This window comes from Ambystoma mexicanum, chromosome 12 (genome assembly GCF_040938575.1).
Source record: "Ambystoma mexicanum isolate Mex_15411 chromosome 12, UKY_AmexF1_1, whole genome shotgun sequence".
NCBI lineage: Eukaryota > Metazoa > Chordata > Amphibia > Caudata > Ambystomatidae > Ambystoma > Ambystoma mexicanum.
Window position 1 is genome coordinate 403,185,890 of NC_090936.1, and position 810,263 is coordinate 403,996,152.

The 810,263-nt window shown below is 45.9% G+C and overlaps 1 protein-coding gene across 3 annotated transcripts; it reads right to left on the bottom strand.

Annotated features, from left to right (window-relative positions):
* Positions 1-216,181: 216,181 nt before the first annotated feature.
* On the bottom strand, positions 216,182-697,321 carry LOC138512972 (poly(3-hydroxybutyrate) depolymerase-like). Of its 3 annotated transcripts, XM_069627697.1 has the most exons (11): positions 697,166-697,319; positions 672,622-672,744; positions 668,392-668,589; positions 665,582-665,676; positions 615,129-615,239; positions 601,594-601,626; positions 497,352-497,460; positions 445,984-446,026; positions 336,364-336,489; positions 218,344-218,369; positions 216,182-216,518 (listed from the first exon to the last, which is right to left on the bottom strand). In XM_069627697.1, exons 1-11 carry the CDS (start codon positions 697,224-697,226, stop codon positions 216,451-216,453), a joined length of 993 nt encoding a protein of 330 aa, XP_069483798.1. In that variant the 5' UTR covers positions 697,227-697,319; the 3' UTR covers positions 216,182-216,450. The 3 variants fall into 3 exon arrangements, with proteins under 3 accessions (XP_069483798.1, XP_069483799.1, XP_069483800.1); XM_069627698.1 differs by lacking the exon at positions 218,344-218,369 and having other exon boundaries at positions 697,166-697,321; XM_069627699.1 differs by lacking the exon at positions 672,622-672,744.
* Between the last annotated feature and the right edge of the window lie 112,942 nt (positions 697,322-810,263).

Sequence of the window (810,263 nt, forward strand, 5' to 3'; positions counted from 1 at the left end):
ACGGAGTGATTTGGCACGTGAAAATCCTGCACGTCAGAGTGAAAACTGAGGAAAGGCCCTCAGCGCGTAAGCGCGTCTGTGACGTGACCCGCACAGGTGTTTCCCACACAGCACGTGATGACAGAGCACACGTGGAAAGACTGCACGTCAGAGTGTAATCGCGTGTGATTGGTGGAAATGGCCCTACACGCAGAAGTGACAAAGCATGTAATTGGTGGAAATGGCCCTAGCGCGTACACACCGCGTAAGTGACGCTGGACGTGTGGGCCTGTATAAAAGGTACGTGTAGAACACGTTTTCCTTGTACGTGCTTTTCGTGGAGAGCGAGTGGGTGAATTCTGTACTTCTTGTCGTTTCACACGCGATTTACTTCACGGCGTTTCAAGTTCGTATTCCCTGTTACCTCTGACAGCTTTTTCTCTTTTTTCTCTTTTACTGGTTCACCTGGGCCTGTTCCCTCAAACAGTGTTCCCTTCTACTGTTGTCCTGTCTCCTCAGACAGCGTACAAATCTTCTTTTGGCGGGGGTGTTGCCAACCAAACGTGCTCCTTTTACACGCTCGTTTACCAGGCAGACGGTGAGTCACGCACGTATCTAACATCTGTGCTTGCCCCGTGTGTAGCCTACCCCTTCAGAGGTCATTCTAGGCTGCGTGTGACACGCATACGTTCATTCTTGTGTTACTGGGTGCCACAGCGTAGTGCAGGTTTTTCTTTCTGCACACGTGGTCTAGGAGGGGTTGCGTGCACGTCATCTCCCTTTTTTGGGCCTCCTGTGCGTTGCGTGACCCGTCATCTTTCCCCAGGGGTTACAATCAGCCTTGCTAGAGCACAAGGGTACAATTACCATCTGGTACCCAACCCCTTTGACCCCCAATTGCCCAGGACAATAGTCTACATCCACTCCCATACGCACATTAACATCAGTGCCATGGCTGGGAGGCGAGGATTCCGTAAGGGTGGCAAAGGTGGAAGAGCCACAAGTGGTGGCCGTGGTGGATCCGGTAGGGGACGTGGTCGTAACTTGCAGGGTGAGCCTGTCCCCCCATGTGTGGAGGACCAGTCACGGGCACCCATAATCACCCCCCTCCCCCCTCCCGTAGAGGCTGATGTGGGTGACACCATCCATGCTCAGCCCTTGTTGGACCAGCCCATTGTGGCACCAGACCTGGCTGACTCCATGGCTGACTTCCAGGTCAGCAGGGCTACGACACGTGCGCTGGTGCACGTTGATGCCATCATGCCACGTGGATCTGGGGCAGCAAGGTCATCTGCTGCACCAAGGAGGCAGGGCGGAGAGGCTGCAGGGGCAGCTGCGGCTCCATCCACCCCAGCCCTCACACACCCAGCCAGGACAGTGTCGGTCCTAGTCCATGCTGCTGACATTCCCCCTGACACCATCACACTAGAGCCAATGCCTGCACCAACTCCCATGCTGAGTGTGCAATCCCACACTCCTGATACAGAGTCCACCAGGGCTCCTGCCCCTAGTGTCCAGAGCGGCGCAGGACACTCAGGATCACCACCACCTTCCAAGCGGAAGAGGAAGAGTGCTCGTCCGGCACAGGCTGATGCCCCAGACACGGCTACACAGCGCGGCCCGTCCAGGAAGCCCAGCTTCACGGATGACGAACTGAATGCACTTGTCGAGTATGTGTCCGGACATGACAACGAGATGGTCATTGTTGCAGGATCCAAGACCACACCTGCACAACGCCAGGCACACTGGCAGACCGTTGCGGACATCGTAAGTGCCCTTGGAATCGTGAGGCGCACAGCCAATGATTGCTATAAGCGCTGGAATGACCTAAAGCGCAGGGCAAAGAGTAAGCTGGCCTCAAGTCATGCCGCAACTCTAGTGACTGGAGGTGGGTCTCCAGTAGTAGACATGGAAATCACTCCACATGAGTCAGTCGCTGGGACCTACGTCACGGAGGAACAGATCCAAGGCGTGGGAGATCTGGCTGATTACGAGGCATTGTCCGGTGAGTGCACATGCATGTGTGTGTCATCCATGTGCATGGTGTGTGTGTGAGGGCTTCTGTTTGTGTGCCAGGTGAGAGTGTGTGCGCCTGAGTCGTATGGGTCAGCCATGTGCTTCATGCAATACTTCCTGCGCAGCTGCATTTGGCCATAGCAGTATCCCTTCTGCCAACAGTAGACATCTAGCCCAACTGCACGCCAGTTGCCCTTGAAGTGTCACCTTGCCACAACATTGTTGCTTATTTTTCACTGTTCATTCAGTCAGATTGTTTGCATTCCCCCACTTTTACTAGCCATGTCGCTGTCCACTAGTCACATGTCTGATATGGCAATGGTGAAGTGTAGTGACTTTGTTACCTGGATATCATTTGTACACACATGTCCCTGTGCAATTGGACCATTTCAGACTGGCAGCTCCAGGTGAAAAATCTGACCTGTTAGAATTAGAAAAGCAATTACATGCGGGAACTGGACTGAATGAATAGGTGCTGCCCTCCACTCCATCTTCACTCAATAGCAATGGTACATGCCATCTGTGCGATGGCATGTGTGTTTCACCTGGCAATCACAGGCCAATGTGTGATGCCACTGCCAGGCAGCATGCAGAAAATGTGTTCATTTTCCATCTTGGTGTCATCAGTGTGTGCCATTTGCCTGCACTTCATACGCAGTGAGGGTGCATGCATGGGAGGGTTTTAGTCATGTGGGACATGTGTCAATCAAGTACTGGGTCTCTTGCTTCTCAGCCCTCATTGTGTGCCATGGTGCTAATGCCTGTTTCCATTTCTTTGTTTTCATGTCTTTGCAGGGGAAGGCGCACCTGATACTGCTGGGGTTGTGGAGATGGTGCAGACCCAGGAGGGGTCCGAGGGCCGACCAACCACCAGTGAGGGACGTGGTGTGGTGGTGGGGGAGAACCTACAAGTGCTGCAGGTCGTGCTCTCAAGGGGTGTCTCTGGCTGCACCTCCCCCGAGCTGTACTCAGGTGTTGATTCGGATGAGACCTACGTGCCGTCGCAGGTGAGTGTTCCAGGGAGGAATTCTGTTCTGTCTCACCCACCTGCACCAGGGTCAGAACCCTCCATGGGGATGTCAGTGTTGGCAGCTACGCCTTCGGTGGTTACGGATGCAGGGTCACACTCCGCGACATCTGATCCTGTTCCTGGGCCAGCAGATCAGAGGGGGAATGCAGTCCTGCAGCCTCAGGCAGTGCCGGCACAGCAAGGCGCAGTTCGCCTTGCCCCAGACAGGTGTGGTGCCCGCCGACGTGGTGGCCGTACGCCACCCGGCAATACCGCATGGGAGCAATCCATTTACGGTATGGCAACCCAACAGGCTGCATCATCCGAGATGATGGCTCAGGCCATGGATAGGGTGGCCACTTCCATTGTCCCCCCAGAAAGGCTGATGGAGCGACTAGAGCAGGCAACCGACTCCATCTGCCAGTCACACAGGGAGGACATGTTGGGGTCCAACAGGGACAGGCGGGCGGCACTGGCGACTCTGCAGGAGGCCATCTCCATTGAGTCCCAGGGCCACAGGGAAGCCCTGAGGCAGGAGCTCCTTCACCTCAGGACGACTCTTGTTGAGCTTGAGGCTTCAACACACCAAAGGACAGAACAGCAGCTGGAGCGTCTCACCCGTACGCTCTCAGCTGAGATGCAGGCAACGAGGGCAGAGGTCCGGGCATCCCGTGAGTTGTTGCATGGGGACCTCCGCACACTCATCCTCCAGAACCAGACCTACCACACCCGCATGCTTGCAGCCATGGAGGAGCAGACTAGGGCCTTGCGTGGGCTGCCTCCTATAGTGCAACCACCTCCGGATGCAGCTGCACAGGGTGATAATAGCGACAGCAGGAATACTCCCACAACAGGGTAGCCGTGTGGGCCATGAGCCCATGGAGGTGTTTTATTTTCCCAGGATCCACGCAGGTGGGTTCTGGTGTGCATCCTGTCCTCGGACCTCCTGGGTGGCCTCCCCAACCCCCCCGGGCCCATCAATGGCCATTTTTGATTGTTTCTTATTTTTATTTTTATTGTTATTTCTTTTATTCCCTATTTTTTTGGGACGATTGGTTGGCTTCCGTGGTTCCTGTGGGCATACGCTGCATTGTGGCTGGGCACATGCAGGCTTGTAATGTATTTGGTTCAGATGCTTGGGTTTGAGTCACACACACCCCTCCTGCTTCCCGTTTCCATGGGCTTGCAAAGGGTGTGCCCAAGTGACAGTGAATTACACAGTGACGTTGGACTCCCATGAGCTGTGTGGGCAGTCTGTAGTCAATACTGTGTATACATTCCTAGTGCATATTGCTGTTGTGTTGTACACTGCATGTTGCATTGATGTGTAACTCATCTTCTGTGTCTACCTCCCAATTTGCAGGTCCCTTCCTCATGTCTACACAAGGACCTCTAGTCTGGAGATTGGGTCCATGTTGGCAGCAGTGCACCTACAACTCTACATGGCGCCAACACTGCACAGTTGGTAGTGGTGGGAGTGCAGGCATTTCCAGGTGGTGAGACTACTAATATGTAACATTTGTGATGTCATGTTAATGGTACTACGTGCTCAAGTATGTTGTTGGTCCGGCATTGCTGTGAGCATTTCAGGTGTTGCAGGTTTCTAATAGGGACACTGTACATAGTGAGACTAGTGTCATGTTGTGGGGATTACTTTGTTTACCTGCAATTAGCATGACATGGCACGGTGTGTCGTGTGGCGGTGCTGGGGTTGGGTTGGCTGACATGGCACTGTCCTCTTGTTGCATTTTGCAAGTGGGTAATCATTTTAGCTGCTTGAATGTGTAACTTCACAAAACTGCATTGGTGGTGTCTGTGTGGGTAGGGATGCACACATTGTGACACTTCCAGGTGAACAATCTCAGGCTGATATGGTATTCACGGTTCATTCTCCAGACATTCAGGATCAGTGTCAGGTTGAGTCATCATTGATTGTCAGATGGAATGTGCCAGGGCAGTGTGCACTCCACAGGGGTGTGATTTCTATGTGAAGTAATTAGCCACTAGCTGTGTACGGGCTGCCTCCCCCCGTGCCCTTTCCCCTCCCATGCGCAGCGGCTGTGCATGTGGTTGGGGATTTGGGGCCACCACCATGTCCACGGCCAGGCCTCGGCGTGTTGCAACGTTGTGCAGGACACATGCTGCCACTATGATCCTGCACACTACTGGGGGAGAGTATAACAGCTGCCCGCCAGAACGGTCAAGGGAGCGAAAGCGTGACTTTAGCACTCCGAATGTGTGCTCCACTATGCCCCGGGTCGTAATGTGGGCTGTGTTATATCTTACCTCGGGTGGCGTGGTGGGGTTCCGAATTGGCGTCATCATGTGGGGGCTGAGAGGGTAGGCACTGTCCCCTGTGGAGGTGGTGATTGGTATCATTGGTGGGGTTGTGACCTTGCTCAGTATCCAACATGCATGCATGTGCAGTGGCATACATACTCACCAAGCAGCCATGTATCGCCATGCCGCCCAGCTTCTAGGTCCCGGCTTAGGGTGGACATTCGGTAAATGAAGCTGTCGTGGGTGGAGCCGGGATAGTTGGCAAATACTGAGGTGATGATTCCCTTGGCATTACATGCTACCTGCACGTTGATGGAATGCCAGTGCTTGCGGTTCCTATAGATGTGCTCAGATGCCCTGGGGGGACGTAGAGCCACATGGGTGCAGTCGATGGCACCTAGCACTTTGGGGAATCGTGCCACACCGTAAAAATCCAGGGCGGCAGCATGCCTTTCTGCAGGTGTTTTGGGCAGGTATATGTGCCTGCGGACTGATGGGCGTGCAGTCATGATGTTCAAGACCTGGTGTAGGCAGCGTGACTGGGTGGCCTGTGACACCCACCCACTATGGCACTTGTCCGCTGAAATGATCCAGTGGCTAAGAAGTGCAGTACATTGAGGACCTTCTCCAGGGGGCTGAGTGCTTGGGAGCACAGGGTGGGTGATGTGAGGTCATCCTCCCACTCACTCACCAGGTCCAGTATAATGTGTGGTGGAAACCTGTACCTCCCATACACCTGGTCATCAGGCATCCCGAAAAGGCTGGTTCTGGGTGTGAATATTCTGGCCCTGACTATCCTCCTCCTCCTCCTTTGGTAGCCCACTGCCACTGCTGCTAGGAACGGTATGTTCATCCTGGCGTCTGAGCTTGTTATTGTTAAATTGCGCAAATTTATGCTTTGCGTGTGTTCTAGGCGAGCGTGTGACCCGCGCACCCCTGGAATCCAGTTCCCAGTCCAATAGCGTGTGGAAATTCACACGCACCACGGGATACAGCGTGTGACCCGCGCACCCCTGGAATCCAGTTCCCAGTCCAATAGCGTGTGGAAATTCACACGCACCACGGGATACAGGTTCGCTGACGTACTTGCGTGTGTAAGTGCCCGCGCACCCATTAAATACACGTACATAGGCCAATCGCGTGTACGCGCACTTTTGTCCAATTACACGCAATGACACTCTGACATGCAGTATTTCCACGTGTGCCCCGTCATCACGTGCTGAGTGGGGAACACCCGTGCGGGTCACGTCACAGACGCGCTTACGCGCTGAGGGACTCTGGTCCAATAGAATCGCGTATGCGTGCTGACACGCTTACGCGCTAAGGGCCTTTCCTCGGATTTCACGCTGACGTGCAGGATTTTCACGTGCCAAATCACTCCGTATCAAGCTGGCCACGCGAAAACACACGGAAGACCACGCTCCTGCCCAGAAGGCCGAGTTACTGCCCCCCAGTGCCCCGAGCAGCCTCCCACGTGCCATCTGCTGCTGCCTGCCTGCCTGCCTGCTGCCACCGTGCCCTGCCATTTGGTGCCTGCACATCAGCCATCTGCAGGGGTCCAGTTGCTGTGTCCACCCCTGCTGGAACTGAAGACTCCCGACTGGGATTACATCGCTCCACAGCCCAGCCCCAGGACCCAGTTGCCCACCCACACCTGCCTCTGGGGTTGCCATGTCGGGCACTTCCACATCTGGCACCAGTGGCAACCCCAGGCCAGAGGGGCAGAGGGGCACCAGCTTCACTGCCACCGAAGTTGGTGTCCTGGTGGAGCATGTCCTGGGGCAGTATGATGCTCTCTTTGGATCGTCCCGCGCCAGCAAGGAAGGACGGCAGAGGATCTGGGCCGACTGTGTGGTTGCCATCAACGCGGAGGGGGTGGCAACCCGCGACGTCCTGAAGATCAAGAAGCGCTGGGAGGACTTGAGGTCCAGGACCCTTGTGAAGGCCCGGTGCCTCGTGGAGGGGGGCCGGGGCCGCATGAGTTCCATCCAGATGAGGGTCCTGGAACGCGTACGCCCAGTGCTCCACGCCCAGATCCTTGAGAGGGAGGCCCGTCTGGAGTTGAGCGGTAAGTGTCCAAGCATTACTGTGTGAGACAGGGCATGTTGCGGTGTGCTGGTTCTATGATACTTGCCTGTATGTGTGCCATAGGCCATGTATGCATGTATGTGTGCAGGGACATCATGGTAATGCATGTGCGACCAGTGATGTGTGACCCACATGGTTGTTGCATGTGTTCAAATGCCGCATGGGGAGCCCTATGCAGATTTTGAACATGAGAGCATGCCAGTCTCTGTACCTGGACATGGGTGGGGGTGAGGGATGGGTGCTGATGCCAGGTACATATATGGTAGCCATGTCTGTGTGCCTGACCTGCGTGTCTGTGACTTGTGCATGCCATGGATGCATGACACATGTGTGTGACAATGCACAGATTCAGTGAAGCAGCCAAATTACCCTTGTATCCGCTGTGTTTGGTGTGTTTGGGGCCAGATGGGTGTGACTGAGGTGAAGTGTGTGCATGTGATAGGCATGAGCCATGATGCATGTGAGTTACATATCATTGAATGTTTCAAGAGTCCATTGGACATGCATGGAAATGTCCATGGCATGCACCATGCCTGTTACTGTGTGTGTCTTGCCTGGACTGACCCATGTGTTGTGGAGGGACATGATGGAAGTGTACTTTGACAGTGGTGCTCATCTGCTATTGCTTCCTGTCTAGGGGACCATTGTACAGTGCCCTGATGCTTGTGTTCTTTGTCTCCCTCTACGCAGCGGCTAGTGAAGAAGAGGGCGGAGACGGCGCTGTGGAGCAAGGCGGCGGGGATGCCCCCACGGCTGCAGCGGAAGGGGTGGGTGAGCCCCCACAGGGGCCTGCTACGGTGGGAGAAGGTGAGGAGCCATCCAGGTTGGTGGTTTGCACAGAGGAGGAGGAGGCCGCCACTGGGGCACACATGGGGCCTGGTGGGGGCATCCCTGCTGGTGCAAGTGGTGCAGTCCAGGGCCAGGGGCAGGAGGCAGCACAGGTCACCGTGGAGGGGCCTGTGCATGTCGCTGTCCCTGACCCTGTGAGTGCACCACCATGCACCAGCAGGGATGCCCCGTCCCAGGCCCGTCCGCAGGTAGAGGGGATGTCCATGTCACCTGACTCCCCTCCACCTGCGGACGTGGGAACCCCTGGCCGTGTGGAGAAGGTCCTGATTGGGGTCGCGATGCGCACGGCTGTGATTCGTGATGCCGTGCGTGCTTCCCGGGAGGAGCACGCACGTCATCACGAAGTGCACCGTGCCGACGTGGCCCAATTGGGATCGGCCATGTTCGGGGGTTTCCTGCATGTGTTGGCCAATGTGGCGGCCCTCTCATCCTCTGTGCAGGCTATCCACCAGTCGTTCTCCTTGCCGTCTTCCAGCCCAGATGCCACCAGGGCCCCCTGTGGACCTGCCCCGACCAATGCAGCCAGCTCGGTGGGGATCCCATCCCTGCCACAGTTGGGAGTCGGAGGTCCAGCAGGGGTGGACAACACAGCAACTGGACCCCAGCAGATGGAAGATGTGACAGCATCATCAGGCAGGGCACGTGCACGACGGCGTCGGTGGTTTCCATCAGCCTGGATGCCGTCGTGCTGGCAGAGGCAGTGGCGTCGGAGGCAGCAGCGGGCTCGACGTGGGAGGCATCATGGCTCGGGGCCATCAAGATCAGAGGGGCAGGCATCGGCCGGAGGGCAGGGCAACCCTGGGATGGTGGTGTCTTCCGTGTGGGAGAAGTTGGTCCAGCGGATAGGTGCGGAGCGGCAGCGGGCGGAAGAGGAGCGGCTCACCATGGTCAGGGCGGAGTTCTCCATGCGTCGGGCGTTGAGGCGGGCTGAGTGCCTCGAGGAAGCTCGCAGGGAGTTTGAGCTGGACATGGGGTTATCCCTGCGAGACCTCAGGGCCAGGACAGAGTCCCGCCTCCAGGACATCGACATGGAGTTCGATGATGCCCTGCCCAGCAACATCACCGAGTGAGCCGAAGGACTTGCCCGCTGCCTTTGTATATAGTTATTTAGTTAGTTAGTGTTAGGTTTCCTTTATTAATTTTTGTTTTTTTGGACCGCTCGGACAATGGCCACTTTTTTGTATATATGATTTTCATTAGGTAGTAGTAGGTTTCATTTATGGTGTTGGGCTCATGGACCCTGGAATTTTCGTGTATATAGTTTGCTTTTTGAAGAAACATTTTTTTTATTAATTATTGTGTTCACCATGAGGAAATGGTTTTTCATTATTTTACTTCCACATGATTTTGCTTTGGACAACATTTGTTTTTGGATTACTTTGTTTTTTTTATTTTTACATTTGTTCTCGGACATGGACCATTTATTTTGTTATCCCCATTGTTGTATGTTTGATTTTTTTACTTATTTTTCATCTTTAATACATGTTCTTTTTAACTTTCACTTGTGGTATTTTCTCATTGGTTTCATACATGTCATGATATGGGTTTTGACATTGACTTGCACCCATTGTGTATGTGTGTGTGACGGACATGTGTTCATTTACAGACTTGCCATTGGGGTTGTATCATGTAATTGCATTCACTATGTGGGTGGATGCAATCCTTGCCTGGGTGTTTGTGCTGGGTATGCTGCCCATTACTGCCATGATTGAGTATCGTCAGGACCTGGGGAGAGGGGGACATGTGTGGGTGCCTGGTGGAGGCTGCCCCTGCACTGCTGGGGGGTGGGGTGGTGGGAGACATGAGTGGGGGCCTGGTGGAGGGTGCCCCTGCACTGCTGGGGTGTGGGGGTGGTGGGAGACATGAGTGGGGGCCTGGTGGAGGGTGCCCCTGGTGGCTGGGGTGTGGGGGTGGTGGGAGACATGAGTGGGGGCCTGGTGGAGGGTGCCCCTGCACTGCTGGGGTGTGGGGGTGGTGGGAGACATGAGTGGGGGCCTGGTGGAGGGTGCCCCTGGTGGCTGGGGTGTGGGGGTGGTGGGAGACATGAGTGGGGGCCTGGTGGAGGGTGCCCCTGGTGGCTGGGGGGTGGTGGGTGACATGAGTGGGGGCCTGGTGGAGGGTGCCCCTGCACTGCTGGGGGGTGGGGGTGGTGGGAGACATGAGTGGGGGCCTGGTGGAGGGTGCCCCTGCACTGCTGGGTTGTGGGGGTGGTGGGAGACATGAGTGGGGGCCTGGTGGAGGGTGCCCCTGGTGGCTGGGGTATGGAGGTGGTGGGAGACATGAGTGGGGGCCTGGTGGAGGGTGCCCCTGGTGGCTGGGGGGTGGGGGTGGTGGGTGACATGAGTGGGGGCCTGGTGGAGGGTGCCCCTGCACTGCTGGGGGGTGGGGGTGGTGGGAGACATGAGTGGGGGCCTGGTGGAGGGTGCCCCTGCACTGCTGGGGTGTGGGGGTGGTGGGAGACATGAGTGGGGGCCTGGTGGAGGGTCCCCTGGTGGCTGGGGTGTGGGGGTGGTGGGAGACATGATTGGGGGCCTGGTGGAGGGTGCCCCTGGTGGCTGGGGGGTGGGGATGGTGGGTGACATGAGTGGGGGCCTGGTGGAGGGTGCCCCTGCACTGCTGGGGGGTGGGGGTGGTGGGAGACATGAGTGGGGGCCTGGTGGAGGGTGCCCCTGGTGGCTGGGGTGTGGGGGTGGTGGGAGACATGGGTGGGGGCCTGGTGGAGGGTGACCCTGCACTGCTGGGGTGTGGGGGTGGTGGGAGACATGAGTGGGGGCCTGGTGGAGGGTGCCCCTGGTGGCTGGGGGGTGGGGGTGGTGGGTGACATGAGTGGGGGCCTGGTGGAGGCTGCCCCTGCACTGCTGGGGTGTGGGGGTGGTGGGAGACATGAGTGGGGGCCTGGTGGAGGGTGACCCTGCACTGCTGGGGTTTGGGGGTGGTGGGAGACATGAGTGGGGGCCTGGTGGAGGGTGCCCCTGCACTGCTGGGGTGTGGGGGTGGTGGGAGACATGAGTGGGGGCCTGGTGGAGGGTGCCCCTGGTGGCTGGGGTGTGGGGGTGGTGGGAGACATGAGTGGGGGCCTGGTGGAGGGTGCCCCTGGTGGCTGGGGGGTGGGGGTGGTGGGTGACATGAGTGGGGTCCTGGTGGAGGCTGCCCCTGCACTGCTGGGGTGTGGGGGTGGTGGGAGACATGAGTGGGGGCCTGGTGGAGGGTGACCCCTGCACTGCTGGGGTGTGGGGGTGGTGGGAGACATGAGTGGGGGCCTGGTGGAGGGTGCCCCTGGTGGCTGGGGGGTGGGGGTGGTGGGTGACATGAGTGGGGGCCTGGTGGAGGGTGCCCCTGGTGGCTGGGGGGTGGGGGTGGTGGGTGACATGAGTGGGGGCCTGGTGGAGGCTGCCCCTGCACTGCTGGGGTGTGGGGGTGGTGGGAGACATGAGTGGGGGCCTGGTGAAGGGTGACCCTGCACTGCTGGGGTTTGGGGGTGGTGGGAGACATGAGTGGGGGCCTGGTGGAGGGTGCCCCTGCACTGCTGGGGTGTGGGGGTGGTGGGAGACATGAGTGGGGGCCTGGTGGAGGGTGCCCCTGGTGGCTGGGGTGTGGGGGTGGTGGGAGACATGAGTGGGGGCCTGGTGGAGGGTGCCCCTGGTGGCTGGGGGGTGGGGGTGGTGGGTGACATGAGTGGGGGCCTGGTGGAGGCTGCCCCTGCACTGCTGGGGTGTGGGGGTGGTGGGAGACATGAGTGGGGGCCTGGTGGAGGCTGCCCCTGCACTGCTGGGGTGTGGGGGTGGTGGGAGACATGAGTGGGGGCCTGGTGGAGGGTGCCCCTGCACTGCTGGGGTGTGGGGGTGGTGGGAGACATGAGTGGGGGCCTGGTGGAGGGTGCCCCTGGTGGCTGGGGGGTGGGGGTGGTGGGTGACATGAGTGGGGGCCTGGTGGTGGCTGCCCTTGCACTGCTGGGGTGTGGGGGTGGTGGGAGACATGAGTGGGGGCCTGGTGGAGGGTGACCCTGCACTGCTGGGGTTTGGGGGTGGTGGGAGACATGAGTGGGGGCCTGGTGGAGGGTGCCCCTGCACTGCTGGGGTGTGGGGGTGGTGGGAGACATGAGTGGGGGCCTGGTGGAGGGTGACCCTGGTGGCTGGGGGGTGGGGGGGTGGGAGACATGAGTTGGACATGGGTGGGGGTCTGCTGGCAGGTGCCCCGCAGTGCTGGGGGGTGGGGGTGGTGGGGGACATGAGTTGGACATGGGTGGGGGCCTGCTGGCAGGTGCCCCACAGTGCTGGGGGGTGGGGGTGCAAGGGGACATGAGTTGGTGTTCATTAGTTCAAGGAGACATGTGCCTTTGCTGGGGGGCATGCCCATGTTGGGTGGGCTGCCTGCGGGACATGACCAGGGATGCAGGGTAGTCCCCTGTGGTGTGGGCTGCCTGCAGGGGCCGTGGAGGGTGTACAGGGTACACCTGGGAGGACCCACACTGTCAAATCACATGTGGAACTTCCCGCGCACCCCTGAAATACACGCGCCCAGGCTATTCGCGTGTGGAACTTCTCGCGCACCCCTGAAATACACGCACCCAGGCTATTCGCGTGTGGAACTCCCCGCGCACCCCTGAAATACACGCGCCCCCAGGCTATTCGCGTGTGGAACTTCCCGCGCACCCCTGAAATACACGCGCCCAGGCTATTCGCGTGTGGAACTTCCCGCGCACCCCTGAAATACACGCGCCCAGGCTATTCGCGTGTGGAACTTCCCGCGCACCCCTGAAATACACGCACCCAGGCTATTCGCGTGTGGAACTCCCCGCGCACCCCTGAAATACACGCGCCCCCAGGCTATTGGCGTGTGGAACTTCCCGCGCACCCCTGAAATACATGCGCCCAGGCTATTCGCGTGTGGAACTTCCCGCGCACCCCTGAAATACACGCGCCCAGGCTATTCGCGTGTGGAACTTCCCGCGCACCCCTGAAATACACGCACCCAGGCTATTCGCGTGTGGAACTTCCCGCGCACCCCTGAAATACACGCACCCAGGCTATTTGCGTGTGGAACTCCCCGCGCACCCCTGAAATACACGCGCCCCCAGGCTATTCGCGTGTGGAACTTCCCGCGCACCCCTGAAATACACGCGCCCAGGCTATTCGCGTGTGGAACTTCCCGCGCACCCCTGAAATACACGCGCCCAGGCTATTCGCGTGTGGAACTTCCCGCGCACCCCTGGAATACACATAGCCCGCTCCCCCAGGCCCGATCGCGTGAGGAACTTCACGCGAACCCCTGTAATACACATAGCCCGCTACCCCAGGCCCGATCGCGTGAGGAACTTCACGCGAACCCCTGTAATACACGTAGCCCACTCCCCCAGGCCCGACTGCGTGTGACACTTCACGCGAACCCCTGTAATACACGTAGCCCGCTCCCCCAGACCCGATCGCGTGTGAAACTTCACGCGAACCCCTGAAATACACGTAGCACGCTCCCCCAGCCCCGATCGCGTGAGAAACTTCACGCGAACCCCTGAAATACACGTAGCCCGCACCCCCAGGCCCGATCGTGTGAATAACTTCACGCGAACCCCTGTGATGCACGTACCCTGCTGAAATCGCGTGTTAGACTTCCCGCGCACCCCGGTATACCCGCACACGTATTTTTTGTCAGCGGGTGTCCGTGTTTGTGGGTACCCCTTTGCACGTCATTTTTCCTGGAGGGCCACAGTATGGGACATTCATCATGGCAGTATATAGGTGCTATTTGTTGGCGCACCTTTTGGCGCACATTTCTTACAGCCGCAGAGACGCTACCGCCTGCTTTCTTGTGGCGGTCGTGTTTGTGCCTGTGCGCTGGTTTGAGCGTGCGCTTTTTTCCCCTATTCTATTCCATGAATACGTGTTGTAGGCGAGCGTGTGGGCGTTCCGCGCACTTGTGCCCTGTACTTCCCCCGTGACGCCCACGTTTTGGCAAGTTGTTCCCCATTCCGAGTGTTACGCCCGTGTTCCGCCTACTTTTGTTGCGTGCGCCGCGCTATGTGCGAATTTCGCTGTGGCCTGTGCGATTTTCGCTGTGACCTGGCGCACGCTGTTAGATGGCCTGTGCGCCAACGTGCGCCGCACACTTTTTTATCGCACATCCGCTGGTTTTCTCGCGCACGGCCTTCCATGAATCGACGTGCGCTGCTTTTCGTGCGATTTTCGCACTTGCACTGCGATTTTCGCTATTCCACTGCGATTCGCACGTTTTTGCCCACTTGCGCCGCGCTAATTATTCCATGAATCAGCCTGTAAATTTCGACGGCAGCCATGCCGCCAAAAGCGGCATGGTTACCGCCGAACTCGTAATGAGGGCCAGTGTGTGAAACGTTGTTTAATTAATGTAGTATTAGCATTATTACATGATAATGATCTGCATGATTAGATTTGCAAAGATTACGTATTACTGATGACTACTGACAGCGCCCCGCCCCACACGTTGTGCATTTCAAAAATTGAATTGCAAATCATTTGAAAAAAACGGAAGTGTTATTCCAGCCTGCTTGTCTTTTTAATTAAAAAAATAAACAGGCAAAGCAGTGAAATTCAGCAGGAAAAGCCAGCAATGGGGTCATTTTCAATGGGCTGGACTGCTAAACCAAGATGGTTAAGCAAGGCGTCTTACTGAACCTGGTCATTTTGAACCTGTTTCGTAAGTGAAGTGGGCGACAGGATAAGGAATCGATTTCCTCTTCGTCCTTTCTGCTCCGCCCGCAAAAACACTTCTTTGCGCACCTGCATGAAATGTGCATGAAATGTTCACGCAGGCCTGCAATGAATGGATTTCTATGGGATCTGCCTGTATTCAGCACCTGTTAAAAGCTGAGGGACTCTGTGGAAATACATTGTAAAATGCCGTCTGCAACGCGTTATTTGCAGGCAGCCTGTACACTTTTTCCAAAACAGATTTTAAAAGACAAAAAGTGCATGCTGGGGACGCAACAGCAAATAAGTACTAATGTTGGTGTTCCCCGGCATGCAATTAGGATTTTTTGTAAAATGACCCCGATCTGTTTTCATAATAAACCATGCTGGGTGACATGGGAGGGTAAGGACAATTTCACTAGACACACAAATAAAACAATATATTGGGTGAATAAATACATAAGGAAGGCAAGGAAAGAAAGGTGCAAGAGCACATTCTAAAAAAGAAAGCTTCAACCAGGGCCAGGGGAGGAGTCTAAGGGGGAAAATGACTGTGTAAAGACAATGCAAAGTGGATATTTCCGATCAGTGTAATTACAACGAAAAAAAAAGCGTGGCGGACGAAAACCTCAAGTTTTTTCCTCCCCTTTAGGTCATTTAATTGCAAGTTACTCCACTCATATTGATTATAACCGTAACCCCACCCCAGACTCCTCCACCCCACATATATTTTCGTTGACATTGGGCCAAAAAAAAAACGGAGGTTTTCATCCTCAATTTATTCTGGCGTGGCCGATATTTCCCCTGTAAAGACAAATGAGTGTAGGAAAAACCTCTCGGGCCCCAAAATAAAATAAATCACATTTCCTTTACTAAAATACCCTCTAGTGTCTTTGCACTTTGGGGACTGTTTTTCGAAATGATCTTGTGAAGTTATTACAATGTTGGTGAGTACACCTGCGTCTGATGAAGCCAAACTATCTCTTTGGTACAATTCCTCCCTTTTCCCTCTGGCTGTTCTACGTTTCTACATGTTGCAGACTTATTGGTTGGACTATAAGCTATTTTGATATTTGTGTCCATGGTTTTGTCAATAGATATTTCTGTTTTTAGCCTAAGGGTGATTATATACCCTCTATTACGTAATCTAACGAAAATTGTGCAGATTCAAATCCCCAGTCACCCACAAGCTATCCCATTAACTATATTCACACTGTTTAGCTGCTGTCCTTGCTCGGGATATTGAAGTACACCAAAGTGTGATTCGACATGCGAATGATCAGGTCATTGTTTCATATATAATGTTCCCTCCTTGTACCTAATATTTTAACCCCGGCATAGTGGCTAAAGAAACACTGATACATGTGTACTGCATAGTTTGATCAGCCTTAGAAGGATTTTACTCTTTGCTGTCCAAGGAAACGAATGACTTTGAGCCTCATAGTACAGGTCAGACCAAGTTCCACCACAATAGTTGGCTTCCGTGGATTTGATATCACGCACAAAGGTACGTGGCCACCTGGCTGCAGTCTGGTGGATATCAGGTGACCTAAATGCAAGAAATGTTTCCAGTGTGGCTCACACAATCTATCTACAAGCTCTTATTTATTTCATTGTGCATTTTTTAGGCACTTATACAGTGAGTCAATTCTGTTTCAAAGCACCCACAGGGCAGCAGAGAGGGAGTGGAAGATAAAGACAAGCCTACTATGCCTTGTGAGTATTCGGAACATACAAGTGCAGCGAGAAGAGGGGAAGAGGGGGTAAGTGCTGAAATGTCTGGGCTTGTGGGTGAGCAGCAGATCAAGTGCATAGTAAAGTAAGTGCTATGCATCCTGGGACCGCATTAGGTAGAAAGTGCAAGCCTACAGAATTGAGGCCGGTGGGTGCTGAGGCAAGTGCTTAGAGGTAGACGACAGAGGCTGGGGCGATTGGGTATGGGAGGCCAGGTCCCAGAGGGATACATAAGTGCCCTCTCCACCAATCACAGCGACAGTGAGATTAGCAGAGGAGAAGGAGGTGAAGAGGAAGTCTTGAGGAGATTCGAGAATTTGAGGAAGTCCTGCTAATGACAGATAGGGAGGGGGAGGCTGTTGCATAGGAGGGAGCCAGCTGAAGAAAGTGATCAGCTTCCAGTTCTCTGTTTAGCTAAATTCTTTACACACAAAGATGGTGCCAGAGGACCTAAAATGTCTAGAGGGTCTAGAGGGAGAGTATTTAGTAAGAGAAAGTTGCAGACAGCATGGGGCCAGGCCAGAGATAGCCCTGTGGATGATTCAGAAGGATTATAATTTAATCTTTGCCGCAACCAAGAGCCAGTAAAGAGTTTTTAGGGCAGGAGAGGTGCGGTCCCTGGGCTTAAAGCCAAGGAAAAGTCTATCTGCCCTATTCTGGATTAGCTGGAGGTGTCGTAAAGTGGAAGAAGGTAGATTCAGAGGAAGGCTATTACAGTAGTCAAGCCTAGAGAGAACCAGGACTCGGGTAACATTGAGAAGCTTCTGGGAGAAAGTGAGAAAAGGGAGAATTCCTTTGAGAAGGAAGAGTTGAAAGTGGGACTTCTTGGCAATGTCCTGAGTGTGAGGGAGGAAGGAGAGAGGGGAGTCAAAGATGACTCCAAGGTTTCTGGCTTCAGAAGAAGGTGCAGGGGGAGAGCCCTTAGAGGATGGCCAGAGTGAGGGGGGCACAAGAGGGAGCAGGGGTCCCAATGGGAATGATCTCAGTCTTGCTGGTATTGAGGCAGATATCATTGGAAGTACTCCAGAACTGGATGGCAGATAGGCAGTCAGGGATGATGGAAAATGCAAGAGGGTCAGCAGGGAGTTTATAAAAGATTTGTGTGTCATCTGTTTAGCACTGGAAGTTGGCAGAGAAGGAGGAAATGAGGGGTGCTAGCTGAGCAAGGTAAGTGTTGAAGAGCCAGGGGGACAGGTTTGAGCCCGCAGGGATACCACAGGTGGAGAAGGAAGTAGGTGAGAAGGTGCCCAAAATGACTTGGGATGAACCGTCAGTTAGGAAGGAGGTAAGCCAGTCCAGTGCCTGCTCCCAGATACCAAGGGTATCATGGAGCCTTTTTATGAGGATGGAATGGTTAACCATATTGAAGGCAAATGAGAGATTGAGTGGGATGAGGACAGCTGGAGAGTTAGTGTCCAGAGATGCGAACAGTTCTTTACAGGTGTTCAGAAGAGCAGTTTCCATGCCTCTTTATGCTCAGAATCCAGATTGATAGTTGCGGAGACCACCAACAAGTAAAGTGTGTGAGGTAAGGTGTGGAAAGGCCAGCTTCTCCAGCAGTTTCCCAAGGATGGGGGTGTTACAAATAGGGCAGTAGTTGGCTGGACAGGTAGGGTCTCCTGTAGGTTTTTGCAGAAGGGGATGCAAAAGAGAGTGCTTGAGGGAGGATGGGACGGATCCAGTGGCAAAAGTGTGGTTGCAGAGATCAGCGAGTGCATGGGCAAGCAAGCCAATGTTGTCCTCTGTGGTTCTGGAGGAGCAAGGGGAAACCTGTTGGAAGAGACCTTCATGGAGCAGACAACTCTGGTGACTTCTTCAGATGTGACGGGTAGTAGGAGGAGAGGAAGGAAGAAGGAGGTGAGAAGCCGTAGGAGGCAAGGGAGTGGGTGGAGGGTAGAAACGGTGCTCAGGATGTCCAGAGTTTTAGTGGAAAAGTGTGTGGCCAGTGTGTTGCAGAGGGCCTGGGACAGAAGAGGGGAGGAGGAGACTGTGGAAGAGTTGGCTACTTTCCTGCAGATTTTAAAGGGTTCAGCCGTGTTGTTGGATGCACCTGATACACGTGCCTGGATGTAGGCCCTTTTCTTGTCACAGATGGAGAGTCTGTATTGCCTTTGGAGCAGGCAGCAGGCTAGTTTGTCAGAGGATGATCCTGAGGATTGCCACTTGCATTACACAGCTCTGCACTTGCGTTACAGGGCTGCAAGTTCAGAGTCATACGAGGTGCTACATTTGGAGGCAGGTTTCAGGTGGATTCCTCATGACTCGGGCAAGAATGTAAAAGGTGTTGGTAATGGCCAAATGGAGGTTGCTGAGAGCAGAATTGATGCTAGAGTCTGGGGTTGGGGGAAAGGGGGATGAAGGTGGATGCAAGGGCAGCAGCTGACACTTTTTTCATCAGATGGATGTTCGTGAACGAGGTTGATAGGGCTTTTGAAGGGGTGGTCAAAGGACCGAGGGGAAGGTTTATAAGTAGTGTTAGATAATTGAGAATGCTGTGTCACAATGAATAAAGAGCACTCTTGCTCTAAATCTTTGTCATTGAGTTTTTATTGTTGCTTGAGGTGCCAACACGTGTTTCGACCCCACAAGGGTCTTTATCGAGGCAAGTATGCGTTTCTAAATGGCCTGATAGGTAAGGCATGAGGACTGTAGACTGTTCCAATAACGTAACACTGATTAGTGATCTCGGGAGGCCTATTAGCCTCTGCTGTCTTTGTCTGCCGCGGTCGTTGATCAGCACCTCAAGCAACAATAAAAACCCAATCACAAACACTTAGGGTAAGCGTGCTCTTTATTCATTGTGACACAGCATTCCAAATATCTAAGACTAATTATAACCCTGATACGCAGTGCCAATCTCAGAAGATTCCCACAACAGTTTCCTTGCTCACTTCACTTGGGGCATTTGAGCACTGTCCCATGGGAATCTTACAACTGGCAGCTCAAAGTATCACCAATAATCGGGTTGGTTCAGCGAAGTATTCCTATGTTCTGTGTTCTCTCACCACCCTTTTGATACCAAAAAGAGTAGAGTCTGAGATCTCAGGCAGAGCAGAAGGGCGATACAGGGTGCAGGAACCATTTTAAGCCCAAACTTGTGTTGCCCCATGGGTTGACCCAGAGGAATCACAAGGTACGAGAAGGCGTCTTCATTTGGATTTAGTTCAAGATTACAGTCCCTGTTTATTGTTGTGGCCTATCTGTACTATTTCCCAAAACAAAAAAAAGAAGTTTGTATTGCAGATTTGTCCAAATCCAGGTCTCGAGGGCAGGAATGCTGATGGGTTTTCAGGATATTCCTCATTAATGTACATGAGAATACATTTGCATGCATTTAAAATCTTTGTATGCAAATGTATCTCATGAATATTAATGAGGACAATCCTGAAAACCTTTCAGGATTGCAGCCCTCGAGGCCTGGAGTTGGACATCCCTGTTGTATTGTGATTCTATCTTTGCCTACTTATTGATCCTTGCCATATCTGTACCCAATTTAGAAACGTTTTTTATTTCTTTTTGTCAATATATATTTATTTTCATTATCATGTCAACTATTTTCCACTTTCTCTTGAATAAAAACATTAAAAATTCCTTCGTAAACCCTCCCATGTTTGTATTAGTCAGTAACATTAGGCACAAACATTACAATGTTGATGAACTTTGAGATGGCAGATCCATGCAACTTACTTTTGACAGATTTATTAATGTTATAATTCTTTTTAAGAGCTTCTGATCAATCAGCGCCTGCCACTTTATTCCTGGTATTTCCAGTGATTTACCACTATATGTCATACGCCGACCAACCTGGCGCCTTTGGAATACATGTCAGCTCCACCGCCATTAGAATGTTCCATCACGTTGTGCGCTCTTTCTTGGCCGGACTAGTCTTTTCTCCCTCACTTTCCTTCGGGTTCTTAACCCTGCCTCTTCCTTCTGTCCTTGCGTTGCAACCCTATGGCTAACTTTTGCTTTTGGGCTACGCGCTAGTGTTTTTTCCTCTTTTCAGCTATACCGGCTGCTTTTTCTGCTTTCCCCTTTTCTCTTCTACTCCCTTGGGGCTGCCTTGCAGTTCCGGAGATCACGCTCCCGCTTTACCCCGCCCCTCGGACACCTACTTCTCTCAATGCCTTCCTCGCGGTTATCCTTACCGTGGATCTCTTTTCCTTTCATTACTTTTCTCTTCCATCCAGCGGATCTCCACCGTTTTTCTTACAGCACTCTTTGCTGTTTGTTCTGGTTTCTACCGTGTCCTTACCTGTCACGGTCCTTTGGCCACTCCCCCTTCTTGTTCCTGGTGTACTGGGGACGCTGACTCCAATCCGGTCTATCTCCCTGGATAACGGTTCTTAAAACACGCTGCTATACAGGACTTCTGCCCAGACTACTCACCGTTTGGAGGAACTTCCTTACACGATCCGTCTGACAAGAGGTTTTATCTGCTGCAAGCTTTTTCCTCTCATACAGGCGTTCCCGGGCGGGGTCCAGTGCATACAGTGATAACCATGGTGAAATTGTGGCTTCCATCCCGGGAAGGCCATATCTCTTCACAAAGAAGAGGACAGAACGGAGAAGAAAGAGAAAGAAACCAAAGTCGTCCTCAGAAGAATCAGGTGAGGGGGGAAGGAAGTTTGAATCTCTTAGTGATTCCAAGGCTGAGAAAACTGACAGGTTGACAGTTTGCAATGCCACAAGACTTCTAACATGGCATGAGCAGAGCAGATCCAGGAATTAATCAAAGCTGTACAAGGCCTTTCTCTGGAGGTCCAGACACTGAAAACAGAGAACACTACCCTGAGACAGATGGTAACTACACGGGAACAGACCCATTCTGATTTATCTCCCATGCCACTGGCTTTGGGTAAATATGACAGTTCCCCCAGGAAATTTAAGGAGTTTATGGAAGCATGCATTGTTCATTGCCCCACACTTATGCATCCGACAAAGCCTGGATAGGTTTTTTAGTGTCTAACCTTACAGGCAATGTCCTGGCGTGGGCCATTCCAATGGTGACCAGGGCAGATCCCGTCCTTCAGGACTACAGTGCTTTCACAGCTCAATTCAAACAGGCTTTTGAGAGACAAGAACCTTCTTTGGTGGAAAGTGAAGAACTCTTAGACATTAGGCAAGGTTCTTCGGACCTTCTGACCTACATATCTCAGTTCAAGGGAATTGCTGCTGATACTGGTTGGCCGGAAATCGCGCAATACATTATTTTTAGTCATGGTCTTCGTGAGGACCTTAAGGATGAGCTGGCCCGCTCTCCTAAACCTGCTACCTTCACCGACCTGTTGTCTTCTACTTTGCAAATCGACTTCCGCATTTCGGAACGAAGGTCAGAAAAATACCCAGAGGGGTATTCTATCCGTACTCCCTCCTCACCTCAACAGCCAAAGGAAGAACCAATGCAGATCAGGGCCACAAGAGAACCTTTGACTCCTGATGAGCAAAAACGAAGGAAGGATAACAACCTTTGTATGTACTGTGGGTCTAGTTCTCATCTTCTGTGGGACTGCACGGAGGTACCCCCATGTCGCCAGGGAAACAGGCGGCCTCGGAATTGATGGGGACGAGTCTCTGAGGTATCACATCAAGTCCCTTTGTCTCAATGCCCGTTTCCTTGGCGGTTTCCACTGAGGATAACTGTTTGATGGTGATCACCATCCAATTGTTGTTTGGTACCAAGACCATAGATACCCTAGCACTTTTTGACTGTGGTGCTGCTGGCAGCTTCATGGTCATCCTGTCGGCTAACAAGATGGACATAAAACAGATCGAAAAATAAGAAGACCAGAAGGTCAGAAGGTGTGGATGTCACCCCTCTTAGTTCTGGATTAATAACCCATTCCACTTACGTTCTGCAAATGTCTGTACACCAACACTCTAAGAGCATCCAGTTTGATCTCATTCGGACGGCACACTTTCCGGTCATCTTGGGGATTTCATGGCTGAGGAGGTATAACCCAACAATAGATTGGGCTGACAACCAAATCGCCTTTTCCTTCACATTTTGTCATAAATCCTGCCTTAACAGCTGTTCCTATGAGACAGTCAAAGCCTTGACCGACTCATCCTCCACTTCCTCCAAGTCTCTTCAGGTTCATCTTCTGCCTATGTATTTAGATTGTTTTGAGGAGGTAGGTGTGGATCAGGATACCCAGGTTCTACCTCGACATCGTCCTGAGGACTGTGCTATCGATCTTCTTCCAGATGCTCTGAAACCCTTCGGCAGGATGCTCCCTCTATCACTCAAGGAGAAGGAATCTCTGCGTGCCTATCTGGATGCTAACCTCCACAATGGCCTAATAAGACCCTCACAGAGTCCAGCAGGGGCATTCCTGTTTTTGGTCCCTAAAAAAGACACGCAGGAGTTACGGCCCTGTATCGATTACCGGGGCCTAAATCGGGTCACCACCAGGGACCGATACCCGATGCAATTGATCTGCGACATATTGGAAGCAGTACAAGGTGCTGTTGTTTTCTCTAATCTTGACTTGAGGTGGGTCTACCATTTGTTGCGTGTCCGAGCGGGGGATGAATGGAAGACCGATTTCCACACCCTGTTCGGGCATTTTGAATATAGTGTGATGCCATTTGGGCTCATGAACGCTCCAGCCATATTTCAACTGTTCATCGACTGAATATTTTCGGACTAGCTTTGTCACAGTGTTATCGTCTATCTCGATGACTTTTTGATATACTCCTCTTCCGTGCAAGGCCATAAGAAGCATCTCTATCAAGTCTTATAATGCCTCCAAGAACACTATTTGAAGGTCACCCCAGAAAAGTGCCTTTTCGAGGTTCACACCATGCCCTATTTGGGATTCATCTTATCGGAACAAGGGGTGGAAATGGACCCCAAGAAGGTTACGGCTATACTCAACTGGCCATCACCCACCTCTGTGAAAGATGTACAGCGCTTTCTGGGCTCAGCTAACTTTTACCGCAGATTCACTCCATGGTTCTCTGACCTGGTTCTTCCCATAACCGCTCTCCTTAAGAAATCCACCTGCCTGTTTTCTTGGTCTGAACAGGCGGAAGAGGCTTTCATCTCTTTGAAGAAAAGATTCTGTTCTGCTCCCATTCTGCATCAACCCAATCAAAACCGCCTCTTCATTGTGGAGACAGATGCTCCTTCAGCGGCGGTAGGAGACGTTTTGCTTCAGGAACATCAAGGTAATGAACATCCAGTAGCCTATCTTTCTAGGACTCTCAACCCAAGCCAATTTAACTACTCTGTCCTTGAAAAGGAGTTGCTAGTGATGAAGTATCGCTTGCGAAGAGTGGCAGTATTTGTTAGAAGGAACTGTACAACCGTTTTTGATAAGAACTGACCATAAAAATCTTAAGGTACTCCAGCAGATGGAATGTATCAACTCCAGGATGACAAGATGGGCACACTTCTTTACCCAATATGACTTCAACATCACTTACCTACCTGGAAGCAACAATGTTTTCGCAGATTCCCTTTCCCGCGTTCCTTTGCCGGGAACCTCGCCGTGTCATGGACTGGAATACATACTTCCTTTCGATAGGATTGTATGTTAGGTGTCTTCTTTTTTGAAAAAGGTATGGGAAGCCACAGTCAGGATGGTATCTAATCCTCGGATCTTACCCCATGATACGTTTAGCAAACAAGATGGTCTGTGGTTTGTCAACCAACATCTTTTCTTGCCTGATGCAACCTCAAGACAAAGTGCATTACAATGGTGTCATGATAGCGCCATAGCCGTCGACAGGGGTGTTGCTTCCACTTTGGATCTGCTGAAGAGACAGTTCTGGTGGCCGGGAATGTCTTCTGAGGTGAAGAGCTATGTCTCCACTTTTCCCACCTGCTGTCGGAATAAACACTGCACTTAAAAGCCACTTGGGTTGCTCCAACAAGACAAGATCCCAGGGTGACCATGGAGTTCTCGTACTACGGACTTCATTGTGGATTTACCTCCATCAGAAGGTTGTACATGCATAATGGTCATGGATGACTCTTTTTCTAAAATGGCAAATTTTTCCCCTCTGTCAGGAGTTCCGTCTGCCGCTACCATGACAGCTGTATTTGCTAGAGACATTTTCTGTCTACATGGTCTGCCGACCAAGATAACCGCTGACCGAGGAAGCCAGTACACTTACCGTTTCTGAAAGATACTTTGTGATAAGTTGGGCATTGATAGAGCATTATCATCAGGATTTCACCCACAGACCAACGGCTAGACCATGCGATTAAACGCTACCCTAGAACAGTACTTATGGTATGTCACCAATCATCAGCAAGACAATTGGGTGACTTTGTTACCTACGGCTGAATTCTCTTACAACAATGCCAAGCATTAAGCCACCGGTCTAAGCCAATTCTACTGCAACTATGGCTATCACCAAACTAACATCCTGCCCAGAGATTTACAGGCCACATCTATACCTTCAGTAGATGGTATCCTTTCCAACATATCAGAAGCTCATAGGATAGCAGGTGAAGGTCTACTGGACAGTCAAACTCGTAAAAGGACTCAGACCAATCCTCATCATCTTCAGTCTACCAATTGGTCAAAGGGCACATTGGTTTGGCTAACTACCAAATACCTGCCTCGATGGGTTCGACCAACTAAATTGTCCCCTCGATTCTTGGGTCCGTTTCCTGTTCTCAAACAAATTAATCCAGTAGCCCACCGGCTTAAACTTCCTCAAAGTTTGAAATGCATCCATCCGGTATTTCACACTTCCTTACTCAGGGAATACCTAGGAGATCCCTATCAGCGTTCTACCATCAACCCTAAACTACCTGCCGATAATATACCGGCTGAATATGAGGTATCCGAAATCATGGACTTCAGATACAGGAAGGGACGGATGGAGTACCTAGTACATTGGAAGGGTTATTCTCACCTCGAGGACTCATGGGAACCCTTTTCACATGTACACACTCCTAGGTTGCTGCGTTTATTTGACCGGTCTCACCCCGGTATGCCCGGCATCCAGCAACTAGGAAGGGGGCATACTGTCATACGCCGACCAACCTGGCGCCTTTGCAATACATGGTGGCTCCACCGCCATTAGAATGTTCCATCACATTGTTGTGCGCTCTTTCTTGGCCGGACTAGTCTTTTCTCCCTCACTTTCCGTTGGGTTCTTAACCCCACCTCTTCCTTCTGTCCTTGTGTTGCAACCCTATCCCTAACTTTTGCTTTTGGGCTACGCGCTAATGTTTTTTCTTCTTTACAGCTATACCGGCTGCTTTTTCTGCTTTCCCCTTTCCTCTTCTACTCCCTTGGGGCTGCCTTGCAGTTTCGGAGATCACGCTCCCGCTTTACCCCAGCTCTGGGGCCGCCTACTTCTCTCAGTGCCTTCCTCGCGGTTATCCTTACCGTGGATCTCTTTTCCTTTCCTTCCTTTTCTCTTCCATCCAGTGGTTCTCCACCGTTTTTGTTACGCCCTCTTTGCCGTTTGTTCTGGTTTCTACCGTGTTCTTACCTGTCACGGTCCTTTGGCCACTCCACCTTCTTGTTCCTGGTGTACTGGGGATGCTGACTCCAATCCAGTCTATCTCCCTGGATAACGGTTCTCAAACCACACTGCTATACAAGACTTCTGCCCAGACTACTCACCGTTTGGAGGAACTTCCTTACACGATCCGTCTGCCAAGAGGTTTTTTCTGCTGCAAGCTTTTTCCTCTCGTACATGCGTTCCCGGGCGGGGGTCCAGTGCATACCATGATAACCACGGTGACATTGTGGCTTCCATCTGGGGAAGGCCATATCTCTTCACAAAGAAGAAGACAGAACGGAGAAGAAAGGGAAAGAAACCAAAGTCGCCCACAGAAGAATCAGGTGAGGAGAGAGGGAAGTTTGAATCTCATAGTGATTCCAAGGCTGATAAAACTGACAAGGCTGACACTATATCCTCATTGCCTGAATTCAGTTGACTTCTTTTCAATTGTGGCTCTAAATTCAATTTGTGTAGTCATAATATGTTTTATTTCCAATTATTGAGATTATGATAATGATCTTTATTACACCCTAGATCCTGGAAGTAGGGTGTGATTAATTAGCATACAATGTGGAGTTACTATATGTGGAGTTCACAGAACAACTAAAGGAAGGGATGTTGAGATAATCATCACTATGTCAAGAAAATATAACTTTGTGTTGCCTATGGTCATTGTGAATTTGATAAATGCATAAAGTATATTTAAAAAACCGTTTCAATTCAGACATCCCCAATTTCCACATAATAAACATGTTGAATTTTTACCAATAAGATGATCCAAAAATGTATTGAATTTCAAGGTGTTCCATGAAAATATTCCTCTAAAAATGTTCCTCATGTGTCCTTAAAGTATTTATTTTAGAATCTGAAGTAGTTCTTCAATACCAATACCAACAGCATTATGAGAAATTCAGAAATAAAACTCTTGGATTCTTTTTTCTTTTTACATGACACTGCATCCTGTGGTATGTTAATATGTATGTTGACAACATCAACTGTGGCTATGATAGCTTGTCTAATCTTCCTTGCAGTTGTAAAATGAAGTAAAATGTTTCTTATACTTGACATCCCAAATGTTTGATCAACTTCTGCAAAATATTATCGATATACATTGCTAATGGTTCTGGAACACTGTCCTACAGTGAAACGGGTTGTCTTCCTGGTAGATTTTTTAAGCTGTGATGAAATTTGGGCATGCAATAAAGAACAGACATCTGCAGATGTATTTTCATTAAAGACTTGGCAGTGAGCTCAGTGGTGTAACCATTATTTTGATCAAATTACATTACGTGTCATTGAATGGGTCTGATTGTGTGTTGGTCATTGCTTCATTTTGATACCCCTTCCTTTTCTAGGCTTACGCTTTGACTTTTAACAAAAAAAAGAAACATTACACATTGAGTGATCCATCACAGGCAAAGTTGCTTCTTCAGTTGGTAGCACTTGCGTTTAGGATGTCTTGCATTATCTATAGCCCCATTGGAGGTGGATGCAGAATAGTCTCTGTCTCAGCGTATGTCTGTCTTTGTATACATATGTTTATCTTATATTTACATAATTCATCAAGCCATATGTAGCCTTTATGATACTTATCATGATAACTGTCCCTCTTGAATTGTCTTAATTTGATGGAAAGGTTATAGAATTCAGATTTCAAGATTCGAAAAGTTGACAGTGTTTTTGCACTCAAATTGCTTTCTTAAATCTGTGTTTTGTATGCTAAATTCCCCATTCTACAGAACACAGTGTGAGGAGCCTGGAGAGTAATGTGGACACAATTTAGACATGGTTTTGGCTAAAGTCTTTTCTTCAAAAGAAATTGGGTTGGAAAAATGCCTCACTATCCCTAATCTAAGAGGATTTCCCCTACCCCAACATAAAACAAATGGGTCTGTCAATGCCAAGATGTCCAAATAAAAATAAATCCTATGTCCTTATTCCTATTCTGGCCCTCACACTCTAAAAAAACTCTACTAAAGTGCAAAGGGGAATATTCCTTGTCTTCTTCAAGGGTTCAAAAATGGTTAAAGTTCAACATAACAGTTCTTATTCCAAAAAAAAGGGTTTTCCTCGTGGCCAAAAGTTTACAGTTCTAGGGAGAACCTCCTTCCCTAGATTCTTTGCATGTAACTTCCAGTTTCAAAAGAATCACCAAGTGTCCAAGAAGCCTTCCTATCTCCCCTTAGAGTGTTCACGTAGCTTGAGGATCTTGCTCCCTTCCCCAAGGTTTCTTTTCTAGTTTCAAAGGCACCTTTCTCCACAGGGAACTTCTCATTTTACACTTTTGTTCACAGTTCACAACCATAGCTCAAGGTCTCCAAGACACGATTTTCCACTCAGCCACATCATTATAGTCCATAAATGACTTTTCCTTTTCACAGTTTATACAACTGATGCATTTGACTTCACATGTTATCCTGCCAGGACTTGTATATCTATAACATTCAACGCTTTGTAGTATCAGGGGGAAATGTCTCCTTACCCCTGAAGTTTGAAAGGCTGGGGTCACTAACCTGCCCAACACCGTCACTTGTTTTGACAAATGTTCACAAGGACAAACAAGATATTTTCTTTCCTTGGCCTCCCGCAGGCTTTGTCTTCCCCTTCATGCATTTTGTGTCTTTCACTAGACTAGTTACGAGATTTCCCTCATGTATATTCCTTTCCTTCTTTCTATTTATAAATAGTGGCATAGGTGTGCTGGCCACCCGGTAACCTGTTTGCTTTTCCTTGACTTACTGGTTGCCTTTGGCGTCGCCACTTCTCTGTCTGTTTCATAGAATTGGACCGGTGTGTGCCCGGCTAGCACAGTCAAGCTAACGTGCCTCTCTCATCGATGTGTGGTTTCCACAGGGTTTCCCTTGCTTGCAGTAAACCGCCAGCTCCTCCTCCTCACCTTGGTGAGGTGGGGTTGGCCTCCTTACTGTCTGCCGCAGCGCGTCTTCCCCCAGCGTGGTGTTCAGTTGCATTACCAACTGCCAGGCAGACCCGCGTCTGCAGCTCTCTCCATTGCTGCTGCTTCTCCCTCTCCTTCTCTCAGTAGACTCTAATGGCACTCACCCCTGCACGCTAAGGAAAGAAACTCTCCTGCCAGTCTTGCAAACTCAGTAGACTAGGAGCCCCAGGTTTCCTCAGCTGGCAGGCTATCTCCTTCTCCTTCTCTCCATAGACTCCAACAGACCTCACCCCAGTGGGGTAAGGGAAGGAGCTCTCCTACCAGCCTGGAGAACTAAGTAGACTGTGAGCGCCAGCTTTCCTCCTCAGATGGCAGGCTATCCCCTTCTCCTTTTCTCTTTAGACTCTAACAGGACTCACCCCAGCTGGGTAAGGGAATGAGCTTTCCTGCCAGCCTGGAGAGCCCAGTAGATTGTGAGCCCCAGCTTTCCTTCACAGCTGGCTGGCTATCTCTCCCTCTGCTCGGCCAGTCTCTCTTGGGCTGTGTGCAGGTTCCGCAGACTGTGAACCCCAGTTCTCCTGGTCAGCTGGGCAGCTCCTTTTCCTTCTGCTGGGCCAGTCTCTCCTCCTTGATGAGGCATTCGATACAGGTGGGGCTACCCCTTCTCTCTCCCCTTTGAACACGGGGATCGAAGATACGGTTGAGATCTGAAAAAGAAATTAGAGAATGCATTTTCGAGCACACCGGACCTCAGGGGGAGAGAGGAGATCAAGACGAACCAACGCAAGATGGAAGGGAATGGCACATTCAGGGCCCCAGGAGGAAGCAGGTGAAGGGATCACGAAAGTACCGTACAGGCAATTTTTCTCCTGAAGGAGATAATTAACCCTGGTCACACTCAATAGACATATGGTTCTTAGTTTACTATATGTGATAATTTACCGTCCTATTACTCTAATTGTTATAGTTTTTTCATGAGACGGACGGATGGAAGGGGGGAGGCAGTGGGGGCTCAATTGACATTGAGGTTTTCCTACGATTAGGACTGTGAAGTAAAGGTCGCCACTGGTAGTCTGATGATGGGCCGGTGTTTCCAATTGGGCTCGATCGGACGCCATCAACCGGAAAAATGGAAGGAGGGTGGGGGTAGGGGGGTGGGGAAGGGTTGGGGTGGATGGCTGGGAGAGAGCAACATCCTCAGTAGTGCAAGAGGTGTGATATTGTGTGCTGCACACGAAGCGGTTGGCACTCTGGCCATGGTCGAAGAGCCTTCTCACTCCGATGTTAGACAATGGCAACGATTAACGATTCAAGGGCGGGGATTCCCTTAAGGTGGGAACACTTAATGTTAAGGGTCTCAACTCACCAACTAAGAGGTCACAGGTATGCAGAGAATTTCCTAGAGCTAAGCTTGATATCCTCCTCTTGCAGGAGACCAAATATGTTAAAGGGGAAGAACGTCAAATCCTTGGGAAACGTGTGGGGATGGAATTTTGGGGTTCCGGACTGCTGAGGAGAGGAGGAGTCGGGATACTCATTAGGAAGGGAATAGAGTTTGCAGTCTCTAAGGTATGGTCAGATGTAGAAGGTCGGGCACTGTTGGAGACAGGCTCAATTGGGAAAGTGAATGTAACGATTGCCACAATATACGCCCCCAACTCGGGTCAGGAAGGACCCTTTCTTTAAGGCAGAGATGGAGACAGAGATTAGTGAATACTTTACTATGAATGACACTGGAGAAATCTCCAAGCAGGTAGTGTGGGAGGTTGGGAAGGCTACATGGAGGGGCGTCCATGAGAGAAAGGGCCCGCAAAAAGAGAGAGAGGCAGCTGATTGAGAATAGACTCAGGAAGGAGATTTGCCACCTTGATGAGGAGGTGAGGAGGGATGATAGTGTACACCCTGATAAAATCAATGAGGCAAAAAAGAAACGAGAGGAACTTTGCCTATTAGAACATGATCAAACGGTGCGTAAGCTGCACCTCCTGAAGCAAAACTTTTACGAAAAAGGAGACAAAGCTGACGCACTGTTGGCCGCCAGACTTAGAGAACAGAGGGCTGAGCGAAAAGTACTATAAATAGTGAAGGAAGGCCACTCCCCGGTCCCGGCTACATCCACCATCCCAGAGGCTTTTGTCGCCTTTTATGAGACGTTGTACAGCTCGGAGGTGGACCCCGACTTGCCAGGCACTGAAAATTATCTGTCCTCAGTGAATATGCCAAAGATAGCGGGTGTTGACTCACAGATTCTAGAGAGCCCGATAACGGAACAAGAAATCCAGAATGCAATTAAAAGATTGACTTTGGGCAATTACCCGGGGGAGGATGGCTACACAGCTGGGTTCTATAAATCTTTCAGCAACCGACTCCTACCGTTCATGGTTGAACTTTTTAATGAAATCTTAGACTCAGGAAAGACCCCAGACTCCTTTGTTAGATCCCTTGTCACAGTAATTCCTAAGGAGGGAAGGGACCCAAAGAAGTGTGGTTCATATCGCCCCATACCCCTGCTTAATATAGATGCCAAAATGTACACGCGGGTCCTGGCCTCCAGGATTGAGAGCCTCATGTCCCAACTTATCCATGCTGACCAAGTGGGCTTCATTCTAAGCAGACAAGGTGCCGATACAATGCAAAAGACCCTCCATCTTATTAATGCGTCCCGGACCATGTCCTGCTCTCAGTTGACGCAGAGAAGGCGTTCGACAGGGTTGAATGGGGCTTTCTGATGGTGGTTCTACGAAAGGTGGGAATAGGCCCAAAGTTTAGGAGGGGAATACAGGCAGTTTAAACATCTCCCAAAGCATCTGTATTTGTAAACTGCGAGTACTCTCGATGGTTTGATTTAGGACGAGGCACCAGACAGGGCTGTCCTCTCTCTGCTATGCTCTTTGATCTTTCATTGGAACCCCTGGTGCAACGATTAATAGAAGACCCTCAGGTAGAAGGACTATAGCTGGGGGGTTGAGTATAAAGTATTGTTATATGCTGACGACATACTCCTTCACTTGGCTAACCCGGCAACGTCAATCCTCAGAGTCCTTCACCTATTTGAGAACTATGGTGCACACTCTGGCTTTAAGGTGAATAGGACCAAGTCCATTTTGTTCCCATTGCAAAATACCGCTCAGACGAATGAAGTAGAATTTGCTGCACTGGGTCATATGATTGAACATTGCAAACTGAAATATTTAGGGATACAAATCACTAGGGACTTAAAAGATCTATATGAAGTGAACTTCCCCCCTCTTCTCCAGAGGTTTCATGCAGACCTTACCAAGTGGGACAAATTGACAATATCATGGTTAGAGAGACTTAATGCTATTAAAATGGTATGTCTTCCCCGATTCCTCTATCCCTTCCAAATGCTTCCCATCAAGATGCCAGGAACATTTTTTAATGAAGTAAGAGGGTTATCGTCAGATTCCTATGGCAGGGGAAAAAAGCCAGAGTTGCATATGACACCCTGACGTTACCCAAGGATAAGGGAGGAGTAGGTCTCCCCGATCTTAGGAAATATTTTGTGGCTACCCAGCTACGAGTGCTAATTCCCCATCTACGTAACTGCAAGGAACCCCAATGGATCGTCATGGACAATCATTACCTATCCCCGGCAACGGTCTCAGAATGGTTGTGGGTCCTGAGGAATAAACTTATAAGGAGATTGAAAGAACACTTAATATTGGGGACCCTTTGGGAGATTTGGAAGGTGGGAATGGGGATGAAAAAATTCTCCTCATGGCCGTCTCCATTGAGCCACCTGTGGTCCCCCAATATCAGAGATTGCATCCCCAACATGGAGAGATTCCAATCTTGGTATGAGGCAGGATTTGAAAGGGCAGGGCAACTATGGAAGAAGGGTTATTTTATCACAATCCAGGAGCTGGAGGAGGCATTGGGCGTAGGTACCTTGTCCACTTTTCAGTTTTTGCAGATTAAGGGGACTTTGATGAGGGCAGTGTGGAGGGACAAGGTAAAGAGAGACCTTAGCCGCTTCGAAATGATATTGAATTACAGAACAGAAATGAAAGGTTTAATATTTGTCATGTATCGAGAATTAGTAGAAGCAGTGAATGGGACCACGGATCCACTAAAATATAGGTGGGAGAGGGACCTTAGGGAACAAATTGAACCAGGAATGTGGAGGAGAATATGTAGAGCTGCCTCACAAACCTCGATATCGAACCAATACAAAATGCATTCAAATTGTTACATCGGTAGCAGTACGACCCGCACAGGCTCTCTAAGATGTATCAGCAGACCAGCCCACGATGTTGGCGTGAATGTAGTGGGATTGCGGATTGTCCTTGGGTCAAGGTTTATTGGGATGAGGTACTGGGGTGGATAAGAGACCTCGATGGTGTTCACAGAGTTGCGGACCCCTACCTCATTTTGTTTGGTTTTGAGAGATGTGGGGATGAATGGAGAAGGACCAAAGGCCTGTTTCCACAGCTACTGTTGGTTGCACATGCTCTGTTGGTGAAGAAGTGGAAATCCACAACAGTGCCGAGTAAGGGAGAATGGATTAATGTGGCCTCGAATATATTCGTCATGGAAAAAATAACTTCGTCCCTACATAGGAAATTGACGCAATGTGATGTATTATGGATGGACGTTGTGGACAAATACATGCCAAGAGCACTCAATTAATAGGTGGAAGTGGTAACAGGGGAATATCCCGCCTCTTGGGGGACTTGGATTGGTATACACGTTGTATGATATTGTACAGGCTTGAACTGGCAAGGCTAAGAAAGACTGTCCAAAGAGACCTCTCTACAGAGGGAGTCTCGTGATGTTTAAACCGTGACCATCTTGATACTAAGCATACATGTTTTTTAACTCTCTTATGGGGAATGCTCTCTTTTTGGAGGTGTGTGGGGTGGGAAATGGGGAAAGTCATTTAGGAGAATTATAATTCAAAGTTGTCAGATAATATGTGATTCCCAATGAGGTGACAAAGGGAAACATCCTCAACTTTCTCTTGTGTTTATTTGTTCATGCTCCTTGTATGACTTGTATTCATAAAAACTTTGAATTTAAAAAAACGCCTGCACCAAAATGCACCAATTTTAGAAAGGGCTCCGAATAAGAGCAATCTATGACTGTCTCATGCAATTCTTGAAATGTCCTTCTATGAGTGCATGTGAATCTAATTCCACCTACAGATCATGCAGGGAAACCATGCGTTTCAAGAACCCTATCATTTCCCCTATCCAGTGGCTTCGCTGGGGAGGGTGCTGATGGCCCGGGCCCCCCCTGTGAAACCCTGTGCCCCCCCTTGTGCTCCCCTACCTAAGACGAGCAGTAACCATGTTCTCCCCCTACTTTTGTCTGTGCACCCCTACTTTTGTCTTTGGCCCCCTCTGTGCCCCTCCTAAATTTGATGCCTGGTGACGCCACTGCCCGTATCCCTTTTCATCCGAACACCTCTCACTTGGACGGTATTCAAAAAATAAAAGCAAGTGGCCCGAAGAAATGAATGCAAAAGTTTAGCGGGACATGTTATAACACTTTTGACCACAAGATGGCCTCAAACATGGGGCAGTCGGTGTGAACTGAAGGGCCACTGAATTCTAGAAGGGAAAGCAATGCCCATGTGGACCACAGCCTTGCAAACTAGTAGGCCTTCAGCAGGAGAATAGTCTCAAAATGACCCCTCAAACTGGTTCCCAGAGGCAATTTAATTGGTAAAAGTGATGTGTCCATGTCTCCATATATCAGTCAGCTAGCAATACACAATGCACATTGCACCTCTCTATACCTCTCAGAATGTATACATAGAGCTTTTCAAATATGTACCATGGTGCTTTTATCAGCTCTGAAGGGTGCAACGTAGGCTCCACACTGCAGGCATTGCAGTTAGGGCTGCGTTTTCCCCAAAATTAGACCCATCCTTTGAAAGGCATTGATGGGCATTGCAAACCTATGTCTTGGGTTTGCTATCGAAAAAGGCAAAAGCACATTTAAATGACTTACTGACAGATTTAGAAAGAGCAGCTGCTTCACAAATAATAACAATAATTAATAATAACAATAACAAGACCAACAAACAACCTGCACCTAATGGTAGCAGACATTCAGTGTGTACCCCAGGAATAAGTGTTCAAGTGTGCACCCCACTGTGACAAGGACATGGTCATGGGCCCAAGTGGCCCTGTGACTGGCCTAAACCCACCTGATTGGCCAGCTGGGCATGGTCTGCAGCTGTGCCGAGTGGCTAATTTGACCAGGGCGAGGCCTTCGGCCCTGCAGCAGAAGCCCAAGGGCCAATAAATTGCTCAGCCGGGCATGGCCTGCCCCCATGCCCAATGGATAATTTGACCAGGACAAATCCAGAACCCTGAACCGCGTAGAAGCCCAATGGTCATGAAATGCGCCCATGTCCAGTGGGTCCTTGAATTTGGTCATGGTCTCAATAAAGTAACCTATAGTGGCCAGTTGTAACCTTTAGTGGCAACTGTCGCTGGCCTGAATCCATGGCTACTAGCCCCTATTGTCAGGACCTGGCCTTTTGCCTTGCCCCTAAAGCCCCCGACCTTCCTGAGTTGGCCAGTCGTCACCATGTCCCTTAAAATGCAGCCATGCCCCGGGCGCTTGGTAGAAATAGAAAGTGATCACTGGATCTGACACCAAAAGTGGATTTGGACCATGAGGCTGGTCCACAGCCCACCAACCAGGTTCACATGGGTCACATCCCAAAGAAGGAGAACTAAAGGTAGACCATGGACTTCTAATGGTCTGTGGACCCACGCTCTAGCCCACAGATTCCATGGCTGAACGGCCATATTTTTAGATTTTGGGTACATCATGCCCCTGGGGTCTGGATGTCGCCAAGAGAGCTACACTATGCTTATTTATCAAATCGATGCAGCACGAATTATTGCAGGACCACACCTAAAGCCAGTGGGCCACAATAACAACCCCCTCCAAAATGTTGTCCCCTAGCAACACAAACAGAATGTCTCTTTCTCAAGAGTCAATCTGCCGGTTCCTGGGTCAGAGGACATAGGCCTTGGTCTGCACAGAAGAGGGGACCCACGAACTCCGAACGAGGTATCCAATGAGGTGGCCAAGAAATGCTATGTTAGGTACAGGATTCTGTGGACTACGCCGGGCAAACACAGCCATAGCTAATTGGCTTTTGGCCACCGTTGGGCTGATTTAAAAGAAACCGCTGGAGAGATTTGCCTCAAATTTGTGATATCACACTTTCGGGACTAGGAGTCTGCCCCTCGCCAAAGGTATGCACCAAATCCATGCAGCGGTTTGGGCTGTAGGACAGAGCAAACATTTTGTCTACGGAAAATGAATAGGAAAACAAAACTTTCAAGACCCTGTCCTTTCGTTTAGGCCAGCCTTCTCCCTTGAAGAAGTCGGATGAAACTCCCCAAGCAAAGTCTGGTTCATATTCATTGGGGACTGTTTTGTGAAGATTGGTCGAACAGTACCTAAATTGTGAGCATTTTCCCTATAGTACTCCATCTTGACTGACTCTGTATTATAGGTAGGAGAATCATCAATGAAGACCACCCACCTCATTTAGGAAGCGGCCTTCTCGATTCTTAACAATAAGAGCCAAATTAACCCTGTACAAATGCCATAGACCAGCCACACAGGAGGTCACAAATATGTGCAAATTGAAATTCTCATAATGGAAGGCAGGAGACTAGCCTGGCATTCACTCGGGGGAATTGATTTGGATGCATTGATTACTGCTTACAATCACATGAATCATTTATAGGGCAGAGCGTCACTCGTTCTGGGAAAGTGGAAAAGGAACTCATACACATGATTGTATTGAGATTCGGAGCGGATTTAGACAGCGCGGGCCACCTTGGGAAGAAATCCATAGTCATTAAAAAGGTAAAAATGCTGAATGTGCGTTTAGTGCGCATTCGGCATGGTTGAAAACTTTGAAACCCAAAATGCTGAACAAGGGGAGCAGGGGTTGCAGGGGTGTCTCCCGCTTCCATAGAAAAAATTATGGGCTTTGGGAGTTGCGGGGGTGTCCCCCTCTTCCATTACATGGAAAGCAGGGGGCAATCGTCATTTAAATGCGCTCGACATTTTCGCTATGTCGAGCCTTGGTCTTTTTGGCTTCCGTTTTTTTCCCGTAGATCCATTACAAATCAGGCTCTGTAAACGATTGGAGTGAGCCTCCACCAGTGTATCAAAGAGCAGCATGCACAAAACAAATCTCTGCGGTGAAACCCAACCTGCAGAGGGCTGCTTCCGGTTCCACCAGAACTCCTCCACGTCTCTCATGACTAAAACAGATTTGACATTTGCAAAAAGAAAGTCCAGTTTAGTAACGCTGATCAACTTGGGCACAGGGCTTCAAAGGTGTGTATTTTGAGTTTAGTATAGGTTAAACTCTTGAAGGACCTCAGAGGAGTTTCAGCACTCAGTTTTATATTTCAAATACACCCTCTCCAAGAAAATACAGGCCGCTGAAGGGCATTTGGGGAAAAGGCTAAAACAGCAGTCAAGATGGGCCTCATTACCAGTTCAGAGGAGCAGTACATTTTTGGCCATAATGATGTAACTGCCCCTCATTTGGCAGTAACAGATATAGTGCAATTCTTGGCATACCACAGAATTCTGACTTTGGAGGTGAAGTGGAGGTTTACCTCCAGCATATTACAGGAGGTAGCTCCATCATTTTACCTCCAAATATTGGAGAACTTGCTGCGGTAAATCCTCAAAAATCCCCATGGAGTCCTATGGACTCCAAAAATGAGGACTAATACCGCCATTACCATACTAAGAACCCAGCAGTAGTCCCACCAGACCAAATGATGGTAACGGTAAACAGGTCTGGCAAATTACAGCAGGAGTTTCCTTTGCCCCACCTGCTACCAAAGTCTAAGGGCACCCAACCTTGTGTTTAATAATTAAAAAAATTACAGCAGAACTCCATGTAACTTCTTTGCCAAGAGTAGGCTGTGTAGTTGCACGCATGGGATGCTGGTCCAGCCGTTCTTATCGGCTGTCAAATTCCATTGCATGTTTCTTGTTTTAGCAAACGTGGACATGGCGCCTAAATGCATACGCTTGGTTTGTTTTATTGACGTATGCATGGCGCCTTTGCACGTGTGCTGTAAACTGTAAATCTGCAGGACTGGGGTGTCCCGTGTGATGCACTTTGATGGGACCCGCCTCTACGCATACCACCTCTCACTGAGGAAGATTCACAATAGTCACCAAAAAGTGATAAATGGGACATTTGGAATGAATCGTGACCAATGGCAGAGCGCTGGAAAGCTTCCAGGTCATCCGTGTCCGCCCCTTAAGAGCTACAGCCGGATATTTCAATTCTCAATTGCATAGGAAATCATTGTAAACGCTGCCCACTACCGCACTTTGTAGGTTAAAACAAAATGGCCCCCGTTCAGGCAACGATAAAGCATTGCCACTGTCCTACACTAACCCCGCTCCACACATGCACAAAATGTGAGGTGCAAAATTAGCATTGCCTAGAATATTCTGTACAGGCAACATTTCATGTCACCCAGAATGTTGTTACTAATAGAAAAACTATGTGCTAAGTGGCACTGTTAAAATATGATTCCTGTTAGAGATATTCAAGGCAAACAGCTAGACTGATCTGATCACTGTTTCATCCATTTTGATATAATGGTAACTGCGAATCGAAAAAATCCATTCTCAAACCACAAAATGTAGCAGGTAGCGCAATCTTAAAGAGCTTTGCTCCGTTAGGGCTGCGGAGGACCTTCCGACCAGGGCCAATATGACTGGTTCTAGCCGCATCTGCAGGATCAGGTACGTGCATTCAAGAGGGCCGCAGATGCAGTGAGAGAAACAGTGGCTCCTTTAAAAATTAAGAATGCACATAAAATGCTGACTGGTACTCGGGTGGAGGGGACTGTAAACTCTGAAAACCAGGGTCTGAGCTGGGGTGACAAAAAAAGTGGCTTCATGAACCCCAACCCAAGCATTAAAGGTTGCTCTCATACACAATAAGGCTACAAGAAAGTACTACAGTGCGCTGGCATTCTCTCTGGTTAGCTTGCACAAGGTACTGTGTAGAATCCTCACCCAGGTACGTCAACCAGCAAGTTTACACTCAGAACACATGCCCTCTAGTTGCTGGTGTCATCCAGATCACGGCCCGACCGGCGCAAACAGGGGCAAGGCCCACTAAACAGCAGACTTCTACATTCCAGGCCCCTGGGATTTCTTTCCTCCCATTTCTGCCTGAAGATATCTTCTCAGTAATACTATCAATTGACCAACTTTGGGCCCAGATAATCCTTGGCCCTTCCAAATGATTAAGCTCAACATGAATGTCCTAGCCCCTCTCATTGCTAGTATTGTCAACTTATCATTTCAAGATGGGGTGCATTTTGGGTCATGATCCTTTCTTCCAGCCTCAGACCGAGCTCCAGCTATTTATTTCTACTAAAGTTACTCGACCAGGCACCATCACTACAACTTCAAGACTACTTGGAGAGTTGTCACCTCTTAGCAAATCGGCAGTCAGGTTTCAGGCGGCACCGGAGTACTGAATCCGCCACGCTGGATGCCAAGGAGAAGCTGCTGCAACTAATCGACGTGGGCGCATCTGGTCTCTTGATGCTGCTTGAGTTGTCAGCAGCATTCGATATGTACCATCGAATCATGCAGGATAGACTCTCGTGAGATTTAAAACTGACGCCTCGGAGGTCAATTGCTTTCATGCCTTTCTTCAGAACAGGAGAGCATGTTGGTTAAGTCGGAGAAGAAACTTTGCAAATTTGCAAACCCTTTTCTTCTGTTTTGGAGGTTTGGAAGTGGAATAACTGGCTTAGTCTGAATCAAACTAAGACTAAATGCCTCTTATGTATGGGACCATATTAAATCAAAGTCACCCATTGCTATTGCCCACTCCAAGATGCAAACAGTGGCCAAAGTTAAATCGTTAGGCGTTACAATGGTTCTCTGTGCTATTTCTGCTTTTTGTTAGTCACCTACCAAAAAGACTCTTTTTTGGCCCACAAAAAGCGAAAATATCACATCTCTTTGCCTTCCACACCTACCCTCGCTGACAGTCATATCCCCGCAAGAATATTGCGATACAAAAATATTGCCAGATTTTTGCTGCAATATTGACCCATGGACCTGCGGGGGACACCCTCGCAACCCCTGCATTATTTTAAAATGTGCGGGGGACACTCCCGCAACACCTGCTCCCACAAATTATCCCCCCAAACATATCGCCTATGGCGAGACAAAGGGCCATATGTACGGCGATATTTTTGGTGGGGATATTTTGTAGTGATACCTTGAAATCGGGAGGGTGAACCCCTCTTCCTCATCTGCTGCCACTTCCCTCCCCACTCAAGCATACACCTACCCCATAAACACACAAACACGCAACACACACATAAACACACACGCACACACACACACTTACCTTTTCTCTCACGATGGCTCTTCCTGGACCTGGCTTGCACTCGTGTGCGGCATGGGCATGACAGTTTGATTTAGAAAGGCTGCTCTGCATCTTCGGTCTTTTCACGTCGTACGGTTACACTGTATGCCACCTTTCCATGTTTTGTCAGACCAACACCAACATTATTTCATCACCGTGTCATCTGACAGTTTCTGTTGGAAGACGTATGTGCAAGTATTGCAAGAGCCATGATTGGCTTGACACTAGATCACTGAAACGTACTGCTTTCGGTAGGCAGGACGAGGATTACCCATAGACTACAGGTACTGCAACAGTAGTCACCAATACCCCGAGGCGTTCCCAAATTTCCCCACATTTTAGGAGACTATATTGCCTTGCAGTAGAAGCCAAAGAAAAATGCAAGGCTCTCACTATAGCATGTAAGATACAGTAAAGTAACTAACACACAGGCATGGCATCACGGTTTATATACAATTCAATAAATACATCCTTTGTTGCAACCCTATACTTCAATTGCAAAAATGCTGTGGGCTGCTCTTACCAAATCCAAAAGGCATGTTGTAGAATTGCTGGCCTGTAAAGATCCGGATGACCAACTCACTTTGGCCTTTCGGAAGACATTGAACAAATTCCTTTTCCAGTAATAGTATTTGCTTCCCTTAGTTTGCAAGCTGGAAAGTGAGAGCCTGTTTTCAGCTGTTAGCATAATATATTCATCATCATCATACTCACCTCTGCACCCTGCAGAAGTGATGATGATGAACATATTTGTGCAGAGTCATTGAAAAGACAACATGATTTATCAGATGCCAGGGGAAGAAACCAGGGACGTCATTTCACCAAAATGCCAGGGGTAGCGGAAGTGACATCACACAACCCTTCACCCCCCGATGACATCACAGGAAGTGATGTCATTTGACCCTGCCCCGAAGTGATATCACGGGAAGCGATGGAACACGACCTTTCACCCATTGACAAAACAGGAAGTGGCATCACATAGCATTGTACACTACGAAAAATATGGTTACGATATCACTGTAATGTGATGTACATTTCATACAAAAATTGATCGCCATATGTATCGTTAAGATCAGTGTGTATAGGCCTATATTACCAAATTACTGTGAATGCAAGTAGACGGCCATGACCAAATGATAATGATGTGTTATTATATAGCACTTACGCTTAAGAGCTTTATATTGAAAAAATATACACCCAATATCACCCAATCTGTGTTGGTACTCATTTATCGACCTAAGACGGATGAAAGGCTGAGTTGAGGTGTTTAAGAACAGACTAAATCAGTGACTCGCCCCCTGAAGTGTGCCTGAAATAAACATTTAATGAGCCTAGCAATTATTGTATAGAATTCCAGAAAGACACATTATTTGGTATTCCTATTCTTTCTTACGTAGGGTCAGTGCTGAAAGTGTTAGACTTGTGGCACTCCTGTTCTTATTTTTCTTCTTTTTTTAAGTGGCCTGAACAAGAAAGCCAGCCACTCCAGAAGTGAAGAGCCACATGGTGCTGGCCACAGCCCAGGAGCTTGCATTACAAAAAAAAAAATCTTTTTTTTTCTTCTTTTTTTTAGAGGTCGTAAGGGAGACCTCAGAGGTCGCAGTTGCGACCTCTGGTGACCCCTAAATGACGTCCCTGGAAGAAACTGAGCTAAGTTCACCATTAAAAAGCCATATGCCAGCAATTACTGCACAGTTCATTGTAAACGTCCGAGTAGTAGGGTCATTGACTCAGCCATTTGAGACAACAGTGCACTCCCTTTGATTAATCTAATGAACAACCCGACACTGCAGAGACAGAGAATTTTAAAATAAAAGCCAAAAAGAACTCATTGGTCACAAGACATTGTATAGCCTTGTGAGATAATATGTACAGTTAAGGTACCCAGTACTTGAAACCATCCCTCTGAAACAGAGCGAAGGAAACAGACAACTGCAGATGAGATGAAGGGAAAATTACATATATATATTGTGGCATTAAGCACCCGTTCCAAAGGCTGGAACAGGTGGTAACGGCCCGGCAGTCCAAGTTATAGGCCTGAGTGAGCACCCATTCCATGGGCTGGGAGAGGGCTAATTGAAAGTGTTTTTGTTGCGGGAACAGGGCGCCTCGCAGCATCCCGCTCACAGAATGAAGAGACTGTTCAAAGATAGTTCCCATGTAAAGTGAAGGTGAGGCTCCGTACGGAGCCCCTTTTCCCTTTGCATGATGGTCGTCGGGAGCAGAGAGGAGGAGAGGAAGCATTCACTGCCACCAAAATTAGGTAATTGGGAACATGGGAATGTAAACAAAAAGGTGGGGCATTCGGTGGGGGGAAGACGGCGGCTGGGAGAACCGACTGTCAGGCGGCTTGGAACAGGGGCTGAGATTGCTGGTTTCAGCCCTTGTTCCTAGCCACCTGCTTGGCTGGCTCCCCCATCAGTGTGCTAATTCCAATTAGACCCAACTGGATGGTCTTAATGAACACTTAAGGCCCGATTCCTTCAGAAACACTGCCAAACGGAATTACTGTTACCACATCCAGTAAGAATTCAGTAAATTGAAGAGTCTGCATGATTAAGAGTCATGTGGGCACTTCAGTTACTCTCCATCTTGGTGTCCCATGGGACTCCATTAGAGACGTGCAGTATTACTGCATACAGAATATCTGCATCTGTAGTGCCACATGCAGTAGTGCAGCTTCACGGTGAAATATTCAACACTCGGATCGGGCGAGAGTGTCGCTGAGAAAATATTTGTCTAGGTTCACTATAAGGACCAGCATGCACTGTTACTACTGTGGGGTTCCAAAAAAACATGATGCATATCAATCAGCAAACAATAAATTGATTACAAACATTATTACAATCTACTGATAATCATTATTTAATAATCCATATTAAATTAGCACTTAAAATGTCATACTTGTCAATCCTACATTGAGGATTTAAGTCATTAATTAAGACTATACTTCATACTTTGATCACGTCATCCTGCTATGCAAAGCCAATACGACTTTCCAAATATCAAACGAAGCAGAAGTGGTAACCAATGATTCCGCAGAATAGGAACAGGCCCAAGATTGATCAGAAGCAATTCTAGACAGAGAACTTACCCATGTCATGTATCCTTTCCAATAATACTCAGCTAAGTGCGGGCAGCCCAACCAGCGTGTCCAGCGGGTCCTACCTTTTCCTTACACCCACGACACAGTCTATCTTCATTGTGAAGGCCTAGCCATGCTTAGGTATATCCAAGTGTACTCAAGATATTACCTTTAAGGTTCATGCCACAATGGTTTAATAAATAACTCCTGGGTTGACCCAGAGTAAAACTTTGGGCCTCATTACATGGTAGGCGGAGGACCAAGGTACTATTAGCACCTTGGTCCATGCCGGTAAGATACCGGCACCGCCTTGGTGGAAAGGGGAATTACCGCCCTATTCCAAAGTTGGCGGGGCGGTAATTCCCCCTTCCCCCATTGCCCTTCCCCATTCCCATTTTTGCCCCATAGGGCTCTATGGGAATGGGGAAGGCGCTAATTACGGTGCCGCAAATTGCGGTACCGTAATTAGCACCCTGGTCCCTTTGCGGGTTGGTTTTTAACGCCTGCTAAACAGCACGCGTTAAAGTACCTACCCGCAAAGGGACCTCGTAGTAAGGCGGTAAGGGTTAACTGTCACCGGTACCATTACCGGTGACCGTTAACCCTTACCGCCTTCCGTGTAATGTGGCCCTTTGTCTGATGTACTCTCTATATCTTTTCTTGACGGACAGTGCTGCCAAATTTTGAGGACGGTGCCAGAAAGCAGTTTTGGTTTTTAATTTCACCAAAAACCCACAAATACTCTCCTTAGTAGGGAGACCAAGGTCCATCGCCATGAGCAACCCCATGGTGGTCCTTTGGAGTTCCAAATATGCATGATTCATAGCGTTATTACGAGAACTACTTGCGAAAAGGCCTAAAAGACACTCCCCACTGTCTTCATTAAGTATTTTTTTGTATCATTTACATCGATTAACCTTCAGGGAAGTCAGTCCAAGTTCACATCTTATGACCTCCATGGGTACTGCTTTTGGAAGACTCAACAAGTACCGGAGAGGTTTTCACTCCATCACCCGGAAGTCATCTTACATATTGTTCCGGAAACACCTCTAGTCCATAGAATATGCCTGGCATGATGCTTTTCGTCTAAATCTCAAGTTATCCTTCAGTGGAGTGACCACCGCTCCTGGCCAAGACATTTCTTCATTATGTTGTTAGAGAGTAAACTCCAATAGTAAGTCCGCTGAGGGTGGTCCTTAATAGGTATACCCAAGTAAACATCCAAATTCACTACCTCTAATGACTCTCCATCAATCTTCCAATCATAGCAATTTTTGCCTCGAGATTTCTTGCATATAACCATAACCTTAGTTTTCTTTAGGTTACTTTTTAAAGTATTGTTGATAGCAAAAGCATGTATTGCTTCAAGAGATCGCTGCAATCCTATAGGGGTGTGATCTAACAAAACCGTGTCATCGGTGTAGGAGAACCAGGATATGTGCTGACTTCCTAATTTAGGAGGGAAATGATGGCGGTTCTTTAATGCTTCATCCATATCGGCCACATATAGATTATAAAGGAGAGGGGTCATCACACACCCATTCTTAAGGCCTTGGTTGGTGTGAAGAAACTTAGGTACCAGCTCCTCCAGCACCAATCTAACAGCCATTGAGGTGTTAGTATGCATCTGCTTAATAAAGTGTAGGATAAGGGGGTCAATACCCCACTTCTTAAGCTTGTCCCATAATCTAGAGCACAGGATGAAATGAAATGCACTAGCATCGTCTATATAATAGAGGTACTACTTACTGCTGGGGCTTCAATGGATATCAGCTATAATATACTGCAGTGCCCAAACATAGTGTACAGTGCTTAGCCCATGTCTAAAACCAGTTTGCTGCTTTACTAACAATGTGTTCTCCCCAAACCGTTTCTTAATTTTAACTAGTAGCAAGGAGGAAAATATATTACAGCTTGACTCTATCATGGCTAATAGCCGGTAATTATGGGGATCAGTTTGATGTCCTTTTTAATACTACAGGAAAGAAATTGATTTCCTCCAACTGTCTGGGATAAGTCTCTGAATTGAAATATATATATCAACTGTGCAGACCAGTCTGGGTTCCTCTTAATAACTACGTTAGCAATTCGGTCGGGCCCTGGGGCTCTCTGTGCCTTGATTTTTATGATGACCTCAAAAATGTCAATCTCAAAGCCTGTATTAGCCTTATAAGGTGTACATTTGTTTCCCACTTCATCACGATATCCAGTCAAGAAATAACAATACAGTTCCCTGATATAGGTTACCCAGCTATAGGACTCACCTCTATGGGTTTGTCTTCAGCCAAATGCAATCAGTATAAACGCCAAATCTTTTTGCTATCATGAGATTTAAGCATCCCAAATATTATTTTCCAATTGGTATTGTTCAAATCATGTTTGTAAGATTTTAGTCAATTTGTGTGCTTCGAACGTAGATGCGCTGCCATGTTTAATTTAACGTCATGGCTGTAGCTCCAAGACTTTTTGATTTTACATAAGGCAGTACGTAACAGCTTTTTCTCCCTGTATATGTTCACATCAAAAGGGCCATCAAAATGTTTACTACTGTTCATCACCACTTTTCTTTTCTTGATAGTATTCATCAAATTGTTTATTCTAACATAAAGTTCCAAGTGGTGGTGAACTAGAGATTCCAAAGCTAAGTCTTCACTACTGGTCAGTGCATGATTAAACCTATCCACATTGCCTTTGGTACATGTTATTCTATTGCCCTGTAGAGTAACATGACATGGGTAGGATAGCTCAGTGGCAACACGCTTGTCTTGGAAGCAACACAACACAGGTTCAAATCCTGGGTCAGCACTTAGAAACCTCTTCAGGTTTAAGCACATTATAAAAAACCAATTATAATAACAATAACCCTTTATTGTACGACCTAATATCTCTTTTCTTTGCGCTTTTCCAAGGTCAAATTTAAAGTAGCATGATTGCAAAGAGGAGTATTATACACATCACATTTCCTAATCAATTTCCTAATACCAGGCCCCATAAAGACATAATGTAAGATGCTTTCGCGTTGGACCAAGTATCGAATTCTCGGTTTCCGGAGACAGAATTGGGATTTAAACCTTGCAGAAAATCCACCCAAAGACAACCATTTTCTCTCTGTTGTTTACAGTAAGTCCCCATGAATGACTTACAGTGCATATGTTGAACCGCCACTCCTAGTCCAAGATGATCCTCATTCAAATCTGGGACATTGTCATATGCAGAGCTACAATAAGAGTTAAAGTCTCCAGCAACAATAATGTCGGGCTTGAGGTGTTCTAATATCTATTTCATCATAGTTCTTTCTAGAAATATCTGTAACTGGGGAGTATGTATACCACCCGGGGGGTCATATAAATAATCAATAAAATCTTCCTCCGGGGAGCAAGTACTCTCGTCCAGTCAGCACATAGGACAAAAGGTAACACATCATGGCTTCTATGCTCACACATTCTGAAATGGGTTTTTTGCCTCAATACAAAGCCCTCCGGAAGGGCGTCCCTTATCAGACAGGACAAGTGGCGGTTCGCCAAATAACATTATGGCTATCCATTACAAAACCATACCTTAACCAGTTCTTTTGGAGTATGAAGATACCACTTAAGGCCAGAATAGACTGGCCTTCTGGATTAACGAAGAAGGAGCGATATCTTCTGGTATTCCATGAGAGCAGTCAACAAGATTTAATAAATGGCATAGACATTAATAACGCTTGGCTGCGTGAAGTGGGTGACCCAGCTTGATGTGTGTAGGCCCAGGCTGCATGCAAGGAGCAGCCTGGGTGACCATGGGCCTGATAAGGGTGTCGACCCACCCAGGGCCTGACTGGTTGGGCCCACCAAGATCAAAGGCCCTGGCCAGCAGGAGCAGAGCTGCCCAAGCCGAAGATGAACAGCTGCCCGGTGACCCGGGAGCTGAAGTGCTTGCTGGCTCAGGGGAAGCAGGAGGCAAAGCCAGGAAAGTCCCAGACTGCTCCGATGGGCATGGTGGAGCAGCCCAGGTGAAGGAGGGAACTCCGGCATCCTGGCCGGGGCTCCCAGAAGAACTGTGGCCCATCCCCTGCATCTCAGAGATGCAATGCAGAGGAGGCGAGCCGCGCAGCTGAAGGTGGTGCCATGAGTGCGACAGTGATTATGGCAGCAATCCCATGTCAAAGGGGACAATGCCTGAATTCAAGATGGCACCCGGGGCACGGTGGTGACTTGGGCAGAACCTACGGCAGCAGGGGCGACCCTGTAGGTTGTTTGTTTTCCACAGGGGCGGCATTGAGTGTGTATTCCCCCAGACTATGGGGGCCATGCTGATGATATTACTGGTGCCACGGGTCACGGCAGTGGTAGGCGGATGCCCACACGGGCAGGAGGCTTCCCACAGGCATTTGAACATTGTGGGTCCACACATTGGTGATATTGGTTGGCGGTGCCAACCAGAAGAATGAAATTGTGGGGGCAAGTCCCCAGTTATATCAGGGGACAGAACCACCAGAATGACAGCCCCACGATGGTACTGAGAGGGGGTGACTGACTGCAGTAGTCACCCCCATTATGATATGTGTTTTATACGTTGTTAATGTTAAAGAACATTTGTACCATGCGCTATCACCGCTGGAGTGGTCCCCTTGTGCTCTGGGGGATCTGAAAGGTAAGAGGGTAGAGAGAGTTAGTAGGGTGTAGTGGGATAAAGGTAGAGCGAGATTGGTAATGTCCTATTGGCAGCTTCAGTTTGGTAAACACTGTTCGCTGAGCATGGGTGTGGTTTATGGATCGGTAGACTCCCATGTGCTGTTGTGCAAGACTATGTGGGATTTGTTTTGTAGTTATAGTGTAGTGAAGTGCATGCAGTTTGCTGTGCGAGAAAGTGGGTGTGTTTGTTTAGGGTAAGCAGAGAGCTGAGTTTTTTGAGCGGATGGGCTAGTGGGGTTACCTCGTTGTTTTGGACATCTGAGTTGGGCGTCTCTGCCCTTGCTGTCTTCAGGAGTGTTCCTTTGGCGGTTCATTCATCTCGTTCTGCCTGAGGAGGTGTCATGCCTCTGTGACAGTCTGGTGATCTGTGGGCGAGAAGGTGGTGGGGGACTCACCTCCCAAGGGTTCAGAACGCTAAGGTTGTGGGTTGCTCTTTGGTTGACAGTGGGGTCTGCTTGCCCTTGCTTCCCTGAGCTCCTGGGGTGCGGTCTCCTCCCTCCAAATCCTAAGGGCCCCCTGTTCTGTTCGGTGCTAGTTAATGATTAATGATTAGTGCTCCTTCATCTTCAGCTACGGTCCCTATCCCTTGGGCTTTGCCTAGCAGAGGGTTTTGGCTTGGGAGGGGGGGTTGGGAGAGGGTGAATCCTTGGTTTCCTCCATCACCTGCTACTTCTTGCCACGTGCACTTGTTTCTGGCGCGTTCTATTTCCATTGGTGTCTGTTAGTTGATTCTGTCCACTTCTGAGTTGAAGAGCCAGGTTCTGAGTACATTCCTGAATGTTAGGTGGTCCTTTGTATTGCGTATTTCTTTCGGAGGTGTGTTCCACGTTTTATATGCCAGGTGGGAGAATGAGGATTCCCCCAAGTTTTTTTCTTGTGTATGGTTTTGGTTCCAAGCGGATGTCATAACTTGATCTGAGTTTTCTTGTCGGTTGATAAATGGTTATTTTGTTTTGTAGGAATTCTGCTCCTTGGCCGTGGATTGCTCTGTGTGTTATGCACATCGTTTTGAACGTGATTCGTTGCTTGTATGTCAATGTTAGTGTTATGTATATTTATGTATATAGTTATTTGTTTAGTAAATGTTAAATAGTGTAGTGTATATATTTATAATGTTAAGTAGGGGGAAAGTAGAGTGGGGAAAACTATTGAGAGGAAATGTTAAGTAGGACTTAAGTAGGGGACAATTCTAGTAGTAAATGAAAGGGAGTACAGGGAAGGTACCTTGACGTGAGTTAAGCAGGAGGAAGTGGCAGACTACCTGAGGCTTCCTAGGAAGGTGGGACTACCCAGGAGGGTCATCCTATGCCCTCACACTCAAGTGGGAGGTATTAGATATTAGGTAGGGGGTCTGTTGCACCAGACTCACCCTATGGGTCTCCATGAGACCCCTCCAAAGAAGTGTGGGCTGACAGAAAAGATCCCCATCGAGAGGGAACTCACTTCAGGACAATTTCAGAAAGGGAGTAGGGAATTAGTAATAGCTGAATAAGTGTTCTTTTACAAATGAATTGGGATCCCTATAAAATCCACCTTGGTGTCTGTGTCCGGTTATTAGGGTTGGAACTCAAGGTGGTAGCCCATCTCCTGTTAACAGCAGTTTTATTTCACAGGTGCAGCGCCTCTCCAAATCCAGCTGGCCTGGGGCTGGGTTGGGGGGTTCCTATGGGCTCTGTTTCGGTCTGGGGTGAGAGAGGTGAACACTCTTGCCTGGACCAGGGCCAGAAAACAGGGGCTACATGCATTTTCACATTGTCAAGGTAGAAACTGATAGTTTTAAGGTTAGCTCTTGGTCACGGATTGGTGTAAGGTTTGCAAACGACCACCTTCCTATCAGCTGCACCTTCATCTAGTGCATTTTTCTTTATGCCAACAACAATTTGCATCCCGGGACTTGAAAGCCCATGCCCACAATGGAAATTCATAGGACACATCCCAGGATGCAAAGTGCTGTTGTCTATAAATTAAAGCTGCTGCTCATACCATGGGCTACTTTGCAATTCTGAAGAATGATGGCCTTTTTATTTCAGCAGTGATGTAGCGCCCATTTGGCTTTAGATAGGGGCATGTGAATGCTGTTGAATTGACTTGAATAAATAATCCATATCTTATTTCATAATCGTTTAAGGCCATTCTTAAAATGAAAAAGGCAATGAAAAAATAGACTAGGAAGTGGCTTTAGTAAGCTACTTTATGGAAAATAAAAGAAATACAACTCATCGGCTTTCACTTTAACGTGTATATGTTTCTTTTTATTTGCTGTTGCAAGCTTGTAAAATCAGATTTTAGTCTTATATTGTTGACAAACGGGCTGTGTCATATGTGACACCTTCAGTCAGTCCCCACTTGTCAGAAAGCTATTCCTTGCATTCTGAAACGCGCAGTTTTGTGGTTGACGTTGGAGTTCTGGACCCACAATTCACAGCATCCAAAGTGCCGCTGGCTAACACGGCAGAACCAAGTCAGCTCTGGTGTTATAGAGCTGAGACATGGGACACCAGCATCTCTACTTACGATGCATGATGTCAAAGCTACTGAGCTGGTTGTATACTAATTGACCTTTTCACAATTGACTTCCGGAGAATTGACCTCAGGAGAATTGACCTAATTTAGAAGGTCAATTAGGACATATGTATGCGGGGGGGAAACTCCCGCAATCCCCCTACCCAATCCCCTTATATTATTTATACTCCAAAACCAACCCAATACATATATAAAATAACTAAAATAATATAAAGGTCAATTGTGCAGAAGGTCAATTAGGACCACTATAACTAGGTCAATTGTGCAAAAGGTCAATTGTAAAAGGTCAATTCGGGTAATACCACTGAGCTGCCAAATATTTGTGCACATCTAAAAACACACGCAAATCACTGAAATCCTATACAGCTTTTAGCTCATCACCTTTTAGGCTTTGATACTCCTAAACCTTAGGTACCTCCTCTGTATTCTGCCATAGCTCACTTACACAGCTGAGCCAGCATAGCCATCCAGTCATCAGAGGAGTGCCCGGTCCCATCACCCCTAGTTAGCACAGCAGTCTCAGGCCCTATAAGTTTCAATTAGCACTTTAAGGGAATGTTCAACTATATGACAAAGAGCCCAGTTCACACAACATCCAGGTATCAAAGAGGTTTCCCGTCAAAGCGTTTAATGTAAAGAAGCACTTTCTCAAGATCATGCGCAATTACCAACAGTGTGTACAGTAAAGGTAGATTGCATTCGCACAGTCAGCACAGCAAGGCCACACTCCAACATGCCCAGTTTACATGCCAAGGCTATGCCTCATTATTCCTAGTTAGCACATTAAGTCCAGGTGTGATCATGTGCAATTACTATAAAAAGCCACAGGATTGAGCTGCATTGAAGGACTGGAACGTCCCTGCACTCTAATGTCAACCGCCAGCCGGAGTGTTGCGTTGCCATTCAGTGGAACTATGGGTGTGGGCCTGGATGGGGGCATGCAGGTATGATGGAGTAGAGTGCTCTTGCTGACCAAGGCCTTGATGCCTTTGGTAGCGGGGTGGCAATAGGGGGTGTCCTACAAAGTTAGAGGATCAAAAAGCGCTCTTTGTGCCTGGCCCAAGTGCGTCATCAGCAATGCTGTATTTGACAGCAAAGCTAGGGATTGCGCAGAGCTGGAGAGGAAGGCAGGGAACAAAGTAGGAACACTGTAATCTTCTCACATTCCTTTCAAAATGGGAGTTCAGTGTCCTCCCTGCTCTCTTAATGCATTGCTGTGTGTGCACAAGGTGTTAGATTAATGCTGCGCTCTGGCACTCATTTTGCTCAAACCAAGGGCATACATGTTTTGCTAAATCATTTCAGCCTGGGATGGGAGGGCCGCAACAGGTGTTATCGATCCACACCTGAGTTATGGAACTGAGGTGAAGCTTTAGGCACCATGGACAAGGGAGAAGTGAACAGCACATAGTCCCTTCTTCCTTTCCATGGTGTCAATTACCGCAAAAGGGAAGCGCCAGGAACACTCAGTGTTCCTGGCGCAGGCATGAGACAAGGAATCGGCAGGGTTGGGAGTGGGAAATTGGCGGGAGTGGGGGGGCAAAGTGTGGTACACACTTATCTGATGTGCCAGCGGGGAAGATCGAGGACTCCTACTTCCGAGGAGGCTCAGAACAGGGGCCTTACTATAAGGTAAAGACCCTGTTCCAAGCTTCCTGATTGGGTGGGAGGCTGCCTGAAGAAGGTCCAATGTCAATGCTAAGTGAAAATTCTAAAGGTTATAATTAAGCTCTGGCGACCTCGCCCGAGGGCCACACCTGGAATTTTGGGCCCAGTAGAGCGAGTTAAAGGCCCAAGCACAGCAAGGGCGTTTACCGAGGTACACAGGCCCATAACTCCCAAAGCTATCATAAGCTGCTTCTCTCTTGCAAAGATTTGGTGTGCATACAAGTACTACCAAAACGTACCCGTACCCTGCATAGATTCTGTAGGCAGGTCATTAATAATATCACTTTCTTTGATTTTCGTTTTATTTCTCCAATAGATTTCTGCTTTTTGGAAGGCATCTGGAAAGAGAAAAGCATAGAAATTACACATAATTAAAATGTGTTGCGTGCAGTGCACTGCAAATATCTCAGAAACGGTGTGTCATAGGGCCTTGAAACTTGTTTATTCGTTTTGTTCTTCATGTGGAGATGCTTAAAATGTGCTTTATCTGGCCCTTCTACGACCACATTGATGTTTCGCCGATTTCAGGCAACCATCTCATGTGTGAAGGGGCTGAAATCCAGGAAAAGGGGCGAGGTGTCCAAATGTCATGTAGCCAGTAATGTCTAGAGAGTCCTAACAGGTAACTATGCACAATTTGATGTAGATTGGTAGAACGGTGTGGAATTGTATAAGGAACAAACCGATTTTCTACTTTATATAAACAGAGATATAGAAGTTGTTAGGACAAAAATCTGCCTGGCTGTTGGCAGGGATTTGGCTACATGTCCTCTCTGTGCTGCTGGTAGCCATAGCATCGAGCAGTCAAAACAATCTGCAGGCAATACTAGTTCTTATAGCCTGAAGATTGTCCAATGAAAATGCTCTCGCAGCCGTCCAAGGGTTATAATAGGTTATTTGTCTTGCTTATTACCCTGAAAAGGGTCAATCATAAAACAATTTCAATAATCTATGCCTAAGATTATGTGATTGTAATTAAACCTACATCTCACAGTACAATGAGCCACCTTCCTTAATATTCCAATTGCAAGTCAAAAAGAATAATGTGTGCTTACCACCTGCAAAGGCTTTTAAAATAAAGTACTATAATTACCCACCGTCTCACAGACCAATTTAGCCTTCTCATGCTCTCTGTCTCGCTGTCGCCCTTTCTCACTGTCTTTCTATTTCTCTCTCTTTCGCTCCACAGGCATTGCTGTCAAGCACCATCATAGAATAAATACAGTTACTATGAAGTGGGACAGGGTGTGCTGTGTTTTGTGCTGTGTTTAGCTTAAGTTCGTAATGAGAGCAGCAGCGACAGAGGCAACCCCTAAGTTGGGGTTCAGCCTAGAGTGTGAACATATACATTGTCCTCTTATGTTTCCTGCAGGAATATTGCCTTTACACTGAGGGCACATTGTCCATATGGGGGAGGTGAAGGGGACACAAGTAGACCCTGCGAGGGTTTGTGGTTCTGACAGTGCTTATAAGGGACCAGGGGACCAGGGTCTGCAACTGGTTTTGTAACTTTCTGTTTTTTGTTAGCCGAATGGTGTGCTTTCTTGTAAAAATAAAAATGGTGTTATAAGAAAGGAAACTATTGAATTGTACTGAAATTGACAACTGGCTCTTCAAAACTTTACAATGTTCATTTCTAAAAAATCCCTTATTGTGTGGTCATAATAGGAATGTAACACTTTTATTTCTTATCAAAGCACATTATCAAAACATAGAATAACAATGTAAATAGTTTTCTAATAGAAGGGTAACATTCCAAAAGGTACAATCTGGTGCCCTCTCATTATACTCTTGCAAAATACCCATTATGATTAAGGGGAAGGGGACAAATAGCACCAATGAGTATTCCTGGCTCCTTTGCGTGCAGCCCAAGAGCGTTTTGGGAACAGAAGAATGACAAAAGATCTTTATATTTGACAAATATGTCTGTGATAAAATGGTTGTAAAGCCCATTGTCCTTGATTCTCATTTCATTTTTCAAAGCACTCACCAGAACATTAAAGAGTTGGTAACCACAAACCATATATATGCATTTGACAGCTTCAGAATTTGGATATGGGAATAAAATATCTGAAACATCAGTCATTCTGTTTCTTTTGCTTCTTCTCTCAAGGGATAAAGTTTCCTTTCCCCAAAACCGGTGAAGCCCTGAGATGGCAACCCATGCACAGACCTCCATGTAGAATTGTATATATAGGATAGCAAAATGTGTTCTAGTTATATTGAATTACCTGACAATCTGTCCACAAGGCTCCTGAGAATCCACTAAGTGATCATTTTAGGAATTGTGTTCGTGTGAAGATGGTCAATTTATAAAAGACTATAAAAAAACGATTGGGCTCATTACAAGTATGGTGGTGGGTGTCAGGAATTGGAGGCTGTGGAAGCGTTGGAAGCTTTGATCACGCTCCAGTCCTCACCCAAGATGGCCACCGGCCCTTTATAGGCAGGCTCCTCCCACAAGCCGACGCGTTGTATCTGTTTACCAACGCTCGGTTCGTGTGGAGATTCTCTCGTGAAATTCATCCGTCCCGGCTGCCTACTGTCGCCTATTTTGATTCCTTACTGTACTCTTCAGCCCTTCTTGTGTTCGCCTTTCACTCCCGTTGTTTTTTGCTTTCTCCTTTGCCTGAATTCTACTGCACAGCACACGGTACTCGGCTTGCTCTGTGCCGTGCCGTGCTTACTTTTTTCTTTGCCTTCATAATGCTTATTTCTGTTGGTATTTCTTTTTGGGCACTACATTTCTTTTACTTTTAGGTACCGGGGGTATAAGTGCAACCGGCGCCGTCACTCTGTTTTAGCGAGCGAAGCTTTTGCTCGCGCTACGACCTTAAGGAGCATTTTCTTAACTGGTGAGTGGGTTTCTTTCACGGTACTTCTTCCGTTCTTCCTAACTGTTCGCCTTCGCGGTCTGTTCTGATTGGGTTCTTTTATTCTTTACTTACTTACCTTTTCTAGTACTTTTTCTCTGTTATTCTGTTAGTCTGAACTGTCTGGCTCTAGTATCTTTCTTAGATATCTCCTGTTCTAAATATTCCACATCTCCTGGATACACTGAGCAGTTTGTATCATATTCATCAGCGGTGGAGTTTGTTCTCAAGTCTAACGGACTTCCTTGCCTGCTGCAAATGGAACTTTCATAACGGGAAGAGAGGAGATCTATTTGCCGCCCAACAGAACCCATTTGGGAACAGGGTTTTTTCTGCCTTAGTGCTTTTTCCCTGAATCTAGGACTGGCCCCCTGGGGATCCCCGCGGTCAGGGAATATCTCTGCCAAGGTGGCCTCCGGAGGGGACAGACCCTATCTGTACGATAAAAAGGCCCGAGCACCAAAGGACAAGACTCCCACAAGGAGGAGGGATCAGAAGAGATCAGAGGCTACTCTTACAGAACCCATTCCGGAAGAAACAGGTGAGGAGTTGGGGGAGGAAGCCTCGGTATCTGACAGAATACAACGCCCGAAATCCTTCATGGCGTCACTCGAGCAGTATCAGGAGTTGGTGGCTGCTCTGCAGAACCTTACTATGGAGGTGCAGGCCCTGCAAACAGAGAACGTAGCCCTCCGACAGCAAGTGGTGTTACATCGGGATGATCGCGGGGACCTGCCTACTATGCCCCTTTCCTTTGGCAAATACAATGGACATCCAGGAGATCTGAAGGAATTCCTTGACGCTTGCAGGGTGTATTTCGCCTTCCGACCTCACGCTTATGAGACAGCAAGATCAAAGGTTGGGTTCATTATAGCCAATCTTACCGGAAACGCTCTTTCATGGGCTACACCCTTTGTTACCCGAAACAATCCCCTTCTGAGTGATTATGACCGTTTTACGGAAGTTTTCAGTGAAAGGTTTGATAGGCCAGAAGTATTCTATTCATCCTTGGAAGCAATCCTCGACATCAAACAAGGAAATACAGACGTTCAAACTTATCTAACTCGCTTCCAGAGGCTAGCAGCCAAGGCAGATTGGCCTGATTCCGCCCAGCAAACCATCTACAGAAGAGGTCTCCAGGATGAAATCAAAGATGAACTAGCCAGAGTAGCCCGTCCTGCATCTTTTCAGGAGCTAGTGACATTGTCCCTTCAGATTGAATTCCGTCTTCAAGAAAGAAGATCAGAGAGAAGAAGAAACCGAAGCTTCTCACAACCAACCCCTACTCCTCCACCTAGAGCCAACCCTGCTACAGATGAGCCTATGCAGATTGGAGCTGCCCGTGGTCCTCTGACGCCAGAAGAAAGAAGGAAAAGGAGAGAGGCAGGACTATGCATGTACTGTGGCTCCTCGACACATTTGTTGAGAGAATGCACTGAAGTCCCTCCTCGTCGACAGGGAAACTTCCGCCCCGATCTATAGCAAGGGAAGTCTCGGGGGAGGTAACAAGCACCCTTGCAGCTACACAAGAGCAGTGAACACCCCGGAAGACAACAGTTTAATGGTGTTCAGAGTGGACCTATGGTTAACCGAAGAAGCTCCCTTAGTGGTGTTCGCCATGTTGGATTGTGGAGCAGCGGGAAATTTCATCGACTCCAAGTGGGCTACAGAGCACTTGGTACCCGCCAAACCCAAGGTCACCCCGATTCCGGTAGAAGGGGTTGATGGTAGGCCCTTGTCATCCGGACCCATAACTTTGGAAACTGTTCCATTAAGGGTGAGGTTAGGTCAACATGAAGAGTTTCTGGTGTTTGATCAGATCCGAGCTGCTCATTTTCCATTGGTATTAGGGATTCCTTGGTTAAGAAGACACAACCCTCACATTGATTGGACTGCAAACCGGGTCTCTTTCAATTCTAAGTTCTGTGATAATCACTGTATGACCTTGTGTAACGCTCCCCACGCCATAGACCGCAGGAGAAGTATCCAGAAGCCAGTCACAGTGGCCTCGGTTCCCTTACATTACCAGGACTTCTCAGAGGTATTCATGGACATAATTCCAAAACAACTACCACCCCATAGAACCGAGGATTGCTGTATCGATCTGATACCGGAAGCAGTGGTACCGTTCGGAAGAATGTACCCTTTGTCACTACTGGAAAGGAAGGCATTAAGAGAGTATCTAGATGCAAATTTGCAGAACGGACTCATTCAAGAGTCCAAATCTTCATGTGGTGCCTCCCTATTCTTCATCCCAAAAAAGGACTCGACAGAGCTTCGCCCTTGTATAGACTACAGGGGTCTCAACAAGGTCACTGTCCGGGATAGATATCCCATGCCCTTTGTTCGGGACGTCTTGGAGGCTGTACAAGGGGCGGAGTACTTCACGAAGCTTGACCTGAGAGGCGCCTATCACCTCTTGCGAATCAGACAAGGAGACGAGTGGAAGACGGCTTTCCGCACCCCATTCGGGCTCTATGAATATCGTGTGATGCCCTTTGGCCTAGTAAACGCACCAGCCGTCTTCCAGAGGTACATGGACAAGGTTTTCGCTGACATGCTGTTTGTGTCGGTAGTGGTGTACCTGGACGACATCCTGATCTACTCCAAGTCCTTGTCTGAGCACAGATCATTGGTCCGACTGGTTTTACAACGTTTGCAGTCCCATTATCTGCTAGTAAAGCCAGAGAAGTGTTCATTCGAATCCAAGAGGGTGTCCTACTTGGGTTTCGTATTGTCTAAGGAAGGTATTGAAATGGATGCAAATAAGGTAAAGGCCATAAGAAACTGGAAAGATCCTACCAACATCAAGGAACTGCAAGGGTTTCTAGGATTGGCAAATTTTTATAGGAGGTTTATTCCCAATTTTTCCATAAAGGTACTCCCTCTGACCTCCTTGTTGAAGAAGGGCGTTAGATTCACTTTTGACGGAGAACCTCGAAAAGCATTCGACTTTTTAAAGGAATGTTTTTCCACAGCACCCATCCTGGTTCAACCAGATCAGGCTAAGCCCTTTATTCTGGAAACAGATGCTTCTACGGGGGCAGCAGGGGCAGTGTTACTTCAAGAGACAGAAGACAGCTATGAACATCCGATCGCATACTACTCCAAGACTTTAACTAGTAGTGAGCGAAACTACTCTGTTATCGAAAAGGAACTTTTGGCCATAAAGCTGGCCTGCCAAGAGTGGAGACACCTCTTGCAGGGAGCCACACATCCTTTCACTATTAGAACTGACCACCGCAACCTACGGGTCTTACAACAATTGGAATGTTTCAACGCCAGACACGCCAGATGGGCGTATTTTTTCGTACAATACGACTTCATGATAACTTACATACCTGGCACAGAAAACAAGAAGGCAGACGCCTTATCTAGAAGCCTAGGAGATCCATCCGGATCCTATATAGGACATGAACTGGTATTGCCACACCTCACTGTGTTGGCTTCTACGGTTTCATTTCTTCAGGATTTAATCCCTCAATATCAGATGTGTTCTGAATTTCCGCTATCTACTAAACAGGAAAAGGACGGGTTGTTTTATCATGAAGGAGCCCTCTATATCCCCACAAAGAAGCTGCAAGAACAGATACTTTCTTGGTGTCATGACACCCCCCTGACAGGGCATTCTGGTATTAGGAAGACCTTTGATTTGGTCCGGAGAGGATTCTGGTGGCCTACCCTACGAAGGGACGTAGGTCAGTATGTCTCTACTTGTTCAATATGTGCTTCCAACAAACACCAAACAGGAAAACCTCTGGGGTTATTACACCAACACTCCTTACCGGATCGCCCATGGGAACACTTATCCACTGACTTTATTGTGGATCTGCCTCCTTCATACGGAATGACCACGATGATGGTGACGGTCGATTCCTTTAGCAAACTGGCACATTTCTCTGCCTTCAAGCAAGTGCCTTCAGCCTCAGAGATGGCTGCAACTTTTCTCCAGGACATAGTCCGTCTACATGGCCTACCTGAGACCATAGTTTCGGACAGAGGACCACAATTTACCTCAAAGTTTTGGTCTTCCCTCTGCCAGGTTCTCGGAATTCATAAGGCTCTTTCCTCAGGATACCATCCTCAAAGCAACGGCCAAACAGAGAGACTCAATGCCAATCTGGAGCAATATCTCAGGTGTTTTTGCAGTCCACAGCAGGACGAGTGGTATCGCTTCCTCCCACAAGCGGAATTCGCCTACAACAACTCTCTTCACACCTCGATCCAGATGAGTCCTTTCTATTGTACCTATGGCTACCATCCTCAACACCTGCCCAGGCTCAGTCTGCCTTCAACCAAGATTCCAACTCTGGATACGATTCTACAGGACTTGCAAGAAGCTCACAAACTCGCTAAGGAGGCACACCAAGCAAGTCAACTTTCACAAAAGAGATGGGCCGACAAGGGTCGGAGAGCCCATCCCAGCTGGAAGGTGGGACAATTAGTCTGGTTATCCACCAGATTCCTACCCAAATGGGTTCATAGGGGGAAGTTCTCCTCTCGTTTCCTTGGGCCATTTTCCATCATACAACAAATCAATCCAGTTGCTTATAAACTCAGGATGCCAGAATACCTCAGAAGGGTACATCCTGTCTTTCATGTCTCCCTTCTCAAAGAACATAAGGAGGATCCTTTCAAGAGACCTGTGAACCGTACACGAGCCCGTGTGAAACCAACACCTGAAGAATACGAGGTGTCTCATCTGGTGGATTCTAGTTACCGCAAAGGGCGGTTGTACTATCTGGTTCATTGGAAGAACTATCCAGTAGCAGAGAGGACGTGGGAACCTGTGGGTCATATACACGCCCCGCGTTTGGTGCAGAAGTTCCATCAACTCCATCCGGGCAAACCCGGGGGTGCCCCGAGAAAGAGGGGGTATACTGTCAGGAATTGGAGGCTGTGGAAGCGCTGGAAGCTTTGATCACGCTCCAGTCCTCACCCAAGATGGCCACCGGCCCTTTATAGGCAGGCTCCTCCCACAAGCCGACGCGTTGTATCTGTTTACCAACGCTCGGTTCGTGTGGAGATTCTCTCGTGAAATTCATCCGTTCCGGCTGCCTACTTTCGCCTATTTTGATTCCTTACTGTACTCTTCAGCCCTTCTTGTGTTCGCCTTTCACTCCCGTTGTTTTTTGCTTTCTCCTTTGCCTGAATTCTACTGCACAGCAAGCGGTACTCGGCTTGCTCTGTGCCGTGCTTACTTTTTTCTTTGCCTTCATAATGCTTATTTCTGTTGGTATTTATTTTTGAGCACTACATTTCTTTTACTTTTAGGTACCGGGGGTATAATTGCAACCGGCGCCGTCACTCTGTTTTAGCGAGCGAAGCTTTTGCTCGCGCTACGACCTTAAGGAGCATTTTCTTAACTGGTGAGTGGGTTTCTTTCACGGTACTTCTTCCGTTCTTCCTAACTGTTCGCCTTCGTGGTCTGTTCTGATTGGGTTCTTTTATTCTTTACTTACTTACCTTTTCTAGTACTTTTTCTCTGTTATTCTGTTAGTCTGAACTGTCTGGCTCTAGTATCTTTCTTAGATATCTCCTGTTCTAAATATTCCACATCTCCTGGATACACTGAGCAGTTTGTATCATATTCATCAGCGGTGGAGTTTGTTCTCAAGTCTAACGGACTTCCTTGCCTGCTGCAAATGGAACTTTCATAACGGGAAGAGAAGAGATCTATTTGCCGCCCAACAGAACCCAATTGGGAACAGGGTTTTTTCTGCCTTAGTGCTTTTTCCCTGAATCTAGGACTGGCCCCCTGGGGATCCCCGCGGTCAGGGAATATCTCTGCCAAGGTGGCCTCCGGAGGGGACAGACCCTATCTGTACGATAAAAAGGCCCGAGCACCAAAGGACAAGACTCCCACAAGGAGGAGGGATCAGAAGAGATCATAGGCTACTCTTACAGAACCCATTCCGGAAGAAACAGGTGAGGAGTTGGGGGAGGAAGCCTCGGTATCTGACAGTGGGGAAGAAAGAGGGGTAATTCCTCCAACAGTAATTCTGCCAAAAATGTCCCATGGAGTCCATGAACTCAAAAAATTGTGATTAACTCTGCCATGGCCACTTGTAATCTGACAGGTTTCCGCCGGTCCAAGTGGTAGTAACTGTAATTCCGTTGGGCAGTATTCCGGCAGATTTACCGCAAGACTACCTCCCAACTCGTAATGAGGCCGTATGTTCACACATATGCAAGTGGTCTATGACTAAAGTCAGACAAAAACTACATCTTCTCCCCAATCTCGATTTGAAGATGATGCATGGTCCATCTTGTAAAGGCAATTCAGAACAACACTCTATGCGCATAACAATGATAGAGACAAATTCCTAAAGGAAATTAGTACTTCACATGAAAATTGGCCTTCTTTCAGATAATTTCTTCTCACTGGACATAGAGAAGTGGTCTTGTTCAGCCCAACTCTGCCAGTCTGGTGGACTTGTTGCATATGCTCCTCCAAGAAAAGGGGAAGCCTAGATGTTAGTGGGAAAGGTGCAAAAGGGAGAAGCAAACCGTGTGTTGATGATTGCAGGCTGGAAGGACCAGAGTCCTGAATGCCGGTGGGATTCTAGGAGGCTAGTAGCAGAGACAGTTGCACGTGTATTTCATCGAAAGGGGAAAACCCAAGTGTGTTTTGGCTAAAGAGGAAAACCTAAGGTCGATCAGTTGAAGTCAGCACTGCGGTCACTTGCTTAGCCAATGGTGTGTTTGTGGGGGGTAGGGGTTTCTGTGATAGAGCTAGGGAAGTGAGCGGTAGCATTTTTCCGTTAATGTGTAATAAGGGTTAATTGAGTGACTAGTGGCCAGTAGAGAGAAATGGAGATGTGAATCAGTTAGTGGAGAAGGGAGGGAGGAATTGAATAACCAGAGAGTAACATTTGGTTCTGGATTATTGATTCGGGCAGTTGAAATTGTTGGTTGTTGCCTCTGACGATGAAGGGTTCTTGCCATTTTGGTTTCATTGAAGGTGGTCAGGGAGACGTGCTCACCCATGTTCGCTGTCTGCAGCCTGTGGCATGTTCACGAGAATATCGTTCTGATTCCATTCATCGTGTGCAAAGAGACCGACCTAAATGTGTTTGACTGATCCGCTGAAATCCTTGCCTGATGCATTGTGTGCAAGCCTGTATTATGTTTGTGTTTCTGGGCAGGGATAGGTGCTGTCTGTTTGATGTTGCCATAAATGGGCGTATGTTGGTTGCGGTTGGTCTGAGGTGCAAATGTTAGGATGCGATTTATCTGGTGCTGTGCGGCTGCCAATTGAAAAGCCTTGTTGTCCAGTGATTTTAAGAAGATCAGGTGTTTTTCCTCTGTGCACTGATGTCTGAGTGTAAAATTCCAGAACTTGACTGAAATAACTGAGAAGTACGATCTTCAGTTCCATTTGCGATTACAGCGTGGCACTGTTACTACGACAGCGTTACTGGACTGAAGTGTTCTGGTCGGATTGTAGCGGATACATTTCCTCTGGTGGATTCTTGGACCTGCCATGGATGCCATGGAAGGTGCGATGAGCTATGAAACCAACTTTGAAATTAATCGAATGTTGCTCGAGGAGGATCCTGTAGGTCGTATTGAGATAAGACAACTTATGTTGCGCCACCATCCACTGTAAACAAGCGGCAAGTACTGGGATTTTGTAACACGACTATGCAGGTCATCCAGGAGTTGAAATGCAATGGGCCTCATTCCGAGCATGGCGGCAAGGGATAGCGGCCACCGCTAACGAGAGCGGTGGCGGTAATCCCTTACCGCCATACTCCGAGTTCCCTTTGCGCCATGGTGGTTTTAACACCTGCTTTTAGCAGGTGTTAAAAACCATGGCGCTAAGGGACCTTGATGTTAATTACGCCACCGTAATTTACGGTGGCGTAATTGACGCCTTCCCCACTCCCATTATGCCCTATGGGGCAAGAATGGGAATGGGGAAGGGTAAATGGGGATTGGGGAATTACCGCCCCGCCAACCTTGGAATGGGGCGGTAATTCCGCCATCCACCAAGGCGCTGCCGGTCCGGGTACGGCGTCAACCAAGGCGTTAATAGCGCCATTGGTTAGCGCCGTACTCGGAATGAGGCCCAATGTGTTTTAAAAGATGATTGGCGGGTTGGCTGCTTGAGAGGAATTTCGAGTGAGTCCATTATGTGAACTTGTAAGTCCTCTGGTGGTGTCTCTTTTCGATCATCTTGAGTGTTCTTGTGATCCACCAGAATGTCTCATGTAAAAATCCTAGCCCAAATGTTTTGCTGCATTTCACATGGATAATGTTGATGTAGATATGAATATTCATTTTTAACATTATGCACAAAATCTGGTAAATTGATTGAACAAATATGATTATCTTAACCGAAATAAGATTAACATTCATTGGGTACTTAAAGATATAAAATGTGTACTTTTCATTCGTCATTGCCAGGTAGGCATTCAGTTCTTGATCTTATAGTCATTCCCTTGACAATTCTGTGCATTGCGATAGTGTCCAATCAATGCATTTGGAACAGACGTTTGCTTGTTCTGGGGGATAATACTAATCATGACAATGCAACCAGGGCAAAGGGTAATGATGCATCGCTGCTATTTCACTTAAAGCGCAATAATCAATACAGAGCTGCGCGTCCTTTCCCTTCGGCACAAAGAACGGCAATACTCCACTGAGACACGGAAGGATGAATACATCCATGACTGAGCATACCATCAATACACTCCGTCAACGCTTGACTTCCTTCTCAGTTAATATGTGTATTGAGTCAAGAGGATTCCCTGCTGCTGGGACCAAATCAATACGACAATCATACGGTCAATGAGGTGGAAATGTATTGCCCGCCTTCGCGTCTAGGAATTCATTGATATTATGCGGGAACAGGCATATTTTACAATGCTGTAAGAGACTCCAAAGAAGATTGCACCTCAGCCCTGTATGTGTGAGTCCACTTACATACTTTGGTGAAGAAAGGCACAGTATTACAGTCAGAAAAATGCATTTTCACAAATATGCTGTTCTGGGGGATGGGGAGAAAATCGAGTTAGTCTAGTAAGGCACTTTACTGGTAATGTGAGTAAAATCCGGACCAGGCAATTCGCTTTTAAACATTTGATTACCCTAATAATGATAAATAGGTGAAAGAACCCATAACTTTACGTTGTAAGGACACAATGGGCCTCATTACACGGTAGGCGGTGGACCAAGGTGCTAATAGCACCTTGGTCCATGCCGGTAAAATACTGGCACCGCCTTGGTGGAAAGGGGAATTACCGCCCTATTCCAAGGTTGGCGGGGCGGTAATTCCCCCTTCCACCATTGCCCTTCCCCATTCCCATTTTTGCCCCATAGGGCATAATGGGAATGGGGAAGGTGCTAATTACGGTACCGCAAATGTGCGGTGCCGTAATTAGCACCAAGGTCCCTTAGCGGGTTGGTTTTTAACACCTGCTAAAAGCAGGCGTTAAAGTACCAACTCGCTAAGGGACCTCGTAGTAAGGTGGTAAGGGTTAACGGTCACCAGCACCATTACCGGTGACCGTTAACCCTTACCGCCTACCATGTAATGAGGCCTAATAAGTCTACTGCAATTTCTGTGGCCATACAGAGGCGCAAGCGTGGTGATGTTATAAGGCCTCGGTCCACCAATGGGACTTGCATTAACCTTTTCACGTACAGTTGGGGAATTTATTTTTAAAGCATGTGTGTTAGTCCTCCTATCCTTGATCCCTAATTCATTTCAGTTTTTTTTATATTCTGCAGATTTTGCTCCCCTTTACATTTTTCTGCCCCTTTTCTACCTCTATTTTTCTAGCAATTGGCTCGTGTTCACTTTTTTATCTTTCATCCACTCTTTTTCCATTGTGTCTTTATTTCATCTCCATTTTTTATCCCTACAGCTTTCTCTATCATTTCATATTTCTCATTTCAGCTGCATTCTGTTATGTAATGTTATATTATGGTTCGCTTATAACGCGTCGTAGCCCTCTGGCATCAGGGCGCACATATAACGGAAGACAACAGACAATGCTAACAAACCATGTACAGGGGAGAGGCTGGCGAATGTGAAGGGCGCAGAAATATTCATTGAGAGTAAGGAAGTCTATTTATTCAAATAGGCGCGTCTTTAGCCTTTTCTTTTTGTGCTTGTCTTGCTTGCTATTTTCTCCTCCTTTTAACTCTTTTTCCAGCCTCATCCTTCATTTGCCATCTACAGCAGTCATCTTTCTCTTATTTTCCTTCCTTTTCTTCCCGTTTTCTATCTCTTTTCTAACTCTGTTCTTTTTCGGCAATACCTTATTCTTCGATGTTTCCCGCTTGTTTAAAATATGAAGACCCTTGTCCCTTTCCTGCTCAATAAAGTAGCGCTGGGCACATGGTTTACAATCTTTCTATGAGGATAGATCTATTCAGAGGCGTTGCTAGGGGGGCTAAGGGGCCTATAGCCCCTGGTCTTTTGGTTGTAGCCCCGGATAGAATCTCAGGAGCTACAGCCAAAAGTCTAGCTAGCCCCAAGTCCCGACAGTTCTGACATTAGCGTAGCCCCGGGTCTTTTACAGACCTAGCAACACCCCTGGATCTATTGTACTGGCACATCGCAGGGACATTGAAAAGTCATATGTCAGTCATAAAAAACAAACACATCCAATTACATGAGCTGTTTCCTAGCCAGCTTAGTTGTGTGTGTGTGTATTAAAACAGTGACAATTACAAACTATGTGCACAATAAGTTGTAAGCTGCAAATGTAATTGGGCTCATAACTTCACACTATGTTAAACGATTCTTGGCTTTGTTCATACAGAAAGCATAACTGAGTTCCATTCAGTTGACAGAGTAACAGGTAAGTTAACACATCCTTTGATGTCTGTCTGGGGGCTACTGCAGGCGTCTGAAACATGTGGTCCCCAGACATTTTGGACCACGGCTCCAATGACCTTCAATCTTGATTATTCTGGGTAGGGCAGGTGGGAGTTGTGGTCCAAAACATCTCGAGAGCCAACTTTCTCATACCCCTGCCAGGCCCCATGAGAACTGAAGTAGGAGGGGAAATGAGCACATTAAATAGTTTCTCCTAGCACAGGAGCAAGTAAGGCTGGGGTTTTCGATATCTGTGTGTTACATGTGCTACTGCCTCATACCCACTCAACTTAGCCAGATGGATGGCGTTCATACTCCAATCCCACCTGTTCAGTTTCTCCTCAAAAGATCTTTTTTGATGGATATAAGGCAGGTGTATCTTGTTCTCATATGACCAATCAATCTCCTTGTAGAGGGTCTCATTTAATTCTTTATAATTTGGGCCCCAAGGATGTCGCTCAGCCTCATAATTATCCCCAGCCAACCACAGGAGTCTACAAGAAGGCTCAGAGCGCGCTTTGAGGTAGAAGACTCCTCTTGTGCGTAAAGCCATACCTCTCAGGGATATGAGGCCCAGCTCTAGGCGTAAGTACTGTATTGAGCAGGACGGCCCAGCCCCAGCACTGCACCCCAATAGTGGCCCTCCAATCCATTCAGCCACTTCAGGTCTTGTATGGCCAACGCCTCCAGGCCATAAAGAATTGTTCTACAAATTCTGTGCTGATCAACGAGAGTGCAGACTCTGCAAGGAGTGGAGGTTTCAAGTGTTTGTAGAATTCCTTTAGCGGATCCCGTAATCATTACTCCATCCACCTCGACCTGTAGTGCTATAACTACATGGCTTTAAACTTACAACTACATTCTAGTATGCAGGGGACCGCAGCAGGTCCAGATCTTAGGGAAAACCTTTGCTTTTCACATTCAGGGAAAACTGGGCTAGTTAGACGCGGCCGTGTGGCCTAAATCACACAGAGGACTACCAACAGGTTGACTCTTCATAAAATCTGTGTGTCTGCTTCCACAGAAGGGCACTGTGAACTAGGCTTATAATACGCTTACAACTCATTCAAAACACATGTTTTAACAGAATGATGCTCCACGTTCTTCTAACTGCATGAATCAATGCTGTGCGACCCCCAATCAGCACCGTTTGCATAATTATTTCCTACAAATCTCAAGGACCTAATAAGTGTGTATGTGTGTGTGTTTCCTCTCCAAATTCAGTCTAATTCAACGGCAACATCCATGAGCATGTTTCATAAGTACATTACACAATCAAAGATGGTTTGCTCGGACTGAATCAAACGTGCAATATAGAAGGCGGCCAGTTTCGATTGTTCCCCCTGAAATGGGGGGGCAAGAAGGAGAGAGAGAGAGAGAGAGAAAAAGAGAGAGAGAGAGAAGTACGTAGATCTATCTCTGTAGGACCCATCCTCACAAAAGTCCACAGATGTCAAGTCAGCCCCCACCAGGCACCCTCCTGCCCAACACAATAGACATCCCCCCGAAACCCCCCCCACTAGCCTTCTTCTCCAAGGCACACAGCACAGAACATTACCGCACAACACTCCATTGGAACACCAAACACAGCCGCCCTCACAATCCTCATGGGACACCAACACAGCTGACACCCCGCACTATCCTGGCAAAGACAGTCTCCCTTGTCCCCTTACTCAAGACACGCGACACAGAACATTACCTCACAATGCACCATTTTAGCCAGGCACCCTACACTGAGAATTGATAAAACCCTAATGGAATGCATCTGTGCTCCCGCCTGCAATTCCCAAGCTGTTCCACCCTCATAACGACCCCCACAATGCGTTCAGTTAGGTTTCATTGAGTACCCACTTTACATTCCAGGCCTAACGATGTGAAAGCTGAAACCCCTGCAACTTCTCCATTCAGTAAACTCCTGCGAACCCACCACCCAAAGTCTTCAGTTTTGACTCCACTGCCATAATGACTTCTTCTATGCTATGTAGCTTGCTAGTCAACCTAACAGGCCTGGTGTTAGTTATTGGAGGAGGATCCCCACACCTCTGAAGAATTCATGTTCATTCTTTGAAGTCTATGGGGGGCACACTAAGCTGAGGTTCAAATACAGTGTCTGCATCGCTCCCGTTGTTCTTACTTCGTACCATCGTCAAATGTCAGGAGAGGTCCTTATGCAGTACCACGCCGGGTCTTCTCCAGTTGGAGCAACTCACCAAGCATCAGCTACCTTCAGATGATCTGCTGGCCACTTGTCAGCCCATCCTGCAAGTTGCTGTGTTCGGAAAGGGGTCCATGGAGAGGATTGCAGGGCAGCGCCAACATCCGGTGGGCTTTCGAGCATCAACAAGGCTAGACAATATGCTCTGATAAGGATCACACGCTTCTCCTCATCTTCACCACATTTGCATCCCTGATCAGGTCTTCACTGGCACCCAATGAGTCTGGAATAGTCACAAAAAAGGGAGGAAAATAGCGGATCACAACCACAAGATTGCCCTCTTTTAGTACGTTAGACTTGTTATAATGGTACGATGTCCTTTCATCGCGGGATGTTTTTTCACAGGTTTTTTTACCGCAAATATTTTTTCGAAAAACCCATCAAATTTTTTTTGAAAATCTGCGGGTTGAGTGGGGACCCCCCAAAAATAATTTTTAACAAATGGATGTTTTTTTTTAAAAAAACAAATCGCGTCAGAAAACCCAGCGAAAAAACATCCCGCGATGAAATGACATGGAACCGTTATAATACCTAAACTGTTTTTGGAAGGATAGCCCAGGGGCAATGTGCTCGCCTTGGAAGCAAGACGACGCAGAGCAACACCGGTTCGATCCCAGAGTCCGTGCTTAGAAACCTCTGAGCATTAAGCGCATTATAAATAACCAATGCTATCCTTTGTACCATGTGAAGAACGATAAATCTGTGTGCTATTCTATCTAGGCATTGTAGGCAAGCTGTAAAGAGAAGACATTAGTAAATATGTCTGATGTAACCAATGGCAAAGGAAATATCTAAGCGTTCAGTAAGAAAGGAATGGATCCAACACAAAGCTGACCCCCCAAAGCAGAGGCGTTGCTAGGGAGGGGTTAGGGGGCTATAGCTCTGGGTCTTTTGGTTGTAGCCCGTATAGAAGCTCAGGGGCTACAACCAAAAGGCTAGCCAGCCCCCAATCCCGACAGTCCCAACATTAGCATAGCCCCGGATCTTTTCCAGACCGAGCAACACCCCTGCCCCGAAGGCTCTGAGATTGAAGTTTTGCCAACAGTATCCAAGGCTGTCGAAAACATCAGGGCGCCGGCACTGTCTCCATCTAAGAGTTCTCCCAGTTGTTCTAATATTGATGTGGTAATTATCCCTGTTCTATGTCCAGATCTGGAGCCGAATTGTGCCTCATCTAGGGGATGTGCTATCTCTTGAAATTATTGGGATTGTTGATAGGCTAGTCTTTCCAATCGTTCGGTTAGATCAGGAAGTTGGGAGGTTAATGCAACATTATATTCATATACCATAATGTGCTCACCCCAGATGTATTTAAAGACATTAACTTGCCCCCTTTCAGGCTTTAGCACAGTCCTTCATCAAGAGTGTAAAATCAGGACACATTGGAGTTCTTGACAACGGCTGCCAGGAAGTAATCACAACATTTGCAGAAACGTGTACTTTAACCGCGCATGGAAAAGGCATGTTGTCCCACAAGAGCGTGTGGACATGTTTTTCCATCCGCAGAATTTTGCAAAGTCCCTGGTTATGCAGCTACGCAACATTGCAACGTTTTCTTTTATTTTCAGTCATTCGGCCAGTGACGTGTTTTGCCTGCACAACCATTTTACTGATTTAAATCTCCGGCCAGTCATCTTTGTGGACAACAATCATAACAAGCACGGATGTTCTGAACATGAAATAGGAATAGGTCCATTTGTGGACATGCCCATTTCATTAGATGAGATAAAAGAAATATGTAACAAAGAATAACAGTGTTCACCAAAATCAAAGTGCCTCTTACTTAGCATGGCAGATGCAAGGCACAACCATCAGAGCAAAATAATGGACCCTGAAGAAGTTTGCAAACTCAAGGAAGTCCTAGTCCGCACAGGCCAATCATGAGCGAGAACAGGGAGTGGAAGTGATAGACTATCTTGCCTGCCTGCTCGTCTCTATCATCCTTTTAAACTGGAAGTAATTGGTAATGATTTGTGATAAATCATTTCCGCAATTATTGTTTTGTGGAAATACTTTTCCTGATAGACCTTTTGCAAAGATTTATCCTTCCTTTGAGATTTTTTTTTTGCTTAAGGGTGTTAAAAAAGGAAACAAAGGCTGTTTTTTTTTCTCTTCCCCCGGCAGTATTTATCCCTTTAGTATAACTTGTGCATTCTTAAATACCTGCAAAACCTGATTTTGCAGAATATACACCCCAGGTTTTCAAAGTTTTACACTGGATTTCATGAATTAAAAGCAAAATTCTTCAACTTCATACACGCTTATAATCATATTTCCATATAACATGAATTCGATATTCCTGCGCATCAATAATGAACTATATTGCTAAACATGAAACCATGGTCGTATATCAGCAAAGGATGTCGTCATTTTAGCTCTGCAAATACAGAATTCCTCATGTTTAAGCACAGCCGATGGCTTCCATTGAGTCTACAGGCTGTCTTATCGTGCCTCTAAGAAAGGATGGCAGTATTTTGTGGCCCTCTCCGGCAGCCACTGGAAGGAATGAGAACATGAGGAAGTGGTAGGCTGTGTGTAATTCAATTCATGAGCGTATTACATTTACGGTGCAAGTGGGGATACCTAAATTACACTGTCTTGGATGTGGAGTTGGAATTACAAGGGAGCACCTTAACAACAAATATATTCCACAAACCAACAGATGTTAACAATTCACTACATTATATCAGTCACCACCCCCTACATCTAAAGATCAATCTTCCATTGTCAGGAACCGCCCCAACAAGGGCCCTAGAAAGTTACCACCTCACTCTGTATGGGGCCGGTGGCAGTTGCCCTGGCGTCTTTCCCAAAAGCGGCTCCAACGACAGAGGACCACACTCCCCATGAGCCCTTGCGCCCAGCCCTCATTGGGTCTGTCTCGTCATAACGCTTTCAATGGTACCCAGAAACTTCCCCACGGTTGCCGGGCAACGCTCCTTAACAGACGCGTTCGCCGGGCAAGGTTGCTGCTTTTCACTTCGTTTTCCACATCTGCTGTTACCTTAGACGTCCCGGAATTTCCGACCCTTTGGCATTCATCCTTGGGTTTCCTCTCTGCTTTGCCCTGTTCTGGTTTCCTGACGGCTGGCTCCCCTTCCCAGAACGTATTCTCCCGGACTATCGACCTTTGGCTCCTCTACATCGGAACTCGACCGCATTGTGTTTTCATGTTTGGCGCATGGTCCCTTGTTTACCCGATCCCACAGTGTGTTTTTCCTGGCAAACTGTACTTGGGTTGGCTCACCTCACCCACAGCAATTCCCTGTTTGCTGTCCAGCTCCACGGTCTGTCGACGAGAGCATGCACCCCGCCGTATTGTGCATCCTACTCTCACCTATTCCACACACTCAGCTGCTTTCTCTCTTTACCCCAACAACTCAGTTGCAACCCCTTAGTACACAGCACATACACCAACGGATTTTGGACTCTGATTGTGAACTCACTTTCTCCTACGGATCTTGGACAAAGTGAACTTTTCTCCTGCTACAGATTTTGGACTTTCACCACGAGGATTTCACTGTGGATTAACTTTGCTTACCCCCTGTGGATTGATTGTGACTTTGTCTTCAAGGTGCTTTAGCTGCATCCTCGTTCTCCCCGCGTTACGTTACCCTTCATTTTCATCTCTCTTCGGCTGCATGAAACAGCAACACAATCCACTTTCTTCATGACGTTACCACTACGCCACACCAAGCTGTATAGTAAAAGTAGGTCCCAGGCCTGCATTTTATGGACACAGATGAGAGTTGGGGAATGTATTGTGGGGGCGGAGGCGGTGTGTACAGTCTGACATATCATGACCTGTGTGCTTATATGTTTTCTCCCACTCTAACTCTGTTGCTGCCCGGCCTTTTCACCTAAGCCCCTGGCCTGACAGGTATTTATTTGGTACCCTGCAGGCTGTGCTCTCTGGAGGAAAGTCTCTCCTTGAAGGAGACCCCTCGTGTTCTCAAATGCCATGAATACGACATTGGATCCAGTTCCCGACATCCATATAGTCAATTTCTGCGATTGAAACACCTCATATCAGAAGAAGAAACTTTGGCAGACGAAAATGTAAAGATGGCAGAGAAGTACAGCAAGAGGGGCTACCGGGAGAAAGTGATAGAATCAGCATTGGACAAAGTCAGTGCATTGAACAGGAAAGATCCACTAACCCTTAAAATTAAGTCAAAAGAAACCATTTCTGCAGGCACTCAGGTACTCCAGCCAGAGTCATCACATCACAAGACTGGTCAAGAAAAATTGGAGATTGATAGTACTGGATCCACAACTATAGACACTTTTTCCAAAACCTTTGATTATTACCTACAAGAGAGGACAAAACTATAGAGATCAACTATTGAGCGCCAAAAGACAAAGAATGGACAAACAGCAGACACTGCGGAAGAAAAAGACAGGTACTTTCCTGTGTTTGAACTGCAATAACATTATGAAAGGCAGTTATGTAAGGCATCTGCGCAACGGCACGAAAATAAAATTAAAGGACTATGGAACTTGTGACTCAAACTAAGTAATTTATGAACTAAGTTGTCCCTGTGGAGTCTCTTACGGAGGGCAGACAATAAGGAAGGCGAAGGAACGCTGGAACGAACATAAAAGCAACATTGGAACAAAAAATGTGCGTTCACCAGTGGCCAGCCATTTTGCCGGCAAAAGACACACAGTAGCTCAACTGAAAGTCATAATACTAGAGGTTGTAAGAAAACCCCAAAGAAGAGGAAACTTTAGCAAAAAAATGGACCAGAGAGAACTATTTTGGATTGAGAAATTGGATAACTTGACCCCAAAAGGAATGAATGAGGACTTCACTTTAGGAGCTTTCCTATAAGGAAAATGTAAAACAGTTAGAGGCAGTGGATTGGGCTATGTATAGGGTGAAAAATCATCCAACAGAACCGGCCCAATCGGGCCACCCAAGATTAAAAGGAGGGCAAAAGACAACAAGCCATAGAGTAGACAAAGCAGTGTTTCACAGCTATATAATGATCTACATTATATGTAAAAACATCATGTGATATGCAACTGGGTTTCATGCTTCTGAAATTATTCCGCTCCTGAATAATACCAAATGTAAGAATAGAGAAACTGTTCAGATAATGTTTATAACAAAGCAGTAAGTTATGATTTTACATGGTATTAATTACAACGTGAGGAGGAAATATATGTGATTATGAAAGCAGAAAGAGAATATGCCTAAGGTCCAGAAAGAGGCATTTATAGACTTACATCACATGTATTTACATTGTGCGGTATACAACTGGGTTTCATGTTTCCAAAAAATGTTCTACTCCTGGAAAATATCAGATATGTGAATAGAGAAACTGTGTGGATAATGTTGATATTATGAAAAACTAAGTTAGGATTTAGAATAATATTAACATGAGGACAGAAGTCCCTAGAATGTGAGCATGAAATTGTAAATTGGTAACACACTGGGACCCATAAGGTCATGGGGTCCGTTGGCTCCCACATGGATATAGGTACTATTCATAACAATACACAGCCCCACAGAGCGGACCCTCAAGGATGACCCTCATTTAAGTTATATATAGGTTTCCTTGACAAGCCTACGGCTGCTCTATGTGTCCGAAACAACGCATATGCCATGCATTGACTACCTAACATGCATACACACTCTATATGTCTGAAACAATCTATATCCCATGTATTAACTACTGCACAGACAACACACATAGAGATGGATTACAAGGAACAAAGTTAGATCACAAGGATGACCTACAGAAGGATCTTTACATTGGTATGGGCGCAAAGATATTGAAACGTCATTGTGACATCGTCACGCTACGGCGTGACAATGTCACGATGTAAATAGCAGCCATTTTTGTAACCGTATTGTAGAGCAGTGCAGAGAGGCAAGTGACAGCAACCCCGAACGGCTGGTTCTGTGGGTAAATTAGAAAAAAGTATTGGGAATTCTGTCCCACTTGTTAAAAGTGGGATCCATAAAGGTAATTCTTGTCATAGGATGCTTAATTTTGACACATATCCTTACCCTAGGCATGTTAATGCAGGGAAGAAACCAGCAAGATAAGACAAATATTGGATAGCCCACAATTTACGAAGGGTGAAGCTGGAAGCAACGCGCATAGCCATTCCCTGGACCTTGTAGGGGTCTGAAAAGCCAACTTTTATTCAGAAGCATCATCTGGGTGGGGTACCACCACACAGATAAGGGAGAATAGTGGATTAAAACTACTAGCAACAGCTGGAAGGACAAAATACATTTAGATATGCATATGTATGATTTATATCATTAGGTATAAAATCTCATTGGGAGGAAAAGACCATATCCAGAAATTGGTGGAATACTAACCAACCCTTGGGCTGGGACAGAAAAATACCAGGTGAACATCAAATAACAAGTCATGACAGACACCAATGTGAATTTATAAGTGAATAAGAATCGATAGATATATCCTTTATTACCTTTTTCATAGATGGAATGATCTAAAATGCAATAGTGGCAAAAGTTGAGGTGAAGAATAGCTCCTGATGAAGGGAAAGGATTTCCTGAAATGCGTTGAGCAACAGACAAAGAAAATTGGCTTTTTTATATAAACAATTTTTCTTCAGATTGTTGACATTGGTAGAAATTGGTGTGTCTGATGAAATGACAGTATAAACCGAATTGTATGGTTATAAAAGTATATTTTTTGTATAAAAACCATTATAAAAAATATTTTGTTGAGAAAAGAATCTGAGAAGGAGGATTATTCATGACGGTGATTTAAAGTCATATTATTTATTTATTGTTTATTTATATAGCGCTTATACACATGTGAAGTGCTTCAAAGCGCTTCAAGGTGGGAAGGTAACAAGGGAATACAGTAATCATTCTTAGGCCTTGAAGATTCCGAATGATCTAAACATAAAAACTAGCATACTAGGCCTGACAACATTTCTCCTAGTGCAAGGGCATGAAGTGGTACAGTTGAGACCAAGCTCAGGAGGGGTGGACAGAAAATGGTGGGTGCAGGGCAGGACAGACAAACTAACTGGTCCTAGTACATTTAGTTCATGCATACGTGCAAACAGAGGTGCAGAGACGGTGGGTGCGGGAATGGGGGGGGACAAATAGTCCAGTCCAGCCAGGCTCTGGGTTAAGTGCAGAGCGGTTACACAGCTCAAGGAGCGTAAACTGAAAGTGCAGTAATGTTGAACAAAGTGCAGTGACCCGGAGGCAAGTGCAAAAGACCGGCGGGGAAGCCTCGGATCTGTAGGGTCTGGGGGTGAACCAGGCAACCAGTCAGCAAAAACTGAACAAAGTTAGGGAGGAGAAGGAGGGTGGAGAGAAAAGTAAGAAGGTTAGCAGGGGAGAGGGAGAGAGAAGGAGGAACAGAAAATGAAGGTCTTGAGGGGGATCTGGAACTTAAGGAACTCCGAAATTAAAATATTGATTGGACCACAGTATAAATAGATGTGCAGGGGACAGGAGTGTCCCACAAGTGTGTGGACACCTGCTGTCATTCTAATGTATTACTCAACCTAGTGTCCGGGTTGTTTTCCTCCCCTGAATCCTACTACATTATCTGAATTAAATGAAGTGGATAGTACACACATGGGTGTGCTCCTAGACAACAACAGCAAGCTGTGTGTACCGCCTCCCTTTCTGGTTGAAGGCATGATCCAACTAGCATAGAAGGGCAGGTGGGGCGGTCAGGGTTACCTGGTGCCAGGTGAGATAGAAGGACTCGCGCTGGGGATCACCTGTTTACTGCGAACCCGAAAATACTGAATATGAAAATTCTGAATCTTTTATTGCACATTTCACAGCATTTATATCTGGAGGGTGGTGGGTTAGGCTAATAAATAAGGTATTGAGTGTATGGGGGGGTGGGACTTGCGGTGAAAGAAAACAATATTGCCATTTTCGTAATTAGCATTTTTATTTTGCTGTGATCACATAGATCCGAAGAAACATCACGTGACACTGACAAATGCCTTGCTGCTCTCCTGCATATTCATTGAAATACTTATGGAAGCCAGACCTCTTTCCGGGAAAGCTTACCAGGCCATTTCTACCTTGCTATTTTCATATCACCATGCAATACCAGATGTTTCTTACCATGTACAGGGGAGAGCAGGATCGAGACCGGACAAAAAGCAGCAGGCCAAGGAGTGAAAAGGGATATGGCTAGAAGCTTTATCGACCAGGTGGAAACGCATCATCACGCAATGTTCAACCATCACCGAGGAGATGTGCACTCTGCACGCTTTGACCGCTAGTGATTTATTGTATATATCAATCCAATTAGCAGTGTGCTTTAGAGTTGATTTTCTGCATGAATGACGCTTGTATTGTGCCAAGCTTGCATGCTACAACCTTGCATGCATGCTACAAGCATGGGAAGCGGGTGCTCCAGGAACGTATCCGAGGAGACGGCAGACATGAGTATACTCTGATATTGCAAGCATGCATGGGAGCATATTGAGACTGACATAAGGTTATCATTTTTTTAAGACGTTGAGCTTTTATTTATACTACCAATAAAAGAAAATAAGTCAGGATAATTCACAGTTAACAAAACAAGAAAGGGTCACTTACAAAGTTCTGGTCACATGGCCACACTCTGCAGTCCAACAGGCTGCCCTTGTCTTTGTCTTCAGGTTGCAGGTTTACAGGGTTCCGGAAAGCTCTTTTGTGTCTGGGATACAGACCACCATGGCAAAGTCATCCCGGGTAGGTGGCAGTCTGATGGTCTCTCCCACAAGTTTGAGTTACTGTTGTATCTTCTTACAAAAGGTTTCACTCTCCAAAAGTCTGGGGATCAGGCTTGTGGTTTCTGCTCTTACCAGCCTGACTTCCTGGTCTCGGGCCTTGGTCCCTGGGATACTCCCCTCCTGATGCCCTATTGTGTACACTCCCTAGCCCTCAGAGGAATTGCACCATCTCATACGTCCTCCCGCCTCTGAAGTCTGCCCTGGACGGACTTGGTATATCTGAATCTCCCTTCCCTTAATCTCTCTGGGAATCAGCTGTCCTCCAGCAGCCTTCTCAAATCGAGTGGGGTTTTCTTCACCTCTAGCTGTCTGCCATCCTTCTTCCAGCTAGGGGTTTTAACCTACTCTTACCTATTTGCCTCCTTTCTTTAAGATGACCCTTATCCTCCCACCACCTCAATCTCTCTCTCCAATCTCAAGCTCTACCCCCAGGCAGTACCTTTTTCCCCTAACATTTCCTTGGTGTTCTCATTCCAACCTCCAACTCACTCTCCCAATCTCCAGCTCTCTTCTCCAGCTGGTAGGAATTCCTCCTACAACCTCCTCAATATTCTCCCTTCACCCCGTAACTCTCTGCCCCATTTCCCAGGTAGCTCCTCCATTTATTCTCTCTACAGACTTCTAACTTGCCAACGTCCCCTAATCAACTTTCTCCAACTCCTTCTCAAATGTCTGACATTGCCCAACTAAACTGATTGATTTTTAAAGTGTGGTTCCCTCTACCCTTGGGTTTGCTTATGGACATTGCTTGCACCTGGGTACTGTGGACTATGTTGTTCATTGATTGGACTAGAAGCTTGGGATCATGTGGGCTCAAAAATGGTTGGCTTTCTGTTACATGAAGGCCTGTCACCATCTTGGATTGTAGAACTTTCTTGTACATGTGTGATGTCTCTTTCCCCCCTGGGTCACTGCTTCTATTGCCTGCTTTACCCTTGGGGCTGTCTGATTTTTAAGCATGTGAATTAAAAGTAATTTGCACCCGGCAAACACAAATTGACCAATCACGATTGTGAATTCACGGGCCACAGCGGAGAAAAAAAATGTAAAAAGAAATGTCTGGCCATTGAAGTAGAAAAGGGACTAGGTCCTTTTCAGATGAAGGCAGCCATTTTGGAACATGTTTTACATGGCCACCATCATCTGAAAAGGGCGGCCATCTCCCATCGGACGAAAAAATCCTGGGGTGCGAATAGCTTTCACCCCCCTGCTGGGGGCCAGACATGGAGTTTAACAGCCGGCAGCCGGAGCTGAAGCCCTCGCTTTGCTGAGGACTAACAAAGCTCGGGCTGGTGGGCAGTTAAACACCATGTCTGCCCTCCAGCTCGGGTGGAAAGCGATAGGAATTCTCCCTGGTAAGCATGTGATTCCGTCTGGTGAAATTCTTGCTTCTTTGCCAAACAGAATTTGAAACTTTATACACCTCACAGAGCTACAAGGAGTGGGAGGATGTGCGTAGTTTATTTTGTATTGTTTCTTTTCTTTTCCTCAAAGTCGTTTCACATTGTCCACATACAACTTTGTGTCCACATGGCTTCATGGGTCTGCTCCAGTATGACTCATAATAGAAGAGATTGCCCTTTACCACCAGGGCAGAAGAAGAACATGTATTTCCATGCATGCTAGTGTCCTTGAAATGTTGCAACTTTATTCCTTAAAAGGCAAGGGTTTATCCTCATTGCTGTGTGATTGATGCAACCCTATTTTCCTTTTCTAGCCCAAATTCAACAGTTTTGACAAACCCAGGAGAGAGAGAGAGATAAAAGATAGAGGGCTAGAGAGAAAGAAAGCGAGAACGAGAGAAAAGGAGAGAGAGAGAGAGAGAGAGAGAGAGAGAGAGAGAGAGAGAGAGAGAGAGAGAGTGTGTGTGTGTGTGTGTGTGTGTGTATATATATATATATAGCAGGAGAAGCCCTTGTATGACTAAATTGGTAACTTCACAAAAACAATTGCACTTATTTTAGGAACAAGAAACACACAACCCCGGCGAACCCCTTGCTTCAGTGACGAATGATTACGACTATGTTATTGCACGTCTCCTACACCAGCTATACAGCTCGAAGTACATGCATTCCACATTATAAATAAATGATGCCAGTAGATAAAGCTCACGCCAGAGAAATGGGACACGCAGTGGCAACTATGCAGTAGTTAAGGGTGACAGATGGCACACTCCTGGCCAGTTCCGACGTGCTGAGAATAGAACTGGAAAACGATTTTGCTTAGGTTCCTCCAGTACTCGGCCTTTTTCCAGCAGGGCCCATTTATGCAGTCATATCTAATGAGAAAATGGGCTGTGTCCGCTCACATTTACAGCAGCGCCCATGCATCATTTTTGTGTCCTGCGGGCTGAACGGGCTATTTCACACAGAATTGCTATAAAGGACCGCACAAATTGCTTTTCTGCATTCTGAAAGCACAAAATACCCCGAGTAATAACGATAACGTTACAGTCCAACATTATGATGTGTGCTGCTTTGGAAAATGGAGGTATCCGCCTGCTGATAGGCCGAGTAAAGTGACGGCAGGAAGCATGGTCGCCCTGGGAGCTCCTTCTTATAAAGCAGGTTTTCAGCATCCCACATAACTAGATGTTATTTGGAGAAACCCAGGTGGTGCAGACTCTGGGCAGCCATTATTGGCAAAGTAATCTGGCCGGGTATACTCAAGATATATGATGAGGTACCTTAGCACAAAAAAGACAAATTGGGCACATCAAGTCATGCTTGGATATTAAACAAGCAAACAGAAAAAGGAAGGGTTCTATGTGAAATTTCCGAATATTGATGGTCGCACACAAAAAAGACTGATTATTTTTCCTGCCATTTTTGGTGCGGCAGGGACCTCATTTCATCAAAATGCCAGGAGTAGCGTAAGTGACATCACACGACCCTTGACACCTGATGACATCACAGCAAGTGATGTCATTTGACCCCACCCAGAAGTGATATTGCGGGAAGCAATGGAACACGACCTTTCACCCATTGACAAAACAGGAAGTGGCATCACATAGCATTGTGCACTACGAAAAATATGGTTACGATATCACTATAATGTGATGTACATTTCATACAAGAATGGATCGCCATATGTATCATTATGATCAGTGTGTATCGGCTCATATTACCAAATTACTGTGAATGCCAGCAGACGCCCATGACCAAATGATAATGATGTGTTATTATATAGCACTTACGCTTAAGCGCTTTATACAGAAAACATATATACCCAATATCACCCATCCTGTGTTGGTACTCATTTATCGACCTCAGAAGGATGAAAGGCTGAGTTGAGGTGTTTAAGAACAGACTAAATCAGTGACTCACCCCCTGAAGTGTGCCTGAAATAAACCTTTAATGAGTCTAGCAATTATTGCATAGAATTCCAGGAAGACACATTATTTGGTATTCCTATTCTTTCTTATTTAGGGTCAGTGCTGAAAGTGTTAGACTTGTGGCACTCCTGTTCTTATATTTCTTCTTTTTTTTAAGTGGCCTGAACAAGAAAGCCAGCCACTCCAGAAGTGAAGAGCCAAAGAGCCACATGGTGCTGGCCACAGCCCAGGAGCTTGCAATACAAAAAAAAAAATATCTTTTTGTTAATCTTTTTTTTTTTAGAGTTCGCAAGGGAGACCACAGAGGTCGCAAGGGAGACCTCAGAGGTCGCAGTTGCGACTTCTGGTGACCCCTAAATGACGGCCCTGTGGTGCGGCCCTCAATATTCTGAAAGTTCACGTGTTTTCACTCCCCACGCCCTCTCTGACCTCTTTCCCCCTCCTTTATGCTTTACATCGGGGGTTTCACACCCCGACTTCCTCTGCTTACTACCTTTCACTTCACTACCCATCCAACACTCCCCTCATACCACATGAACCTCAACACACGCACACACTTACCTGCTGTGGACATGGCTGCTTCCTTCTTCTGGCAGGCCTGGACGTGCCTGTCAGACCCTGCACGCGATCGCTTGTGTGCAGCGGGGGTGTAACAGTTCGTGTTAGAAAGACAACGCCGAGCGGTCTCAGCACGGTCTTTCTAAAACGAGATTTTTTAATATGCGCAATTGACTAAACAGCATTTTCACACCATATGAAAGGAAGTGAGTTCCTACGCCTGATAAACCAAATAGAATGGCACATTTCCTTGAAACTTTCTGAATTGGGACTATGCAAGCCAGAGATTAAGGGCCCGATTCATGGAATTTTTTGCACGGTCCAAAGTGACTTTGCACTGCCGACACAAACCCAGAAACCCTGATTCATTGCGTCGGCAGTGCAATGTCACTTTTCAGAAGTGCAATGTCACATTGAACCGTGCAAAAAATTCCATGAATCGGTCCCTATGGGCCTAATTCATGGAATTATTAGCACAGAGCAAAGTGAGTTTGCACTGGTGAAAAATCACTTTGCACTGGCAAGAAACACCCTGATTCACAGAGCGGTGCAAAGTGTGTTTTTGCAGTGCAAAGTCACTGTGCACTGCGCTAAACATTCCATGAATCAGGCCCTTAATGGCACGTGAAATGAGTATCTGCAGAGACTTTATCATAGTTGGGGAAACTGCTGGGGGATGGCAGTGCAATGGGGCAAGGGGGACACAGAAGAGGGTTCACAAAGGTCTAGCCCATGCTATGTGCCATTGTGCAATATGTGCACTCTCCCCCACGTCATTGCTACTACAGTATTTGTGCAAATGTTTTTTTTCTGTTGCTTCGGAACGTCTTATTTACTAAATTTCAAGTGATTAGTCAGTCATGGATTCGTTTTGTTTTATCCGACCATTATATATATGTAAATTGCAACAATTTCAAATTACATCTATTTGTTATACAAGTAGGTGTATTAGAGGTTTTATCACAGATAGAAATCACCAGTGCCTCTTCCCATTCCTTCTTTGGACTTCTTTGGACTTTGCCAAGACTATCATTTTGGATGTCATTTCTTGCCAATCGTGAGAGTAATTTAGGGAAGTGTACGCCGAGAACTGGGGAGACTAGCAGCACATCCACACAGACCAACAACAAAAAACAACCGACAGCTCACTTTCGATGAAGACTTGGAAAGGGATATGGACCTGGAGACCAACTATGTCCCCACTGTGTCTATAGAAACATAGCAGCAATGATGAAAGAACCATATGCAGCTATATCGCCCGCAGATGCCGTAACATTTGAGCTCCAAGCTTTCTTGGGAATTTCCGTAGCCAATATCATGCTGATGGTGTCTGAAGGTGTCAACAACTCTCCTCCCACATCACGTGGGTTTCCATGCTCATAGATCGGGCCACGTTGATGTCTGCATAGCACGCTGCGGCTGACTCGTTGCTTTAGTTGTGCTGACTTTTGATTGCAAAATTTGAAAAGTTGAATGCAAGGCAATGGGCCACACTGTCGTCCCTCTGCTCCTGGTTCAAGACAACATTATTTGTCTATGATTGTTTTTCAGCATAAATGCCTGCTTGTTGCTTTTGTATGGACCATCTCTTTACATGTGTATTCCTTTGGGTAAGACTACCTCATTATGCTAAGGTTTGGTTGATGTACAATCCCACATTATAGCACACAGTCTGTCTCCAGTGGTCTTCCATGCAGATGCAATGTTGGTCCCACATCGGCCAGGTGGTGAGATCTGGTCTTTGAAACTGCATTCATGACCTTGCTTTAAGATCTACATATCTTCATTGCGGGCACGTGAGGAGTGCATGGCTCTGAAATTCATCAATGGGTGTGTGTCAAGCTGAGTGGAAACTACAAGGATGTGCACAGCACCCATCTGGACTGCTTGAAAATCATAGTCTCACACCTCCTGGACCGCTGGAAGATCATAGTCTCACACCTCCTGGAACGCTTGAAGCTCATAGTCTCAAACCTCCTGAACTACTTGAAGATCATTGTTTCACACCTCCTGGACCGCTTGAAGATCATAGTCTCACACCTCCTGGAACGCTTGAAGATCATTGTTTCACACCTCCTGGACCGCTTGAAGATCATAGTCTCACACCTCCTGAACTATTTGAAGATCATTGTTTCACACCTCCTGGACCTCTTAAAGATCATAGTCTCACACCTCCTGGACCGCTTGAAGATCATAGTCTCACACCTCCTGGACCGCTTAAAGATCATAGTCTCACACCTCCTGGACCGCTTGAAGATCATAGTCTCACACCTCGTGGGCCACTTGAAGATCATAGTCTCACACCTCCTGGACCGCTTAAAGATCATAATCTCACACCTCCTGGACTGCTTGAAGATCATAGCCTCACACCTCCTGTAACACTTGAAGACCATAGTTTCACACCACCTGAACTGCTTGAAGCTCATAGTCTCATACTTCCTGTACCACTTGAAGATCATAATCTCACACCTCCTGGACTGCTTGAAGCTCATAGTTTCACACCTCCCAGACCGCTTGAAGATCATAGTCTCACACCTCCCGGACCACTTGAAGATCATAGTCTCTATCTGGGGCTCCCAGGCTGATTCTCTTTCAGAGTGGGTAGGAAAACAGCCTGAACTGGTTGGCTTGGTCAATTGGCATTTATTTTTATTTTTTATTTTATTTATGTGTTTATATAGCACTGCAGCCCGCAGGCATCAGAACACATTCCATGTAGACAAGGACTTAGTGACAGGACAACAATGAAAATGAAGTAGGTGTTTTAGAGGTTGATTTAGCAGTGATTTATTTGAAGAGCAAGGTCTTCGTTTTTTTTTTTTTAAACAAGGGAGGTTTGTTTCAGCTCTTAGTGTCAGTGGTGGTTTGTTCCATTTGGCTGTTGCTTTAGCCGGGAAGTCCCTACCTAGGCCTTTTGTTCTTTTGGTTGGTAGGGCTTGAAATAGATCTTTGTTTGTAGATCTGAGATTTTGCCTTGGTTCATATCTCTTAAATTGTTCCTTTAGGTATGTTGGGGCATTTCCATATAGACAGCGGTGGACCAGTGTCAATGATTTGAATGTTATGCATTCCTCTATGGCTAGCCAGTGAAGGTCTCTCCTCTCCTGTGATGTGCTCTCTCCTTGTTCTGCCCGTTATGGTTCTTATGGTGTTGTTCTGAACTACTTGGCACTGTTTTAGGCATTTATTACTGGCAACCAACAGGAGATCGTTTCCATAATCTAACCTTGAGAGTATGGTAGCCCTGGCAATTGTGCTGATTTGTTTGTCTAGTAAAGGTCTAATTTTTCTCAATAGTTTCTGGTGGTATTGGCAATTTATTTTGAGATAGGCTAACTGGGCTTCAGCTCCCAGTGATGCCTGCAGATAAATCCCTAGCGTTTTAACGTTTTCCGATACTATGATAGGTGTTTCTTTGATGTTAAATTTGGAATAGGCTGGGCTGAGTTTTTTTCTGGCATGGGATGAGCCAAAGATCATAAGCTCTGTTTTGGAGCCATTAAGGCACATCCAATTAGCCTTCATCCAGGATTCAATGATGTCATAAATAGATGTTAATTTATTACTGTCTTGGATGTAGTCTCCACTGAGTTCGAATACCATTTGAGTATCATCAGCGAAGTTGGTGAAGAATATGCCAAGATGGTTCAACAAGGTGCATAAGTACCATAAGTATAAATTGAACAGCAGTGGGGAAAAACTCGCTCCCTGAGGGACGCCGCATCCACTGGTTTTGATGATGATGCATGATTTCCCCAGATTATTTTGGATTGTCTATCTTGAAGAAAGGAGGTCACCCAATCAATGGCTCCTTGGGAGCAGTTAGCAGTTAGATCTAGGGCCTCTCGGAACTTCCGATGATCTAACAGATCGAAAGCTGGCGCGAGGTCCAGGAGGATCAGCAGGCCTGCTTTGCCCTGGTCCAGTAGTCCCAACATCTCAGTCTCTAGATCGATGAATCCTTACTCTGTGCTATGGGCTTGTCTAAATCCTGACTGTTGTGGGTAGAGTAGATTGTTACAGTATACATACTCTTGTAATTGTTCTGTGACGATCTTGTCTAATATTTTCAGTAATGGCAATATATCTTGGGATACTCAGAGATTATTAGTGCTAACAACCCATACTATACCAATACATAAGCAATGTTTCTACACCTTTGCTAAAGACATCTAGTATGTGCTGGAGAATATGTTACCTACTTCTATCACAGAGAACATGAAACTATGTCCAAGGCATAGACATGGCAACATGAGGTAGAGGGCACTGCAGAAGATATACCCAACAGCTTTGTGTGTGGACAGAGGTGAGTAATAAACAATGAGCTACTTTTTAACCATGAAAAAACAAGGGCAATATACATGACATATTCCTTACGATTTACTACTAAAATACAATCGAACACGAACCAAGATGTGGCACGAGTTTGTTACTTCAAATGTACAAAATTAATTATCCTCTACAGTCCACCTGTTTTCTACAAATGATCAGAAATACGGCCTTGTGTACTTTACAGGGATGTTCCAAGTTACCAAAGACGTTTGTGACCTGTACAGCAAAGCAAGGCCAAAGGCAGAACTGCTCCCTACATGTGAGCCTCAACGCCCTTGTTGCTTGGTTGCATGCTCCCACCAATGCGATGCTCCGACCAATGCAAGAGATATTCCAGTTGCCAAAAAGGATCAAGGTGTCATGGTCAATGCAGTCTTAAAGGCTGGAGACCCTATTTTTAGTTCACAAAATTCCCCTCAATTGTTACACGTCGCAGGTATATATAACACCTAACCACAGTATAGAAAGTTGGGGGGAAAAGTGAGTCCAGGACCCTATAAAAAGATACTAAAAATGAGTGCAGGTATACCACAGTCACAAAAAACATAGAACACTCTGGGTAGCTTAGGGCTAATAGTAATCTATTAAAAAAACCTTCAGATGTGAGGATAACGAAAAGGACACTGCATCGTTTAGCTCTGTCCACCGTGTTTTGGCAGTAAATCACTTGTCAGATGACTATAAAGGAGGAAGCCCAGAAGAGAAAGGCAAAACTGTTCTTCCGGAGAGGGTCTACTGTCCGGTGCCAAAGGGGTGATAAACGAAGATCAAAAGCACCAAGAGTAGGACAAATCCTGGAGTGGCCTGAAAATTTGGAAAATCGGCATGCACAATGGGAAGTTGCCTGGGTGTGAAGTCACGTAGGACCTGATTCATGGAATTTTTAGCACAGTGCAAAGTCACTTTGCACTGCCAAAACACACCCTGATTCATCGAGTGGTGCAAAGTGCATTTGCACTGACTTTGCACTGACATTGCACTGACTTTGCCCTGGTGCAAAGTCAGATTGCATTGCAAATATACACTGAAAAGTGGGTTCCAGGAGTGGCCCTTATGGCCCCTATGCATCTGTCAACCTGCAGAAAAAACAATGAAAGGTGTAACTTGCTCTTCGGCCAGTCACTGACTGCACCAATGTACCACAGATATGACAAGAAATGTTCTCTCAGACAGACATTTAAACCGTATGCAGTTGATGGTTTCGAGGAGACAGAGGTTTCATCAATGGACCAGGTCAACTGACAATAAAGCCAGGTATCAATGATGTCATTAGGGACATCACGACATAGCTGAATTTTCCATGAAGCAAATATCCATCCATTCATGAAGCAACACAAACATACAGTAGTCTATTGCTTGTAGGCATGAAAAACATGCTTATAACTCCTGTAGGTAGAGGACGGATACATTTACATAATGCTAATAACCTTTCCTTTCTTTCGCCAATGCAAAACCATAAGATGCAGAATATACGTGGACCAAGCTTGCATATTCTTTGTTGCAACTAACCATAAGGGACCATGAAGACACATAGGGAACCTATAGGGTGACTGTAGTGAATCAGGGTGGAAATACAGCAGGCCTCAGATACATGTAAATTGAGGCATGATCCCTGCAGCACAAGACACAAAGCTGGTGTTAACAGCCAAGCACAGGGGCTGGTGGAACATTCCTGGTCCCTGAGGCAGCAAGCCACCTGCAAGAATTCAGAATAAAATCCTCATAATTGCAGAAAGAAGGACTTCATTTTGCGGACCACTGACACGTGATCCAACAAAACAGGACAATGCTCATTTATTCGTGGTGGGAAGAGAAGCTGTTCCCAGCGAGACAGAGTTGAATGATACAAATGTTGCCCACCAAAACTGCAACCTGCTGGCACCCTCTCAGGCTTATGTGATCAGACAGTGGTACCAATATGAAACACACAGCCCTCCATGTTCGTTCCCATCACCTTGAAAAGGTACACTCAGTTCTGTGACCAGACAGGGTCACAGGCCTGGGAGGACTAGCCAATCCAGAAGCTCCATTTGTGAGATGGTATAAAATATTGCACGGGCCAACGGTCTTCCTGCGACCCTGCAACAGTGTAGTTGGTAACATTTAGGGGTAGTCTCAGGCAGAGCCACATGATATGGAGAGCCCATAAATATACTAATGTATAGTTTTTGTATAAGTAGTTAGCCCAAACTGACCAATGGGGACACCCCTTAGGTTTTTGGGGTGGACATGAGTTTGCGACATCATACTTGTATAAAGCCGTATGACGTTGTCTCAGAAACTGAGAATGCTGGAGAATTATTTGTCCTGTATGATCCTGGTCTGTGTTGGATAATAAACACAGTATACTTTGCCCCATGGCTGAGTCTTCCGTTCTTGTGGTGGGGAGTCTTTGATGGGCCCAGGTTTCTCTGCTAGGTATCTGGACAATTGCTGAGAGGTCCTATCCGCAAGTCCTCAACAGCTGACAGCAGAGGATAGTCGCTACATACGATCGGCAGAAGGCAGTCTCGTCCCGCTGCATGCCTGAAGGGCTGTGAGGTGACCAGCGTAACCAGAGAGAGACATGGCTAGTGCATACCGTGAAGAGGTCATCAGGAACCGCTTTGGAGAAATTCCTGCCCACTTTCCGTGGGACTCCCAGCAGACCGGAAAGGCAGAGTGGCAGGTTGGGGGAGAGTTGGTTCCCAAAGGACGTCAGCAGACCACAGAGTGTAAGTATAGACTCAGCTATATGGCAAAAAGGGGAAGGTGTGGAAAGGGTCCGCTTGATGTTTGGGTCAGAGTTTTGGGTTGGTGAGGAGCAGTGTTGTTTGACTATTGTTCTTGGCTAGTGAACATTTGGTTTTGGTGCGATCAGTTTGGGCATGGAGCTTAGACGATTGACTTAAGGGTACGGATGACAAAAGGTATGTAAATATTGGATTTCCTGTGGGTTGAGCATTTTAGCTTGGGTCATGGATGACGGTAACCCTGTATAAAGGGTTTAGAAGACGGAGCTAGCTTGTATCACGGAAGGTGCTCTAAGTCTTGAAGAGACTTTTTATCTATAAGACGATGCTATAGATACAGGACCATGTGAATAATTGGTTTTCCTTGTTGGGTAGGCAGGAAGGTGGCCGCGTATATGTTATTTATGTTCTCTCAGGTCTGTCATTGAGTTCGCGGGTGTATAGGTGGATATATTGGAAGGACAGGTATCAGCTATTTTCTCCTCATTGTAGAGGTGATATCACCAGTGAGGTTGTTGTGTAGGACTTAAGGTGCACGAGAGATGCAGAGCCTTTAGCTGGATGAAGGCTATAATTGAGTTTTGAAACAGTGGTCGCACCTTTGGGGAGCGTAGAAAGCGCATGAGCAGAATTGTCAATGGAGCCTTTTGGGGCAGAGAGTGGCAGAAAGGTGGTACACAGAGCACACCCTTGGTATTGGTCCAGAGCCATAGTGGCTGAGGTTGATGTGGTGATTTATTGGTGATTTAATGGTCATAAGTGGTATTTGTTACATGATATTGAGGTAAAAAAAAGTGTATCTTAAAAGGTGGATGTGTCAAAATCCCGATTTCAGGTCAAGTAAGTATGTGATGTATTCAAGTAAAAAGATGAGGGACACACCCCTAAGGCATATGGGCAAGTCCCTCCGCGATATAAGGACAAAATCTGTAAATAGAGCACAGAATGGACTTGTGGCAAAGAGAGCAAATTGGAAAAGCCCTGGCCTAAAGAGGGGAGCTTTTCCAAATGTGTGCAGCAACAATTACACACGTACATACAGAAAGCTTACGAAGGGAAAAGTTTAGCAAATGAATGGCCATATTAGGGTTGTGGAAAATGTGTGAGGGTGAGGAAGGGGACCTGTTATGGTGACAATGGATGCTGAGCCAGCGAGAGGTAGAGAGTGAATTGCTCTCTGCTCCTCCTCAAACAGAGAGAAAAGGAGCAGCAGCGGGAACCCAAAGATTATACCCCGCGAGAGTGTTAAAAGCAGCGGCAGGTTACACCAATCCCACATTTGCATCTCCAGAACATAGTAAGAAGGAGGTGCAAAGCGAGGCTGAACAGGCAACTAAGGGAGTGCAAAATGCAGATGGCGAATGCAAGGAGTGCAGCGAGATCCAGGCAAGGTTGAAAGAAAATGACCTAGGGAAAGAGGGAAACATTGAGGGTCAAGAGCCAATAGTCTCAAATGAATGGGTAGGTGGACAGATATTGCTTAAGCTGGACGGGAAGGTTGCAGGAGTGGCAGGGTTTGCTAACAGGGAAGTTGCAAGTATCAAGGACACAGAAAAGGTGAGAGAATGGGAAAAATAATGGAGGAAGTAGAAAGACAGGAAAGGGAAGAGAAGCAAGAGAATTAAAGGGTACGGAGAGAGAAACAGAAAGCACAAACACAAAAGCGAGAGGAAATGGAGATGAGAAGACAGAGAGAGGTTGAGGATATAGCAAAAAGAAAAGTAGAAGAAGAGAGGGATAGGCAAGTGGAAATAAAGAAGAACAAGAGGAAGTTAGAAGTCCAACAACTCCTTAGGGAGTGACGGTGCAGAGAGGAAGAGGGATACTCTATAAGGGTGGCAGAAATTAAGGGGGATTATCATTTCTAAGGGATAACGAGGAAGAGGAGACACAGAGGAGGAAAGAATGAGACAGAAGCGGGAAAAGTAGCGAGACTACCCCACGGATAGACAGAGATGAGATTGATTCCTAAATGAGGGGTGAACGAAGAAGTACAAACGCAGAAGTACAGGTCAATCAGGAGGAAAGCAGCAGGGAGATGCAGTATTGAGGAGGCTTAGCTTTCAAGAGGACAGTGACAGTAACGATGGGGACATGGGGTTAGACGACGATTTATTGGAGAGTGAGGATGATGAAATGTGAGACCCTCTCGCCGCTCCTGACGAGTAAGCACAGATAGAGACACGGTATGGGGAAACGACAAAGACATGGATGAACTAAGGGAAGACAGAGGGAAACGCCTGCAGTGTCCTAAAGGTATATTGCACTGCACAGGCAATATCACCCCATATGAACAGAGACTTAGAGATTTGCCAGGGGTGGAGGAAAAGAGAAATGACAAGGGCGTTTACCACCACCATAAACATCGGGACACAAAGCGGATGGATAGGACTGACACAGTGTCCACTATTAGACAAGGAAGGAGGGCGACCTCAATAAATACCATGCCAGCAGATGGACAAAGAAAATTTAAGTTGTAAGTTACCAACGTTGACTGCCGGGGCTGGGAAGGGGATTTATGAGCTAGAGAGACTGACAGCAGGGGCAACATTAGTGGTGGGTGACATGAAGAGTTCGATCTGAGCAATTCTAGGGGAGTTAGCAGATGACGTGTGGAAAAGAGCCTGTTACCACGTAGTAACAGTATAGAACACGGCACACAATGGTTCGCCATTCAATAATTGTCGAGCAGCCATGTGGCACGCTCTAAGGGTGCGGTACCCAAATACCTGGAAAATGAGCGTGATTATGGCAAGCAAGATGAGGAAGGACGAGGATCCCATTCAATATAATCAAGCTATTCAAGAGAAATGGAGATTGGAGACGTGTCAACTGTGGGACAAAACAGTAGGATTCTTTTATCATATATTGTGTCAGGGGTTACCTGAACAGGTGCAAAAGCAGCTTAAGAATCTAGTGGGGATGGAAGCCAAACCGTGGTCAGAAATTCTGCTGACTTTAGAATACTATTGTTGGCTAATGCAAGAAAGAAGCATGATGGGCAGAAAGCATGAGGAAGCAAAACTAGTGCAAAATAATTTATCAAAGTATACAATGGAAGGAGCGATGTTAACCAGTGGGGAAGGATCAGGTATGCTGCATGGTCAGTGCAGACTGCCAGCAACTGGGGGAGGCTTTGCAGGGTGGGGAGACATGCACCAAGGATTATGAGGGAGAGGAGGAGCACCCAGGTGAAGAGGGTATGGACATCAAGCACAGCAAGGACCAGAGAGGTTTCAGGGGGCTATCAGAGACCAATGGGGGGACCACCACAGTGTTGGGTGTGCAGACAGATAGGGTGCATTTCTCAAGTGTGTAGGAGAAGAGGTGGGATTCAACAGAATGGGGGAATGCCACCCCAACCCACATACAAGGCAGAAAAGACTGACTATTATGCCCAAGACCAAACAGAGCCACAAACACAGACCCAAGAAGCGTCCATGCAAACATATCAGTTTATGGCACAGGCACCACAAATGCAGGGACCCGTACAGCCATACCCACATACACCACCTGCACAGCAGATGCAGAGACACATGCAGCCCCCACAAGCTGCACAGCAGTATGCTGGGACACCGACACTCGTAGACTCCATGGGATCGACTCACATTCAGAAGTTAGGGGGCGACTGTTGTGGGGGGCAACCCTTTCACAGGGACAGGGATGTCATTATACCCACAGTAGGACAGCCCACAGACAGACCTGATGTGTTCAATCCTATCGTTTACACCGAGCCCGGCAGAGTAACCGCATATAGGGGTGACGATAGGTGACAAGACTTTTTCCATTCTCGTGGACACAGGGGCAACTAGATCCTGTATCAGAGCAGGGAGATACCCAATGTCAGGCAATGCCGTGAATGCGCAGGAATTTTCTGGGGTGACAGACATGGTTCCTTTTACAGACAAACGGTCACTCTCTATATCAGAGCATGACTTAACATTGCCACTATTGTATTCCTGACAGACACGAGTGAACATAATGGGAAGGGACATAATGAGTAAGCTCAATATGACCATCTCAATTGCAGACCAGGGGATAGTGTGTTTAACACCAGGAATTAAGGTGAGGGAGATTATCCAGTCATATTGTGGGCACATGGTACAGAGGGGGGGGCCAGCAGACATTGAATTGTTTCAGTAGGAGTGAATGTATTGAAAGCATGGCTTCCATGGATTCAGGGAAGGTTATGGTGATTACCTAATGATTATATATTCAGGCCAACAGTTCCATTAGATGAACCTGAAGGAAAAGTGGTCCCAATAGCGCTTGAGGTGGTAATTGTGGGGGAAGACAGGATAACATTCCATGGGGCAGATGACACAGTACCATCCTGGAGGACCGTGATTGCATTGGGGTAAGGGTACAGGTTGACTGACGTGACTGATGAGGAACTATTCCAGGACGATTGATCAGATCATGAAGTGGTGTTTGACGTCAGCATTGCATAGTGGGTGATAATACACTAAAGGGAAGTACCCCAGAGAATGGCTATGTTGCAGAAAGCACCGCCACCATTTCTCAAGGAAGACTTGAGGGCACAAGCCATTGGCATACTATAGTGGGAAATTAGATCCAGTAATGAGGGGACATTACCCTTGCAAGCAAGCACTGGCTGCTGCTGCATTCGCAGTAGAGAAGTCAGCGAGTATCACTATGGGGTGCAGCAACAGCCTTTTTGTGGCGCATGCTCTCTTTGCAATACTCGAATGGCCCAAGAGTACTCTGACCACACAGATTGTGAGATGCAGGACTGTGAACCCGGTGACATTTGTAGGCAAACCAATAGAGGAGGGAGACTACATGCACGACTGCACCACATACATGGAGCAATATGACGACCTTCCGAAGGTGGCAGAAAAGCCACTTGAGGGGGAGAAGTGCTTTACATTGACGGTTCTTCAACGATAGACCAGACCACGGGAGAAAGACAAATGGTGACAGAAGTAGTGAGAATAAAGACAGAAGGGACAGCTGAAGTAGTAGCAAGTGCACGGTTTTCTTCACATTCTTCGGTGCAAGCAGCAGAATTAGTGGCTCTTATCCAGGCATAAGCGCAGAACAAGGATCAGGAAGTGACAGTGTATTCGGACTCTGGGAAATTAGATCCAGTAATGAGGGGACTGGAAGTTCCAGTCCCAAAAGCCCTGCACTGTATTTCTGACTTGCTGCAGATCAAAATGTCATCAACATACTGTACAACGTTACTTTCCAATTGTACCTTGACTAGGTCCATCGGGAGGACCCTATTGAATAAGGAATGTTACTCACAGTACCCTTGTGGGAGCCTTGTGTGTTTCCACGTCCGGTTTCTATATAGGAAGGAATTCAAGTCCTGTTACTCTATGTGAAATGGAATAGAGAAGAATGCATTCTTCAAATCTATTACCATGAAGTGGGTAGCTTCCGTAGGAATGCTACACAAAATTATCGCTGGATTTGGAACTAAAGCACATTCTGCCTCAACAATCTTGTTCAAAGGGCGCAAGTCCTGAATAAAATGCCAAGACCATCCTCTTGCCTTTTTCAAAGGGTACACTGTGGTGTTGCACTGTGATTCGGATGGTACTAGAATGCCCTGTTTCACTTATGCTGCGATGTCTCATAGATGCCCTCATATGCCTCTCTTGACATGGGATACTGTTTGGCCTTTGGTAAAATTGCCCCTGGATTAAGCTTTATATTTACTGCCCCTATCTCTTTCAGTAACCCCATGCCATAGGGGATTGTGGTACATAAGACACTGGGTACCCTCCCCAAGTCTTCCTCTTCAAAACACAGTTCACGTGGGTCCCCCGCTGTTAGGCTCAGACCTTTCACAACGAGGTTCACTTGGGTGCCCCTCTGTCAGGCTCACACCTCTTCAGAACAAAGTTCAACAAAACGTGCAAGGGGGGCTCTCTTCCCTAAGCCTATTACACTTTGGGTCTCCCTCAGTCGGGTAAAGACTGCTTCCGGATGTCAAAGACTTTCAAATGTACGTGGCTTTCTTTACAGACCTCCGCAGGACCACTTCGAGTAAAAGTTCAAGATTCAACTTCTACTCTCCCCTTCTCTAGGAGTTAATTTTGCTTACTTCGCTTTTGCAGTTAATTCACTTTATTGTTACAAACAATGCACCTTTCACTGAGACTTTCGAGTGGGCTACTTCCCTTCACCGTACCACTCCGTTACTCAGTATCACTGAATCCACAGCTGTCCTTACTTCAAAATTCATTCACAGATCTGCCTTTCTTCTCGTCTCATCCCCACATGTGCAGCCTTCACTTGTGATATAATGTTGCCACTTCAAACTTTTTTTAACACACACCGGTCTCTCAGGTCGCTTGCCAACTCACCGGCTCTGTGCGTTTCTTTCTTGGTTTTATGATTTCCAATTCACGAGTCAAGGTTAGTACCACAGGCTTGGCCTCCCCTGCCCAACTCTGCTGTTTACCCGGGAGGGTTGCTGGCATCCTTGAAACACAATGCAGCCTTCTGATATGGGATCTGGCCTTCTCTACGTGTCTCTCTTGAGGCCTGTCCGAGGGTACGACCTACAGTAGGAAACTCTTGGGGTTTTCGACCCGCTGCTCTCATCCCTTGGTCCAGTAGGTTTGCCTTCAGCCCAAAAGTCCTGTTCATACTCGTGTTCTGCCTTGCTCAAAGTGTGTCTCTAGATTCTGCTTTTATCTGTGTGAGGAGAGGTAATTGGTATCATGTGTATACACTTAAAGTCAAGTGCCTGACTTTGCCTAACCCAATTAGTGGGACATTTCCATTACAATGTGTGAGAGTTAGTCCTGTTACTCTCAGTCACCCTCTTCGTCAGCCAAGGGTTTATGTAAAAGGGGGGGGGGGGGCAGTTGGAACCTCAGAGAATACCGAAGAATTAGATGGGTTAGATAAACAACAAAAGGGGGATACCACGTCGCACCTTCGGCTGCCTCAACCCCACTCCCTGAAGACCCCTCACCCACGTAATCCTCCCAGACTGGTCCACCCCCAGGAACTGGATCCAAAAGCGATGACTGTGTCCTGGCCACCTGAATATATCCTTTTATATCTACTGGCCACCTGGATGACAAGTCCCCGAGGACTAGCGGTGAGACACCCTTTGGTTTCTCACAGTAGTGACAGAAAAAGAGTTGCTATGTCCCAAAAGAGGACACGTGGAGATGAGAGGAGAACCAGAATGCTGGGAAAGACCACAGATTCTGGTGTATTGACAAGTATACACAGGTGACAGATGGAAAGAAGGAGTGGTGGGGAGCAAGACACATGCCCTTGGGAAGCAAGTGCGAAGCTACTAACATGGGGAGAAAACAAAGCTGGGCCAATGCCCATAATACCGATCAAAGAAGCAGTATTATGCTTCCAGAATAATGGTCCAGTAAAGGTTGGAGAAAACAAGGAATGTAAGCAGACAGTAAAGGTTCCAGGTATGAAGGTCGAAATAGCAGTATTAATGACCACTACTGGGCCTGCAAATCAAAGGTATGCGTGAAACTACCATCCAACTGGGGAGGGACATGCTCACTGGTGCATCTGAAAGCACCAGTGCTAGTAGTAATCCAGAAGGAAATCAAAGTAGATGGATTCCCCAAGATGGACTCTAGTAAGAGAAAGAAGAGTTCTGTAGAGTTGACCAGAGTAAAGAGGGGAAACTTTGCATCATCAAAAATGGACAAGTCCCTGGATGTAATACCACCAGAGCATAGGCTGTTTAACAGGACAGAAATATTCTTTGCATCATCATTCTGGGGAGTGCAGGCCAGCACAAACACAAAATGGCTCCAGATTACGAGGGGGGAGCTGATGCAGACAATAAATTTGACCATGAAGGGGTTCAACACAATAAAAGAAGAGCTCTGAGCAGTGAGGTTATTTGTGCTACATAATAGATACGTTTTAGATCTACTAGCAGCCATGGAAGGAGGTGTTTGCACCAAAATTGGGTTTTCTTGCTTTACATTCTTTCCAGCAAATGATGAAGACAATGAAACACTCACTGAGGTGGTTACCAGGTTATCAGAGATGCATGCCAAAATGAAAGCAGAGACGAACACTGCAAGAAAATATGAAGGTTGACTGTCATATATTTTATCATGGAAACCAACATGGAGGGCCAGTAGACTGAAGGTATTAGCAGCAGTGCTAGTATCAGTATTACTGACGTTCTGTGTTATCAGAGTATGCATCACACAATGCCAAAAGACGACTGAAAAGAGTATAGGGATGAAAGTACTAATAGATTTGGAAGCAGACAACAAGATAATAAAGGCTTGAGATACGCTGAGGGCCCAGATAACAGATTGTCCTCTGTTTCCAGCTTACGACACCAAAGACTATTGAGGAAAATGTGTTTGGTGCAACGTTGGAGGCGACTGCAGTTACGTGACATCGAGTTTGGATGATAATGCGAGATACTATGGACACCTAGGGGGAGTGACAAAGATCTGGCTCCTGAAGCTGAAGCCAAATAAGGCTGGAGGTGTGGTTGACAAGTCAACCAAAGGGGGGAATGAAGAGCGGGTTCTAGGAACTGTATTTATGACCCCCATGGGCTGTCAACCTGCAGAATGAAGAATGAAAGGTGTAACTCGCTCTTCAGCCAGTCACTGACTGCACCAATGACACAGACATGACAAGAGATATTCTCTCAGACAGCCATTTAAACTGTACCCAGTTGATGGTTTACAGGAGACATAGGTCCAGCTCGACTGACAATAAAGCCAGGTATCGATGTTGTCATTAGGGACATCATGACATCGTCACGTTAGCCATGAAGCAAATACGCATCCATTTATTAAGCTGCACAAACATGCACTGGTGTATTGATTGTAGACATGAAAAGAATGCTTAACTTCTGTTGGTAGAGGACGGATAGGTTTACATAATGCTAAGAACCTTTCCTTTCTTTCGCCAAAGTGAAACCGCAAGATGCAGAATATATGTGGACCAAGCTTGCATATGCTTTATTGCAACTAACCATAAGGGACCATGAAGACACATAGGAACCTATAGGGTGACTGAACTGAATCAGGGTGGAAAGACAGGTCTCAGATACACGGAAGGGGAGAAATGCTCCCTGCAGCACGAGGTGCAGAGATGGTGTTCACAGCCAAGGACAGGGGCGGGTGGAACATTCCTTGTTCCTGAGGCAGCACGCCACCTGCAAGATTTCAGAATAAATTCCTCATAATTGCAGACAGAAGGCCTTCATTTTTTGCAGTCCTCTCACACATGACCCAACAGAACTGGACAATGCTCATTTACTCATGTTAGGAAGAGAAGCTGTTTCCAGTGAGACAGAGTGGAATGTTACAAAACGCAACCTGCCAGCACTCTGTCAGGCTTAGGTCATCAGACAGGGTTAACAATATGGAACACACAGACCTCCATTTTCGTTCCCATCACCTTGAAAGGGTACCAGACAGTGTCTCAGGCTGGGATGACCCACACTAGCCAATCTAGAAGCTCCATTTGTGAGGTGGTATAAAATGTTGCACAGGCCAATGGTCTTCCTGCAACCCTGAAACTGTTTAGTTGGTAACATTTAGGGTAGTCTCAGGCGGAGCCACATGATATGGTGAGCCGATAAATATACTAATGTATAGTTTTCATATATGTATTTAGCCCAAGCTGACCAATGGGGACACCCAATAGGTTTTTGGGATGGACCTGAGATTGTTACGTCATACTTGTATAAAACCGTTTGACACAGGCTCAGAAGCTGAGAATGCTGGAAAAGTATTTGTCCTGTGTGATACCTGTCTGTGTTGGATAATAAAGAGAGTATACTTTGCCCCATGGCTGAGTCTTCTGTTCTTGCGGTGGGGAATCTTTGATGTGCCCAAGTTTCTCTGCTAGGTATCTGGACAAATGCTGTGAGGTCCCATCCGTAAATCCTTAACAGCACTTTTCACCGCTCCATGAATCAGGTTGTTTGTTGGCAGTGCAAAGTGGCTTTGCATCAATGACACATGGAGTGTGGTGTTCGAACCGGCCACAATCTACAAGACCGTGGCTACTATCTTATGTCTGTCAGATTCTTCTAAAAACATTTCACAAACATGGCTTGCTACCACCATCTCCCAGTCTCAAACAGCACATGGTTGCGGAATAGCAAAAGGCAGAACAATCATGCTCCTTAGCCTTACTTCTCACAACCATTACTCTCCTAAATATCAAAAAGAACTCTGCCCCATCAGCCCCCCCACCACAGTAAGGCAACAGTCTATTTGCATAATGGGTATTGAAAGGGCCTTGGAAGGTCCAGCACCAAAGGCTGATTTTAATCATAGCCTTGATGCGAGCTACCAAACATTTAAAGCGAGCGTTGAGAAGTAGTGCTGCAGTGTGAGTTAAGGTTTCATTTGTAGTGTGGGACTTTGAATTAGGGAAATAGTTTACTTGGGTTGAGTGTTTTCAGCCTTTCATTGGAATTTCCAACATTGGTTGGGTTTACTCGTTTTAGCTGTGGACTGAGTATGTGTACCCTAACATTGGCATTCCCAATGTTTTCGGACGGCACCTTTTTTTTAAGTAGCAACCTTAACACTTTTTTAAAAATATTTCTTTTTCCACTGATTTCTTTTTTTATTTGGGTTTGTGCTCTTTGTGATTCTGATGGATTCCTTCATTGACAAGCCCATATTTCCTATGCTATTTTGCTAAATCCCACCCCTCCCACAAGTACAAATATTCCTAGTCTTGGTACCAATGTAGAGAAGCAGACGTACACATCATTAAGAGAACCTGCCCCCTCACCTCCATCACAATGGACGAAGAACCAGAAGGCACTATGCACGACACCCGATATCATTCTGTATTGAGTATACAGGAGACATTATGAACTCAGACAATCATACCTAATGTACCCTCGAACTGAAGTAGTAGCAGGAGATCTACTTGTACCACTGAATATCGAGGAGTTGTAAAGAAGATCTGACAGAAGCAAAGTGATGTCATAAGGAGAAGATACAATGATGTACTGAAACGATATGAAAATGCTTAAAGAATGAAGATGTAACTGAAGAAACAAAGTAAACATATATACGAGCAAGAAGAATCCATACATACAAAGAAGATAGATGAGTAGTGAATGTATACACACAGAAATGCAATGTAGATGAGTCCCAAAGACGTTTGCTGCACTAGGAAACATAACACGGGTAAAGCGGCCATGTTGAAAAGATGTACGCTGACTTTGAATAATAGTATGCAGAAGGCTCTAAGGAGAAAGGCCAGGACTACAGAGCTGATATAGGCTGGAAACACAGAATCGTGCACGAACAAAGAATAGCTGTGGGCCAGAGATTAAGGATGCCAAAGCGAGAAGCTACTGCTACTACAGGGTACAAGGGGAGTCAACGAGGATAAGACATGCATGTAGGACATATTTTTCTTAGATTAAGTAAATGAGCAAACATTTGTGAATACCAAGTATTGACGATTAAAGCATATGTGAGCCGGAGCAACCAAGTCTCCAGAGGCCGAAGAGGCTAATGAAACTCAGGATATTTGAATTAAATAGCACTAAATAGAAGATAATATGGAAAAAATCATCGTCTCCTCACACGTGGTGTAAGACCAGGAAACAAAGCCTATCCATAAGCTCCAGGCAAAGATAACTATGTACCTTAACTCCCCTTAAAGTTCCAGAGAAGAGAACATCATGCAAGGTCACATACAAAGGAGAAGCTTGGCTGATGAGAGACGGTATACTAATTGGGCAAGTGGGCAGTAGTCTGACGTTGCTCTGCGCACCTGGGTTTCATTTTGCTTTTGTGCTGTCAATGAGCCAAGTGTCCATGGTTGGGAGAGAATGCCAACCAATCAGAGGGTCTATACAATGGTGAGCATACATTGTTTCAGGGTCAAATCTGCTGCTGTTATGCTGCTATAATCTGTATTATACGCAGTTAGAAGGATGTTCAAGTCATGCCTACTAGATGTGGGGCAGCCAATTAGGCTTTTAACACTTATAGTCTCTATAAGTAGATATGTTCCCTTAACCAATCCCCCCGCCCGATAGGTCTTATCATTTTCCACGTAGGATGACGTCATAGATGATGCACATCGAGGTATAAAACCTTTGTGTGATTGAAACGTAGTCGACCGTGTGTGAGCTGCAATCTTTTTGTTCACCAGATCTTCCTACTTTATTTGAACTGATAATAAAGTTAAATTTGTCCATATTCTTTGAGCCTGTCAGGTTATTTGGGTGCAAGATTATTTGTTATGGTAATTCCATTCTGCGCATAAAAATGCTCCAGGCGCTACTGCACACCTCTTTAATGCTGGTCCCCAAAATGAACACTCAGCCCCCACATACCTGAGTTTACATGCCTCCCTGACCCCAACCCTTCCTTAAGTCCCTTTGCTTGCACTCCTTTCTCCTGCTCCTTATCTGTCAATCCCCAGCACCTTCTGCCTTATACCTGCCGTTCCCCAGCCCCTTCTGCCTTGTATCTGCTCCAGCTGTCGCAATGCTCTCTTGCCTCTCCAACTCTCCACCTTCCTGCTCTGTGCCAGCGTGGCCCCTCTGTGTTTGCTTTCTTGTCATGGCCCACCAGGGCAACTCTCCACCACCTCACACCATAACCCTTCCTCTGAATAGTTACCCACCACCAGTGCTTAATTTGTGAAAAAATAGGTGCCAGGGCTCAAATATTTTCTAGCGCACCAATAACACATCAGGACGGGTGGCTTCCTGCTCACTGTTTCCACAACCCATGGCTGCTCCCCTCAGTACCAGAAAATGTGACAAAACCCACGGTTTATAAGAGATCTCACAAACAGGGACAGGCATGGACATCTCAAGATTTCCAATGCTCTCTTCAGTGGTTATAGGCTTGTCGACAGTTTTTAATGGGTGATGACATCAGAAGTGACAAAATACTCCACAAAACCTGAGGTAGACAGGGATTGGTAAGTAAGGTAAGATACACATAAAAGTTATATAGGGTTAGTGTTTTCATCGGCTACACAATATCTGGTGGCCCCACCTGTGACCACCTCCTAAATGTTGCAAATAAAGGCATGTCAGGCTAGCGCATTATGATTGGATGCTGCAACAAAGAGTCAACTAGCGTGGAAGGTGGACAGGGATTGGTCAGTGAGGGTCTGCTCAGCCTTGGCACTTTGGACGGTTACCAGCCCATGAGCAACAATTCAAGGTGATGAGAACATCCCCAAAGGGGCTGTCTGTACCAATAAGGTTACCATCTCCGATCCTCTATGCCGTGTGACAGGATATTTAGCTTTCAACCTAATATCATTTTGCATTGGTTATCCTAATCTGGATGGGAACATCGGTCTCTAACTGGCTCAAATGAATAGGTTTTGTCTTATAGTCTCAGATCACGTGGGTAGAGATCACAAACTTAATTTCCTCGCTCACATTTATGAGGATTGTTAGCTTTTACACATGCAGGCGTCCTATCTCCTCTGCAAATGTGAAACTCTCCATCCTTTGGTGTCCTTGGCAGAAATATGTACGCCATCTCCACGAACAGTCTGGTCTGCGCTTTACTGTGAATTGATAAAAATAAATTGACCTAATGGAGAATTGACTGAATTTCTTTTGTTCTATTCTTTTTTTTAATAATGCGGGGGGAGACCCCCTGCTCACCCCTTACCTTAACCTATTCCTTTACACCACCCCACATCTATATTTAATACAAAATTAACCAAAATACCTAACAAATTCGACCAAAACAATTCTGAGTAGATCAATTTGTTATTCAATCAATTTGGGTAATACCACTAAACATAGCGCTAACGGATGGAAAGTGCTTTCCGCCATCTTGTCTTAAAGGCTATGTGGAATGTTAAGGCTCACATAGAGCAGCAGATTTAATGCAGCCTTCTTCATGGTTAACTTTGCATTCATGTTCTAATATTATTCTTGGCAGTCTCAGAAGCATAATTTCTTGGAGGCATTGATAATGGTCGTGACCTGGTTACATCCCTGAACACCGGGGGATCATCATTAAAGCTGCTGGCTGCTGGAGCTATTGATCCCTGCGCAAACATGCTATAGAAAGCCAGTAAATAATGAGCAAAGACTTTTTGTTGCCTTTTGAATTTTTGCCAGCATGCCGCTTCAATACCACTGTGCGGCTGGTACTCCAATGTCATTAGCCAGAGCTGTAAAAATTGATATTTCTAGCACTGTTTTGTTATTGTGTGCTGCATTTGATTTGAGAAAGCAGAAAAATGCATTGTTTCCGATGGAAACACATTCCATAGGGCAAAGAATTAGGGTGACAATTTCATCTGAATGCTTTACTATTTGAAGAGATCTTGGTGGCATGATGGGACAAAAACAGTGGTGAGTAGTTGAGTAGACAAATTATGATCGGGCAAGACTAGCCTACTTGGGGGGGTAGAAAAGAGGGGGGGTTGGAGGTAGTGAGGCCAACCACGACCAGTCAGGGAGGAGGATGGGGAAAGGTGCAGACAGCCGGGATAAGCCAGGGGCGATAGGTGGAGGAAAAACAGGACCATCTCAGAGGAAGGGACGAGGTCGCCGCCAGGACCAGCCAGGTAGGGGGGTGAGTGCAAGAGTTGGGGCATCCATGACAAACCTTAGGAGCAGGGTTGACGACAACCAGAGCCAGCCAGTAGGGAATGTTGGAAGAGTGTGGAGGGCAAATTCTGACCCAGCTTGAGGCTGGGGAATCAAGGGGTTGGACAGCCAGGACAAGTCGAGAGATGGGGCAGGGTGGGGGCAAACCAAGACCATATGGGTGGGGGCTGGCAGGGACAGGGGTAGGGCCATCCAGGACCAGCCTGGGAAATGGGAGAAACAACCGAGACCAGTGGGCAGAGGGGGGAGGGGGAATGTGTGAAGGGGGAAATAACCAGAACAAGCCGTGATGGATGGGGGTAAGGAACAACCAGGTCCAGGCCAAGAGGTCTGAGGGCAAAGGGGTGAGTCAACCAGGACCAGCAAGAAGGAAAATGGGGCAGAGATGAGGACAACCAGATCCAGACAGGAGTGTGGGGAGGGGGCAAGGGATGGGATCACCAGGACCAATCATACAGTATGGACTCAGCCACTTACCAGAGGAGGCAGTGTGGCGTAGTATTATTCCCGGTCCTTGAGAAGAGTGAGGGGAGGTTAAGCTGGGCGAATAGACAAACAGGTGATGCCCTTATCCGTGTGACCTTCTTCACGACACACAAGACTGACGATGTCTGGGTGAAAGTAAACTGAACAGTGAAGGAACTTCAGCACCAAAAGACTGAATAAAGGAGCAGAAAATGCTAAAAAGAAAAAGGTATTATTATTGTGTATCTAGTTCATATAAACGTTTACACAAATGTATCAAAAAAGAAGAAAACTCATCATCAATACCAGATTATCAATTCATTATACTAAAAACTATCACAAAAAAAATCATAAAAACAATCAAGAAAAGCAATGTATAACATTATACATCCAATTATACATTAAAATCAACTAACTTCATCTAGAATATCCAATTGACTTTCTACCCCTTTCCAAACCTGAACAACCGCTATAAGCAGACCCCGGCTGTGGTTCCATGTGATTTTATCGAAAAAAAAGTTTGAACGAAAACATTTTCAGAAACAAAACAGTGATTTATTTGATTTGGGGTCTCCCCACCCAAGTCCCCCATTTCCCTAGTTTATAACCCCACCCTAACCCCCTCCCCACCTGTTTTAATCCCTTACCCCACCCCATAAATATTTTTAATAAAAATGTGCTGCTTTTTCGCTGTGTTGGTTTCATTTAAATGGTTTTTCGTTATTATGTATTCAATAATATCACTGGATACTGCCGGCTGTAGCCTGAGACACATCTGAACCAGAATAGGTTGCTTGTAATGTCCTCTAGATTTTCCACATCTTGGCTCAGATATTGCACATATAAAATGTTCATTGCAGGGTAAGATGTTATAACATGTCAAACTGAATCTATTTGCTGATCATCTTAGTCTGCAGTTCTTTGTATTAAGGTCTTTGGCCACTTGGGTATTTGGAAAAACAACTCTTGAAGTTACAGTAAGTATTCAGAAAATAGAAAACAATCTACACATACATTTCTTTGTTTCATTAAACAGAGCAAATAAATGTTCTATGACTAAGAGCTTAATTAAATACCTACTATATTCGATATTTCTGTTTCCAAACAACATAAAACTATGACACTGAGATTTTACTTTGGATCCACTCTGGCTGATTTTATGGGCATTGCATGCAGGACCCGGTGTACTTTACAAAATATGCACTGAACCAGACCTACCTCTCTTTTGGACTTTGGTCGTAAAAAACAATGGCTGCTTTGTTTAGTTTGATTTAATTGTTTGGATTGATAAAAGAATTGTGCTGGGAAAGATTCAAACACATTTTAAATCCGACATATTTGTCATCCTTAGAACGTGGCGTAACAGTGGTGTCAATCCCCACTTTTTGTCCACAGAACTCCATGGAGATTTTGGAGGCATTACCATGGCAATAATTCCATCCACAGTACTTCTTCTGGTTACAGCAATCCCAAAATCTGCTGCGACGGGAACACAGCTCCTGCTTTTATTTTACATTGGCGTACGACCTAATAGACATGGGAGAAAATGCAGACACTGCAAGTTAATCCAGCTGTTTTAATGATGCTGTAATGGATTCAGACAGGAACTGTGGTAACTATTAGTTTGGGGCCCTGCGGGGAGCTTGTTAACCTAGAAAAATATGTCTTACAACGGTCATAAATGATATCTTCTCGTGATGTACCTGTTCCTGCTGGGATAATTGAGCATCTCCTACACAGATATTATTAGGATTTGTGAAATAGTGTGCCAGTGCCAACACTTCCCTCTGGAGTTGCATTTGGACTGCTTTTGATTACTGTGGTTTTGGAAATCATGTGAATGTTTCCATTTTGCTGTAATGAGATTTCTTCTGTAGAGCCGCTCGTCGCACTCCTGGAAAGTGGCGAGTACCTTCTAGAACATTCTAGAGGATATGTTTGACAACTAAGAACGTCAAAGGAGTTCTATGTGATTTAGTCAAGTTTTTTTGCAGAAGTAAATTTCATACATTTTTTTTTAAAGGGTGATTTTGCCGACAATATATGCAGGAGGACCACACACAGCCCCCTCCTATCCCCCAAACATGTATTATTAACCTAAACCCACCCCTCACGTATATTTTCGGCAAAATTCGTTGCAAAAAACTCGAGGAAATCTTCGACAAAAAATGCTGCGGCAAAATCTCCTGTTCCCTTCAATGGACATGTAATAAAATGAGTTTATTTCTCGGATGAACTTTCCGGATTCACAGGTGAGCACGCACGCAGCAAGTCACGTGTCATATGAGATGGCATTAATATAGTCAAGTGTTCTGAATGGGGATTGTGTGATACCTTACATTTTGGAGTATTATTTTGCCCTACATAACAGATAAGAGGAGGGACCGGTCTTATTTCATTTAATTATTATTTTATTTGATTAATTAAATATTTTGTATTAAACTCGCACAGCCTCTCAGCTACTTCAGGTCACATGATATGGGTGTTAGGCGGTTTGGGCCTGGGGAGAACAGAAGTGCGGTTAAATCCCTTTGAGGAGTTACAGGCACATTGGAATGCATAGTTTAAATGATGGTGTGTTTACAGAACTTTTCTATACTTTCATATTTTTAAAAGAATTGCATGTTAACTTTGCATTGTTTGAGGACAGGTACCTCGTAAAATTCAATATATGAATGTTTTTCGGGATAATGACAGTATTCCTGTTGCAGGGATTTCTGGATCATGGTACAGTTGGCACTCGTTGTACCCCACATACTCTAGACCACTCTCAACTCAATCGTAGTGCAGGACTACCTTGGAATACAGGATAGAAGCCTAGCCGTAGAGGGCTGGGTTATCAGGATTTGGTTGTGGTGTTGATCATGGTAAGGGCAGGGTACACAATCAGAATTATTTGCTTTCGCATGTTTCTGGGACAACTGGGCAAGTGCAGTTTGACCAACGAGGCATTAGGAGTGTTACCTCCCACCACATAATTGAGTGACAACCATTACCTCACTCATAAACGAGGCGGTTCTCGTGGTTGAGCTACGATGTGTGCAGTTAGTATTATTCTATTGAATCATCCCTACTGCACATTTTCAGTTCAGTTTGTACCCGAAGGGCGAAGCAAAGAATCCCTGAACCTGGCCCAAACAGATACCTGTGAACGCTAACATTGGAATGCCACCAAGGCACACAGGCAGAGGATGGGTCAGTGATTGCTGCACCCCCGAACCCCATGTATAGGAATAAGATTGAGTAGTCGGGGGTCATAGATGAGGTCATAATCTTGGCTAGTGCCAAGGCATCATCTTGGTCTCCATTCCCACCTCAGTCCTCCTTCAACTCATGATGTGTATTGTTGCCTCGTTGCCTACCCAGGCCCACCTACTGTCTTGTGATGCCGCAGGAGCTTCTTTGGACACTGGTTTCAGAGAAACAGCCACCTGTGCCAGAGGTGAGAAGCATGAATTGGAATTACAAAGAGAAAAGGAGACGCTCACCAAAGTTTAACCCAGTCCACCATGGCGTGTGTCACATTGTCATCTTTAGCATGACCGGTAACTTATAATCACGTGTCCTCAGTCACTGCCCTTGCCTGCTGCCCCGTCAACCTCCACCAGGGCTGGACATGAAATCCTGCTTCTTTCGTGACCCCTCTGAGGCTTTTAAGTCAAGGGACTGAGCTTGCCCAGCTGCTCCCTCTGCTCCAAATCAAGGCAACAATGTGGTCTGCGAAGAATATCTGCAGACTTTCTGTCTCTTTTCTAACTTTCCATTCATGGAGGTGTTCCGAATCCCCTGTTTTTCTGCAGGCCTGCCATATACCCCCACATCCACCTAGGCCTTTCCCCGAGCATACCCAACTTTTAAACGTTTTTTTCATGTACCCTTAAAATGCAATTCATTGGAGACCGCCAGGAGGCACAGGTAAGATCGTTGCGCAATTCATTTGCTCCTGACACTCTGGTGATTTCCATGGTCTAATGCTGGTGTGATCCCCCAGAACAACTGAAGTGACGACAAAGCTGTGATCAGTAGAGAGGCCGAGCAATGGCACAAAGGCAAGGTAACGCATGGAAGGATAGCTCAGGAGCAACGCATTTGTCTTGGAAGCAAGACAACGTGGCGCAACACAGGTTCAAATCCCGATCCCGCGCTTAGAAACCACTTGCTGGTATAAAGTGCGTTATAAATGAACAATAACATCTTTTTAAAAATTGTACTTTAAACAAGTGGTTTTATTTGCTCTCAAGTCAAGGAAGCGATTGGACAGAATACCTATAGGAACTAGGGCAACCTCATGAGTAGGAATTCCTAATAGCAACCCTGTCAGGGATGGGTCAACACGCCATGGGATATTTCCCAGGTGGCCGAAACCTCCAACAGCATTCCTCCAGAACATGAAGTTCAAACCTAATCTTACAAGTCCTTGTCCCTTCAAGGGCCCCTAGTCCACAAGGTCATGTTCAAAGAACATGGCCAACGGAAATTTGCAAACCTATTGCTATGCCTAATAAATCCTTAGTCGGCAGGCTAACCCCTAAGCTAAAAAAATAAATGTTCCAATTCGTGGCAAACAAAAGAGTGAAAAAAATCCTGGTCTACAAAGTTTGGCCCTAATCTCAAAAGGTTTCTCCTGGGAAGCCTTTTCAAGGGGTTTGCTCACAAGATGGATCCCACATTTGGTCTTTCTGCTTCCAATGTCTCTTTCCAGACCTCTCTCAGGTCTCTGGTTTACCAGACGTCCCTTTGGCTCAATCAAAGCAAAAAGAATACCTAGAGGACTTCTGACATATCTACGCCCTACTCTCTATAAGGACAATATTGAATTTGTGAAACGTTGGGAACAAATATTGAACAAGTGTTCCTTGGACCTCATATTGCTGACAATAGAAGAATTGTCAAAATCATTAACACAGATAAATCAAGAAATTGAGGAAGTTTCCTCACAATTATCCAAACTGAAGACTGCAGCGGAACTACAGGCAATTCTAGAAGACACTAACAACAAATTGGAAAATTATAAAAAGGAAATAGAACAGAGAAAGATCAGAAAGTTCAGACGTGACACTCTTGATTACGCCCGTGATATTGTCTATTCCTGGCAGGAATTCTACAGCAACAAATCGACTAACTTCACCCCAAGACAACCTAGACCAGGCCCTGCCAATAATAATACGGATAGCAGTGAAGTGACCAGTGGAGAATTGGAGGAGAGGCCTTCCACTAGTAGCGCCATACCACCCACAACAACTCCAGCAGAACAACCCCACAGTGTGGTTTCACCTGTAGTAAGAGAACCTACTCCAGTACCGCAACCTTTTTTAGGAGGAGGAGAAAAGCAAGACGAGGGAAAAAGAAAAGGACGTCAGAAGAACAAACACTGAAGGAACCAATAATTGTAAATATCTCCTCCAAAGTGTTATCAAAATCAGAAATGGACACCCTGAATTTAGGTGTGTCCCTCATACCAACGAACAACTCAACCCTATTCGAAGAAGAAGTGAATCTTTTTAAATTGATTCGAAAAATTGATCTTAAAATTTTCTTTGACAATCTGAATCCTGAAACTAGAGAAAAAGAAAAATGCCCATTTTTGGAAATGAAGAACAGGAGCAATTTGCAACCACAAATCAACCACCCTTTGGTTAACTTATTTAGTACCAAGACAACCATGGCTCTGAAACAATTGAAATTCACATCCTTAAGTAAACAAAATATCAAATAACACCAATTGAATATCATTAAAAATTTGGCAGAGGACAACCGGATCACAATCAAAAAAGCAGACAAAGGAGGAGCCTTGGTTATCATGGACACCTCTTTCTACAATGAAGGTTTCCTTAAATTACTGTCGGACCAAAACACGTATCTAAAACTAGATCATGACCCAATCATTGACATCAAGGAAACCATCCAAAAAAAAAAACTGTGGAAAAAGCAGAATAACTAGACTGGATTTCAGAGAACACAAGCAACTTCTTGATTAATAAACACCCAGTTACTCAGGTGTTCTACGGCCTGCCGAAAATCCACAAACACAGAACTGATCCACCTATAAGACCCATTGTCGCAGGGACGGAAAGTATTTTCCAACCCCTTGCAATCTACCTCGACACAGCACTGCAACCTCTAATACAAAAAACCAATACCTATCTAAAGGACACAACCTACTTCCTACAAAACATCAAAGACCTCAACATGAACAAACCTAACCTTATAGTATTCACAATGGATGTGAGTAGTTTATATACTTCAATCCCACACAACCAAGGAATTGACGCATTAGAACACCACAAAATCAAGTTACAAAAGACCTTTGCAATTGAATTAATCAACATCATCTTATTCAACAATTATTTCAGGTTCAACGGACAATACTTTTTACAAACCTCAGGGACATCAATGGGGTCTCCAGTGGCACCTTCCTATGCTAATATACATGTAGGTATTGTTTCGAACACACCTATGTCTTGGAGAATCCAACATGGAAAGAAAAAATCAAAAAATGGTACAGATACATCGATGACATATTTGGCATTTTCAAGGGCACAGAATCAGAACTACTGACCTTCTGGGACTATCTAAACCAATGTAACGACAGAATCTAGTTGACAATTGAAATTGGAAAACCATCCGTCAATTTCTTGGATGTAACTATAGAAACTATAGAAATTTCCAACTCAGCCTTAAAGACACAAATTTACAGAAAACCCACAGATGTTAACAGTACCCTACATTTCTATAGTTCTCATCCGAAACATCTAAAAGAGAATTTACCATATAGCCAACTCCTCCGCCTGAAGAGAATCACCTCAGAGGCTGAAAAACTTCAAGAGGAATATTCAATCATGAAGTCCAGATTTAAAGATCGACATTTTCCAACTGAACTTATCGACAAGGCCATACTCAGAACAGAAGCACAGAGCCGGACTGACCTACTGGACACTAAACCTAAGGAGGCCAAATCCAATTTGATGCACACACTGAAATACTCTAGCCAGAGTTTCCAGATAAAATGGATAATCTACAAAAATTGGGACATCATTAAATCAGATCCACAGCTCAATCAGCTGTTCCCAGAACCACATATGTAGGCCTACAAAATGGGTTGGAATTTTCGAGACAAGCTAATCAAAGCAGAAAAACTGAAAATTCCTTATCAAACCTTTTTAAACAAACCAGAAAATGGCACCTTTCCTTGCTTGAACTGCCTGCATTGCTCTAATGTGATAAAGGGAGACCATATTAGACATGCCAACACTGGCAAAAAAATACCACTAAGACAATACGCTACCTGTGACTCGAAAAACATCATTTATGCTCTACGCTGCCCTTGCAGGCTATACTATTTGGGGAAAACAGCAAGAAAAGCAAAAGAACCTTGGACGGAGCATAAATCAAATATCCGAGTTGGTCTATTAGTTTGCTTTCTGCTAACAGATTTTCAAATCTCTGATAATCAGCCGCTCTTCAGTGGTTGATTTTCTCATTCATCTCATATGGTGTTTCCGCTGCTTTATAAGTGCTGCCTGACACCAGCGCCATCTTGTATCTTTGCCGCTTGCAGCCCTACGGCATGCAGTGTACTGCATCCTATTCTCCAGCGACTGACACACGGACTCGTGCTCTGTCCTAGCCCTCTGCATTGCTTGCAGTCACCTGCTTTTCTCTCACCGCTGACCAGGAAAGTTCAGCCCTGTTCCTGAAAGAATCCTTAATCTGTGCCTATGCCTTAGCCACGTCTGAGCTTTTGGTATTTCAGCTGTTTAACGCCTGCACTGATTGGGCAGTGCCTGCAGCATTCTATACATGATAATTCCATTGGGAAGTTGTTTCTTTTTTACCCCCGGATGAGATAATACTGCATCTTATATTGTTAGATCCCATCTTAAATCGCTGGTAATCTTTCAGGAAAAAGTACCCTTTCCATTACTTTTGATAGTGAATTTGGGCCCACCTGATGACTCTGGGTAGTTGTGGTTCTAAATCCCCTCTTCTTAAGGCTGACAGAACTGAATGCTTGGGTGGGCGCTGTGGCTCTGCTCCCTCACACATAAAGTAGGGGTGTTCCTCCAACTTACCACAGACACCACTCCCATGGGATCTCGCGTCTCTATTTTACAGGGACTTTTCTGATGATCTTGCCACATTGTGCTGCAAGGAAACAGGAGCTGAAGATCATCTGTGGTGGCACAGGATTTACTGAGTATCTCAGTTACATAGTTGAACAGCTTTCCATGATTCCTGGAATTTGTCTTTTACTTGATGAGGCTGTACTTGTGTGGCTGCTGTTTATTGTATGTTGAACTAAGGGGTGGGGTAGGGGTTGGTATGTGCCCTCTTATTCTGCTCACGGAAAGAGGTATATACTAAGGGCCTGATTCACAGAATGTTTTCCTATGGGATTGCACCATTATAAAACGCTTCTGTGAATCAGGCCTTAAGTGTGTGTTGACCATTGGCAAGGAAGGTGGGGTATAAAGGTATGTCGTAAGATGTTCATGGCTGAAAGGTGGGGGTAACATGAAGCTTGGCACACTGACTGTGAAGGGACTGAACCCCATATATAAATGCTCCTTGTTAGCAAGAGTGTTTTAGAGGAATAGACTTTATGTTCTATTTGTACAGTAGACAAAAGCCCAGCGAGTCCACAAATAGTGGCAGACACAGACTATACAAGACCACTTACATTACATTACAAACTATCGAAGGGGTTGGGGGGATGCTGGATTTGTGGTGGGCTGATAGGACAGACATTTTGGGCTTCAGGAGACCACAACAAGGGAGATGTAGGGATCCTACTGTGTAAATGCCTGAGGTTTGAAGTGCTAGTGACTGAGAAAGCTGGAAGTGTTTATGAACCAAATGAAGGAAAAGATTAGTTCTGTGAAAATGTTTTTTGTTGCTAGCAAGTAGTACTTTTAGGATGAGTTTTTATGGCCTAATAAGTATCATAGATATGAAATGATATGGCATTTATAATGCGCCTATACACAATTGTTTTAAGGTGCGACGAGGCAAGGGAGGGGGAACAGAGGGAAAACAGAGACAACAATCTTACTATTCCAGGTGACATTGAGATCACGCAAGTGCAGGGGAGTGGGGAAAAGGCAAAGTGCAGGGGGAGGGGTTAGTGCAATATATAGGATCAACAGTAAAATATAGATAAAATAAATAAAAACAGTAGGTAAAAGTGCGGCCAGCTAGTGGCAAGTGCAGGGGTAAATACAGACATCACGTGCCAAGAGCTGGTGGGGGCTGTAGAGATACAGAAACAGCCTCGGGAATGAGATGGAATGACTAACTCAAAGAGAAATCATTCACCCAAGTTTCCTAATATCGCAGGTAATATTCATGTGAGACATGTGCAAATCAAGAGTTAGGGATTAAATGGTTTAGGCCAGTTATTGGTAATAATGAACTATGTTTCAACACCAATGTTTAATCATGTGTTGACGTCATGACCTACTACAAACAAATCCCAAGAAGAGGCGTTAAGAATATTATCTGAAGATGACTATTAAGAAAAAACTGGCCAATGAAAACATAGGAATTGTGAAAAAATGGGATTTCTTTTAAGAGGGTTTTGTCCAATCATGTTTGCAGGGTGGATTGCAATACAGTATTTGGGAGTGTTTTGACTGTTGCAAAACTGTATAAAAGATGTGAACTAATGTGGTTTGTTGAGTCTTGGGTTAGTTTGGTCCTGCAACACCATCTAACTTCTCACCGGAGAATTGTTCAATAAATTTGCTGTATATGCAACCCTGTACTCACTTTGTAAGTGACCTGTTTGGGTTAAGGTGATTAAAGGCCCATCTGCACACACCTCAGTCATTACTTCTGGGTTCATATATAAAGGAAACTTAATCCAGGGGTTAAAGGTTTTATGTGTTACTCTCCTCCACTTCACACATTTACACAATACCTATTTGTGGAATGGAGTTGGGAACGCAGAGTGTCTTCATGTACATAGAAGATACTTGGTTGGTCTGACCACAGTATGTACTAAAGGTGCTCGACTTTTGGGATCCTCTATAAACCCCAGATGATGGCATTGCAATGCTATACTCCTACGTGCTGTAGAGACTGGTGATCCTAAGCTGTTGGAAATGGAAACTAATTAAACTAATGTCACAGATGTGGTCCACTTTAGCACCATATGGGATGCAGCTAAGGTGACATATAAATGGTTGATGACACAGGGAGGAAATGAGAGTCGTCTGAGAAAATAAAACTGAAATAAGGAATCGCAAAAAGCAAATGTAACATTTAGAGAGCAAGCTTCATGCCTGGAAATAAGCGGGTGGAGCTGGTGGCAGACTAGGGTGAAAAAGTAGAAGCTCTGTGCTTTACTAGCAGGAATAGTCTTTAAGAAAATGTACTTTGTAAAGCTAATATATTGAAAATAAGGGGCAATAAAGCAGATATCATACTGGGCAATAGACCCAGATAGGTTCAGAGATTGGAGAGGTGGTTGGCGAGGGTGCAGATGCAAGAAGGCATTGAATACATGAACAACTTGTTACATTTCCCATTGCTTTGCCTAAATTATGAAAACCTCTACATTACAGAGCATGAAGGGACCTTGCAACAGATACAGGAATATGTGAGCAGATTGGACCTACCTACTTTGACAATGGAGGAGGACGAGAGGCTAGGTGCTTCTATTTCATACCAGTTCAAAGTACAATTACAAGTATGATATCAGAGAAGGACCAAGTATTGATGGCTATCAGTCACATTTTATAAAACGGTTAGAGTAGATATAGTGCCAGCTCTATCTAAGTTATTTAATCGGATACTGGAAGGTGAGGGAGTCCCTTAACCTTTTTTGGAGCCTTCAATTTTGATTATTCTCAAAGTCAGAAAGGACCACACAGGTTGCGCATCATACAAGCTCCTCTCAACACTTAATTTTGATGCTAATATGCAACTGTGAGCCCTGGCCACTATGTTAAATATGGCTCCCCCATAATTGAATCACAAATGTCAGGTACACTTTACCCAAGAGAGACAAGGAGCAGAACATATCTGTCAGAGATTCAACCTGATGTCATTGGTTGGGAGTAACTGCTGACCTAGTCTTTTTAATCACTTATGTGGAAAAAAAGACGTTTGACGAGTATGGCTGTCAATTCCTATGGAAAATGCTTCTGATGACAGGCTTTGGTAATAATTGGAGATATTTCATTGGCACTCGCGACTCAGATTTTCTGCAGTAGGTGGTGGTTAATTAGGTGCAGTCTGAGAGGTTTTATTGCAAAAGGGGGTGAAACTGGGGTGCCCTTCAACCCCTTCTATTTACTTTAGGTACGGATCCTTTGGCACCCATTCACAGCAATTGGCAAAAAAGGTGGGTGTGAATAAGTACAAATTGAGTTTATTTGCAGATGACATTCTAGTACATCTTTCAGAAACAATACCTACCTGAATCTCTAGAAAGTTAACTTTTGTTCGACTATAGTCTATAGTAAACGTAATGTGTGTGTGCAGTTCATTCAAGAAATGTAAAGAATTTGACAGATCTGTTTCTGAACCTGTCCATATATTAGAAATATCTTTGGAGTATCTCTTATATGGTTTGAGATGTTGTCCCTGTCTTGGTTCAAAATAAACATATTACATTTCAAACCATAAGATAAATATGTTCGCATATATATGGGAGCCATAGCCGCTTTCATTGTGGTGCCAGATATTTGCAAAAAATACTCATTTTTTTATCTGAAGAAGTTATTATTCAATATATACTTCATTAGTATCAAAACAAAGGTCTTGTTTGCGCCAGTGTCATCATATTGTAGTGTGAACGATTCAAGTGCTTTTAAACCCTCTGAATGGGGATTTGATGTGTAAAGGATGAATACATCCATTGTCAACAACAAAGCATTGGTAGTGTCAACCCCTAACGTATCTATACAAATCAAGACATTATTGTATCCTGTGTTCTTTGTTTAAGCAGTTACAAAATGTAATCTAAATAGTGTGCCATTGCTTTAATCAGACTCCCTGGTGCAGCAATGATTGGTCTCCCTGGCAGTTTTGTAGATGATTTGTGGATGTTGGGTAATATATAAAACACTGACACAATAGAATATGAATTGATTAGGATTTTTTTGCAGTTTCTGGAATCCATTCATTATTATCAGCCTCTTCAATAACCTCCTTAATCAAGCCAGCACCTGTATTAGTAGGATCAGTATTAATCTGAATATAAGTTGTAGTGTCCCATAACAGTCGATAACATTCACTCTAATTTATCTGTGTCCATAAATAACAATTGCAACACCTTTATCTGCTGGTTTTAATGTTTCTTTCTTTCATTGCAGAAAGATCTTTGAAAACATTTAATTGTTTCATAGGCAGATTTCTACACTTAGATCGGTGAAAACTCAAACGTTTCAGGTCATCCAAGACTGATTTCTCAAAAGCATCTTGAAAATTATATTGAACCCCTGGCACTTCTTCCTCTCCGCACCCCCACTGGCACTTCTCCACTCCCTCTTCCCCACACTTGCATGATCTGAATGACACAAGGCCTAGTAAGATTGTTGTTGTGTCCACCTCCTCTTTCCCCCTCGTTGTCTTGTCACACATAGAAACACCTGTGTACAAGCATGTTATAAATGACTTATCATATCATAACCAGTGGCATAAAAGTGCTCTTCGAATGAAATAACTTATACATACATTTGTTTGTGGAAATCAGTTCTGCAGGTTTGAATGTTTTAAAGAATATTTTCAATTTCATTTTTCTGATTAGTTTTGAAAAAATCTACATTTTTTTGTAATAGATTAGAATCAATCATATGTTGGAGCAAACGATAAACTTTACTCTACTGTCATTAATTGAAATTGTGCAAACTTAATTTGAGAAATATTCACTACTAAAATGTCTTCAAGGCTGGAGGTTTATGCAGGGGATTTTTTCTTCTTCCCTCTTCTACCTTTGATATTTTGTCAAAGAAATTGACATGTGTCTGCGTAGAAGATGTAGGGATTCAATTAGGTGCTGTATCAACTATATTTTCAACAGAATTGATTCGAGGAATTTCTCTTAAAACTAGTTTCATCCAATTCATTACTAGATATATCTGAGGACATGGTATTAGTTTGTAATGCTTTTTCAAAGGGCGTATTCCTAACAGTTTCATGCCATGTTTACACAATTTCATTTTTATAATTATGTATCCCTTCTGAACTTACAAACCTTTTTTGCTTCTAATTCTGTAGTGCAGGCTGGAAGTTTAGTATTAATATCCTCTAAGACAGCCATTAGTTCTTCCTTGGTAAAATGTTGTAATAGGTTATTTTTTGGTAATTGTTTCTCATTGTCAATTTAAAGTAAACTATTTGGTAATTTCTCAATTGTTAAGGGAATCAAATATAAGGAAATATGTTAAGGATTTTATACCACTTTTTCACAATGGAAGGGCTGTTTTTACAAAGCGTTGGGGTTTGGTTAATTCTAAGCCTTCTAGGAATCCTTTGGGCTGTGAAGTATTGTCTTAAAGTACTTGTGTGGAGTTTCTAACTGATTTATTTTCTAATTAGGTATTCAGGCTGTTCAACAATATCTTCTGGTTTTTCTCGACTTGATAAATCTCTCTTTGTGTTTTTAATTAACAATAGAATCATTTGTTCTTATTCAGAAGAAAAGGACACTGTATCTGCATTATTGTCTGTTAAATTTTACATTCTAGAGACTGATATCTAACTGGTGCAAATCTATTGGACAGCTGAAAAGAACACTAAATCTAATCTATGATTAGATTGCACACTAAACTAATTAAACAATATGTGCAAACTCACTCCTCTGGTATAATATCAGTGCTGGTATTATAGGTCTTCAGCTGATAACCTATGTACACTGTGAATAAATGTTACACAAAAACTATTTGAGTAATCAATGTAGCACATGTAATGGGAACTCCCAACAAAAATATTCAAATACAGTCCTTGTTCATTGTATATAATTATAGATTTGTAGAATTCACATAATCAAAAACATGTTCTAAAGGAAGCGCAAAATGCCATATACATTGTATCAATTCATACATACAGAAAGATTGTCAATTCATATATCCAATGGAAATCAAATCGATGTAACTTATTATTGTATTTAACTTAAGCAATTGGTTCTCCAACAATGTTATATCTTCAATTAAATCACTAATAATGCATGACATTCAGCAACATACAAATTATAGTGTTGTACATCGATACTCAATGTCCCATAATGATATTCGATGATATTGTTTTTGTCTCAGCACGATTTGAGAATACAGTTCTGCCCTTCTTTAGGAGTGGTAGAGTCTAACTTCCTCCCAATTTCTAGTAAATGAACTTAAAAAACTATAAGATTTATGAAAACTGTAAGGACATATATAGCATTTTAACAAAATATAATGGCATTTTGATAGTATGTAATATAGCATTTTTGTTTTTGTTGCCAGTATAACATTGCATTATTGGTAGTATGCGAAGTACAGGATTTACAACACAGCCAGGTCCGACTTGAAATTGCAGATATTCAAAGCACACATAAAAAACGTAATGTGCTGCCAGGTTCAAATAATGAAGTGCACCATGGATTTTTTGATACTTAATGTATGGAAACTGCATTATAATATATAACCGACTAACGTTCTTAACATTACTAAAATACTAATTCTAACTTCTCTAACATTAAAATGCAGTCTCATATGCAAAATGAGGTGAAATCCATGTTTTGGTGGCACTGATGAGATTCATTTTTAAATGCACACTGGCGTTTTCTTCTGCTTGTGGAGAGCAGAAAGAATGCAAGCAGCAGGAAACAGATTGAAAAGTAACAGGGAGGCCTAAAGCTTTCATTGTTCTGAAAATGAGGGCAGATACAGAGATGTTTGGTGGAAATTATAGGCAGACAAGCCACGTCAATAAGGGGATGGATCGGAGCTTTCTTAGTAACAAGAAATGAGGAGAGCAGTTAGTTCATGCTGGGCTGAGAAGACTGACAGGGTTCAAAGGGGTAGAACGCTAGCTATGGGAGATTGATAAGCTGGCGCTCCCCACACAAGCTTGCTGAAGAATTTCGCGCTGACACTGGGTCTGCAATTACGAACACAGCAAGGTTTTGCAGGCGACTTCAAAGAAATAAGAATCTTGGTAAGATAAGTGGTAAGTGAGGACCATGCGAAATGCTGGTTGTGTGACTAAGATTTATTAGAGTGTAGGGAAGTTAGGAAATCATTGCATGTTTATTTTTCTTCAATTTCAGAATGTGTGAACATTAATACATGTTTCAAAAATACCTGCTTGTTCTGTTTTATTCTCTTGTATTGCAGATGGTGCTGTAATTTAAATCATGGTAACACTTGGTGACTTCTAAATAAGATAAAATACTTTTTGTATTTATAAAAACCAATGGGATTTTGTGTCATTCATGCATCTGTTTATTTACATAAGTGATCTATAAAGGGGAGGCTCATATCAGTGCAGTAGTGCATTTGCCAGTTTACCAATTCAAGTAAAATAGCAAATAAGAAAAAGCCAGCAATAAACAGTTATTAAGCAGAGGTTTGTGTACGGTGTGATGAATGTTTCCTTTCTTGCATGCTGAGAGGAAGGTGTCTGATCTGATACCCAGATTACTGGATGTAAATAAGCCAGTAGTGTCTTATGGCACATAGATTACTGAATGTATGTAAGCCAGTAGTACCAGCCACAAACTATAGATGGTACTCTGAATAAAATCATTGGGTTCTGACAGTGCATAAGTCTGGGGCTCTCTACAGACCACTATGAGGTATTCTAATAGAAAGGAAAGGTTTGTTTTATGATGGGGTTATAGTATAAAAAGAAAACCATGCTCACCGCTATACCACAGGTATAAATACCGCAAAACAGGATACCACTAAAATTACCACCAATATAAGCTAACAAGGTATGGTCACTAAAATAGTGTGATACCCAACCCAATCTAAATGCAAGACTAATTTACCACCAAATTACCACCAATATTTTTACAGTAGGAAAATACCACCAAATCCCAAATTTACCCCAAGAAGACAAAATATCTTACAAGCACCTTCTGCCAAAGTCTCCGTCCCAAAGACAGTGGCCCTCATTACGACCCTGGCGTTGGACTATGGTGCTAATAGCACCATGGTCCATGCCGGTAACTTACCGACTCCGCCATGGCGGAATGGGGAATTACCGCCCCATTCCGAGGTTGGCGGGGCGGTAATTCCCCATGCCGCCATGGCCCTTCTCCATTCCCATTTTTGCCCCCTAGGGCTCAATGGGAATGGGGAAGGCGCTAAGTATGGTGCCGCAAATTGCGGCACTGTACTTAGCACCAAGGTCCCTTTGCAGGTTGGTTTCTAACGCCTGCAAAAAGCAGGCGTTAAAGTCTCCAACCCGCAAAGGGACCTCGTAATCAGGCGTTAAGGGTTTAACGGGGCCGCCACCTTTTACGGAGCCTTTAACCCCTTAACGCCTGGGTTGTAATGAGGGCCAGTCTCTTATTGCAGAGGGCCTGGCGTACCAAACAAACACCAAAGTTCCTTTCTTCTCAGGATTTTTACATTCACAGGTTTGCATTTGGTCTCCCTCGTTCAAGCTTGGACCACGGATCACCCTTGTTTACAAAGAATCTTACCTAACTAATCTTACCTCGTGTTTGGTGATTTCGGCAAATCTACCCGCCTCGATAAGTGGACCCTCGTCAAGATGCCGTCTCGGACCACAAGCTAATCGTCCAGGAATCGGATTGTGCAGCGCTGCTGAGGTGTCGCATCTCGTTCAGAAGGAGCCCCTTATTTTGTCACAGCGTCCGATCCCGGTCCGATAGCGGGTGTCAACCTTCGCCAATCCGGCATCAATCTTGAGGGTCCCTATTCGGGCGCCAACCGTAAAAAAAAAAGAGAAAATATCAAGGCTGAGTACCCCAAAAGGAAATACACTGAACACGGGTTACAAAGGAACATACAAAGATCTTTGATTTATACTGGACAGTTTCAAAGGACAAAAAGTAACAGATAGCTATCGGCCCTCAGTACAACACAGCGAACTCCAACATGGTTCGGTGTGCTCAGTGAGTGGGACTGTACATTAGAATAGTCCTGCTTGCTTTATATACGTTTGCAAACATGATGTCCAACCCTAATGGGGGTTAATATTCCTCTAATACATTACTGATCTAGGGTTCATCCAGAGTTCACACATCTATATGCTTAGGGTTTTGCCTTTAATACATTCGTCAACAAGTCTACACGCTAACAGTGTATTTTAGGATTTCTCATAAAGTCTTCTCAAACATTAATACAATGTAGTTAAACAAGTGTTCTTAGTTCAGTATTTGGATACATTGTTCTTAACATATGCTTGCGGATTAGTTTCATTGGCACGAGTAATCCTTTACACACAGGTCAGCGAAGGCCAAGGTCTCAGTTCATGACCCCAACAAGTGGCCTGCAGGCAAGTTACATATTAATTACACAGAGAGGTCAAGACGGCCATGTTGTATTTTGGAATGACATTGTCCACCATTTTAACTCACAGGGTGACTTTACAGAGAGAACCTAAAATGGCGGATTGACCTAAAATGGCGGCTTACATTGATTCTAAGGTCAGGACCTTGCAACACGGATTTCGTCGCAAGTGGCTTACAAGCAGCTTGGCCTAGGCCAATATACATATATTCATTGCAATAGGAGGCACGATATAGTTTCCAGTTTGACAAACCCTCCTTTTGGCCTATGCCAAGTGCTAAACTACTTCTGGTCTATTTGCAAACAACTCCATGTATCATTGTCCATGCACCCTGAATCGCTGTCAGAAATATCTATTGCCATCAGATAATTCGCTAAAATTTCTTTTAACACATACTCTTTGGAAGTTTTATCTGGGGCATACACTTTATGTCCTATTGTACCTATCGCCTGTGCGCAGCATCTCCCTAGCATCAAACATATACTAGGTAAACACTGGATACAACAACAAAAGAATAACAGAATTCCCAAAATGATCAGTAAGACCAAAAGTACCTTCCAACCCCAAGATCGCAAGAAGTCCCAGAACCAAGCGCTAAGATCCCAGTTTCCCTCGGGAACATGCACTTCTGAACTAAGGACGTGCAGATTCTGTATTGCCTTGAAGATAGTTGGGGAGGAATCTGGCACGAAAACACAGCAAGCGGACGCAACTAATTTACACACTCCACCACGTTCAACCAGAATGACATCTAATGCCATCCGGTTCTGGAGCACTACTAGTCTTATCGCTTTCTGTTCTAATGTCATATTATAAAGTATGTCCGTGGTCCGGTTGATGGTTCTCTCCAGTACTCTCGCTAGTCTTCTGATACCCTCGGAATTCACTATCTGTCCTCAAAATGGTACAAATGAGTTTGCTACATCTCCCAAGACCTGTGCTGGAGTGTCACTGTTCTCGTCCCGCCATGGACGAGCCTTTGAAACCTCTACAGTAGTAGCTATGAACACCCCAGGTTACAGGATCCCTAAATAACAGGTTCCCTTCCAATCCCTGGGTAACCATGGAAATGCTACATTACCGCAAACAAAGTAGACAGGTTCGCCTACCTACAAAGGTCTGTCTTCCCCAGTCAAATTTGCAACGTTGGCACACCTTCAAAATCTCCCATTAACTGAGTACCATTCCTCTGTATGCAGAAAGAAACTGAATCGGGGCTATGGTTAACAGTGTAAGAAGGAGGCATGGCATCCTTATTGCCTATCGGAGCCATCTTGAAGGAAATCAAAGATCAAAAAGGACGAAACAGTCTATCAGAAGGCCTAATAGAAGCAACGTTGAGCTTGCTCCTATTTGCGAAAAGCGAGCATCCCAGGGGAGTCAGAACACGTTTCTCAAAACTATTGAAATTAGTGCCATCAAAGTTCCCCGAGATGCTATTGTTCCATGGGCCAAAGAACAGTGCTCTAAGAGAAGCATAACAAGCAGTTGTTAAAGGTAAAGGATGAATATACCAACCTAACCTCTTATCCCCATATTGCGGTAAATGCGAGCAGACCCAACAGTTGGGCCTATTAAAAATGGCATGCATAGCATTTATGATAAGTAACAGAGTATTGTTATAGCACCTTTGTCTATGCTGGGAGTCCCTAGGGGACAGAGTATGCAAATGTACGAAGGGAGTAGAAACAGTGGGTACATTTTCAGTCGGTAACAAGGACTCTAAAGGATGAGTTTCCTCGAGGGACCATAGGCCTAAGACAGTGACTATTATAAAACCAAATATTATTATAAAAACGACAAACCCCAATGTTATTAGCTGGCGACCTCCCGTCGCGCGACTTCTTAGTCCTTCCACAACCCTAGCCAACAGAATCCCCTTTTTCTCCACACAATTATTTGGGCAAAAAGCAAGCCCTCAATGATTCCTTTTCTTCTCCGAATGCACAGCCGAACCGTGCCGTAAGTCTATCAGATGCACAGCAAAACCGTGCTGTAGGTCTATTTCCTTGGACGCAGATTGTACCTTGCTTTTCCCGATACTGATTGATCCGGAAACAATGTGTTGTCACTTCCCGTTGGAAGCAACGTATCAGGAGCAAGTGAAGATGCCGAATTTGAAACGACAGTTTCCGGAAGCAAAACTTTTGGAGAGTGAGGAGACAAGATGACAGGTTTCCCAAGCCTCACGGGCTCAGAAAGATTCTCCGATGCACTCTTGGTGCTATTTACTGCTTTGGGATCGTTGGTGCAGCGTTAGTGAGGGGTTCTGTTTCTTCTGTATCGTGTGGCACTGGGTGAGAAAGTTTCTGGAGGTGCGACGTGTAGATCCAGTTTTTTCGGCCTGCGACACGCACCGCCGTCTGTGTGACCAACAGGACCTGGAATGGGCCCCGCCAATGAGGTGCAAGGCAGGAAGAAAGCTCAAATGCCTTGGTAAGCACCCAGTCCCCAGGCCGTATGCTGTGGCCCGGGCCCTCGTATCACACAGGTAAAGCCTCTCGCACCTGGTGATAAATCAAATACAGGTTTTTAGTCAACTGGCTGCAATAATCTGAAAGAAGTACATTTTCAACATTTTTCGAGGATCTGCATTTAGGAAGGTTCCAGATATTGGCAGGTCTCCCCATTACCACATCAAATGGAGAGAGCCCAGCCTTAGTTTGAGGGGTTGTACGCATGGCTAATAACATGATCGGTAAGGAGTCCGGCCATTTTAGTTTGGTGCCGGCACACGTCTTAGTGAGCTTGTTCTTGATGATACCATTGTGTCTTTCTACTAGTCAGGCGCTCTGAGCGTGTCTGGCTGAATGGAACCATTTGTCGATCTGTAATGCCGCATATATCTGCAGAATTACAGCAGCGACAAAATGTGGACCATTGTCCGACCAGATGACTCTTGGTAGCCCGAACCGAGGAAAATACTCCTTTAGCATGGTTTTCACAGTAGTCATGGCTGTAGCATCTTTGACAGGAAAAGCCTCGACCCATTTACTAAAAGCACAGATGACGACTAACACAAATTTCATATTATTGCACCGTTCCATTTCAATAAAATCGAAGTGAATGACTTCGAAGGGGACAGAGGGTGGCCCAAAACCTCTCCTTGGAGTTGATGTCCACTTTCCCACATTGTGTTGCAGGCAAATCATGAAGTCCTGAACATAGCGCTGGGCAATTTTTCGAAATTTTGTCATTTGCCCAAACTTTCTCTAACATTTTGTAACTTTCTGGGCACATATATGCGTAGGACCATGGGCCATGACGACCATCATCATCACATAAGCGTCAGGGAGTAGCCATTTCCCTTCAACTATGTCCACCTGTTAGGAAAGATTTCTTAATTCTGGGTAATTTTCCTTCCATGTGGCAACCCCTAAACTTTTGCTGTTGTTTTCATCATGATCTAGACTTTGCCAGAGAAGTGCAGCCTTCTGCCGCACTCCTCTGGACTTTCGCTCCATTCTTACGGGGAAACTGACATGCCCTTAAGACAGTCAGTACCGGGAAACGTTGCTTTCCGTAGTTTCTTCATCATGTTGCAGCTTTCGCGCAACATTGCACAAGAGGGCACTGTAAGCTAAATTACTGCTCTCTTGGGTCTCTAGTCTTCTACAGGCCCTAGATACTCTCTTTGGATTGTAAATGAACGGTGCAAGTGAATCACGGACGGGATTGGTGGCAGCAATTGTTTCTTGTGTTTTTGAGCTCCTTTTGGAGTTTTAAGCGCGTTTCTCGTGCTTAGCCCAAAATGGTGGCCTGGCTTCCAAAATGGCCAGACCACGAGGCTCTTTGTCCTGTCCGCTGACCATCTTGCCCCCTTCACCTCCCCCGGGTCGAGCCGACCCGGGGCCTTCCTTATTTGGGCATGTACTTTCCCGCGAAACACAGATGCTTTTGCGGGCTTCTACAGGCCTGTGTGTGCCTCCAGGATGGGGGCTGGGATGTCTGGTCCCAATACACATCCTGGGCGCCAGAGAGTCTAGGGTGGTGTGAATGCCTGGGACCCCCATGGTCCGTGATAAGGTCCACATATTGTGTGAGTGTTTTATGAGCGGATCTCCCATTGAGTCCCCTCCGTTTTGGCGCGAAGGGAACCGTGGATAAGAGGGGGCTGGAAACGCCACTACCAGGTCGATCTCCTGAGTTCTCACAAACAAAGGAATACAGGAGCCAAGTATCCTGCAACCACGAGGCTGAACCAAGGAATCGCTGGTGACCCCCTGAAGGACTGCTCCTCTGCACTGCTGTCGCTTTGTGGAACCCTTTCTACCTCGGATCGAACGAGAAGGCCTGTACTGGTACTTCGACCCTTGGAATAGTGGGAACAACTATTCTCAGCATCTTCACCATCTCCTGCACGTAAGCCTTCGTAAGTGTCTCTGGGCCATCCAGCAGACTGACCAGCCTACCCAGGAGCCTTGCTCTGTAACCGCCGTCAGGTTGTGTTGTATTACGAGTCCTTGTCACTCTCACACGATTCGTACACTTGGCATTCCCAGGTCTGAAGTGAGTAGTGTACATTTGGCTGAAATACACACGGCCGCTCGGTTGCCCTGCAGTGGTAACAAACTGTGCGGGTTCACTGCGTTTGGGACATCCTCAACTCAACTTCTGCTGCTGCGGAATCTGCACGACAACGAGACGACCCCTGCTCCTATCTGAACCTGCCAGCACTGAAACTGACGCAGAGAAGCCTGGGTCTGCTTGCATCGGGGACCGGTGAGTAGCATCGCTAGGAACTGGTCACCCTCCTGCAGGAGCCCATAGCTTTTCCCCGCTGTGTCTAAACAGCACGCCTTTCCGTACTCGCGCTCTGCTTCTGCTCACAGTGGAGGCTGCGTTTGAGTCGCGGAGCTCTGTTCATCTTCATTTGTTCACCGAACTAAACTGCCTGATTCCCTCGAAGAGACTCCCCTTTTTGCCCGTTGGCACCCGCGTGTGCAAGTACTTTTGAGCACAAGGCTCCACTCTTCGTAGGGCTTGGACTTCCTTTTAGTTAGGGGTCTCTAAAGGCAGACTGGGTCCAATTATTGTTCGCACTGCCTGTTTTCCTCCCCATCTAGGTGGCCTACACATTTCTTGCGTCTAACTCGTTGGACTCGTTTCTATTTGTATATATATTGTATTGGTTTGGTATGTGTTGGTTTACTGGAGTTTTATTGAGATTTCTCGCTATGGTCAATGTTACAAAGGCCTTGTAATAAATGTGTATATATTTTTAATATAACACCTGCTTGGAGTAATTTGTAAGTGTCCTTGCTTTGTGTGCTCATTGCAGGCTTTCAGTCACCCTCACCCCTCTTGAGACCTAGTCTTGCCCGCCGCGATCGCTACCCTGATTGGTCTGGCTTGTCCAGAGGTTACCCTGTTCCAAGAAACTAGGCTGGCCTTCTGAACCTCTGCCCCTCCAGGACAGAGTTCAGAAATCTGTCTTAACACTACCCAACACCCATCATCATCAAGTTTCCCCAAGCCTTCAGCCCACCTCTTGGATTCTTCTAATGTGGCATCGGCTTGGATATCCCGTACAGACCCAACAACATCATCCATTGCATAGGCATTTACAGTCTCCCTTGAAACATCCATCCCCGTAAAGAGATTGGTGGCAGTTTGTCTAGCTATCTGATCAACAAAAGCATTCCCTTTTCCTTTATCATCTATAATCTTTCAATGTGCTGCACATTTTACGACCGCTAACTGAGTAGGGAGCGCAAGCGCTGAGAGCAGTTGTACTATTAGGGAGCCATGTTGGATCTTTGTACCATGCGAAGTTAAGAACCCTCTCTCTGACCAAAGTCTCCCAAAGTTGTGAACCACCCCAAAGTCATACTGACTATCGGTATATATGTTTACTGTAAGCCCTTCGGAAAGTTCACAAGCTCGGGTCAATGCTATAATCTCTGCGGCCTGCGCAGAGTTATGCGTGATTCTCTTGGTTTCCATGACCGTGCTCAATGTGGTGATTGCATAAACAGCTTTGAATGTACCATCCGGGAGTTTGAAACAGGAGCCATCACAAAGCAGCTCCCCTTGTGGATTGTTCAAAGGAGTGTCTTTTAGATCAATTCTACCCTTTGTCTCTTGTTCGGTAGTATACAGACAGTCACTGCAAGCAGTACCTTGCGGGAAAGGTAAGAGTTCAGCTGTATTAAGAACACAACACCTCTTAATTTGTATGTGAGGAGCAAACAAGATCAATTCCTATCTCATCAACCGTGCGGAGGTGAGGTGTTGCGTTTGGGTTCTGTTCAGTAGAACATCTACATAGTGAGGCACCATCAGGGTTAGATCATGGCCTAGGACCATTCCCTCACTCTGCTTTACAGACGCAGCAGCAGCAGCGACAGCTCGCAAACATCTTGGCAAAGCGCATGGTACAGGATCAAGGGCGGAAGAAAAGTAACCGCATGGCCTATTCTTCCCTCCATGTTCCTGCGTTAATACAGCCAAAGCACATCCATCACATTCATGCACAAACAACACAAAGGCCTTTTCATAGTTTGGTGTGCCCAAAACCGGTGGCGAGCACAATGCAGTCTTGAGCAAATCAAATGATTGCTGGTGTTCCACGTTCCTCTGCAATGGTGAAGAAATGCCCTTCTTCGTCAAAGCCAATATCGGTTTGATCACTAGTGAGAAGTTTGGGATCCACAACCTACAGTAAGAAGCCATACCTATCAAGGCTCTAACTTCCTTCTGCACATTTGGGACAGACATGCCAGAAATTAGTTTTATCCTTTCAGGTGTCAATCTTCTTCCCTCCTTTGATAGTAGATAGCCTAAATAGGCGACCTCCTGGCAACAATATTGACATTTTTTCAAGCAAAGCTTTGTGACCATGTTTAGCTAGATGAATCAGCAATAACACAGTGCCCTCCTTACAGGCACTTTCGGAGTCTGCAGCTAAAAGCAAGTCATAAACATACTGAAGCAATGTACAAGTAGAGGGCAATTCAAGAGTATCAAGCTGTTCTTTCAAAGCCCTACTGTAGATGCTAGGACTCTCCGTGTAACCCTGCGGTGCACGGGTAAACGTGAACGAGCGTCCCCCTAAGGTGAACGCGAACAAGTATCTACTATCCTGTGTATAGGAATACTAAAGAAAGCATTCTTCAAATCCACAACACTAAAGTAAGTAGCTGTAGCTGGAATCATAGTTAATATTGTCATCACATCAGGCACAATTGAAAATTGTGGAGCGACGACTTTATTAATGGCACACAAATCAATTATGAAACGGAATGGAATTGCATTATCGCCTTTTTTGTACACGGGTAAAATCGGACTATTCCACAAACTACCCGCAATTTCCTCAATCACCCCTCGATGCACAAAATCGGAAACAATGCATTTCAAAGCTTGCTCGCCTTCAACTGAAATCTTATACTGTGGAATCCGTGGCAGCTTTATCCCATGTTTCAAGACTATTTTAACAGGCTCGATCTGTAAAACACCGACATCATTGTCGTCAATTGCCCATAAACTCTCTGGTACATCACTGAATTCTGGTGGCAAAGGTCTGGTTAAGAATTGAGAGACAGAAACTTGCTGTGGTGAAATCATCAAATGCACTCCATCAGAAGAACAATGAATTACCGCATTTAATTCCTTCAACATATTCAACCCCAGCAAATTCTCTCCACAATTCGAAGTCAACAGAAATGGACAGTGTGTCACTCGCAGTCGCGGTCATCACCACGACTGGCGATTTCTTCTGCGTTGGAATTTGAGAGGACGTAGAGGAGGATTACTTTAGTCCTTTTTCTGTGTTTCGCTCTGCAGCTCCGAACGCGGGACGCAACGCTGCCGGGAGTATTTAAATCCCCGCCTCCCGGCAGGTCGTTGCGTTGCAACCCTCCTCTGTTGTTTACTTTTCGACTCTGGGTCCTTCGCTCTTCCTCTGCACCTCGCTTTGGAATTTCTCAGGGGATTTTCCCCTTGGATACTTTACTCCGGGGTTCCGGCTTTTCAGAACACCGTACTTGTTTCCTTTTTTTCTTCGCCACCGTCCCTGGGCGGCACTAGCTGTGCTTTTTTTTCCGGCGGGCTCTCGCGCTCTCTCTCTCTCTCTCTCTCTCTCTCTCACTTTTTCTCCTGTTCCCTCACTTTGCTCTTTTTGGTCCAGTCAGCGTGAGGGTTCCTTCCGTGCTCCTCCGCAGTGCTTTCCTGGAACATTATCGACCTCCACTGCAGCCTCCTCAGCCGCTGCCTTCTCCGCCTGCGCTTCAGGCCTACTGCTATTGTTTGGACTTGGACATTTATTGCCCCCGTCAGTTGTTGGAGATCCTTCGCTTCCTTCTTTTCATCTGGGAACAACTGGCCTTCACCGACAAGTCTTGGCACCTCTTATCAGGGTTTTTTCCCCTTTGCGGGTTTTTCCCTGCATTATCTGGCTTGGTCCCGGAAAGGAGGTCACTGTGCCGCTGTTCTCACCCAGCGGCCACAGTGGCTTCTCCCCGTGACAAGCCCACGCACCAGAAAAAGGAGAGAGACTACCTGGCACGTCGAGGACTGCAAGGAACCATTGACTCGGAAAGCTCAGGTGAGGAGAACGTGGGTACAGGGGAAACTCAGCCAAGGGTACTTGTCACGTCACACAGTGGTCCGCATAGGGACCCAAAGAAAAGGTACCGGCGAAGAAACTGGACAAACAACTGGTGTGCCAGAAAACCCTACAGAAACATGTGTTTGCCCTGACAGAGGAATGTTTGGAACCCGAGAATGATCAATGGAACACTTCTGTGCTCCAGTGTCTATCAAGAACAGATGTTTCCTATTTCCCACTACCATTTATACGTAGGGATCTTTCTGATTAACGGTAAATAGGTGTAGGTTCCAAACCCTGCTTCGGGCAATCCTAACGAAACAGAATATCATCAAAAGGAAGTTCTTCAGATAAATATGCAGCAGTAGGATGATCAAATATGTTTCTAGTATCCACACTCGAAGTCTGATTATCCTGCGAAAAAGGTTGCTGGGGATCCTGTACAAACTGACCTCTACCAGGGCCCCCTACACCCGGGCGACCTCTGGATCGTCTACCCATATTACCAAATGTGTTATTCGACCTTTGTCGAAGGACGGGGCATTGTGCATGCCAATGACCCTCTTGCCGACAATAGGCACACTGGTTAATGTTCTCAGGACCCAAGGGCACATTCCCTTGCGGAACATAATGACCTCTAATCTGTGAACTACCCCCTCTGGGGCCTCTAACAATTTGCTGTAATAATACTTTACTCTTTTTTACATCTTTTCGCTTCTCAACTCTATCTTTTTCATTATTGACACGATTCTCGTAGTACTGAGCCATGTGCAGTACATCTAATTGGGACTTCACCTGCCAAGCGCTCTCAGAAGACATAATTTGTGACTGGATGTTAGGCAGCAATCCACGCACAAATGTGTCCACAAATAATATTTTCCCAGACTCTCTTTCTAGGTCTTGTCTGCTGAAATCCGAGAATACCTGTTCGAACCGATTAAAGAATTCAGTAGCACCCTCAGACTTCCCTTGGACACAGGCCGTAAGCTTGTCCCATATCATTCTCTTAACAGGAATTATGGTTTTCAATTTTGCAATGATTCTATCAGGCAAAGTTAGTATAACCTGGGGCGGTCTCTCACCAGCTGGCCTTTCTCCATCGAGCATAGTTATGTTAGCCCATGTATCTCCCAACCCTGGTACGTCGTCTATAGTCCTAACTTGTTTCCACAAATCTACGGGCAGGAGTACAGGAAATAACAAATCAATGTCACCTAAGGTGAATACTGAGGACTGCAAGACAGACTCTATTGTTTTATAGAACCCTGTCGGATATTTCCTAATATCAGGAATAGATTGCCTAATAGTATTCATTTCCTGTCTCGAAAACGGGACGTGGACAAACTGCGATACATAATGTGCAGGAATGTCCACAGCGGCTGTACCCGCTGCGACATTCGCAGGGATCTCAATTTTTGGGACACATGTCGGAGGAACCTCTCTCATAGGCAACTGAGAAGTAGGCAACTCCAAACGCTTACTAAGCAACAGAGCCAAGTCGCGCGTTAAAGCAGTCGAAGAAGTGTCAAGTGAAAAAGCTCTCTTATAAATACTCAATAACTCTGTGGGACAACAAATCTTTCTCTTTACACAATCATCCTGTAGGTACTCTATCATTACCTGTATCACTTTCCTCTGCATTTCTGGCGTATACTGACTATATGTGTCATATACCTCTACTGGAGTTATCGATATGTCTGAAATCCATCTAATCGCGTCTTTCGTACAAATTCCTACTTCCTCAGATGTCGATTTTCGACAAGGAAGGAACCGTTTCTGTACTTACATACTTTCCTCATCATCATCCTCATTCTGTAACCTTTCCAACTCCTTTCTATACTCGAATACCCTCTCAACATGCTCTTGTACTTTCTCCACAGAGTCTCTAGAGAATGCTAAGGTGTTCAGATCCCTCAATCCTTTTGGGAGATCTGTATTATTTAATCTACTCCACATTACACATAAATGAATTCCTGGTGTTTCAATAAAAACATTTTTCTCAGGAGGATTGTCCATATTAGAAAGTGTGGCAAAAACATTAGCTCGATCATCCCTCTCCATACAATGCTTAGCCCATGCGATCAAGTCACTTTCTTCTCTGGGGGTACAGTATTGCGAGTGACAACCCTTGACCCCGCACCCTGATCGACTATAAGCGGTACAAGACCACTTGGAAGAGGGGGAGCAGGCAAATTCAATGGAGGTACTGTTACTGGTGCAATAGGAAGAGGTGGAGAAACAGGTGGAAGAACAACAACTGGAAGAAGAGGAACATTAGGAGGAGCAGGAACGACAGGAACAACAGCAGGAATAACAGCAGGAAGAGGCAAAGCAGCAGGAAGAGGAACATACGGAGGTGGCGCAGAGGCACCAGGCCTTTATTCATTTAGTAATTTATCAATAAGTTAATCAGAAACATGGAAGTCTTTAGTAGGATAGATTTTCTGAATACCAAGTGAGAAAGCCCTATCCATATTCCTAACCGACTCAGACTGTTTATCTTGGTCATACAACAATGTTTTTTCGTCATTCGCCTTATGACGGCACGCATTTTTTTCCCTACTCTTAAGTTGCTGTAACGCTTCTTTTTTCTAATTCTGCAAAACATTGAATGCTGCAGGTCGAGCCTTTTTCTTTAATAGAATTGACTCTAAATAATCAATACGAGGGATTTCAAAACTACCATTGATTGGCCACTGAAGTTCGGAGGCATGTCTGGTGTGTCTGTGCCAAATATCATTAAACACTATACTTCCAATGCCATACTTATAGTACATAGTACACGCTGGCGACCCCTCCTGTGGTGCCGGACTGCTAAATTCCAAAGATTGTCTATCCCTGCGGAATAACGCCCTGAAGCAGGTAAACAATTTCCCAGGCATATGAAAATATTGATGTTACCTGGTCAATAATTGTGTCTGCAGATACAACACGCCAAAATCAAATTATCAGGATGTTTAAGAATCGGGTCACGACTCACCTGATCAATCCTAAGGAGGTTCGATCGGATTACAAAGAATTTTACCTAACTAATCTTACCTCGTGTTTGGTGATTTCGGCAAATCTGCTCGCCTCGATAAGTGGACCCTCATCAAGATGCCGTCTCGGACCACAAGCTAATCGTCCAGGGATCGGATCGTGCAGCGCTGCTGAGGTGTCACGTCTCGTTCAGAAGGGGCCCCTTATTTTGTCTCACCGTCCGATCCCGGTCCGATAGCGGGTGTCAACCTTCAACAATCCGGCATCAATCTTGAGGGTGCCTATTCAGGCGCCAACTGTGAAATCAAAGAGAAAATATCAAAGCTGAGTACCCCAAAAGGAAATACACCGAACACAGATTACAAAGGAACATACAAAGATCTTTCATTTATACTGAACAGTTTCAAAGGACTAAAAGTAACGGATAGCTACAGCCCTCAGTACAACACAGCGAACTCCAGCATGGTTCGGTGTGCTCAGTGAGTGGCACTTTACATTAGAATAGTCCCGCTTGCTTTGTATACATTTGCAAACATGATGTCCAACCCTACTGCGGGTTAATATTCCTCTAATACATTACTGATCTAGGGTTCATGCCGAGTTCACACATCTATATGGTTAGGGTTTTGCCTTTAATACATTTGTCAACAAGTCTACACGGTAACAGTGTATTTTAGGATTTCTCATAAAGTCTTCTCAAACATTAATACAATGTAGTTAAACAAGTGTTCTTAGTTCAGTATTTGGATACATTGTTCTTAACATATGCTCGCGGATTAGTTTCATTGGCACGAGCAATCCTTTACACACAGGTCAGCGAAGGACAAAGTCTCAGTTCACCACCCCAACAAGTGGCCTGCAGGCAAGTTACATATTAATTACACACAGAGGTCAAGACGGCCATGTTGTATTTCGGAATGACACCGTCCACCATTTTAACTCACAGGGTGACTTTACAGAGAGAACCTAAAATGGCGGATTGACCTAAAATGGCGGCTTACATTGATTCTAAGGTCAGGACCTTGCAACACGGATTTCTTTGCAAGTGGCTTACAAGCAGCTTGGCGTAGGCCAATATACATATATTCATTGCAATAGGAGGCACGATATAATTTCCAGTTTGACAGGGTACTGAGTTCTCTAACAAAAAACCATTAAGACCTAAGAAAATAAAGGCACAAAACAGCAGTATAAATGAATGCCATTCTGTTGCCAAATCAAATGATGCAGTGGAGGTGTACCTACTGAATAGCTGTGTGCCTAGTGTCACTGTCATTTTGATGTGTCAGAATAGAATGCAAAGTGAAAAAGAAAAACAATCTGTTCAGATTTATTTGGATCCTAGGAAGAAATGGCAAACTGAAATAGATGAACACACATTGCACTTCTATTTAAAAGAGAATAAATGCAAACAGAACACTATTCCTAAAGCAGACACAGAAAAACACATCACCACCCTTGCTGAAATACACATGGAAGATGAGCAGCCATGGGTTCACATTGGTATAAATGACCATTCTAAAATGATAAAAGTCACTTTGGCCCTTGAACAGGAAAGGAGTTTTATTAATGAGAAACTACTGTAGAGAATAATGGAAAGGGAGGAGATCCCAAAATTTAGAATTAAAAACCAATATGTCTCTGATTTGGACAATCCAGATTTTGAAAATTGAATTGCAGGAAGGTGCATGCTAAAGATTAACATTGGACAAAAAAACACCTACCACAATGTGTGGATAGTGTGTGGAATACAAAATGATTTTTATATGGGCAATGATATAATGCACAGAATGTGCATGGTGTTAGATTGCCTTAACCAAAAAATATGGTCCCGACTAGGTGGGCCTGCACCCGAATTTGAAGACAAGAGAAAGGCTTATCATTGTGCACCATTGGCCCATATGAAATTGAATTACAGGTGAAGAAGGATATTACTATTCCTGCATTCACCAAGCAGGTTGCTATAACACTAAAGTACTAGAATGGACAGCAAATGAAAGATTCTAATGCATTTGTGTGCTTGAATTAATCCATGAAACAGCAAGGCCTGGATTATGAATATACCCCATTGATAGGTGTTGGGGAAGGGTCTGTCAAAATTATGGTGAATAATAAAGGATGTCAGGATATTCATTTAGAAGAGAATTCTTTATTAGGAATGGCCATACAAAAATCACATTCTACTGCAGATCTCAATAACATGGTAATTGGAAATATCCCTGAGAGATATGTAGATGCACAGGGTGTGTTGCCAGAATGTTTGTATTCTCAACCCAGATCTTTACAATTCAATCTGTGTACCCTTATGATTCAAATGAGACAGTGTGCTGTCACCAAGAGAATTGTATAATGTTTGACTTAAATGAAAATGAAACAGAAAATCAGCACATTGAAGTGGAAGCTGATATGCCAAAATATTTGAAAGTGGCAGCTTTGCAAAGAGATACAGCCACACAGTTGGAAGAGAGCACAGAGGTTCCTCCACTGGAGGATCTCCCAGAATTTCCAAAAATGGTAGAGGAGCAGATTCTGTTAGCAGATGCATGTGATAGCGAAGAGGATAAAAATGAGTTGAGAAAAATATTTATGGAATTTAAAGAAGTTTTTTCCAAAGATGCATATGATTACGGCCTAACTAATTTACATGTTGCCACATTACCAGGGGGGTGTGGTAGAAATCCAGTAATAGTCCGCCAATATCGATTGCCACTTGCATGCTTAGAGTCATTGGCAGAGATAATTAAAAACTTGGAGTCTAGGGGAATTATCAGGACCATTCATAGTACCTCCAACACTCCTATTTTGGGTGTGTTAAAGCCAAATGGTTAATGGTGTCTGTGTGCAGACCTGAGGGAATTAAATAAAAGAGTGCCAGTGTCTAGATGGCCACTGCCATTCATTGATCAAGGCCTTGCTCAAGTGCATGGGTCAAAGGTGTTTACCAGATTAGATCTTACATCTGGATATTGGTGTGTGCCACTGGCAGAGGATATTCAGAATTTATTTTCATTTTCATTTGATAAAACGCAATACGCATGGGCTAGAACACCATTCAAGTATGTCAACAGTGGGAGCGAATTTGGCATATTTTTGAGAAAGGCTATGCCAGATGCAGCGGAAAGAGGAACTATAGTTAATGTGGATGATATCCTGATAAAAAATGAAAACTTGAAAAGCCATTTTGATGAAATTAGACATGTACTTGACCAATTGCAAAAGGCAGGTGCCAAAGTATCTTTAGAGAAGGCCCAATGGTGCAAGAAAAAGGTGAATTTCCTAAGCCATGAGGTAACTGAACATGGGCTAAATCCACAAAAGAAAAAGATGGAGGCCATACAGAAATTGAAAGATCCTAGAAATGTGAAAGGTTTAAAAAGTTTATTAGGAATTACGGGATATAACAGGAAGTTTATTGAAAATTATGCTAAAATTACTCAACCATTGACTAAGCAATTGAAGCTGAATACGCCCTGGAAATGGGAAAAGGAGCAATCTGAGGCAGTTGCTAAATTGAAGGAATGTCTCATAAAGGCACCATGATTAGCATATCCCATAAAAAACAGAGATTGATTTCTTTATTGAAATAGGTTTCACTGAACACATTGTATGTCAGCAGTGTTATCTCAAAAACATGATTTGAACCACAAAACCATTGCTTATGCAAGTAAGGCAGTTTCCCAGGTTGAGATCAAATTCAGTGAATGTGAAAAGGCTCTTCTGACCACTGTGTGGGCATTGCAACATTCCCGCCCCATTGTTCAAGGGGAAAAGGTAATATTTGAGACAAATCATCAACTGTTGCAGTTTTTACAGAGTAAAAGGATTAGGTCAGGCAATCTAGCACAGTCCAGAATTACTTCATGGACGTTGGCATTGCAAGGCTTTCTATTAGAAGTGAGGTATGGCCAGAATAAAAAGAGCCCAGTTGCTCAAGGATTAGCAGATTTACATGACTGTGCAGCTGAATGTGTATCAGACGAAGTAGAGGTAGAATCTAGTTTGCAGGAGTTTGAACAATCACCACACAAAGCTTTTGATGAAAATACATGTAAGAATTTACCAACTGTATATGTTGACGGATGTGCCTTTCACATTGAAAATGACAGCAAATAACAGCTGGTATAAGGGATAGGAAATGTCTGGTCGAAATGTGAGGACATTCCTAGTATAGGAATGAGAATTGGGGCTAGCAGTAGCCAAGTAGCAGAGTTGGCGGCTATTTATAAAGCAATAACTACTGCAGTTGATAATACATTCAGTGAAATTGTCCTGGTGACTGATTCTGATTATGCACGAAATAGCTTTGTAGAATATTTTCCTGGCTGGAAAGCAAGAGGCATGATCACATATAATAAAAAGCCCGTCAAGCATGGGAAAATGATACAAGCTATAGACAAATCTGTGTCAGAGAATGATTTAACAGTATACTGGAGGAAAAAATGTGGACATTTAAAAAATCCAGGAGAAGATAAGGAAGGAAATGATAAAGCAGATCAATTAGCCAAGATTGGGGCTGTCATGGAGAGTTGTTATATGCTCTAAGACTCCAAAAGAGGTAGAACAACCAGTAGTGCAATGCAGTTATGATACTCCAGATCACGATCTGATTAAGGCGCAAAAAGATGATCCAATATTGGGGATCTATTATAATTGTTTGATGGACCCTGAACAAAATCCTTTGACTGAAAATGATTGTGCAGAGAAAGAAGAGTTGAGGGTGTTATTAAAGAATAAAAAAATGAATTAGACTACAGGATGGACTTATGATCAGGGAAACCATAACAGGACAGATACAGTGGGTGGTACCCCTTTCATTCAGAGGGCTAATGCTACACCATGCACATGATGCAATAACTGCAGGACACAGAGGTTCACAAAAGACTTTAGCAATACTGAAAGATTATGCTTACTGGGCACATATGTCCCAAGATGTGGAATTATAACTAAGGGGTACCTGGTATGTGCCCAATTTAAACCTGCTTCACCAATGCACAAAGCTCCACTGATGAAAAGAGGCTTGACTCTTCCATGGTCAGATTTGCAAATTGACTATGTAGGGCCTGTAGAAAGGTCGAGTAGAGGGAACTGTTACCTTTTGACCGTGGTTTGCTTGATGTCGAAATGGGTAGAGTGTATACCTGCACCAGATTGTAGTGCTTAAACAGCAGCTACATTACTGGTAAATCATATATTTTCAAGATTTGGATTACCACAAAGAATAGAGTCAGACAGAGGGAGTCATTTTACAAGCACCTTAATGAGTAAGGTATGGCAGATATTGGGGGTGAAAAGGAAACTGCATATTGCATACCGGCCCACTTCTTCTGGGAATATTGAACATTGCAACAGGTCTGTTGTGGAGATATTAAAGAAGTTTGTAGCAGAAGCAGGTTCCAGTTGGGATTTACGATTACCTCTGGTATTGATGGCAATCAGATCGACTCCTTCTAAAGCAACAGGTATCAGTCCTCATGAGGTGTTAACAGGAAGAAATATGGTACTGCCACAACATTTATTATACAGGACACATGAGCAGACACTTGTGAGTGCATCTACAGTTCATGAATATGTGGAAGAACTGAGAAAGCATTTACAACATGCATTTGCATCTGTGCAGGGAAATTTGGAAAGAGCTGCTGACAGTGCAAAGTCATATTATGATAAAAAGACGTCTGTGAAAGAGTATAATGTAGGGGATCAGGTATATAAATTTCATTTTGGAAAAGGTAAACATAAAAATTCAAAATATCTTGCGGCCCGGCAGGGGCCATTTCAAATAGTGGATAAAGTGTCCCCAGTAGTTTACAAAATATTAAAGACAGAGGAGGAAATGGTTACAGTACAATTTGTTCATGTTAACAAAATTAAGCCCTGTCACCCCAAACATGAAATCAGGAGACTTGAGCAAGTAGAGACAGCTTAAGTGTCCTGAGTACATGAAGAGAAAGACGCAGTGACTGTCTTCATAGTGTCCCACGCCATAAAAATAAAAATAGATATAATGATTATGGTGGAGATAAAGGTGGAGATAAATGCAGATGTAAATACCACATTTAAGAAAGGTGCAGTGATAAAATTGATAGAAGGTGATGAATCAGGTTGAATTACTATGGTACAATGCTGAAATATTTTACATGAAAATTGTTTTGATGTATTTTTTTTTTTAATTTCTTTATTGGGTTTTCAACAAATAGTAACAAACAAAGGAAGGATCATGGATTAGTCAATGCAGTGTGCATAATTCAAGAACAACATAATATAACGTTCACAACCCTCCAGCCCCACCTCCCTCCCTCCGAGACCTCAGTTACATCCACAGTCTTCTTCTGGACTTCGTGCTGGGCCGGGACTCTCCGTACTGACCGAGACGCTGTCCTGAGCCGATGGGTGGAGCAATGGCACTGTTAACGCCACCCAACAGAGTAGTTCTTCACTGGAGTCCAGCCTCTGTACCTGAATCGCTGTCTCCCAAGCCGCGGTCTCAGTGGCTATCCATCTCTTGAGGTCACCCCACCAAAGGGCCTCGCTTAGGTCTCAGACTGTCACGTCCCCCGGTTTCTTAGGCTATCCTTATGCCCAGGGGAGAAGCCCGTGGCGTTTAACTTGGCGTTTGCGGCAACGCCGACGCCACCGCCGGTAATCAACTACATCTCCCAAGAGGACGATGCCCGCAAGGAACCTTTGGAACGTTTTTTACTTTCTTTTTGCGTGCGTTCCACGCCTCAATTACATTTCACTTCCTATAATTGGCCACGCCCCCAGCAAGCCGGTGCTCCTAAACCATTGCGTTACGCGAGCTACGCTCTTGGAATAAGTTCCTTTTGCCCTATTCCTTGCCTTTCTGGTTCCTGAATTCTATGTTTACCTTGGACCTTGTTATCGTCTCCTTGGTTCTGCTTTAGACCTTCGTTTGATCAACTCCCCTGCTCGACCACGGAATACACCTCGGACTTGTTTTGGATTCTGCTTCTCATGTCTGGTTTCCGCCTCCCTTCAACCCCGTAGTCTTCAAATCACTCTTGGCCACCCGCTCCCCGAGCGGAGAAACCTCACTTCTTGATTATTGTTGGGACGCTTTGCTGTGCTCATCACTTGTGGGATTTTTTGGGACGCTTTGCTGTGTTCATCACTTGTGGGATTTTTTGGGACGCTTTGCTGTGTTCATCACTTGTGGGATTTTTTGGGACGCTTTGCTGTGCTTATCATTTACTCCGCCCCCTTGGATCTTGAGACACTTGGCTTCACTCCTTGGATACTAGGACGCTCTGCTGTTTTCTTTTGCCTACTTGCTTTTGGAACATTTGATTTTGTTTTCACTCATTGGATTGGGGGACACTCGTCTGTTGACATCACTAATCCATCATTGAGGGAAGTCTATGGTCCCCCTTCATTCAAGCAAGAAAACTTCCTCTGACCTTCACGCACTCCCATTCTTGTGTATTGTCACAAGTAGGTATTCCGCTAAAGGAAAGGGATACACAGGTAAGCTTGTGGGGCTCGGAGGGGGTAGAGGGACTGGAATTGTCAACAAACGGTATGTAATATTTGCTTTGTTTGTTTTCTTCCCTCTAGCTCCGCTGTGCGTTCTGCCTTTTTGCCTGAGCCCTTGGCCTGACAGGTGTTTCTTTTCCCTGCAAGCTGTGCTCTCAGGAGGGAAGTCTGAATTACTTTAGCGGCATCTAACCCAAGTGATTCCTCAGACTGATCGTGGAACCCTCGAAGTGCGACACAGGCGCTTTTCCATCTCACGGCTATGCGTCTTTTCGCTGTTATGTATATCAAGTCTATGAGTTTATTTAGGGGCTTATTCTTACTGTTTCGCTTGTAACTTCCCAAAATGCAGGCTGCTGGCTCGTGAATTTCCACTTCAATCTCCGCGTTTGCTACCCTCTCTTTCACCTGTGCCCTGAACCTCTGGACCGTCGGACAGTCCCAGAACATGTGGGTCATTCCCGCCCTCGGCTCGTTGCATTTGGGGCATGTCTGGGTTGTGGCTCCTTTGAACCTCAATATGGCGCCAGGTGTAAGATAGGCACTGTTGGTAATGTACAGCTGGATGAGTTGGAGACAGGCATTTCTAGAGATTTTTTTTATGGTAATGGGTTATTTTTTCACATGCTTTGTCCTCAAATTCAAGGCCCAATTCCCTCTCCCACCTCTCTTTGCATTTAAGTTCATTCTTTGTCGTGCCCTGCAGTAGGGATTTGTATAGTCTGGAGGTTGTGTGGCCTCCCTCAGCAGTGTCCAGCATTGACTCAATTATTTCGTTCTCAATGACTTGGTCGCTGGCCTCCGGCCATCTGTTCTTCATGGCCTGTGTTACTGCTCTGTGGAGCAAAAACTGGCCTGTGGGCAGGCCTGTGGACTCGCTGAGGTCAGTGAATGTCATGAGCTCCTGTTCGTAAGTGAGGTCTCCTAATACTGCCACCCCATAGGGTCCCCACTGGGTGCGTATTTCTGTGTGTCCCCATGAGAGCATAGCCATGACTGCCGCGATGGGGATCTGCGGGGAATACGGGTCTGCCCCCCCACTGTTTTACAGGCCTGCTTCCAGAGCTGGGTTTCAAGCTTGACCAGGTATGGGTAATGTCTCAGAGCCCCCTTCTCAACCCATAGTAAGTCTCGGAGTAACAGTCGAGGCACAGCTGGTTGGAGAAGTCGGGTGTCTGTGGTGGTTTCATCTGCCATCCATTGCGTCACATGCCTTAGTTGGCTAGCCAGGTGGTATAGCTCGAAATTAGGGACGTTCAATCCCCCCCTCTCATAGGGTCTATGGAGAATGTCCAGCGCCACCCTGTGCCTACCTCCCTGTCAAAGGAATCCCCTACAGAGTTTGTTTATGTCTCTGAAAAAAGAGCAGGGGATGTTAAAGGGGACGTTGGAAAAGCAACGCAGTAAACGGGGGAGTGCCACCATTTTGAGGAGACCTGCCCGCCCCGCTACCGAGAGTGGGAGCTTACCGCAAAAATACATGGACTGTGCAAGGGCATCTTTAGCCCTAACCGTGTTAAGAATGTGTTTGGTGCTCGGGTTACGGTGTATGGTAATACCCGAGTATCTAAAGGATGTCACCTGCCATTGAAGGTCTAGAGGGGGCAGGGATCTGTGCTCCTCAGTATACAATGCAGCAAGGGGGTAGAGACAAGACTTGTCTTTGTTGATCTGAATGCCCGTGTGTTTATGGAAACAATCTAAAGTCTCTAAAATGTAGGGCAGGAGGTGCTCGGGATTGTGCAGGTACAACAGCATGTCGTCTGCATACATAGAGACGAGGTGTGTCTCCCCGTCTAGTTCAATGCCTCCGTCTCCGTACTCCTGTCGGAGATATGCAGCTACAGGCTCCGCGGCAATAATATATAGAATAGGGGCAATGGGCACCCCTGCCGTATGCCTCTGTAAAGGGGCCATTTCTCTGAATATGTCTTAGTGGTGCGCACTCTGGTAGTGGGATTGGTGTAGACCAATTGGATCCATTTAAGGAAGGCGGGTCCGATCCCCATCCTAACCATGGTGGCATATAACCATTCCCATCTCACCGAATCGAAGGCCTTGGTGGCGTCTAATGACGCCACAGCATATTTTTGAGACCCTCGCTCGGTGCTGTATATGATGTGGTGTAACCTGCGCACGTTTTCGGTGATAGAGCGCCCTGGCTCATAGCCAGTTTGTTCCGGGTGAATCAGCAGGGGGATCACTCTACATAATCTATTTGCAAGGAGTGCAGTCAGTATTTTGTTATATACATTTAAAATAGATAGTGGCCTATATGACCCACAGTCCGTCCCATCTTTTCCAGGCTTCAGCAAGGGGCTTATTATGGCTTCTCTCATGGAGTCTGGGAGGATACCGCGTTCGTAAGCCTCGTTGTATACTTGTGCTAGCAGTGGGGCAAGGGTCTCTTCATATGATTTATACAATTCCCCGGGTAGGCCATCCATGCCCGGCACTTTCCCAGATGGTAAGGATCTAATTATTGCTTTCACCTCGTCAGGGGTGATTGGGTCGTCAAGGGCTTCAGCCATTTGTGAATCTATTTTGGGTAACTCTATGCTATCCAGGACATCCTCAATCTCGGTGTCAGTGGGGGGCAGGGTCTTGGAGTAGAGGTCACGATAGAACTCAGAGAAGACCGAGTTAATCTCTGCCTGGGTGTGCGCTGTGGTGTCATCAGGTCTGAGTATGTGGCAAATGGGAGTCCTAGGGGTTTCCCTCTTGTAAAGCCAAGCTAAGAGTTTACTGGGTTTATCTGCCAGCGTGTGCGTTCTTTCAGTGTGCTTAGCATAACTTAATTTCCCCAAGGTTTCCCAGTGCGACAGGCAGTTTTGTCGCAGTTTGGTTATTTCCTGTAGATGTTCTGGAGTCGAATCTGCCCTGCTCTCCAGCTCCCCCAACTCATTTTCCGCACCCACCAGGGAATTCGTGATGGACCTCTGGGCGCCCCCCACCGAAGCTATCATCTCTCCCCTCATGACTACCTTATATGCCTCCCACGCGATACTGACACATTCTACACTGTCCAGGTTGTTTTGCCAGTATTCATCGGTACTGTCTTTTATGTGTTCGCGAAAGGCTGCATCGAGCAGGGCTTTGGCCCTAAGTCTCCATGTGGGAATTGGGGGTCTGGGCGGGTACACCTCCCAGGAGGCCAACATGGGGGAGTGGTCTGACAGCACCCTTGGCAAATAATGTGCGTCGCAAAACGTGGCTTGCTGCCCCAGACTGACTAGAATGTAGTCCAGCCTAGTGGGGACGTTGTGTGGCAGGGAGAAGAAGGAGTATTCTCTTCGCTCAGGGCCCTGTTCCCTCCACAGATAAGATAGCGACAGCTGGCTTATTAATTTAGACAATATTTTGGCTGGGGGGGATGGGCAGGAGTGCTTGGTATCAGACCTGTCTTTGAGGGGATCTAGGGTGCAGTTATGGTCTCCCCCCAAATCATATTGCAGTTTACATGAGAGCTCAGTCGAGAAAACAGGGAGTGGAAGAAAGCGGTGGCTTCATGATTAAGAGCATAAGTGCTAACCAGGCATAGTTGCCTCCATTCCATGGTACCTTGCACAAGTGCCATCCTGCCCTCGTTGTCCGTCTTGGTGCTCACTACCCTGAATGGGATGGTCGGGTCGATACATATCAGGACCCCTATTGCATAAGAGGAGTAGGAGGATCCGATCAGGATCCCTCGCCATGTCTTGGCTAGCACCTTCAGTTTTTCCTTCGTTAGGTGTGTCTCCTGGAGCATAGCAATTCCAACCTTGCATCGTCGCAAATATGCGTGTATCCGGCTTTGTTTCACAAAGCTGTTCATGCCTCTGACGTTCCACGTCATTACTTTTATTCTTTCAGCCATAGGCGTCGTGGTGTCTGTTGCTCCTCCTCGGCCTCGGTCGAGGTCCTGTTAATGATGTATCTGTCGTGAAGTTATCCTGAGGTCTCTGTGTTTTTTGATCAAATTTCCCAAAGTGGGTGCTAACTCTCCATTTCTTCCTCCCTTTTAACAAACTTCCCAAATGTAGAACTGGTCCAGCGAGGTGACCCTCGTTATGACTGTCCCGTTTCCGCTCCTTAGGACCAGACATGGTCTTCGGGTGCCCTACGGGTGGGTTAACGTACCCTGAAAAAGGAAACTCCTGGGTGTTGGGGGAGCTCTTGCTTCGGCGTTCCGTATAGTAGGATCATATCACCTGCTTATTAGGCTAGGTCCTTCTGCTGATACGCAGTTGTATTAAGAAAAGGTCTCCTGCAGTTCTTGGAAGGCGGTTCAATGCGGCTTCCGCCTTTTGTCTTCAATGTCAGGTAGTTGCTGTCCATCCATCCAGTCTCGTGCCTGTTCCGGGGTGTCAAACAGGTGGGCCCTGTTGTTGTGTATCACCTTTAGTCTTGAGGGGTAGAGAAGCATGTATCACAATCCTGCTGCTTTCAATTTGGCCTTTGTATGTATGAACTGAGCTCTGTTCATTTGTACTTGGAAGGTGTAATCAGGATAAATCGCAATCTTGGCAGAGTTCCTCTTGATCTGGCCACCTGATCGTGAATACGCCAAAATGACCTCTCGGTCCCTGTAGTTCAGTACTTTCACTATCATAGGCCTAGGTGGACCGCCTGGTGGTGGTTTCTTAGCAAGTGACCTATGAGCCCTCTCTATGGAGAAGCCCTGCGACAGCTTTTCCGCGCCAATCTCCTGCAGCAGGAGGTTCTCTACATAGTTAGTGGGGTCCAGGCCTTCGGTGCCCTCTGGCAGGCCGAGAAGCCGGATGCTGTTGCGGCGAGCCCTCCCTTCTGCCTCCTCCGCTCTGTCCTCCAAATTCTTGACTCTCTGCTGGAGGCCATCCAGGTCATGTAGGAGTTGGGTTTTTGCTTCCGTATTTTCGCGTACCTGGGTCTCCAGCGCTTCGGTTATACCAGCCAAGGAGCAGACGTCCTGGCATAGGATGCCCAGATCTGTGGCCACGGCATCGATTTTGTTCACCATTGTTGCTTGGAATGACTTAATGGCCTCCAGGAGTTGGGTTTTGCTGGGTTCGGCCACCGCTACAGTGGGGCAAGTTTCCATCTCAGCAGATGCCGTGTCTGAGGCCTCAGGGTTGGGGAGTCCGTTGGCCGTGAAAGCATATATGGTGGTCTGGCGCTGCTTGGACCTAGCCCCCCTCCCCATCGATTTGTCCAGGCGAGACATTCCCCTGGTTCCGGCGCTGTCTGTGGGCTTCGGGCGCTGAGGGCAGTTTCGGCGATGTGCACTTTCCCAGAAGGGCGACCCATCTCACAGCTATAGATCCGGTCTCAGGAAACAGCTTATAAGTGGCACATCTAGCGGAGCTCGCCGAAGTGAGCGTCCTCTCTACATGGCGGTTAGCTACGCCCCCTTTTGATGTATTATGATGTCATATGTATGTGATTGTTTCTCTCTACTGTGTGCTTAGTTACAGAAATCGGAAGAGTCAATCGGAATATTTTGGACTACATTTTGTTTTTGTGTGGTAGAAAGGGTAAAATTGGTATTGTGCTATGTACTTAATCTGTCTTTTTTCTATTTAATTTAGAATATTAACAAATATTGGTTGGGGTTGGAGGTCGCAGGACCGGAGGACACAAGAAATGACAGAGTCCTGGAGTCCGCGGGAGGAAATTCCAAAAAAGCCCCGGGCGGGGGCAAAGACCAAGTCTGCAGGACGGATGACGCTGATGATGGCACCAGCAACATGGATGATGACTCTTATGGTTGCAGGGAATCTTAAAGACATAGAAGCACGGGTTATCATTGAGCCCGGACCATCATCTGGCATTGCAGTGGAGGAAGCGCCTATATTTATTATGGGTAATAGAAGGATGATTTTCCAGAATATCTACATACCTATGAACCCTGATAATTTGATTGAAAGATTTATTAACAAAACTGGGATAGTAACCGACCAGACCAAAGATTGGCTAGAATTGAGAAAAGAGGACGCTAAGCAGACAGTAAGAGATATGGTAATGCAATTAAGACGTTTGTGAATTCAGCGGATATAAAGAAAAGGAGGGGAAAGAGAGGGGCAGTAATGCTTGTGGTCTCTTTGGTAATGTCTATTATTGGAGCTGTAATAGGTACTACGATGTCAACAGCCAATACCATTTCAGTAGGGACATTGAGTGCTAAAGCACAACAATTGACTTACAATCTAGAAATGATCCAAAAGGCCTTAGATGGAATTAGGGGTGGATTGGATGAGCAAGTAAAATTTGTTAATGAGACTGTGGTATTACTAAATGAACAGGCTGAAATTCTACAACATAGTACAAAGGTAATAATTAAGCATGAGCGAATTTTGAGCGAGATCATGAATGTAATAAATCCTCTTGATAGATTGTTGACAAATTACATGAGGGAGGTCCAAACTGCAATTTGCCAATTAATTCAAGGACATATACTGTTATATTTTGTTTCACAAGATATTATTCATCAGATGAAGGAAAGGATTACAAAAAGGGAAATCAAAATGATGCAAGTGAAAGTTGCATTTGAAATGGGCAGTGCAATGCCACTATATGTGAATTTGGAAAGAATGGAAATTAGGTTTTTGTTGTGCATCCCATATATAGCCCCTGAATTTATTTACCAAACTAAGTGGGTACATAAAGTGGGATTTTGGCAAGAAGAGAAATGCATACAAATTAAAACTCAGAGGTAGTGGCATTTCAGTCATGGGAGCCTGAGGTTTACTTGATTCCAAACCTGGAAACATGTATAAGGTTTAAAGAACAAAATTACTTGTGTCCAGGTAAACCATTTTTTTCCTGATGCTACAGGCGCTATCTGTGGTTTAAAATCTGACCCAGGTGTATCAGGAGGATGTGAAGTGGTCATTAGCAATTCAGGTGGTGAGGAGTTAGCACAAGCCAAACTGGTTAAAAATAGATGGTTAGTCAGCACCTTTATGAAGAATTATACTGTTACACATTTAAATCATGGAACGTTTGTTGTCAAGTAATTGAAATATAATGTATTTTACTTGCAGGTTCCAAAGGATACAATCGTCTCAGTTGGAGGGTCTAACATTATTCCATATTGCAAATGATATTTGGGAAAGCCAAGAGGAAAATATTGAATTTTTTCAAAGGGATACATTTCCGATAGACCCGGATGTAGAATTTTTTTGAGTCATAAGGAAAAGCACACTATTAAGATGAATCTGAGAAAGAACAACATTACAGTTAGTAGTCTGGGTGTAATGGAGGTGGATGTGTTTAACTGGGGAACCTGGGTGGAACGCACTATGGTGGGTTTAGCAGTAGTGGTGTTAGTGATGGGAAGATGGTTGATTATTTTGTATATAAAAATGAAGATGTTACTTATGATATTGGCAACAATGGGAAATGAAAGATATCCCATTGCTCATACATTCTAGAATAATAATAAAAGAAAGAAAAACAATTTGGGTTTCCTCCAATTGTGGATTGAGGTAGACAGAATTGTCAGGAAAAAGGAGGGTATGTAAGGACATATATAGCATTTTAACAAAATATAATAGCATTTTGATAGTATGTACTATAGCATTTTGTTTGCCAGTATAACATAGCATTATTGGTAGTATGCAAAGTACAGGATTTACAAGACAGCCAGGCCCAACTTGAAATTGCAGATATTCAGAGCACACATAGAAAAACTTAATGTGCTGCCAGGTTGAAATAATGAAGTGCACCATGTATTTTTGGATACTTCATGTATGGAAACTGCATTATAATATATAACCGACTAACGTTATTAGCATTACTAAAATACTAATTCTAACTTCGCTAACATTAAAATGCAGTCTCATATGCAAAATGAGGTGAAATCCATGTTTTGGTGGCACTGCTGAGATTCATTTTTAAATGCACACTGGCGTTTTCTTAAGCTTCTGGAGAGCACAAAGAATGCAAGCAGCAGGAAACAGATTGAAAGTAACAGGGAGGCCTAAAGCTTTAGTTGTTCTGAAAATTAGGGCTGATACAGAGATGATTGGTGAAAATGATAGGTAGACAAGCCACGTCAATAAGGGGATGGATCGGAGCTTTCTTAGTAACAAGAAATGAGGAGAGCAGTTAGTTCATGCTGGGCTGAGAAGACTGACAGGGTTCAAAGGGGTAGAACGCTAGCTATGGGAGATTGATAAGCTGGCGCTCCCCACACAAGCTTGCTGAAGAATTTCGCGCTGACACTGGGTCTGCAATTACGAACATAGCAAGGTTGTGCAGGCGACTTCAAAGAAATAAGAATCTTGGTAAGATAAGTGGTAAGTGAGGACCATGCGAAATGCTGGTTGTGTGACTAAGATTTATTAGAGTGTAGGGAAGTTAGGAAATCATTGCATGTTTATTTTTCTTCAATTTCAGAATGTGTGAACATTAATACATGTTTCAAAAATACCTGCTTGTTCTGTTTTATTCTCTTGTATTGCAGATGGTGCTGTAATTTAACTCATGGTAAGACTTGGTGACTTGTAAATAAGATAAAATACTTTTTGTATTTATAAAAACCAATGGGATTTTGTGTCATTCATGCATCTGTTTATTTACATAAGTGATGTATAAAGGGGAGGCTCATATCAGTGCAGTAGTGCATTTGCCAGTTTACCAATGTAAGTAAAATAGCAAATAAGAAAAAGCTAGCAATAGACAGTTATAAAGCAGAGGTTTGTGTGCGGTGTGATGAATGTTTCCTTTCTTGCATGCTGAGAGGAAGGTGTCTGATCTGATGCATAGATTTCTGGATGTAAATAAGCCAGTAGTGTCTTATGGCACATAGATTACTGGATGTACATAAGCCAGTAGTACCAGCCACAAACTATAGGTGGCGCTCTGAATAAAATCATTGGGTTCTGACAGTGCATAAGTCTGGGCTCGCTACAGACCACTAGGAGGTATTCTAATAGAAAGGAAATGTTTGCTTTATGATGGGGTTATATTATAAAAAGAAAACCATGCTCACCACTATACCACAGGTATAAATACCGCAAAACAGGATACCACTAAAATTACCACCAATATAAGCTAACAAGGTATGGTCACTAAAATAGTGTTATACCAAACCCAATATAAATACAAGACTAATTTACCACCAAATTACTGCCAATAGTTTTACAATAAGAAAATACAGCCAAATCCTGAATTTACCCCAATGAAACAAAATCTCTTACAAAACCTACAATAAAATTGAACTAAACTGTGAGGACATTAACCTTCTCAGTGTATGCTAGTAGATGAGGAAACATCTTCTTTCAATGCTTGAAGTCATACATGTCAAATGTTTAATGTGTATATAGACGTCCCATAACGTGATAGCTAAACAATATTCATTATGTTAATTTTTTCTGTCCCATTAATTAATAGTCGAGAAATAAACAATACGTAAAGAATTATAATGAATTCTAATCAATGTAACTAACATACCTCCAAATCTAATAGTAACATAGAAGGATCCCAAAAGCTAATTCACCATAAAGGGCAGTCCAATACAACGCTTTGCCAAAACCATGTGTAAAACAGCGTTATCATTATTTAGATAAGGACCTTAAAACCACTAATATGTCATTTCTAGTTAATTAAGTACTACTGGGAACTCAATTAGAGTGTATCCAAAAAGGATGAAAACAATAATCAGTACCAGGCGTAAACCACTGTAGATACAAAGTTATTGAAACACATGCAGCAAAAATTATGTACTTGTGTAAACCTGTATGGTATATACTTATTTTGCTTTTATGTAATGCAAGATACAAATACTAGAAGGAAACCATACCATTCAAAACAAAAAACTCTAGACTATTCCCAAAAACAAAAACAAAATAATGTTACAAAATGATGTTATATTTGTACTAGTGGAAATATTAAAAATATGACAAATTCAAAACATCCATATTTTGATGTTTCTCTATAAATAATAAAACTAGACCAAAAACACAAATAATGTACGACACATTTAGCATGAAATCTTTAAACTATTTCCCCTAGCTAGTCGTGGTTAGGTATAGCAGAAGATAAGAATTCATACATATACATTCTGAGAGATTAGAAAAGCCATGTGTTGTTTGAACTCAAGCTTTGATTTAAGGAGAACTTTAGCATATCAGCCATGATGCACGCCAGGCGAATGGTAGAAGGCATGCTAGAGTAATTTATCTTACTTTTTTATCATAAAAAAAATCTTAAATGTGCTCCTTGAGGATATGGTTAACAAGCTGTCTAGTTAGTTTTTACAATGCTAATGTCCCTCCAAGTTGAGAGGTGATTAAATAAGATATTCAAAGATGGTCCAAATTGACCCTCTCCTGGATTGGCAGATTAATGTAAATTAAAATGAATAAATGCCCCAGGATTTTATTTCTTTCCCAGATGTTATCTGTTGAAGTCTCAGAATTTATTTTCTGTAGGTTGAGAGGGTCACACCCCATTTTTTGTGGAATGGTAAAAAACACAGGATGTCCTAAACTACTTTGTTAAATCTGATGGAGGAGGCAAGGGGTACAACTCACGTACATCACTAAATATTATAGGGCATCTTGGTCTGGCGCTTTTACTTCTAGATCACAAGTGGCAGTATAAGTCCCCATTTCTTTTTAGTCCATAGGACTAAATGGGGCATTTCCGGCGTAATTACCACAGCAGTAATTGTGCCGTAGTAATTTGCCAAAAATGGGCTGAAAATCCACAGATCCACCTCCAGCTCAGAGCTGGCGTTGAATCCTCCAACTTTCCCCCAAACTCGTGATTGGGCGGTGTGGTAATGCAGCGGTAACTCTATTACCTCTGCATTGTTACCGCACTACACAACTTGTGATGAGGCCCTAGGTCAGGAAGCAAGGATTGACTCCCCAAAATCCAGATGGGAATGTGACAAGATGTGGTCTCTACTGTATGAAAAAGACTTTAAGCCAGGCGGTATATGCCTTGGAAATTGTCCCAAAACGTATCTAGCATAAGGCACCAATGTCGGAGAGGTTGCAGTGTAGAAGGGATGTATTGGCGTCTGTGCTGGAAAGCTGTGGATACACAGATGCATTGGGGGAAGTACTGCATTCATGGATGTCATTTAGGGTTCACCAGGGGTCGCAACTGAGGTCTCGCTTGCTACCCCTGTGGTCTTCCTTCTAAAGAACATGTTTTCTTTTTTAGTTTTTAGTTTTTTTCAAATGAGGCTCATGGGCTTTGGCCAGCAGTGTGTGTCTCTTTGTTTCTGAAGTGGCTGGTTTTCTGCTAGCTGTAGCCGGTAAGATAGCTCAGTGGGTTGAGCGCTGTCTGCTGCAATGTGTGTGTGATATACAGGTTGCAGGTTCGACTTGCAGCAAGGTCCACTCAGCCATTCATCCTGCTGAGGTTGATAAAAGAGTACCAACACAGGTTTAGTGATATTGCATGTATATTTGTTCTGTATAAAGCGCTTAAGCGTAACTGCTATATTTTAACACATCATTATCGTTTGGCCTTGGACATCTGCTTGCATTCACAGTGATTTGGTAATGTGGGCCTATACGCACTGATATTAATGATACATCTTGTATGAAATGTATATCACTTTACAGTGATATCCTGACAATATGTTTTTGTAGTATACTACGAAACAATGCTATGTGATGCCACTTCACGTTTTGTTGTGAGGTGAAAGGTCGTGCTCCATCGCTTCCTGTGATGTCACTTCAGGGTGGGGTCAAATGACATAACTTCCTGTGATGTCATACGGGGGTCAAAGGTCACGTAATGTCACTTCCGCTGCACCTGGCATTCTGGTGAAATGACGTCCCTGACTGCCTTTGATCAGGGAAGCGGAAGGTATACCCAGAGAATTAGCTTTCTTTTTGGCACTTTATAGTCAGCCCTCTCAAAGGGAGGGGGTGTGTTCATTGGCGATGAGAGCTTGCTTTGCTAGCAAACAGAAGCCGTCTTTCCTTCCTACATAGGGGATTGGCTACTCGAAGCCTGGGAAATACACGAGATGGAAAATGTATAGGCTTAATAAATTGTTTCATTTCAAAATGCTGATACGCAATGGCTTCCTTTAAGTATGAAATACCAGGATTATGCCGTTCGGGCGGAGAAGAGAGCTGAAGACTGAATGAACGTTCTCTTAAGCGACGCAAACTGTCTTGGCTTTTACCGGCCCTGAAAGATGTAAAGGTGCAAGGTGTGCGCATGGCAGAGGATGTGTCTCGCGGATGACTTTGGGAAGATGGCAGTTATTCAATGAGCTTTATAAAAGGAGCATTCTAGAAAGTAGTTATTTCTTTGGAAGCTCTAAGTAGGAGAGCGTTGCTACACAACGCACGAGACTATTCCGAAAAAAGGCCTAAGAAAATTACACATTTTGCAAAAGGTTTTTCAAAATGGTTCTTATGGATTTCCCATAGTCAAAGACTTCAATAGTTATAACTTGGGTAATAACTGCATACAATCATAATACATTTCAACTTGAAAAACTGCAATGTTGTGCTCTCAGGATGCAGACAGCATCCCGCAATAACATGCAGATATGCATAATTTATAATAATTTGTGTAAGTGTCTCCACCAGCCATAGTTATGGAGACTCTGTCAGGGGACACATTTACTAATGCACTATGAATAAACATTCACTAACTAAAAACAGCTCAAACAACTTTTAGAGACAACTGAATATATTTTGCCAGAACTCTTCATTTCATTACAACAGGAAGCTTTAAGCAAGCAATGAAAAAGGTGCACTGCAACTTTATACCTGGATCCAAAATGGTGCCTTCATAATTTTGTATTTATTTTTATTTATATAGCGCTTTAATCCAAGGCGCTTTACAAGAGGAACAAGCATAATACAATAAGCAATACATGACAAATGAATCTGAACCAGAAAACAGTACAAGGAACAATTTAAATTATTGAAGAGGAGAGGTGCTGATGGCGAGGGACAAAGTGAGAGAGGGGGTAGGAGAAGTAGGTAGAGGAAGAGTCAGTAGTGAGAGAGGAAGCAAAGGATGTTAGGGGGGTGAGTGGAAGACATAAGATTTCAGAGAAGTGCAGAATGAGTGGTAGGAGGTGATAGAGCTGACAGGGAGGGGTAGGCGGTTCCAATGGAAGGGAGTGAGAAGTTGGAAGGAGCGGAAGTGAGAAGGGGCACAGGGTGGAGGAGGAGAGAGAAGGAAGAGATCCGCAGAGTGGAGGGAACGAGAAGAAGTATAAAAAGTGAGGAGGGAGGATAGGTAGGGAGGGGCAAGGCCATAGAGGGATTTGAAGACTAGAAAGAGGAAATTCAATTTGAGCTGGGGGTGAAATGAGAGCCATCCTAGTGAGTTGAGAGACGAGGAGATGGAGTTGTGAGGAGAGAGAAGTCAGAGGGAGCGGATGGCAGAGTGGTAGACGAATTTGAGGGGGGAGAGGTGAGAGGAAGGGAGTACAAAGAAAAGAGTGGAGCAGTAGAAGAATCTGGAGAAGATAAGGGAGGTGACTAATAAGCCCCAATTCATCAAAAATTGAGCAATTCTTCTGTGGTGGAAATGAAAGGAACAGGGCTAGGAGACCTCAGCCAGAGGGTTCTCCCCATACCAGAGGCTGGGTAATATCTAGGTATAAATAGCTGGTTCAAGCCCGCAGGTACTTATGCGCTGCAATAACAGTTGATATTAATGTCCCACTGCATTGAACTCAACGTATCGACCTCAGAAGGATAAAATGCAGAGTTGGCGCTGCGGGGAATCGAACCTGCATCAACAGGCTGCTGCGCAGATGTCAGACAGAGCACTCAACTCGCTATGCTATCTGACCGGCTGCAAAGAAGTCACATGTAGAATGTGAGTTGCCACATGTGCTGAAAAACAAAACCTTCTTGCCCACACAGGCAATGCTAGAGAGGTAATCAGAGTCCCTTTGCCACTACAATCTTCTGAAATAAACGACCTCCTACTCACGATTCTCCTCAGAATCTAGAGGAGGAAGACCCTGGAGTTTAGAAATAAAAAAATCCCAGTCCCTAGGTCCCTAGGCTTTTGTTTGTGAAACCCTTTACAAGATGACCACCGTCTAAATCTCAGAAGAGATTCCTGTCAGACCAAACTGTTAACTTCATACAATCCCATTTGACAACACACCTGTCAATCCACGAAGGTCCCCCCCCAAGTTGCATAACCAAAAAAAAACGGCGATTTGCTCTCTACAAAGGGGAAAATGCTACAAAACAGAGGTCTCTGTTTTCTAATGAAAATGATGACTAGAATCATGTCACTGCTCAGTCAGGCAAAGGGAGTGGGATGGTGATGCAGGAATTCGGGGGGCCAATAATCCAGAAACCAGTCTCCTATTAAATTGAGCAGGTACAGCCCAGAAACATGGCAACCGGGGTATCAAAGAAGCATGGGAAACATAATTAAGAGGAGAGTAGTCAAGGTAATGGAAAGAGAGTATGAAAAGTCCATACAATTGGCTGAAATGACGCAAGTAAAGGCGCTAACAAAGAGATCATTTAGCTGACTGGCGAGGCGTAGACAAAGTGGTGTGCTGCCGTGCATCTTCACTTGCCAACATTGATGAACATGCAAACTATTTGGTTTTTTTATGTTGGCAAACGTTCCAGTGTGTGTGGGCTTTGTCTGCGTAATTAGACTGCCGGCATGCTGAAAAGTTTACTTGAATGGGGCAGGATGGGAAAATGAATAGTTAAACGGGTTTCGCAATCCCATGTGTTATTTTGCAGAGCGCTTCCTGAGGTCAGGCACAGATCATAGACCAAAAGAAAGCCTAAAATGATAATGTTTCTATATACGGTAAAAGAGCGATCTATCTATTAATCAAGACCAAGATGGCAGAATGTTCTCCCAAATAGTCCCACCCATCAGAGGTCTATTCTTCACCTAATGGTAGTAATGGGGGTATCAGGCTCCCTTTGGTATTTACTGTTAGTCTGTTCCGGTGCTTCATGCATTGTGCTTGCTGTTTAGTTATGTACGTTCATTAGCTTGGTGGTGTCACCATACTTTTTCACGAAGCTAGTTGGTGGAGTGCACGATTTGGTCTGTCCAAGATTCACCAAAGTTGCGGCGAACTTCCAACAAAGTAGAGTTTTGTTTATGCTTGATGAGAGAAAGAAGCAGGGCACAACGTTTATGGAACATTTTAAATGTTTAATATATCTTCAAAAGAGCTGCTAATGGCTGTAAAAGTGTTACTTACAGGTATTCCTAGAACCCTGTTCTTTAAAATAAATTACAAATTCTCTACTCCCTAAAGAGAGGAAAATAGTTTTTCTCAGTTATGTTATATATAAAGGGGTTTTTCCTGGATACCTCACAGTTTGTAGTTTTTGAAAAAGTATAGATTTTCCACGGTTGTTGCGTTTTAGTGATAAGTGCAAGGTTTCTTTATCAATTGCAGTGTGGGCTCATGGTCCCAATTGTGGTCTGCCGACACATGTTTCAACCTCGTGGGTCTTTAACAAGGCTAATTGTAGAATTATCTTCCCCCCTATGGGGTCCTAAATTGATTCTGGATATATCCTGTGTGCTACAGCTGGGCTCTTCATAGGCCCTGTGATCAAGAGTGGTCGCAGCGTGGAATCGTCCTTGACTCCATTGCCCATAAAGTTAAAATTAATCCTACAAATGTGAAATGCCACACTGCCACCAAAATCCCTGGACACTTCAGCAGAACAATCGTTCGTACCCTTGTTGGATTTCTGTTGCTGCTGGGACATAGTGACACATTATCGTGCCTACACATGTACGCAACAACAGTGACAACTCGTGCCTAAATGTACACACAGAGCAAGCTTTCACTTTGGACATGTAGCACAATCATGGTGTACATGGATATACAGCAAACAGTGGCATAATCTTGTTGCACATGAGAGTGGTCAAATCTCATTGCACGTGGGAAACAGTGGCAAAATCATTTTACCAGGGCACAAAGTCACATTGACTCACATTGGCGCACTCATTTTACAATGGGCAAAGTGACACTCTCTTATTTGCCTTGGACCCACGGAACTGCATACTTGGGTACATGTGGCATGGTGGCAAGCTAATGTTGCCAGGCCTATCGTGATACACTCTCTTTTTCATGCGCATAGCCAATGTCGCACACTCTCATAGTAAAGGCAGGGATAAAGGCACACTTGTTGTACATGCTACGCGCGCATGTGGCACATGTTCATGTTATATGGGGAAACCTAGCAGCCAATTCTCATTGTATAATGGGCACTGTTCAACACATTAAACATGGACACACACAGGGACACATGCTTATGTTACGCTAGGAACAGTGGCATACTCATGAAACATGAGCACACATAGTGTTATACTTGTGTTGCACACGAGGCATAGTAACACACTTACTTTGCATGGGTATAATGGTGGGAAGTTGGTTTACATTCGGCGTGGCTGACACTTGTACATGGGGCAAGGTCGGGTACTGTCTTTTTTACATGCGCACAAGATGGCCGACTGATTTGATATGGAAACATACGCTGCGCCAGTTTCATTTTACTTGGGCACAGACAGTGCAAGTCCGTCTGTCGCATGAGGCCTTCCCTCACCCCTGATGCACTGTCCAAGCACGTATTTGACATCCTCTAGATGGGAATTTGCTCTACTCGTTGGCGTTCATGGGGCAGTGCTAGACCCGTATAGTCCGTCCTTCTGCACTGAAGGATGAGGCCACGACCTTTCTGCTGCCTCTGCATTGCCTTCCCTGGAGGCTCGGGTCCTCTTCGAGGTCGGATACGGCCCGCTAAAGCTCCTCTATACGGCTGCAAAGCTACAACCCTTTGTCGGGATATGATCATCAAGGAGAGACAGTTGCCTGCGGCTTCAGGACCGGAAGTAAAAAGAACTCGAGCTCTGATATTCCACACTCTAGCCTGCCAGCCTCTCTTCTGCTGGCCCCCACATCATCATGCTTCTAGCATCAAGTGAACGCCTGTTTATTGGCGTCTGCTTCCACTTAGCCCTCTCTAATGCTTAGATTACTCTTTCTGTCTTGTTAGTATTTTTGCAGCGTTTGGTAAGTGCTGTAACTGATGATGGATTGTGTCATATGTTTAGTCTAGGAAAATAGTCTGTGTTGTGTACCGAATTTTAGTTTGTCTTATGGGTTTTTGCAATGCTCCTTAGGAACCTTGTTCGCTTTTTATTAGTACTTTAAATAAACATGTTTAAAAAATATATATACCAGCACACGTTTACATGTGCATTACAAGAACATGGGCTAATGGGAAACTGTCATGGTTATACTCGCAGGAAGTGGCACTCTGATGAGAAAATAGACAGGAAATGGGACGTTTTCAAAGTGGCATGGGTACGGAAAGAAACACTTTCCTGTTTACATGGGCCTGCAAAAGGCACACTGTCTTGGTCACATGCAAAAAGCAATGAAGCACTGTCGTAGCAACATGGAGCTCTGATAGCAAATTCATCGGGCAATGACTACACCGTGGAGACATGTATTTACATGGATTCAATGTTGCACACTCATGGTGGCACGCGGATGCCATGGAATGTAGCATTAGTTGCATACATGGCTATAATGAGTACTTGATTTATTGATTAATTAATTTATTTGGGCATTTCTAAAGCGCACCGAACCCGGAGGTAACTGGGCACTGGCAACAGTAGGATCAAAGTAGAAACAAACAATGACGGTACAAATAATAGAGAACGCATGATAGCGTTTAAGACCCGGAGGAGCGTGGGATCTTCACAAAGTTAGAGTTCTTGCTTGAAGAGCCAGGTTTTGAGGCCTTTACCGAAGGACCAGAAGGAGGATTCAGATGTTAGGAGAGGGGGAGGGCGTTGCAGTGTTTAGCAGCCACAATTGGGTAGCGGCTGCCCCCTGCTTCTTGGAGCTTAAGTCTGAGAACTGATAGGAGGTGCAATTGGGCAGCCTGGTAGGTCTGTTAGACTGTGATTTGGAGAATTTTCAAGATAATTATCGAAGGGCTGTGTTTGACCAGCATTTGTGCGTTAGAAAGAGTATTTTGTACGAAATGATTTCGCGAGCAGGTAGCCAGTGTGCATTGCACCTTGCAGGAGAAATTTGCTCTTTTTTATTCAATGTTTAAGGCTGATCTCAGAGCATTATTTTGAGTTATCTGTAATTATTTTATATTCCGAGAAGTTGAGCCTGCGAAGAGGGCATTGCAGTAGTCTATCCTGGACAGACTGAGGGCTCCGGCGATCGTAATACGGCTTTCAGGGGTCAGGAAAGGTCTGAAGGCATTGATGTATTTAGAGGTGTATGCTGCCATTTGGTGTTTGGCGTTTACATGTCTCGTTAGGGAAAGCAAGGAATCCAGGTAGACTCCCGGAGTTTTTAATTCTTTTCAGACTGGGATGATAATGCCATCAATGACAAAGCATTTATAAGCTTTGTTAAGTTTATTTAGACACGTTTGTGATCCTATGAGGAGCAGCTCAGTTTTTTCGTTGTTTAGGCATAGCGCATGTTGTGCCATCCACACTTGGATGGTTTGGTAAATTTGGGATAGTGCGTTATAATCGGTATTGTAGTTGCCTGAGATGGGCAGGACGATCTCAGTGTCATCTGCATAGTTAGTATAGGAAAAACCCAGATCATCTAGGATGTTGAATAGAGGTTTAGTGGATATATTATAAAGCATTGGGGTGACACACGAGTCTTGGGGAACTCCACATGTGACTGAGGCTGGTGGGCAGTTGCAGAGGTGGAAAAGACCCTCCTTGTATGGTTAGATAGGAAGGACTTGATCCAAGCTATTGCTTTAGTGGAAAAGTGGGCTGCTGAGGATAGGTGTTGACAGGATTTCATGGTCTACCAAGTTAAAGACCACAGAGAGGTCGAGAAGAGGAGGATGTCAAGATTACCATTGTCTTTGATCTCGTCTATTTGGATTTTTAAAGCCAGGAGTGCTGATTCCGTTCTGTGACCTGGGCAGAAACCCGATTTGGTGTAGGCCAAGGAGGTTGTTGGTGTCAGTGTGTTTTTGTATTTGTAGGTATGCAGCTCTGTCTAAAATTTTGAGTAGGAAGGGGACTGTTGTGATTGGGCGGTAGTTAGTGGGGGTATTGGGGTCTAATGTCTGCTTCTTAAGGAGAGGGAGTACCCAGGCATCTTTTAGATTGGATGGCATGTAGCAGAGGAGAAAGAGTTGTTGATAGTGAAGCGATGAAGGGGGACAGCTCTACTGCACATTCTTTTATGAGTGAAGCTGGACAGATATCTCCTTGTCATCTGGATTGCTTCAGGCCTTTCATGACTTCTGTGACTTCCGCGACAGTGACTGAAGTGAACTCAAATAGGTGCGTGGTGAGAGGAAGTGGGGGCACAAGGTCTGGTTGTGCCTCAGTTATTACCAATTTGATTTTTTTCCCTACAATTTTCCTTTGGCGTAGGGAGATTTCTGTCTAAAAGTGCTTTTGAATGTTTGCGCGCCGGTGATTTCTTAAAGGCAACATTTGGACAGGGAAACTGGTGATTCGAGTTCTTGCAAAATAGTGAAGAGTTCTTTCGTACCAGAGTTAGCCTTTTGAATTCGCTCATTGTAAGTTGAGCTCTTTGCATGGAGAATAGCTTGTTTGTATGTTTTGGACAGTGAAGTGAAGTGTTCTTTTTTTGGCGGTTGAGGGTATCTTTTTCCAAGAAGACTCAGCTGCTTGTTTGGTAGCACGTTGTGCTTTGAGGTTTGGGGTCTACCAAGAGTTCAGGTGCGCTGAGGGTTTTGGTTTGCGTTTACTCAGAGGAGCTACATTGATGATGGTGAGTAGGAGAGTATGGTTATAGAGTTCTACCATGGAACTAGGTTCATTGGTTGAGTATAAGCAGTTGGTTAATGATTGTAGCCGCAGGAGAATATTAGCTGGGGTGATATTCCGGGCATTTCTTAAGAGGGATGCTGATGCGGTTTGCAACATAGTGCTAGTTAAGTTATTCTTAGAAATAGTGAATAAGATAACATTGTGGTCGGACCAGGGACATGGGCATTGGAAATGATGTTGGTGTTGCTGTTGGTGTCTGCCAGCCAGTCTAGCATACAACCTTTGTTATGAGTAGGTTTTAGGATACGTTGGGTGAAGCCCATAGCTTCGATGGAATTGGCTAGGGTAAGTGTGTTGTCATCCTCAGTGTCGTCCAGGAGTATGATTCTGGAATTTGGCTCGATATCACTGAGAGGAGATGTGTAATGTCTTACTCGAAGGATAGAATAGGGCCAGGAGGTCTATACATTAAATGGCTAGTTAGTGTTGGACTGTTGGAGAGGGGGATTTGTACTGAGATCAGTTCTCCTGACTGCAATGGTTGGTTGGAGATTTCTCTGATAGCTAGCTGATTTTTAGCTATGATAGCTACCTCGCCTCCTTTGGTGATCAATCTATCTTTCCTAAAGATGGTGTAATTATACGGGATGGCAAGGAAGAGTGATGGTCTAGCGGCAGCATGTAGCCATATCTCAGTGATGACTATGAGGTTGAGGTTATGAGAGGTGATGAGATTGGATATTTATCGAGGGAGTGGGCTAAGAGGGATCTAGCATTGATGGTAATGGGCCAAAATGTCGCCCTCAGAATCCCGACTCCCAAAATTCTGACTTTTTCCCCCAACCCCTTTACACCATATATATATATATATATATATATATATATATATATATATATATATATATATATATATATATATATATGGGGGATATGGGACATAATATTAGTATGGGGGAATGTATGTGGTGTAAAGGGGTTTGGGGGGAAAAAAGTCAGCATTTTCGACCGTCGGAATTCTTGGGGTCATTGTAATCATATAGATCTGCATTGATCAATGCTCCCATGAGGTGCCTTGTAGTGGCATCGGGAATCTTATCGCCAGTGCTAGTGATCTTGCCAGGTAAGTAAGATTTGGTTGTATTAGTGTTGCTGGTTGGGTCAGCTGTGGCATATATGCCAACCACTTCAATCATTGCCGAACTAGCCGGCTCCCAAGTAAACTAGCAGTGTTAGCAGTTGGATAGGTAGATGGTTCCACAGTGGGTGAGGCATCACTGATTACAGGGGAAGCAAGCTTGAAGAAGGATAAGGCATCAGGGGTTACTGGGGCAACAGGCTCCATAATACAAGTGGTGTTGAATGTTACAAAAGCTGTGTGCTCTAGGGTACATGAAGCACCAGTAATTGCCGGGGCTGCAGGCTTCGAGTTGTACCTGGAGTCAACAATTGAGAGTGCTTCAGGCTCCCGAATGCATATGGCATCAAGGATTGAGGGGGCTATAGCCTCTGGGATACATGAAATGAAACATTAGCAGTTACAGGGGGCTGCAGACTCTGGGATACATGAAGCATTAATGAGCACAGGGGCTACAGGATCCAGCGTAAATGTGGCATCAAGGATTAAAGGGGCTACATGTTCTAGGAAACATGACGTATCAGTGATTGCAGGGGCTGCAGGCTCCAAAGTATACATGGCATCAACAGTTACAAGAGCTGCAGGCTCCAGAGTACATATGGCATCAACAGTTACAGAGGCTGCAAAGTATATATGGCATCAACAGTTACATAGGCTGCATGTACCAGAGCACATATGGCATCAACAGTTACAGAGGCTGAAAAGTATAACTGACATCAACAGTTACAGAGGCTGCAGGCTGCAAAGTATATATGGCATCAGCAGTTGCAGAGGCTGCTGGCTGAAAAGTATATATGGCATCAGCAGTTGCAGAGGCTGCTGGCTGAAAAGTATAAATGGCATCCAGAATATGGCAACAGAGAGATTGGCAAGACAAACAAATCAAATTGTTCCAACCATATTTATGACATTGCATTGAAAAAAGAAGGATTTGGGTGTTGGGGGAGGGGTTTAGTCAAAATCCAACAACAAAACAAAATATATAAATGTAAGAAAGTCATCAGCAAATTTGATTCAAAGTGCACAAGGTTGTGGAGATTTGCAATGGACAAAGGAAAAAGGAAAAAGTAATACCAAATACTGTGTAACATAATGTTTTCATATTGGAGATAGATATATTGGAAGATGAAGAAAGAGAGACAAAAACACAAATATTAGTTTGGCTCTGTTTGAGATGCATGGGTCAATTGCAGCTGGGCAGATGCTCGCTAGAGCCATTGTATATGTACAACCATATTGCTGTAAAGTACCTTATATGTGAGAAGGATCTTATCAGATCAATAGTTGGACAAGGCAGGTATGTTATCCTGAATAACCTGTCAATGTGGGGTTAGCGCTTTGTGAAAGGCGGTGACTCATGAGCCCAGGTGCCTATTGCTAATGAAGAGAGGAAATGGAGCCACAGGTGAGGGACGGTTATGCTGCACTGTACGCGAAGTAAGTCGCGTATTCCTAACTTCCTATGAGCAGTGGTTAGCAGCTAAGAGATCTCTTTTGGGCGTTATGCCATTCTTAAGGGTGTTAATACGGCCCTGCAGGCCTTCGGGAAGAAGTATGAGGGCTGTACATCCGATGTAATCGGCAGTGAGAGAGCCATTTTCAATGCGCAAATGATATTTCCTTTCGGAATGCAGTTCATACCGTGAGGAGTGGGCTGGCAGCTGGCTTCCAATGGACTGATAGGGCCAGACAGGACGACACACTTTGACCGAACAATGGTACAATTATGGCTCTTGAAAAGAGTACCATTCTGCAATCAATATGTGGACCTGACGGCATCGTATTCAACCATTGCATCCCATTATTGCGAGGTTGATTTCGCCGGATTTTTTTTCACGCATTTCATTGCAATATAGATGGGGTGGGTTGGGTATTAAAAATGTGGGTGGGATATGGGGGTATAGGGGGGGGGTTTGGAGGCAGTGTGTGGTCTCCCTCGCGTTCATTTGAGATGAGATATGCAAAAATAAATGTGCTGAAATCGTATTCGCAGTAAAGGATTTGAGGTTATAACTTAGATCTGGACCGACAATGGCACATTCTGATGGTGGCGTGCCGATGCATACTCTTGCGATCAGATGTTGTAAGAATGCCACACTCTTGGGGTTACGTGTGTCTGCATTCTCTTGTGGTTACATGAACATGCATACTTTCATGTATACATGGCGATAGGATGGATCACTATAGTAGTTTGTGTACATGCATACTCCCCTTCAGTTTGATGTAGAACCGAATGGCACACTCCCATGGTTGAATAAATGCATTCATTGTTATGCCGAGCCTCAAATGCACACTGTTGTGCTTTCTTGTACACGGATACTCCCTCGTTTTTAAATATACACCTAATGGCACACCCTCCTGGTTAACAGCCCTTTTTTGTTTTGGCTATTAGGTGGCGCTGGAAGCGCTACCTATAAAGCTGAAACTATTGTCATTAAAATAAGAGCTTTAACATGAGAGCTTGAAATAGGGGCTTTGAATGCAGGTTTGTAATGCTTTTCAATGCAGGTTGACATATGAGGATGGATATATGTAGTTTGGCTATGTGTCCCACCCTTTTAATGCCCATTGCTAAGTGAAATCTATAGGATTTGCCTCCCATTCCCACCCATTTCCCCTTGAACCACACCTCCGTTTGCACTCTTTGGCTCAATTTCTACTGTGTGGTGAATTTGTCAGCCATTTCTACTCCCAAAATGGCAGCCGCCATCTGTTAATGTTATTTAAGTTGTTTCACTTGATTGATGCTTTAAAAATATTTATTGCATCTTTTACATTATGTTCCACATGTTAATGTATTTGGTTTTAAAAAAAGAGGTTTTGTTAAAGATGTGTGTTTTGTAATATGGCTTTCAAATTGTCCAAATACTGATTTATGGGTGTTGTTCCAGTGTCTCTTGATGTAAACATGACCTGATTGGATGTGCAGATGATGTCAGGAGGATGCCATTGGTTCTACAGTCTGTGTTTCTGTACGGAGGGCAGCCATTTTATTTCAGCATTCGATCACTCTTGCCATGCAATTCTGTACTCTGCGTTTCATCTCCCAGTGCCTTTTTCTTTGCCTTCAGCATATAATTTCTGCTTTCCTAGCGTCGGGTCTGTCTGCCGCCCTCATCCCCTCGTCTGCACTCAACTCCTTTCTCACTTTCCCGGACTGATTGCCAATCACTCCCCCCACTTCCTTTACCTACACCATGATCCCACGCTGTCTCTCCGATCTCCGCAAGCAGAATTTTGCGGTAACGCATGTCGCTGGGAAACACCCGTCATTGTCCAACGGCGCATTGTTAAAAAAAAGGAAAACATTGGAAATGTGTTCTCCTGTGAACGTGTCGTGCTTAGTAAGTATTCAGGTGACCGTGTCATTAGGGTACTGTGTTACCCCAAAACCCCACTCGTGGGCACTATTGAGTTTAAATGGACACATTTTAAATGATAGCGTCGTGTGGAGCCGTTGTTTTGGCATTTGGTAAACACACGAGTGGCATCACGCAGACGTGAAAATAGCTCTCAACTCACACGCTTTTGGCGGGTGTCACCCGCCTTCAAAGCAGACGAAACACCCGCCAAGCCCAAGTCCCTCATACACCCATTCACTTCAATGGGCCTCTCACCCGCCAAAAAGAAAATCGGGAGTTTTCACCCGCCTAGGTGACAAAAAAGGTTGGGAGCTATGCGTGAATTCTGATGTTTTGCAGTCATCTGTTCGAGAGGAATTAAAAAGTGACCGTCAGACTTTTGGAGAATGTTGAGATAAGGTGTGTACTTATTGAGATAGGAACACAAGATTACATCTAAGTAATTCATGTTGTGTAAGAAAATACATTGATCCAAAAAAAGGTGCCCCGATTAACATGGCCACAAGTGGCTAGGTGAGCTTAGAGCGGGGGTTATTGGTGCTAGTGAGGATCATACCGGCGTGGAGGAGTCTAGTGGGAGGGTGCCAGGTGCAGCATTATCCGCTTTTGTTAGAACAATGCATATTAATTTTGTGGAGCGATTTATGAAAGGAGTCTGTACAAATGCACGTAGATGGGAAGATTAGAGAGAGCGTTTTGCAGGGCATTCCAGTGGCAATACATGTTTTCATGTGACTTCAAGCACTTACCCACTAGTATGAGACGGCAGAAATGCTTGAACAGTATGCAGACTGGAAGAACAGAAATGGGCTTTGGCGATAATGGGTTGAAATGTACAAATGAAGTCATTTATGTTTTTAAAAACAGACTTATCTGGTAGACGCAGCAACCCTACAATGTACAGATGTGCCACGACCATACATGTCACTCTCTGCGCCGTCTTTCTCTGCGCTGTCTTTCTCTCTCTACACTGTCTCTCTCTGCATGGTCACTCCTTCTTGCTCTCTGCACTATCACTCCTTCTCACTCACTGCACTCTCTGTGCTGTTTCTCTCTCTCTGTGCTGTCTTTTACTGCGCTGCCATCTGTGCTGCCTCTCTGCACTGCCTCTCTGCCATACCTCTCTGTTTTGCTCTGTGCACCGCCTCTCTCTCTGTGATGTTGCGGTCTCTGCACTGTCTCTCTGTGCTGTATGTCTTTCTGGCTGTCTGTCTCTCTGGCTGGTTGTCTCTCTGTGCCGTCTGTCTCTGTGCTGTCTCTCTGTCTCTGTGCTGTCTCTCTCTGCACTGTCTCTCTCTCTCTCTGCACTATCTCTCTATGCGCTGTCTCTCTCTATGCGCTGTCTGTCTATGCTCTCTGTATCTCTGCACTGGCTGTCTCTGCGCAGTCCCTCTGTCTCTCTCTGCGCTGTTTCTCTCTGTGCTGTCTCTCTCTCTTTCTCTGTGCCATCTCTCTCTCTCTCTGTGCTAGCTCTGTTATCTCTGTGCTGTCTCTCTCTGTCTGTGCTGTCTCTCTGCACTGCCTCTCTGCGCTGTCTTTCTCTGTGCTATCTCTCTCTCTGTGTGCTCTCTCTCTCCCTGGGCTGTCTCTCTCTCTCTCTGTGCTGTCTCTCTCTTTCTCTGTGCTGTCTCTCCTTCTGTTCTATATCTCTCTCTCTCTGCAATGGCTCTCTCCCTATGTGCTGGCTGTCTTTGCACTGTCTCTCTTTGCACTGTCTGTCTTAGCAGTCTCTATTTGCATGCTCTCTCTCCCTGCACCGCCACTCTCTCTCCCTGCACTGTCACTCTCACCACCTGTGCTGTCACTATCTCCCTGTGCGGTCACTCTCTCTCCCTACACTGTCACTCTCTCTCCCTGTGCTGTCACTCTCTCTCCTTGCACTGTCCCGTGTGCTCTCTGCGCTGGCCCTCTCTCTCCCTGCACTGTCACTCTTTCTCTCTATGCTGTCACTTGCTCTCTCTGTGCTGTCACTCTCTCTGTGTCATCACTCTCTCTGTGCTGATACTCTCTCTTTGCACTGTGCTGCCTCCCTCTCTCTGTGCTGTCACTCTCTCTCTGCACTGTGCTGCCCCTCCCTCTATGTGCTGTCACTCTCTCTCTCTGCACTGTGCTACCTCTCTCTCTGCAGTCTCTGCGCTATCTCCCTCTCTCTCTCTGCTGTTTATGCTCTCTCTCTCTCTCTGCGTGAGCTCCCTCTGTGCTCTCTCTCTCTCTGTGCTGTCTCTCTGCATGTTTGTCTCTCTGCGCTGTTTGTCTCTCTGGCTGAATGTGAACATATGGTTCTTGGGTAGCGTATCATGCAGTGGATGGGAAGCAGAGTAACTCTTACTGCAAATGACGGAACCAACTCAGGAAGATGGCAAGATTGATAGTTTTAATATCAATTGTCTATAACAGGGAGTTATAACGGACATCAATGGACGTCGCATAGCATTCTTTCAAAGCATTTCATAAACAATCATTCTTTTAGAGCAAAAATTAATCCGTCATACGTGACATCATACTATGTGGTAAATAAACGAAACCTATGGGGATTTGGGATAGGATCAAGGGGAACATCTAAGTATACTTTCTATAAGGGGTTGGGTTGTGATTGGACATCAAACGTCAGGTGGACACATGCCCACCACCCCTAGTGCAAGTCACCTTCAACAATTAGTACAGACCCTGTACATCATTGGCTCTTCAACTATAAGGCCCTTCATTATATGGCCCTCTATAAGTGGTTGGCACGCTTGTGCCAGTCTGGAACATTTGGCTCACTAGCAGCACGTAAGCTCATACCCCAGGTGTCAGGAGGTGGACTTGACTTTCCCTCCCCACCCAATTAACCCAACATCTCTCATGACCCATGCCTTCTGCCATGAAGATTATCTTTGAACTTGGCCTTGCAATGTATTCTCATGTCTGAGAATATAAGGGAGTATGAGCATGCAGTATCATAGTTCTAGGGTAGCATGTCCAACTTCTATTTCCGTCCTTGGCTCACATGACAGGAGACCGCAATTCAGCCCATTTTGCAGCATTTAATTGTCTTAAATTTATAAAACTTGTCACTCATGGTTTTCTTTCTTTGCACCTTACCAAGGGATGATTCAGTGTCTTACGGTTACTGCCTTCGAGAATGGATAACCAGTCTTGGCTGCTTCATTCTTGACACTAGGCCTGACAGCCCTTCTCGACTCTTCCACGATCCCAGCTAATTCTTTGCTGCAACACAACATTTTATCCTTTTCTCCTTGGGTTTGAATTTACTAAAGTTGTGACACCAAAGTCCAGCTTCTATATAATGTCCATCTTCTATATAATGGCGGCTCTGCCTGCAGTCTATTCACTACGTTTAGCCAGCTTCTAAGTTTACTTGGTCTACTTGTGTTGTTGCATCTGTACAGTTATTGAACAATTTGCACTTTCTGCAGTGCTCTTCACAAGTGCAATCTTCTTTTCGCATATGAAAGTTTACTTAATTCTTTATTTTGTCATTAGTTTCAATAAGGTCCATACACTCTCTTCTTCAGCCAGTCTTCTCTGCGGGTCATGCTTGTTCTTGTGACATCACCAGCTCCTTCTCTTGTTCTTTTCATATTTCTTCAGGAACTTCCTCCACGAGACTGTCATGTCTTCGGGAATACATCTTATAGGGTTTTCTTAGTGGACACCTTCTTTCAAAGATTCGCTGCAGAATAGTCATAACTGCTGGTGTCAAACATGGCACATTTTCAGGCTGCCAGCATATAGATAATAGGGGAGCGGGACTTCCTGCAGAGGCATTCGGCTGCTCCTCTAAAATGGTCTCTCTGGCTGTCTGTCTCCCTGTGCCATCTGTCTTTTTGCTGTCTCTCTGTACTGACTCTCTCTCTGTCTGTGCTGTCTCTCTATGCACTGTTTCTCTCTATGCATCTCTGCACTGGCTGTCTTTACGCAGTGTAGCTATCTCTGCGCAGTCTCTCTCACTCTCTCTCGCTCTCTGTGCTGCCTCTCTCTCTCTCTCTGCTGCCTCTCTCTCTCTCTCAGTGCTGCCTCTCTGTCTGCGCTATCTCGCTCTCTGTCTGCGCTGTCTCTCTCTCTGTCTGTGCTGTCTCTATCTCTCTATCTCCTCTTACCCATATTCCTTCTTCTCCAACTCTTACCTTTAGTCAGAGCCCTTTTTCTCTCATCTTTCCTCACACCTTCTTTTTCTCTTACCCTCCCACATTTACCCTTTCTCGTTCATATTTTCTCCTTCTCATCATTGATGGCACCATCTCTGAATAGCTTCCTCCTGCGCGCTATTCCCCTTCTCATTCTCTTGCGCACCTGCATCCCTTCTTGCATCCTCACTTGAAATATTGCACTGCCCTCCTTGTACCCTGGTACCTATAGATGTAAAATGCAAAGAACAGCAGTAATCTCCATTGCACAGTGTCCTAATCTTCCTATGAACCATGAGAGTGTGCCATCCTGTCTCCATGTACAACAGGAATACACATGTACATGTAGCCTGGAGAGTTTTGTACATTACCTGCTCGTCCATCCTCCTTGTCAAGGTCCTTAGGCATCGGTTCCCTGTGGCAGGCTCCACCTACTCCCTTTTCCAAACTCAGAAGGAACTGTAGGCACTGCCTGAGTCCTTCTTCCATGTGTTTTTGTTTCCTTTGGTCACTGAAATAGTGCCAATAAGAACCTCCAAGATTCACCTAACATCCAGTGGTATTAGCATACTTGATCGAAAAACATTTTACCTTTCCGATTTCACAGAATTGTTTGGATCGTTTTTTCAGTCAAATTAAATTAAATATATGGGGAGGGGTAATGGAATAGGTTAAGGTAGGAGAAGAACGGGTGGAGTTGTGCAAGGTCTCCCCCCACATTTTCGACCAAAAAAGACACAAACAAAATAGGTCAAATTGGAAAAGGTCAAATATTTTCGACCAAGTAGACCGAAACCCATCCAGCATGATGCCAAGCTTAACTAGCACAGGGCGAAGGCCGAGGGAGGTTAGGACTGTGATGAGGAAGATTAGGACACAGTAATGATGATTACCAGTAAATAATCGGCCATTACCCCCACAAATATGTCTTCTTCGTCACACTCCTTAGTTACATAAAGACCTCCCAAGCAGTATCCGAGTAAGAAGCGTGAGCTCACTGAATGCAGCTGTATCTTACCTGCATCCATGTGTAGCATCTCACTGTCAACATGCAACCCTGCTAACCCATGCAAGGATTACCAGACATGTTTCACACCTACAAATTCTGCTCGAAAGCACCATGAAATTCTGCCCTAGAGGACGCTACCTCAGAGCATGACAGTGTTTTAATGGAGGAGGGCCGGGGGTACTCGCCTGAGCTCTGGCAAGGCTAACGCAACGCTGAATATTTATGGTGCAGGCTTGCCCATATTTCACTGCAGGATACAAGTGACTCACAATCTTTTGGGAAGACTTCATGCACTGAAGGAACTCCTCAGCGCATCAGCCATATCCCAGGAGAGCAAAAGACTAGGAGTCACAAGGGCCCTTCTACACAGGGTATACCATTCTCTCAACAAAGTGAAAACTGTACACCTAGTTGCAAGGCACAAGCAAGTTAGCATATCCGGAATTTACAAGAGTGGAAACCGAAAATGAACTTCCCCAATCTTGCTTTTGCCTTCATAAGCAATTTCATTAAGACGAACCAAAGGTGTGACTATTTGGTGCAAGGGACAGGCCTCACGCTAGGCTAGAACTGAACATGCCGGGGAACCGGCCCCCAAGGCAGACACTGTATGGGAATCAGTGTACACACGGCCTAACTCAGCCTGGCATTCGTACAGTGGAAACATGTTGGGCTACGCTTAAAGCGATGGGTTTGGGGCGAATGGTGACCTTGGAGGCAGATTTCTTCCGGAAGTTTATACACTGGGAAGTCAGAGTAGATGGCAAGAACGAGGCGTTGAAAAATGGAACACATTAGGGTACAATGTCAACTGGTCCCATTCCAGTACTTGCAGGGGGAATATGGCTTCGAGAAAAGGGACTATACACATTTATTGGGCTTCAACATGCCCTGGCACGAGAACAGCAGGATACATGGGACTTTCCTGAGAGATCCCTGATAGAGACAAATCTTTTGGATGAGGAAATCAAGGGGAAGGCAATTACACAGCTGTACCAGATTTTGTATAGTTTCATGTCCAAGCCTATGCTAAAGTTTAAAGAGAACTGGGAGGCAAACTCGGGAGCCCTGGAGGCGGAGGTGGGGGTAGAAGCACTGAGCTCACCAAGGGAAGCGAGCATAACGATGAGGATGCGCCTTATGCAGTACAACATATTACACACGGTATGTTACAATAGAAACCGACTCTACCAGATGAGTCGAAAAGCCGACGTGGGTGGGCTCCTTCTTCCACACGATATGGGACTGCCCCACGGAGCAGTCGTTTTGGAAGTCAGTGAGAGACACGTTGTCAGGGGTGATCGGGTCATCCATTCCGGATTGTCCTAAATTGTTTCTACACATCTGGGGGTCTCAGGGTTTATCGACAAGGAAAAGAACCTAATCAATACGGCAATGATGATGGGCAAGGACCTACTAGCGGCCCGTTGAGGCAGCCCTCCACGTTTGAGCATACACAGCTGGCGGGAGGGGATGGATTACTGTAGCGCATTGGAAAAGAGGGTGCATAGAGATAGAGGATGCCCCCAAAAATTCAACAAAATATGGACATAATGGCTGGATATGGGTTAGGATATGGTTTGAGGCATGCCTGAGGGGAAAAGGTATCCACCAACTAACTGAGGAGCTGAGGCAAGGCGTTGAGGGGTGAGATGCATGGCTGGGGGCAGGGGCAAGGATGGAGATATGGGCATGGCTAAGGGACATCTTTATTACATCGTACTGTTTGATCTTTTAATTTGGTTGTAAATTTTGGTTGTGAAATGGAAAAAGTGGAAAATAATAAAATCGTTCTACAAAAAAAAATAAGCACCAAAGGTGGAACCCCACCAATAGGCTCCCGCGTTTTGCAGAGGCGAACTCCAATGTATCCACAGGAATGGCAGATCCCATGGTCGAATAATAGGGCATGTCTTTTCCCACCTAAACTTAACCTAATTGAACAGTCTGACTGTACTCACTCCAAATTACCCGAATATACAGCTGACTGAACCTTAAGCGCACAAGATCAAAATTACCGGATGCAGAATGGAACAGCCCAGCAAACCTAAGCATCCTTATTTCAGAGAGTTAACTCTCTGGCTAACCACAGAAGTGCCAGTGGTGTTGAAAACACTGTAATAAAAGGCTGCATGGGCACCTGCACCCACCTATTTTGTTCACTACGCCCGTCCTTGAAGTATCCTCCTCCTAATGTCCAGAGCTGAATATTGTCTCGGAGGATAGCTCAGGGGCAAGACGACACAGAGCAACACAGGTTCGATTCCGGGTCCACGCTTAGAAACCTCTGGGTATTAAGCGTGTTGTAAATAACCAATCATACCATATGATAATTGGGAAGAGTCAATGATGCAGAACCAATGAATACTAACCAGGGTAACCTTGGCTAGCTGGCGACTAGGTGAATCAAAGGTAACAGTGTCACACTGGGATGATTGCCATAATGATCTCCTCTCCAAAGGATTGCTCCTAATAACTGATTAGAATAGTGAAGTGAATACATGGATGGGCTGTTGCTGAGACCTGGCAATGAGAGGGACTCCCCATCAAGGCTTGGCAGAAAAAGAGCTGCAGATAAGAGATTTCAGAGGCAACCAGATCCCTTAAATAGAATATCACAAGAAAACCTGGAGCTGAAAGCTGACAATGTAGGAGAGAAAACTTCCAAGGGAAGACCCGTTTAAGTCAACTGAATGTCTATTAGCAGTCCCAGTTAAACATACCTGGCCTCACCCCTTTGCTGCTCCCTGGGGTATCTCTGTCCTGCACCAGCAGGGACCGCTTGATCATAAGGCCTGCAACTAATCGTTTGTGTACCTGAGGAGAAAATACGATGAATTGCACTGAAGAAAATACATAACCATTTTACAAATGTACAGACACAGTAACACAAGTAGACAAAGTAATCATAAGGCTGGCTACATAGTGAATAAACTGCAGGTGATTCGGCAATCTATATGTATATAGGAATGGATAGAAAACTTGGACCCTGTGAATGAAAGGGTTGGAAGTGTGGCACAGTAGAATAAGAATAGCTGATGGCGAAAGAAGATTTGAGAAAGGCTTGTTTGGCCCAGTGTCAAGAGTTGGGGCCGACAAGAGCATTGCCATGTACTCAAGAAATACAATAACGTGAGAAGCAAGCTGAGCTCCTGTTTCAGGTGTTATGAAAACCACTGAGGGTGCCAAGATTTCTTCATTTAATAGTGTTAAATACAACAAAAAGCTAAAATATGGGGCCTCTAGTTACATGGCAGATGAAAATAGACTTTGGGGTGAGCTACACCAAGACCAGAAGATAAGGCCATGCCACACTCCATTTTTTTCTTAGGGCAGTGAACCTCTGCAAGGCTGAGTTCAAAGAGTTAATTGAATGGCACACTGCAGGAGTGATGATGGATGTTGGGCTAATTGAGTAGGAAGGCATGACCAGGCCAACACTCCCAGCACCTGGGGTACCAGCTTGCGTGCTGCTAGCAAGTGGAATATTCCAGAAGGGTACAAGCTTGCCAACCAATTGAAGAGGGCCATGTATTAAGGAGCCCTATAGTTTGAGAAGCCTATAGTATGTTGTGTATTAGTCTGACACAGAAGATGACTTGCACTTGAGATGGGCTGTTACGCTCACCTGGCTCCCACAGGGGCGTCGATCTGAATTGGACAGCTGCGGCCTCCACCAATGTGACGAGTAGTGCCGAGATTTCGGACTGGACTGGCCCACCTAGCTTTGTTTGCTTGGCCCGTAGGAATATTCTTCTGCAAATGGAGAAAGGGAATTAACCACCCGTGGAGTTGAGCGTTATCCCTCCCCCACTCCCGCTGTTCTCACCACTGATCACCTTTGATGTCCCCTCTTATAGTCTCACCTGATGGTTTGGAAAGATGAGCTCTCCATCCTGCATTGAGCGCAGGGGCGCGTTGATGACCAGTTGCTTCACTGGCTCGAAGGAATTGGTGAGTTCCATAACAATTTTGACTCTGAGATTCCCTGCAAGACGCCGTAAGCATGTAGTTCGTAAGAGTTCAAATGTCTGACTTTCCCTCTTGTCCGATTCCTTGCAGGTTGCAGCTTGACCCTAGCGAAGAGTTCCTCGTGGCAACCGGTAATATTCAGGTAAGGATTTGTATTATCCAATACAGTTCGTTAAAATAATGTCAATATGTAACCTGTTGCTTTCTCCCTTATTCAGGCGCTGAGAGAAAATATGAAGTCTCGGGGAATAATGCCTCCGGCGGTAAAATCAGGTAAGTCTATTGTGGTGAGGAGGTTTCCCCTTGTTTGTCCCTTTGTTTCACCTTGCTGTCCTTTTGTTTCCCCTTAGGGGCCGGGGTTCGGCGAGGATGCAGTGGAAGCTGTGCCGACCCGTGAAGAGGAATAGTACCCCCGGTGGTAAAATCAGGTAAGTCTATGGGAGGTAACTAATATTGCCTCTGTGTATTCCCTTGGCTCACCTTGCTGTTCCTGTCTTGCCCTTAGGTGCCGGAGTGCGGCGGGAGCATGCAGAAGGATGCCGTGGAATGTGAAGATGCTGCGAAGGCCGGTGAGTTCAGCATGGCGCTGCTGCAGGCGAGGCGACGCGCATAAAATAACTTCTTTCTTCCAGCTCGAAGGCACGATGGATCGGGAATTCAGGTAAGGATCAAAGGTATTGCTCTTGTTCGAACCTTTTCTCCTTCTCTACCCTTTTTCTAGGAGCTCCGGACTCTAGGCGGGCGTGGCAGAAGACTGGATGCAGACTTGCAGACACGGTGAGCGTTACGCTGCTGGATGCAGAATAACGCGAAGCGTGTGCTGCTCTTCGGGTGTGGTTTAAATAGCCCCCAAAGTAGTGCCAGGTAAGTATTCCTCCCCAGCCCCACCGAGTAAAAAAATAGTTCCTTAGGTAAAGTAGTCCCTTCCAAGCCTTCTTTGGCTTGGAGCTCTTGCAGCATGGTCTGCATCAGGTGAGTTTGCAGCATGGTCTCCATCAGGTAAGTTTAAATCTATGAGCCTGGCGCCTATGTCGCCAGGACTGACTCTCCTTATGAGCCTGGCGCCATAGGCGCCAGGACTGCACCCAAATAGCCCCTAGCAGGGGTTGTTGGGTTTGCTTAATATAACTTGATGCCTGCTTCCGGGGTTGCTGGACTTGGTCTGGGTCCCCGGGGGTATGAATCATGACAGCATTCCCCCCCAAGGCCCCTCCTAAAGTCGTTGTTCCCTGTGGTTTCGGTTTGTCTGGGAAATTTCAGTGGAATTTTTTCACCAATCGGGGTGCATGAACATGGTCACTAGGTTCCCATGATCTTTCCTGTGGTCTGTAACCTTTCCAGTCGATTAAATAAAAAAGTTTTGACTTTATCAGCTTGGAGTCCAGGATGGTCTTAACTTCAAATTCGGGTTCCCCATCTACAAGGATGGGGTCTGGTGGCTTGGTTAGTCTTGTCCCTGGTTGCACTGGCTTCAAAAGTGACACATGAAAGACGGGGTGAATTCGCATATTAGCAGGTAAGTCCAATTTGACAGCCACTGGGTTGATAATGGCCTTAGTAGAGTAAGGTCCCAAATATCTGGGGTTAAAGGTCCGTGTTCCCTTTAGAGGTATATGTTTTGTGGCTAACCCTACTTGGTCCCCTATTTGGTATTGTGGAGTATCACTTCTATGCCGATCAGCATCTTTCTTGTATTTTTCTTTCGCCTTTTTTAAATGTTCAGTTGCTTCCTTAAAGGCTTGTGTAATCGTAGCGTGCAGATGGTCCACTGCGGGCATTTCTAAGTGGTGGGGTGAGTCAAGGTCTGAGGTTCGAGGATGGTGCCCATATAAGGTATAAAAGGGGCTTTGTCCAGTTCCAGAATGTACTGAATTATTGTATGCATATTCGGCGATCCAAAGAATGTCTTTCCAATTACTCTCAGTCTGATGTAACATACAACGCAGGTATTGTTCGAGAGTCTGGTTGGTCCTCTCCGTTTGACCATCGGTTTGGGGGTGGTGACTGGTCAATAACCTCACATCGATTTGCGCCAATTGACAACATTTATTCCAAAAATGTGAAATGAATTGACTGCCCCGGTCAGAGACCAATACGGACGGAAGTCCGTGTATGCGAACAATGTTTTTGAGGAACTCTTTGGCCAGGATTGAAGCTGAACGTAATCCCTTTAAAGGAATAAAGTGGGCCATCTTGGAAAAAAGATCCACAATGACTAGAATGGTGTTAAATCCATTGCATGGGGGTAGATCAGTAATAAAGTCTAACGATAAGGTGTGCCATGGTGTAGGCGGAATGTCTAAAGGTTGTAAGAGTCCAGCAGGTTTTTTCTTTTGACTTTTGTTTTGGGTGCAAATGCCACAAGACATCACAAATGATTTAATATCCTTTCGCCAGGTGGGCCACCAGAATTGTCTCTTAATCTTAGCTTCAGTTTTTGCAATACCTGGGTGCCCCTCCATTAGGGTATCATGATAACGGAAAATGACTAGCTCTTGTAGTTCCTTATGTGGCAGAAATAGCCGTCCTTGGTAATAAGGCAGATCATTGGTGACAGAGTATTCCGGGCCTTTCTTTACCCAGTCCTGCAGGGCTGTAGGATCAAAGAGTTGTTGGATCTTTACCTGAATGTCCTCTAGTGTCTGTAGACTTGTCATGCCAAGAATCCTTTGTTCGGAAATTATAGGTACTGGTTCTGGGTTCACTTCTGTCTCTCCCATCCCTATTCGGGATAAGGCGTCCGCTTTACCATTCTTACAACCTGGCCGATAGGTTATCACAAAGTCGAACTCGGCAAAGAACAATGCCCATCGGAGTTAGCGTGACGATTGGGCCTTGGCTGTCTTTAAATACTGTAAGTTCCGATGATCGGTGATCACAGTAATGGTATGCATGGCACCGAGAAGATAGAGCCGCCAAGCCTTGAAGGTGGATTTAATGGCTAATAACTCCTTGACGGTAACTGCATAGTTTAACTCGGGTGCCGAGAACTTTCTGGACCAAAATGCTACTGGGTGAAGCTGGCCAGTTTCAGAGTCCTTTTGAGACAGGACAGCTCCCATGGCTAGACTGGATGCATCAGTTTCCACTATGTATGGAAGTTCAGGGCGCGGGTGCTTTAATACAGGTGCAGAAGTGAATTTCGCTTTCAGCTTTTGGAAGGCTTTTTCAGCTTCTTCAGTCCACATAAAGCGTTTATTTTTTCGCAAGATTGCTGTGATGGGATGTATAACATGTGAAAAATCCGGGATAAATCTGCTGTAGAAATTGGCAAAGCCAAGCATGCTTTGTACTACTTTAACTGAACTTGGTGATGGCCACTTAAGAATTGCGTCCACCTTTCGTGAGTCCATTCGGACTCCTCTTGGGGTCAGGATAAACCCAAGGAATTCAACTTCTGTGGCATGAAAAATGCATTTTTCCAGTTTTGCATTTAGTTTGTGCTGGCGCAATTTCTCAAGGACTGCTCGGACATGCTTCACATGGTCACATTCTGAAGAGGAGTATACTAGAATATCATCGATATATACGACAACACAAACGTCAATGAGTTCACGAAGGACATCGTTCATGAAGTATTGGAAGGCTGCTGGTGCATTGCACAACCCGAAAGGCATCACCTGGTATTCGAATAACCCATACTTAGTGCGAAAAGCAGTATTCCATTCATCCCCCTCTTTTACACGTACCAGGTGGTATGCCCCCGGAGATCTAGCTTAGTGTATATGCAAGCGTCCTTCACTTGGTCTAGTAGTTCAGGGATCAGAGGCAATGGGTATCGGTTCTTAACAGTTATCTGGTTCAATGCGCGGTAGTCTATGCACGTTCTGAGGTCAACTTCCTTTTTGGGCATGAAGAACAAAGCTGAAGATGCAGGGGACTTGGATGGGCGAATTAAGCCATTAGCAAGGTACTTGTCTAAGTATTGTCGTAGGTGAAGGTTCTCAGGTTCCGTAAGGGTGTAGATCCTGCTACAAGGGGGTTGTGCACGGGGTATGAGATCGATTTGACAATCATACTATCTGTTAGGTGGTAAGGTATTTGCCTGTTCTTTTTGGAAGACATCCTGGAATTCTTGGTATTCTGGAGGTAGTTGCACGACTGCTGTGGTTACTGGGGCCAGACCTGCGTTCAGATTTTTCTTTGGGTAACAGGTTTGTGCACAATCCGGGAAGGTTATTTTCTTCTCTCGCCAATCAATACAAGGATTATTTGTTTCCAACCAAGGTATCCCCAGTATTATTTGGAACTGTGGGGTTTTGATTAGATCAAACACAATAGTCTCTCAATGCCCATCCTGACCCAATAGTGTCATCTCTGCGGTGGAATGAGTAACAGGCCCAGAGGCAATTTCATTTCCATCGACTGTGGGGATGGCATCTGAGGTGGTTTTTCGGCAGAGAGGTAGATTCATCCTGGAAGCCAATTCGTAGTCCACATAGTTTCCTATGGCCCCACTATCAATGTATGCCCTTACTGCATGCATACACAAGGGCTGCCTTGGATCTACAAGGACCATTGGTATGATGAAATGAGAGGTCTGAGTATCCTTCTTCAAGCTCGGCAAGCGGACCTCTATGCTTGTCGGGCATGGTCGTTTCCCGAGTCTGACTCCATATGGCTTTTATCAGCAGCTCCTACCACCTTCTTGGGTGGTTTTACAGGGCAATCCCGTAGAAAATGCCCAGAAGTTCCACAATATAGACACAATTGCATTTGCTGTCTCCTTTCTCTTTCCTTCTGGGTTAAGGGTCCTTTAACCCCTCCGATTTGCATGGGTTCTGAAGCATCTGCTCCTTTGGGGTTAGCGTGGGTCTTGACCAACACCCGATTCTCAAACTTGGCTCGATCAGCCTTTCTGTTCTGAAGTCTGTGATCTAACTGGACCACTAAGTCTATATATTCAGCGCAGTCTTGAGGTGGGTTCACGACTTGAGCCAAGACATCCTTGAGTTCTCCTCAAAGCCCTCAATGAAATAACGTGATTCGTTTTACCTCAGGCCAACCAGTTTCCACTATCAATCTATTAAAGGTCCCGATGTAGGATAGAAGGTCCTGGTTACCTTGTCGTAGGGACAAAAGTTCGTTATCCAGGGACTGTCCTTAGGAGTGCCAGGCAAATAGTCTTTCCATGCACATTTGAAAGCCCTGAAAATTCTGAAGAATTGGGTCATCCTGAGTAACTAGTGGAATTGACCAATCAGCTGCACTGCCACTGAAATATGACAATACGAAGGCTACCTTGGCTTGATCGTTTGGGAAGGCTCCGGGTCTGCATAAAAAGTGCAAGCGGCATTGGTTCATAAACACGGCAAACCTTTTGGGATCTCCGGCAAAGCGTTCGGGCGGAGCTAATGGAATACTTCCCGGTAGGTTTATTTGCACAGGGTTACTCGATGACACAGGAGCTGGATTCCCCCCAGGACCTGATAGGGGTGCTTTTCCAGCCTGGCTTTGCAGTAGTTGCCTAGCAAAGTCATCAGTTCGCTCCTTTGACAAAATCAGTTCTCTCCTGATCTTTCTTGACGGGCGGAATGTACTTCAGCCCTCAATTCCCCTAGTAATTGGGCCAATTGGTCAGTTTCTGAGGTATCCATAAAGCCCGGGTGGGAATTTGTGGGTAGGCTTTGCGTTCTGTTATGCTCACCTGGCTCCCACAGGGGCGTCGATCTGAACTGGACAGCTGCGGCCTCCACCAATGTGACGCGTAGTGCCGAGATGATGGACTGGACTGGCCCACCTTGCTTTGTTTGCTTGGCCCGTAGGAATATTCTTCTGCAAATGGAGAAAGGGAATTAACCACCCGTGGAGTTGAGCGTTAACCCTCCCACACTCCCTCTGTTCTCCCCACTGATCACCTTTGATGTCCCCTCTTATAGTCTCACCTGACGGTTTGGAAAGATGAGCTCTCCATCCTGCATTGAGCGCAGGGGCGCGTTGATGACCAGTTGCTTCACTGGCTCGAAGGAATTGGTGAGTTCCAGAACAATATTGACTCTGAGATTCCCGGCAAGACGCTGTAAGTATGTAGTTCGTAAGAGTTCAAATGTCTGACTTTCACTCTTTTCCGATTCCTTGCAGGTTGCAGCTTGACCCTAGCGAAGAGTTCCTCGTGGCAACTAGAAATATTCAGGTAAGGATTTGTATTATCCAACACAGTTCGCTAAAATAATGTCAATATGTAACCTGTTGCTTTCTCCCTTATTCAGGCGCTGAGAGAAAATATGAAGTCTCGGGGAATAATGCCTCCGGCGGTAAAATCAGGTAAGTCTATTGTGGTGATAAGGTTGCCCCTTGTTTGTCCCTTTGTATCACCTTGCTGTCCTTTTGTTTCCCCTTAGGGGCCGGGGTTCGGCAAGGATGTGTGGAAGCTGCACCGACCCGTGAAGAGAAATAGTACCCCCGGTGGTAAAATCAGGTAAGTCTATGGGGGGTAACTAATATTTGCCTCTGTGTATTCCCTTGGCTCACCTTGCTGTTCTTGTCTTCCACTTAGGTGCCGGAGTGCAGCGGGAGCATGCAGAAGGATGCGGTGGAATGTGAAGATGCTGCAAAGGCCGGTGAGTTCAGCGCGGCGCTGCTGCAGGCGAGGCGACGCGCTTAAAATAACTTCTTTCTTCCAGCTCGAAGGCACGATGGATCGGGAATTCAGGTAAGGATCAAAGGTATTGCTCTTGTTCTAACCTTTTCTCCTTCTCTCCCCTTTTTCTAGGAGCTCCGGACTCGAGGCGGGCGTGGCAGAAGACTGGATGCAGACTTGCAGGCACGGTGAGCGTTACGCTGCTGGATGCAGAATAACGCGAAGCGTGTGCTGCTCTTCGGGCGTGGTTTAAATAGCCTCCAAAGTAGTCCCAGGTAAGTATTCCTCCCCAGCCCCACCCAAGTAAAAAAATAGTCCCTTAGGTAAAGTAGTCCCTTCCAAGCCTCCTTTGGCTTGGAGCTCTTGCAGCATGGTCTGCATCAGGAGAGTTTGCAGCATGGTCTGCATCAGGTAAGTTTAAATCTATGAGCCTGGCGCCTATGGCACCAGGACTGACTCTCCATATGAGCCTGGCACCATAGGCGCCAGGACTGCACCCAAATAGCCCCTAGCAGGGGTTGTTGGGTTTGCTTAGTATAACTTGATGCCTGCTTCCAGGGTTGCTGGACTTGGTCTGGGTCCCCGGGGGTAGGCATCATGACATGGGCTTAATTGTCCACCTGATCTTAGAGACCCAATTGTGTTCCTATATCCCATAGAAAGTATATGTACATGTTCCCCACAAACCAACCATAACCTCTAGTATGTTTGCCATGTAATTTGACGTCACTGATGATGAATATTTGCTATAAAAGTAATGTTTTTTATGAAATATGTTGAGATTGTGCTGTGTCCATTGATGTCCGTTGTACTCCCCTTTTTAAAGACTTGTTATTAAAACAGCCTTGACTTTTGCCAACTTCCTGAGTCAGTCTGATTATTGATGTATGAGTAAGATCTGCATCCCCATCCATCTCAAGTACTGTTACCTCGTCTTAAAGGACCCATTCCTCTGGTTCACTTGGTAGCAGAGAGATGATGGTTACAGAAAGACCCATTAACCCAGTAGGCTTTTAAGATTACGGACTATGGGGCGTACACTGCCATTTAGCTGAAGGATCGTGAGGCTTCCATTTGGAGAGCGGGCAATATAGAAAACTTGCAAGTAAAGAAGATACAGGTGGGACAGGCCCCTCTTTCACTAAATCCCTCCTGGTTTCCACAGGCGATGAGCAGACCGAAGGCGAAGGTGGCCGTTTGGAGGAGGAGACGATACCGAGTGTCACGAGCCGAAAAGCGAATGGTGAGTGGATTGAGGGAAATGGCAAATAATGTGGGAACAGGAGACTGTGGTAATAGTAAAGAGTAACGGGTAGTTGGTTGAGTAAGTAGTATATGACGAGGAGCGTCGAGACGAGCAACGTCTAGATAAGTCCAGAGTAGACGAGGAACATCTAGAAAGAGTTATTTAAAAACCCAAAGTGGATACTTAGGCGGCACACAGATGAGGTCTGTGAGAAGAAATAACTCAAACCCCTAAGAGAGTCGTTTAAGGGCAAGTAATAGCAGCAAAGAGCGCTGAGGTGATACATGTTGAAATCGACTAGTTTGTCTGTTTGTGTATTTTATGTATTGAAGAAAAGTGAAGTGTCGAAGAGCGACAAGGATAGGTTGTGTTGAGTAGAGATCAAAAGTTATTATCCATCTGTTAAGTCATTGTGAGCGCTGGCTGAAGTAGGTAGATTGGAGTAAATCGTGAAGTAAAGGCTTGGAGCTGTGACTGTTGGTGCATGCTGATATTTGTTATTGTTATTTGTTATTTGTCTGAAAAGTATTTTTTGTAAATCAATGGTATCAATTAAGACTTGTCACAATGTAGGATGTTACTCCACTGATGCATCTTTGCAAGCAACTGCCAAAACACGCACCTAAGTTCAAACAGTATAGTGCACAATGGGTTAAGTGTACCGCAGGCAATTCATGCCATGGTCACAAGGGGAATAGCTGTCAAAAGCGATTTTGCAACACATGACCACATACTTGCATACTGCGTACACAGGAAAGAAATTGGAAAAAAGGTTTGGAAGATGTACGAGGAGGAATGAGACAATCCCCCTCCTGAGGCTTGGATGCTTAATCAGTGCAGGGAGAAAGGTGTTGAGCCTTCTGCTCCCCCTGCTGCGCCCAAAGTAAATGGCGATAGTATGAAAGATGATGAATTGTATACATTAAGGGAACAAAAAGTGGCGGCAGGATATAGTAACCTGATACATGAACCGCCTGCTCATAGCAGTGATGAGAGCCCAGAAAGAGAAAGGACTAAAGGCAAAGGACGAGACCTTTAAGGTCCTACAAGACAAGAGGAGAAGAGCGAACGACCGAATGTATCCTTAGAAATAGAATGAGAGATTAAGAGATGGAAAGGAGAAAAGGATAAAGCTGACAAGGTTACACTCGTACAGAACAAATGGATGGGTGGACAGATATTGCTCAAGCTTGATGGGAAAAGTATCGAGGAAGTAAGGCAAGGGGAAGGTCAAGAGGAACAGGATAGAAAAGACAGGGAACAAGAGAAACGATTGAAAGAGGATGAGCATAAAAGGAAGAGTAGACAAAGACGAGAGCATATGTATCAGGAGGAGCAACTAAGAAAGGAAGAAAGGGCAGCAGAACAGAGAAAGCATGACAACAGACAGAGAGCAATCGAAGAACAAGACAGGCTAGAAAAGAAGAGAGAAGAGGAAGAAGAACAGAAATTACAATAAAAAAGAATGCAAAGATGAATGGACAAAGAAAGTGTGCAGAGCAAACGAAAGAAGGGAAGAGAGAATACAGGAAGAGGATAGAATTAGAAGTGAAGAAGCGAAGGGAATTAGATGAAGTAATGGAGCGAAAAAGGAGACAGAGTGCATGCGACATTGATCGCATTCAGAAAGAACTGATGGAACTGCGTCTAGTAATATCATGGGGCAACATAGAGGAGTTTCTCCCGTCACAAGGAGCAATACCAGGACCATCTAGGGTAAACATAGATGAGAATTTTGAGATAGGAAGCATCTGAGATAGAATCGATAAGGCTTATCAGGACATGAGGACAAAAAGTGAATTGAGAGGCAAGGGAAAAGAAGATCAATCCATAGGTGTCCAGTCATGAGGCAAAGAACTAAGCCTGTTTAGTCTCGAGCACAGAGCCTTGTCTTTAGACAGGCTAACTTTAAACAGAAATGACAAATATGAAAGCCATACTAGTTGGGGACTACATATATCAGACGAAGACAGGGAAACCTTCTGTGAAGAAGAGGGAGACAGTGCATGTAGTCCTGAGGGATGTCTGCAGACGGACAAGGAAGTGAGATGGTCAGATTTAGACCAACCTAAAGATAGGACGCCAGACCCAATGGCATACCCAGAGCAACCTAAAGGACGATTGCGTAGTGAGAGGAGGGAATCGCCACCATATGTGAACAGGTTGAGGTCATTACCAGGTAGAAGGCAATCAGGAACCATGGTCACCACTATCAGTAGGCAGACGATGGGAGCCAATTGCGGATTCGGGTTTACGCAATTTCTGTTATTAGAGAAATGAGGGGCCAGACCACAGTACATGCCTTGGCCCCGGATAGACAAAGATAATTTAAGATGCTAACTCTCTAGTTTAACAGCGGGTGCGGGAAAATGGATTCATGAGCTAGTGAAAATGACAGGAGGAAATACACTAGCCATAGGGGACATTAAGGCTCTCCTAGTAGTCATTCCTGGGGAAAGAGCTGATGACATTTGGACAAGAGCAGGTTACTCGAGTGTCACGGCACAGAACACAGCTCACGACAGAGCACCATTTAACAATTGTAAGGGAGCTGGCTGGAAAGCGCTCAAGGTACAGTATCCTGATACATCAGATATGTGTGCAATTATGGCACGTAACATGAAGGATGACGAGCATCCACTTGCTTACATTGAAAGCATCCAGGAACGGTGGAATTTGGAAACTCGAGAGCCATGGGGGAAATCAGTACCAGTATTTTACCACATTTAGTAACAGTGATTGCCAGAACAAGTACAGAGACAGTTAAAGAAATTAGTGGGAATGGAAGCGAAGCCATGGGCAGAAATACAGTTTACTATTGTGCATCATTGCCGATTGCTGCAAGAGAAAAATAAGAAGAAGGAGGATGCTAGGAAGCTTGACGAGGCTAAATTAGTCCAGAACAAATTATCAAAGTACACTATGGAAGCAGCAGTACTGACAAGCGCAGAAGGGCTAGGAACGCAGCCAGCAGTGGGTATGCGACAAGTGAATAATCAACACCAATCGGATCAAGGAGGAAATGGGTTTGTCCCGCGAGGTAGGGGAACGCGTTTCAGAGGAAGAGGTGGTTTCCAGAATAATCAGGGTGTCTTTCAAATATGCAAGGAGGGTAAATTAGAGGACTCCCTCCTATATGTTGGACATGTGATATGAAAGGCACATTACGTGAACATGCGGGAGCCAAGCGTATGTACAGAATGGGCAATTCTCAAAAGGGGGGACAACTTATTCTCCCTCATATAGCTCACAAAATAGAGACGGGTTTGCCCAAGATCAGATGGTGTATCAAGTACAAGTGCCTCAAACGCAGCAGGCTTTGCAACCACAGCAAGCACCATTGAATCCACTGCAAGGGCAGTCACAGCACGCACCCATGCAGGTACAGCAGAGTGCAAACACGGGACAGTTATTGACTGCTATGGTAGGGGAAGTCACTATGCCGGGAGGAAGTCCTTTTACAGGCTCGGGAATAAGCATGTATCCACAATAGGACAGCTCACAGGGTGACTTGATGTGTTCAGTACTATTGGTGACACCAAATCCACAAGAGGAACCAAATGTTGATGTTACCATAGGAGGCAAATCTTTTTCTATTTTAGTAGATTTTGGGGAAACTCTGTCATGTATACGAGAGGGAACATTTTCGTTATCAGGAAATGCCCTGAATTAGTAAGGCTGCTCTGGAGCTACAAGTGGAGTTGCTTTTACTGATGAATCGCAAGTCTCTAGAGGAGAATGTGATATGTCTGTACCTTTATTGTATTCAAGGCAGACACCAGTTAATATTCTGGGTGGAGACTTAATGACGAAACTAAATATGACAATGGGCCTCATTACACGGTAGGCGGTAAGGGTTTACCGGTACCGATAAGGGCACCGGTACCGGTAAACCCTTACCACCTTACTACGAGGTTCTTTTGCGGGACCCGACCTTAACGGCTGGTGTAGACCAGCAGTTAAAGTTAGGACCCGCAAAGGGACCTTGGTGCTAATTACGGTACCGCAATTTGCAGTACCGTAATTAGCTCCTTCCCCATTCCCATTATGCCCTATGGGGCAAAAATGGGAATGGGGAAGGGCCATGGAGGAAGGGGGAATTACCGCCCTGCCAACCTTGGAATGGATTGGTAATTCCCCTTTCCTCCATGGTGGTACCGGTATGGTACAGGCGGCAAGTATGGTGCTAACAGCACCATGGTTTACCGTCTTCCGTGTAATGAGGTCCATCTTTTACTGATAAAGGCATAGTGTGTTCCATGCCAGGGATAAATTATTTAAACAAGGTCAAATTTATCATGGTGTTTACAGGGCAAATAGCTCTGCAAGGAATGCCATTAGAGCCAGAAGTCTTTCTTTAATGGGTACGCATTTTGTTGACGTGGCTACCTGACTTAGTGGGAAAGATTATGAAGATAGAGCCTGGATATGTAGAGGCGCACTCAATATTAACCAGTTCACTATAGTAATATATTGCTTCAGTAATTGTCAGGTGTAAGTTCAAGGTGCTCCCAGTTAGTAGAGTGCTACCTCTACTGAACAAATGAGAAAATAAATGGTGCAACGAAACACCACGTTGGACAAACTAGGGCACAGCATGGGGCAAACAAGCTTTGCTTCTAATTTTACTTAGCTCAAGAAATACTTCTTCAAAGTTAATCATTCAATTTATGCAAATATTATTCATAATAAAAAACTTTTTTACAAAAACATTTATTCTCAATTACTGTGATTTTATGATTTGTTCAAAAGCATATAGCAAAATCAAAACTTTCTTAATAGCACTTATGTTGTACTTTTGCACATTTGTAATTTCACAATACAGATCTTATTCACATATTATTATCATATGTTTCAAACTGTATCATTAAATGAAATCCAATAATCTTGATATGTCTTCCAGTGTGATCTCCTATCTTTAAACTACGCGTTTCGGGCTTAATGTGCCCTTCTTCAGGTTTTAGAAAATTGGATTGGCTTGATATTATCTGTAAAACATAAATATTTTGTCTCAATTATTTAACTTAAACTTCTGGTTAATAAAGAATATTACTAACGTGGCTCAATTCAAATGAACTAACCTGAGAGTCGGTTTCCCATTTAAAGAAAGGCTTGCTGCCCATATGGGTGAAATTCAATAAAAATGCTGTGGAATAAGGACAAAACAAAGTCCATTGTCACTAATCAATAACCTTTTCCAAAGGTGAGCGGTGATGTGCAGAGGGAACAGGTGCTGTGTCAAGCGCTGGGTTCCCCTGCACATCACCATATTTATGTGATATACTTTTGCGGTCAATAAGTTTAGGAAAGTACAACTCACCAATTGGCGAGTATTTCAGTTGTACACTTAGGGGCCGATTCATGGAAACAACGTGCGCCGAAAATCCCAGCGCAAGCAGACGCAAGGTGGTGCAAGCGTGAGAAAGCAAGCGCACGCGCACGCGTGCGATTCAAGGAAGGCACTGCAGGTGTATACCACTGGTTGTGCACCAAATCCGTGTGTGGCGCACGCGGGCGCTGACGTCATCAAACGGCGTGCGCTACGCGCACAGCGAAAGCGCACATAGCGCGGCGCACACAACAAAAGTGGGCAGAACAGTGGGCGTAACACGTGGAATGGGGAATAATGCGTGAAAAAGAAGGTGTAACTGGGGAAGTACTGCAGGGAACTACACGGAACGCCCACACGCACTCGAACAACCCGTATTCATGGATCCAAATACGGGAAACCTGCACACGGCAAAAGATTCGAATAGGCGTCAACACGTCCGCCACAGGAAGGCAAGCGGAAGCGTCCCCTCGCACAGTATAAAAGTGCGCAGAAACAACAAACACGTATATACCGCTACGATGAATGCCCCATTTGTCGCAGCACTGATCGTGGGACACCGCAGGAGGAGGAGAATAGTCAGGGCACGCATTTTTTCACCCCGGACAAGCCTTTTTGGGATGCCTGACGACCAGGTCTACGGCAGGTATAGGTTTCCACCTCGTATCATCCTAGACCTGGTCAGGGAGTGGGAAGGTGACCTTACATCCCCCACCCTCTGCTCCCAAGCATTGAGCCCCTTGGAGAAGGTGCTCAATGTCCTGCATTTTTTGGCCACTGGGTCATTTCAGCGGACTACTGCCATAGTGGGGGGGGGTCTCACAGGCCACGCAGTCACGCTGCCTACACCAGGTCTTGGCAATCATGACAGCGCGCCCCTCAGTCCGCAGGCACATATACATGCCCAGAACACCCGCAGAAAGACAGGCCGTTGTCCAGGACTTTTAAAGGGTGGCACACTTCCCCAAAGTGCTTGGTGCCATAGATTGCACCCATGTGGCCCTACGTCCACCTAGGGTCACTGAGCACATCTACCGAAACCGCAAGTACTGGCATTCCATCAACGTGCAGGTGGTATGCGATGCAAAGGCAATCATCACCTCTGTCTATGCAAACTACCCTGGCTCCACCCATGACAGTTTCATATACAGAATGTCCACCCTGAGCCGGGCCCTGGAAGCTGGGCAGCATGGCGACACATGGCTCCTAGGTGAGTACAAATGCCTGTGCACATGCATGCATGTCACACACACACACACAAATACACAAAGCCCAATAATCACAACCATCATCACCTCTCCAGGGGACAGTGCCTACCCTCTGAGCAACCACATGATGACGCCAATCCGGAACCCCACCACACCACCCCAGGTGAGATACAACGCTGCCCATATTGCAACCAGGGCCATAGTGGAGCGCACATTCGGAGTGCTCAAGTCACGCTTCCGCTCCCTTGAGCGCTCTGGCGGGCAGCTACTCTATGCACCCCCAGTAGTGTGTAGGATCATTGTGGCAGCATGTGTCCTGCACAATGTTGCAACATGGCAGGGCGTACCGGTGGACATGGTGGTGCCCCCACATCCCCAACCACAGGCACAGGCGCTGCCCATGGGAGGTGACAGGGCACATGGCGAGGCAGCCCGGACCCAACTTGTGGCCACATTGTTCACCTAAACTCCCACCCCTGCGGAGTGCACACAGGCCTGGCACATACCAGGTGACAATCAATGATGACAAAGACAGTCAACTGTCACAACCTTACCACCCTGAGAATGATGCCATGCAAGTGCCACATTGTGTGCATCCCTAGCTCCTTAAACATAAGCAATCCTGTGTGACCAAAAGGCACACATGCAAGGTGTGAATCACACAGACCTGCAAAACAGGCCATGACTATCACTGCTATGTCACCCAAACCCTCCCAAACCACAACATGACATGGCAAGCAATAGCTATACACCAACACAGTACCAATAAGGTACACACAATGATGCCTGACATGGAATCAGATGAAATGACGGACCAACAACCTCCCACCCAAAAGAAGTCATACCCAAATGCATTCCAACAGTTGTAGTTGTAACATAACAATGAATGCCTGTCTACATGCACATTGTGCATTGCAATATCAACACTGCCGATTCTGTGTGCCGTGCCCACCTCATGCAACACACTGCTCAGCGCACAGCATAGTGAACAGCCATTGTCTGTGACGCACACCCTGAGCATCACATCCAAGCAACAAAATACATCAAAAAGCAAATTACGCATGTACAGGATCCACAATTGGTCATAGATCATGTGCTGCAGGGACACAGTGAGAGCAGAAGGCAAACAGAGTGTACATGTGGACATGGAAGGGTGGTTATACATGTAGTAGATCATAGAGCGAGTGTGTGGGTCAGTAGGGACATGCACTCAATATATGCATGTGCAATCAAGTGACCATCAGTTTCCTCTACACATCACATGTGAACATTCACCATGTGTACACCCCAGCATGTCAAGCCACAACTATTCCCTCACACCTGAAAGGTAAACACAACACATGAACAGGCATTGATCAGCAGAATACATCATGTACATAGGATACTGCAATTACAATGTCAGGGTGTGCATCACACTGTAGGGCAAGGCAACTGTCAACAACAAAACACACCCCGCCTCCCTCACAAATCACCATGACCCACTGAACAACTGCCCCTGGGTTATCTAGCCTTCATCCTTGAAGTTCACCTGGCCACAGGATCACCCTTCCCCTTTGTCACCATCTCCCACCTTGTGTGCAAAAAGTGTCCGGCACCCTCAGAGGCCACCTTGACTTGCAAAAACACCACATCAAAGAGAACTCAAAGCAGGCCAACACAGAAGCCAAGCAAAAAGCCTGCAGGCAGCAAAACAAACCAGAAGACCCTGAAGTAGCAGTACGTCACAAAGCCAAAGTACTACCACAATGACGTAAAAAGCAAGGTAGCACAGTAAAACAATTTCTCAACAGGATGTGTACCATGTGTGGTACATAACACAGAATAATGCACCACGAACTGATGTGTAATGTCACTGCTCCCGTGTACAGGTGCAGGAGTGGCACGAACCAACCACCCCCACCGTGGCTGGGTGCCTGCAAGGTCAAACTCACACAGGCCTCTGAGACCCTGGTGGGGAAGGAGGGTCATGGATATACAGTTGGGACAGGCATTGCTATACTGGATTACCGGAATGAGGGGCAGGAGAGGGGAGTAGGATTCACATGGGAAAGTAGGAAATGCACAAAACTGTACCACTCACATTAACACATACACACGTACACCAAACCTGATCATCATGCACATAGTAACAAATTACTCAAATGGAAGACAAACAGAAACCCATCTCTGGGGTGAGTGCTGGCCTCCTGCCTGCGCACTCTCAGGTCCATTAACAGGAGCAGTTTAATGCTGCAAAGAGAGCCACAGTTACTAATCTGTGTGTGCCTATAACACACAAACACACCACCATATATGCCCCAAAGTAACAAAATACTCTACAAACAAACAATCTGGTGTGGATGCTTCGTACCCATATGTAACATTACCCCTGTGATGGTTCATACACAGTCAATGCAGTAAGTCATGCGCTGCTGGGTGCGTTGCAAATGGAAGACCAATGTGTCACAAATCACACAACATGCAATGTTCCCTGGGTAAGCAGCCAGACGCATATAGCAAGGAATGACTTCAGAACAAGTCGTGTTCCACCATGACCCAAAAAAAGTAGGTAGTGCATGTGTCAAATTCTACATGGTAATGAAATGCACTGCACACGAGTCTGTCCCTTGCTGTCTGTCCCTGTGAGCTGCTTCTTTCCATGTCTCGGAATGCTACATAGCTGATACAAGTGCCTCAATGGACCATGGTGGACTGGAGGGTATGTGCCACTGGCCCTGCAGGTGCCCCAGACAACTTTCCCATCAACTAGCCATTAGTCCACCGACGCATCTCAGCTGTATTGTGCGCTTCAACACCAATATTTGTTCAAGCTCACCGTCAGTGCTGCTACTAAGCATGCATGTGCAACTGGCCAGGTGGAAGGTCTGCTGCGTTGTGGCCCCCCTGTCCTGCTCAACTTGCCTGGAGTCCCTTGAAATACATCAGCTGTTTTTGGATGTATGAGCGCAATCCCTGTGCCTCTGCTTGCGCACACATGCACATGTCGGCACCACCAAACGTGTCCAGCTTCCAGACATCCAATGGCCCATGTCTGCTGGCAAAGGTGGTCTGGAGGCTCATCCCCCTGCAGAAAGGGCATGAAACACATGATTAATGCTTTAAAATCATCTGTGTGTGTCTCTTCAGGCATTACATAACTGGACCATGTCAGAGACGTACAACACAAATCACACCATCAGTCCGTCTTTCCCAGGCAAACTGTTGAACACACCATCTACGCCATGAATTGCAACAAGCACATGTACAGTATAGATAATAAACATACTACACTATGAATATCAATGAATGTACACATCAATCATGAAACCCCTCATCTAGCGAATGAAGAACAGTGGTCAATAACACCCCTATCATCCCCACTACGGGTTTTAACACAAGTTTCACCGCAGCAGACATGCCACAGATATGACAGTCCAGAGCCCTTGTGTAATAGGCTGTTACACCGAACCATCCTTTCGAGCCCATGGATAAGGGAAGCAGGAGGGGCATATGTGAGCCAAGGACCCCAAGCTGCAAACACATAGACAAGACAAGCTTGAAGGGCCCAGCTGGAACAGACAGTGGATGCTCTCAAAAGCCACAAAGCACCACACCGTCACATGAAAGCACAATAGACAAACAATTTCAAACTATATTAACTAATTACACGAACTATGAAAAACCTACATTACCTATTTAAACTAACTATCAAAATGAAACTAAACTAACTAAACTAAAAGAAAAATCAAAAATGGCCACATACGACCCAGGGGGGGCACCCAGGAGGGGGGAGGTACACGGTGCTGCTCAACACCCACATGCGATGATGTTGAGGAAAAAAAAAACTCCATCGGCTCAACACCTGCACAGCCCGACCTATGTGGGAGATAGATTGTCGTCCGAGCGTGGCTCTTTCTGGAAAGGAGTACGTGGCACAGGAGCCTGACCACGCCTAGCCGCAGCTTGCCCCTCGTCGGCAGCAAGTCTGCCGGAATGGGTGAGTCTGGTTCTGTGCGGCGATCACACGTAGGTCTGCATGCAGAACCTCCTGTGATACACGTGCTTCCTCTTGCAAGGTAGCACGTGTAACACGGAGTTCATCCTGCAAGGCCTGGCTGGACAGCTGCTGCACCTCCCGGCAAGCATGTAGCTCAGCCGAGATGGTACGCTCAAGCTGCGCAAACCTCTCCTCTGCCCGCTCCCTTGGGACATCAGAAGGACACCAAGAGTGGATCTGAGGGAAGCATACTCTTGCCTCAGGGCCTTCATGTGTGCCTCTGCGTGAGCAGAAATTGCTTTATGCGGAGACGACATTTCAGCCTGGCGTGCCCTGTCTGAGGCCGCCATGCCCAGCCTGAGTGAGCGGGCCGTGGACCGTGCCGCCTGCTGCTGGAGAAGCACCTGCAGAGCAGGGGGGAGCACGGATTGAGCCACACGCTGCTCCATGCTCTCAGCGATGTTCTCCATTGCTGCCCCCTGCTGTTCAGAATTGACAGTCATGTCTTGCTCCCACTCAGTATACTGCGGTTGCATGCGGCGACTGCATTGCTGGGCTTGACCCCTGCGGGACCCAAGGACTGGGTGTCCTCGTTGTGTTGGCACTGCCCGCGGCTGCACGACTACATGCCCCGTCGACGTGATGGCCCAGGCACATCAGTGACTGGTATGGAGGGTGACCCTGCGTCTCGATCCACCACAGGCGGAGGTTCCAAGACTGTCTGACCCCTCAGTGCAGGTGTCACCGACAGAGGATTGTCCACATCAGAATCACTCACCCCTGACATATGGACCTGATGCTCATCCAAATTCGACATGGACGTCAGAGTGGTCATCAGGGCTGGACTCATTGCCAGCCAGAGACAAGATGGACTGTAGCACATGTGGGTTTTCGTGGCCTACCACCCCACGACCCCCACTTGTGCCGGGTTGCTGTAGTGATGACAACACCATCCTCTGGCTCCATTGCATCATCATCTGAAAAGTAGAGAGAAAAAAGGTGAGTACACATGTTAGAAGCACACAACACACACACACACAGACACCAAACGCATCAAGCAGACATGTCACACACAAAATAGAACCTGCCATGCATGCTGGGTCAACTTGAAATTGCTTCTGTGATTAGGCATGTCGAAAGGTGTCAGTTTGCACTGAAGTGGGTCGATGCAGTGCAGCAAATATGTACGTTACTCACTATCTACATGTACAAGAACTTCATGATGTGTGTCAGAAAATGTGAAGGCAGTGCAAGGTCAACTTCAGGCATCACGTGCAATGTGCATTCAATGGGTAGCATGTCTACAAGTAAACCACCCCTCCCCCCAAGTGCAAATGCACGGATGCCTAGCATGGTATCAAAAGGCTGAACATAGACTTGTGTATTGACAGACAGTGTTGACTAGCATCAACTGCATCATGTGAGTCAAGTGACAACACAGCAAATGATGATGGGACAGTAAGCAGGACACATGATGAAACCTTTGGAGTACACCCACGTGTGAAAAAGACACTACACCAGTTGGACAGAGTCATTGGCCATTAAACAGGCTGAGGCCTGTGCCCCACACAGACCGTCACACCCTAAACATGTGTGTGATGCAGGACTGAGCCACAGTGGAAATGGGAAGGCTGATGAAATGCCATGCAATGTAGGTCCCCCTGGACTCCTACCACAATGATCATCCAGTCAAGGACACATAGGGGCATGAGTGGAATACACATGGAGCATGAATGGGCACTCATGTCCTCTGCACAGTCCAAGTGAGACACCCTTCATCAAGTACAAAGGATGTACCACACAGCATATGTCTGGAAGATTGGCTGCTGGAAGTCAGCATGTACACAGGACGCATGAACAGGGAAGTACTCAACGGCAAAATTGAAGCATACCAGTGTTAAGGTGGAATTGGGGTGCAGAAGGGGGGTGGAGGGGCAAGGGAGCATGCCTACATGAAGTACCCGCATGCAGGCACAGGACACATGCACGTCAGTCATGCTATGACATAGTCCCTGGGCTAAGAGGAAGGTCACCCCACGCTAAATGCTGAAGGGCCAGTGAGCTGGAACATGGACTTGAGGGGCATCCTGGTGACCAGCATGTGAGTAGGGTGCAATAGTGGTGATGCGGACAGTCGCCGTCCGCTCCACATGTCCACCATCCAGCAGAGCAGACATGCATCAGGGAAGCATTGCATTACTTGCACATCAGAACCATGTACACGTGACATGTAGTGGCAGTCATGCACAACACATCACACAAGTGAAACACACATGTCCACAACAGACACGGATCAACACTCACTGGACTGGGCATCAAAGTCTGGCATCTCTCCCACTCCTTCGACTGATTCAGATGGTATGAACTCCGCAACGAGTGACTCATGCGGAGTGAGGTCTTCCTCCTCAGGTGCAGGCCCATTGCCAGTCACCAGAGTCAAGTTGTAATTTGAGGCACGCTTAGCCTTAGCGCTGCGTTTGAGGTCATTCCAACGCTTTTTGCACTCTTACGCCATGTGCACCTCATGGCCGAATGCACTTACATGTTCCACAACTTGCTTCCAGTGGGTATCACGGTGGATAGCCATAGTCTGACAATTAGGACCCACTAGCATGTCACGGCTGTGGCCCAGCACGTAATCCACGAGGCAGTACAGTTCCTGGTTGCAAAAAGGCTTCTTCCTCGACGTGTCATGAATCACAGAGTGCGCCCCTTTTGGGCTTCTTGGTCCCTGTCACAGCGGGCTTGCACTCATTAATACTCCCAACATGGCCGTCCAGCGTAATCCCTTCTCGCTCCATGCGCTGGACGTAGCCTTTTCTACTAATAGACCATGGCTTCCGCGTCTCCGCGCGTCTCAATGCTATTGCGAAGTAGCGACCAGACGTGTGCTCCGTAGCTCGAGGTTCTTCTCCTTTTTCCAATCCCGCTATCCCTTCCTTGTCCTCCCCCTTCTACTTACCTCCTGGATTCGTGGCTGGCGTGCTTCCACTGCCTCCTGTATTCCTCGATTCGGCGTCCCGGAAACTGAACGCATACAGGATTCGGAAGAGAATCGGACAGCCTTCTTCAAGACCCGGTCCATCCGCAAGAAGGCATCGACCAAGGACACCAGTAAAGAACGGACTCAGGTGAGAAGGGGGGAACTCCTTGACACGACGTGCTGGAGGTCGTGGCTGTGTGTGGGGTCCCAGCCTGTACTGCAGGTGCAACCTTCCTCCTCTTGGATTGTGGCGCAGACCCTGGCTGGCAATGCCGCCCTGATCACTATGGCCAGTAGCACCGGTGGATTGAGCCAAGGGAGTGGCAGGTGGAGGGTCGGCCAAAGGCCTGTCTTGCGTCAGTGGCAGCTGGGTGCCCTCTAATGGGCCCTGCGCAGCAACATCCGCTGTGGCAGGGTCATTGACCGCGACTGTCCTGGTTGGCAGACTCACAACCAGGGGGTTTGTTGGCTGCATTTGCCCCTGCACTTGCCAACACCCTGCAGGTCGGGGCAGCAGATGACATTACTGCCCCAGGGACACGTGTCTTGGTCAGGGCAGCCCTGCGTGCACCTATGGTTTTCCTCCTGGCCTGTTGGAAATCTTCCAAGGGCTCTTCAAATGCCAACGCAGCCTGCGCTGGCAGACCCTGAGCCTGGGTGGTGGTATCCACAGCTGCACCTGCAGCTACCACTACCCTTGAGCCCGTGGCAGTCGATGAAACAGACTGCCAGGTCACACGGGCGCCAGTGTCAGATTCAGAAGCTGCATCTCCCGGAACCACAGGGGGTGGTGGCAAGACTGCACCGACACATGGCACAACATCGTGCTCAAGTGGCGCACCCCTGCCTCTTCCCCCTTTGCGGCCACCCTGGACACCCTGGAGTCCCCCTACTCCCTGGTCACCCCGGCCATGTCCCTGACCATGCCCGCCACGAGGAGGACGCCCAGCTGAGGCGCCCCTCACCTTTGGTGGCCTCCCAACCATGGCACAGATGGAGTAGTGCCGGCACAGATGGGGGAGTGCCAATGGGAGGTGTACAGCACAATTGTCCTGGGCAATTGGGGCGAAGGGGGTGGGATGCAAGATGTTAACAGCCCCCTGCACCTGCAAGGCTGTATGTGATCCCGATGATGTAGTGACGGGTCACGCAACACTCAGGCACCCCAAAACTGCAGTAAAACCGTGCACGTAACCCTGCAGCCTATGTGCGTGGAATCAACCTCCCGCAGTACGTGGTGGCACCCAGTAACATGAAAAACGCGTACGCGTGGGACACGCAGGCTACTATAACCTCAAAAACGGGTGCGATACATAGGGGCACCCGCAGTGGGAAAAATAGCGTGCGCGACTCACCATCTGACTAGCGTGATAATGAAAAACACGTGTAGCCAATACCCCCGCCAAAAGAAGAGATACGTCCTCGATCCGCTGTGAAGTTGTGATGGCGCACGAAACAACACGAAGCAGCATCACACGTCGGTCTCCACGAAAGGCGCGTACATCAAACTGCTGGCCCCGCTCACCTTTAACCCGTGCTGAGGGAAACGCCCGCGCGCGTCACGTCAAAGACGCGCTTACGCGCTAAGGGCCTTTCCTCGAATTACACACAGACGTGCAAGATTTTCACATGCCAAATCACTCTGTATCAAGCTGGCCACGCAAGAACACACGGAAGACCACACTCCTGCCCAGAAGGCCGAATTACTGCCCCCCAGAGCCCCGAGCACGCTCCCACCTGCCATCTGCTGCTGCCTGCCTGCTGCCCACGTGCCCTGGTATTTGGTGCCTGCACGTCAGCCAGGGTTGCAGTTGCTGTGTCCACCCCTGCTGTAACAGAAGACTCCCGACTGGGATACCATCGCTCCACAGCCCAGCCCCAGGACCCAGTTGCCCACCCACACCTGCCTCGGGGGTCGCCATGTCGGGGCAAAAACCATCTGAGACCAATGGCGACCCCCAGCCAGAGAGGCAGAGGGCCACCAGCTTCAGTGTGAAGGAAGTTGGTGTCCTGGTGGAGCATGTCCTGGGGCAGTATGATGCCCTCTTCGGAACATCACGCGCCAACAAGGAAGGACGGGAGAGGATCTGGGACAACGTAGTGGTTGCCATCAACGCGGAGGGGGTGGCAACCCGTGACATCAAGCACGTCAAGAAGCGCTGGGAGGACTTCAGGTCCAGGACCCTCCACAAGGCCCGGCGCCTCGCAGAGGGGGGCCGGGTCAGCATGAGTGACATCCAGATGAGGGTCCTGGAACACGTATGCCCAGCACTCCACGCCCAGATCCTTCGGAGGGAGACCCATCTGGAGTTGAGCGGTAAGTGGCCAAGCGATGTTGTGTGAGACAGGGCATGTTGCAGTCTGCTGGTAGTCTGATACTTGCCTGTATGTGTTACATGGGCCATGTATGGATGTGTGTGTGCAGGGACATCATGTTCATGCATTTGAGACCAGTAATGTGTGAACCACATGGTTGGTGCATGAGTTCCAATGAAACATGGGGAGCTGTATGGCAAATGCACACCTGAAAGCATGCCAGAGTCTGTTCTTGCACATGGTGGGGGTGTGAGGGATGGGTGCTGCTGTCATGTACATGTATGGTGCACATGTGTGTGTGTCTGAGAAGTGTGTCTGTGACTTTGATACGCCATGGATTCATGACACATGTCCGTGATGATGTGTACATTCACTCATGCAGTGCGGTCACCGTTGTATGCACTGTGTCTATCCAATGTGTCTGTGGTGTACAAGGCATGATGCATGACCCTCCAGTGATGTGTGTGCATGGGATCAGTGTGAGCCATGATGCATGTGAGTTTGAAGGCAACATTTGGATTAATAGAGGCACTTGTACATGGATGCTGATGTTGATTACAGGCGCCGTGCCTGTTTATGCATGTGTGTTGCGTGCATTCACCCATGTGTTGTGGAGGGACAGGATGGAAGTGACGTTTGACACTGCCACTCATGTGTTATTGCTTCCTGTCTAGGCGAATATTGTACTCTACCCTGATGCTTGTGTTCTATGTCTCCCTCTACGCAGCGTCAAGTGAAGAAGAGGGCGGAGACGGCGCTGTGGAGCCAAGCGGCGGGGATGCCTCCACTGGGTGGTGACGCAAGGCCCAGCCACCCTCCCAGGACTTGCCATCATCCGGTAGCGAGGGGGCTGGTGCCGCGTCTGCCACTACGGCTGTGGCAGAAGGGCCGGGTGAGCCCCACAGGGGCTTGCAATGACGGAAGACGGTACAGAGACATCCAGGTTGGTGGTCTCCACAGAGGAGGAGGAGCCCGCTACTGAGCCGCATATGGGGCCTGGTGGGGGTAGTACCACTGGTGCAAGTGGTGCGGTCCAGGGCCAGGGTCAGGAGGCAGCACAGGTCACCACGGAGGGGCCTGTGCATTTCCCTGTCCTTGACCCTGTGACTGCACCACCATGCACCAGCAGGGATGCCCCGTCCCAGGCCCGTCCGCAGGTAGGGGAGAGTGCCATGTCATCTGCCTCTCCACTACCTGCGGACGAGGGGTCCAATGAATGTATGGGCTCCGTCCTGATTGGTGTTGCGTTGCACACGCGTGACATTCGTGATGATGTGCGTTCTTCATGGGCGGAGAACGCACGCCATCACGAACAGCAACGTTGCAACGTGGCACTCGTTGGTGGGTTCCTACATGTGACGCGCACTCTGGCGGACCTCTCCTCCTCTGTGGAGACTATGCGCCAGTCATTCTCCCTGCCGTCTTCCGGCCCAGATTACATCAGGGCCCTCTGTGGACCTGGCCTGACCAAGACAGCCAGCTTGGTGGAGATCCCATCCCTGCCACAGTCGGGAGTCGGCGGTCCAGCAGGGGTGGACACCACAACTGGAGACCAGCTGATGGAGGATGTGCAGGCCTCATCGGAGAGGGCACATGGACAGCAGCAGCAGCAGGAGCAGGCTCTAGGTGGGAGCAATGATGGCTCGGGGCCTCGACATCAGGGGGGCAGTCATCGGCCAGAGGGCAGGAGAACCCTGGAATGGATGTGTCTTCCATGTGGCTGCGGTTGGGCCAGCGTATAGGTGCGGAGCGGCGTCGGGCGGAAGAGGCACGGCTCACCATGGTCAGGGCGGATTTCTCCATGCGTTGGGCATTGAGGCGGGCAGAGTGCCTCGAGGCGACTCGCAGGGGGTTGGAACAGGCCATGAGTGCCTCCCTGCGAGACCTCGGGGCCAGGACAGAGGCCCGCCTCCAGCAAATAGACATGGAGTTCGATGATGCCCTGGCCGAAAACATCACTGAGTGCGCGCAGGACTTGCCCGCCGCCATTGTAAATAGTTTATCGTGTTAGGTTTCCTGTTTTTCTTTATTTTGGGGCTTTCGGACTATGCCCCACATTTTTGGAAATAGTTTTTTTGTTAGGTAGGTTATTAGATAGGTTTCATTTGTTTCGTTGTGCTCATGGACCCTTGGAAATTTGATTGTACATAGTTGGACGTTGGATAGATTTTGATTTTGTACATGGATTAATGGATTTTTCTTTTGGACAATGGATTGTACATAGTTGGACAATGGATTATTTTGAACTTTTTCTTTTGATTTCAACATGGATCAATGGATTTTTGTTTAACGTTTCCTTTGGATTTGTGTTGGTGGAGGGAGAGTTTGGACTATTTTTCTTTTGGATTTCTTTGTATTGGTTATACTTTTCATTTACTCTTCTTTTGCACATGCTTTTCATTTCATGTTTGCTATTTTGTTATGCTTTCATTTTATTTATTTATTTTTGTACATAATACATTTTCATATTTTAGTTCCATGTGTGGGATTTGCTCATTGGGTTAATGCATGTGAAAATGTGGTTTACACAATCAATGCCAACGAGTGTGTGTGTGTGACAGACATGTGTTGATGTACATAGTTGACTTTTGGTTTGTGTCTTGAGATGGGCATGTCAGTGTGGGTTTGATTGGGAAATCATTGCATCTCAGTAATGGGATGGCGTGCTGTGGTATTTTGGTGTAGAAGTGGGCCATGATTGTGCATCTTTATTTCATGTAGGGGGGGGCATGAGTGGGGGCCTGCTGGCAGGTGCCCCTCACTGGTGGGGGGTGGGGGTGCTGGGGGACATGAGTTGGACATGAGTGGGGGCCTGCTGGCAGGTGCCCCTCACTGCTGGGGCGTGGAGGTGCTGGGGGACATGAGTGGGGGCCTGCTGGCAGGTGCCCCTCCCTGCTGGGGGCGGGGGGTGCTGGGGGGCATGAGTGGGGGCCTGCTGGCAGGTGCCCCTCACTGCTGGGGGGTGGGGGAGCTGGGGGACATGAGTTGGTGATCACTAGTGCAACGTGACACGTGGCCTGGCTGGGGGAAATGGCCATGGTGGATGGGCTGCCTGCGGGACATGTCCAGGGGTGCAGGATAGTCCCCTGTGGTGTGGGCTGCCTGCAGGGGCCGTGGAGGGGGTAGAGGGGACACCTGGGAGGACCACACTGCCAATTCACATGTAGGACTCCCCGCGCACCACACTGGATACACGTAACCCGCTCTGACAGCAAATTTGGGCGTGAAAGTTCCCGCGCACCCCAGTAACACACGTACCCCACTCACACAGGAACAATCGCGTGTGAAAGTACCCGCGCACCCCAGTAACACACGTACCCCGCTCGCACAGGGCCAATCGCGTGTGAAAGTTCCCGCACACCCCAGTAACACACGTACCCCGCTCGCACAGGGCCAATCGCGTGTGAAAGTACCTGCGCACCCCAGTAACACACGTACCCCGCTCGCACAGGGCCAATCGTGTGTGAAAGTTCCCGCGCACCCCAGTAACACACGTACCCCGCTCGCACAGGGACAATCGCGTGTGAAAGTACCCGCGCACCCCAGTAACACAGGTACCCCGCTCGCACAGAGCCAATCGCGTGTGAAAGTTCCCGCGCACCCCAGTAACACACGTACCCTGCTCGCACAGGGACGATCGCGTGTGAAAGTTCCCGCGCACCCCAATAACACACGTACCCCGCTCGCACAGGGCCGATCGCATGTGAAAGTTCCCGCGCAACCCAGTAACACACGTACCCTGCTTGCACAGGGCCAATCGCGTGTGAAAGTTCCTGCGCACCCCAGTAACACACGTACCCCGCTCGCATAGGGCCAATCGCGTGTGAAAGTTCCCACGCACCCCAGTAACACACGTACCCTGCCCGCACAGGGCCAATCGCGTGTGAAAGTTCCCGCGCACCCCAGTAATACACGTACCGCGCTCGCACAGGGCCAATCGCGTGTGAAAGTACCTGCGCACCCCAGTAACACACGTACCCCGCTCGCACAGGGCCAATCGCGTGTGAAAGTTCCCGCGCACCCCAGTAACACACGTACCCCGCTCGCACAGGGACAATCGCGTGTGAAAGTACCCGCGCACCCCAGTAACACAGGTACCCCGCTCGCACAGAGCCAATCGCGTGTGAAAGTTCCCGCGCACCCCAGTAACACACGTCCCCTGCTCGCACAGGGACGATCGCGTGTGAAAGTTCCCGCGCACCCCAGTAAGACACGTACCCCGCTCGCACAGGGCCGATCGCGTGTGAAAGTTCCCGCGCAACCCAGTAACACACGTACCCTGCTTGCACAGGGCCAATCGCGTGTGAAAGTTCCTGCGCACCCCAGTAACACACGTACCCCGCTCGCACAGGGCCAATCGCGTGTGAAAGTTCCCACGCACCCCAGTAACACACGTACCCTGCCCGCACAGGGCCAATCGCGTGTGAAAGTTCCCGCGCACCCCAGTAATACACGTACCGCGCTCGCACAGGGCCAATCGCGTGTGAAAGTTCCCGCGCACCCCAGTAACACACATACCCCGCTCGCACAGGGCCAATCACGTGTGAAAGTTCCCGCGCACCCCAGTAACACACGTACCCCGCTCACACAGGGCCAATCGCCTGTGAAAGTTCCCGCACACCCCAGTAACACAAGTACCCCGCTCGCAGAGGGACAATCGTGTGTGAAAGTTCCCGCGCACCCCAGTAACACACGTACCCCGCTCGCACAGGGCCAATCGCGTGTGAAGGTTCCCGTGCACCCCAGTAACACACGTACCCCGCTCGCACAGGGCCAATCGCGTGTGAAAGTTCCCGCAGGGCCAATGGTGTGTGAAAGTTCCCGTGCACCCCAGTAACACATGTACCCCGCTCGCACAGCGCCAATCGCATGTGAAAGTTCCCGCGAACCCCAGTAATACACGTACCCCGCTCGCACAGGGCCAATTGCATGTGAAAGTTCCTGCGCACCCCAGTAACACACGTACCCCGCTTGCACAGGGCCAATTGCGTGTGAAAGTTCCCGCGCAGACCAGTAATACACGTACCCCGCTCGCACAAGGCCAATCGCGTGTGAAAGTACCCGCGCACCCCAGTAACACGCGTACCCTGCTTGCACACGGCCAATCGCGTGGGAAACTCCCCGCGCCGGGGTGTACATGTATTCGGAGGTGTGCGCGGGGAGTTTTACTGGCGTTTTTCGTGGTTCGGGGCCTGTGCGCCATGTACGGGATTTGTGCGCTGTGCATGGCGCATGGGGAGGGGTTGGGGCGTAACTGGTGCTGCTGCAGGGTCGCTGCGCCACTCTGCGCCGCGGCTGGTTTTGGAGGCAAAAATCCATGAATACGCTGTGCGCGGAAATTGATTTTAGCGCACGCAGCTGGCGCAGAAAGTCGCACGCGCACACTGTGCGCCAGCCGCGTGTGCCACTTGTGCGCTGAATTCTATGAATTACTCTGTAAGTGTACAACTGAAATACTCGCCAATTGGTGAGTTGTATTTTCCTTGACTTATTGACCGCAAAAGTATATCACATAAACATGCTGATGTGCAGGGGGACCGAGCGCTTGAGACAGCGCCTGTTCCCTCTGCACATCACTGCTCAACTTTGGAAAAGGTTATTGATTAGTGACAATAGACTTTGTTTTGTCCTTATTCCACAGCATTTTTATTGAATTTCACCCATATGGGCAGCAAGCCTTTCTTTAAATGGGATACCGACTCTCAGGTTAGTTCATTTGAATTGAGCCATGTTAGTAATATTCTTTATTAACCAGACGTTTAAGTTAAATAATTGAGACAAAATATTTATGTTTTACAGATAATATCAAGCCAATCCAATTTTCTAAAACCTGAAGAAGAGCACATTAAGCCCGAAACGCGTACTTCAAAGATAGGAGATCACACTGGAAAACCTATCAAGATTATTGGATTTCATCTAATGATACAGTTTGAAACATATTATAATAATATGTGAATAAGATCTGTATTGTGAAATTACAAATGTGCAAAAGTACAACATAAGTGCTATTAAGAAAGTTTTGATTTTGCTATATGCTTTTGAACAAATCATAAAATCACGGTAATTGAGAATAAATGTTTTTGTAAAAAAGTTTTTTATTATGAATAATATTTGCATAAATTGAATGATTAACTTCGAAGAAGTATTTCTTGAGCTAAGTAAAATTAGAAGCAAAGTTTGTTTGCCCCATGCTGTGCCAAAGATTATGAAGATACCTAATTCATTTTTGTTTAGGCCACAGATACCCATGTACAAAGAGAGGGGGGACAGATTTTTCCCTTACAGCTGCAGGCAGCCATAGTACGAGGGGAATTGGCCATGCTCGAAGGATTTCATGATGAGTGCAGGCCATGAAGAATGGTAATTGCCATTGGGGAAGGGCATAGATTGACTGACGTCACAAATGAAGATATGTTTAGGGATGATCCATCTGATGATGAATTCATATTCGAGATGAGTATTATATATTGGATCAAAATAGAGAGAAGGGACATCGGGCAGCGAATGGTGATAGTGCGGCAGCGCCCCACATTTTTTGATGAAGACATGGAAAAAGTTCCAACCTCTTTATGGACTATAGCCCTTATGACGTAGGCCTATTGAAGGGGGTGGGAGAAGTTAAGATTAAGCTGAAAGCAGGAGCAATTTTTCCTTGAGCAAGACAGTACCCTATGTCTCGAGAGGCAGATGAGGGTATTTTTAAGACTAAATCGTTTATGTGGAACAAGGCATCTTGGTGACGTCAACGTCACAGTGTAATACTGCTGTGTACACTGTGAAAAAATCGAAAGGAGAGTAATGGCATTTAATTCATGACATGAGACCAATTAACCAGATTGTAGAGGCAGAGTTACCTTTATTTCTGAATCCTGAAACCATTTTATGTAGTATTCCCACAGAGGCACAATATTTCACAGAGTTTGACATGAAAAATGCATTTTTCTCAATCCCATTGCATAAGGATTCTCAAGACCTCACATCATTTACATTTCATCAGACTAAGTTGAAAAGCACTCGTTTGCCCCAAGGGTATTCTGAGTCTCCATCGATCTTTAATAGGTTCCTGCAGATGGACTTAAGCAATATTGATTTGCCAAGTGTTGTTTGTAGCATGACAGAAGATGAGTGCACACAAGACTCGATTCAGCTGATGACTATCTTAGCAGACAAGGGATAAAAGGTAGACAAGGAGAAATTGCAATATTGTCAGGAGGAGGTGTTGTACATAGGCCAGTTAATCTCACATGTGGGAAAGAAAGTTAAACCTGAAAGAGCTGGGGCGATTATGAAAACACCAAAACTGCACACAATACAGCAAATGCAGCAATTTTTGGGATTGTGTAATTATGTTAGAGCATGGGTATTTGATTATAGCTCATACATGAGACCCCTTTTGCAGGCCTTAAAGAACAATCCCAACAAGCCCAAATGAACAATGAGAAAATAGAATGGACTGAGGAAATGTAGGAAGGGTTTGAGGAGTTGAAGAAAACAATCTGTACAGCTACAGTTTCAGGAATTCCCAATTATTCTGAGGAGTTGTTCCTGTTTTCGCGCACAAATGGAACAGTTATGACAGCAGTGCTTACACAGAGGACCACACTTTGGTATAAGCCTCTGGCATATTATAGTGGGATTCTAGGTCCAGTTATGAGAGGACACTTTCTTTGCAAACAATCGCTGGCAGCAGCTGCGTTCGCTATTACGAAGTCTACAAGTATCATGATGAGGTGTTCCATGGCTTTATTTGTTGAGCATGCTTTGTTTGCTGTTTTGGAGAAGCCCAAGGGTGCACTGACATCTCAGAGGGCTTCTGCATATGAGGTAGTTATATCAAATCCAGCAATCAAAATAGTCAGGTGTGAAATAGTGAACCCTGCCACATTTGTAGCCGAACCTGTGACAGAGGATGAGCAAGTGCATGATTGCTCAAAATCTGAGGAGTTTTATGACGAGATCCCAAGGGTAAAGGAGAAAGCTCTAGCAGGGGGGAGGTTCGCTTTATTGACAGGTCGTCCAAATTTGATCAAACTGATGGGGAAAGTCATTCAGGGTTAGCTGTGGTAAGACACAGAGCTAATCATGAATTCGAAGTTGATAGCAAGTGCAATACCATGTCTCACTTTTTGGCACAGGCTGCAGAATTGGTGGCACTTATTGTCACGCTCAAGAATCACGCAAAACAGGAGGTGATGGTGTACAGTGACTCCACCTATGTGACGTCAACCATTCACGCAAGGCTAGCAAGCTGGAAAAGGAGGGGCTACCTCCGAGCTGACGGCACTCCAGTGCAACACGCTGCATTATTGGACAGGTTTATTAAGGCACTACAACTCCTGGTAGCTATGCCAATAGTTAAATGCGCAGCACATACTAAGAGAACTGACTTTATCTCACACGGGAACAAAGCCACAGACGAAGAGGCCAAAAGGGTTGCATATTCACCTTATATTTCAAGCTTTGATACCCCTAATGTAAAGGAAAAGATGGTCATAATTATGATTGTAAATGAAGGATTTAATCATTTGTCTCGATGCAGTTGATGGATGTTCAAGGTACTGCTGCGCAAGAAGAAAAGGAGCTATGGACATGGAGGGGGTATTCTTTATCCCCCCTCTGAAGGATTGTGGTGACAGGACAGCACTGGTAAACCAGTGATGACTGTAGCCTTATTGACGGTAGCATTAGAACAGCTACACTATCCTGTGCATGTAACTAGGGAAAGTCTTGCAACAGCTATTGCGAAAGATTGGTTTGTACCGAACATGTTAGAACATGTTGCTTTTTATGTAGTAAATTGCATCGTATGTCAAAGGTTTACTGCTGGGCATACATTGTGAACAATTAGAGGAGTGATTCCTTGACCGAATGGTCCTTTTCAGCATTTACATATCGATTATGTTGACATGCTGCAAGTATGTAGTGGTTATAGGTATATGATAGTGGCAGTGTGTCCCTTTTCAAGATGGATTGAAGCTGGTCCATTTGCACACCCTGATGGCACTTGCGCTGCAAAGTTTTTAGTCTGAGAAATCTTTTCTAGATGGTGAGTATGTGAGGTGTGTGGTCCGACAATGGGCCCCATTTTGTTAATCAAGTATTTGAACAGATCAGTATATTGCTTAATATTAAACATAAGTTTTCTTCTGCTTATCAACCACAAGCGAATGGAATATGTGAGAGACTCAACTGTCTTCTCAGAGAAAGAATCGCCAAACTTAAATTGACACTAAAGAAGGGGTGGTTGTATTGCCTGCCCCTTGCATTATATGCATTAAGGAATCAGCCCGGGTCGGAGCACCACCTCACACCCCATGAGCTAGTCACAGGAAGGTAAATGAGAATGCCCCTGTCACCTCCAACGAGGAGAAGTGATGCCCAGTCAACTGCAGAATTGTTAGAAAATGAGCTATGTGCATATTTAACATGTATGACGGTTAGTTTCTCTGTCATTTCAGAGCAACTCAAGCATAAGGGGTGTCGGTCTCAGGAGACAGATGAAAACCATTCAGCAACCAGATACGAAGAACTACCTGTACACAAACTATTCATTGGAGACCCTGTGTTAATCCGCAACTTCACTAGGAAGTGGCATGAGCCCCGATTTAGTGGTCAGTTTATTGTGGAGAATATTACTCCATCTACAGTAAAAGTTCAAGAAAGGCATGCCTGGATTCACTTGAATGACGTGAAGACATCTGCTGGTGAGAACGGAACACCGCCACCCGATTCGGAAGCAAGTCAAGAAGAAGCAGTTCAGCACATGCAGACTGGATCAATGACGAGGAAGAAGGATACTAAGATTGCTGATTAAATAAACGAAACTGTGCATTTGGACTGTGGCTTTTCCGGACACTCTTTATAGATATTTTAGCAGGAGTGAGAAAGTAACTGTTCTTAAGCCACAGATATTCGTAAAAAATGGACTTTAGAAAGTACTGATGTGATGAAAAATGTTGGATCTTGATTTTATTTTTGACAACTGGAAAAGGGAGCAGTTCCCACATTCGTTTCTCACTGCGTTTCTCTTTGGTCTGACATATGGTCCTGTCTGATGTCAATGTCCATAGACTCCTTCTCACTGTCTTTGTTTTTATACTCAGAGCTTACCCTGTAGTTCCAGAAAGTGAGAAGACTCAACAACGGGTGGAAAGACACCAATGGTGGGGTTTTTATGTATTGGTGCATAATTTATGTGTGCACAGCATCTGTCATTGTTTTTCTATTTCTGCTAATTCACGCTGCTTACTTTGTTGGTTCCAGAAAGGCAGAAATCCCTTTGATTCTCCCCACTGCAGTGACCTATGCAGAGTTAGATGTTGTAAGGATGCCGAGGCCATATGTGATTGTTCCTACACCAGGGGCACATGTGAAGTCACCCATTTCTTTGACAAGTGTTCCTATGATTCCCCCTCTAGGAAGGATGATGTCTGATGTACTCCATGAGCGTTTTGCACATATCGATTTGGAAATAAAGAGACCCAAGAGAAGTGCAAGGGAAGATGATTATGAGTTACATGATTATCTAGACAGTAGAGCACATTTGGGCAACAACATGTGGTATCAACACATGAAGGAGGTAGGAAAGAGAACCCCTGAGGAAGATTTCTATGTTTGTGCTCTCCTACCTTATGTTCTGGGGAAGTCCAAGATATTTATAGCTATAGAAATAGACATCCAAATAGCTCATTGCTTGACTCACCTTGCACTCTGCCATACAAGAGGTCAATTCCAGGGTCGAACAGCATCTTTGGTATCGGTAACTGAATGGTCAGCTCTGGAAGAAGATGATTACATTCAAGATTTAAAGACAAGAGCAAGAGCACACACCAGAGATCATGTGATAAGATACAAAGAGCCTGGCATGAAGGGAATGGGAATCCGATGGGAAATAAATAGTAAGCTCAATTACCAAGGAAAGGGAATGGGAATCCGATGGGAAATAAATAGTAAGCTCAATTACCAAGGAAAGATTGATGAAGAAATAAGAAGATGCAAGGAAAGAGGACAGATGCAGATCTGGGGAACCATACTTTTTCCAGACGGCTATGGAACAAGGCATAGTCATATTCAGAGCTGTGGCAGTAACTGGACATCATAAACCAGTTATAGATCGCTTGTAAAAGGGATGCAATCACCTATGGCCGAGGCTTGCAAAGCTGCTGACATGGGTCGAAGACAAAGGAGGCCCGTTGCAGATAGTGCACCTCTGATAACCTCTGGTTAGTGCAGAACTGTGCTTCAGAAACAATGGCACACAAAAGATTTGAGAAAATCAGCAGTGTGGGCGAATCTTCGATGTACCAGGAAGGAAAGATGGGACAGCAGTGATAATGGATCACTACTGAGCCTGTGGATCCAGAGCATACATAAAGCTGCCCAGAGATTGGGGAGGACTATGTTCTATGGTGATTGTTCATGTTCCAACATTAGTAATTCCAAAGAGTGATTTGAACATTGGTGAGTTTCCAAAAGCAGATGTTCACCTGAGAAAGAAGAGACCTATTGGACGCCTCGATCAAACAAAGAGGGAGAACTATTTCTCAGCTAAATCGATAGAAGCTTTCAATGACATTCCGTATGAGCATAGGTTCTTCAGCCAGACTTCAGCGGTATTCACAACAATCTTTATGCCAGGGATCCAGACGATGGCAAATGCCAGATGGCTACAGTTAACCATATGGAAGCTCCTCTATATGATTAACACTACTATTAAGGGATTCAATCCTATCAAGCAAGAGCTGAGAGCCATACGACTGATGACTCTTCAGAACAGATATGTCCTGGACATGATTACAGCTATAGACGGAGGTGTTTGTGCCAAAATCGGAGAATCATGTTACACATTCATACCTTCTCATGATGATGAGAATGGCACCTTGACAGCGGCCATAACGATGTTTACAAACTTGCAGGTCAAGATGGAAGATGAAGTGGAAGATATTGCTGATGACAGCTGGTTTGCATCAATCTTCTCATGGGTTCTGCAATGGATGGCAAATATTTTCAAGTTGCTTGGAGCCCTGTTAGTGATGATAATGTTTGGATTCTGTGTGGTGAGGATAATAATCGCACATTGCAAAAAGACTGCAAAGAAAGCAACAGGAATGAAGATCATGATTGATGTCGAGTCTGGATTTGAACCCAAAGAGCTGACAGATGAAGAAGTCAGAGACTATAATAAGGCCAGTATTCATGCAGCTGAGGGAACAAAATTCCTGTATCCAAGAAACCACAAGAAGTATGTGGGAAGATGGATTTACTGCAGTCCGAATGGACAATGCAGTTTAATGACCTGGAGTGCTGATGAACATGTGAAATCAGCAGGATGCCTGAAAGGAGTAATAAAGATATGGACTCCAAAGAAGCATTTCTTCAGATGAGGATGTCTGGATGTGAAGACTGATGGGAGAGTAGCCGATTAATCGCCCAGAAGGGGGGAGTGTAGAGGAGGAGCCAATTTGATATGGCACATGTTCCACCCGTCTGACGATAAACCTCCCTCAATGCATATACTATTCAGACGAGACACAATATGAAGGATGCGGATGAACTGTGTACCCCCTGCTAGGATAACCCTAACGAGGCAAAATTTGAAATGCAATGTACCCCAAAGCAACATATACAGCAATGACCCTGAAGGAACCTCGTAATACCATGTGAAGAAGGTTTTGTTTGTTTGGTTTGTTTATAGAATGTTCCTAGGTTAATCTAACCCTTTGTTGCTAATGTGTGATACAATGGCAGAATGCGACAGATTGTAATTGTAATTATGCTTTAAATGCCAATAAAAACAATTTAAAATAAAAAGTAGAGGAGGAGCCAAGTACCTCTACCGGAAGTTACACCCCTATTCTGTCTATATGTTGGCAACTGGAAATTGCGACATGCACAAAGCCAATAATGGAGCCTATATTGCGAAAAAGTCCTTGAAACAAGGTATCCATTGAGAAAACCCTATATGTATCTGCAGAGAAATGACAGTCTTCTGAAGGAAATTCCAGAAGAAGTGTGAAAATGAATGAAAGAGAAGACTGGTGACGTCACATAAAGCAGACGTGACGCACCTTGAAGAGATGCGAATGAAGAAAGTATATAGATCTTATAAAACCTGATGACGAAGTAGTGAAGTAAGCAACATTTCGGGAGTGAAATGAAGATTGCACATGCAGAGAAACACTGAAGAAAATGCAAAACCATTTTGCAAATGTACAGAGGCAGTAACGCAAGTAGAAAGTGGGGGTCATTCCGAGTTTGGAGGCAGCCATGGTGCTGTTAGCACCATGGCTGCCTCCAAACCCGGGTCTGGGGCCTCTGAATGGGGACTTACCGGGTCTTTCCAACCTTGGAGGACCCGGTAAGTCCCCATTCAGAAAACCATTCCCCATTCCCATTTGAGCCCCCATAGGGCTCAATGGGAATGGGGAAGGAGCAAATAACGGGCCCGCAAATTGCAGGCCCGTTATTAGCTCCATGGTCCCTTAACGGGTCCCACTAAGGGTGGCTGGTTGGACCAGCCGTTCCTGGTGGGACCCGCTAAGGGACCTCAGAATGTGGCAGTAGGGGGTTAACGGCACCAGCATCCTTACCAGTGCCGTTAACCCCCTACCACCAGGGTCGGAATGACCCCCAAAGTAATCATAAGGCTGGCTACGTAGTGAATAAATTGCAGGCGATGCGCCAATGTATTCATATAGGAATGTATAGAATCTGGATGATCCATGACACATTTTAGCAAACTTGGACCCTGTGAATGAAAGGGCTGGAAGTGTGGTGCAGCAGAATAAGAATAGCTGATGGCAAAAGAAGATTCGCGAAAGGCTTGTTTGGCCCAGTGTCAAGAGTTGGGGCCGCCGAGAGCCTCGCCATGTACTCGCAAAGATACAAAAATGTGAGAAGCAAGGTGACAAGCAAGGTGAGCTCCTGTTTGAGGTGTATTGAAAACCACTGAGGGTGCCAGGATTTCTTCATTTAATAGTGTTAAATAAAACAAAGAGCTCAGAAACGTGGTCTCCAGTCATATTTTCAGATGAAAATAGACTTTGGGGGCGAGCTACACAAAGACCAGAAGATAAGGCCATGCCACACTACCTTTTATTCTCAGGCACAGTGAGCCTCTGCAAGGCCAAGTTCAAAGAGCTAATTGAATGGCAGACCGCAGGAGTGATGATGGATGTTGGGCTAATTGGGTGGGAAAACATGAACAGGCCAGCCCTCCCAGCACCTGGGGTACCAGCTTGCATGCTGCTAGCAAGTGGAATATTCCAGAAGGGTACAAGGGTGCCAACCAATTGTACAGTGCCACATATTAAGGAGCCCTATAGTTTGAGAAGGCAATAGTATGTTGTTTATTAGTCTGACACGAAGATGACTTGCACTAGGGATGCGCTCAATTGTCCACCTGTTCTTAGAGACCCAATCACGTCCCTGTTTCCCATCGAAAGTATATGTAGATGCTCCCCGCAAACCAACCATAACTCCTAGTAGCTTTTCTTATTTGCCATGCAGTTTGACGTCACTTATAATGAATATTTGCTATACAAATAATGTTTTTTATGAAATGTGTTGAGATTGTGCTGTGCGACGTCCGTTGATGTCCGTTGTACTCCCTGTTTTAAAGACTTGTTATTAAAACAGCCTTGCCTTTTGTCAACTTCCTGAGTCGGTCTGATTATTGATGCATGAGTAAGATCTGCATCCCCACCCATCTCAGATACTGTTACCTCGTCTTAAAGGACCCGTTCCTCGGGTTCACAAGAATGGATCACCATATGTCTCGTTAATATCAGTGTGTTTAGGTTCATATTTCCAAATTATTGTGAATGCAAGCAGAAGTCCAAGGCCAAATGATAATGTTATGTTATTATATAGCACTTACGCTTAAGCGTAAGTGCTATATAATACAACAAATATACATACAATATCACCCAACCGGTGTTGGTACTCATTTATCGACCTCTGAAGGATGAAAGGCTGAGTTGAGGTTTTTTAAGAACAGACTAAATCAGTGACTCACCCCCTGAAATAAACCTTTAATGAGTCTAGCAATTATTGTATAGAATTCTAGAAAGACAAACTATTTGTTATTTCTATTCTTACTTATTCAGGGTCACTGCTCAAAGTGTTACACTTGTGGAACCCCCGGCTTTTTGTTAAGCGGCCTGAGCAAGAAAGACAGCCACCCCAGAAATAAAGAGCTACATAGGCTTACATTTTAAAAAAAAGAAAAAGAAAAGATTTGTTTTTCTTTTTTCTTTTTCTTTTTAGGGGTAGCCAGGGAGACCACAGGGGTAGCAAGGGAGACCCCAGGGGTCACAGGTGTGATCCCTGGCAACCTCCAAATGACGTGCCTGTCAGATGGATTGATCAAATTCATCACACGCAGCATACAGTAGTGAACATCCTGGTAGCTCGGAATTCCGCCTGCAGGCTCTCATACCCCCGGCCTGCCTCTCCCTGGAAGGTAGACGTCATCCTCAATTGTTCAGGAGAGCGGGGCAGGTGGGGGCTTCAAGTCAAGTGCCATGTTTAGTTTGTACTGATGGTGTCATCAGCCTGCTAGGCAGTACACTGTGAAGTTTTAAGTCAAATGTTATGCCCAGCAAGACCAGGGAACTACTATCATGCACAGGGAGCCCAGCAGAACCTGTTTTTAACTGAAAAAGAAGGGATCAAAGCCTGCACTGCAGCAGAGACAGACAAAACAGATATGGGTCGCTGTGGGTGGCTCTTATAAGTCACATGTCAGTGACCAAAGAAGAAAAACATAGAAGAAGGACTAGCGAAGTGCCTGCAGATTCTTCTTTTGAGTTTGGAAATGGTAATTGGTGAAGTCTGCCTCAGGGCGCTAACGCCTCACCTCATATAAGTAAGGATTGTGACGAAGTAGATGGACAAGGGGGTAGTGTACAAAACTCTCCAGGTTACATGTACATGTATTCTCTTGCTATACGTGGAGAGAGAACAGCACATTTTCCGGGTTAATCTACATGCATGCTCTAGTGGTTGCATTTATACAGATTTGCACACTCCTGTAGGTACACGTGGACACATACTCTCATGGTTGCATTGAGATGAAATGGCGCACTCTTGTGGTTACAAATACAAGAACACTCTCTTCCTTGGAGAAAGAAAGGTGCATGCTTATGGATAATGCATATGCATGTTTCAATAGTTACATGGAGATAAAAGGGTACTCTCTCGTGGTTACAAGTGCGTGGAGAGAGGCTAGCATAATCTTGATGTGAGGAATTGACAGCTGCCAGGGATGTGGAAGCCTTGGATTTTTTTTGTTTTTATCACTTAATAACATGAGGGTAATTCCATCTCTAAAAGGGTAATCTGCTGATCAAATTCCCCTTTCATAAGCTCAATGCCAAAAGCATAGTGTGTATTTGCACCTTGCTGCATCAGTATCCTGATCTGAAACGCCTGCTCTACCGTGGCACAGAGCAGATTCAGAGTTCACAGGGGCCCATTTGACAGCTACAGTGAGAGACACGTTTCTGCAGTGCAGGGGCTATATTTAAGACATGCTCCCCTGTACCAAAACTATGATGATCATAAGAAGCCCATGCTCGTAAACCCTAAAGATAAGCTATGCCTGGAGTAAGGCTTTGTACATGGATCTACTCATGATCATTGCAGCCACATCAAATTTGATATCACACATGTCTCAGCTCCTGTGAGCCATCTCAGCTGTGAAGGTGATGTGTATTCTGGCCAGACAGGCTGATACTGACAAAGTGTCAGGACAGGAACCTGAATGGCCATGCCTCCTCCTTGATCTCTTTGTGAGGACAGGAAACACCCTCCTCCAGAGATAACTGCACAACAGGTGGCTGCTTGGGACCAGGCATCAAAGGCACACACCCATTCAAAGGGAGTAGACGCATACAAGGGTGCTGCATTTTAAATACCTTTGTTAACAGCAAAAAGGGAAGGGGGGGAATAGTGTAGATGGGAGAGTTCTGTACCATGGGGTGGGTAGTGAAGTTGGCTCTGGGGTGGGGTGGGGCATGACAACCTTATATAAGTTTGTGGAGAGGGGATGGGGGCTCACTTTCTGGTTGCTTGCGGTGCTGTGTGCTGACCGTGTGGGTTGGGGCAAAGAAGCTACAAAGGCCCTTCTAGGAAGTACCCTTCCCACGGTATGGACTTCTCCTTCTCCCCTGGTTCCCCTTTCTACCCAACCTGCTCTATTTCTCCACCGATAGCCCTCTGGGCCTCTCTGTCCCTGTTCCCCCCTGCTTCTTCCTCCTTCTCTTCCTTGCTTATTTCTCTTTCTCCATCCTGCTTTCCCCTGCTTTCCTCTCCTCTCTTTCTCTCATCCTCTCACTCTGTTCCTCTCTCCTTTTTTCTCTTTTGCTCTCTTTCTCAATTTCCCTCTCTGTCTCTTTCTCCCTCCCTCTCTCTCTCCTTGTCTCTCTCTCTCTTCCTTTCTCTCTTCTCTTAGCCCTCACGCTCTCTGCCAGCTCCTTTCTCTCCCCTCTCCCACTATGTCCCCACTGGCTGTTTTCATCTTCACACCCCACACCCTATCACTTCTACCCAGCTGCCCATTCTTTCTTCTCTCTCCCCTCTCCCCCTTCCTAGCAGCCTCCCCACTCAAACATTTCCTTCTCAAACCCTTCCCTTCCTCCATTGGGGTCCCTTCACCCACCCCATGCATCCAAGGGTACTCTGCTGGCCCAGTTCCATACCAGTTAGTGTGCCTAGCTAGTATGCTTGCCATCAATGCCCATCCGTGTGCCCACAGCCCAGTGCAGACAATCATTAATGTCCAGTGTGCCTAACATACTCTGCTAGCAATAAGTCTAAATCTATGCCGGCAATAAATCTGTTCTGCAAAGACTTTGTTTTATTCATTAGTGTTCCCACTATTCGGTGTAGTCTGCCTGTTATTGCCAGAGGGGGGACCCAGTCCGTCTACAGACACAACGCACCCTCACTGGGCCTGTTAATGCCCAGGCCCAAAACTGTGCTCTGCCTGGGGTCTCCAACGTGGCCTTCCCCATTTTGGTCTGCTTCCCACGTCCACAAGCAGGTGTTCCAAGGCAGAGGCAAGCTCTGTCCCTTAACCATCCCCAGAGGCTATTGGGGGTGAATTCTGCTGCTGGATCAAGACCTGCATCACTGCCAGCCATAATGTTGTGCCAGATTGCACTGTGCTGCAGGACCCCAGAAGGTGTGTGCCAGCCTCTCCCATGTTTGGGAGCCCATAAAAAGGACTAAGCTTGGGCTTTGAGAGCCTGGAGTGGGACTCATTTGCCTCAAAACCAGAACAGCCAAGAATCCTGTTTTTTCAATGTCGAACTGCTGCGAGCCGTGATTCTAGCATGTTCGGTGCTGAGCAAACCACCAGAACTCTTTGATACTGACTTTGGTGTTCATCGTTCTTCAAACAGCCGTTTGTCTTTTCGACCCGGTTCGCCGCTGCACTGCACCAGCTGAAGAACGTTGCTGCCTCGTCTCTAACCAAAGAAGTAACACTGCTTTGCATTGCTCAGAACACCATTCGGACCGCTTGCTTCTTCATTGCGGTTCCTATAATTCAATCGGCATGAACCCAGTGTCCCCCGAACAGCGACCTCCGAGTCTCTGCATCTAATCAACTCGCCTATGCATCCTAGCAGCAGCTGGATGCCTTCAGACTTTGACCACCGAAACCGTGCCTGGTGACTGCCAATTCACACATCTCAAGTAGACATTTTGAAGCCACAGCGTCCTCCTGTTCGACCCCGAACCGACGCCAGCTAGTCATAGGATCCCCGTAACTGCTGCATACTCAAACCAAAAAGAACACACAAATGATGCCGGGAAGCCTGGTTTGACACAGTCGAACCACCAAAGCATTTGAAAAGGTCTTATTAACTGATATATGCCTCCCTGGTCCATCTTTGGGCCAGAGACTGGCAGGGTCTCTTTACTCCCTTTTGCAACCTCAAGAAATATCCTTTTTGAACATTGTGGTCTTTTAATTGCCCTTTCTCTGTGTCTCATTAACCAGCGTCCTGCATCTATTCTATCTTTGCATATTATGTGTTCCTTTTACAGGGGGGGGGTTTAAAGTGTTTTCTAGTTAGTTATTATTGTACATGTTCTGTGTGATTAAAGTGTACATTTGTATAGAACCTTGATTGGACTTCCCTTTATTTTACACTGTTATACTTTGCTGTTTGGGTGGCTACTGAACCACATTCACACCCCTCTTGAGAGTATAGCCTTCCCTGTGCCCACGTTACACATAAGGCAAAGGAGGCATTTGTCTTAACTGTGCCTGATTTACCTTTATGATGGTGATGGCTCTTCGTTTGTAGAAGTGCAGGGGTGGGTGAATGGGCGCTTTAGCCTCTACTCTTCCTTGAACTCCTGCAGGGCAGAAGTCAATTTGTCAAACTCCACTTACATTATGTACATCTATACTCTCAAAGTTACAAAATGGCGCACCCTTGGTGCATGGAAATACAGCGGTGGCCACATTTAGCTATGGATATATGAGGTTACATATTTCCTAAACTAAGGCTGCAAGTTGATTTTTTATTTCCAATGTATTTCACGTGGGCACTACCATGCCACCACTCCTCGATGCCCCATGCCCCCGCAACCCCATCCCCCACCACCCCAGAGTACAATCACTTCAAACAAAATACACAGTGAGCAGATGAAATGGGAGAGAAGGACACGGTCTTTAGTGCTTTGAAGTATTATTTATGATAACAGCACATTGAAACTGTAGCCATGACGTCTTGCCAGAAAAATCACTCTGAGGTTTGGGGAATGCAACAGTTTGGGGCCAGTACAACATTCACATAGAAATCACTTTGTTTTGGGGAGTATTTTTCTGGGAAGAAACTTCTCTTCGGGAGCAGTTAAGGGCAGCCTTTGAAGCCAATCCCGGTAATATGTGTGTTTTCTTCTCGGTTACGCGTTGCCTTGCTGCAGTTGTTGGCTCCTGTCTTCAGCGAAGTCTCAGTAGGTCCCCAGCACACGGCGAATCATTCTGTGGACCCCGGTCACCTGGTAACCATTCTTCGTAGCTAAGAAAACCAATACGATTAAAACATGCGTCACAAACAGTAGGCTCACACATGGCAGGAGGGGCATTTTGTACAGTGCAAAGATATCTCAATGGTGATTAGTTGTGGCATTCTGGGGGGTTGGATGGAATTGTGGAGAAACGGATTGCTGGTCCTATGCAGCTACCACACACATTACAAAAACAGTAAACACACACGACCAATATCGCAAAACTGCACACAAATCATTATTTTATTATAAACGCCTTTACTTCCTGAGATTTGGAACCCCATAATTAAAACCACATGTTATCACCATGCAACAACCCTGCAATAGCGTCTAGCAGTGTTGAGCTGCTAAGATACCGCTGTATCAGATGCTGTCAGTAAATAGCTCTGCCAGTAGACGCCCCGAGGCCCACCGTCCAATGTTAGCACAGAGTAGTGCGGGCGCAAGCTCACCTTCAGAACTCCTGCCTACTACCATCCCCAGCAGCTGAAATTGCAGGGACAAAGCAAGAGCGGTTTTGCTGTAACCTCGGTATAGTTATAGGAATCAATGATGGAAGGGGGGCAAAAGCAGGGTACGCTGGAGTGGATAGCTTTACAGGAGATAGCGATTTCTGTTTCTCTGCACCCCTCACCATGTTCTTCCCTCTTGGACTGTGAAGCACTCCGTTGCTTCTCAGCGCTATGTCCACACTCAATAAATACCCCAAGAAAAATAAGAGCAAGAGCAAGAGAATGCTGGAACCCGGGAGGCGGAGGAGAGGCCCAGAGGGCCGGATCATGGAGTTAAGAGAGCGGGAGCAAGAATCGAGGAGCAAGAGAGAATTGCCCAAACCTCATTAAATTAAGCAAGAAGGGGATACCTGAGGGCTGCAGAGGGTGCCCAAAATGGTGGAGAAGGTTGGAGAGACTTAGAGCCTATTACGCTGGAATCTAGAGGGAAGGAGTGCGGTCCCCATAGGGATGAGGAAGGTGGGAGAGAGAGCAGGGAGACAAGTGACCCTAGTCCACCGAGGGTTGGAAAAGGTAAAGAAACAGGCAAGAGCTGGAGAGTATTGAGAAAAGCACCCAACGGAGGGAAGAAGGTGGGAGAGAGAAGAAAGACCTGGAGAGTAGTGATAATACTGCGAGGGTTGGAAAAGGTAAAGAAACAGGCAAGAGCTGTAGAGTATTGAGAAAAGCACCCAAAGGAGGGAAGAAGGTGGGAGAGAGAAGAAAGACCTGGAGAGTAGTGATAATACTGCCGAAAGGTTGAAGAAGGTTGGAGAAAGAAGAGGGATTTGGAGGACAGTGTATGAGGTGCCCGGAAGGGGGAAGAGGGTGAGAGAAAAATGGGCTATCTGAAGGTTTTGGAGAATAGTATTCACGTGGGGGAAGAAGGTGGATAGAATGCAGAGACTTTGAAATTAAAGACTGGTAAAGGAGTGCTTCCCAAAAGAATCAGCCAAGACCCTGGAGGAAGGTGAGCTTTGAACCCAGATACTTGCTATAACACGTTCTACTGTTGCAAAAATGGGGATCCCCTGAGGCTGGAGAGAAGGCACTTTTAAACGTATCGTTTCCTTTCACTTTCAGTAAGTCACAGCCATCAGGCCAATCCTGACATTTCAGTTCTGCTTTATACCCAGTTTATTATACTGCACAAACACCATAAAAGATCCCTAATAAGACACCTTAAACTCAGATTTTTCTTTCTTTGTGTAGCCATTGGATCCCCATCAAAGATGTGCCATTGCCTACTGGCCAACGGAGACAAGTTCGGCGAAAACTAATTGCTGCACTGTATGAAACAAACATTTGAAGTGCACTGGAAACTATAAATCGAGTGATCTCTTACCGTATGCATAGCTAGAATATCCCCACCTAGGAACAAGCAAAGAGAAGTATAGATCAGCTAGGAAGAGCACAGCAGCATCACATGGCATAGACACTGGGGAGCGGGACTGAGGGGCATCCATTATCAGAATCAGAAGGAAGAGGGGCAAGGGGCTAATTAGTGCCTCTCCTATTCAATCCCATGTTAGCAAATGTTGAATCCTCCAATTAAAGCATCAACATCCCTCCAGATATTGTGAATCCCAATGCCTCAAGGATGTATGTGATTTTTTCAAATATATTTCTCGTACTGGAGATTTCACCGAATCCATTTCCCCGAAAACCCACTTCTTTTTTTTCTTTTTAATGTGGGGGGAGACCCGCCACCACAACCCCCTAACCCCGCCCCCACCCTATCTTATACCCTTACCTCAGACCCCACCTAATACGCCTTACACATATACCATTTCCCCTACCATTTTGGGTGAAATGGATTTGTTGAAATCCCATTCGGGGAAATGGTATTCAAATAAATCTACGGTAACGATGCCTCAGCGCTCCCAAACAGATGACTATTAATTGACGTAATTTAAAATGTGTCACCCTCTTGATTAAACTGTGTTGAATGGCTTGGTACAACTAACACATGTGAGAGAAAGAAAAGACAGCGGGCAAAGTCCTTAAGTAGTCATCGTTCCCAAACCCTGCTATTGCCCCCAACCACTGCAAGCTGTGCCAAGGCCAGTACATGCTGGTATTCAAGTACTAGAAGAGAGGCATGCAGAAGTAAGGGGTTTTCTCAAATGTGCATAGTGTTGCAGGAAAGGCCCAAAGGGGGGCATGCTGGCCACTGTTGGGGCAAATTCCCGAATTACTATGTGCATGGGGTTATTAAGTCCACTCCAACTTGAATTTATTTGCATGTGGCTGTGTGAGATCCACAAAGGGTCCAGACACCAAAGTGAGTAGAAACCTTCTTTCTTAACAATCCAAAATAAAGGTGATTTCTTCTGCAGCTTCAACAACTCTATGTTTGTCAAAGTCTTCCTCACCCAGGCTATTAGCTTGAACACAAATGCTTATCTTCACACGTTCATAAGGATGTAGCGGTAACTCCTCACACTCTGTAGCATGGTTCCCAAAAGGGCCCTCCGGGTTAATGCGCATGATGTTGTTGGGAGGTACTACCTCCAGTCCCTCTATCCATCACTGTGTGTCAGCCATGAGGTGTGGCAGTACCTGTAGCTTGATGTCCATGGACAGGGAAAGCCAACCTGGCCTTGTCCCCCCAGTTTCTGATGGTCTTCTCACCACCCTTCTCTTGGGTCCTGATGTCTGCCCTCAGCACTGTTTCTGATTCTGCATTGGTCCTGTCGCTCCTCGTCTACCCACTACATGCCCATTTGCCCTACCACCTTGTGGTCAGCTCTTCAGGTCAGAGCTTCATCCCTACCACCAGCTTTGGGCAAGGCAGGCACTCTTGCAACTTCCTCCTCTGACTAGATGTATCCTTATATAACTCTTCTCCATTTACTCCTGCTCTCCAGTTGCCTCTGGATGATTCTTTCTCGGAACCACCCATTGGTCTCCTCCTGTGACTGCCTGCTGTTTTCCTTCTGCAAACACTTGCTGTTTGCTCCCTTTCAACTTCTGATGTGCTCCTTTTCCACCCTCTGCTGTTCTACTTCCATGCTCTGATGTTCTCAGTCCACCCTCTGCTGTTCTCCTCCTTCAACCCTGTGCTGTTCTCCTTCCACCCTCTGCTGTTCTCCTCCTTCCACCCTCTGCTGTTCTCCTCCTTCCACCCTCTGCTGTTCTCCTCCTTCTATCCTCTGCTGCTCTCCTCCTTCCACCCTCTGCTGTTCTTCTCCTTCTATCCTCTGCTGCTCTCCTCCTTCCACCCTCTGATGCTCTCCTACGTACTCCCTCTACTGTGTTCTCTTCTACCCCATCGTCTACAATCTCCTCGACTCCGTCCTCTCGTTCTCCACTACGGTCCTCCTCCTCATAGCTCTCTTTCATATTGCCAACTCACCCCAAACTCTGCTCCTCTCCTGCTCGAAACGCCCACAACACCCCTTTCTTGGCCGTCCCTTTCACTCCCTTTCTGCCCCTCCTCTGCGGTGAGCCTGGGCTCAAGGTTTCTACGTGGGCCTAATTATTTACTGGGTTTTGCCATTGGCCCACGGCCTTGGGACAGACTAGTGCATCTCCGCATGTATTTCGGGAGCAGGCCGCGCCTGGTCCTTTCGTTTGGGTAAGCACGTGTGAAGGGCCGCCTGTTTGTATCAGGCGACTAAAGAGGATCCTGCCCATCCCACCCTGGACCCATCATCGTCCGACTCAGGGTGCATCCCGCCCCTAAATCACCCCACTAAAAGTCGCCAAAGCAAGGCAGGGGACTTCATCGCAGGATTTACAGGTTCTCAGGGGCCATACACAGATCATATTGACCAGTGTGTGATGTTGAACCTCACTACATGTATTCGTACATCTTTAAAGGTTTGTATTTTCACTTCCCACTTCTCGAAGAAGGAAGCTGGATAGCCCACATAAGGCCTTGCAAATGCTGGCAATGGTGTGTGCTGTCCTTTCAAAGGTGAGCCAGTACTGCAGGAAGGTGGTAAACAAATGTGCCCTTGCACTGCGAAAATGCCAGTGATTCTCTCCCACAGACCACCCCTTTCTGGCATTTACAGTGAGAAACTGGATCCTTTTATAAGTTTCTCTGAATTGTATCCATTTGTTTTCTGGTTTCTGGTCTATACACATTTCCTTTGCTGCACAGCCCCTGTTAAAGTTACCTTCAAACTGCGGTCATTGTTAAAACTGCAAATGTCCACACAAATCTAAAATGCAAGACTGATGGCCTCATTACGACCCTGGCGGTAAGGGGTTAGCGCCAGCGTTAGCTGCGCCGACCCCTTACCGCCAATTACGAGTTCCCTTTCCGCCATGGCGGTTTTTACACCTGCTTTTAGCGGGTGTAAAAAACCATGGCGGTAAGGGAACTTGGTGTTAATTACGCCACCGTAATTTACGGTGGCGTAATTAACGCCTTCCCCACTCCCATTATGCCCTATGGGGCAAAAATGGGAATGGGGAAGGGTAAATGGGGATTGGGGATTTACCGCCCCGCCAAGGTCGGAATGGGGCGGTAAATCCCCTTACCGCCATGGCGTTAACGTAGTTAGCACCATGGCGGTAAAGTCACGGCCCTGGCGGTAACTTACCGCCAGGGTCGTAATGAGGCCCTGAAGCACATTACAATCATTGTTTATCACAACTCACGAGCAGACCTGACTACATTTGAAAATCAAAAACCCTGAGACGCCGGCTGTTCATGGCGTGAGCCAACACAGCCCTTACGCTTTGAAATGTCTGCTGCTGCCTCATACTCGGGTAAAAAAGTGTTTGTGTGGGTGTATCAATACATACATGTACATGCACATACACATTCTGTTTATTGATTTTACCATCTTCTATTTGGGGTATGCAGTGATTATCACGAATAACAAAATAACTAATCCCATTACAACGAACCGAAAATAACGAATTCCAAAATAACGAATTTGAGAAAGAAAAAAAAACAGCAGTTGGGAGTGGCAATTGTCAGCATGTCCACACCATTGTGTGGTCGGGCCGCCGTTGCGGCCTCGACACAGAGACACGGGATGTTACGCAGGGGTTGGAGAGGGGCGGGGCTGGGGGCTACGGCAGTTGCCGCGTTGCATACAATAAAGAAGGTTGCGTGTGAACTGGGCTCCATGTCTTTGTATTGCCGCTTGCGCAGCGAGGCCCCAGACAGGGTCTAACAATGGCGACGAAGGGCAAACGACCCGCCCGTGCCAGTATGAGGCCTGCCGTCGGGCAGTAAAGCGCGTCGGCGCGCCTCCATCGGAGACGTAGGCTCTCACAAGCTGCGCTCGCTCACTCCCGAGCCGGCCTGCACTCCCACGGACCTGTGGGCGACACAGAGGAGCACGGGATTCTCTGCGAAAATCCAACCCGACACTCAGCGCAGAGGAAAACGACTCATGAGCAGAGTGATCGAGGAGCGGATGAAGAACAAAAAAAGGGGGTATTAGGGGAGAACGCCTCCCAACGCCCCAAAAACAATGATAAATTAATTTGTTATTTTGGAATTCGTTATTATGGTATTTCGTATTAGTTAAAATCACATGTTACCTCTATTTGGTGCAAACCATGGATATGTAGATTACACATCTGTTGATAAGGCACAGAAGGGTAAACTGTTTTTCCAGGATCACACACACTTAATTTCAGCGGTAACCCCAGGATTGGAGACACTTGACAGCATATTTTCTCAAGTCTAATTAGTACAAATGTGTTCAATGAGTGAATTTCAAAATATCTTAGTTTTAAAGCTATTACTTGAAAGGTGCGCATTATAAACCAACTTGACACAATTATAAATCCCTGTACAGTGGTCTTCAAACTGTGGAGCTGGCCCCCCCAGAGGGCCCAAAGTGGGCGTTCGGGGGCTCTTCCAAAAGGGAACACAGGGACTGCTTTTAATAGAAAACATAAGCAGATATGGCATTTGGGAGAGCCCACCAACAGTATTTTTAGTCAGAGGTGAGGGGGGGCTTAGCAATATTTGTACTGAAGGGAGGGCTCAGCATAACATGTTTGAATACCACTGCTGTGGAAGTATGTTAACCAAAACGAGTATCATTGCATCAGAGTTTTGTCAGTTCAGATACACAAAACGGACTCAAGCTGTGCTTGCAAGATAGCTCAGTGAGCAGAATGCTCGTTGACACAGTAGTGTCTCCCACAAAACAGGATCGAATCCTCTGGAAGCATTCAACCATGATTAATTACTGCTCCTAATTTAAAAAAAAATCCTAGAAATATCGGAGATCGCATTCTGTCTACTAGTGACTCGGAGAAAGTCTACAACACCCGGAGTCTGAGGGCCACCCGGCCACTCTCGGAGGTTAGGCGCTAACTGGATTATGAGTGTTAGCTCCGTGCTGATTGCTCCCAGTCCAAGATGGCAGTGTTGCTAGGGAACCGTAGGTCATATTCGAAAGTGATCAAAAAGATTCTTTCGAAGTAGTGGAACAAAACCTGAAAAAAAATAGTATCCCCGTGAGCTTGCCTCCACTTCTCCTACACATACACATTCCCTTGCCTCTTTTTTCAACCTGCACCTAGTCATCTCTTCAACCTTCAATTGTCTCAGTTTGTATGTTTGTGTATCACCATGAACGTCGCAGCCTCCAAGACATAGCAGTGGTACTCTGAGCTCAAGGAACTACTGTTCACGTCCTCCATTAAACATTCAGGAGACATTGATTGCTGCCCACAGGAAATGAACTGCGGGAAGGAGTGCACAGGGGACACTTCCGGCTCCAAGGGTGGAGGCCAACGGGCGGCAAAGCTATGCTCATGCCTGTGCCCTCTGCCCCTGGCAACGAGGTAATTGCAGCCAGAGCAATGAGAGGTCATCTACCAGTATGGATTGTTTTGCCAGCAGATGTCTTTTCAAAGTAAATGGAGGCAAAAGATAAACGGGGTAATTCATGGAATAATTGTGCGCCGAAATTTGTGACGCAAGCGTGAAAAAGCTAGCGCACGCATGCGAATCGCACGCATGTGATTCATGAAAAGGCCTGTGCGTGTTTTTCCCGGAATGTGTGCCAAATCCGCGCTTAATTTACACGTCACTGCGACTTTCCAAACACGTGCGCGACAGGAACGGGGAAAGCGCACAACTTCTCACGCACACACCTAAAAAGGGGGAGGAACACGGTGAATGGGGAACAATGCGTAAAAATTTAGGCCTAACGTGGGAAGTACTGCTGGGAAACACACGCAACGCCCACACGCTAGCGAACAACACGTATTCATGGAATCGAATAGGGAAAATCTGCGCACGTCAAAACACACGCACACGCACAAATACGTCCGCCACACGAAAGCAGGCGGAAGCATCCCCACGCAGCATAAAAGTGCATGCAAACAACAAACAAGCATATACAGCTACAATGAATGTCCCATTCCTCGCAGCAGTGATCGTGGGACACCGCAGGACAAGGAGAATAGCCAGGCCACGCATTTTTTTGCCCAGGACCAGCCTTTTTGGGATGCCTGATGACGAGGTCTATGGCAGGTATAGGTTTCCACCTCATATCATCATAGACCTGGTCACTGAGTGGGAGGATGAACACCCATCACCTACCCTGTGCTCCCAAGCATTGAGCCCCTTGGAGAAGGTGCTGAATGTCCTGCATTTATTGGCCACTGGGTAATTTCAGTAGACAACTGCCATAGTGGGGGACATCTCACAGCCCACGCAGTCACGTTGCCTACTCCAGGTGTTGGCAATCATCACTGCGCACCCCTCAGTCCGCAGGCACATATACATGCCCAGAACACCCACAGAAAGGCAGGCCGTGGTCCAGGACTTCTACAGGGTGGCACACTTCCCCAAAGTGCTTGGTGCCATAGATTGCACCCAGGTGGCCCTACGTCCACCTAGGGCCACTGAGCACATCTACCACAACCACAAGCACTGGCATTCCATCAGCGTGCAGGTTGTATGCAATGCCAAGGGAATCATCACCTCTGTCTATGCAAACTATCCAGGGTCCACCCATGATAGTTTCATATACAGAATGTCTGCCCTGAGCTGGGCCCTGGAAGCTGGGAAGAATGGCAACACATGGCTCATAGGTGATTACAAATGCCTGTGCACATGCATGCATGTCACACACATACAAATGCACAAGCCCAACTAATGACAACCATTATCACCTTACCAGGGGACAGTGCCTACCCTCTGAGCACCTACATGATGACGCCAATACGGAACCCCACCACTTCACCCAGGTAAGATGCAACACAGCCCATATTGCAACCAGGGCCATAGTGGAGCGCATATTCAGAGTGCTCAAGTCACGCTTCCGCTCCCTTGACCGCTCTGGCGGACAGCTACTATATGCACCCCAAGTAGTGTGCAGGATCATTGTGGCAGCATGTGTCCTGCACAACGTTGCAACACGGCGGGGCGTACCGGTGGAAATGGCGGTGCCCCCACATCCCCAACCACACGCACTGGCGCTGCGCATGGGAGGGGAAAGGGCACATGGCGAGGCAGCCCATACCCAGCTTGTGGCCACATTTTTCACCTAAACTCTAACCCCTGCGGAGTGCACACAGGCCTGACACATACCAGGTGACAATCGATGATGAGAAAGGGACAGTTAACTGTCACAACCTTACCACCCTGAGAATGTGTCCACGGAAGTGCCACATTGTGTGCATCCCTAGCTACTTAAACACAACCAATCCCATGTGACCAAAAGGAACACATGCAAGGTGCATAGCCCACCCACCCCCCTGCAAAACAGGGCATGAAAGTACTGGTATGCCACCCAAACCCTCCCAACCCTCATGACCCCTGGCTGCCACACCATGCCATGGTATGCAATGGCAAAACATCAAACCAAATGCACAACGCATGACACAATCGTCATGAAGTGCCACGTGAGAAATGTAAATAGGCACCAGACAATCACACCCGACATGGAAACTGAAGAAATGACTGACCAAAACCTCACATCCTGAAAACTGTGGCACTAATGCATGCCACCAGTGGTACAAGCAACAAAAGTCAGAATACCTGTTGCCATGAACATTGGACAATAGCAAATTGGCATTACAAACACTGTGTGCTGCGTGTGTGCCCCTGCAACACACCTCTCACCGGACAGCACAGTGAGTGTGCATTGAGTTGGGGAAACCCCTTGAACATCATGAAAAATAAGTACAATCAACCAAAAGTACCCTGTGATGCATGTACACGATCAATGAATTGGAAGAGAACATGGATTGCAGGGACACAGCATGCCTGAGAAGGCAATTGGGGTGCACGTGTGTGCATGGTGTCATCGTAGTTGGTGTGGGGGTGTGTTGGTTAAGTGTTTGTGTCAGTAGGGACATGCATTGAATACATGCAAGTGAAATGAAGTGAGCCTCAGTGTCCTGTACACAGCACATGTGAACATTGCCCTCAAGGACCCCCCTGTGTGTTAAACCACACCAATCCTCCGACACCTCAAAATCAAACCCAACATAGGATCAGCCATTGACCAGCAGAGCATATCATGTACAGAGTACCCCACATCGACAATGGCGGACAGTGAGCAATCACTGATTGATTGATTGTAAATCCGTATACGGCCTACACACAAAGTGCATCAAAGCGCCTCAAGGCGGGAGGGAACAAGGGAGAATAACAGTACATTCCTACAAGTCCTTTAAACATTCCAGAATGTGAAAAATAACAATCAAATCAAAGTAGATAGTAAAAGTGCTTGTAACAATACGGGAGAGTCTAGGGAGGGAATGTGGGAAAACAAAACTAGCATCAACATTGCTATGCCTGATGGCAATAGTTGCAGTGCAAGAGTCACATAAGGAGGGGGGGTGAGGGAAGAGGAGGGAAGAGGTGAGGAGAGTAACAAAACAAGTGACAAACAATGGAAGGTTAATGAATAATCAAGATAGTGCTGGGGAGGGGGAGAAGAAACACAGAAGGGAAAGGGGGAACAGACAAGCTGTAATCAGTGGTGGAGGGACTGATGATAAAAGTAAGTGCCAAAAAAAAGGTGAAGGTGGGGGTGGATGAACGGAGGCAGAGGGGGAAGTGTCTGCAAAGAACAAGCGGCTATGTATCACCATGACTGACGGCAATTGGGGTAGTGCCGGAAAAAGACAGACAGAGGACAAAGAGGAGGGGAAAGGGTGGTGGAGAGGGAGAGGGAGGAGAGAAGGGAGGAGGGGGCCAAGGTGTAAAGGCAGGAAGGGGGAGAGGGGGAAAGAAAGCACATACAGGGGGCAGTGTGAAAGAAGAGGGTGCACAAGGGGAGGGGGTGTGATGGTTAAGGGGGGGAGACAGAGGGAGACTGGCGGGAGACAGGGTGAGACTGGCAGGGGGGCAGGTGGAGACTGGCGTGGGGCAGGTGGAGACAGGGGGAAACTGATGGGGGCATGTGGAGACTGGCGTGGCGCAGGTGGAGACAGGTGGAGACTGGCGAGGGGCAGGTGGAGATAGGGGGAAACTGGCAGGGGGAAGGGGGGACAGGGGGACAATCAAGGGACCCAGAAGGATGGGGTACCGTGGTGGACAGGGGTAGACAGGGCCTCCGTTGTGGGTCTTTGGTAGTGGTGGCTGGCTACAGCCTCCTGGTTGCCCGGATTGTCTCAAGGGCCAAGTGCAACCAATGGGAGGGGGGAGCAGGGCCAGGCCACAAACAGGACAGTGAAGTCGAAAGCAATGCGGCCATATTTCAAATGGCACAACAAAACACCAGGCGGGGCTGCAAGATGGCCAAAGCAGGGGAAGCAAGGAATTGGTGGTCAATGAAACGCGTGGTCACAAGGATAACTCAGCGTGCAGCGTTGATGTGGCATATCAAAATCACTGTAGGCCAAGTGTCCCAATGCAACATTGTCAGCACACGGACCCCTCCCACCATCAGTGTGTGTTACACAGCCAAAGGGTGCATGGTACAGCCTACAGCAGGAAGTGCATGAACATAGACAGTCAAGTCATAAAAAAATCACAAGCAACATGATGAAATGCACAGTCAACAGAATACTCAACAAAATGAAGAGCAGACATGCATTGGAGAAGCCATCCGGAATACCCACTAGGGGTGTACACACAAGTAGGACTGCAGCCTGGCCACAGATATGATGGAAGCCCAATGCCCCTGTGTAAGATGCTGTGACACCGAGCCATACTTGCAAGCCCATGGAAAGGGGAAGCAGGAGTAGCATATGTGTCAGGATCCCAAGCAAAACACATACACAAGAAAAGCCTGAATGAGCCCTGCTGGAACACAGTGGATACCTTCAAATGCCACAAAGCACCACACTGTCACATGAATGCACAATAGACAAAAACATTTTTTTTAAAATAATTGCAGAAAAAGAAAATTCCAAAATGCCCACATACGACCCGTGGTTGGGGGGGCACCCAGGAGGGCATAGTTACAGGGTGCACCTCAACACCCATATGTGTAGATGTTGAGATTAAAAAAAAAATCCTCAATGGGCTCAGCGCCTGCACGGCACGACCTATGTGGAAGATAGGTTGTCGTCGTCACCCTCTGGGTGGAAATCAGAAGGCGGACGCGACACAGTTGCCTGATCACGTCTATCCACGGCTTGCCCCTCAGTGGCAGCAAGCATGCGGGTCTGGTAAGCCAGGTCCTGCATGGCAATGACACGTAGGTCTGCATGCATTACCTCACGAGCCACACGTGCTTCCTACGGCAAGGACTCACATGTAAGACGGAGTTCTGCCTGCATGGCCCCACATGACAAACGGAACACCTCCCGGCTTGCATGGAGTTCAGCTGAGATGGTTCTTTCAAGCCGCTCCATCCTGTCTTCTGCCCGCCTACTCTCGCCCATCATGAGCGCAGTAGATCGGAGGGATCGGTGTTCCTCCCTCAGGGCCTAACAGTGTGCCTCTGCCTGAGCAGCAAGTGCTTGACGCAGAACCACCATTTCAGCCCGGCGCACCCTGTCAGAGGCCGCCATGCCCAGCCTGAGTGAGCGGCACGTGGATCGCTAGCCTGCTGCTGGAGCTCCACCTGCCTTTCAGGGGGGAGGATGGAACGGGCCACACTTTCCATACCTTGAGCTATCCTCTCAACTGCTTCCCCCTGTTGCTGTGCCATGGCATAGATGGCATGCTCCCACTCCGCACAGCCACCAAGTTGCCAGACACTAGACCTATCGGGCCCAAGGAGCCGTGGTCCTTGCTGGGTTGGGGCCACCTGCGGCTGCAGGACTGCATCCCTTCATTGACCTGATGCCCAGGGAACATGGCCAACTGGTGTGGAGTGTGACCCTGCACCCGTAACCACCACAGGCGGACATTCCAACCCCACCTGTCCCCCTACTGCAGGTGTCACGGACAGAAGATCATCCAACACAGGATCACTTACCGGCGACGACACGTCATGATGCAGATCCGGCTCAACATAATGGTCAGAGGATCCATCAGAGCCTGACTCAGTCAGCTCTAGATACGATGGCCTGGAGCACCAGTGGGTTCTCGTGGACTGCCACCCCACGACCACCTCTGGAGCCTGGTTGGTGATGTGAACTGACCACTGTGTCTGGGATGATATCTTCATCCTCTGCCTCCAGTGCATCATCACCTGCAACATAAACAAAAGAAACATGAACCCGCATGTCAGTAGCACATACCACACACATACAGATCACAACATTGACAGCCAACACATGAAGCAGACATGTCACACGCAACTCAAACCCCAACATGCATCCAGGGGCATTGCAATGCAAGGGAATCCCGAAAGCAGAAAAGTGTGTGTGCAAAATGTGAAGCCAACACATGTATTGCATGTTGCACATCACCTGCATCACACACAACCTCTAGCAGGCACATATCCAAGGCAGAAATGAGAGATGGCAACAAAGAGATGGCACGTAGCATAAGCATGATGGAACACACAAATAGCCACAGCTGGCAATCAAATCAAACACACCATGACACATGTAACATGCATCACGTGCAGCAATCAACAACCATCGACTATGCAGACTACATGTGTCACATGAGGCACCTACGCTAGTGCGTTTCTATACAGTGAAAGGAGGGACATGGGTACATACATGGCAGGTCACTATCACACAGCAGCATTGTGTTGGCATGTTGAAGGGCAGAACTTGGCACAGGAGTGGGTGTGTGCGGTGCAGTGCATGTGTACCCCTTCAACTTCCAACATCAACACGTTCCTAGTGATGTCAATCTCCAAAACATGACGGCAGTGTAAGGGGAATTGCAGCCATCATGTGCAAATGGCATGCACTATGTAGCATGGATACCGTGAAACCCCCACACTCTGGTGAATAGCAGGGAGGCACTGCATGGAAATGAAAGGTGCAGCACAGAACTGTGCATTGGCAGACAGTGTTTGCAAGCATCTATTGCATCTCGTCAGTCAAATGTCACTGCAGCCGATGAGAAGTGGACATAAGGCTGGACAGATGAGGAACCATCAGTAGTACACCCATGTATGCAGAAGACACACCACCAGTTGAACAGAGGCAGCGGCCTGTAACAGGGGGAGCCATGTGCACGACACAGATGTGGACACCCTAAAGTCGTGTGTGATGACACACAGACCCACAGTGAGCATGATATGACTGTCCAAATAACATGACACTTGGATCATCCTGGAGACGTACTACAATGAGCAGATGGTCAGGGACATCTAGGGGCATACATGGAATGCACATGGAGCATGATTGTGCACACATGTGCACGGGGAGCCACTGCCATCAGCACAGTCAGAGTGAGACACAATACACCAAGGACAAAGGATGTATATGACATGATATGACATCTCATCAAGATTGTCCTCGCACACAAGTGGCTCAGAGTGCAACCAAGCAAAGGGAGGGGAACAAGGGAGAAAAGAAAATGAAAACAACGATCTTACTGGGCACAGTGACATTGAGAACACGCAAGTGCATGGAGAAGGGAAAAAGGGGGAAAGTCCCTGGAAGGGGGAGAAGTGGAAAGGGCCGAGAGGAGCCGAGAGGAGACTAAAGAATGAAAATGAAGTCTTATGATAGAATGGGCATTCAAAAGGTGGTAGTGCAGCCAGCAAGTGGCAAGTGCAAGATCATTTGCATAGGGCAAATCTGATAAGTGACGAAGAGTGGGGGACTGCATGGGTACATGTACAGGACCCATTGCAATGGGAGGCCTGGATGCAGTGCAGCAGGGAGGCATGGTGAGCAGGTACCTGGGCCCGAAGGACAGAGGGTGAACAGGTGCACAGTGCCAAGAGAGAAAACAGTTCAGCTGGGGAGAAGTGGGGCTAATGCAGGAGCAAATAGGAAGGTCTTGAGGTGCTTCCGGAAGCTGAGATGTTTCTCCTCAAGTTTCAACGTGGCAGGTAGGCTGTTCCAAAGGGAGGTCCCAGCCGTAGACACAGATCTGCCCCCAGCTTGTTTCTTCGATAAACGACTGACCCGGAGGGAGTGTGGGGCAGAGGAGCAAAGGACTCAAGAGGGGAGGTAAAGGCAGAGGGATAGTTCAAGGTATTTTGGACCCAGGCCCCAGAAATCCTTGTGCACAATGCAGAGGGTCTGAAATTTAATACTTGCATCCGCTGGTAGCCAATGAAGGGATTTCAGAACTGGAGAGATACTATCCCGGGGCTTGAGGCCAAGGACAAGTCTCACAGTCCTGTACTGGATTAGTGGTAGAGAGTGGAGAGTGGAGGCAGGTAGAATTTTGGAAGAGGCTGTCAGAGTAGTCCAACCTTGAGACAACCAGAACTTGACAGACAGTGAGCTTGTAGGTGAACGAGACGAAAGGCAGAGTACCCCTGAGGAGGTGAATCAAGAAGTGAAAATCTCAAGAGATGTCAGAAATGTGTGCGGAGAAGGAATGTGTGGAGTCAAAGGTGACCCAGAGGTTGTTGGCCTTGCAGGTGGGGGTAGGAGGAGTGCCAAGGGAGGCCGGCCAGAGAGTGAAGGGAAAGGATGGTAAAGGTGTACTAATGCGGAGGATGTCGGTGTTGCTGGCATTTAGACAGAGATCGTTTGCAGTACACCAATTTCAAATGGCAATTAGGCAATCAGAAATGAGGGAGGGAGAGGAACTGGCCGAGAGTGTCATCAGCATAGCACTGGAAGTTGTAGCATAAAATGGAAATGCAGTAGGGGAGAGCTGCCAGGTAATGTTTGAAAAGCCAGGCCAAGGGGTCAGGCCCCTGGTGAACACCACAGGTAGAGAGGGAGATTGATGAAAGGAAGGACCCAAGTTGTAGCTCGGAGGGACACACACGCCAAACACACATGTCATTGAGTAACACGCATTAATACTCACCGGACGATGCATCATAATCCATCCTCTCTCCCACTCCATGGATTAGTACTGCCAGGATGAACTCTGCAGTGATCTCCTCGTGCTGAGTGAGTTCATCCTCCTCTGGTGCTGGCCCACCACCAGTCACCTGAGACAAGGCATAATTGGAGGCACGCTTTTGTTTTGCACAGCGTCGGAGGTCATTCCAACGCTTGTAGCAGTCCTGAGCCGTGCGCACCTAGAATCCCATGGCTGTCACACCATCCGCAATATGCTGCCAGTGGACCCAACGCTGGGCAGGCATTGTATGGCACTGTGGGCCCACAAGCATATCGCATTCATATGCCTACACGTAGTGCACAAGGAAGTCCAGTTCCTGCTTGCCGAAAAGGCTTCTTCCTCGACGTGCCGGAAGCCGGAGCCGTGTCTGGGGTCCCAGCCTCTTGCACAGGAGCATGTTTCCTCCTTTTGGGCGGTGGTACTGATCCAGACTGGCCAATGTGGCCCTGACCAGAGGGGGCAGTGGCGCTGGTGGACTGGACCAAGGGAGTGGGTGTTTGAATGAGGACAGAAGGTCTGGCTTGGGTCTGACTCACTGCCGGGGTGGTGTTGGCTGCATCTGCCCATGCAGTTACCACCACCCGGCTGCTTGGGGCAGCAGATGTCATAACTGCCCCAGATACGTGTGCCCCGGTCACAGCTACACTGGACATACGTGACCCGCACCTCCTGACAAGATGGAAATCATCCTGGGAGTCCTCATCACGCAACGCAACATGCGCTTCCTGACCCCGAGCCTGGGTGGTGGTTCCCAAAGCTGCAACTACAGCTACCACCACCGGTGGGCCTGTGACAGCTTGTGATGCAACAGCTGCATCTCCAGGAGCCACAGGGGGTGGTGGCATGGCTGCACCAGCCCGTGGCTGGGCATCCTGCCCCAGTGGGGCACCCCTGCCTCTTCACTCTCTGTAGCCACCCTGGCCACCCTGGACTCCCTGTCCCCCCTGGTCTCCGCGCCCACATGCCCGACCACGCACACCCCTGGGTGGACGCCCAACTTTGCCGCCCTTACCCTTTGGTGGCCTCACAACCATGTCACAGATGGTAAATAGCCGATGGGAGGTGCACTCAACAATTGTCCTGGGCAATTGAGTTTAAGGGGGCAAGGTGGCAAGGTACTGGATGGAATAGGTACCTCTGTGCTCCTGCAAGGCTGGCTGTGACCCCTGGGGAGAAATGACGGGTCACGCAACGCTCAGGCACCCCTAAAACAAAAAGAAAAAAAAATTAAAAAGAAAAAAAAGGAAAAAAATTATAAAAACTTTAAAAAACATTATTAAAGAAAAATATGCATGCGACCCCGGTAGGCCCATGTGCATGGAATAGACCTCCTGCAGTACTTTGTGGCACCCAGGGACACAAAAAACACATACGCATGGAACACGCGGGCTACTATGACCTCGAAAACGGTACGCGAGGCACAGGGGGAACCACAGTGGGAAAAATAACGTGCACGACTCACCGTCTGCTTGCATGGAAAAGAAAAAGAAAAACGCACGTGTGTGTGCGTGTAGACAACACCCCGCCAAAAGAAGAGGTACGAACTTCAAACGCTGTGAAGTAATCGCACGTGAATCCAGAAGAGTAAACACATGCGTCAGTCTCCACGAAAAGCACATACAGCAAACTGCTTTCCCACTGGACCTTTAACACGTGCTGAAGGCAACGCCCACGTACGTAACGTCACTCGCGTGCTTACGTGCTAAGGGCCTTTCCTCAAATTACACGCACACGTGATTTTTTTACACGTGCTGGCCACGCAACAGCAGGGCAACACCCGCGTCTTTAGTGTCACTGGCGCGCTTATGCGCTAAGGGCCTTTCCTCGAATTTCACGCTCAGATGCTGTTTTTCCACATGCGGACTCACTCTGCATCAAGCTGGCCACACGACAACACATGGAAGACCACGCTCCTGCCCAGAAGGCCATTTTCCTGCTCCCCAGAACCCTGGGGAGCCTCCTACGAGCCATCTGCTGCTGCCTGCCTGCCTGCCAGCTGCCAGCAGTGCCCTGCCATTTGGTACCTGCACATCAGCCATCGCCAGGTGTCCAGTTGCTGTGTCCACCCCTGCTGGGACAGAAGACTCCCGACTGGTGTTCCATCACTCCACAGCACAGCCCCAGGAACCAGTTGCCCACCCACACCTGCCTCGGGGGTTGCCTTGTCTGACGCAACACCATCCGGCACCAGTTGCAACCCCCCGGCATTGAGGCAGAGGGCTGCCAGCTTCACTGCCAATGAAGTTGGCATCCTGGTGGAGCAAGTCCTGGGGCATTATGATGCCCTCTTCTCATCATTGCGCGCCAACAAGGAAGGAAGGAGGAGGATCTGGACAGACATAGTGGGTGCCATCAACGCAGAGGGGGTGGCACCCTGTGACATCAAACACGTCCAGAAGCGCTGGGAGGACTACAAGGCCAGGACCCTCAAGAAGGCCCGGCGCCTCTTGGATGCAGCAGATGCAGTGGGGCGCCGGGGCCAGGTTACCACCCAGCAGATGAGGGTCCTGAAGCGCATTCGCCCAGTGCTTCAGCACCAGATCCTCAGGATGCAGGCCTGTCTGGAGTCGAGCGGTAAGTGCCCATGCATTCCCGTTAAAAACAGTGCATGTTGCAGTGTGGGGGTAGTTTGCAACTTGGCTTTATGTGTGAAATGGGTCATGTATGGATGTGTGTGTGCAGGGACATGATGGTGCTGCATGTGAGTCCAGTCAGGCGTGTCCCACATGGATGGTGTATGTATTGCAATGTATCATCCGTAGCAGCATGCGGAATGCACACATGTATGCATGCCTGTGCCTGTACTTGAACATGTTTGGGGTGTGAGACATGGGTGCTGCTGTCATGGACATGCATGGTGTACATGTGCGTGTGTCTGAGTAGTGTGTGTGTGACTGGGAAACGCCATGGATGCATGACACATGTCTGTGACGATGTGTTGATTCACTGATACAGCCTAGTCCTCCTTGAATCCACTGTGTCTGGGGGTATACAGGGCCAGAAACATGACCCTGCAGTGATGTGTGTGCATGTGATCAGCAAGTCCCATGATGCATGTGAGTTTGAGCCCCCCATTGGATGTTTCTATGGTGCCCTGGACATGGATGAAAATGTCTGTTGCATGTGCCATGCCTGTTCCTGCATGTGTGTTGCCTACACTGACCCATGTATTGTGGAGGGACAGGATGGAAGTGACGTTTGACAGTGCCACTCATGTGCTATTGCTTTGTGTCTAGGGGACTATTGTACAGTACCCTGATGCTTGTGTTCAATGTCTCCCTTTACACAGTGGCGAGTGAAGAAGAGGGCAGAGGCGGCGCTGTGGAGGAAAGCAGCGGGGATGCCTCCACTGGCGACGCAAGGCCCAGTCATCCTCCCAGGTAACTCTATCATCGGGGAGCGAGGGGACTGGTGCCGCGTCCGACGCCGGAAGACGGTGCAGAGCCATCCAGGTTGGTGGTGGGTACGGAGGAGGAGGAGGCCGCTTCAGAGCCGCACATGGGGCCTGGTGGGGGTGGTTCCACTGGTGCAGTCCAGGGGCAGTGGCAGGAGGCAGCACAGGTCGCTGCGGAGGGGCCTGTGCATGTCACTGTCCCTGACACAGTGACTGCATCACCATGCACCAGCAGGAATGCCCCATCCCAGGCCCGTCTGCAGGTAGGGGGAGGCCCATGTCATCTGGCACTCCTGTACCTGCGGACGTGGCAATCCATGACAGGGTTGAGACCGTCCAGATTGGTGTCACGTTGTGCACACGTGACATTTGTGGTGATGTGCGTGCTTCCTGGGGGGGCCACGCACATCATCACGAACAGATGTGTGCCAACGTGACCCAGCTGGGAGGGCTCATGGTCAGGGGTTTCATCCATGTGTCGCACTCTCTTGCGTCCCTCTCCTCCTCTGTGCACACTATATGGCAGTCGTTCTCCGTGCCGTCTTCCAGCCCAGATGCCACCACGGCCCCCTGTGGACCTGCCCCAACCAATGCGTCCAGGCTGGTGGAGATCCCATCCCTGCCACAGTCGGGAGTCGGAGCTTCAGCACAGGTGGTCACCCCAGCAACTGGACCTGTGGCAACGGACGATGTGCAGGCACATACAAGCAGGGCACCTGCACGACGGCCCCGGGTGTTGCCATCTACCGGAGGCAGTCGTGGTGGCGGCGGCAGGCTGCAGAAAGGCGGCAGCAGGCTCGGCGTAGGAGGCATGAGGCCTCGGGGCCCTCTACATCATCGGGGCAGGCATCGGTTAATGGGCAGGAGGACCCAGGTGTCCGTGTGTCTTCCGTATGGCAGCGGTTGGGCCAGCAAATAGATGCAGAGCGGCAGCAGGCAGAGAGGGCACGGCTCATGATGGTCAGGGCAGAGAACTCCATGCACCGGGCATTGAGGTGGACTGCCTTCCTCGAGGTGACTCGCAGGGAGTTAGAGGAGACCATGGCAGCGTCCCTGCGAGCCCTCGAGGAGAGTGCCCAGGCCTGCCTCCGGGACATCAACGTGTAGTTCGATGATGCCCTGGCCAGGGACATTAACAACAGAAGTGAGCCGTAGGACTAGCCCGCCACCATTGTACATAGTTTCTTAGTGTTAGGTTTCCTTTGTTTTATTTTTTATTTTGAGTCAACGAACAATGCTCATCTTTTTGTACATAGTTCCTGTTTTTTAGGTTTTTGGATAAGTTTCATTTTTTTGGGATCATAGACCCTTGACAATTCCTTGTAAATCGTTCTGAACATTGGATTTTGCATTTCTTTTTTTTTTTTAACCCATGCTGCAATGGTTTTTTTTTTTCTTTACCCTTTGGATTTTAATTTACGCACTTTGGAGATGGACCACTTTCTGGAATTTTTCTTTCCGGATCTTCATTTCTCTCTTTGGATTTGGCTTTTCAGTTCACATTATTTAATGTATAGTTCTTATGTTTGATTTTCCTTTGTACATTTTGGTATTTAATAACACCTTTTCATTGTGTAATTAATTTGTGTTGTGTGCTCTCATTGGTTGGTGCATGTGTCAGTCGTCATTGCCTCATTCATGTGTCACTGCTGTGTGGCGATGTTGCGCATGTGTTTGGAAGCATGCATGTGTGCTTCCGTGATTGACATGCCATGGGGCCTGTACTGGGATGTGGGAGAAATGGATGGGTGTGGTCTTGCACTGTGGGGGGGGAGCAGCTTGGGGTGGCATTTGGGTGGACATTTGGTACATGTTTACATGTTGTGATGATGTGTTGGTTGTGTGCACCTGAGTCGGGGCCTGCTGACAGGTTGCTGTCACTGCTGCGGGTGGGGGGACCTGAGTCGGGGTCTGCTGGCAGGTTGCCGTCACTGGTGCGGGTGGGGGGACCTGAGTCAGGGCCTACTGGCAGGTTGCCGTTACTGGTGCGGGTGGGGGGACCTGAGTCGGGGCCTGCTGCCAGGTTGCCGTCAGTGGTGCGGGTGGGGGGACATGAGTCAGGGCCTGCTGGCAGGTTGCCGTCACTGGTGCGGGTGGGGGGACATGAGTCAGGGCCTGCTGGCAGGTTGCCGTCACTGGTGCGGGTGGGGGGACCAGAGTCGGGTCTGCTGGCAGGTTGCCGTCACTGGTGCTGGTGGGGGACCTAAGTCGGGGCCTGCTGCCAGGTTGCCGTCACTGGTGCGGGTGGGGGGACATGAGTCGGGGCACGATGGCTGGTTGCTGTCGTTGAAGGTCTCCTTGGTGATGAGGACTGCCTGCTGGCATGCTCACGGGTGATGGGGGGCTCCCTGGTGGTGTGGGCTGGGTGATGGGAGGCTCCCTGGTGGTGAGGGCTGCCTGCTGGCATGCCCACGGGGGTTGGAGGGCTCCCTGGTGGTGTGGGCTGCTTGTGAGGTGCGCCCGTGGGTGTTCCGCGTTTTCGCTGCCGTGAGCGGGGTACGTGTATTCCGAGGGGTGCACGAGAAGTTTTACATGCGTTTTCGCTGCCACGAGTGAGGTACGTGTATTCCGAGGGGTGCGCGAGACGCACGCGGGATTGGGGATTTCTCTTTTTTGGGGATTTTAGGTAGTTGGGGGGGCTGTATGCTGGTCCACTGGACTTTGCGCCATGTTGGGGATTTGTATGCTGTTTTTGGCGCAAGGGGAGGGGTTGGAGCGTAACTGGCGGTAATGGATGGTCGCTGCGCCACCTCTCGATATGGATGTTGTAATCCATGAATATGCGGTGCGTGGAAATGGGATTTTGCGGACACGGCATTTTGTGGATTCTGCGCCAGCTGCGTGCGCTACTTTTGCACGGAAATCTATGAATTACCCCGAAAACCTTTTTCATGCTTCGGCCAAGCTGATTTATTTTTAGTAATAAAAGCCATTTGGGTCAACATTTAAAAAATGTTTCCCTGCAAAGCATTTTTTAAGAATGAAAGTGAAATAACGTTAAATACTTATTCTTTCGAATGTCGCTTGTGTCTTTCCAGTCTCTCCAGTGCAAATGCGCACATTTGTGATAATAGCGACTTATTTTTATAGAGCGCTGCTGCTGCAGTTTTTACTGTAAATAACAGGTGAAATAATAACCTACGTTATTGGCACTCAGTTCATCTACCTCAGAAGGATAAAGGCAGAGTATGGCTTGTTGAGAATGTAACCTGTGACCTGCAGTTTGAATCTAGATAGTAGAAGTTAGCTGTTAACTCGGTGGACAGCTCAACAATTAAGCTCGTACCCACACAGCACCCATTTGATGGTGCTGGCGAGACCTGTGGCCCTCCTTGCCAGCCCCATTGGTTTTCAAGTGATCCTGCTCCTGTGCTATCATTAACAACAGCTGGATCTGCCAGTGTCTGGGGATCATGTGGTTCCCTCCCCCCAAATACTGGTGTGAACACGTGACAGCTAAGCAGCCCCTGGGCATCAACGCAGGTTGTTGGAAGCTAAGGGGCAACAAAGGCAATGGCAATTCAAGTTTAGATCTGTTTGGTCCAAGAGGGCCAGAACTACTGCTCATCAAGTGCATCACACAACTCTCACAATCCCTAACCCCTCACACATCCGTGCAACCAACCACTCACACAGCACCCACGCCTAGACCATCCCATCCACATTTCACTCCAACTCACACTGCACATGCCCAATATAGATGTAGGCCATATTAAGGAATTTGGGGGCCGGGGCACACACTTCTTTGGGGCCCCCTCTGAACCAAAGAAATTACGGGATCCAGAATCTCTGGTCAATTTGATATTCTGCCCTGTAGCAATGAAACTATGCATTGGTGCTCCCTTCTCGTCCCCTTACCCGCTTCAGACTTGCTGGAATCAGAATAATAAACAAGCAGCATTTGAAGGGCAACATTTTCAGTCCACAACAAGAGTACGTCTTTCAAAAATAGGTATAGGACACATTTTAACAATAGCAGACATGACAAAGGTGTAGTTTAAATGCAGGGCACAGGTAAGTAGCCGTATTAAAAGGCACACATAACCCCAACATAGAGAAAAGGCTCAAGCATCTACACAGATTGTATGGATTGTGTCTATAAATTAGACGCTATGGTTTTAACGTTTAGCCTAGGTGTGTAAGGTAGAAATATTCTGCATTTAGCCTACGTGTGTAAGGTAGCCATATTCTGCATTTAGCCATGTTCTGCATTTAGCCCAATCGTGTAAGGTAGCCATATTCAGCATTTAGCCATGTTCTGCATTTAGCATAGGTCTGTAAAGTAGCCATATTCTGCATTTAGCCATATTCCGCATTTAGCCCAATCGTGTAAGGCAATAACATATTGCATAATGTGTTTCTAAAATCAATCACTCAATGGGCATCATTACGAGGAGGGCGGTAACCTGCCGGTGCCACCGGCGGATTGCCGCCGACCCCCGAAAAACTGAATCCGCCGCCTGACTTCCCAGTGCCACCGAGACATTACAAGTCCTGGAGAAGCTGGAAGTCAGGCGGCGGATTTGGTAAGTCCCCAGTATCAAAGGACTCGAATGGGGACTCGGAAGCACAGACACCGTGGCGCCTGGCAGGTCTGACCATGCTGGGCGCAACGGCCCCTGCAGACAGACTTGTAGTGTTTCCAGACTGCCACACTCGTAATAAGGCCCAATGTCTGTTTGACGCATTTTAGGCCCTGCTCCCCCTTTTAAATGTACAGGTTTCATAATTTTGTTCATAGTATGTCTTTCTGCGCTTTTGAGGCCCTGCTCCCCTTTTAAATCTATATATTTCCTGGTTGTGTTCATAGTACGTCTTTCTACGCATTTAAGGCCCTGCTCTCTTTTTTGAATCTAGGTGATACCTAGCACTGCTCTTTGTACATAGACAGAACCCAGGATGTAAATAAATATTGTTGTTTGTAGAGCTATCCCATTTTCTCCCCTCGCACTCCGCACCTTTGTAACTTAGCGGAAGGCACAGGCTCATCCCACACCCTGCACTCACATATAACACAACCACTTCTGCACAACACCTCTGAGATAAGAATAAAGTAACCTTAACGACAAAAAATCGAATGATAGCTTCCCACATAATTCTCTATCTCCTTAAACACAATTCACCCTGTTTAGTTAAAAGTTTATCTCTGCTGCACCCATCCACACACCATTCAGAAATGGGTGACTAGTAGGGTCTTGGCCACCCTCACATAACTGTAATGGGTGAAATGCACACACACACAATAGCACCTCCCAATTCACCCAAATTTTGACTATTCAACCAAACAGCAGGACCATAATTATGCTGAAAGGCACTATAGAAATGACAAAAAATAATGAATGAAGTGGTAATGCTATTAGTCAGCAAAGAAACAAATGACTTTGTGGTGTGCAATATATCAATTGTCACTATTATATATAATGAAACACAGTAGCCAGTTAAACCATGAGTGAGACTTGTTTTCAAAGAGCATACCCTCAAAACTAAATGGGGGTAATTCATAGAATTTAGCGCACAAATGGCGCACGCCAGCCGCGTGCGCCAAAATCCATTTCCGAGCACAGCGTATTCATGGATTTTAGCTACCAAAACCAGCCGTGGCGCACAGTGGCGCAGCGACCCTGCAGCAGCGCCAGTTATGCCCCCAGGAACGCCCCTAGCGCAGGGAAAAGCCATCAAAATCCCCAATCCAGCGCAAAGGGCTATGCTAACCCTGTACCAGTATACATGGCCGCCACACAGCACACGGCAAGCGGGGAATGCATATTACTAGGGTGCGCGGGATGTTTCACACGTGATTGGCCCTGTGCGAGTGGGGTACATGTATTACTGGGGTTCGCGGGAATTTTCACACGCGAAGGGCCCTGTGTGAGTGGGGTACGTGTATTACTGGGGTTTGCAGGAATTTTCACACGCGAAGGGCCGTATGCGAGTGGGGTATGTGTATTACTGGGGTTCGCGGGAAGTTTCACACGCGAAGGGCCCTGTGCGAGTGGGGTACGTGTATTACTGGGGTTTGCGGGAAGTTTTACACGCGATTGGCCCTGTGCGAGTGGGGTACGTGTATTACTGGGGTGCGCGGGAAGTTTCACACGCGATTGGCCCTGTGCAAGTGGGGTACGTGTATTACTGGGGTTCGCGGGAAGTTTTACACGCGAAAGGACCCTGTGCGAGTGGGGTACGTGTATTACTGGGGTTCGCGGGAAGTTTTACACGCGATTGGCCCTGTGCGAGTGGGGTACGTGTATTACTGGGGTTCGCGGGAATTTTCACACGCGAAGGGCCCTGTATCGAGTGGGGTATGTGTATTACTGGGGTTCGCGGGAAGTTTTACACGCGAAAGGGCCCTGTGCGAGTGGGGTACGTGTATTACTGGGGTTCGCGGGAAGTGTTACATGCGATTCCGCTGTCAGAGCGGGTACGTGTATCTAGTGGGGTGCACGGGGAGTCCCACACGTGAATTGGCAGTCTGGGTCCTCCCAGGTGTGCCCTCCACCCCATCCACAGCCCCTGCAGGCAACCCACAACACAGGGGACTACCCTTCAACCCTGGCCATGCCCCCCAGCCAGCACACATGTCACCTTCCACTAGTGATCACCAACTCATTTCCCCCTGTACCCCACCCCCCATCAGTCAGGGGCACCTGCCAGCAGGCCCCCACTCATGTCCCACTCATGTCCCCCAGCACCCCACCCCCCAGCAGTGAGGGGCACCTGCCAGCAGGCCCCCACTCATGTCCCCCTGCACCCCCACCCCCCAGCAGTGAGGGGCACCTGCCAGCAGGCCCCCACTCATGTCCCACTCATGTCCCCCTGCGCCCCCACCCCCCAGCAGTGAGTGGCACCGGCCAGCAGGCCCCCACACATGTCCCACACATGTCCCCCAGCACCCCCACCCCCCAGCATTGAGGGGCACCTGCCAGCAGGCCCCCACTCATGTCCCACACATGTCCCCCAGCACCCCCACCCCCCAGCAGTGAGGGGCACCTGCCAGCAGGCCCCCACTCATGTCCCACACATGTCCCCCAGCACCCCCACCCCCCAGAAGTGAAGGGCACCTGCCAGCAGGCCCCCACTCATGTGCCCCTGCACCCCACCCCCCAGCAGTGAGGGGCACCTGCCAGCAGGCCCCCACTCATGTCTCCCTGCACCCCCACCCCCCAGCAGTGAGGGGCACCTGCCAGCAGGCCCCCACTCATGTCCCCCCACCCACTCACCCACCCAGCAGTGACATGCCCATCTCATGACACAAACTAAAAGTCAACTATGTACATCAACACATGTCCGTCACACACACACACACACACAGGTTGCCATTAATTGAGTAAACCCACATGTCAACATGCATGAACCCGATGAGTGAATCCCACACATTGAAGTAAAAGATCAAAATGTATTAACATGAAAACCAATTGAAAGTACTTAAAGCATAAAATAATGGCAAACATGAAATGAAATGCATGTCCAAATAAAAAATAAAAAAGTCCTCAAAAAAATCCAAGTCCAAAAGAAAAATGGCCAAACCTCTCTGTCCACCAAACCAAATCCAAATGAAACGCAAAATGGTAAATCCATTGATCCATGGTGAAATGAAATTAAAATATCCAAATAAATTCAACGTCCAACTATGTACAATACAATTTTCAAGGGTCCATGAGCCCAACGAAAAAAATGAAACCTATCTAATAACCTACCTAACAAAAAAACTATTTACAAAAGTGTGGGGCATAGTCCAAAAGCATCAAAATAAAAAAAATAAAAGGAAACCTAACACTATAAACTATTTACAATGGCGACGGGCAAGTCCTGTGGCTCACTCATTGATGTTTTCGGCCAGGGCATCATCGAACTCCATGTCTATTTGCTGGAGGCGGGCCTCTGTCCTGGCCCCGAGGTCTTGCAGGGAGGCACTCATGGCCTGTTCCAACTCCCTGCGAGTCGCCTCGAGGCACTCTGCCCGCCTCAACGCCCGACGCATGGAGAACTCCGCCCTGACCATGGTGAGCTGTGCCTCTTCCGCTCGCTGCCGCTCCGGCCCAACCGCAGCCACACAGAAGACACATCCATTCCAGGGTCCTCCTGCCCTCTGCCCGATGCCTGCACCCCTGATGTCGATGGCCCCGAGCCATCATTGCTCCCACCTAGAGCCTGCTACTGCTGCTGCTGCTGTCCATGTGCCCTGTCCGATGATGCCTGCACATCCTCCATCAGCTGGTGTCCAGTTGTGGTGCCCACCCCTGCTGGACCGCCGACTCCCGACTGTGGCAGGGATGGGATCTCCACCAAGCTGGCTGTGTTGGTCAGGCCAGGTCCACAGGGGGCCCTGGTGGAATCTGGGCCGGACGACGGCAGGGAGAACGACTGGCGCATAGTCTCCACAGAGGAGGAGAGGTCTGCCAGAGTGCACGTCACATGTAGGAACCCACCAACCAGGGCCCCTCCCAAAAGTGCCACGTCGCGACGCTGCTCTTCGTGATGGCGTGCGTTCTCTGCCCAGGAAGAACGCACGTGATCACGAATGACACGCGTGCGCAACGCGACACCAATCAGGACGGAGCCTATACATGGGACCCCTCGCCCGCAGGTAGTGGAGAGGCAGATGTCATGGCACTCTCCCCTACCTGCGGACGGGCCTGGGATGGGGCATCCCTGCTGGTGCATGGTGGTGCAGTCACAGGGTCAAGGACAGGGACATGCACAGGCCCCTCTGCGGTGACTTGTGCTGCCTCCTGACCCTGGCCCTGGACTGCACCACTTGCACCAGTGGTACTACCCCCACCAGACCTCATGTGCGGCTCAGTAGCGGGCTCCTCCTCCTCTGAGGAGACCACCAACCTGGATGTCTCGTACCACCTTCCACCATTGCAAGCCCCTGTGGGGGCTCACCCGGCCCTTCCGCCACAGCCGTAGTAGCAGACGCGGCACCAGCCCCGTCGCTCCCGGATGATGGCAAGTCCTGGGAGGGTGGCTGGGCCTTGCGTCGCCGCCCAGTGGAGGCATCCCCGCCGCTTGACTCCACAGCGCCGTCTCCGCCCTCTTCTTCACTTGACGCTGCGTAGAGGGAGACATAGAACACAAGCATCAGGGTACAGTACAATATTCCCCTAGACAGGAAGCAATAACACCTGAGTGGCAGTGTCTAACGTCACTTCCATCCTGTCCCTCCACAACACATGGGTGAATGCACGCAACACACATGCATAAACAGGCATGGCGCCTGCAATCAACATCAGCATCCATGTACAAGGGCCTCTATTAATCAAAATGTTGCCTTCAAACTCACATGCATCCTGGCTCACACTGATCCCATGCACACGCATCACCGGAGGGTCATGCATCATGCCCTGTACACCACAGACACAGTGGATAGATACAGTGCATACAACGGTGACCACACTGCATGAGTGAATCTACACATCGTCACGGACATGTGTCATGAATCCATGGCGTATCGAAGTCACAGACACACTTCTCAGACACACACACACACATGTGCACCATACATGTACATGACAGCAGCACCCATCCCTCACACCCCCACCATGTGCAAGAACAGACAATGGCATGCTTTCATGTGTGCATTTGCCATACAGCTCCCCATGTAGCATTGGATCTCATGCACCAACCATGTGGTTCGCACATTACTGGTCTCACATGCATGACCACGATGTCCCTGCACACACACATCCATACATGGCCCATGAACACATACAGGCAAGTATCAGACTACCAGCACAGTGCAACATGCCCTGTCTCGCACACCAATGCTTGGCCACTTACCACTCAACTCCAGACTGGTCTTCCTCCAAAGGATCTGGGCGTCGAGCGCTGGGCATACGTGTTCCTGGACCCTCATCTGGATGTCACTCATGCTGACCCAGCCCCCCTTCGCGAGGCGCCGGGCCTTGTGGAGGGTCCTGGACCTGAAGTCCTCCCAGCGCTTCTTGACGTGCTTGATGTCGCGGGTTGCCACCCCCTCCGCGTTGATGGCAACCACTACATTGTCCCAGATCCTCTCCCGTCCTTCCTTGTTGGCGCGTGATGTTCCGAAGAGGGCATCATAATGCCCCAGGACATGCTCCACCAGGACACCAACTTCCTTCACACTGAAGCTGGTGGGCCCTCTGCCTCTCTGGCTGGGGGTCGCCAGTGGTCTCAGATGGTGTTTGCCCCGACATGGTGACCCCCGAGGCAGGCGTGGGTGGGCAACTGGGTCCTGGGGCTGGGCTGTGGAGCGATGGTACACCCAGTCGGGAGTCTTCTGTTCCAGCAGGGGTGGACACAGCAACTGGAACGCTGGCTGACGTGCAGGCACCAAATAGCAGGACACGTGGGCAGCATGCAGTCAGGCAGCAGCAGATTGCAGGTGGGAGTGTGCTCGGGGCTCTGGGGGGCAGTAATTTGGCCTTCTGGGCAGGAGCGCGGTCTTCCGTGTGTTTTCGTGTGGCCAGCTTGATACGGAGTGATTTGGCAAATGAAAAAATTGCACGTCAGCGTGTAATTGGAGGAAAGGCCCTTAGCGCGTAAGCGTGTCAGCATACGTACGCGATTTAATTGGACCAAAGGCCCTTAGCGAGTAAGCGCGTCTGTGACGTATCGCGCACGGGCGTTGCCCTGGCATGGGTTGAAGATCCCACGTGGCTTTCCATTGCTCTGTATGTGCTTTTCATGGGGTGCGGTGTGTGTGTTTTCCAGCTGTTGGGGTTCACACACTATTACTTCACAACGGGTGGGTGTTGGCTACGCGTTCTTCTACACACAAGGCAGACGGTGAGTGGTATCCCGCTCGCCCAGGGGCGATCGCGTGTGAAACTACCCGCGAACCCCAGTAATACACGTACCCCACTCGCACAGGGCCCTTTCGCGTGTAAAAGTTCCCGCGAACCCCAGTAATACACGTACCCCACTCGCACGGGGCCAATCGCATGTGAAACTTCCTGCGAACCCCAGTAATACACGTACCCCACTCGCACAGGGCCAATCGCGTGTGAAACTTCCCACAAACCCCAGTAATACACGTACCCCACTCACACAGGGCCTTCGCGTGTAAAACTTCCCGCGAACCCCAGTAATACATGTACCCCACTCGCACAGGGCCAATCGCGTGTGAAACTTCCCGCGAACCCCAGTAATACACGTACACCACTCGCACAGGGCCCTTCGCGTGTAAAACTTCCTGCGAACCCCAGTAATACACGTACCACACTCGCACAGGGCCAATTGCGTGTGAAACTTCCCGCAAACCCCAGTAATACACGTATCCCACTCGCACAGGGCCAATCGCGTGTAAAACTTCCCGCGAACCCCAGTAATACACGTACCCCACTCGCACAGGGCCTATCGCATGTGAAACTTCCCGCGCACCCCCGAAATACACGCACACGCTATTTTTCACACAGCGGGTATCCGTGTTTGTCGCATACCCCTTTTTTTTACGGCCATACTGGCCTGCGTGTTGATCGCGTACGTTTTTTTTGGGCTCCTGGCTGCCACACCGTACTACGTGTGTCAAGATTTTCGGCGCACGTTTGTTCCATGAATCGGCCCAAATGACTTAGGGGCTGACAATTTTCAAAAGTCACAAACTTGCAATTTTGACAGGTTAGGCAAAAAATAATTACATTAGAGGTGAAACTGAGATTTTGAGCCCAATCTGCAATTCCTTCATTAGACCACATTGTTTCCCAGTTCTGATCATAGAGTAAGGTGCAATTATTTGGTAATATTTCACTTTCATGAACTAAAATAAAGTCATATTGTTTAAAGAACTGACTTGGAAAATCCACAAATCACATAACCCCACTGTGATGCTGGAAATTCCGTATGGGGGACAGGGCTTCCTATTCCTTGTCCTACCACTTCTCAGAGTGTGTTTTCTCAATGTTTTCTGCCACTGAGGTCCAGCTGGACCTCTGGCAGTGCAACTCTTAATGTTTATCTTTTAGTGAGCAACACTCATGGGATACCCTTATGGCACCCATGGGTGGGGTACACCCTAGTACCCCTTATGTGTGTTTTGGGCACCTGTGTGTTGCCCACAGAGCAGGGTATGGGCTGGTGGCAGGTACATGCTGACTTGGCAGTGGTGCCGAGTGTCTTCCATTTTGGGACACCTAGGCCCTGCCATAGGAATCAATGGATTCCTGATAGAAGCCAATATGGCCCCTGTGGCCTCTTGTTTTCTAATGCCTTTTACAGTGTTTCCCAAAGTCTTGGGAAACCCTGTCTCTGTTCCCTTCCTCCTGAGTGGATGTTGTGTGAAAACACCATATATGTCTGTTACCTTTCCTCCTGACTGGCTGTTGGGTAGAAATACCATAAGTGGCTCTTAGGTGGCTGCCTGTCAAGCTGTGTGTTGTGGGTACACCCTAGGGGTGAGACCTGTGGGAATGGAGTTGGGAGTCAACTCACATTCTCTGTTGTGGGTGTCTGGTTTCTGTGTGAGTAACACAACAAATGAGACAGCCCGGACTGAAACTGACATGAATTCAGTGTAGTATGCTGAACTGTTGGGTACTTAGCCCCAATCTGTATTCTTTGTTAAGGGTGCCTGGGTTGAGTAAATACCTGTGAGTCTGATTGGCTGCCTGCCTGCATGAATGCCCTCTGCATGATTGGCTGACTGAGCCTGGCTCAGCAAGAGTGAATGGGGAAAAGTTGTGTATATCTGGGGACCTCTCACTTACCAATTTGTTCAGAAACTGAAGTCGAAGCTGAAGTAAGAAGAAGCTGTTCCTTGAAGCCCAGCTGGAGGAGCAGTCTGCTGCTGCATTTGTTTGTGTAATCCAAAAACTGCCATGTTCTTCCAAGGACTGATCCAGAGAGGACCTGCAAAGGAGACCTCTCCCTGAGCTACGATGGACCATAGTACTGCTCTTCATCCAAATTGCCCTGGAAGCCAGTTCTGTGTGCCTGCCATCCAAAGAAGGGGTCTTCATGAGTCCTGAAGAGGAGTGCCCAGGCATGTCGAATCGAATAAATCCATTGGTGTCGCCCAGGGTCCGGAGGTGCGTTTCGTGACCTCTGGAAGCCGTTGCTGTCTACCGCCCAGAAGAGGGGGTACCCTGGCATAGTGCTGCTGGACACCCAGAACTCCAAAAGTTCCAAGCTGCCTAAAAACATTTCAAGGGACATCCTTGTCATCATCACTGATTACTTTTTCCCGCCGGAGAGAGTCCAGAGTCGCTGAGTGCAGAGAAAGGTCAGTCGGTAGGTTTCCTGTCACCACAAGCTAACAAAGACATCCCGAGGGTCCAGACTTGGTGAAGGACCGAGGTCCACTCCAGTGATTGAGTCCAGGTCACCAGAAGCCATCCCAATGTCAGCACCAAAGAACCGAAAGTCAGAAAACCGTGATATTCCGAAACCCGGCACCAAAAGGGACCTATGCGCCCATTGCCGCCAGAAGTCATGAAAGGGTCTCAGGGGTTGAGCTCTCATCTTCCAAGCCTTTAGGGAGCCCACAACAAGTTTAATCTTCACATGACTTCTACAGTCAGGGAAATCATCGAACAGAGGATAACACTGCGAAGAGTAAAACTGCTGCACTTCAGAAAGACTTTGGATCAATTGTTCTTCTTGGACTCAGCATCCCAGTGGCTCCTTCTTCCAAGGGGGGGGTCCATTTTCGGAGGGAGTCACAGAGTGAAACCAAAAAACTCTGCCATTTGGCCTGCCAAAGCACCAAAGGTACTGTGACAGGGAAGAGCATCTTCTAGCTTCGGGAGTCATCCAGGGGTCCCAGATCCATCTTAGATCCTGTTCTCATGTGTCCTCTCAAGTACTTTGGGGTGGTAAGGCCTTTCAAAAGAAAGCAGAAGGTTATTGAATATTAGTACCCGGCGAGAGTCAAGCAGAATGCAACACGCATTCTGATTGGCTCTCGCCAGGTCCTTACCCGGCCGAGAATCCTTCGATTCTCGGCCGGGATTCCATCCGCCTTGTCTTCGGCGGGGGGCGTGGCAGCCAATGAGGAGGCTGGAAGCAGGGCCATCCCCGCTCCTAGCCTCCCCGCGGCTGAAAGGCTGCCTTCGCCCCCCGCCGGGGACTCGGGTAAGGCTTTTTTTTTTAAACTCCCTTTCCTCCCTCCTCCCCCCTACTCCCACTTACCTGCTTGTTCCTGCTTCCCCGGCGAGGGACGAGGGAAACCTCCAGCCGTGTGGAGACTGGGAGCGGGGCCATTCCCGCTCCGCGCCTCCACACGGCTGGAGGCTTCCCTCGTCCCTCGCCGGGGACGCAGGTACGTTTTCTTTTTTTTTTTCCTCCCAACCCCACTTACCTTCTGCTTCTTTTTTTTCTTTCGGGAGCGGACGCGCTGGGAACACTTGTGTTCCCAGCGCATCCGCTCCCGATGGCCGCCATGGAAAGGGAAGACGGACTCCATTTTCCCTTTCCATGGAGGCCATTTTCTTGGTCGTTTCTTTTTTTTTTCTGTCCCGAAACGCCGCAGCGTTTCGGGACAGAAAAAAAAACTTTTAGTACCCCGGTCACGCAGATAATGCGGGCTGGGGTACTAATAGCAATATAAACCTCGCGGCGGGGGCATTACCGACTCAGGTAATGCCCCCGCCGCTCGGGTTATATTGCTTAATTATTGGACTCGGCTGTAAAAGACAAGATAAGTTACTCCCTAACTTTTCCATTACAAGTTTCCCAGGTGGGGGATCTTCGCACATAATCGTACATCTAGTCTAAAGAAAGCCTTCTGCCACTGTTTCACAACTAACCTGCCTTTCATCCCTATTCTATGCTGATACACCTAATTTAAGAATTCACATGTCTATTTAAAATTGTCTGCAGTTAGTGCATCTCTTACTGAATTTAAGTATTGTGTGGTACCACATACAGTGTATATATTTGATATTCTTTGAATAAGTATTTCCAAGTACAAAGTGTTATTATTTAAATGTGTATATATTCCTGAATCGCATTTTATATAAAGAAGCTTTGTTATCACCTAACTTAGTGTGTGCACATTCCTTTGTTGGGGCTTTGGGTGATTCACTTTACTTAAGAACCAGCCTGCATCACATCCTGAAAGCTTACGCTTGGCTGCTTGTACATTGCTACCAAAGTGAGAGCCTTGGTTGGGGTGTTCTGTGCCTTTACCCTACCATATAGAGGGCAGAAGTACAGATACCCCCTCCAATCTTTACACCAACAATGCAACAGTCAAAGAAAACCTTCATAGAAACATCGGATGCAAACAGTCAATGATTCTAGCTTCATTTTCACTATCACAAAGGCAAGTATATAAGCACCACAATATTAATTGATGTGAGCTTAAAAGGTTTCATCTGGGATTTGCGACTGTATTTTACAGCTTTATGTGCACCCAACACACAGAAATGAGGGCTGTTATTTATGATGTTAAGATGTACCTTTGAAATTGTATAAGAAAGCAGACAGTTTTTTGCCAAATGAGCAGATGTGAAATGCTCATTTGGTCAGCTCTTTTCTGTCTAGAACCCCTTCCACTAAAATAGTCTGCATGAAAAGAGAGATCAGGCAATAGGCTAATCAATGCCACCAGTAAGTGAGAAGGCAAACCTTTTCATGGAAGACAGCACAGTATTATACAGTGGTGTGAGGATTTGTCCAGGATCACTGTTTCATCTGCTGGCAAAGCTGTGACACAAGCCTCAACACTTTAGTTCCAGTGCCTTGAATTTCACTACCTAATCACCTCTCCCTACTAACACTCTATGCTCCTCGTTGAGGGCGGAGCGAGGCGGTTAGCTGCCAGTTTCCAACGACCCTCATTTGGAGGAACAAAGCTCTAGACCTGAACCAAACTGATTCTGAGTTGCTTTTTATAGCTAGCGCTAACTGGTGCAGTTACGTTGCTGGGTAGCACAGTGAAGAGGAAGTGCCAAGTATCATTCGCCCTCCAGCCCCCCACTTTGAAGTATCAGGAATGTTCACGCCAAAATATGTGACGTATGCAGAACTGATAAATCAGCAGAGTGTCGCAGCTGGCCTCTGCCCAGTGCCTATCAAAATAACAGCACCTATTGAAGTACCGACACCTAAGAAAACCTGGACAGTAAAGTACCCATTGAGAAAACCATACCTACAAGCGAGACAAAATAACGGTTGTCAAAATCTGGTACCTGAAGAAGCCAAGAAGATATTAAACAAAGATGAATGGTGATGTCATAAGACATCGGACTGACACGCATATAGAAGATATAACGACCTGAGAAGAATGACAAGGAGATGAAATACCATGGATATGTGACATCTTGAACCCGAGATAAAGAAACTTATGCCACGAACAATATGAAGATATTCAGTCCGTTTAAACGTGTACATATGCAAAGTAACTGCAAGAAGCAAAGAAATCGTAAAGCTTGCTTATGCTGAGTAGTCAAATAGATTGCGGCAAGTGCCACCTATACATATGTCTACCTCAAGAAGCACTTTGTATAAGTATACTTCCACTACGCACATGAGCAGAATTGAACAGTGGTTGCAAAAGGTCTCAAGAGGAAAGTGCTGCAGCCAACAAATCGAGAATTAAGACGGAGAGAAACCCAGCTGAAGGTAACCATGCCAAGAAACCAATGTCGTATCGGCTGGAATAGGCCACCAGTGGACACAATTAAAGAGAAAAAGAACAGAGTATCCTGTTAAGAAAGGTCAAGATAAGCCACAGATGGCAGACGACTGGCAAAATTAAGTCAAATACACGAAATTGCATAAATAAGAGGCCGATTTCACGATATCTGAATAACGTGACCAGGCAGGCAGAAGAGGATGAGACTTTCACACCTACGCTTGGATCCTTGCCATACCCATACTCCTTAACTTTCCCAGACCAAGAAGCAGACTCAAGGCCAAACTGCAAGGAAATAAATGACACATGGCCACTGAGGTGATGATTGACTGTAACATACTTGAAGGAAGGCTGGGGTGCAGACTAACTCCCTGCACTTGGCTGGCTATTCTGCATGCTGCTAAGCTCAAGTGGAAAGTATGAGTGGGGTTGATGCCAACCCAATCGTAGTGGACCAAGTAATCTAGGGTCCTATAGTTAGTAGAACAAATGAGACGTTGTACTTTTAGTGACATTTACAGTAGCCATTTTGAAGGAAAGGCTTATTTGCCCCACCTGACATTGATTATCCCATCCCCTCTCCCTGTTACCATATACAGTTATAGTACCTATGTTAAAGTTACCTTCCTAGAACCAATCATGCCGCATGTTAAAGTTTTAAGAATGACACGTCAGGGATGATGAATTTTTGGTATAAATATTATGTTTTTTTCTGAAATTAATCGGAGTTGAAGCGAGAAGGAAGATCGAGCGGAAGCTGATGTTCACTGAACTCCCCATTTTTTGTACTTGTCATTAAACTGACTCCCTTTTTCAAACCATTGAGTTGTCATTATAATTTGGTGCAAGAGTACGAATCTGCATCCCCATCTATCTCGAGGGTGCTGCTGCTCATCTTAAAGGGCTGTTTGGAGACCCCCAATCCTATCAGCTGTGGTCCATCCGGCTCACTTGGTAGCAGAAATTAGATGGTTAAGATTAGATAAGACACCCATTGACCGTCGACATAAGTAACTTCGGGTCCTCGGCAATATCACAAGTCCTTTGCCATCCGGCTGATAAATCGAGAAGCTCCCCGTAGATAGTGGCCAGTGTAATTAAAAACCCTGCAGGTTAGGTCTGAAGGAACTTTTGCTTTCTCCGAAGAACCCCTTCCCACTTCTACGAGCAGCCGATAGGACGAGCAGCACGGAAAGACGGTAATGAAGGTGGTGATCCCGAGCGTCCGGAGTGGAAAAATATGCGAACGGTGAGTAAAAAAGACTGACTACTTTGGCAAAAAATTGCATGCCTTAGAACAAGTAAAGGGAAGGTTATGGAGGGAGGTGAGACAGAAATAGCGTCAGGATAAGAGTATAATGTATGTATAAGGGAAAGATATTGACTCGAGGGTGGCTGAGCAATAAAGAGAGATACTGGGAGTGACCGAGTTAAGAGTATACGCCCATTTTCCTAGGCTTTAAAGAGCGCTGGAAGAAGCATTCATTTAAGGTCTTGAACTGATAGGATGACGTAGGAGACCAGAATCGATTAAAGACGGAGTCTGTCTTGTCTGTTTTATGTTATGTTTTTTCTTATGATGTCACAGAGAGAAAAAAATACTTTTGTAATAGCATGAAAATTGTGCGATTGAATAGATAAAATGGTGCATGACATGGATTGAGGAGTGTTGTTTGGAAAAGTAAAAGTGAAATTATTGTTGAAAAAACAGGATTGGAGCTTGTGACGATTGGCGCACCCTCATATCGCTGATCTTGTTGTAAAACATAAAGCATAACAAAGTGTTATATAAGGAGAGGATATAACAGGTTAAGCATGGAAGACATTACCCCATTGATATGTGCAAACAGCTGCCGAAACATGCACCTAAGCTTAAACAGTACAGTGCAAAATGGGTTAAAAGGACCACAAACAAAATGTTTATGCCATGGGCCCAAGGCAGATCGCTATCTAAAATGGTCCTGCAGCACATGACAACATAATTACATGCCACATATACGGCCAAAAAGTTAGACAAATGCCTAGCTAGTCTAGAGTTTTGGAAAATGCACCAACCAGAAAAGGAGGCGGAGCCGACGTTAGATTGGATATTGAATATATGCACAGAAGGGGGTGAAGAGCCTTCTGCGCCACCCGCCCCATCTGAAACAAAAAACGAAGATAGTAAAGACGAAGGATTATACCCGTTGAGGGAACTTAAAGCAGCCACGGGATATAGCAACCCAGCATATGAGTCGCCTAGGCATAGCAGTGACGAAACCCCAGAGAAAGACAGAGAAAGAGATGTTACCTCCAAAGTCCCGAGGGACAAGGAGAGATGCGAAAAAGGAGACCAAGCACAAGCAAATACATCTCTAGATAAAGATAGGGAGGGAAATAGAGGGAAAGGAGATGAGAACAGAAATGATGAGACGGCATTCACACAGAACGAATGGATGGGAGGTCAGATTTTATTGAACCTCGATGGTAAAGCCATTGAGGAGATGAGACAAAAGGGAGAGCAAAGTGAATTAAAAAGGAAAAAGGAGGAAAACAAAAACCAATTGAGAGACGAAGGGGCTAAGAAAAAGGATAGACAGAAACGAGAGCAGTTATATCGTGATGAGCAAGTCAGAAAACCGGAAAAGGCAGAAGAGCAACAATAACGCGATCATAAACAGAGAACAGCTAATGATCAAGATACACAGGAACAAAGGAGAATATAAGAAGAAGAACGAAAGATACAGGAGAAGAGAATACATACATGAAGAGATGAGGAAATGCGAATGGCAAATGAACGCAGAGATGCGAGCAAACAAGAAGAAGATAGGGTCAGAGAGGAAGCGAGGAAGCCTAGAGAGTTTAATGATGACATAGAACACAAGTGAAGACAGAGAGCACGGGATCTTGAATATCCACACGATCCAGTAGTAGACTGGGAAGACATAGAAGAATTCTTCCCTGAGTACGATCCAGCACCAGGCATGTCTAGAGCAAATACTTAAGATGACTTTGACACCAGAAGCATCGGAGAGACGATCAATAGAATATATGATGATATGGCGCTAGAACAGGTACCCCAAGGGAAAGGAGAGGACGAGCATTTTGAGAGCACTCAGTTGTAGGATATGAAGACACCATCCAAAGTAGCAGAAATAGAGAGCTGTCATTAGACAGGCTGACTCTAACCAAAAAGGAGGAGGATGAGAGAAGTTGCACAAGTTGGGCACAGACAATATCGGACGCAGAAAGAGAAGAATGTGAAGAGAGAGAAGACGAGAGAAGATGCAAAAAATGCTTCTCAAGGGGAAAGGGAATACAATGGTCAGATTCTAGTGGGTCTGCCCCTAAGACATACGAGTCAGCCACACAATCAGACCGGCATGAAGGAGTATCCTACGGCGAGAGGGGGGTGTCTCCACCACCCTATGTGAGCAGACTAAGGACATTGCCAGGTAGACGGTGATGCAGGCATATTACCCCTGTGGTGGACAGAAAAATGATGAGAGAGGAAAAGGAGTACCATGTGTCACAATTCCCATTACTAGAAAAAGGAGGAATAAGGCCACAATATATACCTTGGCCACACATAGATAGAGAAAATCTAAAAAATAAACTCCAAATGTTGACACCGGGATATGGAAAATGGATACGTGAGTTAGAATAAATGACGGGAGAGAACACGTTAGCTATAGGGGATATTAAGGGTCTTTTAATCACCATACTTGGTGATAGAGTTGACGATGTGTGGACACGTGCAGGTTATCCTGAAGTGACTACAGTTAATACTGCGCATGATGGAGCATTGTTTAACAATTGCAGAACCACGGTATTGAAAGCACTTCACGTGTTATACCCGGACACTTCCAGTATGGGAGCTATAATGACGCGTAAAATGAAGGAGTCAGATGATCCTTTGCTTTACATTCAGAATTTCCAAGACGCCTGGGTGCTAGAAACTCGTGAATCTTGGGGGAAATCTATACCCGTATTTTACCATATATTATGCCAAGGGCTGCCAGAACAAGTACAGAAGTAGCTCAAGAAATTGGTAGGGATTGAGGCTAAGCCGTGGTCTGAGATACAGTTGACCATTGCGCACGATTGCAGGCTGCTACAAGAAAGAATCGCAAAAAGGATGCTGCACGAAAAGGTGAAGAGGCTAAATTGGTGCAGAAAAAATTATCAAAGTATGCCATTGAGGGGGCAATGATCACTAATACAGACGGATCAAATACACAGCAGATAAATATTCAAAGACAGTTTGATCAAGGCAATAACGGGTTTTACCCAAGAGGAAGAGACTTTCGAGGAAGAGGATGGCAGAGTAATGAGGGAGGTTTCCAGAGTAATGAGGGAGGTTTTCAAAACATGCAAAACCACAACCAGAATATGCATAATGGGCAAATAATCAGACCACCGCCAATATGTTGGACATGTGGTATGGCAGGGCATCTAGCACGCACATGCAGAAGTCAAAGCATGGTGCAAAATGACCAAGGTAAAAGGGGGGGTGATGAATCCACCTGCATTCTCGCAGCAGGGTGGAAATGGAGTTGCACAAAGTCACACAGTGCAGCAGCAAGCACCGGGAGTACAGAAAAGTTTGCAACCACAGAATGGGACACATTTTCCACAGGGACAGTCTCAACAGTTGCCAATGCAACTGTTACAAACAACAAGCACAGGACAAGTACTGAATTCTGGAATAAGGAATGACACTGGTGATGGAGGAAGTCCATTTAAACAATATGGGACAAAATTATGTATGGACTAGGACAGCTCACTGGGAGACCTGATGTGTTCTATCCTATCAGTCCCACCAAACCCTCACGAGGAACCAAGGGTAGATGTCCTTAAAGGGGATAAGGAAAATTATTTCTTAGTTGAGACAGGTGCGACACGCTTGTGCATACGTGAAGGCAAGTTTTCTTTGTCTGTCGATGCCATAAATACTCAGGGCTTTACAGGAGCAACAAGTTGTGTTCCTTTCACAAAAGAACTTCCAGTTTCCATAGGAGAATGTGACATGAATGTGCCACTGCTATTTTCAAGGCAAATCCCAGTGAATATATTGGGAGGAGACCTAATGACAAAGTTAAACATGACAATCTCGTTCACGGAGAAGGGCATAGTATGTTCAACTCCTGGAATGCATTATTTGAACGTATGCAAAATGATTAGAGCATACGCAGCACAAATGGCCATGAGAGCTGGAACCAGAAATATTTGTGTATGGACTGCGTATATTAATGTCATGGCTACCAGGTCTTGCAGACAAGACAATGAGAACCCAGATGAGTTTCTGTTTAGGCCAAGAATACCTATGCATGAGGAAAAGGGACAAGTGTTTCCCTTGACAATACAAGCAGCCATAGTGCGGGGAAAGATGGCGTTGCTTGATGGTTGCGATGACGAAGGCAGACAATGGTGTGCAGTGATCGCCATTGGGGAAAGATACAGATTGACTGACGTCACTGATGATGATCTCTTTGAGGAGCAAATAGGTGGATATGACAGTTGAGGTAAATCTCATTTATTGGGTGAAAATGATTAAAAGAAAGGTGCCACAGAGAATGATGCTGGCACAAAAACGTCCTGACTATTTTGATGACGACATGGCAAAGGCACCCTTGCCATGTCTCAGTATGGACTACAGGCCCTTATGACGTGGGCTTACTGAAAGGAGTCAGAGAAGTGAAGATTAAATTGAAACCAGGAGCAATTTTACCAAAGGCACGACAGTATCCCATGTCTAGGGAAGCAGACGAAGGGGTTTTTAAAACAATTTCTGCTATGATGGAGTAGGGCATCTTAATGACGTCAGAGTCATCATGCAATACTGCAGTTTATCTGATTCAAAAATCAAAGGTAGGGTCTTGGCGTTTAATCCAGGATTTAAGGCCAATAAATGATATTGTAGAAGTTGAGTTCCCTCTAGTCCCTAACCCGTCCACGATCCTATGTAACATACTCGTTGAGGCGCAATATTTCATGGTGATTGACTTGAAAATGCATTTTTCTCAATCCCATTGCATAAAGACTCACAAGATCTGACATCATTCACATTCAGACAAGTTCGTCTGAAAAGCACAAGGCTGCTTCAGGGGTACTATGAGTTTCCTTCGATTTTCAACAGTCATGCAAATGGACTTAAGCAATATTGCATTATAAAGTGTTGTCTTATAATACGTGGACAACATTCTAATTTGCAGCACGACAGAGGAAACGTGCAGACACGATTGCATTCAGCTATTGACTATACTGGCTGAGAAAGGATATAAAGTTGACAAAGAGAAGTTACAGTATCGTCAACAAGAAGTGCTGTACATAGGCCAGCTGATCTCACAAGAGAGGAAAAAGTCACTCCTGAAAGGGCTGAAGCCATCTTGAAAACAGCCAAGCCACACACGATAAAACAAATGCAGAGTTTTCTAGGATTGTGTAGTTATGTTAGGGCATGGGTCTTTGACTACAGCTCCTATAGCAAGCCCTTGTTATAAGCCTTAAAGAAAGTACAGGCAAGGAAAGAAAGAATTGTGTGGACCAAGACCATGGAATAAGGGTTTGTTGAACTTAAAAAGGCCCTTTGCACTACACCAGTTTTAGGGATTCCCAAATATGCAGAGGAATTCTACCTGTTTTCACACATGAATGGCAGTTTTATGATGGCAGTACTAACACACAAAACCACGCTGGGATACAAGCCCCTTGCATACTACAGCGGGAATCTAGACCCAGTGATGAGGGGTAACTTCCATTGTGAACAAAGTCATGCTGCCGCAGCATTCGCCATAGAAAAGGCTACAACCATTGTAATGGGATGCCCAATAACGTTGTTCGTCGAACACGCATTATTTGCCATTTTAGAGAAACAAAAGGCACATTGACATCTCAGAGAGGTTCTGCTTATGAAGTGGTTGTATAAAATACATTGATTAAAATAGTTTGATGCAAAATAGTGAACCCAACTTTGTTTATAGCAGAGCCAGTCACTGAAGGAGAGCCAATACATGATTGCGCAAACTATGAGGAATTTTATGGTGAGATTCCCAGAGTAAGAGAAAATACATTGGCAGAAGGAGAAATCGTCTTTGTTGATGATTCTTCGAGGATCGATCAAAACAGTGGACAAAGATATACAGGCGCCTCTGTGATGAAACACACAGCAAATGGGGAATTTCGAGTACTTATTAATGCATGATTACCCTCACATTATTCGGCACAAGCTGCAGAATTATTGGCGTTGATACTCGCAGTCAAGAATCACGCAGACCAGGAAGTGACGGTGTACAGTGACTCCGCCTATGTGACGTTGACAGTGCACGCAGGCCTAGCGCGCTGGAAAAGGAGGGACTACCTTCGAGCGGACGGTACACCAATGCAGCACGCAGCCCTATTGGACAGGCTGATTAAGGCACTACAGCTCCCAGTGGGCATAGCGGTCGTGAAATGCGCTGCCCACATGAAAGGGACAGATTTTATCTCATGAGGAAATCATGCAGCAGACACTGAAGCCAAGCGTGTGGCAACCGAAGACGAAATAATAATGAATGTGGAAATAACTGATGTGTATGAGAGAATGATTGTTGTTCAAAATGAACCTGAAGGGTATAGTAATATGGAAAAAACAGTTAATGGAGCTCCAGGGAAGGCACCACAGGATGAAAAGAACCTATGGAAGTGAAGAGGGTGTTATTTAAACCCCTCCGAGAGCTTGTGGCGACAAGACAGCACTGGTAAACCGGGGATGCCTATAGCCTTATTAAAAATAGCACTGGAACAGTTACATTATCCAGCGCACTTTACAAAGGAGAATCTAGCAGCAACAAGCAGTAGACTGGTTCATACCGAACTTGGCAGAACACGTTGCATTTTTCATGGTAAATTGTATAATCTGTCAGCAGTTCACGGCTGGGAATACATGACGTGTGATTAGAACAGTTATCTCAAAGCCTAATGGGCCTTTTCAGCACTTGCATATCGTTTATGTCGATATGATTCAAGTATGTGACGGGTACAGGTATCTAATTGTTGAGGTGTGTCCATTCTCTAGGTGGATAGAAACAGGTCCATGTACATACCCAGACTCTACCTGTGTGGCCAAATTTCTGGTGAGGGAGGTGTTTCCCAGATAGGGAGTGTATGAAGTCATGAGGTCAGACCATGGTCCTCACTTTGTTAATGCAGTATTTCAACAGATCAACTTGTTGCTTGGTATAAAGCACAAGTTCTCATTGGCGTATCATCCTCATGGGAATGGGATATGAGAGAAGCTCAACGGCTTGTTAAAGGAAAGGATTGCCAAGTTGAAGCTTACTCTGAAGAAGGGATGGCTACACTGTCTTTCACTGGCATTGTATGCACTCAAAAACCAGCCTGGTTCTGACCATCATCTCACGCTGCACGAAATTGTGACGGGCAGAAGGATACACACACCATTAACACCCCAAAATAGAACTAGGTGTGATGTTCAACCAACAGGAGAACTTTTAGGATCAGAAATGCAAAATTACTTGAATTGCATGACATCTTGTCTTATAGTAATTTCAGGACAGCTGCAGCGACGACAAGCAGGGTGTGGGGCAGCACAGAACACAGAAGGAGATACTACAACAGACCAAATTCCGGACTTACGTTTTCCACCAATTTTCCCTGGGGACATGGTCCTGGTCAGAAATCACACACAAGAAAAAAGTGGGACGAGCCAAGGTTCAACGGTCCCTTTAGGGTGGAGGACGTCACACCCTCTGCAGTCAAGTTACAGGGAAGAAGAGCTTGGATCTTTCTGGGTGACATTAAGCCATACATCGGAGAAGACCCTCTGCCTGCACCCCACCGTGTAGAGACTACAGACAACGGGGAAGAACCACAGCACATGCAGACAAGATCCATGACGAGGAAGAAGGACGCATGACCAACAAAGCAAAACCAAAGAACTTTTGTGCAAAGTTGTGGCTTAAATTTGGACACTTCCTTTGAGTAAAATAAGGGGAGAAGGACATAAAAACACAGACACTCTGTGCATCCTAGTTGCAGGGTGAAGAAGAAAATCACACGTATAAGCCACACATAATTTGTTACTTTGAACTGAGGCACATTGAAGCCTTGATAAGAAAAGATATGCCAATTTTTGATTGAGGATATATAAATTGGAAAAGAATACAGTATCCTTACTCTTTCGACACAGAAGCCTTATTTGGACTTACTTATAGTGTCACGCAATAGTGACCTTACCAAGCACATTCTGATCTATTTTGAGTTGATACTGAGGTCGTATCCGTCGTTGGTGGGAAGGCTCATGAACATTAAAGAATTTCTTCAAGATCCTGAAAACGAAAAGACAATAAGGAGGCTGCTCAAAGTGATTGTAGAGCAGTTTCATTTGCTCCCAGAGTACAGGGAGGACAAGACAACTGTCCCTGTCACAAGAAGATAGCAGACTAGCTAGCAATGTATTTTTTTGTCTGATTGAAGACTTTCCAGAGCTTGTGGGGAGACCGACCACTGTTGATGTCCTCACTTTCATCAGAGAGCCAGCGAACACTACACATCTGAGTATACTCCTGCATGGAATCGTGATGCAGGTCGAACTTTCTAGTCAGAATCAGAATCACTGGAGAAGATTGTAAACTTTAATTCGAGGGACAGATCGTGGAAGTGTTGACAAGAAATACATTTTTGCTGGCGGGAGAAGCAACATGTCATCTGGAGTAAAACAGATAAGAGGCATTGACTGGGAACTGGTCTATTTTGAACACGCAAACTAAGACTTGCTGAACTTATTGCCTCATTTGGAATTTTCGTATATGAAAAGAAGACCAGAGGAAAAGGAGGTTCCAGAGACAGAGACAGTGGGCCTCATTACGAGTTTGAAGGCAGCCATGGTGCTATTAGCACCATGGCTGCCTCCAAACCGGGCTCCATCACCGGGTTCCTGCAATGGGGATTTACCGGGTCATTCCGACATAGGAGGACCCAGTAAATCCTCCTTGCAGGACCATTCCCCATTCCCGTTTGAGCCTGTATAGGGCTCAATGGGAATAGGGAGGAAGGTAACAATGGGCACATTACAAGTGTCCCGTTGTTACCTCCCTCTTCCCCTCGCGGGACCCGGAAATCACGTCTGGTTTTACCAGACGTCTGATCCGGGTCCCGCAAAGGGAACCTCATAATCAGCCCTGACAGAATGAAGGGGGCCGGTCCCGTACCGGCCCCCTTCATTCCGTCAGCGCCAGGGTCGTAATGAGGCCCAGTCTGTTGCTCAGACAAGAAGGATAATCATTCCAGCATTTGTGACCTGCAAACAGAGAAAGCAGAATCTAGATATAACACTGTTTAGCATGCATTATTTCCTTAGATTTTATTTCCTTAGATGATCGAGAGGGGCAACCAGAACAGTAACTTTGTCCTCCCTCAGGAGGAGAGACGCTCATATTGGCCCAGGAAAAAGTGCTGCAAGTTAACTTACAGATGCACCATTTACACATGCATAGTATTCATTCTCATATTGATAATGAATATTGATAATTGACACTCCATCATGTCCGCTCCAGCCTCCTGCACCTTCCCTGCTGGTGCCACTGAGCCTGAAAGCTCCAGGATTGGCTGCCAGGCTGCTTAACCAGCCAATCTGCAGCGCCGGTAGGCGAGCGCCGGCCCACGGACAAAGGCACACGAAATAAGGCACTGACTGAGCTGACCGAGCGTGCCGCGCTGCGGGCTGCCACAGGTCATAGCTCGTCGGTAGTGCAGCTGACTACCCATCTCTCCCTGAACTGCTGCTTATACGGTGAGACATCCCGCTACCCACTATAACAGCATAGATCACCCAACCAGGAACCCCCTAGCTTTACCGCAATGCACTTTACAAATATGCTGCCTACAAGCATACTCGCATCGTCCCACCTACCTCCAGTAACTTACTTATGTCTAGCGTGAGGTACGGATGGCTTCATACAGCCAACTCACACATGTTCCTAAACGTCACAGTGTATGTGCTAGCCTACACCCCTGCTCTATTACAGTACTGTTACTTTAATGTAGGCTACGGCCATATCCATGCTATATATCTATCTACCCATTGCTACCCCTACCTAGCCATTGTTACCTGTGCCTAGCCATTGCTACCTCTACCTAGCCATTGTTACCTATGCCTAGCCATTGTTACCTATGCCTAGCCATTTTTGCCTCTGCCTAGCCACTGCTGCCTATGCCTAGCCATTGCTACCTCTGCCTAGCCACTGCTGCCTATGCCTAGCCATTGCTACCTCTGCCTAGCCATTGTTACCTATGCCTAGCCATTTTTGCCTCTACCTAGCCATTGTTGCCTCTACCTAGCCACTGTGCCATTGTGCTGCCCACTCCTAGCCTTGTGCTGCATATGCCTAGCCATTGCGCTAGCTACTAGCCCACCTTCGCTTGTCCGTTTTGGTAAAATTGCATTTAGATTGTTTGTATATGCCCACTAGTTACTAGCCATTGCTCACCTACTCTGTCCCACCTCAGCAAACCTGCTTTTAGCTTGCATGCTATCAAACACGGCTCACCTATCTTCGCCTACACTATCAAAGCTGCATTTAGGCTACCAGTTCTCCAAGCCACCTGCACTAACTAGCTCATTATGTATTTGCCACTTTTCTACACAGTTCTACTCAGAACTTTCCTCTATCTGACCACCCTTCACAACTTGAATTTATCCCAGCAACAGAACCAACTACCTCACGGTAGTGTACCCCAGGAGCAAGCCAATATGGCCACTAAACCTTGCAGCCTCCAACAGTAAAACCTAAAGTTACGCGCCAGACTCCCAAGAATTTATGACCCCCTATCTAAGGCCCAACCCACGTCAAACCACACTAGGCACACTTCGCACACCACCAACACTCCACCACTCATACACAAAATAGGGCAACACAGACTACAACTCAACAGTCGAATCTTTAGAGAATCCACCTTGCCCCCAAAATGCCAACACAAAGTCCAGCCGCCCTCTGACCCACCCACCCCACCTGGTATAAAAGGCGCCTTAATAAACGCCCGTTCTATGGTAGCCCATGCAACTGACTTAATAGCTGACTTAATCCAAAATGAGAACTTAGATCTCCTGGCCATCACAGAATCCTGGCTTCACTCTGCAGCAGGACCAGCCATTATGCTAGCCATCCTTGACAAATACACCCTTATACGCATGGATCGCACCACGTCTAGAGGTGGCGGCCTTGCTATAATTGTCAAGAACAATTTAGCCCTAAGACTCTCCTCACTCCATAACACCAACTCCTGTGAAGCCCTCACAGCTAAGCTCCCCATTGCCAACAATCAAACTATCACTATCCACTTGATATACCGACCACCAGGCCCCATAGGCTCTTTCGAGGAAGACCTCATGAACTTACTATCTAACAACCTAAAAAACTCCACTCAATGTCTCATCCTAGGCGACTTCAACCTTGGACTCAATGACCCACGTGACCTCAACGCCCTACAAATCAACAGCACTCTCGTGGAATTAGGATTCACCCAAATGATCACAGATCCCACCCACATCAAAGGCAGGTCCCTCGATTGGATTGCCAAACATAACTGCCCAATCACTATCACCTCTATAGTGCCTCAGATATGGACCGACCACCACTTGTTATCCTTCACCCTAGAAGCCACCACACCCATGAACAATAGGATCCTAGCTCCTACCGCACCGACCAGAAATAAAAAAAACATCACCCCGGAAAATCTTATCCCCCTCATTCTCCCCACCTTAAACTCCATCTCAGACCAGTCCGACCCAGCCTCTATGGTAGAAAAGTACAATGAAGTGATGCTTGCCTCTCTGGACACTATCGCACCATTGCAAATTAGGAAGAGCAAACCCTGCCAACACCTAAATACCTGGTTCACACCCCTATTGAAAGACCTCAGACAAAAGAAACGCCTCAGTGAAAAAACTTGGAGATCAGACCCCTCAGACATCAATAAAAACAACCTGAAGAAACTAGCCACCCTCTACAAAAAAGAAATCTTCCTTGCGAAACAAACTTCCTACAACACCCGCATCACCCAAGCCAAATCCAACACTAAAGAATTGTTCTCCATTCTAAAGGAAGTAGAATCCCCTGTCCAAGCGCCCGACTCCTGCCTCAAGGATAAGAATTGGTGCACAGGCATACAGAATGCCCTTGCCAATAAGATAACAACGCTTCAGGCAAAAATCAACAACAAAAAAGCTATATAATTGGCCCTAATATTGTCAACGCAGGCACCAATTACAAGGTTACCACAAACTCATTACCAACTCTGAAATCCACCCCTTCTCCTCCGGCACTAGGCATCCCTCCCTTCTACTTTCGCAAAGTATCCACTAAAGAAGTCGAGAAAAACATCATCACTCTCAAACCCTCCAACTGCCAGGGCGACCCATGTCTAGCCCAAATCATAAAAGACGCCGCCCGTGAACTCTCACCCTTCATTACCAAACTTATAAACGCTTCTTTCACATCAGGTACCATACCTAGCAATCTGAAACAATCCTGGGTCCTCCCTCTCCTCAAAAAGCAAACCTTGGACCCCTCCATCCCAACTAACTACCGCCCTATAAACACCGTGCCGTTCCTGCTGAAAATCCTAGACAAAGTAGCGTACTTACAAATTCAGCACCATCTGGAACTAAACCATCTCCTAGGAGTTCCACAGTCCGGCTTCAGACCACAGAATGGGACTGAGACTGCACTCCTAGACCTTAAGGCCCAAATAGATACACTAAGAGACAAAGGTACGACCTCACTCCTACTACTCCTCGACCTTTCTGCCGCATTTGACCTGGTAGACCATGCAATACTTTGCAATCACCTGGTCACGGCAGCCCGCTTCTCCCATGAAGCAGTTGCGTGGATCCAGTCCTTCTTAGACAACAGGACAATGCGAGTCTTCTCTCCTCTAGCAGCTGCAGACCCCGCACCTATTTCTTGCGGCGTACCCCAAGGATCATGTGTATCCCCTACCCTTTACAATATCTTCACAAAGCCCCTTTTCGATGATCTAGACGATCTAGGTATCACCTACACTAATTATGCAGATGATACACAGATCCTCATCCCGTTGATGGGAGATTATGACAAGGATTTGGCCTTTGTGAACAGAATCTACCTCATCATCCAGGCATGGATGGCCTCACACGGTCTATGCCTGAATGATGACAAAACTGAACTCCTCATTCTAGGCACCTCCTCCAACATCAAAAAACTAGGTCCCAACTATGACTCCTTCATAATTGACAACAACACCATTACGGTGGCCAAAGTAGTTAAAACCCTGGGCTTCTATATAGACTCCACGCTCACCTTTGGTAAACAAGTGAGTGCCATGACCTCAGCCACCTCCTACACCTGCAAGTTAATCAGAGCAGCCAAGCCCTTCCTCTCTCCCAATAACTGCGTCACACTAGCAAGAGCATTGATCCTGTCGAAAATCGACTTCTGCAACGCCCTCTATGTAGGTAGCAATAAATACATCACCGCCAAAATACAGACTCTTCAAAATAATGCCCTTAGAGCCGCCATAAACTTCCCTAAAAATGCCAATATTTCAGACCTCAGGAAATCTACCAACTGGCTCTCCACTAAAGACAAAATCCTGCTTAAAACAGCATCCCTTACACACAAATGCCTTAACCAAGCAGCCCCACAATACCTCATAGACAGATTCACCACACAAACAGCCTCTCGCCCCTTAAGGAAAGCCAACTCCAACCTTTTACTAGTACCCAGATTCAAACTCACTAAATCTGGTGGGAGCAGCTTCGCTCTTAAAGCAACACAATATTGGAACTCCCTTCCCCCGGCTCTAAGGGAAGATCTCCATACCGGCAATTCAGATCCAATCTGATTCAACGGCTAAAAGCTCATGATGCCGAACCTCACCCTAATGTCATCTGGGATCTCATGTATATTTTGTATATTTGACCTGTTCTATTTATATGTTACACCTGTATTCTTGTAAACGTATTGTATATATTTCTGTGATTCCCCGACATCACTTGTCTACAGCATTGTAACCGCAGCTGTACCAATATGTCCAATCTTCAACCTGTAACCTAAGCTGAACAACCCTCTTGCTGCCTTCGCGCCCGAATACCCCTGGGTCTGGTGCGCTATATAAATAATAAAACAAACAAACAAACAAACAATATTACTCTCACTAACGATTCGAACTGCATTTTTTATTCGAGCACAAAGCGTTCAGATTCCAGTGCACCCACCTAATGATGTACAAATGAAACCTACAAAGGTGCCCAGACCTTATATAGTCATCCCAGTTTCTAGAAGGAATGAGAGAGTGACTGAAATTAAGATGGATGTGATTGGCAATGACACAAATACACTTGTGGTAACAAATGGATTGAAACGCCGCAGACAGGGTCGGCAAGGTAAACCCGAGAAGGGGTTGATGAAAAATACACGTACACAAATGATGATTTCATACACACCTGGTCTAGTGTCAATAACTACAGAATCACATTCCAGAGAATGGGGGAAGTTTGGACAACCAACGATTAGAAGCACCAAACTAAGAGCAGTTGAAAGTCAAATGGAGAAAGCTGAACTTTTAAAGAGACAAAAGACCTTAGAGAATAAACAAACAAAGGCAACACCTGCAAGCATGCTTGATCCTGTGAGGCATGAGATCAGGGCAGTGCCTGGAGAGAAGACAAGAGCAGAAATCATAAGAGACCTTTTCATGCCTGGTTGGTATCTAGAAAGGATGAAGCAAATTGCGCAAACTCCCACAAAAATAAGCCAACATAAGGACATGCCCGGATCATTGATGGAAGTGCCTGTGAATCCTCCAGAAAGAAGAAGTTACACGGATGTGTTCAAGGATGTAGTTTTAGCGAACTACAGGAAGCCCCTAAGGATTAAAAGGAAAACAGATGAAGAAAATAATGAATTGATCGATTACCTGGACAGGACAGCACACTTGGGAAATAACATATGGTATCAACATATGAAGGAAGTTGGAAGACGAACGTCAGAGAAGGAATGCTTTGTGTGTGCACTCCTACCGTACAGCATGGGGAAGTCAAAAATCTTCTTAGCTGTTGAAATAGATGTCAAGACAGCGCACTGCCTATCACATGTAACAATGTGCAAGACCAGAGGCCAGTTCATGGGAAGTGATGCTTCACTCAAATGGGCAACTGAAGCAACTGATCCAAATGAAGATGATTATGTCCAAGACATAAAGACGAGAAACAATGGCAAAACAAAGAACATTGTGATCCAGTATGAGAAGCCTGGAGTCAAAGGAGCAGAGATCAGAAGAGAAACAAACAAAAAGCTGAACGTTCAAGGAAAAACTCCAGAAGAAGTTCGAAGTTGGAAGAACAGAGGTCAAATGCAAATCTGGGGAACAGTGCTTTCTCCAGATGGATGGGAGAAAGGAGTAGTGATCTGCAAAGCATGGATGGTCATTGGATACTATAAGGAAACCAGTGAAAATACACAGATGATATGCAAGCCATTATAGCCGAGACTTGCAAGACTGCTAACATGGGTCGAAGACAGAGGAGGACCCCTACAGATAGTGCCATTGGAGAATTCCAAACTGTGCTTCAGAAACAATGGTACGAGAAAAATGGGAGAGCATCAGAAATGTGGCCGAGTCTTTGACGCTCCAGGAATGGTACACGGTACAGCAGTAATCATGGATCATTATTGGACGTGTGGATCCAAAGCATATATCAAATTGCCGAAGAATTGGGGAAGTATATGTACATTGTTGAATGTCCATGTTCCAGCATTGGTGATTCCAAAAAGTATTCTGAATATTGACAGTTTCCCAAAACCAGATGCTCACCTGAGGAAGAAGAGATCTGTGGAACTGATGAGCCAAATGAAGAGAGAGAATTACTTCTCAGCCAAATCAGAAGAAGCCTTCCATGCAATCCCATATGAACATAGGTTATTCAGCTTAACCTCATCAGTGTTCACGACAATCCTGATGCCAAGAATTCAAGTTGGAGCAAATACTAAATGGTTGCAGATAACCAGATGGGAGTTACTGCAGACCATCAACACAACCATAAATGGATTCAATGCGATTGAGGAAGAGTTAAGAGTGATTCGACTAATGACTCTCCAGAACAGATATGTCGTAGACATGATCACAGCTATGGATGGAGGTGTTTGACCAAAAATTGGAGAATCATGTTGCACATTTATACCGTCGCACGATGACGAGAATGGAACATTAAAAGAAGCTATAGGTATGCTGACACAACTACAAAATCAGATGATAGATGAAGTTGACGAAATCAGCGATGACACTTGGTTTGGATCACTGTTTTCATGGGTTCCACAATGGATGGCAGATGCATTCAAGTTCCTAGAAGCCCTGTTGGTGATGATATTGCTTGGATTCTGTGTTATTAAACTAATAATCTCTCAGTGACAGAAAACTGCAAAAAAAGGCCATAAGGATGAAAACATGATTGATGTCGAGTCAGGATGGAAGACCAAGGACTTGACTGACGAAGAAATAAGAGACTTTGTGAAAGCCAGCATTTATGCACCAGAAGGAACAAAGTTTCGATATCTGAAGAAACATAGAAAATCTGTGGGAAAATGAATCTATTGCAATCCAAGTGGAGAATGTCAACTAAAGACATGGAACAAGGATGAACACGTGGGAACAGCAGGATGCTTGAAGGGAGTCATAAAGATATGGACCCCAAAGAAGCATCTCTTCAGACCCAGATGCCTGGATTTAGAAGACGAAGAAAAAATTGATGTAAAAAAAAAAGGTGAGAGTGGTCGATGAATCGCCCAGAGGGTGAAGCGAAGAGGAAGTGCCAAGTATCATTCACACTCCAGCCCCCCACTTTGAAGTACCAGGAGCATTCACGCCAAAATATGTGACGTATGGAGAACAGATAAATCAGCAGAGAGCCACAGTTGGGCTCTGCTCAGTGCCTATCAGAATAACAGCACCTATAGAAGTACCGACACCTAAAAAAACCTGGACAGTAAAGTACCCATTGAGAAAACCATACCTACAAGCGAGACAAAATGACGGTTGTCATAATGTGGTACCTGAAGGAGCCAAGAAGATACTAAACAAAGATGAATGGTGACATCATAAGATATCGGAGTGACAGGCATATAGAAAATATAACGAACTGAGAAGAATGACAAGGAGATGAAATACCATGGATAAGTGACATCTTGAACCCGAGATAAAGAAACTTATGCCACGAACAAGATGAAGATATTCAGTCAGTTTAAACGTATACATATGCAAAGTAACTGCAAGAAGCAATGAAATCGTGAAGCTTGCTTATGCTGAGTAGTGAAATAGATTGCGGCAAGCGCCACCTATACATATATCTACCTCAAGAAGCACTTTGTATAAGTATACTTCCACTACGCACATGAGCAGAATTGAACAGTGGTTACAAAAGGTCTCAAGAGGAGAGTGCTGTAGCAAACAAATCAAGAATTAAGACGGAGAGAAACCCAGCTGAAGGTAACCATGCCAAGAAATCAAGGTCGTATCGGCTGAATTAGGCCACCAGTGGATACAATTAAAGAGAAAAAGAACAGAGTATCCTGTTCAGAAAGGTCAAGATAAGCCACAGATGGCAGACGACAGGCAAAATTAAATCAAATAAACGAAATTGCATAAAGAAGAGGCTGATGTCACGGTATCTGAATCACGTGACCAGGCAGGCAGAAGAGGATGAGACTTTCACACCTACGCTTGGATCCTTGCCATAACCATACTCCTTAACTTTCCCAGACCAAGATGCAGACTCAAGGCCAAACTTCAAGGAAATAATTGACACATGACCACTGAGGTGATGATTGATTGTAACATAATTGAAGGAAGGCTGGGGTGCAGACTAACTCCCTGCACCTGGCTGGCTATTCTGCATGCTGCTAAGCGCAAGTGGAAAAGTGTGAGTGGGGTTGATGCCAACCCAATGGTAGTGGACCAAGTAATCTAGAGTCCTATAGTTAGTAGAATCAATGAGACGTCGTACTTTTAGTGATGTTTACAGTAGCCATTTTGACGGAAGGGATTAGTTGCCCCACCTGACATTGATTATCCAATCCCCTCTCCCCATCACCATATACAGATATAGTACCTATTAAAGTTACCTTCCTAGAACCAATAATGTTGCATGTTAAAGTTTTAAGAATTACACGTCAGAGCTGACAAATTTTTGGTATCAATATTATGTTTTTTCTGAAATTAATCAGAGTTGAAGCGAGAAGGAAGATCGAGCGAAAGCTGATGTTTATTGAACTACCTGTTATTTGTACTTGTCATTAAACAAACTATCTTCTGAGAAAATCACGGCTCTCAAATGTGTCAACATGCATTTCGACTTTTGTTATGGCATGTGATGTATATATTCCCCACAGAACGATGAAAAAACAACAGGAGTTGTGATATTGTGAATGGACAAAATGTGTGCACTACAGTGAACACAAAAAAACATTATAAGAGTAATTGATTCGAGCAGAATGTACTTGTCAGCAACACCCTGGCAGCAGGTTTGGCGCCTCAGCAGCGCATTATAAAACATCCTGGTATGTATTATTTTACATTTGTAAAGAAATGGGCAGTAACTGCTTTCAATCAGGTGCCATGCCCCTCCTCCCCAGGCAGTGGGCCGGCACATGTCCCTTTTGCCTTCCCATAAATACATAACAGACGCAACCACATTCTCATCAATGAACATGCTGCAGTTCTCCAGGAACAGATATTGCTGCCATCGTCATTACAAACAGCACTGATGCACTCTGACAGAGACTCAGTATACCTGCATAGCCGCACACATTCTTGACTTAATCATCCCCACAGGTAATAGCATAAAGAAAGTTGCCCACAAAAAGATATCAGGGGAGATCTTGCAGCCATCCACAAAACCTCATGGGCTTGCAACCTCCAAGAACACTCTTCACCCAAATAAATAGATCTCCTTCTCTGACACTTCTTGCTTTCACACACACAGACATAGTCCACCTGATCAACCAACTTCCCCACACCAACGCAACCATCCTTGAGGAAATCACAGTCCACCTCATGATAGCACCAACAACCAATCAAATAACTTTCTTAGATACATCAACCTCCCAGGCACCTAAAATGACCAAGGCAACTAAAGGAGAACTTTACAGGCTACTAGAAATCATGCACACAAAACAACATATCTGTCACAAAATAAATACTGCTCCGAAAGAGTGTAGGGATGCGCAGTGGCTAAAAAGCATATGAAGCCCCACACTACTCCTAAACCAACAGTGAGCACAGTCATAAAGATGAATCAGGTATGGCCCGACAGGTACACCTACTTTGCTAGAAGACTCACTGGGTCCAAGATTCAGAGACAGCAGAGCGTTGGTGTTGGTGCCGAGTGAAACTCGGAAATACAGAGAAAATTGAAAATCAAAATTGAAGATGACTCTGTCGGGGTGGTCAAGGAGGGTCCCCATTATTATGAGGGATTCATGTTGTGCACACCATTTTGATAACGGGGGATGGCAGTGAATTGGGGCAGTGTTGCAAGTCCACATGAATCGAATGGAGTTAATTATCGATGGGATATGTTACTTTTAGTGTTACAATCATTTTGAATTTATACATATTAGATCTTCACACGGTGTGAGGCAGTGTGAGAACTACAGTTCTGCAGGAGAGACTGTGCAAGAGAACACTGTGGAAAGCCAGTCTGCCTTCTCTTTCTATATTGGATGCTTCAAGCTCCACCTTAAAATACCTAAAACAGTGCAGATCACACGCAGTGTGAGAGCTACAGTTCTGCATGAGAGACTGTGCAAAGGAACGCTGTGGAATGCTACTCTGCCTTCTCTTTCTACATTGTATCCTTCAAGCTCCACCTTAAAATATTTCAAACTGCACGGCGTGTGCGCGGTATGAGGCAATGTGAGATCTACAGTACTGCAGGAGAGACTGTGCAAGGGAAAGCTGTGGAAAGCCAGCCTGTCTTCTCTTTGTATATTGGTTCCTTCAAGCTACATCTTAAAATATCTAAAACAGTGCAGAGCACTTGCAGTGTGAGGCAGTGTGAGAGCTACAGTTCTGCAATTCGGCGAGTGAAGCATGATGGCTACTCAGTTAGCGCTCACATTTCGACATCACTATGTCTGGCTTGTTCGCCCACTTGTGGGATTTTGCTCAAGCCATGTATTTTATTCTGCCTGTGAGTATCGAATGAGTATCAAATGAGCTGCAAGGTTTCGATGGAGCTCTTTACCTTTATGGATGCTGTTGAGCCTGTACGAACTGAGGATTAGGAGTGGGAGTAACTCTCAAATTAAGCCCGTTGAGACCCCCCCCCTCGTTGAGGAAGTGGCGGGTGAGATCGCTGCAATGACCTCTATAATTTGGTTATCAGCAGTAGCAGGACTGACTTCTGGAGTGCTGCTCCCAGAGTCTAAACTTAAATGCAAAGGCAATCCTAAGCCCCTTTCCATTTAGCCTCCTTTTGCGACTATCTCTGAAACTACTTATGTGACTAAGAATATGAATAATTGACAGGGGCTGCGACAAGTCACATGGTTCTCTTGCTGTGTCTGCTCTCTCGTACTGTGTTCTCTGAAAGACACAGGGGACCCCACACTCTGGATAGGAGTATTAATGTGAAATTGGATCACGGAAAGACATCCAAAGGAAACAATTCAAGGGTTGTGGTATCAAGGATTTTTATTAAACCTGATACAAATTTAATGTATGAGACAAATCGTGATTTAATCTGCACTTGTAAAAAACAATTTACATAGCAGGAAACAACTTTTGTTTGAAAAGAACACATCTAAATGGTAAAAATCATCCTATTCAATCGTCCAAGCATTCATCCACATACATCCATCCAACAAGCCACTCATACTAAACACCAATGGGTGTACAATGTAAAATCTATAAGAAAATTCATTACATATAATTCATCTGAAGAATTTATAGAAAGAATGTTCAATCGATCTGACGGGCCACAATAGATAACATCAGTGGCCTAGGCTTTTGAGATGGGTCCCAGAAGTTTCCGACCACAAGGTCGTGGTCGGAAACCTCTGGGACCCATCTCAATTGCCTAGGCTACGAGGTCGTGGTCGGAAACTTCTGGGACCCATCTCAATTGCCTAGGCCACTGATGTTATCTATTGTGGCACGTCAGATCGATTGAACATTCTTTCTATAAATTCTACAGATGAATTATATGTCATGAATTTTCTTATAGATTTTACATTGTACACCCATTGGTGTTTAGTATGAGTGGCTTGTTGGATGGATGTATGTGGATGAATGCTTGGACGATTGAATAGGATGATTTTTACCATTTAGATGTGTTCTTTTTAAACAAAAGTTGTTTCCTGCGATGTAAATTGTTTTTTACGGGTGCAGATTAAATAATTATTTGTCTCATACATTACATGTGTATCAGGCTTAATAAAAATCCTTGATACCACAACCCTTGAATTGTTTCCTTTGGATGCTCTCTCATACTGCCATCACGCAAAGTGGTTCGCTTTCATGCCTCCACTCCGATCCTTTTGCCTTCGACTTCCTCTGAACTAGCACGGACAGTCAATTCTAATGATGACTTGATTGGTTCTGCTTTACTGGCTCTGCATGGCATTGGTGTAACTGAAAAACACACCAATAGGTTAAAGGGACACAAGGTACTCCTCTAGCCAACCCTGATTTAGGTACATAACCTTTAGAAACAGACAACAAAGGGTTAAAGGTGCAACGTGATCTATTGCAGCAAACTGAATGCCAAGAAGAAACCAGTTATGCGAGGGGAGATATGCTTCAAGTAAATTAAATCATGGAGCATAAATGTTTAGCCAAAAATAAACAAATTTATTTAATTATCACACACAACACACAATAACAGCAATTGTTAAAAATTAGAACAAATTTCAGGGTAAAACACCATAGAAGTAAAAAATATAATTGTGCAACTTAGTTGAAGAGATACAGTACAAAAGGTATCACAGACAGCAATCGAATTGGTTATGGCCTTCTGATGGACATCCCTATAATGTCAGTTGTGTCAAAAAAAGTGTCTTGTGCTGTGCAAATACACAATTCAACCGCATTCAACACTCATTCGTTCTCATCATCACTCACTCATACACATACTATTAACAGATTCATCCAACATGTTTCTTTCCAGCTCTAAATGTTCAAAATGTAAAGGGAAATTCATCAGGGACTGTCTGGGGTTAGTTCTGTGCACTGTGTATGGCAGTTAGCGATACAGCAGTATAAAAGAAAGTTGTGAAACCTAAAGCAAAACAATCTAACACAAAAACAGCACTGGAGTTGTGCTTAGGAGACACTTCATACACCGCAAAGCGAATTAGGGGTTAAGTAGGCGTCCCGATTTAACAACTGGTAACCCAAGGCATCATCTGCAATATAATAGACAATGGTATCAGTATCCATTTGTCTAGTATACATATGTTCAAATCAACAATATGTGCTCTCAATCTGGTTAATCAAACAAGACATCACAGTATAGAAGAATTGATTTTCTACAGGGCATACAGGTGTAGGAGCAGAGAGGAGAAATGAAAAAAACTGCAGTATTTCTAAATCAGGCCAGAAAGTGCAATATATAATGACCTATGGTGCTGAAAAGTACATTTGGCAAGTATCATAGAGCAAACCAGCTTTAGAGACTTGAACTAAAATGCTATTGTGATTTAAGGGTCTAGTACTATTAGTCTCGACAAGGCTTACCATACATATATAGTGGCAAGAGAAATCCAGTAGGGTTCTGTAGGTTTAGCTTTGGAAGATTGATTATCATCGTCCTTCAATCCTTGGAGCTCTGATATTGAGCGGTATTGGCAGCTTGTTGTCGGAGACCGGATGACAGAGAGAGTATCTGTGGGAAATTACAGAATTGCATAAGATTCCAAAACTAAAGGTGAAACCATAGTCTGCTTATGGTATTTAGTTATTCCCTTAGACACGGGTCATGTGCTCACATACACTTAACGTTGTTGCACGTGGAAACATAAGTGTGGCAACTAGGTTGAGTTTACCTTGATGGACGTAGAATTGTGTAAATAGTCGTCTATTCACAGCTTCTGAGGTGCAGCGTTCGTTCACCTTAGTGAGTCGGCGTCGCTATGGGCCGTCTGCGTTCAGAGACACCGTGGAATCACCATAAGCATGGTGGAGTAAGCAACTCAGCGTGTTGTGGGGAATGCTGGAGGGGGAATAATGGAGGCTGTTACCCAAACTGATAGTCTCGCGTCCCATGGTTGCTAACCCGCCTAACCTGAGTTTGCATCCCCAACGGGGGAGAAAAACGCAAGGGGAAGAACAGGGGCTTACCCATTGCTTGCACCGTGCTGCACGTAATACGGCTACCGAATCGCCAGGGTCCGGAAGTGTGTGATCATGTAATAATCACACTCGTAAAAATACCATGACGCAAGACGGACACCGTCTCTACCTATTGGTTAGGTGATCTGGAGGTAAAATGCATGGGTGTGATGGCAAACTGAGGCGACGTGAGCTTAAACAGCCGTATTGTAAAAAGCTGCGTTGGTTCTGGTGCCAATTAAGAAGACGGGGCACAACACCAAGAGCGCTGTGCCCAAAGTTGGGTAAATCAAAGTATGGTAAAGTTACCGTAGTGGGCTCATTGCGAAGATATTGATCATGGCAACCTGAGGCGAAGTGAACTCAATGAGCCGTCTGGCAAGGGGCTGTGTTGGTTTCAGTACCAATTAAGGAGGAGGGGCGCAACACGGAGAACGCTGCATCCACAGGTGGATAAATCGATGAAGGGTGAAGTTACCAGGGTGGGCTCTTTGCGATGATGTCAATCACACGCCCTACATATAGGTGAATACAGACAGGTTTGTGAGTACAGGACGCCACTGAACTATGTTATATAATACAGGGACTATTGAACAGATGACAGGCCAGTATATCAGCTGTAAGTTTAAGCAAAGGTTAACTGCCGGTCGCTAATGTAGGTTGTTGACCTGTGTGTTGTACGTTTAGACACTCAATTGTTCCAAATCCCTAATAATGGTTGGATGAGAGGAATAGTGTGTACCAGTCCATTAGACGTTGAGCAAATCAATTTTTTCATTGAGGCCAGACACTGCACTTTTAGTCAAACATATAAGTTGTTCTTTCCGGAGCAGTGTGATTTTAGCTCTGTTGGGGTCCATGCTCGGCATGAATTTATAGAGTACTGTCCATTTGAAATCATCTGGCACCTGCATTTGCTCAATCCAATGGTCTACCATGGGGGCGTTGTTTGTGCGGTTTTTTAGGCAGCTTTTCTGTTCCCCAATTCTCAATTTGACCTTTCTGTCGGTTTTGCCTATGTAGAGTTTAGTGCATGGGCACCAGATGGCATAGATCACCATCGTGGAGTTATAATTGGTATATATCTTCTGTTTCCAAGGGGAGCGTAAACCCAAATCAACCTCTGTACTTTTGCTGGTAAATCGCAATAAGTGCAATGTCCACAAGGAAAATTACCTGTTATAGGTGGCATCTTCCATGTTTCTGTCAGTATCGTCTGTTTACGGATTTTCAAAGAGATGTCATTTCTTGTTATGTGATCTTTAATGTTCTTGCTCCGTTTAAAAGCCACCATGGGACTGGGTACCGGGATCTCACTTTTATCCAGAATTTTCCAATTTTCCAAAATTATTTTTTTGATGTCATTCGACATGTAGGTGTTCACAAACAGCAATTTCTCTGTTTTCTCTTTGGTAGAGCTGTTCTCTTTGTACTCAAGTAGAGACTCACAATGGTTATTTTTTGCCCTTTTGAGTGCTTTCCTGGTTACCATTTTTGCATTTTATTGGCACCATACATGAAATCAGTTTTGTACGAGCTGCTGCGTTTGAGCCTTAAAAATTGGCCCAATGGGAGATTGTCCCTTGCATGTTTAGGGTGAAAGCTTTCATAATGCAACATGGAGTTCCTGTCAGTTGGTTTGTTGTAGGGTTTCACGAACAAGGCTTTGGAAATGGCATCTACAGCAACTGTGATGTTTAGAAAGTTGAGACTTTCACAACTGTAGTTAGAAGTAAATTGTTAAAACCTATCTTGTTTATTGACCCAAAGGAGAAATTCCATCAGCTCATTTTTTGAGCCATGCCAAATTACAAAGATGTCGTCGATATATCTCTGCCATCGTCTGATGTTTTTGACAAATTAATTGTTGGTATGTAGGATCTTGGTCCACTCAAAGAGCTCCATGTAGAGATTTGCAATACTGGGTGCCAGGCTGGCACCCATTGCAGTCCCTTGAATTTGCTGGTGGAAATCGCCATAAAATTAATATAGCTTTCTTGCAGGCTCATTTCAGCACACCATAGTATAAATGAAATCAGTGTTGTGCCAACTGTGTGGAGTTTTTCTTTCAACATATCAATGGAGGCTCTCTGGAGGCTCTCTGGGGGATGCTAGTATAAAGTGCCACCACGTCGAGGCCTAAGAGGATCTCAATATCGAGATCAAAAGGAGCACCTTCAACTTCTTTGATGATCTGCATGGTGTCCTGCACATAGGAGGCCATTTTGCGGACCATTGTTTGGAGGAATGCGTCAGCGAACCTAGACAAAGGTTCTAGCACGGAGTCAACTCCTAAGACTATTGGTCTACATGGCGGCTCCGAAAGAGACTTGTGTATTTTCAGCAGTGTATAAAATTGAGGTATCTATGGTTCTTCTTTAGTAAGGAAATCAGCCTCCTTAGAGGAGATCCAGCCTCTCTGTCTCGCTTTTTTAACTTTGAGGCTGATGATTTGATTTGAGTGTCATGGTGGGATCACTTTCAAGATGGATATAGCAATCTAAGTCCAGGAGTTGTCTATTACATTCTCTTATGTATTTGTCCCTGTCCTGTAGGACAATCGCTCCCCCTTTGTCCGCTTTGCAAATTGCGATGGTCTCGTTGGCTAAGAGGTTTTCCATCGCCACTTTCTCTCTGGTGCTCATGTTGATGAAATTGATTGTAACAATAGTGAAACCGGTTGTCTTCATTTTTTACAAATCAGGCACCGGGAATGTAACTAATGGGCCCTTACTGGGGGATTGCATGGTTTATTCCTCCCACTCATATTTACAATCTGTTGAGTCTGCTTCTCCTGCTTTGCTGACCATTTTCCTTTCTAGCAGGCCTGTCTTGGAAGACTCCTTTCAAGCCTTGCTGTCAGCCAGCAAGGGTCTCCCGCGAGAACTGACTGACCTGGAAATTCTGTCTATACATGACTCTGCCATGCAAGCTGAAGGAGGGCAGAGGCCGGAGGAAAGCTGTCAAGTACAGAGTTGTCATAAGTAAATGTTGGTCCTTTAGTTGTTTCTGCTGATGCCCCCCTTTCAGATTTTCTTATGAGGGATGGTGTACTACCCTGTTTTAGCTGGGAACGTCTTGTGGTTATAGAGGAGACCGGAGAGGGAGATATGTCCAGGGCCGTTATTAATTGCCTGTGCACCCGAATAATGAGCGTGGGGAGCTCCTCCATTGTAGAGCCGCCCTGGGCGTGTATTCTTCTATTGTTGCTCCAATCCCTATAATTCCAGAAAAATGTATGTTGCATGGTTTGCTACCCATTGTTACCTCTGGGTCGAGCTGAACAGATGATCTGAACTTTTTTGTTCCATCTACCCTGCAGTTTGGGGATGTTTCCCTGGTTTTAGCTAGGGCAGATGTGGATGCAACAAAAGAGCAAGTTCCTGACATTAGGGCCGATCCTATGTTAACCCTGATTTCTTCCTTGCAGGCAAGCCTAAACTGGTAATTAAGGCCATGACTGACACTCATGAAAGGATAGGCGGGGTCCTCAGGGACCAGGATTTTGCCATGAACAGACTAAATGACAGATTCACATATATTGAGGGATATATTAAGGGTGAGGATAACGCCAGCCAGTTTCAAGAGTATGGTGTGGGGAGTGCTGTAAAGGTGGTGCACCTGGTAATTCGACCAGTCCCTTTACCAACTGTGCCTGTGACCCTTAATGGTAGTAGCAATGGCAGCAATGTTTGCTTAGAGGTGGACAAGGTCATAAATCTGAAGAGGTATCTATTCCCGGCACCTTGCCATTGGTTAATTGTAGTTTTTTTACGGATCAGGTGTCTACCCCCTCACCTCCACTTCCCCCTTGAGAGAAAGTGAAATACATGTGCCAGAGGATTTGTTGGGGTAGGTTCAGGTATAAGTGGTTATGGGTGTAATTCAACAGAGGGTAGCCTGTGGGAGTGATGTGGAGGAGGAGTTTCCTATTTTTTAACAGAGAAAAAACAAAAAATGGTAAGGAAAAAGTGAGGGGCGGTAATTGAGATTAAAAAAATCAATAAAATCAAAAAATCAAAAAACAGTAAGAAGAACTCCTGGGGTTCCTGTGCATTTTTGGCGAAGGCTATTCCTTCCCAGGCTCCCCCTGTTGAGTGTATGTAGGATGGTGACTTTAATAATGAAATGCAGGTGGAAGGAGGCCAAGACCATTCGAACGGTTGGTCTCCTTCGGATGCTGGAGTGAGTGAGAAAGTAACATCAGTGGTTCTTAGAGAAGTCACTGAGGATTTGGGCTCTATTCAGGAGTTGATAATAGGAGTGGGTCAACTGCTAACTTTTACGAACTCCCAGGTGCCAACTGCTTGTGCCCTAACGGTCATCAATCCTATGTCTACAGAATTTAGACCACATTTCTCTTCTCATACAGGGGTTGGGATAAAGACGACTCCCTTGGCGGTTATTCAAGAAGAGACGGGAGATGTGATTAATTCTAGTGTCCAGCCCCTGTCCCGTGAATTTGTGTGTTCTGGGCCTGACTCTTCGGTGCCAATTTTCCATGCTCTGGAGGAGAAGAGGTGCATTAGTGGCACTGCCTGTGTATCTGAGGATTCAGTGGGGGGAGGAGGTTTCCCTCAGGATGGGCCAGTTTCTAATAAAATTTTGTTGTAAAAGATTATTCCAGGCAGAGAGAACATGGTCCTTAATAGAGTGAATGTTCTTAGCCTATTGAGGAGTGTGGCACTGATTTCACATATTAGCACGGGAGACATCACTCAGGTTGAGGTCTGGAATGACCAACAATTGGATAAGGTTATCCTCCATTTGCTTTTTAAAATTTATGTTGCTGACCTGGTAGCCAGATTGACCAAAAGTGCCTAATGACCCCACAAAATTGGAAACTTGATTGTTGTCGCCATGCTCTATGCAGACAACCTAGTGGTTTTTGATCAGATGCTAACAGGCTTGAAGGCGAGCATGAATGAGTTGGGACGCTTCACAGAAGAACATGGAATGTCCCTCAACTTAAATAAGACCAAAACCACTTGGGTCGGCAAAGAAAATCAATCAAATCTGACTGAATACCACCCTTGGGAGTATTGATTACACAGATTCCTATAAATATCGAGGAACAGAAATGTCGAACAGTGGTAATCATAATAATGTTGTGGAAATAAAAACCAGAGGGGCTAATCAAATCACACAATTAGTTTGTAAATTTGCCAATAATTTAGCTGGGTTTTCATTGGAAGGGGTTCTTTGTCTCAATCAGCAGTTGTTCTGCCCAACGATTGTGTACGGCTTGGACGCCTTGATTTAGACCAATCTAAAGTGGCAGGGCGTAATCGAAGGGAATTTCTGGCACAAGCTGTTGGTTCTGCCATTGTCTGCCTCTATTGAATATGTGCGCCTGGAACTAGGGCTGGTTTCCCTACAGGTTAAATTGATGATACGCAGGCATGGTTATCTCTGATATGCCCACTTTTAGCAAAATTGGGGGAGTCCAATGGTAGGATAATCAGGGGGGTGGTGATGATCCTTTTGTGAACCTATTTAAGGAACCTTGCCACCTCTTAAACTGGGAACTGAATTCTGAACAATGTAATGAGTTTCTGGCTTTAAAGGGGGCTTTTCATGGAGATTAAAGAAATGGCACTGTGTCCGTAACTATGAACATCTCCCAGGGTTGCACGGATATCGGCAAGTGTGCCATGTGACACATAGTTACTTGAAACCCCAAAGGTACCTATTGCTTTGCCCTGACCCAGAGGTCCATCGATTCTGTTTATTAATGAGCACAAATCAACTTCCTGTGCGCTCTATATGTGGCACCAAACGGAATCTACCTAAAGAGGATAGGTATTGCAGAATCTGTAAAATTCCGGGTAACGAGGAAAACTGTGAAACATTTGCTGACCGAATGTCCATGTCAAGGGTCTTTATATGTGACTACTCTGGGTAACTTGGTACATGAGTATGAGACCATTAAGACTAATTATTTTGGACCTACTGTTCCAACACACAATCAGCTGCAACACACTTAGCATTTTACGGGGTCTGGAACACTCTACGACTAAAGCTGACTGATATGACAGTAATCTAATATGGTTGAAACTGCGTGGATTGATAAAAATTGACTTCGTGCCTGAACCCTATGAATGTATTTATTGTGGTTGTATGGAAGTGTGTTTACCATGTATTTACTGTGTTTTGTTTTAAATCATTTAAAAATGTTTAAACGGTTTTAAATTGTTCAATGAATATTTATTTATGTGTTGGTTGTGGTGATTAATTGAGTTGATGTAAATAATGAAATTGTAAATTGTAAAAGTTCTTAACGAACTGTATACAATAAATAATAAATAATAAATAAATAAGGATTAACAAAATGAGGCTTGCACTTGTTTGTCTCAACAAAATGAGGATGTGTCTTCCTAGTTGGTCTCTTCCTCGTCCCAGTGATGAACTGGTATTTCTGGGGGAAAGCTTGGAGGGGGGATCAGGGAAAAAGCTGACAATAACTTACAAAGGCCTGAGGGATAGAGGGTTCACTATGAAAAGAAAATGCGGGCTACCATGTCTCACCCAAGGACGTCTTCTCCCCACTCACCAAGTCTCCTCCTCCCAGGTAATCCTCCCTCGCATATCCACCCCCAGGGTCTGGACCGAAGAGCTATGGCCTTTCCCTGGCCACCAGAGAGGAGGATACAGGGGGGAAAAAGTGAGGACACCCTCTGGTTCCTCATACTGGAGAGTCCTCACCTCCAAACCTATCCTGATTCATCATTCATCCCCAATTACCTCAGCCAACCAAAGCCAACCAATATACCTTACCACTAATTCCTGAAGTTCCATCCATAAACACTAACCAACAACTACTTCTCCCGAGGACCCTCCCTCTGCTCATCAACAAATAAACAACATGCTATCGGCACTTGATACTTCCTTGACAGACAGAGTCAATACCCTTAGCTCACTTTAACCCCTCTTTAATAAAACCAAGAGGAGCCCTTTTCACCATGGTCCTCACAGAAATTGAAAAAAATATCCAATACTCAATTCGGAAAACAAGAAAAGATCTGGTGAAAATTACTGAAATAAAGAGACCTCCCACCCTAAAATCCCTCTACTAACCATGTAGGATGCTCATCTCTACAGCAAAAGCCAGTTTCTACCCCTATCCCATCACGAACACATCCAACAAATGCAGCACCCTTATCAAGGCTGTCTGACATTGCATCGAACCTCTACCAGAACTGACAATCCCTCAATCCATCGCCATGTGTGTTATCAATGAGTTCTCCATAGACAAAATAGAGATGATCAGATGCAAAATCGACAGCTCCAAATGCTATGCATACCCCCATGCCCATGCCTCCATGCAATTCCCTGCGATAGACCAGAACTTCACCCCGGATGATCAGACTACACTTTCTCTACTCTCAACGCAACATCCACAAAGACAACATACTCGCAATATTCATGACAAAAGCCATCCATTCAGAAAAACTTAAATCTCTCTAACACATCACAACACCTCCCTACCACAAGGTATCTTCCTCAATGCCTTGAAGGCAGATTCTCCCACTGCTGAAGAAGCCCACAAACAAACAACAAGATCTGGCTAACAACTGTCTCTTCACAGAGCTGCCAATAACTGGCAAAAACCTAGAGAAAACCAAATCCCTCCAGTTCCATAAATGGATCGCAGAAACAACCACCTTCAAAAAAACCAATGTGTCTTCTATTCCAGATGCAGCACCGAGACTGCTACTTTCCGAGTCACCAATAGTGTTCTTGTGAGCCTTGGGAAAGATGAGGTTTACCTTCTTGTTCTACACGACTTCTCTGTTTGCCTTGTCATGATCCAACACACAAGCCTCCTCAGATCCAGGCTTCATACATGAGCTTCGAAGAATTAGTAATACGGTCAGTTTGCATCAGACCTGCCAAACAGACACATGCTCTTTTGGATTAGCACCAAAGATCCCACTGATAAACTGTAACATGTAGAACCGGTTTGGGTTTGAGCCACTCCCCAGTCCACTTCAAACCCTGTATAGAGCCATTGGTGGAACACCTGGCCAACCACAGCACCACTCAACACCAGTACATGGATGACCCACAGCTCCACACGAAGGTCAACTGTGTGGATTACATCCAAAGTCTGGCTTTCCCTCTTGCAGGCATGGATGTCAAGTGCCTAGCAAAATTAAAACCCTGCATCATCCAACCCACTCGCTCAGCCAAACACACTCAAGTTCAAATCTGGCTAACAAAAATGAAGCTTGGAGGATTCACTCCCATGCTTCCTTAAAGTGGCAAGTCACTAGTTTTCACGGTATATGTTAACCTTCCCTTTTAGGCTCAAGTCTCCAAGAAAAATATTGCCTGTTACCAGCCCAATCTTCTGCACAGTATCAAGCTCAGCAGCACAACCTGAGACTTTGGGGCTATCATTGAATCCCTCCTCTGTGGTATTACGCCATGCTCCCTAGAGGTGTAAAGGGCCATCCAGCATGGCTAAGCCCACCTCATGAAAGGAGCAAAGACATTCAACCACATCACACCAATAATCCAAGAGCTGCATTGACTACCACTGCAGGTCCAAACATCTTGACAAAGTAGCCTGAATTACACACAAGGCGATCATTACCAAGACACCACTCCACCTGGCTGGTAAACTCCCCGCCTCCTTAGGCCAGTGCAACAGAAGAAGTCTCCTTGTTGCTAGGACGGAAAACAGGAACATCTAGTAAGTAAAAACAAGCCTTCTCCTGCTATCCAGAGTCTCGAACAACATTCTGACGCACCTCCGTCCACTAAGTCAACCCCATTCCCCGCCTGGTCTACAGGAAGGAAATTAAGGCTATCTCTACAAAGTCAAATCATCAGCCACTACATCTGGTAACCTGGCAGGACCCTCTCCTCCTGCCCTTTGACCTCTCCAGATAGATTTTCACTACAACAAATCATATACATGCATAGTTTGCCCCAGCTCGCCTCTGTGGCTGGGCAATACTAAGCAGCCAGCCTAGAGCGCAACATCAGCAAATTGGCTTTACATGCAACAGATCTGGCCCTATTGCAGCTTACACCATGCATGGCCTTACCACATATGTATAGGTAGCAGACAACCAGCAATTCTAGAGATTTCCTTAAAAGACCAGTCCAATTGTTTTACTTGATGACTATTTTGATTTAATATGGAAGACACTATAATTAATACCTAAATCCAAATGTGGCTATTCACTGCTGTGGCATGCATTAGTGGATAATTAATTTCCCTGTCTTCTGTGGGTCTCCTCGAGGCAAAGGAATGCCGTGTATAGCCAGGTGCCTCGTGCCCAGCAGAAGCAATGGAACAAAACAGACACTCCGTCTCTGAGGAGCGCTTTCAAGTCTGTCGCTGCTCCCACAGGACAGGAACAGGGTCACACTTATCTGTCACCTTAGCATATTGGCGCTGCTTCTGCCTTGCCGGCAGACCAGTGCTGCTCTTAGCACCAAGTCTGTCACTGTGACAGTACCATTATGAAGCATAGCACTGCAACAATGAAAGACGCATAGACCAAGCGAGGAAGTGATGGCGGAAGGGCTGGTTGTGAGGATGGCAAGTATTGTTTGTGTGTTCACAGTGGATGTGCATTATATAATTGGGGGGGATGGGGGTTAACCAGGATGTGTTTGTCTTTGAGGGAAGACCATGAGGGAGGGGAGGAAGTAATACAGAGCAACTGGTACTGTTTGCATGTCTGGGAAAAGAAAGGCCAGTCAACAAACAGGTGGAAAACAGTGACATTCAACCAAGTATTCCTTCGAACATGTTTCCTCCTGACTCTCCTCTTTACCGCCTGCCCTGCTGGTCCCTGGGGACATTTCAGTTGAAAGGTGGGTGAGTGAAGGAGCTGTGCGTGTGGAGCATGTAGAACATTCATTCATATCTGGGTAAGGTATAAAGAAGGGGGTGTTTTTCACCTCAGGGTTCCAAGTGACATCATAGAAAACTTTACTCCCATTCTATGCCAAGACTGGAGACGAGCATTAAGCTTCAACTTCATTTATTCTACTCCTCAGCAGTTTCAACAAAATAACATAACAAAACTGAAAAAGCTCCTCCTTGTCCTTTTTCTTTTCTTATAAACTACAAATCACATTGTCTTTGCAGTTCTTATCCAGCTCAGTCCAACCTATGATCCCCTTCCTGTTCCTGGACTCCTCCTCTTCTTTTACTGCTCTTCAGCAGATAAGTACCACTTTATCTCTTCTCCATGTGTTACGCACATTAGAATGATGTTACAGAGACATAATGGAATGATTGAGGAGAGAATGGTACAATAAGCATATGGGTACCTGTGAGAGCGTATATAACGTTACCTTGGAGAAAGTGTATATAACGTCAGGAGTGAGAGGTCGCAGAGAACAGCGACAGAGCAGCAGGGCGTGCAGACCACTGCGGGTGCAATTAGCAACCAGCAGAGTATAGCCGTCGGATTGGCAAAGGTAGATTGTAGCGGCGAGGCAAGCGAGGCAATGCCACATTCCCGGCACGCTTGGGGGCTCGTCAGACCTTGCAGCCCTCAGGAGATCACCTTTGGAATAGCCAGCGGAATAGTGGGTGCACTGGCACCCTCCACCGGGGAGGTGGAGCCGAAGAACCTCTCTGCATCACTGTTGGCCTCATTACATGGATGGCGGTGGACCAAGGTGCTATTAGCACCTTGGTCCATGCCAGTAAAATACCGGCACCGCCTTGGTGGAAAGGGGAATTACCGCCCTATTCCAAGGTTGGCGGGGCGGTAATTCCCCTTTCCCCCATTGCCCTTCCCCATTCCCATTTTTGCCCCATAGGGCTCTATGGGAATGGGGAAGGCGCTAATTACGGTGCCGCAAATTGCGGTACCGTAATTAGCTCCCTGGTCCCTTTGCGGGTTGGTTTTTAACGCCCGCAAAGGGACCTCGTAGTAAGGTGGTAAGGGTTTTCCGGTACCGGTAAAATACCGGTACCGGTAAACCCTTACCACCTACCGTGTGATGAGGCCCTGTGTCTTCCGAATGCAACAGGAACCGCAGTGAGAGTTTGAAGCCGGCCCGGTGGTAATTAAGACTAACTTCGTGGGAGCCGTAGAATGCTTTATTTGTTGACTGCAGCTTCTACGCTCCAGGATTATAAAAGCGCACAGTGTGCACATTGCAGATCAGAAGATCTGAGAGCTTAGAAGAGCTCGGAAAGCGGCACATTGATTCCACGAAATAAGAGAGTGGAGTACTCTCAGGAAATTCCGACCAGACAGCCCGGCAAAGGTGCATCCGGAACCAGAAGAAGATTATACACTTGGTGCTAGCCACATTTTTAAAAAAAAGGGGATATATATGTATTTGAATCTTATGAGTGAAAGAAACTGGACTGGGCATTATTGCACAAGGGAGTAAAACCAGAGAACAGTTTCTGACATATTGAGCATCGGAATCAATGCAGCAGTGGGCGTGCGCAAGACATCTACTTCAGGTACCAGCCACACAGCACCCTAGACATGTCTGAATTTGAGTGGAGCGAGGAGGAACAGGCCCAGAGCTAGACCTCGCCTCCAGCTTTAAAGAGGTGCTGGGAAGCTAATTGATAGATGCAGTGGCACAGGGGGTGAAACCCCTACAAAATAGGCTAGAGACCCTATAGTCCATACTCAGCCAGCCACGAGAGAGCACCAGAGAGACAGACAGCACGCCCACAGGACCGTTGAGAGCAGCGTTGAAGGGGAGTAACAAGACCTGCAAGAGAAGAGCCTCTCCTGACACCCCGGGTCGACCTTACAAGGTAGAAGAGAAGACCCCAGAGGCAGCCAACACCTTTACCAATCTGAGAGAATCCTTCATGCAAAGGGCAGCAGTGCCAGACCGCACAACCCCCTACCCAGGGGAAGACCATTTGGGCAAAAATGACCCAGGCTCGGAAGAGGAGCCGGCAGAAGGAGATCTTCCCTCTCATGGAGAAGAGGAAAGAGCAGAGGAAGAATGGGGTAAGCCCAGTGGGGGAAGAAAGCCTGCAAGGAAAAGCATCTGGATGAGAATCCAGAGGAGGTCATGGACATGTTTGACCCGGAGAGTATCCAGAACCCCCACTCCTCAGATATGATAGGTTATTTATAACGCGCTTAATACCCAGAGGTTTCTAAGCGTGGACCCGAGGATCGAACCGTGTTTTTCCATGGTGTCTTGTTTCTAAAGCAAGCACGTTGCCCCTGAGCTATACTCCCAAAACAAGGCAGCCCTCTCCCAGAGTATCACAATACATGGCCCTGAGACTCAGAAAAGCCCTAGACATGGAGGTGAGGCAACGTTTGCATGCAGAATGCCCGTGCCCAGATCGATCGCCCACGCAAAGTGGCAGGGATGCCAGAAATGGACCCGAAGATGATAACATTCGATTCCAAAACTAGTAAGGACCCCCGGCAGCGGATAGACAGTTCCTGGAGGAGCTGCCAGGAGAAGGTTTGGATATGGCAGGACCACTAGTGAAAATAATGGATCTGGTGGAGAGAGCCAGAGACACAGTCGAGGAGGTTGATGCAGATGCCCTAGCAAACTGGGCCCAGAGAGCAGTCTGCCTATTAGGAAACACATATTGCGCCATCTCCTCGGCGAGGAGGAGAGGCCTACTACTTAAGATAGATCCAAAGTTGAGTGGTCTAGCGTCTTATGAAGCCGGCGAAGCAGGGCAGGGTCTTCTCTTGGGAGAGACCTTTGGCAAGGAAATAGGCAGGTTTGTTGGCACGTATACGTCCCTGGAGAAAGCTCAGGCATCCAAACGCAAAATTCGAGCGGCCGGTCGCTTCCAGGGAGGCAGAAGACCCCAGAATTCCAGAGCCCAGTACTGGGAAAATAAGCAACAGGAGTCCTTCTTTCCGGCCAGAGGATGATTTCCGAGAGGTTGCAGAGGAAGAGGAGCAGGCCGATGCCAAAGCTTTACCCCAAGTGAGAGCAGCGAAATCCCCCACAGTGGGAGGGAGAACAGAGGTTTTCAGGAACAATTGGCAGGCGCTTTCCAGCGATACATGGGTTCTGCAGACTGTCAGAGGTCTGCATCTAGAATTTTTACAGGAGCCCGTGCAAGCATACTAGCCGCAGCAAGCACACCTAGCGTAAGCAGAGCAAGAGAGTCTGGACTTCGAGCTGCGACCAGTTAGATTTCAAAGGGGCCATGGAGAGGTGCAAATCAGCCCCAAGATTTGTAAGCAATATGTTTTTGGTCCACCGAAAGGAGTAGGTGCGACCGGTCATAAACCTGAAGGAACTGAACGGCTGGATTGTATACCGCCACATCAAGATGGAGGGAATACACCAGCTGAGGGACTCCGTAAGAGAGGGGGAATGGTTGACAAGATTAAACTTAAAGGACGCATTCCTGACGGTGCCAGTGCAGGAGGAATTCAGGACCTTCCTGGTCTTTCGCTGGAACTGCCAACTATGGCAATTCAAAACAATGCCCTTCGGGCTAGCCTCAGCGCCTTGGGCCTTTACCAAGTTGATGAGACCAGTAGCGACAGCGATTTGGGAGAAGTGTATTCAAATGATTATATACCTAGATGACCTACTGTTGCTAGCAGTGGATCGAGAAGTGCTACTTTATCAAACAGCGTGGGTCCAAAACCTCCTCACGTCTCTAGAAGTCGGACACCAAGCCAGCGCAAAGACTAGACTTCCTTGGTTTCGTCCTAGACACCAGGAGAGCAACAATGGAATTGCCAGCACGGAAAATCAGGGACATCAAGAAGGAGATCAGGGATTGCTTATGCAGTTGGCAAATATCAATCAGAGTGCTATTGAGGATAGTGCGGATGCTGATGGCATCGATCCAGGCGATCTTTACAGGTCTCTTGCACTATAGAGTTCTTCAGAGACTGAAGATCAAGGTCTAAAATACCACCAAGTAATTTCCCTAGACCAAGAATCTATCATGGAACTAGAATGGTGGTTGAAGATCGCCTGGAATGGACATGCCATTTTCAGAGATCGTCCAGATCTAGCCATAGAATCGGACACCAGCCGAGTAGGCTGGGGAGCAAGATGCGGGTCTCTAGAGACCGTGGGAAAATGGAGCAAGGAGGAACTTTGCCTCCAGATAAACTGTTTAGAGCTGCTAGCAGGCTCCTTCGCCATGAAGAAAGGGAGAGTGAGCTCAGGTGTCCTACTCAAGATGGACAATATATCAGCGGTCAGGTACATAAACCATCTAGGGGGTACGAGATCCAAATTACTAGCAGAACTAGCAAAAGATTTCTGGCACTTTTGCCTGCAGTCAGGGACTTCAGTGACAGCAGAGTATCTCCCAGGATCTCTCAATGTAGTAGCCGACTGGAACTCAAGGCATCTGACGGACTCCAGCGACTGGAGACTGGGTGCAGAAGTATTTCAGCGACTGAATCGGCTGTGGGGCCCAGTACACATTGATCTGTTCGCATCTCGCCTCAATGCGCAGACGAGCAGCTACTTCAGCTGTAGGCTAGATCCGGACGCTCAAGGGACGGATGCATTTCAGCAGGAATGGGCGGGAGAGCTACATTATGCGTTCCCTCCCTTCGTGATGTTGAGCAGAGTACTAGCAAAGTGTCGGAGGGAGAAAGCAGAGCTGATTCTAGTAGCGCCGTTGTGGAAGTCGCAAGCCTGGTTTCTGACGCTTATGGAGCTGGCAGCAGACAGGCCGCAAGCCCTCCCAGATGGAGAGAGCAGCTCCTCACGGACCCAGCTGGGTTGTGTCATCCTCTGAGAGTGAGAGGGACACTCCCGCTTATAGCGTGCAGAATATCAGGAGACGCTGGGCGCTGCCAGGCATTTCGGTGAAAGCTTCAGAGCTCATTGCGGAATCCTAGGCTCCACCCACTAGGAGAAGCTACGACGCAGCTTGGGCCAAGTGGTCGAGCTGGTGTAGAGGGAGCCATTTTCATCCTGTTTCAGCCCCTGTCGTGGCGATCTTACATTTTCTGGCACACCTTTTGCAAGATGGGAAAGCTTTTCACACTATCAGAGTGTACTGGTCAGATATTTCAGCAGGACACCTTCCGATTGAAGGGGTGCCAACGGGGGAACACCAAGCAGAAGGGAGCCTTATAAAAGGAGCCCGATATAAAGCACCACCTGAACCCGAGAAACAATCACTTGTGGGACGTTAAAGTAGTGCTCCGGTTACTAGCAGGCTGGCCAGCTGACAGGTATCTGTCGCTAAAGCAGCTGTCCGGCAAGTTGGCGATGCTATTATGTTTAGTGTCTTGCAAGTGAATAGCAGACGTCAATGCACTGGAGATTAACAGAAATTCTTTCAGCCCAGAGTGAGTAGCCTTTTCAATAGTTAGAAGGACGAAGATAGGATCCACTACAGTGCATTATCCTTATTTCCCGAACAACCCTAAATGGTGCGTAGCAAGGTGTATTAAAGAATATGAGAGTAGGACAATGGAGTGCAGAGCAGCCAGTACTACACAGCTGCTGATAGCACGTAGGAAGCCTTTTCAAGCAGTAGGGACAGCCACTATAGCAAGGTGGGTGAGAGAGGTGATGCAGCTCGCAGGCATAGACATGAGAGAGTATGGGGCGCATTCAGTGAGGGGTGCGATGGCATCCAGAGCATTCACAGCAGGGATATCCTTGCAGGATATCATGCAAATGGCTGATTGGGCTAGCGATAATACTTTTAAAGAGTTCTATTTCAAGCTGATTGAGGGGCTGACTATGGCTGTACTGGGGAAAAGTTGAACAAGCATAATGCTCGTCTCCAGTCTTGACATAGAATGAAGATTACCCCTGCTAATTGCGCAGGAAGTTTTGATTCTATGAAAGACTAGGAGGCGAGCACTAAATTCCCACCCTTTTATGTACTGTTTTACATTGTATGCAATTAATTATGGTTGTGATACAGTACAAGGACTCCACCCTGATATTGTTGGTTGTATGATTCTTTAGGGGAAGACCAGAAGAATAATTGAGGAAAGAAGGCTGGTAAGCAGCGAGGCCTAGGAGAAGCGGAATAGTGCAGTCGTGAAGCAGCGTCGTTAAGTTGTTAAAGTTGGCTTTTTCAACCCAGTTGGTTGGACATTGTTTGAGAGTTCGAGTGGCACAGTTCAGTGCATGTAAAGAAGAGGAGGAGTCCAGGAACAGGAAGGGCATCATAGGCTGGACTGAGCTGGATAAGAACTACAGAGACTGTGGGATTTGTAGTTTATAAAAAAAGAAAAAGGACAAGGAGGAGCTTTTTCAGTTTTCTTATGTCATTTTGTTGAAACTGCTGAGGAGTAGAATAAATGAAGTTGAAGCATAATGCTCGCCTCCTAGTCTTTAATAGAATCAAGGCTCCCTGCGCAAGGGGTAACCTTCATTGTCTATCTCTGAGGTCACTTAGGACCGATTGGTGGAGACCATTGACGTTACTACTATGGATCCTTGTACAGTTCTGAAGCGTCGCTGCTACTGAGGTGCTAACCCAGTTCCGCACTGTTTACTCTCACTTTAAAGATCGCTCTGCCTCGGAAACAGAGGCGTTGCTAAAGGGAGCTGGGGGTGGGAGTGGGGGCTATAGCCCCGGGTCTTTTGGTTGTAGCCCCGAATAGAAGCTGAGGGGCAACAACCATAAGGCTAGGCCCAGGCCAGGGTCGGACTGGCCCATAGAATTGGCTCGGGCACCAATGAAAAAGTGGCCCACAGTTGCAAAAGGCAATTCATTCCTTTTGTGACACGGTTTGAATAGTACCCAAGGCAGAGATTTTTGATAAAACGTGATGTAAGTTGTACATTTTAAAGAATATGTATTCAGCAGCACTGGTCAAAACTACTAGCCGCATAGTGAAGTAACTCATCAAACTGGCCCACAATGGCCAAAAAACTGCCCCACACCATCATTTAGTTTTTTTTGGTTCGGCCGTGGGCCTATTGCCCTATAGGCCAGTCCGAACCTGCTAGCCCCGAGTCCCAACAGTCCCGACATTAGCGTAGCCCCAGATCTTTTCCAGACCTAGCAACACCCCTGCTCGCAAATATGATTGACTTTTATAGTGTTTTGATTTGAAGCTCACAATTATGGCTACGGATGGGGCATTAGTGGGGAATTTCCAAGACATGTTCAGGTGTCCAGGTCTATATATTACCATCTCATCTCTGGGAGGTGATGAGTCCTTGCCGGCCGCCCTGTAATGAGAGATCCTCAGATATTCTTCCGATGTGTGTTGTGAAATGTAACCTCGGCGGGGACTTTGAAGCTGGGAAATTGGGCCGGGCATTTGATCTGAGTGGTTGATGACAGGCAGGCCACACTGAGAAGCTGTCAGATTTCCGCTCCCTTTGTAAGCTTGGCAGATGCTGCAGCCTCCAATCGCCAGACGTGGCGAGTGTCAGATCTCTTTCCTAATTGGTTCTCTGCTCGGCTCGCTGCCCGCAGCTTTACCGCATCTGTGATTTGTGTATGAAGTCATTGCGCCTGGCTTTCCCATCATTGGGTTCATCAGGAGTTACGAGCCTTACTGACAGGGCTACTACACACATTAGCTGGCAGTGAAAGTATGCATCGATGGCGCCCTCAGAGTGAGAGCACGCAAAACGTGCGCATACACAGATGCCGATAATCATAGTGATAATAATATCTAGCTTTATATATCGCTACAAGCCCACAGGGTACGTGTGCAATGATGAAACATGTGCCATTTAAGAGATGCATGCTGTCCTGGCACTCTTAAAACACTGCCCAATTCTCACCTTTCATTTATAATTAGGCTCCTGTAAATTGTAATTCCCCCCACCCTCTATATCAATGGCAGATTGACTTTTTTGGGTGGTCAGCATAGGAGTTCCTGCAATAGCCACTTGTAAAACTTTACCCAGGGGTCTGCAAACTTTAACTCACCAGATGTTTCGAACTACAACTCCCATCATCCTTAGCTAGCATGGACCCTACGGGTGGGCAAATGTCCTCCCTAATGCTCAGCCCCTCCCCCAACCCCCTCTGGCAAAGGACACTTTTCAGCAGACTTACAGGTGCTGCTCCCACCGGCTGGCCATCAGGTTGTGCAGTCCCTTTTGTGTGCTTAGGCTGTCCTTTCATCTGGCCGGAAGTATATACTCCTGGAGGAGATAGCCCATGCATATCGTAGGGGCAAAGGCTCTGTTAAAAGGGGTCTCTGCGCATGATAGGCATTCTGTTTGCTAAATGCTCTGCTTATAATTTAAAATGAAACCACAAAAAATGTATTCACATGGTAAAAAACTTTCCTTAAATTTACAGACGCTAGTTGACTGCTTTAATCTGTGTTTTTTGTTTTGTTGGACTACCCCACAAAAACACTGCCATTCTTCTGCCCCTTTCTCTGAGTGTTCTATCCCAGGGTAATCTAATATAATGGATTATAAAACTGCTCAACTGAAATTAAATAATAGTATTGTGCTGACAGCAGTTATTAGGAAACTGAGCTGTGGATTGATGGGTGCCACCTTGTGATCTGCATGACTGGCTTGGAAATCCACCCTGAACATAAGTAAGCAACCAAGCCAATCCCCACTCTGGCCGAACAGTGCAGTTTACAGCCCGTACGTTTAGAAGGAATTACAAAAAGACATAGGATTACAAGCAGCTTGAAGCACATATTATCGCAGCAACAATCACCCAACCTGCTGAGCTACCTTCGTAACTTTCTGTTTTGGACACATCACGCTACTTTAAAATAATTCTATATTGGATGTTGGCCCCCGACTGTGCCCAAAATCATTGTATTTACACAAGTGCAAGTCATAGAAATGTTTTAAAAGTTAATAGTGTTTAATCTCTAGTGCACAGACTTAACCTCCTAAACGTTTTCCGTTGAATGATGTCGGAGTACGTTTTTCTTTCAAAGCAGACCTCAGATTCTGAATCAGTCTGTAGTTTGCATAGGGATTTGGAGACCTCAGCCCAGTTTTCCCTTTAATTTAGTCATGCCCAAAGTTTGAACGCTTACCCTTCACTGTCTGTCAGGGACCAGTAAAGGGATTAGGGATCAGGGATATCTGTGTGTAAACTGAACACATTTGAATCCTGGCAGGGTGGACTTGGCACTTCATCCTTCAGAAACTGTTGAACTGAGTACCTGGAAGATCTTCCTCCTTCCTGTCAGTCAAACTATGGAACTCAATGCCCAGACGTCTCTGCACAGAGAGCGATGGCCTAAATGTAGCCCTTGCTTTTCAGGCCCTGGCCTGGCCAAGGGGCGCACCTTCCTTACCTGAGGCCAGGATGTCATGCTGAATGTGATAGGGGGTGAGGCCTTCCCCATCTGTTAACTCCAAGATACTAAAAATCAGTGTTTCATCCACCCGCTGGAAAACCACATCTCCGCTGCACACTCCACATGCATCTCACTGTGTCAGGAGGCGCCCCATACCGCTGGGGGCATGGCATTCATTGCTGCATTGCCCATATAGTCAAGAGGTCCGACAACCCCATCCACCATGTGTGGCTGCCACAATCACCGCAGTGTGTCCAGCGGTGTGTCGATCTTCTTAGGCTGTCAGTTCACCACATGGGGCTGCCAACATCAGTGCTGCACCCCACGGCACCTTCTCACTTCTGACAGATTGATTCCCAGTTGCTATGTAGGAAGCTGACCCTTTCCCACTTCCTTCCATGTGCATGCGACACAAGGGGGCAGGCCTGCAAGCACTCTCAGGCACTCTGGCTAGTTTCCAGAGCTCTTTACCTGGACCAGGAGGGCACGGCAACCTGGGACTTGGAGTCTTTATCCACAATGTGCCGCTCTTCCTCCTTCCTCCTGCGCCACATCTGCCATATGTGCCCTGGCAGAGTTCGTCTTCAGATCCTTCCTCTTCTGGCTTCAGGGCGGGCCAACATGGGGCACGGTACACTGCCTGGTCTGGGCCACCCATCACATACATTTCGGGTTGGCCTGCCCTGATCTTCTCTCTTGGTAGCCCTGCACATACGGCCGGGGGTCTTTGCAGTTGGGCTCGCTGGTGTAGCCTCTGGGTGGGCCAACTGCTTCCCAGGCCCCAGGAGTGGCTGGGCTGCGCCGGGCATGCATTGGGAACCCACAGTAGATGCCAGGGCATCTCTGGCATATGCAACCCGGTGGATGAGGATTCTTTAGCCCATCGGGGCGGGGCGCTCAAGGATAATGTGGAAATGGCAGTCTCCACGGGTCACATATATGTCACTGGTTGCATTTTAATGTATTGCCTACCCGTGTTTAATGGATTGCATGCCCATTGGTGAACTTTAATGTACTGCATGACTTTTCATTTCCACAAATATATTTCACTGTATGTGACTGCACGGGCTCAGACACACAGGATTGCTGCATTTCAATGGATTACATGACACGTGTTCCCACCCCAGGCCCAGCTACCAGCTGCCAGTTTTACAGACAGTGAATCACCTCTTCCTGAGAAACACTTCCCCTCCCCAGTCCCTACATGTGTACTGACCTGTCCCCCTCCTGCAACCTCCTCCCCCTTCCTGTCACTTGGACAGCTTTGTTCATCATGGCATCTATTGCAGCCCATCTGGGAACAATTTCCTCCCCTCGGGGGGGGGGGGGGTGCTGCCTATGGGTGCACGCCTCCCCCCTCTTCCTGCCACCAGCCCCTCTGGGCCCTGGAACTGCTGCATGAGAACCATTGTGTCTATCCTGGGATGTTTGCCCACCTGTAATGTTCCTGTCCCCTCCCTTCTTGGTCCCTCCATCCCCTTCCTGTGACAGCTGTGGAGGGGTGAGGGAGGCTGTGACACCCTGTGAATCCCCACCATTCTCCCTGTCACTTGGACCCTGGGAACTATTGAGTCCATCAGGGGGAGGCAGGAGGGAACAGGTTCTGCAGGGGCGGAGCAACAGCCTTATAAGTGGAAAAAGGATCAGGAGCCTTTCTGGTTGCAATGCTATGCTGGGCAAGTGGGTGATGGAGAGAGGAATTACAGAGGCCCTTAGCAGGTACACTTTTCCCAATCTGGCCTACTCTCTGTTCCTTCCCCTTGTGCCCTTTTATCTCCATCCTGCTCTCCTCTTCCCCGCCCCACTCTCTATATCTTTCTCTGTCATTGTCTCTCTCTCTCTCTCTCTCTCTCTCTCTCTCTGCCACCCGCTCTCTCTGTGCCCCCCATGCTCTCTCTCTGCTACCTGCTCTCTGTGCCACCACTCTCTCTCTGTGCCACTCTCTCTCTCTGTGCCCCTCTCTCTCTGTGCCTCTCACTCTCTGTGCCTCTCACTCTCTGCTGCTCTCTATCTCTGTGCCACTCTCTTTCTCTATGTGCTGCTCTCTCTTTGCGCTGCTCCCTGTGTGCCGCTCAATCTCGCCTTCACTCTCTTGCCCTCTCTCTCTCACTCTCACGTCCTCTCTCACGCGCTCTCTCTCTCTCCCTCTCGCTCTCTCTTGCTCGCTCTATTTCTCTTTTCCTCTCGGTGTACCTAGCCAGTATGCCTGCCATCAATTCCCCGCCTTGTGTCTGCAGCCCAGTGCAGACAATCATCCATGTCCAGTGTGCCTAACTTACGCTGCTGGCAATGAGCCTAATTCCCTGTCTGTAATAAATCTGTTTCCTAATTTCTGAAAAGGCCTTCATTTGTGTTCCCACTTATCTTTGTAGCCTCCCTGTTACTTATAAAGGAGAGAATGAGCGAGATCATGGGGTACCTGGCTGATTAACGAAAGGTGCACACACTCCTACGGGGGTACAAACGACTCCTAACACAAATGTATCAGGACGCTTTAAAGTACCACAGTCAGATTTTAATGAAACTGTAGTTTTTGTGTTAGTAGATACACTTGACTCAGGTTTTACACAAGATACAGCAGTATTTAAACATATATGGTTTAGTAACCAAATAGTACATGGCAAATGCAGAATATTTGCAGTGTCTTTTCAATGCTTGCACATCCACTGAGGGATCCTTGGGAAGGAGACCAGTGGATGTAGTGAGGTGATAGCATGTAGCAATCAGCAAATATACATCTGGACAATGTAGAGTTGAACAAAGACAACATGGGACAATATAACAGTCAACAAGGCAGTGTTTCGGCCAGAAAATGAGCTGAATTAAGCTCTGATGGTGTGGCCTTCATCAGGACGGGATATTCCAAAGCGTGGAGTATCTTGTGGGGTCTGTAGAAATATACAGACGGGAAGTATTTAGGAGTGGGCACAAACGTAAGTATCTAGCACACGTATAGGTTTAAGTACAAGAAGGACCGGTGCTTACTGGAACTTGGGTGCGCTGTGACTTCAGCGGGTGGCAGTGTCAGAAGTACACTGGAGGATTTTTGAGGTCCTAGAAGTGGCCATTCCTGTGGGAGTAGGATTGACAGAAGGGCTGCGATTAGCCAAACGGAGTAGGAATGCACCTAGGGTTAAAACTGGTTAGTGCCAAGCTTACCTTAGGGAACTTCAAGAGTCCTGGATTTGCGAAGAGGAACATCGATTTCTGAACAAGAACCACCCCCGCATCCCAGCGTCCTATATACTACCCAAGGTGCATAAGAACCTCACCAACCCTCCCGGAAGACCCATTGTCTCCGCTTGTGACGCAATACTTGAACCCCTATCGGTCTATATCGATTTTTTTCTCAAACCATTCATCCTCAAAATGGAGTCATACCTCAAGGATAGTACTGACACCATCCTCATGCTGAATGAGATTGACATGAAACCTGATTACATCCCAGCGACCTTAGATGTGGAATCTTTATACATCGAGTACAGAGTGGCAAGGTAGCATCTTAATAGTAAATCCTCCAGTAGATACCTTTGTGGAGTGTGCCCTGATACTCTTCAGTTTGCTTGTCAGGTTGGCTGGAGCCCCCACCAAAGGGTGAGGTGGCATCTTTATGGCAAGTCCACCCGTAGATACCTTTCTGGAGTATATTCATGGCACCCTTCATTTTGCTTATCTGGGCGTCTAGAGCCCTCACCCCACCAACTCGCTAAATTTAGTTTACTAGTGCCAGAGCCACCTAATCTGTACCAAACACATCTCCTAGACACTCACTAGGAGTGAACAAGGCTAGTAGAGGGCCCAACCTCACCCACTTACCCAGTTTTATTGTGTTCATATCCTGGTCGTGAGAGCTTTTTATTTCTTTAGGATCATGACAATGGACATCTAGAGATCGTCTTTGCCTGGAACCCTTTTGTGCGGAGTGCTATGCCAGCCTGACTGACTGAATCTGGGTAATGTTGCTGGGATGCCTGAGAAATGTACATAACACTCTTTATGGAAATGGACCAGTAGCTTGGTATCACTGCACCCCCTCTCTTGCAACAGTTTATCACCCAATCCCCTTCCCTAGTTGAGGGCCTTTGAGTTTGCATCTGTGAGTGCCTGTGAGCTATTGTGAGTGTGCTAAAGTAACCCTGGTTGACAAACTTGGATAGTAGGTGCTGCTAACCTATGCCCTGTACTGATTTATTATTTGTCAAGAAATTGTATTTGTGTACAGCATACTTTTCCCAGACACACCACCAAGGGATCACCAAGGGGGGCCACAGCCACCCTTATAAAATAGCTACCCCCCCACATTGGCCCGCCGTTTCTTATGAATGCAACCTCATGTGTCATCCCAAGATTTCCAGTGACATCATCAGGCCAGCCCTATCAAAAATATCTAGGAGTGCCACTGCCTCTTTCCTGTCGGAATGGTAAATTCTGCAAGCCAGGGAGTGAGCTTTCCCTTGACTCCCCTGTGGCCCTCATGGCTGCAGTGCATGATCCGGAGATTGTCAGATGGATGCCAGTATGGCATAAACAGGCCAAGCGCCAGAACCTGCTGGTCTGGCCCCTAGAAGGCTCCTCTAATGAGACTAACACCTAACTGCTGTGTGTGAGGTTCTTAAAAGGAAGAAAGGGAACTCAGCAATTAGGCAGTGGGTGGCCTTCACGTTGTAGTCTACGCAAAGCTTGTCTGTGACCAGGAAAAAGTGGTGTTAAAATCAAGTGACACTAGAGAGGATGCTAGAACAGCCTAATCTAGAGAAAATTAGAAATGACCCAGTTATGGAGTGACCCGCCTGTTCCCAGTGTTGTCTCCAGAGTCCCCTTCTACCCCAGAGTATGTCCTAGAGGTTTCTGCACTTGCTCCTCCACTCATCTATTCTGCTCCCTTCCAAGTTCCTGCCCCTCGGGCGTAAGCCCCTGCTGTGTCAGCTCCTGTACTGTCACCCTATTGGGGCCACCATGGGGCTTCTAGAGGCCATCATGGATTTAGCAGGGGAAGAAGAGGAGGAATCATTCACCCTTCCCAAATGCCCCCTCTGCACCTCCAGTACTGGGGCTATCAGAACCCTAGGTACATGTCTCAGCATGTCCCAAGCCAGTATCCACCTGAGCCTGGTGCCCATCCCAGTCAGGTCACTGTGTGCATCAGGACCAGTGCACCTATTCCACCTGCTCCCTGTCAGCTCCCCGGCTCAGCATAGAGCCACATGTCAGAATGCTGGTTCTGGCCCAGCACCCCAGCCTGGACAACCCCAGGCCGGATCCCAGACCAATGACTCTCATGCCTCAGCCATGAGTAAGAACAGGCAGGGTACCTCTTCTAGCACTGACTTGCAACCCTGGCCCCAGCAGCCAGGCTAGAGTCCCTTCCAGTTGCCTCAAGCTTGATGGGAACTGGACCCAGACAAAGTACCCCTGGCACCCCAACTCCTTGCCCTAACCATCCCCTTCCCATTCAGTGGCCCCTACATGACAGCCTAGGTAGGTAACAAACATGCCAGGATGCTGGTGGACACAGGAGCCACCTTCAGCACCCCGAGGCTCAGGGAGTTCCTGAATTCCCCAGTGCCTGTCCAGACTGTCACAGCTGTAGGAATAGAGGGCATCCCATCTAAGGTGCCTCTATCATTGTGGTGCACTGGCTTCTCTGGCCTACTGCAGCACTCCGCTTGACCCTGTCACTGCTCTGCTACCCTGCTACCCCCTTGTCTGTGAAATGTTACAACTTCTGTGTTCCTGGACCATTCTCCCCAATCCACCAGTACAAGATCCAGTAGCAAAGCCGACACCATTGCTACACAAAACTACAGGCTACCCTGGGAATGAAATAGAGCACAAAGCTTAGGGAAAACAGAAAAGAAGAATCGGAAGCTACAAGCTGGCAAAAGTGTGCGGTCAGACAAGACTAAGTTGTCCATGCGCATTGCCCCTTGTCCTCAAATACATGAGAGGTATGCCCAGCCGCTTGCTGGACTCTCTCTATTTGAGATACTGATGGCAAGACCAATGCCCCTGCCAGCTGCCCCCTCTTCCTGACACGGGCCCCTGTGGACCCTAGAACTGCTGATTGGGAACCACTATGTCTTTCTTGGAATGTTTGCCCACCTGGAATGTACCTAGCCCCTTCCTCCTTGGCCCCTCCATCCCCTTTCTGATCAGCTGTGGAGGGAGGAGGGGCTGTGACACCCAGTGAATCGCCACCATGTTTCCTGTCACTTGGACCTTGGGAACTATTGGGTCCATCAGGGGGAGGTCGGAGGGGCAGGGTCTGCAGCAGCGGAGCAACTGCATAATCAGTGTACAGAGGACCAGTACTCAGGCTCTCTTCTTTGACTGCAGTGCTATGCTGGACAGATGGGCAGTGGAAGGAAGTCGTTTCTTACCTGTAACTCCATTTCTCCAGCGTTGGTACCTTTCATGGATTCACATGCTGTGACTATTTCCCCCATCGTCAGGCTGGGAAACCTCAGTAACTTTAACTTATTTTTCCTATGGAAAACTTTGACACGTTAGTGTCCTATCAACGTCCTTTTTGGGTGCATTAGGCCCCACCAATAGGACGTCTGGTACAAATAGCCTCGCCCCCATGGCTTCCCTTCAGATTTTAACCCCCAAAGTAGAGGGAAACCGAACCCAGGTTTGCCTGCAGGGGCGGCTGGCGGGCGCATGTGGATCCATGAAAGATACCAACACTGGAGAAATGGGGTTACAGTTAAGAAACTACGCCCTTCTCCAGCATTGGATCTTTCATGGATTCACATGCTGTGAATAGATTACATAGCAGTATAACCAACGTGTGGCGGTGTGTCACAGACAAACCAACAAACAGTATTTAATCACATACATGAGACAATAAACCCAGCAAGTGATATAGCAAATAGAAAGAACCCCGAATCTGCAGGGCCCACCTGCACATCTTCCACATGTTGCTGCCCCAGAGAGTAATGCCTGGTGAAGGTATGCGGCACCGCCCAGGAAGCTGCCTGGCAAATGTCCACCAAGGGTATCCCAGACCACAACACCGCTGACAACACCATGGACCGTGTGGAATTAGCTTTCGGAGCACCCCTCAAAGTTTTGCTTGCTTTTGTGTGACAAAACAAAATTGTAGAGTCAACCTAGCGGGAAAGCCCTTGCTTGGAGATGGCCTGCTCCTTGTTGGATGGCCCAAACGCCACAAACGGCTGCTTTGACTTCCTGAAGTCCTGTGTACGATTCAGATAACACAGATAACACTTTAGGGCCCTCTTAACATCCAGAGAATGCAGGGCCTTTTCCGTTGGCGTGGATGCATTAGCAAAAAACTAGGGTAATGCAATTGAGGCAAGTTTGTGAAATGCCGACGGCAATTTCGGTATACAGTGCGGCTTAGTGGCCAGGAGAACCTTGTCCTTCATAAACCTTAGGCAAGGCGGGTCAATGACCAGTGCTTGCAATTCTGACAGCTGCTTGGCAGAGGTAATCTGCACTAGAAAAGCCACTTTCCATGAGAGGAACTTCAAGGGAGCCGTCGACATGGGTTCAAAAGGAGGTTTCATCAAAGCTGAAAGGACTACATTAAAGCTCCACACCGGTGCAAACTTCTTCACCAGAGGAAATGTCTGAAACAACCCCTTCAGAAAATGTTTCACCAAGTGATCACTAAACAGAGAAGCACAATGGTGCTTTCTCGTGAACCTAGAAATCGCTGCCAAATGCACCTAAATGGATGACAACGCCAGGCTCCCTTCCAACAGGTGTAACAAGTACGGGAGAACCTGAACCAGGGAAACGTCCAAAGGCTCAACCTCAGGATGACCCTTACACCATTCACAGACTCTCATCCATTTATGACCATACGAGACATTCGTGGAAGGAGCCCTCGCTGCCTCCAAGATCCGTCAACACTCCTATTCCTAGATGACCGAACTCGGAGTGGTCAGGAGCCACGCTGCCAGGCTCAGAGACGCCGGATCGTGATGCCACACTCTGCCGTCATCCTGAGACAGGAGATCCGGATCAGCTCCCAACCAAACGGCTCTTCCACCGCCAGATGAAGGAGATCTGAAAACCATGTCTGCCTGGGCCAGAACGGGGCTACCAGAATCACCCGACATTGGTACTTCCGAATCCACTGGATGGTTCTCTGAATTAGCGGGAACGAGGGAAACACATGCGCGAAGAGGCCCATCCAGAGGAATGAAAACACGTCCCTCAATGACTCGAGATGAGCCCCTATGCTGGCAAACTCCAGACACTGCTTGTTTTCCCTCGTAGCAAACAGATCCAACAGAGGATGCCCCCATCGTCGGAAAATTTCTTGTCACTTGCTGCTCCTTCAGCCTCCACTCGTGCAGCTGACTGGCGTCCCTGCTGAGCACGTCCGCTTGAACATTCAGAACTTCGGGCAGATGGAAAGTGACAATGCTGATCCCTTGAGCTAGAGACCAATGCCAAACGTCCTGTGCCTCCTTTGACAGGACTCTGGAATGTGTGCCCCGCTGTTTTCTTAAATAGAACATCATGGTGGCAGTGTCCACTAACATCCTCACCACTGATCCGCGGATGAGCGGAAGAAACAACTTCAGGGCCCAGTGCACCGCCCTCAACTCGAGCACATTGATATGTAACATAGCCTCCACCCGAGACCATAGGCCCCGCACCTTTGATTTGTCGAGGTGTGGCCCCCACCCTACCTGGGAAGCATCTGCCACTATCGTAAACTGTAACTCCGGCTCCAGCAAGGGCATGCCCCTCACAAGATTAGTCGTGCATGTCCACCAAAGGGCATCCACCAAGCCCTCGTCGACCACCAACTTGTCCGACCATAATCCTTGACTTAATCCCAAAGACCATCTGTCTTTGAGGAACTCCTGCACCAGCCTTATGAACAGTTGGCAATTGAGAAGAAGAGGGATACACAACACCATGGCCCCCAACAGTGACATGTAACCTTGGACTGAGACCCTATCCACTCGCTTACCTTGGCCCGCAACTTTTCCACTTGCTCGCTGGAAGGCCTTACCAGATTTTGCTGGGTAAGAAACTGCGCCCCGAGAAACACCAACTCTCTGGACAGTGTCAAATATGATTTGTCAAAATTGACGGTGAATCCCAGCCGTTGTAAAAGCTGCATGATCGCCATGAGAGACTCTTGTGCACTTTCCTGCGACAAACCCCTCACCAACCAATCGTCCAGGTAGGGGTACACATGATGACCCTTCCTCCGGAGGAAGGCCGCCACAGGGGCCAGGCACTTCGTGAACATCCTGGGAAACGACTTCAGGCCAAACGGGAGGACCCGAAACTGATAGTGTTCCTCTCTGACCATAAAACGCAGAAACTTGCGGTGCTTCCGACTCATAGGGATGTGAAAATAGGCATCCTGCAGATCCAACGATGCCAGGGACTCGCCTGATGACATCTTGAAGGTGAGCATCTAGAACTTCAGGCGTTGCAGACTCTTGTTTAACGCCTGAAGATCTAGAATAGGCCTCCACTTTTCCTTGGGCTTCTTCGCAACAAAGTACTGGGAGAAAGAACCCCCTGGCCCCGTTCTGCAACCAGAACTGGTTCTATCGCCCCTCCCACCGCAGGATTGGAAGATGCGGTTGCAGGCCATGCACTGGCGGGATAGGGACCGGAGGCCGCCGGAACTCCAACGAGTGGCCAAGACGCACTGTGTCTAGCACCCAGCGATCTGATGTTATCTTTCGCCACTCGTCGACATGGATGGCGACCCTGCCCCCCAGCAGATTGTCCATATGGCAGTCATTGTTGAGCTTTTGTTTGCCGTCCCTTAGCCGCTGAGAACTGCAAACATTTCTTTTGTTGAGCTTGGAAGTCCCGGCCCTTCTGAGCCAACTGGACCAATTGCCGATAACCTTGACAACCGATAAGCTGGAGCTCCCGTATCCTCGATCTTTGGCAGAAGCAAACCGGGCATTCCCAGAGGCTCCACGAAAAGCCTGAAAGGAGCGAAAAGAGCAACCACTTTGCAAGGAACCCAAGGATTTAGTGGTTTCGGTATCCTCTTTCATCCTTTTCAGGGCCTCATCAATTTTCCTGCCGAACAAGTGTTCACCCTCACAGGGCATGTCGATGACCTTATATTGGGCCTCCGGGCAAAAGTCTATGCATTTCAACGAGGCCTGCCATCGGAGCACCACCCCATTATTAATTTGTTAAATCCTGACTCCCCCAGGTCCACAGCAATATTGAGGATGTGGTTGGAGGCCTCCTCCCTCTCTCAAATCAACAGCATTGCTTCCTTTCGGTGTTGCTCTGGCAGATGTTCAAGAATCGGGTCCAGCCGATGCCACATTTCACGATCATATCTTGCCATAATTGCCAAGGAATTTGCAGCCTTCACAGTCATAGCCCCTACCATGAAGACTTTCTTTCCAAAGGTGTACTGATTCCTAGACTCACTATCCGGAGGAGTAACACATTTATGTTAGCTACTGGCCTTACGGCCGACAAGCACCGACACCACGGACTTGGGAGTGGGCTGCAACACCAGGCATCTAGGGGTAGACTCAGGAGCCTTGAATTTCTTTTCAAGGCAACCTTTCACCGCCAGCTCTAAAATTGTGTGGCGCATCGTGCGCAGGCACTCCTGCCACACGTGGTCGAGAATCAGTACAGAGAAGACCACCTTCCTCCGCTTGCCCATATGGTCGAAGAGGAAGCAGTCCTTATGTTCCTCTTCAGGCGCCAACCCAAACTCCAGACACGCTTTCGACATCATGGTGTGGAATGCTGCAATATCATCCGGAGGTGATGGATGTGCCAGACTACAGGGCTGCTCCACCTCAGGGTCCATGTCCCCCGCGTCATCCCTCGTCTGCGACGATGACACAGTAGATAGGGTGTCCCGCGGAACACCCTCAGAGTTAGATACAAGTAGCTCGCCCTCTTCAGGATGGGACCGCGGACAGTCCAACCCCACAACCCCACCGGCAACGGCAATGGCAACCATGCCGGTGGAGACTTCCTAACCGCCTCACCAGCCAACCCCTTGACCACCGGCACCGCCAGACTCGGAGGAGGTGGCAACCTTGCATCCAGTTGCCCCAATAAAGACTGAAGCATCAACAGCACTTGCAACGACAGCAGAGATTGCTGGCTGACCAACGGGTAAAGGGGCAGCCCAGCTCCCACCCCACTCGATGTCGAAGGCCTCACACTCTGCAGACCCAAAGCCGACGAGTCAAACACTGCCTCCTGTTCTTCCTCCTTTCCCGAAGAAACAGAAAACGTAGCTGGATCTTTCTGCAAAATGTTCTCAGGAAGGATGGACTCAAAGGCGGCGGAAGCCACGCCCCACCCGTCATCAACAACCCTTTCGATTCCATCTGTGACGACGACAACAGCAGTGGACCACTGCCTGTCACAGTCATGGATGGCACTGACGACACCCCCGTCGACGACAAGACCGTAGATTGCAGCACTACCGTTGACAATGGAACAACTGTCAATGAGCTGGTTGTCGGAACCACGTCCCCTGGCTTCAATTTCACCAAAGACCCGGATTTTTGGGAAGAACCAGAACGGTGCTTCGAAGACTCCCGGCTGGACAAAGACTTGTGATGATCTCTGGACGACGAGTGCTTCAATGAAGGGTCCTTCGGCTTTGCCAGGTCTTTCTCTGACCCCGTAGACTTCTCGGGCCTACCACCAGACCCCTTGGACTTGACCGGCCGACCATGCTTGGACAACAAAGAGCCACTCACCCCCTTCAAATGATGCGGCCTAGACGAAGACTTGCTGCCTGTTCCCACCTCTGACGCAGGCAACCCTGCCCGATGCTTCTTAACAGGGGGTTCGGGTGACACCGCCCGGCGTTGCATGGTGAACCTCTGCGCCCTTCCTGAAGACTGGCTCCACCGGGCCGAACCCACCTCAGAGGCCGGATACGTGCCCTCGTTAAGCCAAAATATGAGCCGTCGATTACGGTCTTTCAAGGCCTTCTGCGAAAACCCCTGACAAATTTCACAGGCATCTGCCGAGTGATGGGGGTATAGACAGTAAAGACAGTCCATATGACCATCCCCTTCATACACCTTCTTCAAGCCGCAGGTAGCACAAGGCCGAAAAAGAGACTTCTTCTGGGCTACCGATGACAGCCTTGCCCACGTACTAAACGCACGTGCAAAAACAGAAAGAAACACAAGGTGATCCCAACAGTTTGGAGACGGTTGAAATCTGAAGAGAAGCCGTGGGGGCGGGGCTATTTATACCAGGCATCCTATTAGTGGGGCCTAAAGCACCCAGAAAGGACTAAAGTGTCGAAGTTTTCCACAGGAAAACACTAAATTAAAGTTACTGAGGTTTCCCAGCCTGATGACGGGGAAATATTCACCACATGTGAATCCATGAAAGATGCAATGCTGGAGAATTACAGAGTCCCTTAGCAGGTACACTTCTCTCAGACTGGTCTACATTTTCCTTCCACTTGTGCCCCTTTATCCACACCCTGCTCTCGATTGCCTCTCTCTCTCTCTCTCTCTCTCTCTCTCTGTCCCTCTCTCTCTCTGTCACTGTCTCTCTCTTTCTCTGTCACTGTCTGTCCCTCCCTCTCGTTCTCTGTCACTGTCTCTGTCCCTCTCTGCCACTCTCTCTGTGCCACACTCTCTCTGTGCCACACTCTGTCTCTGTGCCACCCTCTCTCTCTCTGTGCCACACGCTCTCTCTGTGTCACCCACTCTCTCTCTGTTCCACTCTCTCTGTGCCTCTCTCCCTCACTGCCGCTCTCTCTCTCTGTGCCACTCTCTCGCTCTCTCTCTCTCTCTCTCTCTCTCTCTCTGCCGCTCATTCACTCTCTCTCTGCTGCTCACTCTCTCTGTGCCGCTCGCTCTCACTTGCTCTCTCTCTCTCTCTCTCTCTCTCTCTCTCTCTCTCTTTCTCTCACATACACAAGTTCTCTCTCGCTCTCTGTCTCTTCCTCTGGGTGTGCGTAGCCAGTATGCCTACCATCAATACCCCACATTATACCCACAGCCCAGTGCCGACAAACATGCATGTCCAGTGTGGCTAACTTACTCTGCTGGCAATTAGCATGATTCCCTGTCTGTAATAAATCTGTTCCTTAATTTCTGCAAAGACTTTGGTGTCTTCATTTGTGTTCCCACATCTCTGAATAGCCTGCCTGTTATTGCCAGAGAGGGGGACCCAGTCCGCATAGACAATGCACACCTCACTGGGGTCTGTTAATTCCCTGGCCAAAACCATGACTATGCCTGGTGTTTCGCACATGGCCTTCCCCATTTTGGCCTGCCTTCCACTCCCACAATACGTCCCTTCAGGGTGATGACTGTGCCTTCCTCTTGCTCCATCCCTTCTATCCAACAATTTATCCCAAAAGCTAATTCTCAGAACATTCTCTCCCCTCACCATTCTCTCCCCTGTCCAGCCCACTCCTGGGTAGAGAGGCTTGCTCACGTTTATTATTTTTCTTCATTCTATCCAGCTTCTCCTTTTATTTATTTATTTATTTTAACACACATCTCGCCGAGTGGCCTCAGTGCACACATAAAACAGGACAAAAACAAACAACACAGAAGGAAGCCAGCAGGCAGAAAATAAATCAAGAACCAGCAGATCCATGCGCACAACTTGAATGCTAGCCTAGACATTAGAATTGAACAAGTGTGTCTTTACAGCTTTCTTAAAGCTAAAGAGATTTGATATCTACCGCAAAGCATCTGGTAACTTATTCCAGAATCTTGGAGCACAGTGATCGATACCTGTGCCACCAAAGTTCTTAAGCTTGCACCGTGCCAGATGAAGTTGATTATATGCATTTGACCTGAACACTCTCACTAGAGCGACCTCTTGCAAACGATACTGAAGGTATTTGGGGGCATTACCTGACCTGCATTTATGCACCATCCTTGGGACATTATAAGGCACTCGCTGGGAAACAGGTAGCCAATGAAGCGATCTTCTGGCCTCTGTCACATGAGCAGTTTTCTTCAAACCTTTCACTTGTCTGACAGCCCCATTTGGAGTAATTTATAGGAATTGCAGATTGGACATAGATGTACCCATTAATAGACCATTACAGTAGTCGATTTTGGTGTTAACATAAAAGACAGAAAGGGCTTAGCCTGCTTAATTAGTTTAGTGACATAGGTACAGGCAGATCGAAGATGTGCCACATGATTTTGTATAGTGAAATTAGTGTAAAAAATGACCCCAGTGTTTTTACAGTTTAGACCACTGGAATATTACATCCAGCAATTTTAAATTGATGGTACGACCTGCTAAGCTTTTTTAGATGCTGGGCTGATCCCATTTTTAACAGATCTGTCTTGCCCTTATAACCACCCCCCTCTTTTATTCGCAGAATCAAAGGCCACAAGGCCACCACAAATTTCAAAGATGCGCTATACACGACCAATTTACTTTACATTACCATTAAATTGGATAATACTTTTCATAGCATTTATTCAAGGGAGACATTCACTATCAAGTTCAAGCTAAAAACGCAATTCAGAACAGCGCTCTGCTTTGTTGCCACACAGAATAGCAATAAGAGGTTCTTCCTTGGTAAGGGGTGGAAAGCTTCCACACATACTGCCTCATCATGTGTTTGGCGGTAACCCTTAAATGCGGTGGTAACGCTATTACTGCCGCATTTAAGGGTCTATAAAATCACGGGTTTGGCAGGATTTACCCCTAGCTTAGAGGTTTTCAGTGCTATTACCGCACGCTAATACCGCCGATGGTAGTAGCACTGAAAATACCTCATTGGGCCCAATGGGGAATGGGGAATTCCTGAATGGGCCGAATGGGGAATTGGGAATTACTGTTCCGCCAAAACCATGATCCTGCGCTAATAGCGCGGGGGGGGGGGGTTGGCAGTAACGCTAATATCCCCAGCGGTATCCCGGCGGTATAACCGCTGGGATAACGCCCAACTCGTGATGAGGCTAATAATACAGACTTACCCTCAGAAGTGGGCCTGGCTGTCTCAAATGAATGTCAGGGGAATTCCTGACTGGGCTATATTTCCTATTAGCACATGGAAATCGTTATTGACTTCCTCTCAGCCAATCAGAATGTTCAGAGTGCAGTCAATATCAACTGATATTGACTGCATTCTGAGCATTCTAACTTGAAAAGCATTCAGGGAAACAATCATGCACTTTCCAGGGAAGATGTCTTCAACAAGATATTTGCTCTCTCAGAGAGTCTTCTTTTGACTGCAAAACCCCATTTAGCACACCAACAAGAAAGCTAAAACATTGGAACATGCTTTCAGTTTCTTATAGAGAAACTGTTTCCTTTTACACGACCCCTGATGCATGCTCATGTTAAAACCTCTTCAGTATAAGCAAGATTGCAAGTGAAATGCTAAACACAGGGCTTATTATATCAAGTGTGACCGAGTGAAAAATGGAAGTTCATATTTACTTACTTATAAATGTAAATTACTATTTTAATACAAAGTGACATCCTAGTTTTGTTCACACCATTTTGATAAGTACACTGTCGTGTTACATTGCCTCCTAGATAATTATTTTGCAAGTCCTATCAGCAATAACATGCTAATTGTTCTGCAGTTCTGCTAAGACCACAGGTATTCAAGTCTGGTTATAGATTGCCTGCAAATTATAGTCATCATGCCCCAAGAAAAGGACCATGCTGATTTCAGTTGTGCTTCTAAGTGCAGTAATAATAGATGTTATTTGTAAAGCGTAGAAGGATAAAGGGCCGACCCGGCAAAGCACAGCATGGTGAACTTGGCCTCATGTCTGATGCACTTACAACTGAACAGGATACTCAACACATGCCAGTATTCGATATTGCTTGAAGGTATTTTGTTCCTTATAGCCTAGAAGAGCCAGGCTAGCTTGATACTATACCACAAGGTACTTGGACGACCCAAGGCCGACTTGTGTCATACAATTATACTTATGTTATGTTAATTCTGGTGGAGAAGTGTGTAAAGGAGCATTAGGACACATCTTGACCACATTTTAAAAATAATGGGTTATAAAATGGACCAGCAATTTTTAGTCTGCTATCCATGTGAAAATTAAATTTGCGGCACACCGTTTGCTAGCTCCTGATTCCCCCGAGGTTGCTGAAAGCTTCTGCTTACTACGTGATGCCCGATATGTACGAACTGCATTTATCTTCTGCTAATCAAATCATTTGTTTGATCCCTGTATTAGAGTCATAGTGCTGGCCTTAAGGGTGATAGCACCCACCTCAATCATACTCATGATAGCCATTACAGTGGGTGAATAGCAAAGTTGTGTTGGCATGATTTGCGCTTCTGGCCACAAGGTTACACAGAGATGGCACCAGAGATGGAGGAGCATTGTGAACGTTTGCTAGGGCAACTTGTGTTTGTGAATTTACGTTTGGGCCCATTAGTGCTTGCAGCAGAGAGTTTGCAGCAGTAGCAGATGTTGGAGTCAGCAGGAACCAAACACAAGTGACAAGGTCAACAGTCAAGGAGCCGTGCTGCCCTAAATGCCTCACTGCTGCCTGGCAAGAAGACAGTGATTTTGCTGTTGAACTTCGCTGCCCCAAGGACAGTCAGTAAAGCTCACTTGCCCACCGACTCTCATCCCCCTATGACAGACTGTGGACACAGCCCGCCAGGAGACATGGATATCCCCCCACAAATCTGAAGATTTCAGCGCAAGTAAGTCTAAGAGAAGACAATGAGGAACTAGAGGACGCCTTTTACAAACTGTGCTGCCTGACTACTGACTGCTGCTGTAAAGTATTACAGTCTGGTTGGGCTTGCTGGTATTGTATGGGCTCACTGGGAATTACAGTGTTGCAGTCTGTATTAGCTTTAATGGGATACTTTGCAAGCCGAAGAAAATGTAGTTTTGAACTGTGCTTTTGAAGATATCGAGAATTCCTATGCAGGCTGCTGCATGATGCGTTTCCATGTGCAGCCATGGTCTTTTAAAGTTTCATTTTATAATATATGTGTACTTGCCCCCCAAGAGTAGGTCCTTACCCACACACATTTTTAACTCAGGGCCCTCAAAAACCTTTGAAAGTATGTGTGTATGTTCTCTTTCGAAACCTGGGTGGAACACTGGATTGTTAACTTTTATTTAATAGAAGCATGAGTAATCCATTAGGTGAATATTTTATTCAGCTTGTGTGCATCGTGGCAAATAGAAAGACATTGTTTGGGTCACAGTTTAGTAAACTCAGAACAAAAAGGGAAAATGAAAAAGCAAAACAAGAAGAGTCCGTTGTTAAGTATTTTCAAGGTGATCTACTGTGAGATCCAGATGAAGATTGTTCAAAGCATCCACCTGACAATGAAGTTGAGATGACAGACATAGCTACTGCCTCACAAGTTAACGAAGAATTGGAATTGCAAACTTTAACTGTACAAAATGAACCGAATGAATAATTGCAGGTTCAAGATTTGAGAAGAGATGAAAGTGCTGCTCGCTCCATCAGCGTGAGCTATAGTGATTCTGCTACCTGTCAAAATGTTCCCTCCTAAAGCAGTGATAATGTCCGACAAATCCTGGTAGAACATGGGCCAGAACAGGTTATGTAGTTTATTTTCCCTAAAGAGAGCAACAAAAGAAAGTGTTCCAGAAATCATTACAAAAGGAGGCTTCCCAGCGGAGGTGATGTGCACCGTCAATGGCCACATCAAAGGGCACTGCTTTGCTTCTCTTAGTAGCTGTTTAGAAGTAATCCAACCAGTGCATCATCTCTTGCTGATAAAGGGTCAAAGGGTTGGAAAAACATGTCTGCAATTCTAGCAGTGCATGACAGAGGCAGGGAGGATTTACAACATACTCAAAAGTGGAAGGAACTGGTACTGCAAATATAAAAGAAGAAATCAATTGATAAAGTAAATGTGTGCCTCATTAAGCAGGCAGAGAAGTATTGGCAGCAAGTCTTAGAATTACTGATTGCTTTAGTAAGAGTTATCGGTATGCAAAATATGACCTTTCGTGGACAGCATGAAAAACTGCATACATTTGGTAATGGAAAAGTGTTGAATTATCTAGCTTTGTTTGACCTGCTTGCTATTTTATTTTTTACATTTTTAAAGCACTCACACAGCCCGCGGGCATCGAGACGCTGTTACATGAATTGTTTCATTTTTTAGTTGCGCAATTGTATTTTTTTGTCTTAGTTGCGTATTTATAACACGCTTAAACACCCGGAGGTTTCTAAGCGCGGACTCGGGGATTGAACCTGTGTTGCTTCATGTCGTCTTGTTTCCAAGGCGCGCACGTTGCCGCTGAGCTATCCTCCCGGGACATGGATGAGCATCTTTGTAAAATAACAGACCAAAAGACACATATTTACTACCTCGGAGACAGATATACAAAATGAACTGATTACGCTTTTAGCCACAACCATTAAAAAGGAAATGCTAACCTTAGTTTCGAGCTGCCAAGTACTTTTCAATCATTCTAGATTGCACACTAGATGTCAGCCATGTTGAACAAATGACACTAATCATTCACTATGTGACCACCATGTCAGTGTTGGCCTCTGAGCTGTGTGAGCCTGTGTGCATAAAAGAACATTGCTTAGGATTTGTGCCATTAAAAGAGACAACTGGAGCTAGTATGACAGACACTATCCTCCACCAATTACAATGGTAGGCAGCGTGTACAATGCCCACTGAGAACCTCCGTTGCCAAGGCTTTGATAGGATCCTCTGGTAATAGCTCTCGCAGAGATGGCAAAGGTCTTTCAAAGGGTATTTCTGGCTTCAGATTTGTAGTTTCCCTTGGTTGTGTGGGATAACATTCTCTTTGAGATAAATGTGACAAACAACCAAATTCAGGCAAAAACATTTGATGTTAGTGATGCCGTGAAACAACTGGAAGATACCAAGAAGTTTCTTAGTGGCTGCAGGAGTGATCAAGGGTTTGAGAAAGCACTTGTAGATGCACGTAAACTTTCAAAAGAGTTGGAAATTCCTGAATAGTTTGAACCTGTTCATTCTGTCTGTCTCCGAAGTAAGAAGAAGCAGTTCACATATGAAGCAGATGAGGAGCCCATTGAAAGCCCCAAGGAAAAATTGTAAGTGAACATTTTCAAAGCGATCATTGACTCAGCCCTTCAATCAGTAGGAGAACGATTTACTCAAATGCATTACATTAGTTCTGTGTTAGACTTCCTCTATAACATACACAGTTTGAGTACTAAGGCGGCACATCAAATCTCTTACCACTGCTTGAGGCTAGAGAAAGCTTTACAAAACGGAGACTCGAAGGACCATTGATACGTCAGATTTGTGCAATGAATTAGTTCCAAATTGTTAATCGCCACAAGATGTAACTGAAATTTGTATTCAATAATAATTTGACAACAAGTATCCCCAATATATGTATTGCTCTCCCGATTCTCTTGACCCAGCCTCTTTCAGTTGCAAGTTTCGGAAGAAGCTTTTTCAAACTAAAGTTGATCAAAAGTTATATTTGATCTTCAATAATGCAAGAAAGACTTGTTTGGCAACAAACCTTGTCAATAGAGAATGAGATTGCTGAAAACAAAGATTTCAAGAACCTTGTGTCTACATTTGTGAAAATGAAAGCACAGAAAGGTAATTTCTAATGTGCTTTTCCACTAGTTTTAACACACATTTGGTACGAAGTAACATGCAATCCTAGAAATGTGTGTTTTATATGTCAGGGTCACCAAAGCCATCATGTATGTTTCATGGTTTATGTCAACATGTGGCCCATCACTTCTGCTCCAGCGTCTCTTGGGATTTTGGAGAGTCACTCACTGCTTTTCACTTTTGTAGGTGTTTTAAAACTAATAATAAGAGACAGGCAGAAAATTATTTGCATTTAAACATATCATACTTAGCAAGTATTGTGACCGGTTTAGTATTTTGTACCAGGAAGTGCTGCTCATGTGCTTACAGGTGTCTAGTATGTATTACCAAGATAGTTTTTTCCTACTGTCTTTATTGTATGTCTATATATAATTTACAGAAACGATTAGATCTGACAGTTTGCCTACGGTGGAAAAATTCCTGGCACCGGCCACAATGAGCTTTAAAGCAAATCACACGCGTAAAAGTCTTGTGTAAGAATTTTACGTGTGTGATTTACTTCACTGCTCATTTTCAACAATTTGTATGGCCGAGAGGAGAGTGGAATGAAAATGCAGGGGATCCCTATGGAGCATGACAGCTTAATGCACTAGCATAAAGCCGGCGGACTCCATAGGGATTTACTGTAAATGCTGCAGGTAGCGTTGCCTACTATGTGCGCATGGAAGACAGCCTTCAATTGTAAATGTAAATGCTGCCTGACATGCGAGCATGGTAGGCAGTGTTCACTAATTTAAATGGCGGAGTGCAATCGTGCAGGGCAAAAGGCAACATACAGGTGTGTACGCCACCTATTGCCCTGCACATTAGCACTCCGCCTTGCAAATGACCAAAGTTTGGCGGCGTGGAACCGCATAAGTCTATGTCGACACTTGATGGCTTCTTCCACCAAATTACACTGTGGAGCAAAATGAGCACTCCTGTATTTTATGGTGATTTTAATCCATTTCACCAACGCCATTCTAGTGACGTTAAGAAAAATCAGTCTAAAAAAGAGATGCAAAAAAAAGGTCTTCTGCATGTAAAGTAAAATAGGTTCAGCAAACACACCTGGAAGTTCTGGACCTCATTGCAAGTTTGGCGATGCAGGGAAAAGAAATAACAGTAATTCCCTTACTGTCACTTTTCCTGCACGACCAAATTATAATTTTTGGTTGATTTACCTCTGGCGGAATTACCACTGGTAAATCCAGCAATTTTCAAAGGAAAAGTCGCTGATTCATCTCCAGCTTGTTGCTAGAAGTAAATCCTCCACTTTACCGCCAAAAATTGGCAGATTTAACGTGCAGTGTTTCCACCAGCAGTAAATATGAAAGAAATTCCCATGGAATCCTTAGGACTCCGAAAATGGGAATTGACTGGCACTTGCAGTGCTCTGGTAACTCCACTGGAGCAAGTGGACGGTAATGGTAATTCCAGTCATTTACCACAGAAACACTGTGAATCTTGTAATGAAGCCCATTTTGTGTCTGTTTTTTCCTATTCTTGAAAAAAAGAAAGCAGGAGATTTGCCTCTTTAACATAACATCTGTCTTCCGATTCAATTGTCATTGAGTTTACTGCCATAATTGTAAGCATGGACATTTTTTGACTTCTGAAAATATGGAATGATTATCTAACTTGTATTTTTAGAATTGTATGACTTTTTATCACAACTTTTTATCACAAAAAGTTAATTGCTGAGAACACCCTGTAGCTCATTTTCAAAGAGCCATAAAGTAAATTGCATTGGCGTAAAAGTCTTGCGTAAGACTTGTGTGATTTACTTCACTGCTCATTTTCAACCATTTGTTTGCCAGAAAGGGGGGACTGCAAATGCTGGGGATCCTATGGATCCCAACAGCTTAATGCATACGCATAAAGCTGGAGGACTCCATAGGGATCCATTCTAAACGCTGTCTACCATGCTCGCATGGCAGGCAGCGTTTAGTAACATGCTCGCATTTCAGGCAGCGTTTAGTAACATGCGTGCATGGCCAGCATCGTTTAATTGTAACTGAATGGCGATCATTTGATGAATGACTCATTTGAATGGCATAGTTCAATTGTGCAGGGCCAAAGGCAGTATGCAGGCATTTATCCAGCCTTTAGCCCTGCACATTAGCACTCTGCCTTGCAAATGACCAAAATCTGGCGGCCGGAAGCAGCCTACGAGCATATCTACAAACAATGACTTCCGTCCTCCAAATTACACTCTGGAGCAAAATGAACACCCATGTGTTTTACAGGGATTTTACTCAGTTTCAGCAACACCATTCTTATGACATTATGAAAAATCAGGCCAAAAAAGGCTGAAATGTTGCTTTTTTCACACGACATTTTCCCAAAACAATAATGCTGCCATTACATTGTAACTTTTGCATGTGAAATGTGGTAGTGGGGTGACTGTGGGCCTCATTATGAGTATGCCGGTCCGGTAACAACAGTGCCGGTAAGCTACCGGTACCATTATTACCGGACCGGCATACTCCGAGTTCTGCGAGCGGGTGCCTTTCCCTCCGCCAGGTCTGACCTGGTGGGTGAAAAGGTACCCGCTCGCAGACCTTGACGGATACACCAGCACTGTTATTAACGGTGCTGGTGCATCCGTCCTCCCCATTCCCATTGAGTCCTATGGGACTCGAATGGGAATGGGGAGTAATTTTTCCCGGCGACTGGCTATGGGTAATTACCGGGACCGGCGGGGCTGTAATTACAGCCTGGGTAATTCCCCATTGCCATGCTTCCGGAAAAGAAAAACCCAGGCAGCAGCCATGCCATTTTCACCGGCACGGCTACCGCCAGGGTCTTAATGAGGCCCTGTGTCTTTTGACTTTGTTCTAATGTATCACCCGTTAAATACAGACATAAGATTTATACAAAGTATCTTTGGTTTTTTGGCCAACTAATGCCAACATGTGCAAATGTGAGCTTTTTGGAAATTTAAATTATGGGCAAGAATAACACAGCTACTAGAGACCGTGTTAGATATGGGTTTGTCTCGATGAATTGACAAGCCCACCTCTCTTGCTGGTCACACTTTAGACTATCTTTTCGCCGTCTGCCAGATTAAAAGCCGTAGACTCAATACTTTACAAGAAGATGGCCCGCACTGGAACCCTATTCTCAATGTCTAAGAACCAAGCCGCCAAAAGCATATGTCACATATTGGTCTCGTAATGCAAAGGAAATAGGACCCATATGGTTGCAAGGTAACCAAATCAGAAAAAAAAGAACTAGAAGAAATTCTAGTTCAAGGTATGCTCACACTGTGCTCTTATGAAAAAGCTACAAATGGCACGGGTCATACACTGTTTAATTGTAATTCCTGAATATGTTTTGCTTCAGTATTTCTACCCTGCCTATGATGAGCATACTATTGCACCACTTTTTGTTTCAGCATTTTCATCACACTGTAAATGTACTCTATTTTTATATCTACAATATGCTTTACGCCAACCTTTTAATGCCATTCCTAATATGGCCGCCCATCTCGCCACTGCAAATGGACTTCATACCTTTTTTCTAGACTTTTTGTCAACCTTCCTATTTCCTAATATAGCCGCCATCCCGTTGTCCCTGCTCGCAGGGCCAGCGGGACGCAAGGCGCATGTGACGTCACCGCGTACCTGTACACGTGATGTCACATCGCCTGGCAACGGCGCCTGGAGAAGGCTCAACAAATTACTCGGCAGACATGCGTTATGTGTCTTTATTCACCTTATGCACGCCATACACGCAACATTGAGGTAAATCCTCTTCTATGACTCAGCTCAATCCTTTCCAATAGATTCCTGTCCATGCTCACTTCATTGAGATTTCGGAAACCTTATATATCCCCCTAAGTGGTAAAGAATTCAACCTTTAAGAGGACGATCACATCATTCCTGGTAACTTCATGTACTGATCAAGTGCTACACACTAGATCTTGTTAAATTCAGGTATTCCTAATTTCCCTCACATTTAATTGCAGATGCTTAAAAAGGCTTCATAGCTGGGTAAATCCTACCTTTCTCTTGTCATTTAGAGACATTGGGCCTCATTACACGGAATGCAGTAAGGGTTTACCGTTACCGGTAAGGGTACCGCTACCGGTAAACCCTTACCGCCTTACTACGAGGTCCCTTTGTGGGACCCGACCTCAACGGCTGGTTTTACCAGCCGTTAAGGAACGGGCCCGCAAAGGGACCTTGGAGGCAATTACGGTACCGCAATTTGCGGTACCGTAATTGCCGCCTTCCCCATTCCCATTAAGCCCTATGGGGGCTCAAATGGGAATGGGGAAGTGCATTGGTGAATGGGGAATTATCGCCCCCACACACCTTGGAATGTGGCGGTAATTCCGCCATTCACCATGGCGGACTCGGTACGGTATCGGCGGCAACCATGCCGCTAATACCGCCTACCGTGTAATGAGGCCCATTTTCTTTCATTTCTTTAATTTCATCATCTGAAAATGTATTTCCTAACATGATGATATTGCTTTGTTTTTTTTCCTCTCACCTCATGATTTGAACAATGTGTGGTATGTATGCATTATTATAATTCTATATGTTTTGCACATGATTTATAATTGGCTTTCACTTGATTTGATCTATGTTTATGGCTGTCACTATTGGTTGCTTTAATCTAATAACTAACTTCCTGCTGACTTCCTGGCTGAAACTGAAACTGCACTGGCTAGCTGGACACCCTCCGATCTCGGGCCAGGTCCCCTCCCCCGCCAGTCGCACACCTGCACTGCCTTCCTGGCAACCCCCGCACTTAGTTACTGTTTTCTGTATCCCTACAGATCCACTACCAGCACTTTACACCTGATGTCCGCACTTACCCTCGCCTTTGCCACCAGCTGGCCGTACTTCACTTATTGTTTATTATCCTTATCCCATGTACTGCACTTTCCCCCCTCCCCCTTCCCATGCACTTGCGCGATCTGAATGACACCTGGCCTAGTAGGATCGTTGTTTATCTTTCCTCTGTTCCCCCTCCCTTGCCTCGTTGCGCCTTCAAACACTTGTGTATAGGCGCGTTATAAATGCCATATCATATCATAAATACACAGGGCCTCATTACGACCCTGGCAGAACGGGTTAACGGGCTCTGCAAAAAGAGGCGGACCCGTTAAACCCGTTCCGCCACATCACGAGGTCCCCTCGCGGCACCCGGTAAGGACGCCTGATAAAACCAGGCGTTGTTACCGGGTCCCGCGAGGGGAAGAGGGAACAAACAATGGGCCACTCGTAATCGGCCCGTTGTTTGCTCCCTCTCCCATTCCCATTCAGCCCTCTGGGGGCTGAAATGGGAATGGGGAAGGTCCGGGCCCGGGTTCCTGGAGGGAGGAACTACTGGGCCCTCCAAACTCGGAATGGCCCCGTAATTCCCCATTCTGGGAACCCGGACACGATTTCAGCGGCAGCCATGCCGCCAATAGCGGCATCGCTACCGCCGAGGTCGTAATGAGGCCCACAGTGTTGACGACGGACGGACTATGTCCGAAACTCATTGGCATATACTGTGACACACAACATCTGAATGCACCTGGCCTAGTAGGATCGTTGTTTATCTTTCCTCTGTTCCCCCTCCCTTGCCTCGTTGCGCCTTCAAACACTTGTGTATAGGCGCGTTATAAATGCCATATCATATCATAAATACACAGGGCCTCATTACGACCCTGGCAGAACGGGTTAACGGGCTCTGCAAAAAGAGGCGGACCCGTTAAACCCGTTCCGCCACATCACGAGGTCCCCTCGCGGCACCCGGTAAGGACGCCTGATAAAAACCAGGCGTTGTTACCGGGTCCCGCGAGGGGAAGAGGGAACAAACAATGGGCCACTCGTAATCGGCCCGTTGTTTGCTCCCTCTCCCATTCCCATTCAGCCCTCTGGGGGCTGAAATGGGAATGGGGAAGGTCCGGGCCCGGGTTCCTGGAGGGAGGAACTACTGGGCCCTCCAAACTCGGAATGGCCCCGTAATTCCCCATTCTGGGAACCCGGACACGATTTCAGCGGCAGCCATGCCGCCAATAGCGGCATCGCTACCGCCGAGGTCGTAATGAGGCCCACAGTGTTGACGACGGACGGACTATGTCCGAAACTCATTGGCATATACTGTGACACACAACATCTGAATGCATATTGCCTTTTCATGCAATTAAATAATTGAAAACTTTTGGGACTCTATTTTTTTGAAAGCGCTAGGAATATGTCAGGAGGAAAGAAGTATAATTTTAGCTTTATCTTAAGAGCGCAGCGTGAGCATACCTTGAACTCGAAATACTTCTAGCTCATTTTTCTTTGATTAACGATACCTTGTGCCATGGCTTTATGGCGTCTATGATTAATGTAGCACCTATTTGAATAACCATCCTTTTTTTATATCAGTGGTGCCCACCCTACTCTCCTTTGGTGCAAAGGAACCAAAGCCACACCTGTTCTAGCTGAACCAGTAAGTCCACAGTGCTACTAAATCATTTCTGTTTGACGTTATGAAGAGCAGCGGAGCATCTAAGACCATCAACATCAGTGAGGAAGACCCTCAGCAAACAGCCTAGGAAGGAATGGTACTTCCCAGAGCTTGCCAGCCGCCGGAATGGCCTTTGACATTCGGAGCGACTAAGGATGAAAAACTCTGGCAGTATGCAAAAAATTGCATTTTTAAACAAACATCATATCTATATAAATAGTTCATTAAAGCAAAAAAAAACATTTTCAGCAGCAAATATTCACCAGCCTTACAAGTAGCTCTTCAAAGTCCTCAAAGAATTCAGATATCACAACACATTGAATTAGGACAAAAACTCCATCAAATGAGCTTTGTGGCAGCTATGTCTTGTAAGGATAGGCTTTTGTGACTTAACGCACAAAGCAAATATAAATCTGAAACAGCTGATCAGTAACATATTTCCTCATCCTTCCACCACTACTCTCACTTCCCCTTCTTCTGCAGTATAACCAGGGAAGAGGTTACAGGAATCACTGGGGCTAGAAGTGGGGCTCCCAAAGATAGTTTGATGGGACCAGGGAATTCAAAGGGAGGTGTTGGTTGAAATTACCCTGCAACTTTGCCTCAACAGTCCAAAACAAGCAGCAATCAATAACAGGCTAGCCTCCCCATCAACCTATACCACAGTCTAGTGAAAAGAGAAGTAGTTCTTATTAAAATCCAGTGAAAGCAACCAAAGGAAAATTCTGAGATTTCCACTAATCTAAAAGACAGGGCCCCCTCGCTGCAATCCTTGGGAGGTTTACAGCCACTCATAGTTTGGGGTATTGTAAGTGTCCCCTGCACTTTCTAATGGACCTATGGTTTTTGGCTCCCTGCCCTCTCCTTCTGGGCAGGATTCGGGTCCAGGGGTCATACAAGGTTGCTGTCCAGATCTGGACAAAGGTTGGTGGCCACCGGGGGTTACCAGACATTTGGTCGAAAAAAATTGGTCGACCAGACAAATGGTCGAACCAATTTGGTCGAAAACCAAATGGTCGAATTTTTTTTTATTTTTATTTTCACTTTTTTTTTTTTTTTGGGGGGTTCCCCCCCAACCCCCTTTTTTTTCTAAAAACCCATTTTTGTAAAAAACGAAAACCCGAAAAATAAATATATAACTAAAAAAAAAAAAATCGACCATTTGGTTTTCGACCAAATTGCGTCGACCAAATGTCATTCGACCAGTTTTAGGTCAAACAAATGTCTGGACACCGCCACCGGGCTTAAGCCCAAACACTTCAAGCTGAGGTTTGTCTGGATGAAGAGAGGTTCTTGTAGCATTAGTGTAGAAGTTCTCTTATGGACACCCAACTCTCCCTTCTGGCTACTCTTCTTGTGCCTTTGCAGCACTCTTTTCCCTGTGCGACCCTCCCTCTTTTCCCTGCTCCCTCTGCTGCCTCATGGAGTTTCACTCTGAGCTCCTGTTACTTCTTTCCCAAAATGCTAGATGTTCATACCTCTGCCAGTCCTCCACACTTGTCCACTAGACTTACAGCGTACATGGGGCACCTTCGCTCTCTCTCTCTTAGCCTTACAGGGCTTGTTCTCTGCTCCACCTGTTTCACTGGTACCTCCACCCCATCCTGTTCAGGCGTCATGCTGAAGTTCCTCTATTATTTCTTTCTCCTTCCCTCTTGCTGTCATCTCTTCTTGATGTCTCCTCCTGCTCTATCAGCTCTCCTTCCTGATGTCTCTTTCTCCTCCTTCTGCTGTCTCACATCTCCTACTGATCTCTATATTTCTCCACCAACTGCTATCTTATTAGCACCTCTTAATTTCTCTCCTTCTCTTGTTGTCCCACCAGCTTCTTCTTGTTCCTTTCCTATTTTTCCCTCTTTGTCTCCACTTCTACCTTGATCTGCGGTTTCCCACCTCCTCTCGTCACCTTAAACGTCACCTCCTCTTGTCTCCTCCACGTCGCCTCCTCTCCTCTCCTCTTGCTTGCCCCACACCAGCCTCCTCTGCTCAGCCTCTCTTGCTTGCATTAAATTCCTTCTCAGAACCTTCACTACCTCCAAAACTCCTGCATCCTTCTGACAAGTTCTCTCCCTTTCACAGCTCCTCCTTGGTGCCTTCAGACATCCCCTTGGGATTTCCGCAGGTGTGTGGGATAATTTATCAGTAAATGTGGTTGTCTATCCCATCCCTTCCCGGATCTGCGTGCCAAGCCAATATCTGTCTGGTTGCATCTTGGAATTGTTGTTTGCGCATGCTGGTAGGCAGCGTCACAGAATGAAGCCATCGTCCCCCATATTCTTTCTGGGTCTCAACTCTCGTCCCGCACTTTCTTCGTTTGCTGGCCTTCCTGTCTAGCAAACTTGAGCTGTATAGGTGTATTCACCATACTTTTGTTTCCTTGGACTTCCCTTTCACCCAAAGTGAAACCGTTTCTCTGCTCTGCCCTGCCTTGCAGGATAGCCCAGCCTCACCAACTCCACCTTCCCTCCCTCCCACTGCCCGTACTCGCTGAGGATGTTTGGAAGAAAAGAGGGTCACGAGACCCGGAACACCAACAAGCATAGGCGAGGAAGCAGGCCTGAATCCTCCCCTTTGCATGTCCCTCACAGAACACTCAGCATCTGGAGCTCCAAACCGTGAGTAAAGAAATGCTTTCAAGTGCATTATTAACTTTTTCTTTTTTTCCTCAGGCTTCCCTTCCATCCAAAGGGAAAGCACTTCTCTGTGCTCCCCTGCCTTGCAGGATAGCCTGGCCTCCTCAGCTCCACCTTCCCTCCCTCCCACTGCCCACCCTCGCCCAGGCCTATTTGTGGAAAAGAGGGTTGAAAGACCCAGAAACACCTTACTTCAAGTAAGTTCCCAGGGCAGCGTTGCCCAAGCAGCCTGCTATGGGCACAGGCAAAGGGCAGCTTCCTTGGTGTGCCTACCATCCCAGTTTGCCTGTTCACCCTGGCACCCCAGCTCTGCCAGATCTCGATTTCACAGTCTGCATCTACAACCAGGAGCTAAGGGACTATGCCATTTCTGTACTGCTGCATTTTCAATCCCACTGTTGTGTTATTTCACCACATTGCATGTTCTTCCCCCAGTGCTTCTGGATTGGGTTTGCATTTTTCAATCTCGCTGTTGTGTTGTTCCACCTCATTGCATTTTCTTCCCACAGTGCTTTTGGGTTTCGCATTTTTCATCCAACAAGGATGGAAGTTGGAGGCTTTTCCTGTGATGAATAGCACTAAAGCTACACTGTGCCTACTCCCGCTACGTCTACCAGCTCCAAGATCAGAGGTACCAATTGGTGCACCAGAAACACCCCCACTGCCCTGGTCAGACCTCACCCTTACAAAGCACCTTCACTCACCCAATCTAGCACCAGTGTGAGGACTCGCCCTATCGCCAGCTTCTAGCCATAAGCCCCCATCCTGCAACACCCATCTGAGTATCCTCCCGCTCTTCCCCAAGTTGCATTCGGGTTCACCCCAATTGAATGCATCTCAGTCAAGTCTTTATGGTAAACTCTGCAAGATCTTTTCCAATCAGGTGTCAATCTCTCTTCACTGGAATGTCAAGCACACCACCACAATGAAACATAACCTATCCCGCATGGGCACGACCCTCTCATCTGCATACCTCTCAATGAACACTACTCGATTACACATACCCAACACATGCATCTCCTTCTCCAATAGAATACAGCTGAGACCCATGCAAAATTCGGACCAGCCGTTCGCATAATATGACCCTTCCGACTCTCCCACACCCCTGACCATCTATCACGGCACCCATTCTCTCACCTGATAACTATGGGTTGCCTTTAGGGACCTAGCCACTCCCTACCCACCTTTGTGCTGGCTAAAAATGCACACATACATTTTAGGAATCCTTTCCTCACCTCTTAGATCAATGACTATGGTCATCTGAAGGGCGTTCAACTCCACAGTGCTTCGAGGCCATAGCAATTGCAGTAGGCTCTATACAAGTGACATATAACATAACATACCATACTATACTATAACAAATATCTCTAAACATTCTTCATAATTTGAATTCCTGCTCCTCTATTCATAGTTTGTGCTGATCTTCGCTGCCCCTTCAATGCATCGAGCGATGACGAGGGAAATACAACGTAAAACACGTGGTAGTCCTCATTCCAACATGTGTTTTACATTGCACATCACCAAGCAACTAACAGTCCTATGAATAGCCTCATATTAAGGACTTTAAGCTGTGGCGGAGTGCCAGTCGTCTCCAAATGGTGTTGCCCCACCAGCGCTACTTTGCACTCAAGCCTTTTTGGGCTGGTCTCGACTCAGCAGGTCCACTTTTATAATTAATATTGCTGCACTGGCCTCTCCTTTTGTTTCTTAACCCGAAGCACCAACCCCTGCAGGCAGCTTTTTCACTACACAGCAGAGACCATCTCTGCTGGCTGAAGAGAGGCTGGGAGGGAGGTGATTGCAATGCGGGATCAAAGGCTTGCATGCAGGGATCAGTGCCACAGATTAAGAAACAAAAAGGGGAGGCAGGTGCAGCAAAATGAATGTTAGCAATGCACCCACCTCTGTCACTGACCTCTTCAAAAAGCCACTACCACCTCGTGCCCACCACTTCCACCACCCCTAGCAGAGTACTTAGGTCCCGCCCCATTGTTACAGCGCCCCTCCCTCCCACTTTAAGCACTGCTCATAGTCTTTGGTGATGTATAAAGGTTTTGCAGTGGAAGGGGGAGGAAAGTACCGCCTCCCTCCCCAACTGCACGATGCTTCAACAAGACCTGCTCCCTGATTGAAAGTCCTCCCTAAACACTGGTTCATTGCTAGCCTTCTTTTCTGGTAATTTCCCGGGTGTCGTCGCCTTGACATTTACTTTTGTACTGTACGTCAGCACTCCCCCGCTGCCACAGCCCTCTACTTTATCAGTCCTGTGTATTTTATTTATTGGTAGTTTGTAAGGCGCCACATGCCGGTCAATAGCCACTTCGGGGACCCAATGCTGATGAGCTATCAGTCTATTTAAAGGGAGAATCGAGTCCGATTACGTGTAGTATATATTTGATTTGACAACGCCCCTGAGTAAAACAACACGCCTGTGGTGTACTGCGACAGAATTCTTGTGAAAAGAATTTACAAAATGTATTAAGGCATACATTTGGTTTTATAGTGCGCCAAACGCCCACAGATATATGGGAAGCTGATTACAAGTGACACGAAGAGCCACAGGTGCACCACAATAAGACGCCGGGAAGTCTGTGAAAAGGAGATACAAATCGATGTAAATTACAGCCAGCGGTATCATGAAGCCTCCTTGTGGCTCTTTCCAAAGGTTTTCTCGCTAACACGATCACGTGGGTTAGATTAACCAATGAGCAACAGGGACGGTGATGTAAACAGAATTGCAATGATTTTTGAAAACCAGTCAATTTATGTTAAATGTTAAAGGTATTTGTACCGCGCACCGTCACCAACAGGATTGGTCCGAAGGCGCTCTGGCGGATCTGTAAATGATAAGGTGGGATGGGTTAGTAAGGTGAAGAGGGAGTAGGATAGTGAGAGGAGTGGTGTTCTGTTGGCAGCTTCAGCTCGGTATACACCAGATACTGAGCTTTGGTGCAGGTATTGGATCGGTGTCAGTCCGCGTGTGCTGTTGCTCCGGCTTATGTGTTGTTGCAGTGTTGTGAAGTGCGTGCGGCTTGTGGTGCGAGAGATGGTTGTGTGAGTTTTGAGTGAGATAACTATGCAGAGTTTGAGGTTATATTGGTTAGTGGGTTACCTGACCTTTAGCATGCTAATATTCACAGTTTTCTCTAAGTGATCACAGTCCTATCTAGAAGCGGCGCAGGCCAATGTTCACAGTTCTATCTAAGTGTGGGCATGCTAACATGCATAATGTTATCTAGGAGTGGCGCAGGCTGGTGTTCACAGTTCTAAGTGTGGCACATGCTAACATTCGGGTTTCATCTAGGCGCGGGCATGCTATCCTTCAATCAAAACCTATCTATATGCGACGCAGGCTAATGTTCCCATTCTATCCAAGCGTGGACATGCCGACATTCACAGTTCTATCCAAGCGTGGACATGCCGACATTCACAATTCTATCCAAGTGTGGACATGCTAGCATTCACAACTCTATCCAGACGCGACGCAGTCCAATGTTCACCACTCCATCCAAGTGTGGACAGGCTAATATTCACATTTCTAGCTAGGTGTGGACATGCTAATATTCACAAATCTATCTAAGTGTGGACATGCTAATATTTACGATGCTATCCAAGTGTGGACATGCTAATATTCACAATTCTAGCTAGGTGTGGACATGCCTATATTCACAATTCTATCCAAGTGTGGACATGCTAGCATTCACAAATCTATCCAGACGTGACGCAGTCCAATGTTCACAATTCTATCTAAGTGTGGACATGCTAATATTCATAGTTCTAGCTAGGTGTGGACATGCTAATATTCACAATTCTAGCTAGGTGTGGACATGCTAATAATATTCACAAATCTATCTAAGTGTGGACATGCTAATATTTACGATGCTATCCAAGTGTGGACATGCTAATATTCACAATTCTAGCTAGGTGTGGACATGCCAATATTCACAATTCTATCCAATAGTGGACATGCTTGCATTCACAACTCTATCCAGACGTGACGCAGTCCCATGTTCATAATTCTATCTAAGTGTGGACATGCTAATATTCACAATTCTAGCTAGGTGTGGACATGCCAATATTCACAATTCTATCCAATGGTGGACATGCTAGCATTCACAACTCTATCCAGACGTGACGCAGTCCCATGTTCATAATTCTATCTAAGTGTGGACATGCTAATATTCACAATTCTAGCTAGGTGTGGACATGCCAATATTCACAATTCTATCCAACTGTGGACATGCTAGCATTCACAACTCTATCTAGACGCGACGCAGTCCAATGTTCATAATTCTAAGTGTGGACATGCTAATATTCACAATTCTAGCTAGGTGTGGACATGCTAATATTCACAATTCTAGCTAGGTGTGTGTAGTAATTGCTCGCGCTTCCGCGAGCCCTTTCCTAAAGTTCTAATGTGTGGAACGTTGAGGGATGAAGGTTCCGGGTGGCGGTTGGTGAGAAGGGTAGGAGCTGGGAGGAGAGGATGTATGGCGTTCGGGTCTGAAGAATAAAGATATTCAAACATCTTACATGTGTGGGGAACTACGTTATTACACTGGCGACGAGGATCTTCAGACCCGACCCACGCGCCTTGCCAGCCGTACATATCCTCTGGTACCTCAGCTGATTTCCGGGCTGCGCTCCCGGACGTGGTCGAGCGCGGCCCCGGCGTCAATAGAGTCAGCTGGTCCAGCGCTATCTTGCCTTCGGCAGCCGGCCGAGCCGCGCTCCCGGAGGAGGTCGAGCGCTGCACACGGCAAGGAGTACAGCCGTGTCACGGCTGAGCGGCCGCTGTCACAGCAGAAAAGCCTGCCGAGCCGCGCTCCCGGAAGAGGTCGAGCGCGGCTTGCGGCAGGGTGCGGCTGTGCCGTGAGGTGCACAAAGTTGCTCGAGAAAGGCACAGGTGAGAGGAGGACCCTGGGAGGGGGCGCAGTCCGGCGCTCTTCGTAGATGAGAAGACGCATTGTATACACGGATGCCCGGTGGTTCGGCTCCGCCCACCACATAGGAGGTTGACGGAAAGCTTCTTGTTTATTGGTGGGTGTGTCTACGTTACTGGAACGGCAAGGAGAGGAAAGTTAACTCCTTGTGTGCCGACATTAAAGGCACTGCACCTCTATTTCTGCAAAATATAGAGGGAAATGACTGGAGCCTGCCCGTGAAAGTATTGTTGTTCGGCTAAGCCCAGCACATGGGAGGTTGACGGAAGGCTTCCGTTTATTGGTGGGTGTGTCTACATTACTGGAACTGCAAGGAGAGGAAAGTTAACTCCTTGTGTGCCGACATTAAAGGTACTGCACCTCTATTTCTGCAAAATATAGAGGAGGGAAGTGACTGGAGCCTGCCTGTGACAATATTGTGCATGTGCAAAGGTGGAGTATTCATCTTGCTAGTCCGCCGTGTTGAACAAGGTACTTAAGAACATTGTTATTCACAGAAGTGCGCAGAGAATTCAATTGTGTATAGCATTGACCTCTGTCAGTGGCTATGTCGCTTCCAGTGAGCATACAGCACAGCAATGCTCGTCCTCCTCCAGCCTTCCTCCCCAATCCGGGGGAGCCCCCCATTGCATGGGAGCTTTGGGTGGACACTTTCAAGGTATACCTGAGAGCGTCAGGTGGTTCCAGGATGTCTGATGATGACAAGGAAGCGACTCTACTCAATTGCCTTGGTACGGAGGGTTTGAGGGTGTTCAGGCACCTTCCAGGCCAGGATGTTTTAGCTTTGTCGTCAGGTGAAGGAGAGGGAGAAGGAGGGCAGGCAGTGATTTTGGCATTTGAGACTGCTCTTAAAAAGCTTGAGACACGTTTTGGCAAAAGAGCTAACATTGTGCTTGAGAGATATCATTTCTTTTCAAGGGCACAAGGTCTTGGCGAGAACATTGATTCATATGTGACGGCACTGCGCACCCTCATTTCTACGTGTAAGTTCACGGGCATAGCGGAAGAATACATTCGTGACCAGATCATGATGAGGACGAGTGACTCAAAAGTTAGGGAGAGGTTATGGACAGAGAAGGATCCTCCGTTGGAGAAAGTAATAGAAATAGCTCGCGCCCTAGAAGAGTCAAGGAAGAGCGTCAAGGAAGTGACGGAAAGGACAGACATTGTGCACATGGTTCAGCCTCGCAAAAATGAAGAAAATCGCGCCAGGGACAAGGATCAAAGAGTAACGCCAAATTGCAGAGATTTCTGCAAGAAATGTGGTTGGAGGGGCCATGTTGCTGGTGCTAGGGAATGTCCTGCTTCTGCTGTTGTGTGCAGGAAATGCAAGGGAAGAGGGCATTTTGCCCGCATGTGTAAGGCTATCCCACAGAAGGAAGTGGTGCGGATGGTGGACCCTGATGAAGACGATAGCAACGTAACGGTTGTAGGTTATGTTAGTCCTGATGTTAAGGTGGATGTGCTTCCAAAGGAAGGTGCGCTGTTGAGTGTGGGATCGTCGAAAAAAAGTGCGTGGGCTACCCTTAATGTGAATGGAGTTCCCCTCAGTGTGTTGGTTGACACGGGTTCTCCTTACACTATGATTTCCCCTGAGATGTATAAATCTAAGTTCCATAAGGAGGTGTCTAGTCTTAAGACGTCTGATATTAATCCTTGTGCTTATGGCCGTGTTCCGATTAAAGTATTGGGATATGAGTGGGTTGATATTGAATTTCATGGCCGGAAAACCAGAGGAAAACTGTATGTAGCTTATAAGGGTGATCCGGTTATTGGGTGGGATGAGCAGGCTGCCCTGGAAATGGAGATTCGCCCTGGCAAAGCTGTCCCTGTTTTGTGTGTGAGCAAGGGAAGGGAAGGCGGTTTGCGTGAAGGAAGTGCGTTGACAGCTGATACTCTCCAAAAGAAATTTCCGTCAGTTTTCTCCTCCGCCCTGGGCAAATTGCGAGGGTTTTCGCACAAGATCGTGCTCAAGAGGAGTGCTGTTCCCGTTGTACACAGAGTTAGGCGTGTACCCATCATGGCACGTGAAAGTCTCCAGGCAGAACTTAAAAAGCTGATGGAAACTGGAGTAATAGAGGAGGTAGAATCTTCAGAATGGTTAGCCCCGGTTGTATTAGCACGCAAATCCGATGGAGGTATGAGAATGTGTGTTGATCTAAGAGATTTAAATTCGAACATCTGGATAGACAGGCATCCCTTACCAAATATACATGAAATGCTTTCACTTGTGGGAGGGGCATCTTGTTTTTCCACCTTAGATTTGTCATCTGCCTATCACCAGGTGGATTTACACATCGAATCACGACCTCTTACTTCGTTCATTACGCCATTTGGAGCTTTCCGTTTCCGGCGTATGCCATTTGGATTGGCATCCGCCTCCGCTGTTTTTCAGCGGGTGATGCAAAAGTTGTTTTGTGAAGTGGATGGTGTGGAGTATTTCCAGGACGATATCTTGGTGTGGGGCAGATCACGTGAGGAACACAATGAGAGGATTCTACGAGTTTTGGGCATTCTAGAGAAGAGTGGTCTGACGGTCAAATTGAGTAAGTGTAAGATAGGGGTGGAAAGTGTGACTTATTTGGGACACACGTTGGATGCCAAGGGGATACATCCCAAGGCTGAATTAGTGAAGGCGTTATGTGAGGTATCTTCACCCACCAGTAAAGACCAATTACGGTCATTTTTGGGTTTGGCTGAATATTATAGTAGGTTTATTCCCACGTACTCAGACAAGACAGTGGCCATGAGAGCATTGCTCAAAAAGGGTGTACATTTTGAGTGGTCGGAGTTGTGCCAACGTGAATTTGAAGACTTGAAGGCTCAAGTGGACCAGGCTCCATCGTTAGCTTCATTTTCTCCATCTAGGAAGACAGTTTTGACAGTGGATGCTAGTGAGTATGGTGTAGGGGCGGTTCTTGAACAGTGTTTTGATGGATCGTACCGCCCCATTGCTTTTGCGTCTAGGGTTCTCAGTGAGACAGAACGTAGATATGCTGTAATAGAGAGGGAGGCCTTGGCAGCTATCTGGGCATCCAAACATTTTAGAACATTTTTGTGGGGAGTAGAATACACCATACGCACCGATCATAAACCCCTAGTGCATGTTTTGACATCTAAGGGTTTATTCCAGGCATCATCTAGAGTGATGCGATGGATGGCAGACATGAGTGAATATAATTTTAAGGTGGAGTATTTACCTGGCACTAAAAATATGGTTGCAGATGGTCTCTCTCGTTTTCCCCGTCAAGATGTATATGTGGAAAATTCAAAACAGGATGTGACGAGTGATGAATGTGTATTGGTGGCCAAGGTGTTTCCGGCTGTCAATGAGCAAGAATGGGGTAGAGAGTGTGCTATGGACCCGTATTGAACAACATCAAGACTGCTCTCACTACCGGTGCTGGCATGGATGGATTGGACAAGTCCTTCGGACAAGTATGGTCTGAGCTGTCTGAGGGTCCGTGGGGCATTGCCAGGGGTACCAGGTTAATACCACCTGAATCTCTTAAGGCCAAGTTGGTGGAGTTGGCTCATGAAGGGCACATCGGTAGATCTATGACGAAGAGAAGGCTAAGAGAAGGGTATTGGTGGCCCAAGATGGATGAGGAGGTTGAGAAAGTAGTCAAGGATTGTGTGGCTTGTTCAGTCAGTGATAAGAGTAGGACAACGTCGCCCCAACCTGTACAGCCTGTGGAAGTGCCGCAAGACGTGTGGTCGAAGGTGGCCATAGACATTATGGGTCCAATGGATACTTTGGGTGGAAGCTTCAAGTATTTTGTAGTGTTAGTTGACTATACATCTAGGTGGGTGGAGGCCACGGCCCTGTCCTCTGTCACCACTGAAAAGGTGATTGACTTCTTGTCAGCAGTGTTTGACAGGGAAGGGGTTCCTGCTGGAGTAGTAACCGATAATGGCCCCCAATTTGTATCAGTTGCCATGCAAGAGTTCCTCTCAAAACTAGGAATACGTCACCATAGGGTGGCTTTGTACAATCCTGAGGCCAATGGATTAGTTGAACGGATGAACCGGTTTGTGAAAGGGGCGGTTCAGTTGGCACTTGCGAATGGTCTGCCGTGGTGCAGTGTTGTGACTGAAGCTCTAAAGGCTTACAGGGTTACCCCTTCATCATTTACCGGGGTGTCTCCATTCGAATTAATGAGAGGTAGAAAACCAGGATCTAAACTCCGGGTGGCCGCTCTTGGGGGTGGTGTACAAAGTTGCATCAACATGCAGGAAGTTCTTGACAAGGTGCGTGTTAAACAATCCCGTTTCAGGGAATCTCAGCTTGCCAAAAAGAAACCCCTGCGTGTAAAGGTTGGTGATCTTGTAGTGGTGAAAAATCCAAGAATTGTAGCCAAAGGTTTGTCCAAATTTATGAAGCCATGTGTTGTGACCAAAGTAGGTCATGGATATGTTAAACTACAAGATGGTACCAGATGGAGTTTGAGGAGGGTGGTCCTGATTAAGGGAAAGATGGCGGATACTAAGGACCAGTGTTGTGAGGGAGGTGGTGATACAGTTGGAATTGGTCCAGAATGTGCGTCTGAGAGTGTGGTTCCCCTACAGAGTGATAGGACTGAGACAGTTCATGTGCAGGCTACTCGGGTGGAGCATGGAGGTATGGAGGGGTCTGCCTCGGAAAGTGATGATATTGCACCATTAGAAAAGGGACATGGTGATAAAGGAGAGGATGGATATGCTGAGTGTGATTCTGAAGAAGGTGCTCTGGGTTTGACTGGTGAGGTGACAAGGGTTGTAGAGGAGCCTTCAGTGCTTGTGTCAGATAATGCGGGTTTGGTTTCACAAGGAAGGAGACTGTGTGGGAATTCTAATTTAGCAGAATCCTCCAACGAGGTGAATAATCGCCCAACCCGAATAAAGCAGATTCCAGCGAGGTACAAGGATTTTGTTTTAGAATTTGCAGATGATTAATCTTGAATGTAAATAATTCTCAATATTCCATATAGATATGTCTTTTCTGCATATTACTGTTTCGTTATTACTTTTCAATTTCCTTAAATCTATGTTCATATTTAATGAATATTCATTGTGAGGTTTACGGGGGGAGATGTGTAGTAATTGCTCGCGCTTCCGCGAGCCCTTTCCTAAAGTTCTAATGTGTGGAACGTTGAGGGATGAAGGTTCCGGGTGGCGGTTGGTGAGAAGGGTAGGAGCTGGGAGGAGAGGATGTATGGCGTTCGGGTCTGAAGAATAAAGATATTCAAACATCTTACATGTGTGGGGAACTACGTTATTACAGTGTGCACATGCCAATATTCACAATTCTGGCTAAGTGTGGACATGCTAATAATCACAATTCTGGCTAAGTGTGGACATGCTAATAATCACAATTCTAGCTAGGTGTGGACATGCCAATATTCACAATTCTATCTAAGTGTGTACATGCTAATATTCACAATTCTGGCTAAGTGTGGACATGCTAATAATCACAATTCTAGATAGGTGTGGACATGCTAATATTCACAATTCTAGCTTAGTGTGGACATGCTAATTTTCACACAATTTATGTATTTGTTTAAAAAACGCAGTGGGCCAGCAGCGGTCACATTCGACTGGTAGGGGGCAGCAACGTCCAAGCACATCATCAACACATTCAAAAATAAGAAAAATGAACAATAACCAGGCTGCGGCAGCACACAAACAATACACTTCCAGAAAGTGCGCCAATCTATTCCCTAAAAAAGGAAAAAAAAGGGCAAAACAAAATGTTTGCGAGGTTATCGGAAATAAGAGCTCGTTCCGAAGTGGGTAACATAACCTTTTCTGATTCCATGACACGCTCAGAGAAAAAGATATGTGGCCAGGCAGCAGAAAATGTGGCAGCACTTCAGGGGCCGGATTACAAAAACGTTGTACTGTTGGCAAGTTTAACTTTCCACGGTATTAGCACTACGTACATTTTGCCAAAACCTATTCTTTCAATGTATTTTTGGACCATGGTAAAGTATACACAAGCGCTAATACTGGGCCTCATTCTGAGTCAGCCAGTCTAGTAAAAAACTGCCGGTATTGTATTCATGGATAACGGCACTTTACCATACCTGCCAACCCTACCGATTTAGGCGGGAGAGTCCCGATTTTATTAGCAAAAATGTTGCTGTTTTTTACTGCCTCCCTCCTAAAATAATTCTAACCCCAATGCATTCTAATGGGGGAATTCCACTCTCCCGATTGCTCGGAGAGAATCTCCCTCCCAGCTGCTGCAAAATCTTGGCATGTATGCTTTACCAGACCGGCCTACTACGGGTTGCCAGTGGGGCAACTGGGTTACCTCCAGCTAAAAGCTGGAAGTAAGCAAGGCGCCATACTGACAAAAAAAGCCCTAATTACCGGCAATCAGCAAATCCCCTCATGGAGTCCTATGGGACTCCCTGAATGGGGATTTACACTGTCACTATGGCATCGGTAATCGCATTGTGCCAGAAACTGTAACTACATTTATCAGTATCCTGGCAGCTCTACCGCCAGAACACTGACAATGTCAGAATGAGGCCCACAGTTCTGTATTAGCACTAGCGCAAAGATTGCACTGTTGCAAAAATGCATTGAAAGAATAGGTTTTTGCTCTAGGGCAAAGGTTGCCCTATGGGGCTAACACTGTGCAAAGTTGCACTCGCACCAGTGCACAGTTTTTGTAATCCTGCCCCAGGTACAATTAATGCATGTTTTTACCCGGTGTATGGTGATGGGGAGGAGGGTAAAGCATGGGGGCAGCAGAGGGACAGCGAAAGAGGATGATGGTACAACTCAGAAGATGAGAGCGGCTAACAGGCAACTCAAAATACAGGCTTGATATGATATGATATATTTTATTTATAGCGCGCCTATACACAAGTGTTTCAAGGCGCGACGAGGCAAGGGGGGAACAAGGGAGTACAAGACAACGATCTTACTTGGCCAAGTGACATTGAGATCGCGCATTATTATGCTGATAAAGCCTGTGCTTCAAACTCGCTGATTGTCTAACGCAGCCAATGCGTTTGCTAATGCACGAAGTTACATTACCAGTCCCAGCAACCATTGGGATTCGTCAATGTTTTTTTGGCTTGAGGATAAAGGATGATGAGATTGTTCAAATCGGCAACTTCGTTATAACCAGTGGTTTTGGCATATCTGTCAGCCAGGATCCCCCTGCAAATAGATCACAAACAATCTGTAACAAACACTGTGACTTTATTTCACTTTCCTTTCTTATTTCCCAGAAAAAGCATAGCACTTTATCCATACTCATCTGCAGCTAGTGTGTTATATTTCCTACAACCAATACTATCTGAATTCATCATTGGATTCTTGTCATGGTTATTTTCTCATTTTTCTCATCAATCACTGGAAGACTAGAATGAAATGGATGTTTCTTAATCATTGGACATTATTGTTTATTTCGTCTATTCCATTAATGAAGGGCATCAATCACATTGTGATGAAATGGCCACTGCTCTACCGGAGTACAGGGATGAGAAGTGGCTAAACAGCCTACACAGACCCACACTACTATCACACCAGCAGTGATCCCAGTCATAAAGATGAAACAGGCACAGTCCGACAGGTAGACCTCCTTCGCCTCTTTTGGTAGCGCAGGCCAAGGGCAGGCTATTTATACAGAAGGCGTGTGACCTGACAACAGTAGCAACCCAGACAACACTAGTACAAACATTTCAAAATAAAAGAATGTCCAATCAAGGTTCTATAAAAATATACTTTTACTAAAACAATAAAACTGCAAATAATATAGTAAAATGCAAGAAAAATCCCCTCTCTGGTTGTCAGAAGGATTCGGACACTTTGAGGACAAATGTATGCTCCCTTTATTAAACTAAAATAATGAGGCCTATTTCTCCATATGACTAAAGGAAATACCCTACCTGCCTAAAGAAACTAAGGTGCTCAGCAGATGTCAGGAAGTCCAAAGTAACTCTGTCCTCAATCCAAGCCAACCTTTTCTGACCCTACCACTGAATATAACTAAAGTAAAAATAAATAGGTCAAGGGAATGTCTCTTCGTCCCTTGGTCTTCTCTTTATCCAAGTTCATTGTTATACTATATATTTCTTAGTATAGTCCATTTTGACAGTCTTTCTTATAAGATTTTGGAGTCCTTCAAGACAACGTTTAGTTCTTGACCTTTCTATGGTCCCTCTCTGTAGTAGTTTTCCCTACAATCATTTCACCACTTCATGGTATCACATTCACGTTCTTAACAATCTTTCTGTTTACGCTTTTGCAAAGTAGCTTTACTTCTATTTACTTTTAGACTTTGTCAATTGTATTCTTTCGGGGACTTAGGTTTCTTCTATCCTCTTCAATTGTGAGCCCATCTTTCCTTTCTCGTTATATGTTTAGGCTTTTCCTTCTCACACAATTCAACTTTGCACATATAGGGTTCTTTCTCTTCTTCCCAGGGTTTCAATCCCCAGTACGTCAGTTCCCCATCTGGGTTGTTTAAATATTTCTCTTATCACTTGTTGTTCACTTCCCTTCTTGGGCTCCTCCACCATATTGTGATCTTGGTACTTGGATGAGTTTCTCTTTTTTTAAAATTTGTATATGGTTTTATCAAACCTTTACAAAAGTTATTTACACTTTAAAAAAAAACAACAATAACTGATAGTCAAAGAACAAAAAAAACATCAAAACCAATTGAGAAAACATAAGACACAATGTACAGGCAAAATATACGTAAATTAACCAGAATATGCAAACAGAGGACACAAAATAGTAAAATAATGGAAGTAATACGCACCCAGATCTCCCGCATAATCTCAGCATGCTAGCATAATAAAATCATAGAATCATTAGCTAAGTTGCTCTTACTGAATCTGGAGAGAGCCAATCCCTCTCGCGTACTTTGAACACCCAAGCAGTGTTGCCAAACAAGATCATTTAGTTGGCCAGAATACAAGACCTTCAACTGGCCCAAGCAAGAGTGTCTTAAAACGTCTAATTGCGGTTTATCTTTTTCCGGCACTAAATGGCAGAACCTGCATAGGCTTTCTTTTTTTTTTTTTTTCTGTTTTCATTAAGATAGGTTTTTTTTTTTTTTTTTATTTCATATTTTTTTTTTTTTTTATTATTCAAGATACAGATATTATTACATATGTTAGTACATTACAGACTTTGAGTATATCTGGTAAACATAGAGAATGAACAGAGATAATAGTTTTCAGCAAGAAATGGTATAACCGTATGGAAGATATTTAAAATTAGATGCATTAAATTGAACAAGAATGGAGTACGCAATTGTAGTAAGTGCTGATTAAACCTGGATTAATATAATACATATCTGTAATGAGTAATTGATATGGAGGTATGAGTAGAGAGATGGGGAGACAAGACAGGGTTACAGACAGCTGTCATACTATATACAGAAGGGAGCGAGGTGGAGGGGGGGGAAAATGGGTATAACAGATTTATTGCATAAAGCTGATTCTTCTCTTACATTGATAATTAAAAACAAGCGTTTTTATATAAGTATAATCATTCAATTAGTAACGTAAGCATGAGAGTGTATATTCAGGAGCCATGAGCAGTTGCATTGAAACAGTTGAGATAACATGTGAAATAGTGCCATTTAGCGTTGTATTTAGGGATTGTATTGAGATTTTTTGCCATGCACATTTCCAATTTGTGAGTTTGACATAAAGCGTTCCACCATGCTCTGGTAGAGAGCGATCGAAAGTCTTTCCAGTTTGCAGTAATACATTTTAATGCTATGCATATGAGTAGGTCGTATAATCTAGCAGAGTCCGGTGGAATTTGCATTGTGATGGCTACGCTTCCTAAGAATATACTTAAAGGAGAAAATGGAACATATACAGAGAAGATGCGCTGAATACATTTCCAGATATCGTACCAGAATTTGACAATATATGAACATTCAAAGAACATATGCATATAAGTGGCAGGAGAAAGGCCACATGACCAACATTTAGCGTCGTGATTCGGGTTAGTCTTCGCTAATTTATCCGGAGTAATGAATGCTCTATGTATAAAGAAATAGTAGTGTTGTGTAATGTTAGCTGAGACTGATACTTGTTTGATTTTAGAAAACAGGCGGTGCCATATGTGGTCCTCAAACTTATATCCTAAGTCAAATTCCCATTTGAGACGAATAGGACAAATATTAAATGTTGAGGTTAGCATATTATATATTTTTGAGGCTCTGACCTCACCTGTCATGGTTAGCTGTAGTAGTCTAAGGGCGTCTGGGGAAAGAATCTCATAGGAGAAATGATTTAGTGCATCAAGGCAGGAGTTGATTAATTTATTGTAAAACTGAAAGTCAGTCTTGGGTATGTTGAATAAGGTAGATAATTGTTGGAAGGAGAGAATAGAAGGACCATCTATAATGTGTTGGATGAATCTAATTCCCTTTCCAATCCATGCTTTACGATTGAGGATCTTTTTATTTATGACAATATTTTTATTATGCCATAGTAAAGGGGATAGATGTTTATTGGGATTTTTAGTATGGGGGAAGAGAAAGGATTGTAGCGCTGAAACGGATGCTTTAATAGGTTCTGAAATGTTCTTAGGAGAATTCTTAAATATGTATATATGGTCAGTAATATCGTGTGGATGAACAATATGTTTCTCTATTGTACACCATATAGGGATATCTGCAGATTCAGGATCTGTGAACCATTGGCGAGATTGTTTTATGAGAAATGCAGAGTGGTATAGCTTAAAGTCAGGGAATTTAACACCACCCATTTCATAAGGTGCTTTGAGTTTAGTTAGCGCAATTCTTCTGCTTTTTCCTATTCCCCAAAGAAAATTTAGTAGTATGGAATATATAGATTTGAAAAAGGAAAGGGATAGTGGAACGGAAAGGAGCTGAAGATAGTATAGTACAATAGGGGACAGCATCATTTTGATAGTATCCAACCGCCCCCACCAGGAGAGGTAAAGAGGGGACCATTTGGATGTAAGGTCTTTCAGGGTGTCCAATAGTGTTTTAGTATTGAGTTTGATGGTTTCTTGAATTGTAGGGGCAAAACGAAGTCCTAAATATTTGATGGATCCACTACACCATTTGAGGCCAAAAGATTCAGTGTCATGCTTGAGGCAATAGGGATTTAATGGCATAATTTCTGATTTTTGTCTGTTAAGTTTATATCCTGATACATGACCAAACTGAGATAGAGTTTCTAAGAGGTTAGGTATATGGAATTTAGGGTTTTTGATCAGGATAAGAATGTCGTCTGCATAAGCAGCAATTTTGGTTATTGAGGTGCCTACTTGAATCCCTGGGATATTTTTGTTTAATCTTATTGATTCCAGCAACGGTTCCAGTGAGAGAATATATAATAGCGGTGAGAAGGGGCAACCTTGCCGTGTGCCCCTGAGTAAGGTGAAGAATGAAGAGGTTTGTCCATTTAAATATATAGCGGATTTGGGGGCTGAATATAGAAGTTTTACCAGTGAGATAAATTTCTCACCAAATCCGTGCCAGCGTAAGGATTGGAACATGAAATTCCAGTCTACATGGTCGAAAGCTTTTTCCGCGTCCAAAGCGATGGCAGCATATCCTTGTCTGTCTTTTTTGTTCTTAGCTACTAGACTAATGGCATTCAGTAGGAGTCTAGCATTTGAGGATATATTTCGTCCTTTTACATAACCTGTTTGATCTGCTTTAATCAAATTTGGGAGGGAAGATTCGATTCTATTAGCAAGTATTTTAGCGAAAATTTTGCTTTCTATGTTGATAAGAGAAATGGGTCGGTAGTTACTGGGGAGGGACGGGTCTTTGTCGGGTTTAGGGAAAATGATCAGTAGAGCTTCCGAAAATGATCCAGAGGTGGATTTTTGCGATATAAAGTATGAAAAAAGAGTTTTGAGTTTTGGTGTCAATATATGGGATAAATTGATGTAGAATTCAGTTGATAGTCCATCTGGACCGGGTGCCTTGCCCTTGCCCAGGCTGTGGATGGCTTTAGTGATCTCTGAGGAGGTAATGTCGCTCTCAAGGTGAGAAAGGTCTGATCTAGGGTATGAAGTACGACTGATGTTTTTAAAAAAGGAGTCAATTTCATCTTTTGGAATAGAACATTCTGGAGTGTATAAATCCGCATAAAATTTTCTGAAGCATTCTAGTATAGCGTCAGGACGGTGATGAGATATGCCTTGAGTGTCTTTGATATGTGATATTTGAACTCTTTCTTTTTTAGTTTTTAAATATGAAGCCAGCATTTTGCCCGCTTTGTTTGAAGTTTGGTATATCTTTGTTTTATATTTGAGTATGGTTCCTGCTGCAAGTTCTGTTATTTCTTTGTTAATTTCAAAACGTAATTTTATTACTTGTCGTAAGTTTGTTGAGTTAGTGTCTGCATAATAACTTTGTTCTGCAAGGGTGAGTTTCGAGTAAAGGTCATCTATATGTTTTTTCCTAAGTTTTTTGTTCCTACCGGAGAGGGCCATTATGTGACCTCTCAAGGCGGCTTTGAATGCATCCCAATTATTGACAACCGAGGTATCACCATCAAGATTGTTAGCAAAGTATTGTTGAATGAAGGCTTGAACTGATTGGTTAAACTGTGGGTCATTTAGAAGGAAGTTGTTGAGTTTCCATCTAGTAGCAGTTTTGTTCGTTTCAGCAAGGCAGAAAGAAGTAATAACCGGTGCATGATCTGATATGATAATATTAGCGATTTTAGAGTCAATAATGGATCCGGATAGGGTTTTGGTTGCAAAAATATAATCCAACCGTGATAGTGTATTATGTGGGGGTGAATGGAAGGTATAATCTAGTTGCGTGGGGTGGGATAGTCTCCAGGTGTCAATTAATCCTGTCTCTGCTAGGCATTGAGTAAAAGATTTATGAGATTTGTTTGGTATGAATAAGCAGTTGGATTTTCGGTCTAAAAAAGGATCAAGGACCTGATTGACATCTCCGCACATTATCAGATTGATGAAGTTATTTTTGAGTATCATTTGTTTGATTGCGGTCCAGAAGGAGGGATCTGGTAGTGTGGGACCATATATGTTGAGAATAGATACTTGTGTAGAGTCAATTAAAAGTTTTACCCAGACCCATCTGCCATTTGTATCTGCATCTTGATCGAGGATTTTGCAGGGTTGTTTTTTACTAATAAGTATAGCCACTCCATTTTTCTTGGAGATTGCAGGACTAGAAATAACCTCTTTAACCCAAAGAGATTTAAGTTTCATAGATTCTTTGTTAGATAGGTGTGTTTCTTGTAGGCAAGCTACTGTTGGTTTATATTTATTTAAATGAGATAATACTTTGCATCTTTTGATAGGATTTTTACATCCTTTGATATTCCAGGTTATACACTTGAAGGTCATTTAGTCGGATATATAATGATAAACATGCAACATACGACTGCGATACGATAATAGAATCAGATCTTTAGTAATGTTGTTAAAAACATATATACCCAGGCAGTGATACAAAAGGATTGAACATTGAGGGTCTGGAAGGGGAGAAAGGGGTTTGATCCCATTTTGGGATAATTTAGGCAATGAAATACAAAAGGTTGTAGAGATCAAACAGGACATAGGATAAGGATTCAGGAGAAAAGAGAAAACGGGGATAGGTATCGCCAACTGGGTCGTCAAAAGGAAAAGAGCGACCATCAGTGGAAGAGGGACACCCGAACGGCATCCACCTCATATTGTTAGAGCAATTGGGTTATAACTGCATTAGGTAATTGCTAGTATAAACATACAATATAATAAAACACCTTTATCACGAATTGAAAGCTAGTCTTCAGGTTGTAGTTGATGTACTTGGCGGATTGGAGGTATCCATGCCATCACACTTTAGGGTTTGTATGAAAGATCTCAATTCAGCTGGATCATCAAATATTGCTGTGCGACCTTCATGTGTTATCTTGAAGGAGCATGGGTGGTATAAACCATATCGGATATTTAATTGTTTTAGAGTAGGGCGGAAGGATAGAAAAGCCTTTCTTCTCAGAGCCGTGCTTCTGGCTACATCCTGTGAGATATATAGTTTATTGCCATGCCAGATAAGTGATTTACGCTCCCTTGCTGTTGAAACAATGAGTTGTAGTTGAGAATATTCCAATAGGTAGAATATCATTGTTCTAGGCAGCTGACGAGATGTGGAGGAAGTTGAGGGTTGCCCTATTCTATGGGCCCGTTGTATGTTGAATTTTGTGTCCAAGGGCAAATGTAAAATAGCTGGTAAAATTTTTTGTAGGAAGATAATAGGGTCGGATCCTTCAGCACCTTCTGTTAAACCTGAAATGCGTAGATTATTGCGCCTGCTGCGATTTTCCAAGTCTTCGTTATGCCTTTGGAGGTCTTTAATAGATTTTTCTAACTGTGCTACTTTAGGGGATATATCTTCAAGTACACCAACTCTTTTCTCTACTTCTTCCACTCTGTTATTAACACCCGTCCACTTTTCGTCTAGTTGCTGTAGCTTAATGTTGGTGTTTTCCATGAAGGGTTTAAGTGCCCTAATTTCCGCTAGGATGACTTCAATAGCAGGATCAGAGATTCCTAGTGGGGGTGGTGATTCACTTTTAGGTCTTTTTAGGTTAGTTGTAGAGGAGGTGGTGTCTTTAGCAGAGGGTGCATTTTTTTGGTTTGCTTTATTTGTCGCCATAGTTGGAGATTGTAAAGTAGACTTTGTCTTTATAGTCTTTAATACTGCGTCAAGTTGTAGATTAGTCTGAATATGTCAGCTCAGTGGATAGTTTGCCTTAGTTATATTTCCTCCTTATTATAAAAAGATAGAGAGTTTTGTTGATTTGCAGGCTTGAATTGAAGGCTTGAAGGCGTTTAGCAGATGCTCTTCATAAATATCATTTAAGACGGCCTATAGTATACAATTATTACATCCATATTGTTTGTACTATGTTACTCTTATGTAAAGAGGCCAAAATGGGAGCATAGAAGAACAATAAGGCGTATACTACAGGAACTTTTTGAATATGTCTTCCAGGTATAGTTGGTAGCAGCAATCTTTCTGTGCTGTGTGTTATTTGAAAAGGAGTCCGCCAGTTTAGTAATGGAGGTGAGGAGTTTGGGGGCTGGGGAACACTAATCCAGGCTGTGTTGCTTACTGATAGGGATTGTTGAAGCAATTGTGGCTAAAAATTTGAGAATTCTGTTTTTATCTGTATTAAATTTTCTGCACATATTCCTCAACACTTACTTTCTCCCCTTTTAACAATCCCTTCTCCCTCCACTCCTCACCTCTCCACTTCCTTTCGCTTTGTTTCTCCTTTTTGGTTTGAATTCGTCCTCAGCAATCTTTTGTTCGGTTTAAAAGTTGCTCTTTTTTTTTTTTTTTTTTTTTTTTTTTTCTTAGAAGTGCCCACCAGGTGGCAGCGTCGTCTTGGGCACTCGTAGTGTTAGGCCCAAACCGGCGCGTCACGTGAAGCGCGACGCCGAACTTTTCTTCATGAAGGGCGGCGCTCCTCCTTCACTTTCTCGGGGTCTTGTCGGTGCGCGATGCTGCCAGCTGAGCGGTGTCTCCCGCTGTTCGGAACGGAGCTAAAGAAGCACCCGGTTATGTTCCAGCCTTTTCGCGGGATACGTGCAGGGAAAAAGGTAAGTTTTATTTATATATATGTATGCCTAATGCATTTGTTTGTTAAATTATGAGGCGGAGTAGCGCGGTCAGGCGGCCATCTTCTTCGGCGCTTAGCCACGCCCCTGCATAGGCTTTCTTCCTCCTTGATTTGATTTCTTCTTAACATAATGTCAAGGGTAGGAAAAATATTCCAGCGTAGCCTTAGCAATAATGCACGGTGTATTCTATTTGGAAATAGGCAAAGAATCTTGGAGAGGGTCCCTCGTTTCTTATATTCGTGTGATAAATGGCTCATCGACTTATATGAGTGAAAAGTTTCTAAAGTATGGATCCAATCAGTGTCGAATAGCTTCCTTTTAGTTTTCATTGGATTAGTTATTAATGGCCCCAGATTAGAATTGATATCAAAAAGGATCTTTTCACACAAATTGCAAAGGTTTATTAGGAAGCCTGAAAAGTCAATGTTACAACCCACCAACTCATATAAGGTGTTTACAAATGGCGCCTTGATTTTTGCATATAGCGAAAGCATCCTCCATTGGACACAAGCCCCCAAAGAGATGTACCCCAGTTCATATCTAATAGCAGGTAAAGGAACCGGATTAGGTAAACCGAGGATCCGTCTCCAGATTCTACCCTCAATTACCTGTAGTTTAGCCACAGTTTGGTCAGAACACAATTCCAAACCATAAATCAGTTTGGGGACTAATTTCCCTTCGAAAAACAAAAGGACTGGGTTTTTAGAAAACCTTTCGTATTTGTGATCAATTTTTAGAATCTGATTTTCTAAAGTTTTTGCTTTATTGGCAAGAGCTTCCATCTGGCCTCCAGAGCCCCTGTGTGCACCAACATAGTAGCCCAAATAAGTGAGACTACTAGGGATGTCCAACCCTCTCTAAGAAAATGATCAGCTGCATCAGACACTTACTGATTAAAGACCCAAGGGGCCAGAATGCACCCCTGTCTCACCCCTCTATGCGTATGTATAATGGATGACATGGCTCCCTGCAGATTGAGGTGAACTCTTATGCCTGCATTTTTATACATCCCTTCAAGTAGGGTTAATAGACCCCTAGAGAGCCTCTATGAAGCACGCTTGCACCACAACTTGTGGCGATCAACACAATCAAGGGCGGCTGAGAGGTCGACTGAAGCCATATACTTGTGACTCTTTTCCCTATTCCAGGCAGCATCCTGAATGCATTTCACCACAATGCCATTAATGTTGGTGGAGTGGCCTTTACGAAAGCCTGTTTGAAAGGGGCATAGTGGATGGAAACTATTTTCCCAGTCTTCAAGGCGAGAGAGGAGTAAGGCAGAAAAGATTTTGCAATCTGCATCAGTCAGGGCAATAGGTCGATAGTTCTTAGGATCTGACCTACTGCCACACTTCAAGAGTGGTATCGCATGCGCTATTGACCAAGATTGGGGGCAAACACCAGTATTTAAGATGTCCCATAGTACAATAGGTTAGCCCATATGTTTGGGTCAGATTTAAAGGTGTTACTAGTTAACCCATTGGGACCAGGTGCACAAGATCTTTTACATTTCGAGATAAGCCACAATATTGTGTCTATGTCAAAGTCAGGTACCCATTTATCCGAAGGGCCAGTTGCTATCGTAACTTTATGCGCCTCCTCCATTGGTAGCCATTTCAAAGCAAAATGATTACCATAGAACTCGTCCCATTCGTGCTCAGAAATCGGATTTAATTGGATTATAGCCCTATTTGGGTCTTGACCATTCACAATAGACCAGAATGCCCCACATTAGACTTAATCAAGATTTGCAACATATGTTCGGAGTCTTGTTTAAGGAGGCAATGTTTAGAGGCTTTGCACAGATTTTTATAAGTTTGCTTAATCAATCTAATCCCCTTCACCTGCTCTTCCACATCTAAATACAAGGACCTGAATCTCCTGATCTCTTTGCGCACAGCAGTTTTAGCAGCTGCCAAATCATGGTTGTAACAATGAGAATGGCGTGGCGGAGGGAGCGCTTTAGTAGTCTGTTGTCCTATGTTGCTTACCGTAGCCTTTGCTAGGGACCCAATCCCTGATGAATTAAAGGTATCAAGCTTCCACTCCATAGTAGTTTGATTAAGATGTACCCTTCATTTTTAGTTTAAAGTCTCAATGTCATTTGGGGACCATCTAATGGCATGACCAGACGAGCTAGGCACAACCTGTAAGTGTGTCACACATTTCCTACTAGAAACATTCAAATTTAAAGAGGCTGTTAGAATGGTATGGTCACTCCAGTTGTTCAGGGTGGTTTTAAACGAAATACATTTTTTACTTAGGAAGTCATCCAAAAAGATATAGTCGAGCATGGAGGAACTATCTCCACGTCGCCAGGTGTGCCAGGCAGGGTCACATGGGTGCACTTTATTATTACCAGCCAAAGGGAGGAGGCCTACCCTTCCCAGCCCCACATACCAGGCAGCACCAAGCTGTTTTTTGCGGGAGAATCCTGATGATACAATATTTTATTTTAAGTTGCACTCACAGTTTAGGTCACCCACTAACAGAACTCAATGTTCTCAGTTTCAACAGACCAATCCATAATTTTATGACAAATAGATGTAACAAAGACATCGACCGGCGACATGCCACTGTGCCAATAGATTTTTAAAATATAAACCTGAGAGAACCATTGCTAGGTGAGAGATCTACCCCGAAAGCCCCAAATGGTAAACCCAAACTAACAGAGCCCATAAGGCCCAGAGAGTGGCTTATCGCAGTCAGGAGCCCCCCTTCTGGTCTCCCTCCCAAACTTGGTCTGGCCAACTGAACAAAGATCTGATAGCCATCCAGCAAGGGGGTAAAGGCCATCCAAGTCTCCTGCAAACACACAATATTGGCCTCCCTCAATTCTAACAAACAGGCAGGGTTAGTTAATAGATGTGAATTACCTCTCGAATTCCAAGACTTAACACGTAATTCACAGATTCGACTCCGGTCAATAGCATAAATCGATGAGCTAGGGCACAAGTTTCTGCCACATGGTGGAAATGATCGCAGCCCAGTCAGTATCTATGCCCTCTTTCTTCACAGGTTTAACTGATTCACTCAACCCCTTGGCCGCCCTAGGAGGTCCCGAACGTAGACTACCAGTAGAATAGTCAATAGGTTGCTTTAAATTAATAGCTTCCGTGGTCGTCATAGCCTCAACTTCAAAACCAAAATTCCTCAAAGGAACAGCTTGAGTAAGGATTAATTCCCTAACCAGAGACGAGGCGAGGTAAAGGAGGCTTATGTCCCAATGCTCTCTATCTGGGAACGCCACCCTAGCAATATCATTGGTCGAAATGAGGGTCAGCGCTGGGTTCTCTGCAAAGATGGCCAAAACATTGGATCTATTTAAGCAGATTGGTTCTTCCAGGCCCAGCAAGCTCCTTATTCTGACTAAGTTTGAAGGTATCCCAGGGAGATTCCTTTTCCCCCAAGCTACCCTGAGAGGCACCAAGAGACTGTTTCTGGAGGCCACTTTGCCCAGAATCTGGTGCATTAAGTGCAACATTCTAGGGGAACCTAATGAGTGGCTTATGTAGACTTTGCAGCAGGTCCCTTATGCCTGAGGAAATAGTTGGGTACAAGGTTTAGGTGGGAATATTTACCTCCTTGAATTCTCCCAACCCATCATCAGTTACTAAGAAGGGGAGGGTAACTTCAGGGAGTACAGGTTTCGTACTGGATAATACAGCCCTGTGCCTTGGACCCCAGATAAAGGGCAGAACTTTTCATATGCTCCCGGTCTTTCTTTACCCAAGTATTTATTATGTGTTCTCTTAGATTTTCACAGTTCCAACGATTCAACTTTCTGGTTATGGTTTTGCCCTTAAGACTGGGATGAGTTGCTTCACATATATAATGATTCCCTGGTGGCTCCCGCTGTTCCCAATTCCCCCGGTACCTCTCCTGATGTAGGGAAGGGTTGCAGGGATTAGCTCTCGCTTGGGTACTGCTTTTCGCTCTCTTTGCTTTTCTTCAGACTCCCGTTCTCAGTTTGGTATCAGACGTCCACCCTCTGCATATGCAGGTGCTCCGAAATGTTCACACTTCCAGTCGCAATAGTTTCTGCACTGTTCTTCGGGCGTCCTGGCCATGACTCTGTATGTGTAATCACGCCACTACCAAGTACTTTCTCCTTCTCTTCTAGTTTTTACCACTTTTCTTGTGGTCCTGTACACTGAGATTCTGGCATCTCACAATCTGCTGCTCTGCTTCTTCGAAACTTGTGAGCTCTGTGTTGTATCTTGACTTTGCCTCTACTAGATGCGATGATGTCAGGGGTGACTCCTGCGCATCAGACTCTCCTCTCCTCCTTCTGTTCTGACTTGTCGCAGTTAAATACACATCTCAAGTTAAAGGGATATTTTCCTTAATTTCTTCCGATGGATTTCTTCCTGCATTGCCTTCAGCCAAACATGAAGCCTCCATAGTATTCTCCATGGAAGACAGTCCCATATATACGGCTATGGTAGTTTCTTCAGGGAGTTCCTCACAGGAACAGGAGTCCTTGTCTCCAAAGGGGGAGTCTCCCAGTGAGGTCCCACTTGCTTCACCCCTAGGGAGGGCCTTCCAGAGCGGGCTCACCTCCCTAGCCTCACAGGGGGAGTCTCCCCATACGGGAGAAGGGATGAATACCTGCAATTCGTTACACCTCCTTGTAAAGAAACAGAAAATGGAAGCTGTTGAAGATTACCACTCTAGTAAGATAAATAGGAGTGCTCAGGTGCTCAATTGGCACAATGGCAATGTTGAAGGTGTCCTGTAAGAAAAAGGCAGAGAAGGGGGCCTTAAAAGTCACTATGTTCCCAAAAGTGGACTAAGGTGACAGGGCCTCTTCACAGTACATTATTGCTCTGTCTTGTGCACTCAGCCGTGTCGAGCCGGGCTTCTATGCACTATCCTGCGACCAATGTCGAGACGGAGCGAGTCATGTTGATCCAGCTGCAAGTCGGTGTTGTGCTCTAGCACCTTGAAGTGTCATCTTTGTGCTAGATGGAATTACAAGTAATTATCACAGACCAAATAATCGGACAGACCAAAGAAAGAGGGTAAAATACTGCTTTAATCTCAATTAAAAGAATGCAGGGAGAAATACCGTTATCAAGAAGATGCTCGATATATTCACAACTAAGTTTGCTTGCATAGAGTTTATATACTTTTACATACACCATTCATGATGTCATCCTATGTGGCATTTTATAAAAACCTAACGCTGGGATGGATTGGATTAGGGGAAAATGTCTACTTATAGAATTATATAAGTGTTAATATCTCATTGGCTGCCCCCTGTCTGTAGGACACGCCCTCAGATACTTCTACATACGTCACATACTGATTATGGCAGCGGGCTAATAACTGCAATATTGTATATGAAAGTGCGTGGCAGGCCTTTTTGATTGGTTGGCAACCCAGTCCAACCTTGCACTTTCAGCCTGTCTTAGCAGCAGGCGAACAGAACGAAACCTAGGCATTCAAGCTGCGTCAACTTGTTCTCTGTTTTTCCAATTAGTACAAAATGAGTCATCAACCTGATCCTTAGCCAAGGTCTATCGTTTGTAGTTGGCCTTGTAGTCTGCTCATTGTACTGGGATATTCGAGGGAGTGTGAGCACAACACTATCTTAACCAGAAGCTCTAAGGAATAGTATTTGTTTTGAGTTCTTCATCACGTGTTAGCGGACCACGATTTTGTCAATTTCAGCCTCTCAATTACTGCTATTTGATGTAGTTATAGACTTGCTCACTCCACCTCGCATGTGGTTGACATTTCGGGTGGGCTGGGATCATTGCAAATCGGTTGTTACATCAGTGGTTGTGACTCACCCAGTGCCAGGACCTGGCTGTACTGCATATACGTGTGGGTGCACGTTCACAAGGCAACAGTGGGAGACATCTGTCTGCTGTCACATTGGTTGGTGTGCTGTGACTCACCCAGTGCCAAAAACATTTTTTGGCGGTACTGCAGATACGTGTGGGTGCACGTGCACAAAGTGACAGTGAGGACATTCTCTACTTTAAGGGTGCAAAGAGCATTGAGTTTGGCACAGTGTTGGGCAAGTTATTCTTGGGGACACAAGGAACAAGGCAGCAGATTCAGCCATGTTGCATACAGCTGCTAGGCCTCCACCTGCTTTTCTGCCTAACCCTGGAGAGCCGGTTGCTCCTTGGGAGCAATGGGTAGATGCCTTTAAAGTATATTTGAGGGCTGCAAGTGGGGCAAAGTTCAACGATGATGAAAAGGAGGCTGCTTTACTTAATTGTATTGGTACTGAGGGGTTGAGAGTTTTTCGTCACCTGCCTGGAGAGAATGTAATGGTTCAAGGGGGAGGTGAGGGGGAAATGGTTGTAAGTGCCTAGGAGACTGCTTTAAAGAAATTGCAAGTACGTTTTGGTAAAAGAGTTAATGTGGTTTTAGAGCGGTATAAGTTTTTCTCTAGGGCACAAGGTTCCACGGAAAGCATAGATTCATATGTTACAGCCCTACTTGCACTCATGGCTACATGTGGGTTCCTGGGTAACGGAGAGGAACATAGAAGGGATCAGATTATGATGAAGATGTCAAATCAAAAAATAAGAGAGAGATTGTGGATTGAGAGCGATCCTTCACTTGATAAGGTTTTGGAAATTGCTAGAGCAATTGAAGCCTCGAAGGCGAGTGTACAAATTGTTACTGAAAGGGATGGAAATAGGGAGATGGTGCATGCTGTGGTGTCAAGGAGCAAGAAAGGTTTGGATAAAGTGGTGGTACAAGGGAATAGAGCATCTAAGGGTAAGGAGGTGTGCAAAAATTGTGGTTGGTCGAGTCACACTGCGGATTCGAAATCCTGTCCTGCTAGCAATGTTGAATGCAGGAAATGTAAACGTATGGGCCATTTTGCACACATGTGTAAGGGGCAGGTGGTCGCAAATGTAGCTACGGAGGACTCTACCATGGGGCTAGAAGGGGCATCAGGTGGTGGTCCTAATCAGAGTGTCATATTACATGTTGAGGGATGTGGGCGGAAGGGTCCACGGGTGTCGGTATTGGTGGACCAGCACCCTGTGGATATGTTTGTGGATTCTGGGTCACCTTATACCCTGGTGTCTCCGGAAGTGTATCAAGAGGTTTTGGGTAAACCGATCTCTACTTTGTTGACTCCGGACATCAGACCATATGCTTATGGGCAGAGTTCCATCGACCTGCTGGGTTATAATTGGTCGAATTTCTCATTCAAAGGGAGGCAAACTTCGGGTAAATTGTATGTGGCTTCAAAGGGGACAAGTGTGTTGGGTTGGGGGGATGAGCAGGCTGCACTAAAAATACAAATTCATCCAGGTGAAAAAGAACCGGTTCTCAGTGTCATGGAGGGAACGGAAGAGAATGACATAATGGTTACTCCGACAGTGCTTTTGAGTGAGTTTCCTGAGGTATTTCAGACACTCTTGGTAAGCTTTGGGGTTTTACACATCGCATTGTGTTGAAGAAGGGTGCAGTTCCTAGAGTTCATAAAGTGAGGGGGGTGCCAGTTCCAGCGAGGGAGGCATTTAAAGCGGAATTGGCTAAGTTGCAGTCAGCAGGAATAATCGAGCCTATTGAGTCCTCGGAGTGGTTGTTTTCTGTGGTTTTAGTTAAGAAGAGTGACGGCAGAATCAGAATGTGTGTAGATCTCCGGGAGCTAAATTCCAGCATATGGGTGGATCAGCATCCCTTGCCAAATATTAATGAGTTGTTGTTGACATTGGGAGAAGCTAAATACTTTTCAACTTTTGATCTATCAACGGCGTATCTTCAAATTGACCTGCACGTTGAATCTAGACCCCTTACTTCATTTGTGACTCCGTTTGGGGCATACAGATTTTGTCGCATGCCTTTTGGCCTGGCTTCGGCTTCGGCTGTGTTCCAGAGGCTGATGCAGCAGTTGTTTGGAGGGGTGTTGGGGGTCAGCTACTTTCAAGATGACATTTTGGTTTGGGGCAGCAGCAGGGAGCAACATGATGCAAGGGTAAGGAAGGTCATGCAGATTCTTAGAGAGAGAGGTCTGACTGTAAAATTAACAAAGTGTCAGGTGGGTGTGGAGGAGGTCACATACTTGGGACACACATTGAGTTCACGAGGTGTGAGCCCAAAAAGGGAGTTGGTACAAGTCTTGAGGGATACGCCAGCTCCGGTCAATAAGGATCAGCTAAGGGCTTTTCTGGGTCTTGCGGAGTACTATGTTAAATTTGTTACAAATTATGCTGAAAAAACGGTGGCCATGAGAGCTTTTATGAGGAAATGTGTAAGATTTGCATGGTCTGCGGAGTGTGCGGCAGAATTTGAGTTGGAGAAGGCTCCATGTCTAAAGTCTTTTGACCCAAAAAATAAATCTGCTTTGACTGTGGATGCAAGTGAGGTGGGTCTGGGGGCAGTGCTAGAGCAATGCATTAATGGTGAATGGGTCCCGGTGGCTTTTGCTTCGAGGACCTTGAGAGATGTGGAAACCAGGTACTTTGTAATTGACAGAGAGACTTTGGCAGTCTTATGGGCTTCAAAACATTTCAGGACATTTGTGTGGGGCATACCCTATGTTGTCAGAACTGATCATAAACCGTTGGTGCAGGTATTTTCTACAAAGGGAGTCATGGCAGTATCCCTGAGGATTGCAAGGTGGTCAGTACAGTTACAGGATTACAATTTTTCCTTGCAGTATTTTCCGGGGAAGTTTAATTTTGTTGCGGATTGTTTGTCCTGTTTGCCAGTTGTAGAGGAGGACAGTGAGGCAGGAGTAGTAAAGGAGGATGATTTGCAGGAGTGTCAGCTTTGGTCACTTCTGCTGTGGAGAAGTCGTTGTGGGATCGGGAGTCTGAGGATGATCTTGAATTAAAGTGGATTAGGGAAGGTCTGGTGAAGGGGCGGCACACTGTTAAGGACAGGCCGGAAGGGAAAGTTTATGTTCAGGTTCTTCATGAATTAGCCGAGGGTCCCTGGGGTGTGTCTAGGGGTAGTAGGTTGATACCCCCTGTAAGTCTGAGGGGAAGAATGGTGGAATTGGCACATGTTGGTCATTTGGGCCGATCTTTGACCAAAAGGAGACTGAGAGAGGAGTACTGGTGGCCGTCAATGGACAAGGATGTGGAGCAAGTGGTGAAAGATTGTCAGGCATGTTCTGTCAGCGATAAGAGCAAGGTACTGCATCCACAACCTGTGCATCCTGTAGAGGTCCCAGAGCAGGTATGGTCGAAATTGGCAGATATATGTTGGTGTTGGTGGACTATACGTCCAGGTGGATTGAGGTGGCGGCGTGTTCCTGTGTTACAACTAATTCCGATATTGATTTTTTGAGGAAAGTATTTGATCGTGACGGATTACCTGCAAGTTTAGTTACTGATAATGGCGTGCAGTTCACTCCTAGAGCCATGAGAGAATTTTTGGAACAGCATGCCATTTCTCATTATAGGACAGCTCTGTATAATCCTTCTGCAAATGGATTAGTTGAGAGGGCCAATGGTACGATTAAGTCAGCCATACAATTGGCTTTGGCCAATGGTTTGGATTGGCAGGAAGTCGTGACACAATACCTGGCTGCATATCGGAGAACCGCTGCCATGCTTACGGGAAGATCTCCATTTGAACTAATGAGGGGCAGGAAGGCAGGTTCAATGTTAAGAACTCTGGCTATGGGTGGTGGTGGACCATGTGATATGGATTTGCAAGCTATTCATCGCAGCATTTTAGAGCGCCAGCAGACCACGGTATCCTCAAAAAAGAGTAGGAAGGAGTTGAATGTTAAGCCTGGGGTTCAAGTGCACATAAAGAATCCTAGGATAGTTCATAAAGGATAGAGCACTTTTATGCCCTCGAGGAGAGTTGTTAAAGTCGGAAAAGGGCATTGCACTTGGAGGATGGCTCTGTCTGGAGTAAGAGACGAGTGGTGGTGGATGGATGCAAACGGGTGGACAGGGCAGGTGTGGAATATGATTTGGAATCACAGGAAACACTGCTGGATTATGATCCTGTGGGTTCACAAGCCATCAGGTTTGAACAGGAAGAGGTTGTCCCAATTCCAGGTCCTGTTGGTCCAGAGGTGAATGTGGAATGTCAAAATTCTATGGATCAGCAACCTGATGCAGGACAACAAAGGGGTCGTGCGGGTAGGAGCTGTGGTCCTCCCATAAGATTTAGAGATTACATTTGTTAAGGGTGAAAGTACATTTAATGGCACCCATCTTATTTGTATTTATCTAGCTGTGAAAGTTGCATTTATGACATATCATGTAATATTTGTTTCATTTTCCATTGTTCAATTTGGTGTTAACATTTCTATCCAAGGGAAGAGGATATGTTGTAATATGCACGGGCTCGTGCATAGGCACACTGGTGGAATGTTGATGCATGTTCAGCAATCAACATTCCACAGTGGCCGTTGAGTTGAGGGGAGCCGTAGCAGCAGGCTGCAGGGCCTCGTTAATAAAGATACGTAACTTCACATACCTGTGTTGGATGGATTGTGTCGGATTCCAGCTGTTCTTGAACATCTGGGTTGCTGTGAGTCCCAATCCAGGGGCTCCAGGACAGGATGAGTCCTTCTCCTGCACTCATAATCCAAAGCGCTTGGCTGGCACCTAGAGGGGTTCCTTCATCTCCAATTACAGGGTTCTGGCTCAAGAGCAGCCCCAGTAAGGCCTGGGCCCAACATCAGTCAACCCCACGGTTTCCTGAGGATGGTTAGGGGGCCGAGCTGGCCTCAGCCTTGGATGACTATGGTCTTCACCTCCTTGGCAGATGTCTCTGAAATAGACAGTACACAACAGAGGTCCAGCAACTTATTCTTGTTCTTCTTTTAGTCCAGGAACGAATCAAAGAATGAGGGGGTTCACCTCTAATTTTAAAGGCAATATGCCAGAGGGAATGGTCCAAAGCAAGCCTGCTTTGAGGGGTCCAATCCCCGTTGTTGTAACAGATGCCCTTTGCCTTATGACATCACAGCCAGAGTACCTTGCTTGCAGGAAAAGGAATGCGCAGGAAAGGGAAGAGAACCCTAACAGAAAGCAAGCTGAAGAGACCCTTTTCGAGGCCTAGCTTCTGTCTCTCGCTATAAGCCTGCCCCCTTTCCCATGCCTGTTAGCTTGAAAGGAATTCCATTGATCAGAACCTTGTGTGTGAGGATGGCTTTGTTATGTCACTGGTGCATCTGGAGCACCAGTACCAGGAGACATCCTGTAGGAGGTTTTTATACCGTAGGGGAAGGTAGGGCCCTTCTTCCTCAAGAATCAAAGAGGCAGCATCCTGGCTATTGGTTCACAGAGCAACTGTGAAGTCGGTTAGCCTAGACACCAATAAACATCAGTCCTGTCATGGTTAAGCATTACACACATAATTTATACTGGTGTTATATCAAATTGATGTGCATGTATAATTGTATGTCCTTAGCGGTCACCATGCCACAATGAGGCCTGGTTTGATTTACGTTTCACCAGACTGTTTAAGGGATACAATTATCAGAATTATTCAGGTACTCACACCAGTTAATGTGCAATGCCATCATATAACCAGGTACATGCTGTGGATAATGTTAAGTGCATATGCCCAGGTATTCACATCATTTCCAAGGTATTGATGTCATTGGCCGTCTACTCACACCATTCCCCAACTGTTGCCAACATGTGTCCATGCACTTTCACTGTTTGCTAGATATTGCCATTATATTCTTATATGCACTCACTATTTTCCAGGTAGTGCCATTATTTTCCCTATACACTCACAACACGTATCAGCTATCAATACAGTTACCAAGTCACTGCAAGCTTTTTCAGGTTTTACCATTATTAGACAAGGTGCTCACACAGTATGCTAACTTTTGTAGTCATATGCCCAGGTATGACAATGTAGCAGTCACCCCCGTTTATGAGGGTGTACACACCTAAGTGGGGGTGCTTGCAATTCACACTCTGGGGTTCGTCAGGGGTATATATATTTATATATGTACTGGAGACAGGCTCCACACACATTGCGTGACCCCAATCTCCAGTAAACAGCAACAAAAAATGGCCAGCGCCATAGCAATAGAAAAGGGACTTCCCGATTTCCATAGCGGTCACAGGTGGGACAGAGTGCTGAGACCAGAGCACAATGCTCTACTCCAATCCAGCAGGTACGTGGGGGTGGAGGTGGTGTGATAATATTCCTCTATAGTGCTTTGAAGCAGCTTTTGCATAGACATAGCACTATGTACGCAACGTTCACCCATTGGGATCACAACAAAATAAAAATAAATACATATAGTAAAAACATGCACTTAATGCAGAAAATAATCCTGAGTGATCACTTGAAATATTATACATAATGGGCATCATTACGAGTTTGCCGGTCCGGATACAACGGTACCCGTAAGCTCCGAGTTGTGCTCGCGGGTGCCTTTCATTCCACCATGTCTGACCTGGCGGGCAGAGCGGCACCCGGGAGCACAGCATGTCGGATGCACCGGCACCGTTGATAACGGTGCCTGTGCATCCGGCTTCCCCATTCCCATTTGGCCCTATGGGACTCAATGGGAATGGGGAAGAATTTTTTCTGGCGCATCTGCCCATTTCTGGCACCCAGGAATGGTCAAATACCGGGTCCGGCAAGGCCATAATGACCCGGCAATTGCCCATTTATGGTCACCGGAAAAAATGCAACTCCGGCGGCAGCCATGCCTGTTTTACAGGCACAGCTACCATCAGGGATGTAATGAGGCCCAATGACTTTATTCAGCAGTTTGCCATACAAGATCACATAATATAACTTTCATCATGCAATTTCTCAACAAGAATAAAGACATATACAATACCAATGTATGTTTTAAATCCAGTAAAGTGTGACTGCTGCAGGTTTCCAAAACCAAATGACATATTTCATGGAATATATGAACAAGAATTACGAGCCTGTTTGCCTCAATCAGTTTAGTCTGTCTAAGTATCCATTAATTTCAATAGAAAGTTAACTCGGAGGCGAAAGATTCTCTAAAACAACTGTACCTATAACAATCAATGGTCGTTTTAAAAAGATGATGATACATTGTGATAAAATGACAGATCCTCCAGTACTAAAAAAAATAAATAAAAAAAATTGAATTCGGGCTACTTAGAATTTAGAACGTCAGCGCTTACTAGCTAATAAAACACATGAAGTCATATCGTTTTGTTAAACTTCTAGAGAAATGAACATATTTCTGAGCTCTCACCTTATAGTTCCTCAACCACCATGACTGTCTATTATGCAAAAGGAGAGCCCATGCTACCACGGGTGTCTGAGCTTTTAGCCAGTGGTCGAAGTGTATGAAAAGAAGTAGTGGAACTATGTTCCCTACTGGTCTGCACTGCTCCCCACAAACCCCATCACCACGCACTCTCCCATGCACAGTACAAACCCCAAAACACATGTGCCTGCTGTTTAAGGGAATGTCCAATGGAATGCACTGAAGTGCAGGTTTCAACTGTTTCCTACACTTTTATCTTAAAACGAAACCATTCCGGAACGGTTTCTTTGTAAAATAAAAGTATAGGAACAGTAAAACGTAATTAAAAGAAGTAGAGGAGCACCGCCCACTTTGCGCACTGCTTGTAGCAGAGAGTATAATGCCGGGCGATATGGATACAACCCTAAACCCCTAAGGACGGGTAGTAAAGTTAATGCTCGAATATGTGCATACATAGGACAGAAAAACGGTAAAAAATGAGCAAAATCTTCTTTGTCCCTGTTGCAAAATATACACGTCTGTTCATTGGAATATTCGGGTCTAAAGGCCACAACGTCCCCAACTGTAGGCAATTATAGCAAGCTCTAGTACTCGGGTTTCTGTCAACCATTCGGTTGCTACGAAGCAGGTAATCCTGAGCTTTAATTTGTGTCATTATCAGATGTCTTATATTGGACTGCAAAGTTAGTTCAGAAGATTCTCTTTCAATATTTATTATGTTACATTTTAAAGTTTTTACCAAATGAATTGTACTAAAACATCTTAAATTGTGTTTTTCTATTGTTTGTATCATCTTGTCACGAAAGACTCAACGAGTCAAAAGTGTAAATAAAATCTGAAAGCTGAATCTCTATTATCAAATACCTGGTATTTAATCCTTGCTACCAAATCTTTACAAACCTCAGGCGCTATGAGATTCAGACAATTAAAGTATGCATCAGTGTCAATGTAAGTAAAGGATGTTTTTAACCTGTTGAACCATGGTAAATTCTCGACCCATGCTTTACGCAACAGATTTGTAATTAAAGATAGGGTTAAAAGAGCTTAAGGATATGCGCATATAAGCAACCATAGGAGCCCAGGTTCCAACAGCCATATCGTACCAAAATACCTGAGTGTACATTTACTGCGTGAATGGCACCGTACAAGGGGAGCAGAGGTTGTGGTGGTGTCCCCAGCTCCCCTTCTATGGTATAATGGGTTTGGGGATTGCAGGGGTGTACCCCACAGTTGCAAGGCAGAGGCTGTGGCAGGAAAACATAAATATGCAATCTGTGTGATCACTGCGCACCAGCATTTTCACATTCGGAATGTCTGTTTGCAAAATGTTCGACCACGCAGGGACCACATAGATCCCTAACAGCAATTCATCTTGTAGATAATTTAGACCCACTTCCTTGTCTACTGCGAAATTGGGGGCTGATTTTGATAGACCCAAAATTCTTTAAAAAAAATACTTTTGAAATATGTGAGTCCATTGTGCGTATGCAAAGCCCCAAATTGCATCCCCATACTTGACCATTGCCTCTGTCTTTATTTTGTACTGTCAGAAAACGCTTAAGGTCTTGTGATACCCCTTCGGTTCTCTTGTCTTCTCGTAGCCAAAAGCGCCTGTCGCGTTCGAACATCAGACAGGAGGCGGGCTTGCATTATCCACGCTCTACTCGCGGTAGACATTTTCGTCGGGAACGTAGTTCCCGACGCCTCACGTGGAAGTTACCATGGAGGTTACGTCAGTGGGCGCGGCGTCTTCCACGTGATAGAAAACGTACTGGGTCACGTGACCATCTTGTTGCCGGTAGCTCAGGTACTTAATGATCCGGCGCCCACTTCTCGCTGCTTCTGATCCCACATTGACAGTGGCTCTTCTCGCTTGGAAATTTTGTGGTTTTTTGATCTCGGATTACGTTTACTGGATTTGCTCTCGGATTGCCCTTACCTGTTCAAGTATTTTTGACCTCGGATTGTTTTTGGTTATTCTTGCCTGGTGATTTGGTTAAGTTGAATTCGGACCTTGAAGGTTGGGAGACCTCTTACCTTCTTTCTTTCCTTCCTTCCTCTTCCCCTCCATTCCTTTCCCTGTCCTTTCCTCCAGGGTGCTGTAGGCGTCCTCGTGCCGGCGGGAATAGGCTCGGTGCTGGACTAGAGACTTCCTGAGCACCTTTTTTAGGCGTCCTCGTGCCGGCGGGAATAGGTCGTTGCTGGACTAGTGACTTCCTTGCACCATTGGATTATTTGGTTCGTCGGACAGGGGGGGCAGATACCATCACACTGTTCCCACAGAAAAGGAGAAGGAGTTTGCCAGAGACGATCACTTCCAGGGAAACCAGGGTAAGAAACCTAACTTTCCTTACCATTCTCTACAACTCCCTATCTGGTACTGATTGTCTTTTCTCTTCTTATGGTCTCCAGATTTCCCCAGTATTGAGAACATTCTTGCATGAAACACTTCTGGTTAAACCCGTTTTCTGCAGGTTAGTCTGTTGATCTTTTGTTAAACGTTATCTGGAAAGGGGTGTAATTGATTGTTAATCAGTGTGATATTCTGCAGTCGTTGGACGGAACCTGGAATCTCCATCTATCGTGAAGCTTGCGGACCGCTCAACTCTACCGACCCCAACGACTTTACACCAGGCCGCTCTACTCTACCGATCCCAACGACTCTACACCATCTTCCGATCAATTAGTTTCTCAGACTGTCCTTTCGTACTCCTGAGAATCACATTGGTAGGAAGAAATATATTCTTCACGACGGGTCAACACGGAACCGTGCTTCAGGATATCTGACAGAATCAGAAGCCTTACCATGGATGCCGCGAATGACCCGTTGGCCGTTTTGGTTCAGTTAATGGCCGACCTACGTGCCGATATGACGGCAGCCCAGGCTGACACCCACCGGCGCATTGATGAAATACAAGCTGGTATCAGGGAAGGGGTTACAGGATCACCATCGTTGGCCTCCGCTTCCACTTCAGGTCAGGCAGGGCCTTCGGTCAGATCTGATTCTACGCATGTGTACATGGCCGCTCAGTTCCCGCTTGCTCCCCCAGAAAGGTTTACTGGGGATCCGAAATTCTTTCGGACTTTCATTAACCAGTGTAGGCTGCATTTCTTGTGTCGGCCTTCCTCGTTTCCTGATGCAACTACAAAAGCTGCCTTTGTCTTATCAAACCTCGGTGGTATGGCCGCGGTTTGGGCTAATCCCTTATTAGAACAAGGCAGTCCGCTGTTGTTCGACTGTGATGCATTGATCAGTGCTATGACTAGGGTGTTTGATACTCGCTACAAGACTCAAGCCACGGATCTGGAATTGCTAAATCTCCGTCAGGGGGATACTCCTTTGTTGTCGTATTTGGCTAAGTTTAATCAGTTGGTTGCTGAAACTGGTTGGCCGGAAGATAAAAAGGCAGCCCTATTTTATAAAGGATTGTCGGACACACTAAAGGATACTATAGCCACGGTTCCGGTGGTTCCTACGTCCTTTCCTGATTTCTTGGACCTAGTACTTCAGATTGATGCCCGACGCACCGAAAGAAAAGGGGAGAAGAGAGCAATTCCGGTCAATACTACGGTTTCCCCAATTCCTGTTTCTGGCGGTGACGAACCTATGCAAATCGGGGCAGTAAGGGGCCCGTTAACATCGGAAGAAAGAGAACATCGCAGACGGAACAATCTGTGCTTTTATTGCGGTTCCGCTACTCATGTACTCAGTGCATGCCCAAAGAGACCCCGCAAGTCGGGAAACGCCAAGGCCCGGTCGTAGACGGAACCCCTACGCCGAGCTCTTCCATGCAGGGTTCCTTGTTATCCACACCCTTCTATATTGACGTTATGTTGAGTTATGACCAGGTCACGCCTTGGAGTTCTGCAGCTGTTCTTGACTCTGGGGCAACTGGTAACTACATTGATGCCCAATATGTTCGGAAATGGGGTATCCCCTTATTGTCAAAGAGTGTTCCGGAGGTAGTCAATGCCGTTGACGGATCAACCCTTCTTTCTGGGCTTGTTACTGAACATACCATTCCGTTGCTGTTAACCATTGGCCTTGAGCATTCGGAAACCATCACATTTGACGTCATTATGGCACCACAATATAAACTCATCCTGGGTTTACCATGGCTCAAGCTTCATAATCCGGTCATTAACTGGGAGACCGGGGCTATCGCTTTCAGTTCTCAGCAATGTCTTCGATCATGCAATTCACTGGAATCTATGTATGAAGCACCTGACACTCCTAGTCGAGCTTTGTTGAACTCTGTGGTTACCATAGGAGCAGTTGTTAACACCGTATTGCCTGCCGAATACACAAGTTATAAGGACGTGTTTGACAAAGGGAAAGCAGAGATTCTGCCGCCTCATCGGCCCTACGATTGCCCAATTGTTCTCAAACCAGATGCTAAGGCACCTTTGGGACGTATTTATTCCCTTACCCAAAAGGAAGAAGTCGTCCTTAAGGAATATTTGGATAAAGCCCTCGAGTTAGGTTTTATTCGGCCTTCTCACTCTCCATTTGCTTCACCGCTATTCTTTGTACCCAAGAAGGAGGGTGACTTAAGACCTTGTATCGATTATCGGGAACTCAATGCAGGTACTATCCGAAATCAGTACCCGATTCCGCTGATTTCTGTCTTACTGGATCAGTTAGGGTCTTCAGAATACTTCACCAAATTGGATCTAAGGGGTGCTTACAATTTGGTCCGGATTCGTCGAGGGGATGAATGGAAAACCGCCTTTAAGACTCGATATGGCCTATTCGAGTATTTGGTGATGCCATTCGGGCTTTGCAATGCCCCGGCCACATTCCAGAATTTCATCAACGACGTTCTGCGCGACATGATCGACAGGTTCGTTATCGTCTATCTAGATGATATACTCATCTATTCTCCATCTATGGAAGATCATGTACGTCATGTTTCAGAGGTCTTACAACGCTTGAGGGAGCATCACCTTTTTGTCAAGTTAGAAAAATGCGTTTTCCATGCAAATCAGGTCGAGTTCCTTGGATATGACATCACCAACAAAGGAGTGCAGATGAGTAGCAATAAGGTGAAAGCGGTCTTAAACTGGCCTGTACCAACTTCAAGGAAAGAGTTGCAATCGTTTTTGGGGTTTTCTAACTTTTACAGGCGGTTCATTAGACAGTTCTCTTCTATTGCTGCACCCCTCACCGAATTGACCAGTAACAAGAAACCTTATTTATGGAACGATAACGCCCAAATAGCGTTTGGTTCTTTAAAGGCCGCATTCACTACAGCTCCTGTTTTGCTACATCCAAATGTCAAACGTCCTTTCGTTGTCGAAGCTGATGCTTCGGATGTTGCGGTAGGAGCTATCCTGTCCCAGACCTGCGCTGATACCGGAGAATTACATCCAGTCGCCTATCATTCACGCAAATTAACGCCCTATGAGCGTAATTATACCGTTACGGAACGGGAACTGTTGGCCGTTAGGGACGCATTTATGGTCTGGCGACATCATCTTCTTGGTACGGAATTACCGGTCCAGGTCTTTACTGACCACAGAAACCTGTTGGCTTTGCAGTCCTTGACGTGCACCACTGCGAGACATGCCCGCTGGCATGAATTCTTTTCCATGTACAACTTTACGTTGACTTACCGCCCAGGTGTTTTGAATTCCAAGGCGGACGCGCTATCCAGAAGCTTGGGGAATTATGGTTCACGTCCACAGGATGGGTCCTTGTTATTACCAACACAAGTGGTATGTAGTTGTGTTCTACAACCCACTCTGAAGTCAACGCTCCAGAACTGGGTTGATAAAGAGCCCGCAGAATTGGCAGAATATAACATGGATATTTTGCATGGTCTTCCTTATGTCCAGGGTCGTGTCTTTATGCCTGATCAGGATACCCGGTGTACAGCTATTTCCTTATGTCATGACGCTGCTATAGCAGCGCACCCTGGTTCACAGAAAACCCTCGAACTCCTCAAACGCTGGTGTTGGTGGCCCTCTATGCGAAGAGACGTCTCGCAATATGTCTCGACCTGCGCCATTTGTGCCCAATGTAAATCCCGTTCAGCGAAACCTATGGGGTTACTACAGCCATTACCAGTGCCGGCCAGACCATGGGCGATGATTACCATGGATTTTGTGGTGGAGTTGCCTTTGATCGACGGCTTTGATACAATATGGGTGGTGGTTGACAGCTTTTCTAAAATGTCTTTATTTGTTCCTTGCCAAGGTCTGCCATCAGCTGCGAAACTGGCAGAGTTGTTCTTGCGACATGTCTTCAGGTTTTTTGGGTTACCTGAGATTGTGGTTTCTGACAGGGGGTCACAGTTCACGTCACGTTTCTGGAGGCATCTTATGTTCTCATTAGGGGTGGATGAACGGTGTTCCACAGCGTTCCATCCCCAGACGGATGGTCAAACAGAGCGGGTGAACGCTACTATGGAGCAGTACCTCAGGTGTCTCATCCTTCAACACCAGGAATCCTGGTTAGCCGTTCTTCCATTAGCGGAGTTCGCTTATAATAATTCCAGCCATTCATCCACGGGAACAACACCATTCTATGCCTTATATGGGCAACACCCACGCACCCTACCTCTTGATTGGAAACTACCTGAGGATTGTCCGGCAGTTCAATCTTGTATCAAAGACCTGTCTCTGATCCGTGATAGGGTGCTAGAACATCTGAAACATGCTCAAGAGCAGGCAAAGAAGTACGCTGATCGGAATCGCTGTCCTGCACCCAACTACGTTCCAGGTTCACGGGTGTGGTTGTCCACAAAAAATCTACGCATTCCAGGACGACGATGCTTGTTGCCACGTTTTGTCGGTCCTTATGTTGTAAAGGATGCTTTGAGTCCTTTGGTAGTTAAGTTAGATCTGCCGTGCTCTTGGAAGATACATCCGGTCTTTCATGTGTCCATGGTTAAGCCTTGTGTGGACAGTACCAGGGTAGTGGCTTCTCCATCTCCGATATTGGTTCAAGGGGTAGAGGAGTATGAGGTCAATTCCATTCTTGATTCTAAGGTTTCTCGTGGTATCAGGTATTTCTTAGTGGATTGGAAAGGTTACGGTCCGGAGGATCGGACCTGGGAACCAGAGCAGAATGTGCATGCCCCGTTGTTGGTATCCCAGTTTCTGGCCTCGCGGAGGCATGGGGGTCCTTTGGGGGAGGATACTGTCAGAAAACGCTTAAGGTCTTGTGATACCCCTTCGGTTCTCTTGTCTTCTCGTAGCCAAAAGCGCCTGTCGCGTTCGAACATCAGACAGGAGGCGGGCTTGCATTATCCACGCTCTACTCGCGGTAGACATTTTCGTCGGGAACGTAGTTCCCGACGCCTCACGTGGAAGTTACCATGGAGGTTACGTCAGTGGACGCGGCGTCTTCCACGTGATAGAAAACGTACTGGGTCACGTGACCATCTTGTTGCCGGTAGCTCAGGTACTTAATGATCCGGCGCCCACTTCTCGCTGCTTCTGATCCCACATTGACAGTGGCTCTTCTCGCTTGGAAATTTTGTGGTTTTTTGATCTCGGATTACGTTTACTGGATTTGCTCTCGGATTGCCCTTACCTGTTCAAATATTTTTGACCTCGGATTGTTTTTGGTTATTCTTGCCTGGTGATTTGGTTAAGTTGAATTCGGACCTTGAAGGTTGGGAGACCTCTTACCTTCTTTCTTTCCTTCCTTCCTCTTCCCCTCCATTCCTTTCCCTGTCCTTTCCTCCAGGGTGCTGTAGGCGTCCTCGTGCCGGCGGGAATAGGCTCGGTGCTGGACTAGAGACTTCCTGAGCACCTTTTTTAGGCGTCCTCGTGCCGGCGGGAATAGGTCGTTGCTGGACTAGTGACTTCCTTGCACCATTGGATTATTTGGTTCGTCGGACAGGGGGGGCAGATACCATCACACTGTTCCCACAGAAAAGGAGAAGGAGTTTGCCAGAGACGATCACTTCCAGGGAAACCAGGGTAAGAAACCTAACTTTCCTTACCATTCTCTACAACTCCCTATCTGGTACTGATTGTCTTTTCTCTTCTTATGGTCTCCAGATTTCCCCAGTATTGAGAACATTCTTGCATGAAACACTTCTGGTTAAACCCGTTTTCTGCAGGTTAGTCTGTTGATCTTTGTTAAACGTTATCTGGAAAGGGGTGTAATTGATTGTTAATCAGTGTGATATTCTGCAGTCGTTGGACGGAACCTGGAATCTCCATCTATCGTGAAGCTTGCGGACCGCTCAACTCTACCGACCCCAACGACTTTACACCAGGCCGCTCTACTCTACCGATCCCAACGACTCTACACCATCTTCCGATCAATTAGTTTCTCAGACTGTCCTTTCGTACTCCTGAGAATCACATTGGTAGGAAGAAATATATTCTTCACGACGGGTCAACACGGAACCGTGCTTCAGGATATCTGACATGTACATCTTTAGGATTTTATCAATAGCTTAGATTTTACACTTTTTTTTCAAAGCAAGCTATCCTGCCTATTGATTGCTTCATGCGAGAGACTTGTTTCAGCCAATGTAATTTTGGGGACAGCAGGCTGAAAAAATGGGTGCCCGGTTAATCAAACTCATTTATTCTACAGTTACTGGTCATTGTTGGAACTTTCGGCAGCCTCCTCCCTTTGGTCAAACCAATATAGCTGATTTACTTGTAGTGACTTGCACGTCCAGTGCGTTAATAAACTCAGCATACCTGTTAATCAATATCTGTAGCGACTTCAGCGTCCAAGCGAATAGCACAGTGTCATCCTCATAGGCCAAAACAAGTGTGCCCTTTTATCGCCGATCTTTGGGACATCAGCCTTGTAATCTATTAGAGCATCATTCAATGCATTAATGTAAATTTAGATGAGCAGGGGGCCAGAACACATCCCTGTAATACACCTGATTGTATTGGGAACCATAGAGTTCAGTGACCACTACCACCGCTCCTTACACACGCCTCATTATTTTCATGCAAAAGTATTCGTATTTTGAATATGTGTTGGGGGCGTTTCATGGACCTGAGCACTGGCCAAAGTTTATCTCTATTTACTTTGTCAAAGTCTGTACTCAAGTCCATGCAGGCTAGATAGACTGGTTCTTTTCTTTTTACATATAAGCAGCGAGCCATTAGTAAATACAGATTTAATCCCTACCCCAAGATCCCCAGAGTCAGATGAAATGCTTATTGCATAGGAAAGAGAATGCTATTATTAGTTGCCCAGGTTTATAGAGTTTTCAATAGGCATCTATCAAAGGTTTTTAAAGATGTATTTAATAATGAGATGGATCTATATGTTTTTGGGGAACTCCTGTCTGCTTTTTTAAAGATATGGATTATAGCAGCCTTTTTCCATAATTCCGGTATTTATGCATGTGTGAAATTTCATTGAATAACTGTGTAAGTATCGGCGCCCAGACCTCTTTCAAATCTTGGTAGAGGTCTGCCGGGATGCCTTCGGGCCAAGGGAGCGATTATGTGCTGGGATTTTGATCGCCAGTGTGACTTCTTTCAAGGAAAATGTAAGCGGGGAGGGGGAACCCCATTGATTAATGGTTTTTGGGGAAACCAGAATACTTTTTATAGGGGACCCTGCATTATTCTGTGCAGAATCTGGTAGTTTATAGATTTTTAAAATGATCCATCCAAACCTGGTTTTGGATCATTACCTCTAGCCGTGTGTCTGCATGATTGCAGAGAGGGCCCTTTTTTGCAATTTCCCAAAATTGTTTTCAGTCACCGATGGCAGAAGCCGTGTGGGAAAATACTTATCTGTATTCCCGCCTGTGTTCAGAAAATAACTTTAAGGCTAAATAAAACACAGGTATAAAATTTAGTTTTATTCTCAGAGACACAGGCCTTTATTATAGCTGCAGCTATCTTCACATGGTCATACAATCTGCCATGTGAACCACCTGCCCTCTCATTATCTGTCTGTGTCTGCTCTCCCCCATTCAAATGGAGAGCATTTATACATTTTACAGCTAGGGTAGTCTTTCAAAGCTTTTATGACCCTGGCTAAATCTGCACTCCAACCAGGGCATCAACTTACCCTCTCACAGCTGTTCCTTAGCTATACAACATGCTAAAACGTGTTCTGTAAGCACAAGTGGGCAGCTGAATCCATGGATAGACATTCACTGTTATTTGCAAGCTCAGGATTTCTAAAAACAAGATATGTTTGCATTTCTCTGTTTAAGAGAACCTATGTCAAAAATGTCTTCCAAAGCCTACTGTATTTAATACAAAGCTTAAAATCGACCCTTTTCTTACATAGTTCTCTTAAACGCCTACTTAATCTGCCATGTCTGTAGCTAACATTTCTCTAATCATGTTTTCTTTCACAATAAAACGTCCGTAGTGGATTCTAAAGTTGCATGTTATCTGTGACAGGAAGGCATTGGAGACATGAATTAATATACTAAACATTCCAGTTATAACCTACATCCCTAATGTAAAAACATGTTGTTTGCTGTTGCTCCATACAGTATAAAGCAGGTCGAATTGGGGTAAATACTCCTCTATGTATTTTTAACAATGCTCACTGCAGTACTGTTCTATCTGGTAAATGCTTCTGGTTATTTGCTAAACATAAATAATATCACTAACATATTTCTCTTTGACAGGTAGGTGACTTTAATAAACTCTGGCTGTAATGCTTCAAAGGAAATTCAGGTAGCTAAATAATGCTTTTTTTTCTATTTGGCGTCTTCACTCTCACCAATGTTACAGGACAAACATACTAAACAGTTCTACAATATGCAACCATGGCTGATCTTAAGTTTTAGTGTTACTCCCCACTTGTAGTGAGCAACCCTGCACATTCCTTCTGCACCTACATAAGATGGGCCCTGAGGACAGAACAACATTAAAGGTAAATTCACATGTGTTTTGTTCAATTTATTCCCATCTTACATTTCTTAGCCAATAACTATCTACATATTTCTCAGTCTGTTTCCATTCATTATATGGGAGGGGTAGCAAGGTAGCAGATTTTAGAATATCACAAGGCTACATGGTAATGTTTGAAGCTAACGTCAGCTCATATCTTTTTAGCCTGACATTTTTCATGTGCTGTGTTTTTGTTTCGTTCGATAAACTATTAATTGCATGTAGCACAAACAGCGTAACTTGGTGTCTTAATTTTATGGCATCGGCCTCATTCATCAACCACTACACACCATAAACAATTCAGAAGTGCTTTTACCACTGTGTCCAATGTAGAAGAAAAATATGCACACAGTCTGTTTTTCCCCCTTGCTGTTGAGTTAGTACAGATAATGCACAGCCCTGCTTTTCATGCACAAACAGCATAAATCAGGTATGCCTTAAACAGGTGAATTACATAAAACAGATATTAAACATCAAAACTTTTTTACAGAGCAGCATTCCATAGCAAGGGATCTGGGGTGATTTGCATGCAAATGTTTTAGTAAATCCATTCCCAACAGATTTAAATCACAGTTATCAGTGACAACAAGCCAAGCCATGAACGATATATAGGACCTATGCTGAACTGAACAGGGTCAGATATTTGGACTTTGGACCGGCCCTACACTGTGTTTGCCCAGCCTTTGTACTATTGCAAATAGAAGTGTATCTTGCTCCTGGGGCACATATACTTTAGCCTGTTCCACTCCTAGAAGGCCACTTTTTATCCATACTAACACTACCTTTTCTGCGGTTTCTGTGTCATTGGCTATAATCCTGCTGGCATGTTGTGGTGAGCAGATCACCTCATCACCAGGTACCTAATAGGGGTGGAGAAGGCGGTTTTACCATCAAACATTCTAACCATGGATCGGTCTCATCCTCTAAGATCTCTTTTGATTTGGGTGTCAGGGCTGAGGGGTAAGCCCTGACTACTTATATACCCTTCATTCTTATTACATCTTCACGATATTCCCTCTTCGTAATCCTTAATTATTTTCTCATTATCAAATGTGCATGCTCTATCCCTTTCAGATTGTGATTTACATTTTTGTATCTGTGCTTCCTTCATAGATTTATGTCTAGAAAGTTCTTCCCATTGCTTGTAAACTTCCCATTGTAGGGGCCTGATAGCCTCATCACCCTTAGCAGTTTACACTTCCCTTAAATATACTATTTTGTCTAGGTCAAGAGAACCATGCGCTGAGAATTGTAAATCAGGGTTATGTTCAGTGTAGTCATGCAATTTTTGCAAAAATAAACACTACCCCCAAGCCTTTTTTAATAATTTACTCCCACCCTGGCGTTCCTTCCAGTGAAGTAGGCACATGTTTTTCTAATTCCTGTTGACTCTAACAACATTTTAATCTCATCGCTTTATAAATTACTTTGTACCTTGTTTCTCTTTTTCTTTTGTGATCAAACACTTGCTTTGATAATGTCCCACTTTAAATACAGTGTGGCCACAATCAATGCAGTCTACATACTAATTTCATGAATCCCATCCCATGGTTTCAACTATGTAGACTGAGTGTATTTCCCTATGGTTCATTTGAGCGGTAAGCTTCCATAGAAACACATCATTACATTTCTAAGCGTATTTTCCTATGGCTCATTAACAGTATGCTTTCCACAGGGAACACAGCATTACATTTCTAAGTGCATTCCCCCATAGCTCATTAACAGTATGCTTTCCACAGGGAACACAGCATTACATTTCTAAGCGCAATCCCTTATGGCTCATTAACAGTATGCTTTCCACCGGGATTGCAACCTTTCATTTTCATAATATCAAACCATTAAATAGAATTCTAGAACAGTCTTACCTAATGTTCTGCAGTATTCTGTACCAGTGATTCCTCAGGAATGCAAATCCCTTTTTCCCACCCCGACTGGGATCCTCAGTTGCAGGGATCAATCATGTTGAAGAAGTCAGCTGGTAAGAGAAGGTGTGGCTGCAAGGAAAGCAGCAGTGTGCCCCACTCCCGACACCCACCTTTGCCTGTTCTCCGACAGTGGACGTTTAGTCCACCTGGATTTTAAAAGCAATGAGGTCTCATCTGGTGGTACCTAATTGTGGGAAAATACTTTTTTGCATTCCCACCTGTGTTCAGAAAAAACTTTAAGGCAGAATGAAACACTGGAACAGAATTGTGTCTTATTCTCAGAGACACAGGTCTTTATTATAGCTGGAGCTATCTTCACATGGTCGTACAATCTGCCATGTGAACCACCTGCCCTCTCATCATCTGTCTGTGTCTGCTCTCCCCCATTCAAAAGGAAAGCATTTATACATTGTACAGCTAGGGTAGTCTTACAAAGGTTTTTGACCCTGGCTAAATCTGCACTCCGGCCAGGGCATCAATGTATTCTTTCGCAGCTGTTCGTTATATAACATACTAAAACGTGTTCTGTAAGCACAAGTGGGCAACTGAATCCATAGATCGGCATTCACTGTTATTTGCAAGCTCAGGATTTCTAAAATCAAGATATGTTTGCAGTTTTCTGTTTAAGAGAACCTATGTCAAAAACGGCTTCCAAAGCCTAGAATATTTAATACACAGCTCACAGCGCTTCTAAATTCAGCCATGCAATGTGATCTCGTTCCTGCTTTTCTTTTTTCTAGGGATTTTTGTATGCTGCTCTAGCACCTATAACCTGCTGTTTCCTTGGGTATTGATTTTGTAAGGGCTTTCAAAAGAATTTTCCTTGCATTTTTGCACTCATCATCGAACCAGCCTTCACTTAGAGGTATATTTCATTTTGATTCAGAGGTTGTAACAAATACTTCTGTGATTTTTGGCACTACATTAGTAAACAAAGTTATAACTTGCTGAGGATCTGTTTCATCTGCAAACAATGTTTTAAAAAGAAGAAAATGTGGTGCTAAAATGTTCTGGTGCACTTGGGCTGCTTTCAAGAATGCTCATTTAAGTCTTTTTGTGGAATACTTTTTTAGTTCTAGATTTTTAGAGTAGATAGTGCTTCTGCTCTAATTTCGACTGTATCCCATTTGATGATCAGATTAGGACCATAATGGTTGCTGAAGACTTTGGGTAGGACTTCAAAGTGTCAACAATACTCCATTGATTCTGTGATATAATAAAATAATCTATTGTAGAGCTATTATGCTGGCTATTACAAGTGAGTGCTCCCGGGCGTTCCCCGGAGTTCTCCCGTTGATCGCTCGCAGTCTCCATTCCACTAGCCAGTTATGAATTATGAGGCCTTCATTGCAAAACCGAGGGTCCTGCATTTCTGATTCAGGAATGCCCATGACTATATCTTCTTGTGGGTCAATGAGGTCTGGCGGGAGGCCAATTCCCAGTTCATATTGAGATCTCCCCCACAGATCATGGTGCAATCTCACTTGGATTCTGCTTAAAGGAGATCATTCATCACTTCTTTAATAATGGTTAGGCTGTTAAGCCTATTATGTTTTGGGGGCTATTGTATATGTTAATTAGCAGCAATTTGTCATCCTTGTTATGTGAAAACTTTAAAGCTTTCATGCATGATATATTCTTTGGGGTGAATTCATCAATTTTACACATCAATGACTTCGTTAAGAAAAACAGCCAAACCTCCGTACACTCTAACTCTAAGCTTTTTGCTAGATTTATGCTGATGAACAAAATAACCAACAAGGATCAAATGATCCTCAGCCCTAGCCTCTTGTAGCAATATTACATATTAGTGAACTTTCCTATAGCACCTGCAATATTTCAGGAAAGAATGGCGAGGGTGAAAGACAGAGAGGGCTTTGTCCGTTTCTGATTAATTTCGATAATTAAAGATGTTTCCTTTGGGAAGTTTGAAAGGGAGCTATGAAGGCTGCCCTTCTATTTCCCCATGAGTTTGTAGTGTTTTTAATCAGTCAATTTCCTCCAGAGAGGAACAAACAGAATTTCTTTTATGAGATGTTAAATCCTTGACTATATGTTTGGAATCATTGGGTAAACTATTGTCCTGAATCTCTCCATTCTTTGCTGGGGGGAAAAGCACCCTCATTGTATGAGACACATTTATTTTTCTACAATTAGACCATGGAATGTGCTTTAATGCTGGTTGGGCGTTCACATCACCAATTATATTGTTTAAAAATGACTTAGGCATGCCAGGCTGCAAATAATCTAACGGAAGCATCCTAGCCACTTTCGTCTGTGGAGGTCGAACTAAATCCAATTTCAAGACATAAGTAGCCACTTTCAGGGATGCAAAAGTTATAGCTATGCAGTCTACCTTTATTGATTTCTCCATTTAGCCCACACCTATAGTGTGTCTGGCCATCAAAATGTTTGGTGGGTTAATGTTCGGGGCTATGAGATTTCTGTTTATCCAATGTACACCTGTGTTCATTAAAGAAACTGCGGATTCCCAAGTCCCTTTCTGAAGGGTTTTCAACCCCACATTTACTCCTACCAACTGTGCTGCAGCAGGAGGAAGGTTTAAAGTGTCTGTTGAAATTTGTGATTTAATGATAGTATGTATAGTTTTTCCTTCAGTTAGGTGAATATTAGGTCTTTGTGAACCTTGGAGTTCTGCTGTGGTCCTCCTCCTTGTGCACCTGTATCAGAGTTTGGCATTGGTTGCATCATAGGAGAAGAAACGTTTTCTTTCAAAGAAGTGACATCCACTTTTGTTGCTCTTCAAATGTCATCCATTATGTTTAAACATTTAAAAAGGGTAGATTTAAAATACTTCAAACACTTGCACATTGTTTGTTTCTGGTCCTTGATGTCAGCTAATAGTAGATCATATAAGTCATTCTTTTCATCCATCAGCTTCCCTGAATGTACAGGGCTCCCTTTGATTATGGCCAAAGACATTGGATGATTCTGTTCTGCTTTGTCTATTTCAGGAGAGGACGCTGCGGATGCAAGTGAACTGGGTCGTGATACCAGAGATGCCAGACTATTTCGGTTTAGTTGGTCCACTCTTTGTGCCAGTGTCCCTGAAGTATCAGAAAATGGACTCTGGAACTTTATAGAGTTTGGGTCGCTTGCTGATTGCACATGGCTTGCTACAGTGGTCATTGATGTGGCAGATGTCCGTTGAGCGTCGAGAGCCCCTGGAGACTCTATTGATGAGTGCTGAAATGTGAAGGCCTCACTTGTTGACATATCAATAGTTTGCTGGGGCACTTCTGAATTTATTGTGGAGGACTTCTGTGATACTGATGGGGGTGGGGCCCTTAGGCCCCTCATTTCCTGCTCCTCTATTTGTAATTTCAGATCGAGCTTGCCACTTCGTGTACATAAGAATCTAGGAATGAGTGAATTTGGTTTGTTTGAGGTGCTTTAGGTTTTCCAAATTGTTTGGGCCTCTTTCCTTGACGCTCCCTCCACTTTGCTGCTGGCAGTTATTTTGCCCATTGGCGTGATTTCCCCAGTGGTTCAAAGCTACATAAAAACCTGCAGCCACCAATCCGGGTGCAGAATGTTTCTTTTTTTGTGCTCTAAGGCACTTTAGGGGGAGCTTTGTCTCCCAGTGATGTAAACTCTAAGGGCTATTTCCAGTGTACTATGAGCAACTATATTATGTGGCTGGTCATAGAGTAACCTGGAAGTAAGCCCTTTTCCAGTATTGTAGTTGATATTTAGTAGAGTTTAGCATAGTATGACAACAACTATGCTGCACAAGGGGTTTTCAGTCAACCTCCCGACACCCTGTACCAGCTCCTTACTGCTGCCGTTGTTAACAGAGTTTTAACATAGTGATGTCAGTTTCAGCTGCTTTCCGTCATTGCCGGTGAATAAGTCCTGGATTTGTTCATACGAAGAACAAAGAAAAGTGACGCCTTGATCGTTATGGGGAGATTGCCTGTAATACCAGCATTAATACCTAAATAGCTCCCAGGGTTATCTGCCACCATCAGCACCGCATGGAACAGTGGGGAACAGCCCGCTTCGGCTCCGAGCTTGTGGTCGGTTTTACTAGTGTCCCAATTTTCAGCATGCAGCGTCTCTAAAGCACGGCACGTCCTCACAGCCCTCCTTGACAAGTCAGGTGATGACAGTGGAGAACAGCCTGCTCTGGCCTGGCAGCGCTCGAGTGAGCGTGAGGGCAATTTTATTAGCGGCCCAAACATTCAGTGTATAGCGTTTCTACAGGACGGCATGTCCCCACAGCCCTCCTTGATACACCATGTGATTGTAGAGGAGCAGTTACATGCCTCTGCAGGAAATCCCACCCCCCTACCTCCTGTATGTTGGAAGCCTGAGATTGTGCCATGCTTGACCATATCATGATGAATATTCGAAAGAAGTTAACCTTTGAGAAAACCCTATGAAATGTATCCCCAAAGAAACTATAATCTGAGGGAGGAACTCCCCGAAGGAATATGAAAAAGAGCACAAGAGGAGTTGGTGATGTCACGAAAGATGAACGTGATGCCCCGAGAAGACCTGCTGAAGAAAATGCATGGACCAAATAGAAACTGATGATGAAGTAATCAAGTAAACTTTTATATGCGAAAAGAAGATTGCACGTGCGAGAAGCACTACAGAAAATGCAAACCGTTCAATAACTCTACAGATGCTGTAACGCAAGTAGATTACGTAATCTTTGAAGCTGGCTATAAGTAGTGAATATACCGCAGGCAAAGCTGCCATTGAATAGAAGCTGGACATCACTGTCATGAATTTAGTAAGCCCTGACCCATGGTGAGGAAAGGCTGAGACGTGTGTCGCAGCAAGAATAAGCTGAGATTGTGGATACGAACGGCAAGGCTGTCTGGCCTGGTGGCAAAGTTAAAGCAGCCAAGGCCAGTTAATTACTCTTGAAGGTGGTGAATGTGAGAAGCTGAATCATCCCTTGTTAAGGTGCAAAGAAAGAACACCAAGCGTGCCAAGTTTTATTCATTTAAGACATTTAAATGCTCCAAGGATGGAAATGGAGTGGAGCGTGGAGTTCTAGAACAATGATAATGCGTCCTCGCACTCCCTTATACTCCCAGAGACAAGAATACTCTGCTAGGCCAAGTACAAAGATAATCTTCATGGCAGAAGGCATGGGTGATGGGAGATGATGGGCTAATTGGGTGAGGAGGTAAAGTCAAGTCCACCCCCTGGCACCTGGGTCTCAGTTTACGTGCTGCTAAGTGAACTGACTGTTCCAGACATGGCATGAATGTGCCAGCCAATTATAGAAGGCTGTATTACGAAGGGCCTTATAGTTTGAGAGTCAATGATATAATGTGTATTTAATAGGGTTGAAGATGACATGTTTTAGAAGTAGGCATAAGTTGTCCACCTGACACTAGATATCCAATCAGAATCCCACCACTCCTAGAAAGTATACTTAGATGTTCCCCTTGAACCAATCACAACCCCTCATAGGTTTTTCTTATTTGCCATCTAGTATGACGTCACGTCTGATGTATTTTATGTATAAAAAGATGTAATTTTGAGAAATACACTGAGAGCTCGGGCACACGTCCATTGATGTCCGTTGTAACTCCCTGTTTTAGATAATTGTTAATAAAACAACAACCTTTGCCATCTCCCTGAGTTGGTTCGATTATTTCGTGTCTGAGTTATTCTGCATCCCCATCCATTACCCAAAGGGCCCTATGCTCACATGATAGCAGTGCAGATGGTTTGAAGATCCCAACTAGTTTGTCTCCAGAGTTTCGGGTGATTGAGTATTCTCCATCATTAGCCGGAAGATTGCAGGATTTCGTGTGGAGAGCAGCCGATAGAAATCAACTTTGCAAGAAGAACCGAGATGGCGGTCAAGTGCCCCTTTAATGAATCCATGCCGGTTTCCACGGGCGCTCTGTGGACGAGAGGCGAAGTGGTCGGATTGAAGGAGGAGTCGATACTGAAGGCCTCAAGTATGAAAGGGATGGGGCTGTGATCATTTTTGAGTAACAGGAAATATTGTGTGAAAAAGAGATATCACCTAGTGTCCTGGCTCAAGCGAGTTTCAGAAGAAGACGTTTCAAATCCCAGCGGAGGTATAACAGAAATGTATAACGCGTAAACAGGTTCACGTGTGGTGTCGTCTTAAACCCTGTACAGGGTACAAAGTAAAGGAGAGAGAGAAAAAGGTTATCACTGTGTTAATTAATGTGTAAAGTCGACTAGTCTGTATGTTGTTTGTTGAGTAAATATATCGAAGAGCGATACAAGTAGTGAAGCAATTGAGAAAAAAGTTGAGGAGCAGTATTGATTAAGCCTAGCAAAGAGGTTGGTACCAATCCAAAGGCAGAGATCGCGAATTAAGAAACTAGAGGGTTGAGCAGCAATTGATGGTGCGCGCTCATATTTATTGTTTTAAAGGCGTTGAGAAAGTGGTGATTTAAACAAAAATATAAAGATTGTTTTATAAGTCTGGTAATTATTGCCAGTCAATTGAGACTTGTCATTATGGGAGATACTCCTCGCTTGCAATTATGTAAGATATTACCAAAGCACATGCCCAGGCTCAAACAGTATAGTGTGGAATGGGTGAAAGGCAAGGCAGATAAAATGTTCATGCCGTGGCCACAATGGGGATCATTGTCAAAAGCGGTATTGCAACACATGACCACATACTTGCATGCTGCGTACAAAGGGAAATAATTCAAGAAAAGGTTACTGATTCTACAGCTCTGGAAAATGTACCAGGAAGAGAGGGAAGATCTGCCCCTGAGGAGTGGATGCTTAGTCAGCGTAAGGAGGAAGGTGTTGAGGCATCAGCTCCCCTTACCTCGCCTGAGGTACTAGTACGGAAGAAGTAGGGTTGTATCCTTTAAAGGAGTTGAAAGCGGCGATGGGGAATAGTAATCCAATATACGAACTTACCACTTATAGCAGCGATGATAGTCCAGAGGAGAATAAGACAAAAGACGAGATCTATAAGCTCATACAATACAAGACAAAGAAGTAAAGAGTGAGCGGTCGAATCTATCAACAGAAATAGACGGAGAGATTAAGAGATGGAAAGGAGAGAAGGATAAAGCTGAGGAGATAGCACTCATGCAGAACGAAAGGGTGGGAAAACAGATATTGCTTAAAATCGATGGGAAAAGCATTGAGGAAGTTAGGAAAAGAGAAGATAAGGACGAACAAGATAGAAGACACACAGAACGAGAGAAGAGATTGAAAGAAGACGAACAGAAAAGGAAGAGCAGGGAGTGACCAGAACAGATGGATTAGGAGGAGCAAGAGAAAAAATAAGAATGGGCAGAAGAACAAAGAAAGTATGACAATAGAGAGAGAGCGATAGAAGACATGGATAAAAGACAAAGGAAGAGAGAAGAGGAGGTAGCGCAAAAAGGAGGGACAAAAGAATACAGAGAAGAAGGGAAGAAGAGGAAAGAAGGGAAAGAGTAAGGAGAGAAGAACAAAGGAAAAAAGAAGACAGAATTAGAAGGCGTGCGAGAAAGCTAAGGGAATTAGATGAAGAAATAGAATGAAGAAGGAGACAGCGGGGTCTTGATACCAGCCTCATTCATAAGGAACGAGAAGGGCCAAGCCCAGAAATACGATGGTATAGAGTAGTTCCTTTCCGATAAAGGAAGCAACGTCAGGGGCATCTAGAGTAATATTGGAAGTTGATGCAGAGAGCATTGGAAACAAGATTGATAAGGCCTATCAAGCTTTAAAGGAAGGTAGCAAATATGGAAGTCGAGGGAGGAGGGATCAATCCCTAGTATTTGAGTCATGAAGCAAAGAAGAAATTCTGTTAAGTCACGAACGTAGAGCATTGTCCTTAAGCAGACTGAACCTTGTCAAAGGTGAAGGGGATGATAGTCACACTAGTTGGGGACAAGACATGTCAGATGAGGAACGAGAATCCATCCTCGAGGTAGGAGGAGGGAGCACGTACGCCCCTGAAGATAGCCTGCAAATAGATAAAGAAGTAAGATGGGCGGATCTGGAACAACCTAAGGATAGGATGCCAGACAGGAAGGCATGGCTTTCAGCCATGGAGCAGGTCGACTCCACTGTCTGCTCCTGTCTGATCCTTCATAATCTGCAAGAAAAGCATGATAATCGGCAGCATCAATGCCAGAAAAGAAGAGAACCTGTAGCTGAACACAGCAAGAGTGCCCTGCAGAATGAGGGAGAGAGCGAAGCCTTCACTGTTCGTGCAGAGTAAGGCTCGAAAGATGAGTCTGCTGACAGCATCCAGAGTTAAGATGGCGGCTGGGGTGTGAAAAAGGCAGCTGTAGGTCCAGCAAAGCTCAGAGAGCAGAAGAGGTCTGGAGCAGCACAGCGGGACAGAGGCGATGCAGTGAGGGACGGCTGTCGCTCGCATTGCTGAGAGGTGAATTAGATAAGGAGGAGTGTGCCGGTACCGGAGGGACCAGAGGTGAGGAGTCGTGAGGAGAGGAAGCGGCCGCAGACTCCCGTTGGAGAGTGGGAGGGCAGCTGGCGGAGCCCGGACCAGGCGGCAAATCGAAGGCAAGTGAGGTGCTCGCCCCACCCCATCAAATGATCCAAACATAGGGACGAAACTGGGGAAGCGGGGCTCACGCTGGTGAGCCCGGGTGGGTGATGACACTTGCAGGCTGCATCCTCCTAGCCCTGCAGCCCACAAAGGTGCCGGTAGGCTGGGCAGCACCTAACCCCTTGTCCCCAGGCACCAGGTGCCCAGTGGGAGAGCAGGAAGCCAGTGGCCTGCATGAAATGAACCCGGGCTGGGCAGTGACTTCAAGGAAGTGCCCTGTGGCCTTGGTGCTCGAAAAGGAGCCGGACTAATACAACAACAGCTCGCCACGGCTAGCCCCTATAATTGGGAGGCCCCGGGGGAAGGATCCTAGTACAAATCGGCAAGTGGTTTTCTGGAACCCAAAAACCCCAAAATGATTTAAGCAGCCAGAGACAGAGGTGCCCAGGTGTTCACCTTCTCCTACTCAAACCAATGCATATCTGGCTCCATCAATATGGCTGCATAAACTAAGGTGCATAGAGGTGGCCTTTGAGAAAGTTTAAGGCACAAGGATTTGGAGACAACCGACAAATGGAGGGCTGCTGAACGGGAGAAGGGAGTGGGCAATGGTAGCAGCCCCACCCCCACCAGATATGAATAACTGCCCTGCAGGTAAGACCCCCATATGAAGCTTGCTCAACTCGAAAGACCTAGCTGCGGCTCTTGCAACTGCTTCTAAACTATCTGCAGTAGAGCCCTGAGCTAACAATAATTGCAGCCTGCTACCAGAGAAGGAGGAAGACTGGATGCCTCCCAAATTGGCCAAAATGAAAGCAGGCCAGTCGACACTGGACAGTTATGCCAGGGCTGCTCAACAGGCTCCTGGGGGTAACATGGACCTGGCACAGGCAAAAGGGGGTGAGGCCATGGAGCTACACAACCAAGTGATGCAAGCCACAATGGATCTGAAGGCCTCATTGGGGGACACAGATTGCAGCAGTACAGATAGATGTTGGGTTGCTGCGCCAGGATGTGCATAGCCTGGCAGAGTGCACTACTATACTGGAAACTCAAGTGAAGGAGAACACGGGGAGATCCGAGAGACGTCCTCTAATGTCCATGCCCTACAGCAGAAGGTCAGCTTGCTTGAAAACAGAGTTGAGGAGGTGGAGGGAAGGGCACTTAGAACCAACACCTGCTTAGTAGGCCCGCCGGAAGGGGAGGAATGCACGGATCCTACAACTTATATTGGGAACCAGGAAATTGGGCCCGGGAACCTTACGCAGGGTTTCACAATCGATAGGGCTCATAGTGCACTGACCAGGAGTCCACCCACTGGGGCACCTCCCAGACCAATAATCGCAAAGGTCCTGAACTGCAAGGACAGGGAGAGAATATTAGCCTTCTCCAGATAGGGAGGGGTACTGAAGAGAGCTTTGGCCGACCTGGCAGTCTACCCCGACTACACCTTCCAGGTGCAGAAGAACAGAGCACAATTCTTCACAGCTAAAGCTAGGCTCCGGTCAGCTGTTCTGAAGTACATGCTGATCTACCCAGCCCGCCTGAAAGTCATACACAAGAACAGGGCCCTGTTCTTTGACCGCTGGGAGGAGGCGCAGGCATGGATGGACAGGGAAAAGATAGACCCCCGCAAAGAGGACGTAGCTGATGATCATGAGAGGCACAAGGGAAGTTCAATGTAACGGGAGTCCAGACCGGTTTGGGGATCTGCCAGTTGGATTTGTGGCTCCTCTTGCTGGCATCACATCTTTTGAAGACAGATAGGCATCACGAGATATGGTGCCCCTGCGAAGGGGATGGCTCCTTCTTAGAGGATAAACTAAGAATGTAAGCTTTACTCAAATGGCAGGACATGAACGGTCAACGCTTTACATTGCTGGAGAGAGACCAAACCTATGGCTGAGGGTGCCACATCTTCAGAGTTCAATTTTTTAGGGGCACTTGTTTGTGTGCCCACCCGCTGTGCACCAGCCCCCGGTATGCTTACTGGGAGCGAACGAGAGAAGGAGACATGGCTGAGCGTGGACGAGGATGCAGGGCTGTTTTTGTTGGTTGTTGTTGGGGAAGTTAAACGGGATGGGGTTTTGCCTGTAAGCAGATCACTGAGAAATAGTAGCACTTAATTTTGACTAGATCACCGCATATGGAGAACGGAGAAGCATCTGCTGCATTAGACATGGATGCAGATGCTCTGGTAGACAAGGGCATGTGCTTATGGCTGGGACTGTAAATGTACTTACCTGGAATGTATGGAGTCTGAACGCTTATGTGAAGAGAAATAGGGTCTTTACATACATGAGGAGGTGTAAAGTGGATATTGCCTTGATGCAAGAAACTCATTTAACGCCGGAAAAACCAACAGTGTTAGAGAATAAATGGAGGGGGCGAGTATTCGGTTCTCCGTACTCCGCCGTCCGGATTTGGGTAGCTCCCGTGGTGCCCTTTGAGGTCACCCAAGTTAAAGCTGACAATGAGGGTAGAATGGTGATGGTGCAGGGCCTCCTTGAGCACGTGGACGTTTGCCTGGTCAACACATATGCTCCTAATCACAATGCTGCTATGTTCTTCCATTCACTATACCACCGGCTTGGCTCGTATAGGGATGGAAACATCATATGGGGGGTGACTTTAATTGTACACTTAATCCGTCCTTAGATAGATCTACCTCTAAATACCCTAACCCTGCCCCGCCGGCCAGGACCTTACAAACGTAATGCTTGGAGAGTACTTCACCTGGATACTAGACACTATTCGCACTACTCAGTGGCGAACACAGTGTACACACAAATAGATTACTTCTTTCTGGGATGGGAGTTGGCACACCTCATCATGAGTGCACAGTATAAAGGAAGGGTCCTATCAGATCACGCCCCTCTCAGCCTACAGAGGCAATATGTACCCCCGAGAGCCCCAATACTGACGTGGAGACTCAGAAGCGAATACTTGAAAGATCCCCCATTCTAGGATTGCTTAATAGACAGCATCGCAGACAATGTAGGGAGTGTACCCAGTGCAGGAATCTTTTGAGAGCCGTTAAAGGTAGTAATCACGGGAGCAGCACTGGCTGGGTTATTTGGCGTCCAAGCAACCATCAGCCAAGAGTTTTCCTCTGCTGAGGGACGGCTGAGGAAATTGGAGCAGTACAAGGGGAGGCTGCCAGATGAGATTGCAGAGGTTATGGTGCTGAAACAGAAATGCATGGAGTGCTGGGAAAGTCTGGGTAAGCATAATTATGCAAAATACATGGAGAGGCAGCATAAAGAAGTGGATAAACCAGGCTGACTGCCGGGATGTTGTATAAAAAAGAGGAGAAACAGGGCCCCATCTACTCGATATGCACGAGACAAGGGGACGTATGCCACACCCAAACCGGGGTGAATGAGGCTTTCCAGGATTTTTACAAAAATCTCTATCAGGAGGGGCCCCCGACTCCAGGTCCTACCTGGAGGAGTTGTTAGGAGAGGCAGCACTCCCAAGGCTAAGTCAGGAAGTGAGAGATAGTCTTGGGGAGCCTTATTACCCTGAAAGACATACAAAGCACGATCACAGCATTGCCGACAGGGAAGGCCCCCGAATCGCATGGGCTGCCTAGTGAATTATTTTTAAGGCATATGCGTTAGAGCTTGCCCCACACTTGCTCACTACTTTCACAGATGCTTATGAGGCAGGTATGTGGAAATCCATTATTATACCACTTTCTCAAACCTCACAAAACCCCAGCGGAGTGCAGCTCATATAGGCCCCTCTCAACGCTAAATCAGGATAACAATATATTGACAGCTATACTTGAAAATAGTTTGAAGAGGGTGATAGAGACCATGACACACCCAGACAAAACTGGTTATGTGCCAGGCCTTAACATGGCCTGGAATCTGAGGAGGTTACATCATGTGATAGACAGCACGGCATCCTGGGAGACTCCGGGCCCCATTGCCATGCTAGACGCGGTGATGGCGTTTGGCTAAGATGGTACTGGCCCTATGCAACTCTCTGTAGATTTGGTTTTGGGAAAATATATATTAAGTGGGTTCAACTGGTGTACACAAGACCGATGGCTCGGGTGAAAATGGACAGGTGCATCTCGGCAGCATGGGAATTGGAAAAAGGAACAAGACAAGGCTGTCCACTGTCCCCGTTGCTTTACGTACTTGCCATGGAACCATTAGCACAGTACCTCAGAGCAGAATACATATAGGCACGTATGGAGATAGGTGGGACCAGACACCTGATATCATTATATGCGGATGATACATTGTTATACATCCAAAATCCTGAAGACTACCTAGAGCTGTTACTGGAAGCCTTAGCCCTGTTTGCAAAACTGTCAGGGATCACAATCAGCACAGACAAATCAGCCCTGTTTCCAATAGCGGGGTTTCACGGTCCAGAACAAAAGGCATTGCCGGTTCTTGCCCTGCTGTGGAAAACGCCCAAGTTTAGGTACCTGGGGGTCAAAGTATACAATGATCCAGCGAAAGAGCACACACATAATATGCTGAATGCCCTAGGGGGCATCAGAAGCTCAAAGAAGTTCTGGGCTAAGCTGCCACTGTCGCTAATGGGGAAGGCGGCCTTTCTGAAAATTGTGGTACTCTCTAGGCTGCTACACTTCTTCATCAATGTCCCATTCTACACACCCAAATCTTTTTTCAAGACACTGCACAGCATTTGTAGAGGTTTTCTGTGGCTAAATGGAAAGAATAGGATAGAGTTGTCAACGCTACACAGGCCATATGAGGAAGGAGGCATCAGGATCCCACATTTTGAGCTATATTACATAGCGGGGCAGCTGGCATTCATGGTGCACTGGCTAGCATATGTTCCTACGCCAGACAAACAAATGCTGCAACCCACAGGAGCACGCCACTACCTAAAGGAATTAGTGTGGTTTAGAAAGCCCCGAGGAGGGCAATGGGTGCACTTAGTGTCCCTGGGGGTGAAAATGTGGGATATTATACATAGGTGGCCCGCGTACAGTGAACTACAGGAGAAGCATTCCATTGTGAACACTCTGTACAACATATTGGGGAGGGAACAAAATATCACAGCTATACGACTTTCTACTTACTAATCAGTCGCCATCTGTCTTGGCAATAAGAGGCAAAGCGAAAGAAGACTTGGGAGCACCCTTCACGAACACACAATGGGGGGTGGTACTGAGATGCCACAAGAAAGTGTCCCGGAATTCGAGACTGCAGCTTATACAACTGCTGATAACACACAGGGCATACATGACGCCTCAGAGGATGTTAGGTTTCCAGGTGTGGAGGCGCAGGCGTGCCCCAAGTGCAATGCGGTAGGTGGGGGAATATTACACATGTAGTGGAGCAATACTGGCAGGAGGTGGCGGGCAGATTGAATAGAGGAGGGGTGTGACTAGACGTTCTTACCCCGGGGGCATGCCTGTTAGGTTGCTTTCTGCACCCCAAGAGAGCCAAGCATATTAGTAAATTGAAGGATATGGCATACATTCTAGCCAAACGCAGAATCACCATGCCATGAAAATCCCCTAGGGGTCCAGTTGTGGAGAAGTGGTGGCGGGATTTGAGGAAGTAGGTGTTGGCTGAAACAGCGGCTTGGAAGGGGGCAGTATGGGGTAATCGGGTGGAGTCCACAACGGGAGTCACAGACTGGGAAGCCTTATCACAAACTTTGTTTGACGGGGGAGCCGGGAACGATGCAGAGGGGAAGGATCCACATTGGAGGGAAGCAATGGTCTAATCATGTAAGGGATATGGTGCAGAGAGGACAATAGTTTGTCAGGCAAAGAGGGAGGTGTTGGTTGCGAGGGAGGTGGAAGAGGGTTGGTTGTATGTGCAGTTCATGATCCAGTATGGTGAGACTACTGTAGACACTGCATATGGCAGTGCTGTAAAATGTTTTAATTTCTGTATTGAAAAACTAATTAAAAAAAATAAATAAATAAAAAGGATAGGACGCCAGAACCCATAGCATATCTAGAGCATCACCGAAGACGATCGTATAGTGAGAAGGGAGAATCACCGCCATATGTGACAGGTTAAGGTCGCAACCAACAAGGAGATGGACAGAGACGATCATCCCAGCCATGGATATACTAACAATGGGAGCTGGCTGTGGGTTGGGGATTACGCAGTTTCCCTTATTGTTAAAAGGGGGAACAAGGCCACAGTATATTCCATGGCCGCAGATGGACAAGGATAATTTAAGGTGTAAGCTCCTGAGTTTGACTTTGGGTGCTGGGAAATGGATATATACGAATTAGAAAAAATGACAGGAGGAAACTCGTGGCCATAGGGGACATAAAAGGTCTCCTGGCAGCTATTCTTGGGGAAAGGGCGGACGACATATGGAGGAGAGCAGGATATTCAAGTGTGACAGCATAAAACACAGCGCATGACGGAGAGCAATTTAATAATTGCAGAGCAGACGTTCGGAGGGCTCTCAGGGTACAGTACCCCAATACATCAGATATGGGTGCAATTATGACACGTAAGATGAAGGAAGATGAAGACCCTATTGTTTACATTCAGGGCATTCAAGAGAAATGGCAACTTGAAACCCGTGAGCCGTGGGAAAAAACAGTGACATTATTTTACCACATGATATGCCTGGGGTTGACTGAGCCAGTGCACAGGCAGATGAAGAAACAAGTGGGGATGGAAGCAAAGACTTGGGCTGTGATACAGCTGACGATAATGCATCACTGTTGGCTATTGCAGGAGAAAAATAAGAAGAAAGATGAGAATAGGAAAATCGAGGAAGCCAAATTTGTTCAGAAGAAATTGTCAAAATCTGCCATAGAAGGGGCGGTATTGACAAGGGAAGAAGGAATGGGAATGCAGGAATCAGTGAGTACATAGCAGGTGAGTTATCAGCGCCCGATGGACCAAGGTTGATGTGGGTTTGTGCCACGAGGAAGAGGTTTGGGCTATAGAGGAAGAGGAGGATTCCAAAATAATCAAGGGGGGTTTCAGAATACACAGAATGAGAATCATAGTACCCAGGGAGGATATAACCAAGGGGGACTTGTAAGATGCGTGCCCCCAATATGTTGGACTTGTGGGATGACAGGGAATATTGCACAAGTATATGGGAGCCAAGGGAATGTACAGACTGGCCAATTTTCAAGAGGGGGGGCAGCTTATCCTTCACCATATAGCACACAAACTAGGGAAGGGATTGCCCAAGATCACACATTGTATCAGACACAAGCGCTGCGAGTGCAGCAGGTACAACAACAAGAGCGAGTGCAAATGAATCCACCACAAAGGTGTTGCAACAAGCCCCTATGCAGACCCAGCAGTATGCAAACACAGGTCAAGTGCTGACAGCCAGAAAAGAAGGTGTCACTGGTGTAGGAGGAAATCCTTTCACAGGGACGGGATGAGTCTGTACCTGCAATAGGACAGCTCACAAGGTGACTTGATGTGTTCTGTACTATCTGTGACACCAGGCCCCCAAGAGTAAACAAGGATCGATGTGATGACAGAAGACACATTTTTTTCTTTTCTAGTAGACACTGGAGCTACTCGTTCATGTATACGAGAGGGAAAATATCCAATGTTGGGAATTGCCATGAATGCTCAAGGGTTCTCTGGAGCTTCGAGCTGAGCTCCTTTTACTGATGAATTACCAGTCTCGATAGGAGAGTGTGACATGTCTGTTCCTTTGTTATATTCACGACAGATACCAGTTAACATTTTGGGAAGAGATTTAATGACAAAACTTAATATGACGATTTCATTTACTGATCAAGGGATAGAGTGTTCCTCTCCTGGAATACACTATTTAAACGTGGGCAAATTTATACTGGTGTTCACAGGGCAAGTGGCTCTGCGAGGCGTTCCAGTGGATCCAGAGATTTTTCTGTATGGGTTGAGCATTCTACTGACATGGATACCTGGCTTCGTGGGAAGAATTGTGAGGATACCCGATGAGTTCTTGTGTAGACCATGAATACCTTTGGAGGAATAGGGGGCCAGACTATCCCTATAGAATTAGAAGCAGCCATAGTACGAAAGGGAAAAGGGAAATGATATCAAAGAAGCACTTCTTCAAGAGCAAATACCAAGATGTGGAGAACATTGAAGAAGTGGTTGATGAATTGGCCAGAGGGGGGAATGTAGTGGAACAGTTACATGCCTCTGCAGGAAATCCCACCCCCCTACCTCCTGTATGTTGGAAGCCTGAGATCGTGCCATGCTTGACACCAGCAGTTGTGACATACCACGGTGAATATTCGAAAGAAGGTACCCTTTAAGTAAATCCTATCAAATGTATCCCCAAAGAGATGATAATCTGAGGGAGGAACTCCCTGAAGGAATATAAAAAAGAGCAAAAGGAATTGGTGACGTCACGAAAGACGAACGTGATGGCCTGAAAAGACTGACTGAAGAGAATGATTGGACCATAGAGAAACTTATGACAAAGTTAAGAAGCGAGTAAACTTGTATGTGCGAAAAGAAGATTGCACGTGTGAGAAGCACTGCAGAAAATGCAAGCCATTCAATAACTGTACAGATGCTGTAACGCAAGTCGATTAAGTAATCTTAGAAGCTGGCTATAAGTAGTGAATAGACTGCAGGTGAAGCAGCCATTGTATAGAAGCTGGATGTTTGTGCCATGAATTTAGTAAGCCGGACCCATGGAGAGGAAAGTCTGAGAACTGTGTTGCAGCAAGAATAAGCTGAGATTGTGGATATGAATGGCAAGGCTGTCTGGATTGGTGTCAAAGTTAAAGCAGCCAAGGCAGGTTATCTATTCTTGAAGGCGGTGAATGTAAGAAACTGAATTATCCCTTGTTACGGTGCAAAGAAAGAACACAAAGCGTGCCAAGTTCTATTCATTTAAGACATTTAAATGCTGCAAAATGGACCAATTTGCGGTTTCCTGTCACATGAGCCAAGGATGGAAATAGAGTGGAGCTTGGAGTTCTAGAACAACGATAGTGAGTGCTCGCACTCCCTTATATTCCCAGAAACAAGAAAACTCTACAAGGCCAAGTTCAAAGACAATATTTATGGCAGAAGGCATGGGTGATGAGAGATGATGGGCTAATTGGGTGGGGTGGTAAAGTTAAGTCCACCTCCTGGCACCTGGGTATGAGCTTTCGTGCTGCTAAGTGAACCGAATTTTCCAGACATGGCACGAGCGTGCCAATCAATTATACAGGGCCGTATAACGAAGAGCCTTATAGTTTATAGTTATAGTTTGAAAGACAATGACATACTGTGTACTTAAGAGTGTCGAAGATGACATGTTTTAGAGATAGGCATAACTTGTCCACCTGACACTAGACATCCAATCACAATCCCACCCCTTATTTTTTTTATTCATTTTTTTTAATTTACTTGTCTATAATCAAAACAAAATTTGATTTTTACAAGAAGTCATATCTCATGTCACACATGGTAGAAAGATGAAAAAGTAGTGCATGAAGAACATAGAGTTGAAAGAAACAAAAGAAACATAGCAAACATAGAGGATCATCCAGGATAAATGGAAGGAAGAAAAGAATCCGCACCAAATGATAGAACTTAGTTAAGTGACACTGGATGGACTGCCAGTCTCTATCATAAGTTTAAGTGCAGCCTCCAACATCTTTACTGCCGCTGAAGTCCATTTTGTCTTTTCACCTGCGACCAGGCGACACCACCATGAGTCCTCCTCACAAAGTGTCACATCGCACATTAAGTGTAACAAAAAATCTTCTCGCAAATGTGCTGTTTTTAGGACAGTTCAAGAGTAAGTGTCTTGTGGTTTCCACGGCTTGTGTATCTGGGCATAGTCTGCAAGTTTTGGATAGAGATTTAGTCCAAATAGCTTTGATTTCTTGTGTTGGCATTAGATTGAATCTCATTTCATTAATATTTTCTGTAGTCTTTTGTCAGGAAATTGTATGCAATAGTTCAGAGGTAAAGCCAGCTTGTTTGTTGTTGGCGGTAGGTGGGCAAGTAGCTTGTTTGATATGGCTGCCTCACATGTTTGGATCCAGTCCTCTTGAGCTATTTTCTTCTTTATCTTACCAGGATTTTGTATTAAATCCTCAGACGTACAGGCTAAGTCTGCCAGCTTTTTTTGCAGTTTTTGCTCCCATTTATTTAGGGCGATGCAGTGTCCTTGGATAAGTTCCTTCTGAATCCATTTAAATGTTGGAAGTGCATCGGGAGAAATAATTTTCCGCAGAAGTCTTATCTGGCTTTGCTCGACCGACGCTTTCAGCGATAGTAGGCCCAGTTCACGTCTGATGGCTGAAATTGATGTCGATTTGGGGGGGCCCAATACCGCTTTCCACAGGAAACCTTCCAGTTTTGACCATATTGTGTCTTGGATGTTCAGGGCCGTGTCCATAGCGTAGGTTACCAATGGGACCACCTTTTGCTTATTTCCGGTCTACTAGCTTGGTTTGGGTGGTTAATGTTTTAATTTTCACCCACAGGGCCAGGTGTATAGCTTTTTCCGAACGCGTTGCATCAATCATTTTTCCCAAGTATTTTCTGCTGGTAACACTTTCTAATTTGGTATTGTTTAAATACCAGTGTCCCTTGTTATTTGTGGTTGATCGATTTTTCTCCATGATTAGAATTTTAGATTTGGCGATGTTTTTTTCCAGATCATTTTCGTCTATATAGTTGGCCAGATTGGTGAGTTGGCACTGAAGCCCTATTTGGGTTTGATCCATAAGAATCAGGTCGTCCATGTAAAGTAGTCTGGATATTAAGGTATTACCTACTTTTGGTGGGAAGGCTCTTACCGCCGGTTGGGTGTATTGGAAATCGCCCAGGAATGCAATAAAGAAGGCGGGGCGAGCGGACATCCCTGCTTCAAGCCACGTTCTGATGGAAATTGGTCTGACATCATTCCTTGTCTATTTAGACAAACTCTCAACCTTGTGTCCGTATGAAGTGCGATCATTGGTTCTAGGATTTCCCCCGGGCAATTCCAGTTTAATAGTTTGGACCAAAGCTTCGAGCAACTGATTTTATCAAACGCTTGCGTCAAGTCTATGAAAGCTATGAAAACTTTTGGTGCACCATTCTTCACATTTTCTTTTATGATGCTTAGTAACATGATGTTTATGCTTGTGCTTGCATTTTTAACGAAGCCCGTTTGCAGTTGGTCCAAACATGGAGATGATCTAGCCCATCCGTGGAACCTGGTAAGTAGAAGACTTGCAAAAATCTTGCCCAAGATGTCTAGAAGTGCTATGGGACGGTAATTTGCCGGATTGTCTCTGTTTCCCTTTTTGAAGATGGGAACTATAAGTGCTTCCGTCCATGTTTTGGGAATCTGTTTTTTTGTCTGGCATTGGCTGAAAATTTTTGTTATTAGAGCAGACCATTCCTGAGGATGTTGTTTTAGGTCCATGTTAGTTAGACCATCCGGTCCCGGTGCTCTTGACGTTTTCAATTTCAGGATTGCAGTCAAAATCTCATCTTGATCAGCTAGGTCGGCCTATGTTGTTGCCGTGGGAGGTATATAATTTTCTCTAGTTTCGGGGAGAGATGCAAATTGTGTTGCAAAGAAGGTTATCCAAGTCGCTGCTTTTGTTTTTAATTAAAGCCCAGAATTCTCTCGAGTTTTTTGACGTCAAGGTTTTCAGCATTTGTTCAGCATCGTTCTGATACATAGCAGCTTTATCAACCATACTCTGTATGATTTTGTAGCAGCTATGGCAATTTCTTTTTGTTCAGTGTTGTCCGATACTCTGGCCCACCGCATCAGTTTGCGGACTTCTCTTCTTTACAAAACCAGTAGAGTGTCGTATTTGTGAGTCCTATTTTCATATGATGGAGTTTGATTTCCTTGCTTTTTTCTGTACATCACGAAAAGAGGGAGATAATTTGGTCTGATTTGCGAGGACTCAGAGCTTTTGTTTTCTTCATCACATTTCTGGGTAATCTCTTTGACGTTTGTTGCTGTAAGTTGGACTCGCAAAGACTTACGTGATATCTCCACATCAAAAGGATAGATTTCTTTTGGAGTGTTCACTGATTCGAAAGTCATTGTCAGCAAGTTATGGTCGCTGGCTTTGGTTCTGAAGACTTCATAAAACTCTATAGAGGGTTGAAGAGAATGTGAGATGAATATATAGTCCAGCGTCGCAGAGGTGTCAACTCATTCCCAGGTTGGAATCGCTGGAAGATGGCTTCATAATGTTGCCACATTGTGGAAGTCCATGAGGTCTGTCCATAGTGCACCTCGTTCTAAAGATGGCGACGTATGTGTACTTGCCAGAGGTTGCTCACACCTGGCATTCAAATCTCCGCAGATGACAATGTAGTTGGTGCCCAATTCGGCAGTGAATTTGTCTAGGGTATCCGCAACGGTACTGCAGAAATCGGCGCTGTTAGTTCTTTGCGGATTCCAATAGACGTTTATGATAGCTAAGTTGGGTTTTGTTTTTCCCCCTGTTGCTTTTTCTGGGCGAAGCCACTCTGTTTGTAGAGCCAGAATGCCATAGGTTTCTGTCACCTTCTTTTTGATAGAGATGCCTGAACCAAGTTTGACAGCGGTTAAGAGGCCTGACGATGGTCTGCCAAACATGCCCTTACTCGCTGGTGAAATATATGTTTCATATCCGACTATCGTTGGTTGCTCCATCAGCCAGGTTTCCTGAAGACAAATAATATCAAATTGGGCCAAATTAAATGCATCTGGTTTGATCAGATGTTCGTGGCCTCTCGTATTCCACGAGCACATAGATGTTTCCTTGGATTGGATCTCTGGAGGAAACTCAGGGGTTGTGTTGCTGGGTGACGTTGCTGGACCATTTCGTTGTTATTTTTGAGAATTTGGATTTAGCACCTTTTTCAGCCATCTCCATGGACCTGAAGGTTCAAGTCTTTTATATGGACCAATCAGAGCTTTGGTCAGTCGAGGAGCCATGTCTGCAATTTTTCTCCAGTCTGTTGTTTTTTCCTATGTTTTCAGTGTATTTTGGTTTCTTGTAGTTTGTGTTCTCATTCGTTGGATAGCATTTCAATTGATATCTGCCTCAGCGGTTCTCCCCCTTCTCCTTATACATCTCTCTTCTTTTGTTTGTAAACTGCTCTTCTATGTTCGTTTGATGATCAGGATACTTTTCCGCCACTTTACTTGAGGGATACGCGTTTCTATCTACTAACGTTGGTGTGGTGATTTCTGCAAAGGCAAAACCTAGTTCGTTTAAGGCCGAGATCACATCTTGTTTTAGGTCAGTGCTTGCCATCTTTGTGACGTTGAGGTATGCTTTTGCCTTTTTGTCTCTATGATATGGTTCAATCAACACCAGGTCCGCCGTATTTAGATATTTCAGTTTTGGGATTTTGGCTAAGATTTTGAGAATTGTCTTTCTGTTTAATAATAGAGAGTTTTTCCAAGCCGTCAATTGTTCCATCTTAAAGATTCATGTTTGAGAGAATCTTGTGGCTGTTGTTGCTCCTAACCTTAGCTTGGCTGTATGTATTTCCTTTGTACTTTTCAGTCTTTGACGGGTGGATTCTTTTTTTTTCTGGGGTTTGTTTAACATTTTGTTGTGTTTTCTTTATTGGGTCTGATGGGACTTTTCCAAGATCTTCACAAACAGTGTCTTTGGGTGTATAAATTTCCGGTGTAATCTCGGGGAAGGCAAAGGTCTTCTGTTCTCCTTGAGTGATGGTTCTGACTGCTATATTTGCAGACCGCTCTGGGTTTTGTTGAATGTCGTCTGGGGAGTCAAAGACTCCTTCTTGATCCAAATACACTGTTAGATCTGAGAGTGACAAATTTCCCGATGAGTCTGCCACAGATGTATTGGAATTATCTAATTCAATTATTGCTTGGTCCTTCGATGTTTTGTGGGAGACTGGACCTCGGGACGTTTTAAAAGTTTTAGAAGATGTGGCTACTTGGGTTAGTACTGATGGAGTCGGCTTTACTATGTTAAAGATTGTGGCAACTTTTGGCAGATCTTTGTTTTTTTTCCTATTTTGCAGACGTATAGACCCAGTGGAACTGTCGTTTACACCATCAGTTTTTGGGTCCCTTACACTCAGCAATGGAGTTTGCTCTGTTTCGGAATTCAACTGGGTTTCGCGTGAATGACTTGCATTAAATTTGGATTCAATTAGATTTTCAAGTCGGTGAATTTTTCATCGCTTTGTCTTTCTTTCTCTATGTTTTGTTGGGTTAGAGCTGTAATAAAACCCTCTAGGAAAGTTAGTTTGGTATTTGTCATGGCTGAGAGTGCTAATGAATCTTTCATTGAGTCGTTTATTGACTCACATAGTTTTACAAAGGGGGCCAGTCCCACCGTGATTGCTGACATATCTTTGGAGAGGTTTCCAAAAGTGTCACTGGGTGTTCTATTTCTGACTGGGGTTGAGATACTGTTTGGGTGATCGCCTTGAATTAAAGATCTCCTGGACGGGAGATCACCAGTAATCCTTGTTTGCCCCTGCTGGGCCAACACTGGTTGAGCCAGCAGCGGTTGGAGTGTACTTCTTTGGTCCAGTCCATTCGTTACCATGGAATTAACTGATGGCATTAATAAATCGGCTTCTCGTCCAGGCCTCTCTGGGCAATGAGGCGGCACATCGTCGTCTAACAAGTTGATTTGGGCCATAACTGCCCCCTTAGATGGTAAAATATTATCCTTTTTTCTTCCGTAGAGGTCACCAGAGCTTTTTGGGCCTGGGACAATGTCCTGCGCTCCAGAGGCCTCGGCTAGGATGATTTGGCAAGGGACTTCCATGGTTTTTCGTTGTTTAGAACTCAAGGGAGCTTCTAAGACTGCGTCTAACATTTCAGCATCTGAAAGTTCTACCTCGGATTCTAGTTTCTTCTTTGTTTGTTTAGAGAAGAAATCTTTTAGGGCATGAGACGTCAGGGAATTCTGCTGGAAAAGCTTCCCGGCTTCTCCCTTTTGAGTTGGGGCCTCAAAACCTTTTTTTTGTTGTTGTTGACGGTCTTTGTGTGGGAGTTCCCCCTGCTCCTTCAGGATCTTTTTTGTTAAAGCTCTTTTTTTTAGCAGTGCCATTGCTATGTCTCTTTTTTGCATGATGAAATCATTTGCCGAGACTTTTGATGGACTGTGCATTAAGTCACGGTCTACGTCCGAATCCATAGTTTCTACCCCCTCTGGATTGCAGGGGGTGTTTTGAAGGTTAGCTTTTTTTGTAGTAGTAGTTGCTTGGATAGGGCGCAGAGAGGCCACAGAGGCAGCAGAGGGCACCCCTGTGTCCTCGCTGCACGTGTTTGTCGTTTTGGCGGCCGGACTGGCGCAGGTCTCTGCTTGTAAGCTGAAGCGCGGAGCTTGTGCGTCAGGTGTTAATGCCTGCCCGACGTCCGCAACAGAAGCCAGAGACTCGCCATCCCCCGCCGTCTTCAGCGCTGGATCAGCTAAGGCTTTACCCGTGTCTCCCCCTGCTTGGGACGCCGTGGACCGCGGGCTGAGGTCGATCTGGCAGCGTCCTTCAACACTGCTTGGCTCCGCCCCACTCACCTCAGCGGCGGCCCGCGGAGCACGAACAGACGGCAGCAGGGGAGATCGCGGTTCAGACGGCACAACCATTAACGGCAGGTCGAGCCATACAAGCGATGCTACCTCTCCAGATTAGACCGCCACACCCCCAGCTAAGGGACAAGCAGGCGGCGTTGAGCAAGAGGTTGGGGCGGGGGGCCAGGAGGGAGTGTCAGGCGGGGGAGAAGTTGTTGGCGTGGCGGGTGCCTCTTCCCCGCTACTTTCCTCACTACTTTCCTCCGACTCTCTCGTCGGCGCTCCATCTTCAGCGTCTTCGAAATCAGAGTTCAAGTCCTCCAAAAGGCGGGTGGCCATTTCGCTGGGTATAGGAGATATTTGAGCAGTTGTAGTGGCTGTTTTTTTCTGTAATGGAATGGTAGAGCTGAAGGTAGAACTACTGTTTTTTTCCGCACTCGAGCCTTTATGGTTTCCTTTCCGATTTTGTAGTCGGGCATATTTACTCCTCAGCACCCTGTCTGAAGGACTTATTTGCTGGGGCTGGTGGTGGGGAGCCGAATTGTCCATGATATGTGTCTTAACACTATGTAAGTCTATAGCTCTAGGAAGCAAAGGCAGAGCTTTAGGGTTTGCTTGCAAGACCATATCTCCTCACCTCTTAGCCTCAGTAGACTGCTGTTGACTGCTTGCACCTCAGCGAGCCAACTCTGCGTGCCGCTCCACGTGAATGCTGGGGGTTTTAACCTCTGATGCAGGCACTGATGCAAGCACTGTAGAAAGACTCGGGACTCGAGACAGGAAGCAAGGAGGGCGGGGACTGCTGTTGATTGCTCGCACCTCAGAGAGCCAACTCCGCGTGCCGCTCCGCGTGAATGCCGGGAGTTTTAACCTCTGATGCAGGCACTGATGCAGGCACTGTAGAAAGACTCGAGACTCTTATAGAAAGTATACTTAGATGTTCCCCTTGCAATCAATCACAACCCCTCGTAGGTTTTTCTTATTTGCCCTGTAGTATGATGTCACGTCTGACATATTTTTTGTATGAATGGATGGTTTTATGAGAAATATACTGAGAGCTCGAGCAAACGTCTGTTGATGTCTGTTGCAACTCCCTGTTTTAGATCATTGTTAATAAAACAGCAGCCATTGCCATCTTCCTGAGTTGGTTCGATTATTTGGTGTCAGAGTTATTATGCTTCCATATCCATTGCATACACGATACCCAAAGGGCCCCACGCTCACGATGACAGTGGGGAACAGCCTGCTCTGGCCCGGCTCTGTTCGAGCGATCTTGAGGGCGATTTTATTAGCGTCCCAACGTTCAACGTGTAGCATCTCTACAGCATGGCACGTCCTCACAGCCCTCCTTGACACACCATGTGATGACAGTGGGGAACAGCCTGCTCCGGCCGGCTCCACTCGAGCGAGCTCGAGGGCAATTTTATTAGCGTCACAACGTTCAGCGTGCAGCGTCTCAACAACACTGCACGTCCTCACAGCCCGCCTCGACACATCAGGTGATGACAGCGGGGAACAGCCCGCTCTGGATCGGCTTGTTTCAGCATGTTCCTGTACTCAAATTTTAGACTCTCAATTGAAATGGAGACTTCTGTCCTGTATCACTCAGTGTGAGCATTTGAAAGGAACACGTTCGCTGTTGGGCTGAGGCCATTATGCACTCTACCTTCATTCCGAGAAAAGCAAAGCATTCCTGGCAGGCTGAGGTCAGCGTTTATAGAAACTCTGCTGTATATTTGCATTACGAGAAACCATTACGCCATGATGCATCAATGGTTTACAGGCGTTGTTGCTTTGGGTTCGTATGTGTTAATGGTTGCCAGTCTGTATGGACATTGCAAGCATCTGCTGCATTCCACAGGTTAATCTACTTCATATGGAAATGGGTATCACTTCTAAGGTGCTTCGTTTTGTGCGTTGTACAAAACATAATAATATCTAACCCCATTACATCAGATTGCCGTGGGAATATTCTGCTAATTTTTGGTTAGTTTATTCCACGTCATTCCTATTTCTTGTAAGACTGGTCAGCAGAATCACATTTCTGTGCAAACTGTACAGGGCACCAACGCATCTGATGGGGGGCAGAGGGAGGGTTGGTGGGGGGGGGGTTGCTGTTCAAATAATAGGTACATTGTTCTTAAGTTGCCGTTACTAAGTGGTTACAAAAAAAAGAGGAAGAAAAACGCACACCCCTCATGGGCTGAACATGTTGCTGCCCCGTGCGATTTACCGCAGTTAAGCGTAGTATTTCCCTGTAAAATGTACCACCAGTGGAGCAACCATGACAGAAGCACCTTTTTTTTTTTTTAACACACAACAGTATTATTTTCCTCCACCTGGCACAGTTGGCGTACTCCGCCCAAGTAGTTGAAAATAGCCATGCTGGATAGAATGTCCAAGGTCCTTTTTCTTGTGTTATTTCGCCAAGACTGTGCAAAATAAGCTTCGAAGTCATTGGCATAACGCCACAGAATCCGTTATTTCTCTCTCTCTGACTCCCAGGCGCCTTATCAGTTTCGGTGAGGGTTGGAGTATTTTCTATGTGTCTTCTGGGTTTGGTCCACTCAAGGGCTGTGCTTCTTCCCCACCCCCTCGCGTATTCCCCAGGGCTGTCACCTTGGGTGGTTTAAAGCACTTTGTGAGGAGCTCGGGTCTCCCCCACAAGTTTCGTGCAGCGAAATCTGTAATGGCATTTCTTTATTCCATTCTGGGGGATTCCTTCTTGGAAAAGTGGGATTACGAGAGATGTAGTCCTTGTTTCCAAGCTTGCAGGCAAAATCCGCATAACCTGGCTTAGAGTTATGTTATTTCAGATGCTTCTTGATTTCAGGGACCTGTTTGGGGCTTCCCCAGTGGCGTCCTTCCCTCACTCCCAGATTTAAATCTACCAGATTGGGTCCAAACATTTTGTCTGGCCCCGTAGTGAATCATGGGAGTTGTAGTACTGGACTGTTATCCTTTCCATGCTGGGTTGGGTAACATGAGCAAATAAACAAGAAGATGTGGGTAACGCGGGACAAATTGCTGAGACACTCAAGCAAAATAAGTAACCATCGTATGGGAGCCCAAATGAGGGGATAGGCCAGGTCAAGGATAATAAAATCAATTGATCTTTATTGTTTACATATCAAATCACATAACATATGGTACTGAATCCATCATAAAACAGCATAAAAACAGACAATCAATATACAGATAAAGTGCATGACAACCACCTAAGCTCCCTGCAATGCAGGATGAATACAAAGTGCAAAGATCAATAGCCCTCCAGGGAGAAAGGAAAGGGGAAACCAATCTACCGGGAGGATCAGAGCAAATTGAAAAGGGGCAGTCCTAATACTGACCCCAATCTCGAAATGGGTAACATGTACCGGTGTACTGCCTCTCCTAAGGTCTTGGAGGTGGCATCACAAGGTTGATGTGACGATGACTATGAGGTAATTGTGTGGCACTCATCCACTGGGACAGGGTGCAACACATGAACCATGCAGTGGGCCACATGTACTTTGACAGGGGTGGTTCCGGAACACCTGATTAACTTTGTGCTATACATGTACATGGCCTGTTGTCTTGCCCAGTGTCCACTTTCACTGGGGAAAGATCTTTGGCTCTGACCCAGGGAACCCACTGTGACTGGGCAAGGGCCCCAAGCAACTGAATGGGCCCGCTTGGCATGGCCTGCTGCCATTCTCAGTGGCTACTTTGAGCATGGCAGGGATTCATCCCTACCCTGTCAATCACATTTCACCCAGTGCACAATTTATATCCCTGCTTCAGACTCCCCAAATCGATGCATACTGGCCACAGACTATAGCCTCCTGGCTGAGGCAAGGCCTCCTAACACACTCATAGAATGCGACGGCCACGGTGTACCATGGAGTGTGCTCTAACTGCCTTGTGCTGGCATAGGTGGAGTCTCCAAAATGCAGAAAACGGATGGCTCCCATTGCTGCCAGAGAGTGGAAAGATGGTTAAACATTTTCCAAAGTCTTTGGAATCCAGGTCTTCAGTTTGCTTTGCAGTGTTGAATTGTTCTTGCATCCTTAAAGGGATTATTTGATTGATTGTCAGTAGTGACACCATGAGGCCCTGAAGAAGACAAAGAGGCGGACAGGTGTGGAAAAACTGTTTACCACCTGAATCTTGAAACATATGTCGACAGTGATGCACTCTGATCTAAGATGTTTATGTTTGTGCATTTTGTATAACCCTATAAATAAGAGGATTAAGCAATGCTTTTCATAAGATCGATGATGATGGGACAGTATGTTTGGACGGTGCTACATTGCTGTTACAAAATGATGTGAAAGGTTTGGAGAAGCTTCCCTTTTTGTTGATCTGTGGAGTCTTGAGCAGTGTGCTTTGGTGGCTGAGTTTTGGGTATTGATGGCTGTGGGGCAGATAGCGTTGCTGGCAATCTTCTCAGGTTTTGATGTTTTGCGCAGCATAATGTGTCTTTAAGAAGGTTGTTTTCACTTGAGTGGTTCAGGGTCCCACGAGCAGAGCTGAACCTCAGGGTCCCACGAGCAGAGCTGAACCTGGCATGGTGAAAGACGCTATTGGGTGCAGTCCTATCCAGACGGCCAACTGGAGGGCTCTGGCGTTCCTGGGGCAGGTAGTAAGGGACTGACCAGGTCACAGTGAAGACCACCAGGCACGGCTGCAAGGTGCTGCAGCTACGATACTGTACACGATTTAAACAAAACTTTACTTAAATTCACTTTCTGCTTATAATTCCCTTAAACTCATATTCAGTGACAAAACCTTCTTAAAGGGACGATATGGTTGCAGCACAAAACATCAAGGCCAAGATATCTGCCAGTTATTTTCAGATTACGATAAAATGGCATCTACCCCCCTCAAGATGGAGTAGTACAAACAACAATGACCAACTACTATGGGTGACTGGGCCCCCTACATTCAGTCAGTAGATATGTGCAAATTGCTATGCATGTAAAGAGCACATTCTGCATGGCTGCTCATGGGTAAGGACACGCCAGCCTGTGTCCATTTAGTAAAAGGTCTGTAAGAAAATTAAAGTAGCCTTCTCTGAAGGGGTGTGCAATCAGTAAACGATATTACCCAAAAAGTATACGGTTAGTTAAAGTGTCAACATAATAATAGTTTTGGAAAGCCTAAATGTACAAATGCACTTGTTATTTATTCTAGCTGGAGAACTAATATTGTCAATACCGACACATGATACGTGTCTTGCTCTCAGCAGTGTGCATGGCAACGTGTGACAAAGCGGATCCAATGGCTTGTGTCGAAATACTACAGCATTCTATTTCTGATGGGCCACGGACGCAAATGAGCCACGGACCGAGCAGCACCGTAGCCATAACCACGCAATGACGTGGTGACCGCCGCCATGTTTCGGGAGGCGGTGGGTTCGAGGTTTGATTGGTTGGCATGCACATGAGAGCCCATAAGACCATGCGCGTATGAAGCGAGCTTCTGTCTGAGGCCCGGGAAAGCCCCGCAGCGCAGCCTAGCACATCATATGAAGGTGTGTATAGCTGTCCGAGAACCGGAGGAAGAGTCACGTTGGTGCTAAATACATGATCCGATCTCATTACATGTAATGGAAAGATCCAATCGAGGAGGTGGTCTGTACCATGTGGGTATGTCCAGCAGAATTGTACAGGGCTTGAGTGGTACTGTAAGACCATGCCCTCCAAGATCGGAGGATGCTCTGTTAGGAATCTCATTAATGTATCACGCTGACGCTTCTGTATAAGGGGTACTGTGTAACCCAGAGGTTTCTCTACTCGGATATTATGCCGCTGTCCCTATTCATTTCTGCACAGCTGTATGGAAACAAATCCTGTCTCTATTATTGCTGTACGAGGTTGCTTATTGCACGATTTGTGTTTTTACTCTATCACAATTTGTGTGTCATTTTTACCTCTCTTTGGGCAATGTATATTCATCAAGTCCAATAACCAGAGATGAAATGCATATGTATAAACTTGAGTGTGTTAAGCACATGTTGCAGAGATCTATGTTGATCTGACAGATAACTGTTCCAGATCCTGTTGAGGCAGATTTTACCTCTACTATAAGGTTGATGAACTTTAGTAAACAAATGTTAGTGATTGTCACTACTTTTTTGCTTCAAAATCACATACTAGCACAAGAAAGCACTAGTTATAAAAACTAATATAGCATCAATATGCTGCAGGTCTCAGTAAAACCCAGATGAGATTCTTTAGGCTCCTGTCAATTATTACTCTGGTACTTGCAGATTTGTATTTATAATGGTGAAAACAAATTTCAATAATTCTGCTTCATTCTATATAAATCTTTTTTAATATTGTCATATCGGTGTACCGTATAATTTCCAAGTCAGGTCTACAAAACAGATTGTTTTACTTCATGAAAGTCAAACATTCACAAATAATGGCATGTTGGAAGAAATGAACCAAGAAACCGTGTGATCAAGTGCCGACATTGCAGACTGCGCCCACATCCCAGCTTCGCCACTTAACCAAATCGTTCTATTCTGGCTACTGATTTAACCTCAGAGTACCTAAACGTTTAAAATTGCTAATTCCTAGTTTCAAAATTGTCGGCCCCTAAAAGATGTAGTTACTGCTTCAAAAAACCTCACTCATTGGTTAACTGGCTACAGAGGTACTTAATATGTAACCACAGTGACAATTGGACCATTGCACACCACACAATCAGTTGTCTCTTTGCTCACTCTTGGCAACACCACTTGAAAACCAAACCATGGTTCTCTTCTAATATATCTATTTTCAGCTCTTGGATCGAGGCAGAGGGCTCCATTGGGTCCGCCCTAGCTTTACATTGTAATTTCCTTGTGCTCCCTCCTAGCGTTACGGCGCGCACCGTGTCCCCCTCTCCACTTCGTGTTCCGTGTTTTGCCGCATTATTCCCGGCCCTGGAGCGCCGTGATTAGTCCCCTAGCCCACTTTGATTTTTAAATATGTTGTACCTTGCCCAGCCTGCCCCAAGCCTTCTTTTGCTCTTGGCTTGAGGCAGAGGTAAGTTGGAGGCTCCCCTGCGTCCCTTCTGGCTTTAAATTGTAATTTCTTGGTGCCCTCTCTTAGCGCTACTGCTCGCACCGTGACCACCTCGCCACTTCATGTTCCATGTCGTTCTGCCTTATTCCTGCACCCAGAGCGCTGTGATTGGTCCCCCAGCGTGCTTTGATTTTTCAATATTTTGTACTTTGCCCAGCCTACCTCGAGCCTTATTTGGCTCTTGGCTCAAGGCAGAGGTAAGTTGTGGGCTCCCCTGGATCCCCTCTGGCTTTAAATTGTAATTTCCTGGTGCCCACTCCTAGCTCTACTGCATGCACTGTGTACCCCTACCCACTTTGTGTTCCATGTTGTTGCCTCCTTATTCCTGCCCCCAGAGCGCTATGATTGGGATCCCAGCCCATTTTGATTTTTTGATATGTTGTACCTTGCCTAGCCTTCTCCAAGCCTCCTTTAACTCTTGGCTCGAGGCAGAGGTAAGTTGGGGGCTCCCCTGGATGCCCTCTAGATTTAAATTATAATTTCCTGGTGCCCTCTCCTAGTGTTACTGCGTGCACCGTATTCCCCGCCCCACTTCCTGTTCTGTGTTGTTGCGGCCTTACTCCCAGCCCGGAAGACCATGACTGGTCCTCCAGCCCTATTTGGCCCCAACCCCTAGGGCAGCCCTTTCTGCCCGGGCAGCCCTCGGCTATGGGCCTGAGGAATAGGGCAGCTCCAACAGAAGCAGCTCCAGGTAGTGTCGGCCGGTATCAGCAGGGGAAGCAGGCAGCTGTCAACAAGCAGCAACAGACAAAGTAGGTGTGGTGTGGACAAGGGGCTCAGCAATCACTGCACCCCACTAATCTAGCCCACCTCTCTCCTATCTTATCTTCACCACCACCCAATAGTTCGAAGTCTGCATGTACCATCCCTTTTGGCAACTGTTATCCCCATATATATCCACTAAGTTGTCAACTGTGTTGCCTAGCTATCTCTCACATCTAGGAGAATTGGTGGTTGGTGATATCTCACATCTAGATTAACTGTACTGTAACTGTGCTAGCCACTCAAGAGAGAACTGCGAATAATAGCTTGCGCCACGTCTTGAGAGGAGTGTGAATATTAGCCTGCACCACACTTAGATAGAATTGTAAATATTAGCTTGCGTCGCCTCTAGACAGGATTGTGAATACTAGCCTGGACCACATTCAGATAGAATTGTGAATATTAGCTTGCGTCACATCTAGACAGAAATGTGGAGCTATTCATGTTCCACACCTATATAGAATTTGGAAATTGGCAGGCACACGATCAGGAAAGAATTGTAAATATTAGCATGTGTCATATCTAGAGGCCGCTAACCAAACCAATAAAAAATCTCACCCCTCTGTATTCACTTCTCAAACTCTAACCAAACACAACCGCACCTCTAAAGCACACCAAGCCACACCTATTTCACTAAACTGCAACAGCAAAACAAATCACACATAGCCTCGCACAACAGAACACAATGGCTACCAACCAAAAAGCACACCTAAGCTCAGCGAACAGTGTTAACTGAACTGAAGCTGCCAACAGCACATCACAGTTCTCTTGCTCTTTTCCAGCTCTGTCATACTAATTTACCCCACCCCTTTATCCTTTTCAGATCCACCAGAGCGCCAGGGGACCACTCCCGTGGTGATAGTGCACGGTACAAATGTACTTTAACATTAACAACAACAGTTAAAGAAAGCCGTAAATGGCCATCACGGACTGGTCCGGCTAAAATGGCTCCAGTAATTGGACCACCAACAACTAGATCATCAAGTTGGTAGTGTACAGTTTTTCGCAGCACTGTTGTGTTGCTGTTTCGGACACATGAGGGCGCCATCGTCTCACTAATTCAAGTGCTCAGAGCCAGCGTGTTTATTTTTCATTTGCAAATAATTCGATCTTTTAATTAAAGAATATGGCGAGTGATCACTGGTGAATATTCTATAGCATCGACATGCAGCATGAGCACTTTATTATTGTTCTTAATGCAGGTTAATTGGACTGATGGGTAACTGTTGTGTATCCAAAGAAATGAAGACTTTAATAAATACTACATGTGAGTTTTCATGATGGTGAATAACGTGCCCTGGGGCAATTAAGTTAAATCTACCCAGATATCACCAAACTGTATTACCGTTACCACCACTTGGTCCGGTGCAACCACCGCCAGATTACTGGTGGTGGCGGTGTAAAGCCCCATTTTCTTTTAGTCCATAGGACTCGATGGGGGATTCTCGCTGGAATGACCACATCAGTAATTCCACCGTGGTAATTCCGCCAAAATGTGGCAATCTAGCGGATCAACCTCCACTTTATGGCTAGAGGTGAATCCTCCAACTTTCCGTCAAACCTATAGTTGGGCGGTGTGGTAATGCAGCATTATACGGTAATACCGCCGCATTTAACCCAACCACCCAACTTGTATGAGGCCCACTGTCTTGTAATTTCAGCACTAGATATCTCCTTATCATTTGACCGGCGTGGGAAGCCTTTTATACGCCCTCTATGCAATGCACACAGGCACGCAGCTGTCTGGCACGTAGGCGTACAGGGGCGGGCCATAGCCAGAGCACTGGTGGCCTACAGGTTATGTTTAAAACATTTTTTATTCCAACCTTATTAACAAAGGCAACATTTTAATGTAGGCCTGAGTTTATTCGGCTTGAACAAGTTAATTAATCAGACTAAAACAAATCACTGCAATTCTTTCATGAGATAGAGCTCTACATCACCAATGTTCCCCTCTAATTTACCCATTTCTTTGCTTGTGTGCAGCTCTGCCTGACTGAGCATAATAAATTAGAAGTCATTCTCGGGCTATGACATTTTCATTGTTTCTTGTAGAAAACAGTTCTCTTAGGAGAGTGCCCTAATCCACACAGCTCCCCCACCTCTGGCAAAGCTGTCACTGGGCAGGTATTGTCTACTCACCTTAAGCTCCCCCCGCAGTCCCCTTCACACTAGAGGGACCAGCCTGAGGTTGCCAGGGGAAAATGGTAGTGATGTCTTCCTGGGATGCAATGCAGTGAAGTGTACCCTTTTCTCCTCTCGCACACTGCATCTTTGTAATTTAGTGGAAGGCACTGGCTCACTCCACACACCCTGTACTCACATTTAACACAAACACTATTGCACAACACCTCTGCCATAACAATGAAGCTGCTTTTAACAACAGAAATTCGAACTGTAGCTTCCCACATAACTCTCTCCTTAAACACAATCACCCCTTTAGTCCCTAGTATGCCTCAGTTGTGCTGATACACATTGCATTTAGACATGGGTGACTAGCAGGGCCTCGGCCACCCGGGCATAACTTTAATAGCTGAAATGCGCACACGCATAATAGCACTTCCCCAATTTTTGGACTGCGGTCCCTCCGAGGCCGTTCAACCAAAATCACGTTGGGACCATAATTATGGTGAAAGGCGCTATAACAAATGACAAAACCAATGAAGAATGAATGAAGTGTGAATGGGCACCCTCATGGGATCCCTATCCCACAGCAGGGCTGCATTTCAAACAGAAAAAAGTAAGGAATGTGCACAATGGCACTTCTGCTGACATGACCATGGCCAAGGAAGCAGTCAAAACTAAGGGAGAGATTCCAAGTCCCACCATTACTGCAGGTGCTGAACACAGGATGTGCCAGAATCTAATATATTAAAGAGGTTACCAGTCATTTGGTCGAAAAAAATTGGTCGACTGGACAAATGGTCGAACCAATTTGGTCGAAAACCAAATGGTCGATTTTTTTTGTTTTTTTATTTTCACCCATTTTTTTGGGGGGGGTCCCCCCTCAAGCCCCTTTTTTTTCTAAAAAACCCTTTTTTTAAAAAACGAAATCCCGAAAAAAAATATATAATTAAAAAAAAAATTAGACCATTTGGTTTTCGACCAAATTGCGTCGACCAAATGTCATTCGACCAGTTTTCAGTCGACCAAATGACTGGACACCTATTAAAGATGCCGATGTATGGATGGGGAGGAACATGTTCTACTGTAGACGCACCATACACGCAAACAGCTCAACTTCATCGACAGACCAGTGTTGGGACGTGTGCTGCCTGCCTTGAAAAGGACTCAAAGGGAGATCATCCTGCTCTCAGGAAGAGCGCACTCCTCTTCTGCATCACACTCGAGTAGTGACTTCTGTACAGTGTGCATCTCTTCTGCCGTTTCCGGTGTGTAAGCGAGTACATTGCCTATTGGTCTTGGGGATGCGTTCGTCCCCTTTACAAGGGTATCGTTCATTTTCTATTATCAGTGGAGGAAATTTATATGCGGGCGCAGAAGAGTGTGTTTCCTACTTCCTGTTTGTGAGGGTCCATGACATTAACATGCTTTATGTTTGTGTTCTTCAGCGCCAACACCCAGTCTGCACCATTGGTGGATGTCATCTTGGATGAGGCATAATCTCAGGATGAAGCCATCCAGGGGGAGGAGGAGAAGGGACAGCGGCCTGTACGACCTGCCTACAATCTTGGTGATGAAGCCAAGGTGCGGGAGGTGTGGGAGGAGGCAGAGAATCCTTCCAATGAAGACAAGGCATTCTGGTTTCCCAGAAAATCACCTGGCACCTTTAGGTGCTGCCCGCAAACTACTAGATGGACATTTTCACACCATAAGCAACCATGTGCACCACTTAATAGACTGTACACAAAGAGCATGAGGAGATGAATGTACAGGTCAAGTGGCAGGATGAAACACAGGGGCACTGACAGGGGCCACCTTTTTTGATGTACAGTGCATCATTGAGGAGGAACCCCAGGAGGAAGAGCCCATGACTCACCTACCCAGACTTCCATGCTTGACCCCAGCACCCCAAAACCCTCAAATATCCCTGCCAGAGCTACCCAGGCTGCCTTTCCCGCCACACTTTTAGCCATCATTCCAGTTCACCCCTTCTCTCATCAACGCCCTACTCACACAAATTGGCTGCTAAACCCCCATGACAGCTCTCGACCTTTATAGTGTTGCCAATGACATCCTCCCCCACACCATGCTTGACGTTGATACCCCAGTGACCCCAATCCCTCCTTTTACCCCTCTCCCATTTGCTGCGGGTTGGGTCAGATACACATTCGTGATTGATACATATAAATATCTAACATTATAATAAAAGTCAAGATGTATGTTTGTCCCTGTATGTTTGTCTGATGCAGTCATAGCTTCACCTGTTCTCACCGCTAGAGGGAGCTGTTACCTTACGATATATGGTGGTCCTGCTGTGCCAAAGAAAACATGCACTTTGGCCCGGGCTTCTACACTCGTAGCTATATAACCATGCAAAATGCACTTCTTATGCATATGGTGTTAGTCATACCCAACGTGTTACAACGCACTTTTGAACCGGTTCCGATAATGGGGCTAAGAAGCCTGAATGATGGCTACCTTCTATAGGACACCGATAGCCTAGTCAGGAGCGGCAGGCAGCAACAAATCCAGCGCCTTCATAATGATCCTTGCGGTGGGTGCTGCAAGGTTATTGTGGAGCTTAGGGAGGTTCTGTAGCTAGTTGGTCACCATATTGGCAGGTTGGTTGGGTCATGTTGAAGGGCAGCGTGGTCAGTAGATCTTCTGCAGCATCATACTTCATGGGTTTCCTTGGCCACAGATGGCATGTATTTATTCATTTGCATAGCGCCCAGACCAGAGGTATCGCGGCGCTTGCCATTGGTTGGTGCATGAGTGAAACAAGTCAGTCAAGAATATACATGTTATACATATTTGTTGAATAGCAAGTTTTTAGGGATTTTTTGAAGGTACAGTGAAATTGTTTGTTTTTAATGTGGCCAGGGAGAGTACCCCAAAGGGTGAGAGCGGTCACGCAAAAGCTGGAGCCCCCTGCTCTCTTGCTCTGGAATCTAGGAGTGAGGAGGGCATGGCTAGTTAAAGAACAAAAGCATTGAGTCAATGGTTTTGCTGCAATGCGGGGGATGAGGTAGGAGGGGGCGTTAAGGTTGAGACATCGGTGGGCAAGGACCAGCATTTTGAAGTCTCTTCGTGGTTTTATAGGGAGCCAGTGCACTTTTTTTATAGGGAGCTATTGCTTCCCATCCTATGCAGCAAGGCCCCAGATGGAGAAGGGACTAAACTCCTGAAGGCAAATTTCCTAAAGACACTTGAGACTGAGCTTGAACTGAGTAGCGCTGAACCATGGAAACTGGAAGAGCCATTTGAGAAACTGACCAGAGAGAGAAGTGAGATAATACATTTTGGCTTAAAAATGAAACATTAGCTGGCAATCAAAAAAATATATATTTTGGTTTCTCCTATCGTGCTTCATGCCAGATTCCAGCCTCTAAGTGTGGGACTGGATATTGAACCCGGCGTGGTCTTGTTTCGATGACTGGCGCATTGCCCCTGAGCTATCTTCCCAGTCTCTAAAGAAGAAAAGGAGTACTGAGGGAAAAGGTCAGGAAGATATTAGAGATTTGTACCACCTGGCATCCTTTGTGATAGGTGGAGAATGAGGTGGACATGCTGAGCAAAAGCTCCATCTGGGCCTACTCTTTTGCATTAAATATCTTTAAAGTGGCAGCCTAAACTACTACCGAACTACCATAGCTGCATGGAGCAATCCATGCTGATCACAACACCACCACCTGTGTCTGCAGAGGGGTTGCTGGGGCACTGCTGAGGCTTGCTGCAATTCCTGAGGCATATTTGAAGATGGTGGCCACAGGCCTTGGGTTGGAGGTGGTCCACACTAGCGGCCAAGTCTTCGGAAATAAGCACTGGTGGTGAGGGGATGCGCTTGGGGCTCACTAGAGTTGAAGCATCAGTGCCTGCAAGGAATACCTAATCGAGATAGCCGTATGGTAGGAATTCTGACATGGATACTGGGCCAACACCCTCCGGCATGCACTATGGACTGGTGCGTAGATGGCATGCGACAAATCGAACGCGCACAGAGAAACATTTGCAACACCCCAGGACGTGCCGAAACTCTTGGGGCTGCACCCAGCACCTGAGGAGAGCAAGCCAGGCGACACCATTTGCCCGGATTGCTGTCAATACCCATTTATGAATCTGGAGCAGTGTGAGCTGTAACACGTGGAGATCAGAAGAAAAGAGAGAGCTGCACCCTTGGATCAGGAGCCGTCACTGGAAAAGTGAGTATGTGCAGCTGAGGCCAGCTCTGAAGAGTGCATTTATGCATGGAGTGAATCCATGAACTGTGGTCACAGCAGGGACCTCCAGAGTATGGGGAGTTGCTGCTAGGAGACTGCATCCCTGCCCTTTTCAACTACGAGACAAGCTGATGCAATAGCGGTAAATGTCTCTGTGTCTGGCTGGGGAGAGCACATATAACCTCTTTTGGTGGTATTACGATCTGTCAATTGATTCCAACACATGGAGCAAAACAGATATATAATATGAGCTGCTGACATAGAGTTGACTCCAACGTATTGATCCCCCTCCATGTTTAGTCGTCCGAGGTGGCTTGCCACAGATACTTATCATCATGGTGTAGTGTAACTCGAGCTAGACATTAGAAATATCTACCCATGCTTTGTACCTGGGAGGCTAGCCCAGGCGGCATATGGGGCCTGCTCCCTGATTACAAGGTTTGTGCGACTGTCAGCCAGTCATACTGCTCATATACTGGGCAACGGTGGTGCATTTGTAAATCATAAGGCACGTTTGTTAAGTGTAGTGCTTGTGGATATCCAAAGTTACCAGACAGATGACATCAAAAATTAAAGAAGGGGTAGTCTTGCAATAATGTACATATCAGATGGAGCAAGTAAGTGCACACGTGGAAGTTCCAATGGCAGTCTCGTACGAGGGAGGAGAGAAAAATGCTGATTACATTAAAGGGGATCGTGGCTGAGATCCAGACGAGACAGTCCAAGCAAACCGTTGAAATGGATCGCGTTGCATTGCTTAGTGTTGATGTATAAGCTGCCCAAGATGATGTACAAGCTGCCCAAGATGTTGTACAAGCTACCCAAGATGGTGTATAAGCTACCCAAGATGATGTACAAGCTACCCACGATAATGTATAAGCTACCCAAGATGATGTACAAGCTACCCAAGATGGTGTATAGCCTACCGAAGATGATGTACAAGCTACCCAAGATGATATACAAGCTACCCAAAATGGTGTATAAGATACCCAAGATGATGTACAAGCTACCCACGATGATGTATAAGCTACCCAAGATGATGTACGAGCTACCCAAGACGGTGTATAAGCTATCCAAGAGAAGACTTGCAAGCAGTTCTTCTACCACACTGGTCCATCTGGAAATCAATCCCAGCAGAGGATCGAAATGCCCTTACTATACTCCAGTTACACAAAACACTAAAAACACGTTCCTTTCAACAATACCTGCCAGACGAATACAAATTGTGCTGGCAACCCTCAAGAGTACAGTGCCACTGTTTCGAAAAAAAAAGGCCAAAACCAATTCTGGCACCCTCCCATTGTAAAGCACTCCACTGCTCCTGTGCGAGGTTTGCGCCATAAGAAATTCAATCAAATTAAATAAATAGAGGCCAGAATGTTAGAGCTCATTTGGTGTATCCACTCAGTCAAAGAAAGAGTTGATAGGACGGAATGACATTTCCAAAATCAATAAGACTATAAAGAAACCTGACCATATTCCCGGTTCTTGGCATGAGGATCTAATTCATGGACCACATGTTTGTTGGATCTCCTTATGTGGATATAATTTGTTATCTACATATTGCTGCACTTTATGTTGGTTGTATTGCACATTGTCATAGTACGTTGCTGTTGTTATTAGCATTTGCACGTTTGTGATGGAGTGTTGATGAGTATGTCTGATCATGTGTAAATAATGTGTGTCGTTTGATAAGGGAAAGATTCTATTGAATGTGATTGTGAAGCCCATTGGCACTTTAACACCTTTGCACTTTATCTTGTCTTAATAAATTGTGTTTATGTGAATTAATTATTAGTGAAATCAAAACAAATATATATTTTGGGAATGCTCAGACTCCGGTGTTTTTGAGTGCAGACTCTAGTGGGTGTCAGGACCTTTTTTGGTGGTCCACCCATGGTTAATGTGTTTAAACAAGGTGATGTCCACCTTCACTCATGTGATAGCAGTCCCTTGTTTATGGTATGAAGAATTCAATACTCCCAAAGACAAAATGAAGGATCTGGAGGGGAGATCTAGAAGATGCAATTTTTGCATTTGGGTGTAAGAGAGGGTGCTGAATATTGCAAACTGGAGGACTATCTGGAAACATTGTTAAGTTAACTATTTCTCCAGGCGAAATTTTCACAGCATGTTGTAATCAAAGGGGTGTATAGACCATTAGGTGCATGTCCTAGGCCGGGTGGTTCTCTTAGACCAACCATTTTGAAGTTCCAAAATTATCGGGGTAGAGTCCTACGTGCTGTGAGAGAAACCGATGATGTTCAACTTGAGAATACAAGCCTGTAATTCAAAATGCTAAAGAAGCTTTCCCGAAAAAGGAAAACGCACTATTCAAAGATCTATCAAGCCAGATTGCGCATTTCTATACAGGGAAAATTCTTCTTCATACTGAACCAAGATGGCAATTTCATTTGTACAATCTTCACCGGCATCCAAGGCTCCTCCATGCAAACCATCACCTTCACTGTCTCAAAACAGGCGCTGGGGCAGACAGGTTAAATCGTGGCTGTCACATTAATATTTCCATCCCCCAAATGAGGATGGAAATGCTTTTTTGATATAATTTCACCGACTCTGGCCCTTGAACAGCCCGTCTTGGTGAACAGCGCTCTCAGCAACCACGTGGTTGTTCTACGTCTGTCAAACATTAAGTGTCGGGAGTGCACTCCCAACACTAATGTATGCAAGGGGGCTGGACAGCGCATCTTGGCGCTACAGTCTAGCCTTTCCTGAAATGCTCAGGTCACCTTTGTGGATTAGGTGACCTGAGCATTTCTGAAAATAGTGCAAATGAAACCAGTGCATTCTCTGCGCTCCTTTCATGTGCGCTATATTGCTTAGAATCCAGCCCATTGTGTGTGGTGGAATGCTCAGGTAGGTATTTATCTGCCAGGCTGGACAGCTTATCTCGATTAGCGATCCATGCACAGGTGTAAGGAGGGTTTTGGCCAAATAGTTCTGGCCTTCTTCACACTCCTTAGGAATATACCCCACATAGCAAAGGTCCCGGCTGGGGATTGCACCAACTGTATTAAGGGGTGGAGGTTGGACTCCCAAGGTACAAAGGGAACGCTGTTGATCCTCAATGAATGAAGATCTGTGCACATATTATCAAGGGACAGCTAGAATTTGTTTTCCCAGAGTTTTGAGTAGAAATGAGCTGGTCTTCAACCAGTCACAGATACTGAAGGGATGTATGTGGTTGAACCATATCATGCATTCATTCATTGTCGAATCCAAAGTGTAAGCTTCTCCTGCCACATTTCAGTAACATCAATGGTTTCCTTTTCCAATTTTCCATAAAGACGTTGGCCTTGTTAGGTGCAGTCTTCAAACATTTTGAAACTCCACTGCAATTGTGTAGAGTGAACTTTGGTAATGTCAGTAATGTCATTTGCACAAGGTGCACCTAAGACAAGCCTGTCTGTGCCCATCTGGGAATGTGACGTATGAGAAACAAGCTACTGGAATGTAGGGTAAAGGCACAGTTTCAGCGCTTTACTGAAGAAAGACACCTGGAAAGCTTGCAAGCTAGATTGTGTCCTCTCCATAGCGCAGAACCAGCGAGAGGAGAGGCAGCGATGCGCAGCTGCAGAATTATGGCCCTGTTGGCCCATTCTGCAGCCTTTGACACCATCAGCCACCATATCCTCCTTGAACGGATCCAAGCTATTGGGATAAATAACTGTGCTTTAAACTGGATTCCTATCTTCTTTTAATCCCATTATTGGCATTACGTTTGTCTTGACCCTTTTAAGTCTTTTTTCATTGATATTGAAATGTGGTGTCCATCAGGGGTCGGCTCTTTAACCCCTCCTAGTGGGACATATACAGTTGTTTAATATTGACATACATCATTATGCTTATGATTCTATGTCAAGACCGGAGGCAAGCATTATGCTTCAACTTCTTTACTACTACTCTTCAGCAGTTTCAACAAAATAACAGAAAGTAACGGAAAAGTATCTCAACTACTCATTTTCTTATCTTTTTTTAAAAACGACATCTCCCTCTGCTTTCTGTGCTCTTGTAGTCCTTGGCAATCTCTGCCCATCCTAGATGGCACTTCCCGTCCTTCACTCCTCCTCTTCTTTTCCTGCTCTTCAGCAAGTTAAGTACACTTTCACTTCAGAGCGTTGTGATACGACTATTATACAAATAATATGTCTAGAAAGTAGCTATAGAGCTGTTAAACATGTAATATGACTTTTATGCATAGTTTGTGTGGCGGTGTATGACTACAGTGCTGAGTTAAGGACATAGTTACAAGAGTGCGATGCATTGATTTATAGCGCCTAACCGAGGCAGCAGCAGCCGTATGGGCAGACACAAGCATAGTGCAGGCGGATTAGGGCCCCCCAAAGGGTCCACGCAGCAGCACGAGAAGCAAGTGAGCAACGGAGGGGAAGCAGGACCTGTGCCGCATTTCCGACACCTCCGGGGGCCCGTTTCCCCGTCCGCAAGCAAGGAGCACATAGGCCCCCTTCCTTGCGAGTGCAGGGCCTAATTCACAAGCGTTTCACACAAACGACACAGCGCCCGACTCTCACACCGAGAGAAAGACTGAGCGAACCCTAGCGCGGCAGTGTAAAGTGTGCCGATTAAAGCAGAAGCAGTGAGTACTTACGGTAGGTACAAGCCCAGCACTGAGCCAGCCATAATGAAAGTTCACACGCTCGCGAGGTCCCGCTCACGGTGTTGGCATCTATTTAAAACCACTTGCAGAGTGGAGGGACACTGCTCTTGGGACAGCTGCAAAGTGTGCCTCAAGCCCAAAGGAGAGCAGTAGAGGACAAAGATGGTGCTAGCCACAAAAAAAGAAAAGAAAAAAGAAAAGAATAATTGAATCAACAACAACGCAGCAGTGGGAGAGCAATTCAGCCTGCAAGCCCATGCATTGGCAAAGGGCACCCAGATATTATGAGTATATCAGAATATGAATGGAGAGAAGAGGAGCAGGCTCAGGACCTAGCACACAGTTTCAGAGAGGTGCTGGGAAGCTTGTTGGTGGATACAGTGGTGGAAGGGTTGAAGAGAGTCTGGCTACGCTAGAATCAATCCTGAACCAGTCGCATAAGAGCACCAAGACAAACCAGAGCACGTCCACCAGGACCTCACAAAGAGGCCTTAAGGGGAGTACAGAGGCCCGTAAGAGGAAACCCTCTACCTACCCCCCGGGTTGCAATGATGTGGTGAACAACCAGGCCCTAGAGGCTGCTGACGCGTTTGGAAAGCTAAGGAACGCTTTCCTACAAAGATCAGTGGTGCCAAGCCTCAAGACCCCTGCCCAAGGGGAAGCTAATATGGGAAACACTCACATAGACTCTGAAGGAGACTCACCGGAAGCTACGCTGTCTTCGCTAGAGGAGGAAGGCAAGACGGAGGAAGATTGGGCAAGACGCTCCAGAGGTAAAAGAGCCCGGAAAGTGAAGCACCTAGAGGGTGGCGGCGAAGAGACATCAGATATGTTCCAACCCGAGAACATTAGAAACCCCAGGTCTTCAGACTGGCACCCATCCCCCAGAGTGTATAAGTACATGATGCAGAGGATCAGGAAAGTGCTAGATAAAGACACGAGACAGCGCATGAGTGCTGAATGTCCCCGTCCAGACCTGCCGGGCAAAGTGACACAGGCACCCGAACTAAAACCCAAGATGTTGGCATTTGTCACCAGGACAGTTAAGGATCCGTGCAAAGGCATGGGCAGGTCTAGAAGGAGCTGCCAAGAGAAGGTGCTAGACCTCGCAGGCACACTGGCAAAGATCATGGACCTGGCAGAATGAGCCAGAAACACCAGAGAAGAGGTTAACGGGGACATGCTAGCAAATTGGGCGCAAAAACCGGTTTACCTGCTCGGGAACGTGAACTGTGCAATCTCTTTGGAGAGCAGAATAGGCCTCCTGCTGAAGATTGACGCAAAACAAAGCGACCTAGCAACTCACGAAGCGGGGGAGGCAGTGCAGGGCCTCCTCTTTGGAGAGACCTTTGGGAAGGAGATGGGGCGGTTCGTGGGAACCAACACCTCACCCGAAAAAGCTTAAGCCTCAATCAGAAAGATTTTCCAGAGCAGAGTTTTTGCTGGGACCGGCCGGTACAGAAGTCGTGCAGCCAGTTGCTATCAGCGAGCGAGGAGACCTCAGAACAACCAAGCCCACTACCCACTAGAGGTCGGTTCCCCAGAAGCGGCAGAGGCAGAGGACCAGGTAGGGGCCAAGGACCCGCTACAAGTGAGACCCTTTACATACCCACCCATAGGGGGTAGGACACAGATATTCTGGCAGGCGCTTCCAGCGATGCTTGGGTTCTGCAGACGGCTGAAGGGTTGTGACTAGATTTCTTGCAAGAGCCAAGACAAGACAATGCCCCACGCATAATAGATATGGCACAGGCAGAGAAGGGAAGATTGCACTATGAGCTAAAACAGCTTGAACATAAGGGGGCCATCGAACAGCGTGTAGTAACTCCAAAGTTTATAAGCAACATGTTCCTGGTCACAGGAAGGAAAAAGTGAGACTGGTCATAAACCTGAAAGAATTGAACGTTTGGGTGATATACTGTCACTTCAAGATAGATGGTATCCACAAGCTGAGGGACACCTTAAGAGAAGGGGACTGGTTGACCAGGATCGACCTGAAAGATGCGTACCTCACAGTACCAGTCCAAGCAGAGTTCTGACCCTTTCTAGCATTCGTCTGGGACTGCCAGTTCTGGCAGTTCAAGTCGATACCCTTTGGGCTAGCATCAGCGCTATGGGTGTACACCAAGCTCATGCAGCCAGTTGCAGCAGCAATCAGGGAGAAAGCGATCTGCATCATCATATACCTAGACAACATGCTGTTACTAGCAGTCGGCAGAGAGGCGCTGATATATCAAACAACATGCGTGAAGGAGCTCCTCGCATCGCTAGCATTGCTAGTGAATCAAGAGAAATCAGATATGAGCCCATCAAAATGATTATACCTCCTAGGCTTTGTGCTGGACACCAAGTCAGCAATGCTAGAATTGCCAGTCAGGAAGATTTGTGACATTAAAAGAGAGATCAGAGCATGTCTCAGCAAGCAGGTGATATCTCTGAGGACTCTAGCAAGAGTAGTGGGACTACTAGCATCATCTATACAGGCCATATTCCCGGGGCCCTTACATTCCCAGGCCCTCCAGAGACTGAAGATGTGACACCTGCAACAGGGGCTGGGGTATCATCAGTTGATTTTGTTAGACTGAAAGTCCATCACAGAACTGGAGTGGTGATTGAAGAATATGGATGCTTGGAATGGGCGTGCCATCTTCAGGGATTGTCCCAACCTAGTGATAGAGTAAGACGCCAGCAGAGTAGGCTGGGGAGCACGATGCAGCTCGCTAGAGACAGGAGGCAAATGGAGAGCAGAAGAACTGCAGCTTCACATACATTGTTTAGAGCTACTCGTTGGGTCTTTCGCGATAAAAGCTTTTACGAAAGGGAGAGTGAACTCATGCATTCTGCTGAAGATGGACAACATTTCACCAGTCAAGTACATAAATCATCTGGGAGGAACGAATGCAGACTTCTGGCAGAACTGGCAAAAGACTTTTTGCACTACTACCTACAGTCAGGGACCTTAGTCATGGCCCTCATTCATGGCAGAATATCTGGCGGGCACACGCAACGTACTGATATACTAGAACTCTTGGTACCTGATGGATTCCAGCAACTGGAAACTGAACCAAGAGGTGTTTCAGCAGCTGGAACAACTATGGGGGTCAGTGCACATAGATCTGTTTGCGTCCCAGCTGAACGCACATAATAGCAGCTATTTCAGCTGGAGACTAGACCCGACAGCTCAAGGGGCAGAGGCATTTCTGCGAAGCCTGGAGCGGGGAGCTGCACTATGTGATTCCCCCTTTCATGATGTTGGGCAGAGTGCTGGCGAAGGTGTGCCAGGAGGAAGCAACTCTGATTTTGGTGGCCGCAGTGTGGAAGTCACAAATATGGTTCCCGACCCTAATGGAGCTTTCCATGGATTTCCCACAGATCCTTCCACCAGTAGAACACCTGCTCACAGACCCAGCTGGGTCATTTCATCCTCTGAGAGTCAAAGGGACTCTCCCTCTAATAGTGGGCAGGATATCAGGAAATGCGGAGCATTGCCAGGCATTTTGAAACAGGCTGCGGAGCTCATCGCAGAGTCCTGGCTCTGTCTACATGGGGGAGCTATGACACGGCTTGGAATAAATGGTCGAACTGGTGCAGAAGGAGAAGTTTTCATCACGCTTCTGCTCCTGTAGTAGCAGTCCTCAATTTCCTAGCACACCTGCTAGAAAACGGGAAGGCTTTCAGGACCATAGGAGTGTATAGATCAGCGATATCGGTGGGACCCTTGCCCATAGTTGGAGTCCTAGTGGGAGAGAACCCAGCAGTAGTGAGGCTCGTTAAGGAAGTCTGATTCAGAGTGCAGCCAGAGCCAAAATATTTACAATTATGGGACGTAACTATAGTTCTACGTTTCCTAGAAAATTGGCCAGTGAACAAATACTTATCCCTAAAACAATTGTCAAGTAAACTAGCCATGCTGTTATGCCTAGTATAATGCAGGCGAGTAGCGGATGTCAGAGCCCTAGAGGTGGACAGGAAAACATTCGGGCCAGAAGGGGTTACCTTCATTATTTTTAGGAGAAATAAGACTAACTCCACGTTTATCTCCTATCCATACTTACCAGGGCACCAAAAATGGTGCGTAGCAGCATGTATTAGGGTGTACGAGATTAGAACAGCAGAGACGAGACCAGCAGGCATCACACAGCTCTTGATGGCGCGCAGGAAGCCTTACAGGTCAGTAGCGATAGCCACCATTGCCAGATTGGTGCCAGAGATTATGCAACTAGCAGGAATTTACCTGCAAAGGTTTGGAGCACATTCAGTAAGAGGTGCTACAGCCTCTAAAGCATTTGCGGCAGGAGTGTCACTGCAGGATATTTTACAAGCAGCAGACTGGGCCAGCAATTGCAGCTATGGCGACAGCAGTAACGGGAAGCTTTGAACAAGCATAATGCTCGCCTCCGGTCTTCACATAGAATGAAGATTACTGCTGCATATTGTACAGGAGTCTTGATTCTATTAAAGACACGTAGGCAAGCATTACTTTCCCGCATGCACTGTGATAATTTATGGAAATTGTTTGTTTATGACATGAGAGGCAGTGCACTTCCTCCACCCTAATGACAACTGTCTTTTTTATGCTCCACAGGAGATGACCAGAAGTCTAACTGAGCAAAAGAGAAATATGAGCTGTCTTGCAGCAAGGAGGAAGCGAAGAAAGGCAGAGTGCTAGCGGCGGACGCAGGACTGCTGGAAGCCAGAGTTTTCGTTGGAACTTTCATTTGGTTCAAGGTTGCCATTATGGATCAGTTCAGAGCATCCAAAGAAGAGGAGGAGTGAAGGGCAGGAAGTGACATGTAGGAAGGGCAGTGATTGCCAAGGACTACAGGAGCACAGAGAGCAGAGGAAGATGTACTTTAAAAACAATAAATGATGAGAAAATGAGTAGTTGAGATCATTTGCAGTTATTGTCTGTTATCTTGTTGAAACTGCTGAAGAGTAACAGTAAAGAAGTTGAAGCATAATGCTTGCCTCCTTGTCTTTAATAGAATCAAGACTCCCTGTGCAAATTGCAGGGGCGATCTTCATTTGCATCTTATTTACAAACTCAAACCTGGCACTGCTGAGGACCAATCTAAACCAAGTGGTTATCTGGTTGCCATTGGAAACCCGGTCTTTGCATATTCTTTTTAAAATTGCATATATGTTCTTCGGCCACGCAAATTATACTGACATGCCAAAGATTTGGCCAGCCGAACTAGGAGTCTGCCCTTAATAGTGGTCGAACTGGGGGGGGGAGCGGTTCGGAGCGATTCTCCTCTACTTAAAAAAATAAATACTTTTACTGTTCCTATACTTATGTTTTAAAAAGAAACTGCTCCGCAATGGTTTCGTTTTAAAATAAAAGTGCAGGAAGAAGTTGAAACTTGCACTTCAGGGCACTGCACTGGACATTCCCTTAAACAGCAGGTGTGTTTTTTGGGGGTTCGGATTGCGCGGGGGAGGGGACATGGCGATGGGGCTTGTGGGGGGCGGGGACAGGCCAGTAGGGAACATAGTTCCAGTGCTTGTTTTCGTGCACTTCGACCACTCACTGTATCCCTTCTAATACAGTGAAAATTTTAGGAGTATTGCAAGATGCTGAGACTTCTGTGTCGTCACAGCTCAATAATGAAAAAGGGTTTCTTCACCTTAGATTTGTTTAATGCGTTTCCCCCCTTTTCTTACCTTCCCTGGCAAGGTCCAGGTTGCGATTACTCTAGTCTTTGCCCACCTGGACAATGCAAACTGTCCATATATGCCAGTATTTTTATACAGAGAATGCGGAGTGCCCAGAATGTGGCGGCTCAGCTTCTGATGCGTAGGCAAAAACTCAATCGTGTTTCTCTGGATCTTCTCACTGCGCACTGGATTCCAGTTAAGGCACCTGTTGCATTCAGAGCCGCTTGTGTATTCAGGGCCCGCAGTTCATTAGCAGTAGGTTTAGGCAATATAGAACCAATGCGACCATTGCAATAATCGGATGCGCGTCTCCTGTTGAGTCCTTTACTTAGAAGACTCAGAACCGAAGGTTGAATCTTTTTGATATAGGCAGACACACTTGGACTAGTCTTCTGCTCACTCTGAGAAGCTTGGAGTATCACCTGTGTGACCAGGTCACCTACAGGAAGCTAGTGTCTGAGGACTGAGGACTTCAGAAGGGCCAGGAGCTATCGCCCACTCTGCAATGCGGGCACTGCAAGTGGTATACAGGGGAAACCCCAGGTTCCCAATCCCATCATTAGATGTTATGTCCTTGGGCTTCTTCAATCATCAACCACCTTTTCCCCCCATTATCAGTTTGAGGGTTGACTTAACATGTTCACAAGTTTCCGGAAACCACGCCATCAGTCGCAGTCTCTGAGGTACTGATGCTGCATTCCCCCTTCCTGTATACGGTTCATAGTGGGACACGCCCACCTCTCGGCCTCCGTATAGTTCCTTTAGACAGTGACACCACTGCGCCTCAGCTGTCATAGATTCTACGGCAAGGAGTGGGCCTTTGCCCCCACAAAGGCCCCAATGCGAACAGCAAAACCCTTCATTCGCCAGCAGGGGGCTGCTTAGAGGCATTGTTCATGCAATTCAAAGAGGTGCACATGAACTGCAAAAAAATGCTTTCAAACACAAACTGAATTAAGTATTTAGAGTAGCACATAGCTAGCACACAACTAAAGGGGGAAATCCTGCAAAACGTCATGTTTTTACACAAATACTTTTTGAACGTGGGCCTGCACTGTCCTGCACAGAGTACAGAGGGGGCTTGCTTAATTAAATAGATGCTTGGTTTAGCAAACAGGCAGTGTGGCTCTCCTGAGGATGCCAACATGCAGTAACTCGAAAGGCAGCTGTAGAATGATGTAGAATGCGTTCATTCACTATGCGATTGTGAGTACCATTAAGTTGGGTACTAATACATCTGTTATCTGCAGTCAGCTTTTCCAGAAGAATGGCCCTAACCATTCAGCCCATGAGTACACATTCACTTCTGCCACATGGCACATTAGGCTGAAGTGCTAAAATAAAATATTCAAAGTGAGTTACCATTTAGATTCACAAAAAGTGATTCTAAATACTGCCTTGGCCGGCGGGAGGGGGAGAAGTACTATTCTAGAAGCAAAGATGGGCTGACAGAAACCTCGAGGCCAAGCAGGCCCAGGAAGGGTGCAGGAAGCTGCACATGCCGAGAGCCGGAGGTCCATGGAGCAGGACTGGACCCGAGATGAAACCGCAGCCGCCGGAGACACCCGGCTACGCATTTAGCTGAGCAGTCAGCAAATGCTAAGCCTAAAAACAATTTATGTTTTTTGGATTCTTAGCAAAACCAGGTATTTGAAAGTGCTTGAATTTTAAAAATATGACTCGTGAACAATTATCATTCTTAGATTTTGACTTGCAGAGTAGGCTGTGGGAATCAAAAACGATAAGGGTTGGATTCATGCAACATGTCTCAGAATGAGTTCGCATTTCAGAGATAGTTAGGGCAGAATGACCTGTGCTTCCATAGAACATTATGTAATCCTCTTACTTAGAGCGGAAAAGGCACGCACTGGTAAGCCAGGTTTAATGCACTGAAAGATATTAATGTTAAAGGGCATTTATAGCGCGCACTATCACCACCTGTGTGGTCCCCTGTGTTGCAATTGCTTAGCTTGAAGCTATTCTAAGCAATGGTGTTCACTGTGGAGGGACAGAAGCATTGTGAAAGCAGAACGGTTTCTTTAGACTCTACCCAGTAGACTGAAACACATTGCAAGGACTAAGCGCTTTGAGGCCTATGAGCGATGAAGCGCGTTAGAAAAAATAAATAAATACATACATAAATCATTACACACATTTAAGCTAAAGTTGTTTTGTGCATTTTTAAACCAATGCCATGAGAGAGAGACAACAAGCCAAAGTGAGTGTGGGCATATTGTACAACCAGAATCACTGCAGATGTGTAATGCTGACTTAGACAGTAGTTTGGAATACAATGTAAGAATTACATGATTGTTGAATTGAGTAAAATGTTATGATCTTTATCATATCTTATGTTAAGAAGTGAATTGAGAATTGATTGATGCAACACTGAGTGTAGATATTTAGATAAAGAAAAATATGCTTTGAACAAACATTTGAAATTTAAAATCAAGAAGTGCTTTTTGAGCCTTTCAATGCCATTCATCACTTTAATGTGTGCCTTGAAGTCATAAGATTGCATATGAGATGCTATGGGTGAGTGAGAGCCAAAGCAAGGTAAACATGCATTATGTCATTGTTCCCATTTCCGTCATTGCTTTAAATGCTTCTCACTGCAAACCATGGCATATATGTATGCATGCATTTAAGGTTCTAATAATAGTTGCCTCGCTTCTTTAATGTCTGCCACGAAGCTGAAATGTGATATTTCCCAGGTGTGTGAGGAATTTAAGAAAATAAAGATCTTTCAATTGTAACCAGTCACAGATCTGAGTACATGTCAAATATGTCTTTGGCTGAAGTGGATGCATCCTAGTGGCTGGGGGGGACAGGGGGGATTCCTTTCCAGAACAAGAAAGTAACAGTGGCCAGAAGAATCAAACATTTGGAATGTGTGTCACCAGCATGAGCAGAAGAACCGACTGGCCAACACAGGACTCTGTTGCAGAATCTCTGTTGACACAGTTGAATCTGGTGACCATGTGCACCGATCTCCAGGTAGCTGCCTGGCAAATGTCCAGCAGCGGAATCCCAGAGAGGAAAGCAGTAGTAGCCACCACTGCCCTGGTAGAGTGAGCTTGGCGCCGGCCCAGAAGCAGCCTGCCAGCCTGCTGATGGCAGAAGGAAATGCAAGCAGCAATTCACCTCGAAATGCAAGGTTTAGAAAGGGCCTTCCCTGGTCCAGACGGGCGAAATGTCATGAATAGTTGGTCTGACTGATGGAAGGACTTTGTACGAGCAACATAGTACTTAAGGGCATGTAATACATCCAAGGAATGTAATGACAGTTTGGCCGGCGATGCAGGCATGCCAAAGAACACTAGTAAGACCACTGGTTCATTAAGGTGGAAGGTGGACTCAGCATAAATGTAGGGTTAGTGCGTAGTATGACTTTAGACTTGTGAAATGTCAAATGAGGTCCTTTGCAAGAAAAGGCTTGGATCTCACCTCCTGGCCGATCATATGGCTACCTAAAAGGCGGTCGTCCAAGAGAGATGTATGGGTGACACCTTGTGCAGAGGCTCAAAGAGGGGTTTCATCAGCCTTGGCAAGACAACGCTCAATTCACATGCTGTTGCTGGACGTTTGACAGGCGGAAAAAAAGACCTGAACAACCCATGCACGCATTCTTTCACCAGCCAATGAGACCAGAGGGCCGGGACGCCATGTGGCCAGTTGTAGCTATAAGTCGTGGCCAAATGCACCTTGATGGAAGAATGTGCCAAGCCTGATTGTGCCAGGTGCAGTAAATATGGTAAAATGTCCTGCAGTTGGGTTGTGCAAGGTGGCAGATGTTTGCTTCTGCACTACTCCCGAAAATGCTTCCACTTGCTTTTCTAACATGCCAAAGTGGACGGGACTCTAGCATGAGCCAACACTTCCTGGTAGGCTTGTGGTAGTGACATGGAACCGAACTCTAAAACCACAGGAGTCAGGCTGTCAGGTTGAGTCAGGCTGGGTTGTGGTGGGTGAAACACTGCTCCCTGGTTCATCAATAGCAGAGCCTGGCAAGGAATTAGCCTGAGTGGAGCTGCTGGCGAGAGGGTGAGAGGGCATGGAGGTCTGAGTACCAGAACTGTCTCGACCACAGAGGGGCCACTAATATCATTTTGCACTGATATAGTCTGAAAGGGTTGATAACTCTTGCCACTAATAGGATTGGACGAAATGCATACAGGAACTTCCCTTCCCACAGACCCCAAAGGTGTCCCCAGGCACGCTGGATGGGGAAACCAGCTGGCGAAGCATTTGCACCATTTGTGGTTGTAGGTTGCAATAGGTTCTATCTCCAGGGTGACCCGATTCAGGAACAACTGGCGAAGTTGATCGTCGTGCAGTTCCCACTCATGGCAAGAGCGCTACTCCATGCTGAGAGAGTCCGCTAGGGTTTTGTAGATACACCCACAGGTGGAGTGGAAGCAGAAACATGTGGTGCTGCAATGCCCAGCACCACAGGGTCTGAGCCTCCTTGCACAGCTGTGGGGATATTGTCCCTCACTGCTTGCGGATGTAGAACATGGTGTTGTCAGTAAATATCCATACCAACTTTTCGGTCAGTAAAGGGAGGAAAGAGTTGAGGGCCCAAAAAAATTGCCTTCAATTCCAGTAGATTGATGTGAAGTCGTTTTTCATCTTGAGACCATAGAACTCTTGAGTGCAGGTCTTGACAGTGGGCTCCCCATCCTTCTAGAGAAGCGTCCATTGTGATGGTGGCCTGGCGTGGGGACAGCCGGAAAAGATCACCCTGTATAGTGTGGGCTTTGACTGACCACCAGCGAATGCTGATTCTGAACTGCTGTGTCAAAGTGATGCGATCTTCCCTGGATCCCAATACTTGTACCGAACAAGCCTCTGGGAATTCCTGTAGAGGCCACATGTGCAGCCTGCAATGAGTGATTAGAGGAATTCATGACATCATGCCCAACAGGGACTGGTAACTGCAGACAGATGTCGCCAGAGCCATGCTGAGATGGTGCACCTTGGCGAGGAGTGTGGACACCCAATCGTCTGATGGTCTTGCAGTGCAGGACAACGTGTCGCGCTACGCTCATAGGTAAATAACTTGTCTTGCTGGTATCAAACACAACTTTGGGAAATTGATTGAAAAGAACAAGTTACTTTCTTACCTGGTAACGTTCTTTCGATGGGATGGTCCGACGACGTATTCCATATCTATGACATGTAATCACCACAGCTGTGCTGCTTCGGAAACTTTTCCGGCGTCTGCGTCCTGCGTCGATGACGTCGATGCGCCCACGTCGAGGACCTCCTCCGACGTCCGTCGTCATCCGATGTGATAAGTAGGACGCACGACGCCCGTAGCCTCAGTTGTAGTTTTTTCCCCCAGAACGTGTGACATAAGTCAACTGCCAGTCAGACACAAAGCCTTGCGGAACGTAAGCTGCAATCGCAAAAGAAATTCTGCAGCGGGGAAGGCAGGGCGGGAGCGATATGGAATACGTCGTCGGGCCATCCCATCGAAAGAACGTTACCAGGTAAGAAAGTAACTTGTTCTTCGAGGGGATTGGGTCCTCCAACGTATTCCATATCTATGACAGACTCCCAAAGCAGTACCAAAACAAGGAGGAGGGAAAGAATTTAGAAACAAATTTACAATAGCCAATCAAATAGCAGAGCAAAGGACCGCCTTGCCAAAAGCCAGATCCTGCCCTCTGATGGAATCGAGGGAATAATGCCGTACAAATGTATGTACTGAAGCCCAGGTGGCTGCATCACAGATGTTGCGAATAGGAACACCCCTCTGCAACGCAGTAGATGCAGCCACACCCCTGGTAGAATGGGCCCGCAAGCCAGCCGGTGGGTCCTTACCCGCCAAGCGGTAACACTCCGAGATGGCCAAAATAATCCAGCGGGACAAAGTCTGTTTCGTCACAGCTTGCCCCAAACGCTTTCCAGCGTAACCAATAAAGAGTTGATCGTCCACTCTGACCCGGGACATGCGTGAAACATAAAAGCTTAAAGCTCTCCTAGGATCAAGCCTATGGAGCCTCTCCTCTTCCTTACCAGGATGCGGAGGAGGATAGAATGCCGGAAGAACAACCTTCTGGGCCAAATGAAATTCCGTCACTACCTTCGGAAGAAAAGAAGGACGAACTCGAAGGACAACCCTGTCCTTGTGGAAAACAGTGAAGGGTGGCTTAACTGAAAGTGCCTGTAACTCACTCACTCTGAGAGCGGAAGTAACCGCAACTAAAAACACAGTTTTCAGAGTTAACAGCCTCAAAGGGCAAGAATGTAAAGGCTCAAACGGAGCACCCATAAGAAACCTAAGAACAAGGTTTAAATCCCAACCGGGCACCAGGAAAGGTGACGGAGGGAACACATTAGTGAGCCCTTTGAGAAACTGTGAAATTAAAGGGATCTTAAAGTAAGAACACTCATCAGACGAGCGCTTAAAGATGGACAGCGCCGCCAGGTAACCTTTAATGGTACCCACTTGCAAGCCCCTGTGGGCCAAAGAAAGCAAAAAGGACAGAACCATGGGGATGTCACATGCAAAAGGATCCACATTCCGAACTCTGCACCAGTCGCAGAACTTACGCCAACGGCAACGGTACAGAGACTTAGTTGCTGGCCTTCGGGCCGAAAGCAACACCTCCAACACGTCTTCAGGGAGGTCCCAATCCCTATACCTCAACCGTTCAGAAGCCAAGCGTGAAGGTTGAGGGATCTGACCTCTGGATAGAGAACCAGACCCCCCTCCCGTGAGAGCAGATCGTCTCGGTAGGGAAGACGACATGGAGGGCAGATGGACAAGTCGAGAAGGTCCGGGTACCACGTCCTCCGAGCCCACGCCGGAGCAATGAGGATCATCCGGGAACCGAACTTCCGTAACCTCCGCAGCACTTGCGGGATGACGGGGACTGGAGGAAACGCGTACAGCAGCGGGAACGACCACTCCACCACGAACGCGTCTCCTAAGGCTCCTTTTGGAGGAAATTCCCGCGAGCAAAACCTTTCGCACTTCCGGTTGACACTGGAGGCGAAGAGATCCACTTGAGGGGTCCCCCAAAGGGCGAAGATCTCCAGGAGAATCTCCTGAGCCAACTCCCACTCGTGAGAGATCGCGCTCTGCCTGCTCAGAGCGTCCGCCGTCACGTTTTCGACTCCGGCCAGATGAACTGCCGAGATCGAAACTTCCTGCTGGATGGCCCAGAACTCGAGCTGCATCGCCTCCCTGCACAGAGGAAGTGACCCTGCCCCCCCCTTTTTGTTGAGGTAGTGCATGGCCACTGTGTTGTCCGTCAGGATCAGGACATTCTTTCCTCTCACAGTCGGCAGAAAAGCCTTCAGGGCTAGCCTGACGGCCCTCAGCTCCAACAGATTGATATGGAGTCTGGACTCCGACGGAGACCAACGACCGCTGACTGTCAGCCCGTTGGCATGAGCTCCCCATCCCGTGAGGGATGCATCCGTCACGATCGTCACCTCCGGCCAGGGAAGCCAAAATGGAGCCCCCTTCATCAAGTTGCCTTCGACGGCCCACCACAGAAGGTCCCGGGCGACCGAGGGCGGCACCTGAATCGGGTCCGACATCCTGCCGGAGGACTGTGACCATTGCGTCTTGAGTGCCCACTGCAAAGATCTCATTCGCAGGCGAGCCTCTGGCACCAGAAGAATGCAGGATGCCATGAGGCCGAGCAACCTCAAGAACTCGAACGCTGGGAGCGTCTGGGCATGCTGAAACTTGTGCACCATCTGCTGAATGTGAAGAGCCCTCACCTGGGGAGGAAAACACTGCCCCAGGGAAGTGTCGAGCACTGCTCCGATGTACTGGAGCCTCTGCGTTGGCGTCAAATGGGACTTCTTTAAATTGAGGGAGAAGCCCAGCCTGTGAAGGGAGTGGCAGGTGACGGACAGATGATCCAGGACTTGCTCAGGAGAGCACCCCCTGATCAACCAATCGTCCAGGTATGGGTAGACGTGAATCCCCCCTTGCCTGAGATGCGCTGCCACCACCACCATGAGCTTGGTGAAAACCCTCGGGGCGGAGGTCAATCCGAACGGCAGGACCCGAAACTGAAAGTGCGAGTCGCCAACCGCGAACCTCAGGTACTTCTTGTGCTTGGGATGGATCGGCACATGGAAGTAAGCATCCTTGAGGTCGAGTGACACCAACCAGTCCTGAAGCTGAAGGGCCTGGAGGACTTGAGAGAGAGTAACCATCTTGAACTTGTCCTTCCTGAGGAGTTTGTTCAAACCGCGCAAGTCCATGATGGGTCTCAATCCCCCGTCTTTCTTGGAAATCAAAAAATAAGGGGAATACCATCCCTTGTTCCTCTCCGCTACAGGCACCAGTTCTATAGCGCCTTTCTCCAGCAGGGCTTGAATTTCCTGCGCAAGGAGCGGATCCGGACACTTCAAAGAGAGGTTCCCCGGTGGACTGTCGCGAGGCCTGTGCCGAAAGGGAAGACAGTAGCCGTGGGCTATGATCTCCAGAACCCACACATCTGAAGTAATGGCTTGCCACTCTACAAGATGCTGCGCCAGCCTTCCCCCAACCGGCGAACCATGGGACATGGCCTCATGACTGAGTAGGAGCGGCTGCGGCGTTACCTGAGGGCAAAGAGGCAACTGCCCGAGCGGCCTTGGCACCACGGGTACCCTGTCGTCCACCTCTGGTACCCCTGCGCTGGCCTCTTTGACTGCCAGCCCCTCTCGCTTTACTGAAGGACGAGTAATAGCGAAAGGAACCACCCCTCCACTGCTGTCCCCTAGGACGAAAAGGCGGAGGTTGGCGAACTGCAGCGCCCAACGACTTCGCTGCAGCTTTTGAGGTCTGCAACCTCTCAAGGCTCTCGTCAGCCTTGCTGCCAAAAAGGTGTTCACCGTCAAAGGGCATGTTGAGGAGCCGGGACTGCACATCAGGAGCAAACCCCGACTTCCGCAACCACGCAAACCTGCGTATCACGGTGCTCGCCGCCATGGACCTACTGACGCATTCAGCCAAGTCCAGACCCGACTGAACGGACTCACACATGGCATCCTTACCATCCTGGACCATAGCAAGGAAACCATCCCGTTCATCCCCTTCGGGAATATGTTCAGCCGCTAACGCAACACAGTTCCACAGAGTGTGCGTGAAACGTGACAAGGCACAAATGGAGTTGGCCGCCTGAAGCGCCATACCACCAGAAGAAAACACTTTCTTCGCCCAGCCATCAAAACGCTTGTCGTCCCTATCAGGAGGGATGGTAGGGTACGACGCCTGCTTCGCCGGGGCCGTGGCCGCCTGCACCACCAAACTCTCCGGAGTGGGGTGCCTGGTCAAGTAGCAGGGGTCGCAACTGGCTGGACGGTATTTACGCGACAAGGACTTGCCCACCGCCGGGAGACTCTCCGGAGCAGTCCAAGCCGCCATCACCCTTCTCTGTAAAGCCAAATGGAACGGCAGTACCGGGTCAGTTGGGGGACCAACATCAAGGATGTCCGTCAGGTCATCCTGCACAAACTCTCCTGGGGGAGCAGACCATCCCAGATACTCAGAAACTCTAGCCATAAGGCGCCGGTACGAGGAATCGGCATGGGAACCAGGCTCAGGCCTACAAAATTCCACCTCCGGAGAGGTGTCCAGTCCACTGGCATCATGCAGAGACTGCCTCAAATCGTCAAACTGACTATGGCCCGAGACAATGTCATCTGGCACCTGACGAGGAACCAGGCCATCAGAATCCTCATCCGCCTCTGAAATATATTCCAGGTGGCGAAAAGAAGGCACCCGAGAGTGCTTGCTCTTAGCCAGAGCCTTCCTAGGGGGTACACCCGAGACACGGGGCACCTCCGACACGAAAGGCGTCGATGGCGTCGAGCGAATCGGCGCCGACGTCGAGAAAACCGGCAACGGCGCCGAGAGGATCGCGTCGACGTCGAGGAAATCGGCGTCGACGTCAGATGCAGCGCCTCCAGTATCGGCGGCGTCGACACAGCCCTCGAAGCCGGAGCCCCGAGCGTGTCCCTCGACGACCTGATCGTCGACGGCTTCGACGACTTCCTCGGAGCCGGAGCCTCGAGAAAGCCTGTCGACGCCCTCGACGCCTCAGACGTCGATGTCTTCCTCGAAGACATCACAGGTGCACACGGTCTCGATCGCGTCAAGGACCGGGACCTGGAACGGGTACGGCGAGAACGAGCCTCCTTGTCCGAACGGGACCTCTCCCGTGACTCGTGGCGACCACTCTTGCGAGCGGTGGCTCTCGACCTCTCACGGCCGACCCCACTCGGGGGCGCGGACGGTTGAGTACCCTGCGACTCAAGAATCGCCAACATCTACTTCCCGAAGGAAGCCCATTCCTCCGGCGTCGCACGGCTGGTGGGGTAACCGACGTGCCGGGCAGAGTCCTCTGAAGAGGACCTGGAAGGCGACCGTTGTCGGCGCTTCCGAGAATGCCTCGAAGAGGCTGAGGAGTGGCGAGACCGACTCCTAGAAGAAGACCGACGAGACTTCCGACGATGACGCGGAGAGTCACCCCTCGAATCATCCGTCGAAAGCCCCGCCGACTTCGACTTCCGGGGCTTGGACACCCGACCTACCGACAATTTCTTCTTACGCTCGCGTAAGGCCTTGGACGTGAGCGACTGGCAGTTGATACAGTCATCCGTGTCGTGGGCCTCCCCGAGGCACCAGAGGCAGGCGTCGTGCGAGTCAGTCACCGACATCTTGGACCCACACTCCCCGCACTTCTTAAAGCCCGGACGCGGGGTTGAAGACGAAGTGGAAGACATCGCCGAAGGAAATTCACAAACGAACAGGTTCGAAGAACCAGAAAGAACAGAACTCCAAAGAGTCGAGGCTTAGAACCGAGAAACACGAAGCAACACATTCGCGGAAAAAACGGAACTGAGGCTACGGGCGTCGTGCGTCCTACTTATCACATCGGATGACGTCGGACGTCGGAGGAGGTCCTCGACGTGGGCGCATCGACGTCATCGACGCAGGACGCAGACGCCGGAAAAGTTTCCGAAGCAGCACAGCTGTGGTGATTACATGTCATAGATATGGAATACGTCGGAGGACCCAATCCCCTCGAAGCTGAGTTATTGCAGACATTGGATAGTGGATGCTGTGTTCCTCGCTGATACGGCGCAAGACAGGGCCCTCACTAGCCAATTGTTGTCTAAGTATGGGTAGAGGTGGACGCCCATACGACATAGGTGAACCACCACTGCAGCGAGGCATTTGGTAAAGAGCCTTGGGGCCGAGCGAAGGCTGAAGGGTAACACCTTGAATTGGTTGTGTACCCCAGCCACTATGAACCGCAGGTAGTGGCAGTGTGAACACCGAAAAGGGGTGTGGAAGTATGCGTCCTCGAGGTCGGGGGATGCCAGAAAGTCTCCCTGATTTAGTTGAGACAGGGCCTGTTGTAATGTAACCATACAAAATGTTTGCACTTTGAGGAATTTGTTGAGTACCCTTAGATTTAAGATGAGCCCCCAAACTCCTGATTTCTTGTGTAACGCCTTCTTCCTTACCAGGAAATGACGTGAGTAGACTCCTGACGATAGCTCTGTCTTTGGCACTTCCTCCACCGATCCCTTGGCCAGCAATGCTGGCAACTCTTGTAGCAGCAGATGGCAGAGGTTTTCCAACATGCTTATGGGGGGAAAATTCCAGCGGAATGCTTACAAACTCCAGTGAGTGGCCCTGCTGGAGAAGGGAGAGCATCCACTCATATCGAATGGTCTTCAATTCCCTGATAAACTGTGATAGTCTTCCTTCCACTGGGGTACTGAAGTCAGAGGGTTTCACCCTGGCTGGGTCAGGGCTGCATGCTCACCTAGGACCCGGGACTAGGAGGAACCTCGGCGGTGCTGGGTGCCTCTACAGTATTGAGACTTTCCTCTATACTGATCAGCTGATGAGTATGTTGGCGTCTTGTAAGAGGAGGAGGATTAGTAAGAAGGACGATTGTCACATGAAGTCCTGCTGAAATGGTTCTTTCTTGTGCAAAATGATTCTTGTCTCTGCTGCAGCATGCCAAGGGAATGGGCAGTGTCAGTGTACGTCTTGATAGAGAGCAGAGTTTCGCCAACCTTCTTCCCAAAAAGATTTATACCGTCGAAAGGCATGTCGACGACTTTTGCTTGTACCTATGGTCTAAAATTAGTCACCTTGGGTCAGCCTTGTCAGTGAAGCACTACTCCATTGCCCAGTCGACAGAAACCTGCGTCAGCGATGTCGACTGACACTGAGATGGCATGATCTGATGCCAACTCATCCTCGTGGAGATTGCCTCTTGCTTTTTGTCATCTGGCAAAAATTCAAGCATAGGCGTGTAGCATAGCTTGCGATCGTATCTTGCGAGAATGGCCATTGCATTTGCAGACTTGATAGCGGTGGCTGCGGTTGTTAGCACTTTTTTGCCAAAGGCATTTGCCCTTTTTGTCTGGAGGGACGTAGCAGAATGAGGAAGGATTAGCTGATCTTTTCCTGGCAGCAGTGGAGCTCTCTGAATCAGGCATCGGCTCTGTGCAGAGAGACACAAGAGCAATGTCAGGGGCTCTGTATTTCTTATCAAAGCGCTCCTTTTTGCTTGCGCAGAAGAGGGGTGTGCCATGGTAACAAGGCCCTCTTCCCAGATATCTTCCAGGAGTGAGATGGACATCATGGACTTCCTCTGATGTTCTCTCCACTGGTACAGGAGGCTCTCTTTAAGCTGCTCCACTGGAGCTAAGCCACAAATTGTGGATGCTCTTCCCATGAGCGTGCGGAACAAGCCCGCTTCATCTGGGGAAAGAGTCTCTAGCAGGGGCTTCATTCGGTTCACCCTCCGCTGGAACAAACTAATCAAATTCATCTGTAAAAGGCGAATGAGTGGAAACCAAATCATCCTGCTAGTTTGGATCAGTGTCGGTGTCAGTGTCTGTGTCGGGCAATTGTAGAAGCCTTGTTAGGTGCCTTTGCTCCCTGGAGGAATATGAAGGGCCTTCGTCCCTAGAAGGGTGTGAAGGACCATGGGTGCCTCCAGAGCACTGATGAGGAGGGCCTGGGGCAGGTGAAGGTTCCGGCAGCCCTTGTTGCAGTGTGGACACTAGTGTAGGGAGGGTGGTGAGAATGTCCATAGAGATATCCCTTGCAGGGGTTGGCATCAATGGGGGCAATGCAAACGGCCTTATAAGGCTTGATTTCCTATGTGGTGATGAAGGGTCCGGTGGTGGTGCTGGTGCCCTGGCAGTACTTGGCCTCCTTCCTGGTGAGCCAAGTCTTGATGGTGGTCTGCTGGGCTCCTCAAGAAGAGAACTGGGGGAGTTATGATACCCTCCTCAGCCCCTTCATCAGAGAAAGACACGATTGGGTCCACAGCTATCACTGGTTGCCCCGGGAACCCAATTCCTGGTAGAGGCCAGCGCAGACACTGTAGAGGTCGTGGTGGATGACGAAGTAGTATGAGCCGATGATGGTACAATGGTTGTGACAGATTACGGTGTCGCCGCCTGTTTCATCATTGACGGGATCGTAGATGACCTTTTAAAAAAGGATGTTGGTATGGCACCTGTCATCAACGGGGTCGTCATCGATGTTGTCATCGACTGCATCATAGTTGGCTTGATCGGTGTGGCCGTCGACGATTTAGTCATCGATGGAGTAGTTGTCTTCTCCGTCAATGAGATAGACGACGATTTGGTCATTGACGGTGTCACAGTCCACGATTTAACGGTGGACGACGAAGACAGTGTAACCACTTTGGGAAACTGTGCCATCTTCGTAGATGTGGACTATCTAGGTTTCACTGATTGGGAGGAAGAGGCTGGCATCCCCTTGTCCTCTGAAACAGCTGAGGCACTGACCTTAGGTGAAGAAAGATCGTTCTGCCATCTTGTCAGATGGTCTGTCTCTGGACGCTTCTCTGTGTGCCTTTTTCCTGCTGCTGAAAGGATCCACATGCGACCTAGACTTCTTGCTAGAGGAGGTTCACTGGGTGAACTACCCTGCCGAAGTGAGACATGACTCCGTACTGAAGCAGAGTCAGAGGCCCTGCCAGGTTCATAGAGCCACGTGGCCAGTCGTCGTTGTCGGTCGCAGAGTGTCTTATTTGAAAATGTTGCATTCTATGATGACATGATGGGGATGCAAGCCATATAAACAGTCATCGTGCAAGTCTTCCATATGAACGTTTATTCAGGCCGCAGTGATCGCAGGCCTTGAAAAGGCTCTTTCTCTTGGTCTCAGCCATGAGCTATGCCCAAATTGCAGACAACTTGATCGTATGGGAATCATTGGCGGACCAATTCGTCTGACTCTGGTACCGGTCCCGTTGTTGAGGATGTCTACGAGTCGTTGAACGATGAAATATAAGAATAAGAAGTTATTAGTGGAGATTTTTGAAGACTCCCAAAATGCATGTGCAGTACCAAATCTGAAGATGGCTGACAGAGGAGGAGCTAAGGGAGACGTACCTATTGGCTGTGGTGAGTATGACCCAAAAGGGACTAAACTAAAGCACAAATGTGACTGAAGTTTTCAGTTTAAGTTTAAACTGGTTTATGTTACCGGGGATTCCCAGCCTAACGACGGGGAATATTCACAGCATTTGAATCTATGAACGATCCAATGCTGGAGAAATCTGTTTTCTGTCACTTCTGATTTTTTTCCAATCAATTGTACATTTGATGGTTCTGAAATTCTTGCGCATCACATTTCAGTTTTGTTAATTTTTATTAAGTAGGACATTCGTGTGCATATTCAGTCATTTATTAATGTCTTGCAAAGTCTTGTTTTCCATTCTCAGCACACATTTCTTTTTCCAAGAAGCTTTTGGACTCCACAATTTCTGTATGAACAGTTTCACTGTCTGGACTTAGTTCCTGAACTGTCATGAACAATCTAATAAACATTTGTTCCGAATAATTTGGCACTTGTTAATAAATTGTTTGTTTATGTCTGAATGAGGTTGATTGCAACCTTACTTTCCAACCTCTAATTATACACTTACCATATGCAATAATGGTGTTTGGCAAGGCCTCTACTCTGTGGTAACCGCCCGGCATCCCGAGATAATGGCCAGAGTGAAGCCAGCGCTAGTAGCTTTGGTCAGGAAAGGAAGACTTGAGTGGGCAGGCGATCAGGCAGGAAGTATCACAAAACAAGTCCAAACATGAGGAGGAATGCAGTAGCGGAAGGGGTGGGGGATGAGCGGTTCACACCAGAAATATTGGTGGAGTCTGTGGAAGTTGCGCAGTAATGGCAGACGAGAAGAAGGATGGGGTGCAAAGGGCACATGGATGACTGCACTGAGTTAAGCTGGGAAATGCCGGGTGGAAATAGGTCTAGCAGAGTTTGGCTTCGGATGCCGGCGGCACACCGGAGGATGATAGCCAGGTTTCAAACCACCTTAGGGTCTTTGTCACACTTCCAGGGTGCTAATGGCAAGTAGCCTCATAGGACTTAAGAGTAATGGGTCTGCACATGAGGTATTAGAATTGTTTAGTTGTGTCCAAGTTGTCATGTGTCTTGAGGAGACCTCTGATGTAGCTTCTTTAGTGGCAATACATATATTTTTTTAAACAGGTTCATTTCTGGCTTAAATTTTTTTTAACAATTTATATATTTACAGTTTGAGTCTAAACGCAACACACAAAGTCCTATTCATGAGAGATAGTTTTGGTAAACCGGCTATTGTATAAAAAACATTTAGCTAATAGTGAGATAAAACATTAAAGTGCAGAGTACTTCCAGGCCCCGTGCATATGTAAAGTCCTGCATTTTCTTGCTCCTGGGTCCACGTTTATCCTCAAGGGGCGATCATGGTTGAGATACAATAAGAGGTCAAATATGCAAGATTTTATCAGCAAGATTTCAAATATTTAGGAACATGTATAAATATCTAGTCTGTGCAGCTCAGACTTCCCTTCCTTCTTATTGGCCGGACCCTGTAGCTGAAAATGGCCACACTAGAGTCTATGTTGAGGTAATCCGTGGAGGGGCCAAAATGTTTGGCAGATGACAAAGTTCGGGTCCCACACTGTTTCAAACAATGTATGGGGTAACTAGGCCTTATGAGTCTACAGGCTGGACAGACAAAAAGGAAATGTGCAATCGCTTCGTTCTTGCCGCTGCGGAGAAAGTCTTCTGTGGAGGCTCCAAGGTCCCACCTACTAATGGCTGTGGCTCACCAGGCGTTATGCTTGATTTATGCTTGATTCAAAATGGTGCGGACGCACAATGCATTCTGGGAGCGCTCGGAGCCATGTTGGATATTTACTTCACACCGCAGTGAAAGGCTGCACACATTTTGCTGAAGTGTTAGATTCACAGTGCTGAGACAAACATACTTTTCCAAACCTGGTATGCGGTCAAGGCCATTTCTGCTGGGAAAGCTAACGTTGTTATGGCTTACTACTGGTCTCCGTGGAGCGTGTTTTTAGAGCAGGGAGGCCCTGCGTTCCTTGAGGGGAGCTCTCGATTGACCCAGCTGGCAACCGACGGCTGTTCCACAACTGCGCAGGTGCAATTTCCAGAATGTTCGAGAATTAACTCCCCATTGTGGAGTGTGTATATATGCGGAAACCCGGAGGGGGTGAGGTGAGACAGAGAAGGACACTCCGTCTGGCCTTCCTGTGAGCTGTGGTACTCTCGGCCTGGCTGTTCCCGGGGTCTTCCAGCCGCTTCTGGACAAGATGAGGACTTCTATTACGCTCACGGTGATGTATTTCTTTTTGAGTTCTTTACTTCTTCTGTGATCTATGTCCATATTAGTTTTATGAGTTATTTCTATGTACTTGTAAGCTTTGAATAAATAGCCGTAAAGAGCTGATTTACCTTCTAAGAGTGCGTGGTTGTGAGTTATTGCGTCTGTCTGTTTATGGTTCAAAGTACTTGCTCTATAATTGCATTGATGATTTATGGTTGTTTCGTGCACTTTTCGGGGGAGAGCAGTACATTTTTGGCGTCACGAACAGGATGTACGTGCTGAGTTGTTCCGTGCATCCAAGAATCTGTTGAAATGTAGATAAGATTTGGTTGTCGTGTAAGTGAAGTTTTTTTTTTAAAGTGAAGTTTTTTTTGTTGTTGTCTTTTTGGTAACTGTTTGAGTGCTTGTGGGAGTGATTGCAGTGTGGAGAAGAAAATATATAGGTTCAACAAAGTTTTGCTTTGTTTGCGATAATGAGTAGTTTGTTCAAGAAGAAGAACGTTACCGCTGGCGGTGACTGTTCTGATGTTGTTATTCCAGGTTGGACTAAGAGTCCGTATGATAAATTGGCTCAAGCGTGGGCATGTGGTGCCGGTTTAAGTGAAACTTGGGATTAAGGATTGGGAAATGCCGATCCGACTGATGTAATTGCATGCTTGCAACAAGTTCCAGTAGAAAGTGGTAAAGAATGTGCAGCATTAGGTAGGCGAGGTTGGGTTCTTTTGCATGCTTATAGGAAAATACATCAGATGAAAACAGACATGAAAAATTAGGTTTTGCGATTAGAGAGAGAGTTAGCTGCAGAACGGCAGACTGCGTTAATGCAGCAGATTCAAATGAAATTGTTTAAAGATAAGGCCGACACATATCAGGCGGTGGCCAAGAGGGCAGTAGTCAGAGTAGCGCGATATAAATATAGGAAAAGGCGGGGAGGGGTCAACAAAAGAAAGGTGGCAACTGTAATCGCTACCACTGGTGTAGACTGGGATCCGGACAAATGGGATGGTGATATTTTTGATTCGACCAGTCTAGAAAGTAGTTCTGCAGAAGAGTCTGACCCCAACCCGGAGGTGAAACAGAAAACAGTGGCGGCGAAGCCTGTTAGAAGGCGGCGAGCCGGACCACACCCGCAGAATCCTGGTGGTGGTATGGTGGATTTAAGTACTTTTGAAGATTACACACAACAGGAGGTTGGGGAAATTATTACCCGTTTGAGGCAAAAATCAGGGGAAGCTTTATTGACATGGATGGTGAGATTACTAGACGGGGTGCTGCAGGGTTGTTGGTAGATTCTACTGATTCACAGCGTTTTTTACCCCTGTCAATTGACACCAATGTACAGGAGGTCTTAAGAGCAGGACCGCCCCCTGACGCAAATGGTCAAGATACGCAGGTGTCTTTGTTGCACCTGATAGCCCAAGCATGTAACCGCAAATACCCTATTACCACAGATTGGCCTAGTGAAGAAACGAAGTGGTATACGTTGAGAGAAGCAATTCAAAAAGTCAGAGAGCATGCTATGAAAGAGGCGATTCACATAGACGCTCCTGATCACATGGGAGCAGTGCCGCTCTCAGTTTCAACTCGAAACATGGTGATTAGAACTGCGCCACCTGCATACAAAAGTATCATTATGACTTTGCTCGTAGGCATGACGGGCAAGGCTACTGATGAGGTAGCAGATGCCATTCAGCAACTTGCGGATTTGGGAGAGTGGGATAAGAGCGATAACAAGCCACGGGAGAGAGAGGGGTGTAGTGAGAGAAGAACTGAAGGCAGGCGGCAAGATAGCAGAGACTCCCGAGTGTCCCGAAAAGACATGTTTTTGGCTTTGTTAAAAGATGCTGTGCCACATGAAGAAATTGATGGCATCGAAACCAGAGTAATGTATGAATTATACAAAAAACAAGGACTTGCAGCAAAAGAGCGCTATAAACAGGTTAAGAAACAAGTAGTCACCACGACACAGGGGGACACCTCACCTTCTGCTCCCCCTGCGGAAGAACAAGATGAAGGGTCTATGGGGACACCTTCCCCGTACCAGCCGACATACGCTGATTTGAGAAAAGTGGTGAGTGCGATGTTAGAGGCGGAGTCGAGTCACACTCATTCGAAGTTTGACTAGGGCTTCGGCCAAGCTCCGGCAGCGTCTGCCCGCATAAAAGTGGATAGGCGGCCTCATGTTGATGTTAAGATTTTTTGGGGGCCAGGAAACACACAAGGGGTGAGAGCATTGATAGACAACGGGGCGGAGGCCTCTTTGATTCATGGTAATCCGACACGATTTAAAGGCAAACAGTTTACGATTACAGGTTTAGGGGGAAAGGAGACCCCCGCAGTGCAAACGAGAGTGGAGATGAAAATAGGCAATTTAAAGAGGCAGAAATACCAAGTGTTGATTGTCCCGATACCTGAATATATATAGTTGGCTTTGACATTTTGGAAGGGCTAACCCTGGGACTTGGCGGTAAAACGTACCAGTTTGGGGTGAGTGCATTAATTTGTACACCCATTACTTTAGGCAAATTGAAGATGCCCCCAGTGCAAGTGCCAGTTGCAACCAAGCGAGTAGCCATGAAACAATACTGCATTCCTGGGGGGCACAAGGAGATTTCAGACACCATCAAAGAGTACGTGGAGGCGGGTGTATTATGCCCTATTACCACCTCATGGAACAATCTGCTCTGGCCGATTAAAAAGGGAGATGGGTCGTGGAGGATGACGGTGGATTACAGGGAGTTAAATAAACACACTCCTCCCTTAGTGCCCGCAGTCCCAGATGCTATTACTTTGATTGAAAATGTCCAAAAGTTTGAGGGGACTTGGTATGCAGTGATCGATTTAGCTAATGCATTTTTCTCCGTGCCAATTGCTGACGAGTGTCAAGAACAGTTTGCATTTTCGTGGGGTGGACGTCAGTACACTTTCACGAGACTACACATGGGGTACATGCATAGCCCGACTATCTGTCACCGGCTGGTGGCAGAACATTTAGACAAGATACAGTGTAAACCTGACATACAAATCTTTCATTACATTGATGATATTTTGATCCAGGGCAAGGATGAGCACAGCGTGCAAAGTCAGCAAGATGTCATTATAGAAGGATTAAAAAAGGAAGGGTGGGAGATTAATCAGAGTAAAATTCAAGGTCCAGCTGAAACAGTAATATTTCTAGGGATTCAGTGGCATCATGGGCATCGAGAAATGGTGCCAAAAGCACGACAGAAAATACTTGAATTCACTACTCCAACGAGCAAAAAGCAAGCTCAGCAGTTTATAGGACTGTTTGGCTTTTGGAGACAGCACATTCCGCATTTAGGGCAGATATTGGCCCCCCTCTACAAAGTGACACGAAAGAAATATGAGTTTCAGTGGGGGGAAGAGCAGCAGAAAGCCTTTGAGATGGCGAAAGACACAGTGCAGCAGGTGCTTGATTTATGGCCCTTAAAGGAAGGCGAAGTGGAATTAAATGTGTCTGTGCAAGACAATTATGCTAACTGGAGTGTGTGGCAGAAACAAGACAGGAAACGTGTGCCATTAGGGTTTTGGAGTCGTAAATTGCCAGATGCTGGTAACTCATATAATCCATTTGAGAAGCAATTGCTGGCATGTTAGTGGGCTCTTGTTGATACTGAGCAGATGACGGTGGGTCATGATGTATTTATGCGACCTGAAATACCAATCATGCAGTGGGTACTGAGCTCTCCTAAAACGCATCGTATAGGACATGCTCAAGAAGCCAGCATAATTAAGTGGAAATGGTATATTCAAGACAGAGCCAAATCAGGAAAGGGTGGAGTGGCAAAATTACATTAGCAAGTAGCCAACATACCGCCCTCAGATTACATACCACCGGAGGTGCCTGAAAAACGTGAGTCTCCCGTGAAATGGGGAGTCCCTTACAGTGATTTGACCGTGGAGCAAACAGAGCATGCTTGGTTCACGGATGGTTCAGCTCGATATGTGGGAACTGAGCGGTACTGGAAAGCAGTGTCGTACAATCCCAAAACAAAAAAGATGTTGACAACGACAGGGAAAGGAAAGAGCAGTCAGTTTTCAGAACTTTATGCAGTTTACCAAGCATTGAAACAAGAGACCCCTGGTCAATGTCATGTGTACACAGATTCATGGTCAGTGGCGAATGGATTGGTAGTATGGTTGCTGACTTGGCAAAAGAATGGATGGAAGATTCATTCAAAAGAGTTGTGGGGAAAGGAACTATAGCAAGATATTGCAGTGATGTTGTTACAAAGTAAAGTCACTGTATATCATGTGGACGCACATTGTACACAGATTCATTAGAACGTTGGTTTAATTCTGTTGCAGACGAACACACCAAGATTGCGACAATGGATGCAGAGGCTTGGGAAGACGATATGGAGGGTTTGGCCAAATGGGCCCATCAAAAAAGTGGGCACCTTGGAGAAAAGGCTACTATCAGGTGGGCACAAGCTCGAGGCATCAGTCTTCCGTTAGAAATAGTGAAAACAATTATTTTACAGTGTCCTGTGTGCCAACACCAATTGCATAGATCAATACCTCAGATTGTTCGAGGCACATTGAGAAGAGGAAAATGACCAGGTCAAATTTGGCAGATTGATTATATCGGTCCTATGCCAAACAGCAGAGGTTGTCAGTATGCATGCACTATTGTAGATACATACTCGGGATATTTGATGGTTTTGCCGTGCAAACGTGCAACCCAATTGAACACCATCAGGTTGTTAGATCAGATCATACTACATTATGGAGTGCCTTTGCAGATTCAAAGTGACAATGGGTCACATTTCAAAGGCAAATTGATCCAAGAATTTTGTCAGGAAAAGAGCATTGAGTGGATTTAACACATCCCCTACCATTCAGCTGCGGCAGGGCTAATTGAACGAATGAATGGGTTACTGAAAGAACAGTTGCGCAAATCTGGAGACGGCAGTTTGGCAGGCTGGCGTGATCGTGTGTTTGATGCGGTGCAAGTGTTGAACAATAGGCCTGTGTATGAACATGAAACTCCTTTGATGCGATTAATGACTCCTAATTTACCCCAATTCAGTTAGAGAAACATTGTTATACTGGGAAATTGCGCCAGGTTCTTTAGCTCCCTATCGAGCAACTCCAGAGTCAGCACGGGTAGACTTGCATTCCAATGAAGAAATCAGATTAGATCCAAGAGGAATAGTTGTTATTGAAACAGGGATTGGAGTACAGATTCCCCCAGAGCATATGAGATGGATTGCCCCTAGATCTGGCCTAGCATTGAAGGGAGTTCAAGTGTTGGGGGGGGTAATTGATACTGATTACCAAGGAGAGATTAAAGTCATCCTAATGAATAGTGGGGATCAGTTGTTATCAATCCACAAGGGTGATTGAGTGGCTCAATTGATAGTCATTCCCATTAAATTGTCCATGATTAAGAAAGGGGAGCCTCCTACAGTGTTAACTACCCGTGGGGATCACGGTTTTGGCTCTTCAGACAGTATGGTACCGGGTGCAAAGGTGTGGGTGGAAAAGCCAAGTGGCCCACCAGTGCCAGCAGATGTCATTTCATCAGGCAAAGATCAAGTGGTTTTAGTAATGGAGCCTGGCAGAAAGAAATGGCAATATGTACCCGCAGACAAATGTTACCTGAGAGAGTGATGTGCAACACTGATATCTCTTTTCTGGGTTTGCTTTGTAGATCGTGGGTCTGGTTGGTGTAACTGTGGCACTAAATGGACTCCATTTGGACGAATTAAACGATCTTCTGTTACCAGCGACAAATGTCACATCTGTGCCAGTGATCAAGGGGATACTGATAGTGATGAATAATGTTGTCCCCAAGCAGCCCTATGCTAGTGCCGACAAGCCGCCAGACCGAAGACATGGATCCGTGAAATGCGACAAACACATCAGGAGCAAGTGAAAACGACCTTGATGCCAGCTGTGCAGGAGCCCTTTGTAGGAAGGAGGAAACACTCTCCTATGATCACCCAAGAAGAGAATATGTGGATATATCTGGCACAGCAAGTACTGAATATATCACACTTTTGTCTTACTGATGTGCCCAATGCTGAAGCTTTATTGACTACGTGTTTAGTAGCGGTGCCGACGCCTGTTCCAGTTTTAAAGCATATTTTAGGCGTCACACATCATGATTCTTTAGTTCAAGACTCAGACATTAGACAATCTTTTTCAGTTTATGAATATTGTCGGTTCTGCCAAGAGACCGACAAGAAATGGAGAAATTTGACACGTGTGATTACGTACAACATAACCCAAGGCGATGTGTGTTATATTATGATGTGCAAGGCACAAGAAATTGGTAAATGCAGACAAATAGAGTTGACTAATCAGTATAATCACACTGCATTCAAAAGGAGACTGTGTTCGCAAATGTCACGCAAATGCACCAGTGTAAATAACACTATGTCTTGCAATCAGACAGTGATAACTGCTAGTCATTTGAATCATGTGAAACTTCCAACAGGATGGCTCTTTTCATGTGGTAACATTACATATACTTATATTTCAGCTAACATTTCTGGAGGTCCATGTGCTTTGACTCGATTAGGACTAATGATGTTTCCTTTACACTTAGCGATAACTCGAGGTAAAAGGTCAACCTTTGAATCTGTAGGGCTATCTCCTGGCTGTGATTCACATGTACATTTGCTATCAGAAGCTGAGGTTCTAGCATTAACCCTTTCATTAGTAGGTGTTTGGGGTTTAGCTGCTGGAGGTTACAAATCTTTGATGAAATTAGCGTGCTTAGTAGTTAAAAGTCTTAATCATACTTCGCAGGCTGTAGAAGAATTACTCCTTGATAATCAAGTTATTAGAAAAGCAACTTTGCAGAACAGAGCTGCTGTTGATTATCTATTGTGAAACATAATTTAGGGTGTAATGCATTTGAAGGTATGTGTTGTTTCAATTTAAGTGACCACTCACAATCCATTGAAAGTCATATTCGAGGTTTGAGAGATCTCATTTCTCAAGTGTCTCAAGATCGTAACAGAAACTGGTGGGATTGGTTATTTTCATGGATACCTGATATTGGGGGTACACTACGTTATATTTTCGCTTGCATTTTTTATTATACTGTCTATTATCATTGCTTGTTGTTGCCTTCAATGTGTTCCCAATTTAGTTTTAATCTTTCATAGGTTTCAGAGACCGGTTCCAGTGCCACCTGGCTACGGAAGATAAATATCCAAAGGGTGGAAATGTTATGCTTGATTTATGCTTGATTCAAAATGGCGCGGACATGCAATGCATTCTGGGAGCTCTCGGAGCCATGTTGGATATTTACTTCACACCGCAGTGAAAGGCTGCACACATTTTGTTGAAGTGTTAGATTCACAGTGCTGAGACAAACATGCTTTTCCAAACCTGGTATGCGGTCAAGGCCATTTCTGCTGGGAAAGTTAACGTTGTTATGGCTTACTACTGTTCTCCGTGGAGCGGATTTTTAGAGCAGGGAGGCCCTGCGTTCCTTGAGGGGAGCTCTCGATTGACCCAGCTGGCAACCGACGGCTGTTCCTCAACTGCGCAGGTGCAATTTCCTGAAAGTTCGAGAATTAACTCCCCATTGTGGAGTGTGTATATATGCGGAAACCCGTAGGGGGTCAGGTGAAACTTCAGCCAGAGAAGGACGCTCCGTCTGGCCTTCCTGTGAGCTGTGGTACTCTCGGCCTGGCTGTTCCCGGGGTCTTCCAGCCGCTTCTGGACGAGATGAGGACTTCTATTACGCTCACAGTGATGTATTTCTTTTTGACTTCTTTACTTCTTCTGTGATCTATGTCCATATTAGTTTTATGAGTTATTATAAAAAGCCATAAAGAGCTGATTTACCTTCTAAGAGTGCGTGGTTGTGAGTTATTGCATCTGTCTGTTTATGGTTCAAAGTACTTGCTCTATAATTGCATTGATTATTTATGGTTGTTTCGTGCACTTTTCGGGGGAGAGCAGTACACCAGGTAATACCCAAACACATCCTGGTGGACAGACTCTTCCTTCTGGAGCGGAGAGAGGTTACCAAGTATTGTTCAAACCCCCTTCCAGTTTTAAGCTCAAAATAACGAATGGCCAAGGAGCGATTGGAAGTTTCTCATGTCTTCAGTGGTCAATGGTTTGCGCTTCACTGTGCAAAAATATCATGGTTTCCTCTTATGTTCTCATAGACTAATAGCTTCAAATGTAGCCCCATTCATTTAAGTGCAATTAGTAGCTGCCCACTGGTACTGGTCTTACACAAACAAACTGCATGTACTTTAACATTTACTCTGCAAACAAGAACAATTCTTATGCTGGAGGCGAAATACCCCACCTTCAGCTTTTGTTGTATTTTAATGTGAGCAAGTGCTTGCTTATTGGAATGTTGCAAAAATATCCTTGGTGTTACTAGTCACCGGGTGATGGGGAGACAAAGGATCTTTCAAGGGGCAAGTGGAAACAGGCAGTGAAAATTCCATTTGGTCAAACAAAACTTGCAAAGTGGCATGCCTTTACCCCAATACTGGCATGGGATTCTGAACAAGCAAAGCCTAATTTCTCCGGAAGAAGCTCGGGCAGCACGGCAAAGATGGACCCCTGGTGATGAACCTACAAGTGGTCCCAAGTGAACCCCTGGGGCCAGTCCACGCAGCAGCATTTCTAGTGTAGGCCTTCTCTGGCAGTGCCTTAGAGCCTTAAGCAAGTCTTTCAGTCTGGCATCAGGGTTACGGCCTCTCCAGTCAATCTACAGAGCACTGGCCATTTTTCTGCCCTCACCCAGGCATCTTTACAAGGAAATGAGAACAGGAAATTAGTGGGATCCCTAAACTCCCAATACACCAGACAGGAAGTCACATTTCCCCTTTAACAAAGAAATGTAAGGATAAATGTGGAGGCAGACTTTGGCTTCCGAGATTTACTTTTATGTGATATTAGTACCTTAAATTTAGCCAAAAGGTAAGAAAATGTGAAGACAAATGTGCACCGACTTTTTTGTATAGCTCTGTGTCTTTGGAAAAATATGAACTCACGTACAAGTGATTAGCTTGCCATCATTTAAGGCCTAATAAACCTGTTCTTTCGGTCAGCGCCGGTGTAAGAACCTATTGCACTCATTCCGAGGCTCATGGAAATCTTGGAGCTTATTCGTCTTGACGTGAGTGATGCGCGCCTGCCTAAAATGAACCCGACGCAGACAAAAAAATCGAACCCGACCTAGACAGAAAAAATGTAACCCGACCCAGACACAATTCATCCTTCTCAGACAAATCCTGCCATCTTCTCTGAGGCCCACAGAAGCTGTATATCACACCGGAACTCACCTCATCACAGGTGCAAATTAATTCGCAAACATGATCCAGGTCATTAGGAAATGGCTCTGGCTAACACCCCAACCCTGGATCATCTCCAAGACAGCACGCATCGCTTGTGTGGAAATTGCAATCAACACGCCTTCCTACATGGCCAAGAAACCCAGAATCCCAGCAGGCCAGTGCAACACAAGGAGCCGCAACATCAGTCGGGTGGATACCAAGAATGGCATGACAGAACAACGCAGTCTTCTCATGCTATGTACCTGATATAAGGACAGAGATGTCAACAAAGACATGAGGCATAGCCCCTTCCTTTTCAACTTAGAGGTATGAAATGAAGGCTTTGCTCTTCCAAGAGCAACTTACCCAATGCGGACCACCAACCTCCATGTCACACAATGTCCTACTCCCTGCTCGTTGGCAAATGAACAGCAACCAACGATACCCAAACCCCTTCCCTTTCTCAATGTATTGTACTCCTACTGTGTGCAGTGCTGCGTTGCTTTCCAGCTATGTTCGCGAGCTAGAACAATTGCTGTGCATGCCAAGTCTAGCTATTTCAGTAAGTGATTGTGGCATATGAGGACGATGTTCCGAGCGATGACTTTCTTTGTCAGCCGCTGCCCACATTTCCTATTTTCTCAAAGAAATTTCCCTTCATTTGACTTAACAATTGCTGATGCTTTGTACACCTGGAACGGTGACATGATGGGAAAACTAAGTCATTCATATGATTCGTCTAGAAGGAAAATGCCCTCACTTTGAGGATTCAAATTTCATGACGTACCTTTGTTGGAGACAGCCGTGGAAGGCAATGTGAAGACGGCATCCTACATAAAAAACAGAAAGGGTAGCTTTAGACTAAAAATGATGTTAAGCTCTCGAGACTGTTGAAAACCGGGGAAGGGTAAACAATGCCAGGAATTACATGTATGGCTCTTTACCAACAAACGGCAACTGTTTCTGAAACTCTAAAGGCTATCATAACATTTGAAAATTGCTGTGTTTGATTGGTAGAACTGTAAAGGGAGTTTCAAATGTTTCCCCCAACCAGTATTGACTTTCTTTGAACATCAATCACTTTTATAACTCCTCCCCACACAACCACCCCCACTCCTTACTTTAGTTTAGTCCTTGTATCGGGGTATATGTATGGTCCTTTAATCTTGCAGCTATTTAATCCTGCGTTGCATAATTTTGAAATAGTATTTGCAAGATTAATAATCTTCAAAATCAATTGAAGTATCATATGTCTTGGCAGTGTTCTGAAAAAGAACTCCCAAAAAATGCAAAACAGTATTTTTGCAGATTTAGTTTCAGTAAATTGTATAGGATTTTGAAAGCTTAAATTTGCCGAAATCCCACAAAACCAATTTTTGGAGAATTTGTTTAGTGAAATTGTTTTCATTTCGCCCAAGCCATGCTCTGCCCAGACATCATGTCCCAATATTACTAAGAAAGCTCTTGAGTAACCGACATGAATTGCACCATGACACCATGGGAGGGCTTGCTTTGCAGTTCACACCGAGGCTCCAATCTAGCAGTGCGTGAAGCATGCTCGCTGTGATTAATTGAAAATGCTATTCCTCCTGACATTCCTCCTGATAATCTCGGGATCCAGCCAGATTCAGCCACCCCAAACCAATGCTCTGCGCTGAGGAGATGGGAAAAAAAGCACCTGCGAGCAAACTGTGACTTCCTCTGTTGACCCCATGCAAGAGGTCACAAGCGGAAGTTACAGTCATCAGCCATGACCCGGTTTATTTATTTGTGCAATGTTTGTTGGATACTTGTATCCGACAAACATTGCATAAATGAATACCCTTATTGATATCCCACACGATGCAGCCACTCAACTGCTTTCATAGAGGACCTGCATGCGTTGTGCCCGGTGTGCTTCAAGAAAAAGAAAACGTTGCCTACGGTGAACAGCAATCACCCTGTTTGAATAGTACCCAAGGGGATGTTTTTTTTTATAAAATGGGATGCAAATTGTGCCTTTTAAAGAATATTTACTCAGAAACACTGGTCAAAACTATTATCCACATAGTGAAGTAACTCATCACCAGTGCCATGGAAGTGGTTTAAAGTGGAATTGATATGTAGTTTGGAAAAGAAACAGCATGAAAGAAATGGCGCTGTTTTAAACTATTATTTTGGGACATTTCCTTTGATCGGAGGTCAACTGCCAGCTCTGCCCCCCTTAACCCTGCCTCTTCAGGCACCGCCCCCCCCACCCTCAAACTCCGCCCCCACCCAGCCCTTGTGGGATCATTTACCAATTTTTTTTCCATTTCCACCACTGACCATTTGTAAAAACATCAAACTCAGTGATGAGGAAGACACTGCCATATTGTTTATTATCCTGAGAAATCTAGCGCACCGCTGCGTCATCTTTCAGAAAAACTGCCTCTCCTGGTGCACTCACCCAGACAGCAGAGCGCGACCTCCTCAAACAGGAAAACATGTAAGTTGCAGCCTCACCTATACCTGTCTATATATAGAGTTGGTTGCGGCAAAATCGCGTGTAACAATTAGCTGATGACATCATCGATGCAATGACGTCACACACATGTCACATCATCCATCTGCAGAGGATCGTGATGTAGCTACCAAGTGTTGTGCACAATTTATTCACAATGCTATGCAGAGGCGTTGCTAGGGGAGGGAGCTAAGGGGGCTATAGGCCCTGGTCTTTTGGTTGTAGCCCCAGATAGAATCTCAGGAGCTACAGCCAAAAGGCTAGCTAGCCCCCAGCCCCGACAGTTCCGACATTAGCGTAGCCCCGGATCCTTGCAAGACCTTGCAACACCCCTGATGCTATGACATCCGGGTAAGGATCAGCATGTGAGTTCAGCAAGAGCTCAAGTCCCGTGTATAGTGGTATAGTAGTACTCGTGGAAAAACAGTAGCCGTTAAGAATTCCCACAACGTGTGAATAATTCCCCACTGTGAGAGTAATGGAGGTCAATTGGGCCACATAGCAACGTACTACTAAAGCAATCAAACAACAGAACAATCAAACAACATGCACATATAGGTAATCAGTCACTTGCCTGGCAGCAAGGATGTTCTAATTAATTTCCTTTTCCGTGCACTTTTGTCATGTCTGTCCTAGTTAATGTATCTGTCTCTTAGTGTCGCTTTGCGGGTGTACACGCGTGGACTGCCCTGATGACGGACTGATGTACGAAATACATTGGCTGACTACACGTCACTTCTATCTGTTCCCCCTGATTAGGAACACCTGCCGACTTGATGTCTTGCACTAATAACGTATTCTAAATTATTTAAACTACTGAACATACCTAAGTGTCTTTAATGCTCCTTAGTGCTTTAGATGGAAGCCTGCGGGCCTCTAGATAAATGTTCCGGGGGTTTCTTCGTATAGCATTGATTACCCAGAGTGCATTGGGTTTCAACTACAGTGCTCCTAATACGCATGCCTGCCTGACTATTACGAACTGTTTCTAATATTGTGATTTACTAACGGCGGCCCACCTTCCTGATCCCCCTGTTTACTTCCAGGCCTCCAGATAAGGTGGTATTACCTCTCTGAGTGCCATTCAGTGGTGCGGCGCTTCACATAGCATGCGTTGCACACACGACGGGGAAGTAATGACAGCATTCGAGATGTCTGGTCATTTTAGCAATAGACCATAAGAAGAGGGTATTTGTGTGGTTGCATGTGTGAGACTAAATCAGTGGCTTGAGTTTGTTGTGTGAGCGGTCTGAAATGGTGTGGACTGTCAGTGAAAATTTAAGGGACACTGAACACAATTCTCGGGGGGCTGGAGGGAGCCTGTGCCCCTCCTCTGAAATCCTTGAACCCCCCCATTCATTCCCCCCTACCTCAGCTTGGCTCCTTTCTCTGCACTGTAAACACACAGGGCTGCAATAAATGCTGCTGTACAACAATGAAGAGCTGTTAAGTCACCCTGCTGCCAAGAGCAGCCCCTCCAATCAGGATGTAGCACACAAAACCGCTAATGATGGGTTATTGCTGCTGACTTAATGGTTTAGTGCCTACATTCTGATGGGAGGGGAGGTGCCCAAAAGGGGTATGGTAGTTGGTGTGCACAAGAGATTCTCTGCAATGGTGCTTTCGAAGTCACACATTGCCCTTTTGTAGGCGCCCCCCTACTTTTTTCTGTGGCCCCCCAACTTTTGTCTGTGGCTCCCTCTGTACCCCTCCTAAATTTGATTCCTGGCGACGCCACTGATTCTTGTGCCAGCATGGTTAGGTGAGCAGCTTGGTTTGCTATGTGAGGCGAGGTGTTGGTGAACAGGAGCACTACCAGTGAGTCCCACTGAGCATGGGCATAATTTTAGGAGGGGGATGTTGGGGAGAACTCTCAAAAATGTGTTAATTCCCTTCTACCTTAGAGACCCCCAGCTCTTTTGCTGGACTTCAGGACTTTTAATTTCTAACCCGGAGAGAGTGAGCCTTTTTTTTTCACCCACTCATGTATTTTTATTGTGATTTAGACTTTGGGCCTCATTACGAGTCCGGCGGTAACCGCGGCGGTAAAACCGCCTGGTTACCCCCGGACTCGTATTACCATTCTGCCTCCGTGATTCCCGGAATTACCGGGGCATTACAACCCCGGTTTTCCGGGAATCACGGAGGCGGAATGTTGTTAATCCCCATTCCCATGGAGTCCTATCGGACTCCATGGGAATGGGGATCATGGAAACACCGGCAGCATCTCCTAATGCTGCCGGTGTTTTCTCGGCCGCCTGCAGGCGGGCGGTGTTAAACCCGCCAGGTCAGACCTGGCGAGAACATCACCTCCCGCCTGCAGGAGTCGGGATCAGGCGGTCCGGAAACAACTGTGGCGGCGGGTTTACCGCCACCGTTATTTCCAGAACGCCTGAGTTATAATGAGGCCTTTTGTGTTTCTTTGTGACTTTGGAGTCTGACAAACTCCATAGGCATCATCTTTTACATTGTGACACACAGCACCTTCAGTGCAATGGCACAGGGAAGTCTCTTAGATTTCCCAAAGGTTTAAATGCCTTCTCTTGGCGAAACTACTGTTTGCAAGAGCAGTGAAGTGAAATTGACTTTACTTACATTTTGTAACTTTCTAGACCCAGCACACACTATCTAACCAAAGGGTGCTGGAGGGGTTACTTAGTATCCCCTTCGTCTAGTTTCTCATGTAGCATTTTTATGTTACCCTTACTGCAATCAATGGCTGGTGGCAGTGGTTTACCTTTTACTACCATTGTGTGTTTTACCGCAGGATGCGTTCGCAGCCACAGTAAGGCACCCATGGGTGCCCATTTCATCAAAATGGCCCCGGTCTTCTGTTTTCGCCATTTCTTGTCAGAAAGGTCCTTTTTGAGATTTACTCTGCGCGCCAAATCAGGTTTGGTCCCTTTATTCATTTTGTCTTTGGCAGGATTCACGAGCGAAGCCAGCCTCTGGCTCCAGTATGTCTGGCAGGGGCAGGAAGTGAGGGAGGTGCCTGAAACTCACCATGCTTAATCCCCTTAGTTACAGGAATGCACCCAAAGGTGATTGGCCGGCTGGCTAATGGGAGAACCCTGCATAAAAGGCAAGGCTTTTTGGCTTAGAAGGCAGAGCCGACCACTGGACGAAGGAATCCGAAGAAGAACTTGGAAGAGACGCCTGCTGCAACTCCTGGATCGTTGGTTTGCCCGGTGAAGCCCCGCTGCTGTGCTGAAGCTCCAAATTCGCCTCGACTAGAGAAGCCCTGCAAGGACGACTTCTCCCTTTGAGTTGGTGGGACCAATCAACTCCAAAGTAAGCCCGTCTGGACATCCTCTCGAAGCTGGTTGTATTTCCAATGCTGCTGCTGCTGGAACTAAAGTGCCAGGGAGAGGAACACCAGATTGTGTCTGTTACTTTTAAGTCAGATCCGAGCGCTAGGAAGATCCTCCGGACTTCCCTGATGCAGGACTGACCAAGCCTGAGCCAACTCAACAGAGTGCTGGGCCCCAGAAGCAAGGAAAGTCTGAAGTGGTATCCGAGAACCGCAGTGTTGCTATTTGCTGTCAGATGCAAGGAGCTGAAACACAGAAGGATTGCTGAATTCAAGCTTGCACAGTGCTGCCGCTGACCATCCCATTGCAGAGCAGGAGTCCCCAGACATCCTCCCTCTTGTCCCACGACTGAGGCTCAAGAACAACAGGATCTGCAGAGCTGTACAGGAACAGAAGCCAGCTGGAACCATTTCTTTTAACCAGAGGTACTGTAAAGTCTAAGAGAACTTACCTCTTGTTGTGTAGTCTTACTTGCTCTCAGTTGAGACCGATTTTGGTTACCTTGCAGAGTTGCTAAAGTTTTGCCCCTCACAAGCCTCCCAGCTTGTGGCCCTTTAAGTGTTCTGTTTTTCTACAAACATTTCTAAAATCTTTGTGCAAGACTTTTTACCTACCTGCAAAGAAGATCTTCAGCTCCCCTTGACATTGTGCAATTCACATTGGCTGTCTTGGCTCCCTGAGAGACTCCTACTTACCTCTGACTTTGTGCTTTGACCTTTCCCCCAGGAAAGGGTTAATTTACTCTGCATTGGAAGGTATCAAAAGTACCTACCGGTTTATGAATTATTTCTTAACTTTTGTTTTATTCCTCTATTCTATCTTTTACACCAAACTCAGTATTGCTCTAAATGTACCAGTGATAAATCAATGTCCACAGCATCCTAACTATTTAAGTCATCTGAGCATGTAGGAAGTGTCTGTGTGCAATCCCCAATGGGTATCTTCTCATTTAGAGAAACAGTGTGTCTTTGAAGTGTATTATAAGTGTTATACAGTTGCTCCCTTCTGAAGAAGGCTAATACAACTGACTGTGAAATAAATTAATAATTGTTTTATCAAGAAACCTTGAGTGTAAGTGTTTATTTGAATAACTGCTACTGTAAAACTCTGTGTCACAACATTAATGCTCACATTTACCTGTCTTGAGATAAGCAGGCTGCTCAGTCACACTGCCAACCTGTGTAGCTCAGACTTATACCAAAGGTTGTGTCCCTATTGCCAGGAGGTAAATGTTATTGTAGTGCACCCAAAGAGTACTGCATACAATCTTGCCTAACAGGGGGCAAGGGTGTTTGTCCCCCCAATTTTTGTGGGAAACCATTTTGTCCCGCTCATTTTGCCCCTTTTCTTTAGGTGTCATCCCCATCGCCCCTCCAACCAACATTTTCAGCAAAGTTACTCCACTGCCACTGAGGCAGGCCCAAGCAGGGGTAGCCTGGGAACCAAAAGAGGCCCTGGAAATGATTTTCAAAGTGGCCTCATTTTATACATTTTCAACAAGACCAACCCTTTTCTGATGAGAAAATGATGTGGAAATAAAAGCGGTTATCACACAAAAGAAGCCCTGGGTGCAGAGGCTTGCCAGGAAATCTCCAGAGTCCCCTATTGGCAAGTCCACCCACTGGGCCCAAGGTTTCTGTGGCCAGATCCCTTTCTAATCTTTTAACATGGCTCCTTCAAGGGTGAAATCCCCAATTTAAATCTACTTCCCTGAGAAGACATTTGACTTGCATTTCCAAATCAGGGTGACCATTTTGTGTACTTAAAATAAGAGGTAACGATCATGCACCCATCCAAGACGCAGTAATGCAAAGTATATTTTCCGCACAGAGACACCCCTCATAGTAACTAAAAAAAGAGGCGCCTCCCCTTGAGGAATATCACGGATAGGGACACACCAGTGACAATACCAGCTCATCATGTACATGTAAAGGAAGAACGGGGCCCACAAACATTAAGCTGCGCATAACAGGTCAGGGCTGTGAATAGGTCCAGCTATTGGCATGTCATGCTATGTTATTCCGGGGCACTGCTGTATGCCCGGTGTCCAGGAAATTGGCAGTTCTGAAAGAGAGAGGGGTGGGATAGGCTAGCGGGGAGAGCGGGAAAATGCAAGACAGCTTGCCTTTATCCGTGCAAACCGGAAGTACCCTGAGCTCTGTCTGTGGGCGAGTTTCTAGGCGGTGCATGTCAAGAGCAGTGAGGCTTGTGTGTCCAGAAAGGAAACCCATGGTTCCAGGATGCATCGGGCGGGGTTGAGGGATGTAAGCTGGCTGCAGAGGTAACCACAGACCCATTTACGGATTCTACCACATGCATGTTAAGATAAAATTTAGCAACATGCCTAATCACATGTAAAATAAAAAAAACTAGCATGCAGAAGAAAGCTATCAAAAGATTGCAATCATTATATTACAAACAGAAGTGTGTCAGAAGACAGGGCACTTGAAGAATCTGAGCCCGATTCATGGAATTGTTTGCATGTTTCAAAGTGACTTTGCACTGCCGACACAACCCTGATTAATGGAACTGTGAAAAGTGTATTTTTGCAGTGCAGAGTCAGGGCATAGTCATGTTTGGAGTACAAAATGACTTTGCACTACAGAGATACAGTGTTCTGGAGGAGAGGAAATCACTGACGGGCCCATAGGTCAGCGCTCACCCTCTAGAACTTGTAAGACAAGATAGCTGCACCATGTGAGGACAGGGGGTGCAGGATTCACTTACTCCAACACGACTCAATAATGAGGACTCAGTAAGTTGGCAAAGGAAAGTCAGTTTAATGGCAAGTACATCAAACAGAGAAACAAATGGAAATCTGCAGCGTTGCGATCACCTGTCTCGCTCCGACTTCCTCGAACTTCAGTCGAACAGCAATTCTTATAGGCAAAAATCGTCATCACTGACGTCTAATTCTATAAAAAATCATCATGCAATATAATTGGTTAGTAAAGGTAACTTAAGTATAGGTGTTATATCTGTATATGATAATAGGGCATGCGGATTGGATAACTCTTATCGGGTGGGCGTCTACGCCCATCCCTCTACATCACGCGTGATAGACGTCACTACATCTACGACATCCTATTGGTTACAGTATCTATAGGACTCCAGATAACTTGGTCCATTGTGATTGGGCAGGTTACACCCCAAGACATAAATTTCCACTTTTAATTAGCAGCGTGCAGGATGGACATCCCTGTGCCTGGTGTCCCAAGTTTCACCCTGCCTCCCTTCCATTAATCAGTGTCTTAGGGCGATGTGTCAATTAGTTGGCTAAGGATGGCCTTGAAACTGCAGTCTCTTATCGGGAAAAGTTATGGCATCCTCGGGTCCTGGATGACATCAGGCAATGGTACTTCTTCGCGCCTGGCTGGTCACGTGTTAGTTCACCATGAATCTGCTACAGTTTCCAGCTTTTAGTGCATTTCATTCTGTTTCAGCATCGCCATCTGCATGGGCCCCCCTTATCTTGAACTTCATGCGGCAGGCTGGTATGCTCTGAAGTTGGAGTCTTGTGAGCTGACGCTCTCCTCCCCTCCTCTGGTTGACCTCGATTTCCTAGGCATGAGCCGCTCTTTGTTGAGTTTCGATTCCGCTCCTTCACTTGCCTTTGCTGGGTTACGGAACTTGGCCTGTCAGGCCTCTGGCAGCCTGGGTACATTTCTGCTTTTACAAAATGGAGTCGCACTTGTATAATGTGCCTTATTGAGGTAGATATATGGTTGGTGCTTGCCGCTCTATCTTCTACTAAGCATTGCAAGCAGCATCGATTTCTTAGTATCTTGCGTTTCAAGCCTAATTACACACGTTTAACAGGTCGGTTGCTTCCATCTTGTCACGTAGCACCGTTTCCTTACTTTTTACATTGTCTCTTCTCTATGTCCATTTAATTTATTTTCGTAGTTACTTGCACTGGCGTGCTTGTCTTCGATAGCCACTTTTGTTCATTCACGAGTCTGCTCAGGCCCTTGTGTCATTTCCACTGACCTTCCATTAAGGCTTTTGGGGTCTCTTGGTGGACCGTGTGTACTCCTCATTTCGTATCAGTGGCTGTCTGATAGGGTACCGTGCTGCCCAGGGTTGTCTGGTTATGGGTGCTTCAACCGATATGGATCTTCTGATGTATACTGGGCAGAGTCCCAGTGCAGCTCTTTGTAGGTTCATTTGCTCTTCATACGTAACATACCTTGGCGAGTACGCTCCTGGTACCTCGAAATGAGGGGAAGGGGTGCAGGCCATGTCTGGGACCTCCTCTACACTCCCCCCTCTGGTTGGTTGATCGACCACTTCTGCACCCTCCTTTGCATTCATTTCTTTTGATTCTTCGGTGTCATGCTCATCCTCTTCACATTGGTACATGATGGTGTGAATGTGTGAGCCTTTGGAGTCCATATTTTTATCACTCCCTTCAAACTCCCTGCTGTTTTCACATGTTTATCTTTGTTCCATGTCATTAGCTGACATTGTCCATGTGGGCTGCAGTAGATCCATTTTCCTTCATACCGTCTTAGTTTCTTAGGGTATGTGAACTTTGATCCCTCTGGCGCAAATTTGCTGGCTTTCACAAAGTCTCTTATTTCTTCACCAGTCAGGTCTCTGGGCTTCAACCCTGGCTCGACATCAACCATTATTTTCATCCTTATGGCTTTCTTCGCAGTTATCTGGCACTGCGTAATGATTATCTTGATAACACAGAATCCTAGCAATACCATTGCTAGTAGAGCTCCCAGAAACTTGAATATATCTGCCATCCATTGTGGAACCTATGAGAATAGGTCTCCAAACCAGCTGTCGTCGTCCACTTCATCACTTTCATCGATCATCTGTTTTTTCAGGCTTGTCAACATGCTTATGGCCTCTGTTAGGGTTCCATTTTCTTCATCGTGTGATGGTACGAATGTGCAACATGATTCTCCAATTTTTGCACAACACCTCCATCCATTGCAGTGATCATGTCAAGCACATATCTGTTTTGGAGGGTCATCAGTCTAATTGCTCTCAGCTCTTCTTTGATCACATTGAATCCTTTTGATGGTCTGCAATAACTCCCATCTGGTTATCTGCAACCATTTAGCATTCACTCCAACTTGGATGTGGGGCAAGAGCAGTGTTGTGAATACTGTCGAGGTGAGGCTGAACAGCCTGTGTTCGTACAGGATTGCATGGAATGCCTCTTCTGATTTGTGAGAAAAGTAATTTTCCCTCTTCATCCTGGATATCAGTTCCACAGATCTCCTTCTTCTTAGATGAGCATCTGCTTTCGGGAAACTGTCCAACTTCAGGTCATTCTTAGGTAGCACCAGCGCAGGTACGTGGACGTTCACTAGTGTGCATATGCCTCCCCAGTTTTTCGGTAGTCTTATGTATGCCTTGTATCCACATGCCCAGTAATGGTCCATGATAACTGCGGTATCTTGTGTCATTCATGTGGCTTCAAAGATTCTTCCGCAGTTTTGATTCTCTCCCATCTTCCTTGTGCCATTGTTTCTGAAGCATAGTTTTGGGCTTTCCAGTGGTACTTTTTGCAGGGGTCCTCCTCTATCTTCGACCCATGTTAGCAGTTTTACCAGTTTTGGCCACAGAGGTTTGCATAGCCTCTGCGAATTCTCTATTGCTTCCTTGCAGGCTCCAAGGACCATCCACGTTCGGCAGATTACTACTCCGTCCTTCCATCCATCTGAGGAGACCACTGACCCCCAGATCTGCATTTGGCCTCTGTTCGTCCAGATTTGAGCCTCTTCTGCAGGCTTCCCTTGAACGTTCAGTCTCGGGTTAACTTCCCATCTTATCCCTGATCCTTTGATGCCAGGGTTCTCGTACCTGATCACATGATTTCTGGTGTGCGCTCGGTTTCTTGTTTTAATGTCCTGGACGTAGCCATCTTCATCCGGGTAATCCTTTTCGTTGGCCCATATCAACGAGGCGTCTTTTCCCATAAATTGTCCTCTGGTGTTACACATTGCTACATGTGACATACAGTGTGCTGTAGGGACATCAATTTCTACGGCCACGAAGATATTGGATTTTCCCATGCTATATGGTAGGAGGGCACAGATGAAGCATTCTCCTTCCGACTGCCTTCGTCCTACTTCCTTCCTGTGCTGGTACCATATGTTGTTTCCGAGATGGCTTGTTCTGTCCAGGTGATCATTAAGTTCATTGCTATCTTCGTATGGGCTTCTCTTGATTCTCAGCATTCTTCTGTAGTTAGCTATGACTATGGGGGTCATTACGACCCAGGCGGTAAGTACGCCAACTTTACCACCATGGTGTAAACTATGTTTACACCATGGTGGATGGCGGATTTACCACCCCATTCCAAGGTGAGTGGGGCGGTAAATCCCCATTTCCCATTTTACCCTTCCCCATTCCCATTTTTGCCCCATAGGACATAATGGGAGTGGGGAAGGCGCTAATTACGCCACCGTAAATTACGGTGGCGTAATTAGCACCAAGGCGGTTTAGCGCCATAGATTTTAACGGCTGCTAAAAGCAGCCGTTAAAATCGGAATCAGGCGTTAAGGGTTAACGACGGCGTTAACCCTTAACGCCTGAGTTGTAATGAGGCCCTATGTCTCTAAATGCGTCTGTGCTGCTTTTCCTCTCTGGGTGTCTCGGTGGAGCAGGCTGCCTCGACTGCATCGCTGTGGTAGGAGAAGGTTTTGTGTTTCTCTTCCTCTCCTCTTGTTGTTTTTCATTGTGGTTCTCTGGCCGCCATTGGCTCACCATCTCCTCAACATGAAGCTGAGTCATAGATCTGGTGTTTGTTTGCAGTGCTCGAGCTGGCGTGTTTGTCGTTATAGTCTCTGCAGTTCTATGTTCCAGCTCCTCGTGCAGTTTCTTTGCTCTGAATATGAAGTGGAACAAATAGTCTATCAGCATTTGTGTTTTCTCTGTGAATTCCTTTGTGGCTACTTCTGCTCTTTTGAGGGATTTTGCTATGCCCTCTCTCTCTAGTGTTTCACTTGGCTTCTCTTGGGTACTTTCACTGTTTTCTGGAACAGATTGTTCGGTAGGCAGTCTCCCCCTCTCTGCTGCCTTCGTTGGAGGCTCTGTAGCCATTGACACTTTCCCTTGTCTATGTGCATCCTGTGTGTGGGTGCGTGCAGTGGTCAGTGCAGCGTTTTCATTCATTCCGTGCTGACCCTGTCTCCAGCTTTTCTCTTCATTTGTTACCTCAAATGTGTCTAAATCATTGCTCATTACATTTAAATTTAGTTCACTACTTTTATCATCAGGTTTTCTTGGGACTTGAATGACTATATAGGGTCTGGGTGCTTTCGTAGGCCCCAGATGTTCATTATCTGGTGGGTGCACTGAGATTGGGACACTTTGTGCACCAATAAAGAAAGCAGTTCTGATTGTTAATGACAGAAAAACAATAATTATAACTATACATACACACATGATCGTTGGGAACGGCAATTTGCAGCATTTTCTTCCAGGGAAGTGGGGGCGCCCTTCTGTTGGGGGTAAAACCAAGTTACTGTTCTGGGCCCCCATTTCGAATGAGTTCATAGTCAGTTATCTATTCCTTCTCTTGCTCTGGTCTCGTAGTTCGAGAGTTGTTTACTATTGAAGTGACCAGTACTTCTCCAACTGTCCCCCCTCATGTGAGTGACGACGGTAGTCTCTGGGTACTCAGTACAGTTCCTGTGCTAGACTATGGAAAAGGGTTAGGCTAGCAATTTTGGTATATCACATTCATTATGCATATCTATAATAGGTGAGGTCCCAGTGCACTCCTCGAATTTGCTTTGGTCCTGAGGACATGCTGGAATCTGTTCAATGCGAAAGAATGAAGAGATGGAACTGCTAAAAATCACACAAAAATAAAATGTAAAAATAAAAACAAAATAAAAGTGAACATATGAAAAAATAGGAAAAAATGAGAAAAATGAAAATAAGATGGTGAAGTTCTTGTGTCTGCTCCTTTCACTCGGTCTCTCAGTGACAAGTTGAAGAACAGTGTCTTTGACCTCGATCTGCTCCACGGCGGAAAGTTTATTGGGATCTCCTCTTCACAAGGCTCTCCTCAGCAGTTGATGAACATAATTACTTCTCAGTTGCGCTATGATGGCTCTCAGGAGCCTGTTTAATTGTGCGTTCTTTACTAGGTCTCTGAGGAATGCGGGTACGTCAACATTGTTTAGTCTACCCACTAGTTCTGGAAAGTTCTCAATGAGGTGAAAGAAGACATGGTATACATGTCTGCTGTCTTCTGGTGACAACGACATTCGTTCTGATTTTCTAGTCTCTAAATCATAGGCCTTTTTTGTGACGTGAACAGTTTTTACACTTTCCTGCTGCGTGGATTGCGACCACGTAATTTAGTTTGTACCACACTCGGTTTAGGAATTTGTTGTTTCTTGGATTTCTGATAAAGGATAAGATATCTGTGGTTCTCCTGACGAGTCCTGGGCATTCCTCTGTGATGCAAAAGAAAAGCGTGTATGTCAGCTCATCAATAATCACTTGCGGTGGAAGCATCTGTACCCTTATCACCGTATTCGGGCAGTGCAATGAAGGCTTCCGTGATGACAGTCAGTAATTGCCAGATTATTTTCTTGTTGGCCGGATCTTGAATAAAGTCTGTGACACTGGCTCCTCTCCCTATGAGTGATGGGTATGATAGCACCACAAGTTGTAAGTAGGTTAGCACATCCCACTTGAGGTTTCTGCTGGAATGTACCATAAGTTCTGTGAACAGAGTCTCAATAGTGATTGCTTCAGGATACTGTGTTACACTCTCAGGTAATGTCTTATTTGCAGTCTATCAGAGTCTTGATTCTTTGTATCACTTGGGCATGTCGTGCTTTCAAAAGTTCATTTTATCAATGTTGTTATGGCTTTGGATGTGCTTCTCTTTACCCTGCAACTGGGATGTACAGAGTGTTCATTATGTCCTTATTCCCCTTTGCTTGGGGAACCTGTCCAGCTTTATGCCACAACTTGCATCCGGGTTCTTTGTCTTGGTTTTCTGCTCATGCGTCCTTCTTCCTCGCCATGGATCTTGTCTGCACGTGCTGAGGTTCTTCCCTGTTGTCTGGGGTTTCTTTGCAGTTGGATGCAGCAGGAGAGCTCTCTCCTACATAGGGTTTAATGTCATTTAGGAAGATCCATGCCCTTCTGCCCTGGAGCTTGACGGCGGAGGTGGTGCAGTCCTCTACGATGAACAGGCCATTACATCTTGGCTTGTCCCACCTCTTCCTGGTAAAGTTCTTCACAAGCACGCTGTCAACAGGGAAGACGAGGGGCGCATGTACACCTTGATCGGTGTCTGCTTCAGCACTTCCTGCTGTGTTTTGCGCTGCGCCGTCGCCTTTTCGCCGTTGCTGCAGCTGGCCTGTAATGACAGAGGCGCTGGATGTCATACAGTTAAGGTACTTTTGCATCTTTGTTCCCAGAACCTCCCTAGTCGGCTGGGCATCACAACTAGCTCTATCTCGGAGGGTGAGAGTGGTCCTCATCCTTCTGCCTGTAACTATCTCGTGTGGTGTGAGATGATGGTCGGAGCCGGGTTGGTTCCGAAGTGCATACAATGCCAATGGTAGACAGTGCAGCCATCCCTTCTTTAATGTGAGCTTCAACTTGGCTATCCTCTCCTTAAGCAAGCCGTTGATCCGTTCACATATCCCATTCCCCTCAGGATGATACACCGACAAGAACTTGTGCTTTATACCAAGCAACAAGCTAATCTGTTCAAAAACTGAATTTACAAAGTGGGCCCCATTATCTGATCTCATTACCTCGCACACCCCCCATCTAGGGAACACTTCCCTCACTAGAAACTTGGCAGCACAGGTAGCGTCGGGGTGTGTACAGGGACCTGCTTCTATCCATCTAGAGAAAGGACACACCACCACAATGAAATACCTGTACCCGTTGCACACTTGAATCATGTCGACATAGTCGATATGCAAGTGCTTGAATGGTCCATTCGGTCTGGGGATGATTCCTCTCACTACTTTTAATGTGTGCCCAGCGGTGAATTCCTGGCAGATTATGCAGTTCACCATGAAAAATGCAACATGCTCTGCGAAATTCGGTGTGAACGAGTCTTCTGCGAGCGTTGCAGCAAGATTTTATTTTGTCATATGGATGGGGTAATGTAGTTGTTCTAATGCTACCTTTAGAAGGGCGACAGGCATTACTGGTTTACCAGTGCTGTCTTGCCTCCACAACCTGTCAGAGGGGTTTAACGAACACCCTCGACGCTTCCACACATTTTTCTCCTCCTGCGGTGCCTCCCGCTGGAGCTCCATTAGCTGAGTCTGCCCCATAGTGCTATAGGCTTCTGGTGTGGCTTGCACTTCCACCATCCGCTCATGGGTACGTGCCACCTCCACGTCCATGATTGTTTCATTCTTGGATGCCATGCGCTTGGCTTCCGTGTCTGCTTCATGATTTCCACGTGACACGAAATCCGTCCCCTTGGTATGAGCGCCGCATTTCACGACCGCTATGCCCACTGGGAGCTGTAGTGCTTTTATCAGCCTGTCCAATAAGCCTGTCTGCTCGGAGGTAGCCCCTCCTTTTCCAGCCCGCTAGACCTGCATGTACTGTGGACATTACATAGGCTACACAGTTACTTCCTGGTCTGCATGATTCTCAATGGCGAGTATCAGTACCAGCAGTTCTGCAGCTTGCACGGAATAGTGAGATGGTATTCGCGCACTGACGTGTACTCGAAATTCTCCATTCGCTAGATGTATTTTACCACGGCCACGCCTGTATAGCTTTGTCCGTCTTCTTGGTCAATTCCTGAAGAACCGTCAATAAAGACGATCTCTCCACTTGCCAGGGCGTTTTCCTTTACCCTGGGGATCTCATCACAGAATTCCTCATAATTCGCACAGTCATGTCATGTATAGGTTCTCCTTCTGTGACTGGCTCAGCTATGAACGTAGCAGGGTTTACAGTTTTACACCGCACTATTTTGATCGATGAGTTAGAGATAGTCACCTCGTAGGCGGATGCACTTTGAGATGTCAGTGTGCCCTTTGGCTTCTCTAGTATGGCGAACAGCGAATGTTCAACATACAATGGGCCTCATTAGGACCCAGGCGGTAAGGGGTTTACGGCGGCGTAAACAGCGCCGACCCTTACCGCCTGATTCCGAGGTCCCTTAGCGCCATGGAGGTTTTAACACCTGCTTTTAGCAGGTGTTAAAATCCATGGCGCTAAGGGACCTTGTTGTTAATTACGCCACCGTAATTTACGGTGGCGTAATTAACGCCTTCCCCACTCCCATTATGCCCTATGGGGCAAAAATGGGAATGGGGAAGGGTAAAATGGGAAATGGGGATTTACCGCCCCACTCACCTCGGAATGGGGCGGTAAGTCCGCCAACCACCATGCCGTAAACGTAGTTTACGCCATGGTGGTAAAGGTACGACCCAGGCGTTAACTTACCGCCTGGGTCGTAATGAGGCCCAATGTCATGGAGCACCCCATCACAATGGATGATGCCATTTCAATAGCAAATGCCGCAGCAGCTAGATTTTGTTCGCATGGGAAGTGGCCCTTCATAACCGGGTCCAGACTCCCGCTGTAATATGCTAGGGGCTTGTACCCCAGCGAGGTTTGCTGCACGAGCACAGCCGTCATAAAATTACCATCAGAGTGTGAGAACAGGTAGAATTCCTCTGCATAATTAGGAATCCCGAGAACTGGGGCCTTACAAATTACCCCCTTGAGTTCTGCAAACCCTTTCTCCATTGCTTCAGTCCATTCAATTTCTCCTTTTGTTGTCTGGGCTTTCTTTAAAGCTTGAAGCAAGGGCTTGGTATACGAGCTGTAGTCAAAGACCCATGCTCTGACATAATTGCACAGGCCTAAGAAGCTCTGCATTTGTTTTATCGTGCGCGGCTTGGCCGTGTTCATGATGGCTTCAGCCCTTTCTGGGGTTACCTTTTTTCCCTCATGAGAGATCAGTTGCCCTATGTACAACACCTCCTGTTGTGAAAAACAAAATCAAAATATCGAGGCTGAGTACCCCAAAAGGAAATACACTGAACACGGGCTACAAAGGAACATACAAAGTACTTTATTTTATACTGAATCCAGTTACAAAGAGCAAAACAAAAGAATCAGATAGCTATCGGCCCTCAGTGCAACACAACAAACTCCAGCGTAGTTCAGTGTGTTCAGGGAGAGATGCTGTACATTAGAATGCATTGGCTTTTTATACTTTTTGTGAGCGCTATGTCCAGCCCCACTTCGGGTTAATATTCCACTAATACATCACCGATCTAGGGTTCATGCCAAGTGTCGCACATCCGCATATAACTGGTTTGCTTTTAATACATATATCAACAAGCCTATACAGCAACTGTGTATTCTGGGATTTCCCATGTAGGTCTTCTTAAACATTAATACAATGTAGTTAAACAAGAGTTCTACATTCTGTATTTGAATACATTGGGCCTCATCACGACCTCGGCGTTGGCGGTGACGCTATTAGCGCGACCGCCATAGCCCCCGGCGCTAATAGCGCGGGATCCCGAGTTGGGTGAACTTGGAAGTCCCCATTCCCCATTGAGCCCATTCGGGAATGCCCCATTCCCCATTGGGCTCAATGGGGAAATTTCACGCTCATACCGCCGGCGGATTTCCCGCCGGCGGTATTAGCGCGAATTCTCGGCGAATTTCACACCAGCTCAGAGCTGGTTTGAAATCCGCCAAAGCCCTGATTCGGCGGACCCTTAAATCCGGCGGTAATAGCGCTACCGCTGCATTTAAGGGTTACCGCCGAGGTCGTGATGAGGCCCACTGTCTTTATCGTATACTTGTGGATTAGTTTCATTGCACGAGTAATCCTTTACACATAGGTGAACAAAGGACAAGGTCTCAGTTCACAACCTCAACAAGTGGCCTGCAGGCGAGTTACATATTAGCTACGTACAGAGGCCAAGACGGCCATGTTGTATTCTGGAATGACATCATCCACCATTTTAACTCACAGGGTGACTTTACAAAGCGAACCTAAAATGTCGGATTGACCTAAAATGGCGGCTTACATTGATTTTAATGTCAGGACCTTGCAACACAGATTTCCTTCGCAAGCGACTTACGAGCAGCTTGGCGTAGGCCAATATATATATATTTATTGCATTAGGAGGCACGATATAATTTCTCTTTAGACAAACCCTCATTTTGGTCTATGCCAAGTGCTAAAACTACTTTGGATCTCCTTGCAAATAACTCCATGCATCATCGTCCATGCACCCTGAATCGCTGTCGGAAATATCTATTGCCATTAGGTCATTCGCTAAAATTTCTTTCAACACGTATTCTCTTTGGAAGTTTTATCTGGGGCATACACTTTATGTCCTTTCGAACCTATCGCTTGTGCGCAACATCCCCCTAGCATCGAACATATACCAGGTAGACACTGAATACAGCAACAAAGAAACAACAGGATTCCCAAAATAATCAGCAAGAAAGAAAGTACCTTCCAACCCAAAGATCGCAAGAAGTCCCAGAACCAAGCGCTAAGATCCCAGTTTCCCTCGGGAACATTCACTTCTGAACTAAGGACATGCAGATTCTGTATTGCCTTGAAAATGGTTGGGGAGGAATCTGGTATGAAAACACAGCAAGCGGACCCCACTAATTTACACACACCACCACGTTCAGCCAGAATGACATCTAATGCCATCCGGTTTTGAAGTGCCACTAGTCTTATTGCCTTCTGTTCTAACGTCATTTTATAGAGTATGTCAGTGGTCCGGTTGATGGTTCTCTCCAGTACTCTCGCTAGTCTTCTGATATCCTCTGAATTCGCTATCTGCCCCCAAAATGGCACAACTGATTTTGCTATATCTCCCAAGATTTGTGCTGGGGTGTCACCATTCTCGTCCCGCCGTGGACGAGCCTTTGAAACTTCTTTTGTACTAGCTATATACACCCCAGGTAACAGGATCCCTAAATAACAGGTTCCCTGCCAATCCCTGGGCAACCATGGGAATGCTACATTACCGCAAAGTAGACAGGTTCACCTACATACAAAAGGTCTGTTTTCCCCAGTCAAATTTGCAACGTTGGCACAACCTAGAAAATCTCCCATTGACTGAGTTCCATTCCTCTGTATGCAAAAAGAAACTGGATCGGGGCTATGATTAACAGTGTAAGAAGGAGGCATGGCATCCTTATTGCCTATTGGAGCCATCTTAAAGGAAATCAAAGATTGGAAAGGACGAGACAGTTTATCAGAAGGCCTAATAGAAGCAACGTTAGGTTTACACCTGTTTGCGAAAAGCGAGCATCCCAGGGGAGTCAAAACACGTTTCTCAAAACTATTCAAATTGGTGCCATCAAAGTTCCCTGAGATGCTATCATTCCAATGGCCAAAGAACAGTGCTCTAAGAGAGGCATAGCAAGCAGCTGTCAAAGGTAAAGGATGAATATACCAACCTAGCCCCTTATCCCTGTGTTGCGGTAAATGTGAGCAGACCCAACAGTTAGACTTATTAAAAATGGCATGCATAGCATTCATGATAAGTAGTAGAGTATTATTGTGGTACCTTTGTGTATGCTGGGTGTCCCTAGGGGACAGAGTATGCAAATGTACAAAGGGAGTAGGAACAGCAGGTATACTTTCAATGGGCAACAAGGATTCTAAAGGATGCATTGCCTCCAGGTACCACAATCCTAAGACAGTGACTATTATAAACCCAAATATCATTACAAAAACACAGCAATAGGTTTTCGGGGCCCAGGCATTTTGTCCATTGTCCCGGTTGGTCACCCCCTCATTTCCAAGTCACCTAAGAGCGGTAGCGGTGGCAGGCATTGTAGTCTTCAAACGGATACCCCCAATGTTCGTTGCTGGCGACCTCCTGGCCGCGCAACTTCTTAGTCCTTCCACAACCCTAGCCAACAGAATCCCCTTTCTCAAATTTGGGCAAAAACAAGCCCTCGATGATCTGTTTCTTCTTCGAAATGCACAGCCGAACCGTGCCGTAAGTCTAATTTCTTGGACACAGATTGTACCTTACTTTTCCCGGTATTGATTGATCCGGAAACAATATGTCATCACTTCCCGTTGGAAGCAACGTGTCGGAAACAAGTGAAGATGCCGAATTTGAAACTGCAGTTTCCGGATGTAAAACCTTTGGAGAGTGTGGAGACAAAATGGCGGCTTCCCCAAGCCTCACGGCTCAGAGAGATTCTCCGACACACTCTCGGTGCTACTTACTGCTTTGGGATCGTTGGTTGCAGCATTAGCGAGGGGTTCTGTTTCTTCTGTAACGTGTGGCACTGGGTGAGGAAGTTTCTTGACGTGAGACACATGGATCCAGTTCTTTCTTCCAGAGACCCGCACCGCTGTTTGGATGACCAACAGGACTTGGAACGGCCCACGCCAGCGAGGCGCAAGGCAGGAAGAGCACTCGAATGCCTTGACGAGCACCCAACTCCCAGGCCGTATACTGTGGCCCGGGCCCTCGTATCGCACAGGTAAAGCTTCTCGTATCTGGTGATAAATAATCGAATACAGGTTTTTAGTCAACTGGCTGCAATAGTCTAAAAGTAATACATTTTCAACATTTCTCAATGAATTGCATTTAGGAAGGTTCCAAATATTGGCAGGTCTCCCCATTACCATCTCAAATGGAGAGAGCCCAGTCTTAGTTTGAGGGGTTGTACGCAAAGATAATAACACGATCGGTAAGGTTTCCGGCCATTTCAGTTTGGTGCCGGCACACGTCTTAGCGAGCTTGTTCTTGATGATACCGTTGTGTCTTTCTACTAGTCCGGCGCTCTGTGCATGTCTGGCCGAATGGAACCGTTGTCAATTTGTAACGCTGCACATATCTGCAGAATTACAGCAGCGACAAAATGTGGACCATTGTCCGACCAGATAACTCTTGGTAGCCCGAACCGCGGGAAGTATTCCCATAACATGGTTTTTGCAGTAGTCATGGCTGTAGCATCCTTAACAGGGAAAGCCTCAACCCATTTACTAAAACACAGATGACCACCAGTACATATTTCTTATTGTCACATCGTTCCATTTCAATAAAGTCAAAGTGGATAACTTCAAAGGGGACAGAGGGTGGCCCAAAACTTCCCCTTGGAGTTACTGTCCCCTTTCCCACATTGTGTTGTAGGCAAATCATGCAATCCTGGACGTAGCGCTGGGCAATTTTTGAAATTTTGTCATTTACCCAAACTTTCTCTAACATTTTTGTCATCTTCTGGGCACATACATGCGTAAGACCATGGGCCATGATGACCATCATCATTACATACGCGTCAGGGAGTAGCCATTTCCCTTCCGCTATATCCACCCAACACCCGTCATCATCAAGTTTCCCCAAGCCTTCAGCCCACCTTTTGGATTCTTCAAACGTGGCATCAGCTTGGATATCCCGTACAGACCCAACACCCTCATCCATTGCAAAGCATTTAAAGTCTCCCTCGAAACATACATCTCCGTAAGGGGATCGGTTGCAGTTTGTCTAGCTATCTGATCAGAGAAAGCATTCCCTTTCCCTATGTCATCTGTAATTTTAGCGCTGAGAGTAGTTGTACTATTAGGGAGCCATGTTGGATTTTGGTGCCATGTGAAGTTAAGAACCCTCTCTCTGACCAAAGTGTCCCAAAGTTGTGAACCACCCCAAAGGCATACTGACTATCAGTATATATATTTACTGCAAGCCCTTTGGAAAGTTCACAAGCTCGGGTCAATGCTATAATATCTGCGGCCTGCGCAGAATTATGCGTGATTCTCTTGGTTTCCACAACCGTGCTTAATGTAGTGATTGCATAAGCAGCTGTGGATGTACCATCTGGAAGTTTGAAGCAAGAGCCTTCACAGAACAGTTCTCCTTGCGGATTATCCAAAGGGGTGTCTTTTAAATCAATTCTACCCTTTGTCTCTTGTTCGGTAGTATGCAGACAGTCATGTGACTCTTCATCGCCGCAAGTAGTATCTTAAGGGAAAGGTATTAGTTCAGCCGGATTAAGAACACAACACCTCTTAATTTGAATGTGAGGAGCAAACAAGATCAATTCATATCTTGTCAACCGTGCAGAAGTGAGGTGTTGCGTTTGGGTTCGGTTCAGTAGAACATCTACAGAGTGAGGCACCATCAGGGTTAAATCATGGCCTAGGACCATTCCCTCACTCTGTTTTACAGACGCAGCAGCAGCAGCGACAGCTCGCAAACATCTTGGCAAAGCGCATGCTACAGGATCAAGGGCGGAAGAAAAGTAACCGCACATCCTATTCTTCCCTCCATGTTCCTGCGTTAATACAGCCAAAGCACATCCATCACATTCATGCACAAACAACACACAGGCCTTTTCATAGTTTTGTGCGCCCAAAACTGGTGCAGAGCATAATGCAGTCTTAAGCAAGTCAAACGATTGCTGGTGTTCAGGCGACCTCCTGGCAACAATATTGAAATTTTTTAAGCAAAGCTTTGTGACCATGCTTAGCTAGATGGATAAGCAATAACACAGTGCCCTCCTTACAGGCGCTCTCAGAGTCAGCAGCTAAGAGCAAGTCATCAACATACTGAAGCAATGTACAAGTAAAGGGCAATTCAAGGGTATCAAGTTGTTCTTTCAAAGCCCTACTATAGATGCTAGGACTCTCTGTGTACCCTTGAGGTGCACGAGTAAATGTGAACGAGTGCCCCCCTAAGGTAAATGTGAACAAATATCTACTATCCTTGTGTATAGGAATACTAAAGAAAGCATTCTTTAGATCCACCACACTGAAGTAAGTAGCTGTAGCTGGAATCATGGTTAGGATTGTCGTTACATCAGGCACAATTGGAAATTGTGGAGCGACGACTTTATTAATGGCACGTAAATCAATTATGAAACGGAATGGAATTGCATTATCGCCTTTCTTGTACACGGGTAAAATCGGACTATTACGCAAACTTCTTGAAATTTCTTCAATCACCCCGCGATGCACAAAATTGGAAACAATGCATTTCAGAGCTCGCTCGCCCTCAACTGAAATCTTATACTGGGGAATGCGTGGCAGCTGAATTCCGTGTTTCAAAACTATCTTGACAGGTTCAATCTGTAAAACACTGACATCATTGTCGTCAACAGCCCGCAAGCTCTCTGGTAATTTAATGAATTCTGGCGCCAAAGGTCTAGTCAAGAATTGTGAGACAGAAAATTGCTGTGGTGAAATCGTCAAGCGCACTCCGTCAGAAGAACAATAGATCACTGCATTTAATTCTTTTAACAGTTTCAACCCCAGCAAGTTCTCTCCACAATTCGAAGTCAACAGAAATGGACAGTGGTCCGTAAAGGCACCCAAAGAAATAGGTACTGGCGAAGAAACCAGACAAACAACTGGTGGGCCAGAAAACCTTACAGAAACATTGGTTTGCCCTGACAGTGGAATGTTTTGAACCCGTTAATGATCAATGGAGCACTTAAGTGCTCCAGTGTCTATCAAAAACTGATGTTTCCTATTTCCCACCATCATTTCAATTTAGGGACCTTTCTGATTGACGGGAATATGTGTAGGTTCCAAACCCTGCTTCGGGCAATCCTAAGGAAACAGAATGTGATCAAAAGGAAGCTCTTCAGATAAATATGCAGCGGAAGGATGATCAAATATGTTCCTGGTGTCCACACTCGAAATCTGATTGTCCTGCGAGAAAGGTTGCTGAGGATCCTGTGTAAACTGACCTCTACCAGGGCCCCCTACACCCGGGCGACCTCTGGATCGTGTACCCGTATTCCTGAATGTGTTATTCGACCTTTGTCGAAGGACAGGGCATTGTGCACGCCAATGACCCACTTGACGACAATAGGCGCACTGGTTAATGTTCACAGGACCCAAGGGCACATTCCCTTGCGGGACATACTGACCTCTAATCTGAGAACTACCCCCTCGGGGTCTCTAACAATTTGCTGCAATAGCACTTTAGTTTTCAAATCACATTTTCGATTTTCAACTCTATCTTTTTCATTATTGACACGGTTCTCGTAGTACTGAGCCATGTGCAGTACTTCTGATTGAGATTTTGCCTGCCAAGCGCTCTCAGAAGACATAATTTGTGACTGGATGTCAGGCAGCAATCCACGCAAAAATGTGTCCACAAATAATCTTTTCCCAGACTCTGTGCCTAGGTCTTGTCCACTGAAATCCGAGAATACCTGTTCGAACCGATTAAAGAACTCGGTAGCACCCTCAGACTTTCCTTGGACACAGACCGTAAGTTTGTCCCAAATAATTCTTTTCTCTGGAATTATAGTTTTTAATTTTGTAATAATTCTATCAGGCAAAGTAAATATCACCTGAGGCGGTCTTTCACCAGCTGGCCTTTCTCCATCGAGTCTAGTTATATTCACCCATCAATCTCCCAACCCTGGCACGTCGTCTATAGTTCTAACTTGTTTCCACAAATCTACGGGCAGCAGTACAGGGAATAACAAATCAATATCACCTAAGGTGAACACTGAGGATTGCAAGACGGATTCTATTTCTTTATAGAATCCTGTCGGATTTTTCCTAATATCAGGAATAGATTGTCTAATAGTATTCACTTCCTATCTTGAGAACGGGACGTGAACGAACTGTGATACATAATGTGCAGGAATGTTCACAGTGACTATATTTTGTGCAGCATTGGCCGCAATATCAACCTTCGGGACAAAGGTCGGAGGAACCTCAATCATAGGCAACTGAGAAGTAGGTAACTCTGAACGCTTACTAAGCAACAGAGCTAAATCGAGCGCTAAAGCAGTCGAAGAAGTGTCACGTGAAAAGGCTCTCATGTAAATACTCAATAACTCTGCGGGACAACTAATCTTTCTTTTTACACAATCATCCTGCAGGTACTTTATCATTACCTGTATCACTTTCGTCTGCATTTCTGACTACATGTGTCATATACTTCAACTGGAGTTATCGACATATCCGAAATCCATCTAAGTGCGTCCTTTGTACAAATTCGTACTTCCTCAGATATCGATTTACGATAAGGAAGGAACGGTTTCTGTACATACATACTTTCCTCCTCATCATCCTCATTCTGCAACTTTTCTAACTCCTTTCTCTACCCAAATAACCTCTCGACATGCTCATTTACTTTCTCCACAGTGTCTCTAGAAAACGCTAAAGTATTTAGATCCCTTAACCCATGCGGGAGATCTGTATTATTTAATTTTCCCCACATTACACACAAATGAATCCCTAAACCTTCAATAAAACATTTTTTCAGGAAAATTATTCATATTACAAAGTGTGGGAAAAAAATTTGGCTTGATCATCCTTCTCCATACAATACTTAGCCCATGCAATCAAATCACGTTTCTTCTCTGGTGGTACAGTATTGCGAGTGACAACCTTTGACCCTGCACCTCGATCTACTACAAGCAGCTCAGGACCACTTGGAAGAGAAGGAGCAGGCAAATTCAATGGAGGTACTGTAACTGGTGCGATAAGAAGAGGTGGAGGAGCCAGAGGAAGGGAAACATTAGGAGGAGCAGGAACAACGGGAACAACAGCAGGTAGAGCAGGAATAACAGGAGGAAGAGGCAAAGCAGCAGGAAGAGGAACATACGGAGATGGCGCAGAGGCACCAGACCTTCGTTCATTTAACAATTTATCTATAAATTCATCGGAAGCATGGAGGTCTTTGGAAGGACATATTTTTTTAATTCTAAGTGAGAAAGCCCTATCCATATTCCTAGTTGATTCAGAATATTTATCTTGGTCTTACAATAATGCTTTTTCGGCGTTCGTCTTATGACGGCGCGCATGTTTTTCTCTACTTTTAAATTGTTGCAACACTTCTTTTTTCCAATTCTGCAAAACATCAAATGCTGCAGGTCTAGCCTTTTTCTTTAATAGAATTGACTTTAAATACTCAATACGAGGGATTTCAAAACTACCATTGATTGGCCACTGAAGTTCGGAGGCATGTCTGGTTTGTCTGTGCCAAATGTCATTAAATACTATACTTCCAATGCCATGCTTACAGTACATAGTACATGCCAGCGACCCTTCCTGTGGTGCAGGATGGCTAAATTCCAAAGATTTTCTATCGCTGCGGAACAACGCCCTGAAGCAGGTAGACAATTTCCCAGGCATATCAAATTATTGGTGTTACCTGGTCAATAATTGTGTCTGCAGATACAATGCGCCAAATTCAAATGATCAGGGTTAAATTAAGAGTCGGGTCACGACTCACCTGAACAAACCTAAGGAGGTCTGATCGGATTTCAAAGAATCTTACCTCGTGTATGGTGATTTCGGTAAATCTGCCCGCCTCGATAAGTGGACCCTCGTCAAGATGCCGTCTCGGGCCACAAGCTAATCGTCCAGGGATCGGGTCGTGCAGCGCTGCAGAGGTGTCGCGTCTCGTTCAGTGGGGCCCCTTTTTGTCACACCGTCCGATCCCGGTCCGATAGCCTGCATCAACCTTCAACAATCCGGCATCAATATTGAGGGTCCCTATTCGGACACCAACTGTGAAAAACAAAATAAAAAAATCGCGGCTGAGTACCCCAAAATGAAATACACCGAACACGGGTTACAAAGGAACATACAAAGTACTTTATTTTATACTGAATCCAGTTACAAAGAGCAAAACAAAAGAATCAGATAGCTATCGGCCCTCAGTGCAACACAAGGAACTCCAGCGTGGTTCAGTGTGTTCAGTGAGAGACGCTGTACATTAGAATGCATTGGCTTTTCATACTTTTTGTGAGCATGATGTCCAGCCCCACTTCGGGTTAATATTCCACTAACACATCACCGATCTAGGGTTCATGCCAAGTCTCGCACATCCGCATATAACTTGTTTCCTTTTAATACATATATCAACAAGCCTATACGGCAACTGTGTATTCTGGGATTTCCCATGTAGGTCTTCTTAAACATTAATACAATGTAGTTAAACAAGAGTTCTACGTTCAGTATGTGAATACATTGTCTTTATCGTATACTCGTGGATTAGTTTCATTGCACGAGTAATCCTTTACACACAGGTCAACGAAGGACAAGGTCTCAGTTCACGACCTCAACAAGTGGCCTGCAGGCGAGTTACATATCAGCTACGTACAGAGGTCAAGACAGCCATGTTGTATTCTGGAATGACATTGTCCACCATTTTAACTCACAGGGTGACTTTACAAAGCAAACCTAAAATGTCGGATTGACCTAAAATGGCGGCTTACATTGATTTTAAGGTCTGGACCTTGCAACACGGATTTCCTTCGCAAGCAACTTACGAGCAGCTTGGCGTAGGCCAATATATATATATTTATTGCATTAGGAGGCACAATATAATTTCTCTTTTGACACTGTTGACAGTACTGCAACTTTACCTTATTAACTTTGTATCCCTTTTCAGCCAGTATAGTCAATAGCTGGACAGAGTCGCGCCTGAGTTGCTCTTCAGTGGTCCTGCAGATCAGAATGTCATCTACGTACTGCAAAACAACACTATCCACCGCAATATTGCCTAGGTCCATTTGTAGGACTCTGTTGAGAATAGACAGGGATTCGCAATACCCCTGTGCAACCTCATACTTTTCAGATGCATCTGTCTGAAAGTGAATGACGTCAGGTCCTGAGAGTCACGGTGCAGCGGAATTGAGAAAAATGCATTTTTCAAATCGATCACCGTGAAATATTTTGCCTCGGTGGGTATGTTACACAGTATTGTGGATGGATTAGGGACTAGAGGGAACTCGACTTCAACTATATCGTTTAATGCTCGTAAATCTTGGATTAAACACCAAGACCCGCCCTTTAATTTTTTGACAGGGTAAATCACCATATTGCAAGGTGATTCTGACGTTACTAGGATGCCCTGCTCCATCATGGCGGAAATTGTCTTCGCGATCCCTTCATTCGCTTCTCTGGACATGGGACATTGTCGCGCTTGTGGTAGAATTGCTCCTGGTTTCAGTTTAATTTTCACTTCACCTGCCCCTTTCAGGAGACCTACGTCATAGGGCCCTGTGGTCCATACTTCGGCAGGCACTTGGGCCATGTCCTCATCAAAGTATTCTGGTCGTACCAGCGCCAACATCATTCTCTGTGGCACCTCCCATTTGATAATTTTGACCAAAAATGTGAGACGTACTTCCACTCTTGTCTCCTCTAGGTCAGGGTGCTCTTCGAACAGATCGTCATCAGTGACGTCAGTCACTCGATACCCTTCTTCGATGGCGATGATCACACACCATTGTCTGCCTTCGTCATCATATCCTTCGACCAATACCACTTTCCCTCGCACTGCGGCAGATTGTATCATTAAGGGAAATACTTGTCCCTCCTCTTCGTGCATGGGTATTCTTGGTCTGAACAGAAACTCATCAGGTGTCCTCATAGTTCTATCTGCGAGGCCTGGCAGTCCCGCCATAAGCAACACACGCTGGAGACCAAGTAATAATACTGGGTCACACAACCGCTCTCATATGGGGCCCAAGATGGGCACGTATTTATATCTGATTCACGACAATATGTTCAAGTATCCATAATATACCATACTTCTTAGAGAAAGGAAGATGAGTCTTTCTGATTCATATCAAAAATGATTTATCCATAATAGTTCAAACAAAAAGCTATCACTAATAATCCTTAGTGAGGAAGCAGTTGCCACAATCCACATGTATTAGACTAAAAAAGCCAATGCATTTCGGAAATTATTTCCTTCATCAGGGCGAGTCTCATTGGTGTGGTCAGTGGTGAAAAACAGAACGTCCTGCGTTCATGCCCACTCAGCAGTGGGTTGTAAATGACATTATGCACAAAGGCATGGAGAAAATCCACTCGTGCTTACAAGGAAACCAATCTTGTAATACACAGAGAGAAACGATCCTCCACTGTGCAGCTGCAGGGCAGTGACTCAGACAGTGACTCGGCCCACGGTTTTGCTTCTACTCCTACCAATTTCTTGAGCTGCTTCTGCACCGGTTCAGGCAACCCCTGGCATAATATGTGGTAGAATACAGGAATAGATTTCGTCCAAGACTCATGCGTTTCGAACACCCACGCGTCTTGAAAATTCTGGATATAAATCAACGGATCCTCTGACTCTTTCATTTTCCGAGTCATTATAGCCCCCATATCAGAAGTGTCTGGATATAGCTTTCGCAGCGCTTTCCACACTGCTGCCCTACAGTTATTAAATGGCGCTCCGTCATGGGAGGTGTTAGTTAGGGTTACCCTAGGATAGCCTACCCGTTTCCATACATCATCTGCTCTTTCACCAAGTATGGCAATTAGGAGGCCCTTAATGTCCCCTATAGCTAAGGTGACCCCCCCGTCATTTTCTCTAACTCGTGTATCCACTTTCCGGCTCCCGATGTCAGCATTGGAAGCTTATTTTTAAGGTTCTCTCGGTCCATGTGTGGCCATGGAATATATTGTGGTCTTGCTCCCCCCTTTTCTAGCAACGGGAATTGGAATGCACAGTCCTCCTTCTCTTCCCCATAGCTCTCCGGTCTATCGCCGGGGTGGCATTCTCGCCTTGCTGTCTACCTGGCAATGTCCTTAGTCTGTCTGTAGAGGCTGGTGCTGACGCCCACCTCTGACCGTGGGGTGTTCCTTCATGTCGGCCGGACTGCGCGGCAGACTTCGGTGTCCTACTTGTGGACTCGCTAGCGTCTGACCATCGTACCCCTTGGTCCCCTGGGAGCCGTTTTTCGCACCATCTCCCTTCTTCATGTGCCACATCCTCCGTTTCCCCACTGGAGTCAGATTCTGAATAATCCCAGTTTACACAACTTCTTGCATCTTCTTCGTTCTGCCCAATATCCAGCCTGTCTAGAGACAGTCCCCTGCTCCCACTACTTCAGGTGACATCCTCAGTGTCATATAGCTGAGTGCTCTCTAAGCGCTCATCTTCCTTTCCCCCATTGGATATCTGCTCTAGCCCCATCTCATCGTATATTTTATCGATCGTTTCCCCGATGCTTCTGGTGTCGAAGTCATCTTCAATATTTGTCCCGCTTGTACCTGGTACCGCATTGCTTGCAGGAAAGAATTCTTCTATGTCTTCGCATTCTACTGCAGGATTGGGTTTACTCACTTCCCGCTCCAAATATTCGAGATCCTGTGCCCTCTGCCTCGCTTACGTTCTACTTCCTCGTCTATTTCCTTTCGCTTTTTCATTTCTTCTCTAGCCTTATCTACTTCCCTCATCCGTTCATTTCTACGTTCCTTTGCCCTTCTGCTTTCCTCATCTTCTCGCTTTTTTTTACTTTCCTTTCGTGCACTCTCCTTTCTTCCTCAGACCTTATCATGTTCTGCCTGTACTTTCATAGTCTGTGTATTGCGTGTGACTGAGCGGTATTCCTTGCTCTTCGTGATATAGTTGTTCTCGCCTTAGCCTATCTTTCTTTCTTGTCCTTTCATCCCTTACTTCCATCCCTTTCTCTCTCTCTCTCTCCTTTGCGTCTCATCAGACTCTCCCTTGGCCTCACATCATCACTTCCTTTTCCATCCAACTTCAGTAATATTTGACCTCCCATCCATTCGTCTTTCGCGAATGCTATCTCATCACCTCTAACTTCATTTCCTTTACGATTATTTCCCTCTTTCTCCTTATCTGGAGGTGCACAACTCTGTGCCCAATCTTTCCCTTCATCTTTGCATCTCTCCTTGTCCCTTGAGACCGTGGAGGCAATATTGTTTTCCCGTTTTTTTCCCTTATTATTGTCACTACTGTACGTAGGCGACTCATATGCGGGGTTGCTATACCCCGTGGCTGCCTTAAGTTCTCTTAGTGGGTACAGACCCTCTGACTTACTTCCTTCAATGACTGGCTCAGGCGGGGCTGGTAGCGCGGTAGGCGTCTCACCCCCCTCCGTTCATACATTTAGTATCCAGTCTGTGGGTGGTTCTTCCACCTTCGTTTCTTCAAACATTTTCCACAATTCTAGAACAGTAAGACATTTCTCTAGCTTCGTGCCTGTATATGTGGCATGTAGGAAGGTAGTCATATGCTGTAAAACAGCCTTAGAGAGTGACCCGTTCTGGGACCAAGGCATAAAAATCTTTGTGGCGGTACCCTTAACCGACTCCGTGCTGTATTTCTTTAGTTTTGGTGCATACTTGGGCAGTTGCATGCACAAATGCGCAAGCGGGGTAACTTCCTCCATTTTTAATTTCGTCACTAACAGTATTTACACAGTTCTTTAACCTTCCAATAGTATGAGCGAGCAACACATACGCAAGCTCCAATCCAATCTTTTCCAGCCAAAATTTATACCAACAATTTACTCAAAACCCATCAATTCAGTGGCGATTCCCTCTTAGTTACAGAATCGCGTATAGCCAAAATACATTTCAACCAATCATTAATACAATTATTTTACATTTGACATACAACAAGACACATGACAGACACTCGACAGACTAGACAAACACCAGCTGGACATACGTATACCTGCCTTCAAATCAATACCCCGTCATGGGGTGTAAACAAACCCCTTTGATGCCGTCTTTAATTACCACCGTAGCCTAAATCACCCCCCTCTGTGGGCTATGAGTTCACGTTTCTTCTGACCATTCTTTAAAGCGCAGGAATAAGGTGAATCCATACTTTTTTATCTCAGGTGCCCCCCTGATAATCCTTACGTTTTTATCTCAGGTGCCCCCCTGATAATCCTTACGTTTTATTTCGGGTGTCCCCCCGATGTCCTTACGTTTCATCTTGGGTGTCACCCCGGTATCCGCTCTTTATTTCTTATGCTTGAGTCATTAACCCCCTATATATATACAGTCTTCTCTACTTCTAACTACTTCATTTTTTCTCCGTCGCCCTCCGTTACCTTTCCTCTACTTGCTTTAATGCCTACACGACATTTGCCAAAGTAACAAGTTTATTGTTTCACTGACCGATCGCATCTTTTCCTCTCTGGAACTTTGGGATCACCTCCCCTTCCTCTTCCCGCCTTTAAGGTTTTCGTCCGATTGTCTGCCCGTGGGAATGAGAAGGGTTATGCTTGCAAAGGCGGGTTCCTTCAGACCCACTGCAGATTTTTGAAATTTTACTCTATCATTGTCCACAGGGAGCTTCTCAGTCTACTCAGCCAGAATGGCGAAAGGACTCATGATCTTGCCGAAGGCCCAGAGTTACTTTGTGCCATCGGTCTAAGGTGTGTTATTATTATATAATCAATACTTAAAGGCCGAAACTGTCCTCACGCTACCAAGTGTTCTGGAGGAGAGGAAATCACTGACGGGCCCATAGGTCAGCGCTCCCCCTCTAGAACTTGTAAGACAAGATAGCTGAACCATGTGAGGAAGGGGGATGGAGGATTCACTTACTCCAACATGACTCAATAATGAGGACTCAGTAAGTTGGCAAAGGGAAGTCCATTTAATGACAAGTAGATCAAACAGAGAAACAAATGGAAATCAGCAGCGTTGCGATATCCTGTCTCGCTCCGACTTCCTCGAACAGCAATTCTTATATGCAAAAATCGTCATCACTGATGTCTAATTCTATAAAAAATCATCATGCAATATAATTGGTTTCGAAAGGTAACTTAAGTATAGGTGTTATATCTGTTTATGATAATAGGGCATGCGGATTGGATAACTCTTATCGGGTGGGCGTCTACGCCCATCCCTCTACATCACGCGTGATAGATGTCACTACATCTACGACGTCCTATTGGTTACAGTATCTGTAGGACTCCAGATAACTTGGTTCATTGTGATTGGGCAGGTTACACCCCTAAACATACATTTCCACTTTTAATTAGCAGCATGCAGAATGGACACCCATGTGCCTGGTGTCCCAAGTTTCACCCTACCTCCCTTCCATCAATCAGTGTTTTAGGGCGATGTGTTAATTAGTTGGCTAAGGATGGCCTTGAAACTGTGGTCTCTTATCGGGAAAAGTTATGCCATCCTCAGGTCCTGTTGACATCAGGCGATAGTAATTCTTGGCGCCTGGCTGGTCACGTGTTAGTTCACCATGAATCTGCTACAGTTTCCAGCTTTTAGTGCATTTAATTCTGTTTCAGCATCACCATCTGCATGGGCCCCCCTTATCTTGACCTTCATGCGGCAGGCTGGTATGCTCTCAAGTTGGAGTCTTGTGAGCTGACGCTCTCCTCCCCTTCTCTGGTTGACCTCGATTTCCTAGGCATGAGCCGCTCTTTGTTGAGTTTCAATTCCTCTCCTTCACTTGCCTTTGCTGAGTTACGAAACTTGGCCTGTCAGGCCTCTGGCAGCCTCGGTACATTTCTGCTTTTACAAAATGGAGTCGCACTTGCATAATGTGCCTTATTGAGGTAGCTATATGGTTGGCGCTTGCCGCTCTATCTTCTACTAAGCATTGCACGCAGTATCGATTTCTTAGCATCTTGCGTTTCAAGCCTATTTACACACGTTTAACAGGTCGGTTGCTTCCATCTTGTCACGTAGCACCATTTCCTTACATTTTACATTGTCTCTTCTCTGAGTCCATTTCATTTATTTTCGTAGTTACTCGCACTGGCGTGCTTGTCTTCGATAGCCCCTTTTGTTCATTCACAAGTCTGTTCAGGCCCTTGTGTCTGTCATGATTCCTGCCCCTCATCACCCCAGCCCTCCAAGATGTCAGGCTGGAGCCAGGCCACGATCACCTACATGGCCCTCAAGGGCCTCTCCATCCATCCAAAGACCCACTTGGAGTCAGACTTGTCACTAGTGGCACCAGACTCACTCACTCCCATAGGATAACATTGGGGATTGGACTTGTAGTGCATTGATAGGGGCAAGATGGATGCCCCCACATATTTCGGTTCCCTGAACTTCATGTGCAGTCTAGTCTTTTGGGTGTGGTTCAGCCCCGAGACACCTGGGATACCCAGAGACTATTTAAGCCACGCCCAGGCTGAGAAACATGCTTTGTGTTTTCTGCACCTGCAGCGTGACACTCACCGTGTTCGGATCGGTCTCCAGTAGGCCTGCATCTTTCTTCTGCGCCCAGCTCCTGCAAGAACAAGAACACTGTTAGGAACAGCCTTACCTTGCGGCGCTTCTGCCCATCATTCATCGCTCCTTCTGTTCTGCGGGGATCTTCGGCGATGTCATTCCCATCCCGGCATGCTGCTTCCTAAGGAAAAGGGAAAAGAACAGAAAAAAGGCATTAGTAAGCATTCAGCAAATCTTCGCTTATTTTTAAAGACTTTACGAGCTTCAAACGCTTACCTGAATCCCAGCCACTCTGGGGGAACTCTGTCTCCGGAACTTCTCATCCATCTGCAAGAGGGAAAAGACACTCCAGGTTTGCGTGGAAACATCTAGAGGCGCCGCATACCGCGCTTACTCACCGCATTTCTTCTTCATAACTGGCATCCACGCTGAAAACGTTGCGGCACCTAAAAGACACAGAAAAAGAACTCAGTTCAATACAAATACGAAAGGGTCGCATCGCGCGTCGCTCTCTCACTCACCTTCAGCGCTACTCATCTCAGCAGCACGTCGCCATCCCCGGACGCCGGCCATCATCTAAGGAAGGAAAGGAACAAAGTTAGAGAACTGTTCAAAAGACTCATTATGCTTACCTGTCAGACTCTTGCCAGTGAAGTAACTAGCAGCAACGAGCCCGCATCAATCAACGCGCCCCTGCGCTGAAAGCAGGACGGAGAGAACACTTTCCAAGAAAACAAGGCCCAGTCTCCAGTCGAGTAGATCCAGGGAAGGGTTCGAGGTCGTAAGAGGTCAGAACAGGCTGAGTGACGTCCCCGTGGATACCAGGTGAGCGTTACAGTGTCATTTCCACTGACCTTCCATTAAGGCTTTTGGGGTCTCTTCTTTTTTTTTTTTTTTTAAGTTTTTATTATTTTAAAAACAAATAAACAATACAAACCAAACTAGCAGCATTATTTGCAACAGACACATGAACATCAATTAATGCACACTACTGCTCTCCGAATCCCTCCCCCCTCAAGAGCCTGTTTGCGTTTCTCATTCTGTATCTGCTGTGTGTGGCCGGGTATCGCTTCCATCCGAAGCTGCAGAATCCATTATTGTGCTAAACAGTACTGTTATTAACACTCTCCATGCCATCAGGTTACCAACTTCTTCTTCCCCGCACTTGCTACATGCCTCCTGCCATACTACCGTTTCAGCCTCTGCCCATTTTTGCAAATCCCGCCACCATACCTCAACCCGTGGCTTGTGGCACTGCTTCCAGCCCATGGTAATCCTTCTTTTTGCAAGCACATATGCTAGGTCCCTCAGTTTCCCAACATGTTTAGTATTCCGTGGTCTGGGAAACCCTCCCAACAGGCAGGCCCAGGCCGTATCTATGTTGAGCATGACCCCTTTATCCGCTAGTTTGTGTGCCACTTTCCCCCAAAAGCCTTCAATCACTGGGCAAGACCAGAACATGTGTGTCATATCAGCGTCTTCTTTATCGCATTTTGGGCATGCTTGTCTTCCTGCATTTACAAACTTAGATATTCTCTTCGGGGTCATATAGGCTCTATGCGTTATGTATAACTGTATTTGTTGCAATCTGGCGTTTCTGGACACTTTCTTGTGGTATCCCATGGCACGCTCCCACATCCCATCGGTCATCTGTGCCCCCACCTCTGCTTCCCAGTCCAGCCTCAAGTGCGTCAAATCCTTCCCCACCCGGGTCATCACCATCTCATACATCTAGAGATCTCGTGTCCCCCTTCTGATGTGTCATATATCGTCCCCATAATGGCGTCTGGCTCCCTCGCCAGTACAGTCTCTGGCCAGGTTTTACGAATAATCTGCACTAGCCTAAGATACGTGACATATTGGCCGCTGTGCAAGCCTGCCTCTTCCCCCAGTTCTTCGAAATCCTTAATGATCCCCTCTTGCCATACATCTCCCAATGTGACTAGCCCGACCGATTCCCAATAGGTCCTGATTATCATTCTTAGTTGGTTGTCTTCCCCTGCTAAGGCCACTAGCGGCACTTGTGGGGAACACGGGTACGGGTTCTCCATCAGTCGGCATACTCTACGCCACAACTTCCACCCAAGCAACATCATACCCGGGCATTCTTTCATTTCAAGTCTAGGCAACCAGATAATCTCCTTTAGGTAAAACAGAGTGCAGTCCTGTCCAAACAGCCTAAGTTCAGGAGTTACCTCATCAGAAAGCCATTTGGTTACATATTGCAACTGACCAGCTACATAAAAGGCCTCAAAATTTGGTAGCTTAATGCCCCCTCTATCATAGAAGTTCTGCAGCTTCCATAGCGCCACTCTATTTCGAGTGCCATGCCATAGGAAGTCTCTGCACATGCTATTCAGTTTGACAAAAAACTTTTTGGGTATCAAGTACGGTATATTACTGAAGAAATGTAACAGCCTGGGCAGGACCACCATTTTGAGCATCGCCCCCCGTCCCATCATCGCCAGCGGCAACTTCTCCCAAAACGTCATACTTTTTCGGATTTTTCTCACAGCCACCTCGGTATTATGTGAGTGTTCCTTCTCTACCGTGTGATACACATCTATTCCGAGGTAGCGGAAGGAATCAACCGCCCATGGTACAGGCAACACTGGCAACCGCTCTAGAGGGACTCCTCTGTAGCTCCCCAATGGGAACATGCTCGATTTTTGGGGGTTCACCGCTATGCCGGACAGTTCTGCATACCTTTCCATAACCTTTAGAATATATTGAAGATTTTCCTCCGGATATTTCAGATATAGTAGCAAATCGTCCGCATACAAGGATATGAGATGTTTCTCTCCCCCTACCTCAATACCTATCATGTCATATTGTTGTCTGAGGTACACTGCCAGGGGCTCCACGGCTAGAATGTATAACATCAGGGACCAGGGACACCCTTGTCTGGTGCCCCTACTAAGTTGCCATCTCTCGGATATCACCGATCCTGTGCGCACCCTAGCCAGCGGTTCACTGTACAGCAATTTCGCCCACCTAACATAGCCCGGCCCCATCCCGTATTCCCTCAGGGCCTCCAGCAACCATGGCCACCTCGCTGAGTCAAAAGCTTTGACTGCATCTAGGGACAAAACCGCCATTTCCCCCTCGCTCCTGTTCCCCTCTTCAATCACCCGGTGGAGTCGCCTATGGTTGTGGGTTATATTCCTGCTGGGGACATAACCTTTCTGGTCTGGGTGTATCAGTCTGCTAATAACTCTGTGCAGCCTATTGGCCAGGACCGCCGTCAATATCTTGCTATCCTGGTTCAACATTGACAAAGGCCTATAGGAGCCGCAGCTATGCCCTGGCTTGTTGGGCTTAGGAAGCGGCACAATTAACGCTTCTCTAAGCGATTCCGGCAGCCGGCCCATCTCAAAAGATTCATTGAGGATCTCTAGCATAGGGGGGAGTACTTCCTCCCTATATGTTTTATAAAACTCGCCAGGGAATCCGTCCGCGCCCGGGGTCTTACAGGTGGGCAGCTGCTTCACCACCTCCTCCAATTCCTCTAAGGTGATCGGTGCGTCCAGCTCCTCCCTTTCTTCAGCACCAATCTTAGGTAATTCCATGTCTTTTAGAGTTTCTCTTATCTCCTCTCGATTGTCCCCTCTTCTGTCCTCATATAATGTCCTATAATAGTCTAAGAATGGCACGTTGACTCCCTCTTGGGTGTCAACTACCTCCCCATCCTCTCTGGTTATCGTCCTAATCGGGGGCCTAGGGGTTTCGCTCTTATATAACCACGACAACAAGCGGCCAGTTTTATCCCCACCTGCATGTTGCCTCTCAACATACTTCTTATAGTTAAGGTTGGAGAGCCTCTCCCAAAGCTCTGCACACCGCTGCTGTAGTTCGAGTACAAGTTCTGCATCCCCTCCTGCCCTGTTGCTTTCCCTTTCCAATTTCACTTCCGCTTTCTATAACTCCGTTAGGACCCCACCCTGTAGGCCTTTTGATTTAGCAATAGCAGCACCCTGCAATACCACGTTAAAGGCTTCCCAGAGCGTGCACGCTGAGTCCACACTGCCTGTGTTTTCCTCAAAGTACTGTGTGATCGCATCCCTGATATCTTCCCTGAAGACCGGGTCCCGGAGCGCCTCCGCCCAGAGGCGCCACGTCGGTATCTGCGCCCTGGGGCAGCAGTACTGCCAGCTCAGAACCAGAGGCAAGTGGTCCGACAGGACCCTCGCTCTGTAGTCTATTTGGGTGGTCTCTATCACCACATCTGGCGTGGCAAAGAAATAATCAAGTCTCGTGTGTAGTTGGTGCGGGGCTGAGTAATGCGAGTACTGTGTTTCATTAGGGTGTTTCAGCCTCCAAACATCTGCCAGCCCGAAGTCATCGAGTAATGTCTGCAATACCCTGGCTGCTGGGGTGGGCCTATCAATCTTATCATCGGATCTGTCTGCCTTTGGGTTGAGCACGCAGTTGAAATCCCCTCCCCAAATAACCGCTCCTCCAATACACTCGCCCAGATGAGTACACAAGGTTCTAAAATATGCCGCAGTATTTTGGTTGGGGGCATACGTATTTATAATGCACACCTCTCTATTCTCCACCAAAGCCTTTAATATGACCAACCTCCCCTCCGTGTCCACCACCTCTTGTGTAAGTTGGAGCGGAACGTGCGGTGCCACCCAGACCAGCACTCCCCTAGCATAGGCAGAATACGGAGAGCCTACTACAGTACCTCTCCACTTCTTCCCCACCAGTTCCAGTTTTTGCCGGGTCAGATGTGTTTCTTGCAACAACGCGATATCAATATTCTGTCTTTTCAAGTACATCATGACTTTGTTTCTCTTTAAGTAACTGTTGAGTCCCCTGACATTCCATGTTACGATCTTAAGGTCCCCCATAGCTCATGAGTGTCCTCTTCCTTTTCGTGTAGCAAATCCCCTTTGCCCACGTGATACAGATACAGCTCTCCACCTTTACTTGAAGCTTCTTGTACAAGCTCAAACTACCCATAACTATGTGCACAACAAATTCCCCACTTTCCACCCCACCCTCCACCCATCCCTTCCCCCACACCACACACCCCAACTGCTGCCCAGGTCCGTTCTCGGACCTCAGGCACCCCCACATCTAGCCCTGCAAGCACCAAACAATTCCCAGAGCTCAGTAGGGTGAAGTCGCCCTAATGGCCACTTAACTAAGATTACTGTGGGGTAAAGAGATCCGCTCTGCAAGGCTCCCATTAATTCAATAATAATTATAGTGGTCATAACATCTAGTGTAACAGTCTGACTGCGCAAATAACTATATTCAAGTCCCATTGGTCCGTGCCGCGCCATCTTGTGGTACCCTCCTCGTGCATTACTTATCTCTTTCATGCTCTCTCTCCGTCCGAACTTCAGACTCCTGGGGGCATCCCTGCGCATCGAGCCATTCCATGGCATCCTCCGGGGTCTCAAAAAACAAAGTTTTGTGTTTATGTATAACTTTCAATTTTGCCGGATACAGCAACATGTATTTGTGGCCCGCCTCTCTCAGTCTCCGCTTTACCGTCCCAAAGTTCATGCGGCTACGCTGCACAGACAGGGTATAGTCCGGGTCGGCCGTGATGTTTGCCACTCCTCGTTTAATCATTCCTCCCTTGCGAAAGTGTTCCAATATCCTCTCCCGGTCCCGGTAATTAAGAATTTTGGCTATCACCGGCCTAGGCGGGTTTCCTGGCGGCGGCCTCCTTGTTAGAGCTCTATGTGCCCGTTCCACCGCAAATCCTTGAGACAGGACTCCTCCGGGTATCTCTTGCAGTAGCATGGACTCAATGAACTCCGGGGGATCGTGGCCCTCCAATCCCTCCGGCAGGCCCACGATGCAGATGTTGTTTCGTCGGGCGCGTCCTTCCGCCTCCTCCGCTCTGCTCTCCAAGTTGCCCACTCTCTGTATCAGGGCATGCAATTCGGCCTTATGGGAGGCACAATCCGCGGTATTCGGGCTCACTTCCTTCTCAAGGGTCTCCGTGCGCTCCGCCAAGGCCCTGACGTCCTGCCGGAGTAGATTAACTTCCTCCTGCACCTCTCCGACCTTAAGGTCCAGTGCCATTTTCAGCTCAGTGACGGCTAGTTCAAGTTTGGCCTCCCAGGCCGCCTTTAAGTCTGCAATCGCAGCTAGGACTTCTTGGTTGGTGCCCGTTGCCGTCATGCTGCCTGCAGGCGACTTATCCTTGCTCTTGGTATTCTCTTGACCAGGGGACGTCTTAGCGAAGTCGTCCAGGGTGGGCTGCTTCGCCTTCGGCCTCACCGTTCTATTAGACATGACCCAGAGGACCTGTGTTCTGCACAAGTGACAAATGCGCACCCAGTACGCCTCTTTCGCTCGATCACCGTGCGGCCTGCTCCTTCCTTTGTCCCGGACATTGGTCGGCCATTTTGTGTCGTCTTTTGTCTCTGGCGCTCCTTGTCTTTTCAGCACAGAACTCTGCCGCCGTTCTTCCTACACCTTCTAAAAGTTCACCAAGCGTGGTCCAATCATTCACACACCGACATGTGTATTTTCAGCAGTCGTCGGCCCATCATTGCACACTTTCACGCCCGGATCATTTCAGGATCTCGGGAGCTCCTCCAGATCACGTCCTCCTACATGGCCCTCGTAGCCATGCACCCCGCTTTTGGGGTCTCTTCATGGACCGTGTGTAGGTACTCCTCATTTCGTATCAGCGGCTGGTATGGCTGTCTGATAGGGTACCGTGCTGCCCAGGGTTGTCTGATTATGGGTGCTTCAACCGGTATGGATCTTTTGATGTATACTGGGCAGAGTCCCAGTGCAGCTCTTTGTAGGTTAATTTGCTCTTCATACGTCACATACCTTGGCGAGTACGCTCCTGGTACCTCGAAATGAGGGGAAGGGGTGCAGGCCATGTCTGGGACCTCCTCTACATCACTTGGCACAGTTCCATGAATCAATGTTTGTGTCAACAGTGCAAAGTCACTTTTTATCAGTGCAGTCACCTTGAACCGGGCAAAAAAAAAAAAAACAGGAATCCGGCCCAAAGAGTCCCTGATTCATGCAGATTGCTTATTGAAGAATACAACCCGCAAAGTGCTCATTGGCAAAGTGCGTATTGAAGAATGCAACCAGAAAAGCGCTTATTGAAGAATGCAATCAACAAAAAACCTCAAAAAATGGCAGGTCATCCAGAACAGTGCTCTTCGTGCAGCCCAAGCATCTGCAAAAGAGAGCACATCACTGCCGCCAGAAAACTAGCCCACTGGCTCCCAATAAAAGAACGGGCTATATTCAAAGCGCTAACACTTACTCATAAGTGCATCCACCTCTCAGCACCTGCCTACCTATCACAAAGGATTCACCCCTCTACCTCAACTAGGCCAACAAGAACACCATACTCAAAAATGCTAACAGTGCCTATGGTAAAAAGAGTCAGAGCAGGTCGCGCCAGCTTCCCATACCTAGCATCCCTTCACTGCAATGCCCTTCCACCAACTCTTTGAGCTGAAGAATCACTCCTAGCATTCTGCAAGGCCATGAAAACCACACTATTTGCATGATTAACACCACACTCACCCCTCGTGAGTGCTTACTGCATTTCCTGTTAACCTGCTAAGTGCATTCATAACCTATGATCAATTATGTATAAATGTACAATCTGTTTTATGCCTAACCCACTTGTACCCTCCCTGTAACTAAGTTCCCCTCAAGTAACAGCGCCACGATGCCCATGGGCTGTTTGTGCGCTATGCAAATGTAAAAATAAAATAAATAAATAAAATAAAGTGCTCATTGAAGAATGCAACCAGCAAAGTGTTTATTTTTTTTTTTGATTTTTTTTTTTGATTCAACTGTTTTCACAGTTTTTACAAATGGTGTGAACATGAAAAGGCTATTTTTTTATCTTCTCTTTTCCGCTTCACCGCCTGGTCAGGTAGAGATTTTAGTTTTCCCGGTTGCTCTCAGGTTGCCTCTTCTTTCTTCAGGTTTATATTCTGAAAGAACTGACCGACTGCAGATACTGATTTTACATTTGCCCCTGACATCAAGATGTTCCACCAGTATTCTTCCTCCCCGCACCTGCTGTTTTTGGATAAATGTCCCATGTGTGTCATTCTTTTTGCGGCCAGTTCCGGGCATGACAGCAAAAGGTGCCTCAGGGTTTCTACTGTTTCTGGTTTGTTGCAGAATCTGCAGAGGTTGTTAGGAGCAGAACCCCTGATGAATAAGATTTCTTTCGTATGTAAGAGATTCAGCCTAGCCCTTAGGAATGTGTTTCTAATTTGCTTACTAGGCCCTTGTAGTAGATAGCTCATGGGTTCGTTCTGTTTTTGGTGGTTCACTGGAAGGTCTGCAGTCAGTTTGTATTTGGCCGCTTCTTCCAGCGTTTTAATCCAATCCATTTGTTTGAATTTTTTTGTTGTTTTGGTGGGGTTATTTTCCAATTCTTCCCATGAGCTTCCGATTTCATCGAGGATTTCCGTGTTTCTTTGCTCCCAAGAGGCTAGAATGTTATTCTCTCCTTTTTTGAGTTCTTCCTTTATTACCTTGAAGATCTTCTCAGAGGATAGCCTGATTTTCCGGCTCAGCATTAGGGTGTTTAGCTTGACTCTTCCTTTTAAAGAGATGACATTGATTTCTCTGCGGATAGAAGCCATCGGGGTAGAATTTGGGAGTGTTAGAATTTTCCTCCAAAATAAGCCTTCCAGTTTCAGCCATATTCGCTCCGGAATCATGAGCATCGCCTCTGCACCATAAGTGATGGCGGGTACTGCTTTCGCTGTGTAGAAGTTCAGCACTGGTTTTAATGAGAATTTTCCATATTTTTTGTCCATCAATCGAGCTTGTGTCATCATAATTTTAGTTTTGGCGATCAAGGATTCCTGCATGGGAGTTTCAAAGCGGTTTGTGTTGATCGTGACTCCCAGATATCGGAATGATTTTACTTTCTCCAATCTCTCTCCCGCCAAAGACCATTTTGATTTTTCTTTTTGTGTTGTGGTTTTTTCAAGAATCATTATTTTTGTTTTTGATGAATTTAGAATCAGGTCATTAACCTCAAGATATTCTGAAAGCGAGGTAAGTTTACGTTGTAGTCCTATGGCGGTTTGATCCAATAATAAAATATCGTCGGCGTAGAGTAGTCTCCCAACCTTTTCATCTCCAGTTTTGGGGGGGAATGTTCTAACAGTGAGGTCCCAGTTTTGGTAGTCGCCAATGAACGCATTGTACAATGCGGGGGCTAGTGGGCACCCTTGTTTTACGCCTCTGTAAGTGTTGATCTCCTCTGAAAGTTGGCCGTTTCCATTGAGTCTAACCCTCATAGATGTTCCGGAATACAGCTCGGTGATTGGGTTCAGGATTGAAGTCGGACAGTTCCGTGTCCTCAGTTTTGTCCAAAGTAGCTCTCTATTGACCGTATCAAATGCATGAGAGAGGTCTATAAAAGCCAGGTATATCTTTGGTCGTCCCTCTAACACCTTGGCTTTCAGTACACTCAGTAGCATTATGTTTGCCAGTGTTCCGATATTTTTTACAAATCCTGTCTGAAAGTCATCGTGTAATTCAGAGGAGGCTACCCATATCTTGAATTTATCCAGAAGAAAAGTTCCGAATAGTTTCCCAATGGTGTCCAATAAGGCGTTTGGCCGATAGTTTGCTGGATTGGCTTTATCGCCTTTCTTGAAAATTGGGACCACGTTTGCTAGCTTCCAAGATTTCGGGATAGATTGGGTGGCGGCGCATTGTTGGAATATTCGAGATATTAGTGCGCCCCATACTTCGCTGTTATTTTTGAGATCCACATTGGAGATTCCGTCGGGTCCAGGTGCCCGGGAGTTATTCAGTTTCCTTATTTCTTCGCAGATTTCCTTTTCGTCCTTTTCAATATCCCATCGATTTTTTTGGAGCTGTATGGTTTCTTGGGTGTTACCCTTTGGTAAGGCAAACATATCCGAGAAAAAAGATCTCCAATGCGTCTCTCCAATTGAATTGGCTAAAGCATTATTTGAGTTGTCTCCTTTCGGGTCAATCAGGGCCCAGAAGTTTTTAGATTGTTTCCCACTTAGGGTCTTTAACATGTTCTCAGAGTCTTCTTGGTACAGAATTGCACGGTGTGATTTAAGCCAGTTTTTGTAGGATTTTTTCGCGAATACTGCTGCCTCCTCTGTTTGTTTTGAGGGGCAAGATTTCGCTTTGCGTAAGATTCTTCTCAATTCTCTTCTTTTCTCCACCAATGGCTTGTTATGCGTGTGGTATGGCTTTTTGGCTAAGGCTTGAGCATTCCTTTGTTGGTGATAGGGAATCAACAGGGGGTAATAGTCAGGTGTATTTGCTTCCCCTGGAGCAACAGTAGTTCTTTCGTAAGTCCTTGTGATGTTTCTTATTGCTTCAGCGGTGAGTCTTAGTCTAGTCCCTGCGCCGTTAGTAAGAATTGACAAGGTCATTTTCTGTCTGTTTGCCTCCGATTTCCGTTCTGGGACTGACCATATGGCCATCAGGAGGTTATGGTCACTGTTTTTGGTTCTTATGACTTCGAATGCAGATGTCTTTGCGAGCAGGTTTCTGGATACGTATATGTGATCCAGAAAGTGTTTATTGAAGAATGCAACCAGCAAAATGTTTACTGAAGAATGCAACCATCACAGTGCTTATTGGAAGATGAAACCAGCAAAGTGCGTATTGAAGAATGGATCCAGCCAAGTGCTTATTGTAGGATGGAACTAGCAAAGTGCTTATTGAAGACCGCAACCAGAAAAATGTTTATTGAAGAATGACAATGCCACCAGCAAAGTACTTATTGAAGAATACAACCATCAAAGTGTTTATTGAAGAACTTAACCAACAAAGTGCTTATTGAAGAACTTAACCAACAAAGTGCTTATTGAAGAATGTGACCAACAAATTGCTTATTTTAGAAAGTAACCAGCAAAGTGCTTATTGTAAAACACATCCATCAAAGTGATTATTGCAGAATCCAAAGTACTTGTTGAACCTGCGACCCACAGAGCCTGCAGGCAGAGCCTCCGTTTCACAGAGTAAATGTACTTGCAGGAGAGCCTGGCTGTGTCTCTCAGAGCCTGGCCCCAATGCATGTCAAAGTGCGGGGCCTGGCCTCACCACTAGATTGGCACTGCACTCCTGCGCCGCAGGCTGGGACTCTGCACCCGAGCCCGGCGGCAGCCTTTGCTTGGCACATATTGCGTGTCCGGGATGGTCTGCAGCAACACAAGCAGGAGGGCACTTGCGATGGGCAGTTTCGCTAGATTGTTTATGAAACTTTTTACACGGCGCCAAACTCTTTCTCTGTACTTTGTTTTAGTAATTTATATTTCAAAAATTCACAAAAGGGAAGAAATATTTTTTAAAGAACAAGACATCTTGAAAGTGGGCTGTTTTTAAGACCACAGAAATGAACTGGGGGCATTTCAGAAGTTCCTCCTCTAAGCGGCAGAATGACCTCCAGACAATCTGAGGGAACAGTGCCCAGTAGGTGGTCAATGGCCATGGGCAGTGGCACAGCAGTCAGCCACTGCCTCTGTCCGCGCTTGGGCATGGCTCTCAGAACATGGCTAGAGCCAATGCCTTGTGGGCACTGCTGGCAGTAGGATGAAGAGCACGCACAATTTCCACGGTGTTTGACTCGAAGGAAGCATGACGGCACGTCCTTGCTGTGAATGAGGTGCCCAGAGGGCATGGCTGCAGAACATGCCTTGCCAGCTTGGTGCACAGGGCCACAGGTTACAGCCCTAACCAGCAAGTGCAAGTTATCGCCTTTGCTGGAACTTGGATTGCTCTTATAAGAACCATTTTATTTAGCTATTTCTTAAAGTTTATGTTGGTTAATTGTTCGTTTTCTTTTTACAAAATGTCAACAAGATTTACATAAAAAAACAGCTAAAAATGTGCAAACCTCATTTTGTTGAGGAAAAAAAATCAATGCGGGCTGTAAACCAAATGCCAATCAAAAGTAGAGGAGAATTCGCCCAGGGCGCTGCTGCTGCCCTTAAGGCCGGCCCTGCCAACCCACATAGACATGGCACTGTGCGCCCCATGAAGCTGCGCCTCCACAGTGCACGTCTGTTCAGCTGTGCATGTCCGTCGCCATCTACAGCCAATGTTCTCTAATCTGGTGTGTTTTATTTGGAAGCTTTACACTTTTGAAAGGTGGTACATTGGAAGGGTCTTGGTTGGCATTATGACTGGACTTCTGAGTGGTAGTGTGACAGAGCCTTTCCCGCTCACACCCAGGCCAATTGTAGTAAGCAACTTGCCATATGCGCAATGGTGTTCAAATTCCATATCTACAACCATTTCTAATGCATTCTTCTTCCATGAATCTGCAGGTGCCAATCATTCCATCTTTGAGCTCTCTTGTGCCATGAGTAGCAGCGGTGAAGTGGACAGATATGGAGGCCACAGAGGTTGTTCTGGCGGCAAAGCTGCGAAGAATGGCAACAGTGCATGTCCCATGGAACTTTGCTCATGGGCACGTCGGGACGCGCTGTTTAATCGCTTCAGGTGAGGCCCTGCACGTGACCAGACAATGAATAGGTGAAGCCCCTACGGTGCGTGGCTGGACCAGTGGCAATATCCAAGATGGAGTCACACATAAAATGCATGATGGACGAAAATCATCCATGCACTCCAAAGTAGAGTAACAAAGAATCCTCAGCTTCTAGTTCTAAAATTCCAAACAAAAATAGAATGTTACTAATATTATAAAAGCTATGGAAATGTCCCATTTCTGCCTTCTACAATTTAACATGGAAAATGTTAAGCACTCTCTATAGATGGGTTCCATGTGCTAATATCCCCGTTTTTGTGTGGCGATATTACCATATGGAACCTGCAGGGGACACCCCCGGCAACCTCATATTTTTTTTAAGTGAGCCGAGGACACCCCCTGCAATCCCCGCTCCCAATTACCCCATAAATTATCCCCATACATTTTTCCCGGCGACTATATGTATGGCGACATTATTTATGGGGATAATATTACCTGATACCTCCAAATACTGCTGGATGAAACCCAGAGGCAAGGGACTGCCCAATCAGACAGGGAATGGGATCAGCGCCTGTACTTTTCTTCTCTGTGCTCTTGGGTGGATGTTGCTACTCGGATGTTACAATAATGTCCTGTGTCCGGCGATGAGAGGCAATGTGTCACCGAAGGTCTCGATCCACGCAGTAGTAAACTTCCTAAAAGTGTGACCAATGGCTTTGCCAGGCTGGACTTTCTCCTTGGTACCAACAAGACAGGAGTGAATCTGGTATTCAAGCTTTGGAACGCCACCCAATTTAAAATGGGAATTGCCTTCCACTGATGTGGATCCCCCAGAGGATGGCACACCGCCAAAAGCCATGGGTATTGTCCGCACAGTCAGTGGGAGGAGAAAGACCTTGTAGGATAAAGAGGAAGTGCTTTTTGGATCTGATAACTGGGCCAACAGGCCCACTGCCAAGAGCCCCAGAAAGCCCCAATGTAGCCAGATCTGTCTTCTCACAACTCATTTAGGGTTTGCTTCAGCTGTGGAGAAAATGGCCCTGCCACGATTCAATAACACTGTAAGAAAGCCCCGCCAGAAAACCTGACCCGCAGGCACAAAGAGCACAATTGTGGCCTTTACTTTTACAAATCATTGTAATATAGCACTCTAGTACGTTAGCCCTTTTGCTTCCATTACCTTGAACTGAGAGTTTACCTCACATAGGACCTCATTTTCCTCCAGCGCTGTATTTGGCGACAGGGAGCAAAACATTTAGATATACACAGAAGCGCCTCCCCACTGCCATATTTTGGTCATTTGCACGGCAGAGTGCAGATAGATAAACGCTGCCTACCATGTTTACATGGTAGGCAGCGTTTGATTGGAAAAATTGAGCATGGCAGGCAGAGTTTACAATGGATCCCTAGGGAGTCAGCCCGCAGAAAGCTAGCAAGCTCGATAGGGATCACCAGCATTTGCTCCGGCATGAAAATGCTTGCCGGCTAAATGCTGGGGCATTTGTATGGTGGAGAGAAAGGGAGGCAGAGGAAACACAAGTTGTGTTCCGCCCCTGCTCTCAGCCATACATATGAATGAACATGTGGCATGGCTTGAATGAGAAGTGTAAAAGCCTTATGCCAGGGATGTCATTTAGGGGTCGCCAGGGATCGCAATTGCGACCTCTGACGTCTCCCTTGCTACCCCTAAAAAAAGAGAAAAAAACATGTTTTTTTACTACAAATTGAAGATCCTGGGCTGTGGCCAATGCCATGTGGCTCTTTGTTTCTAGAGTGGCTGGCTTTCTTGTTCAGGCTTCTTAAAAAAACAGGGGGTTACACAAGTGAAACACTTTGAGCAGTGGCCCTAAACAAGAAAGAATAGGAATAACAAATAATTTGTCTTTCTGGAATTCTATACAATAATTGCTAGACTCATTACAGGTTTATTTTAGGCACACTTCAGGGGGTGAGTCACTGATTTAAGTCTGTTCTTAAACACCTCAAATTCACAATGCAGACAAAATCCTCCAAAAAGCATTTAGAGTAGAATAAGCATCCATTGCGGACTATGTTAGAATAACCATCAATTTCAGACTTTGTATTTTGCTTTTCGCAAATTACAGTTATAGCTTGTTTTTTTCTGCAGATGCATATGGTGATCCATTCTTGTATAAAATATATATCACGTTACAGGGATATTGTAACCATATTTTTCATAGTGTACTTAGGAACAATGCTATGTGATGCCACTTTCTGTTTTGTCAAGGGGTAAACGTTGTGTTCCATTGTTTCCCATGATGTCACTTTGGGGTGGGGTCAAATGGCATCACGTCCTGTGATGTCATCAGTGGTCAAAGATCATGTGATGTCACTTCCGCTACCCCATGCATTTTGATGAAATTACGTCCCTGCCTTACGCAAAGCTTTTACACCTTTTCTTCATGTTACGCCCTAAGCAAAATTAGCTCCACTGTATCATATAGTTAAAAGATAGGCTGTGACTGGGGTATTTTATTCATGGAGTCATCTGGTAACCATAGGCACCTAGGTCAAAGAGAAGTGGGGGATTGAAAATCAAATCTTGACTCATTGCACTATGGATCACAGTCTGGCACATATAGTAACACCCTGAGCTGGCAAATCAGGATGCTAGAAACGCAGGCTAATACTCCTGATCTAGCCTGCGATCCAAGCCGCCTGATCACCGACTCCCCAGCCTGCCACCTTTCCCCACTGCCGCAGTCCCTTTTCCCCCCACCCCTAATCCCCACTTACCTGTTTGCTGCTACGGCAGTTGCCACTGCAGCTCCTGTTGCTTCTCTCCTTGCTCCGTTTGGCTGCCATGTCAAGGGAAGAGGAGCTCTGTACGAATCCCCGCCTTCCTCAACCATGGCGCCCATCTATGCACAGTATTTTCATTCATTGGATGGGATGCCGTGCACGTCCCGTTCTTTGAATGAAAATTCTTTTTTTTAACACCACAGGTTACCGCTATGGTAACTCGGGGTGCTAATGGCGTTATTGACCTGGTCCATGGACTATACCAAGGGTAACGTCCCCGTACCCTCGTTAAACGCCCTTGCTTCTCTTGGGCCTTTAACTCGGCTGTTACCCCGGGATAGCCTGTGAAACAGGTTAGTAACGCCATTGTTGTGAACACCACAACTGAATAATCTAGCCACAATGTTTCCATGTTTTAAATACTAACCACTAATTTTATCAAGTTTGGATGGATGAAAGGCTTAGTTAGTCGCACACAGATATGTGCAGCAGATGCATGAACCAACTCAGGTACTTAGACAGCATTCGAAGAATCAACACAAGATGGTGCTAATTGTTATGCCACACAGAGCAGAATTCATTGGCGAGTTCATGGTCTACTACAGTGAGTTACGATATGGGCGATTTTAATATATGTCCTAGATGGAGTTTGGAAGTGGTGTGTAAAGATTGCATTCCCCTCCCCCTCAGGAACTCATTTTGCTCCGGACAGAACATGAATGAAAGGTGAAAAAGCCGTGTATAAGGCTCTGACACCTTTCATTCACGCAACACCACATTTTTATTCATTTGTATGGCGGACAGTAGGGGTGGAGTGCAACTTGCATTTCCGCTGCCTCCCTTCGTTTCCATCATTCAAATACCTCAGCATTTTTCTCGCCATGCATTTTCATGCTGGCACAAATACTGGGTATCCCTATGACACGCCCACTGGCTTTATGCACGAGCATGAAGCAGGTAGACTCCATAGAGATCCATTGTAAATGCTCCATGGCAGGCAGTGCTTACAATTAAAATTGAACACTGCCTACCATGCATGCATGGTAGACAGTGTTTATGCATGTATGCTGCCTTTTTCCTTGCACAGAGCAAAATTTGGCGGTTGACGCTCCCTGCAAGTCTGTCTACATGTAATCACTCCCCGCCGCCAAATACTGTGCTGGAGCAAAATGAGCTCCACTGACTTTTGCCCTTGCTTGTGCAAACTTGTTGACTCTCAATACAAAAGTGCATTACAGAATACTTTCACATAAATAAATGCAGTTTTCTGTTGTTGTCTCAGGCTACGATTTGATAAAGAGGGAACATCAATAAGCCATTATGTTAGCTAACATGGTATAGTGCACAATGCACAGCTCTATGCATGCCCAGCAGGCCGCCGCGTGCAAGATGATTCAATGAGAAATCGCAATGATAAGACCTGCAAATACTTCAGACATCAAATATCTCATGACATTTCAGGAAACGTCTCTTCTTCAGGGCCACCACCTAATAATATAAAAGGGCGGATGTATGTTTGTCTGATGCCGTCATGCGCAGTAGAGGCTACCCAAACACACAGAATGATCCACTAGAGGGAGCTGTTGCCTTAGTGTTCCAATGTGCATAGTTTCATCTGTTACGACCACTAGAGGGATCTGTAGGCTTAGGCTATGTAGTGGTCCTACTGTGTCAATGAAAACCAGCACTTCGGCCTGTACACACGGGCCTGTACGCAAGTCAAAGGATATTTTAATATGTTCACTTGCTCTACTCAGAGATTTTTTTTTACATCAATGTTTTTAAGTTAAGGGTGTTTCCCGTAATGTCCTGCATGCCATATGATAGGTGTATCACTACACGGCTGACTAAAAGAAGTGCCATTGTGCTGGGCAATAGCAACACCTATTAGCATCTTGGCGGGCCAGAATGGGGGTGAGGGTGTACTTTATAAATAAAAATGGCATAACACATTATATAAGAGAGAAAATGAGTTATGCACACTGCATACTTCGGCAATTGTATAGCAAATCAATCATATATATGCCTCATTTAGGTTACAAATTAAAATTCATTTCTCAACCAAAAAAAGATGTAATCTCTATTTCTAAACACATCACAGCAACCATGTTCTGGTCTAATGTTTGACTTGGAAAATAATCCATTCACATCCTGTACACACACTCCCTCCCAGCAGAACCAACAGAAAATCTATCAAACGCGTGACATTGCCAGTCAGAAAGCTTACGCCTCTCTGCACACCTCGCCCTGATGGTTCCGCACTTACTTGCTCCGATGTGGCACGGTGGAGGAACGTAAACATAACCCGCCGTATCCATCCCATACGTGGGCGCGGGAGCCAATTTAAAGAACTCTGCTTGATCGAACAAAGTCAGCTGAAAAGCACAGAATCAAGAGGTTACCAAGTATTCTGGGGCAAAGACAGCATCGCTCTCTCCAAATCACCTGGCAGCTGGCCATACTACTGATTACATATTTATTTCTGTTTTCTTCTCTGAAATGACAATGTCCTTTGTTGTTCTGTGTTTTCCACCTATATTATATCAATAGAGTTCTGGCCAATCCTTGCGCTGCGCTCAAACAGAGCAAGAAGATGTCGTCTGCACACCCCAGGCTGCGGCGAGAGCCTTCAAGCAGTGAAACACATTTGAACAAGGTGTGCCATTTCGGTGTGCAAATTTACTATACAAAGGATCATTCAACAGTGATTGATGGAAACGTTTTGAATTAATCATAACCCTTGGCAATTCTTCTCAGCATCTGCCCAAACCACTGTTCTCCTGCCGCTGCACCCTTACAAACTGGTAAGCCATATGCATATCCAGCAAGTTCCCACTTCACAAGGAGCAAGCCAGCCGGAACCGCTGAGTCGCATATAATCTGCACAAGATCACAAGAAACCCCAGACATGTTTTGGCCTCAAGAGACATCATCAGTGACATGTTTCTTGGCATTCTAGTCACAGCAAGCTCCGGAACATTTCTGTCCATACTGTTCCACTTATACACACTGTGGGCCTGATTCACAGACTATTTTCACGGTTCAAAGTGAATTTGCACTGTTGAAAAGGACTTTGCACTGCTGGCACGGGGTTCAGCGGACTGCGGACGCAAGGGTCCAAACCGATAAATGGATAAAAGATTTGATTATAATATCAAAGAAAGCTCCATGAACTCAAAAGGTCTCCCTGAGATTGCCTCGTGAGCTTTGGGATGTAAAATCCTCAACCAAGCCTTTGTAATTCCTTCCTGGGCTTACGTCATTTAAGGAGGTCAAGTTGCCAGGGTTAGTCCTCCTGGGAATAGCTCCACAGTACATTAGAGCACATCACTACAGTGGTTCAGACAGGCCAAAAAGGAACGTACTGCGGGGCTAGGCAACTTTGTCATCAGAATCTAGAAATAATGCCTTCAGAAGCATTTGTAAAGGCAAGAGTTGCAAAGCAAGGGAATCCGAATACATTACCGAATAAAAGAAAACGAATGGGATATTTATCTGTAGGAAAATTTACGAACACCCGAAGATTTCGAACAGATATCCCATTCGGTGCTATTATATTGAACAAGGGGAGCGGGGGCACCCCCCAACCGGACAGATCACCCTTTTTTCTGTGAATGTGCATTCCGATGGACATCCCTTTATCACCTGATCTATTTATTCGGGTTGTGTCCTTGGAGGCATTTTAACACCATTTAGACAGAAACAATGTATTCTAATTACTTAATCCTATGGTCTGAGTCCCTATGTCTAACTAAATGTCCCTATATTCGCTAATTGGCCCTCTTTACAGGTAAGGGGCTCGCCCTCGGTGGTTACCAATATTACACCTGTCAAGGGTGCACAAAAGGTGGTGAAGTCTATCCCTATCCTTGCTCACTACTATATATATATATATATAAATATATAATATAGGGACATTTAGTTAGACATAGGAACTGAGACCATAGGATTAAGTAATTCGAATAAATTGTTTCTGTCTAAATGGTGTTAAAAAGCAGTCAGGCGAAGACAGGATAAGGAAGCCTCTGACTCCGAGTCATTTGTATAGTCCTTGGAGGCATACAATGGATAGCTCTGTGTGGAGTCGGAATACCCGAGGTTGCTTTTTTGGAGTCCAGGCCATGGTAAGTTGCCTCATTTACGAGGGGCCATATATTCACGCAAGGATGTTTTAAGATCATATAACATGATGGTTCACATATATACAATTCAATCTCCTTGCACCTTCAGCCTGCTGATGTTGTTGTCGATCTGCATAAATGGCAAATTGGATTGCGTATTTGGATTGGCCATTACTCTTTGGACGAACCTGATTGAGAACTTAGTTGGTATATTTCTACATTTATGTGTCCAGTCTATATATTGATGTGGAAACAGAACCTTCCATTTATTATCTTTATTGTCCCTCAGGTCAAAAAGTGAATTTGTCTCACTATACAAAATTCGAATGACAATCATGTCTCTCTATGTTCTGGATGAACATGAACTACCAAGATAGTTGAGGGTGAGACTGGTGCCTCTGGGTAGCAATCCGCCAATTAGTTTAAGAAGAAACCGGTTTATTTGGAACTTTTGGCCTTTACAGTTTTCAGAGATGAGTTTACACAAGGTGTTTTTATTGGTGGTGGAGTTGGTTCTCATAGATAGGTAGTGGTCACTGGGCTTTTAATTTAGTCTCCCCGTAAAGTAGCATTTTAATATATTTCCATGTCTATGTTTTCAGAGGTGCACTGTCTGGTCCTGAAGAAGGCAGAGTTAAGCTTCATATATGCCGAAACGTGTAGCCTTGGAAATTAGCTGTGGATATATCTGTAAGGCCTTACAGTTACATTGGATAACACGTTACTATACGGAGACCCCTCATCCTTCAACCATGATCAATCAGTGTTCCTTGGTTATTTCAGTTAGTTAGATAGTGAGGCATAACTAGGGACATTTTTCTTTATATTTCATTATTGTTAGTTTGAGTGCATTGATGATTTTTGTTCATGTATTTAGGTTTTTGTTTTTGTTCATGTGATGAATATGCTTCAAAAAAATGTTCTTTTGTCATTACGTCATGTATGTCCTTTGTGATGCGTTAGGAAATTATTTCAGCAATAAATAATGTTTGGAATATGTAAGACATAAAAGCAACTATATGTCATGTTCATTATATGAATGATTAGATACTCTCTTTTTCGTCTGGCTGCACTGGGAGAAGTAATGTGATCTGGTCAGCCCCATGTAATGAGTTTGCTAAAGAAATGGTGGCAGCGAGGGATGCTTCTTGGCACCCTAGAAAGCCTGTGCCTAGAGACAAGGAAAGAAGGTTCAGGGACCCCATGAGACTGCACCACCAGGCCAGGGGACGGTGCCACAACCTCTCGGGTGCTCTAAGGACTGAGAATAGGACGATAGCGCCCAAGGCATCTGGCCCCTGCAGTAAGCAGAACACACATAAGTACAAGTGGAAGCTGACTGTTTTGTTGTTATGATGACATTTCCTTTTAGATTGCAAGCATCATGTTACCCTTTTAGTTCCCTATGTACATAATCCCTAAACAAGCTTTGAACAAAGTGGGCTTGGCATCCTTCTTAGTTGAGTGGTCCGCTATGTGACAATGGGTTAGTTCCCTTGTTGGTGCACGTGTGTGAGTAGTGTTTCAGTTCCTGATACTATCATGCACCTGCCCATGAAGGACAGAACATCCATGTGACGGGTCTGATCTTGCCCCCCCCAGTGCACGCTGCAGATGTATAGCTGTCGGTGAATATGTACCCCAGCCTACCCTAACCTGTGACCTTCCTGGCCCTCTGCAAAGTGTCACCCTGGCAAGCAGCTGCAGGAGCATGCAGCCACATGACCAACCACCAAAGCAAACAGCCACCACATGAACAACCTCCAGGAATCCCAGATTCTTCAGCTGCTGGGCCGATAAGTGTGTGTTCAGCAGGAGGGGAATCAGTGTTGGCAAAATATGTCTCCCTACTGTAGCTTTCAGCAGTTTTCTTGGGCTTATGTAGCCCAACCGGGTCACTTATTTTGGGCTTCTTGAAAAGCCTGATTTTTAACTGACAGGGGTTGCTGGCAGCTGCCAGCCAATAGCAATGCTGGATTGGGTACAACAGACAGCCCCAGGTGAAGATTGGAAGGTCGAGTACAGAGCTCAGATATAGTGAAGCATAAAAAGACCCTAAAGACAACACACTGAGCTGTGGAATCCATATATAAAATTCATGTGGGTATTGTGAGAGGGTCAGGGGCCCCTCCCGCCTTGGACAGGAGGCCTACCAGGGTTTTCACTAGAGCCAGTCCAGCCCAAAAGGTGGGATGAAGGAGTTTGGTGGGCCCCAGTCTCTGCCCCCTCCTGTTTGTGCCATGCTGCATGTACCAGGTACCATTCTTTGTCACCCAATGCCTGTTGTACCCCATTCTGGCCAAAATGCTATTCCTATTCTATTACAGGACTACCCATCCCAGAAGGCTATGTAGCAAAAGGGACTTTCCACACTCTATGGAACGAAATCGGAACGCTAGTCCAGTGAAGCAGTTCAGCTTCTATTCCAGACGCAACAGGTCTCCATGTTGGCAGCATAAATGTTAGGTTTATTAGTTTTCATTGTTATTAAATTACGGTATTACTGTGTTCCATTGACGCGTACACATTCTGAGAATCCCCGAAAAGCAGGATTCCTTCAGAATGTGTACGTACATTGCTATGTTTTGAAAATACGAGCAGTTAACTCAAGCATCAGCAAGCTTGAGGTGCGTCTGCTGCCTGTGGTTACTTTTACTTAAATAAACCTCTGTTTCTCTTATATTGGTGTTGTGCATCCTTCAACATTGGCAACGAGGATCATCCCGAGAATCACCCGTAACCTGCTATGTTTGTCAGTCCACCTTCGGTATCGGCGTGAAGCATGTCGCACTCCTCCCAAGAGGCTCCGGAGCAGACAGAAGTGAAACAGCCCCTGTGCTTCACAAGCGCCGCTCAGCCCTGCCGGTGGGAGTTCAGAGCGGCGCAGCACAGCTGACTCAGGCCACCTGTCTTCGCACGCCAGGCAGCAGGCCCCGCGGCCCCGCCTCTCAGATCAGAGTGGGGTGCCTCGATTGGTTGGGAGGAGGCCCCATCATTGCGCTTGTGCTCGCGCATGCATTTAGGAGGCCCAGCACCCCCCCTCATTTCGCAATCTGTGGGTGGGCCCTGCCGTTAGGCCTCAAGGCCATATTTACTTTTGACGTTGTTGACTCGTTGCTTAGCAAACCACTGCCTACCCAGCCATGGCAGACCTGAAAGAATTACACCGGGCTTTTGTAATGCAACAGAGGCTCGTTCAACCTACTGTGTTGCCTAGCAATTTGCATCCCCTGCTCAACTAAGGCAGAGCCAGGATATTCCGTGCAGGCCATTGTGATGCAACAAAAGGACCTCTGAAAGCACGTTCTATTTGAAACCTGGAAGAAGGTTTTTATCGATGCTGATGCCTCATTGTGAGGTCATAACAATTAACCATGTGACATTAATGAAGTTGTCAAGGCTTCATCTACTGACTTAACTAAGCATCTCTGAGCCCTTTAGCACATCCACAGTTACCACAATTCTGTTGAACACTGCATAACCAGGAACCTTCTTCTGAAATTGATATTATAGCAGCAGCAATCCCACCACCTGTGCCATTCCTTTCTGAGCCTGGCAGGCCTCACGTAAGATGGGTCAAAATGTTTGAAAACTACATTATAGCCATTGGGAGCGACAGGTATAGTTCTGCTAGAAAAAAAAAAAACTCCTTCTACACAATTTAGGGCCTGAAGGGTGCATAGTGTTTGATGGTCTCACGCATGGCATGGAGGAAGGCGCTGGAGATTGTGATGAATATATAGTAGCTTTAAAAAAGATTGAAGATCACTTCGAGCCCAAGAAGAATGTGACGTTCGAGAGGCACAAGTTCTTTCAAAGAACACAAGACAGCGCAGAATCAGTAGAATCGTATGTGGCATCCCTGAGGACACTGAGCCAGACCTGTGACTTCGGAAATCTCAATGACTCACTTATCAGGGATCAGTTGGTGCGCTGCACCAACAGTCCCAGGGTGCAGGAAAAGTTACTCGCCAAGGATGTATCATTGGAGCAGGCGGTAGAATTGACATGCAGTATCAAGCAAACTTCTCAGTACATGAAAGCTATGAAGATTGATAAACAGTCATTACACAGTGCAGCACAGGGTGTGTGTGCAGTCATGCCAAAAAGGAGGACAACGACCAGAAAGGAGTGGTGGAATCAGAAGTGCTCTAGATGTGGGAACTCCAGGCACTCAGCAAACTTTCCCACCTGCCCCGCAAGAGTCGCAGAATGTTACAGATGCAAACGCAAGGGCCATTTTGCGAATATGTGTAAAGACTCGTCTGTAAACTCGGTGGAACAAAGAGACACCGAATACCAAGTTATCACACAGCCTTTGCAAAGGATGTCAGATGAGCCACCTGTTCAGGAGAAGAATGTGAGACATGTATTTCAAATCTATGCTGTGTCCGGTGAGTCCAAAGGACCGATTGATAATTTCATGATTGATGGGTGTCATATCGAAATGAAAGTAGATTCGTGTTCTGTCGGGCTATGTTTTTAACACATGAATGAGACTCAGAGCCAATACGTAGGTTGTGGATTACAACGGTAATCCTTTCTTTTAATTTTTCAAACGTTTTCTTTCTCTTTCATATATTAAAAAAAAGGATACGTCTTTTCTTGAACGGGTAGCACTTCAGCAGGAACAAATGGCCGCTCTAAGTTCAGGCCGGAGTCTGGGATGTATGTTTTCCACTTCTTTTCTTTTGAACTCTTCAAGACTTTGACTTAATGTCTCTTCTCTTTCAGTTCTCTCTCTCTTCTTGTTTCTTAAGGCCTTCTCTCAGTGAACCGCCACTGTCTCTTTCTCTGTTCGCTTTCTTAATTCCCTTGTGAATTCAGAACTCTGGTTGGCAAAGGTCTCTTAACTGCTGCCAGCGTTAAGTATTTTGTAATGTCCCTTTACATGTACTCTTTTGCTGAAATCTTCCTGTACTAGCCCCCTAAGCTGAACAGTTGAGAGTATCTCTTTCACTACTTTCACTTGTCAGAGCTTGGTCTTCAGGTATGGTTGCTTTTGCCTCTTACGGCGTTCTCTACAATTCTTCCCTCTCACTCTCTTTCTGACCAGTAACTCTCTCGTCCTTTACTTGGCTTTGCTTGACTTTGCCTTGTCTCCGTAACGTTGGGTCAGATATGTGCCAACTTTCGTTCAGTCCTTATCTCCCCTTCGCTGTCGCACTGTCTCTTTTAACTTTTAACATTAATACTGGCGCAACGGCGCTCATTTCTTATCTTCAAACTAGCTTGGAGATCTCACTCGTCGTCCGTGAGATCATCTCTAAAATGCGCAACGGCGCTAACTTTAACAGCCCTCCTGAGCAACAGACGCCCGAATCCTCTCTCTTCCTCGCGTTGAACCCAGCAATCTCTCTCTCTGTCCTTCTCTCTCTCTCTCTCACCTCCGTCAGTTTCGTACCTTGGAAATTGGTAATCCAAGCCCCGACAGCCTGCAGCTACTTTGTCTTGGCTCCTCGTGAATCACTTCGTCAGTTTCTCCTTTCGGGGTCAGCCAGCTATGAGAGCCGCGAAGCAACGACTCTGCAGTCCTCGGAGGTTCGTCTCGTCAATTTCAGCTTCTGTTGTCAGCCGGCTTTGTATGCCGCGAAACAACGTCTGTGCTGCTCGCTGGGAATCGCCTCGTCAATTTCATTTACACTTTTCTTTTCTCCATCTCTTCTCCCCTTCACTCCGTCGACGACTTTCTCAACCGCCCTTTCTTCAGTAAGCCCACGTCAACACCTCGTCCTCCGCATTCTCCTCCTCACGAGCCGTCTCCTAGGCAACCCAAAACAGAGTATAAACATTAGAGGAAAGACCATACATCGGTGGCTTCCTGGTCTTCCTGAATGCCTAATGTCTATGTTTTACTACTCATTGATTCTGTAGAGTCTCACTCCGTCACACCCCCTCTACTAAGCCCTTACGCTCGGGAAGGGTTTCTGCTCTGGACAAGAAATCAGCCCGTGAAAGCATCTTCCCCGGTTGGTGAACAGTTTTGAATGAGAAGGGCTGAAGGGAAAGGAACCACCTCAATACTCTTTGGTTCGAGTCTTTGTTTCGGGATAACCAAACTAACGGTGCATGGTCAGTTATCAGTGTAAACTCTCGACCGAGTAGGTAATACCTAAGTGTTTCAATGGCCCACTTGACTGCCAGACATTCCTTCTCGATGGTCGGGTAGCTTAGTTCATGAGGAAGTAACTTCCTGCTTATGAATAGGACAGGCCTTTCTCTTCCCCCTTCATCTTGGTAAAGTACGGCCCCCAATCCTGTGCCTGAAGCATCCGTTTGTAGAACAAATGGTTCACTAAAATCAGGACAGTGTAAAACCGCCTGATTAGTTAGAGCTTCTTTTAAGCCATTGAAGGCCCTCATGGTTTCATCCGTTTTCCACTCTTTTCTATTCCCAGTAGTTTTTTTTAATAGGTCCGTTAAAGGAGAAGCCAACGTGGAAAAATGCGGAATAAACCTTCTGTAGTACCCCACAAACCCCAGAAAGGCCCTTACTTGCTTTGGTGTTTCAGGGAATTTTAGTTGCTTTATGGCCTTCACTTTCTCCTCTTGTGGCTTTATCATCCCTTGACCCACATAATACCCCAGATATTTCGTATGAAAGGTTGCCACATGAGTCTTCTTCGGGTTTATGTGCAATCCGGCCCCTCTCAGAGTCTCAAACATCTTCCGTAGATGGGTTAGATGCTCCTCCCAGCTCTGACTGTAAATGATGATGTCATCCAGATATGCTCCGACATAATTTTCATGACCTTTTACTAGATGGTTCATCAGCCTCTGAAATGTTGCTGGAGCCCCATGTAAGCCAAAGGGTAGTACTGTGAATTGATATAATCCGGTAGGTGTTGCAAATGCCGTCTTCTCTTTGTCCGATGGTAACAAAGGAATCTGCCAATAACCTTTGGTTAGGTCAATGGTAGTGAGAAACTTGGCCTTTCCCAGGTTATTCAAGAGGTCCTCTATTCGTGGCATTGGGTAGGCATCAAATTTAGAAACTTCGTTTACCTTCCGAAAATCCATACAAAATCTTACGGTGCCGTCCGCCTTCGGTACTAGGACCACCGGAGAGCTCCAATTACTGTATGATGGTTCGATGATCCCTAAATCTAACATTTCTTTCACTTCTTGGTTGATAGCCTGAATCTTCGCCTCAGGAATTCGGTAGGGTCTGAGACGAACTACAGAGCCGGGTTTGGTGGTGATGTGGTGACACGTTAGATTGGTTCTCCCTGGAAGAGAAGAAAAGATCTCTGCAAACTCTTGTAAGAGATGGGACAGCTCCGTCTTTTCGGTAGGTTTCAGTTCAGTATTGATATTCAAACTTTCAACTCCTATTCTTTCTTTAAACTGGGGAAAATGTTCTTCCGATGAGGGTTCACTAGAAATCATAGCTATAGGTTGAACCGGTGGTATCCATTTTTTTAGTAAATTAACATGATATGTTTGACACGACAGTCTAGTGCCAGGTTGTTTCACTTTGTAGGTTAATGGCCCTAACACTTCTTGTATCTCAAAAGGCCCCTTCCAGGTAGCCAACATCTTATTATCCGAAGTGGGTAGAAGTACCAAGACCTGATCTCCTGTTTTAAAAGTACGTAGCTGGGCCTTTTGATTGTAATACCGTTCCTGGTTTACCTGAGACTGGAGTAGGTTATTGCTAGCTATAGCCTGTAGTTTCTCTATTCTCTCCCGTAATTGGGAGGCATATTCAGTCAACGATACCTCATTATCCGACTGCTCCTCCCAGTTTTCTTTCAACACATCTAATAGAGTCCTTACCGGTCTCCCGAACAACAGTTCGAAGGGTGAAAAGCCTGTTGACGACTGGGGAGTGTTCCTCAGGGACATCAATATCCAGGGTAGCATTCTGTCCCAGTCTTTGCTCTCTGGCGAGGTTGTCTTCCGTAACATTTGTTTGATTGTTTGGTTATAACGTTCCACCAAACCATCGGTCTGTGGGTGATATACCGCTGTCTACAAATGATCAATTTTTAGGGTTTCACAGACTTGCTTCAGAACGTTGGACATGAAGTTGGATCCACGGTCCGTGACAATTTCTCTAGGAATTCCCACTCGTCCAATGAAGGGAACTAGGACATCACATATTTGTTGTGTATTTGTTGCTTTTAGGGGAAAAGCTTCCGGATACCTTGTAGCATAGTCTACAATAACAAGTATGTATTTATGACCTCTTCGGGTCGGCTCCATGGGTCCGACAACATCAATTCCTATTCGGCTGAAGGGTTCAAGAACCAACGGCATAGGTTGCAAAGGTGCTTTCTTGATGTTCGCTCTGTTTTTCTTTTGACACTCCTCGCATGCCTGACAAAATCTAGCCACCTGTTGGTATATCCCTGGCCAGTAGAATCTATCCAAAATCTTCTTAGAGGTCTTTTCAGTTCCGAGATGTCCCTCCCCAACCTGTAAATGAGCGACTTCTAGAACCGTGGTGTAATATTTGCTGGGTACCAACAACTGCTTCAGCACATCTCCACTCCTAGATTGACTCACTCTGTACAGTAACCCCTTTTCCTTGATGAAATAAGGACCTTCTCCATGTGAATCCTCTTTAGCCCGCTCTCGTGCATATTGGAGTAATGGTTCTAGGTCCTGAGAGGTTCTGAAACTATCGCCCTCCTCATCCAACCTCCGATCTACGGATACCTGGCACACATTCCTAGTTCTCCACTCCTCCTTCATCCTCCTCTTTAGTTTCCGACTCTTCTGAGGTTTGGGGTACGGGGAGGTTATTTCCTCTCCATGAAAAGGGGCCATTTCCCACCAGCTCTTCTCAATCTCATGAATTAGTTTAGAGAATTTTGGTAGATCGGAGCCAATCAGTAAGGGCTTCGGTAGGCTGGGTAGTACTGCTGCTTTCACTCCTATTGTTTCTCCACCCACCCTGATTTGTATCTTTCTTGCTGGGTAAGCTTTTATATCCCCATGCACACATCTAATAGGAATTTCCCCTGCTGAATGAGGACTATCACCTACCAGATCTGATGTCACCGCTGTTTGCAGACTTCCTGAATCAACTAGAGCCGTGGTAGGCTTCCCATCGACCTCCGCCTCACAGGTATACAAGTATTGCGACTGTCTTCCGTGCAAAGTTTCCGGGTAGTCTCTCTCTTTCATAGCTTCAAGTACACTCACATCCATTGGTTCTGGTTTTGGTTTCTTTGGACAGAATCTGGCGAGGTGTCCCCATTCTCCACAATCAAAACATTGAGGGCCTCGAATAGACGTTGTCGCTGTACGATAATTTGAGGGTCCCTCACTGCTAGGTCTGATCCGGAGGTTCTCCCCTTCGGGTTTCCTCAACATGGAATGAGGCCATCTTGCCTGGGTTGTGGGTTTATTCATCAGGATGTGTGGTTTAGAACTTGCTGCGTAGGTCAATACCCGGCCCTGTCCCGCCTTTTGGTATGCTGCCGCTACTTCCACTGCCTCCAACAACGTTAATCTATGGTGTTGTTTGACCCATCGTTGTATTGGGCCGGGTAGCCCTTCTACGAACTGCTCCATGATGACCTTTTCCAATATCTCAGCCGGTGAAGACACTGTGGGTTGCAACCACTTCTCGGCCAGTTCCTTCACTCGGTAGAACAGCTGTCTGGGTGTCTCCTCTCCCCCCAGTTTGACCTCTCGGAACTTGATACGATAGGTCTCCTCATCGTGTCCCATCCATTCTAGTACCACCTTCTTCATGTCTCCATAGGTGGTATCCCCCGTGGGATTTGCGGTCTGATAAGCTGACTGCATCTCACCGGTCATCAATGGTGCGATGTAGTGGCACCATCTCTCGGTAGGCCATTGGGCATTTCGAGCGACCCTCTCGAAGTTTACGAAGAAATGGGCTGGGTCTTCTCCTACTGAGTATTTTTGTAATACTGAAGTAGGGACTTGTGGAGTATTCCTGATACTGGTGACTTCCAACAACTGCGCTTGCTGCATTTGTAACGCCTGTTGAAACGCTAATCTATCTGCTTGTGCTTGCTGATTCTGCATCTGTATGGCCTGTTGTAGCATCTGTTGTCCCTCGGAAAGGGTCTTAATAAGGTCCTCCATGACGCTCTCAGTATCCCACTTCTGACACCACTTGTCAGGCTATGTTTTTAACACATGAATGAGACTCAGAGCCAATACGTAGGTTGTGGATTGCAACAGTAATCCTTTCTTTTAATTTTTCAAACGTTTTCTTTCTCTTTCATATATTAAAAAAAAGGATACGTCTTTTCTTGAACGGGTAGCACTTCAGCAGGAACAATTGGCCGCTCTAAGTTCAGGCCGGAGTCTGGGATGTATGTTTTCCACTTCTTTTCTTTTGAACTCTTCAAGACTTTGACTTAATGTCTCTTCTCTTTCAGTTCGCTCTCTCTTCTTGTTTCTTAAGGCCTTCTCTCAGTGAACCGCCACTGTCTCTTGCTCTGTTCGCTTTCTTAATTCCCTTGTGAATTCAGAACTCTGGTTGGCAAAGGTCTCTTAACTGCTGCCAGCGTTAAGTATTTTGTAATGTCCCTTTACATGTACTCTTTTGCTGAAATCTTCCTGTACTAGCCCCCTAAGCTGAACAGTTGAGAGTATCTCTTTCACTACTTTCACTTGTCAGAGCTTGGTCTTCAGGTATGGTTGCTTTTGCCTCTTACGGCGTTCTCTACAATTCTTCCCTCTCACTCTCTTTCTGACCAGTAACTCTCTCGCCATTTACTTGGCTTTGCTTGACTTTGCCTTGTCTCCGTAACGTTGGGTCAGATATGTGCCAACTTTCGTTCAGTCCTTATCTCCCCTTCGCTGTCGCACTGTCTCTTTTAACTTTTAACATTAATACTGGCGCAACGGCGCTCATTTCTTATCTTCAAACTAGCTTGGAGATCTCACTCGTCATCCGTGAGATCATCTCTAAAATGCGCAACGGCGCTAACTTTAACAGCCCTCCTGCGGCAACAGACGCCCGAATCCTCTCTCTTCCTCGCGTTGAACCCAGCAATCTCTCTCTCTGTCCTTCTCTCTCTCTCACCTCCGTCAGTTTCGTACCTTGGAAATTGGTAATCCAAGCCCCGACAGCCTGCAGCTACTTTGTCTTGGCTCCTCGTGAATCACTTCGTCAGTTTCTCCTTTCGGGGTCAGCCAGCTATGAGAGCCGCGAAGCAACGACTCTGCAGTCCTCGGAGGTTCGTCTCGTCAATTTCAGCTTCTGTTGTCAGCCGGCTTTGTATGCCGTGAAACAACGTCTGTGCCGCTCGCTGGGAATCGCCTCGTCAATTTCATTTACACTTTTCTTTTCTCCATCTCTTCTCCCCTTCACTCCGTCGACGACTTTCTCAACCGCCCTTTCTTCAGTAAGCCCACGTCAACACCTCGTCCTCCGCATTCTCCTCCTCACGAGCCGTCTCCTAGGCAACCCAAAACAGAGTATAAACATTAGAGGAAAGACCATACATCGGTGGCTTCCTGGTCTTCCTGAATGCCTAATGTCTATGTTTTACTACTCATTGATTCTGTAGAGTCTCACTCCGTCATGGAATCAGAAGTGCTCTAGATGTGGGAACTCCAGGCACTCAGCAAACTTTCCCACCTGCCCCGCAAGAGTCGCAGAATGTTACAGATGCAAACGCAAGGGCCATTTTGCGAATATGTGTAAAGACTCGTCTGTAAACTCGGTGGAACAAAGAGACACCGAATACCAAGTTATCACACAGCCTTTGCAAAGGATGTCAGATGAGCCACCTGTTCAGGAGAAGAATGTGAGACATGTATTTCAAATCTATGCTGTGTCCGGTGAGTCCAAAGGACCGAATGATAATTTCATGATTGATGGGTGTCATATCGAAATGAAAGTAGATTCGTGTTCACCTTGGACTATATTATCGGAAGACACCTTCAGAAATGTCCTGGGCAAGACTTTTGATCTTCTTGTTCCCGCTGGAGTCCAACCCTGTGGTTATGGGGATTCGGACATTACATTGACTGGTGAATTCCATGGCACAGTATCGTACAAAGGAAGAGAGTGTTCTGCAAAAATATTGCTTGCGAAGAAAGGGGCATCGCTCCTATGTTGGGAGGAACAAGGAGAGCTGGGTATTCGCATTCAAGACAATGCTGCAGAGCCTGTAACAATTGCAGAAATCGAAGACATATGGTCTAAAGAGTTTCCCGAGGTCTTCACTTCCAATCTGGGAAAGTTGAACAATTTTTAGCACAACATAAAACTTAAGCCAAATTCACAACCGGTAGTACACAAAGTAAGACCTGTCCCACTTAAACTACGCCAACAACTTTGTGAGGAACTTGAAAGTCTAGTTAAAAAATGAGTAATTGAGCGCGTTGATGGAACTGAATGGCTCTACCCTGTTGTTCTGGTCACAAAAAGCAATGGAAGTTTGAGACCATAAGTTTGTAGAAAAGTTTGCCACTATTTCAGCACCCCTAAGGAATTTGTTGAAAAAGGGAGTAAGTTTCAAATGGTGTCCTGAGTGCCAGGAAGCATTTTCTGCACAAAAGAAGGCATCTCGGGAGCACTGTCACTGGGAGGTTTTGTGGGCGGTAGGAAGACAATTATCCTCGTTCATGCCAGTTTAATTGGTCTAGGAGCCTCACTGCACCAAGTGGACTCAGGGAAAGAATATCATGTAATTGCTTTCGCTTCCAGGCCCCTAAGAGGAGCTGAACGTAATTACTCAGTAATAGAGAAGGAAGCTTTGGTGGTATACTGGGCTATTGTACACTTCACATTTTGTCTTTGGGGGCAAGAGTTTCTGATAAAGTCAGACCATAAACCGTTAGTACAGCTTTTGAGTAGCTGTGACTGGGCAAAGGGTTCTCCCAGGATTGCTAGACGGATGGTGGGATTGCCAGGGTATAATTTTAAAATCATTCACATTCCAGGGAAAGAAAATGTGGTGGCTGATTGCCTGTCTAGAATGCCAATTGAACATAATGAGGACACATCAGTATTAGTCATGGAAGAAGACATGACTATTTCAGATATGACAGCAGTTGCAGTGGGAAAAGAGGAATGGCTTGAGGCGGATGCATGTGACACCTCACTCACTAGGGTGAAAGAGTGGACAATTAATGGCTGGCCTGGTAGGAATGCATTGGATAGAAATTTCGATTCGATGTATGAGGTCAAACAAGAGTTAAGTTTGTCTAAAGATGGAATGAAACTCAGAAGGAGGTCCAAAATTATTCCTCCCTTAAACATCAGGGCACGTTTGGTAAAACTAACCCATCAAGGTCATCTAGGGATGAATGGTACCAAAGGATTGATAAGACAATCATATTGGTGGCCAGGCATGGACAGTATGGTGGAGAAGAAGGTGCGTGATTGCAATGAATGTGCAATGAATGTGAAAGAGTGCACAAAGGGAAAGTTGTCATAGAGGTACCTCTCAGCCCTGTTCAGGTTCCATGTGAATCCTGGAAAAAACTAGCTGTTGACATAATTGGCCCTATACAGGGTTTGGGTGATGGTTTTAGATGTATTGTGGTATTAGTAGATTATCACACTAAATGGTTAGAGTGGAAAGCTCTAAGAGAGAAGAACAAGGAACAAACCAAACTGACTACCCCTCTCTCTACAGCCTGTCGATGACACAGGTGAAAGTGCAATAGAACTGTTTGATATTTCTACAGTCCCACAGACCTTTGGTGAGCCAGTTATGTGATTGAGTCCGATGAATACAAAATTGTAAATCACTTTAATAGTTACATAAAACCTTGACATAAAAACATTCATTGGATTGTTCATTCATCAATCACACCTTTCATTCCAATTCATATATTATATGGACTAGGGGTTAGACAGATTACAATTTTTTTAAGCATATTGGCTGTTTACAGTATGCATGACAACGGAAAACTCATTGGAATTTCCTCTAGGTCGACATATGTTTCGGCCCTTCTTTCAGGTACCATCGTAGTCTGCGATGGTCAATATGGTAGGTATTGGGCCATCTTCAGGACAGTCGTGCTTATATTGAACTTTAATTTCATTCCCCTTTTCCTCATACAAAACGACGAATCTAAAAACATAAATTACATATACATTACATTGTGCATCGGACTCTGCCCACTCGTATTTATTCAAGGTGATGGCCAAATTCATAAACCAAAACTAAACACCCACCTATGGTCGACTTGTATTATTGCAGACCTTGGAGCTGTAAAGACCGGATATCTTTCGTATTTTCCAGTGTCTGGAACCCTGTTTACAGGGAACACATAGATTATAGTTAATATATTAGACGGCTAGCATGGATGGCAGTGATCCCCTTTATATATTGAAGTGACTTACGAATGTGAAAAGGGAGTGGTTGACTCTTCAGAAGGCTTTATTTTCTCTTCTTTCGATCTCTCGTGATCCACTGTTGTTAGTTTGGTCTGATGTCATCCACGACATCCGGTAACATGCCTATAAGTAAGGCACAATCAATTACTTCCACATTGAGCGAGCGTGCTGGCATCAATGTGCTAATGTTTTAAACTGCTATTTACTTAATTGGCGTATCCGCTAATACCTATTGTGAAGTTCATTATTTTTTACTCCAATGGAGGCATACATACTCTGTAAGGGACTGCGTTCGCTGTTATTTTACTAAAACAGAGGATTAAAACACGTGAAATATAGGTAGTTCAATTCCCATTATACGTGCACCATAACCATTTATAAATTGGCCGATTTTTTGATTTAGGTATCTTCCTTTTCATCTAGTTTGGAGATCCTCTCCTTGATCCTATTTACCCGCTGACATAGTTTTTTTAAAAACCGGTAAATGGTCAAGGGGGACGCAGACTTTTCAATTATAGGCTGCGCCCTCTTTAGGAGCGTCTATAGCTCTAGGTTTGCAATGTTAGCTCCTCGTTAGGTTGCCAAGGCAACCACCTTTGTGCTGCGGTCTCACAGTGGAGCGGGCGTATGTGCTTTATTTCAATGAAGGGAAAGCTCAGTTTCAAATACGGGTGATTCCCACGTTCCCACACACTCAGAATTATCTGCTTACCTGTGCTTTCGTCGGCGGTGTCAAGCTGTAACACGGCGGCGTCCTCTTGGCCGTTCGCGCGGTTACATTGTGAGCACGAAGCTCTGATCTTTTTAAAGGTCACCTGATGTTAAAAACGTGCGTCTCGCGCACGTGATCGCAATCACTAAGGTAGTGCGCTGTCGAACCGTACAGAGGAGTTTGCCAGATGTAATCACTGACAAAAACATGATGCGTGACTACTGGCCTATCGACTGGTCTCTTATCACATAACCAACAACGTGTCTACTGATTGTTGTCTGTTGTGAGCTTTTCAAGTTTATTTACGGGAGTCGTTTCGGCACTCTCAGTGTTGATTACAGGTATGTCACAATAGAAAATTAAAAGTTAAGGATGCAATCACCAAAAAATTGGTTCTAGCAACCTACATAATTTTTAATTTTTGAATTTTGATTTATAAAGGTCAACTTGCACCAAGCATGTACAGGGACTCAAATGTTAATATGTGGGGACTGCAACGGTAATGTAGGGTCAGCGGAAGGATGACTTCATGGAATACCGTTTTATTTACAAGGTCTGTTAAAAATATCATTCTTCCTGAATCTGAAAAGGGTGCCTAACGCAGTCGACCGCCCTGCCCATATTGTAAACCCGATTATGAGTTGTAATATATTGCATGGACTGACTTAGTATAGTACAGTATTTATTAACCCATTGTGCTTAGCAAGAATTAATGGACTTGTCAACCTTCCTAGATGTTACGGGCCACATTGTGTGGATCGTATCCACCCACTTGGATGGTGACTGATGGTGCTCAAAGGGCTAGATTAGTGGATTTTAGTGAGATATTCCAGATATCCTACAAAAAAGCACTCCACTCCACAGCTATATTAAGCCCATTTTTGACTGTTTGAAGAGTGTAGATCCATTTCTGTTCACATCTAGTAAGGATTTGATCCCTATTCCCATTTCTGGGAGATAGTTTAATTACTTGGATTACACACCATAATAGGTCTGTACATTTGTGTTGTTTTGTGATGAAATGGGCTACTAATGGTTTGTTTTCTACCTGATTCCTGATGCACGATTTGTGCTCATTAATACGTTGGCGTAAAGGCCGTTTAGTTTTCCCAATATAGACCATATCGCAGGGGCATTTGATGGCATATACCACCCATGGTGTTAAACAATTGGTAAAGTCTTTGAGTTCGATTACCTTATTACAAAGGGTGATCTTTTTCATGGTAGCTGTTTGTGCACAGACTGAACAGTGTCCACAGCGATGGTGTCCTCCTACCGGGGGTAGGCCCCATAATGACGTTTGTGTAGGCTTTATAGATTTTTGATGTTGATACGTGTGTACTAGACTATCTTTAATGTTTTGTTGTCTTTTAAACGCGAATCGTGGAACCGGGGGTTTAAAATCTTCCGTATAAATCATTTTCCAATGTTTGCGTATGATCTTTCTAAAGTTATTGCTCACTGGACTGTATGTGCTTACACACGTGATCTTGTCTTCTTGATGACGGTGTGTGGTTTCAAAAATACTTGTTCGATTCACGTGCAACGCTCTTTTGTATGCTCTGTGTATTGTTGTTTTGGGGTACCCTCTTTCTTTTAATTTAGCCTTCAGATTTTTGCCATGAATTTTGTACATTTCCACGTTGGAGCAGTTTCTGCGGATACGGAGAAACTGTCCGTATGGTAAGCCTTCTTTAAGACTGAGTGGATGAAAACTTTTGTAGTCCAACAAGGTGTTTCTATCTGTGGGTTTTCTATATAGAACCGTCTCTATATTGCCACTTGCTGTTTTTTGTATCTCTAAATCCAAAAACGGTATTTTGTACATATTACTGTGTATCGTGAATTGGATGTGTGGATTCTGAAGATTCAACCACTTGTGAAAGTTGGCGAGCTGTTCTGATGTGCCCGTCCAAATAAGACAGATGTCATCTATATATCGTAACCAATCTTTTATATAGATAAAAAAAGGATTGGTAGGACTATATATGAATTGTTGTTCTAGGTCGTCCATATATAGGTTCGCTAAATCTGGGGCGAATGTGGCTCCCATGCTGGTCCCTTTGAGCTGATTATAATAACGCTCTTTATACAAGAAAAAATTTTCTGTTAGGGCTAGCCTTATGCATTCTAAAATGAATGCTGTGGGGACCTGATTGAGTGTCTCGGTGCGTCTGTCTAGGTATTTGGCCATCACCTTGAGGCAGTCATCTTGTGGAATGCTCGTGTATAAACTCACTACGTCTAGAGTTACTAGAATGTCTGATGTATCTAATTGAATATTTTCCAATTTTTTTAGCATGCTGGTTGTATCTTTCACATAAGACTTCATTTTAGGTACAAATGGTCTTAGAAACCAGTCAGAATATATTGATAGAGGTTCAAGGATAGAATTAATGGCAGCCACAATGGGTCTACCGGGGGGTCGTTTGTCATCCTTGTGTATTTTAGGGAGGATATAAAAGGCCGGAGTAGTTGGATGCTGATTGATGAGGAAATCTTTTTCTTCTTTATCAATCCAGTTTTCTTCCATTGCATATTTCATGAGGCTGTTAATTTCCTCCTTTAAACGAGGAGTGGGATCGCTTGGGAGTTCTCTATATGCAGAGGTGTCATTTAGATGTTTTTGTATCTCGGTTTTGTAGAGGTCCTTAGTCCACAAGACTATCCCCCCGCCTTTATCTGCTGGTTTGATTATTAAGTCATTGTTGGTTTGTAAAGATTTGAGAGCGTCTCTTTCAGCTTTTGATAGATTGTTCTTTGAAATATTTTTGTTTTTTAGCGCTTTTTGAATTTCCCACGAAATTTTCTGTTCAAATGCTACTATTGCTGGGCTAACCATCGCATTGGTAGGTACAAATTTCGAAGGAGGTCTGAGACCTGTGATGGTGGCCTCTTTTATAGACGAAGTTGAATTTCTGAAAAAATATTTTAGACGTATCAGTCTGTAGAACTTCTGCAGTTCCACTTCAGTTTCGAAGGGTTTAGCTTGTGCTGTTGGGACAAAAGACAATCCCTTCGATAGAACACTTATTTCAGTGGGCGAGAGGACATAAGGAGATAGATTGTAAATTGGAACTACCATGTTTGGGCAGGGCCCTGCCAATTCCTCGTTGGCATTCGTGGGGGGCCTTGCTGTTTGTTTCGGCCGCGTTGTCCCTTGCCCCGAAAAAATTGTTGGGGGGGCGGACCGGAAGAGCCTTGTTGGCTCGTATCAGACCCGCTACTTGTTGTTGCATTAGACGAGTTGGAAAAGTTCACAAATGGTCTTCTTCTGTTGTACGGTCTCACTTGGCTGGCTTTCTGTATATCATCATAGTAAGTCTCTATGAGATACGGGTAAGTTCTAGTCTCTTTGTATTGTTCCACATCTTTTTTTAATTTCCAGATTTTTTTATCAAGCGTTATTTTCTTGAATTTAGCCATTTCGTCCTCGATTTTGGCCAGTGTTTCTTTGATGTCTGTCATCGTGTTTTCTTGTTTGATTTTCGCCTCTAGGGTGTCTATTTCAGTTCTCTGTATAGCTGCTTCTTCTGCTGACGTGTCAATAATTAGAATCAAAAGATCTCTTGAACATTTATTGCTTACACCACTGAACTTACTTTTGAATTTCGTGTTATTAGTAAACACTCGGGGAATATTTTTAATCTGAAGGCCCTCTGGAATGGTTCCGGCTTTGAGATAGGCCAACATTAATTTTCCATGAGATTCAGTGCGAATCAATTTTTTCTTTTTTTGAGTTAAAAGTTCTGCGTCATTTGACTGCGGAGCAGAGGCCACATTATCAACGGTATCTCCTAATAATGTGGGTTGATTTATGAGTTTTTTATAATACTCATCTGAAAACGATACTAAATTCTCAATATCCATTTTCACACTTCTTAGCACAATACTTTCGTTTGTAGTGACAGAAATGAAACCCAACAACCAAGGGTTGTCCTCAGGAAGTAATCTAAATGGGTACTCCCAAATTTTTTGTTTTCGGGGGGTCAGATATGTAAACAGGGAGGTTTATTGAAAAGAACAAGGAACAAACCAAACTGACTACCCCTCTCTCTACGGCCTGTCGATGACACAGGTGAAAGTGCAATAGAACTGTTTGATATTTCTACAGTCCCACAGACCTTTGGTGAGCCAGTTATGTGATTGAGTCCGATGAATACAAAATTGTAAATCACTTTAATAGTTACATAAAACCTTGACATAAAAACATTCATTGGATTGTTCATTCATCAATCACACCTTTCATTCCAATTCATATATTATATGGACTAGGGGTTAGACAGATTACAATTTTTTTAAGCATATTGGCTGTTTACAGTATGCATGACAACGGAAAACTCATTGGAATTTCCTCTAGGTCGACATATGTTTCGGCCCTTCTTTCAGGTACCATCGTAGTCTGCGATGGTCAATATGGTAGGTATTGGGCCATCTTCAGGACAGTCGTGCTTATATTGAACTTTAATTTCATTCCCCTTTTCCTCATACAAAACGACGAATCTAAAAACATAAATTACATATACATTACATTGTGCATCGGACTCTGCCCACTCGTATTTATTCAAGGTGATGGCCAAATTCATAAACCAAAACTAAACACCCACCTATGGTCGACTTGTATTATTGCAGACCTTGGAGCTGTAAAGACCGGATACAATAGGTATTAGCGGATACGCCAATTAAGTAAATAGCAGTTTAAAACATTAGCACATTGATGCCAGCACGCTCGCTCAATGTGGAAGTAATTGATTGTGCCTTACTTATAGGCATGTTACCGGATGTCGTGGATGACATCAGACCAAACTAACAACAGTGGATCACGAGAGATCGAAAGAAGAGAAAATAAAGCCTTCTGAAGAGTCAACCACTCCCTTTTCACATTCGTAAGTCACTTCAATATATAAAGGGGATCACTGCCATCCATGCTAGCCGTCTAATATATTAACTATAATCTATGTGTTCCCTGTAAACAGGGTTCCAGACACTGGAAAATACGAAAGATATCCGGTCTTTACAGCTCCAAGGTCTGCAATAATACAAGTCGACCATAGGTGGGTGTTTAGTTTTGGTTTATGAATTTGGCCATCACCTTGAATAAATACGAGTGGGCAGAGTCCGATGCACAATGTAATGTATATGTAATTTATGTTTTTAGATTCGTCGTTTTGTATGAGGAAAAGGGGAATGAAATTAAAGTTCAATATAAGCACGACTGTCCTGAAGATGGCCCAATACCTACCATATTGACCATCGCAGACTACGATGGTACCTGAAAGAAGGGCCGAAACATGTGTCGACCTAGAGGAAATTCCAATGAGTTTTCCGTTGTCATGCATACTGTAAACAGCCAATATGCTTAAAAAAATTGTAATCTGTCTAACCCCTAGTCCATATAATATATGAATTGGAATGAAAGGTGTGATTGATGAATGAACAATCCAATGAATGTTTTTATGTCAAGGTTTTATGTAACTATTAAAGTGATTTACAATTTTGTATTCATCGGACTCAATCACATAACTGGCTCACCAAAGGTCTGTGGGACTGTAGAAATATCAAACAGTTCTATTGCACTTTCACCTGTGTCATCGACAGGCCGTAGAGAGAGGGGTAGTCAGTTTGGTTTGTTCCTTGTTCTTTTCAATAAACCTCCCTGTTTACATATCTGACCCCCCGAAAACAAAAAATTTGGGAGTACCCATTTAGATTACTTACTAAGCTCTAAGAGAGGCCGCCACACATGAAATGGTCACATTTTTTGAGGAAGTGTTCCATGGAGAAGGTTTTCCCACAGAGATAATAACAGACAATAGGGTGCAGTTCTGCTTGCAAAAGATGAAAGAATTCTTGGTCCGATATGGGATCAAACACTTGAGAACTGCTCTGTACCATCCCAGGGCAAATGGATTAGTGGAGAGGGCTAATAGATTTATCAAGGGGGGTATTCAACTGGCACTCAATTCAGGTCTCGAATGGTCAGAGATTTTGAAGGAAATGGTATGGAATTATCGAATCAATCCACATTCCATAACTAAAGTGTCACATTTGTTTCTTTAAAAGGTAGGCAGCCAGCTACCAGACTGTGTCCAGGATGGCTAGAGGCATCTGGTTGTGTGGAAGTAAACAGACAAACAATAATGAACTTGATTCATGATGCTCAGAATGTGTACAAACAAAGATTCAACTCCAATTTTAAAGTTAAAGATGTGATGTTGTTGGTAGGGGATTCAGTGCTAATAAAGAATCCACGTTTTGGGGTAAAGTGTACAGAAAGCAAATATTTAGGCCCTACGAGAGTGGAAGCTTTAAGAGGTAGTGTGGTCATTCTCGAAGGTGGCGAGTGTTGGTCGAAGTCTGGACTGGTCAAGTGTACATCAAATGTCAATAGAGAAAATATAATGAGAGACAATCTCAATGATGAAAACCAAGAAGAAAAGGAGGGAGAAGGAGAAACATCAAAATCACAAATTAGCAGTGGTAACCAAGAGGATGGTGAATCCAATGGTGGAGAACACTGTAAAAGAGCAAAGAAACTGCCTGATCGATTTAAAGATTATTATCTTGAATAGTTTAGTAAAATGTTTTCCCATGTGGAAGGAGGGAGGTGTGTTAGGTGTGTTAGTTTTCATCGTTATTAAATTACGGTATTACTGTGTTCCATTGACGCGTACACATTCTGAGAATCCACGAACAGCAGGATTCCTTCAGAATGTGTACGTATATTGCTATGTTTTGAAATTACGAGCAGTTAACTCAAGCATCAGCAAGCTTTAGGTGCATCTGCTGCCTGTGGTCACTTTTACTTAAATAAACCTCTGTTTATCTTATATTGGTGTTGTGCATCCTTCAACAATAAACACAAGAACCTGCAACACAGAGACTGCATTTCACTGTGTGCGCGAGAAGATGGTGGCGTTAAAGAGCGCTTTTAAAATCTCCCGCGACTAGGACACAATCCCGGGGAAAACAAGCGAGATATATTGGCCAAAACAAGCATGAGATGAAGGGAACCAATGGGGATTGGAGGATGAGTAGGACAAGGAAATTTGGGGTTATAAACACCCCATGAAATCAGACAGGGTGAATCAGCCAAGTGAATCAGAGGCAGATCGAGAGAGCAGGCGGAGGAAGGATGTGGAGCATGAATTGTGGTGGAGCATGATGCAAGTGAGGTGTTGGTTGGGAGAGAGACTGGCACCTGATTGAAAGAGTGCAGCTGCTAGTGGTTGAGTGTTTGCTGGAGTGCGTGACGACTGTTGGGTGTAATGCGACAGGATAAGCTCAGTGAGAGTAAGGAGAGTGCTTGAAGGAGTGAAAAAAGTGCATGAATGTGGGAAAAGAGGAGAGCGGGGAGAGAAGGGATGAGTAGAGACGAAAGAGGAAGGGAGAGTAGAGGAGGGGCCAGCGAGGAGGGGAGAGTTAACAGAGGAGAGTAGGAGGGATGAGTAGAGAGTAGAGAAGGGAGACAAATACAGAGAGAGAGGGAGAAAATGGAGTAGGGGATAGAGTAGAGAGGATTGAGCGAGGGGAGAGAAGGAACATCAGAGAAAGGAACACAAAGACTGTGGCGAAAGGATCTGGGCAATTGGAAGGGTACCAGAACATCAACAAAAATCTGCCCAAACCTTGTCACGGGGTAGCGTCAGGACAGGATATCACCTGGGAGAACCGCACAGGGTGAGAGTTAGAAAAGGCTACTCCCTTTAGGCCCTCACCTTAGTGGCAATATTAGATAGTAGGGGTTACCTGTCATCAGTATGCAATCTGGGATACAGGGGGTCCTGCGTTACGGAAGCAAGGAGCCTATGGGGTACGAGAGCGGAACGGTCTTTAGGGAGCCACAGTGAAGTCTGCTGCCACCAAACCAGCCTTTTGCTTGCAGTACTTGAAATAAAAACCCTTGTACCTATTTCAGTAGCTTGGGTATTCCTAAGGCCATCTCTGATGGCATTCATTCAAAAATGTTAAAATAATTCCCATCGAAAAATGGACTGAAATAAAAGCTATGAATTAAAAAGAAATCTACTGTAGGGTAAATAATGACACGACATGTGTGTTCCTGCTACCAGCATGAACTAACCTGTTTGCATTTCATTGTATCACTTTAAACAATATTAATGGGAGCATGTTGTTTTACTGCATGGGGTGAAGTCAGGGGGACTACTCGCTCTGTATGTTATTTTTGTAACATGTTCTTTCATTGTCTGGCTTTTTTTGGGGGCTTTATTTGGGCGGGACTGCTTGTTCTTCACTTATTTTGAAGAGTCCTTAGGCTCATCTTTTGTTTTGGGTCTGGCAACACTGAGTGGGACGGGTGCAGCAGGTTTAGGTGGCTTGGGACAGGGCGCTGGAAAGGGAACGCCTGGAGTTCAAACAATAAGGCTGCCCGGTGCTAGCGAGATAATAGCCCTGCTCAATTAGTATACCATTGCGAGTTAGGAAATGATGGGAGGGCGTTATCAGCCCCACCCAAGAAGAACCTTCCACTCCCAATATGTCTGCTCTCACAGAGAGGTGCACATACAAGTTTGCATCTATTAGTGTACTTTTATTGGCTATGCTTTAAGAAGAAGCAAACATCAGTACGCTGGTAAAATAGCCCACTGGGTTGAACACACATTGCAGGGGTTACAATAGTACGTTACCTGCAGTTTACGGGCCAAAACCCAAGCAAGGCCTACTCAGCCTTTCATCTTTGTGAGGTAGACAAAAAGAATAAGATTGAGTTTAGTAATTAAAAAAAAACAATTGTTTCGTTTCAGTCACAAGAAACACTATGCTTGTTTTATGCCCTCAATAAAGGCCAGTGTGATAGAAATCCGTTGATTGTGTCACCGGCGCGACACAGTCACTGGAAAAATGATGGATCTTGAGATCAGGTTTGGCTCTGGGATTGGTATGATGACGGTTGCAACTGCGCTGGGTCTTTAAATCGCATGATATCCCTCCTCACGAGTTAACCCTAGCGATCCCCGGGAGGATAGCTCAGGGGCAACGTGTTTGACTTTGAAGCAAGACAACACAGAGCAACACAGGTTCAAGTCCTGGTCCAATGCTTGGAGATTGGTCTCCGGTATTAAGTGTGTTACAAAAGATTAATTAATGCACCCAATAGCAGCGAGAGAAACGAGGTCCAAAGCCGAGCGGCTGGGATCTGTGCACTGGTCCTAGGAAGGCTGCACGCATGTTCTGCACAGCATGTCAACTCAGGAAGGAGGCTACCTCCGGCCGTAAACTATGTGCCCAATATGAACACACTAAGGCAGAGTACCAGGAACCCGCCCCGGCTTGTATGTGAAGTTCTGGGCAGACCACACCAGCGACATGACTTGCTTTGGGTAACAGCCTTTGCAAAAAGGTTCCCTTTCAGAAGCGATAAAGAGTTAGTAAAAATGTTAGACTGAGATTAAAACTCACCAACAAGCTTCTCAAACAAGATGGAGGTCTTCTGAAATTCAAAGGGGGCAAATATGTTTTGGATTGCCCGTTCCTTAGATAGGCAGCAGCTCTTTCTGTCTGCAGTCTGTGAGTAGCTCTGGGACGATGCAGTTCTACCCTAGACTCCACCCCAGGGTCCTCTCACTGGAGAATACAGCAATGTCCATCAGTTCTTATTACTAGGTTTTTCATACTGCATCAGCTCACCACCATAGTAGTCTCGAAGCATGTAAATAATGTAAGGTGCATAGGGACCCCGGCGCAGGCACAACAGGATCTTACTCTACTCAGGGTGAATTGACCGGAAAAGGGAGTGATAGAAAAGAAGAGAAGAAATGCATTGAAGTCAGATCTGGTGCAGAGCATGAGAAAGTGTGTAAGTGGGTGATAGAAGAGTGGAGATTGCTGTATCGTAAAATAAATATGTAAAGTATGGAGGCCTGAGGGGCTCCAGATATACTCGGGCTATCCTAAGTATGTTGTGGGCAGGGTTCCCCGGGGTCATCCCAATGGATGGGCCATGCCTTTTAAAAGGTCAAACTAGCTAGACTTCCCAAAGTAATAGAAAAAATGCCAAAAGGTAATGGTTTTGGTGCTGTACAAATGTTTAAGTAGATAGCCGGTTAACAATGGGGAGCAGGTGATTAAGGCGAGAGATGGGTAACACATAGTGGGCCGCTCCCCAAAGAGTACCCATCTCCCCAACCCACCAGACCCATCCTGGACATCCCAGTCCATCTATCCTCACTTAGACTCTCTGCCCAGTTAGGTGAGAAAGTGGGGTCAGCCGTAGGGTTCCCAAGTCCAAAGGGAACTGCCCTTGCTTGCAGACTCTGCCATAAAGGGATGCTTTGCCAAGCCTTTTCGTTTGACCATTTGATCAGGCTCCTTTAGTTTTGTAGCCACACTGAGGATCTGGCTCCCCTCAATTTTTATGAGTCTGATGGAACTTAGCATTTCCAAAGGATTTGGGGAAATGATGAGGGGTGAAGAGGGGGGAAGAGGTGGCTGGGTTAGGTCACATGCAATGCAAACATACACTGTTATCCCAAACTTCTAGATAATTACCTTGTTTTGACCTGGAACAAATATACTGACATATGTGGAGGCTGATACATGCCGTAGGGAAAATCCCTAGCAATTAAAAGAGGATTTAGGACAGGGCTCGAGTCTAAATAAAAAAACTTTGGGAAGTGATGTCACAGGAAACAAACATAGGAGACTTTAAGGGAGTGTTCTTACTGACTTCTTCTGATCTTGTGGCAAACAGTGTGCCTTGCAACCGTGCAACCGGGGTCCGAGTCCCGGCCACGTAGCTGCACACTTTAAGTGTGTAAAGAAGATGTTTAGTTTTTTAAAATTCCTTAAAAACACAGGGGGGCGGTGCCAGCATCTCAAAAAAGTGGACGGGCACCATCCACCTGCGTGGTCCCTCAACTTGAGCCCTGATTTAGAAAATACCCAGCATTGGATGTACACAGCCATTGATGTCCCCAGTTTCTAGCCAGTGAGCCAGCCCTGACTGAAAACAAAGGTGGCCATATAAAAAACAATTGAAGCATTTGCAGTGAATGGAATATTTAGTTTCAACTCCTGGAAACATTGCAAGGAGAAACAATAACGCTCACTATCCTTACATCAAGGATAATGTCCTAATCGCCACAACCACTTATCCCAAGGCATCTCCACTAAGAGCAAAGTAAGTAGAACCCGTAGGTAAGTCACGAGGTATCTTTATTGATAAGTCAAAGAAAAAGAAAATTCTTTGAGGAAAGTGACAGAGTGGATGGATTTCTCATAACTTGAATATTCACCAATAAACAGACTTGTACATGGCAGTGAGGGACTCAACATTGATTATAGCCTCTCAAACGCTCAAAGATGGGGTATGGTGAAGGCAGGCATTGTCTTTAATTCTCACTTGTTCTTCAAAGCCCATGGTATCGTTCTCATAAGGAACTCATATTTCCAACTGCGCCTTTGGTTAATATTAACCAGTTCTGGGAAATGTGTCGCCAAGGCAAACTGGTCCAAGCTCACTTGTTGAGCTGGCTGGAGGATTGCCACGGAATAGTATCGTGCATCACAACGAATTTGACCAAGCAAATGCACATAGCTAAGAAGAGGCTGGACAGACATATTTTTGGCCTCTAAAGCGGTGAACACATCGCCCCAGACCGGAGGTGTTTGCACATTGAGTCCCTGTGGAACAGAGGATACAGTTCACATTTTCATTGATTTGTTATTTATAAAAAAAAATAGTTTGGACAACCCAAAACATTGTTTGGAAAAAAGGCTCATAAACTTTAATGTACTTCATGTCTCACAATCAGCTTTCAAGAACAAGTAGGTCTTCAGCAGCCCAGAGACCAAAACAGGTTCAAACCCCTGAAGCAGGAATTGTTAAAATCTGCATCTGAGTGATAAACAATCCTTCCTATAACTGCTGGTCTTCTTTGCCAGATTGAAGACTTGTAGCCAGTCCCTTAGCTTACCCTCGCCATGCCTCTCTCTAGACTGAGAAAGTCATTAAATCCCAAACTCCATTAACAATCCTCCCAATAGCTGCTGCTCTACTTGGCCAGATTGAAGACTTGTAACCAGTCCTTTAGCTCACTCTCACCATGTCTCTCTCTAGACTGAGGAAGTCATTCAATTGCAAACTCCATAAACAATCCTTCCTATACCTGCTGCTCTACTTGGCCAGATTGAAGACTTGTAACCAGTCCCTTAGCTCACTCTCGCCATGCCACTCTCTAGAATGAGGAAGTCATTAAATCCCAAACGCCATAAACAATCCTTCCAATAGCTGCTGCTCTACTTGGCCAGATTGAAGACTTGTAACCAGTCCCTTAGCTCACTCTTGCCAGGTCTCTCTCTAGACTAAGGAGGTCATTCAATTGCAAACTCCATAAACAATCCTTCCTATACCTGCTGCTCTACTTGGCAAGATTGAAGACTTGTAACCAGTCCCTTAGCTCACTCTCGCCATGTCTCTCTCTCTAGACTCAGGAATTCATTAAATCCCAAACTCCATCAACAATCCTTCCTATACCTGCTGCTCTACTTGGCCAGATTGAAGACTTGTAACCTATCCCTTAGCTCACTCTCGCCATGCTTCTCTCTCAACTGAGGAAGTCATTAAATAGCAAACTCCATAAACAATCCTTCCTATACCTGCTGCTCTACTTGGCCAGATGGAAGACTTGTTACCAGTCCCATAGCTCACTCTCACCATGCCTCTCTCTAGACTGAGGGAGTCATTAAATTGCAAACTCCATAAACAATCCTTCCAATAGCTGCTGCTCTAGTTGGCCAGACTGAAGACTTCTAACCAGTCCCTCAGCTCACTCTCACCATGCCTCTCTTTAGACTGAGGAAGTCATTAAATAGCAAACACCATAAACAATCCTTCCTATACTTGCTGCTCTACTTGGCCAGATTGAAGACTTGTAACCAGTCCCTTAGCTCACACTCACCATGCCTCTCTCTAGACTGAGGAAGTCATTAAATCCCAAACTCCATAAACAATCCTTCCTATACCTGCTGCTCTACTTGGCCAGACTGAAGACTTGTAACCGATCCCTAAGCTCACTCTCGCCATGCTTCTCTCTCGACTGGGGAAGTCATTAAATAGCAAATTCCATAAACAATCCTTCCTATACCTGCTGCTCTACTTGGCCAGATTGAAGACTTCTTACCAGTCCCATAGCTCACTCTCACCATGCCTCTCTCTAGACGGAGGAAGTCATTAAATTGCAAACTCCATAAACAATCCTTCCAATAGCTGCTGCTCTAGTTGGCCAGACTGAAGACTTCTAACCAGTCCCTTAGCTCACTCTCACCATGCCTCTCTTTAGACTGAGGAAGTCAATAAATAGCAAACACCATAAACAATCCTTCCTATACTTGCTGCTCTACCTTGCCAGATTGAAGACTTGTAGCTAGTCCCTTAGCTCACTCTCGCCATGCCTCTCTCTTGACTGAGGTAGTCATTAAAAAGCAAACTCCATAAACTATCATTCCAACAGCTGCTGCTCTAGTTGGCCAGACTCAACACTTCTAACCAGTCCCTTAACTCGCTCTCACCATGCCTCTCTCTAGACTGAGGAAGTAATTAACTAGCAAACGCCATAAACAATCCTTCCTATACCTGCTGCTCTACCTGTCCCGATTGAAGATTTGGAACCAGTCCCTTAGCTCACTCTAGCTATGCCTCTCTCTAGACTGAGGAAGTCATTAAATAGAAAACTCCAAATAAACAATTCTTCCTATACCTGCTGCTCTACTTTGCCAGATTGAAGACTTGTAACCACTCCCTAAGCTCACTCTCGCCATGCCTCTCTCTAGACTGAGGAAGTCATTAAAAAGCAAACTCCATGAACAATCCTTCCTATACCTGCTGCTCTACTTGGCCAGATTGAAGACTTGTAACCAGTCCCTTAGCTCACTCTCGCCATGTCTCTCTCTAGATTCAGGAAGTCATTAAATCGCAAACTCCATAAACAATCCTTCCTATACCTGCTGCTCTACTTGGCCAGACTGAAGACTTGTAACCAATCCCTTAGCTCACTCTCGCCATGTCTCTCTCTAGACTCAGGAAGTCATTAAATCCCAAACTCCATCAACAATCCTTCCTATACCTGCTGCTCTACTTGGCCAGACTGAAGACTTGTAACCTATCCCTTAGCTCACTCTCGCCATGCTTCTCTCTCGACTGAGGAAGTCATTAAATAGCAAACTCCATAAACAATCCTTCCTATACCTGCTGCTCTACTTGGCCAGATTGAAGACTTGTTACCAGTCCCATAGCTCACTCTCACCATGCCTCTCTCTAGACTGAGGAAGTCATTAAATTGCAAACTCCATAAACAATCCTTCCAATAGCTGCTGCTCTAGTTGGCCAGACTGAAGACTTCTAACCAGTCCCTTAGCTCACTCTCACCATGCCTCTCTTTAGACTGAGGAAGTCATTAAATAGCCAACACCATAAACAATCCTTCCTATACTTGCTGCTCTACCTTGCCAGATTGAAGACTTGTAGCTAGTCCCTTAGCTCACTCTCGCCATGACTCTCTCTAGACTGAGGAAGTAATTAAATAGCAAACTCCATAAACAATCCTTCCTGTACCTGCTGCTCTACCTGTCCCGATTGAAGATTTGGAACCAGTCCCTTAGCTCACACTCACCATGCCTCTCTCTAGACTGAGGAAGTCATTAAATAGAAAACTCCAAATAAACAATTCTTCCTATAGCTGCTGCTCTACTTTGCCAGATTGAAGACTTGTAACCACTCCCTAAGCTCACTCTCGCCATGCCTCTCTCTAGACTGAGGAACTCATTAAATCCCAAACTCCATGAACAATCCTTCCTATACCTGCTGCTCTACTTGGCCAGACTGAAGACTTGTAACCAATCCCTTAGCTCACTCCCGCCATGCCTCTCTCTAGACTGAGGAACTCATTAAATCCCAAACTCCATAAACAATCCTTCCAATAGCTGCTGCTCTACTTGGCCAGATTGAAGACTTGTAGCTAGTTCCTTAGCTCACTCTCGCCATGACTCTCTCTAGACTGAGGAAGTCATTAAATAGCAAACTCCATAAACAATCCTTCCTGTACCTGCTGCTCTACTTGGCCAGATTGAAGACTTGTAACCAGTCCCTTAGCTCACTCTCACCATGTCTCTCTCTAGACTAAGGAAGTCATTCAATCGGAAACTCCATAAACAATCCTTCCTATACCTGCTGCTCTACTTGGCCAGATTGAAGACTTCTTACCAGACCCTTAGCTCACTCTCACCATGCCTCTCTCTTATCTGAGGAAGTCATTAAATTGCAAACTCCATAAACAATCCTTCCAATAGCTGCTGATCTACTTGGTCAGATTTAAGATTTGTAACCAGTCCCTTAGCTCACTCTCGCCATGCCTCTCTCTAGACTGAGGAAGTCATATCGCAAACTCGATAAACAATGCTTCCAATAGCTGCTGCTCTAGTTGGCCAGATTGAAGATTTGTAACCAGTCCCTTAGCTCACTCTCACCATGCCTCTCTTTAGACTGAGGAAGTCATTAAATAGCAAACGCCATAAACAATCCTTCCTATACTTGCTGCTCTACCTTGACAGATTGAAGACTTGTAGCTAGTTCCTTAGCTCACTCTCGCCATGACTCTCTCTAGACTGAGGAAGTCATTAAATAGCAAACTCCATAAACAATCCTTCCTGTACCTGCTGCTCTACTTGGCCAGATTGAAGACTTGTAACCAGTCCCTTAGCTCACTCTCACCATGTCTCTCTCTAGACTAAGGAAGTCATTCAATCGGAAACTCCATAAACAATCCTTCCTATACCTGCTGCTCTACTTGGCCAGATTGAAGACTTCTTACCAGACCCTTAGCTCACTCTCACCATGCCTCTCTCTTATCTGAGGAAGTCATTAAATTGCAAACTCCATAAACAATCCTTCCAATAGCTGCTGATCTACTTGGTCAGATTGAAGATTTGTAACCAGTCCCTTAGCTCACTCTCGCCATGCCTCTCTCTAGACTGAGGAAGTCATATCGCAAACTCGATAAACAATCCTTCCAATAGCTGCTGCTCTAGTTGGCCAGATTGAAGATTTGTAACCAGTCCCTTAGCTCACTCTCACCCTCACCATGCCTCTCTTTAGACTGAGGAAGTCATTAAATAGCAAACGCCATAAACAATCCTTCCTATACTTGCTGCTCTACCTTGACAGATTGAAGACTTGTAGCTAGTTCCTTAGCTCACTCTCGCCATGTCTCTCTCTAGACTGAGGAAGTCATTAAATAGCAAACTCCATAAACAATCCTTCCTGTACCTGCTGCTCTACCTGTCCCGATTGAAGACTTGTAACCAGTCCCTTAGCTCACTCTAGCTATGCCTCTCTCTAGACTGAGTAAGTCATCAAATAGAAAACTCCATAAACAATCCTTCCTGTACCTGCTGCTCTACTTGGCCAGATTGAAGACTTGAAACCAGTCCCTAAGCTCACTCTCATCGTGCCTCTCTCTAGAATGAGGAAGTCATTAAATAGCAAACTCTATAAACAATCCTTCCTGTACCTGCTGCTCTACATAGCCAGATTGAAGACTTGTAGCCAGTCTCTTAGCTCACTCTCGCCATGCCTCTCTCTAGACTGAGGAAGTCATTAAATAGCAAACTCCATAAACATTTCTTCCTGTACCTGCTCCTCTACTTGGCCAGATTGAAGACTTGTAGCCAGTCTCTTAGCTCACTCACGCCATGCTCTCCATATACTGAGGAAGTCATTAAATAGCAAACTCCATAAACAATCCTTCCTATACCTGCTGCTCTAATTGGCCAGATTGAAGACTTGTAGCTAGTCCCTTAGCTCACTCTCGCCATGTCTCTCTCTAGACTGAGGAAGTCATTAAATAGCAAACTCCATAAACAATCCTTCCTGTACCTGCTGCTCTACTTGGCCAGATTGAAGACTTGTAGCTAGTCCCTTAGCTCACTCTCGCCATGCTCTCTATAGACTGAGGAAGTCATTAAATAGCAAACTCCATAAACAATCCTTCCTGTACCTGCTGCTCCACTTGGCCAGATTGAAGACTTGTAGCTAGTCCCTTAGCTCACTCTCGCCATGCTCTCTATAGACTGAGGAAGTCATTAAATAGCAAACTCCATGAACAATCCTTCCGATACCTGCTGCTCTAGTTAGCAGGACTGAACACTTCTAACCAGTCCTTTAGCTCGCTCTCACCATGCCTCTCTCTAGACTGAGGAAGTAATTAAATAGCAAACTCCATGAACAATCCTTCCGATACCTGCTGCTCTAGTTAGCAGGACTGAACACTTCTAACCAGTCCTTTAGCTCACTCTCACCATGCCTCTCTCTAGAGGGAGGAAGTCATTAAATTGCAAACTCCATAAACAATCCTTCCAATAGCTGCTGCTCTAGTTGGCCAGACTGAAGACATCTAACCAGTCCCTTAGCTCACTCTCACCATGCCTCTCTTTAGACTGAGGAAGTCATTAAATAGCAAACACCATAAACAATCTTTCCTATTCTTGCTGCTCTACCTTGCCAGATTGAAGACTTGTAGCTAGTCCCTTAGCTCACTCTCGCCATGCCTCTCTCTTGACTGAGGTAGTCATTAAAAAGCAAACTCCATAAACAATCATTCCAACAGCTGCTGCTCTAGTTGGCCAGACTCAACACTTCTAACCAGTCCCTTAACTCGCTCTCACCATGCCTCTCTCTAGACTGAGGAAGTAATTAAATAGCAAACTCCATAAACAATCCTTCCTATACCTGCTGCTCTACCTGTCCCGATTGAAGATTTGGAACCAGTCCCTTAGCTCACTCTAGCTATGCCTCTCTCTAGACTGAGGAAGTCATTAAATAGAAAACTCCAAATAAACAATTCTTCCTATACCTGCTGCTCTACTTTGCCAGATTGAAGACTTGTACCACTCCCTAAGCTCACTCTCGCCATGCCTCTCTCTAGACTGAGGAAGTCATTAAAAAGCAAACTCCATGAACAATCCTTACTATACCTGCTGCTCTACTTGGCCAGATTGAAGACTTGTAACCAGTCCCTTAGCTCACTCTCGCCATGTCTCTCTCTATATTCAGGAAGTAATTAAATCGCAAACTCCATAAACAATCCTTCCTATACCTGCTGCTCTACTTGGCCAGACTGAAGACTTGTAACCAATCCCTTAGCTCACTCTCGCCATGCCTCTCTCTAGACTGAGGAAGTCATTGAATCCCAAACTCCATAAACAATCCTTCCAATAGCTGCTGCTCTACTTTGCCAGACTGAAGACTTGTAACCAATCCCTTAGCTCACACTCGCCATGCTTCTCTCTCGACTGAGGAAGTCATTTAATAGCAAACGCCATAAACAATCCTTCCTATACCTGCTGCTCTACTTGGCCAGATTGAAGACTTCTTACCAGTCCCTTAGCTCACTCTCACCATGACTCTCTCTTATCTGAGGAAGTCATTAAATTGCAAACTCCATAAACAATCCTTCCAATAGCTGCTGATCTACTTGGCCAGATTGAAGATTTGTAACCAGTCCCTTAGCTCACTCTCGCCATGCCTCTCTCTAGACTGAGGAAGTCATTATATTGCAAACTCGATAAACAATCCTTCCAATAGCTGCTGCTCTAGTTAGCAGGACTGAACACTTCTAACCAGTCCTTTAGCTCGCTCTCACCATGCCTCTCTCTAGACTGAGGAAGTAATTAAATAGCAAACTCCATAAACAATCCTTCCCATACCTGCTGCTCTACCTGTCCAGATTGAAGAATTGTAACCAGTCCCTTAGCACACTCTAGCCATGCCTCTCTCTAGACTGAGGAAGTCATTAAATCCCAAACTCCATAAACAATCCTTCCTATACCTGCTGCTCTACTTGGCCAGACTGAAGACTTGTAACCGATCCCTTAGCTCACTCTCGCCATGCTTCTCTCTCGACTGGGGAAGTCATTAAATAGCAAACTCCATAAACAATCCTTCCTATACCTGCTGCTCTACCTGGCCAGATTGAAGACTTCTTACCAGTCCCTTAGCTCACTCTCGCCATGCCTCTCTTTTGACTGAGGTAGTCATTAAAAAGCAAACTCCATAAACAATCATTCCAACAGCTGCTGCTCTAGTTGGCCAGACTCGACACTTCTAACCAGTGCCTTAACTCGCTCTCACCATGCCTCTCTCTAGACTGAGGAAGTAATTAAATAGCAAACTCCATAAACAATCCTTCCTATACCTGCTGCTCTACCTGTCCCGATTGAAGATTTGGAACCAGTCCCTTAGCTCACTCTAGCTATGCCTCTCTCTAGACTGAGGAAGTCATTAAATAGAAAACTCCAAATAAACAATTCTTCCTATACCTGCTGCTCTACTTTGCCAGATTGAAGACTTGTAACCACTCCCTAAGCTCACTCTCGCCATGCCTCTCTCTAGACTGAGGAAGTCATTAAAAAGCAAACTCCATGAACAATCCTTCCGATACCTGCTGCTCTACTTGGCCAGATTGAAGACTTGTAACCAGTCACTTAGCTCACTCTTGCCATGTCTCTCTCTAGATTCAGGAAGTCATTAAATCGCAAACTCCATAAACAATCCTTCCTATACCTGCTGCTCTACTTGGCCAGACTGAAGACTTGTAACCAATCCCTTAGCTCACTCTCGCCATGCCTCTCTCTAGACTGAGGAAGTCATTGAATCCCAAACTCCATAAACAATCCTTCCAATAGCTGCTGCTCTACTTTGCCAGACTGAAGACTTGTAACCAATCCCTTAGCTCACACTCGCCATGCTTCTCTCTCGACTGAGGAAGTCATTTAATAGCAAACGCTATAAACAATCCTTACTATACCTGCTGCTCTACTTGGCCAGATTGAAGACTTCTTACCAGTCCCTTAGCTCACTCTCACCATGCCTCCCGCTTATCCGAGGAAGTCATTAAATTGCAAACTCCATAAACAATCCTTCCAATAGCTGCTGATCTACTTGGCCAGATTGAAGATTTGTAACCAGTCCCTTAGCTCACTCTCGCCATGCCTCTCTCTAGACTGAGGAAGTCATTATATTGCAAACTCGATAAACAATCCTTCCAATAGCTGCTGCTCTAGTTGGCCAGACTGAAGACTTCTAGCCAGTCCTTTAGCTCACTCTCACCATGCCTCTCTCTCGACTGAGGAAGTCATTAAATAGCAAACGCCATAAACAATCCTTCCTATACTTGCTGCTCTACCTTGCCAGATTGAAGACTTGTAGCTAGTCCCTTAGCTCACTCTCGCCATGACTCTCTCCAGACTGAGGAAGTCATTAAATAGCAAACTCCATAAACAATCCTTCCTGTACCTGCTGCTCTACTTGGCCAGACTGAAGACTTGTAGCCAGTCCCTTAGCTCACTCTCACCATGCCTCTCTTTAGACTGAGGAAGTCATTAAATAGCAAACACCATAAACAATCCTTCCTATACTTGCTTCTCTACCTTGCCAGATTGAAGACGTGTAGCTAGTCCCTTAGCTCACTCTCGCCATGACTCTCTCTAGACTGAGGAAGTCATTAAATAGCAAACTCCATAAACAATCCTTCCTGTACCTGCTGCTCTACTTGTCCAGATTGAAGACTTGTAACCAGTCCCTTAGCTCACACTCACCATGCCTCTCTAGACTGAGGAAGTCATTAAATCCCAAACTCCATAAACAATCCTTCCTATACCTGCTGCTCTACTTGGCCAGACTGAAGACTTGTAACCGATCCCTTAGCTCACTCTCGCCATGCTCCTCTCTCGACTGGGGAAGTCATTAAATAGCAAACACCATAAACAATCCTTCCTATTCTTGCTGCTCTACCTTGCCAGATTGAAGACTTGTAGCTAGTCCCTTAGCTCACTCTCGCCATGCCTCTCTCTTGACTGAGGTAGTCATTAAAAAGCAAACTCCATAAACAATCATTCCAACAGCTGCTGCTCTAGTTGGCCAGACTCAACACTTCTAACCAGTCCCTTAACTCGCTCTCACCATGCCTCTCTCTAGACTGAGGAAGTAATTAAATAGCAAACTCCATAAACAATCCTTCCTATACCTGCTGCTCTACCTGTCCCGATTGAAGATTTGGAACCAGTCCCTTAGCTCACTCTAGCCATGCCTCTTTCTAGACTGAGGAAGTCATTAAATAGAAAACTCAAAATAAACAATTCTTCCTAAACCTGCTGCTCTACTTTGCCAGATTGAAGACTTGTAACCACTCCCTAAGCTCACTCTCGCCATGCCTCTCTCTAGACTGAGGAAGTCATTAAATATCAAACACTATAAACAATCCTTCCTGTACCTGCTGCTCTACTTGGCCAGACTGAAGACTTGTAGCCAGTCCCTTAGCTCACTCTCACCATGCCTCTCTTTAGACTGAGGAAGTCATTAAATAGCAAACACCATAAACAATCCTTCCTATACTTGCTGCTCTACCTTGCCAGATTGAAGACGTGTAGCTAGTCCCTTAGCTCACTCTCGCCATGACTCTCTCTAGACTGAGGAAGTCATTAAATAGCAAACTCCATAAACAATCCTTCCTGTACCTGCTGCTCTACTTGGCCAGATTGAAGACTTGTAACCAGTCCCTTAGCTCACACTCACCATGCCTCTCTCTAGACTGAGGAAGTCATTAAATCCCAAACTCCATAAACAATCCTTCCTATACCTGCTGCTCTACTTGGCCAGACTGAAGACTTGTAACCGATCCCTTAGCTCACTCTCGCCATGCTCCTCTCTCGACTGGGGAAGTCATTAAATAGCAAACTCCATAAACAATCCTTCCTATACCTGCTGCTCTACTTTGCCAGATTGAAGACTTCTTACCAGTCCCATAGCTCACTCTCACCATGCCTCTCTCTAGAGGGAGAAAGTCATTAAATTGCAAACTCCATAAACAATCCTTCCAATAGCTGCTGCTCTAGTTGGCCAGACTGAAGACTTCTAACCAGTCCCTTAGCTCACTCTCACCATGCCTCTCTTTAGACTGAGGAAGTCATTAAATAGCAAACACCATAAACAATCCTTCCTATACTTGCTGCTCTACCTTGCCAGATTGAAGACTTGTAGCTAGTCCCTTAGCTCACTCTCGCCATGCCTCTCTCTTGACTGAGGTAGTCATTAAAAAGCAAACTCCATAAACAATCATTCCAACAGCTGCTGCTCTAGTTGGCCAAACTCAACACTTCTAACCAGTCCCTTAACTCGCTCTCACCATGCCTCTCTCTAGACTGAGGAAGTAATTAAATAGCAAACTCCATAAACAATCCTTCCTATACCTGCTGCTCTACCTGTCCCGATTGAAGATTTGGAACCAGTCCCTTAGCTCACTCTAGCCATGCCTCTTTCTAGACTGAGGAAGTCATTAAATAGAAAACTCAAAATAAACAATTCTTCCTAAACCTGCTGCTCTACTTTGCCAGATTGAAGACTTGTAACCACTCCCTAAGCTCACTCTCGCCATGCCTCTCTCTAGACTGAGGAAGTCATTAAAAAGCAAACTCCATAAACAATCCTTCCTGTACCTGCTGCTCTACTTGGCCAGATGGAAGACTTGTAGCCAGTCTCTTAGCTCACTCTCGCCATGCCTCTCTCTAGACTGAGGAAGTCATTAAATATCAAACACTATAAACAATCCTTCCTGTACCTGCTGCTCTACATGGCCAGACTGAAGACTTGTAGCCAGTCCCTTAGCTCACTCTCACCATGCCTCTCTTTAGACTGAGGAAGTCATTAAATAGCAAACACCATAAACAATCCTTCCTGTACCTACTGCTCTACTTGGCCAGATGGAAGACTTGTAGCCAGTCTCTTAGCTCACTCTCGCCATGACTCTCTCTAGACTGAGGAAGTCATTAAATCCCAAACTCCATAAACAATCCTTCCTGTACCTGCTGCTCTACTTGGCCAGATTGAAGACTTGTAACCAGTCCCTTAGCTCACACTCACCATGCCTCTCTCTAGACTGAGGAAGTCATTAAATCCCAAACTCCATAAACAATCCTTCCTATACCTGCTGCTCTACTTGGCCAGACTGAAGACTTGTAACCGATCCCTTAGCTCACTCTCGCCATGCTTCTCTCTCGACTGGGGAAGTCATTAAATAGCAAACTCCATAAACAATCCTTCCTATACCTGCTGCTCTACTTGGCCAGATTGAAGACTTCTTACCAGTCCCATAGCTCACTCTCACCATGCCTCTCTCTAGAGGGAGGAAGTCATTAAATTGCAAACTCCATAAACAATCCTTCCAATAGCTGCTGCTCTAGTTGGCCAGACTGAAGACTTCTAACCAGTCCCTTAGCTCACTCTCACCATGCCTCTCTTTAGACTGAGGAAGTCATTAAATAGCAAACACCATAAACAATCCTTCCTATACTTGCTGCTCTACCTTGCCAGATTGAAGACTTGTAGCTAGTCCCTTAGCTCACTCTCGCCATGCCTCTCTCTTGACTGAGGTAGTCATTAAAAAGCAAACTCCATAAACAATCATTCCAACAGCTGCTGCTCTAGTTGGCCAGACTCAACACTTCTAACCAGTCCCTTAACTCGCTCTCACCATGCCTCTCTCTAGACTGAGGAAGTAATTAAATAGCAAACTCCATAAACAATCCTTCCTATACCTGCTGCTCTATCTGTCCCGATTGAAGATTTGGAACCAGTCCCTTAGCTCACTCTAGCTATGCCTCTCTCTAGACTGAGGAAGTCATTAAATAGAAAACACCAAATAAACAATTCTTCCTATACCTGCTGCTCTACTTTGCCAGATTGAAGACTTGTAACCACTCCCTAAGCTCACTCTCGCCATGCCTCTCTCTAGACTGAGGACGTCATTAAAAAGCAAACTCCATGAACAATCCTTCCTATACCTGCTGCTCTACTTGGCCAGATTGAAGACTTGTAACCAGTCCCTTAGCTCACTCTCGCCATGTCTCTCTCTAGATTCAGGAAGTCATTAAATCGCAAACTCCATAAACAATCCTTCCTATACCTGCTGCTCTACTTGGCCAGACTGAAGACTTGTAACCAATCCCTTAGCTCACTCTCGCCATGCCTCTCTCTAGACTGAGGAAGTCATTAAATCCCAAACTCCATAAACAATCCTTCCAATAGCTGCTGCTCTACTTTGCCAGACTGAAGACTTGTAACCAATCCCTTAGCTCACACTCGCCATGCTTCTCTCTCGACTGAGGAAGTCATTTAATAGCAAACGCCATAAACAATCCTTCCTATACCTGCTGCTCTACTTGACCAGATTGAAGACTTCTTACCAGTCCCTTAGCTCACTCTCACCATGCCTGTCTCTTATCTGAGGAAGTCATTAAATTGCAAACTCCATAAACAATCCTTCCAATAGCTGCTGATCTACTTGGCCAGATTGAAGATTTGTAACCAGTCCCTTAGCTCACTCTCGCCATGCCTCTCTCTAGACTGAGGAAGTCATTACATCGCAAACTCATTAAACAATCCTTCCAATAGCTGCTGCTCTAGTTGGCCAGATTGAAGACTTGTAACCAGTCCCTTAGCTCACTCTCGCCATGCCTCTCTCTAGACTGAGGAAGTCATTAAATCCCAAACTCCATAAACAATCCTTCCAATAGCTGCTGCTCTACCTTGACAGATTGAAGACTTGTAGCTAGTTCCTTAGCTCACTCTCGCCATGACTCTCTCTAGACTGAGGAAGTCATTAAATAGCAAACTCCATAAACAATCCTTCCTGTACCTGCTGCTCTACTTGGCCAGATTGAAGACTTGTAACCAGTCCCTTAGCTCACTCTCACCATGTCTCTCTCTAGACTAAGGAAGTCATTCAATCGGAAACTCCATAAACAATCCTTCCTATACCTGCTGCTCTACTTGGCCGGACTGAAGAGTTGTAACCAATCACTTAGCTCACTCTCGCCATGCTTCTCTCTCGACTGAGGAAGTCATTAAATAGCAAAAGCCATAAACAATCCTTCCTATACTTGCTGCTCTACCTTGCCAGATTGAAGACTTGTAGCTAGTCCCTTAGCTCACTCTCACCATGCCTCTCTCTAGACTGAGGAAGTAATTAAATAGCAAACTCCATAAACAATCCTTCCTGTACCTGCCGCTCTACCTGTCCCGATTGAAGACTTGTAACCAGTCCTTTAGATCACTCTAGCTATGCCTCTCTCTAGACTGAGGAAGTCATTAAATAGCAAACACCATAAACAATCCTTCCTATACTTGCTGCTCTACCTTGCCAGATTGAAGACTTGTAGCTAGTCCCTTAGCTCACTCTCGCCATGCCTCTCTTTTGACTGAGGTAGTCATTAAAAAGCAAACTCCATAAACAATCATTCCAACAGCTGCTGCTCTAGTTGGCCAGACTCAACACTTCTAACCAGTCCCTTAACTCGCTCTCACCATGCCTCTCTCTAGACTGAGGAAGTAATTAAATAGCAAACTCCATAAACAATCCTTCCTATACCTGCTGCTCTACCTGTCCCGATTGAAGATTTGGAACCAGTCCCTTAGCTCACTCTAGCTATGCCTCTCTCTAGACTGAGGAAGTCATTAAATAGAAAACTCCAAATAAACAATTCTTCCTATACCTGCTGCTCTACTTTGCCAGATTGAAGACTTGTACCACTCCCTAAGCTCACTCTCGCCATGCCTCTCTCTAGACTGAGGAAGTCATTAAAAAGCAAACTCCATGAACAATCCTTCCTATACCTGCTGCTCTACTTGGCCAGATTGAAGACTTGTAACCAGTCCCTTAGCTCACTCTCGCCATGTCTCTCTCTAGATTCAGGAAGTCATTAAATCGCAAACTCCATAAACAATCCTTCCTATACCTGCTGCTCTACTTGGCCAGACTGAAGACTTGTAACCAATCCCTTAGCTCACTCTCGCCATGCCTCTCTCTAGACTGAGGAAGTCATTGAATCCCAAACTCCATAAACAATCCTTCCAATAGCTGCTGCTCTACTTTGCCAGACTGAAGACTTGTAACCAATCCCTTAGCTCACACTCGCCATGCTTCTCTCTCGACTGAGGAAGTCATTTAATAGCAAACGCCATAAACAATCCTTCCTATACCTGCTGCTCTACTTGGCCAGATTGAAGACTTCTTACCAGTCCCTTAGCTCACTCTCACCATGCCTCTCTCTTATCTGAGGAAGTCATTAAATTGCAAACTCCATAAACAATCCTTCCAATAGCTGCTGATCTACTTGGCCAGATTGAAGATTTGTAACCAGTCCCTTAGCTCACTCTCGCCATGCCTCTCTCTAGACTGAGGAAGTCATTATATTGCAAACTCGATAAACAATCCTTCCAATAGCTGCTGCTCTAGTTGGCCAGACTGAAGACTTCTAGCCAGTCCTTTAGCTCACTCTCACCATGCCTCTCTCTCGACTGAGGAAGTCATTAAATAGCAAACGCCATAAACAATCCTTCCTATACTTGCTGCTCTACCTTGCCAGATTGAAGACTTGTAGCTAGTCCCTTAGCTCACTCTCGCCATGACTCTCTCCAGACTGAGGAAGTCATTAAATAGCAAACTCCATAAACAATCCTTCCTGTACCTGCTGCTCTACTTGGCCAGATTGAAGACTTGTAACCAGTCCCTTAGCTCACTCTCACCATGTCTCTCTCTAGACTAAGGAAGTCATTCAATCGCAAACTCAATAAACAGTCCTTCCTATACCTGCTGCTCTACTTGGCCAACTGAAGAGTTGTAACCAATCACTTAGCTCACTCTCGCCATGCTTCTCTCTCGACCGAGGAAGTCATTAAATAGCAAACGCCATAAACAATCCTTCCTATACTTGCTGCTCTACCTTGCCAGATTGAAGACTTGTAGCTAGTCCCTTAGCTCACTCTTGCCATGACTCTCTCCAGACTGAGGAAGTCATTAAATAGCAATCTCCATAAACAATCCTTCCTGTACCTGCTGCTCTACTTGGCCAGATTGAAGACTTGTAACCAGTCCCTTAGCTCACTCTCACCATGCCTCTCTCTTGACTGAGGTAGTCATTAAAAATGAAACTCCATAAACAATCATTCCAACAGCTGCTGCTTTAGTTGGCCAGACTCAACACTTCTAACCAGTCCCTTAGCTCGCTCTCACCATGCCTTTCTCTAGACTGAGGAAGTAATTAAATAGCAAACTCCATAAACAATCCTTCCAATAGCTGCTGATCTACTTGGCCAGATTGAAGATTTGTAACCAGTCCCTTAGCTCACTCTCGCCATGCCTCTCTCTAGACTGAGGAAGTCATTATATTGCAAACTCGATAAACAATCCTTCCAATAGCTGCTGATCTACTTGGCCAGATTGAAGATTTGTAACCAGTCCCTTAGCTCACTCTCACCATGCCTCTCTCTTGACTGAGGTAGTCATTAAAAATCAAACTCCATAAACAATCATTCCAACAGCTGCTGCTTTAGTTGGCCAGACTCAACACTTCTAACCAGTCCCTTAGCTCGCTCTCACCATGCCTCTCTCTAGACTGAGGAAGTAATTAAATAGCAAACTCCATAAACAATCCTTCCTATACCTGCTGCTCTACCTGTCCCGATTGAAGATTTGGAACAAGTCCCTTAGCTCACTCTAGCTATGCCTCTCTCTAGACTGAGGAAGTCATTAAATAGAAAACTCCAAATAAACAATTCTTCCTATACCTGCTGCTCTACTTTGCCAGATTGAAGACTTGTAACCACTCCCTAAGCTCACTCTCGCCATGCCTCTCTCTAGACTGAGGAAGTCATTAAAAAGCAAACTCCATGAACAATCCTTCCTATACCTGCTGCTCTACTTGGCCAGATTGAAGACTTGTAACCAGTCCCTTAGCTCACTCTCGCCATGTCTCTCTCTAGATTTAGGAAGTCATTAAATCGCAAACTCCATAAACAATCCTTCCTATACCTGCTGCTCTACTTGGCCAGACTGAAGACTTGTAACCAATCCCTTAGCTCACTCTCCCCATGCCTCTCTCTAGACTGAGGAAGTCATTGAATCCCAAACTCCATAAACAATCCTTCCAATAGCTGCTGCTCTACTTTGCCAGACTGAAGACTTGTAACCAATCCCTTAGCTCACACTCACCATGCTTCTCTCTCGACTGAGGAAGTCATTTAATAGCAAACGCCATAAACAATCCTTCCTATACCTGCTGCTCTACTTGGCCAGATTGAAGACTTCTTACCAGTCCCTTAGCTCACTCTCACCATGCCTCTCTCTTATCTGAGGAAGTCATTAAATTGCAAACTCCATAAACAATCCTTCCAATAGCTGCTGATCTACTTGGCCAGATTGAAGATTTGTAACCAGTCCCTTAGCTCACTCTCGCCATGCCTCTCTCTAGACTGAGGAAGTCATTATATTGCAAACTCGATAAACAATCCTTCCAATAGCTGCTGCTCTAGTTGGCCAGACTGAAGACTTCTAGCCAGTCCTTTAGCTCACTCTCATCATGCCTCTCTCTCGACTGAGGAAGTCATTAAATAGCAAACTCCATAAACAATCCTTCCTGTACCTGCTGCTCTACTTGGCCAGATTGAAGACTTGTAACCAGTCCCTTAGCTCACTCTCACCATGTCTCTCTCTAGACTAAGGAAGTCATTCAATCGCAAACTCAATAAACAGTCCTTCCTATACCTGCTGCTCTACTTGGCCAACTGAAGAGTTGTAACCAATCACTTAGCTCACTCTCGCCATGCTTCTCTCTCGACCGAGGAAGTCATTAAATAGCAAACGCCATGAACAATCCTTCCTATACTTGCTGCTCTACCTTGCCAGATTGAAGACTTGTAGCTAGTCCTTTAGCTCACTCTCGCCATGCCTCTCTCTAGACTGAGGAAGTCATTAAAAAGCAAACTCCATAACAATCCTTCCTGTACCTGCTGCTCTACTTGGCCAGATTGAAGACTTGAAACCAGTCCCTGAGCTCACTCTCGTCATGCCACTCTCTAGAATGAGGAAGTCATTAAATAGCAAACTCTATAACCAATCCTTCCTGTACCTGCTGCTCTACATGGCCAGATTGAAGACTTGTAGCCAGTCTCTTAGCTCACTCTTGCCATGCCTCTCTCTAGACTGAGGAAGTCATTAAATAGCAAACTCCATAAACATTTCTTCCTGTACCTGCTCCTCTACTTGGCCAGATTGAAGACTTGTAACTAGTCCCTTAGCTCACTCACGCCATGCCTCTCTCTAGACTGAGGAAGTAATTAAATAGCAAACTCCATAAACAATTCTTCCTATACCTGCTGCTCTACTTGGCCAGATTGAAGACTTGTAACTAGTCCCTTAGCTCACTCTCGCCATGTCTCTCTCTAGACTGAGGAAGTCATTAAATAGCAAACTCCATAAACAATCCCTCCTGTACCTGCTGCTCTACTTGACCAGATTGAAGACTTGTAGCTAGTCCCTTAGCTCACTCTCGCCATGCTCTCTATAGACTGAGGAAGTCATTAAATAGGAAACTCCATAAACAATCCTTCCTATACCTGCTGCTCTACTTGGCCAGATTGAAGACTTGTAGCTAGTCCCTTAGCTCACTCTCACCATGCCTCTCTCTAGACTGAGGAAGTAATTAAATAGCAAACTCCATAAACAATCATTCCCATACCTGCTGCTCTACCTGTCCAGATTGAAGAATTGTAACCAGTCCCTTAGCTCACTCTAGCCATGCCTCTTTCTAGACTGAGGAAGTCATTAAATAGAAAACTCAAAATAAACAATTCTTCCTAAACCTGCTGCTCTACTTTGCCAGATTGAAGACTTGTAACCACTCCCTAAGCTCACTCTCGCCATGCCTCTCTCTAGACTGAGGAAGTCATTAAAAAGCAAACTCCATAAACAATCCTTCCTGTACCTGCTGCTCTACTTAGCCAGATGGAAGACTTGTAGCCAGTCTCTTAGCTCACTCTCGCCATGCCTCTCTCTAGACTGAGGAAGTCATTAAAAAGCAAACTTCATAAGCAATCCTTCCAGTACTTGCTACTCTACTTGGCCAGATTGAAGACTTGTAACCAGTCCCTAAGCTCACTCTCGTCATGCCTCTCTCTAGAATGAGGAAGTCATTAAATATCAAACACTATAAACAATCCTTCCTGTTCCTGAAGCTCTACATGGCCAGACTGAAGACTTGTATCCAGTCCCTTAGCTCACTCTCACCATGCCTCTCTTTAGACTGAGGCAGTCATTAAATAGCAAACACCATAAACAGTCCTTCCTATACTTGCTGCTCTACCTTGCCAGATTGAAGACTTGTAGCTAGTCCCTTAGCACACTCTCGCCATGACTCACTCTAGACTGAGGAAGTCATTAAATAGCAAACTCCATAAACAATCCTTCCTGTACCTGCTGCTCTACTTGGCCAGATTGAAGACTTGTAACCAGTCCCTTAGCTCACACTTACCATGCCTCTCTCTAGACTGAGGAAGTCATTAAATCCCAAACTCCATAAACAATCCTTCCTATACCTGCTGCTCTACTTGGCCAGACTGAAGACTTGTAACCGATCCCTTAGCTCACTCTCGCCATGCTTCTCTCTCGACTGGGGAAGTCATTAAATAGCAAACTCCATAAACAATCCTTCCTATACCTGCTGCTCTACTTGGCCAGATTGAAGACTTCTTACCAGTCCCAGAGCTCACTCTCACCATGCCTCTCTCTAGACGGAGGAAGTCATTAAATTGCAAACTCCATGAACAATCCTTCCGATACCTGCTGCTCTAGTTGGCAGGACTGAACACTTCTAACCAGTCCCTTAACTCGCTCTCACCATGCCTCTCTCTAGACTGAGGAAGTAATTAAATAGCAAACTCCATAAACAATCCTTCCTATACCTGCTGCTCTACCTGTCCCGATTGAAGATTTGGAACCAGTCCCTTAGCTCACTCTAGCCATGCCTCTTTCTAGACTGAGGAAGTCATTAAATAGAAAACTCAAAATAAACAATTCTTCCTAAGCCTGCTGCTCTACTTTGCCAGATTGAAGACTTGTAACCACTCCCTAAGATCACTCTCACCATGCCTCTCTCTAGACTGAGGAAGTCATTAAAAAGCAAACTCCATAAACAATCCTTCCTGTACCTGCTGCTCTACTTGGCCAGATGGAAGACTTGTAGCCAGTCTCTTAGCTCACTCTCGCCATGCCTCTCTCTAGACTGAGGAAGTCATTAAATATCAAACACTATAAACAATCCTTCCTGTACCTGCTGCTCTACATGGCCAGACTGAAGACTTGTAGCCAGTCCCTTAGCTCACTCTCACCATGCCTCTCTTTAGACTGAGGAAGTCATTAAATAGCAAACACCATAAACAATCCTTCCTGTACCTGCTGCTCTACTTGGCCAGATGGAAGACTTGTAGCCAGTCTCTTAGCTCACTCTCGCCATGACTCTCTCTAGACTGAGGAAGTCATTAAATAGCAAACTCCATAAACAATCCTTCCTGTACCTGCTGCTCTACTTGGCCAGATTGAAGACTTGTAACCAGTCCCTTAGCTCACACTCACCATGCCTCTCTCTAGACTGAGGAAGTCATTAAATCCCAAACTCCATAAACAATCCTTCCTATACCTGCTGCTCTACTTGGCCAGACTGAAGACTTGTAACCGATCCCTTAGCTCACTCTCGCCATGCTTCTCTCTCGACTGGGGAAGTCATTAAATAGCAAACTCCATAAACAATCCTTCCTATACCTGCTGCTCTACTTGGCCAGATTGAAGACTTCTTACCAGTCCCATAGCTCACTCTCACCATGCCTCTCTCTAGAGGGAGGAAGTCATTAAATTGCAAACTCCATAAACAATCCTTCCAATAGCTGCTGCTCTAGTTGGCCAGACTGAAGACATCTAACCAGTCCCTTAGCTCACTCTCACCATGCCTCTCTTTAGACTGAGGAAGTCATTAAATAGCAAACACCATAAACAATCCTTCCTATTCTTGCTGCTCTACCTTGCCAGATTGAAGACTTGTAGCTAGTCCCTTAGCTCACTCTCGCCATGCCTCTCTCTTGACTGAGGTAGTCATTAAAAAGCAAACTCCATAAACAATCATTCCAACAGCTGCTGCTCTAGTTGGCCAGACTCAACACTTCTAACCAGTCCCTTAACTCGCTCTCACCATGCCTCTCTCTAGACTGAGGAAGTAATTAAATAGCAAACTCCATAAACAATCCTTCCTATACCTGCTGCTCTACCTGTCCCGATCGAAGATTTGGAACCAGTCCCTTAGCTCACTCTAGCTATGCCTCTCTCTAGACTGAGGAAGTCATTAAATAGAAAACTCCAAATAAACAATTCTTCCTATACCTGCTGCTCTACTTTGCCAGATTGAAGACTTGTACCACTCCCTAAGCTCACTCTCGCCATGCCTCTCTCTAGACTGAGGAAGTCATTAAAAAGCAAACTCCATGAACAATCCTTCCAATACCTGCTGCTCTACTTGGCCAGATTGAAGACTTGTAACCAGTCCCTTAGCTCACTCTCGCCATGTCTCTCTCTATATTCAGGAAGTCATTAAATCGCAAACTCCATAAACAATCCTTCCTATACCTGCTGCTCTACTTGGCCAGACTGAAGACTTGTAACCAATCCCTTAGCTCACTCTCGCCATGCCTCTCTCTAGACTGAGGAAGTCATTGAATCCCAAACTCCATAAACAATCCTTCCAATAGCTGCTGCTCTACTTTGCCAGACTGAAGACTTGTAACCAATCCCTTAGCTCACACTCGCCATGCTTCTCTCTCGACTGAGGAAGTCATTTAATAGCAAACGCCATAAACAATCCTTCCTATACCTGCTGCTCTACTTGGCCAGATTGAAGACTTCTTACCAGTCCCTTAGCTCACTCTCACCATGCCTCTCTCTTATCTGAGGAAGTCATTAAATTGCAAACTCCATAAACAATCCTTCCAATAGCTGCTGATCTACTTGGCCAGATTGAAGATTTGTAACCAGTCCCTTAGCTCACTCTCGCCATGCCTCTCTCTAGACTGAGGAAGTCATTATATTGCAAACTCGATAAACAATCCTTCCAATAGCTGCTGCTCTAGTTGGCCAGACTGAAGACTTCTAGCCAGTCCTTTAGCTCACTCTCACCATGCCTCTCTCTCGACTGAGGAAGTCATTAAATAGCAAACGCCATAAACAATCCTTCCTATACTTGCTGCTCTACCTTGCCAGATTGAAGACTTGTAGCTAGTCCCTTAGCTCACTCTCGCCATGACTCTCTCCAGACTGAGGAAGTCATTAAATAGCAAACTCCATAAACAATCCTTCCTGTACCTGCTGCTCTACTTGGCCAGATTGAAGACTTGTAACCAGTCCCTTAGCTCACTCTCACCATGTCTCTCTCTAGACTAAGGAAGTCATTCAATCACAAACTCAATAAACAGTCCTTCCTATACCTGCTGCTCTACTTGGCCAACTGAAGAGTTGTAACCAATCACTTAGCTCACTCTCGCCATGCTTCTCTCTCGACCGAGGAAGTCATTAAATAGCAAACGCCATAAACAATCCTTCCTATACTTGCTGCTCTACCTTGCCAGATTGAAGACTTGTAGCTAGTCCCTTAGCTCACTCTTGCCATGACTCTCTCCAGACTGAGGAAGTCATTAAATAGCAATCTCCATAAACAATCCTTCCTGTACCTGCTGCTCTACTTGGCCAGATTGAAGACTTGTAACCAGTCCCTTAGCTCACTCTCACCATGCCTCTCTCTTGACTGAGGTAGTCATTAAAAATGAAACTCCATAAACAATCATTCCAACAGCTGCTGCTTTAGTTGGCCAGACTCAACACTTCTAACCAGTCCCTTAGCTCGCTCTCACCATGCCTTTCTCTAGACTGAGGAAGTAATTAAATAGCAAACTCCATAAACAATCCTTCCAATAGCTGCTGATCTACTTGGCCAGATTGAAGATTTGTAACCAGTCCCTTAGCTCACTCTCGCCATGCCTCTCTCTAGACTGAGGAAGTCATTATATTGCAAACTCGATAAACAATCCTTCCAATAGCTGCTGATCTACTTGGCCAGATTGAAGATTTGTAACCAGTCCCTTAGCTCACTCTCACCATGCCTCTCTCTTGACTGAGGTAGTCATTAAAAATCAAACTCCATAAACAATCATTCCAACAGCTGCTGCTTTAGTTGGCCAGACTCAACACTTCTAACCAGTCCCTTAGCTCGCTCTCACCATGCCTCTCTCTAGACTGAGGAAGTAATTAAATAGCAAACTCCATAAACAATCCTTCCTATACCTGCTGCTCTACCTGTCCCGATTGAAGATTTGGAACAAGTCCCTTAGCTCACTCTAGCTATGCCTCTCTCTAGACTGAGGAAGTCATTAAATAGAAAACTCCAAATAAACAATTCTTCCTATACCTGCTGCTCTACTTTGCCAGATTGAAGACTTGTAACCACTCCCTAAGCTCACTCTCGCCATGCCTCTCTCTAGACTGAGGAAGTCATTAAAAAGCAAACTCCATGAACAATCCTTCCTATACCTGCTGCTCTACTTGGCCAGATTGAAGACTTGTAACCAGTCCCTTAGCTCACTCTCGCCATGTCTCTCTCTAGATTTAGAAAGTCATTAAATCGCAAACTCCATAAACAATCCTTCCTATACCTGCTGCTCTACTTGGCCAGACTGAAGACTTGTAACCAATCCCTTAGCTCACTCTCCCCATGCCTCTCTCTAGACTGAGGAAGTCATTGAATCCCAAACTCCATAAACAATCCTTCCAATAGCTGCTGCTCTACTTTGCCAGACTGAAGACTTGTAACCAATCCCTTAGCTCACACTCACCATGCTTCTCTCTCGACTGAGGAAGTCATTTAATAGCAAACGCCATAAACAATCCTTCCTATACCTGCTGCTCTACTTGGCCAGATTGAAGACTTCTTACCAGTCCCTTAGCTCACTCTCACCATGCCTCTCTCTTATCTGAGGAAGTCATTAAATTGCAAACTCCATAAACAATCCTTCCAATAGCTGCTGATCTACTTGGCCAGATTGAAGATTTGTAACCAGTCCCTTAGCTCACTCTCGCCATGCCTCTCTCTAGACTGAGGAAGTCATTATATTGCAAACTCGATAAACAATCCTTCCAATAGCTGCTGCTCTAGTTGGCCAGACTGAAGACTTCTAGCCAGTCCTTTAGCTCACTCTCATCATGCCTCTCTCTCGACTGAGGAAGTCATTAAATAGCAAACTCCATAAACAATCCTTCCTGTACCTGCTGCTCTACTTGGCCAGATTGAAGACTTGTAACCAGTCCCTTAGCTCACTCTCACCATGTCTCTCTCTAGACTAAGGAAGTCATTCAATCGCAAACTCAATAAACAGTCCTTCCTATACCTGCTGCTCTACTTGGCCAACTGAAGAGTTGTAACCAATCACTTAGCTCACTCTCGCCATGCTTCTCTCTCGACCGAGGAAGTCATTAAATAGCAAACGCCATGAACAATCCTTCCTATACTTGCTGCTCTACCTTGCCAGATTGAAGACTTGTAGCTAGTCCTTTAGCTCACTCTCGCCATGCCTCTCTCTAGACTGAGGAAGTCATTAAAAAGCAAACTCCATAACAATCCTTCCTGTACCTGCTGCTCTACTTGGCCAGATTGAAGACTTGAAACCAGTCCCTGAGCTCACTCTCGTCATGCCACTCTCTAGAATGAGGAAGTCATTAAATAGCAAACTCTATAACCAATCCTTCCTGTACCTGCTGCTCTACATGGCCAGATTGAAGACTTGTAGCCAGTCTCTTAGCTCACTCTTGCCATGCCTCTCTCTAGACTGAGGAAGTCATTAAATAGCAAACTCCATAAACATTTCTTCCTGTACCTGCTCCTCTACTTGGCCAGATTGAAGACTTGTAACTAGTCCCTTAGCTCACTCACGCCATGCCTCTCTCTAGACTGAGGAAGTAATTAAATAGCAAACTCCATAAACAATTCTTCCTATACCTGCTGCTCTACTTGGCCAGATTGAAGACTTGTAACTAGTCCCTTAGCTCACTCTCGCCATGTCTCTCTCTAGACTGAGGAAGTCATTAAATAGCAAACTCCATAAACAATCCCTCCTGTACCTGCTGCTCTACTTGACCAGATTGAAGACTTGTAGCTAGTCCCTTAGCTCACTCTCGCCATGCTCTCTATAGACTGAGGAAGTCATTAAATAGGAAACTCCATAAACAATCCTTCCTATACCTGCTGCTCTACTTGGCCAGATTGAAGACTTGTAGCTAGTCCCTTAGCTCACTCTCGCCATGTCTCTCTCTAGACTGAGGAAGTCATTAAATAGCAAACTCCATAAACAATCCTCCCTGTACCTGCTGCTCTACTTGGCCAGATTGAAGACTTGTAGCTAGTCCCTTAGCTCACTCTCGCCATGCTCTCTATAGACTGAGGAAGTCATTAAATTGCAAACTCCATAAACAATCCTTCCTATACCTGCTGCTCTACTTGGCCAGATTGAAGACTTGTAGCTAGTCCCTTAGCTCACTCTCACCATGCCTCTCTCTAGACTGAGGAAGTAATTAAATAGCAAACTCCATAAACAATCATTCCCATACCTGCTGCTCTACCTGTCCAGATTGAAGAATTGTAACCAGTCCCTTAGCTCACTCTAGCCATGCCTCTTTCTAGACTGAGGAAGTCATTAAATAGAAAACTCAAAATAAACAATTCTTCCTAAACCTGCTGCTCTACTTTGCCAGATTGAAGACTTGTAACCACTCCCTAAGCTCACTCTCGCCATGCCTCTCTCTAGACTGAGGAAGTCATTAAAAAGCAAACTCCATAAACAATCCTTCCTGTACCTGCTGCTCTACTTAGCCAGATGGAAGACTTGTAGCCAGTCTCTTAGCTCACTCTCGCCATGCCTCTCTCTAGACTGAGGAAGTCATTAAAAAGCAAACTTCATAAGCAATCCTTCCAGTACTTGCTACTCTACTTGGCCAGATTGAAGACTTGTAAACAGTCCCTAAGCTCACTCTCGTCATGCCTCTCTCTAGAATGAGGAAGTCATTAAATATCAAACACTATAAACAATCCTTCCTGTACCTGAAGCTCTACATGGCCAGACTGAAGACTTGTATCCAGTCCCTTAGCTCACTCTCACCATGCCTCTCTTTAGACTGAGGCAGTCATTAAATAGCAAACACCATAAACAGTCCTTCCTATACTTGCTGCTCTACCTTGCCAGATTGAAGACTTGTAGCTAGTCCCTTAGCACACTCTCGCCATGACTCACTCTAGACTGAGGAAGTCATTAAATAGCAAACTCCATAAACAATCCTTCCTGTACCTGCTGCTCTACTTGGCCAGATTGAAGACTTGTAACCAGTCCCTTAGCTCACACTTACCATGCCTCTCTCTAGACTGAGGAAGTCATTAAATCCCAAACTCCATAAACAATCCTTCCTATACCTGCTGCTCTACTTGGCCAGACTGAAGACTTGTAACCGATCCCTTAGCTCACTCTCGCCATGCTTCTCTCTCGACTGGGGAAGTCATTAAATAGCAAACTCCATAAACAATCCTTCCTATACCTGCTGCTCTACTTGGCCAGATTGAAGACTTCTTACCAGTCCCAGAGCTCACTCTCACCATGCCTCTCTCTAGACGGAGGAAGTCATTAAATTGCAAACTCCATGAACAATCCTTCCTATACCTGCTGCTCTACCTGTCCCGATTGAAGATTTGGAACCAGTCCCTTAGCTCACTCTAGCCATGCCTCTTTCTAGACTGAGGAAGTCATTAAATAGAAAACTCAAAATAAACAATTCTTCCTAAACCTGCTGCTCTACTTTGCCAGATTGAAGACTTGTAACCACTCCCTAAGCTCACTCTCACCATGCCTCTTTCTAGACTGAGGAAGTCATTAAAAAGCAAACTCCATAAACAATCCTTCCTGTACCTGCTGCTCTACTTGGCCAGATGGAAGACTTGTAGCCAGTCTCTTAGCTCACTCTCGCCATGCCTCTCTCTAGACTGAGGAAGTCATTAAATATCAAACACTATAAACAATCCTTCCTGTACCTGCTGCTCTACATGGCCAGACTGAAGACTTGTAGCCAGTCCCTTAGCTCACTCTCACCATGCCTCTCTTTAGACTGAGGAAGTCATTAAATAGCAAACACCATAAACAATCCTTCCTGTACCTGCTGCTCTACTTGGCCAGATGGAAGACTTGTAGCCAGTCTCTTAGCTCACTCTCGCCATGACTCTCTCTAGACTGAGGAAGTCATTAAATAGCAAACTCCATAAACAATCCTTCCTGTACCTGCTGCTCTACTTGGCCAGATTGAAGACTTGTAACCAGTCCCTTAGCTCACACTCACCATGCCTCTCTCTAGACTGAGGAAGTCATTAAATCCCAAACTCCATAAACAATCCTTCCTATACCTGCTGCTCTACTTGGCCAGACTGAAGACTTGTAACCGATCCCTTAGCTCACTCTCGCCATGCTTCTCTCTCGACTGGGGAAGTCATTAAATAGCAAACTCCATAAACAATCCTTCCTATACCTGCTGCTCTACTTGGCCAGATTGAAGACTTCTTACCAGTCCCATAGCTCACTCTCACCATGCCTCTCTCTAGAGGGAGGAAGTCATTAAATTGCAAACTCCATAAACAATCCTTCCAATAGCTGCTGCTCTAGTTGGCCAGACTGAAGACATCTAACCAGTCCCTTAGCTCACTCTCACCATGCCTCTCTTTAGACTGAGGAAGTCATTAAATAGCAAACACCATAAACAATCCTTCCTATTCTTGCTGCTCTACCTTGCCAGATTGAAGACTTGTAGCTAGTCCCTTAGCTCACTCTCGCCATGCCTCTCTCTTGACTGAGGTAGTCATTAAAAAGCAAACTCCATAAACAATCATTCCAACAGCTGCTGCTCTAGTTGGCCAGACTCAACACTTCTAACCAGTCCCTTAACTCGCTCTCACCATGCCTCTCTCTAGACTGAGGAAGTAATTAAATAGCAAACTCCATAAACAATCCTTCCTATACCTGCTGCTCTACCTGTCCCGATCGAAGATTTGGAACCAGTCCCTTAGCTCACTCTAGCTATGCCTCTCTCTAGACTGAGGAAGTCATTAAATAGAAAACTCCAAATAAACAATTCTTCCTATACCTGCTGCTCTACTTTGCCAGATTGAAGACTTGTACCACTCCCTAAGCTCACTCTCGCCATGCCTCTCTCTAGACTGAGGAAGTCATTAAAAAGCAAACTCCATGAACAATCCTTCCAATACCTGCTGCTCTACTTGGCCAGATTGAAGACTTGTAACCAGTCCCTTAGCTCACTCTCGCCATGTCTCTCTCTATATTCAGGAAGTCATTAAATCGCAAACTCCATAAACAATCCTTCCTATACCTGCTGCTCTACTTGGCCAGACTGAAGACTTGTAACCAATCCCTTAGCTCACTCTCGCCATGCCTCTCTCTAGACTGAGGAAGTCATTGAATCCCAAACTCCATAAACAATCCTTCCAATAGCTGCTGCTCTACTTTGCCAGACTGAAGACTTGTAACCAATCCCTTAGCTCACACTCGCCATGCTTCTCTCTCGACTGAGGAAGTCATTTAATAGCAAACGCCATAAACAATCCTTCCTATACCTGCTGCTCTACTTGGCCAGATTGAAGACTTCTTACCAGTCCCTTAGCTCACTCTCACCATGCCTCTCTCTTATCTGAGGAAGTCATTAAATTGCAAACTCCATAAACAATCCTTCCAATAGCTGCTGATCTACTTGGCCAGATTGAAGATTTGTAACCAGTCCCTTAGCTCACTCTCGCCATGCCTCTCTCTAGACTGAGGAAGTCATTATATTGCAAACTCGATAAACAATCCTTCCAATAGCTGCTGCTCTAGTTGGCCAGACTGAAGACTTCTAGCCAGTCCTTTAGCTCACTCTCACCATGCCTCTCTCTCGACTGAGGAAGTCATTAAATAGCAAACGCCATAAACAATCCTTCCTATACTTGCTGCTCTACCTTGCCAGATTGAAGACTTGTAGCTAGTCCCTTAGCTCACTCTCGCCATGACTCTCTCCAGACGGAGGAAGTCATTAAATAGCAAACTCCATAAACAATCCTTCCTGTACCTGCTGCTCTACTTGGCCAGATTGAAGACTTGTAACCAGTCCCTTAGCTCACTCTCACCATGTCTCTCTCTAGACTAAGGAAGTCATTCAATCACAAACTCAATAAACAGTCCTTCCTATACCTGCTGCTCTACTTGGCCAACTGAAGAGTTGTAACCAATCACTTAGCTCACTCTCGCCATGCTTCTCTCTCGACCGAGGAAGTCATTAAATAGCAAACGCCATAAACAATCCTTCCTATACTTGCTGCTCTACCTTGCCAGATTGAAGACTTGTAGCTAGTCCCTTAGCTCACTCTCGCCATGACTCTCTCCAGACTGAGGAAGTCATTAAATAGCAATCTCCATAAACAATCCTTCCTGTACCTGCTGCTCTACTTGGCCAGATTGAAGACTTGTAACCAGTCCCTTAGCTCACTCTCACCATGCCTCTCTCTTGACTGAGGTAGTCATTAAAAATCAAACTCCATAAACAATCATTCCAACAGCTGCTGCTTTAGTTGGCCAGACTCAACACTTCTAACCAGTCCCTTAGCTCGCTCTCACCATGCCTCTCTCTAGACTGAGGAAGTAATTAAATAGCAAACTCCATAAACAATCCTTCCTGTACCTGCTGCTCTACCTGTCCCGATTGAAGACTTGTAACCAGTCCCTTAGCTCACTCTAGCTATGCCTCTCTCTAGACTGAGGAAGTCATTAAATAGAAAACTCCAAATAAACAATTCTTCCTATACCTGCTGCTCTACTTTGCCAGATTGAAGACTTGTAACCACTCCCTAAGCTCACTCTCGCCATGCCTCTCTCTAGACTGAGGAAGTCATTAAAAAGCAAACTCCATAAACAATCCTTCCAGTACTTGCTACTCTACTTGGCCAGATTGAAGACTTGTAACCAGTCCCTAAGCTCACTCTCGTCATGCCTCTCTCTAGAATGAGGAAGTCATTAAATATCAAACACTATAAACAATCCTTCCTGTACCTGCTGCTCTACATGGCCAGACTGAAGACTTGTAGCCAGTCCCTTAGCTCACTCTCACCATGCCTCTCTTTAGACAGAGGAAGTCATTAAATAGCAAACACCATAAACAATCCTTCCTATACTTGCTGCTCTACCTTGCCAGATTGAAGACTTGTAGCTAGTCCCTTAGCTCACTCTCGCCATGACTCTCTCTAGACTGAGGAAGTCATTAAATACCAAACTCCATAAACAATCCTTCCAATACCTGCTGCTCTACTTGGCCAGACTGAAGTCTTGTAACCGATCCCTTAGCTCACTCTCGCCATGCTTCTCTCTCGACTGGGGAAGTCATTAAATAGCAAACTCCATAAACAATCCTTCCTATACCTGCTGCTCTACTTGGCCAGATTGGAGACTTCTTACCAGTCCCAGAGCTCACTCTCACCATGCCTCTCTCTAGACGGAGGAAGTCATTAAATTGCAAACTCCATGAACAATCCTTCCAATACCTGCTGCTCTAGTTGGCAGGACTGAACACTTCTAACCAGTCCTTTAGCTCGCTCTCACCATGTCTCTCTCTAGACTGAGGAAGTAATTAAATAGCAAACTCCATAAACAATCCTTCCCATACCTGCTGCTCTACCTGTCCAGATTGAAGAATTGTAACCAGTCCCTTAGCTCACTCTAGCCATGCCTCTTTCTAGACTGAGGAAGTCATTAAATAGAAAACTCAAAATAAACAATTCTTCCTAAACCTGCTGCTCTACTTTGCCAGATTGAAGACTTGTAACCACTCCCTAAGCTCACTCTCGCCATGCCTCTCTCTAGACTGAGGAAGTCATTAAAAAGCAAACTCCATAAACAATCCTTCCTGTACCTGCTGCTCTACTTGGCCAGATGGAAGACTTGTAGCCAGTCTCTTAGCTCACTCTCGCCATGCCTCTCTCTAGACTGAGGAAGTCATTAAATATCAAACACTATAAACAATCCTTCCTGTACCTGCTGCTCTACATGGCCAGACTGAAGACTTGTAGCCAGTCCCTTAGCTCACTCTCACCATGCCTCTCTTTAGACTGAGGAAGTCATTAAATAGCAAACACCATAAACAATCCTTCCTATACTTGCTGCTCTACCTTGCCAGATTGAAGACTTGTAGCTAGTCCCTTGGCTCACTCTCGCCATGACTCTCTCTAGACTGAGGAAGTCATTAAATAGCAAACTCCATAAACAATCCTTCCTGTACCTGCTGCTCTACTTGGCCAGATTGAAGACTTGTAACCAGTCCCTTAGCTCACACTCACCATCCCTCTCTCTAGACTGAGGAAGTCATTAAATCCCAAACTCCATAAACAATCCTTCCTATACCTGCTGCTCTACTTGGCCAGTCTGAAGACTTGTAACCGATCCCTTAGCTCACCCTCCCCATGCTCCTCTCTCGACTGGGGAAGTCATTAAATAGCAAACTCCATAAAAATCCTTCCTATACCTGCTGCTCTACTTGGCCAGATTGAAGACTTCTTACCAGTCCCATAGCTCACTCGCACCATGCCTCTCTCTAGAGGGAGGAAGTCATTAAATTGCAAACTCCATAAACAATCCTTCCAATATCTGCTGCTCCAGTTGGCCAGACTGAAGACTTCTAACCAGTCCCTTAGCTCACTCTCAACATGCCTCTCTTTAGACTGAGGAAGTCATTAAATAGCAAACACCATAAACAATCCTTCCTATACTTGCTGCTCTACCTTGCCAGATTGAAGACTTGTAGCTAGTCCCTTAGCTCACTCTCGCCATGCCTCTCTCTTGACTGAGGTAGTCAGTAAAAAGCAAACTCCATAAACAATCATTCCAACAGCTGCTGCTCTAGTTGGCCAGACTCAACACTTCTAACCAGTCCCTTAACTCGCTCTCACCATGCCTCTCTCTAGACTGAGGAAGTAATTAAATAGCAAACTCCATAAACAATCCTTCCTATACCTGCTGCTCTACCTCTCCCGATTGAAGATTTGGAACCAGTCCCTTAGCTCACTCTAGCCATGCCTCTTTCTAGACTGAGGAAGTCATTAAATAGAAAACTCAAAATAAACAATTCTTCCTAAACCTGCTGCTCTACTTTGCCAGATTGAAGACTTGTAACCACTCCCTAAGCTCACTCTCGCCATGCCTCTCTCTAGACTGAGGAAGTCATTAAAAAGCAAACTCCATAAACAATCCTTCCTGTACCTGCTGCTCGACTTGGCCAGATGGAAGACTTGTAGCCAGTCTCTTAGCTCACTCTCGCCATGCCTCTCTCTAGACTGAGGAAGTCATTAAATATCAAACACTATAAACAATCCTTCCTGTACCTGCTGCTCTACATGGCCAGACTGAAGACTTGTAGCCAGTCCCTTAGCTCACTCTCACCATGCCTCTCTTTAGACTGAGGAAGTCATTAAATAGCAAACACCATAAACAATCCTTCCTATACTTGCTGCTCTACCTTGCCAGATTGAAGACTTGTAGCTAGTCCCTTAGCTCACTCTCGCCATGACTCTCTCTAGACTGAGGAAGTCATTAAATAGCAAACTCCATAAACAATCCTTCCTGTACCTGCTGCTCTACTTGGCCAGATTGAAGACTTGTAACCAGTCCCTTAGCTCACACTCACCATCCCTCTCTCTAGACTGAGGAAGTCATTAAATCCCAAACTCCATAAACAATCCTTCCTATACCTGCTGCTCTACTTGGCCAGTCTGAAGACTTGTAACCGATCCCTTAGCTCACCCTCCCCATGCTCCTCTCTCGACTGGGGAAGTCATTAAATAGCAAACTCCATAAAAAATCCTTCCTATACCTGCTGCTCTACTTGGCCAGATTGAAGACTTCTTACCAGTCCCATAGCTCACTCGCACCATGCCTCTCTCTAGAGGGAGGAAGTCATTAAATTGCAAACTCCATAAACAATCCTTCCAATAGCTGCTGCTCCAGTTGGCCAGACTGAAGACTTCTAACCAGTCCCTTAGCTCACTCTCAACATGCCTCTCTTTAGACTGAGGAAGTCATTAAATAGCAAACACCATAAACAATCCTTCCTATACTTGCTGCTCTACCTTGCCAGATTGAAGACTTGTAGCTAGTCCCTTAGCTCACTCTCGCCATGCCTCTCTCTTGACTGAGGTAGTCATTAAAAAGCAAACTCCATAAACAATCATTCCAACAGCTGCTGCTCTAGTTGGCCAGACTCAACACTTCTAACCAGTCCCTTAACTCGCTCTCACCATGCCTCTCTCTAGACTGAGGAAGTAATTAAATAGCAAACTCCATAAACGATCCTTCCTATACCTGCTGCTCTACCTGTCCCGATTGAAGATTTGGAACCAGTCCCTTAGCTCACTCTAGCCATGCCTCTTTCTAGACTGAGGAAGTCATTAAATAGAAAACTCAAAATAAACAATTCTTCCTAAACCTGCTGCTCTACTTTGCCAGATTGAAGACTTGTAACCACTCCCTAAGCTCACTCTCGCCATGCCTCTCTCTAGACTGAGGAAGTCATTAAAAAGCAAACTCCATAAACAATCCTTCCTGTACCTGCTGCTCGACTTGGCCAGATGGAAGACTTGTAGCCAGTCTCTTAGCTCACTCTCGCCATGCCTCTCTCTAGACTGAGGAAGTCATTAAATATCAAACACTATAAACAATCCTTCCTGTACCTGCTGCTCTACATGGCCAGACTGAAGACTTGTAGCCAGTCCCTTAGCTCACTCTCACCATGCCTCTCTTTAGACTGAGGAAGTCATTAAATAGCAAACACCATAAACAATCCTTCCTATACTTGCTGCTCTACATTGCCAGATTGAAGACTTGTAGCTAGTCCCTTAGCTCACTCTCGCCATGACTCTCTCTAGACTGAGGAAGTCATTAAATAGCAAACTCCATAAACAATCCTTCCTGTACCTGCTGCTCTACTTGGCCAGATTGAAGACTTGTAACCAGTCCCTTAGCTCACACTCACCATGCCTCTCTCTAGACTGAGGAAGTCATTAAATCCCAAACTCCATAAACAATCCTTCCTATACCTGCTGCTCTACTTGGCCAGACTGAAGACTTGTAACCGATCCCTTAGCTCACTCTCGCCATGATTCTCTCTCGACTGGGGAAGTCATTAAATAGCAAACTCCATAAACAATCCTTCCTATACCTGCTGCTCTACTTGGCCAGATTGAAGACTTCTTACCAGTCCCATAGCTCACTCTCACCATGCCTCTCTCTAGAGGGAGGAAGTCATTAAATTGCAAACTCCATAAACAATCCTTCCAATAGCTGCTGCTCTAGTTGGCCAGACTGAAGAGTTGTAACCAATCACTTAGCTCACTCTCGCCATGCTTCTCTCTCGACTGAGGAAGTCATTAAATAGCAAACGCCATAAACAATCCTTCCTATACTTGCTGCTCTACCTTGCCAGATTGAAGACTTGTAGCTAGTCCCTTAGCTCACTCTCGCCATGACTCTCTCCAGACTGAGGAAGTCATTAAATAGCAAACTCCATAAACAATCCTTCCTGTACCTGCTGCTCTACTTGGCCAGATTGAAGAGTTGTAACCAGTCCCTTAGCTCACTCTCACCATGCCTCTCTCTTGACTGAGGTAGTCATTAAAATGCAAACTCCATAAACAATCATTCCAACAGCTGCTGCTCTAGTTGGCCAGACTCAACACTTCTAACCAGTCCCTTAGCTCGCTCTCACCATGCCTCTCTCTAGACTGAGGAAGTAATTAAATAGCAAACGCCATAAACAATCCTTCCTATACCTGCTGCTCTACTTGGCCAGATTGAAGACTTCTTACCAGTCCCTTAGCTCACTCTCACCATGCCTCTCTCTTATCTGAGGAAGTCATTAAATTGCAAACTCCATAAACAATCCTTCCAATAGCTGCTGATCTACTTGGCCAGATTGAAGATTTGTAACCAGTCCCTTAGCTCACTCTCGCCATGCCTCTCTCTAGACTGAGGAAGTCATTACATCACAAACTCGATAAACAATCCTTCCAATAGCTGCTGCTCTAGTTGGCCAGACTGAAGACTTCTAGCCAGTCCTTTAGCTCACTCTCACCATGCCTCTCTTTAGACTGAGGAAGTCATTAAATAGCAAATGCCATAAACAATCCTTCCTATACTTGCTGCTCTACCTTGTCAGATTGAAGACTTGTAGCTAGTTCCTTAGCTCACTCTCGCCATGACTCTCTCTAGACTGAGGAAGTCATTAAATAGCAAACTCCATAAACAATCCTTCCTGTACCTGCTGCTCTACTTGGCCAGATTGAAGACTTGTAACCAATCACTTAGCTCACTCTCGCCATGCTTCTCTCTCGACTGAGGAAGTCATTAAATAGCAAACGCCATAAACAATCCTTCCTATACTTGCTGCTCTACCTTGCCAGATTGAAGACTTGTAGCTAGTCCCTTAGCTCACTCTCGCCATGACTCTCTCCAGACTGAGGAAGTCATTAAATAGCAAACTCCATAAACAATCCTTCCTGTACCTGCTGCTCTACTTGGCCAGATTGAAGACTTGTAACCAGTCCCTTAGCTCACTCTCACCATGCCTCTCTCTTGACTGAGGTAGTCATTAAAAAGCAAACTCCATAAACAATCATTCCAACAGCTGCTGCTCTAGTTGGCCAGACTCAACACTTCTAACCAGTCCCTTAGCTCGCTCTCACCATGCCTCTCTCTAGACTGAGGAAGTAATTAAATAGCAAACTCCATAAACAATCCTTCCTGTACCTGCCGCTCTACCTGTCCCGATTGAAGACTTGTAACCAGTCCCTTAGCTCACTCTAGCTATGCCTCTCTATAGACTGAGGAAGTCATTAAATAAAAAACTCCATAAACAATCCTTCCTGTACTTGCTGCTCTACTTGGCCAGATTGACGACTTGAAACCAGTCCCTAAGATCACTCTCATCGTGCCTCTCTCTAGAATGAGGAAGTCATTAAATAGCAAACTCTATAAACAATCCTTCCTGTACCTGCTGCTCTACATAGCCAGATTGAAGACTTGTAGCCAGTCTCTTAGCTCACTCTCGCCATGCATCTCTCTAGACTGAGGAAGTCATTAAATAGCAAACTCCATAAACATTTCTTCCTGTACCTGCTCCTCTACTTGGCCAGATTGAAGACTTGTAGCCAGTCTCTTAGCTCACTCACGCCATGCCTCTCTCTAGACTGAGGAAGTAATTAAATAGCAAACTCCATAAACAATCCTTCCTATACCTGCTGCTCTACTTGGCCAGATTGAAGACTTGTAACTAGTCCCTTAGCTCACTCTCGCCATGTCTCTCTATAGACTGAGGAAGTCATTAAATAGCAAACTCCATAAACAATCCTTCCTGTACCTGCTGCTCTACTTGGCCAGATTGAAGACTTGTAGCTAGTCCCTTAGCTCACTCTCACCATGCTCTCCATATACTGAGGAAGTCATTAAATAGCAAACTCCATAAACAATCCTTCCTATACCTGCTGCTCTAAATGGCCAGATTGAAGACTTGTAGCTAGTCCCTTAGCTCACTCTCGCCATGTCTCTCTCTAGACTGAGGAAGTCATTAAATAGCAAACTCCATAAACAATCCTTCCTGTACCTGCTGCTCTACTTGGCCAGATTGAAGACTTGTAGCTAGTCCCTTAGCTCACTCTCGCCATGCTCTCTATAGACTGAGGAAGTCATTAAATAGCAAACTCCATGAACAATCCTTCCGATACCTGCTGCTCTAGTTAGCAGGACTGAACACTTCTAACCAGTCCTTTAGCTCGCTCTCACCATGCCTCTCTCTAGACTGAGGAAGTAATTAAATAGCAAACTCCATAAACAATCCTTCCCATACCTGCTGCTCTAGTTGGCCAGACTGAAGAGTTGTAACCAATCACTTAGCTCACTCTCGCCATGCTTCTCTCTCGACTGAGGAAGTCATTAAATAGCAAAGGCCATAAACAATCCTTCCTGTACCTGCTGCTCTACTTGGCCAGATTGAAGAGTTGTAACCAGTCCCTTAGCTCACTCTCACCATGCCTCTCTCTTGACTGAGGTAGTCATTAAAAAGCAAACTCCATAAACAATCATTCCAACAGCTGCTGCTCTAGTTGGCCAGACTCAACACTTCTAACCAGTCCCTTAGCTCGCTCTCACCATGCCTCTCTCTAGACTGAGGAAGTCATTAAATAGCAAACTCCATAAACAATCCTTCCTGTACCTGCTGCTCTAGTTAGCAGGACTGAACACTTCTAACCAGTCCTTTAGCTCGCTCTCACCATGCCTCTCTCTAGACTGAGGAAGTAATTAAATAGCAAACTCCATAAACAATCCTTCCCATACCTGCTGCTCTACCTGTCCAGATTGAAGAATTGTAACCAGTCCCTTAGCTCACTCTAGCCATGCCTCTCTCTAGACTGAGGAAGTCATTAAATCCCAAACTCCATAAACAATCCTTCCTATACCTGCTGCTCTACTTGGCCAGACTGAAGACTTGTAACCGATCCCTTAGCTCACTCTCGCCATGCTTCTCTCTCGACTGGGGAAGTCATCAAATAGCAAACGCCATAAACAATCCTTCCTATACCTGCTGCTCTACTTGGCCAGATTGAAGACTTCTTACCAGTCCCATAGCTCACTCTCACCATGCCTCTCTCTAGAGGGAGGAAGTCATTAAATTGCAAACTCCATAAACAATCCTTCCAATAGCTGCTGCTCTAGTTGGCCAGACTGAAGACTTCTAACCAGTCCCTTAGCTCACTCTCACCATGCCTCTCTTTAGACTGAGGAAGTCATTAAATAGCAAACACCATAAACAATCCTTCCTATACTTGCTGCTATACCTTGCCAGATTGAAGACTTTGTAGCTAGTCCCTTAGCTCACTCTCGCCATGCCTCTCTCTTGACTGAGGTAGTCATTAAAAAGCAAACTCCATAAACAATCATTCCAACAGCTGCTGCTCTAGTTGGCCAGACTCAACACTTCTAACCAGTCCGTTAACTCGCTCTCACCATGCCTCTCTCTAGACTGAGGAAGTAATTCAATAGCAAACTCCATAAACAATCCTTCCTATACCTGCTGCTCTACCTGTCCCGATTGAAGATTTGGAACCAGTCCCTTAGCTCACTCTAGCTATGCCTCTCTCTAGACTGAGGAAGTCATTAAATAGAAAACTCCAAATAAACAATTCTTCCTATACCTGCTGCTCTACTTTGCCAGATTGAAGACTTGTAACCACTCCCTAAGTTCACTCTCGCCATGCCTCTCTCTAGACTGAGGAAGTCATTAAAAAGCAAACTCCATGAACAATCCTTCCTATACCTGCTGCTCTACTTGGCCAGATTGAAGACTTGTAACCAGTCCCTTAGCTCACTCTCGCCATGTCTTTCTCTAGATTCAGGAAGTCATTAAATCGCAAACTCCATAAACAATCCTTCCTATATCTGCTGCTCTACTTGGCCAGACTGAAGACTTGTAACCAATCCCTTAGCTCACTCTCGCCATGCCTCTCTCTAGACTGAGGACGTCATTGAATCCCAAACTCCATAAACAATCCTTCCAATAGCTGCTGCTCTACTTGGCCAGACTGAAGACTTGTAACCAATCCCTTAGCTCACACTCGCCATGCTTCTCTCTCGACTGAGGAAGTCATTTAATAGCAAACGCCATAAAAAATCCTTCCTATACCTGCTGCTCTACTTGGCCAGATTGAAGACTTCTTACCAGTCCCTTAGCTCACTCTCACCATGCCTCTCTCTTATCTGAGGAAGTCATTAAATTGCAAACTCCATAAACAATCCTTCCAATAGCTGCTGATCTACTTGGCCAGATTGAAGATTTGTAACCAGTCCCTTAGCTCACTCTCGCCATGCCTCTCTCTAGACTGAGGAAGTCATTATATTGCAAACTCGATAATCAATCCTTCCAATAGCTGCTGCTCTAGTTGGCCAGACTGAAGACTTCTGGCCAGTCCTTTAGCTCACTCTCACCATGCCTCTCTCTCGACTGAGGAAGTCATTAAATAGCAAACGCCATAAACAATCCTTCCTATACTTGCTGCTCTACCTTGCCAGATTGAAGACTTGTAGCTAGTCCCTTAGCTCACTCTCGCCATGACTCTCTCCAGACTGAGGAAGTCATTAAATAGCAAACTCCATAAACAATCCTTCCTGTACCTGCTGCTCTACTTGGCCAGATTGAAGACTTGTAACCAGTCCCTTAGCTCACTCTCACCATGCCTCTCTCTTGACTGAGGTAGTCATTAAAAAGCAAACTCCATAAACAATCATTCCAACAGCTGCTGCTCTAGTTGGCCAGACTCAACACTTCTAACCAGTCCCTTAGCTCGCTCTCACCATGCCTCTCTCTAGACTGAGGAAGTAATTAAATAGCAAACTCCATAAACAATCCTTCCTGTACCTGCCGCTCTACCTGTCCCGATTGAAGACTTGTAACCAGTCCCTTAGCTCACTCTAGCTATGCCTCTCTCTAGACTGAGGAAGTCATTAAATAAAAAACTCCATAAACAATCCTTCCTGTACCTGCTGCTCTACTTGGCCAGATTGAAGACTTGAAACCAGTCCCTAAGCTCACTCTCATCGTGCCTCTCTCTAGAATGAGGAAGTCATTAAATAGCAAACTCTATAAACAATCCTTCCTGTACCTGCTGCTCTACATAGCCAGATTGAAGACTTGTAGCCAGTCCCTTAGCTCACTCTCACCATGCCTCTCTCTAGACTGAGGAAGTCATTAAATAGCAAACTCCATAAACATTTCTTCCTGTACCTGCTCCTCTGCTTGGCCAGATTGAAGACTTGTAGCCAGCCTCTTAGCTCACTCACGCCATGCCTCTCTCTAGACTGAGGAAGTAATTAAATAGCAAACTCCATAAACAATCCTTCCTATACCTGCTGCTCTACTTGGCCAGATTGAAGACGTGTAACTAGTCGCTTAGCTCACTCTCGCCATGTCTCTCTATAGACTGAGGAAGTCATTAAATAGCAAACTCCATAAACAATCCTTCCTGTACCTGCTGCTCTACTTGGCCAGATTGAAGACTTGTAGCTAGTCCCTTAGCTCACTCTCACCATGCTCTCCATATACTGAGGAAGTCATTAAATAGCAAACTCCATAAACAATCCTTCCTATACCTGCTGCTCTAATTGGCCAGATTGAAGACTTGTAGCTAGTCCCTTAGCTCACTCTCGCCATGTCTCTCTCTAGACTGAGGAAGTCATTAAATAGCAAATTCCATAAACAATCCTTCATGTACCTGCTGCTCTACTTGGCCAGATTGAAGACTTGAAACCAGTCCCTAAGCTCACTCTCATCGTGCCTCTCTCTAGAATTAGGAAGTCATTAAATAGCAAACTCTATAAACAATCCTTCCTGTACCTGCTGCTCTACATAGCCAGATTGAAGACTTGTAGCCAGTCTCTTAGCTCACTCTCGCCATGCCTCTCTCTAGACTGAGGAAGTCATTAAATAGCAAACTCCATAAACATTTCTTCCTGTACCTGCTCCTCTGCTTGGCCAGATTGAAGACTTGTAGCCAGTCTCTTAGCTCACTCACGCCATGCCTCTCTCTAGACTGAGGAAGTAATTGAATAGCAAACTCCATAAACAATCCATCCTATACCTGCTGCTCTACTTGGCCAGATTGAAGACTTGTAACTGGTCCCTTAGCTCACTCTCGCCATGTCTCTCTATAGACTGAGGAAGTCATTAAATAGCAAACTCCATAAACAATCCTTCCTGTACCTGCTGCTCTACTTGGCCAGATTGAAGACTTGTAGCTAGTCCCTTAGCTCACTCTCGCCATGCTCTCTATAGACTGAGGAAGTCATTAAATAGCAAACTCCATGAACAATCCTTCCGATACCTGCTGCTCTAGTTAGCAGGACTGAACACTTCTAACCAGTCCTTCAGCTCGCTCTCACCATGCCTCTCTCTAGACAGAGGAAGTAATTAAATAGCAAACTCCATAAACAATCCTTCCCATACCTGCTGCTCTACCTGTCCAGATTGAAGAATTGTAACCAGTCCCTTAGCTCACTCTAGCCATGCCTCTCTCTAGAATGAGGAAGTCATTAAATAGAAAACTCAAAATAAACAATTCTTCCTAAACCTGCTCCTCTACTTTGCCAGATTGAAGACTTGTAACCACTCCCTAAGCTCACTCTCGCCATGCCTCTCTCTAGACTGAGGAAGTCATTAAAAAGCAAACTCCATAAACAATCCTTCCTGTACCTGCTGCTCTACTTGGCCAGCTGGAAGACTTGTAACCAGTCCCTTAGCTCACTCTCGCCATGCCTCTCTCTCCCTGGACTGAGGAAGTAATTAAAAAGCAAACTCCATAAACAATCCTTCCTGTACTTGCTACTCTACTTGGCCAGATTGAAGACTTGTAACCAGTCCCTAAGCTCACTCGCGTCATGCCTCTCTCTAGAATGAGGAAGTCATTAAATATCAAACTCTATAAACAATCCTTCCTGTACCTGCTGCTCTACATGGCCAGACTGAAGACTTGTAGCCAGTCCCTTAGCTCACTCTCACCATGCCTCTCTTTAGACTGAGGAAGTCATTAAATAGCAAACACCATAAACAATCCTTCCTATACTTGCTGCTCTGCCTTGCCAGATTGAAGACTTGTAGCTAGTCCCTTAGCTCACTCTCGCCATGACTCTCTCTAGACTGAGGAAGTCATTAAATAGCAAACTTCATAAACAATCCTTCCTGTACCTGCTGCTCCACTTGGCCAGATTGAAGACTTGTAACCAGTCCCTTAGCTCACACTCACCATGCCTCTCTCTAGACTGAGGACGTAATTAAATCCCAAACTCCATAAACAATCCTTCCTATACCTGCTGCTCTACTTGGCCAGACTGAAGATTTGTAACCAGTCCCTTAGCTCACTCTCGCCATGCTTCTCTCTCTACTGAGGAAGTCATTAAATAGCAAACTCCATAAACAATCCTTCCTATACCTGCTGCTCTACTTGACCAGATTGAAGACTTCTTACCAGTCCCTTAGCTCACTCTCACCATGCCTCTCTCTTATCTGAGGAAGTCATTAAATTGCAAACTCCATAAACAATCCTTCCAATAGCTGCTGCTCTAGTTGGCCATACTGAAGACTTCTAGCCAGTCCCTTAGCTCACTCGCACCATGCCTCTCTTTAGACTGAGGAAGTCATTAAATAGCAAATGCCATAAACAATCCTTCCTATACTTGCTGCTCTACCTTGCCAAATTGAAGACTTGTAGCTAGTTCCTTAGCTCACTCTCGCCATGACTCTCTCTAGACTGAGGAAGTCATTACATAGCAAACTCCATAAACAATCCTTCCTGTACCTGCTGCTCTACTTGGCCAGATTGAAGACTTGTAACCAGTCCCTTAACTCACTCTCACCATGTCTCTCTCTAGACTAAGGAAGTCATTCAATCGCAAACTCCATAAACAGTCCTTCCTATACCTGCTGCTCTTCTTGGCTAGACTGAAGAGTTGTAACCAATCACTTAGCTCACTCTCGCCATGCTTCTCTCTCGACTGAGGAAGTCATTAAATTGCAAACGCCATAAACAATCCTTCCTATACTTGCTGCTCTACCTTGCCAGATTGAAGACTTGTAGCTAGTCCCTTAGCTCACTCTCGCCATGACTCTCTCCAGACTGAGGAAGTTATTAAATAGCAAACTCCATAAACAATCCTTCCTGTACCTGCTGCTCTACTTGGCCAGATTGAAGACTTGTAACCGATCCCTTAGCTCACTCTCGCCATGCTTCTCTCTCGGCTGGGGGAGTCATTAAATAGCAAACTCCATAAACAATCCTTCCTATACCTGCTGCTCTACCTTGCCAGATTGAAGACGTGTAGCAAGTCCCTTAGCTCACTCTCGCCATGCCTCTCTCTTGACTGAGGTAGTTATTAAAAAGCAAACTCCATAAACAATCATTCCAACAGCTGCTGCTCTAGTTGGCCAGACTCAACACTTCTATTCAGTACCTTAACTCGCTCTACCATGCCTCTCTCTAGACTGAGGAAGTAATTAAATAGCAAACTCCATAAACAATCCTTCCTATACCTGCTGCTCTACCTTTCCCGATTGAAGATTTGGAACAAGTCCCTTAGCTCACTCTAGCTATGCCTCTCTCTAGACTGAGGAAGTCATTCAATAGAAAACTCCAAATAAACAATTCTTCCTATACCTGCTGCTCTACTTTGCCAGATTGAAGACTTGTAACCACTCCCTAAGCTCACTCTCGCCATGCCTCTCTCTAGACTGAGGAAGTCATTCAATCGCAAACTCCATAAACAATCCTTCCTATACCTGCTACTCTACTTGGCCAGATTGAAGACTTGTAACCAGTCCCTTAGCTCATTCTCGCCATGTCTCTCTCTAGACTCAGGAAGTCATTAAATCCCAAACTCCATAAACATTCCTTCCTGTACCTGCTGCTCTACTTGGCCAGACTGAAGACTTGTAACCAATCCCTTAGCTCACACTCGCCATGCTTCTCTCTCGACTGAGGAAGTCATTAAATAGCAAACTCCATAAACAATCCTTCCTATACCTGCTGCTCTACTTGGCCAGATTGAAGACTTCTTACCAGTCCCTTAGCTCACTCTCACCATGCCTCTCTCTTATCTGAGGAAGTCATTAAATTGCAAACTCCATAAACAATCCTTCCAATAGCTGCTGATCTACTTGGCCAGATTGAAGATTTGTAACTAGACCCTTAGCTCACTCTCGCCATGCCTCTCTCTAGACTGAGGAAGTCATTATATCGCAAACTCGATAAACAATCCTTCCAATAGCTGCTGCTCTAGTTGGCCAGATTGAAGATTTGTAACCAGTCCCTTAGCTCACTCTCACCATGCCTCTCTTTAGAGTGAAGAAGTCATTAAATAGCAAATGCAATAAACAATCCTTCCTATACTTGCTGCTCTACCTTGACAGATTGAAGACTTGTAGCTAGATCCTTAGCTCACTCTCGCCATGACTCTCTCTAGACTGAGGAAGTCATTAAATAGCAAACTCCATAAACAATCCTTCCTGTACCTGCTGCTCTACTTGGCCAGATTGAAGACTTGTAACCAGTCCCTTAGCTCACTCTCACCATGTATCTCTCTAGACCAAGGAAGTCATTCAATCGGAAACTCCATAAACAATCCTTCCTATACCTGCTGCTCTACTTGGCCGGACTGAAGAGTTGTAACCAATCACTTAGCTCACTCTCGCCATGCTTCTCTCTCGACTGAGGAAGTCATTAAATAGCAAACGCCATAAACAATCCTTCCTATACTTGCCGCTCTACCTTGCCAGATTGAAGACTTGTAGCTAGTCCCTTAGCTCACTCTCGCCATGACTCTCTCCAGACTGAGGAAGTCATTAAATAGCAAACTCCATAAACAATCCTTCCTGTACCTGCTGCTCTACTTGGCCAGATTGAAGACTTGTAGCTAGTCCCTTAGCTCACTCTCACCATGCTCTCCATATACTGAGGAAGTCATTAAATAGCAAACTCCATAAACAATCCTTCCTATACCTGCTGCTCTAATTGGCCAGATTGAAGACTTGTAGCTAGTCCCTTAGCTCACTCTCGCCATGTCTCTCTCTAGACTGAGGAAGTCATTAAATAGCAAATTCCATAAACAATCCTTCATGTACCTGCTGCTCTACTTGGCCAGATTGAAGACTTGAAACCAGTCTCTTAGCTCACTCACGCCATGCCTCTCTCTAGACTGAGGAAGTAATTGAATAGCAAACTCCATAAACAATCCTTCCTATACCTGCTGCTCTACTTGGCCAGATTGAAGACTTGAAACCAGTCCCTAAGCTCACTCTCATCGTGCCTCTCTCTAGAATTAGGAAGTCATTAAATAGCAAACTCTATAAACAATCCTTCCTGTACCTGCTGCTCTACATAGCCAGATTGAAGACTTGTAGCCAGTCTCTTAGCTCACTCACGCCATGCCTCTCTCTAGACTGAGGAAGTAATTGAATAGCAAACTCCATAAACAATCCTTCCTATACCTGCTGCTCTACTTGGCCAGATTGAAGACTTGTAACTAGTCCCTTAGCTCACTCTCGCCATGTCTCTCTATAGACTGAGGAAGTCATTAAATAGCAAACTCCATAAACAATCCTTCCTGTACCTGCTGCTCTACTTGGCCAGATTGAAGACTTGTAGCTAGTCCCTTAGCTCACTCTCGCCATGCTCTCTATAGACTGAGGAAGTCATTAAATAGCAAACTCCATGAACAATCCTTCCGATACCTGCTGCTCTAGTTAGCAGGACTGAACACTTCTAACCAGTCCTTCAGCTCGCTCTCACCATGCCTCTCTCTAGACAGAGGAAGTAATTAAATAGCAAACTCCATAAACAATCCTTCCCATACCTGCTGCTCTACCTGTCCAGATTGAAGAATTGTAACCAGTCCCTTAGCTCACTCTAGCCATGCCTCTCTCTAGAATGAGGAAGTCATTAAATAGAAAACTCAAAATAAACAATTCTTCCTAAACCTGCTCCTCTACTTTGCCAGATTGAAGACTTGTAACCACTCCCTAAGCTCACTCTCGCCATGCCTCTCTCTAGACTGAGGAAGTCATTAAAAAGCAAACTCCATAAACAATCCTTCCTGTACCTGCTGCTCTACTTGGCCAGCTGGAAGACTTGTAACCAGTCCCTTAGCTCACTCTCGCCATGCCTCTCTCTCCCTGGACTGAGGAAGTAATTAAAAAGCAAACTCCATAAACAATCCTTCCTGTACTTGCTACTCTACTTGGCCAGATTGAAGACTTGTAACCAGTCCCTAAGCTCACTCGCGTCATGCCTCTCTCTAGAATGAGGAAGTCATTAAATATCAAACTCTATAAACAATCCTTCCTGTACCTGCTGCTCTACATGGCCAGACTGAAGACTTGTAGCCAGTCCCTTAGCTCACTCTCACCATGCCTCTCTTTAGACTGAGGAAGTCATTAAATAGCAAACACCATAAACAATCCTTCCTATACTTGCTGCTCTACCTTGCCAGATTGAAGACTTGTAGCTAGTCCCTTAGCTCACTCTCGCCATGACTCTCTCTAGACTGAGGAAGTCATTAAATAGCAAACTCCATAAACAATCCTTCCTGTACCTGCTGCTCCACTTGGCCAGATTGAAGACTTGTAACCAGTCCCTTAGCTCACACTCACCATGCCTCTCTCTAGACTGAGGAAGTAATTAAATCCCAAACTCCATAAACAATCCTTCCTATACCTGCTGCTCTACTTGGCCAGACTGAAGATTTGTAACCAGTCCCTTAGCTCACTCTCGCCATGCTTCTCTCTCTACTGAGGAAGTCATTAAATAGCAAACTCCATAAACAATCCTTCCTATACCTGCTGCTCTACTTGACCAGATTGAAGACTTCTTACCAGTCCCTTAGCTCACTCTCACCATGCCTCTCTCTTATCTGAGGAAGTCATTAAATTGCAAACTCCATAAACAATCCTTCCAATAGCTGCTGCTCTAGTTGGCCATACTGAAGACTTCTAGCCAGTCCCTTAGCTCACTCGCACCATGCCTCTCTTTAGACTGAGGAAGTCATTAAATAGCAAATGCCATAAACAATCCTTCCTATACTTGCTGCTCTACCTTGCCAAATTGAAGACTTGTAGCTAGTTCCTTAGCTCACTCTCGCCATGACTCTCTCTAGACTGAGGAAGTCATTACATAGCAAACTCCATAAACAATCCTTCCTGTACCTGCTGCTCTACTTGGCCAGAGTGAAGACTTGTAACCAGTCCCTTAGCTCACTCTCACCATGTCTCTCTCTAGACTAAGGAAGTCATTCAATCGCAAACTCCATAAACAGTCCTTCCTATACCTGCTGCTCTTCTTGGCTAGACTGAAGAGTTGTAACCAATCACTTAGCTCACTCTCGCCATGCTTCTCTCTCGACTGAGGAAGTCATTAAATTGCAAACGCCATAAACAATCCTTCCTATACTTGCTGCTCTACCTTGCCAGATTGAAGACTTGTAGCTAGTCCCTTAGCTCACTCTCGCCATGACTCTCTCCAGACTGAGGAAGTTATTAAATAGCAAACTCCATAAACAATCCTTCCTGTACCTGCTGCTCTACTTGGCCAGATTGAAGACTTGTAACCGATCCCTTAGCTCACTCTCGCCATGCTTCTCTCTCGGCTGGGGGAGTCATTAAATAGCAAACTCCATAAACAATCCTTCCTATACCTGCTGCTCTACCTTGCCAGATTGAAGACGTGTAGCTAGTCCCTTAGCTCACTCTCGCCATGCCTCTCTCTTGACTGAGGTAGTTATTAAAAAGCAAACTCCATAAACAATAATTCCAACAGCTGCTGCTCTAGTTGGCCAGACTCAACACTTCTATTCAGTACCTTAACTCGCTCTACCATGCCTCTCTCTAGACTGAGGAAGTCATTAAATAGCAAACTCCATAAACATTTCTTCCTGTACCTGCTCCTCTACTTGGCCAGATTGAAGACTTGTAGCCAGTCTCTTAGCTCACTCACGCCATGCCTCTCTCTAGACTGAGGAAGTAATTAAATAGCAAACTCCATAAACAATCCTTCCTATACCTGCTGCTCTACTTGGCCAGATTGAAGACTTGTAACTAGTCCCTTAGCTCACTCTCGCCATGTCTCTCTATAGACTGAGGAAGTCATTAAATAGCAAACTCCATAAACAATCCTTCCTGTACCTGCTGCTCTACTTGGCCAGATTGAAGACTTGTAGCTAGTCCCTTAGCTCACTCTCACCATGCTCTCCATATACTGAGGAAGTCATTAAATAGCAAACTCCATAAACAATCCTTCCTATACCTGCTGCTCTAAATGGCCAGATTGAAGACTTGTAGCTAGTCCCTTAGCTCACTCTCGCCATGTCTCTCTCTAGACTGAGGAAGTCATTAAATAGCAAACTCCATAAACAATCCTTCCTGTACCTGCTGCTCTACTTGGCCAGATTGAAGACTTGTAGCTAGTCCCTTAGCTCACTCTCGCCATGCTCTCTATAGACTGAGGAAGTCATTAAATAGCAAACTCCATGAACAATCCTTCCGATACCTGCTGCTCTAGTTAGCAGGACTGAACACTTCTAACCAGTCCTTTAGCTCGCTCTCACCATGCCTCTCTCTAGACTGAGGAAGTAATTAAATAGCAAACTCCATAAACAATCCTTCCCATACCTGCTGCTCTAGTTGGCCAGACTGAAGAGTTGTAACCAATCACTTAGCTCACTCTCGCCATGCTTCTCTCTCGACTGAGGAAGTCATTAAATAGCAAAGGCCATAAACAATCCTTCCTGTACCTGCTGCTCTACTTGGCCAGATTGAAGAGTTGTAACCAGTCCCTTAGCTCACTCTCACCATGCCTCTCTCTTGACTGAGGTAGTCATTAAAAAGCAAACTCCATAAACAATCATTCCAACAGCTGCTGCTCTAGTTGGCCAGACTCAACACTTCTAACCAGTCCCTTAGCTCGCTCTCACCATGCCTCTCTCTAGACTGAGGAAGTCATTAAATAGCAAACTCCATAAACAATCCTTCCTGTACCTGCTGCTCTAGTTAGCAGGACTGAACACTTCTAACCAGTCCTTTAGCTCGCTCTCACCATGCCTCTCTCTAGACTGAGGAAGTAATTAAATAGCAAACTCCATAAACAATCCTTCCCATACCTGCTGCTCTACCTGTCCAGATTGAAGAATTGTAACCAGTCCCTTAGCTCACTCTAGCCATGCCTCTCTCTAGACTGAGGAAGTCATTAAATCCCAAACTCCATAAACAATCCTTCCTATACCTGCTGCTCTACTTGGCCAGACTGAAGACTTGTAACCGATCCCTTAGCTCACTCTCGCCATGCTTCTCTCTCGACTGGGGAAGTCATCAAATAGCAAACGCCATAAACAATCCTTCCTATACCTGCTGCTCTACTTGGCCAGATTGAAGACTTCTTACCAGTCCCATAGCTCACTCTCACCATGCCTCTCTCTAGAGGGAGGAAGTCATTAAATTGCAAACTCCATAAACAATCCTTCCAATAGCTGCTGCTCTAGTTGGCCAGACTGAAGACTTCTAACCAGTCCCTTAGCTCACTCTCACCATGCCTCTCTTTAGACTGAGGAAGTCATTAAATAGCAAACACCATAAACAATCCTTCCTATACTTGCTGCTATACCTTGCCAGATTGAAGACTTTGTAGCTAGTCCCTTAGCTCACTCTCGCCATGCCTCTCTCTTGACTGAGGTAGTCATTAAAAAGCAAACTCCATAAACAATCATTCCAACAGCTGCTGCTCTAGTTGGCCAGACTCAACACTTCTAACCAGTCCGTTAACTCGCTCTCACCATGCCTCTCTCTAGACTGAGGAAGTAATTCAATAGCAAACTCCATAAACAATCCTTCCTATACCTGCTGCTCTACCTGTCCCGATTGAAGATTTGGAACCAGTCCCTTAGCTCACTCTAGCTATGCCTCTCTCTAGACTGAGGAAGTCATTAAATAGAAAACTCCAAATAAACAATTCTTCCTATACCTGCTGCTCTACTTTGCCAGATTGAAGACTTGTAACCACTCCCTAAGTTCACTCTCGCCATGCCTCTCTCTAGACTGAGGAAGTCATTAAAAAGCAAACTCCATGAACAATCCTTCCTATACCTGCTGCTCTACTTGGCCAGATTGAAGACTTGTAACCAGTCCCTTAGCTCACTCTCGCCATGTCTTTCTCTAGATTCAGGAAGTCATTAAATCGCAAACTCCATAAACAATCCTTCCTATATCTGCTGCTCTACTTGGCCAGACTGAAGACTTGTAACCAATCCCTTAGCTCACTCTCGCCATGCCTCTCTCTAGACTGAGGACGTCATTGAATCCCAAACTCCATAAACAATCCTTCCAATAGCTGCTGCTCTACTTTGCCAGACTGAAGACTTGTAACCAATCCCTTAGCTCACACTCGCCATGCTTCTCTCTCGACTGAGGAAGTCATTTAATAGCAAACGCCATAAAAAATCCTTCCTATACCTGCTGCTCTACTTGGCCAGATTGAAGACTTCTTACCAGTCCCTTAGCTCACTCTCACCATGCCTCTCTCTTATCTGAGGAAGTCATTAAATTGCAAACTCCATAAACAATCCTTCCAATAGCTGCTGATCTACTTGGCCAGATTGAAGATTTGTAACCAGTCCCTTAGCTCACTCTCGCCATGCCTCTCTCTAGACTGAGGAAGTCATTATATTGCAAACTCGATAATCAATCCTTCCAATAGCTGCTGCTCTAGTTGGCCAGACTGAAGACTTCTGGCCAGTCCTTTAGCTCACTCTCACCATGCCTCTCTCTCGACTGAGGAAGTCATTAAATAGCAAACGCCATAAACAATCCTTCCTATACTTGCTGCTCTACCTTGCCAGATTGAAGACTTGTAGCTAGTCCCTTAGCTCACTCTCGCCATGACTCTCTCCAGACTGAGGAAGTCATTAAATAGCAAACTCCATAAACAATCCTTCCTGTACCTGCTGCTCTACTTGGCCAGATTGAAGACTTGTAACCAGTCCCTTAGCTCACTCTCACCATGCCTCTCTCTTGACTGAGGTAGTCATTAAAAAGCAAACTCCATAAACAATCATTCCAACAGCTGCTGCTCTAGTTGGCCAGACTCAACACTTCTAACCAGTCCCTTAGCTCGCTCTCACCATGCCTCTCTCTAGACTGAGGAAGTAATTAAATAGCAAACTCCATAAACAATCCTTCCTGTACCTGCCGCTCTACCTGTCCCGATTGAAGACTTGTAACCAGTCCCTTAGCTCACTCTAGCTATGCCTCTCTCTAGACTGAGGAAGTCATTAAATAAAAAACTCCATAAACAATCCTTCCTGTACCTGCTGCTCTACTTGGCCAGATTGAAGACTTGAAACCAGTCCCTAAGCTCACTCTCATCGTGCCTCTCTCTAGAATGAGGAAGTCATTAAATAGCAAACTCTATAAACAATCCTTCCTGTACCTGCTGCTCTACATAGCCAGATTGAAGACTTGTAGCCAGTCCCTTAGCTCACTCTCACCATGCCTCTCTCTAGACTGAGGAAGTCATTAAATAGCAAACTCCATAAACATTTCTTCCTGTACCTGCTCCTCTGCTTGGCCAGATTGAAGACTTGTAGCCAGCCTCTTAGCTCACTCACGCCATGCCTCTCTCTAGACTGAGGAAGTAATTAAATAGCAAACTCCATAAACAATCCTTCCTATACCTGCTGCTCTACTTGGCCAGATTGAAGACGTGTAACTAGTCGCTTAGCTCACTCTCGCCATGTCTCTCTATAGACTGAGGAAGTCATTAAATAGCAAACTCCATAAACAATCCTTCCTGTACCTGCTGCTCTACTTGGCCAGATTGAAGACTTGTAGCTAGTCCCTTAGCTCACTCTCACCATGCTCTCCATATACTGAGGAAGTCATTAAATAGCAAACTCCATAAACAATCCTTCCTATACCTGCTGCTCTAATTGGCCAGATTGAAGACTTGTAGCTAGTCCCTTAGCTCACTCTCGCCATGTCTCTCTCTAGACTGAGGAAGTCATTAAATAGCAAATTCCATAAACAATCCTTCATGTACCTGCTGCTCTACTTGGCCAGATTGAAGACTTGAAACCAGTCCCTAAGCTCACTCTCATCGTGCCTCTCTCTAGAATTAGGAAGTCATTAAATAGCAAACTCTATAAACAATCCTTCCTGTACCTGCTGCTCTACATAGCCAGATTGAAGACTTGTAGCCAGTCTCTTAGCTCACTCTCGCCATGCCTCTCTCTAGACTGAGGAAGTCATTAAATAGCAAACTCCATAAACATTTCTTCCTGTACCTGCTCCTCTGCTTGGCCAGATTGAAGACTTGTAGCCAGTCTCTTAGCTCACTCACGCCATGCCTCTCTCTAGACTGAGGAAGTAATTGAATAGCAAACTCCATAAACAATCCATCCTATACCTGCTGCTCTACTTGGCCAGATTGAAGACTTGTAACTAGTCCCTTAGCTCACTCTCGCCATGTCTCTCTATAGACTGAGGAAGTCATTAAATAGCAAACTCCATAAACAATCCTTCCTGTACCTGCTGCTCTACTTGGCCAGATTGAAGACTTGTAGCTAGTCCCTTAGCTCACTCTCGCCATGCTCTCTATAGACTGAGGAAGTCATTAAATAGCAAACTCCATGAACAATCCTTCCGATACCTGCTGCTCTAGTTAGCAGGACTGAACACTTCTAACCAGTCCTTCAGCTCGCTCTCACCATGCCTCTCTCTAGACAGAGGAAGTAATTAAATAGCAAACTCCATAAACAATCCTTCCCATACCTGCTGCTCTACCTGTCCAGATTGAAGAATTGTAACCAGTCCCTTAGCTCACTCTAGCCATGCCTCTCTCTAGAATGAGGAAGTCATTAAATAGAAAACTCAAAATAAACAATTCTTCCTAAACCTGCTCCTCTACTTTGCCAGATTGAAGACTTGTAACCACTCCCTAAGCTCACTCTCGCCATGCCTCTCTCTAGACTGAGGAAGTCATTAAAAAGCAAACTCCATAAACAATCCTTCCTGTACCTGCTGCTCTACTTGGCCAGCTGGAAGACTTGTAACCAGTCCCTTAGCTCACTCTCGCCATGCCTCTCTCTCCCTGGACTGAGGAAGTAATTAAAAAGCAAACTCCATAAACAATCCTTCCTGTACTTGCTACTCTACTTGGCCAGATTGAAGACTTGTAACCAGTCCCTAAGCTCACTCGCGTCATGCCTCTCTCTAGAATGAGGAAGTCATTAAATATCAAACTCTATAAACAATCCTTCCTGTACCTGCTGCTCTACATGGCCAGACTGAAGACTTGTAGCCAGTCCCTTAGCTCACTCTCACCATGCCTCTCTTTAGACTGAGGAAGTCATTAAATAGCAAACACCATAAACAATCCTTCCTATACTTGCTGCTCTGCCTTGCCAGATTGAAGACTTGTAGCTAGTCCCTTAGCTCACTCTCGCCATGACTCTCTCTAGACTGAGGAAGTCATTAAATAGCAAACTTCATAAACAATCCTTCCTGTACCTGCTGCTCCACTTGGCCAGATTGAAGACTTGTAACCAGTCCCTTAGCTCACACTCACCATGCCTCTCTCTAGACTGAGGACGTAATTAAATCCCAAACTCCATAAACAATCCTTCCTATACCTGCTGCTCTACTTGGCCAGACTGAAGATTTGTAACCAGTCCCTTAGCTCACTCTCGCCATGCTTCTCTCTCTACTGAGGAAGTCATTAAATAGCAAACTCCATAAACAATCCTTCCTATACCTGCTGCTCTACTTGACCAGATTGAAGACTTCTTACCAGTCCCTTAGCTCACTCTCACCATGCCTCTCTCTTATCCGAGGAAGTCATTAAATTGCAAACTCCATAAACAATCCTTCCAATAGCTGCTGCTCTAGTTGGCCATACTGAAGACTTCTAGCCAGTCCCTTAGCTCACTCGCACCATGCCTCTCTTTAGACTGAGGAAGTCATTAAATAGCAAATGCCATAAACAATCCTTCCTATACTTGCTGCTCTACCTTGCCAAATTGAAGACTTGTAGCTAGTTCCTTAGCTCACTCTCGCCATGACTCTCTCTAGACTGAGGAAGTCATTACATAGCAAACTCCATAAACAATCCTTCCTGTACCTGCTGCTCTACTTGGCCAGAGTGAAGACTTGTAACCAGTCCCTTAGCTCACTCTCACCATGTCTCTCTCTAGACTAAGGAAGTCATTCAATCGCAAACTCCATAAACAGTCCTTCCTATACCTGCTGCTCTTCTTGGCTAGACTGAAGAGTTGTAACCAATCACTTAGCTCACTCTCGCCATGCTTCTCTCTCGACTGAGGAAGTCATTAAATTGCAAACGCCATAAACAATCCTTCCTATACTTGCTGCTCTACCTTGCCAGATTGAAGACTTGTAGCTAGTCCCTTAGCTCACTCTCGCCATGACTCTCTCCAGACTGAGGAAGTTATTAAATAGCAAACTCCATAAACAATCCTTCCTGTACCTGCTGCTCTACTTGGCCAGATTGAAGACTTGTAACCGATCCCTTAGCTCACTCTCGCCATGCTTCTCTCTCGGCTGGGGGAGTCATTAAATAGCAAACTCCATAAACAATCCTTCCTATACCTGCTGCTCTACCTTGCCAGATTGAAGACGTGTAGCTAGTCCCTTAGCTCACTCTCGCCATGCCTCTCTCTTGACTGAGGTAGTTATTAAAAAGCAAACTCCATAAACAATCATTCCAACAGCTGCTGCTCTAGTTGGCCAGACTCAACACTTCTATTCAGTACCTTAACTCGCTCTACCATGCCTCTCTCTAGACTGAGGAAGTAATTAAATAGCAAACTCCATAAACAATCCTTCCTATACCTGCTGCTCTACCTTTCCCGATTGAAGATTTGGAACAAGTCCCTTAGCTCACTCTAGCTATGCCTCTCTCTAGACTGAGGAAGTCATTAAATAGAAAACTCCAAATAAACAATTCTTCCTATACCTGCTGCTCTACTTTGCCAGATTGAAGACTTGTAACCACTCCCTAAGCTCACTCTCGCCATGCCTCTCTCTAGACTGAGGAAGTCATTCAATCGCAAACTCCATAAACAATCCTTCCTATACCTGCTACTCTACTTGGCCAGATTGAAGACTTGTAACCAGTCCCTTAGCTCATTCTCGCCATGTCTCTCTCTAGACTCAGGAAGTCATTAAATCCCAAACTCCATAAACATTCCTTCCTGTACCTGCTGCTCTACTTGGCCAGACTGAAGACTTGTAACCAATCCCTTAGCTCACACTCGCCATGCTTCTCTCTCGACTGAGGAAGTCATTAAATAGCAAACTCCATAAACAATCCTTCCTATACCTGCTGCTCTACTTGGCCAGATTGAAGACTTCTTACCAGTCCCTTAGCTCACTCTCACCATGCCTCTCTCTTATCTGAGGAAGTCATTAAATTGCAAACTCCATAAACAATCCTTCCAATAGCTGCTGATCTACTTGGCCAGATTGAAGATTTGTAACTAGACCCTTAGCTCACTCTCGCCATGCCTCTCTCTAGACTGAGGTAGTCATTATATCGCAAACTCGATAAACAATCCTTCCAATAGCTGCTGCTCTAGTTGGCCAGATTGAAGATTTGTAACCAGTCCCTTAGCTCACTCTCACCATGCCTCTCTTTAGAGTGAGGAAGTCATTAAATAGCAAATGCAATAAACAATCCTTCCTATACTTGCTGCTCTACTTTGACAGATTGAAGACTTGTAGCTAGATCCTTAGCTCACTCTCGCCATGACTCTCTCTAGACTGAGGAAGTCATTAAATAGCAAACTCCATAAACAATCCTTCCTGTACCTGCTGCTCTACTTGGCCAGATTGAAGACTTGTAACCAGTCCCTTAGCTCACTCTCACCATGTATCTCTCTAGACCAAGGAAGTCATTCAATCGGAAACTCCATAAACAATCCTTCCTATACCTGCTGCTCTACTTGGCCGGACTGAAGAGTTGTAACCAATCACTTAGCTCACTCTCGCCATGCTTCTCTCTCGACTGAGGAAGTCATTAAATAGCAAACGCCATAAACAATCCTTCCTATACTTGCCGCTCTACCTTGCCAGATTGAAGACTTGTAGCTAGTCCCTTAGCTCACTCTCGCCATGACTCTCTCCAGACTGAGGAAGTCATTAAATAGCAAACTCCATAAACAATCCTTCCTGTACCTGCTGCTCTTCTTGGCCAGATTGAAGACTTGTAGCTAGTCCCTTAGCTCACTCTCACCATGCTCTCCATATACTGAGGAAGTCATTAAATAGCAAACTCCATAAACAATCCTTCCTATACCTGCTGCTCTAATTGGCCAGATTGAAGACTTGTAGCTAGTCCCTTAGCTCACTCTCGCCATGTCTCTCTCTAGACTGAGGAAGTCATTAAATAGCAAATTCCATAAACAATCCTTCATGTACCTGCTGCTCTACTTGGCCAGATTGAAGACTTGAAACCAGTCTCTTAGCTCACTCACGCCATGCCTCTCTCTAGACTGAGGAAGTAATTGAATAGCAAACTCCATAAACAATCCTTCCTATACCTGCTGCTCTACTTGGCCAGATTGAAGACTTGTAACTAGTCCCTTAGCTCACTCTCGCCATGTCTCTCTATAGACTGAGGAAGTCATTAAATAGCAAACTCCATAAACAATCCTTCCTGTACCTGCTGCTCTACTTGGCCAGATTGAAGACTTGTAGCTAGTCCCTTAGCTCACTCTCGCCATGCTCTCTATAGACTGAGGAAGTCATTAAATAGCAAACTCCATGAACAATCCTTCCGATACCTGCTGCTCTAGTTAGCAGGACTGAACACTTCTAACCAGTCCTTCAGCTCGCTCTCACCATGCCTCTCTCTAGACATAGGAAGTAATTAAATAGCAAACTCCATAAACAATCCTTCCCATACCTGCTGCTCTACCTGTCCAGATTGAAGAATTGTAACCAGTCCCTTAGCTCACTCTAGCCATGCCTCTCTCTAGAATGAGGAAGTCATTAAATAGAAAACTCAAAATAAACAATTCTTCCTAAACCTGCTCCTCTACTTTGCCAGATTGAAGACTTGTAACCACTCCCTAAGCTCACTCTCGCCATGCCTCTCTCTAGACTGAGGAAGTCATTAAAAAGCAAACTCCATAAACAATCCTTCCTGTACCTGCTGCTCTACTTGGCCAGATGGAAGACTTGTAACCAGTCCCTTAGCTCACTCTCGCCATGCCTCTCTCTCCCTGGACTGAGGAAGTAATTAAAAAGCAAACTCCATAAACAATCCTTCCTGTACTTGCTACTCTACTTGGCCAGATTGAAGACTTGTAACCAGTCCCTAAGCTCACTCTCGTCATGCCTCTCTCTAGAATGAGGAAGTCATTAAATATCAAACTCTATAAACAATCCTTCCTGTACCTGCTGCTCTACATGGCCAGACTGAAGACTTGTAGCCAGTCCCTTAGCTCACTCTCACCATGCCTCTCTTTAGACTGAGGAAGTCATTAAATAGCAAACACCATAAACAATCCTTCCTATACTTGCTGCTCTACCTTGCCAGATTGAAGACTTGTAGCTAGTCCCTTAGCTCACTCTCGCCATGACTCTCTCTAGACTGAGGAAGTCATTAAATAGCAAACTCCATAAACAATCCTTCCTGTACCTGCTGCTCCACTTGGCCAGATTGAAGACTTGTAACCAGTCCCTTAGCTCACACTCACCATGCCTCTCTCTAGACTGAGGAAGTAATTAAATCCCAAACTCCATAAACAATCCTTCCTATACCTGCTGCTCTACTTGGCCAGACTGAAGATTTGTAACCAGTCCCTTAGCTCACTCTCGCCATGCTTCTCTCTCTACTGAGGAAGTCATTAAATAGCAAACTCCATAAACAATCCTTCCTATACCTGCTGCTCTACTTGACCAGATTGAAGACTTCTTACCAGTCCCTTAGCTCACTCTCACCATGCCTCTCTCTTATCTGAGGAAGTCATTAAATTGCAAACTCCATAAACAATCCTTCCAATAGCTGCTGCTCTAGTTGGCCATACTGAAGACTTCTAGCCAGTCCCTTAGCTCACTCGCACCATGCCTCTCTTTAGACTGAGGAAGTCATTAAATAGCAAATGCCATAAACAATCCTTCCTATACTTGCTGCTCTACCTTGCCAGATTGAAGACTTGTAGCTAGTTCCTTAGCTCACTCTCGCCATGACTCTCTCTAGACTGAGGAAGTCATTACATAGCAAACTCCATAAACAATCCTTCCTGTACCTGCTGCTCTACTTGGCCAGATTGAAGACTTGTAACCAGTCCCTTAGCTCACTCTCACCATGTCTCTCTCTAGACTAAGGAAGTCATTCAATCGCAAACTCCATAAACAGTCCTTCCTATACCTGCTGCTCTTCTTGGCTAGACTGAAGAGTTGTAACCAATCACTTAGCTCACTCTCGCCATGCTTCTCTCTCGACTGAGGAAGTCATTAAATTGCAAACGCCATAAACAATCCTTCCTATACTTGCTGCTCTACCTTGCCAGATTGAAGACTTGTAGCTAGTCCCTTAGCTCACTCTCGCCATGACTCTCTCCAGACTGAGGAAGTTATTAAATAGCAAACTCCATAAACAATCCTTCCTGTACCTGCTACTCTACTTGGCCAGATTGAAGACTTGTAACCGATCCCTTAGCTCACTCTCGCCATGCTTCTCTCTCGGCTGGGGGAGTCATTAAATAGCAAACTCCATAAACAATCCTTCCTATACCTGCTGCTCTACCTTGCCAGATTGAAGACGTGTAGCTAGTCCCTTAGCTCACTCTCGCCATGCCTCTCTCTTGACTGAGGTAGTTATTAAAAAGCAAACTCCATAAACAATCATTCCAACAGCTGCTGCTCTAGTTGGCCAGACTCAACACTTCTATTCAGTACCTTAACTCGCTCTCACCATGCCTCTCTCTAGACTGAGGAAGTAATTAAATAGCAAACTCCATAAACAATCCTTCCTATACCTGCTGCTCTACCTTTCCCGATTGAAGATTTGGAACAAGTCCCTTAGCTCACTCTAGCTATGCCTCTCTCTAGACTGAGGAAGTCATTAAATAGAAAACTCCAAATAAACAATTCTTCCTATACCTGCTGCTCTACTTTGCCAGATTGAAGACTTGTAACCACTCCCTAAGCTCACTCTCGCCATGCCTCTCTCTAGACTGAGGAAGTCATTCAATCGCAAACTCCATAAACAATCCTTCCTATACCTGCTGCTCTACTTGGCCAGATTGAAGACTTGTAACCAGTCCCTTAGCTCATTCTCGCCATGTCTCTCTCTAGACTCAGGAAGTCATTAAATCCCAAACTCCATAAACATTCCTTCCTGTAGCTGCTGCTCTACTTGGCCAGACTGAAGACTTGTAACCAATCCCTTAGCTCACACTCGCCATGCTTCTCTCTCGACTGAGGAAGTCATTAAATAGCAAACTCCATAAACAATCCTTCCTATACCTGCTGCTCTACTTGGCCAGATTGAAGACTTCTTACCAGTCCCTTAGCTCACTCTCACCATGCCTCTCTCTTATCTGAGGAAGTCATTAAATTGCAAACTCCATAAACAATCCTTCCAATAGCTGCTGCTCTAGTTGGCCAGATTGAAGATTTGTAACCAGTCCCTTAGCTCACTCTCACCATGCCTCTCTTTAGAGTAAGGAAGTCATTAAATAGCAAATGCAATAAACAATCCTTCCTATACTTGCTGCTCTACCTTGACAGATTGAAGACTTGTAGCTAGATCCTTAGCTCACTCTCGCCAAGACTCTCTCTAGACTGAGGAAGTCCTTAAACAGCAAACTCCATAAACAATCCTTCCTGTACCTGCTGCTCTACTTGGCCAGATTGAAGACTTGTAACCAGTCCCTTAGCTCACTCTCACCATGTCTCTCTCTAGACCAAGGAAGTCATTCAATCGGAAACTCCATAAACAATCCTTCCTATACCTGCTGCTCTACTTGGCCAGATTGAAGACTTGTAACCAGTCCCTTAGCTCACTCTCACCATGCCTCTCTCTTGACTGAGGTAGTCATTAAAAAGCAAACTCCATAAACAATCATTCCAAAAGCTGCTGCTCTAGTTGGCCAGACTCGACACTTCTAACCAGTCCCTTAGCTCGCTCTCACCATGCCTCTCTCTAGACTGAGGAAGTAATTAAATAGCAAACTCCATAAACAATCCTTCCTGTACCTGCTGCTCTACCTGTCCCGATTGAAGACTTGTAACCAGTCCCTTAGCTCACTCTAGCTATGCCTCTCTCTAGACTGAGGAAGTCATTAAATAGAAAACTCCATAAACAATCCTTCCTGTACCTGCTGCTCTACTTGGCCAGATTGAAGACTTGAAACCAGTCCCTAAGCTCACTCTCGCCATGCCTCTCTCTAGACTGGGGAAGTCATTAAATAGCAAACTCCATAAACATTTCTTCCTGTACCTGTTCCTCTACTTGGCCAGATTGAAGACTTGTAGCCAGTCTCTTAGCTCACTCACGCCATGCCTCTCTCTCGACTGAGGAAGTAATTAAATAGCAAACTCCATAAACAATCCTTCCTATACCTGCTGCTCTACTTGGCCAGATTGAAGACTTGTAACTAGTCCCTTAGCTCACTCTCGCCATGTCTCTCTCTAGACTGAGGAAGTCATTAAATAGCAAACTCCATAAACAATCCTTCCTGTTCCTGCTCTACTTGGCCAGATTGAAGACTTGTAGCCAGTCCCTTAGCTCACTCTCGCCATGCTCTCCATATACTGAGGAAGTCATTAAATAGCAACTCCATAAACAATCCTTCCTATACCTGCTGCTCTAATTAGCCAGATTGAAGACTTGTAGCTAGTCCCTTAGCTCACTCTCGCCATGCTCTCTATAGACTGAGGAAGTCGTTAAATAGCAAACTCCATGAACAATCCTTCCAATACCTGCTGCTCTAGTTAGCAGGACTGAACACTTCTAACCAGTCATTTAGCTCGCTCTCACCATGCCTCTCTCTAGACTGAGGAAGTAATTAAATAGCAAACTCCATAAACAATCCTTCCCATACCTGCTGCTCTACTTTTCCAGATTGAAGAATTGTAACCAGTCCCTTAGCTCACTCTAGCCATGCCTCTCTCTAGACTGAGGAAGTCATTAAATAGAAAACTCAAAATAAACAATCCTTCCTGTACCTGCTGCTCTACTTTGCCAGATTGAAGACTTGTAGCTAGTCCCTTAGCTCACTCTCGCCATGTCTCTCTCTAGACTGAGGAAGTCATTAAATAGCAAACTCCATGAACAATCCTTCTAATACCTGCTGCTCTAGTTAGCAGGACTGAACACTTCTAACCATTCCTTTAGCTTGCTCTCACCATGTCTCTCTCTAGACTGAGGAAGTCATTAAATAGCAAACGCCATAAACAATCCTTCCCATACCTGCTGCTCTACCTGTCCAGATTGAAGAATTGTAACCAGTCCCTTAGCTCACTCTAGCCATGCCTCTTTCTAGACTGAGGAAGTCATTAAATAGAAAACTAAAAATAAACAATTCTTCCTAAACCTGCTGCTCTACTTTGCCAGATTGAAGACTTGTAACCACTCCCTAAGCTCACTCTCGCCATGCCTCTCTCTAGACTGAGGAAGTCATTAAAAAGCAAACTCCATAAACAATCCTTCCTGTACCTGCTGCTCTACTTGGCCAGATGGAAGACTTGTAACCAGTCCCTTAGCTCACTCTCGCCATGCCTCTCTCTCCCTGGACTGAGGAAGTAATTAAATAGCAAACTCCATAAACAATCCTTCCACTAGCTGATGCTCTACGTGGCCAGATTGAAGACTTGTAACCAGTCCTTTAGCTCACTCTCATCATGCCTCTCTCTAGACTGAGGAAGTCATTAAAAAGCAAACTCCATAAACAATCCTTCCTGTACTTGCTACTCTACTTGGCCAGATTGAAGACTTGTAACCAGTCCCTAAGCTCACTCTCGTCATGCCTCTCTCTAGAATGAGGAAGTCATTAAATATCAAACACTATAAACAATCCTTCCTGTACCTGCTGCTCTACATGGCCAGACTGAAGACTTGTAGCCAGTCCCTTATCTCACTCTCACCATGCCTCTCTTTAGACTGAGGAAGTCATTAAATAGCAAACACCATAAACAATCCTTCCTATACTTGCTGCTCTACCTTGCCAGATTGAAGACTTGTAGCTAGTCCCTTAGCTCACTCCTGCCATGACTCTCTCTAGACTGAGGAAGTCATTAAATGTCAAACTCCATAAACAATCCTTCCTGTACCTGCTGCTCTACTTGGCCAGATTGAAGACTTGTAAACAGTCCCTTAGCTCACACTCACCATGCCTCTCTCCAGACTGAGGAAGTCATTAAATCCCAAACTCCATAAACAATCCTTCCTATACCTGCTGCTCTACTTGGCCAGACTGAAGACTTGTAACCGATCCCTTAGCTCACTCTCGCCATGCTTCTCTCTCGACTGAGGAAGTCATTAAATAGCAAACTCCATAAACAATCCTTCCTATACCTGCTGCTCTACTTGGCCAGACTGAAGACTTCTAACCAGTCCCTTAGCTCACTCTCACCATGCCTCAACTCCATAAACAATCATTCCAACAGCTGCTGCTCTAGTTGGCCAGACTCAACACTTCTAACCAGTCACTTAACTCGCTCTCACCATGCCTCTCTCTAGACTGAGGAAGTAATTAAATAGAAAACTCCATAAACAACCCTTCCTATACCTGCTGCTCTAGCTGTCCCGATTGAAGATTTGGAACCAGTCCCTTAGCTCACTCTAGCTATGCCTCTCTCTAGACTGAGGAAGTCATTAAATAGAAAACTCCAAATGAACAATTCTTCCTATACCTGCTGCTCTACTTTGCCAGATTGAAGACTTGTAACCACTCCCTAAGCTCACTCTCGCCATGCCTCTCTCTAGACTGAGGAAGTCATTAAAAAGCAAACTCCATAAACAATCCTTCCTGTACCTGCTGCTCTACTTGGCCAGATTAAAGACTTGTAACCAGTCCCTTAGCTCACTCTTGCCATGTCTCTCTCTAGATTCAGGAAGTCATTAAATCGCAAACTCCATAAACAATCCTTCCTATACCTGCTGCTCTACTTGGCCAGACTGAAGACTTGTAACCAATCCCTTAGCTCACTCTCGCCATGCCTCTCTCTAGACTGAGGAAGTCATTAAATCCCAAACTCCATAAACAATCCTTCCAATAGCTGCTGCTCTACTTGGCCAGATTGAAGACTTGTAACCATTCCCTTAGCTCACTCACACCATGTCTCTCTCTAGACTAAGGAAGTAATTCAATCGCAAACTCCATAAACAATCCTTCCTATACCTGCTGCTCTACTTGGCCAGATTGAAGACTTTTAACCAGTCCCTTAGCTCACTCTCGCCATGTTTCTCTCTAGACTCAGGAAGTCATTAAATCCCAAACTCCATAAACATTCCTTCCTGTACCTGCTGCTCTACTTGGCCAGACTGAAGACTTGTAACCAATCCCTTAGCTCACTCTCGCCATGCTTCTCTCTTGACTGAGGAAGTCATTAAATAGCAAACTCCATAAACAATCCTTCCTATACCTGCTGCTCTACTTGGCCAGATTGAAGACTTCTTACCAGTCCCTTAGCTCACTCTCACCATGCCTCTCTCTAGACTGAGGAAGTCATTAAATTGCAAACTCCATAAACAATCCTTCCAATAGCTGCTGATCTACTTGGCCAGATTGAAGATTTGTAACCAGTCCCTTAGCTCACTCTCGCATGCCTCTCTCTAGACTGAGGAAGTCATTACATTGCAAATTCGATAAACAATCCTTCCAATAGCTGCTGCTCTAGTTGGCCAGACTGAAGACTTCTAGCCAGTCCCTTAGCTTACGCTCACCATGCCTCTCTTTAGACTGAGGAAGTCATTAAATAGCAAACGCCATAAACAATCCTTCCTATACTTGCTGCTCTACCTTGCCAGATTGAAGACTTGTAGCTAGTCCCTTAGCTCACTCTCGCCATTCCTCTCTCTAGACTGAGGAAGTCATTAAATTGCAAACTCCATAAACAATCCTTCCTGTACCTGCTGCTCTACTTGGCCAGATTGAAGACTTGTAACCAGTCCCTTAGCTCACTCTCACCATGTCTCTCTCTAGACTAAGGAAGTCATTCAATCGCAAACTCCATAAACAAACCTTCCTATACCTGCTGCTCTACTTGGCCAGACTGAAGAGTTGTAACCAATCACTTAGCTCACTCTCGCCATGCTTCTCTCTCGACTGAGGAAGTAATTAAATAGCAAACGCCATAAACAATCCTTCCTATACTTGCTGCTCTACCTTGCCAGATTGAAGACTTGTAGCTAGTCCCTTAGCTCACTCTCACCATGACTCTCTCTAGACTGAGGAAGTCATTAAATAGCAAACTCCATAAACAATCCTTCCTGTACCTGCTGCTCTACTTGGCCAGATTGAAGACTTGTACCCAGTCCCTTAGCTCACTCTCACCATGCCTCTCTCTTGACTGAGGTAGTCATTAAAAAGCAAACTCCATAAACAATCATTCCAACAGCTGCTGCTCTAGTTGGCCAGACTCAACACTTCTAACCAGTCCCTTAGCTTGCTCTCACCATGCCTCTCTCTAGACTGAGGAAGTAATTAAATAGCAAACTCTATAAACAATCCTTCCTGTACCTGCTGCTCTACCTGTCCCGATTGAAGACTTGTAACCAGTCCCTTAGCTCACTCTAGCTGTGCCTCTCTCTAGACTGAGGAAGTCATTAAATAGAAAACTCCAAATAAACAATTCTTCCTATACCTGCTGCTCTACTTTGCCAGATTGAAGACTTGTAACCACTCCCTAAGCGCACTCTCGCCATGCCTCTCTCTAGACTGAGGAAGTCATTAAAAAGCAAACTCGATAAACAATCCTTCCTGTACCTGCTGCTCTACTCGGCCAGATGGAAGACTTGTAACCAGTCCCTTAGCTCACTCTCGCCATGCCTCTCTCTCCCTGGACTGAGGAAGTAATTAAATGGCAAGCTCCATAAACAATCCTTCCTGTACCTACTGCTCTACGTGGCCAGATTGAAGACTTGTAACCAGTCCTTTAGCTCACTCTCGCCATGCCTCTCTCTAGACTGAGGAAGTCATTAAAAAGCAAACTCCATAAACAATCCTTCCTGTACCTGCTGCTCTACATGGCCAGATTTAAGACTTGTAGCCAGTCTCTTAGCTCACTCTCGCCATGCCTCTCTCTAGACTGAGGAAGTCATTAAATAGCAAACTCTATAAACATGTATTCCTGTACCTGCTCCTCTACTTGGCCAGATTGAAGACTTGTAGCCAGTCTCTTAGCTCACTCACGCCATGCCTCTCTCTAGACAGAGGAAGTAATTAAATAGCAAACTCCATAAACAATCCTTCCTATACCTGCTGCTCTACTTGGCCAGATTGTAGACTTGTAACTAGTCCCTTAGCTCACTCTCGCGATGCCTCTCTCTAGACTGAGGAAGTCATTAAATAGCAAACTCTATAAACATGTCTTCCTGTACCTGCTGCTCTACATGGCCAGATTGAAGACTTGTAGCCAGTCTCTTAGCTCACTCTAGCCATGCCTCTCTCTAGACTGTGGAAATCATTAAATAGCAAACTCTATAAACATTTCTTCCTTTACCTGCTCCTCTACTTGGCCAGATGGAAGACTTGTAACCAGTCCCTTAGCTCACTCTCGCCATGCCTCTCTCTCCCTGGACTGAGGAAGTAATTAAACAGCAAACTCCATAAACAATCCTTCCAATAGCTGATGCTCTACGTGGCCAGATTGAATACTTGTAACCAGTCCTTTAGCTCACTCTCATCATGCCTCTCTCTAGACTGAGGAAGTCATTAAAAAGCAAACTCCATAAACAATCCTTCCTGTACTTGCTACTCTACTTGGCCAGATTGAAGGCTTGTAACCAGTCCCTAAGCTCACTCTCGTCATGCCTCTCTCTAGAATGAAGAAGTAATTAAATATAAAACTTTATAAACACTCCTTACTGTACCTGCTGCTCTACATGGCCAGACTGAAGACGTGTAGCCAGTCTCTTAGCTCACTCTCGCCATGCCTCTCTCTAGACTGAGGAAGTAATTTAATAGCAAACTCCATAAACAATCCTTCCTATACCTGCTGCTCTACTTGGCCAGATTGAAGACTTGTAGCTAGTCCCTTAGCTCACTCTCACCATGTCTCTTTCTAGACTGAGGAAGTCATTAAATAGCAAACTCCATAAACATTCCTTCCTGTACCTGCTCCTCTACTTGGCCAGATTGAAGACTTGTAGCCAGTCTCTTAGCTCACTCTCACCATGCCTCTCTCTAGACTGAGGAAGTCATTAAATAGCAAACTCCATGAACAATCCTTCCTATACCTGCTGCTCTACTTGGCCAGATTGAAGACTTTGTAGCTAGTCCCTTAGCTCACTCTCACCATTCTCTCTATATACTGAGGAAGTCATTAAATAGCAAACTCCATAAACAATCCTTCCGATACCTGCTGCTCTACTTGGCCAGATTGAAGACGTGTAACCAGTCCCTTAGCTCGCTCTCACCATGCTTCTCTCTAGACTGAGTAAGTAATTAAATAGCAAACTCCATAAACAATCCTTTGTATACCTGCTGCTCTACCTGTCCAGATTGAAGAATTGTAACCAGTCCCTTAGCTCACTCTCGCCATGTCTCTCTCTAGACTGAGGAAGTCATTAAATAGCAAACTCCATAAACAATCCTTCCTGTAACTGCTGCTCTACTTGGCCAGATTAAAGACTTGTAGCTAGTCTCTTAGCTCACTCTCACCATGCCTCTCTCTAGACTGAGGAAGTGATTAAATAGCAAACTCCATAAACAATCCTTACTATACCTGCTGCTCTACTTGGCCAGATTGAAGACTTGTAGCTAGTCCCTTGGCTCACTCTCACCAGCTCGCTATAGACTGAGGAAGTCATTAAATAGAAAACTCCATAAACAATCCTTCCCATACCTGCTCCTCTACTTGGCCAGATTGAAGACTTGTAGCCAGTCTCTTAGCTCACTCACGCCATGCCTCTCTCTAGACAGAGGAAGTAATTAAATAGCAAACTCCATAAACAATCCTTCCTATACCTGCTGCTCTACTTGGCCAGATTGTAGACTTGTAACTAGTCCCTTAGCTCACTCTCGCCATGTCTCTCTCTAGACTGAGGAAGTCATTAAATAGCAAACTCTATAAACATTTCCTCCTGTACCTGCTCCTCTACTTGGCCAGATGGAAGACTTGTAACCAGTCCCTTAGCTCACTCTCGCCATGCCTCTCTCTCCCTGGACTGAGGAAGTAATTAAATAGCAAACTCCATAAACAATCCTTCCAATAGCTGATGCTCTACGTGGCCAGATTGAAGACGTGTAACCAGTCCTTTAGCTCACTCTCATCATGTCTCTCTCTAGACTGAGGAAGTCATTAAAAAGCAAACTCCATAAACAATCCTTCCTGCACTTGCTACTCTACTTGGCCAGATTGAAAACTTGTAACCAGTCCCTAAGCTCACTCTCGTCATGCCTCTCTCTAGAATGAAGAAGTCATTAAATATAAAACTCTATAAACACTCCTTCCTGTACCTGCTGCTCTACATGGCCAGACTGAAGACTTGTAGCCAGTCTCTTAGCTCACTCTCGCCATGCCTCTCTCTAGACTGAGGAAGTAATTAAATAGCAAACTCCATAAACAATCCTTCCTATACCTGCTGCTCTACTTGGCCAGATTGAAGACTTGTAGCTAGTCCCTTAGCTCACTCTTGCCATGTCTCTCTCTAGACTGAGGAAGTCATTAAATAGCAAACTCCATAAACATTCCTTCCTGTACCTGCTCCTCTACTTGGCCAGATTGAAGACTTGTAGCCAGTCGCTTAGCTCACTCTCACCATGCCTCTCTCTAGACTGAGGAAGGCATTAAATAGCAAACTCCATGAACAATCCTTCCTATACCTGCTGCTCTACTTGGCCAGATTGAAGACTTGTAGCTAGTCCCTTAGCTCACTCTCACCATGCTCTCTATAGACTGAGGAAGTCATTAAATAGCAAACTCCATAAACAATCCTTCCTATACCTGCTGCTCTACTTGGCCAGATTGAAGACGTGTAACCAGTCCCTTAGCTCGCTCTCACCATGCTTCTCTCTAGACTGAGGAAGTAATTAAATAGCAAACTCCATAAACAATCCTTCGTATACCTGCTGCTCTCCCTGTCCAGATTGAAGAATTGTAACCAGTCCCTTAGCTCACTCTCGCCATGCCTCTCTATAGACTGGGGAAGTCATTAAATAAATAGCAAACTCCATAAACAATTTCTCCTATAGCTGCTGTTCTACTTGGCCAGATTGAAGACTTTTAGCCAGTCCCTTAGCTCACTCTCGCCATTCCTCTCTCTAGACTGAGGAAGTCATTAAATTGAAAACTCCATAAACAATCCTTCCTATACCTGCTGCTCTACTTGGCCAGATTGAAGACTCGTAACCAGTCTCTTAGCTCACACTCGCCCTGCCTCTTTCTAGACTGAGTAAGTCATTAAATAGCAAACTCCATAAACAATCCTTCCTATACCTGCTGCTCTACTTGGCCAGATTAAAGAGTTGCAGCTAGTCCCTTAGCTCACTCTCGCCAATGTCTCTCTCTAGACTGAGGAAGTCATTAAATCGCAAACTCCATAAACAATCCTTGCAATAGCTGCTGCTCGACTTGGCCAGATTGAAGACTCGTAACCAGTCTCTTAGCTCACTCTCGCCATGCCTCTCTCTAGACTGAGGAAGTAATTAAATAGCAAACTCCATAAACAATCCTTCCTATACCTGCTGCTCTACTTGGCCAGATTGAAGACTTGTAGCTAGTCCCTTAGCTCACTCTCGCCATGTCTCTCTCTAGACTGAGGAAGTCATTAAATAGCAAACTCCATAAACATTCCTTCCTGTACCTGCTGTTCTACTTGGCCAGATTGAAGACTTGTAGCCAGTCTCTTAGCTCACTCTCACCATGCCTCTCTCTAGACTGGGGAAGTCATTAAATAGCAAACTCCATGAACAATCCTTCCTATACCTGCTGCTCTACTTGGCCAGATTGAAGATTTGTAGCTATTCCCTTAGCTCACTCTCGCCATGCTCTCTATAGACTGAGGAAGTCATTAAATAGCAAACTCCATAAACAATCCTTCCGATACCTGCTGCTCTACTTGGCCAGATTGAAGACGTGTAACCAGTCCCTTAGCCCGCTCTCACCATGCTTCTCTCTAGACTGAGGAAGTAATTAAATAGCAAACTCCATAAACAATCCTTCGTATACCTGCTGCTCTACCTGTCCAGATTGAAGAATTGTAACCAGTCCCTTAGCTCACTCTCGCCATGTCTCTCTCTAGACTGAGGAAGTCATTAAATAGCAAACTCCATTAACAATCTTTACTATACCTGCTGCTCTACTTGGCCAGATTGAAGACTTGTAGCTAGTCCCTTGGCTCACTCTCACCATGCTCTCTATAGACTGAGGAAGTCATTAAATAGAAAACTCCATAAACAATCCTTCCCATACCTGCTGCTCTACTTGGCCAGATTGAAGACGTGTAACCAGTCCCTTAGCTCACTCTCACCATGCCTCTCTATAGACTGAGGAAGTCATTAAATAAATAGCAAACTCCATAAACAATTTCTCCTAAAGTTGCAGTTCTACTTGGCCAGATGGAAGACTTGTAGCCAGTCCCTTAGCTCACTCTCGCCATTCCTCTCTCTAGACTGAGGAAGTCATTAAATCGCAAACTCCATAAACAATCCTTCCAATAGCTGCTGCTCTACTTGGCCAGATTGAAGAGTTGCAGCTAGTCCCTTAGCTCACTCTCGCCAATGTCTCTCTCTAGACTGAGGAAGTCATTAAATCGCAAACTCCATAAACAATCCTTCCAATAGCTGCTGCTCGACTTGGCCAGATTGAAGACTCGTAACCAGTCTCTTAGCTCACTCTCGCCATGCCTCTCTCTAGACTGAGGAAGTCATTAAATAGCAAACTCCATAAATAATCCTTCCTATACCTGCTGCTCTACTTGGCCAGATTGAAGATTTGTAGCTAGTCCCTTAGCTCACTCTCGCCATGCTCTCTATAGACTGAGGAAGTCATTAAATAGCAAACTCCATAAACAATCTTTCCGATACCTGCTGCTCTACTTGGCCAGATTGAAGACGTGTAACCAGTCCCTCAGCTCGCTCTCACCATGCTTCTCTCTAGACTGAGGAAGTAATTAAATAGCAAACTCCATAAACAATCCTTCGTATACCTGCTGCTCTACCTGTCCAGATTGAAGAATTGTAACCAGTCCCTTAGCTCACTGTCGCCATGTCTCTCTCTAGACTGAGGAAGTCATTAAATAGCAAACTCCATAAACAATCCTTCCTGTAACTGCTGCTCTACTTGGCCAGATTGAAGACTTGTAGCTAGTCTCATAGCTCACTCTCACCATGCCTCTCTCTAGACTGAGGAAGTCATTAAATAGCAAACTCCATAAACAATCCTTCCTGTAACTGCTGCTCTACTTGGCCAGATTGAGGACTTGTAGCTAGTCTCATAGCTCACTCTCACCATGCCTCTCTCTAGACTGAGGAAGTCATTAAATAGCAAACTCCATAAACAATCCTTACTATACCTGCTGCTCTACTTGGCCAGATTGAAGACTTGTAGCTAGTCCCTTGGCTCACTCTCACCATGCTCTCTATAGACTGAGGAAGTCATTAAATAGAAAACTCCATAAACAATCCTTCCCATACCTGCTGCTCTACTTGGCCAGATTGAAGACGTGTAACCAGTCCCTTAGCTCACTCTCACCATGCCTCTCGATAGACTGAGGAAGTCATTAAATAAATAGCAAACTCCATAAACAATTTCTCCTATAGCTGCTGTTCTACTTGGCCAGATTGAAGACTTGTAGCCAGTCCCTTAGCTCACTCTCGCCATTCCTCTCTCTAGACTGAGGAAGTCATTAAATCGCAAACTCCATAAACAATCCTTCCTATACCTGCTGCTCTACTTGGCCAGATTGAAGACTCGTAACCAGTCTCTTAGCTCACACTCGCCCTGCCTCTCTCTAGACTGAGGAAGTCATTAAATAGCAAACTCCATAAACAATCCTTCCTATACCTGCTGCTCTACTTGGCCAGATTGAAGAGTTGCAGCTAGTCCCTTAGCTCACACTCGCCAATATCTCTCTCTAGACTGAGGAAGTCATTAAATCGCAAACTCCATAAACAATCCTTCCAATAGCTGCTGCTCGACTTGACCAGACTGAAGACATGTAACCAATCCCTTAGCTCACTCTCACCATGCCTCTCTCTAGACTGAGGAAGTCATTAAATCGCAAACTCCATAAACAATCCTTCCGATACCTGCTGCTCTACTTGGCCAGATTGAAGACTTGTAACCAGTCCCTTAGCTCACTCTCGCCATGTCTCTCTCTAGACTTCGGAGACTAAGGGGGTCATTACGAGGTAGGCGGTAATGGAAAAACTATGCTGGTAAGGGATTACCGGCACCGCATACCGCTCCAGGCTATTACGAAGCAACAATCCAGTATCAGCGCCACCGCTGATACTGTGCACCCCCGGACCGGCATGCACGCGGGCACGCTGCCTTTCGGTCCGGCAATACCAGGATGGCTTTAACAGGAGGACATCACAAGTCATGTGGACATGCAAATACCGGCATCATGAAGGTGGTAATAAGGGATACCGGATGCCGGCATCACCGGCATTGCGAACCACCCACAAACAGCAATGTGCAGTGTTCCCAACTGCCACAGGTGCACACAATCAGCACAGGTGGAGGCAATGGAGTCTGGCCCAGCACAAAAGGAGCACACCCACACACTACACCCCTTAACACACCAAACTGATTCCACTTGCAGTAGCAATAATGGGGCTGGAGGACATGCTTGCATTGCTACACCAGCAACAACAACAACAGGCACCACAGAGGGGACGCAGGAGGAGAAGGAGGGTGAGACAGGCCCAGCAAGCCCCACCAGTGCAGCCAGTGGTACCACGCAGGCAGCCCCCAATCCCTTGCATCAGAGCCAGTCCATTCAACCTAACTCCTGAGAAGATCCACACCCTGTACCGTCTGGACCGGGACACCATCACCACCATTGGGGACATGATACACAACGACATTGTCAGCCTGATTGAAATACGCACCGCCATCCCCCCTCTACTGAAGGTAGTGTCTGTGCTCTACTTCCTGGCCACAGGCACCTACCAGCACACAATGGGGCACATGCATGGCATATCACAACCCTTATTTTCTCGCATGCTGAACCAAGTGCTGGATGCCCTCCTGGAACTACATATCCCTGCCAGGGACTGCCCAGGAGATCTTTGACACGAAAGTTGGCTTCCATGCACTGGCAGGCATGCCAAATTGTATTGGTGCACTTGACTGCACCCATGTAGAATTGGTGGTCCTGCATGCCACGTAGGCGGTGTACCGCAATCGTAAGCTATATCACTCCATCAATGTACAGATGGTATGTGACTCCAGCAAGATCATCACACATTGTTGTGCCCGATTTCCAGGATCAACTCATGACTCAATGGTCCTGCGGAACTCCACGCTACCATGCTACATGGAGCGACATGCAGGACGACGTGCCTGGCTTCTTGGTAAGTCGCATGACAGGCACATGACAGTGTAATGGGGGGAGAGATGCACACACCACCATGGCGTCATTGTTGTGGTGACAGCCCAAAGTCCACATCGCAAAACACTGTGACCCAAAGCATCCCAAACTGAACATGACTACCAATCCCCATAGCAATGATGGAAGCTGCACACCAATCACAGCATGCCTAGCTTATAACCAGCCCACATCCCACAACATGTCCACCAGCCATCATCAGAGCTCACCCTCCATAACACAATCCAGCAACATGCTGTGAGTATGCACAACGTAAATGTCTGCAGCAATTCACAACACAGGACAAGCATCCATGAGAGTGCACAAATCATTTCCACCAAGGGTATACACTGCTTGTCACAGGGCCACTAGCACAGTAGCACTGCAAGTCACCATGGGAATAATAAGCGCTGAATGACAAATAATGCTGAGACTCCTGGCAATGCTGGCAGTAACAAAATTATACTAATCACTACACATCACAAAATGATAACAAACACATCGGAATACATCCATAGTGCATGAAGAAAATCAAGGGAGTGTACACCCTGTATCAACTGGAAGGCGCAACCCACATCATAAAACCATGGCACAGCACACATTGTGGCAAGGTAAAATGTGTGAATACAACCAGGGAAATGTGCATGTGAACAAAAAATATCTGCAGGCATTTGTGATAAGTACAGGTGTCCATCAGGAATTGACTTACAAGTACCTTATTTTGCACCCATGCAGGTGACAGCGGCTATTCCTTTGAAGACGTGGCTCCTCACCCCTGTCCGGAACCCGAAGAACAGGCACAAAGAGGACTACAATCATTCCCATACCCGTACCCGTGTGGTCATCGAGCAGACATTTGGCCTGTTGAAGGCACGTTTTCGCTGTCTTAGCTGGTCGGATGGGGCACTCCTGTACAGGCATGAGAAGGTGGCCAAGATCATTATGGCATGTGTCATGCTGCACAACATGTGCAACCGACGGAACATGCCTCTGCCCCCTCACTTTGACCAGCAACCACCAGGTGAGGATGAAGAAGATGAAGAAGAGGGGGTTGTACATCATCCCGGTGGCGATGCGCATGAGGGACGTGCTGTGCACCAGTCAGTGATAGGCCAATACTTCTAGGACACATGGGTGCAGAGGGTGCCATGAATGTGGGACTGAGGGCACTGGGTGTGGGGGTACATGGAAACTATGCACTGTAAACCAATAAATGAGACATACACAATAAGGAATGTCCAGTCAAGTATTTTTTCAGGTACACAATGGGTGTATTTAACAGGAAAAAGTTGAAAGTGCTCTTACCCTCCACCCCACACACACCCCTACCCTCTCTGCCTCCCCTCACAACTCCCCCACACACCACCTCCCCCCTCTGCCTCCCCCACACACCCCTTCCCCTTCCCCCTCCCCACACAACCCCCCCACAATTGGCGTGCAATGTTAGGCCACTCCAGTCTGCATAGGTGTGCACATGCAGGCTGAGCCTGCAACTAATGGCCTGTGTCTGACTCCGGGGTGGCATGCTGGAGCGCCGCATGGTGCGCACAGAACTGCGCAGGGGGCTTGTCTGTGTTGAGCTTGAGGAAGACCCCATGGGCACATGCTCAAGTGTCGGGGCAGGACGCAGAGCCTCCATGGCATCCGAAATCCTGCCAAGGACCTGCCGCACTGCCGACAGCTCCTCACAGATCTTCTGTGTGCTCGCCTCCATGGCTCCTTTCATGGTCGCAGTGTTGTCTCTGGCCTGCTCCCTCGTCACATCACCATCAGTGACATATTGCTTCACTAGGCCGGTCAACTCCTGCTGGCGCACCTTCATCTGTGACATCCTGAACTCCCCGTCTCGGACACCTGTGGAGGTGGATGGCTGGTGTGGCAAGGGGCCCATATCTGGTGTGTCCTATGTGGGGCTCCAGGCCTCTGCTTCAGCCTCTCCTTCCGACTGGACATGAAATGTGCCATCGGGTGTGCTGATGGGTGTGTATTGTTGTTCTTGGGTGGGGCTGGGTGTGCCAAGGAATTCCATGGAGCGTGTGTCCTCCTCAGGGACACACACCTCGCCTTGTGAAAGGACCTCAACACCACTCTGTGGCGCAGAGGCAGCTGCCTCCCCAACAGAACTGGTGGCTGCAGACAGTGTCCCATCTGCCACCAGCTCTACAGCTGCGGATACCACAGGTGTTGGAATTTGTGCAGTAGTGGATGAGCTATGACGCCCCTGTTCCATGCCATCCATTGGTGCCTTTCTCCTCGGTTGCTGATCTGCCTTGCCAGTGCCCTTGGAGGTGGAAGGCCTGTTGGTTTCTTCCCTGGACTTGGCCCTCTTGGTAGGTGTGGTGGCCTGTGCTGCAGAGTCCTCTGCATTGCTGTCGGTATCTCGGCCTGTGGGGGACCATAAGAGGGACGACATCAGTGATGGTTGTACATGCATCATGCATACAATGGTATTAGTGCAGTTGCACACATTTGATGACTTGCTGTCCTACTCTTGTAGCATACAGGTTAACTGCCATTTGTTGTGGTTGCTCAGGCATACGTTAGGTTCACACATGTGTGAAGTGGTGTCTGCTGTGAGACATGCCTTTGTGTTGTGGACTGCGTGCAGTGTGACACATGCCGTTTCCCTGTCTGTGGTGTGTGTCAGGTATGGCATAGGCATGCTGCATGCAAGTGGATGTGTAAGTGCTGGGGACGGTGATCTAGGCAGGGATGTGTCCATGTGTGTGTAATGGGCCATGCATTGCCTCATGGCACCGTCACATTAGTGGACTATCTTCATACTTTGCAATACAGTGTTTTCTTAGGACACTCACCTCCATCTGCCGATGACGTGGCTTCATGTTCCATTTCTCCCACACCTTCTATGGACTCCATACCTATTGTGCTTGTGCAGGTTTCTTCCCAGTGGCTCAGTTTGATTGGCTACGGTTGGCTGACAAGATATTGCGCATTCTGAGGCGCAGGTCGTCCCAATGTTTTCTCACGTCCTTTACTGTGCAGGGTTGGTGCCAACCACACTCACTTTCTGGGCCATTAGCTCCCATATCTACTTCTTTTTTAGCTGTGCTGCTCTTTTCAGGTCTGATGCAAATACCACCTCTGCATTCTCAGCAAGAGTGTCCGCGAGCATGTTCAGTTCATCCTCGGAGAACCGCTCCTTCCGCTGCCGGGATGCCCCTTTCTTAATCGCCTTTGGCATGGTGCTGGTGGTGTGGTTGATGTTCTGGTGTTGGATTCAGGCTCAGGGTCCTGTGTATCGAGGATGTCAATGGATTGTGTTTTTCAAGATGGCCGCCGTGCCATTTCCCGTTCCGGCGCTATGACATTACTTCCGGTTCCGGTATTAGTGGGCCCGTTATTAGCCGGACCGTAATTAGCGGGCCCGCTAATGCCTGACCCGTTAATGACGGGCCCGTTATTTAGAGGTGGACAGTGGCGGAAGGGCTGTCAACACTTTCTATGATGCCACTAGGGGATGTTTTAGGGACTTTAGCGGCAAGCCAGTAATGTTGTTACTGGCATGCTGCTACACACGTGCAAGCATACCCGTAATCGGCCGCTTTTAGCAGCGTCATTACTACCCGGACCCGGTATTGCCTCCATGCCAGTAAAAATTTACTTTTACTGCCTAACTCGTAATGACCCCCTAGGAAATTAACCTCAACTCGACAGTGAATCCCTTTGTTACCCCCTGCGCTTCTTACTTCATTATTGGTGTTGCTGTTCCCTATCCCCCCACTCTCTCTATCCTCCCGTACAGGGACGTGAGCCTCTTAAAGGCCTACAGTCTCAATCCAGTTCATAGAAAGGTTTTCACTTCACTGAAAAGCACAAATCACCACTAAAATGGTTTACCAATAACAGAGACTCATACGTGAACAGGCATGGAGACTAATCCAGCTCCTCATTCCCCGGGATGCTTTCCCTTCAACACGGAGCAGAGGCATGCTGGATCAACAAAACTGGGAACCATTTTCAACAAAACATAATGTATTCATGCTGTTAAGTAAGAATAAAAACAAACCTGTCCTTGTGCTACATGTGAAGTGGGTGGTTTCTAAAAAGAGGAAAATAATAGCATACAGTTAGGAACATTATTTCATTCAGGGAAAACACTGTTCAATATGGGCAAGCATCAAGGGAGGTTGAAACAATGAGCTTGCATGTATAGGCTAAATCCCACTCAGCAAGTTACTTACAGCAAACTAATGGCATTAAGAGGTCGCCTGAAATCGAAAGCATTGTGCTCAGTGGGCAGGTTGAGGTCTATGATGGAGTGAGCCATATGGAATGACTCCAAGGTGGGAGTTTTTCACGCTTCCACCATGGTACAGAAGAAGATAGTGTCAGTTTGTGATGGAGTCTCCAGTCACTTGCAATGACAGCAAAGCTGCAGACCACTGGCGGCATGGTTTGTTTTCATGATGGAAGAACACCCTGCAGTACCTGGCCATGACTAGAGTGGAAGCGACTTGCCCCTTATAGAATACCTTCTGACTTAAAACTGATACACCCCAAGACTGTTTCTGAAATCTCTTCTTGATTATTAGGCTTGGTATTGGTATCAGTTCACTGACCCCACCCTCAGTGTGCCACAGGGAGGGGTGACAGAGCCTCTATTCTGGGCAATGTATTAGACATCCAAGGGAGGTCACCATCTGCCTGGGGGGTGGAATTAGTGAACTGATATGCTGCCTAATGCACAAGAAGGGACACAGTGTGAGGTTCCCTTTATGGATAAGTGTGGTCTTCCAGCACTGTCCAGGAGAGAAGTCATGTGCAGCACTGCAGGATTCTTCACCCTGGCCAATACATACCAATGCATTCATTGCTGGGGACCAAAGTGGGTGCACCAGGTTTCAGGTAGCATATGGGTGAGGGCAAGGGGAAGTTCAGGGCAGAGTTCTCAGGGCAAATGATATTACAAGGATGAGTTATGTGGCAAAGGATAGGACACAGAAAGTACATGTTAGTGGCAATGGACATGATACAGGGCAGTTCCAGGGGCAGATGACAATGGAATTGGCAAGGGGCAATTCTGGGGGGAAATTGATGTGACATGGGCAGTTCTGAAGGCAAGGCAAATGAGGGATCTGGGATTGTAGACATGGTATAGGGCAGTTCTGGGAACATTGACCATGAAAAGAGAAGCAAAGAATGTGACATGGACAGTTCTTGGGGAAGTTGACATGTCAAGGGCAGTGTCTAGTTTGCAATGAGTGATTCTAGGGGTAATGGACATGATTTGGACAGTTCAGTATTAGGGCAACAGATGTGGTAAGGGCAATTCAGGTCAGGGAAAATGGATGTGCAGGTCTGTAGGCGATGTACAGGAAATTGGCAGTTCCTAGTAGCTGTATACATACATATATATATATTACACGGCCACGGCAGTGGCCGTGTAGTTATGGTTAAGTTGCTGTTTCCATAGGAAGAGCACTTTTTGGGCGGCCTATAACTCGGCTCCCCCTGGACGAATCCTCACCAAAGTTTGCAAAAAAAGTATATGGGCCACTCTGAATTTCTTTTACAAAGTTTGGTGATGTTTGGTCCAGGGGGGGAAGTTATAGGGGGGCTCCCAAAACGTCTTTTTTCCCATAGACTGAATGGGGGAAAAACTTTGCGCACGGCTACAGGCCAAACCGTTGGACGGATTTTCACCAAATTTGCGGCAGGGGCTGGGGCTTGGACCCGAAAGCGTGCTTTAGTAAATTTGATGACAATCCATCCAGTACTTTCCTTTAAAATGACCAAAAAATATGTCTCAATAAATTAGTGATATCTATGCCCACTCCACGGTCACATTTCCCTGTTCGCTCCGCGGACATGATACCGATTGGCCAGGGGGGGTGGCGTCATCACCGCGGACACGCGACGTCTTCGCCGATTTGCTACAGCAAGCTGTGATGTACGTCAGAATGTCTGGATGCGCCCGACATCTTGGATCCGAAGACAGCGCGCTACCTATCAGAGGCGAAATGCTGTTTTGGAAACTGTTTTCCTCTCCTACAGAGCGTGGGGAGGATCACAGAGTAAGAGATGGGTTAAATAGTGTACTTGTTTGGCCGGTAGATGTTAATGATGTATTTGCCATGGGAAATGGTGTTTGGGAAATTATTTTGATTTCCTACAATGCTTCGGGAGGTTTAAAGAGTAAGAGACGGATGAAATACTGTACTTGTTTGGGCGGCAATTGTCTATTACATATTCTTCATTGGCGCCTTCTTCAGGATGTTTGTACGTGCAGAAAATGAGGGATCTAATAAGGATACTATTTGAGTCCGTGCTGTGTACAGGCACCTTGAAAATGTTCGCAGGACACGCGTGGCATTAGTGACCATTGCTTTTGAGTGTATTTCCCTATTATATTACATTTACCTATGGGTGTGTTATTGCTTAGTACGCCACCATGGTCGAGACATGCTGCGGTGGTTGTGGGCAGGGACTAGAGTCTTGGATGCCGATCCGTAGGCCTTAGGCCGAAGGTCATACTTCCAAGGCTGTAGGCCCTGCCCACAGCCACCGCAGCATGTCAAGACCATGGCTACACGTGTAGTATTGATTATCGCTTACGTGGTTGAGGGGAGAGTGTACAGTGTTGGGTGCATGGCCGAAGGCCATGCACCCAACAACAAAGTTATAGGCACTGGAGTTAAAAGCCAGTGCACAGGAACACATTGCAATAATATCTATGGACACACAGCTAGGAGTGCAGTCTCTGGCCTGAATAAGTGAAGCATACCACACCTATCAATACACCCGTACTACTGAACATCACTGAGGTGGTTGTGGGCAGGATATAGACTTTTGCTTCCATGGCTGCAGCCCGTAGCCCATACATCATACTCCTAAAACCCTAGGCCCTGGCCAGAAACACCACATCATACTACTGCAGTGCATACACTCGTCCTATAGGTTAGCATGTCAGATGGTTCTGGGTAGGGTGTACAGTCTTGGCTGCATGGCCGAAGCCCATGCACCCAGACACGACCTTGTTAGCATTGGAGGTATAAGCCAATGTACACCTATAATTCAAAAGTACGTGGACATATATCTTAACCTCTAGGTTCTGCCGTCACCCACTGCAGCACATTAGACAGGCACGTTAGTGACTGTGTTGCTTTGGTGGAGTGGCTGTTTCCATAGAAAGAACTGTTTTTGGCTGCCTTATAACTGTCCTACCCCTGGACGAAGAGTCGCCAAACTTTGGGAAAAAAATATATCGGGCACTCTGATTTTGGTTGGCAAATTTGGTGATGTTTGGTGCAGGGGGGCTAAAGTTATAAGGGGGAGGGGTTCTGAAAACCTCTCTTTTCCCCTTACACTGAACAGGGGAAAAAGGTTGTGCTCACGACCATGTGGCTCTTTCCCAGATTGTTTGAAGAACAGCGTGAAGTAAGGCAGCTATCTTCGATGGCCCCCCTATCTTTTACTAATGTTTTCGTGTGTGCGGATACCGCCAGAAACACTTCCAAAACAAGAGAGCATTAGACTTCTCAAACTCAAGTAATAGTATTTCACAAGGTCACCTTTGAGGGGGGCCAATGGTCTGTAGAAGCACAAAGTGGAAAAGTGCAGTTTTCTTGTCTGCAAAATTATATGTTTAAATGCAAGTTTGTGCTCACTGCACCACGACCAATTGCAGCGTGTGGAATAAAATGTGTTTTGGAATAATATTTTCCTCACATTGGCCTCTTCAGTTTTGAAAACTAAGGCCATCATCTGCACTGTTTGCTTGAAAAAGCACTTCTGGAGGTGTATGGGAGTAGAGGTTCTCATAATTGGATTTCAATATGTTGCTTCAAAGCAAGAATGTATTTGGCTTCTGAGTGAAGGCCGCACAAGTTGCTTTTTTGGTTGAGCGCTCAATACGCACGCGCATCCGAGTGAATGTAAAAGGGCAATTGTTTTTTGACCTTGAGCCCAAGAGAAACTTGCTCGCTATTCACGGAGTGAAAGGGTCGAAAAAAACAGCAATTGATAAGGTTATGTTTTAAAAAGTTTCTATGGGACATGCAATATCAGTCGATGAAGATTCTTCGCTGCGAACACATTTGTGACTGATTTGCAGAAAAAGAATGGAGGCTATAAATATTTTGTAAGTTTACTTTGGCCCACTCTACAGCAAACCATGCTTTATTTTTACATAACTGCACATCTAATTGTGCTAATATAATTGACATATTATTTTTCTGCCCTTTCACAATTTTCCTGTAATTTTGCAGAGTGCACAGGTTGCTCATTTGCAGGGTATGACTGCACTCAACTTTTTTTACCATTAATATTTGGTAATTTTTTTTATTTGTCCACTCTTTTTTATTTCATACCTAAATAATCGTCTTTCTCTGTACTTGGCATTTTGTTTTCTATTAAGGCGCATGCAAAATCTCGGCGTTTGTAACCTCCACCTGTAGGTACACTTGGACATTAGTAAGATATTACTAGAATGTCAACTTTGAGCACATACTTTTGTGTAGCACTTTGCACATTTTCTGTGTGATATTTTAATTTTTTTTTGCTACAGGTTGGTTACTGACACATATTTTTTGTAACCTTTCCTGCCTAGGTATATATTGCCGTACTGTGGGTGCCATGGTTTTCAAATCCCGAGTGAGGGCTTCTTCGGACGACAAATACAACTGCTGGTGAGCAGTTGCCTGTCCATAACAATAATGTGGAATGACACTGTAAGCCCGCTTTGTCTGTTCGCTGAACTCGCTATTCGGAGCAATGTGACATCATTTATGGTGCTGTAGCCTCAATGTCATGACGACTTCTGGGAAAGAACTGTGGAAACAAAGCGACTGCTTCAACGAAGACCCCAAAATGTTTGAGCAAAAAAATCAGCCTCCTCATCTTTAACATTTGCAATGCCTCCCTTACCAGCATTGTAATCATTGCATTGATTATGCGATTATTCCGATGGTCTCTGCAAGCTTGTTATTAAATAAATCTATTTTGTAACCTGTAAAATGGTCACATGTTCTTTACCGTTCCACTGTTTTATTTGCAAATGTAAGTTATTACCTTGTACGTCGCTGAATGTTTATTTATAGGTTCTGCGTCACGCCACGTACTTGTGGTTTTTGCAAACTACAATGGAAAGGGAAGAGGGGCTATGTATGCAATAACCGCCTTCCCATCCTATGGCGGCCATCTTGAAAGAGGATTTTCTTTTGTGATCCTTACTGCCAAAGTCGCCTCGAATTACAACAAGTAAATTTCCTTTGTAGTAGCACACGTTACTACATTAGTAATTTAGACTATTGCTGGCAAAGATTATTGCATCTACGTACTTTACAGAGAAATAAGGAGTACGTGGAGTGTATACAAATTTTTTTTTTCCATTATACTGTGAAAGGTCGTTATGAACGTATTGTTATCTTTGTTTAAGGTGCCTTTATTTTTTGCCACGGCAGGCAATAAGGCAATATGCGAACGGCATTGAGCAAAAAGGCATCAAATGGTAATATGAGTGACTGTATGTGTGGCAACACATTTTTTCATCTGTTATGTGCAAGGTAGCGACACAGTTTCTTATGTTTTTGCATTACACCACTGCTGCTGTTTTTTAGGGAGGAAGACTGCCTTTAGCTGATGTCTTTTTCATATAAGTACAACTTTCTCTACCATTATATAATGTGTAGTGCATTGGCAATAGCTGCATACCAATACGTGTTGCCGTTGTGTAAGGCAAATGTTCAAGGTGGATGTCCCTACATGAATATAAAATCTATTTCCACATTGCCCAACAGGCATACTTTGTTCAGGTAAATGTGTACTGATTCTGGGACATGTCACGGTGCTGTGCAACAGTATATTTTCATGTGGAATTCTTCGGAAGGTGTATACTGTTCACCAAATGACCCTTCCTAAAGGGACCCTTTGGTTATGTTGCACTACTGAAAATCTGTGACATGCAGTACAACATTTTTTTCTTAGCTACACCTTATACTTAAATTGTACTACTAAAAACCCATCCAATAAACTAAAAAAAAAAATTTGTTAAGGGGACGTTATGGTTAAGTTGCACTACTAAAAACCTGTGAAATTCCCTAAAAAAAACTTTATAATCATGACATTATGGTTCGCGGTAAAACCCCAAAACCCCTGAAATTCGCCAGTTATGGTAGCCTAAGCAACCATAACTGCCTGCACCACTGTGCACTGCTAACACTAACACCAGCTAAGCAACCATAACTTGTGCCTCCACCGTGCAGTGCTAAGACTAACACCCAGGACATCAAAGATAACATCACAAATATCATTCATGACATCACTGATGACATCACATATCTGCCCTACTTGTTTTTATTTATTGGCAGAAATAGGTGAGGTGGGTTTATTTACTGACAGTCAGAAACTTAACTTTCAAAAGGTATTACATTTATAGATATTGCTATTCTCACATGTTCTTACACTACTTTCCTTAGAATGTAATCGCATCTTATGCTGTACATATATAGGGGAAGAAGTAGGCCTGCAACACAGCCATCATTTTTGTACGTGAATACAATCATGTACATTATACACAGTTGGTATTGACACTGCCTCTTGTTTGCTTACTTTACTCTCCATATATAAGCCCCATATGTTTATGCATTGTAGTCTATTTATGTTTTGGGTGTATTAGTAGAAATATGTAGCAAGTGATGCGTTATTAGCTATTTAGTACATGCTTCACAGTACGGAAAACTGTTATGCAGAGGCATACACCGTTTCATTACATAACTTTGGAAAATTACAAATATAGCATCTCTGTGGTGTATGCTGCAGCCAATATCTACATTTCTGTATGAGTAGGTTCCTGCACTAGAAAGAACACTGCAATGGAATGTTCTTTAGAACACTACATTGCGTGATGAAGTATGTCGTTTATTACACATATTCCGATAATCCCTGATATGTTTTTGCCAACATTACATTCACGACCCCTTGTATGAAAGGTAAAAGCGCATGTGATATCATCAGTGATGTCATGAATGATGCTTGTGATGTTATCTTTGATGTCCTGGGTGTTAGTCGTAGCGGTGAACGGTGGTGGCGCGAGTTATGGTTGCTTAGCTGGTGTTAGTGTTAGCAGTGCACAGTGGTGCAGGCAGTTATGGTTGCTTAGGCTACCATAACTGGCGAATTTCAGGGGTTTTTGGGTTTTATCGTGAACCATAATGTCATGATTATAAAGTTTTTTTAGGGAATTTCACTGGTTTTTAGTAGCGCAACTTAACCATAACGTCCCCTTAACAAAGTTTTTTTTTTAGTATATATATATATATATATACATACATATACATATACATATATATATATATATGTATATATATATATAATATTACAGTGCCTGCAGAAGCGGCCCTTTCGTTATGGTTAAGTTGCTCAACCCATAGGAAGAGCACTTTTTGTGCGGTTTGTAACTTTGCCCCCCCAAACCTCCCACCCCCTCCCCAGGACGAATCCTCACAAAACATTTTTTTTAAAAAGTATATGGCCCAGTCACATTGATTCTGTGAAGTTTGGTGAGGTATCGTGTAGGAGGGCAAACTTATTGGGGGGTCCCAAAATGTGTATTTTTTCCAATGGACACAATGGAAAAAATGTTTGCTCCCGCCTACAGCCCAAACCAGTGGATGGATTTTCACCAAATTTGCAGCAGGAGCTGTGGCTTGGTCCTGAAAGCGTGCTTTTGTAAATTTGGTGTAAAACCATCTAAAATTTCTATTAAAACAGCCAAAATGTAGATAAAAAGAAATTTGTGATATCTGGGTTCGGTCTGCAGACTTACTTCCCTATTCAGTCTGCGGACGGGCATCCGATTGGCCCAGAGGACAGCCTGAGGTCCGCGGATATCAGACGCACCGCACCCCCTGATTGGATGGTGAAAAGCGTGAGGTGCGGCAGATTTTTGGAAACGCCCGCCATGTTGGATTTGTGGACTGCCTCCGTTGTCCACGGACATTGCAGTAAAAACATATTAAAAAAACACAACATTGCACTTGCCAAACTAATAAAACAATCTCTGGAGATGTGAGAGGGTGATGAGCATGGGATAAGATATGTCCATAAAAAGCCCAAAAAACAGGTGGCTTTCCAACTCCGATGTCCACGAACAGTCCGCATGTCCGGGGCAGTACTGTGATGTTCCCGAACACCTATGATGTTCGGGGACATATTCTAGACGTGACTCTGAATGATTCTGAAAAGTGTGGTGCTGTTTTGTGAAAAGGGAAAAAAATTAGGGGGGGTCCCAAAATATTTTAAAGGCTTATAAATGCGGTGCCATTTGACAAATCTACAGAACCGTTTTCAGAAAGATAATAGATCCAACTTTGAATGTTTGTGTAAAGTCTGATTGGATTTTGTCAAGTGGGGACTAAGTTATATGACTATTATTTGTACATTCAGTTTGTCACTTTTCAAAAAATAAAATATGGACGGATTTGCAGCAAACTCAATCAAGGAGCATTGACAAGGACCTGAAAGCATGGTTTTGCAAATGTGTCTGTGTTTTATTTTTTCAAAAGTGTCATAATGTAGGTACAAAAAATAGTGATATACCTTTGGTGACTAGGGTATAGCCTGTGGCCATGGGCAGTGGCCAGATTGTCCAGGTCATGGCCCAAGTCATTACCTGAACAATCTGGCTACTGGCCATGACCACGAGGGACCAGCAATGGGGTTAAAGTAGGCATGACCAAGATGGACTGGCTATGTGGTAAAGTTTTTTGAAATTGGGATAGGTTTGAATAGGAAAGAAAAATCTGCTTGTGCGTACAGGTTGAAGTGCTGGATGGGATTGCAGCAAATATACACGAGGACGGTCAACAAAAACTTCAAAGCATGGTTTTGAAAATATTTTCTGTGTTTTATTTTTTTCAAAAGTGTAAAATGTAAGTACACAACAAAGTGATGGGCAATGGGCCTGGCCGTCAGCAAGGAGAAATGTGTACTGTAATTTGCTTATTCAGGCATGCGGCATGGCTGAGGCAGTAGGTTTGAATGGGAAAAAATGATTCTGCTGCGGTTACAGCCTGAAGTGGTGGACTAGATTACAACAAACCTGCGCGATGAGCATTAGCAAGTACCTGAAAGCATGTTTTTGGAAATATGACTTATATTTTATTTTTCGATAGTGTAAGAATGAAAGTAGAACATCTAGTGATATACATTTGGTGTCTTGGTAGTAGGCCTGGCCCTCTGCAAACACACATTTGTACTCTGATTTTCTTATTGAGGAATGCAGCATTGGCCCAAAGCCTATGCCCCATGGATTTGGAGACTGGCCATAGCTGCAAGCCATGAGCATTGACCATTGGTTACATTACTAGGGTGTAGTGGACACTGAGCTAGGATGCACGGTAGGTGCAGTGAATAATAGGGGTGGTTTGGTTTGGCTGGGTTCATGGTGGAACCTTATGCCGTAGGCAATTGAACAATGATTTCCATCCTCAGCATGCACTGCTGATAACAACAGACATAAGTATGTGTTGCAAAAAATATGTTTCTTAAAGGAGGTCCATAGTTCTTTCATATATATGAAAGGAGGAATTATTAATAACTTATATACAGTGATGTAGCACCATGAAACATTTTCACTTATAAAAACATATTAAATTGACAGAAAAAACATTGTTAAAGGGATTTTATGGTTAAGATGCATCCCACCCTTGGGACTCCTCTCCTCCAGTAGTTAGTTAGTGGTGTCCCACATTGGCATCCAAACTGCAGATGCAAAAGATTTCTAAAAGTTGTTAAGTGGCAGTTGGTGTGTGGAAGCTTAATATGATCATAGGGTTCTATGTACAGTTTTTGGAAGTGATTGGTGGATGGATGTGTGACTGTTTGAAAGCAAGCCTTGAGGGAGTGTTACAAATATAAAATTAAAAAGGGTACAAGGGCTGCCCTGTGAGATGGTGTGCATGTGTCATCTGGGTGTTTTAATGATCCATGGCCTGGTAAGGGGACTGTGGAGTCCGTGGATAGTTATAAAGGCTCATCGATTATGGTCCTTATTTTGTGCTAGAGAAAAGTATTTGGGACAGAAAATGGTTTCTGTCCTTTTATATTTTTCTCTAGTATACAATTGCCCATTAGCACCCTGGGCAGGGGAGCAAGCCAATCAGGTGGCTAGGAACGTGGGCTTGAATAGGCGGTACAAGCCTGCGTTCCAAGTGGCCTGGCGGCAGGCTCTCCCCACCCTCATATTCACCCACCCATTAATAATAATTTGTTATTTCTTTTTTACACTCTCCCGCCTACTTACCTTTTTTATCGACGGCGGGTGGCGCTGCTGAATTTGCTCTTTCTCTTCGCCTCCCGCAGGCCACTATGTAAAAGGACAAGGGGCTCTGTACGGAACCCCGCCTTCTGTTACCATGGTGGCCATCTTTGAAAAGGATTTTCCTTCCTACTCTGGGACGACACGCGCGTTCCGCTGTAGGAAGAAAAATCAGGGTTTTTTTCAGCACTGTGGGTTACCGCTTTGGCAACTCATGGTGATAATGGCCTTCATACCCCATTGCAGCGGCTGTAACCTGGAATAATGATCCAGAGCCCTTGTTATCCGCCTTTGCTTAGCTTGGACCGATAACTTGGGCTGGGGGGCCGTTATCCCTCGTTCCAGTGCCTGGAACGGGGGATGAACACCACATTATTCCCATTAGCATAACACAAAATACTTATGGAAATATTGGAAAAATCTTATTGAGTCTATGTACTTTACTGATAAATACAAAGTAGATGGAGTCCATAAGATTTTTTTTAGTTCTATTTTTTAACTGTGAAAGGTGATTCCTAAAGGAACCTTTTTTGTGTTTTTTTATTTTCTTTTGCAGGAGAAGTTAGAACGTAAGGTGGGGAGGAAAATGAGGGAAGAAGCACCAACCACTAATATGGAGGGGCAGATAGACAGGGGAAGATGCTGCGCGTGTGTTACATCTAAGGTAGGGGGCACCGTTTCGCATGCTACGTGATTACAGCTTCAAAAGCACTTTGAAATTGCTCCCTCCTGCAGAGTGGTGTTGCAGTATATACTGAGGACTGTTGTCTTTGAAAGATATGGATCAACAGCCTCTTTTATTGCTTGCAAGGTAGCTGGTGGGATTTTGTGTCCCAAAGAAGTAGGCTGTGTGGTCACAGTACTGGTTGAGATCACTGAAAGTGAGGTGGATGAAGACAGCCTACTACTTGCTAAGAAAGGAACTGCCTTTCTGAGAGCATTGCAGTGGTTGGCTTGGGTGTGGCGGCACGTGGATGTGGTCCCATAGGAGTACTGTCCAGGTGTCCGAGACTGATTGCACTCAATGCATTTCACTTTGGTACCTTTAACATTTGGTACATTGTCAACAGTGGTAAAGAACTGCCACACCCATGTTTTCGACAGACACAAAAACAGTGAAAAAAGTTGCAAAAAGTGAATAGAAGTGTTGGAAATGATGCTAGAAGGTGGGAAATGGCAGAGTTTTAAGGTGAAACTGTAAATTGGATAGAAATGTTGCTATATTGGGGTAAGTATGATATTAGTAAGTTTTAGGAAATTAACAGGCACTGGTAAAACCCATGTAATTCACTGAAAGAACTTTGTTAAAGGGACGTTATGGTTAAGTTGCATTAATAAAAACATATGAAATTCAATGAAAAATTTTTTTTAAAGGGATGTTATGGTTACAAGTAAAACCGAGAACCCCCTGAAATTCACCAGTTATGGTAAGCTAAGCAACCATAACCCGCACCACCACTGTGCACTCAGTGAAAAGCAGTTTTTGGATGGCTTATAATTATAACTTTGGCGCTACTCAATGAAACTGCATGAGAATTTACAATATCATTTAGATCTGACCCTGAATTGTTATGCAAAGTGTGGTGCTGTTTTGCCAAGAGGGGGCAAAATTAGAGGGGAGTCCCAAAATATTTGAAAGTCTTATAAATGTAGTGCCATTTGATGAATCTGCACAGAAGTTTGCAAAAAAAGAGTTTAGACCCATATTTGAATGTTTTTGCAAAGTTTGGTGGCATTTTGTCAAAAGGGGACAAAATTAGATGGGGTCTTAACATTTTTAGATAGCTTATAACTTTGTTGCCGTTTGACAAATCTGCACACCAGTTTTCAGAAAGATAATATACCCAACTTTGAATGTTTGTGCAAAGTCTGAATGGATTTTGTCAAGTGAGGGCTAAGTTATATGGCTATATTTTTACATGCATTTTGTCACTTTTCAAAAAATAAAACATGGACGGATTTGCAGCAAACTCAATCAAAGAGCATTGGCAAAGACCCGAAAGCATGGTTTTGCAAATGTGTCAGTGTTTTATTTTTTGAAAAGTGTCATAGTGTAGGTACAAAAGATAGTGATATACCTTTGGTGACTGAGGTATAGCCTGTGGCCATGGGCAGTGACAATCTGGTTACTGGCCATGACCACGAGGGACCAGCAGTGGGGTTAAAGTGGGCATACCACTATGTGGTACAATTTTTTCCAAATGGGGATAGTTTTTTTTTGCACCCCAGGTTACTGCTTTAGCAACCAGGGGTGCTAATGGCCTTCATCGCCCATTGCAGGGGCTGGAATGGGTGAGAACGGTCCGTAGCGTTATCCGCACTCACTTTACTTGGCCCGATAACTTGGGCTAGCGGGCCATTATTCCCCCGTTTCAGTGCCCATCTTTATTTCCTGGGTGTTAGTCTTAGCAGTGCACGGTAGAGGCGCAAGTTAAGGTGGCTTAGCTTACCATAACAGGTGAATTTCTGTGGATTTTCGGTTTTACTTGTATCCATAACGCTCCTTTAACAAAGATTTTTCACTGAATTTCATAGGTCTTTATTAGTGCTAATTAACCAGAACGTCCATTTAGCAAAGTTTTTTCATATATATATATATATATAACAAGGAGGCACATTTTTAAGCAAAGCCTGTACATCGTTCATCTCTCTCTCCCTCTCCCTTTAATATATATTGGAGAGAGAAAGAGAGATGAACAATCCAAAGTGTGCCTCCCTGGGGTCTTCTGGTAGGTATTAAAGGGAATCACTAGGATTCTTCTTCTCCCATAGCAGTGAGGGTCAAAGGAGAGACTCATGGATATAGATCCAGGGACGCAACAGTACAGTGGAAAAAGTCACATTATGTGAAACTTGCAGGAATATAGCTTCAGTAGGAACATAGCTCTGGATCCACCCTCAAATTAATCAAGAATGCAGTCTATAATCTCAGTTATAGACCTCGTTCCAAACATTCTGACGTGAGTAGACACCTTTCCTTTTATGTTGCCCAACTCATGTTAGCCCAAGGTGCTAAGAGCCGTACAGAGCTTTGGAGGATGCATGATGGCTTGGGACCCTTAATCATGTCAATCAAGAATTGAAATAAATAAATAGATAAATAAAAAGGACAAGTCAATGCAATGAATTCACAGAACTAACATTTTCAGAGATCTCCAGTAGCTGACACGGCATGGTTCATTGGGAAGAGCCCCCTGCTTACTTATAAATCCCACACTGTTTAAGAAGATGTCTCTTCAGCCATGCAAGGCAGGTTAAATGTAAGCTCCAAGGCCGGTTCTTACCTGTAGTCCTCCATATATGTGTTCCAGGAGCTCATAGGCTGCGTTGTAGTTGCAATTGTTGATGTAGTCTGAGTTTGGAGAACCACATGCTCCGCCATAGCGGTCAGTAGGCTACAAAATAAAAACCAAAACAAAAAAATATATTTGAGGGGACATCATGTCAGATCGAGGAATATTAGCCCATTGCATTGTTTCGATTTGATCTCTTTTAATTGCAGAGGTGCAAAACAATGACTGTGTCTAGTCCGCAGCATATGAACGAGAGTCAAGTTTGCCTAGTGGAACCAAAACTTATATCATGCATAAATCAAGGGATGCTCTGAAAATAGGATTGTTTTACACCACCAAGCACAGAAATGTGCACCCACTCAATTCCATCCTCTTTTATTAATAATAATAATAATAATAATAATAATTTAGCATTTATATAGCGCTACGAACCCTCAGGGGTCTGAGCGCTCCTTATTACAGCGCTCATTATTACCCACAGTGTGTGGTGCTCATTTATCGAGCTCGGAAGGATGAAAGGCTGAGTTTGGCGCTGCCGGGATTCGAACCTGCGTTAGCAGGCTCTGCACAGATGCCAAAGCGAGAGCTCTACTCGCTGTGCTATCGGACTGGCTTTTAACCTGCAAATTCATTTGGTGATGTACTAGTTGACAGTCACCAGATGAAGACAATCAAAACTGCAGACAAGCAAAGCAAACAAATAGGACATGACTGACAGAATGCGAGCAAAGAGGTTTTGAGCTAGGTTTTAAAATAATGTATTAATTGAAATGTAAAGGGACATGGGCAAACCGATCCAGGGGGTTAGTCTAATATGAGTGGAAGTTCTAGTATTTCTAGAGAGGAAGGACACGTACTCTAGCAAATGGGAATTTAGGTTCAGGCAGTAAATTGGGTAGATACACATGTCTATGATCACCGGGCCATTTCTGTGCCTTCTTAGAGGTGAGCTGTGGGACTTAGAGGGAGGTGGTGAGACCAAGCTATTCAATCCAAACCTCAGAGCTGCCAGACCCTGGCCTGCCACTACCTCTATGTGGCAGTGCTCCTGGAGCCATGTGTGGCAGCTTCCCTCTACAGTCAGGCATGCCAGTGGTCTACAGTTTGAAATGAGTATACTATTAAGTGTTTCTATCCACGTTGAAAAATTAGAATAAGGCAGGCGTCTCCTTATAATACAAGGCCAGATGTATATTTGTCTGATGCCATCATGTGCAGTAGAGGCTGCCTGAATGAACTGAATATTCTGCTAGAGGGAGCGGTTGCCTTAGGAGATACAATGGTCCAAGTCGCGTAGCTTAGTCTGCTACAGTGGTCCAGCTTTTCCTGTTGTCACAGCTAGAGGGAGCAGTAGGCTTAGGATATATAGTGGTCCTACTGTGTCAATGAAAACCAGCACTTTGGCCTGTGTATACAGGCCTGTACACTAGTCCCTAAGTGATCACAGTTAAGATGAGCACATTATGGACTATCACCAAACTAACTTTCTAGAGACCAGGAATTGTGATAAAACAAGGATTATCTTTGGGGAGGAAAGACTAAAAGTTGAAGTTAGTGAGCTGGTGAACTTGTATGGCTATGTAAGCTTCTCTTCACATGATCCAAGATCTCAACGATAGCCTAGCAAGGCTAAACAGCCATCTACCACCTGCACTGCCTTCAACAATAAGATGCATGGGTTTCAGGAGTGGGAGCAGTAGTTCATTTAATATGCATGCAAGGTCGTGCTATGCCCTAGGAATTAGGAGTCAGCTACTGTGTCTAACACATGATTCCCAGCAGCAGCCATTCACTTACAACTTTGAATAAAAACATTGAGATATAACCCCAGCTTGTCTAGCTAGGCGTTAGCATTTATTCTTATATAGATATGGTGGCCGGCAGAGGTTGGCAGGAAAGTGACATTTTGCGTGTGTCTAAAAAACTTAGGAATGCGACCTTAATCAATAGTATGCTTTTAGAAAACTCATCTGGTGGGGCGTCAGTGGGGTGCACTGAATCAAATATTAAATTAACACTTTTTTATGCTCAGCTGCCGAAAACATCTGCCAAAAAGTGAAGAATCCTACATCACTCAGACCCTTGCTAGAACAAGGGCATTACGTGGTACATTGCAAATATATGATTAAGGTGGGGCCTCAAAGAAGGTCTGGATCGCAGAATGGGCTTGTTGTCCTTAAACAAGGCACTGGCGGCATGGATCAAGATTCCCAAGTTAGGACCGGTCTGCTCACGCGATGGAGCTTCTATGCGCCTGTGGCTTCAAGCACAAAGTAAATCAATGAAAAATTGATGATAAAATCAGTCAATAGATCTGATAAGATCTCTGCAGGTTCTCCTTTCTGGAGACCAAGAGGATGAATGTAAAGTACTGGCTGGGTTGTGCTCAAGGTTAAGCAAAGAAGAGTCTGTTGATGAGTCCAGAACCGACCTAGGCTCTGAAGTTTCTTTCGTATTGTTAAGAATGAACATTGTTACCAATTAACTGCAGAGGTTATATATAATGTTTAAGTGTTGTTTAAGAACTGTCCAGGCAAAGTCCATGGCCACAAGTAGTCTAATGAGTTGACTAATTATTTTTTAAATGTTTGTGTTACAGGGCAACCTGATATGAATTTGGAAAGATTTTAACCACATACCGTGTTTGATGATGGATGAATATCACCATGCCAGATGCCTTATTTATAACCGTACCCTAAGGTTTTTAGAAATACATAGTATAATCGCTAATCTTAGAAGTATCTACCAGAATCGTACCAGTACTGCAACCACATAAGATCGCCTGGTACAAAAACAACACCTTTGCGCAGTGTCCCCCGCTTCTCTTAGTCATGGCAATGGGGGTCGGGGTTGCTGGGGTGTACAACACTTTCGTTAAATGGAGAGTGGTGACACGAAAGCGTACAGGAAAAATAAATGAAATAAAAAGAATCCTGTGGCGCCAGCGCTGACCTACGTAAGTGGGTGAGAACTGATGCCACAGGGATCGCGGGAAGTCAGCGGCACACTTCTGTGTCTGCCGCGTTAAGGTAAGTGGCTGGGGGGGCAGGGGTTAGGGGGATGCTGGCCATAGTGGTCTATCTGATCACTGCGCCACGCCATAATGATCGTCAACATTTTCGTTGGCATAATTACGGACGGCACAGTTATCACATAGATTCGTATCTACCAGCTACTGATTGACAATATAAAGGATGTCTTGGCTGGTAAAACAAAGCACAAGGCCAGGAAGTGTTCCTCTACAGCCTGTTTGCTCTGTTTCCAGCTCTCTGCTACTGATGGTCAGTCATTCTGCATTTCTAAGTATCCAGCGCCACTGGGAATCTACTGTTTCTAAATAATCAAACTTTTACTGTTCTATTAATATGATTATTTTAATTGAGCAACGCAGATTGGTGAATTGTAGATTGAATGCCACAGAGGGTCTGAATAATATATTCAACTATACAGGTTCTGCTTTCAGGTAACATCTGTTAAAATCAATTCGTTGAGTGCATGTAGTAACTGAGGTTGATGATCATTTCTTCTTTCCTACAATGATCTGATATTGGAGATATGACAAGGCCTTTCAACCATCCACTCGCAAGGCCTTGATCCAGTACTCTCGGGTAAATTGCACTACTTACAACAATGTTAGGTTATAAAGAACACTATAATGTACCTCCTTCCCTCTAGGACATCTATAACAATATATAACCTTTTTCAATGCTCTTCGTTGAACTGAAAAAAGAATACACTCTTACTTTGATATTTCGGTGGCATGCGCTGTTTATGAACTGTACATTGTCCAGAGTATGACGGTACTAATTAACAGAACAGCCGATACACTTTCAACATCTCTCGGTGTGAAGGCCAACGGTCATGAAAGAGAAGATGCTCTGTTGTCTTGACTGCACTGCTAATACCCAAGACATTTCAGGAGACTATACCAAATTGAGCCAAAGCCAACTGCCATCTTGTGGGCCACCGGCAGCATATGAGAACAGTTGCTAACCCTACTCAACTCATTCCACCTGAGCCTTCATCCCATAAACCCTCAGGAAATCATCATGATGTGCTTTGCAAACTGGCTCAACTCCTACATCATCTTAAATTGCCTTCTTGGGCACAGAAGTGTCTCCCCATGATCATCAGTTTTGAATTGATGTATTGTTGACTATGGCCTTGTGAAGATGTGTCACTGTCCATTGATTTACACTGTTAGTGTAGAAAGGAGAAGCACACCATACTCTAGAAGGGCAGTCAAATATCATTATTGTTGGTCTTTATCCACTTTTTCATGGCAGCATCAATTGACTTTCCTATTTTCTAGGCGCATATGAAATAGTGCAGATGAAAGGCTATAATGGCTCCCTAGTATGTTTTTTCCTACTGGCTTATGGCAACAGTAGGCTTCAGCACATCATCCTAAAAATTCAAGAACCTATTATTCTCCAAGGGGAATAATCTAGCTTTTGCTTTTATGTGTACATCCAATGCATTTGTAAAGATGTCAACAAATAATTATGTTCAAGATCAGCTTTACAAGTAGGTTTCCATAGGGCCAACAAACACATATTATTTCTGCAGCCTATGTTATACCGTAAATGAAATTGCATAGCCCGAATGAGGTGAATAGTATGCTGGCCAGAAGCAAATCGCATCATGTGACAAACATTACAAACTGTGAAACCTGAATGTGACCATTGGGAGTCCATTTTGTAAATGCCAGCCATTTTTGTTATTGTAACGCTTTGAAAATATATTCTATGCTTTAAATCCACACACGGTGCGAGGCCACAGCTTGAACTCTGAAAGGCTAACGTAGACAGGAATGTAGAGCCGTACAGAAATACATTGTTTTCCTCTCATGGAGGCCTTGAATCTGTGCACAGAGCCGCGCCTAATCAGTAGCCCGGTGCCGGTTTGTCTTGCAAGCGATGTTGTAAAAGGCAGTTAAATGTGAGTTATATGCAACTAATGGTGCTCCTTCACGGAGGATGGTGTTTTCTCTGCCTCAGAACTGTCTGACCCTTAGCTCATGAGCCACAGCAAACATATAACATTGGCTGGAATGTCTCCCCTGCGCCAGTGCTCCGTGTTCCCCATAATAGAAAACTGTCTTTGCAGCCTCTGCTAGAATACTAATGTTTAGACTGAATGAAGACTTGTCATAACTGTCATCATGTATAAGGGCGGGCTGAATTCTATTGTAAAGGATGATGTATTATGCATATATATATGACTGCTTTAGCGCTGCTCACTCTCTCTCATCTCACGGTGTCTGGGAACACATGTCGTGAGGCGTTGAGACCCGATCGGCCGATTGAGTTACTTTATGAATAAACCAGACTTGTTTGGAATTCGAACCTCATGACTGGCGTGTCATTTAGTATATGGTTATTGTGCCTTTATTCCATATATGGTCTAACAAAGATGGCGCCCGAATAGGGACCCTCCGTGTGACGCTCCATGGCATACGTTGAAGGCAAGGATGAGTCGAGGACGAGGCTGTTGGACCGGGATCGAAGGTGTTCGGGGCGCCCCTGCAGAAGTGATTAGAGACTCCTCCGCAGATCTGTACACAGCTGATCCGTGATCGACGAGCAGCGGCTAGAGAGCATCGAGGTAAGGGTCCTGGAAGCGAGGCAAATTGTGCCAGACATGTGGTTGTGACGATTCTTGGTTGCGCCTGTATACGGACGAATTGCGTCCTGAGAGACGAATTCATTGATCAGGTGAGTCGTGCCCCGATTCTTAAGCGTCCTGATATTGGTTGAGTGTTGCACTTGCAAGTACAAACGCCCAGGGTAAGAAGAGGTAAGAGTTAACCATGCCTGGGAAATTGTATTCCAGTCTAGTGAGATTTTTTCACTGCGGTAGACAGTCTTTGGAAACTGGCCAGGCCTCACCACCCCAGGGGTTGCCGGCACATGATATGTACATTAAATACGGAATAGGGGCAATAGTCTTTAATGCGGTTTGGCATAGGTAGACCAGACATGTATCAGACCTTCAGTGGCCGAATAATGGGAGCTTCGAACTAGCGTGTATAGAACATTTAGAATCAGTTTTGCTACACAAAAAGGCCAGAACTGCAGCGTTCGACCTTGTAAGGGACTGGAGAAAAGAAGAGAATCAACGCTTGAAAAGTAGAGAGAAATCGCTAGAGCATGATCAGCAGAAGCAGACAGAAGCCATTAGGAACATGGATAGGGCCTTCCAGTTAGACATACAGAAAATATATCTTTCACAAGATTTGCATACATCAGACGAACTGATAAATATAAATAACCGCCTTCTTATGTACCTCCTCCTGTTGCTATTCCCACGATTCCATCTGCACCTGCAGTAGCTGTCCCATCTGTGCCCATCACATCATTCCCTCCACCTCCTACAGAGCATGAGTTATACGCTTTAGCTGGCAGTTCTGCATAAATGGGGCCCGAAAGAGGAAGTATTAGACTGACTCTTAGTACAATTAGTAAGGCACGGAAAGACGAACTGAAACAGTGGGCTGAGACTTATATTGATGATGGCAATGAAGTGGCTGTGCAAAGTTCCATATTCGATCATAGAGGCCTTGGTGAACAGCAGGTATTGTTAGAATTTATGGGAGATTATCTTGTTTATATATGGAGTGATTTGACTAATACAATGGTACCTCAAGAGTTGCGTGATTTGATTGTCCTTTCCAAATTGCAAGATAATGCGGCGAAAATACGAGAACATGTAGGGCGAATATTTGTGTTTAAGCAAGAACTTGATCAGTTGCATAAAGAAATATTGAGTAAGCATGAACCACATATGTCATATGTTCATAAACTATTTCTTCCGCCGTTGAAATCTGTTAGTGAAGAGATGCGAATTTGTATGCGAGATGCGCTTAGATGTATTACGGATGCCGTCATTTCCCCGATTGAAGTGCATGATACGTTTAGTCAATATACCCCAGAAATGCAGAGAAAGGTGTTACAGGTTATGGTTGAGTATTTACAGGATGAATGCATGAAAAAGAAGGTTTGTTGTCCTGCTGATTTGAGGACGATTTATAAAAGAGCATTTTCGTCTGACACCGGAACGACTGCCTTTTCCCTTGATTTGGCTTTGTTGCTTAATAAACGAACAGATGTAGAATCCCCTACGTTGCAATTACCTATGAGGGAGTTGCCTCCCACATTTGTCCCGAAAGTAGAGTTTGCTGCTGATGGAGCGACTCCAGCGTGAACGATGGAAACCCATTATATTGCACAGTTTGTACATGTTCCCTTTTCTAGGCAAGAAGTGAACACGATAAAGCAGACGGTCCCTGACATTAGGAAAGATCCTGCGAGTTTCTATAAGAAAATTGAATCTGTTTTGAATTCATCTGTTTTTACACTGAGTGACATTGATTTATTGTTCCCTGAGATACTTCCTGCGGACATATGGAAGCAGATTAGAAGTATAAATGATGCGCCAATGTTAGGCGATACTTGGGAAACTTTGATCAGAGTTGATAGTGAGAGAAAGGCTGGGGAAAACCTCTGCAAGTCCTCTCAACTTTGCCTTCACGAATAGTAGAGAAATTGAAAACTTTAGTGCCTGAGAAGAGAATAGTTTGGGACAGATTGACAGCTTGCCTACAAGGCTAATCGGAAGGAGCGACAGATTTTTTAAACTGGTTTTAAGAAGTATTTGCAGATTTTAGTGGTCAAGATCTAAATACCAAACCTGAGAAGAGATTATTTGTTGACAAGTTTGTGCAAGGATTGTTGCCAGAAATTCAGACATTGATAATGACATCTGAAAGTGCATGGCAAGCAAAATCACAAAGCAAAGTATTACATATGGCCCAATATTATGAAAACCGAGTAAATTCAGAAAAGGGTAAGGAAATAAGAAAGAAAGGAGACTTGAAAACAAGAGTCTTACTGCAGCAGGTAGCCAAAAATAATAGAGGTGGTGGAAATGCACTGCCTAGAGTCCAATTTGCATTATCATCCAACATGCAAGGGGGTCCGATAGGTATAAACCAATGTGCCTATTGTAGACAAGAAGACCATTGGCGAGCGCAATGCCCGCAATTACAGAATAGGGATGGAACTATTTCGAGAAGACCGTTTAGAGGTCATCCAGGAATAGCGAGCCAGAATAGAAACCAGATGCAGCCACAATTTCAGGATAATCAGGTTAATCAGTATCAACAACAGAACACCATGAATGATGGAAATGTTTTTGATAATCCCTCCAATGCATATTACTCTGGAGACTTTACATCTGATGATGTACTGTTCCCCTAGGACAGCCCGAAACAGGGTTTGGAACAAGTGCCTATTCCCATTGACCAGAAAGGGCCCTACGTAGAAATGAAGGTTGGCAATTAAGGGCACATTTTTATAGGGGACACAGGTGCACAGAAATGTTCAATCGATCATCTGCAGGTTTCATATATACCACTGTCAGGGCCTAGAAATGTCTCAGTAGGGTTCTCAGGTACACCAGTAAATAGTCCAGTTTCACAACCAGTGGCAATCACACTGTGTCCATTTACTGAATCTTGTCCGTTTCTTGTGACGACAAATTGCGGAAAAAATTTGTTGGGATTGAATCTATTGAAGAAATTGAATGCAGTAATATATTGTTCTCCTGGTGGAGTATATTTGACGATTTCGCCACAACAAACTATGGCAATTTGTATCTTTGCCATTACCGACTGAACTGAATGAAGTGCCAACTTGTATATGGGCAGTGAACGATAATGATGTAGGATATTTGAAAAATTATTTTGAAGGAAGGAATTACTTTACCGCGTATTCCGCAATACAAAATTTAGAGTGAAGGTGAAAGAGCACTGAAATACATTGTGTCAGATTTAATTGCTAGAAATGAAATTGAAAAGATTTCTGGTACTACTTGCAATAGCCCGATTCTTCCAGTTTACAAGAAAGGTGGGAATGAAATCCCTTACCGTTTTATGATTGATTTACGTGCAGTGAATAAAGTAGTAGATCCCCAATTCCCATTAGTCACGATGTGACCACGATTTTAACTATGATTCCAGCTTCTGCATCGCACTTCAGCGTCATTGACTTGAAAAATGCGTTCTTTAGTATTCCCGCTCATCCAGACAACAGATATTTGTTTGCATTTACATTAGGAGGGCGCTCATTCACATTTACACGTATTCCACAAGGTTACACTGAAAGTCCAAGTATTTACAGTAGAGCATTGAAGGAACAGCTAGATATGCTTGAATTACCGACAGGGTGCATATTGTTATAGTATATTGACAATCTGCTTATAGCAGCAGATTCAGAGGACATTTGCAAAGAAAGCACTGTCTTATTATTGACACATTTTGTGGCATGCGGTCATAAGGCATCATTGAAGAAATTCCAGTATTGTCGAGAGGAGGTGGCCTATTTGGCTGCCTCCTATTGAAGGAGGGAAGAAGATTGACACCAGAATGCGTAGAAAGCATCTCTGATATGCCTATTCCAAACACGCAAAAGGAAGTCAGGCCTTAATTGGTATGGCTTCATATTGTAGGCAGTGGATTGCAAAATTTTCTATGATTGTGAAACCCATAGTGGCATTAACAAAGAAGGATGTTACTTTACCTTTGCCATGGAACATGGAGTGTCAAGAAGCGTTTGACCTGCTCATAGCTGCATTATGCTCAGCTCCAGTTTTGGGCACGCCAAATTATGAGAAGTGTTTTATGCTATTTGTACATAAAAATGATGGATGTGCTTTGGCTGTTTTGACTCAGGAACACGGGGGCAGAAACAGACCATGCGGTTATTTCTCTTCCACGCTGGATCCTATTGCATGTGCTTTGCCACGTTGCTTGTGAGCTTTTGCTGCAGCTGCTGTATCAGTAAAACAAACTGAGGGGGTGGTTTCAGGTCACTCTTTAACCGTGATGGTTCCCCTATCAGTAGACGTTCTTCTAAATAGAACGCAGACGCAACATTTTACATCTGCATGACTAACTAGGTATGAAATAATCCTATTTGCACTGCATATTCAAATTAAGAGATGTTGCGCTTTAAATCTGACTGAGTTATTTCCCCCTCCCAGTGAAAAAGGGAGTGAGAAACGATTATCATATGATTGCTTAATTATTACTGAGCAAGAGACAAAAGGAAGAATTGATTTAACCGATACACCCCTGAAAGAGCCAGATGGAGAACTGTTTTGTGATGGCTCTTGTTTTAAGTTGCCGAATGGCACATCAGCTGCTGCTTACGCCATTACCACACTAAAAACCATTGTAGAGAGCAAATGAATCCCATATAACTCAGCACAAGCTGCGGAAATAATAGTGTTAACCAGAGCATGTGACATTTCTGAAAACATTAGTGTGAACATATACACTGATAGCCAATATGCTTTTGGGGTGGTCCACAATTTTAGTCGATTATGGGCTGAAAGGGGCTTTCTGATGTCACATGGAACTAAGATTCAACATGGCACTTTGATAGTGAGACTGTTGTCAAGCGGTTAGCAATAATGAAATGCGACGCACATAAAAAAATAAAGTGTAATGTAGGAATCGCAAAACAAACTGCCACTGATTTGCACACAAAAATGTATGTTAAGACAACAGAGAGAGTGTCCTGCATGATAGAGGATGGAATTGTGACAGTTAAAGAGATACAAGCAGAAGCCACTCCTGAGGAAATAAAACAATGGTCCGAGGGTCCAGCAGAATTAGATCCCGAGGGTTGTTGGGTGGACAAAGAAAATAATAGATGGATGTTGCCAAATGCATATGTTATGGCAATGGTTACCATGGCCCATAGTCCAACACATATATGTGCAAGAAAGATGTCTCAGCACCTTGATTCTGTATGGTACAACAGCAGCATTAAGAAAACTGCAGAGAGATTGGTTCAGAATTGCATTACTTGTTAACAACATAACATTTTAAAAGGGACAGTGACACCATTGGGAAGTTTTGGTCCTCCCTTTATGCCACTTGAGGTCATTCATTTTGACTTCATAGAAATGGAAAGATGCCACATCTATAAATATGTCCTTGTAGTGGTCTGTGCATTTAGTAAATGGGTGGAGGCCTACCCCCTGAAAGATTGTTCAGCTATGTCAACAGTGAAATCCATGTAAAAGGAGTATTTTCCCAGGTTTAGGTTTCCCCGTGTCATATGGTCAGATAATGGCCCACATTTTATAGCGGCCATGGTATTACAGATTTGTGCAGGTCTCCGAATCAATAAACGATTCCATTCAGCTAGACACCCGATGAGTGCCGGTCTGGTAGAACGCCAAAACGGTATCTTGAAAAATAAGTTGGCCAAGATATGTGCCGAAAGCAATTTGAAATGGCCCGATGCATTACCACTGGCTTTGTTGTGTATGCGCACGTCTATACAGGAAAGGACTATGAAATAGTTATGGGGAGACCAGCCAATGATTGGAAAGTGCCACGTCCGAGAAAATTGAAGGATGTTGAATATCCGTTACTCAATGACTATTGTAGACAGTTAACTCAAAACCTGCGCTTGATTCATCAGCAGGTGCAGGAGTCTCTTCCTGTCAGATATACGGGCCCAAGCCATTGACTGCAACCTGGAGATTGGGCCCTCGTGAAAAACTTTGAAAGAAAATTGTAGTTTGCACCGCGTTGGAAGGGACCGTACCAGGTGCTTCTGGCCATGCAGACTGCAGTCCGAGTGAACGGTCGAAAGCACTGAATCCACGCAACGCACACAAAAAGAACCCCGTTTCCTTTGCCACATGAGAAAGAGACCGATAATCCTGATGTGCAGAGAAAACCAGCCCAGAACGATCACAAAGACATCACCGAAATTCAGTCAGAACTGCTTCTTAAACCCGAGAAGGGGCCTGGGGAGATTGCAACAAAGGTTGAAACATCAGGTTTACCTCAACTTTGCTCATCCACTGAATCATCATCACTGATTGCATTGCCGGTTGGCACTGTTTCTGCATCTGCTGCAAACAACGACAGTGCATTGTTCATCGATCACACTGTACCTAGAGCTTTAAGGTACAATCTGCGTCCACGAAATCGGAAGTAATCAGCAGACTTTGTTTCTAGCTCATGGACGAAGCTGGAAACGGAGGCCTAGGGAAAGAGAGCGTATGAGCTGTATCGGATGAGAACTCTCACACGCGATTTCCTGGTGCTATCTTTAAAAGTGAAGGGCTTTGCAACCTATCGTGAACAAGCAGGGGCAAAAGGTACCGACACTATTTAAAATTGCAATTGATACTTGATCCTGCCTTTTTAGAGCTGTTGAGGTAAACACCAGCTTGCTGCCATCTTAAGCAGGCTGAACCGAACTTGTTTGAACTTTGCTGACGACACGTGTGTTGCCGTGGAGAACTTTTCCGACCGACGCTGAGAAACTTTTCTTGAAATAAGCTTTATAGATCATGCCTGTATTCGCTCCTGCTGCCACCTGCACTGATGCTGCTATTGATATAACAATAGACACTAACATTGGATCTGCTCCAAGAAAGACGTGGTCTACAAAGACTAGCCTGCTCCTGATCTTTATATCTATTTGTATCGTATCTGCACTAATCCCAATGTTTTGATACTTGGAAACTATGCAAACTATGCATCCCATGAACGCCATATTGCCAACTGTGAATGCTCCCACAATGTATACCCAAGCCTATGTGCTTTCTAGCACTCTTCCATCACAATATGTGAAACACGGAAAAGGTTATGATAACAATACACTATTATTGATTATGAATATGACCCATGCTATCTTGAATAGATCCAATTGCTGGGTGTGCTCGCATTTACCCCAGCACGGGGAAAGAGGAATGGGTTGGTATATACATCGTCTACCCCTTAGTACTGCCTGTTATGCATCATTAAGAGCTCTATTTTTTGGAAGATGGAATGATAGTGTCACTGGAAACTTTGACGGAACGAACATAAATGAATTCAAAAGATTGGTATTAACACCGCTGGGCTGTTCCGTGTTTACAAATAAGAGAAAAATGAACACTGTATCGACCAGTCCCATTGATAGACTCTCTAGGCCTTACAAGTCCCTAATTACTTTCAAAATGGCTCCGGTTGGTAACAAAGATGCCATGCCCCCCTCCTATACTATTAATCATAGTCCACATTCTGTTCCATTTTGCTTACGGGAAAAAAGGTTCCCACCCGGTGGGAACATTTACCAGCTGCATGAATACTGCTGTACTCGAGCATGAAGAGAAACCATTATATATAGGAGGTTCTGTCTATTTTGTGTGTGGAGATCAAGCTTATCCATGGTTACCTAGAAATTGGGAAGGTACCTGTTACTTGGGGATATTATTACCTGGTGTATTCCTCGCCCAAACTTCAGAAATAGCAAAAATATCTAGATCTCGGCCACAACAAGATGATACTACTGGGCAAATTTTTGGAGACATAGCAAAATCCTTTATACCCTTTTGGGGACAGGCAATAAACTCATGGAATATTACAAAACTGTCCCGGGTGTTAGAAAAAACAATAAATGGAACCACTCACATACTTTACAACATGACACTGGAACAAAAAGCAATCAGGCTAGTTGCACTTCAAAATAGAATGGTTCTTGACATTATTTTGGCTGACCGTGGAGGTGTATGCAAATTAGTGGGATCAGCTTGGTGCGTTTTTGGAAGTGACTCCTCCCCTACAATATTTGAAGCAATTAAGAAATTACACGTCCTAAGTTCTGAAGTTAATGTTCCCACAGGTGGCTGGAATCTAAACTTAAGTTCATGGTTCTGGGAACTGGTACGATCCTGGGGATGGAAACTAATTGCAATTCTTGTTATGATATTCAGTATCCTCATATTCTGCTGTTGCTGCATACAATGTTTGCCAGCCATTTGCTCCACAATTACAAGTGAATGTGTACAGACAATTAGTACAAAAATGGTGAAGCCCACACCTCATATGATAAATGGTGCTCTCATACATCAAAATGAGATATATAAATATAAATATTTATATATAAAGAGTTTATGTCAATCAATATTTCTGATGATGATGGTGATAGCGACATGGGCAGTTCGGAAAGTGACAGTTGGTCTGATGAAGCCGCAATGTTTGGATAATGATGCTATTGGCTTAAGGCCAAAAGGAGGGTTTGTTATACCGTAAATGAAATCGCATAGCCCGAATGAGATGAATAGTATGTTGGCCAAAGCAAATCGCATCATGTGACAAACATTGCAAACCGTGAAACCTGAATGTGACCATTTGGGAGTCCATTTTGTAAATGCCGGCCATTTTTGTTATTGTAACGCTTTGCAAATATATTCTATGCTTCAAATCCACACACGGTGCGAGGCCACAGCTTCAACTCTGAAATGCTAACGTAGACAGGAATGTAGGGCCGTACAGAAATACATTGTTTTCCTCTCATGGATGTCTTGAATCTGTGCACAGAGCCGGGCCTAATCAGTAGCCCAGGTGCTGGTTTGTCTTGCAAGCGCTGTTGTACAAGGCAGTTAAATGTGAATTATATGCAACTAACGGTGCTCCTTCACGGAGGATAGTATTTTCTCTGCCTCAGAACTGTCTGACCCTTAGCTCATGAGCCACAGCGAACAGATTTTTTTTTAAAATGTCTTTTATTGATTTTATACAAACAAAACAATGAAAACCAAACAAGCAGCATAATCACAATGGTTCAATTACACATCAAGTTATCGTAGTCACTGCTCCCATTATCCCTCCCTCCCCCCGTGTGCCTATTTGTCCATCTCTTTCAGCGTTTGGCACATGCGGCCGAGTTTCGTCTTCTTCGGAGTCTGTTGGGTTTGATATTACTCCAAACAATTCTGTGCGTTTTCCAGGCCAATAGGGTGCCCACTTCCCCCTCATCAGCCCAGCTGCTCGCATCTTGCCATGCCACCATTTCAGCCTCCGCCCATTTCTGTAAGTCCTTCCACCATACATCCACCTTAGGTTTGTGGCATTTCTTCCACCTCATGGCGATCCTACGTTTCGCAAGCACATACGCCAGATTTCTTAGTTTCTCAATATGTTTGAGTTTCCGTGGCCTAGGGAACCCGCACAGTAAGCAGGCCCAAGCCGTGTCTATGACAAGAGTAACCCCTTTATCGGCCAGTTTCTGCGCCACATCACTCCAGTAGCACCTAATAATCGGGCACGACCAAAACATATGTGTCATGTCAGCGTTTTCCAGGTTACATTTAGGACACACTTGTATGCCAGCGTTTCGGAACTTAGATATCCTCAAGGGGGTCATGTATGCCCTATGCGTTACATACAGCTGAATTTGTTTTAATCTGGCATTTCTAGATACTTTTTTGTGGTAACCCAGGGCACGCTCCCACATCCCGTCCTCCATCGGGGCCCCCACTTCCATCTCCCTGGCCAGTCTCAGATGCGTCAAATCTTTACCCACCTTAGCCATCACCATCTCGTACAGTCTCGAGATCTCATGACCCCCTTCAGACATATCATATATTGCTTCCAAAGCTGCACCTGGTTCTTCTATCAAAACTGTTTTTGGCCAGGTGCTCTTAATCACTCGCACCAATCTAATGTATGTGACATATTGCCCCGTGTGTAGCCCCGCCTCTTCGTTGAGTTCTGTAAACTCCTTAATGGATCCCTCCTGCAAAACGATCCCTAGCGTTGCCATCCCCACCGATTCCCAGTAGGTCCTAACAATCGCCCTTAGCTGATCATCCCCTCCTGTCAAAGCAACCAACGGTATCTGCGGGAGGCACGGGTATGGGACCTCCATTAGGCGACAAGCCCTACGCCAAATTTTCCGCCCAAGCTTCAACATCGCAGGGCGCCCCCTCATTTCAGTTTCGGACAGCCAGATCACTTCTTTCAAATAAAACGGGGCACAGTCCTGCCCAAGCACCCTGTGCTCAGGGGTCACTTCATCGGAAAGCCACTTAGCCACATATTGCAACTGTGCCGCCAAATAATAAACCTCAAAATGGGGCAGTCTAATACCTCCTTTTTCATAAAAGTTCTGCAGTTTCCAGAAGCCACCCTATTTCGGGTACCGTGCCACAAGAAATCCCTACACATGCTGTTCAATTTACTAAAAAACTTCTTGGGTATTATGTATGGGATATTACTAAAGTAATGCAAAAGCCTGGGCAGAACTACCATCTTGAGCATAGCCCCCGCCCCATCATCGCCAAGGGCAATCTTGCCCAGAACTGCATGCTGTTTCTGATTTTCTCGACGGCTACTTCCGTATTGTGTCTGTGTTCATCTTGCGCCGTGTGATATATATCTATGCCCAAATAGCGAAAAGAGCTCGTTGCCCACGGTACCTGTAGCACCGGTAGTTCTTCTGCAGGGATCCCCTTATAGCTACCTAATGGGAATATGACAGACTTTTGGGGGTTCACCGAGATGCCCCACAACTCTGCATACCTTTCCATCACTTCAAGTATGTATAAGAGATTTTCTTCTGGGTATTGCAAGTACAGCAACAGATCGTCCGCGTACAAGGATATCAAGTGTCGTTCCCCTCCCACCTCAATGCCAATCGTCTCATACTGTGCCCTAAGGCATATTGCCAGAGGCTCCAGGGCCAAGATGTAAAGCATCGGGGACCAGGGGAACCCTTGTCTGGTGCCTCTGCCAAGTTGCCATCTTTCGGATATCACCGCTCCGGTTCGGACCCTGGCAAGCAGCTCACCATACAACATCTTGGCCCACCTGATATAGCACGGCCCCATTCCATACCCTTCCAAAGCAGCCAATAGCCATGACCACTTGACCGAATCAAAAGCCTTGACTGCATCTAGAGACACTATTGCCATCTCACCCTCGTTCTTATTACCCCATTCGACTACCCGATGAAGTCGCCTATGGTTGTGTGTAATGTTCCTGCTCGAGACATAACCCGTCTGATCAGGATGTATGAGTCTGCCAATCACTTTCCGCAATCGATTTGCAAGGACAGCTGTGAGAATCTTGCTGTCTTGATTGAGCATCGACAGGGGCCAGTAGGAACCACATCTGTGCTCCGGTTTATTGGGCTTGGGCAGCGGTATTATAATCGCCTCTCTAAGTGATTCAGGCAACCAAATGCTTCATTCAACATGTCCAGCATTGGGGGGAGGATTTCATCCTTGTATACTTTATAAAATTCGCTGGGGAACCCATCTGCCCCTGGGGCCTTACAAGTGGGCAGCTGCTTTACTACCTCTTCTAATTCCTCCAACGTGATTGGCTCATCTAACTCTTCCCTCTCTTCGTCGCTTATCTTGGGCAGCCCTATGTCTTCTAACGTTTCGGTTATCGTGCGCTGGTCGCCTATCTCATCATCTCCATACAGCACTCTGTAATATTCCACAAATTCTTTGTTAACCCCCTCTTGGGTGGTCACCTCTTCTCCATCCTCCCTAATAATAGTCCTAATCGGAGGCTTAGGGGTCTCGCTTTTGTATAGCCAGGCCAAAAGGCGGCCTGTCTTGTCTCCCCCCGCGTGCTGCCTCTCAACATATTTCTTATAATTAAGATTGCAGAGTCTTTCCCAGTGCCCTGCACATTGTTGCTGTAGTGGGAGTACCAGCTCCGTGTCTACATCTTCGTTCTTTAATGTTGTTTCTAGCTCAGTTTCCGCCCTCTGTAGGTCAGCCAAGACCCCACCCTGTAACCCTCTTGACTTAGCAATGGCCGCCCCCCGCATCACCACCTTAAAAGCTTCTCATAGTGTGCCCGCAGAGTCAACACTTCCATTATTTTCCACAAAAAAGTTAGTAATCTCCTCTCTCATATCTTCTCTAAAGATTGGATCTTTGAGCGCCTCCACTTGGAGGCGCCATGTAGGGATTTTCGCCCTCGGGGGGCAATATTGCCATCCGAGGATCAGGGGCGAATGATCCGAGAGGACCCTGGCCTTGTATTCGGTTTGAGTAATCTCGGACATCACATCTGCTGTGACAAAGACGTAATCGAGCCTAGTGTGCAGTTGGTGCGGGGCTGAATAGTGTGAGTATTGCCTCTCAGTGGGATGTTTCATCCTCCATGCATCTGTAAAACCAAAATCAGTTAGCAGCGTCCGCAACGCTCTCGCCGCTGGGCTAGGCTTACCCACCCTGTCATCTGACCTGTCCACCATCGGATCAAACACACAATTGAAGTCCCCGCCCCAGATCACTGCGCTCCCCATACACACACTAAGATTGGTACACAGGGCTCTGAAATATGCTGCTGTGTTTTGGTTGGGGGCATACATGTTTACTATGCATACCTCCCTGCTCTCCACCAGCCCCCGCAGTATAGCCATCCTTCCATCCATTTCAACCACCTCTTGTGTCAATTTGAACGGTACATGCGGTGCCACCCAGATTAGCACCCCCCGGGCATATGCAGAGTATGGTGAGCCCACTACGGCCCCTTTCCACTTTCTCTTAACTAGGTCCAACTTCTCCCGCGTCAAGTATGTTTCTTGTAGTAATGCAATGTCTATTTTCTGCCTTTTCAGATACATCATGATCTTGTTTCTTTTGAGGTAGCTGTTAAGGCCCCTGACGTTCCACGTTATTATCCTGAGGTCCCCCATAGGTCGTTAATAAGCACCCTCCCGATCTTCCATCGACTACGTCCCTTCATGCACCGCAAGTACCACAAACCGATTCTCGCAAATAGGCTCGAAACAAAACTTAAACTCCCCATAACCACACACACACTCAACTCCCCATCCCCCAACTTTCTGCCCACCCACCCCTCCCCCAAAAATACCCTCCCCAACCGTTGCCCAGCTCCATACCTGGATCTCAGGCACCCCCACATCTAGCCCTGCCGAGCGCAAGCTTCTACTCAGGGCTCAGTAGGATAAAGCCGCCCTAATGGCCGCTGAAACTAATAGTCTATTGGGGTAGGTCGTCCGCGTTCTGTAGCTCCTTTCAAAAAACATTACACATTCAATTGCCAAACCGTTACCGGTCACAGTTACACTCACTATATTCCAGTCCGAATCGAGCACCATGCTCAGATTGTGTACAAAGTTCAGTTAGTCACAGCTTCTCCATACAATCAGGGTCCTTCTCCTTACTGAATCTTCATTTGGTATGATCCTGCTGATCCCGATCCGCTTCTTGTTCCGGGCAGCCCTGCAGGTCCAGCCATGCGACAACATCCTCAGGGGTATCGAAAAATAGCGCTTTGTTCTTATGTAGCACTTTCAATCGTGCCGGGTACAGAAGCATATATCTGATTCCTGCTGCCCTCAGCCTCCTTTTGACGGCTATGTAGCTGTACCTCTGCTTCTGTACCAGCATCGTGTAGTCCGGATATGCTGTGATGTTGGTAGATGCTCTCTCTATCGAGCCGCCCTTACGAAAGTATTCAAGGATCTTTTCTCTATCTCTGCATTCAGGATCCTCGCGATGATCGGTCTCGGCGGGGCCCCTGGCCAGGGTTTCCTCATCCTCTCCACCGTAAATCCCTGCGAAAGATTACCAGCTCCGATCCCTTGCAGGATCATGTTTTCGACATAGTTTGTGGGATCTTGGCCTTCTTCTCCCTCCGGAAGGCCAACCACGCGAATGTTGTTTCTCCTCGCCCTTCCTTCCGCCTCTTCCACACGATTTTCCAAGTTAGCGACCTGTTGTTTTAAGACATGAATCTCCTTCGCATTGCTCGTGCTAACATCGGTATTAATCTTCACCCCACTTTCCAAATCGCTGGTCCTTTCTGCAAGTGCCCTAACATCTTGACGTAGCAGGGTGAGTTCTGTACCCACAGCATCGATCTTATTCTCCAGAGCTGTGCGTAGATCCGCCATTGCCAAGTCCCATTTAGCGCTTAGCCCCGTTATACCTTCTAGGATCTGGTGTTTATCCCCTTCGGGGGCATCCTCCGCAGGGGTCTCGATCGCGCTCTGTACTGATGTTGAGGGGGTCTGTTGCGTTCTCGTGAAAGTCTCCATCGTGGGTTGCTTGGTCTTGACTCTCAACCCTTTCGCCGACATGGCGCTTCCCGTTGCTCCTGTGCGCCTCCGCTTTAGTGCTGCTGTCGCACCGTCCTCGGTCTGACAATGGTCCAGTTTCCAGGTCACCTAACACACATTCGAGATGGCACTTCGAATTGTCTTGCGGATGGGCTATGGCCTCACACTCCCCATGCAACTTCCGTAGGCCTCGTCACCCAAGCATCCAATGTCATCTCTTCCTGTGGTCAGATCGCCGCGGCTCCATTCGCGTATGTCAGGCCGGGCACTCTCGTGATTCGACCACTCTGCCATATCACCCAATTGTGTTACTTCACCAGGCAATTTACCGCAGCTGTGTCCCGCAGGTCCGGGGAATCAGTTTTGTTTCTCCTCGGAGGCCTTTCCTTTGTTAGCCGCCATCTTGGTGTCGAAGCAGCCACACAATCGCACCGACAAAACCATGTATATCTCACGATTCTCGGGGACTATGAGCTTCTCCAGCGAACTTCACTTAGCGTGCGGCTTCCGACACCTGATCCTCAAAGTTCTAGGCGCTCGTTGCAGTTTCAGCAGGTAAATTTGGCAAAAGTAGAGTCAGATCATCAGGAGCTCCTCACGCAGCACGTCCTATTCCATGGCCAGTTAGCCACGCCCCTGCCACAGCGAACAGATAACGTTGGTTGGAATGTCTCCCTGCTAGAACATGATATCCTCCCCTGCGCCAGTGTTGCGTGTTCCCCATAATAGAAAACTGTCTTTGCAGCCTCTGCTAGAATACAAATTTTTAGACTGAATGAAGACTTGTCATAACTGTCAATTACTGAACCCTAGCTTGTTCGTCATGTATAAGGGCGGGCCGAATGGTATTGTAAAGGATGATGTAATATGTATATATGACTGCTTTAGCACTGCTCGCTCTCTCTCTCTCATCTCATGGTGTCTGGGAACACACGTCGTGAGGCGTTAAGACCCGGTCGGCCGACTGAGATACTTTATGAATAAACCAGACTTGTTTGGAATTCAAACCTCACGACTGGCGTGTCATTTAGTATATAGTTATTGTGCCTTTATTCCATATATGGTCTAACACCTACACCTTTAATACCATGGAGTTTAGCTGCAAATCTGTTGCACACTACATGCAGTTGTCTCAGTGCCTCAGCACATATTCACGTACAGAAGCTCTTTAACTTCAGTTTGGCTGCCGCACAATTTTCTCATATTGCACAGTGGCATCAATGTTGTCACACTGTTCTTTGCATGCATCCTGCATCAGTGTTTCTGGTTTTCCTCTTGCAGGGCAGTCCCTCAGGCCTGGCTCCAGCAGGGGGATAGGTGCGTCGGGCCCCCTAAAAGCCGCCCCCTGGACACAGCTAGAAGGGAGGCCTTGCCAGTGGTGTTAACCCGTACTCGGACCAACTGTGCCAGCAGTTCAAAGCGATTAGCATTGTAAGGGAGGTCTTGCCAGAATGTGTTTGCTAACTTTGGACAATGTGTTATGTCCCACAGCCATGAAAAGGCAAACGAACAGGGAGACAGAGGACCACTCACGCCTCTAAATGAGGTAGCACACTGGCACAAGCAATCTGCCTACAACTATCTACCAATAACCTGTGGTATTTTTTTAATTGCACTGTTCATCTTACTTACATTTCCAATCTCTCACTTACACAGTAACTATTTTTTCAAACATATCAAGTTAATTTCTGCAATTTGAAATATGTTAGTATTGTGTGGGAATACAACTGATGTTCCCATCATGCTTAATAAGATGTTCAACTGTATCAAACAATAAATGACCGGGGATGATGCTTGAAAATGCAGCAGGTGTATAAACTGCTGAGGACCCTGACAAATGCATTCAACGTATACATTCTGCTGCATTAACTACTGCTGTAGAAGTGAAAAAATAAGGTTAGTAGTAAGAAAGATGTATTTCTGGAAGGGAGAGTGCAGTAAAATCAAAATGTTATTTGATGCAAGGCTTCGAGTTAAACATTACCAATATCATTTCTCTGGGCAGTCTTCCATTCCATAATTCTTTAGAATGTATGTGCCATTATAGAAGGAGCAAGCCATTAGTCTGCCACCAAACAGCACAGTTTGATCTCAATTGCTAGGCCACGTTCCCTCTGTACTGGAACGGAACCCATTGCAAGCATGCTTAGGCCTTGCGGTCGAGCAGTTTGGGCAGGTCTGCACACAGGGCCAAGGCTGATTTGCAAACACTGATATGGAAGGTTGACCAAAGCGATGCCAGTGGTTTTGATTGATTCAGAGACTTACAGATTTTGGGAGGGGCACACATCCTATGGGCGCATTTAGTTGTTTACCTATCCATTGCATTTTAGTCCCTATGCCATTACCACCAACTACCTGCCCCTCCCTGCTTTAACATACCCTCTTGGGTACTATTTGAGCTAGCTCTGTCACACAGTAAAACCAGTATGTGTGCTGTATAGGGCCTGCTACTGAAATATCCAAGCATTCATTTGAGTGTTCAATGACTTAATTGCCTCTGTAAATGAGCTCATCCAGTTGATTTATATGCAACATGTGTGTCCTTGCATCTGTTATTTGAATTGGAGTCCTGTCTAAAACAAGCAATCGTAAAGACAACAGATTTGGCTTGGGTATCGGTATTAGTGTGACATTTGCCAGACAATGACATCATGTGCCTAGGCACTCACCCCATTTTCTAGCTGTTCCCTTCTTATGGGCAGGTGGTTCCCCTGTGGCAGTGCATGGTAAATGCCTATCCTATGTGTACTCAAAGCCCCAAGCTATAGGCTTTGATAATGTGTTTTTCTAAATCGTATATGCCCAGATGTGGGTACGTCGAATGCTACATGTAGGGAATCCAGCTGCACCTCACTGAGTTGGTCCAACAAGGCCCTACCTGAACATGTCACGGTTAGGATGGCAAGTATGGACCAGATTCAGATCTTCTCATGAATACTTAACAGTGGGGCTCTGACCTAAATAGAATGTATCTTTATGCGGAAGCCTAGTCTGCTCGGCCAGAACGTTTCATGATTAGGATCTGATATGTACTGATCTGATAACATCATTCTGTTTGTGTAACTATAAACAGTATTTGTATGCAAACAGAATACATCAAATGTATTGTGGATCCCTGCTCCGCCTTTCACCTCTCAAAGTCAGCCAGGGAACAACAGGCCCTGATCTTTTTTAACATGTCTCAGCAGCAGATTATTCACAACAGGAAGTGATTCGTGTGGGAAAAGGTAACTGGCAGTGACCATTGCCGTGGCACTTTTGTCTTAAAATGATATGAGTTTTTAATAAGCTATGCAACTATGCAAGTGTGATAGTTGGGTGATTGGAAATTATGGGGGTACAGACAAATATGTGTAAAACAATGATTTCGTGTTGCATTTCATTTCATGTCTGCATGAGATTTTTTCTAAATTCTCATTAATTTGCATGCTGGAGGCAGTAGATTTCAATTCAGGACAGGGAATTTAAAATAAAGCTACAATCATAAGGGGTAATCTTCCATATCCTGCAGAGTGAAAAAAGTGGCAGCAGAAGCATTTGATGGGCACTTTTTCCACTCCGCAGTACTTGAATAAAAGCATTTTACTGCAACTTTTTCCATTCTGCAGGACTTTGAAAATGTCGCCCTATGATTGTGGCTTTATTAGTAAAAGCAGGCAAATTCCAAAGGAATACACTGTAGATCGTTGCTTGTGGGAGGGATTCACAGTTTTCCGCACACATACTGGAAAAATGAAGAGAAAGGGTGATTTTGCCTTTGTTTTACTATTTACTTTTCCAGAACTTGGTGGAAATAATTAAAAATTGCCCCAGGGACACTTTTGCAAAAAAAAGTGCAACAGGAGTGGTCCTTTCAATGCAATTTAGGATTCAAAATAAAATTACCCCCTTACTCGTTTTCATCAAAATGATTCTACAATGATGTATGCATTGTCAGGTTAGTTTATTAGCATATGACTTGTGCATTTGTATAGTAATCAGTAGAAAATGTAGTGTTATTTTGGGTATTTAGGTAACTTCAAAACATACATGTACCAACCTAAGCTGGCAAGAGGCATGGTCAAGTACTTACTTTTCAGGTTAGGCTCAAACTCTGGATTTAACACTTAACCAAAGTGTGTGATCCTCTGCAAATTATGTAATCGCACTGTGCCTTACCTACCAATATAAAATGTCCCTAGAAGTGATTCAGTTTGCCGTATGACCTATAGAAAATGCCTGCCACATGGTTAAATAGCTGGGCAGCACAGGGTCAGGGCCCGCCAAGGAGACACACACACCTTTCTATGGAAACTATAAGGCCACATTTATTGAACAAAATTGTGACATTCAATAGGAAATCAAAGTAAAGATGTCAAAAATGAAATCATATTGGACAATTGCATATTAAAGACAGTATGAACCAGACAATGATGTTTAAGGGGGTAGCAGGAGAGCACTAGCCCCTCCTCCCGCCATGCTCCAACAGGAGTGGTACAAGGAGGCCAGAAACCCCTCAACCTGCAATTTCTGCCTGCTAAACCCTCCTCCCCACCCCTGCTCTCCTGTCTGCATTCTAGCACTCCCTAACACCCTGAACACAATTAAAATGTTCTGCAAAATTGCAACACAAAATAAAATGTTCCTCAAAACGCCATTTTATAGGAAACAAAATGTCCTATTCCTTGATTCAGTATTCTGGAGGAGATTGGGGGAGGGCTGTCTTTCACTTAAAGATGCTGGGCCACATGAACCTCCTCTGTGGCCTGCTGGGAGTAGCCACAGTGTTCAGGGAAGTATTGTTGAGCGCACACCATCTGAGATGAAATAAGGACTGGGGGCCTTGTTGCTGAGCCCTGGCAGAGGAGTAGGGATCATCCTCGATTTTCCCTCAGCCAGGTCTGGAAGACATGTTGGGGGTAGGGTGGGGTAGGTGGGAGTAGTGGTAAAGGGGAGTGGTGGTCAGGGAGGGCTGATGGAACGTGACTGGGGGGTTAAAGGTGAAGGACGAGTAGATGGAATAGAAAGGGGAGAGCAGATGGAAGTGAAGATAGGAACATTTAGATTGCCACACTATTTTCCCGCTTCTTCATTGCTCTGTACTGTTTTCCTATAGCTCAATTAGACCATTATGCTAAAATAAAAGGTATGCAACATTTGTTCTTAGGGCATGATAATTGGGATTCACCTCTCAGGTTCTTGTTCAGGGGTCTGCAGAATGCAGTTTTATTGTTCATGCTTTGGCAATCCTTTTCCTTTTGGAGATGGGGAGGCAGAGGGAAGCTGAAGTGAGTAGCCAACCGAAGGTCAAAGTAGGGAAACAAAAGGTCAAATGCAAGGAAACATAGGAGAAAATCCAAGAAGAAAGCAGAAGACTTTGGAAGAAGGACTGGAGAGCAGGGACGAGGGACTGGAAGGGGAGAGCAGATTTCCCACTTGAACAAATTCAGTGATCCTGGGTAAATCACTTTATGTCAGCAAAGCCTGGAGAGGTGACCAGGCTGTTTTCAGTCGAAACACTGAACTCCAATAGCAGAAAAACATAAAAGACAACTTAGAGGCAACTTAAACAACATGTAACATGGGTTGCGCTTGTGACAGCCTTGCACTACTCCCGTCATAAGCTCCACATACCCGCCTACCCAGGGATATCTGTCAGTCATGCTCTAGAATCCCATTGACTTAAATCTGCGAGGCAGTGCAATCCTTACAAGCTTCCTTATCAGACACATTGAAGAAGCCATGCAGGTAAATGTGTCACCCTGGGTCCTCAGCAGACTACACCAATTGAAGAGTGCGAATGGATTTTCCAGATCCAGGAACACCTTTTTTGCTGATCACGAATCTAAGAAATCCGGCTCAATGGCAACACTTTGTTTTAGGGTCTCCTGCACCCACACCCAATGGAAGTTGGGACCCCCTTATCAGAAGCCTGGCCCGCTCAGATGAAAGGCTTTTGATCTCTCCCCCCCCCTCCCTCCTTGGAGTCCTAAGTCTCCCTGCCTAAATATAAGAAAACCTAGCCCATTATTCCAAGCATTAAGACTTCTATACCTACTGGGATCAAAGAAGCAATTCATATTCAATATTACAGAAAGGTTTCAATTTGACTTAAGCAGCTCTGAGGCCGCTAATATCATTCTGATTCCTACTTCTCTGGTGTTTCTGCTGCAACATCCTCCCTTAGACCTTAGGTCCTCCGGAGCCTGTACCTTGTTTGTACTTCTTGTTGTCACTTAATGTCTTATCATTTCCGTCACATAGGCCTATATGGTTTCCTAAACATTACAATGGGTCATAGAACGCGTGCTAATGCGGATGGATTTTTACAAGGGACATTTGGACAACATTCTTCCTGTTTAGAGCTGCGGGAGGACTTGGGCTATATTCACTAGCACAAGCCAACACTCTCTCACCACTAATTGAATAAACACAGACAACGTCCTTCCTTTAACGGCATGCCTGGGACCCTGTTCTTCCCATTAGTCCTTCCTCTATGTTCGTTATTCACCCCAGGCGCTCTGTTGCTGCTTTTACTTTCCTATTCCTCCTGATGGTGCTGCACATGGTGTGCTCATTCCCGGCATGAGCAACCAGAACACAGGTGCGTTTGGCAATAATTACATGCACCGTGGGCTGTCCTTGTGGGTAACAGTGCACCGTGGGCTGTCCTTGTGGGTAACAGTGCTGCATGGACCAGGAAGCATCTGGGAAAGGCGAACGCAAGCCTCATATTCAAATACCTTAAACAGCGACCAAAGCAAATTGCTAGTAAATGAAGACCCACCACATTTGTGGAATTACAAGGAAAGATTGTTTGATTGTTCATAGCAAATAAGAAAAATCCATTCAGGGAAACCTAACCCATGGGATTATCACAATTGGTAAACCTGTCCTGATGAGGCATTTTGAATGGTGAAACACGTGTTGAGAGTTTGAAAACTGAGATTGTGAAAATAAAGGCCTCTCTTTTTGAGCAAATATCAATAATTGGCAAATAGTTTCTTAATCACCAACTTGCATTATCACCTTGAAAACGTTTGTTGGCGCAAAATACAATTATCCCTTTGTTCTTTTGCTGTGTAGCAGTCTCACAAGCATGATAACCAATTTTGCATGACAACTACCCTTAAAAACATAAGTGTGGAATCGCCATGTGCCAGCTTTTCAAGACTGCAAATTGATATAAAAACAGTGCTGAATGGCCATGATTATGGGAGCATTGCGGCGCATATGCTCTTAAATAGGCCATTAACCACAGGGCCGATACACTCTGCTGGTTGCTATTGGCTCAATATGTGCAACCTACTAAGTGAAGATAAAATGTCAAAGGACTACTAAAGCAAAACTCTTTATTCGTTCATTGGGTGGTTTGTCTTTTTTCAATCAATCAAAAGATACTTTATTTCGGCATTGCACCACAAAACAGTGGAAAACTTTATAATTATACAACACACATATTCAGCCGAATTTAAACAACCCCAATAAATCGCTCCAATATTAAAACAACCTCAAAATATAAAAACATCATTGAATTGCAGAAAACCAACCATACGTCGTTATTAGCATTATTTCTGTTTTCCTATACAGTGCAAAGTGCATAATCAAACAGTGATAGATGTGGGGCCTCTCTCTAACTTTAAAATCTCTTTGCTTCCATCCTTTAGCAATATAGTCAGAGACAGCGAACACCACAACGACACCGAGAGAGCCTTTGCATCATTTTTCAGCAGCAACCAAGGTCTTAGCCCCATAATTCAGTAGACAATTCCTCAGGTTATATCTGTGTATCCGTAGATACTCAGGGAAAATGAACAAGAAGTGTTGGAGGGTCTCTTTAAAGCTGCAGCAAAAAAGGGCAATGCTCTGACCCCACGTTTACGTTCATCATCATTAGCGCCTAGTGTGGCACTGTCTATCTGCAGCAAAACAAAAGAGGTGATGGCTGGAAGGTTTGGAATTAATCCTAAACTCTGGCATTGCTCTGGGCAACCCTCCAGATAATTATTCTTCAGCCTGCCAAGCCATTGCAGAAGGGGAAAGGCCATATGTATATAAGGCTTGGTCCCACCCTAAAATGGCCAGACAAGCACAAACTGCTAGGTTGCATCCCTTCTGCACGCAACCACAAGCATCCCCAGACATGTTTTGGCCTCATTGGGCATCATCAGTGAGGAGTAGCTTCATTCTCTAGGCCCAGCAGGCTTGGGACCCACGTCTGGGTATACACCTCCCACTTGGGATGACTTATGCAAAACAGAGGAGGTGCTGGCTGAAAGGTCTGGAATTAATCTTAACCTCTGGCATTGCTCTGGGCAACCCTCCAGCCCATAATTCTTGCACTTGCCAAGCCATTATAGAAGGGGGAACTACAGGCAAGGAACTAAATGAAAATTCCAGCAGATACGCCTAGATCCTGGCCATTTACCTAGCAGAATAGGCGGGCTAGGAAGTGGGGCAAGGTGGTAACTGCCCCCATGGCTGGCTGGCTGTTGCTTCATGGGCCACAGCTGCAGCATGTAAAAAAGAATTATTAAAACATGATAAAGTCCTTCAGAATCCAGCCTGTTTCAAATTAACTGACTGCTTCAAGGCTTGCTTGCCTACTGCATATATGGAGTGAGACCCTCATCTTGATTTCAGCCATGTTGCAGATGTATTTTACACATGGGCTCGCAGAGTGCGTGAGAAGGAGAGGAGCCTGGGCTGCAGGCGCATGGCTATACTGCCCAGCGGCAATGTATGCATTTAAATGACAGGCTCTGTAAACCTGGATGGTAATGTTGGCAACCCTGTGGATTATTGCACCATTGGTTTCTTACAATCCTCAACAGCTTATCACAACTTGTACGTGGAAGTAAGGTTCCATATCTTTATAGAATGTGTCCCCTGTTTCATTCTGTAAGAAAGCTCCCCCCACACTCTGATGAATTTCTTGAACGCTGGTAAATTCATTACAAAAAAGAGTTTAAAAGCATCCTGAATAGCATCCGTGGATGTTACTATATAGTGCTTTTAGAAATGACCTTTGGATTGTTTTCAGTATTCATTTTTGTGCACAGTTGAATAATACGTACATAAAGATGCACCTTACAGGCATCCATTATTACTAGACTACAAACTAAGGGTTTTGTTCAAAGTTGGGCTGATTGTTTCTATAAAATACCACAGGAGAAAGTTACCAGGTCTGCCGGTGGTATTTTTAAAAGTCCGTCCAGTCCTGAATTTGTCACCAGTGTATGTTGTATTTCTGGAATAGCTCTGGAGGTAGTTAGAAGTACCACCTCTACCAGTGGTAACGTAAAAAGGTGTTTTTTAAAACATTATTGAGCCATTCCTACCTCCAATACAGGGGTGAAAATGGATTATGTAAAGTAATTACAATGTAGCTGTATCAATAATAAAGTCCTGATGGCACCCATGGTGAATCATTTTTTGGATAACCATCATACTGCAGAAGATATCACATGGACTGTCCTGCTCACTATCATAGGCTCTGATGTTACAAAAAAGAAAAAAACGTTAATTGAAAAAGAACAAAGATTAATATTCCTTACTAAAAGTGACCAATTAGGGCTTAATGAGGCAGTCGAATGGCACAAAATTTGATCCTATCTAGATTTCTCTGCCCGTATTAAGACTCCCTATCTACTGAATCATATCAATCTTTAAAAATGATAGATAGCGGGATAGTGACTCGGATAGAGTTTTATGGGCATACTAACAAGGCTATAGACCACTTCGCCCTTTAGTATTGTAAATGTTATCTACTTTCCTTCTATCATGCTCTTATTATACCGCTAACTTTACCCATAGTAAAGCTTCCTTCATGTCAGCGGATAGTCCCCTTAGTCCTGACACTAAAAAAGGACTACATCGCCTATAAGAAGACCATTCAATATGGCGGCCGCGTTTGAGTTAGCATTCAGAAGCTAACTGTCCGGTGGCGAGCGTGTAGCATCCTAAACCACGGACTATTTTTCCAGGCCTGCACTCCTAAAGGTAAGGATTCTTCAATAGATAGAATGGGAGTATCGCCCACACTAGTAGAAGAGACTTTTTCGTTCTTCTAGTGTAGGTTGACTACGAGCAAAAACATTTTTTAAAAAAGACTTGGCATTTTAAGTCCCTGCCTTAAATGTTTTTCATCTAGACTCGTATGAGAGCGGCAGTGAAGAAACAGAAGGCCGTTCCTCAGATCGATGGCCGTCTCATTTTCCCTATTAAATCGAGTGATCCACACCTTATAGGTAATGTAATCGTATGAACATTCGCCTTTTTGAGCATCTAATATTCTTCTAGACGGGGGAGAGTTTGCCAACCATTTTGTTCTCACTTGTTAATAGGCGGTTCGGCAGAATAACTTTAGCAAAGAGCCAGATTGACGCTTTCAAGCCCTGTCCTTATCATTCAATTCGAAACTACAAAGAAGGAGACTTGATACTCCTAGGATTCGCTACAGGTATACACAGCTCCTGTTATCCCATTCATATCCTGGTTTCCTGCCATTTTAAGTTGGTTCTCTGTTAGCCTTTGTGCTATAAATATGACTGTATTTTTTCACGTTAAATATGACTGTATTTTTTCACGTTCTATTTTTTAATCTTGTCATTTTTAAACAAGCTTTTTTCTGAATAAGTTATTTAAGATGGATGTGAACATGTGTTCTTCCAGTCGGCCTTGCCCGGGCCAAAAACCCTCAGGATCTGATTAGCATAATTTTGCTTTCTAGGTGAATTATCTCTACTTTTTGAGAGATCCTCAACCCTATCAGAAGACACCTCTTGCCTTACTCAAGATCTTTTCTGCAATATACTCCACAGAACAGACCAGGTACTTTAGATCTTTATGTTTGTTCTAGACCAATTATTGTCGATAAGAGACCCAATCCAGCATTTAGAGCTGACCCTTTCTCTTTGTTGTTTTTCAACAGTTACAACGGTCACTGTATGAAGAAATCTACAGCTACATTGTTTTACAAGCAGCTGTAGACACCCTACAGCCACGTACATTATTAGTAGATCTTGTATTCGTTTTAATCATTATATTGGTGACACTACTCCTGACGAAGGTCCCTTTAACTACTTATAGAGGACTGAAACATGTCGAGCACATGATAATGGTTTATGTGATTCTACCATTCGGAATAGTTACATGTCAAGCAATTGATAAATGTGTCTAAGAGATGCGAAGTAAAGCCTCTCTAGACTGACCGATTCTCGATCAATCAGGATCGAAGCCTAGTCCAGAAGGCAGTGAATGTCACTATTGAAGAATTGTATTTTATATACAGTGTTTTTTAGAAAATGGTAAAGTTTTTATAACTTGTATTTTTATGACTTAATAAATTACGAATTGATTAGTTTTTTGACCAGTTATGCGTTTAATGTTGATAACTGTTGATTAGAGCTTTTTATCTCCTGTTTAAACCAAGTTCTCACTACCCATCATAAGGTAGAGCTTCCACCCTGGTGGTACGGATGGGATTCCCTCCTAAAATTTAGTGTACCAACAAAAGACACACATACAAATCAATGACATATTCAAATATAAAAATACATAATCACATGTATACATCTACTTTACCCAGTCACAAATATACTCAAACACATCCCTGCAGTCACACAAAACAAACATAAACACACACATGCACACACTAACTCTGCCTTCCATGAAACACAAATATAATGGCTCATTCTTTCTCCCTCTCCATCGCCAGAACCCAAGTGTAATCCACTCGCAGTTCCATCTGCTTCCATGAACTGAAATATACAGCCGACTTTCCATGGGGTTGCATCTTGGGAGCACAATAAAAGCCCAGTCCCATCTCCTCTTTTGCTCTGAATTGTCCAAGTACAGACCCCAAAGCCACAATGACCAACAAGACCCCAACCACGGCTTCTTGTCTGCCTGGCACAGTTTGACTACCACATCTAGGTGGTCTCCTTTTCACTTATGAGCCAGGGCAATGGAAGGGGATGAATGACAAGGATTTGTTGATTGAATGTGGGCAAGGGAAGTGGGTGCTTGCGAGGTAAGGGAAGGGTATGGAGTTAAGGGTTAAGGATTGGAGCCAAAGAGAAACAGAAGTCTGAACGTTAATTGAAAGGAAGGTGGGTGAAAGGGTATCAAGGATGTGAGGCAAAGGAAGGGCACCAGAGTGTGATATGTAGGGAAGACAGGGTTAATGGGACAGAGGTATACATCTGGAAAGGTAGGTAAGCAGATTGAGTGACTGTTGCTGAGATCTGCACCTGAACTGCGTGCCCACTGCACCCGATTGTGGTACTGGCCCAACCCCTTTATTTTCTCACTATGTGATGCATACTTGCTTTATGCACACGTTTCATTTAAGATTGAGGATGGGATAGGAGATGATGAAATCTCCTCGCTTGTGTAAATCTGAAACTGTGGATCCTGAAACCTAGGGCTGAATGGCTTTTTCAATGGGGACTTACCGGTCCCGCAAAGGTCGGACTGCACCGGTAAGTCCCCATTGAACCATACCGGTTCTGGACCCGTTATTGGAGGCAGTCATGCGCAAATAGCGCCATGACTAGCTCCAATCTCGGAATGAGGCCCATTGTCAAGCTTCTGCATCTCCATACATTGGTATAAAACTAAAGATGGAATGAGATGAGAGCAGCTGAAGCCTGCTGTCAAATTGCAAATGTGGACATGAGGAAACCTGGGCTCCAATTTCACCACATTATAATGTCCTGGTGAGATCATTTTACTATGTTTGGTATGTAGGGGAGGTCTGTAACACTTTTTTTTGCATAAAAGGAAAGTAATGTCAGTACTATTGACTTGACAATATATGGGTGAAGAAAGGTTTGTATTTAATGTAGTTATTATGGAAGCTCGGTCTGCTGCATGGGCCACTGCACCATAGGCCAGAGAATAGTAGTTTCCCCCCCAGGCCAAAAGGTTGCCAGTCCTCCCCTGGCTGAATATGTCATGAATCACATTAGGGGACACTTAGGTTAGGAGAATAGCAGGAAACAAGAGTGACCACTTGACTAACCACAGATTATTTCAAAATAAGCCACCAACCTCATCCAACTATTAAAGCTAAGAATGGCCAGTCCTCTGGCACACCCTCAAGATTTTCGCCGCAGGTTTCTATGACTTATTGTGTAAGCTCCCGCCCAGATGTGTCTCCTAGGGACAACCAGTATAACAAATGTAGTTTAACACCCTTTTCAATTTACTGGGATTATTCCAGCCATTAGCATTCCATCCATTTTAAAAAAATTCACCAGAATCCTGAAAATAAAACATTATAAACCACCTTGGTCACCCTCCGGTCAACCTCAAGCGCAGCAAGAAAAAAAAAAAGAGAAGAAAGTAAAGGAGAAGGCTTATATTTGTACCAGAAAGACTTAAAAGCCTTTTGTCCACCGATTCCTCCCACACCGTACACTGCCCCGCCCCTAGTTCCTAATAAAGTCCAAATCGACCTCTTTCCTACAGGAGACCTTCTCTAGGAGGGGGATTCTATAGGGCAGGCTTGCAACAAAAGCTCCTCGCAACCCAATGGCACCCGAACCCCACTCACAAAAGAGGAGGTGAAGATAAATAAACGACTGTGGGGACTCCGTCCCGCAAGATCTCGTCCCCATAATCTCAAGAGATCTCGCGACAGCACGAGGAGCGCGAAAAAGACAGGAAGCGGGCAGAACGTTGCCAGACGCTGCAGGAGTCAGTCAGCCTCGGCGCTCCTCCTGCCTGAGGATCCCAGTTGTTGTTGGGCCTAGTTAAAGAGGCCCTTGACAACCATCGCGTAATACCAACACTGAGGGTAGCCTCCTGGGTGCTCTGGTTGTCACGTGTGTGAATAATAACACACTTTGATGCAGTGAAGCCAACTGCATTACTTGGACAGCTCCAACAGTGAGTACCTGCGCCAGCCCTGCCCCTGGACTTATCTTACCCCCAGTTTCCATGTTACAGAAGGTGTCTAATAAATACCCTTTCGAACCTAAGCAGCATTGCGTCTTTTGTCCAGGTCACCACATGATTGGCGACGAGGACTAAGAACCCCCGGACGGACCATCCAGGGCGCCACACCACCCCCTGCTTTCCCCCCTTCTCAGGGCACCCCGACCATCCCGTGGCAGCAATGGGAGCCACTGTTCTCCACATACCTGGAGGTACTAGGGGGCACAGAATACACGCCGGTCAGGAAGAAGGCCATGCTGCTCAACGCCATGGGGGTTGAAGGGCAGCACATTTTTGCAGGGTTCAAAGCCATGCTTGTAGTAGATGATGACGACGATGTTTACAGGGAGGCAGTCTGCCGCATTGTAAAGAGGTTCACAAACAAGGAGAACGCCGTACTCCACAGACTGAAATTTTATACTAGGAAGCAAGAAGGGAATGAGCCCGTAGACGATTACATCACCAGGATGAGGCAGCTTGTAGCTTTGTGTGGGTTTGGCGACAATGTTGAGAAAGTCATCTGCGACATGCTGGTCGTCCACACAAATTCCAGAAAGGTCCAAGACAAATTTATATAGGAGAAGGAGGTTGACCTAGATAAAGCAATGCAGATTGCCAGAGCTGAAGAGGAAACCTCCAGCAGGTGCAAAAAAGTGGGTGGCCCATCACCCGTTCCTGAACTGACCGCTCTACAGTGGAGAGGCCGCAGAGCCAGTTAGCCGAGCGATTCCACCAGAGAAAAGGGTCACAAACAGAGGGAAGCACCAAAGTGTTATAGATGTACCAGCACCAAGCACATGGCGAATGATCAGGACTGTCCGGCTAGAAATAAAGAATGCTCCAAATGGAGATGTTTCAGCCACGTGGCGGTAGCCTGCACGTGGCGGGAAAAGGCTGTTGCACATGTTGACAGTGACAGAGATTCAAGTGATGACAACGATCGACTCGATAAGCCCATGGTGATCCTGGTCAACGCACCCCGAGAAAGGAGAGAGAAACCCCATTGCGTTGTGAAAGTGGACAGCATGGAGATGCAGTTCATGGCAGTCTCAGAGTCGGACCTCACCATCCTCCCCATCCAGACGTACAAAGAAATGATGGGACGTGACCAAGTCGAAATAAGGAGCACCAAGCAGAAGCTGACAGTCTTTGGAGCGGCTACCGTGGACTTACTAGGCTATATTAAAGCCAAAATTGAATTCAAAGACAGGTCCTCCACCACAAAAGTATACTTCTCGTCCCAGGGCCCAGCCATGTTGGGATGGGATGACCAACATAAGCTGAGCATACGGCTAGACCCCAGTACCCCCGATCAGGTTCTGCTGGTCTCCTCAGGAGGAGCACAGGGTCTCAAAGAAGCATTCCCCGGCTTGTTCTCTGAAATGCCTGAAAGAATAAAACACTACGTGCACAAGATTCACCTCAAACCGAATGCTATTCCTGTAAAGCACAAAGTCAGACCAGTGCCGGCGACAGCTATGTCAGCATTCGAAGCCCAACCCCAGAAGATGGTCAAAGAAGGCACCATAGAGTCCTCCGAATGGCTGAGCCGGTGGTACTTATCAAGAAAAAGTCCTCCAACAAGCTGAGAGTCTGCATTGACCTACGCAATTTGAACTTGAAAGTGGTCACAGACAGCTTCTCACTTCCCAGCAACAATGAAATAGTGCTCATGATGAAGGAAGCAACCATATTTTCAAGGCTTGATATGCGAGATGCATACCATCAAATAAGCTTGCACAAGTCCTCACGCCCTCTCGCTGCCTTCATCACCCGGTTCGGCATGTACCAGTACACACGCATGCCATTCAGCCTATCATCAGCGGCCTCCGCTTTTCAGAGGATGATTAACTCTTTACTGAATGGCATTGCAAACGTTTCGTACTTCCAGGACGACATCCTAGTATACACCAAGGACACAGTAACTCACGATAAAGCCCTGAACGGAGTGCTGAGAAAGCTGCAAGACGCAGGTGTCCACCTGCACCACAAAAAATGCATATTCGGTGTTGGAGAAGTTGAATACCTGGGTTAACGCATCTCGAAAGAAGGGGTGAGCCCCAAGAAAAACCTGCTTGAAGCCATTATCAATGCCCCGGCCCTGATGTCTAAAGATGAACTTCGGTCTTTCCGGGGACTCGCAGAATACTATGCAAAGTTCGTCCCCAGATTCTCTGAAACTACATCGCCCCAGAGGGAGCCCCTTAAAAAGGGCGCAATCTACACATGGGAACATCAACAAGATGAGGCATTTGCGGAGATCAAAAAGAGGATCCTGCGTGCACCCTGTCTCAAACCCTTCAATCCCGAATGGGAAACATGCATCAGGACAGACGCCAGTGCTTATGGATTAGGCACCACCCGTACCCAGAAGTAGGGCGACACAGAAAATATTGTAGCCTTCGCCTCCAAAGCACTATCTACGACGGAGACAAACTACTCCACCGTGGAAAAAGAAATGCTGGCGTACGCCTGCGCCATGGAATACATCAGGTCGTACGTGTGGGGTACCAAATTTTGTCTAATCACCGACCACAAGCCCCTGATACACATGCTGAGCTTGGGTGGCACGAAAACAGTGACTCTGAGACTAGCTAGAATTGCCACGAAGCTCCAAGAGTATACCTACGAAATCACCCACATCACCGGCTGGAAGAATGCTCAAGCAGACTGTATGTCTAGGCTACTCGACCAAAACAAACCAGGGACCACATTCCTCAAAGATGAATGTGTGGTGGCTTCCATAAGCGACCTGAGAAACAGGGACTTCATGGAGATGAGCGAGCAACACTGGCAAGAAGAAATGGAACAAGATGGTGCACTGCGCCGAGTAGCAGAGTGGGTCTGCGAAGGATGGGCAAACGAAAGAGCAGTCCCCGAAAGTCTTCGCCCATATTGGAAAGTTGGTGACGAGATCACAGTGATGAACAGCCTGGTACTGAGAGGCGACCACGTCATTCCCCCGAAAGGCATCCGCAAAGTAATACTCTGCAGGGCACATTCAGGGCACCTGGGCAGCAACATGACGAGACGCAGAGTGTGTGACGCCTATTGGTGGCCCAGAATGGATCAAGAAATAAGGGGCGATGATTGAAAGATGCCACGAATGCACGAACAGCGACAAACGGCTGACAGTGAGACAAGCAGCATGGCACCCACGGAAATCCCTCACAGCGTCTGGTACAAATTAGGATTGGACTTCATTGGCCCGCTGGATGGCATGTCGGCAGACCACAAGTACTGAGTAGTAATGGTGGACTACTTTTCAAAGTGAGTAGAGGTCGAATTTGTGCCAGACATCATCACGAGCACCGTCATTGAGGTGCTCAGCAGTGTTTTTCAGAGGGAAGGGTTCCCGAAGGAGATTGTAACCGACAACCGCATGCAGTTAGTCTCCAGGGAGATGGAAAAATTCCTGAGAAAACACAACATCTGCCAACTAAGAGCAAGTTTGTACCACCCACAAGCAAATGGACCAGTGGAAAGGGCGAACCGTGTTATCAAAGGCGCTCTGCAACTGTGCGTCAGGCCTAGAACCACACAAGATAGTGAAAGGGGCCGTTGTGGCCCACCGCATGACGCCAAATGCAATTACCAGTGTGTTTCCATTTCAACTGTTAAGGGGGAGAAGGGCTGCATCCACGCTAGTACCTCCGTGGCTACATCAAATCAGAGAAGACAAAGAGATTGACATGAGAGACATAGTGTTCCGCATGCAGAGGAACAAAGAAGTCATGAAAACCCAAGGCAACAAACGCTGTGTGGCTCATCGCACCAAAGTCAGCGAAGGCGACCTAGTAAAGATACGCCTGCCCCACAAAGACGCCACTACAGGCTCCAAATACAGCAGGGCAATAGAAGTCACCAGCAAGGGAACCAACCATGTCCACACCAGCGGCAGAAGACGGTGGAACGAGTGTCTGTGTACCGCAAGAGAGCATCCACAAACCACCCCTTCATGGAAGCACGAAGTGACCATGACAAATGGGGTTTGGCCAGCGACCCACAGCACTCGGAAACAGACACTGCAGGAGAAACGGACCAAAGAGAACATCCTTACCTGAGCCCCACACCCCAGTCCCGAGAACCGCACTGGGAGGCGATACCCAAGGACCTTACCCCACTCGACAGGGCAAGCATCACCATCCAAGCCCCAGGTGTCATCCCCGACACGGGCAGACCCCAAAGGGAGAAAAGGAAGCCCACCAGATTAAGTGACCTTGTCATGAACTAGCAAACATCTTTTCCCACCAAAGGAGGTGTGTGGGGTCTCCGTCTCTGCAAGATTTCGTCCCTGTAAACTCGAGAGATCTCGCAGGAGCGCGAGGATCACAAAAAAGACAGGAAGCGGACCGAAGGTTGCCAGAGGCTGCAGGAGTCATTCAACCTCGGCGCATCTCCTCCCTGAGGACCCCAGTTGTTGTTGGGCATTGTTAAAGAGGCCCCAGACAAACAGAGCGTAATGCCAAGGCTGAGGGCAGCCTCCTGGGTGCTCTGGTTGTCACGTGTGTAAATAATAGCACACTTTCATGCAGTGAAGTCGGCTGCATCACTTGGACAGCTCCAGCAGTGAGTACCTGCGCCAGCCCTGCCCCTGGACTTATCTTACCCCCAGTTTCCAGGTTACAGAAGGTGTCTAATAAACACCCTTTCAGACATAAGCAGCGTTGCGTCGTCTGTCCAGGCCACCACAACGACCCTGTACCCGCTGCCCCAAACCGCCATTTAGAGACCACACCTTCTGCCTGCTTTGGAGTCAGTACTCAGAGGGCCTGATTCACAGAAATATTTGTTAATGGCGTCATCCCGTTGAAACACGCTTTGTGAATGAGGCCCAGAATGTCTTATCACTGAACTTTAAGGATAAGAAACATCTTCTCCAAGGTTCCAGTGAGTGCTCATCACCCTCTTCAGTTGCCACCAGAGACTGGTTCCCTGGGCAAAGAGAACTGCTTGCTTATCCTTCTCACTCAAGCACTTATCAAGCACTTGGGATGTCCAGGTAGCAGCTGCCAAGCAGTGAGAAGCACGTATTTTCTACAAGCAGTTTATCCTCCAAGCATTGAGTAATCAGTGTATAAAACGTACATTGTCTGTCTGTTTAGCTCATTTACATTTTTCGTGCCCTCTAGATGCCTGGGTTCGACTTAGTAAATTCTTAAATAAGCCATTTTGAGCACAATTTACTTGCTTAGTCAGTGCTTCAGAAATGCAGTTCAGTTACAGGCTTTCATCCAGTAGAATATAATAGGAGGACTGTCCGCAGGAATATTCATTTTCAGCATCAAAATGGACACTAGTTTGTCACATATTTTTATTTAAAAGAATTCACAATACCTAAACAAAGGCCTGTTCGCTTTTTATTTCTCCATTGAGGGACTCCGTGGAGCCCTCTTGTGTCCTCCAGTATATGCACTATGAACATTTGATCCTGTCACAATTCAGAGCAAAGCGTGTGCGCAGAAACTTTTAGCTCTAATGGCCAACCCCTCAGTTCCTCTGGGCACTCGAGGAATCCTGGAATTGCTCCTTCTGGGCTTTCTTTCAACATATGCTGCCGGCAGCGTAAACTGCTTGACTTGTCCATCTTGCGGCCTAGTCCTTTCAACCCTACTTCGATCATTGTTGAGGGCTCCTCATGAGCTGCAAAGGTTGCTTGCAGCTCATGAGATCAATAGCGCAGGACAAGCTCTGAACATCAATGAGGTGAGGTGCAAAGGAAGGGTAGTTTGCCTCAATTGCATTGCTGACGATAGGGTCCCACTTGCTGAAAACCCTTCAGAATCGGCTGCATTGTTTCCACCAGGCCTGCTACCATAGGCTCAGCGCAGTTCGCTGCAGCAAGAGATGTAATGCCCTTCATTGGCGGAAACCTGTGGAGCCATGTTAGCCAAGAGTTTGTTGAGGTTACCCCTAGACCCATGAGATCTTCCAAGGCACCAGGGGCAAATAATAGTTGGGGAACTAGCAGTTTCACACAAAATAGAAACCACTTTCTAAGAGTGATTAGGTGCTAACAGAGACCCACAAGTAACAGATGTGTTTGGGTTAGCAGCCCAGGCTTAGATGTGCTCCACTCTGTGCCGTGGTGCTAATGATCCCCCATGAGAGCTTGAGAGAAGAATTAGGCTGCACCTGGCCACTTGAAACATCTGCGGGTGTAATGTTGCTAATCGTTAGGTGTGGGGACAAAGAAATGTGCTCCAGCACTGCCCAACTCTCGCTGTTGCCTTTTGTCTTATTCGTAGCTGTTATATCCGCCGTACGTCCCGCAAGCGGTGACGTAGGGCAGCTTAATAAAAGCCCCGCCCCCTGGAGTGGGAGGCAGTTCCGGGCGAAGTCAAGCCAGCGTGTGTGTGTTGTTCTTTGTGTTCTCTGTGTGTTGACCCCCACCCCCAAAAAAAAAAAAATTTTTTCTTTTCATTCCCCTCCCACACCTCATCCTCATGGGGTGAAATTTTTTTTTTCTCTTCTCGCGTTATCCCGGTCATCACCTGCACAACGTCTCCTGCATGGCACACAGGCCATGAAGCACCAATCCATCGGAGTACAAGTGCCGGTAGGACCCTGCCTCACCACAGGGCGCGCACGAACCCAGAGGGCAGAGAATCGTTGACCAAGCGCACGCAACACCATGGCGACTGGGTCATCTACCCCTGGACCCTCCACACCGTCCAGCATGGCGGCAAACCTGTCTATGGCGTCACCACCGCCTCGCACGCAGGGGAGTTCGTCGACGTTGATCCAACCATTCGACCCATTCACGGACCCATCGTCCAGTGGGCCCAGATGGCAGCTATGGCTACAGAAGTTTGAGATGGCCATGGAATGTAAGGACGTCACGTCATCCAGAAAAATGAAAGCTCATCTACTCCTCAATGTGGGCGACGAGGTGCTGCGCATCTTCAACTCCGTGGATGTGGATGACGGCCAAGACGCATACCGGAGTGCGAAGGACGCTCTAACAGCACATTTTCTCCCGCAACTAAATCCAGACTATGAAACTTTTATCTTTTGCACGACCATCCAGGCCACAGATGAGATTCTCGACGCCTACCACACGAGGCTGAGGAAGCTGGCCATGTCGTGTGAGTTTACGAACACTGAAAGGGAGATTAGGAGGCAAATCATAAATGGAATTCACTCGGAGAAGCTGAGGCGTCTCGTGTTCAGTGAAAAGGGCATCCCTTTACAACGCATCCTGGAACTGGGTCGACAGAGGGAGCTTGCCCACTCCAGGGCCGCCAACATGGAAGTGACCCTACAAAAACTCCAGCCGTCACTTTCCACAGCGATGGTTGCTCAAATCTCGGACAATCAACGAGAAGCGAAAGTGGCAGCGGTTACACCCAGAACAGGTGGCAGCCTCGAGCACCAGGACCAACCGAATGTGGATGGTGTGGTGGTCAAAGGTACGGAAGGCGAAACTGCCCGGCGCAAGGCACCACGTGCGGAGCATGTGGCAGGAAGGATCACTACGCGAAAGTGTGCAGATCAGTAAACACGCCACTACAGCCTCCACAAGGATCCCAGGAAAAAGGGTCATCGAAAAAAAAGAAACAAGCCAGCGCGAGGAGGGTAGCGGTAGTCAACTCCTCGACGGAAGAAGAAGGAGATGACCTCTCAGCCCTACGACAAACAGCAGGCACGGAGAACGAAGGAAAGGGCCGAAAAAGGTGTACTTAGTATCGACACTAAACCAAGGGCCAGCACCGTCGAAAAGAACCGCCAGGCGACGAAAATGCATGGTCAACATACAAGGCCAGGACATACAGATGACCATTGGCACGGGAGCCTCGGTAAACGTCATGCCAACCACCGTTTTCCAAACTCTCGCACCACGACCCGAGCTAAAATCCACAGACACTCGGCTATTCGCCTACGGCAATCGGAAACCTCTACCAGTCATCGGGAGGTTCTGCACCACTCTTGAGCATGGCAAACAGAAGTTGTGGTCGAAGATCTATGTTGTCAAGGCGGGAATTGAAAGCCTGCTGAGCGGAGATGCGGCTGAAGACCTGGGCGTGGTCAAATTCATATGCCACATTGACGACACGTCCGAGGTCGAGAACTTCCTCAGGCAACACCCCAAGCTACAGAGGGGGATAGGCTGTCTCAAAGTAAAGACCATCAAACTACATATTGATCAGTCAGTGCAACCAGGCGCGGTAAGACACCGAAGGACACCGTTCCACATGAGGGAACAAGTTGAGAAGGAGTTAAGGTCACTCGAAGCCGCTGGTATTATTGAAGAAGTCACGAGACCGACACCGTGGGTTTCCCCGATGGTGGTCACCCAGAAGCCCAAACAGCCAGGAAAAGTTCGGATCTGCATTGACATGCGCCTGCCCAATGCAGCCATAAAAAGAGAGCGACACATAACGCCTACAATTGATGAAATCATCACTGACCTCACTGGATCGTGTGTGTTCTCGAAGGTAGACCTAAAGGAGGGGTACCACCAGCTGAAGCTCCACAGAGAGTCGCGCTATATCACCACGTTCTCAACCCACCTAGGTCTGAGGAGGTACAAGCGCCTGAGTTTCGGCATATCATCGGCCGCTGAGGTTTTTCAACAGACCATCCAGGAGGTCATCAGAGGCATACCAGGGGTATTGAACGTGAGCGATGACATCCTAATACACGCACCGGACACCAAGGAACACATCATGAGACTCAAGACACTACTGGGCAGGCTGGAAAGCGCCGGACTCACAATTCATCAAGAGAAGTGCGAATTCCTAAAACCAGAAATAACTTTTTTTGAATACAGGTTCGACCGCACCGGCATATCACCTGATCCCCAGAAAGTGGCGGACATACAAGTTGCCAGCCCCCCCACGACTCCCACCGAGGTGCGCAGTTTCCTGGGAATGGCCACCTACTGTGGCAGATTCATTCGGAACTTAGCAACCCTATCCGAACCGCTGCGGGAGCTAACAAAGGCCAGCACCAAGTGGGACTGGGGGCCCGAATGCCAGGAAGCATTTGAGAGCATAAAAGACTCCCTGTCAACTGATACCAAGATGGCCTACTATGACACGGACCTCCCGACAGAACTATTTGTGGATGCCAGCCCAGTCGGACCTGGAGCAATCCTGATGAAGGTCACGAAAGAGGGCACAAAAAGGTCGATTGCATATGCATCCAGGGCGCTCACAGCAACGGAACAAAGGTACTCCCATATAGAAAAGGAGGCAATCGCCGTTCTATGGGGGTGTCGACACTTCCGCATGTACCTATATGGGCGCAAGTTCACGGCGATCACCGACCACAAGCCCCTACTACCAATCTTCATTGGGTCATCGGCACACCCACCAGCCAGAATCACCAAGTGGCTGCTACACCTCCAGCAATATGATTTCGAACTTGTCTACCAACCGGGCAGCGGCAACCCCGCGGACTTCCTGTCGAGACACCCACGACCAGCCACCCAGCAGGAAGTGCTAGTCGCCGAAGAAACGGAGGAGCACATTTGTCAAGTGGTCCACACCATGAGGCCCAAAGCGATAAACATTGAGGACATTGCAACAGAAACCCAGAATGACCCCTGTTGCGATCTGGTAAAAGATGCCATCATGTCAGGCAACTGGAAAGACTTCATGTCGCACACACGCAACAGAACCGAGGGGGCCAAGGAGTTCCTAGCAGGCATGTTCACGGTTCGACAAGACCTCTCAATAACTGAGGGAGGGCTCCTGCTAAGGGGTGACCGCATCATCATACCCCCAAGGCTGCAAGACAGGATAGTTGCCCTAGCGCATGAAGGACACCAAGGGCTTGCAAGAACAAAGGCACGGGTCAGACACAGGGTATGGTTCCCTCACATCGACGATCGTGTCGAGGACCTAGTGAACACATGTCTACCCTGCCAAATAACGAGCGGGCCACCAGACCCAGAACCGATCCTTTCGGCCGAGCGTGGCCGGGCACGATGGGAAGCGATCAGCATTGACTTTTGCAAAATCAGAGAGGGTCTACACCTACTGGTGGCAATCGATGATCACTCACGCTATCCAGAGGTCGAGATACTGGAGTCCACCACCGCGGAAGTGGTCGTCCCGGTGAAAGAAAAGATGTTTGCCACCCATGGTCTGCCCACGACCATTAAGAGTGACAATGGACCCCCGTTCACAGGGGAGGAATTCAGGTCATACCTACAGGAACTGGGCATTAAATACCACCACATCATGCCAAGGTGGCCACAAGCTAATGGGGATGTCGAGCGATGAGGACCATCAACAAGGTACTCCGAGTATCAAAGGCAAACGCCAGCCCGTGGAGGATCGACCTATTCCGGTTCCTAAGGAACTATCGGGTCACCCCCCACAGCACCACAGGCATACCACCTGCTGACCTTATGTTCGGAACTATCATCAACTCGTCGATTCCCCATCATCCCAGCAGGACCCCTGACGACGTTGACCATGCACGCGTGGAAACGAGGAGAACACGTGCCAATGCTCACATGAGCGCCAAGAGAAGAGCAAGGCCCTCAAACCACAGAGTGGGCGACCAAGTCATCATGTTGCGAAATCCCACGAAATCCAAGTTAGACACCAGGTATGAGGAACTGCCATGGACTGTCAGCAACCGGCGTGGGACCATAACTGTCACACGGGGAGGTCGGGAAGTAACAAGGAACGCCTCCTGGTTCAAGCTCGTGCCCCAGCACCTCTGGACGGATTGCGAGGGGCCTCACGACGACAACGAGCAACAAAGCAGTGACGTGCCGGCGCAAGACCCCGAGGAGGAATCTGCAGGGGATCGCAGCTGGCAATCACCGAGACTGCCCAGCAGTGAGGACACATGCAGCGAAGGTGAGCAGACTTACGAACCGAGCGGGGACAGCCCCCAAGCGAAGCGGTACAGTCTGAGAAAGACCACGAGACCGCCTGCGAGGCTGAATGACTATGTATGCTAAACCAACAGCAGTGGCAGGAGTTTATAGTTGAGCATGTTGTTTATGTTTGTTTTGTTAGGTTATTTTGAAATAAAGGAGGAATGTTATATCCGCCCTACGTCCCGCAGCGCGGTGACGTATGGCAGCTTAATAAAAGCCCCGCCCCCTGGAGTGGGAGGCAGTTCCGGGCGAAGTCAAGCCAGCGTGTGTGTGTTGTTCTTTTTAACGCTCCTGCCCATGCCGGGCTCAAGGCCACGCGGCCTCCTGGACCGGAGCCAGCCCCTCGTGCTGGGCCTCCGGGAAACACGCATCTAACAGTAGCCTTATGCCTTATGACCGAACAAATCCTATTTAAAGATTGCATTACACGACCTTTCCCCCGGTGGAAAGCTGGCGGAAAAAATCTCACAAGTTTTTTCTTCGATGACTTTCATTTTTATTCAACTGCTGTAAACCATTTTTTGTTAAAGCGCTTTGGCGAAAGCGCTCAATAAATAAAATAAATACAGAGTACGAATTCAATGCATGGCAATGAGGACCGGTGGACATTGGGCTCCACTGGGTTTGCATAGGCAAAGATGGACGACTCGCAAATCGTAATTGCCATCACAGCCTAACCTCACACTGGCCGTGCAGGCCGTACTGCAATTGGCTGCCTATTGCTACTTCAAGACCAATCAGTAGCCGGCAGCCGTTAGCGGCCCACCGCACTAAGGCCCAGGAACGAAGGCTGATTCCTGTCCAGAGCCTGTCCGTAGTCGTTCGGACTGTCGGCCAGAAATTCTGCCTCACCGAACAGCCACTAAGTGAGTTCCTCTCCCTCTATCATAACATAGTATTAGACACGACTGCCGGTCACCTGTCGACTTACACCACAAGTGTCTGCGCCACTCCTCCACAGTATGCTTACTACCTGTGAGCCTTCTACCCCTATCCCGCTTTCCCATTTGAGGTCTATGAGACATCAAACGAACACTGGCTCCAAAAGCAGCTGAGCCGAGACTTCACCTCTTGCACAGGCCTACGATCGAGGCACGCCCCAGCCTCCCCACAGACACAGCCTGTTCAATCATCCTATCAGCACCTACACTACCTGCGTAAGCTCGTCCGCTTACTCAGGCACTTCGCTGCTATCCTTTTACTTGCAAGACTACCTGCCTCACAACTCCTTTGCATCCTGTTGCCCGCTAAATATACTCTCTGCCGATACTACTGCCGCCCTTTGATGACCACGCTACGGCCCACCGAATGCATCAGCCGCCTGAGGCTAGTGCCGCGCCTACTGCCCATTTTGCTGCACGCCAGTTGTACTAGCCGCCTGAGCCAAGTGCTGTCTCTATTGACCATTTGATTGCATGCCAACTGTATTAGCCGCCTTAGACTAGTGCTGCACTCTGTCAACCATTTTACTGCTTGTCAATTGTACTAGCCGATTGAAACTAGTGCTGCGCGTGCTGCTCACTTTCCTGCATGCCAATTGTATCAGCTGCCTGACACTATTGCTGCCTGCCGTACACACCTTCCTCCACTACTTCCCTGCTCACTACTCTGCACTGACCCACACACTGCCCATTAATGCATCCCTACACGCAACGCCTACCCTCTCATATGCACATGCATCTATTCCTACTCTGCACCTCCATCACCAGGCACCTCCTCACTTCACCAGCCTTCACATTATCCTCTTACCCCCACGTAGATCCCGCTATGTTTCTGCCCCCCAACATGACACCCTCACCTCTCACTCCACACCAACTCACTAGCTTTGCCGACACTGCCCCCCCCTAAGAGCTTCACGGCCTTGCCATGCCCTCAGGATCTCCCAGCATCCAGGAACACTAGGTTAAGGCTGCACACCGAACCACCAATTTATCACAGCCTGCCTGGCTCCACTGACTGGAGAAATCACAGACTGGCCTCACGCACCCTCTGCACCTATGATACCGAGACACCATTCCGGCTTAGAACTCTCGCATTCCACTGTCAGGTACACACAAAACGCCCCCCCCCAACCACAAGGACCAGCAGCTTGACCAAAACGATATCCATGAAGCAAACCCCCCTCTCATACTTTCAACTTCCCCCATCTCTCCTCTGCTCCCACTCCACCCGCTCCCCATATCAACAAGACCACTTCATCCCCAGCGCTGAATTGTGCTCCTATAAATGCCCGCTCCCTCCCCGTCCACGCCCTTGAGATCAACAACCTCCTCACTACTCATGACCTAGACCTTCTCGCCATCATGGAGACATGGCTCCATGAGGCATCCGGCCCAGCAATCACCCTAGCTCTTCCACAGGACTACTCTATTCTCAGACTAGATAGACAGCTCCTGAAAGGAGGAGGTGTCGCTCTGATCTCCAAGGACGTCCTATCTAAAATAATATGCAACCACTCATAGGAAGGCAACACTGACCTTCTCTCAGCTAAACTGTCTTTGTCCCCCAACTCTACCATAAATTTGCACATTATCTACAGGCCCCCAGGCCCAGCCTCGGACTTCCAAGGACATCTCCTCCACATACTAGGGAACAACCTAAAAAGCTCCACGAAAACCATCCTACTTGGAGATCTCAATCTAGGTCTCAATTACCCCAAAGACAAAGCAGCCTCAGCCCTAGCGAAGGAACTCAAGGACATAGGTTTCTTACACAAAGTCACTATCCCAATGCACTGCAAAGGTCACAGTCTTGATTGGATAGCAGACCACAACTGCTCCTCCACCATCATCTCCAATTCAGCCTACCCATGGACTGATCACAACTGCATCCAATTCACCATTCCCACTGAACCTACCACAGAAATACTGTCCTTTGCCCCTCCAGCCCTAGTTAGAAGCTCCAGGAAACTTACCCCAGACAACCTCCTGCATGTCACTGAACTCAAACCCCCATTCTCGATTGACTCCAGCACTCTCACCGATCGAGCTCAAAAAAGGAAAATAAATCCATGCACACCAACTCTTGGTTTACGGATGACCTACTAGCCTTGCGGACTAACAAACGCAATGCCCTAGCTAGCTGGAAGTCCATGCCCAATTACTCCACAAAGGACGCTTTTAAAAGGCTATCCAAGCAATATAAAGAAGACATATACAAAGCTAAATCCAACTCCTTTAACTTACGTATAGCCATGGCCAACTCAAAATCCAGGGAAATGTTCACCATCTTTAAAGATCTCATCACCCCTGCCACCAGCCCTGATGAGATCACCAAAGATGAAGCCTGATGCTCCAGCATACAGGCAGCCATGCTGAACAAAATAAAGCTACTCCAGGATAAAATACTCCAGCAATCCAATGCGCTACCCAAGCACCCCCATCTCCCGATGCCTAGTAGCCCATCCCAGATTCCTGCCATCCAACCCTTCTCATTCGGAGACGTCACGGAAGCAGAAGTCATTGATCTCCTTAAACACCTTAAACCATCCACGTGCAAAGGAGACATCTGCCCACCCAAAATAATTAAAGACTGTGCTGACTCCCTAGCCCCATTCATCACGGCCTTCGTCAACGCCTCCTTCACATCAGGTATTGTTCCAGCCAGCCTAAAAGAAGCATGGGTTCACCCATTACTGAAAGAAAACACTCTAGACCCCACATCCCCCAACAACTAGCATCCCAGCACCACTGTCCCTTTTCACCTTAAAATCTTGGACAAAGCAGCCCACAATCAGATCCAACACTTCCTTGAATCCAACGCCATCCTCGGCAACTGGCAATCATAATTCCGCAAAGGCCATGGCACTGAAACAGTCCTTCTAGACCTTAAAAACCAAATAACCAACATCATGGACAAAGGCAAACCTGCTCTTCTCCTACTCCTGGACCTCTCGGCCGTGTTTGATAGTGTTGATCACAAGATACTGACCTCTCATCTCACACATGCTGCTCACTTCACCACACAGGCATCCTCATGGATAACCTCCTTCGTAGAAGGTAGAGCTATGAAGGTCTTTTCTGATCTTGCAAACGCTGCACCCTCCACTATCCACTGCAGAGTCCCACAGGGCTCCTCCACAGCTCCCACCCTTTACAACCTGTTCACCAAACTGCTCTTTCACAGAATGGACTCCCTCAGCATAGATTATACTAACTATGCTGATGATAGACAGGTACTCCTCCCTCTCTCGGGCACATATATCCAAGACGCTGCAGCCCTCCTTCAAATTTATACCATCCACCAAGCCTGGATGGCGGCTCATGGGCTGTGTCTCAATGGAGACAAACCGAGATCATCATCATAGGCCCCAATGAAACACTATCCAAGCTTGACCAGAAATACTGTAACTTCACCATTAACAACACCATCATCCCCGTCTCCTCCTCAGTCAAGACTCTAGGGGTTTATCTTGATTCCACTCTGTCAATGACACGACAAGTTAGCGCCATAGCCTCTGCCCACACTTCCAAACTTATAAATGCTGTTAAACCCTATGTATCCAAGCAGAACTGCCTCTCGATTGCTCGTGCCACCATCACAGCTAAATTAGATTATTGTAAAGCCCTCCTAGTAGGCAACTCGGCCAAAAATCTAAATAGACTCCAAATAGTCCAAAACAACGCCCTCAGAGAAGCCCTCAATATCTCCAAAAGAGACCATATCACACAGGCTAGTTAAGCTGTCCACTGGCTCCCGGTTAAGGAAAGAATTACATTAAAGACCCTCACATTAACGCACAAATGCTTAAGCATCTCTGCCCCTCCATACCTATCGGAAACAATAACCAGAGATACCTCCTCAAGTCCTAAACTGTGCATCTCACCCATCAAAAGGAACAAAGCTGGGGGCAAAGGCTTCCCATATCTAGCACCCAAACTCTGGAACGCCTTACCCAATGCACTCAGAACCGAGACTTCTCTTGCGGCACTCCGCAAAGGACTAAAAACCTCGCTCTTCAACTAACAATGCCGCCACCACCATCGCTTATCCCCTTCTCTCTGCTTCCACTGCTTCCTGCTGTAAATATGTATGTATAATGCTTTGCTACTGTAACTAGCTTGTTCCCTGCAACTAAATAACAATTGTCTGTAACAGCGCCACGATGCCTACGGGCTGCTGCGCGTTTTATAAATGCGAATAAATAAATAAATAAATGCATTTCCCGCCAGCCGCTCTGGTGGAAAACGTGTGGAAAATCAGCGTACTGCAACCTTTAAACAGAGTTATTTCTGGCAGCAGAAAACCGGCGTATTTTTTTCTTCCGCCACACTCTAAAAGAGGCCCTTTCTGTTTTCAAGTGGTGCCCCAGATTCATGGAATCCCATGTGGCATCGGGTGGAGGTGGCACGCCACATCACTAGAAAGGAGCTGAAAGAACAGAGTGGGCCTAATTCACGCGCGGCACTTTGCACCGGGCCTAATTCACAGAGCAGAGCAAAGTGACTTTGCTCTGCAAAAGTGCTCTTTGCACTACGTTAAATGGGCCTAATTAACAAAAAAGCACCAAGTATGTGTGGGCATAGTGCGTTTTTTTGTGAATTTGGCCCATTTAGCGCAGTGCAAAGTGTATTTTCGCAGTGAAGTCACTTTGCTCCATGCTAAACGTTCTGTGAATTAGGCCCAGTATCTGCCTCTCCTAAAGAGGTGCAGTTATACACTTGCAGGATGATAGCATAACAAGCAAGAGCAGAACATGGTAAACAAGGTACAAATTCAAACTTACATATGAACTCAAATGTCTTTACTGCGTGAATTATAGTACTTACAAATCCATGATGAGCAGGGATATCATAAACAGTTGCAATTGCTCCGGGAGCCGCCACGTAGGCGCGATAATATTCTTCCAGTTTCTTTACTACCCCTAAAAAAACAAGGAGCATCAATGCCAGGAAATTCTGCATCTACTTCCATGCGGGTCTTGCTCCATTTTAGTTTTGGCTCAGAGAGGTGGCACTAGCCAACAAGTATGAAAAACAAACATTGGTAAAGAAAGCGCGTGCGTGCGTGCGCGCGCGTGCTTGCCACTTGACTCAGGCATTTGTGGACTGATGTATATGCAGCGCTGGCCTTAGCAGGGGCATATTCAGTTCTTATTTAAATTCTTGTCACAGTAAGATGATTTAGAGCAGCCAGTTCTTTTAGCAAAAGCATCTGTCTTAAAGTTAAGTAAAGCTATTAAGCAGCTCAAGGTGCAGTAAAAACAGCTTAGGCATGTGTGTTTTCAACCACTTGACTTCTAAGCAATTCAACTCCCCAGTACACAGCCCTGAATCATCAGAGGAGGGCAATCCTACCCCTCGCTCGTGGTAGGCAGTTCATGTAACTCTAAAGCAAAGGATGGTGCACGATGCCGCCGCATGGAATCATGAAATGGGGATCTGTTTCGCACTAGAAGGAACTCGGGATGGCAAGATCATCTCAGAGGTTCAGTACTATGCAGGCACCCAGCACGTGGATTTTCTGTGAAACATAGCACTGGTCCTTGTGCAAAGATGAAACCCTGAAAGTAAACATTGTTGTCTGTACAGCTAACACATTTCTCCTCTCGCACACCACATCTCCGCAACTTAGTGGAAGGCACTAGCTCACTCCACACACCCTGTACTCACATTTAACACAAACACTATTGCACAACACCTCTGCCATAAGAACTAACGTCAATACACACTCCATTTAGACATGGGTGACTAGCAGGGTCTCGGCCGCCCTCACATCACTATAATGGCTGAAACACACACACACACACACACACACACACACACACACACACACACACATAGTAGCACCTCCTAATTCTCCCCAATTATTGGACTGCGCTCCCTCTGAGGGCGTTCACCAAAAGCGCGTTGGGACCATAATTATGGTGAAAGGTGCTACACAAATGACAAAATGAATACATTAATGAATTCAAATACTTAGCCTGTCCATTTTTATATTTTTTGTATAGAAAATGTAAAGACGAAAATAGCAGTAAACGACTAGAGGTAAAATACTATGCATTTTTATTGGGATGATTTGTGGAACTGTGTAATATGTAAATACTGAATTGTTAAAACTATATAACTGGGGGGCAGGGGCAATGCCTGCCTAGAGAGAAGTCAAAAGTGCTGGCTTTGCCACTGCTTGCTACTTCCCAAGAATGCAACATGGGGTGTGCAGCTGCGGTCCCCCAAGGATGTAATCCCACCAGGTTTCAGCAGAGCCACTGAATAATAAACACATTCCCAACATATATATTCACCAGTTGCAACTGTATCTATGGGGGATATTCTGAAAACCTGGGGTAAATATCCTCCCTCGTGGGCCCGAGTTGGGCACCTCACAGGGCCACCTAAGTGGCTGGTGTTTACATATCAATACAAAACAGAGGACACAAGGGTGCACCTCACGCCTGTGCACCAAAAGGGGGCTACACGTTTTTAAAGGATGCTCGCTGGGGCATGAATGGCACATGACCTGTAGCCCTACGGGAAAGTTGCTGCGGGACTTCACCTACAGTAAAGCCAGGGTGATCGGGAGATGAGGGCAAGCACTACAGGAAGCTGGACTGAGGTCACGTGGGTCAATGACATGCCTATTTCAATGCAGCCACTTGCGAGCAGGCAAGTGGGGCCAGGAGAGGCACAATGGGTTTGGCAGGGAGAACTCTGGGGTGCAGTCCAGCGATGACACCGGGGGTTCCAAGGAAGGGGCTGGGAGAGACACGATGGGTGTGACAGGGAGAACTTTGGGGTGCAGTCCCGCGATGACACCGGGGGTTCCAAGGAAGGGGCTGGGAGAGACACGATGGGTGTGACAGGGAGAACTCTGGGGAGGAGGTTCCAGCGATGACACTGGGGGTTCCAAGGAGGGGGCCGGAAGAGGCACGATGGGTGTCGCAGGGAGATCTCTGGGGGGGAGGGACCAGCGATGACACCAGGGGTACCAAGGAGTGGGCCGAGCAGGTAAGTGGGTCCGGGAGAGGCACGATGGGTGTGGCAGGGAGAACTCTCGGGGAGAGGGTCCAACGATGACACCGGGGGTTGTAAGCAGTGGGCGAAACAGAAGACTGAGGGCACAAATGGCAGATATCTGGGGAGAAGCACAGATGGCCATGCAGAATGTGGGCGCTCACCAGGAGTTTCCATCACCACGGTCCTTGCCATCTGATTGGCCAGCACCTCTCCCCCCAGGTACTAACTCATACAATGCTACGACTACTGAAGTGAAGACTGCTCATGTTCGGAGCATTGCTGAAGGTCTAGCGGGCAAACCCAGATATGTAGCTTGAATGACCAGAGAGTGAAAATAGACAGAGGCAAGAAGGGGAAAATCACCTGATCTTACCAACTGTGGATGACAGCTAAACTATGATCTTCTAAAGTCTTACCTAACAAGGGAGGAATGGTTACTCTCTGCCATAGCTTGATCAATGGTAGTAATTCATGAGTAACCTCCATTTAAATGTTATTACAAGCCATTCACAAAGGGGTCTTTGAAGACACAAGAGTTTAATGAGATCCTCTAGGTTCTCACTCTCAACTTCTGCTTGGCTATTGCTCCTCCCTTCTGGAAAACGTGAAAATCTTGTACGCACCTGGGACCACCACCGTATCCTTGGTCCCTGAAAAGATGAAGACTCGAGCAGAAGCCATGTTGCATACTGGGTCAACAGTGCCCGACTTGACCGACTGTTGGGTGTACAAATGGAGATTACTCAGGTTGATGCTCTGTGGGTACTTCATGCAGGCATCCACCGCAGTCATCAGATTGCCTTTGGCGCAGTAGTAGGGTGCTAATGAGAGAAGCAAAAGATGTCAGTCAGACGTTAGACAATAAGCAGGTCACATTGGTCCACTCTATCTTTCTACTTTGTGTAGCCATTTGACGTACAAAGTTCAGTGATAGTCAAGGAAACAACCAGGGCTGCTACATACAAAGTGCAGCAAACGGGCAACTACCACACACCGACTAGGGGCTCCTCATATGCACTGCAACATGGCAATATTGGGCTATTGCACAGGATAGCACAGGGGCAACGCATTGGTCTTGGAAGCAAGACCATGCAGAGCAACAGAGGTTCAAAAATCCCGGATCCGCACTTAGAAACCGGGCTCGGGTGTGGTATTAGGCGCGTTAAAAAAAAAAGATTAAATAAATAAATTACTGCACCGTTAGTGAAGGTGGCAATAGTCTTGTAGTTGCCGACACTCTGAATAGCAGAATCCAGACTGGGGATCACAATTACCAAATGTATATGTAAATAATATCACCTGAAGTAAATTTAATGGATATTTATTGTGGCTATCCTGAAAGCCTGACTGGATTTTACTATTTGATGGGCCAACAATCCCAGTCCTACTGGAAACAGTCATAAGGAAGCGTTGGAGGTGTGATCCCCAATTAGGTGACCGGAGAACACTCGGTGCTTTCTTTAGACGTGGCCTCTTCCTGGAAGCATCCTCCCTGGTTGGGAGTTTCAGGCCCCAGTGTCAGTCTTAAAGCAACACTACACTAGGCAATCCAAAGGCATCTTGAGGCAGGGGAGTGAACCAGTGCCCATGGCTGTACTGTGATCTCAGGTGCTGTTACCAGAGTCTGAGGCGTACACCCAGGCGCATCACAAGACACGCCGACCAGGGAGCATCCACAGGCTCAAATAGTCCAGGTGCAGCTTTCCATACATTTAGCTTGCTCATTCTCCTTTCCTACCCAGATTGATGCATTCCAGGGAACTACAAAGTTCTGTTTAGTTAGATTTGCAATAGTTGAGGGGCTCCTCAAAAACTTCTACAAGACTTCATTTCTATATAAAATGTCCAAGAAGCCAGGCGAAAGAAGTACTTATTAAGTAGAAGGGAAAAGGCCACAGGCCTCTTTGTTTTTGCAAAATTATAAGTAACAAAATAAAAGAGTGGGATTAATTCTGAAAATCCAAACAGTCCCCTGCAATCTTCTGTTGACTTTTTCACCCCAGACTGGGCTATATTCATTTTTGCAGGACACACCCGCATTTTAGCCTCTATTATTCCTGGCAAACGCTCTGAGCAATGTATGGATCGAGGGGGCGAGTCGCCTAAGCCTGATCTTGCGAAGGCGTACAGCGAGCTCGGAGGGGCTTGGCTTTTGGGGCCCATCAGTGTGACGCAGTTGACCAGCTCTGAGCAGAATGAAGCGCAGGGTGAGCGTAGGCCAAACCCTCCGACTGATGCTTCCACGTTGTTTTATCAAAGTGAATTCATTCGTTGTAATTCACTTCGATGCAGTTACGTTACTTTAACTTATTTCTAAGGCCCAACCAAAGTGGCCCGTAGGCTTATGGGCGCCGACCAAGAGAGGAAGATGGAGGAGATGGCGGAGAAGGCCTACTTCTGTACGTTATCGAAAGATATGTGTTTTAAGCTGTTTCTTAAAGCTCTCCAAGGAAGGGCAGTTTCTTAGCTCGAAGGGCAAGGCATTCCATTTGACAGATGCCGGCACCTAAAACGCCCCCTTTTTTTCCAGTTCAAGCAAAACTTTCGGTATTTGCAGCATTTTTGCATTCTTAGAGCGAGGAGATCGAACTTCAGGTTTATTTTTAAGTCTGCAGGCTATATATGCAGGGTAGAGCCCAACCAAGGATTTGTAAATAATGGTAAGTAGCCCGAAATCAATCCCAGAGGCAATGGGAAGCCAATGCAGACTTCTGCGCACCTCCAATACATGCGCATATTTTTTCGCACACCCATAATCGCTCTGATAGTAGTGTTTTGTACTACTTGAAGTTTACAGAATTCTCTTTTTCCCACCCCCACCAAAAGGGAACTTCAGTAGTCGATTTTTGATTAAATGATGGCTCGGGCTATGGTGCTATGGTTTTGCAGGCCTTATGGGAAAGAAATGGGCGAATGTGCGAAAGCAGCCATATGTAATAGGCTGATGCTGAAACCAAGCTATCAACCTGGGCCATCATATTAAGTGACTGATCAAAAATCACTCCCAATATTTTTCTTTTCTTTTCAGGAGTCTGGGCCTGAAACCAATGATCATGAGCTAAGTTTTCTCGTGATTCAAGGCCAGCCCACTTATTTCCATCCATTCATGTATTAAATCATACGTTTCCAGCACAGTTGTGGCATCTTTCTCATAAATGCCTGAGAGCAAAGTGAGGCATTGAGAATCGTCCGCCTAATTAGAGAAGCATATCTTTTTCTCCTCTAATTTTGAAAGAGAGGGGCCGTGAAAATATTGTAGAGAACCGGAGCAAGAGAGGCCCCTTGGGGGACGCCATAGCAAAATGGCACTGGGTCAGCTTCCGCTAACTTACTACAAACCCGCATGGTCCTGTTACCCTGCATCCAGTCCCTCGCTTGGTCACTAAATTAGCCACCTCCCGTAATCTAGTCAGGAGGAGAGAGTGGTCCACTAAATCAAAAGCGGCTGAAAAATACAAGGACAACAGCACCATAGTTCTTCCATTATTAATATTAGCCAACATGTTAGACTTTAATTCCAATAGGGCTAATTCAGTGCTGAAGCCTGGTCTAAAACCTGACTGACCTTTGTTTAAAATAGGATGATCTTTTATGTGGCAGAATAAATGTTCATAGGGCACTCGGTCCATGATCTTCAATATAAAGGGATGGTTAGAAATAGGACGGTAGTTAGTGGCCACTTTGGGGTCCTGGCCTTTTTTTTTTTTAGCAATGGGGTGATACAAGAGCCCTTCAGTCTAGTAGGCACCCGTCCTTCTTTAAAGGATGCTTTCACAAGTTTAGTGAGAGAGCTGATAATCTCTGAACAAGCCTTAATGGCAACAGCTGGAAACAAATCCCCTTTACAACTGGAGGGTGTACGTTTACCCAGGATGATATGCAATTCATCTTCGGTTATGCTCCTAAAATTGAACTTGGGAATAGTCTGCGCTAGTGGAGCGTTTTCATTCAACACAACCTTGGTGAATTTGATGGACGGTAAGGTCTTAGCTTGTTCTATAAACTTTTAAATATTTTCTATCTTGTCCACAAAGGTTTTTTGAATATGTGCGCACCATTCCTGGTCTTTAAAAATTGATTCATGAAATCTGGCGTCCGGTTTTTCTAATTCTTTCAGGATGGAAACATTTCTTTGGAATCATGTTTGGCATTATCTATACATACTTCATAAGAGTCTTTTTTTGCTTTAATAATTGCCAGTTTAAATATCCTGGCCGCCTCCTGATAAGAAAACCTATCATCTTCCGCCTTGGATTTTTTCATTTTACCACTCTTGCATTCTAAGGTCATCTGAAAACTAAGTGTTATAAGGATGGTTAGTAACATTCCTATTTTTTTAAAGGAGCTAGAGTGTTAATAGCTTTAGTAAGGACGTCCAAAAGAGAGTCAGTCCTACCATCCACATTCTCCAGGGACGAGGCGGCCATCTGAGACTCAGGACGGATCCAGTCCTTCATAGACTCTGGATTAATACTATTCATATTTCTGGACACAATCCAGTTTTGTTTAACTGTACTAGTTTTACACCCTCTAAAAGTGTTCATACTAAATTCAATGAAGGAGTGGTCAGACCAGGGGCAAAGGGAAATTTCAAATTCACGAATCTTCGATTTGTTTTCTTTTTTTAAATTTATAATTGGGGCTGCCCCACATACTCCTCTATCCAACTCCCACCCCACCCTTATACCCCTTACTCCCAAATATACATACATTAATTACTTCCCAACCAAGTAATTGCATCAAAGTGAATTACAATGAAGTAATTCACTTCAAAGAAACATCTGAACACCTGACAGATATAGCAAGTAAACAAATCTGAATCCCCAAGAGAGAGGATGGATGGGCTTGGTTACCACCAGCGAGGAGCCCCACACCCATGACTTCCTCTGAGTGGGCCACTTGGAACTGTGTAGCAAAGGCAGCCCCTGAGGACAGGCCGGATACCGAGAGAGCAGCAGGGTCGACATTGTAGGTGCCTGGAACAAAGCAGAGGGGATCAGTAAGAGAATGTAGGAACTTGAAGGTGCCTCTTGCTGCATGTCACACATTCAGCTGCTCACTCCACAGTGTCACACATAAGGCAGTAAATCCTACATTATTTCATATTTTGCTGTGCATCGTGTAATGTTTCGCACATTAAGCATTGGATCTTGCAGAATATCAGACATTTGGCAGCACACCTTGCAGTATTTGACAACTCTGGGCAGTGAGTCAAATAGTATGTCACGCCAGTGCATCCTGTGTGTTATGTCACTCATTAAGAAGTGCAAGGTGGGGGAATTGTCATCCGATGGTCTTGGCTGAGACTAAAGGGACTTTAGAATTTGAGTTGGAAGACACTGAAGAATTGATGGGTAAGTCTAAGACATTACGAGCTGCCGACAAGTGCTGGGAGTGGGCAGAGATTGAAGGCGATGGGGGAGTGGGGGTCAGGACCCAGAAATTACACATAAGGGCCCTGGTCACCAATCCCAGCAACTGGGGGATTTAGCAAGGAGAGGAGGGACGAGGAGGTAAGAAGGAAAGACTTCTTTGATTTCGAGGATGTCCATCTTTAGGTTGGATGCCGCCCTCATGGAAAATATCTAATATGGTACCTCTTTTTAGTTTGTGCTGTTAGGTGTTGCAGATAGGGAGGCATGGCATAAGAGGCAGGACACACAGCCTGTAGGTGTTGTTTGGTTATTTGCCCACCCATTGACTCCCCATGGCCATACTAATCCCTATGGCCATTCACACCAAGTTTCTGCCCTGCACGCCCAAAACACCTCCTTGTAGGAACTCATTGAGCATACGGTATTCAAGCCTTACCATCAAACTTTGCACTTGAAGTGCCTACCAGTGTTTTTTCAAAGCAGTCTTCTATTAGTGACGTAATTGCAGTTGTAAACCTGTTACTGGTGTAATAAAAATGTCTTAGCCAGGTCTGCCTTCAGCCACTCGATTTATAAGCACTCTGCATGTCCTTCTCTGAAGTCCTGATAAAAACAAGCATTTGCAAAGCCACCAGCTTTGGCTTGTGTATAGGTATTAGGCATTTGCCAGGGCGAGCACCAGAAGCGAGTACCGATGAGTACTGTCTGCTGTCCTGCTGGCCACGCTGCCCGGCCCACTCCTGCTTTGCTGCACTACAACGTTAAGACTGGCCACGCCCCCTCTACACGTGACCCGACTATAAAGCAAGGTCCTGTGCGCACCAGCGCGCGCGCACCAGAAGCGAGTACCGACGAGTACTGTCTGCTGTCCGCTGTTTGCTTTTTGCCTTTGTCCTCTGGCCTTTCTGTCTCTGTCCTTGCTTCTATTCTCTCTTTGATTAGATTAGTCATCTTCACTAGCTAGCCTGCCCCCTTTCTTTACTACTTTTCTAGCGCCCTTTTGGCCCCCCTGCTCTGTTTTCTCGTTCTCCCTCCCAGACCCTGGTACTTACTCATAGGAAAACAGGGCTGGCACCGGTGGATAGTCAAACCTGCATTCTCTTCACTTACCAAGAGCTCCGTTTAAATCAATATCAGTTGCCAGCAAACTCATTGCGTCTTGCGGCCCTGCAGAAACCTTCCGTGACTACTCCCGAGCCAAGTAAGCACATTGAAGATTTTGCTCTCATGCTATTAGTTCGTGGTTTATTTTAAAGGAGCAGTTCTAAATTTAAATACTCACATTCTTGCAACTTTTGTTACCATTGTCTTCTACAGCTTCATTAAACACTGGAGTTTCACCAGCGAATGAGTCAACCTTTGTTTTCTTAATATGCTAACCACAACAAAACAATAAAAAAAAAAAAAAAGTTTGTTACGGCACCATGATGCGGCTTACTACGGGTATGCCCCCTCCTTCGTTCTGTTACCAGCGGATGCCTTTAAACATACGCCCTGGTTTTCATCTAGCTTCTATGGGCATCCACACTGTGAGACCTCCCGCTTCTATGTTATCAACCCAACCCCCACATGGTACATGCAAGCTGCCCTCTCACTTGCCAACCTCGCGAAATGTTGCCCCGATGATACAATCTCTTTCACACCACACTATGGCATCCTATGACTCAGATCATATTCACAGAAATGAGGATCCCTGTGTAGTGATATCTGACCCCATCCGGGATTCTGAGTTTGAGCCCAACATCTCTCACAATCCATGATTTCGCCTACTCCTCAGCCCCTCTATTCGGAAATTCTTAGAGGACTGTTAGCTCAGGCTGAAGAGGCAGAATTGGAGGTTCATTCGGTGCTCCCACTACCGATATCAAGTATACCTTCTGATCCTATATGCCCTGTAGCGCAGTCAACTCAAGCCACATCGAACAACTCTACTGTAGGCAATAAGGAGGACGCTGATGGGTAAATCGATCATAGATTATCTATATCACTAGAATTGTATCCCACAGACCGTCCACACGACATTATCTCCTCACCCGACTCAAATACCTCCCTTCCGCTCTCATATGCTAAGCCTCTACCAAAGCCCTCATTTGGGTTCCCGCCTGTTTCTAATCTTGTGCTTGACATGGCTTTACACGCCATTAGTACATCCATTGTATCCCTGCCCAAAATATTTGGAATACTAGAAACGAAGGCCTTGACACAAGAGAACCAAATGTCAATGCTTATTAACAAGGTCGATTGGTTAGCATGGAATCTTACATCTGTACCAAAAAAGTCCCCCATTGATGTATCTCCTAATGCTAAGCAACAAGAGCTTCCAGTGCTCCATTCTGGCGACGCTGTAATGACTGAAGAGATTACTCCCTCAATGGAGAGTCCGAGGACATCTCCCTCTATTCTGGAACACAACGATCATAGCCTCATTGCTAAAAATCAAACAATCATAATTGAATCATCACCTCACGCTAAGGTTGAGACGCCGCTCTATGACGTCTTTTGTCGTCCATCTCAAAAGATGCAGAGGAAAAGAAGATGCAACCCGAAAGTGAACGGCTGAGTGGAGATCGGTATTAAATACCTCCACTGAGCCCAGTAACTCGAAGAAATCAAAGAACATGCCAGTGTCAAAGAAAAACAAAAAATCTAAAACTAAGGCATTTGTTGCCAACCTATCAACTCTGAGCAACAATGATAAAATCTCCTCGTCTGCTGCTGCCGAGTCTCCTGCGCTAGTGGCTCAGGCAGAAGGGCCCTCGGCTACATCCAATCAGGCCGGCGTCTCAGGTAAGACACTTGAAGCTCTTGTTGTTCCTCCGGTTGGTAAAACTGTTTCTGAAGCCACTGCCCCTAACATTGAGAACGCAGATACACAGGATGAACTAATGAATATGTCTGTATACTCTCATAATAATGACTTAATTGCTGATGTTGTTCATCAAAGTTTGCATGATCCCAACTCAATAAAATCGAATCATAGTCCTAAGTTCTGTGTGAATCCAAATAACATCAGCTTACCCTTCAAAACCCTTGAACAAAAACGAAATGATCTAATAAAAAGAACTCCCTTTACAACATCCCCTATCTCCGTGGCAATTGGACTAGTGGATAAAATTCATCCCGCTCCTCAAATGCCCCTCTTATGTCCCACGGTGCAAGAGCCTGATCATTTGCAATCAGTGCCAAATGAGGATTTTTCTCCAGAGGAGAAACTAGAAGAATCTAAAATAAGAATAACAATGATTGACAGAATTTACTCTGACCCATTTCCTAGTAGAAACACTTTATTGACTGTGTTCCAGTGCATTCCTGCCCTACGACACGTCAATTCCTATGACATTCAACGAGTTTCTTATCCGGAACCAGCATACCAAGACACCGTTGATATTGAAATATCCTCACATATAATCAAGAGCTACCTCTGGCAACAGAGACACCTTTTATATGAAAAGGGCTTAGCTTTAGAGATAGCAAACCAACCAAAACCGAGTCAAGTAGACTCGTCCTCAGCTGTTACAAGCATGGCACGGGGCGTTAAAAGCAGCGAAAGCACCAATAAAGTAGGAACAAGCTCTGGCTGTAATTGTAAGCAGTCAGTTGCCGCAGCACCACCCGATCCAATTTCTAAATGGTCGTGGCTAGCAACTGCAAAAACAGCTAACAGCCATTAGCTGTCGGAGACAATAGACCTGCGTAATTGCTCAATGCCTCGTGGAATACACGAGGATTTTCGCATGTACTACAAAAAATACTCAATTGGACAAATACGATCTAGTGTTACTCCAAGAAACTTGGATGATTACTGCCCCAGTCTGGCCGGATCATCAGATCCTTGTTGTTCCCGCTTCGAAACAAGCCAAGGGTAGACCAGCAGCTGGTCTACTTATGGCAGTTCACCTTGATTCCCAATTGCACATGGAAGCCTTGCCATCACCTGACCACGATATTCAACCTGTTATTATACGAACCAAAAATAAAAATCATCCTTTCTTTCCTATGATAACAGTAATAAACATCTACTGGAATCCTGTATCTCCATCCGAACCACTCTTTCTCCATAAAATTGAAGAATTATTAGATAACATCCTTCTTAACACCGACAATGCAGTAACTATTATTGCTGGTGACTTTAACATGGATTTAGTCAACATCAACAAGAGAGCTAAAAATCCTAGATCGGACAAATGGAAGACATTGATGGACGTAAGACAGATCACTGTTCTTAATGGCAACTCCAAACGAGATTCTCCGCCACAACCGACTTGGTCTAGAGCGTCCTCTCACTTTGTACTTGATTACATCTTCGTTTCAAGCGAGGCGAATAGACTAGTACAAGAATTTGAGGTCATTTCCACTAAGGCAAGTGATCACAATATACTTGAAGTACAGTTGCTCCCTTTTCAAACTAGGCCCGAAAAATACTTTCAAGGCTCCTTTGAGATAAGTTCAGCCAAGAACCGAATCAAATGGAACTCAAAATCCATTCAATCTTTACAAACCAAAGTAGAATCTACTACTAATGCTGATCTTCAGCACCTACAGTTGTTTTACAATGATCACATAAGATCATAGCCCAAAATAATGCAAATAACTGGAAACCAAGGTGTGTACACAAACATAGACAAAACAGTGAAATTATTAATTTAAAAAGAGAGCTCCGAAAAGCTATAAGAGCCTTGCCTCGGAATGCCAACTCTGCCCTAAAAATGTCCTTAAAAACAAAATACAAAAATAAAATTAAGCAGATCCTGCATACTCAAAAACAAAATGATACAGAAACTATGTTCAAAGCCCTATTGAACAAATCCGCAACGCAGATATGGCAGACCATAAACGCAACCTCTAGAAATGCTCACAACTCTACCCAGTTGAATGGTATTAATGAGGAAACTTGGAGTATATTTTATAAAAATTTACTATTTAATGAGACCATTGGCCTATTTCCTCTCCAGGAGCCATCTGATTTATCAAAATTAAAATTTGACATTCTGGATATTGTTATTATAATAAAAAAACTAAGCTCATCTAGAGCCCCGGGCCCAGACATACTGTCAAATTACAGCCTTAAAGAAAATCCTGAAGCATGGGCTGGAATGTTGTATACAATATTCCAAAATGTCTTACAATCCACCAAAATTCCTCCATCGTGGCAATCGGCAATTGTCATACCAATTTTTAAGCAAGGTGATCGACTTGATCCATACAATTATAGCCCATTGCGCTATTAGATGTTCCTGTTAAGATCATGGCAAGGCTTATCATACGTGTTTTTACCAAATGGCTGACCCAACATGACCTAATGGATCCCTTTTAATCTGGATTTGTCCCAGGCATTGGAACGGCTCTAAACGTGATCATTATCGCGGCAATTAAGAACGATGCTATTAGGAAAAAATACCCGATTTCTGTTGCCCTGGTTGACTTCAAACAAGCTTTTGATTCGGTTTCTAGAAATATATTATGGGACAAACTAGCTAAAGCCAACTGCCCTCGGTATATCTTTTATTTAAATCAACAATTTTATGTTAATACATCAATTAAAGTAAAATTAACAACTGATGGTGCTCTATCAGAACCCATCAAAACAAACACGGGCCTGAAACAAGGCTGCCCGTTTGCCTGTATTTTATTTAACTTTTATATTTCTGATTTTTACAAAGCCCTGCTAAAGACACAATCTTTCTCACCGCGACTCGGTAATCAACACATTCCGTATCTCCTATATGCAGATGATTTAGTTCTGTTCGACAGAACACCCATTGGCTTAAATAGAAAATTGGCTGCTCTGACCACATTTGCTCAAGATAATAAGCTAAGTATAAACATCAAAAAATCCAATATTCTGGTGTTTAATCAAACTAACAGAAAGTACAAATTCAGCTTTAACTGGAAGCTAGCCAACAAAAATCTGGCACAAATCACGTCGTACAAATATTTAGGAGTCAACCTGAATGTACATCCCCATGATAATCCGTACAAAGAAGAATTGATGTTAAAAATGAGAATGATTGCCAATCAGGCAAAAGCCATCCATCGCAAATATGGAAGATTTTCTCTAATGCCATTCCGTATGTTTTATTTACAAAAGGCTACGTCTATTATAACTTACGGTGCTCAGACAAAGTTATTGATCAATGAGGTAAGATGGGACTCCCTTGAGGGAATATTCTGGAAAACAATACTACCAGTACCACAGAGCATTCCAATTGCTTTAATATGTCATGAAATGGGTCTCATCTCACTGTGAAGTGCTGTAAATTGGTCAATACTGGCTCTGTATAGAAAAGTGCTCCTTTCATCGGATGCCAAAAAAAATCTATTTCCTGTACTAAAGCAACTTGTAACAAATTCATCCACAAACTCACTAAGCAAGTAGAAAAATCAGTGCCTAAACATTTTATTAGATGCTTCAATATCTGTAGACTTACTTGTAGTGTCACCTGATAAAGCGAAACTTAAATTGTATAGGAAAGATTGGATCGACACGAGAGACATGTGTGAATTATCAAGCGTTCAAACTAGGAGCATTTCCTGAGAAGCTCTTGAATGTGGTTCCACCATACATTCAAGCGTTTCCTGACAGAGCCTATGCTGACACATTTCTAAGATTTAGATTAAACCTTCTACCCACCAATGCAAAAATGGCATCATACGAAAATACGACAACTGTTTCTCCCTCATGCAGATTTTGTCAACTGGTTACTTAACAAGAAACCATGATGCATCTATTAATTGAATGACAATCTTTATCTGAATTAAGGAAACATCACTTGTTTAAACATTTTAAGCACACAATCATCTTAACAAAAGAAAAGATGTGGAACAAATGTTTTAATGCTTCTAAGATCAGCTTGATAATTGATATAGTTAAGTTTGTTGTCAAACTTAATCTCCAATCTGCCGATAACAAAGTGCTTGTTTAAAGCTGCCTACATCTTGTATTTTGTTTTCTTTTAGTTAATTTTATACATTTTATATTTATAGTGTATGAGTTCTTGAACATTTTTATAAATCTATATGTATGTTTTAAGTAACATTTTATTCTAACATGTATGTTATTAGTGATTCGATTCAGATAAGTTGATAATAAGAATCATGTGTTAACAAATTAATGTTATAATTGAAAACGTTGATTGTCAACTAAATCAATTTCTTAATAAAAAAACAAAATTTAAAAAAAGCTATTAGATGCCCAGGTACTCGCACCATTTTGCACCTGCTGCCATCAATGGCCAGTTAATACCACTACGGCAGTGCCTGGCAAGTGCCTTTTACAGGTTTATAGTCCTAGCATCGAATGCCAAAGCATTGAATGCCAAACCATCTAAAATAAAGCTTAAAAAAAGAATTGAATGCATTTCTTTTTGCTTTTTTTTTTAATGGGGGGGTGCCACCCCAACCCCCCTTTTTTAAACCTTTAAAAACCCAATACAATTAAAATAAACCCTTTACCTTAAAAAAAATGCTTTTGATGCTTTTTTTAATGCTTTTTTTAGATGTTAAGGCATTCGATGCTTTGGCATGCGATGCTATGGCTAGATACCCCTTTCACATGCCTACACAAAAGCCAGAACTGTTGGCATTGCCAATGCTCGTTAAAAAGATTGATAGAATGGAACCCTCCAAGTATTTTAAAACATCCAGAGATCTGGGCAGCTCGGAGTGGAGAAATTGATAAATATCCTACCGGCTTCCGAAGACTTATGGGAACTCCACTGAACGGATTACTGCTCTCATTTATTCAAAAGAAGGCATGGCAGAAGGGTTGTTCAATTTACAAAGCTTTTCTAAATTGAAAAACAGCGTTGGATTGAGTCAATATATTCAAATTAGGGAGAAAATCATTAGAGTAGGGAATTCCAGACTCTCTGCTAGGTCTATTGGTTCATCTCCATGCAAACACTACTGCAAATTAGATGGGACGGAAGGGGAACTATGACAAAATAGAGACACATAGAGATTCAGGACAGGGCTGTGTATTAGCACCAGCCCTGTACAACCCCTACGTCTCGGGCATGGGTGATGTCCTGGATACCACCCATGTCTTACCACCTCGTTTGGGTAATACAAGTCTACAACGGCTGCTGTAGACTGATGATTTAGTGCTTTTCGACCAAACTGCGCTTGGCGTACAACGAAGGCTAAATGCTTTAGCGGTATATAAGAATGAGAAGGACCTAGAGATTAACACCACAAGATCAAAGATAATGTTTTTGTTACCAACAAAACAGGCACAATTGATTTGGAGTCTCAATAATCAATTGTATCTGCAATCAGATTTCTTGAATGCATTTTTCCAAATTAAGAGTGGAGAGAATTCAGAACAGGAATATGTTGGTGGCCACTTGTGCCTCCAGTTTCTGCAACACCTGCAACCAATGGATGAGCCCCACTGGTTGAGCCAGAAACAGGGCATTACAATAATATATTCCGCTCAAAGCCAGTGAGGCCACTACCAGGGGTCGCAGGTGACAAGGTAAGAATGGCAAAACCTTGCGCAGGATCCTAAGGTCGCAGGTGACAAGGTAAGAATGGCAAAACCTTGCGCAGGATCCTAAGGTGCAAGTGGCCGGCTTTGCAGACTTCGCCAACCTGAGGGACCATAGAAAGTGTCAAAGATAGAATCACCCTAAGACTCCAAACAGCCATCACTGGAAGAGGAAAGTCACCAAGTGCAGCAGTCCAGAAAGATGGAGTCAAGAGAGTGGGATTAACTAAAGTCTTTGATTGCCAATCTTGTATATATATGCATGATATTTAGAAAAGTTTTTTTGTTAGGGTTATTTTCTTTTTTTTTAAAAAGGACATGCGTACCAAAACCAGCATGCTTTAGGTATTTAGTGATTCAGTCATACAACTCTCACATACATATATGACCGATATAAAGCTCTTTTGTCATTCTTATCTTCCCAAAATGCTCTTTAATATGCAAAACAGCCAAAAGCGCATTGGTTTTGTTGGTACCACTTCACACTATCTTTGGAGTTCCTCTGGAGTTCTTTCTAATCAATATACACATACACCGTGCTATTGAATCACTTTTACATTCACATGCATGACATGCATTTTTTAAATCGCTGCAGAAATTAGGGTTTTCGCTTCAGAAAAGTAAAGATAAAAAATGATGCATCATTTTACAATATTAAACACATGCCTACGCTTAAGTCAAACACAGAGATCCCACATGTGGCACTAAAATGATGTTCAGAACGAAACACTGATTTTCCTCCTCAGCCTCACATTTCAGAAGTCTGTGGCCGCCCAAAACGCTAAGTACTTCTAGGAGAACCAAGTGCAAAGTATGTCACACAATGCATAACTGTGATGTTTATAAGTAATCTTTACATTCATTATATTTTAAATACACAATAGGACTTTTACTTTGAAACAATACTTCCTACGACAGCAGGACATCTATATCTACTCCCACAAATATCAAAATGTTCCTATGCATTGTACAGTCCAACCAACGCTACGGAATTAACACACATTTTAAATGACCTTAAACGCAAGCTGGCAAGACCCATAACCTAAACCAGACCCACAAAGGAATATTGTGCAGGAACGCCTGATTTATTGCTCAGTTTTGCTCTTTGAGTTTGGATATTTTGAACAATTGCACAAACAGCAGTGATGTAAACTGTATGTACCACTTCATTTGCTTCCCACACATGAATGTTCAGGGTCGCTCTTATCCATTACGCCACTGTGAGAATGCACAGCCAGAGATTCCAAGAACTTTCTCCAACTGTCTTTACTCTACTGAGGTGTTTATGCCCATGCAGAGTTTACACACTTTACTTGTGATTTTACCACATTTTAATGGTGTTCCAGCCCAGGGGATTGGAAGTACATTAGCTGTGGTGTCAGTCTAGAAAAATGGATACCTCTACTTTGGGACCGCAAACGCATTTTGGTGGCCGTGGGCCAACCGTCTCATGCACGATATGACAGAATATAGGTTTTCAAGTTTACCAATGAACGGCCATTTTAATGTAACAAGAACCGCCATTTTGTTTTCTAACCATTGCTCATTGCTTTCTGTTCCCATTGCTTTGCAGTACATTTTCCGCTTACACTGTTCGACTATAAAAAATGGTTGTCTGTATGTGAAGAGGACAAGGCCGCAGGGCCGAGAGAATAACAAGAGTTCGCTGAAACACAAATGTAGGCAGCGCCAGGAAGAATGCCTGGCTCCCTCCCAAATGTAGCCTTGAAGCAGAGCTGCAGGGCATTTAATTATTTCACAGCTGCCAGCCACTCTCGTTATATGGTAGAATATGTTAGAATAATACCGCTAAAGGCTTGAATTATGCTTTTCTTACGGCCCCCCTTTTGCTGAGCCCGCTAGAGCGTGTCGGCTCCCAGGACGCGAATAGCACCTAATAGATAGCAAGGTCCGGAATGCACCCCCCCCCTTGTATGTAGCTCGCTTCCAAGAACAGAAGCGCTGTGTTCTATTCAACAACTGAAAGATGCCTTCGCACTCATAAATTGCATATTGTTACTAGAATAGATGTTTGAAGGTGTCATAGTAGTCGGAGATGTCCATCATCACATCAAGTTCAAAGAAAGCCAATAAGTGGGGGTGTTAAACATGTCATAGCTGATTGTTTGATATGCATTTTGTATATATGTAACTGATGTACGTAATTCACTCTCTTGCGTCCCTCGTGGTCTAGAGATACACATCGCGGGGCGTGAGACCGAGTTGGCCAACTGAGACTTTTGCTTTGCAATAAACCGTAGCTTTGGGAATACAACCCCGTGTCTGGCGTATCTATCGTGTGTGGTGACTCACCTTGTTTCCATAAACATCAGGGTCCCCTAGGGGCCCCTTTCAAGATGGCACCCGAATAGGGACCCTCCCTCACTTGTTCCATCGCATAACGTTGTAATTGAGTAAGGCAGAGAACGGCGAGGACGGGACTATCAAGCCGGGATCAAGAGTTGTTCGGGGCGCCCTGTAAAAGTGATGAGAGACTCCTTTGCAGATCTGCACACATCTGATCCCTGATCGACGTGCCTGGCTAGAGAAGAAGGAGGCGAGGGTCCCGAAATGAGGCGGAAGCCAGGAAACGCAGACACAACGTCCTTTGGTGCGTCAGTATACAGACGACTTGATTTATCAGGTGAGTCATTCCCCGATTCAAAGTATCCTGATATTGGTTGAGAGTTGACTTTGCAAAATCAAACGCCCTAGGTAACGTCGATTAACCAGGGGGAAGGTTGAAACATGCCTGGGGTATTGTCCACTTTAGCGGGGTTTTTCCGCTGTGGTAGACAATCTTTGGAAGATGGCCAAATTGTACCACCTGGGGGAACGCCGGCGTATGAGATGTATGTGAAGTATGGAGTGGGTGCGATAATATTCTGTGAGACTTGGCATAGGCAAACCAGAAAGCAACAAGACCATCAGTGGCCAATTAATGGTAGTTTTGAGATAGCGAGGATAGACAACCTGGAAAGGGTGTTGATAAGAAAGCACGTCCTGCAGCATTTGAGACTATTAAAGACTGGAGAAAGGAAGCAGTGCTCCAATTTAAAAGCAGAGCAAAGCATGCGCGCAGGCATAAATCGAAAGGTGAAGTAGCGGAAGAGAAAGAAGAGGAGGAGTGGACTGAGAGTCTAAGAAGGGCAGGTAGGCGTGACCAGTTGAATAAAGAAAAGATATACCCACAACGAGAATTACACATAGCAGATGAATTGATTGAAAATATATTGACCCATACAAAACAAGGCCCAAGATCAGAAGTAAGACCAGACACGTCAGTAGTTATTGCCCAGACCCCGCCCGTAGCTCAAGCTCCCCCTCTGGTAGCTCAAGCCCTCCCGCAGCCACATACCGCGCGCGTAACACTTCCTATTAGCCAATCAGGCCCACAACAGACACTCCCTGTTCCCATTGTCCCATCCGCACCTCCCGCCTCAGACACACACTCGGTACCGTACGTTCCTCCCGGGGTTGAAGTTGAAACCACAGGGGCAAGAGGCGGGGCTGACCAACGGGGGTGCACAAGGGTAACCCGCAGCGCAATCAGCAAAGAAAGGAAGGTGGAATTGCAGCAACAGGCAAAGATGTATATAGACGGGAATGATGGGATGGCAGCAAAGTGTCTATTCCCGTGAACCAGAGAGGACCCTACGTAGAAATGAGAGTCGGGAATGAGGAGCACCTTTTTCTTGTAGATACAGGAGCACAGAAGTGTTCAATAGACCATCAGTTGGTTCCGGATATACCACTGTCAGGGCAAAAGAATATTTTCGCAGGGTTCGCAGGTACACCAGTCATAAACCCAGTGTCCAAACCAGTCCCAGTTACCATAGGACCATTTACTGAACATTGTTCTTTCCTTTTAACAGAAAATTGTGGGGAGAATTTCTTGGGATTAAACTTGTTGAATAAACTAGGTTCTGTTATACATTGCACGGCAGAGTGTTTCCACACGATGCCCCTGTGTCAGAATTCCTGTCCGAAGCGTTACCAGGGGAACTAAGTAAAGTACCAACCTGTATATGGGCAATGCCGGTTTATAAAAAAGGAGGTAATGAGGTACCATAAAGTTTCATAATTTATCTACGCGCATTGAATAAGGTAGTAGATCCACAATTTCCTCTAGTGCCAGACGTCACTACAATATTGACAATGATACCTGTTTCAGCAGAATATTTTAGTGTAGTAGATTTGAAAAACGCGTTCTTCAGTATTCCAGTGGACAAGGACAGCAGATATTTGTTCGCGTTCACATTAGGAGGACGATCATTTACATTTATGCGGATTCCGCAAGGTTACACGGAAAGTCCAAGTTTTTACAGTAGAGCATTAAAAGAGCAGCTAGACATGCTGGAATTACCCGTGGGTTGTGTACTTTTGCAATACATAGACGATCTATTGCTAGCTGCAGACACAGAGTAGATTTGTAAAGAAAGCACTGTATTACTACTGTCACACTAGCGGCACATGGCCATAAAGCTAGTTTGAAGAAATGTCAGTATAATCGAAAGGAGGTGGCCTATTTGGGCTACCTACTTTCAAAAGGAGGGAGAAGACTAACGCCGGAATGCATAGAAAGTATTTCTTGTATGCCTATTCCAAAGACACAAAAAGGAGTCAGCGCCATAATAGGCATGGCTTCATATTGCCGACAATGGATTGGTAATTTTGCGTTAATTGCGAAACCGTTGGTGAATTTAACTAGAAAGGATGCGGTTATGCCTTTGCAGTGGGGTGAGGAATGTCAGAAAGCATTTGATGGATTGAAAACTGCATTATGCTCGGCTCCAGTTTTGGGTACGCCGAACTATGAGAACATTTTTAGACTATTTGTGTGTGAAAGTGAAGGATGTGCATTGGCGGTTTTGACACAGGAACAAGGTGGAAGAAATAGGCCGTGTGGAAGAAATAGGCTGTGCGGCTATTTTCTTTCTGCGCTGGACCCTGTAGCGCACGCACTACCACGATGTTTGCGATTTGTCGCGGCGGCTGCTGCGCCAGTGAAACAAACGGAAGGGATGGTATTGGGGCACACTTTAATTTTGAGGGTGCCACATGCCATAGACGTTCTATTAAATAGTACACAGACGCAACAGCTCACCTCTGCTAGACTGACAAGATATGAGATTATCTTGTTCGCGCCCCATATCCAAATTATGAGGTGTAGCGCTTTGAATCCTGCAGAATTAATGCCACCAACCATAAAAGAAATTGGGAAGAATGAATCACCCCCCCCCCACGATTGTTTAATGGTCACTGAGGAAGAAACCAAGGGGAGAGTTGATTTAAGTGATATCCCACAGAAAGAGCCAGATGGAGAGTTATTTTGTGACGGCTCATGTTTTAAATTACCAGATGGTACGACAACTGCCGCATATGCTATCACTACCCTAGAGAGTGTTGTAGAAAGCAAAAGAATTCCCTATAATTCAGCACAAGCCGCAGAAATAATAGCATTAACCAGAGCCTGCGAGATTTCTGAAAATTTGAATGTGAATATATATACCGATAGTCAGTATGCTTTTGGAGTGGTTCATAATTTTGGTCGACTCTGGGCTGAGAGAGGGTTTTTGACATCACATGGCGCCAGAATCCAACATGGCCCTTTGATTGTACGATTGCTGTCTGCACTCACGTTTCCAAAGCGCCTAGCAATAGTGAAATGCGAGGCACATAAAAAAGTAACATGCAAAGTAGGAGAGGGAAACGCGTTTGCAGACAGAATTGCGAAACAAACTGCCACTGATTTCAATACCAAAATGATGACGGTTCAGACAGAGGAAGTACCCTGTATGATAGAAGATGGAGTTGCCACTGTCAAAGAAATGCAGGCCGAGGCTACGGCCGATGAAATACAGGAGTGGGCAGAGGGATCTGCTTAGTTGGATCTGGAGGGTTGTTGGGTGAACAAGGGAACTAGAAACTGGATGTTGCCAAATTCGTACGTAACTGCAATGGTCACAATGGCCCACAGCCCTACGCACATCTGTGCGAAGAAAATAATACAGCACCTTTCTACAGTTTAGCAGAATGTAAACATAAAAAAGAATGCACAAAGGTTGGTGCAGAACTGTATCACGTGTTTGCAACACAATGTAGGGAAGGGAACAGTGACTCCAACAGGCAGTTTTGGCCCGCCCTCCATGCCATTTGAGGTAATTCATTTTGATTTCATAGAGATGGAGAGGTGCCAAAACTTAAAATAGGTCTTGATGGTGATCTGTGCATTCAGTAAGTGGGTGGAGGCATATCACTTGAAGGACTGCACAGCAATGAGCACGGCAAAAGTAATGTTGAAGGAGTACTTTTCCAGATTTGGCTTGCCCCGTGTCCTATGGTCTGATAATGGACCACATTTTGTGGGTGCAGTGGTATTACAGATATGTGCTGGTCTTCAGATTGATAAGAGATTCCATAGTTCAAGGCATCTGAGTTCTGCCGGTCTTGTGGAGAGGCACAACGGGATTCTTAACTCAAAGATTAGCAAGATTTGTGTGGGAAGCAAGTTGAGTTGGGTAGATGCATTACCAATAGCACTATTATGCATGCGTACGTCTGTACAGGCTAAAACTGTGCTCTCCCTGTACGAGATCGTGATGGGGAGGCCGGCAAATGTTTGGTGCGCACCTCAGCCAAAACGACTTAGTGAGATAGAACATCCTGTGCTTAGTACTTATTGTGGCCTTTTAATGCAGAAATTGTGTTTGATTCATCAGCAGGTGCAGGAGGCATTACCAGTGAGATACACCAGTCCAGGGCACGCGCTAGAGCCAGGAGACTGGGTGCTGCTAAAGAATTTTGAAAGAAAGTCATCCTTAGCACCCAGGTGGCGCGGGCCCTATCAAGTACTTTTGGCGACGCAGACGGCAATACGGGTGGATGGAAGGAAGTCGTGGATCCATGCCACCCATGCCAAGAAGATTCCAACTGCACTGAAAGACTTGCCTGACACTGATGACCGGAAAGAGACAGCGGTCCCAGAAACGAAAGAAACTGTTGCCAGTAAGCAGCCACCTAATCTGCCAAAACGAGAAGTGAAACTCGAAAAAAAGCCTGAGACGATTGCCAAAGAGGTGGAAGGGCAAAGAGTGCCCCAACGTTTCCCAGTAGAATCGACATCACTGCTGGCCGACTCGAAATCTGCCTTGCAAATACCAGCAGAAACAAATTGTGTACCCCTTTGGCGCCCACCAGCACTTGCCAGCATGCCAAAAAACGGATCTGCATCATTGGCGCGGCGCACACCAACACCTACAGTAGCGCCACAGGCTGACTTTGAGCCTGAATCTGGAAGTGCACCGGCACTGTTCACAGATCATACGATACCAGGAGCAAGGGAAAACAACTTGCGGCCTCGGAAGACAAAGTGATCCGCAGTTCTTTTTGGTGTTTATGTCAACCTCTGGTTCAGCTCATGGATGGAGAAGGAACCAGAGGTGTAGAGGAGAGAAGCGTGAGAATTGTGCAAGTCGGACAATTCAAGACTCGCGGCTCCTCGGTGTGAGCATAAAAAGTACATGTGTCCGGAACCAGAGCGGACAAGCTGGGCACACATGATACTAAGGCGATAAGATAACTGATCAAAGGTCCTCTGAGCAGTATACGAAAGGACAAGTGATCTCGCCTGAAAACGAATAATCGAATCCAGGCTAAAAAGGACAGGCAGAACTGAACTGTGACAATTTCATTGAACTTATTAACATTAGAGCAAGCGCGACGAAGAGAGATATCCACAACGAACTGTGATAAGAAAGAAGAAGGACGACGAGAAACATGCCGGGACCGGTTCCAGCCTCCTCCTGCACCACCATCGATGAGAATTAATCAATTATAAAGACTGTAAGCTTAAGGAAAACGCATGGTAAAAAGAATTGTATGCTGGTACTGACAATAATAATGTGCTTTATGAGCGTGGTAGCACCAATGTCGACAGCACTAATATTATGGTGGGTGGAAACAATACACCCATTAGAAATGTTTTTACCAATAATCAATGTATCCACTACTGAAAGCCCGGTTCAGGTGATCACTTATACCCTGACCCCAATGGAAGAAAGACACAGGGAAGGTTTTGGAAATAACACTTTACTGTTGATCATGAACATGACACATGCAATTCTGAAGAAAACAAATTGCTGGGTATGTGCCCATTTACCACAGCATGCTGGGAAAGGAATAGGGTGGTATGTGCAGCCATTACCATTAAGTTCTGCATGTAGTGCATCTTTAGGTGCAATGTTCTATGGGAAATGGAATGAGAGTATTACGGGTCAATTAGACAGTACCAACATGAATGAGTTTGAGGCGATAATAATGAAGCCTGTCGGTTGTTCCATTTTCCATAAAGCACAAGTAATAGCCCCAGAGCCCACGAAGAAAAGTACACGAAAGATAACACAATAAAATAGACGAGATAGATTGTCCCCACCAGAAAAAACATCTGTAATGACGTTTCGTGTAAGAACAGAAGGGGACAAAGATGCAATTCCCCCATCTTACACAGTGAATTATAGCCCAACAACTGTCCCTTTTTGTCTAAAAAAGAAAGAAAGGCTCTTTTTCAGTTGGAACATATATGGTTGCATGAATACGGTGGTATTAAAATGGAAAATAGAACCAGTATATGTAGGTGATCCAGTTTATTTTATATGTGGAGAGAAAGCATATCCTTGGTTGCCCAGAAACTGGTGGGGTACATGTTACCTAGGGCTACTGTTCCCAGGAGTATTCCTCTTAGAAACAGCAGCCATGGTCAGATTATCCAGAACTAGAGTCAAAAGGACTGACAAGGGTGTTTTAATAGCAACCGATGTAGCAAAATCATTCATTCCATTCTTGGGGCAGATAGTGAACTCCTATAATATAAGGTAACTGTCCAGAATCCTAAAAAATACAATAAACACAATGATATTATTTAACATGACGTTGGAAGAAAGAGGAATCAGGCTAATGATGCTGCAAAATAGAATGGCTCTCGATGTGATCCTGGTTGATCGTGGGGGAATTTGAAAAATAGTGGGATCAGCATGTTGCGTTTATGTCGATGACTATTCCCCCACGATCTTTGAAGCAATAAAGAAAATGCACGTCCTAAGCTCTGAACTCCCTACCGGAGAAGGGAGCTAGGGAATAGGATCTTGGTTTTGGGGAATACTACGTTGTTGGGGATGGAAGTTGATCTCAATATTAGTAGTGGTTTTTGGAATATTCCTAATGTGCTGTTGTTGTATACATTGTTTACCTATAGTTTGCGCTGAGGTAACTGAGGGATGTACGGAAGGATGTGTGCATATGTTGACAAAGAAAAAACAACCCCATGATCGAACTGACCCAGACCCAAATGAGATAAGAGCAGTAAAAGAGTTGATGGCAATAGATATTGATGAAGACAATGATGTCTATGATAGCATGCAAAATTCAGACATAAGTACTTCAGATTCATCATCACTAGAGGAGGTTTCAATAAATAGATGAGACGTTTGGCATACGGCCAAAGGAGGGTTTGTCAGTCTAGAAAAATGGATACCTCTACTTTGTGAATGCATACGCATTTTGGTGGCCGTGGGCCAACCGTCTCATGCACGATATGACAGAATATAGGTTTGCAAGTTTGCCAATGAACGGCCACTTTGATGTAACAAGAACCGCCATTTCGTTTTCTAACCATTGCTCATTGCTTTCTGTTCCCATTGCTTTGCAGTATATTTTCTGCTTACACTGCTCGACTATAAAACATTGTTGTCTGTATGTACAAGGCTGCAGGGCCGAGAGAATAACAAGAGTTAGCTGAAACACAAACGTAGGCAGCGCCAGGAAGAATGCCCGGCTCCCTCCCGAATGTAGCCTTGAAGCAGAGCTGCAGGGCATTTAATCATTTCACAGCTGCCAGCCAGTCTCGTTATATGGTAAAATATGTTAGAATAATACTGCTAAAGGCTTGAATTATGCTTTTCTTACGGCCCCCCTTTTGATGAGCCCGCTAGAGCGTGTCGGCTCCCAGGACGCGAATAGCACCTAATAGATAGCAAGGTCCGGAATGCAACTCTCCCCCCGTATGTAGCTCGCTTCCAAGAACAGAAGCGCTGTGTTCTATTCAACAAATGAAAGATGCCTTCGCACTCACAAATTGCAAATTGTTACTAGAATAGATGTTTGAAGGTGTCATAGTAGTTGGAGATGTCCATCATCACACCAAGTTCAAAGAAATCCAATAAGGGGGTATGTTAAACATGTCATAGCTGATTGTTTGATATGCATTTTGTATATATGTAACTGATGTACGTAATTCACTCTCTTCCATCCCTCGAGGTCTAGAGATACACGTCGCGGGGCGTGAGACCGAGTTGGCCAACTGAGACTTTTGCTTTGCAATAAACCCTAGCTTTGGGAATACAACCTTGTGTCTGGCATATCTATCGTGTGTGGTGACTCGGCTTGTTTCCATAGACGTCAGGGTCCCCAACGGGCCCCTTTCAGTGGCAGGTAACCTGCCTTATTTCCATTTTGCCCCCTGCTAACACCAGAGCTATAACCATGAGTAGATGGTTGAGGTATTTTATTGAACTTTTGATTTATAAAATATGCCTTTACCACTTGCATGTATTTCATATGTACATTTTACCATTTGACAAGACCGTAAGTAGAAATTTAGTTATGTTGCATTAATATTATAGGCCTGTCTAGGTGCTTCTCACAGAGTGACAGCAGGCAATTTGTGACAGAAGCCAGATATTAGCATTGAACCCCAAATTCCTCGTTCCAACCTTCTCTCACTTGTGTCCAGTGGCAGACAGCTTATGTTCTTATCACTTCCTCTAAGAGATTGTTTTCGGACATAACCGAAAGTAGACAATTAGCCGTAACAATTACCTGTAGTGCACGCAACTGTAGAACACGCTGTCTTCTCCAAATCTTGGGCAACAGTGACCTGAAAATACTATTTCAACTAACATAACATAGAAGAGGACAGGCTTGAATTAATAGAGAGGAAGCAATAACTTTCTAATGGTATGCAGTGATTTTAACGAATAACAAAATAATGAATGTAAATGAAAACATTTTTTAATAAAAAAAATAATAAAATAATATATATATATATATATATATATATATGGGATGGGTGTAACGGGTTAAAAGGTGTGGGGGGTTTGTGGTGGAAACATGATGAAGGGGGTGTTTGGGGGCTAGGCAACCCCAAATAAAGAAATTTGCAAAAATGTTTTTTCATAAAAATTGAATTTGTTATTTTTGTATTCGTTTGAATCATGTGTAAACCTTTCTAATCCCTGCAACCTTAAAAACGCCCTTATAATGTTATAGAGCCAAAATGGATGAGAATATGGGGTTGAAGGGGCATAGTTTGGACAACGCAGACAGTGCTTGTTGAAGGGGCGGAATCTGGTGAAGGTGCAGAGTCTGGCAGAGGTGGAGTAAAGTTGGAGGGGGCGCATGCACTTGGTTGGGCGTAGGTTCAACATAAAGCCACTGGGCGGCAGTAGGTCACACGTGCATCACGTAACACGCCACACCTTAGACATTTTATACAGCGGTATGTAAAATTTGGCATGACTCCTACAGATGGTCATGCACACGAAAGTGCATTGCTGCACATTTGACACCATTTTCTTCTGAATGCCAAATTTAGCAACACCTCCTGAAAATCCCCACAATAGTATAATTACAGTATAATACAGTGAGGGCCGGCCCTGGACATGGGCAGGATGTGCCATCCCCTAGTGCTCAGGCAAATGGTGCACAGCAAGTCCCAGGGAGGGCCGGCCCTGGACATGGGCAGTGTGTGACATCTCCTAGTGTTCAGGCAAATGGCGCACAGCAAGTCCCATGGAGGGCCGGCCCTGGACATGGGCAGTGTGTACCATCCCCTAGTGCTCAGGCAAATGGCGCACAGCAAGTCCCATGGAGGGCCGGCCCTGGACATCGGCAGTGTGTGCCATCCCCTAGTGCTCAGGCAAATGGCGCACAGCAAGTCCCATGGAGCGCCGGCCCTGGACATGGGCAGGATGTGCCATCCCCTAGTGCTCAGGCAAATGGCGCACAGCAAGTCCCAGGGAGGGCCGGCCCTGGACATGGGCAGTATGTGCCATCTCCTAGTGCTCAGGCAAATGGCGCACAGCAAGTCCCATGGAGGGCCGGCCCTGGACATGGGCAGTGTGTGCCATCCCCTAGTGCTCAGGAAAATGGCGCACAGCAAGTCCCATGGAGGGCCGGCCCTGGACATGGGCAGTGGGTGCCATCCCCTCGTGCTCAGGAAAATGGCGCACAGCAAGTCCCATTGAGCGCCGGCCCTGGACATGGGCAGTGCGTGCCATCCCCTCGTGCTCGGGCAAATGGCGCACAGCAAGTCCCATTGAGCGCCGGCCCTGGACATGGGCAGGATGTGCCATCCCGGCCCTGGACATGGGCAGGGTGTGCCATCCCCTAGTGCTCAGGAAAATGGCGCACAGCAAGTCCCATGGAGCGCCGGCCCTGGACATGGGCAGTGTGTGCCATCCCCTAGTGCTCAGGCAAATGGCGCACAGCAAGTCCCATGGAGGGCCGGCCCTGGACATGGGCAGGATGTGCCATCCCCTAGTGCTCAGGCAAATGGCGCACAGCAAGTCCCATGGAGGGCCAGCCCTGGACATGGGCAGGATGTGCCATCCCCTAGTGCTCAGGCAAATGGCGCACAGCAAGTCCATTGGCCCTGCAAATACTTAAGTAGTTCAAGCTCCCTTTGTTATGGAGATGTTTTGGAAAACAACGTCCAGGAGGGATCATGGGATCAAGGGATCATGGAGTTGTAGTCCAAAACATTGGAGAACCATAGGTTGCAGACCCCTGGACTAGAGTTTAAGTTTTAAAGTTTAGGAGATAAGAATGGTAAGAGAGGCATTTTTATTCTAAACGCACACACAAAGTAGCAGTCAGCTACCCGAACCTTTGCCTTCTTTCAAGATTAAACAACGTTTTAAACTAGCTCCTTTATTTTCATGTGGACCTATTTGACATAAAAAGTGTTTATTTTTTGTCGAATGGCACCTATTGCTCATAGCATGTACGTAGCATGACTTCTTAAAACTGTGTTTTGTTATGAGTTTTTATTTATTTTATTTTAATTTTTTTGCATTTATAAAGCACCCAAACAACCCAGAGGCATTGTGGCGCTGTTACATGGATGAACGGCTTAGTTACAGGGAGCTTACACAATGTGTTGCATGTAGAGACATACTACCTACCGTAATATTACACATTTCATTACATATTATCAGTGTGGGCTGTTTATCTTGCAGGTTCAGATAAATAGCAGTGGTTTGATGGCTTTCCAAAAAGTGAGGTGGGATGGTTCTGCTCTAGGGTGGAGTGGCAAGGAGTTCCATTGACTCTTGTCAATGAAAGGGAAGCTGGCGCTGCCCCCTTTGGCTCATTTCACTTTGGGAACTATGAGTAGGTTAGCGCAGGGTGTTCTTGTTGGTCTGGAGGAGAGGGATCTGTTTACTCTCTGCGATAGGCAAGGTGGGGCTGTCTGGGTGAGGCATTTGTGTGTTTTAAAGAGTTATATATTTATCCCAGTGGCATATCATGACTTGTGTAAAACATATTGTTGAATGCCAAAAAATGGGGATCGGAGGGTAAAGGGGGAGCAGGCACGTGGGTACTGATGATTTGCCAGGTCTAGGCATGTGGGAAGAGAGGATGCTGGTTGTTTGCGCTGTCCCCAGCCCTATGCTGATTTAGGTTACATTGTAACCTCCCCAGTAAATGGGCTTTGCTTTGCTCACGCCATAAGGCACTCCTGCAGAAGAGTCACTTTGTGTGCGCAAAAGCCTATCCCACGTGCTTGGAATAGTAGCTGGAGACATTGTTTAGTTATATCTCACTTTATGTTTAGAAAAACAGTAATCGGAGATTGATTTATTTTTGCCAGTCAAGATAATCCACCTCTGTATATTGCTAGTTTGGATGATATAGCAGGGACTGCAATAAGGATATGACGAGTAGGAGCTAAAAGGAGCTCCTAGGTATTTGGCACCACTGAGTGAGCAGGACCCACCTTTAGGCAACACAGAGCTAGTACTACGCGTGCTGGGAATCTAACTTCCACATGAGACACACACCATAACATTGTGCCTCATTATAAGTTTGCCGGTCCGTAAACAACGGTACCGGTAAGCTTGCCGGTACTGTTGTTTCCGGACTGGCAAACTACGAGGTCTGTGAATGGGTTCCTTTCAGCCCGCCACGAACGGCACCAGCGCGCAGGACTCGACGGATGCACCGGCACCATTCATGAATTCTTGCACCATTCGGGCATTCGGCCTCCCCTTTCCCATTGAGTCCAATGGGACTCAAATGGGAATGGGGAGTAATATTTTCCGGCGCCCGGGAATGGGCAATTACCGGGTCTGCAATGCCCCGGTAATTGCCCATTCACGGGCGCCGTAAAATTCATGACTCCGGTATTTACCAGCGCGGCTTCCGCCAGGGTCATAATGATCCCCGTTGTGGTAATTATATATGACCCATTATGCTGTTAACATCTTCCAAACGTGTCCCAATGCTCCTCTAACCATATTCCGAGGCAGAAAGAGTTCTGGGAGCCAAAAGGAGCTCCTGGTACTTGTAGGTGTCAAGCCAACCAGGCTCTCCGACGTTATACCCAGGAGCTAAGTCGGTGCAAGCAATTTGGAACCTTCTACGGACAAAGAAATAGACTACGGACCATAAAAATAAAAGCAATCGTTAACTTCAGTTAGCAAAACTCAATCACAATGTGTTTGCAGCGCAATCCAAAGCCAAATGAGGTTTTCAAGCCAAAGCACCTGCATCCAACAATAGTTCAACCAACTATAGCTGGGAAGATGTGTTCAAGTGCCTGAGCTGCAGACTGGTCTCAAATCCCTGCTTCGCCACATAACAAGGTGTGTGATCTCAGGCAAATCATTGTATCTCACTATGGTTGTTCTGATACAATTTAAAGTCCCTACAAGTGATGCAACTTGCATGTATCCCCTATTCCGAAAAAGCCTGACTCGTGCTATTGCATCAGATGTAATGACAGGTGATCAATCATATATTGGACATCACATTATTTCTCCCTTCAATTTAGTCTTGGCAAATTCTTTGACTGTAACTGCACATGATCCCCTGGAGAATCAGACTAATTCTGAGACGTCATTTTCTGCACATATTCAAATTAGGGGATCCCACCCATTTTTTGCCGCCTTGGGCACCCCCAATTGCAAGAACCGGCCCAGAATACAGTATGGCCTCGTAGACGGTGTCAGGGTTAGCTGTGCTCACGCCGCTGTACTCGCGCCGATGTGCGGAGCATGTGTTCCCACACCATAAAGATTGTTAAGTATGACGTCACTATTTCGACAGCAGATTATGTGTACAGGAAGAATTAAACGGTGGCGCTTGACATTAGCAAAAGCTGAAGATTTCGTGTAATGGGTTAGAAGCAAAGCACGCATTTCTCGGCTGTACAGCAACATTGTACAGAAGGGCAACGTGTCCAACATCACTTACCCAGTCTCGACTGCCCACGGCAAACGCCAGCAAGAACGAGCACCACCAAGAGCTGCTTCATTTAAAAAACAAAACTCTGTCCGAAGAAAAGCTGCGAAAAAAGAACACGCGGCCTCAAAACAGGAATGTGGCAGCAAGTCCAGGTGAGCGTCATCAGAATGGGACCAACACGCGCTCTGGCACCAGCAGGCCATGTTCACTCTGCATGCAGGTGACCCTGCGCTGCTTTCCATTGGGCAATTAGCACTGGGAGCAGCAGCTGTTCCTTTCCCACAGGCTTTCCTGACTCGGATACCGAAAGCAAACTCAGCGAGCGACACACCCCTTGCATATAGGAACTGGCACTCTGTATCCGCAAGCACGCCTCACCCCGCTCACCAAAAGGACCCGTTTGAAGGTGTTGTCTCCTAAATATTTCGTTCGGGATATATTTTTTGTTTTCTAGTGCTGTGAATTGTGTCTAGGCACTGAGGCATTAGAAAGGTGAGCAAATAAAACACATAGTGGCTGCTCGTCCATAATGGGCTACAGAGCGTTGACCCACCAATTTCTGAACCATTGTGCAGGAACCAGGAAGCTCTCCCTGGTTCCTGTTCATGTTGCCCAGGAGCAGGAGAGCTGTCGCGGGATCCTGGACTGATGGCAGCGACCAGATTCTGCACCAGGGCTTTAGGTTCCATGTGTTAATATCCCGGCAAAAATATCGTCATATTTTTGCGGCAATATTAAGACATGAGAGCGGGGGACACCCCCGCAACTCCCGCTCTCAAAAACCCCAAAAATTACCCCCCCAAAATATTGCCTTATGGCCGTTCCAGACTACCAGTTTTGGGCGATATTTTTGGTGGGGACAATATGAAGTTTGTTTGTTTATTTATTAGTGATACATAATGGCTGTATGTAGGAAAAGAAATGTGAATGTGTGTGTGGCAGCGTGCGTAGAGATGAGTGTATGTTGTGTGGGTGCGTGGGTGAAAAGGAGAGTGAGTGATGGTTATGTGTGTGTGGCTGAAAGAGTTATGAATGTTAATGTGTATGGTTGTATGTTTGGCTGTGCTTAACAACACTTAACATGCAGGATAAAAGCTGTTACATGTCTAGACATGGGTCCCTAGCCTGCTGGGCCTAGAGACCCAAGCTACTCCTCACTGATGACTAACAACAAGGCTGAAACTTGTCTAGGGATGTGGCCTCGTGCAGAAGGGATGTGACCTAACAGTTTGTGCTGGACTGCCCCTTTTGGGGTGGGACCAAGTTTGATTTGTATATGGTCTTTCCATTTCTGTAATGGCTTGGCAGGTTGAAAAACAATGGTCTGGAGGGTTGCCCAGAACTGTGCCGTGGTTATGATAAAACCTTCCAGGCATCAAATTTTGGATTTGCTTTAGTCACCCTAAGTGGGACGGGTATGCCCAGACGTGGGTCCTGAGCCTGTTCGGGCTGGACTTCCCCTTTTGGAGTGGGACAAGCCTGAATTGCATATGGTCTTTCCCCTTCTCTATTGGCTTGGCAGGCTGAAAAAGGATGGCCTGGCGGGTTGCCCAGAGCTGTGCCCATGGTTATGATTTGTTCAAAACCTGGGCGTAGGACATGGGGGGGTACAGGGAGGACAAATCACCCCCTCAATTTTAAGTGTCGAGATACAATGGCAATTACCCTCCCCCCAGTTTGTGTGTCTCTCTGCATGTGCAGTGATGCGTGCAAACTTCAGACTCTGAAGTTTGCACGCAGTTCAGCAGCAGCGAGTTGTAATCTTGTTACAACTGTTACAACAACTAGATGAACTCTTGCTCTTGCGTTCGGAGCGTTCCCCCCCGCTCTCTGCCCTTTCCTGTGCATTTGAAGCTCACATGCCCAGCCAGGCCGGGCCCAGGAAACATACTGCACATGCCGAGTGTGCAGTGCACTGCTGCACAGCCTCCTCCCTTCCAGATGAAGCCACTAGCAGCAGGCAGCAATACGTGCTCGGCTCCAGTGTGACTCTCCGACAGGCGACAGACTGCTCCTGCGACGCCGCCGACTCGACATGGAGTCCGAGACTCAATGAGAGAGAGAACTCACTTCAGTCAGCTAACAACGCAAGTCAAAGTGGCCCCCCCGGTCCTCCTCGTCTGTGCTGCAGAAAGCACCAACAACGCAGTAGTAAACTCTACCAGTTTGTGTTTCATTCTGAGGAAGCTTACAGCCCACCCTAAACTCCCCCCGGCCTCCCTTCCGACCCGCCGCACACACTGCAAGTGGTGTTAAATTTGGACCCATTTTGCCTGGTGGTGGTTCTCTAATCTTCTATTGCGGGTTGCACACGTTGGAAAGGCTGGCGGATGAGAATGTAGATGTGTTGTGTTGCTATAATACCTCTGCCAACCCCACGTGTAGATAAAAGCGGGTGGTTGTGTGACATGCATTCGGGACTGCAGAAGACACATCATGGCTGAATGCTCATTTGCTGGAAATGCTGCGTCTCTGCGTCTAGGGGTCCGCGCAGCTGCCATCGGGTGGGTCCCCTCCATCCTTGCGGGACTTTAGTAAATAGGGCCTGCTCTGGTTGCAGAAAGGGCCACCGCACCACTCACACTGCAATCCCATTTCTCTTCTTCACCCTGATTGTTCTTATGCTTGCTTACCTTCTGCCATGGCATTATCTCTTGATCCTCTGTGCCCTTTATTCCCTCGCTTAAGCCTTCCTAACCTTAGCCATCGCTTTCCTGCCAGAGTAATTGCAATTCTCGTCCCTGTTTGATCCCATTTCTCTTCTTCATCCTGATTGTTCTTCCGCTTGCTTGCCTTCTGCCATGACATTCTCTCTTGATCCTATGTGCCCTTTATTCTCTCGCTTAAGCCTTCCTAACCTTAGCCATCGCCTTCCTGCCAGAGTAATTGCAATTCTCGTCCCTGTTTGATCCCATTCCTCTTCTTCACCCTGATTGTTCTTCTACTTGCTTGCTTTCTGACATGACATTCTCTCTTGATCCTCTGTGCCCTTTATTCCATCGTTTAAGCCTTCCTAATCTCAGCCATCGCCTTCCTGCCAGAGTAATTGCAATTCTCGCCCGTTTGATCCCATTTCTCTTCTTCATCCTGATTGTTCTTCTGCTTGCTTGCCTTCTGCCATGACATTCTTTCTTGATCCTATGTGCCCTTTATTCCCTTGCTTAACCCTTCTTAACCTTAGCAATCACCTTCCTGCAAGAGTAATTGCAATTCTCATTCCCGTTGGATCCCATTCCTCTTCTTCACCCTGATTGTTCTTCTGCTTGCTTGCCTTCTGCCATGGCATTCTCTCTTGATCCTCTGTGCCCTTTATTCCCTCGCTTAAGCCTTCCTAACCTTAGCCATTGCTTTAATGCCAGAGTAATTGCAATTCTCGTCCCTGTTTGATCCCATTTCTCTTCTTCATCGTGATTGTTCTTCTGCTTGCTTGCCTTCTGCCATGAGATTCTCTCTTGATCCTATGTGCCCTTCATTCCCTCGCTTAAGCCTTCCTAACCTTAGCAATCGCCTTCCTGCAAGAGTAATTGCAATTCTCATCCCCGTTGGATCCCATTTCTCTTCTTCACCCTGATTGTTCTTATGCTTGCTTGCCTTCTGCCATGACATTCTCTCTTGATCCTCTGTGCCCTTTATTCCCTCGCTTAACCCTTGCTAACCTTAGCAATCGCCTTCCTGCAAGAGTAATTGCAATTCTCATCCCCGTTGGATCCCATTTCTCTTCTTCACCCTGATTGTTCTTCTGCTTGCTTGCCTTCTGCCATGGCATTCTCTCTTGATCCTCTGTGCCCTTTATTCCCTCGCTTAAGCCTTCCTAACCTTAGCCATAGCTTTCCTGCCAGAGTAATTGCAATTCTTGTCCCTGTTTAATCCCATTTCTCTTCTTCATCCTGATTGTTCTTCCGCTTGCTTGCCTTCTGCCATGACATTCTCTCTTGATCCTATGTGCCCTTTATTCTCTCGCTTAAGCCTTCCTAACCTTAGCCATCGCCTTCCTGCCAGAGTAATTGCAATTCTCGTCCCTGTTGGATCCCATTCCTCTTCTTCACCCTGATTGTTCTTCTGCTTGCTTGCCTTCTGGAATGACATTCTCTCTTGATGCTCTGTGCCCTTTATTCCCTCACTTAAGCATTTCTAAGCTTAGCTATCTCCTCCCTGCCAGACTACTCACAATTCTCATCCCGGTTTGATCTCATTTCTCTTCTTCATCCTGATTGTTCTTCTACTTGCTTGCCTTCTGCCATGACATTAACTCTTAATCCTCTGTGCCCTTTATTCCCTCACTTAAGCCTTCAGAACTGTAGCTATCTCCTTCCTGCCAGAGTACTCGCAATTCTCGTCCCTGTTTGATCCCATTTCTCTTCTTCACCCTGATTGTTCTTCTACTTGCTTGCCTTCTGCCATGACATTCTCTCTTGATAGTCTGTGTCCTTTATTCCCTCACGTAAGCATTCCTAAGCTTAGCTATCCCCTTCCTGCCACAGTACTTGCAATTCTCATCACTGTTTGATCCCATTTCTCTTCTTCATCCTGATTGTTCTTCTGCTTGCTTGCCTTCTGCCACGACATTCTCTCTTGATCCTAAGTGCCCTTTATCCCTTGCTTAAGCCTTTCTAACCTTAGCCATCGCCTTCCTGCCAGAGTAATTGCAATTCTCGTCCCTGTTGGATCCTATTTCTCTTCTTCACCCTGATTGTTCTTATGCTTGCTTGCCTTCTGCCATGGCATTCTCCCTTGATCCTCTGTGCCCTTTATTCCCTCGCTTAAGCCTTCCTAACCTTAGCCATCACTTTCCTGCCAGAGTAATTGCAATTCTCGTCCCTGTTTGATCCCATTTCTCTTCTTCATCCTGATTGTTCTTCTGCTTGCTTGCCTTCTGCCATGACATTCTCTCTTGATCCTCTGTGTCCATTATTCCCTCGCTTAACCCTTGCTAACCTTAGCAATCGCCTTCCTCCAAGAGTAATTGCAATTCTCATCCCCGTTGGATCCCATTTCTCTTCTTCACCCCGATTGTTCTTCTGCTTGCTTGCCTTCTGCCATGGCATTCTCTCTTCATCCTCTGTGCCCTTTATTCCCTCGCTTAAGTCTTGCTAACCTTAGCCATCGCTTTCCTGCCAGAGTAATTGCAATTCTCGTCCCTGTTTGATCCCATTTCTCTTCTTCATCCTGATTGTTCTTCTGCTTGCTTGCCTTCTGCCATGACATTCTCTCTTGATCCTATGTGCCCTTTATTCTCTCGCTTAAGCCTTCCTAACCTTAGCCATCGCTTTCCTGCCAGAGTAATTGCAATTCTCGTCCCTGTTGGATCCCATTCCTCTTCTTCACCCTGATTGTTCTTCTACTTGCTTGCCTTCTGACATGACATTCTCTCTTGATCCTCTGTCTCCTTTATTGCCTCGCTTAAGCATTCCTAAGCTTAGCTATCTCCTGCCTGCCAGAGTACTCACAATTCTCGTCCCTGTTTAATCTGATTTCTCTTCTTCACCCTGATTGTTCTTCTGCTTGCTCGCCTTCTGCAATGACATTCTCTCTTGATGCTCTGTGCCCTTTATTCCCTCGCTTATGCATTCCTAAGATTAGCTATCTCCTCCCTGCCAGACTACTCACAATTGTCATCCCGGTTTGATCTCATTTCTCTTCTTCATCCTGATTGTTCTTCTACTTGCTTGCCTTCTGCCATGACATTCACTCTTAATCCTCTGTGCCCTTTATTCCCTCACTTAAGCCTTCAGAACTGTAGCTATCTCCTTCCTGCCAGAGTACTCACAATTCTCGTCCCTGTTTGATCCCATTTCTCTTCATCACCCTGATTGTTCTTCTACTTGCTTGCCTTCTGCCATGACATTCTCTCTTAATAGTCTGTGTCCTTTATTCCCTCATGTAAGCATTCCTAACCTTAGCCATCGCCTTCCTGCCAGAGTAATTGCAATTCTCGTCCCTGTTTGATCCCATTTCTCTTCTTCATCCTGATTGTTCTTCTGCTTGCTTGCCTTCTGCCATGACATTCTCTCTTAATCCTCTGTGCCCTTTATTCCCTCGCTTAACCCTTGCTAACCTTAGCAATCGCCTTCCTGCAAGAGTAATTGCAATTCTCATCCCTGTTGGATCCCATTTCTCTTCTTCACACTGATTGTTCTTCTGCTTGCTTGCCTTCTGCCATGGCATTCTCTCTTGATCCTCTGTGCCCTTTATTCCCTCGCTTAAGCCTTCCTAACCTTAGCCATCGCTTTCCTGCCAGAGTAATTGCAATTCTCGTCCCTGTTTGATCCCATTTCTCTTCTTCATCCTGATTGTTCTTCTGCTTGCTTGCCTTCTGCCATGACATTCTCTCTTGATCTTATGTGCCCTTTATTCTCTCGCTTAAGCCTTCCTAACCTTAGCCATCACTTTCCTACCAGAGTAATTGCAATTCTCGTCCCTGTTTGATCCCATTTCTCTTCTTCATCCTGATTGTTCTTCTGCTTGCTTGCCTTCTGCCATGACATTCTCTCTTGATCCTCTGGGCCTCATTACACGTTGTGCGGTAATGGAATACCAGTACCGGTAAAGTTTTACCGGTACCGTTAATTCCCTAAGCCAATCACGACCCGGACCCACCGCTATCTGCGCACCCATTAATTACGGTGCCACTAATAGCGGCAAGGGCGCGGGCGCGCGACCCCCAGGCCGGAATTAGCACCATGGCGCTAATACCAGGCCATCACAAGCCATGCGGACATGGTATTAGCGGCATGTAAAACACCCAAAAACCCCTTACCGGCATGGCGCTAATAACGGCATCGAAAAGCACCCGTTAAGAGACCTGAGCAGTGTACCCATCAACTACAGGTGGACACAAACAGCACAGGTGCATGCAATGGAGACAGGCAGCACAAAAGAGCACATCCCACCCCTACCCACACCCCTTCCCACACCAAGATGGCCCCAATAGCAGCAGCATGACATGACAGCCTTGACTACATGATAGCAGTGCAGCACCAACAACAACAGGCCACACCAGAGGTGACCCGTAACAGGTACCCATTCCTCACACCATACAGGCAATGCCAGCAATCCACTGAGAAGGTGGCTCCCAACCCCTGTACGGAACCCACAGAACCAGCAGGAAGAGGACAACAATATTGCACATCCCCGTACCTGCGTCGTGATAGAGCTGGCAGTCAGACTTCCAATGCCAGTGCTCCGCTGCCTAAGCAGCCTGTGTGAGGCACTCCTGTACAGCCGTGTCAAAGTGGCAAAGATAACCAAGCCATGTGTAGAGCACCAAAAATGTGCAAATGACGGAATGTGCCAATGCCACCTGAAATTGACATGCAACCACCAGAAGAGCATGATGGGGATGTGGATGAGTACGGGTGGAATGCCCCGGCAGGACATGCAAGAGGCAATGCCAAGAGGGCACAACGATGTGCGTCAGCATCTGATTCTGAAATCCCATCAGGCACAAAGGTGAAAAAGCATGGACGGAGATGGATATTGTTGCCCTGGCGCATGTTTGGAGTACCATAAAGGACCCTGTCCGAGATAAATGACACATACGCAATGATGGAGACCACGCTTGGGTTTCAACTTCAGAACAACTGTGTATTGAACAGAATGTGATAATAAATGCAACACCCCAAAACACCCAAATGCACCCTTACCCCCTCCCCCCAAACACCCAAATGCACCCTTACCCCCTTCCCCCCCAAACACCCAAATGCACCCTTACCCCCCTCCCACCCAAACACCCAAATGCACCCTTACCCCCCTCCCCCCCCAAAACACCCAGGTGAGTCTCATGGTGTCTATAATGTTTCCTGCACCACATGTGCCACCTGGTCCTTGGTGGAGCTAAGCATCAGGGTCCCCACCGACATCGGGTTGCTGTGATGCGGGGCGCCTCAGGTTGCGCAGTGAGCGGCGCAGGGAGCTGGTCTGCTGGGAACTTGCTGAGGAGGAGGTTCCCGGTCGATCCTGTGTTGGGGGTTGGTGATGCTGCTCCATGATGTCCCCAATACGTAGAATGGCCTGGCGGAGTTGGCCCATCTCCTGGCATATCCTGTCAGTGCAGGCCTCCATGGCCTCCTTTGTTTGTCCAGCATATTTTTGTAGGTCATCCCTTAGACGGACTGTCTCTGCCACATGCTGGGCGACCAGCGCAGCCATGTCTTCCTGCCTCCGGCTGATGGTTGCAAGGTCTTCCAGGGTGGTAGATGCCGCTGGGCTGGACGGCGCGCCCTGGTCCATGCACCCGGCATCCGGTGAGGACAGCTGAGGGCTCCATGCACCTTCTACAGTGAGGGTGTCATGTGCTCCCTGGGTAGCAGATCCGGATGTTGCCCTCGGACTCCCCTCAATGGACCATGTTGGGCTGGGGTCATGGATGAGTTGTGGGACGTCGATTGCGTCCTCCTCGTCACTGGCCGGTGCGGTGGCTGCTGCCTCCCCAGTGGAGCTGGTGGCTGCGGAGTGCGTGCCCTCCGTGCTCATCTCAGCAGTGATGGGGCACACTTGCGTGGGTTCGGCTACAACAGGAGCCGTGCCCTCAGGCTGTGATGCAATGGTGCTCCTGCTGCCCTTGGCCCTCTGCAGATGGACTGTCCTCCCACTTCCACTGGAGGTGGTGGCGGTGTCACCCTTCTCATGCATTCTGGCTTTTTTGGCTGCTGGGGGAGTACGTGCTGCGGTGCTTGTCTCTCCAGTGTCCGTCGGTGATCCTGTGGAGGACATGAATAGGGTACATCACCGTTAATGGGTCTAGGTGCCTCATGCAGAATGTTCACGTCATGCTGCTCTATGCATTGGGGCCTATTCATCAGTGATTCTTGTCATGGGGATGTCGGGTTGGTCATGCATAGATGGGTCAGTATTGCACGTGTATATGGTGATGCATGCATGTATGTGTGTGGCAGGACCAATGGCCTAGTCATCGACACGTGTTTGGGGTACCCCCTCACCCTTCACTGTGCATTGTTTGACATATTCACTCACCTCCATCAGATGAGATGGCCACACCATGCTCCATGTCTCCGACCCCCTCTATGGCTTCGACTCCGATGGTGGAGGCACATGTCTCCTCCCACTCCTTCATCTTCAGAGGTGATTCTGCGCCTCCTCCTGTGGCCATTGCAAGGTTGCGGTTGACTGAAAGGATATTCCGCACACGTAGCCGGAGGTCGTCCCACCTCTTGCGGCAGTCCTTCACGCTGCGGGTGGTAGTGCCCACTGCACTTACTTTGCGGGCTACTTCGTCCCAGATGTCCTTTTTCTTGATGATCGCCGCACGGCGCATATCATTGGCGAATACGACCTCCGCATTGGCTGCAAGTGTGCTAGTCAGCATAATGAGCTCCTCTGGTGTGAATTTCTCTTTCCGCTGTCGGTCAGAGGATTTTTTCGGGGCCTTTGACATCTTCAGGCAGTCCTGGATGGTTTTTGGTCAGAGTTCTCCGGTAAGATGTCCTGGATGCAGAGGATGGCACTGGATTGTGTTTTTAAAGATGGCCGCCGTTCTCTTTCCCGTTCCTGTGCGATGACGCTATTTCCGGTTCCGCTTTTTGACAGTGTCCGCTAATAGCGGTGACCGCTATTAGCATGTTGCGTGAGGGAGGAGGTGCTATCAGCGCTGTGGTCGAGGCCGGTAATGGGCATTTTGTGGACTTTTGCGGCATGGCGGTAATGACATTTATGGCATGGCGCTATGCTCGTGTCCGCGAACTTGTAATGGGCCGCGGTCTTTAGGGAGGGCGGACATGCTAATAGCGCCATGCTGTTAAATTCCGATTTTTACCGCACAACGTGTAATGAGGCCCTCTGTGTCCATTATTCCCTCGCTTAACCTTTGCTAACCTTAGCAATCGCCTTCCTCCAAGAGTAATTGCAATTCTCATCCCCGTTGGATCCCATTTCTCTTCTTCACCCCGATTGTTCTTCTGCTTGCTTGCCTTCTGCCATGGCATTCTCTCTTCATCCTCTGTGCCCTTTATTCCCTCGCTTAAGTCTTGCTAACCTTAGCCATCGCTTTTCTGCCAGAGTAATTGCAATTCTCGTCCCTGTTTGATCCCATTTCTCTTCTTCATCCTGATTGTTCTTCCGCTTGCTTGCCTTCTGCCATGACATTCTCTCTTGATCCTATGTGCCCTTTATTCTCTCGCTTAAGCCTTCCTAACCTTAGCCATCGCTTTCCTGCCAGAGTAATTGCAATTCTCGTCCCTGTTGGATCCCATTCCTCTTCTTCACCCTGATTGTTCTTCTACTTGCTTGCCTTCTGACATGACATTCTCTCTTGATCCTCTGTCTCCTTTATTGCCTCGCTTAAGCATTCCTAAGCTTAGCTATCTCCTGCCTGCCAGAATACTCACAATTCTCGTCCCTGTTTAATCTGATTTCTCTTCTTCACCCTGATTGTTCTTCTGCTTGCTCGCCTTCTGCAATGACATTCTCTCTTGATGCTCTGTGCCCTTTATTCCCTCGCTTATGCATTCCTAAGCTTAGCTATCTCCTCCCTGCCAGACTACTCACAATTGTCATCCCGGTTTGATCTCATTTCTCTTCTTCATCCTGATTGTTCTTCTACTTGCTTGCCTTCTGCCATGACATTCACTCTTAATCCTCTGTGCACTTTATTCCCTCACTTAAGCCTTCAGAACTGTAGCTATCTCCTTCCTGCCAGAGTACTCGCAATTCTCGTCCCTGTTTGATCCCATTTCTCTTCATCACCCTGATTGTTCTTCTACTTGCTTGCCTTCTGCCATGACATTCTCTCTTAATAGTCTGTGTCCTTTATTCCCTCATGTAAGCATTCCTAACCTTAGCCATCGCCTTCCTGCCAGAGTAATTGCAATTCTCGTCCCTGTTTGATCCCATTTCTCTTCTTCATCCTGATTGTTCTTCTGCTTGCTTGCCTTCTGCCATGACATTCTCTCTTAATCCTCTGTGCCCTTTATTCCCTCGCTTAACCCTTGCTAACCTTAGCAATCGCCTTCCTGCAAGAGTAATTGCAATTCTCATCCCTGTTGGATCCCATTTCTCTTCTTCACACTGATTGTTCTTCTGCTTGCTTGCCTTCTGCCATGGCATTCTCTCTTGATCCTCTGTGCCCTTTATTCCCTCGCTTAAGCCTTCCTAACCTTAGCCATCGCTTTCCTGCCAGAGTAATTGCAATTCTCGTCCCTGTTTGATCCCATTTCTCTTCTTCATCCTGATTGTTCTTCCGCTTGCTTGCCTTCTGCCATGACATTCTCTCTTGATCTTATGTGCCCTTTATTCTCTCGCTTAAGCCTTCCTAACCTTAGCCATCGCCTTCCTGCCAGAGTAATTGCAATTCTCGTCCCTGTTGGATCCCATTCCTCTTCTTCACCCTGATTGTTCTTCTGCTTGCTTGCCTTCTGACCTGACATTCTCTCTTGATCCTCTGTCTCCTTTATTGCCTCGCTTAAGCATTCATAAGCTTAGCTATCTCCTCCCTGCCAGACTACTCACAATTCTCATCCCGGTTTGATCTCATTTCTCTTCTTCACCCTGATGGTTCTTCTACGTGCTTGCCTTCTGCCATGACATTCACTCTTAATCCTCTGTGCCCTTTATTCCCTCACTTAAGCCTTCAGATCTGTAGCTATCTCCTTCCTGCCAGAGTACTCGCAATTCTCGTCCCTGTTTGATCCCATTTCTCTTCTTCACCCTGATTGTTCTTCTACTTGCTTGCCTTCTGCCATGACATTCTCTCTTAATAGTCTGTGTCCTTTACTCCCTCATGTAAGCATTCCTAAGATTAGCTATCCCCTTCCTGCCAGAGTACTCACAATTCTCATCCCGGTTTGATCTCATTTCGCTTCTTCACCCTGATGGTTCTTCTACTTGCTTGCCTTCTGCCATGACATTCACTCTTAATCCTCTGTGCCCTTTATTCCCTCACTTAAGCCTTCATAACTGTAGCTATCTCCTTCCTGCCAGAGTACTCGCAATTCTCATCCCTGTTTGATCCCATTTCTCTTCTTCACCCTGATTGTTCTTCTACTTGCTTGCCTTCTGCCATGACATTCTCTCTTGATAGTCTGTGTCCTTTATTCCCTCACGTAGGCATTCCTAAGCTTAGCTATCCCCTTCCTGCCACAGTACTTGCAATTCTCATCACTGTTTGATCCCATTTCTCTTCTTCATCCTGATTGTTCTTCTACTTGCTTGCCTTCTGCCAAGACATTCTCTCTTGATCCTATGTGCCCTTTATTCCCTCGCTTAAGCCTTCCTAACCTTAGCCATCGCCTTCCTGCCAGAGTAATTGCAATTCTCGTCCCTGTTGGATCCCATTTCTCTTCTTCACCCTGATTGTTCTTATGCTTGCTTGCCATCTGCCATGGCATTCTCCCTTGATCCTCTGTGCCCTTTATTCCCTCGCTTAAGCCTTCCTAACCTTAGCCATCACTTTCCTGCCAGAGTAATTGCAATTGTTGTCCCTGTTTGATCCCATTTCTCTTCTTCATCCTGATTGTTCTTCTGCTTGCTTGCCTTCTGCCATGACATTCTCTCTTGATCCTCTGTGTCCATTATTCCCTCGCTTAACCCTTGCTAACCTTAGCAATCGCCTTCCTCCAAGAGTAATTGCAATTCTAATCCCCGTTGGATCCCATTTCTCTTCTTCACCCCGATTGTTCTTCTGCTTGCTTGCCTTCTGCCATGGCATTCTCTCTTCATCCTCTGTGCCCTTTATTCCCTCGCTTAAGCCTTGCTAACCTTAGCCATCGCTTTCCTGCCAGAGTAATTGCAATTCTCGTCCCTGTTTGATCCCATTTCTCTTCTTCATCCTGATTGTTCTTCCGCTTGCTTGCCTTCTGCTATGACATTCTCTCTTGATCCTATGTGCCCTTTATTCTCTCGCTTAAGCCTTCCTAACCTTAGCCATTGCTTTCCTGCCAGAGTAATTGCAATTCTCGTCCCTGTTGGATCCCATTCCTCTTCTTCACCCTGATTGTTCTTCTACTTGCTTGCCTTCTGACATGACATTCTCTCTTGATTCTCTGTCTCCTTTATTGCTTCGCTTAAGCATTCCTAAGCTTAGCTATCTCCTCCCTGCCAGAGTACTCACAATTCTTGTCCCTGTTTAATCTGATTTCTCTTCTTCACCCTGATTGTTCTTCTGCTTGCATGCCTTCTGCAATGACATTCTCTCTTGATGCCCTGTGCCCTTTATTCCCTCGCTTATGCATTCCTAAGCTTAGCTATCTCCTCCCTGCCAGACTACTCACAATTGTCATCCCAGTTTGATCTCATTTCTCTTCTTCATCCTGATTGTTCTTCTACTTGCTTGCCTTCTGCCATGACATTCTCTCTTAATCCTCTGTGCCCTTTATTCCCCCATGCAAGCATTCCTAACCTTAGCCATCGCCTTCCTGCCAGAGTAATTGCAATTCTCGTCCCTGTTTGATCCCATTTCTCTTCATCACCCTGATTGTTCTTCTACTTGCTTGCCTTCTGCCATGACATTCTCTCTTAATAGTCTGTGTCCTTTATTCCCTCATGTAAGCATTCCTAACCTTAGCCATCACCTTCCTGCCAGAGTAATTGCAATTCTCGTCCCTGTTTGATCCCATTTCTCTTCCTCATCCTGATTGTTCTTCTGCTTGCTTGCCTTCTGCCATGACATTCTCTCTCAATCCTCTGTGCCCTTTATTCCCTTGCTTAACCCTTGCTAACCTTAGCAATCGCCTTCCTGCAAGAGTAATTGCAATTCTCATCCCTGTTGGATCCATTTCTCTTCTTCACACTGATTGTTCTTCTGCTTGCTTGCCTTCTGCCATGGCATTCTCTCTTGATCCTCTGTGCCCTTTATTCCCTCGCTTAAGCCTTCCTAACCTTAGTCATCGCTTTCCTGCCAGAGTAATTGCAATTTCTTTCCCTGTTTGATCCCATTTCTCTTCTTCATCCTGATTGTTCTTCCGCTTGCTTGCCTTCTGCCATGACATTCTCTCTTGATCTTATGTGCCCTTTATTCTCTCTCTTAAGCCTTCCAACCTTAGCCATCGCCTCCTGCCAGAGTAATTGCAATTCTCGTCCCTGTTGGATCCCATTCCTCTTCTTCACCCTAATTGTTCTTCTACTTGCTTGCCTTCTGACATGACATTCTCTCTTGATCCTTTGTCTCCTTTATTGCCTCGATTAAGCATTCATAAGCTTAGCTATCTCCTCCCTGCCAGAGTACTCACAATTCTCGTCCTTGTTAAATCTGATTTCCCGTCTTCACCCTGATTGTTCTTCTGCTTGCTTGCCTTCTGCCATGACATTCTCTCTTGATGCTCTGTGCCCTTTACTCCCTCGCTTAAGCATTCCTAAGCTTAGCTATCTCCTCCCTGCCAGACTACTCACAATTCTCATCCCGTTTGATCTCTTTTCTCTTCTTCACCCTGATGGTTCCTCTACGTGCTTGCCTTCTGCCATGACATTCACTCTTAATCCTCTGTGCCCTTTATTCCCTCACTTAAGCCTTCAGAACTGTAGCTATCTCCTTCCTGCCAGAGTACTCGCAATTCTCGTCCCTGTTTGATCCCATTTCTCTTCTTCACCCTGATTGTTCTTCTACTTGCTTGCCTTCTGCCATGACATTCTCTCTTGATCCTCTGTGCCCTTTATTCCCTCGCTTAAGCATTCCTAAACTCAGCTATCTCCTTCCTGCCAGAATACTCGCAATTCTCGTCCCTGTTTCATCCCATTTCTCTTCTTCATCCTGATTGTTCTACTTGCTTGCCTTCTGCCATGACATTCTCTCTTGGTCCTCTGTGCCCTTTATTCCCTCACTTAAGCCTTCGGGACTGTAGCTATCTCCTTCCTGCCAGAGTACTCGCAATTCTCATCCCGGTTGGATCCCATTTCTCTTCTTCACCCTGCTTGTTCTGCTTGCTTGCCTTCTGCCATGACATTCTCTCTTGATCCTCTGTGCCCTTTATTCCTTCGCTTAAGCATTCCTAAACTCAGCTATCTCCTTCCTGCCAGAATACTCACAATTCTCATCCCTGTTTGATCCCATTTCTCTTCTTCATCCTGATTGTTCTTCTACTTGCTTGCCTTGTGCCATAACATTCTCTCTTAATCCTCTGGGCCCTTTATTACCTTGATTAAGCCTTCAGAACTGTAGCTATCTCCCTCCTGCCAGAGTACTCGCAATTCTCATCCCTGTTTGATCCTATTTTTTATTTTTTTATTTTTAAATGTTTTATTGGCTTTAGAAAAACATAAAATTCAAGAACAAATACATGTTACATGATCCTGTTAAATAAACAAAACCTTTAACATTACAACTCAATCATCATCCTTCTCTTGATACAATTCAATTTCTAGGTGATAAGAAAAGATCTCAAACCGCCTTCACCCTCTCCCTTACCTGACAGCAGAAACTCCAACATTTTTATTGTGGCAATTACCAATCCAGTTTGCTCACCTATCAATACACATTTCCACCAGGCTATCTAGCTCAAGGTCGTCACATTTTCCATGTGGCCTTTCAAAAAAAAAAAGTTCTGACTTGGGCCAACGATTGGCAAACCAGTATCGGATGCACTGGACATTCCACTGTTTCCGGCAGCTTAAAAAATCTACACCATGGATTTAAGACCCCAGGCAACTTCCTCCTCCACTGTACTTCCCTTTTATCCAAGATGTTTGAACGACATCAGAGTAGGAGGTCGCGAATCTTTGGAGAGGGAAATTTCAGTAAATAAGTTGGTAGCACATTCATACCCTTTCCATCTTCAATCAACAAATGACCCAACTTGTCTTTCCCACACCGATCTTCAGTATCAATCCAGTCCCAGGCCTGGAGCTTTTCTTCACCCTACAGGGGTTTGTCAATAGATATCCAATCACAATATCTCTCCCTTTCAGAATGTTCTCTACTTTCTCTTTCCAACAACTCAGATATTTATCACAGGTCTCATGATCCCCTTTCAGTAATTCAAATGTGCGAGTAGTAGGATTTTCAATGCATTTAAGGTATAGTGCCATCGTCTTCCATAACACCATGGACTCAAGGGATTGTAATTTCAGTTCTAGCCTTATCACACTGGTTGGCAAGCTGTTAGGGAGCCCCAGAGCTTTCCGCCAGAACAGACCCTCAAGCTTATCCCACACAGAAAAGGACAAATCGAGGATCGCTTCCGCTCCATAAGTTAGTATTTGATCCACTTTCTGCTTATAGAAAGCAATTATTGGTATGAACGTAAATCTCCCGTATTTCTTCGGAAAGATCCACCCCTGATTTATCAATATCGAAAGCCTGGATCGAAGGTATAGGTAGTGATCTTGTTCACTTCTGCTCTTATTGATAGTTACTCCGAGATATATGATGGTGTCAACAATCTCTAAGGGAATCCCCTCTACTCATCAAGTGAACCTTTCACACCTTCTTCTACCTATAGCTTTCATCGCCAAGACCTTCATTTTTTGGCTTTGATCTTCATGCCATTTTGGCTAAGGAAGGACTCAAAGCACTTAGTATCCTTTGCAGACAGATCTGCAGCTGATCAAAAAAGACCAGATCATCCGCAAAGAGGACCCACGCTACCTCAATGCCATTTATCTTCGGCGGAAGGCCCTTACTCGTTCTTGTGATTCAGCCAAATCCACTATATACAGACAGAATAATAGAGGTGCCAATGCACACGCCTGCTTTAATCCCCTAAAGGTATTTATTTTTTCCGATAGGTTCCCCTTCTTAGACAGACTGATCCTAATAGATGTATCGGTATATAGGGCTTCCATGGCTTCAACTAGATCCTCCGGACATCCCCATTTCCACAATTTGGCCCATAGTTTTCCCCTGATGACACCATCAAAGGCCTGTTCTAGGTCCATAAAGGCCAGATATCATGTTTTCCCTGAGTCCAATGCCCTCTCCTTTAATAAATTAAATATGAAGAGATTAAGGGATGTACCCACCCCCTTCATGAACCCCGTTTGACGGGGGTCTAGGATACTACTCTTCCCAGCCTATGCCTTGAGATCCCTCAAAAGAACTGTAGCAAAATTCTTCCCTATGGAATCTAACAGGGCAATAGGGCGATAATTTCTGGGGTCAACTCGTTCCCTTTTTAAAAAAATGGGTCTATATTGGCCGCTCTCCAGGATGATGGTATCACCCTATTTTCCGTGGTCTGCGCAAACATGACGACAAGCAATTTGGCCCACTGTGCGTTGTTCTTTTTCAGTTCTTTATTTGACTGGCCGTCTGGCCCTGCCGCTCGGGAGGAGCTCAAATTGCCTATCCTCATGTTCGCGTCATGGTCAAATACAAAATTCCATCTCTTTAAGTGACGTTTGGGATCTACCTCTCCACTCCAATTTGGATCCACAAAGACGCACGAATAGTGTTTAACCCAGTCATCTTCAGAGATGATATTTGATTAATTCGCTTCTCGAAAGACGCCCCTGTTATTAATTAGCTCCCAAGTATCTTTCGACTTTTTGGCACAGACTGCTCTTAGCACTTGTTCAGCATCATTTTGTGATCTTCAATCTCTGGCAGGTCTTCCTTATTATCTCACTTTTAACAGGGTGGGCATCCCTTCCGATCAGTCTTATCTCCATTCTCAACAATTTCCTCTTATTCACTAGTTCCACATCATATACATGTTGTTGAATCCAATCCCTAACCCCATTGCATTATTTTTCTTTTTGAATTCTTTTAAGATCCCCAAGTATTCGATTTCATTTGGGTTTTCCTGAATTTGGGTCATATATAAACTTGCTACTTTGTTGACTTCTTGATCTTTTAATCTTAATCTATTCCCCACCCCCAATCAAGGGCCACCTCTTCCATTCTTCTAGCTGGACCGACGGTCCTCCATCCACTATATGGATTGCCAGGAGATCATGGTCACTCAGTCTTTGGGGGATGATCGAAAAGTACCCTACTGTTTCCCTCAGATTTTTAGAGACAAAACAGTAGTCTAAACATGATGTCCTTGTTCCCGATTTCCCTGTAGGTCTTCCCGTGATATCTCTATTTGTTTGACCATTTAAAAGGTGCATCTCTCTCATCAAGATATTACTCATCCATTCCAGTTCCCATTCATTTCACCTCCCTTCTTTCAGAATAACCGCCTTGTCAAACAGCTTCATATTAAAATCCCCACAGATAACAATCTTATTCTCCACCAATTCATGCATTGCTTCATCTACCATTTCCATCAGAATGGGGACAAGTTTAGTCGCCTTAGCAATATTTAAGCGCCAATATATGTTGATTATCAGAAGGCAGCTCTCTCTAGAATTCCCTTTGCGCCGTAGAAAAAGCCCCTGCACACATGCGTTAGGAAATTTAACATCGATAAGGTTCCATCCTGAGTCAATTTTGATTAAAGCCAGCAATCCCGCAGACGGTCCACCCATCAGTCCCTTTAAAACTGGATTTAGATGGACCTGATATCCATCACAATCAGGTTTCGTAGTCAACCATGTTTCTTGGAAGAGCAGAATTTCAAACGAGTCTGGATCGGGCACTCGTTCATTAAACGGGGAACTAAACCCTCTAGTGTTCCAACATCCAATACTCACCAGGTCATCATTTATTTCAGTATAAATCTAATTTGAGGATGTTGATGTATTCAGAGCCCCCGCTAACCATGCCCAGTCCTTCACCTCCTGCAGTTTCCTGCTTGGTTGATTGCTTACCACTCCCTTTTTCCTGGTTTGCTATTGTAAAGTTCATCTCCTCACTCAGGGAGTTAAATGCTCTATCCTCTGTATGATTGTATTCTCTTTCTCTCTGTGGAACCTCTTACATTGCTACATGCCTGCAGACTCTGGGTGTTCATGGACCACTCATGTTGGCCCTCACCTCGTGCCTGAACCTTCTCAAAGCATGGTTCCTTCTTCGGCTTTCTCGGAGATAAGGGCTGGTGGTCGATCAACTTTTCCCAGTGGGTTCCTTGCCAGATAAGCGTTCATCTGGTTTTTGTATGATCATCTTTGTTGCGCCCGGATTATCAACTCTTTGGCCATACATTTCATTTTGCTAAGCAAATAGAACTAGACAGTTTTTTAGGTTTCTCAGTTCAAACCTGGAAACTTGGATCCTCGTGCTTATCCTCTTCACCTTCAGTTTCATTGCAAGGGAAAGCTGTGGTATTTGGCTCGTGGAAAGTGTATTCTGTTAGTGATAGAGCCTGTTGCTAAAGTGATTTTTATCAACAGTTTCCTTACAAAAACTGAGCAGGCCATACAGGGTGACCCTACGAGTGCCCAGAAAAGTGAGGTGGCATGGCTGTGCATTGCAGTATGTTCACACCTGTTAGGCTGGAATTGTGTACCAGGATGTTTGTAGGCTGTGCAGCAGGTACCGGTATCTTGCAAGGCAGCTTGGAGTAAGATTGTTTACAAATGAAAGGTGTCTGTCATATACTACAGTGCCGCCTACCTTTCTTGCAGTTTCATGGCGGGTGGATGTCTTCCAAGCCATCAAAGAGAGCATGCACTTCCTTCACGTCAAATTAGCCAGAAGCAGTTGGTAAGGAGCAGCTGACACAAAGGAAGAGATGAAGCAACTCTTCATTTGGTACATTTTGTAAGAAGCGCTATGCTGCTTTTGATGAAGACATTCTACTATTCCTTTGTTATTGTGGTTATGGAAATTCAACCCTATTCTATAACTGAAACCAATCCTTGTGTCAACCTTTTTGTACCTCCCACCAGACTACTCCGTCAGACAGGATAGGGGCAGGATAAAAACCTGCTGCAACTAGGAGTTTATGTATGACAGAATACGGGTATCCATCCGGGGTTTGGTCTATCAAAAGTGTCAAGATGCAATACATAATAAAGTGTAAAAGGTCAATTGTGGGGCTACTGGTTCTCTTCCCCCCCCTCCCCAATCTTGAAAGAACAACACAGTCTCAGCTACATAGCACCCAGCTACATCTTGGATCATCGCACAATTTCAGGGATATGTATGCCCAGACAAATCTTTGCACAGTTCTCGTGGCAGGGTTATAGCGTCCTGCTGGGTATTTATAATCCACGTCCGAAGTATAGTGTCTGTGGACGCTGCTTTCTGGTCTGGGGATACAGTTACACAGTTCACTATGAGGGTTAGCATGTCCTGTGCTCCATCACTAAAGGTATTTCGTACTACCCCCCTCCCCCGCCAACCTACTGCCCGGTCTCCAATTTGCTCTATAAGGGATATAGTGTACTTCCGACTACAAGAGTTACCTTACCACTTTACTCCCGAATGGTTATATTGCCCATCACACCCAGGAGTTTACCCATTGCTTTCTTATTCTCTCTCCTAAGGGTTATAGTGCCCTTCTCATGCAGAAGGCATATGGAGCCCATCACACTGCAGGTAGGCCAGGGATGTAGGATATCAATGAGGACAGCTCCTGAGGTCTCTTCCAATGTTCCTCCCTATGCCCACCACCGAGACATCCCACATTGCTCCTCCCCGCCCCCAGCTACTTACCTGCTGGGTCGGAGCTGTCTGCTCCAGTCTCTTGGCACCGTCCCAGTTCTCTTAACTATGGCTGTGATCATCTTGTACTTGCGCGATCTGAATGACGCTTGGCCTAGAAAGATAGTTGTCTCTGTCTTCCCTCTGTTTCACCTCCCTTGCCGCGTCTCGCCTTGAAACACTTGTGTATAGGCATGTTATAAATGAAATACCATGTCTAGTTTTTTTGTGTCTTTTACTGGCTATTAGGCTTTCACAACGTGTCCAGAGCCCATCATCAGTTTAAAACCAAATGCATAAAACGATATGAATCCTGGACAGAACCCTGGGGTGTGAATAGCCATCACCCCCTTTTCGGGAATGCATAGCTGCCCCGTAACAGCCCTGAACCCTCGCCGAGGACCTCACTTCGCTCGGATCTGCCTAGGTTCAGGCTGGCAGGCATGTATAGGCCTGGTGTGCTCCACGACAGGGGGGTGGAGGGGTGATTGCTACATTATCCACATCATTACATTTGGACAGGCAGAAAAGGCATCTAAAATGCCCAGCAATTCCCAATGTGATTGCCAGAGATGGAACATGCTCAGAACAAATGAGCCATTCCGTTAGGCCGAAAAATAACTTCTCGCTAAAATAAGCTACAGCAACAGAACTGCAGAAGAAATAAAAAAGGAAAAGAAGCGGTTTTAATATGAAGCGGCCCAGTGAAGACAAAGTCAATCCGATTTTGATGGAGTTAAAGCACACAGACACTATAATGACAACAAAGTAGCCTTTTCTCTTTCCTCTGGAGTTTCTAATTGTGTACCTTTAGTTTTTGAAGCACCGTTAGTGTGTTTGCATACAGCATCCTTGATCAGTTCTATGCGCAACCACCACATTTATATGGCTCTGGTCATAGAGCGTATGGTCCCGCGCTCCACAATTTCTGTGGAATGAAGTGATTATAAAATGCACCCATGTTCCCTCCTTTTTTGTAAACAAAGACAGTTCATCGAAAATGCGTCCAAGCACATGAGCCAAGTTTATAGCTCCTGCACAGCGGTGCTTGGGGCTTGCAAACACAACAGCGTGCTTTCTATTGTGGATGTTTGCTATACCGAGCAACTGAGTTATTTATCACATAGTGTGTGCTATCTGAAAGCTAAGAGGATTCCACAAAACAAACAACTCGGAACTAGGTAGTTCCCCGTGTCACTCTCGGCCCATTGTATAACCTCTATCTGGTGACTGCCTGGCATCCTGGAAGGTCAGTAGCTTTCTTTGGGAAGCCGCTGAGTGAAAAGCGTTGGGAACTATAGGCACATATTGCAGCTCTGGATTCTTCTTCATCACAGGTTCAGGTTCCACAGCGTCTCCCAGAGGTGAGCTAAGTCTAGATGTCTGATCTCTGCCTTAGGGTCCTGAACCTACAACCTTCCAGACCCGTCTTTCTCTCTTCCTCAAGAAAGCTACACTCAAATGTGCCTGTGAGCCTTTTACCAGGACCAAGTCTCTAGTCCTGGAGCTACCGGCCACTTATCTTTTCTCACGGTCTTTAACTATCCTGGTGTGTTCAAGGTATTTTCCGATGACTCTCTCACCGTTTCTTCCCCAACTGCCTCTGCATACTCTTTCCAACTTCCCTGCCTTGCCCCCTTTCAGTAGACATTAACTCCCCCCTTCTTTACCGTCTCTGCTTCTTTCCTTCCACTTGGATCTTTACCTCCTTGGTTGCTCTCCTTTAACCCCACTTCTCCTGGACCTTCAACTGCACTTTCACCCCCAGCAGCAGGACCAGGCCCAGATTAATCCTCGCTAACTTTCCAGGTCGCTCATACACTGCAGCCCGATCCTTTAAAAGACCGGTCTGCCATTTTGAATTGTGCTGCCACAAGCTAAGCGAGTGGAGCCTTTAGGACCCGCATCTGCTCCACGATCTGATGTTCATCTGGTGTGGGAGCAGCAAGCTTGTGTGACCACATTGTGGGTTGCTAAATGATAGGTGGACATCAACACGGGCCATATACTACAGGTCCTCATTTACAAGACCTGCAGATTTCTGCACAAAATCCTGAGTCTGATTCTTTAAAGGAGCAATATCAGTAACGTAAGCCATGTTCCGTTCGTCTGCCCCACCACTCCTCCCCCGGGAACATCATCACAGTCCTTGTGCAAGCTTGGTTGGTTTACTGCTACAAACCATTTTAATCTGTAAACACATTTGCATGTTTAATGAGCAACGCAAAGTGTTCTGCAAAGAATGTTCAAATCCTTTTGGAAATGAAGTAAGCTATAAGAAGAGGTAGGGTCAGTTCAGCAAGCAAGTACTGGCAGGTCTGTTTCTGGAGGGGATTCTGGAGAATTACTTGTTTTGGTGCAAGGACACGTCACACCTCAGTAACAAGGAATTGTGTGTGGGACAAAACCTTTGTATAGGTGAACGTGCTGTCTTTTTGTGCGCATACCATCGTTGACCTGAAAAAGAGATAATAGGAACTTTACGAGAGAGCGCAAGACAAATATCTTGAAGCACTAGCACCCTTAAAATGGGCCGGCAGTGGTTCTCCTTTAAAATTTGAACTCTCAAAAATCAATATTAAAATTATTGAAATAGGGAGTCACATGATAGCACTGGGTTTTAAGCAGCAACTTGATTGTGCCCCGCTCACATGGCTCTCAATAGGCATACTTTTAGGCATCAGTCGTAGCAACTTTAGGTGATTCATGATCCCGATACACTGCACACTGCTATTATGGGGAAAACCCACTCGGAGGCAAAAGATTGAGGATTTCAATCAATTGAAGCCGAGCTCGGAATCCTGCATGGGGACTCCCTGGCGATTTGACAGTGGGAAGCGCAAAGAGCACTTAGCAGAAGCTGAAGAAACACCTACCATACCGATTGTGTGGTTCCATGTGTTAAAATTGCAGCAAAAATGGCAGTAGACACAAAATATTGCGGCAAAAAGGCTGTGGTTTTGCCACCACAATCCATGGAAAGGATGCAGGGGACACCCCTGCAACCCTGTGTAATGGGGTACACCTTTAGCAGGCAATTTTGTGTACAGGTGACATTTCTAACGCGATTTTATCACTGCATACCGAATGTGTTGACTGGCATGAGGTCCATGTAGGATGCACTTACACAAAAGTTGGACTACATTGTCACTAAATTAAGCTTTGTGTAGCAGAGAGTAACTGACCTAGCGGGTAAGGTGGGCAACGCACAGAGCCAGTTAGAACTAGCGGTAGATAAAATAGTGGCCCAAGAAAGAGAAGATGTAAGCACTGACCACGGACATGGCAGCAGCAAGCACGTAGCTGGAAAGCAAGGAGGGTATTATTATTGTGGTATTTATTGAGCGCAGACCTAGTTTTGAGAAGCAACAGAGCACTTTGCAGAGGTATGCAACAACGGAGTGCTTTACAGAGGTATACAACAGTAAAGATGCATAACTAAGCGCTTTTAAGAGGTAACAACAGAACAGATATACAGCAGGGGTGGGAAACAGAGGAGGGATACAGATGTACAGGGTGGTGGGGTAGACAGCATCTACCGAGTCAGGTGCAGCAGGGGGTGGGGGTGACGTGATGGCCTAGGTGTTAAGGAGGAAAGACTCCTTGAAGAGGTGGGTCTCGCGTTCTGTTCTGAATTGTTGGAGCAAGTCTGATGCTGACGGGGCTCCATAGTCTTGGGCATAGGCAGAGAAGGCTGGTTTTCTAGTCCTTTCCTTTTTGCAGTGGCGGATTTCAAGTCTGCATGTGTTCTGGCTTCTGGTGGTGCACTGTCCACCAGAGATGCTGAGTTTCTCTGCGAGGTAGCTGGGTGACTTTAGGGCGACTGCTTTATAGATGATGCAGCAAGACTTGAAAGTTATTTGTGTGTGCAGTAAGAGCCAGTGAAGGTTGATGAGGGCCGGGGTGATGTGGTCGAATCTGCATAGACCCTTAGGTGTAATCGCAAAATTAATGAAATACCGGAGTCCACTGAGATTACCCATATGGAGCAGTTTGTAGAAAAACAAATCCATAAGGTTTTCCCAAAGGGCCAACTGACCACTGCCTTTATAATATATCAGGCTCACCGGGCTCTCAGACTGTGGCTCCCCCACCACCCTGCGTGAGGCCAAGACAGTTTGTTATCACAAGGCTCTACTACAGAGACTACAATACAATTTGGAAAACTGTGGCTGCAGGGTTATGTGAACTATTGCAACTCCAAAATCTGCTACTTTTCTGACTACAAAGCTGGTACTTAAAGCCTGTAAACCCTTCAACCAAGTCAAGGTTGAGCTTAACCACAAGAGGATCTTTTACACTAAGATGCGCCCAGTTAAACTCAAAGATAATGGCAGAACTACACTATGCAGAGATCAGAGGGATTTTCACCCATGCAATGAGCACAGCACACATGGAAAGCACTACCAGCACGGAGCCCATCTGCTTCAGGCGCACCCACTCCCACAGCGGCGATGAAGACAGTGGTAACCAGTGATCTTGATTAGTTGGGCCAACCCCAGAGCAAGCACAGAGCCCCGGTTGTTGGCCTGATTATCCCTGTTGTGGAAAAAGCAGGATGAATGAGGATTGCATTTGATATTAATAAACTCTGGTGAAGTATATTCCAAATACGATCAGTACCAGAATGTGATGGTATTATGGGGGCATGTCCAAGGTGTCAGGGAAAGGCAACAAGGGGAGAGACTGGTAGTCTTTGTACATTGGAGAGATCCCACATGGGTCGTACTGTATAGACCCTTGCTGCTGAAATGCTGGACAGTAAAATGGCAATAGGTACTCCTCTCACAATTTGCATTGGAATGACTACCAGCCCTTGCAAGGTACCTCCCCTCCTGTGGAAATTCCTTAGATCGCAAAACGTACCAGCAACAGGGAGCAGGAAAGAGAAAGGTGACTGGTACAAATGGCTCCGAATGCCAATCTCATGATAGATAAGAGCCTGCATGGGATTTGATGATTCATTAAAAAAAGGCGGCAAATATTCACTTACACATGGCTGTCTACAGGATGTGAGGTCCCTGTGGGCCCATGGGGATGGGGGGTGAAGGGTGAAGAATGAAAACAGGAAGCCCATTCATGGGAGGAATGGACTTGGAATTCTGTGCAGAACAGGAAAAGGTACCCAACTCAAGCAGTTACCATCAGGAATGAATATCCTATGAAACACTGCAAGCATTCAACCCAGTCATCAGGTGCCTCGCCACAGTGTGGATATAACACAATGGCCCTGTGAATCCCAAGCAGGCAACGACAGAACCCACAAAAGTACTCTAAAGTGGAGTATGCAGCACGAGGTGTGAAAAACATAATAAATTAGGTGAACATCAGGACTGTAAGAGACCATTATAACTTTGTTGGTAGGACCTACAGTAGATGTTCGATAGTGAAGTGTTTCAGGATGAAAGGGTGCCCCAAAAGAGGGAGCTTTAGACTCTCACCAGGGGGGCATTCATGGCTCACTGCAAGAAGCAATGGGCATTAATTAATACATTTTAAAACAGTATAGAATGGGGATGGGAAGGTATGGGGATGACAAGTTCACCTAGCAGTTGGGGTAGTAGGAGTATTAAGGCTTAAGTAATGTTATGCACCTTGCTTTACCGATTCAACACAATGCATGGTTGCAAGCAATGACCCAACTAAAATTCCTCACATGGAATGTTGAAGCCTAAATTAAAAAAATGTAGAAAAGTGTTGGACTACTGCAAGAGGTTAAGGGCCAACATGGTTTTGAAGCAGGCGACTAATTTACTCCCTAGGGACCAGAAATTGATAGCCAAGGACAGGGGACGGCATATTTTTGGATCTGGGTTTATATAGTGTTAACCTAGCTAGGAAGCAACGGAACACAAAATAATTTGAGGATAACAGTGGTTGGTGAAAGGAAGGGGGATTTAGGGTTCCAGTATCTTGGATACTCCATATTTAAGGGATGTTATATACCTAGGGGTAGCAGGTACCAAGAGACTGTTAGGTATTACCTGAAGAGCAGGGGCTTGCGGTTCTTTCTGAACTGAGGAGCATTGTAGCAGTCTGGATTGTAAACAGAATGGTATTCCAGTAGGCCCGGAAGTAGCACGAACATGCAGCTATCCTGATTTATTCTTTACATGCCACTTAAGTCTCAAGATTCGCAGTGGTCTGGGTCCTAGAGAAGTGCATCCCACCTGAGCCTGCAAGCATCATTACTGTTCTACAATTACCAGGTAATTCATACATTGTTTAGCTTTCGGCCCCTGGATGCAACAGTCTAAAAACATGAGGAACATATGTACTACTACATGGTGAAATTGCCAATGTTAAGTTATGAACCCAATGTTGAAATTGCCGGGCTGTTTTGAGGAACTCTGCAAGATGTGACATGAACATATTGATTACACTATGATTACTGGGGAACCGAATCTGGTCTAAGCAATATAAGGTTCCTTATCGGCTGGAGTAGCATTTGACCAAACACACTTTTATGACATGGTTGATCTACGGAGGTTGTTATGCGTAGAACTGACAAAACTAATTTAACTCCTCAGCATAGTCACATGACAAATGCCATTCATTACCCCAGTGGACGATACCCTAAAAGCCAAGACTTTCAGCTTGCCACTGAGCACAGCAACAGAGCAAGTTAGAGTGATGTTTTGAGATACTTCTTAGCCTGCCAACCAACATAAGCAGAAAGGGTGTGAAATGGGTGTCTGGGATACTCTTATCTCAGACAGCTCTTTCTTGGAAACAAAAGTTCTGGTCTCCCATAAATGTTAGCTTATGGGCGTGAGTGGAGTCGCCAGACTGAACCCTTCCTTCATCCACTAATTCTCAGACACTAGTTGCACACAGGGCCCCAGGAAGTCTGGAGTGCAGTCAGAGGGTTTGTTTACACTAAGCGTACAGTGTTCTAATAACAAGGTCACTTGGCGCCCATCCCAGACTCCCGAACAAACACAATTCTGTTGATTGTCCAATTATGAACTCTTTTGCTTAGCCTCACCCGAATATAATGTAATTCAAAAGGGCATTTCTGAAGCATTGCTTACGTTTAATAAATAAATAAATAATGCCTTTGTACTTGCATCGACAGCTTGGGACTAGAGCTCAAATATGCTGTCCTTATGCATGGCTTAGGCATGGCTATAACTCAAGTTACATGTCCGCCCCCCTCCCCCATGAGCTGTAGAATAGGCCATGGAAGCATCACAGAAATAATGGAAATGAAGAGACAAAAGAACATGTAAAACAGTACATAATACTCATTCGCTAAGAAGTGTTCACTCAGGATCTTCACTGGTGTCTAAATACTAAAACAAAGGTCTATCTTCTTGAGAAGAGCCGGCTGCAGCAGGTACTTGTCAGCAGACAATTTTCAGTCGCTGGAGATCACAGAGATGGGTAGAAGTTTGTCACACAAAAAAGTTCCAAACAGCTTAATCTCTTAGGATAAACCTTTGGTGCATTGAACACGTTCTTTGTTACTTGTCACAACAAAATAAAAAAGATGATCAGTATGTACCCAGCTGCAAGGATGTAGAACACAGGTGTGATCCCAGAGCCTATGGTACAAAAGAAGTCCAGAATGCTTTTCAATGGATTGAAGGAAAAAACAATTCGTCAGCCAGTTTGTAATGGATCCCAGGATGGAGCTCCCATTTTTTGGAGTGGAGTTTCCAGTGGGGCTTGAATCACCTTTGGCCAGCCTGGTGTTCTCTCCAGTAGAACCTTGACCAATTGCATTGCCCTGTGTGATGCTTCCATTAAGGTTTCTGTGGTACCTAGCGATGTGTATCTTTATATCCAGGAGGTATGCCAGTGTCAGTGATAGCAGTAGGAATCTTAAAGGCATTAGCTTCACCTCAGGCCAATTCAATAACACAGTCCACGCTAGTGAATGAAGAATGATGTTGCAACATTTTCCCACCTTTGAGACACCGATCAACCTGGCAATCCCCACAGTCACACCACAGCATGAAGCGTTAAACTGCATAATGTAGGATCCATTAGGTAGTAGTATAACTTTGCTACTGAAGGTTTCCATTCGAATTGCACCCAGCATGCATTTGGTCGAGTTTGAATTCTGCTCACATGGGCTGATCTTAGAAATGTCCTTGCATCTTGTATGGGGTGTTCCCACACAGTACTTCAGGGAGCACAGTTGTACTGTAGAGTCCTCGTGCGACCCACAGGCATGGGTATGGTATACCTTATAGATGGTTTGTATCCATTGCAGGTCTACCTGTTGCATGGTGCCCCAAGACTGCAATTCTCCACACAACAGAGGTGTTTCTGCTGGCATGGGAATGTTCAGGATTCCATGCAGTGTCCATGACAAAGTCTTTGTGCCATGCTGCTATTCCATAGAACATCTTCTTTATCACTATCAGTTTAGGTGGGCTTATAGCGCCTGTCTCTGAGCTTCTTTGAGGTGACTATGATATCTTGGAGAAGGTTGGTCAGCCTTGGTCTTGAATATACATAGACAATGATTGCTGATTATTTAATAATGACATTGTGCATTTTAAGTGTGTAGTGACCATAATGGTAACAATGTTTCTTTATTACTTATTTCTCACAATCAAAAGATTTATATTATATATGAGTCTGTAAGAAACATTTTTACGTGGAGCAGTTTGGGCAGAGGCAGAGAGCAACTACGTTCTCGAACGCCTTGCAGTTTTGTGCATCTTGAAGTCCGGGGGATATATCCAGCCAGCTTGCATTGTGCAGACCAGCCGGAATCCCTCAGTGCTCCAATTGGGTGAAATTCCCTGCAGCAGAGGAGTTTGAAGTTGCTATTGGAACTGGAAATAAACTGATTGAATCCAGGGGTTCCCTAAACGTTAAAGATCTCAGTACGGACATCCTGGCACAACACCCACTCGTGGGAGACTAAATCCTACCCTGCCTGCTAAGCTCATCCGCCATCATGTTCACCATCCTGGCCAAATGGACTGCTGAAAGAGAAATGTTCTATAATGCCCAAAATGAGAGCTGCATAGCTTACATGCACTTTGGGAGTGACCCTGCCACCCCTCTTTTGTTGAGGTAGAGCATGGCCACTGTGATGTCTGTCAGAATCAGGGCACTCTTCCCCTGGTTGGAAAAGAAGAATGCCATCATTGGCAGTATGATTGTGTGCAGCTCAAACAGGTTTATGTGCAGCTTTGCTTCTGCCGGAGACCACAGCACCTCACCGTCAGGTTATTCAGGTAAGTGCCCCACCGTCAGGAAGCTGTCCATAACCTCTGTCACTTCTCACCACGGTTTTGAAAAATGTTCTCCTAACATCAATTATACACTGTGGGCCCGCCACAGAAGGTCCTGTGAGACCTGGTTTGGAATCTGCAACATGTCTGTTATGCTGCCAGTGAAATGTGGCCACTGAGGGACGTCATTCTCATTCTGGAATCTGGCACCAAAAGCAGGAAGCCATGAGGCATCGCAAACAAAAATTCTGAGTACGGCACAGTGAGTGCTTTCAAAGTTCATGACCATTTGAGAAATATGTACATTCTTATCGGAAGGGGGAAGTGGGGGGGAACACTTTCCATGGAAGAGCCAGGCTGCTCCAATGAACTGAAGGGTTTGCAAGGGCATTACTTAGGACTTTTTGAAGTTTGGGTAAGAGATGGCAGGATTGGCTGAGATGGCCCAAGCTTTTTTCGGGAAACGAGCCTAGCCAATCATCTAGGTAGATGTGAATTCCCACCCCCCTCTTCTTGGACAGGACGCCACTACTGATGGCAATTTGGTGAAGACCCTCAGGGAAGAGATTAGTCCGAAAGGAAAGACCCAAAACTGGTAATTGGTACTAAAAGGCATTAAAAAAGCAGTGTTGCATAGCAATTTGCTATGTAATTCTATAGATTTGCTAATTAAACTGACACTTGTGTAGACAGCTTGCTATTTAAATTACCCTGTTCAATGAAAGCACAGCTCACCCTGTATTTCTCTCCTCCCCTCAGGGGTCTCTGTAGCCTCTTTTCCCTGCTCACTGCAAGTACAAAGGGGCTAATTGAGAGAGAGTGTAACAGTAATAATTTCCTCCACGCTTAAAAGTGTCAAAGTTTGAGTGGCCTCCGGGGTTCTGGGATGATGAGGATTAGCAACTTTGAGTGCCTCCCCTATGGGGCAATAAAGAGCTCCCTGAAATTCATAATCTGAGCTTCACCACGAGATGGACAATCAATCGCATTTGTCTGCTGAACAATGTGATTTTTGAGAAAAGCGTAATGTCCTTTGAACTGCTCCAACAACGGTGTTCACTATCACCATATGATCTTTCTTGTATACACAGTTCATACATGCTATGGTCTTGCAATTCCAGGGTGGGTATGATCTCCCGGCACAGTCCCCCATAAGAGGCCAACATCAACAATGAGCTGACTGATCCATAAGAGGTCTATCCCGTCACTCTGTCAGGTTATCCTCCACTTCCAGCCTCATTCCTTCTGAAAACATAAGCAGAAATGGGAAGAAGATATGGGTACATGGAACTGGAAGACTGGCAGGATGCCTTGATGTCCCCGTGTGAGATAGTCCTCTCAGCTTGACTTAGGCTAGTCCAATTGAAAATTCTTCATGTTTTCCTCTTTAAGTGTGGTTAGGCAGCGATGCCAGACTGTTTACGCTGTTGAGCCTCCAGGGGCATTTTTTACCATGTACTTTGGCAGTGCCCATTAATACAAAACTTATGGAGTGCTGTTTTTAATCATTTGTCAATGATATTCAAGCTGGAACTGGACATTGATGCGAAAATGTCTCAGTTGGGTACTTGGTGACATTCTAATCACTCTTGCTACAACAAAAAACTCCTGTCTACTGCACTTGCCTTAGCAAAGTGCAATATTGCAATGTTAGGGGGCGCACATATACCCACATTCTGTCCAAATGGAGAGACAGGTGAATAACCTCATGTTAATGGAGGAGCGGGTATATAGATCCCAGGGATGTCTCCAGAAATGTGTGAAAATAGGGGCCAAGTGTGTTGTGTGGGTGGACCTCCAATCTTGGTACCTAAAAATAGGCCCACGTTTGTCCGTAAAGCAAGTTTATTGTACAAACAGCAGGGAGTGGCTAGATGCTGCCGTAGAGTCAAACTAACCAACCTCCCCGAACCACACAAAGATTTAACTATATATACAAATTTAGCAACATGTAAAAAAAAACTCCCACATATTTCGTTACAAAATCACCCCTGAACATGATTGTCAACCCTATACAAAGAAATCAAATCCCCTTCAGTTCTCATGCTCTCATTGGATAGATTTATTTCCCCACCTACCCCTTTCAACATACATGTACATTATGTCATATTTACAGCATACCTCTTTTCAGGATATTTCCGTAGTAGGTCATGACATCATAGCATGGTTACGTCTTTGCACAACAGTCCTAATTTACTACAAGTTCCAACTGGTTGGGGACCGCTAACCCTGATCATGATGCACATGGCTTTTCCAAGGATACTTCACCAATGCAAGGAGGGAGAGAAACAAACCAGTTCTTTTGAACTGCCGATAAACATCTTATCCACCCAGACTTGCTGGCGTCCTCATTTCACGCTAATTCTAAAGACTACCATTTCAGCACACTAGCATAGGGCCACATTCTGGTTGTTCCTGAGAACCTGATCGAAACCCATAAATCATTTGTCCACTCTGCCCTTAAGCACCTCTTACACTGGATTTATTACCTGGCTCCAAACTGACCCTACCAGGTGGCCAGACTTACCTGCTCCCCGAATAACAGGCTCCAATGTACTTAAAAAGATCACATCTCCTTTCCACAATAGTACTAAGTCATAAAACCCTTGGCTGGCCGCAGCAGACGATTTTGATGTTATCACAACTGCTCAAATGCAGTCAGCTGCCTTCCTCCAGCCTTCAACCTCGATCAACAAGCTTCCGCAGTCACACAGAGTTTATTTCGCCACCCCAGGTTTCTGCAGCATACATAAACCGTAGCTATGAGGAGATCCGTGGTATACAGATGTGTATTTGCCATGTACCCCTTGTTCCCCAACCTACCCAAATACAGTTCCCTAAGACCCACATGTATAAATGTCTGTTTATGTACGTTCCAAACTTCTGTGTCCCCTCACTGGGGTTTCCCTATCTCCAAATCTCCTTTTGCACATGCAAATATGAAGCTCCTTGCTTCCCATCTTTAGGTGCTACGTGGCATGCCACACAACTATATCGTGTTCATATTGTATCGGCAGACAGGTCATTATGCTGCTACACGTATGCAAATCTAAAATGTATTCACTATACACAAAGTAAGATCAGTCAATATTAAGCTAACAGCTTGGCGAGTCTGTTTTGTATTTGTTAGTTTCAGTCATCAGCACAGAAAATACCTATATTGGTGACTGTCCAATATCAAAGTGATGCAAAAATAAAGCTCCAGAAAAATATGGGAGAGTTATTAAGTATTCACCATTTCTTATATAAATCATCTATGTGTACTGATATAATTTAGTAAAAAAGAAACTTGCTCATATATGCAATTATTTTGTTTGTATTTACCAAATATAGAAACTGGGATAATAAACTCCTCATTCTTTAGCAAGATAAGCTTAATATCTACAATACTGTGTAAATACTGGTATGTTTAGCTTCCTTGATATATTTCAAATATTGTTCTGCTAAATTTTAACACATTGTTTCACAAAAAGACTTTTTTTAAATTACATAGATGTGTCCTGTTTTCTAAGATTTACAATCAATTGGACATCTCATTGTCTGTGTTTAGACCTTCCAAACATGCGTCTATTAAGAAAATCCATTTTGTTTCTTTTTGTCTTAGGAGTAGCTCTCTATTTCCTCCTCTTGGTGGCATCTTCACCTTTTCAAGTCCCAAGAACTTTACTTTGTCTATTTCTGATTCCATGTGTTCTGCACAGAAATGGGTCACCAATGGGTATCTTAGGTCCTTATTTGTGATTTCTCTCAAATGTTCCATCATCCGCATTTTAGGTGCTCGAATTCTACTTCCAATATAGTATTTTTCGCAAATACACTGGATTCCATAAATAACACATTTGGTTTTGCAGTTAATGAATTCTGAAATGGGTTTGATATTTCCATTTGGCAGTTTAACACTATTTGTTTCATTTATGATTTGGGGGCATCCCTTACAATTTCCACATTTATGGTTTCCTATCAAAAATGAAATGATATGTAATGATGAAACAGAAAACATCATTTACAGAATAAAAGATTTCCAAAAGAAGCAATGTTGTGGAATTGTACTAATTGTTCAATTAATAGAGAAAAACGAAAGTTAAGAAATTAAAGTACTTTGCTCACCCTGTGATACAAATTATAGTGGAAAAAGTTGGTGGCGCACTGAGACAGATACCAGAGCTTTATTTGTATACACAAAGTAACACTAATCGTAACACTCATTCCATTCTCATTCCCTACAGTAGATACATGCTAAATTGCAACATCGTGCCAACGTAGTCGTCACCCCAGTCTCCAATGTGGCGCATGTAACAAATCCCTCATTCCCACTGAGACCTTTATCGACCACCACAACATTACCCCCTTTACTTAATACATGAACTAATAAATAAATTCCTTGGTCTTTTAAACCATCTTCTTGGGGGAAAAGAGGCCCTACAGCCATCTCTCATGCTAGTCCCACCATTGGCATACTCCTCCGCTGAAGAAACCCAACTTGTCCCCCGAACCACATCCGCAATCTTCCTGCTGTTCTACACAAGCATACCAAGTTGGTGGAGGACATAAGACCGCACTTGGAGTCCCAACCAATGCTGGATTCATTTCTAACTCTGAGTACCCATGTGATATGAAATGGCAGTAGTCCTAGCCTTGGACAGGGTCACAGTCATCATGGCAGCTCTTTTAGGTATCTGGGCAGAACAGCATCCTAAGAGCATCTGACAGGTACAAAAGATGAGAAAAAAGACAAGAATTAGCATGAGGATCTTCACAGCCATGCTCATCCAAGAAGGCACCCAAGAGAAAAGAGTCCAACCAAGGGTCACTTGTAATTCTTGTTTCCTTCTCAATGACCCCCCGCTTACGTTATGTAATGCAGCAATTGTCTGTGTCAGGGTTCTGTTTCCCGGAATCATTAGGAGGCACAAAGGTCTAGCAAGTACTCTATTTATTGACACATACATTCTTGACCTCCTAACAGCCATGGAAGGGGTATCTGTTTTGCAGGGCTATGAGCCGCAAGGCCTGCAGTTCTTCTTTAATTGCACTAAAAGCTGACTTCGAAGAATTTACAAAGTTCATAACGGGTGACCTGTAGCCACTTCGCATTGGCAATAGTTTGAATACCAGGGGCCAATAGAGAAGAAATGAACATCTCAGTTCGGCTGAACAGTCGATACTGCTCAGGAATGTTCCCCAGATCGTCTATAGATGCCGACGATATGTAATTGGACCTTGAAGCCTGTCTGAACAATTCTGCTTCTTCATGCTCAGTCATTGAATTGTCCATGTCCGATGACACAAGGGGTGCCCCTTGCATTCCTTGCGTCATCAGATAAAATGGGCACAGATGTGGTTTTAGATGTGGGGCTGGCATGTGAAATGGCTTTCGGGAACAATAAGAACAGGCACATGAAGTGTAGTGCGACTGCACACACCTTGCCAGGCTGAAGGTAATTGTCGATACGCAAACTGTCCAGAAGGCCAAAACACAGCAAGAAGTGCTGATGTACCTCAAACCAGATCAGCAATGCAAAGCATGTGGCTGCAGTTTCCTTTTGTGCCAAAAGGCACCATGCTATCACACTTAAAACACAGAAAAAAACATGTAACTGGATCTTAACAGATTTCTCTGGCTTCTTGAGCCATGTCAGATATTTCAAGTAATTGTTCCAGAAATGTCCACACTCTCAATTGACTTGTGCCACTCCTTCTTCTGTGAATCCCCTCATTCCTCCAGCTCTGCACCGCTTCAACCCTTGCTCCCACCGATTATTCATTACAATGGAGCCTTCTAAGTTCAACTGGACTCTCTGTGTACTTTATACATCCTTCTGCTCTTTAAGATCTATGCTTGAACACTCCTCGTCAATAGGTAGGACAGAAGTTGTGACCGACGGCCCTTGAAACTGCCCTCAGACGGTGTCCGGTCAAAGGTTCGACACCAAAAGGATCGAATGACCAAAGGGTTGAGGTAATAGGACCGAAAACCAAAGGGTCGAATTTTTTTTAAAAATATATATATTTTTTGGGTTTTCATATATTCAAAAAAAAGTGTTTTTTGCACCAAAAACAGGGGTTGGGGGGGATCCCCCCCAAAATAAATCAACCCTTTGGTTTTCGGTCCTTTGGATTTGACCCTTTGCATTCGAACATTTGACCTAGCACCCCCTCAGACCATGCATAGGGCTAGGTGCACCAGGAACTGTGCTTCTACTAATTCTAGCTCATCTGGAATAAACAGTCTAGGGACACCAGAAGCATGGGAGATACGAAAGCAAGTCTAGCAAGATCCTACAGATCTCTCTCCCTCTCCCCACCCTCCATGTTTGCCGGTACAAGATTTTATCTGCTGCAAAGTTAAGTGCATCCACTATTGGATCTGAATTTATATTATTGTCATAACCACTCATGAGATCGGAAACAATATTTCGTGGTCAAAATAACACTTTATCAAATCCTATAGTACTAGACAGGTTAAAAATATACATTTAATCTGTCAGGACTGAACCAAATAACAAGAAAAGCGATACAAACATAAAATCAAACATCCTAGCATCATTTTAAATTCAACTTTCTTTTTTGTATTTAATAAGTCTGTGGTTTTTGTTAGCTCCTCCCTTTTCTACTAGAGCGAACTGCAAATCCTTAGGGGTTACTTAACTTTGAGCCTGCTCTTGCTCCTGTACTGGTGTAGGGGTGCCGGCATCCCTTCACACATATGAATCCAGTTCTTGTTGCCCTCCACCTTCACAGCAGTCTGTGTGGCCCATGGAAACGCTGCTTGTTAAAGCAACATATGAAGGAACAAATGTAGACCATGTTCCCCGGGAGCAATTGTGACTGGTGTAGATCTTCAGACTTCTTAAGGTTTGTTCCCATTGTCTGTTAATGAAAGAACACAACCTATGAAGGTACGAGTCTGCCACTCTTGGTCAAAGTCCTAAGGTATTGCCTAAACTCCTCACCAAGAATCTCTGCTGACTTGTGTGCATCTGATGCTGTGCATGCAGGTGAAAGGGGTGCGTGTGACCTGCACCCTGTTACTATTTAATGAGGACTAAAGTGGTGTTCCTTCACTGGCTGATTTCCCAAATAAAATGAGGCCAACGGTAAGCAGTGAAGCCAGTTCTTACATAAATCACTACACAATTTTGACAAACTAACTTTAAGAACCCCATACAAGTGCTCCATGATCCCACTGGCCCGAGAGTGGTACACTGAACACAATCTGTGCTTGATCTCCAAGAGCAAAGGGATTTCTGAAAACAGGGCATTAAAGAAGTGGGTCGGTTGTCAGATTTCAGGATCTCACAAATTCCCCACTGTGTAAATACCTACCTCACCAAAGGTTTTGCTCCTGACATAGAATCAGGGTGTACGCAGGGACCAACCTCAAGCCATCGGGAAAATGGGCAAACTACCACGATGAGATATCGAAAGTTATTACATCTCTGTATCATATCTACAAAATCTATATGGAGCTCCTGAAAAGGCTCAGAAGGTCGGGGCAAAACTCCTCTTACCATCTTCATGGTGTTTCCAGGAGTGAATTATCTACAAACTATACATTTCCCTACAAATGTACTTGCCTGTTCCTGGAGGTTTGTTATAAACCGTTCCTTCTGGAGCCCTGCTGGGATTTGTTGCTGAGAAGTGTGCGACGGGTAGCGTAGTTGCTCGAGAGCCACAAGAAGCAGCTCTATAAGCCTTACTACCTTTCCCGTAAGCTCCTGTCTCCACATGAACTCCGTGGGCGAGAGGTTGCATTAGCATCTTCTTTTGCCACTCAGTCCGCTGCATTATTTCCAAGCTCTATTAGATTAGTATGCGCAGCACACTTCACACTCTCCACAGAGGTGGGAATAGTTAACGCTTCAATTAGTCTGGATAACAGCGTTGCATGCTAGACAGAGGTCCCGTCAGATTTCCTAAACCCTCTTCTCTGCCATCTCGACAAGCCTGAATGTACAGTGGAGGTTACATACACAGCAACGAGAATAGTGACTGCCTTCACCTTACTCATTTCCAGCGCTTCTGAGTGCCACTAGTTCTGCCGCTTGTGCAGAGTACTGCGGAGCCAACCGTTTCTTCATCCTGACCCAGTATTCCCCATCCACTAGGCCCACAACTGCCGCACCCGTATGCCTCCCACCAGTGTCCTGATTGTCGAGGAACCGTCAACAAAGAATACCTAACCTCCTTCCAAGACATACTCCTTAACATTTGTTCTCTTCTTCTTCTCTTTCATAAGTCTCACAGTCATGGACAATGTCATCAGAGTTCCCTGGTTCGGCTACAAAGGTCGCAGGATTCACAAGTTGACACCTTACCGGTTATATGGAAGCATTAAATAGAATAACCTCATACCCCAAGACTCTCTGTGTTGTCAGAGTTAATTTGGACTTTACCAAAATCACAAAAACTGCATGCTCCACATCCAATGTCACCGGGCAACCCATAGTAATGGTCAAAGTCTTTTGAATAACAAAAGCTGCTGGCACTAGAGCTTGTTCAATCATGGTAACTGGCCTTGCATAACTGGGTATAGGAGTCTACAGTAATAAGCCAAGGGTTTATGGCCTATTGATGTTTTCTGGACCAGGACCACTGTCATCACCTGCCCATCGGAGTGCAAAAAAAGATAAAATGTCTTTTTGTAATCCGGGGTCACCAAGACTGGAGCATTGCTAATCATAGCCTTGAGTTCCAGAAAACAAGTCACCATCTCTTCTGACCATTCAATTGGACATTTCACCTTCTGCGCTCCCTTAAGCCCTTGCAGTAAGGGTCTCGTATAACTAGAGTAGTCAAAGATCCATGATCTACAATAGTTACAGAGTTCCTGAGAACTGCTGCATTTGTTTCACAGTAACTGGTTGGGGAGTATTCTGAAATGCTGTGGCGCTCTCAGCTATTGCTTTTCTTCCTGCTGACGATATCACTTGCTCCAAATATACTACCTATGTCTGGCAGCATTGCAATTTGTCTTAGTCCACTTTGTACCCCTTCTCTGCAAGCAGGATAAGGAGGGTTATTGAGTCTCCTCGACACTGCTCTTCTGAAATGCTACAAACTAGTAAATCATCTTTGTACTGGATTACTTTACTGGACACATGTAAATTCTTCAAATCCATTTGAACCACCCTATTGAAAACACTTAGTGATTCAAAGTACCCATAAGGTAATCTTGTGTGCTCTAATCTTTGCCCACAATACGTGAATGCAGTAAGGTACTGAGAATCTGGTTTTAAGGGGACCAAGAAGAATGCATTTTTTAAATCAATCACAGTGAAGTGGGTTGGCCCAGTAGGGATGTTACAGGGAAATTTAGCAGGATTTGGTACCACCAGAAACTCTGCCTCGACAATGTTATTCAGAGGTTGCAAATCCTGAACCATCCTCCAACTGGACCCTTTCGCATTCTCCACAGTGTAGATGGCCGTGTTACATGGGGACACAGAATATTGTATTATGCCTTGCTTCAACACCATAATGGTCTCATAAATCCCTTTGTCAGCCTCTCTAGACATGAGGTATTGCCTCACATGGGGCAATATTGCACAATGATTCAATTGTATTCACACTGCTCCAACACTTTTTAAAAACCCCATATCATGAGGATTGCAGGTCCACAAGTAGTCCGACACCTTCTCCAAATCCTCCTTCCAATATGGCAATGTATTTTTAAAGATGAACATGGTCTGTGGTACTTCCCTTTGCTCTATCACTATCTGGCAAGGCACCCAAAGCTCAAAAACCATCTCTCCTGTGTCTTCATCATCCTCAAACAACTGTTCATCGGACACATCCCTTAGCAAGAAGGTCAGATCGATGCACAAGACTGTGCATCACTCTTCGCCTTCCTCATCAGTGCCTGAAAGAACCACCCTGTCCTCCTTGATAACCACTGCTTCTAGGAGAATCGGAACAATGGTGCCTGGCATTACCTCCTGTGACTCATCAGGCCGAAACAAAAATTCAATTGGTATCCCCCATGGCCGATCAATGATCCCAAGTACCCAAAGCCATTACTTCATAAAGGAACAAAGCTGAATGCACCCACCTTGTTGTGTTGTCCTTGTAACATGCATGCAAAGGCACTGCTTCTCTCACCGTATACAAACCTGGAGTTGAACATACTATACCTTCCTCCGTGAAGGCGATCGTCATATTGAGCTTGCTTAGGATGTTTCTGGCCAAAAGTTTCAACAGGGTATCTGTACAATACTGTAAGGGAGCAGATACATTTTGTGAACCTACCTTAATCCTTGGTGTAAGGAATGACAGGATAGCCCCAGAGAATCCCTGTGTCTCCATCATTTTGCCTGACAAGGGGAACTCACCTTCCTTAATGCATGATTGTGTAGCCCCTGTATCAACCATGAATGAAAAGGTTTGATCACCTACCTTTGCACCTATCTGGGGTTCCTCTTCTGGATTGGCAGTAACAGACAGGACTGGACACAGAGATGCCTGTGGGCTATCTTAATCTGCACACATTTTGGCAACTGGGAGCAGGAAAGGATTCCCTTCAAAAACACTTGCTCCAGTATAGTGAGTGACCGTTCCCTGGGGTAAAGGATTCTTATCCCATTCCTCTACCGGTGTCTGCGCTGGCACGGTTGGCTGGAACGTATGAGTCTGTGTTGTCCCAGGGACCGGGTTCTGCACAACCCGTACCTGCTGTGATTGCACAGAACCTGGGGCATATGTCATGGTCAGGGTTTGTATTTGCTTGGCACCTATGCTAAAATACGGGGGACTGCTTTGACAATTTTGTGCCACGTGTCCCATTCTTCCGCACGACCAACACTGGATCCCATACAATCCTCCATAATTACCTTCCATCGGACCGTTAAACCGGAGCCCCGTGTCTCAGAACCTGCCAAATGACCCACCTCCTTGTGGAAATCCTCCCGTACCCCTCGGAAACCCTCTCATTTCCCTTCGACTTGGACTATACACATTCATCCAACCTTGTGCCATGCATGATCAATATGTCCCTGCTGTTCCGAATGTCCCTCCGTGGAGCTGGTAATCACTGTGCCTTCTAAACAGAGCTTTGCTATTTTTTTCTGAATGAGCTTGGCCTCTGCCTTTTGTGCCTGCTCAGTAGTCTCTTTTTCCTTTTCCTGTCTCCTTTTACAAAATTTCACAATGTGCGCCTGAATCTCCGGCCAACCCTTGGCATCCATTCCTACTACTTTATCTAGATAATGCTGGACTTCTTTGGGAAGTCCCTTTTTTAGCATGTAATAGAAAATAGCAACATTCTTATCCCATGCTTCACCTGTCTCTACCCGCCACATCTCCTAAATCAACTGGATATGTGCAGCAGGATGGTCATCCAATTTCATTGTCTTGGCCATAATCAAATTAATATCTGGCATATCTCTAGGGTGATGGTAGCAGGTGTTGATAACTCCTCCACCTCAAATGTTGCTCCGCAACAAGGTTTTGAAAACCGCTTAGCTACTCTTAAAGCTGTGGTTGACTCTTATCTTCTGAAAAGATTGACGGAAGTGTTGCCAGAAGTGACCCCTACCAACTTACAGCCCCTTCGAACTAATACAGTGCATTTTAGCCGTGAACAGATAAATATTCCATCTAGAGATTCACAAATGACTAATTCTAAAACCAAAATAGCCCCATCGATGGGTGGTTGCTCTCGGAGTATGGTTGTACAAATTCCTCAAAAAAACCTCTAATACCGAGAAGATATTTTCTAAAGCTCACATGAATGACAAGAGAGACTCCAACATACAGAGATTTAAATTTTCCATACCTTGATCTTGAAATGCCGTGATGGAGCTTTTGCAAAATATGACTTATGTCGTGCAAGTGTATTGAACATTTTCGGTGATGTTGAGGGATTGGAAGCTATATCCTCTAGTGATATAGATAAAATCGAATTTATCTGTGATAGAAATCTATCTGTGGTCCGATTATGGATTAAATCGGGAATAGTTCGTAACACATTATGGAATGCGAGAATGGATTTATTCAACCTGGGCTTCTTATCACCCCAAGACCTAGCGCGTCAGAATCTTCAGGAGTCTGATAATATAGTGGTAACAACAGACCTGACAATAGATCCAGGCTGTGCTTGTCATTTTTGTGTGAAAGAACTTTCTCAAAATTCAACACCATCCTTAATGTTAAATACTCATTCATAACCACGAACAGAACACACAAACATTGAAATCTCGCTGGCCAGCTGGAATACGCGGGGTTCCTCACATCTTCAATGGACTCTAAACGATCATCTGAGTAATTATGATATTGTAGCTTTACAAGAAACATGGATGCTGCATTCTCCCGTATGGGATGACCATGATCTTGTCTTACTACCAGCAGAACATTCTGGTAAAGGCAGGCCCACTTCCTGCTTGCTAGTGGCACTTAAATCCAGTAGGGGGCTCAGAATATCCCTGTGGAAATCCCCTAACAAGTTTATGCAATTAGTTAAGATCTCTGCTGGTCTAGAAACGTATGCACTAATCAATCTATATCGAAACCCAGTTGGTATTCTTGAGAAATCATATTATGGTGCCTTGTCGATTCTCTTTGAAACAATTGCTACTGACAAAGACATTTCTGGTATATTAGTAGCGGGTGATTTGAACCTCTCATGCTTTGAGGCAAACAAAAAGGGTGTAAACTCTGATAGTCTAAGATGGAAGTTGTTCATGAAATATCTTAACTTAATGATGGCTAATGGTGCTATCCTTGGTGATATCCCTCCAATGAACACCTGGGAAAGAGGAAATTCCACATCCACTATTGATTACATTTTTATGAGTAATAGTATTTTTATGAATACCAGTAAATTTGCTGTTGTCAATCAGGTACAAAGTGATCATCATCTACTCTCTCTATTTTGGACTATTGAAAATCATAATGATCTTGTCTCAAGGCAATGGTCCAAACAAGTGCTTACCATTAATAATGGTAAGAATCATTTTAGATGGTCAATTGATAAGCTTTTTGCCCTGAATTGTGCTATCTCGAACAGCCATAGGCTGAACAATGTTGAATCATATGTTGACGTGTTAAACACCTTTAAGAATATTTATCCAATGCATAACAAAAATTTCAAGAATCATATTCATGGTTTTGACTTGGCCCTTCATGAGCGAATGAAAGCAAATAGAAAAGAGATTAGGTGTCTACGTAAATTACCTATGATTGACCAGATCAAAGCCACTAAAATAGCCAGTTGCAGGTGTCGTTATCGCAATTGGGTACGATCGAGAAAAGTGACCTTATTCCAAAGTGATAGCGAAAACTTTCTAATAGCATGCTATAACAAGAACTCTGCCAAGGTGTGGGAGTTATTAAACAAATGCAATGCTACTTCACAAGTGAATTCTCTAGTTAATGTGGTGACAGAAGCTCAATGGGTTAACCATTTTACTAAATTATATGCTGATAATAAGATGACTGGCTACAACTACAATAGGAGCCTGGTCAGCTGTTGGCGTTTGAAGTGCTCAGTATCCATAGTCAAGGACTTTATTAAGAAATGGTTCTCTTCAAGGGCAGCGGGCCCCGATGGCCTCTCAAATTATATGTTTAAACAAAACCCAACTGAGTGGGCGACTATTTTAAATAATGCTTTTCAGCACATCATGCAATCAAAAACTATACCTAACTCATGGCGCACCTCCCTAATAGTACCAATATATAAAAAGGGTGAACGTAAGGACCCCAAAAACTATCGGCCGATAGCATTGTTGGATGCGCCACGTAAGATTTTTTTCAAGGATGGTTTTAAGAGAATTTAATGATTGGACAGCGAAAGTGGGTCAGCGCGATCCAGCACAAACTGAGTTTGTCGCGGGTCTAGGGACCGCTGTAAACCTGATCACTCTCTATCAGGCACCAAGCTCAAATTAAGAGCCAGCCAGTCTACTTTGAATTTGTAGACTTAGATTCTGCATTTGACTCTGTGTCAAGACCAAAACATATGGATAAATTGATTCAAGCAGACTGTCCTCCAACCCTAACTGATATCAGTTTTTCACTCCACTCTCAAACCAAGTTATTTATAAGATTAAATGTAGAGGGTCTACTTTCAAATGCTGTTGCAACGAATAGAGGATTGAAATAGAGATGTATTTTAGCGTCAGCACTTTTTAATTATTTTATCAACGATGTTTGATGGATTTTTACCAAGGTTGTGGCAGACGCTCCAAAGTTGAATGGTGTGAGAATTAATGCCCTGTGGTACGCAGACGATCTTGTTTTAGTCTCAAAAATACAGAGCGGATTGCGTAATTTGATAACTTTGCTCTGCTCTTATTTTCAAGAGAATGAATTGGTTGTAAATAGCAACAAAACCCAAATCGTCATATATATACCCAAAGGTTTGCGGAGACAGAGATTGGTGTGGCAAACAGAAAATACTATTTTACCAGTTGTACCAAATTACATTTATCTAGGTCTCATTTTTGATGGTTGTCCATCTTATCATTCATAACTGTGTAAAATAGAACAAAGGTTATCCACTGCCATATATCAAACAAGATTGTCTCCAAATATGGCAAATTTTCTATAAAGCCTGCCATTATATACTGGAGCCAGAATGTAGTAGCCACAATATTATATGGTCTGGAGACATACAGCACAATTCCATTGACCTTTTTGAAGTCATTGGAAGCTAAATTTTGGCGTGCTACTCTACATCTGCCACAGTGCACCCCTGGAGTGCTCATTCGCTATGAATTGGGTCTAATTCCGTTAACTGCAATGTATAATTGGCGTCTATGTGCTTTGTTTCGCAAATGTCTGCTGTCATCATGCAACAACACTACATTAGCTACAGTTTCTAGCTATTTACTCCAATCCTCCGAAACGTTTCCGAAACAATGGTCTAGAAATATTCTTGTTATTATGCTGAATGCTGGCATTTCTCGAGACCCTTGTATATAATCCTGAGCGGGCTAAAAAAAAAACTTTATTTAATGGACTGGATTGATACAAGGGCCAGTTGTTTACAATACAAAGATTTTGACACTTCAGTATTTGGTCCTAAACGCTATAGAGAAACAGCGTCGTACCCACAGACATTGTCGATGGTATTTCTAAATCTTTACCTTATGCCTAGGAAGTACCTGACAAGGGATTCAGTGGAGTCTCCATACTCCCAACGCAGTATAACTCAAACTATTTTATTCCAAGGATCAACAATCCAAACCTTGAAGCCGAACCCGCAACCCTCCCCAATTTCTTAATCTTCCCCATAGTCAATCACCTTGTTCGCTTTCACCACGATCACCTCACTTCGCTATTCATTTTCCAAAAAGCCTGAAACATGTGTCTGAGGTTGCTGATGGTACTCTTGTTTAGAGGAGAATTGCCTAGCTTTTCAGTGCTGGACTGCCCTTGTGGTTGGGACAAAGACTGATATGCAAATGGATATTTCTGCTCTGTGAAAGGTGCAGTGAGCTAAAACGTGGTTGCAGAGCCTCCTGAGTGGTAGAAATCTCCTATAACAGGGTATTTGATCCAAGTTTGTTCTCAGAAGAGAGGCTCCCACACTGCTTTGTATTTTCACAAACCTCAAGTACTTTGTGTGCTTGGGATCTACTGGCACATGCGAAAAAAAATGGAGAAAAGTAGGTGCACACCACTTTTGGGAGTGATTATGGGTGATGTACTTAGGAGTAACACCAACTAGCTGTGAACTTTCTTTACTTCTCGGGAGGTGCAGGGGAGGAAAGGAGGGTTCTGGCACAAAAACCCTATTGTATACAAGAACAAGGAAAGAGGACCCAAGGTTGGAGTCCTCCCGTCCCCTGCACACTCTATGGATACGCAGCAAGGCGTAGTAATTTAGGAATTTTAGTGCTTTATCAATACGTTTTGTATGAAAACACATTCAATATTAGTGTACTTAGTGAAGACCAAGAAGAGTTAAGTGTGGTCATATAAAAGGAGAGACGGCTCTCACATTTATTCATAAACACATATTATGAAGCAAAAACAGATAAAAACAGCAATACATTGTCTGCATTATCATGATTGACAGAGGTTCCACTATGATTGGCTTGATGCGTTTCGAGGACAATCATCTTCTTCAGAAGCCTTTGTGGATCTGTTGTGTTTATGATCGTCGGTGATGTCTCCGTGGTGCAGATTAGCTGGTAGGTCTCTTGTCTCCCTTTGCAGGTGACCCAGGATGCTGACAGGCGTGGCTGAAGTCCAGATGCAGGAGCTGACATGGTGAGCGTCCAGCTGCGAGGAGCAGAACAACGCGAAGCGTGAGTTGCTGATCGGGTGTGGTTTAAATAGCTTTGGAAGAAGTTCCAAGTGTGTATCCTTCCTCCGATCAGGTATGTATCCTTCCCTGACCACACCCGGGTGGAAAGTAGTCCCACAGGTAAAGTAGTTCCTATTCAGGCCTCAAGAGGGCCTGGATGTGGCAGCATGGTCTGCATCAGGTTAGTGCAAATTAAAACACTTGAACACATGTCTAGCTTTATGAGCCTGGTGCCTAAGGCGCCAGGACAGAGGTCCAACATGAGCCTGGCGCCTAAGGCGCCAGGACTGAGTCCAAAGGGCCCCAGCTTGGGCCCGCTGGCACTCCCCTGGGGGAAATGATGCCTGCCTCTGGGGTTGCTCGGTCGGACCTGGCTCCTTGGAGGTAGGCATCATGACACTTACCAACTGGTAACGTTCTTTCGATTGGATGTTCCTCCAACGTATTCCTCATTTTAGATGTATTCCTTCCAGCTTTAGCTGCTTCGGAAATTTTTTCTTGGCAGGGGGCGTCGTGCGTCAATGTCGTCGAGTTGATGGTCCCTCGAAGGCCTCCGTCGAGGGTGATGTCATCGGGTATACAAGTAGCGCGCGCGGCGCACATTGGCCTTAGTTCTGTTTTTCCCCCTCTTGCTCTACTTTGTAGATTGTGCCGGTAGTCCGGTATTAGCCTTGCGAGAGTTGATGTGGCAATAACCCAGAAAATCTACAGAGGGGTAGGATGTGAGGGCGATGAGGAATACAATGGAGGAACATCCAATCGAAAGACTGTTACCAGTTGGTAAGTAACTTGTTCTTCGAATGGATTGTGTCCTCCAACGTATTCCTCAACTTAGATAGAATCCCAAAGCAGTATAGAAAAATCTCTGGAGGAGGGCGTAGACTTTTGATACCATTATATGGCGGAATATAGCACTACTTTAACAAAATTCAGCTCCTTAGACTGGGAAGCATCCAGACTATAGAATTTTGAAAAAGTGTGCAGTGATGACCAAGTTGCTGCTTCACAAATTGATTTTATGGGATCACCTCTTTGAAGGGCTGTCGAAGAGGCAATGCCTCTGGTGGAATGGGCCCTTAAGCCTTCTGGTCGGTGTTTTTCCCCCAATCTATAGCATTCTGAAATGCAAAGCACAATGCAACGTGATATGGTTTCTTTTGACACTAATTGACCCAATTTCCTTCCGGCGTAGCCAATGAAAAGTTGACTATCCACTCTAAGCTTGGAGAGCCTAGAAATGTAAAAGCTTAGAGCTCTTCTCGGGTCCAACCTGTGCAATCTTTCCTCCTCCTTACTAGGATGAGGTGGAGGGTAGAATGAAAATCGGACACAACTTTAGGTAAAAATTAGGGTTTAACCATTAATACCACACTGTCCCTATGGAACACAGTATAGGGTGGCCCAGAAGACAGTGCCTGCAATTTGATCACTCTTCCTTCTTGCAGATGTTAAAGCAACTAGGAAAGCAGTTTTCCATGTTAGTAAACTTAATCGACAAGTGTGCAAGGGTTCAAAAGGGGCACACATTAAGAATTTTAGAACCAGATTAAGATCCCACATTGGTACTTGGAAAGGATAAGGAGGAAACACATTGGTGAGTCCTTTTAAGAATTGTACTATTAAAGGAATTTTGAAATAGGAGCATTCTTCCGCCGAGTGCTTGAAAATGTTAAGCGCTGCAAGATAACCTTTAATGGTCTCAACATTTAGACCTCTATGTGCTAGGGAAAAGAGGAAGGACAACACTTCCGGAATGGAACATAGGAAAGGATAAACATTCTTTTCTCTGCACCAGTTGCAAATCTTTTTTCCAAAGGCAACGGTATGGAGATTGTATTTCAGGCCTTCTTCCCGAAAGCAACACCTCCATGACGTCATCTGGAAGGTCCCAATCCCTGTATCTCAGCCTTTCAGATACCAAGCATGAAGGTTGAGAATCTTGACCTCTGGATGGAGAACCTGGCCCTCCTTTGTGAGAGAAGGTCCTCTCTCTGAGGAACATGTAACGGAGGATAGATCGACATGTCTAGAAGGTTCGGGTACTATGTTCTCCTGGCCAAATCCAGAGAAATTAGGATCATGCGGTTTCCGAACCGTCTCAATCTCCTGACGTCCTGAGGAATGACAGGAATCGGAGGAAATGCGTATAATAGTGGGAAGTTCCACTCCACTACGAACGCGTCCCCTAGGACTCCTCTCGGGGGAAATTCCCTTGAGCAATACCTTTCGCACTTCTGATTGATTCCGGCCACAAATAGGTCTACTTGAGGGGTTCCCTAAAGGGCGAAGATCTCTTGAATGACTTCCTGAGCCAGTTCCCACTCGTGGGACACCGTGCTCTGCCTGCTCAGAGCGTCCGCCGTCATATTCTCCTCCCCGGCTAGATGAACTGCCGTTAAGGAGATTCCTTCTTGAATTGCCCAATCCCAGAGCCTCATTGCTTCTCTGCACAGAGGTAGTGACCCTACACCTCCTCTTTTGTTTAGATAATGCCTGGCCACTTTGTTGTCCGTCATTATCAGGACATTTTTTCCTCTGACTGATGGGAGAAAAGCCTTGACTGCTAGTCTGATTGTTCTCAGCTCTAAAAGGTTGATGTGTAGTTTGGACTCTGATGGAGACCAACGACTGCTGATTGTCAGGTCGTTGGTATGAGCGCCCCACTCCATGAGTGAGGCATCCGTCACTACTGTTATCTCTGGCCATGGTTGCCCAAACTGTTCTCCTTTTAAGATAATCTCTGTGGATCCTGCCGAACTTTGTTCGGAATCTGAAAAAAATCCATCATTTGACCTGAGAACTGGGACCATTAAGTCTTTAGAGTCCATTGAAGGGATCTCATCCTCAGGTGTGCCTCTGGCACTAGGAAGATGCAGGATGCCAAGAGGCCAAGCAACCATAAGAAGTTGTAGGCCTGGAGATTTTGGGCATTTTGGAATTTGGAAACCATCTGAAGAATGTCTTGAGCCCTCGACTTGGGAGGCGAGCTCTTTCCCAAGGATGTGTCTAATACAGCCCCTATGTACTGGAGCTGTTGGGAAGTGTCATTTGTGACTTCTTGAACTTGAGGGAAAAGCTCAGTCTGTGGAGGAAGTGACAGGTGACTTTCAGATGATCCAGTGCTTGTTCGGCAGAACGTGCCCTGATCAACCAAACGTCCAGGTAGGGGTAGACGTGAATCTCCCCCCCCCTCTCCTGAGGTGCACTGTCACCACCACCATTAACTTGGTGGAGTCCCTCGGGGCGGAGGTCAATCCAAATGGCAGGACTCGAAACTGATAGTGTGAGTCACCAACTACGAACCTCAGGTATTTTCTGTGCTTGAGATGAATTGGCACATGAAAATAAGCATGCTGGAGGTCCAATGACACCAACCAATCCTGAAGTTGCAGGGCCGGAAGGATCTGAGAAACAGTAACCATCTTGAACTTGTCCTTCCTGAGGAGCTTGTTCAAGCCTCTTAAGTCCAAGATGGGTCTCAGTCCTCCGTCCTTTTTGGGGATCAAAAAGTAAGGGGAGTACCATCCCTTGTTTCTCTCTGCTACAGGTACTGGCTCTATAGCACCTTTCTCCAGCAGCGTTAAAACTTCTTGCTGTAGGAGCGGGTCTGAAAACTTCAAAGGGTGTCTCCCTAGTGGATTGCTTTGAAGTTGCGTTAGAAAAGGAAGGCAGTAACCTTGGGCTATTATTTCCAGAGCCCAAATATCTGAAGTAATGGCTCACCATTCTTGCTGATGCTCTGACAGCCTGCCTCCCACAGGTGTCTTTTGATGCAAGTCCTCAAAGTGGTTTTGTGGTGGTTGTTGCGGCCGCTGATGGCAAAGAGGCTGCAGCTGGAGCTGGCTTTGCACGTTTTCCTCGTCCACCGCGAGTGGCCCTTCTCTGGCCCCTTTGACTGGCCATTCCTCTCGCCTTTCCATATGAGGAGTAGTAACAATAGGATCGTCCCCTCCAAGATTGTCCTGACGCACGAAAAGGCAGAGGTTGTCTAATAGCAGCTCCTAAAGACTCGGCAGCTGCTTTTGAGGTCTGCAACCTCTCAAGGCACTCGTCAGCCTTGTTGACAAAAAGGTGAGACCCGTCAAAGGGCATGTTCAGCAGACGGTTTTGCACGTCTGATGCGAAACCCGACTTCCGTGACCACGCAAATCTGCGCATTACTGTGCTAGTGCCCATGGACCTGCTAACACTATCTGCAGTGTCCAATCCAGACTGAAGGGATTCCTGCATGGCCTCCTTTCCATCTTTAACAACGGCTTAACAACAATCCTTCCCTTTCATCCCCTTCTGGTATGTGCTCCGCCGCCATTGCAATGCACTCCCACAGAGTGTACTAAAAGTTTGCCATGGCACATGCGGAGTTGGCTGATTTTAACGCCATACTCCCAGATGCAAATACCTTGCGTGTCCAACCATCAACACGCTATCCGGAGGGATAGAAGGGTACGCCACCTTATTTGAAGCTGTGGCTGCCTGGACGACCAGACTCTCGGGAGTGGGGTGTTTAGACAGATAGCCGGGGTCGCTACTGGAAGGGCGGTATTTTGAAGTAAGGTATTTATTCACCGGAGGAATAGAATCCAGAGTCTCCCAGTTTTTGGCCACCCTATTTTGCAAGGCTACATGGAAGGGTAAAATCGGATCTTCGGTGGGACCATGATCCAATATATCGGTCACATCATCCTGGATGAATTGAGTTGGTGGTCTAGCCCATCCTAAATAATCGACCACCTTTGTCATCAGTTGACGGTAAGAGGGACTGGCATGTTCCCCTGGTTCTGGCCTGCCAAAATCTGTTTCAGGCGAAGTATCAATCCCACTTGCATTATGTAAGGTTTCCACCAGGTCCCTCATCCTGCTTTCCTCAGAAAGCAGGCATTCTGGCACATCTGGGGTACCATATTCCAGTCCAAAATGAACATTCTCCTCATCAGATCTCTCCTGTTCTTCAAATATTGAAGTCAAGGATTTGAAAAATTCTTTCCTTGGAAGAGGTTAAAAAACCTTTTCTGGGAGAGGTGTATCGGTGAAACCAGAAGGCATTACAGCCTTTGTAGCCTTCTCTTTTGCTGTTATCTTTAAAGCTTCTGGCTGGTTTGGCTGAACTGGAGCCTTTGGAACATTTGGCGCTGAGGGCTTCAGGGTCGACGTCGACAAAGGCGTAGATGACGCAACGAAATAGTGGTCATCGACGGAGCTGGCTTCGAGGGCATCGAGGCGCTCTTCGAAGACTTGCTCTTTGAGGTGTGTCGGGTTTCAGACGGCGTCGGTGACCTCGAAGGGTCGATTCGAGCGTTTTTTCCGCTCGGCGTCCTGGAAGGTTCACGACTCTTCCTCCTTCGATCACCCGGGCTCGAGGGCGTGTGAGTGTCGGAACGATAACGCTCCCGGCCGGCTTCCGAAGAAGGCACAGACCGAGGCTTAGCTTTTTCAAACACCTCCATCATTTTCACCCTGAATGGCATTTCATCCTTTTTGCGGATTCGTCCGAGGATGAGGTGGAAGGGGACCGGTGGCATCTTTTCTTAGACATTTTCATCGAAGACGAATAGCAATGAAAATCGCTTCAGGACCTAGACCGATGCCATTCGCATCGAGGAGATTTCTCCTCACGGGACCTTGACTCGACGCTAGAAGCTTTTCGGTCGGGTTTACGACCTACCTGCAGTTTTCCCTTCATCTCTCGCAAGGCCTTCCCCGTCATCGCCTGACACTTTGTACAGCCGCCATGTCATGGCCTTCCCCGAGACACCACAGATATTCCCGGAGCGGGTCCGTGATGGACATTTTCGAACCGCAGGTTTTACACTTTTTGAATCCCAATCGCGGGGTCGTAGTCGGGGTTGATGACGAGGACATATCGAATATCTCTTCAGTATTTACTGCGTCACAGAACTGCTCGAGGCGCGCTGAGTCTCTGAAACAACACGTACTGCGGAAAAACGGGAACTGCAGCCAACGGGTGCCACGCACGCTACTTGTATACCCGATGAAGTCACCCTCAACGGAGGTCTTCGAGGGACCATCGACTCAACGACATCGATGCCCTCTGCCGAGAAAAAAATTTCCGAAGCAGCTAAAGCTGGAAGGAATACATCTAAGATGAGGAATACGTTGGAGGACACAATCCATTCGAAATAAGCGTTCTGAAGATCCAGTGACCCCAACCTATCCTATAACTCTAGGGCCAGGAGGATCTGAGCTAAGGTTACCATCCTGAATTTGTTCATCCTAAAGAACTTGTTCAAGTGCCTCAGGTCCACAATGTGATACAGTCCTCTGTACTCCTTCAGCACCAAGATGCGTTGTCAGGTTGGGAATCCTCAGTAAAAGAAAAAAACGTTTAACTTTCACTTAAAAACTGTATTTCTCCTCTAAACCAATCACTGTCCTCTGGATCATACCGCCCCATCCAATAACCGTCCTCTCCCTAAGCCCCTCGTCTGGAAGCCATCTTCATATTTGTACTGCATGCTTCAGTGTTGGGTGTCCTCGAGTTTGCTCTGAGTTATTTGTACATTTTTTTGTGTTTTTGACATACAAAGTACTATTTTTGTTTCGAAGAAGCCTGTGTGCTCTTTAATTCATCTGCTGACAGCGGGGACCCGTTGTCTGTGAAGTTCAGCGCCCCTCAAGGCTAAAGATCCATTGAGATTGTACATGACCTCTTGGGCCTACTTCGTGCCCTCCGACCATGATGGAGGAGGAGGAGGAGGGACGGTCCCTTTTCAGGCCCTGCACCAAATGTGGGCTACAGAATGTGTTTGTGGAAGACAAGCACCTGCAATGTCTCTACTGCATGCACCCGGACCACAAGGAAATAGAGTCCAAGATAAGCCTTGGTTTCTCCAAGAAAACAACAAAGGACAGGCGTAGTAGGCTGGTGGCATGGCTTAACACCAAGGTCTCGGACCCGTGCTCAGAGCAGGGTCATGCCTCACCCAGGACAGGCCGGTCCAAGGAGCGGTCTTCTAAGTCCTTTGAGAGCCGCAAGTCTGAGTCCACCACAGAAGTGGGTCCCAAAGTGGATAAGGTGTAATCAGCATCACCTTCCGCCTCCATTGCCAGCCTACCATCAAGCTCCTCTTCAAAGAGGAAGTCATCTATCCCAGCTAAACTACGTGAGAAATCTGGGAAGCTGCGGATGGAGGATAGGAAGGCCGAGGAGCCCAGGCAGGCTTAACCGGCACAGGCTGAGACCTTTTCAGTGACTCAGTCGACAACTACTACTACCACGACAGCTACGGGTGCCGATTCTATGAGGGTAGCTCTCACGGCTCACAAAGTGTCCCTGCCCTCAAGGAGTGACACCGCCGCAGTGACTTTGGCAAATCTTGCAGGCACGCCAGAAGGGGTGAAACCGGACCAGGCCCTGGTTCAAGACCCTAAGGGGTGAAATAAGGGAGGGCGAGGAGGCCCCGAAACAGCCCTCCTAGGCCGTTGCCCAAACCATGGAGGTCTCGTCCACAGACGATGAAGATCAAGAGTCCATACATATGGTCCACAAGGATGTTGAAGAGGACAACAGTGATGACGGCGCAGGGCCTAATTTTCCTGTTCTGCCTTCTCAACCAATGGACATTTCCTTTGATATTCTGTCGAGACTACACACCTTGGTGTCAAAGATACAGATGAGGATGCCTCTGGTTCTGGTACCTGTGGTCCCCCAGGTCCCTGATCAGCCTCCAGCAAAGAAGAGGAAGCATCATCCAACGCCCCCATTTCAACCTCCTCCACCCAGACTCAGCCACGGGTACAGGACAGATACGTCCACGACGACCGATGACGACAAAGACAGTGTTGCCACGGACAGTCAATCACCACATTCGGATGCTCCACAGAGGGTGTCCCTGCCTGATGAGGTGGTATCGTTCCACTCCATGATCGCCAGGGCCTCAGAGCTATTCCAGCTGGTGTCTGGGGAAACCAAGAAGGAGGGCTTCTTGTATCAAAGGCACGAGGCCAAGAGGAAGATGATCATTGCGTTGCCTCTTATGGACGATGTTTGGGAGGAGATCCTGGCCCTCCTGAAGAGCCCTTGCATGGCTCCAGACAAACGGGATAGGCTGGAGAGGAAATATAGTGTGCCAGACTCTACGCCCAAGTGCATGAGGTCGCAGCCATCGCTAGATTCGGTGGTATCGGCGGCTGCGAGGAAACAGTCGGCTAACCCGTCCTTGTCGTCTTCTGTCCCTCCGAATTGTTTCACGTAAATAATGATTCCCCAATGGCCTCTTGCTGGTACCTACTCCCCTGGTACCTCTCATGATGTGGGGAAGGGTTGCAGAGCTTGGCTCTCGCTCAGTACTGCTACTCACTCTCTTTGCTGGTCTTCTGTCTCACGTTCACGGCTCTGCATTGGCTGTCTATCGTCTGCATACACTGGTGCTCGGAAGAAGTTCAGACTTTCCGTTGCAGTAGTCTCAGCACTGTTCTGTGTGCCTCCTACCCACCACTCTGTATGCATGGTTGCACCATTACCAAGTACCTTCTCCTTCTCTTCATAGCACTTTCCTTGTGGTCCTGAACACCGGGATTCCGGCCTCTCGCAATCTGCTGCTCTGCTTCTTCGAAACTTGCAGGCACTGCGATGTACCTTGACTTCGCCTCCACAAGGCGTGATGCGGTCAGGGGGCTTGCCCCGCGTATCAGACTCTCCTCACCTCCTCCTGCTCTGACTTGTCGCAGTTAAATACACAACATGAGTTAAAGGGATATTTTATCCGGTGGGTTTCTTCCTGCATTGCCTTCCGCCAAACATGAAGCCTCCATAGTATTCTCCATGGAAGACAGTCCCATTTACATGGCTATGGTAGTACTTTCAGGGAGTTTCTCACAGGAAAGGGAAGTCTCTCCCATATAGGGCCCACGTGCCTCGCCCCGTAGGGAGGGTCTTCCAGAGCGGGCTCACCACTCTATCCTAACAGGGGGAGTCTCCCCCTAGGGAAGAAGGGGCAAACACCTGCAATTTGTCACAAAACATTCTTCTAGGCAATATTCAGAATGGGATAAAAATAAATAAATAAGTGAATTAGATCTCAAACACAATGCCATTACAGCTACAAAAGGGGCTATGTCTGTATCTTATTAATAGAACAAGTGGCTAGTACAGAGGCTAGAGGTAGACTATTTACTCTTTGGGACACCCTTCCTAGGTCTCTCTGGGGGCTCTCTTCTCAACGGCTTGCAAGCTCCTGCTCTCGGACGATTTGTGTTTGGAGAGGGTGATACTTGGTGATTTGGAAACAGACTGCCCTAGCGCTACCATTGACAAAATCCAAGGGCCTTCGGGCGCTATCTTTGACAAAATCCAAGGGCCTTTGGGGTCATTAGCTGGTACGAGACACTTCCGCAATGTCGTGTTTGATGCCTTAACACATAAGCGAAGGCGGAGCAGGCCGGTCAATGACATTTTCCATTCTCTTTAGTCAGGTTTTCGACGCACCAGAGATCACACCCCAGAGGCAAATGCGTACTTGGCAAGGGCACAGTAACAATGACAGCACTCAAAGCCACAGTCTTATTCAACTTTTGGCTCATGGTAGCCAACGTCTTGCTCTCCTGGTATGGTGCAAGGAAGGAAGATGTGTGGACTTCAGGAAGGAAAATGTGTAGATTTTAAACCTGCCGTAGTTGCCTGCACCACCAAACTCTCCAGTGAAGGTGGGGAAAGGATGCCCAGATGTGAGGGGGACAAGCAATACTTCTCGGAAGGTCCAGTCCACTTCAGGAATCAGAGCCGGATTCACCCAGGCATTCAACACAGGAGCTGCAATCACTAGGTAAAAGGGTCACATAAGCATAGTGTTGGCAGACAAATGCACATATCCACCACTTAAGCAATTGTCTTTAGAAAGAACCATGAGGCCTGCCAGGGACTGGCGTAGGAACGATGTCCACTGGGGACATTGCCAAGCCAGAGTCGTCCTGCAGATCTGTGGCCACAACCAAGAGATACTCCACTTCACCAATAAACTTGGAAGTCCACAGCCTCATTCCTCCTCGTTCACTGTTCCTCCTATGATTAAGTACATCATCAAGGTAAAAAGGGGTGTGTCCTTCTTCCTTGATTGTAGCACTCAGTCGGAACTCATCATTACTTGAAGTCAAAGAATTTGATGAAAAGTCACTATTTGGCGAAACCAAAGCGATATCACAAATTCAAGCGTTTTCCTGAGGTTCTTCAACTGTAAAGTTCAGGCTAGATCCAGCATTACCTGGAGGCAAAGAGATTGAAGAAATGTCACTGTTTGGTGATTTCAAAACAGAATTAACAACTGTCTTTTCAATTCCCTTATAGGTTACATTGTACCCCTGTCCGGGGGGTCCTTCTTGGACTGAGAGTCCTTGCGTCCGAGAGGGAAGTCACTCCCAGTGAGAGGTCCTACTTGCCCAGACCCCTAGGGAGGGTCTAGCGGAGTGGGCTCGCCTCCCTAGCCTCACAGAGGGTGAGCTCCAATCTGGGAAGAAGTGACATTTGCTAGATTTGGCACCATGGGTTGCTGCCTCAACATCTGCAGAAACCACCCACATCTCTTCACTACCTGCTGCCATCCTACACTCAGAACACTGTTGATTTGCAAACACAACACCTTCCATTTTCAGAGTAAGCTTAGTCTGTATTAGATGATCACCACCTTCTGACTAGAAGAAAATTACTTCAAGTCAAATATTTTGTGATATTAACCAAAATAGACAGGCTCTAGTGCCCACACAAACAAGAAAAAGTGACGTTGGTATCTAAGGATGAATGTTGATTACAGGCCATTACAACGCATTGCAGTACACAACTCCTCAATATATTATTTACAGACTAATTAAAATCCAAACACAGAAAATCAAACAAGTGTGTGACTAAAACTTCCTTTGCTTTCCTCTTCAATCGAATATACATCAAAATCTGGGTATATGAAGGTGGGGGGAGCACTTGTGTAGCATGCATAACAAGCAGGGTAAATGAGTAGCTCTTTGTAGCCAAGACAAACATCCTAAAGTTACATATTGGAGGAGTGGAAACAGCACAGTGTAGTAAATGGGTAAAAGCATCTCAGGTTAGCAAGCACAACCTGGCAAAAGGATGAGGCGGAAACAAGCCCTCTGCTACAGCTGCGCCGGGAGAAGAGCACATGCTGGGAGCAGCGGCAGCTATTAATTACTGCAGGGGGCGGCAGTGCCGGTTGCATGCTGAAGCTGGCCCCCTGCCTTGAGGCCACACCATGGCTGTGGGCTTGTCCAGCAGTTAGATTGCCATATCCCCTAGATGGCTTGCAGGGGCTCAGGCCTGGTAGGTGCCACCCAATAGTTTCTGGAATCAATTCCATCCTGGAACCATTGTCGCAGTATGTGGATTACTTTAGATCAAAGATGAAATCCCAAAGATGCAATCCTTCATCAAGGATTTCACTGCAATGCTTGTTCTTAACTCTCTGGAATTCAACCCAGATGAGGACTGGTTGGTGACCATTGATATAGAGTCCTTATACATGAAAATTCTGCAACAGGAAACGTTGTCCATCTTGCGTCGATTGTTAGAATCAGAGATCAACCTACATGGTATACCATCCGGCTTCATAGCTGAGTTGGCTGAGATCGCCCTCACTAGGAATTTTTTCCTGTTTGATCACACCTACTATCAGCAAGTCTCAGGCACGGCCATGGGAGCCGCTTTGGCTACAAGCCTGGCCAACTTGTACCTTGACCATTTCAAACGTAGCCACATTTATCCAACCACCTTTATCCAACCACCAATCCCTTTCGTGCTAATTTGTTGACATGGCATTGATATATCAACGACATTTTTGTGATATTCAGAGGCACCAAGTACAAAAGCATTGCCTTTCATCTGTGGTTTAACAACCAAAATCCTAATCTTAAATTTACTCTAGAAATGGACAAAAAAGACACGCATTTCCTAGACTTGGCAATTTCAGCAGCCAATGGCGGGTTGACCTCCAAGGTATATAAAATGATGACGGATAGAAACTCACTTCTGTGTTACTCCAGCTACCACCCACAAGCCCTTAAAGACAATCTTCCTTTTGGGCAGTTCCTGAGATATCAGAGGCTGTGCACTAAGACTACAGACTACTCATGATGAGGGACGCTGGAAGTCATTACTCCACAGATGACAATAATGGTCCTGAAGAAGATGGTTTAACCGCACATACCATTGAAACCGGTCAACCTCCTTGGTCATGAGGGTTCTCATGACCATTCTGATATCCCTGACAATAAAAAGGGATACACGAAACAGAGACAACATCTAAAAACTCACGCACCGTGAGCCTTTTAAGGTGTCACACTGATATGGGAGCATTTTTATATATTGATTTATTGAGGAAAATCAATTGCATGCGGGATACTTGATGTTTAAGGGTGAATAAAGCATGAATAAAAATACCAAGGCTAATAATGGTTGTGCCAGCGAATTAGCTGTTTCAATGGGATCCAATAACCAATCTTGCTGTCTGAAATAGCCAATTGATTGTGTTTATTTTAGCTGCTCTTTTGTTATTATTAAAAATCTTAATAAAATTTGCCACAATTTGTAGTGACGAGGGACAGTTTCCTCTTCATCTATCCCTGTTAGATAAGCACTGCACCACTCGCCACCTAGGGCCAGGCTCTCCTGTTAGGGTCAGGGTGTTCTTCCTTGCCTTTCAAAACATGTGCCAGTCGAGTTCTCATTATCTTTTTTCTCCCTAAAAACCGTTTATGTATAGTGATACAGGACTGTTTGTTTAACAGTTAGGGAACGCAGTTGTGTTTCCCAGTATGTCTTTGAATTTGCCTTGTTGTTGGAACAGGTGCCACCACACAACAGCCGACACCCGAAGGAGCTGGGAGCGGCACATACACTGTATGGGAAGGCAACCCATGACGGACAATGGGAGCAGCTGAACCCGGCCCCTGCCTCGAGCTCGAGACGTGAGCGACCCAGGATTGGATTGCTGTGCACCCCGACTGCTAGCTGGGGTGTGGGCCTACCAGCAGCCGTCAAGTGACGTCTGATGCCCAGATACCACACCAAGACCCTTGGTAGTACAACAGCGCATTGCTCGCTGCAGAACCTGAAGACATTCAGCACAGTGGAGGTGGTCGCCATTACGGTATACAAGAGGTGGGTTAACTAGCCTGTCACAATCTGCTACTAACAATTGAACAACTATAAAGCATGGAAAAATGACTAACCAACAAACACACAAAACAATCTTCCTGAAACCACTGGGCAATATAGTTTTGTACTGAGCAAACATTATACAACTAATCGTCTAAACCACAACAGGCAGATCTTACAGCATGGAGCCCTAGTGAAAGAAGAAAATATAAAACACAATGACAGCTTTCTATGTCACACATCACCCAGAAGTTCACTGCCCCATGAAAAGGGAGGTTGGCCAGTCATAAGGTACAAATACTAACAATGGTTGACCAGCACCAGTACAGTATACCCAAGCTGGCAAAATATGGGGAGTTCAATAGGACAGCTGGGAAGAAACCAAAGAAATGCCACAAATACACAAAAAATGAGGTAAATTGAGCACGCCCAACAAATATACAGTGCCAAGACCAATGAAGGGGGCCACTCTGGAGCAAGCTCGCTCGGACTCGCACCACAACATGGCTACTCAAGCTAAGCTACAGGAGCTCAACATTGGTACACTAATACTGGAGATGAATGGCACATGACAGCCCCTTGATACAAAGATGGACATTCCGACTAGCAAAGTAGAAGTCTCACAACATAAAATTGCACAATTATACGGTCACACGTTGGAAGCTGAAAAACATATCAGGAACACAGAGGACATTGTCGATGGACTGGAAAAAAAGCTAGAAAGCATTAAAAAAGATATGGCTACCATCAAGGCTACAAATAAAGACCTGGAATCCTGATCCAGGAGAAGTAATATCAGAAAAGTGGGCCTACTGGAACAAGCCATAAAAGGTCTCATAGGAAACACACCCGCCAGACACTTACTTGGGAATACTCAGGAAACCAGTTATTTACAGCCAATTCATCACTGAGAGAGCCCACAGATTTCCAGGAGATCCCCGTCCGCCTCCAGAATACCCCCATATCCCATAATAGCTCACACATTTAACTGCACGGACCGGGTTCTAATCCCAACAGTCCAAGTGGCCAGAAAGACTTACCAGGACATCAAAAAAAGGCTTTGAGACCAGTGACTTAAATTTCCTCAATCCCAAGAAGATCCTACGTAAATCAAAAATAACACCTTCAAGATTCAAGCCCATCAGGCAAATGGGACCTCAAGGCTTCACCAAGTATGCACATGCCCTTGATATAAAACAAATAATGTGCATAAGAAGAACAAGTTACTTATCCCTGGTAACTGTCTTTCGATTAGAGGTTCCCCCCACGTATTCTTCAACTTATGATATCTTCATTTCCAGCTTCAGCTACTTCAGAAAAATGTTTCTCTCAGTAAAGGGTGCTGTGCGTCTGGACCTTCAACTCTATGGGCCTCATTACACGGACGGCGGTAAGGGTTAACGGTCACCGTTAATGGCAACGGTGACCGTTAACCCTTACCGCCGTACTACGAAGTCCCTTTGCGGGTTGGAGGATTTAACGCCTGCTTCTTGCAGGCGTTAAAATCCAACCCGCTAAGGGACCTCGGAGCTAATTACGGCACCGCAAAATTGCGGTGCCGTAATTAGCGCCTTCCCCAGTCCCATAGAGCCCTATGGGGCAGAAATGGGAATGGGGAAGGGCAATGGCGGAAAGGGGATTTACCGCCCCTCCAACCTTGGAATGGGGCGGTAAATCCCCTTTCCGCCAAGGCGGTGCCGGTATTTTACTAAATAATAGCTAATAGCGCCATGGCTCACCGCCTACCGTGTAATGAGGCCCTATGTCCCTTGAGGGCTTCCATCTCGGCGGACGTCATCGTTGAGTAGATATGCCACGCGCAGCACCCATTGGCTTCAGTTCTGTTTTTTCACAACCCATATGCAGAATTATCGACCTTGACAAGTGCCTTTAATTTAACAGACCCTAAAAGAGTGCAAGGTCTAAAGCTTGGAATATTCTACCCTGGGGCAGGTTAGGGGTGCGATGAGGAATACGTGGGAGTAAGATCCAGTCGAAAGAAAGTTACCAGTGGTAAGTAACTTGTTCTTCGAATGGATTGTGTCCTCACATGTATTCCTCATCTTATGATAGACTCCCAAAGCAGTATTAGGTTCTTTTGTAGGAGGGAGTAAGAATTTGAGAGTTAATGTTGGTCCAGAACGGAGCAAAGAACTGCCTTCCCAAATCTTCCTTCATTGTTAGAGGTGTCTAAACAATAATGTTTTGTGAACGTGTGGATGGTGGACCAGGTAGCTGCCTCGCAGATATCCTTTATTGGAACTCCCCTTTGAAGGGTAGAGGAAGTTGCTATGCCCCTAGTGGAATGAGCCCTTAAACCTTCTGGTGGATCTTTCCCAGCTAGCATGTAGCACTTCGAAATAACCAGTATGATCCATCTAGATAGAGTCTGTTTGGTAACTGACAAACCTAGTTTGTGTCCTCTATAACCAATGAAAAGTTAGCTGTGCTGTTGCAACTTTACCATCCTTGAAAAATAAAAGCTTAGAGCGCTCCTTGCATCGAGTCTATGAAATCTTTCCTCTTCCTTGCCAGGAAGAAGGGTAGGATAGAAGGCCGGAAGCACAGTTTTCTGTGCTAGATGGTAATCCGATACAATCTTAGGTAGAAAAAGGGTTTGACCTTAAGGGCAACCTTATCCTTGTAAAAGGTGGTTAACTGAGGTTTACAGGAACTCACCCTGCAGGCTGATGTTATTGTTACTAACAAAATAGTTTTCTAAGTTAGCAGCCTTAAAGGGCAGGAATGGAGTGGCTCCAAAGGAACGCACGTCAAAAAATTTAAAACCAAGTTAAGGTCCCAAGTTGGTATTTGGAATGATGTAGGAGAAAACACATTTGTGGGTCCTTTAAGAAATGTAATTATTAAGGGTATTTTGAAGTAGGATGCCTCTTCCGAGGTGTGCTTGAATATGGAAAGCGCTGCTAGATATCCCTTGACTGTTCAAATCTGGAGACCCAGATTTGCCAAATGTAGTAGAAACTATAACACCGTAGGTGTATTGCATTGAAAAGGGTCCACATCGTTTTCCCTACTCCAGCTGCAGAACTTGTTTCAACAGCAGCGGTATAAGGGTTTTGTTGCTGGCCTACTGGCCAAAAGCAAAATCTCCATTACGTCATCCGGGAGGTCCCAATCCTTGTACCTCAGCATCTCAGAAACCATGGGTGAAGGCTGAGTGTATTGACCTCTGGATGGAGCACCCGAGCCGCCTCTCACGAGAGAAGGTCTTCTCTTTGAGGAAGACGTATTGGAGGGCAGATGGACATGTCCAGAAGGTCCAGGTACCACATCCTCCTGCCCCAATCCAGAGCAATTGGGATAATGGATTTCCCAAACTTTATCAACCTCCTGATCACGTGAGGAATGAGGGCCACTGGAGGAAACACATACAGGAGAGGAAACTCCCAGTCCACTACGAATCCCCTAGAGCTCCTCTTGGAGGAAATTCCCTGGAGCAAAACAGTTCACACTTCCAGTTGACGCTGGTCGTGAACAGATCCATTTGATGGGTTCCGCAAAGGATGAAGATCTCTTGAAGGACTTTCTGAGCTAGTTTCCACTCGTCCGCCGCCATGTTCTCCTTTCCGGCTAGGTGAACATCTGATGACAAGATTCCTTCTTGAATTTCCCAGAACCAGAGCTGCATTGCTTCTCTGCACAGTGGTAGTGACCCTACCCCTCCTCTCTTGTTGAGGTAGTACATGGCCACTGAGTTGTCTGTTATTATCAGCACATTATTTCCCTGTACAGAGGGAGGAAAGGCTGCCAGCACTAGTCTAATTGACCTTAGCTCCAAAAGGTTGATGGAGAGCAACGATCACTGACTGTCAGATCATTGGCGTGGGCTCCCCACCCCGTGAGTGAGGCATCTGTCACTACTGTTATCTCCGGCCATGGTTGCCAAAAAGGTTCTCCTTTCAGAATGCTGTCCTCGCAGGCCCACCACACAAGATCCTGTGCAACTCTACTCGGAATCTGAAGGAGGTCTGACATCCTGCCTGAGAATTGGGATCACTCTGTCCTGAGAGCCCATTGAAGGGATCTCATTCTCGAACAAGCCTCTGGCACCAGAAAAATGCAGGATGCCAAGAGGCCAAGCAACCTCAAAAGTTGAAGCCCGGAAGACGCTGGGCACTATGAAACTTGGTGAAAATCTGCAGAATGTCTTGAGCACTCACCTTGGGTGGCGAGGCTTTTCCCAAGGATGCATCCAGGACGGGTCCAATGAACTGGAGTCTCTGAGAGGCTATCATGTGGGACTTCTTGTAATTGAGGGAGAAGCCCAGTGTGTGGAAGGAGTGGCAGGTGATACTGAGATGTTCCTGGACCTGTTCAGCCAATCATCTAGGCATGGGTAAATGTGAACCCCCCCCCTGAGACTTGCTGCCACCACTGCCATCAACTTGGTGAAAACCCTTGGGTGGCGGTCAGCCCGAATGGTAGAACTCAAACTGATAATGAGAACCGCTAATGGCGAACCTCAGGTACTTCCTGTGCTTGTGATGGATTGGCACAGGAAAGTAAGCATCCTGAAGGTCCAATGCTACCATCCAATCCTGGAGCTGGAGGGCCGTAAGGATCTGAGAAAATGTGACCATCTTGAACTTGAACAAGTTCCTCAGAAAGGACAAGTATCAAGTCCAAGATGGGTCTCAATATTCCGTCCTTCCTGGGTATTAGGAAATAGGGAGAATACCATCCTCTGTTCCTCTCCATCACAGGTACTGGTTCTATAGCACCTTTCTCTAGCAGTGCCAAAACTGTCCTGCAACAAGCATTGATCTAGAACATTTAGCGAATTGCATCCCGGAGGATGATCCTGAGGTGTTTGTATAAAAGAGGAGACAGCAACCCGGGGCTATTGTTTCCAGTGCCCATGCATTCAAAGTAATACCTTGCCATTCTTTCAGATGCTTTGCCAGTCTGCCTCCTACTGGGGTGTCGTGAGTCAAGACCTCAGAGTGGTTTTGAGGCGGCTGAACCAGCGGCTGATGATAAAGATGCCGCTGCTTCGGCAGGCTTTGCACATCTCCTTCGTCCACCACGAGGGAATCGTCTCTGTCCTCTCGCTCTTCCACCTGAGGAGTAGTAGCAAAAAGACCTACCCTCCAAGATGATCCGCTGGTGTGAAAAGGCAGTGGCTGCCTGACGGCAGCTCTTAAGGACTTGGCTGCCACCAATGAGGTCTGCAGTTTTTCAAGGCTTTCGTGAGCCTTATTTCCAAATAAATGCGAGCAGTCAAAGGGCATGTTAAGGGGTCTGGATTGTACATCATGCGCAAATTCTGACTTCCTCAACCACGCAAAATGACAGTGCTTGCCACCATGGCCCTGCTGACTCTGTCAGCAGTGTCCAGACCTGATTGCAGAGACTTGCACATGGCCTCTTTGCCATCCTTTATCAGGTTCATGAAGCCGTCTCTTTCCTCACCCTCAGAGATGTGATCAGCCGCCATTGCTATGCAGTCCCACAGGGTGAATGTGAACTTTGCAAGGGCACATGTAGAATTAACACACTTTAAAGCCAGGCTGCTAGCAGAAAAGACTTTCTTTGCCCAAGAGTCAATGGGCCTCATTACGATCCAGGCGGTAAGTTACCGCCTGGGTCGTACCTGTAACGCTCACCTGATTCCCGCAGAGGCGCCGGTCTTGACTGGGTGAATGCCGTATCTTCAAAGGTGATGTGTAACACACGGTTGGCTCTTTGGGCTGGACCTCTGTGCACTGTATGTCTGACTCGAAGAGTAAGATGTCGGCAGATAGAAAATATGGGATTAATGAACTGGGGTTATTGGGTGCCTCTCTCCTCTTCCCTTTCTCTTCTCCTGTAGAACCCCAAAGGTTAACGCCCTCACCTTAGGTAAGTGAACGCCGAGCTCTCCATCTGCCTCGGGGCAGGGTGCCGTAACCAGTTTCTTCACTGGATAAGGGTGCAGGCCTCTTGACCTCAGAGGACTGCTGTCCGTCGTTAACTGCACGAACGGTAAGTTCTGGGCACTTCAAATGTCTTAAAAGTCTTTTGTAATGATATCTCTTGTTTTGCAGGGTTCCGGCGATGGCGGGCTGATGAGAGTTGAGGATCGAACCCGCGTGAGGAATAGAAGCGCCTGGAAGCACGTAAGTAAGCGCTTGTAGCCTGCTTCACGATGCGCACTAACTGTCCCTTTTATCTTGCAGGTACAAGTTCGGAGCTTTAGAGAAGCTGAAGGGTGCTGGAATACCCACTGGATTCGGCGTGGGAAGGAGTAATGGCACGTGAGTAATAAAGTTGCCCAATGTCTTTAAACGCACCTTCTTTTGTCTTTCAGATGCGGGATGCAGCGCCGAAGGCCTCCGGAGCGTGCGAAGAGCTGGTAAGCTTTTGTCTTTCAGATGCCGGAATGCAGTGCGAAGACCTCCGGAGCATGCGAAGAATAGGTAAGCCTTTGTCTTTCAGATGCCGGAATGCAGCGCGAGGCGTTGGTGACAGCCGATGGACCAGGTAAGAGATGCGCTGCCACTGAAGACCGTAGTGCTAACCTGTTCTTTCTTTGTCTTTACAGGTGCTGCTGAAGACTGGATTCCAGGATGGTAAGCCTTTGTTCCCTTAGGCCCAGGATCAGAAGCAGAAGGCACGATGAGCGTTCTGCTGCAGAGAATGCACAATAACGCAAAGCAAGATTCATCCATCGGGTGTGGTTTAAATAGCCTCCTGTAGTGCTTAGGTGTCTCCTTCCACAGCCACGCCTATGTAAGAAAAGAGTTCCTGCTTTCCAGAAGAGTTCCAGTGTTCTGAACCTAGGGAGTGGCTCCTGCCCCACCCAACAGGAAAAGTAGTCCCAAACAGAAGAGGATCAGGGGTTCAACTGGCAGGTAAGTAAGCAACATGGTCTGCTGCAGGTAAGTCCACCCAAGCATTATGAGCCCGGCGCTTCCAGCGCTGGGACTGGGCATCTTTATGAGCCTGGTGCCACTGGCGCCAGGACAGGGTCCAAAAGGTCCCAATTGGGACTGGCTGGCACTTGGAACCGGGGTTATGGGTCTGCTTCCAAGGGAGTCGGGCAAGTCCTGATCTTTTGGAAGCATGACAGCACCCCCGCTCAAGGCCCCTCCCAAACCGGGCTTCTCCGGGGGTTTGGGCTTGTTAGGAAATGTTCGATGAAATCTTTTGATTAGACGACGCGTGTGGACATATTCTGCAGGTTCCCAGGATCTTTCTTGGGGACCGTAGCCTTTCCAGTCAATCAGGTAAAATAGTTTAGATTTGGAGATCTTGGAATCCAGGATGCTTTTGACTTCAAACTCGAGTTCTCCATCAACTAGAATAGGTTTTGAGATGTAGTTAGTCGGGTTTGAGGTTGCACGGGTTTTAATAGAGAGACGTGGAAGACCGGATGTATCTTCATGTGAGGGGGCAAGTCCAACTTGACCGCTACTGGATTTACTATGGTAGTGATGGAATAGGGACCAAGGTATCTTGGGTTGAATGTGCGTGGTCCTTTTAGAGGTAGATATTTGGTGGATAACCAGACTTGATCTCCTACTTGATATTGGGGGGCTTCCTTCCGATGTTGGTCTGCTCCTTTCTTGTATTGTTCTTTAGCCCTTTGAAGGTGAGAAACGGCTTCCTTAAAGGCTTGGGTGATTGTAGAATGCAGGTGGTCTACTGCTGGTGTTCCAAGATCTTGGAGTGGATCCAACTCCGAGGTTCGAGGGTGACTACCGTATAAAAGAAAAAACGGAGTCTTCCCAGTTCCCGAGTGGACAGAGTTATTGTAGGCATATTCGGCTATCCAAAGGATATCTTTCCAAGTTTTTTCAGTTTGTTGTAGCATGCAGCGCAAATACTGTTCCAGAGTTTGATTGGTCCTCTCGGTTTGTCCGTCTGTTTGAGGGTGGTGGCTGATCGAAAGTCTCACATCAATTTGAGCCGACCGACAGCAACTTCGCCAAAAATGAGAAATAAATTGACTACCTCGATCCGAAATTAGAACTGAAGGAAAACCGTGCAGTCGGACGATGTTTTCGAGAAATTCTCGGGCCAGAGTTGCTGCTGTTGGTAAGCCTTTGAGTGGAATGAAATGCGCCATCTTGGAGAATAGGTCCACGATTACTAGGATCGTATTGTATCCGGAGCATGGAGGTAGATCGGTGATGAAGTCCATAGAAAGCGTATGCCAAGGGCGAGGCGGGATGTCAATAGGGCGTAAGAGGCCGGCTGGTTTTTCCTTTTGACTCTTGTTTTGGGCGCATACTCCACAGGACATTATAAAGTCTCTGATGTCTTTTTTCCAAGACGGCCACCAGAAGTAGCGCTTGATCTTTTCCGAGGTCTTGGTCATACCGGGATGTCCTTCCATTAAAGAATCGTGATAACAAGAGATTACCTTTTTCTGTAAATCTGTGCTGGGCAGGTATAACCGTTCTTGGAAATATAATAGGTTGTCCTTCACCGTAAAGTCCTTTCCCTGCAGATGCCAATTCTGTATGTCTGCTGGAGTTACCAGTAGCCTGGCTTTATCCTTAACTTCCTCTATGGATTGTGTGGCGATTACACCTAGAATTCTTTGTTCGGGAATGATAGGTACAGGTTTAGGATTGATCAAATGTTCTTCCACTCCCATCCGAGAAAGGGCATCAGCTTTACCGTTTTTTGTACCAGGTCGATAGGTAATTATGAAGTCAAACTCGGCAAAGAATAGTGCCCAACGGAGTTGCCAAGAGGATTGAGCTTTTGCGGTTTTCAAATATTGCAGGTTTCGGTGATCTGTAATCACAGTAACGGTGTGTCGGGCCCCCAGAAGATAATGCCGCCAAGCCTTAAAGGCGGACTTGATAGCTAGAAGTTCCTTATCAGTAATAGTGTAATTGATTTCAGGAGGCGAGAATTTGCAGGACCAAAATGCCACGGGATGCAACTGATTGGTTACTGGGTCCTTTTGTGATAGAATGCCCCCATGGCAAGGCTCGAAGCATCAGTTTCAACGATGTAGGGGAGTTCTGGGCGAGGATGTTTTAAGATCGGTGCAGAGATAAATCTAGTCTTCAAATTCTGGAAAGCTTGTTCCGCCTCGGTAGACCATTCAAAACGTTTGTTTTTCTTTAACAAGGCGGTGATGGGCTGGACTATTCGAGAGAATTCGGGGATAAACCTGTGGTAAAAGTTAGCGAAGCCTAACATGCTTTGAACACCTTTTACGGAGGATGGCGATGGCCATTTGAGAATTGCATCGACCTTCTTTGAATCCATACGCACTCCGCTAGGTGATAATATGAATCCCAAGAATTCAACTTCAGTCACGTTGAAAACACATTTTTCCAACTTAGCGAAAAGTTTGTGTTGACGCAATCTCTCGAGGACCATTTTCACGTGTTTCCGATGTTCAGTTTCCGATGAAGAATAAACGAGGATGTCGTCAATGTAAACAACAACACACACATCTATGAGCTCTCTGAGGACATCGTTCATAAAATATTGAAAGGCGGCCGGGGCATTGCAAAGTCCGAAGGGCATGACCTGATATTCAAATAGCCCATACTTGGTGCGGAAGGCCGTCTTCCATTCATCGCCCTCTTTTACTCGTACCAAGTGGTAGGCTCCTCTAAGATCCAGCTTTGTATATATGCATGCTTTTCTGACTTGGTCCAGGAGTTCAGGGATCAAAGGTAACGGATATCTATTCTTAACGGTGATCTGGTTCAGGGCGCGATAATCTATACAAGTTCTAAGGTCCCCTTCTTTTTTTGGAACGAAGAACAAAGCTGAGGAAGCAGGGGACTTGGAAGGACGAATAAACCCATTTGCTAGGTATTGATCCAGGTATTGTCGGAGGTGAAGATTCTCAGGCTCGGTGAGGGCATACATTCTACTACAAGGAGGAGTAGATCCAGGTATCAGGTCTATCTGGCAGTCATAAGACCTATGAGGAGGTAGAGAGTTAGCCTGATCCTTCCGGAAAACATCTTGGAATTCTAGGTATTCAGGAGGTAACTGGGGAGCCTCCGAGGAAATTGCTGTCAGTGCAACACCAGGTCGAGGGTGACAAGTAGAGACACATTCTGGAAACTGAACCGTTCTTGCTCGCCAATCGATCTGAGGATTGTGCTTCTCTAACCAAGGAATTCCTAGAATAATCTGGAACTGAGGGGCCTTGATCACATCGAACACGATCTTCTCATGGTGTCCATCTTGACTTACTAGCGTCACTTCTTGGGTGGTATGCGTTACTGGTCCGGAGGCTATCTCCGTACCATCCACCGTAGTAATGACGTCCTTTACAGCCTTTGGACAAAGAGTCAGATTCATCCTCAAAACCATTTCATGATCCACATAATTGCCGATGGCACCGCTGTCGACGTAAGCTTCAATCGCATGTAATCGATCCGGATGTTCAGGGCTAATGAGGACCATAGGTATCACGAAATGCGAGGTCACGGAACTGGTTTTAACGCTCGGCAAGAGGACCTCTATTCTTGTCGGGCGAGGTCGTTTCCCTGCTCAGAGTTTGTGACCCTGGTAACTGCAGCTCCTACTGCCTTCTTGGCTGGTTTCACCGGACAGTCTCGAAGAAAGTGCCCAGAGTTTCCGCAATAGAGGCATAATTGCAGCTGTTTTCTCCTTTCCCGCTCCTTTTGTGTTAGTGGTCCTTTCAGGCCCCCTATTTGCATGGGTTCCCCGGAGTCTACTCCTTTGGCAGGAGTTGGTGGTTTGGAAAATACTCGAGCATCAAACTTGGAACGATCGGCCTTCCTGTTCTGCAGTCTGTGGTCAATTTGAACGACTAAGTCAATATAGTCCGAACAGTCTTGCGGGGGATTCACTACTTGGGCTAACACATCTTTGAGCTCTCCACGTAGACCTCTATAAAACAGCGTAATCCTTTTGTCCTCAGGCCATCGAGTTTCCACTATCAGTCTGTTGAAAGACGCAATATAAGCCAAAAGGTCTTGATTACCCCGTCGCAATGAAAGGAGCTCATTGTCCAAGGCCTGCCTCTGTGAATGTCTTGCAAACAGTTTTTCCATACTGAGCTGAAAAGCTTGAAAATCATGGAGAACCGGATCATCTTGATTAACTAGAGGGATCGACCAGTCTGCCGCATTGCCACTAAGGTACGAAAGCACGAAAGCTACCTTAGCTTGATCAGTTGGAAAGGCTGCTGGCCGGCATAAGAAGTGCAACCGTCACTGATTAATAAATACTGCAAACCTCTTTGGGTCACCAGAAAATCGTTCGGGCGGAGCCAGAGGTACATTCCCAGGTAGGTTGATCTGCACTGGGTTCGTAGAGGATGTTGAAGGAAGATTTGCCCCTGATGCGGGTAACGGAGTTTGTCCGGCTTGTGACTGTAGCAATTGTCTAGCGAGATCGTCTGTTCGCTCCTTGGAAATAATCAGTTCCCTTCTTAGAGCATTCGTTTCCTGACGGGCTGCATGCACTTCTGCTCTTAGTTCCCCAAGTAACTGGGCTAGCTGGTCGGTATCCAAGGTTTCCATAGCGCCTGGGTGGGAGTTTTGCGGTAGGCTTTGCGTTCTGTAACGCTCACCTGATTCCCGCAGAGGCGCCGGTCTTGACTGGGTGAATGCCGTATCTTCAAAGGTGATGTGTAACACACGGTTGGCTCTTTGGGCTGGACCTCTGTGCACTGTATGTCTGACTCGAAGAGTAAGATGTCTGCAGATAGAAAATATGGGATTAATGAACTGGGGTTATTGGGTGCCTCACTCCTCTTCCCTTTCTCTTCTCCTGTAGAACCCCAAAGGTTAACGCCCTCACCTTAGGTAAGTGAACGCCGAGCTCTCCATCTGCCTCGGGGCAGGGTGCCGTAACCAGTTTCTTCACTGGATAAGGGTGCAGGCCTCTTGACCTCAGAGGACTGCTGTCCGTCGTTAACTGCACGAACGGTAAGTTCTGGGCACTTGAAATGTCTTAAAAGTCTTTTGTAATGATATCTCTTGTTTTGCAGGGTTCCGGCGATGGCGGATGGCGGGCTGATGAGAGTTGAGGATCGAACCCGCGTGAGGAATAGAAGCGTCTGGAAGCACGTAAGTAAGCGCTTGTAGCCTGCTTCACGATGCGCACTAACTGTCCCTTTTATCTTGCAGGTACAAGTTCGGAGCTTTAGAGAAGCTGAAGGGTGCTGGAATACCCACTGGATTCGGCGTGGGAAGGAGTAATGGCACGTGAGTAATAAAGTTGCCCAATGTCTTTAAACGCACCTTCTTTTGTCTTTCAGATGCGGGATGCAGCGCCGAAGGCCTCCGGAGCCTGCGAAGAGCTGGTAAGCTTTTGTCTTTCAGATGCCGGAATGCAGTGCGAAGACCTCCGGAGCATGCGAAGAATAGGTAAGCCTTTGTCTTTCAGATGCCGGAATGCAGCGCGAGGCGTTGGTGACAGCCGATGAACCAGGAAAGAGATGCGCTGCCACTGAAGACCGTAGTGCTAACCTGTTCTTTCTTTGTCTTTACAGGTGCTGCTGAAGACTGGATTCCAGGATGGTAAGCCTTTGTTCTCTTAGGCCCAGGATCAGAAGCAGAAGACACGATGAGCGTTCTGCTGCAGAGAATGCAGAATAACGCAAAGCAAGATTCATTCATCGGGTGTGGTTTAAATAGCCTCCTGTAGTGCTTAGGTGTCTCCTTCCACAGCCACGCCTAGGTAAGAAAAGAGTTCCTGCTTTCCAGAAGAGTTCCAGTGTTCTGAACCTAGGGAGTGGCTCCTGCCCCACCCAACAGGAAAAGTAGTCCCAAACAGAAGAGGATCAGGGGTTCAACTGGCAGGTAAGTAAGCAGCATGGTCTGCTGCAGGTAAGTCCACCCAAGCATTACGAGCCCGGCGCTTCCAGCGCTGGGACTGGGCATCTTTATGAGCCTGGTGCCACTGGCGCCAGGACAGGGTCCAAAAGGTCCCAATTGGGACTGGCTGGAACTCGGAACCGGGGTTATGGGTCTGCTTCCAAGGGAATCGGGCAAGTCCTGATCTTTTGGAAGCAGAGTACCGAGGTGAGGTGGGGCGGTAAGTCCCCATTAACCCATTTACCCTTCCCCATTCCCATTTTTGCCCCATAGGGCATAATGGGAGTGGGGAAGGCGTTAATTACGCCACCGTAAATTACGGTGGCGTAATTAACAACAAGGTCCCTTAGCGCCATGGATTTTAACACCTGCTAAAAGCAGGTGTTAAAACCTCCATGGCGCTAATGGACCTCGGAATCAGGCGGTAAGGGTCGGCGCTGTTTACGCCGCCGTAAACCCCTTACCGCCTGGGTCCTAATGAGGCCCAATGCATTTGTCATCCCTATCAGGGGGTATGGTTGGGTATGCAGTTTCCTTGGAGGCACATGTAGCTGCTTGTACTACTAGGCTTTCTGAAGTTGGATGTATTGACAGGCAGCCAGGGTCGCACTGGATGGTCTGTATTTTTTTGTCCGATTTTTGTTTACTGCAGGGCTGGACTCTGGAGCCTCCTAGTTTGCTGCAACCCTTTTTTGAAGTGCCACATGAAATGGTAGTGTAGGGTCATATTGAGGACCTTTGTCCAATATGTCAGTTAGGTCGTCTTGTTTCAATTCAATGCAATACTCCATCCCAGGAATTCTACCACTCTGGAAATTAGGCTTCTGTATGATGCATCTACATGATCAGCCAGGTCTGGTTTCCCAAAATCTAGTTCTGGGGAGGTGTCTACCCCACTAGGTGTCTGCAGGGTGTCATGTAGCTCCCTAACCCTGGTCTCTTCTGAAATGAAACCTTCAGCCACATTAGTATTTTTCTTAATACAAGGGGTATCCAACTGGAGACCAAATCGATAGGTATCACCTGAGATTTCATAGACCTCATGTATAGGTGTTAAGGATCTAAAGAAATCCTTTTTGGTTAAGGTTTAAACATTTTCTTGGCTATTTTTTTGTGGTAAAGACATCGAAGGATGTACAGTAGGCGTCAATGTTTTTTGTATCAGCATCAACGTCAGTGGTGTCAACTGCTTGACTTTGTTCTTGTGCTTCGAGTGACTTGACCATATGACACCGGCTTGAGGTTGTGCAGGGTTTCGCCTTGGCCTCATGCTGGTCATCGACCATGTTTCAAGGACGAAGGGCCTGATCCTCTAAGATTTTGCACATTTCTTTCCTAAAGAGTTCCCACTCATCTTTGGATGAGGATTTAGTCGGGCAGACTAGGCTCCTTTCCTCTGAGGAAGAAGAAGAGAAAGAAGAATGTGATCTATGCCTTCTCTTCGATTTTATGGATGACGACTCAAGTGGGATCATTTTTTTCATCTTTTTTTGTGAGAAAAGGAATCTCTCCACTCATGGGATGACCCAAATTTCGAAGGAGTGGGTGAGGATTTGGGTACAATCTTACCCACCAATAGTTTAGCTTTGCGCTCTTTTAAGGCCTTACCTGTCATCAACTGACAGGATCGACAGTCGGCGGTTACATGCTCGACGCTTAGGCACCAGATACATATCTTATCCGGGTCCGTGATGGACATCTTGGCGCTTCATTTTAGGCACTTTTTGAAGCCCGTCTTCGGAATATTCTGAGCTGAAGATGAGGACATTTTCGAAATGTTTTCGAAGAAAACTGAAGCGTGCCCCAATTCTCAAATGAAAATCGCATTTGCGGAAAAACAGAACTGAAGCCAATGGGCGCTGCGCGTGTTATATGTACTCGACGATGACATCAGCCGAGATGGAAGCCCTTGAAGGACATCGAGTCGAACATCTCGACGCACAGTGCCCTCTAACGAGAGAAATTATTTTCCAAAGCAGCTGAAGCTGGAAACGAAGATACCATAAAATGAGGAATACGAGGGAGGAAACGATCTATTCGAAATGGGATGAAGTCAGTCACTTGACATGATACAGCCCATGCAATTGCCTAAACGCTCCAAGAATACTATACATTAATTTGACCCTCCTTTAGCAAGTCTGCATGTTAAAATTTATACTGTGAGTAGATACTCTTCATCGTGTTTAAAAGACACAAAAAGCCGGTCCCGACTCTATGTGTGTCTGCCATTATTGGTAGAAATATCTCAAATTTTTAATATGCTTTCTCCGTTAGGTAGGTGCAGAACTTTATATTAAAAAGGCTGGAGGAGTTGTATTAGATTCTCCAGTAGATTCCTCTTCTGCTTCTGAGCAGTGAAGAAATGTATAGGTTCCTGGACAATTATGAGGATCCTGGGGAGGGGAAGCCCGCCTGTACTAATTACTGTAGCACTAGGTCAGGTCTCCCAGGCTATAGGGAGACCTGACCTAGTGCTACAGTAATTAGTACAGGCTATAGGGAATAATTAATCATACAAAACTGCCCATTAGTGGTGTCATCAGAAACGTTCAGTGTAGTCATTGAAGTGTCTATAATCATGTTCATTTATTCAACTGATCATGAAATATTATGTTCTGGAGTTTGCCAAGAAATAAGTACTAGAATTTGCCAAAACGTGTTTTGATACTGTTTGTTTTCAAGGAATACAATGATACTACATTTAAATACGATAAAACATGATAAAACATAAAGCAGATAGTGTGTTCAGGGAGGGAGAAAAAAGAACAAATGGAATAAGATTAATGTACATTCAATTATACCTTCGCTATGTAAATTATGAAATAACATGTAGTTTCCTAATTCGACTTCATTAAAATCCAATGATTTCTTACCCTATGTGTTAAATAATAGGCGAGATTTCCTTTCTGTGAGTCAATATGCAATAGTATTCCTCATCATCGTTGTTGGGCAAGATTGCATGCAGTACCCTGTGGTAGACTGCACCAGCCTTGACCTCTTGGCAAAAGTGAACCCAACCTTTGGTATAAGCATGTACTACACAAGTTGGTAGAGTGACTGAGCAGCCAGGCTTATCTCCAGAGGGGTCAATGTGAGCTGTAGGGTTATTACACAGTGACACTTTGGATACTTGTCATAGTGAAAAGTATCCAAATAAACACTTACTCTCAAGGTTGATTAAACAATTTATTTAACAGTCAGTTGAATAAGCTGCCTTCAGAAGGGAGCAATATACAAGTAACCCAAAAATATACTTCAAAATACGCACTCAGTTTCTTTAAATCAGTAAATACCCATTCAGGATGACACACAGATTCTTCGTACACCCTGAGGTGACTTAAATAACTAGGACAATGGACATTAATATATCACTGGTACATTCAGAGCAATACTGAGATTAGTGTCAAAAGGAGAAGATGAAGGAATAAAACAATGGTTAACAAATATTCTTAAGCAGGTAAGTACTTTTTGAACCCTCCAATGCAAAGTAAAGGTAAAGCACAAAGTCAGAGGTAAGAAGAGACTTTCAAGGAGCCTGGCCAAGCCAATGTTAGTTGAGCAAAACGTCTAGGTGAGCTGAAGCACTTCTTGCAGGTAAGTAAAAAGTCTTACACAATGTTTTCAAAGTTTTTGTATAAAAATGAAATCACTGTAGGGCCACATGCTGGGAGGCTTGTGAGGGGCAAAGCTGCAAGCAACTCTGCAAAAGCAACTAAGACAAGTCTCGACTGAGAACTAGCAAGGCTACACGACAAGAGGCAAGTCCCCTTAGTTTTACAGCACCTTTGTTTAGAAGAAATTGGTTCCAGCTGGCTTCTGTCCCTGTGTAGGTCTCCAGATCCTGTTGTTCCTGGGCCTCAGTCGTGGGGACAAGAGGGGGGACGTCTGGGGACTCCTGCACTACGAATTCAAGGTCGGTGGCAGCAATGGGCAAACTTCAAATCAGCGTTACTTCACGGTTTCAGCTTCTCGCGACCCTGGCAAATAGCACCTCAGTGATTCTAGGATACCTTAATGGACTTTCCTCACATCTGGGCTCCAGCACTCTATTGAGGTGGCTCAGGCTTGGTCAGTCCTGCTTCATTGGAGGCCGTAGGATCTCCCTGGAGCTTGGGTTCAATTTAAAGGCACTCCCTCAATTCTGGTGTTCCTCTCCCTGGCATTCGGTTCGTGCAGCAGCAGTGGAAGTACAGCCAGCTCCGAGAGGATGGCCAGATGAACAAGTTACTTCTTACCTTGTAACGTACTTTCGACGGGATGTTCCTCCGACGTATTCCTTATCTTTGATAATACGTTTCCAGCTTGCTGGCCTCGGAAATTATTTTCTGTAGAGGCTGCCGCGCGTCGACGTCCGCCGAGTCAATGTCCCTCGACCGCCACCGTATCGGCGCCGACGTCACCATGCCCATAAATAGCCACGCGCTGCGTCCGTTGCTCAGTTCCGTTTTGTAGCATAAGAAAAGTCATGCGTGAATTGGTTATTGACCTTGAAGGAGCGTAAGCTGCAACCACAAGGGAAGTATCACTGCGGGGATGGATGGGAGGGGCGATAAGGAATACGTCGGTGGAACATCCCGTCGAAAGAACGTTACAAGGTAAGAAGTAACTTGTTCTTCGAAGGGATTGTGTCCTCCGAGGTATTCCTTATTTTTGATAGACTCCCATAGCAGTGGCATGTAATTGGAGGTGGGAGTGAGAATGTTATGTATCCCTTTAGGGATGGACCGAATGTAATACGGCCTTGCCAAATCTGGTCTCTTGACTAGTGGAGGAATCCAGATTGTAAAATTTTGTGAATGTATGTGCGGACGACCATGTGGCAGCCGCACATATGTCTCGGACCGGTGCCCCTCTTTGGAGTGCCGAAGAGGCTGCGATACCCCTGGGTGAATGAGCCCTGAGATTTTGGGGTGGCTCTTTCCCTGCCAGTTTGTAACATTCCAGAATGGCCAAAATAATCCACCTGGAGATGGTTTGTTTTGTTATGGGTAGTCCCAACTTGTGACCTGAGTATCCTACAAACAGTTGGTCTGCTTGCCTGATCCTAGCCATTCTGCTGATGTAAAAGCTGAGAGCTCGCCTTGGGTCCAGCCTATGTAGCCTTTCCTCCTCTTTCCCTGGATGGGGAGGAGGGTAGAACGAAGGTAAGGTAATTTTCTGAGTAATATGAAATTCAGAAACCACCTTTAGGAGGAAATTAGGCTTCACCTGTAGGACAAGTTTGTCCTTGTGGAAAATTGTATGTGGGGGTTTACAGGAGAAAGCTTGTAGCTCGCTCACCCTCCCAGCAGATGTTAGTACTACCAATAGGACAGTTTTAAGCGTGAGAAATCTCAGCGAACAAGAGTGAAGTGGTTCGAATGGAGTGCCCATTAGGAAGTTTAAGACTAAATTTAAGTCCCATAAGGGAACCTGGAATGGTTTTGGAGGATAAACATTAGTTAATCCCTTGATAAATTGTATCACTAGAGGAAGTTTGAAATACGATGGTTCCTCCGCAGTGCGCTTGAAGATAGAAAGCGCTGCAAGATAGCCTTTTACAGTGCCAACTTGAAGGCCTGAGTTTGCCAAGTAGAGTAGAAACGATAACACCGTTGGTGTACCACATGAAAAAGGGTTGATATTCTCTTCCCTACACCAGCTGCAAAATTTGTTCCAACGGCAGCGGTATAAAGACTTTGTTGCTAGCCTTCTGGCCGAAAGCAACACCTCCATGACGTCATCAGGGAGATCCCAATCCTTGTACCTCACCCTTTCAGAAGACAAGCATGAAGGTTGAGGGTTCTGGTGTCTGGATGGAGAACCTGACCTCCCTTCTGCGAGAGAAGATTCTCTTTGAGTGGAAGACGGATTGGAGGACAGATGGACATATCTAGAAGGTCCGGGTACCACGTTCTCCTGGCCCAATCCGGGGTAATTAGGATCATGGTTTTCCGGAATCTTCTCAACCTCCTGATCATTTGAGGAATAACAGGGACTGGTGGGAACGAGTAAAGGAGTGGAAACTCCCAGTCCACTACGAACGCGTCTCCTAGAGCTCCTCTCGGGGGAAATTCCCTTGAACAGAACAGATCGCACTTCCTGTTGGTGCTTGTGGCAAACAGATCCACCTGAGGGGTTCCCCAAAGGGCGAAGATCTCTTGAAGGACTTCCTGAGCTAGCTCCCACTCGTGGGAGACTGTGCTCTGCCTGCTCACAGCGTTCGCTGTCAGGTTCTTCTCTCCGGCTAGGTGGACTGCCGATAGAGAGATTCCTTCTTGGATTGCCCAAAACCAGATCTGCATCGCCTCTCTGCACAGTGGCAGTGATCCTACGCCTCCTCTTTTGTTGAGGTAGTGCATGGCCACTGTGTTGTCCGTCATTATCAGGACATTTCTCTCCTGTACTGATGACAGGAAAGCTTTCAGCGCTAGTCTGATCGCTCTCAGCTCCAATAGGTTGATGTGTAGTCTGGACTCCGATGGAGACCAACGACCGCTGATGGTCAAGTCGTTGACATGGGCTCCCCACCCCGTGAGTGAGGTGTCTGTGACTACTGTTATCTCCGGCCATGGTTGCCAAAACAGTTCTCCTTTCAAGATGTTCTCTGGATAGGCCCACCATTGAAGGTCGCGGGCTACCTTGTCCGGAATCCGGAGGAGATCTGTCATTCTCCCTGAGAATTGCGACCACTGACTTCTCAGTGCCCACTGAAGAGATCTCATTCTCAGGCGAGCCTCTGGCACAAGGAAGATGAAGGATGCCATGAGGCCTAGCAACCTCAAAAAGTTGAAGGCTGGGAGACGTTGGGCATTTTGAAACTTGGTGACCATCTGTAGAATATCTTGAGCCCTCACCTCTGGTGGCGAGGCTTTTCCCAGGGAAGTGTCCAGGACCGCTCCAATGAACTGGAGTCTCTGTGATGGTATCATCTGTGACTTCTTTAAATTGAGGGAGAAGCCCAGTTTGTGAAGGAAGTGGCAGACATAATCTAGCTGGGCCTGGGCCTGTTTTGAAGATACAGCCCTGATCAGCCAATCGTCCAGGTAGGGGTAGACGTGGATCCCTTCCCTCCTTAGACTCGCCATCACTACCGACATCAGCTTGGTGAAGACCCTCGGGCGGAGTTCAGCCCAAATGGCAGAACTCGAAATTGATAATGAGAGTCGCCAATTGCGAACCTCAGGTATTTCCTGTGTTTGAGATGGATTGGCACATGGAAATAAGCATCCTGAAGTTCCAGAGATACCAGCTAGTCCTGGAGCTGGAGGGCCTGAAGGATCTGAGAGAGAATTACCATCTTGAACTTGTCCTTCCTGAGGAACTTGTTAAATTCTCTTAAGTCCAGGATGGGTCTCAGTCCTCCGTCCTTCTTTGGTATGAGAAAGTAGGGGGAGTACCAGCCCTTGTTCCTGTCTGCTACAGGTACCGGTTCTATGGCACCTTTCTCTAGCAGGTCTATAATTTCCTGCAAGAGGAGCGGATCTGGAACTTTTAGAGAGCTGTTCCCCGGTGGAGGACTCTGAGGGATGTGTAGAAAGGGTAGGCAGTAACCCTGGGCAACTGTCTCCAATGCCCAAGCATCTGATGTTATAGCCTGCCATTCCGTCAGATGGTGAGTTAACCTGCCCCCTACAGGTGTATTGTGTGGAAAGGCCTCAGAGTGGTTTGGGGGCGGCTGATGCAGATGCAGAGGGTAAAGAGGCACCTGCTGCTGCTGCGGCCTTAGTACCTTTGACCCGTCCCCCTCGGGTGGATCTCCTTTGGCCTCTTTGAGCCGGCTGTCCTCTGCCTTTCCCGAATGCGGAATAATAGCAAAAAGACTTTCCTCTCCCAGAGGTTCCTGAGGGGCGAAAGGAGTTGGGTGGATAGCAGCTCCTAAAGATTTTGCTGCTGCTTTAGAAGTCTGCAACGTTTCCAGACTGTCATCAGCCTTTTTTCCGAATAGTGTAGAGCCGTCAAAGGGCATATTCAAAAGTCTGGCCTGTACATCTGGAGCAAAGGCAGACTTTCGCAACCACGCATGCCTGCGGATTGTTGTACTTGCCGCCATGGCCCTGCTGATACTGTCAGCGGAATCGATGCCAGTTTTAAGTGATTCGCACATGGGATCGTTGCCATCTTTAATAATGTTAAGGAAGGCTTCCTTTTCCTCTCCTTCGGGTATGCAGTCAGCCGCTGATGAAGCACACTCCCACAGTGTGTGACTGAACCTGGCGAGCGTAAAGGTGGCGTTAATGGACTTCAATGCCATACTACAAGCAGAGAAGACTTTCTTCGCAATAGAATCGTACCTCTTGTCATCTCTATCCTGTGGGACAGTAGGGTAAGCGGTCCTACTGCTAGATGAAGTTGCCGCTTGAACCACTAGGCTCTCTGGAGTCGGGTGTTTTGATAAGTATTCAGGGTCAGCAGCCGCTACCCTATACTTGGCTGACAATCTTTTATTGACCGCAGGGATAACTTCAGGAGTTTCCCAATTAGATGTAATTTTTCGTTGTAAGGCTGCATGGAAGGGGACCACAGGGTCCTCCTGTGGACCTTTGTCTAATATGTCTGTTAGGTCATCCTGTTGAAAAATAGGGGAAGGCGCAGACCAACCCATAAATTAAATAATTCTTGCCATAAGAGTTCTATAGGGTGTTTCGGCATGTTCCCCTGGGTCTGGCTTAACAAATTCCACTTCTGGGGAAGTGTCCAGCCCACTTGCTGTAGGTCCTTCAGCCTTCTTTCCTCAGAGGTGAAATCCTCTGAAATAGGCAGTGTGGTCCTCTGTAACCCAAATGTTTCCTGGTCGGAATCTTCCCCCTCTTCATAAATTGAAGATAATCCAGGGTACTCTGACCTCTGAAAATGGTGTAAAACCCATTTCTAAGGCAGAAGGAGCCAAAGTCATCATTATTGGGCGAGAAAACGTCGATGTCGTCGACGCCGATATGACAGGCTTCGAAGGCGCCAAGAACGGCGTCGAAAAAACTAGAAGGGGTCTCGAAGAACTTGAGAGGATCTGGATCCTACTCGAGGACATCGACGACAGTCTCGGCGTCGTGCCAGAGGCCCTTGGAATCACTGTTGGCTGTGGAGTAGCCTTGGTCTTCTCTTTCATCGGCGTCGATGTCGGCATCAACGATGGCGTCGAGCCGATCGACCGATGCGTCGAGGAACCCTTAAACAACGGCGTCGATCCATGCGTCGAAGGAATCTTCGACGACGGCGTTGAAGATGGTGCCTTCTTACCGGATGGCTCGTGGCACTCTCGGGTGGAATGTTTCGCCAGGTGATGCGACTCGCGGCGTTTTGATTTTTTGGGTTTTTCACCCGGGGTGTCACCCTCAGCTGTCTTCGAGGGGGTCGAGGCCGCGTTCTCGAAGACGCTTAACATTTTCTTTCTGAATTCCTCCCACTCAGCCTGAGAGCTGTGCTTTGTGGGACAGGAGACCCTTTCTGGGGAAACAGAAGACAACGAGGAAGGGGATCTTCGAGGTTTCTTTTTTGAGTGTCTTGATCTCGACGAATGGTGGGAGCTACTTCGAGATCTAGAATGGGAATGTTATCGACAGCGAGGAGACGAATGCCTCGACTCAGCCGAAGAAACCTTCGAGGAGGTTTTGACTGACTTACCTCTCTTGAGCTTCCCCTTGCGCTCCTTCAAGGCTTTTGCCGTCATGGACGTGCAGTCCTCACACTCCGAACAATGGTGCTCGTCTCCCAAGCACCACAAGCAGATCCTGTGTGGATCCGTTATCGACATTTTTTTTACCGGAGTCTCCACATTTCTTGAAGCCGGATCGCAGCGTCGTCGGTTCCGATGAAGATGCCATCGAGAACGACTGAACTGAGCAACGATGTTCCGAGGCCCCACGAAGCGCGGAAAAACGGAACCGAGCAACAGACGCAGCGCGTGGCTATTTATGGGCATGGTGACGTCGGCACCGATATGGTGGCCGTCCAGGGACATCGACTCGGCGGACGTCGACGTGCAGCGCCCTCTACAGAAAAAAATGTCTGAGGCCAGCAAGCTGGAAACATATTATCAAAGATAAGGAATACGTCGGAGGACACAATCCCTTCGAAGAGCTCGTTTTGGGGTCAATTGGTCCCACCAACCCAAGGAGAGAAGTCGCCCTTTGCAGGTCTTCTCTAGACGAGGCGAATTCGGAGCTTCAGCACTACAGAAGGGCTTCACCGGGCAAACCAACGGTCCAGGAGTTGCAGCAGGCGTCTCTTCCAAGTTCTTCTCAGATTCCAAAGTCCAGCGGTCAACTCTGCCTTCCAAGCAAAAAGCCTCACCTTTTAATGCAGGTTTCTACCATTCATTCACAGCCTAGCTGTCACTAACACAGCAGGGTGGCTGTCCTCCAAGGACAGCCCTCCAGCCAATCACCCTTGGGTGCATTCCTGCAACCAAGGATACGGAGCACAGGGAGTTTCAGGCATCTCCCTCGCTTCCTGCCTTGACAGACATGGTGGAGCCAGAGGCGGGCTTCACTGGTGAATCCTGCCAAAGGCCTAACGAACAAAGGGACCAAACCTGGTTTGGCGCTGAGAGTAAATCTCAAGAAGGACCTTTCCAAAAAGATATGGCGAAAAAAGAAGACTGGGGCCATTTTGACAAAATGGGCACCCATGGGTCACTGTAGTTGCAATTGCAGTCCGCGGTAGAAACACACAATGGTAGGAAAAAGTAAACCACTGCCACCAGCCATTAAGTGTAGAAAGGGTAACATAAAAATGTTACATATGAAACTAAACTAAAGGGATACTAAGCAACCCCTCCAGTACCGTATGGTAAGATAGTGTGTGCTGGGTCTAGACAGTTACAAAATGTAAATAAAGCCAATTTCACTTCACTGCTCTTGGAAACAGTAGTTTACACCTTTGGGAAATCTAAGATACTTCCCTGTGCCACTGCACTGAAGGTGCTGTGTGTCACAATGTAAATATGATGCCTATAGAGTGTGTCAGGCTCCAAAGTCAAAAGAAACAGAGTCCAAATCACAGAAAAATACATGAGAGGGTGGGAAAAGGTCTGACTCTCTCCAGGTTAGAAATTAAAAGTCCTAAAGCCTAGCAAAAAGAGCTGGGTGTCTCTAAGGTAGAAGAGAATTAGCACATTTCTGAGAATTCTCCCTAACAATCATGGACTTGATAGTTCTGCGGACAAGTGATATAGGTCTTAGCCAGACACTCAATAACTCCAGTTGCATGGTCAAACATACATCCTGCTTGTAATATTAGTATCAATGAAAAAAGTTCAGGGTGAACATTTGCATACCTGTGCTTGTCAAATGCAATAATTAGGACGTGTTCCACAGGTAGTTAATATTGAATTCTTCTCGTATCTAACAGCAAAAAGTTTAATATATTATTGTATCATTAAGGGTATCAGAAAAAGAGTGTTTAAAAGATTATTTAACTGTGAATGATTCATATCTCTTTGTGTTTGTGGTAGATACCTACATTTTATTTAACAGAACTTAAAGTGATTGGGATGTCTTACATCCTGCCATGTTCGGCTTTTCAAACTGGCGTGGTGCATTGTCTGCCACCATTTTGTTTGTATTTATACAATATTGTGACATCACAAAGCCTGTGTGCGTGTGACGTCGCAATATTATATAATAATATTGTTCTTGCATTTGTCTCTCAAGCTTGATTCTCATTTACCTCCTCTCACATTCGTACCAATCTGTAAACATGAATTACATACACAGGATGTCATATTGAACACAAGATTAATGTGTTTTTATAACTATCTTCTCCATCTATCTTTCAATATTGTTGATTGCAAATTGAATGAGATCCAGCTAATGCATTGCCAAAAGGAATTTCAAAGATTACAGAACAATGGTGAATACATTACAAATATATTGCAAAGAAGAATACATTATGTATTGATAAAAAAATCCTTTTGGATAATATATTTATTTGTTAGGTACCGAAAACCTGCAGGCATCAGTGCGTCATGACATTCACACAAAAGAACAACCATCAAAGACAAGACAAGGTGGCAGCGGGGATTAGAGGGGGAAAAAAATCACACAAAGAGGTAAGTTTTCCAGGTTTTTCTGAAAACTATCAGGGCTGCTCTGATCTCACTGTAGAGGGAAGTGAGTTGCAGACGGTTGCTGCTCTGACTGGGAAGGATCTTCCCCGCCCATTGGTGCACTTATACTCGGGGCAGATAATCTGCCTTTTGTTGGAGGAGCGGAGGGTTCTGGTCGGGCAGTACTGTGGAATAGATGTTTTTAAGTAAGTGGGGGCTTGTCCAAAAATACATTTGTGCACCAAGGTTCCTGTCTTGAACAAAATCCTTTCCTTGATAGGGAGCCAATGAAGATTTTGTCGATGCTCCGATATGTGTGCACGCTTTGAGACTTTAACGATGCATACTGCAACGTTTTGCAAAACTTGAATTTTTTTTAGGCTAGAGCTTGAAGCTCCAATCAGCAAGGCATTACAATAGTCTAGCCTGGAGATGATGGTTGCTCGAGCTATAGTAGCACTGTTCCTTTCAGAGATGTAGGGGTGAATATATCTCAGGAGATGGAGATGGTAATTACAGTTTTGTCTCAACTGATTAACATGTGACTCAGAGTTCAATCTAGCTTCCACCTGGACCCCTAGAGTCTTTATCTTGGTTTGAACCGGTATGATGTTACCAATTGTAAAGCTCTTAAAGGACGGGTACAGTTTCTCAAGACAAAGCCAATTGGATGACATCCAGAGTTCTATCTGCTGGTAAATATTAACAAGGAATTTGTTGTCAGTCGAATGATCCCGGGTAGACCTTAAAACCGGCTGGGTGTCATCAGCGTAATTGGTGAAATATACAGCCAAGTCGTCCAGAAGATATCAAAATGACCTTGTGTAAAGGATAAACAAGATGGGAGATAGACTAGTCCCTTGGGGGACTCCACACCAGATAGATGCTGATGGTGAAGCTGCTGGACCCCACTGGATTTTACATTCACGTCCAGATAGAAAAGGGTGGAACCAGTCAACCGCCCCCTCAGAACATAGTCCCAGATGACTTAAGGAGTGTAAAAGGCATTGAGGGTCCACCAAATAGAATGCCGCAGAAAGGTCCAAAAAGGACCAGCACACCTGCTTTGCCCTTTTCGTTTATTCCTAGCATGTGCGATTGAAGATCTGGTAGGGCTGTCTCAGTACTATACCGAGGTTGAAAGCCGGATTGTCTATCGTGGAGAATGTTGCAATTCTCCACTTAAGCTTGGATTTGCACACAGGCAAGTTCATCTAAGATCTTAAGTAGAAACTGACAGTTTGTTATGCGTCTGAGATTACCTGGGTCCTTTGGGTCTAAGTTGGGTTTTTGTAGAAGCGATGTGACCACAAAAGTTTTGATGGACTTGGGGATCCAGCTCTCTTAAAGAGGCATTGGCGAATCTCATCAGAAACGGAAAAAACAGGTCTCTATGTTCTAGGATAAGCTTCGGGGGAAGGATGTTTTCCGAACAGGAAGTGGGGTGCATGGAGGAGAGAAGCTTCTGTATATTGGGAAAAGCTATGGATGAGAAGACCAAAGGTTTAGCAACTCTCTTCTATGTTCCAGGCACTGTTTCTCAATAAGGATGGCAGCAATGGGCAGACCCTCTTTGATTTTTTTCTTGGCCTTTGTTATTTTAGCCTCGAAGGCTGTTTGTACAGCTATTAAGTCCTGTGTGGTTGGGACAAACAGGCTTAGGAGAGCCTTCGGCTTCTCCAGGAGTCTTAGAATTTCAAATTTTCTTTTGCCTTTTGGATGCCTGACTTATCTCAAGATTGTAGGACTCCTTTTTAGTTTCGATAATTTTGTTTTTGTAAGTTTTGTCAAAATTCTTCCAAGCTATTTCATTTTATTCCGTTTGATGTTTTAACCACTGGGAATCCAGTTTACGTTTCTCCTTTTTCATCATTATGAGTTGGGGGGTGAACCATTTTTTATGGCTGGGGTTATTGCTTAAGACTTTAGACCGAAAGGGGGCTTTTTCGTTGAGCAACTTCAAGAAAGTATTAGAAAAAGAAGAATCTAGACGCGTAATGGAGTCCCCACTCTCAGTTGCACTCATTTTAGCTGTTAGACATAGGGAAATGTCCTGGGCCTTTAGCCTGTTGAAATTACGGTTGATAATAACCGTGGGGTTGTAGGGGGGAGGTGGTTTAACTGCTGCATCAGGTAGTTAAAAATGAAAGCTAGCAATGTAGACCAAATACAGGGGGAGGTTTGGTCAATGAAGGTGGCAATATTTATAGTGATCACCCAATCTAACATATGGTTCTTGGCTGTGGTGGTATCAGTGTTTATATCTTGAAAGTTCAAGTTATTTAGAGTTTGCTCCCATTCGATAGCTACTTTGTCAGTGTCTTCCCCCCTCCAGTAGTTCAAATTCCCTAAGGAAAGAGAGGCTTTATTCTGTTCCTCAAAGGGGCTTATAATCTATGAGATTTTCTCAATGAAGTCTGGCAAAGCCTGTTGAGGACGATATAAAAGGATGACATTCACGCATATATTGAGAGTGGGAGTCATTTTCACGTGAAGGATCTCACAACCTTGACAAACAATGGGAGAAGCGAAGAGTCCCAATTCAGATTTTGCTATAATTGCCACTCCTTCTGCGTAGGTCTGCTCTGTTTTTTTACAAAACATAGAAAAGCAGAGTGGGACCGCCAGATTAATAGATGGTTCACTGGTGTCCCTAATCCAGGTCTCAGTGAGAAACAAAAGGTTGAGTTGGCTGTCTAGGATTAAATCGTGAATGTCTTGAGCATGACTAATAAACGATCTTGTGTTCAACAAGGCCACTTTGAAATTAGTTCCTTTACCCTGTGCTATCTGGAATATGATTTTGAACAGTTGCTTGTGATGAAGATGTGGAGTCCTCTATATGAGTAGAGATCTGACCTTGCTCAAAAGCCGAGGAACTACTTTTTATCAGGTTCTGTGTGCCACCGACTGGATGGAGGGAGCTCGGTATCATGCTCTGCTAGCGAACTGTCTCTTTATGTCAACTAAAGGGGTACGGCACTCCTTAAAGTCCTTAGCCGTAGCGGGAGCATCAATGTATTTAGGGCTAGCATCTGAGGTAACCTGACAATGATCAGTATCGTCTAGCTTAGAACGCTTAAATTGGTTGATTAGCGCAATTCGGTCTGTGCGCGGAAGTACAAGGGAGAAGGATTCTTTAATTGGACAGCCCATGGTCTATTGTTACGGCAAGATGATGATCACTTATAACAAATTAATAATCTACAAAGGTACCGGTTAGGTAGAAATACAGCGGAATAAGATGCTGAGACAGCGATGACTGGCGAGTACTGGGCTTGACCCGGGTGCGCCGGTAGGCCTGGTCACCCAATTTGTGGACTGAAAGGGTTGCTGGGAGATGTAGTTCCCTAGCAGCACAAACTGTTTAAGGCTGGAAAAATAAACCTCAAATGCAGCTTCAAAAGTGAGTTCCAAGACACTTGCATGCAGAGAGGCACAATTATCAAATACAGCAAGACAATGCTGCTTGTAATCAAAGGTTTATCAGAATAAGGTATATGTTTATTTAGACATGTCATATGAGCCTTTGCCCTTGATGTTTCATACACAATCAATACACCAGTGCTCCTGTAAGTATGTTCCAACAGCCATTGCTTGACTTTTTGAAAGACGTAAATGCTAAACTATACGTTGAATAGTAACAGCATCAACTTATATTGAATTAAATGTCATATGATCTATTACTGCAACCATATTGTTGCTTAAAATTGTTCATACTATCAAGCTTACTCTAATTGCGGAAACCTATCACACTGTTGAATCACAAAACATGGCGCACAATATATATCATAATTCAGTACTATATGAGATACTAATATCGCTGACACAATAACTGTCACTTTTAACATAACTAATGATTTCAGGAAAAACAAATAGATTAGACCTATATTGAATAAAATGTCATTGATGTTATGATACTGGTAAGGTTATGCCATCAGTATACTATTTATTTTATTGGACCTTTGTATGGCACCTATACACAGATGTTTCCAGGTGCCACAAGACAAGTTGGGTGGAGGGGTGACATGGGAATCCACAAAGTAGAACAAAAACGGATATACTGGCCTTGTGACAATCCTACCGTGCAAGTGCATGGCAAGGTGGTAAGTGCAAGGGGGGGGCAGAGGGAGAAGTGTAGGAGTGGGGTACCCTAAGGGTTGGGGCGGCCAAGTGCTGGGTGGGCTAAGGTGGCAAGTGCCAGGGGAAGAGGGGAGAATGGAAAATGCGTGCAGTGGACAGGGAGGACCAAGTCCGGGAAAGGGAGCTTGTGGGCAAGTGCTGGCAAAAGATGCAGGGGGCACTGGTAGGGGGTGGTTTGGCCGCTGTATGACTCTGAAGGGACCAGGACCCAGTTGCAGCGGCATATGGAGAGTTAGCACAGTAGGGGGAGAGGGAAAGACGAGGAGAAACAAAGTCTTGAGATGTCACAATATTGCATAATACAAACAAAATGGCGACGAACCACGCGTCATGCCAGTTGAAAAGTCGATTTAGTCAGGATGGAAGACATCCCAATAACTTTGGTAAATTCACTTAGATAAAATGTAGGCGTCTACCTTCCATGGACACAAAGAGATATGAATCATTCATAGCTAAAATAATAAGACTTTTCTGACACGATACACCAAATAATAAGATAATACATTTAAGTTTGTCAGCTACGAAGAGAATCCCAAACTAACTACATGAGGAACAAGCCCTAATTATCACATCTCATTTCTTGGCAGGAACAGGTATGCAAATGTTCACCCTGAACCTTTAATTTTTATCAATATGACGAGCAATTTATGGTTGACCATGCAACTGGAGTTATTGAGGGTCTGACAAAGACTTACAGTACCTGTCCACAGTACTATCAAATAAATGATCAGGAATACTATTGTATATTAACTCACAGAAAGCAAATCTCGCCTATTATTTACCACATAGGGTAAGAAATCATTGCATTTTAATCAAGCCTAATTAGGAAACTAGATGTTCTTTCAAAATGTACATCTAGAAGGAAAAACTGAATGTACATTAATCTTATTCCATTTGTTCTCCTCCCATGACACGTTTGTATCTCCTTTTGTTTTATGATAATGTTTTATCTTATTTAGATGTAATAAAATGTATCAACAGTGTCAAAACACGTGTTGACAAATTCTACAACTTATTATTTCTTGACAACGTCCAGAAACTATCATTTCATGTTCAAATGAATAAATAAACCGTTTATCAAAACCTACATATCACTATATTGTTTCTTGGAAGATTGTTGATTACAGATACATCATTGACTAAACTTAATGTTTCTGATGAGACAAACAATGATCAGTTCTGGATGATTAATTATTCTTGTGGTGAAAGCGCTAGGGTTCATACTACACTCTACTTCTTTTGACTTGGTTGATACAAAGCAGCGTGTCAAGTATACTGAAACAGCCCTCACAACAACGAGAGCTATAATTCATATGCACAATTACAATATCCTTAGCGCACGATTTCCTGGGTGTCTGCCAAACATTTAATTACCATACTCCAGAATAGATGGGTGGTTGTTTTTTTAAAATCTCTGATAGGAATAACGCAATCTTGTAGCATACTACCCGGGACAATATCTGACCACTCACCCGTCCTGCTGGAAATGTGCTGGGGAATTGAACCTAAAAGGAGTCACATGTTGGGTTTTTAGCAAGATACTTTAAATGATGTAGCCCATACAACTGGACTGCATAAACCCATGCAGGATTATTTTTTTTAAACCAATAAGCGATCTGTGAATAGCGTGGGGAGTGTGTGGGAGACACACAAGGTGTAAGTATGAGTGGTGTGTATAGCAACAGAAGCAGGTGTATGAAAATCAATTTGGGGAACCCTAACCTCTCTGGAGAAAGACATCAGAAAACCAGGATAACCTAAGAGGTAACAAACCAACATTTCATCCTGGCCGAGATTAAAAACAAAGTTGATGAATTCTGAGAAATGGCAGAGTGTGAGAAACCGGACGCTGACTCCCTAGCTAGTCCCCAGGGATCTGTCATTTAGGTGGCCAGGACACGGCCATCGCTATTGGATCCAGTTCCTGGGGTTGGACCAGTGTGGGAGGATCACCTGGATGGGGATCCTCGGGCTGTGGGACAACAACGGGTGAGACACGGTATCCCCCTCCCTTCAACGCCTTTTCCTCATCCTCTTCCATAGAACATTTAAAAACACTGCTTCCCCCTTTCCCAACACTGACACTTTCGCACAACATCAAAGACAATGGACTAACACCAGAGCAGTTTACTGGACATGTCCCAATACATGGGTCAGGCAAAGTCAGGCAATTGACCAGAATCACACACACCTGACGGCCCTTTCCCTTTCCCTTCCCCACAGGGATAAAAGGCGGAACAAGAGAGCACAGTACGAGGAAGGCAGACCGCATGACGAGAGAGCTATCCAGACCTGGCAGTTCAAGAGGAGAAAGGCCGCGAACATCCAAGTGGCCGACGAGGAGAGACACGACCTTGCCCTTCTCAACAAAAAACAGAAAAACCTGCACAGAGGAATCGTAAGACTGAGGACAATAGCCCAACTGTGCTGCAGCAGATGTCAACAGTACACGGAGTGTATAGACGCTGATAAGCCAGAGCGAGGGAGTCTCCTGCTGCTGTGGTACACGCCTTGACTCCAGTTACGAGGAAAGCCAAGTGGTTCATCACAGCCGGTGAATTGAAGGGAGAGCCGGTAAGAACCGGGCTGTGGTGAATGAACGTCCCATGGCAAAGTGAGAGAGGTTCAAAGAACTGTAAAATTGTAAAGGGGAGGCAGAATGGGACCGGCACCACGTGGGTGCTACTCCGTGAAACTACAGATACCAGAAGGCCGCCAAGATTGGTGAAAGTGGTCATACAATACAGGAGGTCAAGCAAAATCCCTGTACAGTCGAAAGCCTTTGATCTAAGAACTGTAGATACAGTAAGGGAAGTGAATACCGCCTCATGAGAAAGCAAGGGAACTGAATCCCGCAAACATTGAAAGCAAATGTGAATGTGAAGTTGGCAAGAGTGAACCCGACAGAGGGATGCAAACGAAGAGGGGGCAAAGTCTAAAGTCCCAAGAAAGAGTGTGTTGACAAAGGTGAACCGGGCAGAGGGATGTCCACGAACTCTTAAAAAGACATTAAGATTTGTGAATGAAGGAAAAGCCAAAGTGAACCCGGCCGAGGGAGGCTGAAGGTAAAGAGGGCTCACCGCCTCTAAGAGGGGGACCAAGGGGTGAAGAATCCTCACCCTAATTAAAACCAGTAAAACTTTAATTTTTATTAATTTAATATTTAATATATTAAATTAATTTAATTAATGTTATTTGAATACGTCAGGCCTTTGAAGGCAAGAGACATTCAAGAGAAACGATACTTGGCCATCAACGGCCTCGACAGCTGCAAGTGGAACTGTCATCCCGTGCTGGGGAAGCTCGAGCGTGCACTGTGCTCCAAGATCCCACCTTACGCTGTGCCCAAAATGTGTGGAAGGGAGACCCAAGCTACCGCATCCTGACATATTATTTGGAAACACTTTTCTTTTCTTGAAAACTATCCCAGACCCTTTTTGTATTATCTGTAAGGTTTGGCAATAGGTTTCTTAGTATAGGCCCTTTTTATTTGACACAATGCCTCTAGGACTGCCTTATTTTCATTTGATGGTCCACGCTTGCTCCCATTAGGCATTTTTCCAACCTGCATACAGTTTAATAAACACCCTTGAACTGTGTTCACTTGTCTCTGTCTTTACTGTTACCACCATGAGTTCCTCACAAGAGAGAGAAGTCAAATTCTTCAGGGGCAGATTAACGGCACGTTGGTGCTGTGAATGAGAATGCCAAAGCATAATGATAGCCCCAAGTATTAAAAACGAATACACTGATTGATGGATTGGGGAGATAAGGACTGAAGAGCACATATTTTGGAATCAGAAAGACATCATAAAAATGTTTGAGAACTTCTTTAGAAAATTGTACTCTACCCACACAGATAAATCCAAGCAACAGATAGTGACATATCTGAATGAAATCGCTATGGCATGGATAATTGATGATCGTAGAGAACCCTTGATTGTCCCCATTACGATATATGAGATCCAATTATCGATTACAAAATTGCTGCACGGAAAGGCGCTGAAACCCGATGGGTTAACAAGGGAATAATATAAAAAAAATATGGTGACTTGCTGGTCCCCATACTATTGAAGATGTTCAAGAGGCTCTGGTGACTGACGTCCACCTCGCCATCCCTCAGAGACGTGGCAATAAAAGTAAGAAAAAGATCAGACAAAATGTGCCTCCAACTGTCCCCTATCGCTAGTAAATGTAGATAACTTTTTGATTAAAATCAAAGAATTGAACCCCTGATGGATAAAATAATACACCTGGATAAATCGGGGTTCATAACTGACAGGTCGATGAGCTATAACTTGGGGCACTTTTTGCCCTACTATCGGCAATAGACACAAGCACCAATGTCGACATGGAAAAGGCCTTTGACTCACTTGAATGGCCCTTCTTATTCTCTGTGCTGCGTAGCATGGGGATGGGTGAACCCCTGCTAGCAATGATCAGGCTCCTGTACACACAGCATTCAACAAAGGTCTAGGTAAATGTGGGAACTTCAGAGATGTGTGGGAACTTCAGAGATGTGTGGGTTAGAATGTGGGACAAGAGAGCTGCCCCCTTCCCCTCTACATTTTGCCATAGCAATTGAGCTACTGGCATGAAATCTGAGGGAATGGCACAGCGACAAGGGCATCTGGCTATTTACACAAAATTATAGTCTCTCTTTTTGCTGATGACCTACTGCTTTATGTTACCATGCCAGCTAAAAGATTGCACTAATTATAAACTGAGCCAACACCTTTGAGACTACACAGGTCTAAACATTAATTGGACCAAATCTGAGCAATTTCTATTGATGGAGAGCACCAAATGCAGGGTAACTCAATGGGGATTCAATTGGTGCCCTATTGAAGCACAATAGTTGGGAATATGGATAGCTACAAAGGCAGAGTTACTAATACATGACAAGTAGGTAAAAACTCTAAACCAACTGGAGGAAACAATCAAAATATTTATAAAACTCCTGCTTTCTCCGATGGCCAGAATATAACTTATTAAAATGATTGCTCTCCCTAAACTACTGTATAGCTTCGCAAATGTCCCTATCCGGATTCCACAAACATGGTTTGGACCATCAATAACGCTGGCAACCCCTATAGGTTATACCGCCCTTTTCGTCAATAGGACACATAAGACGGGAGGAGGTGTCACTATCATATATAAAGACTCATTAGAAGCATGGAAACATGACATACAGAATGTGGAGGGTTGTGAGACTGTGTGTTAAAATTAGAATAGACCCAAACACTACATTTAATATCTTGCTAGTCTATCGACCTCGTGATGCTATGCCCCATTTCCCAGTACAATTTAACAGCCTGCTCCTTGCACAAGTCAAGACGCATAGCAAATGTATTATACCAGGAGACTTTAATCTACGGAGAAATGATAAGAAAGATAAAACAATTAAAGAAGTTGTCAGATTTACGCAGAACCGTGGCTTTACACACCACATAGCGTTACCAACACATGCTAAAGGTAATATATTAGAGTGGGTTTTCTCAACCAATGTGGAAATTAGCGTACCCAACATATCAGAATGCCCTTGGTCGGATCACTCGTTTATTAAATTTGATGTGGCCAAACCACCGCAGACTAAGTTAGAAACTCCTACACATAATTGGATCTCTTCAAGCAATATGAAGAGGGTGACTCAAGAAGCTATGAAGGAGTGGATAAACCCCATAAATCGAGACGAAACCCTTCCTAACATAGGAGTTGAAAACCTGACGGATAACCTGCTAGACTCGCTTTCAGCTGGCATCGAGGCACTTGCACCCCTGAAAAGACGCAAAGTGACCAATCACGTACAAAATGGCTGGTTTACAGACAACCTTAAACAACTGAGAAGGAACAAGTTACTTACCTGTAACTGTTGTTCTCCAGCATGGGTTTGGCATGGATTCACATGCTCATGAATAGTCTCCGTAGTCAGACTGGGAATCCTTGGTAAAGAAAAAAATCAGTTTAAGTTTCGTTTCTGAACTGTTTTTCTACTAATAACCAATCACTGGTCTCTGGGTCATACTGCCCCCAGCCAATGACTGCCCTCAACCTATGCCCCTCCTCTGGCAGCCATCTTCAGAATTGGTAGAACGTAAAGTGGCAGTAGGACCAAGAGAAGAGCGGCAGTGGGGTTGGAGGGAGGGTTCTCATGTGAATCCATGCCAGACCCATGCTGGAGAACAATAGTTACAGTTAAGTAACTTGTTCCTTCTCCAGCATGGGGTCTGGCATGAATTCACATGCTCATGAATACAAAAATACATAGCAGTACACACATGCACAACCACGGGAGGTTGCAAGTCTCAACAGTAAGCATTTCAACAACTCAACATTAAGCATCTCTTACCTACTCACCAGGCTCACCTTCAAGCGAACAGGTTGCGCAGCACTGCCTGGCCGACTCTGGACACCTCCCTGGAATCCCGGTCAATGCAGTAGAATCTCGTGAAGGTGCGTGTCGACCTCCACGTAGCAGCCCTGCAGATGTCCAGCAGGGGCACACCAGACAGGAACGCCGTGGTAGCAGCGATTGCTCTGGTTGAATGGGCTCTCGGAAGTCCAGGCAACGGTCGGTTTTCCAACCGGTGACAGTGCATGATGCAGCCGGAGGGCCATCTGGAAATGGAAGCCTTAGAGAGGGCCTTCCCTTGGTTCACAGGTCCAAAGTTCACAAACAGCTGTGATGTCTTCCGAAGGCTCTTCGTGCGGTCCATGTAGAACTTCAGTGCTCTAGCCACATCTAGCGAGTGCAAAGTCCTCTCAGCCGGCGACGAAGGCTATGGGAAGAAAACAGGTAACATCAAGGGCTTGTTGAGGTGGAAGTCCGAAGGCACCTTGGGCATGAAGGAGGGGGTGCGTCCTCAGCACTACCCGCGTCTCATGAAATGTCAGGTACTGAGGTTTACAGGAGAGGGCCTGGATCTCTCCTACTCGTCGTGCGGAGGTGATGGCCACATGAAATGCTGTCTTCCACGATAGGAACTTCAGCGGTGCCTAGTGTAGGGGCTCGAATGGGGGACCCATGAGCCTGGTCAGCACCACGTTCAGCTCCCACGCCGGGGCCTGAGCCTTCACCGGCGGGAAAGAGTGGAACATTGCTTTCATGAACTCCTTCACCAGGCGGTGAGACCACAGCGACGACCGGCCCGGAATCTTGGTGTAGTGGCAGATAGCCGCCAGGTGGATCTTGATGGAGGCATGTGCCAGCCCTGCCTTGCCTACCGACAGCAAGTACGGCACCACTTAAGGGGCCGTAATCCGTAAAGGGTTGATCTTCTGTGCACGGCACCAAACAGAGAACCTCTTCCACTAATGTCCATAGCACTTCAGAGTCGAGGATGCCCTGGCCTTTGCAAGTACCTCCTTGCAGTCCGCCAGGATATCGTAGCCTCCAAACTCTAGTGCTGCGGGAGCCAGGCCTGCAGGTTCAGCGATCCCGGGTCGTAATGTAGGATGGCGCCTCCTTCCCTGGCGAGAAGATCTGCGTCCGTCGGCAGTTTGACTGGGGGGGACGCTGACAAGTCCAGAAGGTCCGGCAACCATATCTGCCTCGGCCACGCCCGTGCGATGAGGATCATCCTGCACTGGGACCGTCTGAGTTGATTGATGAGTCGCAGAAGCAACCGCAACGGTGGGAACGCGTGCAGGAACAGGCCGGCCCAGAGGAAAGAATTCATCGCCCATGCTCCCCGGCTGGGGAAACCTGCTGGCGAACCTCTGTCACTTGGTGTTCGCCACCGTAGCGAATAGGTCGATCTGGGCACTGCCCCATCGTCAGAATAGATCCACTTAGTCCTGCCGAAGCTCCCACTCGCTGCAAGAGCGCCGCTCCCTGCTGAGCGAGTCGGCGACAGTGTTTTTCACTACTGCCAGATGAAAAGGTACCAGGAACATCCCCTGGGCGATGACCCAGTGCCACAGATCCTGCGCTTCCTTGGACAGGGCTGGGGATCTGGTGTGCCCCTGCTTCCGATTGTAGAACATTGTGGTGGTGCTGTTGGTGAAGATCCGTACCACCTTGCCCTTGAGGGACTGAAGGAAAGACCTAAGGGTCCAGAACACGGCCCGGAGCTCCAGGACGTTGATGTGTAGGGCCCTCTCCTCTGGTAGCTATAGGTCTCTTGCATGGAGATCTCCGGTGTGCACTCCCCATCCTCCAGGGAGGCGCCCGTCGTCACCGTCTCCTGATACCTGGGGTCGGAAGTCTGTGCCCGCTGCGAGGTGCGCACGGGTGCCCCACCGCCGGATCGCTTGACGGAATGTCTCATTGAGGGAGATCTGGTCTTCGAAGCTGCCCGACGCTTGCATCCAATGGGCGTCGAGGAACTCCTGCAGTGGCCGCATCCGCAATCTGCATAGACGCACACGGTAGATGCACGATGACATCATGCCGAGCAGGGACTTGATGGACCTCACCCTGGCCACTTCCATGGTCAACAGCCGCTGTACCATGCCCAGGATGGCCTTTGTCCTTTCCTCCAACGGTGCAGCCAACCGTGCCACTGTGTCGAGTCTGGTTCCCAGGAACAGGGCATCTTGCAATGGTACCAAGTGGGATTTCGGGAAGTTGATCGAGAATCCCAGATCCGTGAGCAGGCGGACGGTCCTCGCTGTGTGATCGACGGCGAGTTTCCTTGACTTTGCTTGGATGAGCGAATCGTCCAGGTAGGGGTATACGTAGATCCCCTGCAGGCGCAGCCGCGCCGCCACCGGTGCCAGGTACTTGGTGAAGACCCTTGCTGCCGACTTCAACCCGAAGGGCAGGGTCTTGAACCGGTAGTGTCACCCTTGGACCACGAATCGTAGGAACCTTCAATGTCCTTTGTGTATGGGGATGTGGAAGTAGGCATCCTCCAAGTCCAACGACGACAGGAAGTCGCCCTCCTCCAGCTGTCCCAGCACGTGCTGAAGGGTGACCATCCGGAACTTCTGGGACTTGATGAGGCGGCGAAGGTCTAAGATGGGCCGCCAGCCGCCGGTCTTCTTTCGGACAAGGAAGTACCGCGGGTATACTCCGGAGCCTCTTCGGGACGAGTTCTATCGTGCCCTTTTTTAGCATTGCACCTACCTCCAGAAGCAGCTGTGGCACATGGTTTTCCTTCCAAGCCACGGGTGGTAGATGGGGACACTTTCTTCAGAACTCCAGAGTGTGCCAGCGGGCAAGAGCATCTAGCACCCAACGGTCGGTGGAGATGGACTCCCACACACTGACAAAATTCGCCAGCCGGCCTCCCACCGGGGTGCTTGGGTGGGGGTCTGACATCATGGCCGGTTCAGTCTTGCTTCACCAAGGCCTTGCCGCCTTGGCGACGATGTGCTCTGGCCTTGCAGCAGCCTCTATAGGCTTCCTGTGACGAGGAGCACGCACGCCTGGCGGTATGACGCGGAACCGCCACAGAATCCTCTAGAGGCACCTTGAGATTTGCCTCCGGAGGTCCGAAAGGACGTCCGTCATTGATGGAGAGAACCCAAGGCCCAGGCCATCTCGTTTTCCGCCTTGATGGCCTGCAGTGACTTGTCCACTGCCTTGCCCAACAGGTTGTTCCCGTCGAAGGGCATGTCCAGTACCCTGGTCTGTACATCCTGACGGAAGTCGGTGGCCTTGAGCCAACCGCGCCAGCAAAGGCAAACGCCGTTGCCCATCTGGCGAAAGCCAGTGTCGGCGATGTACGTGGCCACCTCGCCTTCCTGTAGGATTTAAAGGGCTTCTGCCCTCTTGTCGTCTGGCAGGAAATCCAGGAGGGGATCGATCTTGAACCACAGCTCCTTGTCGTAGCGTGCCACGATCGCGAGGGCATTGGCCGCTTTGATGGTCGTCGCTGCCGAAGAGATGACCCATCGTCCCATGGCATCCAGCTTCGTCCCCTCGCCGTCCGGTGGGGAAGTGGAAGTTGATGCTGTTGCCCCTGCCGATTTCTTCTTGGCTGCCGCGGAGACCACTGAATCCGGGGACAGCTGTGCTCTGAGGCACATATGGGCGGAGTCTGGGACCCAGTACTTCTGTGGACGGGTTCTTCAGCAGTGACAGTCCTTTGTCCCAGATGTCATCCAGTAATGGGACTGAGAGGACGGTCTTCCTCTTCGCCTCCCGTCGTTGGTAGAGGAAACCCTCCTTCTTCTGCTCTTCGGGGCAAAGCTGGAAAAGCTCCGATGCCCTGGCAATCATGGCATGAAAGGAGCCAATTTCGTCGGGAGGGGGGCCCGGGCAGGGGGGCCCGGGCAGGGGGTGATCGGAGATCCGTCCCATCGTCACCACTGTCGTCGTCCGTCCCCGTCATCGCCATCTCCGTTCCTGTCTCATGCCTCAGTGAAGGGGATGGAGGTCTCAAAGGTCTTAGAATACCGCTCGGACTTCTTCATCTTCTCGCCTGCTGCTGGGCTCTTACCCTCCTCCAGCCAGTTAGTGAGTCGAGTCTGACGGTCCTTCAATGTCCAGACAGACATGTTCTTACAGAACGCGCAGTCCTCTTCCACGTGCAACTTGTCGTCGTGAAGGCAGTAGAGGCACCGGGAGTGCTCATCCTCCTTGAAGACATTCTGTAATCCACTCCCTGGGCAGATCCTAAACAGCTTGGATCCAATGGGCGTTGTGTCTCCTTTGTCCTGGGCCATGTCCACACGGGGTAGGCCCAAAGATCTTGCGGAATCCTCCAAGAAGAGAAAATTCGATGAAAATTCGCCCTTGAGGGGCGTAGAAAAATTCCAAAACGGTTCCCTGTTGATTGTAAGAAGAATCGGTGGAGCTTGAGGCCCGAATTGACCGAAAAATAAGAGTAAACTCTTAGGAAAAAAGCAAAACACAGTAAAAGTGTTGGGAGGACTCCCAACACTTGAACGAGCGGTAAAAATCTGAAGATGGCTGCCATAGGAAGGGCTTAGGTAGAGGGCAGGCATTGGCTGGGGGCAGTTTGAGCCAGAGACCACTGATTGGTTATTAGTCGAAAGACAGTTCAGAAACGAAACAAACTGATTTTTTCTTTACCGAGGATTCCCAACCTGACGACGGGGAATATTCATAAGCATGTGAATCCATGCCAGACCCCATGCTAGAGAACCTCAAAGAGAAAAGCATTCTATAAATAGAAGAATACTAAAACAGAGGAAGATAAACTGATGTACTCAGAAGCAGCTCATAAGTTTTAAAAATCAGTTATCAATGTGAAAAAGCCATCATATGAAGCCAGAATTTCTGAGGCCCAATATGATACCAAAGAAATGTTCACAATTCTGAGAGCATTGGAAAAACCAGAGGCCATTCACCAAGTTAAACTAGATACACATTAAGCCTGGTGTACAGTAATTCAATAGGCTATGATAGACAAGACCACCAAAATAAAAGAGGGCATCGAAAAAAATAAAAAAGTCAGACACTGTGAAGGACTCAGCCAAGGTGCATGTTTCTAATAAGAAACAAAATATTCCAGAATTTAATTTAAAAAATATATTGGAAAATGAACTGAGGATTGTGCTAGCTAAATCGAAGCAATTCACATGTAAAGGTGATCTATTCCCAGCAGCATCATATAAAGCATGCTCTGAGTTACTCATTGGAGCCCTTACAAAAATTGTAAACACATCATTCAGAGAGGGTATAGTTCCGAGCAGGCTCAAAGGGTCATAGATCACCCCCTCCTGAAAAAAGCAGAGTTAGATCCGGGAGAGGCAAAGAACTACCGGCCTATTACCAACTCTCCTTTCATTCTAAAAATCATGGATAGAGTGGCGTATGATCAATTGGCTTCTTTTATCAACGAATATACCATACTTAATAATGGACAGTCAGGTTTTCCCCCAGGATATAGCACAGAGTCAGCTCTCCTGGAACTTAAATCCAACATGATGACAAAAATCAACGAAGGGTCCACAATGCTTCTGATGTCCTTGGACCTCTCAGCAGCATTCGACTTGGTGGACCACCAACTACTTCTGGAAAGGTTGGAGGAAAGAGCAAATTTCAGTGTTAATGCTAAGAACTGGATGCTATCGTTTCTAGGCTCAAGAACAATCCGGGTTTGCAGTAAACAAGCACAGGCAGATCCAGTAACCATGAACTATGGGATACCTCAGGGGGCAGCCTTATCACCGATTCTGTATAACCTTTTTACAGTCTCTTTCTTTGATGATTTGGAGAACAAGGACATATGTTTTTCGAACTAAGCCGATGACTCACAGTGCCTTATCACTCTTGTCAGAGAACTACGACCAAGATGCCAGGATAGTTGCAAAAATATAAGACTTCATCCGTAAATGGATGGATGCTAATGGCATGGTCCTGAATACGGGGAAGCTGATTGGGTCTAAACAAAAGCTTGATAAACTGACCCTAGACGATCAAATTTTCAGCATCGATAACCATAACATTCAAATGAAGGATAAAATAAAAATCCTTGGAGTTAACGTTCGAGCAATCATTACGTATGTCAGCGCATGCAAATAACCTAGTTTCATCATCTGCATACTACATTCGTCTCTTATATAAGACCTTTTCTATCACAGACAGGATGCAAAACCATTGCAAGAGCTACTATAGCAGCAAAACTGGATTATTGTAGCTCTTTGCTTATTAGTATAAACAAGGCTGAATTGAACAAACTTCAGGTCGTCCAGAATATCGCTATTAGAGCGATTATGGGCCTAAGAAAATATACCCATGTTTCTGATATAAGAAGGAACTTACACTGGCTGCCCATTGAGGAAAGGGTGAAATTCAGACTCTTAACGATTACATTCAATGCTCTGGCAGGTAATGCACCGACCTATCTTATTGATAGGCTAAAATGTAAGCCTATAAAACAATCTCTTCGATTAAATGGAGATCGAAACCTTGAGGTCCCAAAAACTTCTTTGGAACTTGTAAGAAAGGGCGCTTTTTGGTCAAGTGCCCCCATCACATGGAACACTGTACCTTCCCCTATAAAAAACAGTTCCTTGGCTAAAGAATTAAAAAAAAAACTAAAACCCACCTATTCAGATAAATAGTGGTCTCCTTTCCAGGTTTCTTTCTTTACTCTTCTCTCTTACTGTTCTGCGCCTGTATGCCTCCGGGCCCTCTTTTGTTTGCGCATAATAAATTAATAATAATAATAGTTTGCGAGACTAAAGACTACTTTATGGAAACTTGTATGGGTGGGAAGCCAGCATAGGACTGGGGATCACAGACATGGAGGTTTATTACCATATCCCATAGACCAGACACATAATGGCTTGGTCTGGGAAAGCACTATACACTCCGCCGGTAGCTATCTAGTGAGCACTTGTAGCACCTTTGAATCCTACAGGTGCACTATTAGGCACACCCAAGGTGACCAGTATCTCCGCCCACACAGTCAAACACAGCATTCCTATCACTTCAACATTTTTACGAGTGAAGGACAAAGCCCTCCAGTGACACTCAAAGTCTTTCTAGGTAGGATATAGAAACTAGACTCGTCTCTTGATATTGGTATAAGAAAAGAACTGCCGAAAATTGGGTTAATCAAACTTCCTGATCTATATTGTTCCAATTGAATATGAGGAAGCAGTAAATCAAAAACTCCTGTACTACAGAATTAATGGGGCCGGGGAGAGGAGATAGCCTAGAGGTTGACAGCATTCCTGAAGGCCCTAGTGGGACAACCGCTTGTAACATATACAATGGTGGCTCACACCAAAGGCACAGGTATCAATTATAAAACGCAATCATCCTACAAGACACCCAACATTAAATGAAAGGCAAGCTTGTCCAGGTCGATCGATGATGGTGTGGTCAAATATATGCCAAATGACACAGAAGATCTCAATGAATGGTATCTCTAGCCAACTTAACAGTGGACACCAACGGCAGAGATGCAGCAATAAAGACTGACTTTCTACCCCAGGCATGGAGCTGCCCAATCTCCAAATTTTGTGTGGCGGTCACACAAATAACTGACATAATTGAAGAGGAGGTACCAACCAAACCTATGGTATGCCTGTTCAAAGTCGTCCTGGCCTTTACAAACACAGCACATAGGTTGATTGGTGTTGCCCTGTTGCTAGCTAGGTGTCAAGTGGCATTGATGTGGATGACAACGCACACCCCTGTTGTGCAAATTTGGTATAAAGACCTAATCTGGTGCAACACCCAAGACGACACATATAGGGAGCGCCAGACCCGGGGATCTAAACCCAGGGATATTTGTTCAGCGTACCGCAGTGCATTTCAGAGGGAGTGATAAACGGTGCTTGCCGATATATGACCAAAGGATATACCAGCAGCCTGGGACAATGGGGTCTGTGAAAAGCAGCAAGTGGTTGGGTCTGAGCATCTTTAATGTACAAAAAGGAACAAGTAACTTACCTGTAACTGTTGTTCTCCAGCATGGGTCTGGCATGGATTCACATGCCCATGAATATTCCCCGTCGTCAGGCCGGGAATCGTCGGTATAGAAAAAATCAGTATCAGTTTCGTTTCTGATCTGTCTTTCTTAGTAGTAACCAATCAATGGTCTCTGGGTCATACTGCCCCCAGCCAATGACTGCCCTCTCCCTAAGCCCCACCTCTGGCAGCCATCCTCAGATTTGGTAGCACGTAAAGTGGCAGTATGACCAAGTGAAGAGCCGCAGAGGGGTAGGCGGGAGGGTTCAGATGTGAATCCAAGCCAGACCCATGCTGGAGAACAACAGTTACATGTAAGTAACTTGTTCCTTCTCCATCATGGGGTCTGGCATGGATTCACATGCTCATGAATATAAGAATACATATCAGTATACACACGCACAACCACGGGAGGTGGCAACATTAAGCAATACCAAAACACTCAACATTAAGCATCTCTTACCTCCTCACCAGGCTCACCTTAAGCGAACAGGTTGCGCACCACTGCTTGGCCGACCCTGGACTCCTCCCTGGAGTCCCGATCAACGCAGTAGAATCTCATGAAGGTGTGTGTCGACCTCCACGTCACAGCCCTGCAGATGTCGAGCAGGGGCACACCAGAAAGGAACGCCGTGGTAGCAGCGATCGCTCTGGTCGAGTGGGCTCTCGGACGGCCGGGCAGCAGTCGGTTTGCCAACCGGTGACAGTGCATGATGCAGCCGGAGAGCCATCTGGAAATGTAAGCCTTCGAGAGAGCCTTCCCTTGATTCACAGGTTCAAAGTTTACAAACAGCTGTGATGTCTTCTGAAAACTCTTTGTGCGGTCCACGTAGAACTTCAGCACTCTAGCTACGTCCAGCGGGTGCAGAGTCCTCTCAGACGGCGACGAAGGCGACAGGAAGAAAACTGGCAACACCAAGGGTTCGTTGAGGTGGAAGTACGACGGCACCTTGGGCATGAAGGAGGGGTGCGTCCTCAGCACCACCCTCGTGTCGTGAAAAGTCAAGTATGGTGGCTTGCAAGATAGGGCCTGGATCTCTCCCACTCGTCGTGCGGAGGTGATGGCCACGAGAAAAGCTGTCTTCCACAACAGAAACTTCAACGGTGCCGAATGCATAGGCTCAAATGGGGCCCCCATGAGCCTGGTCAGCACCACGTTGAGCTCCCACGCCGGGGCAGGGGCCTTCACCGACGGGAATGATCGGAACAATCCTTTCATGAATTCCTTCACCAGCCGATGAGACCACAAGGATGCCCGTCCCGTAGTCCTGGTGTATCGTGAGATGGCGGCCAGATGTATTTTGATGGAAGCGTGAGCTAGTCCAGCCTTGGCCAATGACAGTAGGTACGGCAATACTTGAGGGGCCGTAATCCGCAGAGGGTTAATCTTCTGTGCACAGCACCAGACAGAGAACCTCTTCCATTTATGTCCGTAGCACTTGAGAGTTGAGGACGCCCTGGCCTTTGCAAGAACCTCTCTGCAGTCGGCTGGGATGTCGTACCCTCCAAACTCTAGTGCTGCAGGAGCCAGGCCTGCAAGTTCAGCGATTCTGGGTTGTTATGAAGAATGGCGCCTCCTTCTCTGGAGAGAAGATCCGCGTCCGTCGGCAGCTTGACTGGTGTGGACGCTGACAAGTCCAGAAGGTCCCGGAACCAGATCTGTCTCGGCCACGCCGGTGCGACGAGGATCATCCTGCACCGGGACCTCTTGAGCTGGTTGATGAGCCGGAGCAGCAACGGCAACGGAGGGAACGCATAAAGAAATAGGCCGACCCAGGGGAACGAGAAAGCATCGCCCATGCTCCTCGGCTGGAGGAACCTGCTGGCGAACCTCCGGCACTTGGAGTTCGTCGCCGTCGCGAAGAGATCGATCTGGGGTTCGCCCCATCGTCGGAAGAGTTGATCCATTTGATCCTGGCGTAGTTCCCACTCGTGTCACGAGCGCAGCTCTCTGCTGAGTGAGTTGGCGATGGTGTTTTTTAATCCTGCCAGATGAAAAGGCACCAGAAACATCCCTTGGGCGATGGCCCAATGCCACAGATCCTGGGCTTCCTTGGATAGGGCAGGAGATCTGGTTCCGCCCTGCTTCCGGATGTAGAACATCGTGGTGGTGTTGTCGGTGAAGATCCTCACCACCTTGCCCTTGAGGGACGGAAGAAAAGACCTGAGGGCCCAGAACACTGCGGGGAGCTCCAAGATGTTGATGTGGAGTGACTTCTCCTCCGGGAGCCAAAGGCCTCTCGTGCGAAGATCTCCGGAGTGCACTCCCCAACCTTCCAGGGAGGCATCTGTCGTCACCATCACCTGGTGAGCTGGTGTCTGAAAGTCCGTACTCGCCGACAGATGAGAGCGGGTATCCCACCACCAGATCGCCTGACGGAACGTGGGATCCTGTCCTCGAAGCTGCCTATCGACTGGACCCAGCGGGCGTCGAGGAACTCTTGTAAGGGGCGCATCCGAAGCCTGCAAAGGCGCACCAGATAAATGCAGGAGGACATCATCCCGAGGAGGGACTTGATAGATCTTACCCTGGCCACGTCTGTGGCCAGCAGACGCTGCACCTTGCCCAGGATGGTCCTGGTCCTTTCCTCCGATGGCGAGGCCAGCCGTGCCACTGTGTCGAGCTTGGCTCCCAGAAACAGGGCGACTTGTGACGGGACCAGGTGGGATTTTGGAAAGTTGATGGAGAACCCCAGGTCCGTGAGCAGCTGGACGGTCTTTGCAGTGTGCTCCACGGCGAGCTCCCTTGTCCTTGCCCGGATGAGCCAGTCGTCCAGATAGGGGTAGACGTGGATCCCTTGCAGGCGCAGCCGCACCGCCACCGGTGCAAGGCACTTGGTGAACACCCTGGGTGCCGACTTCAATCCGAACGGGAGGGCCTTGAACTGGTACGGCTGCCCTTGGACCACGAACCTGAGGAACTTTCGGTGTTTTTTTGAGAAAGGGGATGTGGAAGTACGCATCCTCTAAGTCCAACGACGACAGGAAATCGCCCTCCTCCAGCTGTCCCAGCACGTGCTGGAGGGTGACCATCCGGAACTTCTGTGCCTTGATGTACTTGTTCAGTCGTCGCAGGTCCAGGATGGGACGCCATCCTCCTGTCTTCTTCTTTACGAGGAAATACCTTGAGTAAACTCCGGAGCCCCTAAGCCTCTTTGGGACGAGCTCGATGGCACCTTTCTTGAGCATCGCCCTTACTTCCAACAGTAGTTGAGGAACGTGATTTTCCTTCCTGGCCACGGGTGGAACGCGAGGGCACTTCTTCTGGAACTCGAGAGTGTGCCCTTGGGCCAGGGCGTCCAGCACCCAACGGTCGGTGGAGATGGACTCCCACACGCTGACGATTCTCGTCAGCCGGCCTCCCACCGGGGTGCTTCGGCGGGGGCCCGACCCCACGGTCGGTTCAATCTTGTTTGGAGGCCGCCTTGCCTCCTTGACCTCCCTGTCGATGACGGGCACCACCTGACTTGCCGCGTCCCATGTAGGCCTCCTGAGACGAAGATCTTGACGCTTGGCGGTATGTCGAGGAGCCACTGCCGGATCCCTTGGAGGCACCTTGTCTGCCTCTGGAGCTCCGAAAGGATGGCCGTCGTTGTTGGAGCACTCCCAGTGCCCGGGCAGTCTCCGTGTCTGTCTTGATAGCCTGAAGGGACTCATCAACCGCCTTCCCAAACAGGTTGTTCCTGTCAAAGGGCATGTCCAAAACTTTGGTTTGTACGTCCTGGCGGAAATCCGTCGCCTTGAGCTATCCTCGTCGTCTCAGGCAAACGCCGTTGCCCAACTGACGGAAACCAGTGTCGGCGATGTCCATTGCCACCGTGATGGCGTGGTCCGAAGCAATCTCACCTTCCTGTAAGAGTTCAAGGGCCTCAGCCCTTTTGGCGTCCTGAAGGAAATCCAATAGAGGGGCGATTTTGAACCACAACTCCCTGTCGTAGCGGGCTATGATAGCCAGGGCGTTGGCCGCCTTGATAGTCGTTGCTGCGGATGAGATGACCCGTCGCCCCATCGTGTCCAGCTTCCTGCCCTCGCAGTCCGGCGGGGAAGTAGATGTCGAGGCCGATGCCCCCCCAGCTTTCTTCTTTGCCGCCGCCGAGACGACCGAATCCGGGGTAGGTTGCGCCCGAAGGCACAAGGGGGCAGCGTCGGGGACCCGGTACTTCTTCTCATACCGGTCCCTCTTTGCAGGCGCCATGGCAGAGTTCTTGAGGAGGGCGAGCCCCTCATCCCAGATGTCATCAAGAAGTGGTACGGCGAGGACCGTCTTCCTTTTAGCCTCGCGCCGTTGGTAAAGGAACCCTTCCTTCTTCTTCTCTTCGGGGCAGAGCTGGAAGAGCTCGGATGCCCTGGAAATCATGGCATGGAAGGATCCAATCTTGTCGGGCAGGGGTGATGGGGGACACGTCCCGTCGTCGCCTCCGTCGTCATCTGTACCTGTCATAGCCGTGTCCGTGCCTGTATCATCCCCGTGGGTAGTAGACCGGGGGGAAGGCAGAGCAGGCCGCAGGAGGTGGGAGAGGTGGCGGAGGATGCGTCCTCCTCTTCTTATGCGGTGGACTTTCCGAAGGTTCTGGCTCCGGTTCCCCCATCGGATCTGGCTCAGGTACCTTCTTCGGGGGGAGGGGCAATCTTGTCCTTATCTCCGAGCATAAGGACTGAATCGCTGACAAAATTGCCGCCGAAGTGTCCTGCGGCACCGGAAACGACGGGAGCGAGGGCTCTTGAGGAACCTCGTCGGCGGCACCGTCGCTCTCGTCGTCACCCTCGTCGGGATTCCTCCCGATGGGCTGGGCCTCCTCCACGACTTCGATGAGCTCTTCTTCAGAGGTTGTGTCCGTATCCACGATGGCCACCTGCCCCTCCCCCTCCTTTTCCAACGGGGACTTCGTGGGGGTCTTCTTGATGGGCCTGAAAGACGACTCCCTCCGCGGTGGCAGGGAGACTCTGGATCCTGAGGTCGCCTCCACTGGTGTAGCCTCCACAGGCTGAGCCAGGGCCGCTGTGACATCCTCGATCGAGGTCTTAGCAGGGTGAATTAAGGCCATCGTCACCTTCTGCACGCCTGTGGCCTTCACCTTGGGGGGAGGGTCCGAGCCTCGCTCCCCCTCGCCGGAATCTTCGAGATCGACCGGGGCCTCTCCAGAAGCTTCGCCGGGTTCTCGGACTTCCTCTTACCCGAGCCAGAGCGTTGGCTCGCCCCTCCCCCTTCCCCGTCCTCCTTGAACACATTCTGAAGCTGGCATCCAGGGCAGGTCCTGAACAGCTTCCTGGGCGTCGAGCTTCCTTTCTCGTGGGCCAGGTCCGGGGTAGGCCTCGGAACTTCTGGAATCCTCCAAAAGCGTGACTCGACGAAATCTTCACTTTAGAGGGGTGTAGAAAACTCCAAAACGGGTCCCCGTTCATCGGATGTAGAAACGGTGGAGCTTGAGGCTCAATTTAACCGAAAAATGAGAAAAATCTCCTGAAAAAGCACGAAAACGCAGCAAAAGCTCGAGAGCTACAGCACGAGGACTCCCAACACTTGAACGTGCAGTAAAAATCTGAGGATGACTGCCAGAGGCGGGGCTTAGGGAGAGGGCAGTCATTGGCTGGGGGCAGTATGACCCAGAGACCAGTGATTGGTTACTACTAAGAAAGACAGATCAGAAACAAAACTGATACTGATTTTTTTCTATGCCGAGGTTTCCCGGCCTGACGACAGGGAATATTCATGAGCATGTGAATCCATGCCAGACCCCATGCTGGAGAACAGTGGTAAGATATCTCTCGACAGATCTGTAAAGTGCTTTGGTGCATAGCGCCATAAGAACAAAAATCGAAACAAAAGAAAACGCTAATGGTACTAGCAACTTTCACAGGGTGATGGGATGCATGACAGTGATTGTATGACATGTGATGCTTTACTTTATGAATGTTCTTTGTTTTAGCTGTAATGCATGAAAACAATAAAACATTTAAAAAGAAATAAGAATAAATTGGGGCCGGAGAGCTCTGAGATACTTTGTTTGCATGAGAGATGTAGAAGTGGGGCACAAGGCAGATGCAGAACATAGTGGATGTAGGTGACTAACGGTACATCACCCAATTAATTCCCTATACCATACAATTTTGGCTGCATTTGGCTGCATTTTTGCATTTCTAAACAATTCACCTGAATTTCTATACATATATATTTGAAAGTGATTTGAAATAATGGCGCACCCGAGGACTAGCTTCCTAGCTTTTATGACTTGTGATGAAGATTTCAGGAGGAAGTGTGTTCCATTTACTGTAAGTGTACATTCCAAACGAACAGAGGAACATCATCAACATAAAGTAAACAACCACAGCGAAAACAAGGTAGCTTCACAAACACGTTTTTTAATGGGGAGGAATCGGACTGCTAAAGTAGGAATCTCATTGCTGTAAAATAGCATGTGAGATTTCCCAAACGTTTTATGTTGCTCAGAGTACATGTCAGGATAAGAAAAGGAATGAATTATTTTATGATGCTCCCTCGGGTATTGCATATTTAAACCAAAACTAAATGCTCCACTGGACCTATTGAAGCAAACAGACCAACACCTGTGGCAACAATACATTTCTTATTCAATTAGTGAAACAATGATTTGGTGAACCTGCCCGCAAGTACATATTTTAGCAGTACAAATGACAACATCTGCTTGAAACAAAAAACAATGTAAAATGAGATGGCTTTATAAAACTCACGAATGCACTACTTTTCCATCTACCAAGACCTTGCTTCCTATGAATATCAAAAATGTTGCTATAGCCATGATACATGTATTTTCTTTTAAAATATGGAGTTGGTTTATGGTAACTTTCACAAAATTTAGTTCACAGCATATAATTTCTGAAGTCAACGGGCTATGGAACAATGGAACTAACATGAGAGTCTTCTGAAACAGATGATCAAAATCTGTGAATCAAACAGTGGAACATTTTATTTTACACTTAAAAGAAATACAAATGAATATTGACCTCCGATAGATATTTGCTTTCTGAAGAGGTTCAATACAGACCAGAGGCCCAGTGGAACTATATTACAGGCATGGGCAATGAAAACTAAAACAAATAACTTGCATTTTAGAGCAATACTCTGCATTTGCCGTAAATTCTCTACAATGGGCCATACAATTGATGAAGTTCCTTTTAAGGATAAGTCAAAGAGAGATGCATATGATCGACACGTTTAAAAACCTAATCTGCATACAGGTACTACATGATAACTCCAGCATTGGCCCCGCTTAGTTCCTGGTACATTTCATTTGAGAAATATACTGGATCTGGAACATGCCTACTGGTTTTATAGTTAGGGAACAAGTCATTATGGGGGTTACAATTGTAGTCTTTGGCACCAATGACTTACAGCAATGCCCAAAACCAGATGAGCATGTCATTGGCCATGGAGCTTTCATCTGGGTATTTAAGGTTGGTGTTCTAATGTTACTACAGCCCTTCCAATGTTTGCTTTAAATCACTGACTGAAGGGTGCGTCTGAAGTGAGTGTTGACGAAAAAAGGAAGCCGGCACTGAAGTGAATAAGAGAGGGGAAAATGAGATTGGGAAGGAGATGAAGCCTAGGTGTGGGATCAGAGGTGGGCTGAGGGAGGGGGCCAAGTGACCTTATGCTGTCAATGATCGATTTATGGTAACGTGTGTGTAATAATCTCAACCTTTCAGAGAGAAACAGCTGCAAGGTCAGTTTCTAGCACGCTGTGGGTTAGAGGTGAATTCATAGATATCGGGCTTCGCTTGTAGCAATGTCATGCCATTGAAAACCCATTGTGACTTTCTAGGGTATCTTTGTTTTACAACACAATCAACAACTTCGACCATTTCTATAGGCAGCTGAAAACTACTGTTAACAGATTACTGCAAGTTTGTCAAATTCCAAGCCCACTTTGACAAAACTTTAAAGAGGGTCTGTACACATTTACCAACAATTATATTAAAAAATAAATATCTAAAATCTAGGATCATGGAGCACAGAGAGTGCACATTTTTCATAGTATAAAAATCTGTATGGCCATGAACATGAAGAGTGACATATTTGAAACACAATGTATACAATCTCTTCTAAAAAGGAACAACAATTGCAGCTTTCTGGTTAGAAATCATTTGCTCGAGTTCTGAAATGGTGATGGTTAAGGATGAGTGGTGTAATCTGGCTGTACACATAGGCAGTCGCCTAGGCATACTCTGAATACATAGAAAATCGTGGCCCACTGACAAAGGGGCAGTTTTCTTATTCAACATGTGTCAGAAGACTAGACTAAACCAGGTCAAAATTCGTAAAATATCATGTGTATGCAGAGAATGCATCACATGCAATGTGCGCTTGTGACAGCGTAAACAGTGGTCTCCATCTTGCTAGGGCAAGACAAACTACGAGTACAGAAATATGCTGTACTGAAATGTTTAGAATCAACTTTTCTAGGGTTACAAGGTTACTACCTATAGTGGAATGACAATGAATCAAAAAGTGCAAAAAAACAAATCCACAGGATCAAAAATTAGAGGGAACAACCAGTTTCCACTTCAAAGGAGGGTATTAAATGGTTCCCATAGAGAGACCTAGCGTTTTGCCCTGTCCATCATACTTTCAGACGTCGCCATGATCAAAATGGCAGGCTGCACTACAATCAATTAGATTCTGCTTTAGCCACAATCTGATGCAGGTGAACAAATAAGAAAATGGGATGCATCAGAGTCATATCCTTTGAGGAGCTACAATAATGAATAACCAAGGGAATCAAATGCAGTCTTAAATATCTCCAAAGTATGATGAAACTACCAGTAAACCATAGCCTGCTTGTGACTGTTCATATTTAACAATCTGCTTTTGTCAGATCCAAAATTCAGGTATATCACCTGCAGTTGAAACAGATGGAGGGGCTCCCAGTATTGCATGGTGGCACTCTACAACTCTTCATTTTAAACTATACTATTCTAAGGCTCCAGGCATTTGTATTCTAAAAGTAGATTCCCTGGCTCCAAAGCACTACCGTTTTTTGAGTATTTTCGTTTCTCCTTTTTATGTGGCCTGTCATACAAGGATTAAACTTCATTATGTCCTTGGTTGAGAGATTTTTGTTATAGAGATTACAAGAGCATGGGCATATCCACTCAGTACAGTACCTGTATACAGTCACTAGAGTTTCCTACTTTCGCTCAATAACATTTTAACAACACTGGCAGGGCCCACTGAATTTTGAGTTATTCTGATCTCTCTTCCCATTGTTTTAATACATTGTTCTACACTTTGGAGAGACCACGGGACAAGATTGTAGATTTAAGTTAAAACATAATCAACTGTAGGAGGAAAATTCTAGGTGTCTTTTCTAATAAACTGTCTGTTGGAGGGAAGGCTAGGATGATAAGCATACTTCTTTGTCCCTTTTTTGCAGATCCAGAAGCTGGCAAAAGGCACTCTCGAGACACAGCTCCCTTAAGAAAGTCACAAGTCAATATGCTCTTTTTACTAGAAAGTCCTTGTAAAGGTAGCCAACAGCCAGAGCCGATATCTAATAAGAAATAGGAACATGATAAGAACAGACTACTGTAATAAGAGGTTTCGCTGAGACAAAGATTGTGAACCTTTCAAAATACTCTCCCGTGTGATGCTTGATAAACAGTTGGATTTTCAAGTGATAAAACATACTCTTGATCCAGGCACAGAGAGAGAATAACACAGATTTTAACTGTGAAAATGCTTAGAGAATCCACAACAATTCCACTGAACTACTTGAGTGCAGCTCAAGGCATTCTTAAAAGAACGATGAATGGACCTTCAATACACTTATCAATAATTTACACAACATATCCAAATGTTGACGTTTCATTGTGGAAAGAGCCATAAACAGGAAGACGAGAGAAAGAGACTGGGATGATATAATAGTCTTGTGCCAGATAGGACAACAGAAGATGAAGCAGAACTAAAAACATGAATAAATACTGCAGAAAACACAATGTAATAATCTGGTCCTGACCACACAGGCTCACAAATATGTACAGAGTATGCCTAATCTTGCACAGCTGGCACTTTCTTTTAGTGCAGCCTCCTATCTGGAATGCACCACAGGTTTAGCGTTAGTGAAACTAGGACTGTTCACAATTAAATAGGGTATCTTGATATTTAGCTTTCTTAGGCTAAGAGACATCATGGTCACCATTAAGCTGTGATAGTTTCATAGTCCTCCATTTTTGACTGTTGTACACGTACAGCATTAATATTCTCCAATCGAATATTTGAACATTGTTATTTGAGATGCAACAATCTGGTCAGATTAATAAGAGACTAATCAACATTTTGTATAGTGCACTGATGAAGTCTTTAAAGCCTTCTCGCTCGATCCGGCCTAGGATAAAAAAATTCCCAGGAGAAAACACTGTCCATCTTTTACAAAAATATGAACTAAGTACATACACACTCTTTTCATGATGCCAAACAGATACGATGATCCTAGACAACTAGGTATGTATACCAATCAGCATGATATAAACCCTGTGATTATGTTGGCGGCAAACAAATAGACCTCTTGTCTCTTCGATACATATATGCGGATTCAAAGAAACAGCAGGAAATCACAGAAAACAGTTAGCTTAAAATACATATATTTCCACCCCCCCATAATCTGGGTCTTCACTAGTAAATACTATTCCTGAGCGCAAACAATGTTTGGTGTGTGAGTCATATCACTGTGGTTCAAATACACATGAAAACTGAAGCAGCGCCTCTACAAGAGCCAGCAGCATCCAAACCATTTTAGTGATGTCTCTTTCCGCTTAAGCGGGATATATGGACTCCAAAGTGCCGGCTAAGCAATAAACTCTTCAAAGT

Coding starts and splice junctions, on each gene's coding strand:
- LOC138512972 (XM_069627697.1), bottom strand. CDS start 697,226: ATGAAGCAGCTCTTGGTGGTGCTCGTTCTTGCTGGCGTTTGCCGTGGG. Junction 615,240..665,581: donor TCCCTGCTCATCATGGATTT/GTAAGTACTATA, acceptor TTTATTTTGTAG/CCTACTGACCGCTATGGCGG. Junction 336,490..445,983: donor CACGGCTGTCTCCAACAAAG/GTACGTCATGAA, acceptor ATCTATTTGCAG/GGGGATCCTGGCTGACAGAT.